The sequence below is a fragment of the Aspergillus tubingensis genome (genome assembly GCF_013340325.1).
Source record: "Aspergillus tubingensis WU-2223L DNA, scaffold_9, whole genome shotgun sequence".
Taxonomy (NCBI): Eukaryota; Fungi; Ascomycota; class Eurotiomycetes; order Eurotiales; family Aspergillaceae; genus Aspergillus; species Aspergillus tubingensis.
Genome location: NW_023336283.1, coordinates 727,527 through 1,800,475, shown reverse-complemented (window position 1 = coordinate 1,800,475; position 1,072,949 = coordinate 727,527). Strand labels below are relative to the sequence as shown.

The following is a 1,072,949-nucleotide window of genomic DNA, read 5'->3' as shown; positions in this document are numbered from 1 at the left end:
AGCATCCCCGCCAATATCGACGATATTCTATTCGAATGAATGGTTCACCAGATCTGGAGAAAGCGGAGGGGAAAAAAAGAAGGGGGTCGAGAGTTTAAAGAGAGAATGAGTCCACCAAGAAAAAAAAAAATAGAGAAAAGGAGCTAGCATAGTTCGTACAGAGCAGGAACACACTAAACTTCAAGACCCGAATTGCTCATCATTATTGCTCCGGTTGCGGCCCTTTGAAGAGCTAAGACTTGGGGCTGAGCTGCAGTTGACTCCATGGTGTGCTTGAGTTCAAAGGCCAGTCAGTGGAGGGGAAAGCCATGAGTAAGAGAAATCCGTTAACCCCCAAAAGCATCCACCATCGGAAAAGAGGGTCCCGTTCCAGCTGGTGACTGAGCGGAGAAGATCAAACCTACGAAGGGAGAATTGTACCAAAGAAAGAGGTATTGATCGTCACTCGACAGGGAAAGAGGGAAGACGAGGAGCCGGACAGTGACCCAGTAATGGCCTGATTTTCACCCAGTGGACACATGTAAACTCAACAAGTACTAGTTAGTACTGCAGACAATCGATCCCAATACGATGTAATGCGGGTGTGAGCAATTGCGGCAAACACCGGACTGCCGTTGTATTGTAAACCCACGGCTTTCATTGAGAAACGACGGGGAAGATCAATCATTGGATGTTTTTGTTGCACACGCAGTGGAGCCAAAGTGGGAGGCCAGTTCGGCGGTTCCTGGGATCTGTGTAACACTAAGGAAAAGTACTAACCGAGGCTATACTAGTCTACACTGCCTAGTCATCTAACGCTTATGATCGTCTTTTAATCTAAGGAACCCACCAAAAAAACAAAAAAGAAAATATATCGACTAGGGTGTACCGAGTACCGAGGGTACATTTTGAACTGTTCGGCAGCTAAACTATGTCTTCCAACTACAAATCCTCATAGCTGAAAGGGCAGGTGCTCATCTTCAATGGTTTATTATACACAACAAAAGCACCAAGAACCAAAGAATGAATAAATAAATAAATAAAAACAAATTAGAATAAAGGGTCTCGTTGTGTGATATGCAGGAATCAAACTCAACTGGAACTGAAAACGAGGCAACAAGCGCTAAGGATCTGGGCGTGGGACATGGCTGGATGGATCGACATGTCGTCGGGCTCATCTGATAACTCTGTTGTCGAGGTTCGCTCCATAACCTGCAGACCCGCAGCCCAATCACCTGCCTATTCTGGTGCCGCCGCGGGAAATTTTTCTCATCTTCTGCCGTCTTCTTCCTTCTTCTCCTACCCTGCGGTGTACATCTCCATCTTCTCTCACGAACTCTCACATGAAACCTTCATAGGTCGGTTCCCCCCGGTATAACACCATTTTTGGGTTACTTCATAGGTCAAATCCACAAATGCAAATTGTGTATTGAATTTCCACCCCCACCAGTATTATGACTCTTTCTGCCCCGCTCGGGCAGGCATGACCACTGCAAGTCTGCAACACTGTTGTGTTACCCGTTCAACGCAGACCTGAAACAAGACAGCATTCCGCTGTAGCAGTCAAGTCCCGCGAACTCAATAAGTATCATGTATCTATACCATAGCAATATCAGACTACAAGACACTACAATCTATTTAAATTGCACAAAAACTTGCTACGCAGCGTTCCATGATTCTAGAATTATGTAGCGTCCGTCCTATCCCAAAATAAGTAAAATACTAACCAGAACTTATCCACAATCCCACTTCTGATGGGGTTTGCCGATGGAGTAGTCCAAGTTATCAGATGGCGCGGCGTGTTCCTCCCAGTTCTCATTTAAGTAACCCCCATCCGTCGGGCACCACCAGTAATTTCCGCTCGTACCTCCTGACTATTTATTTTGCACACTGGTCAGTTTTCTCGTTTCTATTTCTGATTCTAGGGGGGGGGGCCGAAATATGACATAGTTCTATTCTGCTAGTGCGACTATGTACTCCGTAGTCAGCCTTGGTTCCAATTTCCTTTATCTAATCTGATCAATCAACAATTCCCCCCTGAGTCCGACTGGCGTGTGCCCCTGCGGTTGGTGAATCTGATTAGATGCAGATCTGATTAGATAGTTCCTGCGTGTTTGACCCTCTGGGCATTCTCGCCCAGACGATCGACCAGAGTAATGTAAGGGACAAGCGACAATCTGTTGTTGTGTTCAAGCATTCACTATGATGTATCGCCTGATCTGACGCGTAGCCGCGGATTCGCGTATCGTATTCTTACATCATATCCAACACGTCTCTACTACCGTATTCACTTACCAATGATACGCACTTGCCTCCACGTGTGTGTAGTTGCTTCCTTTAGTAAATTCCGTCTTCGCCATTTCCTTCCCGGTGAACAACTTACTACCCTGCATCATTCTCTATCTTCTCCCAGTCTATGCTTCTATCCATCTTACCCTTCTACATGTGGCATCTACTATGGCTTGTTTGATGGCCACCAAGTGACTGGTGACTCAGTTGAGTGAATTGATCTTTCTTTTCTACTAGATCGAACTGCATGGCTAATGTTTGCAAATTCCTTCTTAGGTCGCTGGTGTGTTCCTATCATCTCCCTGGCGTGTTCCGGTGGCTTCACTCGGCACATTTGCCTGGGTACCCCTTCTCGCCTGATGGGACCCCCCACTTCCAGTGGGCGCCTACAGCCATTCTAGGCTGTATGGCTTGGGTCCCGGATACAATGGGGAGGCGCTGCCACCACTTTCGCCAGGTTGCCTGCACACCGGCGTCCGCTCATGCCACACCGTGAGTCTCATGGAGACCTGCAAAGGCCTTGGTGAAATGCTTTGTCTTTTAAAGCGTCACTTCCATTGTGTTTCTCAACCACTTGAGTTGAGAAACAGGGTCGGTGTGGCATATGAGCGGACGCCGGTTTGGCGGCAGCGCCTCCTAATTTTCCTTGGTGTATTTCGTCTCCTTTTGTTTGGCTTGTTGTTTGTTTCGTTTTATGTCTTTTTTGAAACACAAATCCCTAAAGTGAAAGCCTTGTACGAGAAAATGGAGCCGAAGGCAGTTGAACTGCTAGATGTGCTAAGAAATATGAACTTGGCGATCGATGCCAAGGTCAGTCTTCTGAATTCGATGAAGTCCGACATAAAGCAGAAATGTGTTCCGGAGAACGCGATTGTACCGATCTGGAAACATTTAGCGCCCTGCGCTGAACAAACGCAAGTACGGGCCCTGGACATTGAAAGTGAAGAAGATAATCAGAAAACGCCTTCCAACAATGCTGTCTTCTAAACTTCATTCGACGTGACAATGGGAAGCACCTGCATAGCTAGCATGTAAGATGGCTGAGCTTGGTTCACTTCTTGTTTTGTTTGCTTTCTGCATTTTGTTCGTCTTCCTTCTGATCGAACCCTATGCATCCAGTGTAAACGACTGATTTGCAAGAATGGAACCGAAGGCTAACCGAGTTGGTAGCATCCAAGGTCATGACACCACATCTGCTTCGATCCGAATCAAAGGGGATAGCGTTCGATCAGAACAAGATCATGCTTGTTTCAAACCTTCCTGTGAGCACCTCCTTTCTTTTTGTCATCTATACTATCTCGCGCTTCTCTTTTCTTCGTCATAATATGTTTCTTCACGTTCGCCCTGTTTTTCTGTTCGCAGTTCCTCTTGCCCATTACTCTTCTAATCATGATGGAATGCAGGTTCGAAGTAACACTCAGCTTAGACAAGCTCGGTTTCGCCCTCAGGGTCCTTTTTTTTTTTTTTTAATTATTATTATTTAATAGGGGTATCTCTTTACAAAGAGCAAGCAAGGGTAGTGTTGAAGAGTTGTGTGAAAGTTATGAGCATGCGATTTGTGAGAGTTGTGTAGGGAGAGGAGAAGATGCAGCGAGCGGGCATCTTCGCCTTTGATGCATCGAGCATACTCTCGTCTTCTTGATTCCTCATCGCCTTTTCTTGTAAATAACATCGGTCCAGCCTGAATAAAACACCCATAAAAGACTGGCTGCATCTTAAGCCGTTAGAGACGTTTTCCGTTGATATGTCTGACACCATATACCTTAGCTAACACCCCAGATCGGGGTGCACCCAGTCGAAGAGGAGAGGGGAGGCGAGTGTTGGGAAAAGCCCCGGACGCTCATAAGTTGGTCTTACAAACAGTCCAACAACATAAGCAAGTTGTTTTGAGAGTGGTAAAACACTCCTTAGAGATCTGTGACTTTACATATGGGTTCAGGTAAGTATAGAAAGAAGATGGTCTAGACAGGAGGGGGCAAAATGATGAAGGAAGAAAAAAGAGGGTTTTCTCCAAGGAAAGCACACAGGCCTTTGCAAGTTCGAGACGATCTTGCAAACCATACAAAAGATATCAAAATTGACCAGAATGCCAGCTCTGCACTTGCGAAGGTAACATCAACACTGCTTTTAGACGGGATGGGATCCTGTCAACATATACTTTGCAAAACACAACGAAGAGGTGTCGTCAAGGCCGCTCACCATCCGGCAAAGAAATGAATCCGAGCCCAGCGGCTCACAATGCACATCCCCTCTAAGATTGCTCCTAGGGGGTGCTGGGGTGGGAAACAAGCAAGCAATGTACTCGAGAGTGTTATCGGTTTGGGGGAGTTCAAAGAGACTTGGAAGACTTTGTGACTTCCTAATTAAGAGAGGGTTGTTGTAGAGACGAAGGGAAGAGAAGAGGGCTCGTTCTCCACTGCGCCAGGAGGTGTACATGATGTAGAGCAGACAATCCAATAGCCAAAGGAAAACATTACAACGCGAAGCTAGGTGGTGTAAGAGCAAGACACGGGAGGAGAGTGGAGGAAGTTTGCAGGAAGCCTGGGGAGTTGAGAAGATATGACATGCGAAACAGTACAATGAGAAGAGACTGACGTTTACAGTCTCATTTCTTGGGGAGATGAGGGCGCAACTCAGTTTTTGCACAGTGCATAATGATATCCATCAAAGATATTAATATGATTCATTGAGTCCTATCAATAACGGATTGGTTCCTAACAATAACGATGCTGACAAAAACGATGCTAATAATGGCGATGCTAATAATACAACACAGAGTACGCTTTGTTCACAACTGCTCCATAGCAATGAAATATAGGAGTAAGTTCCGAGTGTTCTCAGAGACCTGACCAATGATTTTCCAAAATTTCTCATCATCGGCAGTCATTGTATGCAAGTGTACACACAGCTGAGTCACTTTTTGCCGGATGTTCGCTTGCTCTGATGTTAGAAACTTGCTAGCGAGATCACCCAGCCTCTCCAGGACATCCATAGGGAAGCGAGCTGCACGAGAGGTCATCTGACGCAGGATATCCGTAAGAATGTTGAACACCATAAGAATGGCACGGTCGTTAAGCGACGCTTCCTCCGCAGAGACAACGTCCACGACAGCCTTAACAATGTCCCCAAACTCTGCCGCGCTCACCATCTCCTCCGCGGTCTCATTCAATACTATCGCCATATAGCAAGTAGTGTCGTAATTTTTCCTAGCTCTGATGATGGATTTGATTATACGAGATGCATACTCCCCCAACGACATCGTGGACCCACCATTGTCCACAAGTCGTTTCATATGTCTGAACGTGTAACGCACTGTTATAAGCACCTGCGCTTTGGGGTCAAGCGGGCGCCCGAAGTATTGCTGCTTTTCGTCTGGTGCTCTCTCGAGTTCGCCCAAGAGGGCATCTAGGAGCTCGGAGTACTGTTCTTCGTCGTCAAAAAGCCTATCGTGAAATTCAATTAGCCCCTGCAATTTGTGGTACCCATGAATGTCCATACTCTTAGAGTGAATCCTGGGGATTCCCTTCTCAAGAGTCTGTCTCGCTTTCATTGGGTCCTTGGAGCGGGGACTAATGCTTCGACGTCTCTCCTCGAAGCGTTTTTGTGCTGCCTCAAACTTAGGACAGCGATGCGTCGCCGTGTCGTTACTCGGTCCGGTAGAGGGACGTGTGCGCGGCACATGTAACGAAGGAAGACGTGGCATAGATGTCTGTGGTGACCTATTGTCACGATGGTCTGGCTCATTTTTCGACAGTTCCTCTAGAGCATTGTTTTTCGGTGCATCACGAGGGACTGACGGAGTGGTAGGTGGTTTTGTCTCTTTCGGAACAGAGTTTTCATTGCCCTTCGCAATAGGGGACGATGGTTTGGGCAAAGGGATCTCGCGCAGTCTCAGAGGGTCTGCCACTACGATAGGATGGTGTACAACAGTGGAAGTTATGCTGACAGACCGCTCTTCGGCTTCATCCGCAACTTCATCGTTCTTTTCCTTCGTGTCTTCGTAAATGACGACCTGATTTGTCGTCTTCTCTACAGGTTCCTTCTGATCTGGCGTGGCCGGGCGCGTCGGCTCAAGCCGTCGGCTCTTCCCCATGGGCCGCATGGGTGCGGAGGACAAAGATGAGACCTGAGGAGCCGACTCAGGCCGTGGGGTCATAGCAGTTTTTGGTGCAAGGTGTGCTTTCTTCTGCGCTGCGATCGCCTGTTTCAATGCACTTCTTCCCGGAATAACGTTGGTGCTGCTTGTAGGGGCTTTTTGAGATGTTGCAGAAGATTTCGAAGCATGTCGGTCTGCAGTTTGCTTGTTGCCAGCAGCCGGGTTAGCAGGATCTTTCTCCAATAGCGACCGTGACTTGGAGTCAAGGTCCGACATGATACTGTAGTCCGTTAGCCAAGATATTCACCAAGGTCACAGAACAGCATGAAAGTGGAAACTCACAATTTGGCTTTCTGAGGCCAGACGCTGTGGTATGTCCAGAAAGTCTTCCTCATTGCCTCACGAACACCAGGATTAGCATCACCGAGTCCTTTCTTCAGACTTCTCTCGATGAGCTCGGTTCCACCGCCGTGTTCAATGGAGGACTTGTGACCAGCCTGTTTATTGATGAGAGTGATGTACCATCCAGCTGAGAACAGACGCAACTGGACGTTTTTGTCTTGGGAAGCGGCGTAGACATGCTGAAGAATTCGATGAGTGTAAGACACGTTTCCAATAACAGTGTCAACGGTCAGATTCCCATTATCGGCCGTTATTTTCTTCATACCGGCGCAGAGTTTGATGAGATTTTGCAGGATGATCTCCATCATCGGATCGATTCTAGGGCCACACTTTCGGGCGAGATCTTGAATGAGCAGACATCCGTTTGTTCCCATAGTAGTTCGTAGAGAGTTCACGACCTTGAAAATGCCATCCAAAATCGACTTGATAGCAGCGACAAAAGTCTGAGAGTATGCATGGGGCGCATTACCATGCGTAAGTCGGCGTAAAGTAATGACACTTTTTTCACGATGCACCCAGTTATCTTCGGACTCACGTCCTTCAAAATATGGTGTCATCAAACGCACGAATTCATCAATTTCCCGAGCGGATGAAACAATGATTGGTTCCACATCGGAAGGAGTAGGCTCTACTGGCCGTGTGCCAGACTGACTAGCCGGTCTGATGAGACTGTCTTGAGTGACGGTGTCGACGCGAGAGGCCGGTCTCTGATCAATTCGCAAGGTTGGTCTCTGGTCAACACGCGAGGCTGGTCTCTGATCAACACGCGAGGCCGGTCTCTGCTCAATACGTGAGGCCGTTTTCTGCTCGACACGTGAGACTGGTTTCTGCTCAATGCGTGAGGCCGTTTTCTGCTCAACACGCGAGATCGGTCCCTGGTCAATCCGCGAGGCTGGTTTCTGTTCATCACGCGAGCTCGGTCCCTGTTCAATTCGCAAGGTCGGTCTTTGATCAACACGTGAGGCTGGTCTCTGGTCAACACGTGAAGCTGGTCTCTGATCAACACGTGAGGCTGGTCTCTGATCAACACGTGAGACCGGTCTCTGGTCAATACGCGAGGCCGGTCGTGAAAGATGATCAGGTTCATCCGATTCAAGGCCAAGATTCGTCAGAATGATGCTGACAATAGACTTTCTAACATTGAGTTCACTCAATTGCTTTTTGAGATCTGCCTTCGCATGTGCGGGTGCATTCCTAAGTCAAGTTAGCGGCAGAGGCTTGAGGAGAAGACCAACGAAACTTACTGGAACAGCTCGACAATGGTCGCCTTGGCTGTATCTCTGACGGCACTATCGGCGTCCTCGAGACATGCCACAAGACTAGGGACATATGGACGGAAGAGCAAGCCGTATTGCTTAGCCATCTGCCAGCGGAGTTCGGTCAGCTTTGTTCAGGATCGATAGGAGTGAGACTTACATTAGCTAGCCAGATCATGCTCATTTCCCTAGCTCTGTTGTTTTTGCCGACAAGGGCCGTTCCCAGCACATGTTGTTCAACTTCATGGCTAGCTGCAGGCCAGAAGTCTGTGAACGCTTGAGCCGCCTGTGCTCTGACTCGCTCCTTGTGATCGCCCAGTCGTTCCAAGAGCACCGGGTAAAGGTGGCGAGCCTGCGAAGCAACTATACCATGCTGTTCCTGAATGAACAGTCGCTTCAAAAAGTGACCCATCGTGGAGAAACCAGCAGACAGAAGTGTCTGATGGGAAGAGGCAAGTGACAAACGCAACGCATCAAAGATCGATGGTATTGCGCTCTCGGGGACATTTTTCTGTTTGATGTCCGACTTGACAGAATTCAAAAAGCTGACCTTGGCATCTATAGCCAGATTCAAATTCTTCAAAGTGGCTACCAACTCAGTAGCCTTTGAGTCCATTCTTGCAAACCAGTCCTTTACACTGGATGCATATGTTTCAATCAAGAGAAAAACAGACAGAAAGCAAAAAGCAAACAGGATCAGCCAGTAAACACCGAACAACGCAAGAAAGACAACCACAAAGCTGAGCTCGGCGGTGCCGAGAGTGAGTTCGAATCTGAATTTCATTGTTAGAAGCAGTACTCAACCTCACAAAGAAACAGCTTAGAATGATAGAAACAGAACAGAACAACAGAACAACGAAACAATTTTTTTCTTCTTTTCTTCTCTAAAAGGCAAATTCAAAGAAAACAGATGCGGGTTTAAGAGCGTGAGAGTGTTGAAGTTCGATTTGACAAAACGTGGTATGGGAGAGAAGTTTGTAGTAGACAGGTGTTGTAGAGAAGAAGAAGAGAAGAGAAGAGGGGGGAGATCGGGGGGAGTCCATAAGCCAACAACAACATGATGGCGCTGAGGAAAGTGCACATACCTGCTATATTGGGTAGTCGCGATGAGAAGGATGACGGAGAAGGCGAATGGGGGAGGCAGGCAGGGAGGGAGGGAGTTGTTACAATATGAGCTCTGATCTGGAAGGAGAAGGAGGATGAGGTAGCGACGAGGGTTGCAAAGTGACGCAGTGACGGGGAAACTTCTCAGCGCTTATCGCCGCGCCTGTTTCGCTTATCGGGCCGACGCGACTCCACCAGACTGGTTCACTTCAAAGGATGACAGCGAGGCGATCGGTATGTAGGGGTATATATCAAAGTGCAGAGTGTTACAGAATAGTAATGCATGGAGAGATGTGGGTGGTTTGGTTTCGTTGGATGATCGCAAAAATGAGGGGTGGTCGATGATCGGGCGGCGCGCTGTCCCTGAATCTTCTTTTTTAATATTTTTTTTCTCTTCGCTTTGTTTACCCGCAATGATTCACCCCGTTTTGGGTAAACAAGTGGGGGAACTGGAACTTTTTCGTCTGCAGCCACGAATTGATTGTTGTTATGGCAGCTGCCCAACTTGTTGTTGACGAACTGGAGTTCTGCTTTAAGTGAATTATGGTTGTTCTGAGTCTCATTAATTCTATGATTCTATTTTCTTCCCCCCTTTTTTTTTCCTTCTTCTTCTTCATCTGCCCTGATTCTTGGTTCTCCGCCGCACTACGCGTAGTACTACTAGTATCCCTCTCATCTACCCCCTTTTTTCCTTTCTCCCCTTGTTTTATTAACGGAAGGTGTGGGTGACCTCTTAACTAAAGGTGGACCGTGGGGATAGATTCATTTTCGGATGCAGTCTTATCGATAGTTAACTCCACGGCCAAGACAGTGCTTCAACCTAGCATACATGATACTAGTACGTTCTATTAGATTCGAGAATAGCAGTAGACTATTCTTTATGACTGGTAATTTAAAATAACACATCAGATTCGGAGTAAAAGGCGCGTTGGGCAGTAATTGCTTTACGCGACCGAGTCTGAAATTGCGCCGACGTGTTCCTTTTGCTCTTTTCCTCCCCCCTGAAAATATATAATCACAACTACTAGTAGTAGTAATAGTAAACACCCGCAGCCCGAGCAACCAAACACTGAAGGTGAGTCATCAATGATTACTGTACCATTACTACTCACCACTACTAGACGCCAAATACTACAGAGACTCTAGCCTTGAGACCACAATATCGATAAAATTCAGAACAATGAACAATATTAAATAGGTTAAATCCTGCTTTTGAAACTAATCACATACCACAGCCAGTCACACTGCAAGTGGATTTAAATTAGACTGCAGTAACTCCACTCGATCGCCGCGCCGCGCGGTGGATCACTCCAAAAAAGACGGCGGGCACTTGGACCAGCCTTGGTGTGTCACAGTGCGCGCGCGCAAGCGCGATGCAACAAGCGAACCTGACGGTCGGTGGAGGGGCTGCTCGCGTCAAGCATCGATTGATCAACTTTAATTCGGGTTTCTTCACCGCGATGAATTGTCCATAGTCTGGTCTGCGCTTGATTGGGTGGGCTTCCGCGACCCCTGCGGCGGCTATGCTGCATGCGCTACTGACTAGACGACGCCATGCTTCAAGCCTTCAACCTTGCTATAAGCGATGTAGTAATCCTCCGTCTTAGATTATTTCAGCTTCTACTACATTGCCATCCCCTCTTCATCCTATAGATAATCCATACACTACTACTAATTATACAACACCCATTGAACAATGTCAACCTCCACACCCCAAGCTACACCCTCACCACTCCCACCGCAACAACAACCACAACAACCACCACCTTCATCTTCACCACCCAGCTCCAACTCCAACCCACCTCCCCCCCAAGACCAGCCCACTATCCCCCAACCAACCCTCCGCCTCCAAATCAACGACCTCCGCCACCCAGCCTCAAAGACCTTCCTAACCCTCCTCCCGGACCTAACCTCCACACTCACCACGGCCCTCACAACCATAATTCAACACCTATACACCCCTCCCCAACAGGAACAACCAACATTCCACCCCACCCCACCCCCAACCCGCTCCATAACGCTCCTCCTCCGCGCCATCTCCGGCGTAGCCTACACCACCGGCACCGAGCTTGACAACGACCACAAAGAAATCCACCTATCACTATCATACATCGAAACCATCACCACCAACGGCAACAATCCCAACCCTACCGCCGAACTAACCGGCGTGCTCACCCACGAACTCGTCCACTGCTACCAGCACACCGCGCCCCCAGATTCTCCTAATTCCCCAAACCCCCCCGGCGGCCTCATCGAAGGAATCGCGGACTTTGTGCGCCTGAAAGCGGGCCTGGAACCGCCGCATTGGAAGCGGCCCGCGTCGGCGAAGGAGAGAGCGGATAAGTGGGATGAAGGATATCAGCATACAGCGTACTTTTTGGCTTGGTTGGAGGATGTTAAGGTGGGTAAGGGGGCTGTCGGGATGTTGAATGATCGGTTGTTGAGGGTCGGGTATGTGGATGGGTTCTGGGAGGGGCTTTTTGGGAGGGGGGTTTTGGAGCTTTGGGAGGAGTATGGGGTTTGGTTGGATGGGGGTGGTGGTACTGGTAGTACTACTAGTGGTGGTGGTGGTGGTGGGTGTTGGGAGGATGAGATTGTTGATCGGGTGTAATGGGTATTATTACTAGTACTGCTGGTAGTGCTTTGGTGTAGGCTGGGTTATGGTGTGGGATGGTGATGGTTGAATGGCGTCAGGGCCCTTCCAGGAAGGGTATTACTACCTATTAGGTGCTGTTGACGGTGCCATGCTTGTCCGTTGTGCGCAAGGTCCATTGATTCAGTAAAGTACATACCTCTATTTACGTACTTCTCGTCTAGAGTAACTGTCTGTAAACAGCGTCATCCCAAGTCCATCTCTAGCCAGTATTCAAAGATGCAATACAAAAAGAAAAAAAGAATAGCGTTTAAATCGGATAACATGAACATAGAAATAACATCAGAAGAAAAAGAAAAATAGATTTCCCATATTGTACAAATCCTTGCAATGGTGAATAGATGAGGGGGTAGCAGTATGTAATGTTGCATCGCTGTCAATCCCGCATTGACAACATCTATAACAGATATAATGTGTGACGCCGTTTCTTCAAATCTCTCATGCTCACTCCTACACAATCACCTCGCCCAAGTCCACGTGCACCGGCTTCCAGGGAGCGGCTCCCTCTTCCTCCATCGAACTAGGCACACGCACGTTCAGCGGACTGTACAGGTACCATCCCTTCAGGGCGGCGACGGCAGCCCTGGAACGAGCCTCGAGCAGACTGGCGCCAGCGCCCTCGCCCAACTTATCCTGACCAGAGTAGATGCCAACGACGAACACGGGGTGTCGGCTCTTGCGACCGGTTTCACTGATGATCCGGGCAACGGGCTGCTCGAAGTTCTCCCGGGCACACAGGCGGGCAAGATCCCGAGCGGGTTGGGAGAAGTTGAACAGGTCGGAGATGTTGAGGTGACGAGAGAGGAAGTGCTGCTCAAAGAATCGCTTGGCAGCAGGGCGGCCTGCGTGCAGGTAGATAGCACCCATAACAGCACGCACAAAGGTTGCGTTAGCCTGTTCGGCGGTCACGCCCTGGGTGTTCTGGGCGTCCTGCTTAGACTGTTCCGAGGGATCCTTGGGCCCCTTGACTGGATCTCCGAACTCATTGTCGTAGACAACACTTGATGTGATCGACTTCCGCCAATGTGTCTGATCTTCGTGAGGTCTCGCCGTGCCAGTGACAGGCTTCGAGTGCACATCAACTCCCGGGAGGACTCTGTTGAACTGCAGGTAGCCGGGATCAACTTCTCCACCAGGAGCAGCAGCGGACTCCACACCCCATTCTCTCGCCATTGCGGCCAATGTCTTGGGCCCGACATACGCATACATGGCTGCGAATATAACGGTCAAGGGGAGTCGGGGATACGTGCAGATGAGGTATTCGGAGGTGTAGTGTGTCAACAAATCGTGACCAAGGGTGGCCAGAGACTCATTGTTGAATTTGGGGTTGGGATCAGCCGAGGCGTCCACGAGAGAGCGAGCGAGGGTCTCGAGGGGTAATCGTGAAGGGAGGTAAAGTCGTGCGTGAAGCGCAGCCAGTTTGGCGGACTCGCGTGCGGCCTCGACCGGGGGAGACGGGAGTTGGTACTTCGACTGTCGGGAGGTAGGGGGGCGAATAGATGATGCTAGAGGGTCTTCCTCGAGCAATTGATCATTGGCAGCCGGCGCAGCAGGCGAAGCGGTCGATTGATGCCGGATGCCAGTGTAGAGACGGTGCTGCAGGCGGCCACCAGTCCGGGCCTGCGCCGAAAGGACCGAACTGCTCCATCGTTGGAGCTGCAGCCTCTTCATCTGGGCAACTGTGTGGGTGTTGGGCCGTAAATTAGAAAAAGACCGAATTCAATAGTAATGACCGCCCGGGGACGTGGCGTGGAGTGTTCAAGACGGGGGCAGATCCAACTTGAGCCGGCACGAACTTTTGGTCGGTAGAGAAAAGTCGAGCTTCGGAGAAAGTCACGGGGTCTGGCGGTCGTGTGAGTGAGAATCGGCCAGGTGGCGCTAAACTCAATAGGGATATAGCGTCACGGGGTCTGGGACGAGGGACGAACGACGGCCATTTCGGCTTCCAACCCGCTCAGAATAACGACGAGCTTCTCAGCGAGCCATTGTCCACGTCTTTCCCCTACGTTCATTCTAGATACCCTCAATACACCATGGGTGGAGGCGGCAAGATCCCGTATGCGACTCTTCTCCCACCTGGGACCACCATTGCATTTGAGATTGACTGAATTCTTTCCGCAGGTATCCCAAGGAAGTCTGGTCTCCCGCGGGTGGCTGGTACGCTCAGCCCGCAAACTGGAGGGTCAACACGGCCATCATTGGTGCCGCTGTTCTTGGAGTTGTCGCTGTGACCTGGAGCATCAGTGCCGACCGTGAGCACCGTGACAAGATGCCCGAACCCGGCAGATTCTTCCCCAGTCGCTAGTCAGTCCCCTCAGCCAATCTCGTGTCATGTGTTTCTAAGCAGCAGTCATTGACTTTATATTGCTTCTATCTAGCTGGAGCCGGGAAATCAGAGAACACGAAAAGCAGCTGGCCGCCCAGAACCGGTCATAGAGCGGCAACAGGATGAAGAGGTAGTTGTGGGAAAATGAGTACCTGTGGTGGTTTTCTATGGCATGCCAGGTTTTGTTTCATAATTTTGTGGGCTGTACGACAATAGAAGGGCGTTCTTCCATACGGTCAGTTGATCTGAAAGTGCTTCTGAGGAGACTCTTCCAATGTTCGATACAAGCGCTGTGTGTACAGACGGACCCGTTCCGTGAACTCAGTCTCGTTCCAAAGCTCCTTTCCATCACTGGATGTAGACATGCGCGGCACTCCGATCTGCTCCACCACGAAGCTGGCCGCCACAGTAGCGAAAATCAAGGCCGTCAAGACCTGGCTATGCTGTGCAGCAGCTTGCACTGCTTCCTGCCATGCCGTAGATCCTGCGAGGACTGAGTCGATAAGATTGGCTGGTTTTCTGCCTGCACTGACCATGCCCTGTGTCAGGGCACCCAGAAAAGAATTGCCCGCGCCAGTGGGGTCAACTACCGCTGACACCCCTGAAGCACTGGGCTGATGGTAGGCGGGCAGCCAGACCCTCTGGGATCTAGAGTAAGAGTAGCTACCGTCTTTACCGGCTCTGATAACCAAATGCCCGTTCCCATCAGGACCAATACCTGACTCAAGGATCTTCTTGACGATGCTCTTCCCATAGTCGGTGTCCTCGCTCCAACCAGGCTGACCAAACATCATTCCGAGTTCCAGTTCGTTGGGGCTCACAACATCTACAACTTGGTTTGCCGCAAGGAACCGCTCTTGCTCTTCTGGCGTGCATAGATCCGGCACAGGTTCCCAAACGAAAATAGGTCTTTTCGCAGCGTGCTCCACTTGGGGAGCTTTGCCTGCTCGCTGTAGCTCCTCCCGTCTGCGCAGGATTGTTTGTACAATCGAAATGCAACGCGAAGAGGAGCAGACCATGTGGAAGGTCTTGGAGAACACCTGAGCATCAGACAGCATTTCTGGTTCCAGGCGCAACTTCGGGGACAGGTATTTGAAGTCTGCCACAAATTAGCATTTGTGTCAATATAGTTGCAGATGATTAGAAAGTGTACCGACCTCGCTTCTCATTCGGACCGTAACCATTCCAGGCCCTGGTTGTCAAACGACTTTGGTCCTCCCGGAATACACAGTTTGTATCCCACGACTTGAGCAGATCGAGAACATCTGGAGGGAAGTCGGAGCCAACATCCACAATCCAGCTCACGGCCTGCGAATGTTCTCTTCCAGTTACCAAGCGGGCACCAACGACGGCAAACGATGCTGCGCCTCCTAGAACATTCTTTACGTTTGGTCTTGTTCCATCGAAGTCTATATCGTCTATATCACAGGAAAGGGGGGTTCCGTAAGTACATAGTGCGATTTCGACTGCGAATGGGTAGATCATGGCGTACCAAGAATGAACATGCCCATTGTGCAGAAGTCCACATTGTCTCTAGAGTGCTCCGAGGAGCCATGGCCTTCCAACATGGTTACGGAAGCGCTCAATTACCTTGAAGGAAGAAAGACTGGTGAGATATTGTACTCTGGCGGGGTTCGAGGGATTCAATCCAATCCGCCGCTTGAGTCGCCGTCATGGCGGCCTTATCGGATTACCGGCTGATACCACCAACGTCATGGGAGACGGGCGGATAACAGCCACGCTGGCGTACCGTATGGTATGACCCACTATCAGGAGCTCCAGGCCTCAGGCACGGGTCAGGAGCATCGCCGTCTCATGCAATTCCAACGGCTGCCTTGATCCTCTCCCTCCTCAGCATCTTCTTTTTTCTGCCTACAGGTCGCTACTGACCCTTCTTCTATCTCTCAATCGTGGCACACGGTAGCCCGTGCCCCTTAATAGCTCCCTTTGTCCTCCTTTACTCCGACTGTCATCAATAGCTCCCTCCCTCCTTACTTCGACAGGGGCCGTCAAGATGGCGACAGGAAGCCACATGCATAATCTCACCACCCTTATCAAGCGGTAAGCCTTGAATCAGATGCGCTTGGAACCTCAGCGCTGTGCTCTCTTCTATTCTTTTATACATCCCTCCATCAGTACCATGTGCGACCGATTACATGTGTTTCTAACCAGCTGGAAATGCCAACAGGTTGGAAGCCGCAACCTCCCGCTTGGAGGATATGGCTATGTCACTGGATGACCCCAACTCGCCCAAGACCATAGCCCCCCCTGCTGTGCCTGAAGCTGCTACTCCTGAGCCTCCCAAGTCAGCTCCCGCTGCGGCTCCCGCGCCGCCTCCCATCCCGCCGCAAATCCAGGACTTTGACACCCTGATTAACGAGGATGTCCGAAACTTTGTGGAACTGGGCCAGAAGATCAATGGCTTGGTCGGAGAACAGGTAGGAGAGAAAGCGCATGTTCTGCTGAGTGCATCGCTCACAATTTCCGCAGTCCAAGGTAGTCCTTCAAGCCTTCGAAGCCGAGCGTACCTACCTCCTTGTGTCCACGAAAGCTAGAAAGCCCGAGCAGCAGCCCCCGGAGCTCATGACGGGCCTTCACAATGCTTCGGACAGCATTAACAACATCCGCGAGTCGAACAGAGCTTCTCCTCTCTTCAACCACTTCAGCGCAGTCGCGGAGGGTATTGTTGCCCTGGGCTGGTTCTTCGCAGACAAGCCCGCCGATTTCGTCACTGAGATGGCTGGCGGTGTCGAATACTACGGAAACAAGGTCCTGAAGGAATACAAGGAGAAGTGCGCCGCCTAAACAACCTCTGTAATCCCAAATGGAGCTGACCCATGTTGCAGGGACCGTACCCACGTCCAGTATATCCAGGCCTACTACCAGATCTACAAGTCCCTCGCCGCATACCTGAAGAAGCACTACCCTAAGGGCCTGACCTGGAACGACAAGGATGGAATTGACGCCCAAGAAGCTCTTAGACAGGTCAAGGCCGGTAGCTCTGGCCCTGCTGCCGGCGGTGCTGCTCCTCCTCCCCCGCCACCCCCTCCAGTTCCGACCCTGAACGTTCCTGGCGGTGTTCCTCCCCCTCCTCCCCCGCCGCCCGGCGTTCCTCCTCCGCCTGCAGCAGCCCCAGCTGCACCAGACATGTCAGCTGTCTTCGACCAGCTGAACCAAGGTGAATCCGTCACCGCTGGCCTTCGGAAGGTCGACAAATCCCAGATGACGCACAAGAACCCCAACCTTCGCGCCAGCTCCATGGTTCCCGATAGCCCAACCTCCGGAGGCAGCGCCGTTCGGGGCAAGTCGCCTGCGCCGAGCAAGAAGCCCAAGCCTGAGAGCATGCGCGCTCGCAAGCCGCCGCGCAAGGATCTGGAGGGCAGCAAATGGTTCATCGAGAACTTCGACAACCCCGGCGAGATCGTTGAGATCAACGCGCAGCAGAACCACTCTATCCTCATCTCGCGCTGCAACAAGACTATCATCAAGATCAACAACAAGGCCAACGCCATCTCCATCGACAACTGCACCGGCCTCTCCCTCATCGTCGACTCGCTCGTCAGCAGCCTTGACGTCATCAAGTCCCCCAAGTTCGCCCTCCAAATAGACGGTGTCGTCCCCACCCTCCTCCTGGACCAGGTCGATGGCGCTACCGTCTACCTGGGCCAGCAGAGCCTGGCCACCGAGGTCTTCTCCAGCAAGTGCACTGCAGTCAACATCATGCTCCCCCCTAAGGAGGGAACCGACGATGATACCAAGGAATGCCCCATTCCCGAGCAGATCAAGACATACGTGAAGAACGGCGTTCTGGTCAACGAGATCGTTGAGCACGCTGGTTAGATTTGCCCAGTGGATAAAGACTGCATATACATGTAGAATCTTGGATATTACTTACCCCCCATCTCCGACAACAACCACAACCACAACCTATTTACTACCCCTTACCACAACAAAATGGAGGCGATAATATGCGGCAGTTGGAAACCAACTTCTTGGAACTTCAGTGCTGTGTTTTATTCTGCTCAATCTCTGTAGATAAAATCTATTTTTCCGTTCAAATCTTATCTTCCGCTATTAACATGTAGGATGTGTGAGGACGTGTATAGAAACAGAAAGAGCCTCAGGTGGTCCCTTCCTCTTTCCCCACCCCACCCCCAGCATATATGAATTACACAGTACTTGAGGGGATAATAAGAGACGTAGAAGAGGAGATAATCCAATTACCGCACATCAAACCCTACAGTAACTATGTGACACACATGTTATATAACATCCACAAGCGTAGTGCAGACTGAATCAAGACGAAACAGAAAGTAAAAACAGAAATTGTTTCCGTATTAGTCCCCCCCCCCGAATAGCAATTACAAGACTGCATGACACCGCTATCTCCAACAATAGTATAGAACAAAGAGAGAGATTATTGCTGCTGAACGCACAGTCCACATCGGTTGTTTAACTGGTGTTCGATCGACATCAGGAAGAATTGAAGGTATCGGCTAAAGGAGAGAGATAAAGGGAGGAAAGACTTGGTTCAAGATATCTAAAGTAGTGGAATATGTAAAGAAGAGAGAAAGGTGACATGTTGAGGTGGGTATAATTGCTAGTTCCCGTACTGTGATGGTTGTCCTGTGCGCCTGGCCGTGCGTATTTATTTTGGGTGAAACGGCAGGATGGTAAATTATAATGAATGAGATGATCCTGCATCTGCGCTTAAGAGGTATAGTGCTGTGCTGTTAGTTGAGGAAGACGTGGGGTTGTCCCGCTGTGCTGTGCCGTCCTGCTTGAGGAGAGAGATGCACACTTCAATGAGATGTATAAGAGAAATGGAGAAGAGGAAGCAGAAATGAAGAAAGAAAATGAGGTTACCATCACGATACGGGCGACGTCATGCTGGTTAAACGCGTGCCGGCGTTATTCACGGGACTTTTTCAGGTCAGGGAGAGTCGTGCTTGTGCACGTCCAAACCCCTCAGCTTCCTGGCAAGGAGGCTGTCACCAGCCTCGGAACCGTTGAAAGCGAACGGATACCCGCCATAGCCAGTCTCACCCTTACTGAGTTTACCATAGAGCCCACGCTCTGTGTTACACTGTTCCGCAAAACTTGGGTCGAGTTTGGGCCCCGGAGACAGTGACGGGATAGGCCTGAAAGGATGTGAGGAAGGCTGGGGAGGACTGAAGAGGCTGGAGGTGCCCCGCGGGGCACCTTCTCGGTCTGCAAGTGTACGGTCTGAGAATGGGTCCTCTGGAGCACACGCGGAGGAGCTCCCGGAGTAGGGGGGCTCTCGTGAGGTCATAGCCCCCGACGGACTCAGCATCGATGATGGTTCTCGATCTGTGGGTACTTTGTGTGGCATCTGGTCTGTTGATGACCGTGCAGCTGCGTGTGTATGACTGGAGTCCCGCGAGGGTTTGTAAGGCGTGTAACGGGGATCAGGGCATTGAATTTCATTGCGAAGCTTTTCCTTACCGTCGGGAACTCGGTTGGCAAATACAACACGAATGCTAGAGTGAAGATAGAATCGGCCCCGAGAAGGACAACATATGTTCAGATGGATCAAGTACCGTAGAGTCGGCTTGTCTTTGGGATCCTCCGAAGCGTTGAGCGACGCTTCAGGGCGATCGGTTCCATAGTTCTTTCGAGCGCTCAAAGGCATATCAATGATGGGACCCACCGAATAGCTTCGTTGTCGGATGAACGTCTTTGTCCCCGGCTCCATATCGCTGAGGTCGTAGGGCACGAGGAACAGCTTCACCGCTGTTTTGTTGGGGTTCTTGATCATGATCTGCAACTGACCGTGTTGTGGGATTCGGTAGCAACCACCCGGTGGACTTTTGGGCGATTCCGCCCTCCTATGCCTCTTCTCGCGCCTGCGCAAAGTTTCCTGATCGGTTGACTTAGGTTCTGTGGTATTTCCCATGACACAGTCATTGTGTGTTCCTGCGGGGCTCTGATGGCGCCTGCGACGTCGACTGCTACCACTGGACGTGTCCCGAGGAAGGAAATTGTCCAAGTCTATCAAACCAACATAAGGGCTGGGGCTATCGTCCGCGATTGAGCGGCCACTGCCTGACGTGGGGTAGCTGTAGAACACCGCCGGAAATGGGATTGTCACGTGCGGTGGGCATTTGAGGTTGGCTTTGCATTTGCCTTTACCGAGGACGCCGATTTGCGCGGTGAAGTCCAAGGGCTTGGAAGGGCTCATCGACATTCTTCCACGGAGGATAGACTCCTCGTATGAGCCAACCATTGGCGCATGTACTCTGGAAGAGACTTCTGAGCCCACTGAGGGTCTTCGAACCCTCGTGATCGGAGTTTGGACCGAGGATGCAAGCTGAAGGCTGTATGTTGAAGTCAGGGACCGCCGAGGGGAGTGAAGATGATAAGATGTTGCCGTGTCCCATGGTGTGCGATGAGCATCAGACTGGAAGTAGATCCCCTCTGCATGGCCCCCATGCGATGCCTGCAAGTGCTGAAATGTTTCCGGGGGAAGGGTACGGCGGCGACTGACTTTGTCGATGGCGTCCGAATGACCGACATACTCCGGCCGAGGAGAGAAGTCCAGGTCTGTATTATTTGCCTGGTGAACAAGAGGGCTCGTCGGGGCTTTCAATATGTAGCTCGAAGAGAACGAGCCGAGAGAGGGCGCCCGGGAACGGGCTGTCGGGGTTGCCGTCTGAACTGATAGAGATTGGCCTCGTAAAGAGGCAGGGAAAACGGGAGTACTGAACCAAGGCGTCGTCGGCGAGGAACTCAGTAGTGGAAAATGTGCGTTGACGGTGCGACCAGGCACCGGGGATGACGGGGCGTGTTGCTGGCTCTGGACTTGAGAGCTTCCTTCCCTAAAGTCTCCTGAATGTAAAGCTGAGCGAGGGCGTTCAATATCGGCCGGCGATGCTAACTGCTGATCACTCGAGTCAGACTGGTCGCTAGGACCAGCATTTACAGGTGCTTTGTCTTTCATATTGGCGGAAGATACATCGGGTGTCTGAGAGGTAGGGTTCGGACTGCTTTCCGACTATAACGAATGAATGGGTTAGCAAGGTCTCGGATACATGACAATGGAGCTTCTGCTGTTCTAGATGAGATAGAACAAAGGAGAAAAGAAGAACCCGAGACAATAAGTGTGCTCTACAGTGGCAGGACATACGGAATGATGTGATGCCCATCGGGGCGCATCGGCGCTTTTAAGATACTGGATCAGTTCCTCGCGATTTGTTGCATGCATTCCCGCCCGGCTTTGATCCGGAGAGGGGCCTTCGTATGGGACATTTTGAGACCCCGTGAGGGGGTGGCTTCCCAGGGGCTCCCCAGGAGGATGTTTCCAGGGGGAGATGGTCTGATGTCGAGTATTAAGCCGTGGCTGGTGATCATCAGACCACAAATCCTGGAGCCGCTGGTGATCCGGATCCTGGAAGATGGGCATGGTCACCGGGAGAGGGAATGGGCAGAATGACGGGAAAAGAGGGCAAACATCGCAACCTCAGGAGCAGAGATCAGGGAGACGGACAACGAGGACCCTGATAACGCAAGAGGAGAGGGGATTGCAGAGGTTGCGATGATCCGCAGAAACCGAAGTGGCGGAAGAGGAAGAGTCACGGTGGAGTCGACGATGACTTGATCTGCCTTTTGAAGACTGGCTCCGAGTGGGTAAGTCGTTTCGGGGCGTGGGGAACCAGAGGAAGGAAGATGAGAGAAGGTATATATATATATATATATATTTATATTTAGTAGAGACGATAAGATAGCAAGACTGACCGGAAATTAATGAGCGAAGGAATTAACAGGACATCTGAAACGACTAGTGAATCAATCGGGCGCGAGTAAAGAGAATAAAGACCAAGAAAGCAGCAGACGTGAGGGGGAGAGAAATGCGGAAAGAGGAGAAAGAAAAAAAGAGCCAGAAGATGCGGAGGCAACGCTTTCGATTCCATCATCGGTCGACCCTCAATCAATTTCCCTGCCCAACTCTATATTTCCCTCTCTGATTTCCCCTCCATTGTAACCCTACACCTGCAGAAATATTCCCTGCAATCCTCCTGATTATTGCAATAAAATCCCGCCATTCCCGGTGGAGACAACGCAGCTTTGCTTGGGAACATCCTGCAAGAGCAGCCCATCACCCGCTAAACTCGAGTTCCTGCACCCGCTCGGCCTTTGCCGTCCAAAACTTTTTTTTTTCTCTCTTCTACAGCAATAAAAAAAAAGGTCAACGAACAACACATCCCACCCCCGCCACGTTGTCGCTGGATTAGTTTCCTGCCCAATACACCGCTCCTTACATTCCGCGATCGGAGTCGAATTCCAAGAAAAAGAAAAAGAAAAGAAAAGAAAAGCAAAGCAAGACAACCAATTCAAGCCCCCGACCAACCATGGCCCCGAAACGCTCCCGCGACGATACCACCACCGCCGACGAGAAGCGGGAAACCACCAACGATGCCCCCGTGAAGAAGAGAAAGGGTTTCAGCGTCGGCCCTGCCAACCTCCCAGATGGAACATACCGTCGCAAGAGTGAGTTTTTTTCCCCCCTTTTCTTCTTCCTTACCCCTCACTACTCCAGTCTAGAACCGTGAAAGCTAACAGAAGATAAAACCAAATATAGCCCAGAAAATTAAAAATGACCTAATTCAAAAAGCCAAAGTCAAAAAGGCCTACGCCAAAGTTCGCGCCGCCGAGCTTGCCGCCGCTCCATCTAGACCCATCTACACCGACGATGCCCAAGATCAAGACGAGGATAACAAGCGCGCGGACCCGACCCCGGCGTCGTTGGAACTTCACCCGGACCGACAGGCTATGCTAGACCAGCCGGCGCCGGAACCCGAACCTACTCCTGCTGGTAGACCGCAGCGTGGGGAGAAGCGCAATGCGAAGGGTCGTCGTGAAAGAAAGCCTAAGCCCTCTGCGTTTGCTCGAGAGATGGAAATTGCGGAGAAGCGGAGGAAGGAGGCGGAGAAGCGTAGGGAGGAGCGCGAGTTCAGGCAGAAGGATCGCGAGGCGATGGCGCGCGCAAAACGGCCGGATCAGGCTGGGAAGAGGAGATTGGGGAGGGAGAGTAAGGTGTTGTTGGGTCGGGTGGAACGGTTGGTTGGGAAGGCATAATATGATGATGATGCATGGCAGGGCAGTTTCAATGCTGATTTGATTGCGAAGGTGTTCAAAAGTTTGAATATGATACCCACTAGGTAATGACTACATTTTTTTTGATCATTCTTCATAAGGACTAAGCTGCTACTGCTTTCAAGATGATTTGTATATTTCTCTTGTGAGGATAAAGGGTGGGTTCGATCTAGGCGGATGGTTTGTGCCCGTTGCCGCTCCGCGGCTTTCGGAAGCATGCAAACTCTCCTTTGGTTCTTTCTCTGAGGCGCTTCAGGATGCCTCTCATTTCTCCCAGCTCAGACTGAAGCCGTGCGCGTGCCTCGTGGGTGGTCCGCCGGTCTAGCTCAACATAGATCTGACTTTGGATCGCGGATGCTTCGTCGGTCGAGAACTGCGACATCGTCTGCGCGATGAATTCGGTATCCAGAGTGGCCTGCATCAGGGCTGGCAGAGTGTACGACGACCGAGAACTAAAGGCGTTCAGAAGCGATGTCGACACCTGGGTCAGCAAATACGTCAGGACGACGGAGAGCAATGAAGATTGGGCGGCGGATGAGGAGCGGCTCGGCACGGCCGTCAACGTCGAAGGGATGGTGGTGGTAATCTCCGTGTGTACGAGCACCAGGTCCAGCATGGTAGTGTAGACGTATGGACGGACCTGATCCGGGCGGGACGATGCCGGTTCCCAGTCGGGAGCAGTGATGCTGTTGACAATCGTCGTGTTCAGCGCGTTGATGGTCGGCTTAGTGTATGACTGGAACAAGCGATCGTCGATCTGGTTGAGCACATCGCGGACGGTCTTGGCCTCCTCAGTCAACCGGACCGAGAACGAGTTCTCAAAGTTGGCAACCAGCTGCGGAACGAGATCGGCCTGGAATGCCTTGATGTTTGACAAAGTCAAGAGGATGCGCACATTCTGTAGACGCATTAGCCAAGGAACTAGCAGAAGACTGGCATGTTAAGAATCGATGATCTACTTACTCTATTCCGAGAATCGACCGCATCCGCAATGAGTAGCGACGGAGATGTATCAAATTGGCTTCGTGGCACCGTAGAGCCAGCCGCGATCCATTCATCCTCATCCTCCGACGATGTAGGATGTTCCGCATTCTCAACCAGGCCACTCAGCGCCTTATAGACACTAGACACAAATTGGGTGCGAACCATCTGTAGTAGTTTGGCAGGGGGCTGGGTCACAACGTCGACGGAACCAGATCTTGCCATAGCCTCAGGGATGTAGAGGATCTTCTGCATACCTGCGATGATTGCGTTCTCAAAGGCAACAAACAGACCAGGCATCTTGGTCAAGTCTCTCTTTTCCGGGTCTCGAGTCCAGTCTTCCAACATCTTGCAAATTTCGGCATCTTTCCCCCAAGCTGCGCATGCCACGCGTACTGAGCGTTCGCGCGCCACACTCACAAGGGATTTAAGGAGATCACGGGTGTTGGTACTGTGCACCACAGGCTCCAAGGCGGCCATCTCACTAGCCGCCGTGCCAATGAGCACTAGACATTGACTGAGATAGTGAATGCCACTGAGAGAATTCGAGAATGGTGGCCAGAAGGCATAGTCTTCCCAATGCTCCCCGCGCTTCGGTGTAGGGAAGGGCATGTTCTTCGGATCAAGCTTGAAACGCGACTCCGTTGGGGTCACGCCCCGACTTCCAGGGCTGCTGGGGCTGGCTGTGGAGATTGGTGAGGTGAGGAGAGATACATCGTCCACTGGGGGATCGGCGAACAGTGAGAGAACACTCTCGCGGATGAGATTGAGAAGCTCGACGACTCCCTTTTGCAGCTCTCTGGCGTCATTGGACGAAAGTCGGTGGTGTTTGCGACTTTCTCCCTCGAACCCAGCTGGAAGAAGCTTTTGCCTGCTGCCGTCAATAAAGGATTGCGCTACTTCCCAAAAGTCGAAGACTTCGCCAAGGAGACCTCCTTCAGAGGACAACAGCCTGCTCAGATAGGTATGGATACATTCCCAGAGCTCGATGACTTGGTCGCTATCGCGCATGGTTTGGGTGTCCAGAGCGCCGTCGCGAGGGGCCAACCGGAGGTATGATGCCACTGCCTGAGGCGTCGGTTTCTCACCACTAGCCAGTCGACGCCTCAGAATTTCTATCTCGACCTTGCAACGGTCACAGAATGCCGTGATCTTCTTTTTCAAAAAGTCGTAGCGACTGAGAAGCCATACCCAGATAGGATTGTCATCGACCCCTAGCTCCAGGAGAGCACCGATAAGCTCCATGTGCTCCTCTACGGGACCCGTAGCAGTAACTGTGGTCGAGGTAGTAGGTGCATCGCTTAGGCGCCTCCACAGGTCGCGTTTGAACGCTTGAATTTGCGAATCAACATCTATCCACATTCGTCCCATGGCCAGAATAACATGGGCCTCTTCATCCGTCAATGGCTGATGCTTGCTCGTTGCGGTATCGGCAATATCCCTGGCAGTCTTGGATAGGGCCCTTGCCTTTCGATACTGCTCAAAAACAGAGTCATAGTCTCTCTGCTTGATAGACTTGGAAAGGTGACCGCCTATTTCATAAATATCTCTATGTTTCTCCATGGTGTCGACAACGGACTTGAGCACCTGCTCTCTTTCACGTCCTCCCAATGCCGGACCCCACACCTCCTCTGCTTTAACAGATGCCTCGAGCAACGGAACACGGATACCCTTCATGCCGTATTCACTCTCCTTCGTCAAAGCGTTCTTGCCGGGACCTGCATCGGAAAGGGCCGAGGTAGCGATGCTCTGTTTGCTTCCCGAGAGGCTCCGCAAATGACCAACCGACCGGCGGTTGGCATGAGGGCTCAAATACTCCTCTTTCTTGCCCTGATTTCTCATTTCTGTATATACACTGTCGATGGTCGCTTTGGCTCGAACGAATCGCTCGAAGTTCGCTTCGACGAGGACTTTCAGCGACGCGGATTTCTGGTCAATTGATTGAGAGAGAATGTTGAGACCTTCGAGAAGGGACCGTATCGACGCATCGGAATGGACTTGGGAGAGGAAGAGCGCCGGGGAGAAGGAAGTCGATGAGAGCAGGAAACGATTCCGCAGGCGACTCTCTTCATCTAGCGACAAGCCTCGCATTTTGAGGATCTTGAGCACACTGTCCCCTGTTCCCAGAGGATCAGGCTCATCCATCTTGACGAGATTCTCCCGACCATTGTTGCCTTTGAAGGAGCCTAGAGTGACCCCCTTCCGCGTGCTATTGCTGCGCTCCAAAGCAAAGTATCGGGATTTCTCCGAGCGCGAGCCACGACGTTCTAAAGCTTCGTCTTCAGAATGGTCGCTTTCATCCAGCTCAGCGGGCCATTCTTCAGGGAAAGCCGAAGGCAAGTTATAGTAACTGGCCACGTCGACGTCAGCCATGTTCGGGGGTGGGTGGGTAGGTGTTTTGGGAAATCGGCGATAACGGAGGTTGTTATTATGGGGAGAGCGATTAAGCACGGAGGGGAGGGATTAGGGAGGCCACATGCAGGAAAACGCGCAGCAGCAAGGGTGGGGACAATTGGGGGGTTCAGAATTAGGGTGTTAACTATAGAAAGGATAGGCACAGCCAGGACAGGCAGTTCGGAGGGAACGTTTGGGACGTTGGGTTAGCTTGGGAGTTATCAGATCAAGCACGGGAAGCAGACTGGAGCCGGTGGACTGACGGTAACTCGCAGGTTTGTCTCTTGTTCGGTCGGACCGGGAGCGGCGGTGCCGAGAATCACTGGATGGATTAAAGTGCCTTTCTTCGCCGCGACTTGCTCTCTTCGTTCCCGCACAAGGAAACCCGCCGCCGCCTTTTCCACCTCTCTCTCTCTCTCTCCTCTCTCTTCTTTCTCTTCCTTACTCTCCTCTCTTCTCCTCACAACCCCCCCCAATTCCTTCTTTTTATTCCACCCTTGGCCGTTTGACGTCGATCTCGGGGACTTTATCACAATGATTGCCGCCAGGAACTTTGTCGCTCCCGCCCGTCAATGCTTGCGGACAACACGTGTGTCCCCTCGCATTGCCTCGCCCTTCTCGCAGGTAACCTACCGACCGCTTTCCTCGACAACATCACCTGGAAGGATTCTCGTTCTAACTGCACATGTAGCTCCGCACTTACTCCGTTGCTGCCGATGAGCGCGTCGCCAAGTTCAAGGGTCAGAAGGACACTGATGTATGTCGCGTCCCGGGCAACGCCTGAAACATTTTTTTGCGTCCATCCTTTGGTCCGGTAGCTTCCGCCGCAACTTGCGACAACGGCCTATATCCAACAGCTGTTCCGAAGGATGGTTTATAAATGAATGGTGTTGTTGACATGATGTGTCCTTATAGGGAAAATACACTGTTACCCTGATCGAGGGTGATGGTATCGGTCCCGAGATCTCCCAGTCGGTGAAGGATATCTTCGCTGCCGCAAACGTACGCCTCCCGCTTTCCTACGATCGCCTATGATATACAAACCTAGCGATGCTAAACTACCTGTGTGCAGGCCCCTGTCAAGTGGGAGCCCGTTGATGTTACTCCCATCCTGAAGGACGGCAAGACCGCCATCCCCGACGAGGCCATCAAGAGCGTCCAGAAGAACTACGTTGCGCTCAAGGGTCCTCTTGCTGTATGTCCTTCCTTTCTAGACTGTTTTGCGATAGATCTTTCTCTAAACGTTTCGTCACATAGACCCCCGTCGGCAAGGGCCACGTCTCTTTGAACCTGACCCTCCGTCGTACTTTCAACCTCTTCGCCAACGTCCGTCCCTGCCGTTCCGTTGCCGGTTACAAGACCCCCTACGACAATGTCGACACCGTCCTGATCCGTGAGAACACCGAGGGTGAATACTCCGGCATTGAGCACGTCGTCGTCGACGGTGTTGTCCAGAGCATCAAGCTCATCACCAAGGAGGCCTCCGAGAGAGTGCTCCGCTTCGCCTTCCAGTACGCTCGTTCCATCAACAAGAAGAAGGTCCGTGTCGTGCACAAGGCCACCATCATGAAGATGTCCGACGGTCTCTTCCTCAACCTTGCTCGTGACATCGCCAAGGAGTTCCCCGACGTCGAGTTCGATGCTGAGCTGCTGGACAACTCTTGCCTGAAGATCGTTACCGACCCCACCCCCTACAACGACAAGGTCCTTGTTATGCCCAACCTGTACGGTGACATTCTGTCCGACATGTGCGCCGGTCTGATCGGTGGTCTTGGTCTGACCCCCTCCGGTAACATTGGTGACGAGTGCTCCATCTTCGAGGCCGTCCACGGTTCCGCCCCCGACATTGCTGGCAAGGGTCTTGCCAACCCCACTGCTCTGCTTCTGAGCAGTATCATGATGCTTCAGCACATGGGTCTGACCGAGCACGCCGCTCGTATCCAGAAGGCTACTTTCGACACCCTCGCCGAAGGAAAGGTAAGCCAGCATCCCATCAATCTGACGTCAACATTGCGAAAACACGATGCTAATAGTTGCAATTTTAGGCTCTCACCGGTGACTTGGGTGGTTCCGCCAAGACCCACGAGTATGCTGAGGCCATCATGAAGCGTCTGTAAGGGATTGGAACATGCCTGTACTATTCCCCTAAATTGTTTCCTTTTTAGCCTGTGAATGACTAGACCAAATATGTAGTGATCTACTGTATGTGCTCCCATGTATTTAGATGCCATTTATGTTGTTTTACTTTCTACCTCGGTTCTTCCTTCTCCCAATCGGTCAATCATTGTTGGAGAAAGAAAGATACTACTTAGTAGCTAGTAGCTTGGTCGACGAATCATGCCTAGTCTACCGTCCCGGTAGAAGAACAATTAATTGTAGAACCAAGGAAAAGAAAGGTAATAATACAAACAAAGCCCCACCAAAACGCCTACTTCTCCCAAGGTATCATATCGACATATTTGTTACAGACAGAGCCAACGAACGTCAGCAGGAAAGCACATATCTATCAAGGCTGACGCCGTCGACCCCTCCGAGTTCCCGTGCCTGCTGCACTTCTCCCCTTTTGCTTCGTCCTTGATGTCTGGGCGCGCGTACTTCGCGTCGTAGGCGATCCCCCCTCCGCTTCCTCATCGACCTCACTATCATCCTTCGCAGCGTCCGAACCATCTTCATCGCCATCTTCATTCGCGCCTGTCTCTTCGCCAGAATCCCCTTCTTCCTCCGCAGCTCCGGTACCCTTCGCCGGCGGTTCAACCTCGACATGAAGACGCGAAGAACGCGTCCCTCGTCCAGAGGTACGCCCGCCACGGCCTGATTTCCGTCCTCGTGATGGCGCGGGGGAAGAGCGAGGTTCTGCATGTGATAAATAGCTTGCAATTAGTATGTTTCTTCTAGCCATCTGACAACCAAGGAAGTGATGTTATATACGTACCGTCCGTATCAGCCACCGTGCTTCCCCTCCTCGATCCCGCATGCGTGCTAGGATCAGGAGACGCGGTCCCTTCCATCGCCAGTCGCCGTTCGAACATCAATTCTCCGTATTCATCCTGGGGTAGTTCGAACGGGCAGTAAAATTCCTTCGAGTCCTCGGCGGTGTCTGTTATCAATGAATCTTCCTGTTTATCCAATAATATTTGACGAATGTTAGCACGAGCCGGATTCCAGAGGATGCAAGTTTCTTTGTTGGGACGAGGCATCAACCCACCCGTTCGTCCAAAGCCGGAAGATTGTATAATGTCCCCAGCTTCTTCCATATCCCTGGTATCCGTGTGTGTTCTGCATGCGCGGGCGCATATCCTTGGCTTTTCATGAACTCCGAAATCGCGATCATGCGGAAGTGCTTGTGCATGCCTTTTAAGAGGGAAAGAGGACCGCGTTAGCGATACACTGTTCGGGGGGATGATGCTCCCATGCGCGCGGGGGCAGTCAGGGTTGTTGTCAACGTACCGACAGGCTTCCATTTTATAATCCCCTTCAATAACGCGGTCTCTTGCTCGTCCGTCCAGGGATCTGTCACTGGGTCGTAATCCGCGGTTATTGGCTGGTCAGTGGTGCTTGCGGACGGCTCGGCATTCTCATTTTGAGGAGTGAGTTTGGCTTTCTTGCGCGGGGGCATGGCGGTTGAATAGTATCTAATGAGAGAGCTTGTGTGTATTCCGTAGAGGTGGGTAGGTAAATAATGGTTTGCTGAAGGGACGGAGGGGAGAGCTCTCGTCCGCGGGTTGGTTAGACCGCGGCGAATTCCTGCCGCTTCGGTTTCCCGAACAAGCGGTGGTCCGGGCGTTGGACGGGGAGAGGAGCTAGTCTTGTTTGGGTTTAGTGAGGCGTGATCTCGCGCTGCCAACGCGTCCTCTGGTGCTTGTCATTTGGGATTCCCACGAGACTTTCGTGGGTTGTGTTCAATTGAGGACGATGGATCTGGGAGAATACACTGTTGGCCCGCTGTTTGGTCATGGCCTACAGAGTGTTGGCCAGTTCGTCTTGGGGTTTCTGCATCCATTGAAGCTGTTGGAGTGGGAGTAGTTGTCCGCTGCATAGTACGAACTATATGCTGAAAGACGTCATTATTGATTCCGCACTGCGAGTTGTTTCAAGTGTCCTATGAAGTGCAATTGACATATTCGGCAGGAGAATGTCTCAGAGGAGAGCAGGGTGACAATGCTAAACTGTGATCTTTGAACGGTAATCATCATGGTATGCCCCACGAGGCTACAGGTGTCGGTCATCGGTCCTACTGTGAAACATGACTGCTAGCTATAGTGCGATGCCATTGAGCTTATTGTCGCCTTCCTTCGTCAAACAGGACCGATTGTTTATCTTACTTGACCAACGTGAGTGAGCGAATGATATGATTCTAAAACTGGCAAAAGAATCCTACGTTCGACTCGCGCATATTGCAGGCGCACATCAAGGCCAACTTTATCCTTTCACTTGAAGCACATTACAGTTCGTATATGGTTCTTGCGAAATTAGCGTCATTATATACAATCTAACATCGTCGTCTTCCTATACTAGTGACGAAGGCTATTTCCGGAACTGAGGTGCTCTCCTTAGAAGAAATGAAGGTCCGACTCCGCCCATCCTTGCTCCAGTAGGATCTTGCGGGCGGACTTTTCCATGGCCTCTGGACCACAGATAAGCACCATGCTCTTGCCATCGGGAATGGCATACTCCTTCAGCAGGTCTTCCGATATACGTCCACGACGTCCAGTCCAACTGTCCGGAGCCTTGGTTAATGTGTGTACCACCTTGCACTTCTTGCTATCCAACGCTTCATAGGCGTCCAGTTCGTCACGACATAGAATGTCCTCCTCCTGTCTATTGCCATCTAGGACCACGCACGAAGTAGGGTCCTGCTTGTCCTGTATCACTGCACGTAGCACTTGGAAGACAGGCGTGATACCAGTTCCTCCACAGATCATCTTGAACGAATTAACATGGCGCTCTTTGCCGCTCACCATGATCTTGCCGTTTCCAAGATACTCGAACCTGCCAGTGGGACCCTTGCAGTCGATTTCTGATCCCAACGCGAGCTTCTCTAAAGCCATGGTCATCTTGCCACCTTTGACCGTGGGCGTGTCGAAGTAGATCTTGACCAGCAGGTCCATGGTGCCTTCCTGGTTAGTATCGGAGATAGGGGTGTATGAGCGGATAATGGCTTCTTTGCTGGTGGGGTCGGCGACCTTGATCATGAGATGCTGGCCAATGGGCAGGCCCAGGGTCTGTTTGTCATGTTGAAGCTGGAAAGTGAAAATGCGGGTGTCCCATGACACGTCCTTCCTCTTTACAAGGGTCATCTTTGACCATGATTTCGACTGGAGGAATGTTGCGCGGGGTTCATCCGATTCTGGTGCGCTATCATTCTTGAGCGCTTCCAACGACGCCTTATCCATGGTTCCGATATGGTAATCAGGCATCATGGCTTTGGCCGTTTCGCTATCTGTAAGTGTGTCAGTATTCCAAACTCCATTCAAAAAAGGCCCTTAGACATACGGATGGCCAAAAATTCCTCCGAAACGTCGATGCCAGCAGACGAAATGATACTCTGAGCTCCACCAGGATGGCCCTCAAGGAATGCCGTGCCATCGTACACTTCCCCGTTCACGATGAACCAGGGCTTCTCATCGCTTGAGTTCTTCTTGAATTCTTCAAGGTCGATCATCCGGTTCACGCCGTCTTTCTTCATGTTGATCTCCTTCTCGGGCTCTGGCTCTGCCGGTTCCTCTCCTGCGTGTCTTTCTCCCCAGTTACCGTTGACCAGATCACCACCGGCCTTTTTGACGCGTTCCATCCATCCACCAGGCCCGGTAGGATCTGTTGGGTGCTCGAACCTGAGAGTCCCATTCTCCTTTGTGATGGTGACCCGGAACCAAGGATTGTTCATCATGCCCAGAACAGACCAGTACATATCGCGCGGTTGGAGAGACAAGGCCTCATCCATAGCCCGCACAAGAATGGCATCTGTATTTTCTAGCTCAGGAATGGCGATATCCAGCGACCAGAAGCTCCAGCAGAAACAAGTCTCGCGCCAGGACATGTCTACTCTGCCACCGAACAGGTCCCCTTCGAAGTCACGGTACTTGTCTTCGGCATATGAAATGTTGGCCAATCGCCAGGCTAAAATGATGTCAGCTCTGCTTCCACACATTTGCGCGATGATCATCGTACATTTGCCTTTATCTAAAGATATTTCGACTCTCGTAATCCTCCGACCGCCTCCTGCATAGGCATATCCTTTCACGTTGTACGACGGGCCTGCCGACGCAAGATCCAGCACCTCCTTGTGCTCGGGGTATACTACAGAAGAGTTCACGTTCAAATCATAAATCGCATATCGGTCATCGCGCCACCAGTTTGGGTCACTGGATGACATTTCGGGCGAAACCATTGTCCTGAATAAAAGTTAGACAACGTACTCTTGTGGTCGGATAGGCGAGTCTTACGGTAATACTCGGTTGTCATAGATGTGGTACCAGTTGTCACTGGGCGCATCAGTCAGAATGAGCTTCTTCAGCCATTTGACACTTCGGCCACCGATCTGGCCGGGTACGACGGCTCTCAGGGGACGGCCGTGATCAGGACGGAGATCCTCGCCGTTCATTTTGTGGGCTAGCATGATTCCCCTATTGGGATCCATGGCCCAATTGAGTTTGACTGAGGTGCCGTAATACCCGTTTGGCTGCAAGCAAACTGTCAGAACACTACATGCATGGATGGATATGGCGACTTACCAGCTTATCTGCTCCCTCCATGCAAACATACTTGGCTTTCCTCAGAGGCTTCGCACTCCGTAGGATATCTGCCATCATTGGGCCAGTCCAAAGGGCCGTCGACAGGCCAGCGGAACCCCATGAGAAACCTTTGGTCTTCCTGACCACATTCTGCTCCTTCCGTCTGTTTCCCGCACAGACGAGAGTGATTGGTGCTGTGATCTGATCGTATTTCTGCAAAATTTCCCGGAAGTTGAGGACAAGCGGCTTCTCCACCAGGCTGCATATCCCTTGTCAGATAACGACGCGACGTTTGGGGGAAATGATATTTTTTTACCCTTCAATGCTAATCTCCCAATTTGGGATGTCTTCGTCTTTCACCAAAGGTACCGGGCCATGATTTCTCACATAGAACAATTCCGGGGAAGTCAAGAAGCCTAGTTCCTAGTGAGCATCGCCACGACTACAAGGGCCCTTGCGCGGAGTTCAAAGGGGATAGGGCAGCAGGGAAAGAGGTTGAGTACCTTCATCGTACAGAGCCGTAAGTGGAGGCTCAACATTAAAGGGATGAACACCCGTCAGTCTGATAAGGCGAGGGTCGCGGGGTACATGATAATCGGGAGTTGGCTTGTCTATATTGAGAACTTCGGTTGGTTCTTTTGAAGGGGGCGGCAGAGGAATGTCTGGAAGTTCCACGGCAGGCAGCTCCTCTTGGTGGACCTTGATCGGACCCGACTTGAGGGCGACCCCTTGAGCGGTGAAAGGCTCTGTCAGCACCTCAGTGACAGTCGCCATGATATGCGCTTATGTGGTTCAATAGCCTCGAGGTGCCAGATCAGACATGAGACGATATCGAGAATGGAGACGAGTATAGATTCGGACCGATACAGAGCATGCAGAAGGCAGATGAGAGGAGCCAGACACACATCCGGGGAAGACCAGGGTTAGCTACGGGAAAATTAATCGCTCAAAAACCAGATGACAGATGAACCCTCAAGACTGCCGGCTTTTGGATTAGCTCAACGGGGTGACCAGCAACGGCCGGGATCTGGTACTAAGTCCACGGAGAAGAAACAGGAGGCATTCCACCTGGTTTGAGATCTATTTGGGGGGCGAGAATGAGGGTCAACATTCGGCCGGAGAGATTTCCGCGGGAGCCGGTGGATTCGAACAATGACTTAACTAACGAGCAGAGATATGTAATAGTAATACTTCGTACTCTTCAGATGGTCTAGTCATGGCCTGGTGTGTCCTCCAGCCGGGAAGACAGGGAGAAACCGGGCTTCTCATTCGAACATTCCTACGGGGGGGTGTGGGCACTCGAGACCTGGTCCCGAAAAAAAAAGTATAAAAAACCCAGACATGAAAAAATCCGGAAACAAGCCTCTCCCGAGCAGCCAAGAGACTCACTAAACTACGACTCGATACATACTAGTGACATTTTGTGCTGTAATGGAAAAACAAGCCCCAGGAGGACAGCGGCCAGATCCACTTGTCTAAAGGGCTCCACCGCCGATTAATTGCCCATTAATTGCAGCAGGATTACGAAGTCTCCAGCTGGCCGTGAACAAAGTATTGTTCTCGTGTATTCACGGTATCGGAGAATATTGAGTAAGTAATATTGCCTGGGACTGTTGAGCTTTTTGCCGCAGTGGAGACGGGCAGAAAAAAAAAAGAAATGGAAAGCAATGGTCCCATCGGTCGACTAAGTAGTGGTCAGTGAGCAGACGTCTGAAAACAACTGGTAGTCAGTAGTGGTTAGTCAGTAGTACATAGTACTACTATGTAGCATGCACCTGCTGCTGGAAACCAAACCATAGTCAACGCATCCCTCGAAATCCCTCACAATGAAGTTGATAATTCCAGCAACTGCAAGGAGCTTCAATCAATCAATCAAACTCTGGTACGTATACTTCCGATCACGGCCAATCAGACGCTTATCAGGAACCGATAAGGCAGTCGCGATAAGCAACAGCCTCAATGCCTTCGTTTCTCCATCGCATCTCCGCGGAGTCGCACTCGCTCGCTCGATACCATGCAGCCACTCCCCAATTACCGATCGAACCCATCGTATGCCCGGTTCTTATCCGTCCTTTCCCCTCTCCACGAACGGTGGCTCCTCTATGATCTGCATGGCGGGTCAAGAGGTCCCTGATTACAGAACGATCGAGCATGGACCCCCCCTCGCAACTGATTACCTCAGAGGTCATAGTCACCCATCCAGTATCCCACGGAGAAACACAACTCAAACGCCCCTATGTCCGCAACTCCGCGCAGTTATCGGTCTCCTCTTGGCGAGATAGTTACAATGATGGTGGTTTGTTGCTCATGGCTGTGTAGCGCAGCTCCGGTGCCGCGGGGGTTCTCTTTTCCCTGTGGCACAAACAAAACCGCGCTGGTTTCCTGTTGGCCACTGCTATCGACGTAGGATTCCTTGATTATCCTCTGTCATCACAATGCCTCTGTTGGATGGATCGGGGAATGGTGATGCTGTCGTTATGGACAGCGTCCCCAGCGTTCTCCCTCCTGCAGTTGATTCCCTACCAGATCCGGCTACCCGCCGATCGGCTTCGAATAGGCGCCAGAAGATCGTGGTGGTCGGCTTGGGAATGGTGGCTATATCTTTCATGTATGTTTGGGCAGTCGAACAACTGTCTATTAACGCCGAAACTCGGGATGCTGACTACTCCTGTTTGTTCTTAGTGAGAAGCTCGTCAAGCAGGACTCAGAGCGACGAAAGTATGATATCGTTGTCATTGGTGAAGAACCACACATTGCCTACAATCGAGTCGGCCTCTCGTCTTTTTTTGAGCATCGCAAGATCGAAGATCTATACCTGAACCCAAGAGAATGGGTGAGTACTCCGTAATCTGCAGAGTTTCCGATCCGCGCTCGGGATGGCGGCCCTGGTCCAGACACTAACGCCGAAGCCGGTGCCCTAACTAGTACGGTTCCATCAAAGACCGATCCTTTGACTATCACCTCAACACTCGGGTGACCGACATCTTCCCCGACCGCAAGACGGTCAAGACCTCGACTGATGATGTTATTCCTTACGATATCCTGATTTTGGCTACGGGTTCTGATGCCGTACTTCCCACGCGCACCCCGGGACACGATGCCAAGGGCATCTTTGTCTACCGGACGATCTCGGATCTGGAAAAGCTCATAGAGTTTGCATCAAAGCATAAAGGTGAGACGGGCGTTACTGTAGGAGGTGGTCTGCTGGGCCTAGAAGCAGCCAAAGCGATGACAGACCTGCAAGACTTTGGCAGTGTCAAACTCGTCGATCGCAACAAGTGGGTGTTGGCGAGACAGTTGGATGGAGATGCTGGCACCCTTGTGACCCGCAAGATTCGAGAGCTGGGCTTGGATGTACTACACGAGAAGCGCGTTGCACGCATAAATACGGATGACGATAATAACGTTACTGGAATTGTTTTCGAAGATGGTGAAGAACTCAGCTGCTCATGCATCTGTTTTGCTGTACGTTTCCCTTTGCCATTGCCAGACGCTTTTGACGTGCTAACTCCTAGAATAGATCGGAGTCAGGCCACGAGATGAGCTTGGCCAGTCCGCGGGAATCCAGTGTGCTGGAAGAGGAGGTTTCGTCATCGATGAAAGGTACAGTCAGTGCTTGAAAATTCTTTTAATAAATATTGACACACTACAACAGCCTCCAGACATCCATCGAAGACATTTATGCGATCGGAGAATGTGCAAGTTGGGAGAACCAAACCTTTGGTATCATCGCTCCCGGCATCGAGATGGCCGACGTGCTCGCATACAACCTCACCAACCCCGACAAGGAACCCAAAAGCTTCAAGCGACCCGATCTCAGTACCAAGCTAAAGCTGCTAGGTGTCGATGTGGCTAGCTTTGGTGACTTCTTCGCCGATCGGGATGGGCCCAAGTTCCTCCCCGGCCAACGGCCGTCAATGCCCTCCGGAGGTGCAGAAGATGAGCCAGCTGTAAAGGCGCTTACATACAAGGATCCTTTTGGCGGTGTCTACAAGAAATATCTCTTTACCATGGACGGCAAATACCTCCTGGGTGGTATGATGATCGGGGATACGAAGGACTACCTCAAGTTGAACCAGATGGTCAAGTCTCAAAAAGAGCTGGACGTACCTCCCAGCCAGTTCATTCTGGGGGCTCAGAGCGGTGGGGAGGAAAATGCCGACGATCTGTAAGTTATTGGAATCGCTCAGACGCCGAAGTACTAGGCTAATACCTTATGCGCCTATAGGGATGACAGCACTCAAATTTGTGCCTGCCATAATGTTACCAAAGGCGACTTGGTTTCGAACATTAAGAATGGCACCTGCAAAACCGTTGCGGAGGTCAAATCGTGCACTAAAGCGGGGACCGGCTGTGGCGGCTGTATGCCGCTAGTGCAGTCCATCTTCAACAAGGCCATGCTGGACATGGGACAAGAAGTCTCGAACAACTGTATGTACACACCTTTTTTATGGCTTTCGGAATTGTTCTAATGTGTATGCAGTATGTGCTCATATTCCACACTCGCGGGCCGACCTCTACAACATCATCGCCATCAAGCAACTGAAGACCTTCGAGGATGTCATGAGGACGGTCGGCAAGAACCCCGATTCGCTTGGTTGCGAGCTGTGTAAGCCTGCAATTGCCTCGATTCTCTCCAGTCTTTTCAACAGGCACATTATGGATAAGGATTTACACGAATTGCAAGAAACAAACGATCGGTTCCTTGCCAACATCCAGCGGAACGGGACCTTCTCGGTTGTTCCTCGAGTGCCTGGAGGAGAAATCACCGCGGACAAATTGATCACGATCGGGCAGGTCGCCAAGAAATACGACCTCTACTGCAAGATTACTGGAGGTCAGCGTATCGATTTGTTCGGAGCCAAGAAGCAGGATCTGCTCGACATCTGGACGGAATTGGTGGATGCAGGTATGGAGAGCGGACATGCGTATGCCAAGTCGCTTCGGACTATCAAGGTATGTAACTTCATGATGATTCGTTGGTTGGGCTGGTCTGGGAACATACTAACGCTTCTCAGAGCTGCGTGGGGACCACATGGTGCCGGTTCGGTATTGGCGACAGTGTTGGTATGGCCATCCGGCTAGAAGAGCGCTACAAGAGTATCCGCTCCCCGCACAAGCTAAAGGGCGCCGTCTCCGGCTGCGTGCGAGAATGCGCAGAGGCACAGAACAAAGAGTGAGTCTTTCCTTTCTGTCAGTTACTTCCTGGATGTTTAGCTAATCTGCTCCAGTTTCGGTCTTATTTCCACCGACAAGGGCTTCAACATCTTCGTTGGAGGCAACGGAGGTGCCAAACCTCGGCATTCCGAAATCCTCGCCAAAGATGTTCCTCCCGAGAAGGTCATCCCAATGATTGATCGGTATCTTATCTTCTACATTCGCACAGCAGACAAGCTGCAGCGGACAGCTCGCTGGATTGAAAACCTCCCGGGTGGTATTGAATATCTGCGCGAGGTAGTCGTGGAAGACAAACTGGGTATTGGGGCGGAGATGGAACAGCAGATGCAGGAACTGGTCGACAGTTATTTCTGCGAGTGGACCGAAACGGTCCGGAACCCCAAGCGGCGCAAATACTTCCAACAGTTTGCCAACACGGATGACACTGTCGACACCGTGGAGGTGATCAAGGAGCGCGACCAGCAGCGCCCGACCTATTGGCCCAGCGAACCGGCCAAAGAGGACTTCAAGGGCCACCAGTGGTCCAGTCTCTCGTGGCAGCCTATCATCAAGGCTGACTACTTTTCGGATGGCTCGCCACAGATGTCATCCGCCAATGTGAAGCGTGGGGATACGCAGTTGGCCATCTTCAAGGTCAAGGGCAAGTACTACGCGACGCAACAGATGTGCCCTCACAAGCGGGCGTTTGTCCTGTCAGACGGGCTGATCGGCGATGATGACGCCGGCAAGTACTGGGTGTCATGTCCCTACCACAAGCGCAACTTCGAGCTGAATGGAGAGCAAGCGGGTCGATGCTCGAACGACGAGAGCATGAACATCGCGACGTTCCCGATTGAGGAACGGGACGACGGGTGGATCTATCTGAAGCTGCCGCCTGTCGAGGAGCTGGACTCGATTCTGGGGACGGAGAAGTGGAAGGTGCGGAAGGGCGAGGCGCCCGATCCTTTCAAGAAGCACGACAAGAAGTATAAGGGGATGCGAGGGAAGAAGGCGGGCGAGAAGGCGTCCGGGTGCGGTACGGCTGCGTCATCCACGGTGATTGACTGGTAGTCAGCTCGCCTGTGGCGAGGATGATGGTGATGACGATGATGATGTTACGATTTGAACTAGAGCTTCTTTGACTGGATAAGGATGTCCGTCTACAGCACACCATGTAATTTATTCTATGTATCTTCCAATACCAGTTCCACATTGTCTACTATTGGTAATACACCTAAGCCTTAGTGGTGGCCCAGGGAGCCCTCAGACGGCACACACGACTGGATAACTGGAACCCATCGTGGATATTGAGATGGTGCCATATCCTGCCCGATGCAGCTGCTGCCTATATTAACTGTGTGTAGACCATGCTCGGGGGAGCCATACATAAGTGAGCAGGTGCTAGTCCGGCCCCCAGGAGCTTACATTGGGGGCCCGGGGCAGCCGTTCGTAGCCGAGGAGCGTTCGTTGTATTTTGCGTTTGCCTTGCGTGCCTTGCATGACCAATTCGAGTATTTGCACCAAAAGCAGTCCGGCGTTTCAATTTAGGGCAGCGGCTGTCAACTTGTCCGGGCCCCCCCTAATAGCAACACGCTTATTGGCTGGAACGAATGACTTATCAAGGATCAGCCCACGAGGTGGCCCGTGCATGACATTGCTTTTCTTTTTATTTTTTTTTTCTTCCCAACTGGGACAGCTTTCTCATTGTTTGGGTCTCCTTATCAGCCAGTTTCAGCCTATCTGTTAGTGTTTGATACGAAATCGGATGCCGAGAGTTCCTATATCGGGAGTGAAGATGTATCATTGTCCAACGTAGACAGTCGATCTGCAACCCCTTTTTTGTGCTTTTTCCTTTGTAGTCTGTCTAGTGTCTACATCTTCCATCCGGACGGAAGAGAGATGGATCCCTGAAGCAGTTCGAAACCGGGTCGAGACGGGGACTCACAGTACTAGAGTACTGAATAGATATCCACCTGCCAAACAGGCGAGGAATACGTAAGTAGTGGCCCCCGTTATTAATTTACTGCCGCCCCATCTGGCTGGCCACTACGGAGTAGTCTATAGTACGGAGTAGTGGCTGGCAGCTCGGCACCTCCTACTATACCCGACTGGGGATGTATTCTGTAGACTCTTGCAATGTCAAGCAATGGCAAGCTTCAGAAAGAGGGAGAAAATTTTTGCTAGCTCGTAGACGAAGGAGAAATGGATACCAGGTCTTGCAAAATATTTCAACCGGAGGTTTGAGGAGGATGACTTGCGGTGACGATGGCCCACTTGCCGGTGGGTTTGATTTTATTTTTTTTTTCTCTTTCTTTCTTCTTCAGTTGTGATTGTCAATTTTTAAGATGAGAGAAACTGAAAGTGACCGCGTCGCTTCCTGAGGCCCCGTCTCTGTCCCGTGATACAATTAGTCAAGCAGGAGTAAATGAGTAAATGACTGAATCAGTGAGTGGACTTACTCCGTAATGGGTGGCTGCCTCAATTCCCTGGGTCCCTCCCTATCTACTCCGGACGACTAGTCTATCTCTCGCCAATCTCTCTCTACCATTCCTCCCCTCCCTATCCCTCTACACACCCACTCATTTCCCCCCCGGAAATACACAAACAGTCATCCTTCTTCCATCTACACTCCGCGGAGTTACTTCTCCAGATCTTCTACCTTATCCTTATCAGTTCCCCAGAACCATGCCAATCATGCCCTAAACTGCCGTGCAGAGACCCTTGCTTATCTCCAGCACTGGTCTCGTTGGTCCACGCCTCTCAATGAGGGCCATGAACTGGGCCTCGATCGCCATGCCATGAACCCTGAGGTCATCTTCCTGCTTAGGTCCATGACTAGCGACTCCGGCTCTCGCGCTGGACGGTCTCTCTTACCGCGCGACCCAGTATCCACAGCCACGCTCAATCCGACTGCCAGGTGTGGATCCCCGGCCATTGCTCCTAGATTGAGTTCACAGGCTTGCCTTGGTTCTGTTTATTTCGCTGCTGTTGCTGCTGATAATAATATTTTTTGCCCTGCTGCCACACCGTGTTGAGCTTGACCCATTTCCTAGGAGATACTGATTTATGTTTCTCTGAATGTTATGTCGTTTAATTTTATCAGAAGCAAGCCACTCGCATCAATCAACTGGTAATCAGACCGCTGACCCTCCTAGGAGATAGATAACTAGATAGATTGATGCCTTGAAAGTGACCTCCCACACGGGGGTGTCGGAGCATTTCCTACGCCTGAAAAGAACGTTTCCACTTGTGACACTATCCGAAGCACCGGTCTATATATACACGTCCTCTCCATCGATCTAATTCGGTCTTAATTCTCCTGTATTGCCCTATACCACACTCTCAATACCCATTGCACTTCCATCGGGACCCAGTCGTCCGTTGGTCTACTCGCATCTAATACGCCCTGGTGGTGTTTTGTCTTCGTTGTGATACCCCTTCTCTCTGTACTTGCTTAGATCCCTCCTGTACCTTACATCCTTGCTGTCTCCTAGTGGCAGTATACCATCAGTTGATATTTTCATCGACCGAATTTTTCTGGCGATGGATCACATCAAGCTACTCTTTGTCTCTCCGGAGATTAACCCGAGTAATCGCAAAGCACAATCAATCCCCATCCTCAACCCATTTGACAAGTATGGTCGAGTTTTCTTCTTCTCATGGCTGGGTTTCATGGTGGCTTTCCTGTCGTGGTATGCCTTTCCACCGTTGGTAAGTGACTCCTAACCCATACGCATGCATGGACAAATGTTGACATAGGTTCCTCATATAGTTGACCGACACAATTCGCCAAGATCTGAAGATGACAGAGACGCAGGTCGCAAACTCGAACATCGTTGCTCTGCTCGCGACGTAAGCCTTCCCGCCCCATACTCCTGTTTTTATATAGACATCCGTTGACAATGTGCTAGTCTGCTTGTGAGATTCGTAGCAGGACCCCTTTGTGACAAATTCGGTCCTCGTCTGGTCTTCATCGGGCTGCTGCTTTGTGGTTCGATCCCAACTGCCATGGCCGGTCTTGTCACCACTCCCAATGGCTTGATTGCCCTGCGCTTCTTCGTGGGTATCCTCGGGGGTACCTTTGTCCCATGCCAGGTCTGGTGCACGGGATTCTTTGACAAGAAGATTGTTGGGACTGCGAATGCTCTGGCTGGTGGCTGGGGCAATGCTGGTGGCGGAATCACCTTGTATGTTGAACATTGTACCTCTCTTGGTCATTGGCTTACTTGTCTCAGCTTCGTTATGCCCGCTGTATACGATTCCCTCGTCAAAGTCCAGGGCTTGCCACCACACAAAGCATGGCGCGTGGCATATATCGTGCCGTTCATCATCATTGTCGGGGTTGCCCTGACTATGCTCTTCGTATGTGAGGACACGCCGACGGGCAAATGGTCAGAGCGTCATCTCTGGGTGAAGGAAGCCACCGAGTCTGAGGGCAACATCATTGATATCAACTCGGGAATTCCATCCAAAGCCCCCTCGGTGTCCGACATGATGGCGGACGTGGAGAAGAAAGGCGGCGCCCAGACCCCCATGTCCCTGGGAGCCGAGTCCCAGCAGATTGGTCAGTTCGACGCGCTGCGGACGGACACGGTGGTAGCACCCACACGCAAAGAGGCCTTGAACGTGCTCTTCAGTATGTTCACTGCAGCCGTCGCCATTCCATACGCCTGCACTTTCGGAGCAGAACTTGCCATCGAGTCCGTTCTGGCAAACTACTATGTAGCGAACTTTCCCAGTATGGGACAGACCGAGTCCGGACGATGGGCCGCCATGTTCGGGCTACTGAATATCATCTGCCGACCGGCCGGTGGCTTCGTGGCCGACTTTCTGTACAGAACCACACAGAGCCTATGGTCGAAGAAGATCCTGCTGGTCTCCTTGGGACTCATCACGGGAGCTTTCCAGCTCGCGATCGGACTCACCAACCCGAAGACCGAGGCCACCATGTTCGGCCTCATGGCCGGGCTTGCCTTTTTCCTCGAAGCCTGCAATGGCGCCATCTTTTCTTTGGTACCTCATGTGTATCCATTTGCCAATGGTGAGCTCACTTTGAACCCTCGATTAAATGACTTTGTGCTAATAATAATAGGTGTCGTGTCGGGTGCTGTCGGCGGTATGGGTAATTTTGGTGGAATCATCTTTGCCATCATCTTCCGCTACAATGGGTCGCACTATGCTCAATCACTCTGGATCATCGGGGCGATCTCGCTGGCAGCGAACGTGGGCATTTCGTGGATCCGGCCGGTGGCGAAGAACCCGGTTGTGAGGCAGTAGTGCATTCACTTTGTTTATGAAAGATCTTGATGATATCTAGCCGATGCATTTCATGTTTATGTAGTAATCTATTTGAGAATGAGCTTTTACTGTTACTATTTTTCTGATCTTCATTATGCCTTGCTCTGTCAAATCTGCGTTCGCGTACAGCAACCCCGTCTGTCTGAGCTAGATCTAATGGAGCAGCCAAAGCAACCATGGAACACGAATTCTAGAAGCCATTGACACAGCACACAATGCACAGATGTAGATCGGATAAGAGATCCCCGGAAGACAGCGGAAAGTCAAAGCGCAATGATGATGGCATAGCGAATACTTTGAGTTTCGGGTCCGATTATATGAAGAGCCATATAAATTAGATGATAGATAGTTTCATCAATGCAATTGAAGTAACTGAAATAACTTGATTATCACACCTTGTTCAAGTTTATCAGATTTGAACTGAATCAAATCAACTGATATCATCATACCAACTATTATACCAACACCTGAAATACCTACTACCTACCAAAATGTCTCAACGTACGTCACCCCATCCCCCAAATCCCCACTACCACTCCCTTCCCCTTATATTAAATAAAATCCATACTGATGAAATGATAATAAATTATAGACCACGAAAACATCTTCGACAAAATGTTCCACCACCACAAACACCAAGACACCCAGCATCAGGAGAACGACGACAGCGGCAAATACCCCTCTCAGCAGAAGAGCAATCTGCACGAAACAGAGGAGGAAAGCCAACCTTCGCATCATGGAGAGGAGGAAGGGGTTGTGAATCGATTTGAAAATTATATTAAGGAGGATGAGGAGTTGGAGAGGGAGGGACAGACGTATGGGGGGTTGATGTAAACTTTATTCATTTACTATTTAGTGAGATTAGTTTCTTGGGTTGGATTGGGGGTGTTGGGGGTATTTATTACTATTCAGTTTACTTTGATTTATTTATTCTGTGGGTTGGAGGTAGGGTTGGTTGTAGTGTGTGTGTATGGTGGTATTGGTGACTATTAACTGGCTTTGTAGTATAGTAGCTTTTGGAGTGCTGGATGGAGGACGGTGTACTACTAGTACTTTCGGCGCTGCTGGGTAGGAAAATATACTCTCAGTAGTAGTAGTAAGTAGTAGTAAAACTACTACTAATCAAGTGGTAGTAGGTCAAGGTATTAATCATCCAGAAAAATCCATGTAAGAGAGTAATTGATAACGCAGATGAAGCCATCACACTACAAGTTCTAACAGCTCTTAAACAGGAACATGTAGTATCTACATCTTGTGCTATCCTAACCTAAAATAAATGCTTCGTATACAAACAATACAACATCAAATAAATCCCCTTCTCCCCCACCACAACATCTAGTGTGACCCCTCCCTCGGTCCATCCCAACCCCCAATTCGGGCCATCATCACCCCGAATCTACAGCAAAAACCTACATATACAGCAACTGCTACTACCACCATACCATCATCTTATCCTCACTACCAGAATTACACGTCCACAACCTCTCTCTTTAATACCAACCCACCAACCTCTCCCACCCCAATCCCACCAAGTGGTACATACCAAAATCCAACATGCCCACCCGCCGCATCGCCCAAATCGTCCACCTCAAGCCCTCCGCCATCGCCGCATACAAAGAATGTCACGCGAACGTATGGCCCGAAGTCCTACAGCAGATCAAGGAGTGTAATATCCGCGATTGTATATTATCCCCTCCCATCCCCTCCCCCATTTCCCCGTCATGAACGAGGTGCAAAGTTATATATATATATATATATATAAATAGAAGCAGAAGCAGGTGCGGAAGCTAAAATGGGGCAATGGCTATTTGCAGACTCCATCTTCTTCGATAATGAGCGGACGCTGTTCGCAACGTTCAAATATGTCGGGGAGGATTTTGACGGGGATATGCAGCGGATGAAGGCCAATCCGAAGGTGAGGGAGTGGTGGGGGTTGACGGATGGGATGCAGGTATGTTCATTACTTCTTCTATCCATTAGTATGATGATGGGTCAGAGGGAAGTGAGGCTTATATATATCATGTGCAGGAGAGTCTGATTCCTGGGGCTATTGGAAGTGCTGAAGGTCCTGGGTGGTGGAAGGTGTTGGATGAGGTGTTTTATACTGAATAGATTGTATGAATACTCTTAAGATTGTTTCCGTCTTCACTCCTCACAAGTATAGAAATACATAAAACTACTTTGACGGATCTCATTCGGATCTCATATACATGCCATGCAACAATGGGTATCTTCGCCGGGAAAATCCGTAGCCGCAAAATCAGCTGCTCCAAAAACGCCGACTCCCTCTAACGCAAATATATCGGTAACCAATCGTTATAGCTCGTGCAACACCACTAAGATCATGCCAACCGCCAGGGTATAGGCAGCCCACGGTGTCGGTCTCATTCGGCGCTGCCAGGGACATCCTTCAGGATCTCCCATCCAAATTCGTCCTCTGGCCTCTCGGGCTCCATACCAAGTGCGTTGCGATACGCCCGCACCTCATTCTGTAGGCCTGCAACAATCCGGATGGGCAGTTCTTCCTCCTCGGAGCGGAGTCGGTACGCCGTCCGAATCATCTCGGCACACTTCATCGTCTGCGCATGCCAGTAGTCACGGTCTAAGCGGCTCTCCAGATGGGAGTCACGCTCCGCTTGGAGCAGATTGTTGTAATGGCGTTTCTGCGACAGATAATGCATGTTGTTGTTTTGGCAGTAGTTGCGGATTTGCTCGACCATCGTCCCGAGGGTCGCCTCATATTCACCGATCAATTTGGCGTTCTCCGCCTGCTCGGTTCGTAAAACTTCAACTAAACGTCTCTCCTTGGCGAGGGCACGCTCGAGCTCGGTAATACGGGCACCTAAGCTTGTCAGCCGCTGTTCAGAGAAAGGGAAATCCAGACGATCACTTACCGGTGATTTCCCCGTTCACTTGCTGCAAAGTCGGGTTGGTACCCTCCGAACCAGACCGTTTCTGTCCCTGTCAGCCAGGTTAAACCAGACTATGAAACCTTCGTGAAAGACATACCATAATTTCCTCCGCACTAGTCACTATACTTTTCGTCATTTCGCGATTGTTCTTCAACACGTCGCTCAACTCCAATACCATGTCGTAGAGATGGTGCAGATCCATCTGATGGCCCGCGTTCATAGGAACTCCACCGTTCATACCAGGCATTCCGCCGCCGTTGACCTGAGCCGGTGGATGAGGCATCGCAGGCGACATCGAGGGACGAGGAACATTGGACATGCCCGAAGCACCGCCAGAGTTATCGCCGTAGCTGGCAAACATGGCCGACCCAGGGCTACTGCCCGACATGCCCCCACTGCTGTTCATCGACATGTTTGCGGAGTCAAAAGCGTTGTTTAATGCGTTGAACTCGGGATCGACAGCGGGATTCGGTTTGGGGAGGTTATGGTCGTCGTCAAAGCCGAACCCAGAGGACTCCAAACCCAACACTTCTTTTCTGAATTTCTCAAGGTCACGACGAGTAACGTGGGTGGAACGGCGGCGATGCCCACGCACAAAGGGTGCCTTGGAATCAGGGGAAGGCGTAGACGCGCTGATGATGCCGGGTGAAGAGGGCTCACTTTTGCTGTAGCTGGTGTGGTGCGCGGTCGGAGTTAGATCGTCAAGATTGGGGAAAGGAACCGTTGCGGTGAGAGCAGCAGACAATGGGGAAGCAGCAGGTAAAGCTGGGCGATGAGGGTCATCCACCTCGTCCTGATAGTGAACCGTGGCCGCGGAGAAGCCAAAACAGTCAAGCGTCGGAAATTCGGAAGATTCCAGCCGAGCACCAGCCTCGGCAGCGCCACAACTTGGGGCGGTGGCCGCACCAGAATTCTCCATGATAGCTAGTAAGTAGCTAGTTAAACCTGGGTTATGCCAAAAAGGGATGAATTCAAAAAAAGTGTGTGGTGAATGTAAAATAATAAGAGGAAGGGAAATCGATGGGTAGAAAAATAAAAATGTGGGAACCAGTGAAAAGAGAAGGAACAGAGCAGCTGCTTCTGCTTCTGCTGCTGCTGCTGCTGCTGCTGCTACTCTGTAAGTAGTAAGTAGTCCCAAAAACAACCGTTTGGCTTTCGTTCTTCTTCCTCTTTCCTGTCACTGGCACTTTGCTATGATCGTTGCAGCCGCAGTCAATTGTCTGCTTCCCCCCTTGCAACTTCTCAAAGTTCCGGTAACTGCATGGGAAATCCCTCTAATTATAGCTGCCCAAAGGAGACCTGCGGCGTAGAGTCAAGAAATTGAGATCTACTGATTGATTATCCAGTTGCAATGGTTTTCATGCATCTGTGCGACCTCTTTTGCCGGCAATGCCGCACCCTCAATCTCCAGAAGGCTATGTATGTATGAAAGGCGCAACGCTCTCATAAGTGTAGGCAAGGCATGCAATTTAGGTATTCGGGCATCCTTCCATTCCATTCAATGCATGAAGTCATTCTAGCCGGGCCCTTTCTCTCTATTTGTCATCACGTCATGTCCAATAAGGCATCTAGTTTCTGGTCGCACCCCAGATACGGCTTGTCCTGCTCCTGAGCGCCCAGTTTCTTCTTCCCCTGTTCGACTCGGCCACCAACTCGCGCAACCAACATCCTCATCTTGTCTAACTCCTGGACTAGCTCGCCATCTCTCGTCACCAGATTAGGTTGGATATGTTTCTGCGGTTCTCGGAAAGGCTCCAGTAATTGCTGCAGCTGTCGTAATTGATCCAGGCGCCGTTGTCGTTGTTGCCGTAAACGATTCAGGTCCGTAAGACGCTCCCGTAGTTCTTGGTATCTGTATCACAATTAACCAGCTGAAACTGTGATCGGTGCGATAGGTATCTCATACCTAGCCCGCTGTTCTTCGCTCGCAGATTGGTCCTCTAGCTCCAGTGGGAGTTGTGCGATATTCCTGCGACATTAGATCGATCCGCTTTCCCAGCAACAGAGGTTCGAGGCTCACAGATGACTGGATAGATCCACCGATCTCTCAACCCCTTTTATCAGAGACCCTGGGTTGTGTATTGCCTGGGTTACCGACGACCAGTATAGGCTGGTAATTTGCTGAGCGACATGCTGAATCGCTTGGGAGGAATAGACGATGCGACTGTGTTGTTTCAATGCGGCGTTTACTGGTGTCCCATAGACTCGTTAGAAACATATGCAAAATGAAGAACGATATGCTTATTAACCACAGTGCACGATAAGCGATCATGTGCAGTAATCCCGGGACAGTATGCGTGAGGATTTGATTCTGGACGCTTGCACTTACACTTTTGCAGAACATCGCCGACCACCTTATCACTGAGATCATCCTCTTCAGTCTCAGCGGCGTAATTACGCCAATCTTCGGGCGGCTCAAGGCCTTCAGATAGTATCCGGACTTGCGCCCTGATAAAGGACGACTTCAACTCGGAGATGGTACGAGTAGATTCCATGACTCCATAGTGAGGGATTGTGATCGGCTCTGAGGATGAAAGAGGACCATCGCGATTCGGCTTCACTGAACACGTCCGGCGCTATCGATAAGCACACACGTGACGGATACGCAGTGCCCCCTTCCGCCAACCTGCCATCCATCATCCATCATTACCAGAGATTGGAGTCAACAATCTCCTTGCGTCTTGATGATTTGTACGTTTCATGCCGCAGATATTGCAGGGCTTCTGCGGCGCAGGTTTGGCCTTTAGGGTCTGGAATTCCCCTGCAGCTTTCATTGCCTCGGACCTTGATTGTAAACCATAAGCAACAACCGATCTCTCGTATCTAACCTCGGTAACTTGGACCCCAGGTCTGGGCTTCTACTACTCCGCCAAAGAACAAACATCAAGCGACATCTTCGTCTTACATCTAGATCACCTTTGTCGCTGCTATCTCTACCCATCTATTGTCTTCCCAGAACCTCTGCCGACTAGTATATCGCCACCATGGCTGACGATCAACGGCCGATAGGTCTGCTGTTCGACATTGGAGGAGTGTGTGTAAGGCTGCGCGATTGCCCAACCCAGAAATAATAGTCTGTTGATAAAGCTGCAGGTTGTTTCTCCCTTTCAGGCTATTCTGGACTATGAACTGGCCCACAACATTCCCCCAGGATGGGTGAACTTCAGTATCTCTCGTACCTCACCCAACGGCAGCTGGCACAGACTTGAGCGCGGGGAGATCAAGATGGATGCCGACTTCTTTAAGGAATTTAACAAGGATCTACGAAACCCTGACCTATGGAAGGCGTTCCACGAGAGACTTCAGAAACAGCGCCCGGATAGTAGTGCGCCAACATCGGTTCCTCCATTACCCGCCCTGGACGCAGAGTTCCTCTTCTGGGAGATGATGAGGGTGTCTAGGACGCCGGATCCATATATGTTTCCTGCTCTGAAGAAGTTGAAGCAGTCAGGAAAATTCGTTATGGGAGCTCTGTCAAATACAGTTATCTTCCCCGATGGACATCCGTACAACACAGACATTGATGATAAGAAGTCGCAATTTGACTTCTTCATCTCATCTGCGCATACGGGTCTCAGGAAACCCGACGGGAAAATATATCAGGTTGCGCTGCAAGAGATGGATAAGGTAGCGAGGAAGAAGGGTCTAGGTGGGATTCGCCCGTCTGACATTGTGTTCCTCGATGACATTGGAGAGAACCTTAAGGGTGCAAAGAAAGCTGGCATGCGAACCCTGAAGGTTAATCTGGGACGGACCCAGGATGCTGTTAAGGAGCTGGAGAGGATGACAGGCCTTCAATTGCTAGAGACTCCAGAAAAACCGCGGCTGTAAATAGTATAATTTGGCCAGCTAGAAAGATCATATTCGGACAGCTTACAAATTCATAACTATAAGATTTTTCCAAGCAAAGATTGCTGGAAGAGAATAGATGGTTTTTGATTGTTGGGAGTACGGAGTAAGTGGTGGTACATACTTCGGTCCTTCAGCCCGCTCGTGGCCAACCGCAGTCTGGCGCCGGGATGCAGCCACGCTAAGCGAAGCCTTCCACAAAAGACATCCCACGAAATTTCCCATCTCTTCCTTTGCAGCCACCGTCGACAACCCCCGTCATCAACCAGCGGCAACCGTCAAAATGGTGAGTTTTGCTGTAATTTTCAAGTGACTGGGAACCGACTTCGTCGCAAATTCCCCCGTCGCCTGAACGAAAATTTCAGGTCATCCCACATGGGCGACCGCACTGTGGGATTGGAAACGGGTCTTTGCAAGATGCTTCGGACGGTCTTTCTCTGAAGCGCAAATTGCTGACTCGACTGTGTCTTGTAGCCTTTCCACAAGCTCGTCAAGAACAGCGCTTACTACAGGTAAGAAATTTACAAGACCCCTCATTTCGTCCAAAATTGTCATGGAACTAACAAATTTTCTCTGTACAGCCGCTACCAGACCAAGTACCGTCGTCGCCGTGAGGGTAAGACCGACTACTATGCCCGTAAGCGCTTGATCACCCAGGCCAAGAACAAGTACAACGCCCCCAAGTACCGCCTGGTCGTCCGCTTCACCAACCGCGACATCATCACCCAGATCGTCTACTCTGAGATCTCCGGTGACAAGGTCTTCGCCAGCGCCTACTCCCACGAGCTCAAGCGCTATGGCATCACCAACGGTCTGACCAACTGGGCTGCCGCCTACGCCACCGGTCTCCTCCTTGCCCGCCGTACCCTCAAGAAGCTCGGCCTGGATGAGCAGTTCCCCGGTGTCGAGGAGGCCGATGGTGAGTACACCCTCACCGAGGCCGCTGAGACCGACGAGGGCTCCCGCCGCCCCTTCAAGGCTTTCCTTGATGTCGGTCTTGCCCGTACCTCCACTGGTGCCCGTGTCTTCGGTGCCATGAAGGGTGCCTCCGACGGTGGTATCTTCGTTCCCCACTCCGAGAGCCGCTTCCCCGGTTTCGACATCGAGTCCGAGGAGCTCGACGCTGAGACTCTCCGCAACTACATCTTCGGTGGTCACGTTGCTGAGTACATGGAGGGTCTTGCCGACGACGATGAGGAGCGCTTCCGCTCCCAGTTCCACAAGTACCAGGAGGCTGGTGTTGAGGCTGGTGACATTGAGGAGCTCTACACTGAGGCCCACAAGGCCATCCGTGAGGACCCCTTCAAGAAGGACGAGGATGCTGGTGAGAAGAAGACCAAGGAGGAGTGGAAGGCCGAGAGCAAGAAGTTCCGCCCTGTCCGCCTCACCCGCGAGCAGCGCAAGGAGCGTGTTGAGCAGAAGATCCGTGAGCTTGCTGCTTAAATGTCGGACTTCTGAGGCCGATCGTGCTTGATGGTTTTTACCCCTCAAAAAAAGAAACTATGAGTGCGATAGTCAAAAAAGTTTGATAATTCTCTTTGAAATATAGGGGGATTAAGGTTCTTCTTGCCCACTACTTCTACTACTTTTTTTGTGATATCCAGTAGTCTTGATGAAATCTTCATGACCGGAGTTTATATGGCAGGGTTGAGTTTTTATGCGTTCGGAGCAATTAAGGAACGCGCACAATGGGATATTAATTGACCATCTACGAAATGCTCCGGTAAAATGGCAATGTAGACACTAGACACAACTTGTAGAAACCACAATAACGCCCGCTATACTAGTGTCACAGTGGACCATCATCATGAGCCCCCGCCATCCTTCAACCGTCTTAACATTCTCAGTCCAAGTGGATTAATCTATCGATGGATTGTTCGAAGACCCCTCTCGGATATGTGGGGGAACAAGCAGCAAAATTTCGGTAGATAGCCCAAAAGCATTGTGCAACCCTCAAGGAGCATCTTCCCGCTCTGGGTAACATGCATCGCGCACTAGTCCTCATTCGGACTAGCCCTGAAGCCCTAACTGCCATTCCTGTGCCGTCACTCTCGGAACATGTTGCTCTGTCCGGCCAATTGCTTCGAGATGATGAGGCTGGCTGGATAGTATACCTTCCTCGGAGAATGTAACCTGTCCCATTTGTTTGTTCTGATGGGGCCATGGAGAAAATTCTTCTGTCTGCATCGAACTAATGTTGTTTTTTTGACGCAGTCCATGACGAGTTGATATTCCTAAACGAATGCGGATGCTTCGGCATGGTTGTACGAAGACAATGCTTGCTACTGGTTACTTACTACTAGTAGTGGGTTAGTTAGGCACTTGTTGGTGGTTGATGGCAGACAACAACAGCGGCAACAACGACCCAACCCGAGTAGATCGGACGCTACTGTGTAGTACTACCAACTAAGTAGTAAGTATACTCTGAGTGTAGGCGGGTAGATATTCAGCCCCAGGCTTAATCTGATGAATGAGTGAATGACATGTCATTCCTTTAAGCGAGAGAAAAAAAAAACTGGCAGATGACATCATCCGACTTTCTACTTAAGCATATTCTGCGCAAAGATCATCCATGCTTTTCAGGCTGATCTGTGTAACACCGTATGACATTTCCATCCTTCTTTTTCAGTCCTCAAGCCTCATACGTCGGAGCTGATATTCCACTAAGGGCGTCGCCATTCAAAGTACGTACGTACTAACTAACTTGGCTACGTACTTTGAGCAGGGATGGCAAAAAAGAAAGGTGCACTTTGCTGGTTAGAGTGTATGATCAACATGTTCTCCTCTCGGGTTCCATAAAGTGGATCGCGTTAAGTTCAATGGATCAAGGCACCACGTACTATGGGAACATGGGTTATTATACTCTGTTATTCGGGTTGTTTAATTTGCCATCGGATTCGAGTCTTTGGATCTTCGGTTTGCTTTCTTTCAGATGGCTCGGAGAAATAAACTTACTATCTTGTGGTTATGTCCGCTGAGAGGGCCAGGTGTGATGATCATGATGGGCGTGTGGTGAGAACGCCACTCGAAAGGGAAACTGAAGAGCGGGACTTTGAGATACCAGTAGTGGGTAGATGCTGGTGCAAGTAGTAGAGGGTTAGTTAAGAAAGGAGATCGCTCGCGTGGCTTATCATTCGATCAGTTCTTGCTGTTGGACAGACATGAACTCATAACTAAACTATATTATTAACCAGAACAAGAGATCTAAGTAGTAGCTGTGGGATCGCAGTCGATCGGGTCAGGTGCTAAAAAGAGGAGTATCTAGAACCTATCACGTACACACACACATTATGTAGAGTAACCCAGGAAAGAGTAAACGAATGGCAAGATGAACGACGCACACGAAGATTACTTAGGTACTCCAGAATCTAATTACTCCATACACGGTACCCATAATTACTTTCTGGTAGTCTAAGTAGTGTCGGGCGCTGAATGCGACCATCAGCTCCAAACGAACGGTACTAGCCCGCCCAGGTTTAGGATTATCTGGAAATCGATGATTTGCGGGTTCGCGTACGCACTTGTAATTTCAGCACCGGTTGAGGGTGGGCTTGGCAGGGTGTCGTGTGAGTTTCTGTCTTCCAATTCTCCTCGGCAAACAAATCAGGCGGAATATGCGGAAAGAACGTGTGGAAAGTGGCAAGAAGACTCCCCCGTCAGTCCATTTTTGGGTAGTGGGAAAGGACAAAAAGGGTCATCATTCGATGCAGGTATCGGGTGAGGATATCATCAGTCGATACATTTGTATTTTTTTCTTAATCTTAAGTACTTCTGTAATGTGTGCAGGGTGCAGGACCAAGCGCAATGCTAAGCGTCGACAGGGGAGCCAAAGTACTTCTCCGTAGACGGAGGGGGAGAGGATATGTGTAAGAAACGGTCACAAGTACCCGTTTCTAATACCGTCTAGTAATTTCTCCGCAACGGACTCGAGTGTGTAATCGCCGAACTCCCCACTGGCGGGAATCATGCTATGCCCACTAGTCCCAGTTGAGCCACTTCCCTCCTCATCCCGATCGCCTTCAGTTCAACTGGTTTGCTTTGCCCGCAACCCTTTTCTTTCCCTTCTCTCCCTTTTTCTATTCTAGACCCTTTTCGAAAATACTAATTTTCCCTCTCCTCCTTGACATCCCCATCTTTCATTGCATTCCCCTTTCCCCCTCGTCATATCCTTCTCACCCCCCCCTATTGACGTCGCTCGTCTTACGTTCTTGTCCCCGTTACTCCGCTGTGTCACCATGTCCGCAGTACTTCGCCGCAGTACCATGATGGAATGTACCCACCGTCACCGTTCTTAATCATCCGCTGGCTGAAACTGTGATTTTTCATTCTCGTCGCGAGGCATAGTAGATCTGTCGGATTATTCTACTCTGGACTACTCGTGCAGCGATATAGCCTCCGAAATTCGATCTGCATCCACTATCGCGCCAACCGGGCTCAGCTTTCGCCTGAGGACCGCCGCTTTGCTGTTCACCAGCGAGCTGACGTCGTCTCTCTTACACCTGTTTATCTAGCATACTGTGATTGAATCGCATACGGACTCAAAATGGAAGGGATTGAGACTGTGGATGTCAGCTGGCTGCATCACTCGCAAAAAGGTAAGCCGGACGTCGCTCAATTGCTACTATGTCTTTTTGTGTACCTTTCCTAACTTGATCGCAAGACCATCTGTCGCGCTGTAAATCGGCATCATCAGTGGTTAGCGATAAGTCTGTCGCGGATCCAGATGTCACATATGCCCAAGAACGAAGTCTCGAAAAACCAAGCACTACCGATAATAACTCTTCAGCATCAGCCCCCCTCACTCCTACCATATCTAAGAGTTCGTCACAAGAAGATGGTGCGAAGGCCACGAAGGAGGTGAAAAATGAAGACAAGTCAGTGGAGGGAAAGCCTACTGGCACATCGCCAGCTACTCCGAAAACCGCGCCTAGGCCGGTCACCGGACGAAGGAACTCTTGGATATCGACCCTGAGCTCCAAGTTTTCCTCTGGTTCTACTCCACCGTCGCAGTCGAATGTGAAGGCACAGCAGAGCCCGAAGGCGACCTCTCCTGTTTCGAAAATGGACATGCACAATCCTTTCGGTGCGGCATATTCTCCAAAGGACAAGGAAGAAGAGAGGACGAATGAGAATAGCCCTTTCGCCTCAACATCTCCCAAAGGTCCTTCGTTCCTTCAGAGCGCCTTCCGGAAACTTTCGTCATCCGCATCTGGTGGTACTGGTAAAGCCGCTTCTACTGGTACGATCTGCCAACGTCGCGTAATGAACATCGATCCGGATCGAGATAGGTGCAAGATCCCGGATCTGAATCCTGCCAAATTGCGCCGTGTCGCTTTTTGTGTGGATGTGGAGATCGCTGGGATATCCTACCGAGATTCGGATGAAGACAGCCCACCAGCAAGTAGTAGGCGACGTCCTGTCCCAGAGGTTAACAACCAAAAGTCCAAACGATCGCATATCAAGTCGAAAGAGAAGGAGGAAGCTGCCGCGTTAAAGAATCCCCAGGCTGTGGTTTCTTCCAAGGACAAGAGTAGCCCAACAAACGGGGCGGATGGGAAGACTTCTGGATCAACAGACACACCGCCAGCTGAAGCGAATGCCAATGGCGAGACGAAAGAGCCAACACGAAAGCAGGAAAAGAAGAAGAGGTCAGAAGAAGAAAGACGTGAGCGGAGGGAAAGAAGACGCAGACAGGCAGAAGCAAATGGCTCCATACCCATGCAACTCACAGCCGACGGCCAGGAATATGGTTGCCGAACGCCTGCATCTAATACGAGCCGTACTAAGACACAGAGTCATCCAACGACAGATCCTGTGCGGATATATAGACGCTGTTGTCAACTGCGCGAGACACCTGTGCTCAAGCGTATAGTTGACGAGATCTCATCACCTTCCTCCACGTTAGCCGAGTCTCCAGGAACCGTGGCCGTGCTTGACCTCAGCGACTTCCCTATGACGGCCGAGGATATTGCTACTTTCTGCGATTGGCTCGCTGTTGTACCCGTTCGAAAGCTCATCATTGAAAGATGTGCTCTGACTGACGACTCGGTGCGATCTATTCTCGCTGCACTACTTTCAACTAGAACCGTGGAACAGATGATGCAGCGGCGTAGAAAGGGAAAGAAGGCAGAGGAGGTGACTTCGGAGAAAGAACAGCGGTTCAGCGTCGTTGAGAAGGTGTCGCTGAAAGATAACCCCAAAATCGGACCAGAAGGCTGGCGTCATATCTGCCTATTTGTCCACCTATCAAAATCCTTGAAGGCGATCGACTTGTCTGGCATTCCTCTTCCCAAGACACCCATTACTGTCAACTGCTCCAACAAAGGAGCCTCGCAAACCCAGAACGTCACCAACGTAGCGACTCTCTTCGCGACTTCGCTCGCACAACGCTTTGGCGGGGACCACTTGGAAGAATTGCTGCTGAGCGAATGCCGACCTACGACCGAAGATGTGAAGAAAATATGTGATGCAGCCACAACCCTTGGCTTGAGGAGACTTGGCTTTGCCAATAACGAGCTGAGCAGGGAAGGTCTGGAGCACATTGTTGATTATCTCAAGGCAGGGAAATGCGAGGGGCTAGATCTGGGTGGAAATCCCATCCAAGACCAGTTGGACTTGATCATATCTTCTTTCACGGGAGACCACCCGCTGTATGCTCTTAGCTTGGCTGACTGTTCACTTACGCCTTCTACCGTCTACCCCTTGTTCCAAGGATTGACAAAATTGCCGGACCTTCGTTTTGTTGATTTCTCCCACAATCCAGGTCTTTTCACTATGCAGCCCGATGCGCTAGCAACCTTCCGGCGTTTTCTTCCCAAAATGCCTGCTCTCAAACGCATCCATTTGGCCGACGTCAACTTGTCTCCTGACCAAACCATTGCTCTGGCCGAGGTCCTCCCCGAATGTCCCAGCTTATGCCACTTGAACATTCTCGAAAACCCAGCCATTACGGCATTGGCATCTGCGACGGATCCCGCCAATCAAGAAGAGGCATGTGCTGTGTATGCATCCTTGATGGCGGCAGTGCGTGTTTCCAGAACGATCATAGCCGTGGAGATAGAAGTCCCTACTGCCGAAAACAACGAGGTTGTGAAGGCTTTGGCTTCCCAGATAGTCGCCTACTCCCTCAAGAATCTGGAGCAAGGTGCCATTGCAGCAGAGTTTTCCGATCCAACAGATACACCCACGAGATCAGCCGTCCATGTTCCGGAGATTTTGCAGCATATCGTCGGCCACGGTACTGGAGATGAGGTGGAGGAAGTTGACGAGGCTGCACCTGATGAGGACTATGTCATTGGAGGGACCGGCGTCGTCAAAGCTCTCGGTGTTTGCCTCGGTAACGTGGATCGCCATGTGCCAGGAGACCAGTCCGGACCCCCAAGTGGCACAACTACACCCAGGCATAGGAAATCCAGGTCTTATGTCACTAAACGACCCCGTGACATGTCTAAGAACCTCTTGGAGTCTGCACGTAATATCCGGACGCGAATCCAGTCGGCCCTTGTTCGCGAAGATAAGGCCGGCAATGACACCAATTACCGTATGTTGCCTTTCTTACTCCCCCTTTTTAGGTGGTGATGCTAACTAGCTTTTCCACTGCAGGGCGTCTTCAATTCCTTGACTTCACCTTACAGCGCATGATCCAGCGATTTGAGGACGAATATCCTGAGACCCGCATCATACCCCAGTCCATCCCATCGTATGCGATCCAGGATACTAGCTCACAGGGTTCTAACGACGACGCATGGAACGGGCCCGTGTCTGAAAACACCCAGCTGAATGGCACCTGCGCTGATGCCGAGGCCGTGGCAGATGACGAGGAGGAGCAATATGCCGTCCGACTATCGCGGTCAAGCTCGATTACGTCGCTTCATTCACGCGCAATGACCTCCGAGGAAGGCCATGTTCACCGTCTCGGGCAGAACATTCGGCGCGATTTCCTCCGGCCTTCGTTCGATCAGGCTGACGATGATATGTCGGCATTCTCATTCGAAGAGTCCCATATGGCCGCTTTGCGTGATAAACTTGATCGTCTGCAGGAGGAACAAACCCACACACCTTTTGAGAGTGTGGATGCGGACAAAGCGCTGGGAGATCTGGGCAACACAGTGGAGGAGTTATGGGCCGCTCGTAAGAACGATGCGGAAACCTTTGAGAAGTTCCGGCAAAGCCAAATCGCTGCGCAATTCAACAGTGGCAAAAGGACATCGTCTAGCAGGAGCCATGGGAACGAAGATACCGAATCAGATCAGCAGGCTTCTCTCTGAGTTGGAACCTGGGTTGACTGGGTTAATCATAGCCGATTTCTGGCTTTTGTTCATACCCACAGGTGCTTCTTCCCTCGTCTAGCTGGCGATGAGGCTACTATTTCTGTATGGACGGATGACTGGGATCTCTGCCGGCAGAGGATGGCCCTAGTTTGTATATAGGTCACCGACAAGCGTGACATTATTATCTGTATTCTAATCTACTTCGCACATGCGATGTGTATCTGCGGTGGCAATCTCCTTTCGTTTTTACCTATTGTTTGTTGTTCTTTTTCATAACGGAAGGGGGGAAATCTAGGCTAAGGGTGGGTAAAGGCGTTGGTGCTGAAGGTGCATGGGGGAATCCGAGGCATATAGGAAGTTGAGTACTACAAGAGGTGTTGAGGGTAGGGTTTTGATGTTGTTAATATCTATGCGTTGTGATATTAGCGATGGTGGACGAGTTAATCAATAGTCAATAGTTGAGTGGAATGTAAACAGTTCCCCGCTTAGATAAGGCGGACATCCTCGGCAGGCCCCGAGAATCCGGGGAGGGAAGGAGCCCCCGGGCCTATTCACATGTCAAGCCCCCATCCATCATCCTTCAATCGTCATCCCCTCGCTCTTCTCCCCCATCATATCTCCCTCCCTCCCTCCCTCCCTCCCTCCCTCTCTTCATCCTCATTCTCCTTCTCGTCCCTCTTCATCTCCCTCCTTTCCATTTGTCCTCACCGGTCATGTTAGCCGTCATCGACTTCGGCTAACTACACTTCCGGGGTTCACGTCGCAACTATGGCTGCGCAATCCAAGTTATTTCCGCCCGAGCGGTCTATCCGACACCTCTTCTCCCGCCTGGCTGCCACCTACCTCCGTCATCGTAAACAAATCTCCCGTACTGTGTATTTAGCTCTCTTCGCCGCTCTCGTGAAACGCGTCCATAATGCCATCTCCGAGCAAAAGGCCGCCTCCCACCACCAGGAAGAACTGCGCCGACGCCCTGGAACCAGTAGTCTTGGCGAAGGCGGCGATCGTCCGCGCAAAAAGGTCGAAGTCAACCGGGAGTTCTTTCGCAATCTGCTTCGTCTGTTGAAGATCGTGATCCCCGGTTGGCGGAGCAAAGAGTTACGGCTTCTGTTTGGCCACAGTGTCTTCCTGGTGCTGCGGACACTGCTGAGTCTGTATGTAGCCGAGCTGGATGGCCGGCTGGTTAGCAATCTGGTGAGAGGGAGAGGCAAGGACTTCTTGCTGGGGCTAGTGTGGTGGATGATAGTGGCAGTTCCTGCGACATTCACGAACTCCATGGTAAGTGGCTTCATATTCACAGAAGAGAAAGGTTCAGAAGCTAAGTCCCTTCTGTGTTGCGGTAGCTATCTTATCACCAATGCAAACTCGCTCTCTCTTACCGCAAACGCCTGACAGACTACATCCATGACAAATATTTGTCGAACATGACGTTCTATGCCATATCCGCTTTGGACGATCGGGTCAAGAACCCCGACCAGCTCATCACAGTAGATGTTTCAAGGTTCTCCGACAGCCTGGCAGAGCTGTACTCCAACCTGGCAAAACCGATTCTCGACATGGCCATCTACAACTACTCTCTTTCCAAGAGTGTGGGCGGAGAAGGCCTGTTTATTATGAGCCTCTTGGTGCAATTATCCGCCAATGTTATGCGAGCCTTGACGCCACCATTCGGCAAATATGTGGCCGACGAAGCACGTCTGGAAGGCGAGTTCCGGTTCCTGCACTCGCGTTTGATCGACTACAGCGAAGAGGTGGCTCTCTACCACGGCCACGAGGCAGAAAAGGACACCTTGGATAAGGGCTACTTCACTTTAATTAAACACGTGAACCGCATTCTTCGCAGACGCTTATACCACGGATTCATGGAGGATTTCGTTATCAAGTACTTCTGGGGTGCCTTGGGATTGATCCTCTGCAGTATCCCTGTCTTCTTCCGCATTCCCGGCCAAGTCACTCAAACTATGGGCGACCGTACCGAGAGTAAGCATTTGCACCCAGTCTAGAAACCTATACATCAGCACGGTGACTGACATGCATCAAACAGGCTTCGTTACCAATCGAAGAATGCTGCTTTCTTCCTCAGACGCTTTTGGGCGTCTAATGTTCTCCTACAAAGAAATCTCCGAACTAGCTGGTCACACAGCCCGTGTCTCTTCGTTGCTAGAGGTTATGGACGACCTCTTAGCCGGCCGATTTGAGAAGAAGCTTGTGTCCTCTGCCTCCACAGAAGAAAACTCCGCCATCTTATCTGGTCGCGGAGTCGTCGAGGAAAGTGATTCAATTGAATTTACTGACGTCCCCATTGTTTCACCAAACGGCGATGTTCTCGTCCGCAAATTGTCCTTCACCGTGCACCCTGGCGACCACCTTCTGATTGTTGGACCAAACGGATGCGGCAAGTCCTCCCTGTTTCGAATTCTCGGTGGCCTGTGGCCTGTCTACGGAGGCCAAGTCAAGAAGCCCCGATTTGACGACATCTTCTACATCCCTCAGCGCCCGTATCTTTCGCGAGGTACGCTCCGCCAACAAGTTATCTACCCAGACGGTGTCCGCGAAATGCGCGCCAAGGGAATTACCGACGATGATCTCTACGAGATCCTCTCAGTCGTGGAGATCGCTTCTGTTGTTGATCGCCCTGGAGGTTGGGACGCCGAGGAAGAATGGCGCGACGTCCTATCCGGTGGTCTGCAACAACGGATAGCCATGGCCAGACTATTCTATCATCGGCCAAAGTTCGCCATTTTGGACGAGTGCACCTCCTCGGTTACTTTGGAGATTGAACGTGTCATGTACGAAACAGCCAAGAAGCTAGGTACTACGCTGATGACTGTGTCCCACCGACGGAGTCTTTGGAAATATCACAAGAAGATTCTGCAGTTTGATGGGCAAGGAAGCTACATCTTTACTGGTCTGGACTGGGAAAGGAGACTAAAGTTGGAAGAGTAAGTTGCTTCGCTCCGAGTTCTTTTGGTGGCTGCATCATGGGAGATGAGCTAACACAGCGCTTTATTACAGTGAGAAGGAGGAGCTGGACCTCCAACTTCGCATGGTGCCAGAGTTGCAGAGGCGCATGGCTGAATTGAGCGCGTAGGGCCGTGATTCGTTCACGTGTTCATTTACCTGAAGGGATATAGAGTATATATGGGGTTTATAGTTGTTGTCGCTGTGTCACTTGCCGTGCAATGGTTGCGTTATGGTATGTGTAGCGCGTTTGGGGCAACTTACACATTCATGATTAATGTAGAAGACATATGGAACTTTGTAAGAACAGTTAGTTGCATAGAATATAGCTGTTTGATAATTGCTGATCCAAACAATGAGTTACTGCCGAGTGAGTGAATGGCTCCGTCATAAGCATCTCTCTCCTGTTCATCAGGCGGCGTTACGAGTGTAGGATCCATGTAATACTAGAAGTTTAACCCAACTCGCCAAGAGGAAAGAAAAGCGGAAGAATAGAGCGGGTGACAAAACGACAAACCGAAAGGAAGGACCAGATGATGCAGGAGTCCAACTTCAACAATAGCCACTTTCTAATTCTCCACCTCGAGGGGCTCTACATTCCAAATGCTTTCGGCGTACTCATTGATCACGCGGTCGGTCGAAAAGAAACCCATGCGGGCAACACTGGTGATGGACTTGGCTAACCACTCTTCGCGGTTCTGGAACGACTCATCAACCAAGTCCTGCGTGGTAATATACGAATTGAAGTCGTCAGACACTAGGTAGTAATCTCCGTGCTCAACAATGGAGGCGATGAGTGCGGAGAAGTTGTTGACATCACCGAACATGCCGCCACGAATTGCATCGAAGACTTTAGCCAAGTGAGGATCAAGCTGGAAATCGCCGTAGAGGTGTCGGTGGCGAAGCTCTTCCACATCTTCTGCTAGATTTCCAAAGAGGAATATGTTCTGCTCCCCAATTTCTCTGGTAATCTCGATCTATACAGGAGCAATCGTCAGTGCTAGCATCGCAGATGGGATACGGGGCTTCATACGTTAGCACCGTCGCAAGTTCCAATGATCAAGCCACCGTTCATGACGAATTTCATGTTACTAGTACCGCTGCCCTCCGTACCAGCGGTAGAGATATGCTCGCTGATATCAGACGCTGGACAGATAATTTCGGCCTTACTGACGTTGTAGTCCTCGACAAAGATCACCTTCAAAAGATCACCAACTTCAGGGTCATTGTTTACCACGGAGGCAACTTTGTTAATCAGGTGAATAACAGTCTTTGCCATCCAGTAGCCCGGGGCTGCTTTGCCTCCAAAGACGGACACGCGCGGCAGTGCCTTCTTTTTCTCTTCCGCAGACATTGACTTGATCCTCAAGTATCGGTGGATGACACCGAAGATGTTAAGCTGCTGCCGCTTGTACTCATGGATACGCTTGACTTGAATATCAAACAAAGCCTGTGGATTTACACTGTAACCGGTGGTCTCTTTGATGTGTTTAGCGAGACGAATCTTGTTCGCGGTCTTAATCTCGGCCCATTCACGTTGGAATGCCTTGTCATCGACGAAAGCCTCGAGCCGGTCTAAAAGTGTCAAATCAGTCAAGAATTGATATCCTCCGAGCCTGGAAGCGATTAGATCAGACAAACGTGGGTTTGCCTGGTGTAGCCAACGACGTGGAGTAACTCCATTGGTGACATTGGTGAACTTGTCCGGGCCGTATATTGTCACGAAATCTTTGAAAAGGGTGGTCCGCAATAGATCTGAGTGTAGTTCTGCGACCCCATTGACTTTATGGGAGCCAATAATCGCGATGTAAGCCATCCTCACCATCTTCGGGTGGGACTCTTCAATAATCGACACCCGGGACAGTAAGTCTCTATCTTGCGGAAAGTTCTTCTCGACATGCTGGAGGAAATATAAGTTGATGTCGAAAATGATCTGCATGTGCCGTGGTAGCAGGTTTTGCACCAACGGGACAGACCACTTCTCCAGGGCCTCTGGCAAAACCGTGTGATTCGTGTATCCGAAGGTCTTTGTCACGATAGCCCATGCTTCGTCCCACTCCAGACCTTCCTTATCAATCAAGATGCGCTGAAGTTCGACTATAGCCAAGGTTGGGTGAGTGTCATTCAATTGAATGGCAACCTGATCGGGAAACTCGCTCCAAGCTCTCTTGGTCTTCTTGAATCTCCGGACAATGTCGAACAGAGAGGCAGCACACCAGAAGTACTGTTGTTTAAGTCTTAGCTCCTTACCCCTGTCGAGGTTGTCATTCGGATAGAGCACCGCAGAGATTGTCTCCGCACGTTGTTGCTCTGCGACAGCACTTTCGTAATCGCCAGCGTTGAATTTCTGGAAGTTGAATTCTCCGCTGGACGCCTTGCAAGACCACAGCCGAAGATTGTTCGTGGTCCGTGTGCCATAGCCCGGGACAGGAACATCGTATGCTACTGCTTGCACAGTTTCGCCATCTTGCCAGGAGTGGATGGTTTTACCATTCTCATCCTGGTATTTTCTCACCCAGCCATAAAACTGAATATCGACAGTGATTTCATGCCGAGGGAACTCCCATGGGTTGAAGTCAAGCCAGTAGTCGGGGACTTCCATCTGATACCCGTCTACAATTTCCTGCTTGAAAATACCATAACGGTAGCGTAGACCGTAGCCCCAGGCTGGATAGTTCAATGTCGCCAGACTGTCGAGTAGGCACGCAGCCAAGCGTCCAAGACCTCCATTTCCCAGTGCAGCATCATGCTCCTGGCTAATGACATCTTCGACTCGGAAGCCAAGGTCCTTCAGACCCTCTTATCTCATAGGATTAGTAGGATGCATTGGGCATTTGTTCCAGGATTCCTACCTCTTGCAACGTCCTTCAAGCCGACATTGAGCATGGCATTATCCAGAGCTCGGCCCATTAGAAATTCGAGAGAAAGATCTGGCAAGGGTTGTTAGTGTTGTCACAGGTAAGTGAATGATAGTCTAAGTAGTTTAAGGATCCGCTCACAATACACTCGCTTCTGGTCGGCAGAAGCTTGTCGCTGTTGCGTCTTATTCCATTCGATGATCAAGCGATCTCGAAAGGCTAGGGCGGTTCCAGAGTATGCGGCCCTAATACGTCAGCGGTTGGTTCCCTGATGCTGTCCAGCGGGTCAAAATACAATTCGTCACAGTTGTACAAGGAGCGAGCCAAAGTAGTTTCGATGTGCCGGACCAGCTCATCCTATTCACATCATTAGTGAAATGCTCGACGCTGTATGTACTATCCAACTTACTTCGAACTCTTCTTTGTTGGCAAATCCATTGACGGACTATGACAAAAGCAGGCTTAGCAAAACGATCTCAGATCTCAAAGCGCGTCATCAATTATCCTACGTGCTTCCGCCATCTAGGATACAATACAGGTCAGCGATACTCCAATGACGGGTTTTCATATGAAACAAGCTTGCAACTATGGAGAGTGACGGCTATAATGACAAAGAGTTGGATCAGGATCAATACTCACGCCTCCCTAAGATGCTCCGGAATACTAGCTTCGACACTTTTGATCTCTGCAGGTCCGAAGCCAGTGAAGGTACGTCTGTGCTTTGGACGGCTAAAGCCGGGACCAATGGGTCCCTGAAGCTCAGACACTGGAGCTCCAACCGAAGGCTTTCTTTCACGACGAGGCTGTTCCGAGGACATTGTAGCTGAACAAGCGTTGAAGTGGCGGAAACACTAGCTAGTTCAAGAAGTCTATGGCGGATAGGTCAATAGACTAGCCCAGGATTTGAGTATAAGGCATTCAATAACAAAGAAGCCTGAGCTAAGGAAGCGCCTCGAATACTATAGTGGAATAAGGCGAAAGAATAAAAAGGGGGGGAAGAGAAAGATTTGGGAGGGAGGAGGAGAAGACAAAGAAAGAAGAAGGAAGGAAGAGGGAGGGGGGTGGGAGCGAGGTACTGTAAGTAGTACCACGGACTGACTATACTTCACTATAGTAAGAATAGAAAGTAGCAGACGTTCACTTCCCCCTCCCTCCCTTTCTCTCCATCGACCGCGTGACAAGGGTGTCTAAATCGCAATGCTGGGATCAAATCAGGGCATGCGAGACAACCGGGAGGGGTAATATCGAAGTCTGGGATGGCAGTTGACGATAGATGGAGGAGGATCGAACAGGAATCCGGAATGGATGATCATACGTTTGGCCCCCGGGTTCTCATGCAATGTCGTGCGAGGATAAGTGTCTAGGCTTTCATGGAACTTTCAACTAGCTCAATTCGCAAATTGAGCAGCGTAACTGGGCAACGCCCCAAGCTGCCGTGTAGCTCCTTGAATGCTGGACGAGCATTGGATGATGAAGGAGGATGCGTGTGTGTTGACTGACGGATTGTCCGGAACTGGGCCTGAACTCAATCGAAGTCACGACGTTTCCTTGGATTGAGGGGTTTTAGGGGACAGAAACGAGACAAGACAACATGAATTAATTCATCACTGCTCCACCACCACCATCTCATCCGTCTGACAGTCGCCGTCTGGCCTGACCGGAGCTGCCGCTATGACGCATGGTGATTGAGGGGGGAAAGTAGTAGTAACTAAGTAGTGGAGTGGATAGAGGAAGGATTGACTCTGGACTTGGGGGACGGTGTATTGATACCGTATAGTAAGTAGTAGTCCTGTCTTGTCTTGTCTCTGAATACTTACTCCTTTCAACTACTTCCATTAATACCAACAGTTGCTACTTACTTTCTTGATCGCCAGAACTACTAACTGCTACAGGTCTGGTCTCTACGACATCAACCACATGTATTGATGCATGCAATACAATGTACTATTTCTGTTCTTCTCTTTACTTTTCCCTCTTTTGACTGCATCTTCCTTTCTACAGCTCTTTGTGTAATAAATCTACAACTAACCAACCGCCCGCAGCTCAGTCCTCCGGGTCCAGTCCATCTCCGGCCTCATCCCCACCCCCGCACTGCAACCTTCCTGTCCGATCGGCGGGTCATCAACGTTCTCCCCCGTCCATCATATCATTCGAGCGCTAGGATCGACGGTCTGAGCTCGAGGAACTCCGCGCGAGCCATGGGCGTTTCCCCATGACCTTTGCACGGTGCAAGCCCTCTCCAATGTCTTGACTGGTTCCCGTGAACTAGCGGAAGAAACCAACATGAAGCGGCGCTCGGAACTTCCCATACCTACATGCCCAGTCGACCTCGCTGCGAATTGCCTTGTCACACTCTCAACCACCAGCTGAGACGGTGATGATGTCTGGAGGCACTGCCACAGCTGGCCTTGGCCTAGATATGCTCGCTTTTTGGGCGGGCAAGGGAACGTCGAAAGAAGTAACATCGACTTCAAGACAGTAAGCAGCACGCGTTACAGCATCATCTGATGGGAGCCGCTCCGTTTGCAATGGGCAGCATCACTGCACAAAGGGCACGGTGACATTTCATGGGTAAGAGATCGATTGCATGCATAGGATCGCTACAACAAGCTGCGTGGTATAGACGGGACGATAGAAAATCAACAGCAACGAGTAAAACAGAATGCTGGGTAATAGCATAGAAAATTAGAGAAGTATGTAAAGAGAGATCGCCATTAGATGCAGAGTCAAGTCATGGGAAAAGAAAAGAAAAGGGTTATAGGAAATTCCGGGGGGCATGAAACAGGATATCAAAAGGCTTTGCGCAGTCCACGTGCAAAGAATGTAATGCCAAGGCCTGTAGCTCGCTCTTCCTGTTATTGAAGACATTGAGCGCTTTGATTGAAGATCAGCCCCAGGAGTTGGACGTGGTCTGTTATGGCCGATGCAGATAGAAAAGCCCCAAGAAACATATCATCCTGAAATGATCACAAATGAGAAGGAAAAATTGACACCATGCCACAAATTCCAATGACCATGAACCAACCCAGCGCCAGGCACATTGAACTGTGAGGTCAACTTAGCACCGTAACGCCGATGCCTACCGACTGAACACAATATGATGAACAAACGAACAAAGTAAATCGAAAGATAACGAACGCCAAAGCTGCAAACAGGGTGCAAACCAGAAGCATCAAAGCTTCAGAGAGAAATGAGGTTCATCAGTAAAACCGGGCCGGAAGACTGACTAGTGAGAGGGCAGATAGGACGGCCTCTACTCAACGTAGGTAATCGCCAAAGTGGAGAATCTCGGTAACATAAACCGGGTCTAGTTGCTCTTCTAACGATAGCTGCCTCACAGAATACCCGAATCCTTAAGGGCATTTTGCAGGATTGTTTCCTTTACAGCGGCGAATACCAGACGGATATTCGTCGTGTCGGTGGCCTGAGTCAGACTTGAGGGCGAATTAGTGAGTACACAGCACGAACGACTTTGATCAGAACTTACTGAGGGTAGAGATTCAGATGCGCTCTGTTGACTTGATTGAATCTCCAAAGAAGGTATTTGGCCGCCCGATTCACGTCATTGCCACCTGAATAGTCCGGAAAGTAATGGTTCAATGGAGACCGAGGAAGCTTTTGTTTGAAAAGATCGACCTTGTTTAGGAAAAGAATTATGCTCGTTCGCATGAACCATCGAGAATTGACCACGGAATCGAACAGGACTAAGCTTTCCATCATGCGATTCTGAAAACCAGATCAGCAGGGGCGCATGGGCAGGGTGATGAAGCGCTCCGAGACATACCTGGTTGCTCTCCTCCAGTAATACTTGGTCATACTCACTCAACGCTACGCAGAAGATGATGGATGTTACATTTTCAAAACAATGAATCCACTTCTTCCGCTCGCTCCGCTGGCCGCCAACATCGAACATACTATGTGACAAGTCAGTAAATTGTCGATGAAACAACCTTCAAGGAGAGGACAGGTCATACTGTATGCTAAGCTGGCCCATGGTAAATCGCGTCTCATATATACCTGTCGTTTTTGTTCGCGCGCGGAGTACATCATTTACGTTGGGTATGTAATCTGGGGAAGCTATCCGCTTAGCTTCATCAAAGAAACTAGAAGGACTCGGTCAGCGGCTGTGCTTGTGGTATAACTCGATTGACGCAAGCACTTACTATGGCGCAGAATCCATCAGATAGAATTCGTTCTGATGCTCCAGCACATTGGAAGTACAAGGGTCATTCCAGAGATACGTGATCGCATCACCGACCCGAGAATCCAGGGGTATATTTGGATCAGGGTCAATGTTATAATCGGAAAGGAATTGGATGTAGTCGCGGACTTTTTGACTTGAAGGTTCTAGCGAGAACTGGTGGTAGGCTGCTATGAGAGATTTGGTGCAATCGAGGAGGTTCTTGTAGACCGTTAGGCGATATAAGGCCAGCTCTTCAACTGTGTACCCATTCTGGTGGATGATCTTCATTTGCTTGACGATGGTCGACTTGCCGCTTTCTCCGGAACCTACCATCACACACGAGATCACGGTTAGCAAGAGTTGCGCTTGAAACAGCATCGGCCTCCGTATAGCGGGATGAGGAGAATGCAACTAACCAAGCAATAGGATCTTGCACTCTCGCCGTAGTCGCCTAGAGTCCTCTTCTAGTTTTCGGTCGATTGCTTGGCTCCTCCGCTTCGACTCCGCATCTCCTGTCGCCTCCGTACTCACACACGAACCCATGTTCTCGGTATGATTCCCAGACAGCGAAAAGCTAACCCATTAGCTGCCTGCGGAAGGATACGGCATCAACCTGTCAGGACGCTGAGACCCGACGCCGACGGGAGAGGCGAATACCCAGACGAGTGGCAGCTCCAACGACCCAAACAGACAGATGTGATTGTGGACGGAAGGTTATGAGCGGCGCAATGGGGAGGATATCGCTGTAGCGATCGGAACGGGGAGAGCAAGAGAGACGGTGGTATATGCGATCGACAATGGAGTTCGATCAGGGATCGAGGCTTGCGCGCGTAGTGGCCGAGGGCAGAGCCACAACAGACGGCTCGAGGTCGAAACGGGGAAGGCCGGAGCGACGACAACTGCAAGCTCCCGGGGGGGGCGGAGGTGTTGGCTCGTGACGCAGGAGGTGGAAAGGAAGCAGGGGAGACAGCGAAGCAACGAAAAGACGCCGAGCCCAAGCGCGGAGTAGGATGGTTCTGCTGGAGGTTTGATCGAGAGGGTGAGGGGTGTCAAGAGAACCAACTGCGGAGCAGGAAAGCGAGCGAGAATGACGACCTGACGCTAAAAAGGGTAGTTAAAGTCGATCGGGGGGGGATGATGTGGGAGAGTGGATGAGAGCGCGGATCTCGAGTGTGAGATAATGTAAGCAATGGGGATCAGTCGTCGGTCGGGTCGATCAATCAGGCGGGTAATAGTAGTTAAGGGAGGAAGGAGATGAGATGGGATGGGATGGGATGGGATGGAGGATTGGGGGGGGGAAATAATGCGCGGACGTGTGAATATGAAAGGGAATTAGGTATTATTACTGGTCATTATAAAGGAGGAAATAAGTTCGTGTGCGTTAATTAGTAGGAAAGGAAAAATGAGGGGGTGGAGGGAGGAAGAGGAGTAAGGTGAATGGTAGGATGTGATTGATTGATGGAAGGTTAGTTCGTAGTGGTTGGTAGAGAGGATGGGATGGAATGGGGATGGGATGGGATGGGATGGATGGGCCAGTTGTGGATGTTTCCCAATCGTCATCTAGACAGGTGGAAGTGGAGATGGCAGAAAGACAGAGGAGAGGATTACATACTCGCTCGATCGTAGGGGCGCGGGTGGGTATTTGGGAAAAACGTGGACCGGGCGACCCAAGCTTACCGCGAGTGAAAGACATAAAGGGAGAGATGGAGAGACCAAGAGAGAGGAGAAAGAGAACTTCTGGCGCTAAATGGGGGTTTGAATGGGTGAATGGATCTGATCGATCTTGGGGTTGTAATGTAAGTATAATAGTCCCTCTTCCCCCCCCCAAAAAATAATAATAATAATAATAATAATAATAAATAACAATAATGATAATAATACCCTCTACTATTCCGATCTTTATGTCAATGGTCGGGTTCACTTGATGGCCAAAGTTCTCCCTCTCCAGAGCATGTCTAAGATAGTAAGTACTCCTACTTCATTTAGACCCTCCCCATTAGCCCCTAAAGGAAACATAACCCACGCTTTACCTACTACTACTAGACTACTATTCTTGTGGTCAGATTTGTGGGCAGGCCGGGGGAGGCAAAAAGAAAAAGGGACTAATGTACTAGTAACTCAAAACGCCAGTGGCAGCAATTACAACGAGTCAGGCCAGACAGGGCACACTCAGTTTGCCTAGCTAGGCTTTCTCTGTCGCTCGTAATATTTTAGCGTGTGTCTTGTATTCTTCCCTTTCCTCCAACCAACACTTACTACAACCGACTACTGTGCGTCCACAAACCCCGAGTGAACTAAGGGTTTGATTCTCTATTGACGGTATTGTGTCACATCTGGTCTAGAGCCGATTCGGTGGTACCCCGTGCTCCTGAATATCCAAACAAACATTTTTCGCATATTTTCTTGACGCAGGGAGTGAGTGTCGATCCTCTTATATACTTAGATCTTCTATATGATACATTTCTTCTTTGGTTAATTATTGTGTATTTCTTATTCGTATTGATGGCATCCTTTTTCTCAGTTTCATTTACCTTTCAGAGCATCATCTTGCCCAGCAGCACATGAAGTGAGGCTGTGGCTAACAACAGCACCCGAGTGGAACACTGTGTGCTTAGAAGATCATCAGACTAACCGGGCAATTCATGAGGCTACCTGGTCACTTGTCGCTACATCCAATAGCATCATCCAACCGTCCCAATTAACTTAGTACTTTACGCTTAAGCATGATCGAAACCAGTATTCGCTGGCCTGTCGATATAAATCGGCTCAGCCCCCAATGGACTGCAAAGTACCCAACTTGTGTTATAGCCATGCTTTGGCTGTATCAAGAATACTAGTGTAGGGGCGCCCCTTGTCGAGCATCCCGTCCTGGATGATCGTTTTGGACGTATCCGAAAATGAGTGACTTGATTCTAAGTTTTCTCATTTTCTCACTATGGAGTACACTAGTATCCGTTTTGAACTCCTCTTTTCCCCCCACTGCCCTCGAATCCTGCGTTAATAATAGGAACTTGGATCGGAGAAATGTTTTGAGACAACAACCATGTGCACATGAAACACTGGCTGTAGCTACCACAACTAAAGACACCCCTAGCTCTCTTTCTTTCCCCTCACCATAGTTACATCCATTTTTATTCTCTTTGCCCATCAGAATTTGGTGCTGTAAGAACAGAAGAGGGTGTGGTAAATCCCAAACATCTCTTTACACAACAGCAGAAATTCACCTCGAGAGCGTGCCATGCGACTGAAAGAAAACTGAGGATGGACAACCGAGTTTAGATGCAATGGAATGATGGATTCTAATGATGACATGCCACTTATATTCATACCATGTCAGCAATTCGCGCTCGGATTTAACATTGCCTGCCAGTTGCATCTTATAATTCTGGACTTTGGAGACACGGACGGGTGACATTACGCTTCCACTCGAGGTTAATGGCCCTGTCTTGTATTTGACTATATATTCACAGCGACGTTTTGCAGCTTATAGTGGCATGTTGATTGATATTGAGCCTGAGAAGCATAAGCATTGTCCAGAACCGTTAGTCGCAGTCACTGGCTACAATCAAGGTTACATAGAATGCGGCTTCATGGACCTACCGGGCTTAGACGTTACCTCGTGTAGTAGCATGCCAACGAGTCTACGGAGTACCGCTGGTCCCATTCCCAACGGAGCCAACTTCAATGTGTTGACTGCAGGATTCATGCTGATATTAACTGTTCATTAGAAAATAAGGATATCTAGTGGACTATATACTTAGGAATGTAGAGCAGTCAATAATGACTTGAATTAGACACCGTCAATTGATCTCGCAATTTACAACAGAAACTCTTCATCCAGTGTTTTGACATCAGCATTGCAACCCCTCACATAGAACGGTCATACCGTAGGACGTTCCTTTCTTCATGCCAACATGAAACCAGTCTGTTGTAGTACAGCAGGGATGGCCGTGTCAAAGCGGCATGTCATGTGGCATTTGCCCATTGTCGAAACGTACCTCCATTGTGCCACAACTCCTTGCAGATATGAGAACCAGTCTTCTACCGGTCGCTCCGAACTTGAAATCTTGTGTACTTAGTATCAGGGTTGGGAGAGAAACAGCTTTATGGTCAGAGCGCAGATAATGATGGGGTTGGACCATCTCGGGTAAATTAGGTTGTATCGGCATATAGTCAGTCATCCTAAGACCTCGCTCCCCTCCTGTCAGGCAGCATGGCCGCTGCCGAGCACTAGTAGCTGCGTTGGCACCCCGTGCAAATTTCCTTGTGCTGAAACTCCTCGATTCTAATAATGGCGTACGAAGGGAAATCTGTCAAACTAATAATCATGACAGCCTGAACAGCCTTACACAAACCCGGATATAGTTTCCATACATAGCACGGAATACTGTACTAATGTTAGTATCACCTGATTGTCCTTTTCTGTCCTTTTTCCCCCCGGTTCCCCCCCCTTAGCCAGAGTTAGAAGCTTTGGCGGATATAAGATTGAGTGTGCGAGAAGATCGTTGTTCGGCCGACATGTTAGATATGAATTTATCAATAGACAGGAATAATTTTGATGGGTTGTTCGTCACGAAATTGGTGGAATTGATTGGAACCGGCTGAGCCCCACCGAGGGGGGGTATGATGACATTGAGGAGCACAGCTTGATGCTAACTAGTACTGATAGTATGGTTCGCCCCGGTTGGGCATTACGTAGTAGTAGACGCCTTCTTGGAATCATACTTACTGTGAGTAGTATTCCGATCGATCGCGATGATGGTAGCCCATCCATCGATCATTACTCTAGTCAGTGGCCATATGAATGGGCTGACACGGGATCTTGAGGTATACCGCAGAAGATATGAATCTTTCCCACATACACACTCTCTCTCTCTCGCCATATTCTGGATAGTTAGGTTGGGATGTTTGTAAGTACCAGTAGTTAGTCTGGGACAATACGTATATGCTCCATGACTATTCGCCTTTTGAAATTGTTGCTGATGTACTGGAGGAACAATTCTAGTAGACCCCGCGGGGGCATTGATACTTCTTTATATATACAACATCGCAAAAGATCTAATAGAAGAACTACTAACCAATGAAGGACTACATATCAATTACATGCCAATGATAATGATGATATGATTCTCTGGATAAAATTTCCCATGGACTGTTAGGTAAGCGTGACGGGCTTCTTCCCTGAAATTTGGAACCCTCTTCCAACCAATTCAACCAATGGGTATGACTCAAGAGTCTAGACAAGACCGCGTCACAGTGGCAGTGGCACTAGTAGTCGATCGGTAGACGAGAGGGAAGGGAAAAAAAAAAAAAAGGAACTAAGAATCGCAGAGCTGCTCTTACACAGTGCACAGTAGTAGTAATAGTTGTGCCCACACCCAGCCGGACCTTTCTGCGATACCCTGCTTCCGTCGCGGACGTCATCGGTCTTGTTTTGGGCGTTCCGGAGACTGAGAACCTCAACGGACTAGTAGGAATTACTAGAGAGAGACTCGTTTTCCCCACACACACCCTGCTGGGCGCCACCTACGGTCTTTTGCTGCCTCTTTCTCTCTCCAACACCAACAACCAGTTGTACCTCGTTCCTACTTACATCCCGCATTTTTATTCTTGCTCTTGTCGTTGTTCACTTTAGCCTCTCCTGCTACTGCTTCTTTTTTTTTTACCCCTCCAACTCTACCTGCCTCTCCCACCTCACTCTCCTCGATCTCTTGTCTCTTTTGGCTTCCACTCCTAATCCCCAGATCTCCTGAGAACGAGCTCCGAGGCTCCCACTTTTTCCCCCTCCTTGAGTGCGGTGTACCGTCATCCTTACTCCAAAATGGCGGAATTCGTGCGTGCCCAAATCTTTGGCACCACCTTCGAAATTACAAGCAGGTGCGACTCTTTTTGACGATTTAAAGAAGATCAGTATGATCTATCGATCATTTACTTATTCTCTCGCAGGTACACAGACCTGCAGCCCGTGGGAATGGGCGCTTTTGGTCTCGTCTGGTGAGTTCGACAACCCCTCTTCTGGATTTCGCCGCCACGCGGATGGCTTCTGTGGCCCGCCCGAACAGCACATGGACTGACGCCTGTCATGGTATAATTCAGTTCTGCGAGGGATCAATTGACAGCACAGCCGGTCGCCGTCAAGAAGATTATGAAGCCGTTCAGCACACCAGTTCTGTCCAAGAGAACGTACCGCGAGTTGAAGCTGTTGAAGCATCTACGACACGAAAATGTTAGCCAAAACCCCCCACCAAGAGGCGGTCCGCCATCCGCCGTACCGCAATGCTGACTATGAGCAGATAATCAGTCTCAGTGATATTTTCATTTCTCCGCTCGAGGATATGTAAGAAATTTTGCCTGCTTCGAGTTCTCACTTGAGTTGCCTTGTTTCTTTTTTATTCTGACGATCGCCGCAGCTATTTCGTCACGGAACTCCTGGGAACCGACCTCCATAGACTCCTCACCTCCCGTCCTCTGGAAAAGCAGTTCATTCAGTATTTCCTCTACCAAATCTTGGTACGCCATTCTGATAGTTGTTTCCGCGCTTTTTCTATCGTGGATCTTTCCCCTGGCGTACGCTGACCATCCGCAGCGAGGACTAAAATATGTCCACTCGGCCGGTGTTGTTCATCGCGATCTTAAGCCGAGCAACATCCTCATCAACGAGAACTGCGACTTGAAGATTTGCGACTTTGGTCTTGCCCGTATCCAAGACCCCCAGATGACAGGCTATGTCTCGACCCGGTATTATCGCGCTCCCGAGATCATGCTCACATGGCAAAAATACGACGTGGAAGTGGATATTTGGAGTGCGGCCTGCATCTTTGCGGAGATGCTGGAGGGAAAGCCATTGTTCCCAGGAAAGGATCATGTCAACCAATTTTCGATTATTACAGAGCTTTTGGGCACCCCGCCGGACGACGTTATTCAGACCATCTGCAGTGAGAACGTGAGCATCTCCTCTCCGCTACCGTGAATGCTGCTCTTTCGATGATCTATCGCTAATACTTTATCATGTTAGACTCTGCGATTCGTCAAGTCGCTGCCTAAACGCGAACGTCAACCTCTGGCTAGCAAGTTCAAGAATGCCGACCCAGATGGTATGTATATCACCATTAATCAAATCAGTCGACGCTGGCCCGGTCTCTAACATCATCATAGCTGTTGATCTCCTCGAACGAATGCTAGTTTTTGACCCCAAGAAGCGAATTCGTGCAGGCGAAGCGCTTGCGCATGAGTATCTCGCACCTTACCACGATCCCACCGACGAACCTGTGGCCGAAGAGAAGTTCGATTGGTCCTTCAACGACGCCGACCTGCCGGTGGACACCTGGAAGATTATGATGTGGGTCCTTGCGAAGTAGGGTTTCTAAGTATTGATTGCTAACCTAGAGTAGGTACTCGGAGATTCTTGACTTCCACAACATTGACCAGGCCAATGATGCTGGCCAAGTGCTCGTTGAAGGAGCAGTCGCCGATGGACAGCAGGCCTTCGCATGAGGAGGTTCCACAATATAATGCCATGGATAAGGCGCAGGCAGCGATGCGATATGATTATGACGTCGTCAATTCCTTCGATTTCTCTTGGTATGTAGACTGGAAGCGGGGACTGTGATATGGTGTTTTTTTGCCCGACACGGGTCTTCTTGTGCTCCCTTACCAAATTTTTCTTATTACTCTTTCATCAATCTTACTTCCAGGCGTTTACACACGACCCACGCTTGGAAACTTCTCTACCTGCGTTGAGAGTCGGACGAACTGGAGATTGGACCCGTCTGTAACACGACTGAATTATTTTTTGTTACCCATTCTTGATGCTATATATACACTTCTTCTTGGTCCACGATTGATGAGCATGCGTGTTATAAATCTCTTTTTGATTAACTTGAGTGTATTGGGGTGTGTTGTGCCTGTCCCTCCCTCTCTCCCTCTGTGTGTGTGTGTGTGTGTTTGAGGAAACTTGTTGGATTTGCGTATGTGCGCCATAGAATCGAATTTGAGAAAAAACATACTAATTTCGTGACGTTTGAGGTCTTTCTGGTTTCCTTTGGGTCTAAGGAGGGAGAGTGGGGAGATGGAAATGGAACACAAGTACAGTGCGAGATCGTAGTCCCTAAAAAAGTGCTAAGGAGCAAGAGGGCGTCAATTCCTTATCTTTCATCGAAGCCATCAGCACCTTAAATAGTAGCCAACCTTAATCCCGAGGCAGCCTGTCCAGCGGGGCGTATGGGGCCCTCCTTTTCCAGGAGTAAGTAAGTTCTGTCTCTCTTTCCCCCAACTTCCCGTCACCGCCCGGCCGGGGGAACCAATCTGCAGCGGATCTGGATCAATCTGCCAGCAGCTTGCTCCTTCCCCCCCTGGTCGGGGGTCCAGTTTAATTCCAAGACTACCGACTGACTCGGACTAGTGATCGCTTCCTCAAGTCTTGCATTAATTGTCTGTCGTCCCTTTCGTCCCACGTGAGGCTTCGTCCAGTTTTATCTTTTATTGGGTTCTCTTCTAGACAGGAGGGGGCTTCCTCCTTTTTTCAAAAAGGTGGAAATTGGCTTGGAACGTGTCACTTCTCAGTCCCCATTTTCTATGACCGTCCCCACGCCATGTCTTGCGTCCGCAGTGGTCAGGATCCCATTGTCATGGTCATAGATTTTCACCATGCAAGGTGAGTGTCTCGTCGTCGGCTGAAGCAAGCCCAAGAGGGGCAAGAAAGATGTTCTAGAAGGGAGGCTATGGAGTGGCTTGCTCCCCAACCACTATCAACATTCCTCGATTGCACACCCTTTACTACTACTAGTGGCTCACCTCCCCGCTATCATGGTGACTGGGTCGGAGTCAAGCACTAGCACTTGTACCTCATCTCTGTTTCCTGTGTCTCACTTGTTCTCTTCATTTGATCCATCGCCCCACGAGCTAGATTTGCTAACCATCGATATTTATTTACTCTGCCAGGGGTCCCGAAATAGAACTATGCGTTGGAGACGATGGAAGCGATCCTGCAGCGGAGAATGACTGGTCTTTATTACCGTTTATGGCCTTATCTGATGGAGCGCATATGTACGACCCGAACAGTCTTATCCATCCCTCGTGGACCAATACGACTACCGAGAGATCGCTCTGAGCTGCGTTGACACACATTGTACCTTCTAGGTCCACCGAAGAGTTCTCGTACTTTACCGTGCGGCGGAAGGAGACCCCTACCGAACCTGCGACTTCACTCTTCGGCATCTCTTGTTCCCGACAGATCGATTCGAATCTTCTCATATATCGCCCTCCGGATGTTACAAGATCCACGGTGCAAAAAGCGGTGGTCGTGGTGACGGATAACCCTCGGAGCTTGGGACAACTGAGGGAGAAACTGTCTGTTGTGACTTCGGCTTGGTTTGCCCAGCGGTACGTCTATCAGCCAATGCCAATTTCTGGGACGATCTGCTCTCGCTTGCTATTGGGCAATGGTACATCGGATAATATCGTCGGGTGTCTTGGCTGACACAGCATCAACAGGGATTTTTCGGATATCGATATTCTAAAGGTGCGCTCTTAGATAGAAGTCTGTCTCGACCCTTACTCACATCTTCTTAGAAATTTAGGGAAGGCCTCGTGATCAGTCTGAGGAAGGATGAGGGATCAAAAGACCAAAACCTAGGTATGACTGCCCTGCAGTTTAACTTCGCGCTTCCCTCTGGTTGACGTTTTGTATCAAGGTCTTTCCCTGCGGGAGATGATCCATGAGTTCAAATATCAAACCTTGGTTCTCTTCAAGGCTCTACTTCTACAGCCAAAGGTAAGCAGTGCCCAGAACAACGGTATACTTCACATACTAATGTTACATAGATGCTCTTCTTCGGCTCCCGATGCGAACGGCTGTGCATGATTCAGTTCTCTCTCGTTTCTCTCATTCCTGGGCTTTTAAATAAGTTACAGGACTGTGCTGATCCCGCGTTTGATACCTACGCACAGACTGTGGAACAGCCGACGTCCCTCAAGACGAGTGATAGAAATTCTTGTACGTCATCTAATCTCTTCTTCACTGGGTGTATACTAATATCCACAGTATTGGCATATATGGGTCTACCTCTGCAGATTTTCGGCAAGGTTCGTTAAAACACCATTTGTAGAGTTTAGGCTCTTCTAACATGATCTAGGGAAGCATGTTCGGGCCCTACACGCCATTGCAGCAGCTGGATCTGCTAGCAGATTATGGAACAAAGTCGTACGTTGTCGGCTCGACTAATTCATTACTGTTACAGCAAAAGGATCGCTATAGCGATATACTAGTTAATGTGAGAACAGTTCGACCCTTTATAGATTCTCTGCTAACATCTGAAATCTTAGCTTGACGAAGATACCATTAATATCTCATCTCCCACCCTCCGGAATGCCTTGGCACTATCTGTCGCAGACCGGCGCTGGATTGACCTTCTCACCCAAATCATCAACGACACATGGGATGAGGCCCATCCAGAACAGCCTAAGACCCACGGATATATGGGGTCGGAGGAATTCATTAGACTACAATTTGAAGAATACCTCTTAGCACTCCTCGCCTGCATGCAGTATCACGAAGAGCTCAACTCTCTGAATGCTGACGAGTTAGGCCGGAGGAGCCGTGCCCATCTAGAAGCATTCAATATAGAGGGAGACCCGGCTTTGGAATTCAATTCCGAATTCTTGGCGCAGTGGAGGAACACGCCGAATTATTCGCTGTTCAAACGTCTGACCTCTGATGCGCTTCTTTTTTCGATCGTTGAGCCTCGCCATCCCTGCGCAGGAGGGCTCACCATTGATGATGTCCAACGACGTTTGTCTCAACAAGTTGCGGAGCTTCACTTAGACGAAAGGGTCCGTGAAAGTCGCGAGGCTCTGAACAGGCACATTTCTACTGGGCAGAAGAAAGTGAGCGCGGCATTCAACAGCTTCTGGGCGGACATCGAATCCATGCGGGAGGCCCAACGCAAAAAGAATGAAGAGAAGGCCTCCCAATCGCAATCGCAACGTTCATCCTTGGACAAAGGCTCTCGGAACTCTCCACCGTTTTCACCGTCCGACACCGCATCGGTGCATTCCACCAGCGGTGCTTCCTGGTTCTCTGCGCGTAAAGCTCCTGCTGTCGATCTCACTCAAGCACAGGCATCCGTGAGTGCAGCAAGCCAGAAGGCAGGTGCTTATCTCAGCTCCTGGGGCTCTTGGGCCAGTGAGAAACGGAAGGAATGGCAAGAGAAAAAAACCACGCCGGCATCACCAACTTCCGTCAATTCGCCATCGGCTCCGGCACTAAACAGCATCACAGAAGCCAGCGAGGCGGACCGAGGAAGACGGCGGTCCATGCAGTCTCGCCGCAGCGAAGACTCCACAATCTCCCGCAGTGGAAGCAGAAGAAAGCGGTGGAGCAACATTCTCCTGCGGCGGGAAAGCGGGGAGTTCAGCTCCGCCTACCGAAAGGACGACGAGAGCAGCAACAACGGCGAGCAGGACACGTATTCGAGATCGCCCTTGTCTCGCACAGCTTCATCAGTTCACGATGACGAGGTCCCCGCGATAGAATCAACCCAACCGCCTATTGAGCCCACAACCCGTTCCGCACCCGAAATCAATGAGCCCGCACCTACCACTGCAGCGGAACATACGAACAAGTCACCACCTGATGAAGCCGAAACCTCTAAACTGAAGTCCCCGGAAGACGAAGCGAAGGCTCCTACTACTATCCACTTGCAACCATCTCCTGACATCAAGGAAGTGTCCCCGGAACCGATCGAGCCGCATGCCGAGAAATAAGACAATCATTCTGTTGATGTCTACTCGATCATTATAATAGTAATAAGGGAACAACCTATTTCCCCCTGTTCCCATTCTGTATGTAAGCCTCCCGCTTTATGTCACGACAGGCTTTTTTTTCTATTTCTCCCTTTCGGGGAGACCCCCCTCTCACCCATGCTCATCTATCATCGAGAGCTCCTGATACCCGAAGAGGACACAAATAATGCCTGTATATATGACGACGCATGCCATCTATCTCAAATGTCGTGTATACTCTGTCTCATCATGTGAACTGATACATAGTCATAGCATAGTAGCTAGATAACGCTCATAGTGTTTTGATACCAATCATACATAATATTCGCATCAAATATCTACTCACTAGTTCTTGATAGTATAGTCTAATATTAATGAAGGGCTGTCTTTCAACATATTATGAAATATTCCAATTTTTACTAATTACTGAGATCGCTGCTCAGCCCAGTCTCAAATCGGAGGTTCAGTTTAGATGAACTTAGATGAAGGAATATGATGAGAAAGTGAAAAGTGGGATCCAGTCTAATTGTATATCTGGGTTGTCATTTGTCGTAGCAGCGCTGTGAAGAAAGAAAAAAACACAACGTTTCCCATCCGCCGCTCCTCGATGTGCCATTGGGACAATATGAGTCAAGATAGAAGAAGACTAATGTAAAAATAAGGAAGCTACCGCGCTAACAGGACATTTGAGATGATGGTTGATGTGGTGTTGTGTTCTTGATCCAGGATGAGGGGATTGAACCGCCAGATGAAAGGAAAGGATGAGGAAAGGGAATGGAGAACTCGGGCTGTATGGCGATCACGCGATGTAAGCGATCTCATCACCGTCCAGCCGCTCTATATAATCCTTCTCCATGAGTGCTTCGATGTTCTTCTTGATGTCCGGGACCTTGGGAGGGAAACGCGACTTGACCTGTTGAATCACTTCTTGGACAAGTTGCACGTGCTTCATCTTCTTGCGGGATTTCATGATACGGACAATGGCGGACTGTGTTATACACATGTTAGCGACATGGAAATTCTTCCAATATGGCATATTTGCAAGGGACATACCTGAAGCAGCAGCTTCCGATCCTCCTCAATCGTCTTGTGCGTATCATCAGACTCAACCTTCTGCTCAGACTTGATCTGGATGTTGAGGTTGACCTTGATCTTCTTGTTCTTGAAGTTATAGTTCAGGGAGAAGGATGTACCAGGTTCTGGCTTCGACCCCTCCGGATTTATGATGAGCACCTTGGCCTTCAGGAAGATACTCAGGTTCGGGTCAAGGATCTCGGGAGCAAGGGATGTGGCTTTCTGGATTTCCTCGTAGGACAGAGTGTCATGTTCGTTGAACAGTAAGAGAATACCCATCTGGAAGGTCGACACCTGGAACGTGTACGGAACCTTGGTGTTTTTGATGTAGTTGGTCTTGATTTCACCTTTGCATAGCTGCCAGAGCCATGTCAACTTACGACCGTTATGCTTGTCAAAGTAGAAACTCTGGAACCGTTCAGCAGTCTTGACGATTTCCGGTGGCGCGAGGAAGTCAGTCGAAGGCGCACTAAGGGGCCAGAATCCAGTTCCCAGGATCTGGAAGTGTGAGTCCACCAGTTTCCTCCGATCGTCATCGTCGAGAATCTTCTCCTGCCAGTCTCTGTAGCTGGCGTTAAGATCCTTCGAAATCTGAATGTCTTGGAACATGCGCTGCAGCTTGTTGGTGTACTCGAATCCGCACGCCTCCTTAAGCTTGCTAATCATACTGGTCTCTGCATCGTCAGAGACCGAGCTGACGTGGACGAGACGTTTAGCCAGCATCTTGGAGTAGAACTTCTGGAAAACATCCTTGTCTTCAATGTACTTGAAGACAGTCATGATCTGCACCAGCATTTCTTCGAGCTCAGACTCCTCCGCTGCCTTGGAGCCCTTCTTGAGCAGTGAATCTGTGTACCGGGCCAGCAATTCCGGGGTCTTTGTTGAACCAGATTTGCAGATCTTATTGCGGTTTACAAATTCACGGCAAGCATTATCTAGAGACCGGACGAACTCCGACTCGCCGTTGAAGGCTTCGCTTACCAGACTCTGATACCGGGTGTGCACCTGCAACAGAGCATCGACGTAGAGCTTGGGCTCAAAGGATTCGCCATCCGCGGCAACCTTTTCCACGGCAGCCAAGCCTGCCTTTCTGACGTGGGCTTCAAACTTGGTGCGGAGAGGGTCCAGGCCGTCTTTAATGCGAGACAAGAGTCTGTACATCCGGGCTAGATCTTCTTGGCGTTCATTATCCAACAACACTTGGAACTCGTCCCGCAAGAGTTCGGAGTGTGCGGTAACAAGCACATCCAGGCACGTGTCAGTGAGGTGCTTAGAGATATCCGGGTGCAGATACAAGCCCACGCGCGCCTTCTCTTCGTCCAGACGAGCCTCCGCCTTCTTCATGTACTCAACAACACTGTTCTCTGCGACAAACTGGCGTGATTCATTCTCGTAATAGACCCTGGTGGCATCAATGAAGGGCTTCTCGAAGTAATACCGATAGACCTCCAAGGTGGATTTGCTAGAGTCGCTTTCGTCCAAGCCAAGGGAGACGAAGGAGTCAACAATGCTCTTGATCTGAGACTGCTCGATGGTTTCGCCGTTCCTCTGCTTCTCGACCAAGTTGAGCACTGCTTCCATGACCTTCTCATGGACCTTCATGAAGAAGTCATCCTTCCACTTGACCAAGTGCAAGGTATACACATCGTATACATTCTTCTTGCCTTCGTCAATCTCCCGCTTGACCCAGTGACGGTTCAAATATTTGAAAAGATGGTTGATGTACTTAGCCGCCGTCGTGTAACGGAGCCACTCTCGGATGTAAAATCCTAGCAGGGCCTCTTCCGCATGACCCTCGGACTCCTGGTATACCGCGTCAAGGTGACGAGAAAGGTACTCCCCGAGCAACTTGTACAGTTCCTCTCCTAGTAGGTGTGCTGGTGATGCCGTCAGCTGTGGAGTTCTGAGACTCAAGAATTTGTGTGGTTGTGACCGACCGCCATGATGCGCTTTTATGTTTTGGCTGCTGCCGATGGCCTTTTGTGACGTGCAAAAGTTATGGACGGCGCTTGTTTCTGCAGGTTAGCCAATACATGGGGGCAGGAGACGCCTCGGAACCAGGACATACGTGTACAACGCCATGTACTAGAACAACGAAGATGATATGTCAGCACACCATCCAGCTCGGCAGATAATGATGGTCCTGCCGGGGAAGCCAGGAAAAGAAATTTGAACAGCATACAGTTTTCATATCCACACCTTCCTCCAACTTGAGCATCACGCTGTCGATGCCCTTCTCTAGGAACGTCCATCTGCGCACCGTCAGCCAAGGTCCCGACCAAAGCCGCTATATGATTCCTTCTGACAAGAGCGGCCGCCCAGCTTTAAAGGACTCACGTTTCATCCAAATCATCCTTGTGAGGGATTTGGGGGATAAGGGCAGGCATTCTGCGAGCTATGGATAGTCGAGTTCGGGCCTTGAGCACAGGTCTATGGAGTAAACGAGACAGCATTAGCTTATGCGAATTTGAGACGACTCCTTTTGAGGAGTTGTCAAGGCGGAGGAAGGTTCTCGTTATGGGACGAAACAATGGACAAGGAGACGATAGCGACCAGGCACAAAGACATGTGAGGATGAAAGGGAACACGGAACTTACCTCAACGTCTCAAGGATAAAATGAGTGACCGCACGATGAGCGGTGGGCGGCTAAGCTTTAAGGCAGCGATGATGAGTCTAAATATCAGCTTCAGGACCTCAGCCTAGCATTTAAGGCAGAAGAGAAGCTGGCGCGCTGTGGGAGACGACCCAAGGAGCCACGAGGATTGCACTGCAAATGCCCGGAACTACTAGAGTAGGTAGTGACGCGCCTTGGGGGAGAGAGAGTGGGGAGGGTAGAAAAGCGAAGGCGGGAGGAGATATGATTTGAGCAAAGGAAGCAGAAAGAGGGCGTGGCGGTTGGGCGGAAGAACTAAGATGGGGGGGGAGAATGATGATGGCTGGTGGTTGGTGGTTAGTTTAGTTTGGCGGTTACTAAGTAACTTGGTTGGAGGTTCCTCCAACAGAGGGGGGGGATTGCTCGCTGTTTGCGGTAGGCGGTCAAGCCCTCTCGATCTAGATTTAGATTCCCCAGGCCGCCCTGCTGATGATCGGAACTAGTACAGAGTCCTGTGAATAGTCTTTCTTTAATTTTAATTATTTCAGGGTTTGCTCCAGGTCTCTTCAGCATCGTGTTACACTGTGCACCTCCAGCTTTATATCTCCCCAAGATCTTCCCCAAACTGTATCCTTAACACCCTTTGGGTAGGCTGGCACGGGACCCGACCCTTGGGATCAACCGCTACGTAACCGCCTACCTTTTTTCTGACCCTCCCAAAAATGTTCATCTGTCACACAGCCAATGTCGATCTGACTGGACACATCCTCCGCCGTTGGAGAGAAGACGTATCTAAGATCTCCTGGCATCAATGACACGTTGGATGCGAGACAATCAGCTCATTGCGTGACGAAATGCTAACTGTCATGCATTCTTCGTCCCCTCACAGGGGCAAGCAGTACTAATGACGTCACACATACTCTCATTACGGATGAACTGATCTTTAATTTAAACCCTTAAGAAAAATGAACCACCACAACTCCGATTCCATTAGCACTAATATATAGAAAGAAAAAAACAAGAACGAATGGCCGTGTTGACACTCGATCAATCATGTCGTTCTCTCCTCCTTCAGAAATTTCCGTGACATCTCGCCAGATCCCCAAATGGGGTGGTATCCCCAACACCTCGATCCGGTCTAAACCACTCATGATCTACCACAAAGCTTTTAACGCGTCCGCTAACGATTTCGCGGCGCACCTGGAGGAAATTGGCGAGGTCAGACCACAGTGGGTCTATTCCATGTACAGTCAAACGCACTTTCACAGCACCACTCACGAGGTGCTGGGGGTGGTTTCCGGCCGTGCACGGCTTTGCTTCGGTGGGGAAGCGAACCCCGAACGCTTCGAGCCGACCGTCGAAAAAGGAGATCTGATTATCGTGCCCGCCGGCGTCGGCCACCGGCTGCTGGAGGAGCTCGGCTCTGACCAGGGTGACCCTTTCCAGATGGTTGGCGCTTATCCGCCCAAGAAACAATGGGATATGTGCTATGGTGACTCAAGGGAGGAAGACAAGGTTTCGCGGAATATCCATTCCTTAAGTTGGTTCCACAGCGACCCCTTGTGTGGGCAGGATGGGCCTGTGCTGCACGTCTGAAGGATTCCTTGGGATAGATTTTCGAGCGATAACAGCGGCCGTGGATTCTTTACCATCAAGATTTCATATGTACATAATGTTCTTATCGTATATGCACAGTGATCGTGTAATCCAAAAAAAAGAAATCAGATTTTCCCTTTCCGACCCAATGCTTTGAAACTCCAACCGACCACCACGACAAACATAAAATCCATAACTAAGCTCGCGAAGCAAGGATATAGCGCCAAGTAAAGCAAACGGGGGAATGAGAAGAAGAAATTGAAGGAGGTTGAAAGGGGTAAGCCAAGAAAGGAGTAAAAAGAGAACTACCGGAAAAGCAATTCGGGGTATTAATGTGGTGGAAGGGGGGGGTAGAAAATTGCCCCAGAGGGACTATAATAGAGAGATGAATAAGGGGGTTGGGGGTATATGGTAGAGCTGCACTTCATGAAGCAACTCGTTCGACAAGTCTAAATCGAAGCTGTCAGTATCGTCATTCGTGTAACTTGGTAGACTCTCGTACCTGAGGACACTGATAGAAAAGGTGGTGAGCCAGGCTAGCAGCGCAATCAGCAGCACACAAGCCAAGGCGATCTGCCGGTCGCATATTGCGTCGTTTTTCGGCGCAACTTCTTGGTTGACTTCAGCCATTGTGCATGCGCCTCTCACGGTCGAGAGTGACTCAAACGCCAAACTGAGATTGGCTGAGTCGAACACAATGAAAAAGATGTCTAGAAGAATGAGTCGCGCCTTGGCGGAGGGAGAGCGAAGACCCAACGGCTTGGATGTGTATTCATCAAATGTAATGTAAACGAGGTAAACCAAGGCAACCGCATCGACGATAATCGCCATTAGTGCAGAGGGGCCTTGGGGATGCTGGTACTTCCCCGAGAGATGCTGGATAGAGCCTCCAAGAGCCAATGCAGTGAGGGAAAAGCACCATACCGTAAGTCGAAAGATCAAGGGAACCATAGGGCTCTTGAGAAGCGTACTGTGGAAGCGCTTGAACCAAATTTCTCGTCGTCGTCTCATCCTCAAGGGGTCTTCGGTATCTTCATCCGGTTCGCCCTCGCCTCGCCAAGGTTCAGAATAATCACCGAGATTCTCATTCAACCAGTCCGGCGTGACGGATTTCTCCTCAACTCCTTGTTCTCGAGGGTAAGCGATGTCCCTGGAAAAATTCTTCCAGCGCGACTCGCGCTCTCGTCCGATGACACCCCTGCTACTTTCACCCTGTCCACTCGAAAGGGTAGGTCTTGATGCTGCATAAGGCGAATGATTGTGCTGGGCGACAACGGCTTCTCCTGGCTGTGATGGAAGTAGCCTATCTGTGACAGCAGCATCTACATCGTCCTCGGTATACTCGACTGAACGGATCCATGCTATACAGATCATCGATGGTTAGTTGACTTAATCCGGTGGATCCGAGATCGATCAGGATACAAGGGGAAACTCACCTGGTAAAGTCCGAGGTTTCTTCCCCATTGCCGGAATGTTGTCGAATTCGCCCACGACTGTACTCTCTGGCGAACGTGAGTGTCCAGCCGAGTAGTCTACTGCATCATGTGGGTGAACGATATCATTGTCGCTGTGGAGCGCGCCAGTAGAATGGTTCGATTGCGCCGACATCCACTCGGTAGCGGATGGTTGCTCCGACAGCTGTTCGTCAGAGAGCGGAGCGGCATCTGGAGGCTGCAAATGTGAGTTGCGCACATCTTGTGCCATTGCCGTACAGTTCAGCGGTGGTTCCAGGCGAAGGTGCGTCGGCGGGTCGGAAGCTGGGGGCAAGCCGCGGATCTAGTCTGCATCGCCTCAATGTCCCTCGGAAGATTAGCGGGCACCGGGCTTGACTGAAATTTGGGAAGCCTTGGCCCTTGGGAGAGATAGGATCATCGAGAGAACAGTCAAGATGGGTGAAACAAAGCGACAATGAACTGAGATCAGACGTCGCAGAAGGAGGGGAAAAGAGAGCGAAAGGCTGGGAGGCTGGTTTCAAGAAATTTGGATGATGGAAGCCTACGTAGTAATTCGTCCGGGCTGTAATCTTAGCTTGGAGGAGCTAAACCCCCAACCGGTTAGCTGCGTAACTTACAGCCAGGTACAATCAGTACTTACCATACCGTACAGCCTGCAGTCACGAATCTCCATATTGTCGGCAGTTGCAGTGTCATGCATACCGTCACAACAGTAAGCTGAATGACGTCTGAGATGCAACTAAGCAAAGCATCATCCATCATCACCGCCGCGCCGCCAATTAATGGTCCGGCAACCTCCACGCATCCATCTCCGCTACACCCATTCATTCCCTGATATCAATTCAGAAAACGGTAACAACTACGACTCGAAAAGCCAATTCAGGCCCCGTGACCTTCGCACACCCTCATCAGACAGGAAAGGCATGCCACTTCCATCTACGCCCTTGAATCGGTTATTTTCTCTAGTCGATCGCTAGCTCTCCCTGGCTGCCTCCCAAATTTGCCCAAATCAGCCATTGTCGCTGATCCTTGGAAACACGCCACGGCACTCATAATAATATCACAGAACGGATCCCTTCCTCAGTTGCTATGCGACTCTTCGTCATCCCTATCTCGACGCGACAAGCTCTAATCTACGCTCGACCCCTCCGCCGTGGTCCGTCGCAAAAGCCTTCGATACATGACCGGGTCATACAAAAGGCTGCAGAAACATGGGCGAAATGGGAGGAGGCCGATAAGGGCTGGAAGAAGCATTTGGTCTCCTGGGGTAATCGGGTGCAGCAACGCATCCCGTATCAAGAATGGGGTCTGAAAAGTATCCCATCTCTCGCAGCGGTGCGGCGACTTGATGAATCCTATGGGACCAAGAAAGTGGATGTACTATTCCCGGGGAATGCCATTCGGCCGGAAAAGCTACAAAAGATGCTGCAAGCAATTGCGACGGAAAGGCAGGACTTGCATCGCCGAAGGATGTGGTTGAGCTTGCTTGCGACGCCCTTGACCGCTCCCGTTGGGCTTATTCCTCTGTATGGAGCCCTTCTGATTTACCCCGATTTGAGTGGCTTGGTTGACCCGTATATGCTAATCACATAACCATACCTACAATATAGTGTGCCTAATGTCCCTTTCTTCTACCTCGTGTACCGAGCATGGTCCCATGGACGAGGTTGGCTTATCCCCCACTTCTTTCCCACTCAAGACAGTTCGTGAACTGACCACTCCAAGCACTTAACGGCTCCAAACACTTAGAGTTTCTTCTAGAGAAGAATCTCCTGAATCCGATATCATACCCTGGGCTCGAAGAACTGTACGCGAAGCGCGTATCTTACGCACTGGAAAATACTGGGGTGGACAAACCCATTGCGGAGATGGTAGAAGAAGTGGAGAAGAGTGATGACAGGTTACTTCTCCGCATGACAGATGCGAAGAAACTAGCCTCGATACTCGAGGCACCGGATCTTGCGCTGGAAGCTGAGCGAGCCATCATACAAGTGGAGGAAAAGCTGAAGGCTGATGCGAAGAAAGATGCTGAGGATGGGGCCTCTGAAAAGAAAGATACATGAGCAAAGGGGATAATTATGGGAAGGATTCCTACACGGCAACCATCATGGCCCGTGGCTGCCCCAGGTCTTCCGAGGACAAGTCAGTACATAGTGTTTGTAAATGGTGCATGGCGAATGGAGCTTGGAAGCACACGCCCAGTTAGAGTGATAGGAAGTATCTAGACATATTGCAAAATAATGGAAATCACGCGACTCCCTAAGCACTCCATAGCTATGAATCTTGAAGCTATCCAGAAACTATCTATCTAAGATAAAGTCGATTATCTAGAGCAGTACCTGGACGGAACTAACTTGTTCCGGTAATCCCAGCGGAGCCATTGCGGGACGCCCGAACCGGATGACGCCCAGCAATCCAGCCAAACAACTTCCCCCCATTTATTCCCCCCATCCTGTTCACTTCATTCATTCTTGCCTCCTGTCTCCCATTGCTCGGTGTCCTGCTAAGTCCCCAAGTCGACAAGCGACTCTGCCTCCAATCATGTCAACCAAGAAGATCGAGCAGTGGGAAATCGAACGGTACTGGGAGATCTTCGCATCGCTGGCAGGCGGCCAGCCGCGTTTGAACAACTCCCAAGCGGCCTCGGTACTCAGGAACAGTCGGCTTCGTGATGACCAACTGGAAAAGGTCTGGGATCTGGCAGATGTTGATGGTGATGGCGAACTAGACTTTGAGGAGTTCTGTGTTGCCATGCGATTGGTGTTCGACCTTGTCAATGGGGTATGTGAGCTCCCTAACTGCGGCGCCTCCCGGTCCTCCTGGTGCTGCATGTCTCCTTTCCCGCCCGCTTCTGCAGTCCAATGCTCCCCCCACTCCATTACGTTCCATGCTAATATATCCAATCCGCAAAGGAATTACAAGCAGTGCCAAACGTTCTGCCTGATTGGCTCGTTCCCGAATCTAAAGCTCATTTAGTCCATGCGACCCGGGCCCTGAGCGGTCGTCCGGAGCAATTCGAACGGATAGAAGACGAGGATGACACTCCCGGCCTAAAAGATGGCTTCGAATGGTACATGAACCCATCCGATAAGTCTAAATACGAAGAAATCTATCTCGCGAACAAGAACCACCGCGGGGAAATCTCCTGTATGTCCGAATCCAAGCCTCCCCCCCCCCACCCCGACTTCAATCTCCTGGGCCATGAAATTGACATGATGCGGGTCTTGTATAGTCGAATCGCTACAGCCTCTTTACGACTCCCTTGACGTCCCAGACACGGACATCCGCTCTGCGTGGAACCTAGTCAACCCTTCTGCTTCCCCGACCATCAACAAAGACGCTACGCTTGCATTCTTGCATATGCTTAACTACCGCCACGAGGGCTTCCGCATTCCCCGCGCCATTCCTGCATCCCTGCGCGCTTCGTTCGAGAACAACCAGATCGACTACCAAGTCGACAATGCCCGTCCCGCCCAGAAATGGGGCGCAAGCGGCGATACGGAGACCCTCACGGGCAAGAAAGCCAAGTTCGGAGATACCTACTTGAGTCGACTGGGTGCCGGAGGAAAGACATCCTATACACCCAAGGGCACGGATTTCAGCGACACCATCCAGGATGAAGAGTGGGAGAAGGTCCGGTTGAGGCGCGAGCTGGCAGAGATCGAGTCCAAGCTGGATTCCGCTAGAAAGGCCTCCGAAGGACGACGCGATCGACCTCGGAACGACGGCCGGCCCAACTGGGTGTTGATCAAGAAAGAAGCACTCCAGCTGCTGGAGTACAAGGAGAGGGAGCTGCGGGAGCTGCGTGAAGGCGCGGGCCGATCCAAAGACGGCCAGAACGTAGAACGTCTCAGAGATGATGTCAAGACCGTTGGCGAGCAAGTCGAAGGTTTGAAGAGCCATCTGGCGCAACGGAGGGAGGTGCTCTCTGATCTGCGGGCACAGGTCGAAGAGGCAAAGTTGTCCCGGTAATCATCTAATCTATTCCTCGTTCGACTTGCCTTTCCCTTTTCTTGCTTCGTTTTCTTGAATATACTTCTCACCTGGGTTGCTTCTGGTATTTTCTTCGTGCCGTGGGGGTTTTTACGCTCACGAGCTTTGCTATTGTGTTGTTGTCGTTGTATAGCCATTTTCTTGGCGAGGAGCATCAGGCGCTTAATGGATTGATTCGTGTCTCGTGTGCTTTATTTTCATGCATGCTTCGCTTCCACTAGAGGTGTGATTTGTTCCAACTCATTTGAGTCCTCAGTTTGGACCTTGCTTTCGCATTACCCACCCGCCTATTACTCCTCTTCCGTTTCCAGTCACCCCCTCTATCTAATGTACAGTACATAACAAGAACGCCCTATAGGCCTAGCCTAGGTCCCGCTTTCCCTGGCCTGACGCCCACCCCATAGTAAGTAGTCTTAATGATTGATTATGGGCACAATCCGCCTAAACGCCCGCCTTGATGAGGAATAAACAAAAAGAAAAACGAGAACCAAAAGAAGGAAGGGTAAAGAAATATTACTTCCCAATAATCTGCGCCATTAAACCATCACCATCCCTCTTCGTCTCGACAGCCATGAAGGCCCGTCCAGTAGTATCCAATCCCTTCTCAGCACGAGCATACGCCTCCTCACTGCGATCCGTCAAGATATCCAAATCCTTCTGGGAAAGCAAAGTGGCCGGGTCCGCTCCAGCCTCAAAACTCTCATATTCATCCTGCCCCAGCGCCTTCTTCAAATCATCAACATCATTGGAGCTAAGTCCACCAGAGTCCAACAGACTCCGGAACTTGCCTTTCTGAATAACCAACCGTTCGAGACGACGCTTCGAGTCCGCTTTCTCGAGCAGCGTCTGCTCCACAGTTCCCTTTGTCGCGAGGCGATAGACAATGACCGGTTTCGTTTGCCCGATTCGGTGGGCGCGGTCTTGCGCCTGCAGATCCTGCTGCGGATTCCAGTCGGAGTCGAAGAGGATGACGGTGTCGGCAGCCATGAGGTTGATTCCTTGGCCACCGGCGCGGGTGCTGAGGAGGAAGAGCTTGTAATTTTTGTCGGTGTTGAAGGCTTTGATTTGCGCGCGGCGATCTTCTTGGCTGACGGCGCCGTCGATGCGGCAGCAGTTCCAGGAGCGGAGTTGCGTGGCCCAGTCTTGGAGGATGTCGAGCTGGGTTTTGAATTGGGAGAAGATGAGGATTTTGTGGCCCTTCCTGAGAAGGCAGGGGACTAGTCGGTCTAGGAGGAGCATTTTGCCCGAGGCTGTGACGAGGGTTTCGTCGATGGAGGTTGGATCGTCCATCCATGGCCAGTAGAAGTTATGTGGGGAGTTGCAGGCAAGTCGGGCTTGCATGATGGGGTTTTGCATCTTCTTTTGAGCGATTTCTTTCTCTAAGAGGTGGGAAGGAGATGTTAGTTTTCCGATGTAGGATGAGGGCAGGGATACGGAGGTGCTTACTGGCAAGCCGGATGGTTTTGGCTCTCTCTTGCTCCTCCTGTTCTGTCTCGCTGGGTTGTTCAGCGATGTCCAGATCTTCTTCTAAGCCTTGCTCGAGTCTGCGAAGTCTAGAGTTGAATTCGCGGTCGCTCAGCTCCTTGTAGCTCGACACCTTGCCGCGTCTGCGGGAGGTGGGCAATGCTGCACTGGCTGGTGTGGATGAGCGGCTAGATTTGAGACTCTTGTTCGGTGATGAAGCTTCGCTGGTATCAGCGCTGCGTTTCAGGCTCTGAGATCGTGACGGCCTTCCACTCTTAGCCATGAGACGTTCCGTGGCTTTTTCCTCGAGGTACTGGCGACCAGTGCCGTTGAGAATCTCACGATAAAGGTCTTTCTGTTCTGCTGTCAACGGCGCATATAGGATGTACTCCCGCTTCTTGGGAAGGGACGTCTCAACATCGGTCTTCACACGTCTGAGGAGGAAAGGCTTCAAGATCGAGTGCATCGTGGAGACCAGCGTGCGCTTTCGACGTTCCATGACATCCGTCTGACCATTGTTGTCCAGCATGGACGAGAAGTCAAACCAACCCTGGAAGCTGTTGAGATCATTGAAGATCTCAGGTAAGAGGAAGTGCAGTAGTGACCAAAGTTCTGTGATGTTGTTCTGTAACGGTGTGCCCGTGATGAGGAGCCTGTTGGCCGAGTTGTAGGTGAGCAATTCCTTGATCAGTTTGCAGTTCATGTTCTTCAAGCGATGTCCTTCATCCTGCAGACATGTTAGAGAATCGGATCATCTCAATGGTCATGCGATGGGGGAGCAGAACATACCACAATGATATACCGCCACTGATATTGCGCGAGGAACTTTCGATCGTTCATGCAGATTTCATAGGAAGTGCAGACGACAGGAAAATCCGCACTCCTCTGGTCCTTCATGTTCATGAACTTCCTCCTTAATGTTGCACGTTCATCCCTTGTCCCATGGTACAAGACGGTCTTAATTCCAGGCGTCCACTTTGCAAACTCGTCCACCCAATTGCTCACCGTGCTCAAGGGAGCAGCAATCAGGAAAGGGCCAGAGACATTCTTCTCCTTAAAGAAAGCGATTAGTGAGATAGCCTGAACGGTCTTCCCAAGGCCCATCTCATCGGCCAGAATGCCACATAGTCCATTCATCCACAGCGACTTAAGCCACTCCAGTCCCTCCAATTGATACTTCTTCATCTTCCCTCCCGTCACCAACTCCGGTTGCTGGGTAGCAACCAGTTCCTGACCACCCAATGCCGTTGGATTCGCTTCATACTCATCTGCAGCATGCTCCAAAGCTTCCTGAACCGTCGGCTTATCCTCATCGACCTTCACATCCGCCTTCTTGAAGTAGCTGGAGATGGTGTTGCCATTCGCAGCCGCAGAAGCAGGCTTCCTTCCCCGGCCTCTCCTGGTCTTAGTGGTTTCCTGTTCTTCCTCCTTCTTCCCTTCTTCAGCGGCAGCTTCCGTTGTGGTGGCAGCGGACTGCCTTGCACTCGTGCGTGTCTGTCGCCGTCCAACCGGCTCGCTAGCACCCTTGGGTTTGGTTTCAGTCTTTTTCCCTTGCTGTTGCTGCTTGGCTGCTTCAAGTCTCGCCTCTTCCTGCTGTTTCTTCATTTTATCCGCCATGATCGCAACGAAGACCTATCAAGAGAGAGCGAACTCATCAGCAATAGTTCTGCGCCACCCAAATCCCTTCCAACCCCAGGATCGAACAATCGCACCTCACTGGTGTTAAGAAGATGCATCAGCGCCTTCGCCTTCACATCCATCCCCTCAATATCCTCCGATAAATCCATCTTATCCTGCGGCGTGGTCTTCTGGTCTTGGTCGGGTCCATCTGTCATCGGCGTGGACGCCTGCGAAGAGCCTGATCGTGGGGCGAATTCATCAAGGGAATCGGTCCCGGTGATGGGAGTATCTGGATTCGACATCTTCCCACTTCGATTTTTCGTCTTTCACGGATATCGCTTATAGGGTCTGTCGTTCAGCTAAATATTCCTTCTGCGCGGTCAAATGTCGCAATTGCCTCCCACAGCGGGATACCGGAGCAGAGGGAACTTGTCCGATTGCAGATTCACTAAAAAGGCTTGCGGTGAGTCCTTATCTCCCAGATGTCCTGCAACTCCGTTAAACAAGAGGCGATAAAGATGCCCTGTAATTGGGACCAGAGCATCAACACTGGGCAGGCAGCCTGCACACATGACGGACGGGCGGCGCGCCTTTGTTCTCCCACGCGGATTTTCGCGTCAGTGCACGGACCATCTCTAAATGGGTTTTTGCCTTTCACATGAACAACCGCTTCTTCCTCTTCCTCACTAAGACACACCCTACTTGATACAGGACTGCAAATACTGCAAACGATGTTATATGGTCCAGGTACTTGTGGATCTCACTGATCATCCTGATAATGAATTATGATTGAATAATGCATCGTGGTGCTGCTATAATCAAAGCCAGTGCTGCAGGACCCGGAAAGGACCGTATATCTGTGGATTATCCCCCGACATATAAACCACCATCATCATCATCATCATCATGCATGGCTGTGTTCAGTGCAAGTTGCCAGCTTTCAAGGCGCAGCTAAATTACCCTGTATCCTCTATCGGGCCCCAGTGACACCTTTGTTGTCTTGCAACGGAACATACCAAGCATCTTTGTCTCGATGCAAGAAAGATATTCACGCCATGGTGCTGACGTCCTTCGATGCCCTTTGCTAAGCCTTTATGTCGCTTCTCTTAGGAGGGGTTTACACTTGTCACTCCCTAGGATAGGAGTGTTGAAGTCTCCTTTGTATAAAATGGAAGCTCTGGATCAACTATCAGGGATATTCCATATTGCACTTCATGTCAACATGATTGCCCCTTTGATATGTCTCTGCATTGAATGAGAGTTTCCTACTAATCCAATGGAGTCCATTAGGGACCTTCCATTCAATATTGTATACCCCGTACAAAGAACTCCTGTGGGTTATGATAACTGAGCTTCCTCGACATATGCATGCTACAACATATAAAAGGCAAGGGGACAACACTGGGTCTTTCAATTACCTGCTCGCTCATTTCAGTACAGGCCCCGCTGGATTCAAGCTAAGCAAGAAACAACAACTCTCTCGCAAGATATACCTCGCTCAGGCATCATGGATCGATTGCCTCCCGAACTGCATGTAAAAATTGGCCGATATCTCTGGATCGATGAGTTATACCAGCTGGTTCTCGTCTCGAAATTCTGCTATTCCACTTTCACCCCGGAGCTTTACCGCGAGTTTCAACTTCAAGGAGTATACCGGCTGTGGGAACCCGATTTCCACATGGACGAGGATGGCCCTCCTGCCCGATGCCTCCCTTATGCCATCATTGAAAACCCAGATCTTGCTGGTTTCGTTCGGTCGCTACAGTTGGTCCCATTCATATATCCGGGTTCTCCAAAGATTGAGCTGTCTAGAGTTCTTCAGGAAACAGGACGGGGAGACTTCTTGCACTCTCATCCGCTGACCAGACAGATGATCCTGCGTTGGCATAATGAACTTGAATCCGACCCAAAACTCGATTCCTGCCAGTCCCTGAGGAATCCCTGGTTCGCTCTGCTATTGCTTCAGCTGAAGTATCTGCAAGATCTTTATGTTTTCTTGCCATGCGATGAGCACGGGCATGGCCAAAAAGGCCCCGCTCCCACGCCACATTTTGACGAAGTCATCTCCTGGGCAGCAAACCCTGAATCAGGGATCCTCACCCGCTTGACACATCTCACACTTGAAGAATCTCAAGCACGTTTTGACTATAAACCGCCAGGTATATCCGTGATCCGCCTGATTCCATTTCTCGAAATCTCTTCCTTAAGACATATTCGTGTTACGCGGATTGCCGATCAAAACGAACAAGCTCTCCCTCGCAAGTTCAACAGCAAAGTAACCCATCTTGACGTCAAACAGTGCGATAAAACCTTCACTCAATTACCGCAGCTGCTCATGGGGTGTTCAGAGCTCGAATCCTTCACATGGACGCTTGAGGAGTCAACACACCACCTATTCAGGCGTCCGCACCGCCCTGGCTTTCACTGGGAACCCAACCGCGCATATGATGCCATTTACCAACTCCGCTCCACGCTGCGACACCTTAGTATAAAATCTCACGTATGCCGTGGCGACCTCTACCTTCATCACGATGTGGAGTATCCCCAGCCAGCATACTTCGGGTCCTTATGTGACTTTCCTGTCCTAGAAACCCTACAAATGCGGATGGTTAATCTACTGCCTTTTCAACCCGGCACTCGTGTCCCGACTTCTCCTCTGTGGAAAATTCTCCCAAGTTCGCTGCGGTTCCTCTCCATAGACGGTTGCCTTATGCAGACATCTAATATGCTGTGCGATGAGCTGGAGGACTTGGCAGCACATTGCCAGACACATCTCCCTCAGCTAGAAAAGGTGCACATTGCGTATTCCCATTATGAGAAGATAAATGGGCAACAATGTCTAGCCTGTGAAGGCCCGGGTTCTGTCATGTCGTACAAAAAAGTTAAGGCAGACCCGGCGATCGTTGCGCGGCTTCGGGCATTGGGAGTCAAATTTAATAAGCAAGGGGTAAGGCTCCGCCCCTTCGGTAAGTTCAAGGACGGGAAATATGTCGATGATGCTAACCGGTGGTGGTACTAAGTATTATGAAGAGTTGTTGAACAGGGCTTGTGATTATGGTCAGTGTCTTAACTTCAATATCACTTTGCTTTTTTTTAGGTTTACGTTTACTATAATCATATTATGGATCGGCTGTATTAGGCAGATGTGCATCAGCCTCTGTGCTGAACACCGATAAGTTTGATTTGAACTAGTCAAAGTTAAAGTATCAGAAGGCAAAATAAATAGTGATTTGAATTATCAAGCAAGGCCCTCTTACATAAATCTTAATATAACATTGAATGCATGTATTTGACTTGGCTGTATACAATAGTGTACTGTATGAAATAAAAGTTAGATACATAACTTTGCAATACTCCTGTGCATAGATACATATTGATGCAATGGCGAGTCCAAGCTTCCTTCCCTCTTTTCATAGTTTCTCGGCATCGATAAATCACAGGCTATGCTAACCAGCAGAATCTTGATACTAATACAGTGGTTTCGTGAAATGCTTTTCTCTGTCATGGTGTGTGTGTGTGTGTGTGTGTGTGATCTTCATACTATCCCCATGTCCTCAAACTCCAAGAGGTATATAAACTAGAACTTTGTAAAATCCAACTCGGACTGTTCACGACAAAACGCACTGCGCCCTCTCTTCAAAAACTTCCCGTAGCCCTTCTGACCTACAATACCCCCGTTATCCCGATCCCAGACGACCTCCCCACGCAGCAGGGTGTATCGCGGCCACTGGGTTACCATGTGCCCTTCATACGGTGTATAGTCCACATTATGATGTAAAGCGGAATTCGTAATAGGGAATGGTTCCAGAGCAGATGGATACCAGATCGTGAGATCCGCATCGGAGATACCCGGGATAATGGAGCCTTTCTGCGGATATAGTCCGTACATTTTGGCCGGGTTGGTGCTCGCGACCTCAACGAACTTCTGAGGAGTGAGACGATTGGAGTTCCAGACCAAAGGAAGACGTGTTTCAACTCCCGGGCAGCCGTTGGGAACATTTCGGAAGCGGCCTAGGGGTACGTCGTCCTTCATGGCTATCTTTTTTCCGTTGACATCGTCGTCGTAGACGTATGGGCTATGATCAGAGGAGAGGATTGTAAATGTTCCATTTTGCAACCCTGTCCAGATGCTTTCCAGGTCGTTCTCACCCTCGCGGGGTGGGGGTGAGCATATGCATTTGGCGCCCTCGAAGCCGAGCTTGTCGAGGTCTTTCCTGGTCAGAAACAAATACTGTGGACATGTCTCAGCGAAAATAGGCCATCCGTTGGTCTGCGCGCCGCGAATCGTGTTGGCGGCTAGCGGCGAGGAAACATGGACGATCAAGATTGGTGTTTGGATAAATTGGCTCAGGGATATGGCTCGGCTGGTAGCTTCACACTCCAGGATTTGAGGCCGCGAAGCGGCATGATATTTCGGTTCAAGTAACTGGCGACTTTCGAGTTGCTCAGTCATCCAGGTGAGCATGTCGCCGTTTTCAGCATGGATAAGTACGGTTACTCCATCTTTGCGGCCCTGCATCAAGACATCCATAACCTGACCGTCACGTAGCTGCATAGATTCGTAGGTCATGAATACTTTGGCTGAGGACACGCCACGTTCGCGAAGAATGGAAAATTCGTCGAGAACCTCTCTGTTTGGGTTGGATATCATAAGGTGGAGAGCATAATCACAGTATGTAGCATTTTCGGCTTTCTTTTGCGCTGTTTCCAGCGCCTTGACTAAGGATGGATCAGACTTATCCTGAGGAGCAAATGCGATGATGCTTGTTGTGCCACCAGCAATAGCAGAGCGGCTTCCTGTCGTGAAAGTATCGGACGTTTGACCCTGGCCTCGCGGTTCGGCCAAGTGGACATGCGCATCAATGCCGCCTGGCTGATAGTGACGTGTCAGTGATTGAGACCATTACTGTACTTTCTGTATAAATGAAACTTACCATAACATATGCACCCTCGGCGTCAATAACTCGAGAAGAGCGAGCTATGGCCAGGGACCGCGCAGGAGCAAGTATAGCAATCTTCCCATCTTTGATGCCAATATCATACCGACCAACATCAGCGGCCGTAACAACGGTGCCATCTAGCACAACACAGTCAAATGAAGTAGTGAGCATTCTAGGTGCCAGTGCAGCTGTTTTGCCTTAACAACTCTTTAGGGAGTGGACTAAGGTATTGAGATCGTGGAGAAGCAGCAGAATTCCCTTGTTTAGGGTGCAGTGCTTCATCGTTCTAGGCAGGATGAACGCGACACCATCAACGAAACCGGCAAACAATTGCCAGACCTTCAACGTAAACCACACCACACGAACTCGATAGATCTACTTATCTCCAGACTGATCAGTAGGGGATGAGCTTACCCACTATCGACCCCGGTTTCTCGGGGCTTTAAAACGCCTTTATAAGGCATCCCAATAGTATCCAAAACCCTGAAAGTTTATCGCCAGATCAAACCCCGAATTAAATCATGGGTGCTAGTGGCTGTCAGATCCTAGGTCGAGAGACTCCAGCGTACGTAGACAACCACTGTTGTCGGATAAACAAGTCATCCAGCCGAGCAAAACAGGTTTAACGCCAATTACAGATGGTATCCCCATAGCTTAGACCATCGTCATGTGGCGTCGTGGTGATTAAGGTTATCGTTTCGAGTACCATCAACCTTCTTGTGGATACAAATACCTTCGTACACACACTTACATGGCTCTGATCACCTAGTCATCTGGACCTTGCAGGTCGGTATTATGTACTTTCGGCAAGCCTGCCGGAAAGCGAACCCACAGAAAAGGGCACAGCCAGCTTATCGACACAACTGTGACACAACCGGTAAGGAACCTCTGGTGTTTCAAGGGCTCTGATAGACACTCGATTCCAGGGGCGATTGTGCCATTTTTGGTAGCATCTCGCCTCTCCTGGCAAGCTAATTTCATGGTGCAATACCCCTCCCACAAGCCTCGAATGGTTATCCTCCTTTCGGTCTCGATAGCACTGGGTACTAGATGACTTCCTTGGCTGCCTAAGCTTTAGGTAGTGCTAGGCTCAGTTGGAGGCCTGCTGTCAGCTCAGCGCTTCGAAGTAGCTGCTCTTGTAGACCGCATCCCTCACCTGATGCCGATGGCCCGTTCATTTAGCTTGTAAGAGTGGGCCTTGGATGCCGGCTCAACGGCTTCTAATCGAGTAATGGTTCCACCTCAGCTCCTGCCTTTCGCGTATTAGATCCTTCGCCACTATAAACTTATTTGGTATGCTTTTCAATCGGGGAAGAGTTGGTTTTGTGCCGGGTATGTCCGTAATATAAACCTGGCAAGCTGAGGACTTGATCAACAGCCCTCTTCAAAATGGAGAGTTAATGGCATTACCCAATGAGCAAGGTTTGTCCCCAAGACGCACTTACCTGGAGTGCCTCGAGAGGCTGCTGACATGGGTCATGAATCTCAAACATGATGGGCTATAGGTCGCATACCTACATTGATGAGTTGGGGATTGCACAGATGAAAAAGTAAAGAGATGAGAAATGAGAAAGGAAAGATCCCGTGACTCGTAGATAGTATCACGCGACGTGTTCTGGCGTGGCCCTGCACACACCAAGTTTCACAAATAGATGCTGTTCCAATCTCTTGGCCTCGCGTACTTCTGGTGGCTTCTAGTTCTTGATCTTGCACTTAGATCGCAAGTAATTTTACTCTTGAAGGACTAAACCCGCTGGGAGTGGCTACAAACCTAAGAAAATCAGCAAATACAGAAACATCGGACAATGAAATTCAAAAGGTCTAGGTTGTATAATGCATCTCGGTTCCGTCTTTGGGGCCAGATATTCACTATGGTCGATATTACTCTTTGCTGCGTGCAAATTACATTTGATGATGAAGGAGCATTGACGAAAATATGGGCAAGGTAAACGGTAAGGAGTCTTCAACAACACAGTCTAATTCTCGCAATTTCTGGAATACTCGGTCAATCTGTTTCGGGTACCATTGCTCTAGGGACGGGCACTCTCGATCTTCTTCCCTAGTTTACGTCCTTACTAGAGTTTCTTGTGAGTGACTATACAGGTAGAAGTACCACCTCATCATAGTCGTTGTCATGGCTATCCTCGCTGCTGTCATCTCCGTCGCTCAGCTTTTTAGACGAATGCACTTTGTTCTCTTTGGAGACTAATGATTCGACTGGACGTTTCGGGGGGGTTCCCAGCCTCGATTCTTCAATTAGCACTTCGTGACCAGAATTCTGTGCGGTTGATTCTCTGAGGACCTTTCTTGCTTCCAGTGGGAACTGCGGTGCACTGGTTACATGCGGTGATTGTTTGTTCTCATCTGCGGGAAGACAATCGGGACTTGTGGTGGATACTGCTGTATTTGGGGTGGCTTTGGGGGTCCAAATTACGGGGCTCGAAGTTCTCCCTGATTCAGATAAGGTAGCATACGTGCTGCCACTGCTTGATCTGAGTGGAATCTCTTTGCGTACCTCTGATGCTGAACTTCCGTGTCGTGGGTCAGGCCTCGATGAAAAGGCGGTTTGGCCTGCACGCCTGTCAGTCATACTTCCACAAGGGAGCCTGGTTGGAGGAGCAAAGGCTGCATTCTGGGACCTCCTTGCGTCGAATTTGTTGCCGTGGGTATTATAAAATGTCCCAAGGATTGCTCGTGGCCCATTAAAAGACAGACTCGTCAGAGGCATCTCCCAAGGTCTCGATACCAGCTTGGGAATTCTCCATCTCGTATCGCAAACATGAGCAGCTTTCTCCGCGCCAACGCTCAGGCGACAGGGCTCACTCCCTCGAGGGTCATAATACACTACCTTGTGTCTGGGTTGAGAATCTTTGTTACATTGCCTGGGCTTGTTGAAACGGAATTGGTGTAGGTACTTGTTCCTTTCAGAGTTCGGGCAGTATTTGGCCATTTCATACGCCTGTATCGTGCAATTATCATCCGGGTCAGGCACATTAGCATTTTCGTCCCCTCGTGCTGAGAGTCCTGTTGCATCAAATTCTGCACAATCCACAAGGCGCTGCTGGGTCCTCTCGTCATCATCGAGACACGGCTCAATGTCATCGTCTTCAAGGGCCTGCCAAGCAGACGTACCATTACCCCATTCTCCTGCATACTTGCAGTCGAGTCCACGCGTGCGCAGAAACAGTTTGGCATCTAGCAGCTCACTTTGCTGGCACATTGAAATGTCCGAGTCGATCTGATTCTGTAATTTTCCGGAAACCTGACGGGAAATTTTGCTGAAGATACCTTGGTGTGGAACGCGATTATGTCCACTTTTCGTATTGTCGACTCGCAGGAGTGCCCTCAGTTGCCTTTCTCTCATATCTTGCAACTGTATATCTTCCTGCTTATCTTGCCGATCCCGTTGGCGAATCTTCTGCTGGGTTTCCTCACGCTCCTCTGCCGTCAGCCCCAGTAAATGGCATATGGTTGGCCAGTCAAATTCTTGGAGCATATTGTCAATGATCTCAACTTGAATTTGTGGGGAAAGGTCGCTCCATTTACAGTGACGAACGGAGGCTGTTGCTGAAGGAGCCTGTGCAAAAATAAGAAGATTGTTAGACACTGGTTGTTAAGAAATGGGAGAAGGATAGAATTTAGTTCATGCTCAACGTACCTCTATATCCTCCTCGTCAGGGGCATCAGTCATGGCTTCATCCATGTCGCTGTCCATTAGATATCTCTCGATCGATGATTCCCGACCAACATTAGCAAGAATGGTCATATTTTTCCTGTAGACCGGGTTAAAGTCCCCGTTGCTTAAGAAACAACTTTGGCTTGATGCTGGAGGCCTGGTCTGTACGCCTGGACCTGCCCCACGCACACGCTTGTTCTCGGTATTTTCGCCATCTTTCTCCTGCTCTCTGGGGCGCTTGGAGAGATCTGCCTCCTGCCCTTTCCAACGTCCGTTTTCTTTGTCGCGTAGGCTGGGGGGAGACAGATGATCTAGTGTAGGAAACGCTGCCGGAGGTAGGTTGGGATCAAACTGAGTGCTCTGAATGTAGTCTTGATTTTGCGGTACACGTAAAGATCTCTGCGTACATGGGCTGTAGAACTGGTCTTGGTTGAAGCGCTCTGGTGGGCGAATTCTGTTGCGAAGTTGCATGGTGCTCTTGGGTGGATAAGGAGTACACATTGCTAGAGATATGTAAAGTCACTGTGAAATAAAGATGAGATGTTAAACGTCATCAATCTCGTATATCAGTTCATGGTGTGGGGAGGTGAATGTGAAGGTGAAGGCAAAAGTGGTGGCATAGACAAGGCAGTGAATGCTATTTCATAGTTGACGGGCTGAAGGCGAGCCTTAATTCAGCAGATGCTCCGACTGTGTGGTGAGGAATATCCCAGGGAGAATTCCGGAGAAAAAACCATATATAAATGAGAAATATGAATTGATGGGCCTTGCAAGTGTGTATTTGCCATTGGCTTTGGGGTCATATGTTGACTTTACGAGGCGACAAAGGCACGGCGCCTTCCATCTCGGTACGGCATCTGATTACAAGCACATCATGCATGAAGTGCACGAGGAAGGAGGCAAAATGGAAGACGGCTATTTCCCGCTTTACTCTAACATATCTCTTGTCGCTACCAAGCACAATCTATCTATTTCCTGTGACAACTACCCTCGGAGAATAGCATCGGAGATCAGATGGTAGAACGATCTTGGAACGGTGCCAGTGGTTTCCTCTCCAGGTCCCAAAATCCGATCTCATCAATATCCATGTCGTCGGTATCTCGGCTATTGGTTCGCTTCTTCGAGGAAGCCGATGTATCCAAGATGCTAGCTCGGCGCACTCTTTCGACATCCCGTTTGGCCACGATGATAGCTTCAAATGCCAACAGTAACTGCGACGCCGGCCCGTCCACGATTACGCTCAATCGCTGCGACTGGACCAGATCCAAGGCCTTCATTGGACTGATATTGAGCATCACCATCAGATAGGCCATCACCACCAAAGCCGACGAATGGTTGCCTGTTTCACAGAATACAAGAACCTTCTTTTCGGTGCTCCGGCTCAGGCCGAGGGGAACCGAGGACGCGATGTGTTCATTGATGCCGTTAACTACATCACGAAGATTGCTAATGAGTTCTTGATTATCTTGATAATCAATAGAGGCTGTCATGATGTTAAGCGCGGCGGCTGTCTTGGCTCCAGAAAGAAGACCCGCCTTGGCCAATTGACCATGTCGGATGCCTAGGAGCAGGGTGATTCCCTCTTGATTGAGCCAATCTCTATCCGCGAGGCAGCTCCAGGGCCCCAGGTATAGGAATGGAAGTATTTGATGAACCTGTCTGCGCTTCTCGTAGCTCCAGTCCACACTTGGAGACAGGGTATCTTTGAAGAGATTTATGTCGACCTTGTCGAAGAACCCAAATGGAACAAACTCCCCCTCAGGGAATTGATGCACAGCAGGGTTATCAGTGTCACGGAGATTTGAGTTACCCGCCCCGAGCGGCGACCACGTGTATACTGAAGGCTGCTGGCTGGATTTCCTCGAGCTATACTCTTGAGTTGCAGTGTATAGGGCGTTGGCGCTATGGGACATGGGAAGCTCCGCCGGATGGTATGGTTGAGCCATTGTTTTCGCGGGGGCTTACGTGCACAGCACAGCCCAATTTCAGTGATTGGAAACCAATTTCTTCTTGGAGTTTTCCACGGAGACAAAAACTTGAAGTTGTGGAGTGAGTCGGGGAGAGGGAGGAGACCGTCCCTTATAAAGCGGGACTGGGTCAAGTTCAAGTGAATTGGGTCTAGTCATTAGGGGAGGGGGGGGAGAGTCTATTCCAACCATTGTGGGCCATCTCGGCATGTGTTTGTCTTGTTTCTCTTTCACTCTTATTCATTGTCATATGGGTTTCTTTCTTATTCCTTTGTAGGCTTCCGATGACAGTGCATTTTCTTTGCTCATAGTCTCGTATTTTCGGATATTACCAGCTTGCCAGAAGGGGCATAGCTCTCCGACAGGTTCATCCTTGGTTCACTCCACCGTGGTTTATTCCCGACTCGTCCGGCGTTTGTTGCTTCTTAACGTACCCCTATGCCAGAGATAGCGACGCTTTAGCCGGCTGTCAACTCGTTTGGTACTGTAACCACATGGTTGTCTCCGACTGGTCGATTTCTTGGCTCTTCTTTGAGGTTTGATGTACCTAGTACACTCTTCCTTTGCTGCCTTATGTTCCCGTATCATCCATAAGGGGCCTGGGTGTTGGAAGGGTGGTGATGACCTGTGGGTCGATAGTAACCTTATGCACTTTGCGATTGGGGAACCTGTTAGGTCGCCGGTGATAAGGAAATTGCTGTGCAATCGACATGAGATATACTACACGACCGGGCTCTTGCTTGAGCACGGAAGATATGACTAGTATTACCCGTTTTGCTTCACGGTCGGCGCCTTCTAGCCGACTACTTGCCCCAGCGAACATTGAGGATACTGGGTTTGATTCTACTGATATGACAGACTGGTCTGGAACTGATCTACAGTAGCTGGATTTCAACTAGAGCGCTCTAGTACCACCACGAGGTTGTCACTTGGTGGGTCTCCTGGGGTTGTTCTGGATTCAAGATTCTTGTGTGCGACATGGCCACGGGCTGCTCCGTTGTTTAAATCCAATTGTGGGTGGTACTGCTGCCGCTACTAGTAATATGTTCATTGTCGTATCATCATTTCAGCGGGAGCCATTTGCGGGACATTTCATTGGAAGGTGTTGTCCATATATATATTCTGACCGTGCATCAGAAACCCTCTTAAAACGATCCCGAACATGACCCGATGTAGTAGAGTAGTAGCACATTCCCATTCAAGCTGGAATTGAGGCCACTGAAGTTGCCCAGTGGAATTCAATGCCACTTGGTCCAAAGCTTTTGATGATCATAAATATCGTGGTCTAGTACAACCTTCACTTTGTACACCCGCACCATCGATCATAGCCCATCGGATTTAGAGATTTGGGAGGCTACCCCCAAGAGTTTCATTCCTCACATAACGCCAGAAACTTGAGCAAAACAGCATCAGAAGTCAGTGTGGCCGAGTGGTTAAGGCGATAGACTAGAAATCTATTGGGTTCGCCCGCACAGGTTCGAGTCCTGTCGCTGACGATCTTTTTGTTTTCTTTTTTTGGTTCCCTTTTCCCTTACCCAGCCACTTCTTGTGGGAGTGGATCCAGCGGGTAATAGACACACTGCACAGCCAGGACTGCCACTTCGGCATACTGACAAAGTTCTTTTACATATAGACGCCTCGATACCTGCCGGAGAATTGCATTAATTATTCACGACTGCCACTGTCAGTCAATGCTGCCTCGGAAAAACATACACTAGACTCGGTGAATGGCCCCAATCCTGCCTCTGAGGACGCTCATATTGCGCTTGGTAGTGCTAGGAACTATAGCATGCAAGTCCAAGACGTGCGACCTGGAGGCATATGGGCACATATAGCTCGACCTCAACTATGTACCGTAATAACGGCCTCCAGAACAAGCAACAGTCAGTGTGGCCGAGTGGTTAAGGCGATAGACTAGAAATCTATTGGGTTCGCCCGCACAGGTTCGAGTCCTGTCGCTGACGTTTCTTTTTTGTTCTTTTTCTTTTTGTTCCTATCATGATGTCTCGATTCAGATCTGTATCTGCCGGCACAACAATGCCGAGTCATTCTTTTGCCATTCAAGCAGAATGCCCGGTACCCATTCTTCCAGCAAGTAGTGCCCCAACTCATACACACTAGGGGAGACCGTACCGATCGAATGCAGCATGCCAGATCAAACAGTTCTTCTGTGCTGACTCGTTTCATTGCCAGCCTTGACTTGTGTGCAGAACTAAAGAGTCCTTTCATGGGGGAGTTTCTTCTGAATTCCCTTGGTAACCTGGGGCAAGCATGTTAATGCTGGGGAATTCGGCTCGAACATGTGTACATTATTGCGTGTGACCTTGGGACAATACACTCCAAACTCTGCCGGGTTGTAGGGAGTGGATCGAAGCCCCAGAGGTTGAGTGCAGTCTTATATGCCTCGAGCCAACAGACTATGGGCTACTCCACTTAAGTAAATACTGCTTGAGCACTATCGTGCCTCTCCACCGCGCATATGGCATGGATGCCGACCATCGTAGGCCTGAATATGATTTCAAATTCCCTCAGATATCTGCCCTTGTAAAGCCAGGGTATTGTATTCTGTTTTGCCAGCCCTATAGATGATGCAATTCCTATAAATCAGTTCAATGGCCTGTAATAGAGCAATAGGTGTAAGGTAACCTACTTAATATGTATACCAAAACGAGACGGTCGAATTCGCAGCGAGCTAATAGATCTCCGAGGAACGGATGATCCATAGGTTTTGTTTGTCGCACTCGCCACCAAGTCAACAATATGTCAACCCCTCGAGCTGTAGGGTAACAGTGCCACCAAAAACCAGAAGTAGATACATACGTCAGGAACGCACGAAAAGCTGCTTCCGGTAGTTTGACGTGGGCAACACTTGCACCTTCCCGACCAGGGAGGGATGCCAGCGGAGGATCTTCCACATCTTGCGCTCGTTCTTCCACCTATATCATTAGCTAGCTTCTGAAATAGAGACATTCGGCATTTTGAAGCTACCATCCAGAGCTTTCTATATCTTGTTTTTCACCTATAGAACAGGCATCAAACCGCAGCCCGAGACGACCGTGCCATACCAGCCTCCACTAGCACGGCCAGGAGTCACACATAACATGCAAACACATCGTCACAGGCAACACAAGACGCGTATAGACATCATGATGAGGTGAATGCAAAGTTTCTAACGAGTCTCTTCGACACGTCCCCATTGGACAGAAGCGAGAAGTGGATTTTCGCGATTGTTCTAACATCTCGCCCAGCTGAGGGTCCTCATTGGTCTGCCAGATCATATCAGATTGATCTCACAGTTACTTCAATTTACCGTGGGCCTGATGTCTAGCTCATTGTTATTCACCAGCCGAGCTCCCGTACTGTTGACCTCACAGCCCAGCGACCTACGAGGTCGCCATAGCCGAACTTCCGACCCAGGGTTCTAAGAGAGTCGACCAAGCTTCCATCTAATTCGTGCTGAGCTGTGAGTTATAGTGACTTGTAGTATACTGGTCAATCTGTTCTAACTTTGAGCTTTAGAAGATAAGTCCTGCGCTTGACCTCGTGAGCATGCCTATATCGCGAATACAACAACATGGAAGCCAAATGAGCTAGCAGCTTCACAAAAACATACACTGCATACTGTGTGTCTTGCAGCTGGTCATGTATGTAGGGTCAGCACGCATGAAAGGTGTACTCAAGCCAGAGGCCATGGAAGTATCCAGTGCAAGCTTGGTACGATTCAAAGCTGGCTAGCACAAGGCAACACATACAAATAGACTTATCAGGAACGTTGCCATAATTGTTGATGGATTCGACATGAGACGAACCTGTATTAGCGCCCTCATTCCTACCTACGACCAGCAAACTGCCCCGATCATAGCTGAATGCCAGCAACACGATCCATATGCACTTTGCACATTACAAGATACCATCTTCTATGTCGCAGCCAGAACTGCTCGATGTAATACTTACCATGACGCTGACGAGGAGATCTGTCTCCAAATGGAGAGTCAATGACAGGGGTTTATGACAGCCAGAGATCCCTTTCGCAAAGACTGGACAGCAATGCAGCTATATCTCGTCTATAACAGAGGTCTGACATCTCAAAACAGTCAATCCAGCGATCACCTTGGTACACCCATTCATAAGAGCGTGGAGAGAAAAAAAGAAAGGGAAAAAGAATGATGTGGTGGAGAATACTGAACGGTTCGATTCCCCAACCGAATTTGAAGAAAGCAAAAAACGTCAGCGACAGGACTCGAACCTGTGCGGGCGAACCCAATAGATTTCTAGTCTATCGCCTTAACCACTCGGCCACACTGACTAATTGATATAATATGGTTCAGATTTAGGGAATACAAAGCAGCAATAAATTACCCAACACATGGCTCAGCTGACTTACTGTGGATGCTGCCTACACCACAAGGCATTCAACCTTCGAATATCAACCTCCTTCTCAGCATCGTTATCACATGCGATCGATGCATCCTAATACATTGCCTTTTCCTTACCACGCCCTTCTCCTCTCCACCACTAAGCGTTACCCTGTTTAGTCCCAACAGATACCGCCTCAGGATCCCTAAGCGCTACCACGGCGCCTACCCATAACAGTACATAGTATCCGCCGAACACGGCGCAACATTCATAAGCCATCAATTCTCCTACCCCTCTCCACAACACATCTGCCTCATTCTACGGCTGTGGATCCTCAAAAGAAGCTAGGTGTACACTTGTCACCCAGCACCAACACCGCAACACATCTCATACTCCATCGACCCGATGGAGTATATCCAGGGCATGCATACAGCCAATCACCAGTAAGCAATCTATACCCTCACCACAACCGAAGTAGATCCCTACCAGCTAGCTCCAACAACCTACCCATCAGGTTCAGACATACTACCCTCGCCTACAAGGCTAACATAACAACCGACCAACCAACCACCCAACAAATCAACAAGCACATGAAATCCGAGCTACCACCCCTGAGTCATATCAGATAAGCACCCAGCCAACTACCCAGCAAACAAGCCAGTCCAGCAGTAGATATCTACCGAAAGTGAGTGCTTACTACCGAGACGCCAGAAGTGTGAGTCACGGAAAGAGTCACGCGCAGTAATCTAGACCGGGTAGTGTCTGTGTCCTTCCTGGTAGGGAGCCACGTTGAGCTGGCTGGACCTTATGTACTATGTAAGGGGGGAAGAGGAAGTGAGTGGGTGACGACGACGACTGACTACCAAGTGAGACTAACTATGGGGCTTGCTTGTTACCCGGACTACTGCTGTACATGGCTAGTTGGCTGGTCACTAGGTAGGTGGTGAGAAGGAAGAAAGGAAGGAAGAAAGGAAGGAAGAAAGGAAGGAAGGAAGGAAGGATGATACGTGAGGTATGTGTCATACTATAGTATGATACATGGTGAGTAATTGAGTGCTTACTAGCCTTGTTGTGGTGATTTGCTTGGTAATCATGGAGTCGGAAGTGGGATGGATGATGGGAAGGATGAAAGATAGTGAGGGAGTGGCGAGTGAGGCTGGTAGCCTTGGATGCAAGGCCAACAGAGGCCTGCTTGCCTGCTTGCCTGCTTGCCTGCCTGCCTGCCTGCCTAGTCTAGACAGAGGAGATCATGAACGATGCAGACCCCGAGGACTACTAAGTACTCGACTACTAGTATGTGACCAGGGATGTACGTGCCAGTCATTATTACAATTTTCGATACGAAAGGAGCCCCTTGGCGGCATCCAGCTTGTCACGAAGACAAATAAATGATTAGATAGGTAGTTAGATGACAGACATCTTTTATGATTTCACCCCACTGACGTGGTGGAGGGACTACGCATCCCCAGGATCGACAGCTACGTTTGCATCGGAGGATTTTGAAGGCACAAGTGAAGAGAGACAAGATTATGGAAAAGGTCAAAAGGCAACAACAAAAGAAACGGGGTGAAAAACGCCTGGGTATATTTCAGGGAATAATAAGTAATGAGGAAATAGAGAGAGATAAAAAAAAATGTAGGGAAGGAGATGAAAGGGGGGTTAGGAACCATAAGGATAAATCACAATAAGAAAAAAAAAACACCACCTGGTCTGTATCAACGACCTCGAGCAAACGCCATCATCTTCAGAGCTGCCTGATCTTTATCCATGCGTTCCGAGATGTAGACCGACCCATATGAACCACCCGTAGATGTTGTAGACAGATCCGCGAAAACAACCAAGGCCCCGTAATTTGCATAGTTTGAACGCCCTTAGAATGCAAATTTCATACAACAAACCATGAAAATGAAGTGAAATGACTCTGAACCAAAAAAAGTAAGAAGCGGGGAAGAAGGGAAAGCGAAAGGGAAAGAGCCAAAGTAGCACGAAAACAGGGAAACGCAACAAATGATAAGAAAGAGAAAGAGCGATCAAATCAATACCACGTTGAAGTCTTGATCCAGTGCATCCAGCTAGCCCTGTGACGTCGCGGTCTGAGGAATAGCCTGCTGTAGTCCAGCCACGATGCGTTCCAACTCCTCCAGTCGGCGATCCTTCTCTTGGACCTCACGACGCAGCCTCTTCAGTTCATTGCGAAGATCCACCCCGTTCTCTTCCTCCTCGGGAAGCTCGAGGGTGGCCGGATCATCTCCGAGAGATTCGCGTTTCCTCTTCAAGGCTGCGGATGCCGTCGCAAGAGACGTGGTGCCATCCAGATCGGGCGACGGGGCGATGGGCAGCTCGGACGCATGTCCGTTCTCAGTGTGCATGTGGCGGCGGCGAAGGTGCTCCTTCAGGTTTTCTTGACGCGTAAATCCGTTCCCTGTGCTGCGATTGCAGTCGGCGTACGGACACATCAAGGGTTTCTTGGCATTGATGTTCTTCTTATGCACCTCGCGCTGATGCCTCAGCAGACCGCCAGAGTATGTAAAACCTTGAATCTTGTCGCAGCCGGGTTCCATGCACTTGTACGGGCGGTCGTGTTTGTCCATGTGTTTGCTGTGAAGTGGCAAATGGTTAGCTTTTTCCTTGAATCGGGGATTTTGTAGATTTGTCTTTTCTTAATCATCATCACCATCATGAGGGAGAAAAACTTACTTCCATTCGCACGGACGGCGAAATGTTGGGGGCGAGTGCTGGCACTCGGGATGGTCGCAGTAGATTTGACCGGCAGTGTTCTTGGGCGGATCCCGCGCTCTTCTCACCGACAGTCGCGGGCGCGTCCCTTCCATGAAGTTCGGAGACAGCTGGTCGTTCATCTTGGGAGCTGGAGAAAGCGAGTCTTGGACAGTGACGAGAACAGAGGTAGGTCCACCGGGACCTTCACTTCGTGGACTAGGATAATCAGAGCCGTCACCCATAGCGTAGCTACAACCCCGCCGTCAATTGCGAAGGGGGTTGGCCCTGGTGGCGTTCGGAAAACGAGGCGGAGAATAGAAGATAGGTAGACGGTGGTAAAGATGAAGTAAGGTCAAGTGCAGCGGTTGAAAAGATGGGAGAAAGAGGGTGTTGATATTAGCTTGGTTGTCGAGCTCAATGCGCGTCGGGTGGCACTGGGCGATGGATGGTTGTTTGCTCAGTTCGGAAGGACGGATTGCCAAATTTTTCAGGACGGAAAACAAGGCATCTAGCGACACGCGCACGTGACAACAGTTGTTGGCCAGTTGGGTAATGTCTTGGCGGATCCGCCACTCGATTGAAAAGGGAAGGTCGAAGTTGGTGTCCGTTGGGGAAGGAGCAATGTATCTTGTTTCAATAATGAAGAGGGAGAAAGGCAAGAGAGATAAGTAGTTGAATCTTTGGTTAGTACTTCGTACTTATACGGCATTAATAATCCCAGTTACTTGGTGCATGGTAGAATCCAACAGCAACAGCAACAGCAACACTCGTCTAATTTATTTTTTAAATAACCCAGATTAAGACTCTTGTAAGGATTTACTCAAGTATCATGCCTGCACACGTGGTGTGATCGGAGACAACTACGCCGGATTTGTGTTTTGTATGTATCAGTCAAGCCTTGATGGGCGCCGAATCACGATGGATTGACTGCGGCATGGATGGCAAAAACTATCTAAAGGGTCTTTAGGCTGCGACTAGTGAGTCATGCTAGGCAGGCAACCAAGATAACTTACAGTAACTCCTTCCTGTGTTATTACTAGGATCTACCAGAGGTCGGCTCTCTCTCGTTCTTTCCCTAATTTCTTTGCTCAGCTTCGACAAGGCCATCCGCCACAATTCCCACCCCAGTCGGGTTGCATGCCTCATTGCTGCCTGCCAATCAGGGCCCTCCAGCACGTGGTCTGCCTTTTTCACCCCCAGCCACATTGCCGGTTTCGGTCAATTTTCTGTGGCGTCTCGGGAGTCATGGGATCTGCCTTACAAACCAACTCGGACATGCCGGCTGTTGCTGTGTTTTGGGTTTTTTTTTTTTTTTTTTCTATATATATTCTTCGAGTTTCTATTGTATTTCCATACATCACAAATTAGAGCATAGTATACTCCCTATCACTCCTGCGTGGCAGATGGAGGAGAAAAGAGGTGTGAGGTATCTACGTAGTAAGGTGATAGGTACCTTAGGTACCCAGCAACCAGCATAACTCCGACAGCGGTTCTTGCCCAATCCCATGCCCGGCGTTCCGTCAGGCAAAGAACCCGCTTAAGCGCTCTGAGCCCAAGGCAAATGGAATCCTCGGAAAACCAAACCCCCAACACGAGGCAATAATGAGAGAAGAAAAAAAAATTAGAAAAAAAAAAAGCTGAGACGCTTGACTTGCCTTTCACGCTAATGTGAAAAAAAGCAAAACTGAAATAGGAAAGACAAAAGAATAGTTCTACTGCTTACTTACTGACAAGGTTGTTTGTAACAATGTATGCCAACCCTGATCCACTCAGACGGGATCTTCCCACGTCTGACAGGCAAGAGATTCATACATACTAACCAGTAGTAATGCTTAAGCTGCATATAGTTTTGATCGAATAGATAGATCTTTCTCTCATCCTCACTCTTGATCCCTGTCCGTAACAATCGCCCTTCCCGTGTCAACGTCAAGATATCTCTGCCGCCCATCCCTTGCATAGGCGACAATTTACGCCCAAAAACTATGCTATGCCTGGACAGGGCGAATCGCTCCCTGCCTCATTTAGATTGCCAGCAAACGTAACTCACTAACCTAGTTAGCCGGCGTGCATTTTCCTCAAACTAAGTCTGTTTGACATGGCTGTTAATTGTTAGTTGGTGTTGGTTATTGTTGATGTTGTTGCCTGCAAAGCACGGCCACAATCGCAAACCACAAAAAAAGTAAACTTAATCAACTTCTTAATGGGGGTGATTGTCAGGAAACCAAATCCTTCGATATCAGATCGTCGTAGGCATCTTCATTCTCAAAAATAGCATCATCAGAGACGTCTGAGTGGGGGAAGGGTTACCGATTCCCCTTTTGTGAGAGGACGGATCTTCCCCAGCCAGTGGCGCAGCGCCCGCCACGATGTATGCAAGACCATCCTTGTCACTCCGAGAGAGATCTGCATGGACCAGTAGTTAAAGCATCCTTCAGTGATCTTGTTACCCCCCTCCTATCCTCATTCCTTCTTCTCCACACACGAGACGGCCGGTGTCTCCGTGGATGATGGGATGCGCGTGTGGCTTAGAGGTCTTCCTTCAGTGGAATGAGTAGTGCCTAAATGCATCGCCTGCAGGTAGCTGGCTCTAATTCGCGTGTGCTGCTCCTGACAGGACCACTAGATGAAGGATCAATGCAGGTTACTCTCGGTTATTTACAACAAGATCGTGGCGGAGTCTTCTATCGAACGTGCGGATCATTCTGCGAAGGTGGAACCGGCGGCCGTATCCGCCGTCATCAGTTTACAAATAACTACCGGACAGCTGCTAAGGATGCGAGATATGCGGATGCCTACTCATCCTGCAGACGATCGTTATCTTTGCTCGCATACTGAGACGTATCATGGTGAAGCTACGAGGCGGTGTGGTGAATGAACGACAGTAGTTGGATTGAGATGCGGGACTAAACGGCTCATTCGAGTCGACAATCGGCATTGCCATGACTCTCGAAATCCGAGACATACGCGTAAAGAGACACAATGGGCAGGCAGTGTTCGGGAAAATATCCTCCTCGTCCCAGTTGCCGAGATTCAGAGAGAATTACTGCTTAGCCATAGCAGTGCCACAAACACGCGAAAACGATGGAAACAGGAATTGGGCAAGAAGAACGAAACAGAAAATAGGCAGTCATAGGATTTTAAAATAGTATCGGGTAAACCAGGATTGGCAACAAATAGAAATGTGTAGCATCATCGGTGATGAGCCACCCTCTTCCAGCTGTCCGCGAGAATGCTAGGACTCACCAGCTTCCTCGAATCAAGTCGAACCCGAGTGCAGCCGTAAGCCAGAAAGATTGCCTTGACATACCACTGACTCTTTTCCCTATGGAAATAGTCGATGGCGACAAACCATATCGATAATGGGCCATGTACACGGAATAGTCGCTGCCGTTGCATGCCATGTCGCAGAGCGTTCTATGTTGTCATCTGACGGGAGAGTCACTTGTCTAGATGACACGTAACCGTACGTAGCTCCTGTAAACTGGCATCTTTCCATATGGATAAAAGCAATGCGAAAGAATCCGAGGAATGCCTCATTTCCCACCAGATGGTTGAGGGGTGGCTCTCGCCAACGCTTCCCTGAATCTTACAGATGTCTCACGCCTAACGGTGACATGGATGACGTCGAGCAGAATCCCAGGAATCAATTCAGTTGGAGTAACCTGATGACTCGATGGACGATTGCCCCCCGAGCTTCGGGAAAGGCTGCAAGCTACTGGGCCCGCTCTAAACCGAAAAGGGTACGAGTGCTTCCCAATCAATCATAGTTGCCCCCAACCTGACTGGCAAATGCCGTCGAAACACTGCGCGTATCATCGTCGTCATGAATGTGGCCTGGCACACCACGAGTGACACGAATGCTAGCAGAGCTTCCGCCGAAAATGCTGCCGTTATCGGGAACGCCGGGCTTGTAAGGCTCCCGGCCTCCGGATTCCACGTAGCGCTTCAGCCGATCAGACTGACTGAGACTAGGCTGCTTGCCCATATCGTTGATGCTCAAGCCAGCAAGGCTGACACCGCCTTGGTCGACGCTCTTCCCATCAATGATGCTTCCAGTAACATCAGACTCGGTGGCCGCCACAGATTCTCCGGCAATGCTAGGTGCTCCCTTCATTCGGTTACCATTGGCCCGACGGGCTCCGGGAAGAGCGGGCCACGAGTCTGCGAAGTTTTGGAACATGGGAGGATACCCAGAAGGAATGCCAACCCCACCCAGGGCAGAGGAGTGGACGGAAGAGACATCATCGGGGATGTAACCAACCACCGAGCCGGTGTCATGGAAGTCATTGCGGTGACCGTTTCTTCCATTCATCAACCCGCTCGTAACGTTAGAGGCATGGTTGTACGCCATCTGGAAGCGTTGAGGACCCCGGTATGCCTGCTTGGGTCGGCTGAACTGGATCAAAGACTCTTGCAGGTTAGACAAGGGTCCCTCAACCAGACAGTGCCTTTCCTTGAAATGCTGCAGGAGACAGTTCCACAGAGGATGCTTCGACAAGACCTTAGGGTTTCCAAGAATGGCCAAGCCATACTTGGCACGAGTGAGAGCGACGTTGAGACGGCGAGGGTCACTTAAGAAACCAATGCCCTGGTGGTCGTTGGAACGAACACAAGAGAGGATAATGAAGTCCTTCTCACGACCCTGGAAGGCATCGACTGAGGCCACTTCAATCTCCTTGTAGTGTTCCTTCTTGAAGGTGCCATTAGCTTGCATGGAGCTAACAATGTAGCTGCGCTGACCCTCATAAGGAGTGATGATACCAATATCCTGGGGCTGAACTCCAGCTTTGAAGAAGCGGGTGACAATTTTCTCCACGTTCGTCGCTTCAGTGCGGTTAAGGTAAGAGGTTCCGGAGGCCGAAATCTCCTCATTACCCAGATTCGACCAGAACATCATAGGGTTATCGGCAATGGGCCAGGGGAAGTCGACATCACGGCGGAGACGCTCAAACGAAGAGATACCGTTTTGTAGAGAACCTTCATAAAACATGTTCGACGGGAACTCCGACAGGCATGGGTGCATACGGTACTGAACGTTCAGACGGATAGGGGAGCAGCCAAGAATGACGAGACGTTCAAAGAGTGACTGGTTCAGACCTGCCTTAGCTGCCTTCTTGTTCATGATAACAGGTCCCAGCTGTTGGTGATCTCCAACAAGGACGACTTGCTTGCATCCAAGGACCAAGGGAATCATACACTCTGGCTCAGCCGACTGGGTCGATTCGTCAATCAAGACGGTACGGAACTTGAGCTTCGCCAGACGAGGATCACCAGCACCAACGCAAGTACAGCAGATAACGTCAGCGTTATTCAGGATCTCGCGCTCCGCTGAGCGAGTTAGTTGTTTCAGTCGCTTCTCATCTTGACTGGACAATTCTCCAAGCTCGGCCTTGAGCTGATTGAGCTTGATGAGTTCGATGTTGGTATCGTTGATGCGGACTTGCTCATGCAAGGACAAGAAGCCAACCGGCGATTCAACATCCTCTCGTGATTTAGCTGTCACACGTACAGTCTTCAGACCTGTTCGGTGGATACGCTCGCAAAGTTGGTCAACCGCAACGTTCGAGGGGGCGCACACCAATACCTGACCACCGTTGATCTTCGCAAGGTGGTAGATGATCGTAGCAGAGGTGACAGTCTTTCCCGTTCCCGGAGGTCCCTGAATCAAACTCAAAGGTCTCTGCAGCACGCTCTTCACAGCGTTGATCTGACTACCGTTAAGTTCAGGAAGTCCCGGAACGCTGAACTTCTTCGGCATTTGGGTCTTCATTGGCGCGGCGGCGACTTCGTGTCCGAGAAGGCGATGGAAGATGTAACCGGAGACACTCATCTCATCCACGGCAAATGTCTTCATGGCCAGCTGCATACGATCGAAAGATGTAGACTTCCAGACGTAGTCGGCCGTGAAATTGTGCGTGCACTCCGTAGGCACAGACTTATGATCACCCTTTGCTCGCAACTCGATCGTCACCTCATCAGACTGATTGTTCGGAATCTTGATGACATATCCAACTCCTTCCCACTTGGGCCGCAGTTCACCGGTATACTTGAGGCGCATTTCATCTCCCACAGCCAGTTTAACATCGCCAAGTTCAAGCTTAGGCAAAATGAAGCTAGCCAGATGCTTGTTGTTAAGACCAAGGTCCCAGCGTACGATCAGTCCATCCTGCGACTGAGATTCCTTTAATTTGCGGTCATAGTCGGCCTCAATCTTGACCAGAGGCCCAAAGATGTTCTGATACTGGAAGGCATCATCATAACGCAGAAGCACGGGTGCTGGCTCATCGTCCACAGCCGTGGCCTTCTCCAAATCCGAGAAAGTCGCTTGAGAATTTTCCTTCCACATCTCTTCCAGCTTAGCAATCAACTGCGGACTCAGGTGGCGAGCGCGGAGCTGCTCCTGGTCGGACGGGGCAGCAACCAGCCATGGCAAGAAGGAACGGTCTTCAATCAATGGTTGCCAGCGCGAAGTGTCCCAGTTCATATCTTTGGAAGATGGCATAGCGGCGCATGGCTGACGGCATAGCAACACGACAACCGTGTCAGACTTGGCTGGGATGAATCCAAGAAGGAAAACGTTCTTAGTTCCGCAATTGTAGCATTCCAATATCGTATCTCCAAGCGACGAGGCCGGATGCAACTGAACTTCCTTGTGGCGTGCCCGAACGAGGTGATTGACAATATGGGAGGACGAAGTGTTACCACGGGCGCTGCAAAACCACTTGCTGCAGGCCAGGCACTTGACTACGCTGCTCGGGTTATGAATGCCGCAATACCTGTAGAGGAGCTCCAAGTCAGTGAAGATATAACAGAGCAAACGCTACGATAAACTCACGCGCAAGCATGTGGCGGGAGTTCCTTCTCCTCCTCAAAGTGACCCTGATGATGCTTGTTGTCGGCTGCCTGAGCACTAGTTGTGCTCTCTACATCGTCGTCTCCGGAAGCCTCATCGTCATCGTCATGTCTCCGCGGGCGGAACTGGGAAGCTGCGTCGTCCATCTCCGGCGGAATTCTGTCATCGCCAAGTGCAGCCATAATGATGTAGGAGAAAGAAAAAGAAAATCCGATGCTTAAACCCCAATATCGCTACCCAGATCAAGACAGAAAGAGCGAAATCTGCGGAAGCGAAAGCGAAAGACGCCCAGGACACCGAAGATTATGCGGTCATACACGAGTCTGAAATGTCACGCGAGGCGATTTGAAAGATGTAAAGAGCGTGGAGGACGAAACAGCCGTGACTGTCCGAGGACAGAGGCAGGAGATGTTGTGTTTTCTTTATCGGAGGTCACCAGTGTGCCACAGCAGAGGGGCAACTGTATATGAGATTAGAACTGGAATCCAGTCAGGTTCACTTTTGTCCGTGGGAATTCATAGAGCCAACTGGTGAAAAAGATGCCTTACATTCAAGTCACAGAGCCCTGCCGCCACTGAAGAGCTTGACGCAAGTGAATTGGGGCGTGTCCTGGAAAGGCAGGGAATGATGGACAATCCACAGGACCGGATGGTGGATGATTTGCGATCGGCTCAGGCCAAGGCATTCGGAGTCGTTGCCGCCAAATCCCACACAACTCCGGTGGCCAAGGCGGACCAGACCGGCAGTTGCCGCAAGAAAAAAAGTTGCCCGCCTTTTGCGTTCCAGACCCCATTCTGATCTACTCAATCATTCTTCATTATATACACACACGATGTTGGTATGTCGCTGCTTGGAATTTTAAAAATAGCTATCCTCCGTGGTTCCAGACCTCTTATCGCTAACTACTGATTCTTCAGCGTCGTCAAGCCCGTGAGCGTCGCGATTATCTGTACCGGAGAGCTCTCACTCTCCGCGATGCCTCCATTGCTGAAAAGCGAGCCCAGCTGAAGGCGTCGCTGGCCTCCGGAAAACCCCTCGACCCCTCCATCGCTGAAGACAAATCGCTGCGCGAAGATTTCAAGTACGATGAATCCATCACCCCGGATAACCAGAACAAGGATGGCGACGTCGATCTCGATGATGAATATGCCCTCACCTCCGGCATCGCCGACCCCCGTCCTATCGTGACAACCTCTCGCTCCCCTTCTGTCCGTCTGGGCACATTCGCTAAGGAGGTCCGTCTGCTTCTTCCAACCTCCATTCGCTTGAACCGTGGTAACCTCGTTCTTCCGGACTTGGTTTCAAGCGCAACCGCCGCCGCGCTGACCGACATGATTCTCGTGCACGAACACCGTGGTACGCCCACTGCGATGACGATCTCCCACCTTCCCCATGGGCCGACCGCTAGCTTCTCCCTGCATAACGTTGTTCTCCGTGCGGATATCCCCAATGCTGCTCGCGGAACTGTGTCGGAGAGCTACCCTCACCTCATCTTCGAAGGTTTCAAGACCAAGTTGGGTCTTCGTGTGGTTCAGATTCTGAAGCATCTGTTCCCCCCGCGTGAGACCGGCAAGGTTGGAAACCGTGTCGTCAGCTTCGTGAACAAGGAAGACAACATTGAGGTCCGTCATCACGTGTTCGTCAAGACCGGATATCGGGATGTTGAGCTGGCGGAAGTTGGTCCTCGTATGACCATGCGACTGTTCGAGATCCGCGGTGGAACCTTGGAGAAAGGTTCTAGTGGTGATGTTGAATGGGCTCTTACCCAGTACACCAGGACGAGCAAGAAGAAGGATTATCTGTGAGCCAGTTTTAGTCTTGAGGACACCTGTGGCTTTCAGTTGGCTGTGTATAATCATTTACGAAGGCAAAAAGAAAAGTCTTGATTCGGCGCATGAGGTGTTCAGGAAGGAGCTCAAAGGGGCGGCATTTACATTTGGCATATCTGATCGCTATTGTATACCCATCTGAAAGAAATTTTTCCATTACTTCTCTCCTTTCTACCTAGAAATCATGTAGCCGTTGAAGTATGATCGCAGTGGTAACAGAGGTAACAGATTGAAAATCTAGTATACGGCCGAATAAATTGAAGGTTCAGCCTCAGTATCGATTAGGGCTAGCCGACCGGATATATTTATCTCGCGGACAGCTCAGAATCTCTATGTCCGGACCAGTCAAATCGTATACGATTATCGGCTCGTCACTGCCCGGCCTCTCGCCATTCCCATCCTGTGCCGACTTGTGCTCAATGCCCTGCAATGATGCATCTTGATAATCTTGCTTAACAGTCACCATGTCATCGCCGTCGGGTGCATCAACTCCCCGAAGGAAATTTGACAACAGTCCAGCCCGATCCTCGTAGTAGAACCAATGCTGGTGAGGAGGCAGTAACTTGCCAACAGTATCTCTCTTACCCTCTGGTAAGACATCATCCAGCCGCTCTTCCCACTCCTTACCTGTTTTGTTCTTGAAAGTCTCCTTGAACGCCGTCACCGCGAAGTCACGATCTGCTTTCAGCGGTGTCAGGAGTTGGCTCTGCTGCTTGCCAATACGGCTGTACTCGAGATGTGTAGCGTAGACATGAGGTTCTTTATTAGACTCGTATACCTACATACAGTTTCTCAATCAGCCCTTCTCCTGATACATATACCTCATCTGCCTGGAGAGATATAAACGATCGCGACTCCACAGCATTATGACTAACTCACCCTGACCACATGTCTCTCCTTACAGCTTTTGCCCTGCATCAACCGGACAAGCGTAGCATTGTACGTCACCCTCGCTTCTTCATCCGTATAGATGTGATACCTCGCTACATCACCAGCCTGAATCAGCCTTCGTAATACGCAGGAGCAAGATAGACGATAACATACAAACCGCAGTCCCGGCCTTCACGCCCTTTCTCTTCCTACCAAAAGGATCCTGATTCTTCAGATTACCTAGTAGCATCATATCAGTCACCAAAAACTTATATCATCTAGTCAAGTCCGTTCGACTTCACCTCGTCGGTTGGACTCCACCCCAACAATCAACAACTTGCCCCAAGAGCTAAAGAGCAAACGTACCTTTTCTCCTAGGCCTTTCTTTCTCCCTCTTCCTTATTTTCTCTTTCTCGTTTCCTCTCTTCTTTTTCTCGCTTTTGAGTATATTCGCAAGAAGATACTCCGTCTCAGGCTTCGGTCTCCGATTCTTAGATAAAAGAGAGTCTTCCAGCCAGTCATAGGAGACTATTTTTATAGTTCGTAGTCGTTTAGCTTCCCGAACTATCATTCGGTTTCGCTGTCAGAAATACATGCATGACTTGAATCCAATAAGTTGAAAGTACCTACCTGCTTCAACATTATCCTTGAACGCTTCTTTGGTGGTGATTAAATGAGTGATGTCTGTGCTGATATCCTTGGAATATTGGCCTCCGTTGGCCCGTATCCACTGGGGTATTTTGTCCGAATTTCCATCGAATTTGCCAAATGAGGCGGCATGTATGTTTTTGAAGGTCTTGCCCATTCTGAAGGGAATATGGAGAGGTGGTATTCCGGTGGAGTCTGATGTAACCGCTGAGGCAGAGTCTCTTCAGCTGACTGTATCAAGGGTGCGTTGAGTGAATATAAGGGATCTTAAAGGTATATAGTAAGTAGAAAGCTCGGGGAAGAATATGATAAGTAGTACTACTATTACGATACTATTCGATCATGGCCGAATGAACGAACACTAAGAAGAGAAAAATGAGGTTTATCTTGTCACTGAATAGTGAGGCTACTGTAAGCTGGCAAGAGTGTAGGATATCTGAAGTGGCCGTGTCATTGCTTGGCATCATGGCTATGGTAGATCCGAAAGGTATCAACAAAGTGAAAGGTAATAAAACTCAAAGAAAATCAAATGAAAAGACCAATGATGCCTGGTAATCCCATGATTGGGGATATATAGAGACGATCCCAAGCTAGAGTCCCCTCACGGCCTGCACAAATGCGCGAATTTTGTTAAGATCCTGAGCGCCGTCTGACTCTACGCCAGAACTGACATCTACGCCAACGACCTTGCGGCCAGATTCGCCAAGCTTCTGGACAATGCCAGCAACATTGGTAGGATCTAAACCACCCGCCAAAATAACGCGCAAACCACAGTCCTTATCGAGGACATTCTGAACGCGGGACTGGTCCAGCAACTCACCAGTTCCCCCAACGCCAGAATCCAGTAACGGTAGGGAGTGGTAAGCCCTGCGGGCGATCGCAGGCTCGTCAAGTCCAAACTTGCGGATGACAGGCACTGGGATCAACTTGGCCCATTCAAGCGGCTCAGATCCGTGAAGTTGCACGACATCAAGTCCCAATTTTTGTTGCTGACTCAATATATAATCAAGGGGCTGGTTCTGAAAGACGCCCACGAGAAGCGCCCGGCTAGGATGACGCAAAATTTTGGCTGAGTGATCAAAGTACTCCACAGATGTCGCAGCGGGAGGTTCTTGAGATGTGTGAAGAGCTTGACTAGCAGGTTTCGGGGTGGACCTGACCACTTGGGATATGCGGAGCGCCACGTCATCGGGGACGCATCGCGTTCGCCCTTGCACCATGATGATTCCAATTAGGTCTGCTCCAGCCTCGATCGCTGCTCGTGCAGCTTCTTCAGATCGAGTACCGCAGATCTTTACCAACGGCGATCTCCGGGACTCGCTGGAAACGGTTTGTGAGCTGCCTCCAAGAAGCTCAGCAATGAAAGCAGCCGTGTCTGCTGCCCGCATCAGGGCTTCTCCTACTAGAATAGCTTTGACACCCTCCTTCTTGTAAGCCTCCACATCCTTCGGCCCGGAGATCCCACTGAGAGCACACACGATGGTGCTGCTGGGCACCTGATCCATGAGCCGGCTAGTAGTGCCGAGATCAACCTCGAAGCTTGTGAGGTCCCTGTTGTTGACACCAATAACCTCGGCTCCAAGGTCGACCGCAATCTTCATCTCTTCGGGTGTGTTCACTTCAACCAAAGGCTCCATGCCAAGGCTACGGGAGTAGTGATACAACCGAGTGAGGAGTTCAACACTAAGCATCTTCACAATGAGCAAAACGGTGTCGGCACCGGCCAAACGGGCCTCTAGGATCTGGTATTCGTCAAAAACGAATTCCTTCCGCAGAATGGCAGGCCTGTTCGTCATGCCCTCCAGACTTTGGCGAACGGCACGCAAGTCGTCAATGCTGCCTTTGAACCATTCAGGCTCTGTGAGCACAGAGATGACACTGGCACCGGCCTTCGCGTATTGCCTGGCCTGAGCAGGCGCGCATGCATTTTCGGCTATCATACCCTTAGAGGGAGAAGCACGCTTGATCTCTGCCATAAGGGACAGTGGGTAGGGCGATTGTCTAAGACGAGCCGGAAATGGGATCTGGGGAGGGGCCAGATTAAGGTCATAGGCAGCCTGGAGGTCGGCTGGCCGTTGCGAGGGAATAGTCTTTTGCACGGCGACAGCGGCTCTCCGATGGTCGTAGATCCTTTCGAGGATGGACAACTTCTTGTCCGTTTTCGGGGGAGGGTTTGAGGGAACGGTGGCCTTGGTAGTGCTGCTCTGCTCACCAAAATGTTTCCCGTTTCCTTCCCAGGTGCCTGCAGTAAGTTTGAGGAAGTTGCGGAACATGATACGGCCGTACTCAGTGAGGATACTTTCGGGGTGGAACTGAACCCCCTCCACGGCCAACTTCTTGTGTCTCACGCCCATTATGACATCTTTGTTACTGTCGTCCGCCAACTGAACGGAAGAGGACACCTCCAGACAGTCGGGGATTGTCGCATGTGTACCAGCTAGAGAGTGATAGCGAGTGACGGCGAGCGAGCCAGGTAGTCCTTCATAGGCGCCCTTGCCGTCATGTTTAAGCGGGGATGTCTTGCCATGAAGAATCTCGCCGGTGACATCAACTTTTCCACCAAAGCAAGTAATAATACATTGCTGACCCATGCATACACCGAAGATGGGAATCTTGCCGCTGAAATATTGAATGGCTGCACTGCTGATACCAGCGTCAGTCTCGGGGTGACCGGGACCGGGACTGATGACCAGCTGTGTGGGCTTTTTGGCGATCAGTTCCTCCAAAGTGATCTGGTCATTACGAAACACATTGACTGTAGCACCCTCGAGAACTAAGTACTGGTAGACGTTCCAAGTAAACGAGTCGTAGTTATCAATCAAGATAACATTCGATGCGGTGCTCAGTTGGGCGGCCTTGGTGGGATGGTGGGGGGAATGATCGACGAGTCCGGAGTCCGCCATGACGAAAATCTGCGCAGGACAGGATCTTCAATTAGATGAAATCGAAGAGCAATGCGATAAGGAAAAAGCAGCCAGGGCAAGGCGCATAGAGACACACTCACCTTTTTGAAGTTGAACTGTCAACTGCCGGAGTAAAGTGAGGGCGGAGCAAACATCGACGGTGGCTGCGGCCTGACTCAGATCCTCGGTGGATCGTGTCGCCTTCCGGATTGGGGTTGGTAAGCAAACGGCGCAAAACTTCAGCTCACCGCCTTGGGCTAAACCCAGATAGGCAGTCATTGTTGACCTCCAGCCAAACCCGCTCCTGGAATAATATTCTTGGGTTCCCGCCTTTGAGCTTGTGAGCTCTCTGCTTAACACTCTCAACTTGCCTGCCCTTTTGCTCCGGGTCTCTGTCGCTTTGGACCCTCGCGAGCAGCACATCCTTTTCGCATCCCATCGAGCATCTAGAATGATATAATTGTCTCGCCAATGGCTCCCGTCCCGGAAGCCTATTTCCCGTCCCTGGACAAGTGCTTCTCCGGGGACGTCCAGCTTCTGTATGGGCTTTACATTCGTCTGTTCCCAATTGACGAGCATTCACTGATTATCTATGCGATCTTAGGTCCTGGAAGAGAGCCTTCCTTCACATATGCAAGATCGATAGCAACGTCGAAGATGTGGAAAGACTCCATGCCTTCCTATCGCATCCCGACAGCGTCCAAATCCTCTCGAATTGCCTCACCGGTTTTCCTTCTCCTTCCACCAAATCAAAATCCGACTTTGAATCTAAGACAGCCGCAATCAATGTTGAGACAAATGCGCAATCTTCGTATGATTTGAAGGAGATCAAAGCAGATGCTCTGTGGTTGAGCGAGAAGGCGGGTATTGATGAAATCAGCGCGCTCCGATTAACAGTATTAGAATGGCAAACCCGACCTGCCACGCGCCTTCTCAACCGTTTTGCCGACGAGGAAACAACTAGCTTGCAAAGCGCGGCGGGAGGTGACAATCTTCGTGTGTCTCTCGCAGGACCTGCCCTGGCCGAAATTTTCAATCAGAAAGCAGCCCATGTTGACGAGGCTTCCGATTTTTCTTCTGAAACTAGCCGCCGCCTGCGGCTGCGCAGCTTATATCTATCGGAGAGAAGCCATGTCGTCAAAGTGGCATGCAAGCTGCTTGCGTTGTATCTCAGAGATAACCAAGAGCCGGCTTCCCAGCGTTCTTCGGACCTTCCCTCTCAGCAGCTGTCCAAGCTAGGTGACACAGTATTCAATGGAAAGTCCAAGGGTGAAGGCTGGCGCACGTTCAACAAGAGCTGCGTCGAAGCTGTGCGGAGTCGGCTGTCTTCGTTGGACAGCGGTGGTGGCTGGCTAGGCGCCACCGAGAGTAGCCAAGAAATCGAAGAATTATGGGCCACTATCCTTGTTGAGGAGGTAGTACATATTACACAGATGTTGTTCCTGCAACTCCAGGCGTCTAGAGAAATTCCTGGTGCGGAGCTTCTGCTTTCTTGGCTTCGTCTGATGGTTGACTACAATTTCCTAGAGCCGCTCCGAGTCGTGAGTGCTGCCTTATCATGTTTACCGCATGATCTTGTTGCTAACTACAAGAAGCCATGTCAGAATCCTCTGGAGCTGTTGGTCCCACTTCAAGGCTTCGTCTCTTTGACAACACTAGCTTTTCTGAAGCTGTCATTGTCGGTCCCATCGATCATCAACAATTCCTCACACAAAGGCCCGTCGGCTGAGGCACCTTACTACCTCTCAAAGGAAGAGATTGGCCAGATAAACGAGCTCTTCTTGACAGCTGGTGTAGAATCTAAAATTGCTAATCCAGCTGCGTTTTCCTGGGGACTGATAATGCATACTATGAGGGAGCTTGCACTCAGCGACAGAGAAAGCCGAGAGTTGGAGCAATTCCACAGTGCAGTGGATTCTTTCCAATCGAATACACCTCATTCGAATCCATCCAAAGCCTCGGAGATCACTTTGTATGAAGAGTTGCTCGAGAACGCACGTACTCCGACCTGCACAGCGGATGAGGCGATAACTCTTCTAAGCTCAGATGCAATGAAGGATATGGTGTTTGAAACCGTCCTTGTTCTGGCTACGAAAGTTGGAGCTACCTCAGCAGTCACTGACATTCTAACAAGCCAATGGATTCAGCTCGTGCTTCTAGATTTCATCCGGACCACCGTGGTGTACCTAGACTATTCCCCCGAGATCGTTGGGTCCACTCTGGCAGTTCTCCAGGGCTCACCGGTAGAATCGCAGTGGTTTCACGGTGCCCCGTTAAACCCCATCAGCGACCCTCGTTCGGTTTTCGTTAAGGATGATGCTCTGATGGACAACATTTTCCGCATAGCGCGTTCTCGCTTCCCCTATGAAACAGTGCCTTTCCTGCAGCTGTGCCGTGCATTGGTCAGCAAAGATCTGGTGAATGAGGAAGGCCTTCCAGTTATACTTGGAGAGTTGGAGAACATGGATTCCTTTACGCAGGTCGTACCCCACGGATTCCAAGGCTACGAAACGATTCGCGAGGATGAGAACGCAAATTTCGTCACCCTTGTTCAGTCACTTCCCATGGTCGGCACATCTCCCCGAAGGCAGCTTACTGATCAGGAAACCAGTAACGCCCTGGTTGTTACGGGCTCTTCGCAGATACCGTCTTCAGCAATTGGTCAGGTCGTCTCCGAGTCAAGGCCTGCGGTGGTCATGTGGCACCATCAGTATTCCTGCCTGAGCTATCTCGGCAGCTGGCTAGAGGAATGGAATGAAAATGGAGGCTTTTCAGCAGGTTATGGAGAAAATTCCGTGGCCGATTCGATAGGTCTTTTGGCCGATCTTCTCTTTGCAGCAAAGGACTCGCAAGTGCAAAGCGGCGATGGCTCAAGTGCTAAGAGAATCTTGGAAATCGCGAGCGATGGGCTATCCCGCCAAAGCGACATTATCTCGCTTGTTTTCGAGATTTTTGAGCGCAATCTACCCAACATCGGACCCAGAACAGGATCTGATATTGTGATGGAGACTACAATTGCCTGTCTGCGATTCATTTGCGTCCTCATCGACGTTCTGCCAGGCAGAGTGTGGCCCCTACTTTCCCGCAGCAGCTTGCTGGGCTCTGATGGTAAGGGTGGCATCCTGACTGCGATTATCTCAGCTACAGAAGTGACATCGGGAGACTATCCCTTCTTGCTGGGCTGTGTTCGTCTGTTCCAAGCAGTTGTTGACGACGCTGCTTCTCGGGCCGTGTTAAGAAGGAGCCCCAACGGTCCCAATGGGAAGGCCATTCTTCCTTCCGATTTCACCGCGGGCGTTCCCTCGCATATGCTGAGAGGAACTCTTCTGAACTTTGTACGGGTGATGGTGGAAGTTTACAACAGCAATGGCAATTGGAGGTTCAATGTGCCGGAACAGAAGCTTGAAATTAGCACGAAACTCGCAACAGTGTTTGAGAGGATACTCTACTACGCTTATGGTACGAACGAAATTACCAAGCTGGACACCAAGATCACGGGCGTCTTTTCTTCGTCAGCAACCTATCTTCTCAGTGTCTTACGGCCGCAGTCGGCCGCGGATTTACCCTTCAATTCCATCCTTCGCCTTATTGTCGATGGCCTTCAGACACCGTCGACGCTGTATCTCCGCTACATGATTTTTGTGCAAAGACAGGTGTTAGCGACCTTGGACCTCTCGATCAGGCTGCTACAGGCGGCTCAGCTCCTTGAACAGCCACTATCCTTGCTGGAGGACCAACTGTTCAAGGCTACACCCGCTCTGATCAAACTGTATGCTTTGGATGATGCCTATCGGCTCCCGGTGGCTTCACTGCTCAATGTTCTCATAACAGGCGCAGCTTTGGACCCGGCAAATGAGCCGCCGTCCTTGGTCGGTCACCTGGGAGCGGAATCCGCATGTCTTTTCCTCGACGTCCTTTCACAGTTTGACAAGCCGCTCAGCGATTCCAACCTGCGCTTGAGTATATGGCACTTGCTAACAACTCTTGTCAGCAAGCGCCAACAGTGGCTGGCCGTCTACATCCTTACGGGCACCTCACCACGCCAGTCGCTGAGGAAAACTGACACAGACAAGGGAGCAGCAATGAGGGGTACCCCGTTCCTGAAGATAGCACTTGATATGCTGTCTCATATTGAGCAGCTTGACCTTCAACTGGCTGTCGCGCTGCTGGAATTTGTCTCCCATGCTCAGGAAAACTGGCCATGGGCAACACCAGAATTGAAGAAACATTCCCTTTTCTTCACCAGCCTGGTGAATTACGTCTCGAAACTGAAAATATCGTCCCTGACTATCAAGGAACAGATCTCTGCTACCCGTATCGCAGCTGTCGTGGCAGATATCTGCGCCGTGTATCTGCACTCAGCCAAGGAGATGCAGGACCGAGGCTTTTACAAGACTTTAATTCCGCTCGTGTCTTGGTATTCCAAGGATGCGGTTGATGTGTCCGGTTATAATGCCTCGCTGCATGCCAATCTGAAGAAGAATTTCGAGATGAGGTATCCCGGGTGCAAGCTCGTAGACTTCAAGCGGACACCTTTGCAGTCTCGCTACCTCGGCCAAGACTATTACTACGACATCCAACTCGGCAAAAAGCTCCTTTCTTATGATTTCGCGTGGACTGGAAGTCGCAACCAGGGATTCGCCGAAGAATTCCAGCGGGCCAATCTGAACCTGTCTTTGGTCGAGGCGCAAGTGGTAAGTACTGACCGAATCAATAAACGAAACTATTCTAATTGTTGGGATTGCGCAGAGCCTTCTTCATAGTTGGAAATTCTTCGCCGTCGAACACTGTGCGGACTTCATGGCGGACCGTGAGGTTCAGAAGTCGATGGCCGTTGTTGTGCAAAGTTGCCTGGAAGCCAACACCCGAGGCGTCCCGCAGGAAGCGATCTTTGAGAGGATACAACAAACCCGGGTAGAATTCGCCCAAGCTCTCCTCCAGCGACTGGTTGCGATTGGAGCCAAGGGTGCCGAAGTCTTTGGTCTCCTCAAGATCGTATGGGATGCTCTACGCACGCGCCGCGCCACCTACGAGGACGCATTGATCAACGATGACACGGAATATTACCGATCCCTTCTTAATGTCCTCTTCCTCGCTCTCCAATTCCATCTGGATTCACCCTCTCGAACAGCACCTGAAACAATTACCAAGAAACCAGAGGTATCATCTGACCTGGGAATTATCGTTGAGATTGTGAAGGTGGTTGTGGCGCAAGGGTTCAAGGCTTTGACAACCTACCTACATGATCAACCAGACAAGTGCACGCCAAAAGATTTCGCCATCCTGATCGCAATTCTGCAGAGCTCACTCCAAGTAAAGCACGTCGACCGCCTCTTTGAGCACATAGTCTACCATGTGGCCGACAATGACACCGCGAGACTGGCGACATCATTGTTCTCGTGGGCTGATCAGCTAGCTGTGGCCGGCGATCCGGTATACGGCGACCTCAGCATGTCACTCCTGGTTAAGATGTCTACGATTCCTATGCTGGCGGAACATTTGGCGGTTGAGGTGGTTCTGTCTCGGCTCTCCACCTGCCGCCTCACGAACATCCTGCGCGATTCGAAAGGGTTTGGGCCTTTTGACCCTGTGCCCCGCCTGTATTCCATCTGGACCGGTGGCATCCTTCCTCTGTGCCTGAACCTTCTCTACCATGTCGTTCGCACTGCGCCCGAGGTAGCGGCATTCCTCAACCAGTTCGAAGGCCAGCTCAAACGTGCTGCTGACTCTTTTGCTGCCGGTCGCACGACAGCGTCGGCCTCCCGAATCAGTCTGAGCATGGTTTCCGAGGCGTACTCACTGGCGCTTATCTCATACATCCTGACCCGATTCCGGGAAGCTGGAGCCAGCCTTGGCATTGATGCGCAGTCGATCCAGGAGCTCAAGTGGGACAAAGCTCAAGTGAAGGAGGATATTGAAGAACTTCTGGAACGGAAACAGAATCTTCGGGCGCGGATCGTTGCGACGAGTGAAAAGGAGCTGGAGTTGTCGCGCCAGAAGCCGGTCGATGCAGCATCGGGAGCACAAAGTCGGCTGGAGGAGAAGATTGTGAGTGAGCTCAAGGCAACGTTGGCGTGCCTGGGAGGGGATGGTGACGAGGCATAATGACAATTTTAAGTGACAATGGGTGTTCATAGCTGTTTTTATAGGGTGTGCGGGGGATGGTTTAATCGATTTTCTATTTTTCTTCTTGGTTCTCCCTCTCTTTTCGTATAGTGATGATGCCCCATCACTTCCAAATCCTCTTCCTTGTTTTCAGTCAGCATCATCTAGCCAGCATGCATCAATCTAGGTACACAGTAAATTGTCTCAGTATGTCTCATAAATACCAGGTATATAGTTCCATCATTCCACAACGTCTGCATGCATGAGCCAGTTAATTTATAGATCTGACCGCACTGCACATAGCCGCGGACCTCTTTCTCCCTTTCCGTGGTATCCCTGTCACACCTTGCCAAGCACAAGGATGGTAACTAGTAGTAGTACGTACTAGCACCTATCGTTCTTCCTAACAGTACAACAATGTGATGTGATAGTGATCAGTTCGATCTCACACATAAGATGTTTTACTACATGTACTTCCATTGTTCCCAAGAGTAGAAGTAGCATCCGAGGTAGAAGTGCCTCCAATTGAGTGTAGATACTTACCCTAATAGGAACACCACACCCCCGCTCTTGTTCTCACTGACAACTAACATACCTGTTTCCCTCCTTACTCTTTTTTTTATTCCTTCTCCTCATTTTTTGGTTACTCCCTCGGCCCAGAGACACATTCGATGAACCGAGGAGCAACAACCAAACCACCACAACAACAACCACAACCGATTGGCTCGCTCGGTTCTTAACTTTCCTTCCTTCCTTCCTTCTCCAATAAACCCAAATGCGGGGAAAGCTTTCCCTTCCTTTCACCTTCTTTTCATTTCCCACCCGCCTTACTAAGGTAAGTAAGTGAGTGGGTGGTGTCGTAAGTACCTTTCCAGTGTCAAAGCAATAGTAACTATACTTCTTTAAGACGTTTTTGACAACGGGTATCCCGGAAAAGCAGGGATTATGAATGTGGGGTCCCTCTATTCATTTTCCTTTGTCTTTTTCTTTGTCTTGTTGCTTATGTGCTGACGTGGATGCATGGATTGTGTTTCTTGTTTCGGGGGTTTCGACTTGACTGGTCCGAAATACAGATGAGAGTTATGAAGGCGTATGACTGCATAGGGTGATGATGAGGGGGGGTTGGAGGGAAAAATTGACTTTCGGTGGGTGCCAGGGTTAATGAGTAGTAAGATGTTATATCATATTATACTTGTAACTCCTTTTAGTACTTGAGATTGGAGTCGCCTCTTTCTCTCTCTCTTCTCTCCCTTCCTTACTCTTCTTTCTTGGTTCTAATTGTCGATACGAGGCATTGTTGCATTTTTAGAGGGATTGCATAGTCCCTACTATTGATGATTATATACTGCAAGGTTGGGTGTAAGGAGTCACTATTACGACCACTACTTAAGTCACACAACATATCATCTTTCCAACCGGGAACACAGGGTTACTTGCGACGGTTACTATTCACAATTACGTACTTGTTGTCCAACTGCATGGGATCACAACAGGTTGTCTGAGTTGTTCAATTCGCGCATTCCTACAAATTCCAATCATCTATTCAGCATCAGTATTACTAGTAGTCGTCATTACCGTGCATTCCTGGCAAAGATGCCGTTCAAGTCGCGCTGGCAAATTGACATCCCCAACACCCATTTGGCCTCGGCTTTGCTGACTTCGCCGACTCACCCCCTCTCCAAGACGCACCGCTGCTTCTCTGAGGCTGCTCGTCCCGACACCCACTACTTCACCCCCCACGATTTCCGTCTATGGTGTCAACGATTTGCTGCAGGCTTGCGCAAGCATGGCCTACAGGCGGGTGACCGTTTATTACTTTACTCCGGCAATGACTTGTTCTTCCCTGTTGTTTTTCTCGGCACTATTATGGCTGGCGGCATCTTCACCGGCGCAAATCCATCCTACGTCGCCAGGGAACTGGCCTATCAGTTGCAGGATTCCGGTGCATCGTATCTGATCTGCGCCGAAGGTAGTCTGGACACAGGAATCGAAGCCGCGAGGCTGGCTGGACTCAACCGTGATCGGGTGTTTGTCTTCAATAATGCCATTTATGATGGTCAAGGACATGCCGTCAACGGCTGCCGCTACTGGGGCGACCTGATAGCGTCTGAGGACGAAGGCAGCGGATTCGCATGGGATGACTTGTCAAGCCCGGAGTTGGCCGATCGGACTCTTGCCCTGAACTACTCCAGTGGCACCACTGGCAGACCCAAAGGGGTCGAGATCACGCACAAGAACTATGTCGCCAACCTAAGACAATTCAACCACCTCTCCTACCTCAATCCGGATTGGAAGGACAAGCAGTCCCGCTTGCGCTGGCTCTGTTTCCTTCCCATGTACCACGCCATGGCGCAGAACATCTTCATCGCGTCTGCCCTAAGTCGCGATATACCCGTATATATCATGCCGAAATTTGACTTTCTCAAAGTTCTCGAGTACACGGAGAAGTTCCGCATCAGCGATCTCATCGTGGTTCCACCGGTGGCGGTCGCATTGGCCAAGCACCCTGCAGTCAAGAGCGGCAAATACGACCTGAGTAGTGTGGAAAGTATATCCAGCGGCGCGGCACCTCTAGGGAGGGAGGTATGTGTGGAGGTAGAGGCATTGTGGGAACCTGGACGCATCAACCTCAAACAGGGATGGGGCATGACCGAGTAAGCTATCCACCCATTGCTTTTGTATATTCAGTGGCGAAGAATTTGCAGGCTAACGAAGTTTCTGTTTTTCTTGCCTAAAGGGCTACGTGCTCTATGATGGGCTGGGATCCCAATGAGATATGCGAATCGGCGTCGGTGGGAGAGCCCAATGCCAACTGCGAGGCGAAGATCATGGCCGATGATGGCGTGACAGAATTGGGACGCAATCAGCGCGGTGAACTTTGGGTTCGAGGTCAGAATGTCATGAAGGGCTACTGGAGGAATCCGCAAGCCACGAAGGAGACCAAGACGGAGGATGGATGGCTGAAGACAGGAGACATCGCTTATGTCGACGACAGCAACAAGTTCCACATAGTTGACCGAAAGAAGGTGAGCTGAAAGAACAAGAAGAAAAAAAAAGTCCCAGAACTCGCCACCTGCGATGCAGGCCAATATCCAGAACATTGCTTCTGTCTCGTGTTGCATGGTGCTAACTGGCATGGTTTCGCTAGGAGTTAATCAAAGTCAAAGGCAACCAGGTCGCACCGGCTGAACTGGAAGCCCTTCTGCTGGAGCATCCCGGAGTGGCCGATGCTGCAATCATTGGTGTTCCAAGGTGGGTTAATAAGAGGGGTTCAATCTAGCGAGCAAATGGGCTGATGTGGTGTTGACGAATAGAAATGACGACGAGAGTCCCCGGGCCTATGTTGTACTAAAATCCGGACAAACCGCCACCGAGAAGGATATTATGGCGTTCATGGATGGCAAAGTGTCTGCGATCAAAAGACTTACCGGAGGAGTGGTATTCGTTGATGCGATTCCGAAGAATCCTTCAGGAAAGATCTTGCGCAAGGCGCTCCGCGATCGCGCTAAGGAGGAGATGCAGAGAGATGCTGTCGCCGCTAAACTGTAGGCAGGCGACACCGCGGGGCCCTTCATTACATGCGGCACTTGCCCGGGACGCCAAATTGCCCGTCCAGTCGCATTGGCTGACCCAACCGGGAGGATGAGAGTTGTCAGATTCGGATATCGCCTGTGGTGTGGTGCATGCAGCGTAGTATTTGGAATGGATATGGAAACTCAATAGATCGCTGACGTGCGTTTGAAGAGAACCCGGTGCTTGGGTCGTGGGCTTGGAAAATGGGGGTGGAGAGAGCGATCAGATCCCGGCGATAGACAGTGATAGTACCAGTAGACCCATAGCAATGCAGATGAACGAGCGAATGAATAATAGTGAATGGAGAATGCTTCCGGGGCCAAAAATGGCGCGGCGTGTTTAGTTTTAGTTGGTACTGTAGGCCAGGCCGGCCGAGGAGCCTGTGAGCCTGTCAGAGGGCAAAGACAGGGCAAATCTAGCGCCACACTGATCGCCGAGAACACCGCCACACTGGGGCGCTAGACGGATCTCGTTCCTGAGTCGCCCATCTTCGGGGAATCCCAAGGGGGAGGGGTGCCCGGAATGAGAAGAGGGAATAATGAAAAAAGTGGCAGCCTGTGCAAAGTCAGATGTCATGAATGTCTCATGAAGCATGAATCCACTCTGCAATGGCGAGCTGATGATAACTATATTCATGACCCCCCCACCGGGTCAGGACCCGAAAACCGTGGAAGTCGAACTGGATCTGCGGCAATCCAGACGATCAATTTCGTTTTCTGGAGGGGGAAATTCGGGAGAATGGCGCAGCTGAGGTGAATTGACGGGCTGTGAAGGGTAATGGAGAGCGACGACACCAGGAAGCCATGAAACAAAATGGTGATAATTTAGAAAAAAAGGGAAGGATGAGTAGGAAAAGGAGGAAGGAAAGGGGAACAGAGGCGTTGAGTTGTTGTGTTGTACTAGTAGTAGCAGGGAAGTTCTACATTTCTAGATCACGAGGCCGGTAATCTTACAGGGGGATGGTGGAAGAATACTACTTAGAGTATACAGCATGTTGGGGTGGGACAGGTAATAATACGCGTGGGCACCTGACCGGAGGTATCCCTAGTCGAGATTGATTTGATTTTAAATTGATTTGCATTTCCACACGCACACGACGTACTACTGTACTACTAGCTAGTCAGTCGATACATACAGTCGATATGTTCAGTTCAGTATCTAGTAGTCATGAATATCTTCTAGTAGTTAGTTATATCCATCCCGTCCAACGACTTTTCTTTTCTCCACTCAGTCTTGGTCGCTGCACTACTACTAACTAAAAAGACTCCACTTCAACACGCTCGGTCTTACTCTGGCTTCAGCGGACAAATTAGAGACTCAAGACAAGACTAGACTCTCCTCTCTTCAGTCCGCCATCTCCTGGTCCCGACAAGTAGACTACCAGTCTAGTGTTCGAGCCTCACCCGGTCCAGGTCGCCTTATACAGTCGATACTGGATACTTGCTGGTTTGCTTGATCTTCACTGGGTCGGGAACATTCGCTAATGAGTTTAGCGGGCCCTTTTTCTCCCCCCATCTTTCCTCCGCCAGCCGATATCCTGAATGTGGCGCTCTATCTGGACAGCTGAACCTGCCTTGCGTTGAGACGTTCCTGGTCCTATGACGGGGGTGCATTACAGTTGGAGTCCCCATTCCCGTGGGTTTCGTCTTCCCCTTCATTATGCTCTCGTGGCTGAACATGACAGAGCTGGACCTGGAGGGGCCACTTTCACACTATCCCAACACAACCCCCCCCCCTCTCTCTCTCCTCTCTTTCCTTCTTCCTTTTTCTCTCTTCCCTGTCCGTAGTTAGCTTAGATTACACACACCTGCAATGCGAGCTTCAAAACCACGCTGCGATCCCACTAGACGGGGTTTTTTTATTGTTTTACTGTAAATGTCCCTGCATGGTGGAGTCGCGCGCACCTTTCCTTTTCTCCCTGGATACTATAATATCAAAACAGACTATGGGAATTTCCCTCACCGGATCGTTCCAGGACAGTGGTACTTGAATATTTTTTTTCTTTTGATTTGTTGATGCGCCATGCTTGCGCCATGCTGGTCTTAGTTATAAGTACCTTCCAGATCGCATCCTTGAGAAAAGAAGTCGTTGGTTTTTGAATTGTAACCACTTGCCTTATCCATTCTTCATTTACTTATTTACTTCCTCTCTCATACCTCCCACCCCATCTTCCAACCCTATCTGTGATACTCTGCGACTACTTCTACCACAACTGGCCTGGGAGTGACTATCTCTCACTCTATCTCTTCTACTGCTATCGTCATCTCTTCCCCTTCCTGGAACGGGAAAGAAGTACTATACTATAGAGAGATTCCAGCTATATCCGGTACATAACCACTATTTCCCAATTGCGCGGGTTACACAGCTCTCTCCCCTCCCAAGAATAGATATTCCTAATACTTACTGAAACACTCTAGAAAACAATCAAAACCCTGCATTTTTCCGTCAGCAGGAGAAAGCAAGCAGTGTGTGTGAGTGTGTGGTGTGCGGCCCTAGGACCTAGCACATCTAGAGAATCCTGCAATGAGCTGTACGGACAATGAATGGTCAATCCCGAAAAAAGACATTCGGATCCTTTCCTTCGCCATTCTATACGTGATTGCCAGCATATTCTGCATTCTGGTCCTACTAGTTCAGCGTCTTCGCCGTCCACCACCCTTTAGATCCTACGCCTACGTACCGCCAGAGAGGCAAATGATGGACCCGCCACCCTTTACGCCGTCCGAGAAGTGCGATCGTGGTGGTATCGTGGGTAGTGGTGGCGAAGAGCCCGTCGGCAGGACTGCAGCAGTGGGCCTAGGCCTAGTTCAGGGCCACGGCTACGGCGTAGGCTATCTCAATGACCCAGCCTCCCAGGGCGTAGGTCCATTCCCTTCAGCCTGTGATGTCCTGCAGCCACTTTCCCAGCTGTCTCCCTTACCTTCTAGTGGTTATCTAGCGGCTGTCCTGGCCCGCGAGCGGAGCCTTTGGACAAAGCAAGCATCTGGAACCGACGGTCATCTGGTGCCGTTGTCGCCCGGGTGTGCCGCCTCCGCCCCTGTCCACGACCATCGTTCAGCTACACCCCCCGCGGTGAGGTTGGATGATCGCCTCGGTGACTCGTCATCTGAAGCGCCAACTCACGGTTCCATGGTGGTGTCAGATCCTCTGCGCCAGCCCGGAATTCCTGCGCCGGTTCAGTGGTATGCCAACCCTATCGCTACTAGCCACGAACAGGGGGTCCCCAGTATCGCAAACCTTATCGGATCCCATCCTTCCCAAAAATGCGGCTACGCAGTTCAATTCATGCAAGATGCAGATGAGGAGGGTACGCGCTCCTGGCGACGGTTGATGATTGAGTACAGCTAGCCTTAGCTGACTGATGGTGTGATGTTTCCTCTTCGAGAACGATGCATTGTGGGGTTCTTTTCATCCTCCGGGATTTGGCTTGCTCTTTTTTCTTTCCCTTTTCAGTTGTGGGCTTCGCTGTTCAGTTTACCTGTTCTTTTTTTTCCCTCTCCCGGGGACGCTTATGAGGATTTTCGGGCTAGTAGCATAGGGCGTCTGTCCCGAACGACAGCGCCCAAAAGGGTGGCAGACTGTGCTTTAGTTTTTATTTCTTCGCACCTACCTAGCTTAGCATTCAATGATGATTAATGACTTCCACGATGATAATCATCTGGTACATTTGCGAGCATTTCTTGGAGGCGACGAAGAGAAGACAACAACTGAACCCCGAGAGACGCTCTATAGTCCCCGATTTCCCGATTAGGACTAGCCCAAACACCCAGCTCGATCTGGCTGAGTCAGCAGATCTACAGGCCTCCCCGTCACCACATGATGGAATGGCCAGAAGAGCTTCATGCCCAACCTTCCCCTCCTCTTGTCTTCTCCCAGCACACCTAGCAGAAGCAGAGAAGATGACTCTCACAGCCTACGCCTCGTACCCGGACTCTCCGGACCTCGCTGCTTTGAACCTTTCACGCCTGGTTGCTCGTTTAGAACATAACCTCCTCTCCTCAGCCGCGGATCTGAAGCCATTACGCCGGTCAGAATACCAGCGCATGAGAGTCGAAGCAGTACGTCCTCGCGCCTTTTCTTCACTCGAATCTACCTATCGCTTTGCATAGTCGAGGATACAGTTACGGCCACCACCATGACTATTGACTAACATCCCATCAAAGAACATAGACTACGCCCGCACCAACCTCCAAACCCTCGAACGCACCCTCCCCCAGATCAAACCCATCGACCGTCGCAACGACCTACAGTCCGACCTAGCACGTCAACGGCAGGTCCTCAAGCAACTTCAAAATGTCCTCGACGAGATCAGTAGTTCCCAGGCGGAACCTCAAGCCGACGACGACGAAGAGGAAGACGACTCTCTAGACGGTGAAGACCTTCTCGGTACCCCAGACGAGGGCAGCACCACCGACGAACAACTCGAACATGAAGAGAAGGACCGTGATATCGTACCGGACGATCATGAGCCAACAACAACAGCAACAGCAGCATCTATCACCAACACTCTACCCACATCAACAACTACCGAGCCACCCTCCCAAACAGCAGAAGCCACTCCCGCCCCGACACAAGAACAACCATCAACTCTCCGAAACAGATCACACGCACCCACTACCACCCCCTCCACCGCAACAGCTAGCGCAACCGGTTCCTCTTTCCAGAAGAACCCTCCTTCCCCACAGCAATCCTCAGATGCCCGATTACAAGCGACAGAAGAGACGCTGTCGTCTCACCGCGCGGAACAGGAAGACCTGACATCGTCTATGCTTGCGCTAGCAACGCAGCTGAAGACTTCGGCGCAGACGTTCCACTCCTCCCTGGAGGCGGAGAAGTCGGTGCTGGCTCGCGCGGTGGATGGGATTGATCGCACGGCGGGGAATATGAAGGTCGCGGAGCAGCGTATGGGCATGTTGCGGAGGATGACGGAGGGGAAGGGCTGGTGGGGACGGATGATGTTGTATGCGTGGATTTTTGGGATGTGGCTGGTGGCTATTTTGATTGTGTTCTTAGGGCCGAAGCTGAGGTTTTGATTTTTTTTGGGGGGAAAGTGAGTGTCCATTGGGGAGGAAGAGAGTGCCGAGTGACAGTAGTTAGTAGATAGTATTATTATCCGCTGGGCGGAGATTGAAGCTGGACCCGGGCCTAGAACCTGGACATTTGGTGTAGATACATGCTAATAATTGATAAAATATTGTTAAACACTTTTATTAGTTCTTCTAATGTACACCGACTCTACGCGAAAACAAATTTTTAACAGAAGATATATTTCACAATCCTTAACTCTGACTATAACCCAATGACCGACCCGGCATGACACATGAGGAAAAGACATGATATTCAGCGTACCCTGTCAATCTCCCGTGCCCGTGGCCTTGTCGTCGTTCATTGCCCTCCAATGTACGTGAGACCCATATGGAAGAATGCGTGATATATGGTTACACACAGAATTGCGGACGAGGGGCACCAAGAGATGATGGGATATCCAGCTGGGGAAAGAAGACACAGGATGAAAAAGGAAAAGCGGAAAGAGGGGGTGGAGGGTAACGCGAACACGGAGGGAGGTAGACCAGAAAACGACGCGGGAATCCCATATAAGTAAATAAAGGAGAAAAGAAGACACGCAAGCACGGGCTCTGATAAATCTATAAATTCCGATGGAACCACAGATGACCCGCTGCTCACAGAGAAGAGAAACAGAATAGAAAGTGCAAAGGTAAAACAACTCCTGCTCTGTGTCATGGGATGGATATCGGTAATGCTGATAACAAAGAGCCGGCTAGATATCATTTCAAGACAAAGGAAATAGGGAATTAGTAAAATAGACAAGTGAATGTCTCAACGCCAGGATCTCTCAAAAGGGAGGAATAAAAAGAACAGAGTGCGACATGGTATGGCAAAAAGCAAAACAGACAAGATTACAAGTCACATAGCATACGGTCTAAATGTCGAGAAGTTCTCACTCGAGCGAAATATACCGGTCATTAGATCAGACCACACAGTCTCAGGTTTTCTTGGATGATGATGTCTAATAAGAGTCAGTATCTGAGCATGAAACGGTTCGATGAGTGTGCGGAACATACCGTTAACTGCGGCCATGACGAAACGGATCTGTGTGGTATCCGTAGCACATGTGAAGTGAGTGTAAATCTGCTTCTGCTCGGCTTGGTTGAGAGAGACAAAGCGGTTGAGGATGTAGTCGCAGGCGGCGGCGTAGTCGGCACCACCCTCGTAGTCGGGGAAGTAGTTCTTCATAGGGCTGACGGGCAGCTTCTCCTTGAAACGATCGATCTTGTTCAGGAAGAGAATGATGGAAGTCTTGACGAACCACCGGGAGTTGCAGATGGAGTCGAACAGGGTAAGCGCTTCCTGCATACGGTTGACGGTCTCGTCCTCGAACAACAGCTGGTCGTATTCGGAGATGGCGACCAGGAAAAGGATCGTGGTGACGTTCTCGAAGCAGTGGATCCACTTCTTACGTTCCGAACGCTGGCCACCGACGTCGAACATGCGGTAGGTCAAATCACCGATGATGAAAGTAGTCTCGGTGATACCGGTGGTCTTGACACGAGAGCGGAGGACATCCTGGTCGGTGGGGAGGTAGTCAGGCTGCGCGATACGGTCGATGGCATCGAAGTAGCTAAGAAATCGGTTAACAGAGGCTCCTGACGAGCCCGAGACAGATGCGGCACTTACTACTTGGCGGAGTCGTTCAGCTGGTATTCACGAGACCGCTTGAAGCACTCCTGAACACCGCTGTCGCGCCACAGAGCGCCAATGGCATTGCCGACCTCCGGGGGCAGGTTGTCACCCTCAATCTGAGCAGGCTGCATGAAGACGGTCTGGACGTGGTACTCGTTGCGAGCATCCTCCAGAGGGAGCTCCAGCGACTCCATAGCCTCCAAGATGACGCGCATAGACTGGACGGTGTTGCTGTAGATGATTTCCTTGAAGGACTCGCGCTCATCGCGGGAGTAGCTGCCCTCGTGGATCAGCTTCATCTGCTTGAGAATGGTCGATTTTCCGGACTCTCCAGCACCTGTTCAAGACATCGTTAATCTTGCGTCCCAGCGCGAAACCTGCATGGGGGTAGAGAGAGAGAGAGAGAGACAGAGCGCATACCTAGCAACAGCATCTTGATTTCGTTCCGCTGCATCATCTTGTCCCGCTTGAGCTGGTTCTCAATCTCCTCGTTACGGGCCTTGCCCTCCTTGTCTTCAGTACTCATTCCACAACCCATTTTGGCGGCGATTAATGAACGTGGGAGTGATGGATGAAAAGTCTAATGTGTAGCGGGGGGGACGGAGTTGGGTGGGCGGGTGGTAGTGAACGTCAAGAGTAACGAGCCTGTCCGCAGGGAAAGATGTCAGTCAGCCATGGAAGCGAATTCTCCGTGTATTGTAAAATTGGGAGCCGGCCAGCCCCTTGCCCCGTCGACCGTGGGTGTACGCGGAAAGAACCACTATCGGACACCCCAAGAAAAACAATCGAATGAACGATGCACGATTTGATTTTTGAGTGTCGGAAGAGGATCAGAACCAAAAGGCAGCAGTCTCCCCAGGCCCAGAGATCGTGCTGACGCAAGGAGGTGCAGCTGATGCATCAACCGGAAGGCTTGGGAGCACCGTCCACTATGGGGGAGGGACTCCGGGGCAGAGAGGAAGCGCGAGGAGGAAGAGGGAACAACGAGGTGAAAAGGGCCACTCACTTTGCTCGAAAACTTGATATATCAAACTCCAACTGAGAGGAGGAGAAAAGAGAAGAATGGAATTAAACCGGGGATGATATTATTACTAAAGGCCAAGCGGACGCAAAGGAACGGGCGGCAGGGGAAAAATCAAATATAAGCGCGGAGCGTCTGGGACTAGTAGGCGGAAAGGAGGCGAAAGGAAGGTGGAACAGGGAAATACACCAATCGCGGTGATTTCAACAAGGATAATCCAGAGAAATTGGACTGAAGAGGATAGCGAAAGGAGAAGTAAAATAATGGAGAAAAGAAATGGACGAAGTAAACCCAGGGATTCTAAAGGGAGATGCTGGTTCTATCCCGATCCGTGAAAAAGTTGGGGTTTGAAAGGAGGAGAAAGGAAGAAGAAGAAGAGGAGGAGGAGGGGGTGTGGGAATAGATGAGACAAGAGATCGAAAGGGAAAAGAAAAGAGAGAGAGAGAGAGAGAGAGGGTAAAGCGAGCGAGGCTGAAGGGCCGGAGGGAAAGGATTAAGCTCAACAGGTTGTAAGGGGGGGCAGACTTTCAGCGTGAGCGAGTCGGGCAACGGAAAAAAGAGGGGCCAAGATGAGATCCTGAGGCAGTCCCGGGAGCGTGCCAAAAATGAAGAGCAACGAGAGAGCGTGTGTGAGGGAACTAGCCTGGAGAGCAGACAAAAACCCGGGAAAAGGAGGGATTGATTGGGGGGAAGTCTGAGGAAGAGGGGATGAACTAGAGAGAACGCAGCAGGCTGATACGCCGACTCCATTACTACTACTACTACTACTACTACTACTACTTACTTACCGGGTGCCGGTACCTGCTTGCTGCTAGTCTACTAGTAAACTATTCTAGTACCAAGTGAGTATCGGGGGGGGTGAAGCCTGAGGAAAGGTTCTTCCTCTTCTTTTTCGCTTTTGATTTTGATTTTCCCCAAATAAAATTTTTATAAACCTTTTTTTCCCTTTTTTCTCCTTCTTTCTGCCATTGACCATTCCCGCTTTTTTCTGGAACGATAAGCTGGCCCGGTTCCAACCTATGAGTGACGATGACTGGACCACTTCAATAGGGGCAGTGGAGTCGTCTCGTTTGGTAAATGCGATGGCGACCCAGTCATAGACTGCTGATTGGCTCTGCTGGTAAGGGGTGGCAGTGGAGGAAAAACCAGCACGATCCAATGGCCTTGCGATTCTAATGAGTAGCCTTCCCCTTTTTCGACGACCGGCTCTTCTCTGACTTAGGAGTCTGCTCTGTACGAAGTTTGTTGTGCTCCAAATGGGATTCTTCTCCCGATGGTAAGACCAGCACAGTTCAGAAGAGGCATAGTCTCTTACATTTTAGTCCCGAAAAGCCCATCCCAGACACGACTACAACTATCTACTACCACACCATCCTCTGCGTCATAGATACTGTCAGTCGGCAGCATAAGACAGGCATGATACAGTGATGAGACAGCAAAGAGGTCCAAACCCGGATCCTATATAGAGTTGCAAACTACTAAGTTTTCAGGGCTGTCGTTGCCGTAGATATTATGATTAATGATTCAGTTGCATGAATTAATTTCCGGATGACGCAGATCTGCAGTGCGCACCTGTAGGCAATGGCCATGGCGACCGGGATACTATTCGACAGCCAGCCCATCAGGCCTTTTTTAACTCTTCAAATCATACTAAGCGCTAACCTCCACTGGTGACGAAATCAATCCTAGATCTCTCTCGTCTCTGCTAATCATCAGTAACGGGCTAGACTAATCCTGCAGCAGTAATAACGACAACGACAGCAGCAGCAGCAGCAGCAGCAGCAGCAGAAGACATCGTCCACAGTTCGCAGTAGCCGACCGTTTCTAAACCTGGTCAAGGGTGCAACCTGGAAGGGCGCCTGCAGTTTCAGGTGCCCACCACGCGGTGGAGGTCCGGCACGCTCAGCGCCCGATCGCCAGGTACACCGCGCCATCACACAAGGTTACGCGGTCGGCTGGCTTGTTCCAGAATGTCTTGAGAGTTGCGAGGCTTGAGCTGATAGAGCCAGTGACGCATTTTGTGTCTATTCATAGGCAGAACATTCTGAGGAATCAAACGTGGCGGAATAATCATGCATGTCTAATGTGATGATTATACGGGGTAGAATGCACTCCAGCGGAGGCTACTACTGCAGCTCTACCATGTAGAATGAAAAGGTGGATGACCTCAAGATTGGGATGGACATTAGCGTACGGAGGAATATTGTCGTTCCTGTTCCTACGGCCAGGTACCGTATGGTAAAACTCCACTTGCAACTGCCCGTCGATCGCTTCTCCGCACAAAAGGGAGAAATTGGATGAGAAGCATGCATTCACAAAGACCCATTCGCTGCTCACCATATCATCTGATACACGCTTGTGGTTTCGTCCAGTGGCGACCTCTTGGTTTTAGTATGCACTTCTTCCATCGCATCATCTCATGTTGTGACAACAACTCCCATGGATGAAGAAGGATTCAGCCACTGCTGCCTCCCACAACCACCGGACATGCACAGGCGGAACGACCCGCCTGAATCGTGCAAGATGAATCTGCTCAGATGTTGCTTGCTGGAATGGAAGTTGGTAACCGAAATCCGTGGTTCTGCAACTTGACTAGAGACCAACTTCTCCACTGTCTAGTCGCCTTAGTCGCTTGCTTTTACCGCCCACGCTATTATTCATGATGATTGTCGTCTCCTTACCATCACATCACGTCTTTCACCCCTTTGACTAGGGGAAGGGCCTCGTGGCGAGCTGCCTGACATGTCCTCTCCTACCACTCTGGGTTATAGTTACTAATTATGATGAATAACTCCAAGTTATACATAGTTAGTATATCCCCTGGAGGGTCGCGACTGCTTATACTTTCAATTGAGAACTCCTGCCGCTGTCGACCGATAACCTAAGAAGGCAGCTCGAAATGGACTAATCCCCATCTTTGCATGGAGCATGGCCAGACTATTGACTTGGTTTCCACTCTTCACTGGCTTGGTGACCTTGGCGTAGACACCTTATTATGTAGACGGTTTTACTGACTCGGTTGTATAGCCTGGGAGAAATGCTGAATACGGTCAGTGCTCAGCAGTAACCGATGGAGGTGACGATGATGATTTCTGGGTCCAGCTGCAAGAATGCCGAATGGGTAAAGGGATTGGTGGATGATGATGGTCGGCAGGATCCTCAGTAAGCTCGGAAATGGGCTGACAGGCTTCTAAAGTGTCCCAGTCCGTTGTGACTCGTGATGGGGTGAGCTGACCGTGCATCCAGTCAATACGAAGGAGTAATTGAGGAAGACCGTGCAGAGTAAGACACTCAACTCCAACCCGATAACTAGATTGTCGCCTACCGCATGAAGATTCTAAGAATGAACTGAGGAGACCATGGATCTCCAATCCAGCCCAGCCTTTTTCCTGTGCGATTCCGCCCACGATCCCTGGCTGGCTCATCGGCCAATCCGATCGTCGCTCCACTGATCCATCCACGGATCCAATCCCCGATCCATCCATCTCTCAGGGACTGCAACATCCACTCGCGCGATCGGCCTTCCTTCACAGCCTCGCCTTTGCGCTACACTTTTTTTTGCGACCGAGGGCATCGCATACAGACTATACCCGTACGGATTGACTATCCGTCACAGATACGCCCTCTTGTTATCATAGCATCCTCTATCTTCCGCTAGATACCCCTTTTCGTCAAAATGCATGAGCATGAAATGTCCTACATGGGCCCTCGGGGTAAGATCCCTTCCGACCTTCATAGCCACAATCTCCAATAAACTAACCACACCGTTACCGAAGCCTTCAGTCACGATCAGAGCCAAGATGCAGAGGCCGAATATGACCGTCTCCGCAACCTAGCCCGACAAGAAGCTTCAAAGCGCAACTCATGTTTCCAACGGGTACGCCATTGACAACCACTGCCGCAACCACCCAGCCGCTTGCCAGATCAAAAGGAACAATCAACTAATCTATACTCAATGGTCAGTCTCAAGAAGCCTACTCTAGCGGCGATGGCGCCAAGGCCAAAGAGCTCTCCGAACAAGGCAAAGCCCACGGTCGCAAGATGGAAGAATACAACAAGCAAGCGTCGGAGTTCATCTTCCGTGAGAACAACGCCAACGGGCGCGTCGCAGCAGACACCATCGATCTGCACGGACAATTCGTCGAAGAGGCAGAGGAGATCCTCGAGGAGAGGATCAAGTATGCGAAAGCGCACGGTCAGGATCATCTCCATGTGTAAGCTTCCTTTTCACATTACACACTACACAGGCTTCTTTCTTACTCTCGACACAAATCGCTAATCATCCAACTTTCTGCCACTCAATAGGATCGTCGGCAAAGGAAACCACTCGGCCAACCATATCCAGAAAATCAAGCCCCGAGTAGAGCAAGTCTGTCAGGAACTTGGTCTTCAGTACGCGACTGAGGAAAATGCTGGGCGCATTTATGTCAATCTGACTGGTGGACCGGCGGATATGGAGACTGCGCCTACGCCCAATCATCCTCACTATCAGCAATACCCTCAGCAGCAGCAGCATCCATCGGGCACCTATGCTCACCCGCATCAGCAGCAACAGCAGCAATATCCCGGTTCGCAACAGCAGCAGTATTCTGGTTCTCAGCAGCAACAGCAACAACAGCAACAGGGTGCGGGTAACCAGGATGAGATCGAGCAGGTGGTCAATGCGGTTCTGCCTAAGATTCTCAATAAGCTGGAGAAGGCTTGCTGTGTGGTCATGTGAAGAGGGATTCGCGCTTGGATACATAACAATTTTTGGGCAAAAAAGTAACTTTTTTGGCCTATATATGATACGATCTGATGTGTGATTGGAATAGACAGAGAAGGGTGCGTGGGCAGACACGACCGATCATTGGACTTCTCGCGCAATTGGGCATTTGGCGGAAGACTACATATACCCCGGGGCTGTGTATTGGATTCGGTACTATCTAGACGGTGATTAACATGTTCTGGTTTCTTTTTGTTACGGACTAGAAGACAAGAAGCAAAGAAGCAAATCAAAGTTCGTATTAAGAATCGCCATGATTGAATGTTTCAGATCATAAGACAATCTGATCGATAGGCTAAAAGGTATCAAGTTTTAACATCCTGCATAAATACGAGGTCCCATGCAATCCACCAACCAACCAACCAGGGATGGCGGCGAATAACCTCCGAGCATGGACGCTTGATCATCGTCCGTCGAACTTACTGGGGACCACACTCCCCCAGTGTCGATTCGGTGATCTTGTTGAGGATCGCCCGGACCATGGCGCCGTCCTCACGTCCATCTGCTTGATCACCATCGATCGCTTGGATTAGGGTCAGTGCTTTGGCTCGCAATTCTCGGACCACGTCCCGCGTGTGCGCGAAACTGCCAGTGCTTTCCATGTAACTGACTGCATACAACTTGACTTCTTCATCTTTCGTCTTTTGCTTGAGAATGCTGAGGAGCTGATGGTTTCCGGGGTTGGAGCGGATACTGTGGATGATGGGAAAGGAGAACTTTCCCTCCGTGAGGTCTTCACAAAGACCTTTATTCTTGGTGTAGGTAGTGTTGGACAGGTTGAGGTAGTCGTCGCAGATTTGGAAAATCAGCCCCATGACGTTGACGAGGCTCACGCAGTCCTTGCCGGAGCTACTTTCGGCCTGCATTAATTTCACTGCAAGTCGGAACAAACCACCAGTTTTGTTACCGACCATCTCCAGATATTCGTCCTCGCTGGGGCAAGTCAAAGTGTCTCGCCAGAAGAGATCCATTCCTTGACCGCGGTGTAGGTTCAATAACTCTTGGACGTAGATGTCGATCGCAGCGGGGTTGTTCAACTTCTGCACCTCTTGCAGAGCGAGGAAATATACATAATTCGCAGAGTTGATGGTCTGCGCGGTGCCGTATATATTATGGGCTACTGGGATACCTCGTCGCAAAATGGAGTTATCTTCGACATCATCGATCCTGGCTCATACGCCATAGGTCAGGTAGGTGTCCAGACTAAACCGAGGCATGATGTAGAGAGCTTACAGTAACGATGCAGTATGAAGCATGGCCACCACCTTTGTGATGATTGAAAGGCTCTCCGGAGGTACCTTCAACCACATATTGAAGGCGTTGATAAGCTGCCGCCGTATGTCCTTGCCGGGGTGCTGTAGCATATAGTCGTACGGCCCCATGACAATTCTCTCATTTTCAGGCGACCATTGTCCATCCTTGTATTTGGTTCCATCGACACTGGAGCGATTACGATTGTGCATGCGCGAGTGGTTCGTGTTTGTGGCGAGCCCATCATCGTTTGAGCTTGCGTGATCCATGGCCGGACTCACCAGGAGATCTGGCTTTCCCAGGCTAGCTGCGCCTGTGCCGTCAATTGAACTACCTGCGAGAAAATACAATTCGGGGTGAGGAGGACCGCTAGCAGAGATTTCAGGAATGGGTCCTGCAGACATGGTTTGAGTGTTAATCGCTTGCGTGTTTTACGGGGGGTGATTGCTGGGTCTCGTCACGAACAGAGAGGGGGAGGTTTTTGGCGAGCGGGCAATGCTGTAACAGCCAGGCAACCGTGAGAAAGGGGAGGAGTGAGCAAGCCCATCTTACAGGTAATCAGGAAGAAGGGCACAGCCGCAATAAATAAGGTCCGTGTCCCATAAGAATGAAGGCAAAAGTAACCAACTTGAAAGGGGTATATTGCAGGCTGCACAAGGCTCTCTCAAGAGAGCTTCTGCTGCGGGGAAATCGGCCAAATGACGAGGAGCATCACATGCAATGCTATTGCTTTTCCCCTGCTGAGGTCACATGACTTCCATGTCGGCGAAACTGGGAAACTCCGATCCGGTGACAGCTGGGAATGCTCCCTCCCTCACTTCCCCTCTTCTTTACTAAAGTTACACCAAGCTCCCCCTCCCTGTGTGATTCCCAGTGTGACGAACGTGACGGAATTTTCAATTCTACCGCCTGCAAGGGGTGGTGACGTTTGAGTGGTTGCACCAGCCACGAGCAGTAGTAGTTAAGTACTTAGTTGTCATGGGCACGGTCGGTGGGCCGGTAAAACACCCATTCCATGCTCTGGAGACTGCTTCCGTGTTGGTTCTCATACTGACCGACTTCTTCAAGAACCTCTGGCAACCCAACGGGTGACGGCATTATTCATAACCTTCAGGCCTTTATCTTGGCCAGGGATTGACTTGGTGGCGTAGCTGAAAAATGGATCCCCCTTCTTGACATCATTAGCTGAAGGCTATCAAGGAGATCCTGTTCTTCATGGCGTCGAATGTAGCACGCCTATTGGAACACGATCGTGCGTCTCCGGGACAACCATCGGGTGTTTGTGTCGGATGTGGGGGAGCTGCAGTCACTAAGGCTTGCCAGTGACCGAGTCTAAATCGGCTCGATCAGCTTCACACGATGACAACAACTATTTCTTCGCTAGTTGATCGAGCCCACCGACTATCGCTCACCAATCATTGTAGCCTTTAATTAAGGCCCCCATTCTCCAAGCGCCCGGGCTCAGCCGTGTTCGATTATTTTTCTGGCTCCTCTCTCTTAAGTTAAGGTACTACATATAGATAGCGCCGTATCTCTTGGCCCAGGGTCCTTTGCGACTGACAGATCACGGCCCGTCTTTTTCTTTTTCACCCCCGTTTTCCTTCACCTACAACCTAGTTCCTTATTTCCCTGTTATTTCTGGAAATAGCCGTGCTACTCATCATCTCTGCCCTTGTATTACTCATGGAGGCTTTGCTGGCACACTCGTTCGATTACCTTTCCTCTTACGAACCAAGCAAAGTTCGCAAAGGGCTGCGGCAGGTCGAAGGGCTCCTCGCACAGATTTGTTTATCCAAGACGAAACGCCCGGCGTCTGACAAACGGCGTTCCCTTTTGTCGTTTGGGGCTCCGCAACCGGTGCCCAAGTCTTTGGCCGAGCTTCGAGATGATCCGGCCTTTAGGGAATTTTTCAAACTTCAGGAGGGGTTTCAATGGAATGGTAAGTGTCGCTATCCGCCGACTCGCGATTATGTGAGTTCCCAACACTAATGCACTGCAACCAGTCGCAATGCGCTTGGTGACATGTCTCGAACACCTGCTTGGGCGGGGGAGCAATGGCACCAATGACCTTCTCATCGTCTCCACACTCGATCTGATACAGGGTGTGCTCCTCCTCCACCCTCCATCGCGCACACTGTTCGCGCGCGAAATCTACATGAACCTACTTCTGGACCTCCTTGATCCAATCAACTGCCCCGCCATCCAGTCTGCGACCCTTCTCACCTTGGTCACGGCTCTTTTGGACCACCCCGCCAACACGCGCACTTTCGAGGAACTTGACGGACTGCTTACGGTGACCTCGCTTTTCAAGCAACGTGCAACATCTCGTGAAGTCAAGCTCAAACTCGTCGAATTCCTGTATTTCTACCTGATGCCGGAAACACCGATGATCCCCACTAGCGCAGCGAGTGCGCCCAACACAGCAGTCCTTGGACATCAACGGAGTCCAAGTAAACTTGGTGTTTCCCCGACCTCCCGGAGTGTTAATGTCCCCGGTGCCCACAGCGGCGGAAAGGCGCATCGGGATACACGTACGACTGACGAGAAGCAAGCATTATTGGGCCGGTATTTGAACAATGTGGAGGATCTTGTCGAGGATTTGAAAGAAACAGCACCCTTTGGAGCAACAGTCTATTAGCGGTGTTACGAGCGTCATTGGGTTCTGAAATTCTTTGTTTATGTTGAGCGTGCATGGATAACGGTATCATGGCTGGGGTTCTTTTTCTCTAATGGTTTTTTTCTTGATATCCTCAAGCTCCCTTTTCCTTTGTTCCTTTGTTCCTCTATTTCCTTTGTCTCTTGTTTTCTCTTCAGCCTTTCCCGTCTGGTACGGTCTATGCATCCGGCACAACAGCCTCTATCCTGTTTCTTCTCTCATTTTCTGTCAATGCCTTTCTTATATGACTCATGCATCCGCCTGATGTCTCATGTGTCACGTTGAGACCATGTCTTTATAATCTTATGCGACCCTGAATGAATTGTTATGAATGACAATTGTTTGCTACTGAGTAGTGTGACCCCATGCCTGGGGCCAATGCATGTCTTAGATCCGAGCTCCGGCAACTTCTGAGCCAAACTCTCTGAGCCACATCGCTATGGAAACCACAATCTCTCGTACAACTCTGTGTCTCCCTACATATGTACAGTCAATCATCTACCCACCTACCTGTCTATTCATGGCCCCTATCTAGTTACTCCATTCCAACCTTACTCAACAACCAACCCCCATTCTGCAACGTCTGAAAGACCCCCTCAGGATCATACTTCTTCGCCACCTCCTTCAACCGTCTTACGTTCTCCACACCATAACTCGCCAACGGATCCTGGTCCCACGCCGCATAATTCGAATACTTGTATGGGAGATACACACCCGTCCGTTTTGCCGCAGATTCTGCCGCATCCACGATCTTGCGCACTGCCTCGCGCACCCGTTCTTCATCCTGAACGTTCTTCCAGTCAGCTCGGGCGAGGAACCCTGTACCGCAAGTCAGCTGTGTTAGCTACCAGGAGGAAACATAAGGCGTGTTATTCCTTAGTAGAGGTTATACTTACACTGCTGTCCAACGGGCTCCAAACCTAGAGGACTCCCGCCATTCTTGAGCGACTCTCTCATGGCTAGTGATGACATAGGCTGAATGACGGTCGTCAGGGCGATGCCTTCTACATCCTTGAGAGCTTTGGCTTGCTCGGCATGAGCTTGTTCGATGGCCTTGTAGACTTCTAAACTAGGGCGGCTGGACATGGTGCGGAATTCGTGGCTGTGAGAGTTGTTAGGTCGGTATTCTTCCTTTGGTATATTCTTCAACAATATGGCATACACAGTAGGTTCAGCTTCATTCACGGATGCCACGGCCTGGACTAGATCGTAGACGGTGCGGATACCTGGGGGCACGAAGCTAGTAAGATGAGGTATGTCGTAGAAGGCCTGGAAGACGGGGGGATTCTCGACGGGCGCGCAGTAGAAATAGACGATGAGAATGATGTCGTTGGTGGCGTTCCAGATGAGAGATGCCTTGTTGTCGGTTTCAATGGCATCGTGGTATTGCATCAGTGCGGCGCGCAGTTGGTCGGCTGCCGTGAGGGGATAGATACGAACTTCGGTCCATATTTGGTTGGGGATGGTGTTCATTTCAATCTTGGTAACAATTCCTGCAAAATTTCGAGTTAGAAATCCGCTGCCAGATATTACGAAGACCGTATATGCCGGTGTTGCTGGTCATCGAGCATGGTGATTGTAGGTGGTATAGTACCGAAGTTGGGCCCGCCACCCTTGAGGGCCCAGAATAGATCGGGGTTTTCGTGGGCATTGGCATTGATGATTTGCGAATTGGCGAGGACAACCTGACAAGTGGCTGTTAGATGCTGTACTCCTTTATGGGAATGAAGAGAGAAGATAAATGCTAACTTCGTAGTTGCAGACGCCCATGGCACCCACACCATACTGACTATTCTGGAAGGAGATGCCGCCGCCGAGCAACAAGCCGGAAACCCCAACGGAAGGCACTCTTCCTCCTGCAACCGCCACCCCGTGCTGTTCAAGACGGCGATATACTTCCAACCATCTCAATCCGACGCCAATCTGTGCCGTGGATTTGTCTTCAGCCACCCGGACTTGATCAAATGCTCCCAAGGAGATCACCACGCCGTCCTGGTTACTGGTGAAGCCCGGAATCTGCAAATGGCCCCCACCCCGGATGGAGAACTTGACGTGGAAAAAGCGGCACAGCGACAACGCAGCTGCAGCTTGTTGGGCAGACCCGGGACGGACAATTACCCGAGGTTGAAGCCAGCAATTGGTAGACCTGACCGGATTGCGGTTGTTGGTAAAGGCATTCTTTTGGTGGTCGATCCCAAAGTATAGACGTACCAGGGAACTATACGCTGCGGCTCATAGCCATTGGACCCGTGCACGACGGCAGCTGCGCCGAAGAACAAGGGGAAGACGGCGGCAACGTAAGAGGCCCGTTCCTGGTCTTGCTCTGCAGCTGACAGGCTGTCAAATCGCGATAAGAGGGTCTCTATATGCGTGACCTTTTCCTGCTCTAGATGGCAGGCGTTGGCGACGATCTCCGAGACTACCGCAGCCATTGTGTGATCTATGCACGAGCTATAGATGCAGGTAGTTGTCACAAGCCAAAATTTGAGGAAGTGAAAAAGAAAAGAAAGGCAAGGAAGACCGAGAAGAAGGTTTCTGCCCCCAATTCCGTGATCCGGATGGTGGATATCGGCTCGGAACCGACTAGACGCTATCTGCGCCGGCGTCTTGAGCGATCCTGCGACCAGGATTCAAACCCCTGTTAATGTTTGACAAGCCTCGAATTTGGAGCCTGAGAATCCCAGATCCCTGTTTCATTTGTACGTTAAGAGTATTGGCATCATCGACTTGCATTCCTTCGTGGTCCACAGCACCCCAGACAAATACTTAAGAAATGATGGCTCTCCCCGCTTCTGCTCTCTCTTCTCTATCCATCCCGATGACCACCTCTGCTTTGGTGCATGAGAGCCGGTTAGGATGGGTGGGTCTATCGAGCAACAGGGCGATGTGCCAACATCGTCCATGACCATCGCGGTGCGGATCATTGTGTTAGTGCTGGCGGTTCCGACAACCTTGGTGTGCATGCTTCGAGTATGTTTCCTCGATACTCCTGCAGGCCATATGGAGTCCACAATGACTGAGCTGTTGTAGCTGTATATGCGCAAGTTCGTCCTGAACAATTTCGGGCTTGATGACTGGTTGGTGCTGGTTGCTCTTGTGAGTTACGCAGCCGGTAATTTTCCCTGCGCCTGATAACTGACTGGCTAGATCGGAGTGGATCTGTTCTCTGCCCTGGCGTATATCATAACGTACTATGGATTGGGTCGGCCTTTGAAATATGTTCCTGAAGACCATCTGGTTGTCTTCCTCACGGTTCGTACCTTGAGAGGCCCAAAGCTTTTAACCAAACTGATCTTTGCAGCTCGAATATGCCTCACAATGCGCCTACCTAGTCATCGCAGCAACTGTGAAAACGAGCCTGCTCATATTTATAATGCGTCTGTTTCCGACTCGCTTCGTCCACATTGCCGGGAAAGCCCTTCTTGGTATCATCGCGGCCTTCACCCTTTCGGGGACCCTCGCGCTGGTCTTTCAATGTCGCCCTGTCCAAGCGGCCTACGACAAGACTATCACCAATTCGAGCTGCTATCCCACTGAGACCTCGTACGCAATTCTTATGATGCAAGGTGTCATCATGTTCGTGCTAGATGTATCGATCCTAGTACTTCCGATACGGCCTATCTGGCAGTTGCAGATGCCGATAAGGAGACGAATACTTGTGCTGGGGCTACTCTGCATTGGTGAGTTTTTGAAAGCATCCAAAAGTCCAATAACTCATTATTGTGCAGGTTTTACCGCATGTGTTGCTGCCCTCGTGCGTTTCTCGACTTTGAAGTTTGCCAATGATACGACCAATTTCACCTGTATAGTTTCCTTCAACTGGGCAGAAGATAGATTACTGACTTTTCCCAGACTCAGCCTCCACGTCCCTCATTTGGATGGAGATTGAATTCAACCTCGGCCTAATGTCAGGGTCTCTTCCTTCTCTGCGAAAACTTTTCAAGCTTGGCTCTCAATTTCCCACGAGCCGGTCAACGAAGACACAGCAAAGTTATGCATCGAACTTCGAGTTGCACCGCCACAGTTGGACTATAGGTGGAATCACAAAGAAGACAGAGATTCAGAGAGACTATGAGAGAAGTGAGAGCCAGGAGTTCATTGCCCCAATATATGGGCAGGGAGAACTGACCACGACTTCCAAAGCGTATGCGGATGGGGAGACAAGCTCTGCCAGTAATGTATGATGCCCGGGTCGTGATGAATAATTTATGGTATCTGTGTCTCGATGACGCGAATAGAGCCATCCAAATGCAGAGAAGACCCAAGCGGGTTCGCGCATTCAATTTGTAAGGGTTCCATCCTATTACTGCCTCCGTCAATGCCGAGCCGGTCGGTGTGTGAGGGTCAAGCCGACGTAATGTCTGTATGTCCCGGATTGGTCTCCGATATGCGGAAACTGACATTGGCCAGCGTAGAAGCTTACCTCCTTACTAGTACTGTTAGTTTACCGGTCCAGCCACTGGAAGGGACATACAGACAAAGACTTGCCAATCTGTTTCCTACAGTATTGATATTGCTTGACCGGATCTTGTCCAAACGGGCTGACCGGGGTATAAGACTGTGACGGATTTCCTTCAAGGCGGAGGCCTGTTCCAGTTCTAGTTGGGTAGCATTGACACATATAAGTTGTTATTGTACAGTAAAATTGGAGGATTTTTTCACAAATCCATCCGTCTAAAAGAACTTGAGGAGTCTGTCACGATGTTGTACAAGGTTCTCGTGTTGGCGCAGCAATTGTCCCAGCCGGTTCCGTCGCCAGCCCAGCTTCTCCTCCAAGATCAGGTGTGTGTATGCGAAAACACTAGCATCGAACAAACCCGGATTCGGTCGGTCAAAGAAGTGCAGGTTATCGCCCAGTAACGTAGACAGTGCCTCGAATGCGTCGTTAGCCTCGGCCTCCAAGGCGCCCACATCGATATAAGATGATGTTTTTAGGATCTCTGTCCGGGCGGCTTGCTGGAGCTGCAGCGCGAGAGCGGTCCGCACGGCGGAATTCGTACTAGATGGGTCCACATATAAAGGTCGAGCAACGGCCTCGAATTCCTCGGGATCCAGGTATAGGGTATATAGCTGCCCCGGCGCAAATTAAGTCAGTCAAAACTCATCCATCGACAATGGATTCCGGGGGGTTGGGGGACCGCAACGCACCCAAGCATTTCGTATCCGGTGATCCAGCAACGACGCATATACCTCGAAGCGCAGATCCAACTGCTGCTCCTCTTCGCAGTGAACTTGCTCGATGGCCCATTTTTGGAGCTTGCTGGAAGGAATAGGGGCGTTGTTGTTGATGGGGTGGGCGGAGATTAGGAAAGGAAGGGCGCCAGAGGGAGATGCATGGTTGTTGGAAGGAATCACGTCGACGTCGATCCCAACGAATCTTAAGTATGCCTGGAGAGACACGCAGAGGGGTATCAAGTTAGTGATGTACTTTAGAACTGGCGCAATGCTGCATTTCCTAGTACGTACCTGCCACTTGAGACACTGCGGGTTGAACGACGGTCTGCCATGTCTGGCACCTGCGGCATCGGTGAAAACATACAGTCGATTGCCACGTTTGTCGGACCATGCGCTGTGTGGGAGATCATTGGAGGGGTAGGTGACGAGGGGAAAACGGTCGAAGATGCGCTTGATTGGCGCAGGAACGGAGAACAAGTCTCGAGCGCGCGACACCGTGCTCACATTGTCCGGTGCCTGGCCGGGGACATCACGGTGTTCGGGGGTCATTGGATGGGATGGAGAGAGGGAGGGGATTGCGCAACGGGGCGGATAAAGAGGGCGGCAGAGCTGAGATGTCAGTTTGATAAGGCTGGGGAATTGGCGACAAGGCCAGCTAGAAGACCCGAGGTCGATGTAGGTTTGTTTGATGAACAGAGGGACAGATCCGTTTCTCGCCCAACTATTTACTTAGTTAAGTTCAGTTGATCTTGTTATTCGCCGGCTGATAATCTCCGGCCGCCAAGCCCGCACCCATTTGTATGCCTTAGGCAGAGACAAGGATGATGCTGCCTGAGGTTCGCCAATGGGCTGCCACGCGTTGGATTTGAATTAGTACTCTTATCGGCTTATCGTTAAGTTTTGCTCCGCCGTTCGGACGGCAACGGAGACCTCCACCATCTTTCTCTCTCTCTCGGTTTGACCACCCACGGCATTCTCTCAGCAATACTAATTATTCAACTTCCTGCGGGGTTGTAATTACATACTGCAGCATTCTTCCTCATCCCGAGCTGCAATCCCTCGGTCTCGCCGGGTTGTCCTTCGTCTCTTCCCCGCCTCTGGAATCCATCCCACCGGGTAACCTTTGCGCTCGTTCGAATCCGTCGCTTGTCCAACCCGTTCCAGCCTCTCTTTGTCATTCCACTTGTGGTGCATCCTGGTCCGCCTTCGCTTCGAGGGGAACAATAACTTGTTTTCTCGGTAGACGTGCAGCGCAATTACCTGTCTCTAACACACTGCTTATTTCTTTTCTTTTCTTCTCTTGTGATCAACTGAGTTCTTACGAAAGCCTGCTTGCGGCCGTGGTACGATCAGACCTACGGGCGGGGTAAGGCCATTCGCACACTTATATCTCACCTGAAAGCTCAGGCCCTCCCGTGGATTCACTATTCAGCATACTCTCGGCTGATGCTGTTCTGGGCTCGTTATCATGCCTCTCGATGAAGAAGGGGCCAAGTGGTCATGGTATGACTCTCCGCCGGTGAATAAGCTCTCTGCTAATCAGATGCGCTTCCACTAGTGAGCCATGCATCCGTGGCCATCGGTCCTCGAAATGCCAGCACTTTGACAGGATGATGATGAAGGTCCCAAAGGCCGGACGACCGCTTGCTAGATGCCCTCATCCGAAGGGAACTTGCAGCTGCCAGAAGCTATATGCGTTCATGATTCGCATTCCTAAAGGTGGGTATATGCGACGGATATAATCTATCGTCTATCCTACCGTGTCATAGTCGCATCTTTGGTCACTGACTTTGACTGTCTCATGTAGGCTCGACTTGCTTGTGTAGACCAGTGTACCAAGTGCCTGCCGATGCGGCGGAATCTGCTTCAACCACTCCCATTTCTGCTCCTCCGATGCCGATTGCTGCTCCCAACAAAATCCAGAAACCCATCAAACGACAGATCAAGACTGCTCCAGAGAACCTTACCAAAGCCTTGAACTCCATACCAGAATTCGGAAGCCAGCAATTGGAACATGGAAATCTGGGCCGACCATCTCCTTATCCGGCTCAGGAACAGCGTTTGTCCAGTTCATATGAAATCATCAAGCAAGAACCAAACCCTTCGCACAAGACCTTCGAGTGCGCCAGCGAAGATAAGGCGCCGCAGGGCGGCAGCTGTTGCTCTCGCAAGTCTCAGCCCTCACAGACTATAGTTCCGGATGTTCCAGCTCCTGCAGTCCAACGTTCCTGTTGTAGGAAGTCCGATTCGGCGGCACAAGATGTCGAGAAGGAGGACAGCACTCCCAGCGGTTATGATCACTTCCAACCTCCAGCCTTCGACAGTGATAATGCAAGATACACACCGAGCTCTATTCCCCAGGTTTCGACGTGGCAAGATTTCCAAGCAGCGAAGCAGAGCCAGTACATGCAGCCTTTCGCATTGCCCGTATCCGAGTCTGGCTATCTCCCAATGACTGGACCTGCCGCAGGTTTTAATTCTAAACCACTAGACTTTCAGCATCCGCATGCGTTCAACAACTATGAGATCTTCAACAATCAGATCTCTCAGCCGACGTCGGAGAATGCTATTGCAAATCCAGCAAATCCTGCTGGCGAAGCCTCCCATGATTGTAGCTGTGGCGATGGTTGTCAATGTCTGGGTTGCGCGTCTCACCCCTTCAACAACACTACTAGACAACATGTCCAACAGATGGGCCTCCTGGTGGCCCTCCGTGATGATGAACAGAGCCCCGACAGGCTGAACAGCCATAGAGGCTCTCCTTTGCAGACTCAACCCCCGGACTTCTCATCATTACAGTATTCCTTCGCCAACTTCGGTAATCCTCTGGGCGACAACTTTCACCACGTCGCAATGCACCCATATGCCCAACAGAGTACGGACTCGGGTCACGTAAACAATGGCTATTCATCTCCGCCTGCGGATTATCTAGGACAGCAACTGATGGTACCGTCAGAGTACTATACTCTCGAGTACCCAGTGGGGCTACCTAGCGCTTGCTCCGATACAACTGGAAGCTGCCAATGCGGAAGTGACTGTACCTGTGTTGGCTGTCTTACCCACAGTGGACACAACGGACTGCCTCTTGAGCCCGCCATGCCTGAGGGCAACTGGGACCACATGAACCTTCCAGGTTTCTCCATGGACGCTACAGGTCACAGCACGTCACAGATGCCCGTGATGGATAACTTTGTCGCTCATTCGAACTCTATGCTGTAGTACCCCACCTTTTATTTGCATTGAGATGCAATGCGACTCCGCCATCTTTCCACCCTTATGCCCTTCCCTTGCTTTTCCTGCGATCAAGTTCTCACTCGGATGACCGATGCTTGTTCATGATACCCCTTGCTCATAGATGTTGGATGATAGAGGATACAAAAGTCTTTCCGTCCTCTCTATTGTTGTATATATTCCTCAGCCATTACCTAGGTTTGTCTAGAGTCGCAAACGCACGGACCAATCTCCTCCCCAAGCTCTATGAGCCCTTATTTCTCTATTATTTCCATTCGTTCTATACTGATTGGCAAGATATCGGTAGAATTATCGCAAGAGAGACACTGGTCTAGACCGAATGCAGTAACCTGGAGAGAACTAAGCCCAGATGCTGTATAATGTGGTCGCATGAAGGGCCTAGATGCTAATGAATAGCTACTATCAAAGCGGCATTACAGATGCCTTAAAACAGTTAGAAGTGGTAGCACAACGATGAATTGAATGCTAAAGTAGGAAAAAGTCTAGAGAGACCATTTCAAACACGACGAAAGATGTTCTTGATGCAGCTCGTTTTCCTTCCCAGCTATACAGGTATCATACAGAAATGGAGGTCCGAGCTACTCTACCTACGCAGGGCATCTCTGACCGGAGAGTCGCCCCGACGGAAGGAGGCTGTAGAAAGTTAGCTTAAACAGTTCCCTCCGGTATTGGAAGAGAAGGGGTTGAATGCAATTGCATGAACGTACAATCAGCTTCCTCCCAAGCACGTCCGGCACCGAAGCCGAGACCAACCCACGCGGGCCAAGCTCTCCGCTTGAAGAGGAGCACGGAGAAGACAACACCGAAGGAGAGACCGAGGGAAGAGCGGATGATGAGGGAGGAGATGGCGCGATCCCACTGTGCATTGAGAAGTTCCGTATTAGCCCGAGCACTACTGACTACACTTCCCGATGACATATGTGCGTCTGTCCCGCAGTTGCAATTTGCGGATGGCAAGGGCGGAGAGGTCCGGCGGCTCCATGGCAGGCCCAGCCAACAGAACATTCAACATCCAGACGGAACAAAGTGATCGATGGAAACTTCAGATGGTGGTGCAAAGTACCTTTTCGTTCAGCAGGGCCTCGCTGACGGGCTTGGTGGAGCGTGGGACCGGTGCGACCGGCTGGGATTCGTTGGAGTCGGCCATGGCGATAAGAGCTGAAAGTCCGAGAGTTAATTCAAAAAAGACCCAAATGAGGAGTCAATTGGATCGACAGGGACCTGACTGACCTTCGGCAACAGACTACAGAAGGGAGGGTCAGAAGGTTGCAAGCAAAGGAATGAGAAGCAAGAAAGAGAAGGAGAGTCGATGGGCGGACAAACTGATCGGGTGCGACGTTTCGAGCTCTGCCGGGCTAAAAGGCGGTCGGAAAAACTAGGCAAAGCGCTCTCCGCTTTCTGGCGTCAGTCTTCAACTTTTTCGACTTTAAGGAATCCCTCCTTGGTCCCCGCAGACCAAAAAAAAAATTAACGTCTAGGACGAACCACTCCCCTCGGACTATGTTCGATTCGTGCTGACGCGGTGGCATCGAGGATCTTGGGGAAACCGGTACTTTACGATCTGACTCGTCTCATCCGAGATGCCTTCAGTCGCGGAGGTATGTGTTGGCTCGCTATCTTCCAAGCGTTTTGGGTTGTATGCAACTTTGAGTGTTCGGCTAACCTGCTGGGATTGTTTCTCTCTATACAGCGCCCGCGCTCCTCACAGGAAGCTTTACTCCGCCTCGAAAAAGGCACCGCGTCTCCGACCACACAACTTGACGAAGCCGCTCAGATCATCGGCCTGGATCTTGCCCTATGTGCGAGTCACCCTGAAATCAATCGAACCCCTCATGTTCAGAATAATGCCGCGCCGAAGGAGGAATGGGTGCTCCGATGGTTATTGAAAAAATTGCGGGCGGGCAAGAATTATCGCGTCGATTCTACCTCTTTTCTCCTACTCCGACAGTTGATCGACCTAATTCCGCCAAAGACCCTGGCTACGACTCTGAAGGACCAGAAATTCCTCGCTATTTTCAATCAAGCTATTGCCGACCTGGAGGAGGATGTATTCGCAGCGCTGAAGACGGGAACGACTGATTTACTGCCCTCCGATTCGGATTCAAGTCATACCTTGAGCGATTCTCCGCACCGCAATGGCGATTACGATAAGAAGGGAACGAAGAGAAAAAGGGCCGGCGACGATGAAGCAGACACTATGGATGTTGATGACCAGCCGCGCACGCCGATTTCGTGTTTCTTGGCTTTTATTCGCGCACTGGATTGCCTGTATAGCTTGATCATGCTGGCGAATCGGACTCTTGGGGTAGATGAGGTCGCTAGCTCCCATTTGAAGCACGCTTTGAAGGGCGAGCCAGAGCCAAACGCGGTGACGCTGCAAAAGTCTTTCCGACTGGCTGCCGTGATTTCGACGCAATTCTCCCATGCGCGCAAGACGACGGACTTACAGCACCTCCTCTACGTGTTTCCTGCGGTCTTGGAGCTGTGGGAACTGAGGTCCTCTCGCCGTGATGACTCAGATAAGGGACTGAGTAATGAGTGCTTTGCGAAACATTGTTTCCAGAGCGCACTCAGACTTCAGGTCTCTGTTCGATCGATCCGACTTGACACCGATGAGAGGGCTCACGTACTACATGGAGTGGAGCGCTTGATCGCTCTGCATGTGGTCATCCCGACACGCGGTGGATTCTACGAGCGAGGAGGTGCAGGTATCGACTATTCAGCTAGTGAACCGGATTGGAGTCCGGTTAAACCTATCTCTGATACACTTAGACCCATCCTCTGCAAACCAGAATGCCCGGCAGAGACTGCAGAGGACACCACTGTACAGAAGAAGATTATGTGGAAGACAGCAGAATTGCTCCCGGAGTTTTTCGATATCGCGGTTCGTTCGGTGCCAAGGGACACTTTCCGGAGACAGACACACGAGGCGCCGTGGCTGGAGACTCTGTTTGTGGCTATTGCAGAGCTGGCATTCTCAATTGTAAAGTCTGAGAATACAACCACGTACCTTCCCGAGTTCGTCGGCATTTTGGAGCGTCTCTTCCGTGTGGTTCTTGTCCGTAACGTGCAGTTGTCTCTACATACGTTGCTCACCCACGCTTCCTACACCGGGCTCCTCAAGGATGGTTTGTCGCAGATCGAATGGAATCTTACATCGCTACTTGTTGAGCTCGGTGTTGATATTTTCCTCCCTAACTCTGGTCTCAGTGACTCGACAAAATTGCTGAAGGCTCTGCTGGAGAAGATTTTCTTGCATTGGCGCAGTGGTACGCCCCAAAGTGACGGCAGCTATGAGACCATAAAAAACGGCATTGTTATACCTCTGCTACGTGGTTTCGTGGCCGCTCGAGATTTGCCCACCTTCATGGAGTTTTGGTACGAGCAGCTCATCGAGGTTGAAGAGGCACGGTCGCAAAATAAAAACTTGGAGGCCTTTATTGTTTGGGAGGATGATGACGTGTGCAATGCATATGGCGATGTAATGCGAAGTCCCCTCACTCACACGTTTGCAGCTGCGCAGCTCAAGGCAGCTGCGGTGGAAATTAGGAGCGAGGATGGGAAGATTGCCGACGCGCCCGGAGCCTACGCCCAGTTCGTGATCTTAGAGTCTGGCTTCAGATACCGTGATTTGAGCTTCGCGGACAAGAACGAATCTCTTAGCTCTGTCATCCAGACCGCGGCATCAACGTTGTCGTCAAAGCAAAAGCTGCATTGGCGATGGCGGCTGTGGCGACTCGCTCGAAACCTCTTAGAGAATAATGTCCAATCCACCGACAATGATCTCGGAGTTGCGATTATGAATCTGGTCGAGACAGGTGCAGCGACCATTCGGCGTCACCATAAGGACCGGCTGCAGAAATCTTGGGCACCCTTGGAATGTTTCGAGGCGTATCAATTTACCCTTGCCGCCGTCAAGGGGTCTTTGAACAATGATCAGTTCAAATCACTTACCAGCCAAATAACAGAGCTGGTCAAGTCAATCTCCGACAAAGATGCTTCGGATGCAATTGTATCACCCTGGAACGGGCGGATCGAGACTCTGAATAGGCCGGATACTCTTGCCCTGGCGTATTTCCTGACACTTGTCAGGAGTCCAGACGTCTGGGATCGGGTTGAGCCTGAAACTAGACGCTCTTTGTTTGGCCATATCCTTTCTTTGGCAACATCTCAGTACAAGTCTTCACCATCGGCTTTGGAGACTGTTAGCCCTGAACTCAGATACCTTCAGGCCTGGGCTGGCGTTGTCTGCCATGAGTATTTGCTCAACGCTCCGGCCATCGCGTCTGATCTGATCTCCGTGCTCTCGAGCCGGGTCAAGGAGGACATCACGAACCGTAAACTCTATGTTGAGAGCTTGCAGAGGATTCCTGCCCCGCTTGTCGTGCGCCGGCAGAGAGCGATTTTGCTGGATCTCTTGCAGGAGGTTATTGTCCAGGAAGACAGCACGCCCGAAGTCACTGTTGGAATGCTGTCATTGATGGCCAAGCTGGCCGATATGCCTAAATCTGCCGCAGCCGTCACCAGCAATTGGGAGCCGGTCTGGACGATTGCGAAGGCAGTCACCTTGCAGGGAAGCGAGGTTGATCTTCAAATCATGAAGGCCTTCCGCAACCTGCACAGAGCAGTCATAGCTAAGCTGCTTGTTCTGTCCGATGAAGAGCGTCACAAGCTTTTCAAGAAGATGTACCGCAAGGTCTCATCTAAGGCATCGAAATTACAGACTCTTGACCGTGACTCCATGGACTGCTTCTATCTTAGGATCTCTCTGTCTCAGCTGTGGCACCACCGTAAGCAGCTGGTAAATGTCTTCGAAGAGACGGATCTTGCTGCTTGCCGTCAGAAGGTTTTCGATCTGGTGGTTGTGGAAGTTAAGTCTGTCAAGGATCAGTGCAAGAAACAGCAGCTGGAAGAGACGATCACCCTGATCAAGATTATTGATGCGCTGGAAGATTTTGAGGATCTTGCCACGGACCATGCCGAGGTCGAGAAGTTCCTGTCAAAGATCGAAAGCTACGTGGAGAAGTCGGTTGATTCGGGCTCCTCGCTGAGAAGACTCATAAGACGTCGAGTCCTGGCCGGTCGCGGCACTGAAAAGAGTATTACACAACCTGTGATTCAATGTGCCGAGGCCCTCCCGCTGCAGCACATGTACAGCGAGGAACAGCGGCTCTTCATCCGGTCCACCTCTGGAAGGTTTCAGTCCATGTCCGTGGAAGAGCTGACTCGAGTCATCCAAGACGTGCGGGAGTTAGGCTTTGTTGGCGAGAATGCAGAGTACCATCTGCTCATTGCCGGGTTGGCCATTGCCTCGTTGCCTCCAATTGAGGACAAAGAAAGCCACACGGCCCAAGAACTATCGTTGGTTTGCACTGCAGTGACCGAATCTCTACCCCGCAACAAATCCATCGAGCAGTTTACACTTGCGACCGAATGCCTCGACATTCTCCTCCGGAATTACACTCGCTGTATCACGCAATGGAACGTCGATAATATCCTGGGAACTATTGCAGTGTGCGCTTCTAAGTCAGGACCTTGCATCGACCCCGAATACGCGGGAACCGTTTATATCCGTCTGTGTCGCCTGATGGGTGTCCTCCTGGGTCTCCACCGTCAGAAGCTTGGAGGCCGATTCCACCTCATTCTGCCTGCTGTCGAACGACTGCTGGACTGTTTGTTCGCTCGTTCCAAGAAGCGCAGTCGATCCATGCTCCATGAAAAGAAGCTCGGCCAACAACCATACTGGCTTGCTCCTTTGCAAGCCTCGCACGCAGTTCACTTCACCCGTCTCCTCACGTCATTGTGCGACCCAACCGTATCCGCAGTCTCGAGACCGACACAGTCCGCAGGTGGTTATGAGGGGTTGACCGATCAGACCAAGAAAGCCAAGCGAATCGCAGGACAGTACCTCCAGTACCTGATAATGGAGTATACGCAGAGTTCCCTGCGCGGCACACTCGCTCCCGAAGTGAAGGCCGCCATTGTCCCTGGTCTCTATGCAGTCTTGGATGTAATGTCGCGCGAGACGATGCGTGCCATGAACGCAGGGCTAGACGTGTCTGGCCGGGCGGTGTTCAAGGCGCTGTACGATGATTATGTGAAGTTTGGCAAGTGGAATAAGGGCTAGGCGATGGCATAGATTCGGTGGTTGGCATGGCGGGATGTAGATTGCATATAGACATTTCTTCTGTACTTAGTTCAACGGGTGCTGTGCTTTGCGCGCACCACGAAATCCATAATTATTTCGAACAGGTGGTTCGCCCCTGAGTGTACCTTTGCTAGTCGCTTTACCTAGCTGCCTCTCCAACTCTACTACTGCTCACGTACAAAAGTACAATAAATGCCTTGTTTTCTTGCTTGAGACTTTGGAACCACCACACCCCCTCGCACCAGAAAAAGAAGAGAAGCAATAATAATAAGGCAAGAAGAATAGGTTAGGCTTTCCAAGATCCAGTTCCAAATTCTCGCACACCACTCCCCCTTCCCATACTACCCTTTACCCCCTCCAAGAGGCTCGGGATGACGTGTATGGCACCGTCCTGAGCCACGTTTTCAGTGATCTGATCGCCAATTTTGACTTCTCGGGAACTGGGATCTGAGTTTGTCGGGGCGAGATAAAGGTAGGGAAGGGGGAATGTTGGTTGTGGTTAAGGGAGAAAGTGTAAATTGTTTGCTGGTAGTTTTGGTAAGCAGTCATGTAGTAAGTATGAGCGAAATGATGAGGGAGAGGCGTTCTAGACAATCTGTGTGAGGTATAATTTGAGGGATTTCGATGAATGCTGTATTTTCTTATTTTCTTACTTCGCTTTTCTTTTTTAAGGTTAGTTGTGTTGGGTAGGAGTGGATATGTGAGAGTCTCTTTGCGTGTGTAAAAGGTGGTGCAGGAGGGGTTGCAGATGACGGGGAATGGATTTATAGTAGTAGTTTTCGGGGGGAACTGTGGATGGATGGATCGTGGTGGCGGTGGTGGTGGTAGTATGATGTCGTAGTCAGGGTAGACTGCTAGTAGAGTATGCGAACGGGATTAAAGGTGGCTGTCGAACTACTATTAGTTAAGTGCCTCCGGTAGTTGGTTTAGTTAGTCAATCAATCAATCAGGAATGATTAATTAGCATTACAGTCAGTAGTAGTTCACTAAGTTTTGTTATTAATTTCAATCGCTAGATAGCAGTCCAAACTGCATGCACAATCAGGTGATCCCCACCTGACTATACACGTGCTTCCTCCCCTTTCTGGATTTGGAAAATCTTAAGCTCTCCCACCCGGAGGAATTTCGCAAAGAGAACCTCGGGTTCGACTTGCGGGAGAGGAACCGGTTAACAGCCGACGATGGGGACGGACGAAAAAGAAGAAAAAAGCAAAACAGGAACATCAGCATCTGCTGATGGTTCCAAATCAATACTTTTACTCGATGGCATCGAGTCAGCCGGGCTGGTGATTAGATAGGCCCTAGCCACTAAGTGGACCCGTGAACGGCTGTGAGTCGCTGATTGAACTGGGGCACCCCCGGGCTCGGACTGATTGCGGAGGACCAGTGGAGATGCAGAACAGCAGACAAGTCCCGATATCTTCCCTTGAACAACTGATAACGTTGGCGCTTACTCGACCCGATCGAGCAATGGAAAATGATTATCGTCCTTCCTTTGTGGTCGGCTCTCCTGGTACGTCCGACAAACGGCCCATGGAGGGCGATAAGCTCGCTTCACATGGGTGGCGCTGTCCAGGTCGATCCCGGCCCTCTTTTGACCAATTTTCTTATCTTTATCTCGTGTCAAATAAGGCAATGAAAATTAAGAACAGAATTAAGACATGGGTGAATGAATGAATAACTCAGCCCCGGGTGTCATGCTGGCGTATCCAGCCATTATCAGCCCAGAATCCATGATGGAACCCGCTCCATATCTGTTCCAGCACCCACCTTGATTGGCCCATCGCTGGGCGATGACGCCGATAGTAGTAGTACCTTCCGGTTCTTCTATGGTATACGCCCAGACAGACAAAAAGTGTTTATATCTCTTCGTTCACCCCCCTGGATTGTCGTGCCTGGACTGGTGAAAGAAATTATTACCTTTTTTTCCTTATCTTCTGTTCCTCCGTGGCTTCTGTTACGAGCATATAACCCTGGTGGTTCTGCTCCCATCAGCCCTAAAAGAATATTCTCCTCCTCCCCCACCCCAAAACCCAACAAATCGACCTACTACACCATAATTAGCTATCGATATCTCCCGGTACATACTGTCGCTGTGTTATTCGAACTCTCGACGTTTGTCAACATACCACATAGGCCAGAGATGCCTCGAATCAAAGAATGGATCGAAAAGCTCGAGGTGCCTACGGAGCCCGGGTTGACCAATACTCAATTGATGTTGACGAACCGTGACTTGCGGCCAGGTGAGATCATGAAACTGGCTGGCGGATCACATTGAGACGCTCCGTGCTTGTGCAGCCGGATTCAATAAGAGGACACTGGAAGCTGACCGTGTGCAAATTTGATTTCCGCCGACTGCAGTTGAACACGAGCGTCGTCAATGGAGATGGTACAACTTCATCGCCTTTTGGATTGCAGACTCTTTGAATATTGTAAGTGTCTCGTGCTGCTGTGGTATCCAATTGAATCATCTTCATGCATTATCCACTGAACTAACACATCATCTCGCACACAACAGAACACATGGATGATTTCATCTTCGATGATTGTCGACGGTCTGTCCTGGTGGCAGGCATGGATTTGCGTCTGGGTCGGTTATTTCATTGCTGCTTGTTTTGTCTGCTTGACCGGTCGCATCGGTGCAGTCTATCACATCTCGTTCCCGGTCGCATGCCGGGCCAGCTTTGGAATATGGGGTTCTTTCTGGCCCGTCTTCAACCGGGCGGCAATGGCTGTCGTTTGGTATGGTGTTCAGGGTTATATTGGAGGTGAGCCTTTCCACGAGAGTTCACAGTACAACAGTTCCCGTCCGGATGAGCGAAGCTAACCCCGAGTACTAGGCGAGTGCGTAACCTTGATGATTGAGGCTATCTGGCCAAGTTATAGAAATATCCCCAATCATATCCCCGCAAGCTCCGGCGTCACCACCAAGGACTTCCTGAGCTTCTTCCTGTTCTGGCTCCTGTCACTGCCAGCTCTCTGGTTTCCGGTCCATAAGATCAGACATCTCTTTACCGTGAAAGCCATCTACTCTCCCATCGCCGCCATCGCCTTCTTTGCCTGGGCCATCTCCCGCGCCAACGGAATTGGTCCCATCGTGCACCAACCCGCTACAGCTCACGGAAGCACCTTGGCCTGGGCAATAGTCAAGTCTATCATGAGCTGTCTCGGCAACTTTGCTACGCTGATTGTGAATGACCCGGATTTCTCGAGGTTCTCTCGGTCGCCGAAAGACGCGCTGTGGTCCCAGCTGCTCACCATCCCGATCGGGTTCGGCATCACCTCCTTCATCGGCATCATCGTCTCATCTTCTTCTGCTGTTATCTTCGGCGGTGACTTTGTGTGGAACCCGTTGACGCTTCTGGGTCAGTTTCTGGATGGCGCCAGCTCCGCCGAGCGCTTCGGTATCTTCATCATCTCGACTGGCTTTGCTCTGGCCCAGCTGGGCACCAACATTTCTGCCAATTCGGTCTCTGCCGGTACCGATATGACGGCCTTGCTGCCTCGATACCTCAACATCCGCCGGGGTAGTTATATCTGCGCCGCGATCGGCCTGTGCATGTGTCCAGTACGATCATTCTCTCTATCATAGTCTGTGTGGTAGGAGAAAAGCTAATAGACTCTTAGTGGAAACTCTCGTCTTCATCCAATTCATTCACAACTTACCTCTCAGCCTACTCCATCTTCCTCTCTTCTATCGCCGGGCCTATGATCTCCGATTACTACTTTGTTCGGAAAGGATATCTGCGAGTGAAAGATCTGTACAGTGTTGGAAATGACTCAGCATACCGCTACACGTACGGCTTCTCCTGGCACGCATACGCCTCGTATCTTGCAGGCATTCTCGTCAATATCGTCGGGTTTGCCGGCGCAGTTGGGCGTACCGTGCCTGTGGGAGCCCAATACATCTACAACATCAACTACTTTTCCGGTTTTGTTGTCTCATGTGTGATGTATTACGCATTGGCCCGACTATTCCCCCTTTCCGCCACCAGCAGTACGTGGCATGAGGCGGATATCGACGTTGATGAAGACCGTCTGTCCGTAGCGGATGGGCAGGAGGTGTATCCGGAGGATGAGCATCCGACAGGCAAGCCGCTGGACGTCGAAGCTCCTGTTGATCAGAAGCACCCGAAGTCCACCGCTTCATCGGTGCTATGAACGAGACATGACTTTTTCTTTCTTTACTTGTTGATATTGTATTCTAATGACTGAACGCTTACTTTTCCACGGGAAGGTACATATTAATCCAGTGCCATGAACGACCAGAGATCCATACTTAGCAAGGAGTATTCCATCTCATAAGTAGAAGAGTATAGCTATCCCAATCAGGTAGGTGGGGAACGATAGTGCAGATGCGATTCCCCCACTTGGTGGTCCGCTCCGATCGGTCTTTCCCTTTTCGGAAGTCATTGCTCTGCGGCGTTCTTGAGGATGAAGCGTGTCCTTCATCACTATCTCATATACAACAATCTCCTTTGGCAGATATACCGCGCTGCTCGCTCTGTAGCTGTCAGTGTATACACTGATGAAGTTGGTACTTTACTGTCGAGAGGCGGTTATATACTATCGCACATAATACTACTCGGAGGGATTTAATTACCCACGTTATACACATACCCTTGCTCTAACTGTCGAGAAGGTTTCCAGGTACGCTCTCAGCCTTCCATTCAACTCTTGTGACTGAGCATTACATGTGTGTGTAGTATTGGCATGTGTCAACTAATGATTCTCCTAGTGCTCTGCGGTCTACGATCAGGTACTTATATATTTATGTCTCTTGGTGATGGAGGTGAAGCCATTGTACTAAGGGGTAGGTCCAGCTCTTGCATCCTCGTCGCACTCCCTTCTCTGTCCCGTCCTCGTCTTTTTTGTTGCATTGTCTACCACTAGCTGTTCGTCATTTCTCTTTTTTTCTTCTGCTTATCCTCTCTACTCCTTTCAAATCGGGGATAGTTCAATGCTAATCGGGCAGTCAACTCATAAGATGACTTAGTGCAACAGAATGTTCAGCCCAGGCAATATTGCTGGCTTGATCGGCCTGCAATAGAAATTTCCGAATATCGCTCTCCAGTAAAGATCTGAATACTGAGCGGAATACATGCATAGAATGGTATGATGCGGATACAATAACAATTACTCGGGCTAGGCCTGCTAGTCGATAGATCACGGATCCTTGACGGAGAAAATGAAAGTAGCAAACCCAATGTGCTACGTGTGGCTCACAGAAAGAAAGATTATTCAAGAAATGATGGCCTTACGTGCGTATCGAACAGCTTACAGTATGTGAACAATATGATGACACTGTACGCCTCCTGAGTGTCGCCTGTCAGTGTTCCCCAGACTTGCCCATACTGGTTAGCGGATCGACAAGCTGACCTGCAGTGCCTGGAGCCCAGGCCCAACTTGTAGAGAGTGAGCGATTCAACACCAGAGTCTTGTTGTCGTCACCAGCCAGACTGATATTATTGATGTTTATGCTAGCGTCGACTGCACTGCGGGCTCTAGGGTGCATCACACCGATCGCGTGACGTGGCGGGGTCTCTAGCTCTTCTGGTCTTGCCTTACTTGTCTTCTACTCCTATCTACCCGGTGTCTGCTGCTCAGTAAAATCCACACTATCGCCAAACAATCCTCGTGTCGCCGGTCCAAACCAGGACGGTCATGATACCTCACAATGGCCTCACTGGTTGTCATTATAGCCCAACTTACAGTGCTCACTCTCGTTAGTCGGATAGTTTACTTATGCTACTTCCATCCTCTGGCACCCTACCCTGGCCCATTTTGGGCCCGCTTCACGAACCTCTGGTACGTGTTCACCCAGTCATTTCCTTTGCGTATTACGGAAGTCTTTGAGCTGACTAGTTGTGAGTAAAAGGCGGTTCTTCACGTTCATGAGCGGCCAACTCCATCTTGCGGAACAGCAACTTCATCAGAAATATGGCCCTGTTGTTCGAGTTGCCCCGAACTGGCTCTCTTTCTCGAGTTTGGAAGACTTTGAAGCTATCTATGGATTCAACAAGTCCGTCGAAAAGGGTGATTTCTATGCATTTGGACGAAGTCCCAGCCAGCGTGAGGCGAGTATATTCTCAACAAAGTCGGATAATATTCACCGCCAGAAAAAAAGGAAGGTCTTAGGACCGGCTCTCTCGAGTTCAAAGGTAGGAAGGTATGAGCCTGTTATTGAAGAACATGTAGCCGTCCTATTGGCGCGACTGGAGGCGTCCCGACACCCGATAGGAGAAGGAATTTCAACTGCAAATGTGGCTCCATTGGTAACTCGGTTCACCTTGGACACAATGCTGGAAATTCTGTTTGGCTCGGCTATAGCATCGAACCCATATACTGATAGTGCTGCCGCCGGTGCCATATGCTCGCAGCTTCGCAAGATAACCAAGACAGCATGGAGTTACTCTCTTTGGCCAATGTACGGGTGGGTTATGAATAGCTGGATCATCAATTCCTTGCCTCGCAGCCTTTTCTACAATAAAGATGGTGCACAGACTGGAATGGCTGGGCTCGCGGCTGCCGTTCACAGGGCAATCATGCGGGATCCTCAACATGTCATTCAATTTCCAAAGCCTGGAATTGTGAAAAGCTGGCTCGAAGTCCCCGTTGACGATGTAAATCGTATGAGACAATCTGAGATTTTAGCTGAAGCTATGAATATGGTCTTCGCAGGCCCCGGGAGCATGGCGGCCGCTCTCACGGCTATAGTATACCATCTGGGATCGGAAGAAGGACAGGTCTGGCAGGAGAAAATTCGCAGGAAGGCAGCAGTCTCTAGTCAGAGTATAACGACTGCCACAATCCCCATCGAATTGCAGGCTGTGATGAAAGAGACGATGCGTTTCCAGGGAGTCTTTCCAACGGCATTTCCTCGCGTGATCATGTCGGGTGCTGAAGGAGTCATTCCCAGCCTGTTAACACCGCTACCGGTCGGTACTACAGTGTCTGCGAATACCTATGTCCTGAGTCGGTCGCGCGAAATCTGGGGTGACGACGTCGATGAGTGGAGGCCAGAGCGATGGACTGGAGATGCTGAACACAGGCGGCAGATGGAAACAAAGTTCGTAGCCTTTAGCAAGGGTCCGCGAGGCTGCGTTGGGAAGGACCTGGCACTGATCATAATGGCTAAAGCGATGATGGGACTCATTCTACAATGGCAGATCAGAAGCGTGGGCAGTCTGCGAGGAAAGAGCTGGCTGGAAATGCAGTATGACGACTGTTGGCTGGAACTCAGACGATTATCCACAGCGCCGTGAATGGCGGCCGATGATGACTCGGTCGGCGCGTCGGGATCCCTTTTTGGAACGTCGGGGTCCCTTTTTGGAACCGACAATGATCCCAATATGGCATTCTATCGGACTGAGCTCTCTAATGGCCATTTCAGTTCGTTCCAATCGCCTCGAAAGCTTCGCCGTCGAGATTTCTGCCTGAGTCACGGGGTCCCACATGTGGCTATTTATATGGAGCATATCGCTCTTGCTCCGTGCCGATCATCCTCAGTCGATCGATCCCATATTTTACCTCCCAAACAAGATTCTGCTCCCAATTATCTGACAGAAACTGGAAATTCTCAAAGGATTTTACTCCTCCTGTACTGGTCTCTATTGTTGACCTACCATTCGGCTGCTGCTACGTCCTCATCACCAAGTTTGGATTATCCCCTCCTCGGCCCTCTTAAAGCACCCTTACCACCGCGCTTTCGAAAGAAATGTTGTCTGGCGGGGCACTTCCTCAAACACTGGGATCCATCACTGCAACCAAAATCAATGAACTCTCCAAACAACGAACGCTTTTCGAGAAGCGAAGAGCAGAGATTGTACAAGCTGCCGAGAATGCTCCCAGTCTACGATCAAAGGCCCAGGTCCTCCTGGAAGGGGTGACCAGGCTCAAGGGATTCCCTAATGATGCACTTGACCAGGAGGACCTAGATACGGACGGTTCATCGGATGAAGAATCTGCCGTTGAAGATCAGACTGAGCGCGCTATTCACGCTAATATTCGTCGCTTTCTTCTGCAAAGCAAGTATGATCCTTCTGTCTCAGACCGCAGCCTGAAAAGTTGGATTTCCCAGCTCGAACAGGAGCTTAGCTACCTCGAGCTAAGGCATAAGCATGCCGACTTCTATAGCGAGCTAGTCACGGAATGGCTGCGTGACTTCGAAGAGGTGGCTGCTTCTAGCTCGGCATCGGACGAGGACGGGTCGCAAGGAATGGCTTTCGAGAATGTTGGTCGGTCAGAAATGCACGAACAGCGAGCCACATGGGAGTCTCTGGTCTTCACAGAGGCAGATGTAGATGGAATTGCCATTAAAGCATACCTTGACGGTCTATTTAAAGCAACAACACCCTCACAGCAAGCATTGAAGCAACTGCGGGACGCAGTCAGGACCTTTGGAACTGATTTTGCCTCGAAGAAATCTTGGCTCGAGGTCAGCGACCTCAAGTGGGTATCGGACTCATTGCTGAAGTCCGATTTGCTCACCAAGGAGAAAATGGCTGTTCTGAAGGAGTTCATGCGCAACCCGGCAGTCGCCCAGGAGGTGGTAGATGTTCTCAATATGCGCCTTGCTTCTCTTGACAACTGGAGCTGGCCTGCAGAGGGTATCCCAGTGGAGATGCGTCGCCAGCTGAATGGCAAATACCGGGTATACATGGACGAAGATCTGCTGGATAGCCTCATGTTCGAATACCTGGGGATGAAATGGTCAGTGACATTTCGATCTGCTTTCAACTCGTTTCTTGGCACACCAGCTTGGAAGTTTCTTCGTGAACGAATCCCAAGGCGCGAAATGTCGCGCCGTTCTCGATTCACGGGGACGAATGCCAAACGCCTTGGTACAACGAGTGTAAACGATCGCCGAAAGGAAACGTACAAACAAGACTACTTTATGAGCCTCCTACCTTCCTCGGTGGACGCGAATATGGACCCATATGGCGAGGATGCGGAGCCTGATAACGCAAAAAAGAACCCACTGGGAACGAAGCACTCACTGCTACATCTTCTGATCACTGAATCACTCCTTTACACCTCGTTGCACGGCCAATTCACCGCTATTAGATCTGATTTCAAATGGTTTGGACCCTCTCTCTCGCACACCACCATACTGGTGGTATTGGAGTACTTCGGTGTCCCACGAATCTGGCTGGACTTTTTCCACAAGTTCCTAAGAACTCCGGTAACTTTTGCACAAGACGGATCAGGTGCCTCCAAGCGAACTCGGAGCCGAGGGATACCCATGAGCCATGCGCTTTCCACTTGTTTTGGGGAGGCCGTCTTGTTCTGCATGGACTTTGCGGTTAACCAAAGCACAGACGGGGCTTATCTATATCGGCTGCATGATGACTTTTGGTTCTGGGGTCACGAAGAGACTTGCGTCAAAGCCTGGACTACAATGGAAGAATTTACCAAGATCATGGGCTTAGAGATAAACGAGGAAAAAACGGGAACAGTGCGCCTGAAGGGCAAAGATGCGGCAAACCATCATGGGCAGCCAACTGACGCTCAGGAAAAGGAACCGTCAGACCCTCTGCCTGAAGGAGATATTCGCTGGGGATTCCTGAAGCTGGATCCTTCAGAAGGTCGTTTTGTCATTGATCAAGAACAGGTCGACAGCCACATTGCGGAGCTACAGCGCCAGCTCTCATCCTGCAAGAGCGTCTTCTCATGGGTTCAGGCATGGAACAGTTACTTTGGACGGTTCTTCGCTAACAACTTTGCGAAACCAGCCATGTGCTTTGGGAGAAGCCATATAGATATGGCCATATCCACACTGAGTCGTATTGAACGAACTTTATTTCCCGGAACCTCCAGCGGGGTGACCGACCACCTGCGCCAAGTGATCGCAGAACGATTTGGTGTTAAGGACCTCCCAGAAGGGTTTTTCTACTTTCCTGTAGAATTCGGTGGGCTGGAGCTCCTAAATCCTTATATCCCTTTCCTCGCTATGCGCGAGAACATCAAAGCAACGCCTAAGGGTCGGCTGCATAAGGCCTTCATGCAATATGAAGTCGAGTACCATGATTGCAAGCGGCGATTTGACGAAGGGACTTCTGCTGAGCAATCTACTTCGCTGGGAACTGAACTGGACGATGACGTGGCTGACATGACCCTGGAGGAATACACCCGGTACTCAGAAACTTACAGCCGTCCACTTTTGGAGGCATACACGGAGTTGATCCGTGTGCCCAAGGAGATCAGCATCAACCTGACGCCAGAACTGCACCGAAACCAGATGTCTCTGGATGCGAGCGTTACCAAGGATACTAATGGTCGCAACGCGATCTCGGATATGTGGTATAGCATGTCAGCATATTGGCAGTGGACGGCAGAGTTGTATCAGGAAGAGATGGTAAAGACTTACGGAAATTTAGCAGCTGTGAATAGGGAGTCTATGCCCCTGGGAGTGGTCAAGACGCTAAAGGAAGGCAAGTTCAGATGGCAGAGCTGATGATGAGGGTGGACTTGCTTATATCTGTATATTGTTTCTTGCTGGTATACTCCCTTTTCCAAGGAAGCTTTGTGTACATGAATGAAGAATAATAATTTCGATCAGCGGCTATGTGCTGTAATGTACCTCAAAGTCAGATAGTAGGCGTCGAAGACGGTCTTTCTCCTTTTCGCCTCCGAAGATCGCATCGTAGGATTTTCTGCAGATGCCCAGCACATCGGTCCGCGTGAGCTGAAAGTGCTCTGCAGCTAACAAATACTCATTCGATACGGGACTGCAGAAAAACCCTACATCGTCGGTCTGCACCAGTGTCAGTTGGCGGTTCGTGTAAGAGAATGAGGGCGATAAGGAAATATGATAGTAGCAGAGACTCACGCAAAGCACAATCGGGCAATTCTGATGTCTCCAATACCCGAAATGATGATCCAAAAAGCCACCATCAAACATTTTTGCGTGCACATTACACGACATGCACAATTCAAGTCCCAACTGCCTCCTTGCAATCTCCCGTTTCAGCTCTTCAGGCACATGAATCACATGGCCCAGCCGGTCCGGCTGAAAGTCCAAGAGTGTCTCCAATTCTCCAGGAGTTGCCGCCTCCCTCATTTCGGCGAAATGCACAGTCACGCCTAGTCCGTTAGCTTTAGCTTTCGCAAACGCCTCCCGCAGCACTGAAACATCACCCTTGGTTGGGTTGCCGCAGACATCGATGCCCACGATGCCGCGGGCGCGGTGGGCTAGTGCCAAGTCTACAATTTCCAGGGCTTCAGCAGTAGTGTGATGGCCCCTGTCCAAAGCTAGAATCAGATATACAGACATCTTTGGGGAAGTGGGGGATTGGTTGGCCTGAAAATCCGAGATTGCATCAAGAACGGTAGTAAGGTATTCCTCCCGGGTGAAGGAGGAGGAGGGGGATGCACGGGGAATGGTGCGGAGTTCAAGGTAAGTTACGCCGTCGTTTTGGAAGTCGGTTAGCACGGAATGGGTGGCGTAGGTGAGACTGGCAAGATCATTGACCAGATTGTAGATTGATTTGTTGAAGGACTGGAAAAATCTGGAAATTAAAGGTTGGTGGGGAGCGTCTTCAATGCATGTATGAGCGTGGAGGGACTACCCACGTTTGCAGGGAATAATCAACCTTCCCAGGCGGCATGGTTATCCATGGATCTTCTATGTTGAAGTCAGGGTCCTGGGCCTTCTTCTTGAGCCAGATCTCATGGAGACATTGGCGGCTGATACTGCCGCTGAGGTGGGCATGGAGCTGTGGGACAACACACATTAGTGATCAACCTTGATTCTGTTTCTTTCCTAGTGCTGGAGAGTCGTTCTATTCGATTGAAACGTGTGTTTGCATGGGGGATGTACTTGCCTCGATCTTAGGGAGGGATTGGGTGAAGGCACGATCGACCGCTTTCGAAAGGTCCATAGTCGATCTTGGTCAGGTGTCTATTGTACACGGACTTGAGGATGTAGATCTATGTGACTAAGTGGCTGTCGGTCTATCTTGTTGAATCTGATTGATGGATGGAGGTGGAAGTTGGGAAGAAGGAGGGGGGGTGCAAGTGGGATGGAATGAGTTGGCGAGTTCAGTTAGTTGGGGAAAGAGCAGGTGACTTTTGCTGCACTCGTGGTTGCCCAAGGCGCCGTTCTTGACTTGTTGCCAGTCTACGCCCACTATCGACCATCTTGAAGCTATGAGTAACAGCTTGAAACAATATGCCTTCTGACTCGAAGAGATGAGGGTTTACTCATCGATACAAAAACTGTCTATTGGCCCTTCGCCGCCGTGACTGAACCAATGACCAGTTCCGACTACCGCTCAGGCTAACTATATCTTGTCCGAAAACCAGGAAATTGCACACAGCACACAGCACACATGCTGCAAGTGCGCTCCATCCGCTATCTCAAGTCAGGTCTCTCAGTCGCTCGACGCATACAAGCTCCACATGGTGCCTAGAGCCTCAAATTAAAACACGGCATATAAACGAGATTCAAGATCCAGCGCACGGCCGTCCTCCCGAGACCGAGCACTTCCGACACGGGTCTCTGACGTGTCAAGACTCGAAACTCTTTCCATCCGATTAGTTCATTCAAATATTCCGACAAGGAGATACGGACAACAATAAGCCGTATGGCGTCAGATTGTTGACTCGGTTTAGGATAGATTTGGGTCATGGGGGTCCTCCGATGAGCCGTGTGATTCCGCTATCTACGAAAACATTTCGTGTCCATCGTCATGAACTAACTTTCGCGCCGGATAGACCGATGTCGTCTATAAGGCCTGCAATAAGCAATGATCCCACCAAGCACTTTTCATGAACCTCGTTCGATTCGTGCTCACACCCCATGGCATGTTCCATGGCCCTCTATGGGTGTCAGGTGTCTGTATCACCATCAGGCGTTTAGCCAGTTGATTTTGCTACTATTTCTCGCCGATCTGATTTGCGACAGAATTGGTTGCCAGTGGCTTGTGTTACCAGGCCCACTGATAGCGTATGCCTCACACATTTTCGATCAGCGCGACTGATTGTTGCGTGGTTCTAGCGGGCGTTATTCTGCTGCTCGTAGCCTTGTAGGTGCGCCTCAACGTGAGATATAGAGTTTCTGGCATCATCTTAGCTGGTGATATCCAGCCCTTTTTCACATTGGCTATCTCTCAAGAAGCGGCATATATATGCTTCCATATTCAAGTTTCGTATAGATTGAGGCCCTGTGAATCCGTATAACGTATCGTTAATTCAAGTGGAGATTCGCGGCAAATGAACAGCCTTGCAATCAAACCGGTCCCGGGAAGCATTGCCGTTGAGCGTGAAAGGGACACAAATAAAAAATACGCCTTCACAAGTGGCGCGACACTTGTCAAAGAGGCACAAAATCCCAATGTAAATTAGAGTCAAACTGCCGTGATACAAAGCGAGAACAGACATAGCAGGGCAGAAACCGTCTCTATTTGATACGCCACGCAAGCACTTCGGCTTACTGCCCCCAATCAAACCCCGTAGCTCTAGCAAACAACGGCTTGCGCTCAAAGGGAAATTATAGACATAAATGGGAGTGACACGTGTCGCGAGGCAGTTCCTTACGCTAAAGTAGCACTTGAAGGCTATGCATTCACCGGCGCAGGAAGGTCAGGCTACCTGCATACGCAGCATCCAGTGACAGGGAGAGTCTTTGTGGTACGCACCGATGGCTGCAGTAGTAGCACAGGGCAAACCGGAGCCCAATCTGATAACGGCAAGGGCGGCCGGCGACGCCGGGTGAGTTATGTTCTTATTGGAGTGGCAGCATATGCTGGATCGGGAATCGTCCCACCTAGGGCCTGTCTGGGGTCGTTCGCTTGAGAGTTTGACCACGGTAAGCTGGATTGGAGTGAGAATCTGCGAAGCGGAAACAACCGGCTTTGCAAGAGACCGTACTAATCGTGTATCTGGCCTGTATTTTGTATCTCCACGGAAAAGGCAGACCCGCAGCTCAGTTTCGCCTCCGTCACGGTTCTCTGTAGGCTTGTATCGTCTGGCCCGGTTCTCGAAGGATTCGAGAAACCCATATACAGACGACTGGTCCAATGGAAAATTGGTGGATAGTGGGAACACGGAATAGCTGTCTCCAGTTTTATTTTTAGCCGATGATCCAGCCTAGGGCCAGGAATCAACGATGGTTGTGTGCTGTGAGTCAATGAGATGCTTTCAATAACCCTTAATAACTGAAACTAATTCACTAACTAGTTAGTGAACCCTGAGTGGGTCACGATTCCGAGGCGAGTGCTTGCCCTTGACATAACGTCATCAGTGCCATACTGAAGTTCAATTCAGGATCATGAAGGCTGCTCGCTGTTGAAGATTGCGATATATTTATGACTACTCTGCCAATGAGTACTTTTATGGAAGAGACATCAAAAGACATCAATGTTATGGGTGGGGTTCGCCGGCCTTGTCCGTCTGGGATAGGTTTCGCAACTAAGGAGGGGCAACCGGAACATTACGAACCTTGACAGCGTCTTTGCAATCCATGAAATATACTGTCGGTGGAGCGTCTTGAGGTCAATCAGGTGGATGATGTGAGAACCCAGTGGGTGCTTGGAACGGAGGAGAATATTTCCGTTGAGTCTCTTCGGTGCCCAGTTCTTAGTCAAGATCAGGTTGGTCCCGAACAAAACCGCATTAGTTGTTGTAGGCAAACGTATCCAAGTAACATGTATGAACGACCCCATGAAAGGATCGATTTACAAAAAGTGAGTAAGACGATTTGTTTCGTCAGTCAACACATATTGTGCTTACGAGACCTCCGAACTTTGAGACAAGTCATTCTGATTCTATGGTCAGTTCTTTTCAATTCAGAAAGCGGACTCTATGTGCAATTTCCTGCTCGACCTACTTTTTCGGTCTGCTAAGGTTCGCTTCCCTTAGCTGATGTGCCGACAGCATAGGCTTTCACTAACAGTGCTCATGATCGCTATGTCGTGTTGGAAAGCAGAATGCGAGAGTCAAAGGGGGAGTCTGAATGGCAAGCAAGAGCAGTACTTTAGAGTCCTCACCCCCCAGAAAAGAAAACATATTCAACTTCACCGAAGCATTGGGCTCACCGAGGAGTTTAAAGTGAGTCAGAGATTAGGTGGGACGCCTTTTTTTTTTTCATTTCTTAAGCGTCTGGTTTCCAGTGACGGTGATCAGGTATGTGCATGCATCCATAATATCACTACAAAGCAATCAGTATTTCATATGGAATGCTCCCTCCTGGTATTTCTATAGGGCCTTGTTGCGGGGGTGCCTGGAATTGTAAGATATGCCTCTGTATATCGCACACGAATGCGAAACAGAACAGGAACGTCTTCATTGTTCAGTAACTATGCAAAGCGACCCTCTGCAATACTTGATGCGGTTCATCTCATACACGAAGGCCATGCTGTCCCGCGTGTAGTTGAGAGGTATAGAGGAGTAACAGTGTGATCTCATGATTGAACAGCCATGGTCGTCAAGTGCAAACTATGAGGTCGCGGCAGTATCAAAGACACAATCGACTCAGTCGAGCAAGACCATTAAGATGACCGCAATGATATTTTGATACACCGTCCCTGGTCCCAATATCTGGATTATCACGATGAATTGACACAACAGATAGTGAAGTACCTAGTAGAAGTTAGCAGTTGGGGCTAAGCCCGTTTAGTAGTAGTCCTCCAAGCCATTGAATTCAGATTTCCGGTCGAACAAGTCTGTTGGTTGAGAAGTCGTATTGCCACTGCAGTGGGCCGAATCGGCCGATGCCATTAGTAGTAGCCTCAATTTGGGGCCAGGGACCTGGACCAGGGTCTTCTTTAGCACTATGCAAGAATAATTGTTGCCCCAACCCACTTGACCCGGGTATTTTGTACGGCACGCAGATTACCGGGCAAGATCCCCATTCATTCGAATCGAGGGTGCCAAGTCAGAATGTCTCAGAACTGATTGGGGTCCGGTCCGACTAAAAAAAGTTGCATCGGTAGCCTATGTCACAAGCGATGTTTCTAACTTTCTCCAGACGCAGGAGTGTACCCGCTGCTGGCATGCTTAAGCGACGGGACTCAGACCTGGTGCATCAAGGCAGCCAAAAAAGAACTATATCCCAATGCGGTGCTGATACGATCGGTGGCTGAGATTTGAGGAGAGAAGGACGGAGGAGAAAGAGAAAAAGAAACCAAACTATCGACAGTCACGAGGCTTCATAATCGATGCTGAATGGAATTGGCAGTAGAGGGAGGGCCTTTGCCCGTGCGTGCTGCATAGTCAATTGGAAGGACTCATTCGACTATCAGCAAGCCACAACACGTTATCTGGCTGGTTGGCTGGCTGATAGGAAGGATTATCCATAGCAGAGCCGGATAGCGGCATTGTTGGGATCAAGACCGAGGCGTTGGCCGAATGACACCATGCAGCATGCGCCGTGCGACCGGGGATTGGAAAGACCGAAGAAGGTTGAAGCATCGAAGACGCATCGAAGGAACAGGCTCGACGAGGCTCAGCTCAGACGATTTCCACACCTACAGAAAGTAAAGGAGTTGCATCTTACCCCCTCTATCGCTAACTACTTGTTAGTATAGCCTTGCCTGCCCCCCAATACCTACAAGGATGGCCGCACAGGATATGCAGCCTCGTTCTACAGGGTGTTCTGGGGCAGGCGACAGGTTTATTAACTTTAGAGTTTCAGGGAAAAGAATAGAAAAGAGGCCGAAGACGGATTAAGGTACGGCAAGACTCACTATGCCAAAGTCAAAATGCTCAAGGTACTGTGGTTGTTACTAATGATGATGCTCTATGTAATAGATTGTATTTTGAGTGTATGAGAGCTCGTAACGAGCAGCAGTATTTTTCAATAAAGAACGGTAATACCAGCATCATCTGTTATTAACCAGCCACGGAAATCATTACGGCACATCATGGCAAGACCCCGGTATAGGGGGCGCAACGTTCCACTCAGTTGGGAACGGCTCTCTCGGCCGCCTTCTCTTTGAACTTCAGGACAGACATTGACGTTAGTTACTTTGGGTACCCAGTCTAAATACTGCAGCCGGCCACAGCAACCGAAAACCTTACCACATTTCCAACGTGATAGATAACATGGATGGCAGGTAACGAGTTCCCCTCTGAATAAAATCAATCATGAATATTTTGCAAAACGCTCTTCGGGCTTCCTCAGTGCTACTATACAAGTGATACTATCTTCATGACATATTGTACCACAGAATTAGAAGGTTTAGACGAGGTCCCCTAGGGTTTTGGCAGAAGGACGTAAAAGGAGAGGAAAACTAACAAGGGACCTCTGGTCTGACGATATGAATCGCAGGCTATGGATGGGACATGCCCTTCCCGTAGGATGAGTAGGGCAACCAGGGTATGAATAATTCAGTACAAACGAGCCATAAGTAATACCTGTACGATAAAGAAACCCTGATACGAGGCATACTGTAGCACCGGCAAGGCGGAAACATGATCAGCCCTTGAAATTCCCATTTGACTCTGTGTTTCAATCACCGCTCAGCTTCTTTTTATTTTTTTTTTTTATTTCTTTTTAGGAATTTTCTCAAGAATTTACAAGTGTATATCTCAGAATTGCTTATAACATTGAGCTCCTGCGCCTTTATCCCCCTTATTTGACCGACTCGATAAAGCTGTTCTGGCGCACGTCTCCGACTAGCCGTCAGTACTATGATGTCATCGTTTCACCCGATTCTTGCGTAAAGTAAGAATCTGACCAGTGACAAATTGTAGCGTATTTACTGTGCTGCTCCCTCATTAGTATTAGTAAGGATCTACGAAGTAATATGTGCACAGATGCTTTGATTTTCAGTCAAGGCTCTAAGAGGATTGCATTACATCAACTAGATCCTGCTTTTGGTGTAAAGGGGGTGTTTAGGGAGGCTACTAGTCGGTCAGTACTCGACATCGTGATAATAACCACACTTCCTTTGTTAGTACGACTGAAAACGGCCACCATACCCTCCAGTCTAGTGCAGTAAAACATAAGCATAAGGGGTAGCAAGGGTCGCTTCACACTGCATCAGCAGCCTGTGTGATCGTAGCAAGGAGTTCTCGGGTGCGAGATCCTGAGCGAAAGGAAACCGCAATCGAAGGCTTGGAAGCCTGTCAAGAGTGGGTCGCCGTTTGGAAACAGCCCCACGAGGCAGTGATATTACCCAATCACAGTGGCTGCTTGGCATCATCCCTGTGAAGTTGGCTGCCCAGTAGGTATGATTCTTCTCCCCCCCGGCCAGTTGCCGAGTTTGCCTTTTGGACAGAAAGCAGTCTGCATGGACTAGTCACTAGTAGGTACTACGTCAAGTTATAGTAGCAGTGTTAAACTACCAAAGTCATGACTAGGCCGCACGTATTTGAAGGCTCAATTTCGGATGTTAGCAATGGTTGTCCGGTACCCCTGTCGCTGCATAAGTACGCAAATAAGTATGCCTTTCATAGAGAATTATGTGCAGTGCGACTGCCTGAATCTAAGTAATTGCTAATCATGCGCAAGCACGGAAACACTGCTGGCTACAAGCGGGTAACCTTTCTTTTTATCATCGTTTCTTCTTGGAGTGTGGGACCTTCGTTTGGCAAGCAGAGGTGGAGCATCGTACCTTCTGGCAGTGAATAAATTCAGGTAGTATCTAGGAAGTAGTAAGTAGTGGTTGACAGTCTGGCATGCGATAATGTTTCTTATGAACCAATAATATCTCTATGAGGTCTGCACGTGTGAACACAAGAGCACTCACCCCACCTTCAACCGCATTTAGCACCCAACTTGCAGTACCTACTCAATAAAATTAGGTTAGAGCGCTGGACATAAAATATGTAGTAAAACGGAATCAGCACTAGTCAGCATGCTGTTCTGTCTGGCTAATGATTGTAGATAGTTAGCTTCCTAGGCGATACCCTGAATTCGTACTTTTCCCTCTATGACCTACAAACACAAACAAGGAATGAATCTTGGGTAGCAGAGGAACTGAAAAAAATTCTACTTCACTAGTATGAGGATATGTGTGACTACTATAATACGTGCGTGGGCAGTCAAACAGTCCAGAGTAGTCAGTAAACATACATTTGAAGTAATACATAGCCCATTCTCATATCTTTGGCAGCTGTCAACTAACTTGACTAATCCACTCCCCTCCTTCACCGGCTTCCGTTCAATGCGTCATTTTTCGCGCCATGAACTAACCCATCCCCCGCTATGGATCGTCAAGTTGATAGACACCGCCAGCTTGATTGGATTCCATGTTTCAGCCATAGTCGGTGGTGATTGCCTGATCCATAGTCACCTAGTTCAGAAGGAAGCCCAGGGAAGAGGAAGCGGTCAGAATCATCAATGCACGCGAGACGGCGATAACCTAAAGCATGGGTCATCCTTCAGCTTCCCCTCTTTCTGATCAGCAGCATCGGCGTCTGCAAACGGGAGGGTCTTGGATTTCAATACAGCCCACTAACTGCCTATTGTATGTGCATGCATACAGAATGCACCATGATGGTTTGAATATCCTCCAAGCACGCACTGCAGTTACTCAGCTACCTAATCAGACGCTACTTTGAGAAAGTTGCAATCTCCCCTTATCAAGAAAGTTCAGCGCTCTTTCGCGGCTATCTTTGCATGATTGGGGTAGCCTATGAACTTTGCTGATTATCAAGGGCGCATACCACCTTGCGTCGTCAGCTGGAAACAGTTCGTTTGAAACCGATTAGGTGTCCCGTGATCACAAAGGAATATTTCCGCCACAGCCGCGATACCAATCTAGGACGGATCGGTCGGAGCAAGATCGGGATTTGATATCATGGCTCTCAAGATGATTACCTGCTCGAAACCTACACCCTCCGGTAGGATACAAGAGCGTTGACACCCTGCCAAAGCACATGGTCATTTGCATTACCGGAGCCTCCATCATTGGAGGGTTAAATTTCCTAGTTCAGGAAAGGCTAGGTAATCCGCGGACGGCCCGGCCGATACACGCTTGTGGTTGCAAGGTAGCTCATGATAGTCTATTTGATCGTAATAGATGTGAATAGGCCCTCATCTGCTTCATTATCGGCAGTAAATGCCCAGGCCGAGAGACTGTATCTCCATGTTGGATATTATCCTGGCAGATGTGCATCCCTAGAATATATGACAATGCCACTTGCTTGCATCTAGTCGGCCGTATAACGGCTCTACTGATGACATGCAAATAATCCTTTGTGGCCAATCCGGAATGTTCTGAGACGAGCGGAGAAATGCTTTTTTAGATTCAAGACGCGGTGGTCAGAACGCGAGTCCGCCATTCAGTGGCAGGGCCAGAGAAAGAAGGAGTGTAAGAAACCTGAATTGGCAGATGGTTAGTTGATAGGACGACGATAGCAGCATCGCCAACTCAGCAAAATGGCTCAGCTTTGTGCGGGGTTGGGAAAACGCCCCGCAGCTTACTATTCACGGTTGCCTTCCATCAAGAATGAGCAAACGGGCTACTGCGTAATTGGCAGTTTCATCACCACCGATTATCCTGACCAAGAATAATAAGCAGTCCATTAACATGTAGGGGCAGCCATGCAGTGTCCGGTCAATACCTTGGTAGGTAGGTGGTACATAGTGCCTGTAGTTTGATCTGCTAGTGTCTATTAAGAGTCTACTACTTCGCCTAAGTCATTGAAATTGGAGCGACCGGAGCTGGAGCCACGGAAAAACCAGATCTATGGTGTCATAGGGCAGATACTGGAGAGGGAAGAAATGGATTCGAAAGTAAGATCCACATTGGGTGATTCTGTTTGGATGAACCCGTGATATTATTACCCCCTTTCACGGCCTTCACCATAAGCTGCCTATCGTCTTTGTTGCTTCTATCCGCGACGAGAGAATTAGAGAGACTCTTTGACCGCTTCTTCATCCTCCTCCTGCTGTTGCCGCCTTGGTACTACCTTGGGTATCAAGGTGTCGTAGTCCAAAAGCGTTTGCCATGAGGAACTCCAAGCATTGCTCTGGGTGGTGCATGGGCGCGCTACCAATGGCCAATCACTTATAGATAGCTTGGGGCGAATGTGCTGAAGAGTTTTGCCCAAAATACTACATGCACCAAGGGCTCGCAAGCATTTATGAGTATGGGGCAGACCGTAAAGAATGAGAAATACTTGATTCGCTTTGTGTCGATTCGTATCCCTGTCAGGTTACATGGAAGCATCATTGATACCTTCCAATCTCTTACCGTGGGATGGAGGACTGGCAGTTTCTGGGCAAATTCATTCATCCCGTGCTGCGTTTCCACTTTCCGGCCCCTTCCCCCTTTCCGCACCGCCCCGACTGGTTTCACTGCCACTCTTTTCCTCAGCCTCAGCTTTGCAAACACGCGTGTAATATTACTACGACGGTACTAGCCGCGTTTCTCCCCCGCGTTGAGATGAAGACAGGGCTGGGATGACTCAATCGAAAATCTCTTGCTGTTTGATTAATTTACCGACAGATTACCGCCCCTCACCCCTCTCACTTGCGCTCGCATTCTTGTACCAACTACGAACCTAGAAATGCGAGTGAACCACTCGCAAGCTCCACAGTAATGTCGAGTAAGGATAAAGCGGCACCAGCAATTATTTTGCACAACTCCCTTATCTTCCTTTTCTCCGTAATTTTGTTTTTCTTTTCCTTTTCTCCCAATTTTACCCACCCTCCCCCTTCCCTGGCGACACTTAAGAGGGAAAGAAACATGATTGCATCTCAAGGGAAATTAAAGGGCACTATGACGAAACGGGACAGGGACAACTGTTGCCAGCAAAAAATAGTATTTAAGTTTTAGGCGGTCTGCACATCCCTAGTCGGAATGCATCAGGTGACAATCCCCCGATTGTCGGAAGAGCCCAATCCTTTTTCACGGTCGTACATGCAACTAGCGTCCTGGGGAAGGGGGCCTTGCTACTGCATGCAGTCTCTACAATAGTCCAGTCGTATTCTTTGGCTTTTTGGAGAAAAGTCGGGCGACAGGGATAAGGCAGGTTGGCATCAAAACCCAGAAACGGGAAACGAAGGGGAGACCCCAGCGGGCGGGAATCCAAGATCCACATATCTCCCCATAGGGACCGCCGTGCCGGTGCCTCAAGAAGGATCTGTAACATCAATAATGGTGATAACACGGTAATAGTGTTTGCGGATCGACAGTCAGGCATGCTTCGGATTCTCCTGCTCCCGCGTAGTGATGGCAGATACGTGGATAACTCCGTACTCCGTACCGAGTATCCGTGTATGCAGGACGGATTATCCGTGGGGAAGCTAACCTTCTTGCCTTGAGAAAGAGCTCGTTACAACTACTGTTAGCTATTGGGGTGAAATTGAGGAGGGGATTGATTGTATCCACCGACCTTCCATAGCAACTGATGTTCTCTGTTCGCCTTCCCCTTTTTCTTCCCTTTTCTGCCTTGTCTAACTATCCATTTCCCCCCAATCCGCCCCCCTCCCGAAAAAGGTGAAACAACATACCTATCAGCTTCTCTGCTCCCCCACGATTGACAGTGATACCATCATCGACAAGGAGATGATCATCCAATAGATCATGTCCGTTCACTGTGCCACTGCCTACTACAGATCTCTAGGAGTAGGATTTACTGTAGGAAGTGGAGCGAACAGCTTCTGGGCATCTTGCCAATTGTGGATGAAGAGCAAAATCCTCGTGATCAAATACTATATGGAGTCCTCCGTAACAAATCTACCGAATTAGATGCTATGCTGCCCAGATAATAAAGGACGTGGATAGATAATGTAGGGAGGTCGAATGTTGGGAGAACCAGAAAGGGAAAGGAAAGCAGAAAAGGGCACTATTGAAATAAGTTAGAAAGAAGAAAGGAAAGGGAAAAAATGGGAAAAGAAAGGTTAGCAGCTACTGTATTTCCCAATGATTCCCTGACTGCCAATCAGCCTTCGTAGAAGGACGGAAGGAAGGACAGAGGGTAGATTGGAGGAGCCTCATAGGATCTCATGATCGCGGCTAGTCTCATAATCGCTTGGGCTGCCGTTGCTATGCTTCCTGGACAGCTCACCCGTTTAACTGACTTTGATCTTGGAGCAGGTGCCCAGCAATGACGGCCCAGTTTGATTAGACTACCTTATTGGCATACCTGAACTAAAGGTTAATAATACTTTCTATCCCTTTCCTGGTCCTTAGCCAACAGTATATAGGACTTGGAATTTCTTCCTTTTGGCTACTTCATTGCTGTTATCACCAAGTAGTACTCCTGGGTCTGCTTGACAGAGAATTCTTTACTTTTCCCTGAAGAAGACATTGCGCAGTTTTCACAGGGGCCTAGACGCATATCAAGAACGCAACAAAAAAAAAACGCCTCTGTTATCATCACTGCCGTCCACCACCATCATCATTATCCTAATCTTATATCATCATTACCTGAGCGTTTTCATTGGTACCAGAGAATTGGTGCCCGCGTTTTTTTCAGACCTTCCTAAGACATTCAGGACTTGGCTTCCCAGATTACTTTTGCGGTGCGGGTCCCGCAGGCAGGCTAGAAGAGGAAGGAAAAAGAACAGTGTTCCCTACTACTCCGTATCCGAATACCGATTACCATCTTTGGGCTTGGTCTGACGTGGGGTGGGAAACGGTTCTAACCTGGTTACATGACGAGGGGCAGACGCGTGGGAGTTTCGTAACCAGAAATTCCCAGTTGACAATACGCAAATACGTACCTTACCAAACCACAGGTACGGAGTACGTCAGTAAGTACCCACTCCAGCTTTCTTTCAATTGAAACATCCATCGGTTTCTTCGAAATCGACTTCCAAAATCCTTCCCTCCGAACTTCTCCCTTGTCTGTCTGTACGACACCGCATTCGCCTGGATGGGAGACTCTTAAGAGGGCGAACACCAAGACTTCCCCCCTCTCCCCAGCATTTTGTTGACACTCTTTACTCCAGACATCTTCGCTCCCTCGACTTCCGCAAGTGGAGATCCCAATTTCTCTCTCGGGCGAAGGATAACGCTGGCACTGTTTCCTCCGTCGCATGATCAACTAACTCTCTTACTCACACATCCTGGCGCCTTTCGCTGCAGGTCCTCTACTACACTCCACGTAACCGTGCAGCAAACTGGAAAAGCTACATATCGGACCACACTAGACAATCGCGACCCTCACGATTACTCTTGTCGGTCCAATCTCCGATTGCTCAAATTATCACCCTTCCCCTTTGGACCACCTGCATCACTGCGTTGGCAGGCAATCCTGCATTTCCTCTCCCGATCCTCGTCGCCGATTTTCCCTTCTTGCGCAGCCTTCCTCTAGTCTCCGGCCGGCGAGTGACGCCAATCGACGCGAAGCCGAATTTCCCTGCTCAATTCCAACAATAATTTTTTTTTTACCTTTACACCCACGCACACACATACACACCTTTTGGCGTCTGTAGAAGCTACGTTCGGAGGGGCTCTGCTGACAGCTAAGCACATGCGCGGCGCACACGGCTATTGACTTGCATTATTTCGCTCACCAATTTCTGTTCCCATTACCTTTCAATACTCGCCTTGGAGCGTCCCTCGGTCCTCCTGCCTCGCACCGGAAAAGAACCTCAACCGCCGGCACCAACCACGGCCAATTGGTTCGAGCTCCACACGTCCTCGCATATTTGCTGCAGAGGGACAGCTTTCCCCGCGTACTAGGAGATCCGCCAACTGAGGAGGGGTAAAATTAGGGCACCAAAATAGGATACAACGCGGGCAAATCAGATCATATCAGGAAAACCTGACGAAAATCAGTTCAGGGAAAAAAAAATAATTGGAGACCAAGGCTGAGGGTGCCAAGTCATTTATCATTTTTTGGCTTTACTTGGGTTGACGACAAGACAAGCGATCAAAGAGCCTTCCCCCCCCACCCGCGCCGTGCCATTGTTACACGAAGCCAGTGTCTGTCTCAATTGTTATCAGGAACCCGGATCCCGTACTCTCGCGAGCGCTCTCCGGCAGGGCTCTCCGCATTGCATCAGAGGCAGGCCAAGATGCAGATATCAAAGACAGAGCAATCCCGCTAAGCAAGTGGCTTTTGCATCGCTCAGCCAGACACGATCCCCTTTTTGGCTCGTATTGCATTCCTGCTATAGGCCACCATATCAGGGTCAACACAGCCGCCTAGTTACTGCACGTCGCTGTTCATTCGTCCCCTGAAGAGTCCAGGTGACTCCAGCTTTGGCACGGTTCACGACAGGTCTACAGTCTCACGTTTTGCAGCCGGGTGCTACGTCTGGCAGGTATCCGCAATGGCTTACGCCGCCGCTTCGTCGCCTTCAACCATAAATGGCGACACCCAAGCAAGTTTAAAAGTCACTGGCTCACTCCCGAAACCTCCAAAACTACATAATGTCAACACATCTGTTCCCCCCGCCCCCAATCCCTCCTCCGCTCCGCCCTGTGCCTCCATATACTCATATACACCTAACTCATTACGTCCTTCGCATACCTTCTCAAATGCTTCGAGCCCTTCAGGCACCCCTCTGCAATCAGCTACTGACGCGCTCCGAGGTCGAATACCCTCATTCCCTCTGATACCCCCAGCCCATCTAGAGCTTGGAGATTCAATGATGGCTGTTCCTGGGAATGCTAGTGCTTCCGGCTCGGGAGACGCGGCAACCCAAACGACAAACAAAGCCCCGGGGTTGATGCGCAGAATCTCTCGAGGGGCAGCTAACAAGCTCACTCGGAGGCGGCAATCCGCGACGCAGAATGATAAGCGGGACCGTAGCTCCGGTCCCGTTATCATGCGCAGACGAAGCGACAGCAAGACTGGACAAAATAGCTGGGAAAGTGCGCTTGAGTCCAGTAATGAAGAAGACAGCAACGATGCTCTGGATTCTCTTGGGGTCTGGTGTGGCTCCGAGGCTTCTAGCTTGCAGAATGAGAGTTTCATTCCTCCTACTCGCATCGTTAGTGCAGTCGCACCGAAGGTTGATGCGATGATTCAGCGTGGCACAGTCCTCACGAAGGTCACCAAGAAACGACGAAAGCAAGTGCGCTTCTTTTTCGACATCGACGCTGGGAAAGTTTACTGGGATCTTTCGAACCCGACGAAACGTTTTTATATAGATGACATCAAGGAGGTCCGAGTGGGTGTCGATGCTCGCAATTATCGCGAGGAACATCAGGTTTCACAGGATCTTGAAAGCAAATGGTTCACCATTGTCATCGCCGATGCAGAACGATTGAAGGGACGGGCTGTCAAGACTCTGCACCTGATTGCGCCTAGTGATCATACCTTTGAACTCTTTACGACAACCCTCGAACACATTTCACGCTATAGAATTGGTCTTATGGCTGGCCTAGCTGGTTCTGGCCAGAGCGAAGCGGTCTTGAAAGCCCACTGGCAGCGTGAGATGTCCAGATTATATCCAAAGGGTTTAAAGCCCGACGAACTCGAGAGCCTGGATTTTGAGGCGGTTGAGAGTGTATGCCGCAGCTTGCACATCAACTGCTCCAAAAATATGCTCCGTGCTCAATTCTCCAAGGCGGACAATAACAACAAGGGCAAATTATTTTTTTCCGAGTTCAGTGACTTTGTTGCTCGTTTGAAGGAGCGGAAAGATGTCAAAGCTATCTTCAAAGAGCGCGCTGTCAGTTTTGAAGGCTTTACTTTGGAAGAATTCCTGGCATTTCTTCGTGATGTGCAGAATGAAGATGTCGAGTCTGACCGAAACTACTGGGTGTCTATCTTTGATCGGCTTGTGCGCAAATCGAGACCCCGTGCACCCAGTCTTCCAGAGCATTCGGACGGAAGGCCTACTGTGGTTCCGCGTCTGGGCCTCGATGCCTTCACCTCGTTTCTATCTTCTTCCTGGAATGGGGTCTACGCCTCCCGCGCCCCCCAGTCCAGGTTTGATCGCCCATTAAACGAATACTTCATCTCCAGCTCTCACAATACGTATCTCCTGGGTCGCCAGGTTGCTGGTGCATCCAGCACTGAGGCATACATCAGCGCTCTGTCCCAAGGGTGTCGTTGTGTGGAAATCGACTGCTGGGACGGAGCTGATGGCCGACCCATTGTCTCTCACGGAAGGACCATGACCACCAGCGTCCTGTTCGCCGATTGCATTACTGTCATCAACCGATACGCATTCATCAGCACAGACTTCCCCCTTATCCTCTCTCTCGAAGTTCACTGCAATCCCGAGCAACAACTAGCCATGGTGAAAATCATGAAGGAGACCTTCAAAGACCAATTAGTCTTGGAGCCACTTCTTACAAACACCTTCGTCCTTCCATCGCCCGAGGAATTGAAGCGTCGCATCCTTGTGAAAGTCAAAACTTGCGATGAAACAGAGGGTGGTATGCGACAAGAATCGTCGGGTTCGTTGATTAGTGTCGGTCGAAAGCGCAGCTCAAGCTCCCCTTTTATGCAACCGACGGTGCCCGAGTACCCTCCAATTTCCAACCTTGTTCCTCTTGCTGGGTCTTCCACGGCTGGCCAGGATAGTGTCGATACTTTCCTTTCCCATGACAGACGATCATTCACGACCACTAGCTTAAGCAGCGCCACGGAAGACAGTGATGGCGCATTGACGTCCATGAAAAGGGAACGGAAACGACGCCAGAAGAGCAAGATCACCAAGCCATTATCGGACTTGGGAGTATATACTCGGGGCTACAAATGGCATAGCTTTACGTCCGCGGAAAGCCAGCGGTATAACCATGTGTATTCGTTCGCAGAGCGTTCCTTCGAGAGTATCTGCCGTGATTCAGATAGCAAAGCGGTCTTCGAGAAGCACAACCGAAAGTATTTGACAAGGGTCTATCCGTCTGGCTTCCGTCTGAGGTCCTCTAACTTCGATCCCCTCAAATTCTGGCGTCGCGGAGTGCAGATGGCCGCTTTGAACTGGCAAACCTACGATGTTGGAATGCAGTTGAACCAAGCCATGTTTGCCGCCGGGACTGATCGCACAGGCTACGTACTCAAGCCCGAATCTCTTCGCACAGTGACTCCTGGCGAAGATAAATGGAAGAGCACGGGGCGGAAACGCGTTAACTTTACTATCGAAGTCATCTCTGCCCAGCAACTACCGCGGCCTCGCAGCCTTGGACCGGACGATAATATCAACCCGTACGTAGAGGTTGAGATATTCAGTGCCGATGATCGAGGCCAGAGTTTTGTCATTGGGGAAGGTGGTCTAAACGCTTCGGCGCGGAGTGGCGTGTCAGGTATTGGCTATCCGCACCGTCGGCGCACAAAAATCGAGCAGAGCAATGGGTATAGCCCCATCTTCAATGATTGCTTCAAGTTTGCGCTGGAAACGAAGTATCCGGACCTCGTGTTTGTCCGCTGGACGGTCTGGAGCTCGCTGGATGGCCGCAGTGCAGGAAACAACAGCAGTCTTCAGTTGGCTACCTTTACTGCCAAACTCACCAGCCTTTCTCAAGGCTACCGCTATCTGCCTTTGTATGATGCAGGCGGCGACCAATATCTCTTCTCAACCCTGTTTTGCAAGATTACCAAGGATGGTATCACTCCCGCCTCCATTGAACGACCCGATACCGAGGAACTCCGTGCTGAGCGATTGGGTATTCTCCGTCAAATCGGTCAAACCGTGTTCAAGCGCTCGTCATCCACTGAACGGGAGAAGGAGGCTTTCTCCGATAAGGGTAGTGAGATCCCGATCAGCTCAGAGGACAACCATTCTCCTACATCCCCGACTTTGACGCCGACAGTGTCAGCGGCATCTACGTCTTCGCTGCCTCCTTAGCACCCATCCAAGGAGACTTAAGCATAGTGTGAAGTCATTTTCACCCCTTCTACTCTTCCCTATACCCTTTGGGTTCATCTACATCTCCTTTCGCTATCACGCTGTGATATTTTGTTTCCATTCATGTGCAAGTATGGGATTTGGCGTTCTGTCAGCTTTGGCTGCATCTTTTGCATTTTCATTTTTATCCTTTCCTGATGTCTTATGGGAGCCTGAGGCGCATCACGGTCGCAAAACGGAAGCCACAGGCGGGCTCACATGGAAAGCATGACCTCACATCTTCGAATTTTACCTTTTGTTATCTATCTGGGGCGACGCATGGACGATTCCGAAGTCCCGAGAAGGCGAGTTCATGGTGTTGTTTACTAGTGTTCTAGCTCTTGTGTGTGTGCGTCTGTATGTCTGTGTTGGCACTGGAGTGCCTTGATTTATCCGCGATACCCTTTTAATTTGGACGTTTTTGTGTTGCTTTTATGCGTTGCATGGCTGTGTGATTATCATTGCAGACCCGTTTTCCATTCTCACTACTGTTTTGCTTGCATGTCCATTTTACTCAGCATCTGTCTCGGGGTTTTTCTTTGGATCCGATGTGTCATTTCAGATATCAATTGTCGTTGCATCGGGGTCGCATACTCAGGGAAGAGGGAGTCACCGAGGAAACGGTTGCATCATTCGGCATCACTGGCGGGGGATCAATGCATTATGAAGCGAGGTTTGAGGCCTCTTGAGGAAGCTGGTTATCATGGTTTGGTCCACTGTCGCTAGAGTATCCGGAAGAGATCCTAGCCCATGACAGGTCTGTTGTTTACATTTTGTACTTCTGTGTGTTAATATGAAATCGCGGCTGGGACGCTTTGCTTCGATTCCGGGCCTTTACCCAAGCTTGGCTTATATCCTTTCCAACTATTCCTTCTCGTAGTTAGTATGCATGAGATTCAGTACCTTTAACAGTAGAGGCGTCATGGCTTCAGGTATAGGTCTCCCACATACTCGGCCAACCTGCCCCAATGTGGGCCACCCGCCTCCCACCGCCCGCGGTAAAGGCAACGTGACGACTTCCGCCTCCGCGGATGGCCATCCCAAGCCTAACTATACTCCCCCAAACCATTCATTACTCTTTAATTCAATCCTCCTCAATTTCTCCTTTTAACCGCCGCAATGGATCCTTTCTCTGCTGAGGGTGGTACGTTTTGTCCATTGAGCGATCACAAATACACAATCTCCCCCCATGACCTCAGGCACTAACTAACGTGCCTCATATTCCCCCCATAACAGAGCTGATCAACATCCACAATGCCTTCCACCAAGGCCAATACCAAGCCGTAATCGAATTCGACACCTCCGCTCTATCCCCCGAGAACCAACTTCCCGCCCGTGTCCTCCAGCTTCGCGCCAAGATCGCCCTAGGCCAAACAGACGAAGTTCTCGCCGATGTCGAAGGCGAGGAAGAGACCCCCGATCTTGCGGCCGTGAAAGCGCTGGCCCAGCAGTCGTCCGGAGATGCTGAATCAGCATTGAAGCTGGCTCAGGACCTCGCAGAGAATTACCCCGACAATGCTACTGTACAGGTTCTGTGCGGCACGTTGCTGCAGGCTCAGGGACAAAGTGAGGATGCGTTGGCTTTGTTGACCAAGCATCAGGGGAACCTCGAGGCGTGAGTTTCGGCCTTCAGCCCCGACATGTGCACTTGTCTGGATGATGATGAGGGATGGAAGTCGGGAAAGCTAATGGACGATAATTTAGTGTGGCCTTGATCGTTCAGATTCATCTTCAGCAGAACCGCTCTGATCTCGCCTTGAAGGAGGTTCAGGCTGCGAAGCGCTGGGCGCAGGATTCCCTTCTGGTCAACTTGGCTGAGTCGTGGGTTGGAATGAGAGTTGTATGTGGTTTACCCGGATGCAGCGCATGCTGCTGTTTGCTCTGCTTTATGCTGTTCGAGGTTGAGCGATGAAAACTAATTTGCTTTGTGTGTCGACTTCTAGGGCGGCGAGAAATACCAGGCCGCATTCTACGTCTACGAGGAATTGGCTTCCGCTCCTAGCACCTCCGCGCCCCTTTCTATCGTCGGTCAAGCCGTGGCTGAACTCCATCTCGGTCGGTTGCCTGAGGCTGAGGCTGCCTTGACTGCGGCTTTGCAGCAGTACCCCGACGAGGCGGAATTGATCGCCAACTCTGTTGTGTTGAATGTCTTGGCTGGCAAGCCTTCGGAGGAGTTGGAGCAGTAAGTTCATTCCCTATACCCCTCGTAATTGATCCTTGGACAAATGTGTAGCTAACTCATGCGTTGCACTTACTATAGGCGCCTTGAACAGATCAACCCCACGCATCCCCTGCTCTCCGATCTTCAAGCAAAGAGTGAATTGTTCGATACCGCGGCTGCGAAATATGCTCCCAGAGTGTCGGCTTGATCTAGGATATCCGTTGCTTACTTGTGTGCTACTTGCATTGCTTTTGTTTCTTGATCTCCATTTTGTACTCCCTCTTCTTGCTCCCTGGGCGTGATATTGTTTCCGATTATGAATTGATACGACGGCGTAGCTATGTGTAATCTAGTTATTGTCCAGCGAATGCTTCCTTCCTTATCCTACTTTACCTGTCTAGTCTGTACTTGCCCTTTTCCCGTGTATTGTCATATAAGTGGGTAACTAGATTTACTGGCTGATAATTCTTATTACGTGTATATCATGTGGTGCTATGTCGCCTATTCTAGCCAGTGATTACACACATGTTACCTGAAACACCACAGGGAAAGCGACCAAAAGCAAGAGAAGGGGACTGGCCAGCAATGGGACACTTCAATCCCTATCGTACAAGTAATAGTGTATCACCTACCTACCAGACAACTGACACTACTAATCGATCTTATAGTCGAGCACCTAGCCAATTAACGATCGCCTGAGTCTGCTGAGTATCGTAGCCAACTACATCGGCAGCATAGACAGCCGAGTCATGGGTTTCATCCTGTCCCACAACGTAAACAGTATTGGGTACGACTTTCTGTTTATAGCGATCAAGTATCAGCTGTGCACTATAACTTGGAATAGGGAAGGAATTGAAGCAGGAACTGCGACAGGTGCAAACGGAACGTGAAAACAGCCAATAAGGGAACGAGAACTGATGAACGAACCTTGAACCTCTCCACAAACTCATCAATAGAAGAGAGCAGAATCTCATCTCTTCCAGCGGTCATCAAGACATCTTTTGCTTGTATTCCCTCCCACCAATCCATGGGGGCTCTAGCTGGTTCACTCCAGGGATCGCCCTCTTTACCCGAAAGGTACTGATCAGACCAACGGTCGAGGATCTCTTTAGAGAGGGCATCCTTGTATGCGTTTTCCTGGACACTAGGGCCGTCCAACTTATAACTAACCCACGGCGCGCAGCCAATTACACCAGCCAAGGGCTGGGAGATCATTAGAGGCTCGATCTCTGGGTGTGGATGGGTGAGGTGCAAGAGCACAGCGAAAGAGAGGTTCCCACCAGCGGAATCACCACCCAAGAAGATGTCAGCTGGGGAACGACCTGTCTCGGTGAGGATGTAACGGAGAGCCTCGACCGATTGACGGAGTTGTACCGGATAAACGGCGTGCGGCGTAGTAGTGTAGGTGAGGAAGAAGATAGCAAGGTTGTCATGGCCAGCTTCGTTCAGGCGGTCGAGCATATGTGCTAGTAGCTGGTAATGTTGTGGGCGACCAAAGAGAAAGAATCCGCCTCCTAGGTAGCTGGGTTAGTATGGGTACAATTGGAGAATAATTGTGGATTCAGGAGAGAAAACAGAAGACGCCAATCACTCACCGTGGTAATAGACGAGGACATTTTTGGCGTTTTTGTTGCCAATCCAGTGGCCTTTGGCGCCGTGATTAAGAGGCACAGTCTGCGGCTGGAGGCCTCGGCTGGCCATGAACTGTCTGTATGCTTCCTCGGTGGGAATATCCCGGAGCCTAAGATGACAGTTAGCAGGCAGTGCCCGGTCGTAGGGAGGACTAAAACGCACTGCAATTGTCTCGGGGTGAAGGTGACACAAAGTTTGCGCGTCACGGCATTGAGCACATGGACGTTGTACTGCTTGGCGCCATTCTTGCCTCGAAAGGCAGCTGTAACGGAGACAGAAAGGAAGGTCTTAATGACAATCAGACTGTTCCATGCCTCCTGCACCTTTTGCCAGATAGTCAGAGGTTGGTTCCAGGACGACATGGTGCGAGAAGGTGGTATGGGAGGGGAGAGGATGTGGAGAGGACTTGAAGGTTGAAGTATTGAGGGTCGATTCCCCCGCTTTCTAGGTTGTCCGGCTGAAAGTGGTAGACAAACCTAGCATATTCGGCAATTGATTGACTGTCCAGAGCAAGGGGCAGGTGGAGTGCATATGCACTGATAGGTAGAATGGAACAGCTCTTCCACTGCTTCAGCCAGCCCCCCGCAGCTGAAGAGATGACCTCGGCTCGGAACTACTAATCCACAAATTATGTTATATTTCCCCCATAATGCATTATGGCTTAGATATAGATACATTCTAGTTTCCGTTCACCATATCCTCCTTGCCCGTCAGATCACAGAATGCCTTGTATGTGGTGAACACATTCTCCTCTCCACTGCCCGTACTCTCGACGATACACTCGGCGTTGGCTCCCACAAAGAAGACATAGCCTTCCTTCACTTCCTCAGTCTTGTGGCCAACCGTAATCTTCCCAGTTCCACCTGTGCATATCAGGATGCTTGGGCCCACCAGTGCGTCGAAGGTTGCTTTGGCCCCAGTCCTCTTTAGATCCGTCTTGACAACACTAAATTCTTCAATCGGAGGGTCATAGAGAACAGACGATGAGCCACTAGAGTAGGCGGAGGCATTGAGAACGGCATATGGGTAATCGGTCGGCTCCAGCTTTTGCTCCTCAATTGGCGCATAGGAGTATGTCAGCATTTCGGTGAGTGTATCAACATCCTTGAACTTGGGAGTGAAGCCCGCCCGCACAACGTTGTCAGACGACGCCATGCATTCAATAATATCTCCAGAGATGTATGCATGGATGTCGTCAGCCTTCAAGAACATGGCTTCGCCTGGTGCCAGCTTAACAAAATTCAGGAAGAAGAATACGAATAGCCCAATGTCGTTAGGGAATTGCCCGTTAAGCCGAGCGATGATGGCAGCCAATTCGGCAGGGTTGCTCGGATTCGTCTCTGGGGTGCTGGTAGAAGTAGCAAATGTATCAGGAGAATCCTGAGCCGCGGAGATCAGCTTTTGGGTGGCTGCCTCAATGCTTTCCGGTGATGAGTTCATTAGCGATGTGAATAAGGAACGTAGCGCGTCCTTGTTCTTCGCCATCTGGGCAAAATCTTGCGAGTCTTCGGAGCCCTTGACAACACTCTCGAATTGATTCGCTGCTTGCGTGCCGACAAGCTCGCGGAGAGGAGCGACTGCGTTAAGGAAGTGAACGATTTCGGCCAGTGGTCGGAAGCCGCACAGTCCTTCAAACGGGGTGATCGCAATCGTCATTTCGGGTTTGTGATTATCATCTATGTAATGGTGATTAGAGTTGCTTGCGATTGTCGTCAGAGATAATTATAGGGATTACCTGGATAGTTTCGGGCGTCCCGGGCATGAAGCTTTTCGGCCAGTTTCTTATTCGGATGGGCTTGGATACTGAGAGCCTTTTGAATAGAAAGGACCTTGAAAAGGAAAGGCAGTTTTCCTCCATATCGCTCGCTCACTTCCTGGGAGATCAATGCCTGGTTATCTTGGACCATATCGAGGAGTGTTCGCTGGGTTTCGACATCTTTGGAGGGAAGGGAAGGATGGGTGCCCATCCACAACTATACGTCACCGGGTCAGTTTACCGCCATGAGAACATGGAAAGTTGGGGGAGCGGACCTCTGCGTAGGGCTTCTCTGCTTCTATGGAGAAATCGGAGCCTGCAGTGATGGCAGCATACTTTGCGGCAGCCGACTCATGGCCAATCTTGCCTAGACCAGCTTCAGCAAACGCAGCGGGCGGAACAATCCAGGATGCGGGGATGTCCTACCCCAGTCATAGCTGTTGACACCTGTGGATAAAGAAAATAGACTATCAGTGAGACTATTCTCTCTTCTCTCGGGTAGAAAGCTCGATAGGATGAATACTCACCACACTGAAGACGGAGCAATGGTACCTGCATTGTGCTGAGGGAACTAATACGATAAGTATTGTATTGGTGTGAAGGGGAAGGAGGAGGATAGACAGAAGAAGGAAAGAGCGAACGAACTAGTGAGTGAATGGCGGGGGGGAAAGAGGAACAACGGCAGTTACCAATTGGAATACTACTATTCAGTAAATCCACTCGCTAACTTGAACTTTCTCTCTATCACAACAGAGCAGAAAAGAAAAGAAAGTCAAAATTCAGACACAACACTGGGGGTTTTGAATTCCTTATGAGCGACCGAAATAATTCTTGCTTCCGTTCCCCCAGAAGATGTCTTAGAGGGTGAGCCCCTCCATCCCGCCCAACTCGTTTATCGACCATTAAATTAATCTTCCGTTCAATATTACTACTCCATTCCCGATTGGGTGTTCCGCATCCGTTACGTGAACCGGAATGGGATCTGCCAATCAAAGAGTCCCATGGGGCGCAAAGCGCTTACCGACTAGCCGCGAAGGGAAGCTCTCCGCCCAAGGAACAGCTTCGCAGTCGGATGCTCAGCATGACGGGGTCCCTGAAGCTCAGGTTCCCGTGTCTCCTCCGTCCCAATCAGTCGGGCCCAACAGGTTTTCCACCCCGGACAATCCGTTTTCTGCAAAGCCTCAGAGTGTCTCTCCTGTTCGTCCCCACAACCTCAGACAAGGTGCTGCCCGTGGTACTCGAAGCTCTGCCCGGCAGGATATCCTTTCCGCCTTCGAATGGGAGGCTCTAGCTATCGAGAAATCGAGAGACTCCGCCCCCGTTGCAACCTCGGCTAAAACTAGGAATAGCCAACTAAGGGCTACTACGACTGCTGCTGCTGCTGCTGCTGCTGCTACAGCTAGGGACCAGAGCTCACCTTCCAAGAAACCCAAGAAAATGTCCCGGAATCGGCCTAGAGGTCCTCCAGTCCCCAGGGACAACGGACTGGCGGCCAATGAAGAGACTGACATGTGGAACAAGATCCTCCAGGACCTTCGCAAAGCGAAGGAGAAGAATGACAAGCAGAAGACGCTGGCAGATCAGATCGCCGCCTTGAACGAGAAGATCGGTAAAGAGGGTGGAAGTAAGTCTTATATAAATCTTCCTTTCTAATCCGCCCTACCCACATACTGCATGCCCTGCAAAGAATGGATCATGGCCCGATTCGCTCAATGTGCTATGAAACTGGGGCTTTTCTTGCTTAATATCGTTCTACACTTTGCACGAGGCCTTCTAACTATCATGTCCTGACTGTCAGGCTAATACTCCTAGCGGTTGGCCTTATCTTGCTTTTTGCCATCATGTCCTCGTTTTGCCTTGTCTGTTTTATAGCTTTTACTTGCTGTGGAGATCATGAATGCTGACCGCCGAAACAGAACCTTCTCTCAGCGAGCATGATCAGCTCGATAGTTTCTATCGACAAATGTCAAAGCTGTGCGACGATGAGAGAGCCATTCTGCAGGATGAGCCTAGCGATGTTATCAAGAACTTGGGTCTCCTGACCGCACTTCGACAGGCCTCCGAAGCGGAGGCCCCTCAAAATCGCGCTGCTACGTTTTCCAAGTCGCGGAAGAAGCGCAATGAACTGGATGGGTCAGCAACTGACTCGCCTGGGCCCTCCACTACGGCCTTGCCAGATAAGGCCGGTCGCACGAAAGGCGGCGTTCAGCGTAGTACCAGTGTTTCCAGCACTCAGGTCCGTGACAGCCGCGACATCCGCGACAGCGGTGTGTATGTTAAAGTAGAAGAAGGCACCGAGGGTACCAAGGGTACCCTTGCAGAGCGCAGCGGACACCTGGTGGTTGGGGCGGAGGTTGTCTTCAAACACAACAAGAACAAACAAGGGGTCGAAGGCGAGGGCATTCAGTGCATTATCAAGGGGATCTCTGGGGATGGAGTGAAAAAACGGTACGGCGTGACGCCCCAGTCCACTTCCACAGGATCATTGACCGATGTATCTTTCAAGGTATGACGTGCAGGACCCGGAGCCAAACGAGAACGGTGAACAGGGAGCTGTTTACAAAACCACTGCCGCATCTCTGATCCCCATTCCCCAGATGGGATCAGCCTTGCCATCATTCCCTGTAGGGAAGCAAGTTTTGGCGAGATATCCAGACACGACCACGTTCTATCGTGCGGAAGTCATGGGTTCCAAGAAGGATGTCTACCGTCTCAAGTTTGAGGGCGAAGAAGATGATAAAGAGATGGAGGTAGATCGACGCTTTGTACTTGATATACCTGGGAAGTAGAACCAGTCTTGGGATGTCAATGTTACACTACGAGAGATCTACGGAGCGATGCCTTCCCCTCAAGTGACAGCGCCAGTAAGAGTATGAAACTGCCCCCAAGTGGGCAGGCGAACAAGACAGGGGCAAGGCACAAAAAACGGAGTGAAAAGAAAGGATTGACAGGGAAACAGGGGCAAAACGAAGAAGAGATTTGCACCATGGTCGGTTGCACTATATTTTGATACCCATTCATTGAGCTGGAATGTTTCAATTTGGCGGGTGAGGCGGGATTTACGGAGTTCGGTTTGCTTTGATGAGTGGGATGATCGCCACAAATTGGCTGGTTATGTTGGAGAGGTATAGTAATAGTTACCTAGTTATCGTGTGTCATTTACTTTAAATTCCTTGCATAGATGGGGGTTTCAACCTACTTGCTACTGTCATTGTTCGTCGTATTATTCCTATATTCACCTAGTATCCATTAGGTACGTACTTAGTTCTGACAGAACTAACCAACTAGATAACCGGTCCAGAAGCTTCCTCTGCAGTAAGAATTACATAAGGCGTGTCAGGCCTGACAAATGGGTGGGTGAGTCAGCGAGTACCCCCACCGCCGAAGCCGCAGTTGATCCCGAGGGTCCGAAACCACATGCGGCGCCGAAACAGAGCAAGTGCGGGATAACTGGCCCATGGTCATCCCACGGCAATGGTGATACTTTACAACTACTTCCTATGATAATGTCCTCCTTTTTCGCCGTCTCACTGTTATAATTTCTTGTCCACAACCTATTGTCAGGGTCGTCCGCAACTTCTTCGCCATACAATCTTCTCCTTCTTTACCCATCCATCTATCTGCGCGTTGTTATCCGCGGCCATCATGTCGAACCTACCTTCCCACGCCTCCCCAACCTTTGTGGCGCAAGATGCGCCCTCCCACCCTGTGGAAGAACTCTCCATTAGCACAGATCAAACAGCAATTCTGCCCTCAGATAGCAGAGTAGACGAGCTTCGTGACAATGCTATCGTCCAGTCCGACAGCGCAGATAGCGATCGGGGTGATGTAACCCCCGCCGTGCCTGCCTCCCTCCTCTCCCCTTCCTTTACCCCTCCAGCTACCCCCGGTGGTACATTCAATCCAGCAAAACTGCTTCAACAGACTCAACAGTTACCACACACTAAAGCTCCGAAACTTCTTCCTTGCCTTCCCGAAGTCGAATGCATCGTTCGCGCACGGATTCCCACCACCACCGGCGCGGAGATGTTTCTCCATCTCTATCACAACAACTTGGACAACAAAGAGCACTTGGCAATTGTGTTTGGAAACACTATTCGAAGTCGGAGCCTGGACAAGGTCCGGCCAGGGGAAACGGAAATGGATCGTATGATACGTGGAGCTTATGTGGGCACATTGCATCCCGGTCGGGTGAGCAGTTGGTATGATGATGGAAACGCTGAGGGTGCAGCTGGTGACGGTGGACCTGTATCATCAGAAAGGTCAACTGCGACAGAGAGTTCACCTAGTCAAGCGCCACTTGTGAGGATACACTCCGAATGCTATACCGGAGAGACCGCCTGGTCTGCGCGCTGCGATTGTGGTGAACAACTAGACGAAGCAGCCAGGTTGATGTCCTTCCCCATGGAGACTCTAAGTGAAATGGCTTCCCAGCAAGCTGTTCCGGTGCCTTCCAATGCCTCTGGTGGGGTGATTGTTTACCTGCGGCAAGAGGGTCGCGGAATAGGACTGGGGGAGAAGCTCAAGGCCTACAACTTGCAGGATCTTGGCTCCGACACTGTAGAGGCTAACCTTCTCTTGCGACACCCTGCTGACGCGAGAAGCTACGGTCTGGCTACGGCGATCCTAGTCGACCTTGGGTTGGGTGTGGATGCCAATCCCCACGGCATCCGACTTCTTACGAATAACCCGGACAAGGTTCGCGCCATTGAGGGTGCAAATCGTGAGGTGGCGGTTAAGGAGCGTGTGCCAATGATACCTTTGGCATGGAGGTCGGGGGGAAAGCAGGGCATCAAAAGTCTAGAAGTAGAGGGCTATCTCAGGACAAAGGTAAGTTTTGCTTGTTTCACCATGTCACTCTTCAACTGGTTTTTCCGAGACTGGTGGTTGTTGCTTTTTTTTTTTTCTTTTTTTTTTCCTTTGCTCTGCCTCGGTTATGGTACTTTTGTTATGTTGCTCCGGCCAGGTATGCTAACTTTCTTGGGTCCAAATAGATCGCGAAAATGGGACACATGATTGAATAAACTCGCTAGAGTCATTTCACGTATTTTCTTTTTCTTTTCTATTTTACTTTTCTTTTTGGTTGCATTCCCTCACTTGTCTGTTTCACCCACTATATAGCCGTTTGTCGAATGGGTGTATTATATGAGGCCTCGGGTTGGGTCTCGGTAATGCTGTACAGTTATGAACTGATTTTATGATCCAAGAGCTTATCATTGTCCCTCGGTACACCTGTACCTCTGTTATTTGTTGCCGAATTTCTATTTTGGACGGAGTGATATCTGTCTGCGTTCTTTTTTCACCAATCTGGTGCACTGGTCTGGTTACTGTGGTTAGGCATCACCAGGGATTGTGGATACCGGGACAAGCTTTTGACTTTGATACCATCTGAATGACGCCAAAAGTGAAAGGATAAACCAATTGAGAATGAGCTGTCATGAGATCGTGTGCCGATAACCCGAGACAATTGCTCCGTAGCTTTTGGATCCACCGATTCAGCGATTTATGGCGAAGGGAGTTAGTATCTAGTGCTATAGCTCTAGGATCCAGAACCCTTGGCGAGGGACTTTTTTGCTGTCTCTTTCGGGGTGCGCGGGACAGAAAGCGGAGCAACGCCACAACTATGGAAGTTTAGAGCACCGCAAAAGACTAAGACGCTCCGGCTCGGCCGTGGCCTGGCATTTCTGCAAGAATCTTGTCTCTTGTCTGCTTGTGCCGTCAGGGTAGAAAAAAAAAGGCAAAACGTGGTGCCGATTATTGACTTTGGGGCAACTCCACCGCAGCCAACCAGACTGACTGTTCCTCCTCCGACCAGAGGAACTTAGAAGTTGCTGAAGGCTGCCTTTCCCCAATGATCATTTCCCTATTTTTCTCCTCTTGCCCCCCCTCAAATGACTCGCCGGTCCTGGTGCCAGTCCTTACTCGACCGGATCGGCTGCTCCTTTTATTTTTATCTCTCCTGTCTTTCCTTCTCGATGCCACCCTGACCATCCTTCAGTGAACCCCAGATCCCCTGAATTGTGTCTGGGATCCTGATCCGCTTTGCTTGTGCTCGTTACCCGTCGTGTTGCATGGCCGCTGCGTTCCTGTAGTAGCCTGCGAGTGAGGCCATGGCCACCCGCCTTCCTCCTCTAACCGATGTCGCTGCTTCAGCGAATCCGGAATCCTCCTCAATTCCCTCCGCCTCTTTCTCCTCGTCTGCTGTGGCTGCTGCTGTTACACCCTCGACAGTTCAAGGCCCATCCACCGCCGCCCCGGTCGCCACTCCCGGGTCCGATGTGGTAAAACTGGAGGACTCCCCCACACCGTCCGCATTGACCTCCGCGGACGCAGAAACACCCGCACCGGATAACAATGGAACACCGGCAACAGGCGCAGGTCGCAAACGCAAGCTTAACTGTACCTCAGCGCGTGGTGTAGCGAATCTCACCCCTGAGCAGTTGGCGAAGAAGCGCGCGAACGACCGGCAGGCCCAGCGCGCCATTCGCGAAAGGACGAAAGCTCATATCGATTCTCTGGAACAACGAGTCCGAGATCTTTCGTCGCAGAAGCCCTTCTTGGATCTTCAGGCGGCTTTGAGGCAAAATGAAGTCATCCAAGCGGAGAATCGGGAGATCCGACATGGATTGAAAGCGATCATGGATATAATTCAGCCTTTGTTGGGGCAACAAGAGAAGCCGAGTATGTTCCCATAACAACTACGTAGTCTGTCGGGGAAACAGTTGTATTAACAGTTTATTCTTCCAGATACTTTGACCGCGACGCCTTCGTCAACTAACAATCGAATCCCCCCAATAACATCGACGCCTCCGTTGTCCGATGCCTTCCGTTTCTCAGCCAATACCCAGAGGTCAGCCCCTGGCGAGCACCCATTTGCAGAGTCTGCTACGAATCCCGAGGCATCTTCCACCACCGCACATGCAGCCTTTGCGTCCGGTACGGGACGCCGTGAGATAACAGCGACAGGCCCCGCTTCTTTCCGCATTGCGTTCGACTACCAACGACACAATTTGGCTCACGGTCTGGACTTTGGCGGGACTGATGAACGAATGGGCTTTAACTTCCTGCTTGACGCATCGCAGCAGGTGCCCAAAGTGGAGGGCTTTCGACGCTCATCAGAGACACTGAGGCCATCGTCGAATCCATCGCCAACCTACCCATCCGGTGTTCATCCTTCTATGGCGGAACAGCCACTGCCTGCCTACCTGACCCCGATTCGAAACGTCGCTCCGACATGCACGCTGGACGCCATTCTGTTGGATTTTCTTCATAATCGACAGCACCAAGCAGCGAAGGGGGTTTCAAAGCAGAGCCTAGTCGGACCTTCTTACCCCAGCGTCTCCTCCCTCCTCAACCCAGAGAAAAGCGTTTACTCGCATCCCTTGTCGAAAGTGTTCACCGACATCTTGCGGACCTTCCCCGATATCTCAACCCTCCCAGAACAAGTGGCTGTGCTGTTTCTTATGTTCCTCCTCATGCGGTGGCAGATTTATCCGACCCCTGAAAATTATGACCGGTTGCCCGAGTGGCTCACTCCTCGCCCATCGCAGCTTCTCACGGCCCATCCAGCTTGGATTGACTATCTGCCATGGCCGCGAATGCGAGATCGCCTGGTGATGTCGTATCAGGATTACCCCTTCGAGAATTGGTTTATTCCCTTCACACGTACGCTATCTGTGAACTGGCCCTATGAAGCGACGGATTGCCTTTTGTCTTCCGGTGACGGTGACGAGCTTATGGTCAATCCCGTCTTTGAAAGACACTTCCGCAATCTCAGTAACTGGTCGCTGGGGCCCGCTTTTGCAGAAGCTTATCCTTCCTTGGTCGAAACCACAAGGATCAAAGCTTCACACTAATGCAGACGGGTGTCAGCCATCGCTTGCCATTGATCAAGATAGATGGTGCATCTTCATGACTTAGACGTTGGGCATGACAAGCTGTTTTCGACTTTGGAGTTTATTTACTTCTCCTCTTCAGTCACCTCTCGCTGTACTTGGTCCCCCAGTGGTGCTGGCTAACGGTGGTCAGTTCCGTTGGCCGAGACAGCATACAAAAGTTAAGCTGAAGTTTAGGACGGCACACGGTGGTCTCCTCCCCCTGACACATCCGTCTCGTACGGTACCACCTAAATCGTGTCGCCCATGACCTACGCTGGCCGACATTTGACAACTAGTCCGAGATTTGCTCAAGTTGTCAGGCTGTCAGGCAAAAGTCAACCAATCCTATTCTACTGGCCTTGCATGCTTTTGAAAATAGAGCGGTCCTGCGAGAACATTTGCATCACGGGAACAATTCGAAAAAGGTGAATATCCCGGGCGGCCCTTAAGCTCCGAAACTACCTTAATGGAGGGCTGTATGGAAGGGTTTCAAACTCCCCGCCACGTAGTCGCATGTCACAGACTGCCTGCAGGTGGACAGTCCGACAGTAGGTATCTGTCTGGAAGGGCTTTCATATCCCTGACCATTTGAATGCCTGATGAAGATCTTCGGTTATATCAATTATTATATAGGACAATGTACCTACTGGTTTCGCCCATCTAGAAAGAGATCAACATGAGTAGTCACATATATCTAGTCTAATCTATTGAGAGTTTCCCTGACGACTCTTTTCGTTCCAAAACTCCAGGCCTGCCTTCTGCCGCAGATAGCCGTACATGGAGCTGCTGTCCAAGCATTCGCCCGCATACTCCCTGGCAGCCTCCATGTTATCAAGAGAAACCTGCAACCCCGGCAATTCCACGTTATGCTCCTTCGCCATGGAAAACGCGTGCCTTGCATCTTTAATGGCCAGAGACACCCCGAATCCGGGGCGAGAGTCCAAGGGCGGTGCATAGGCACCAGTCGTCAACCTACCAGTGTCAGCCATGATGTACCATAAAGATGGATAGTCAACATCCAACATAATTGGCACGCTCACCTTTTAGAATACCCCCCAGCCACACCTCCAAACGCCTCTCCGATAAGATCCTCCATGGGCCCTGTACCTAAGCCCGTCTTCTCCGCAAAGACCTGCGCTTCACCAACAGCCTCCATCAAGTTTACTGTGACGATGTTTCTGACAACAAAAATGCACCCGTTAGCAAGAATGCGCATCCCCCATATCCAATACAAGTTGGAGGTGGTAGATTCAACATACCCCGCAATCTTCAAAAGCGAAGACTTCATAGCATCCTCTCCGCAATCAATCACCTTTCTCCCCATCACGTCCTGGATGAACGGCTTTACCACCTCTGCCGCCTGTTTGGGCCCTCCGATGGCGAAGACCAGCTTCCCATCCACAGCGATGGGGTTGCCCCCGAAAACAGGAGCCGATAGGAATTTCGCGTCCTTCTCCTTCAGCTTCGAGACTGCTGTGCCCACAGTCTCTGGGAGAACGGTTGAGCAGTCAACAAAGATCTTGTCTTTGAGGGAGTGGCCGGAGTTGATAGCTGTGGTGACCAATTCTTGCAGAACAGAGTCATTGGACACCTGTCTCTTGTTTAGTATTGATGTCCTTTTAGGCCCTGATGATGCTGTTGCGCATCTTCCAGGAGAGAGATCACGTACCATGGTGAAGATAATCCCACATTGCGAGACAAGCTTCGAGAAGTTGTCTGCGGGTGTACCGCCTAATTTCTTGAGGGGCTCACCTCGGGAGATGGTTCGGTTGGAGTATATGAGACCCGGGCCTGTCCTGCGGGCCAGGTGCCTTTGGAGATTGCTGGCCATGGCGAGGCCCATGGAGCCGAGGCCAAACTGATTGGCATTGGGGTTAGTTTTTCAGCCAATAGACCCTCCCTCTTTCATTGATAATAACGTACCCAACCGATTTGCGTCATGGTGTATGTTGAACTGGAGTAATCGAGTGTGTCTAAGATGCCAGACGGGATTGAGCGGGTGTTTTGGGGACTATATATACGTCGGTGGTTGTAAATAGACTTCGTTGATACTATCGGGCGGGCCCGATGCCGGGGAGCTTGCTACGGTCGTTAAGTTACAGCACTAAGATCGACTACTGCTGTTTATGGAAGTACTAGAGGGTTCCTTGATTGTTGTATATTTTGATGTCAGTGGTTACTTCGAATGGTTAATGAGTGGGTAGCATTCAATTGATTTGTTTAGAGCTTTCTCGCGAGATCCATGTGTGTAGGTTTACTAGTTGGTTATGAGACAGACCTGTCTGTTAAAACGATACCAGTCGTAAGGCTACAAGGCCATCAGGCATAAAGGCATAAAGGCATGCAGGCATGCAGGCATCCAAAGAGACAAGCACACCGCCTCAGGCCGACCACACGAGACGGTCACGGACCCACTCAGAACCAAAGACAGGCCAGACTGACGATTAGTAGTACTCCGTAGACTTACTCTCCGTACTAACTAACTGACTGCTGCTTCCCAACCCCGTCCAGCCTACCGCTCTCTGGACGTCATCTCCCATGCTCCTTTTGTTTTTACCCCTCCGGAATTGATCAATCTTGCTACGTCTTAACAATCTACATCCTTCACCATGGCTGATATGCCCATTGGTATGTTTATGCGTCTTCCCCCTCCTCTTCCTGCCCTTCCCTTCCCTCTTACCCCCCTCCCCCAAGTTCTCCTTGTCGGTGCCTGTCCCTCCCGTGCTTCCCAGCTAACCAACCACGCCTCCCCCAGTGCTCGACGGAGGAACTGGTTTCCTCAAGGTCGGATATGCTGCGCAGGTCTGTCACTATCTCTATTCCATTGCCTACTCTTACTTACCTCTCCTTTTCCGCCCATGAACAGAACTTCCCCGAGCACCAGTTCCCCTCGATAGTGGGGCGGCCCATATTGCGAACGGAGGAGCAGGCCGGCGACATTGTCGTCAAGGATATCATGTGCGGAGATGAAGCTGCTGCTGCCAGATCTATGCTGCAAATCACCTACCCTGTACGTCATTTTATTCGCGTGCCTTCGTTCTACCCCCGATCGCTCCGTTGTCTCCCCGGAGGTGTGGCAGACGTGTTAACGTTGGACCCGACTTGGTATACAGATGGAGAATGGTATCGTGAAGAGATGGGATGACATGCAACACCTATGGAACTACACCTTTTACGAGAAGATGAAGATCGATCCTACGGGCCGCAAGATTCTCTTGACCGAACCCCCCATGAATCCCCTGAAGAACCGGGAGCAAATGGCTGAGGTTATGCTGGAAGGCTACAACTTTGGAGGTGTATACGTTGCTATTCAAGCTGTGCTTGCACTATACGCCCAGGGTAAGTCTTGCACGCTCTATGTTCTGAGGCACTCTTAGACCACAGCTCTGATCGCCCGCTCTTTCGCATCCCGCAGGTCTCAGCAGTGGTGTGGTCGTTGACTCCGGTGACGGTGTCACCCACATTATCCCCGTCTACGAATCTACAGTCCTTAACCACCACATTCGCCGACTTGATGTCGCCGGTCGTGATGTCACCCGTAACCTCATCGCCCTCTTGCTCCGTCGCGGTTATGCTTTGAACCGTACCGCCGACTTCGAGACCGTGCGCCAGATCAAGGAGAAGCTCTGCTACGTGTCCTACGATCTCGAGTTGGACAAGAAGCTCTCCGAAGACACCACCGTTCTTGTCGAGTCCTACACCCTCCCTGATGGTCGCGTCATCCGCGTCGGCAGCGAGCGCTTCGAAGCCCCCGAATGTCTCTTCCAGCCGCACCTGGTGGATGTCGACCAACCCGGTATCGCCGAATTGCTCTTCAACACCATCCAGGGCGCCGATGTCGACGTGCGCTCCAGTCTCTACAAGGCTATCGTGCTCAGTGGAGGAAGCAGCATGTACCCCGGTCTGCCTTCCCGGTTGGAGAAGGAGCTCAAGCAATTGTGGCTCACACGGGTCCTGCAAGGCAACCCGGAGAGGTTGAACGTACGTATTCTCACTCGCTAGGGGACAGCTCTCTACCAAAAGAATTCACAAGCTAATTTCATAATCTAGAAATTCAAGGTGCGCATCGAGGACCCGCCACGACGAAGACACATGGTCTTCCTGGGAGGTGCCGTCCTCGCCAACCTGGTAAGCCTCCTTATTCTTCCTATTTCCCCCCTATATACCTATTCGTCTGTTCACGAGACACACCATCACTAACACAATCACCAGATCGCCGACAAGGAGGATATGTGGGTTACCAAGCAAGAGTGGCAGGAACAGGGTGCACGTGCCCTGGCCAAGCTCGGCCCTAGATAGTTGTCTCTTTCATTCAGTACATACGTTGTATATTTCATTTCAACCTTACCTACCGACTACCTATTATTACTAACCATCTATCGGGGATTCCATTTTCCCGCGCTGTGAACTGAACAAAATCGCCTCCATCTTACGCCTTCCCCGAGCAGCCCTTTTCCCCCACCCCTCCTTCCTCATGTTCTATTTTCATAGCTCCGTCATTTGTTCCATACTACGTACATACAATTACATTTTTTCTGGCGTATCGGGGAGATTGAGTTAAGTAAGGTCCGGCTTGGTGTCATGTCACGTCATCTAGTATGTGAACGAATGACCGAATTGAGCTGGCTTGTATGTCTATCTTTTCCTCATTACGATCGGTCAATTCCTTCTTGGTAAATAATACAATATAGCTAACTTAAGCTCATTACTTCGACATACTAGCACGGATTGGGGACTTTTATGATTCAATAGTACAACTAAAGCCGAAAACCGTTCCTCCCAAGTCTATATCGTTCTATATACTATAGAAACAAAGTGTGAAAAGTACTCCTGATAAATGCATATACACAGATGAAGGCAACCGATATGAGATGATAAAGCCATAGATCGATCCGCGCGACCAATGGAAAACAACACAGGACTCCACCAGCGGGTAGGAAGGGTATATAGATCCCGTCTAATAAAGCGATGTCTATTCATCGAGGTCGGACTCGGACTGGTCATTTGCCATGCTCTTCTTGCGCTCTTCGTTCATTTCTCGGTATGTGCTCCAACTTAGCAGGAAGAAGGCACCAATGATAAGGATACCGCCGATGATAGCCGCGGCGGAGGGGGGCTGGCCGGTTCGGAGCCAGTCGGCGATGGCGACGAGGAAGATGGTAAGCAGCGCTGCTACAGATGAAAGAACGGGGGAAGTGAGCGAGATGAGAACCAGGAAGGAGCCGGAGAATGCTAATTTAAGGAACACTTTGTTAGCACGTACACTCGACGTCATAGGTCAGAGGAAATTAGGACAGTAAGACTTACTCGCATTAGCAAGGACAGAGATCATAAGCATCCATGCAGCTTCACCAGTAGGCCAGCGGAAAGTTTCCAGGCCCAGGATATGGAGAATGGGCAGTGGAATCCAGAGAACAAGAAGGGTGAAGCACCCAATGAGACTGCCAAAAGTGTTGGCAAAGATCATGCTCCGGCCGGGACTCGTGCCCTCTGGAGGGCAAGCATATCTCTTGTAGAGCACCTCATACAACCCATAAAGCACACTGCCAACTCCGATAATGATGTTACCGAAGAGTCTGTTTTCTGCCTCATCATGCGCCTTGCCGACCGTACCATCTGCAGTCTTCTTACTTTCGTCCCTATCTCCATACGCGACGACCAGAACGCCGACAATCGCTACCACGACGGCAAACACTTTGTCAAAGCGAAGCTTGTCGTTGAGTAGGGGTATGGAGAACGCATAGGCGAAGAAGGCGGAGCAGTTGTAGATCGCGGTCAAGTCACTGGCCGTTGTCATGTTGACCGCGACATACCAAGAGCCACCGGCTATGGTGAGGGCGGTGGTGACAAACGCGGTCGTTTTGAGCATGTATCGAACCGGTGATCGTTGGGAGTCGCGAGAAGTGAGGTGTAGATCTTGAGCTTCCACCATCTTGGCTGTCGTCCGAAGGAGATAGACATGGCGTCGCCAGAACGCTGTCCATGAGAGTTTACGCTGCTGCAATCGGAGGATGAGGAGTTGTGCCGGCCAAAGTAGGGACCAGGAACCGTGTGTAAGATAGCTATAGGTTAATGTCAGGTCAGAAGTTAGCGTCCCCTTGCACTTAACAAACTATGCGACTGGTGCATCACTTACAGCATGCAGTATGGTTTATCCCAGTGCAGCTCATGCTGAATATATACCGCGGTCTCCGTCTGCACCACGAAACTAGCCAGACTCAACAACAGGAATCCCGATGCGATCATGTACTTGCGCCGAGTCTCCTGCTCCGCGTTGCGCTCCGGGCTCACACCCCTGATTGTAGGCCGCCGCGAATGGTGTAGCATGGGCCTGCCCTCTGCCTCCCCATGGCCCAGGCTGGCGTTTGACAGTCGCCCTCTGTGGTCATCCTTGAGCAAAGGCTGGTTTGCTCGAGTGTCGGCTGGGCGATGCATAGATGGGCGATTCAAGGGCATTTCATCATCCGAATCGTGAGTGTCGAGAACCAGCTCGGGGTCCCTAACCTCCCTCGGACCCGAAGATTGCGCACTGTCAGAAGCCACCTTGTCTTAATCTTCCGTTCAAACCCTTCAAGCGGGAAACAATAGAGGAAATGCAGAAATCAAAAAGAAAAGGAAAATGCGTATGAACCTTTTTTCTTGGGGGCTGACACCCTACAGTTAATAAAGAATGGACTTCGCGCGTTGACAGAAGGAGGATGCACGAGACCGGTGGTTTACCGCGGGTCGCAAGTTAATCAGACAGACAGGAAGGACAGTGAGAATATTGCAGTATAGAAAAGACTGTTCATGTGGGTATTGCGCATAAAAAGCAGAAAGAATCCAGGTCAGTTGCCCCCGGGAAAAGACCAGCTGACGAGGGCATGCAACACGGTATATAATGGGCGGCTCCGGGGCGAAGCACCGCCGCTGCGGCCACGTTTGCCAAGTACGTCAGGATTAGGGGGTGTCAAGGAAACTGTAGCCAAGACTTGGCCGCAGTGAGGAGTAACAAAAAATAAATGGTGAAAAGGGGAAAGAAGAGGTAGATCAAAAATGTTATGAGATCGAAGCACAGCAGTGCAAAATTGAAATGAGAGGGAGAGGGAGGAGGAAGGAGATATGGCTGATGCGGTTACATTGCAATTGCAAGCAGTTGGGAGGGACTCGCAGACAATTGATACGGCCCGGGGTTGGTTACTTTACTTACTCCGTATTAGATGCGACTCTCGCATCTGACTGGCCCACCGGGACCCCGTTCCATCCCACATCGGGAAAGCGCGTATTGTCTCACGTGACTCAGCGGGGGACCTCCATGGGTGCCTTCCGCATTGGGACATGCCGTGCCTTTTATTCAGAAATTCAACCTTAAAAAGTAAGTGTCATCGTCTTCTTATTTATAGCAACATTGTTTCATACATGCATCAATCACTACACTATCATCAATCCAAGTCCTACTACATCTACAGCCTCACCTTCAAAACATAGCACCGTATCCCAGAAGGCGTCTTAACCCTCCCCTCCTAGTGTGCGAACCGGAAATCTAACCGCTGATTTCCCTCATCTCTTGTGGTTGCAACATAGTCGACTCGTTGATCCTCAGTCATCGCGTTCCACTTCCGGTCCCGTTGTCGGTTCCGTAGCATATAGTACGCTTTGGTCGCCAAGTAGATAGCCATGTTGACACACACAATAGACAAGAGTACTCGGTTTCCGACCACATAACGTGGTGCATCCCCTACAGGTCAAATTGCGAATTTATCCTTGATCAGCCTAGGGATACAGCAATGCAGGCTGAGGGGTGGGAAAGACACTTACAATCCCGATATATGTTCGAAGCTATGATGGCAGATAGTTGTACAAACATGTTGTATATCGCAGCCGCAATAGCCCGAGTTCGCACGCTGTTCGAATTGCGGGATACCCATCCAGCTTGGAGAGCATGAGCTATTCGACTTCACATCAGTATTCTTCACCCAAATAAACTCGGCTTCCTCAACTGCAATCTGCCTACCGTTAGGGAACCCGAGGAAGAGCGTAAGAACGCTCCATACGATCCACTTGTTGGCTTCGCTCAGGTTCACCACATTCATGTAAATGAGGAACGGCAAGCACCAAAGCTGCGCCACAACTCCCATCCAGGCAAGTGAACCGAATATCTCTCCTGCATAAGTGAGGAGAATTCTTGTTATGATTCCGATGACCTGGAAGTCAGTCAGAACTGTCATACCGTGGGCCATTCGTTGCCCTCGTTCTACTTACACTGCAAGGGAGGGATAGTAAGATGGTGTTGAAGGTGCTGAACCCATAATCCTTCAACTGCAATGTAAAATACTGCGAAACGGTAGCTACTCACGGGACTTAGTCAATGGCTCCCCTGGATTCATAAAACGGGGTGTACTGACTATAGGGTGCCGAGAACAGCATTCCGACAATGTATAACGGCCACATATCAAAGTCTTTGATACTCATCCATACAAGCTTGGCTGTTAGTGGTTGGCGATTATGCATTGAGCCTTTACTCGGGTCTTCTCGTAAGAGGCGATTGACCATGATGGTCTCCTCCCTGCTCATATTCTCATATCAGCATCCTGGTACTTCCCCGTTTGACATCTATCTTGGCTCACTTTGCTGTAAACCAGCCCTTCTTCCCACGGGCCCAGTGAGCTGTTTGTGTCGCTGAAGGTGGCAGTAGAACAATAGCAAGAAGGCCTAACGCCAGGGTGAGGAGGCCCTGTTCCGCTTGAGCTAAACGCAACATCAAAGGCAGAGATGTATACATACCTCAATCAAGAAGAGCCATCGCCAACCAGCTTGCCCACCATGACCGCCCAGGTGGAGGATTCCATACGCAAGTATTCCTGCCAGCATATCGGCCAAAGAGGATGCTGCATACCAGTATCCAAGACGTATCGATAGCTCATGGTGCTTGTAAAAGTACGAAAGATAAAGGATGACCTGCTCGAATTTAGAGGGGCATAATGGGGCAGAGAACAGTAAAGCCACTTACAGTGGGCGTGAAGCCTCCTGAAACCAATCCTATCAAAGCTCGGCAGACCAGGAAGGACTCTCTGTTGGATAGCCAGAATTGGCAGCTAGCAACAATCGACCACGCAATCATCTGTATAGGAATCCACCTGTCGCAGCCAATTCTCTTGCTGATGATCTGGGTGGGTATTTCACTGAACATGAAGCACAGTCTGTACAATGTGTTCCCCAAATTGTAATCTGTGTATTGTATAAGGTATGAACTATCATCCCGGCATTTCAAGCTCAATGGAAGTTACTGACCATCACGACTTAGGCGGATATCGGTCAGGAAATTATCGGCATTGGCTTGCTCTGATATTGTCAGTGCATCAGGTGGTATCTATATGTATAATCACCCACGAATATTAGACTTATCGAGCTCCAGGGCAGTTATCATAATGCAGGCCCATATAATGATACGGAGGTCCAGCTTTCTGACAATTTTCTAGATGTAACTAAGATTAGAACTTTCACCTCACAGTGAGACTCGCATACATACATTTTCTTCAGCCCAGGTCCATCTTGCTGCCGGATCGAAGCGATGAATGCCTTCCCAATCGGGACGTGGTTTGTATTCCTCAACAAGGTCAGGGTCATCATACACCGACGGTTGTGTTGCAATGGCATTAGGATCAGGGGTCTGAGATCGCCGGAACCAAATCCGTTTCTTCTTGTGGGAGCCACTGAGTACTTCATCTGTGGAAGCGGCGGTAGACTCCTGCGTCACACTTATCACTGTCTTCTTCTCGATGTCTGACGTTGGATAGCCACTTGCTTCCTCATCTGGGTGATTCTTGACCGTAAACGAGCGAGCAATGACAAGAGACATATTGTATCGCTAGAGCAAAATCGCCCACCTAATTCCTTTTGCGCCATTTTAATCGACGAAGCCGGTAAGCCCGTTTATATATTCTCGTCATTTCCTCTATATTTAGACCATCCTTGACTTGCGCAACACGCAAGGAGATAGCCAGAGCAACAACCACACCTCTATGCTCACATGGCCCGTACAATCGTTGCATCCTCAAGGTTGGGATCTAGATCACAGCATGAGCGCAACCTGCCAATTTACAAGGGTCTAGATGAGCACAACCCGAGATCCAAGGACAATCAGGTCTGCAAACCCCTTGAAACAGCTCCTGGTATCTAGTCGATATCGCTGGTGCATGGACGCTATTGGTGTCAGGCGGCTATCTACCATAGATGCATGGCAGTAAGGTTTCATTGCAGTGTTCACTTAGTTCTGCACGATTCTGTCGGATCAAGCGTGGATTACAGAATCGTGAAATTTACCTTGTCTTCAAATACCTCAAGGTCTGCCAAGACTGAGTCCGGTTCTCTATGTCCTAAACGCTCCGATGTGTCACCAGCGGAGATAAGCTCTCAATTCGCTTCGAGCTATACTTTCCGTGGTAGCACAGTGAAGGGATATGTGCACTTGTAAGGAGGAGTCGGAGATAAGACTTTGAGTGAGGTTCTAGGCGCAATGGTAATAGAATGTGGCACAATAGCTGTCAGGCGCCTACCCCAGATTAGCTTAGACGATGGCATAGGTGAAGTACCATGCAAGGGTACAGCACACATCCTATAGAGTCCATTCTTGACTGTGTATGATGCGAGGATCATCCCTGGGCAGCTGATAATTAGCGCCATCCAGGCTCCGCAATATGAGCCCGACAGACTGCAGACATCGGACAATACCTGGATGCTTGCAGACGAAAGGATCTGGTTCCAAGAGTAGGTAACAGGAGGAAGCGGGAAAGAAGGGGAATGTTTGTGGGTGCTTACATGTGCGGCACGGTCACCTGCTTGGAGATATGCAGAACATGCAGGAGGATCTCGATCTAGACCCACCGATCTTCGAGTCCCTCCAACCTCTGCATTACTACATGGCCTGGACCGGTGAGCTTCTGCATACCCTATTCTACTTCTATCTTACAGGGGCTAGTTGCTGAAACACGTGCTAGGGATTTTCCATCGCGAAGCGAGTTGGAACTGCTGTCATGAATATTCATTCCTATTGTCGCATTCTCCCATTTTGCCAGATACCCTGGTATGCACTCAAGCCTTGGCACTAGGCTTGAACAACGCCTCGGCACTAGGCTTGAACAACGCCTCTTTGGTATTGTATGTATATTTGAGCTGGAGGTGCCAATAGTCGGGAGCCGAAGCCTTTGCAACCAACCAGGCCTTGTCCAGAGCCTCAACCACTTCATCGGGTAGCGGGCCTTTCTGGATATCCTTGAGATTGCTTTCCAGTTGAGAAAGGCTACTCACTCCAACTAGAATTCCATCACGGCCATTATCGTTGATATTCAACGCAGAGTGATGACGGATCCACCGAAATGCAGTCTCGGGCAATGTCAATCCATGCTTTTCCACGACAGGCTCGATAATCCTTAGAGCGTCAAAGGTAGCATCCTTGAAATACCGACTGCGGTACAATGATCCACTATGGGCCTTGTCACTGTACCTACCTTCTTCTGGCACATCTTGGGTCTTATACTTGCCCGAGAGGAGCCCACCAGCAAGGGGGTTGTAAATTACAATGTCAATGCCGTAGCGCTTGCAAGCGTGGATTAGCTCGGTCTCTATGCTGCGTGCTATAGCGAAACGAATCAGAAACAATTTTCCGGGCCATACGAGAAGTTAGCGTGTACGCAAGGGAGACTCACTGATGGCATTGTACATGGCCTGGTAAATTGTTGGCCGGACCCAGCCTCGTTCGTTGCAGATGGTCACAATCTCCGCAACCTCGAAGGCAGTGTAGTTACTCAGACCGAGTTCTACGAATTTGCCTTCCTTGTGCAATTCATTGACAGCTTCCAAGGTTTCCGCGAAGGGAACCGACCTGTCGGGTGCATGCAGATAAAAGATGTCAACACCATCTGTTCCCAGTTGCTTCAAAGATGTTTCGAGTGTTTCTCGCAAGACATTAGGCTTGTGAGTGCCCGGGACTTTCGGATACACCTTCGTTGCCAGAGTCAGACCACGTTCCTTCCATTTGGCTTGAGCAGTGAACGCTTCTTGTTCTCCTCCAACATAAATTCTTGCCGTGTCGACCTCATTGAAACCTTGCTGTTGAAAATAGTCCAGGCATTTGTTGAAATCCTCAAGGGAGGTAATCCGAGCACCCTCAGCTTCATTAGGGCCAAAGGTCATCAAGCCGAGGATAACCCGAGGAGTGGGGTTCTGTGCGAGGAGCGGCATAATGAAGTCGAAGAAGACGATGCTGGCAACGATTGAGCCGGGATGGCCGATTGATGTTAGGAAGGGTCAGATGTAAGCGTACCTCGGTCAGAGGGATCCGGAAAATCTTAGGTAGACTGTTCCAAGGGACAGCGGAGTTTGGATGGTGCCAGGAAGGTTCAGGCCTGAAGAAGAGGGGGGATAAAGACCTGGCCGGTGGGAGGGGTTCAAATAGATAAGAATTCCGGCTCCCCACACTTCTGGTCGCACGCAACTCCGGCCGTCCCATGGCACCGAACCAATATCTATCTGCTGAGGCGTCGATGACGAGCTTGGATTAATATTACCCGGTTACACATGAGGTGGTTTCCCTCCACAGACCGAGTAAGCTGAGAGTTATATATCCCGGCCGTCAGCGTGGTGACATGCTGAGTGGTAAATGAGATGCCCAGACTCAGTAGTAGCTTCCCCGCAGGCCGGTGGCAGTAGCCCAACCAACGAACCCGTTATCGGCAGCTTCCTTGTCAACTCAACTCTCAACATTTTCTCTACTCCTGTCCAGCACTTCATAACACTCTTTTGTTAATAAGTTTATACATCCATATCATTCACGATGACTGTGCCAACGAAAACTCAATATTCCATTCTTGTCATCAACCCCAACACTTCAACGCACATGACCAATGCTTTGATACCCATACTGGATAATCTCGGGCATGGAGGCATACAATTCGACTACTTCACAGCTCCAGCATCCGAATCAGTCACGCTCCCCGATGGAAGAGTGGTAGAAGGAGTGCCCAGTATTGACTCTGGTGAAGATTCTGTCAAGTCAGCCTTTTATTGCATGCCCTTCCTAGAGCAACTGGTGTCCGAGTATGATGGCTTCATTGTCGCCTGCTTCTCAGCTCATCCCCTCGTTGGTATGCTCAAAGAAAAAGTCAGATCCATCGAAGACGCAGAGTCATCGGGAGTTCCCTCGGAACTGAAGGTCAAGAGAAAGTACGTGACGGGTATCTTTGAAGCGGCAGTTCTTGCTGCTCTCGGCGTGATTAGTTCATTTCAAGCCACTCCGGGCCCAGATTTCAGCAAGGCCCAATCTCGAGATACGTTCGGCATAATTTCGACCGGTAAAGTCTGGGAGACTGAACTCAGCAAAGCGGTCGCTGACATGCTCGGCAACTCGGGAGATTCCACATCCACTGGTCGGTTTGCCGGGGTTGAAACAACTGGACTGACGGCCGTCGAACTACACACCACCCCTCCCCAAGAAGTGAGAAGGAGACTGGTCGAAGCGACAGAACGGCTTTTGAAGAAGGCAGCCCATCCTGTTGGTGCGATATGCATGGGCTGTGCCGGCATGGTGGGCATGGAAGACGCAATAAGAGAGGGATGTGTCAGAGCATACGGACGACAAAAAGGCAGTCAAGTCAGAATAGTCGACGGCGTTATTGCTGGAGCGGGGATGCTTGCAACGGCTTGCAAAGCCGGTTTCTAGGGGCCTGTCTGCAGTCAGTACACCATCTCTCATGTTTGAGACGTTGTAAAACTGTGCGAGACTATGTATTATGATGAGCTGCGGTCAATGCACCAACTACCAAGAACGAGCTGCAGCTGCCTGTATTATTATTAAGAGAGAGAGAGAGTCTATTATGTCACTTTAGCTAGTAGCCTTGATGCCAATAGTTTCTTTGAAACCCAGTGTTATGTGTCACTAAATCATCTATTTTCATCCCGTAGCCCAAGCAGTACAATAGATCTGAATGAGACGTAAAACTTCGCTATCTCAATTCGCAGCAAATCAGGTAGTCCCCACTAATTATTTACCAATGGAAGTGAAGCCCCAATCAAGAAGATCCGCTAGCCCATGTCTTCTTGTTTCTGGTTTACTTTTGGGGCGCGGAAGGTTTCAAGGCAATCGACAAGGGACTGTTTAGGCCTGAGGCCCCCACACACCTAATCGAGACTTGAACTTCCCCGCGGAACGCGCTACGCGTAGACTATAATCCACGATCACTTGCGGTGATCAAGGAACAAGATGCCCAGGTGGGTTCGACTCTCACAGCTTTCCTACAATATGCTTAGAAACATGTGATTGTATTAGCAGCATCTGATCTCCATATTTAGGGAAATCATAACGATCCAAGCCGGCCAGTGCGGTAACAATGGTATGGATCCCCACGAGAAGCAGCTTCCACTATAGCTTTCGACGAACATCGTCTGGCATACTCTGAGACATCGCTAACTTATATCTGCGTTAGTTGGTGCTCAATTCTGGCAGCAGCTCTGTCTTGAGCACGGCATAAGCCAGGATGGAAACCTGGAGGATTTCGCGACCGAGGGCGGCGATCGGAAAGACGTCTTCTTCTATCAGGTATACCTGCCACTCTCATTGTGCTTTGATTACCCAGAGAGCTAATCAAGCATGATCAATAGAGTGATGATACCCGCTATATTCCTCGAGCGATCCTGCTCGATTTAGAACCCAGGGTACGACCCCTTCCGCGAAAGACCATCTCGAAGAAACCAATGTGATCGCGCGAACGGTGAGCTGAGAATTTTCTGATTAGGTCCTCAATGCCATCCAGGCTGGTCCGTACCGAAATATCTACAATCCAGAGAACTTCTTTATCGGACAACAGGGTATTGGCGCAGGAAACAACTGGGGAGCGGGCTATTCCGCAGGCGAGGTCGTGCAAGAAGAGATCTTTGACATGATTGATCGTGAAGCGGATGGCAGTGACTCTTTGGAGGTATGATACCGGTGCTAACATGATACATATATGACGTGCAATCTTGGGTTTGTGATTGAGCTTGTTGCTAATGGTTACTTTGGCAGGGATTCATGTTCCTGCATTCAATTGCAGGTGGTACGGGTTCAGGGCTGGGCAGTTTCATACTCGAACGCATGAATGATCGGTTTCCCAAGAAATTGATACAGACTTACTCTGTCTTTCCCGATACGCAGTCTGCGGACGTCGTGGTCAACCCATACAACAGTTTGCTTGCAATGAGGAGGTTGACGCAGAATGCGGACTCTGTGGTAAGGCACTGTTACTGATGAATTAATGACGGACTTGACTAAATCTGCATTCTAGGTGGTATTGGATAACGGTGCTCTTTCAAGAATTGTCGCGGATAGACTTCACGTACAAGAGCCTTCTTTCCAGCAAACGAACCAGCTTGTAAGTAACTGCCTGCCTGCAAGGCGACTGGCACTCATCATTCCTAGGTTTCTACTGTTATGTCTGCTTCTACGACGACCCTCCGATACCCCGGATATATGCACAATGACCTCGTGGGAATCATCGCTTCCCTCATCCCTACACCGCGCAGCCACTTCCTGATCACCTCATACACCCCATTCACCGGCGACAACATCGAACAGGCCAAGACAGTGCGTAAGACCACTGTTTTGGATGTCATGCGTCGTCTGCTGCAGCCGAAGAACCGCATGGTCTCCATCAACCCCAGCAAGTCCAGCTGCTACATCAGTATCCTCAACATAATCCAGGGAGAAGCAGACCCGACGGATGTGCACAAATCACTCCTTCGTATTCGGGAGCGACGCCTGGCATCCTTCATCCCATGGGGACCAGCGAGCATCCAAGTCGCATTGACCAAGAAGTCACCCTACATGCAGAACACCCACCGCGTCAGCGGTCTGATGCTGGCGAACCATACCTCGGTGGCGACACTGTTCAAACGAATCGTCCAACAATACGACCGTCTGCGGAAGCGAAATGCTTTCTTAGAGCAATACAAGAAGGAGAGCCCCTTCTCGGACGGCCTGGGCGAGTTCGACGAAGCCAGAGCAGTGGTCATGGATCTCGTCGGCGAGTACGAAGCCGCGGAGAAGGAAGATTACCTGGATCCAGATGCAGGAAAGGAGAAGGAGATGGGGGTGTGAGTGCGAGTGTGGTTGTGCTGGCCTAATCTAATGTCCCACTTGCGTTTTTTCCTCATACCTCCTCATTTCTTTTCATTCCCGTCATGACTTACAAGGGTTGACCGGTGTCGAGTGGCAAGGGCGTTCTCTTCTTTTGTGTTGCAACAGAATACCTTCTTCTTCAGATTGCTATGACCTGGGTGCGTTATTAATGAATAAGAAAACTAAATATGCTGAATGGTTTGCACCGCGTAAATGGACATGCCCGTCTTCGGCCCATTGCACAATTGTGTAACAATCCCTATCGGCCAAACCGATGAAACACCCAGACAGCCAGAACAGAACAACGGTCAGATCATTGACCAACAGATCCATGGCCCATGTCCAAAGTAATCTATCCCACTTCGTACCTACCTACATTCGAAGGTGTAACCTCCGACGTAACCAAAATACAATAATCCGAGGCATCCTATCCCATATACATCTTAAATAACAATAATCCTAGAATAGACGAATTCCCAGCCAGCCACTAGTATCTGATTCATCAATCATTTACTATGTAAGCCTCTCAAACAGTTAATTCAACCCAGTCAACAGACAAAGTTCATGTCTCAGTCGGTGAAACCGAGAAACAAAGGAACTGAAGAGAGTTAAAGAAAACAATGGCATTGGGGAAACACAGGAATCTCAAAGAATGTGTACGCCACCATACCTGGTATGATATGATCTAGTCTAGTCTAGTCCAGTCTATGCATGGCTTGATTTCGAATAATGCCCTCCCCTTCTAACATTCTCAGCATGGTTTCACATAAAAGTTGTGTCGGTGGGTGTATGTATGATTTGGCGATAGTGAGGCGTGAGGGGGAGGGGGGAGGAAGTCAGATCCGACTACTAAGAACAAGGCATGGCCGGTTCGTGCCCAAGGTGGAGGGTGTAAGTTAGTAGTACTTAGTAGGTAAGTGTGCCTTATCGCCTCAGGTCTGAGCTGGAGACAGAGTCAGGCACCATTTGTACTTCTGTTACTACTGGTTACACGAGGAAAGGAAGTAATTAATTAGGGGTGTAGAGTAGATAGTAGTGGCTAGTTAAATGGAGCAAAATTCCTACTCATCCTTCTCTTTGGGAGGGTAAAGGAGGAGGGGGGACCTTGTATGCATACAAAAAGCAGATAGATAATAGTACGTACAGAATAGAAAAAGGACTGACCAGTAGGAGAAAATCAAATGCACAAGCGTTATTGTTGGACGATGATCCACTTGGGTACCTATTTACTTTGCCTGTGCTTAGGCAGTCCTAGCTGAGTAACTAACTAACTAACTAGTATGGGGACCGGGGTAGATAATAGTACTAGCTAGATTAGAAAACTAGTAGTAGCATGAAAATAGAATAATCAGTAGTAGAGTAGTACTTCTGTATGTATATGTAAGTAGTAGGTAGGATGGCCCGTTCCCTTTTGCTCTCCCCGCCTATAGGACAATTGCGCTCGAGACATGGAGGACCCGATTTAGTAGGGTTCTTGGATGCGGTTGGTTGGTTGGTTCATTTTATCCCATCGGTCTGTGGTTTTGTGTGTGTCTCGACTGAGCATGCATATGGTGCTTACGTAGCTGCAGGCAATTAAATTACTAGTAGATTGGTCGCAGAGAGAGCGAGAGGGAGCAGGAGGAGGGGTGTGTGGAATCTAGGCACTACTTACAGTAGGCATCTACTATTATTATCATTGTCATTTTGGGTTATTTTGTACTACTCACGTACGTCGACATACTGATGCTGTGCTTTGCTATCTATAATGGATCTGTGCGGAGGGCCACGGCTGTGCTTCCATCTGCACCATGTAGGATATGGCAATTAGCTGCGAAAAACGAACAAAAAGGCCTTCGTTGGGAATAGTGATGACTTATGCACTCCATGGAATCTGCAAACCCAAGGGTAAGTGCATGATGATAATAACACCATCACTACAGAGTACTTACTACTACCGGGGTTACTCCGTAGAATCGGTAAGGGTACCGTTCTGGTTCCCGGGCTCTATATTCAGGACTCGATCGATAGATAAAGTATATTGACGATGGCTTGGAAAATAAAAGACTTCCGGATTTCTACGATGAGATCATCAAAATGTACGAAAGGACCACTTGATTTGTGATGATGATCCAGAAATCCTGATTGTCAAAATAGGAATCAATAAATAAAAGTCATCAGGATGGGTGCTGGCTGCAAGGTATGAGTCCTCACGTGATGAGTTGGAGGAAAGTTTGGTGAGAAGAAGTAAGTAGGTTTTGGATGGGATTCATTTCCAGGTATGGGGAAACCGGGTTGGAACAAGATGGCAAGGTTGGGAATCATAATAATCTTAGAAAATGATCAGGAGGTGTGCACTATACTCCTGTAGTACGACCCTCGGGATGCAGCTTCACTAACGTGCACAGACATCCGTGAAGGGATTTTCTGTTTCCCCCCTCCCTCCTCCCTAGTGTCCTCTATCTCTTTCGTGGTGGTGCCTGGATGGAAGAGAGACACAGAAGGGAGGGAGGGAGGGCCCAGGCTTGCATGCATTGTTGGGCCGGATAGTTTTGGGAAAACCGGGGTGGGAAAGAAGGGGAAGGAAGGGAAGGGTAAGGCAACGTTAAACGGGTCAGTAGACTAGTAAGCGTGGCCGTCCTTTTGGGGTTAGTTTAATAGGAGGGGGAAGAAGGGTGTTAAAGAGTGGAGGAGGGAACTTTTGGCGGCGATATATACGTTGGAACTTGAAAATAGCTCGTGAGGAGCAGAAGCAGCTGATGTGGACATGATTGTCCTCGCTTAGACAGGATTGATCGGCCTGATGATGGTGATGACGAGAAGAAGAAAGGGGGTGTGGTGGTGGTGGTGGTGGTGGTGAAGTAGTAGTGGTGCTGGTACTGGTGTTGGTTTTGTGAAATGAAAAGGGTAAAACGGCCAGTTGATGATGATGCGTTGGTTTGAAGCATGGATGGACACGTAGGAAAACGGGTAAACTGGATCTGGATGTAACTCCTCTTGTATGACCTTTGCTCTGATTTTCTCTATTATTGTTTTTTGTTTTAATTTCTTCTTCTTTTTCTCTTTGCCTTCTCCTATTTTTCTAACTCGTTAAATTAATTATTAAAGTATGGAGGCATTCATTTTTTCTTTTCTTTTCATATTCCTTTTTTTTTTCTTTTTTTCCTTTTACCAAGTCCCCTGGTCCTGTGGAATGTTAAACTTTGCCAGTGACCAGCGAACTTGCCATCTGCTGCTATGTGACTTTAGTAACCAACTACTACTGCTACTACTGCTACTACGGACGACTAACTAATACTACCACTTACTAACTTCGGAGCCTGAATAAGAAAGAAAGAGAAGAAGAACTAACTTTTGCCGGGTACCGAACGGGAACCTCGTGCGCATCCGGCCAACGCAGCAGAACAGGACGAACCGAACTCGATAGCCGTCACCCGAAGGCGTAAATCTGAAAAAAAAAAAATTAAAAAATTAAAAAGAAAGGGAACCAGAATTTGAAGAGTAGGGAAAGAAAGTATGGATGGATGGATGGATGGCTGTGAAAGGAGAGGACAGTAAGTACAGTACTACTAGTAGTAGTTAGTGAGCAGCGAAACCCAAAGAATCCTGGAAAGTTCTGGGTCCACCAGGCCGATTTGCCTCCACCGGGCGTCGTCGTCGTCGTTGCCCGTCGGAGGAATAGTCCCAAGCGTCCGCAGGGCCTTTTTTGGCTTGTTCTTGTTCGCTGGGGCTAAGAATAAGCCCATCCGGCGCCTCTCTCTCTCTACCCTCTCTCTTCTGTAACGCGGTGCGGGTTGCTGCAATGCGCTGATCCAAGCATTGCAGAGCGCCGTTCTTTGACTCAGCAAGTCATCCATGACTCCTTCCCCCCCAATTCCCTCGTCCCCCCATCGGCCTCCATTCCGTATAAATTGACTTTGCGCTGCGCTTTTGCCGCTGCCACCTATTTATTCGTCTTTCCTCCGCCATCCTTTGTTCTCCTTCTCTCCTCCCTTTCTATCTTATGCTTCATCACATCGAGCCCTGACTTCGTCTTCGCTCTGCTCTACTTTCGGTCCTATCTCTATCCGTTGTCCAGCTTAAGCTAAGCTACTTTAACTCCGATCTTCGGTCTCCCTTCCACTATACATAGACCGCCATCCTTATCTGCCTGCCTCCTTATCACGCCTCTCCTCACTCACCTCCTCTTTCTCCTCACCGGACTACTGCTCTCCACGTCACCCTCAACCTCCGACACTCTTCCTGTGCTCTTCATCAGTCCTCTCTTTCCGGACTGCATAACATAAAACTACTACTCTTGCCAGTTGAGCATCTTTCACTGTCACTACCAGTCCTTCTCTGGAAACAACAAGCACCTCATTTCCAGTCCTCCTATCGTCATTGCTGCCCCGGCGGCTACTACTAGCTCACTCTCGACACCGCCTCCCTCAACTCGCTCTCTCGCCACCACTTTCATCATGGCGCCCCGCAAGCCTCGTTGCAACTTCAAGGAGTGCAAGGAAGCCGCTCAACGCATCGTCGGAGACTGCAGCTTCTGCAGTGGTCACTACTGCTCTAAGCATCGCATGCTGGAGGCTCATGCCTGCACGGGTCTCGAGGACTGCAAGAAGGAGTCCCACGCCCGCAATGCCGATAAGCTCAACAGTGAGCGGACTCACGTCATTAAGGGCGTATGAGCTCCTTCTCTCCCTGGAGATCTCACAATAATTCTCCCTACTGTGATCTTCTTCTCCTTCTTCTCCTTTCTTCTTTATTATTCTGCTGCGTCGCAAACTTCATACATATTATTAGCGCGGTGTTCCTACTTCCACACTACACACTTATTGCCGGCATTAGCAAGTACTGCATGGCCAGTAACGCTTTCCGCGACAGTTCGCCACCTGGGTTGGGGAGGGAGTTTTGATGTTGATACTGTTCTGTTTGGCGTTCACCACAGCTCTGGAGTTTCGACGGCTATATTTTATATTTCTTTTCAGTATCTATTTGCTGCATATTTCCTTATCACTTTTTTGCAGTGATCGTGTTCATCTTCCCATGAACTTCCCGCGGGCGGTTATTGGCAACGAACCGATACTAGACAACATCTCCATCTTCCAGTTTCGTGTTGGATAGAATTGATGGGCCTTTTTCCCCGTTTGTGAATGGTTTTTGCTATTTCCATTGGCGTGTCACATAGCCAAGCGGTCATAGGTATATATGCATATTTGTCCACACCTTCCACCATCAATTGAACCCATAGATTCGAAACCCACCTCCCGGAATAGCTTAGTACCATCCATCCTCAGCGCGGTGGCCGGAGATTAGTCGTGTGCCAGCTACCCACGTAGCTGTAAGCTCAGGTAGCTAGCTAACCCGCTGTTCTGACCACTGAGCGTGCAGAACGTAGCAAGCGTCATATGATAGTAGCCCGAACAAACCTCTCCAACCAACTAGCCCCGAACTCCCATAGGTTGAAACCAACCTGACACCTAGAATCCCTGCAACAACTGAGAACAGAGAAAGACCTCGACCCCTCCCCACCCCCCTCCCCCTAGAACCAAAAAGCAAAAGCACCCACCCATTACTACGACTAGTACATGACGAGCCTGAAACAAAGTGATACGATAACCATCGAGCCCGTACCACGGAGGAAAAAGGGCACTTTTTCTTTTTAGCCCGGTCCAATTTTTGGCCTACCACGCACACAGTTAGCCAAGAGAAATTAAATGTAACCACCTAGGAAAGGGGTCAAGTGGGAAAGGAATAGAAAAGGAAACATACATGTCGTGATGTTCACTTAGTCTGCTCAAATACTTGTTTAATTCTTCGACGCGCTCTTTGTGAGTTTTGACCCCTTCTCGTTTCAGGCGCTCTTGCAGCTGTATATGGTTTGTTAGCCTCTCTTGTCTGTTTGTGACATAGACATTTATCGCTTCATTCTCCTTATAATGAGAGGGTTTCGAAGTAGCAGCATGTACATCAACCCCATACATTGAGTAAGAAATATCAATCAAACCAAAGAGAATAAAACCAAAACCCAAAGAGTAATAAAAAGAAATGTAATTAATACATACCCTCTTCCGCCTCATCTCCTCATACTTCCTCTCCGCTTCGGTCTTCCCAGCTCCCGCAGAGCCAGATGCTGAGGAAGGTTCATATTCATCAGTGCGAGGTTCCTCTTCAGCACCACTTGCAGTTGCTGATGTTGTTGTTGTAAGTTGCTGCTCCTGCTGATTCTGCTGCTCACTCTCCTCTCCACTACCTGGGACGGACGATTTCTTGCTGCTGCTGCTCTTCTTCTTTTTCTTCTCTATTCGACCGTTGCTGGTCTTGGAGCCTTTCAGTTTTAGTTTGCCGCCTCCACCGGGGGTGGAGTATTCGCTTGGTGCCATTTCCCCCCTTCTTTCTTGGTAAAGTTTATTATTGTTATTATTGTTCTATGCTTGGGGATAGATGGTGGTGCATGGTTAGGTTGATGGGGAGGTAGTATGGATGATGATGGTGATGATGGGTGGATACTACTGGATGGCGATTTCGGTTGCTGCTTTAAGCGGGTTGGTCAGGTGACTTGTGTGGTTTGTACTATGGCGGGTTGGGGTTATGGTGGATGGGGTGGTGAGAACTACTAGCCTTGATGTATTGTCATTAATACAGGAGAGAAAAATGCCAGAAAGGAGAAGAAATTTGAACTCGTTATGTCTGTTTATGGTTCAACGTGGATGGCTGTTTCATGGCCATGCTGGTGGGCTCTACATATGCGATATTCTATGTCTGGCACCATGCTTGGAAAATTATTAAAAATTCTGTTAACACAGGGGGTGGTTCCAGGATTTGGCATGTTCTGTTTGCTTCATTAATTTAAATATCTGGTATATTTCTTTAATGCCCTGCGATTCTCATGTCGAGTTCGGCACCAATAATCCATTTATCCCACACCGAAACTCCATCGTAATATATGCCCATTAATCGAATGGAATCGGGCGCAGCCCGGATCCGCCTCCTCGCTTTCGCATTTCAGCCCCTGCTGCAATTGTGCTGGGTACCTTGATTCCACAGCAATCCCCAAAGTAATCTGTGTGGTCGGCATGGTTGTGGTCGTGGCCATGCTCGTGGTCGTGCTCATCGTCTTCCATATCATCCGTTATCTCCCTCATCCCGGGAGCTGCCGGCAACAAGCTACCGAACAGAAAGTGCTGCATGATGGGAAGCTTGCCCAAAACCTCCTTGGCGAACATCTTCTTCATGCCACTCTCGATTTTGCTCCAATTCTTGGCTCCTGATATGTCATCCAACATTGGGCTGTGCCACCGTAATCCCTTAACGGTTTTCACGCTATCCACCCATCGGACCTGATCCAGATAGATGTATTTGTCACTTTCCTCCTCGAGAACTGCCATGTTGTGGATTGACAATGGCGTGATGTAGGGATGTGCAACGAGCTGGGAGGCACCGAAGAGGAACGGCAGGAAATGGTAATCATCGAGACCCCACACTCCATGTGATCCAGCGGGTTCCAGGTAGTACGTGGTTTGTATATCACGCATGAGGTTCATGTAGCTCACGTATACATGGAAGACGATCGCAGGGAAGTCCGTGGCGGAGAATAAGTGCACCTGACGTAGACACAGCAACCACATCATGAAGTTCAACTCGTGACCTGAACCGTAGTCTAGTCGGTCGCGCGACCCGAGCGAGTTGATTAGATAGGTCGAAGCTTCTTCTATGAGAGCTTGATCTTGGAACCCGAGTATATCCTTGTGCCACGCCGCACTTTGTGCTGCGACATCGTCAAATAGATCGCGAAAAGCTGGGTTACCGAATCGCGAGCCGCCTTGGTCGAGTGACGGGTGTGTCTCGAGAAGGGATCGGATTTGGAATACTATAGACTGAATTTTGGTGATGATGGGGGAAGGGCTGCCGATCTCCGTGGTTGCCCGCCCCCGCACTGAATCGGAGAGACCGAAGATGAAGGCGAGGATCAAGGTATGGGTTGAGGAGGAGAGAAATAGGTCATGGTCTTGCTTCGATAATATCCGACGCACTGGGCGCGCATACTGATGGGAGGAGAGATCCGGAGGACTGGGGAGAGGCGGGGTGACTGGAGCAGGTTCGCGGGAGGAGGGCGTCTGAGACTTGGATTTACTCGCACGAAGTTCCGAAAGTTTCTTGGAAAGGTCAATCTTCGGTTTCGGTGCCGGACTAGACACGGAAACTTGTGAGGCCATTTTGAGCGATATAATAAGGAGGTCGATGCGATCCAGTCTTCCTAGTGACCTTGCCGCACGACAACTGGCAGAAGATTGTTGCTATCGTTGGACGAGAATGTGATAAGCAGCCGCGGTCATCTGACACCGCCCGCGATGACATAAGATGGATTTGGGCTGTTTGGCAGAAACTGACCGCCTACCAGTAGAGCAGCCATTGCCCCTTTCCCAAGAAGGTATAGCTAGATTGCCACAATGTTAAGGCATACACAAGTGTATTCTGGGTCCTACTATTGTCATGGGGTGGCGACAAAACCTAATGGGGTGAACAATGGCGCTGGAAAGGCTATCCGAGTTCAGAACTGAGTTGAGCCACATCGGATTCATCGGATTCGACTCGGCCTTTGCCGTCATCCGAATCCGTCCGCCGAGCAGCCCACCAAATCTCATCGAGGAGCCTCGGACGGAGGCTTACTCCGCGCCGTGGATCATGATGGCATATGCGGTGCAACGCCCCCGAACCAACTGACATCACATTTGAACACAAAGTTTTCGACTCCACGAACGAGGAAGCAAAGTGGACCGATCGATTTTCAATGTGGCTAAGTCCAGGGCTTCGGTTCGGATTTTCTGGAACATGAGAGCGATATCCGCTGTGAACCATGGATCGGCGCGGCTGAGTTGAGGCACTATTGACTTGAAGGCAAGTACGAGCGAAAGCGTTCAGCCTGGGGAAGGTTTCCGGAAGACAGATCTGATCGGGTGGAGGGCTGAAAGAGGGACAGTCTCGGAGGGTAAACTGAAAACCATAAGTAGGTAGGCATCGACCCTTGCATTGGATATGACTAGTATTGGGGAAAGGGTCTCTATCCCTTATTATTGTATCGTGTACCAGAAGAAGGACACAGCGGTAAGATAGGTTACAGTAAGCAGAATACTGCTTCGAATGTTTGTTGTTTCACTTGGGATTCAAGTCGGTCGCTGCCTTAATACCAACCTGAACCAAGATCGGCCTATTCGTTCCAGAATCATTGCTTCTCAGAGGGATTTAGAAACCAGAGCGATAAGGGACCAGGAATGCATCTCGACTTACAGTAAGTAGTACTTAGCACTCCGTACTCCGTTGTCGCCTGCGCAGATAAGCCCAAAACACGGGACACGGTTGGTTAGACGCACAACATTTCACACCATGATTAGACTCGACTAGCCCAAGGTGCCTGGTCCCTGTTCGGTGACGGTCTATCGGGTCTGAAGGGAAACTCTGTGCCAGTCAGACAGCCATGCTTGGTTTCCGGCTAGGCCGCATGTACGTCGACGATTCGGGCATATCAATCTTTGCCCTTCAGCCAATAGATAGAAGTCTCTGGCTGCACAACATTGATGAGAGATAGTAGATACAAGGTACTAAGTAACCTTGGGCAACGCCACAGACAGCTCGCATGATGTCTTGATGATAGAACTTCTTGTCCATCGTACCGATGAGTCTCGATTGATGAGAAAGTATAAGCCTCCCATGACTCAGTTGTCGTCAGCTCCTCATTCTATTGGCGCTCCGACCAGCTCAGGATCACCGGTCTCTTCCCAGGAGAAGGAATAAATCAGATTGCTGAGAAGGCTACTAGCTATCGAATTATAAAGACCGCGACATGGCGAAGCTGAAACATCCATATTATCGTAGTCGGCGCGGGAAGATGATGGGAGCTGAATTGCGTCTAGGGTATAAGCAATTGGACGGGTCACTCGGCGCTTCTACAATACCTCTTCCGTGGTGACTTTATCCGGGAATCTCAGCGGCGTATCCCGTAGTATGCAATGGGCCGTTCCTGAAATAGAAGGCCACAACCAAGATCGGCCGACGTGGCTGAACTGCATTGAAACTAGAACTGGAACACATGGGCGATACTATCTAGTCCTCACTAACAGTTTCTTGGCAGCCAATGATAGGCGTGACATGTGCCGCCAGACTCAGGTGGCTAGTAGAGATCCTGACAAAAGTATTGGTCTATCACTTATCAGGGGAGGGGAGAGAGGGGAGTACTAAGAGGGGAGGAAAGTGATGTGCCTCACTCTGAGAGGGAAGAATTGGCGCCCGTCTTCCATCTAGTAGTTACGAACTTACGTAGGTGCTCCATGCCTCGTATCGTATCCAGAACCTTTTACAGTAAGCCACCATCATCCCTTATTCTGTCAGTGTATTTATTGTGTGGATGATGTTGGTCAGGATGCTTAACAGCTTCGCAACAACCGAGGATGATGATGCGATCATGGGATGAAGTCGCAGATGATGGAGAGTGATCACCAGGGGGACGGGAGCACAACAACACCAAGTTTGGGGGGAAGGAGATCTATTCTTGGTTGTCTCTGATTTCCATGCGGGATGTTTCAACTTGCATGGCTTTTCCCCTCCTGGATGTCGGGACGTGTCAACCATTGCAGGGATCGCTGGCTGGCTGGCGAAGTTGATTACTTTAGTAAGTAGTTTGTTTGGTATCGATGTACTGTAAGAGAAGGGTGCGAGCGAGTGGGTAGTAGTAAGGAAGTCAGTACTAAGAGTAAGAGTAAGAGTACGAGGTCACTGAAAGTAACTAAGCCTGTAACGGGTTTAGTACTAGGTACGGCTAGTAGACACAAACTCCGTATTTAGTCTTGCTTTTTCGGCGCGACGGGGCAAGGAGTCAACTGGCGCTAATTAAACTAGCTTGAATGCAGTTAGCCCAAAGCGTCTAGTGGGTGGCGGTCGGTCTTTCCCCACCGAGACAAGCGAGATTTCGATGCCCCTGTTCGTGTTGCGGATTGGCCGCCCGTTCAGGTACCGCCAATTTAGTCTACTGGTGCCTGGGGGGTTTTCTCCGGAACTTGACCCAATAATGGTGGTCCCCCATCACATATTGGAGTCATGCTGGTGACAAGTTAATATAGCCCAGAGACACTACCAAGCCATTCACGGGCCATCAATTCAGCATGGAGATGGATCGCTAATATCAGCTTGATTATTATACTCCATAATGGCCAAATTGCCGCCATGCAAGAACCCTGATTGCAACGGACGGCATGAACAGGTGGCAGTGGGAAAGTGGAGACCTCTGGCTCTGGCACTGGCTCTCGCTCTTCTTTCTCCTCCTCCATGTCTGGCTTATGTCTCAAGCTCAACCAGGGATGCGCACCGTATTCGCACTTGGTAGCAATCAGACACTATGACGTCTTCTATATGAAGAACTGCAAGACGAACATTTGGGTTGTAGATGGAAAAGTGAGAGAACTACTAACTGCATTAGATCTGCCATCCGCATTGTTCTCCTAGAGTAAAGCCTATCGGTTTTTGCTAGACTGTCCGGATTCTGTACCGGTGCCGAGAAAAAAAAAGATATTAAAAATAAAAAATAAGGAAGCCTGCAGATTCGGAGTATTGCGACTTCATCGACAGGGTACTACGTACGTAGGCGCAGTAGTAGCAAGTTAGTAGGCACGCATTCATCCGAGAACTCCGCAGGCCTGACTAACTGAAAGTATGCAATTTCCCCATGAAGACGCTGGCCAGACTAGTCTAGTCTAGTATTGATGGATTTTAATGCTACGATGGAGCCCTTCACTATCACCTTTAATTAGTAGTGTGGCCTCGAAAGCAGGCTAGTGCGAGACAAGTGAGAAAGCGAAAGAGGGAGAGAGAGGGCGAGCGAGTGAGAGGTCTGCCTAGTAATTACTGACTGACTGGCCTTTCTCCGTACTTTACCGGTGCGCATCGTTCGGTGGTCACGCCTCCGCATGCTGACTGGAGCGCTGGGCGATCGGATGGCCCTGGTAATACGCGGTACGGATCATTTGGTACTAAACCAGGTTGAACGGTACGGGCGCGGCCCCTCCGGCCACCCAGCCAATCATCCCCTGCCGCCCTCCATACGTCGCCGTCTCCTCTCCTCCTCCTCCACCACCAAGCCTTTTGCTGCACCTCAGCCTTTCCTCTCCTTCCTTCAACTTCATTTTCCTTTTTCCAGGTTGATCCTCTCTCTCTCTCTTTCCTCTCCCTCCCCTCCTCCATCTCTCCTCCCTCTTCCTCCTTCTCCTCTTCTTCTTTCCTCCCCCTCTCTCTTCACTATACCTTCTTATTCACATTAACCTTTCACTCTCTAAACTTCACTTCGCCCTCCACTCCCGACTCTTCCGCCCATCCTCTCCTCCTTGGCCCGTTCCTGTGGCCGTCCGCTCCTTATAACACCAGTCTCCTTCGTCAACAACAAGTACGACACACCTTCAACTCCCTCGATTTCGATACATTCATTCGATTCGCCGTGTTTCTAAAGCGTTGCTCGACCACTGAATCAGTTACAAAAGCGATTGTGGAGGCTTGTTGTGTCTTTGGGTTTCAAACCGTTTTTGCGACCTTATACTCCGACTTGTATTCTTTCGGCTCGTATTCATCGGATCCTGGGGTCTCGTCTCTTCCTTGGTGCGACACTTGAGAGCTTGGATTCAAGGGTTCAATGGTACCATTGCAGAACTGAAGGCCTCCAGACAGCACCGGGCTTTCCAATTATTGTAGGGAAGTCACCAAGGTCTGGAGGTCCCCGTGCGTCGTCAAGGTCACATCAACTGTGTCCATTACTTGCCACGGCGTGATTCAAGTCATCTTATTGTATCAAGGTTTAATCGGTATTATCCAGACCTCTTGATCAACCCGGCGTATCGTTATGGCTTCGATATCCCTACCTCCACAGCCTCAAGCTAGTCCGGCATTCTCTCCATATATTCCCCCGGCTGATCTGTCTCCTGAGGGTCACAGCCGCCGCAACTTGAGAATGTCTGCTCCGCTCCCAAACCCCCACTTTGTCTTTCCAGCCCGGGATCCTAGCGATGAGACACCCCAGTCTTCGGAGACCGGTGCGAGGGCTGCTCTGCCGCTCCCAGCGTTTTCGTTCAACCCAGGCGCTCAACATTCATCACAACCATCGATGCCCTCTCTCTCCCCAAATAGACCAGGTGGACACCGCAGACGCTGCAGTGAGTTCGTTGGTGGTGAACACCCGATCATTCCGCCTGCGTCCGTCGAGGCCACTCAAAGCAAGGATGACAATTTAGCGCCAGCACCCGCCAAACTTCCCGCTCCAGGGCCCGGCTTTGGTGCGGGTAGTCAAGGAAAACGCCGTCATGCCCACCGCCGCTCGGCTGCTATATCCAGTGTGGATCTCACGGCTATCTCGAATGCGCTAGACTTGAAACCATCCATTGGAAGTGCTCCATGCTTTCCGGCAGATACAACGCGCGAAGGCCATGCTTCCAATGACCCTCCCAGACCAGTCTCTCAGTCCGCAGCTATTCTGACCCGGCGATCTCCTCCAGTATCGCCTACCATCGTGATTGAGGAAGACCACTCAGAGGTTGTTGAACCTGGTACTCCTAGCTATGTGCCCTCACCCGGACGTCACTCGGCTGAGATTCTGTCGAAAGAAATTGGGCCGGCGGCAACATCAGGACTTGGCGCCTCCGCTAGAAATAGCGGCTATACTTGCTTTTCTCCTGCAGTCGACAACACACAACCTAAGGCTGAAAAGTCAAGGCCAAGACCTCGAACTGCGGATGCATCCTTCATGCTAGATCCGAGCAAGACCGCCAAAGCGGACGATGCATCGCCCATGAAACGGCCATTGTCTGCGGCAGGCCACTCCCGTAATCGCAAGAGCTTGTCTTCAGGAATCCTCGAGCACCTTGCAGGCTCATCGCGACGTTCCTCTTCCTCTTCCAGTGGCTCAGAAAACAGCTCGAATACCTCGGTTAGCGAGACAAATGACTCTTCGGAATCTCCTTCAGGCAAAAAGAAATCGAAGTCCAAGAAGAGGCAGAAAAAAGTGCGGTCTTGGGCGGGCGCTCTTCTAACAAGGGGTAAGAATAAGCGCCATACCAAGAAGGACATGTCGGTACCAAGCTCCACTGCCTCTCCCCCTGCGTTAACCCGGACAAATTCGGATCTCGGTTCTGGCTTGGACGTTGATTTCGATGATGACAACATCGTCGTCTTGAGAACACCTACCAACCCGGCTACACCGGAGTCTAGTCATCTGCCTTTAGAGGAGGAGCTACAACCTAGCCTGGATAGCTCCTGGAAGCCAAGGAGCTTTTACGAACAGAATACTCAGAATGATGCCTTTAGCCCAGTGATAGATCTAGATGCAGCTCTGGGTCCTTTCAATACCCCTGACATGCGGTCTAGTCGTGTTGCAGAGAGTGGTTTTTCAGCGGCAACGAAGCGGATGTACAGTGGTGGCCGACGAGGTGAATTCATAGGTCCGGAAATGCGCTATCATCGACGTGCAGAGAGCGCTCCGGAAATGCCCCCGTTTGATCGCAGCTTTCTCGGTGGCAATCGCTTTGTCACCACCTCAACCTTAGAGAACCCCGATGTTCTGTACGAAGAAGAGGAGGATGCTTTTCTTGCTGCCACCGGCGATTCTCAGCAGGGATCTGTTGAACAACCAGGGCCGCAGGTAGCCGCATCCGACATCGTTGAAGCAGATAGGCAATCAGAGCAGAGCAAAGACAGCTCTGATACTCTGACACACCAACCGCTTGCTCAAGAACTCAACAAGGGCGATATATCTCACGCTGGTCTTGGTATACGGAAGGACGAACCAAACGATGCCACGGGCATTGCTGCTACACTCCCGGATCAGGAGGAACAGAAGTCCGCCGCAGAGCAGGCCTCGCTCGCTCAGTTCCACAATGCGGCTAATCCTTTCTCTGCTCCGCTGCAAAGCTCGACAGAGACGGACAGACAGGAGTGGCACCATAAGCCCGTTCCACCGAGTCCCGACATCTCGCCTCGATTTATGCCTGCTGACCGCGCTACTACCCCATTGGAGCTGACCCCCAATATCCCTCCGTTGTCTCTCCAAGGCAACAATTCCCTTCCAAACTCTTCTTTCCCATCTCCCGACTTCACGCTGTCTTCCGTCGACGTTCCTCGCTCAGTGACGACATCGTCCACGACCGATCGCAATTTTTCGAACCCCTCATACAATCCGTCCGTGGATCTTCCTCAGGGTTCAGTAGAGGATGTGCCCTCACTGACTAGCAGTGCGTCAACCACAACGAACACGTTGAACCGAATTTCCGGCACGTTCTTCACTCGTCCTCGCTTGTCCACCGATCGTTCGGCGTCTTTTTCTGCCGCTGTGCGCCGTCGTACCAGCCAAGCTCACAGCTCTAAGAGATCTAGTCTCGCCAGTCTCTCCAAGCTGGTTGTTGGACCCCACGCAGAACGCAGCAAGCTTAGCTACGAAGAGAAGCCACCGGAAGATGAGCCTGAGAGATCCAAGAAGAAGGGCCTTCGCATTAGCAGGCTCATGCACTTCTGGAGGACTAAAGACAAGGACAAGTCCTGTCTTGAACATGGTGTTCGGGATCAGCGGCCCTCTTGAGCCATCACTGCTGTGACCATTGTCTGCCCCTTGTACATATCTAACCTTATGATTCTCTTCGACGTGGTCTTTGCAAGATCTCATTTTTCCACCTTTAACTCTTCTTCTTCTTTCCCCTTTTTACTTCTTTTTCATTTCATTTTTATTATTACTCGGACCGGTTCGCCTTTCTGCGTGTTGGGTGGTAACTGACGAATTTCTTTTTCATCGACATGTGGTTAAGCGTAAGAGTATGAAAGCTCTATCTTTTTTTTTTTTTTTTTTTTTCTCTTTCTTGTCTCTCGTTCATGGCCGGTTGCAGTTGTGAACAAACCCTTCATCTCCGTTCGCTATTCAAAGTTTCAGGGCCCATCTTCAGTTTCAAACATTTTTCTCTTGATTTTCTTCTGATTTCACTATCATCCATCTTTATGTCATTCTTTTTCCACGAGACTTTTTTTACATGGGCTCATTGGTTCTGTTGGCGATGCTAAATTGGGGTCCTTCTTTTCTTCGACTTCCTTGGGAGGTGCATGTCATTCAATCTTGAAGTGCAAGCATCCTTGCCACTTTGAGTATGCAGATCTACATGCAAACAGTATGAGCTGCTCACAGACAATTCAATCTACACTCCGCGTCATCACTTTGATGGCGTTTACTCAGTAACCATTCCGAGCCCTTGTAGTTTGTCACGCGTATGAGATATTAGTATGAAAATCTGTTGTCAGTACAGCAGCTGTAACACTCAATGATGGCTTATAAATATAAATCAGTAGCATTGCTCGTCTTGGAAAATGGAGCCCTTGCTCCCTTGGAGAATGCCAAACACTCTGGCAGCGATACTCCGTAGTAGTAGTATTGTGACGATATATATCCAACCACGGAGAGCCCCACACGCCCATCCAAATGCGAAACCGAAAATTCCCCAAAATCCCAAACTGAATCCAGACAACATATCCTATTAACAATTAATGTAAGAAATAAATCACAAAATCCACACTTTCTTTGAAAATGGCACCTCCTCGATCCGGCAACACATCTAAAAAACCCAACAAAAAGGAGAGTAGTAAAAAGAAGCCGTCCTCATCTTCTTCGCAAGCACAACCACGCCGAACCACCAGCAAAACCGATCCCAACCAACATCATCATGCCGCTCATCAAAATCATGAACTCAACATCTCCACCACCATCCCGCTGACTCTCCAACAACTTCTTCTTAATGTGTTCAAAACCGCGTTGCTCACAAACGGGCACAATTACCTCCATAATCGGGAGGAGACGAAGCAGAATGATGATGAGGATGCTACCACGACTGAAGCCACTGGTGATTCAGCAGAGCAACAGCAGCAGGAGCAACTAGACATCAAGAGTCTGATCCAGACGATCAAAACCCATTTATATAATCGCGACTTTGATTCCGCTTTTACAGATGCGAATGAGGACTTACTTCGTGCTTATGCGTTGCGGTGGAGCTCGTCCAGGGCGTTGGGGTATGCCGGCATCTTTCGTGCGCTGTTGAAGGAGGTGATTAAGCCTGTTTGTAAAGATGATGATGCTGCTGCTGCTGCTGCTGCTTCTACGAAGAATGTCGTGTGTATTGGGGGTGGCGCAGGCGCTGAGATTGTTGCGCTTGCGGCTGCTTGGAGGGATTTTCTGGATGGTGCTGAACTACGATCATCTTCTTCTGCAAGTGATGAGGGCCAGATTGCGGATGCTGTTAAGGCGGTATCTTTGGATGATGGGAAAGAGAAAGAAGAAAGGGAAGAAGAAGAAAAACTACAACCAACTTCTACTAGTGCTACTGCTACCACCTATCCCGGGCTCTCCGTCACGGCGGTAGACATCGCAGACTGGTCAAAGGTAGTTGAGCGCTTATCCACCGCTATTCGATCTCCCACAGTGACTGGGTCAAAGTCGCATCCTGCTCCATTGTTATCTTCCAATGAAGACGAAGAAAAGAAGGAAAAGAAGACACCCGGTTTCAACGTCCAATTCGAGAAGTTAGATGTCCTCTCTGCGGGGGAGAAGGAACTTCAGGGGTTGTTCTCACGACAGGGCGCGGAATCATGCTCTACTGCCTTGGTGACGTTGATGTTTACTTTGAATGAACTGTTCTCAACGTCGATGGCTAAGGCGACGGGGTTTTTGCTACGTATGACGGATCTGTTGCGGCCTGGGACGGTGCTGCTTGTGGTGGATAGTCCTGGGAGTTATTCGACGTTGAAGTTGGGGAAGGGTGGCGATGGCGAAGTGCGGGAGAGACAGTATCCGATGAAGTTCTTGTTGGATCATACGCTGCTTTCGGTGGCGGAGGGGAAGTGGGAACGCTTGCTGTCGCAGGATTCGAGGTGGTGGAGAAGAGATGCGGCCAGGTTGAAGTATGATGTTGGGGAAGGGGCTGGGTTGGAGGATATGAGGTTTCAGGTTCATGTTTATCGGAGGGTTGGGGAGTAGGGTTTTATGTCTTGTTTGTATGGTTGCATTTGGTTTATGGCTTACAATGATACCTACCATCGTGGAATCTATGTCGTGAAGTCCGTTACCTGCTATAAGGTTTGGATAAGTAGAGGCACACTTGAGAGAGGAATGGGTATGATATTGCTACAGGTCGATGCGAATAAGGGTGCATGCGTGTGAGTGTGAGTGTGTAGGAGAGGAGGAAGAGATGAAGAAAGAAGACCAAACGACATTAATTCGCCACGGAGATCATGCACGCCTGAGATCCATCCGGTTGAAGGAAACGCAACAAAGAAAAGAGAAATAAGAAATACACGTAATTCCATTTACCAAGCCACAGCGCCTTCTAGTTTCTCAAGCCCAGCAAGAGGCTAGTGCTCTTTCCGCCTTCCTTGCCATCGTTACCGGGCAGATACGTGACGTTGGGGTTGTTGGCGAGCGTCGTCGCGATCTCCTTGCTGGCGTCGATACGACGGATCTCAATCAGACCACTGCCAGCCTTGGCAACGGCCTTGCTGATGATATCGGCACTCTCGGCTTCACCCTCGGCGCGGATGACATTGGCCTGACGTTCCTGCTCGGCTCTCTCGACGATGAAACGGGCCCGCTCGGCGTCCTGCTGGGCGATCTGCTTCTGCTCGACGGCGCGTGTGAATTCCTTTCCGAAGGTCATGTGGGTGATGGAGACGTCCTCGAGAGCGATGTTGAACTGAGAGGCTCTCTTCATGAGGTCTGTGCGGATACGGTTGGAGACAGCTTCACGCTGGGTGATCAGCTCGGCGGCATCGAACTGGGCGACAATGGCTTTGAGGACTTCGTTTCCGATGGACGGGAGCACACGCTCATCGTAGTCGATACCGTAGGACTATACGGGAGGGTCATGGTTAGAGAGATTGGTCTCAGTTGGGTATAGAATGGTACACTGTATCTTACCTGGTAGATGGCCGGCAGCTTCGGGACCTCAGGACGGTGCAGCACACGCAGAGTCAAGCTGACCATCTGCAAGTCCTTACTACCCGTGGTGGTAGAGATGTTGCGGGGCTTGGTGCGAACATCATAGATAATGGCTCGCTGCAACCAAGGGATGAGGAAGTGTGTACCCTCGTTCATGACCTTCTCCTGCACTCCGGACAATCGGTCGAAGATGACAGCGCGGGTACCACCGCGAACATCGTAAATGGAGGAGTTGAAGAGGTAGACTCCGGCCGAGATGGGCACGGCGAGGCGGTAGACCTGCTGGAGGAGGGTAGACATGGTGATGGAGTGATGAGCGAGGGGACGGGGACTTCAGCAGCGACAGAGAAACGACCGTAATTATCAGGCGGGCGGGAGTTTGGCTGGAGATGATGTCGAGGCTTTTCGCATGCTGTCCCAAAACGGATTAGCGCTGGGCGGTGGTTTGAACTTCCAACTTCGACTTTCGTCCGTTTTGGTCCGATGGTCACCGACGACGACTTCTCTCTCTCTCCTCTCACGCTCCATCTTTCCCTCCCCACATCGCGCTTTACGTCGCTGATTTCGTCGTATCTCTTCAAAATGGGTGGCCATCTCGATCCTAAGAATGGAGTGTGAGTTTTCTGCCCCATTGTCTCGTCTTGTCCGCTCCCTAGCTTTTCCGGGGGAAAGGGTACCGTGCGGTCTCGTCTGCCGTGATATCTACCCATGTCCCCTACATCAAATGACTTTGACTCATGTTGAGTCGTAGCTTATTGGCTAGTTATGATGGCTAACTTGTGATTCTTTTAGCTTCCTGGGCTGGTGGGGTGATCTGGGTATGTCTACAATATCAACGTGATTCGCTTGTCTGCGAAGCCTTTCGACTGTCAGCAATATCGGGCCATCGGGCTTGTTACTCGATTATAGCCCTGTACTGTCGACGAAATGCAGCTTCAATAACGACAGAATGCGCAATTGGATTTCGGAACCCCTGCTGACATGGCTTGTTTCTGCGCCATCTAGGATGCCCTACTCCCCAGCGTGTCACCTCCTACTCCATGTCCCCTAACCGCCAGCGCCCTCTTGCCGGTGCCGGTCACGCTGCCATCTTCAACGTTTTCCGCAGATTCAGACACCAGGTCCTCTACGTCGCTCCTCCCTTCATTGCCGCCTACGCCATCATGAACTGGGCTGTTGAGAGGTATGCCTCCCCCTTACGTGCGGACTTGAAGGCCAATAATACGCATGTTTCTGGTACAATTGGACATCCCAGAGCTGACGCTTGGACTTGCTTATAGGAACGAGTACCTCAACTCCAAGCCTGGCCGCCTCCTTGAGGGTGGTGACGAGTAAATGTAACGTGCCAGCTGGGAAAACCTTGAGAGAATAGGGATGGCATGGGGCAATATGGAAGGGCTGGATGTGTGATTGCACTGTACAGTAACTAGAAGCAATCGAATGTGTTGCAATGTTTTTGGTTGCCTTGACCGCGCGTGGGGTGCATCTGTAATCAAGAATGGGCGGCATCGTATAGGCCGGAGGGATTCCACACCCGCTTGAAGCCAACCCGTAGTGTAGTCTGCCAATCACCGGCGGCTATTGCTTGAGCCTTTTCAGCGCGGGAAGTATCCCACGCTTCATGGAGCAGGTCAATTGGCCATGCGAATTTTCTCTGAATATTTGCGATGCCGAGTGAGTGCTGCCCGAATGCCCGAATGTGATGATTGTGGTACAAAATGGAGATGTTGAACTGCCTTGGCCGTGATACTAAAGTATCCTAAAGGACCACTATTGCCCCGACGATTGGATGGAGAATAATGCGCGTTGACCAATTGAGTTACGCAAGTGTCTACTATCCCTTAGGAAATTCGTACAATTCTGATCAAGATAAGAAAGATGGAAGAGACTCTTTTGAGGCAAGTTGAAGTGGATGCTATTACTCTTAAGTTACAGACACAAGGTCATACCATAACCAGCAATACGGCAACCAAACCCACTGGCCAGAAGAGAAAATTACCGAAACGGGCGACAAAAGGGAGAAAACCCCACCTGAGTGGCCGCCATCGCCGGTGATAAATTACCACTGGTCAGCGGCCGTACATACAATTTTTCTGTTTCTGGTTTTCAACTTTTCCCCCACTCCGCATGCGTTCGTCTCTCGTCGCTTCTTTCCTTTCGCTTTCCTTCTCTCCTCCTTCCTCCTCTTCTCTCTCTTCCTCTTCTTCTCTTCTCTTCCGTCTCCCTTCAGCTGCTTCTTCGCTGTCTCCTCTCCGTCTTCGTCCTCGTCTTCTCCGTCCTTTTCACCACTCCATCACCATGAGCGACATCACTCACCCCACCATCAAGGGTATGTTAGTAGTAGTTCTTTACCTTATCCGCACCATCCAACCACCCCTCCATCATCACCTCGCGGTTTACCCCGCCTCCTGTTCTCTTCGCAATTCCCAAACCTACTCTTCAAATTCATTCAATGGATCAATTCCCGATTATGACGCTTCAATGAGCGCAATCTCGCCTCAAGACGATGTCATCTCACTACATACCCCTCCGACGAGAATTTATTACCCCTCCTCGCTAACATTGGCTCTTCGCTTTTTTCTACAGATGGCTGGTTCTCCGAGCAGTCTGACATGTGGCCCGGCCAGGCCATGAACCTCAAGGTTAACCAGATCCTCCACCACGAGAAGTCCAAGTACCAGGATGTTCTCGTTTTCGAGAGCAGCGACTACGGCACCGTCCTCGTCCTCGACAATGTCATCCAGTGCACTGAGCGCGATGAGTTCTCGTATGTTTTGGAACCCTTCCAACGAGCTATTTTCTATTACCGAAAACACCATTGGCCCTAACATCATATGACTATAGCTACCAGGAGATGATCACCCACCTTGCCATGAACTCCCACCCCAACCCCAAGAAGGTCCTTGTCATCGGTGGTGGTGACGGTGGTGTCCTCCGTGAGGTCGTCAAGCACGAGACCGTCGAGGAGGCCACCCTGTGCGACATTGACGAGGTAAACCAACAGAAAATCCCCGCGTCCTTGTGCCGTGTGTTGAGAATATCTGGCTTATTGTTTCTCAGGCTGTTATCCGTGTCTCCAAGAAGTACCTTCCTGGCATGAGCATTGGCTTCCAGCACCCCAACGTCAAGGTCCACGTTGGCGATGGTTTCCAGTTCCTTAAGGAGCGCCAGAACGAGTTCGATGTTATCATCACTGACAGCTCTGACCCCGAGGGTCCCGCTGAGAGCCTCTTCCAGAAGCCTTACTTCGAGCTTCTGCGCGATGCGCTCCGTGAGGGAGGTGTCATCACCACACAAGGTTGTTCGTCGCCTTTCATTAGTCCCTTCTTGCCCTTTCTATCCCACTTCTTTCTCCCCTTCTTAACTTCTCTCTATCTCTCTCAAACTTTTCATGTCGTTTGTGTTTTCTGTGTTGTCTGTATTTTCTCGTCGCGAACTATGAAGCTAACCTTGTTACGCCCCAAACCACCCGACCCCTAGCCCGGGATCGGTTTGGGTTCGTGTTTTCTACCCATACAGCCGAGAACCAATGGCTGCACCTGTCTCTGATCACCGACCTCAAGAAGTCCTGCAAGGAGGTCTTCCCCGTCGCTGAATACGCCTACACCACCATCCCCACCTACCCCTCCGGCCAGATCGGCTTCATGGTCTGCTGCAAAGATGCCACCCGTAACGTCAAGGAGCCCGTTCGCAGCTGGACCCGCGAGGAGGAGGAGAAGCTCTGCCGCTACTACAACCAGGACATCCACCGCGCCAGCTTCGTTCTCCCCAACTTCGCCCGCAAGGCTCTGGACGCTTAGACTATCTGAAGTTTTGTCGTTCTAATACTTTGGGTGGTGGCCTCCTCCTTTTCGAGGCCCCACGGCGGCTGATAATCGATGATGATCTGACGATGACGAATATAACAAAAGATTTCTGCTGCTTCCTCAATAATATTCCCCCGATGCTTCACATGGATATACACGTGAGATGCATGTCGAAAGGATTTTCTAAGATATAATACTAGCCAATATCCGCTTTGGGAGAAGTGGACACTATATGACTACGTCGTAATCCAACCGTATATGTACGCGCTTAGTTCGGTGTTGCTGCCGGTGAAGCTTGTCAAAGTCCACTTGAAAGCCAAAACTGGTGCTAGTATACTCCCATCATAGACCAATTCCCCTCTAAATCTACCCAAGGAAAAATAAAACTATCATAAACCAAGAAATTGAATAAGAAAGATTGCATATATTTTTATCTTCAAAGAAAAAGTCGTTAAAAATTAGGACTTCTCCCAGGGGTATCATCGCCCACAGGGATCAACATCGTCCCGGATACTCATAAACATGATTCAGTACAAACCATTACGATGCCACCGCAAGACATTTACAGAATCTGCTGGAAAGCACGGTTGATGGGAGAGCGCACGGTGTGGCCCTTGTAGAAGTCAATGGTGGCGACAGCGCGCTTGCTGATGCCCTCAGGAGTGAACTCGAATTTCTGGGAAAAGTGAATTAGCATATGCCGTTATCAAGGGGGTGGGGGGTATATGTATTTTGTAGCTTACCTTGTAGACATCCTTGTAGGGGCCAGAGGCACCGAAGCGGTTGAGACCGAACTGCTCGTGAGCGTAGCGCTCCCAGCCCATGGTGGTGAGAGCCTCGACGGAGAGGACGGGGATGTTGTCGGGGAGGACCTGGAGCTTGTAGGCCTTGTCCTGGGCATCGAAGACCTCGAAGCAAGGAACGGAGACAACGCGGGCGGCAATGCCGTGCTTCTCCTTGAGGTAGGTGGCAGCCTCGATACAGATGCTGACCTCGGAACCGGTGGAGATGAGGGTGACGGCAGCGTCGGGGGCCTCGAGGGCGACGTAGGCACCCTTGAGGGCCTTCTCGATGGTGGAGGCCTCGAGCTGGGGCAGGTTCTGACGGGTGAGGGCCAGAATGCTGGGGGTGTGCTTGGAGGTCAGAGCAGAGTAGTAGGCAGCGCTGGTCTCGTTGCCGTCAGCAGGGCGCCAGACCATGCAGTTGGGCAGAGCACGGAAGTGAGCCAGAGTCTCAATAGGCTGGTGGGTAGGACCGTCCTCACCCAGACCGATGGAGTCGTGGGTGGCAACGTAGATGGTGCGGACACGGGAGAGGGCCGACAGACGGACAGCACCGGCGGCGTAGGAGACGAAGTTCAGGAAGGTACCACCAGCGGGGATGACGGTACCGTAGGCGGCGAGACCGTTCATGACGGCGGCCATGGCGTGCTCACGGACACCGTAGCGGAGGTAGCGACCGGACCAGTCACCGATGTTGTACTCGGGGGGCTGGAAGTCGACGGCGTTCTTCCAGCGGGTGTTGTTGGAGCCAGTCAAGTCGGCAGAGCCGGACAGAAGCTCGGGGACGACATCATGGATCTTCTCGAGGACAGCCTCGGAGAGCTTACGGGTAGCAACGGCAGCGTCGGTGGGCTTGTAGACGGGCAGGCTCTTCTCCCAGCCCTCGGCAAGCTTGCCGGAGAGACGGCGGGTGAGCTCGGCGTGCTCCTTGGGGTACTCAGAAGCGTACTTCTGGAGGAGCTGGTTCCACTCCTGCTCCTTAGCAGCACCCTCAGCGGCGTGCTTGTGGTAGAGGTCGTAGACCTGCTGGGGAACGACGAAGGTCTGCTTGGGGTCGAAGCCGAAGAGCTGCTTGACACCCTCGCAGTCGTCAGCCTTCAGGGGGTTACCGTGGACACCGCCAGTACCCTGGAGCTTGGAACCGAAACCGATGGTAGTAGTCAGACGGATGACGGAGGGCTTGTCAGTGACAGCCTGGCACTTCTTGATGGCGGCCTCAATGCCCTCAAGGTCGTTGTCACCGTCCTTGACGTACTCGGTGTGCCAGCCGTAGGCCTCGAAACGCTTCATAACATCCTCAGTGAAGGCGCACTTGGTGTCACCGTCTGCAAAACACAACCGAATTAGTCTGGTTGTAATCCTGAGGGGATCAGGGTGTTGAATGAAGCTTACCGATGGAGATTCCGTTGTCGTCGTAGATAGCAATGAGGTTACCGAGCTTCAGGTGACCAGCCATGGAGGCGGCCTCGCTGGCAATACCCTCCATGGCGCAGCCATCACCGAAGAAGCAGTATGTGTAGTTGTTGAAGAGGGTGTAGCCGGGCTTGTTGAAGACGGCAGCGGAGTGACGCTCAGCAATGGCAAGACCAACGGCGTTGGCGAAACCCTGACCCAGAGGACCAGTGGTGACCTCGACACCGGGGGTGTCGTGAGCCTCGGGGTGACCGGGGGTGATGCTGTCGAGTTGCTACACGAGCAGAATGGTTAGGACATGACTACAATGAGCCCCCAGAAAGGACTCTCGGCGGATACATACTCTGAAGGACTTCAGGTCATCCATGGAGACCTGGTAGCCGAAGAGGTGAAGGAGAGCATATTGGAGCATGCAGCCGTGGCCGTTGCTGTGAAGGAATTAGTAAACCGATTACTTGGACAGTACTGGTGCAGGTCGGAACTTACGAGAGAACGAAGCGGTCACGGTTAGCCCAGTCGGGATTTTGGGGGTTGAAGCTCATGAACTTGTTGAAGAGGACGTGGGACACGGGGGCCATGCCCATAGGGGCACCGGGGTGACCGGAGTTGGCCTTGAAGGTGGCATCCACCTAGGGGACAATTAGTTTCAAATTTGACTCTTATCAATAATTCCTTGGAAGGAATGACCACTCCGCAAGCCATGGCTAGTAAAACAAGGAGCTCCGAGGAGATAGCAGCTACACATAGCTAGTCATCCGCGCGGGAGGCTGTGCTCCGCGGAGTCCCTGTGATACCAGGAATGGGCTTCCGGTGCCGGAGCTCTGGAGAGAAGCTCTCCGTCACACCGGAATCGGATGGGAGTGGGATAAGGAAGCAAGAGAATGGAAGCAGGAGATGCATACCGCGAGAGTGCGGATGGTGTTGATGGCCAATTGGTCAACGTCGTTGTAACCCATGATTGCTGTGTCTAGAAGAGAAGGAGGGAAAGGTTAGAGAGGGAGGTTGAATGGGGGAAAGTTGAAAGTTGTTGGGGAAGAAATGAGGGGAGGGGCCATACTATTTAAATCCAACCAAGTTCTTGTTTTTTAAGTAGCGGGATGATCCAACAAACAATCAACACAAATGGGAAGACCACCACGAGATGAAGAAAGGGAGAAAAGATGACTGAGAGAGGAGAAGAAGAAGAGAAAGAAGGAAGAAGAGAGAAGGAGAAATGATGACAGGGAAGGGGGAGGGGGGGGGAAAAGCGAGCCAGACGAGCGGAGTGGGATGGAGGGCAACCGCGACCAAGAGCAGAGAGAGGGTGAGAAAGGGAAGGTGGGGGGGGGCAATGATGTCTGTGGTGGGGCACCTCTCTTTCACCGGCTGCTCGGAGGGGGTTACAAACTCGCTGTCCAGTGTCCACGGCTATTCTTTTCTACTCTCTTCGGACTCGGGGTCGGCTATTGCTAGGCAATTGATTGATCTTGGACTGTAGATAACTGGATCTACAGCCGGAGAATGTGACGGAGATGATGTTAGTACGGGGGGTGTTTAGGGTGAAGCTGTCGCGGTCCTCAAGGTAGTTAGTAGGTACACTTAATGATGATGATGATGTTATGCACAATCTGCCCCTCCCCCGCTGCCTCAGGCAATAGGCGGTCCCTCCGGAATTCAATGCAACCTTTTTTCAGCTCTCAACAAAAGTACTGTAGAGCTACAGAGAACAATTTTGATATTATTTTTCCATCTATACTAGACTAGACAATTGATGAAGCATAGCAAGAGCTCGCTTCTGTTCACCATCATCTTCCTTGCCGTCAGCTATACGAGAGAAGTCTGGAAGTATCCCTCCGAAACGCCACCAGGAAAGCTCCCCCCTCCAACATTACATACTTGCTCGATAATTGCAGGGACAAGAGTTGCATTGCTCCTCCCCTCGACCAATTGTCTACTATTAAGCCCTGTAACCTGTCATATCGAAACACGCAGATCTCTGAGTTGGCCCTAACAACTCTCAGATAACATAACTACTCAACCTCTTACAAAATGCTCTTCACCCCGCCGGCCATTGACACTCTACTTAGTTTCTATAGCAATAATCACCCACCCACCACCATGTTATTTCCCGGGCTAGAAATCAAATACCTACCTATAGGCGGATTCCTCCCCAACATAGCAATTCTCCGGGAGCATTATTCATTCAAACGAGCCCCATTAGTCACCCCGTGTGTTTCTGTCCGCTGGGTCCCGGAGGACGCTGCTCCGCCAACGGGGTACCTTAGCAAGTCACTATCTCTCCGCTTTTTCCTTTCCCACGCTTTTACACGGAGTCCGGATTCCAGCCCAGTCTCCATCATTAATCATAACCACAACAACAACCACATTGTAGACTACTATTTAGTCTAGCTTTCGGAGCACATATCTCCTGAATAAATATTCAGCAGGTCAAGTGATTTGATTATGAAGCAGGGCCACGCGGCAATTGTCGGTCACGCATCGCAGCAGAAATTTCCCTCTCTTTTGCGTTGCTTCCGGAGGTTTGCATTTCCGATGCTTTCCATCCAGGGCAAGACAGGTCAGTACTTGGGTGTGTACCGTGAAAGAAGACATAGCGATGGCTGGCCAGTCCATTGTACCAAGTACTTGGTAGGTAGCTAGTAGGAGTAGGCCCACGTCAATCCTTGTTGCAACTAGAAAATCATCTCATGCAGCTAGAGTTGTGCAGTCGCCGACTGAAATGTTGTTATTTCCGGGTTACTGCTGTTGAAGTAGCTACTAGTTAGCTTACAAGGTTCATTCAGGGCCGCTCAGATCGAACGGCTTCCCCGATTAGTTCAAGCCGTGTGCCGTTCGGGGAATGCGCTCGGGACTCTTCTGCCTCTGATTGATGCTCGGACCGGGGATGGTGGGAGGGCCTGTGAGACGCATGTGTAAATACTTAGTAGTGGTAGGCTCGCTCTGCTCAGTCGTTTGCAGTCAGATGCGTCTGGTTCGAAGTATGCAGGAGTACTTTACTAAGACTATGCGCTTGCTCTACAATCATCATGTGAGGGTTGGCCATACTACCTCTTGGCAGGTGCATGTGATTCAATTCATGTGAGTCTGGAAATTCTATGGTAGGGAGCAAGCAATGGCTACCTTCGTTACATCCTGGACCCAGAAGGGAAGCAGGAAACATTAGAACTTGAATTGCAAGACGCGGCAATCATCCGATTCACAAGGATATGATTACTTAGAACAGACATACTTGAAGATCCATCATTCAAGATACTATATACTCAAACATTATAGGGACAAAGGGTCATGATATGACCCCCGACAGACACTCTTTGTAAAGTGCCAAATGGAAACCGAGACTCCCTGCACCGACCAGGTATCACAAACGAAACAGATGGGGGGAAACAACAAGGAAAAAGAAATACAGACTTCCTCTCGCTCCACCCTTACAATCCCAATAACAGAAGAAACTCCATTGACACCCAAAGGTCATTGCGTTCATGAAAAAGGCTTGTCTTCCGAGCATGATAGCTCAGACAGCCAGTCGCCGATCCCAGCCGTTAATCAGTCCAAACTCATCCACTTCATCTTCCACAGCCGGAATCATGACATTCCGGAACGAGCCCAAGAAATTGGCCTGCTCTTCCGGCGACAGCCGCAGATCGTTGTATGGCACCCCTTCTTCGGCACTGCCTTCGTCGGAGTAGCTGAGGACACTCTGGGCCGGTAGATCCTGGTTGGCTGGCACGTCGCTATTGCTACTGGCTGACCATGCCTCGGGAGACAACCCTTGCAGCTCTGCGTGTGGCGCTGACAACGGTGCTACCATGGGATCCCCCTTGTGGGCGAACTCAGCAGTGAGGGAAGCGAAGGGACCACTGTCTTCACCACACTCCCTTCCGCCATAGATCCCCGTGAAGATGTTCGAATAACCGCGGTCCATGTCACTCAGGACGACTTCCCAGTCGGATACCGTGATGGGTCCGCTCGGGTGATCCGAGGGTGCGGAGCTCGAAAGCACATGACTGCTATCATACGGGCCGGAAGACGAAGGATAGACTGTCTTGTTCGTAGATACATCTAGCGCGTGGAAGTTGTCCGGTGGCAGGCTGGCCCAGCTGGAGGACCTGATGTGGCGTTGGGCGGCATTGGGACTCGCTCCGCAGATAGTGGCCCTACGGGAGGGCGAATCCGGCGTTTCGTGGTGGTTTGAACCGGTCATTTCACTCAGGCGCGACTTCCACGACTGAAGTTGCTTCTTCGGGGACTTCAAAGGTCTCTGCAAGGGTGGCGACATGTCCTGCGGTTTGCCAATCGACACATGCCTGCTATTGTTCAAAGAAACGAAAACACTGGCCAAAGCGCTGAACTCTGCAGCAGAGGACGACGACTCAGATTCCAGTTGATCGATGACTGCGGTGAGCAACTTTTGGCTCTCCTTGACGAGCTTGCTGTCACGCTTCAGCCCGATGCTTTGCCAAAGAAGGCCTAGTCCTGTAGCGAAGACCAACTCCTTCCGATTGATACTCACAGAGAGACAGAGACGTCTCTCATCGAGCAATTGAAGGATCTGGATAATGTGCTTGGCTGAGTCGGATACAGTAAGGATAGAAGGGGACCGGACGTGCTCCTCGCCGAAGCAGACCGCAGGGCGGTGGATCAATGAACGAATGAAGTAGTAGACGAGGGACTAGAAACAAGTCAGTAAACGCATGTGATGATCGAGGAGCGCTTTCGGTAGTTACCAGAAGGGGCGATCGGCTACTAGTGACATTGGTGCTAGGCTTGTCCTGAGAAAACTCAAGGCGGAGGTGAGCAGGTAAGCCCTTCACCCAATCATCCAATTGCTCTGCAACTGAGCGTAGCTTCGACAGAGAGATATCATACCCTCCATCAGAGGGATAGATATCCTCCAAAACCTTGTTCAACACGCGCGAACCGGCGAATAGCGCGATCGCACTTGAGATACGGGTAGACTCTCCAGGAAGAGTGGGCAAGAAACCCGATTCCGTGACGTTTTCATCATCAATATCTTCCGGGTACTCGGTCTTGATGTCCTCTTCACGTAGTAGAACAGGCAATCCTGTCAAAGCAGCGGTGAATCTGGAAATGGGTTAGAAAAGAAATAAATTATGAAAGCCTTGAGAGAGCCTACTCACCGATCGAGAGTATATTGACACCAGAACACCTTCTTTCGGGTTTCTGCCATGAGAGCATTCGACGAGAAGCGTTTCTGGCTCTGATGCAGTCTAAGCTGTTGACTAAGACTGACGGCAAGACCCCGATAGCGTAGGAGGCTCGTGTAGTCGCCCTTCGTCATGCAGTACATTTGAGCGAGCACGTAGCATTGCATTGTTGCAATAGATACATCACTGGCAATGGATTCAAGGATCGAGGACCAATTGTCTTCGAAAAAGGTGGGGTCCTGGTTGGTTCTCGACTGCAAAAGCCCAATGAGTTTCCGGTATGGTCTGGCTAGATTAGGGTTAAAGCTTACCATTGAAGCAAGGGCGGCAATGCCGAAGATCAAATTCAGTTGTGCCAAGTCGTGTTTGCTGCCCTGCATAGACTCGGTGCCTGAAAGGTACTGTTCATAAGCTTTCAGAATAGTGGGTCGGTGAACAACCGGATAAAGAGGAGCCCATTCTTGGAAGAAGATGTTGATGAGCTGATCGGATACGAGCCGGGGCGCCGTGCGAATGGCCTGGTCGACGCGGGAATGGGAGATGGCCGGGGGAGCGGCTAAAGACTTGATCGCAACATTTGACGGCAAACGATTTTGATCTATGAGTTTATTCGTGAAGACGTCTAACGGGGTTAGCCATAAGCCTTTGTTCAAAAACTGCTTCAACTCGATTCGGAGTTTGCATGGGATGGGCCCCAAGATGTGAGCAAGTAGGGACGGTTGAACATACCAACAAAACCGCGAGTACTGGAGATTCCTGCACTATCAGTCGAGGTCGACTCGGTAGGCGGCAACGATTGTGGGATTTGAATTACACCCTCATCTGCATCGGGGGCGTTGGACCTTGCAGGCGCAGATGGCGACGGCGCTGCAGCACTAGGTCTCTGACGCGAGGAAGGAGAGAAAGAATGTATACGAGAGAGCACATCAATCTTCTCATCCTTTTCATCCAACAGGTTCTTGAGATCCCTAACTTCAGACTCTAGGGCGCGCACTCTTTCCTCCAGCGACTCGGTATATCCACGAGGGAAAGCACGGCGACTGAGCTTGTCGCTAGTTTTGCACTCGAAGCCGACATTGGCGCATTGTGTACAACAGGGACGGACGCCGTCGCAACGGATTTTCTTGCTTCGGCAACGATCACAGGCCTGGGCGATACGACTCTGAGAGCCGTTCCCGACCTTGATCACTTTCATCGGGAGAATTCCAGGCATGTTGGCTGGATGCTGTGGCGCATCTGCCTTGGGAAATGGATCGAATTGGCGCCGGACTCGGGGAGTAGATTCGACGGTACACTCGAGGGGGGTTTCAGTAGTAGTTGATGCGAACGCCTTGGGATCACCAGTGAGACGGGTCTGGAGAACCTAGGTGTAACTCTCTATGTGAGAGGAGAGGGTGGAGATGCGGAAGTAGTGTCGAAATTAAGGTAAGCGGAGGATAACAGCGGGGTTAGGGGACTTTTGAAAGAGAGAGAAGGTGGGAAGAGCCAAAGAGAGAGTGTGTGGTGGCGGTAAGATGGGTTTGTAAGGCGTGAGGATGAAGGAGAGGACCGACGGGGCAGAAGAAGAGCGACCAGAAGCAAGCAACTTTTCGATGTAAGTACGTACGGCGAAGGTATCAGGCCTGGTAACAAATGTTCCGCGGTGCGGCCTGAGGATTGAACCGGCTCAAAAGGGGGGCTGGTGGGGCTGTCTATTGTGGGTCATGCGCTGGAGTGCCGGCCAATCCCCGTTGTGAACTCAGCTCATTCGCTCAGCCGACAGTCGGCGGGCTTCCAAAAGTTGACTTGGAATCTTTGGAAGGTTTTGTGGGTTGGAGTAATACCGGTATGGTAAGTCTGGAGCCGCTGAGGTTATTCGAATTGAGTGACTCTTCTTCCCCGGTCCTCGGCACTTGTCGGTTGACAGCAGCTGATTTGTAGCATCACATACTATGAAGACACACAGGACTGGTTTCATCTCTGGCTTACATTGATTGATTCGCCATTCATCTACTAGTGGTCTGAGTAGTAGTACTAGTCAGTATCTATCTACCTATCTAGATACGCGGGTAAATACTAGAAATGACTAGCTGAGCCGAGGCGGAGTATTGCATCGGAGAACGAGGGATACTTATGTGTTTAGTCGAGGCTACGTAGTATCCAATAGGTAACAGCATTAAATTGCTTATAAGCTAGTACTAGTAGATAGCAGTAAGACGCCGCCCCCTTCGTCTCATCAGCATCAATCTCCTCGCTGTCACCTTTATCAGAAAAGAGAAAAAAAAGTTGGCACTGACAGGCCCCTGGCACAACCCGCGTCGACGCCTCGGCACTGGCGGCGGCAGGAACAACTTCCACCAAGGGCAAGTCCACAGCAGACCTACTCCGACCAGCGCGGCCACTAATGTATGATTAATGGCACCGGTGCAATAAGGCCTCTTTCCACCGGAGATTCCTACCGTAGTACATTAATTCTCCTTACAGGGGTGTTCAGAAGGGCAAGTGATTGGCGAGCCATAAGACACACAACCAGTCAGATAGGATCCACGATGGGGTTCTCGTATCATCAAGGTTGAGTGTCCCGTCTATTGCCATATCTAATCATATCGTCACGGATGGCTGCCAAGGCCCATGGTTGCAATCTATTCCCCCTCGCAAGCACGGATTATCGGGGTGATTATGGAGAATGCACGAGGACTAGTATGTAGATGAACCAGACAAAACCGACACTAGCAGAACGCAAGTGCGGTCCGGCTCTTGAAGATCACAGCATTCCGAGCCAGCAAAGCTTTGCCGGTTTCCACCGGGCTCGCGGTCCGACAAATGTGGGAGAGTGGATGGGGACCCGATGGAGATCACTTTCAGTCTTTTGCCAACTGTCCAGACCATCAGACTCTAATATTACCACTTCTCTCTACCGTGGTTGGTCAACAACCAACCACCACCTCCCCGCGATTCGGAACCCAACTGGCACCCGGACGCTTGATTTACCAAATGACATTGAATGGTGGGCTATTCAGACAGGTTACGTATTCATCTACAAGCGATCTTCAGCTTTCTTTGAGTTTCTATCTTCTGAAAGAAAAGAAAAACAAAGTTGATTATAATACTGACGATTATGAAATTGTCTCATGCAACTGCAAGGCAGATCTGTTGCTCTCACCATTAATATTGACTCCAATTCCAGCCCAACCAGGGTGGGGAATCCGAGCGTTTGCCGAACCATTCCCGTTTGAGTCAGGGCCTCGTTCCCTGGGTCACTTTGGATATGAACTGCCTCATGCGGTGTCGCCACTGATTTCCCCCCCGGCGTTCGCGGCTGGAAGATTGCGGAGAGTAAGCGCTCCTGATCTTGGATTCTGGATTATTATCCTCGTATTCCCATTGATCGAATGGCACGATGCCTGAACGAGATCGAGTCTGCTTACTTTCTCAGTGGGGAAACACCAAGAGGATTCAATATCACTCATATAAAAGCTCCTCAGCTGCAATTTTCTTTGCTTCTTTCTATTTACTTTTTTTTCCCCTCGCCCTGCCCGACGGGGATATCCGACAGACTTATCAGCGACTAGTGGTTATCACATTCATTAATATAATATGTCCTGGGTACTCCGAGCGCTTTATTTTTTTTCATTTATGTTGACCGTGGCTCGGTGAAAGTTGGTCGTGCGCCGAGCGTTTGCCGAGAAAACGCAGAGGTGGAGGCGGAAATCCATGGACCATCAATGACTGCAGTCTGGAAGGGGGTTGTGATTCGCCCACTGCTATTGTACTAGTTTTGTAAAATCAGTGCGATGAACACCTGAGGCAAGACATTTTTGGTTTATTAACGAGTAGTCAGCACTGCTTCGGGCCAGTTGACCAGCCCGTGTGACATTCACATTGGTCAGTAGTTCGGCGCTCTGCAACTTCCGTGCATATCTCACTCGAATGAATTCTCCCAGGCCCAGAAGGCTGGCTGGCTGGCTGGCTGGACCACCTTCTCGTTAGCCAGGGTCTCCTGGGCCTCTAGCAGTCGATCATGGCGGACCGTAGCTGTAGCGTGCATGAATCTGGCCCCACGAGCTGAGATCCTGATATGTATCTTACTAGCATCTTCAACATTCCCCGATGTAACTAGGATGTACCTAGTACGTACCTGATGGCCTTCTTACATGGGTACTTTCACGGTAAGACCCAAAAGCACGCGAAAATTATCCGATCGATGCCTAGTAAGATACCACAGGGCTGCAGTAACGAATCCCTCAGGTGAACTTTACTGTAATATCTTACCAACACACCAACTCAATCTTCATAGTAAGTAGACACCACCTCAGCGACATCGGACCCTCAAAAACCTTAGTTAACTCCAAGTACTAACTTACCAATAATCACCAATCAGTATCTAAGCTGGAGCAACTCCCTTGGCAACCCCAAGTATGAATCACCGCAAACGTCATCACTACAGCACAATCCCATACTTACTATTTCAATAAAATAAATAGAATAAATAGTCTCGTGCCAATCCCTCCAGGCAGACTAGTTACAAAATGGCATTTGCCCAGAAATTGTAATTTAAAGTTTCACCAACCAGAACCAATTAATTCCTTTTCTTTTCTTCTCGTCACTTCTTCCAACCAATCCAACGCTCTCGTTTTTGGGAAGGATCGCTTTACCCCGCGGTGGGTAAGATACTAAGTACTTACTTACTCAGACTAACTCAAACTCAGATCTTCCGGGGGTGGTGGTGGTGGTGGTGGTGGCTTAGTTGCGAGGTGGAAATCTGGTCCCTCCACGTTTTTGTGGCCATGGTTTTAATTTACTGTGCTGTTACCGGTTGGGTATTATTGTGTGGGTTTGATACGAGAACTGAGTTAATTTATAACTAGTTGCTGCTGCTTAGTAGTGATGAAGGATCGGCATGCATGAGATTTGTGTTGGGTTTGATTAGGTGGTTGGTTGGTTGCAGATAGATAGGTTGGCACTGTGCTACTCGTTAACTAGTTATTGACTAACTAGGGTTGCTTGGCTAGAGTGTTTCATTGCTATAGTGGGTTTGAGATGGCTAATTAGCTAGACTAGAAGTGAACAAGTGGGTGTTTTAAGATCGTAGTTCACTTTCAAGAGAAATCCTCCTCGATGTCCCCTGATTGTTGGGTAAGGTAGGCGTTGACTGCGGGGCTTGACATGAGAGTTTCCCGCTGTTGTTTGGAGGATCGACAATTAGTATCTTTTGGCTATGTTTGATTTATTGTGTGGGGTTTACAATATGGGGTAAGAGGTAGCGAACGGGAATATCACACAACGTACCTGGTTAACGAGGTCCTCGATCGCCCGTTCCATAAGCTTGGATTCCAGCTCTCGTAACCTCAGGACTGTCTGAAACACAAATGGTTCGAAAATAGCACGCATGTCTTCGTTCTCGCGGATCTCGCTAATCATCATGTCGGTTTGGCGGAGGACGAAGAATTGGGTCTCCAGTCGCTCAAGGATGAGCACCACTGCACGAAGCTGGTAGATGTCCCATTGGGGATCTGCAGCTAGCAGATCCCTGAGACAGCTTGCGTCCCTCACTTCCTGCCCGTTCCAGGTAGCTTTAAGTTCCCTGCCGCCATCAGTGGTCTGAAGGACGTTGAAGTCCAGCCCGTCTTCCTCGTTCACGCATGCCCACCAGATGATGGGGCTGTCCCAGGTTGTTGTTGCGGCTGTTTCTGAGCCGCTAGAGGAAGTAGATATCTTGACTCCGGGTGTATCTTTGCAAAATGCTTTCTTTGCTATCTTTAACGGATCATCATCTGGGATGTCCAAGTCAAGGAAGATCTGCTTAGCGTCCGTGGTATGCTCGTCGAGGAATCCATATGAGAAAATCATTTCTGAAGCAGACTTCTCATCACCATACCTTAATATCGTCAGTTTAAGCAAGCTCAACTAACAAGTAGTCAATATAAAGACAACACTTACGAGATTGTGACCTCCTCATCAGCCCGCAAGCTCCGTCCATCCCGCAACTGCAACACAGCATTCCCATCGGCATCCTCGTCATACAACGCCTTGACCGTGCCCTCAGGAGCATGGTTTGCCATATCGATACACGGAACCATTGCATGACCATGCCGAGGCAGATCTACCATGCGTGACCGGTACAGCGCATCGACATATTTCCAATCGTTGAACGCCAGTCTCCCCGTATCCTCATCCCACCAATACTTTTCACACCAGTCCAAACCCTCTGTGCTCTGACGCAGGTGTTCGAATTCTTTCTCCAGCGAGGCAATCTTCGCATGCACAGCCAACCTCAACGAGGAGCCGCGCAAGAGCTCTAACTCCTCTTCACTGTAGAATGTAGGCAAAGGTATAGAAGACGGCATATACTTCATATATTCGGTCCAAGGGCTCGATAGTCCAATCTGGTGGCGCTCATGCGCATAGTCCGGGCTAGAGTGGGTGAGTTGCACGAGAAGGAAGATTAATATGGCGCCTCTGGCTGTCTGTACAGATCAGCATAGAATTAACACGAGCTCATCCGTCTCTACCCGAAGAAGCCATAAACACGGTATCTGTTTGGCCGAAATCGGAGTACAATGAGGAAATAGACCTACTCTTCCAAAGTCCCCGACAACTTCTAATACCTCACGGAGCTGTCTATCCGATTTGGAGTATTCTTCAACAAAATCAAATGACAGGACCAAGTCAGATGGTACTCGTAGAAGTACCTCCGACTCTACCGCGTCGCTCGCTGCATTTCCACTGGCTTTTACCTCGGTTGCAATAATTGCAGACCCCTTGTCGGTGCCATCATCTGCTTGCAATTTGCGGAAAGCGATACCATTGACGGAGACCCCGTTGAGCTTTATCCACGACGGAAGCGTCTCGATTGGATAGTATCCGTGCTTCATCTTGTCAAGTTTCAGTTACGGGGCGTTACTTTTGCAGTGGCAAATGCGTACGAACACTATAAAGCGAGCATGGTGCAGTCTGCGACGTACAGGTCAGGTGTTTGTTTGTCCTTATCGATAAGAAGGCGGGGAGCTATCCCCATGCCCTAAGCCCTATCCATGACCGTTGATCGCAACTGGGGTACATTGCGGCATGTAGACGTCATACAAAAGCTGTCGAGCCGGATTCTCCAGGCGAACTCGATCGGACCTAAGCTAGTATTAATTGAAACTGCGGGGACGTTCTGACTTAACCCGGACAGATAAGTTGTTATTATTGCTTTACGTGAAAGACATAGTGCTGCGTCAATAAGAACCACTTTTACCACAAGGTCTACCAGCTGCTTCAGTACTACAACCACCAATATGCCTGCCAACACCCGCATTCAGTCTTCAGCTTCAAAGCTCCATAATCTGCTTGTACCCCGGCCTCCAACACCGTGTCTGCTTCCACTGCGCTCTATCTGGCAGCCGGCTGCGATTCATACCCCGAGAAGCGTGCAAGCACGCCTAAACAGCGGCCTGGGCAAAGACTGGAAGGGTACTGGGGCGGAGGATAACGCAGTTAATCGAGCAGAGAAAAATGATACCACGGATCCAACAACAGATGCATCAGCTTCTGTTATGCAAGACAGAAAGGAGGGCGGGGGTAACGACGCAAAGCCTCAGGGAGCAACAGAAAAGGGAGGTAGTCAGCATGGAAAGAAGGCGAAGCAGGATCATCCGAAGGCACCTGAGCCAATTATTGGAATGAATGATGAGAGAGGCGGTGTAAGTGCTAATGCAAAACCCATGCAAGCTTATACATTCATAATAAATTTCGCGGAGTTCAGTTGAATGGCTAACTGATTTCGCTCTGATAGAAGGGTCATTAAGCCCAGGGCATATATTGGTAATTGGAAAAGCTCAGGAGCGATTTAAGTAGGACTGGAAGATGCTAGTCTTGGAGCTATATCATCTCAGTACTTGTGTTTCATTATCATGTTGACTGTACATAAAATCTTGAATAGCAGGATCTATCGACCAGGTTTGAACGACAGCACCTAAAATAGAAAGGTTAGCTTTGGCGCAAGCAGTTTGATCTGGGCAGGAAATCGTACATCGTGCTTTCCTACTTCCACTATTTCGTCCTCTGAGACACGGGTGCCACCGACTCCTTCAATGTAGGAAATGGGTACGTCACCCATCACCTTGCGAGCAACGTCGCCCACAGTGGTATTCCTGCTCGGCGTCAGAAGGTCCAATTGGAGCAATAGGTTTCATATCAAGGCCACTCACTTTCCAACAAGAACGCAATCGCGGAACACAGCCGTTCCGGCACCAGAAGAGAAGGTGGAGATGTTGCGAACGGGGAAGACAGGCACGAGCCCCAGCAGTTCTGCAGCACGTGAAAGGCATTGGACAACTCCTGTAGACCCGAAACGATAAAGTACCATGTCTTTCAAGTTCTCAACGCGCCTATGTGCATGTTAGCATGGCCCTACTAAAAAGGGCGTAGATAGTGATTTCGTACTGTGTGAGCTTCTCGTCCATCTCTTTGAGGCCGCCTCCATCAGGATCACCCATCTCGATAAGGTCCTCCCTTGTATCCAAGAACTCGCTTCCTTCGACGTACTTGATGTATCCCTGTTTTGCTAGCCTGCGAAGGAAAACCTCTGAAATGGCGGAGCAGAGTACGATTGTTTGAGGATCTTGCATCTTTGCGATTTTGCTAATATTCTAAGTCCACCTTGTCAGTAACGACGGCAACATGGTGACTTGAGATATATGACCAACCTTGTCTGCATCCGGATGATCAATTTTGTTCAAGGCGAAGACTGTCGGGAACTTCTCTGCGATGAAGGCTTCAACGACCTTCTCGACGGTCTCATCGGACCACTCCTCGAGAGGCTCTTTCAACCCCATCCGATCCAGGCATCGGGCAACAATCGCGTTTGTACCTCCGTAACCGGAAAACTGGGCTTGCAAGGTATCCACAGCCGTAGCCTCTGATGTTGATTAGCACAGAAAGATGTTTCTGGCTGATTTATGACCAAACTTACTGACTGCCATGTGTCTCCTCTTGATGGAACCCCTGCACAGTATTAGCCCTGATTATGTAGCTCCTGGCGCGCAAGCATACCATTTCTGCATGAGATTTCCCAGAACCCAGCGTACAATTTCGGACCTCAGCCATTCAATATCCTGTGAAGGATCGTATCCTCGTGTAGCTTTGCCTGTAATTGTAGAGTGCGACATCAGTGATGTTATTCTGATAATTTTCCAGATATTAATATTTCATACCTTCCGCATCGGTTGTTCCACTAACGTCCACAACGTGGATTAAAGCATCGGCATGGCGCAGATCATCCAAGAACTTGTTACCCAGACCGCGTCCTTGGTGTGCACCTGGTACAAGACCTGCGACATCCAGAAGTTCAATGGGAACAGAGCGCCGTCCCTCCACACATCCTCCATAGTTCGGCTTGCACTTATCGGAGACATTGAATCGTTGACAGGCGCATTCTATCTGAAGGTACCCAATGGCGCGCTGAGGATCGATCGTAGTGAAACTGTGTTTCGCCAGTCAGAACAGCTCTGATAAATGGTCCATTACGGCGTCCGAAGGGCGATATCGATATCGATGTAGGACGATAACGGCAATAGGATTGAACATACGGGAAATTTCCTGAATGTGAAACATGCCATAAGTTTGTGCTCCGACTCAATTCAAAGCGCAGAACTTAATTAGCTTACCGACTTTGGAAGAGGCATCTGTCAGACTATTTAATGTGGTCGATTTTCCGCTGGATGGCTACATGCCCCTCACTTCGATCAGCGGCGTCTCGTATGAGGGGTAAAAGAATCCCAGACCTTTCCGACCAGCCCAATTAACGGATCTCTAGGCATCTTACAACGCGCGCAGCAATTCTAAAGTATATGAGCAAGAAAAGAATGATTTTAAGAAAATAACATCGATCTGATCGCTTGAGTGTTGGGGAAATCATTTCTGCATCAGCGGGGAGACTATCAATTTCTGCCATCCTCCCTAGGAAGGCGGTCTGAGGGCCGCTGTTCCCGATCGAGACCCCGATTGTCCCTGAATCTGAACAAGATCTCTTCGATATAATTCCGTTCTCAAGCATTAACGTTGATAACATTGATATGCTTGACGCTGCTAACGGTGCTTGGAGCTGCCACAAAGTCCAGTGGTTTCATGCTACGTCCGTGGGGTGCAATAGCCTACGCGTTGTGACAAGCATCGCTTTCGGTCCGTCCTCAGATTGACAGTCGCCCTTGATAGTATTGTCTTCTCCAAAACAGTCGGAGATCAAGCCTAAGATCACATCCATATGGTTTTTGACGCTGATATGGAAAGTTTGTGACTCCGAGTAAGATGCTGAAGACTCACTATACTGGATCAGACTTAGCCCAATGTCCAAGCCCAACATCACATGTATCAACCACAGGTACGTATTCACGAGTATAGGCACGACTTGAGTCTCGGATGAGATGTGCTTGCATCATAATCGGGGAGCAGTGCTCCGTGTTGAATCCCGTGCTGTGTAGCGATTTCAAGCCTCATTTGCAGATTTGTGCATCAATAGCACTCGAGAATCGTTGGGCACCTAAGTGGTGCGTCATTCGTTAGACTAGGGAAGCTGTCTGCTTAGCATGTCTACTCATCTCAACAAGCATTAACCCCGCTTGGGGCTGCATGATGATGTCCCTGGATTGTTCTATCTTCAGTATCAGATCTGATATGGCATCACAGGCGTGCTGATCCCATGTACCTGGGGCTTGGCTTAGAGCGACTCCTGTCCCTTCACCGGTGCGACTTTAGAGATGAATATGTAATAAAAATGGGTCAAGAAGTTAAAGGAATGAGAAGGAATGATAGATTCCAGGTACACAGTATCAGCATTCTGCTATGCGGAGAACTGTCGTTGTTGTTGCCATCATCGATCAGACAACTCCAAGGCTTCAGGGGACGTTGTTTCACCGGCAACCTCTGATATTCCCTCATCCAATAGAACGATTTCCAGTCAAGACTTGTCTTATTCGTTCATAGTCTCCATAATTGAGTGGACACTGTAGCCCCAATGATGAATGGGTCAAGGATGCTGGGTTGGTTGCAAGGTGAACCAAGGTGTAGCCGGCTTGTATGACGTCGTCGCGGCCAACGTCACCGGCCACGCCCATCGGTTCTCGTCCACTGCAACAACATATTAAAGGTACATTGATCCCATCAGAATCACTTTAGCAATCAATCAACTCTCAATCCATCCTCACAATCAATCTATCGCATCTCAAACCACAAACTTCACCTCAACTACCACTTCATCAACCACACACACACAAAATCTCATCCAAAATGTCCGAACAGACTTTCCACACCACCATCCAGGACATCCGCAAGCCTGAGTCCCATGCCTCTCATGCTCATGATGGCAAGACTCCCAAGAACTCTAACGTCTCCGCCATGAAGGTAATTCCTCACTTGACCTATTATCTCTTTTGACTTGACGGATGCTAATAATATACTCCAGTCCATCATCGATGAGAACACCGACAAGCAGGCTCAGATCGATAAGGCCCAGTCCAACCTGCCATTGCCCGAGGATCCCCCTCGTGCTAGCGACTGGAACTCTATGGACCAGAGAACTGTCAACGTCGGTTCGGGTGGTCGCGAAGGACCCGTTTCGGGCGAGAACAACAGCGCTTTGAGAGAACCCGCAACTGCAAGCAGCAGTGTCCGGGTATCTGGAGAGGAATACCACAAGAACACGCAACCCATGAGTGGTGTTGGACGCCAGGGCAAGGATAACCTTGAAGGTCTGCCCCGGGATGCTCTTTACCGGTAAAATGGATGTTATGAGTTAATGTTGGGGAGGGCGTATTGACTACGGCCTATCTTTATGTGTACTATTATGACTTGAGCATTTAATGAACCAAAATGGATGTCCTATAGCCATTTCTATTTTACTGCTATTCTTCTCATGGTCGTATTGCACTTTGATTCTCTACAATGTAGATTGCTGTTCGAGATAGGTTGGTTCAACCTCCATTTGTATGCTATAAATATATTATCTACCCGCGCGGGAACTGAAAGAAGCATCGCTTGTTTCATGTGCTTGATTGACCAGCTACATTAGGCATTGATCTGTAATTGCTACTACGAATTAGAATAGAAGCTTCTTCATATTCTAGTCTACTTTGGTAGACTACTACTAGTCTGACATTTGAAGTAGGCTAAGCAATACTACACAGCCGGTCCAATCGGCTTGCGGACAGAAACCCTAGAACCTTTCAGTCAAACGGCACGGTCAAGACCGTAGCAGCTAGAGAACGAAAAGCATCCCATAATGCACTTCCAATAGCCATGCATTGAACACATATCCTTTGTAACAAGAAATGAGTAGTATAGAGAGAGCATTCCTCATGCACCCAACCACCATGACGTCATACCAGCCATACCACCAGAAGGCCAGCAAAGCATCCAAATCGCCAATATCTACGCAATAGAGAGAGAACAAAAACATCATAGCAACGAACCATAAGCAAGCACTCATACCTAATTAGTTCTACCGGAAATGGCAATCAGACATGTGGGTGGATCCGACCGAAGTTGTCTGGGCCCTCAAGGGCAACATCCGGCACAAAGGGGAAGGGGCGAGGGGGGGAGGGGCCGGGTTACCCTGCAGAAAACAACAGCCCAGTTCGCTGATCTGGAAGACCTGGAATTCCTGACAGTCTTGCTTGTCTCTCCCTTCTCTGTTGATGGTTTAGTTCATTGACAACGCCACAACTGGAGACCAGATACTGCTCGTTGACGTACCTGTTCGCTTGTTCTCTGTTGAATTCGGTGGAATCGTCGTAATGTCAGTATGACATCATGTGCTGGGATGAACTCAAGCAAGCGCTCAGACTCGGGGAAAGTTGACGCCATCCGTTTCATTTGGCTCGCTCGTCGTAGAGTATATAGATGGGTTGTTGGATGGAATGGGAGTTCAATTCATTCTATCTAACAATCAATCAATCAGCTAAACCAGTCCAGTAATCTAATCCTCTTAACACTACTCTTTTTATTTTTCTCCTATATCTCATACAGCAACCATTATAACCATGGATCTCCAAGGACAGCCCATCCCCCCTGGCCAGAGAAGCACCAAGGTATGTGATTTCCTTCAGCACTGCCCAAGTTACAATTGAGGCATAGATGCTGACTTCAACAAAGGTCACTTCCGACCCTGAGCGCAGAAACAACCCTATCCAAGAGCCCTCTGGCCCCATTACCAACGACTCTTTGGCCGCCGAGTCAGCCACCCAGGGCGGCGCTTTCTCTCAGAACCGCGGAGCTCAGCCCATGGGCGTTTCCGCAGGACAATCCACTGTCCGAAACACCGACACCAGTGCTGCCACTAAGCTCGACTCCAACGCCGACACCCAGGACAGGTACCCCGAGGGTCTAGGCGGACAGGGCAACTACCCTGGCGCTCACCTTCCCGAGTCCGGCTACGTCGGTGGTCCCACCTCTGCGCAGAAGGAACTCGGTATCGGCCAGGGCCAGTACCCTGCTTCTCAGAAGCTGTCTCAGCAGCAACAGTCCTCTGGAGGAGGAAGAAGCGGTGGTGCTAGCTACTCCCAGCAGCCGCAGCAGCAGCAGCAGCCCGCTCAGGCTAGTGGCAGCGGCTACAGCAGCCAGTACAATGCCGGAGCTGCGCCGTCTTACGTTCACGATGTGACTGGTAGCTTGAGTGACAGCAAGCCCAAGGGTGTCAACCTGAAGGAAGGAGATATTCCTGATGATGCACCGAACGCTAGCTGGACTACTGATATCGGTAGCGAGAATGACCCCGGTCGCTTGGCGCAGGGTGGCTTCCAGCGTAAGACTGCGGAGAGTGGTCCTGACGGTACCAATGCCGGCAGACAGAAGGGCATCGATAACCAGCACCCGTACCAGGCTTTGCAGTCGGACCAGAGGGCTTGATTCTTGGGCCATTGATGGATGATGTCATGAAAAGCAAAGCGCGTTTTATATTTTTGGATCTTCCCCGTGTGTAATGTTTTTTGGGGGTTTGGAAGGAATGGGCTTATTCTTTGGGAAGGACTGCGTCCTTCCTTTCTGTATTAGTGTATCTATCTAGATGATATGAACAATCAGAGACTGACCAGATCATTGGTCGTTTCTTCTGTGTCGTAATGTCAATGTAGCTCAACGTCTTGTCATCATGCACATGCTGCTGTAGTGGAGGTTGGGGCTATGGTAGTTTGTTCAGAAAGTAGTCGAGAGCCGACATTGATGTTATATAGTCGGCCTCCGACCACAGATTTCTATATACTTATATTAGTCATATACACCGTCGTCGCCTGTGCTGGTCTAGGCCGGAGGAAGAAACGCTGCAAAAAGCACGCCCTGCACAGCAGCGTATATCACCATGTACTGAACAATTATCTGCCAATAACTATTTCGGTCATTGGTCTTCTCCTCCAGCTGCCGCTTCGATGCAGTTGAAGGACCAATGTACCTGTTCATGATCAAAGTTGCTGTCCATATATACCACACTGGGTAACCAGAGGCCAATCGTGTGATGATCTGCACATGATTGCAGAAAAACACCATGACGGCAAGGGTAATCTGAGGAGCTGCCAGGCTACGCATTAGACGACCTGTCAGTTGGCCGGTCGGGGACCCTGGCTGCATTGTATTCGTGGGTGTTTCCCTCCGCCTAGAATCTACCCCGAGCGTCCAGATGGCAGAGTACACCAAGATGACCAACATTGGACTAGCCAGTGCAAACAATGGCACGTTGGAAAGAGTCCAATATCGAAGAAAGCCATTGTCCCTACATGCGTCAGCGAAAATTGACCAAGGCGAAATAAGGCACCTACCAGTAATGGTCTTGAACGAAGCTGTATATACTGGGTATAGTTCGATGACACCATTCTCTTGACGGGTCTTCGTGGATGGCACAGAAGTGCTGGTAGGCTATATACTGCGGCAACACAAACCCGAGCCCTGTGCAGATACCTCCGAGACCGACCGCAACCAGGCGACGAAACTTGGCATAGCTGAAGCCCTGTGTCAATGAATACAAGATTCGACATGCTTCTTCGAAAAGAACGATGCCATTGAGCAGACCATTTCCACGAACAGCGGTGGATAAGCCGTACAGGATACCCGCAAGCACTAGGAGGCTATCTTTGATGCTGGTGGAGACGCCGCGAGCACCAAAACTTTGAGCAAAGAGAAGAGTGCCCGTGAAGCTTAAGAGAGAATACGTGCTCTCCGTGCAGGGAGCAGATAGGAAAAGTCCAGCAGGCGAGATAATGTGCAGGCATGCTGCGATAAAAGCTAGCTTGCGTCCTTGCGCTCCAGGGAATAGAGTGCATGCCAAAAGATAGAGAACTACCACCGAGATGGCATGAGCTGCGTGGGAAATGGCAATACCAAGTGCACTATACTTGAATTCATAGGGGATAGCCCCAATGTTTGTAAAGCCTATCAAGAATCTTAGAACACAGAGAATTGGCTAATGGGGTGTATGAAAGACGCCTACCACTGGCCAATAGACTAATGAATTTGGAAAACGCATAACTGAATGCCCATTCTTGCTCCAAGAGATGGCCTCGTCTGGCCGCTTCAGTAAAGTAAATGGAATCCCATCTTGTCAACTTGGTAGATATCCGCCTCAAGGTGGATGGGATGATTCCTTCTGTTTCATTTGTGTTCTTGTGCCATGGAAATAAGGTCGTGGAGGTATCATACCCGGGACCGGGAGTCAAGATGGCCAGGAGAAGCAATGAGGCCTTCCAGAGGAAAAAGACGGAGAATAAAGACCGATAGGGATGACGGAAGGAGCTTCGTGTAAGCCACGACATGTTACACTAACTATCTGGCTTCACCCCAGCTCGTTTTCATTGCTGGTCATAGAAGGTTGAACTCCTTGAGGTGGTTGGTTGCATGGTCCATTGACTCCGTATTGCTTTTCCTCCCGAATTAAGGCACACGCTAAGCCGCCTTGGGCATTTCTTCCATGTCGAATGACCCATCAAGGCGACGATGTTTTCCCACGCAAAGATGAATAATTTCCAGTAGAAATGGTCTCAAACATTGTTAATCCTCTAAAATGCGGGCTCCTCTGCTTACCCTCTTTCCGTCAATTTTTTCTCTTTCCGCACCCCTAACAGTGGAGGCAAGAATGGTCCCCATTGGCGCTCTGTACGAACAGCTTACGAAGGCTCTGGTCAAGATTGGGATTTTTATTGTATACTTCCTGCCTTTTTTTCATACACCATGTGAGAACGCCGGATTTGCAACGGACACATCATAAAAGATCAACCCAATGAACACGTCCTAAAGGCCAGACCCCGAAGACATGCACTGCCTTGTCAGACAACAAAGTGAAACTGTACAGCCATAGCAGCAAAGTGACAAGACACATAAAGAAGCCGTATAATTAAGAAACAACAGAGCAAAGGAAAAGGTGGATTCAGAAGTCCAGCTGAAAACTTCACAGGTTCACCTTCTTGGCCTCCTTCTGGGCGAGCTTGGCCAATTCCTCGAACACCTCGGTGAAGTCCTCTCCATCATCCTCACCGTCCTTCTTCTTGCCCTTGGAAGCTGACTTGGGCACAACCATCACAACACTGGTGGGGCGTTTCGTGGCGGCGGAGTTGCCGAGCTCAGCTCGGGATGTGACGAAGACGTAGGGGATACCGTGGTCCTCACACAGGACAGGGATGTGCGAGATAACGTCCATGGGCGAAATATCGGCGGCGAGAATGACGACACCGTTGGGGACACCGATGCTGGCGTTGGCAGCGGGAATGGGCGACTTGCGGAGAGCCTTGACGACCTCCTTGACACCGCGCTTCAGGCACTTGTTGACGGCAGCTATTATAAGTCAATACGTTAGCGAATGTTTATTAAGTGATAGATGGATGCGCAGTCAATGCCGAACGCGGCAATCGTAAGCCCTCAGGGCCAGACGCTAGAAGTGATTCAAATCCACACGCCATCTCGTCGGGACCCAGAGTGAAGGCGGCAGGACTCCTGGGAGACATATGCAAAAAGATAAAAATCTATCCTTACCCTTCTTGACGCTCTTCAGGACCTTCTTGGCATTCTTGTCTTCGACCAGAGGGCTGGCAAAAGGAACAACGGCGCCAACGGGGCGGCTGTCAACGTCCATGCGCTCGGTCTCAGCGCCATTGACAGGAGCCTCAGTGGCAGCCTGGTCAAGGCCATCGAGAACCTTAGTGGTGAGCTCCTTCTCGACGGCGTCGGCGAGAGCGACCTTGTCCTTCTTCTCCTTCTTCTCCTTCTTGCTGGTCTTGGAGACGCCGTCCTTCTCCGCGCGCTTCTCCTTCTTCTCGCGCTTGTCCTTCTTCTCGGTCCTTTCCTTAGCCATTGTGAATATTAGACCCACCCAGGGAGTTGAACTGAATCCGGAAGAGGGGGAAAGAGACGAGGAGAATGGCGACGGGCGTGGGGAGGAATAGTCGTCGGTCTCGTCGAAACCCGCAAAAATTCGAAATCCATTTCAAAATTTCGGCGCTAGTCCTCTTTAAGAATCAAAGCTTGCGCGGGCGGTGAGCTGGCTGACTCAGCCACATGCCTATCCGGGATGTCATCGCTCTTCTTGTTGTTATCGAAAAACAATGAGGCACTTGCTGGCGCTGGGCCTGACGATTGCGCCCTTATGCTCAGTCTAAGGCTGGAATCTGCGGCGATTCAGAACATATATATGGGATTTTCCGTTTTGGATGAACTCATCCCGAGAACTCGTATCGCACGATAATTACTATTGCCAGATCAATTCATCGTAAGTCGTCAAGTGCCGCCAGTTTGGCTCAAGGAAGCTAATGCGCCTCAGATGAATTCAAGCATCAATTCACGTCCTTCGCGGGACACCATGCGCGCAGAATCTCCCTTGTCGCTTCCACCGGCACCCGACGCTTTGCAACAATCGGTCCGTTCAGTTTACCCCTCAAAGCCTGGTAGGTTAATGTTTCCTTGTATCTCAGGCTGCGCGTGCTTCAAGACTAATGGCCTCTCTAGACACGGAAAAGGAGGAGCTGCTAGTACAGGTGAATACCCTAAAGTATGAGCTAGAGAATTTCAAGCAAGAGAGGGATTTGATGGTGCTGCGCCATGAGAAGGAACTACGAGATTTGCAGCTCAAGGCAGATTCGGACTTTCGAAAAGCTCAGGTTCGTTTAGTTTTTCAGTCACTATCTCACGTCTATTTCACTGACCATGTTTCTGTCCTATAGGCCGCAGAGAGTAACAGCCACCGGGCCACCCACAAGAGCGAGACTCTAGCGAAAGAGTTGAAAGAAACCCAGGACAATGCCCTTAATGAGAAAGCCGGCCTTGAGCGAAAGGTCAGAAGTCTTCAAGATCAGAATCAATTACTTCAAGAGGAGGTGGAAGACTCAAAGGCACAATCGCTTGATCAGGAAAGACAGTACAAATATCAGATCAGCGAGCTCGAGACTATACGCTCGTCTTTACAAAAGACGATAGAGGAACTGCAGAATGACCTCCAAACTGTTCAGAGTGATATGCAGACTACACAAGAGAAGCTGCTTCAACGAGAAACAGAGGTCGCTGATTTGGAAACGGAAAATCTCCGGCTCAAATCTGAGGGAACAGATAGCGAAACGCTGTCAGTTCTTAAGCGCGAACTTTCCGAACAAGTCAGCCATATCAGAAATCTGGAAACCACAAACCGTGAGCAAAGCACTGAACTACGACACCTACGGAAATTACAGAAGAATGTTGAAGTTGTGGAGGAGCAAAAGAGATCATTGGAAAACCAGCTGCAGTTGATGAAGGATGTGGAGTCACAGCTGGGGACTGCTCAGATCCAGATCCAGATGTTGGAAGACGAGCGACGGTCTTGGACTAGTCTCTTGCAAGACAATGATCAGCCGGCCGAGTTCGATTCTCCAGAAGCGGTTGTGAAGGCTTTGCTACAAGAACGCATTGAAAAAGCCTCTCTTGTCGATAAGATAGGCAGTGTTGAGGCTCAGTTCCTAGAGAAGGACGAATCGATCAAGAACTTGGAGACAGAGCGGACCACCCTGCGACAGGAGATTGAAAAACTCCGGAGCAGTGCCGGTTCTGTTGCGGGTGGAGCTATGGTAGAAAGCCGTATGAAAGCAAGACTCGAACGGCAGCGGGCTCTCGCTGTGAAAGAAGTCGATTATTTGCGTGCCCAACTCAAGGCTTTTGACACGGAAGAGGTGACTATGAATCCGGAACAAAACCGATTCGATCAGCAAAAGTCCGAGCAAATCGCCAATCTTGAGAAGCTCGTTGATGAGTATAGGGCCGAGCTTGAAAAGGCCCATGAAGAGCTTGCTAAAAGCGAGCCTTCCCAGCAGGATGAGTCTCAACCGCGCGGAATCAAACGACCTCTCTCTCAGGCAGAGAGCGATGCAGAAAGCGAACGTCTTTCTGTCTTGACGCGCAAGTATAGAACCCTGCAGGAGTCCTTTTCGAAATCCGAACAAGCAGCGACACTCCTGCGCAAAGAGCTCGAGGCAAGCAAGTCCCAGATCAAATCCCTCAAGGCTCGATCGCGTACCAGAATCCTCGAACTGCGTGACAACCCTACTGCCGAGGCAGAAAACCTCAAACTCTCCACTGTCAGGACCTTGAAGGCCGAGAACCAGGATCTCCTTGCTCAATTACGTGGCGATCATTCGGGTGTAAAGGTCGTTCCAGTAAGCACTCTGGAAAGTATGAAATTGGAAGTCCAAGACATGGAGCGAGTAGTCGCGGACAAGGAAAAGCGTATGCGGCGACTGAAGGAAATCTGGACGGCGAAGTCGTCGGAATTCCGCGAAGCTGTTGCGTCCCTGCTGGGATACAAACTGGACTTCCTTCCTAACGGTCGTGTCCGAGTCACTTCGATGTTCCATCTATCAGCTGCTTACAGACATGGTGACCATGACGCTCCATCCGACTCCCGGGGCCCAGGAAGCATGGGCAACGGCGAAGAAAATTCAATTATCTTCGACGGAGAAAACGGTACGATGAAGATCTCGGGTGGTCCCAACAGCCTCTTTGCCATGGAGATCAAGCACCTTATCAAGTTCTGGGTCGAGGAGAGGAAAGATATCCCTTGTTTCCTAGCTGCTATGACGCTGGACTTTTTCGATAAGACTACTAGGGCTGCGCGCATGTAAGATATATGAATCTGCCTAAGGGGCATGTGGTTTAGTTTTATTTTGGCCATGCAAATTTCAATGTGATTCCCCGGCACACACGCATTATGGTGCCATGTTATAACATTTCTCTGTTCATGAAGACTTGTGTCACCAATTTAAGGGTTGGTAGCAACTAGTAGTCCTTATAGTGGTTCAAGAAGGGCTAATTACGCTCTAGCGTCATAGGTACCGATCTAGCTTCCGTGGCAGTCTAGTCCGTATCCATGGCAACGTCTTCTACATATCACTACTAACTACTATCATCACGCTCAACGGCTGAACCCTAGTAGTAATTGAAAGAAGACGCAGTAAGCGCAGTGGCTATTTCAAGGACGACGTACGGCTGTAGCACCTAATTGCAAGGACACATGATAACGATACACTAAGGGGCATAATTCAATGCGAGAAGCTGAAGGAGGACAAGCAAGCGTAGACCAGTATCCCGTCTCCTTACCGTAATCAGACACCAACAAAGAATGACTTGAGGGTATTCAGTATTCAATTAGGATTTCTTGATAGGTGTTAGGTGCGGCCTGGCGATCCTCCTTCCTGAGTAGTGCTCATGTGCAGAGCATGCACAACCCTGATTACCCATTACAGTGGAACTAATAATAACATGAACGAGCAGCTTATTTACAGACCATTAACCAAGCTCAGCATGAGCTGGGAAAAAGGCCAGATAACGAGATTACATGACCAGGAAGGAAAGGATATCGGAAAAAGACAAAGGAAAATACAGCAGAAACGGCAGGAAAGATAGACTTGCTTTGCACAGGAGGATTGAAGTGTAGGGACATAGGGCGACACAGTAACGAGTACTGATTATGTTGATATACCGTGACGGGGAGGCTTTTTGACATATTTATCATGAGGTGCGAAAGGGCGACAGGACACGGCACGTAGGCTCACATCGTAGCCGAGGCCCTTGCGTTGAACAGTGTCTTTTGTTCGTACACGGGTGGTGCGCAGGTAAACGCAAGATGCGGACCCAGCCTTAAGATGAGACATATTTACCCCCGAGCAGTTTTCGGGCAGTCGGGACATTCTTCCATTCAACAGATGGCTGCAGTTCAGTAGTTTGACTGCCGGCCTCTTCGTCTGCAAAGGGATCAGAGCCCTTCACCAGATTATTCGGGGAAGCGGTGCTGATTCCCAGACGGGATCCATCATCAAGCGTGTGAACCTCGAACTTGGCATCGACCTTGCCCTGTCGTGGCCAGCTGGCTGTCGTCGAGAACCGGACCAGCAACTTGGCATCAGAGCCAGCCTTGACTTCAAGTTCAGGAATCTTCCAGGTCACTGCAGACTGCTTGCGACGGAATGTTGCACCGGTGTTCGGGTACATGACTGCTGCTGTGGCATGAGCCACTTCGCGCCCCTCCACAGGAGACGTGTCCAGATTTACTGTCAAAACCAGATTCCTGAGGGTAATTGAACCTCCTGGCGCAGACGTGAACGAGGAGTTGAGAGAATAGTAGATGATCGCACTGGCTTGGTGCTCTTCGAGATTCCACACTGGTTTGAAAATGACAGGGCAATAGGCTGCGGCAACGGAGGGCTCCATGTGAATTTGGTACTTGAAAGCTACCGTCGGCGAGGACCGAGCAATGCTAGCCAGGTTCACCTCATATTCACCCCTCTTTTCATCAAATTGATCCTTGCCTTTGTCTTCCGTCACGAAGTGTGGGTTTGCAGCCACCTTCTCAAGAATCTGGAAATTGTCAAGGCGAACCCGTGTGCTACCTGGAGTCACATCCGGTGTAGCATTGTATGCCAACGCAAGTTCGCCAACGACAAACGATTTGGATACTGCACCCTCAGTGAACCATGCACTGACTGTGTCTATGATAGATGCGTTCAGACCTGGCTCGTGAAGGTCGGGGTGCAAGACAGGACCCGGAGCACTATGTAGAGTATGAGACGAGCGAATCGAGGTCGTGTCGGACATGGCATGGTCGTCTGTAGCCGTGCTAGGCGAGGCAACATGCCTGGCTTGCAAAGATGGAGAGGTTGGAGCGGACGTATCCAAGGTTGATGGTATGGCAGGGAGGTCATTTCCTGGTGCAGGTGTAGGAATAAAGACAGTGTTACGGACATCGCGACGGCCACGTAAGGTTCCAGCATTTCGTCGGACACCACTCTGCTGAGCTCGCTGCATGGTAATATTAGCAACATGCGGTAGCAAAACATTCTAAACATAAAACCCACCATTCTGAGCTGATTAGCCATATCATCCATCGCTTGCTTGGCTTGATCCTCGTCCTCGAAGATTGGCTGGTCTCGTATTGTCAAATTCATCCCGGGCTCCTCCAATCTGAGGAAGTTATTAGCCAAAACAATACATTCTCAAAGTGACAAAAACTGCTTACCCGGCCGCCTCTCTTTGGGCTCTGGTAATCTCGTCAATGGTCTCCGGACGCTCCGTGAAACCTTCTGAGTCGACTCGTGGCTGGTCGGTAGATTAGCTTCGGGAATCACTGACAAGTAATCTTTCCTACTTACCTCATTGCGTGACACGCCAGCAGCGGCAGTAATTTCTTCAGAAGGAGCTTCGTGAGATGTTGCTCCGTTGGCGGTAGCCGGTGCTGACTGGGGCATTGCAGTGGATGTCGCGCCAGCGAATCCCTCATGATCATGAGATTCATTCGAGATAGCTGGAGGCTCAGTATCCTGAGTAGTCATGGCAGTGCTGGGGCGCTCCATTCCTTCGGTTGGGGTCTCCGGAATCTGCAACTCGCGCGAATCACCCCTCTTAAAGGAGGCAAACGGACTGCGGTGTTTTTTATCGGAGAAGAAGGGCCCGGCGCTAGAAGGCTGAACAATGCTCCTCCGTCGGTTCATGACGGTTCCCAGCCGTTTAAGGCCACCCAGGGGTGTATTGTGCCGGGGCTCGGGTGCTACGAGAAGGGCGTCAGAACTCCACATCGAGCGAATGGCACCAAAATACGGGGCTAGAGCAGTCGAAGATGCAAGATATGCTCACCTGGAGGCGTCCTAACTGGACCCGAATGTTCCGATCGCTGACTAGCAGCATCATCCTGCAGGCGTGGTGGAGGCGACAGAGGTGCTACTGGGGGAGGCGAGGTAGTTTGCTGTCTCCTCGGAACGACGGGTCTTCCTCCATTAATTTTCGCAGCAAATGTCTTGATCTCATCTGCAGTCTCTACGTTCAGAAGAACGTTCAGACAGCTTTCAGCAGCCTGACGGCAGCGCTCAACCTGATCCGTCTCATGGGTCTCCAATTGAGTGAGAGCATCTCGCAGGTGATTGAGACGGCCCTCATCTGCTGCCTGAAGCTGTTCGAAGACAAATGGCGCTCTGGAATCCCACTGCTGGCTAATTTCTTCTGCGGCGGCGACAGCGCTAGCCAGCTTATCGGCACCCTTCGGGCCCTTCTCCCTGGCCTTTTCTACTTTCTTCTGGGATGCTTCGTAGTTCTTGGCCAGTCCCGCAAGGTCGCTCTGGATACCAGTCATGGAAGACAATTCCCGATTTTTGGTGCTATACTCTCGCAGCGGACGTTCTACGTCCTCCTCGATTTTGTGGGCGAAAGTTTCGTGCGAAGAGGCGATCGATTCGGTGGCAGTGATAATGCGTTGCCACGGTATCTGGAAGACACTGTTCATGAAACTACTGTTAGTACAAGAATTGCAAACCCAAAGAATAATTTGAAAAGCCGGTCGTACCCGAGCGCTGCGCCATTGTCCAACTGTGGCCGATGCGCAAGTTTCCGCAGCCCTTGGGCATACAGTTCTTCAATGCGACGACGTTCCTATGAATTGGAAGATAGGTGTAAGCCACAGGAAGCGTATTCTATATATATCTTCAAGTAGAAGAGCGAACAGCTTACCTGGAGCCAGTCCGCGATGTCCGCATTGACTTTGTTTATGATGCGAATGCGATCATTGAGTACACTTGTAGCTTGGCCGGGCTGCAAAGAGGCCTGCAATATTGACGAGCAAATACCAGGTTAGATGTGTCTGGACATGGTAGGAAGTGGAAGTTGGGAGGACAGGGAGAAAAAAAGATAGGTGGGGTTATCTGGGGTCGAGGGGATCGTACCAGCAACGCTGGATACTCCTGCCGTGAGAGTTCCATCACTACACATAGGTCACAACCTTAGCAGAACGAGGGTCGGGGGCGCATAATAAGGAGGAATGAGACTGGGAAGGGATGAGCATCGAATGGGGGAGGCGATTGGACGAAGCACCACGCGGAACCGGGGGAAGGTTCAACAAGCAACGGAGGACAGCTGGAGTCGGAGGGAAGAGGATGTGATGGCCGATGGCTGATGGCTGATGACGATGATGGGTTGCAACGCCGGAACAACTGGGGCGGAGGTGCCGAATCGGCCCATGCCGCTCTCGGTAAGGCGCCACGGGAGTGTCACATGTCCGTCTGCCCGCCTTTTTTTGAGTTATTATGATAATAATAATATAATAACGGGGTATCTTTAAATAGTTATCTACTATACTACTTACTAGTAGAACTAGTGGATAGATCGAATATATCATCTATCATCTGTTACCTCTCATTTCTCTCTCTCTCTCTCTCTATAACTATATATCTCTATCTATCATGGCCACTCCCGATTGGAAAAAGACCCTTGGCTTCACAGATCGATTGTCTGCCATTCAATCGCTGTAAGTCTACTATCACCGGTGATCTCTCCCTGCATTGCGCTCTCTTATGTGGATATGAAGGAGCTGCTTCTGATACCCTTCAGTACTACCGCTTACCAGCGAGCTTCTTCCTCTGCTGCGTTCGCTGAAGCTCAGTCTCAAGCGAAGCGCTTCGAGACCGAAGCTTACGATCAAGCTGCATCAAAGGAGGAATATGACAGGCTATGTCAAGAAGCCATTGACAAAGCAGAGTCTTCGGGATCGGTTGCTCCCATCATCAGCAGCCCAGATCAACCTCAGAACGACACCGACGAATACCACTGGGAAGGGGGCCAAACCATCGGCCCATACCAATCATGTCTTCATCACTTCGATGGCCTTCATTCCATGATCTACAAGTCCAAGAATACCGACGGTAGCTTAGTGGCAGTCAAGGTCACTATACCTCACATGTTAACCCCACCACATGATGCTAAACGTGAGGTTCAACTTCTTCGTGATGCGGCTAGTCCTCGCGTAGTGCCTTTGCTGGACACTTTCAGCCTAGACGAGGGGCGACTAATCCTCGTGTTTCCTTTCATGAGATATGATCTGGAGCAACTACTTCGGCGAGATGCGTTGACTGCGGCGCAGACCAAGTCTCATCTGCGGGATATGTTCAGCGCATTAGCACATATCCACAAGCTGGGAATTATACACCGAGATATCAAGCCTTCCAATATTCTGCTTGATTCTCCTGAAGGACCGGCATATCTCGCAGACTTTGGGATCACATGGAAAGAAGGAAGCAAGGGATCTGAGCCTGCGGATCAAAAAATCACAGATGTTGGAACTACCTGTTACCGCCCCCCTGAGATTCTATTCGGCTTCAAGGCATATGGGACTGCTCTTGATCTTTGGGCAGCCGGTTGTGTTGTTGCCGAAGCGGTGGCTGTTGGGCATACGCAATTATTCGACTCGGGACCGGTGGGAAGCGACCTCTCACTCATCCAGTCAATCTTCACGACCCTGGGGACACCGGATGAAAAGACATGGCCTGTATGCAATCGAATTACCCCTTTCCTGTTGAGATGATATCAGGATATCGTGCTGATCGAAGTCAATCATAGGAGACGCAGAGTCTACCCGACTGGGGGAAGGTAGAATTCTACAAGTACCCTGCTAAACAATGGGACGAAATCCTTAGAGGGGCTTCTACCAAAGCCCGTAGCCTTGTCAGCGAACTGGTGCGCTATGAGAGCGGTCAGCGGTTGTCCGCAGAAGAGGTATGTGAAGACGAAAAGACAAACCGACGGATTCGACGAACCATTCCTTACAACGAAAACAGGCCTTGAAACACCCTTATTTCTCGAGTTCCTAAATCTTCAATATCCTTCTTCGAACCCCTTATTGAAGAGACGGCCACTGCGGCGATCCTTCACATGACTACACCACAGCAAAAATGCGATCTACATGGCTTTACGGGCTTCTCTTGAGCGTTCGCAGGCTGCCCCATTGGTGTGCCCACTATAGAACTCGCTAGGCGTTTCAGCACCCCGACAGACCGAAGTGCTGCAGACATTGTAGCAAGGAGCTGCTAACGCCCGTCAGGCATTAGCCTCGGCAGTAAGGCGAGAGAGTCCGGAGATTTCTGAAGGCGGGAGTATTATTAGTGTGGGCTGATATTCAGACAGCTGGCTAGCGCGGATTATTAGGCCGGAACCGAACGGAGGAGCACCGGTTAAATTTTGGAATCATTCCAAACGAAGACTGACGGGGTACGATTGTTCTGCTGGCCCTAGGGGTATAATCAGATTACAGTGTAGACCTAAAAAAAGGAAGGAAGGAACATGGAAGAGGAAACAGAGTTGAGAGTTGAGACCAAGTATGAGTAGTGTATCGGAATTATGATCTGATCCCAGGTATTTGACGCATGCAAGGGCAGCATGCTTTGTTTAGGCTAGACTCGCGAGGCTGCACGAACGTGGTGCTGCACCACAGCTACTATCAAAGCCAATGCCGGTGCGATGTTCAACAGCGGAAGGCAATTCCATTTGTCGGCCATGCACAAGGGTCGGACACTCGGAGGGAACCTACCTACAAAGTAACGTACCACCCCACTATCGCAGCCATTGGATGATTGTCATTTGCCAGGAGAAGCCGTGGTCAGGGATGTGGGTAACGCTAGGAAGGACCGGAGTTCAAGAAGGGGCTTGGCTAATTAATGAGCGGTGGCTCAGGGACCACCCAATGAATGAGAAAGTGAAGATCTCGTTTAATGCAACGGCGCTGGATCAAAATCCATTCAGCTTTGAAAACTTTGCATTTCCGCTAACGAGGTTAGTTATGGAATGATATCGTTGGGTTGTTAGTAGTCTAGTTGCTCAGAAGGGAGGTACCCAATGAGTTCAGAGTGACCACACTCAAACCCATGTCAAGAGAAAGACTGAGCAGGTAGCATTACATCTCAGTGAGCGTGCACAAGGACATCTGGTGTATCCCCTGTGTGAACGCCTTCAACGATGTACTGGTTCGGGAGCCGGGGGGAGAAGAAATGATGATCGAGGGGTTCGGCCCACACTAGCATCCATTTGTAGCCAGTATTCGCATTGCCTGTGATGCAGTTGTGCAGGAGAGAGTTTGGGGGGGAAAGAAGCGGGAGGTTCGGCAACCTCGTGATTACCTCTTGTGACGGTCAGAAAACCAGGAACCGTATCAAAATAGGACGAATCAGCGGGATGAAGTGCCTGAGGATTGAGCGGGACAAACCCCGTGATCCCCGCCTCAGCATGTTAGCGCAGACCAGGGCATACAGGCTGATACGCAGTTCTGATTGGCGGAGAGCCCCTCTTTTATGCTTTGACCTCATTTCGTTTAACTGTGGTTCCCGTAAGATGGTAATTTACCCGTATTTGGGAGCGATGCTCTCTTTCCCAGTACTTACTCTTGTCTTTGGGTCCCCTTCACTCTCTTTTTAGTTGGTTCACCACCTTCACTTCTCGCAAGCCCACGCTTGGGCGTGCTCACCTTCCCATTCATCCTTTAACTCTCCCTCCTTTCGTGCCTCTCGTCCTTCCTTTTGACCTTCGCGGCCTGGAAGCTCGCTGTCCTTCGTTTCAACCGATCTAGATCGGATGTGGCCCAGCCCTTTTTGAACTATATCTGGGGATTCTCAGACTTCCATTCTTTTCCCTCCCACATTCTTTTTAAACGCGCTTGCGCCCCTTATACGCCACTACGCGACTAGCTTATCTTGTCGGTGGTGTCAGAGACAACAAAGTAAAGCGATCTGTGTCACATATCATATCAACTGGTATCCGTTTTTTGATGCCAGTGAAACTACTCACAGACACTCTTTATCATTGAGCCTGCCTTCACATATATCTGCCTATTTTCTGCATTTGCTGTGTAGATACGGTACAAGTACGCGGGGCACCAATACATTCCCGTCACATTTGACTCTACTCTAGCTTATCACTAGAGGCCCAGTTAATTGCAGAATAGTTACAAGGCGCACAAGCCCTAAACTACCTCAACCATGGTGCATGCGCATGCGCACCGTGACCGTGTGCCCCATTTGAAGGGCCGAAGCCCGGATAATGATGCGGTGACAGTGGTCTATGTGACTATGAGTGCAGATTTTGATGGACCTGTTGGAGGCTATGTCACGGGAAGCAAGACTTCCTCAGAAAGCAGCAAGAACACAGCTGTTGGTATCGGCGCTCCTGTTAAAGCATCGAAATCGTCCTCGACCGCAAAAGGGACCGAGACGGCCGAGACGACTGAGGCAGCAGCAACACAGACAAAGGCTGAGACTCATGCTACCGCCACGAAGACTGCTGAGACCGCTGAGACCGGAATCACAACGGCACCCCAGCCAACAACCACCGAGGCGACCAAAGAGACGCAAAGCACGAGCCAAGATGAGACTACATCGGCAAATAGGACTACCTTTCAGACCAGTACTTCGTCTGCTACGTCTTCGGACTCATCTTCCGTATCCTCCCAAGGCAAGGCGGGACTGGAAAGTTCCGATGTCACTGGGTCCTCTGCGTCAGCATCCGCAACTGCAATTTCGGGATCAGGAGGGCTCTCTGGAGGTGCGAAAGCCGGCATTGCTATCGGTGTGATATTGGCGGTTGGCGTGGTTGCAGGTCTCGTCCTTCTCTGGGTCCGAAAGAAGAAACAGGAACAGAAAATCCAAAAGGAAGTAGCCGAAGATGAGAAGTTCTGGGGTTCAGATCCTGTCGCGCCACCACCACCTCCTCCGAAGCCCGAGCCGAAGAGTTCCCTGGATCCACCTCAACTCCAAGTCCGTCCAGTCACACAGTTTGCGCCATTCGCATCAGAATTCAGTGCTGGTGCTGGCTCTGCGGGCCCCTCTACGGTTGCTGCCGACGCTGCCGTCGCCTCCGGAGCAGTCGTTGCTTCAGGTGCAGCTGGCACACGCAACCTGACTGGAAATACCTCGCCGGTTCACACACCACAATCAAGTACCGCCAGTGCAAACCCCTTCAATGATCCAATCAATCCATTCAGTCACCCTTCCGAGGTCTCTCCACCTTCTACGTCCCACGGCTCCGTTACACAGCTTGGCTCCGTCCCAGAAGAATCTGCGGCTGCTGATCCCGCTGCAGAAGCAGCCACGGCAACCGGAATCGCTGTGACTGGTGTTGTAGCTGGTGCTGCTGTGGCCGCGGTTGCAGCCTCCAGCGCGTCAGATAAGGAGTTGCCCATTCGTCCTGAAAGTTCTATATCCAGCGTCTCATCTGAATCCAATTCCACCAATACTGGCCCAGATGGTCCTTCTAATGCCAATGCGGCCCCGGCTTCAGCTGCTCCTGCGGTCTCTCCTGTTCATTTATCTGAAGCGGCTGGACCAGTTCCAGTTCCAGTTCCAGTTCCAGTTCCCGCTCCCGCTCCTGCTCCTGCTCCTGCCCCATCCAATGTGCATCGCGTGCACTTGGATTTCGCCCCTTCAATGGCCGATGAACTGGAGCTACATGCTGGGGATCTCGTCAGACTCCTGCACGAGTACGACGATGGATGGGCTCTTTGTATTCGTATGGACCGCTCTCAACAAGGTGTTGTCCCTCGCTCATGTCTTTCCTCGCGTCCTTTGATGCCCCGGATGGGCCCGCCCCCGGGTGCTGCCCCTGGACCCCGAGGCCCTAATAGCCCCACGCCGGCTGGAAACATGATGCCGATGCCACGCTTTTATCCTCAAGAAGGTCGTCCAATGTCACCGGCTCGCCCAATGTCACCGGCCCGCCCCATGTCACCGGCTCGTCCAATGTCGCCGGCCCGCCCAATGCCTCCCGCTCACCCTGGTTACGCCGGTCCTCCGCAGCCGCAGCCGTATACTCAGCGTCCTATGTCTCCGGCGCAGTTCCCACAACCTCCAAGATCTTTCTCTCCCGGTCCCGGTCCGATGGTTCCTAGGTCTCTGAGCCCTGGGCCCTACGGACCCCCGGGAATGCAAGGTCCCCGGATGCCAGTCAACCAACGGATGCGTAGCAACAGCACAGGAGATGTGGCTGGACCGAACGCTCGAATGACAGGACTATCCGGACCGAGTCCTCTCGGAACTCCGCTCGGTCCAACTTCCATGCATCTAGCATCCCTGCATCCATCAGTCAACGCTGCACCAGCTTCGGCCACCATTGAGACAGTCGCCCCTGAACATAACCATGAGTGACGGGTCGTCTCCATGCCGAGCACTTGATACCATCATATGCCACGAGTGTCAACTGAACGCCGCTGGGCGGACGAACCTGCCACGATAAACACTGTATGCGTCTGCGACGAACGCTTCCTTACTGGATTGCGTTCCAAGTTTCATGAACATCCAACGCTTCCGGTCACGCGTTCCCTCATTGTTCTTTTCTTTTCTCATGCTGGTTTCATAATCGAAGCATACGAAACTATGTGTCTGGATACTTCTTTTTCTTCTTCTATCTTTACTTCTACTTCATGTGAATGACTCTTATACCACTTGTTACCCTTTTTCATTGGCCTTGATACCTCCTGCTTTCCTTTCTTTTTACTATGCACAAACGAAATTTAAATTAACTGTCTCTAAACCTGATCTACCTTTTGACTTTCTTCTGCCGGACACTTATGGGCAAATGACAGATGAAGAAAGACGTGAGGTCGACAGGACACTGAGCTATTTACTGTTTTGGGCGCTTCAATGTCTTGGAATTAATGATGTGCTCAAGATGGAGAATTTATTGCTACATAGTATTTAGATTACCAATCAAGAATAAATACAGTATTTAAATCACGGAATACGCTCCTTTCGTAGTTTATGGATCAGACAACTGGCAATGACGACCAGGTAGTAATGGCAACGTAGCTCGCTTGATATTAACACTCCCTTTCCGTCCCGTTCAGAGTCATCAACATCAGTCCGTTTTGTTAGTCTATATATGCATATGCTGGCTCCATCATCCGCCATATCCCCGCTAAAACTAGATACAAACCAGACCAGAAACGAACAATGACTACTCTTTCTATACGCCCACCAAGTCCTGCTCTGTCTTTTCGCTATCAAAGATGCGGAACCCCGCCACTTGCCAGAAGCAAGTTCACAATACTAATAATACCCTCGCCAAGGATCAATCCCGAAGCAAGGACCACAACAGATGAAGAGGCGGAATCCGCCTCTTTAGCAGCTGCCTGCTGCTGGTTATGAAGCCCGGTTGAAGATCCCGCACGCCCTTCGGCCGTCCATGAGTCGGATAAGTTTGTTTGGGTGTCGTCGGTGCTCGGGTCCGGCCCGCCGGCGGCGACTTTGTTCGAATGTCGCCGGGCCCACCACCAGGCAATTAACCCGCCGATGGCACGGGCTAAAGTGAAGGACGGAACGTTGAAAATTCCCACCGCTACGGCAATGCCGCCGGGAATGAAATCCTTCCAGGGGGCGGAGACATCTCTGCGACCGCCGTTGGCGATCGGCGATGAGGCGACAATGCGGAGGATGGTGATGGCTACGAAGATGATTCCGGCGACAAGAGATGCTTGCCATGCCATCGGTGGAAGGCCTTGGCCGGTGACTAGGCGGGCCGTGAAGATCCAGACGTATGCGGTGGGAGTTTGGAACATCGGACCGGGGACTTCGTATACGTTCACGTACATTTTGTAGACGGCGGTGGAGAGCACGGCGCCGACGAGACTGCCGATCATTTGGCCGTAGAATTGGGCCTTGGGGCTGGCACCAAGGAGATGTCCGGTTTTGAGATCCTGCATCATGTCTCCGGCTTGAAGGGCACCGGACTCGGATACGGCACCGGCGAGGAGGTTGGTGACTAAGGCGGTACGGCGGGAAAAGTGAGAGGCGGGTGTAGCCAGGGAGAAGAGCAACTGGGTTAGTTTGCTGATTCCGGAGACGGGGTTCAAGTCTGTTTCCCCTAGGGCGCGGACGCCCATGATGGAAAGGAGGACTGCCAGCAGGGTGGCAAGGCTGGAAAGCAGTGGAGACATTATGTCGCCAAATACGAAGTGCATGCAGACGACGTTGAGAATCAAAGTTAGAGGGAGGAGTATGATGACTGTTCGGTTGGATATAAGCTGGGATGGAGGCGCATCTTCATCCGCATCATCAACGGCGCTGTGTCTCCCGATGGAAGGGACAGTATGGCTCGGCACAGAAGACACCTCAGTGATGGGACTCAGAGCGGAATAAGATATGTACGAGTGATGATTGGAGGTTGTCGAGCCTCCAGATAGAACCCTCCGTCCAGAGCGGCTGTGGAGGAGCTTGTCTTTCATATTCGAAGCACGGGGTATTAGAGGCCTCACAACCAGCCAGCCAAGACTGACAAGAGAGTCGGCAAGCATAATGGCCAGTGAGATCCAGACGATCCAAGCCTTACTTCCATCTTCCCAACTGTCCACAGGCCCCGGGGCCCATCCGCGAGCCTTTGCAAGTGGCGAAAGAACACCCCAACCCAAGAATGCACCGAAGAGCATATGCATACAGGTCGAGGGGCCCATGATAATGCCCTGGCCAACATATGCGGGCGACGGATTCAGGGTCCAGAGCCAATTCTTAGCCAGATAAAGTCCCAGAATAGGAATATCGCGGACTTGGGGGACGAAATAGGAGAAAAGGGTCTGGCCTATTGTCAGTTGTAGATCCAATGTTCCCAGGCAATGAGCCTTACATAAATCCCGGAAACCGCGAAGGCGCCCACCAGGAGACGCATCTTGGACCTCCAGTCCTCTTGGACATTGCTATCATCACTAGAGCTGGCGTTGCCCAGCAGAACGCCGGTTTCCTCGGGTTCATGCGCCAAAGTCGATGCGTAGGATCTCTCCTCACGCCGTATGACACCCTCAACATCAGTCACCCGCTTCTTCGACTTCTCGTCGCCCTGGCCACTTCCGTGCAGCACCCTCAGCATCAAGGCTGAGGCTGTCCCACTCGGGAACTTCAACTTTTCCCGAACGATCACCTCCTTCCTCAGTGGGACGGCGAAAACGACGCCGAATAGGCAGACCCCCAAGCTCCAGAGGACGAGCTTCCAAAAGTTCAGCTTCAGAGGTCCGCCTTCGCCGGTACCACCATCTCCTGACGGGCCATCTTCGCCATCTTTGATCAGAAATTCCAATGCCGGGATGACCCCGACGAACCCACAGCCCAGCGGCATGGTCCCCACCGCCCCTGCTACTGTTTGTATGAGGACGTTCTCGATGGGTGTGAATGGATACGACAGGTATTTGGAGAAGACCTTGAAGACGGAGAAGCCAATTAGGGCAGATGGCATGGCCATGGTGCTGATCCATCCTGTCTGCAGTCCAAAGTATGTGTTGGAGAAGGTAATGAGAGCGCCGATAAGAAGGCCGACGAGCAGGGATCGCGTGGTGAAGCTTTGCGGGGAGGTTGCGGAGGAGCGAGAATCATCGGCGAAGGCTGCCCGGTCACCAAAGTCGACGGAGGACGTTAGCGGGGAGCCATCTCGGACTGCCCCATCCTCTTGACGGTCGCTGTTGGAGGCATTGCCTGCCATGGTGATGGATTGGTAGTTCATCGGATGCCGTCGCGGTTCAGGTTAGTCGAGCCAGCACGAGAGGAGGGCTCTCCTGTCACTGAAGAAGGAAAAGTCGGATCAACGAGCCATCACGCAAGGGACGGAGCGGAAAGCGGGGAGATAAGAGTAAGCCGCGAGGATGGCTGGGGAATCGATTGATGGAGCGATCGATAGCGCGATGGAAAAGCATCGCAGCTCATCCGATGATTAGTTGAGGATTCGCCATCATTTGCAGGCTCGATAACAGGCTGACTCAGCCAGCGATAAGAAGCAACCAAACAAAGAGAAAGAGAGCATCATCATCATCCACTCCTTTCGAGCTATGCTTGATGTCTTTCAATATAATAAATGGAAATGGTCTTTCATGGTATCTAATTATTTAACAAACAAAATATTCTAGATTAGGTCACTACGTTCATGAATTCCCCCACCATCCACTTCTCCACCGTCTCCTTCAATTTCTGCTCATAGTTGATCAACGTCTTCTGTGTGGCCCATGCAATATGAGGTGTCAGAACCAGGTTCAGATCCTCAGTGCCTTCAGCCAGCAGAGCACTGTTCTCCAGCCCAGCAGGTTCCTTCTCAAACACATCAGTTGCAGCACCGGTGATGCGGTTCTCCTGCAATGCTCGGACAAGTGCCACTTCATCCATCACTCCTCCCCTCGAGACATTGACCAAAACCGCATGGGGCGACATGGCTTCAAATTCAGCCGTCGATAGCAGATTCCGCGTCGAAGGAGCAAGGGGAACTGCAATGAAAATCACTGTGCTCTGCCTAATCACCTCGTCGAAGGAAACCCTCTCCACATTGTCGTCTGCGTGATTCGGTGTGCTCGCATCACCAAGTGCTTTGCGCCCTGCGATAATAACCTTCATACCCAGCCCACGGGCTAATTGGGCGATCCGCTTTCCTGAATTTGAGTCAGCCAATGTAAATCCAAGCGAAGTGCAACCCATGGATCGCCCGAAGCACGTACCGACAGCGCCATTTCCGATAATTCCGGCCACCTCCTCCTGGCAGGTCAGGGGTTGCGTTCCATCGTGATTCACACAATCGAAGACGAGGGTCTTTTTCCGGGTCCATTCGCCCGCGCGGGTCAATGTGTGCGCGCGCATAACTTTGCGGCGGACAGAAAAGTAAAGTCCAATTGCATGCTCGGAGACAGCCTCGGTGTTTGCTGCAGGACAGTTGCTCACAGTAATGCCCCTCTTTCTGCATGCTTCGAGATCCACGCAGTCGCTGCCTGCAGCAACTATCACGATCAATTTCAGAAACGGGGTCGCCTCGGGAGCTAGCGCCTCTGCATCAATTCGCAGCGCCGATAGAACTAAGATAGAGGCATCGTGTATCCGTTCGTGGAGTTCGGAGAGCGATGTCTGTCCGTAGATTGTTGTGGTGTGAGTATAAGGGGCGGGTAATTCGAACTTGGGGATTCTGATGAAATCGCCCTGCAGGGCCACGATGTGGTGGTCCGTAGGAGACGAGGGAGGTGCCATGATGATTTGCAGATTTCGCCGGGGACTGAAAATAAAAGAGGGTAGGCCAGTCAAGTTATATGTCGGTCCCGCCGTTGAGTACAAACTGCGCGCCTTGCCATTGACAGCGACCCACTGCAACTCCAAGCGATAAGAGCAGCTCAGAAACATGCGCTCGGATCTCAGCCGACATCCCCCACATTGATCACTTTCCATTACTTTGACAAGTGATAAGGCACGAGGCAAGTTATCTACCTAATATCTAGATCACCCTATATACTTAACTATGTAACTGCAGGACTTCGGCTAACTTCTACTAGTAAAATAAGTAGACAATCTATCTGGATTACTCCACATTAATTCTGAAGGCTACAGCACCGCTTCCGGCCGAGGCTCGCGAAGGAACCCTTCAAAGTATTTGGTCACGCCGGCCACGTCGTCGAGCTCTCCAATCCATCCAATGTACTGATCGGGCCGTAAAGCCACCATGGCACCCCTTGATCTGTCCACTCCCCAGATCTCATATGCGTTGCCTTTGCACTGTTCATCCCAGAAGCACTCACTGTCACTCCAGACCTTGGTATAGTCCCAGCCAGTGGTCTCATCGAACTGGTGCAGAACTGGGGGGAAGTCGCTCAGTTCAACATCATCCAGCGGAGCACTGTGGATTGCCTTGACCTCGATGACAGAGTCGAGCTTTTGCTTGGGGGGCGTGAAGCGTTTCTGAAGCGCCGACAAATCCTCATTGAGAGCCAATATACGACTCTTCTGGTCTTCCAGCCGGCAGTCTCCGACCAGAAGCAGAACCCGAAAACGGCCATCGCTGTTTAGGAGCCTTGAAGTCCACCATGGCTGACCATCTGCTTGCTTGCAAATAAGTGCCTGGGGAAATCTTTCTCCTGCTGTCAGGTGCTTGGCCACTGGTGTACTGTCCTTGTCTACTATGAGGCTCGCCTTGTAGAACGATACATGGCCCTCGGCGAACATCTCATTTTCGCGAAAAACATCTTGCATGGCCTGGATGTCTTCTGGGTTAGCTTCCGGAAGACCCTCGAGTTCAAGCTGATCCTGCTTTTTCTTCTGCTTCAGGAAGAACGCAGCCCATTTCTGGTCGAATTCAAGGAGCATCTTGGCGAGCTGATGACGCTCTGACTTGTAGGTACCGAGGATTGAAGGAGGCGCCATCTCCTTCACAACCAACGCCAATTTCCAACCGAGATTGAAACCGTCTTGAATGCTCATGTTCATTCCCAGCCCAATTTTAGGGCTGTGGGTATGGACGGCATCCCCAACGAGATACATGCGTCCTTTGTTGACGGCGGGCGCGAGTCTCCGACCGACCTATAATTTGTTAACCAGCCATCACCAAGGATTCGATCTGGAAAGCGAATGATGGAGTGTACCTGATAGGCGGCCCACCAGTGACAGATCTTGAAGTCGAAGGAGAAGGGTGACATGATGCTCTTCACCCTTTCACGGAGCATGTCCAGAGTCACCGCCGACCGATCGAAAGAAGGCGTTATCTCGTCTTCCTCTTGCAAAGGGACATAGAAGCGCACCACATTGTTTTCTCTCGTGATTACAAGCAGATGCCCGTGCGGACTGTCAATGGAAGACGGCCAGCGGATGTCCGCTGTGGTTCGACGTTAGAGGTCTTTCATTCCATACCAGGTGTTGAACTTACGGAAATCCGTGATTGGAACCACATCCATAACTCCCCTAAGACATGCATATCAGCTACAGTCGATTAAGAAATGGTGTAGTAGGTTACCATATATGATCTGTGTGGGATCCCTCGAAGGGGATATTCAACTGTTTCCTCGTCCAGCTGTGCGCCCCATCACAGCCAATGAGATACTTGGCCCGAACTGTCTCGATTGTCCCAACATCGTGCTTGCGTTTTGGGGCCAGGTCCTCCAGGTCATCCCGGGCTGGGCGGTAGGGTGTAGTACCCGGGTTAGGAATTGGGGTTGCTTCTTCCTCACTTAGAGTCCTCAGCTTGATCGTGATGGGGTATGCCTGGGGATCATTCTCAAGGCTCTCATCATAGGTCAGTGACTCTCCCATGACGCCTCTTTCAACGTCGATACTGGACGAATCGCGGATAACATCAAGGAAAAACCGTTCGATGCGGCCTTGGGACAATAAGGCCATGCGATGCGGTGAGGATTTCCAGATTGTGCTTCGCAGTTGTCCAGCGCGCTTCAAACCCCCTTTTCCGTCCGGTCTCTAGTATCCATGATTAGTGACCACTCCCACCCACGTTGACTGTGCCTCTTACCCAATACTTCAGACCTGCTGCGTGGTATCCTTCTTGCAGGATCCTTTGGGCAATCCCCATACTGTCAAGTAGTTCGAGCGTTCGGCCCCTCAGGCCATCTGCGTGGCCTCGGAATATTTTCGTGCTACGCTTGTCGATGATGCGAGCGTTAATGCCATACTGCGCCATCCAGTAAGCAACAGCTAGACCCGATGGACCCGCACCAATGATGAGGCTGTGTCTGGGTCAGCAGTAGCGGCCGAGGAACGGACGGGAAGACTTGCACGTCGGTTGTAGATTCCGCTGAGACGGTCATGATGGGTGACGATAGAAGCGAAACGAGGATAGTCGGAATGATTTGAGTGTGTCGACATTTTCAAGTTGGAGATGACAGCTATCTGCCCTTTATACTACAGTGAGACTGCAGCATGCAGCATCCCGGTCGGACTATCACTCCTACATGCTAGTCGACACGGCCAATGGGGCCTTTGACTCTGCCGTCTTACCTCCACCACGCAGCTCGGAACGTTTATGTGTGAGCTCCAATAGGCAGCACGATTCAGCTAGCTCGGACCATTGCGATTAAGCCTCACAACGGGGTGAATCTCGCTGACAGAGGCGATAACTCGACGCATCACACATACAAGCCCTTGGTGTCATGGATCCGGAGATGCTGCCTGAGAAGGGTATTGCTGTCAAAAGCCAAGTCTGTTAAGCAGCGACGAAGAAGAGCTACACCCTTGGCAATCTGCTGGAGAGCCTCGAGGCCTTGGTCTCAATTCTGACGGATTCTCGGAAGAGCCGGGACTGTCACTCCAGTCACAGCTGTGTATGGGCTACTAGGAATTTTGATCAGCGATCAGACCGAGTCGACCAGGTCATAGCTTACTACAGCTTGCTTTCCTTCCGACCACCGAGAAACTAGCGTCTGTGGCGTTGGTGCAACTACACAGTAGGCGATGTCCGGTCCTACAGTCGCGTCGCAACCCCGCGCTGTGTCAGGCCGCCAGCCATGCGCCGCCGATACTACCATCCCTACTTCGCGTTTACCTGCATCAAATTATGTGATGTCTCCTGTATCAGTGTGGCTTTTACGGCATTAAGGTGACGGGTTGCAGCTAGGGAGGGTTGAAGACTCCTGGTCGCGATGACGAGTATTTGACTTAGGGCAAAGTATGATTATGTCTATCTTGAGCCCTTCTGAGCATCTCTTCCTCCTAGTATCTCCGGATCTGAGGTAAGCTGATTCTGACGTGGCCAAGACACCGACAGGGTTGACAGATATGGGGATGGTAGGAGAATCGGCATCCACCCCTGCGTGCCGTACAGTCCTTGCCATCCCTTCCCAGACCTCCTGGGCAGCGCAAGCTACGATCCAGGCTATGTAGGCATTTTATGTTCCACAGAAAACCAAGGCTAGAGGGCCATGTATGGAAGCTTTCTCCGCACCGTTTAGTCCGCCGGGGCCCCAGGCAGACTGAACCTACCCTTTGTGTTGTGGACGATCCATTCCGACGCGCCCACGAACTCCCATTGCATTCCACAACAATGAACATCAAGGAAAATCAGAAAAGTAACAGTCCTAGGAGTCGTGGATCCTTTCTTTGCCCGTGATATAAATCATGGCTTGATCCTCTGGGAGCAATTGTTCTTATTCTGCATCCCGTCATCCGCAACCTCTTGCATCCACCATATCGCTTGATCTTCGCCATGCATTTCTCCAGCGTAAGTTATCATTCATCCGTATGCCCAAAACATCTGTTGATTAGCTCAGCTCCTCGTCGCCTCGGCCCTCTGCCTGACCCCAGCCGTGTACGGCTACGGCGTGGCACAAGTCACAGTGAAGTCCCACGAAGATTGCGACCCTGGCGCTCCCCCCAATGACAAGCTTATTGGAGATGCCGAAACCACGTACGCCACCGAAGATACTTGCGAAAAGGCCAAGATCTCGCACAGCTTGTCGATCGACGCCTACTCGGTGAGCCTCCAAGATGTCACCAAGGATACCTCTGAGCGTTGCCATGGTCTGGGTGTCTATGCCAATGACCAGTGCATTGGCGTGCCCAACGCAGTGGTTCCTTTCTACCCGGGACAGGAGGATGCCGAGAGCGGGTGCATCCCAGATGACCCGTTCGACAAATACGTCTACGTCCGGCTGCTGTGTGATGGGGGTGACGGTAACAAGGATGACCTGAAGAAGGTGGAATCGCACAACCCTGCCGAAGACCTCGCCAACGACCCCAACGATACCCAGGACAATGGCGGCGGCAACATCCTCGGCGGACTTGGCCTCGGTCTGTAGACGGGTCAAAGTGTGAGCGCTAGCCATGGGCTGGACATGTACGGGTTGAAGTGGAGGTTGCCATGACTTACTGGGTTATAACCAATGTAGTCTAGAAAATAATAATGTTAATCTACCAGATTAAACTCTGCAGCTTTGTATACAGTAGAGGCTGAATCCATCAACAGTTCCACCTAGAGCATAATCCCCACCACTGACTACGGAGCCGCCCTCCTATGCAACTCAATTCTAAGCGAAGCATGTAACCATAGTAGCACAACAACAAACAATAACCCCCTATCTACTCTGTACCAATGAGCTAGACTACATCCAGCGCAGATCCGTAGATCACCCCCAAGACTCCAATCACACACAGGTAAACCCTCTCAGGAATGCGGATACAGTATCCAGCCATCCACAACTGGCAATTGACATATCCACATCCACGCCCAGGAATGCTGAATGCTAGCCACTCCCGACGCCAATAACTCCTTCCTATTTACATGCATACTCATTCTTAGCAACTATATTCTTCGCGTAGACATGTGTAGACGTGTAAATCAGCGGCTGGTAGAAGTTGCCAGAGGGGAAGGATAGTAGTATATAAGGATGTAGATGGCTCTAAATAACTGACGAGTACTACTACTACTATCATCATCGTTCAGCTTCATTTTAATCCAGTCCAATTGAACTCATCCTCGAATCCAAACATCTACTTCATCTCTACTCACTCCTACTAAAAGAACCCTAACATCGAACAAGGAACCCAACCCCAACAATGCGCCACCACCTCACCACTATCACCCTCCTATCCCTAACCCTATCAACAACAGCAACCGCCGCCTCCACCATCGCCAACATCCACCCTGTCTTCCACAATACATGCCCTCCCTCCCCACCACCAGCAGTACACTTATCCCCCCGCGCCCACCAACACATCCCCCTCCAACTCCACGAAGGAACATGCCACCCGATCCCCATAACATCCACGCATGTATCCTTCGACACGCAGATCGAGCAATTCGTATCTCCTGCTCCTAATGGCGATGACAACAATAACAAGGATCTCAACGGAGAAGAAGAAAAAGAAGGAGGGGGAATACCCCAACATTGCAACGTGACCATGCACGAACAGCCCGGGTGCGTGGATCAGCCGTTCCTGGCGCAAAGTGTCCATGCGGGGGAGTTTGGTCGGTGGGTGGGGAGTGCCTGTGCTGGACATCATTATCCTCGTCCGAAGTATCCGATTGTGAGGGGGAGGGATTCTCGGAGTGAAGGGGACGGGGCTGGGAATGGGAAGGGGAATGGGAATGTGTGGGTGTTGTTGGAGTGTGCGGATGCTTCTGCTTCTCCTTCTGGGAATGGGGATGTTCATGGTGTCAATCAGGTTCAAGGTGGGGATGGTGATGCTGCGCAGCAGCAGGATAATAAGGAAGAGGATAAAGTGGGAGGTGTTATGCATGGGGGTATGGTTAGCGCTACGTCTGCAGCGGGTGCGAATGGGACTGCAGGTGCAGGGAATAGCACCACGTCTGGTTCTGCTTCGTTGCATGCTGCGATGAGTAACAGCACGGGAGTCAACAGCACGTCTAGTTCTTTGGTGCATGCTCCGCTGAACCAGACGGGGTCGTGGAGGCTGATGCCGCGGAGGAAGAGGGGGAGGTTCTCGATTGTCTGATTGAGTTTGTTTCGGATGCGATCATGTCTTATGATAAAATGTCTCTCATGCTTGGGTGATTGTTATTAGCAATTACAGAATGAATTGAACGATATACATGCTAAAACCTTGACGAGATGCCAGGAAATATCAAGTAGCAGTCAATGTATGCACACCGAACACTTGGTACGCAATAATGATACAATAAATCGTTCAAAGCTAGCTACAGCCAGACTAGAAACCAAAGCTGTCAAGCAACGAGTTGGCGTCTGGCTCTTGGAATGTCGTTGGAGGTGGCTTCGGTTTCGGTTTCGGTGCTGCCGCAGCTTGGATACTCTGTTGCAAGCTCTCGCGGATCGGCAGGTCCGCAACGACCAGACTGCTACGTCGGCGCAGCATCTTGCGATAATCTACCCCATCATGCAAATCGAGTGGCCCCTCCTTGGCTGGTTGTGGTGAAGGGGGTCCTCCCAGGAACTCCCAGTGGCGTACCAGATCTAGGGCCAGGAGATCGCATCCCATGCGGTCGTACAGACGAGCATTGCGGATGACGAAACTCCACTCGGACTGCGCGGATACTTTAGATGCTCCTTTCAGCGTCTGTAGTGTCTTCTCACGGAGTTGCTTGTACAGGACAACCAATGCAGGGTCGTTGGAAAGATACGACTTGGCTTGCAAGGGTATCATCCCTGGGCTGCCTGGAGACGCTGGCGTCTCGGGGATAAGTGACTCAACCGGGGACTAGGAATAACATTAGTATTTTTCATTTTACAGTCACGGATATACTCACAATCAGCGATCGGACTGCCATTCCACGGCGGCCCAACATCCAGAAAGCCCACGATGCCATCCACCGGTTTCCATCAGTGGCAGCCTCAGGGAGCACTCTTTCTTCCAGGATCTCCTTCAACACTGGACCGTCATCTCCCTCATAGGCACGCGTGATGGCAATAGCAAGCTGGGGATCGCCAACCTGGTTCAGGCACACAAAAGCAGCGTCGCGCAAATGGTCCGCAAGAAGGAAGAAGGCGGCAGCATATTCTATACCGCGTTAGTTGAAGTTCCAGGTTCAGTTCTATAATACGCACCAAATCTTCGCTTTCCAAGCAGAGCATATGCATTCTTCAATGCCGACGTTTTCCACCGCTCTTCCTGGAAGTTATTGGCAAGCAGTCGTTGTGTTGCACCTTGTTCACGATGCCAATGCGCCATCCGCCAGAGACCCTGAAGGACGTTTTTCTTCCTCAGGGCGATATAGTACAACGAACAGTCGATGGGGTTCTTCTCTTCCGATTTAGTATACTCGTTCCGAGCAACGACTTCCAGTTGCGCCCGCTGACACTGTTAGCACAATCCGATCACTACCCAGAGATGAATTCTTACCACAGCAGTAGGATTCGACAACCACATGAACATCCCACTTTCCCTGGCCGCTTTCCATGTCATCTTGCCACCAAATTGTCTTGATGCAAGGTCGACTAAGATGTCCTGGCTGCCGCTATGGAACGCCCAGACAATTTCTCGCCAGGATACCGTGTCTTTGTTTGCCACTCCTTGGGACCTGCGTAGCATATGCTGACGGAAGAAGAGGAGATATCGCGCAGCATTGTCATCCATTGAGCGGCGATGCTTCTCCACAGTTGCAACACACTCAATTGTGTCCACCAAGCGGAATTGCTCTTGGCTGGAAAGCTGGGGCAGGGTAAACCGCGCCAGGTTCTCATTGAGTAACAGGGCTGTATCCTCATCCACTACGGTCGACTCTTCATCCATGTTGAGATCGGCATATGAGGAATCTATTCCTTTAGAGGTGGCTCGTTGGGGGGTCTAATAGGTTAGCTGCGTAATTGCGTGGCTATCATATAGGTCCTTACATCATGTTCAAGGTAAAAGCTTTCCAGGGGCATGTCCAGAAAGCCATCAATGTCATCACCTTCCGTGTAGAACTTGAGTATGCGATGAAGATTTAGCAAGACCGCATGTACCAGGTTGCTTTTGCCGCTCAGAATGCACTGCGCCAGGAACTGGGGGTGGAAAACGGGCAGCGGTCCATTCAGCCGGCTCACAACCTCGAAGAGATCGACGGTAGAAGAGCCGCGAGCTGGTATACGCAACTGAGATATCAGATGATCGGAACTTTCGATTTCGTTCCCATACACGAAGAGCTGATTTCCGGCTCCTATGGCGAGACAGCCATTGCTAAGCCAGCATGAATCTCCGATAGGATGAGGAGTAAGGTCGCGGATCCAGATTTCGCGGATCTGTGTCCACGACGGGCGCGAGTCAAGGTAGTCATATCGCAGCTGGGATAACAGAATGACTTTGTGGGGAAACCCAACCGCTAGGATAGACTGCATGTCTGGTGTTGACGTCCAATCCAAATCACGGATGATGTCGCCTTGTGAGAAATGTTCTTCATACTCTAGCTGCGCATCGTTCATATCCCATATCGTCAAATGCGTGCGGTCTTCATCCACAAGCGCTGCTTTCTTGATGGAGCTCCCGCTCGCGAGCGACGGGTTCTTGATGCCTGTCTCTACGGTCGAAGTCAAGAGCCATTCGACGCGGCTCTTCTCTTTGTCAATCTTAGCCGTCCAGGTGCGGACAATGCCAGTCTTGGTATATGAAAGTGCAATATCTGGCGAAAAGAGGTCAAAGAAGCCTGGCATCTCGGCTTTGCGGCCGGCTGGGTCGACAGGCAAGATATAAGCCATGTCCTCATCCAACCCCAGATGGAATGTACAGAACTTCCGCAGCTGACATTGAGTCCCATCCGCTGTTCCGTTGGTCTGCTTAGAGGTCGGCAGTTGAAACTCCCAAGCAATTCCGTCCATGCTCGCGCCAATAGTTGCTACGTAGACAACCCCATTCTGCTCTGCTGTAGGGATAGGCAAGACACACAGTGGCTTACTTGATAATTCAAACGTTGTGGCCGCCAGCTTCTTGGCATGAAATGGACGGATATCCCAGAAGGAGATTCCGTTGTGATGGAGGTTGACCAGAAAGTCGCCGTCTTCTAGCACGCAACTGCGATGTATATGTTCGTCAGAGAACAGCTCGCTCTGTCGAAGAAGCGCCGTACCACTCTCTCGCTGCTTTTGCCTCCAAATCAACGCCTTGTTATCATCCGTACGCGAGGCAAGCGTGTGGCCAATGGCATTACGAACGATCTTCTTTATGGGGCCATTGTGGCCGGTCCATGACGCCTTCATAGACACCCGGTTTTTGCGCGGAGCAGGATCAAAAAGCACATCTACTGGGGAATCGAACCACTCGATCCGGCCGTCAAAGTGATGCACTAGAATGCTGATGGAGTCGCCTGGTTCTGCACCCTGGAATGCATGCAGCTGGGCATAGTCTTCTTCCGGAGAGACACCGGGCATGAACGCGAAGTCCAGGCCTTCCACGTGTAGAATATTGAACATGTGCATTTCGGGTTTGACCTTGGACCCAACATCTTCCAGGGCCCAGGCTGACATATGCCCTTGACCATCAATCACGACACAGACTTCGGGGCTCTTATTCGCGACTTCGATGATATGTTCCAGAGTGTGATTATCCTTGTTCCCCGTACTTCTCTGCACAGCTCGCTCAGTAGCCATGCAAAAGTCCCGACTGTCCACAATGAAGCCATATCGTCGGGTCGGATCGCTCTTGTCGGTCGCATGTCTTGGCTGAACAGAAGCGGCCATATCAATTTGCGCCCATAGTTGCAAGGCGGTCGGCGCATGGTGATCCACGGTCGCCCACACTCGAATCTTATTGTCGGCGCATACGGTATAGAAGACATTGTCCATAGACTGCTCTCGATGGTACGGTCTTCGCCAATGTATCCCGGTAATGACTGTAGGGTGGGGAAGATATGACACCTCGAAGCGAATGTCCGTCCCGAATGCGAGTCGGCGCCATACTTTGGCCATGCGGTCGTAATGTCCAGTGGTGACAAGGAGAGTTGCATCGGGGGAGAAGCGCGCGAATTTAACGGGAGAAGCCAGCTTCTGCTTCCAAACTTGGCGCGGGGTATCGTTCAAGAACCAGAGAGTGAGGTGAGAATTGCCGAGAAGCAGCTCCTCGGAGGAGCCCCAGGACAGGGTACGAATAGTCTCATTGTCGTCTTCGCTGCGAAAGGTTTGAACTAGAGACCACTACCCCATAGATCCATCAGCATGTACTTCCCGTATAGCTTGTATTCTTCCATCTCATTGACCACGGACCTTCAAGGTTTCATGCTGGATGCCATACGGTTGGTAGATAAACACATCGGGTCCACCGCATACGGCGATCTTTCCGGAGAGCTCATCTATGGTGACAGCCTCCAGGGCGTCGGTATCGTCGACATAGATGGTTTGTAGGAGCTTGTGCGGACCGCCGAGGATAACTAGTGCATGGCCGGATATGTATGCCTGCGGAGAGAGTGCGCAGAAAGCGCCGAATCAGCGACATCCACGCTTATAGAACACCGGGGAAGCTGAAGAGGTTCATGCAGAGAGCTTACCACAACACGAAGTCCATCCCACAGCGCGGTGCTGTAAGCCTGGAGCTTCGTTGGGGGCCTCCCCGGCAGTACCGCTCGCATGGAGGCGGGTGGTTGTGGAGAGGTAGAATGCGTTGGATGCGCGGGGATGCGCTCACAATGGCGCTACACCATTGCCAGTGCGCAGTTATAGGAGCAAAAACTTAGTTGACAGCTGCGCAATGTGACGGGGTTTGCGAGAAAGACGCAAGTATAGAGCTGTATGCGGGTGGAGGGGACAGCTCACCTCGAAGATGCAAGAAGAGCATCCCCGATCGTCGGCCCCGTGATCCACACCGCCCAGACTCATTCATTCATCGTCATCAACCCCAACTGCTTGTTCGGATAGCCTCGGTCCTTATTTACTTTGAGTGATGTTTGGCTTTATGAAGGCATACAATTATATGGTGCTTTGCCACATTGTAGCTCCTGAGAAATATTCCCATCTAGTCCAATCAGCTCTTTCAGGGACATGTTATCCCCGGGGATCATACCTATTTAGATTAACCTCACTAATTAGGCTTGCGGGGATCCAGACTGCTGCAAAGTAAGCAGGGATGTTTGTGACCAACTAGTAATCAAATGTGATTGTGATTAGTTGTTGATAAAGCTACAGCTGCAAAGGACTCCCACTTATCAGTTGCTGGGCTGTGTTCTGATAATAGTAGAGCGGGGTGAGGATATATTATCACCTAAGGGACTGAATATACTACTTCACTATAGTACTTTATATTCCGTACATGGACGTGGAGATTCGCCTCTTGCTGGATATAATTCCAGTCATACTCCCAGCTTTACAACTTCGCATTTTTTGCTTTTAAAATTGCTTGTAGCCGCCACTCACATATGAAAAAGCGGTCTATCTACTACTCTGCAACTGCTTCTCATCTCATTCCCCCTACAACCCTAACCCCAACCCCAACCACCAACCAAACATGGACTTCGATCCTATCGCAGAAAGAAAACAAGAACAAAAAGCCACAGCCTGGCTCCATCTCTGGTCCAGCCGGCAGCCAGAGCTCCTATCAATGCACCTTGCCCACAAGCACCGACCAGCCAGCGGCAAACCCATCTCCGCATGCCTCTGGAAAAGCGGAGCATTCAACATCTGCTATCGAGTAAGATACAACAACAGCAACGAAGAACCAGATATCATCATCCGCTTCGCCGCTCTAGGAAGAGCCATCCTTCGCCGAGAAAAAGTCCAAGATGAAGTTGCCACAATGAACTACCTCCGCAAGACCACCTCGATCCCCATCCCCGAAGTATACGCCTCGGGGATCTGCTGGGCAGGTCCCTAGATTATCATGTCATTCATCGAAGGTGTACCACTATCTCAGCTGCTCAAGGACCATTCTTCTGCAGGACGACCAGTCCTAAACCCCCAAATAAGCAATCACAGCTTGAAGCACGCATACCGCGAAATGGCCATCCTAGTCCTCGAGCTTTCCAGAGTAGAATTCGACTCCATCGGCGCACTCGAAGAGACACAGCATGATTGCTTCAACATCACCAAACGACCTCTCACCTTCAACATGAACGAACTAATGGCCTCTGCAAACCTACCACTAGAAGTCTTCCCACCTCCCTCTGATATCTTCACTTCATCCACAGATTACCTCTACTCCCTAGCTACACAGCATCTCCTCCACCTTCGTCTACAACTACAAAAACCCCCCATCACCAACGAAGAAGACTTCCAGCGAAAACTGCTCGCTCGCTACCTATTCCTAAACCTAACCAAGAACCTCCACCTCACTAACCCCCATGGCCCCTTCCGTCTCTACTACGACGACTTCCGTCCCTCAAACGTACTCATAGATCTCAATACCTCTCGCGTCTCAGCCGTGATTGACTGGGAATTCACCTACGCTGCCCCAGCAGAGTTCACATACGTAGCGCCCTGGTGGCTTTTACTCCAGAGTCCGGAGGACTGGGAGGGGGATCTGCATCAATTCCTCGATCGGTATATTCCCCGGTTCAATGTGTTTTTGGAAGTATTGCGTGAGTGTGAAGACGAGTCGATTGGGCAGGGGCTTCTTTCTGAGTCCCGACGGTTGTCACCGAGGATGGGCGAGTCCTTGGACAATGGGCTATTTTGGGTGTGTCTTGCCGCGAGGTATAGTTCTATGTTTGATGAGATTTATTGGGAGTTTGTTGATCGGCGGTTTTATGGAGATTTGGGGTCTTTGCAGGATCGTGTACGGCTGTTGAGTGAGGAGCAGCGGCGGGAGATGGATGAGCTGGTGAGAGGTAAGTTGGGTCGGTGTGATAGGGGTGAAGATGAGTTTGAAGATCATTATCCGATTGATGTGTTACTTGAACTATGATTTCAGGTGTTTCACCAACATGAGGTGTATATTGTTCAATTATCCAAGCTGACAATAGCTAATCCGCACAATACCTGCCATGCAAAAAGGGTATCTATCATAACCTTCGCCCCAAAAAGCTGCACCATCCAAAACCCCAAAATAGACAAAGGGAACCAGAACAAAATGTACATAAAGTCCTATACAAGTATAACCCGGAAGGGTTTCACGTCCGTCGACCCGATGATCTTCTGCCATCAGAAGGAGACCCCGGTTCTTCATCCACGAACCGGACGCTAGTGCCCAGTGCGCTCGCTCGTCCAGTACGGCGTCTAGTCGAGTCGGTTCGAGGCAGAACAGTACCGACGCGCAAAAGTCGACTGGCAAATGGAGTGTAAGAGGGCGTCGCAGGAGTAGTGGAAACCTGCGCCATGGCCCGCGCTCTGGCGGCTCGTTTGGACGGCGAGGTGAGGAAGTTTGGTGTCGCCAACGGCGTAGTCGAGGCCAATTGAATTTGGCTGTTCGCGGCCACAGCTAGGTCGTTGGTCTTAAAGGGAGTAGTGGTTTGATACCAAGGATCGAAAATGCGTCGGTTCGGCTCGGCTTCGAAGGTCGCTCCATCATAGTTTCTCGTCGGACTTATCAGAGGCCCTGGTAAATCCCTCGACTCGGACTTCACGCGTGCTTTCTCCAGCCAGCTACGGAACATGCTTCGACAGTGCTTCCTTAGGTTTCGTTCCTTCATCGCCTCGGCGGTCTCGGAGAAGCTCTTGACCTGGAAGACACGGAAGCTGAGCTTCCGCAATTGGATATTGGCCTGGCCGAGGACATGCTCCCGATTCATGTTATTTGCTTGTTGCTCCTGGCGCTGATACACAAGCAAGGCCTCGACCCAGCGCGTCAATTGTTCGCCAACAATTTGGCGCGCATAATGATCATCGGCCGCATCGCAGTCCTGGAGGCGATTGAAGGTTTTCTCTTGCCATCGAGGTACAAGCTCGGACGCCATTGCCAAGCAGTGTTGCCGTGAGAATTGCAGGGCTTGCTGCTCCAGACCTGCCATATGTAAGGATCTGGAGTGCCAATGGGATAGAGCTTTCGATGCCAGATTGATCTTGATCTTCCTTCGAGTCTGGATATACGCTTGTTGGCGGCGCTTCTTGGCAGATTCAACTGTCGCGACACGCCATTTCTTAGTGAACTTGGTAGCCAGGAAGTAGTATCTGGCGGTATTAGCCCATCCCTCTATCTTGACCACATGCTGATACTTCGAACGCCAGGCCACAAGCGATTCCTGCGCTAAGCGTGGAGCGTAGAACTCAGAGGCAACTATCTCCCTCTCGCGTTGCAATGACAGCTGATACCGCCAGCGTTCCAGCTTGGATCGGAGCAAGTCTTCGTTTCGTTGCTCCTCAAATACCTCCGCACGGTCAAGCAATTCGGCATAAGTCCTCCGAACGTTAGTCACAAAGACCGAGAAGACTTCCCGCTTGATGCGCTGTTCCCTAATGCGCTGCATGAGACGATATCTCTCTGCTAAAATCCATTTGTACATCGCTTCGAGCTTGATACGCTCCTCAATTCGGGCATAGAGAGCCTGACAGCGAAGCTGATCATTCCACGTTGTCCACGCATTGCGTATAATCCGTTGCCGATCCATCTCCCGTGCCTGCTTCAGCATTTGAGCGCGATGCACCCACTGTGAGTACGCCGCTTGAAGGATATGTGTGTCCACCATTTTTGTAACATGGTTAGCAACCGGGGCTAAATGAGCTTGAGCCCTCCATTCTATCAGCTTCTCCTCCAGAATCTTGCGGCGCTCCGTCAGTGCTACTTGTTGCTCCCTCGCAATGACACCTTGAGTCCTTTCATGCCATAGTTGCATTACCGATCCCACAGCATGTTGCTTATTGCGGGCATCAATCTCATGAATGCACTCCCTGTTGGTTCGAAACTTGCGCAACCAGTACAACAGAGAGCGTCTCTTGAGGCAATAGTCGTACCACTGAGGGGCACGCTGTTCGCAGAAGCTCCAGAACCACTGCCAATAGAATGTGTGTTTCGACTTCTCCCTACTGATAACGAGCGCCTTCTCTTCCGCCTGTTTGACCTCTCTGGTCCTTTTTAGCCAGGCGGCAAAAGGTTTTCGCAGAGCGAAGCGCTGGGCTTTCATCTCATTGACTGCGGTGATCTCACGCCATGCATGGAAGTACTTGACGCTAAGGATATGTCGCCGAGCTGCAGATGTCCGAGCAAGTTCCTCTGCAGTCAGTTGCGCCCAGTGAGAGAACGCCTTGGTGAGGAGAAAGAGATCCCGAGCCCGTCCCGCGCGCTCTTCCAGATGTTTGAAGAATCTCTCCGTTCGCTCTTCCTGCCGTCTGTCGCGGATGATGGTATGCCACGTTTGAAACGCCTGTCGAAGCAAGGTGTTTCGGTCTCGATTTACGGCGACCATCTCCATATTATGGTGGCTCTGTCTGGCCTGTATCGCCCTCTTAACCCACTGCGTGAGAAGTCGACGGTTGATGGCCCGTTGGCGGTACATATTGAAAGTCGATGCATCCCGCAGCAGATCCGAAAGCGATGGCCTATATAGCATTTCCGGTGGCATCTCTGGCCGTTCGAGGGGACTAATGCTATCGTCACTGGAGGACACTGAAGATGATTGCTCTCCCTCTTCATCGGAGCCATTTGAGGATGTTTTCGAGCGCCGGGCTCGTGAGGCTTCCGCTATTCTCTCTGAGCGATCGCGGTCGACGGCAGACCGGGCATATAGTCCATTGGGAAGAGGCTTCTCGTCAGCCGGCGGCGGCTGAGCAGACGACGATTGCGCAGCCAGAAAGTCCATCCGACTCATGAGCCGGCGACCCACTTCGATAAATTGAGCCATCAATTGAGTTCTGTCGGGGGACTCCGCTTCTGGAGAGACCCGCGCATGCTTCGGGGACGGCGACGGCTTCGTGAACGGATACTCAGGCTTCCCAACTTGTATTCGCGACATGGACGACCGTGAGCTTGGGCGGTTGATGAAGCTTCTCTGAGTGGGATCGTCGCCAACATCGTACATGGAATTGAAGGACGCCCGCCTTCGCAGAGGTGTCTGTAGTTGTTTTTGTGGCTGTGGCTGCGTTGAGTCCTCCCGGGTGTCGCGTATCCTTCGCCTAGGCCTGCTTTCGATGGAGGGTACACTGTCCGGGTACGTCTCATCGTAGGTATCATCCTCGCCGCCGAATTCAATGACAATGCCCATTCGTTCGAGTAGGTTTTCGAATTTGTCGAAGAGCGACTCTCCTACGACATGTTTGCTTCCCATTTTGAGCAAGAAGCGCATACAGGCATAGCCTGGATCCGCGTCGACGCCATGTTCGGCAATAACCTCGTCGTAGGCCTTGAATAGCACACGGTACGGGAGTCGTTCGACTTCTGGATCCCTCTCCGCACGGGTAATGACTTGGTAGAGGAGGCCGACATCTGTGTTGAACAATAAGCAATCAGCATTTCGCAAAAGTAAACAGGACTATGAAGAAGTGTGGAGGGGGGCTAGTAATGCGACAGAGTATACCTTCATCGGTGAGCGCCGGGTCTTCATGGGACAAAGGTCTTCGCTGAAGGGGAACGGGAGGCATCGAACTGTCCGCGAACTAAGGCGCGTTTTTCGCATATGGCTCATGGAGACGGAACAGGGAATCATTAAGCATCGCGGAACAGGCACGAACACACACACACGGTCGGGGGTGGTGTTGCTAGGTGGGTTGTCAGAGGCCCACAGTGCTCCAGGCCGCAAAGTCAAGCTAAAGTCAAGTTAGACCGCAAGAGAGATCCCCAAATGGACCGGTGGGACCCAATGGCACGGCCGGGCGACAAGGCATTGACTTTTTATCAGTCAAAAAGCCAAGTTGTTTTTGCTTTGCTTTTGCTTTTCGTGTCGCGCCGGCGATGGGAATGTGCTGGGTCATGTGATGAGATTATGTAACGGGAGCTGGTCCAACAGTCACGCTTTGGATAGAAGAACAATCAATCACCTGTAGATAGTACATAAGTCTTTAACTCTCTGTGTGGCAAAGACACTGAGCAAGATGCCGTCCACAAAGACAAGACCCATTGAGAAGTTTGCAAAGGCTGCCTCGAAGTGCTCGGTCGAGGTATGATATGATATGAATCACCGAATCTGCTCGATCCAGCTGACAGACGGGCTTTGGGCTTTCAGGCCGCTGCGTATGGCAAATGCGTCGTTGCGGACTACAATGCCGTGCAAAAGGACATGTGCGCCAAGGAGTTCATGAAGCTCAAGGACTGCTTTCTGGTAGGAAGAAAACCCGCATCTCCGGGATGACTTCACCTGTAACATGGCTAATTCACGCTTGACAGGCGGCCTCGAAGAAAGTTTAATGGTGGACGATGGGTTGCAGGAGAACTACATGGTTTAGGCGCATTGGGCTGTTTGGCTTCTACTAGCATGTATGGCGGTGTCTGTATAGGAAAGGTCTCTACAGGTATATGTAAAAACTTATTATCATGAACGTGTGTAATTTTATTCATTCATCAACTAAACAAAAAGAAATGTCAAACATCGTAACTAGCGGGGATTGTATGGTCTAAGCTATCAAAATCTTATCTGTGTGAATTGATCAAACCTCTACAACTTGAGCAGACGCAACAGGAAAGTGGCCTTTTGTACTTCTTGCTCTTCTTGGATGATCATTCCCGGCTCCTCTCCGCTGGGCACCTTGCCGTCCACAAGCTCGTAGCGGTCGAGCGGTCTGCGCACAACCTTTTCGATGGCCTTGGCTTGCGTCTCAAACGCCTTGTTGATGCCCACATCCTCGGGATCCGACAGGACGGCATACTCCATCTTCACATCATCAGTGGGAACAAGACCCGCCTTCTTACGAAGACGCTGCAGACGGTTGATGATCTCACGGCCCAACCCTTGCTCGGCCAACTCGGGGTACAGGTTAGCGTCCAGGATGGTCAGCAAGTCGCTATCCGTGTTGGGTTCCATGTTGGCGGACGCGCTGTCCTCCTTCATTCCACGCTTCACGACCAGATCACCTTCAACAAGCTCGATGCCGTCAACAAGCATCTTCTTGTCGGCGACGAACTTCTTCACGTCCTCGCTGGTCAGAGAGGGCAAGGCCTTCTTGACCTTCTGGACCTCCTTCTTCAGCTTCTTGCCCAACGTAGGCCAGTCGGCGGTCACACTGTACTGGACGTTGTACTTCTCCTCGTCCGAGGACAGGACAAGCTCAAGAACGTTCAGCTCCTCGAGGATGTATCCCTGCAGGGACTTCACATCGTCCAGGTACTGCTGGTCCTGGTGGATGACAACGAGAGTCTTCAGCGGCGTCTTCAGACCAATGTTCCGACGTTCACGGGAGATACGAGCCATATCAATGACCTTCTGCATCCGGGCCACGCGCCTCTCGACAACCTCATCGAAAAGCTCTTCCCGAACCTCGGGGAAGGGAAGGAAGTGGACACTGCGGCTGTCCTCGCTACGGAGCGCCTCGGGGATGTGAGGGAGAAGCTTCAGGTAGATGGTGTCGGTAAGGAAAGGAGTGAAGGGAGCCAGGCCCCGGACCAGGGTGTACAGGACCTCGAAGAGGGTGTTCAGGGCATGCTGGGTATCATCGACACCGTTCTCACCCTTGAGACGTCTGCGGTTGAAACGAATGTACCAGTTGGTGGTGTTGTCGATCAACTCAAGCAGGCGAGGAACGACAGTGTACAGACGGTATCCGGCCATCTCCTCGTTGACGAACTTGAGAAGACTCTGGCAACTGGCCAGGATCCAGCGGTCCATGACGTTGGTGTTAGTAGCCTCCGCCTTAGGATCAAAGGTGTAATCGAAGCCCTGGGTCTTCTTGAACAGAGCGGCTTGACCCTCGAAGAACTTGTAGCTGTTCCAGAGGGGAAGAAGAACCTTGGCGACAATCTCCTTGACGCCCGACTCCTTGAACCGAAGGGGCTCAGCGCGCACAACTGGAGAGTTGATCAAGTAGAGGCGAAGAGCATCAGAACCGTAACGCTCCATGACGAGGGAGGGATCAGGGTAGTTCTTAAGTCTCTTGGACATCTTCTTTCCATCCTCTGCGAGAACAATGCCGTTGACGACACAGTTCTTGAAAGGAAGCTTGCCAAAGAGGTGGGTACCAAGCACAGTCAGGGTGTAGAACCAACCACGAGTCTGGTCAAGACCCTCCGCGATGAAGTCACCGGGGAAGCTGTTCTCGAACTGTTCCTTGTTCTCAAAGGGATAGTGCTGGGATGCATAAGGCATGCTGCCAGACTCAAACCAGCAATCAAACACCTCGCTAACACGGCGAAGGACGCCCTTGCCCTGCTTGCTGGGGATGGTGATCTTGTCGACCTTGTCGCGGTGCAGGTCGGTGAGTTCACCCTCGTAACCACTAAGCTGCTTGAGTTCCTCGGCACTACCGACGGCGACAACCTCCTTGAAGTCATCGCTCACCCACAAGGGCAGAGGAGTACCCCAGAAACGGTTTCTCGAGATATTCCAGTCGCGAGCATTCTGGATCCAGCTGGAGAAGCGTCTCTCCTTGACGAAGCTCGGCACCCAGTGGGAGTCGTCAATGCCCTGGAGCATCTGAGGGATGATAGGGCCGATCTTGACGAACCAAGCCGGCACGGCCCGGTAGATCAAGGGAGTGTCAGAACGCCAGCAGAAGGGGTAGCTGTGAGTAATCTGGCTGTCGACAACCAGGCGTCCAGCAGCCTTCAGGTGCTTGATGATGCCCCTGTCGGCAGCCTTGACGTGTTGGCCCTCGAAGTCCTTCACTTCGGCTGTGTAGCAACCCTTTTCGTCAACAGGGTTAGGGGGAAGACGGCTCTCACTGATGACGCCGTTCTCCATGCCAACTCTGTAATCGTCCTCACCAAAGGCGGGAGCCTGGTGGACGATACCGGTACCGTCCTCAGCAGTAACGTACTCGGCGTTAAGGACCCGGAAACCGTGCTCCTTGAACTCTTCGTAGAAGTAATCGAAGAGGGGCTGGTACTTCCAGTCCTTCATGGTAGCACCCTTAAAGCGGTCGACGATCTTGAACTTGGCCTTCTTGGGGTCCTTGTACAGCGTCCGGAGCAGAGACTCGAGCAGGATGTAGTGCTTTCCAGATGCCTCGTCGAGGATCTTGATGTATTCGAAGGTGGGGTTGACCGCGAGGGCAATGTTCGAGGGCAGGGTCCATGGGGTGGTCGTCCATGCAAGAAGGGAAGTCTCGGGCTCGTGGACGAGGGGGAAAGTGACGACGACGGCAGGGTCTTGCACATCCTTGTAGTTTTGTTGAGCCTCGAAGTTACTGAGGGGGGTGTTGAGGGCGGTCGAGTAAGGCATGACGCGGTAGCCTCTGTAGACAAGGTCCTTGTCGAACAGCTGCTTGAAGACCCACCACACTGATTCCATGAAGCTCACGTTCATGGTCTATAGTGCATGGTCAGCATATGTAGAGACCGAGGGGTATAAGATGATGGGCCTGTCTACCTTGTAGTCATTGTCAAAGTCGATCCAACGGCCCAGTCTCTCGATAGTTTGACGCCATTCCGAAGCAAATCTCATGACAATGGCTCTGCACTCCTCGTTGTACTTCTCAATACCAATTTTCTCGACGGCCTCAAGACCCGACATGCCCAGCTTCTTGTCGATCTCGTACTCGATGGGTACACCATGGGTATCCCAGCCAAAGCGACGCTCGACATAGTGACCCTTCATAGACCAATAACGGGGAATGATATCCTTGATGGTCGAGGCCAACAAGTGACCATAGTGAGGCAGACCGGTAGCGAACGGAGGGCCATCGTAGAAGGTGTATGGTTTACGACCTTCGGAGAGCTCAACCTGCCTGCGGAAGGCGTTGATCTCCCTCCACCTCTGGAGGATGGCCTCCTCCTCGCGGGGAAAATCAATGGACATGACGGGCGAGCGGGGAAGGGGAGAGGAGGTGACAAGGAGGAAATCTGTCGACTTGCGATCTTCCAGCGAGGGATCCGCGGGGTAGATTTAAAGCCCGATTGAAGGTTGCGCACAAGCGGCAGAATCGTTTTGACTCACCCCGCGCACCATTTTTTGTCTCCGCTGGCCAATCAGCGCCCGCTTCGCCTACCGCCGACATCAGCCGGTGTGACTGTCCCTCTTTCAATGCGGATTCATAAACATCTCTAAATATGGAATAGTTTGGCTCAGGTACACTGTACAATGGCTACTACGCTAGTCACAAGGCTGAATCCCATCTTTGATGTACAAATTGGGACTAACCTCCCATGGCTCTGACTCACTCATGCTTTCTTTGTCATTGGAATGCAATTCAGGGCTGTCGCAACTCATGGCTGCTACGCCCTACGCCCTACGCCCTGCGCCTCATGCAAGGGCCACCAATATTGGTATTTCCATTAGGCTTCCTCCTCGTCCTCATCCTCGTCCTCTTCCTCCTCCTCATCATCTTCAGCTTCGGACACTTCTTGACCGAGATCCTTCAAACGTTGCTATGGAACAGTATGAGTCATCTGCATAGTCATTGGGTTAGGGCCAGTGGACTTACCTTGTCCTCATTTCTCTTCGCCTCCAGATCTCCGAACACGATCAGCAAATCCTCAAGCTCAGACTGTGCCGCCTTGCGAGCTTCCTCTTTCTCCTTGGCCTCCGCTTCGGCCTTCTCGAGCTGTTTCCGGGCCTCTTCAAGCGCTTGGGTAGCCTTGCGTGCTGCCTCCTCAGCCTTTTTTACCTCACTTTCGGCCTTCTCGGCTCGCTTCTCCGAGGCAGTGCACTTAGAGGACAGCTCATCGCGTGTAGACTGTAGTTCTTTCGTAGCCTTCTCCTTAGCAGTGTCCAGTTCCGATTGTAAGGCCTTGGACGCGGACTTGAGCTCCGCAACCTCGGTCTCATGCTGCTTTTTGGCGGCGTCCATTTCAGACTTAAGCGTCTTGATGGTTTCTTGGAAGCTGGTTACTTCAGTTGCCTGCTTTCCTTTGCCAGCCTCCAGCTCGGCTTGAAGGCTCTCGATCGTCTTCTTCAGATCAGAAACCTCTGCCGCGCTCTGGCCACTGCTGGCGTCAAGCTCCGACTGCAGCGTCTCGATTGTCTTCTTCAGGTCAGAAACCTCTGCTGCACTCTGTCCGTTGCTAGCGTCAAGCTCCGACTGCAGCGTCTCGATTGTCTTCTTCAGGTCAGAAACCTCTGCCGCACTCTGTCCGTTGCTAGCATCGAGCTCCGACTGTAACTTCTGGATTGTCTTGTTGAGGTCGGAGACCTCAGACTCATGTTTCTCTTGACTGGCATCCATCTGCGACTTGAGCTCCTCGATTGTCTTGTTCAGACCAGAGACTTCGGTAGTATGTTGTCCTCTGCCTGTCTCAAGCTCTGACTGCAACTTCTGGATTGTGGTGTTCAACTCAGAGAGCTTGGCCTCATGGTGTCCCTTAACAGTGTCGAGTGCTGACTGAAGATTCTGAATTGTGGTGTTAAGTTCCAGAACCTCCGCCACATGCTGTCCCTTTATCTTTTCCGCCTCCGACTTCAAGATCTGGATAGTAGTCTTCAGGTCAGCAATCTCAGCAGAGGATTGCTCCTTGCCGCGGTTGAGATCAGATTCGAGCGAACGAATCTTTTTCTGCAGGTCAGCCACCTCGGCTTCATGATGCTTTTTTACTTGGAGACTTCTCCTCTCATGGTCTGCAGATGTTTCCTTCAGCTGTCGATCAATGGCTCGTAACTGTTCGCCATGCTGTTTCAAGAGCACATTTTGAGCGTGCTTCTGCTGCTCCTTTAAGACATTCAGTTCTTGTTCGTGACTCCGCTTCAATGATTCACAGATCTGCTGCAGTTTAGAAGACTCTAATATGGTGGCGTCTCTCGTCTTTCGGTGTTCAGCCTGCTCGTGATCGAGCTTGGATTGCAGAGCAAGCAGATCCGACTCCAGCTTCTGTGACAAAGCGCCCTTTTCTTCTAGTTCTGCCCGAAGTGAGTCCACAAGTTCGCGAGAAACTCCTCTTTCAACGCCATTGGTGATCACTGAGATCTCGATCTCGGGTTCACGGTCAATCGCACGTAGCAAGCGGCTGAAATTGTCTTTGAGAAATTCAACAAAGGTCCTGTCGAAGTAGATTTCCGGAAGGCCACCGTCGTATTGTGCCCCAACAGTCTGTGGTAGGACCTCAAAGTCACGTACCAGAGGATCCTCTCTGAACCGGGTGATCCGGTCAATGTATTGTTCTCGTCCTAGCTGCTCGATCAACAACTTATGCAGAGTCTTCCGCGGTATGGGCGAATCCTTTGAGGAGAATTCGTATATAATTCCGAGTAGAATGGTGCAAAGACCTGGAACGAGTACGTAAGTGGCTCCGCGGTGCTTGATTTCTTGCAGCAAAGTCTGTATGCTGCTTCCCTCGCCCAACAAGTCATTCACAGCATCCGGTTCTTCGAAGAGCCAACCACAGAGCAGCATCAAATATCCAAGGGTGATTCTTTCATCATCACTTCTTTGAATACCGGTGATCAAGTTGCCTACTATCGTCTGGATGCAGGTAACGACTTCTTCACCCTGTTCAGCATCCCCCTCAGTCACACCCATGGCGATTGATTTGGCTTCAGCGTTCTCGAACAGCAGTTGGTACATCAAGACAGATGCCATCCAGGTTTGGTAGGGGTCGGCATTTCCCCGAGCTTCTGGCGGCATCAACAGGACAGTTAGGATATTGGGGATCTGGTCTTCTCCGCTAATATGGCCTTGGATCGCTCTTCCTAGCACGTGGACACGGATCCCGGTGTGGTTTGCGAAGAATGCCTTGATACATTCGCAAGCGGCAAGTCGTGCATCAAGAAGCGACAATGGAGCAGGCTCGAGAGTCAATTTCAGCAACGCTTCGATAACATTGATCCGCTGGAGCTCTTGATGTGTCGAATCCCCATTGACAGCATTCGGAGTAGGACTCGAGCCCCAAATTACCTCAACGTCTCCAAAACGCTCCTGCAAGGGCTTATTGCTACGTATTAAGTCGGCGCATGTCGCAAGAGCCTAGCACAATTAGCATTAACTTTATAGGCGATTAGTGTCTCCTACCTTAGATGTCACATTGACATTGAATCTTTGACCGAAAGCGGTGTTTAGGACTTGTTCCATGACACCATTGTTCCAGAACGCTGTCTGGTTGGCAGGAGTGTTGACCCCTCCTTTGATTAAAAACAGCTGGACGATAACCAAAAGTCCCCAAAGGTTCTTATCCCGATGTGCGAGAGCCCATTGTGGGGTGGGCTCTTCCGAGTCCTGGTCCTGGTTGACATCCGCGAGAAGCTTTGCTAGCCTCTTGACACAGCCCGTCTCCCGAAAATATGACTGGTTGGAGATGTTGAGCCTCAGAAGGTTCGCGAGTAAGGAAAGGCAGTCTTCAACCACTTCCGATCCGTGAGTCAAAGCACCTTCAGCTTCTATCAAGGAGAAGATAAGGTCAAACGCGTTTTCGAATGCGACGAGCTTTTGAAACTCTTCGGAGGCCGGAGTGAGAGCGATCAGGAGAATTAAAGCTTCTATTCGATGCACAGTCGTAATTAGCAACAGTAGCACACCGCGCTTCCGCGCTGGGGGTGAAGCTCAACATACCATTGCGCACCGGCTCTCTAGCATCTCCCAGTGCACTGACCAGCCTCGGTATACCCAACGGCGCCGTCAGGATACATTCTTGTGTTCTTTCTGGCCGTGCGCTCGAGATCTGGAACATCAACTGCAGGGCATACAAGCGAGAGTAAAAGTCACGAGTATCCAGGAGGTCAAGGAGCGCAGTAATATTGTCTTGACGCTTTTTGCCCGGTCAGCAAGTGCATGTCTCGGCCAGTAACATGTACAAACCTGCGTAAATTCATCGGACAGCCAAAGAGCGATTTCGTCTGAAGCTTCGGGCTAGACAGCGCATGTCAGCAGGGGATGCGACAAACTCGGCTGAAGAGGCCACCAACACTATTCTCGTCCGGGGTAAACAACATCAACAAGGTCTCCAAGACCACCTTCAACGTATCCACATCTTCACGATCATCTTTGAGGCTGTTGATCAACGGGCGTAGTGCGCCCGAAGCAACGGAGGCAGGAAAGGACTTTGCAAAGCTTCTCAATCCTTGTATAGCTGCCCGTCGATCTTCTAGTAAAGTTGCACTCTGAAGCCGACCAGTCAGAGTATTAATTGTGTCGGTGGCCGTTTGTTTGGCCGGCGCCTGCGACTCGAGGATTCGGAACATCGCAACTGGTAGCTCGTAATTTCATGGTCACCGCCGGCCGGGGGCGTAGCAAGTTATAGGCATTGAATTCACGGAGGTGTGGGGAGAGAGGAGAGAAGCGAGTGGATCAGCCAGCTGAGTTGTTCTCTCCGAAGCTGCAGCGGCAGCAATGGGTGGTGGTGATTATGATGAGAGCACACGGGATAGTGCCAGTAGTCCGCAGTATGGAGTTAGTAGTAGCCAAATAAGCCGCAACGATACCTAACTCAAAAGAATTAGAGCCAACAATGCTGTACTGCTGTGTCCCGACTGGTCATTGGTCAGGTGTTTGGGGGGCCCGCTGACTACGTACTTTGCTGCTTTGAGTCTAGTGTCTAGAAGGGGAAGTTCTGCCGGAACCGCGACAAAAGAAGCGCCGAGATCTCGGATTTCATGGTCGGGCAAGTCGACCGGCCATTGCGATCGCAGAGACTTCCACGCCTTCATCATTCCCCCTCACCTCTCGAGAGGGTCAGCCTTTTACTCCTAGTCATTCCCACAGTGTGGGATCGCGAGTTTCCCTTTCCCCTACACCCTATACCCTTCTACGGAAGTAATCATTTACGGGTCATTCCTGCAGACTCGGAGACGTTGAGATAGCCGATGCAGCGCATCAGCGAACCTGGCTTAAATCGATAGATCTACTCCGTATAATCTGTACAAACATCTTTATACACTCTTTGTCAAATTCTACTAGCAATCATGGGTGTCCCAGCGCTTTTCAGATGGCTTTCCAACAAGTATCCTAAGATCATCTCCCCCGTTATCGAGGAGTTTCCGCAAGAAATCAACGGCGAAGAGGTTCCCGTGGACACCACGCGTCCCAATCCCAATGGAGATGAGATGGATAATTTGTACCTGGATATGAACGGTATCGTTCACCCATGTACTCATCCGGAAGGAAAGCCGCCACCGTCGAACGAGCAGGAGATGATGCTGGAGATCTTCAAATACACCGACCGTGTGGTGAACATGGTCCGCCCGAGGAAGCTTCTGATGATTGCTGTCGGTATGTTGTAACTCTTATCGCGTCGCCTACTTTGATCAAACTGTTAGACTAACTCATGCTTTTCGCCTAAACTAGATGGTGTCGCGCCACGCGCAAAGATGAACCAACAACGAGCCCGTCGGTTCCGCTCTGCTCAGGAAGCCAGAGAGGCAGATGAGAAGAAGGAAGAATTCCGCAAAATGCTTGAGAGGCAAAACGGCAAGAAGGAAGACGAGGATATGCAGGAACAGGTCATCCAGAAGACGTGGGATAGCAATGTCATTACCCCGGGAACGCCTTTCATGGATATTCTCGCGGCAGCTTTGCGCTACTGGATTGCTTACAAGCTCAATACCGACCCCGCTTGGGAAAAGGTTCGTCTCCTGGTCTAGTTCTTGTTGTATATCTTACTGACTCAAGCAGCTTAAAATCATCATTTCGGATGCGACAGTTCCGGGTGAAGGTGAACACAAGATCATGGAGTTCGTCCGGTCACAGCGCGCGTCGCCAGAGCACGACCCCAACACCCGCCACGTCATCTATGGATTGGATGCCGATTTGATCATGTTGGGTCTTGCGACTCATGAGCCCTATTTCCGGGTCCTACGTGAGGATGTCTTCTTCCAGGAGTCAAGGGCTCGGACATGCCGGCTATGTGGACAGGCAGGCCACAAGGCGGAGGAATGCAAAGGTCAGGCAAAGGAGAAGAATGGAGAGTTCGATGAGAAGGGTAAAGGAACCTCACTCAAGCCCTTCATTTGGCTCAATGTGTCAATCCTTCGGGAATACCTTGCTGCGGAACTGTACGTTCCGCAACAACCGTTTCCCTTCGACTTGGAACGTGCTCTGGATGACTGGGTCTTCATGTGTTTCTTCGTAGGAAATGATTTCCTTCCTCACTTACCCTCCTTAGATATCCGTGAAAATGGCATCGACACTCTGATAGCTATTTGGCGTGATAATATCCCCGTCATGGGCGGGTACCTGACCGAGGATGGACATGTTGACCTCAAGGGGGCCCAGCTTATTCTGCAAGGACTGGCCAAGCAAGAGGATGCTATTTTCCGTCGTCGTAGACAGGCCGAGGAGAGGAGGGCTGCCAACGAGAAGCGCCGCAAGCAGGAAGCACAAGCGCGTGAAGAAGGTGCTAGGAAGCGGAGAAAAAGCTCTCCCAACTACGAAGCCTACGAGACACCTGCCGGCAATCCTAGCGGTGGTCGGTCTAAGGGTGCCGCAGATGCGGCGCCTCCCAATGCCGTGGAACTGATCACGCCTCAACGGGGAGAACTGACCCGGGAGGCGAGGCAGTTGACTCACAGCATGGTTACTAACCGCGGTGCGGTGTATAAGGCTAACATGGCGAACAAGAGTGCCGCGGCCATCCTGAAGAGCAAGCTCATGAAAGGTTCGGAGGCTGAAGAACCCTCCGAGAACACCGAAGAATCCGGGTCAGAAGCTCCAGAGCCTTCCGAGGAGAAGACCGAAGAGCAAACTTCGCCTTCGGTTCTCGGTAAGAGAAAGGCGGATGAGGTGGCAGAGGAGGCCGCAACGACGCCGACCAAGAAGCCATCCGCGGGCGACTCTCAAAACGATGAATTGCCGCCCGACACTGTCCGCCTGTGGGAAGAAGGATACGCTGATCGGTACTATGAGCAGAAGTTTGGCGTCGATCCCGAAGACAAGGAGTTCCGCCACAAGGTCGCACGGGCGTATGCCGAGGGTCTTGCTTGGGTTTTGAGATACTATTTCCAAGGATGCCCCTCGTGGACGTGGTACTACCCTTACCACTATGCGCCATTTGCGGCTGATTTCGTGGATATTGGCGAAATGGAGTTGCAATTTGAAAAGGGAACCCCATTCAAGCCCTTCGAACAGCTGATGGGAGTTCTTCCGGCTTCTTCCAACCACGCTATCCCTGAAGTCTTCCATGATCTGATGAGCGATCCGGATAGTGAGATCATCGATTTCTACCCGGAAGACTTCCCCGTGGACCTGAACGGCAAGAAGTTTGCTTGGCAGGGTGTCGTTCTACTTCCCTTCATCGACGAGAAGCGACTACTGGCTGCGATGGAAAAGAAATACCCTCTTCTCTCTGATGACGAGAAGCTCCGGAACTGCGTGGGCCGGGATGTGTTGTTGATCTCCGAGAGCCACCCACTGTACCACGATCTGGTGGCCAACTTCTATTCCAAGAAACAGGGAGCCCCCAAGTACGCCATCAATCAGCGAATCAGTGAAGGTTTGGCTGGTAAGGTCGAGCGCAATGAGTCGTACATCCCGCACAGCTCCTTGGTATCGTCTCTTGAAGAATACGGGATGCCGAGTTTGGATGATGATCGATCTCTCACGTAAGTTACTTGTTATCTTTCCTACTTCTTTGTGCTGTTTACAGTTAGCTAATGTTCCGGATCCATGGTTTAGGGTCAATTACGAAATCCCCAAATCCAAGCACGTCCACAAGTCCATGCTCCTTCGGGGCGCCAAGCTGCCACCCCCGACCCTGGACAATGCGGATATCCAGGCCGTCAAGAACAAGGCACAGCACTCGGGCCGATTCCATGGAGGAGCTCCGCTTCGCAATGGCCACCGGGGAGGCCGGATCAACTATGCCAGTGAGCGGCCGAACCCATTCGCGGCCCATCTGGACCCCAAGTTCATGCCGCCCGGTAACAGTGGTGGAGCGCCGACGGGCATGCCTTCTGGATGGGTTCCTCCGAACGCTGGAGGCGGTGGTTACAACCGCGGGCCACCGCCACCTCCCCGCGGAGGAGGAGGAGGTTACCACCAGCGATCGCACTATGGCGGTGGTGGTGGTGGTGGTGATTCCTACAACCAACAAATGGGCAATTACGACTACTATGGACGTAGTCAACAAGGATACTATCAGCAGCAAGGATCCTACGGTGGTAGCAACCACAACAACGCGTACCGTGGACGCTCATCCAACTACGGGGGATCCGACCATCGCGGTGGGTATAGCCGCGGAGGTTATTCAGGTCGGGACCACTATTCGTCCCGGAACTCTGGCGGTGGTGGAGGAGGTGGATATGGACGGTATTAGATAAGGGGATTCATGTTCGAGAACATGAGAGATTCGGAGAGCAAGGGAATGTCTATTACGCATGATCGATCCAGGGCCATTTGTGCCAATGCCACGTTAACTATCTATCTACTTACTTCTTGTTGTTTGTATGCTTATCTCTATGACATTGTGAAAAGGGCCAGAGAAAAGAGAAAAAAGGAGGCCAAGTGATCGGAGGGCCGGCGTTCGATTGGATAATATTTGCTGGGGTTCATTCATTCTATACTACTATCTGTATAGCAATCAAAAGGTCTCGCGAGCATCGCGAATGGATACGAAACCTTCCTTCCAACCAAGTAGAATAGCTTGTCAGATCAATTTACTATAAAGGTGTAGATCCCGCCCAGCTGGAAGTAATTCTTTGCCCGGTAAGATTTGCGACCGCGATAGAGTCAAGTCTCAAGTGTTCGGATCCGGATCGGGGTGTCAGACATTAGGAGGATTCACGGATCCGGAATGAGGATGGAAGGAGTCTGGAAGTGTCAGTGTCAGCTTGACAAGACGTTTCGAGAGACGAGGGAGCTCGTGTTAATAATAAGATCGAGGTTGAGCAACACGAGGAGATCGTAGCTAGTGAGATTGGTCCACAATTAGTTTCATCAGATGTCAGACAGGGCAGTATCTACTATCTAGAGTAACTCCGGTGGAGAGGCGGAGTTGCCAAACCAACGGGCGCGACGACATCGGAGCGGGAGGAAAAGAAAAAAAGTAACGGAGGAGAGCGACTGTGAGTCAACGACTCCAATTGCGACCGCCGGTGGATCTCCTTCTACAATAATCCCTCCCCTCCAACCCAATAAAAATTCCCCCATTCTTTCCTCTTCCTTCTCGATTACTAGTTTCATAGTGACTACAAACCATCCATCCATCCATCCACCCTCCTCCATCCCTCGTGGTTCCGGCCCCCAACTTCCAGCCATCTGGGCATCTTGGAAGAACTCTCTCTCTCTCCCTCTCGCTCACATCTCGTCTCGAGTCTGAATATTTCCTCACCGGTCAAAGCGGAGTTGCGCCCCGCTGTCGACGAGGAACTTCCTTTCGATTCATTTCTTACTCAGGTACAATTCCCTTCCTCTCCCTCACACACTCTCCCCCTCTCCCCCTTGCGCCGTATATATACATATACATGAAGTATTTCTTCCCCTCCCCAAACATTTACCCCAATTGAACGAGTCACATTTTCCCCCCTCCTTCTACCCCCACTTGCCAGAAGCTTACCGGTTGCAAATCCCCCACAGTATGAATTAGAGAGACACATTGGCATCTTATTCCCGAGTTGACTACGTCTCCATTTCCTTCTGATATCCTCCGAACGATGAGCGAACCCACGAAGATCAGCATCTTGGGTCGTGAGAGCATTGTCGCTGATTTCGGTCTCTGGCGCAATTATGTCGCCAAGGACCTGATCAACGGCTTGTCCTCCACGACCTACGTCCTCGTCACCGACACCAACATCGGTTCCCTTTATACCCCCAGCTTCCAGAAGGCCTTCGAACAGGCTGCTGCCGCCGTCTCCCCCAAACCTCGTTTGCTCGTCTACCATGCCGCCCCCGGTGAAGTCTCCAAGTCGAGACAGACAAAAGCCGACATTGAAGACTGGATGTTGAGCCAGAGCCCGCCATGCGGTCGTGACACGGTCGTCATCGCTCTGGGCGGTGGTGTCATTGGAGATCTGACCGGTTTTGTTGCCTCGACCTACATGCGTGGCGTCCGCTATGTTCAGGTCCCCACAACACTTCTCGCCATGGTGGACTCTTCGATCGGCGGAAAGACCGCCATTGACACACCATTGGGCAAGAATCTGATCGGTGCGATCTGGCAGCCGTCGAGGATCTACATTGACCTGGAGTTCCTGGAGACGCTCCCGGTTCGGGAGTTCATCAATGGTATGGCGGAGGTGATCAAGACCGCAGCCATCTCCAGCGAGGAGGAATTCACAGCGTTGGAGGACAACGCCGAGACGATACTGTCTGCCGTCCGCCGGGTAGTCCAGCCTGGCCAGCGCCGCTTCGAAGGCATTGAGGATATCTTGAAGGCTAGAATTCTGGCGTCTGCTAGACACAAGGCTTACGTCGTCTCCGCGGACGAGCGCGAAGGTGGTCTCCGGAACTTGCTGAACTGGGGTCACTCCATTGGTCACGCCATTGAGGCCATCTTGACCCCTCAGGTTCTCCACGGAGAATGTGTCGCCATTGGTATGGTGAAGGAGGCCGAATTGGCCCGCCATCTCGGCATCTTGAAGGGCGTTGCCGTGGCTCGCATTGTGAAGTGCCTTTCCGCCTACGGCCTGCCAACCTCGCTGAAGGATGCCCGGATCAAGAAGCTCACCGCAGGAAAGCACTGCTCCGTCGATCAGCTGCTCTTCAACATGGCTCTGGACAAGAAGAACGACGGCCCCAAGAAGAAGGTCGTTCTGCTTTCTGCCATTGGACGCACTTACGAACCGCGCGCCAGCGTTGTCCCGAATGAAGACATTAGCGTCGTTCTGGCTCCCAGTATCGAGGTCTACCCCGGCGTCGCAACCTCCTCGAACGTCGTCTGCACTCCTCCGGGCTCCAAGAGTATCTCCAACCGTGCTCTGGTTTTGGCCGCTCTCGGTTCGGGCACTTGCCGTATCAAGAACCTGCTGCACTCCGACGACACCGAGGTGATGCTCAATGCTCTGGAGCGTCTGGGCGCTTGCACCTTCTCCTGGGAAGAGGAAGGCGAAGTGCTCGTCGTCAATGGCAAGGGAGGCGACCTTCAGGCCACTTCCCACCCTCTGTACCTGGGAAATGCCGGTACCGCTTCCAGATTCCTCACCACTGTCGCTACCCTTGCCACTCCCACTGACGTGGATTCGAACGTTCTTACTGGCAACAACCGCATGAAGCAGAGACCGATTGGCGACTTGGTCGACGCCCTGACCGCGAACGGTGCCTCGGTCGAGTACATGGAGAGAAAGGGTAGCCTTCCCCTGAAGATCGCTGCCTCCGGTGGATTCGCGGGTGGTCAGATTAACCTTGCCGCCAAGGTTTCATCCCAGTATGTCTCCTCGTTGCTGATGTGCGCTCCGTACGCCAAGGAGCCGGTCACCTTGAAGCTGGTGGGTGGAAAGCCCATCTCCCAGCCCTACATCGACATGACCACGGCCATGATGCGCTCTTTCGGTATCGATGTGAAGAAGTCTACCACTGAGGAGCACACCTACCACATTCCTCAGGGCCGCTATGTTAACCCTGCTGAGTACATGGTGGAGAGCGATGCCTCTTCGGCTACCTACCCTCTGGCCATTGCGGCGATCACCGGCACTACTTGCACTGTGCCCAACATCGGTTCCAAGTCCCTCCAGGGTGATGCTCGCTTTGCCGTCGATGTTCTCCGTCCCATGGGCTGCACTGTTGAACAGACGGATAGCTCTACCACTGTTACTGGAGCGCCTGGTGGTGTCTTGCTGCCCCTGCCTAACGTCGACATGGAACCTATGACCGACGCTTTCCTCACAGCTTCCGTGCTCGCGGCTGTCGCACGCGGTGATGGCTCAAACCACACGACTCGCATTTACGGAATCGCCAACCAGCGTGTTAAGGAATGCAACCGTATCAAGGCCATGAAGGATGAGCTTGCCAAGTTCGGTGTCATCTGTCGTGAACATGACGACGGCATTGAAATCGATGGCATTGACCGCACCAGTCTGCGCCAGCCTGCCGGAGGCGTTTTCTGCTACGACGACCACCGTGTCGCGTTCAGCTTCAGTGTTCTTTCTCTCGTCACTCCTCAGTCGACACTGATTCTGGAGAGAGAATGTGTCGGCAAGACCTGGCCCGGCTGGTGGGACTCGCTGAAGCAGCTGTTCTCCGTGAAGCTGGAGGGTAAGGAGCTGAAGGAAGACGAAGCTGCGGCTCTCACGCAAGCTGAGAAGTCCAGTGCATCCATCTTCATTATCGGCATGCGTGGCGCTGGAAAAACCACCAGCGGACAGTGGGTTGCTAAGACTCTTAACCGCCCGTTCCTTGACCTCGACACCGAGCTTGAAGCTACGGAGGGAATGAGTATCCCCGACATCATCAAGCAACGTGGATGGCAGGGGTTCAGAGACGCTGAGCTCAGTCTTTTGCAACGCACGTTGAAGGAGCGCTCAACTGGCTATGTTTTCGCTTGCGGTGGTGGTATCGTCGAGATCCCCGAGGCGAGAAAGTTGCTCATCGATTACCACAAGACCAAGGGTAACGTTCTGCTCATTATGCGGGATATCAAGCAGGTCATGGACTTCCTCTCCATTGACAAGACCCGCCCCGCTTATGTTGAAGACATGATGGGAGTCTGGCTGCGCCGGAAGCCCTGGTTCCAGGAGTGCAGTAACATTCAGTACTACAGCCAGACTGCTGCCTCTGGCGGTCTTGCTCGGGCATCTGAAGACTTCAAGCGCTTCCTCCGCACTGTTACCGGAGAGGTCGACAGTCTTAGCACCATCAAGCGCAAGGAACACTCGTTCTTTGTTTCTCTGACCCTGCCCGACCTCCGTAATGCTAGCGATATTCTGAAGAAGGTATGCGTCGGCTCCGATGCAGTGGAGCTTCGTGTCGATCTTCTGGAAGATCCGACGATGGATGGTGATATTCCTTCCGTCGACTACGTCGCCGAGCAGCTGTCTTTCCTGCGCAGCCACGTCACCCTCCCTGTCATCTTCACTATTCGCACCAAGAGTCAGGGTGGTCGCTTCCCTGACGACGCCCATGCCGAGGCCTTGGAGCTCTACCGCCTTGCGTTCCGATCTGGACTCGAGTTTGTTGATTTGGAGATCGCCTTCCCCGACGAGATGCTGCGCACCGTCACGGAGCAGAAGGGCTATTCTCGCATCATTGCGTCGCACCACGACCCCAAGGGTGAGCTCTCCTGGAGTAACATGTCGTGGACGAAGTACTACAACCGTGCGCTGGAGTACGGTGATGTGATCAAGCTGGTCGGAGTTGCCAAGAACCTGGACGACAACAACGCCTTGAGGAACTTCAAGAACTGGGCTGCCAGTGCTCATGATGTTCCCTTGATCGCTATCAACATGGGCGACAACGGACAGCTCAGTCGGATCCTGAACGGCTTCATGACCCCTGTATCCCACCCCAGCCTTCCGTTCAAGGCGGCACCCGGTCAGCTCTCCGCTGCTGAGATCCGCCGGGGTTTGTCTCTGATGGGAGAGATCCAGCCCAAGAAGTTTGCCATTTTTGGCACACCCATCTCCCAGTCCCGTTCCCCTGCTCTCCACAACACCCTGTTCGCCCAGAGTGGTCTGCCTCACGAGTACAGCCGCTTGGAAACCGCCAAGGCTGAAGATGTCAAGGACTTCATCCGCTCCCCCAACTTTGGCGGCGCCTCGGTCACGATCCCTCTGAAGCTGGACATTATGCCATTACTGGACGAGATCGCACCCGACGCCGAGATTATCGGTGCGGTGAACACGATTGTGCCTGTTTCTCAGGGTAAGGGCCAGCCGGCTCGCTTGGTTGGTTACAACACGGATTGGCAGGGCATGACGCTGTCGCTGCGCAACGCCGGTGTGTACGGATGCAACGGAGACGCCAGCGCCGTGGTGGTTGGTGGTGGTGGCACCGCTCGCGCCGCCATCTATTCTCTGCACAACATGGGCTACTCCCCGATCTACATCATTGGGCGATCCCCCGCGAAGCTCGAGAGCATGGTTCAGACTTTCCCCAGCAGCTACAACATCCGCATCGTCGACACGATCGATGCGCTGGATACCATCCCCAAGGTGGCCATTGGCACGATTCCGGCCGACAAGCCGATCGATTCGGGCATGCGCGAGACGCTGTGCCACATGTTCGCTCGGGCTCAGGAGATTGATGCTGATATGGTCAAGTCGGTGGAGAAGGTGCCTCGCGTGCTGGTGGAGATGGCATACAAGCCGTCGGTGACGACGCTGATGCAGCTGGCCAACGACGCCGGATGGCACACAGTTCCTGGTCTGGAGGTTCTGGTTGGCCAGGGATGGTACCAGGTAGGTTCTTCCAGATGACTATAGAATATTGAGTGAAGACTAATGTGGTGTACTAGTACCAACGCTGGACCGGTATTTCGCCTCTCTACGACGATGCCAGGGTGAGTTATTTTATTGAGATGCCTTTGATGCAAAAGATACTTGTGACTGACTGAATCGATTACAGGAAGCCGTGATCGGATCTCCCGACCCTAACTCGGCATGAGTTCTGCGAACTGAGTGATTCACATGAACGATCTCGGGTTGGTTTTACTACATTTATTCCGCCTTCAACGGCGACTTGATATAATTATCAGTTTTGACTTGATAAAGTGAGCTGGATCACATAAATGGAGTTTCCTATTATCTTCAATAATTTTCCATTTCCATATTGTAATACTTGGTATGCCCACTAGGTATCGTGTAGACAAAACACAAGCAATACAGACAGCAACATGCATACACCTACGCGTCTTAATCCACCGACTCGCACTCCCGACATCGAACATCCATACCAGAAGGAGTAGAAAAGAGTCATACGTAGTGTATACGAGAAGGGGACACGCACCACCTGAACTAGAACTAAAACAACCCCACAGATTTGCACCGATACTGACGACTACTAGATAGTAGACGATTAACTTTGTTGTTGATAGAGACCTATAAATAGAACATCGTCGGAGATATACCTGAGTATACATAGCCTCATCAAGACATAAAACATGGTCTCTCGGATAATAGTAACAATGTACGTACATAGTACTCGTACTCAATTAACTGACTAACAATAACAATAATACGCAAGATATTATCCACTCCTCAGCTAGCCAGAACATCGCGTATGCAATCCATACAGTGAAAAACAATAATAGCAATAATCAACAATAGACTTGATCTAGAATCAGATATCAAACTACACCTACTACTAAAATTAATCCTAAGCGAAGATCAGATTTTTTTTTATCGATAGCGGATAAATTAATCTGATGTGCTGGTCAGTTGAGAATATTGGTGGGGGGGGAAGTAAGTTGTTGGTTCTAGACCCGACCGACCGACCGGTCGCGACCGGGGTGCGCGGGCTGTGGGAGAGTCTGGACCCGACCGTCTTGTTTCTACATTCTTAGTTAGATGGTTGTTAGTTATCAACAAAGGGTGGTATGGTATGCTAAGAGTCAGGCTGATGGGGTCATGTGCGCGTGTAGGATTGAAAATGAAAATTGAAAATTCTTCGGTGCTACTGACTAGCTGACTAGTTAGCTAGTTAGTTAGTAGGTCATGTATGTGGTTGTTTTGGGGATATTCTAGAAGGGTCTGTTTTGGTGCATTACTCAGTACTACTAGTAGTAACACTGGTGGATGTGTTGACTGTTGACATACCAGTATCTTCTACTAAGTATCTGATGCAGTGAGTAGCATAGGAATATATTTTTGTGTTGGGCGGAGGCTGAGTATCTGGGAAGGAATTATTGGTGCGCATATGTCCGATCAAAGGCTTAGTATTAATATCTATCTATGTATATGCATATATTGAATGATTAGATGTATAATATCAATATACTACACTCTATACTATAGTTCAAAGAAAGAAAAGACAGTCTTGTGGCTGGCGGGGTAGTAAAGCCCGATAACAATGTGTCACTTAGTGAAGGTCTGTCTGATGGTGGATAATTAAAAATAGTAACTTTTCCTCGGTTCAAATCATCAGATAGATCTTGGCCCATCATGACTCGAACAATTGCTACTACACTACTACACTAGTCTATGGCATGTCTCACATCAATAATTGATAAGGTGATTCATTGTCATAATTGACTAAGTCAGTATTAATCTTAGTACTGTTAGTTAGTTAGCTGTCATGATCAGCTGCCACTAAGACATTGGTCACCAGCTGGCACGAGACACTTTTCCTTAGTATTGTTCAACGGTCGGTCGCTCGCTTGGTCGAGAACCTTCCATGGAATGATTAATTCATTGATTCGGTTGGGTACCTACATACTTGCAGAAAATAGATCGTAGTTCGGTTAGTTAGTCAGTTAGTTAGTTATCTACATAGTAAGTAGTGTCCATGCCCAATCAGCATAATCTTGGGCTGTGGCATCCTTGCGACCGGAGAGAAAAGTAGGGTAAAGTAGTGGGTGGATGCGGGTGACCCGTGGTGCCGTGTACCCGAACATAACAATGTGTCTCAGTAGTCAGTATTACTAGAGTCAGTCACTAGTGATCGACCGGGCCGATGACCCAACGACTACGTACAATACTCTCTCCAAGTCTTGTCTTGATATCTCTCTCTATCTAACTACCATCGATGAAATAGACTCACAGGCAGGGAAATGGATAATCTGATGGAGACTCGGTGGATATTCACGTCATCAATGCACGCGAGAACCATGTCATGCCCGGTCGGGGAACCGAAGATCGTAGGAGCCATGATTTCCATCGGGCATCGCCTCCAGTAGATTCCCCGAGAAGTTTGTTGCAATCAAACCGGTGACTCGTGGGACATCGGGGAGGAAGTGGGGGGAGGAGATCCGGGAAAACAGGTTGCAACGGATCAATGAGCCTGCTATCGGATGTCGGAAAGACAGGATTGCGAAGAAGACAGATGAAGGAAGGGAAAAAAAAAAGCAAATAGTACAACCTATCCGAGTAGGTGCTGGCTGCACTGGTGTAGGGAAGATAGTAGTCCGGGACTAGTCTGGAAGTTAGTTGGTTTGCAAGGTTTTTCCCTGGACTCGGCTTTGCACGGCCCAAAATTAGAAAAGTTCTAGAAAAGACGTGGAAGAAGTCTATACGGCTGCGCCGAATGGAATTCCTAGCAGACTAAACCGTTTTGGCGTGGTCTTGCATATCCTTGACGTATGGAACCAGCGGTCGTTACCGAAATTACGGCGTACGGACGGAGTACGGGGCCCGAGTTACGCCTAAACGGGGGAAGAAGAGCGAATGGGGAGCTGCCCGCGGAGAATCCTGAACCACAAATCGATGAACTGGCAACCGGGCTGTGGCTGTGCGCCCTCCCAGCCAATCACACGCCGGGATTCATCCCTGAGCAGCTGCAGGGGGGAAAGACGAGCGGAGAAAGAAAGGGATCATGGAATCCCGAGAGAAGAATTTTCTCACCCTTCCATGCATTAGTCTGTCACTAGTTGCGTCCGTTAGCATGTGGCAGGCAGGGGAGTCTGGCACACTGTTGTCCGGGTTGCTGGTACGTGCTACTAGTAGCCCGAGATCGTCGCCCCGTGCGAGCATAGAGTGCTGACTGGGCACTCTTCCCTACCAATGAAAATTTTTTCACTGCCGTCTAAGGCCTTTCATAATGCATTTGTCTTGCAGGGTTCCTGGCGAAGGATTGGTCCGGTCATCCTTGTAGCACATGGCATGGTCTTTCCGCTGGAAAGAAAAAACAATTTGACTTTGGTGGTTGCTGTTCGGCTACATGCTTCGGCAGTCCTGAAGACGCTTTGTTCCGACAACGAGTGGAAATGGTGATGTCTTGCATTACGAGCTGAAACTCTTTTGATCTCCATGCTCGACTCATTCAATTTTGGGGCTCCATGACATCTGTCAAATCATGTAGCTTCATTGACGTCGGATCACGGTCTTCCTCCCATGCCCCCGGCCGGGGAGGAGGGGCTTTTCCCAGATACCCGTCCCTCAGACCCGCCGGGGTCCCATACAACTCAAACACTGGATATCAACGCCCGGGACAACTGGGGCAACTTGTCCACTCCAGCTAGGTCCTACCAGCGAAGTCTGTAGTCTTCCCTGTTCCGGTCGCCTTGTGCTGACGGACGGCATCTGCGATACACCGTAGAAAGAAAAGTACTCTGTATAGGTATAGGCCACAGGATTCTTGCTACGGCTGAATGCAGACGATCCAGCCAGCTGGGTCAGAGATAGTGGCACCCGGGGCAGAGCCCATTTGCTGTTACCTAAACTCGAGCTTTAAGTCTTTGCCACCAGTTTCAGCTGTCTCGTCTACTCCTGTGGTGGGCCCGCAAGTTGGGGCTTTTGTTTGGGGTCCTTGACAGGGCTCTGTGCCCATAGCTTAGTTAGAACGGAGTTGTAGTGGAACCTGGTGGCTTGAGCCAAAAGGTAGTTGCATTAAACTATCCCCAATCACAGGTGTCAATGTACCAAGGTGGTCGAGCATGTGTGGACCGGAATCAACGCCCGTCCCTCCATGTTGCGTACTTTGTATATGAGGCGGCCACGCGTTGACAACCTAATTGAAAATTTTTTCAGGGCAAGCAGGAACGTGCCAATAACGTTTGAATCTTGCTTTTTTGCATGTGAAAGCGATAGGAAAACCTGGATCGTTGAAGGGGAAAGAGCTTTCCACCAGTCACACCACTACCACCGCAAGTCACCTCACATTGTTTTTGCACTTGGTGTAATTCAGCAGTATGATTTGCAATTGCCTAAGGGGCAAATTACTACGTATTCGTAATCGTGCAACTTGGAACCCATGCAGAGATGACTCTTGTGAATACAAACTAAGACTAATTCAGAGACAATGACTCAACGCCAGAAGCAACCAGATGCAACTCGTATGGTCCCAACGGGAATGACTTCCTCCGATATAGGACATGTGCTGCTTCGGTTAGCGCGCAGGACCGTGGAACACTCAAGACATAATCTGTCATGCCATGATAAGAGCATCAGCTGACCCGATCACGCGTGGAGAGAAAAATATGGCATTGCTGCAAGAGAGAGAGGGAGGGACCATGTTTGCTGCATGGCAGGGCAGACAGGCTGGGGGTGGGAAAAAGAAAGGACCACCGGCCGAGAACCCAGTTCGGAACAGATGTGCCGTGAAAATCAGGCTGCTAGCGTTGGAGGCAGCGCTAAGGCACCTCGGCCCAGCTACCCTGTCCAGTTGCAGTTTTGCTGTTGTGTCGGCGATACGCAGTCTCCGAGGCCGGGGTCATCAATCTTGGCGCCGGCGTATGCCCGACCTTTTGCCGGCCCAGACAGTTCTCGACCCGTCTCAACGTTCAACATGACCGACCACATTATCAAATTCTCTCTACAGTTGCTGACAAGTGTGGGTGGAATGCAGTAGTGTCTGCCAGAAGCATCTTGTGACGGTTTTACTCGGGCAACTCCGTGGAGTTTCGCGGCCGACCGATTACTATTGTTCATCCGGTGGATGATGAGTAGATTACTAAGGTGTGACTAGGCATGAGACATGCACTAGCCACATCATAGTGGTATTGTGGCGCAGGCAACCTGTGGCTTGTGGGGGTGGTGTCTGTTCGCGTTGGCACCTATCGACTAGTTTGTCTGTATCGATGATCGGCAACTACGGAGCAGACCCTGATGCATCATCCAGCCAGGGCAGGCAATGCTGAAGAAAGGATCTTCAGCTTTTCTTGCTTTGCCGCGCACCGACTCCTTCCCACTCCTTTTCGTCGGTCGTACATGTCATCTGTAAGGGTTTTCACTCTTGGTGGTCCGATCGCAAGACAAACACGAGATCGGTATCTGGTTCTGCATTGCTTCTCAGATGCCATGTTTTACTTAAGCAACGGCATTGTGGCTGAGCCGTGTCCCATTGGCTGCCTCGGTTCCAGAGGAGGAAAAAACTGAAAAAGTTACAAAACAAACGATGCTTTTCTTGACACACGGTGTGGAGTCCGATTCTGGTGTTTTGGTGCGACTAACGGATTACTAGTTTACCCGACTATATCGGACTTGTAGCCCTGTGTAGACTGGTAGGGATTTATCAGATAGATTAATTTACATCGAACTAACTGTAGCTGAAGAATCCATCCCTACCAGTCCTACAGTACTCACCTAGTGCATTTCCTCCTTTACCCTAAATTAATTAGATCTAGTATGACCAATAAATAAATTAATTCAAGAAACTGCCAGAAATTTCCATCCCCCGTAAAATCCGAGATATTTCGGGTAAATCATTTGTCTGGACTTATCGGACGAAACAGCTGAGGGTTTAGCGGGTGCAGAAGTTTACTAAGTTTACCAGACAGTGCAGGCATGCTGAAGGAGAGGAGGGGAGGGAAAAAGCAAAAAGACCAAAACCAATGAAAAAAGGAAAAATACCCACTTGGGAGACTGGGAGTGTGGCTTGGGGGCTTTCTCGGGGGTGGGACCGCATTGGATAACCAGCTCCCCGGAGATGCAGATCGAAAAGTGCAAGCCAAAGTGGGTCTCTGCCTGGTGGTAAGGCAGGTAAGTTTTACGTGTTCGGCCGTACGTACGGGTATGACGGAGTAAAGTATGAGGGATGGGTATGAATAAGTTACTGACCAGCCAGCATACGCTTAACCCGATCGGGCGAAAAATATAATAAAATCGAGTCACAGAGGAAAGCGATCGTCGGGCTTGTCCGTTAGTGGTAGTTCTAGTCTAGTTTACTTACTGACTGAACTGAGAGTATGCGGCAGCAACGTCATCCCCATAATAAAAGAGCCATCCTCTCCCCCTCCGCTTCAGCTATGCTCTCCCTTTCCCCTCCCATCATTATCTCTCAATTTTAAATCATCCCAATTGATGACTCTTTTACATCAGACTTGTTCATCTTATTAAATACCCTGGTCTACCTCTCCACCCCGACCGGTCTTCCCTATTAACAATCCAACCTTCCCCCCTTCTACTACACTTGGTGTTCTCCCCCCAATACCCGTGGTCCTTCGATCTACAGTAAGTTGGCTCGTACCAATCTTGCCCCCCACCACCCCCCATCCTTACGTTGTCTACCTTCTTGTCCTCTTCTCTTTCTTCTTACCTGGTCTTTGCATCATTTGGATCAGATTGAGTCTAACCAGGCCTTTCTTGAACTCTAGTTTTTGTCCTTACCAAGGGTTTTTCACCGACAAAGCCTTCAACTATCGACCTCCCGCCTTCCTGATTGGACCTTCCACTATTCGACGTTTCCAGACTCTTCGACACGCATTGCCTGTCTACTTGAATCTCCGGATCACTCCGTTTCGCTGTTCTCGTTGACTCATTTCTCCGGTTGGCACACTTCGCACTCATACGCTTGGCCCCTTGAAAGAGTTTAGTGGGGGCCCGCTGGTGCCAACACCCTATATTATAACTTTGAGTCGACACCCGGTGGCAAATTCCGTGTCTATACCTGCCCACCACACCCCCCGTCGGCGTCATTCTCCCTTTGACGTCCAATCGCGAACAAGCACATTATGTTCATGCACCCTGCTGCACGTAAGGGTTTGATCACTGAACCAACTTCCATCCCCTATCTCAACTACCAAGATCCCGTTTGCATACAAGACGACCAGATTCTCGACTACTCTCAAGAAGCCGCTCTCCACTTTCTCGGCCAACAACAACCTCGATTGCAGACTCCTTTCCAGTACCAACCGGATTTGCAGTTCGTCTCTCCGCCGTCTTCCGCTCCTTCCTCCCCTACTTCCTCACCCGCCTCCACCATCTCCCACTATCCTGCGACAACAGCGGTTGCCGCGGATTACTCCTCTGCCGTCTTCGACGGCAATTCCTTCGAGGCTCCTTCGATGACACCCTCCTCCTCCTACAATCCTTCCATCAACATCCATCACTCGGCATCACCACCCTCACAAGCCTACCTTCCCCAATATACTCAACCTTACTACTTCAACGGCAACCCGATGTTGGCACAACAGTCTGTCGCGAACAACCACGGTTGGGAAGGCAACTTGCAGCTGTTGGGCCCAGCTCGCCTTCAGAACAATCTACTGAAAGCCTCTGCTAGTCCTTCATCGAGCCGCTCTGCACCCGCTGGCAGTTCTTACTCGAGGACAAACGGTGTGGCCAAGCCTCTGCCTACCCCTGTGCAGACCCCCGTGCAGTCCTTCCAAGATGGTAGCCAGACCGACGCCGATCTTGCCATGAGACGGGCGATTCTGGAGCAGCAGCAGCAGCAGCAACAACAACAGCAACAGCAACAGCAGAAGCAGTCTCGTCACCAGCATCAGACCAGCGACTACTCGCTAGCGCCTTCTGTATCGAGCGTGAGTCACAACTCGCCAGTGACTCCTCATACGGGCTTCGAAGACCTCGATGACGCATCGAAGGCGATTGTAAATGGTGAGAACCGGTTTCCCGACGTAGACAAGTGGATGGATGATTACTTACGCCTCGATGCGCTTTCAGACTACAACAACCACAACGCGAACAACAACATGACCATTGGCATTCCCAAGCTCAACCGCACGATTTCCGACATTTACCAGGACGAGCTTTACAACCCCGCCATGATGTCTACTCCGCAGATGGCCAAGCCCGCGACAAACCAGCAGAATCTCCTGGCACCATCGTTCCGGAATGTGATCGCCGATCGCCTTCAGGCTGCTAACCAGGGCCACTTGACCGCACGGTCCCAGTCTCCCATGGTGAACATGCCGCGCGATCGCTCTCCCTTCCGCCAGAACTCTCCTCTGGCCGCTGAGTACAACCATGCGGCTTTGCAACAACCTCAGATGGCCACCAGCGCCCCTACGTCCCAAACTGGGGTGAACATGGGCCAGGCGGTCCAGGGAGAGCCCAAGACGATGTCCCCCAAAGATGCACTGTTGGACTTCAATGAGGGCGACGATACCGGCTTACCTCTCTTCCCCCCTTCGTCACAGCCCGACTTCAATCTGGGCGATGCACTGGGCGGACTACGCCGCGAGAGTTCCGGCTCATTCCAGCCGACTCAGAACTTTACATCGATGGAGTCGTTCCCCAGTCAATACGCTACGCAGGGTGCCACTCAGCAGTTCGCCTTCGGCCAACAGCAGAACCACCGCCAGCCACAGCAACAGAACAACAATCTGCTGCATCAGACTCCCGAATTCCCCGCGTCTCTCCCTCGGTTCGACTCTACTGGTAGTGATGTGCTGCCTTCGACTGAGATGACCTCCCCACAGGCATCGCAGAAGATGCCAATGCAGGCACCACCGGTCAAGGAAGAGATCAGTCGACCGGAGAACACCTCGGCCGATGGAGGCACCTACACCTGCACATACCACGGCTGTACACTACGCTTTGAGACCCCGGCCAAGCTGCAGAAGCACAAGCGCGAGGCGCACCGTCAGACCACCCCTGGCGGTCACCTGGTTACTCGCGATACGTCGGCCCGCAATTCGCAGGCCGGACCACACAAGTGTGAGCGCATCAATCCGTCTACGGGCAAGCCGTGCAACTCTGTGTTCTCCCGGCCTTACGATCTTACACGGCACGAGGACACCATCCACAATGCTCGCAAGCAAAAGGTGCGGTGTCATCTGTGCACGGAGGAGAAGACCTTCTCGCGCAATGATGCGCTCACCCGGCACATGCGCGTGGTGCATCCAGAGGTTGACTGGCCCGGAAAGCAACGGCGCAGAGGGCGGGAGTGAAGCTTGGGTGGATCAGCCCCAGTTTCCAGCCCCCCTTCTTTTCTTCTCCTTCCCCCCTCCTCACCTCTTACAATTCCAATTGAGTGGACCGACAAAGGGGTGTGTGGAGGATGGGGATGGTGAGTGCCATTCAGCAGCCCCGGCGGTGACAGCATGAGATCCACCGGGTTTCCCTCACCATGACGGATCCCCAAAGCCTCCGACGTCATGGGCTAGTCCCCATCAGGCAAGGACTCGCTAACGGGCCCGGATCGACGGTCGCACCTGCTTCATCGGGCAAGTGTGGAGCCTGAGGACGTGCACCCAATGCAGCAGCCATGACGTCATGGCTGCACCCTTTGGGACGGGCGGCCCGCCGGTGGACCAATCAGCGGGCCGATGACGTATCGATCTCTTTTTCAGCGAACGAGCAGGCCTTTTTTTGCTTCTTTGGGCTTCTTTCTTTTGCGATGCTTTTCTTTGTTTTGCATTACTTGCCATGGGTCTTAGATTTCTTTTGTCATTTATTCATCATCTGTGATGTGAACGGTGTTGCTGCGAAATCCTTTCTCATTGGGTCACGGTGGTTTTCGGAAATGGGGTTTGCATCAAAAAAAGAATTCCTTTTTTGCGCGTGTGTATATGCAAAGGTCCCGCGTGTCTGCTTTCTTTCCAGCCAGCTTGTTACGAATTCCTGGGGTTTTACGCTTTGTACTATATTGTCCCCTGTATGATTGTTACGTGATGAGATATTTATTGCTGCAGCTATTTTTCGTTTGCATTGGGTCGGCATGGTGGTGGGTTTGGCGCGCAGATTGTGATGAAAAAACATGTACAGTATGAAATGTATACATATATCGTGAAAGACATATATACCACCTTTATTATGATTCCTTTTCCTATATTTCCGTCTACTAGTAGAGAATCGTGTTTCAGAAAAAAGGGGCTATTGGGACCTGTCAGCCTGAAAGCTCTCAATAGTTAGTTTGAGAGCTTCTAGCGGAAGAAGCTATGAACATCTGCTGCACACTGCACGGTGTCATCGGCAGGTACCCAACTACTTTCCTAAAAGTACCAAGAGGAAGACGTTATGGAAGCCCAAACATACAATAGTCCAATCTAATAATAATACCAATACCGATACCACTAATAATAATAATACTCATTATGCATACACATACCTCCCAATGCACATTGTTAAGGTACTTTTATCAAAGACATTGGTGCTTGCCGGCTGGTGGTTTCGGAAAGAATGAATGGGAAATGAAATGAAATGAAATGAGAAGCGAGCAGGTATGACATCATACATATGCACCCCTGTTCCGGTAGAACTACGGGAAGCTATGCATGGCATCACCATACATACATAACATACATCATTTTTTCATAACGTACAAGAACCAAGCATGCATGCATGTTTCTGATTTTTCTTTCCCAATTCTATTTTTTCTTTCCTTGCTTTATGGGATGATTATGATTATTCTCCGAAAATGTGGTTTTGTGGCGGTGCAAAGGTATGTACTTTTGAGTCATAGGAGAATTGGTAAATTGTTAATCACTTAGTTATTGATAATGGGTTAGTCAGTGAGTGGGAGTGAGGGTGGGAGGGAATAGTAATTCATTTATCAACAACCAAGATTAATTATAAATTTGACTATCGTACTTTTGATTCGTTATTCAAAGAGTAACTAGAAATAATCTAACGATAGAGTCATGATTATGTGTCTATGACTGAGCTAGTTACCCTATAAAGTAAACCCACTGACTCACTCAACTCAACTCACCTAACTAGTATTTCCGAGTGAGTATGTAAATCATTCCCCACATAGTTAAGTTAACCCCTCTTTTTTTCATGAGGTGGGTTGGGGGGTGGGATCCACAGTAGTAAATCATTTAGTAGTCCACTTTTAGTCCACTTTTGAAGGTAAGTCCCTTGGGTACGCAATTTGGTCTGTTTTATCGGTCGGCTATCCACTCCAATTAGAGAAAAAGGTTTGTATCAGGTTGGTGGAGAAATTGTGTGGGTTAGGGATCGATCTACATAACATCGTACACTTGTATCTAATTTACACTACTTGGAATTGTTTTTGTTATACACGATTTGGATGTTTCTGTGTGTGTGTGGGGAGGGGGGGCTTTTGAAGATATTCTTGTTGATATTGTAGTGGTAACGATAAAGTTTAATCTAATCATTGAACTTTACTGTTTAAATTCCAACGACCATATGTTGATTAGCACAACTACACCATGAAGTAGCGGTTTCCCTAATGTTAATAGTTATCGCCTCCTCAGCTACAACATCGGGCTGCCGTTGCAATCAGTAGTACTACAAATTTTTTCCTATTCGATTCCTTATCTTGCCTCTTCGGGTAGTATCTAGAGAAAAATCTCATGCAATCATGTTGTCCTTTTTAACTCTGCTGACTTCTTTGCATTCTTGATCATGCAAACGGGACACCAACTTCAGTCCAAGAAGATCACCTACTACTCCCTGCGCCTTCAGTTTAGTGATGAAACGCTCCGCTGATTCAATCGAAACGACCTTTTCTGTCGGCTGTGGATGACGAACGTCGGTGTCCGGTAGTTTTGCCCTCCCGGACTTGTGCCAGTGGGCTGATCGCTGCAAGGCGAGAAGCGGACGGCATCGTGAGGTAATCGGCGCTGCCAGTCTGAGCGTTGAGTAACAATAGGAGGGCAATGCCATTGTCCGATACTGAGAGCACGAGATCAAGGTGATAGGACCCGCTGTCCGATAAAGTATAGCGCTCTGGGAGTGGGCCCGGACTCAATGATCCTATCCTTGCACTTTGCTTCCAACAAGTAATTGCTGCAGAGGTGTCTCGCTCCCCACTCCTCGAGTGAAGCTCGTGCGAGAAAATCCCGCTTCCTGAAGAACCTCCATCCACTTGGCCGCTGGCTGAAGAGGATACTCGGTTCCGTTTTCGGCCACCCACCATTCATCAAGCAAGCCGAAAGTCATGTCAAACCAGGCCAGCGGTTGAGTTACTTCTGATAGAATCACAACCCCGTCATCAGTCAGGCAGTCCCTGAGCCTGCGGCAAGTTCCAACCCTGCTGGAGGTTGCGTGCACACAGTTCGTTCCGATGACTATGTCGTAGCGATTGCGATGCTCGGCTCTCGTTTTCTCTTCTAGATCAATGGTGTCGTAGTCGATCCAGGAGAAATCAACGAATCTGTCCTTCGCTTTGGAGACAATCGGTGCAAATAAATCGGTAAAGGTGTATTGGCACGGGATTCTCGCCGCCTCGATAGCCTGCGCCAGCCGCAGAGTCGTGCCCCCGGTGCCTGCACCAACTTCCAGAATGCGAGGGACCCGCTTATCGCTCTTATGATGCATCTCGTGTCCGCGAAGCAAAATCGTGACTAGAGTTACGAGCTGATCCGTAGATGTGGATACCATTGGTGAGTTGGCATAATAGTCTTCCATAATTTTGAATGAGGCTGAACTTCCAAACATCAGCGATTGAGGATCTTGTTCGCCCTTGAGAATGGGTGCCAGGTTTTCTCCGGTCAGTTTCATCAACTGTGCTTCCGGCAAATAGGCTGGAAAGCGGGAAACAAAGTTCTCATACACCTCCGCAGCAGAACCAAATTTTGGGGTTTCACGACCTCGAACTACTATGCTCGCCTGTATGAAAACAACCCCATGAGTCTGAAGAATTTCCCACAGTCGAGCAACGAGCTTGCTGTGCTTGGGTATATGCTTGATTGGGTGAATAACCGTCCCTGAGGGCAAAGACAGGACGGGAACCCCCATAGCCTCGAAGGCTTCCAAGATATAGGCCTGCACCAAAAGATTTTGCAACGGTAAAACATTGGACCCGTAGGCAATATACCCATTCCTATTTGCCGCATCTTGGAATTGGCTGTCGACTTCGAGCAGCGCCTCTACTGGGTCCCTTGTGGCTGCGGTCTTGTCACCTTCATGTCCAACTACCCCGTTGAGCTTGGTTTGTAAGATAGCCGATGGAATACCAGAATCAATAGGCGATACCGGCTCATTGTGATGTATAATATTATCACTACCATTTGTGAGTCGAGAGTCCCAAGGCGACTTTTGCCTCACCATTTCAGTGAGGTTCTCCACAGACGTTTGTCCCAGGCCTACGGTACTGATGCTCGACTCAAATGCTGCGTTGAGCTCATCCGAAAATTCCATCAAAGATAGAGAATCGATACCAAGGTCTATGAGGACAGCATCCGCAGGGATGTCGGCCGGATCCAAACCAGTGTAATTCGATATGAGCTCCTTAATCACAATTTCGGGGTTCCTGTACTTTTCTTCTGGTGGGGTTGTCACGGCTGTTGTAGCCGTCATAGGACTTGATTCCGTGTCACTGATTATTGGCAGTTTAACGGTAGACATAGCGGCAGTATCAGGGGCTTTTTGAGCCGGCATGCGATCAGGGCGCGATACTGGCTGCTGTGGCCAAGAAACGCTGGCGTTAGCAGCTCCAAGGAATTTGCCCAACTTCACCTTGTCCAGTTGATTAAACCGAACTCCTGACATCATCGCTACCACCTGTCTTTCGGGGGAGCGTACGAAGACATCCCCAATGAACTGATTATTACCAGCCGACTTAATACTTGTGTAGACGAACCACCCCCCCTCGAAATTTGCTAGACAGGCTGTTGTCAGAATCACACGTTCAATACCCACCGCAATCAGGACTTGGTCATCAGCAGCGTTTTCGCTGGTATTTAGCAGCAACCCTGTCACCGAAATTAGGGAATCAAGGAGCACCGCATCACATCTCATCCAAGTAGGGCTCTCTATCCGACCAGGCTGGCCTTCTGGAAGTTTGACGGTTGCTACCGCTTCGTTTCCATCCACTACCACGGACTGGATACCTTGGAGGAAGGGAGCGTAGTGCATCACTTTCGAGAACAACCCATACGCCCTCCTTGCCATGAAGCGCTCGGCCGCCTGGCAGTCTTGGACTCGAGTGAACGCGCCATCCACCAGTCGCCCATATGTAGTCAGGTTGGCTTGTGCTGTTACGGTAGCCATGCCTACGCAATGGACCGAGGGTTGTCTGGACTCTGGAGTTGTGGAATACACAGTGAACTTCCAGGATTGCGTGGGAACAAGCTCTTGGAGCTGCAGCTCCACTTCACGCGATCGGTCTAACCCCAGAGGCACCTTGAACTGCAAATCATCAAAAGTTAGGTGCTGTGTAGCCATATCCCCGAGTAGAAGCTGAATGGCATTGGTAACACCCTCTAGGTATAAGGGTGCAGGACAAAGTGGTTGCTTCAAGAAAGCATGTCCCTTGACCACCTCCTGAAATCTTTCACATGTCGTATTGATATGAAAGCTCATATGGGAGTCGCAGGGGCCTGCTTCTTTTCGAGTGATCAGTCTCATGGGAGGTGCAGCCACAGAAGCTGCGGAATCTAAGACAGTCGAAGCTGCCAAGAGCTTTTCGTGCAACTCCATAGCTCGGTCGATGTTCTCAGTCCAGGACTGGTTCCTCTCGAAATGATAAGGAGGCAACCATGTTTCTTTAAGCCCTGTAGGAAAATCTCGGATGAAGGACCAATGGGACACAGAAAGCCCTGAATGCCATAGGTCAGAAATAACCGTGGCAATGCCGGTCTCCGGCCCTTCACTTGGCCGGATACTGACTGGATGGAATGTGTGTGCTTTGACATCTCGCATAGCTCTCTTGGTCATCGGTATAATTGGACTATTTATGCCAACCTCAAGCCAATTGCAAGGGCCGAGCTGCTGTTCAAGGCGCTGTATGGCATTAACAAAGTACACTGGATCTCTCGCATGTCGAGCAGCATTCCAGTCCTGAATAGATTTGAGCTCCTCCTGAGTACAGGCCTCCACTCGAATGCTGGGTTTGCTCCATGTCATGCTGCGACAAATATCATCCAAATCCGGCATTATGGGCTCAACAAGATGCGAATGGAATGCATGAGTTGTTGATAGACGTTGGTATTTAAGCCCAGAAAACTCTTTGTGGGTGGATAGAACACGCTCAGCCAAGTCCACGGTGGCTGAAGCTCCTGCTATAACTACCGAAGTGGGCGAGTTATAGCAAGCGACCTCCAATTTAGCAGTCTTTTCAAGACCAGACAAGTGGGTAATGAGCTTCTGGACATCACTCGGGCTACTATGTATGGCGAGCATTGCTCCCCGCTCAGTTCCCCATTTTGTATCAATGAGTCGGGCTCGATATGCAATCAACTTCAGACAGTCAGTGAGGGAAAGAGCTCCAGACACCCCCAGTGCGACTATCTCGCCAAGACTGTGGCCAATAATGGCATCAAGCTTAAGCCCGCCATCAATCCAGCAGCGAGCGCAGGCGTATTGTACCGCAAAGATACTGCATTGCAGGCTCAGTGCACTGTCAATGGGTGTTTTCTGGAAAATCGCTGTGGCAATACCCGGAAACCCCAGCTGAATTAGTGATGCATCGCAGGCGTCAATATAGCTCTTGAAGGCGGGGTATGCTTCGTAGAAGTTTCGATCTAACGCCACCTTGTTATCATATTGCCCGCTCAAGACCATAACCACCGCATTGTGCTGTCGTGTGTATTCAAAGCTTGGCGCTTCAACCTGGTTCAAGGTGCGAACCAATCCAGACACATCGGTCGCGGTAGCACTGAAGCAGAAACGGTGGCGTTTCCTCCGCTCATTCAAAGTAAATGCAACACTGGCCACGTCCACCTTGGAAGCGTGTCTTGACAGATGTGTTGCCAGGTCCCGAGAATGCTCGGTAAGGCTTGATTTCGAGGCTGCGCTCAAGATAAACGGAAATGCGACCCTCCGGTTCCTTGCCGGTGACGATAATGCATGGCTGCGTCTCAGTGCATCATCCCGGGGTACTGGCTCACAGCACAACAGCGCGCAGTTCGATCCTCCAGCACCGTAACTATTCACCAAAGCAGCGCGCTGAGGAACATTCCAATCCCGGAGCTTTCGGGTGATCTCCATTCCATCCGGCTCCAGTGCTGAAATTGCCGGGTTCAGGCGACTGTGATTCGCCTGAGGGGGGATGCCGCTGAATTTCATCATGGCCAACACCTTGAGAAGCCCAGCAACACCTGCAGCAGGCTCACAGTGCCCAATGTTACCCTTGATAGAGCCGATAGACAACGGTGTTGCTCGTGACGAGTCTCCCAGTATTGCCCGAATGCTTTCCATTTCGATGGGGTCTCCTGCCTGAGTTCCCGTTCCATGAGCCTCCACGTAGGTGACGTGAGACGGCTTGAGACCCGACTTCTCAAAAAGACTTCTATAAAGGGCCTTTAGTGCTGTCGGTGATGGTACCGTGAGGGTGGTCGAAGTTCCTCCTTGGTTGGTAGCAATGCTAGGGATAACGCCAAAGATGTTATCCCCAGCACTGACCGCATCAGACAATTTCTTCAAAACGACCAACCCGGCGCCCTCAGAACGACAGTATCCATCGGCAGCGGCATCAAAAGGCTTACATTGGCCTGTTTGACTAAGGAATCCCGCTTTTCCCAAGTCAAAGAAATTGCCTGCCGTGGTGAGTGCACTTACTCCACCGGCTATTGCCATGGTACATTCTCCTGCCTGAATAGCGCGACACGCTCGATGTATGGCCACCAAGGACGAGGAGCATGCAGTATCCAGGACCTCGGCGGGGCCAGACCAGCCATAGTAATGGCTGAGTCGGCCACACATGAAGGCGCGGATGGTACCCGTAGCTGTATATGCTGACGGGGCATGACAGGCGGTATTTTCCAGATATTCGTTCAGACTGCCTCCGATGAAGCAAGCAACTGGGTCTTCCGCGCTCCGCTGATGAGAGGTCAAGTACCCACTCGATTCTAAAGCCTCATAAGACAGCTCCAAAAGCATTCTTTGCTGGGGGTCCAGGCTGGCGGCTTCTCTGGCGTTGATGCCAAAGAAAGAATTGTCAAAACGTTTGATATCATCGACGAAGTTGCCAAAGAACTTTCTTTTCGCCATATGTTCATCCTGTAAGGCCCTGTAGCTCCTGCCGAGGTTGATTCTCTCGACTGGCACTTCTTCGTGAGTATCATGGCCTCTGGCAATCAAGTCCCAGAGTTCTTCAAGATTGTTTGCGCCCGGGAACCGACACGAAAGTCCCACGATTGCGATAGTACTGTCAGGGAACTCTGGTAATTTGGAGGGGAAGGCTGTCGAGGAATTTGGTTGAGGGTCAGAGACAAGCAGTTGATTTGCTTTGAACTTGAAAGTCTTGAGGCGTTGCTTATTGAATGGTGACAAGGGCACACTATCATTGAGTCCGAAAATGACCAGCCGGTGAGCTGGACGTTCTGAGGCTTTGAGATCGAGGGCAACTTGGCTGACCAAGCCATACCAGTCGCAGCAGGATGCGAGCATCATAGTTATCATATCCTCCATGATTTCGGCATCAGTCAATGCTTTTCCGGTTATGCTCGATCGTACAGTGACTTGTAGTCGACTTTGCTGAGGCAGCTGAAGCATAGATGAATTCTTGTTGAGAATGTCCATGAACTCTGGCACTACGTGCTCATTCTCTGGGTTATGAGCCTTTCCAGTCACATCCATCTTGTCTGCTGGTAGACCGTTTTCCCGACAATACTCATACATGGCCGCTATAGATTTCGCATTTCCTATAAAACTAAGCGTGCGAGGCTCTGTAATTGTCGAAACATATGTCTGGTTCCAATGACACTGATCAGTATCTGATAGCTAACGGGCTTTTCGTTCTAGGTTTGCGAGCATCTTGGGGCTTACACGCGGAAACATTTTCGTGAACTCTTCCTCTTGGCCTTCATACTTGAGGCGGACGGCCAAGATGTTGGACTCGCTCGTGGTCCAATCATCCAAAGCCTCGATGTACGCTCCCATTCCCACCATTATTCGCAGAAATACCGCAGCATTGTCCATGATCTGCCCTTCATCCTTCGCGCAGGCTATGGAAAGAGCAGGCGGCTCTCCTGCACAACAGCCATGAATACCTCCTCCTTTCTGTATCTGGGCAATAAAGTCGGCGTGAGAGATACCATGGAAGTCCAGGTAGCGAAGGTACTCCCCCAACTGAAGAATCAGGAGCAAGGGTAGGGCGATGATTCCCGTGCGAGCTTCGGAGACCGGGGCAGAGGGGCCCCCATTGGCCCAGTCTATCAGCAGGCGTACATAGTTTTCAGCATTGGGCAGATTTCGCACATCCTCTCGATGGACAGCGAATAGATGCAACACGTCAGTCAGGGAGGCCACATGATGAAGCAAGGTTTTCCCGTGGGGATGTTTGCTCAGAAATATGTATAGGGCGCTGAGATCGGCAGGGTCTGGTGCTCGACTCTGGGGGTTGAAAAAGGCAGCCGAGGCCTGAATCGGGTCTATCGCAGCGGTCATAGTGACTTGGTGGTAATTGATGACATGGCTGCAAGTCGTGTCACCCAGAATGTTTCATGTTTCTTTCTGAAGACACTTGCTTTTTCTATGTTAACTGGGGTGCAATGGTTGGTAGCCGATGCCCTCCGGATGGTTTCTGGTTCGAAGGAAGGGGGTTGTTACCGCCGGTGCATTATCTTATTGCTATTTGACCGACCGGCACCGGAAAAATTGGAGGAATCTCGAGGAAAGAGAAAAGGGACGAATGAGAATAAATGCATTCATTGATACAGAGCTACCTTTCCTTACTCTCAAACATGTATCTCATCTTCACCTCTTAAGGCTGGGCTCCGCTGGTTGTGGCGGTGACCGCAGCGATGATGGGAATATCGGCATACCGACTGTGATTAGACCCTCTAGCTCGATTTCCTAGTCCTCGACTCTGGGCATGACAAGCAACAGAGAAACGCTGTAGACATGTCTTCGCAAATGAATCTTTGTAGGAGATGAGTAAATTTGCTGTAGACTGGATGGAGGAGATCAGGAAGGTGAAGAGGTCAGGTGATTTTTCTGTCTACAGTGAATGCATCCTCTACTAACTATAAATGGCTATAGTAATAGCCTATGCTGCAAAATGTTATCCGGTGCAGACATATACTACTACAAGGTACTAGAAATTAATATCTAGCCCGTCCAGCTGGAGATTGAGGTAATGTGGGAACTCTTGGGCCACATCGATCAGCCAGAGGGCCGTGCCACAAGCTACATCGGCCACCTTCCCAAGCACCGTTGGCGTGGTGGGGATCGAGGGTGGATGCTATAGCCGAAGACTTGGCGCCATAGGAAATGCTGCAAATTCAAGCGGATGACCGACCGGTGATTCTGTTGGAGAGCATAGCCTAGCCCGTCTGCCAGATGAAAGCTGGCTGGCGAGGAAGAGGAGGGCGTGTGGGGTGAGTCGGAGCTAGGCATCGTATGCGGGAAAGAAGGGATAGATTGAAGTTCTGTATATTAAAAATGACTTCAGCCTCACTTTTCTCCCTGATATGGTTCATCTATAAGCATACAACGTTACATCGTGCCTGGATGCCCGACAAATAAAGGCTTAGTATAATTTAGTATACTATTAGCCCGTGTCTAGCCTGTTCTCGCTTACTCCGTAGATATTGCAATCGACCAATCAATTGAATGGGACAGGGTAGACTAAAGCTTCCAAACGATAAGCGAGTGGCTGTAAAGTTAGCTCGTCCTTCCAGCCTTCTCATGCAAGTCCTGTTCCTGGACTGGTCTCATCTCAATAAGCGGCAGGTATTGCAAGGACTGGCTCTTCTGCTGCACCAAGGTCGAGGCCAGGGAACTTGACATTCTCCAGTACTAACATATCACAGGTTATTATTTGTATCCTGCTTTGAGGTTTATTTTTTCTTGCACTACCGGGGGAATTTTGGGTTTTTTCACATAGCTCCAAAACCCACCGGGTCTCCCTACCGGAGGAATGATGCCTGTCTGTGATACCCGCCGGGCAAATTCCCCGGATAATACAGGAGGACCCGGGGTATCTTGTCTTTCTATTGCAGCTGGCTACTCCGTCAACTTCTGAGGTATGACAAATGTAAGCAAAAAATGGAAATAGAAACTCAGGCACTCGACAACGGTCTCCGTTTCTCGTACACTTGTTTTTTCCTCCTGCCTCAGCCTGTACATTTCCATTGACTTCGGTATGTTTGAAAGGCCAGCAGTCCGAGATTATTTTCGTTGAGATAGTAGACAATTGAAACCACAATAAGAGGCTTAAAGTTGCTAGACCGGTAGCTCTGTCCTACATTCATTCGCGTGAGCACTGTGGTCATGAGCAGGCTTTGTTCAGCTCGTTAAGTCTGTCTGAGAGGCCTAATCGCCGTGGCGACCGGTAGATTCATTCAAGCCGAAGAAACCGGCTCGTAGTAGTAGAAGCATGGCACAACATTAGCCTTGTCGATTTGGATTGGTGGCTGCACTGCCGTGATCAGGTAACAAGGAAAAGTGATCAGTGGAATGAGCTAGTGAGAGAAAGGCCGCCACCGCGCAAAATATTCAAGGATAAGCTACATCCCCATGGATATCATTCACCTCAAAGAACATCCATCACTCAAGACGTGCGTGTAGTATTGTGCTCTATTGTTGGGCACCATCTATACTTCAATTGCTCCCTTTGTTCGCTCTGATAGTTCTGCCAGCACGCTGCGAATGCCCTTGACGGTCTTTTCCGCTTGACACATTATGGTCCGCACGAGGAAGGACATTTCACCCGTGCTCTGGTGCAAGATTCCCTCCCCCTGGAGCATCCGCCCGCTCACACAAAGGTCGGCTGGAAGGCCAAGAAGAGCCTCGGTCTCTCCAAGATGATGAACACAGATCTGCAGGACGAACTTGAGCTGGAAGCGGTAATAAGACGACAGTGAAACGCCGCCAATGTGCAGCATTGGGAAAAGAACGAAAATATCAGAAGGTGAGAATTCATGAGATGGGCAGTCGCTAAGCTTCATCAGGGCGAAATTCATCTCTTGGTAAAGGGCGTAATGAAGCTGCGTCAAACGAATGTACGCTGACAGGACCTGCAAGATCATGGCTGTGTCTGACAATATGGGGTCCAGACCATCAAGCGCTTCTAGCATCGATCTGGCTTCACTAAGAACGCGATGTAATTCAACGGAGCTCTCAATCACATTGGCTGCTAGCTGTTCCAGCCGTGGCATGGGGTTATTTGCCGTGTCCGAGTCTATGGAGGAGAGCGATTTGATTTGGCTCGCAAGCTTTACGCTGAGTGCGCAGAGCTGCTGGATGACACTCCCTGCAATGGGAGGAACAATGAGCTCGCATTCTATGGGTTTGGTGCCTGTGCCTGGCTGGCTGCATTCCGTAACCAATAAAGGGCTGTCTCTAATGACTGGTTGATCCGTTATGGAATCTACTTGTTGGCGATTGCTGTCCGTTGGCAGCGGATGGGAGGCGCCTTCAACATACGTCCTGGATGTATCCCCGTCATCCCAAGTTCCAAGCCCGGGTATCGTGGGCAATGAATTACTGAAAAGCGGTATCAGCGTCTCTGAATCGTCTGTAACCGCATCGAGAAGCATGGCCTCGAAGCTTGGCTGGGCGTCATCTGTGCCTTCCAAGGTGCCATCATTCTCCTGGAGATCTCTAGAGCCGCCAAGGGAGTCTGAATACGGCCGGCGATGTTGATGTTGGTGCCTTTTCTGTTGCTGTTGCCGTCGCCTTCTTTGTTGTTGCTGGTTCTGTTGTTCGCCCCGATTACTGCTCGCGAGTCTCCAGCCGCCCGACGTATCTTTCATGCCCTGGTGTCGTGTTGGTGGTCTTCCTGCTTTTCGGGCCATGCTGAACACACACAGCGCGCCAGCTGCCAGGCACCGGTGACACGATAATTTGGTGGGTTCCCGAATGCACCGCATTTTCTGGCCATGGCACCGGTCGCATGCAGCCCGTTTCACAGCACTCATGCTGGGAAAAGTGGAGTAAATCGCAAATTATGTCGGGCGGTCGGGCGAACTGGACAATTAAATTGGGTTCACGTCATATCAGGGAGGGGAATTAACATGTTAAGCGCAGTGTGAGATATACGAGTCCACAAAATGGATTGTGTATGCGTCGTGGTCGTCGTGGTGGGGGCGGGCAGATCTCTATAGTTTGAAAATATAATGGGTGAGGAAGTTTTGGGATACTCTTCTTTTCAGGTCAGGGAGCAAGAATCGGTCTATAAAGATGGCAAGCTGTGCAGGAACTGTATTATCTGTAGCTTCGTGGTTGTTCAGTCGCTTAGCAAACTTCCCTAGAAAAGACGGCGCAAAGACGAGTACAACAGAAGAGACCACTCATAGCACAACGCGCATTTGCTTGTGGATGTAAACCAGGCTCAGAGTATGGGCTCACTAACCTATTACACGAGCCGGCAGAAGAAAGTATAGACCTGGTAGATCCATACAAGTAAATGACTGCCAAAGCTTCGAAAGTGGCTGAGGTCAAAGCTAATAAGTACCTACAGTAAGCCCGTCAGCCAAATAAGAACCCTGAAGATGGGGGAATGGAGGGGGTGGGAAGCAGTCACCATCAGAATTCGCGCCTATTTCTCGAGTCTCCGAATGATTGTAAGCGCCAATCTACTAAGTAGATAGCTCCGTTCCCTATGTTAGAGACTTAGCTTAATTAGTGTGTTATGCACGCTTGACTGCAGGTCCCTCGACTCCAACAGGTCAAGCTGAGCTTGTTTGGGTCTTAGTATCTGCGGTGTCCTACTTCCCTTGCTGCCCAGCTGAGCCACGGAATGAAGGATGGTATGTCGTAGATAAATAACTCCAAAAGTGGTCAACCATTCCAGAAAAGATTCTTGCATTATCCGATGTGTAATCCTGTCGTCACCCAACGCTATGGCCATCTTTGTTATCTTACTCTTGGTGAGAGGGGGGAAGGAAGGACGAAGGAAGAAGGACGATGGAAGTGACAAGTTAGTACTTCAGGGCCTTCCCAATGGGGGTACTAAATGGGGTAAGGCAAGGCGTTGTTTGTTATAGTGACACAACAGATTGTCTGCTTGGTAACCGCAAGAGTAAATAGTTCAATCGGTGCCGTATGCGTTGCAGTTGCTCAATAGTGAAGAAAAACATTTCTGCATGTGCTGATTGGCCCACATCACCTGACTTCTGCGGCTTTACAAGCTCTTTGTCGTCTTCCTCCTGGACTTCCTACTTCTAGAACCAACTTTATGTGTTTTGATCCGATCAGAAATTCACACTGACCCTTTGGCATCTCAGAAGAAGTTTTTTTCTGGATGCTGCCTAGAACACAGTTCTGTTTATTTTGAAGAGGCATTCGAAATCCGTGTGAAATGAAAATTCCCGAAATCGGCTGGCTGCTCCCTTGCAGCAGCAGTCGGGTTGCTTGGGCATAGCGCCTCAGGCTCTCGAAACCCGTATGCTATGGCTGCAGTGCTCTTAGCATGGGAACGGAATGGAGACAGCAAACACAGCGTAGATATAGCTGTGAGGGGACTGTGGCATTCTTCTAGTGTGAAATTTACCAATATGGAAGCAGTCCCTTGGGGAGTATCAGCGATACCCTCGAGCCTCGATCCCATTATCCGAGACCCGACTAATCCACCCTTTATTAGATCTTCAGGCATACAAGACATATCCCTCACCGATCTTCCTCTTGTCTGTCTGGCCTTCTTATGCCTTACCAGCCCTGTCGGTCAAGGCTTGTAACGCTCAAGTAGCAAGGCGTTACGGCATCAGGACATAGACTGACCCTAATAAACGCATTGTTGTCAACACCTTATAGGTGTAGAAACCGGAAAGCAAAATATGCGCTGAAAGCAAAGGTGCTCAGGATGTGGATGCCGGCATCTACTATAATATTTCCAGATCCGGGGGTTTTACTGTAGCCGCCTCAAACTCGCCGGCCTACTCCCCGAACATTCCTGTCAAAGGGACCATCCGATAGCACTTGAGCTTATTTGATCGAATTCCTCTGTGAACTGTTTTCATCGCGCTTGTTCTTCCATGACAGTACTCATCAGGCATTGAGGTGGAGGAGTCGAAAGGACACCCAATGCAGAGCTCCAATTTCGAGCCAATTGCCGTCATCGGGTTTGGCCTTAAGCTCCCTCAACAAGCATCGACTTCAGCAGGCTTTTGGGATCTTCTCATCCAAGGCCGTTCGGCACGTACAGAAACTCCTACTGATCGGTTCAATGCCGAGGCTTTCTATAAGGCAACGGCTGCTGGTGACAGACAAAGAGTGGGCACAGTATGTTGAAAGATAAACTTGTGGTATGAAAGTTGAGCAGGAGATAATTATAGATACAGATAAAAACTAGACATGGGCATTACATTGCCGAATCCTTGGACCGCTTCGATGCTCCCTTTTTCTCCATATCTCCCCATGAAGCAGAATGCATGGATCCACAGCAGCGATGGCTCCTCGAAGTGGCATATCATGCACTGGAGAATGGTACGCATTCGTATGCTCCTCAACATAGGCAGGCTGCTAACGACAAACAACAGCAGGCCTTAGCATTGAAGAAGTAGATGGGTCGAATACATCAGCATTCGTAGGCAGCTTCATGAACGATTTCGAAACGATGCTGCACAAGGATTTGGACATGCCGAGCACCTACCATGCTACAGGAAAGGCTAGTGCTATCCTTGCCAATCGGATCAGCTGGTTTTACAACCTCAAGGGCCCCAGTGTCGCAATCAACACAGCTTGTTCCAGCAGTCTGGTTGCCCTACATCTGGCGTGTGAGAGCCTCCGTACCGGAGAAACAAGCATGGTAGGTTTCATGATGGGTAATCATATCCGAGCATCTGTCTTATCAGCTTTCTCCCTAGGGTCTTGTCTGCGGCAGCAATCTCCTTTTTACCCCAGAGAACACGGCCGGATTATCCAACCTCAACTTCCTCTCACCGGATGGTATATGCTACGCATTCGATGAACGAGCAAATGGTTACGCTCGTGGGGAAGGCATTGCATGTCTTGTAATCAAGCCGCTCTCTGCCGCTCTAAGCAACCAAGATCCCATTCGGGCCCTTATTCGAGGAACCGGTGTGAACTCGGATGGTCGGACTCCCGGAATCTCACAACCAAGTCCCCGCGCTCAGATTGATTTAATCCGAGGTACTTATGCTCGCTTTGGCCTCGCGCTCGATCAAACTCGTTATTTTGAGGCGCACGGGACCGGCACTCAAGTGGGGGACCCCATTGAGGCAGAAGCCATTGCGACGGTGTTTCGTTCAGGACAACATGACAGACGACCCATCTATGTAGGTGCACTGAAATCCAATGTTGGCCACCTTGAGGGTGCCAGCGGACTAGCAGCGGTGATCAAGGCTATCTTGGTGCTAGAGCGTGGCGTCATTCCCCCTAATATCTGGCATGAGAGACGGAACCCGGCAATCAAGGAAGAATGGGGGTTGCATTTCCCTACAACCTCAATTCCGTGGCCCGAAAATGAGCTTAGGCGTGTTTCGGTTAACTCTTTTGGATTTGGTGGGACCAATGCCCATGCAGTTATTGATGGCGCTCAGTCTGTTGTCCGGAATAAAGGACCGGGGCATCTGCACATAAATGGCAATGCTTTCCCATCCCAGGAAGCTACAAAGCTACTGGTCTGGTCAGCAGCCGATGAGAAGACTGCCTCACGGATTGCTCAGGGTTATAAGGATTTTCTTTCAGAACACACTGAAAGCAGATCGCCAGCGTACCTAGAGGCCCTTGCATTCACCTTATCGCGGCGTCGCTCTCAATTCCCCTGGAGAACTTTCTGTGTCAGCGACCCTAGCCAGGGGCTCGGCAACCTAAGCGTTCCCCCGGCCGTGCAGGTCAACTCAAAGCTTCAGGTATGTTTTGTGTTTACCGGACAAGGAGCTCATTGGGTGGGCATGGGGAAGGAGCTCCTCGACTACGACGTCTTCAGGCGCAGTCTAGAGGAGTCAGACACACTCCTCCACAATGTTGGATGCCAATTTTCAGTTCTTGGTGGGTAAAGCAATGCATCATTCTAGTCATTTGACAGAACAATTCTAATATTCACTATATCCAGAAACACTGTACAGTGATAAGGGCACCGAACTGAATCAACCAGAGTTCTGCCAGCCGATTTGCACAGCTCTACAGGTTGCCCTCGTCGAACTTCTAGCGAACTGGAACGTCCATCCATTTGCTGTGGTTGGTCATTCGTCCGGAGAGGTTTCCGCTGCATACTGTGCCGGAATCATCACTAAAAGCCACGCTCTTGAGCTGGCCTTCTTCCGAGGCTTAGCTGTCTCGGCAACATCGCGAATGGGTTCTCCAGATGGCGGCATGCTGGCGACACGGCTCTCATCAGATAAATGCTCAAAGCTGCTTGCAGACCTTGCAAATAGTCAGAACCCCGAAACACGCAACATAGGTATCGCGTGCTACAACAGCCCCCAGAACTTGACCTTATCCGGAGATACGAATCAAATCGAAAGACTGGCACTCACGTTGGAAACAGAAGGAATCATAAGCAAAAGGTTGAACGTTAGCATCGCGTACCACAATGCAAAGCATATGGAACCTGCAGCAAGCTTATATCAGGCTCTTATCAAGAAGTTACACTCGAGCGAGCCCGGAGGGAGGGCGAATCTAGCACCCAGTTGCTACATGTTTTCCAGTGTTCGCGATATTTTCTTTGCACCAGACTCGGATGCATCTGAAGTTTCGAAGCCAGACTATTGGCTTGACAATCTTGTCTGCCCAGTACGATTTACACAAGCCATGCAGAAGTTAGCATCGCTACTCGAAAATAAGGTTGGAATTGCGAATATCCATTTCATCGAAGTCGGACCACATTCTACACTCAAATCAGCAATCAAGGAGACCCTGGCCCTAGAAGCCAAGGACTGGAGCGTGGAAAGGTCGTACAGTCATATGTTATCTCGCCAGCAATCAGCAGTATCCACCGCGTTGACGGTTGCAGGAAGACTGTATAGTCTTGGCCTTCCAGTCGATTTGAGTGCAGTGAATAATCAGAACTCGAATAGCAATCGGGTACTCTTCGATCTTCCGTCATATACATTCGATCATTCCAAGCGATACTGGATGGAAAGTCGCATCAGCAAGGACTATCGGTTTAGGAAATACCCCCACCATGATTTCCTCGGCAAGTCAGCATCGGATTGGAACCCTCTGGAACCACAATGGAACAACAGAATTCTTCTCCAAGAACAGCCATGGATCAGAGATCACCAGGTGAGTTAGCTTCACGTGGCTTGCTTTAAGCTTTTCATCCTTCTAACCAGTCGGCACAGGTTTCTGGGGCTTGCGTCTATCCTGCAGCTGGAATGCTTGCTATGGCTATTGAAGCTACACGACAGGTTGTACATGTCCCCCACCACCAGCCGAAAGGCTATCAGTTCAGAGATGTTGTATTTAGCAGAAGTGTTGTGGTCCCAGACTCAAGGCTGGGAGTTGAGGTCCAGTTCCGCCTGCGAAAGGTTGAGCAGCTGAGCATGGACCTTGCCCCTTGCTATGACTTCCGGCTCTACATGCACGACCACGGGCAATGGACTCAATGTTGTCGAGGCTATATTACGGTTGAGCACCATACTAGCCTTTACGACTTTGACCTCGATCGCAGTGTGGCGGACGAATATGTGAAACGACTGAGTGCAAGCCTCTCGCCAACTGAACACCAGAGATTCTATGCACGCTTGCGTGACTCGGGGCTTAGCTATGGTCCAATATTTCAAATGGATCGCGACATCATGCACGGTGCTGAGAATGAAGGTGTCGGGACGATTGATTTGCAAAGGTGGACCGACATCATCGAAGAGAACGACCAATCGCCCTGCTTCATCCACCCTGCAGCACTCGATTGTATCATTCAGGTGGCCTTACTTGGGATCACGCGTGGGGGACAAGTTGAAATCCCAACCATCGTACCGACAGCGGTCAATCATCTGTGGATATCGGCAGATATAACACGGCAAATGGTTGCTGTGTCCGCAAAATCTGTTCGGAGCAGTGCGCGACGCTATGATGTGGATTACATCTCAGTTGGGGCTGAGAACGAGAGACCTCTTCTCATAGGCGATCTAACACTCACATCCATTGAAAAGACTGCTAACCCAGCTGTAAATGAGACTAAGGAAAGCACCGTCTCCATGTACCGTGTCGACTGGAAGCCCGATGTCAATCTTCTTGGCCCCCAAACTGGGTTATTTACCGCCCAGCCATTGCAGCTATCCCAAAGTGAGTCAGAAAGGATCAGGCTCACTGAATATGCCTGCTTCCTTGCCATGTCTGAAGTTTTGTGCGCAGTCGATGGTGGCGTGTCAGTTCATTCCCAGAGCCCTAAACATCTACAGAAGTACTTGGCTTGGATGCGACATCAGGCCGGGCTTATAAGAGCGTCCCTTGATTGGAAAGATTGGATCTTTACACAACCAGCAGGTAGTGGGTTCCAGGAACAGCTGTGGCAGAAAGTATCATCGTTCGGACCCGAGGGCAGGCTTATTGTCAAGTTGTGTCGGCAAATACTGCCCATCATCCGGGGTGAGATTGATGCGCTGCAGATTCTCTTTGCCGACGATATGTTGGCAGACTACTACCGTCAGGAGAACCCTCCTCCTGAGGTCGTGAAAGGAGTCCAGGAGTATGTTGACTGCATGGCGCATGCCAATCCTAACATGCGGGTTCTGGAAATTGGGGGAGGTACAGGTGGTATGACACGGTATATCCTGGATATCATTGGCAGCCATGATGGCAGTGTTGCGGAGCGTTTTACACAGTATGTGTTCACAGACATCTCTCCTGCCTTCTTTAAGGACGCCAGAGAGAAATTTGGCAGAGGGGAAAGGATCATGATGAAGACCCTCGATATTGAGAAGATGCCTGTAGATCAAGGCTTTGAAAAAGAGGCCTTTGATCTCGTCATTGCCAGCAATGTAAGTTCGCACTCTGCATACCGGTGGATTCAGAGCTGAACAGCCTAGGTTTTACATGCCACCAAGGACTTGGAATTGACTCTGGGGAACACCAGACAGCTTTTGAAGCCTGGAGGGAAACTTATACTCATTGAGGGCACTAGTCCTAACCTACTAAGGACCTCTTTCATCTTCGGCTGCTTGCCGGGGTGGTGGCTATCAACCGAGTCGTATCGCGAGTGGGGACCACTGGTCCCTGTGGACCGGTGGAATAAGCTGCTCCAGGATAGCCAATTCACCGGAGCGGAATTCCTTATAGATGGCCCAGACAGGGAAAACTCATTGAGTAGTGCGGTGATCTCAACTGCGCGCCCTCTTGTTCGATCTAACAGCGACATGATGCCAACATCGTCAGACATTCTCATTCTGAGAAAAGAGAGCTCAGGTTTGCAGCAGTCCTTAGCCACCTCGATATGCGAATTGATTAAAGATTTGGACCTGTCTGTCAGCATCCATGATGCTTCTGAACTACATGAGGTTCCCAGTGGAGCTACAGTGGTCTTCTTGCAGACCATTGACGATTTCGTCTTCCACGAGCTTGACGGGAAAGGGTACCAGAATTTAAAGACTACTGTAGCAATGGCCAATAAGCTGCTTTGGGTGACACGGAGACACGACAGCCCAAAGCCAGGTTCGTTGAAGCAGGAAGCTGTGCTTGGCCTTGCACGCTCCCTTATGTCAGAGAACGAGGGCCTCAATATAGTGAACCTAGGACTGGAAGATATCGAGGCTACTTCTCGCGCAGCACAGCATATCCGGGCAGTGTTGCAATACTATTTCTGTGCTGACACCTCCTTACTGAGCATGAATGGCGAGGAGATCCTTGAGATCGATGGCCGCTTATGCTTAAGTCGTGTCTTGCCGGCAGAGATTATAGCGAAGGAGATCTGGAGTATGCAGAAATCCAAGGCCCATATGGATAACGATGTGCGCAGCCTTGGGAACAATGAAATTGAAATCCAGATACACGCAGCTACGATTACACCAAACATTACCACTGGCCAACCTTCTTTGGGCCAGGAGATAAACGGCACCATCACCCAGATCGGGTCAGACGTGCAAGGCACCTTTCAGGTTGGCGATCCCGTTGCTGCTATCGTACCGCATTCTGGCACGGCATCAATCAAAGATCGGATTCAGTGCCCGGTTGGTCTCGCTCATAAGATCCCCGACGAATCATACAGAAAGGGAGAGATTGTTTTGCCACTCGATTTTCTGATTGCATACGACTCGCTGCACAATTGTGCGCGGCTACAGGCAGGGGATTCGATTATCATCCATGACGGCGGTAGTTCACTCAGTCAGGCCGCGATTCAACTCGCTCAGTTCCTGGGTGCAGAGGTTTTTGTGACTTTCAATACTAAGGATGAGGAAGCTATAGCGGATATGTACTCTATCCCCGCTTCGCACAGATTTCCACATCAAGGACATATGCTGATGATGGGAATCAAACGCCTAACCCACGGTCGAGGCGCGGATGTCATGTTCACTCCATTTATTGCGAAGAAATCGGATCAAGCAGCGTGGGACTGCATGACAGAATATGGCCGAGTTATTGAGCTGGTCGACACGAATGCATCTACTTCCCTCAGAGCTATGCCTCCCCGGCCTCGACTCTTCAAACAAAGCGTCATGTTCGCCCGGCTGGATATTCCGACGCTTCTTCAAGACACAGAGAAAATTGCAACTATCTTGCCTCAGGTCATGCGTCTGATAGAGCATAAATCAGTGGTTGCCGTACAGCCTCTCAGAGTACTCGCCTTCTCTGAGCTTGAGAAATCCGGTGGTGTGAAGGCTGTTGAGCAATCTCAGTCAGCCAAGACGTGTATTTCCTTCGACTTGAACGATCTTACCGCATCTAAGCCGCAACTATTCGACTCGACATCGACATACCTCATTGCCGGGGGCTTGGGTGGTCTTGGGAGAAGCATAGCCAAATGGATGATCTCTAATGGGGTCCGATATCTCGTTCTCCTTAGTCGGCAAGGTACAGAAAGCCCTGGAGCAGATTCCTTCCTTAACGAATGCGCGACCATGAGCGTGACAACTTTCGCGCCCAAGTGCGATATAAGTGATGAAGTGGCAGTCAGTGAAGTTATCCAGGAAGTACAGCGGCGGATGCCTCCCATCAAAGGATGCATCCAGGCATCTATGGTCCTCAAGGTAATCTATCACATAAAAAAAAATGCTCCAAGCAAAAATCACAAGCTAACATGTCTGTTGTTGCAGTCTGCCATGTTCGCGAATATGACCCTCGACCAGTGGAACGAAGCACTACGCTCAAAGGTGCAAGGCTCGAATAATCTCGATCGCCACCTTCCAACCCAGCTGGACTTCTTCATCTTCTTATCGTCCGTGTGCGGTATAATCGGCGCCAGCGGTCAATCCAATTACGCCTTTGGCTGCGCCTACCAAGATGCACTGGCCCGGTCTAAAGTTGCGATGAGACAGAAGGCTGTTTCAATTGACCTCGGGATTGTCGAAGGGGTTGGATACACGGCCAAGCATCAGGGCGTGGGTTCCTTCATGCGCTCACTGGGCTTACAGCCCATTTCTGAAGAATATCTCCTTTCCATACTAGAATACTACTGCGACTCCAGGCGTGAAATTCTTCATCCCAGCGACGCCCAAATAGTCGTTGGCATCATGAACCAAGACGAGGGGCAGCGAAGTGGACTTGTGCGCTCGCGATTTTACTCGCGGCCGTTGTGGAATCATTTGCAGCGACGCATGAACCCAACGCTTGGCAGGAGCAAGGTCGTTGCTGCTCAACGATCGAATGAGAAGGACCCCTCATCGCTGAAACTCCCGACTGCCGCGATCGATGATACGCTTTCGTCTACTGTGGCAGATGGCGGTCCAGACGCGGTCAGTCGGGCGATCTGCGAGAGGGTCTCGGATGTGCTTGCTATCGACGCTGATGATATTGATCCAGCGAAGCCGTTGCATATGTATGGGGTGGACTCATTGGTTGCGATGGAATTGCGGAGTTGGTTTAAGGAAGCACTCCAGAAGGATGTGGCTGTGTTTGATATCTTGAGTAATCGGCCGATAGAAGTGTTGGCTCAGGAGGTCGTGGGTGTGGCTGCGGCTGCATGAGGTGGGTTACAACTGTTCTAGGAGTCCGTGACATTTTCTCTCCGGTTGCGGTGCTTCTGCCTCATACATGCACTCCTTTGGCTAAGGTAACCTGAGGTGATGTGCAAGGTACCCTGTGGTGATAGTCCGCTTATTGCGTCATGATGAGCGCTGTCTTGCGTACGCCCGTCAAGTGAGCTTCTAAGAAACCTGTCTTTGGCATGTAGGAGTGGTTGATCAGCATTACTCGGTAGCATAGATCTTGACTTCAGGTTTCGAATATCAGTCATGCCATGTGGTCATGATCATAGAACATACACACGGTCGTGGGTTCATTGGCGGGACCAGAAACCGGCTATAGAACGAGCTATGGGCAATGCATCAGGGCAGGATACTCCATCATTATCTCCAGGATGTTAATTATACAGGGACGGACCGGTGACGTAGAAATTGATAATTCCTGTTTGTTCCATGCTTTCACGCTGATATCACCAACGGTCAAGAAACCAACCACATGGTCTGATCCGGTCATTGAAATTGTGATCCCATTTGCAGGTTATTATGTGGATATCAGTCAACTGTTCGTAGGATCCGGAAGCCCTGGGTCGATCTTTAGGTGTGGAGGTTCCCTTCTCGACTTTTCCCAGTGTTGATATCCACACGCGTTACGTTCTTGAGCGGTCCCACGCTCTTTCCAAGGCATTGGGGGTGGACGAGACAACTTGCATACCCTTCGCGACACTGGGTCACCTGTGAACCCTATGCTTCGCTGGATCTAACCAGAGGCTGCGAGTAGTCGTGTGGCCAATCTGCATTATTTCCGTAGGGTCTTTTACCAGTCCACCCGCAGTTCCTCTGACACCTGCCAAGCACCGTCCCCATAATCCGTTGTATATGGTTTCATCCATTGTACGCCTGCTTCTCGCGGCTATGGTTTCCGTGGTGTCGTAGGTAGAGTGGCCTTTGGGTGTCTTCGGATCTGGGTGATGGCGATCGAGTAGGGATGCGGGTTACGTATCCAGCTATCTTGCTCGTCGGAGGCAAGGCAACAGGGGCCTGGAACGCAGTAGCACTATGCGCATTAACCGTGCCTTATGTCTCTGCTTGCCCTTGGAGTGTATGCCGGCCTGTGGCCAGTCCCTCGACGTAACTGCTGCTCGTAAGGCAGTGAGCCCACTGCCGGTTAGCTGTGAGAGTGCTGCCAATATATGGCTTGCTCCGGGCCATGACACCAGGAAGTAGCATCGACGATGGATTTGCATTAAGTTCGCATAAGTGTGGAGGGGGTTTGGTTCTCAAGCCTCATATCTATCCTACCGTTGTCTTGCTACCACGCGTGGTGCTGGTCTCTGATGGGTTCAAGGCCTGTAGGGTCATGGGCCAGTTGTCTTTGGTTTGAGCACCTTGTATTCAACCATTCTCTTGGGGATGCCAGCAAGGCGGCGAGGTGCGTAGCAGTATGTCTGTCTGTGGCAGTTACCCCGCAGGTAAGCATTTGCAGCTACTGCATTCCGTTCTCTATAGCATGGGAGCTATGTCCGTTTGAGTATTCGTATTGTCTGGAGAAAATCCATCTTCTGCCTGGATTTCCTTGCTCCGTAGCATATCACACGGCGGCATATCCATCGCGTAATGATCATAAAATGAAATCCAACGCGAACAGACGTGTCGTGACGCGCTGCTGTCCCCGTGACCGTGGTTCCTGTTCAGGTAAGCGGGTGTTGTTGGCCTGGGGCAGCAGCTGGATAGATGGTTGGATACGAGTGACATAAAAGTGGCCGATCATGAGCAACAATGCGCGTCTTGTTTCTGATCTGCTGTTTATAACGGTTCTTTATATGTTGAAGAGCAGTATTTTAATAATTAAATGTCATAATAATGTCTGTTGGTTGCGACATCAACGATCTCAAATGGCCATCAACCGGAGTTCGTAGTATGAAGAGCTGCGGGTTTGAGTTGAACCCCCCTGTCGGTCGGGTCGGGGCGGGTTGGTCCCCGGGCTCGGGGTGTTTCGGTGTTTTTCGGGGGTTCAACCCGGAGCTGGGTTCAACTTGTGAGGAAGCTCGATATACTGTATGTAGGTATTAGATCAGAGGGTTTGATCAAGGTGCTGGACTTGATACTGTGATTTTTCTTGTTGTATACTAAGATCACCTTATATTTACTACTGTAACATGTCTATTGGTGCTAATCTTCGTACGAATCTATCACTAAATGCCGTACATGGTCTTAATTCGCTGGTATCATGCCGGCAATGTCGATTGTCATTGATTGATCCTGTGTGATGCCAGTGTGATCCTGTTATTGATCCGGTGGGTGTTACATGGCTTTGTCATCTATTTCGTATGGCTCGTCATGTAGTTTGTGGTGTTGGTGTGACTACTATACGTGGTGTTGATGGATTGATATTGGTGAACTATGGTGTTGGTTATATATATTGGTAGGGTAGATTTATGTATCCGAGATGTGATAACCCTATAGATCACAACTACCCAGCAACAACACCACAACTACATCATCTATAGCAGATAATAAACATACAAACAAAATGTAAGCGCATTTGTAAGACCTAGACACACTAGAACGCCAGTTATTGCCATCAAATCGCTGGTCCAGTCGTGGTGATGACCATGAAGACGAGAATGATGATACAATGCCTCAGGCATCAAGCAGCAGCGGAACCACCGGAGAACGCGTAGCGCGTCGCCCACCATACACAACAAGTGAATTGCACAAGTTAACATGGGATTGATTGAAGTGCTGTAGACTATAGGATGGAAACTACAATTCCTACTACCATTGATGCTCTCGTATGATAGACATCGTATGAAATGCCCAATTTCCCCAACACAACAGCCTTGCTCGGGTACGAACGACACGCGAGCCTCAACATACACAAGATACGATGCTCATACCACGAGGAAGCTACAAATACACAATGGAAAGATGTGATCATTTTCGACCGTTTGTATTCATATCGGATCGCGTCAAGGTCGCACGATCCTCTTTAGCCTATGGCACCAGCCGAAGCGTAAAAGGCCGCTATGATACAGAAATTCAACCACGACCACCAGCAGACCAGTAGTGGACGCGTGTAATAGTAAATAAAATACGACAAAGCAAACCCAGACCCATGATACTTGTAATAAAAAGATCAAGAACACCCCAACGTCCCAGTCATACCATGAACCAACCCGAAAAAGCAACCCGTCGCGTCACTGCTGCGGAAGGACAACTGACGCGCCGACCGCGCAGGATGGCTAAAAAGAAACAAGCAGGAAAATAGAAAAGGCGTTTAACCACCGAAACCGTAGAGGGTACCTGAAGGAATGTATGTTAGACGCGTTGGACATAACCAAGCCAGAACAGATAGTACTTACGGCCCTGTCTCTTAAGAGCGTAGACGACGTCAAGGGAGGTGACGGTCTTGCGCTTGGCGTGCTCAGTGTAGGTGACGGCGTCACGGATGACACCCTCAAGGAAGGTCTTGAGGACACCACGGGTCTCCTCGTAGATCATGGCAGAGATACGCTTGACACCACCACGACGAGCGAGACGACGGATAGCGGGCTTGGTGATACCCTGGATGTTGTCACGCAAGATCTTGCGGTGACGCTTGGCGCCACCCTTGCCGAGACCCTTTCCACCCTTTCCACCTGTAGAGACGCGTCAAGTCAGTCACTGTTGGTTGCGGAATAGACAATGGACGATCTATCGAGATAGATAGATAGACCATGAGAAGTGATGAACTTACGGCCAGTCATTGTGAAGGTTGTCTAAAAAGTAAACGGAAATAAAGTTGAATTAGAGTTGAGGGTGAAGATGGTGGAGATAGTTAAGCGTTTTAGAGTGAGATGGATGTAAAAGGAAGAGGGCAGAGAGCATCCATGGGACGGGAGATATTTGTATAGCAGAAGGCGCGCCGCGGGGAGGGCGTTGGAATCACACGCTAGAGGGCGGATCGACCAATCAGAGTTCAGGATCCCGGCCAGCGGACTGATCTGGCGGCAACGTGACCGGGCAGGGATGATTCCGCTGGGATGAGACTGATTCCCACGGGAATGCTCCCAACCACCTAGATCAGCAGTCAGGGAGTGTCAGGGACATTCCTGTCGATGGCCATGAGCCTCTCCAACAGGCTGATAGGATCACATTCCGGGCCTGAGGTTGGGATCAAGGTGAGGCAGGGGCAGCTTCTAGATCCGTGATCCTGGCTTCCTATTGGCTGGCGGACACTAGGGCGCTCGCTTAGCGCTCCGAGCAGGCAGAACGGGGACTGACCGCCTTTGGGCACTTTTGATTTTCCCAGCGAAAAGTGAGTCCCGAAATCACGGCTTATGGTGTGCTGCTTTCCGAACACTTTTTCGATCAAAGGAACGGCACGCTAAGGCCCCCTCCCTTTGCTGGCAAACCCAGATCACCACCCACCCTTTCGCTTACTACAAATACCTCTCCCCACCCGCCTCCTCCATCCTTCTTCCATCTCCTCATCCCGTCCACCCTTATCTATCAACCTTCATCAATCTTCCATCCTCAACGTCATCTTTCCATCTCTAAAACAACTAAATCCATCAAACTTAATCCACTAAGATGGCCCGCACTAAGCAGACTGCCCGTAAGTGCAACCTCACTGTCCTTTCTCTTAGTGTCGCTTGACCGCGTCATGGTCGCGACACCCGTGTCTCACTTGAGGAACATCATCACTAACCATCATCTCAATATAGGTAAGTCCACTGGTGGCAAGGCTCCCCGTAAGCAGCTCGCCTCCAAGGCTGCCCGTAAGGCCGCTCCCTCCACCGGAGGTGTCAAGAAGCCTCACCGCTACAAGCCCGGTATGTATACACTCATCATCCCAAAGTGGCAAAGTGCCTAGTCGAACAGTCAACTAACAGTCTACCAAAGGTACCGTCGCTCTGCGTGAAATCCGTCGTTACCAGAAGAGCACTGAGCTCCTGATCCGCAAGCTGCCCTTCCAGCGTCTTGTTCGTGAAATTGCTCAGGACTTCAAGTCGGACCTCCGCTTCCAGTCTTCCGCCATCGGTGCTCTTCAGGAGTCCGTCGAGGCCTACCTCGTCTCCCTCTTCGAGGACACCAACCTGTGCGCCATCCACGCCAAGCGTGTCACCATCCAGTCCAAGGACATCCAGCTTGCCCGCCGTCTCCGTGGTGAGCGCTCTTAGATTTACTTCTAATGAGTCGGTTCTTTTTTCTGGTTGGGAAGGCGATAACGGGGTTTCTTTTTCTTTAATTTTCATGACTACTGGCGATACATGATGGGTTTGCGAGTTTCAATGGGTTTCGGCACTGGGTTTTCGTTATTTCTTGCTGCGCAATAAATAGTAGCTGCCGATTCAGCGGCTGGGTGGAATTGATCATGGGGACGCATCCGAATATGTACATTAAAGAAAGCTTTTATTCGACGTGACTTCCTTCGGGAGCGCCACCGGATGGCATAGACGCGAAATGCAGTATCTATGAAACAATCCAACCCGGTTTGAGATCGCGATGTTGTACTCTTGTAGAACGCGTAGCATAGTGGCACGGTCGCAGCCTAGTGCTGCCTGTTGTGGGTGGCTGTACACTAACTACTCCCGGTCGGCCACAGTACTACGGCAGATCTACGCTGCAGGGTTGATGGATTTGAATATTTACTTAGTAGTTAGCAGGAGGCACTAGTGACTTGCTGCCAGGGCTTGCGTTCTTCCTACATAATGATAAGTGTCTGAATGTGCGACCGTGTGATATTTGCAGCAATGTAACGTCGGCGTTCGATGCTTCGATTCTTACCACCGTTTCCGTACACTCCTTATCATAGTGTTACAATGAAACAAAGATTACGAGATTATCTCTGATACTAGACCATTAATTTCCATGGCTAACTGCAACATACCGAGTCAAAATCGGATGACGACAGCAAGAAGAGCGGGTGATTTGTGGCATTATTTGGTACACAACCGAATTCTGCCTGCGACTTACCGGTTCGCCACAGTAAGGGGGTCAGCGAATGTCTCTGGGTTAGGGGGTATCGAGTTGATGGTTCTGGCAGCAACTCGCAATTTATGAAGTATTTGGGTTATGGCAATAGACATGAATGCTTAGTTTAAAGGATAATGATATAGGAATCTAGATAAAAAGCGGCTTCTTTAATTATTATCGCGACGTGGACTTTTTCGCGTCTATTCCAAGTTGCTCCAGAGTAGAATGGGTAGTGGGTGAGAGGCGGCCTACATTACGCGCCGCGGATGACAATCCCTGTTAAGAGCTTGAAAGGACTGAGAGATGGTTCGTAAGTCAAGGAGTAATAACGGGTATGTACAGATGTCTTGCAGCGAATGTGTAGGTTTCCTCTTGTCAGTTGGATCTACGTTGGTGTATCTCTCAAATGGGGATGTCCTAAAAAGGACTCTGTAGCTTTTGCATTGCTGGACCAGGGTATTCCTCCCTACGTCCGAGCCCGCAGATCATAGAGCAGAAGAATTAACCCCTATGAATGGCAATCGCAATCTATTCTTGACAGAATATCCAGGATATGCTCTCGAATATTCTTCATTACGCTGAAGCGCTTAACAAGCGGGCAAGAATCGCCAATTTGCCACCACAATCACCGAATCCTGTCGGGATGCGACGACCACTAACTACTACTTACCTCGCCAGTATCCTTTCCATACAGCGCGACGATGGCCACGAAATTATACTTGAACGGCAGCTATGCGAATAATATGCAAAAGGTTATATACGTGCGATCAGTGATGTGCTTGCTGAAGCTTCAGGCGAACAGTGATCATCATCGGAGAATATAATTGGAAGGCTCGAGGACAGGTAGGTTGAACTCGGGCCGCCGGGTCGCAGCATCCCGTTTATCTGCAGATTCGTTGACTGGCTATCCTATACAATTGGCTTTGGTACCATGGGAGAGGAACTACTGCGATGATATGGGCAATGCTGAAGTTGAGAATTGTTCTGAATGATGGTGTTGGATGAATTCGAGTTGTTGGAGAGTACTGAATGCTTGGTGGTCGACGCGGTCGTTATCAGAGTATCTTGTCAGTTAAATATGGTCAGTGTATGTGCCTTTGTGAAGGGAATAGTGTAGACTCCTCATCTCAGCAGCATAAAAATGTCCCCCTGATTCACTCTGTTACCATATTCTTCCCTTGTCGTTTAGGATCATGATCAGTAGTCTGCAGGTAGTATGTTGTAGTTCTGCATGAAAGACCATGACGTTTGCTCAGACGCATATCGGGCGGGGCGGCGGGGACGGACTTAACCCGCATCATCATAGGCAGGTTGGCGGTAGCACGATAGTAGCGTGTTTATGTATGGCAATCCCTAGAGGGAGTTATGGATATTGGCGATAAGGGCATTTTGGAAAGGGGAGAAAATTGCTAGTACCATCATCTCCTCCCTAAGATCAGTGAAAGCTGGATACATAGTAGCGCCGATCATGAATTGTAATTGCTACTACTATACTCTTCTTGGGCCCGTCGCGAAGATATATACAACCGGCGTCAGATCACTACAGTACTACTAACGAAAGAAAAAGAGACTGATTTTTCATTTACCCTATAATAAAAAACCACATACATGTCACTAAGCCTGTTTGATTAGTATTGCCTCAGGCATAGAGAGGGTCTCGGAGAGACCTGACATGGCGCACATACTGAGTTGTGCCGGTCCGGGGTAATATTCCCCTTGCGTGAGGCACGCTGCTTATCCAACAACACGCTTCTTGGTCGACGCCCACATCGAAATCCTGACCACGAGTATTGTCTGTGGGGGTAATCACATTGTCTTGGGTATACAGCATATTGGTAACTGAAGGTGCGTCTATCTGTCTTGCATTGGCAATGAGTCAAGTTAGCTGCTTGACTGTTACTCACACACTATGCCTATCTGTAGGTAAATCAGCACGTTCACTGCACATCGATATCGCGACAACTCTTGTCTTCGGAACATGCTGAGACCCCGAGTCAGGATCTGGTAATATATGCGTCCAACATCCCCAACCTCCGCTCGCAATAAAGTGACGGTTCAGGGTGGCCTGAGTGATGATTTCAGTCTGACTTCGATGATCGACATTTCCCGTCGGATCAACATTATTATTGTTGCCATGAATCATGGTCAAATTGCGGTGACTTGAATTTAGCCGATCGATCAAACTCTTCAGCTGAGCAGCACGAAAACTGCCCGTATCGAGATATCACCGGCTACGACCGACGCGCAATCGGATAATCCAAACCTTGAAATCGCGCTAGGCTAGTGATCGTCTACAACTAAAGTAACTTCATCTCTCAAAGCCAATGATATCGTGCTACCCAGGATATTGCATCTCCGCTGGCCCAACAAGCGATGCAGATACCCGATAATTTCTACGATAGGCCCAACAAAAGAAGTACGAGGTACATGCTGCAGAGAGAGACCGGGGTCGGAGTTTCATTCGGGGCACAGACCTCGTCCTACAATCAGGCTGCCTGAAAAAGCAACAAGACCACAGCTTGAATAGATTGCAAGCGCGACTGCCCGAAGTTTGATACATCACAATCACACACGATGTGCGCGATCGGAGCCTGATTTAGCCCGTTGTCGGAATTCTCGCCATGTCCCATCTCGTAATTACATCGCACGAGAGTGGAGGATCAAATATCGGTCAATGCAACCCAATATCAGAGCAACCGATACTTGTCGCAGATTCGTCCAGATCACGTACTCTTATAACCAACGTGCAGGTGCCTTTGGGGCTGATGCGGTTCGTGCATACGGCCCATGACTTTGAATTAATTGTTCTCCGTAGTTCATCGGTCTCTTTTACCATTTATGCCAGGCATTAGTAATCATTACTGAATGACTCGCATTGCGTGAGACAAGATTCATCAGCTACTCAAAGCAAACCTTAAGGGGAGTGGGTCAACGGGATGACCGACAGATCACAACCTCGGCAGACTTCTTGATATGAATCTTGATTGAGTGATCAGCAATATGAAGTAGGTCTTCAGATAATGCGGTGAATTGTGTCAACCTGTGCCTGGCTATAGTGTCAACCCTCCCATCTATAACGATGGAAAATAGCTATGCAAGTTTGAAACGGTCAACTCCTTGTTGGCAAGGATTTGTTATGACTCCTGTCTCAGGAGTCAATATTAGCACTACGATAAGTAGGACAATAATAATCAATGTTGACCGGCAGACTAGCTGGTGCCTAGCTTGTCACACACCCAGACAGTCACACGGTCCACGAATGACCCTGGGATCAGACGACGTCGGACATATCACCCAAACGAGCGGATGCGTTGACGCTGTGCAGATGAGTGCTGCATCGCTGGAATTATGCCGTCGGAATCCCTCCGCCAGCTGGGCCTGCCCGCCTTCCAATTCAGGCAGGCAGTGGTCCACTAGGCCCGAGCAGGCTTAGTGATCCATGGATCATCTGCCTTCTAGAAGCCACACTAACCACAATAAGACCAATATGCGACTGTGCATAAAATCTTTGCTTATCAACTTCTTGTTTGTTTGTGTGGGCGGTGAGAACAGACAGAGACTTGAAGACAGAAATCAACCGCCACTAATCTTGGTGATCGGCATATTGCAGCTCCAACAATGGGCTTTTCCTGTCAACTCTGGACAACTCTTGCTCGGCAAATTTTACCGGAACTCAATCTGACCTACACTCGGGCATGAGCCCGTAGCTATCAGACCTCTTCGCAGCAAGCACTGTTATGTTACGTGGCCTGGAAACCAGGAGTCTAGAAGGTGTATTTCGCGATATCGTTTATCTCTCTGGACCTCGGTAAGTTTCGCCCCTCGACAAAAGACAGCTCGAGAAACTTCCTACCCAACGGTGGTGACGCCCCACTATCGGACCTGGACTAATTGAGAAACGAAATTGCGAAAGAAATTATCCCGAATGACTCCTCCTGCCACGAGGTCCGCAGATTCGCCCATGGATCCTCAGCCGCCTGGGCTGGTTCGGCCCACCTCAGCCGAGCCCGATCAATCTCGAGGCCTTCAACATGGCCTCCACCCCGAGCTAATGCGGTGCATAAGTCCGGACTAATATGCAGACATCGGCTGCATGGCCCCTTTTCCGTCTCGGGTGGGCTGTGCTTCCCTGGGTCGAAGGGCCATTTGCGCACCTCGTCTCCGTCCGCCCTGATTGAAACCGGTGCTGATCCCGAGGCTAAATGCAAACGATTAGTCGTAAGTGACGCCGCTTGGCGCTCGATGGGGGTGGGAAGGAAACAGAAATTTCGTAGACCCCGTTTGATTTGTATATATAACCAGGGATCCATCCTCGATAACCCCTACGGAGGAGACTTTTGCAACCTTGTTTTAGGGTAGTGATCAGCCTGGTTATCTTGATCTGACGTCCCCGGCCGTTGAGATCATCTCCCTACTACATCCAGACCAGCATCTTATTACGACAGATTTCTCGACGTCCAATTACACCTCGGCTCTCCCGCCTGTTTACTAAACACCGCAACCATTTCACCATCACTCGTACTCATCCCTCCGCATATCGCAAGCAAACTTCGGCCCTCCCATATGGCAACCGAGAAGGGGGATAGCGGGCCCTCAGTGATTGAGGCGCCTGAAAGTCGCACCATCCCGTTCTGGCGTCTACTCACCGACCAGGGTGTGGTAACGCAGGAGATCATCGACCACCACTACCCTGGCTCTGGCACGGATGAGGATCCCTATGCGGTAACATGGCTTCCTAATGATCCTCGCAATCCGATGCAGTTCAGCGCGGCCAAAAAATGGTCTTTCACTATGGTGATGGCCCTCGCAACCCTGGCTGTTGCCCTGGTCTCGTCCGGATACACTGGTGGTGTCCTTGAGATTGAAGAACAATTTGGAATTGGCACCGAAGTTGCAACGCTCGGTGTTTCCCTCTTCGTCCTCGGTTTCGCAGTTGGTATGTCTTTCATATACCTGTGCAGCCCTCCGCATACAGCTAACAAGTAACTAGGCCCCTTGCTATGGGCCCCTCTTAGTGAGATGTTTGGCCGGCAAATCATCTTCTTCTTTACGTACATGGCTCTTACTGCCTTCAGCGCAGGCAGTGCCGGCTCGCAAAACACATGGACCATGATCATTCTCCGCTTCTTCGCTGGTTCCTTTGGGTCGTCTCCCATGACCAATGCAGGTGGTGTTATTGCCGATATGTTTGCTGCCAAGGACCGTGGTATTGCCACGAGTCTGTTCGCTGCGGCGCCTTTCCTCGGTAGGCTCCATTCCTGATCTCTCACCTCTCATCGCCCGCAGCTAACAGAAGCACTATAGGTCCCGTTCTTGGCCCCATCATTGGCGGATTCCTGGGAATGAATGCGGGATGGAGATGGGTGATGGGCTTTCTCGGTGCCTTCTCTGGATTCGTCTGGATTATTGGTTCTCTCACCGTTCCTGAGACCTATGCGCCAGTGCTTCTTCGTCGCCGCGCCGAGAGACTGAGCAAGCTCACTGGTAAGGTGTACCGGAGCAAGCTGGACATTGACCAGGGCAAGACGACAATCAAACAAGCATTCAAAACCGCCCTGTCCCGTCCTTGGATCTTGTTGTTCCGTGAGCCAATTGTGTTCCTGCTGTCTCTTTACATTGCCATTGTCTACGGTACCCTGTACATGTTGTTTGACGCCTACCCCATTGTCTTCCAGGAGTACCGTGGCTGGAACCAGGGAGTTGGCAGTCTGCCTTTCTTGGGTATCATGGTTGGCATGCTTGCTGCTGTCGCCTACAACATCTGGGATAACAAGCGCTATGTCCGGGCACAGGAGGCGCACGGTGGCTTTGCGCCCCCGGAGGCCCGTCTACCCCCCTGCATGGTGGCCTCTATTGCTGTCCCTATTGGTCTCTTCTGGTTCGCATGGACTGACGCTCCGTCCGTTCACTGGATGGCCAGTATCGCTGCCGGTGCTCCATTCGGGTTCGGTCTGGTTTTGGTGTTCCTGAGCAACCTGTCTTACCTGATTGACACGTACACGATCTTTGCGGCGTCCGTCCTGGCGGCCAACTCAGTCATGCGGTCCATCTTCGGTGCTGTGTTCCCCCTGTTCACCACCTACATGTACGAGAACCTCGGTATCCACTGGGCCACCTGTGTCCCGGCTTTCTTGGCCCTTGCCTGTGTGCCGTTCCCCTTCCTCTTCTACAAGTACGGCCCTGCTATCCGCACTCGTTGCAAGTACGCTGCCGAGTCCGACGCCTTCATGCGCAAGATGCTGGAGCAGCTCGCGAAGAAGCCCGATCCCGTGGAGGAAGTTATGGCGGAAGAGAAATTCGACCGTACTGAGGCCCCTGCTCCTGGGGTAGATGCTGACGACTCCGACTCTAGCACCGAAGCGCACATGCCTGAGGCCCACCGCACTCAGAGCAAGGCTTCGGTTCGGACGGCGAAGCAGTCGCTTTACGAGGGCAACCCCTATGATATCGACCGGGTGCACACCCGCGAGTCATTCAAGCAATGAGTCTAGTCTCCATCTGCGGGACCCGACTCAACCATACATTTACTACCGACCTTGTGAATAATCTTTAGTACTTATTACACTCTCCTCCACACCTACACCCTCGACAAATCCACATATTTGTGGACTGTCAACACGAGATGCGAATGATGGCAAGAAGAAAAAGTCTGTGAATTGTTAAGATGACTTGCATGGTGATATACCCAGTTTGATGTTTGCTTTGGCATTTAAGTTCGCATTAGCATGATAGATGGCGGTGAATTTTTTATTGAACGCATAGGGGGCAATACAGCCCTACCAGTGATATAATGAGATAATTGCAATATATACTATGACTCATATTGATCTATCATAAGCCTGTCAGCAACTATGTAGTAGTCAACAAAAGTTTAAAGCCTCCCCGGATAAGTGACTCCGGGACGATCGCTATCTCCGACCGATCGGAGGGAGATAATCTCTCCCCGATCCTCGGCTACCGCGGGCTTATGCGCTGCCGACCCTGATAGCCTTTGAAACTTTTTTCTCCAAGGCAGTGTTAGATTTCGTCAATCTGTTACTTCTTCCTTTTATTATCCATGTCAGCCTGAATTTATTCTTCAAGTGATACATCTCATCGGGCTTCTCGCTGGCTGGTGGCTAACGCAGCAAAGACGTGGCTGTTCTGCTTCCGGACTAACTATTTACTTATCGCCTTGCGCCCGTCGACTCATTAACTTATTCTCCCTGGGGGGAAGTCCGTCAGCAGGACAATCCACAACTCGCTTTTCTTCGCAATCCCAACTTCTCCCAAACACTCCCTCCTTTCTAGACATCTCCGCCCACATCGCAACACTATATATACATTATTACTCCTCCCTAGCGACATCAACACCCACCAAAATGAACAACCACCACATCCTCATCCGCCGAATACAACCACTCCGGCCCCTCCGACGCCAACCACCACGAAGAAACCTCTCCTCGACCCCCCGTAACGCAGAACCTCACCACAACTCCGTCCCTGAGAAACCCCACCCTCCAGCGAACAACCCACAGCCGGCTCCCACAGTGCCTGGCCCGGTCGCATCGACCACCGCCCCCGCCCCCGGATCGGTATCCGCATCGCGAGCATTCATCCAGAGAATCCAGGCTGGCCCGGTTGGACGAGTGGCGCGAGCGTATGCGCGCGTGCAGGAGAGACGACCCTACCGGACGCAAGTGATCAGTACGATTGTGGTGTATCTGTGTGGTGATCTGGGTGCGCAGTTGTTGTTTCCGCCGGATAATGGTTCATCCCGGGAGGAGCAGACGGGAGATCAGAAGGAAGAAGCAGGGAGTAACAGTGGAGGAGTAGTTGGAGGAGGGTATGATCCGTGGCGAACGGTGCGGCATTTGACGGTAGGAGTGGGGAGTGCGATTCCGACGTATAAATGGTGAGTGTCGCAGTATATGGTGAGATATATTCGATGTGATGGCTAATTCAGAGGCGGAATTAGGTTCATGTTCCTGCACCATAACTTCAACTACTCGTCCAAGTTCCTCTCCATCCTGACCAAGGTCTGCGTGCAGCAGGCGGTGTTTACTCCTGTGTTCAATACCTATTTCTTCGGTCTGCAGTCGTTGATGACGGGCAAGTCGTTGGAGGAGACCTTTGAGCGGCTCAAGGTCGCTTTACCGACGAGTATTTCGAATAGTGTGAAGCTGTGGCCGGCCGTTACGGCCTTCAGCTTCATGTATGTGGGGCCTCAGTTCCGGAGCATCTTTTCCGGTGTCATTGCTGTTGGGTGGCAGACGTATTTGAGTTGGTTGAATCAGAAGGCGGCGCGCAAGGTCGAGGCAGAGAGGACGGCGTCGGTGGAGGTGGCTGCTGGTGTTGGTGCGGTGGCTATGAAGGCATAATTGCTATTCATTCTTTATTTTCCTTTCTATGATTGATTTAACTTCTTGATATCCCTGCGATGTATTGGCGGATTTGGTTTGGATATAGATATAGACTCCCTTCGGTTATGGATTAGCCGGCAACTTGTTTAGAAGAGTGAGCAGTACATAGATAGACATGAAATAGAGATCATTAGCAGAGATACCCTCGTTAACAATTGAGACATGACAATAATTATAAGAGAAGAAAGAATACATAATATTAATCAAATCATGGCCTGATCATCATATGACGTGAGACGACCCGAGCGCCCAGACCCGAACTTTGGATCTCGTCGCGACTCTTCCTTCTCAATGCCACCATCTTCCACCACACGCGGCATGATTCCCTCCTTCGCATTGCAGGCATGTCCTGCCCTCCACCAGCAGCATCTCCTGTAATTCCCGGCGCCTTCAATGACAGCGACGACAGCAGTAGTACCTCAGACTACGGCTCCGATTTCTCCCCGGAAGAAGACGCGCTGCTGACCGACCTGCTCGCCAAGATCGCCCCGGATCGCCACGCGACTCCCCCAGCAGAAGAAGAAGCAAACGCAGATCCACCTCCTTCTCAGGTCGCACCTGTCGCTCGAGACATCGAAGACCAGTATGCGTATTTCTCAAGCAGCCGGGTACCTAAGGTCCTGGGGCGCGAGAAGCCTACATGGCCGCAGCGGAATTGGGCGAATCGGCCGGGTGGCGGCAGCGTTGGCGCAAGATCAGCGGCGATTCCAGGCTACTACGGTCGTGCCGCGTCTGGTTAGTAGTTTTCCTTATCTCTTATTTATGTTTATTGTTTGTTCGTGGTGAGGAGATTGGAACAGGGTGGTGGCTGACGGTGGAACTTCACTCGAAGCGTTTAGTTGAGCATCCGAATTCGACAGAAGGGCGTGAAAGAGAACGTGAACGCGAGGCAGCTCGTCATCAGGAACGGATAGAGAGGGAGAATAACAACAACAACAGCAGCAGCAACAGCAACAATAATGAAAATGCTGAGGTGGATACAAGATCACCTGTGGAAAGGTTCCGACGGCCTCCGATGAAAGCCTTTTCAGTCACGGATCTGATCTCGCCGGCATGGTGTGAGCTACAGTATTGGTATACGCTGACCAAATTTGGGCGCAAGCCGAGGACAGCGGCGATGAAACTGGGGAGTAAAATCCACAAGACGCTTGAGGATGAAATCTACACGACGGTTCCTGTGGATATCACTACTAAGGAGGATGCGCTGGCCTTGCGGATTTGGAATATCATCCAGGGTGTGCGCATGCTGCGGGAGTTTGGGATTACTCGGGAGTTGGAGGTCTGGGGCTTGGTGGATGGAGAACTGGTCACCGGCGTGATTGATCAGCTTTCTTATGACTGTCCTGACCCGGAGCTGGAGGCCACTGCTGCGACGTATTATGCTGATGTTGAGGCGTCGAGGGCTATCTTGCCTGAGTATCAGATGTCGCTGTCGGACTACTTGCTCTCTCCGACTGGGGGTGGGAGGCTTCTGTCGGAGGTTTATGGGCAGGATGATACACCCGCGAAGGCAGAGGACTCCGATATGGACATGGACATGAACATGGCCAGCAGCAGCCAGGAAACCGATAATTTCTCCCACCAGCCACGGATCTACCTCACCGACGTCAAGACACGCGGCAGCGGCTCCGTCCCAACCGTCAAGAGCTCCTCATTCCGACCTACTCTCCTCCAACTCCAACTCTACTACCACATGCTCAACCGCCTCGTCCTCAGCGACGACGTGACCATCGACCTCCTCGCCTCGCGATACAATCTGGACCCCAACCGCCCCTTCACCGACGCCTTTATCAACGAAGTCGGTGGTCTGAACGACCAATTCTTCGACGCCATGTCCTCCCAAGAATTCGACCCCGACTATATCCCCACCCCACAAGACGCCATCGAGCATCCCCAGCGTCACCTCCACTCTTCCCAATCCCAACCCGACTCACACTCTCCCTCCCAGTCCTCCAGCCAAGACTCCACCACCATCCTCTCCACCCACAACACCCTCACCACTCTCTGGACCCTCATGAAATCCCACCTCCGGCTCACCTTCCTCTCCTCCCCCCCAACAGCATCCCCCTCGATCCCCTCCGAATTCCAACCCCGCAGTCTAGACCCCTACCCCACCATTCTCTCTCCACTACTTACGGCACGATATATCTCCTCAAAGCCGAGTGCGGACCTCCAACCGCCCCGGGTGCTCGGGAGTAGGTCGTTCCTGTTCGATCCGACGTCCATGTCGTCGTATGTGGCGGATCAGATGCATTGGTGGCGCGGGGAGAGGGATCCACGCGGTGTGGAGGTTATGGAGGCGTGGAAGTGTCGGATTTGTGATTTTAAGGATGACTGTGAGTGGAGGAAAGAGAGGGAGTGGTTGTTTGCGAATAGGAGGATGGGGAGGAAGAGTAAGGTTGAGGGGGGTGTGGAGGTTGGTGTTTGATTAGTATATACTACGACTACTATATGTGTGTGTGATTCTTCAGGGGTGTTGGTTGGTTAGTTGGCGTTATGGATACGGGGATAGGAAAGAGGGATGGTGTTGGTGCTGTGATATATTACTACTTATAACTACCTCATATAAACAGTATTAGAGACAATGCTAATGAGTATTGAATAAATGTTCATATTCTCATGGATAGTAAGTATATCAAGGATATTGACAAGAACCAAAAACACAGACAGCAATCAAATCTCAAAGAGGATACTTCCTCACCTCATCCTCCAACTCCACCCTCAACCCCCTATCCAGCTGTTCCCGATGCTTCCTATCCAAAAACTCCAACAACACATCTCCATACCTCTCCCGTCCCTTATAAACCGCGACATCATCCCCCCAACTCCTCACCGCAGAAGCCAACCTGCCCGGAACATACTCCTCCTCCACAATCCGCGTAATGGGTTCAAAATACGTCCTTATCGTAAACACCACACCTCCCGACCTCGGCAACCGTCGTAGACTCTGCCTCTCAGACCGAAACCAGTGATTCTCAATCGCCTTGTTCTTCTGCGCCGTGCTCCACGATACTTCCTCCGCGTCCTCGGACCCGATACTATGCGACCAGGGCAAACTGTCATCGACTTGGATGAAGTAGTTGTTCCGGAGAACAGGGTCTTCTGGTTTCAAGCGCCGGAAGAAATTCATCATTCCCTTTTCGAGTTTCTCGGTGTATTGCGGGACGGAGCCCGAGGTGTGGATTTCGGATAGTCGCATGCCGTATTTGTCGGAGAGGCGCCAGAATCCGGCGAGGAGGATGGCGCCCGCTAGGAGGTAGTATTCGCCGTCGGGTCGTTCGATCATGATGGCGAGGTCGTCTTGGATGAGGCGTGCGGCGATGGTCATGGGGTCTTCGGGGAGGGGGCGCTGGGTTATGTTGAAGGTTTCGTGGGTGATGAGGTTGGTTAGGCCGGTTGGGGTTCTTTGGAACATGGTTGGGTAGCGTTCGGGGAGGTAGGAGGTTAGCTCTTCGAGGAGCTCGATGGCTGCGTCCCATGCTTCCGGGGCGGTTTTGCAGCATTTGTCGCCGCGTTCTGCGATGCGACGGGCCTTGTCGGCGTGGTATTTGAGGTAGTGGTTGTCGAGTTCTAGTGAGATAGTTAGTATGTGAAGGGGTAGGGTGTGGGATTGGGAATGGGTCTCACCAATCCATTCGTCCCATTTCATGCTGCGCAGGCCCATCGTGACGAAGTACTTGCTGTGGATGGTTAGATTGATTGCTGGCTGTAGATGTGCACTTGGCGGATCAACTTACGGTCCATATCGAAATGGTCGATAGGGAATGGGCTTGGTCGTGTGTACATCCCAGTCGGGATACGGTGATGTTGGAGGCCTTTTAAAGTCCGATGGGATCCATTCTACATTATTGGCATCAGTTACATGGACCTGGATATGGGAACTGCTGGAGGTAGCTCACCTCCCGGTTTCCTGGTAACTGCGACCGACTTCTTCTCGAGATCTGGGGTTGATGATTGGGGTCCGTCTGGCTTGGATGTTGTCGTCCACCAGTGAAATGCTCGGGTGATGAGCCAGACGCCGATACTGGTTACCGCACTGATCAGGGCGATGTCGTAGATGGGAGATTGGCCAAAATGAAGCGAATTAGGAAACATGATGACTGAAAATGGTTCACGGTGGTCGGAAACCCGTCTGTGCTACCACCATGGCGGAGATAGTCCCGGGATGCCGGGGGATATGATATATGATACATACGAAGTAAGAGAGAGAGGGTGGAACTAGCTATGCAGATGATGCGCAAGGTGCAAGCGCACCAATGAAGAAGGGCGCTGGGTGGGTTGCCAGAAGGGTTAATGCGATGCGAGAATGAACTCCAGCCAGAAGCTGTGGGTTGAAGATAACAGCCAGCGGGATTGATTGACGCTGCATTACCTGCAAACCCTCTTATCACCCGAGGATATCTTTCCCCAATCCGGCAAGGCCACCACACCGCCAGCCAAGCTCATTCGAGCGTTGGCTTCAGCATGACTTCTCTTCTGCAGGCGCGCATCCACCTTACGAACAAGGGTAACCGGGGGAGATATCTATGTACAGTAGCTTGAACCCCACGTTTCCATAGCCAATCTATGCAGCGTTTACTGTAACGTCGCTGCGTCTCCGCAGCAGACAGTACTCGCCCCATTTCCGCCGAAGAGGCTCTGGGGTGATTGGCAAATCCGGAGTCCAGATCAGCCGCCCCAGAAGACCCGTCTGGGATGCGTCCAGGAAGCTATGACACGCCAGCTGCTCCCACTGCGTGTCCTCGTGGATGTAATCTGGCTCCAGCTCGGTTGCCTTCCGGCTCGGGAACTCCGAGTCTACCAGGAAGGAACATTGCGAGAGGTCGGTCTAAGCAAAAGATAAGCATGCGAGAGAGAGAGGAAGGAAAGACCGAGAACTTACGTATTTTCCGAGATCTTCTTCATTGCGATCGTTCATGCCCGTGGGAATCCGCGACGTCCCTTCAAAGAGCGCAGAGAAGTCCGCAGCCTCAGGAAACTCACCCGGAAGCAGTCCTCGGAATTCGCTGCGAACAAACTTGGCCCGCAGGTCGCTGGGGAGGAAGAAGGACGAGGGAAACCGGTACCACTCCTTGCCAAAACACACCGTATCGCCTGGCTGGGCGACCCCGGGCTGTGCCAACGGTTCGAATACCTTCAGCGGAGCATTGTAGGCGCTCATGATCCCGAAAATCCGCAGGAGACCAGAATTGAGGGCCATTAGGATTATTGACATGATCACTGCCAGCTTGATCTTCGGTAACATACTCCCAGCTGACACATTGGGGTTACTGGAGCCAACGAACGACAGAATCATGTGGAAGGCGATGGACGCATTGAGTGCGAGGAATGGATATGCTGGGAACATGAACCGCTCTTCCTTATGCGGCTGAGCTGTGAAGATGGCGAACCACATGTAGAACGGGGTGATAAGTGTCACGGTTCTGAGCAAGGTCTGCACACTAGTCGCCTTGGGGCGGAAAAGCGCCTGAAGGGCAAGCAGCGGCGCAGCGGCCATAGCGAACGCAAACCAGATGTTGAAGTTGAGCAGCAAGTTCCGGATGTAGAAGGTCCAAGGCTCAACCCCGAATATATCGGGACCTCTTCCCTCTCCGCCAAAAACGTTGTACGCAACGATGTTCCAGGGTACAATGACAAGTTTACGCAGGAAAGCGTAGTCTACGGCAATTTCAAGAGCCTGGGAGTGTTAGCCAAAACGCAAGATGGGGAGGCCATTCAGGAAGTCATACCAGAATTACAAAACACCTCATCGCGCCATCCAGGACGCTTAAGAACATCCCTCTCATGTTTGATGACAATAAGCCGATGACAACCTCCTCCAGTAGAAGAGGAAGCATGAGAGCACCGGCAAACGGCCAGCCGACAATCGCCCCGAGCCCAAACCACATGATTCCCTGCGCCGTTTTCTGGCCATCTCGCCAATCCAAGAACGCCGTCAGACCCAGCATCGACATATACATGGTGAAGCTAGATGGTAGGAAGGCGGTTGACGCATGGAACATGCCCGGGGTGAATGCGACGACCATGAGGAAGAGAAGGCCGATGCGGGGGCTCAAGGTGCGACAGATGGCGGAGTAGAGACGGGTCTCGCAAGCAGCGCACACCAGCGCAAGGAAGCATCTGATCGCATAGAACTCTGCAGACTTGCTGCTTAGAGCAAACGATCCGATTTTGCCCACCAGGGCATGTGTAGAGACATACAGCCAGCTTCGGATTGAGTACACCGGGGAGTACTCCCACGTCTGAAGCCCGTATCCATGGTTGAGATAATGCGTTGGTTCCCAGAAGTTAAAGACTTCGTCACAATCCTGTATCGGCGCGTAGAGGGCTGAAATCACATTGGTGATAATGCAAAGGTAGAGTGCGATGTTCAATGGTAGGTAAAATGGCGGCGGCGGCGGCCTTTAGAATAGCACGACTTATTAGCAGTTGCGGATGGAAGATGCCAGCTGGAGGAATACTCATACCGTTGTTTGGTGCGCGGAGTAGGCGTTGGCCCCTGCGGTCCTGAAGGGGCCTCGCCTGTCCTCCGAGCAGGTGCCATTATAGCTTCTAGGAATGATCCACGGATGATGAATCCTCCTATTGTCGCACTTGTGCTTGACGCCGTCGAATTGACGCGGTCGGAAAGAGAGTCCGGAATGAGTCCCGCGAGGCGGAAGAAGCGAGCAGCGCCGCTTATCGATAAGCGGCACCACGGCAACCCGCTTCTCCAGAACGAAGAAAAGTTCCCGTCGCAGTTTCATCACTCCTCTATTTCACCTTTTTCGCTTGTTTTTGGGGTGACTGTCCTTCGTGGTCCTTGGAGATTTCAAGATGAGTGATAACCAGTCCCCTGCTCAGCCTCTGGGCTCTTCAGAAGTCCCCAATGAGGGTCCTCCTGTCAAGAGACCCTGCACCATCGATACGCCACCCATTGCCTTGACGCCAGCGGACGATGGAAGCGATTTCTACAATACTCCCTTGGCTGTCGGGACACCTGCGGACAGTAGCGCTGTAAAGGACCAGGTTGATGGCGCTCAGAATCCGACCAGTGAGCCGGATGCCGCTTCACAAACCCATCCCCCCATTCCGGGTTTGAACCTGGTCAATGACAACGTCAAAGATCTGCAGCAACCACAGACGACCACAAATGCGGCCGGCGAGCAGAGCGATGCTGTCTCTACCAACCAGTCTGCCCCCGAACAGGCTGAGCCCGAGAAGATGGAGGAAACTAAGGCGGAGCCCGCTACCGATGCTATGGATGTGGATGCCAATGAGAAGCAGGAGACCCAACAACCAGCGGAGGCACCTGCCACTAATGGTGCTGAGGCTGCCCAGGAAGAAGAAGAAGACGACGAGCACCCCGAGTGGGAAATCGATTCCTCTCCCTACGAATCATCATCCGACGACTCCTCCACAGACTCTTCCGATGACAGCGACGACGACGAAGACTACCCCATCCTGAGCCCCGAAGAACAAGCACGGATATTGATGCAGGCCGAACTTGGCTCTGACGACGAAGGCGATGGAAAAGGCAAAACCGGCGGCCATCTGAGAACAGCGAACGAAATGCCCGAAGAAGCACCTCCCATCCCTGAGGTTACCATCACACCCGAGATGAAAATTGTGCATCTGGGTCAGGTGGAGGCGATCGTCGAGAACACACTCCTCATTACTGCCAACACCAGCGGCGAATACCAAGTGCTGGAAGCCGGCTCGCTACTCTGTCTGGAGAACCGCAGTGTCGCCGGTGTAGTCTCCGAGACTCTCGGAAGGGTCGAGAACCCTCTGTATGCCGTTCGGTACCCGACCGCGGCCGCCATCACCGAGCGTGGCCTGTCCAAGGGCACACATGTCTACTATGTCGAGGAACACTCCACTTTCGTCTTCACTCAACCCCTCAAGGGCCTGAAGGGAAGCGATGCCTCCAACTTCCACGATGAAGAGATCGCCGAGGACGAAGTCGAGTTCTCCGACGACGAAGCGGAGGCAGAGTACAAGCGCAAGCTCAAGCAGAAGCGCCAGGAAAAGAAGGACTCTCGGAACGAAAACGGCCCAGCAAGAGGCAGAAGAAACCCCCCAGGACCTTCCAAGCTCGGTCAAAGCGAACTGAACTACGACGATAACCCCGCTGACGACGGCTACACTCCGCTGGCCCGGCCGAAGAACCTGCACGAGATGATGCGCCAACAGGAAGCTCCCGTTGAAGCCGACGGCCACTTCGGCCCCAGCAGAAACAACTCCGGCTTCCGCGGTGGTGGCCGTGGCCGTGGCCGAGGATATGATCGTGGAGGTCGCGGTGGTGGTGGCCGCGGTGGTCGTCCCTCCCACGAGTCGGCTCCTCACCATCAAGATCGTCAACAATCATACTACCAGCCCCAAGCGCAGGCCTCTCATCAGTCTCAACCTCAACCTCAACCCCACGCCTACCCTCAAGCAGCGTACCCCACAAACCCGCAAGGCGCGTACGCTCTCCCTCAGCAGTTCCCTCCCTTCGGAGCCTTCCAGCCGCAACAACCCCAGGCGTACGGACAAGGTGCCATGCCAACAGCACCATTCAATTTCCAGATGCCCTTCCAACAGGCCTATCAACAACCTAACCCGTACCAGCAGCTTCCTGGTAACGTGCACATCAACCCCTTGTTCCTGGCTGCCCTTCAGCAACAGCAACAACAGCAGCAGCACCAACAAGTACCGGGACAACAACAACCCCAACAACCGACGATGAACTTCGATCAAGTGAAAGCACAATTGGATCTTCTGCGGCAATTAAGTAACAACCAGAACCAGAACCAGGGACCTCCTCGTTCGTGATTTGTGATGATATGATTGATTGATCTATATATTGCTATATGCGTTCCCTTTTGGAAATGGATCCTGGCTATTCTTCTCTTTTCGTTTGTTTAGTTATCCGGGTTCGGTTGCATTTTTGGAGCTACTAACTGGGCATCGTTTTTTGATTCGGTTCCGGATGGGTAATCAAAAAGTTTTATCTAATTCTGCACTATCGCTCCACGCTTCTTTAGAACATCCAATATTATCATGGTCGAATGTACGGCGTACAGTGTACTGACATACGATACTAATGTCTCTGGATATAAAGTGGGGGAAATCTTTCTGGGTTTGTTTATGATACAGAAGAGTAACTTGTAATTAGAAAGCGTGATAATGCTATGCCATGCCATGTCATGTGCGATCGAGCTCATGACTCGTTCTGTTTGGCACTCTTCGCCAATACCCAGAAATTCTCCAGCTTCGCACGGGCCAAGACATCTTTAGCTTGGGAATCCGTTTCACACACTCGCGCACCCAGCCATTTCCGGAACGCGCGGGTCTTGACCTGACCTTCCCAGACAAGTTCGCAGGTATTGTGACTAAGGTCTTTCAGTTCCCCGGTTTGCTCATCTTCAGCTGCTAGCCAGGCGGCTTGGGCCTCGCGGTTGCCCTCGCGCACCGCGTTCGGGCCAGCGTTCTCGGTCCAGTCAATCCGGTTCATCATGAGCTTTCTGTAGTTGTTGATAGAGTGGGAGCCTCCCTCGACAATCACGAGGTTGAAGCGAGGGTGCATGACGCATACTCCTGTGAGAGCGTTCTGTTCGGCATTCTTGCTGATTTTGAAGCGGTTCCGCCCGTTGGCGAGGCTGTCGATTCGATAAACGGTCATTTGAATACCCTTCTCTGCATCGGCCTCCTGTTGCCGGGCAAGCTTCTCTCGGCGTTCTTCTTTGGTAAGTTTGCGCTCCGCGTTCGCAGTCTCGTGTTTCTCACGACGGTCTGCGATTTCACGGTTCACGCGTGCCTCCACAGCCGTGGGATCCTTGACGGCTTGTTCACCCAGGACTCGCATCAGGTTCGATTTCTTGACCTTCGGTGGAGGCGCTGGCTCGAGACCCAGTCGGATCTTCGCTTGTTGTTCCTTCAAATCTGCCATGCGGCGCTGGCGACGGATCTTCGCCTGTTCCTTTGGCGTGAGATACATAGGCTTCTGTGCTGGTAGTAGCTTTTCCTGCGGAGGATCAAGAAGAACTGGGTGTTGTACGTATTGCGTGATAATCGAGTCAGGCGTGTCGATCTTAAGGTTTTGTTCATCTTCGATGCTAGAATAATCCTCGCCGTTTACTAGGCCTTCGTCCCACCATTCAATTGCGGGAGGGGCTGGCACGAGGAAAGCCTTTTCAACATCCAAGTCTTCATCAATCCCCGCCTGCCGTGCTCTTTCCGCAATCCGCTTTTTCATAGCCTCCAACTGAGCCTGCCGACGGAGAGCAGCGGCCTGCTGTATATATTTGCCCTTCTGGTTGAAAATGAGCTGTCGCGTTTGTCGGGGCTTCGCTACTGTTGCTTTCGGACCAAGGTTCGGGTCAAAGTATGGGTTGTTCTTGATTTCCTCTATAGACGGCCCCGATAGATCAAGTCCGGCTCGATCTGGCCTCCCCGCGGTAGCTGGCGATTCTGTACGTCGGCTCTTGTTTTGGGAAGTCTGCCGTCCTTTCGCACCCCGAAACTCGAGTGTATCGGAGAGCAAAGCGGGGTGAAGACCAACATCCAGACCACCTCGAGCTCGCGACGAGCCATCATCTTCATCTTCGAATGGAGGAGGTTGAGGAGTCGGCGTAGGGGCGGGTCGTTGCGGAGGAGCAGCATTGGCGCGACTGGTCGCTGCTGCCACTCTAGCTTTCATTTGTTCCAATCTCGACATGGCTGGACTGGCGGCAGGAGGCGTAGGGCTGGCACTTGATGCAGCCGGTGTAGGCGATGGCGATATACCCTTTGCCGCTTGAAGTCTGGCACGCACCGCTTCTGCTTTTGCTCTTGCTTCGGCCACCATCTTTTCAATATCAACCTTGCCCGCGGCAGGTGCGCCTTGGGCTGGCATGGGGGATCCATGATTGGAACGAGGTCTTTTCTGAGTGTTGTTGTCTTGGTCCTCGGGGTGAGGCCGCTTCAGCATGTTGCCTGATATGTCCGCCATGATCGGAGAGACAAATGAATGCTCCACTCACCCACGGAGATCAGCAGAGCGACCGACAGACTAGCGATGGGATCGAAGTGAGAGAGTCGAAGAAAGGCAGCTCAATAAGCAAGATCTGGGGCCGGTCGCGAAAAGACGTCAACAATCGAGACAAGGAAAGGATCTCAAATCACGGGGCGCTGCAAGTGCCAACGTGGGTCCGCCGGCGGTGTCGCACGGCAGAAAAAAAGTTGGGTGAAACTTTTCGCATCGTCGAGACCGACGAACCCGCCTTTTCTGCTTCCCAGGCCTTTAACCCCCCACGAGTCCCAGAATTTGCACCGCCAGCGTCGTTTGTCGCTCAAGCGGCTGCCAGGGGAATCATGACTACTTTCGCTCGGCCTGTGGCCTCCTCCATTGCGGGGATTGAGTTTGGTGTCTACAATGATCAAGACATCAAGGCCATCTCGGTAAAGCGAATCCATAATACTCCGACATTGGATTCTTTCAACAACCCCGTTCCCGGTGGTCTCTATGATCCGGCTATGGGTGCATGGGGTGACCATGTGTAAGGTTCCCCTTTCTTTGCTTTCGAATTCCTTGTGATCGCGTACTATGCGTATGCGAATCGTAGCTAACAGTCTCCAGTTGCACGACATGCCGCCAAACCTCATGGTCTTGTACTGGCCATCCCGGACACATCGAACTCCCAGTCCATGTGTACAATGTCACGCATTTCGACCAGCTGTACCGCTTGCTCAAGGGCCAGTGTGTCTACTGCCACCGTTTCCAGATGAGCCGAACCAACATCAGTTCCTACAGCTGCAAATTGCGCCTGCTGCACTATGGCTTGGTTGATGAGGTAGCTGTTATCGATACGATTGGCGGCAAGGGGTCCGACAAGAAGAAGACGAACAAGGATGGTGAAGGGTCTAGCAGCGAGGAAGAGGACGACGATGACATTATCGCCCGCAGAAATGCTTTTGTCAAGAAATCTATCCGCCAAGCGCAAGCAGATGGAAGGCTACGGGGTCTCATGTCTGGCTCGAAGAACCCGCTCGCTGCGGAGCAGAGACGAGCACTTGTTAGAGAATTCTTCAAAGACATTGGTGCTGCGAAGAAGTGCGCCAGCTGCAGCGGGTACGTTCCTGAATTCTCTACGCGCAAACTTTTGCAAGGCCTCGTCACTGATCCAGGCGCATAGACTCTCCCCGTCGTACCGTAAAGATCGGTCCTCGAAAATCTTCCGAAAGGCTTTGCCCGAGAAGTCTAGACTTATCATGACGCAAGCTGGATTCCAAATACCGAATTCCTTGGTCCTCCTCCAGCAGGCCAAGAATCTTACCTCCAAGGACAAGGCGGCGCTTGCTAACGGAGTGTCTGACAATGTTAGCACCACTTCCGAAACACATGGTGCAGAGGAAGAGGTTGCGCGTGGAAATGCAATTGTGGCCCAGGCTGAGAGCAGGAAACAGGCCGTTGGAGAGACCCAGCAGTTCATGCCCTCTCCCGAAGTCCACGCTGCGATGACGCTGCTTTTCGAGAAAGAGCAGGAAATCTTGAGCCTGGTTTATAACTCCCGACCTTTGCCGAAGAAGGAGTCCCGGGTTAGCGCAGATATGTTCTTCATCAAGAACATCCTGGTGCCACCGAACAAGTTCCGTCCCGCGGCACCGCAAGGGCCCGGTCAGATCATGGAGGCTCAGCAGAACCAGTCATTCACAGCGATCTTGAAGAACTGCGACATCATCAACCAGATCAGCAAGGAGAGACAGAGCGCAGGCGCCGACTCTACTACGCGCGTGCGGGACTACCGTGATCTCCTTCACTCGATCGTCACCCTCCAGGATACCGTCAACATGCTAATTGATCGTGACCGTGGTAACCTCAGCGGACCCGCCGCCGCCGCCGCTCCGATGGGCATTAAGCAGTACCTCGAAAAGAAGGAGGGTCTATTCCGAAAGAACATGATGGGAAAGCGTGTCAACTTTGCTGCTCGAAGTGTTATCTCGCCCGACCCTAACATTGAGACCAACGAAATTGGTGTCCCTATGGTGTTCGCGAAGAAGTTGACTTACCCCGAGCCGGTGACAAACCATAACTTCTGGGAGATGAAGCAGGCAGTCATCAATGGTCCTGACAAATACCCTGGTGCTTCGGCTATTGAGAACGAATTTGGCCAAGTCACCAACCTCAGGTTTAAGAGTCTGGATGAGCGGACGGCGTTGGCAAACCAGCTGCTCGCCCCGTCAAATTGGCGCATGAAAGGATCGCGTAACAAGAAGGTTTACCGCCATCTCACCACCGGTGATATCGTCTTGATGAACCGTCAGCCTACACTCCATAAGCCATCCATCATGGGTCACAAAGCTCGTGTTCTTCCCAACGAAAGAACTATTCGCATGCACTACGCCAACTGCAATACCTACAACGCAGATTTCGATGGTGATGAGATGAACATGCATTTCCCTCAGAACGAGCTCGCTCGTTCGGAGGCTATGATGCTTGCGGATGCAGATCATCAGTACCTTGTCGCAACATCCGGAAAACCCCTGAGAGGTCTGATTCAGGATCACATTTCCATGGGAACCTGGTTCACCTGCCGTGACAGCTTCTTCGATGAGGAAGAATACTACCAGCTGTTGTACAGCTGCTTGAGGCCCGAGAACTCCCACACGATTACTGATCGGATCCAGACTGTGGGCCCCACGGTGATCCGGCCTAAACGTCTCTGGACCGGTAAGCAGATTATCTCGACCATCCTCAAGAATATCATGCCTCACGACAGGGCTGGTCTCAACTTGAAGAGCAAGTCTTCAACCCCTGGAGACCGTTGGGGCGAGGGTAACGAGGAAGGAGAAGTTATTTTCAAGGATGGAGAGATGCTTTGTGGTATTCTCGACAAGAAGCAGATTGGTCCCACAGCTGGTGGTTTGATCGATGCTATCCATGAAATTTATGGACATACCATTGCTGGTCGGCTGATCAGTATTCTCGGTCGTCTTCTGACGAGATACCTGAACATGCGTGCCTTTACTTGCGGTATCGACGATCTTCGACTGACCCCGGAGGGCGACCGCGTTCGTAAAGAAAAGATTAGCGAAGCTGCTGCCATTGGTCGGGAGGTTGCACTGAAGTATGTCACCCTCGACCAGACTACTGTGCCCGATCAAGATGCCGAGCTGCGGCGACGTATGGAGGAGGTTCTCCGAGACGATGAGAAGCAGGGCGGCCTTGATAGTGTTTCGAACGCTCGCACCGCGAAGCTCTCGACCGAGATCACCAAGGCCTGTCTTCCGAAGGGTCTGGTTAAGCCCTTCCCGTGGAACCAGATGCAGTCTATGACAATCTCCGGAGCTAAGGGTTCGAGCGTCAATGCCAACCTGATTTCCTGCAACCTGGGTCAACAGGTTTTGGAAGGTCGCCGTGTACCCGTCATGGTTAGCGGTAAGACTCTGCCATCTTTCAGAGCATTTGACACGAATCCTATGGCTGGTGGTTATGTCTGTGGTCGTTTCTTGACTGGTATCAAGCCCCAGGAATACTACTTCCACGCCATGGCTGGTCGTGAAGGTTTGATTGATACTGCTGTCAAGACCTCTAGATCCGGATACTTGCAGCGTTGTTTGATCAAGGGTATGGAAGGCTTGAAGGCAGAGTACGACAGCTCTGTTCGTGAAGCCACTGATGGCTCGATCGTCCAGTTCTTGTATGGTGAGGATGGTCTGGATATCACCAAACAGGTCCACCTGAAGGACTTCGATTTCCTGGCATCGAACTACGTGTCTATCATGTCTCAGGTCAACCTGACCAGCGACTTCCACAACTTGGAGAAGGAGGAGGTCGCGAACTGGCATAAGGATGCCATGAAGAAGGTGCGCAAGACAGGAAAGGTCGAAGCCATGGACCCTGTTCTTTCTCTCTACCACCCCGGAGGTAACTTGGGAAGTATCTCGGAGAATTTCTCGCAAGCTCTCAAGAAGGTAAGACTATCTGAAACCCCAAAACGAGACGAAGTACTGTGACTGACAATCCTGTTTCCAGTACGAGGATGCCAACCCGGACAAGCTTCTTAAGGACAAGAAGAAGGACGTGAACGGTATCATCAGCAAGAAGGCATTCAACACTCTCATGAACATGAAGTACATGAAGTCTGTTGTCGAGCCTGGTGAGGCCATCGGTATCGTTGCCGGTCAGTCTATTGGTGAACCGTCCACCCAGATGACCTTGAACACCTTCCACTTGGCTGGTCACTCGGCGAAGAACGTGACGCTGGGTATTCCCCGTCTGCGTGAAATCGTTATGACCGCTAGTGCCCATATCATGACCCCTACGATGACCTTGATCTTGAACGACGAGCTGTCTAAGGAGCACTCCGAAAGATTTGCCAAGGCTATCAGCAAGCTCAGCATCGCGGAGGTTGTCGACAAGGTCCAAGTCAGAGAGCGCGTCTCCTCAGGCAGTGTCAAGGCTAAGGTTTACGACATTGATATCACTTTCTTCCCTGCTGACGAGTACACCGCCGAATACGCCATCACGACGAAGGATGTGCAAAACACACTGCAGAAGAAGCTCATTCCTAAGCTTGTCAGACTCACTAAGGCTGAACTCAAGAAGCGTGTCGATGAGAAGACCCTGAAGAAGTACTCCACTGCTCAGCCTGAGATTGGTGCTTCCGTTGGCACCGTACAGGACGGACCCCGCGGCGCCGATGCCGACGCAGAGCCGGCTGACGACGACGTTGAAGACGACGAGGACGACGCCAAGCGTGCTCGGGGCACTCAGAACCGGTCCAACCAGGTCTCTTACGAAGGCCCCGAGGACGAGGAGGTGGACATGGTCCGACAGCAGGATGCTGAAGAAGACGATGATGACGAGGAGGAGGGTAACGCCGGCGAAAAGCGTGATGTCGAGATGGACGATGCTTCCGATGAAGAGTCGGAGGGCGAGACAAAGGACACCAAGCTGCGCGAAGAAGATATCAAGAACCAATACCAGGAAGTCACGCAGTTCAAGTTCAACCCTCGCGACGGAGGATCCTGCACTATCCAGCTGCAGTACGACATCGACACTCCCAAGCTCCTGCTTCTGCCCCTGGTGGAGGATGCTTGCCGCAGCGCAGTCATCCAGTCCATCCCTGGCCTTGGTAACTGCACATTCGTCGAAGCCGACCCGATCAAGGGTGAACCTGCCCACGTCATCACCGATGGTGTCAACCTGCTTGCCATGCGCGACTACCAAGACATCATCAAGCCTCACTCCCTCTACACCAACTCCATCCACGACATGCTCAACCTCTACGGTGTCGAAGCCGCCCGTGCCTCGATCGTCAAGGAAATGTCGGACGTTTTCCAGGGTCACAGTATCTCCGTCGATAACCGTCATTTGAACCTGATCGGTGATGTGATGACCCAATCTGGTGGCTTCCGCCCCTTCAACCGTAACGGTCTTGTCAAGGACGGCTCATCCCCTCTGGCCAAGATGAGTTTCGAAACCACCGTCGGATACCTCAAGGAGGCCGTCGTTGAGAGAGACTTTGATAACCTCAAGAGTCCCAGTGCCAGAATCGTCGTTGGTCGTACCGGAACCGTCGGTACCGGTGCCTTCGATGTCCTTGCTCCTGTGGCGTAAATATAATGGGCGTGTTGCATTTTCATCAGTCTTTCATATCTTTTGTATATGTGCAAAATCATTAGTTTCTGTATTTCTATTTTTATTTCTTTTCCTTTTCTTTCCTACTGTTCTTGTCTGACGTGTCCAACGATCTCTGCAGTTGTCTTTCAGCGGGAATAAGAAAAAAGTTGAAGTTTTCTTACGCAGATCGCATCCTCTATCTACCTTTATCTCAATAGTACAGGCAATCAATAAAAAGAATTTTTGAATACTAAGGAAGTAACATTATTATCTGATATTTTTTGGTTGATCGAAGCACGCCTTGTATATATAGTATAATAGTACACTGTGATGACCCAATTGAACACCAGACTTGAAACCGTGGTATCATGCATGCAGGTTGTGCAAGGACTGCTGAGGGGATGAAAGGAAAGCAGAAACAGAAACAAATGCGACCGATCAAATGAATGTATTGACACAAAAAAGCCATTAATAAGTTCAGCTTCACTGCGCATCCAGCATCATTAGATCTTCATTATCAATGTCATCATCGAACTCATCTGCATCACCTGCACCATTACGCACTCCATTGTGGGGAGCAGGCGCGGCACCGCCATAAGCAAGATTTTGTGGTATTTCTCGCTGAGCCCGTTCCTCCTCCAACTTCTGCTTCTCTCGGTGTCTTTCAATATCAGCCAAGCTCCACGTCGAGATCCCTTCTTGATCCCTAGCCTTGAACGGCTGGGCCATCGTCCGCAGGAAGTTCTTGGCGGTAGCCGCCGCCATATCAGTACTGAGGTTGGTTTCGCTTTCCAGCATGGCCTGATTGATCCATTTGGGAAGCTGGTTGCGTTTTTTCTGAAATCGACGATCAGCGAGCACCATGACTCCGTAGTCGTCCTTTCCGCGTAGGACGCGACCCAAGCATTGAGCGGCGTGACGCATGGCGTCGAAGGAGAGGAAGTCGTTTTCGCGGATGCGGTAGTTTTCGCGCAGGAACTCAAGACGGGCTTTCAGGATGCGGGACTCGGTGTACTGGAAGGGAACACCGATGTTGATGACGGCGCGGCCGTAGTGGTGGTCGAAATCGATTCCTTCGGAGACCTTGCCTCGTGCGACGCAGAGAAGGAGGGCGCCTCGGCCGTTGCAGCAAGCTGTTCGGTAGGTTTCGAGGGCGAGGGAGGATTCTTGTGCGTCGGGCGTCTCGACGAGGATCAGTTTGTAGTTCCAGATTGAGTCAAGAATGCCCATGCCCTGCCACATGCTGATGATGGATTCCATGTACAAGTAAGAGGGGAAGAAGACGACGACGCCGTCGGGGGTGATCCGGGAGAATTCCAAGACGAGGTTGCCATAGTTTCGGACGACTCCGGGATCGTTGCGGATTTGGAAGGATGAGGATATCTGCGCCTGATCGGATCCGCGGGTTACGACCATGGGTAAGAAAGATCGGCGAGCAAGTGTCATGCTGTAGGACTCCTGCATTACAGCATTGAATCCTAGCATCTTGGGGTACATCTCAAGAGGAGATAACGTTCCTGAAGTGATAATGACGGAGCTGAATCGGTCGAACACCGGCTTGATGGCAATGGCAGCATCTAAGCAGGTGAAATGTAATACCGGGTTGGGAACGGTTGCTGCTTCTGATTCAAAAGGTTCCAAGATCAGGAGGAATCCTTTTTCGTAGGTGGCGACTAGAGTCGCGAATGTTGCTACCTCCTGGAGCGGTTGGTAGTCTTCTATGTTGATAAGCTCCAGAGTTCGTACGAGCGAGGTTAGTCGTTCAGCGCAGAAGCGAAGGGGCTTCCGCTCGATGTAGGTCAGATCCTTCACGTGTGTTAGGAAGGAAGGAGGCGTTTCGGATATGGTATGCATGACTTTCATTCGGGTTTTGAGGTATTCGATAAATCTTTTAAGGAAGGATACGAAGTGCTCCGCTCGTCGTATATTTCCCGGCACGGCTTCCTTGAGCAGATCATCCGGAAGGACAGGGTTTGAAATGAACTGATCCTCCTCCCTAGCTTGTTCGGCTGCTTGTAGGCCTTCAACGAGTTTTGAGTACTCATTCTGGAGCTTTTCTGCATCCGAAGTCTTCATCTCATTGATCTTGCGTTCCAAATTATTCGCGCCTCTCGTCGCTTTCCGTAACGAGTCCTCCGTAATGTCAATGCTTAGCGATTCGATACAGACGTTGTCGATATTGTGAGCCTCGTCGAAAACCACGATACAATCCTTAGAAAGCTCTCGCGATACCCTCTCGGCGATCTTGGGGTCCAGCAGGTAGTGGTAAGAGTAGATGATGACATTGCAGAAGGGCATCTGGTCAGTTGATGAGTATGCTTGCAGTAGCTACAACCATCCGTGGGTGTCATACCATGCGTCGGGCTGAAAAATAGGGACATTGTTTATGCTCTTCTCCGTATCTGAGTAGATCATCGAGTGTGAAGACACCGGGGGGAACAAGATTGTGCGGCTCGAGCAGATCAAGGTTCTGTAGAGAAGTTAAAAAACGGCCCTGATCCAGATCGCAAGCTCCATACCTCATGATATACGCAAAGTTCAACGTCCTCACCGCGCTCTTTCTTCTCCTTGACGAAGCCTGCAGTTAAGCTCCGGCATCTTGCATCGACCACCGCGCCACTCTTTTCCCGCTTGACAGACGGATGCAGACACAAATTCTTTCGACTTGTCAAACCTAGCGCGCGAAAATCCTCGGTATGCCCAAGTTCCTTAGCCCGGAACTTCATCAGCGCCTTCAGTTCGGCCAAGGCCTTCTCGATCTCGGACATTGTTCGAGAACAGTAGATGAGCTTTCGATGCTCCGGATAGTGTTGTTGGTAGGCGACAATCAGCGAGAGAAGAGATACAGTCTTTCCGGTCCCGGAGGGCATCTCCAAGACACAATGACCCCCGGCATCGAGGGTCTTTTTAAGATCGCACATGTAGGCATATTGTTCGGGATAGATACGAGGATACGGGAAGAGGACGGGGAGATCACTAGAAGATGGGGAGAGTCAGTTGTGACAGCTCTCGGATGAAGCTGAGAGCTACGTAAAGGGTAGTACATACTCGATGAAGAATTTCATGGTGAAAGAGGAGCGTGATGCTCGAGAGAAGATGAGGATCGCCTTTTGGGCGCCTTCGGAGGATCTTCTAGACCGCGTCGACTTTTGCCCAATCGGGAATCGATGACACCAGATCACGTGCACTGCCCGATAGAGACGCCGATAATGTAATCACGCCGCTTTTAACGGCGGGGAGCTTCGATTTATCAATTATCGATATCAAAGCAAGAATCGGCAGGATCCCAGGGGAATTGTGGGATGAAAGACCCTTAAACAGGTAGATTGGGTCGGTTAACTAGAAGATAAACTCGGCCAGGCTCACTTAAGCCTCTCTTCTATGGTTGAGACCTGCTCTACTTCCATGCTATATACGCGCATTCCGTCATTTTCTTTACATCCCGCTTCCCCCACTCTACTATGAGCAAGAAGTTCAAATCTCAGGCTTCGAGCAGCCGAGCTGCTGCCGGCACTTTCGGAGGTTTTGGTGGATTCTCCGGCGCATTTTCTAGCCAAGGAAAAGAGCCATCTTCACTTACATATGTGGCTGAACCGCCGGATCTTTCCCGCATATCTGAGGCACAATTAGCGATTGCGTTCAAGAACTTTCTAAAGAAAGATGAAGTCACCAGAACGAGAGCTCTGGATGATCTACGGGATCATGTATCAAGTGTCGAGAGTCGCAGCGGAACGCTTGATGACGGGTTCCTGGAAGCTTGGGTAGGTCAACCTTCGCATTATGCGTCCCGGAATAGCAAGTTGATCATGGTTCGGAACATCGGCAGATTAAAATCTATCCCCGCGCTTCCATAGACCTGTCCCGCAGGGTGAGACAGACCGCTCATTCAACTCAAGGGTCGATTGCCAGTCTGGTGGGAAAGCGAATTGCTCGCTTCCTGCCCAAGGTGATTGGCGCGTGGCTGGCGGGGATCTATGATAATGATAGACCTGTCCACCAGTCTGCTTTGGAGTCTTTCACCTGCGTCTTTTCAACCGACGAGAAGAGAAGCGGCGTGTGGAAGGTCTACCAGAGCGCTATCCTAGAATTTGTGGATGATGTCATCCTGCAGCAGACTGCTCTGACATTGAGCGATGAGCGAACGGTCAAGCCTGACGATGCAGAAGCAAAGTATGCGCGTGTAGCTGGTACTGCGCTTTTGTTGTTCAACAGAGTTCTAGGTAAGCAGAGATCCATTTTGTTCCTAACATCTTAACTAAAGCATCTGCAGGACACTCGACCCATGAAGATCTGCAGAAGGATCTGCCGACCATCGAAACTCTCTTATGCAGCAAATCTCTATGGGCACTTTCTTATCACGACGACCCTTTTGTGCGCAAATCGCTCTACATCCTTACTCGATCAGCTGTGTCTAAAGAGCCTGAGGAGCTCGATTGGAAGCTCATCAGTGCTGCCTTAATTGGCAAGGCTTTGCACAGTCCCCAACTTGGCTCCGCATCAGAGCTTTCCGAAACGATTTTGCGGGTAACGTCTGCAAGACCGCAACTATGGACAGAGGACTATTCTGGGAAGTCATCTCCTTCCAAGAGACTTCTTCAATACATACAGAAAGGTTCACAAAGCGGCACAAGCTCCTTCTGGCCAAATCTTTGCCAATTACTCCAGACGATTCCTTTCGAAACACTGGCCAAGATTGACTCGCAATCTACATCCGATTCTCTTGGACTGTCTAGTGCGGTTGCACTAACAGTGTCGTTCCAGGAAGGACTCACTTCTAGGGATGAACCTCGGCAGAATCGTGCGGTTGGTTGGAAGGCCTACATTGACACTTCGATGTGGCTTGCGCATCGGCTTTCTGAGGAGGATAGGGAGAAATTCTTGCAGGACAGGCTTGCTCCATTGATATTGCAATATGTCGAGCCTGAACAAGATCGTCTTCAGTGGAATCTTCCCGCTTCGTCAGCGGAATCTATCTGCACGAATTGTCTCGTTGCAGTGACAACGAAAGGCTACAAAGCGGTGGTCGAGCAGCTGTGGACAAAGTTGGCCGATGGCCTACTCGAGGCCGTAAAGCTGTCATCACCAGAGCAGTCCAAGGACTTCAAGTCCTCACAGGACGCAGTATGTGTGGAGGCTGAGCGTCTATTCTCCTTGGAAGCCTTGTTGCTTTCGCGTTTGCATGATACTGCCCATGAGACAAGCATTCTGGATGTATTCAGGAATACAGGCCTAAAGTTACTCGATAATTGCCTGGAGGTGTTGCGCTCCAGAAATGGTAAGCCTTATGGAGCGGCTGCGGTCGTGGAAGAAATAGTACGCAAAGTCCCGCAAATCGCGCAAGGCTCGCAGTCGTTGTTGAACTTTGTTCAAGAGGATGCGCCTGAGCTCTTGGCATCGCCATCCGCTGATCGATTGGTATCCATTATCATGTCTTGCCGATCTTGGGAAGGGTTCGGACCTAGCTTCGAGAAGGTCGTCGAGCGTGTGGCACAGTCAGATCCAGAGTCTTCAAATATACATGCTGTTCAGAAGCTTCTTTCCACTCTTGATTTCCAGGAGCTAGGCGACAAGAGTGGACTGGTTTCTTTGGTCATGAGGGCCCTAGACCAAGCCTGCAAAGGCAGCGACCTTCACTGGTCTATTGTTATTGCCGTGCTACAGAACCATACCTCTCATGGGCAATTGACGGACTCGATTTTCCTGTCTATTGTGGATGCCCTCTCTGAAGAGAGCAAGGTATTTGACACTTTGCATGGACTTTCTCGCATCTCCAGCTCGGTCCCCAGTGCTGTCAGAAACTTTCAGAGCGGAGAGCACGGCTCAAAGTTGTCTGGTAAACTGCTGTTCCTCACCGAGTCGTCGGATGAAGAGATAGCCAGTCTCGCGGAGTCGCTGTCCAAGACCGTGAAAGACTCAGTCGTCAGTGAGACAAGCGCCAAATCGAGCTTTGAGATCCTGCAGCACCAGTTCGACAATGTGAACCAAATGTCACTTTCGTAAGTCGTGACCCAACGAGAAGAGAGAAAAGAAGCTAACGGTACCAGCATCGAGTCCATGTTGAGCATCGCAGAAGAGCTGCTACAGAATGTCCCTTTCGCGGACATCGGAAGAGTAGCGAAGGACATCCTGCCGTCTCGTCAATCTTGGGATAATTCCCTTGGGCCTTTCCTCGAGCTCCCTCCGCGGCTATCGGCGGCCGTCACCAGCCCGCTCGCCGGTACCGTGCATCTCGTTGATCGCAATGTGTCAAACGCATTCCGGGAACGCTACGCACGTATTCCGCGCGACTCCAACAATTGCTCGTCGGCGTTCCGGTTGGCCTTTTACACCATCAAGATCCTGTCTTCATTCGATATTGTCGAACATCTGGACACCGAGGAGCTTGAGACTCTGTTCTACAATGTACCCCTAACAGTGCAGCTTATTGATGACGACTTGAGCGTCCAAAATTGCAATGGAATAACCGGCATCTCACACCCCGAGCAGCGCGAGGAGTACATGGAAATAGTCAGCGATGGTCGAAAAGCCGTGAATGGCTGGGCTCAGTCGCAAAAACTGAATGCCGGTAAAGGACAGTCAGTCGGTTCTTTGCTTTCTACATTCTGGACAAGCCAGATCGAGAAGCTGGACTCCCTTTCGCCGTTAGACTACCAAATTGGGCTGGCGTTTGTGAAGATCATGGAAGCTGTGGATTCGTCAAACAAGAGTCGTTCGTCAGAAGAGGTCACGCAACTTTGCAGGGAGATGCGAAAGGCGAACGCCATTCGGTCGGCCTCTTGGGTGGCCGTGCTACGAAGTGCCATGCTCTCCAACCCCGCCGGCACACGACTGTGTAACGAGTTTGTGGCGGATTCCACGGGGTTGAAGCCAACCGAAGAGAGCAAAGATGGTTTGTCGAGGCCCCTTTACCCAGTAAATCTACTTGCTAATATAGACTAGGTCTTCGCAAGCTGGTCCTTCTGAATCTCCTGTTATCTGGAGAAGAAGAGGTTGCAGCCTCCATTCCTACACAGCGCTTGGTGTTCCTAATCAAACATCTCATTCAATGCCTTCAGTCTGAGGGCACTTCTCTGAGCATCAAGGCCGAGATTTTCCAAGTCCTGGCAGTGATGCTTCCTAACCTACAGGAAATCTACGGCTCCCACTGGGAGGAATGTATGGATATTCTTATTACCATATGGCAAGAGACTGGTGGTAGCGACGAAGCCATCCCTACTCTGCTATCGTCATTCAGACTCTTTTCTCGTCTTCAGTCAATCGCAGGCGACGAGGAGAGTAACGATGATGTGAAAGATGCGTGGTCTGATCGGAAGAATGCACTCTTCAATAGCTTGGCATCAACGCTCCAGAAATTCGGTAAGTGTTGGATACACGGTTATCAGGTACATGCTGACTGGGCAGATTCGTCCACCACCTTCCACCAACCCCGAGATGTGGCTGTTGATCTGTTGTGTCGCTTCCTCAATGTTATCCCAGTTGATCACTTGGAGGACGCGAGCAAGTTCTTCCCGCTCATCACATCGCAGAGCCCCGCGGTGCAACGCGCTGCCTACACCGTCCTCCATCGGTACATCCCCAGCGTGCAAGAGCAAGTGTCATTTGACGTGGCACTGTCGAAGACGACTGTCGGACTGCCTGACGAGCTGATGTCTCTGCTGCTCGAAGCACCGACCATGGAAGGGGTCAACGCCGCCTATGGCGACGACAGGATGTGGGCCGAACTACGGTCGTACCTGCTAAGCTGGAAAGTGGTTTTCGACCACTTCGTAAATGCGGTATGTATTGATGCCTTGCTGTAGGACTGGTTTGCTGACCAGTACAGTCTCTCACTGTACAAGAAAACTACGTGGCTAGTATCAAGGACAACGAAAGTCTCAGCCCACTTTTGGAGTTCATGTTCGATTTCCTCCAGCGATCGGGCGGAAAGATGGTGGATGCATCTAAGTTTGACATCCGCTCCTTTGAGCTCGATCAGTCCGAGAGCGCTGAGAAGGAGATCCAATGGCTTCTTGTGCACTTGTATTTCCTGTGCTTGAGGCACCTGGCCAACGTGACCAAGAGTTGGTGGCTCGATACGAAGAAGCGCATCAAGGGGCCGGTGGAATCCTGGACCGAGAAATTCGTAAGCTGCCTGAATGTCTTGCTTGCCCTATTGTAAACTAACATTGCATTAGATCTCACCTCTGGTTATCGAGGACTCGCTGCGGGGAGTCACTGAATGGACAGCCACCCAGGATCCGAACGAAGAGCGGGCGCTGAACGTGAAGATCTCACCCAAGACTGCGGAGATCATTGCCAGCATCCCGGTGGATGAAGAGTCGCCACCAGTGGCATTGTCTTTGTCCCTTCCTCCGGCTTATCCACTGCAGCCAGCGTTGGTTGTGAGTCGAAGCCGTGTGCTTGTGGACGAGAAGAAGTGGCGCAGCTGGTTGCTGACCATCCAAGGGGTGATCATGTTTGCCAACGGCAACCTGGTGGACGGACTGCTGGCGTTCCGAAAGAACGTGCAGGGTGCGCTCAAGGGACAGAGCGAGTGTGCGATCTGCTACTCGGTCATTTCGACGGACATGCAAACACCGAACAAGCGGTGCGCGACGTGCAAGAATACCTTCCACTCGGTGTGTCTATTCCGGTGGTTCAAGAGCAGTAACCAGAGCACGTGCCCGCTGTGCCGGAACAATTTTGTTTATGTATAGGGGGGTGGAAGTAGAGATGTGTACATAGAGAACATACTAGGTGTATCACTATGCAGCTACATTGTTCGATGACAATCAGCAATAACTGCATCCCATGCTCCTGACTGCGATTCAAGCAAACAGGTGAAGATAACAACAGTTTAGAATGGGTCCAGTGGTTACTACAAACTACAAGAACATTTCAACTTAACAACCCATAAAATGCTCTTATAGCCTCCCTTTTCCAAGTGCTGGATGGTGATGTCCCACAAATAATCCTCTCCTCAGCCAAATCACTTCTTATATATATTTATACGCAACCGCAACCCACATGGGCATGATATGGTCACAACTCCCCATGCTCCTCACCATCCAAATCTTGAGTCGCATCACCCTTACATTCGACTTCATCAAACCTAAACTTCATAAACCCATTCCCCTTCGTATTCCAAAGGGCATTCTGATTATATTCCTTGATAATACCAAGCCCATTGAGTCCATGCGTATTGTTACCCCGAATACGCAGAAACTCCTTGTCGCCTTCGTCCTTTACAGCCTGGAATTTGAACGGGACCAGCGGATCTTTATTTTCGCTGTTCTCATTAGGCCAGAGATACCAAGACTTATCTCGATACGCCTTAAGCACCAGTGGTCCCCATTCTTTGGAGAGCCAGTTGAGACAGAAAGACCCGCCATTGGTTACGTTGCCCTCGGGGGATGGGCAGCCGGATTTGTAGTCTCCGCATATTTGGAATGTCCTTGGAGGGGTGTCTTCGTCGAATAAGAGTGGTTCCCAGAAGAATCCGCCTTGACCGCCGCGAGGGATGAAGCGTTTGATCTCGCCGCGGTCGATGTGTGTTAATTTGTAGCATTTGCGGTAGCTTTTTGGTAGAGTCGTAGTAGTGGGTTGGTCGATCTCGTTATTAATACTATCGAATGAAGGCTGGAATGGCTGGAACATATTCTGGGGCAGAACAAAGGCCCCTGTCGAGATGGCAAGGAAGATGATTGGAAGAAGCTTCATGGTTCCAACTATCTGACAAGGCTTCAGTGATGTGTGAAGACTCAAGATCGGAAGTCTTCTTTTCTCAATTTGATGGTGATTAGTTTGAGCGTATATATAATACAGATGGAGAACACCTTGTGGTGAAGGCAACCACCAAATCATATACAAAGAGAGAAATGGTCTCAATGAAGTATACATGATATAATAATACCATTGTTGTAGGTGGATCCAAGCAAAACCATAGGGCATGAACGTGAGGAACATTGGTAGGGATGCAGTTTTCGGATAATCAGATCCATCCATGATGATGGCACTGCTACACCTGCCATCTCCGACGATGGATTACGGACAATGACTGTGATGAAAGAGAATGAACATTAACTCAAATCAATTGAGTCTCATGATGATGAATCATACATTCATTTGGTCCGTTGGTTGAGCCAACAGTAAGTTCATGCCATGTTGAACCGTTTTCGGAAAACTGGTGCGAATCACCTATGAAGACAACAATGCATTGTATAGAGGTAGAATAACTTTGCTCAGCCCCGACTGATGCTACTAGCAGACCAGTCAATTTATTGGGATAGCATTATGTGTTTAGATAGTTGTTCCATGGTGGAAATGAAGCTTCAGAGGTGATCACCGTACAATGTTGTATGGAGTAAAAGTAGAAAACTGTGGGGTGGGCGGCAACGCGGGGCACAACCAACTTTCCGCCGCGGAGCTCCAACTTGAGCTTCTCCATCTCCTCCTCGTCAATGTCCGCCTCGCAAATCCCCAACCTGAACACTCTGCGTCGCGGTGGTGGTCGCGGCCGGTTTCGAAGTCGTGGGGGTGGCCAGCCCGGTGATGCAGGCCACGGGTCTCATGGCGCCAAAGATCGTGTGGTGCAGGGCACCGACAATGACGCCAGCGTCTCCCGCCTCAGCGCCGTGAACCTGGGCTATCTCGATGATGTCTTCGCACCTGCATTGACGCCTCCGGGCATGGAAGTCCGTCGACTTCCCATCATCAATAGAGGTACTTTACCGTCAACAGACTCCGAATTTCTAATTTCTAACCATCATAGGTACCTACGTCCGCACCACCGCCATCGATCGCCTCGTCACCCGCTTTCTGAGCGCCCATCCCTCTCATCCCAAGAAACAGATCATCTCCCTGGGCGCCGGCACCGACTCGCGCATCTTTCGTCTCCTCTCCTCCCCTACGTACGATGCATCGAATCTAGTCTACCACGAGATCGACTTTTCCGTCAACACTTCCGCCAAGATCAAACTCATCCGCGCCGCACCTCTCCTCCAACGCGTTCTTAGCAGCAGCAGCGGCGACGTCGAAATCTCTCCGACCAACGACGCCCTCCACTCGCCCTCCTACCATCTCCACCCCCTCGATCTCCGCAGTTTACCCACCTCACCGGCCCTCCCAGGCCTCGATCCTACTCTCCCTACCCTCCTCCTGTCCGAGTGTTGTCTTATATACCTCACCCCCGGCGAAGCCAGCTCGGTAGTCCGCCACTTCACAGAGACCATTTTCCCGGCGACCACGCCGGTAGGGTTGGTTTTGTATGAGCCCATCCGGCCCGACGACGCATTCGGGCGCACAATGGTGGCAAATTTAGCCACGAGGGGAATTCAGCTGCAGACGTTGCAAGAGTATGCGTCGCTAGAGGCGCAGCGACGGAGGTTACGGGAACTGGGACTGGACAGGGGACAGGCGGCGGCGGATGTGGATTTCATCTGGGAGAGGTGGGTGAATGAGCGGGAGAAGGAGCGGGTGGCAGGGCTGGAGATGTTGGATGAGATGGAGGAGTGGAGGTTACTGGCAAGACATTATTGTGTTGCTTGGGGGTGGAGGGACACCCCTGGTGGAGTGTTTGAGGGATGGGGGGAGATGGAAGGGCAGGAGGAGTAGGAGTAGGTATACAGTAAGAAGTAAGAAGTATGACTGTGTCGTTATGGAGTAGTGTGTGCGTCATACATTATGACAAGCTAGCTAGTTAATTTATTGCACCCAAGTAGTTCCCCAGACTATCATATAATAGATTATATATGAATGAAAATCCACGTTGAGCGCACAGGCCAAGGGGCGAGAAAGAGGAGAGAGTAGACTATGCAGTGGAGTGAAGTGCATGGCAGCTCAAGCTTGCAACGTGCATGCAAACCACCCCAGGACCCCTGTTTATACCAGTATTATTATTGACAATTATTGCCTAAAGTACGTGACAGAGAAACAAGTATTTGCCCAGCAATCAAGCCATTGGTGCAATCAAACATGACCATAGATACGAGCTCTTGAGCAAGCGAGACACAGACTAAACATAGACTATTGCCCAAGCTAGCACCATAGCTCCCGCCTATGAGCCTGTACGATTGGCTTGCTTTCTCGCCCCCTTTTTTTCAACTGCCAAAGTCCGTGCCGGTCAGTGACTGAGACTAGCCCAGAGGCAGAGAGGCACTGACTCGAACGGACTCGAGCACTACTTTGTGACTTATACTGGAATAGGATGCTGATCCGGTCTGGACGGATGCTGATCGTGATGTCTTATCTGGGAGAGGAAGGGAGTGGTTGTGAGTTTGTCCCGTGTCATATTCTGGTAGAGTTGAGCTGCGTTGACAGATGGCAATAATTAAGGATTGAGTTGGATAAACTCAGCAGATATATCATTGTTCACAGCTACGCTCTCTCTCTCTCTTTCTTTACTCCCCTTTTGTGAGTTCTACCACCAAGTATGGATGAATGTCTCAGGGTCCACGGACCCCTTATCCATCCATCAGGAACCGTACGGTAACCTACACTATTCCACTATCCCCGAAGAAGTAATATACGGGGGGAATTCCATGAACTGCCGCGGCGCAAAGGCCGCTGATTGGCGTGACCCCCTGAGCGGGTCATGCCTAATTGGGATCGAAGCTTTAGGGCTATCCCGTTTGGGTAACCCGGGGAGAGCATCACTTTCAGGCTACTAGTCGTAGTAGTCTTTCTCTAGTAGTTTGATGGTGGTGGCAGTGGGTTCCTCGTTTCTCTTTTCTTCTGGGTCTTCCGGCTCTTGTCTCTCTCTTTCTCTTTCTCTTCTTCTTCTCTTTCTTTGCTTCGGTCCAGTCTCTCGTTCTTGTCTTTACTGACCCTAGTCTTTCGTTTCGCGTGGTCTGTCGTGGTGTCATATTCAATTATTCTCTATACTTACCTGCCTATTTGTCTGCTGCCCTATATCTCACAAAACTGACCCATACATATCACATCACTCCACCTTTGGTTACATATACATACAACATACATACATATACACATCTCATACAACAATGAAGGCCACTAGCGCAACGGTGGCTTTCCTAGCCATGACTGCTGTCCAAGCAGCCAAGCACGCCCATGACCATGGCCACCACCGCAGCCATCGCTCGGTGGATGCCCCCGTGGTGAAGAAGAGTTCCTCGTGTCAGTTCCCCTCCGGGGCTGGCTTGATCCCTATCACTCCCCATGAGGTCAATGGTGGATGGGCTATGAGCCCTGACCAGGAGTGCAAGCCTGGTGGATACTGCCCGTATGCTTGTCCGGCTGGCCAGGTCTCTATGCAGTGGGACCCGGAGGCTACTTCGTACACCTACCCCATGTCCATGGTAAGTGGATCACCTAAGACTAGAAACACTCTTGTCGGGCGTGACTGACAAGAATAGAATGGTGGACTGTACTGCGATGAGAACGGCGAGATCCAGAAGCCCTTTCCGGACCGTCCCTACTGCAAGGACGGCACCGGCGTCGTCAGCGCGAAGAACAAGTGCAAGGAGCAGGTGTCTTTCTGCCAGACGGTTCTTCCTGGCAATGAGGCCATGTTGATTCCCACGCTTGTTGAGGAATTGGCTACCCTGGCTGTTCCGGATCTGAGCTACTGGTGTGAGACTGCGGCGCAGTAGGTTTTCCATTACTCTTATTTGTAAGAGGTCATTATACTGACAGTATAGCTTCTATATCAACCCTCCGGGATACAACACCGAGACGGCCTGTGTCTGGGGTACCTCCGCGAACCCCTACGGCAACTGGTCCCCGTATGTTGCTGGCGCCAACACCGACGGCGACGGCAACACCTATGTGAAGCTCGGATGGAACCCGATTTACCTGGAACCGACCACCCCATTCCGCAACGAAGTCCCTGAATTCGGTGTCGAGATCGAGTGCGAGGGAGGCGGCTGCAATGGACTTCCCTGCAAGATCGACCCGTCCGTCAACGGCGTGAACGAGATGACTGGCGACAGCTCGGTGGGTGCCGGCGGTGCCACCTTCTGTGTGGTGACGGTGCCCAAGGGCGGCAAGGCCAATGTCGTTGTCTTCGACAAGGAAGGCGATTCGGCCAGCGTGCCGGTGTCCAGCAGCAGTGTAAGCAGCGTCGTCGTGAGCAGCAGCGCCAGCTCCAGCAGCACTTCGACCAGCAGCATCGTCCCTACTACTAGCAGCACGTCGACGGTTATCAGCACCAGCTCCAGCACTACCAGCAGCACTTCGACCCCGACCCCATCTAGCACTACTACCTCCAGCTCCACGCTCAGCTCCAGCTCCACCATCAGCACCACCAGCTCCAGCAGCATCACCCCCCGGCCTACCCCCAGCTGGACGCCCTCATCCAGCTGGAAGGTCAGCTCCAGCGCAGCAATGAACTGGACCGCTAGCTACACGTACAAGCCCCATGCGATGGTGGAGACAGGCTCCTCGCACGCGAATCCTGTCGCTGCTGCTGCTGTTGCCAGTGGTTCAAGCCAGACAACTGGAACTGCTCAAGCAACACCGTCGGCAGCTGTGACGGATGGCGCTGCTGTTGGTAGTGCAGTGTCCAAACTGAGTCTGATTGTGGCGGTCCTTGGAGCGATTGTAATGGTCTAGACTGAGACCAGACCATATTGACTAACAAACCATAAATGGTTGCATACTCACCATCATTTTTCTTGGTTCACTTCTGATGGGCACCTTTTTCACACTATACTTTATACCCTTATGATTGACGTTCTTGTACATGCTTGGTTGATGAGCATTTATTGATAATGTTTACTGTTAATATAGTCATTAATCTGTAATCAAGTGCCATATGCCACTTAGCATGATCATAGGGTAGAGGATAGAACAGCCCGCATTCACTAGTACGAGCTTCCATTGAACAGTTAAATTCCATATATCTGAGTAAGTAGCAGTGCAGTTAACAAGAATGTCCAGATAAGTCAAAAGAAACAACTCAATACCCACAAGCGAAGTGGAGTAATGTTTAACTGGATAAGTAGAAAGAGAAAGATGTACGGAGTTAGTAGCCTGTGTCAATGCCAAAGCGGGAAGCCAATCGGCCCACCTCCACCTCCACCTGCACTGCCTAACATCATCGTCATCTCACCACCTCCCTCTACCACTCACACTCCTACACTCACCACCACACCCACAATAACAACCACCAAAATGCCTCCCTCACCACAAACAGTACGCTCTCCTTCCTTACCCCCCCATCCCGTTCCTCCCTTCAATCCACTACCATCCTCATCTCCCTTCCCCCCCGCACCCCTCCACCCCAACCTACCCCCCTCCAATCCTCTAACTCCCCCTCCAGGCAAAACTAACCAGCACCCTCCACCTCCTAATCCCACGCCTCCGTCTCCTCCAAAAAAAAGACACCGCCAGCTCCGTCGTCCAGCGTCGAGACCTCTCCACCCTGCTAGCCGAGAACCGCTCCACGAGCGCCCGCATCCGCGTCGAGAATGTAATCGCGACCGACACCGCCGTCGAAGTAATGGAGATGGTAGAACTCTACTGCGAACTACTTCTCGCGCGGGCGAATCTCCTCGATCAATCTGCCTTTGGGGAGAAGGGCGCGCGCGCGCGGAGTAGAGCGCGAGGGGAGGCGCAACGCCATCTTTCTTCCACATCCTCATCTACTTCGTCGTCATCTAAAGGTGCAGAGGGGAAAAGCTCAGGGTTCTCGTTTTGGGGGTTTGGGCGGAAACAACAACCACAACCACAACAAACTACATCACAAACAGCAGAAGCAGCAGAACAAGCAAGAGCCGAAAGCGGCGGGGAAGCAGTGGAAAAAGAAGGCTACATCGACCCCGCGCTCGACGAAGCCGCGGCAGTGATATTCTACTCGTATGCGCGGTTCCCGCACGATATCCGGGAAATGACGATCCTGCGGGGATTACTTTCCGATCGATGGGGGAAGGATTTCATGATGCTGGCGCAGGAGAATAAGCTGGAGGAGGTGAAGGTTCCGGAACGGTTGGTGAGGGGGTTGAGGGTGAAGCCGCCTTCGGAGGAGTTGGTGGAGAGTTATCTTGTGGAAATTGCGAGGGCGTATGGGGTTACGTGGCCGGATGGGTCTGTTGCTTCGCCGGAGGGGGATGTGCCGAGTTTTCTGGAGGATGAGGATAGGAATGATGGTGGTGGGGGGGATGGTGATGATGGGGATGTGAAGTTGCCGTCTACCCCGAGGAAGATCGGTCAGTCTGGTGATAGTGAGAATGACGTGCGACGGGCATCCGAGACAATGGAGTTGAATAAGGCGACGCCGCCGCGGGGGCTATATTCCGAGGGGAAGAGTCCGGTGAGTGTGGCGCCGCCGGGGCCGAGGGTGGATAATTTGAATCCCAAGGTCAAGGTGCCTGGGGAGGAGGATGTGTCTAAAGAGGCAAGGCAGTCGAAGCCGGTGAAGAGTGATATACCCGAGTTGGATGAGTTGACGAGACGATTTGCGGCGTTGAGACGGTGACATGCACATTCCCTCTACACTCACTACATTAACAGTTACGATGTTATGATGATAAGCACGAGCAAAACTTCTATTAGATGCATGCATGCATCCATCTATCTATCCTCTCCGTTCTCTCTTTTGTCATCCAATGCATAATGTAACAACAGGTATAATATATCAACAGCAACCGCTGAACCATCCCAAACCAGATCAAAATCCAAAGCACACGACCGGACACCGCTATGCAATGGGTCCATTATATATATGTACAAGAAGCAACTCTAACGCCTGTGCAGTGATATGAGAAAATAAAAAAAGCAAGACTTAGTCCCGCTCTTCTTCCTCACCGGGGAGGAAGACTTCATGTCCGGAACCTTCGTAGACAAAGATGGCTGCGACGCAGCCGAACACCGACACCAATGCAATCAGCCACCACGCGAACCCGACCATGCCCATCTCCAGACCGTAGCCGTACCACGATCCGGAAAAGATCGGTCCAATGGTACGGAACGCCGAGGACACGGACTGGCCGATGCCGTGGATGGTGCCGAGCACGGACGGGTGCGGAGAGCAGTTGTTCAGGAGAATGATAGAGGTGGGAAGAGTAAAGGTTCGTGCGGTCACTTGCAGGAACAAGACCACAATGATGGAGAACCACACCCATCCGCCGTTGGCCTGGCCCGGCGGAGGTGCGGATGACGGAGCAAGAGCAATGTATGGCGCGAATGCGTACGCCAGAGGGAAGAGGGTCAAGAAGTACTGGTAACTCTTGGCCGTGCCCAAACGGTTGTTGATGCTGGGGTAAATGGTGAACTGGAGAAGCATGCCAATCACACCGAGAATGGCGGTAGCGAAACCAACACTTTGCGGCAGCATGCCCAGACCGCCAGTGAAGATGAAGGGCAGTCTCTGCACCGGACTGGCCGGGTCGTTGGCATCATAACGCGGGGTAGAGAGGAAAAGCAGCCAGAGGTTGTTGAAAGCACCCATCTGAAAGTCGAAGAAGGCCTGCGCCAACAGCGTGCACAGCACGTTCTTGGTCCAGATCCGACGGAAAGGCAAGGTGCGAGCCTGACGGCTTGCCTTGGTCGCCTTCTCTTCCATCTCGTAACTTTCGGCCGGGTCTCTGCGGTTCAGCAGAGGACCAGCCTCGTCGTAGTCCGCGAACGGCAGTCTCTGGTACAGCGGAGAGTTCGAGGGAACGACTGCCCGGATGCCGCGAGCGAAGATGCGCATCGAGAACACGCCCAGACCAGGCTTGCCCTTGCAAGCTTCCAGAGTCTGTGCAGTCAGTCAGCGGTGCGCATAGCAGATTTCAACAGAAAACATACCTCTTCAAGACCGATGGCGACACAGACCGCAGCAAATGTCAGGAAAATGCAATTCGCCAGCATGGGCAGCGCATACGGGTAGCGAACGAGCCATTGCACACCGTCGGCGCCGCCGAAAGAAGAATCAGGACCGAAGAGTCGAGGATACGCCTTGACCGGATCAGCCAGCATACCACCCATCACTAAAAGAAATTAGCTGTAGCCACATACATCACAGCAGAGTACCTACCAGGTCCGAACAGCGCGGCGACGTTGAACCCGATAGGCAGGATCAGGAACGCGCGCGAGTGGTATTTCTTCTCCTTGACATTCTCCGCGATCATGGTCCGAATAATACCCACTGTTCCGTTGATAGCACCGCCAAACGAACGCCAGAACACGGCCTGCGCGAACGACGTCGAAAAGGCAACACCCAGACAGGACAGCGCGGTACCAATAAGACCAACCAGCAAAACAAACTTCCGACCACCCCATTCTGCATCGGCGACACGGCCCCAAGGGATAGCTGTTGCAAACTGCGCGGCGGTAAAGGCACCCTGGAGGATACCGGCCTGGGTGGAGACATCGGCGTCGGAGAGGTTCTCATCGAAGGATTTCAGTTGGTAGAACATGTATGCCTGCAGGGAGGCAATCTGGAGGAAGTCGAAGACACGACAGAGACCCAACAGGGCCAACTGCCCTTTGCGCGGAAGGGACATCCATGTAACCGGTGCTGGACGAGGCCGGGGAGCCGACGAGTCGGCCAGTTCTTGAGGTTGTAGGAGAGACATTTGTGGCTGGCTGTAGGAATGGGAGCGACTGCGAGCGTGTCCAGGACCCCAGTCGAAGGAAGTGTTCCTCACGGCCATGTTGGAGTGAGAGCGATTATCGTCGTAATCGTCGTCGTAGCGGCCGGAAGAGCCCTCAGAGACGTCAGCTAACGAGATGTTGGATTCTCGGCGACGACGTTGTTGAGAAGAGGTAAAGTCCGCGGGGTCGGGTTCGCCGCCTTGATCGTGACCGGATGTCCAGGAAGTGGCTCGGGTATGACGAGCATTCCGGCTCTTAGAGGCTTGGGCGAAGGAGGAGGAGGTGGCCGAGAGGGGGTTGGGAGTGGCCGCTGGAGTAGAGATGGCCGAGGAAGGGGTGGTGGAGGAGAGCGATAAAGAGGGTAGCGACGGACGCCCGGCGGTTCCTTGAGAGCCGGATTTTGGCGCAGGCATTGGAGAGTTACCTTTTGGGGGGGCGGCGAATGATGATAGGGCAGCCCACGGTACTGGAGAAGAACAAGAAGGAAGGGAGGGGCCGGACCGGGGCTTGATGGTTTGGTTTAGGTCAGGTCAGATCGGGATCCACGAAAAGAGAAGAAGCGAGAATGAGAGACTGAGAGTAGGAAGTAAGAGAGAGAGAAAGAGAGAAGGAGAAAGGAATGGAAAGGGAAGATCGTGAAAAGAGAGAGAGAGAGAAGACTAAACAGAGAAGACCATCAGGAGAACTGCCGTACTCAGTAAGAACTGGGAATTACAACTTACTGGATGTACTGAACAACTGATTGTTACTGAATGGAAATTAATGAAGTATACGCCCAAAGGGGAAATAACTCGTGAAACTAAAATAAGCCGAATAAATTAAAAATCGATTTAAATAAAAAACCAATTTTTTTTAAAAAAAATCATTTTTATTCTTCATTCGGATCGGCAACGAATCCCCGAGCTTGCGACGACTCTTTCGTCGGTTCTCCACCTCAACTCGTCCGTTCCTTCCTCGTCCGGCCTTTTGGCGTCTTGGCATCCATTCTATCTCCCCCCCGTTGAATTTTCCTCTTTTCTTTTTTGGCACTTTTGTTTCGAGTTTCGACACAATTGATACTGTACCCACTCTCTCTTCCTCTTTCTACAAAGTAACTAGATAGGACTAGGATGATACTTCCACTTATCTCTTCCCCGGCTAAACAGACCCTCACCAGCGTCTCATCCAGACGACCTGAAATCTTTTCCCTCCCGTTCCGTTCCCTTGAAACAAAAACCCCCAATCCATGCGTCTTTTAGAAAGTGTCTACGTAGCATCAATTCCGACCTCTCCGCTAGTTGATGTGCATGGGGCAGGTGAAAGCTTTTTTTTGTCTGTCTAAACGAAGTTATGCAGGCTGCGTCAGACGTCAGAGATCAAAGCCTTCAGTTCAGACGTACGCAATTCGATGCGTAAATAAAAGTAGTAGCGAGTGACGGAAGTGACATGCAGTTTCGGTTGTTGGTTCGGGGCTGCGTCCGCACGAGTCAGTTTTTCTTTCCTGTCAGCTAACTAAGTTGAGCTACTAACTTTGTACTCGTTATCGGCGTCATCCATTTCTATGGCTCGTTGCCGCTTTGCTCGGCTTTGCGTATGTATGTATGTATGTACCGTCAGCCGATGACCGTCCCGTGTATTAGCCGCTGTATGGTATGGTTCCAAGGTTCCAAGGAGATGGATCGTATGTTTGAATTGGAAGAAAGGGAAGAACTTCTTGTTTATACATATTTAATCTTTATCTTTATATTCATTTATAAGCACATCAATAATCACACTTATTATAATGTGCATCTATCTATCGCACATATTGTCCTTCCGCTCGCCAGGATGGACTCCGTTGTTCTGCCAACGGAAAATACCGCGGTGGCTCCTGTGACTTCGTCCAGCGCCGCCAATGCCACCACGGCGTCTCCTCCGATTCCGTCCAGGGCTTGGACCTCTCGATCCTATCGACACTCTCCGTCGATGCCCTCTCCTTCACCCGGCTAAATTGCTGTTGGCGCCGGTATATCCGCATGATCGTATAGATGGCCACGATGGTAACGACAAAGCCGAAGACCGGGGCGATCCATCCCACGTTGTTATCTAAATTGCGATAGTCAGCGGGGTTATACTTCCTGCCGTCAGCGGGAGTCTGCTTACCATAAACATTCTTCAAATTGCCGGACCCGCTCTCGCTCTCATCATCATCATCTCCGGTCTGACCCCAATCGAAGTGTGCATCAGGGTGATCAGGATCGACCCAAGGAACGGTGTTAATTCCAGCCGGGGGAATGGCAGGTCCAGCGCCCTCCTCGCCGGGCATTCCATACGTCTGCGCATTCTCACATGACTCCCGGCCACAGTAGCCCTGGAGATCGGGCGACGGCGTGAAGGTGAACATGCTGCGCGACTTGCCCAGAACCTTGCCCTCCACATCCACCGCCTCCGCGTAGGTCCAGCGGTAGAAGTGCGGTGCCGAGTAGCTCGTTTCGAATCCTCTCTTTTCGGTCTGCTTGATGAGCATATACGGGCCAGTGGAGTTGGTCGCGCCGTAGAACCGCCAGTACTTCACACGCGTAGCTCCGTTCCAGCTGACGTAGAACGTCGTCGGAGAGAAGGTGTCGGTAGATTGCGAGTACGTCCAGAGAGCCGGCACGTCGGTAGGCATCCCATCCCATTCGAACTTTTGCGCCCGGTAGTTCATGATGCGATCCTTGTCGATATAACCCCAGAGCAGCACGTTGCCTTCTTCGTCATGTTCCGAAACATAAGCGTTGTTACCCCACCCAATGAATACATTCTTGTTCGGAAGCACTTGCATATTACCCTGGCTGGAGCTGATCATGGTCTTGCCGGGAGGAGAGTAGTCGTGCAGCTGAGTGGCGGTGTTATCTTGGTGATCGATCAAGATGATCATACCCGAGGAGAAGTCGTGGGTGCGGTTGAACCCATTGTACCCGTTGTTGTACAGAGACAGCAGAGTGTGGGTGGAGTTTTCACCAAGCCACCGCGCGTCGTGCTGCTGCGAGAAACTGAAGTTGATGTTCTTAAACGTCGGATGCGCTCCATGCAACCGCCAGATGATTGATCCATCCTTGCCGGAGATCTTGTAGATTGCGCACGTGTGGCGCGAAGAGATCAAATAATCGCCGTCGGCGTTCTTGTCGATCGAGTTGATATGGAAGTAATCCCAGGGCGAGCGCGGGTCCAGCCCAGTGCCCGAAGTATCAGTGTGACTCGGCCAGGTGTAGGCATCCGAAGGGTCGACGTGGTCGAGGGACTTCCACTCGAACAGAACTTCGTTGGTCTCCACATCCACCTCCTGGAAGATACTCTCCATCACCCATCCCATGCCGGATTTCACGTTCCACGTGGACATGTCGAACTGTCGCTGCTGGTAGACCGTCATCAAGGCAGTCTTGCCGTCATTGATAGGCATGAATTCGTGCATATCGCTGGATGCCATGCCGCCTCCGGGAACCACGGTTCGGACGATGCGATAGTGGTCATCCATGATGACTCCATGACCTCGACAATACCCATTCTGTTGAACACCCTGAAAGAAACACAAGTGATCCTTTCCCTTGTATTTGCAAACGTGCATGCCGTGGGCATTTCCGGGGCCCGAGTTACCCCAGCCGCTCCAGACTAGGTTCTATAACATGGTCAACACCATACAATACACTCGGGCGGGAATATCAGAAGCATACCCCCTCATCATCATAGATATACGGGCCGGAATTGGACGCTTCGTACGGGCCGACAAAGATGTAACCCGGGCTTAGCTTGTCGGGAACTCTATGTTCCAAAGTAAGGACTGGAGGATAGAGATCGGGTCGCTGCAGGTGGACGTCGAGACAAGGTTAGCGATCCGGGTGGCGAACATCTTGGCTACTATTGCGTGCAAGCAGCTGCGATAACGCTAAAGCAGGCGCAACTCACAGATTTGAAGACCGAATCGATCTCTGCGACGACAGTGTGAAGGCATGCGAATAATAATAGCGCCACACAGGCGACTATGGAGGACGGAGCCGATCCCCCGGCGATATGAGTGAAGGCCACCATGGATTCTTTACATCACTTGCTCGGAGTGAGCTCGGAAGTTGATAGGAAGATCGAATGAGCGAGAGGGAAACAGAGAAAAAGGAATGTCGATGAAAGATGAAAAACAGATGCAGATGGCGAGAAAATCCCACAGTCAATGCAGGGCCACCTGATCGGGGTGTCAAGGTATGTACCGAAGTATGTATACAGGGATGAAAGAATGGGGGAAGGTCGGGGGGGAGTAGGGGAAGGGATCAGCGGTTGATGATATAAAGGGAGGAAGAGAGGGCGAGAGGGAGAGAGAGAGATAGTAGAGGAGACGAAAGCGGCGAAACAAGGACCACAGGACGCTCTCGACTTTCTTCCTCTCCTTCTGTTTGAATCCTCTTTTTTTCCCCTCTGGTCTGCTTTTTTTGCCCGCAAACCGCCGGGGATAACGTTTGGCAATCCTGCTTTATGCTTCAGGCTGGCCACAGTTCGTTACACCCGATTTCCTCGTTTCGTCGGTGGAGTCATGCCAAGCCCGGCCAACGTACGATGACACCCAATGTGGATTAGCCATGGTGAGCCGGAGTTCTGGAAATGTAGTGGCTACAAACCGTCATTGGTTGATCGGGGCGGGGACAGGATAAAGATCCCCACCCCAATCTGGCACTGGCTGTTCATGTTTATTGCAGTCGTGCAGCAGCAGGGATTGAAATCTCCATACCTCAGACGCAAAGGCACAGTTGGCATGGCATACAGAGGCAGCAGCGTGTGTTGGTCCATACCGACATATGACAGATAATGATACGGTCTGTCAGAGAAAGATGTGTTCCAAGGTATAGTATAGTGATAGCAAGATAAGTACAGTTGTGAATTTCCACAACTCTAATCGTCATCACGTTGCGCAAAGATAGGCGATCTTTGTGGCGCATTTGGCACCTGCCTCGTAAGTTGGAGAATTGTCTATCCTAATGCTTAGTTCGGGCACTTATTTCCAGAACACGTTGAAGTACTACGTAGACATGACCTCCTGACCATCCTCATTTTATCTCTATGAATAGAGCCTTCCATCTACAGCAACATTGCCCATTCTGTATATCAGCAGCATCGCATTCAAGTACTCCAACGAATCCAAAAGATAATAATGAATATCACACCACAACAGCAAGCAGAAAAATCGGCGCCATGAAAGGTATAAAAAGCAAAGAGTTGAACCCCCATCTACTTTGTCCTCAGCGCACAGCTACGGCGTAGACTACCATCTTGCGGAGAGAGAGAACATACGTACCCCCTCCACGTAGTGCCTCCCCCAACCCCCATCTAGTCTAATCCACGCCAGTCCTCACATCCCAACTAGCACAAATCACAGCACCAATTGAACCACCGTTCCAGCTAGCTAGCTAATAAAAGCAGCCGCCACTAGATAATTAGATCCTTCCTTGAACCCTTTCAAATAACACCACTAATTACTCTGACTACTATCCCAGCGGGGATTAAGGATAACTGGAGATAAAGATAGATACACAACACAGACACACACACACGTAACCCATTACCGGGGGGTATATTTACATCCGTACGGACCCGGTAAACCATGGAACCAACAACCCCCAAAGCAAATTGGGTGTGTTTCGTTAACGCCGAACTTAACGCCCAATCAGGAATAGTCGCCACGACTGCCACAGGCAAAATTTCATGGATTTCATGTTCAGGCTAGACCAAGGGGAACTGAACTGAGAAGAAGGGGGGGGACCCATGCCGACGCCACGTCACGCCACGGTTGTGGTTGGAGCAGGAGAAAGAGAAAACTGGTGGAGTTGCGAGGAAGGAGACTTCTCCACTCTTTTAGTTTGATTGATTGATTAGTTGATGGGCTGGGCCTTTCACTAGCTAGGTACCTTTCTAGTCGAAGTAGGTAAATTATTTGCCGGGCCGGAATTGCAGTACTAGTCAGGGCTCCCGGCTGTGGTAGGGGATAGGATTCTTGATCACCTATTTTGTAGATAGTTGTTGTTTGTAGAGTTTTATTGTTGAAGGTAGATAAGTACATAGTAGTTATGCATGTGGTTGAGAATGTCATGGCTGGCTGTATTCCTCATTGAGCCTGACACGCTTAGTCATCTACATGAAAAGGAAAGCGAAATGAACAATGGAGACAACCCCAACAATAAACAGTGCCTGAATGGCTTGGCAGCAATCCAATAGTCCAAAACAAAAGAAACAGAAACGAAACAAAAATACTAAACGAATACAACACCGGATCACGGGTCACACAGACATTTGAATCCTGGCGCTTGCAGAACATGTAATGTACTTTCCTTATGCTGCATTGGATGCATCACAGCACAACACAACACAACTAAACACTCTACGTATATAATTTTAGACAGGTTCATACGCACACACACCTACTGGCCTTGGAACGTAAGCGCTGCACTCTCATCTCCGAATCCTTGGCTGTATCAGCGGAACTCTATTAATAGGCGCCGCCACACACACCACCACCACCCCTTTCGTCGCAGCACAGCTTCAAGTTTAGGCGGCGGCGGAGGCGGCGGGTATAGGAGCCGCTTGAGGTATTTATGCTAAGCTCATTGGTTTGTGCTCCACGTGCTGCTTGACATTGCGCATTAGGATTGTATTGTTGTACTTTGTTGTTGCCAACTGGCAGTGAGTAGTATCTACTCCGTACGGCTTATTGGTATGGCTGGTTTAATTTCCGTCATGCGCTGGGCGGGCGCCTTATGCATGCACCTTGGTCGATAGATCTGCTGTAAGCAAGCCTGAAGTACCGAGCGGAGTTAATGTCTGATCAATGAGCATTATGAACGCTCTGCTTACCGCCAGGCTCAGCTCGCATACATACAAGGCTGTGTGATGAGTATGACAAGGATTGGATTGGGCTGGGAACCGCGCCCGCCGAGGACGTGCCAAGCACAACGGGTTGAAGTCGCACAGCCCATGTCAGCGACCGCCATGGCCTTGTAGGGCGCGCGACAACTCCCTATGCAGGCCAAGACGGATGCTCGGCGCCTTCCACCGTGCGAGGGCGAGGGGAAAGGGTGGTTGGAGTTGTTGGCTGTGACACCGCATGCCGAGGCTCGCCTACAGATTACTTACACATTACAAACCCCCCGGCCAAGAATACACCATACGGAAGCAACCATGCTAATAGGCTAAATAATCTATATTCATCTCTCGTCGACTCCATCCACGCCAGGCAACAAGAATCCAAGACCGGTCCCTGCGCAATAAGTCTAACCAACATAGCCAAGAAAATTTCCCCCCACTGTAAGCCATAGAGCGAGAAACCCAGCCAAGAGCCAAGGAAATAGCAGAACATCAGTGCACAGTATTAGCAACAAATACCCCTGAGAAGGTGGTACGCTCATCGGTATATATCAACATGAGAAAAGCAGTTTTGGGAATAATTAGGGAAAATAGAGCAAAGACCCGCAGCATTGGCGCCCAGCGCATGCTGCAAAGGGAAAAAGCGAAAGGAAATTCAGCAAATCAGGCAGCAAGCAAGCGCATCTACCGAGAGAAACGCTTGAAGGCCATGGTAGCAACCAAGCCGGTCGCCAGCAGAGCACCACCCATGGTGACAGCCTGCAGAGCGGCGTTCAGCATCTGGCGCCTGTTGCGGCCGCGGCAGCGCTTGAAGAAGTCGGCCATGTCGTTACCGCGGGGGAAAGGAGTGTCGGGGACCTCCTCACCCAGGAACTCGCAAAGCGGGCCCCAGCCCTCGCCGATCTTGTACTCGAGGAGCCTCTCGGGAGGAACCAGGCTGCGGACCTCCTCAACGTGGTCAAGGTAGACCTGCTTGCCCTTGTTGGGGAAGTCGCCGCGGAAGAAGGTCTGGAAGAACTTGTTGAGCATGGGGTAGTACATGCTAGCGGCCCAGCTGAAGTTCGAAACGAACTTGTGCTCAGGGTCGGAGACACGCCACCAAACGGTCTTCATGACGGAACTATAGGAAATCAATTAGACTGTGTTTCGGATCGCAGAACGACAGAGTATAACATACGCATGCCACGACTCAACATCACGGGTGGTCAGAATGACCTTGGCGTTGGGGTAGGCCTCGATCAGCTCCTTAGCAAAGGCACAGGCAGGCCAGTCACAGACGGCCTTTGAAAGAGTCAGCGTGCGAGTTCGTTGCGAGTGATCTATAGTAGCAACCTACTTGGCAGTCTCCCAAAAGCTGGTCCCATTCCTTTCTACCGAACTCGCCGACACCGTCGTACTTGGCAGCGAGAGCATCGTGCCACATCAAGCAGTCGGGAGGGTTCTCCATACTGGCGGACATCATGTGGTAGGTCTTGACGTAGCCCAGACGTTCGAGGGCAATGCGGAGGGCTGTTCACAGAGCCAGTCAGTCATGCATTCCGTCGTCTGCCTCCCAAGTAGCACCTACAAGCAGTTCCGGTTCTTCCCACACCCAGAGCCAGCACCTTCATGGGCACGGTGCGGTGGCACTTGCGGCGGTCGATGCAGGTGTCATCGGTGAAGATATCAGTGATTGGCTGGGGAGCCAAGTTGTCGGCGTGAATCAAAGACATGATGGATTATCGGCGGAGATAGATGTGTGGTTTGAAGTAGTATAGTGAAGCGAACTGGACGTACTACCCGGGGGCTCGCTGGGGGTGTAGTGTAGTAGTAATGAAGGTGTTACTCTGCAAGGGACCGCTGGTCGCAAAGGAAGGAACAGGTCTAAGGACAGAAGACGAACTGAATCCAACCCGAGGAAGACAGACAAGGATAGAGACAAGAGAAAAAGAATGGAAGAGAAGGAAGAAAGAAGTGGATTCCAGAGCAGGCGTTGCAGAGATTAAAAGGAGCCCGGGAGTAGATCAAGAACAATCAAGGTGATGGAGTCGTAGATAACCCAGAAGGACCCAGAAAGGTTAGTCTCGATGGTGGGAGGGTAATAATAAGATCAGACTAGGAAAAGCACCTTGGCGCCTCTGCGCCGAAAGAGTAAATTAAATTATTTGCAATTTCTGGATTTTGAATATTTTGAATAATAGTAAATGACGGCCAGACTGAATGTGGCAACTTTCCTGTCTTCTGGGGAAATCCGCGACGGAAACCTTGGATTGGTCTGGCCGGTCGTTTGGATCTTCATCCACTTCTCTGGACCATTGGAAACATGAATACTTCTGAAACGGCGTGCGTTTATTTCCTTTCCCCCAAGTATACTTTTTGTTGTCAAAATTATTATGTTTTTTATTTTATTTTTCTTCTTGAATCGAGTGATTCTTGTTCCCTCATTGCAATCAATTATTCATTTCCATCCCCTCCATCCCTTCCTTTCCCCGGCGGAGACCCGCCGGTTGCTCAACCCACGTTCTGCAAACATTCCTCACAAGGATGGGAAGTGACATTGATAAAGCACCTTGTCGATAGTAATGTAGGGCCAATAATAGAGTAGGGTAGTACTCCTGGGGTACAAAGTATAACCGAAGGGGAACCCATCCATCCATAGTCATTCTCTCCCCTCCCTTCTCCCCAAAAAAAGAAACCTTGGATTACCCGACAGAAAAATAGACGTCACCGGCTGACGTTCACCCAAAAAAGCCAGAAGGATAGTCAGGGGGTGGATTTGGTTCTCCTCCACTCAACATGAGGAAGCAGATGAATTTCCACGAATCTCGCCAAGGGGAAACCCGAGGTGCTGAGCCAGTCACAAGCGAGGAGGAGGCGAGAGGGGATTCAGGGAATCAATCAATTCGACTTCCGGGAGACCCAGCAGCGGTGCGCGGCGGGGCTCCCAGCAAGAAGCAAGAAGGGGAAGGGGAAAAAAGAGAAGATGGAAACATGCCAAGCCCGGCTGTCGCTGCATCCCAGGGATCGGCCGCGTAGGCCTGCGTTTCGCCGGTCGATCGTTGAGCTTCTGGATTCTCTGGATTGGATCTTGTCCTCATAGGCTCAGCTGTCGAACCGTGCCCGGACTCACACTCATTGGTTGAAGCCACAGTTGACGACGCGTACATTTCTCCGTCTGTTGCTGGATAGTGCCACTCCCCGCCCGGGCTAATGTTAAGCCACCCACGCCATTCCAGCAAGTAAAAGTAAAGAACAGAAATAAACAGGGGAAAATAATGGTCGAACCTTTTTATTTCGAACAAATGAAGATGGAAAGAAGAAGAGCCGTGCGTGTCAATTTCCAGCATGGTCTCCGCTCAGGGATACATACATGGTACGAGTTACGAAATGCGAAGCAAAGAAAAAGGCCTGAAACGTATCCTCTCCTTCCATCTCCACCATACTCCAGGGTCTGTTCTGTTACGTATCATACTGAGTATGCCCCTGCATTCCTACCTGTGCGGTGTAAGGGTGGAAATCTCTGCAAACTATGCTGAGCTGCGGTGTTTACCAACGCACCCATTCTGCTTTGAGATTTGTATGACCTGCAGAGTCGTCTGTCGATGTGTATACTTCGGACATGGAATGTTCACACATGGAATCCTTGTTCTGTAAGCCGGCATGGGGTAGCAAAGGTAGTGTGTAATTAGCATGGCTGGGAGTGGCATTAGTTCATTAGTTCTCTCCAATTCACTCCTTCCCGTGCTGCTATCCCAATCCGGCTAGTCCCTCATCCTGGTCAACACCATGAGCATCTAATCTTGACGACTCTTCACCCTTCAGTGTTTGGTATACAGATCCATTGCCAGACAAACGGTGGAAGACCGCTGGGATCGCTCCAACAATGACCATGGCGCTATGACACCTGCCTACGTGGATTTCTGCTTGTCCAGGCCGTTCAAAGCACCCCGGAACGAACTGGATCTGGGTCCTCACAAGCTACAAAGTATATGGCTCTCGAATCTGAATCCATCTATTCAAGCCCCACATCTGCGGCGACAATGAAAGCAAGCTTCTCCGGGAAGCCTCCGTAAAGCGTGCGTGCAAATGAGCCGTCACAATCAGGACATTGCATTCAAGTGCGTTGGACATGACCCTGATCCCACTACAGAGAAAGAGAGCTTAGAGCGGTGTTGGAACTTGTCCTATCTCACTGTGGATCTATAGAAAGATCGACAACTTCTCTACGAACTATCGCGGTCCTATACGGTGTACAACAGACGAAAGAGGCAGCTCTTGCCAGATATCATGTTTCGAGTATCCCAGGTAGGTAATCTAAGCGTCTGCTTAGAGCTTGACCTGCGAGTCCAGTGCCCGACACCATCCACTACGGTGCTGTTCAGTGTCCACAATCTTGCCGTGCGGATGCCCTGACACCGACCCGTGCCTTTGTTCCACTGTGGAACGACCTGGAGCTTGAACGGTTGTCTCCATCTGGTGGCGGCAGTACACTTCCACGTCGTCGTCCGCGTAACTTGTCCAAGCCTCATCGATTCTATCCCTCTGTGCCAATTGCAACGGTGCATGGGAATAACCTTCTGGGCAAGCATTTCTAGACTCGAACTGGCCAGATTTAAGATACAATAGTGTGATACCTCGTGGAACGCCACCCTTGGATGTGATCAACTCTGACGGTGGACAATATGTTGCCCGTATAGGCTGTGTACCCACAATATCCCGAGGCACGGGCTGTCTAAGGTTAACCGTCAGGAGATATTCGAGCAAATAATTTCCCCGACTTGCCCATGAGAACATGTGCATTTGGTCAGTGTATCATGCGACGCAAGTAGACCTGACAAAGTGACATAGACCTCTTTGCTGACGCTTGCTCATCTGCCAATTTGGCCACTTCAATTGTCTGTCTACCTCGCAAGCACCTGCGACGTGACGTGTGGTGGTGGCTCAGCAAGAGGACGGCGTCAATTTTACTGCAATAGTCGTTTCCGAACCAAAGAGGCAAACTCGAGATGATCCGTCTGCGAAACTAGTCTCCACATGTTATAAACACGCATAATCAGACAATCCCCACGCACTTCCGACTTGCCTCGTCTTGGTTGTTACGGCCGAGCCTAGAAAATTGAAACTCGCCTTACCCGACCCAGTCCAAGCTGGTGCTACGGTCAACTAGTCCGACTGCCCCGTGAAAGTGGAATTGACTAGTGCCGCCCTCTCCGCAAGCCAGAAGAGTCTCGAAGGCCTATGCGGTCGTGAAGGCGAGGAGACCGGTTCAACGAGAGTTATTTCCTAAGGTTTCTTGAAATTCCCTGTTCCCTCATTTCCTGCCTCCCCCTTTTCTTTCTCAAAAACCGCGCATCTAGGGACAAAGTTGGAAGTAAACTGGAAATTGGCGGAGTGATAGGCCAAAAGCTCGACTGATAATCATCTGGGCAAAGTGGGCATGGATCCCGTCCCCTATCAATCAATCAGACGACCAGTCGTTAGATGAATCGTCGTAAGCCCCATCAACCTGCCCATATCAAGGACCGCTATCACTGGCGAGCCATCCGACGTGGGGTGGTGGACCCATGGGATTCCAATCCCCAAATCTCCGTCGAACTGCATGCGCTCGACCAAAATGGTGATGCGTTAGGTAACGTTATCAACTTGTCACGGCGGTTTATCTCCACGAAGGTTGATCGCAACACGACTGGTGGGTGAATTCTGCGTAGTCTGATGAGGATCTGCCCTCTCCTTCCGGATTTTGCTACGGAGCACGAGCCGGTGCGGTATTATCAACAAGACAGACCAGCTTGGACGTTGTTGAACAGTTCATGAAGTCGAGACAGAGGTGATACAGCGGTAATTCTTTCCCTGCGTACGGACGGTGTAACGGGATTGAGACGATAGGTAGGTCCCAAGTGCCGGTGCCGTCAATCAATCTCCATCACAGTTCACCGATCCAAGGCCAATGCTTGTCGGACCATTAGGGCCCAAGAAGGAGGTGTGCTTCCGGGAGGGTTGTCAAAAACGGTGTCCTCAGGCCATCCAGGTAGGCCCGATGCGATGACCAACATAAGCGTGCAGGGTAACGGTGCAGTCGTGCATCAAGCAAAGCAAAATTCCATCAAAAGAAAGATTGTGATCAGGGTGAGAGGCCCCTTATGTATGGATTGCCAAGAGCTGCTGTCACCATCGTCGTTGGCAGGCTCGCAATCGCCGCCCGCAATCACCTCATCTCCTCGGGGCATGTCGACCCAGGCAGGAGGCAACCCTCCCCCAGTTGAGAGCACCCACAATCAACCACATTTCTGGAATGGAGACGAACTACGGAGTCCTATTAGCCCTGTCATCGACAGATAAGCTTAAATTATTTTGATGGCGCGGCCGTTGCGTGCTGGCTGCGTTGAGTGGTCCGGTCTCAGTTGTGAGATGTCTCGGGTGATCCGCTGTCAAGCATCGCGGCAGTGAAATTCGGCTGTTGGAGGTCAGGCAGCAGCCATACCCCGTGTGAGTGCAAACATAGCAGACACACTTGGTCCCTGTGAACCCCTGGCAGACCCTGAAAGTGGCCCTGAGAGCGGCTCTAAGTGCACTCATTACAGACATCGCATGGCGCTTATTTGAATGGAATCTACTCGATTGGACAGTAGGATGCAGGTAATCCAGAAAGGGTATTAACAGTCGCCAACCACATACAACATTGGAAACAACCGCATGCAATAATGATATATAAAGAAACACGCCCAGACTTGATATCAGCCTAATGAACCCCTAACTCCTCTTGACCATATCCCGTGGTCATATATGCAATTGTATCGCCATGAAGCGATCTTTATACTTCTCCCTTCTTGCTATACTCCCCAATATTATCTCCCTCATTCCAGCTTATCCAAGTGTTCCAACCTTGTCAACACGACTTGCTTGCTTGTTTCTTCAATCTCTCCTGCAAGGAACACCTCGTCCAGAATAGCGTATACCTGTACAGCCATCAGCCCATCCGTCTGCCACTCTCTTCCGGTTCCAGACAATCCCAGTGATTCCATCCACCGCCCTATAGCTTACTTACCTTGTAGAAGTTGAACACCAAGTCCAGCTCACAGACGTTTCCAAAGAACTGATCCAACACCTCGACAAAGAAATGGATCGCCTCGAGGTAGGCCAGTTCGTTGTCGGTTGCATCGACGCAGGCGCAGAAGAATAACCCCGCATATCTCCGGTAGACGACCTTGGTACTCCGCTTGAACTCGACGAAATTGGACTGGTATTTCTGGTCTCGTGGGGCGACCAGGCGATGGACCTATCCAGCATACATTATTAAATCATTCCGGGGCGGGGTGTAGTAGTAGTGGTGGTGGTGGTGGTAGTTGTCGGGAGGGGCATATAACGAACCTCGCCCTTTAGCTTGACCTTTTCTTCATCCTATCATAAATTAAGAGTATTAGACGACATTCGAATCTGTCCAAGTAGGGATGCACTTACGCTATACGGCGCATACCATTTCGCGAGCCGCGTCTTCCCCCTGTTCCTGCGTTAGGGGGTGTAATTCATGCATGGAGATGGGGCATCCCGGGGGAACGCGGGGTATGACTTACTGGCGATTCTGCACCAGAATAAATGAGAGAACCATCCCGTAAGTAGTAATTGCAAGGGAGGAGACCAATGAGGGGGTTAAATCAGCAAAGCCAGAAGTGCAACGGGGGCGTCACTTGTTCTCCGCGGTGTCTCCGGCGGACAATGCGAGTCGAGACTCCATACTGCCGGTGTTGACCGCTTTGACCGTTGGGTCACCGATTGACTTTAAGCTTTCCAGATCGAATCTGCAGACAACCAGCATAATGAGATTGATTTCCATTGTTTTCACCGACTGCTCGCTGGGATCTCTGGAAATCAATAGTCTCTTCTACAGTTCTTCTCTCCTTTTAATCCAGCCCAACCCTTAAATCATTAGTCCTCTCTAGATAGGTGGTAAATAAGAGAACCAACAAAGAATCCAACATTCGAATCCGGCCTCACGGAGAGACCCTGCATATATCATCTGCCTTTTTCTGCTCTTTTCGCCTTTTTCTCTTTCATTCTTTCCCCTGCATATTATCTATCCCATCCCGCGCTGTGCAACCAACTATTTCCCCCAACCCGAATCCGCAATGCGCAACCCCTAGACTCCCACGATCTTTTCTCGGTCTTTCTCTCTTTCTCTCTTTCATCATCCTTCTCTCCACTTCTCTCCTCACCTCGCCGAGATCCCGATCTTAATATGAACTACTCCTCCTCCCCACAATACTACCGATCACCTCATTCATAAAACTGCACCTCCTCCCTTGCTTCACCCACTCTCCTCATTTCCCTCCCCCCCCCACACACACCCCCCTTCCTCACTACTACCACCAACTACCATCCAACAAACCTCTGCAGACGGCAGATTAAATAAAATAAAATGCCCGTCTACATGCTCTACGGCTTTCGCTGGCCGCGCGCCGGCTTTACCGGCATCCGTGTATACATTGTTCTCCACAACCTGGAAGACGCAACAGCCGAATACCTCCAACAACCCCTAACCAGCGAACTGGTCATGGAATCGCTCAAAAAGACCGAACCAAGCATCGTCTCCCGCCTACCTAACCTCCGTTTCATCGAGCAATACGATCCCGAAGACACAAGCGACGACGCAGTTAGCAAGCCATACGCCTACGTCGGTGGGAAAGTCATCTCCATCCCCGAGGATGTCGGTCCGACTCCCGAGACGAGCTGGAAACCAGAGGACATATTCCAGGAGGAGCCGCTGGAGAAGGACGCCATGGAGGCCTTGACGGAGTTTCGGGACAAGTATGCGGCGGGAGAGCGCATTGGCTGGTGGATTGTGTATAACGGCGATCCGGAGAGATGGTTCCCTCACGATGAGGAGGAAGATGGGGATAGTTTCGATGATGGGTACGATGAGGAGGGAAGTTATGCCGATGGTGGAGAGTATGAGAGTGATCAGACGCAGACGCCGCCGGAGACGCCTTCTTCTGCTACGGTGGGTTATTCTTTTGGTTGATCTATGATGAATCTTTTGCTAACGGTGATTGCGGTTGTATAGATGCGATTCCCCGAGCGGTTGACTCGATTGTTTGCTAGGCGAACAGCTTGATGGCCACGGCTATGGCTATATCGCAATACTCTCTACGGCTTATGACGTGTGCGTGGCTAGTTGCTAGCATTTTGTTTCCACCAGAAAGCGGGTTTGGGTGTTTGGGTTCGTGCATGTGGTTTCATTAGCAGTGTTCATTTTTGGCGTGATGAATATCTATCTATTTTGGTTTCGTTCCTCATCAGCGACGGTCTTTACATAGTACCGTATCCGCCCTTCTGCCAGCTAGCGTCGAAGGTGGCCTGGTCGACAGCGAACTCCCGGATGTAGTCCTTCTCCAGGTCGTGCGCTCTCTTTCCGATCAAGACCAGACTGTGCAGAGGCCGGCCCATCTCGACCTCGGCCAGTTCCTTCAGGGTACCGGCGACCAGCTTCTGGTCCGCAGCACCCACACGCGCCGCGCCGACAGCAAGACTGTCCGGTCCCCAGACACCTTCCTGGCGCTCCTCCTCAGTCTCCAGCATCTGACCTGCACATTGCGCAACGGTCATATAGCGAGGGGGCTCGTAGACCAAACGACCCCGAGCCATGTTTTCCAGCGACGGCTCCTTGACCTTGATGTCCAACAGGACCAATGTGTGCAGACCCAACTGAACGTTCTCCTTGACCCGATCGTAGTAGGATGAGGGCTTCCAGTTCTCAGTGAAGAAGACCATGCTGACGGTCTGGCCGAAGTTGTACAGCTGCAGACCCGTGCAGCCGATACCGGACATGATGGAGGCGTTAGGGATGACCTTGGATTCGATGCCCAGTTCGCGGGCGCGGAGGACTAGATCTGTGTGTGTGGTGGCGCTGACGAAAGTCAGATGACATGCCGATGTCGCGCCAGAGGATAGTGAATACTATACATACCCAAAGGGATCTCCAACGACGAGGAAAGCAACATCGACCTTGTCGGCGTCGGCGAGAATCTCATCGCTGCCACTCTCGACCTTTTCGCGGTCGGCCTCGATAACAGGACGTCCATAGAAAGCTTCCTACTAAACCAATTTATTCCAGTTAGTCAACTCCGCACCCTAGAACACATATCTTGTAGTACTCCATCAGGCGACACTCACTAGTTTCTCCTTATCGACGAGCAGAATGGCCGTGTATGCCTCCAGATAGACACGCTCGGCCTTCTTGACGATCTCCAGACCGCGGACCGTAATATCGGTCTCATCAGCCAGACCAAGTCCTACCAGGTAAAGCATTGTGAATGTACAATTTCAAATACCACAAATAATTGGAATTATAAGAGCGTTTGTGAATATTCCCACCAGCCGGGAAACTTTCGATATTCCCCCACCAAATGCGGCGGAGGGCAGCCGGACATCGGATCATGTGATGATCCGGCTTATGCACTGCACCAGTCCAGTCACCTGAGGGTGTGAGATTCACGTGCACCAACCAGCATCCAGGCACTGTTTCCTTCTTTCATACTTCGCTGCTTCGAATGGATGCCACATTGTCAATATCCGTCCTATCTTTATTCTGAGCAGACTGAGATTCGGACTCCTCTTGTCAGAGTATTTGCAGTGGAGCATGCTCGATCAGTGTTCCTATAATCTGCATCATGTCGACTGATCGTACCCCCAAGTATCGGCAGGAGATCCAGCAGGTAAGCACTGTTCTGATTTCCTATCTGGTCTGATGCTATGAGAATCTGTGATTTGATTCTCTTTTGTTGGTTGCGGCTGCGTGAGTCTAGTCTGTTTGTGGTATCATGCTGGCTCTATTTGTCGCTGCTGTGATAAGTGATGCTCCGCTTTATCGATGTGATCTACGGAGCTTCATTGAAGCAGCGGTAATGCATGGAAGTGGTGAATCCTAGCATGCAATGGTGCTTTGCTCCTTTGCAAAAATGGACTATAAAGGATCTTCTGACTGGAAGTGCTCTTCTACTTCTTGCCAACTCGCTTGACTGGGGTCTACTTGGATATTGCGAGTCTGCTTGTTGTTGAAGGCACTATCTCCAATCATGTCTGCGGATCCGTATGATTCGGATGCTACTATCTCATGGCATGGATGGGACCATTTGGAAGATGGCCAAATGACGACTGCACCGCCGGTGCCAGTTGTCCCAGCAATTCCAGCATCCCCAGCGGTCCAGCAGCAGCCGCGCGACGAACCGTTGGACATGTACATGGGGATGGATGCAGATACCAGGGAGGAGTTCAAGGAAATGCTAATCAATTTCTCCCGCAAGATGATGTTCGTCTCTGGTGAAACTGCCGAACCGTCTGTTGAGACCACGACTCTCATTGAAGATATTGTGCGCCAGCAAGTTGTCGAAATTGTATGCTCCTCCCTCTCCTGTGTTGCGAACTCCGCTAACTCCTGCAGCTCGCAAGAAGCACTGCCCTAGCGACTCGTCGCGGCGTGCGATCTATCTCTACCGATGACTTGATCTTTCTCATTCGCCATGACAAGGCCAAGGTGTCGCGTCTCAAGACGTTCCTGTCCTGGAAAGATGTCCGCAAGAACGTCAAAGACTCCGACGACAAAGGCGGCGCTGATGCTGCAGACTTCGCAGGAGCTGATGACCCCATCGCCGGCGGAGTCGTCGCAGGACCGCAGGATGTTGCGTCAAAGCCCAAGAATAAGCGTGCTCGCGTTGGTCTCGCCTGGGACGTGAACAGCTTCTACTCGGTGCAGGTTCCCGAACGCGAGGACGAAGAAGATGAAGAAGAGGAAGAGCAGAACTACGCTACGCTCCAGCGCCTCGCCGCGGCCGATGAACGTACCAAGAACATGACCAAGGAAGAGTATGTGTTCTGGTCAGAATGTCGCCAGGCTTCGTTCACCTACCGCAAGAGTAAACGGTTCCGCGAGTGGGCCGGATTCGGCATTGTGACTGAGTCCAAGCCCAACGACGATATCGTTGATATTCTTGGTTTCTTGACGTTCGAAATCGTGCAGACTCTGACCGAGGAAGCACTCAAGGTCAAGGAGCGGGAAGACCGCGAGAAGAACCGTCGTGGAGGTGGTGAGAACGGCGAGAGCAGTAAGAAGCGTACACGCGAGACTGGATTGTTCGATCCCCCTGAGGAGGGTCGTACCCCGGTTGAAACCAGACATATTCGCGAAGCGTATCGGAAGCTGCAGGCGACTCCTAATAAGAACATTGCGATGTTGCTGCACAATGGACGCCTGCCGGCTAAGATGCCATTGCGATTGGTAGGTCCATACCTGATATTGGATATGGTGGTAGATGCTAACTATGACAGATTTGAGGAATTATTGGCGTTAGCGATGGCGTGGGCGTCACTTTCACGATACCCTTGGAGTTACGATAACATGATTTCTTATTTTCGGTGCTCTTGGTTGAACTTGGTTGGTTCTATTGATAATCAGGTTGATGGACTGGTCCTTTGGAATTGACTGGTCTGGATTGATCTTTTGGAGCTTTGGGAATCATGTTAACGGATGGGATGTTTCTTTTGTTTCTCTTTTGTCAAGTGTTACTTGATTGAACATCTTGTATGAACATCTTGTATCACTAGTTGTTTACCTTCGTCTCGTTGGACCGGTCTACTTGATTGAACTTGTTAGTTCAGCCTGGTGCTGTTTCCATACTCGTTCTCTTGTCGACTGGTCCTACTTGACTGGACTTGTCTACTTGCAGCTTGAAGCTAGCACATAATTCAATGATTATCTTGCAGTCCTACCACTGACATAATACTAATCATATCTCATAGCCCATATCAACCCTTCCAGACTTACTCAGGATGCGTCCGTCTCCCTATAACCCAACCAGTTAGCAACCACCCCAACCCTCAAACCACCCTGAAAGAAAATGAAAAGGAAGAAAACTTACACTCATCAAACTCCGCCCTCCCCACCTCCCTAATACTATTAACAGCGGGCACATCCCCCCTAGCGACACTCTTGACCGTCTCCACAGCCCGTCCAATAACCCCCTTCCTCGAAACCGCATACACCGCGGTCTTCGCCTCCAGCTTAATCACCCCGATCCGCGGATCCTCGGGCCCACCATCATGCACTCCATCGCCCAAATCACCCAACCACGCCTGCAACGCCGGCGAATAATACTTCTTGACGGTCTCCTTATCAGCCACGATACTCGCCGTGCCGGAGATAGACGCCCAGGACCCGCTGATGGGGTCGAGGAAGGACATGTTGGTCTCTGTGGGGTGGGCGGTTAGGTCCATGGTCTTGTGGCTGAAGAGGTTCGTGTGGAAGATTAGGGTCGTGTCGCCTTTTTCCTATAATTCATTACATTTGAATTAGTTATATGTTCCATTGTTATTATTCTCTGGAAAGTAAGAGGGGGTGGTGGATTACCTTCCCAGCAAGAGCCATACACCGACTCGTGAGCAGATCATCCTCCGAGGACTTTGTCGTCAACATGCCGAATTTCTGTTCTGTGATGAAGGTGGACAGGTCGGTGATCTTTTGGGAGAGTGGGATGTCCTCGTCTAGGGATTTGGCTTTGTAGGGGTCTAGGGGTTGCGTGCCGCTGGTGGTGGGGATTGTGGTGGACATTTTGTTGCTTTGTTTTTTTGGTTCTTTGGTTGTAGCTTAGCTGTTGGGTAGAAGGTTGGTGTAGTTAATTGTAGGATGGATTGTAGGAGGGAGAGGTAGAGTGGTGATTATTTTATATGATATGTGATATAGTAGGAGAGAGAGGGTTAGGAGGATGGCGTAGAAGTGACGTCAGGAGGTGGTAGTACTACCACTACTACTTACTATCTTTAGCAGGGTTGATTGATGTGGGATGGTGTCATGGTCAGATTGATGTCAGTGGTGACGATCGTACCTTGTACATAGTAGCCATAGTATTGGAGGTGCGATCCTGGGGTAAATAATTTGAGTGTGTTGATTAGTGGTGGTGGTTGGTTGGGATGGTCCCGTTACTCCGTCCCGGGTATATACAAATGTGGTGGTGTGTCCATTGGATGATTGCGGGATATTCCTTTGGGTTAGCATTAGCTTAATAGTGGTAGGCATTTACTATCTAAATAGTTTCCATGGTTATCGATAATACTGTGGTTGATTGTGTGGTGCTGGGTAAATACTAGGTAAAGCGGCTACTATATATCTTGGTGTCCTTGTATGGCCTCATGTCAGCTCCAAATGGTCAAGACCATCCTATTACTGCTAGGATCGAGAATAAGCTACGTAGAATATAGTTGAAGTCAAGTATGTGTCATCACTCATTAACAGTCTATAACTAGTAGTAGCTCACACATAACTATACCACAGCGTCATCTGCAACTCCTCCAACCGTCGCAATCCTCCCGACACCCGCCCCAGCGCATCCGTCAGGAACGCACTTCGCGTCGACCCCGGTTCGGGAGCCGACCACGTCGTCCACCCCCGCGACATGGCTCGCTGGAACGTAGTCTCCGCATGAGTGTCCGGTCCCAACGGCGCCAGCTCCACCACGGCCTCCGGCCCCAATGATAACAGGTAATTGATCCATTCATGCAGCACAATCATGCCCTGATTGCGCTCCTGAGAAAGGCCGGCATTCTGGAACACGCCGAAGCGGCGGGCACGCTCGGTCTCACCGCGCAGGAATCCCAGCATGTACTTCAGACACGTCCATACCTCGTCCATGTCTTGCATATCGCTCACTGAGAGGCCTCCGGCATTGCCCTCTCCGAATCCCGGCGGAGGGTCGAACAGGATGCTGGCTACGTCCTTGGGGTCGGGACACGGCTGGAACGGGGATCCAGTTTCCCCACGCAGCCAGCTGACTTGTCCGTCCATATCTGTTTCTCTGCCAGTCTGCATCCCGAAGAGGAAGCAGAAGGTCCAGACGCGCCAGATGGCATTGTCTAGCCGGCGGGCTTCTGGACCTGATGGACGGGCAAGCGCAGTGTATGAGCTGGTGCGCATGACTCCCCTGCAGTGGGTCATCATCAGGCCCTTGAGGGTGGCGAGGGCGCGGAGATCGCGGGTCACTGCACGGTAGTAGATCGTTGCAGGGGATAGATCCTGCGAATCTGTGTTTTCATTGATATCACTTATTTGACGGAGTTCCCATGCTGCAGGGGATCTGCGTCTAATAGTGTTCTCCATCAATGGGAGCTCGTGGCGCTTGAAAACGTGGTAGGTGGCTCTGCTGGTCTGAGCGAAGGAGAAGAGGTCATCCAGGTCGTCGATCTGGAGGAGGATATTCAAAATCATGTCTTCCATGCCAGGCTTGGAGAGGCTCCATCGGTTGGATACCATGCGCTGCAGGTCGTCGTCCAAGGCGGCCATGACTGCGGCGAATGGCGGAACGGAACTGCGTGGCTCTGATATTTGATCAGGCGCAGGACCTGTGAAGAAGCGCACCGAGGGTGCACCTTCAGTGAAGGCTTCATCCTCGTCATACCCAACGTATTCCCAGTTGCTTTCAGTGTCATCACCTAACGTAGGCCGTCGAATTGGCTTGTCAAACAGCTGGCTCATCGGCTGGTCAACCGGCTGATCGACTGTCTCAGGATCATGGAAATCATGGGGAGGGAGTTCGCATGTGTGGTCCGGGGGCAGGGAGGAGTGTGAAGTCGGTGGGGGTGAGTTAGAAGGTGCAGTGTCGACACCAAGAAGTGGCTCGTTCTGAACCCGCGTGAAAAGCGATCGGAGAAATTGCTGATTGGATTCTGCTTGCAGGATCATATCCATGGTATACCCATCTTCAAGCAAGCTCGCGAGGACATTTTTCATTCGCTTTATGGCGTCCTCATAGTGACCGTCATCTTCATTTCCGTCAAGGAAGCCCTGGCCATTCTCCTCCGGTGGACGCTGAATAGGTGGTATCGTCGACATGCGAACAATGATTGATGCTCTGCGGACATTCTGGTACTTGTTCTTCTTCGTTTTGCTGTGCTTGAGCGCCCCACCATCGTGGGAAACGGCTTTACGGGTTAGGACACGCCGTACACCTGCCTTCAATGACTGCCACAGGGGCTTTTCGTCACTTTCTGGCTTCAGTTCCTGCTTTGACGTCTTCTTCACAGGCTGCTTCTGCTGGACATGCAGGTCCGTCGGACTTGAGGGTTTCGGCTTATGACCGTAGCCCTGATTGTTGGGGGCGGGCGGCAATTGTTCAGCTTTGATACCAAATACTTGCGGCCACTCAGGAGCATCCCTGGGCCCTTTCCCGGCCGCTGAAGAGCCGATATACCCTGGCGCATTCTCATACCTAAGGTTCGAGGCCGCGCCTGTATCCGGAAAAGCCACTATAGGTCGCGGAGTGGTGGGACGGGCCGCTGTAGATCGGGGCGTGGAGGGCTGAATGGTAGGTAGAGGAGTCACCGGTCTGGGGGTGGTAGGTCGAGGGGTTGCTGGTCGGTAAGTCATAGACGGGGGTGTCATAGGCCGCGATGTCGCAGCGAAGGGTGCTGCTGGGGGAAGAGGTGTTGTAGGTCTGGATGTCGAAGACACTGGCGTCAGAGGACGTGGCGTTGTAGGCCGAGGAACCGCACCATAGGGCGCTGCATGAGGTTGAGGTGTGGTTGGTCTGGACGTCGAAGATACAGGAGTTATAGGACGGGGCGTCGTGGGCCGGAGTGCTAACGGCTGGGGCGTATAGCTCGTAGGGGACTCTCTGAGAGAGCTTTGCCCGCCACTTGATCTACCAGATACTCTCGAATGCGCATTGCCACTTACTCCAGGAACGGGGGGTAGTGGCTTGAACCTCCACTCGGACGCTGATGGCGAGCGCGTCGCAGAACTCGCGCTAGATGTGTATGAATAGCATGGGCTGGGTGGGCCATATTCATCGGCTCTTGTCTTGGGTATGTGTAGATGTGGCACAGCCAATCTGTCTGCTGAGTCCCATGTCGTTTCCAATCCCGCGAGGAGTAGTTTGTCGTCGACGTCTGGGGCCGGCATTTTCAATTGCTTTTGTTGGGTGCGACCCGCGCTATCTTCAGTGTGATCCTCAAGAATGTCGTTTGGGAGAAAATAAAGAGTAGACCTGGAGGAGGCGAGGCTGTCCACTGACTTTATGCCTTGTGGGTTGCTGAACGGGGCGCGTGGAGGGGCTATTGGAGATCTGCAGCGAATGGGTGCATAGGGACCCGAGGTATAGTCGGACATGGTATGCAGGGCGATCATGTAGAATCACCGCTATAGGTCCAGAAAGGTCCAGAAAAAAGGTCATAATAGTTTGGGGAGGACGGACAAGGGTGATATACGTCGCAGCCTGCGGATGACATACCCCTGGGACCCGGTTTCGACTGATACGCAAGCCCACCAGGGCTTGAATCCTGAAAGCCATCGGCTTGGGTCCATAATGTTTTGAATTTAGTCACAGGGCCCACGCGAACCTGCGGTATCAGCAAGCCTAGAAGCTAGAACCTGGCCATGAAAAAGGTGCCTGTGAGAGCATAGCCCAACCAATGACCAGGCAACCGGGGCACAGGCAAGCACAAGTGCTATGCTGACGGAGGATCAGCTAGCAGGGGTCGTGGCAGTGTTTGGAGCATGTTGACTGAGAAAGGCAACACAACAACACGGTCGCTGGAGCACTTGTGTGCTTGGAGAAACTAGTTCGCGATGGCGTTGGGGCCAAATCGCGTCAGAATCTGCGAGGAACCCGGATTGCGACGAGCGCGACACTGAGAAATAGTTAGTGACTCCCCAGCTTAGAAGCAAATTTGAGTATCAGACTCACTCTGAGCAGAAAAAATTCGCATAGCGAATAAATTTTGGTGGACGTGTTGAGAAAATGTCCAAAGAGGCAACGGGAGAGAAGAGAGTTGGAGAAGGGGCCAAAAAGAACGACGGATGAAGTTCTCTCGCAAAGCCTCCCTTCCACCTTCAACTTCCGCCCCCAGAGACGATCCAACTTCATTTCCGCTTCAGCCGATCCAGAAGCGATTATTCTACAACATAGCCATGTGGCAGAGCCCACCGGTCCAGACACATCACATTAGGGAGCAGATCGTTCCGTGTCCCAGCTGACATCAGATGTTGTCCTCTCAGGGGAAGTGTTTCGTTTGGGGCGAAAACTCACACCAGAAAACCTTGCGAGGAGGAAGTTGGCTCAGAGAGCAGAGAGAAGAGAGTAGAGAGCTGCTAAGGTACCTACTCATCGGGCTGACTTAGTTGCGTTAAGTGGTATTGACATGGAAAACTCAAGGGACGAATTCCAGGAATTGATCGCCTATATGTCGGCCACAACATGCGCTGAACATGAGAAAACCTACACATCTGCCTCGGGGATCTTAGTCCAGCACATCCGGATCTACTATCTGCGTCAGCTCAACAAGGCTTTCACAGGAATCAGAAGTGGATACGAGCCACATGGGTGACATACCATTCCCCGGATCCGTGGTCAACTCCTTTTCTCGAACCTGATCAGCACCATCAGGCCTGCCAGTTAAACTGGAGGGAAACGGCCCCTTGTTTGATCACCGCGTGTGAGTGTGCCTTGCACTATCGTGTAACGGGAAGGTAGCTTGTTGCCTCATAGAGTAATAATGGCACATCCGATTAGTGACAGGAGCAGGTTCGGATGAGCTTAATGGCAGCAGTAGACAGATGCTTGTTCTAGGTGGGAGGTACTAGGCCTAGGAATGACCTTCTGTATGACTGACTTAATTCTCAGGTTGTCAGCAAGGTTGCACCAAAGCATAACAACAGTTGGGCTGGACATCCCCCTATGCAGGGTTACTCAATGGCAAAGATTGTATAAACCGGTCTCTAGACAGCAGGTGTTTCCTTAAAATGTGACTAGCCTCGCACACGGGCATACTCTGCTCCGTACCAACAATTGTGAAAACAGGGTTTCCTGATTGGGTATGATTGGGTTCTTTGTATGGGTTGTAAGCTTCGTCTGAAACGGATTACATGCATGAGTAGTGTGTTTGAGCGTTGCATAACTTCCTACACCTAACGATCTCCACTGACTTACCATAGTACAATATTGGTTCCTATTCCGATTATGAAAGATTCGATGGACAAACTTTCTGATACAAAACAACGGCAGCCTGATAAGAGCCATGTCCCTGAGTGGACCATCGCACCGCGTTCAACTTATCCCAACTGATGCTAATGACATGCAACCCCAGTCGGACCAATCTCAGTTTCGACACCAGACTGGATATCCAACCTCAGATCTCAGCACCAAACACTATACGCAAAATGACCGCACCAACAGTCACCACAACAGAAAGGTTAGACTTGGTCATTCCCAAACCCTGAACGACCTCCAACACCCCAGTCCAGTCATACGCCACCAGCATCCGGATGATAGGATACCACCACCAGGGAAATGTTGCACCCAACCAGCAAAATACCCACATGAAACCAACGCACCGCTGCCAGATGGGTGTTTCAGCTGAAGTGCTTTTCTCTCCTCGTGACAAGATAGCCCAGTAGTGTTGGACGGCGTCCTCAAACATGATGGCACCGGCTTGTGCGACGAAAAACAACATGGCGCCGGTGTTTCCACCTTCAATTCCACTGATCACATTTGTGAATACATGCATCAAGCCGGACAGGATGAAGACGATGGTCAGGTTGAGATAGCGTTCTATCAAGGAGGGCTTGGGAAGACCGAGGATACGGCAGGTGATTGCTGTTGAAACACCAGTGTATGACCAACGGAGATTTTGATGCCAGAATTTGCTGGGTCGTTATATGTCAGCGAGAACTATTTCACTTCGAGACGCAAGAATTATATGAAGGACTAGATGCGAGCTTACCCCCAGAAACCGCGAACAGTATACGTGTTGGCCAGGCTCCCAAACTCCGGGGGCCACGAAGCGATTGTTGTCATTCCCGTCGCTACTGATATTAGAGACGCCACCCGGTACATAGAGTCCAGGAAGAGCATCGATCCGGGGAGTCCGAAAAGAAATGCGACTGTGACACGCCCGAGAAGCTGCTTCATGCTAGAACTTGCCATCTCGAATTCGCGGCCGGATCCGTATAGGTATGACCCATCGTAATCCTGCACACCATGGGTAGCTAACGATGAGAGCACGAGAACCAGGGCAAGAACTTCCCATATGGCAATCGCCAGCTGCCTGCTCATGAAATAGCCTCGGCTGGGTGGTTTTGCACGAAGCACAAGTGGATGACTGGGAATATTCTTTACCTGCCAGGGCGTGCCAATACCACGGGTAGACTGGAGTATTGCGGAAGCAGACGCAAGTTTCCTGACAATCGTACCCGGTTGCCTTGTCAGATCGACTCTGGCAACTAGAAGCAGGTTTATATGTTGGATGAGTACGGTGAATGGCATGCCACTAAGAGTGACTTTGGCGTAGGTATGGTGGTCGGTCATTCTGATCAGAACGCCTTCGATGTAGGCCATGTAGGTTATTGAAGGGAGGCATATCCAACGTATGAAGGAGCTCCGAGGCGTTCTGGCAATGAGGGTGACCGTAATGAGACTTTGGAGTATGGTAACAATAGTGCAAAGGAGGTCTGGTGAGATGGCCATCTCGCTTGGTGGTTTGGAGCATCGGAAAATGAGACAAACGACGCCGTTTAGGGTGCGGGGACTGCTGCTGACGAGATGGTCGTTGACTTCGAAGCCAATGCCACTAGTGGACACGAAAGGGGCTGGTTATATGAGCTCAGGTGGGTGCCCATGTAACAGCTGCAGACCTCGCACCACTTGCTCGTGCAACGACAGATGGGCATCAATGAGGAACGGGAGATATCGAAGGAGGTCAACTCCTAGAAGACTGACATCTCGAGACAAGGATCCGGATGCGTTCTTTTGGGGACGAAAGGCTTAGAGGCTATTTGCCGAAGGCAAGATCCATTTAGACAGCCGCAAGTCGGTTATCGTGGCTATAAGAGTATTATGGAACAATTACATTGCCCTCCGTACGGTGTAACCTGGAGTGGTAGTTGGCAATCATGTTTTCCGGCAATGTTCCGCAAGATCGGCTTAGCAGGATGACTTTCCCCTGAGAGATAGAGACCTAGTCGAAGCAACCTGGGATCTAGTCAAAGATTTGAGCCATTGCGCAGCAGCAGACATTACTTGCCAATGTCATCTCCCATCCTGGAGACTTCTTGGTTTGCGGCGAATCACGCTGAAGTTGGAGTATACTAGTACGCTCAGACCAAGTGCCTCCATAGTTTTAGCGGGGAAATGTAAGAGCCATGCCAGGCGGGAATTTGATGAATAGTACTAATAATAGTTAGTAGATCCCAAGTGCTGAATGTTCAATCGGCGATTTGCTGCATGTCAAACGCCGGTCCAATGATATACCAGTTCCCCAGACAATCCTTTTCGAACCCCTCTCGCTGATCTTCCTTCTCCCGCACATCTACCTTCTTCGAAATACCTCTCTCCAGCAAGACTCCTTTGAATGAGACTTTTTACAAAATATCGGTCGGACGGAAGATACCACCTAATTAGTATCCAACATTCAAACTGCCTGTTGTCACCAACACACCAACATCAAGGCTGAAAGACAGGACGCGCAATGGCTTCGCAAACAGCAATGGAAGAAACAATCGCACAAACTATTGATACGTTCAGCGCAAGTCTTCGTGAGCTGAGTCTCAAGGCATGGAAAATCCTTCTTTATACCCTATATTTTGTACTAACTACAGTCCAGATTCACCAAAACCCAGAGCTGTGCTACGGAGAGCACAAGGCCCACGATGCAATCTGCAACTACCTAAAAGCCTTAGGTTCATATGGTATAACAGTAATCCCCAAAGCATACGGCCTCGAAACCTCCTTCCTCGCCGAATACGGCGACGGAGACGGAGAAGTAGTCGACTTCTGCGCCGAATACGACGCACTCCCAGAGATAGGTCACGGATGCGGCCACAACCTCATCGCCATCTCCTCCATCGCCTCATTCCTAGGTCTCGCTGCCCTGATGGAGCGAACCGGAATCCCAGGAAAAGTGCGTCTTCTAGGGACCCCCGCTGAAGAAGGCGGCGGTGGTAAAATCAAGTTGATCGAAGCGGGCGCCCTGAAGGGCACAACCGCCTCGTTAATGAGCCATCCCACACCCCAATTTCTTCATATGCCTGCGGGCTCTGCGGGTATCGCATTCGGCTCCTGTTTAGCGGCGACTGGGTTTCTAGCTAACTTTACAGGGAAGCCTGCGCACGCGGCTCAGATGCCCTGGGCGGGTGTGAATGCTCTTGATGCGGCAACACTGGCGTATCAGGCTGTTGGTTTGCTGAGACAGCATATCAGGCCTAGTGATCGGATCAACATTATCATCCCGGAAGGAGGGACCGCTCACAATATCATTCCGGATAAGGCGCAGATTCGAGTAAATGTTCGGTCTGAGACGTTGAAAGAGATGAATGCTCTGCGGGAGCGCGTTGAGAATTGCATGAAAGGCGCGGCGTTGGCTACGGGTTGTGAGGTTGATATTGTTCCAGCGTATGGACTAGTCTTCTTATCCTCTCTGAAAGATAGCTGAACTAACAGTGAAACAGAATGGACCCCTACGCAGACATCCGACCCAACGAGAGCCTCTGTACAGAGTTTACCCGATACATGGGTTCCAAGGGTATGGACTACTACTGCGATCTACAAAAGAAGGATATCGGTGCATTCAGCACAGATATGGGTATGCACACAACACCCCCCTCTCCCTTCAGCATACAGCCAAGCTTCCATTCTCGTTACTAACTAGAAACAAATACAACTAAAGGTAACATAAGCTACGAAGTCCCCTCCTTCCACGGCCACTTCTTCATCCCCACACCCCCCGGAACAGCCATGCACACCGAGGCGTTCCGCGATGCAGCAAAGACCGAAGAAGCTCATGATATCGCCATGTCAGTGGGCAAGGGTATGGCTGTGGCCGGACTCAAGGTCCTAACTGACAACAGTTTCGCGGCCCAAGTGAAGGATTACTTCGAGAAGGATAAGAAATTGCGATAGCCTCTTTTATTACCACCCAACCTGAACCTCATGCAGCGAATGTTATTCATACAATGATGATAGATAATTCGCTATAGTATGTAGTGGAAGAGCCTTAGCAGAGTAACAACGAAATGGAATGTAAATAATGCGATCTACCGAATTCCAATGAAATCTCAAATGTATGGTTTTCGAGTACCAGTCCACTACCAGCGAATAACCAAACCAGTTTATGAATGAAGTACTGAAAAACAAAACTAGCTCTAGTGGTAACTGGATAGCTACTGATGACATAGCCTCTTTGTGTATTGGTTTGGTTGATGAATGTCCTCGCTTCGGGCCATCTTCGACCGAGGGGGGTCTCTCTTCTCGGCGTAGTGATTGTCCCGAGACGCGACTTCGCCGGTGGTTGTCCCGGGGGGTAATCATGTGTGCAACCATGGGTATGGTATGCAATGGCCTGATTGATTTGAGCCTAGAGTGGCGGAGAAATATTAGTGAATTTGCAGATTGAAACTACCGAGTGACTATAGCTAGTAGTATTATGATTACGTGGGGTAATGTTTGAGACAAAATTATATGTTGAAGTCTACAGTAACTGCAATGTAACAATTTGTAATCATCGTAAATTCGTATCCTAGTTGTTTTACATGAACCAGTCATGGCTATCTGCGTAGAAGCTAACCCAAGATCCACGAGCTCGTCGCCGAAGCGAGCTCTCCCAATTTTCTCACGATGTCAATAATTAAATTAGAAGAGAGAATCGCCCAGACGGTAGTGGACGGCCTTGATCTGGGTGTAGTTCTCAAGGGCGTACGAGCCGAGCTCGCGGCCAATACCGGACTCCTTGAATCCTCCGAAAGGAACCTGGTAGGAGAGCATGTTGTAGCTGTTGACCCAGACAGTTCTATGTGCTTGTTAGCGAGTGGATTCGATTCATGTAGTAGTGATGGTGACTTACCCAGCACGGAGAGCGTTGGAAACACGGATGGCGGTGGTGACATCCTTGGTGTGGATACCGGCAGCAAGACCTAGGACATAAAATTAGCACTTGGCATCGCAGCAATTTGATACCGGAAGGACTCACCATAAGAAGTGCTGTTGCCGATCTTGATAGCATCCTCAACATCCTTGAATTTCTGAACAGTGACGACGGGGCCGAAGATCTCCTCCTGGTTGATCTTCATGTCGGAGGTGACGTCGGTGAAGACGGTAGGCTGGATGAAGTAACCCTCGGTGCCGTGACGCTCACCACCGACGGCAACGGTAGCACCAGCATCCTTACCGTGCTGGATGTACTCCATGATGCGGTCGAACTGGAGCTTTGAAACCTGGGGACCCTGGAAGGTGTCCTGGGCGAAGGGGTCACCGACCTTGTTCTGCAGAGCACGCTCCTTGAGACGCGCAATGAACTTGTCGTAGATGCCTTCCTGAACCAGGATACGGGAACCAGCGCAGCAGCACTGACCGTGGTTGTAGAAGATACCGAAGTTGGCCCAGGAGATAGCGTTGTCAATGTCGGCATCATTGAAGACAATGTTGGGGGACTTGCCACCCAACTCGAGGGTCACCTTCTTGAGGTTACTCTTGGCGGCGGCCTGGAGGATAGTACGACCAACAAGGGTGGAGCCAGTGAAAGCGACCTTGTCGATGTCCATGTGGTGAGAGATGGCGGAACCGGCAACACGACCGAAACCGGAGATGACGTTAACCACACCGGCGGGGATGCCTGCCTCCTTGACCAGCTTGGCAGCATAGAGACCGGACAGAGGAGTCTGCTCGGCAGTCTTGAGGACAACAGTGTTACCGGTAGCGATGGCAGGACCGATCTTCCAGGACCACATCAGCAAGGGGAAGTTCCAGGGGATGATCTGTCCGCAGACACCGATGGGTTCGTGGCGAGTGTAGTTCAGGGTCTCAGAGTTGGTGTCGATGGTCTGACCATGGATCTTGTCGGCCCAGCCACCATAGTAGCGCAGGCAACCGGCAGCGGCAGCGATATCACCCTTGGCCATGGTGACAGACTTGCCATTGTCCAGGGCTTCGATGGCCACCAGGATCTCGGCATCACGCTCGAAAAGGTCGGCGAGCTTGGTCAGCATGCGGCCACGGGTGGAAGGAGTGACTTGGCGCCATTCGCCCTCGAAGGCCTTGCGAGCAGCAGCAACGGCGGTGTCCACATCCTTCTCCGAGGCCTCATAGACGGAGACAATGGGCTTCTCGGTGGCGGGGTTGATGGTCTCGAAAGTCTTGCCATCGGCACCCTTGACGAATTCGCCGTCAATGAACCTGTAAAGTAAACAGTGGTTAACCCTCTACCCAAAGCAATATCGAGGGGATGGAACGCGGGGTGACATACAAGCCCAGAGGCTGTTCATACTTGACGCCGTTAGGGGTCGTGATGGTAGCGTAGAGGTCAGACATGATGAGAGATGGGGAGATGAGATGTGGTTAGAGAAGAAAGAGAGAGGGAAGAGAAGAAGAGAGGAGAGCGGGGGAGGGGAGAACTATCAATTAATAAAGGAGACAGGAAGTTGAGTTACTAGTGGTGGGGTAGGTAGGAGTGGGGGGAGAGGGTAGACAGAAAGTGAGAGAGAAGTAAGTGGTTGATGGCTGATGGTTGAAGGGAGGGGAAGCTGGCGAGGCGCGAGGGGGAAACGCCAGCGGAGATCATCCTCGTCCACCGGGTTTAGAACAGACTAGTTAGTCCAGCTGGACTGGTCTAGTCGGATCCATGGGAGGAATTCCGGGTCTCATCCATTGCCATTTACCTCATCTGAATCTCTCCGCGGATAGCCACCCCCTCTTCTGCATGCTCCGATTGGAGAGACCAAGCTCCTTGAGACCGAAAACCCACAGCGAGTTAACCTACGTACTCCCGAGACCCCTATAGTGGCCATCATATTATTATATCGCGGTAAAGCATAATAAGGACCAGGGCAATGATGGGAACCTGAAAAGTCGGGATTCCCACATGCCAGCCCGTTTCTCCACTCTTTATCCAACAATCGCCAGCGATCGTGCGGGGTTTCGTTATCCATGGCTTTTTCTGGTCACCACCACCACCATCCAGGTCCCCCTCTTGGTGTCAGCCATTCACTTGGTAGTATGTAGTTATTCATTCTTCAAGAGACCCTGTGGCGTTGGTAGTGGAGGGGATGGTTATCCTTAGTAGTCTTGGTTTGACATGGTTATATCTAGTTTCCTCTTACATCATACCGAAGAGGAATGAAGGACCTTTGGCGGACGGGAGAATAAGAGGCTAGTAGCTAGGCAACCGGTTAGTGAGTTATCAATCATCTCCTTTTTGTAACTCACTAGGGAAATATTACTCACAGCTATGGAGCATTGGAGCAAGCTCTTTTTCGTATTTCCGGAACCCCTCCACCTCGGTGTGAGTGGCGGGGACCAAGTGGGATCTAGTCTCTTGGAGCTAGTTTGTTGACCTGCAAGCTGCAACATTTTAGTCAGCCGTACATCTCGTACTTGGATAGTAAGTAGTTCACGCATTTATTAAACATCCCTGTATAGTCCAATTGGACACTGACCAGTGAGATCTCATAATCTTACTCCTCAAACTCTGAAGGTAAGATGAACAAACAGAAAAAGAGGGGAATGCGACAAAAAGCTGAGAGATCCCGAGGCATTAGTCTGATTAGTCTCAAGCAAAATGACCCATCCACTAGTGCCAAGTCACTAGCGGGTTACCGTTGAGGTTTAGTCACAATGACACCTTCGCCTGCTGTTGCTGCGACGGGCGGGAGTTTAGCCCGAGCTGGTAAGGATTCAAACCTGGGGGTGGTCGGCTGATACGCTGGACCGTTTACTACTGGGCAGCGATCTAAGACCTCCTTGCCCGTCTCGGGCGAGTTGTTACAAGTTACAACACCCCTCCCAAGGTACCCCAACGCATATTTCCGTTGCCTATAGACTACGAATTGGGTTGAGTGTTCAGCCCAGAAACTGCTCCCCCACTTATCTCCAACCAACCCTATCCATATTACTACGAAATGTCAATTTATTAGAAACATTCCGTTGTTCACTCTGACCAAGTCTCTATCTGAAACGGCAAGATCTATGGAGATCCCGCTGCCATGGCAATGCGTGATCTAGTCTAGTGAGCTTTTATCATGATCAAATCACCAAATCCCGGCCCAATCAAGTAGGTAGCAACTACGAAAAACTGTTCGATAGAATCTTGTCTTCTCTCAAGGGACTGATTAGTTGCATGCAGTCTAGTCTAGTCCTGCAGCTTACACAGTTCATCTCTTATCTCCGGTTCTACTCCGTAGCGCCCGCTTACGTGCCCCTCGTGGGGTTTGCTTTGGCTTGTACCTGCCGGATCCAGCCTCGGCTTTTGCTCTTCTCATACCGATTGCGATCTTTCCCGAAGAAGCGAATCTGGGGAGCTTCGGGTTGATTAATACCGGCGGGAGGTTAAGACTCTTCTCATCTCACCAAACCGCAGCGAATCCCGCCAGTGTGTTTTTGCCTGACCTTTCCTCTGAATGAAGCTTGATGGGCCTGGCACCGACAACTGCCATAAAAACAACCTCGGGATAGTACTCCTCCGTGGACTTGTTGCTTACTTGCCCTAAATTTATTTGGGGATATCCTTTCATTCTGAAGGGCTCTTCTGGTAGGACAGACGTTTTAATGTTCTATACAGGTGCTCATGGCACTGTTGATGGTGAAGGAAGTTCTTCTATCATAATATAGAAGACGTCTTTTCGAGGCCTTTGAACGCGCACTGAAAGACATTAGACTGCCGGTTCAATTTGTTGTGAACCCATTCGGTTCACCGGAAGAGACACCGGAAAGAATGCTTAACAGAGCGAAATCCAGGAGCAATTACTACTATCAAGTGACTCATGGATGGTATGTGTTGTTGTGCTGCAATGCAATGCTACAAAGTACAACAACACCGCGTTATCAGTGCCGATCGGCGGGGTTGGAATACTCTGGAGTCTGGCCACCTCTCCCCGGCATGAAATCAATGGGTGGCCTGAGTGCATGCAGCCCCCGACCGAATGGTGTCAGTCACTGCTATTAAGGTGTGCAAGTTATTAACTTAATTCTGTTACAGTTCTGCGAATAAGGACAAAGACTTGAAGTAGGACAGCAGCCTGACTCATCCCTGTTACTGGTCTTTGTCACTGCCGACTACGCGCCTATAAGAAGCCCCTAGCTTCACACATCCCCTCTTGCTACTGTGCTGCAACCTGCTGCTCTCTTGATTCGCTTCTGACTGTCGAATATCCATTTCACTGCTAACGTAAAATGCCAACTTTCTGGCCGTCAATTACCCCAGAGCTTCGAGACTGGGCTTTGCGCCAAAGCGTCTTTTTCGTGGCCTCTGCACCTCTGCAAGGACGACATGTAAATGTGTCGCCCAAAGGATTTCCTGACTCGTCTTTCGCCATCCTTGGTCCTAACGAGGCAGCTTATGTTGATGCCACCGGCTCCGGGAGTGAGACCATCAGCCATGTGCGTGAGAACGGTCGACTTACCATCATGTTCTGCTCATTTGATGCCTCGCCAGGCATCGTGCGCTTCTTCTGCACTGGATCTGTGATCGAGTACGATGAGCCTGAGTTCCCTGGCTACCTCGAGCGGATGGGAGGCAAGAAAGTGGTGGGAGCGCGGGCTATCATCCGTCTGAATGTCTTCAAGGTTCTCTCCCCGACTCCTCTTGGAAGCGCCTCTAGCTTATTGCCGCGAGCAAGATCCAATGCTAACAACTGATGCGATGCATGTGATGAGCTACAGGTCCAACGCTCTTGTGGTTATGGTGTCCCGCGATTGTCCCTGCAAGTCGACCCCGAAACCAACAACACCAAGCCGTATCTCCAAGATCGCGATACCCTAGGCCATTGGACAGGCAAAAGAGTCGAGTCCAATGAGCTTCGCACATATCAGAAGGAGTGGAACGTACGAAGTCTGGACGGGCTACCTGGACTACACACTGCGCTAAAGGATAACCATCAGCTTGTCTGGTTGAAGCAGTTGGGCAACTGGACTCGTCGTCACAGAGACGAGATCGAGATGGTCAAAACCTCCATTCTGTTGTTGTTTATTTCTATGGCTTTCCTGCAATGGGCAGGATACGTGTAAATGTAGTATGAACTGTGACAGAACTGAAGGGTCTGTTGCTTGTAACCACTTGGAGCTGGCCTGGTGGCGTGATCGCTCATCTAATCCGACATGTGACTTAGACTTTCCTTCCTCTCTGCTGCTTGGACGAGCTTCTTTCAACTGGTCGCTCCCGCATAGTGGTGCATTAATGCGACTTGTTGATCACTATGCCTGCGTAACTCAATTTCACTTAGGTTGTTCATCCTCTTCTCGTGCCGGTCGATCCGACCGCAATGCGGCAGGTGAAAGCAGATCCCCGCATCATCGTCCCAGACAACCGAATGTCCTCGGCATCTCGCTGGAGAGGAGCTCGCACTATGTCCTACCTTCCCTCTGTTCCATGGAACTGGCTACCTGGGCAATAAACTCTGGAAGTGCTATCTATATAAACACTGTTCATAACCGGACGAGATACTCTCGCTGATTCTCGTTCAATATTCAGATCAATTCTAATTTAGCGGTAAAATCACATATATACTATCATGGCCCAACGCTCGGTCCGTATAGCTGGTACGTCGGCCTACTTGAGACGCTCCAATACTGTTTATAGTTCACTGACCAAACTGAGTAGGAGCCTCTGGGTCCAATGCTGACCGTCGCCATGCCATCGCCGAGTTCGCTCGCAATTATCCTCAAGATCCAGTCGATGTGATCATTGCTGACTACATGAGCGAGGCGAATATGGTGGCATCAGCGGCTCGTACAGTAGAACAGCAGCAGCGTAAAGCACAAGGCACACATGGATCCTCGACGATCGAGGCACCAGGCTATGAAGTTGGCTTTCTCCAAGCCCTGGACCCAGCCCTGTCAGACCTGGCAAAATACGGCATCAAAGTGGCGGTGAATGCAGGAAACACGGACACAGAGGGCCTCTACAACGCGGTCAAGCAGATGGTGGAAGCAAAAGGACTGAACCTCAAGGTCGACCTCAAGATGACCTCTGAAGAAGCCATGCTCACATAATTCCAGGTAGCTTGGGTCTCCGGAGACCAAGTCCTGTCCACCGTCAAAGCTGCATTGTCGTCGGGCAAGTCAGCCTTCGCCAATATCTATACCGGCGAATCCCTCTCCGATTGGCCTTTCGAGCCTATATTTGCCCAGTGCTACTTGGGAGGACTCGGAATCGCCGCCGCTCTAGCCCAAGGAGCTGATATCGTACTCTGCGGACGAGTCTCCGATGCGTCCCCAGTCATTGGAGCGGCGTACTGGTTCCATGGCTGGAACCGTACTGACCTTGATCAGCTAGCCAACGCATTCGTAGCCGGTCATCTCATCGAATGCAGCAACTATGTCTGTGGCGGCAACTTTACCGGCTTCAAGGCCCTAGAACACATTGGTCCTGACGGCTGGTCCAACATCGGATATCCCATTGCGGAGATCTCCCCGGAGGGTAAAGTAATCATTACCATGCAATCCTACGCGCGCGGAGGCGCCGTCACCATCGACACCTGCTCATCGCAGCTCCTATATGAGATCCAAGGCCCATGGTACTTCAACTCCGACGTAACTGCCATCTTGAACGACATCCACTTCGAGCAAGTCAGCCCCAACCGCGTCGCCCTTCACGGGGTCCGCTCCGGACCACCACCCCCAACTACCAAAGTCGGCATCACAGCCCGCGGAGGCTTCCAAGCGGAAGCGATCTACTTCCTCGTAGGCCTCGACATCCCATCCAAGGCACGCATGCTGGAATCCCAAATCCGCCGACTCCTCTCACCATATACCCCCAAATTCACCAGCCTCCAATTCTCAACCCTCGGCTCTGCCCCTGAAAACCCCGACAACCAAGACAGCGCCACCGTCTGCCTCCGCATCGTCGCCCAAGCCCGCCAAGCAGAAGACCTCTCCCCAATGCACTTCCTCCGCTCCATCGTCGACACCATCATGCAAGGCTACCCGGGGGCCACTTTCCATCTTGACACCCGTCAGGGCTTCCCTCGTCCCGTCTACGAATACCACGTCACCCTCCTGCCCCAATCCGACATCAACCATCAAGTCCACCTCCCCTGGCTCCACCAAACCCTCACTATCCCACCCCCTCCAATAACAAAATCTTACCCATCCCGCCAACCCTCCCGGTCCCTCACCGACAACCCCACTCTAGACTTCGGCCCCACCATCCGTGGCCCTTTGGGCTGGATCGTCCACGCCCGGTCTGGCGACAAGGGCCCCGACGCGAACTGCGGGTTCTGGGTCCGTCATGCAGACGAGTACCGCTGGCTACGGTCATTGTTGTCCGTGTCGGGGATCAGGGAACTCCTGGGAGAGAAGTATACTGCCAATCCGGAGCTGAGGGTTGAGAGGTTCGAGTTGCAGAATTTGAGGGCTGTACACTTTCTATTCAGGAATTTGTTGGATAGAGGGGTGGGTGTCACTACGACGGTGGACTTTCTGGGGAAGAATGTTGCGGAGTTTCTCAGGGCCAGACATGTCGATTTGCCGGTTAAATTTTTGGAGAGGGGGAAGTTGTAGATTATACTGAAGACAGGAACTTCAGTTCGTGATGGAGGGAATTGGTTAAGAGTAGATCGAATATTACCAGTAGAGTCTTTACTACTCCCACGTATTCTAATGCGTCCGAACTGAACTTACTAGCGATATGTGGTATCTCATAACTAGCCCTTCTATATAAAAACCATTATCATTCGACGCCATAAATGCAACAGCTAAACCAACATTTCATACCATGCTGACCCCTTCTCCCCCGACCCCCATTAAATACACCCATCTATCTCCGCCTCGCACTACTAGCCATCGGCTCAAACGCATCACTATCATCCTCAATATCCTCACTCGCCGCCCTCGTCGCCCTCGTCGATCGCCCAGACCCCGCCGTCCCACGCACACTACTCTGCGATCCCACGAAATTCAGCGTCGTCTGGGTTGCTTGCTTGCCCCGAGTTTTTCGCGTAGCTTGTGCCGTTCCTCCAACTGTGTTGGATGATGGTGCTGGGGATGGGGCTTTGCGGCGTTGGCTCGTGCTGTTTGTTTTTGTTGCTTTTGCTGGAGCTGTTGCTGTCGTCGTTCTGCGGGATCTAGTGGTGGCTGGTTTGGCGGGTTGTTTGACGAAGAGGGAGTCTTCATCGTCGTCGTCGTCGTCCTCATCCTCGTCGATGTTGGGGGCTGCGTTGTCGTTGTCATCGTCATCGTCGTCGAGCATTATGACGTCCTCTTGTTCGTCTTCTTCGTCGGAGGAGACGGGGCGGCGTTTGCGGGTCTTGGTAGATGCAGATGATGTGGTGGTTTTCCTCGAAGTAGTAGTAGGTGCTGCTTTTGTGGTGGCGGTTTTGCGGGTTGTAGCGGTAGTGGCAGTGGTGGTGGCTCTACCGCCACGGCCTCGGCCGCGGCCGCGTGTGGATGATGTTGTTCGTGATGTGGTGGGTGCTTCGGCGCCATCCTCGCCGGCTACGTCTTCGTTTGGGTCTCCATCCTCGTTGTCGGAGTGGATGAGAGCACCGGGTTGGTCCTCCCAGACACCGTCGAATTCGGTATCCCAGCCGTCGGGCTTGGGTTTGAAGCGCTTCTTGCCGCGGGTGCGTTTCTTGATGCCGCGGGAGAACATATCTTCCATTTGGGTGCGATATCTCTCCATGGCTTTTTGTAGGGAGCTTTCTGCTACTTCCTCTTCTTCCTCTAGATCGTTGTCGCGATCTAGGGCTAGTAGGTGCTTCATTTGGCTTTCGAGGGACTCGTTGACGAACATTTCCAAGGCGTGTTTGTCGTCTTTGTCGATGAATTGGGCGACTGCGTCGCCGAAGGAGTTTTGTGGGAGGATGGTGAGAGATTGTGCGGAGAGGAAGTCGCGCACTAGTTGTTCGACTTTGACGGTGTCGAGGGTGGAGAGATGTGAGACTGCTGTCTCGTCGAGGTCGGCTTCTCCCGGTTTGCGCGTGCTGTTGGTGTTTTTCTTCTTGCGGTAGAATTGGACGACGTCGTTCACGTTGGCGACTTTGCCTACGAAGCGGTTGGAGAACCGCTGTGGGTTTTCGCAGTCATAACTGCCTCCTTCTGGCGTGGATGTTTCAACGCGCAGTCGCACTAGTGGTAGTGGGACTTCTAGCTCTTCGTCTTCTGCGGTCTCGTCTTGCATTTCTAGCCATTCCGTTTTCGCTTCTTCGATGAGTTCTTCGACGATCTCCATGAGAAGGCGGGTTACTTCTGTGCGGTTGTTGTCCTTGCGGGCAAGCTTTTGTGCGCCTTTCTCTTCGGAGAGGATGATCTCGCGCATGGCGAATGGGCGTACGGACTTGAGACGGATGGGCTCGCATTTGAACTCCCGGCCCGTGATGCTGAGAATGGCTACATGTTTGGCCACTGACTCGCCAGGAACCAAGGATGTCGCGACTGATGAGCCGGGCTGCATGACGTGAAACTTGGTCTCGGGGTTCAGTCGCGGGTTGATCAGACACTCGTGTTCGTGGCCCCAGATGACGAGGTCTAAGAATTCCGGGAGGAAATTCTCGGGTAGATAGCCTGTCTCGGTATGTGCGTAATGGTTCTGATGGACGGACATCAAGTTGAACCAGTCGTCTTTCTGAATCGAGGGCTGGTAGAACTTGACCTTGCCGTCTCGGAATGTGCGGAATAGACGTTCATCGCGGACGTTGCTCATACCGTAGAGAGCAAGTTTTGTGCGTCCTTTCTGGAGCAAAACCGGCTTGATCTGGATATTGTCCGACTCGGGTGTCCGTCCATAGTAGTTTATTAACCCAGACACCTGAAGCAGGTCCAATGCAGCCAGATGTCCCTCTCCGGACGGGTCATCATGATTGCCATGGATTGAGAAAATGGGGATAGCCACGTTGATATCCAGATCCTCGTAGTTTACGTGGTTGAAAGCACCTTGAAAGTTTTCGCTCGCATCACTAAGCATTTCCAGTTCGCAAGGCTTATCGCCTAGACAGTTCATGCGAATGGAGCGCATAACTTGGTACATGGACTTGCGCGATGGTTTGTTCTCGTGGAAAAGATCGCCTGCCAGGAGCACCATGTCTACATCTTGCTCCTTGGCCAGACACATCACCTCATGAAAGCTTTTCCAGCTGTCATCGCCACGGATGGGATCCCGTTCATTGTATCCGACATGGTTGTCTGTTGAGACGAGAATGCGGATCGTTTCCGAGTCTGGATGCATCAGCAACGGGCAGTCAGCGGAGGAGAGGAATGATAATTACCATCTAATCTAGGCATCGTGAAGAGAGCAAATACACATAAAATTCAAAGTGATAGAAGAAGAGTAGATGGTTTCGAAAAAAGCAACTTTGGGAAAAGTTGAGGAATCCCAAAAGAGTAATATTACAGGCGACTACTATGTAGCCTGCAGGCTACCGTAGAGGAATGATGCCTGGAAACACAAATGAATCAACAACCGTCAAAATTGAGCCATAGGCATTCCTAGGAACAGAGGCACGTCAGTTAGAAATGAGGGAGCGGCACTCAATCAAATGGCGATGTATACTACTTGCTGCATGGATGGCGACGAATGCCGGGAAATGAAGCCATTCGCGGGACGGCGCGTGAGCACGTGACCGGCACGCGCGCGGAAGACGAGCGCTGATTGATTCCTCGCCCGGGAGGCAACACTAAGCAAGATTCCCCTCCGTTGATTATCGTCGGATCGCCGGACTGTCTTCGTCCTCCTTCGCCTGTGACTCTCTCGTCTCTCTCTCCTACCCTCTCTGTCCTTCCCTTTTGTCCCTCCTCGTCTCGTCTCGTCCTACCTTCCATCGCATCGTATCGCGCCACACTTTCTCGCCGTCTTTCTCTCTGTCGCCTGTCCTTCTCTGTCCGACTGATCCAGATTTCGTCCCTGGTTCAGTCGCCTCCAACGTCCCAGTTACCCCGCGAAACTCTTTTATGCAATCCGAGCCTACTGCAGTTTTCGACCGTTCGCTTTCGGTAGACCCCTCTTTAGACGTGCCCTTCAATTCTACTCAGCATGGAAATGATTCGCATGGTGAACTCCCAGTCTCTGGGCTTCGCCATCAGAAGTCTGGGGACTCCAGTGTCGGTCATGACTCATGCGATGGCGGCCAGCAGTCGCCCTTGAAGGAGGCTGACCCTGCGCCGCCGTTCAACGACACAGTCAGTCAGTATGAGCATACCGTCGCTCCGTTGATCCAGAAAGAGGAGGGAGTAAAATCTAGGAAGAAGCAGCCGTCCAGCTACTCGGGCTTGTCCCTGGAAGCCTTCCCCAATGGTATGTCATCCCGTTATCTCGGGCTCTGAACGTCATGTTAATGATCTTCCGACAGAGGTTTTGACGCACATCCTGTCGCATCTGCCTCCCCCTTCTCTGTCCTCGATGGCCCTTGTGTCTCGCCATTTCCATGGTCTTGTCACGACACCTCACGCATGGAGAATTGCTTTTTCTCGCTACTTTCCCGGCCCCTACACTGTCGAGGATGGCGCGTGGCTTTCTGCAGCGAAGTCGTCGGAAACGGTGACGTCTGATAAGCGGTATTTCTCCAGGCTGACTGCGCTGGCATCCTGGAGAAGTGAATATATCATGAGAACCCGCTTGCTCCGATCGCTCTCCAGAGGCAAGCCGGCGCAGTTCGAACCGTCCAAGAAAACCGGCACGGTGCGAGCGGCTAGCGTCCGGAATGGCAGCGCCGTAGCCACCTATACCTCACAGCTTCTGTACCCTGTCAGCCACTTGCACGGCAGCTTCGGATCGGAAGTCAAGAAGAAGGAACCTCTCTTCATCCATGGCGCTTCGGAGCAAGGCTTCGCGTCAGCTAGTGATCCCGCAACGGTGAAAGTCGGTACATGGGGCCTGTCTGACCACCAATTCTTCCGACACTTTGCAGACCTATTTCCCGGAGATGCAGAGTATGGACTAGGCTCTGGTGATCATGTTGGAGCTCCTAACCGCATGGATGTTAGTCAGCCCTATGGCATGATCTATGGTGAAGCATGTCCTCAAGGTCGTACATACTTCATCTCAACCACGGAGCAACGCGGGAGGTTCTTGGGCATCGCGGATTCCAGTTCGCAGCCTAGTCTAGGAATCCCCGCGCTCAACTTGATTGCGACCGGTGTTACTGCGGTGTGGATTGCTAAGTCCTCCAACATCCTTAAGATGACCGGCGGTCTGGTTGCGATGCTGTCAGGCTCCTCTACCGGAGTGCTCACATCCTATGCCCTTGGTCCTCACCCTACCTATGAAAAAAGGTACGAGAGGGGCCAAGTGACTGCTAGATGGGTGCTGTGTCCTGGTGTCCCTATCATTTCCATCTCGGTTGATGATAGCTATTCCCCGAAACGTCATACCCGTCGGCGGATCTGGGCGACCGTCCTGAACGCCTTGGGTGAGGTCTTCTACCTCTCTGACCTCCCACGACAGCCTGATGTGCCTACCACCAAGCTGTCTCCTGAGGAATATGAGCAGCTTGCTTGGAAGACGGGCAGAAGTGTTCGTTGGGAGCTTGTTGAGTTAAGCAGACGCATTGCACGGCTTGATCCATTCAGTCGTGATTCGGTCGATGGCAGCTATAGCCCCCGGTCGTCGTCGGATGCCATGAAGCTCAACGAGGAACAGGTAGCTGCAGAGACAAAGGAGATTGAGCGCTTCCTGTCCTTCAAGCCCAAGCATTTCCGGAAGGTATGCGAGGGATGGGACATGAGACGTGAATTGAGGGTCGATTTCGCTGGAGACGATGGTCACGGAGCCGGCGAATCGTTCTTGGTGATCTCCCTGGGTGTGGGAGATGACGAGAAAGCTTCGATCCGCAGATACACGAGAAAGATGACTAGACATGATGCATCATTGTCAGTTCACGGATCTCACAACGTGGAGAACGTGCCTGTACCGTCCATCTTTGGTGGTCCTGTCAAGTCTCCTATCCTCTCTTCTGTGAGCAGCTCAAGCAGCACCGCTCCATCTCGCGCTTCCAGTGGATTGAGTGAGACGGTCTGCTCCATTTCGAACACCGAATGGCGCATTACGGATTTCGACTTTAGTGACAGAAAGTCGGTCCAGATCACTACGAGTGCTTTAGACCTCTCGACCTATGCTCTATTGACAATCGATGAAGATCCTCTCATCGGTATGTCGGGCACCTCCGCACTCTCCTCCGCCACGTCTTCGCCTCTTCCGCATATGAAGCAATCGCCTGGCAATGCAGAAGTGCCTGGTCAGCGAGGACGCTACTTGGCTGTGGGTACAGCCGCGGGAACGGTCTTTGTATGGGACATCCGGTCACCCACGTCAAAGAATGCTGAAGTCATCAATCACGTTTCGCCAATTCGAATTATTCAAACTGAATCTCCTCAAGTTTCCTGCGTCGCTCTGACCTCGCTGTACCTAGTCCATGGTGGAAATGATGGCCTAGTGCAGGCCTGGGATCCCCTCGCCTCCTCGACTCGTCCAATCCGGACCATCAACTCACGATTTTCTACCCGCGCGCGCCGTCGACTTGTTCAAGCCGAGGCATCAATCCACGGTGTTGGCAACAACTATTATGCCACAGGCGCTATCTGCCTTGATCCCGATCCAACCGTTCTACGGGGTATGGTCGCCCTAGGAACCCACCTGCGCTACTGGTCCTACAGCTCCTCCGGCGCCGACCAATACAAGTCCAGCAAGCGTCGGCTCCGTCGCGGTCTTAGGGGTATCAACTCCACCCCAGAAGGTCAGCGCTTCAACACGAGCGGCCGGGGCGCGCTTAAGGACTACATCGAAGATGAGAAGGTCGAAATGGAACGCCAAAAGATTGCCGACGAAAAGGAGCGTGCCCACCTCAGCCACCGCTTTGGCGTTGACCTTCTCGGCCCAGATGTCGACGAAGAGCAGCTTCTTGCCTATGCTCAACTCCTCAGCCAAGAGGCCTACTCCAGCGAAGCCCACAAACGCGGTGAAGCCATCGAGAGCTCAGCAGTGAGCACCTCCCCGAGCGACACCATTGGGCCAAACGACAGCTCTGTCGCACCAGATGAGCTATCCTCTGCATCGTCGCCTTACGAAGATTTCGCGGATGGCGACCTCGATCCCGATATCGCTGAAGCCATCCGTCTTAGTCTCCTCGAGGACAACAAGCCCGGCACCGACCTGGACACAGACACCGGTCCCTTCGACCCACCCTCCCCGTCTCTATCAGGCCCAGCCGTCGCAGAAAGCAGTCGCCAACAAGAGATTGATGATCTCGAGTTCGCAATCCAGCTAAGTCTCGCAGAAGCAGAGAGTCAATCGGGCCAGCACCACCCGACAGAGGAATACCCGGCACTGTCACCGTGGGCGCAGCCATCTCCTGCTGGGAAGGACAAAGGGAAGGGTCGCGCTTAGTCTAAGCTTTTTGTTTGTGAATGATACGATAGACATATCTATCCATACATTTGTGCTATTTGTTGATATCGTTGTTGTTATTGTATGTTATCTATTGCGATGTGCTTACACTGTTAATGCTGTGTTGCGTAATACATAACTTGTGTATGGTATATCCGTTAGTTATTCGGTTCATAATTAGTTGAAGAGGTTAAGAAATTATTATCAAGCTTGATATGCTGTAGATTTTCCTTTTAGTTCTGGTTATTTAAAACCTCAGTATGATTAAGGTTGCACTGCTAGTATATCATCGCATTGATGAGTGGGACTAAGATATCTCTTTTAAGCGAGAAATTATAAGTTTGTTTCAGCGTCTTCGTTAGGGACTAGGATGGAGCATACTAATATATGTTAGAGGAGAGGAGTTAACGACTCAGTGATTCAGATACGGCCAAATCACCTGACGCGAAACCGACCACAATGTACGACACGATAAATCACAAGAACAGTCGAGGTAATAGTTCCATTACGGCAAAGCCGTACTACAGAAACAATGCAAAAAGGTATATATACAGCACGTAGATGTATTAAACGTCGTCGAAATCATATCCCGAGTCAAACTGCCCACTGCCACTTGGCTCTATTCAGGGGACCTCACTCTATACACGTGGAACAACGCCTCCATCTTGGGGGCAAAAGGTCATGGTCATAATTGGCAAGAACAGGTTCACCGGGAACAGTATGGGGAAAGAATCTAATCAGAAAGATAGGTGATGCAGAATGGAAAGTGGAAGAACAAAAGGTCTAAGGCAAGCAGATCTACAGCATGAAGACGGCGAACAGAGTGGCGCCGGTCAACACACCCATGAAGGGGGCAGACAGGGCGCTGCTTCCCGAGGTAGAAGAGTCGGAGCTGGAGGAGCCCGAGCTGGAGCTGGAGCTAGAGCTCGAGGTGCTGGAGCTGCTGTTCGAGCTGCTGGTGAGGGAAGTGGAGTTGCCGGGGGTGTTGGACTCATCGCTGGACAGGACCTTGTACTTGACGCTGGAGACCTTGTTGCCGTTGTAGTCGTAGATGGTCTGGGGGATGGTGGTGGCAGACACGGCAACGAGGCTGCCGACGGTGGCGTTGGTGTAGCCGTTCTTGATCCAGTCAGCGACCTTGGAGGGAACGGTAGGCAGGTCCCAAGAGTTCAGGAAGGTGTTGTTGGTGATCAGAGAAGAGCTGCAGGTCACAGCCTCCTTGGAGGTCTGGGATGAGTTGGAGGACTCAATGCTGCTCATGTCCAACTTGTTGTACTGCTTCTGAAGGTTCTCATAGTCGACCAACAGGGTGGCAGTGTCGCTGCTGTTGATGGCCACGAGACCGTAGTCGTTGGCTTCCTGGGTCCACTCGTAGACCAGACCACCGGAGAAGACCTGGTCCATCTCGCTGCCGTAGAGGGCCTGCACCTCGGTGAAGACACGGGGCTGGACGGCATTGCAACCGTACTCGGAGAAGAAAACGGGCAGGGAGGCGTTCGAGAAGTCCTCAGTCAGGACATCGTAGCCGGAATCCTTGTAGGATGACTCGCCACACCAAGAGTACGAGTTAAGGCCAAAGAAGTCGGAGCGAGAGCTGGTCGAGTTCTCCAGGTTGCACTCGAAGTAGTCAAGGGTGTCCATGAGGATGGGGCGCACATCAGCAGCGGAGTAACCCACGGGGATGGAGCGGTTGACGTTGGTGGAGATGTAGTCCTTCATATCACGGACGACAGCCTGAAGAAAGAATCAGCAAGAAAGCTCAACCCCATTACATAGAAAGAAACTGAACATACACGAACGTAAGCAGGGGCCTCGTAGACACTCTGCTCGTTGATGACCTCGTTACCGGCAAAGAAACCCAGGGTGTTGGGGAAGTTCTTGAAGGCCTCGATGACACCGAAGACCTGCTCGTAGTAGACCGAGTTGTAGGTGCTCGAAGGGTTGGTACGGTCAAGCGAGCCACCGGACAGAGGGGAGTTCACGTCAAGAATCATGTAGATACCCGCACCGTTGAAGATGGAGGCGCACTTGCTGTGGTCGACATTGGGAGACAGGTTGTACACGCGGATAGTGTTGATCTGAACGGATCCCCACGGTTAGCGGGGACAGCAAGAGAGAGCCAGCAAAGAGGAGATCCTTACACCCAGGTTCTGCATAAGAGCAGCATCGCGCAAGCAGGCATCTGCATCACTCAGGGGGTCCTCGGTGGCACTGAAGCCAGAAGAACCACCGGGCTGGTAGCTGTTGCGCAAAGCGAGCATACAGTCAGCATATAGATATTCCTCACGAGAAGTAATCTTTTTGGCAATGAGGGGATGCTTACTCGACACCCAGGATCTGGAAGCGATCACCAGTCTTGCTGTTGACAAAGTCCTTGCCCTTGACTTCGATGGGAGTGACAGCGTTGGCGGTGGTCGCAAAAGCGCAAGCCGCGGCGAACAGTTGAGTGTATGTCTATACCAGACCGTCAGTCAGCAATCGAATCATTCCATGGTCGCAAACTGCTACTATCGGTATAGTACTCACGGGGAACATTTTTGCGACGAGTTCAGGAGTGACAGATATCGACTCTTGACAAGGCTATATAGTATAAAGAGGAAGAAAAAGAGAGGATGGAATCTTCCACAGGAAGACCCGAAAAAGCAACGATTGGTATAGTGTATAAAAAAAGAGTGACGTGGGAATAGAAACCCAAAACAAGGCAGCTAAGGAAGGAAAGCGCGCGGGGGCAGAGAGGCTGAACAGGGAAGCACGAGAAGAAGAAAGAAGCCGGAGTGAGACATGCTGATGGCTATAAAAAATCAAGGCAGGAGTCGGTCTCTGGTCCTTTACCCCCCCAAAGAGACCCTCAGGGACCAACAGGAGGCAGCCAATCTCCCAGTGATTCGAGATTGATTGAAACGGCCAATGAAGTGGGGGTCGCATAGCACCGCTAATCTCCGCTACTCGCCAATAGCCCCGTTGCTTTAGGTTTAATTGGCCTGCACTCGCCCCATCAGCTCGACGGCGTGCCTCAGACCAGCCAATTTCAGGGCCGATCCTGGTTGTTCCCTTTTCCCTTGTCCCTTAGAGACCCTGTTAGTACTGTTAGTCTGTTAGTACCCTGGCACCCTCACGCTACTAAGAGGGTCGCCCAAGATGAAAAGAGGGTGAGCTGATTACGCATGTCTTGTCGGCTTGGTTCAATCCCGTTTCGGAGCTGCTGCTTAGTACAGACAATGTATAACCGTGAACACCACAACTACCAACCACCAACTACTTATAAACACATCACCACACAGCTCACCGCTCCCCATACTGCATACATTTCATGTTCGCTTGTTTCACATCAAACAGATCATCGTTTTCGGCTCAAGTGACTCGTGCACTCTCAACTACTACATGTTCGTGCGTCTAAGAATACATACCCGGGTTTTCATCCCATCGTGAGAAACCCTCGGGAAGAAGTTATTACCGGCCCCAGTGACTCGGATCATTTGCCGTCCGTTCAGGCCCGGTCGAGAAATAAGAAAAAGGTGAGGTGAAGAAACAACACAGTGATGGCGCCGAAAAATTCCAAAAATGCCCGCCAGGTCGGCGGCCAAGACACAATGCACATATACAGGGAAATCTGGAAAGGAAATGATGCGGAAGTACATGGGTAAACGGAGAGGGGAGAAGCGTGACTGGCAGACGGACACCGAATTCCGATGATTCCGTCACTGCCAGAGGACCAGGCCACGGCCCAGCGTGAACCGGTTATTATAGAAGACACACACGTTCAAGGCCAAGGTTCTGATGCGGAGAAAGGGCGGGTGGGTGAACGGAGCAAGAGGGAGAGAGATGGGGAGGCCGGGAATCAGAAGTCATGGTGGAATCGAATTTACTCGACTCCGTGGCTCTCCGGGGCAGCGCTCTCGCCGGTGAACGAGCCGAGCTTCAGGCCGGAGTCCAGAGCGACCATCTCGGCCAGGATCTCGAGCACCTCCTTGGGCACGGTCTTGTCGTAGATGGAGATCAGGTCCTTAGGCTGGGGGTAGACCTTGAGGGCCTTGTAGAAGCACAGGGCAGCCTCAATGGGTTCTGTAATACAGTTGGTATGTGAATTGCCAATGCATAGAAGGTGTAGGGGACGTGTTCGAAGCGCGTCATGTCGGGGGATGCATACCTTCGGCAACAAGAGACTCTCCCTGAGCAACCTGGCTCATGAAGTAGGCCTCCTTCTCCTCCAGGTCCGTGGGGAAACCCTCGTCCTTGGCCTGCTGCACAACCTTCTTGATGACCTCGCGCTGCATGGCACCCTGGGCCTCAGCCTCCTCCTTGACAGCCCTTGCCATGCGGCGGTTGTTCCTCTTGAGAGCTTTGCGGAACTCCGGGTCGGTCTGTCTCTTGTGGTCAAAGTAGACGGCGTAGGCTAGAAAGGGCAATGAAGGCGATCAGCATCTTAGTTGGGAGAACTTCGGTATATGGTTCCGTGGATGGCCGGGCTGGTGTCCTTACCCAGAAGGCCGGTGACGATTGTGCCGGCAGTAGCGGCAATCAAGGTCGACGTCCTCATGATGAAGGTTGAATGGAGTGTGAAAATGGGGAAGAGACGGAAGCGGCGAAAGGGAAAGTCCACCAAGGAGAGGGAACTAGACGACGTCGAGGGGGGGAGGGTACGGGAGAGGTTTGAGCTGAAGCAAGACAGGCAAACAAGCGGACGTGAAGAGATGACGGCGATTCTTTTGCTGTCCGGATAATTTTGCCGGGATCATTGTTGTTCCGCCTCGGGGTTTCTGTCCCGCTTGAGCTGCCTCCCATACTCCCCTTCTCTCTATACTTCCTCTCTCTCGCAGCATTCCGCCCCTTCCACGAGATTGCAGGCTCAATCTTTTCTTCTCATAGACTCCTTGCCAGTCATGGAGAGCCGTGGCTTGACCCTTCGCAGCAAGTCGCGCCGGCCCCGCCCCCAGATCAGTGCTCCGAAGCCCATATCCGGCCCTTTGCCGACCAGTAACGGCAGTAAGGGTGCCAGTACTCCAGGCCAAAATACCTCCTCTCCCAGCTCGACATCCCTGGACCGGGCCCCTTCGAAGGGCGCGACCTCTGATCTAGTCAAGCGCCGTTATTCCACTCGTTTTAATCAGGTCCCCGACTTCGATGTCAGCGCTCCGCCGGTGCCGGGCCTGCCCAAGGCACCAGCCACGTATGGCGGGCTCAGCCCACCCGAGACGAGTCGCAGACCGTCCACAGAGTCTTCTGGTCCCCCCAAGGTGGACTTGAATGCCCTTCGCGATCCTAGCCTCCCAGTTGACAAATGTGAGTGACGCCCGACATATGTCCCCGCGGATCCCCAATCCCACGGGTGCTAACGTGGCACCAATCTACGTCAGACGTTGCCAACCTCCTCGCCAATGCCTCGGAAGAGGAAATCGAGGCATACCAGAAGAGTCTTCGGAAGGTCAAAAACCGAACTTCGACCGATCTGCAGCAAAATGTTTACCAGAACCGCACTCAATTCATCAAGATCAGTAAGGAGGCGGAGAAGCTTAAAGGAGAAATGCGGACCCTCCGCACTCTGATGGCGGAGCTTACCACGGCGCTCGGACAGACCACCATCGGCAACACCCCGAATCCCATGTCCCCAGCCGTTGACGAGTACATGCCGAAACGCAATGCCAACCGCAGTTCTGTGGCTAATCTGGAGAGCATGTGGAACGTCCAGCTCCAGACCCTCTGGAAGACAGTGGAAGGCTCTCAGAAGTTCCTACCGGTGGTTCCCGGTCGACACATCGTGATGGAGACGGGACATTGGGTGGAACTGGACTCCGCAACCTGGAAGCCCCGGCGACCAGTTCATATAGTGCTGCTCAACGACCACCTGCTGATCGCTGCGAAGAAGCGCAAGCGGGTGGACCAGAGCAGCCATCGCGGGCCAGTTCCCACCAAGCTGGTCGCAGAAGAGTGCTGGCCTTTACAAGACGTTGATATGATCGACCTTGGTGCCAATCTCTCCGCGGGAGTCGCTCGAGATGAAGCCGAAGACCGGGGAATAGCAAATGCGATCAACGTCCGCGTCGGCGGAAAACCGTTTACCTATCGCCATGACAAGCGCGACAGCTCGGCTAAAGGGGAGCTGCTTGCGACCTTCCGGAAGACCGTCGAGGATCTCCGACGTACGCTTCGCTCCGAGACCGAGGCCGCAAGCAAGTCCACCGAGTCATTTGGCTACTTGGGCGTCCGGCGCCCTTCCCATTCTCCCATGCCGGATCAGTATGACGGCGGCGAAAGCACCCGCGACAAGCCGGAGGTGCGTATCGATGTGGACGGAAAGCAACAGAATCTTCGCTGGGTTGACGGGCAGGTGGACGAGCTGGATATTGACATCGCCCTGCAGCGGTTTGAAGAGGCAGTGGCCAACGTCGAGCGGCTTCGCAAGCTCGCCAAGGGCCTGAAGGGCAACGCGATCGCGCAGGACGTGATCAACACGAAGGTCGACGAGCGTGCAGCCACCCTGGCGGAGGTTATCCTGCGAGCACTCGTGGATACTCACTCGTTTCCCGTGTCCACCAAAACCAGAGTCTCCTGGCTCACGCGGTTGGGATTCGAAGATCAAGCCCGGGAAGCTTTCTTGAAAAGCCGCTCGGAAATCGTCTCCAAACGGATTCGGTATGTCTCTCCGTACTACTCGATCAGTAGCTCGAACAACTAACCTTCTGCAGTGCCTGCGTCTTTGAGGGCGACCTCCCCCTATACATTTTCCAGATCTCCTACGTGTATTTCACGTTGATTAAGAACACCATTAGCATCTACCAACAGTGCTTTCCGCCAGTCATGTCCAGTGCCAGCATCCGCTGGGCAAAACATCACCTCGACGGCTTCAACGCCCTGCTCACCCGCCAACTCAGCAGCGTCCAACGCGGCACGACTGTCTGGCAGAAATGCATTGACATTGTACACGAGCAAGCCGATCAGCTGACCGAGGTGGGCGTTGACTTTACCGATCTCGTCGCAAAGGACTTGGAGACAGGCGAGGAGTTCACCGAACGACCGCAGATGACCCGATCTGAGTCCCTTATTTCTGGGTTAGCAGACACTGCAGCGGCAGCTGCAATTATCTAAGTGACGCGTGTATATTGTTTATTTTTCTGTTCATTACCACTAGCCTCAGGAGGCTACATTTGATGATGCGTGTTCTGCGTCGCCTGTTTGCGCACTTTCTTATGCTTAGTCTGTTTGACATGGACCCCACGCGAGTGCTCCAGAATGGCTCTATGTTCGTGTCTTCTATTCTGTATTCTCTAGATGTTATATCCATACCCATGAACGCCGAGCTTAGTCGTGTATATGGCGCTGGACCGCCGTTCAACGGATCCTTGTATACCCGCACCAATTTTCCTCTTTTGAATGGAAACTTGCAATCGACAAGACTGAGAAAGCACTACAAGCAGAGATATGCAGATGCTTTTCCTTCGAGCTACCTGCACGACGTTACTGAAGCGGGGATAGAGACTAAGATCTCCGAAGTCGGCATCAAGCCAATCCCGGGCACGTGTGATCACGTGAAGATAGACTACTCATTGATGTCTCCCTCGAAGTCGAGCTGCCAACTGAACTGATCACTCCACATTCCTTGTTGGTGTCAGTGGATGCTATTATCTAGTATGACTCGCTACTTGTCCGAAAACAGTGTGGCTAGTATGCCGACAGCCAGTTCACGGCGGATGACTAGGACACGATCTGACGTCAGATACCTGAGACGATAGCCTACACGATGGTATCTTCATTACTTGTCACCAGAAACAACTTTTTCATCAAATACTACGGGATGAATACTTCCTCTCACCAGCAACTGAAAGTACAGCTGATAGCAATTGCTTTCAACAACATGAAGTGGGCATGGCAGGACACAGTTCCACCTCGGCCCCAAATTTAGAAGCCGAGCGGCGGACCCCAACAGTTTCGGCTACAAAATCCGCGTGAAACTCCGAACGATAAGCAGCGGACGAAGATTATTGCGTGCAGACTCAACAGCAAGTGGGTTCATCCCCTCCATTGGCTCCCTTCTGGGGCTCCTTGCTTCTTTTTTTCGTCTGTCGCTTTTTTATCCGATCTAATCTTTCTTCCTCCCTTCAATCAGTACAATCTCCCCCGCGCGCGACACCAATCAATCAACATGGGACTCACTAATGGTCAATCTATACAAGGGTGAGTATCGCTCCCGAGCCTTTATCCGCGGCTACTTGTAACCCTAAGTAATGCTCACATCCAACGTGGTTCGCGCAGGCAAGATGCGGAACATCAGGCCCTTCCATTGACGGCCCTCCCCTCTCTGCCCTTGTTCGTGCAGGCAAATGCCTTTGCGCAGAACACTCCCGACAAGATTGCCGTCGTGGACGCCACCAAAGGGCAGGAATTCACCTATGGACAACTGCTAGCCGATGCGGTCGCCCTGAAGAAGGTCATTCTGGAGGAGCTGGGCCTCACTGAAGTCGGAAACCTGGAAGAGCGCCGCATCGCCTTCCTGACGCCCAACGGCTACGACTACGTGGTTACGCAATGGGCCGTCTGGGCCGCGGGGGGTGTCACCGTCCCTCTCTGTATGTCCACACCAACCCTGCACTATCCAAGCCCCAGAGAACCCAAACCCAGCCATTGCGCCTCACTAAACACGAAAAACACTAACCTGACCAAACCCAAGGCACCACCCACCCCGTCAAAGAGCTCCTCTACACAATCGGAGACTCCGACCCCTCCCTGATCTTCCTGCACCCAACATTCGCGCACTTCGAGACCCCCCTGAAGGAAAGCATCAGCAAACCCATCCCCTTCAAACCCCTCACCCCACACCAGCAAACCACCACCGCAATCACCCTCCCAACCATCAGCCCAATCTCATTCCTGAACCACCGCGCCCTGATGATCTACACCTCCGGCACAACCAGCAACCCGAAGGGCTGCGTAACCACACACAAGAACATCACCTTCCAAGCGCAATGCCTAATCGAAGCTTGGAAATACAACCCCAGTGACCGACTCATTCACGTGCTCCCCCTCCACCACATACACGGCATCATCAACGGCCTCACAGCCAGTCTCCTCAGCGGCGTCACCGTCGAAATGCACCCGAAATTCGACCCCGCCACGATCTGGACCCGCTGGCGCGAAGGCGGCTCCACCATGTTCATGGCCGTGCCCACCATCTACTCCCGCCTTATCGACTACTTCGAAACCCACCTGCGAGGCACCGAGCACGAAGCCGCCGCCCGCTCTGGCGCCCAGTCCCTCCGTCTTATGGTCAGCGGGTCCGCGGCGCTGCCGACCCCGGTTAAGAGCAAGTTTGCCGCTATCACGGGACAGGTTCTTCTCGAGCGGTTTGGTATGACTGAGATTGGCATGGCGATTAGCTGTGGCTTGGAGACGGAGAAGCGCATTGACGGGAGCGTGGGGTGGCCGTTGCCCGGTGTGCAGGTGCGGTTGACGGATAAGGAGAGCGGGAAGGTGGTTGATGCGGTGGATGAGGATGGGATGATTGAGATTAAGGGTGATAATGTCTTCATTGAGTATTGGCGTAAGCCGGAGGCTACGAAGAAGGAGTTTACTGAGGATGGATGGTTCAAGACTGGGGATGTGGCGAGACGGGATGCGCAGGGCGCGTACTTCATTCAGGGTCGTGCGTCTGTTGACTTGATTAAGTCTGGGGGGTATAAGATCTCGGCGTTGGAGGTGGAGCGGAAGATGCTGGGACTGGATGCTATCCAGGAGGTGGCGGTTGTGGGGTTGGCAGATGAGGAATGGGGACAGCGTGTGGCTGCCGTGGTTAAACAGCGGTCTGGGGTAAGTTTATCTTGTTTGATGTTTCTATTGTTACGGGTTGAGAGAGTGCATGCTAATATTGATATAGACGGAACCCCTGGAACTGGCGAGTCTGCGTGCGCAGCTCAAGCAGGAGATGGCGCCTTACAAGGTGCCGACGGTATTGAAGTTGGTGGAAGCGATTGAACGTAATGCCATGGGCAAAGTGAACAAGAAGACGCTGGTGCAGAAATATTGGCCGGAGCTGGCCTAGCCTAACCTAGAGATAATTAAGATAATTACTATACTACGTACGTCCCCCCCAAAACTCTATTCATACCCTTCTAGCCCATTGGGAACTAGCGCTCGGCGCTAGTCCCCTAGTGGACGCGCCTTAAACCCATCCGAGTATCTTGATATCACGTGATTATCAAGCAAGTAATTTTCTCGTTACATGGTTGTATTGCCGGACCGCTGCCTACCGTAACCCTGACCTCTGACCTCCAATCCCTGACCCCGATCCCTACCTGCCTCCCTACTAGCAACCGCGGCAACACCACCACCAAACGCAGCAAGATACGTCGTTTAAAGCAATAAAGAATAGAATCAGATGCTGATTACCCCTTCTGGCTTAGCGCCTGTAATTTTTTTTTGACTTCTCTGAGCATTCTGAATGGTCAGAATCACTATAAATCAATACTGAATCGGGAGCCAGATAGTTTAGTTTAGTTTAGTTTATTCTCTTTAACCTAATGCAGCCGCCTGGTTGCGTGTGTAGTAGGTGATGCTCCCTGCCTGACATTAAGGCTTCCCAACTCCATACTACGTAGAATCCTAATCTAATGAATAGACAGATCCTGTATAAAGTCCAGAAGTCTCTATACAGGCAGATATTTGCGGCCTGATGATGATGTTCTTTGTATACCTAGACTGGATATCTCCAGAATCCAGATCCCTGATTATTCCTTGTTACTGTGTAGTTACTCTCCATAGTTTCTTATATAGAGATTGATTCCAAAGCTAGCTCTAGATCTGACTATCTATACAGGACATATATTAAGAAATTATAGAGAGATTACTATTCTCCTCCCTCCGACCGTGGTAGATATACCTAATCTTGGGTCCAGCTCCAGGTTCTAGAGGAATTAACTTTCCCTAGACTTTCTTTGCATGGGTGTCTCCGGGTAAAGTAGGTGCCCGTAACAGGATTCAAACCTGTAGTCTCTAAATGCTAAAAAGGGGGCTATCTACCTCTTCCTGTACAAGCAGGGTCTTCCTGGTGACGTTCTACCACTACGCCACCGCAGGCTCGGGAGCCAGATATAGAAGACAGTAGGCGTAGGCAGTAGGAACTATGAAGGCCTGAGGCCTACACATTCTACTCCTCTGCCTGCCCTGTATGGGCCCCCTGGAGTAGAATAGCAAGCTCTGATTGGCCAATGAATATAATATAATATATTTGAAGTTGTACGTATGTAGGATTCTGTCAAGACGAAGGGCCAAAGATATATGAATTTGATCTATCTAGATCTCAAGAAGATGGTTGGTGGTTGGGTTGAGGTGGTTGGAAGAGGTGGTGGTCAGAGACCACGCAGGAAGAAGAGGCGAGGGATCAGCTGACAGCTGCCTGGCTGCAGTGAATGTCTCAACATAATATAATATATTTGAAGTCGTACGTACGTAGGATCCTGCAAGGCAGGGTCAGCAGGTAGGGATCAAGCAAGCAAGCGAGCGAGCAAGTAGGCACTCAAATCGCTGAAAAATAACGAGAAATCAAAACAGATGCTAATTGCCTATCCAGGTAAGGCAGTAATAGTAGTTGACCAGCACTAAGCCTAATATAGTATAGCGGGAGGGTACGAGTAGAGTTTTGGGGTGTATGTATAGAAACTACCTAATTATAATACCACAGAGTCCACTAACAACTGAACGAATGCATGAATGTCATGGGTTGATCTCTCTTCTCAAAAACCGCGCCGCCGTCTCATACGCTCTGTTCTTCTGTTCCAATCCATTCGCATCAAGTTTCCTATACTTATCCCAAGCATGACCAACGCCAGGCATCTCCTCATAAAACACTGTCGGCAATGCTGTCGGATCCCGACGCCTAACATATATCAACCCAGCTGCCAACGTCCTAGTGTCCGCGGTCCACGGATCCCCTTCAGCTGTAATGAAAAGTAACCTTCGCGGAAATCTAGTCTCGTCCTGCTGGCGAATAGGCGAAAGCCTCGGATCTTCCACGATGTTAGGACGGTTCCCACGCAAATAAGACTGGACAGTCGACTCCATCACCCATGCCGGCATCACTCCACCCGTCCCCCTTCTCATTTGACTCCTTATTACCGGTTCCAAAAGCTGAATCTTGCGCTTCTCTGGATACGACAAATCCGTGACCGGATAAAACACAACCGCGGTTTCAAAAGTGTCACGGGGGGAACTAATAGCCATAGCCAGGGCCAAATTTCCCCCAGCACCGAAGCCACAGATAGCCAAGTGGTCGAGATCGTATTCGTCGTGATGGCGCCTGAGATATTGCAATACGTCCTGGATGTCCTCGAGAGCCGCAGGGTATGGGTACTCCGGGGCGATACGGTACTCAACGTCGAGGACTACGAAGGGGCTATTTTCACGTGCAACAAGGTGAAGGAATTCATCGTCGATGCCATGAGATTTGACGCAAAAGTTCCTGCCGCTGAGATGGATGATGACTGGAGCTGCAGCGCTGTTGTTGTCCATTCCACAGTACCAATTGACGCGTATTATGCGTCCAGTTTGTCGCGCCTCGACTTCTATGGTCCCCTTGGCATGGGCTGGTCCGCCTTCTGGCATGGGGTAGTGCCTTTCGACCAATCTGCGGTGTTGGCGAATGCGGATGTCAGTCCAACTCCACCAGCGAAGCCGATTTGGGGTGGTTTGGCTCTGTATAGGCTGGTTTTGGATGGGCTGGTTTTGGATGGGCTGGTTTTGGATGGGCTGGTTTTGGATGGGCTGGTTTCGGGCGTTCGGGTTCTGGGGGCCCTGGTTTGCCATGGTAAGAGTGATGATGGTGATATAAGATATAACAAGTTGTAGCGAATGAACAAGTACGATAAGATGATGGGAGAAAGGAATGTTGTGGAAGAGATTGGCAAGAAGAGAGAAACCATCGTTCTCTTTATAACCAGGAGATGATGTCTCCAGAACAAGAGAGGAAGGAACTGAGAAGGAGAACGAAGTCGTGACTAAAGATGTCTCTTTTGGGAAGTCATGTTGGCCTTGGGACAGGACTACCGAATTAGGCAACTCAAGATACGTTCCTCCATCTATCTCTCTTTCCTCATCTCTCCTCCCTCTCTCTCGCACACACACAAACACTTGCACGTACATACAAGCATGTACACTCACTGTTTTTTATTCTGTTAATGCAGTTTGACTAGCCTGATGCGCTGTACTCCTCACCACCCTGGTCCTACTTGCATGATGGAATGATGCTGTTACAGTTTATTTCGTTTGTCAAGGCTGAGGTTTAATCCTAGCCTGGAAGCACACTCCCTAGGCGGATTGATGATCTGTACGCTATCTATTATTTATCAAGGCTCTGATCCTCTTCCATGTATTTCCTCGAATAGGCGTGGTAGAAAGGGGAGAAAGGGACGATGGTAAGACAGACTATGGAGGAGTAGATGTCGAGATGGTATACTATGTGATAGCAGACAATGGAGGAACGGACTGAAGGAAAACCGGCCAGAAGAAGCTACAAAACTTGTGGAAGGGATCTCGAGTAGATGCGCGCAAACTCGTGAGTATCCTCCACTCTGGTGCCTTTTTTTGCAGCCTTTTTGCTTAAATGAGCATTACTTACCCGGTTGCTATAGCTGGCCCTTTCATTCTTAGGGCAACTATTCTTCATAGCTGCTAAGAGGTTCATTTTATCCAGCTACGTGCGATTTAGGGTTATTCATATCACCTTACTTAAAACCCTTCAAAAACGAGAACACGAAGCAGACACCTTGATTGAACGTACAAGAGAGTCATACAACTATCATAATCCTAATACCTCCAAAGTAACTACACAGTACCCAGACTACGTCTGAAAAATCCATCTCGGATCCCTATCCCCCAAAAAGTCCCCCTCAGCATCCCCCACATCCCCCATCAACGCCTCCATTCCCTCCCTCTCCCTCACCTCCGCCTTAACCCTATTCTCCCTCCTCAGCACCTCCCACAACACCCCCACAACCACCAAGTTCGCCACCAAATACCCCAACGCAAACCCATGACCCAGAAAATACCTCGGACTCGTCTCCGTCCGATACAACTGCGTCCCCAACACAGCGCCCAAATTCCCAATGGAAATCTGCATCGCATTCGCAATACACCTCTTCGTCTGACCGGAGACATTATTCGCCGGCCATGACAACACAATCGCCACGGCGGGGTAGATCCCCGCTGCAGCGAAGAACGTCCCTAGATAGGATACCCCGGGTCGATGATCAGTTAGTAGAAGGATATAGCCTATGCATGCTAGTGCCGTAGAACCCAGAATGAAGGGCGCGCGACGGTGCGTGCGCTCTGATAGGATGGCGACGGTTATGGTTAGGACGAAGGCGACGGCGTAGGGCGGGACGGTGAGGAGTTGGGCTTGCGCGGATGTGTAGCCTAGGGCGGAAATAATTGTTGGCTATATTTTTATATAGATGTGAATGTTAGTGAGTGCTATGCATGTTCGGGTGGTTGGAGGCGATTGGGGGTGGGTTGTTGTTAGCTCACCATGAATAAAGATAGAGTGTAGAGTGGAAGCGACATCGTATGAAAGGCTAGTCCGTATAACCAGACTTTGATATCTTTGAAGGCGTCGAAGACTGCACTCCAGGTGAATTGCTCGTCGCGGGTAGAGTCGTTGTCGTTCTTCAGACGGAATTGGATGAATTGGCGCTCTTCGGGGGTTAGGAATTCGGCTGTTGAGGGGTAGTTGTAGACCCAGAAGTAGGCGCCGATGGACATGAGGACTGTTAGGAGGCCTTCCTTTATTCCCCTTTCTGTTAGTTAGGGTTTGAGGTAGGGGAGTTGGGGATAGTACCAGGATAAAGATCCATCTCCAGCCGCTGTATCCGCCTACGCCTTTCATGTGGGCTATTCCCTGTATTCATCATTAGCTGGGCTAGAATAGAAAGGGATGGGGTACAAACCCATGCTAATATCCCTCCAAAAGCACCTGCCAACGAAGCAGCACTGAAGAATAGAGCTACGCGGTAGTGTTGCTCGTTGCGTTTATACCACATTGATAGGTAGAAGACGACGCCGGGGAAGAGGCCGCTTTCTGCTATGCCGAGGGCTGTTTTATTACATTTTTAGCATTGTGCATATAATAATACGGTTGGTTTAGGGGTGACATGTGTACCAGTTCGCGAAGTTAGATATCCCGCATAGTTCTGCACCACGCCCAGAAGCGTCGCCACAACACCCCAGACTAAGGTTAATGTGGGGAGCCAGATCCGGGGTGTGGTTTTCTTCAGGACGATGTTGCAGGGAACTTCGAAAAGGACATAGCCGATGAAGTAGAGGGTTAGGCCGGTGAGGTATTGGTCTCCTGCTGTTGTTTGGTTAGGGTTTGTTTTCATCTGATGTGGTGTGGTAGGGGCGGGTGGGACATACACATGTGGATCTCAGTGGCCATGCCTTCGAGTCGGGCGTTTCCCACTATAGGATTGAAGTATTGATTAGATTTGGGGGATTGTTATCAGGTGCAAGGCAGAAGGAACGGGGTACCATTGCTGCGATCGAGGAATGATAAGAGATATAGGATGGTTAGTGGTGGGAGGAGACGAAAGTCTAGTTTGCGAAGTAGGGCTTTCTCGTTGATGTTGGTGACGCTGCTTGTGGTTGGGGAGGCGGCCTTTTCGTCGGCCTCTATTGTCTTTTCGGGCGTGGATGCCATGCTGCTCGTAGCAGGGGTATGGATTACTGTTCCTGACAGTAACTTGGAAAGTTGCAGACAGCGTCAAGTGATTAATATTGCATGACAAGACGGGACTATATAAGAGTCTGCTGGGGTCGCACTCCACGTGGGACAGACATCATGGCAGCCGCGATGAAAGGCATTGTCAGGGTCCAGAAGGGTTAATCCTTGCCCGCTATGGCATATTTGCATCCACGAGCCGATGCGCAATCTGGAGCGGTAATGGCGAGATTGGTGGAGTAATCCACATAGGAGGAAGTAAAGTTTACAAGGTTTGGGGGTGGGGTTAAAGAGGTAGATGTTCCTGGTGGTGATGATGGATTGTTTAATAGTAGACCCACTACCTGGATATGATAAGTAAGACCTGCATAGTATTGGTGAGAAATTATATTGCTCTGTAAGTGATATTCAGACTGCTGATCTTTGTATTGAACAGTTGATAGTTATTCTGGGTACACAGTTGACTGATGAATAAGAGGCCCGAAGTGGTGTATTCTGGAGGAGAAAGCACGCCATCTGCAGCCCGCTCAACGTCATCTGGCTCACTCGGTCGAGAGCTGAGATGCTAAATTATACTATCTGGTTCATCGCTCAAACCAGTTGGCAGCGTTTCGTTGTGCATAATATGATCATAACTAATTTGCACAGTAATTTATGTAGGAAGTGTGAAGTTTTATGCAAAGGTAACCCTCATTCTTACTAATAATACTTAAAAGTTAGATTTGTCCAGCATAGACTGGGAATACAAGTATACAAGGTATGGAAAATGGAATGAATGGAAAATAGGTGGCATCGAATAATCATCATAATATTGTTGCGAGATATGATCAACATTTCTCGGTGGTATCTTGTTAGTAGTCGTCAGGGGTATCTCTTGTTGTCGTTGTTGTTGTTGTCCATCCCACCCATAATGTCCTGAAGAATTCAACGCCAGTCCAGTATTCCCAAAATCCCAAAGTCCGTCCATCCAAACCCAATGATAAAAGAAAAGAAACAAGGAAAAAAAGGTAAAAGAAAAGAAAACACGCCAAAAAAAATAAAGAAAACGCCAAACACAACAGAAAACACCACACACACAAAACACACACATAACGAACACGACACACACAACACACAGAACACACACATAAAACACACACACATCACACACAATACATAATACACACACCACATACATCACACATAACGGGATGATTGTGTTCATGGAAGGAAATTCATCTAATCTATCATGCGGGCATTCTAATCGCCTCGCAGCCTACGCGGTATATGTATAACACTGCTTAACTTTTCGAAAAACACCAGCCAATGCGGAAAAAAGGAAGAAAAGCAACACGCAACATAAATCACACATGATGCTTGGAGGTCGCCATTAAGACCTGTGAAACAACGCCACAGAAATCCTTGGGTTCCCTCAAATCGTAGTACTCGTCAATACCCCGGAATGACCTAAGGCGCCAGAATCAACGCAAGCAGAGCCATACGGCAGTAGAGACCATATCTCATCTGTAGTCCAACATCAGCATCATGTTCAGTCAAGGGGGCGGGGGAGAAACTAACCTGGCGGAAGTAGGCTGCCCGCTGGTCGAAGTCAACTTCCTCCGAGATCTCCGCGTTACGGGGCAGAGGGTGCATCACGACCATGTGGCTCTTGGCGTGTTTCAGAAGAGCGTTGTCAATGACGAAGCTGTTCTTCAGACGCTCGTACTGAGCCAGATCGCTGAAGCGCTCCTTCTGCACACGGGTAGAGTACAGAACATCGGAGCGGGCAACGATCTCAGGAGTCAGCTCCTCAGACTCCACAACAAGCTGGCCAGAGGCGATGACTTGCTGGCGGACTTCCTCAGGCAGGGAAAGATCCTTGGGCGCAACCAGCTGGACGCGAACATCGTAGAACTGGAGCAGCTTCAGCAGCGAGTGCACAGTGCGGCCGTAACGCAGGTCACCAGTGAAGGTGATGGTCAGGCCGGTAACGGTGCCGAGCTCCTCACGGATGGTGAAGAGGTCGAGGAACGCCTGGGTGGGGTGCTCAACGCTGCCGTTGCCACCGTTGAGGATGGGGACAGGAGAGAACTTGGCCGCGGTCTCGGCGCTGCTGGGATCGGGGTGACGCAGAACAACGGCATCTCCGTAGCAGCCGAGAGTGCGGACGGTATCCTGCAGGGTCTCACCCTTCTTAGTCGAGGAGTGCTCGGTGGAGATGGCAATGGTGCGGCCTCCCAGACGCTGCATGGCAGCATCGAAAGAAGCGGACGTCCGGGTGGAAGGCTCATAGAAGAGAGTGCACAGAACACGGCCCTTCAGGATATCAAGCACACCCTGGCGCTGGACTCCCAGCCGCATCTCCTGGGCCACAGTGAAGAGCAGGTGCAGATCAGCCCGAGTGAACTGGTTAACGGACAGCACGTGCTTCTGTCTGAAGGTGGACCGGGAGAGCATCTCAAGGAGAGAGGAAGACACCTGGGGAACGGGGGTGTACAGAGGAGGTCCAAGCTCTCCCACAGCAGGGGCCTGCTCAGCAAGCTTGCGGCCGGGGCGGAGAGGAGTTCCAGAGAAGGACAGTCTGCGGTCGAGAGAGCTCTCGGGACGAGCATGCACCATAGGGGACATGGCCTTCACGGAAGGAGAGGCAGGCACAATCCGGTGGGTGGACATGTCGGTTCCAGTGGAAGCATCGGAGATGATTTCACCGTCAAGGCAAGAGGTCTTACCCTGGAAAACAACACGCTGCACAGACCCTCTAACGTTCTTGCCGTTGAAAGGAGACCAAGCACCCTGGGGTGCCTGGAACAGGTACGGCCGGTCAACCTCGATCTCGACGGAGCTGTCGGCCTGGTCGTGAAGCTCGAAGATCTTCTTAGGGTTCTCGTAGAGACGAGCGACAATGTCCTCAACAGTCAGGCGACCCTCCGAGACGGCAGTGAACAAGAGCGGCAGAGTCTCGGCGATACCGGCGACAGGAGAGCTCTTCTCACCAGCAACCTGGTAAGGGATGCTGCCGACAGAGAAGACATCGATGGTGCTCAGGTGCTCCCACAAGGCCTTCTGGTCCTCAACCGAGGGCAGCGAGCTGCACTCGGGGAAGTCATCTTTCGTAAGGAACAGACTGTAGACGGAAACATCGCAAGTCACCTTAAGACCCTTCTCCTTGCTGAGAGCAATGAGACTGATGTCCTCCTTGGACGACACACTCATGACGTGAATGTTGCGGCTGTGGAGGCTGGCCAACAGCAACACGGAGGCCAGGTCAGTAGACTTGGCATCGGTGATGATAGGCTTGCTGGACGGCCAGTTACCGAAGTGGTTGGTGACCGTAGCAACCTTGCTGATGTTGCCAGACAGGTGGTTGAAGGGGATGAAGAGCGAGCCCACGTCTCCCGTCACTTGTCCGATCTGGTCGGCGTTGTCAGCAGTGGCCACAACAGAGAAGTTGAAGTCGCAGAAAGAGGACTTCTCAGCATTCTGCTGGGCAATCTTCAGAGCACGAGCATCGGTGACCGAAGCGTCAACACCAACGGGCATCACGCGAACCATGCTGAAACCAGCGGCAATGGATGCCTTGGTCATGGCCTGGAAGTCAGGGGAGCCAGGAACCATCAGGTTGGGCACGAAAGCAGCGACGTTGATCAATCCGGGCAGGATGATAGTGCGGTGGCTGGTCTGGTAGTCAATGGTCTGCACGTTGAGAGCAAAGTGGCGAGCAATGGCCTCAATGAGGATCTTGGCGTTCTTGACGTTGGTGACCAGAGGAGTCTGGTAGTCAACAGCCATACGACGAGTGCGGTAACCCTTACTCATGTAGTTGGCAGGACGTCTGAACCGGTTGTTGGACGGCAAGTTGATGTACAAGTCAATCAGGTTGTTGGCCAAGTGCTGAGTGAGCGAGTACTCGGACTTAATGTCCTCCTCCTCTCCCGGAAGGATCTCGAGATACTTGACGGGGACGCCGTTCTCCTTCAGGAAATCAGCAGTACCGGAGGTGGCGAAGAGGTTAAACCCAATCTGGTGCAGCTTGCGGATCGAGGGCAGCATCTCCATCTTCTCCTTGTAGGAACCGATAGAGAACAGCACGTTACGCTTGGGAAGGCGGAAACCGGTGGAGATCAAGGCCTTGAGGTAGGCTTCGTACTTGTCACGACCGAAAGATGCGACTTCTCCAGTGGAGGCCATCTCGACACCCAGGACGGGATCGGCACCCGAGAGACGAGAGAAGGAGAACTGGGGCACCTTCACACCGACATAGTCCTTAGGGATGGAAACAGGAGGATATTCAGCGAAGGGAGCGCCGATCATCGCCTTAGTAGCCATCTCAATGAGATCAACGCCCATAACCTTCGAGACGAAGGGGAAAGAGCGAGAAGCTCTGACGTTACACTCGATGACCTTGATATCGTTGTCCTTGGCGATGAACTGGATGTTGTAAGGACCAGTGACGTTCAGAGCGTTTCCGATCTTCCGGGTAGCCTCCTCAATGCGGCGAACGGTCTCGGGATCCAGGTCCTGCGGGGGCAGGATCAAAGTGGCATCACCAGAGTGGACACCGGCGTTCTCAACGTGTTCAGAGATGAAGTGTCCAACCATGACACCGTTGCGAGCCACAGCATCCATCTCAATCTCCTTGGCGTTCTCAATGTACTTGGTGATAACCACAGGGTGCTCACGGGAGACCTCAGCAGCCTGGTTGAGGTAGCTGGCCAAGTCGTGCTCAGAGTAGACAGTGTTCATGGCAGCTCCGGAAAGCACGTAAGAAGGTCTGACAAGCACAGGGTAGCCGACCTTGTTACAGAATTCGGTAGCCTCCTCAGTGCTAGTAAGCTCCTTCCAAGCCGGCTGGTCAACTCCAATACGGTCAAGCATGCGGGAGAACTTGTAACGGTTCTCAGCACCATCGATCATCTCGGGAGAGGTACCAAGGATGCGAACGTTCAGGCGGTGCAGGGGCAGAGCAATGTTGTTGGGAGTCTGACCACCCATGGAGATAATCACACCGCTAGAGGACTCCAACTGGTAGATGTCAAGGACGGTCTCCAAGTTGATGTTCTCGAAGTACAACCGGTCAGCCTCATCATAGTCGGTACTGACAGTCTCCGGGTTGTAGTTGACCATGACCGTCTTGTGGCCCTGTTCACGAAGGGTACGGATAGCCCGCACGGAACACCAATCGAACTCGACGGATGAACCAATACGGTAAACACCAGATCCGAGAACCATGATACCCTTGTCCTCAAAGTTGACATCGTGCTCAGAGGCGTTGTATGTGAGGTACAAGTAGTTGGTGACCGAGGGGAACTCAGCAGCAACTGTATCAATCTGCTTCACAATGGGAATGATACCAGACTCGACACGCAGACGTCTGATAGCCAGCTCGTTGGAGCTGAGGAACTTGGCCAGCTGACGATCCGAGAAACCAAGCTGCTTGGCCTGGCGGATAAGGGGCCTGGGCACACTGGTGGCATTGTATTGGGTCATGAGCTTGCTGAAGTCGCTAAGACCCTTAAGTCTGCTCAGGAACCACTTGTCGATCTGGGTAAGCTTCCAGATATCGTCGACGCTGTAGCCAGTAGCCATGGCGTTGGCAATGGCAAACAGACGCTGGTCAGAGGGAGTCTGCAGTTCGCCCTTGATGGACATGAGGGCATTGGTCTCGTTGAATCCAAGGTTGTGGAAGTCGACTGAGCGGATAGCCTTCTGAATAGCTTCCTCGAAAGTACGTCCGATAGCCATGACCTCACCAACACTCTTCATGGAAGAACCGAGCTGGGTGGAGACACGGGTGAACTTCTTGAGATCCCAACGGGGAATCTTCACGACACAGTAGTCAAGGGAAGGCTCGAAGCAAGCGCAAGTGACCTTGGTGACCGAGTTCTTGATCTCGTTCAAGGGGATACCCAGACCAAGCTTGGCAGCGATGAAGGCAAGAGGGTAACCAGTGGCCTTGGAAGCAAGAGCAGAGGATCTGGACAAACGAGCATTGACTTCGATAATGCAGTACTCCTTGGAGAAGGGGTTCAGCGCATACTGAATGTTACACTCTCCGACAACACCAAGGTGGCGAATGACGTTGACGGCAGTTGTACGCAGCATGTTGTAGTCTTCGTCAGAAAGAGTCTGGGAAGGAGCAACAACGATAGAGTCACCGGTATGGATACCGAGAGGGTCGAAGTTCTCCATGTTACAGACAGTGATGCAGTTGTCCCGGGCATCACGGACGACTTCGTACTCGATTTCCTTCCATCCCTTCATACTGCGCTCAATCAGCACCTGAGGACTGGCAGCGAAAGCCTTGAGGCAGAGCTCCCTCAGCTCATCCATGTTATCGGCGAAACCACTGCCAAGACCTCCAAGGGCATAGGCAGCACGGACGATAACGGGGAAGCCGATGCTTTCAACGACTCCCATGGCCTCTTCCAAGTTGGAGGCAGATGCGGACTTGGCACATTTCTCATTGATGGAGTCCATGCTGCGAGCAAACAGCTCACGATCTTCGGTGGTGATGATAGTATCAATAGGGGTACCGAGGACCTTGACACCGAGGGACTCGAACTCATCCTTGAGCTGAATACCGACCTGCAGAGCGGTCTGGCCACCGAAGGTACAGTAGATGGCATCAGGGCGCTCGTGCTTGATCACCTTGCGAACAAAGTCGGCGTTCACAGGGAGGAAGTAGACCTTGTCAGCCAGACCCTTGGAGGTCTGGATAGTGGCAATGTTGGGGTTGATCAAGACGGTGTAGATGCCTTCCTCCTTCAAAGCCTTGATGGCCTGACTACCGGAGTAGTCAAACTCACCAGCCTGGCCAATGCTCAGACCACCACTACCCAAGATCAGGACCTTCTTCACGGAAACGCGAGGAGCGATTCTGATGTTCTCCTCCTTGGCGCCACCAGGGAAAGAGACAGGCTTCTGAAGAGCTTCAGAGGAAGCCATGGTGTCCTTGATGCTGTTGATGAAGACGTCGAACAGGTATTCGGTATCTCTGGGACCAGGAGTGCTTTCAGGGTGGAACTGGACACTGAAGAAGGGCCGGCTGACGTGACGGATACCCTCGTTGCTACCGTCGTTGGCGTTAACGAAGAGCTCCTCCCAGCCCTCGGGGAGGCTGTTAGAGTCCACGGCATAACCGTGGTTCTGGGAAGTGATGTGGCACTTTCCGCTGAGCATGCTAGTGCAGGGAATGTTGTGACCACGGTTACCGAACTTCATCTTCAGAGTCTGGGCGCCGACGGAGCGAGCGATCAGCTGGTGACCCAAGCAAATACCGAAGACGGGAGTCCGGGCCTCCTTCAGGGTCTTGCTGAGGTTGTTGACGGTGGTGGCAAGGGTAGCCGGGTCACCGGGACCGTTCGAGACGAACAGACCGTCATAGTCCTTTCCAGCAAGAGTAGGGAAGTCATAATCCCAGGGAACGACGAGAACCTCAACACCGCGGGCAAGCAAGCAGCGCAGCTGGTTGAACTTCAGGCCCACGTCCAAGCAGAGGACACGCACCGGGCGACCGGAGGGGTGTTTGAGGGCGACATTCTCGGGAGGCGAGAAAAGCTTGGGTTCCTTGATCGACACTGTCATATACAAGTCAGAAATGATCATTCTCGCCTGAGTTGTGAGTGGGGTGCCTACCTTCGGCGACCAGGTTCTTCTTGTTGGGGTCAACCCATTCGATCTGTTCGAAGAAAGGCTTCCAGCTGTCCTTCTCCGTGGGGATAACAGTGGCATCGCTGACAGTCTCAGACTTCTGGAGCAGCAGACGACCCAGCATGCTACCCTTTTGACGGATGCGCTTGGTGAGAGCACGGGTATCGACACCATGGACGGCAGGAACACCTTGCTCCCTCAGCCACTGGCCAAGGGAGGATTGAGCAAGGAAGTGGGAGTATTCCTCTCCGGCGTAAGTAGCAACGACCAGACCCGCGATGTGAATCTGGGTGGACTCGAAGTACTTGGGAAGAGTCTTCAACAACTCATCCATGGTCTCCCGGGAGGGGACACCATAGTTACCGACGAGGGGGAAGGTAACGACGAGGATTTGGCCCCGATACGAGGGATCCGTGATGGACTCTGGGTATCCCACCATACCGGTTTGGAAGACCAATTCACCGGCGATACTCTTCTCGGCACCAAAGCTGTAGCCCTGGTAGACGGTGCCATCCTCAAGCTCGACGGCGACCATCCTCCCATTGCTGCCCCGGTAGGGAGCCGAAGCGGGAGGGATCACGGCCCCATTGTGAGCTTCCATCGGGGGAAGCGGCTGCAATTCCTTGTTGATCTGGTTGTAGGCCACAGCGCCTCCAGAGAGAGGGGAGGAGGGGAGGGCAGCCTCCTCGTGACCAGCGGACTGCGGCATTCTGGGTGGTGACTGTGTATGTGGGGGGAGGGGAAAAAGGTCCTCTCGGGGACTGTATGACTGGGGGGTATTCTCTCTACCGTAGCATCAGCAGCCTCCAAGACCCTTTTGAGAAAGATGCAAGAGGGGAGGGAGTAGAGTGATTCTGCTGCTTCTGCACGGGAGGAGGAAGAATATAGGAAAGAGAGAGGAGAGGAGGAGAAAGAAGAATTCTCAAGAATAAAATTTTGTGTACGGCGGGCTTGATGGAGCTCTCTCATTGGGCTGTTGAACTCACCGATCCGGGGATCATGAGCCGTTCTGCTGGCCCTGACCGCCTCCGAAGAAAATTTTTCTCGACATTTTTTGGGGATTTTGAGGGGGTTGAGCACTGGGAGCCTTCGTTTGCTTTCTTTCCATTGCTAATTATGGAGTCTAAGCAATTCCTGTCCGCAATCCGGAGCCAGTCAAGTCCCATCCCCCTCCTCCCCTCCCCTTCCCTTCCCCGAGTTCCAATTGCTGCATTGACTCATCCGTCACAGCGTGAATGGCATTTTTCCTTGACATCTAATCTACTACTGGTATTTCAAATTGAGGGACTGATTTCAATCAGTATGGATTTTATACCCATCTGACGACTCACTCTCAATACGGAATACATCCCCTGACGAGGATTAGACGGGACAACAGCCACCAATGTGTAACCGAGTGAGGTCATCGCAAGCAGAAAGCTCTTTTCTAGGTTAGTCTCGTATTAGGATTGCAGTTCGGTGGAGGGGGTTGCAGAGAGCGGTTCTGCCGCACACACAGACCTTCCTGCCTGTTAGTGCCACCAGCCCCAAAAAAAACTGCCGAGATGGCCCGTCTCCGTCACAGTCCATTGGTTCTTTGGGGGACAGTTCGCCACACGGATCGACCACGCTTGCAGCCTGTGGCCACTGCAGGCGGTGAGCGCTAGTATCCTACCCGGTTTGCCTGCCTTGGCTTTTGGTTCTGGATCCGGTCCGATGCCTGGCTTCACTTCCCTCCAATCATCGGCCCGATTGGCGCTTTCAGCAAACTCAATGCCAACCGTTATCGGAAAGTGTACTTTTTTCGGCCTTTCGGTGGGATGCCGTTGGTTGAGTACCTTCTGGAACAAAGAATTTAGCATCTTACAGCTACTGCGTTGAACCTTCTTTTTCCGCTGTATACTCTGTAGACTGTATGCAATATCTGCTCAAGCTCCTTGTTTTATTTTACCTTAAAATCCCCGCATCATGTGGCTATTCCGTTCCTGCATTATTGGCGTTTCTGGACGGGTTCCTCGCATTAATGAACAAGTTGACAACCTAACCATCTATCTACCATGTAGAATATTCAATGTCGTCTCATTAATTCTCTCATTATGTGATATTCTATCCAAACTAAAATGAGGTACCATACATATTTTGTGTGGTCCGCAATTGCCTTAAGCACGGAGAAAATGAGGACATATCATTATATATATTTGCACACCGCTCTAATATAGTATCTTCCATTTACCTTAAATCCATGTCTCAGCCCTATCGGAATTCCCAGGACACATACCTCCGCTTCTGTGGATATATGAAATACGGATTATTATGATGCTAGCATTTGCTCTCGACTTGTGACTATGAGGCCCATTTTGCATTCTATTTGTGTCCTGCAGCATTCGGATCAAGCACATGGAGAGTCAATGTCAAGGCACGTGGTTGTGCGTTCTCCAAGTTCATTTGATTTAAGTGCGCACTCTGTGATTCAATCTCCAGACTCCCTGTTTAATGTCCGATATTCTACGCAAAGCGACAAGCTGGCAGCATCCCTTTCATAGAAGCGCCGCCCTTCCCCAACCTCCTTGAAGTAGCTGCAGATTCACACTAAGGCTCTAAACTGACTGTAAACAGTTTCCTCGGGCGAGTTTCTTCGATTTTCCCTTGATTCGCAAATCCGCGCCTTGGCCATAGCTGAGAAAAGGCCTTATGTCACTCATCGCGCCCCGTCCGAGAGATTAACGTGTCATATGTCGTTTACTGCCGCGTGATGACTGACGCGTGGGTCCTGAGCACGTTGGCTCGAACATTTAGACATCTCCCGATGGCTTTATTGGAAGCTGAAGATTTCATGTCCCGCGTTCCCGACAAGCCCTTCTGCCTTTCGCCGGGACACTAAACACTTCATTTGGTGGCTGCCCATGGTTAACAGAGATGGTAAGGCATTTAAGACGAGTCCGAGGAGCTGGTGATACGACAGCTTTCCTCACGGCACAATCCACTTTGCATGTTATGCTACTTTCTGAAATACTTTGCCGCCTTGCTCGAGGTTTCGGGCATTACGGATATTGGGGTAGACTATTATCTTGGTCTGGGGTCGAGATCTTCGAGATTCCTGCATCAATACTAAGACTCGTTTTATCGGCTGAGATAAGTCCTCTGTTACATGCCCAGAATTCACCAATTGCTACTGGTGCCTCTGGAAAGCCGGCATTGACTTGAAGGCAAGGTATCAAAACAATGAGTAATGGGGAGAAAGAATGACTTGCGCGAGGATCCAGACTTCGCAAAAGATTCGCGATTTCTCCCTAAATGAGTCGTAATTGGGTCAGATTGAGAATGAAGCCTACATGTCTGTATCAAAAACACCTACAAATCAGGCTACTTGCGAGATACAGTACACGTCGGCATAAGTGAGCGACGGCCTACATCCATAGGCTTTGGAAGTCAAGTCAAGGCTGTCATCTTTATTTAGCAGTTGAAAGTTCTTCTTATCTGATGTTAGCATCTGGCGGAAATATAGTTTATCTGGCCATGATGTGTAGCGTTTTATTGAACCGTAAATTGCTTGGCCAAAGGTGATGAGTAGGCAAGTCGAGAAATATGTCCGAATTGTTCTAACCTATCTTTCTAGATTGCACAGGAGTGGAATCTGGCTCTCGTTCCTTGAGTGACAGCTGTTCGCACCCCTCTTGAGCACAGATCCGCGATCGGGCACAAACTACGGGCGGATGATCCCCGGGGAGTGGGGCTGGACACGACGATGCCTAGTACTACTGATGCTGGCACTTTGCCCTTTCTTCCCTTACGAGTTCCGAGTACTCCGTGCAGCAAATTTGGACATATACACTGGACATCATGAAAAAGGTTGCGTTGGCTGAACTGGATTAACAGCATGTTCGAGGACGATTTGACAACTCCTGTCCCTCGTCAGCCCCGATTTTGGGCCAACAAACATTTAGCGCCATGGATGGCTCCGCAGCTGCAAACCTCTCGCCTTGTCAATCTGATTGGGTCTCTGGGCTGCATGAGCTGAGCTCGCCTGCGACCTGGCTAACACTAAGTAGCAGGCAAGACTCCTTCTTTTCCTTCTTATCTGCGTTCTTTTCGCTTCGCCATGGTCTACGCGATTTGAGCTAAACGATCTTAGCCAGCTGAGTCTCCTCGCCAAACAAGCCGCCAAGCTACATGACCCTTTCTCCCATGGGACTCTTAAACTGTTTCAAGATCTTTACGTCGAAAAGGGGAAGTTCGAGAGCGAAAGGAGTGAAGGACAGTCCTACTGGAGGACCTTCTTCCTCTGCTACCGCACCAGCCACCTTCCCTAATGCCCATCCCGTACCGAGACCTTGCAAGATTTCGTCAATTCCCCAGATTCCGAGACTTACCTCCGAGTCTCTGTCAAATGATGCTGACAAGAAGACCAACCCCAATGACCCTGACAGCCTTCCATTGACGGCGAAGAAGGATGCGGGAGCGAACGACGCGTCTTACGAGAGAGAGGATTCACTTACGCCAACGGTCCCTGCCAATAAATCCCCCGAAGACTTGTGGCAAAAGAGCTTTGAGTCCCTGTCACCAGAGGAGCAAGAACAGCTCAAAGAGCTCATGGTGACACCGGCTGAGTTCCGGTCAAATGAGGAGCCAACATCATCTACCATTACAGGTACAGATGTTCGGACAATAATCGAGATGACTCGGGAAAGGCAGAAGCAATGGAATGATCGAACCTACAAAATCAAGATCCATGGCCACACGATCATCCCTCGGGAGTACACTGGGCGGATTATTGATTGTCTTACCACAGTTGGGGACATCGGCGTTCAATTCCTGCCCCAGCCCGCGAGCATAGTCTGGCCCTTGGTTAAAGGTATTTTGCAGGTATGTTCCAAGCACAAGTCTTCTCGCAGTAATCCTTTGGCTGATGAATTCAGGTGCCGACCAATGCAGACGCGGAAACTGCAGCTGCAGCCATGACGGCCGATATCCTCGTCCGGAATATCAGCTGCGGAAGCGCATACGAGGAGATTTATCGAGGGAAGGTGGACCTTGAGCTATGGGAAATGCTTCAGTCCGCTCTTGTCAATCTCTATGTCGCAGCATTGAAGCTTCTCATATTCGCTTCCAAGCGATTCAAAGAGCATACCGCCTCTCACCTGGTTGGTGCGTTCTTGAGACCGCAGACAGGGCAAGACCACGTTACAAATCTGAAAAATCGTTTTGCCGAGCTGCTTGAAATCGTCCAACATTGTCAGAATGAGATAACTGGCCAAATGAGTGAAAATATCAATGATATCCTCAAAGTACTGGAAAAGTTCCGTGGGTTTGATTCATTCGTCGTGAAAAGCTTCAATGCCCTCTTTGAGCAGATGGATGAATGGCGAGTGTCAGATATTCTCACCTGGATTTCACCACACAAGCCATTTGACCGTCATAACCCCAAGAAGAAAGACCGAGCGGCCGATACATGCCAATGGATTCTTCATGATCCAATCTTCGAAGACTGGGAGCGGAGCATTTCACCAGAGGTTACCTGGTTGCAAGGGTCCAGTAAGTCTTCCGCTTCCAAGGGGGAAAGACAAGGGAATCGCTGAATTGACTATAACCACAGTTGGCACTGGGAAAAGCTTCTTGACGTCTATGGTCATTGATCATCTTTTGGAAACTAGAGAGCCTAATGAGGGACTGGCTTTCTACTATTGTGAACGTAGAGGACAGAGCTTTCAGTTATCAGGTGATGTGATCAGGAGCCTTTTGCGCCAATTGGCATGTCCACCCGAAAAAGAGTCTCCCAGTATCAAGATTCGCAAAGATGTTCAGAGCCTCTTTGCCAAGATGAAAGATCAGGAGACCGAACCAGATATTGAAACCTGCACACAGTACCTGCGTCAGTCAGTGGACCAGTATAGCCGAATCACAGTTGTCCTCGATGCTCTTGATGAATGTGACAAGGAGTCAAGACATGAGCTTTTCAAGATCATCAGTTTGTTGTTGACTCAATCGGAGTATTCAGTAAGAGTGTTTGTCTCTGCTCGTCCGGAGCCGGATATTATGGCCTGCTTTGAAGGATTCCCCGTTATATATACCGACAATCCGGGCGTTGAAAAGGATATCAGAAGCTTTATTAGAAATAGGATTACCTATCTTTGGGACAACAAGTGGACGAGTATCTCAAAGGAAGTTCAAACAGAAACGATCGATACACTCACAGAAAAGAGCAACGGAATGTAAGCTTCGCTGTTGTATTCAAGCTAACCGTGCCTCCTCGGACGGGCAAATACTGATCCACGAAACAGGTTCCAGTGGGTGAATTTGCAAATTGAACAACTCAAGGACTGTAATATTGACAGTGCTGTTCGAGAACGCCTTGCAATTATGCCGAAGGAGCTATCAGATGCTTATAAGGAAATCTATGACCGGATATCCAGAGTCCATTCCCAGAAACAGCTCGTGGATCGTGCTTTCAAGTGGGTGATGTGTTCATACTCGCCTGTGAGCCCAGAGTACATTGTGACAGCTATTCGATTTCTCGGAGATCACAATGCGCCAGAAAAAGAGATTAGCATCAAAGCGCTACTAGGTCTTTGTCAAAATTTGCTTGTAATCGACGAGTCCACAGGCTATCTGAGATTTCCACATGCTTCTGTAGTGGAATTCATCGAGAGGGAATTGTGGGACACGCGAGAGGCGGACTGTTATGCTGCCAAGGCTTGCCTGCAGTCTCTTATGGTCGCGCATGGTGAAGCGGAAGATGATACAACCTACACCACCGAAAGAACAGCCAGGGCACTTGTAGCCGCTGATGATCAGGTATCAACTGATGAGCAGGTGTCAACCGATGATTCCAGTACACACCTCACGAACCACTTCCACATGTATTGTCGGTATCATTGGATGCACCATGCTCAACGCTATGAGACCATGGTGTCAAATCCGGAAGTCTTTGATAATGGGCTTATCTCATTGCTCAAAAGATTTCTGAATTCACCAACACAAAGCGGACCTTTCTATCAAAGGTGGTACGACGCTGTGATGGACGACGAATTTAACTTTAATCGGAGATTGCACGAATTGAAATATGTAGGCAGGTTTTTAGAGACCTACATGATGATCTCAGAAGACCTCTCCCCACCGACTCTTCCAATACTTGCTATGTGCTCATTTGGCCTCGATGCAATACTTCTTGATTGGTGGAAAAGCGCTGGGGCACTGTATAACACTCTGAAGAATTCAAAAGATGAAAGCCTTCTGATCTTAGCTGCGAAGAATAACCATCTTCCGATTTGCCAGAGGCTTGTGAAAAATGGTGCACTTATTGATTATGAGGGTGATGGGGGCAATGCTCTATACTTGGCGGCGGAAAATGGTCATAGGGATATTGTGGAATTCCTGGTACAAAACGAAGCCTCTGTTAATCACGTTAATCGCTACCACGGAACTGCTCTGACAGCTGCCGTGTCTTATGGCCACCTTGATATAGCACGACTATTATTAGAGAAAGGGGCAGGGGCAGGGATCAATTTCCGTGGAGAATCCGGTGAAACCCCGCTGGTGGCTGCAGCTTCTCTACGTAGTCCTGAAGCCATTCAGTTCCTGCTTGACGAAGGGGCTGATAGCAACCAGCTTGGGGAATACCATAGAACCCCTCTTACTGCTGCTGCCTTCTATGGTAATATTGAAGCGGTCCAGCTACTACTGAACAAAGGGGCGGATGTTAATCAACTCGGGGGAGACAAGATTGGAAGCCCTCTCGCAGCTGCAGCATACGCCGGTCGGCTTGAACTAATGCAACTTCTAATTGCGAATGGAGCGATAATCAATTTACCCGGAGGGTCCATTGGATGCCCTCTTGCCGCTGCTGCGGCTGGTGGTGAGCTTGAGGCTGCCAGGTTTCTGCTGGACAAGGGAGCAACTGTCAACGAGCCGGCGGGAGAAGATGGAAATAGTTTTGCAACTGCAGCTAGTTCCGGCCATCTTGAAGTGGTTCAGCTCCTAGTTGAGTATGGAGCGGTTATAAATCAACTTGGAGGGTGCTATGGATCCCCTCTTGCCGCTGCAGCGGCTGGTGGTAAGCTTGAGGTTGCCCGATTTCTGGTCTCCAAGGGTGCAAACGTCAATTTGGTGCTTCCAGGAAGTCATGGAAGCGCCCTTGCAGTTGCTGCATATTATGAGCGGCTTGAGTTTGTTCGGTTCCTAATTGAAAATGGAGCGGATACCAACATGCCGCTCGGCCAGTGCGGAAGTGCCCTTGCTATAGCCGCAACTTGTGGCCATTTTGAAGTGGTCCGACTTCTGGTAGATAAAGGAGCGATGGTTGATCTGCCTCTCGAGAATGGGCTCGTGGGAAGTGAACTTGCTGGTGCTGCCTGTGCAGAAAATGTCAAAATTATGGAGTACCTTATCAGCAAAGGAGCAACAATTGATAGGGCTCTCTCAGGATTCTTCGAAAGTGCCCTGGCCGCTGCAGCATATGGAGCAAAAATTGACAGCGTCCGACTCCTGATCGACAAGGGCGCAAGTGTCCATCTTCAGCTGGAGACTGGATCACTGGGAAGTGCGCTTGCAGCAGCAGCCGCATCAGGAAGCGTTGAGATTGTTATGTTTCTCATTGAACAGGGGGCTGGTGTCAACCAGGCCTTGGTAACTGGAAAGCATAAAACCGCATTGAATGCAGCTTCATATTGGGGCCAGGTTGAATGTGTGAAGGCTCTACTTGATGCGGGAGCCATTGTGGACTCTGCTTTAGATGATTTCAGTCCCGAGAACCCCGTCGAGACACCTCTGAATGAGGTCGAAGAGTGTGATTTGGAGGTATTAGAGGATTTTTTGTATTCATTTCCGTGGGGGGAAAGAGACGAGTCTGAAATGGCGGATGATAAGCAGGAGGTAATGAGCATCCTGAAGAACCACGCCAAGACACATTCTTAGCAAAAGGTGTGTGACTTGATGGGATGCATCGACTGTGGGGGTTGAGTCCTGCCTACGTCCAAGCTGTATCTAGAGTACAGTAGTCTTATCACATGGTGCATTTAGAGCTATATTGAAGATGTAGCTGCCCATGCAGTGCCAATCAGTAGTCCGTAATTTGAGTGCAGTTCAGACCTAACCCTAATAAGTTATTCCAGCTAAGGCTTGGCTTTGGTCCTGAAATAATCTCGGAACATCCCAAAGGTTCTTGTATGCCCTGTAGTGCTGCTGTGGGCGCAGTTATTCTCCGAGCGAGTGACTCAAAAGTACCTGCATGCCGTAGGCAAGAGTTAAGCACTGCACTATACATAAACGTGCAGGTAAACTCGAACTCAAACTGTGTGTCTAGATTAATTTACTACACTCTATTATCTACGATAATTTGTCACCCGTTGTCTCGAACATTGACTTCATAAAGTAGTACTTAATCCTCAGTCCTCTCTATTATATACTACCACTATACGCAGCATTAGTGTCATCATATCATAAAACCAAAAAGCCTGTCTACTCCAACCCTTCCCAACCTAATAAAACACCGCAGCATACACCACCTGCATCATAAGAAATTCCAACGAATACTGCTCCAATATATCAGGCACAAGATCAAGCCAAGCAGGTTTAAACCTGCAGGCGATCGTCGCATTGCAAAATTCCCAGTATTCGGGGAACCACCCAGCACCCTCCCAATCCAGTAATGTAATCTTAAACTCCGGACATCCGTCACGAACTCCGAGCCTCTCGACCATGATATTCTTCGGCTGAAGGTCACCGTGGGTGAAAACCGGACGGTGGCCGGTCAGAGTCCGTTCAATCATGGGTCGCAATAAGCGAATGTACTGTTCTGATTCGATCTGGCGGAGTCTCTCGATGATGGCAGAATTAAAGCCCTCTTGGCTTGTGAAGGGTCCAGAGATTTTCGGATCATCATTGACAGTCCAGAATACTCCATCAAGGTAGGGTTGGCGGTTCACCATACCGAAGTACCCAGGGGCAGGTATACTCCGTAGCTTTGTGATTGCGTCCTTGATCAACTTGCATATCGTGGCCTTTTCGCTCGGTTCAAGCGATGGCAGCAGTGCCTCAAGGGTGTCGCCAGGGACATGGTCCATGATAATATAGGTTTTCTTATTCCCGGGGTCCTTAAATGCTGCATGGACTTTTGGAACTGGTACTTGGTTGTTTTCGAGGAACTTCATGGTTTCAGCCTCGATGAGAGGTACGCCGTAGCCTGATTTTACTGCGAAGCGCTCCCCCACGCGGAAAACTTGGTCGTATGCATCGGACATGCTTAGGCGCTCTGTTGCTGCCTCGATCTCGGGGACGGTTGGCAGGCGGAGGGTCTCAGGGGCTGTTTTATTTGACATGTTTGTCTACTTGTATTTTGCGGTATATTGTGCTTTTAGGAATACAGATCTATGGCACAGGGGTAGGTGTAAGCAAAGGAAAGTCGCCGTTTTGTTTATGTTGAGTTTGTGGTGAACAGCTGAATTGGAGGGGAAACGACAGGTACCAGAAAATCGACCAGTCAGATTAAGAGAGACCCTGATCCGTGATTAGTAGCACAAACACGTGACAAGATGCTATAGTACCTTCAAATGTACTATTTTAGAAGTTTCCTAATGATCTCTAACAATCACTGGTTTCTTACTTAGGAAGCATCCCAAAATGTGATACTTTGGAGCTTACCTAATGTCAGATATTGAACAAGCTGTGGCACATTTATATTTGAACATACTTAGTAGTGCACTGATAATCCCGGACTGTCCCTTTATATGTTCTTTACTCGTCTGGAGTCGAGAAGGTCCAGCTGGAATGTTAGCTGGCGGCCTCGTTCACGTTATCCACACACGCTGAACCCGGATAGTGACCTCACTCGCAGGCATTGCACATTCCACATCGCCTGATTTGTCTGTTGTCTATATTAATTAACCTAGTGTGTCCTAGGGAGTCGGAGATGGATCCGAAAAGGGGAAAGAGCAAGCACAAGGCTTAGGTATCCAAGGCTAACTTGTTACTCACTAGTGGGTTATGAAGAAATTGACACTATTTAGACCAGGGCCACAGGGCTCATGTCTCCTGCGAGCGAAACCAGAACGCACTGATTTACACAGCGAAGAACTCTTCAGTAATGGCGACTCTTACCAATGACGGGGAGGGATCGCTTCAAGTGCCTGGGTTCGGCTCCATTCCCTTGGATTTTCAGCTCCCGCCAGAGGCTCGCTTTGCGCATGGGTTGTTGGACTACCGCCACACACCTCGGTTGACCAAGCGGGAGATGGCCATGCTTCGTCTCATGCAACAGGTCACAGAGAAACCTGGATGGGATTCTGCCGTACTGGATCCAGATGAGATGCAGATCGCGCAATGGTACCGCGAGGCCACAGAAGGACCGGATGGTCACTTGATCAGCACCGCTGTATGGGAATGGTGCCTGGCGGAACTGCGCGATAAAGCAGAAACGTGGCGAGAAACAGGCCGCATCCTAGTCTTTGACAGTTCCTCGGCTGTGTGTCTTGCCGATGTGTGTCTGTCAGATCAAGGGTCCCTGTCCTGGTCTTTGAAAGAAGGGGTCCAAGCGGAGATAGACCGACTGGTGGCCCCACACCCGCAGCCCAGACCCTACATTCAATATAATCGCTTAGTGGATCCATTTTTATATCCCCTTGTCTACAATCAGTCTCGAGTCCTGGTTCTTGGGGGACGGACCTCCCTTGACAATTATCTCTGGGGTTCGGCCGAAGAACCCGCTGGAGAGCTACCTCCTCATCCCATGGGTCTTCCCCAAGACCGGCCCCATCATTTGGGTCGCAGGCCTGGTCAGGGAGGACCGGAGAGCTGCTGGTCAAACCGCTTCCAATGGCTTCCTTGTGAGGTGAAGTTCAATAACACTGACCCCCTGGATGTTCGCATTACTTCATACGTCAATAGCCTTCACCCGGGAAAACACCAGAAACTGTATAGGTATCTTGAACGCCTCATAGCAAGCTCCGTTCCTTCCTGGAATGAGATCCTATTTTACGGCAATACCCGTGGCTGTCGCCCACCACGTATCCTGACATATGGATGCGAGATTCATAACTATAGAGAAGAGCACAAATTGTTCGATGCTCTTCATTACGGGCCCCGCTGGCAGCTACAGTGTGACACCTACGAAGAGTGGGAAATACTGCGCAACACAGCTCGTGAGTACATTGAAGGCCCTGAACCACCCAAATGGAAGCAGGTGGAGCCCTTGCCTGACAAGCCCGCCAATTTGATGGATCTGCTCACTCCCGATCAATGGGATGTTCCTACCCACGTTTGTCGGGTCGCTGAATTCAAACGCACTCGTCGAGCTTGGTTCAATCACCCAGAACCCGGCGTCTCGTATTCGTATGAGCAGTGGAAGCAAGGTGAATTTACAGGTCGTACAATCCACGCGCAGCGAGTTAGCAAGTACCCGGATCCGCTACACCATGACCGCAAGCCTATTCATTTAGAGAAACAGTTTCAAGATAAGGGTTTGCAGGTTGTAGTGGAAATTACCCGCATCGAAATACACCCCGATAATCCCATCTATAACGGAGAGAGGCATTTCCACACTGAGGGGCTCCGCAACGACCGGATAGCAGCCACCAGTCTGTATGTTGTGGAGTGCAAGAATCTCACCCAAGTCCGCTTGGCCTTTGAACACGAAGACAAAATCCACGCCTCAGAGCTCCAGTGTCAGGTGCCTAAAGCACTTGGCGCAGTTTATGATGTAAATTTCCCGGAGCGGTACGAGGAGGAGGCCCCTTGGGCACTGCACACTTTCGGGTCGGTCCCGCTCACAGAGGGCCGTCTTCTCAGCTGGCCCAATACCTATCGATCGAAGCTGGAGTCCTTCCGCTTGGTGGACCCCAGACAGCCGGGGAATCTAACCCTGATCAAACTTCGGCTCGTCGATCCACATTATCGCATCTGTTCAACGCAGAATGTTCCTCCGCAGCAACATAAGTGGTGGGCTGCTGCAGCCCGACAGGCAGCTCGGCTCGATCAACGCTTACCTCTGGAGCTGGTGTGGTCTGTAATGGATCAAGTGAGAGACTGGCCAATGTCCGCAGAAGAGGCCGAGGAGCTACGCATAAAATTGCTATTTGAGCATGAACGCGTGCGGCGGGTCATTGATTTGTGCGTGGGACGCCATCTAGCTTACGATGGAGAGAGATCACGATATTTGAGCGATCTAGTGTCCGAGGCCAGTTATGAGTCTCCTTAGACGCTGCTGTAGGGCCAGACTTAGTGTCTCTGAAATAGAAATAGGCGTCAAACGCCTGCATATCTAGCGCCGGAATTGTTTCGATTTGTTCAAGCGCACCAGACGGCGTTCAGACGGCGCCAACTATAGCGCTTACCACTATTTTCCCATTTGCAAACTAGCATTGGAAAATTTAACTTAATAAGGTAAAATGGTCCCTTTACTAGAAGAGAAAGTCATTCTACATCAAAGCAAGCGACATGCCATAGATACTGGGAGTGCGTTCCAAGCAATCTCGGCTCATACAACAATGATAACATCCCAAATCAATCTAATGTACCACAACCGTATGATATTCATTCCCGGTTATGACAAGATGATCCGACTTCAAGAACCTTCCTCTTATAATCAACTCCTTTCAGATACCCCACACCCCCCACTCAGGAGCAGAGACAAACATCCAATTGTAGTAATCAAACCCAGCAACAACTCTCGCTTTTCCTAGTGTAGTGCAATGCCGCGAAAGTCAAGTAGATAAAGCTTGTCTCAGGGATATACCCTACCACCTTTTTCCGAACTTTCGGGTGTTTCGCAGATACGGAACGGACGGATTTGCTGAATGGAAGATACTAGGGGTAATCATGTAATTGCCTGGAGGGTCGAGGAAGTAGTCATATGTACCTCTATTCAAGAGTTTATTTGTCAAGTACGTAACTGTCAGCGCCTTTGATGAAAGTGAATAGTGGATTATTATCGGAGAAGGTGAAGTGCGATTGGGGTTGTTGTAGGGGGTTTGTAGCGGCGTAGACAAGTAAATTGGCGGCTAGAAGAGAGAAGAACATCTGCAAGGTAAAGGTTGGATACATTGTGCCCTGAGTTGATGATCGATGACACGACTGTTTAAGAGAGGATGGTGTGTCTGTCGCGAATAGTAGAATATTATTGTCGATATTCGATCACTATATCTACGACTTTGTCGTACACGACGTCATGTTAAACCGTAGACTATATGTCTACTCAAAAGGTTAGCTTATGACGCCTATATCGAAGTGTAAATCATACTATATGTGGCTGTGATCGGCCAATTTGAGTTCTGAGATTATTACCTCATTAGCTATTTGTTTAGCTATGTTTTAATAAGTCATTAGAATAACTTTATCAGGATGATTGACTTTGAAAGTATATCATGAGTAGGCATGAAACAATACTATCTTGCTTTCCAAGGTTCCGTGGTTAGGGATAGAGTTGTACATACAGATCTGAAGCATGACGTTGTCTGGAATACAATGGTGATTATACTTTGTAGCACAATCATCCCACAGATCCTGGGCAGATCAATGTATTGCGAAAGAACTAGTAATCGGTCTTGTCGGAGTTGACTGCTTATCAATCTATCCGGTCATTTGCACCGGTACTTTTATTGAAGGTTCTTAGAGTGTCACAATGTATGGTGCGTAGCGCTCAAAGTGTGTCTCTGATTACTGGTCAAAATGCGAATTCCATGCTTGCGTATTCTTGCTTTTGCGCTTGATTTGATTTCATTGAATATTTGGGGATTGTTTTCAGTATCAGGTGCATTTGTTGTAAGTCATATGCATAGTTGAATTTAGAGATCATGAGTTCTCGGTCCTGCTTCAGTGGGTGTCAAAGGGCATGAGAATTAACAAGGAATAAAGAAACAAACTTCCGTTTCTTTTTGTGATGAATACAGTGAAAAAGAGAATTCTTCACCTATCAATACAAGCCTAAGCGAGGTATAAAGTTCACCTGTAATAATATACTTACGATATAAATGAGCTCGAAGATTAGTTTTTGCATGTGTATTCCTTTGAGGCAGATATCCTACTCCGTATAGTAATCGACTAAAACATGATGAAAACCGATGATCTGAAAAATTCAACTCAGTCAAGTGGTAACATTCCTTGCGCAATGCATTGATAGACATTCTTTATCACTGTAAATGGTAAGGTTGTTTGCCACCCGCACCGTCACATACTTGTTCCGATAAAGAAAAGTGGCGGGGTTCCCAGAGATCTCCATCTTATGATCAGTGGGAGTTTTTTTAGTACGTACATCGGAAAAAAAAGTACGATGTTTTTTTCACCATGAGCTAGACTAACGGGTCGGTTAGCGGTCTGGCCAGATTGTGCCGTTCCAATGATCTAAAGCCCACGCCAATGACAATTCAGGCGCGGAATACTTATCGGACGCTAGCTCTCGAGCTCGTCTGATTCCCTGCGATCGCCGCCTCCGCTGCTGCACTCACTGCAGGCGCATGTGGGCTGCGTTAATTTTGGGAGCAAATCGTTTCAACGCTTCGGCAGCTCTCCCTGCTTATCTCCCCCCGTTGAAAATACCTCGTGAATCACGCGAACCTGCCAGGTTTCTTGCCCACCTTGGGATTAACTGCTCCAACAAATCCCTCCTCACTTTTAAGGCCTTCTTCTCTTTGCTCAGTTCCGAGTGACGCATTGTTGTTTTTTCTGCCTTTTCTGCCTTGGTTTTTGGCGCGTCCCCAACATGCAGTGACGGCAATCTTTAAACCCGCCCATTGTTGCTGAGACTTCAGGGGACGCCGATTTCCAAAATGCTTGCCTCCCTTTTGCGCCCCAAGAAAAAACGAGTCTATGCAGAGCGGTCGCCATTCTCATCGCCGTACACAACCCGCGATTCCCAATGGCCTTTTCTACAGGAAAATGCACCTCAACGAGGCCTTGAGCCAGGCTATGAAGAGATCAACGGATACAGCGGCACCCATGAGGGGCCTGGCGCAAGATCTGAAGATGATGCCGACGAAGAGGATGACGAACCCGTTGAGTCCACGCCTCTCCTTCCAATATTTTCGGCGTCGCATCTAGGTACAGATACTCGCCCTATCATTCAAATTCTCAATTATGTTCGCATGCTGACTTCTTAGACACTCTGCCGGTTTATGACATCACCCATGCAATCCGTCCTCTCATTGTTGCTCGATGCGAAACCACCCTGACCTGGGACCAATTGCGCTCGCCACAAATATCCCAATTCTTGGTCAAGCCTATTCAGCAGAAGATTCGAACGTTGCATTTCTCCCGGGCTACACTTTATGCGCTGATAACGAACTGTCTCCAGTTCTCGAAGGAGGTCCATTTGAATCCCGGCAACAGCGGCGTGAGCCAAACTAGGGCCATGGTGAGCGAGCTTCTCGCTATCAAGTTGCTGAGAGAATATTCGACACGGGAATTGATTGACGCGCTTTCCTATGAATTCTATCCTCTCAATGGTCAGACGCCAACGGCAACTGTAAGCTCCGATCGGGCACCTGGTTGGTATTCTACGCCAGGAAGCAAACGTCCTGCTATCGCTCGTGTTTCTTGTCTCGAAGTGGCCATCCGCGCTCAGGCGAAACGGTTCTTGTCGCATCCCCTGGTGGTACAACAACTCGAAGCGATATGGGCTGGCACGATTGTCTTCCATTCCGCATCTGATTACCTCCATCGCTCGCCCGCACAAGTCAGGAACAATGGGAGGCTGCAGTATGGTACCGCTCCTGATCCTTCTCCCCTTGGCACGTCGCATCGTCAGCCACAGCCCAACGTATCTGGACTTCGACGTTCGGTCACGATCTACAACCCACGCGATGCCTCCTTGTTCAAACTTTCACGATTACGTGTGCCTCGATACAGGCAGTTCCTGTCAACTTTGTCATTCGCGGTTCTGCTGGGATTGTTCCTGGCTGTGTTGAACCAACGTCGCCTCGAAATTACTCCACTGGAGGTTATCTTCTGGCTTTGGAGCGCTGGCTTCATGCTCGACGAGATTGTCGGGTTCAACGAGCAAGGTTTCAGCTTGTATCTCATGAGCTTTTGGAATCTTTTCGATCTCGGTATCCTGTTCCTCCTTTTCTGCTACTATTGCATGAGACTCTACGGTGTCATCCTCCCCTACACTCGCAATCATATTGTGGCAGACCAAGCGTATGACATCTTGGCTGCAAATGCAGTCCTTCTCTTCCCGCGACTTTTCTCGGTTCTTGACCACTATCGCTACTTTTCTCAGTTGCTTATCGCATTTAGAATAATGGCTTCTGACCTTATCGCGGTCTTCCTTTTGATTATTATTGCCTGCAGCGGGTTTTTCGTGGCATTCACACAGGCGTTTGGCAACAGCGATGACCATTCTCCTGGGGCTGTCGCGTATGCCTTGTTCCAAATGCTCATGGGATTTACTCCAACAGCATGGAGTCTTTGGGACGAATATAATATGCTGGGCAAACTCATTTTGACAGTGTTCCTGTTCATTTGTCACTTTGTCGTCGTCACCATCCTCATCACCGTTTTGACGAATTCCTTCATGAGTATTGTGCAGAATGCCAATCAGGAGCACCAGTTTCTCTTCGCCGTCAACACAATCTCTATGGTCAAATCGGACGCACTTTTCTCTTATGTCGCCCCGACCAATATTCTTGCTTGGCTGATCACCCCCCTTCGTTACTTTGTGCCATTCCGCGAATTCGTTCGGATTAACCGTACGATCATCAAGATTACTCACTTACCCATCCTATTTACGATCTGTTTCTACGAGAAAGCGATACTGAGTTCTCAGGTAATTGATTCAACCGACTTGATTGAATCGACATCTCGAGGTGATTCATCAGACCGCTTTCGAGCCCGGCGTCGATTTAGGGCTTTCAGCTCGCAAATTCGACCCTTCGTCCGAGAACCATCAGTTGCCACATACCAGAAAGACCGTGCTCTGGACGAGGTGTTTCGACGGCCATTCCGAGACGCAACAGCTAGACGTCCTGCCGCCGCCCTTGATCGCAGAGGAAGCCACAGCGTCGTCAACAAGTGGATGCAGACTATGGGATCGGGCTCTGTCAACCCCCCTGATGAGCAAGACTCAGAGGAGGTCGAGCGGCTCGAGAGATTTCCCCATGGTCGGACGGGCTTTCGCCGGACGTTTACCAGGAGCTTGCGCGACTTTACCGAAACGAATCACTCCGCTATATCCGACGCTGAACCTCCCCATGTAGCATCCTCACCTGCGACACCACGTAATGGGAGGACTTACTTTACTCCAATGCGAAGCAGACAGTTGTCGCGAGTTACGGGTATGGAAGGTGATGATGAACTCACAAGCGATGACAATGGCGGATGGGCTGGAGAACAGAGATCAGGTCCACTGGATTCCGAGGACGATACGCCCAAGACCACCAGACAAAGTCCGATTCATACGCCACCCAAGCACTTCAGCTCTCGGCCATCAACTGCCCGACTCAAATCTCGCAAGACCAGTCCCGCTCGGCGGATCAAGAACCACACGCGAAATTACTCGGGCGCCACTATGCTTTACAATCCGATACCTTCAGATAACGATCACGAAGCCGCCAAAGCTTCACCAAGCCCTGTCCGGCCAAGAGCGGAGACTCCTGATCCAGCAGGCGGGGCTGTCCTGTCTACCTCTGCAGATCAGTGGACGCTGAAAAGACATATTGCGCAGGGTAGCAGGCTTAGAAACGTGACCATGACTCGATCTGATCCGATGTCTGTTCCGGATGTGGGTGGTTTTTCGGTACCCGATTCACATTTCCAGCGGCGCCGTCAAGCGTCCATCCTTGATGGCTTAGGCTCAGACCTTGGGGACAACAAGGCGATAGCGAACGGTTTCCTAGGCGGTGTTCCTTCAAGCCTCACTACACAAATAGCCTACGCGACAGGTAATATTCGACGTCCCGACAGCCCAAGTAGTCAGGATATGCTCAGCAAGCTTGTACTGGCACGGATGAATAATATCGAAGAAGGCTTCCGTGAGGTGATCAAGGAAGTGAAAGACCTCCGACGTGGAGGGACTAGCCGGAGCGAAAGCCGGGTTGATGAACAACGAGGCGTCCTGCGTGAGAAGAAAAAGCGTCGCCCAGATAAGAAGGAGCCAAAGAAGGATCTCCAAGGATCTCGGAAGAGCAAGACGAGCAGCGAAGGGCAGTGGTCGGACGAGCTGGCATTCGAGAAACGCAGAGATGAAGGCAGTGGGGATGAAAAACTTTAAGTTTGGTGCAGCTGTTTGAGCGTTCAAAGCTCTCAAATTACGATCTTCCTGTATCTGATTGAATTTACATGTACAATATTTTTGGGCTGGCTGTCTCACGACTTTCAATGATTCACGAAATATGAGCATCTGATACCCTTCCGCTACCTTTTGGTGTCACGGGCATGTCTTTCCTTTCGTTGTCACATACATGTGTTATCAGTGGTGGGAATGTGACCTGGATCACACATTCTGTTACTAATTCAGAAAAATGAAGCGTCCCTAGAACCACGCCGGAATGGTCGTTTAATAACTTAGTAGTATGTGTATTTGTGCAGACTGTACACCTTATCATGGCTCTTCTGTGCCTCTGCTCCGCTGAACTATTCCGAATCACATTCTAATATTCATCTTTATTATTGTATACAAATAATACCCATGCTTAATGGTTATCATCGGCATTGAGGAAGCCGGGCTTGGAAATATGCAAGGGTCTTCCCGGTTTGCTGTCACTTCTGTCAGTGAATACCGAGTGACTGCAACGTGAATCTCCGCCACAGTCAGTGGAAGTTCACGAATACGCGAAATTATCGTTCTGTTTTCCCTCGCCACACTTTCTCGCGTTCTTCTCACCCCTTCTTCATCTTTCGGGGACAACTCTGACGCACAGAAACTGGTTTCGGTGCTACTTCCAGGCAGCGGCGAAACGGTAAGGCTGACTGAGGCTGTGAGAGCTCGTGTCATACTAGTGATCAAGAGTACCCACGTCACTACCTCATTTGCAGAAAGGCGAACTCGGTGTCCTTTTAAAAGACGTTCTTCCGTTTTACCATTACCCTTCTCTGTCCTATTGCCCGTCTTCATCAGAAGGTGTGTGATCTCAACGAGTTAAAGTGTGAAATGGGTAGTACTGAAACTACTCTAGATTCAGACCGAACACGAGATGGCATATTACCAGGAACAGGAAACTGATGAAGACACGAGTTACGCCTTGAACATCGAGGATGATGAGAACATCTCCAAGCTTGATGTTCTCCGGTTTGAAGGTGCCGATACAATCGTCTTCATAGACCCTCCATCATACGTGCCAAACAGGTCATTGCAGCCACAGTCTGAAGCGTCCATTCCCCATTATGTTCACAGCCACACCCTCTTGGACACAAAGTCACCCTATTTTACGAAACTTTTTGATCCGAGAAGACAAGCTCGCATGATCAAGCGTTCTGAATTTCTGGGAAATCTACCAGATGGCATTAAATACGTTATTAACCTCACTCCCCCCTCAACGGACGACGAGGCAGTGGCGTTCACCACTGAACTATCTTGTCCACTAGGTATACGGACTTGGACCCGTGAATTAAGCCGTTTGGATTTACCTGTGGACTGTGTTGGCGGCGAAGACGAAGGAATCGAAACTGAGGGTGGTAGTAACAAATCGGCTTTTCCCTCTGAGTATTCGGATTCTCGTCACCGCACAGGTATCGTACATATCCTGCAAGCTCTAGGAGGTGTTAACCCGTGTCTTGATACGCCTTGCAAGCTTTGGACATTCTTTGCACTGGCCAAGGTGTTTGGTATTGCTACCATAGGGCACATCAAAATCCATATTTTGACCTGGCTGTATGACGGTACAAATGCCTGCTTTATCGAACTTCATCCGGAAATTACCTATCGAATTTCCCGCGGAATTGAATGCGACTATCTTTGCCAGGATTCCTTCACTGTCCTGGTTGGAGAAGAAGCTTTGTTACGTCTGGCCAATGCGGGCAAACCTCCCAGACTCCAATGGCCAGAGGTGACGTTCCACGGCCGACAACGCGAACCTTTGGATGATGAAGATCGCCAACGGATCGAGTATGCGAGCCAGAGCCTTGTGGACCGTATCCTCGAAGAATTTATACAATTGACGGGCTCACGAATGGACTGGCTCTTGCAGCTGCCGTCCACAATGATGATCTCTAACCACATCGATGACTGTGTTGAACATTGTTCATTGGCATCAGATTTACTATCCTCGCTCAAACTATATGTGCGGGGCCACATCGTGGCCAATATGACCAGATCCGTTGACACTTGGTCCTCGAGAATAAACCATTACATTGATCCCTGCAACTACCCAGCGCATGAACACACCGATGCTTACGATAACATGCGTTATGTAGAACGCATCATCAGCAAGACGTTCTGGAGAACGGTCAGGGGTGAGGGGTATAGCGACTGTCTCCGAAAGCCCGATGAAAATTTCCGAGATATGACAATCGCCGACTTGGGCGGACATCTCCACCTTTTCCAGACTGAAAATGAGGCAAAACTCTCATATGTTTCCTTGGAAGACATTCTGCTGGCAGTCAACCAGTTCAATAACCACGTTGACTTTGATAGCCCAAAGTTTGTCCAGCATGCGTACGGTGGTGACATATACATACAGAAAGAAGGTGGGATTCTTCCAGATCTAGATTCTGACATTGAGACCGATGAGACACCCGAAGAAACTGCTACCGAAAGCTCCATGGCATCCGTCTTCGATCCAATCGTCTTCCTCCAGCAGGTGCGCACACGTTTGGGCGATCTCACCGAGCGCATGGCAAAGGGTTGCAGACAAGGAGCGCACTTCAAACTCACCGACACCATCACCTGTCTTACCAGCAACGAGTTTAGATACCTTCCGCTGTGGGCGGGTGGTGATGATGATGGATCTGGCGGCGTTTTTACAGATCAAGGCATACCTAATCTCGAGACGGGCGGATTCTCCATGCCAGGACCTGCAATCCACACAGGAAGTACTGCCCCCTCGACCATTTCCTACTGCAATATCGCCCCAAGCGAGGGTCAAAGTACGGTCCAGCGTGCGTCCCACATGGCCACGGGAAGCCAGTGGGCGGACGTCGTCAGCTTAAACTCCTCAGAGGGGCACGCCGTGGAAGACGAAAGCCATGGACCAACCCCGGATGAGAAGCCCAAAGACACAGAGGAGTCTTTCATAGACATTGACACATCAGCGGACGACCTCGAGGACTACTTCGATACTGATAGCGAGGACGGTGACACGGTGATTGTGGGCACACCGAGTCAGAGTGAGCCGATTGAGGAGGCTTCGGAGATGCTGGAGGACATGTCTCTCGGGGTGGAAGCTGACTCGAAGTGATTCGTTAATATGGATGGAATTTGACTTGTACGTGTATTTAGCGCCTAAATACATACAAATAGTAAAGTACCAATCAATGAAGGAGTGGTTCTGATTCGACATCCACAGTAGTACAAGTATCTATCACGTGACAGAATCCGGGGAGTTAACCGTCTGGGCGGCGACGTCACGGAGCGGTGATCTTATCGCCAAATAATCCCTCGCATTAATCCCTCCTCCACAGTCCAAGGCAGGGGCCCGGACTCGCCCAGATCGACCTTACGCTTTTCTCCATCTTGTATAGCAACACGAGTACATAATCGCGACATCTAACCACCATGGCCGCCTCCTCATCGAAGCCATCGAGCTTCCTGCTCTAGTACGTTTTACCCAACCAGCAGCTGAACAGCAACACACCGCGACATCTACTTCACTCCCCAACCTACACTCTCAATAGTATCATCCCAAACTAACCACTCACCCAAATACACAGCTCCTGCATCGCCCACCGCACAACCATCCTCGCCGAACACTCCTCCCCCGGCACATCCTCGAGCGCCGCCTCGTCCCTCGCCTCCATCATCCTCCCCAAGATCAGCCACGACCAACCACAAAAGCTCACCTACACCCACGAGCGTCTCTTCGTGCACTACATCGCCGACTCACCCACAACACCCAGCACCCCCGATGACCCCCGCCAGGGCGAACCCAACTCCTACGCGCCCCTCAGCTACATCGTCGTTGCAACCGCCGAACAAGGCCGCCGCATTCCCTTCGCCTTCCTCCTCGAAATCAAGCGCAAGTTCCTCACCACTTACTCGCCCTCTAGCACGGACTTTTCTGCTCTCCCGGCTTACGGCTGCGCCGCGTTCAACAATGAGCTCCGCTCGCTGCTGCAGACGTACAATACGGCCCCGCCGGCGGATTCGCTGGCTTCGGCAAAACGGGAGATCGATAGCGTGAGGAACATCATGACGGAGAACATTGAACGGGTGTTGGAAAGGGGAGAACGGATTGATTTGTTGGTGGATAAGACGGATCGGTTGGGTGGAAGTGCGCATGATTTCCGCATTAGGAGTCGTGGGTTGAGGAGACGGATGTGGTGGAAGAATGTTAAGTTGATGGTTTTGTTGGCTGTTGTGGTCGTGTTCTTGGTGTGGTTGTTTGTGGGGATGGGGTGTGGATTGCCTGCTTGGGGGAGGTGTGTTGGGCATAGTCAGTAAGTAGGTAGTTGGTGAGGATGTGATGGTGTATCTTATTTGTCTTCTTCGTGGTGATTATGAGGTGGAGGAACGGTTTACGACTGTCTGGTTTTCGGCCAATTGAGCGGGACATATGACTTTCTTTCTTTTTGTCTGCTTGTTTGTATGATATGACGACTGCGGCTGGTATTCACATTCTTAGGTATTTATTTTTACTTCTGGGGTTGTATCCCAATAACGTCTAGCGTGTGGTTCGTTAGAGAAGTGGTATGAATGTTGATGCACATGAGTATCTGTAGGCTTAACAAGACTTCTTACTATCTGGAGACAGCTTAGAGACTGGTATACACGCTCAAGGAAATTACACGACGCCAGAGTAGACAAGTCTAAACGTCAACAATTACTAGTAGTAGCTACTCAACTGGCACACCCAAGTCCTCAACATCACTGCCGCAAAGCCATCCACTTGGCGACTTACATTTGTCCGATGTTTAAGCTCACAACAGTACCAGACAAAAAGACAGGCTACAGAACACCTCAACCACTCAACAATAGACAAATCTCAATCAAAGATCATTATTTTCAATCAATCATATATAATAAAAACTATATATCTACAACAGCATGTATCTCACTCTCAAACCCGCAGCGTCCTTGCGATATGCTCAGTGCGGGTCTGCAAGCGAGGCAGAACGCGATCTAGACTTTTGTCTAGATGTAAATGCATTTCTGCAATTCCTTCTGCGCCAGCCGTATACCTCTTCAACCATGGTAGTGGATTGATGAGGAGATAATCTGGCGCGTTGATGAGCTATTAACTAGGTTGGTTGGGAGTCGTTCAAGATCTCGCTGTAGGGTGTTCAAAGCTCATTATATGAGTAGCCAATGCTGTCCTCTTTGCAACGAAACATGAATTGCGAGGGTGAAGCATTGGCGGTGCTCATGATTCCTGACTCAGCATTGCGAAGAACACAGAGATGACTGTGTCGGCGATCAACTCAGACGACTGCGTCTGTTGGTTGTTGTACGAAGAGCATTTTGTCTGACTTACTGCAGGAGAGGTTGGAAGTTGCAGTATAAATAGTCGAGCTTGAAAAGTGTGCGTCACGTGATGCTCCGCTTAACGCCGATAATGCTTCCGATTGGTCAGTGGGAGACAGCTCCTGTCGCGACTCACCGCCCGCGCGAGGCGGTGGGGAATTTACATCGTCGAGCCTCTTTCATGCGCGCCGCTAATCCCTCTTCCGATGCGGTCGCGTCACGCCGACCATTTGGCTTGATTTCTCTGTGAGGCTATATGCTGGTTATTGCGGTCACACTGAGACCAGCTCGGGATACATCTTCTGGAACAGTTTTACATCTTTCTTGTTCTGTACGTCGAAAATGATGCTGACAGCGAAGAATTGGCACCATACTTGATATCCATCTGCCTCACCAGCTGCGCAAGATGTCAAGCGAAGACTTGCAGTGGCTGGAAAGTTACCTGCGCCATGGATACGACCCAGAAGCCCAAGGCGTCGATGATCATGCGGCATTCTATCAGTCGAATCCCTACTTTGCTGTGCCCCCGTCCTCGTCTTACACAGCTGCCCAGCATGGCTCTGCCGGTACTCATGGATATCAGTATTCAAACGAGAGGGACGTGAGGCCTCCTCCATTCCCAGAAAACCAACATCACCCTCCCAATCCTCGGTCTCACCAAACGCAATATACCCAAGCTTCCACTGTGGCACCACCCCCAGGCTCGCATACTGAAAGCTCGTCCCGTTTCGCTGCTCCTTTTGGTCCGAAGTCGCTGCCCTCCAAATCACCCAGGCCCCCTCCTTCACAGGAATATAAACGTGCGCATCAGTTGCCGAAGCCAGTGCAGACACACAGGACTGGCCCTCCAGCAGGGTACAAGCCGCCCTCTCCTCGAATGTCCCAACCGGCGCCTCAGTCCAATCCAGCGCCCCCTCCAGGGTACCAGCCGGCTTCATATCCAGCGCCACATTCAGTCCCGCAAGCACCGTCTAGACCGACCCCACCTCAGATGTCAGGCTCTGTACCCTCGAGTCTACCCCCTGCCCAGTCGACTAGTACGGTATCTACAAGCCAGCCTCAAGTCCAGCCCTCGAATGCTATCATTTCGCCCTTGCTACTGCAGATGTCGAATACGGCCCCACCACTACTGCCACCTACACCGGCGCAAGCTCCCAATACACGTCCTTCACCCATGCCACCGACGCAATTCACTGCACATCCTTCCTATTCACCTATGACAGCACCTCAAACGAGTTCGCACGCCACTCCAACGACCCCAGCTCAGACATCCCACTCGGCTCCTCCAGTGACCGTCCCGACTTCCCAGCCGTCGACTTCAGCGCCTCCGCCTAATCCACCTGCGCAGATGACGAATACAACCTCGCAAGCTACAATGCAGCAAACAAATACTGGTGGAAATGGTAGTGAGCCTGGTCATGGTGCAAAGCGACGTCGGATAGCGCCCCCGTCCACCTCTAAACGATCATCTGGGCGACCTTCATTGCCCAGCTACGCAACAGCGCCTGCTGAAGATCGTCCGGCTGGAGGGCTTTCTATCTACAATTATTCACCACAAACAGGAGGCACCGGCTCCCCTGCACCCAAAAACCATTTGAAATCGCGTGCCGACATTGTTAAGCCACTACGTGAGGAGGATGCCGTCGATAAGGTGATCTATGACCCGAAGACGATCGCCAGAGATGTTCTCATTGCAGCCGGCCGCCACCCAACAGAGGAGACACTGAACCATCACCTTCTTCGTTTGCGCGATGTTTTCGTTCATGTGGACACTTCATCTGACCTGTCGACCTTTCGCTGGGATCTAGTCGACGCGCTGGAACCACGTGACCCAGAACCGCCAAAGTCGCAGCCGCGGCCGCGGCCGCGTCCCGCGCCTTCACTGCCTGTCCCTCCGAGCACCACCAACACCACTCTTCCCCCTCCACCACAAGCGCAGCAACCGCCACCTCTTCCCCAGTCACAGCCGGCACGACAATATCCGTCTTCGCAGCCCCTGCAGGGTCAGCCGGTGTTGGGTCAGCACCTTGGTCTTTTCAAGGCTGCCCCTCAGCCACAGAACGGTCCATCTGCCTCGGCAGCGCCCCCGCTACCACAAACGCGGCCGCAACCACCGTCGACCCCTCAGCCCCCATCACAATCAAGTATACCTACCACAACGACGCGAGTGACACCGATGACGGGCAAAAGAAGACCGGGTCGGCCCCCGGGCAGCACGAACAAGGCGCGGCAGCAGCCCCAGCAGCCTCAGCAGCCTCCCATGTCGTCGGCAGTTCCGTACCCGGTATTTGCATGTAATTGGACGAACTGCCAGGCGCAGATGCACAATCTGGATGGACTGAAGAAACATGTCTTCAAGGTGCACGTGTCTCAGACGCTCAATTGCGCATGGAAGGGGTGCACGTTCCCAGACGCTCTGCCTGCCGCAGTTTTGTTCAAACATGTGAAGAAGGAGCATCTGGAACCGATCGCATGGAAGCTCGGGGATGGGCCCACGGTGCCTGTAACTGGTGAGAAAGCATCTGCTGGATGATAACATTCTTTCAGCTTGCGACTAGTTTGATTGTTCGGAGCAGTGATTGATTTTTAACTTTGACTTGTGCGATGTAGTGGGAAACGATACTAGCGGCAGTCCTGGGCCCTTGGGAATTCCAGACACCGCACAGCCCAACAGTGAAGACTCACTTATAATCCCTGCCAGCGGCAGTTCCATCCGTGCCTTTAACCGAGTGCATGGAAATAATACTCAACAGGAGAGGTCCCGGGAGATCCTCAAGGCAGTCCAGCGACTGAAAGAGCACATTGGAGTCGGACTGGACCCGGGCGGATGTGAGCTCGCGACCCCGGCGCGGAATGAGCGATTGGACAATGACGAAGATGTCTACGAGGTGGTGCCAGCGACTTAAAAGAGAACCGCAATTTGTGATACCCTCACTTTTTAATTTGTTGTAGTTTCATCGGTTTCGCATTACATGGCATGGCATTTGACAGCGGGATTCAGCGAGTGTTTTTGAGCCACGGTGTTGTTGTTCGCTTTCAGCATGCAGATATTCCCGAGATGTTACACCCTTGTAAACCATAGCAACATCAACCATGTACCATATAGATAATGAACTCAAACCCGATCAACTGAAAAGAAGATTGAAAAAAGGGTAGTTATATTGACGACGACCACCGGGGTATCTATTCATCGCCACTTTTCTGTTCTGTTCCACCACACTTTCACCATCATCCATTTTCCCCCTTCCTTGTCTATCTGTCTGTCTCCTTTGCGCACACGCCCAGGAACAATAGACCATACATTGCAGTAGTTTGTATCGCAAAGTCGGAAACCAAACCGCATTCCAAGGCCAAACCCATCAATCGATCAATCAATCAATCAATCAATCAACCGACAATTATAATAGCGACACTGCCCCTGCAATTCCAATTCCAAGTCCAAACCGAATCAAATCAAATTAAATCAAATTCACGCAGTAGTAGTAGTCGAACCAGCCGACGACGACGCGCCTGTAGATTGTTGCTTGCTGTTGCTGTTGTTGTTTTTGACGTCGACATCCTCATCATCTTCTTTCTGATTGACCTCGAGGAAGTGGTAAAGAACGATCATCATCATGGCGCAGGAGCCGAGGAAGACGGCCAGACGGTGGAGTTCGTCGTCGGTGATCATTGTGGAGGGTAGGTAGTAGGTATTAGGTAGTTGTTGTTGTTTAGCGCTTCAGGGAGGAATTGGGCTGGTTGATTTGTGACGGAGAGGTAAGTAATTGGACAAAGTAAGGTACTTTTGTTTGTTTTTCTTTGTTGAGTAGTGAAAAGAGAGAGGAAGGGGGAGTGAGTGAGTAAGTGAGTGTTGTTGGTGCGATGACGGAAGGGTGTGTGATTGCGCGGAAGCCACGTTGATAGTTAGACTACTACTTAGTACGTAGTAGTCGGAGATGGAGAACGGAGCTGAGGGAATAGAGAAAACCCGATTGGGGATGGGGGTGTCGGTCGGTCGAACCATAGAAGAGTGGTCTATGGTTGATGGGATTTTCTTACGGAGAAAGCTTACCTGGTTTGAGGGAAAGTGTAAACAAGATTTTTGTAAAGGAGGGGGAAGGAAGAACAGGAAAGGAGAATTGGTTGTTGCTTGCTTGTTAACGTACTTAATTAGATAGATAGATGAGATAGTTGGTATCTACGTACTTACTTGGTATCCCGTTGGTATAGATGCAGTACTTGATAGTTACGTGCGTAAAGTTACCGGCTCAGTCAGCATCATCACTTCTCCATCATTCATCCATTCCATCCATCCACTACCAACTCCAACTCTCTCTACTCTCTATCTATTCTGAACTATCGATCAACTAACTAACTCTGCCACCCAACTTCTCAAGACGGACGATTCCAAATCTTTCTCATCCTCTTCCCTTACCCACCCCCTTGACAACTGTTCGAGTCTTTTTTCTTTCCTTTGTTGCAGCAATCTCTCTGTGTCACATCCGATCGCTGCAGCTCCACCCTCACCGGCCATTCCCAATCGTGAAGCGTGAATGGGTGAGATGCTGGGCGCTCTGCGGCTGTCGGTGGAGACTCGAGCTAAAGAAACGTCTGGCTGGTCTGATCGATCATCCTTCGGCCTGTCAAAAAGGCAAGACTAGGATAATAATTAATAAAGAAAAGGGAAGAAAAAGTGGTATGTTTCTCTCTTTTTGGCCTTCTACACCTTCTACTGCACTGGTCGTCCTGCATGATTCGTGTCGCCGTTGCGTCTAGTGCTAGTTAACTAGTTAATTCAATATCCCCCCCTTCCTGCCAGTCATCGTCCTAGAATCAATCCATTCGGCCTTCTCCGATTGTATCCATCGTCTTTCTTTCCATCCCTGGTTCTTTTTTTTTTGCAAAATTTATCTCCTTCTCCTTCCTGCTCCTCCTCCCCCCCCACTTCAACTTCCCGCCCGCTTTTTTCTTGTGCTTCCATAAAACCTTCCTTTCCGCCGTCACCCCCGCTTGTACCGAACTTCCGCTTGCCGTCTTTCTTTTCTCCTTCTCCTGCTGGGTTTCAACTTGTCTCTGGTCACTCTGAACCCCGCCGGATTCTCCTTTTTCTCTTTTTCCTCTTCTTCTCTGCATGGTGCTGGAATTGCGCAAATGAGACCACCAGCTTATTAATTCTCAGTAACCATTCAGTGATTGTTCCCGCCTTCAACATGGATCAAGGTCTCCAACAAAACCCGTTTATCTCCGTCAAGGACTCCGGTTCTGCCAAAAACTCGGGCCCGTCGCTGCTTGCCTGTCTGCTGTGTCGACACAAGCACCTAAAATGTGATGGAAAGACTCCTGTCTGCGGTCGCTGTTCCGCCACAGGCTCTGAATGTCAATACACCCCGTCGCGTCGCGGGTACAAGGGCCCCTCGAAGAAGCGTCGAGCCAATCCATCCTCCCCCGATCAACTCCCCGCCGACATGTCGACCTCCTTCGAGCCCCAATACTTCAACGTGCCGTCCGACTGGACTCTGTCGAGTAACATGCCCATGTCGTATGCGGTGGCAGCCGCCACCACCCCCGTGCCGACTTCCTTGCCCTCCTCGTCCTTACCCTCCGGCAGTCCCGCTCTGACAGATAACTCTGGCTCCTCGCACTCGCAGACGGTCGGCGTCACCAATAGCCCCATGACTCCAGACTCGATCTCTACCATTGCAGGCGATGGCTATCTTATCGACATCTTCTACACCTATTTCCATCCTTCCCACCCGGTCTTGCCGCCCCACCGTGTCCTTTACCGCAACCACGTGCCTGCGTTCCTGGAGCATGTCATCAAATTCATTGGGACCCACTTCACTCCGGCCGCCAACAGTGAGACCTACCGGCCGACGGTCATGTCGTCCGTGATGGACCAGGAAGGGTCCATTGAGAAATTGCAGGCCCTGGTGCTCCTCGCCATTGTCTTGCATTCCCGCAATGAGCGGCAGAAGGCGGGCGAGTGCGTGACGACAGCTGTCAATCTGGCCTTCGAGTTGGGATTGAACAAAAGAGACGCTGCACCGCAGCTCAGCTATGGCGACCCGGTGCGGGAAGAGAGCTTGAGGCGCACCTGGTGGGAGCTCTTCATCATTGAAGGCATGCTCACTGCACTAGGTGTTCAGCCAGCTTTCCGGTGCAATTCTGGGCCGCTCGAGGTACCATTGCCCTGTGAAGAGCGTATCTACCAAGATGCCCTCCCACCTCCGCCTGCACCCACTATTGCGCAATTCGACGAGCGTGTTTTTGCAGATGAGGAGCGAGACTTCTCTTCCTTCACTTACCGAATCGAGGCCGTTCGCATCCTGGGACGCGTAGTGGCCATCCAAGACATGATTGAGGGCCAGCAGGACCATGTCGAGGCCATTGACGCACGGATTACCAGTTTCTTCCACCACCTGCCCGAGAACAAGGCCGAACTGCTGCGCTCGGACGGGTCCGTCGACGAGATGATGTTCCAAGCGACAATGATCGTCAACGGCTCTGCGATTTACCTCCATTTCCCGCGATCTGATCTGCTGTCTTCCCCCGCGGTGGCAGCGGAGGTTATTTGCGGCCATCACGGGCCGCTGAGCATTCCCGCCTTCTCGCATCATGCGCATGCCATGAAGGCGGTCAAGGCAGCCAGCGAGATCTCCTCGCTGGCGTCTATTCGCATGCCAGTTGTGAAGCACACGCCTTTCTTCATTTGTGCGCTGGTTCTCAGCTCCATGGTGCAGTTGGCCGCGTGCTCTGTCAAGGCCGGGCAGATGCCCGACCCCAGCCGTGATCGGCTGACGCTTACCATTGGCGTTTTCAAGACTCTGGGACGGACCTGGGCGATTTCGCAAACGATTATGCATCAGATCAAGGCGGTCGCCCGTGATGTGATGGACCTTGGTCTTCGGCCTACCATGCCTGAAATTGATCTGACCACGGTCCTCGACAACAGTCGGTTTTGGATACCCGACCTCCTTCCAATGGCCAGGTAAAGAGGCGGGGCTCTATACTATATGCACATGAATTTTCGGGTTGCTGATTGATCGACCCTTGCACAAGCCCCTTCTACTTTCCTGTCGATATTTACCTACCATGGCAATGATACCCCTCCCCGACTGATAATGATTGCTTGTCCAAAAAGAAGACACTGAGATGATGCCAACGAGTTGATTTCATTGATCCGCTGGGGATCCCATGCGCTTAGGGGGGTTATTATTTATTTATCTATCTTTTCTTTTGATATGTTTGGAAATAAAAATAAGCTATATCCTGCTGATCTACCAGCTATACTGTTTTGGTATTCCTTGAAATGATTTAACGAAAGAACTACTTCGGCTGGTAGCAGCTATTCACATCAGCTTTATTTGCGAATTTTGTACTATGATCAGAGTGATACATATTCAATAGCGCTATGTTTTGAGGTAGGTAGGAATCAATAGTGGTGAACTTCTCGCATATTGCCATTGATAAGATTGGTCATAATATGATGATGGTATCGGTTTTAGTGGGAACAAAATTGCAGTGTCTGAAACTCAAAATGCTCACAGACCTCTCGATATATACTACTAGTATCTCATCCAGTCGGACACGTGCCATGCTTCATTTCCTTTCTTCAATATATTATTCCCTACCACTACTTATAAGTACTTAGTAGTACTGCTAGTGATACCCTACTCACTTCCTGATTATACTAATAATTACGAGAAGACGGAATTACACAAGTGGTATCCTGGATTGTGTATACTTGATAGATAATAGATGAAGAAGTTCAATTCTCCTTCGTAAGTCAGGGAATGTATGTAGTATCATTGAAAGATAATAATATCTACCAAGACACACACACATGCAAGAGAACACCAGAAAACATAATATCCAACGCCGCGCTAGTAACATTGAACTAATTCGTCACACTAATGAAGTTCAGTACATTCATATTTGTATCATGACCGGGAAAAAATGAAATTGGTGGTGCTGGTCTATAAGGGCATACATAGTTGGCATGGGAGCGGCAAAAATATATCGATAAAGATACATATCACAAAATAACACAATGTGGTATCATGCAATGATGGAGTTGCAGATAAGGACAACATCTTGGGGGAAAAAAAAATTGATATTTGATATCATGCTTGCTTATTTCTTCTTGTTGTTATTGTTCTTCCTCTTTCAGGACATGATTCTGATTCTTAGTTGGAGACTTTTCTTCTTCTTCTAACTATCCCCTGACGAGGTCGGGCGGCCTCGCGTAAATTCCTGCATCTCGCGGAGAGCTTCCGCGCGACGGGCGACCACGTCTTCGCGCCGGACGACGTTCCGAAGGGCTTCGCTGGCTTGAATGAGGCCGTCGATGCTGATGGCGTGGTTGGTCATTTGGTGGTTGATGTAGGTGTAGAGTTCGGCTGGGGTGGAGCAGGTGGTGAGGAGTTGTTGCTCGTTGAGTTTGAGGAGGGCGAGAGCTACTTGGAATAGAAAGGTGCTGCCGCCTCCGTTGCCGCTGGCGCTGGGGTCTGAGTCGGTGGGGTCGGTCGTGGAAGTGGAAGAAGGGGCATTGGCTGTGCCGGTGGCGGGAGGGTTGTTGACGGCGCTGGTTACATTCAGACAGAGGACTACGTCCCAGACGCGGTAGAGGGCTTCGGCTGAGAGGCAGTCGGTGAAGACGGAGAGGAACCATTGGAATGTTAGTGCCTCGAGTTCGACGCCCAGACTCTCGAGGTGGGCGGATAGCTTGGGCAGGATTTCGGAGATGTACTGGCGCAGTACTACTTGGTCGGCCCGGGAGGCGAGCAAGCCATGGTCGTAGTAGTGTTCGGGAAGGATCACCTCGATCATGGAGGTGAGGAGCCAGAAGGCGTCTTCAGCGGTGGGAGTGATAAGCAGGAGAGATGCGGCGATGAGGTTCATCCCCTGGCAGTAGCCGACCTCCGGGTTGCGACGAGAGTAGGCCAGGAGCACCTCCTTGAGCTTGGTAACGCCTGGTCCTCGGCGGAAGAATACATTGTCGGTCAGAGTCCGGTTAATGTCCATGTCAATCTGGGCGACGACCGATGAGTCGGGTTCCGAGCCACCTGTGCCCTTTACTAGGTCATCGTAGTAACCAGGCACCCGCATTGAAGAGGCGCCACTGCATTCGGACCAGACCTTTGCCCGCAGGGCAACTGGGATTCCTCCCAACACGAGGACCCGGAACTCGCGCCATTTGGCACGGCCGACTTTGCCCTTGTTACCTAGGCCAGAAATACCCACCACTTCGCCATCGGCCAGCGATGCCTCGGGCATATCGACAGACTGCAGTGCCCGGTCGGAGGTGGCGGCGGCTGCTGCGGCAGCTTCGCCGTCTTTTCTGCGCTCTGCACGCACTTTGCGCAGGAACTCGTTCCACCGCACGGTCCGGTCACGTTGTAGGGAATCATGTAGTTCCGTCAACTGCTCGAGCAGCAATTTAACCGGTTCATTCTCGCCTGCAGCCAGACTTAATGTGGCTGGCTCGTCGGAGGAAACCCCAGCGAACTCTGGACGATCTGCGACTACTGTGGACGTAGATGCCGATGGTTGAGCGTTCGGATTGACGGAGACTGCGCCACGTTTGTCGACAGCAACAGCAGAATTGCGAGGTGAGCCGTCGCCTGCTGTGGTGAGGGACACGATAGGACCTGCTGAGGGTGTATGTGATAGCAACTCTGTCGGTCCTGTGGGTACCCTCAGGTAATCTTGCCATCTCCGAAGTGCGACTGTACCGGCTTCCGAGGTCTCGGGAGACGCAGACACAGGCGAAGACTGAGGTTCTGGCATTGGCTGCAGTTGCTTTAAGGAGTCGGATGCATCATCACCATCGGAAGCGTCGCTCCGTAAGCTACTGAGAGTCTCTGCAATGCTGAGCCGGTTGCTGCCTCCAGCATTCTTGAACGCGTTCGCCTCCCTTTGTCTTTTCTTTCGACGCTGGTCGTAGATAAATCCAAAACGGTCAGTCAGCAACTCACCCGGTTGATAGTTGTTGTACATGTTTGAAAGAGTAGGAGGTCTTGATTCCAGAGGAAGGATGGCATCCATCTCAACGGGCCCGAGGTTGGTTGCGTTCTTAGCTGTAGCGTCCGCGTTCGTTCCTTGTGAAACACTCGCAGACGGTTGCCTCCGGCTTATTTGACCAGATTTTGCCACGCTGTTGGGACCAGGTGCTCGCCCAGAAGCGCTGTGTACGCTAGTATTGCTATTTATTCGCTTCAGGGCCGCCATGGCTGAAACAGGCCCCTTAGCATTGGGAGGAAGCGCAGGAGAAATACCTTTGCTACTACCCCGATTCGTAGACGAGGCTCTGCCACGGCCATCATCACTATTGGTCTCGTTTTGTGAGTTCCCAGCGAACAACTTGACCGTCCACGAGGATAGCGACTTGGATGACTTGCGTGAATGAGTACTAGCGTCGTCTCCGCCAGTGGATGCATTAAGGTGTTTCCCAGCAACTTCACCAGCAGTAGGCCCTTGTTGACCTTCTGGGGGGTGAAACAATTGCTCGTCCAGCGCTTTTCGGCGACTAGAAGGGTTGGTGAGATTTCGCTGACGTTGAGTCTCTTCCTCCTCGACCTCACCCATCACGCTGCTCGCCCGACTTGTCTTTCGGCTACTCGTAGTATTACCGAAAATAAAGTCCTGCCAACTTCGGATAGAGCCATGTCTCTTGCGATTTGTTCCCGACTCCACGCTAGAATTACCAGAGCGTGCATCGCTATCGAGACGTTGGGGACCTCGAACAGTAGCCTGCACATTACCTGCAGCATCCGTCACTTCCTCATGAACCTGAGATCCAAGCCCATCAATCATCGCCTGCTGCATCAGTCCATGCATACTGGAGGCGGAGCTGCCCGGCTGTTCCGTGTTGCCACCATGTTCCTGACCAGCTTCATCGCCCAACGGCGCATTCTCCAGCTGATATAATCGACGCTCGATATCCTGATTCGAGACCGAAACCTCCCGCAGCATCCTCTTCAACTCCCTCTCCCTCGCATCAGCCCGCTGTCGCAGAGCTGAAATCTCCGCATCGCGCTGTGCCAAATCACGGGCGAACTGTCGCACCAGCTTAACAGCACCGGTACTCGCAATCAGACGTTCAATATGAGAATCATCCGCCAGGTGCAACGCCCCGGGAAAATCACGAATGGGCACCGAATCCCCGAACAGGGCAGCACGACCAGGGCTCGGGGTCGAGCCACCGGTAGCTTAGCCAAGGTAGACCTCCGATCTCGATTAACATCCGGCGGATTATCACTACCTTCTTCACCTTCCAACAAGGCATTTGTCAATGCACGGTTCAGCGCGGGTTGGCCGACGAACCCCTCGGGGGACCGGTCTGGGGAAAGCGAAGGGAAAGAGGTCAGGTCGGTGGCCGTGGCACTGGAGGAGGCCGAATTACGTTTTTGCGAGCGGGCACGAACGGTCTTAGCCTTCTGACTTCGCCGGGAAGAGGAGGAGGTCCGAGACGAGGAACGACGCGGTAGTTGTGGGATATCGCACTCCGCCATGACTCGAGGGGCGGTGAACAGAGCCAGATACTTGAACTGCGGCCTTCATGTATGCTTCGTTTCGTTCGGTCTTTCTTCTTTGCGTGATTTCTGAGACAGGAATGTGGAGTTTATCAAGTAGGACCACCGGCGTGTGTCTTTTTATAGCCTCTAGCTTTGTGTCTGGCTGTGCTACCTGAGGCCGGTTTCCGCTGTTTGCGACTTTGTTTGTGCGGCAGATGATCGACCTGAGCAACCGGAGATGATGATAACACCCGCACGCTAAACCGCAAGACGAGAAAGAAAAGCGATAGAATTTCAAGTGAAGCCGCGGAAGCAGGAGGTCGAAGCTGAGACAAAGGCAAGGAATGACAGGAACGCGGGGGCAAAATTGAGGGAGGAGAAAAGTAGCAGCCAGGGTCTGGAATGCCAGCTGCTTTGGGGAGCCGAACGAACGGACCATGACGTGTGGCTGCAGCCATGTGACTTGGCATGCCGCCAGCTCACGCTTATGTAAGAGGGGCCTGGGTGCCTGAATTTCAGGGAATGGTCGATCTTCATCTCCGGCGGTAAGGTTGTGTTAACTCCGACGATATGTAGTGCCTCAGGCCACAACTATATCCCTCCCTCGGCTTCTGCTCTCCGTCACCTGACTCTCAGCCTCGGTTCTCCGCAGCCACCGGCCGTCATTCTGGGGGCTGCGATGGGGGAGATCGACCTTGTAAAATGAGTAAAGCTGATTGTTGTCTTCCTGTCGGTGTAAAACCAGCCTAATACATTCTTCTACCCCAGATTTCCACCACAGTTTAACCCCAAAAGAAACAATTCTTCTAACCCGTGAACCTAGTGGACACTGTCATATCTTCCGTCCCTTCCATACTTCACCCATCATGTCCTCAGTAGCCAAACGTCGTCTCCAAGCCGTGAGCCAGCAATTAGTGGAAGGCATTCCGGATGCAGGCACATTCGAGGGCATTCCTCGAATCCGCCAAGTTGCAGGCGATTCCGTCGGACCGTACGTCTAGACTTATACTGCGAGTCCTTTTATATACATGCCTTCAAAACTGACAACATACCAGCCGAGTTAAAGACAAAGTCGCAATTGTAACCGGTACACACTCCCCTTCAGCATACTACTTACCCCCTACCCAGAAATATACACATACATGGACACGCATGCTAATAGCACCCAGGAACCAACTCCCCCGCAGGCATCGGCCGCGCCGCAGCGCACCAATACGCCCACAACGGCGCCAAAGCCATCTACATCTGCGACTACGCAGACAGCCACCTGGCAACACACAAGCGGGAGATCGAGTCCCTGTATCCCGGCGTAGACATCCACATCCGCCAATTCGATGCTGCCGATGAAGAAGCCGTCAAGGCAGTCGTCAATGACGCACTAGAGAAGTATAACCGATTGGATATATTCTTCGCGAATGCGGGCATCGTGGGTCAGCCAAAGATTTTCACTGAGGTTACGGCGGCGCAGTTGATGAAGACGTTGAATACGAATGTGGCTAGGTGAGTATGAGTATTGCATTTTATTTACATTGCTTGATTGAGCTGGTCTCTGATTTGTTGGTTGTAGTGTCTTCCTAGCAGCCAAATACGCCTCCGAGGGTATGAAGCGTACCTCAGAGGCGAAGCCGTACCCCGGGGGCTCTATTATCTGCACAGCCTCTGTTGCGGGACTGCGCTCGAATGCTGGTTCCACGGACTACTCTGCTTCCAAGGCGGCGGTTGTTTCTGTTGCCCAGACGTGTGCGTACCAGTTGGCTGGGACGGGGATTCGCGTCAATGCCATCTGTCCGGGGTTGATTGAGACGGGTATGACTCAGGCGGTGTTTGATGCTGCGCGGGCGCGAGGCACAGAGCGAAAGGTCGGGCAGCTGAACCCTCTGCAGCGGGGAGCAGTTGCGGATGAGGTGGCTCGCGTGGCGTTGTTCCTGGGGAGTGATGAGAGTAGCTATGTTAATGGACAGGCTTGGGCTGTCTGTGGTGGACTTAGTGCTGGACACCCGTTTGTGCCCGGCAAGTTGGCATAGTCAGTATGCATGATAGTATGAGGTTACTCGAACTACTCTTATAATGAACAAATAGGATTCGAATGAGGTTTGTAACCAACAATTACATTCAGAGGACCGCAGAGGTCTTTGTGTTGCGGTGGGGAATTGGCTGACACCAATTCAGTGTATCTCTTTAAACTCCACATAGCAGCTTTCAAAGCTGCCCTAGTCAACAGGTAGAAGTATGGACAAATGGAAACAGGAGGATGACAGGATAGGAAATTCTGGTGAATGAGGGGTCGGCCCAACGAGGGGAAGCCAAATGATCTACTACAAGGCGGGAGAAGTCAACGGACTCTCAAGAAGGCAAAAGTGGTATAAAGACGGGATGGCAGGTGGGAATAACCAAAGCAATCAATATAGCCGTCCCGTGAAAATCAACTGGGGTCACATGGTGCTCCCGAGAATTGTAAAGGAGAATAACGCCTGGGTAGAATCACGGAGTCAAAAACAATGGGAATCTCCAGAGGAAAAAGAAAGGTGGAATAACAGGGAACTGTCAAAAGAAAAATTCAAAGGCAGATAAATCAATGCCAAAGAGTGGCCACAACTCGCTCTAATTTGGACAAGATGGTAGGAGCAGACGTCGCGTCAAAAGTCGTCGAAATCAAGCGTTGCATCGTCGTTCTCAAGAGACAATTACGCAACCAGTCGGGAAGAGCCGGCCCGAATGAGGTCCTCGCTGGCCTGCTTGGACAGAGTGCCTGTCTCAGTGTGGTCATCAAGACCATCGGTCTCGTGAGCGCGCTCATCATCGTCCTCGATAATCCGGGTCGGGATCTCGCCAGGCCCATACTGCTGGCTCGACCTCTCCGGGAACGTCGAGCTGCTGACCATCGACATGGATGTGCTGGACCGGTTATGCACCAGGTCTGGGGTCGGCGGGACACTAGAACGCCGGTGATCGGGGTGCAACGAGTGGTTGTCGCCATCTCCCATCTCACTGCCAGCGGGTGTCAAGTGCCCACGAAGTCCATCAGTTGTCAGACGACGGCTTCCATTTGGGGTGGTCTTGCCGGATGCCGGGAGGTCATCATCCTCCGCATCTTGAGCAAGCTGTAGGCCCTCCACAGCGGCAGCACACTGCTCGCTGATGCTGCGGATGATGTCGGAAATAGCATCAGTCTTGTCACGCAGGTAGCGATCTGCGACATCAGTTATGCTGAGACGTGCAAGACGGTTGTGACTTTTACCCATGCTGAGGAGATGTTGCTCCAAGTCCGGGCTCACATTGTTGGCAACGCTCTTCGCGGAGATATTGGCACTAGAGCGCCGCGACGACACAGCAGATTCTCTCGGGGTCTCAACATCCTGTCCGGCCTCCTTGGTCTCGACGGCAGCCTCGGCTTCGGGCAGCTCGGTCAGGTCAGTAGAGCTACCAATCGAACGAACGATGTGCTCCATGTGATGTGTCTGGCCATTGATAAGGCTGCGGAGACCCAGCACCACGCGCTGAGCCTCATCGCGTTGCCGCGTGAGGGAAGCATTGGAGTGCTGCAAAGAAGCAAGCTCCTTTTGGTTGCGCTTTCTCTCGCGCTCGAGCTCTTCCGCAATTTCCTGCTGGAGGACCAACGCTTCCAGAGCATCATCGCGCTGCTTCTCTGTGCCGGACAAACGGAGAGAGAGACGAGCCACATCATCCTTCTGCTGGTCAATGAGACCGGTAAGACGACGGTTCTCACGCTTGTGGTTCTCAATCTTAACCTTGAGCTCAGATGTTTCCTTGGTGAGGGTCTCGGCGAAAGCCTGGAACTTGAGGAACTGCATGGGGTTAGTCTCCGAAATGTACACGGGTCATACAGGGAGGGGGAACAAACCTGCTGCTTCCAGGTCTCCAGCTCCTCAACCAAGAAGTTGTTGCGCTTGGTGACCTTGCTCAGCTCGGTGTCCATGCGACCCTTAAGGTTGATGAAATCTTGCCAAGCTTCCATCGCATCGCGAGAGTACTGGTTCCTCTCACGCACAATTTCGTTCAGGTGGCGCATGGAAACCTTGGTCATGAGAGGCTTCTTGACAGAGCCACCGAAGATGGCCTTCATGCCAGTATTGCGTCCCTAGTACACGAATTGTTAACGGAAAGACCTACACATCATTTGCGCCAAGAGAATTACTCACCAACTTCTCGCACACATGATCCATAACGTTCATCACAGCATCCTGGTTCCACCAAGAAGGATCCTGGACGCTCTCGACCTCACCCCGCATCACGATGATCTGTCCAGCGGGAATGAGTTTGCCACCAGCGTAGGCAGAACGGAGGTGGTTGGGAACACCCGAGGGTGAAACATCACCATTCAAGGCCTGGGTCAACCGGTTGATGAACTTGGTGCGCTGACCAGGAGTCAGAACATCGGGCGGACTCGATGTGAGGACGAAATTGCGGTCCAGATCCACGACGAGAGCATCAGAGGGAGCGTTGAAGAGGGTTCGGCATTCAGCCGTGACACCGAGGATGTACGGGCCGGGCTCCTGGACCAAATCCTTGATGTGACGAGCGTGGACAACGGGGACATACAATCCACTCCATTCGTAAATGCGCACACAGTAACGGATGGTTTCCGCAGCCATGGTGAGCATGGCGGGGTAGTGGCTGACGAAGATGATACGACGTGTCGGCGATACGGCAGCTTCAACAACACCCACCACATTAGGGATCGACAGGCAGGTGAAGAGGGGCCACATGGAGAAGTTCTGGAAGCCCGTCGGGGACGATGGGAACTGATAGCAGAGAGCATAATCCTTCATATCGATACGAACCAGGTCGTTGAGGCGGGGCGCAGGAAAGCTCAGAATCCGCGAAACCTCCTCCGCATGGAACAAGTTGGTGGCCTTGTTCCAATGAATCCACATGCCACGGAGATAGTCGCCCAGAAGGTCGTAGAGTGGGTAGCGGGAAAGGAAACTCAGACAGTATGGGATCCAGTAAGTCTCTTCCGGGTTATCGTAGAAATCGGGTTCCGTCTTCTTGCGCAATTCGCGAATCGTTTCCGCACGCTTGTCGTCTGCGCGGGACCATACTCGCAGGGCGATACCGTAAAGGGTGTGAGAAGAATCCTGCTGCAGAACGAAGGCATGATGGACGCAGTGAGGCTGGTTCTTGCCGGTGCAGATCTCTACATCGTGAGGGAAGCATGCCTAATACGGCCAGTCAGTGTCAGCCATCCTTCTGCCAGATGGCGGCGGATTCAGAAAGAACATACCCTCATGGCCGAATGCAAGGACTTGGCGATTTCATTATCTTGTTCCAGACGGGGACTGCTTCCCAGGATCTCCGGCAACCAAAACTGGCCCACGGCTCCTTTCATGTGTCCAATCTTTCCCTGTGCTGGCGCGGGAGCCCGGACCCATTGGGACGGTTCCCGGCCAACACCGCAAACCATGTACGCATGAGTGAGAGTTTTGGGGGTTCGCTGAGAAGCTTTCGTATTGGCTTGCGAAGGGATGGGTTGCGTAATGCGGGAGTGAAGTGAGGAGGTGCGACTAGGGACGACGAGCGAGTTCTCCCCTTGGTCGCGGGTCGACGGCCGGTCGCGAGTGGACGGACGGACGAAAGAGGCGTGGTCCCTCAGAGAATGACCCATAGTGATGGTTTTTGTCGGGTTTTCAAGGGATTGACGGGGAATATTATATTATGTACAGACGTGGGTTGCGTAATGGATTACTTTTTCCCGTTTGGGACGCAGGCGGTCTCCGAACCTTGGTTCCGATGGTTGCGTTCGAATAGTAGTGAAATCACGACTGGTTGTTGACTTTTTGCCGTTTCCTTTCTGCTTGCTAGAAGACTGAATGGCAGGTCGAGAGAACAGTAGCACTGCTAGAGGTCGAAAAAGACGTGATGGTGAAAGGAAGGACGGCTATTAGAATAGGGGGAGGATATTGTGGCAACTAAAAAGAGGGAAACACAGCGGAGATGAGATCGGACGGATCGATCACAACTACTCCCGCGAACTCAATTGATGGGCATTTCTTTTCTCACGCTCTACAGCACATCTAGATTGGAGTAATCTAATGAAATGTGGAAGCGAGGAAAACAACTCCCTTGAGTGGCGGTGGTGTTGATACCGGACGGTCCTGATCCTCGGAGGGGGGGAGGAGTTGGATAAGGAACGGAAAAGGGAGGAGAGGACAAAGGAGGGGAAAGAGGGAGGAAGGAAGAGAGAAAAGGCGTGAGAGAAGAGGAGGGAGAGGGAAGAGGAGGAGAAGGGGAGAAAGAATAGGTCAAGTTAGGTTAAGCCAGGTTAATTGGAACCGGACGGAGAGAGAGAGAGTAGGGGAGGAAAAGGGCAAAAGGCAAAGCAGGGAGACAATCTTGACCATGAAGAGTTAAGGTGGAAAGAGGAAGCGGTTAGTTAGAGGTTCGTTGACCACTAAAGGGGGCAGAGAGGGCCCGGTGGAGGTGGAAGGTGGAGAGCTGGGCCGACTAGGTACTGTTCGAGTACTCTTTGGCTGCGTGAACCATCCAGGAGATACTTGGGAGTGACCTCCGCTGTCTCTCTTTTTGTAGTTAAGAAGTCACAGCAGAACTTATAATGATAATAATATTATTATTATTATTTTTATAAAAAAGTCGATAACGCATACCATCTGCCACTGCAATGATGGTATACTTCATAAAAAATTAACAACTCCAGGAGTGGTAGACTATTTTTACCGTATAATTCTAATTTTTCTTTTTTCTCTCTAAACTGTTCCTGCGCCGGTTGGAGGTAGTGGTGGGTGGGGGGAAAGAACCGGCTGACTATTCTGCTAGTCAGGGACAACTTTGGCTCTAGTCGCTCCATCACGGGTTGGCCTCGTGCGGCCACTCCCACCCGGACGGGTTACCACTTACCAATAATTATCCTTCCCTGGAAAGTACGTACCTCGTAATTTACTACTACTACTTTACTTTACTTTACGTTGTACGCTTCCAGTCTGGCCTGCTTCTGCTGCATCCCTGTCACAGTCCTTGCGCCCGTGCGGGGAGAAAGAAGCTTGAACTTGGTGGATGGATGGCGGTAGATGAGAATGCAATAATTGCCATACTACCAAGGAAGAGGGGATGCTCCCTTCATCCCCTCTTTCTTATCAAGCTAAGAGTCTGACCTTGCGACAGGCTAATATCTAGTCAGAACGGTATCCCGGCTCAAGAATCCCACGATAAAACTCTCTACTATTACTCCGTACTAGACTACTATCTATTCATTGCTAGCATGAGACGGACGGCCCGAAAGTCTCTCTCCCACGCGAGAATGGATCTTCCAGGCACCCTGCCAAAACTGTTGAGAACCGAGGAAACTGAGCAAAGGGTGGATTAGAAAAAGAAAAGAAAAAGAGAGATCATGCCCTGAAGAGGATAAAAAGGCAAGGTACGGAGTAAAACCAGTCGCATTTGGCACGATGCGAAATGACAAATCCACACCACGGGAAGGTTCAGTCGAAAGTTAAACCTCTTAGTGCCGTGTCTGACCAGGGCATTCACAGTCTTATTCTTGAGGTTGATCATTAGCCAGACACACACACCCCGGTCTCTGGTCGCAGATTCTTTGCTCTAAACACTACACCAGACCAGGGTGTGACCACGCTTCCATCCTCCGCGGTTTCAGTCTGCCATGTCGTGTCCAACTGCAGTACACCCAACGTGGGTCAAGGAAGAAAAACCCCCGGCTATGCAGCCAGGTTGGAAAGCCTTTAACAACGCTGTTCTCCCTGTACTGCAGCCCCTTACGAGCGTAATGATAGTATCTCCGACACGATAAATTTAGCAAAGGCAGAAACGGTGCAACGCCGGTGGACTAACTGGCGAGCACGGTCATCAGGGGTCTAAGACAAACGTCCCGGAATGGGAGATTACGCTTTCTCCGCCGGTCTTCCCATCCTCATCGATTGATGAATGGGAGGTGGTCGCTCTTCCTGGGCGCCAAACTCTATCGACAATTTGATTTCTGAGATACGGAGTAGTACAACGATAGAACCTCATCTAGTTGGCTAGGCCCTATTTGCTCTGTACTCCGACTGTTCGTGTCAGAACCAGATCAGCTATCCCTGCCTGCGCGTGGGAGATCATCATTTCAGGATGCGCAGTGGTTCGCTCTCGGACGCTTAGGCTCCAGGAACTAAGCCTATCAACTATGGGTGTACGGCAAAGGCCACCATAAGTGCGGTCTGGCTCATGTAGGACGGCAGTTAGGGGTTGTTCATGTCGCACTCGCAGAGACACTCGCATTGCTGACGACGTCCCCAGCCGAAAAAATCTCCTAGAGCGGCTTAAGATGCGCCTAAAGCAGAACCAGGAAAGGTAATACAAGCAACCATCTACCACGACCATATAGAGTAATAGCAATACCTCGCAGTAAGTCTCATAACGGAGACTGAGTTTGGTTTTGTGTGCATAAGTCATGGGCGTCGCCCGGAATTTCCGGCTGTTCCCTCCAACCCCTATTGAAGTGTTTGTGTGTGTCGCCGTGTTGAGACTGGAGCGCATTGACACTCGACCCTCACTGCTGCAGATTGTAATTCCGGTGTCATTCTCCAGAACATTGCTAGACGCCCCCATCAGGTCCATTCGGTCGGTAAGCGACGCGTCTGTCTCACTGCCCGCCGCTGGGTCCGATCCACCGATCGAGTCAGTCCGCCATTTACCCTGACAGTCATTCGCCCACCGGCTGCCGGAATATCAGATTCAGTGCATGCATAGGAACGTCGATCTAGATCTCCAGTCTGAGGCGCGTTCGTGATTGAGAGATCGGGATATTACCAGTCCGACGAACATAATGTTGCGTTTACAGATATCACCCGTCAACCAAGCCCGATGGTGTCGATCCAATATTACGGAGTATATCCCATCCTACAAGTCAATATGAGGAGCAAGGCAAAGAAGGCAGGAGAATAAGAAACAAGACCGCACACCGCCAAGTCTTCGGGGATGGAACTTGGCCGAAGAATGTCTACCTGTAACAAAAGCAAACCGCGATCGGGCCCTGCAGAAGCCAGATGGAGACTTGAACTGGATACCGTCGCGGCATGAATCGTATTAATTTCGCCATCCATGGTTCACCAACGGGACGCGGGATTCTCATCTCATGGTCCAGATCTGGCGGTACCAGACTTTTCATCCGCTCGAACCCTTTGAACCCACTGCACGCACCATTATCAATCATAAGAAGTTCAAGATAGAATTGTTTGTGCATCAGTGCATGCCTCAAATATGAATACTGCAGGTTGACCTATCGACCGGTCACCTGTCTGTATCCGAAATTGGCCCTCGCTTAATCTATCCAATGCTCAATAATAGGGCCTGCCTTAATTTACCGTCGCTACTCATCTTTGGACCTTACAACCTCTCCGCCACGAATGAACACAGAAGAGTGTTTAGAAGTTGGTTTCGGATGTACGGAACACTACGCCCTAGCAATAACTAGGTCGAGTAATCACCTCCGCTCGCCAGAATGCGATGCCGAGAATTTACACATCTCCAGTGGCTTCTTCGACGAATCATCCCAACTACGGAAATAGTTGCCTGGCACAATTCCTACAACCAATCCAACCAAGACAACGAAGAAAGCAGAACAACAACAACAGCCAAGCGACCCTCAATCCCAACTGTATCAATCAAATTAACCCGATATTAAAAACAACTAAAATGTCTCTCTCTTTGTTACTCGCAGGGCAAAAGTAGACAATGAAAAGAAATTAACGCCAACCGCATTGGTCGCATCCAGTCTATAATTTTCTTTGCCGATCGCTTTCTGTATCCGTCGCCTAGTGTTTCATCATTTCCATCCCCCCCAAGTTCGCTGTCCCACCTGATTGCTTCTACAATCTTTCCGGCATTTTCTCTCAACATTGCTCCATCTCTCTATAGTCTATACACTAGTATTGTAGGTACTACGTAGCATTGACCATCGTGCTTGATTCATGTAACTTATGCATTGGCCTAGTAGTCATCCCTAGAACAGAAGCACATACATCGAACGTAAGCTAGTACTCCATAAGACAGTACTTAGTATATATTATGCTGCTGATACCACCAGCACATAAAATGGCGCAAATTCTTACTACTACTACTATCACTACTACTACAATTCTCCTCCGTAAAATGAGAAAGAGAACTAAAGTGGAGACCTAAGGGGAAAAAGTACTATAAGACCATGGCATTAATCCGATATGTCATATTATTATAAGGAGTAAGTAGATACGTCGCCAACCGACCAACCAGACCTCCGAATTCCAGCCGTTGAACAGGGTTAAGGTACGTAGTAGGATTACTATCGACCGTTAGACGCTATGCATCAATCCTGGCAAATCAATTAGTCTAAGACATATCATAGATCATATGATAACTATCTATTTAGCACAACCCCTTATCTACTAAGTAGTTTGGACATCAGCCAAGTTGCGCTACTATAGTACGTACTAATCGTCGGATGTAGGCCGACCCCTACTGTAGTTACGGACTGCGTACGGCTTATTTTCAATTTCAAAGCGAAAACGGGTCCGAATTAGATGTATCATTTGTATAAGTTCTCATAACAAGACTATCAGTAGTTATACATGTGGACAGAGAGAGATAGACAAATCATTGAAAAACGTAAACCATTCCCGCGCGATCAACACTCACGATCATTCCGTACGGGCTTCTTAGCAGGGCGATATCCTGGATAAAGTCTAGATGACTCTTCAGTAATTGCTGCTGCTGCAAGCTAATCACCGTGCTGCGGGGTAGACGACCACTTCCGCTCTTTTTGGCGTTGGCAGTGGCGTTGGCGGAGCTCTTCTTACTTCCGTTCTGGACTGGGTCGGGATTTGAAGAGGAAGAAGGGGTCGGAATGTGCTCTGATGTGATGACTAGGGAGGGGATGGGTTGAGATACGTCGTAGCGTGGTTTACTGGTCACGGCGCCATCCGTGACAACTTCTAGCCCGCTGATGATAGTGGAATGCTCCGGTCGGGTCAGGTCCCAGAAGCGGATCTTGCGGTCGCTGCCGCCGGAGATGATGAAGCCGCAGCGAGTGGTGTTGTCGCGACCGTCGTCGGGGGAATCAAAGCCAAGTGCGAAGGCACCGATTCCTGCGGAAGGAGATGGGCCTGATGGATGGTGATCTATTGGGCCTGATGCTAGTCCTTCCATTGCGAATCGGCTGAGCATTCCTTCTGGTCGGCTGCCTTCGACGTGCCAGGGTTCGTAGTCTCGTGTGCTGCTTGGGTGTCCTAGTCTGGTGATTTTGTGAGGGTCGGTATTGCCTGAGTTGGGCTGGTTTGGGTTGTTGACGCTGGGTGTGTCTACTCGGTATACTTCCCTGCAGCGGACTCTTTCGATGTCCCAGACGGTGATTTCATTGCCGTGGCTGCCGCTGCTTGAGACGCAGACCCATCGTCCACGGCCCTTGGTCGGATGGAGTTGGATCCTGTGGATGGCGCCGGAGCCTGAAAGACCCCAGGCTTTGAGACGGACGCGGAAGCGAAGATCCCACAGGTCGAGGATGCCATGTGAGGTACCAATTAGAAGCCAGCTGCGCTTTCGGTCGCAGCAGAGAGTGGTTGGTGTGCCGTGATGAACTGGGTTCTGTAATGAGTACGCCGGAAGCATGGTTTTCATGTCCAATGCCAGAACGCGGCAGGTGTTGGTGGCAATGAGAAGCGTGGACTGGCCCTCCAGACGGAAATGCTCCATCCAAATGGGATACTCGACGGTGCCATCTTCAGCTGTTGGTAGCTGGTATTCGCGCACAAGTTGGAGTTTCCCATAGCGAACGGTGCCGTTGGCATTATGATAATCAACCTTCACTGCATGAATACTGCCGTCATTTGCGCCGGTGACGAAAGTGTGAGTGTTCTCAACGAAAGTCAACGCCTTCAATTTCGCTTCGGTGGAATGGCGGTATGTTTGGCGGGATCTCGGTGTAAGATTCTTCTCAAGACGAGTCGTATCCCAGATCTTAGCGGTGCCGTCGTCCGCAGCAGTAACGAAGAAAGCATGGTCTGGTGCCACAACCACGCGGTTCACAGGGCCACTGTGTTCCCCAAAAACGGCTACAAGACCTCCATTCGGTTTCCACACTTTGTCAGGCTCTTGCCCAATGGCCTTCACAATCGGACGCCTTACGTCTATCTCCTTGACATAGGGCCCTAGATCAAAGAAGTCGGTAGGATAGTTTTCCGCAAACACGGAATCTAAAAGTTTGAGGACGACAGGATCGTCGCCCGCATAGGAGTGATTGGCGTGGAATCTGGGGGGCCCCTGCTCAGGTGATTTCCTATCATGCGGTACGGGTGAGGGAGAAGAAGACACCTCTGCTCTTTGAGATGGCAAATCAACCTTTCCAAAGGCGTTGGCCGAGCTGGTTCCAGTCTCTGCGTATGCCTTGGCTGAATCCTTGCGGTTAAGTAAGCTCATAGCACTGGACTTACGCTGCACGCCGGAGGCCAACTTCCTAATTGCAGGATTTTCCGCATCCGTAGGTGTCGATGAACTGTCATGTCCGGGACTGTCCCTACCTCCTGAGCCCCTATGTCCAGCATCTGAGCTAGGAGGTGACAAAGGCCGTGAGCCGGGCGCTGCACCAGGTGATGATGCTATCGGTGAGGATATCGGCGAATTCTCTGCCCTGATGTTATCCAAGGCACTCGGTCGTGGGATTGTTAGGGCGGCTCCCGGGTCCCTTTGACTCCGTGAGCGCATATGTCTCCGGCGTGATTCGGGTCTGTTATCAATGGTTGTTGAAGCGTCAAGTAGAGCATCCGTAATAGTATGCAACTTCCGCTCGTCAGATCTATCGTTTTCAGTCTTGCCGATAGAACTTCTGCGTGGCTTGATGTTCTGAGTCTTGTCAAAGAACACAGTTTGAGGAGTCACCCCGTGCTGCATTAGAGCAATGACATTGTTCAAATCAGAGATTCCATTCTCCGAATCTCTTGGCTGACGCATCGACACTCTCCATATGTACTCCCGAAGGGCCAGAAGTTTAGACTCATCATCATGGTTCATTCCCATATTTCTCAGACGGGCGATCCACTGCTCATCCTCCTCGTTCTTGGGCTGCAGGCTGGGATGAGTGGAGGCTTTGTGTCCCAACTTTGTGAGCGAACTATCAGTTCCATTCAAGGTGAATATTCCATCACGGCTTGCTGCTTTCCAGAAGATACCCTTCTCAGTTTTCGATACCCAAACAAATGCTAGATCGTATACGCCCCTTGACAGTGGCTTCTTGAGTGCGTCAAGCATCTCTCCCTCGGAAAAGGTCATTATCTCTGCTATCACGAACGGCTGCACGAGAGGGGCGAGGATGCAAAACTTATCGGCGACGGAGAGGAACTTGGTTGAACTGACTACAAGATGGACTGCTGCTTCGCGAATCCAAGCGTTCGGATGCACGAGGAATCGGACAGTGATATGCAGAAGATCCCACGTGGTAGACCGTTGGAAAAGACCCATATCTGCCATCACTGCTAGCGACCGAAGAACCCTTTCAACAACAAACTCTTCCGGGTCCGTCATTGATTGGACCATCAAAGGCAAAATGTACTGCTCCAAGCTTGTACTTCCGACGTAGATTGCAACGCCAATGACCGCCTCGAAAAAAGCACACTTCAGGATCCAGTCCCTGTCATTCAGATACGTGTTTAGGTGGCTCAAAACAACCTCACTGGTTTTAAGATTGCCAAAGAACACACAGAGGTCGGATACAGACCCTAGAAAGGCGCGGCGGACCGAAGCGTCGCTGTCGGTCAACAAAGCTTTAGTGTGAGCCTCAAAATACTCGAGAAGGTCGACTCTCGCAACGTCATATAGATTGTGATAGGTAGCATCTTCTGTCCACCTAGGTTCAGATCCAGCCGGTATCAAAGCGGGCAAGCGGGTGTCGGATCGTAGTGCCTGGATCATATCTAGGAACCTCAAGGAAGATCGTGCCAGAGATGCAATGCATGAAGCATATGCCGCCCGAACCAAAGGACTCGGGTTCGAATTGCCGCTAGGAACGAACGGTTGTAGTCTCGGGAAGATGTACTCGGAAAATAAGTATGCGTTGACCGGCGAGACCACGTGGACCATTTCCAATAACTGTGCAAGAGCACGTATCGCAGCGACCTTGACGGAGTCTGCGCGGTCATTGAGAAGTATCATGATGTATGGAAGAACGCGATCCAACTTAGCCTCGTCGGACAATCTCTCGGCAAAGGCAAGGAGAACGTCACAAGCTTTAATGCGTGCGGATGATTTCGAAGTATTGCGCAAATTAGATACCACAAGCGTCAGAAAGATCAGCACGCCGTCATCCGACTGAGCTGGAGATTTGGGAGTTGGTTGTCCGTATTGTGGTAGGTCCAGTTGAACGGGGAAGGTATTGCCGGTCAGCCTGGAGGTAGTGCGACTAGAACCATCTGTCGAAGCCTTCGGCGAAGCCCCCAAAAAGTACGATATCTTATCGAAGTCATGGAATACTCGCTCGATTCTCTCATCAGCCTCCCCTCTATTTGCTGAGTCGGTCTCAACATGCGCTCTGCCTGAGGACGGATCAGTCATCAAAGACATGTACTGGTGTAAGAAGCTGTAGAAATAGTCAGGGAACGCCTTGTTCTTCCAGAAGTTCAGATACTCTTCAGCCGAGTACCTAGACTCTGGCTCGAGCTGAATCATATGGAGGATCAACGCGCGGATCTCAGGGTCCTCAATATTGGAGAGTTGACCATGTTCCGGACTGTATTCTCCCTTGCGGTACTTGTAGATTTGACTCAGAGTGAATATAGGCGACTCCAGAAAAAGCTCCGCGATGACGCAGCCTGCACTGAAAATGTCCATAGCCCAGTTGACTTCCCTACTACCTGGTTCTTCGCCAGCCACGAGAAACCTTTCGGGCGCCAGATAGCAGGTTCGGCGCCCTGACGTGTCGAAGTAGAAAGAGAAATCAGCCGGATTGTCTTCTGGAAGAAATGTTGGTTTGAAAGACGAGGAAAAATCGGACAGATAGAGCCAGTTCCACGAGGTGACCAAAACATTCTCTGTTTTGATATCGCCATGAAAGACATCCAGCGAATGGCAATCCCTCAATGCGCAGAGCAACTGAAAAGCGATCCATTTCTTTTCAATGTCTTCTGGAAATGGACGGGTACTACATAGTATTAGAGGGAGTCCAAAGCAATCCTATCTGGGTTACATACCTCATCCGGTCATAGAGAGAGCTGTGTATGTATTGGCGGACGAGGTAACCGCCAGTGCTGGTTTCCAATATCCTCTGATAGCTTAACGCATTCGGAACCTCAGACAGTAGTTTGCGCTCCCCTGAATTGATTGTCAGATATCATTCTGAAGATCCGACTGGATGCTCATGGAACTTACGGAGAATAGCTTTGATATATGGTTCCAGCTTCATGCTGGGATAAGGCTTCATGATTACCTTTACAAAGACTAGTCCATTATGCTGCCTTGCTCGAATACTTTTCATGAATCGACCACCACCCATCGACTTTTCATACACCAGATCCGCAAGCTCGGGGACATCGATCCCAGCCGAACCCGCGGACAGGGTTGTGAGGGAATAGCCTTGGCCCATGGTGTTGAAGTGCCTTCATCTCATGAGGCTTTGAGTTTGTAGATTATATGTGGCATCTGCCATTAAATACCAAAGAGGTAAGCCGATCGACCGATCTACGGCGTTGGATCATCCCGGCACAAGACTCAAATAAATGATCGGAGGATGTCGCAGGATGAAGTCAGTCCAACGCGTCTGGAGGGGGTCCGATAGTGCATATCAGTCACATGATGCCGGGGAAGGCGGTGAGTCTGCAACATTTGGGAGCCTGAAGGAGCCTCAAGGGGACCTGCAGGTAATCACTGCTGCTGCTACTGGAAAGATGGAAGTAGAAACAAAATTGAAGCTCATCCCCCGGAGAATATAACTTTATCAATCACCGTGCACAGAATTATAAAGCAGCAAATCGAGCACGATTAGCTATTTGATTATCTAAGAACTTCTGGTGTATCGTACTATCTACCCGGACAGATCATTTGATGATTTGACAGGTGGCGATCCACCACCGCAAACACGGGAATCTCCTCCCTATTCATCCAATTACCGCGGACTTCTTGATGTTTCAACCTCTGGCATTGCGAGTTCAGGCACTGATGTGCTGGCAATTCCCCCATCTGATTCGGTGACCGCCATACAATGATGCGGTGCTAGAGGGTCGAAGCTTGTTTTGCCTGCCGGTTGGCACCAAGCACTGCAGCCAATCACAGCGCTGAGGACCCTCATAAAGAACATTGGCCCCATTATTGTGCTGATAGCGAGCTGTACAGCTAGCTGGTGTCTTTCACGCACTCGTATTTAGCATCGCACCTTATTCTACCAGCTGCATCTTACTGTTGTGTGACGATTTACCTGTTCTTGACCATCCTCTTTCGACGTCTCTGCTGGCAGGATTTCGAATAACCTCAACCTTTCCTTGAGCACCTGCTCGGATAGTTATTTAGTACCCGTCACTAGCTCCTAGTAACTAAAGTTAGCATCTTGTGGACGTGGCTCACCGACATATCATCGGACTCTGCACTCCTTCAAAACAGATTCTTTGCAGACATCAAAAACTTGTCTGGGACGTGTTCAGGTACTGTTTTTGTGGCCTCTCCACACTCGCGTCATGTTGGCGTGACCCGCTGATCTCCTATGCAGGTCAATCGATTCTCCCACCACATGGCTTCCCTGAGGCTGGAATCCTCTACTTCATCGATTGCACCCGCTGAACAGCCACCATTTGAGGTTCCTATTATTGATGACAATGAGCCGCTCGTTGATGTGGTTCGAAAACTACACAAGTACAGCTGGCCCAAGAATACCCATTTGAAAGATTCGCTTAGTTAACATTTACCACTTAGCTATTTGGTCATCGCTATAAATGATGTCGCGTGCACCTTTGAAGAGCTAAGGTTCTCTCCTCATGCGCACAGTCTCCGGTTGCTCCTATATTCCTTGGCTGAAAACTCGCACAATCCATGTATAATCGCCGCTTTGATGTAAGTAGACTCTCCCGACAGCTGGGTGGTGCTAAGATATACCTTAGGATCTTAAAATGGCAATTTACCAATGATGCTGAAACCGACTGGGGCTTGAATGAAAGCCGGGGATATGCCTGTGAATACGTTGCGTGGCAGTTCCTCTGTCATGTCAATCAGCGCGAGACCATCGAGTTCCTTCTTGAGGAACTCAAAACCCCAATGCAGGGCGGTATGGATATCTCACAGGCAGAAAGAGGCACATCTGGGTTCGCGACGATGGCGAGTGAGGCCTTTCCGCAAGAGGACGAAAGGACACCCTTATTATTAAGCTCGTCATCATCGCTGTATCGGTTCTTTGGTGGCAAGAGACGTGCAGGGAGCTCGCTTGACATCAATGAGCCGGGATCCAACATGTCTGCAAGTGACGCATATGAGCTTGAGAAGCTGTCAAGGTTCTTTGGACTGAACGCACTCGAGATAGCCACAATTGCACACGCCAAAAGGTTTCTCAGCCAGAAGGTGGTTCAGAAGGTGATAGACAATATCTGGAAGGGCGAGATTGTTTTCTGGGACTCTTTGAGCGTGCATTCAAAGAAGAAACCCCAATTTTTCAACAAAAGGTAACCCGCCTCTGCGCTACCTGACCTAGTTGCCAGATGCTGATATCCATGTCTGGCAGAACCGCCGATCCATACTCACGATTGAGAGTGCCAGTGTATCGAAAGGCCTTTGAAGCGGCCTTCTTTGTCTCGTTTCTATTTCTCTATTATGCGGTATTAGTCGAGAGGAAGCCTACTGGCATAGGTATCTTTGAGACTATGATGTATATCTGGATCGCTGCCTTTGCATACGATGAAGTCAGCGGGATGGCTGATACCGGAATGCTCTTCTACCAGATGGACTTCTGGAGCGCTTGGAATATGGGCATAATTGGCACAGGCCTTGCCTTTGTCATTGCCAGTGAGTCATTTACACCATGCTATAGATCTGCCTTGTCCGCATTCAGCTCTTTCAGCTGGGCCTGTTTCCGCAGCTGGGCTCACTTAGCGGGCCGCAGTGTGGTTCGATTGTTGACTTACACGACTATCCAGGGATCATTGGACTAGCCAAACAAAGTGATTACATCACAGACCTGTCGTTTGATATTCTATCGTTGGAGGCTTTGTTCCTGGTTCCAAGGTAAGACTAAGCCCCCTACTCCGATGATCTTGATACCTGTTTCAGGTTCTGACACAAGAGCTGAACAGGATCTGCTCCCTTGTGAGTTTGAACTCCTATTTTGGAAGTCTGGTAAGGCAATCCATGCAGGCGTAGACCCGGAAGAACCCTGTTCTGGAAGCCACGTTGACAGTTTCGACGCACAGATCCCTGTTCTCAAGGAGATGGTATAGTTTCTCCGCTCGCCCAGACGGTGGCAGGTGGCGAAAGACGCTGATAAGGGGGTTCTAGACAAAAGCGTTTTTTCGATTTATTCCGATAGTCGTAGTGCTATACCTTGGTAGGTGACCCCGATGACGCATAGGACAAGGCCGAAGAAAGCCAACGCGCGGTAAATGTGCATCTGCAGGGTTCCTGACCACCTTCACGATGCTCGCCCGTGACCGCCTCTCTCTGCGGCAAATGTCATGGATTTTGGTGAAAGTGTTCTTTGGGTATGGCGGTGAAAATGCCCCCTCATCGACCGCCAGTTGACTGACAGAGCGAGGCAGATCGAATGTGCTGGGCTTCGTGCGTTGTTCCTAATCGGGTAACATGTGTTCTTCAAACTGACGGTGGCTGAAATGATTGGAAAAGGACATCGCTCACGATGTGAGTCTAATGCAGCAGCGCGGCCGCCATGCAGCCCAAACCCGAATTTCCAGGGGTCTTGCAGAATCGGTTGGCTCTCGTGGAAAGTTTTACTGACACGCTAATTCTTAGATTTCCCCGATCTTTGGCTACGGTCTGATGTGAGTGCTTCTCCAATCCCCAGACCTCTACTGCGCCACAGGCTCCATGAGATGTGTCGGTCGCATACACTTTTGGTCACGTTGGATGTGTTTCCAGCTGCCCTGCGACCGCGATTACCAGCCATGCATTTCCTTTCTCCTCCTGATGCTTCCGTGGGACATTGAGGCGATGCGACCCAGTTCTGTTCCTAGAGGCTGGAGACCCGGTGCCGCCCGGAAACACATGGCGTCAAATCGGTCGCGGCGCAGAGTAAAATGAAGCCTCGCGTGTTCTCGCGAATGGCGGCATTCGGACGATCATTCCGGCATAATAATTTCGGTGCTTACAGGAAAGTGGCTGATTGGTATGGTCGACAGGTTGATTTTCGTTTCGATGACCAACCTTCTGTTGATCTCGTCGTTGGTCAGTCTCATGAGCATGAGTCTGGAAGGGGTAAGTCGCTCCAACTGTCCACATCATACTACCACTTCGACTACTACTAGGTGCGGGGCTTGCCCGGCCTCCCCTCCGACATGTTGTTGTTGTTAGTTATGTTATTGTGCATGAGCCATGCTAATCTGTCTACCCAACTGTGCCCTTCGTCCAGGTCATGGCGCATGCCCGAGAAGAGTATCTCTTTCAGTATGTGTCATACTACTACTTTCCTTCGGCCCTACGGCTCCTCCCGCTGATGTGTGTGGCAATAGACTGTCTATCTACGTGCTCGAGAGCAGTAATTCTCGGAGATTGACGTATTTCATGCCTCCCTTGGTCAGTAAACAACCCCCACGATACTTAATTTTTGGCCCCTGCATGACCGGGTTGGGTGGTGTCGCTGACAGCAGCCATGCCTCCACGATAGAACCTCATTCCCCTCCTCTGTATCCGCCCCATGAGGCTCTTCTTACCTGCAGAGCACATCCGCCGGGTGCGCATCGTTCTGCTCCGGGCCACCCACCTCCCGTTTGTCGCACTGATCTGGGCCTATGAATCTAGCCGCCGCTACGTCTCTCGGGGAAATAGCCAATTTCCACCAACTGCCACGACCACCACAAGCAGTCGACCAACATCCTCCATCCAGATGGGGTTCCCTTTCTCCACGCACCATGCCCCGCTCCATGCCTCCGCACAGGAAGGGCGTTCGTGGGCATCCAGCCGGCCTAAGGAACGGTCTAACCCGGGCCAGCATCCCGAGGCGCGCGGACCAAGTTCGGGCCAGGCTGGGCGTGGTGACACCGCGGATATGATCGACGAGGTGGAACGGTTGCGCACACAAGTGGATCGAGTGGCTGCTCGGATGGCCTTTCACCAGCGAAGCCAATGAGGGTAATTACAGAAAGTCGGGAGAGGTGTCAGAAAGTGGTATATTACGGTGCAGGGCAGAAGGAATGGAAGGAGGGGAGGGGACCACAGCGGAAGAATGGTATACACACGCACCTGGCGTCAGGCCGGTGCCAGAGCCTAAAGCATTAGCGTGAGCACCGGCCAGTGACCATTTCGTAGGTCGGAGGGACGGAGTAGTTGGAGACCCGCCAGCGACGAACAACTTCTTTGTACGGAGTGCACTGGGCGATTGTCGTTTGTAATTTGTCATTCTGTTGTATTTCTTCAGCGATCTTTTTTTTTTTCTCTCATTTTTTTTTTTTCTTTTTGTTTTGGTTCTCTTTTATTACAGATAGAAATAGAATAGATTCCGAGATGGGATTTAGATGATGTTCCTACTACTAGTCCCACAAATGGGTCTCTCAGGGAATATTTTCGAAACAGGAAAAATAACAACAAAGGAAGGCAGTAGACTAATAATCAATCAGGAACCGAGGCCAGCAGAGAGCAAGAAAAAGAAATAAAAGAAGGGGAAAAAAGTAGATAGATTAAAAAATAGTAATTTCAGGGGATTACCGAATGATACCATGAGTGAGCGGCAGGTAACTAGTAACAGGGAAACTGGGCCACTGCCATGGTCGTGGGAAAGCCAGAGAGTGTCTCTAGTACAATACTACTCTTTGGTAAAGACCAGGATTAGAGGCGGGAGCCCCTCTTCTGCCCTGCCCAGTTAGTTAGTAGGTAGTAAGTAGTAGGTACAGAGTAGTAGTGGTGGTCACTCTCCCTTCCGTCCACAGCCTGGCTGTCACTGGTCTGTCAGTCCGCCGTTCCCTCAACCACCGAACCTCACTACTTCTCTTTTCTTCCTCCTCCTCTCCTCGCTAACTGTTAGTCCTACTAGTATACTCCGTCCCGCGCAGCAACCATATCAACCACCACTTTTTACAACATCCATTCTTCTCACATCCACCCTCTCTATTACTTCCAGGTACCCTTCATTGAGGCTCTGATGTACCGCAGTACCTGACTGGGTATTATTTTTGGCTTATGCATACTACTTCGCCGATAATGAGGCAGTGTTGCCAACCGGCCTGCTTTGGCGACACGCACTGCAATGCTGCTTCGCCAAGCTAGGTACCAAACTGTCGGGTCCTACTATTCCCGTTTCATTAAGAGCAGGAGAACAGGAGAAAAGGGAAAAAAAGCGCGCTGCTCCAGCCGACTGTTGCTGATCAGGAAGCCAGGCATTCCCCCCGTCCATGCTGCCAATAATTCAGCCGCTATTGTTGCCCGTCTTTTCCCCAGCGCCATGCTTGTTGTCCCAAGAGGCACTGCATCCCCTAACCTAACGGGGTCTCCTACCACACACCCCCCCACTACACATTTACAATTAACACTACTATCTGGTTCCCTACATTTCTCTCTACGTTTGTACCATTCAGATGTCATGATTTCCCTGGCTGATGGATCTGCTGGGTCCCGGTCATGTCCGCTAGGCGACAAATGACGGCGTCGTCCGGTGTGAATCAAACCATGCACCATCCACACCCACACCCCCCTCCCTCTTCCTCTCCCTCGCGACAGGGTACAGCGCCGACTGACACCTTGGCCTGATCACACCCTTCCGGCGCTAAATTCTTGCGCATGGCATCTAATTGACGCGCCTATCTGAATAATGTTGCAGACCCAGGCTGCAGTCCACTTGGACCGCGTTGTTCCAGCTAGGTTCGCTCTGAATTCTTTCCCATCCATGCAACAACGTCCCGTCAATTCTGCCTTGCCTGATGAGGCGTCAAACCTGTTGCTCATCTCTTCTTCTTCTCTCTACCTGTGCCCCATGCAGCGGTTGCTGTACTCCAATCATCATATGGCATCCCCCGAGATATTTTTTTCAGCTGCTGTTCATGGTTCGCCACTTACTCTCATCTTCCAGCAGCGTCGCTGTTGAGTCTTTTTCTACTTATATACACTGCAAATAACTTCCTCACTCTCGTTTGAATAGCATCTACTAGTCACCAATATTGTTGCCTTCCCACCAGCCCTTCCCCAGTTTCAGCCACAGGACGTCGCGGGAGTTTTGTGAACATAAAAGCGATCCTTCGACCCAGAAAACGTCACGAACCATCCTTCTCCTGGTTACAGCTTTCCCCGAAAAAATTTTTTTCTTCTTTCCCCAATTCTGTTCTGTTTGTGATTAAATCTTAATTTCGTCATGGATTGTACACCTACCTCGTTCCCATCCTCTCCCTTGGCTCACTCGGCGCGGGATGACCAAAGGTTACTCAAAGCTTCTCCGGCCTACCCATCCCCAACGGCTATTCCCCTCGATAGATACGACTTTCAGTCGTTGTCCGGGTTAGGAATTTCCAATTGTGGAACAGGATCCCCTTCAAGCCAGATCAGACTCTACCCGTGTCCAGAGCAATATGCACTCTCAACGAGCAACTGGTCCGACCCAATAACGCATTCCCCGAATATCCTCGAAACCCCTCCAGACGCCGGTCATTTTCCGCCCAGGACTCATTACGAAGCATTCGGTAGCCATGCAGACATCTCAGTATCACCCAGTTACAGCCCGGTCATGGATTTTGGCGCGATGCATGATGAAATACCTCGCTTCTGGCCTAACACTCCTACCTCGGAAACCATGGCCGCGTCAGAAGGCTGGTCCAACGTGCAAGATCCGACAGAGGACGTCTGGGAATCGTCTTTCCTGGACGAATCATCCAATACGATGGTCTCCAGGATGCCAGAGATCCCTCGACTTCAGATCAACACCGCATATCTGCATCCTCAACGACCGAATAACACCCTAACTGAGATGGACCCGAACAAAAGTGTTGCGCCGGATCTGGTCCCTGATGAGGCAATTTCAAAGTGGATCGAGAATGTTAGCGAATCGCCCAAGGGAGAACAATCCAGGATACCGTCGGCGAGCGGCTTAGAGTGTCCTACGTGTGGTGTCCGCTTCACACGACGCTCTAACTGTAAAGAGCATATGAAAAGCCACGACCCTAGCTACGTAAGGCCACATCCGTGTGAGACTTGCGGGCGGGAATTTAGGCGGAGGACTGACCTGAAGAGACACGTAGATAGCGTAAGTCACTTCGGATAGAGCTAAGTTCATTACTAATAGAATGCGCAGATCCATCGGGGAATACGCAAATTTGGCTGTGAGAAGTGTGGTCGGCGCTACAGTCGACAGGACACATTGTCAAGGTACCGTATCTTGTCCAACACCAATGTGAATCAACGAACTCACTCTGCTACAGACATCAGTCCGACGGCTGCGATGGAAGAATCCGGAAGACACGAGCCTCCCGAAACGACACAGACGCGCCATACCCCACTCATGACTACTACGCACACTAAACAGCTATTTGACGGTTTATTTGCCTGCTCTAGACCATGCCTGCGTTGATCGCAGCTGGCCATGAACGATACGGCTGCATACTTTTGGAGAGGATCCACTGTATATTTGGAAGCATGACTACCCATGTATTTTTTTTGTGTTTTCTTTGTATAAGCGCAGGGAGGCAGTTTGCTTTTGTTTTGATTGTTTATTTTCTCATCAGGGAGGCCTTGTCGACTTTTAGTTTTGCATATTTTTGGAATATCGCTAGAGATCCGTCGTCACCCAAAGGCGGCTTATAGAAATCAAGCAGCGCATGGCAGGTCCATGCCTTTCGTTTAACAGACTTTAGCCGCCACAAGTGCCTCTACCGTCTCTTGGGCTATTCTGATTATTCTTGCAAGTTGTTTACAACTTACTTTTGTGGACCATAAAGTGGACCGTTTGTTTAGGTCCACCCAACAGCAGCATGACTTTAGGCCGCATGGCCAGAGTGAGCTCACAGAAGCGCGTTGCAGACGACGATTCACATTGCTTGCTCCTGCAGAATAAAGCCTCACTTTCAAAATCATCGGGAGGACTTCCCGATTCCTCTTGGTCCGAACCTGTTACAAGACCATTGTCGGAAGAGATGGGCCCCGGAAGAGGCGCTACTAGGCCGGCTGTTCCATTATTGATTCACGCAATCCTATGCCATCTCGCTATCTATGAAGGACCACCCAATGGCGCGTCAGTATCGACGAATATTATCGCCGTGCTAGGCATTAGTCGGGGAAAAAGTACGAAGCGGAGAAGCATGGACATGTTCCGGTCTTGCACGACTCGTTAACAAGGTGCAGCGCGGAAGCTTATACCAGCTAGACACACCAGGAACGAGCCAAGTGCTGCGTTAATTGCCCTAACAAACTTAATACACGCCGAAAATCCAGTCCACACGGAACGGAATCGGACATGGGGGGGCAGGATAAGTGGGTTGACGGCCACTTAACGATGAAGGAGCGGCGCGAGGAACGGGTCCCTTGAGCACAAAGAAAGACCAGAGACACACGATAATAGGAATGCTCCATACGTCCGCGGGAGTTGTCAGCAAGGCCTACCTATCGTCGTGCGCCATCGAGATAACCATTACCGTTCTGGGTTGGAGGACTATGGGGAAGTCGGAAGGCTTCCTAGCGGACCCATCGGGACTAACTGAAGGCACGGAAGTTGGAACATGCTCTGAGAGTCCTTCCTCTTTCGCGGTGATCCCCGCGGCGCAAGTGACTTTTATCTGCGCACAATGGCTCCAACTCTAAGTCGAGTGGAGCCAGGTCTCCGTATATCATCACCCATCCGATAGTTCTGCGACCGGCTATGGTTCGATTTATCGGATGGAAGAATCCAGACCCCTAACGAGCTGGTTTAGGTTCAAACAAGCGCGACACGGACTGATCCTGCCAAGCGCACGGCACGGATACCTTGACCCTTCGGATGTTTGATCGACTGCGCTGTTGGTTTATAACTTGCGACTTTTGCTGCTTTGAGAGAATTTCAGACATTCTTTGTGTGACGTGTGACGAGTTTTCCCTTATAAACTGGGTTGACGCGCCCACTTTCCGGCATTGCAGCCATAGAATGGTTGAGTTAGTGGTCGGAGTGACCGTCGCTGAAGGCGGGGAATCATGAATGGCGCCATTTTTCTCGATACCAGAAACTAAGCGCGCGAGTGGAAATTAACTCCGCCCAGTACTGAATAGCTTCGTTCTAAACTCCGACACGGGAGCAGGTCCAACGAAGCTGCTAAATCAAGGGGCAATACACTAACGAGCCATCCTCATATTAATCGCGGCCTAGTCAACTACTACGAATGGGGGCTACGATGGGATTAACGCCTGGACCAATCCTGACGCCTTGTGCATTGGACGCTTATTGGCCCTTGCTGGTTGTTTAGCGACGAAAGTGTTTACGACCTACTAATCGGACGTCCGCGTCCGACGGATCCGAAGAGAGCAATGAAGATTAAGCGACAAGAGCTGTCGTGTCGGACAACTTCCATCTGGATACCAAGACACTAGACAGTCCGTTTGCACTGTTGGTATGGTCTAGCACTGGGAGTGTGCTTGTTGCGCGGCTTTCGCCCCCAGTGGTAGGTTGTGTCAGGCTCCAGCAATGAGCAGGGAAACTAGGACCCGACGGAATGAGACACCCCGATCAATTGGGGCCGAGTCAGTAAAATAATTAACCGGGTTGGTAGACGCTGTTGAGCGGCTGGCCATGTCCCACCAAGTTCTGCAGCTATATGCGTGGGCAAGAGGCTATGCTATGCCGACTCTGCAGGCCTGAAACTGCCGGACTGAAGAACATGCCTGCAATGCGCCTCAACGAACAGTTGTTGGTAATAGTTGGCAGGCATACAGCGCGGAAGCTCTGTCAGCCCCATAAAGTTTGGTCTTAACAGGATGGACAGGCATGGACATGCATTGTCTGTCCACCTCGATCTGCTTTGGACTGATGCGAACAGCCAGTGGGCGGTTGCTTTTCTAGCCTCTGTACCGACGGACGTTCAATCCAGCTGCTTGCAGACCTGGCCAGGGAAAGGGAGATGCCACGGCCCGGTATTCGGCTGACATTGAGCGCATGATTGGCATTCTGCTCCTACATACCAGCTGGGGAGCGCCGGAGTATCCTGTTTTCCGAAGCAATTATGCCGCCAGCCTGAACAGTTTGTCCGTAGACTGCACAAGAACATTATAAGCAATAGGGCAGTGAATGACCCAATTGCAAAAGGGAAATGATGAACCGCGCCGCCCGATGGGTTTTCTGCCACCGCCCAGGCGCCCGCTCTGTTCTCCCCACATCGAGGGGGTCGTTCTCCCTCCCCAAGATTTCACTCTTTTCGCCCCATTCTGTACAGCACCGGAGGCCTAGTCGATTTCTTCACTCTTCCAGCCAAATCATCAGGATGAGTGCCACCACTACCGTCACTGAGACGCCGAGAATCACGGCTGAGAACGTCGCGACTCTCTTCCCCGAGGTTGACACTTCTCTTGCGCGGGAGGTGCTCCCCACTGCGACAAGCAATGCCTCCGCCCCGGGCGACGAGCTTGCCGGTTACGATGAGGAACAGGTCCGCCTGATGGAAGAGGTGTGTATTGTGCTGGACGACGACGACAAGCCGATTGGCAGTGCCAGCAAGAAGGCCTGTAAGTTTATCGTTCTTCACCCAGCATTGAAAGAGAGTCCATGCTGATGGCGCGACTCCACAGGCCACTTGATGACCAACATTGATCGCGGCCTCCTCCACCGTGCCTTTTCCGTATTCCTCTTCGACTCGAACAAGCGTCTGCTGCTTCAACAACGTGCGACCGAGAAGATCACCTTCCCCGACATGTGGACGAACACCTGCTGCTCCCACCCCCTGGGCATCCCCGGAGAGACTGGCTCGCAGCTCGATGCGGCCGTGCTGGGTGTGAAGCGCGCGGCGCAGCGCAAGCTGGAACACGAATTGGGTATCAAGCCGGAGCAGGTGCCGCTGGACAAGTTCGAGTTCTTCACCCGCATCCACTACAAGGCGCCCAGTGATGGCAAGTGGGGAGAGCACGAGAGTATGTCGATACCCGTCATGAGCTTTTGGACAGGTGGCTGACCATACCCAGTTGACTACATTCTGTTCATCCAGGCCGACGTCGACTTGAACGTGAACCCCAACGAAGTGCGCGACACGCGGTATGTGTCGGCGGACGAGCTGAAGCAGATGTTCGAGCAACCAGGACTGAAGTTCACGCCGTGGTTCAAGCTGATCTGCAACTCGATGCTGTTCGAATGGTGGAGCCACCTGGGCTCAGCGTCGCTAGAGGGATACAAGAACGAGCAGCAGATCCGGCGGATGTAAATGAGGCGAAGACGATGACGATAAAGTTGTGATCTTTCTGCATCTGCAGCCTGTACACGGTTCACCATACATATATCCCCTGACATGATTCCCTGCAGCGTTTGATGGCCCTATTACATACATACTATCGAGTGTAGTGTCCATTTAGCTTTGTTTATAATCATATCCCACTACCACTTCCCCCCAAACCAACCCCAAAAAACATGCTCAATCAAATCAATTCGTACTAGCATCCGTAGCCAAAAACAACACACAACTCCCCAAAATCACCGTCCCGACCACCGTAAACGTCACCTGCGTCTTCCACCCACTCTGCACGAGCGCCGCCTTCCGACTATACTTCTTCACCGTGCGCACATAATTCGCAAACCCATTCACCAGACACGCAATACTCAACACCCAGAAGACAATCCCCAGCGGTAACGCCATCCGCCGCTCCAGCCCCGTTGGCGGGGTCTGGAAATGAAAACTGATTATGATGGCGATGGCCACGATGGCTAGGTACATTGAGAGACGCAGCCAGGAGAGGAAAGTCCGCTCGTTGGCGCAGTGGTCGCGCGCATCGGAAGTGGCGTTTTCGAATAGGAGGGTGGAGATGTAGGGGCGGGTTAGGAAGATGTGTGATTTTAGGGAGGTTTGTCTGGGGAGATAATTATTAGTTTTGGAGGGTATGGGGTGGGGGAGAGGGTGTGGACTCACTCGTCTGCGAGGATTGGGCGCGTGTTGGAGGGGTTTATTATTGGGTTGTAGGGGGGTTTGGGGAGGGTGTGGGTGTTTTCTTGTTCTTGGGATTCTTGGGGTTCTTGGTGTTGATGTTGTTGGGTTGTGGTGGACATGGTGGTGGTGGTGGTGTTCTTCTTGTTGTTGTATATTGATAATGTTGTGTGTGTGTGTGTGTGTGTGTGTGGTGTGCAGTATGTGAAAAAGCTACGGTGAGTTTAATGGGATAAATTTAGTTAGAAGTAGCCTAGTAGGAGTAATAGCTATAAGTAACTATGCTATATCGGTGTATGTCTTATATGAATGTGCCTACATAAAGCACAAGCACAGGGTCTATGTGGAGACACGTGATGCGGTGTCCACATGATGTCATTTTCGTTGATCCCGTGATCTTTTTCTATTACATGTGCTAATGCGATTATACGGCGTAGGTAGACTATTATCAATTTGTTGCAGATATACGATCTATATCATTGTCAATCTGCTATCTGCCATCAGACAGCTTGTGTGGATATGGATCATCACAGCTTGTCTGGTTGTTGATCCACCGCGATTCAAGTCTCGGCTGGACCAGCTCGTTTGGGATTGTTATATCGTCTTATCATTGGCCGAGGGGCTATCTTTACCGTCGTATGTAACTAATACTGGTACGTACTGCATTCCTGGCATCTTTCATCCACCGTGGGGTCCGTTCATTTGCGGGGTCTATCATTGCATTCTTGTTGTTCATTCATACTTACTTCTTTTCTTCTACCGGGATATATCTTCTCAGTGGTGTGTATAGACATCGCTATACTAACTTATACTTCGTATTTTGTATCGCTATCATCCATACTAGCGCAATCCCAATCCGGTTAAAACTTGGAGAATTAGCACACCAACCCATGACTCACTCACTCAATTGGTAGAAACTCCAGATAGTGAGTGGATCATCATGGCCTGAGCGGCAAAATCTGCGCTTTTCTTCCTTGCGTAATGCGATTACCGGATCCCTGCGCATCTCCCATACAAAACCTCTCTCCCTGCTGTCTAACTAAATCCTGCTATTAATTCCTGCTGTTTCCCCATTCCTGCGGATCCAATTCCTCTCTCACACAACATACACACCCCCTGTCCTTCCCGTGCAATTGCACGGATGCCTGCAACTGCAGTGATACACACCAGCAGCAGACCAACCAACCTTCCTTCCCCCGTGGAACCCATTTCCGCACCATGGCCCGCCGGAACAGCATACGCGGGATCACAGACGAGGAGTTTCACAGCCGGTATAGATCCAGCTCGCCGCTCGCCCGCACCGCAATTGCCCGCGACATTGAAGACTACGCCGACGACGAAGGGTCCATGCTCACCACTGACGACGAAGCCTCCGAGACCTCCACCATCCGTGCCATTCACAGCCAACCCGGCACGAATCCCCATTCGCTAGCTGGGTCGTACCAGCGGCCCGGGTTCTTCACGACTGTCTCGCATGCGACGGTTGTGCCGCATCGGCCGGATAGCGAGGGGTTGACGCGGCGGGAACGGGAACGGGCAATTGAGGATGAGCGGAATTTGCTCACTGATAATCGTTGCATCGAGCCGGGTGTGCACAAGGGTGGGCGCATGAGACGGGGAGAGCCCGTGGAAGCGACGGAGACGGCTGCGTTGTTGGGTGGGCAGCGTCGTGGATCACAATATGAGGCGGTGGAAGATCAGGATGAGATTGATCGGAAGTGGGAGGAGGCGGTTACCGCTGGGTTGATTCAGACGACATGGAAACGGGAAGCTCAAGTCATTGGGAAGAATGCTGCGCCCTTGGTGGTTACATTTCTGTTGCAGTATTCGTTGACTGTCGCGAGTATTTTTACGCTCGGGCATCTGGGTAAGAAGGAGCTTGGGGCTGTTAGTTTGGCTAGTATGAGTGCGAGTATTACGGGTTATGCTGGTATGTTCAATTGCCTGGGCGTGTCTTCATTTTGATACTGATCGACTCTGTGCAGTTTACCAAGGTCTGGCGACGAGTCTGGATACTCTGTGTGCGCAGGCGTATGGCTCCGGAAGGAAGAAGCTGGTAGGTCTGCAGATGCAAAAGATGGTCTTCTTCCTCTGGGCCATCTCCATCCCTATTATCGTGCTGTGGTTCTTCGCCGACCGGATTCTCATCCGGATCGTGCCGGAAAAAGAGGTTGCCATGCTGGCCGGCTTGTACCTGAAGGTGGTTGCGCTGGGTGCTCCGGGGTACGCTTGCTTCGAAAGTGGCAAGCGGTTCGTGCAGGCGCAGGGACTGTTCTCTGCATCGCTCTATGTTCTTCTCATCTGTGCCCCGTTGAATGCAGTGATGAACTACGTATTCGTGTGGCAGTTCGGCTGGGGCTTCATCGGAGCTCCCATTGCCGTAGCCATCACAGACAACCTGATGCCTCTCTTCCTCTTCCTGTACGTGTACTTCATTGACGGCTCCGAATGCTGGAACGGCGTCACCACCCGCGCCCTACGCAATTGGGGACCCATGATCAAGCTCGCCCTTCCCGGGCTCCTCATGGTTGAAGCCGAGTGTCTTGCCTTCGAAGTCCTGACCCTGGCGTCTTCGTATCTCGGCACCACCCCGTTAGCCGCCCAGTCCGTCCTGTCCACCATCTCCAGCATTACCTTCCAAATTCCCTTCCCCGTCTCCATCTCCGGTAGCACCCGCGTCGCCAATCTCATCGGCGCGACGCTCGTCGATGCCGCCAAGCTGTCCGCCAAGGTATCCATGGTCGGCGCCGTCATCGTCGGTCTGCTGAACATGCTCCTCCTCTCTTCCCTGCGCTACTACATCCCCTACCTGTTCACCTCGGACGAGGAGGTAATAGAGCTCGTCGCCCAGGTCCTGCCTCTGTGCGCGGCGTTCCAGTTGTTCGATGCATTGGCTGCCAACTGCAATGGTATCCTGCGCGGTATCGGCCGTCAAGAAATCGGCGGCTACGTCCAGCTGTTCTGCTACTATGCTATCGCCATGCCGATTAGTTTCGGCACGACGTTCGGTTTGAATTGGGGGTTGTTTGGATTGTGGTCTGGCGTTGCGTTGGCCTTGTTGTTGGTCTCGATCATTGAGGCGTTCTTCTTGACGCAAACGAATTGGCATCGCTCGGTGGAGGATGCGCTGCGGCGGAACGCGATGACTTGATTTATACCAGTATGTGATGATGATGTGATGTATTACGATATGAAGTAGTGGAGTTAGTAAATGTACAAGATGATGCCTCAATAATGACCCTACGTAAATAGTAACAATCCTAAATTCATGCAATAATAAATGCCATAATCACATCAAATTATTTTCATCCACCCACACAAGGAAAAAACCATTAACTTAAAACTCCAAAATCGCCCACGTCTGCTCATCCACCGTCGAAAAGATCACACCCGCAGTGAGCAACTCATCCCCAGCCCTGGCCACATCCGGCATGGGCAAACTCAGCTTCGCCGCAATCAACTGCGCATGCAACCCCTCATTACTCTGCGGCTCCGTCCTCAACAATTGATATACTCTCTTCGCGACAGGACTCATCGCAGGCAGATTCTTCCCTACACCAGCCCCAGCACCATACTCATCTCCCGTACCACCCATCGCCGCATCCCCCGCTCCCTTCACAGCATTGCCACCAGCAGCCGCACCCGGCGCCCCCCTCGTAAAGAACAAATGCACAGCACTCGCCTCAAGAAGATGACAATGCACCTCATCCAGACTCTGAACGGGCCGCACGCAATGCGCACCCACAAACCTCTTATTTCCAAACGACTTCAACTTCCCAAACACCTTGGCGTAGCCATTCAACTCTACTTTCCCGTCCCTTCCGCGGGCAGCTTTGGGATTGGCTGCGTCGTCCGTGTCCATAGTGTCGGCCGTCATAGAGTCGATCCATTGCTTCGCTTCGATCTCGCCTGTGCCGTCGTCGATCTTGTATGTGACGTTTGTGCTTTGAGAGCTGATGTTGCGCACTTGGCCGATGAAGCAGATGCTGGAAATCTCGGCTGAGTCAATCTGGTAGGGGGCTTCGGGGTATGGTTGGATTGCGTCGAGTGCTTGTTTGATGGTTATTGGGCGGAGGGTTTGGTTGGCGTAGTCGGACTGAGATTTTTTTATTTTATCATTAGTATGGGATGGGATGGATGAGGTAGTTGGGGGATGGGGGCAATGTACCTTTCCTCCAGATGGGCTATTGTTCATCTCGCCGGGCATGAAGCCGCCGCCACCGCCGCCGCCGCCGCCGCCGCTGTAGGTGCTGCTGTAATTGTTATAGCCGCTGTCTGGAGGGGTGGTTAGTTGGGATATGTGGACGCGTGAGGGAAGGATGGTGTGGAGGGTGGGTGTAAGGGGGAGTAGTATAGCATAGGGAGGAGGGATATAGTGTAGGTACGATGTACTCACCCATGGTGTCTATGTGTGCTTCTGAAGTGGTAAGTGAATATAGAGAAATGGGTATATCAAGTGAAGATTGATTCCAGGACGCAATGCATTTTACCGCATCGGGACGTGTCCGACGCGTCGCGGGGAGAGACAAAGTGTTTGCCCTGTTTGCCTCTTATTGATCCGTTTGCTCCGGCACAACGTTGATGCGATTATCCTCACCGCCCGGCGGAATTCTCAAAAAAAGTCTCGCCGATAAGTAGTTGCATACTCACGATAGGTTCCAATTCTCCATCCAGGCTGACCGGACCACTACTTCAAAATGCCTGGTCGAGCCGCTTCTCCGGCTATGTCGGAGAATGAATTTGACATCACGAATGCGCTGTTCCAAAATGACAGCGAGTCCGACAACGAGGCCCCCGCGAAGCAACCCAAGCGCCAACCGAAGGCAGCGGCGCCCGAGCAGCTCGATTTTCTGAACGGCGGCGGCGGCGATGATGACGACGATGAAGACGACGAGGCGTTTATCGCGGAGACGCAGGCGTCGGCAAACCGGAAGGCGTCGAATTTGAAGGGTCGCACGGTGAAGAAGGGCGGTGGTTTCCAGGCCATGGGATTGAATGCGAACTTGTTGAAGGCTATTACGAGGAAGGGTTTCTCCGTGCCGACGCCTATTCAGCGCAAGACGATTCCGGTGATTATGGAGGATCAAGATGTCGTGGGTATGGCGCGCACGGGTTCGGGAAAGACCGCTGCGTTTGTCATTCCTATGATTCAGAAGTTGAAGAGCCATAGTACCCAGGTCGGAGCTCGTGGCTTGATCTTGTCACCGTCGCGTGAGTTGGCGCTACAGACGTTGAAGGTCGTGAAGGAGCTGGGGAAGGGCACGGATCTCAAGTCGGTGTTGTTGGTTGGTGGTGATAGTTTGGAGGAACAGTTCTCAATGATGGCTGGTAACCCCGATATCGTGATTGCGACGCCCGGTCGTTTTCTGCATTTGAAGGTCGAAATGCACCTTGATCTGTCGAGTATCCGCTACGTTGTGTTCGATGAGGCCGATCGATTGTTCGAAATGGGTTTCGCTGCCCAGTTGACTGAGATTCTTCACGGCTTGCCGTCTACTCGTCAGACCCTGCTTTTCTCGGCTACCCTGCCCAAGTCCCTGGTTGAATTCGCGCGCGCTGGTCTGCAGGAGCCTACGCTTGTTCGTTTGGATACTGAGAGCAAGATCTCGCCTGATTTGCAGAATGCGTTCTTCTCGGTCAAGTCCAGTGACAAGGAGGGTGCACTGATGTATATCCTCCACAACGTGATCAAGATGCCCACGGGCCCGACGGAGGCAGCGCAGCGCATGAAGGAAGAGAACGCCAGTGGAAAGGGCGGGAGGTTTTCGAAGAAGCGGAAGCGATCGGACGACAAAGGAATCAACTTTAAAGAGTCGCCCACGAAGCATTCGACGATTATCTTCGCCGCGACCAAGCACCACGTCGACTACTTGTATTCCCTGCTGAAAGAGGCAGGTTTCGCTACTTCCTACGCTTACGGTTCCCTCGACCAGACGGCTCGTAAAATCCAAGTTCACAACTTCCGTACCGGCATTTCCAACATCCTGGTCGTCACTGACGTTGCAGCCAGAGGTATCGATATTCCCATTCTGGCCAACGTCATCAATTACGACTTCCCCTCGCAAGCCAAGATCTTCGTCCACCGTGTCGGTCGTACCGCGCGTGCTGGCCGCACCGGTTGGAGTTACAGTCTGGTCCGCGACTCCGATGCCCCCTACCTTCTCGATCTGCAGCTGTTCCTCGGCCGGCGACTGGTCCTCGGTCGGGAGCATGGCGAAAGTGTCAATTTCGCCGAGGACGTGGTTGTGGGAGGATTTCCCCGCGACGGCCTGTCTCAGAGCTGCGAGTGGGTGACCAAGGTCTTGGATGATACGGTAGATATTGCGGCGCAGCGTTCCGTCGCCAGCAAGGGTGAAAAGCTCTACTTGCGCACACGTAATGCAGCATCACTGGAAAGTGCCAAGCGCTCGAAAGAGGTTGTCTCATCCGACAACTGGACCGCCCTGCACCCGCTGTTCAACGACGAGACCAGTCAACTCGAAGCCGAGCGCGAGAAGATGCTGGCCCGTATCGGAGGCTACCGGCCCAACGAGACCATCTTCGAAGTGAACAACCGCCGCAGCGGCAAGCCCGAGAACGAGGAGGCGCTCCACACAATCAAGCGTGTCCGTACCACACTCGACTCGAAGAAGAAGCGCGCCCAGGAAGCGAAATCAGAATTCGACGACGACGATGTACCCACCAAGTCCGGAGACGCCGACGCCGAAGACGCTGACGGCGCCTTCTCCGACGAAGACGAAGCCGGCGAAGGACCGGCTGACAACATGTCACTCGCATCGGAATCCGACCTCGAAGTCACCTTCTCCTCCTACAACCAGTCCAGCAACAAAAAGGCCAAGAAAGAAGCCAGCGCCACCTCCTTCCAGAACCCCGAATACTTCATGTCCTACACCCCCAACAACACCAACATGGCCGAAGACCGCGCGTACGGCGTGCACTCCGGCACCAACGCCAACTTCGCACAAGCATCCCGCGACGCAGCCATGGATCTGCTCGGCGACGAAGGCAGCCGCGGGTTCGGCGAGCCTCGCACCATGATGCGCTGGGACAAGCGTCACAAGAAGTACGTGTCGCGACAGAACGACGAAGACGGATCGAAGGGTACCCGTCTGGTGCGTGGTGAGAGTGGTGCCAAGATCGCTGCCAGCTTCCGCAGTGGACGGTTCGACGCGTGGAAGAAGGGCAAGCGACTCACTCGTCTGCCGCGTGTGGGTGAGGCCGAGACACCGGGTCTCGGGGCGGATCTTAACCATTACCGCGGTGGTAGACGCTTCAAGCATAACAAGGAGCAGGCGCCGAAGCGGGCTGATCCGCTCCGTGGAGATTATGATAAGATGAAGAAGAAGAACGAGGCGGCGAAGGAGCGCCAATTGGGCAAGTTTGGAGGGGCCGCGGCGGGTGGTAAGAGTGAGTTGAAGAATACGGATGATATCCGGTTAGCTAGGAACTTGAAGCAGAAGAGACGCGAGAAGAATGCTCGGCCGTCGAGGAAGAAGTAGGTGACTTGAGGCTTGTGGTTTGTGTGCTAGGTTTTGCATATGTAGATACCATGTTAGATAAAAGTGATAATTATACCAGGAGTCTGAATATACTGGCATGTTGTGATGTAGACTTAGACACCGAGTTTAGAACATCCTAGCACTCCGGTCTCCTCATCCCATCTTTCGTCTTTCTTTCCCTCGGCTCGTGATAGTTGCGTCTGATATACTCCTGGGTTCCCCACCCCAATGCATCCCGGCACTCCCATATCTTCATCCCATCTGTCCTCTTCTTCCTCTTTCTCTTCCTGTCTCGCTTCTCTCTCCTGATACTTCCCTGCACTCCCAACGCCAACACATCCCATCACCCCAGTCTGCTCATCCCACCTCTCTTCCTCTTCCTTGTCCTCTTCCTCACCCTGTTTCCCTTGTTCCTGAGCACCCCTCATACTCTGACCCCCAATACCAATACACCCCAACACCCCCTCCTCCTCATTCACCCTCTCCTCATCCCTCTCCCTCTTCATATCCCCCTCTTCTCTCCTCCTAATAACCTCCTCATACTCCCCAATATCCCTCACCCCCTCGGGCATCCCATTACTCCCCAACCCCTGCTCCCGCATCAACCCCTCCCTCACTACCATCGCCCTCTTCCACGACTCCCTCCCCTCCATCCGTTCCTGCCACGCCTTGACCCACGGATACGGGCCCAGAATATCATGATCATCATCATCAGACGGAATCAACATCCCCAACTGACAATTCCACGGCAGGAAAGCCAAGTCCGCGTACGTGCATTTCTCATCAACTAGCCACGATTTCCCCGTAAGGATGGTGTTGAGCACTGATAGGACTCTGTGCACTTCGGTCTGGTAGCGGGTTATTGCGGTGGGGAGTTTCTCGGGGGAGAGGGTGGAGAACCTGTACACAGTTAACAACGCATTTATTAGGGTATGAAAATGGGTGATTGTGGGGAAAGAGGGGGTGGGTGTACCATCCACATTGCCCATAATACGGTCCTTGTCCACTCATTTGGAACTGCAGGTATTGGTTTAAGAGATGTTTCTCGAGGATGTTGGTTGGTGGGAAGGAGAGTTTGTGGGTGGGGTCGTAGAGGTCGATTAGGTATTGGATTATGGCGCCGGATTCCCAGAGGGTGAAGGGTTGATTATCGGGAGTGGGGGTGGAGGTGTTGGGGTCTTGGATTGCTGTATTTTTATTAGTTATTTGGTTGGCTGTGTTTATATTGTGGTGTTGTGGTATTTGGTGGCTGCCGTGAGGGGGTTATAGTGTGGGGTAATAGTGAGGGGATGATGGGTGGACACATACCCGGTACACGGCCATTGGGGTTAATGTTGATGAATGGGGGTTTCTTGACGTCTTCGAAGCCGAAAGAGTTGATTTTGTAGGGGATGTTGAGTTCTTCGAGGATGACGATGACCTAATAGTACTCTATTAGTTAGGGAATGGTATGTGTGAGTGGTGTGGGGGACTGACCTTCCATGGATTGGGACCGGAAGCTATACATAAAAAATGAATCATATTGTTAGTATACAAAGGTAGTAGATAATATTGGTGGTTGGAACGTACGGGTTATCCAGACGGTAATGGGCTTCATGTTCGTCATGGTGAGAGTCTTAGTGGTAGTGAGTGTAGAGTAAGTGTAGTTAGAATGAGGGGGAAAGAGAAAAGCAGGGAGGAGAGGGCTTTATACATCCGCTGACTCTGACATGATGAGGCTGTAGCCTGATTGTCGAAGGATGATTAGCGTGTGGCTAAAATTGATTAGAGGAATGGGGTGAGCTGACTGTTTTTGGGGGCCGTTTCTTGATTGTCGGGAGACTGTCAGATGATTACTATATCATCTCGTATATATACTCGATCATAAGTGTAAAGATTGAAAAAGTGGAGTGATTAATTGCAATGCCAACTATTAAGTAAAACCAACTGAAAATAACAACACAAAATCTGAAAAATAAAAACCATCTAATCATGAAATCCCACCATCTCCAACGAATCTCTCCATAACCGCTCCTCTCCCTCCGGCCAATACGTATAACTCACAATCGACCTCCCAACATGCCCATCGTACTCTCCATCCTCTGCCTCTGCACAATCAGTCAAATACTTCCCCCCTTTACCCTCCCAATCCCTCCCCACAGCAGCCCACAGTGTAGTCGCCGCACCCTGCTCTGTACTCTTCGCAACCCTACCCACCGTCTCATCAGTCAACAACGCCTGAATTTGCTCCTCCGAAAGATACCTCCCCAGCCCAGTAGCAATAATCCCAGGATGCAAACTCAACCCATGTAACCCCTGCCCCCCATACCGCCGCTCAATCTCACTCGCCGTATAGATATTCGCAGTCTTGGACTGTCCATACGCAACCAACGGATCATATCCACCCTTCTGGAAATGATAATTATCCGCTTCGTTGATCCCATGCACGCGATGTCCTGAACTCGAGACCAGAACTACTCGTGAATGAAACTCGGGAGTACTTCCCGCCAGTAGAGCTGGCTTGAGCAGATTGAACAGCAGGAAGTGGGCGAGGTGGTTCGTTGCGAACTGCATCTCGTATCCATCCTCTGTGAGCTGCAGGTCTGGCACAGCCATGACCCCCGCGTTGCCGATGAGGATATTCACTTTGTTTGTCTTGGACAGGATGAGCTTTGCGGCCTGTCGCACGCTAGCTAGCGAGGCTTGATCCATCTGCACCAGCTCCATTCTCTCCGGCTGGAAGATGTCGCCTAGGGCTGTGCGCGCTTTGGTCAGGTCCCGGGCTGTCAGGTACAGCGTTGCGCCGGTGGCAGCGAGAGCGCGAACGGTCTCGACTCCTAGGCCAGAGGAGACGCCCGTCACGACGGCGGCTTTGCCTTTGAGTTGATCTTGCATGTTGTTGTCATGGACGATTTGGAGGGCTGTGGGTCGGGCATCACCCGGGCCTTGGGGGGTGGCGTGGACGGCAGAGTAAGACATTTTGGATGATATGAAAAGATGAAAGTGCAATGAATGTTTGATGAAAAGACTGCATTTTGGAGAGACATAACAGAATATTTATATCATTTTCTGCAGGTTGACAATGATGCAGAAAGAGAAATCTATAACAATCAAGGCAGAAGTAATGGCTGACATTATTGCCTATTCAGGTTAGCTCGACGGGGTCATCATCTGGCTTCGTCTTCCTTTGACTTCATGGCTGACCGTTATTGCCTTTTTGGATGTAGTCTGTTCGTGATACATACGAAGATAGAAGATCTAGGAGAATCTACAGACTTCTTGGATATTGGAAATCCCTCACCAGCTGACAAATTTACCTATCTCGACGATGCCGTCATCTACACCCGCCGACGAGAAACGGCAGCGCAAGAAGCTCCAGAACCGAGTAAACCAGCGAGCGCGTCGTGAGTATTCCTCATTCGAATACAATCTATCAAACTAACAATCCCCTCCAGGTCTGCGCCTCAAAAGCAACCACCAGCAACACAAGGACCAACCTACCCGTCCATACAGCGTCCACCGCTGGCGAGTCTCAGAACACGAGACATCATCACCATCAACCTCACTAACCAAATCCCACTCACACAACCTCTCCAAAATACAATCACAAACACCCACTGAACCCTCCATACCCACCTCCTCATCCACCACAAGTATCCCCCCCGATCACCTCCTCCACCTAATAACCCACAACGTCTTCCGCGCCCTGTACACCAACAAAACCCTCCTGTACAACCACTCCACAGCCCTCCTGCCCGGCCCAACCCCCAACTCATCCATCCACCTCATCCACGAAGGCCTCATCTTCCCCATCTACGCCGCCACCATCCCCAACTCCCACCCCTCACCTATCCCCGCATCCCTCTTCCCGACACCCTCCCAACGAACCCTCACCCACTACTCGTGGATAGATCTCGTACCGTGGCCGCGGATGCGCGAGAATCTGATTCGGTGGGAGATGTGCTTTGATCATGGGGAGTTTGTGAGGGATTTGGTGGGCGGGTATGTTATGGAGGGGTGGGAGTTGTTTGATGGTGGTTTGAAGGGGGGTGGGGAGGATGTGAATGGGAGGATTGGGGGAAGGGTGGTGGTTGAGGTTGATGAGGATGATGATGGTGATGGTGAGGTTTCGGGGAATGCGAGGAATGGGTGGATTGTTTGGGGCGAGCCGCATTGTAAGGAGAGTTGGGAGGTGACGCCGGGGTTTTTGAGGAAGTGGGGGTGGGTGGTTGAGGGGTGTGTGGAGGAGGTGGTGAGGTGGAGTAATTATTGGAGGGTGGGGAGGGGGGAGGGGGAGATTAGGGTTGTTTCTACTTAGTATGTGGTGGTGGTGGTTGGGTGTAGGAGGTATATTGATATTGGTGGTGGAGTGTATTAGGGATGAGGGTGTAGTTGGAGTGTATAATGTGGTTGGTATACATTGAGTATTAGGGTATATCATTGAGTGTCTATCAATGGCATCATCTTCATGTGTTTACAATATGTCTATAACATAGGTCAATCAACTAATATTATACAGACAAAGGATTGATCTACTAGACCAATGAGATTGCTGGATACTACTCAACACCTCATACCTCCTAGTAAGTCTACGCTCTAGCTTATAGGCTAGTAGTCGAGTGATACTAACCAAGCCCTGAGGGATACCCGATATCAGAAAGATATATCATGAGTAAAGCATGAATCAACGAGAATGCCAGTAGAATAACCTGCCGCCAACAAGATAGATAAGTGGCTTGGATACGCTGGTAGGGAGTGTAGATCAACGTAGAACAAACACTGTGTCTGATAATTATTGGCTTGCGCCTGACACTGGAATTGAGATATCTATTCAGAAGCTTTCGATGATCAACTATACTGGGCTGATTGAGCACCTGTGGCATAATACTACTGGGGAGTACATCACAATGGGCTCTCTTGCTATTAGTGCAGCTCACAACTGGGCTCTGTCAGTGCGTTGAACTAGCAGAGGTAATTCGCACTGTTATATTTCAGGAAGTGGTCATTGCGAAACAGACTGGTGTTATGAAAGAGTCAATTGACTTGGCATAATAATAGTGAGTCCAGGTATGATGATCTTTATCGATTGACATATCTGCTAACAGACTATACTAAGTTGGCAGATACACAGCTAGTACTTCAGCAGTATCAGTGCAGATCAGTCGCAATTACAATGGGCTGATATCGAAGCCTCATATCAGGCCGCTATAGAACAGCCATACTCACTGGCAGTCTGTTGATGATCTACCCTGCTTCAGACGGAGTATTCACCCCGTAGCAGGGCACGGGCCAGGGAGATAGGGAGCTTTCAAGTGCCGTCTGATATGCAGACATGGAAGGATTTACCTCCGTTGTCAATAATTGACTGCCCCTTCCATCGCTGGTGGAGCGAGCAATGGCGCTCTTCACGGACCGTTCCGATAAGGGATCGCTTTGACTGACCCAAAGGAGAAAAAGTTGAAATAGCGTTTAGGAAGCGGAATGCCCAAAGTTAAAGGAGCGGACACTTTGAAGTCAGACTGGGTAACTCACAACAATACTCGTCATATCCTCACCGACACTCTGCTGAATTTGCCATTATCGGACGTGCTCAACATCAACGCCCCATGCAGATGACTGGTCACTCCGCAACGCAGCACAGGCTGCCCGCCTCAACGTCCGTCATGCAGCCATGTCGCTCGCAAAATCTGGCCTCCCGGTAGACTGGATAAGTGCCACCGCCAAGGCTGAAGTCAACGCGGTCACCGTGTATCGCTCCGTCAAAGATTATCAAAGTTTTCCTACGCAACTGCTGACTCGCGCAGACAATCACGTCCGTCCAGCTCGCAGTTTTCGATAGTGAGGTGCCGCTCCTAGCTGGCGTACTTCATACGCAGCACTAACTTGCCCTCACTGGGGCTGTCACGGGGCGCGTAGCGACAGCACGTTCCACAGCAGCCACACTGAGCGCATGAGATACCATGTACAGCCGCCATGATGATGCATTCATACTCGCCACGTCGATATCGTTGGGAGGACTTAACCCGTTGGCATGCTCGAGATCACGCAACCCACCGTGCCAGCAACGAGGCTAGACTGATTGGTTCTCTTCTCCGAAGCATCGTAAGCCGGGACCAAGAGAAGTACACGGTCATTCCGAAGTCGTGTCGCTGCAATCCGCGTTACGGTGGCTCTTTCACTCGGTCCGCTCAAAGCGCCGTCAACACGTACGGAGTACGCACTCCCGACGCCCAATACCTCGGTGAAGAGCGAGTGTCCATCGAATGGCGGATCGTATTGTCTGGCTCGACTAGATCTTGCGTCAGTTCTTTATGTACGTTGTTATCGTTGGCAATGTGGCAATCCCCCCTTACCTTTTTTTCCAAAATCTTGAATTGGTCGTAGATTATACCACACGCAAGCTGTGTGAAGCGCAGAAAAAGTGATCGCCGTGATCTGAGGATTCTTCACAGCGATACGGGTATTCGGATTGAACTATCACGCAACACTGCTGTGCTGTTACCATATCCGCGCGCCTAGACGGCGATCGAATAAAATCCAAGGGATGTACAATGTAGCCCAATCCAAAGGAACGGAACAGAAAAGATACGTATCACGATGTCCCATGACTCGGGTCGGGTTGGCAAGAAGCAGTTATATCCGAGGCGTTGCAGAGACAACTCTAGGCGTCTGCTGTGATCATTGCCCCTCGTGTCGCTCTGCGCAAACCAAGCATGGCTAGGGCCCTCTCGGGAAGACCCTTCTCGGAAAATTAATTCATATCCTTGTGTAGCCCGGACACGTACTAGCACTTGTTGTGTGAGGTCGGATGTGCAACCAGACTGATCGCCATATGAAGCGATGGTCAACACCGGTGATTTTTGGATGAGCTTTTCCGTGTCTGAGCTTCTCGGTTTTCCTTCTCCGCTCTAGTCTCTGGTTTAGTGTGTATTCCGCCCGTTGATGTCTTAAGATGATCCGCCATGAGTCAGGCGGTCACATCGAAGTGGGTGACCAGAGAGTAGAAGGCATTCTCAGCCATGTTCGCTGAGCAAATGAGGAGTGCAGTCGGATACAGGTCCAGCACCAACTCCCGCTCAGCTCCAGCACCGATATAGATAGATCGATAGCTGGCGTGATAAGTATCTAGCTATCATTAGAGCCGAGTTAGTATCGGTGCGGCGTCAGTAGTCCGAGCGATAGTCTGTTTGAGCCTCGAAGCAGATGACAAATAATGGGCGCCAATCGTTGCCTCGTCAGGCACTGCGTGTTTCCCAATCGGGTTGGTGTGGCCCCGGCCAAGCTAAGCCCCAATGGGGAAATGGCAGATCTGCTTCCTTCGCAGTTTTCAGCTCAACACTAACACTCAAGTCTACTAGCAATTGGAACAATCCCATTGCGTCGAGACTCTCCCATCGTAATCTCGTACGGGTGGGTGAGGTGAAAGCCCGAGCATTCGCCAGTATTACCTCTCCGGGGGAACGCGGGGATCGTGATTATAGTGGCAGACTAAGCTATCTCTCCGTACGCGTCCAGCCTGCATGGTGCATGGTGCATCATCCTTCATGGCTTTGCCCCTTACCCCATTGAGTCTAAGGATGGGGACGCGGTCGCTTGAACTATTGGCAGTCATCGGCCCCTAATGAGCAGATCCATCGTGCTGGCAGCTTCCCTTCCAGCGAGAAACAGCCAGAACCGAACCGCCCGTCTGTCCTAGCGCGTAATTCCAGTGGATTAGGATAGTTAGGCTGTACAATCAAATCCCTTGCGGGCATCCCGCATACTAAAAAGTATGTGCCATTACTGCCAACCAACTGCCATAGCCGCCCCCGATCAATGCGTCTGTGCTATGTCTTTTTGCTGAGGACGGAGGATGGATTAGGGGGATCATCTCTCATCTGAAATGATTTCCGGTCCCAATTTTTGTCTCCGAGCTCGGATTGAGGAGGGGCTAGGGACGGTGCTGTCATATGGTAGCCCAAAACGTTAACCTGAGAAATTCCCCGCAAGTGGCTCCCGTGGACCGGCCCCAAAATTGTATCGTGACTCGGTATTAAGCAGGACTCCAGATAACATTCCCGCTGGGTCAGTCCAGGCCAACCCAAAGGAGTAATTGCAACAATTAGACCTGAAGAAAAAGGGGGCGGCAACCAGACAAGAGAAGGGAAAGAAAAAGGAAAGCAAATGAAAATCCCATTGTGGGTGATACACCAGCCTGCTAACGCTTCATGGCATATGCCATGGGGAAAAACCGTTGTCGCAAAAAGCCATCCAAAGTGGTTCCTCTTGCTTCGCCCACGCGCCTTGTTCCGTGTTCTGTGCTCGGCGAATCCAGGTGGATCTTTCCGTTCATCCCAAGGGTCAGATCATCCGAGGGGGCCATTCAACCTTTTTTGCCCATCACCGACACTGGGGCCCCCCTGCAAAATTTCCGGCGCTCAGGTGATTGAACCATTGAGGTACACGGTCGTTCCACTGGCCAGGGCGCTGTTGCTGCAGCCACATCTTGTTTGGAAGCAAGCATCACCGTGGTTTATTCGCATGTCCCGGACAATAAGGACGCGTTGGATGAGAGCTCGACATTGTGGCTGGTCATTGTGTGTGGGATCTGCCTCCCCCTGTTCGTGCTTCTCACCACCATGCAGTGTAGTCTAGACCGACGCTTCCGCGCTCTAGTATGCTTGAAGTGACAGCCTAATGGCAAGAGCGGTTAGAGCATTCTTGCATCCCAACGCAGACTTTCTACTTCTCAGCCACCAATGCCGGTGTTTATCACGCTTAACCAATTCTTATGTTGGAACTGAATCATGATCAACCATAGGTTTGCCGGGGTTTGGCCTGCAGGGCCCCAAGAGCCGACCGGCCGAATCCATCCAGTCCGGCGCTGGCATAATGTGGCACATACATTCCTGAACTGGCACACACCCGTTAATCCACTCCGTATTAACGCTGCGTGGGTGGGACCCAGCATAACCTATTGCAGAAACCACACGGAGAATTGCGGGCTCTCACTCCAGTGGTTCGGGCTATTGAGCTGGCGTCTATTCATTGAAGCCCCAATATGTAGCACAATCCTACTTTCCAACCCCGATTAAGGAGTTTGGAACCCCCCAAGGAGGCTCCCTCAGAGGCCTCGCGAGGCATTACATTGGTCATGTCTTCATAGCGTTCTTCATCCCTTGCACGGCACGCGAACGGTCAGCCATGTGAGTGACAACACGTCGATTTGATATCAGCTATGCACCTCGCAGGCGTACTCGAGCCCTAGCAAAAGAAACATGGCGTCCGATGACCGAGACTAGACTCCAGTGTCGGCTGCAGTGCGGCTATTTTATCGTTGTCCTGTTGGCCCTGGAAGGGAATGGGGTTGCCTTGAAGCGCGATTTCCGGCACACGCCTGACCGGAGTATATACCAACCTTGATCTCAGGAGGGGAAGAGAACGACGTAAGCAGGTGAATAAAAGCAGATAAACCAATATTATTGGTGCATATTGGCCCCCAATTATGAGACGCGCATCCCAAAAATACAGTATGAGGGGAAGCAGAATAATACTAGAGGAGACTTGCAAGAGGAGGAAGTGGGGGAAAAGAAAGCAGGCAAAGTGAGAAACATCATCACTGGAGAGATTCCGAGATGACCACGTTCTTTTCTCTTTTTTAAACCCAGTTCATACTCCAATTTTCAGTTGGGATCTAAACACACAGTGACTGTTGGAACTTGGTTCTGCCTTCCCTGTAAGAAGAGGGAAAGGGGAGTTAGAGAAGGAAGACGACCGCCCCCCTCTCCAACAAAAAAGAAAAGAATCAAGACTACGGAATACTACTACTTACTAGGTAGCGTAAATCCACCCCCATCAAACCAAACAGTATGGAAAGACCGAGACCTGGGCGCTCTCACCAGTCTAGCAGGATCAGGACATCATCCATTCTCCTTAGTCTTATCCTGAATCACGGGGGGTGAGGGGGAGGAGGGTGGGATGGGTACACAGGGAAAATACACAGAGAAATACACACACCGTCACCTTTTGGGTTTTACCCGCCCAATGCAATTGATGAACGAGCTTTAAATCCTGGCAGCGCAGTTGTTCATTCTCCGTCGTCATTCGGTAGCGCGTGTCAAACTGGGGACGGAATGTAGTCCAGTTCCCTCCCCTCCCAATTCTACCGAGCGGACTATTGGCAATGGGCGCCGCGGGCGGGCGTCCATGTCGATCCGTGGCTCCCCCCTTCGCCTTGCTTCCGGGCTCGCTGATTGGCACTAAACATGGAGGAAATAGTAAGGACGAGAAGGGAAAATACAAATCAGAGTAAATTGTGTGAATAAGAAAAATAATATAGATATGGATAAATAAAATAGAATAAAATAAAATCAAACTGAAACGAAGTAAGAAATAATTGACTAGACGAAAAGGGGGAAATAAAATTATAGAAGAGGCGCAAAAGGGAAAGGTAGGAAAAATGGAAGAAAAAGAAAAGAGTCGATCTTCCTCTTTACTGGCCGGTGTTCGTCCCAATCCCAGTGCCAGTTCCAGTTCCAGCTTCCCCTCTTCCTTTTTCTCCTCCTCCCTCTCCCCATCTGGGATTTGTTTTTACCCTTTTTAGGTGGGTGTCACTGACAGCGGCATCCAGTCCCAATGGCCCATCTTATGCAAGCCACTGCTTCTGATCCAGCAGGCCGGACAGGACCAGCAAACCCTTCACTTCCTCGGCGGGAACTCCTGCTCAGCGAACAGGAAGGAAAAGATGGTCTACTACCATAAGACACTGAACAGTTAGAAGATCACCCAATGATAATTAATGATCAGGCTAGGATGATCAGGGGGGGCAGAAGAATTAAAAAAAAAATATCAACTAAGAATGGAAGAACATCCTCCCAGCTAAATATCAACCAGCACAGGACAGTTGACTGGAGAAGTAAGATACAGTACTCCATAGTCATTCAGTCATTCATCACCAGGTTGGTGGGAACCCATCGAAGCCGGAACCCCCCATCCCCTCTTCCTTCCGGAGCATTGATATCACTCGTTTCTCCGAACCTCACTAATCTCCATACTCACATATTTCCAAACTCGACGGAGCCTGAGATACATTTACCCCATTTAAGATCTACTACCATGATGGAGATCAGGTCTATCGGCTGCTAGTCGGGGTTGCACTGGCCACCACTTTACCCACTTCTGATTTCCCACTACGGCCGGTCGACCAAGCAAACAAGGCTTTCTCCTTCTTTCTCTCTCCCTTTCAGGGTGAATTACTTACTTTCTGCGTTGAGGTATAAGCCTTGTCACAAGCTGCGGGCAATGACGCAGAAGAGGAGGGGGGCCACTAATCTGTAGTCACATTTTCTCCATTATTCTTTTTAATTCTTTTTTTTTTTTTTTTTTTTTTTTTTTTTTTTTTTCTTTTTATTTTTCCATTTTATGCGTTTCTTCGACGAGGCCCACGTCTCGGGGGAACTAGACCGCCCAGCCGGGTTCCTTCGCTCTGTTCCCCTTGGAATCGCCAACTGCCTTGGCCGTTGACGACTTGTACTTCTGCGGCGTCGGGTCCCAGCAAAAACCTCCTATTAGTGAATGTTTCCCCTTTCCAATTCGATCATTCGGATTTTGCCCCCATTTTGTAATATTCTATTTTGACCCATCTTTAATTTGATTCTTGTATTCATTTTATTTTATTTTATATATTCAATTTCTGACATCTCTTCCCTCTGTGTGTTGGTAACAGACTGTGAGATCCCATCGGGATTTTACGCCTCACTTTCCGGTATAGTTCACCGTTCCCGCGATTTTGGCCGTTCGCGGGAGGGTTGGGCCAGTTCATACTTCTTACCTCTCAACTGAATTATTCAGAAAAATCTTATCCGGGCAAACAGAAAAAAGGCAAAAATAATACGAGATTATTGAAGAGGGAATTAACAAAGAAGAAAAAAAAAAAACCATTATTTACCTTGGAGAGGAAAGAGGGGGGAAAGATGGACAGGAAAACTGAGTAAGTCAGAAAAGGAAAAGGAAAATAATAAATAGCGAAGAAATCATAAAAAGAAACAAATTCAAGAAAGGGAAAAAGGAAAGAAATAGAATAGAATAAAATAAAAAAAAGAATTAAGCCCTACACGCTCATCGGTGTACTGAAAGGTAAGGTACGCCCAAATGGTGTAATTTATTTGCATCTAACTTGGTTCTTCTTGCTGCTGCTTCTTGTCTGGCTGCTGGCTTTTTGCTTTCTTGAATTATTGCTTTTTTTTTGTTTTCGCCCATGACCATTCCGTGCATTTTCCCTGGGCCCCAGTGATCGCCCACCATGCTGCAATAAATCATCCCAGGATGGGGACCATCGAAGCTATGGAAAACTGCTGTCACGATCTGGCTTCCCTCTGCTGATCGACGCATCCTAGTTTCTGACTCCTCCAATAGTGATCCTTAACTGACTGATTATAAGCTCCCTGTGCTCCTCCCGGACCTGCAAGCGTGAGGTTTCAATGATGACTGGCAACTGAACAACACACCGCAACCCAAGGATAGTACTATACGAACTGAAGAATCAAAAAGGGCCCTGAGGACCAGATACTATGTTGCCTACTTTAAGATCCGAACCAGATCGCCTTCCACTCTTGTGAACCCATCCTCCCCCCAGTGATTCCATTGTCAACGGGACCAAGGTTTACCAGATGCAATCATTAGTCCTTCCTCCTTCTTCCTTCATCGCTACAGAGTTTGGACACCCCAGGTTTGATCCGGGCCCGGAGCGGCTGCCGTTGAATTTGCCTCGGTCGACAAATGCTCGTCGATATCCCCCACGGGATCTGCCTCTCCCTCGCTCTATGTCCGGTTCGGTTCCAGCAGACGACCCGCTGGACACTTCTGGACCCATCAGGCGCCCTGGACATCCAGAGCTGCCTCAAGCCGCGACAACCGTGACCGCTGCAACCTCCGTATCCGCGGGGTTGTCGGGACCGGCCCTGCCTCCAGGACCTGCTGGCGCCGTCACCACTCACGAGTCTGTGACCCAACGTGTGGCCCCGGCCTCAGCCGACGAAGTGCTGCGACAACCCTTTTCGGTGGGCGACGCTTTCGCCTCATCGCGACTTCCACCATCGCTGGTAGGCCAGGGCATTCCACAAGCCACGCCAACAGCTTATGCGCAACCCTCCTTTGGAACGTCCCCTCCCGGTACAACGGCTCGAGCCTTGCCGCAAAAGCCCACTCGACGCACCAAAGCCCATGTTGCATCAGCATGCGTGAATTGTAAGAAGAAGCACCTGGGGTGCGATCCGGCACGGCCATGTCGAAGATGCGTTCTGTCAGGGAAAGAAGTGAGTATTATCATATCTCTCTAGTCGCTGGCCTATCTGTATTTGAAGGGATAGCATTGAACCTCTTGGATGCCCCCAAGAAAAGGCAGCGGATTCAGTCGCACTGCTATTTATATGATCTTTTACTGACATGAGCAGGCCACCTGTGTTGATGTTACGCACAAGAAGCGAGGAAGGCCGCCATTGAAGGCGGAAGAAGCATCGCTCAGAACCTATGCAGCTCATATGGACAATCGAGCGACACAGGGAGACCAGCACGGCCCCCAATCAAGACGTACCCTCCACAGAGCTACATCTTCGCGTGAGATTCGCCCCATGACAGATCTTCAGATGCCCGGGGCGCAGACGGGCGCCATGGCCATGAGAGCGTCGGCTGGACATCCACAGAGATGGGCCGCTCCCATATACTCTCAGGCCATAGACCCGTCAATAATGCAGAGGAGTGTTGGGCACAGACGCTTTTCTTCCTCTGGCTCTGCACAGTCCATAACGGCGGCTTCTCCACCCGGGTATGTCCCGATGCCTGTTGGGTACAACCCTACATTGGGAGCGGGACGGATGCCCATGGGCATGGGAAGACCACTATCATCTTACACACATCAAGGCATGAATCCTACTACCACGCCGCCCCAGTATCAACAGTCCTTTGTTCCAATTTCGCCCTATCCAGAAAGCGCCCGGATGTCAAATCGGATGCCAATGGGAGAATCTCCCATGTCGAGAGATCCACGGGAAGGCTATCTGGAATCGCCAGTAAGGCTTCCTCCCATTTACCCTCCCACGATGGGAACACCGGCCTCGGCGTCGCAAGGGCATCGCCTGAGCGATCCGTATCCAGGAGCTTGGTCGCCGCGGACGCGAGAAGAGTTTCTCCAGCAGGAGCACCGGCAACAAATGCCTTCGCATGGTTTCATTGACCCACTGTCGCCTAGCAGTCAAATGCGACACGCCGCATCTGACATGGGGTATGGGGAGCCCGTCCCTCGGCAGTTAGGACCTGCGTCAACCTCAGAGAGACACGCAATGCACATGTCGCTTGTACCCCCCTCCGACGACCCATCAACGAACGAGGCGGACACCGAGGGCAACAGACCAGCCAAGCGGCGCAAAATGGCCTTGGATGACATGGTGAACGACTAAGTTGTTGTTCTTCGCATTATACCTCCTACCAACCAAGGTCCCGATCGAGACATGCACACCCCATTCTTTTCTAATCGCTTGAGGAGCTACGCTGTCCTTGAAGCATTGAGGCTTGTAGCAGGAACTACGAAGATAACGATCTTAATGTGCACTTTCCTTTGTGTCATGTGTGCTCAATCTCGATCGCTGACCTATTGACTCCCTCCCCCACATCTACTCACATCAATTTCCTTTGTCTCATACACCGTGCATACAATCTCTCATTTTTTTGTTTTCTTTTTTGGAAGAAAAAGTACATGACCCGTCGATTTACGTTCACCATTTTCCTTTGTCAAATATTGTCACATCGCATGGATACAGGCATCGCTTCCTTCTTTATTTCTTGATCTGTTGCTGCATAGCGTGCATCTGTCTTTCTTTAACCATATACCTTGGGGGTTTTTGAATGTTTTGGTCATCGTCATAGAAGGCGTTCGGTGGAGTCCAAACATCACATCATCATCATCATCATCATCATCATCAGCTTGATGCTTCATTACTAAGTATTTGTTGGGGGCAAATGGGAAGGAGGAAAACTAATTGGATGTATTAATAATTTGCGGGCGATGCCGTCTACACTCGGCACTGAAGCTGCAGGGCAGATACCACAGTACAGGTCATGACTGTGAAAATACTGAGATTTCATTTGAAGTTTAACTCGTCAAGCCGATTGCTTACTGTAGACGTAACATTGCATTCCATGGCCAAGTTCTCATCCCATGATGACGGCCAACTGTTCGTTCGGAGAAGGAATCCTCCCCCACCAGTCTCCTCCCTGGAAATAATCTTCACGGGAAGTATACAGTGAGTACCGTACAGATCCTTCCCCTGAATGGCCGGAGATGCCAACTTAGAGTTCTCTTTCCGAGAGCCATGGGCCCAATCACAAAGGAGGTCCAGGCAAGGAGGCGCGATTTCCCAGATAATGAAATCACTGAAGAAGGTTTCCGATTCATTTCCATACCTGTCTGCCAAATGATGCAAATTGAAGGAATATCCGATCGCACCCTCCATGGCCGAGGTTCACAGTAGGGGTTGCACAGTGTGCTACAGTCGCGAGACCAATAACCTATAAGAACAAGACATGACCAAGTGGGTTCGTCTGCAGAAACTTGGTTGAGAATGTCGATTGGAGCAAGCTGAAGTAAGGATGTGGCATGTTAGTTGGAGGTCTAGATCATCCGCTACTTCCAGTACTACTACTTGCTAAATAATCTTTTACTATCGTCATCACGGGACCGGGAAGGCGGTTCTGTTTCACCTTCCGGTAACTTTATTTTCCTTTCGGTTGAAGTTGAAGAATCCGTTTATTCAGCATGCGTGTTCTTCTACTTGAAGTAATGCGTCATTGGTGATCTCTCCGATGATAATGATATGGTTGGGCTGCAGAAGGTGGATTGCTCTATGGCTGCGCTTCTGTGGCCAATGGGTTCTCCATTGCTTGTCATCTGCACGCGTCTCACGGAACAATTCAGTTACGCCGTGCATAACTTCTCACTGATACTTGTTTAGGCCGTCGAACCTACTAGGTGATTGATCTATCTTTGGCGACCACCGTTCTTCTATTTACGTAACTGCGCGGTTCACAAATCGGCTCAGGGTCTTGTTGGTCTGGCGTCTAAGCCAGGCTACCGAGCTTCAGGGACCGTGCGGTAGTCCAGGCCCAACAATTCATGTCGCACTTGTACATTATACTCTAAAAAGCCTATGACGTCCAGTCTTTGTCTGTTTCGAGCACATCTGCAGACTGTTCCTGGCTGGGTTGCAGGGATGGCGCCAACACCACACTGCCACGCGCGTCTGAGATCCATCTTACGATTTGCTCCCACGGGCCGGAGATCTATTGCCGATCCGTGATGATTATATGTCCACGTTTCCAGCTATCTAGATCGTGTATCACAACTTCTCAGTTCGATCTCCCTTGTATGACGGCGTTGTTATCACTTTTCTTCTCGGTGAATCGGACGCGCATAGCACTGGAATGTGTCTGTGGGGAGCTCCTTGTGGTAAGGTAATCGGCAACCCCTTCCAATTTATGGAGTCGACGTGTACCATCTGACGTGTAACCTCCAATAGTATATATTCAAGCGCAGGCCCGACTCTCTAGAACTCAACCAGCGCATCCTCAATATCTCTTTGGGTACTAAGGACATTTTCTCTGGTGTCTAGAAAATGAATACTCTGCTCATCCATCATTGGACCGCCCTTAACAACGCCCTCTCCTCCAACGATATTGGGCGCGACCTGGATGGCAAAACTTTGGACTTAGCTACTGTTGTGGCTGGTGCCCGGTATGTCGCCATTTTCCTTATGCTCCCATGGAGCTGGAGAGATCTGGCAGCTGTTGCTGCGCTGCTAACAGGCTTTTAGATATGGGAAACGCGTTTCGCTTTCACAAAACACCCGCAAGCAAGTGCAGCGGTCGGAAGCGGTGTTGAGGAAACATTTGGCGGATGGGGAGCTGATTTACGGTTAGCCCTTGCTTTTCCGTTGCACCAGTCGACAGATATTCACATGCTACAGGCGTTAATACGGGTTTTGGCGGCAGTGCCGATACAACAACCGATGCCGTAAATAAGCTTCAAGAAAATTTACTGCAGATGCTTCAGGCTGGTGTCAAACTAGATGGATCAAGCCCAGTTCTTGCAGAGGAGCAGAAAGACGATGTCCTGCCCCTTGACGACCCAACTTCCGCGACCATCATGCCGGAGTCTTGGACCCGAGCAACCATGATTATCCGATTGAACTGCCTTGCTTCAGGATATTCCGGCATCCGGCAGTCCGTCTTGGATGTGCTGCTCCAGATGATAGAGCAACATATCACGCCCCGAGTTCCGCTGAGAGGCAGTATATCTGCCTCTGGTGATCTCAGCCCACTATCATACATCGGCGGTGCGATGCAAGGGCACCCATCCATCCACGTTTGGAAGCGTGGTCGCGATTGCCAAGTGAAAGGGGCTGACGTTGCCCTTAAAGAGAGTTCTATTCCAGTTGTCTGTCTGGATGCGAAAGAAGGCCTGGCAATCGTGAACGGAACTGCGACCTCTGCAGCCGTGGGTGGCCTGGCTTTGCATGAAACCCTTGGCCTCGCTGCTTTGAGTCAAATCCTTGCAGCAATGAGTGTCGAAGCTTTGCACGGTACTAGCGAAAGCTTCGATCCGTTTTTCGCCAGAGTTCGCCCTCATCCCGGACAAACGACGGCTGCCAGTAATCTGTGGAAATTCCTTTCCAGCTCGAAATTGCTCAATGACGGAGATGAGTTCGGACAGGGAAGCCTACGACAAGATCGGTACTCGATTCGCACATCTGCGCAATGGATGGGTCCGCTTCTTGAAGACTTGGAGCTAGCATATCAGCAGATTACGATGGAGCTGAATTCGGTAACAGACAACCCTCTCATCGATACGGCTGGTGATAATGCTCGCATCCTACACGGTGGCAATTTCCAAGCGAAGTCAGTCACAAGCGCCATGGAGAAGACCAGGCTGGCCGTTCAATCCATGGGCCGTATGCTCTACGCGCAATGCACTGAGCTGATTGATTCATCCAAGAACAACGGATTACCTCCTAACCTGTCTGCCGACGAGCCTAGCGTGTCCTTCACGTTCAAAGGTGTAGACATCATGATCGCTGCGCTACAGTCGGAGCTAGGCTTCCTCGCAAATCCTATCGGGAGCCATGTCCAGACAGCCGAAATGGGAAATCAGGCCTTGAACTCGCTCGCACTGATATCGAGTCGCTACACTTTGGACGCGGTTGCTGTCTTGTCGCAAATGGCAGCTGCCCATCTCGTGGCTATCTGCCAGGCTCTCGACCTCCGTGTGATCAATATCCAGTTCATGCGAACTCTGGAACAGGACTTTATTAAATTGTTCAGCGACAGCTTTCAAGTTCACGCTGTGCCCAGCAGGAACCTCCTGGCTCTCTCCAAGGAAGCCTGGGATGCCTTTGCCAAGCAAGTGGAACAGCTACAGTCCGTTGACTCGTGCAGTCGATTCCATCAAGCCGCTCGCGCCATTCTGCCTATTTTCATCACGGCATTGCCACCCAGCACTTCCTCACCAGGCATAATCCAGACATGGATTGATCGCCTAGGCTCCCAGGCGGCTGAGACATATTGCAAGACACGTGAGGCCTATTGTAGGTGTCCAGATGCCACCCCTTACCTTGGGGAGGCGTCGCGGAAGATGTATACATATGTTCGACAGAACCTGAAGCTTCCCTTCATAGTCGAGGGCACACTCTGGCGCCCAAGTGATTCCGCCAAGACACCGGATAATAAAGCGACGCCACCGCCCCTCCCTACGATGGGCGACGTGGTTGGCATCGCGTATGATGCCATTCGCCGCGGGTCTTTGTATACGGTAGCGGTGGAATGTATCCGGGATGTGGAGCAAGACATGGCGTAGTGCCCTTACTGCTTTGTCAAGTAGGCAATCTGCGCATCGATGACAAGAGGCATTGGGGTTAGCTGATGGCTATCTAGAGTATACGAATATGCCCTGCAAGTATTGACGGCAGTAGTTGCTTTGTTTTGTTTCTGCCTTTTCTATCATGTCATATTATCTTAGAATTTGTTTAAATTGATATTTCAGCATTTAATTCACATCTAGCGTTTATCTATGAAGCATTGAGTGACACAGAATAATGGCGAGCGATGGATGGCTACTACCTTTGCACGGACAACATGAGGCAAATACCTCCACTATGGCACGTTACGAGAAACCCGGACAAAGAATAACAGACGACTGTTATCGCGCCGATCGGATCAGACTAATGCAGCCTGACAGATGCCAACCGGCAAAGAAAAAGTCGAAATGGCAACACCTGGGCAGATTTAGTGGCTGCACGGGGGCCGGGCCAGATGCTGTCATCGCTGCCGGCAATCGTGCAATCGCCCTCCTCTCGTCTCCCTCCATCTCCTCCTCTCTCGGCACGCTTGATACCAGCTACTGGACTAGCATCTTCGTATTCTTTTTTCTTCCTCTAACATTACTGTGATGTACCTGTGCAGTTAAGCAATTACTCTCCTGCCATCACCAAGGTCAGCCAATTTGCAACCATGGTTCTTCTTGATCTCAACCAAGTTACTAATGTAGATATAGTTCTCCCACTCAACACCATCATAAAACGCAGGTACAATCTTGCTGTCCAACCACAGGAACCGAAATATACAATACAAACACTGCCTCTTCTTCCCCGCAAATCGGAAGCTAATCAAGCACCTCATCCAGCTTATCATGTCATCTTCACCACGAACATGCATGATAATCGCCGGCAAGAATCACGCCATTGCATCCCGCAATGAGCATCGTGCATGTACCACCTCATATTTCCAGGTCCCCTGACATCGCGAGAGCTATATTAGAGCTGCAGGGTATCTCTGGGATATGGTTATCAAAGATCGGCGATTTGACTTTCCGACGCATACTCCTACACGATGGGTTTCTTACCCTTCACAACGAAAGCAGAGGAAGCGGGCGCGACCTCGGAGCAGGCTAGCGACACCCTCAGTGTTATTGACGATGGCAGTCTACAATATACGGTCGATGGGGGGGCTAACTCCTCCAAGCGCACGTACCAGGAGGCGAGTGGTGCTCCGATCGAGTCAAAGTCACCTCTGGGATACTCCGTAGGTGCGGTGACGGTTATTTTCCTGAATTTGAGTAAAATGATTGGAACAGGTGTTTTTTCGACGCGTGAGTACTCCTCCCATCTTTCCAAGGCCAGATGAGCTTTGGGCGTGGACGACAATGCTAACGGCTGGTATCAAGCATCTACTGTTCTCGACGGTGCCGGATCTGTCGGTCTGAGTCTCTTCTACTGGGTCATCGGCTTCTTCATGGCGGCGAGCATGCTCTCCGTGTATATGGAATTCGTGTCATATTTTCCTAGTCGGTCTGGCTCGGAAGTCGTATATCTGGAGCAGGCGTATCCCAGACCGCGATACTTCTTTCCGACGGTGTTTGCAATGCAGACTGTGCTGTTCTCTTTCAGTAGCAGTAATGCTGTTGGTATGATGTTTGATCAGCCAGTACATGTTCAGAGCTAATGTTGTTGGTGTTACAGTACTTGCAGAATATCTGTTCAAGCTCGCGGACGCGGATACAACTGCATGGAAAGAAAAAGGCGTTGCCGTGGCGGCATATACCGTGGCTGTGTTGAGTATGTACTGCCCTGGGAGAATTTATGGACTGGACTAATTATGTCAGTGCTGGCTTTCAACACGAAATGGTCTCTTTGGGTGGCCAATGCTATCGGTGTTGTCAAGCTAGTCACTTTGATCTTGTACGTGTACTACGCATCTCTCTAGTTTATCGAGACTGATGAGACAGTATTGGTATCGCTGGCCTCGTCGTCCTGGGAGGTCATACCCCAGTGAAGGACCCCTTGGTCAACTTCCGCGATGCTTTCTCAGGAACCTCTGGCGCATCGGTGTACGGGGCCACCAACGCTTTGGTCAAAGTGATGTTTTCGTATGCCGGTTACGAGAATGCTTGCAATGTTGTCAATGAGGTTAAGGTAGGCAATCATTCTTCGTGTCTGTTACCACCGCACTAACGTGATATACCATAGGATCCTGTCAAAACCCTTCGCTGGAGTGCTCCTGTTGCCCTCTTTCTTACAGCCGTGCTCTACATCCTCGCCAACATTGCTTACTTCTCCGCTGCGAGCAAAGAGGAGATCCTGAACTCGAATGTCACAGCAGCGAGTCTCTTCTTCGAAAAGGTTTTTGGCACATCAGGGGCTTCCAGAGCTCTGAATGTTCTGGTCTGTCTCAGCGCGCTGGGTAACCTTCTGGCTGTGCTGATCGGCCAGTCCCGTATGCTGCGAGAATGTGGACGGTATGTCATATCCCATCAAATCAGCTGTCGTCGTTCTAACATGTGTCTGGTACAGACAAGGTGTTCTTCCCTTTACGGAATTCTGGACCTCGACTCGTCCTTTTGGAACGCCCCTCGGGCCCTACTTCATCAAATGGGCACTCACGGTCATTATGATCATCGCGCCTCCAGCTGGAGATGCCTTTAACTTCAGTACGTACCTAACTGCTACTGTTTCGCACATATCTGATCTTTGCGATATAGTCGTCGACTTGGCCATCTATCCAAGCAACGCTTTCAACTTTCTTCTGGCAATAGGTATCCTCATCACTCGACACCGGCGCCAGCGACTCAACCTCCCTCCATCTGGCTACCGAGCCTGGACTGTGTCCGTCTACTTTGCTATTCTCTCGAGTCTGTATATGCTCGTTGCGCCATGGTACCCCCCGTCCACCGGAGCAGATGGTGGAGACGTCAGCTTCTGGTATGCGACGTACTGTGTTGTGGGGATTGCAATGTGAGTTACCGTTTGATAACCTCTGTGGTTTCATCATAGTCGAACAGCATCGCTAATAACATGTGACATCGACAGTATCGCCGCTTGCGGAGTCTACTATTACCTCTGGATCAAGATCCTCCCCCGGGTAGGCGGATACGAGCTTCGTCAGACGGTTATCAATGTCGGAGGTGATGCGACTGCACATAAGTTGGTCAGGGTGCCAAAGGCGCAGGTGGAGGAATGGGATCGGGAGCATGATGCTTTAGGAAGAGTGAGGAGAAGACATCATACTACTGAGATTGTCACGAAGACGGAGGAGACAGCTTAAACAGGAAGGGGTACTCCCTTAGTGTTATAGAATTGTGGTGTAAAATGACTTTTGTTCGAGAAATTACCGACTTGTAATGATGTGTGCCGTAGTTGAATCCAATTATTTAGGGAGTAAATGATATCGCGATAGCTGATCATGAGCTTGTGGCTAATCAACAGAAATGTATTGGACATTCGTATTCTGCCATCACATGATGTATCATGTGCCAGGCAGCCTATTGTGTTCGTCCTCTACAATTGTCCAGTTGGAGAGCTGCAACCACCGATTCCTGGCCACTAATGTTATATCCCTGCTTTACTCCGCTCAATCTTCGATCGAAGGCCACTACTAAGATAGACCATTATACACACCATGCTAATGTTTCTATATCCTCTTGTACTTCAAAACTCATTCACGTCTCAACAAGTCATCTTCAACTGACGAGGTTGAACTGCAACCCGCCCTCGGACGCGCCCGCAACACTCACTCTATAGGGAGCATCCCAGCATCTCACCTTTAGAGAAGAACAGGGTTGGACTGTTCCACAGAACTGAGCTACTCTTTACGACGTATACTATCTCCATCGGAAATAATATCCGACTACATACATACAACAAACTAGCAATGGGCACCCCCTCATCGCAATCGACTTCCCCAGCCTCAAGCGGCATAAAGCGAACCGCGATCGAAGAACCAGATACCACCACCGCCCGGGAAACCAAAAAAAACCAAAAGCGTTCATGTGCATATACACGATGAGTACACGGACAGAAAAGAAGCAGCATCATCAACACCACTGCAGATCATCCCATTTCCAGAAAAGGTGAGCCATCACTAATACTATCAAACCCACTCCCACTCTCAACATATATATAACCCCAATAGTACTACGCAGTATAAACTAACATAACACAGCCCTCCATCCACGAAGAACGCAACCACGAAATCTCCTACATCGTAGTCAACAACGACTCCCACCCCCAAAGCACCATAATCCTCACGGGGCTAAAATGTCTCTTCCAAAAACAACTCCCCAAAATGCCCAAAGATTACATCACCCGACTCGTCTTCGACCGCACCCACCTCTCCCTCGCTTTCATCAAACAACAACAACAACCTCACCCCCACAACGAGAACCCAGAAGTCCTCGGCGGCATCACATTCCGCGAATTCCGCACACGGAAATTCGCCGAAATAGTCTTCTGCGCTGTGACCTCCCACCAACAAGTAAAAGGGTACGGCGCACACCTGATGGCCCATCTCAAGGACTACGTCCGCGCCACAGGGCCAGTCATGCATTTTCTCACGTACGCAGACAACTACGCGACAGGGTATTTCCAAAAACAAGGATTCACGAAGGAAATCACCCTGCCGAAGGCAACTTGGATGGGATATATCAAGGACTACGTAGGCGGGACACTAATGCAGTGTTCGATGCTGCCTAAGATCCGATACCTAGAGGTCAAACGTATGCTACTCAAGCAAAAAGAAACAGTCTTAGCGAAAATGCGCGCATTGAGCAGGAACCATATCGTCCACGCACCGCCTAAACAATGGAAAATGAAAATCACACCCATAACCAATCCCCTCTCTATCCCCGCCATCCTCGCAACAGGCTGGTCGCCAAGCATGGACGATTTCTCGCGCGAACACCGCCGCCACGGACCCCAGTTTAATGAGATGCGACGGTTCCTCAATGAGGTCAGGAATCATAAGCAGGCGTGGCCGTTTCTGAGTCCTGTGAGTAGGGACGAAGTGCCGGAGTATTATGAGGTGATTGAGCAGCCGATGGATTTGGGGACCATGGAGGAGAAGTTGGAGAGGGATGAGTATGAGGGTCCGGAGCAGTTGATAAGGGATTTGAAGTTGGTGTTGGGGAATTGTAGGTTGTTTAATGAGCAGGGAACGGTGTATGTTAAGTGTGCTGGGGGGTTGGAGAGGTTTGTGAGGAGGGTGGTGGGGGAGATGAGTGGGTGGGAGGGGTTGCTTGATTGATGGATTGATGGGTTTGGGGTGGTTTGTCTTGTTACTACGGTGTTGGGGCTATTGCTTGGTGTGATGGTGTGGACGGAGTTGGGGTTGGGATACTTGGTTGGAGTTGATATTGGCAGACATGGGGTCTTTTGCTCAAGTTCTCCGGTATATATTATTTTTATAAAAGGAGGCTTTTGGTGTTTGATTCTTGCATGAGAGATTCTCTGGTATTTCCGTCTAGTCTCGTTTCTTTACCTAACTGCATGCTAACTGCATGGTAGTAGTTGTCATCATAATCATTATCTATTACGGAGGACCAACATCCTCCTCCAATCTAACAAACCAACAAATATATTAACTAATAAATAAAAAGGTTCAATCACAAAAACAACCACATCCCCACCCTCTTCACCTTCCCCACCACCCCCTTCTCACTCCTGAACCCTCCATCCCCATCCCCATTACTACTACCCACCCCATCATCATCCTCAACTTCTCTCCCCCCCACAACCTCCAAATTCCACCGATCCGTAACCAAATCCATAACCTCCAACTTGACCAACTTAGTCCTCTTCACCAACTTCCACACCAAAAACATAACCAACATAATCGGCAACTCAATATAATACGAGACGAAATCCACGGCCTTGAAATGCGGACTAAAGCAGGACCAACCCTGCACCAGAATCAAAATGACATTCAGTCCGATAGCGAGAATCGGTCCCACGGGATACGTCCAGTTCTTGTACGGGAGGAGATGTTCCAGGTTCTGTTTGCGGATGGCGGCGCGGAAGCGTAGGGAGGCGAGACCGATGAAGGTCCAGGAGAGTTGGTTGGAGACGCCGACGATACTGTTAAATAATGTTAATATTTGATGGGTTTATTTGGAAAAGATGGAGGGGGGGCATACTTTTGCAGCCATGACCATAGTTGGCCAGCGCCAATGTAGCTCGCTCCGAAGCAAAGTCCACTGATTACGGAGGTGGCGAGGACTGCTACCCAGGGGACTTGGAAGCGGTTCAGGTGGCCGAAGAATCGTGGCGCGTAGCCATCTACGGCGAGGGTGTAGAGAAGACGGGAACCGGCGAAGAGGGCGTGGTTGGCGGCGGAGATAACACTGGTCATGATCACGGCGTTGATGAAGCTGCCGGCCACGGCACTGCCGGCTTCGACGAAGACGATGGTGAAGGGGCTGGTCGCGGTGGTTTCGGAGGATAGGTTCGGGTAGTTGTAGGGGACGTCGAGGCCGATGAGGACGATGGAGACGATGTAGAAGAGGATGATGCGCCAGAAGACGTTGCGGACGACTCGGGGGAGGTTCTTGGCGGGATCTTTGGTTTCACCGGCGGTGATGGCGATGGATTCGGTGCCGCCGCTGTGAGTTGGTTAGTAGGTGGCTTGGTTGAATGGTGGAGGTTAACGTACTAGGCGAAAGAGGCAGTGACGAAGACAGAGGCGAAGCCGCCGATGCCTCCAACGAAGGGGGCTTCGCCGGTGTAGAAGTACTTGTTGCCGATGTATTTATGCTGGGTGTTTGCACCGCAGTTGACGACAATGCCGAGGATGATGAAGATCTAGCTTTGTTAGTATGGAGTGAATTTTTAGTAGAAGTAGGGGACATACGATGATAGTCACCACCTTGAGAAGACTAAGCCAGTATTCAACCTGGAGATGGTCAGCATATGAAAGTCTACTAGAGAGCTGTGACAGACCTCGCCATAAACCTTGACCGACAGCATATTCAGCGCAATAACCACAACCAAAAAGATCAAGCTTATCGCCCAACCCGGGAAATTATCCGTCCAATACTCCAACAGCAACTGAAGCGCAATAATATCTGACGCTGTCGACACCGCATCATTGAACCAGTAGTTCCAGGTCAGAGCAAAGCCCAGAGCATCATCAACAAAGCGACTATTTCATCATCAGCATACCATCATTCACAGCCGCAAGACCAGCTACTCACCCAGCAAAAGTACAAAACGAACCCGCAACAGGGATAAACGCCGCCATCTCACCCAGCGACAACATGGTGATAAACACAATGACACCACAGATGGTATACGAGATTAGCATCGACGCCGGCCCACCGGTGGCCAGCGCCTTACCCGTTCCCAGGAACAGACCCGTACCAATGGTGCCGCCGATGGCGATCATCTGCACCTGGCGGGGAGAGAGCTTCCGGGCCAGCTTGTTCGCATTGACATATGGAATCTCTGGCTCCAGATAATCAGTCGCTAAGGTGCTGGGGTCCTTGGCATTACGCTCAGCCATGGGCTCGCCAGGAGCCATAGGGCGTTGCTTTTCGATGTCATGAACACCCATGGTGGTGGTGATCTAGACGCTAATAGGGCCATGTTAGCTTAGCTATGTCCTACAATTGGAGATATCGGAAGTATGCCGAGACTCACCGATGAATTTTAGATTTGAACCAGTCAATCTCAGCCTTATAGTTGAGCTCTTCCCGAATAGGCAAGTGCTGGAGACTGGGAGGAGAGACACCACGTGATCCACCGTGGAGAAGCTCAAAAACCGGCAGTCAAAAGTGGCAGCTGAAACTACTAGTGATCTAAGTTGTAGATACTAGCAGTAGTGTCTGCATGGCACGCATGAACGAAATAGATGTTATCAAAGGGAAGAGTGCATCCCCGCGAATGACACTCATATCGCCATCACATCCTGACGCTGAAAATTTGCTCTTTAGCGGATGGCGTGCTCGATTGGTGTTACGTACAGCAAATGGAAGGGCAAGGGAATCCTTGGGGATGAAGAGACGGTTTGCCGACTGCCGCCCTGGGGTTCTCCACCCGCTCGGCTAACTTTAACCATACTTACATTACCTTTTAGAGGCAGCTTTTACACCTAAGTATAATAGTTACTACAATATCACCACAATCTATCAATCAATCAATCAATCAAGGAATTTCCCCAAGGATAATTGTATCGTGCTATGTACATGGCTACGCTGCCGGAATCTCATAAACTTTTGACACTCTCCGCTGATGAACAATGAAAGAAACTGAGACAGAAAGGGATATATCCACCAAAGACATAATAATGTATACACTTCAAAATCACCCCAGCAAGCCCGCAGCCAGCGACTCCAGATCTTCCAGAGTCTCGATCTGCTCCGGTGCTTTGCCAGCCGGTTGAGACTTCTTGGCCTTCTTGGGTTTGGGCTCCTCCTCGCTTGCTTCGTCTGCAAAGGAAACCCGCGCCTTCTTGCTGGGCCGGAGGACTTCCTCGTCTTCGTCCGAGGCGAGCCCGCCCTCCTTGTACGGAATCTGGACCAAATCCCCTCCTTCCTCCTCCATGGCAAGAAGCTCGCGCTCGCGGGCCTTGCGCTTCTCCTTCTTCTCGCGCTTCTTCTGCTTGGCGACTTCCTTGTCCTCCAGATCCGCTTGCCGAGTGCGCTCCGCCTCCTCCGCCAGGAACTTCGCCTGCTGCTCCTTGGCGTCGCCCTTGGCCTTGAACTGTTCTTCATCCTCCATTTCGTAGATCTCATGGGCATTGCCCTCATCATCGTAGATAAGCTTGGTACCCTTGCCCTTGAACTTAAGCAACTTCTTCTTCGACTTGAGCAGCTTCTCACGACGTTTGGAGTCGATGACCAGGGCATCCTTGCCATCAAGGTGTACCACCTTGGGTCCCTTCTTCTCCGTTCCGTCCTCTGCATCCTCCTCATCCTCGGAGCTAGATCCTGCGACATCCAGGTCCTTGTCTCCGGCAGCGAAGCGACGCTTGACGGACAGGAAGTCATCATCCTCATCCGCATCCGCAGTAGCCTGGTTCGTCTCCACAATCGTGCCGTCGTCGTTGATAAGCTTGTGGTAATGGTCGGCCAACACGTCCTGGTTCCGACGCTCGAACATGCGGTCATACTTCGTCCGCACCTGCGTCTCATCCTTCTTGGTCTTCTTCTTCTCGCCCTCTTCGCCAGACTCGTCATCGCTGGACAGGTATGCCGTAGCACGTGGCGCGTTCTTCCGCTCCTTGGTATCGTCACCCTTGATGAACTTGATGCGGGGTGCACCAGGAAGACCCATGCTGCCCGCAAACTCATCCAACTTCAGCTCCTTGATGTTGAAGATTTCCTTATCCTTCTGAACGTAGACCGACTTGGCGTAGGAGATGAAGGCCTTCTGGCCCAGGTACTTCAACTCGGGGTCCTTGAAGCACATATTCTGCAGCTGATCTTTGATGCTCTGTTGCTTGTTGGCCTTGATGTTGATGCGTTCGACCTGAACCTTCTTCTGCTCCAGACGCTTCAACATGCCCTTCTCCTCACTAGGATCCAGGAAGAGCACGGCACGACCATCGCGCTCGTATCTTGCTGTACGACCAACACGGTGAATGTATGTATCAGCGTCTTCGGGACAGTCAAGCTGGATAACCCAGTCGACGGCCGGGAAATCCAGACCACGTGCAGCAACATCAGTGGCGAACAGAACCGCATGTTGCGCCGATGAGAATTTGGTTGTAATATCGAGTCGACCACCCTGCTTCTGACGTCCGTGGAGGTGCATCAACGGGATACCGGGTTGCATGTGACGGAAGGATTCGTAGACAAAGCGCACCTGCTTTCCTGACGACAGGAACACGATCGTCTTGGACTTCAAGTTGCTGCGAATGAAACTCCAGAGAACATCGAGTTTCTGCGGAAGGGGCGTAACGACGTAGTGTTGCTGAAGCTTGGACGGCGTCGCGGAGGAGGCCGTTTCATGAACAGCCACATATTCGGGATCCTGCAAGCTCAGTCGAGCCAAGTCCGACACCTTCTTCGTCTGTGTAGCACTGAAAAGTAACGTCTGGCGCTCCTTCGGAAGATGACCGATAATGGCGTCCACCGTCTTCTGGAAACCCATATCCAAAATGCGATCCGCCTCATCCAACACGAGCATCTGCAGGTTATGCGTCTCAAAGAAAGAAGTCTGATCCAAGTGCTGCAGCATACGACCAGGCGTACACACCAGAATATTCATCCGTCCCAACCTCTCTTGCTCCTCCCGCAGACTCTTCCCACCAATAACCAGACCGGCGGAGAACGTATGGTAGCGACCGACTTTACGGAGGACTTCGAAGATCTGAATCGCGAGTTCGCGGGTAGGAGACAGAACCAGAGCACCCAATCCATCGTGCTCTGACCACTGCTTGCGGTATAGGTTTTCCAGGATGGGAATCAGGAAGGCCAGCGTTTTGCCGCTTCCCGTCTTTGCGGCACCCAGAATATCGCGGCCCTTGAGCGCATGGCTGATCGCACGGGACTGAATGTCGGTCAAGGTTTTGTAGTGAGACGAGGCAAGTCCGGACGCGGTGGGTTCAGACAAAGGCAGATCGGTGAATTGTCCGATGGTTTCCTTGACATCCAAATCTTCGACCCTCTTGATGAGAGAGTTCAAATCTTCTTGGACACGCTTGCGCTTGAGGTTACCGCCGCGCTGAGCTTTCGAGTGTTTGCCATTGCGGGAACCGTTCATCGGAGCCATGATGGGCTCGTCCAGAAAAAAATACTCACGTAAATGAGCACTAACGAAGGAAAGCAGACAAACGAAAGTGAACTGTTGCTGGGGAGAGAAAGCGAATCTCGAAGAAAGGCCCGGGCGGTGAAGCAACTTTTTTTCTCTTCGGAGTTTAACCTCGCGGGTTCCTGCTGACTCATCGCCGCGATAAGACGGCGCTTATCGGCGTGTGCCTTTCAGCAGCCATGCGACAGTCCCGACCCGGCGAATTCCTTCATTCACTCCCCAACCTCTGTCACCATGGCCGACGATGAGCAAGATGCTTTGGACGCGCTTGAGCGTGAGGCCTCTGACTTTGTCAAGGTATGCTTCCTCGGAATATTTCCACTACAATGCCACCCAGACTAACTTTAGACAGGATGCAGAAATTGACCGCATTCGGAAGGCGTTCTCCTTAGACGCGTGAGTTCCGGCCTCCTACTACACCTACTTTGCATGCTGCTATAGACCTATGAAGAGGCTGACGGACGGATTATCCTACCAGTTACGCGGTCCTTGATCTCCAACCGGGTGTCCCCGAATCCGACATTAAAGTCCAGTACCGCAAAAAGTCCCTTCTCATTCACCCCGATAAGACGAAGAATCCGGCCGCCCCCGATGCTTTTGATCGCCTCAAGAAAGCGCACACGGCGCTTATGGACGAAAAGTCGCGCACATACCTAGACGAATGTATCGCGGACGCGCGACGACTTTTGATCCGCGAGCACAAGTACTCGCTAGACTCGGAAGAGCTAAAGACAGACGAATTCAAGAAAGAATGGCGCCAGAAGACAGTGCAGGTACTCTTAGAGGAAGAGGCGCGGCGGCGAAGACAAGCCAAGGCCAAGCTTCAGGAAGAAGGTCGGGAGAGGCGCAAGGAAGAAGAGGAGTTGGAGGCGCGGAAGCGGAAACGGGACCAGGATAAAGCATGGGAAGATAGCCGTGAGGAGCGCATAGGCAGCTGGCGAGATTGGCAGAAGGGGGTGAAGAAGGATGGGGACAAGAAGAAGAAAAAGAAGATGAAGGTATTGGGGTGAGACTGGGCAGGTGTGCCAGTTGCCTGCAAGACTTGCAGTGGTAGAAGTATTTCAACTTGGTCAACTGGCGTTGAGCGGATATATTTGCACCCGGGACGGACTGGTGATTATAACATCACCATGATTATATTGCTATTTACCACTACTGTTCTTTCATACCATTGATTATTAGTAGCTGTCTGCCACATTACTCATAGCTCTCAATCTTTTGACGTCAATTGTCATCCACTCGAATATAAACTCTGCTGTTTACTTGATTTCCTGCATAGAAGAATAATATCAGCCGCGATAAGAAAGCGGTCAAGGTCGATGCGGGGCAGAAAGAACATTCCAGCGCCTTTTTTATTATCTTCCCCTCCATCGCTCGGGTTCATGTGGCCTCTCCGCAATCATCCGTCGTGTCTGAGAGCTGCATTCTGAAGAATTGTTTGGAATTGCATGTGTCTCATCCCTATATAATTGTCCCTCTTATCTTCACTATTCTCGCCCGATAGAAAGACAAACACCCTTGCGTTGCACCTCGGACCCTTTACCGACAAAAAACCACACAGCCAACCGGCTTACATCAATCCCTCCCTCTGTTACCCCCCGCGAGTCATCGCATCCACTCCATACCCTAGCTACTAACTAGTACTACTCCAACCACCTCAACCCTCACTCCTTCACTTCCCTTCTTCCTTTTCTCACCCATATATATACGCATACACATACATATCAACACCCTCCTACCACGACCACCAATCAATCAATCAATTACCCACCATGACCGACTCAATACCACCCACCCCCAATGGCCTACCCACCACCACATCAACACCACCACCACCAACAACATCAACCACAGACACAACCACCACAACCACATTCCCACCCACAACAACCCCCTCCCTATCCAGCATAATCACCCACTGCCACACCAAAATCCACACCTTCCTCTCCGAATCCCACCCAGCCGACTCCCTCCTGGCCAAAGTTCAACATCAAACCCGCACCTCCCTCAACGTCATCTCCACCGCCCTCCACCGGTACCCCCTCAACGAGCTCTCCCTCTCCTACAACGGCGGCAAAGACTGTCTCGTGCTCCTCGTCCTCTTCCTCGCCAGCCTTCACCCCCACCCCGCCCCGGAAGACGGCGGCCTCACCTCCATCCCCGCGATCTACGCCCTCCCGCCGGACCCCTTCCCAGACGTCGAGGAATTCGTCCAATGGTCCGCCCGCGCATACCATCTCAACGTACTCAAGTACACGACGGACCCGCCGCGCTCAACAATCAAATCCACCTTTGAGGATTACCTGTTCGTCAACCCGGGAGTGAAAGCGATTTTTGTCGGCACGAGACGGACGGATCCCCATGGTGCTAAATTGACCCATTTCGATCGCACGGATAGTGGGTGGCCCGATTTTGTGCGCGTGCATCCTGTGATTGATTGGCATTATGCGGAGATTTGGGCCTTTATTCGCCATTTGGGGTTGAGGTATTGTGGGCTTTATGATAGAGGGTATACGAGTTTGGGGGGTACTGCGGATACGCATCCGAATCCGAAGTTGAGGGTCGAGGTGGATGGTGAGGATGCTAAGGAGGGGGTGGAGGAGGGGCGGTATAGGCCTGCTTATGAGTTGACGGAGGATTTGGAGGAGCGGTTGGGACGCAATTGATTGTCTGTGGTAGTGTCGATGTTGGTTTTGGCCGTTGTCGGAGTCGAGGATACTCGTCGTCCGCTCAATATGCTCCCTTCTCCGTGTATAGACCTGTTTTGGAGTCAGACCCTATGTACTCTTTGCCTCCCCTCCTATACCGATGTGTTTCCCCGCATGTCACTCCTGAGCGTTTCACTCTCTTCTCTCGTGTTTCACCATTACTATCCGATAGATGCATACACTGGCTGCGTGTCTTCAACTTGTTTGGCTTACATTCGGCACCGTGATGGTCGCAGTTGCATAACGCTTTCCATTGACAAATTGTAGACTGCGCTGATAACTTGATGCTAAGAGCTAAACATGCATGGCTAGGCAAATGCTAAAGTACCACTTATGTCCTCCCAACCTGTGAATTCCCTCTCGCCGTAAACCTTGGGCCTCCAGGGTCCAGCGGTAACAGATACAGACCTTTAAATCGGCATCACTCTGCGAATCATAGAATCACTGGTGTCATCAAGAAATCAAGAACAGATAACAAAACCCATACAACCTACAAAAGCTCGAAACCAGCACAAAACTTCGAAATGGGCAACAGTTAAAAAGGGGAAACAAAATCATATGTTAGTCAACCATGCACCATTGTAAGATATGCGGGCTCTGACGGATAGCTGGACAGCCTGCTGTGTTCGTCGAAGATGCTTCATGGAAGGGCAAAAAGGCGAGCCGTGCAAATACCAAAAGTCGCTCCTAAGAGTTGCAACACTTGGTGTTTGTAGGAAACATTGGGAAGAGAGAGGATGCGTACGTATGGAGGACTTAGGGCACTTCAAAACCACGGTGCTGCAATCCAAGCATCACTCAGACGACCGACCGAGGCGAAGTCACAATAACCTCCCTGCGAGAGGAAATCGGAGACAAGGATCCTGCCTTGATCTCCTTACGAGGGCTGGATCGTTCCGAACGAGATTCAACGCAAGACGCGGTGGGAGTGGCGAAATTGGCCTTGGAGGAAGAGCCCGAGGAATTTTCATTCCACACTCCACGTCGTCCACGATACAAAGGTGTATTCTCCAGACCTCCTGGTCCGTTGCGGGAAGTCCACGAGTTGAACCTCATGTTGCTAGCCTGACCCTTCGCCAAATACCTGCTTGTCCTGTCAGTAGAGCCCGAACGGGGAAGGGTCCATCAGTGCATACGATGGGGAGATGGACGTAGCAGGAGTCCAAGCTGCGCCCATGCCAACAGGTGACACATAGCTACCCTGCGAATTGGGGCTGAGGTGAGATGCAGTCTGCTGAAGACGGTTAATAGAAGGCGATGGAGTGGAACCCTGAACTACCTCGACCGAATAATTGTATTCGCCAGCACGATAGGCGCGGCGCTCGTTACTCTGCTGCTTGAGAAGTTTCTGGGCCTTGGTGTCGGCGAAGCGAAGAAGCAATTTCACACCGTCTTTGGCAACCGCATTATGATATTCAGACAGGACTTTTTCAGCGATTTCACGGGTTTCAAACCTAGTACGAGGTCATCAGTCCAAGGATCATACCTTTCATCCGAGTGTTCTGTAACAACTACTCACCGGGCAAATCCAACTTCCTTGCTCACTCCAGTCTTCTCGTCACGGCTGATCTTCTCCGAGATGACATGGTACGGCTCAAAGTGATGACGGAGATCCTGTAGTTATGGTCAACTTTATTTGTATGGTCTCTTATTAGAGCTTGCTGCTTACGGCCTCTGTCCACTCAATCGGAATGTTGGTACAATAGATGTTAGTGGATGACTTGTCTTCAAGGTCCTTGAGACGGGAGTTGCGAGATTTCTAGAATTGTTAGTTGCACGGTACGATGGCTGGTAGCTTGAAATATACCTGAGCAAAGCTAGCCTGGTAGCCAAGATAGAAGAAACCACGGATGCAATTTTCACAAGACTCAAAGTTGTAGTACTGAACAAAGCCGAATCTATGGGTGCAGTCAGCACATAGCTCATCAGTCCGTGGAACAGGCTCTTGCATACCCTTTGCAAAGGCCTGTATCCAAGTCCACAATCGCTTTGCATCGATCTATCTTTCCAAAGCGAGAGGCATAGGCATGCAGCATCTCATCCGTAGTCTCTGGAAGGAAGCCTCGGATGTAGACGTTGGTAATGCCCTCCCGGTTTTCCAGGCACTTGGCAAGGGTCAGTTCAGAAGGGTTAGTCCACATAGCCGGTACAGCCCGTGGAATAGGCGGATCTTGCTGGGTTAGGCTTTCCAGATCCTGAAGGATGTATCCAGTAGGAGTCTTCATCATCTGGAAAGGTAAACATGCAGGTCCCGACTGGGGAAAGCTATTATAACCATAGCTAGGCAGTCCAGGGCCTTCCAGGTTCGGGGTGGCTCCATGGTAGAAGTCGCCTGCAGGGCTGGGAACCACTGGGCATGGGGAAGCTAAGCCCGGATAGATGCCAGTGGGGGGTAGATACGGGTTCTGATCATAAGGAAGACCTCCGAAGAAAGCTCCATTGGGGAGAAGAACAAGGGGATTATAAGGGGGCACAGCTAGCGGCATGTTGCTCTTGAGACCATTGTACTTGGCCCCGGGACGCTGACCCTGGATGTTCAAGCCCCCGAGCAGAGTGGACAGTCCACGAGTATCAGGAGCCTGAGCGGATTCTGGAACAGCAGTATGCATGGTGCCGTATCTATGCGAGTCAATCTCTGCAGTAATTGTCAGTGATGTTGGGTTTGAGCACCAAAAAGGTAGGTAATGAAATGGACGTCGACACAAGATAGGTGCTTCAGACCAACAGGGATTAACACTTACTTGGACCAGCAGAATAGCCGTGCGGATCGGGGGAGTTGGGATCTGTAGTGGCAGTTAGATAGGAAGGAAGCAAGATCCAAACCCCCAGATAACATAACATACACGATAATAGAGTAGCTAGGGAAGATGGAAGTAAGCCAGTACGCAACGAATGACTGGAACACGGTGAAGATGATGTGGGAGCTGAAGAAGTTGAAGGATGAAGAGGGGTCGACATCGATAGAAGGTCGCTGTTCGTAGCAACTGCCTTTCTGGAAGAGTGTGTTGAGTGGAAGCCACTCTGGGCAGGAGCATTGAAGGCACCACTTTCCTTCCGGCGAAGTCGATGAAATGACGCGTCAGGAACCTGGACGTATCCTGGGTTACCAGACCCGTTCTGGTCATCAAAGACTGAATGGTTCATGTTGGCCATGCCTATTGGGGATACTTGATGGCTGGTATCAGAGTAGTAGTAGTAGTAGTAGGATGAGACGGGTTATAGTCATCCGGTTACGGGAAGGATTAGAGATGCGGAAGAGAACAAGAATTCTATCTAGAAGAGATCTACGCGGGGATATGGACCCGACAGCGGAGCAAACAGTATAGACAATCCACTCTGGATTGTGCGAGATGAAGTCCGGACTGCAACACATTTTTCATTCCCTTTCATTCATTCGCACTTCTAAGCGGAGATTTGCGGGTCTGTAGCTGTTGGTGGATCACAGTCAGGCGGGTCAAGTATACAGTTGGAAAGATCCGCTGGAGCACGACTGTTTAACAAGCTAGTGGAGGGATAAGTTCAAGCCTTGTTAAGCGGGGGGTTGTTGGTCCGGATCATGGTCACCAAGGTCTCTGTGTGATTCACACATCGCTGCCGAGCCTTTGATGTGATGTAGGTTAGTTATCCCAAGTCCAAGAAAGTGGTGCTGCAAAGCATAGCAATGAACATGTGCAGATACGGCAGTGCAAGTTGCGAACCTCATCTTACCATAACTAATCATTATTTCTCTTCAGATCCTAGCTGCCACACTCAATGTAGCCTGCGCAAGGCTTCTATCATAATCTTTACTTCATCAACGTTCATCATGCCCACCGAGTCCACAATTTCTTCCTGGAGACTCGGCTCGCAGGTCAGGAACCTCTCAATCAGCTCGCCATCCACAAAGCGATACGGCTCTTTCGCCTCTCGCACCATGCTGCGGAAGCCACGGAACTCATTAAATGGAATGTTCCCCAGCGACTCGACCTTGCCCGCCATGGTTGCCTGCAGACGCATCAAGAAGTCTTGATGCTCTGGGTTGATAATAGCAAAGAGATAGATGGAGCCTTCCACCTGTTGGGTTAATCATATGGGTTAGTCACAGGTGTTCAGCACTCAAGCGGTTGGGATGGGATTCATACTGTGCCCAGAAAAGCCCTCGGGGTGACCGTCACACTCGCCAATTGTTGAATATTGACCGGTCGGATGCGGTTGACCATCTCGCCCAACGAGATCTCCCCTGTTACCTCCAGTCTGCGCTTGTCGTCTTCCTCCACACCGGTCAGATTGCGTCGAAGGACAATTAAGTTACCTTCAGCGTCAGTTTCCAGGAATGTATCCTTGGCAATACAGGCAACGCCAGTGGCCCAAACGGTCTGGAAATGACGAGCGACTTCTGTCAAGCTATCCGGCATTCCATTCTCGCCTTCGCTGTACTCCACCAGGCATACACTCTTCATAAGGTCCGCGACGGCAATCACGTTACCCGTTACGGTCACGTCGACGGGGGCGGTCGATGTGCGGTAGCTGGCCAACTTCTCGAGCTTCATCGCGCCAAAGTCGTTGTTCACCACACCATAAATGACGACCTGAACCATATGAGCTTAGTGGAAGGAGCACAGCCAAAGATATCCAGAAGCTTACCGTTTTCACAAGAGCGGCCACAATCTTCTCTCCTAGCATAGCCAGCGCGCGGCATGCACCTTTGACAGGCAACTCGGCGACTTTAGTCAATTTTCGGCCGTTGTCAATCTCGAAGACCAATATCCGACCTCGGATTGACTCTTCGTTTTCATCATCTAGGTATGCTGTTCCCACAACGAACCGATCTTTGAATACGTCCCGACCATTTTCATCCTTGCCCGCAGAAAACTCCGCGCGAATGACACTCTCGACCAACTCCTCCGGCCGAAGGTCAAAGGCGTCGAGACGACGGAACATGATCTCATCAGCTAACACAAAGCGACTTTGAACCATCTCGGCCCCGTCCTTCAATTTGCGCTCGATGGTGCCGATACCGAAAGCCTTCTCAGAAGGTGAATATGCTACCCTACGGGCAGTTTCGCCCATGGGGAGCGTCTGGATCTGTGTTGTCCTCTCCTTGTCCACGAGAGCAATCTTCAAGTCGTGCTTAGTGGCCACGGCAATCGATCCAGGATACGCCTCCGAGTTGAAGTGGCATACCCGAGACGCACCCTCCGAATTGACCGCAGAGTAGATGATGCGGCCTTCGGAGCCGTATATCAAGCTGGGGTTCTCGCATGTGGCGAAGACATTATACAATCCATCGCCGCGAGGCAACTTCTTGAAGGTGGGCTGCTCAGACCCGAGTATGAGCCGGTTCATCCCGGTCAGTGAGTAGTCACTGGCGTCGAAGGCGTAAGTGATAACGCTGCCATCTGCCATCGAAATAAAGAGGGTAGAGGGGCTATTCGCAAGGACATCGGCGACGAGTACTGATCGTGGAAATGCTTCACCAGCTGGGCCCAGCGACGTTGTATGAAGCTCCGATAGCCGGCCAAGGTCCAAAACCGAGACCTTCGCTAATTGAGGGAAGCCAACGATACAGACCCCAGCCGAAGATAAGGGCACCGTGACTCCTGAGATCTGGCTGTCTGCTCCGAAATCTTTCTGAGCCACAACCCGAACATCATTGTTGATATCGAGGACTGTCAGAACCTGGCCGCCGCTGACAAGAACAATCGAATCATTGTTGGCAGAAGCAGAAGTGATCACTAATCGGTCTGGCGGGGTCCATTCATTGGTGACCATGCCGCCTTCAATATCTGCTATGAGTACTCTCTGTTCCGTGACTTGCAAGATTCTTCCTCCAGGAAGGTTCATAGCGAGGAGTGTGTTCTCCGAAAGGCTGAGACCAAGAAAGCTGTCCAACTCTTCAACCTCGCCATCAAAATTGAATTGGAAAACTCGTGTCTCATCGACAAAGGTAACAAGAAGAGTGTCCAAGTATCCACCCTTTGTCGCAAGCTGCAGTCCGAACAAGTCCGTAATGAGATCCATTTCACCAAGAACACCGAGCTCTTCCATGCCGACACCACTGCGTACACTCCTAAGGGTTCCGTCATCAAATGCACCCGAACCAGTCACAATGCGAGCCTGGCCCGAAGAAAACTCGTGTGTCTGGCTTTCACTGGTACGGTTTCCAAGGTCCATGATGGTAAAATCAAGAATGGGCGCAATATTGGAGAGCGTCTGGATGACCTCCAATGAGCCATTGCCGATTCGAAGCACTTGCGAATCCCCTTGGTGAGATCCTACGAAGATAACTCCGCCACCGAGGTATATCAGCACCGAAGCTCTAGCCGTATTCCCTAAGTGATCCAGCTTCCAGGATTGTACTTGGTTGTTAGAATCCAGGACTAGCATCAGGAAAAACAGTCTTCCATAATCATCAGCTAGAAGCCATCTCTGACTATCTACCTGCTCCCAAGCCACGAAAATTGTCGCTTCATCCAAAGGACGCGACACAATCTCGTTACTGTCCGTATCAACATACTTGATGGACGTCTCTCCCAGGACAAGCAAGCCACCTGCATATCACGAACAGATCAGCATCATTCCAAAAGCGACAACAAACCACAACAAGAGAACCACAAACCTAAAGGCGCCGGAACCGGTATAAGATGCGACGCTCCGAGATCCAATTCCTGCGAAAACCCATCCAGCGACTCCTCAAACGCGGCATCGGCCCCCGTACTCGACGTCGCCGCACTATAATGCAACGCACGAACCTTGAGCCTCACTTTCTTCTGATTATCCTCATACAGCAACGCCAACCTAGGCGGGCCCGACTGAACATGCAAGAAGGCAGACGAGCGCACAAACAGCTCATCAATCCTCGCCGTCGTCGGCTCCCCCAACTCCCCGACCCGAGGCGCATCCGGTCCGGAAGGCGGAGCAACCTGTCTCCCCCTCTTCTTACTCGGCAACTGCACAATCGGCACAACAGCAATAACGCCCTCATACACCTCGAGCGTCATAAACCGCCCACTCGGATCAATCAAGCATCGATTCCCCGTCTGCGCCTCCCGCGACGAAGGATCAGATATATCAACATAGTTCCTCTCCGTCCGGATCTGATTCCTCTCCCCATCCCACGACAACGTGCAATAAGTGTATCGATCCGTCCCGACAAACAAATGATCCGTAGGCGAGTTCGCAGGCGCAGGAAGCCGAGCTAGCATTGTAACCTTGGCGAAGAGAGAACATGACGCTGCCAGGTTCAGCCCTTCTGGCGTGAGGGAGTATATTTCGAGACGGTTCGCCTTTCTATAATTCCAACACACAAGACCAATCAGCAAACACATCCCTCACTCATACATAAAAAATCACCAAGCATTGCGAACAAGCAAAGCAAAGGGAAGAAAAGAAAAGGGGGCCACCAACGCAACAACCAAGTTCTCCTCCTCCGCATTCAAGAAATGCAACTTGAGCGCATTCCGAATGCTACTCGCCCGATGAATCGGCACCACATAAGCCATCTCCGCAGAATATTTATCAATCCCTATAAATGCAGTATAAGTATATCATATGGTCCCCGAGGTTTTGCGTAGCGTAGCGTATCGTCGTCGTGGTGGTCCCAATCCAGCTTTTCCGCCCACTGCGGGGAACGAACGAACGTAGCTGCGTGCGTCGCGGACCGACTCGAGTAGCGGTAGGTGAAAAAGCGAAATGTTTTTATTTCTCCAGGCTCCTATTTATTTATTTATTTAGTGGGAATATTTGCTGCATCTCATTGTATTTTCTCCCTCGCTCTGAGGAGATGAGAAGAGAGGATTGTAATTTGAAAAGAGGGGATGGATCAGTTGGAATGGGAGGGATGAGGATGGATGATTGCGGAGCTTTGGTTCGGGCTAGCTAGCCCAGCCCAGCCAGCCAGGTCTGACTGACTGACTGACTGATACCGGGAATGACGATGGGGGTTGGTTTGCGTGCCGGTTCTGGTTGTGCTTAACTCCGGTATTGCCGAGGTGGTGTGGGCTTACATATTATTTCTTGTCTTTTCTTCCTCTCAACTTTTGAGTTTTCTCTAAAATGAGAATGCATGTATATGAATACTGGTTAGTGAGTAGGTATTACTAAGAATGGATTGTTATTAGGTTGTGGTCAATTATTCACATGTCTACTTTCTGTTTACTACTAGTATATACTCCCCTCTTTCACACTGTCGGGTGTTTCGAGCAGCGGGTGTTAGCTTATTTACGTGAGTACTTACTAGTCAACCAAGTAGATGGGAAAAGCATATTTATCGTGCAATTATTATGAATTCATCTTTTCGTATCCTCTGGGCCCATGCATCCAGATATCAATATGCCCAGTTCTCGCAATAATCATGATCGTCTATCCTGTTCTTTCAACGCTGGCTACCGCTCTCATTCACAGCCACTGCCATGCGTGGCTGGCCGGTCGGTGCACAAAACAATAAAATAGGCATACATGAACCACGCCAAGCAAAACAGATGAATAGGCAAAATCACCGGAGTATATATGCAAAGATCATCTAGGCGTGAAATAAAATAATGGATCGAAAAGGCCGTCGTGATAGACAAGAAAGAAACTTCGATGCATTGAGAAATTATGACCACACGTCTTCCTGGTAGCTGCCGCTGCTACGCATGTGCTTGACCATCTCTTCACCCTTCTCGGCGGGCAGACCACGCTGCGCAGCAATGATCTGGCCAAGCACGAGGTTAACCTCGCGAGCCATGTTTGCGGCGTCACCACAGACGTAGAAGGTAGCTTTCTGCTTCAGAAGGTCGCTGACAAGCTCGGAGTGTTCGCGAAGTCTGTGCTGAACGTAGACCTTCTGAGGACCCTCACGCGAGAACGCGGTGATGATCTTCAGGTTGTCCCCAAGCTGGTCCTGGTAGGTCTGCGAGTGCGCGATATGTTAGCTTCCGATAACAAGATCATCTGAGAAAACGAATAACTTACCTTCCATTCATCCTTGTACAAGAAATCCTCGTCGCTCTTGCGGCAACCGAAGAAGAGAACAGTGGGTCCAACCTTCTCGCCCTTGGCAGCCAAAGCAGCGCGTTCCTGGATGAACCCACGGAAAGGAGCAACACCAGTACCAGGTCCAACCATGATGATGGGCCGAGAGGGGTCAGAGGGCAGCTTGAAGTTCGAGTGGCGAACATGCACGGGAACGTGGATACCGTCGTACTTGTTGCGGGGACCAGTGATGGAGTAAGTCAGGCCGTGAGGGTCGGGGGAAGGATCGCCGTTCTGCTTCTGCTTGAGCGCGAGAAGGTAGTTCGTAGTCACACCCTTCACCATGTGAGAGGCACCGGGCAGACGAACAGATTCCACAACGGCCGTGATGCTGATCTTGTCCTTCTGGACAAGGGAAGACGAGGAGATCGAGTAGTAGCGAGGTTGCAGCTTCGTAATGCCTTCAATAAGCAGGGAGAACGGAACAGCAGAGAAAGGCTTGGACGTAATGCTCTGAAGAGCCTGAGCGATGTTGAAGCATTGGTTGGTGACCTTCTCGTGGAAATAGTTCTTGTCGCTACCCAGACGCACGATTTCTGCCTTGCTTTCCTCATCCGGAGCGAACGCGGCCAAAGTGGCTACAAACTGACGGGACACAGGGGCGCAGACTTCCATATAGTAACGAACAGCGGCATCGTACGTGGTGGGGGTCGGAATCGGGACCTTGGCCGTAACATCGATACCCTTGATGTTGATAACCGAATCACGCTTACCCTCGAGACCGAAAACCTGGAGGAACCGATCCACTTCGGCACCAGCGTTGGTGGGCCAAACAGCGATGTGGTCACCAGTCTGGTAGGACAAGTTACTTCCAGCGATGCTGATTTCCATGTGCAGACAGTTGCGATCCTTGACGGTGAAAAGCTCACGAGATTCGGCGATAGGGGCGATGAAGGGGTTGTGCGCAGAGTACGGGCCTTTGGGAGTACCCTGAAGGTGGCTCTGGGTGGGCTCTCCAAGGTAGACCGACTCATCTTCGGGGCTCAGGGACTCGTTCTCAGTGACGCAGAACACGGGTTCGTAAACAGCTTCGCGCTCCTGCAGATCCATTGACTCAGACAGTGCGGCCCACATAGGCTCCTTCCAGGCCAAGAAATCCTCTTCCATTGTACCGGCACCGTCATCACCCTCACCAGCAGAACCAATACGCTGAGCGCCGAGCTTCTGGAAAGCAGCATCGACCTGACGAACCATGGCGTTGTAGTGTTCATAAGTGTTGTTACCCAGACCGAAAGCAACGTACTTCAGCTTGGACAGAGGCTTCTCGTCCGCAGAAGCGCCGCTCTCAAAAGCAACGTCGTCGCCGGTGAAGAACTGGTAAAACTCGACAGCGTTATCCGTAGGCTCGCCCTCTCCGTAGGTGGCGAGCACGAAAACCGCAACCTTATCTTCCGGGAATTGGTCCAGGTTCTCATAGTCGTATTCCTCGAGGTCAGCCACCATGGTCTTGAGGCCGAATCGCTGAGATCCTTCCTTGGCCAGTCTGGAGGCGTAATCCTCAGCGGTTCCGGTTTGCGATCCGTAGAAAATAACACAGTTCTTGCCCGTTTCTTCCATTTTCTCAATGATGTTCCGAGTCTTGCCAGCCTTGGCCGCGCCGTTCATCGCGGGGTCGGTGGAGGCATAAGGGTCTTTGGCAACTGCCCAATAGGTGCCTTTGGTGAAGTAGGCCACGCTACCCACCAAAAGCACGGCCAGGACCACCAGATCGAGGGTATCGAGTTGCGCCATGGTGAGGCTGTTCAGCGGCGCGAAGCGAAAGGCCCCGATTTGATTTAAATGGCGAGACTTAAAGGGTGGAGCGGGGATTGAATGGAGTGGAGAGGCGGGAAAAGGGGAGGAGGTGAAAGAAGAATGTCACACCTCCTTACGCTTAGCCTGTCCCAGGTGCGATCACCGGAGCCGAGGCAGGAACCGAGATAAGGTGGCGGCGTCCCCGAAGCCAAAGGATAAAACGGGAAGAAAGAATGACGCTATGGGGGTGGGTAACAAGAAAAAGAAAGAAAGGGTGGAAAACAGAAGAAGAAGGAAAAAGAGGAGAAGGAGGATAAGAAAGTAAGCCGTGGTGTGATCCAGGAAGAACAGAGAGGCCGAACCCACTGCTAAGCAGACCGCATAATTTGGGGGGCGTGAGCCGGGAAGCGGAAGTAGACGATCGACAGACACGAGAGGGAGAAAGAGAAACAGAGAAAGAGCAGAGGTGGTGGCAGCCTGAGGCGATGGTGGCCTTTTCGCCTCGGAGGCTCGGTTTCGGAGATGCTGATCCTGTCCGGGTTTCTCACACGGACCAGTGATACTCCAACAACTTGTTGTCCTTCTGTTACTCCGATTTGTCGAGGACTTATCAGATCTCTCGTATCAGGGTCAGGACACACTATCCTATATTACTACACAGTAGTACTGTGAGTCTGTTGGCAATAGTAGTGTTAGACTACTATTAGACACTTGTCACTGATATGGGAAGTATCGCTAGTTAAGAGAGCGGTTGCCGGAGGGTTTCCAAAGACAACGATCTGTGACTCAAACCTTCCGAGGGAAAAAGAGAAACGTAGGATGTGTAGTACAACTCTAAAATTGAAGTCAAAGTAGTAATAGTCAGAGCTTCCTGATGGTCTATCTCTCTCCTTTTATTTATCTATTATACTAAGTACTGCTATTGCCTTCCCTCTTAGTGGGGAATTCCCATTGGCCGACCGTTGACCGAGATGGCGTCTGGTTCGGAAGGGGACTTCGGCCCTGGCTTGGCTGAGAGACGATGGAAAGTGGCGGCGGAGGCCCTTGAGCCATGAAGGCGCAGCCAGTAATGACCAGTTGTTCCTCTGTTTCATCTGGGGCGATCTTCCGTAACTCGCTGCCGAGTTCCTCTGCTAACCGAGTTCCGCCTTTCCAGATCCTGTGCCACTTTCAGTAATTCTTGTGATAGACTGGCATATGAAGGCAATCTCTCTGTGCCGTTCTCCCGTAACCCCGTGGAGGTGGCAAGTCCGGAGTGTCTGAAAATCTGGAGTTCCAGTCAAATGAACTGCGAATCATAGTTTCCTGTTCCAATTGCCAATAAGGGAAGAAAACTGGATTCAGGTACAAGAACTTAAGATGGTTACCTACTAGTAGTAATCTGTAGTCCATGCATATCCGATTCTTTATGCTTCGTATACCGACTTCAAAATACGCACACCGACAGCCAATTCTGTCAGCTGTCTGCAAGGATGCAACTGGAAGACCCCATCTGCTCAATCCGCCCCCGTGCGTGTCGACTCTAAAGGCAGGTGGTGGCTGACCTTGGATAATGCTGCTCGTGACTGCGGCACATCTTCTGCCTGTTTTCCGCTCCTGGGGAAGTTGCACCCGTTCCGCACTTTGTGTACTGGTTAGTGCACCAAATGCTCTGTATACACTGGCAACCCTTCTCGCGGACGAATTCCGCACCATCTTAAACAATCTGAAATGATTCCAGTGTTATCAGGTATTTATTTTTATAGGACTTGGACTTGCTGCTACACTCTTGAAAGCCTGCTGGTATAGCTCGAACTCTTTTCTTCGTATTATTGGAGTAGAAGGAGTGTGTTGTGTCAGACTGTTGTGGGCTTCATGTCATCGTGCCCTACTACTCCGTATATGCGACCCATATCTATACGAACCTTCTATTCCTAGATCTAGTCACACTGGTAAGCATGGTGCTAATGGAAAACGGCTCTCGTAAGATCATCCTCAATCGACTTATATCACTCGGGATGGAAGTTCAATTGCCAGTATATCACATGTGATCCTGTCCGGGAATGCTTCGCTACTAGTAACTATATATGGGTTTGCATTCTTCACAAGATTAATTTGCGGATCATGTTCTTGGCTGTCTCCGCACTGGTCATTCTACTTAGAAGCAATTTCATTCTTCTTGTACCGGGACTACTACTAACTATGGTGAGTAACTGACATTACAAGCAGTAATTTACTGCTAGTAGCCAAGTTCACATTTCAATTTACCTAAAGTGGCCATTTCAAGAGTTCTGGAATCTGAGAATCTTATGGCTTCGACTTGTTTCTCACATCATGATCGGCTATGATAACCTTTTTGGTTAGGCATCTGGTAAAGTCAATGGTGTGAAAACTGAAGAATGCAGTGTGTTCCAGCATATAAATGCATCCTACTCATGTAGATCAGCAACCATACTGTTGAAAACTATGTGAACAGTTGTGACTGTTGACTAGTCTGACTGGAACCAAAGTTTCGGGGTGCTTCTTATCTACCGATAAGATTGGCTGGGGGTGAGTATCGTCAATATGGCCGACTATACTATATACTGAGACATAGGAAGTCCCTCTCAAAGGAACAAAGACAAGGGTGTCGAAGAAAACCCCCCTTAATTATGCATAATAAAAGCGTGGAATGGTGTAATGAGCGAAATGGTCCCTAGGATCATTCTGATGTGCTGATTTTCTTTCCTGAATTTGATCCTCGGGGGCCGGTATGGTCCCCGTGCTCAGAGCCTCTCCGGTCGCGAGCAAAGGCTGGAAGCTGCTCCAGCAACAAAGCTCCAAGTGACGCTACCTCAATCCCAGACAACCACCCTATCCATCGATTTCGTCTCCAATCTAATGTGCGGAAGATAACCATGCACTGTTTGCAAGTGCACCCAGGTTCTTTCGCTCCAACTGAAGAGAGCACTAGCAGGCAATGAGTGGCGTTTGAACCCGGACAGACGTCGGACAACAGCAGTACGTGACTCCGTCTTCTATCGCTCGGTCGGACCTAACGGATTCTCATTGTGATGGTCTTAACCCTGCTATCTATCGCTTCTAATGGACCTGAGTGATTGGATAATCGCGCGTCTAACTTGTTGTTCGTGGTAGTGGCTTCACATCCGTCGATCAAGGCTGGTCCCATCCAGCCAACGCCATTGCCCCTCATCCCTGACGATTCGAGCCCTGTGTCGCACCATAGCTTTTCAACTCCACCAGAACGCCTTGTCACGAGAAGTACGCCATCGTCCACCGTGCACAGTCGGGAAACTTCCACGGTCAGAGGAGGTGCCGACCTATCCGCCTTAGCCCCTTCATCCTCACAGCCTCAACACTCTCGCCGCGGCAACTCCCATTCCAAAAGTCCCGAACCAAGCGCTGGGAGGTCTGGTCTTGGGTACGATGTCGGCTTGGAGAGGAGACCATCCAACTCTTACGGTCATCATCGAAATACCTCGATTGTCCATGGAATCCAACACTCCCGAAATCCCAGTTTCGCTGCCTCTACAACCTCTACAAGCCCGCTCAGCCCCGAATTGATCGCTTCGCTCGGCCGCGGTGGCGCCCCCGACCCAGAAGGCACAGGCGCTGTACGAATGGAGCAGAACGAGGGACCCTCGGGCTTCCAGGGCCAAGGGGCCAATGGAGCGGTGCACAGTCTGCAGGGCACACTAAGCACCATAGAGGATAGAGATACGGATGATGTCGCTGATGGGACCCTGGCGAGTACAGCTCACAGGAGAATGAACTCCAACGGAAAGCCGTGGCAGGAGCGGTCCCATAGCCGTTCGCACTCGAGGCACCATTTTGGAGCAGAGTCGAAGACGGTTGGGGAATACGCTTTGCACCATCTCTTCAATTCCGTAAGTGTATACCTTTTTTCGCCGAGCGTAATCCGACTGCTGACAGTGGCCCTAGTTTGTAGGTCAAGCGGACAATAAGATCAACCAAGCTATAATGAAGCTGGGTGAGTCAGACGCGCCAGTTGAAGAGGTATGCGGACCGGGCGTCGATTCAAACTTTGATCAATTGATCTCTGCTTTGGGTCATATCGCGCGAGAGAAACCGAAGCCTCTGATTGATACGATCATGCTATGGCGAAAGGCCAAAGGCGATGCTGCTATTGTGGCCAAACAGGCCGCTGGTCAGAAGACTACATCCGAAAATGGGTCCCTGATACGCCGCAACACTGAGCCACCCCAGATCATCGCGGAATCGGCTTCTCAGACTGACTCGGCATCTCCTGCGACTACACTTTACTCCCGGCACGACGATGTCATCTTGGCGGAGCGGCGTGCGACGGTGTCCGTTTACCTGGTTTGCAGGGTTTTGATCGAAATATTCAACCAGAGCAGTCTTGCTTCGATCACATTGGACATGGCGGACCGCTTAGAGGATATAGTCTTCGGTCAACTCAAAACAGTAGACCCCGAACAGATCTCAGCTTCGCCTCTTCGCATGGCGAACTGGAGGATTTACTCCCAAGTGCTAGGGATCATGAGCGAAAACAACTTCACAAGCGTCACAGCTCGGTTTTTGGCAGAGCTCGAAAAAATTCAGAAGGATGAAACACTTCGTGGGCCGTCCAGGGATGGTGACGCCAAAGCTGAACTCCTAATCCTAGGGATGAGGCATATTCGGATTAAGACACAACCCGACTCATGGGCTCGCTCTTGCGAATTTTTACGCTCACTGGCCCGATTGTTCGGTAATTCTCATGGGCAACGGGTCAAACAGGCATATTGTTATATCTTCGAAAAGTTACTCCTACCTGTGGCTGCAAGTCCCAACTCTGACTTGACGTTGCCCAAGTGGAAAGACTTTATAGAGCTAGTCCAGTCCCGTCTGTCACAGATGCTAACCAAGCCTCGTCATTGGACTGTGGCTTTCCCCCTCCATGTGCTGCTCTTGTGCGTGTCGACGAAGGAAAACTTCTCCTCACAGTGGCTTTCACTGGTCCAGTCGCTCCCGCCGAGATTAAAAGACCGGCCAACGAGAGGGCCGGCCCTACAGGCAATGTGTCGCTTGCTGTGGACCTACTTCTTCCGGTATTCAGAATCGCCCACAGCTACACTGCGTAAAGTCGACGAAGTATCGAAAATCGCGCTTCCGCCGGGCAAAAGGACATATCTGAGTACAGAACCGGCCGTTGCAGAACCTCTTATCCAACTAATACGGATGATTGGCTTTAAGCATCCTGACGTCTGTTTCAGAAGCATTATCTTTCAAATGATCAGCTCGGATCTTTTTCTCTCCGGGAAAGAGCTAAAGATCGAACAGATGGAGCCGGAAAAGATGGTGATTGGAATCAGGTCCTTCCTCGCCATCATGACAGACATCGAGAATTCTGATCAGCTTTGCCCTCCCGTGCCCACCGGTTCGATCCCCAACCCATTCACCGACATGTCCTCTCCAACCTATCTCCACCGTCCTCAGTTTCTGGCTGACCCCCGGCTTCCAAATGCCCGAGGGAATAAGGGGGATGCAGTATCACGGCCTGTAAACACAGCAAGACTGAATGAGAATGTCAGAGACTATTATTTCCGGTTCTGTGACATCCTTGGCAAGATAACTCTTTTATGCGACAACACTTTCGGAGGACAGGCAGCACTGGATGAGAAATTCGGCGGGACAACTCCTAAGACCCCGATTGCGGAGGCCTTCAGTTTTGGAAGACGGGATGATCATCCTAACATTCTAGATCAGAGACAGGGCTTCTACGATCTTCTTCACGTCGCGGTCCAAGCCCTGCCTCGCTGTTTATCCGATCGTATACCATTCAATTCTCTGATCAATCTGCTTTGTACTGGCACTGCTCATGTTCAAACAAACATAGCGTCCTCATCTGCCGAGTCTCTGAAAGCAATTGCACGGCAATCTCATGCCCAGCAGGTGACGATCGGTTTCGCAAGGTTTATATTCAATTTCGACGCGAGATATTCCACCATGTCAGACGAAGGCATGCTTGGGCCAGGCCACATCGAATCTACATTGAGATTGTATGTCGAGTTGCTGAGGATCTGGATTGAGGAGATCAAGCAGAAGACTAAAGATGCAGCGGCGGACTCTGGCGATAAGTCTGGTACTGGGAGCAGGGCTCTGCAATTGGACCTTTCCAGCGTTCTCGCCCAGGTCGAGGAGGTGGAGTCCCACGGCTTATTCTTCCTTTGCTCGCAATCGAGGAGGGTTCGCGCTTTTGCGATCACCGTACTCCGCCTTATTACGGAATTTGACAGCGCCCTCGGCAAGGAGAATACGCGAATCATCCGGATCTTGGAGGCCGACTCGCAACAGATATTGGACGTCAATGACGAACAACTAACTGTGGCTGAGAGGAGTCGCATCCAGAAAGGCAAGCGAAGAAGCGCCACTCAAAACACGCTGATTGAGCTGTGCAGCAGTGAAGTCTCCTATGACTCTACACTATGGTCGAAGGTATTTCCCAATATCATTCGGATTAGCTTCGAGACCTGTCCTTTCGCTGTGACGTTGGGCCGTGAGATCGTGTGTGCGAGACTTGTCCTGATGCACAAGACCATTACGTCGCTTGCGGAGAGTCCTCAGTATCCTCAATACGGTCCGATTGATGCCATTCAAGCTCGCTCATTCGGTAGGAGTAACACAACCGCCGAGATCTTGATTGAGCAGTGGAAGCTGTATTTGGTCATGGCCTGTACCACCCTCAACAGCGTAGGCGCGCAGTCCCAGAGTCAGCTGGCAAACGCTCAGCATGCACGGAAAGGATCGAAAGGGTCACAACAGTCGCAGGATAAAATAAGCTCCGCCCGAAGCCTCTTTGCCTTTGTGATCCCGTTGCTATCAGCCGAGCGATCTTCTATACGAAACGCTATTGTGATTGCCCTAGGCTCGATCAACATGAACCTATACCGCACCCTACTTGAGTCTCTACAGTACGCCGTTACGACTTGCAACGAAGAGGCTAAGGTTCGGATCGGTACACATTATCGTTCTCCGAGCAGCCCACGGCGCAATCGCAAGACAGACCGATTGCGGACCGAAGTCACCCATGTCTATAAATTAACGTCCCACTTCCTCAAAGAATCCGAAGTATACAACGATGACTGGATTGTCAACAACCTTGTCACCTATGCAAAGGACTTGCGGATATTCTTGAGTGATGCCGAGGTGCAGAACGACTGGGAATTTCAGCGGCTTCGCTTCCACTACTGCGGGCTTATGGAGGAGCTCTTCGAGGGTATCAATCGTACCAAAGACCCCTCTCGCTGGATACCTTTCGAGTCAAGAAAGTCTTCCTTCTCTCTTATGGAGGACTGGTGCGGATACTCGCCCAATCAGTCCCAGATCTCGCAACGTGAGGAGACGATGCGGAGAAATGCCATCTCACAGAACCATGAGGCTGGCGAATTGCGTAATACTGCCGCAGCCATGGAAATAGAGAAGAAGAACCTGCGCGCAGCAGCCCTCAGTGCAATGGCATCCCTATGCGTAAGTTTCTTGACTTTTCATCCTATGAGGGCTACCGACTGACTTCTATAGGCTGGGCCGATTAGTATTACAACAGAGAGCGGGTCGGTGCTCCAATTTGACGTGGGCCGGATGCTTTCTTGGGTTGATATCATTTTCAACACAATCAGTGACAAGTGGCACGCCATTGGTAGACGGGCCTTGAAAAATCTAATCATCCACAATAAGGAGCACTCATACTTGTTGGAACGGTCCATCGAGATGTGCTATGTCACAGAGCGACCGAAGGCATTGGAGAGCTACTTTGAAGTCGTAACCGAAGTGCTCATCGAGCATAAGGATTATCCGCTTGGGTTTTGGAGAATCTTGGGTGCCGTACTTGTTACACTTGGTAGCCCGAAACGGGAGATCAGAATGAAGTCTGCTAAGCTGCTTCGGATTTTGGAAGAGCGACAACAGAAGAGTTCAAGATTACAAGACTTCGACATCAGCATTTCCGACAAGACGACCGCCGTCTACAAGCTTGCGCAATTCGAGACCTCGAAACGTTTGGCGAAGCAACACTCTGACCTGGCCTTCACTCTCTTCTCCGAGTTTTCATTGCACTTTCGGAATCTGCGGCCGGACAGCCAGCGGAACATGGTGGCTGCCATCCTTCCGTGGGTCCAGACAATGGAGCTTCAAGTCGATCCCAATGGCGGCCCAACAGCCAAGTCATATATGCTTCTGGCCAATCTGTTTGAAATTACGATCCGCTGCAGTACTATTCTTCCAAACGAGGTTCAGGCCCTTTGGCAAGCTCTGGCCACCGGCCCGCATGGTGGCAACGTACAGTTAGTGCTTGACTTCATCATCAGCCTCTGTTTGGAACGCAAAGAGCAGAACTTTGTGGATTATGCCAAACAGGTTGTTGTGTTCCTGGCAGGAACTCCCGCAGGCTCCAAGGTTATTGAGTTTTTCTTGTTGCAGGTCGTGCCGAAGCACATGGTACAAGAAAGGAAAGATATCACACCAGCGCCACCTGATACCAGAAGCCTACCTTATGTCACAGACCTCGGAACAGTACTTCCTGTTGGGAACAAGCAAGCTGGCCTCTCTCTGGGCCAAGTCGCGCTGATTTTCCTCGTTGACTTGATGGTTGCGCCAGTTACACTGACCATGGACGATTTGGTTAAATTACTCCATGTTGTCCTTATACTCTGGGACCATTACACGCTCACTGTGCAAGAACAGGCCAGGGAAATGCTGGTTCATCTGATACACGAGTTGATCGCTGCAAAGGTTGAGGATGACGCGCCTATCGAAACACGGCAGTCCATTGAAGACTTTGTGGAATCAATCCGTAAGAGTGATCCGAAGGTTGTGTGGGAATACGAAGACGCCAGTGACAAAGAAGATGAAGAGGACGGCAGCCGTGTTCCGCCATCAATGGCCTCTGTCACTCGCCAAGTAGTCGGTTTCTTCAGCCTTGGATATGAAGGGCTGAACGACCTATGGGCGAAAGAAGCGTTGAACTGGGCGACGTCATGCCCAGTGCGACATCTCGCCTGTCGGTCGTTCCAAGTGTTCCGTTGCATATCCATGTCTCTCGATTCCCGGATGCTGGCTGATATGTTGGCCCGTCTGTCGAACACTATTGCAGACGAAGAGTCGGACTATCGAACCTTCTCCATGGAAATTCTTACGACACTTAAGATCATTATCAGCTCTTTGGCGCCTACTGACCTGCTGCGTTATCCCCAGCTGTTCTGGACTACGTGTGCTTGCTTGAATACCATACACGAAACGGAGTTTATTGAAAGCGTTGGCATGCTTGAGAAGTTCCTGGACCGTGTCGACATGAGTGACCCCATGGTGGTTTCAGAGCTCATCAAAGGCCAGCCGCCAAAGTGGGAAGGTGGCTTTGATGGTCTCCAGGATTTGATCTACAAGGGTCTCAAGTCATCTGAATCGTTGAATCGAACACTGGACATCCTGCACCGACTGAGTGCTCTTCCAAACAACGAGCTCATTGGTGATGGTAACAGGTTATTATTCGCCATATTAGCCAACCTGTCTCACTTTTTGCGTCAATTTGACTCCGATGTTGACGATCCCAAGACATTGGCGCGCGCGACACTGCTGGCAAGGGTCGCTGAAAGTGAAAGATGCCCCCGACTAGCAGCTTCATTGCTCGGGTTTGCGAACGGCCAATACAAGGCGGAGAACGATTTCCTGAACCATATTATCACGGAGATTCGGTCTTATTACTTCCCCCGCCAGGATGTTCAAAGTCTTATTTTCCTCATGGGCTTGCTGACCAATACAACAAACTGGTTCCGCGTCAAGGTCATGAAAATACTATGCGTGCTGTTACCTGACATGGACATGCGTCGTGGAGAAGTGACGTGTCATGGGCCTGATCTGATCTCTCCTCTCTTGCGACTGCTACAAACGGATCTCTGTCCCCAAGCTTTGCAGGTCATGGACCACATAATGACCGTCTCGGCCAATCCAATGGAGAAGCATCACATCCGGATGAGCATGGCTTCCTCGTCGTCTTCTCGGGCTATCCGAAAGGAGTACGAGCGCGTGCAGAGCTTGTATGGTATACCGGAGCCCACCGGATGGTCGATACCCATGCCCGCGACGCAATCAAGCATCACACGACACAATGTCCATGCAGTGTTCTACACTTGCGCGGAGGTTGACCGTATGGAAGTGCAGGAGGCAGCACCCTCTGAGGTGGAATTCCACGCCGACGAGTATAATGACACGTTCTTCCCCATGCGGGCGGACACGATGAAATCTATCGATACGCAAACGGACGGCAACATGGGGGACATCGTCCAGAAGCTAGACAGTCTGGATGACTTCTTCGAGGAGACAGACCCGGTGCACGCAACGCTGGACCCTATTTCCGATTCCACCCTACGGGGCTTTACTGGTACATTTGCCGATACCAACGCCAATCTTTACGATCAGCAAACCGCGCCAATCCTCCGCAAGTCCCTTGCCCGAACCGCCTCAACGTCCTCTTTCCATAATGGACTTGCTGAGTCCCGTCCGTCCAATCTGCGCTTCGACAGCATGGGAACGCCATCTCCCGGGACTTTTACTCCCCAGCCTCAGAGTCAAACTGCTCGGCCCGTTTCCCACACGCGCTCCGTCACGTCTCCAGTCAATCATTTGTTCACGCCTCAGAGTTCTAGTGCACATCATAACACGCCCTTGATTGGATTTGAGTCGGCATTCCTATCCGATGACGAGATAGAGGACGGCTTGGCTGATCATAAACAAGCCATGCCGCATCCTATCAGTCAAACGCGCAGTGCCACGGACGGGTCCTCATCCCTTGAATCCATGATCCGCAGCGGTATGCGACGACTCACCGGCGGGGCAGCTACGAATCGGGAAAAGGAGAGACAGCGTGATCTGGTTCGAGCCCAACAGCGAGCAATGGTTCAGACGGCCAGCTCACCGCGCGTGCCCAAGGTGCCTGCGGAGTATCTGACGGGGCCAACGAGCAACCCATCTTCCCCAGCACAACAGTGATGGGACCGATCATCACTCCAATCCTCGTGCGACCTTCTTTTGCTTTGATATTGTAAGCCGGTGCTTGGTGTGATTTGGCGTTCAACATACCCATTCGTCGATGTTTCCTTCGTTTACTCTTCCTTGACGTCTGTTCGCCTGCCCTCGTTTCATCATTTCCTTGGCCGTATGTAGTACAGACATCTATAGATTAATTAATCGAATCAGAAGATATATAAACGAGAATATAGTGATATGGAGTGGTACAGTAGTAGTGTTCGGGAAGTCCAGTGGGGAGAGTGGATGCCTCACGGTCCAGGCGGCGGGCCCATCCCGTGACGCTCCCCGACGCCATACCGCATTGGGGCTTCCCCGCATTGAAGGCAGGAAAGGGAAGATCGTCGACTCTCAACTCTATTCGTCATTCCCCAATGATGCCCCTGGCTTGAGGTACTTTGAAGAATGGAAAGCCTCGGAAAGCAGCGGAGTTCCACCTTTCCAGCACTCCACTGGGCCGAGGGGTGCTCGGTTGTTCTCCAACTTACAGCTGCTCGCTCCCCCAGGTCACTACGCTTCTTCCTTCGACAAATACTATCTCTTCCTAGCACTACTCTCTCTACTATACCTTGAGTGGTCTCTCCCATTATCGTGTAATACCTCTTTTGAAATGAGTCTCTCGCGTGCTCTGCCCCTTCGCAGTGGAAGGGGTGCCTTATTCAGAGCATCTCCCTCGACATGCCGTCTCACGCAACACTACGCTCTGTCTGGTCGCACGTTCTCAACTTCTGCGCAACGGGATGCTACATGGGGATTCATTGGGCTGGGCCAAATGGGTAGGTATTAGCAGGTCGGGGAAGCCTTCAACGTCTTTCAATGGCATTGTCTAATTGACATTGACAATCTCTTTGTCTACCACAGGCTACAACATGGCTAAGAACCTGCGCGCTAAGATTCCTGAGACGGATACCTTGATTATTCGAGACGTGAATGAAGAGAACATGTCTAGATTCGTGAAGGAAGCAGAAGAAATCGCTAGGAGCAGCGGCGCTGCTGACGGCGCTTCGGAGGTTCTGGTGGCTCAGACCGCGAGAGAACTTGCGGAAAAGTCGGTAAGTTGATCGTTCCTATTCGGGGGGATGTCACCGCTCGATGTGAGACCCTACGTGGCTTTGCGATCGGACATTGTTTGCTACTCTAAGGCTACATATTTGGGGTGTCATATCCATTCACGAGAACCCCGCATTTAATTAGGTTTGTTTGCTGATGAACTGTCCAGTCCGTGATCATCACCAGCCTTCCAGGGCCGCAGCATGTCAAGGATGTTTATCACTCTATTCTACGAGAAGGTGAACTTCCCACGCTAGAAGAAGAGCGACTGTTCATCGATACATCAACGATCGACCCTGCGTCATCAAAGGAAATCGCAAACGCTATACAAACCACATCCCAAGGGCGCTTCGTAGATGCCCCTGTATCGGGTGGTGTGGTGGGTGCGCGTGCTGGCACATTGAGCTTCATGTTCGGTGCCACTTCGCAGACTGGTCAGTTGCTTGATCGTGTGCGATCCGTGCTACTCATGATGGGAAAGAAGGCGTGGCACATGGGCGCCCCGGGAGCCGGCGTTTCAGGCAAACTGGCGAACAATTACATTCTAGCGATCAACAACATTGCGACCGCGGAAGCAATGAACCTTGGCATGCGATGGGGATTGGACCCAAAGGCTTTGGCAGAGCTTGTCAATTCATCTACTGGCCGGTGTTGGCCCATGGAAGTCAACAACCCTGTACCTGGAGTGGTTGAGACGGCACCCGCATCTCGTGGTTACGAGGGAGGCTTCGGAGTGAGTCTTATGAATAAGGATCTTCGACTGGCGATTACTGCTGCGGAAGAGTCGCAAACACCTTTGGCGCTGGCAGATACTGCTCAGAAGGTGTATAATGCTGTTGAGGAGGAACACCGTGGGAAGGACTTTTCCGTGGTGTACAAGTGGCTGAAGGAGCACTCGCAATGATCGACTGGTACGGCCTCCGGTATTGTTCGAATGAAGTCCTTTTCAGTTGTGGCAACGAGATTTTCACAAAGAATCATAGAGTTCATGACCATGACTCTTCCGCTTGCCAAGCCTGTTCATGATCTGCATGCATTTCAGTCCCTATTAGCTATTATCTCATATATACATGACGACCACAACACCATCACTACATATTGAAGTCCTCCCACAGCGCAATACATTGATTAGCTACCTATCAACTAGCTTGAATCCCACCCTCGTATCTGACCTGACACCTTTAAACCCACTAGCCCGAGCCCCAAACTAAACTAGCCAACCCACAAAACCAAATGGATGATCTGGCGTGATCTGACAAATCCACAAAACCTATGACTCCAACCATCCCCTCCCAGAAACCACTCTCCTAAACTGAATCTGCACATCCCCAACCACCATCCCTCACATAGTACTATACCCAAACCCAACCCATCCCACCACAGAAACCAAAAGAAAATGACCCCCCTCCCCACACAAACCCACGGCCCACCAACCGGCCACCCAATCCTAATAATCCCCGGCTGGGAAATGACGCCCGAAACAGAAATGCACGATTTCGAGCCCATCTTCACCAGCCCCAACATTCCCAACTCCAACCTGCGCCGAATCTACATCGCCCTACCAGGAACGGCCTCCACGCCAGCAAGAAACATCACCTCCCTCGATGACATCTACCACCACCTTGTGCACTTCATCGACACGACTCTGGGAGATGCTCGCTTCATGTTGGTCGGATCCTCCTGCGGGTCGTATCTCGCGCGTGCACTCGCTCAGAGATATATGGCTCAGATAGATGGGTTACTTCTTAGAGTGCCGTTGGTTGAGCCGGAGGATGGGAAGCGGGATGTTGATAGGGTTGAACCGTTGGTTAGGGATGAGGGGGTTATGAATGGGCTTGGTGAGGAGGATAGGATGCTTCTCGGGGTTGAGAACGGGGGGAAAGTGCTGGTGCAGACGGAGGGGTATGTGGGGGAGTTGGTGAGGAAGTATCGGGAGGTGTATGTTCCTGCGGAGGAGGGGGCTGATAAGGGGGTTTTGGATAAGATAAGGGGGGATGTGGGGAGGTATCGGTTGAGTGAGGAGGTACTTGGGAATGGGGATGGGGAGAAGTTGATGGCGCCGACGCTGGTGGTTTGTGGGAGGCAGGATGAGAGTGTAGGGTATAGGGATTGTTTGGGTCTGTTGGAGAGGTATCCGAGGGCGACTTTTGCGGTGCTGGATCGTGGGACGCATGGGTTGCCGGTTGATGCGAGTGAGAGGGGGGTGTTTGGGGCGTTGGTCAGGGATTGGGTTTTTAGGGTGGGGGAGTGGAGGGATAGTCATCATTGATTTGTCTTGGTGGGTTGTATGTACAATTTGATGAGTTGGGGTGATTTTGGGACATGGTTGGTGAGGATGTAGGGGTTATGTTTTGCGGGGTGAGAGTTTGACGAGGAGACCTTCTTGTTTGACGAACCACCTGGGATAGTGTTAGTATTGACTTGGCTGGTATGGTATGTTTTTGATCCGATTTGTGGGTGGATGGTAGTATACGTACCAACATGTTTCCTTCCATGGCTCATCTGGATTCGCGAGTTGGATGTCGAAGCGGTTTAGGAGGGTTGGGATCATCTATTGCTCGGTTAGTTTATGTTGTAGAGAGTGGTATCAATAGGTTGGGTGGCTATTACCTTGCTCATTTCCATCCAGCTTATGTCTGTCATAAATATTAGCTATAGAAATTTGTATGACGAAGATGAGGTAGACGTACTCTTTCCAATGCAAAGTCGCGAACCACCACCGAAAGCGAAGAAGTATCGTCCTAATTATAGAAGGCATTTGATTAGCTGAATCAAAACATAATGTGGAGGTATGGACTCACTCATATCGCCTGTCTTCTCCCCTAGCCATCTTTCAGGGCGGAATGCTTCAACATCGTCGCCGAATATACTGGCGTCGCGATGAACGACCCAGGGGTTGACGCCCACGGTTGTCTATTATTTCATCCTGTATTAGTCCACAGTCCTTCTTGGGCAATCAGCAAGCCATGGGTACTGGAGTCATCTTACCCCCTCCGGCAAAAAGCACCCATCAATGACAATCCCCCCCTTAGGGACAACACGAGGCAGAGTCATCCCTACAGCTGGGTGCAGTCTCAACCCCTCCCACATGCACGCCTGAAGATACGGCATGTCATTCGCCTGGTCCAGCGTAACCGGGTCCGAGAACCTCCCCTGACGTTTCCGATCTTCAATCTCATCCCTGAGCTTCCTCAGGCAAGCTGGCGTCCTCAGCAAATGGTAGATGATCGATCTGATCGAGATAGCAGTGGTATCAGAGCCCGCAAAAACATTCGACGTAGCCATTGAGAGCACATCATCATCTGATAGCTGATTTCCTTTCTTCTTCTGCACGTCAAAGAGCTTGGATAAGATGTCTTGCTCTTCTTTAGCCTCTTCGACATGCTTTTCCTCTCTACGGGCCATAATCTCACGAGCTGCAATTTGTCGGATCGTACCATGGCGCGCTGCGATACCCAAGCGACTTCCGATGAGAGGCGTCATATAATCATGCAGCCAATAAACCCAGGGTACTTGTCCCACCCAGGAAGCCGAGCGAAGTGCGTTCTCAATCTGACTGAATGCGCCACCGTCTGTTCCGTTCTCGAGGAAACCGAATGATTTGGAGAATGTGATTTCTCCAATGACATCTGGGTTGCGTTTATTAGAAGTTACGTAACATGCATTGAACATATTTGGGAAAACTTACCAAAAGCAAACAGCTGCACCCACTTCCCCATATCAACAGTTGCGTCAGGCCCTTGCCGGTGTAGACACTGCATGAGTCGTTCGACGACTGCATCCACGCCATGCTCAAAGTCCTTGAGACTACTCATCGAGTAGATATTGTTGACGAGTCGTCGCTGAGCACCATGGATAATCTCACTTCGTTCTGCAAAGAGATCGAATTTACGACGACCTTGCCAAACGCCTTCGTATTATTTCAGCAAGAATGTACTTCGGTATGATTGAGAGGGTGAGTGGACTCACTGTACCAATCACTCTTTGCGAACCTGTTTCCAGCCCCTACACGTTGATGCGTCAGTGCTTTGACGAAACAATTTCAGGTGAAAAGCGGCCATACCATAAATCGTCTGGATGGCATCCAAGTCCGCCACACTAACTTCGCTTGGTCCGACACGAACCAATTTGCCATACTTCTCATGGAGACGAGGATACAATCGATGCATATTGCCTTTGTCTGAGAAGAATACCAGCCACCATCGCGAAAGACTGGCCCAGAAGGGGCCGGGGACTTTGGCTAATGAGCTGTAGAAGCGGATGTATAGAACGTAACTTATAAGCGAGAGGAGTGATAAGCAGACAAAATATGGCAGAAAGTATGGAATGGATTCATGATGAGTTGAATCAAGTCGAGTGAAGTCACTGAGCAGGCCCATCTTGGTGAGTTGGTCGGTGATGAATTGACCTGGATGAGTCTTGGGAAAGCATATAGAGAAATAGAGGAAGAAGAGGTCGATTAAATAACATGGGAGCCAGTGGCACTGATAAGCACTAGAAGGACGTTGTGTGTCGGACTGTAATTACTGCTAGCCGGGTAGAGGTCATCTTTCACCGACCTGCCACTGGCTGGTTGCGGGGGCGGGTCGAGGATCTGCGGGGTTCCGAGCTTCATACCACGGCAAAAGGTAGTGTATTCCTCTTAGTGCAACGATGCATATACATAATGATCGCTGGTATTATCAGCATCGGCCGGAAAGCTTGGGACAAATCCCAAAAATCAGGAACCTCATTTGGTGCTGAGAATCAAGCTTGGAACTAAAGGTTCCACTTGAGGTGGCTCATAGTGGTATGTTTCGGCTTCGGTAATATTACCAAACAGCACCCGAAACCGAACTATGTCATTCCTCTTCGATCGGCTACACTTACATTGTGCCAGGTTTCATGGGGATTGCACCTCTTCCACATAATGTGAGAAGATGTCGCTGAAATAGTAGCCAAATCGACGACTACGCCATGCCGCACATCATGCTATCAAACTTGTAAAGTCCAGCATAGCATCCATATATCTTCAGTGGGTGGTAATGAAGCCGGCAAAATATTCTTGTACGCTACTCGCCCCGTCAAGTTGGGTTGCATACCCCAAGATCCCATCGGGTCGAATAATGACGACTGCACCGTTGCTATCAGCCACCGTATAGGCAGCATGGGCCGAGCCCTCTGGGTCATAGTAGAGTCGACCAACTGTCGGGATATTGAACCTTTGGTCTCCTCCAGCCGGTCTCTGAGCAACCACAGTCATAGACCGAACCATGCTGCGAGGAAGGCACTCGCTAAACTGTTTCAATGTCTCCATAGCACGGGAGAGTCTTTGCCCAGTCGTCTCGGGATGTCCAGCCAGGAGAAGAATTGTCCAAGCACCAACGTTCGGCATCAGGTGGAGCAATCGAATAGGTAGTCGTGATCCAGGAGCATATACCAAAGCATCTGGAGCTCTCCAGCCTGCTGATATTGCTGTCACCAAGGAAGGCTTGTTGATGGCACTCTTGTCATAGTGAACTCCTAATCCGATACAAAAATCAATTGTATCATCGAAGACCTTGGCAAATAGCTCATTCGAGCTTAATGATAGATCCTTGTACCTGTCAGGGACGGTCCCTGAGATGGTAGCCGAGAAATCCTTGTCAAGGTTGATTAGATATTGCGCTACAGCACGCCGCTCCGTATCATAACTGCGAAGCACATCGATACTATACCAACCTTTCACGATGCCGCCGAGCTTCCAGGCTAGGTTTACTGCATCATGAACGCCTGTATTCATGCCCTGTGCTGTTCCAGATGAGTGTGTATGACAGGCGTCGCCGGCTAGTAGCACTCGATCGTTGTCATAAAAGCACTCTGCTACGCGCTGGTTGATCCTGTAGTGGAAGTTAGAAAGGAACATGGAGACTTGGAAACAAGACCAACCCATATAAAGTCCACCAGTCAATGGTCTCAAATTCCAATGAAAATGGCTCCATGGACTTGACAGCTTCCACCCTCGCATCCTCAAGTGTAAGCTTATCCCCGTATTTAGCGAGCAGTTCTTGTGTCATGGCGAATCCGATCCGCTTCACGCCATGATCTAACTGAACCCATAGCACATTCCCGTGGCTTTTGGATTCGATGGAAGCGAAGCCAATATCAGCATCGGGCATATCAGTCTTGAAGCGCCCATCGATTCGTACCCATCTGAAGTTTGTGTGATCGCCTTCAAACGGAATGCCAGCGAGGCGTCTCACAAGCGAGTGGCTGCCATCCGCGCCAACGATGAATTTACTAATCAGCAATATCAGCATGATTCTCTTCAATACAGTGGACTGCCCGCATACCTCCTCACCGTCAACCTCCTACCCGAGCTAACCTCCGTAACATGTGAGACGATTCTATAATCGTCATCACAAGCCTCCTCAACATCGAAGCCATCTAGTCTCCATCCGATGTACGGCTCGCCTCCAAGCGCTACATATGCATCTCGTATCACCTCCTCCGAGTACTTCTGACGAATATTCAGACAGTAGTCCAGGAACGTGCCACGCATATGCTGGTACATAATCTCCCAGCCTCGGGCTGTCACCCGCTTGCCATCCCTGTAAGTCACACTATCGCGGGCCACGTAACCGATTTGGTTCAGATCATCTAATACGCCCAATTGGTCCAGCAACTCAAGCGTGCGCGGATGGAGAGTTGTTGCTCGACCATACATGGCTTGTTGAGCTTTGTCATGTTGCTCTAAGCCGAGCAATCAGCGAAGTTTAGCCTCTTGAGGAGATTCATTGAGGGAGGAAAGTAAGAAAGTCCCTACCAACGAGTAAGGTGTCCACACCCTGTCTAGCAAGTGCATACGCAGTAAGCAAGCCAGTAGGCCCACCACCACTAATGAACACGTCTACTTTCCTTGTCTCAGTCATGGACGCCACGAATGTTTCAATAGTATGTGCCAAGAGGAAAAGGGGACGTCAATGTATATAAGCAATGCGACGGTTGCAGAGTAGGTTACTTTGAACTCGGGCACTGACTGTGCGGATTCTTATAACAGTGTATAGTGTCAGCTAAGTGTTGCACAGGGAAAGCGTTTCTAGCCCCTCACACATGACCTTGTCATGTGCGGGGTTCATGCAAGATCGCCTTGGAGATCGGCGTTTTCTAATAAATGAAGGGCCATGTAACTTGATAGCTCTAGACCATGTTCCATGGTTTATCCGACAAGTGATTCCGTGGCAGATGGGAATAGATTGGTTTCCATCATGATAATAAATTAGGCCATGAATGTCGATTTCCTAGGAAGTCTTGTATGTTGGCCAGGTGTCTCTCTCTTCTTCGATATTTTCTATTCAATTCTTATTAGGCGGAGCTTCATCATGTTCTGACGAATATCAGAAGAATGATGGCGCTGCCAACCAAAGGTCATCCCATAGCATCTCCATCAGGGAACTATTCACATCATCTCCACTCCAGAGAGAGTCTAATGCCTCAGAGAATTGAGTATCCATAGCGCCTTGGCTGGCACCATCGCTAACCTCTGATCCAGCGAGACTGGAAAAGAAATTCGGTGCTTTCGATGAAACAACATCTTGGCCCAATTGTCGGTCTGTAGTTTGAGGCGCAGGTTTCTCAATATACACACTAGTTTCATGCCCTTGGCCGCCTAGCACTTGGGATAGGGTCTTCCGCAGGTTGATGGCGCAGTTTCTGGCGGTGTTGCTGTACAGGTCCATGTTTTCCAAGCAGTCACAGCAGCTTTTCCAAGCATTGCCCAAGACTGGTTGAGAAAATCTAGACTTCATAGCAGGGGATGCCTGTGCCAATATAAGAACAACACCAGCCGTAAAAGCATCTAGTGATTTGGTTCAGCGGCCGTCGCTTCATACTCGTCATGGGGGGCACATACAAAAAACATTGTACCACCACACACTTGCCAGTTCAGTCGTCGAAATTTCATTCATAAGATGCGACAGCTCAACCGCAGTCTCGATACATGACGTCGAGCAGCTGATACTGAAATCCACGGCTATTCTGCTTTTCAACGGTACTTGTTGGTGTCGAGGGTAGCCGCCCGCTTGACGCGGTGGCAGATTGTCACGGCAGAACTTGACAAATGTAGGACGAAGAAGCAAGATCCTCAGATGAAGAAATCTGGGGCAATGTCAGTGACGTATCATCAAACGATTCGCAGTAGTATTCACCTTCCCCTCAACAGGCTGCTTTCACGACGGAATGGTCCAACCACACCAGCGGGCTGCTGTGCATCACGCCATTGTAGAGCCGCTGGGAGACTTGATTCAAATTTCAGAAGCTCCTCATCTAAACTGAGCAAGGTCTGTGCTAACTCATTCTCGGACTTTGGCCGTTCTGACTGATCAGGAGACCCCCTGTCCTCCCAAGGCTCATAGACCTCATATAGTATCTTTCTGAGTATCTTGTATAACTGTAGAGTTCTGACATAGAACTCAGCTTTTGAAAGCGTGCCCACTGGTGATTGACAGGCTGCTGTGGTCGAATTGAGAAGTTCATCATCGATAGCTTCTGGAAGAGGTACTGCGGAAGAATGAGTCATGGGCGGACGACCCAGCATCATGCTACTTGCACTTAGGATTTTGTCAGTAATATGAACGTTCATAATCTGATTCACTCACAGATCAAGCATTACACATCCATGCCAGACACGCCTTCTCATCTGTATTTGGGCCGGTGTCCTAGGCCTATCGGCCTTAAGAGAATGCATTCCGAGAGATTGAGCGATTCTGCAAGCAAGGCCAATTATATTCCAGCATCTCGATGGAGATTCGCCACCTTGCAAGTATTGCGACGTCAATAGTAAGGTTTGTACTAGGGATAAATCACCTTTATCAAGTGACATCACATTCAATAGTCGCTGCGAACGCTGAAAGAACTCCTCCGCTGTAGCTTGCCGCGCTGTATGATCTAATTTAGAAAAGTGGCATCCAAGAGCAAATATTATGTTCAATGCGCAATGAAACAGTGCCGGGGGCACGTAGGCATCTCCTAAGCCCAGTCCGGACGAGATGGTTTCTGTGTCTGTTTCCGTATCTGGCGTCCATAAGCGCCTATAAGCGCGAAGAAAGTTTGGTTTATGAACATATGGATACAGACTATGGATTTTATCGAAATAGAAGTTTAAAAGATAGTCAGCCAGTTGTCGGGGTGGTAGATGGTAGGCTTTGACACTCAGACTATTATCAGCCACTGGTGGCGTTGGAATTGATGGTGTGCCAAATGTCGCACTCGGAACCGGATTTGTTGTCGATTGTCCTCGTTCAGGCTCTTTTGTTGCAGATTCTTTGATCTGTTTTAGAAAAGACGCGACCGATGAATCACCAAAGAACTCGTCCTCGCTCTCTGACAAGCCGAAGAGTCCGTCGGGTGTTATGCCCATTGCGGTGATTCGGCTTCGGCTTCCTCTAGAACTCCGGAAGCCCGAGGCTTGCCTTGTTCTAAGATTAGAGGCACTGTGTCCGTCATTGCTCATGAGGGCATTTTGAGGGAAAGCAATGGGACCACCCTCTGTGTGTGCTCGCAAAGGCATGCTCCGAGAGTCAGCGGTATCGTTATTCAGATCGCTTTGGTGACCGACACCACCTGGTGTACTCTGTCCAATTCTGGGTTCTACTGAAGCAAGTGGGCTTCCAGACGCAGGAATGTGGGTGGCTCTGGCAGACGCAGCTCGATCAACGGTGTGCAACCGGTGTATATACCTGAAAATGACAGGTACAGTTGGCCCGAGGCTTCGTCCACTATCCACAGCAGGGTCTTACTGGTTGTCTTGAGCTTTTCTGGCACTTTCCACGGGATAAGAGCACGAGGTCTCTCGTCGTTTACATGGGCCACAGCTGGGCTCAATACCATCGCAGCGGATTTTTCGCGCACGGCATGGTAAACAGGCGAGCGCGATCTTTCTTCTTTTTCTGTATTGCTGCGACTAATCATGAGTTAGATGACCGACGCTGCCACTTGGTGTAGAAGCAGGTATGTACGTACCATGCTGTATTTGAGCAAGCAAATAGAAGCGCTGCGTGCCCTATTGGCAAAACCTATGGAGGACAGGTATAAATCACTGGTCTAAGCTAACGTGTATTTGTTGTATACAGGCAGAAGATGCAGAGTGTTGTGACTTGCAAGCGAGTCGGACGAATTTGTTCTAGTATGTCCCGCTGAATACCCCAGATAAGCGGGGCGTACCGCCCCCAGACGGGGGAACGTGACCGCTGCCCGTTGCGAAGAGGAACCGCCTCTCTCAACATTTGTCCTCCCTAGAAGAGATTGGTGAGTCCCTCAGAGCATTGTGTTTGTAGTTACTTCACACATTCTCTGGAACAATTGGAATAGAGTGAGATTAATACATAGTAAGGTTATCGCTCGGCTAAGTAACAATGGCTTGAAGCATCGTACTCAGGATATTCGTCGACGTCACGGCATAGAGAATACCCTCGCTTTACGAACTTTGTTTCCCAATTTCTTATCAATAATGTATGATCACCTTGCTAGGCTTTGGCTTGCTTCATTACCTACTCTCATGTTCCGAAGGTTCCCCTCATATTGAAGCTAAAGGAGGAATCTCACCCCACGGGGTGTTATTCGACTGTATCGGAGGTGTATCGGTAGCAGTATCGGATACCGTACCGGATGCTGTATCGGCAGGTGTTTATCATGCGTGTGCCGAGAGCAGCTTCTTCTAACATCAATACCCCATTGATCGACGCTCCCTACCGGCGTTACAAAGGTATTTCCCATGATTATCTGTCCGAACGGGATTGTCAGAAGTTGATTATGCACTTATTTTTCGGTATAACCATTGTGTTCGGGTTGTGGGCCAAGACGCTGATGGGGAGCCTGATGCTAGCTACACTCGCTTTCGTCTGTCACTGGATCATTTGGCAAAGTCACACATTTCGACCAGTCCAGAAAGATAATATTGACTCTATCGTAGCCGACTACAATTGTACAGTTATTAAGGAACAAGATTATCTGCGTCATAAATTAAGAGGCAGCGCAGAAAGGCCACCTTCATGCTTTATCTTATTACATATATTATAACACCACCCGTCTTTATGGTACATCATCAGAAAGACCACAATCTCCAAAGTATGTTTCCCATCCAAAATCATATTATCGAATACAAGGGAGAGAAAAGAATATGGTCAAAAGACACGACCTACTCCTTCTTACCAGCGGCCTTGTCATCCTCCGACTCACTCCAATCCAGTAGCTCCATAAGCTGTTCCTCAGAGAGATTGTGTGTCCGGCTCTCAGCCTCCTTCTCCAGGTTCTTCATGTACTTCTTCTGCCTCTTCCGAGCGTTCTTTCCCCACTCAGGGACGCCGCTCGCCGTCGCGAAGTCCTCTCCATCTTCAATCTCATCGTCCGTGTTCTCCACTTCTCCGAGGACTCGACCAGCTCCGGCGCCGCCACGAAGCTCATTAGCTGACATCTTCGCCTTCTTTCCATCCTTCTTGGCCTTTTCCTTCTCCAACTGCTTCTTGCGGTCTCGGTCGTGCATGAACTTGAAGAAACGCTCGATGTATGGCCGGATGAGAAGGTAGCCGATCACAGACAGAATGACCTTCGTCCAGCGGTTGATGCTCACATCGGCGAAGGAGGCATAGAGGTTTCCGAAGAATCGGGTAAAGATGGTCTCAAAGAAGCTGTAGAGTTGACCGAAAAAGTCGTTGAGAGCGTCAGCGGCAACTTCGCCGGGATCGCGGGTTGCCATTTTGGATGATATGTTTTGTTTTCAGGTCTGAAGTGACCGTGTGTCCGAATGTTGCTGGGTTGCGTAGAGGGGAAGTCGCCGGCTTTGGCCGGAAGATAGTGGACGTTTTGTTGGGAAGCTTGGTCGTGGGGTTTTGGGGGCCCAGGAGGCAACTCGCGGATTGGAGCTGGTGAATTGATTGCAGGGCAATTATTTTACCTGACAGACTGACGCGATAAGAGTAAGGAGAAGTCCCTGGTTCGGTGAACAGGCGTGGAACTTAATGGACAGTAGAGAAGAATTCCGAATGTGGAAATGGGTCGTTCGGGTCTAGCGTCATTCCGCGTTCGGAGTTATGGATTCTCCGGGAGGGGTTGAGAAGCCAATCACGACTGATCTCGATTTGTATGTACGCTCAACGCGTCTTCTGGGACACGAGCATCGCGCGTCGAAGACTGCTGGATCGATCAACGATAGATCCCATCCTATCGCCACGGACAAAAGCCTGTTTCGCAACGTCTATCAATTTTGCCATATATCAAGCTTCTTGCTTTTCCGATAGCCTCGATAGACAATGGAGCAGAACGAAGAAGTTAATCTTGAAGAGGTAAGTAGTATACATCATCCATAGCATATATGGCACACAGTAACAAATCGTCTTGCAGCGCTTGAAATCTGCTCTCTGGTTATCGATTGGAAAGATCGTGGATGAAGAGACCATCAAGCTTGGTGTCAACGCCACCCCTCAGTTTATCGGAGCTTTGACTGAAATGGTCTGGGCCCAAATCGGTAGGTTCAATACGTACACCACCAATTCGCAGACGATTCTTTGTGCCGTTCACTCATTGCATGGTGGCTTTCGTCATGTATCGATCACTGTAACCTGTAGCTGACTAAGGATGATGAGCAGAGACGGTCAGCCAGGATCTGGAGTCATTTGCTAAGTAAGCCAGATCCCTAAGCCTAAAGTCCCAATTAGCAGGGCCTGGTTACCTTGTTTTGATGTGATCGTGACCTTCCAGGGGCGATTTGGATAAGGATATGCTTGACCTTGGTTCCGGGCTAACACTCGGCATTTCCTATTTAGGCATGCCGGGCGCTCAACAGTCAATGTCGCAGATGTGATGCTTCTTGCACGCCGTAACGAAGGACTGGAGTCTATTTTGCGAGCATTTGTTGAGCAACAGCGTGAAGAAGAAGAAGCTTAACTGGTCGGGATAAATCCCCGCGTTTGAGCCTTACGCAGCTTCACGCAGCTTTGCGACTAAAGTGTGGCAGCGGGAGCAGATAAGGCGGCTGCCCATCGCTACCATTCAAAATTGCCGCTACCTTTATTCTAGAAGCCTGTGCTCAGTGCTGCTGATCGCTTTAGACTGACAAGTGCTGGACACCAATGATAAAACGACCTGGTTGCCCCGTTTCGTGTGACAGCTGCGGGACTGGATATTACTCGGTGTCATGTGTCGGATTGCCGGATATATGACGCCACTGCCTAGCACCCCACAAAGTGAAGAATCGAGCTTCACTCCCCAGACGCCATCTCAAGCCACGCCCTTCTGATTCTTGGCCGCTTGCAGTTGAGCCACTTCTCAGCAGATACTTGAACCTGAATTAGCGCCACTCAATTCCAGCAAATCACAAATTGCTAGCTGGAGCACTATTTTTATACGCAGGCCAATAGCATGGCGTCACGCAGGAGAATGCAACATCATGGATGTTGTAATGGTTGTCAAAGGAACGAGATGCAAATGAACCAATCAAACTCGACGGTCACTCCATACATCATGATCTGTCAAACCTAATTCAAACGAGCAGCTTATAGTACGATAGATCTATGATCTCGGGTGATCATGATCAACGTCATAAAAACGTCTAGGATACTGTTCGCCCTTATCTACTTTATACCATTTAGCTCTCATATATAGGATAATTGAAGCTTTGGATCCCCCCAGGCTATACACTGCTAGTAATCATATTTCTATCGAATGACTACAGAATATACAGATTTCACCATTGTCGAGGACACCAGAATTCGTCCGCAAAAATGTTGAACACTGCAACCGACTCTGTCAACACTTATCGAACAACCCTTAAAACCACGCCTGTCATGAAGGCAGCGCGCTTCCACGGTCGCGGCGACATCAGGGTTGAGGAAATTGAAGAACCCACATGCGGCAAAGGGCAGGTGAAGGTGTGCTTCACGCACATAACAATTACAATGCATGCGCTGACAGATCTACTCATAGATGCGACCATCATTCGTTGGGATCTGTGGCAGTGGTAAGTTCGCGATCGATTTCTGTGTCGAAGACCCCCAGACTTACTCTCAAAAGATATCCACGAATACTCCGGAGGCCCTGTTCTAGTTCCAGAAAAGCCACACGCAATCACAGGAACCAGCCTGCCAGTAACACTCGGTCACGAGTTCAGCGGAATCGTCGAAGAAGTCGGAGAAGACGTGACCCATATCTCTCCGGGACAACGAGCGGTTGTGCGACCGACCATTTTCGATCGAGAATGCACGCCATGCAAGCAGGGCTATGAACACTGTTGCGAGAAGATCGGTTTCATCGGGCTATCGGGTACGTACATATCCCTACAACATACGGTGTACATGCAGACCTATATACTAATCAATTTGGTAGGCTACGGTGGTGGATTAGCGAAATACATCGTAGCACCCGCAGAACATTTCTATACAATTCCCGACAATGTATCCCTCGAAGCAGCAGCACTGGTCGAACCGTTGGCAGTAGCCTGGCACGCCGTGAACATATCTCCATTCAAGCCAAATGATAACGTCTTGGTGCTCGGGGGCGGACCTGTCGGTATTGGGATCATCCAGGTGCTTGAACTACAGGGGGCGAAGAACATCATGGTTGCGGAGTTGACAGAGAATAGGAAGCGGTTCGCTTCTTATTACGGTGCAACACATATCCTGGATCCGCGAGAGGTAGACGTCGCCGCAAAAGTACGCGAGTTGACCGACGGCGTGGGAGCGGATGTTGTTTTCGATACGGCTGGTGTGGAGGTGGCTTTGAACGGTGCTATTGCAGCATGTCGAACACATGGGACGATAGTAAACATTGCGGTGTGGGAGAAGCGACCAGCCATCCGAGTCAACGAGTTGATGTATAGCGAAGTCAACTATACGGGATCAGCACTGTACGATGAGAGTGCGTTCCGGGAAGTCATTCGAGCACTTAGCTATGGTGAGTCGCGTCTCTTACTTGCTCAAGTTGACTTTTCTAATAATGTTCTAGGGCAACTGAAACCCGAGAGGATGGTTACCTCGAAGATCAAGCTTGATGAAGTCGTGGAGAAAGGTTTCCAGGCCCTTGTGAATGATCGGGACTCACATTGTAAGATATTGGTTGATGTACAAGCCTGATAGGCCTAGACCAGTATGGACATAACCACCATATAACGTCTAATCCGACAAATCATTCCTGTATACTATAGATTGAACATTACAGAGACAGAGACTTCCTACCGTGCATCACTGCAAGTACTGTAGGTTGTTACGACCAACTAGAATATCTCATTGCACAGATTCATGCAGACATTAAAGCGTAATGAAGACCATCGAGTCCCATATTTCCCAAACCGCTACAGTTATTGGCACCTCAAGCCATCGGAGTTACCCCAAAGTCAGCCACGCTCCTGCACAGTAGCTTTAACCTGATATTTCGAGTACGAAATGCTCGACTCAATATCCTCCTCCCACACAAACCCATCCGCATCGGCCATGCTCAGTTCAAAGCGATACACAATCAAAGCCGCAGTCAATCGAAGAATCTGAAGGGCCAGTCCCTTCCCCAAGCAAGCCCTCGGGCCCGAACTGAACGGCTTGAAGGCCTCATGCACGTCCCGAGCATACGGACTGCCCTCACTACGTTCGAACCAACGCTCTGGACGGAACTCATCTGGGGCATGCCAGTACTGGGGGCTTCGCTGCATGGTGTACGTATCCGTATATACTTCTGTTCCAGCTGGGACGTAGATGCCTTCCATCATCACTCCGGGGGAACGACGGGACAGTACCTTGCCCGCCACTGCGGGGGTTAGCCGAAGTGTCTCGTAAACACATCCATCTAAATATGGCAGTGACAGCAGTTTCTTCCCCGTGATCTCATCAATAGTATGGAAGTTGCGGTAGAGCTCGCTTTTGAGTCTCCGGAGCACTCCTGGAGTTGAGAGAAGTCGGTTGAATAATGCCGATAGAGTTGTCTCGGTCAACTTGTAGGCGGCGAGCCTACAGGCACAAAGGGGTTCAGTCACTGTGCACACCGCTACGCTTTCCATGTTGTTGAAAACCTCCAATGTGGTGGCTACGACTCACATAATGAAAGTGGCGTCACGATGCAGTTCGCCATGCCTCAACTCCAGTTCGGTAGGATTGCGGCACTTATGGCCCATAATATGCGTGATGAGATCGGATCGGCCATCCTGTCGGTTAATGCAACTAGAAAAGAAAGACAAGCGAGTCAGTGGTGTCTGGACGAGAAAAAGCAGAACAGGAAATTATGACCACAAAGACCAGCTTATGGAGAACAGTGACGAAATGAACAGCAGAATGGATTCATACTCTCTAAGTGTGACGCTGGGCAATACCGCGCGCAGATTAGCTGACGGTATCATGTGGAAAATCAGCCTAAACACTTGTTGGAATTGTGGTAAGACATAATTGATAGCTTCCAGCAGGGGAAAGCAACTGTGGTACAGTTCAACCATCGATTGCAGCGTATCTATGTGCAGATCTGGCTTTAGCATCACAGAATTTGTAAAAAATGCGGCACAGTTGGAATAATGATAAGCAATCGAGGGCTAATTTACCTTTCTTCTCAGGATTCAGAGGTTCGCCGAATGAAAGGTCACTAACAAACGCCCAGAGAAACTTGGCAAAAGCTTCAGTCAAATTGCTCACGCCGGGATTTCGCGCGAACGTAAGCATGAGGCGTTCCACATGCATGCGCAGCAGGGCTTCCTGTTCAAAGAGTGCGTTTGATGTAAAACCGGGCTGTAGGCGTCTTCGCATCTTTTTGTGCTCCTCCTGATTCGAGAGTGAGCCGATATGGGGTGCTTCTAGTAGGAGTGATAGCAGTACGTCCTCTAGTGTTCCTTCTCTTTCAAATAGATTATTAGAGCCGTTGTGGATTGGTTTGGAAGTGTATATCATCTTGTGGGCTGCAACAGTTGTGAATGACAGTTGGTTGGGGCCAACTCTAATAACCGGGCCTGTATATCCGTCAGTTCCTCTGATGCGTCACCAGGGCTTGCTATATAGCCATAAATTTGGGGGTGGGGGAGTTTCTGTATCTGACCATATTTTCTATGTAGCTCTGCCATATCTGGGTTCAATCTCCGAAGATACAAGGTTCTCATCGACCAGAACTATGAAAATATAATGGAAGTGTATATCCCTCAGATCCAGGTAGACCCTGCAAATGTTGGGAGTTTGGCTTACCGGAAAAATTGCCCCAGTCCAAGGTCCGGGAACTCGCGCCAAGGGGTGAAAAAAGTAGTTATAGATGGCCATCAATATCAATGCTCCTGTGCCCTACACCAGACATTGGTTCGTTATTATGAGAAAGTTTATCATAAAAGGGTCTGTCTCATACCAATGAGCATGCCATTATGGCAACTTGTTCAAGACTGGCTCCAGACATAGTCAAGAGAGGTGCTGTGCGTTGATAATCTTCTTGTCCAGTTAAAATGGGATGCAATACTAGATCGCTGGTCTCTCGTAGGTTTTCAAGTGTCTTTCATCCTTCCTAGCAAAACTAGCTGGGAATGAAAACGGCCAGTATCCTGGGAAAAGTGCAATCTTCTCTCTATAGATCATGGCATGTTACATTGAAGGCTTTGGCATTCATTGAAGGCCTCTTGTCATGATGTCAACTCTACGCTGGATGAGGCGTTTGGGTGGGGCTGAGCAGTAGATCAGGGCCACAACGCTTGACAGCCACTCCAGCTCTAACACTTGCACCTGAGTACCGTTCTATTCACTTGTTGGGTACAATTATGGCGTGAGTTAGATTTGGCGTCCAGTCTACTAGTAACTATACTATATTTATTTATTTATTTTTTTTTTTTTCAGGAACGATCTCCGCAGGTACTACACCGATGTGCAACCCGTCCGGGAAAAGGTAGCAAGTAAGCCAAGGTACATGACTCGAGATTGATGACGCATTGGGTATTCATCTAGAATTGAAACCTTTATCGCGTTAAACAAGGTAATGAGAAGGATTAGGGGCTATCATCCAGGGATTGGTCCACTTCAAAAAGATTTGTGTAACGCTGAGATCTGGCAACCCAGAAAAGTAGCTCCATAGTCTTATACTGTGTATTAATCTGCTGAGATTCCAGCTATCATTTCAATCTTCGCTAAGAAGCAGCACAGGAAGCTACTCGATCTACATTTTTTATACAATATGGAGTGCTGGAAACATTCCCGATCCATAGATGTGGAGGCCATCAAGAAGACACCATCATTCACCACTCTACCAATCCGCAGGAACGAGCGAAACGATGTCGCAAATTCAGCCACCAGAAGAGCTCTTCAGGACTGGGACCATGCTCTGCATGACGGCCTGGCTGAGAAAGCACTGATATCCACCAGTGAGCTGGGGAATCTAGGCGCTTTTGCTTATCCCGAGGTGCCTCCCGAGAGACTGGCAATTTTGACCTACTTGACGGACTTAGGAATGCTCCATGATGGTTAGTGATCACCACATTCAGCTGTTCCCATCGATATAAGCTAACCCGGGAGTTAGATGGGTACGAGGCAATGGATATGGATCAAGCCAGGGCAGAACATCGTGACTTTGGTGCTCTCTTTGACCCCAATGGGCAGCCACTGTCGTCATGTCGAAGCACCCGTGCTCCGAAGTTGAAGAAGCTGGTGTCACAAATCTTACTGGAGGCGATCCGCATTGACCGTGACTTGGGTATGTACATGTTCGACATGTATAATAAAGGGTGGCTGTCCGCTGCAGGGGGTAAAGAGGGCAAAGCGCCTGAGTTTAAATCCTTGGAGGAATACCAAGCCTACAGGAGGGATGATTTCGGCATCAGGTATAACTCACTCTCACCCTTTTTTTTGTTCAACTTTGAAGCAATCTCGTTTCTGATTACCTCAGGGCATTCTGGCCGATGGTGGAATTTGGCATGGCCATGCGTCTGTCGGATGACGATAAGAAACTCATCGAGCCCGTTATGGAACCTATTGACAAAGCAATCATCTGGACCAATGATTACTGGAGCTTCGATCGGGAGTACCATGAGTCTATAAACAGCGGAACTCGGCTCACTAACGTGGTGGAAGTGGTTCGTCGGACTGAGAACAGCTCTATCGATGAGGCGAAAGCGAAGGTTCGCCAGCTTATCGTCGATCTGGAACAGCAATATCTTGAAGGAAAAAGCCTGATTTATGCGCAAAATCCATCTCTTCCCTTCCACGTGAGGAAGTGGATTGAGGTGGTAGGGAGTACCGTGGCTGGCACTCACTACTGGGCCAGTTGCGCTCCCCGTCACCATGCGTGGAAGTCCAGCTTCGGCAGTCGTTCATCTGAAGATTCAAAGCTAACACCAACCCAATCGAATCCAGAAATCAATGCACAGGATGAGTTCATGAAGCTGAATTACCAATTTGCATTAGACAATCATGATATGGAGCAATTCATGCGAGCTTTATTGGCACTTCTCTCGGCGGTAGTCAGACAGTGCGAGAGCCTATTCGGTGGCGGAGACCAGAAGAGAACCAAGCTAATCCGATCTGATGAGGCGACAAAAGGGGTGTTATCCTTTGAAGTATGCTCTAAACTTTTCTTCCTAGACAGTCTACCAGGGCGAGGCCTGACAAAGCGTTGTATAGGTTTGCAGCAAAGGAACCCAGGAGGCTGAAGGACTGTGGTACAAGCCCGCCGACACAGCCCTTCAAGCACCAGTACAGTATATCTGTTCCATGCCCTCAAAGGGGGTCCGAACCCGAATGATCGAAGCATTGAACTACTGGCTTGAGGTGGATGAGGTAGCCTTGGCCAAAATTGGGGAGCTGGTCGATCTCCTGCATAATGCGTCTCTGATTCTAGACGACATTGAAGACAACTCCCCCAAGCGACGAGGAAAGCCCGCCACACACACAATATTCGGTCACTCGCAAGCGATCAACAGCGCTAATTTCATGTTCGTTCAAGCCGTCCAGCTTGCCCGCCAGTTCCGCAACCCGAACGCTGTTGAGATCCTACTCGAGGAACTAGAGAACCTGTATTTGGGACAAAGTTGGGATTTGAACTGGAAATATAAGTCCAAATGCCCGTCACCCTCTGAATACCTGAATATGGTCGACAACAAAACCGGGGCCATGTTTCGTCTTCTATTGAGACTCATGCAGGCCGAAAGGCAGGGCACGGCAGTCGAGGTTAACCTGGACGGCCTTACTGTCCTGTTTGGGCGGTTCTTTCAGATTCGTGATGATTACATGAACCTTCGCTCCGGCCTATACACCGAGCAGAAAGGATTCTGTGAAGACCTTGACGAAGGCAAATTTTCTTATCCAATTGTCCTTTGCGTTGTGAATCATGCGGACTTTGGGGACCTCATTGAGGGCGTCTTCCGGCAGCGGCCTACTGCCATTACTACTGGTGGAATGCAACCGCTGGCTCTCGAGATCAAGCAATATATTGTCGAATATCTCGAAACCAGTGGAACTTTTGAGCAGTGTCGGGATTACCTGATGCAACTGGAAGGATTGATCAATGGTGAAATCGACCGGATTGAGAAGGTCACCAACGAGGCCAATCCAATGCTACGACTTTTGTTGGAAAGGCTGAGTGTGAAGGAGGATTAACTCAATCTTGGCATGGGTTACTCATAGATTCTCTACAATAAGTGGCGTCTGAAGCTCGAATCATGTGCAGATATTGATACTGCCCACCGGCGGTGTTTGATCGGGATTTGGAGTCATTTGCCTTCCGTTTATATGGATATAATGTTCCTATGCTACCGTGTTATCCGCTACATGAGTCAGGTACTAGGCGCTAGTATACGATCCGGGTAGAAAGGAGGAATGAATGATCCAGTCTTCACATACTGAATGGACAAGCACCACTTCACCTGAGTTGTATTTCTTGCACATGTAACCGTGGAGTTCATGACTCGCATCGAATACTTCCGGATTAGATCCTGAGTGGGCAAAGCCGGTGGGCGTACGTGGATGATACTGTGGCTGTCTTTCTGAGCTTAGTCGCCTAGGGTTTTTCTTATATGATACCTTGGTGAAATGGTGCTACATGATCAAGTCTCACGCATACCCCTTCACACTTCAATACTATAAAATATACTGGTAACTGATGACATGGGGAGAGAGTTCCTATCCGCACTGCACACTCAGAACAAGCCATTCAGCGGGTCCTGGCATGTTCCGTGGTTCACTTAAGACATATATTTTGCAATGGCATTTCATCGACGATGGCTTCGGGCTATCACAACTCACAGTAGTCGTTTTCATGGATGTCTCAGATTTGACTTTTGACTAATAACCAATTGCGGAAGGATTGGAATGGGCTAGTCGCATTGCGGCATGTTACTCTCTGATGAGATACACAACACAAGTAACTGGGTGTCGTGATACATACTATGTAGTTGGCGACAACTTGCAATTCTTCGAGTCATGCCTCCGGACGCTTCACATCTCAGTCCATTGACGGAGTCATCTCTTGGCCGGTGATGATTCATGTGCAACATTTTCGCGAAATTTGAAGACGAAGCCAGAGTTCATGGCCTTTTTTTTATTACTAACTCTTGCCTAATTTGTAGAGCTTATTGGTGGAGCTGGTCAGGGTTGAGGGTCTAATGGTGTTATTGAATTCCTTCCTAGGCGAAGACTCAAGACACCTCCAATTCATCTGTCTCATTATTTGTTACCAAGCTGTAAGGAAGCCTTCTTAGTCTTCCCTCTGATTCGGTGGTCTGGTGGAAATACATGTAGGCTCAGGCCAAATGATAGCTCTGCCCTGACGGAAGGTGTATTGACCTCTTCAAGACTTCCTATTCCCAGACTTGTCTTATGCATAGTACTATAATACCTAGTATGATATCTATATCGTATTTAACTTACTACATCATTATATGAAATTACTTCGGTCTTCAGTTTTTAAACTCAATCATCCCAAATGAAATTGCTGGTATTGAAAAGAAGTGCGATGTCATATGGTTTTACACCACCCGTCTATTTTGCAAGAAACCATCTATGCATTATCTGCTAGCCTCATAGATTTGGTATCTTCTGTACACAAACCATGTAGTCTACACTAGCACTATAATGAGAAACGCGACGACTATGGCCATCAACAACCGGAAATCATTCTCGTTATATCCCCTCATTTCATCGAACGACACCCCGTTGAGGTACAGGCAAGAATTCTAACTTCACCCCACTATTCACGAACCTGTTCATTCCAAATACTGCAAGTTGACTAGATCGCAAAGAAACCCGGCCCATCAGCGAATTGTACCATCCATCCCGACAATGAAGCCTGATGGTCTTATGCGAAGCGAATTCAATAACACGCATCCGAATCCGATGATCACGGTGCTGCTTGCGGAATGCCGTTTGGATCTGTTGCAATGAGGGCCTGCTTTCGCTGGACGATATCAGTCGGCGAAGATTGTTTGCGAGTGCAGCGGCGCCTTCCATGGCTAGACTTGCCCCTAGGCCGGAGTTCGGGCTCGTCTATATTCCTGGGGTCAACGTTATAACTCTCGAATGTACACTATATAGAGAAAAAGGTCACCTTGATCACACTATCCCCTATACAGACTATTCTCCCATAATTCCACGTCTTGAAGACATTCTCCTCCACAAGCGCATGGGAGATTGAGGTACGAGCCTTCCATATTGCCCCAAAAGTTACGTCTCCCCACACCGGCACATCTGCCAGACTCTCGCAGAACTTTATAGCATCATTTTGGGTATGATTAGGTCTATTAGGGTACTGGTACCTTCGGTCCAGTTTCTCTGTGATGAACCAGCCCAAGATCCCATCCTTTCCACAGAGCGCAAAAACAGCGAAGCCATCGTAGCAACGAACAATTTGCTCGCCCGGGGTGATAGTGGGAACTGGACAGGACAGGCCAACGTGGATACGGTATTCGGCTGATAACTCTAAATATCGATTTCAAGGGAGGTAACGTCAGCCTTCGCTCCTGTCAGACTACTGACTGGGTTAAGCATACCAGACTCCTCGTTCGAGGCACTTCCACCAGCCATCCTCAGCATTTCTGAGCGCGCGATACTATGCACACCGTCTGCACCGGCCACCAAGTCTCCGAAGTAAGTCATCCCGTCACGGGTAAGTACTTTGACGCCGGAGCCCTCGTGATGAATGTTCGTTACCTCCTTCCCAAGATGCACCGTTTCTGACGCGCTTGGGCCGAGTGCAGTATAGAGAACCTCAAGTAACTGCTGGCGAGATGTAACACTAATGCCATACCCATATCTGCATTGTAACTTAGCATTCGATCCACTAAAGTGGATACTAAATCTGAAGCCCTTCTCGGTTCCCCTAAGGGAACACCGGGATAGGGTTCCACTCACCTTTTCTCAAACTCCGCGACCCATGTCTGATTGAAGCCACTACCATCTGGAAACCCCGTTCGGAGCACTGTGATTTCCTGCCCAATATCCTTCACAGCATCATATATACCCAGCTGGTCGAGGATACGCGCTCCCGTAGGAGCTATGCCAATAAGTCCGCCGAGGGGCGCATTTATCGACTGATGCTTTTCGAGAACCAGATACTCGATTCCGGCAGCGGCGAGGCAATTCGCGAGAGTGAGGCCCGCTATTGAGCCGCCGATAATTATGACACGGAAGGGACGGGGGTGGAGGGGCCTGGTGTGGTCTGATTGATGTTGAATGATGCCGTGTCGAGGATGTAGGGGAGAGGATGGAAGGGGTGATGAAGTGGGAGAAGAAGTATGACTTGGGGGTGGAGAGTCAATGCGGTAGGTCGAAACTGACTCTTCTTGTATCTCACGCATTGGACCCGAAGCCTATGGTAGAGGAGGTGACTGTGCTGGGGATCTTTCTGTAAGTAGTAGGCAAGGATTCGTTCACAGGATTTGATGGAACTGATATTATTCTTGGGTTGACAAAGGTACTTGGGGGGGGAGGGAAAATATAAAGAGGTGAATAAAATTTACCAAATCCACAAGATATACTAACCTTTTGGAAATTAGTCTATTGAGGTAGTATATATACTATAAATACTGGTAGTACTAATATCAATGATTTCAATGTTACATTGTAAGTCGCTGGATGTGACGCTAAGGGAAGGAGAGGAAGAGGGAAATGGGAAGGCGGATATTTCGTGGATACTGCTGTAGATAAAACATTTAGAAGTGAAATAAGAATCGTCCGGGGAGGAATGGTGATCAAGGATACATTTATAAGTAGTACTTTTCTACTCATGCCGTGTAGTAATACTATCACTCGTACTGAACGAGATAGTGGTTCAATTTCCATAGTAGGATAACGAACTAGTACAGTGGTAGTGATACTAGTCTTAATGCTATGGTATTATTACTAGAGAAACGGGAACTACTGGCAGATGGCGTTGTTTTGAACTTGGCGAAACTGAATATATATATATTCATGTTAGGATGGACCGATCTCAATTCTGTGTGAACTAGTAGAAGTACTGGTATTTGCTAACTCAATAGGTAAACCAGACTAGGGCTAGTCCTACTATAAGATGTATTTGATATAAGAAAAAAAGCTCAAAGTTCCAGATCCCCAGAAGTGAGATGCTGGAGCCAGCGTGCTCATTATATTTTATACAATTTGGACGTGCTATTGACACCATCGAAGAGCCAAGAACAGTGACCTACTTTGTGTTTGTATTATATAGCCATTTTGAACAGCCCTTTTCAACAAGCGGGTCCCATAGCTCAGTTGGTTAGAGCGTGACGCTAATAACGTCAAAGTCGAGGGTTCGAGCCCCTCTGGGACCATCTTTTTTTGCTCTTTTACCTACCACACACTCACTATCTATTTCTTTCAATCAGTCGACGCGCCCATGGAGTATAATTAAATATTGGTTTGACCTTTCTGGCGTACATGCGTTCTGGGAAACCGGACCATACCAATTACTACTAGTGTGTCCTGATAAGTCTACATCGAGTCGACGGTAATTACGAGTTATGCCCACAACGGATATCATTCGGTCCTTATGCGCCGTCAAGGCATATATATATATATATATATTTTTTAGTAATTCTACTCAGCACGAGGATATCAGGACAGTGAGTGTTGCATGTATCTAGCTCCCCGGTCGGTTGTGGATGAAACTCATGTGGTTGGCGACTTGAGACTGGACTTTATTCAAAACGGGATGGATGGTGGCATAAATAGTTCTACGATGCTGCAACCCGACCATGTAAATTTCCGTCAATTGCATGACCTACCAGATCGAGCAGCCAGCCCAGTTAGACGGCCGGTATAAGGAAATGAAATATTAGGCCTCGGTATTCCACCCCAGGGCTAGAGTAGGATCGAGGTGATGAGTGTTCGGCCCCTTTTGTAGATGTACCTAATCAATAGGAGTGAGTATTTCGCCGTCTCATCCACGCAAACCGCAGGTGGCAGCGAATATTTCTGCTGACTCCATGGGAGCACATCACTCTGCCGTGCAACCCATTCAAGAATGAGAATGGAAAAAAAAAATGCAAAAAGACATGGTCCCAGAGGGGCTCGAACCCTCGACTTTGACGTTATTAGCGTCACGCTCTAACCAACTGAGCTATGGGACCCGCTTGTTGAATGAGCGAGAAAGTTAGCGCCAAATAAGCCAGAGTTTGCACTGACACTCCCAATAGCTCCATCTCATAGAACAAGACAACAGTTACTATAGTAATCACTCACCTTCCTTGTCAATGGAAGAAGCAGGTTGCTCATTTACAAGCCAAGCACACCCAAAGCACACAGATGGACGCATACTAAGGTCACACTAATTTCTATAAACAGTCATCATCGAGTACTGAATGTCTAGACGACTGGTCACCGGCTACCAATACTCTCTTAAAGTTCATTCTCCGCACTTTTCTACAAGATAGGAGCCTCAGTTCGACTCCTAGTAATAGCAAGGGTCAGGTGTTTATTATTCATCTACAACTAGACTTGGTTGATAGCCAGTGGTGGTCCTATCTCACATCCTAACTGTTGATGGTCAGACAAGCTCCCGTGCTCTCGCTGTTCAGGAGCTCTCATTCTCTACACGATATGCTACTCAGTTGGGTGAAGTGGAAACCTCAAAATGAAGCAGGAGTATGAAGTTCATTCGTAAGCGCGCGGCATACGAGGCACCTGTGCAGCACTTGGATCAAGATAGCTGCTGCTTCATTACCTGAAGTCGACGAGTTCGAGGAAATAATTAGACCAGTGTCATTGAGAAAAAAAAAAAAAAAAAAAAAGCTAGAAGAATTAACTCAACTATAAGCCCTTCACTAAAGATGGCCAGTTAGCCATTGAGCCAAAAGTTAAATAGCCTTTCCACCTGCTCACTAGATCCCAATATCCACATATCTCGAAGGCTTGCCTTCTGATTGTATCTTCTTAGCTTCTATTGGACAGCAAGCTAAGCCTCTGGTGTTACTTGCTGTGTCTCTGTAAACTGGTACTTGCTAAACTGACGCGTCGGTAGCTTCTGCTGGAACATGAAATCCAGCTCCTCAAACGTTCGACATTTAGTCTCTGGCAGGAAGAAGTAGCACCAGAGTGTATCCAAAACCCCGATGCCAGCAAATAGGAATCCCAGCTTGCCGCCCCAGTTGGCACCAGTAGTGCCCATTGCATAGGGAATGGCGACAGCAAATATCACAGACCATATCACCACAGTGACATTGGACAGGGCTATAGTGACACCTCTCAGGTTAACGGCAGACACCTCGGACATGACGGTGAAGCACAGTGGTCCCACCGACATGTCATAGACGAGGTTGCATATCACCATGAGGGCGGACATGGCCCATGCAGGCCCTGAATTGTGCTGGGGCACGACAGCCAGAATCCCGACGAGAAGTAGTAGCAAGGCGATCGCGGTAGAGCCCCACAGATAGATGGTGCGCCGACCGGCGTATGAGATGAGAATGTAGGAGGCCAATGTCCCAACGAAGCCCATGCAAGTCAGCCCCAAATTCATTGAGAAAGCGTCCGACGTATCTAGACCAGCAGTCTCGAAAAAGTAAACGGCATAGTTTATGAACAGGATATTACCACAGAGGGCTTGAATGTTGAAAGCCTGACAGGAGATAATAGTGCGCCGTAAATTTGTACCGCGAAAGCAGTCGAGAATGCTAGCCTTGGTCCTGGAGCTCTCTTCTAAGCGGAGAGTCTCTTGGATATGAGCGAGATAGGCGTCCACGTCAACTTCGGATGTCGTCAAACGCTGGATAGATTTCCGCGCTTGCTCTGCTCGACCCTTCTTGCAGAGCCAGTAAGGAGGAGTCGGACAGAAGTATATGAGCGAAAGAATGAAGACAGGCAGAGCCCATTGTGAAGCGAACGGGATCTTATAAGCCCACTTGCTATCCATCGTGCTGGTCCCCTTGAGTAGTCCCGACGCCACTAGTTGACCAATGACATAGGATAGGTTTATGACGGCAGCGAGGACACCGCGAGCAGCAACAGGAGCAACTTCACTAACATAGGCATTGGCGAGGACAGGATAGACACCTGTAATAAATCCGTTAAATAGCTCGCCAACGAAGAGAAGAGCTGGGCCTTCGCTGAAAAATTGAAAGAAGATGGACCCAATCGAGCCGATTGAAGCTGCAGCGAGGGTCATGCGCGGGCCATATTTGTCGTAGGCAATGCCTGCCACCAGCGAGCCAGGCACACTGCCCACGTATGATGCATAATTGAAGGCAGACAGCCAAGAGGGAGCAACCGCATATTGCCCGTCCACCAATCTGCCATATGTGCGAACAAACGGGGTCAGCCCCACCAGACTTCCAATCAAGGCGCCGTCAAAGCCACACAGAATGACTGCTAGGTTGACGAAGCAAGACCATAGCAGGGCTGGACGGTAGAACTGGCACGCCTTCCAGAACCCGAGACTGTGCTCGAATCTGGTGTGGGCCAGTGATCTTTCTGCATCAATGGTTCGTTCAGCCCCAGTCTCTTCAACGTTACTAGGTAATTGTTTGACGATTTCATCCGGAACCCCCGACTTCTTTCTATTTCCCTCTAAAGACATGACTGATTAGATTCAATGATACAACAAAGGGAGCAAAGGGCAATATTTCGCTTAGAAAGTCAATCACACACCTTCTGGACGCAAGCCCCTACTTTATAGTTGATTCCTGCCTCTGTTTATCGGTTTGCTATATCTTGACTTCACAGACCTGCAGGGTCCAAGACTTGTGAGGAGCAGCAGCACGGCCGATAACGAGTCAAGTGCCAACTGGAGTCCTCCTGACTATCAGGATGAAGAAGGATGAAGGAAGAGAGGAAGGTCCAAGCAGCCGACGGTAAACCTCAGGCCAGCGATTGGTCGGGTCACCTGCCGCCACCACCGGCCATTCCAAACTGGGAAGGCGTATCACTTTAGTCGGGAGGAGTTGCTTATCAGTGCGCTCATCCAAATGTATCCTTGCTCCGCAAACTATATAGGTGACCCCTCTCGCTTTCGGGAGCAGTGCAATAAGTGTTACAGTCTGGTTCCCAATCTTTTTCTCTGTTTCCTTACTACGATCCCAACTGAAAACGCCACCATGGTAACCCCGCAGCTGGTTCAAATTACACTTTCGGACGAGGAACGCGCTACCAAGAAGCTCTCTTCTCATAACCTCCAAGCGGCTCTTGAAGGCCTTCATCGAGATGGCGTTTGTGTTATCACCAACGGCGTTGACCCTGCCCATCTCGACAAACTGAACGAGCGCATGGTCCCTGAGGCCAAGACTCTATATGCCAACCCGCAAACCCACCGCAACTTTGGCTCCCGCACAGGAAATATCCAGCAAGAGCCAGTCGTCGACCCGAACTACATGTTTGAGGATGTCATTGCAAACCCCTGGGCAACTGCTATCACCGAATGCATGCTGGGGCCAAACCCACACCTACGTTTCTATAGCGCCAACACGGCCTTCAAAGCCGAGGACCGGCAACCGGTGCATGTCGACGTGCACTTTGACTTTCCCAAGATCCCGTTTGGACTGTGTATCAATGTAAATCTGGTGGCAACCTCCCCGGAGAATGGCGCCACCGAGCTCTGGCCTGGTAGCCACCGGGACGCCGATCCTCGAGACAGTGACGACACGGGTGTGATCCCGGAGATCGTTGAGGCTCGCCGCAAGATTTCTCCCCCAGTGCAGCCATCTCTACCGAAGGGAGCTATCATTATTAGGGACTTCCGGCTGTGGCATGCAGGTATGCCGAACCGCACAGATGACCCGCGTGTTATGCTCGTGACGATTCATTTCCCGGCGTGGTACCGTTCAGACTTGAAGGTCATACTACCTCGGAGCTTACAAGGGAAGGTGGACTGGGGCCATTTGGTACCGTGCGTTGAGTGGGTGGATGAGAACTATGACTATCTGAAAGGTCGGCATGACCATGATTTTACACTGCAGCCATAGAAAGCAGAGGCCGTCCATCTATCAAATCAAGTCAACTTGGCAGTACAAATAGTAAATAAGCCGAATAGTATATAATTGGGACAATATTGTTCCATAGACGAGGATATACTCAGGTAGTAAACAAGACTGACTTGGACAGGTAGAGCATCTACATTCATGTGAAAATGGAAAAGAAGAACACCAGTTGACACAGAAAGAGATGTAGGGAGTCCTAATAGAGAAAGAGTATGTGCAACCCAACCGGGGTTATTGCCTGAGGCCTCTAAGTTTGCTCGGCTGGGCTCCGATTGGATGATATCGAAGTCATGCTCCACGCAGCAACGGCAGCCAATCAGGCCTGTTCCAGATTGCCGCGCGGGTTGCCAAGAGCGGGTGATCTCAGCGAGGCTGCCCCGTCTTATATTACCAGACAAGCCACCTCTGTCATCTCCCATCGAGGTACGAACCGATTAGTATCAGACAACACTTCTAGAAAGAAAAAAAAAAAAGCGTCGACAATGGCGCGCACGCTGGCCGAGGCCGACGCTATCCCCAACGGTTGGCGGACTCGCCAACCAGGCTGGACCATCTGGCTGCTTATATCAATCATCCGAGTCTCACTAGTGTCTCTACTTCTTGGCATCTACTACATAATACCCTCTTTCAGACAGAGTCCAACATGGACATATCGCCAAGCATTCACCACCCATCTCACCAAGCTAGCCATGACCATTATCCGCGAACTCGGCTACGCGCAGTCCCTGAGCCTAGAGTCAGGGAAGCTGGGCAGCCGATGGGTCCTCATGAACCCAGCCCCAGAAGACTCGTATCGCGGTGCTTTCACAAGCGACACTATTAAACCTGAAACCATCGGCGGGACATGGTATCCCTCTCCTCCACCTAAGACCTTGCCACCAATCATCGACATCAAGGATGATGATCAAGAGCAAGAAACAGATGACGAGAAGAGCCTCGTCATCCTATCATTCCACGGCAGCGCATTCCTCTGGCTAACTGGCCGGCCCGATGACTCCGGCTTCACAGCCGACCTACTCAACGAGAAGCTGGGTACAGGTACCCGGTCGCTGTGGGTGCAGTACCGGCTAGCAGGTGGCAACAATCCAACCCCTTACCCGGGGCCCATGCAAGACGCCATGACCTCATATCTCTACCTTGTTCGAGAACTGAACATCTCGCCGTCCCGCATCGTGCTCGTCGGCGACTCATCCGGAGCTACTATGGTCATGGCTCTATTGCGCCATCTCGCCTCGTTCCAGCAGGAGAGCGGCCATGAGCTTGCAGAGCTGCCACCGCCTCGCGCGTGCCTTCTGTTCTCACCCTCGGTTGAGTACAGCTTCGAGGGTGACTCGCAGGCTGTCAACGCCCACCGGAATCAGCGGACTGACTACTGTGATGGGGAGATGGCCGCGTGGGGTGCGCGTGCGTTTGCCCCGCCGGAGTCAGTCCGTCTGGATGATCCGTACCTGTCGCCGGCGCTGCATCCCTTTGCGACGCCTGTTCCGATTTTCGCGCAGGTTGGGGGTGCGGAGATGCTGTGTGATAGTGTCAGGGGGTTTGCGGATGCAATGCGCGCTGTTCCGGGCAATAATGTCGAATATCTGGAGATGCCTGGATTGCCGCATGATATTTATATGATGGGACAGATTCTTGGGTGGCAGGACGAGCAGGAGGAGATGATAGAGGCAGCTGCGCGGTTTGTTCTTGGAGTCTAGCTTTTCTCTCATTTTTGTGTGTTTCGTTCTATACTTCAGTTCTCGTTTATTCAAAGGTCTTACCTCTGAAGATGATCTTGATACCCTGGTATGTCTAGCTTTCGGTGTCTCGAAATGGCGATATTTTTGTTCAATCTTATCTACCCATATCTCTTCTTACTTTCCTTTCTATCTTGGCATCTCAAGTAGATTAGCATCTAATATTCAGTTTATATGGCATAGCACATCCGCAATGTGTATTTGTTCAACATGATCAGATGCCCTACCTACTTGCTTATATTATCCGTTCAGAACTTCGATATGAATACGTCGGATTTTCTACTCAGTAGACGTGTCAAGTAAAAAAATCTTGGGATCAGCACCGAAGTCTTTACTATACATAAGCGCAGTGACAGCATGGTTGATTATTAAAAGGATAGCGTGATACGCGATGCCACTATTTATAAATATTTATTCAACAAAGTAAAGTACCAGTGAGCTAAGTAATAGCTATACACCAGTAAACGAGTGTAAGAACTTGACAATATTTATAATACATCGCATGCCTCAGGCACGATGATAAACAGGAACGTGAACAGACGATTCTGTACAAAAGGTGATATAGGATACACCCATCCGTCTACCACTCAGGCATGGTAGCAAACCAGCTCTTGATGAACTCGATACGCTCCTCGCTATCGGAAATAGGGCCAGCACCCCAAGAGTCACCCAACCACATAGTCTGCTCAGACTCAGTGCTGGGCGGGAAATGAGGGAGTCCATCGCCGTTCGGGTTACCAGTACGGATGAAATTAGCCCAGTAGTTGGACATGTGCTCCTCAACCACATAGTCATAGGGGTACCAAGTGACGTTGGAGTAGTCGGAGTAAGGGATGTTGTTGAAGGTGTACCAGAGTTCCGAGCCGTGGTAGGCGCCCTCGTCGCGGTTCTCAGCTGGGGAGCGAGTGAAGTAATAAGTGTAGACAGGGCTCTTGGCACCACCCTTGGCCCAGTCGAGAGCCCACTGCCAGGTGCCGATACGACTCATGTCGCGGTAGAGGGCGTTCGAGTTGTTGTTGGCCTGGGAGGTGGAATCGCCGGGGTAGAGCTTGAAGAATTCTTCCGAGAAGTTCTGGAAGACCTCCTGGTAGAGGGTATTGTAGGTGGAGGCGGTGAGACCGGGGTCAGTCTCGGCGCCGGACTCGTCCTTGTTGTTTCCGGTGAGGATGGGCACGTCTGCGTGGGCATTGAGGAGGAGGGACTGGGTGTAGTCGTAGGGGAAGACGTAGCCGTCGATGTTGGGACGCCACATGGGGGGTTCCATGAAGAATGCGGAAGCGTTGGCGAACTGGGTACCCTCGAAGATGGTATCGCTGAGAGAGTCGTATTCGAGCAGGGTCTCCATGGAGACGGAGGTGCGCAGTTCTTGAATGGAGGTGACGTTCAGCTCCTTGAGGAACTCGACACCCTGGGCTTCGGCGGCCACCTTGGTGCGGTGGCTGGTGGCAGCACTGCCAGTCATGGGGTCATGAGGACCGCGAGCACCGCTCTCAGAAATGACACCGGCAACGAGGCCCTTGGTCAGCGGGCTCCACATGCTATCCAAGGCGCTGGCCGAGCCGGCAGACTGACCGCCAACAGTGATCTGGCTGGCATTGCCACCGAAGTTGGCGATGTTCTCGTGAACCCAGCGCAGGGCGGCTTGCTGGTCGAGGATACCGTAGTTACCAGAGCTATTGTGACCGGATTCGGCAGACAGTTCGGGGTGGGCGAGGTAGCCGAAGGGGCCCAACCGGTAGTTGATGGTGACGACGATGATATCTTTGGCGGCGAGACCAGTGCCATCGTAGGTCAGGACGTCACCGGAACCACCCTCAAAACGACCGCCGTAGATCCAGAAGTACACCGGCAGGTTCTTGGAGGTGATGTCAGAGGTGTCGTTGTAGTTAGGGGTCCAGATGTTCAAATAAAGGCAGTCTTCGCTAGTGCTTTTCTTTCCGCTACTGAAGATGCCCGCACTGCTGTAGGACTGGGCGCATTGAGGGCCAAATTCGGTTGCATTCAGGACGCCAGACCAGGGCTGGGGTGACTGGGGCTCCTTCCAGCGGTTTTCACCAGTCGGGGCAGCGGCGAACGGAATACCTTTGTAGACAACGGCGGTGTCACCACCACGGAAGGGGGAGTATGTGCCCCGCACATATCCCAAAGTGGTGTTCACAACAGGAAGGTCAGAGCCGGCTGAACTTGTCTGGATGGCTGCAGACGCAGCCAGGGGCACAGCGGCGGCCAGGCCGGCCAAAGTTGAAACAGCGCGCATGGGGAAGATCGTGCAGCTAGATGATCAAGAGAAAAGAGTGAATGCTGTGGATTATTGATCCGAAAGTGTGATGAAGTGGCAAAGTAACTGAGAGAGGTTCCCTTTTTATAAAGAAGGCCTTCAAGGTATACGCAAGCTCATAATTGCAAGTCCGAGATTTTATAAGGAGGGACTGTTTGCACCGAGGGCGGCGTCGTCATCTACCCGGGGATTGAAGCCTGTTGTAACCTTGCTATGCCTGTTTGAATCGGACCGAGCCTCAGAGCTATACCAATTTCTATCGGACCAATGTATCAGGTTGCGTCCAGCATGAGCCTCCCAAAACCGCATTGACAAATGTAAGAAGGACCAGAAGCCGTGAACTGGACTTGATATTAGTTCTGTAGGCCCAAATAAGCTTATCTTGGAACTACCCCGGTCATTTCGTGGATAAGCGCTCGCCACCTGTTCTGGAATTCTTCAGCAATCCTTCAGAATTCTGCCACACCCGCCGCCATGCCGTTTGGGGACTGTAAGATCACGGTCGAGAGACCCTGCTCCACAAGCTTGGAGTCCAGAATCATCAATCCGAGCCAGATATCCACAAAAGCCGGCAGTTTCGGAGTTTAGTCCTCGGCTCTTGAATTATGACCGAGATCTCGGGCCCGACCCCGAGATTGGCGGTCGATCATCACCCAAAGCAGATATCTTGACCGCCCAGTCGGTCTAAATGACTTGATACGGATGTTCCATCGTTCAGGTACATCAGGTACCAGATGTTGGCTTATCATTCACGTAATTGTTTTGTGTTTGTGTCATGGTATTCGTTGCTATGTACAAAAGATCCTCCATTGGGCTGTGCCTCCACATGGGTAGCTAAAGTCGTTACTGTACTCCGACAGGTCTCGCTCCGGACAGATTCACAACGCGTCCACCTCCGGCTGTCGGTGGTGGTGCCACCGCTGGCGGTTGGACCCATCCCGGAACGTTGTCGTCTTCTTGTTCCCGAGCCAGGATTGTCTGCCAAACATTGGGGAAGCCAGTCGGTATGGCACCACGGAGACGCGCACCGGGAATCGCCAGACGGGGATTCTTATGAGTCAGGAATCCACGCATCAGACCCTGGGTGAGGAGGGAGGCCAGAATGGACTCAAGCTCGCGCATCATGAGAGTAGGTTTGCCTGAGTCCTGCTCGCCGTCGGCTCGACTCGCGTACGGGTCAAGCTCATATTGCTGGTAATCTATAGAGGGCTGTCCATCAACAAGACTGCCCGGTGGGTTCATCTGCCACTGTCCCTGCGCATCGAAATATCCATCCGGTGCCAGATAGTCTCCATATTTCTCTATAAGGCCTGGATTTGCGACTGCCTCTTGTGCGTCCAACTCGCCCAGCCCCTCGAAATCCCAGTCCGTTGCTTTGTGTATGATCTGGGACCCGAACAGATTTTGACCAGCCTGGGAATCTGGTTCGGGTTTAGAGGCGAAGAATCCTATTGAGCTTTGGGCCGACTGGGCATGCTGAGATTGAATCCACCGGACCGCCGCATCCAACTTGTTGAGATAGAGGTATGGTGGCGGTCCACGTTGAGAAGGGCCAAGTGAAGGATCGCCGTGGAAACCGGCGTGGATAAAAACCTTTCGTGCAAGTGACCGCCAGACAAGAATTTCGCATCTGTTGCGTAGGGCAAGAAGGATGCCTTTCCGAGCGAACCATTCTGTTTCAGGGGATCCAATTGCAAGATGCTCGCGGAACGCTATATAATCGCCCCGAGCAATCAGCCGACAAATTGGCACGAATTTGTCTACCAGCCCTTCGGCCTCAGGACGCTGCAATAACTGTAATGAGGGGAAGCGTCCTAGTATTATATTACAAGGAATGAGGTAGGTCAAGATGACTCGTTTCTGATTCGTCGCCTGACGGTGGCATTGATCGTAAGAAGCTTGCAGGGCGATCTGGGCGGGATAGAAGAGGTTGTTGGAGAACAGGTAACGTCCGAGGTAGTATAGATAGGTGACGCGCTGCGAAGCTGGGAAGTGTTTCAGAGGAGGGGATTGTGCGCTGATACTCGCAAACATTTGCTCTGCGTTTCGGAGTTTGCCGCACTGGCCCATGTTAGTCCAATTTCACACTGAAGGATATCCAGTCATACCTGGAAAAGCAGCTTGAGGCAAAGGTTTGCCATCAAGTAGATCCCTATCCGCTTCCCTTCTGGCTTTCCGTGGATACCTGGCGTGCCACTTCTGTCCGTTAAACACTTAATGAAGGCTTCCCGGACAACATTTGCAGATTTCTCCACTAGCGTCACCTTTTCCGTCGCTTCTTCTTGATTTGACCGGCCTTCGAGTCGCAGCAGGTGGGCAATTAAGTCTGGACGTCGGTCGAGGCCCATGGCCAGCTTTGCGAGGACTTTCGAGAGGTACAGAACGGTGGGGAGGACTATGACACCCATTTGGCTGTCACCTAATGCCAGTACACATTGGCTGAATGGCACAGTCACGGGTCAGCAATAGTGCCGGCAACGAATTGTGTGATACCTACTTCAACAGCCCCTTGAGAAGGTCGTATGTTTCGAGCAAATTGTCCAGGTTGACATCGCGTAGAAAGGTAAAGTAAAGCTTCATAAAGGTAGGGAAGGCGGTCCACGGGGCGCCTTTGGTTTTCGGAACGAGGGTTTCGCATCGTCGCAATAGCTCTGCCTCTTTAGGACCGGCCGGATAATGTTGCCGCAATTCCTCCACCATTTGTCGATAAATATCGGGCAGGGGAGGCTCGAGCTGCAAATAATCTTGAAGTTGGCGTCCATCTCGAGCCTTGACCAGGTCAGCGATACTGGCGAAGAAACGGTCCAAAGTCGGCGTCGCCATTTTTGGTGGAGGTATGGAGGGATGAAAGCTCTCGAAGGCTGTCCGTCACGGATTGCGGGGAGTCGGGCAGAGGCGGTCAACGATTGGCGCACATGGTGGGATGCTGAAAGGCGTACCGAGTCCCTGCAGAACAACAGGGCGGACGTCTGGCGCGTTGAGCGAGAGAGACGAGGAGATTCAAATTGGGTGGAGGATTGTTGAAGGAAAGGCAACAATCGGGGAATTCGATGAAGCCGAAGTCTGGGAGCTCCCACCACCCGCTAGGCCAAATCGGGTAATTCCCGTGCCTGCGCCTGTTGGGGTCTCTCTCTCTCTCTCTTCCATTCAACTTCATCCTCGCGTGCTCGAGAAAGAATAGATTTCTACGGCTTGCAGTAATGCCAATTGGGCTATTATAAACTATTACTTACCAGGAAATGCTAACAATCTGCACTATGGACAAGCTATTGCTATGGATGGGCAGACTAGTCCGTTCCGCGCCAGCACCGTGAAGCTCAGAGTGCATCTACCACTCACCTGCCTTCAATCATTTACTGGGATATGGAAGGTGATTGGGACTGAGATTTCCTGCAACGGAATAGCTACTGAATATACAAAGATCCCCGGTTGCTCTGAGACTCTCATGCGACCGCGATCAAGGATGCATAGGCAATGCAACAAGCACCAAAGAACTACACTCGCAGGAGTTTAATCAGGAGCCAGACGTCAGAACTGACTACCATAGCTCAATTATGTCGCACATGAACATGAGGATGGTGTTACGCATTATTTTTTCCGACTGGCTTGAAGCTGCGGCTCGGAAATATCCAGATGGACTGCCAGGGCACAGCAGCGCAGAACGGCACAATTCTTCATGTGATGGTGGCTGGATCCGCTGCTCGGAGTCCAGGCAAGTTCTATGCATTGAAGAGCACCAGAATCTATCTTGTCTTGATTTGGGAGTACGAAACGAAGGGGTCTGGTCGCCCTCCCCATGCGGATGCCGGCCGGCATGAAAACAAGTCAGATACCCAGTAGGACTCGTGCGACCCATTGATCAGCGCGCCTCTCAACCCAAGCAATGGCAAATATCTAAGAACGTGATTGTTATTGACTCGCTGAAAATACCTCCAATGCAGGCAGTTCAGGGTCGTGATGAATGAAACATGGAATTGGCTTTGGCCCGCCTTCACATGCTCCGATCCACCCTCTACGTCATTGCCATCATCATCATTATCGCTTCCGTCCGGTTTCCGCTGCCCTAGAAAAGCACCCCTCCCCGTTCCTGTTCTTCTATTCTAACATTAATGTCCTATTCTTTTGTTTTTACAGTGATCTATATTCATTGACTACGGTAACTTTACACTAACCTCACTCGCTCAGCCAAACGCCACCATGGCGGAATCAGAGTCCGCTTTCTCCTTGTCGGCCTTTATCCGCAACCCCCTCCTCCAGTCTTTTACCATATGTTACATGCTCTTCCAGAACCTGCTCAACTGGATCTTTGCACCTAATCCGCCAAAGCCTTCCTCAATTGCCAATGGCGTTCCGAAAAAGCGAGTGGCCGTAATTGGAGCTGGTCTCACTGGAGTGTCTGCAGCCGCTCATTGTGTGGGCCATGGCTTCGATGTAGAGATCTTTGAAGCGAGATCGAAAGACAAGGGACTGGGAGGTATTTGGAGTGTAAGCCACGGCCATAAAAAACCTCACCTGGATGCCCTTACTAATTACACACAGCGAGTGAACTCTACCTCCTCCCTGCAGATCCACAGCATCATGTACCGCTTCCACCCGTCAGTGCAATACGACACAGCCTATCCCACCCAAGCAGAGATCAAAGAACAGATCGTCGACCTCTGGAAGCGATATGGCCTGCAGAAACACACCACGTTCAACACCCCAGTGACTTCCGTGAAACAAACAAAGAACGGCCGATGGATCATCAACAACGAGGAAGACAAATATGGCCGCTTCGATGGCATCATCGCATCTGTTGGCGTCTGCGGTGATCCGAAAATGCCAACAATGCCAGACCAGGAACGCTTCAAGGGCGAGATCTACCACTCCTCCGAACTCGACGGGAAACAAGTCGAAGGCAAAAGGGTCCTCATTGTCGGCGGCGGTGCCAGCGCCATCGAGGCCCTCGAATTCGCCGTGAAGTCCAAAGCCGCCCAAATCGACGTGCTCTCCCGCTCCGACAAATGGATCATTCCCCGAAACGTCTTCGTCCAATCCCTTTTAGCCATGAACATCCTCGGACAAGAAACCTCCCTCTCATGGATTCCCGAATCCCTCCTCCGCAAATTCTTCTACCGAGACCTCTCCGACATCGCCCCCTCAGGCGGCCTCTTCACCCAAACCCCGATGGCCAACTCCGAACTCTTCGAACAAATTCGCGACGGAAAAGCCCGCTGGCTCCGCGGCGACATTGTCACCCTCGAAGAGGACGGCGTGCGCTTCAACTTCCGCGGCAATGGCGTCCCCAAAGGCGGCCCCGGCCACGAAGACCTCGTCCCCGGCGACGTAATCATCCTCGCTACAGGCTTCAAACGCCCCTCCCTGTCCTTCCTCCCCAACGACGCCTTCGAAGAACCCTACTCCCCTCCAAGCTGGTACCTCCAAGTCTTCCCGCCAAAATATCCCAGCATCTGCGCCAACAACAGCACCTACGTCAACGCCATCGGTACCGTCGGAAACATGCACATTGGCATCTACACCAGATTTCTCCTGATGTTCTTGACGGACCCGCTGTCCCGTCCGACGGAAGGTCGCATGAGAACCTGGATCGATTTCACCCGGTTCATGAAGAAGCTGTCGCCTGTCGGCGCGTTCGATTTTTTCACGTACACTGAGCTCTTGTATTGGTTCGTGTTTTGTATCCTGGTTAACCCGTTCCGATGGAAGTGGGCTCCGTTTGTCTTGTTTGGAGTCGGGTGGACGCTGCCGTTGGAGGTGGTCAAGCAGGAGGAGAGTTTCCGGAAGGAGTTGAGACGGCAGCATTAGAGTTGGGAAGGAGAGAAATGTTTTGGTGTGGTAGAGCGGTAGTGGATGAAAAGGTATTGGGATCTCCTCATTGAACTGGTGGGAATAAACCCTTTGGATACGGTGTTGGGGAATAGTGGATGTACCATATCCCTGATGATGACTGTGATGATTGAATATTACTTCTAGCTATGTGATGTATTATGACTTGAATGCAGTAATAGTGCATCAAATGTGATTGATGATCGAATCAACTACTATGTAGTATAGGAATTACCGGCTTAGATGAGGGAATCACGCCAGCTCTGTCTGCACTTCTAAAGGACCTAAAGTGAGAGATATTGATACCAGTTGGGTAGGCAGTAAGTAGTAGTAGACACATGATGGCCAAAGACTGATTGATCAGCCGCAGTGCGACATAATCAAACTCCCTGTGGAACATTTCATGTTACTAGTGCTTAGCTCTACTACTACACTTATTCCATAGTACATCAAAACATACTTTATAAATGATATTCCATATATCTCCTCTATGTCTCCGGATATATCCAAGAGTCTATACTTCCACTAGTCCAAAACAACTACATCCACCTACCTATATAGCACCAACATCTACTTCTTCATCTTCAGCAAATACTCACCTCCCCACCACGCCCGATACACCCCATACAACCCACTCACCGGCCACACATTCCACATCACATTCCCAACCCACTGTCCCCATCCCATCCCAGCTTGCCTTTCCTTCTCTGTGGCAGATGGATTCAAATCCACTCGCACCTTCTCATACAGATTCTTCAAGTAGCCCGCATGATACTTCTCCCGGAGGGCATCATACCGCTTCTTGTCATAGATATCCCAGAACTCGTCCTCCTTGTAATACGCGCACGCGTACAACCACTTCTTGCCGCCCAGGTCGCGGACTTTGTGCTCGAGACGGCGATTTTGGGCGATGAACTGGGCGCCGCGGTAGGGGGAGGGCGCCCAGAGGCCGAAGTTGAGGAGGTATTCATCTTCTTCCTTCTCTGCCGGTGAGGAGGGAGAGGGAAGGGAGGGTTTGCCGCGGCCGATGATTTGGGGGTTACTTGTGCTCGTCTTGTCAGTGACTTTGAGAGGACAGAGCCAGATTGGGTATGCGCCAAAGTTCTCTGGTTCGTCGAGCCACGTGACGAAGGTGTCCGCGGAGGAGTATGGGACGGCTACGTCTTGAATGATGTATTGGTTGGAGTGTCCGCTGGCGTGCAAGGCGTGGTACATGACGCGCGTGTGCATGAAGTAGTCGAGGAGGTAGCGGGTAATGCGGTTGAAGGGTGTTATGAAGTATTTGTAGGCGTAGCGGCCAGTCCAGAAGGCACCGCGGTCGTAGCGGAAGAGGTAGTCGGGGAGGGGCACCAGCTCGGTCGTTGGTTCTACGGGGGCTGAGGATGGGGGCGTTACACGCCCGGAGCGTTGAGCATGGAGATAGAACCAGGGATCGTGGGGACGGGTGAAGTGTTGAATCTTATACCTCTGTGTCTTGTCGTCTTTCGAGAGAGAACCATCGCTCAGTCGCCCCGCGCACACCACTACATGGTCCTTGGCGAAGACTATGCCGTCCAGATAATCAACATCGGGGTCCTGGGTCTTCTCATGGAATATCTGCCGCGCATCGCTAATGCTACGAGCCGGAATGTAGGACAATTCGACGAACGACTTAGCGTCGCGACATTGGATCTCCAGCATTGTGATCACGCCCATGGTACCGAACGCGGAAGCTGCGGCATTGAACAACTCCGCATTTTCGGTACGGGAGGCCGTACGAATCTCTCCATTACCAAGAATTATCTCAATGCGAGTCACTGTGGCATCGAAGAAGCCGTGTCGGAAGGAACTGCTCTCGCCGGAGGTGCCGGAGAACCCCCCGCCTGCGGTGATGCCGGGAAACTCCATGACGACCAGCGGGACGAGGTTATAGGCGAGTGTAGCATTTAGGAGAGCATCCATTGGGACGTTGGGCTCCACCTGGATGGTTTTGGCAGCATGATCAACGGAGAGGACATTGGTAAGGTGAGCGGTACTGAGGGTATTGGTAGGGGTGAGACTGGCATTGCGGGTGGAATTGGTGCTGCCGTGGTATATGCGGAAGGGAGTGCGGGTTTCGTGAAAGCGGGCGATTTGGGTGCGGAGAGGATTGATGCGATCGGCGTGGGTGGCCATTGTGAAGAGGAGGGAGGTGGGATGGAAGGGCAGGAGGGAAGAATGGCGGGACTCGAGGTAAACATGCGGAGATCCGGATAAGCTGGGGACAGATTGGCGGTTGCCTGGTGCGGGGATGATATCATAGCCAGGGGATGGTATGATGGATCGCCAACCTCCTCCAAATCTTTTAATTTTCAACCACAATCCGCTGCTCCAAGCGCGGCGAGATACCTGGTGTCCATGTTGGTGTGAATTCTCCAACTTCATCCGCGTCATTAATTGGCGATGGCTGCAGCCCCGTCCGATGCATCCATGTCCGGACGGCCTTGCGCGCCAGACGCAGGCGCCGTTCCTCTTCCGTAGCGGACCGTGCTGGCAGAGTTACATAGTTCGTAGTCGGACGAGGAGAGGTCAGGATGTCGGGGTCAGTGTCCGAGTCCGAGTCCATTGACTCGTCCTCCCCGTTCAAGCCCACCCCTCGGCTCTCCGTCTCCTCGGTCTCCACAATCTCGGGGAACCGACCATAATAGTAGTTCTTCGACCGCGACAACGGGGGCCGATACGGCACCTTGTTTGACTCGGGAGACGGCTGGCGGGATGGCGGTTTCAGCCATCCATTGCAATGGAGGCTATCATGCACGTTGCTCCAGTGTCGGGTCATGCTGGGACCCCAGCGGCGCCATCGACCCAGCACTCGCAAACTCAGGAAATACTGGCGGAGTAGTGTGCTGATCAGGATGCCACTCTCTTCATCTACGATCTCTTCGACTTCGCCGCCCTCTGACTGCACCAGCAGAGACGCAAACCCGTCTTTCCCACGAGCCATGTATCCGCGGGTTGCCAATGTGTACTGCCCATCGAAGTCAATTGGCTCTCCGCCAACCTGGGCCCAGTTGATGCGGGAACCCGAAGGGGCCGAGGGGTTGTAGCCAAAAGCAATGTTCGACACCTGGGTAAACCGTCCTTCGAGCGCTGGAAGTTGGCTCACTCCATTCTCCAGGGCATCGAAGAGCGCACGACCCTTGATGCGCAATAATACGACCGGATCTTCAAACGGGAAGCAGTTGAGGATGTCCTTCAGCCGCAGGATCCCTGGCGGGTAAATTTGGTCACCACGTATAGTCCCGCCAGCCATCATCGCGCAGTCAGCCCCATAGTAAAACCGCATGAGATCGCACGCAAAGTTCCCCAGATTCGACTCCTTCTGACGCACAGTTGAGAATCGACCATCCAGTGCGACCGAAGTATACCCGATCGGCTTTTCTAACTTTGCCGCCAAGCTAGACGTCAACCGATTCACCATGGTCGTCGTTGCAGGATCCTCCGGAATTGACCGAACAATGTCTCGGCGCACGATACTGAAGTCCCATCCTTCACCATCCTCCTTGCGCCATGCCTCAATGTAGCTAAGTTGCTTGAAGTCCGTACCCGACCGGAGAACATGCGTGCCGTTGACGACGGCATGGGCATAGAAATGATCGTGGCCACCTAAGATAATATCAATCATTCCCGGCGGAAGCTTCTGAGCCAGCTTATGATCATTCGGTTCACGTTGGTGGGTGACCGCCACAATCAATTCAGCGCCTTGTTCACGCAGACGCGGGACCAGCTCCAGCGCTGTCTTGTACGCAGACTTATAGACGAGGTTCGGAGGAAGGGCATTGATCGTTCCGAGCCTGCCCAGAGTTAGCCTACCCACTCAAGTATACCATAAGCCAGGCCATCAGACATACCATTCCCTCTCGCCCAAGCCAATGACACCGACCTTGATCCCGTTAGACGAGGTCAACATCAACGTCTTCTCGCAATTCGCAATCGGCACATCCTTTCCCAGATCCAGATCCAGAACATTGGCTAGCAGCCATGGAAACCGACATTGTGTACGTAGATGGCGGAATTGAGCGACACCGAAATCGAGATCGTGATTCTGCCAGGACCTTGTCAGCTTCCCTCCAGTGCAGCACGGATGCAGTTCCAACATACACCAACACAAGCTACATCCGTGCCCGCCTTGTTCAGAAACGGCACCATGTGTCGCCCTTTCGTGACCGTGCTTTCGAGACTGGGGTTGTAGGCATCGCCGGAGAAGAAGGTCAGGACGTTGGGTTGTTCGGAAAAGGAGGGATCGTTGCGGTAGTAATTGACAACGGATTGAAATCGGGCTACGCCGCCGACGGGTTCTGCAGAACCTTCTCTGAAGGGTTTGTCAGTTGGTGTTGTCAAGGAGTGTGAATAGCTATTGTGTAGGAATTGGGGAGCATACTCCACGTGGTAGACGTCATTGTAGTGGATCAGACGGAGGTGCGGCGGACTGGACCTGGAGGAAGGGTGGGTGACGGACAAGCCGTCGGTAGGGACAGAGGGCATTCCTTGGGGGATGAAATTAATGACGAGTATAGTAATGATAACAATAACGACTGACAGAGCGAGAGAGTGTGTGAATGGGAGGAAAGAAGGCAAGAGAAACAAAGAGGGAGGATGAGGGGCATCCATCCCATCCAGGCAAGGGACGTCACGGGTCCAAGTCCAATCAGGCACCGCCCATTAGGGAGGGTGCCGATCGGATCGACGGCAAGTCCGTGCGGAGTCCAGTCCCTGACGAACAACAACATTGTGACAAGTAACCAATTTCACACAATATGATTATAACCATATAACTACCTACAATATATACACAGTACTCACCACTATTACCCCATCAGTCAACAACATACCCTTCCGTACCCTCATCCGTTCTCTCAATCTTTAAATCCGCCCACTCCACCCCATCCAGTACCGCCACTCGGATCGGCACAATAGCCAACTTCTGCTTCACAATCTCCTGCTTCTCTAGCGGAAGATTATCCACCACCGACTGGGGCGGTCCATGCAACTTCATACTCAGTTGCACACCACATACCTTGCAGAATTGGTGTCCTGTGAATCCCCTTCCAAAGCGATACTCTGTCAAGTTCTCTTCGCCGTGGAGAGTAACCTGTGATCGGTGGGGATATATACAGATATTGGCGTTCTGAGAGATTAGTCAGGACAGAGTGCTACTTGTGATATGCGATGACAGGTAATTGGATCAATACCCGCTGGCAAATACTGCAATTATCCTCCTTCACTTCAATCTCCGGTAGTGGTTTGGTTTGGACAGAGAGGCGGACTGCGGTGCAGTGGCAGCTACCAGTGTAGATCTTCCCGGATGGGGTGTCAGTGACAGTGTGAGTGAGCTCCGTGGGAGAACTATCATGCGATATATTGCCCGGCGTATAACTAAATGGATGAGTCGGGTATATCCATCAAAAGACGGCATGTTGAGGGCTAACTCACCTCTCAACCCTTAGCTTGAACGGATTAACTCCCACCAACGCCCGCGCCTTCATCAAGTAGCAGTCAATCAATCAATACCATCCCCTGGGCACATACTAATCAAGTCACTCACATTTACCCCCATCCCAACCTCCCCTGACGGCATCTGATGTCCCCTTACCGATAGCCCCGTCCCACAAGTCGGACAGAACTAAAGTGAGACACGATTTAACATTTAATTCAACATCGTCAGTCCCTGGCAAGGTCCTTACCATATGCTCTCCATGACCCCCATTACCAGAGTCGTAGCAAACCAGCTCCCCAGCCCCCCGTGTAACTTGAAATTCTTGTTCAGGAGGGAATAGCCACAGGTACCCCTTCTTGGCACAGAGTGTGCAATGACATGCATGCACTGCTTCCAAGGGGCGGAAGAGATGTAGTTTGAATTGGAACCGGCCACAATGGCAAGTTCCCTTGTATTCGACATTGTCTGGGGTGGAGGTCATTGGGTGGGTTGGTTGATTGGTTGGGTTTGAAAGACCAGGGTACTTAGTTTGACAAAGGGTGGGTGAGGTGAGTGATAAGCAAGCAACAAATGCAAAGTTATCGAGAAGAGACATGGGTGATGATATAAGGTGGGAATAACATCCTTGTGAACAGGTGGCTTATCGTTCAAGAATTGATTGGTTCCCTCGCTTGTGGTGGCTTATCTTCTGCTTACTGGTTTCTTGACTTTCCATCATCGTGGGGTTGTCAGATAACCAAAAGAGTAAAATTGAACGGTATTCATTAAAGCATTAGGTAAACACAGGTAGATCCAAGAGGAACGCATGCAGATAGATCAACTCATAGGCCGGTAAGAGCCTGGTGCGCGAAGAGGTAGCCACATGAAGGAGAAGATAAGCATTCCACAACATCAGTGAAATAGAGCGAGAACAACATAGACATCGTATGCTTTTATCGAAGCATGGGGTATTTCATCAATCATCATACTTTGCAAGTACCCAACAAGGATACTTCTACTCATCATGGGGCAGTCATAAATCATCATACCTTACAGCGCGTGCTGATTAAGCCCAGGATCCCCGTCGCGAGGTATCAGAGGAGCCGTCAATCCAACGGAAAAGATCGGTTCCGTCGTCCAGAACAACAATCTCTCCGTTCAACCAGTTGGTCGCCAGAACATCGGGCGGCAGGGTAGCAGGCAGTGCGGGAGGATTGACTGTTAGGATACGATCCAGAATACTGGAGATGACCCTTCTTGCGCGCTGACAGACCTCATACATTCCATCATGCGGGCGGACAACATACTGCAGGTGCGAAGCGAAGACGGTCAGTTTCTGGATGACTTCCGATCGCCGGAAGACGGTGGCGGGAAGCTGGGATTGGGATTCGGCTTGGCAGAGCAGCTCGATTGCTAGAACGCCGGCCGCTGGAACACCGAAAGATGCGGCCTAAGGACATGTAAGCATAAGAGGGCAAGAAGTGAAGGGGTAACAGCACGCACATTATATCCAACGTTGTAAGTTCCCGTTCTCGAGCCGATCTCCTTGCCGATAAGCTCAAGGATCGTGCTGAGAATGTTCTGTGACACACTGACTAGACCCTCGGATCCACTTTGTGCCCGGCGCACAAGAACGCGGTAGAGGAGGAAGTCATTGTAGAGGAAGTTGAGATACAATGGAACGAGAACGCTGCTATCGTTGGTGTCCGGATCACTCGGGCGCCAACGGAGGAAGCCGGGCAAGTCGTTCCACGTCTTGTGAGATTGCTGCGACACCTCCCTAGGATGCACATTAGCATTGATCTGCAATTCTGCAATCGTTACTTGTGAACTGCGGCACACTTACTGGACTTTGCGCGGCAACTCTTCGATACGTCGGCTCAAAGATAGCTCAAGAATCTGTTCTCTCGTAGATCCAATAAGAAGGGCGATGCGCATCCACGCAGCCTGTCCCACGATCCCCTGGGTATTCCAGCCAGTCTTGTCAAGCAGGCTGATGGCAGCCTCGCGGACCTTTGGCTCCGCCAGAATTTCTTCGTAACTCAAGTCCAGAGGAAACTGCACATCGTAGTAGCGCCAGCTAATCTGAGGAGGCCTTCCCAAGAAAGTTGCCAGCTGCTTGTCAATACTGTAAGCCCCGGCAACTAGTCGCTTGCGGAGTTCAAGCAAGAAGAATGGAATGCGCTTCTCTTCAGGTGCATTATGACTCAGGGTAAAGACCGTCGTCGAAAGATCGGCCAGTCTTCTCCACGCTCGAGGATCTATATCTCAATTAGCAAAGCCCCAAATACCCAAATGAACAGACCAGAGAAGAACATACCATTCTCACCGCACACCAGCGTTAGCAGATGAATATGCTGAAAAAGTAGCCATCCCAACGGATCATTGACCGCCGTAGAAAGATCGCAGAACTGCAAACAAGTATCGCTCGCACTAACTGCCTGAGCAGCGAGCGACTTCTGATCCCTCGGCACATTCGCCTCACTGGAACGGATAGACCTCCAATCCCGCTCAAGCATAGCGCCCTGACCAACAATCGTAAACACCAGTCCAATACCCTCCCATCGTCCAGAAATTCGACGGATATAGTCCTCTGGCGACATAGTCGGCTGAACAGCCAGCGGCTTAGCACTATCATCAAAGATCTTCTGCGACCAGCGAAGCAAACTCGACTGTAAGTCCTTCGCATCCGCAGCCAGCGCCCCATGCAAATCCTCCAACGCCTCAAACATCCCGCTCACCAGCCGATGACCCAGGACACATCCCTCAGGCCACACCTCGACTGCCGTTTCAGACAGTCGCTCATATAACGCGAAATGCTCGAACAGCATAGTGAGCAGTCGAGCGCCAAGCTGGATTTGCTTCGTATCGGGCCGAGCCGCGGAGGGCGCATCGATGACCAGAGAGCGTTTGAATTGGTCGCCAATGTCGCTGAATGTCGCCGAATTATTGGTGGCGAAATCGAAAGACAATTTGTCGTCGCCGGCGTTGAATGAGGCTCGGTTCTGGAGAGCAGCGGAGTCGGGGCGGGGTTGGGCTGTTTGGGGACGTGGTGATGCGGTGGGTGAGGGAGCATTGTCCGAGTACCAGGTGCGAGAAGCCGGAACGGGCGTGTATACGCAGCTGTCTCCCTTACCGCGACGGACACAATTCTGGCATGTTGGGGTGGCACTATCGCAGCGGATTTTGGCTTTGCGGCAGGGCTCACATGGCAGAGCTTGCCCGTTGCGGCGGGAAGAAGTCATTGTCAGACTCGGAGAAAGGGAAAGGAATGACGGGGTAGGGAGGAAAGAATGAGGGTGGGAGAGTTTAATTGAAGGTTAACATTGCAGGGAAAGAAAGGGGGAAAAAGTATTTAACACCTGCAAGTCATGGATGTTAATCTCAGCTGGATTAAAATGCAGTGGCAGGAAATCGAGCAACAAACCATGAATCAATTAAATTATCCCGGAGGTTGGATGCCCACTAGCCCCGATATGGACTAGTGGCCTCGTCATGGGATGCGGGGCCCCTGTTACTAATTTTAAGTCATTGCTTCATTTAATTTGGATCGATCCAGATCATCTTGAAACCTTGATATACTATCGCTTTATGCCTGATATGCGTACGCTTTTACCATTACTTAGACGATCTGGATTACTTCCCATTGGCGTTGTTGTCATAATGGGGTTTTACTTATAAATCTCGAGGAATTCGAAGCCTTCGTTAGGGTAGGATAATATGGACTTGTGGCATTTCAAAACAAGACAAATGCCAGTCATATTACTTTCTGCGCGCCATTCTTTACTACATTAAGATTAACTACACAACTAGCTTAAGGTGCTGTTGTGGCCAAATAGTTGCGTTATCAAGACCGCTGTCACTGCCGGCATTGATCCCAAATACTCATTCAAACACCTCATCCACTATATATCCTGAACACCAGACCAGATATCTCTCATTTTTGATCAAATGAAATAGTACGTTGAGTCATCCTCGAAAACAACCGGTCTTGTGCTCTCCGCGACTTGGCACGGATGAAGAGCGACCAAGGACGATTTTCCTCGAGAGATATTGTCCGAAGACCAACCTTCTCTAACTCTGTATGAAACCCCTATTTAATTCTCCCTGCTCTGTTGTTTCAACTGAATGATACGGGGGTTTTAATGATCAGTCACATATCTGGCAATGAATGTCAGCTCCTAACAACACGCAGATGTTGACAACCACACTCACAGCTTGTCTCCAGACGTACTTAGTACACCCGAGAATGAGCGACGAATATATTCGACTGATCTTAAAGCCTATCAACAATTGCCTGCTAGTCTATACAAAAGCAGTAGTGCTTTGATCACAAACCACTTCTACTTACGACTCAGAACATATAGGTTATCCGCATAAATACCAGGACATCGTATCTAAAACAAAGATTATCCAATTTGTTTTGACATTCAGGTCTGAGGAGTGCATGTGGTACTGGATCTCGAGGTATAGTCAAGAAGGCGGTATAGACATAGCAGCTGGATCTAGTATCGAGCATCGCTGGGCTACTCCTACGATTTGCGTAACAGTCACGCACCGAGGTAACGGTTTTATATAGTAGGCTTGCGGGTCCTACACATTCACATCAAAATATAAATAAATTATTATATTATCGCCAGACTAACTACTTTTACTAATATAAAATCTATATAATTTCTTCCTGAGAAAATTTCAAGAAGATAAGAATTAATTTGATATAAAAGTAAGCTATAAAGTAATAGAAAAGCTGATCTATAACTAGAGATTATCTAATAAAATTACTTACTTAATTATTATGAGATACTTCTGATCTTGTAAAGAAAGAGAAAATATCCGTGAGCATCCTTCACCAGATCGGAAACTTCCACAATTCTATTAGTACGAAGGTCTGCTGCATATTAAGGTGGCAAGTACGACTTATCAATTCCGTCATGCCCTACCTCCAGAGGCCCTCGCTGATGAGAAGGCAATGATTGCCTGTTGTTCCTTCTATACGCCTTTTGAAAAGGCTAATCTGCAGAAACGGTCTTGTTAGGGCCAGCTATCTGCTCCCATATTGGTAGCCATGCTTCAACTTGTGAAGACATTGACCACTCACCAGTTCACACATATATCCACCCCCAAGACCTTGATTACGGAGCTCATATTCGCAGGAAGGTTAGCATAACGGGCTAATTCTGGAATGAGATTTTCCAATGTCATGCTTGCCACAAATTACGCAAGAGGCTCTGTTTGGCATGCGCCCCGGAATCAAAACGCTTGCTGTACCATGGTCACAACAACGGATTCCTGATCCCATCCCCCGAGATACTTGGCCATGGAAGGTCTAATAAAGTTAGAGTTTGCGATCGCGGCGCCAGCTCTATACTACTTCCACGACTATATAAGTAACACTGGCCCCTCATGTGTACAAAGGTAAGACTGATATTCTTGCATTCTCTCACGGCCTTCATTGTGAACTTAGTGGAATTGATGGCACGGTATGTTAGCACCTCTCTCTCTTCCACACCACCCTTATAATTCATGGACCAGAAGCGCGGCCGACAAATATATCAGCCTTGCGAACGCACTGGAGCAGTTGGACCCTGCAGAGGTTGATCATGTCTACAACGAGCTGGAGCCAGTCGATCCCAATTCCCTGGAAGGTGAATGGGATATGCATGTCATTGATACGGGGCATCCTGCACAAGCGTTAGCGGAGGACATCCTTCCTCTATTGAGTACCATGGACTTCGATGAAGACGCCGAGAAGGTCAAACAGTGCTTGCGTTCTGCCGTCCAACATTTCTAACTAGCCATGGGTAGGTCCACAAAATCAAGTTCCACGGTGCTCCTGGCAATCTGGTCATCCCAGGTGATCAAGCATCAACGCGGCGTTTCCGCTACGTGGATGCAAGTACTATTGCCGCTACCAATGGCTACAGGGCATACTATGGTAATTCTGGTGTTCTTCATTTCTACCTTACCCGAGCAGAAGACCAGTGCTACATAGGTTGAGTTTCCTGGCAGTGGCCGGATATTCCTTCGCAATTAATGATACACAAAGCTAGTCAATTATCAAATTCTGGAGCCACTAATTAAATGCGATATTCATATTGAGCGAGAAAACACCTTTTTTTTTTTTTTTTTTTTCGGGGGTAAGATTCATTATGGGCCTGCAATACATCGATACAACCAGGATTCATGGTCCTGGGATCAAGCTTACAGTCTACCGATTTGCTCCATCAAATCATCATCAAGCCCCAGCTCCCTTGCCTTAACAAGCGCCGCATCTCGGGCACTTTTTGTGAGACACATACGTGGATGAGTAAGCAGCATGATCATAAGCGTGTGATTGCGCTGCCCCATAGCTTGACCCAATGGGGTCATATTGAAATCCCATACTTCATGAAGCTGCAGCAAGTTAATATCTGGGTGGCCGATCATAGCTTTGACGGCTTCCACGTGGTTCTCGCCGACAGCCAAAGCGAGGGCTGAAATTTGGTTGTAATCCAGCGCCGAAAGGTAAATGGGCAAGCGAAGCAACTTCTTAACCATGTTAACATCATTCTTGTTTCTAACTGCATAGTGTAGAGGGGTACAGCCCATAGCAGTTACCTGACGAGCCGCCTCAGGTGCTCTGGAGGCAATCAAGTCTATGATTTCATCACAACCCTTACCATGCCTTGCCAGACGATGTAATATGAACTCAAAGCCACTACGTGGCCAATTAGCTAAGAGACCAGGGGGCTCATCCAGAACCCTCTGCAGGAGATCGATGTCATCATACAGAAATATACTGTCGAGAACATTGGTATAGCTAAAGGAGCTTCCGGCGTTGACCAGCATTTGAATAATGGCTTTATGGTCGCGACAGCTGTAACTCAAAGGAGCGGGCATGATATAGTCAAGTGGCCTTGCAGCGAACCAGTAACCATTCAGACTGGGGGATGCAGCATACCTCAGCAGTAGCTCAACGCACTTAACTTGCATATGTACCACCGCTAGAGAGAGCAATGAGAACCCCGCTATACTGAGTCCATTGGGAAGCAGGCCCTCTTGAAGCCGTTTTTCGAGTCCTTGAACGTCACCCTTCCTTATCATGTCGACCACACCACCAGAACATGTGGGCTCGAAGAGGCACGTCGGCACTTCAAGGTCACAGATGCTTTTGCGGTATGCCAATGCGGTGTCCTCATAATTACCAATAGGCTGCGTGCGGTCAAACGGAAAAGGATCTCCAAGGTTTTTCTTAGCATTATCTTTCATGATCTCGAAAAAGTCGGGCACATCCTGCAAATTGAGGGCTTCTCTCACCGGTAACCGGAGGCATTGTTCGAGGTGGAACAGGAGCTCAATTGGATAGTCTCTGAAGTTGTCACTACGCAATCGACTGCCGAGGTATACAATTTCCATGGCTTGAATCCCGCTGTCTAAGATGAGATTTGCGTGTTCGAAGGGGCTGGTAGGAGACAGGGCTGATTTTTGGGTATATTGCTTTTGTCGATGCTGAGTGTATAGCCATGAAGAGATCGCACTCGATAGCCCCATATATATGTAGTATTTATATTAAAGAATGAGAACTGACTAGGCTATGTTGTTAAAGACTGATAGTCAACATTTGCCCCTAGTCGGCACGTATCGGCAGTGTCCTCTCGTCCCAGTTACGGCAGCGGTAATAGCCCGTGTTATACACTTTGTCTTTGGCACTTCCTTGTTACAACATAGTTTTTTATGTCTCTCGATGCATATTTAAGTTTAGCCGCTCTTGAAGTAAAGACATATCCCGAATGTCGTCCAAGGAATTTCCCTTCCTTGAAAGGTCAAAGTTAGGCACAGTTGTGGTTGAGACGCCATTTTTCTAGGTGTGGACTTGGAGGAATTATCCTTCAAGCATGGGCGTCAGAGATTTAAAGAGCCATGTCTTCCCGAGCAGAAATGAAAACGGTTCCGCAATACTGCAGGTATATCCCAACCCTAGCAGGCTCGATAGGGCTAGGACACGGCAGCGCAGGTGCCTTGATCTCCACTGCGGGATGTCTCTTCATTTACTTCATACGATCTGTTATTGCGGGATATACAACTTAAATAGAACTTGAGTGTATGCTTATTCTGATGCCTAAATGATCAAGTGGCTACTAAGCTCAGATGGAGAGGAAATATGCACACCGGCGAATTAAGCTCAAAGAAGCTCATTAGCCTCGGAGTTAGCAGAGCGAATAATAGTACGATGCTGGATGCGATCAGGTAATGCTATGACGATCGCATGTATCAGGTCTGCAGCTAGACTGTACTTGGACTGGTGAATAATATCTCGAACACACTGATCCCTGATGCCCTGCTGGAGTAATTCCACTTTTATCAGAGGGTATCTCCACGACGATCATCCATACCTGAAGTAGACTAGTCTCCGCAGCGCCGCCTTATCAGATCGGAGATCCACTCGCCGTTTGAAGCTTCTTTTGGAGTAACTATTCCCTGTCCATCTGGGGTACGCCCGGACGCTTATTCAGGGTTGTTGCACTCAATGTACATACAAGGTTCAAATCTGGAAGTCATTTTATAAGTCTGTGTGATACCTGTTTGACACAACCATCAAGCATGAACTGATGACCATGGAACACTGCTCCTTAGACCACGAGAAGATGGAAACCCCATAAAATTAATTATCGGACATGACGAGTCTATGTCTATCCTCGGTCTTCATCTCTGAATCAAGCAACGTGCCTGAAGATCATCTCACCACTCCAACACCGCATCATCCACCTCCATGCCGTACGATACTTCGTCCCGTCTTTCTGCAGAAGACATGACGCGTCTACTTCTGCTCAATAACCACCATGGCACATAAATAGCAGAGAGTTCCGCTGGTCTTCTATCCTCATCAGCAGCTCATTCCAGCATCCAATTGACCGCACCTCACTTACAACATGAGGTACCAGATCCCTTTGGCGGCCTTCCCCTTCGTGGGATTCACCGCGGCCACTGCAATCTCCAGCACCAACTGCTCCGCATCTGCATTCCAGAAGATCATCAATGCCAATGGCACTGAAGCGCGCGTTCAATGGGCCACCTACATCCCAGAGGGTGGCTCTCTCAACCCTATGAACTACACCTCCGCGTCCGAGTACCCGACAGGCCTGCCCGAGTCGTGTGCTGTGCAGGTCAACGTCGCGTCCGAGGGTAACTCCAGCTACTTGGTTGGTGTGATCTTCCCATACAACTGGAACGGACGGATGCTGTAAGCTTCCCACCCCTTACGCTATTCTATACCAATACCGCCTATACTAACACTTCCCAGCTCCGCAGCAGCAGGAGGAGGCATCAACTGGGTTGACATGGTACTCCCCTCCCCTACCTACCCCCATACCAAACACACCCACTAAACTCCCCGACAGGGAACCGGCACGCACTACGGCTTCGCCGCCGTCTCCAGCAACCTCGGCCACGAAGGCATCGACACAGCCGGAACCTGGGCACTCGGTCGCCCTGAAGCCGTAATCGACTGGGGCTACCGCGCCTGGCACGGCGCCACCACGCTGGCGAAGCTCCTAATCTCTGGCCGCTACGGCAGCGGCCCAGCCTACAGCTACTTTTACGGATGCTCGACCGGCGGTCGCCAAAGCATGAAGAACATGCAAGTGTACCCCGACGACTACGACGGGATCATCGCAGGTGCCCCCGCCTGGTGGACCACGCACCAGCAGCTCTACAACCTGAAGCAAACGACCTACCAAGCCCCCGCCAACAGCTCCCACACCATCCCCGAGGAAATGTTCTCCGTCCTGGCCGCCGAAGTCCTCCGCCAATGTGACCCGCAAGACGGCCTGGTTGACAACATCATCTCCAACCCGGAGGGCTGCGTCTTCAACCCATCCACCCTCGCCTGCAACTCCACCAGCGCACCCAACACCTGCCTCACCACGAACCAACTCAACACCCTGTACAAGATCTACAACGACTGGGTCGACACCAACCAGACCTTCGTCTACAGCCACCTCTTCTACGGAAGTGAATCCTCCTGGCTCGAGGGCAACATCGGTCTCGGCGAGGAGTCGACCATCTCCCAGCAATACTGGTTCCTCCGTGATCTCATGGGCCTGGGTGACTCCTTCGTCTGGCAAGACCTCGACTACAGCACCGTCGAGCTAGCTGACCACGTGAACCCCGGTAACGCGACGGCAGGACAATACGACATTAGCGAGTTCGAGAAACGCGGTGGGAAATTCATCCACTATCATGGTCTCTCGGATAGTTATGTCTCTCCTGGAGCGAGCACGTTCTACTACGACCAGGCGAAGAGTGCCGTGCAGGCTAACGGCATCGATGACGTGGATGATTTCTATCGTCTGTTTTTGATCCCGGGCATGGAGTGCGTATACCCTTTACCCACCCCTTTTCTCTTTCTCTTTCCTTCTCTCTTCTTCTTTTTCGAGAAAGGTCGATGCTAATTAATATGTAATTGGTAAAGACACTGCTACAACACCCCCACGGACATGAACGCCCCGTGGTACATCGCCGGCGCGGACCAAGCATCCTACATCAACACCTCGACGTGGAGTGTCCCCGGATACAGGGACGCCAAGCACGATGTGGTCCTGGCCATGATGGCGTGGGTGGAGAATGGCACGGCGCCGGATAGTATTGTTGCGACGGTGTGGAAGAACACCACCAATGCTCAGGAGGTGCTTAGGCAGAGACCCGTTTGCCATTATCCGTACCAGGCGAAGTATACTGGGAAGGGGGATCCGGATGAGGCGGAGAATTGGGAGTGTAAGTTGTTGTATTAGATGATTGTCGGTGGTGGATTAGAGGTGAGAGGAGGGGTTTGGTGATTGGATCTGGGATGAGAGGTGTTGTACTATATTTGTCATTGTATTCTAGTTTTAGGGGTTGAGATTAGTGGAATTGGATTCTGGGATTGGTGTTATTTTGGGATGATTGGTTTATTGTTGGTAGAGTGAAATTGTGCATGTGTAGCAATTGTGCGGTGTGGATTAAAGATGGTCGATATTTTTCGAGTGCTTTGAGGATTTGGGAGGTGACTTGTGGAATGGAATCATGGTTAGGGTAGTAGTAGTGTATAATTACTGAATCAGATGTTCGTCTCAGCACTTGAGAGACATCTGTATGGCCTCTAATGATTTAATCCAGTGGACTGCTACTTATTACCTACTTCAATTCTGCACCATAATCGTAAGTGGTATTCAGTATCAGCAAGGGTATATTAACTCCTGTCAGCTATGAACCGCTATTCAAACCCAAAACTATGCAATCTAGCTAGATGGTCTCATCCCAAACTCCAAGCCTAAGAAACAAACCCGAAAGATACAATTAATATTATTTCCACTTGGCGTCATCATGGTCGTCGTTCAGTCACAGTCCACCGACGCTTGTGTCCCGCTTCACGGTCCTTGCTGAGCGGCGCGCTCCCCCAGAGTCCGCGCTGGGAAAGTGTTCGCTGTGGCACTTGTTTGGCAGACGTCGGTTCATCCACCTTGGCCTGGACCGAGCTTTCCCCTTGGACCGGCGGCGCCGGGGCAGGCCAGCCAAAGTTAGGCACGATATCGTCCTCTGGGCCATCGGCGGCGCTGGATCCCCAGAGCCCTGAGGTCTTAGGAGTGACAGCCGTAGAGGGTCGTTCGGCATTCCAGGGAACAGTGCTGGGGCCGGATGTCGACGAGGGCCCAATGATGAACATGCCTTGTGACAGCGATGGGCGGTTTGCTAGACGGTGTCGGTAGGACGAGATTGAGGGGGAGGTCACCTGGCTCGGGGAGGAGACACGTGACGTGCTGGGAGCGATGCGGAGGTGCTCGGTTGAAGCCACCATTTTCATGGCATAACTCTCCACGCTGGATGGCTCGTTGGATCCCTTGGTCCGAACTGGTCCGCCAATGGTATCGTCTTGAGCCATTTCGGGCATGTGATCATTGCGGACCGCCAAGGTGAGAGATGCAGTGCCGACATTCACTTGGGATGGCTCCCCGGACAGTGCTGCGATCATTGCATTGCAACCCGCGCCGTGCGTAATCAACACCAAAATCGTCTCCGTATCGTCATCCGCTTCACTGCGGGAACTGGCTTCGCCAGAACTGTCGAGCATCTGAGAATGTCGTCGAGGCCGACCGGAAGAAGTTGACTCGTAGTCCCGATACCACGCAAGCATGCGGTCGAGCCCCGTACTGAACCGCGTATGCATCGTACTCCATTCCTCGCCGTACTCGCCTCCGTCACCCCAGTTCTGCTCCCCGTGCATACTGTCCCATTGAAAATCGATCTTCACACAGGCGTCCCGAGCATGCGTCACGTACCCAGCTGGAATGGGGTCCGAAGGAGAAATGGCATAGCTAGGCGTTGGAGGCACGTAGGCGGCATCTGGAATGGAGGGGAGATTGGTATTGATCTTGCTGAGCATCCGCCGTCCGCGAGTCGTTTCAGCAGCGCTGAAGGTGTCACAGCTGCCAGCGCGGGACCTCTGTGCCTGCGTCTGACGTGTACTGGGTGGGGCCTCTGTCTTTATCTTCGCTGTTACATCATTGGCGGGAGAAACCGGAGTAGATGCACTCCCCCAGCCACCAGGGAAAAAGCCAGCGGAGGGTCTGGGGACGATGTCCGCCTCGGGAACGAAACTGTGCTCGCGACGCAGCAGCTCGAGCTTTGCAGCCGTGATCATGCGATCCGAGTTGGGCGGCGGGATAATCTCGTCGAAGTATCTAGGGCAAAGCCATTCCCCAAGGAAGGCATCCACTCGTAGGAGACATCGATGGTCGCTTGATGTAATGGGACCAGGGTTCAAGGCAGAATCCGAATTTGACTGGACTAAACTGGGGACTTTCGAGGACCGGTTAAGCTCTGGCTCGCCCGAATTCTGGCAGATCCCCGAGCTGACCGCGATGGCTGTCTGTAGGCATCGAGTGAAGGGAGATGAGTGAATGATAATCCTGCGCTTCGGTTTTGGCTTTTGTAGACGGTCGGAAGGCGACTTGATACCGTTGTCAACTTCTGTTGTAGAGTCTAGTGAGTCATCCAGAGACTGGACAACGTCATTAATACGGGCCCCCAGAGCCCGGGATTGTAGCCAGCCGCCATACGAGAGGGGAGGGTCATAGGGGGTAGGCGAAGTGAGATGCCAATTCTTGTCTGCAACATCCAGGCGAGCGCCATGTCTAAACAAAGGAAAAGAGTCAGTTCCCGATTGCGCATTAACCAAAAGAAAAGGTGGACATACCTGGCGACGATGATGGCCGCAGGGAATTTCCCCATGACCGCAGAAGTTCTATGGCTGATAGATGCTTGAAGTGCTTGGGATGTTTGAGATGCTTGAAGGTAACGGAAGAGGTGCGAAGGAGACTATATAAAAGATGATGGGAGGAGATGAGAAGAAAGGAGGTGGAACACCGACAACAATGAAGGTGGAGGGGAAAGTTGCCTATTGTTTCTCTTGAAGGTCCGGCGGGGTAAAGCATTAATATTCTCCAGCCACGATCACAATGCGTCACACCCGATCCCAGATCTCACGGAAGAAAACGAGCGAGAGCAAAATCAATGGCATGGTGATGGGATGAAGTCGGTTGGAGTACGATCGGCAACTTCACATAATTTTTTTTGAGAAAGGGAAACCTGATGGATCTTTTTGCGCGCGTTTCTTTTTCTTTTGATTGTTTCGTGCAGGCGTGGAAGCCCCCGACTTCAGGCCGCCACTCTTTTTTTCCTCCGGTTGCATGTGATGCACCTGCTGTCTAGCCTGTTTCGGAGGCGGTCAGGAGCTAGCCGGCATTAGCTCGTTTTACTGCCTGTCACGGGATTGCCGATCCTCGGCTGTCGTCGGCTCCACTGGCGATGTCGGAGATCCCCTTTCTTCATAACAACGTGAAAACGTCATGTTCTCTTGTCAGCGGTACAAAATATGAGATGCTTATCTGGAATTCTGGGTGATTAGATACCTTTTCTCCGTGTTCTTGCGTTTTCTGAGAGCTCAGCCCGGTTCAAAAGTGCTAATGAAGTCAAGTATGCTTTGTCTCCTTTGACTGACATCACTTGAAATGAGACCCACATGATCCAACCAGGTGGGTACGTCGCAATTTGAATTGAGCGAAGAATCGGAGATTGACTCGCACTTCCTTTGGCAGTAGTGGGTGCTAATACTCAGTTCGATATCTTTTTCATGCTATGAGATGTATATCCCGCTCGAATACCAAAGGGACAATGGTTTTCAAACTCATCAGGAGAGCGCTAGGACCACGTAGTTTGAATATCCATTGTATCTTCAGGAAAACAGCGTTGCTAGGGTGCTGATTGAGGATTATTCTGCGGCTATCTTTTGCGTCTGAAAGGCTCTTTGTCGTCTCAATGTCTCCTTTCAAGTCAGCCCATTGCTGAGCCAAGCGACAACTAACTTACTGCCCTTGTTCTTCTTAAACAAAGCTGATAGTACCAATACTATCAGTAGGAATCAGGGTTCTCCCTTCAGAACTCCATGTAATATCTATCAATAACTTCGTGTCTGTGATCTGTCCTGGCCACGAACTCTGTTCACTCCAATAATGCAAATGATACAGTTAAGCACACTTGATTGGTGTCGTCTGGGGAACAGAGGATACTACCACTTGTAAGTAGTAGTAGTTATAGAGTAACTCAAATTGTCTGTGCCAAAAGCAAAGTTAGTTCAGTCAACATCAAGAGACACCCCGCCAGCAAGCTCAATCAATATATATACCTGGTCAGTGGCAAACTATATACTTCGGGAAAGTCCGGTTGAACTTGAAATTACTAGCAACAGAAATTCCATCGGTAGGTTGAATGCGGTCTATAGTAAGTATTATCTCTGAAGATACATGTCAGCCGATACTAGTACTCCACACATACACCTGGTGTTCGGACATACCAGTTACTCTGCGTGCGGGCATTAAGCTGAGTAGACATCAATATACCCTTTTAGGATTAGCGTAGTCATAGCCCTGGAAGGCTCAAGACGGAAGAGCCGCGCAGGGATGCACCATGCAAAGGTACGGTAGGATTACTAGAACAGGATGCAAGGTTCTAGTTCATTTGTTAATTATCAGGGTGCTATCATGATGATCTAAGATAAGAACCCCACCAGATGGCTGTCAGCCATTTAGCAGCAAATCTAGTGCTTAATCGACCGGATAAACTCTTTCCTCCCATCCAGTCATTGCAAACCACATATTATATTGATGCCTCGCAATTTCACCCCATTCCGGGCCCGAAGTGTGAAAATTCTGTCTTATCGGCATGCCGCTCGGGTGATTTTTGGCTCATTTGCGTCCCCTTTTTGATGTTATCTATGGTCCCTTGCTGCCACTCCCGACGGATCAGTCTTGCTTCCGACGGGACGTGAACCTTCCTCTGCCCCAATGGTCTCATTTTGGCTCAGCATCAACGAATCAACTTGCTGGGCTACGCAACGGTGGCGACGATGTGGGTCTACGGCAGACATCATAGGGAATGGTATCTATCTAGATTCTTCATCGAGCATTACCTTCCCTTCATATATAATGTATGGGGCCCCCAAGCTCGGCCGCTCGGCCGCACTCTCGCGCCGGAAACACTCTCTGTTCAGTGGTGATTGAATATGTCGGAACTTGCAGACAACAATCGTTCAGAGCAAGGTCTAGATGGGTCGACACCATACGACTCCGAGTCCACTCTCAGTCGCGGCGACTTGCAGGAAAAGCCATCCAACCTAGACGATGATGAGGACCCCGAAGCGCTGACTCGGCTCGAGACAGCCCAGTCGGCCGTCAAGCCCCCGTCCGAACTATGGAAAGAGATCATTTTCATTGCCGTGGTCTGCATGGCTCAATTCATGACACAAGCCGGCTTATGCATGTCCATTGCCCCAGCTCACATCATTGGCGCCAGCTTTGGCACCACGAATGCAGGACAGCTCAGTTGGTTCGCCGCAGCTTACAGCTTGACTGTCGGAACCTTCATTCTGGTCGCGGGTCGGCTCGGAGACGTCTACGGGCATCGACTCATGTTCATCATCGGATTCTCCTGGTTCGGTCTCTGGTCCCTCCTGGCCGGATTCAGCGTGTGGTCGAACAAGGTCTTCTTCGACTGTTGTCGAGCTCTGCAAGGAATTGGTCCCGCTATGTTACTCCCGAACGCCATCGCTATTCTCGGACGTGCCTATCCTCCCGGCTTGCGCAAGGAGATGATCTTTAGCTGCTTCGGAGCCACAGCACCGGGCGGGTTCATCGTCGGGGGTGTCTTCTCTTCCCTCTTTGCTCAGCTTGTCTGGTGGCCGTGGGCATATTGGGTCATGGGGATGGTGTGCTTTGTGCTGGCCGCGCTCGGCATCATTGTCATTCCCGTTACTCATCGTCCGAAATTCACAGACAACATGACAGCTTGGTTGCGACTGGATATTCTCGGTGCCATCACCGGTATCTCGGCTCTAGTTCTGATTAATTTTGCCTGGAATCAGGCTGCACTAGTGGGATGGCAGACACCCTACACCTATGCCCTCCTGGTTGTTGGATTCGTCTTCTTCGGCGTCTTCGTTTTCGTTGAACGCTCGGCCCCGTGCCCGTTGATCCCGCGATCGGTCCTCTCCGGTGACCTGGCCTGGGTGCTCGGCTGCATTGCAGCGGGTTGGTCCAGCTTCGGAATTATCATCTACTACTTCTACCAGTTCATGGAGGTCACCAAGGGTGACTCGCCACTACTCGCGACCGCCAAATGGTCCGCCGCCGCGCCGTCTGGCGCCGTTGCTGCGCTGGTCACCGGTTTCCTGCTGGGAAAGCTACCACCGAGTGTGATAATGTTCTTCGCCATGTGCTTCTTCACTGCTGGACAAGCCATCTTCGCCACTGTCCCTGTGCATCAGACATACTGGGCGCAGGCGTTTGTCGCTAGTCTGATTACATCGTGGGGAATGTACGTATCAAGTCCACCCATTCAATTGTGTTACATATACTTACCGATATCAGGGACATGTCCTTCCCATCAGGAACACTCATTCTGAGCAACTCGATGCACCATCACCACCAGGGTCTGGCGGCATCTCTTGTTACGACAACAGTCAATTATTCCATCTCACTGGGACTGGGATTTGCCGGTACTGTGGAGTCGAACGTTAACGATGGTGGGAAGAATCCCCTGAAGGGATACCGCGGAGCACTTTATCTCGGCATAGGACTTGCTGGGTTGGGGATGGTGACGTCTATCTGCTTCATGTCGGTTAGCTGGAGACGTCATCGTCTCGGGAAGGAGTCGACATGATGTGGTAATGTTTAATAGTTACTATAGATGGTGTGGCTTCGAGTCTTGTCGCTGTGAGCTTGACTTGTCTGCGTTTGTTATGAAAAGTGTACTTTAGAGTCTTATACCCTACATAGAGGAGACACTATTTTCTCCGTCATATCTCAATAATGTGTGATTTCATTAGAACAATGCTCTTGTTTGTATGACTATAAGCCGTGAGAGAAAGGCCTTGAGTATGCCTGCAGCAGGCGAAAGTTCTGTGGTGCCTGGGAGGCAGTCAGGGCGGCGAGGCTGGCGCCGATAAGTATGGAGGGAGTTGTTATTGTTGGTTCCGGAGCCACTCCATTTGTAGATGGTTTCCAAGGCTGATTTCGATCGACGAATAATATGTAGTCGAGCATGGATATTCAACGCTGCGCCGTGATGGAACAAATGTCCTATAGGTGGGCGATGAAAGTTTCGGGCCCGAGACATCATGGATAGTACTAGGCTGTTTGTTGTTCAAAGGCTCGCGAGGCTGCTCGGGCCTGGGCTAATACTCCGCGAACTAGGTTCCTCCCGAGTTGTTTCCCCTCAGTGTCTCGACCTAATCTATAGGCCACTTAGTCGTACTGGATTGGGGATCCTTGCTATTTGATTGGAGTGGGATCGTTCAGGATTTTGGCGACATTTTATGAACCAAACATCAGGACACCCTCCAGGATTTGCTGCACCGTTGGCAGAACACGGAAGATGCGTCCAGCCTGTTGAGTCCCGGATCGCGCCTTCCTATCTAGGCGGACACGCGCATCACCTGATCGTAACCGCACAACCGGATTTCAATTTCCTGACATCTTGCCGTTGCTTTAACCTATCTCAATCATTATAGTTCATAATATAATGGATGACATTCTGACATATTTACATCATGGTGTCTCTGGACGAAGTCAGTATTCTACAAGTCACTCACATTCTGGCGCTGCAGCTGAGCTGAATGTGAAATGGAAGTGATCGAGGCGCAGTCGGCGCTACTAGGATCTGCATGCATCGATAGTAAGCATTTATATCCTATCATACTGTCTATCGAGTTGTGTTAGTGTCTGTACGCAATGCGAGCAGTGGAATGGTTAGCCACTAATCTGATCAGAAACCACCCCACCATAGGCGCTGGCGCTGCAAGGCTGTTGTCGGGAACCACATGCTGATAGGCAAAAACTTCTCTAAACCATGTGAATGGCGTGGAACACATTGTGATGGTGCAATGATGTCCTTCGCCAGCGGCTAGGGCAGCGACTCCCGACCTTACGTACTAATTAGGATCAATGATTGAGCATGACCTATCAGAATGAAGTCATAAGTGATCTTTGACTAAAAGTCCAACAATATCAGTGAAATCAATGACCCTCAGCTAGCGACATGACGAAATCCCATTCTGTAATGTAGCCGCCTTTCACTCACATGCTATCTACCCTGACTGCATACCAAAGAAATGAGGAGCACTGGAAAGGTTTTCAGAGGCATTCACTTCCTGTCGATTCACTTGGAGATGTATACCGATTTGAGCTCACTACTGGTCAACTGGGAAAGGCTACCAGGTTGACAGCAACTAATAACACACTGCCACATCACTCTCTACTTTGCCGTTGGCGCCGTGACGCGTCCGTATAGGCAAGATAAACAGACAGGGGTCCCATCATTTGCTACCAACAAGATAAGGCTGCGTCGGTAGGCGCCGCTGGTATGTCCTGCTAACAGGGATTGCGCTCCTCGCTCCAGGTGGTGAGTTGGCCCCGTCGCGCCTATTTAAACACTGCCTGTGGTACTCGGGTACATTTGTTAACAAACACTCTTACTTTGCGCAGTACCATACTACTATCGCCTCGCTTCATCAAGATGTCCGTCGCTGAGACTCTTAAAGACGTTTTCAATCATATCGCCTTACCCCCCAAGCTTCCTGGAAAAAAGGACCGGGAGCCAGAAAAGGTAGAACGCGAACTCATAATCCGCTTGCGTTATGCAGTTCAAACCCTCTGCCATGTTGCAGATGACGCTTTGAAGCCTGTCTGGGAGTCAATTATTGCGACACTCGACACATGCAGCGTAGTGAATCAGAATGGAATTGTGAACAAGGGCGCTCTGCTTGACGCACTGGGAGCACTACAGCCAGGGGGAGCTGTCATAGTAAATATCGGAGAGCAGAACGCCGCACTGCTTATTCGGATGCCACAGTAGGTCTGATCCCTATATATTGCGCGCTATCACTGACCAGTCATTATCAGGAGTGGTGATAACGTGATCATTGAGGCCTTTGAAACATCAGCAAGCGCAGAGCAAACACTCGCCGCCCCGGGAGCACTGCGATGGACATTCCCAGGAACGGCAGCATCGCTGCCTGTCGAAGAGTTTAGAAACCCGGTTCTCCAAGATTCTCTTACAGACTTTCTCGAAAAGACGAGCACAGAACAGCTGGAGCGGTTTGCGGCCAAAGCAAGGAAAGCTGGGAAGGAGGTGGTCGAGAGACGCGATACGGTCGACCCAGCCATAGTAACCGACTTCTTGATAACACTGCTCGAGATTAACGGTAGCCATATATGCCCGCCTGCACTACAGAAACGTGTTAAGGATGATGTATGCTGGGACGATGCTGAACTTCCGTGGCGGCGATGTCCGCTCTGGCTTGTGCTTCGAGTGTCTATCCAAAGATTGCTCTATTTACATCTGGGCAGTGATCTAGGCCGTTTGCAGTACAAGTATCTGCTTTGCATTGTCTTGGCACAATTACTTGAAAATCTCGTTGAAAGGAGAGTATTGGAACCGGGTCAATGGAGCTGGCTGAACACTAAATTGTGCCGTCGATTAGCCAAGCTGCAAACAGAAAGCCAAACTTCCTCAACTGCAGTGAGAACTTCACATGCCCACCTATCCCGAACCCTAGATCCTATCTGCCAACAGTCTGTCACCGCTGCAAGAAATGCCATTAACGGTGAATGGGAAGCATTCAAAAAGCACACTAAGCGCAAAATACCCCAGTTGCCTCACCATGCGGAGAACAGGGACCTTTATTTGAGTTTGCCCAACAGCATCTCCTATCTTCAGAGAGTCACGAGCCTTTCTCGACCTGCAGTGCGCGGTACTCAGAGTGTGAAGCCAGCCGATTTATCCGGCAAGATTGGAGATAACACCGATGATCAGTTTGTGTCTCTTGCTAAGAAGTACTCTGAAATTGCCATAACAGAGCTTGACATTGAGTTGGGAAAGCATAAGACGGCAAGGTCAAAGAAAGAAGGCGAAGAGGTGTGCATTGGTATTGCCCACCAGTTGGAACGCTACCTGGATATCGCAGGACAATCTCACGAGCGAGACCAAGAGCAAATGAGTGTTCTGATTCTTAATGTCTTCGAATTATGGGTCGACATGGACAAATGTGCTACAAATGCATACCCTCTGCTCCTTGAGTATCATCCAGCTTTTTGTCCCGAGCTGTTGGACGTTCTACTTTTGTCTCGGCTCATTGATTTAGAGCGCCTAAACAAGGCCCAGACATACCTTCAGGGTCGCTGCACTGCAGCTACTAGGGGCAGTATGACAATTTTCACTGATCCATCACCAGGTTGCTTTGCCGATCGCTTTTTGGAACTCCCGATCGGCAGAGACCTGCTTCGGCTGCAAAATATAATCGAGACCGCATCTTCAGGCGCTCGGGATAGAAAGGAGTCAGAGCTGACGAGTGTCAACCAAAAGTTCAAGTCGCTGACGGAGGATAAAGATAATAGCGCTTGTACCCAGCGGAGGCACACCGACGGTACCCATGATATCCGAGGATGCCGCCACTGCTATTATATCCGGTGTCGTCGACGTTTACAGATCACTGTTCATGAAGATTACTTACCAACAGATGATAGATTGTATGAGAAGAGAGCGATAGTGTTTGAGTTAGGGATCCCCAAGGCATTTGCCGCGTACCGAAGTGCGACTTGGACTATCATCAACCGAATTGGACCCCCGAAAAACGCAACAGCCGCAGAGTCACCGCAGGTGATGCTCCAGGGACACGCTCCACTTTCTAGCTACATGAAGACGAGATCTAAGGGAGGTATATCTCTTGCATCTCGCACGAAGTCTCATCTGAGCACACATTACAAGTGGAAGGCCTTGCCCGCGTCAACGAGAAGTATTCTACGGCCTTTCGGACTGAATTTTCTGTACTATGATTCTGACCGCCGAATTTGGGCCAACGACAAGCTCGAGCCCCTTACATTTGCGCACCATTTCGTTCTTACCTTACCCCCAGACCTTCCTTTTGCGGGACTTTACTCTTCCTCTGATTTTGCTCCGGATGGCCCGGGTCCATCTTCTTATGAGGCCATTGCAAAAATGCGCGAATGTCCACCAACAGTGACGGTGCATGAGTTTTTGGCACACCAGAATCTGATGTCTGGAAAGCATAGTCGATGGCTGTCTATCTTGACTGAGCTTGGGTCTTCCAATATCAATATCAGCTCGCTAGACGCAATGACTTTGTTGCGTCACCTTGCTTTGCAAGTTGGTCCTAAATCACAGGATGATGATCCCTTGCGCGTGATACATGGTGTTTTCAAAGATCTTCGGTTTTGTCAGAGGTTAATCGAGCAAGTTGACCAACATGCTTCCATAATAGCCCCAAACTGGCGTGAAGTGACATACATGGAAAGTCTGCTCACCTTGACTATTCAAGTATACAACCTCGGGTGCCAAGCATCGAGAGTAGAAGCGGAGAATTTGCTACTGAAGATACGCCGCATCACACTGGAATGGATCAACCACCTGCGAATAGAGATCCGGAACGCCTTACAAACTGACGTTGCAGAAAGAGCAGCTCGCTACTGCGTTCTAGCCGCTTTACTGTGTCGACGCACTTTCTTGCCGCTAGCTTATGTCGGTCGCACGCTTGACTCTGGAAGCTTCCAATGCTTTATCGAGGCTACACTGGCAATGCAAGAGAGTGTAGTAGTAGATATGAAGAAGTTTGATCATTTTACCCGCAACATGTTAGTGCGTGATATAAAAGCGTCCGTTCGACTTCGACCAATTATGCAACGTGCGGTTCAGATGCATCCTGGAAGTATCGCATGTGCTATCAACAACGTTTGGCTGAGAAGCAGAGATTATACGCCATGGGAAAGCTTGCCACGACCATATGAGTTGTGGATTACCGCTGAATCTAAGTCTACTGAGCACACAGTACCTCAGGTCTTTCACCTTCATCTTTTGGAAGGCCACTTTCTTGTAGATGGGAGGCCGTTGGGAAAGCTGCCAGCTGACATTCGCGACTCAGAAATACTCAAAGAGCTCTTTGGTAACCAGCGATTGACTGCCTTTCCATCGGATCGGCCTGGCATGAGTTACACTCTGGCGATCAACAAAGAGGGTCATCAAATTCATTTGGGACGTCGAGGTCAAGATCTAGTCATTCAGGCTACTACCGAGGATAGTAGACTGCTGGAACTTGTTCCACGAACAATTTTCGAAAAGGGCCAAATTCCCGACTTGCCTGTACCTTTGGTTCGTGATTGTGTGCACTGGATTGATCTGGGAACTGGGATTATCGAGGCTCGACGTATGCCAGCTATCTGGAGAAGGAGACCTAGCAACTGGTTAATAAACATTCGCACTCGGAGGGCGCATCGTAATGTCTCTACCTTGATCGACCCCCACTCCCAACTAGCCAAGGCCGTCGCGAGTATCTTCCTTCACTTCGAAGAACCGTCGATGCTAACGATCTATCAACCGCTCAGAAGAGCTCTTTCCGTCGAGTTAAAGCGCATGAACCTCAGGTTTCAGGTGAACAAGAAAAGGAGGCTATTGGGATGCCAACAACTGAACGCAGAGATCGATCCCAATCAAGATGCCGGTACCCTTTACGGGCTTGAAAGCATGCTGGTTCTTCGAAACGTCCACAATCGCTCACAGCGCAGCATCATAATACCGCTTGGGAGAACTAGTCATCGACGATATGGAATCCACGTGCAAGTGCGGAAACAGAATGATGGTGAATATGGAAGGTACATGATCGACGATGTTCTTGGCCGGGTTCATGGTCCCATTGAGCCGCGTCTATTGTATAACTTGGCACAATCGCACGCGCTTACATCTTTCGTTATTCCCGACCCCCTTACCAACAGAACTGGAACTGAAGAAGCGCTATCAATTCTAGAGTCGTCCTACTCGCTGCCGTGGAGTCCTCTGAGCTCGAACGTCATAGATGTGTTGCATGACATTTCCCATCTCACGCCATTACGACAGTATTATCCTAAAGGTGTTAAACGCCTGCAACTCGTGAAATGGGACGAAGAATTGACGGCATCAACACAGCATGAGGCATATAGGCTAGCAATTGATTCAATCCTAACCAGGTCTCAGAAACTTTCAAAATTTCAGATCGAAGGAACACCCTACCAACCGCAAAACCCAATGAACGAACCACATCTCAGCGAAAGGGCACGCTGGCGCCGATCCTTGTACGAACGCTCAGGTGTGTCGTGTCAGCCCATAAGCAGACCCCACGATGTTCCATACTTCTCAAGAGCGGGAAACTCTACGCCTACGTGCATCTCTAATGTACGAGAAATTGTGACTCTGCTCCGAGAGCGGCCTCCCGTGATTCGAACCACACACAAGCTTGCGGGTATTCTGAAAAAGTGGCCATATATTCGTGGCTTCAACGACACATTTACTCCGACTTCTATCCAAGAGATGCTGTCGTTAGACCTTGCACCTAACTTCGGTATGTTGGTACGCCTTTGCACAGAGTATGAGCCTCAGGATGCATACCGCCTCATGTTCCACCTAGGCCTAATTTCGTATGGCAATGTTGTGAACATGAAGATGGCAAGGGTTTTGGTAGCTTTTTTCATTCTGTCTGATCTGAAAGAACTGGACTTGCCGTCCTATGCTTCCTTTGAAAACTTCCCAGACGATGGCCCCCCTGACGTCGAGACACTGATAACCCTGGCACGGCCCTTTTGCAAGCAGTATCAGAGCCCGGTTGGCCAGGGAAACAAGCTTCAGAAGAATAAGCAAGCAAGGTATACAGACATTGAAGCTGAACGTGCTAACCATGAGACGCAATGCATGGCTGAGAGCCAGTCGTTCGCTTTATCCCTCCTTAAGGAATGGCCTTCTTCTAGACCCTCATACATCTCTTTCTCGGGCAATCTCTTGGATGTCAACAGTGCTATTGACGCAGTTAGCCCGGATTGGCTGCGCCGCTATAAAAACCTTCGGCTTTCAGGGCTTGTCAAAAATATTCAGAAAATTCTGAATGCCTATAGTGCACTCGTGAACAATTTTGACGATGCTCCTACCGAAGCTAAGCCTGAGCTGTTTAGGTCGCAGCTAAGAACCACCCCAAGGGTCAAATTACAATTAGACCAAGACCTCATCCGCAAGCCGGGTCCAGAAGGATGGTCGAGCTCAAGCTGCCCTCCACAAATGAATCAGAGGCAGACCGCGCGCCATCCGAGCTCTACGAAGCATACACCCTTGTCAGCCAGTAAGGAACATACTAAACCGGAGATTATCGAGCTTGAGGAGATAGTGCGCCAAATCGCGAACTCAGGTTGCTCGGTCAGGTCTACCTATGGCCAGGATTTGCAGTTGAGTATTGCTGCACTCCGGGAGAAGAATGAACAGCCAATGGAGCCTCGTGAATCAGTGACATCTTATCTGGTGGAAATGGCAAAGTATGATGAAGAGATCGAAAAGGCCCACTCTGTTGTACGCCACTTTTACCATCAGATATGCGAAAAGCTTTCAGCCGGAGATACCAGAGTCTTTTGGCTGCAACAATGTAATATCTGGCCGTGCATCACCCCGCGAACCATTCTGCAACAGCTTCGAACAACCACATGTGTCGAGTATGGACCAAACATGAAACTGGCGTTAATATCGTACGGCCTTGCAATTGTTAACTTACAGCGCCTGATCCGTATGAAGGAGCTGTTTGCAAAAAGCGACCAAAGCAGGCTTGAACAAGAGCAAAAGTATCCATCTCACGCCATTTGGGATTACTTGAAGTACCCAGACTGGATTCTGCTTGAAATCGATGGAAACATGCAGATTCGCCCAGAGCAAGTAACCGTGGCTCTGGAGATGGTGTCTCCCACCTCAGGCTCCAATTCCGTCCTGCAGATGAACATGGGTCAAGGCAAGACTTCGGTTATCATGCCGATGGTCGCATGTGCTTTGGCTGACGGTAACAATCTTCTCAGGCTCCTAGTGCCGAAAGCACTGACGACGCAAACTGCGCAGGTTCTTCAGAGCCGGCTAGGAGGCCTTGTCGGCCGGGAGCTTATGCATATTCCCTTTTCACGGCGCACTCCCACAACCATAGAATTGGTCCGGGAATATCGCTCCCTTCATGAGAAGATTTGTAGCAGAGCAGGAGTCATTCTGAGCATTCCCGAGCACTCGTTGTCGTTCAAATTGAGTGGGTTGCAAAGAGTTTCAGATTTGAAGCTTGTTGAGGCTGCCGAAATGATAGCGACTCAGAATTGGATTGACCATGTTGGCCGCGATGTCCTTGACGAGTGTGACTACACTTTGGCTGTTAAGACACAACTTATCTATCCGAGTGGCACACAGCTTGCGGTGGATGGACATCCCGATCGTTGGGAGGTGATTATGGCAGTTCTAGGCTTGGTAGCTCAACATGTTCGTGACTTAGCTTCAGCCTTTCCTCAGAGTATAGATCTGGTTGAAAGACCGCTCGCCTCATTTCCACTTGTGTTCCTACTCAGGAGGGATGTGGAGGTTGCACTCAGTGAGCGAATCGTGCACGAGATCTGTTCCGGCTACAGCTCAGTTCTTCCAATTCAGAGCTGGACTGTTGGCGATCAAGATTTCATCAAGCAGTTTATCTCCCGGGAAAATTTGGATGCCTCGGCCACTCAGTGGATAGAATCTCTGTTTCAAGATGCCCCTGGAGCATGCAAGCGAGCATATCTGTTGCGTGGTCTAATTGTTCATCGAATACTTTTGCTGTGCTTGAAGAAAAGATGGAATGTTCAGTACGGACTGCATCCGAGGCGCGATCCAATGGCCGTGCCTTTTCAAGCAAAGGGTATTCCATCAGATTATGCGGAATGGGGCCATCCAGATGTTGCTATCTTGTTTACGTGCCTTGCCTTCTATCAAGAGGGCTTGAGCCAGGAGCAATGCCGTCGATGTCTCCAAGCTGTACTTAAGTCGGATGATCCTGCGACTGAGTACGATCGATGGACACAGACATCAACAGAACTTCCTGAAGTGCTGAGACATTGGAATCTCATCAATGTCGATGATCAAGGCCAAGTGGCCGAATTTTGGTATCATATGCGCTTATCAATGGTCGTGATCAATTACTTCTTAAGGCATTTTGTCTTCCCCGTTCACGCAAAGCAATTTGCGATCAAGCTTCAGGCTTCGGGCTGGGATGTTCCATTTAACGATTGTAACACAGCCGCTAAACGGACTGGACTTACGACCGGTTTCAGTGGGACTAATGACAATCGCAGACTGCTGCCGTTGACTATTAAGCAACACGATTTGCCGGAGCTATTGCACACGAATGCTGAAGTTCTTACTTACCTACTCCAGAGCAGAAACAGGGAGTACAAGCACGCTGTCACAAACGGGAGACGACGATCTGAAGCTGAACTTCTATCCGACTTAGCAGACAGCAAAATCCGTGTTCTCATAGATGCTGGTGCTTTCATCTTGGAGATGGATAACTTGACTGTGGTCAAGACGTGGCTGGAGAAGGATACGGCACCGCAAGCTGCAGTATACTTTGACACTGACAATAAGCCTTGGGTTTGGTACAGAATCGGGAGAAAATCGCCACTTCTAGCTACCCCATACGCTGATAACCTGCAAGATTGCCTTATTTATCTTGATGAGGCTCATACCAGAGGCACAGACCTCAAGCTTCCTGCTGATGCCAAAGGGGCTCTAACACTGGGCCTTAACCAGACTAAGGATAAGACTGTACAGGGTAGGTTCTTCTTTGATTTCCAGTTTGATACTACTAGTAGTACTATGCTTGCTAATTATTGTCTATAGCGGCCATGAGGCTTCGTCAGCTTGGCACCACGCAATCTGTTACTTTTATCGCGCCTCCCGAGGTCCATCAAAGTATCTTGGATGTTAACCAGAAGAACCATAGCGATAAAATTGATTCCTCTAATGTGGTATATTGGCTTCTGTACCAAACGTGCGCAAATAATGCCGAGCTAGAGCCACTATTCCACTCCCAGGGTGTTGATTTCTGCCGCCGCGTCCAAGCTGCATCGGAATTCCCAGACTTCGTCCAAAACAAGACGCATCGCGAGAAATACATGGAGATTTTACAGCAATCCGAACAACAGACTCTAGAACAGCTGTATAAGCCGCGTCTTTGTGGTTCTAGTGACGAAGAGAGGGGACTACTGGCTGCTTTGCCGCCGGCGACCGGAAGGGTGGCTGAATTCCTAGAACAGCTTGACCATAGGCGGAGTGAATCTGACCTCCTGCAGAGCACAATTGCCAGCTCAGCTTTGGAAGAGGTTGAACAGGAACGGGAGGTTGCTTACGAAATAGAGGAGGAGAGGGAAGTGCAACGCCCTCAGCGATTGAAAGCCTACGGATTCCCTGGGCTACATCCAGCCTTATCCCATTTCGCCAAGACTGGTCAACTGCAAGGCTCTGGAACCGTTACTGCGGCAAGTGTGCTTCATGGAACCCAGTTGTCAAAGAAGTTCGGAATCAAGAGCAGTGGTCTACTGCCTCATTTGCTCGTGTCTGTGGAGTTCACAAGGACCGTCATATCGAAATATAAGACAAGCGATGAGTTCACGGTAAGACTGCCATATATAGCGCTTAACGTATCTTCCTCAACTGACATCATCTACAGCGCCCTGTTAATTGGCTACTTTGCAACACAGAAAGTGAGATAGCAGTTGTTATCATTCCCGAAGAGGCAGAAGCATTGATCCCCATTCTGCGTACTTGCGGTGCTTCGTCAACCCACCTCATCACATATGCAGCACCGGTTACGAGACGCATGTTGCATTTTGAACTACTTGACTATTATTCAATCCCGCCTCTATCTTCAACACATGCTCTGCCATCATGGTTATCGTTCGAACTTGGGATTCTCGCCGGACGGTTGTACTTCGGATATGCCGAGTACAAAGGGATAATGGAACAGTTACAGCTGGGGCCTGACTGGCTAGATGTCAGTAAACTTGCGTCACGAGAGTTGACAAACAAAATGGGGTTCTTGCAAGAATGGCTAGCCCTTCGCCGACAAGGCCAGGACATTTCTCATACGCCCATGGGCTACATATGCCAGCGGAGGCCTCTTCGTGTTGATCACCCTTTCTTCGCTGAAGTGAATGCACAAAACGGCCCCAGCCATATACTTCGGTCTTCTGGCTACAAGTCTGGAGCGAAGGAGGAGGAATACTACGACAGCGACGAGGACGATATGGGTGGTTATGAAGTAGTTGAAGATGAGACCTTTCAGGATGATCATGAGCAGGAAGATGTTGAAGGGGCCGAGTACGACAAGGTCGATGAGTTGAATCACAAGGATATCGAAGATGGCGAAGATTGCCAGGATGGCGAGGAGAGAAATTGCCAGCTTCAGTGACTGCAAGGAGGGTTGCCATTTCAAAACTGTTTTGATCTACCTCACTGGGATATCTATGTCTGCTCCATCTGTGCTGGTCGCAGATAGAATTCCTTTCTTTTGTATCATGACTGGACTATTTCGCGATCGTGATTGAGCCATTGCTCAAATATACTGAGACAATATGAGAGCTAGTGACAGTGCCGTCGAACAATTTATGCTACTATATGTCAGTTGAAATAATAATATGTCCTCCACTATCAATTCTCAAGAGCTTTACACCCCATACAAATTACGTATTCCACCCCGAATCACCCCTACTCCATTAGCATTCCTAGACACAAACCAAAACATACTGTCTATGTGGTTTTTTCTCTCAGACCATAGGTCCATCTAATTACCAAGCCAGTCAAGATTCCCTGTCCCCTTCCACCTTCCAAATAAACCGAAACCGTGACAGCCAAGATATCAACTCCTTCGACAACGCCATATCTACAAGCCTGTTTGAGTTGATCTTCGAAGCAATGACGCATCTCAAAGCACGGCACGGTTCCGTCCATTAATCCAGGAATAGTCACTTGAGAGTGAGAGGGCAGCATGACGGAGCTTTCTGTAATTTCAATAATGTTATGTTAGCTGGATGACTCTTTTTGTCGACCACGTCAAGCTATGCATTATTCATCTTATTAGCATAAATCAAAGAGTTGTAAGGGTACTAGTTGCGTCTGAGGAGGAGTATTTGCAGTCGTATGTGGTCGTGGTATGATCCAGTGCGGTACGGTGCGTGACGACATCCTTTCTATGATATATGCTGTGACGAACAATGTGTGTATTAATGGACAGCACTGTTGCTAAAGAGAAGCAGAGGTAGAGAGTGATAATGGGGTTCGTTCCGATGGAAGATATGCTATTTAGATCTAGAGGAAGAGCTCTGCAAATAACCAGTATAAAGCAGATGAGAGACACAGCTCCCCTTGCAAAGCATTGAAATATGCCCAAAGGAAGTATTTCAACGCCGAAATTATTCAAATAACCCCGGGTTGTTCAGCCATGTAGTAGCTGTCTTTGCCGCGATCGACTGTTCATAGTCTTGGATTTGCTCGTTAGCCTTCTGTTTGGCGTGCTCGGCATCAGCGGGAATTTGAGCAGCCCATTCCCGTAGCGCATCGAGCTCCCCTTGGAAATGTAGGACCACATCTTTCCATATAGAGGCCTCTTTCTCCTTGGCGAACCCTGTTTTATCGCCCAAGTTGCCTAATTGGCCTTTGTCTGCCTCGATCGCCTTCTTGACCTTTTCGTAGAGTGCTGCCTTCTGCTCGTATCCGCGAAGGCGATCTTGTACTATCTTAACAGTGTAGGCATCGGCGTCCTTAGATTTTTCTTCCAACCATTTCCCAGCGCCCCTCACTCTGCATTGCGCTGACCTAAGCTTTTCCTTGGCCTGACGGTATTCCAGGGCGACTACTTTGCGCTCCTCCTCCAGGAGATCTTCGTTGTTTTTGCAAAAAGACCTTTCTGCCTTCCAAAGCACCATCCGGAACACCCACTCTTCGTCCTTGTTCTTCGCTGCAGCATGTGACATTTGCAACCTTGCGATTCTGCGACCACTCTCTTCCACTGATATCATACACCTTTTCAATTGTAGTAATATTTGGTTTTTGTCCTTTCGGACACTGGCAAGACCTAAAGCCCTTAGTTGATCCACCTGAAATGCATCGCCATCGAAGTTGTCCGGCCATCCGTGCATTTGATACAGCCCTTTCACATCCAGTCTTCCAGCGTCCCACTCATACTCAATGCAGCTATCTTCGCCTCCACCTGGTAGCACCTCGAGTTCGCGATACCATCGGGCGATATCCCGCAATACATCTCCCGCAGGTCGGCTAGGAAGGTGCTCAAAGTTATTCCCGTTCTCGCTCTCGGGCGTTTGGTTCGGCACATCATATAGCGCCGGGTCGCGGCTGCAATCGTACACAGGATCAGGGATCCAGATGCGGTGCTTCCGTGCATCATATATGATAACACTTGTGTGCTCTCCCATCTGCGATAATGCCGTCATCCATGGACGCATGTATGGTCCGTCTCCGTTCTCAACATCCTCTTCCGAGTGCCCGTGGCATAACGGACCACGGCCGTCTTCAACGCAGGTTTCGCCACGAAAGTCAATGAAACCGCCATCAAAAAAGTTCGTGTTTGTGATCTTTGAGTCCACATAGGGGAGGATGCTATAGAGGTAGATGATAGCCGGGTCCAGCCCATGTTTCTCGTACACCGGGCGCATTTTGGAGATGTCGTGAGGCCCAGTTTGAATCGTCTTAGGATCAAGGTACCGCATCTGTGCAAGAGTCTGGTAAATCTCCAGCATCAATTGTGCAACTTCATGTAGCTGGGCCTTCTGGGCGTTCGATATTCCGGTCATGGCGGGCTTCTTTGTAAGGGCTCGAAAGGCTGATGGGGTGATCCTAAGTGTGATTGTCGAATGAAGATTGGCAAAGTGAACTGGTTTGATCTGAATTCTAAGGAGCGTGTGATGATAGTTCCTATGGGTAATTTCTGTTACTTATAGCTCGGGGAAAGCATCATCGCTGGAGCTCTTGGCCAATTGTGGGTTGGAGCCTGCATTCCTTGTGTCGTTGCTGCCTCGCCGCTGCCTGGACCCTTGCTTCGGCATGGTGGTGCCTGAACTGAAGATACTAGCATCATCTAAACTAGACTTGTTGAACAGCCTTCATCTTCAAGTTTGCATTGCAGCTCATTCTGCAATGTGCTTCAAGTTCGGGACCGCCGGGAAAGTCGCACGATTTTCGATAGGAGATCTCCGCGGCAATCAAAGGGCTTTGTTACCTTTTCGCAGCATATCATGTTGCTTGCTTTGCTAGCTCATAAATCAAAGTGAAATTGGAGGGGTGGACCTCGAAGGGCCAATGTTGCAGCAAATGATCGGCGATGCTTGCTCGGTGCAGCATTGATAACAATAAGCGCCGCCGCTGCGTAAGCCGGGTTTTCCTTGGGCTCTCGGGCGACGATATCCAATAACTTCAAGGCGGATAGCCACATCTGACAAGTCAGTCATTTTCTCGTATCAATCCGAGCCGTGACCCCGCTATGCTTACTCTCGACTGACTCGAGCGTCGATTGATCCAGATGGATTAAAATATAAATGGGTGCTGCTAACCGGCTCTTCTGCTCTCACCTCATGACAACCCATATGCAAGTCCATCATCATGAAAAGAGACACCTCATCTTTGTCCGACATCCAGCCAGTGTACGACTATACCGTCGTTGGAGGAGGAACTTCCGGGTTGGTGGTGGCCAGCCGATTGACAGAAGACCCCGCAGTCAGCGTTCTGGTGTTGGAAGCTGGAAGCGATCGTGTCGACGATCCGCGTATCGCAGCTCCAGGCCTCTCGGCCAGTACCTGGTTTGACCCTGAATTTGATTGGAGTCTTATCAGCGAACCTCAGGTAGGCATGCAAGCCCTTGCAATACATGGTCTCTCACATTAATGTGGAATAGGAAGGTCTTAATGGCCGACGCCTTGCTCAGTCCCGCGGTCGAACACTGGGAGGTTCCTCGGCTATCAACATGGGCATGGCAATCTATCCTAGCCGTAGCGATATCGACTCATGGGAGCATCTGGGAAACTCAGGCTGGAACTGGAAGTCTCTGTCCACATACATGCGAAAATCGCAGACTTTCATACCGCCGTCGGATGAGATTCGTGACCAGCTATCGCTTAGCTATATCGACCCGGATGTTCAAGGGACCGATGGACCCATACATATTTCGTTTGGTGATGGGCCTTTCCCGGCATACACGGCCGCCTGGCCCCGGACATTTGAGGCTTTGAATCATCGACTGACAGGGGACCCAATGTCTGGTCTGGCTAAGGGTGCCTTTTGCAATCCGGCTACTATCCACGGGACCTCACGGGCTCGTAGTCATGCGGGCGTCGCCTATTATACTCCCGAAATAGCGCAACGCTCGAATCTCCGAGTTATCACCGAAGCATTTGTAGAGAAGGTTCTGCTAAACAAGACAGCCTGTATCGATGACGGCCAAGCTATCGCGACCGGTATCCAGTTTCGAGGAAACGATGGAATTCAACGCACGGTGGCCGCGAGAGCAGAAGTTATCCTCGCAGCTGGCACAATCAAGACACCGCATCTGCTAGAGCTCTCAGGCATCGGTGATGCAAAGCTTCTGCAAAAACATGGTATCGACATCATCATCGACAATCCCAATGTAGGCGAGAACCTGCAAGAACATGGCCTCGTCCCATTTACCTGGGAGGCTGCCGATGGTCAAATAACCGGGGAAGCTTTACGGGATCCTGAGGTAGCCAAAGCCGCCATGGAAGCATGGCAATCTTCGGGAGCTGGACCATTAGGCTCCCATCCACTAGGTTCTGCTTTCATGACTCTCCCGGAACAGGAAAATGGCGAGCTATCCGGACTCATAGAAAAGCACCTGAAAGAGGAAGGTTCCGCCAGACAGACGGCGCAGTACCGTATTCTTCGCCGATTTCTCGAAGATGACGACGAGCCAACATGCCAGTATACGCTAGCACCATTCCAGATGACGCCTGACAAAGGCTCCGATCCTAGGGGCACCTTTAGCATGTCAGAGCCCGGAAACTACATTAGCATAGTGGCAGTCTTGAACCGGCCATTTTCCCGAGGCTCAGTACACTTGGCTTCGTCGGACCCAACGGTGCTGCCGACTTTCGACCCTCGTATGCTGTCACATCCACTCGACCTGGAGATCCAAGCGCGTCATGTAATGTGGCTCGAGACGCTGGCAGCCACAGAGCCCATGGCATCGCTGCTGAAGCCGAATGGCCGTCGACTGCATTATCCGACGCGTGTGACGAGCTTAGAAACAGCGCGTGAGCTCACGCGGGACCGCATAATATGTCATTATCATGTTTCAGGAACAGCAGCTATGATGCCGCGAGAGATTGGGGGTGTGGTTGATGATCGGTTGAGGGTGTATGGCTGTAGAAACCTGCGCGTGGTCGACGCCAGTGTGATCCCGTTGATTCCTCGCGGTAACATCCAGACGACAGTGTATGCTGTAGCGGAAAAGGCTGCTGATATTATCAAGGAGGATATATTGGCTTCACTGTGAAGGGGAATGGTTCTTGGTTTGCTGGATATCTTGATTTAGACTTACTGTGGGGTGAAAGACATAGTCATTTGGCTGATATCGCCCCTTCGTTGATGCTTCAAGTGGAGGAATATCATAAAAGTCAAACATATTACGTATCTTTGAATGGATGTAGTCGTTGGTCGTGATAAATCAAAACATGCTTCCTGTTGTCAGTTGTGATGGCTTTCCTGCGGGAAGACCAGGGAAGGGAAGGAGTCTTGGAAGCAGTAGCTAGAAGGTACGCCTTCTATCACCTGATCTACACTACGAAGAGATATATCCTCTACAGACTCTTATAGTTGTACGCCTCTGGCTCTCCTTTGTCTTATGTATTGCATATTTGATATTTTGGTTACTAACTAGGCCGGTCCAAGCAAGCTCAACCCTCAAGACGCGAACAGTCAATATCTAAGTAGCAGATACAATTTGTTTCGTCATAATATGCAATTTGATATTCAACTAATCACAAGTATAATACAAACACATGAAAAGTATCGATCATAACTCATGACTCGTATCCTGCAAACAATCCCACGAAGCGATACCCGAACCGATTTATAAAGGAACAATACGATAGAAATACATGCTGAGAATTATAACATCATATACTCAGTCTGCCATACCCTCCACTGTCGACAATGATCCGTATCGACTATCAGAAAGCGACCTCACACATGTCCTAGAGCCTTCGGTCAGTGCCATCACATATACAAATGTAAGAAGATTCAATCACATACTTCCCAACGGCTTCGCCCTCTTCGTAATTGACTTCACCTGATCCTGCTTCATTTTCGCAGCGCGTGCTCTACCATTCATGATTAGCATGTCTGACCAAAAGAAACAGACAATGAGCAAGGAAGCAACTTACTCCATCTTCGCTTCCTCGTCCAACCTTCTCACATGTTCCCTAGCCTCACGTACGGCCCGTTTCGATGCCATCAGTGCCCGATCAGCCTCCCGCTCTGCAGCTTCTGCGCGAGAAACCTGTTCTTTGGCGGCAAGAATGGATGGGTCTTCGTTCGTTCGGCTATGGCCGAACAGGGAGTGATTGTGGTGGCGGGAGGAGGAAGGAGAAGTGGATGACGATGAGTAGTGGGAGGGGGAGCCGGAGGAGCGGCGGGAGCGACGGTGAGAATGGGAGGATGTGGTGTTGGGATCGTCGATACTGCTCCGGTCGGAGCTGGAGTGGGAGGAGGAGTGAAAGAGGGGCATGTTGGTGATCTTGTAGCTTGGTGATAGAGTATAGTGGAGCGAGTGAGGCGAGTGTCTGCGTTAGTGGATATTGGAGATGAGATTGTAGACGGTCGGGATCGTGGTAGTTGTGATGTATATAGCTTTCCTTTCGTCTACACAATACTAGTAATTAAGGGCATACGTAAGTGGCGATAAATGCGAGACGGTGAAGAAAGCTCATTTAATTAGTTGATGATCATAGGTTGGTTGCGGCAGCATGAGATGTCTTGTTGATGGTTGGAGGAATCCTATAATGCCCACGTGGTTAATGTTTACCCCAGGAATAAGAGGATAGATTGGACCCATGGTAGAAGGATGACGATATTCTGGGCGACATAAACAATGCGAGTGGATGTGTGTTTCCGCGATGATGTCAAAGGGACCGTTGTGCCGTCCCGATAATGAAGCTGCGGAGGATCATTGGTCGCAGATCTGCGGTGACATCAGATCCGGCGGACGTGGCATCGCAAATATGCGCCAGCAAGGGGTGGTGTTGTTAACAGCAATAGGTCATGCCAATCAGTCAGTGGCTGAAAAGGAAGCTTTTTCAATGTTGCACTACCTCATAGCTGAAGGTAGCTGCAGAATGGGAACGAGCTTACCGGGGTATAAGGGTAGTGGCTGCTTAGCATATGCTTATGTCTGGACTTCCTCACATCCCCAACAACTAGTAGAATATCCTATGGAGAATAGTGCGTGTGTTTGAGCTAGTTGCCTGTGTCTGTCTTTTCTCTTAGGATTCTCCTGGTCCAGGGCACTGTTGTTGTTACTTCTTAGGTTGCAGTGTCTTCCATACTATCATCTTTTCGAGCAGACAGCAGCAAATACTGCACATAATCAACTAATTAGAAGGCTTTCTGGGTTTCCCTCAGTATTATCGACCCAGCTGTCCCCCGAATATCACGCGCTGTGATGATAGTGATGATACTGTCTGACCGAGGTATATAGCTTTCGCGATGCTCGGTCAGAAGATGATGATCCAGGATGTCTGCCGGTACTCTTTGAGGCCTAGTTTCTCAGGCCTGTGGTCAAAGCTCATGGCATCATGCATTCATGATCAAACTAACCTGAAACGAGATCGCATCTACTTCTCTACTGTATTGGAAGGTGTGGAGTGTCCGCTAAGTGGGTAAATCTTCAACTAAATCAACATCACCAAGGAAAGCACATATAATCTTAACTAATGCAATCTGAAATTGGACTCTCGCACGAAATATTGGTTAAGAGGGTTATCTACCTCAGTATGGTTTCATGATCTAATAACACTGCTGAAAGAAAAATGAATAAACAAAAATAATTAAATAAATAAAAGAGAGAGAAAAAAACCTCACAATGACGCCCAACCACATCTAATTCTGATGCAGCCATGATCAGTCGACACACCACCCTCTACCCTCTACCCTCAAGATGAATGTTTTCATACACCCAAATACCTTCCTCCAGACATCCCAATAACTACCCCCCATCAACATCTGCGACATTACACTCCATTTCCAAAATCAAAATGCTCAACTTCAAACCCACTCCTCACAAAGTCGTCCATCCCAATCGAACAATAACAACATCCTCCTCAATAATCAAACTCATCCTCTTATGTCTCCTCATCTTCACCCTCCTCACACCGTGTCTAGCAGACCGCAGCGACACCAAAATAGCCAACGCCACCGTGACCTACGACCGGGACACACCAGATGAGAACCTCACCATGATCTGGGACTGGGATATGGCCGAGACTGTGAGGGTTTCTGCGGGGCATAGTAGGGTTCTTTCGAAGCCTCTGGGAAGGAAAGGGATTATTGTTCTGGGTGCTGGGGTTGTTGGGGCTTTTTTGGGTTGGTGAGGTTTGGATACAGGTCATATGAACCTGAGTGTATTGCTGGACTTGTGTATTTGTTTCGAGTACTATTTAGTTTACAATGGTTGGAGTAGCTAAGTATGTTCGTGTCTCGAAGCTGGTGCATAGTTATCTATGTACTGATAGATAGACCTGAATTCCTCAAGATATGATGAAGGCCTTTCTCTCTAACATCTATTTATTACCACTACCCTCATTGTCATTCAAGCAGTAAAGTCCATCCTAATAAAGATTGATAGACAGACTATTATTACATTGCCCGTGCAAAGCAGCCACATGATAAAATGAACATATCACTTATGATGGTCAGTTGTTGTACAGAAATATATTTCCCTCGGGTGCCCACCCCACCCTACACGAACGCCCAGCCCACCAACACTCTAACGGCCCCAAACAACCCCTCCATTCTACCATGGCAAGGCTTAAAGAAATACCCAAATGATGACCCCTGAAAATGCAATGCAATGCACTGCAATGCAGCTGGGCATGAGCTTCGCTTCCTCTGCCCCTTCTCTCACATCAGCAAAAAGCAAATGCCAAGACATGGTGGGTCTAAACTCCGCCGTCGCAGCAATACTAGCGCAGCAGAGTTTGGGTCGGGCGATATCCGCTCAATACCCACCCACACGATCCAAAGCAGAGATTTTTTTCCTTTACACCAGCAAAAATTCAAAAAGATGACCGACGCAGGACTCGAACCTGCAATCTCTTGATCCGTAGTCAAGCGCCTTACCATTGGGCCAGCCGGCCTTGTTGAATACCAGTGGTAGTAAAAGGGTTTATATTTCGGGCGGACACATGAATTCATCTAACTAGTATTCATATGGACAAAATCACAAAGGGTATGTATGCTATGCTGCATTGGATATCATGAACGTGGAAACAGAGACAGAAGGAAAGGGCTGTAATGTACAGGTGGACGTGAGGTATATATAGAGATGAAGGAAAGAAAGAAGAAAGAAAGAAAGATCATGGGAATGATTGGCGCGACTCAGGTTCTTGATCGCTGTAGGGTTCGAGAAGGGCTTCCTTCTCAGAGATAGGCTCGCCGTCTTCGATGTTGATGATGGGAATGTTCTGCTGCTGCTGCCGGCGGCTAGCGGCGCACAGGTAGATCGAGATGATGAGACGACCCAGCAGGAATCCAACAATGCAGGCCACTCCACCAGCCATGATTCCCATCAGGGCGGGGAGGATGACCGGACGGGCGATCTTCATGATGCTCTGTTCACGTCCGGTCCAGAAGAAGTGGCCGCTCTGGCTGGAGGGGTAGTACTTGTTGGAAGGACGACGGTGGTGGGGGTGGGCGTCTGAAGATCCAGCCATCTTGTGAGGGTGCTCGTGGGCGTGTTCATGTTCATGCTCGTGTTCGTGCTTCGGGTGCTCCGGCTTGACGCAGTTCTTGACGGCTTCCTTTGCATGGTTGTAGTATGTTTCGAGCTGTTCCTTCCAGGCCTTCATCTGCCAGACACGGTTTCCGTGACCATAATCGCGGCTACCGTTCGGGTCGATCATCGCCAGTTGCAGACCACCCTGGGCGTCTCTGATTAGACTGATCGCAATGCTGTTCTGCGTGGCAGCTTGACCGTGCTGGTCGAAGAGACGGAGCTTGAGGTAGTAGATATCGCCCAGACCAGCGCCGGGACGAGCAGGCAGTGGCCGTACATCCAACGAGTAGGAGACCTGAACTGGCTGAACGAATGACTCCCACTTGCGATCTGCTGTGAACTGCATCGGGACGGTAGCGGGGAAGATGGGTTGTTGGTTGGCTCGAAGGGTGCCATTCTGGGTGGAGAAATCGATGGTCTATCCGAGATGATTAGTATGGGATGATGGTCGACTGCATTGCGATACGTGACTACGTACCAATTGTGAACCAGAGTCGAATGATTCCGTGCAAGTCGACTCCGAGAAAGCGCAGGGGATAGCAGGAAGGTTGATTTGATGAGAACCAGCGGTAGAATGCAGCTGAGGTGCAGGCAGAGCTGCGGCGGCCGCAGTAGTGATGCACAAAGCACCAGTTGCGGATAGAAGGCGAAACAACATGGTGGTGTGTATGTAGTGTAGATGGGGATGGATGTCGAAAGAGTGACAGGCTGTCAGGGATGAACTGAACAGTGGTAAAGATTGACGGAGACGCGCGGGAAAAAGCTTATAGAAGTACTTTTTCTTTGTTATTGGCAAAAGCAAGTAAGGAGAGACTGAGGAACTAATGCAGAACGAAGAGCGACCGGGCAAAGCATATAAAAGCGCATCAAATCAGTCCACAATGACAACATCCAGCGCTAACGGAGGGGCCGAAAAGTGATTGGGTCAGTGCAACTCGGTCCAAAGAAAGAGGATGAAGCTAAGCTAAGGCTGAGCGACCCTGATTCACCGAGGGAAATGCAGGTAAAATGGCAGATGATGGGCTGCTCCGCCCGTTCTGATTGATCGCGCGGATCATCTCTTCCTCGCGACGGAAGCGACGCCAGTCCAACACAGCCTCGTCGCAGTCCCGTCAGTTGGTTTCATGGTTGCCCTTTTTGGGGGCCAGGCACACACCCTTTCGCTTCCTTCACCTCTTTCATTCCTTTCTTTCAATCCTTCTTTACTGTAAAAACGCCAAAACGCCAAACCGCCCCCAAGATATAACTATCAAACTAACCCCCATCAGCCACGCTGATGCAAAATGCAACGATCCGTCTTATTCGAATCATCCAGAAAAGCGACCGATCTTCATCCTCACATCAAAGCACCCTCGGATCATGGAACGACGGCGCTCAAAACACCGCCCTCCGCCCCAATTGGTTAGCTAATTAAGACTATTAGCACATGCTCTGTCTATCTACAAAGTAGTCTAGCGGCTATCGAGATACTACAAAACTCAACTCTGCCACTTCCAGTGGTGGCCATCTATCTATTCCTGGCCCAACTGTCTTGGATTTAGCGTGAGACAGTCCCAGTCCCAGTCCGTCAGGGTCCACTTTGCACGCGATGAACCCCTCAACTTTCAAACTACAACTCGCCGACAGGACAAATCTACCCAATGGCAAAAGCCTCACTGGCCCCCACGGGCCATTGAGGCATAAACCGACCAGCCAATGCAGTCCTACCCATGGGAAGCTTAGCAACGAGGTTATCGAACTAGCTGGCTGGATGGCTGGCTGGCAGTAAGACACGGGTTGCCTGCTCTGCCCCTGGGCAAATTACTACTCTTTTTTAACCTTTTATTACTAACTACCCCTGACACTTTACCAATGGCACTCACTCTCCACGACGGGTTGTTCCGACCGTGGAGATGCAGCACAAAGATTGGAATAGTGGAAGAAATTTTCTTTCCTGCCGATCATGTGAACAAATTTACAATTTGGATAGGATAGAAGAATACCTTCGGACATGACTCTCTCCGCCCCTTTGTCTTGCCGAATGCGCCCCCGAAGATCCCCCGATGTGTTCTGGTTTTTCTCTTCTCTTAGTTATGCCCGACGACGCTTTTCTGAATAATCGCGAGTCTGCCTACGGAGTAGTGCCTACCGACGGACTCCGCGGCGACCGCCTTACTACTTACTAGGTTAGGCAGCCATGGTTATCTCCGATCGCAATTGGTCGTCTCGGCATAGTTGAGGAACTTCGGGATACTAAGTAAGTAGTAGGCACCAAACATAGACTTTTTCTTTTCTTCGGCTTCACCTTCCGTACGGTGTCGCTATCTACAGTAGTCACCGTTGCTGTGCCTCATTTAGATACTGTGTAGTGGGCCTAGCGACAGGCACGTATCGAGTCAAGCTCTTCGAGTCTGTGGCATCTGCTCCGACCAAGCATTCTAGCGCTAGCGCTAGCGGAGAAATTGCTGCTATTTTTACTAGCATTTATCGCTGTCATTTTATGGTCTGAGAATTCTGCCATGTCTCACTGCAATAAGACTATTTGCCGAACGACTCAATGGTCTCCGGGTCCTGAATTTTGAGAGATTCCAATGCGGCTCAAGGCCGTGTTGATCATGGGCAGAGTAGCAGATTGCCGTTGCATTCGATATCCAACTCAATTATAAGCACTAATTAAACCGTACTGATTCTGCAGGGCCCAGACTAACCAGCAGGAAAAATGAAATGGGGCGATAGTGTGGAAAAGGCATACAGCCTCTTCATCCAGTAATGTTCCACCAGAATCGGCACCGGTCCGAGTCCACAGTATCGGAGGTGATCGCAATATCTTGCAGTCCCAGATTCATCACGCGCCCATCTTTCGAGTACTCCTCCCACTCGATGGCAATATTCTCGGCCGAAGTGGGAAATCCTTGATTCAAAAACGTAATGATATAATCCTGCATGGTCAGCGCGAGACTTGCGTTGAATAGCCCCAGTTCCGTATCCGGCTGGGAATGGTCCCAGAAGTTGAATGCCACATCTTGGGCATGCACACCCGGTGGCACGCTGAATACCGACGCGTATGAGGTATCGAATACATTATCGAGGTAGAGGTTCTTGCATTGAAAGAATGCATCGCTCATGAAGACCGATGTCCGCTCTAGCGGACTGTCATATCCCAATGTCTCCGAGGATAAGGATGAAGCGTTGTAGACCGGGGGATACCAATATTGGACAATTTGATCCACGGTTTCGGGCGATAGACCTGGAATATAAGTTTGGATGAGGGATTGGAAGGCAGAGCTGTTCATGCCGGCTGGCGGAGTGAAAGTCAGCCCTTCATTGATTGTGTGGCTTGTCATCACGCGGATGTTCTTCCATTTGAAATCTGGATCCAGTAAGATCCTGCTTGGAAGATCTGTGATAAAGCTGTTATCAATGACCGGCCCATAAGTATATGTTCCATACACAGGTGTAGTAGCTATCTGGTAGGCATTAGCAGTAATCAGCTGATTCGATGGAAGTTGACGTGCCTCTTCGAGAGAGGTCACGTTCAATAATTCCAGGAAGTGTTGTAAAGTCGACTTCTGTAGTTCAACTGATTGCATATACCACCCTGGGCTCTGAATTATTGCCTGCTGAAAAGGCAGCTCCTTCTCCACCCCCTTAGATGCTGCCAACTGATGGACGATAGAACCACCTCCAGCAGACTCACCCATGACAGTCACTCGCCTAGGATCACCACCAAATAAATGAATATACTCCTTCACCCACTCCAATGCTAAGCGTTGATCATAAAGCCCAGCATTTCCCAAGCCCTCGCCATCAGACAGCCACCCAAATGCTCCCAGCTTCGTAGGTTAGCCTCACGGTCTCATCAAACCTAAACGTAAATCGACAAATGAGTTGGGTCAGCTTTACTCACCCGATAATTCACTGCAACATACACAAAATCCTTTCCAATCTCCGAACCCCTCTCCAAAAGTCCCGTAGGCAGTACCTCTGTCTTATCACCAGTAACAAAGCCTCCTCCATCAAACCAAACCAGCACTGGCGCAGCCTCTGACCCTTCAAAAACGCTTTTGGGCACAACCACATCCAAGAAAAGGCAATCTTCCGTGATTCTTGCATCCTCGGGCGGCCAGACAATTGGATAATCACTTATATCATCAGACCCATTAAACGGCGTGCCTGTCAAAATGCTTTCAATAAACGGGATCAAGATTTCTGTTGACCATATAGGTTCGCCTTGGGGACACACGCGTCCAACGGCGCCATTCTGAATTTCGGTTCTGTTCGTTGATGGAGGCAGCGGTGGGCGAAAGCGCTGGGTAGATACAGGTGGTGCGGCGAAGCGAATGTTACTGAAGTTATAGGCTTGGGTGGATTGCTAGGACAAATCAATCAGTTTATTATATAGGCTAGTAGTTTGGTACAGGTAGGTACTTACATCGAGAGAAAATGCCTGGTGTAGCTCATATCCCAGATCTACGATGGGTAAGGATTTGGAGTGAGCGTATGATGAGATAGAGGACAGAAGACTGAGGGGAAGTATGTAGCCTTTCTTGCGGAGATGCATAGTAAGCAATTACACCGCAAGATGGTGATTATGTGCGGCAAACAGTATGGCTTGTGAGTGTGTGTGTGATATCTGTGTGTGTGATATCAACTGTCAATAACTGTCAAATATGATAGTAATCTGCTTATATTTGGAACCGACCGACGGGGGAGTCATTGAAAGTGTGTGCTGGCCAACTCTCAAAAGAGTATTAATCGGAAGATAATCGAGACGGTGTAGTTATAGTTCAATAGTTTATGCCGACGTCGCATCATCGCAACTCAATAAAAGTGACAATGATCACTTGCGTCCCGAGAACTGTTGTAACGTTCCTCTCCCGGATCAACCAAGTATCAAATTATTTGTAGATCCAGATTTGAAGCGCAGGAAAGATTTCATGGTAGTGGGATGTTTTCAGCCACTCCATGCAACATCCGCAACCAACCAACCTTCCGAACCCGGAATGTGACACACCGACCGAGTAGTAGGTTCCTTCCGCATATTAAATCCGCCAGCCACGCCACAAAAAATGACAATCTATCATGATTAGCAATTCCATTCAATGCTACTATAATACCATACTACTATGCTCACATATTCCAATCACACTTCGAGTCGAACCCAATTCACGAATCATCCACCTCCCTGATCCCCACCCCGAACATCCCATTCGACTCCACCGCACTCTCGTCCTTCAATTTCTCCGCGGTCTCTACGCCTCCAGCAGGCACCTTGTATTCAAATCTCTTCCCTGGCGCGGGTGTCCTCCCGTCCGGTAGTTGGTACGGAAAAGGCAACCACTGTGGCAGGAGACCCAACTGAACGAGAACAGTCGCTTGATCCCATGCGATGTGCTCGTGGTAGAGTCGGTCGCCGCGGATGTTGACGACCGATGTGAAGGGGATGCGAAGTGGTTTGTGGGTTGGGGGAATGCCGGGGATCCTGTCATATCCTTGTCAGCTACTACTCACATGTTCTGACTAATATGTGGAAGCTTGTTAAGAGGTGAAGCATACAACCAATCTACCTCCTTATCATGCGTAAAGGAGAAAATAAACTCATCCACAACGCGATCAATACCCACAGTCCGACTTATCAGCTCTAGAGCGGTGTCGTCGGGGTTGTTGAAGATGAAGTGGTGGAGGTAAAAGTTGCTTAGTTTGGTGCGGCCAATGCCGCCGGTCATCTGTGTTGGTCATTAGTATGAGATAAATGAAGGGGCGAGCAAGTGGCTTACGGTCGGGATATGGTTCACATATGGTTCTTGAACCATTGTGGCCATGGTCTTTTCGACAGATCGAACATCGAATTCGTAGTATGTGTGTTCGGCCCAGATTTTCTCCAGGTCGAAGTATGGCCCGTTCAGGTGACTCTTGAGGAAGGTGAGGGAACGGGTATGCGCTACACTGGCAGTGGAGTATTTGAAGTCGGGGTGACCAGGGATGATGAAGCCTGGGGAGACAACGTCGGGGTAGACGTAGTTGGTACCATTGGTAGTGGATGCTTCGGAACCCGGGATGTGTGTGAGTGTTGGAGTATTGGATGAAGCGTCCCAAATGCTGTGGTATACTATGGCTGCAAACTTATTTGTGCCACTGATGTGGGCCAGCAGTGAGTGGATGAATGTTGGGGCGTAATCGGATTGGGAGCCGTAAACTAAGGTCACGTTAGTGTGTGTAACGGATAACTTCGAACTGGGGGAGTATAGACCTAATATGCCAAATTTTTCCTTGTCATTGCATTCAGGCAGGGCGATTAAGCCGGCAATTGCGCTGTCAACTCTGACCGACAGTAAAGAAGCGTTTGCGCTGGAATCCAAGTCGAAAGTGATCTGCGCGACTGCATAGCTTTCCTCGGTCCACTTCTGCAGCGGCTCTGGGTCTAGACTGGTATTTTTGCTTTGGCATTCTGCAACATTGGCTGATCTTATCAAAACCAGGCCTGGACCCTGTCCGCATCGTGAAAGAGGGGGTTGAAGGACGATGTTGTCTCCCAGGTTGACGCGCGGGGCGGACGGGAGGGATGTGGAGTTGGAGGCCATTATAGATGAGGGAATTCTGGTACTACACGCAATAGTTCAGGATCAGAAAGTATGTTGCAGGAAATAAATCAACCTGGCGGAAATTTCAGGGTTCAAGCTTGGCTATCGGCACGGCGGAACACGCCCCGCAGTCTGCGGGGTTAGATCCGAGATTCTGCTGCGGCACTTATCGTCGGTTGTCTATCGCGATAGTATTCATATCTTATTACAATCCGGGTATCGGCTTTGATCCTGTGCTGAAAGTAGAAGGAAGGTAAAGATACCATTTACTTTGGTGGTTATGCATGAATCAAGTATAGGGAATAGTTTCATCATTGAAGACTGGGGTACGATTGTTCTTCCTCTGCTTCTCCTGACGACGGCATGTTCTACGAACAATCGGCATGATTCCACAACTACAAACTGAACCATTGGTTAAAAACATTGTCAGGATCATACTTTCCTTTGATGGCTTTCAGACGATCGACGTTGTCGCCATACACCACCGAGAGATCTTCATCGACGGCGAAGTTGATGTACCTATATCAAACCAAACAAAGTTAGTTTTGCAAAGATATCTAAACAGGGCACATACACAGCTGGTGAGTCCAAACCGTCAGTCGACCTCCATAGATCACGCATCTTAGAAGCCCACTTTCTCGCGTCCGAATCTAGGCGGTCGTCCATGTACCACGCTATAGCCATCGCGTTGAAATTCACTTTGGTTCTCCAGGCGTAAGCTGACGAATCTTGACCAAAAAAGCGCGCCTTTTCGTGCGGATACGCCTCCAATAGGACAATGCTTTGACCGGTGCCACCCAGGGAAACGAAAGAAACATACTCCTCCCAAACCTCTTTCCAAGTGCTGCTGACCATCCTGCCGAGTCCGGCAGAGTATGGGATTCTGAACCCACTCTTTGAACAGGCCATGCTGGATGCATCAACCCAGTGAGCGTACTCAGTTGCCATTGTGGTGTCGTTAGTCGGACCTAGGTCGAAGAAACATGAGAATGCAGCCCGTCCTTTTTCTTCGGTACCGTAGTAATATAGCATGAGAGCAACCATAGGCGTATGATCCGGTTCACCACTGGTCATAAAATACATGAAAACGCTCATTTCCGGTTCTAAAGTGATTCTGTCGATTGTATCAACCAAAACTTCCAATTTGTCGGCAGAGAAGACAAGTTGCCCCGTCCAGACGGCTTGGCCAGAGGCTGAAACAGGGTATGATTTTATCTTTGCGGACGTGACAATGCCAAAATTGGGACCAGCACCGCGAAGAGCCCAAAAGAGATCTATGTCTTTGGGTGTGATTGTATGCAGACAACCGTCAGCCATGGCCAGATTCAGAGATAGTACGTTATCTATCCCGAAGCCAACCAAACCCATCAGGCTACCATATCCGCCTCCAAGAAGAGCCCCCAGAGCCCCAATACAGTTGCAATTGTTAGTCTGAACTAAAGCGTTATTCTTTACTGAAGCCTCGAGCACCTGCGCGACAGAAGCGCCACCTCCAACAATCACTTCTCTTCTGTTCTTACTGAAGGTAACCTCATCAAGCTGCTTGAGATTGATGAGCAACCCATCCTCATCCAGGTGGAGTGTTTGTGACCACCCATGTCCACCATTCTGGGCTAGAAATGATATATTGTTCGAGGTGCAATATGAAACCTGTTGTAGGATTCAACATTAGCCGTGGCAATTCTTGTTATGCATTCAAAACAAGCAAACGACCTACGATTGCGGCCACATCCTGCTCAGTAGCCGGTGTTACCACAACGCTTGGGGTAGGTGCGCTGGACTTGATCCAGCGCTCATACTTAATTGCGTCCCAGGCAGATATCACAGCTGATTTTGATAGCTGAGGCCCCAGTTCCTCGCAAACCTCTGCTAGATATAAGGCCCAGGGATGATATCCGACAATGGATAGAAGAAGGGCAAGAGTGAATGGAATTCTCATGATTGATGACTTTGTCGTCTTATACAGGTAGCTGAAGAGCATCTGGCTATTCTAATTGACACGAAAAAGCCTCTAATCGTTGCTGGTGAAGTACCACTGGGGAAGAAAAGCGGCGTTTGCATATCCGAGCAAACGTCATTATTGCCATCCCCGAACAGAACCATTTTGCACCCCGCTCAGATATCCTTCCATTGGCACGTAGATGTATCTAAGTGTTGGTCCCTTTTATCCGTAGTAATCGCGATGCTAGCCATGGAAAAGTCATGCCAAAGGGAAAAGGGCATACATAACGCGTTGGGCCTAGAACAGACACAAGTAGTGTCACATATATCTCAGCGCCGGATAGTAGCGAGAGATTAAAAAGTATGGTGTGTCATTCGCCAGGCTAGATCCTTTCAGACATAGAAACTAGCCTTCAGTTGTGGCAGGTCGCACTAGGAGTAGCCAAGATATACTTGGTAGGCTGCAGAGATGATATCAGAGAGATATTGCGAGGACTTGCTATTTATGCCCCGAGTTTGCCATTATATTGAGGCTGAAAGTTATGAGAGTATTTACTACTGCAATTGGGTGTACTTCAACAGATCTGACATTAACATTGGATATATTAGTTCCTCCTGGGGAATTGACCGAATGGCAGCCTGCGATGGCGGAAAGAACCGGCAGGAACCCCACAGTCACGTGCTAGATAGCTACGATCACGTGGATCTTCCGGCGATCTCATTGTTTTCCGACAACAAACCGAAAACTACAGAGCTTCTCCTCAATCGCATTGCAAGAGGTACTCCAGTTGTGGTTTGGATATTGGGAATTAGTACTCTCTCGGTGCCCTTATTTGATTACCGCATTTGCTCTACCAATTGAGTACGATACACCTTAAACTATTTGCAGGTCCTAGCTTGATCCTTGCCCATCGCAACGTTTTCGCGACAGCCCAAACGGAGCAAAATGAACGTCGAGTTCCAAGGCACCCTCTCCAACCTGGAGAACAAACTAAATGTGCTCATAAATAGCCTGACAACATCGCCAACAGCTGCAGGCGCTCCCGCCGCCGCGATCGGTTTATTGGACGCAGACGACTCGTTGACCTCCGCCGTCGAGACTCTCCGACAACATCAGCAGAACTACGCCAAGATCTTACGGCTCCGTGAAGAGGCTCAGGAACTGGAAGAGAAAGTCAAGAGCATTGTACGTGAGGTGATGGCCTATGAGAAGGAGATCACAACGACCTGTGGAGACGAGTCCGACAGTGACCTGGACTCGGAGGACGATTACTCGGACTATGACTCGGATGAAAATATGGAGGGCGAAAAGCCTAAGTCTACAGGGTTACGGGGAATTAAAGAGGTGGACTACAAGTTACTTCTCGACTTTGCGCGGCGGATTAGCAAATACAACCACCAAGCGGCCGCCGATGCTGCAGCGACTGCGGAGGCCAAATCACGAGAGAGAATCCAAGAGAAGGGACCAGACACAGAAATGACGGGGACAAATGGCAATCAGGATACGGAGACAGCGGAGCCGGTCGCATCTGTCACCAAAGACGCGACTAGTTGGCTTGACGAATCGGCAAAGATGACTCGCCAGGCTTATATGCTACCGTATCCAATGGAAGATCGCATTCGATTGGGACTTATGGCACAAATACAACTCGCTGCTGCCGAGGGTCGCCCAGGTTTTGAACCAGAGAAGGAAGTTGAACGTTTGATACGCGAGGCTGAGGGTGTAGGGATCGCTGATGCGATGCCGCAGGTCGACATCGGCGAAGAAGCGCGTCATGCAGATGAGGCCGCAAAAGCTGCAGCGCATGCCGGATCTGCGGCAACAAGCGGATCTGGGATGGGAGCGGCACCAATGCCGAAGCCCAAGGCTACATTGGACCTGGATCTGTACGACCCGGATGAAGACGATGAATGATGCGATAGTATTTACTGTACAGATAATGCAATACTCGAGACGACCAGCCAACAGCAGGCCTGTTGCTTCTGGACCTTCAAACAAGAAGAATAAACCTGGCTCAAAATTCACATCTTATGCACTGACGACTTTGCTGTCCATTTCCTGAAACGCTTCCCATAGAAGTAAAAGGGAATCGCGAACAGACACCACAGGACGGCAAGTGACATATTCAACATGATTGGTTTTACGAAGCCGCTCTTTTCTACCCACGGTGTAATGAACTCACTAAAACCATAACCCCAGACGTTTTTGTTGACTGTGATGGAGACGAATATCGAGCCAGCAACCGGCTTATAGCTGTCCACTGCGTAGGTGCTAGTGATAGCTGGGATGGCAGCAACCTGGATACCCGCCGCAGTGTACCCTATTATAACAATAGCCTGATGTGCAATTGTCATTAGCGCACAGGCCTCGCGACCAAGGAAGGACATGCAAACTCACCCTCCAGTCCCATTGATATTGATAGCCAAATGCCACCACAAAATTTCCTATGATGGATACGATCACATACGGTATGATCGCGGGCAATCTCATTTCTGGCTCTCGGACGCCCCGATTCCTTTTGGTGGCTCTCATGGAAATCCAGTCCGAGAGAGGTCCATTAGTCGCCAGTCCAATGAATGCCCCGATCCAAATTGCAAAGTTAAAGAAGCCGATGGTTTGGCTGGAGAAGTTGTATGGAGGCTTGGAGAAGGCCTCGCTCTGGGTGAGGTTTAGGGTCAGAAAGACACTCGCCGACCAGGAAACATTGAAGGCAGCAAATTCAACGATGGGGAAACAGAGAAGCTTCCACGGAACCCAGAAGCTGATCAGCAGGTTCTTTAGATTGTGGCCTTCCAGCTGCCACAGTTTGAACTGCTGCTTCGATGGATAGCCTCTGCCAAGCCATGGATCTGTATCGCCTCTCTCTATCGGAGCATTCTCCTGATGTGCCGCTGCGGCCAGTTTCTCAGGTTCTGATCCGGTATCGGATGAGTTCGACACCTCTTGTGCATGGGTATCTTCACCGGGGTAGACTCGGTGCCATTTGGTCTCTGGAAAGAGAAAAACGACGAGAATGAGCACCAGCCCCAGTAGCGCGACGTTGAACCAGAAAAAGCTACGCCAGCCAACATGCTGGGCCATTGGACCGGCAATTATAGGTCCGACCTATACGACTAGTCAGCCAGGGAGCTTGACAGCTTACTTCGTATCTTACCATGAGCGAGCCAAAATAGAACGTGAAATAGAGTGTGTTGAAGGAACCTCTTTCGTGCAGAAATATGGTGTCTGCAATGATCTCCGGTTGAGATGTCTACCGCTGTCTGTCAGTCTAACTCATGCTTCGGCTTTGGGACACCAACCTCGGCAGGACCGGCTCCGAATCCATTAAGGACGCAAGCTCCCATGTAACTACCATAGGATGTTGCCATGGCTCTCCAGATATTGCTGGCTAAACAGATGAGAGTGGAGAATATTAGGACTGGTCTCCGACCATAGGCGCTCTGTATAGGAATCCTTCTTATCGTCAGCACCTTCGACGTTTGCAAAGATGGTCCAGGGCTTACCAGAAGAAGTTACTGAACCCCAACACAAGGATACACACGCCGGTGAACTTGACTACGGCGGCATAGTCCGTGTCGAAAGCCTCCATCAACTGAGGAAACATTGGTGCTAAGGCCAAAGGTCCTAGACCCTGACTGAAGGAAACCGCAGTGGACAAGCAGATAACAGTTATCTTCCACGTTTTGCTCCAGTTCTGAGGCTTTCGATTAGCGTTAAAGATCTTATATTGCTCCGACTGCAGTACCACTCACCAAAGGATCATGTGGGCTTTGCGACGGCTGCGGGACGAGAACACGATCTGATCGCGACGACGCTTTCACGAAGTGGTGCGACCCAACATCTGCCATGATCTCTGTCCCTGGATAGATCTCAGTATTGAGCTCCCGCTCAATCCTGGAGATTATTAGCAGCGATCAGTTCCTCAAGGGATTCCACATACTGATGGAGAGCCTACGCACCATCCTTGTTAGTATTTCGCATTTCAACCCATGATCAAAGACCACTTACCGCTTCATCATAATTTATCTCCATATCGAGAATCAAAACAATAAATTCTTCCACTTCAGATGAGCGAGCTCTAAAAAAGCCCTACAACACCCGCAAAATCCCACAACTATCACCCCTTTATCTACCCAAATCCCTTGCATTACCACCTACGCCAACACTCAGACCCTTCCCGCCCAACGCGGAATTCCCCCGGACCCCAACACCCCCATAGCCGACCCAAGGAACCCCAGACAGGCGATACGACCCCAGAGCGGGGGTTTCCGAAAGGGAAACCCAGGATGAAACTAGCTGCTGTAGCCGATCTTCTAAGCATGGGTCCTTCATTGGTTCTTATAGCGACTGCTTGTCTGTCACGGAGATGTCTGTGCTGGGAGGAGACCCACTTCCCCGGATTTCGTTCCTTTCTCCACTTTCATTGCCGTTCGAGTTGGCGGGAATATGCCGCTGTGGGGTCTCATGGTTGGATGGGACTACGTCAATGGATGGCTTCTAGGTTTGGTCTCTTGTGTGGTCATTGACTTTGTACAAAGCACTATGTGCGTCGTTATGCATGGCTAGGAACAGGGAATTGATGGGTTCAGGGAGATGTGAGACAGGTTTTGTGTCGGTTTTTCTGGTTTTCTTCTGTTGGATGGTACAACCATAACAATACTATTATATGACTGGCTGTACCTTTCATCCAATCATATACTTACTTTATCTTCAAAGTTAGTGATTCAGCTTCGGCTCTTCCTAACTGCCGTATCGGCACTCAACTGTATCCAGAATTCACAATACAGAATACACAAACCAAACGCACCCTCTACACTACCCACCCAACTCGCTATAAATACACCCTCCCAACTACACAAAGTTACAAATAAATAACCAATCTACCTCTCCTCCCACAACCCCTTCAACCTCTGAATCTCCGAATCCGTCTCCCATCCCAAATCCGCCCCAATCCCACACAACAACTCCTCAACAACCTGCCTCTCCTCCTGCTTCTCTAAACACTGTCCCGCAGCGAACAGCAAAGCCGGCATATAAATCCGCGCGCAGCTCTGGGGCCTCGCCGCTGCAATCCCCACAATCTCCTTACATCTGTAATCGACCTCCTTCGTGACCTCCCTGTACCCCTGGAGTCGGTCGAACGCGGTGGTGGGACTTGTGATGACGTCCGCGGGACGATTGAGACATAGTGCTAGCCGACCGAAGTGGTATTGTTGCATGGTTGATGCGCAGGATGGGAGGGAGTAGTAGACTTCAGGACGGGGAGTGTGCAGCCGTAAACACGGGCGGAATGTTTCGGGCATGCGGTCGACCCAGGATTGAAAGGAGACGGAGAGGTCGAGCCAGGTTGTAGAGGTGGAGGTGGAGGTGGATGTTGGGGGTGTGGTTGGGGTTGTTCTGGTTTGGGGTGATGGGTGAGTGATGAGTTGGTCTAGTTGGGAGGTTCGGAGGTGGGCAAGGAAGTTGGTCAACTTGGATAGGAGGTAGGTGAGGCTGTTGGAGGCAAAGTCTTCTGGGGTGGAGAAGGAGGTGCTGCTTGTGGGGTCGATTTCGCCGGTTTCGGTGAAGGTGAGGCCGGCTGCGCGCCAGAGCGGGAGGTTGGTTGGGTCGAGGTAGGTGGGAAGGCGGTTGAAGTAGGAGGCTAGGTAGTCTTGTCGAGCGAAGTTCCAGAATGAGGCGTTGATGCCGTGAGTGAATTTTATGGGGTCGGAGGAGTTACTGTTGAGGTGGAGGAGCGATCCGAATAAGGAGTTGACGCCGGTGAGGTATCTGTGTTTGTATGTAGGTTAGATATAGGGTGTGGTGGTGTAGGGTAAGGGGTAGGGGCTAATCACAGATTCCATTCCTCTCCGGGTTTGCTTATGAGTTTATACATGGTGAGCATGGTTGCTGTGGCTAGCAAGGCCTCTGCCTTCCGCCAAAAAGTCTCGTCTCTTGCGGGGGGAGGAGTAGTCTCTGCGTGGCGGTGCAGCCAGGTTTTCACAATTTCCACAGGGCCTTCCAGGACAGCGGAACTTGACAAAGTCGCAAAGGACTCTGGCATGCTTGAATTCATGCGCGCTATTGACATATAGTAGTAGTTTGCCGCCTTGAGATACCAGTCCACTTCTGGCGCGTTAGGATACGTCTCCATGGCTGCTGGGCTAGTAAACATGCCAACGTTTTCCGGACATGTCGCGCCCTTCATCTGGCCCAGATGTATTGCTGCTAAGGCGCCGATCGAGTATCTCACGTAAGGATAATCTATCGCTCGTATGGGAACGTACGTTGTAAAGAACCTTCTACTATCGGAGAGGTCCAGCCTAACACCATGATTATGTTAGAACGCAAACTGATTACAGTGTTGGGCGTTACGAACCATGGAGCGATGTTTTGCGAGTAATGGCGTATAAGAAAGGATATCTCGTGCTCAGAGTCTGTCATTAACTCTGATACCACCTCATGAAAATCCTCTTTATCACTTTGGACGGATTGGCTGTCATGAGCTGGTGATTGATAATCAGCTGTTGCATGCTCTTCGTGATAAGTCATGGGTGCATCCCCGTGGGGATGAAGTCTATCATCAAAAGGGTTACTATGAGTGTGAGCCACTTGAGCGGCACGACTATGCATCTCCGACAATGGCTGTTCAGCCACTGCAGCTGCTCCAGCGCCAGCGTTCGGGCTATGCTGACTTTCCGCCTGTAATTGGTTTTGACGTCTTGATTCGGCTATAGGCGAACCAAAAAAGGTTTGACTAGCGTCGGCTGGCTGATCGGCTACAGCTGTTGCAGCTACACGCGTGTGTATTGGATCATTAGCAGCATTGCTTCTGATTGCAGCTCCTCCAATATTTGGTGGACTTTCTCGCGTCACCTAACCGGTGTGAGCAGCAGTTGACGACCGATGTTTACGGGCGGACACGAGAACGGGTAGTTATACCCTCGTGCATGTACTCACTTTATTGGGACTATGTGAAGGATCCCGTCGGGGGCTATCCTGCTGATATGGCGCATATCGACGCCGAACAGAAGCACCCTGATCGATAAACTTGCGAGTTTGTACATATCCCGGGCATTCAACTCCAGCATTAGTGCAACGCTGGCAGCTGGGGCGTGTCTCATCACACTGAGATGGTCAGACTGATGCAGCAAGTAAATTGTAACATGCGATTCTAACCTTCAGATGACGCTTCTTACATCGCTCACATGCCTTGTTTGATGGAACTCCCGGCATGGTGTACGCTTGCTGTGACGTCAAACAAGGAGTTAAGGCTGGTCTTGGGGGTAAAGTAGATGATACTACTCATCCTAATGAGGGGAGTAGCTCAAATAGACCTCGCAGTTCATACACGTATGTAGAATGCAATGTACAATCGAGATATCTAGATCCAAATGGCTGTACGAGGGAGCTTTCGTCGTCTCCGAGCTTGGCACACCGGGATCGGGCCTGGGATTCGCTCGGAGAAATGTCGGCACCGCTATCCGAGCCGGTACTTCTGGCCGGCTGTAGCCGAAACGTCCCAACATTTGCCAGCATCCGTGACACTTCTTCCAGGACAATGCGGAAAATTAGTCGGATAAAAACTAATATATAATTGCTATGTTCTGACTTGGTCGCACTGGTTCAAAAGCGTCTGACCCTCCTACCTGACACGCATCTTGGGGGTCTGTTCCTTCCCAATCTCTCTCTTCGAAAGGGTACCATTACTAGCGTCTTCGCTTTCCTTCAGTTAATCGTTAGTTCCCCGATATTGCTATTCTGGTTATGTATACTACACTCATTATTAGCCAGCAGGGCAGTGAAGAAGAGGCGGTTCTGGGCTACTTCATTGGGCAAGGACTCGGCTTGTAATTGCGATGCCGCATTTGCAGTTGTGCCATCATGGCATCTATCATGAGGCATATGCTCAACGTAATTGAAAGAAGCCATACCTGTGGTGAAAGGACTATATGGCCTGTTATCCAGAGGACCAATATAGTGTGACTCTCCAAAATCATCCAATTGATAAACTCAAATTGGTCAGGCTACAGACCAGATCCGTAGCCAACGTTGATACCAGGTATCATCTCCTTGCCACATCCAATTCCTGTCGTATCCTGGCATGTTGGTGCATAAGGAAGGAGGTGCAGACATATTATAAGGTTTTGAACTGTACAAAAACCACCGCGAGTACTACCTGCCGCAAATTGAGGTCAAATTCCCAGAACGAAGACCAAGAAGACGCTTTGAGGGAAGTACAAATACACCATGCAATTCTACCATTATCTTAGTGTTTTTTTACCCAAATGTTAGTCGGTTTGTTACTAGTAAGGATTGGAAAATGCATAGAGTGGCGGCTCTCGCCCCACTGACAGGAGGCATGGCCGGTTACAATGCTAATGCGGCAGGGCCCTAGCGATGCATTGACGGGCTTCCTACTCGCCCTAATAGTAGAGACTAGAGACTTCCCCTCCCTGCCCCAAATTCCGACATGTCCCCCTTTATTCCCCAGCGGTTGTTGTTAATGACTCTCGGTTTCCCTCTATTTAAATGTTCCAAATTCTCTCATGAGCTTTCCATCCCTAAAGCTATCCACTGATTTCGCCCATGGAAGAAAAGGTGGAGAGAACACCAGAAAATGATCATTTCCTGCCCTAACTGGCTTCGCGTGTAAGTATCAGACCCCACGGGTAAATGCAACCCTGCTGAGTCTCCCAACAGGGTCCTCCTGGTCCTGGAGATCACGGTGTTCTTACCCCAACTCTTGCGCATCTGGGTTCAAAAGACGAGCACCGGCCTCTCCCTCATCTACACATTTTTGAATCTCCTTAGTGCCACCGAACGGTTTACCGTCGGTTTCTCCGCAATCGTCAACTGCACCATCGCCGGCGCCGATGCGCCAGCCTTTTTCGTCCATGATCCGAGAACAGTGGGAGATTGGCTGAATCTGTTGCAGCTAGGTGTCGATTGGGTGCTGCTCTTGCTCTTGTAAGATTACTGCTACTAGTCTCTCCTTTCCACGGTCCGCGCTCCGCCAAACCGAACCGAACACCGTTCCCATGATAAACACTAACTGAAAATGGCCCAAGCTTCATTCTATGTCTCACCTATCCCCCTCCCCACTCCCCCTACGCCAGTCAGGTACGCATCCTAGTCGCCGTCCTGTACACGGCGTTCACCCTGATCTCCGTCGTCCCACTTTTCACCGACGCTCTCTTCCCCTCCATTTTCCACGAACCGGGTGAACGTCAACTCAATTTCGGCGTGGCCATATTTATGGGGTTTCATCTCTTTTTCCTCAATACCATATTCATACTTGTCAGCATCTGCTCGATTATTCCTCAGGCCGTCCAATTCCGCTCACTGCCGTCGAATTCCAGTATGCTGAGAGTGCGGGATTGCGCTCTCCAAGGGGTAGTATTGGCTATGCTAGCTGTGTCATGGGTGTTCCGAGTGAAACTCCCGGATGGGGTCGATGCCCTAACGCCGTTCCGATCCATTATTTGGTATGCACGGGTAGGTTGGCCGGGCGGAGGTACGGGGATATTTGCTTTAGTCCAGGGGGGTTTGGCTGTCTTGGGGCTGGTAGGGAGAAGGAGAGTGGGTGGTAAGGGAGTGACCGTAAGAGAGGGAGAAACGGACCCGCTTCTACAAGCAACGAGGGATGTGGTAGAGGAACAAGCTTAGATAGACCTTCCTCCTTTACATGTTGAGTGGTTTTGAGAGAGTCCCTCCAATGTTTATCTGAAGAAGGGAGAAGAACAATCAAAAGATAATTAGTTCCTTAACTCGTGCCATATTCTCACTTTGGGATGTTCTTTCGATACCAATGCATATATTCCCGAATGGCCAAGGTACAAGCCATGGAGCCCTTGGGGAGACATGATCAGGAAGCTTTTGAATAAGTTAGGTCTGACAGTATCTACGAAACTGTAACATGGCTCTTTGAAATCGCATTCAAGGACTCCCACTTTTTTACCTTATCACACTAATGCATGAGGAATAAATCCACCATACTGAGTCACCTGGTTGGTGGAATCAGTTAGTGGATAGTTAGTGGTAAACGGAGGAAGATGAGCTGGGAGTAAGCTAGCAAGTGACCCGCCTTCTACTTTGACGTATTCCAGTTAGCCAATTCCTGAAAATCAGGAGTCAGTACTTAGTAAATTGCTTTATAAGACCCTTAATCTCCACCCCATACTTTCTCGACCTTCTGTTACCCCCACTCCCGGCAACCAATATCCCCGACTGTTTCCAAATGGATACGTACATCAGATGGAAAGAAGACCGTCGGCAGTAAGTTCAGCACGATTACCTTGAAAGAATCCTCTAAGAAATATTCTACCTAGGCCCGATACCCCACCGTTAGTCCTGGAGCTAGTAGATAGCAGCCCGACACTTTGGACGGAGGATGAACCAACCCAATCGTTCACAGTCGCTTTGCGCAGAGTCACAAACAATCAATGCTTCTGGCTGCGATGGTCGCCTTTCATAGATCCCAGTAAGGAAGAATTTGTTTTATTGTCTCATAATCCAGAAAGCAGCAAAGTCGAGAGGATCGGCATTGAGAAATACTCGAGATATTCACCATCATTACCAAGTATTCGTCAATTCCCCAATGAACCGGCATCGTTCTATGTTGAAGAAGCCAAAAAGAATTGGGATCGCAGTACAATAAATGTGCGAGAGAGGGTACCTGATGCCTGGATCAAACTCCTAGAACCGGGGCGCACTTATACCATTCTCTGGACGGGCAAAGAGATTCCATACTGGGATTGGGGTACGCCGCAGGACAAGGTGGGAACTGAACAAAAATGGCCCCCTATCTTGGTTCCGGGTGGTGCACACCGCACCTTTACTGTGCAAGAAGGGCGGCGCCCTCATATTCCCTCACCTCCGACGCCACCGCCAATTGATCCAAGCGAAAGAGTGTAAGCCCTTCACTTCCAGTGGAGAGGAGGCTTGTGAGCTAATAACTGAACAGTCCCGGCGCACCAGTCCTGAGTCTTCAGCTTAGCTGCAGCCCAACAGGGCCTCATTCTGAGCGTTTGAATATGTCTATCAAGGTCACCTACCACGGTCCCTCATCCGACCCCATCACGTTCCACACCTGGGCGTTCGGCCCACTTAGATCCTTCAGCGTCTATCGCCGTGTCTTCCCAGATCAGTCTAGTCCAGAGACTGAACCGAAATGGAAGACATGCATAATCCATCAGTCACTACATGTCTTTTGGGATAATCCTGACAGACAGCTCAACGTGGTAGAAAATGAAGAAGGTCGGTTCGCAACGCTCTTCCCCGGGGAATCCTGGTCCAATTTCTGGTCTTTCGATGCGGATGGAGATTGTGAGCCTGAAGACGCCCGACCTGGCCAGCAGCTTCGATACCAATTCACAGGGGAAACACTGGACTGGTGGGATTGGGGTACGATGGAGGATCACGCGCAAACCGTTGTCACGCTGCCTGGATCGGGTCTAGAACCCATTAAGCTCCCGAAGGACAATGATAACCGACCGAAAGTGGTCATACCAGCTTCTAATATTGTCGAGTGGACTGTTCCGCAGTGCTTTGATCGTCAGTTTGATTAGTACAACTACAATATCCTTGAAGATTCTGTCGTCCTTTAGCCACAAAGCTTCAGGTTACGGTTTTCCTACAGAAGGATAACTACTAAGAAGCCTGTGAGCTGCAAATATATTATTAGCCATAGTAAAACCATCTACAACGTAACCCGGACTCACACTCCAGAAAGCCTTACAGAAAAATTCTAAGAATCCTTGAAAGTCCGATAACAGGGAATAGAAGGGAAAACACAAAACAGGTCAATGAAGCAGTGCTGCTTTAATAGAAACAATGACTGTGATCACGGGGCACAGCTGCTGTCCCCGCATCTGTTAATGCCCAAAACAAGCCGGCAGGCGGGGCAAGCCACCAGGAATATAACAGTGCATTATCCTACTGCCATCAAATACTGACTACAAAACTGACAGTAAAATGGGACAGGGCAGATTGCAAAACAAAACCGCTATTGTGACCGGCGGAGCTTCTGGATTCGGGGAAGAAATCGTGCACAAATTCATTCTCGAGGGCGCGAATGTGATCATTGTCGATATTAACCGGCTAGAGGGATTACGAGTGCAGCATAATGAGCCACCAGGACGCGCTATCTTCGTTCTTGGAGACGTATCGAGTGAGTCTGATTGGAAGTGGGTGCTTGAAGTGACACTGGAGAAATATAAGAAGATTGATATCGTGGTTAATAATGCTGGGATTGTTCATGAAGTTCAGGTATCCATTTTGTTGTCCTTACTTTACTCATGGGCTTCTATTGTAATCCATGGTGTTTACTGATAGCCTGATCCTTGTAGCCATCTCTCGAAACGTCTGAGGACATGCTGGACCGCATGTACAAAGTCAATGTTAAGAGTATCTATCACTCGGCCAAGGCTATTGCTCCCTACTTTCAAGCCCACGGTGGGGGTGTTTTCGTAAATATCTCGAGTATGAGCTCCATTCGCCCTCGGCCAAAGTACGCTTGGTACTCCGCTACGAAAGGGGGTGTGAGTGCGGTATGTCTGTTCCTTTCTTTTCACTTTTACGTGTGGAGAGAGTCTTACAATATAATGAGCGCAGGCTACCAAGAGCCTGGCTGCAGAATTTGCGAAGGATAACATTCGTCTCAACACTGTTTGTCCCGCTGCGGGAGAAACTGGGATGTGAGTATCTGTTTTGATTATCCGCTCTAGTGATAGACGCCCTAACTACCTTGTATCGGTGCTAATACATGGCCAGGATGCCTCTAATTCTTGGTGGAATAGACACACCAGAGAATAGAAGCAACATTCTGTCTAGCATCCCTTTGGGACGGTTTGCCACTTCAGAAGACGTTGCCAATGCCACTGCCTTTCTGGCAAGTGATGAGGCGGCGTTCATCACCGGGGTGGAATTGCCGGTAGATGGGGGAAGATCATTGTGATTAAGATATTGAACTACAGACATTATGGAACACTCGGTGGCTTTGTTATTATGTACTGCGGACCTCAGAAATAAGCCATCTGGCACCACTTATCATGTCCTGGGTAGCTGTCTTCGTTGTGGTCAGTTCGGGAAATATCCAGAACGCGTGGGGCATTCCCGGGTAGACAGCAACCCGCACCGGTATGCTAGACATGTAGTCAGTGGTAATTGAAAGCGCACATTTTGAAAGAGCTAATGTACCCCCTTTCTTCAAGTTTGTCCGCATAGGCTAGGGCCTCATCGCGGAGCGGGTCACGGCCACATATCATGATAAAAGATGGCGGAGATCCACCAAGATCCCGGGACAATAGTGGAGATACCGTAGGATCTCCCCGGTCATAAGGCTGATACCACTCAATGAATTGCTTCATTGAGCGCTTATTGAGGATTGGTGTATCAACGAATTGTTCCATACTTTTCAGTCCCATTCTCTGGTAGTGCAGCTCACTAGAGCATAAGACTGGAGACCGAAGGAGCTGACCCCGGATTTCGACTCCCAAGCTCCGAGATAATTGGCACAGTACAGCAGCCTAAGTTGGAGGGATTCCATTTATATTATTAAGAGCATCATTCAATCAATTATCAGAAGGTTCATACCAAGTTTGCCCCAGCACTAGTCCCCCCAACGTAAATATTACTCGTATCGAAGCCATGGGTCAGATTGTTTTGGAATAACTATTCAAAGATATGCTATTAGCTATGTCTAGTATAGTGTGACTGAGTGGGATATGATTTACCCAACGAAGTGCTGTGATCGCTTCTTGGATAGGTGCTGGATGCGGATTCTCTGGTGCACTTCATGATCCCATCGTTCAATGATTAGCGAAGCCTCTGGAAGCAATGGGTCACTTACAGGCGATAGTCAACGCTGACCACATTTAGCATGGCTTGCACACATAGAACGCGACAGATATTGTCTTCTCCTTCTAGGTCTCCCAGGGCCCAGCCGCCTCCATGAAAGCTTCACGTCCGACACAACACTGTTAGACCGTTCCGAAGCATGAGATCTAACCAGATACATACTAGATCATGACGGCCCCATTTGCTCCAGGCGATAGTGGCTTGTATATTCTCAATTTCAAGCTCGACGGAGAGTCTGTAGTCAGATCATAAACTTTAAGTCCTTCAACTATTGGAGATTCATGTTGTTGTGCACGCATTTTGGCTTCGCGCATTGTTTGACGATACTGCTGTACTGAGCCAGTCAGATGTGGAACCTTGCTTCTGTTATTGCGATAAAACTGGCTTTGAAATCAGCATTCAATTACTATGCCAGTAGGGGGAAATTGCAACTAGCTTACCTCTTCCCATTCCAAATTCTCTATGGCAAAATCATCCCCTTGAGATAGCCACCGGCCAGTACTGGCACTAGACATCTGCTCTCGACTCATGGCCGGTTACTTGCACTGGGTCAGCCTGAAGTGTGCTTGAGATTCAGAGAATCCTCAAAAGAGCGACCGTCCACATTGTCTTGGAAGAGTGAGAGCTGAGATGCATTCGTTTGTCCTCGCTTCTTAGAAGTTGTATATAATGTCATCATAATGATTATCGCATGATGCATGGCAGACTTCCAACGCGTTTCTGGCACCAGGATGCGGGCATGTGACCAGACATCCACAGCGGCCACCTTCAGAAGGTTCCCGTGAAAGCTACATTTATGTAAATGAGATCCCCTGCAATTTCCCGCATCAGATACCTTTCAGACTTAAGAGAGAACTGAGAAGCATTCAGCTCACTCCAACCAATCCTCTCGAAATTCTATGCTTGGTACCCCCACACGCGTCTTTCCAATGCTTTTGATCATTGCAAAAATTCTTAATCATGTCAAAACAATGCCTTCGCCGAAGGTGCAATGGATGCGACTCGACCCTCCTTCATCCTCAGAAGGCTTACATACAAAGCTCATCGGCGTGAGAATTCTGGCTAGGGCTTTCCGCAAAAAGTCTTGTCGAACGATATGAAAGGTTGAGAGGTCAGTGCCAGGCAACAGATCCCATAATTATGTGGTTCTCCTTCTGCTGCAGTTCTGACGAGACAGCGCGTATCGATTCAGCCCACGATCAGAATACTCCTCACTGCGGATGGACCATTATGACAGGGGATCGTCGGCTCTCCGCATTTCGGCTCTCGGATCATTTCATCCCTTGCAGGGACAGGCCAACACGCTGCTCCGATGGAGCGTTACACGCAGTAGCTGGCTACCGTTCCAGATCAGGAATCAGACCGTGTCAATCGCTGCAGCTAAAGCAATTCTGCCAATATTAGTGGGGTGTCAAACGAAACGTGATGCTATGATTGGCCTCGGCAGTAGTGACAATTTCCTATCTTCTACCCCTCATACAGTCACGCTGCGCACAAGAGAGGGGTGGGGTTTCTTAACCTCAGTCGCGGGGAATTTGGGTTACAATGGAATGTCACTACACGCGACGCTCCTGTCGTTAAATACCAGGCTTCATGGCCGGTTGTTTCTGATGGTGCAGCACTTGCATGGTCAAAATTGAAGCTCTAGTCCTGCCAAAATGTTTTTGTCATCAGCAGCATACAAAGCAATACTAGCAGTCTTCCTAGCTTGCGGTTTTGTGGCTGGGCAAGAGAGCAGTAACTCGAGCTTCGATGTGCTGGACTACGTTAATCCCCTGATAGGTACTTCCAATGGAGGTAAGAATATTCCTTTTAGATTATCAACTCGCCAGGCTAATACAGCTCTACAGGTCACTCATTTGCAGGGGCAACTCTGCCCTTTGGTCAGAAGTCTCCACGTCCCGGAAAGTCTCCATGCCCTCTGACAGATTATAGGAATGGCAAAAGCGGTAGCAGATACAATTGGTGAAAACCAAGCCGGTTTCGCCTATGACACGACATACGTCTCGGGATTTTCACACATGCATGACGATGGAACCGGTGGCGTGAGTCATCTCGCTCAATGGTAGGCTTTTAACGCTGACTGTTGTCCTTCAGTCACCATCTTTGGGCAATTTCCCAATTTTCGTGCACCCGGGATGCCCAAATGATGCACTAGACAAGTGTACATGGCAACAGTCCGATCGGGCGATTCCTTGGACGAAAGGCTCGCCAAAAGCGCGCCCTGGTTACTTTGGTATTACGCTACAGAGTGGAGTATTTGCAGAGATGACTGTCACCAACCATTCAGCTTTGTATCGTTTCACCTTCAACAACGCGACCGAGTCGCTCAGTCCTGTGGTTCTCGTTGATCTCATGGATCTTCCACAGTCGCGCACGAATGGAACAGCATCAGTAAATCCGTCCACGGGGCGCTTGACAGGAAATGGTACCTTCAGCCCCAGCTTTGGTATCGGAACTTACGATCTCCACTTTTGCGTTGATTTCAAGGGTGGTGTCGTTCGAGACACGGGTGTGTGGTCCAACAATCGCGCCGGTCAAGGACAGACAACCGTATCACTCACATCTGACGGGAGCAACACTGCCGCGACCCTCTCTGCTGGCACATTTGCCCGATTCAATATGTCAACAGATGACCAAGCACTAATGGCAAGAGTAGGTGTGAGCTTCATCAGCGTAGAACAGGCCTGCTCCAACGCTGAAAAGGAGCAGCCGAATTTTGACTTCACTGGAACAGTGAATGCGGCAGAGGACGCATGGAGGGACAAATTGAATGCCTTTACTGTTAAGCCGGGAAATGTCTCATCCGATATACAGCAAGTATTTTGGAGCGGCATGTATCGTACCATGATAAGCCCGCAGGACTATACAGGGGAAAATCCTCTCTGGCAGAGTGACGAGCCGTACTATGACAGCTATTATTGGTGAGTAGACCCCTTATAGTATCTCAGTATCTTACTTACGACGAGACAGTATATGGGACTCCTTTCGCGGCGTTCACCAGCTTCTGACACTAGCCGATCCGCTGTCCCAATCTCGAATGATGAGAAGCCTGGTGGACATCTACCGCCACGAAGGCTACCTACCAGACTGCCGAATGTCATTATGTAAGGGATATACGCAGGGAGGGTCAAATGCGGATGTACTTCTCGCTGAAGCTCTCTTGAAGAATGTCAGCGATATTGATTGGGCTACTGCGTATGAAGCTGTTGTGAAAGATGCGGAGGTAGAGCCCGCGAACTGGAATGTCGAAGGTCGCGGTGGACTAACTAGCTGGAAAACACTCAACTATATTCCGACCGACGATTTTGATCCATATGGTGTTGGACTACATACACGCAGTATCTCGAGGACTGTTGAATATGCGTACGATGACTTTTGTATTGCACAAATGGCGCAGCGTTTAGGTCATCAGAGTGACTACGAAACGTACATGCTACGTGCCAACAACTGGCAGAATATGTTCAGGGACGATCAGAAATCTTACCTGCAAGGGAAAGATACCAATTTCACAGGGTTTCTACAGCCTCGGTACCCCAACGGGACTTGGGGCTATCAAGATCCCATCTTCTGCAGCCCATTGCTCAATTTCACATCTTGTTACTTGAACGCGGATGGGCACGAGACTTATGAGGGAAGCGCTTGGCTCTATTCATTGTGAGTTTCATACACTTTTTCCTCTCTCCGCTCAACTATTGACTAAATTATGAAGCTTTGTACCACAAGACATGGCTGCATTGGTCACACGATTAGGCGGACCGCAGACCTTCACATCCCGCCTTTCTTATCTGCATGACTCTGGTCTACTTTACGTTGGTGACGAGCAGGCCTTCCTCACCGTATTCCAATTCCATTACTCCGGACGGCCCGCGCTATCGACTCAACGCGCGCACTACTATATCCCCTCCCAGTTCAACACATCTGTCCCTGGTATTCCCGGAAACGACGATGGGGGAGCCATGGGCGCATTCGCGGTTCTGAGCATGATGGGTCTGTTCCCTGTCCATGGTCAAGACGTGTATCTCATTAGTCCGCCATTCTTTGAGGAGATCAGCATACAAAACAAGCAGACTGGAAAGGTCGCCACGATACGAAATGTCAACTTCGACCCTACGTATCAGTCGATCTATATCCAGAGCGCCAAACGGGACGGCCAAGCATGGACGAAGAATTGGATCAGCCATGACTTTTTCCTTAATGGAGGGACCCTCGAGCTTGAGCTAGGCCCTACGGAGAGTGACTGGGGGACTCGGGACGAGGATTTGCCCCCGAGCATGAGCAATTACTGATTAGCCTAGATGCCTTGCTCCCTCGTCCTTAGCTACCAAGCGTGTCTTTTGGGCTTTCTGCAAGCTTTCCTGGAACGGACAGGCGGGTGATTCTGAGAATGTTGCCAGAATAGCTCTTTATTTGGGTCCAGCCTAAGGTTATTTCCTGTGCTTCATCTACAATTCAATAGCTATGAGCAGTCATTTCATTCCCGATGACAGTCCCACCAATATAAATCACCCAATAACTGGACTCATAGTAGATACTGATCCCGGGAGACATGAACCTAGATCATTTTCCCAGGCTTACCAACATGGGCCAGGAGGCTAGGAATCCCTTGATGGCCTTCCAAGGAAACCCCCTTTCCTTGACCGCCAGACCAGTCACCACAGCTACAACGCTCAGCGACACCACCGTAAGAGCCATATTGCGCATGGCACGCCTCATCCGTGGCGCCGTTATCTTAGCCACCTGCTCCCTGGGCGCAACAGGATCATTCCCTTTCGGAAATGGAGTATTCGGAACCTTCTCACCCAGAAACTATACACATCCATTGCAGGCAGAATGTGACTGACAGAGTTGAGGGGATCTCGGATTCGAAACCACGAATTCAAGCACAGGGTGGTGGGCTCGAATGATCGACATGCGTCATGTGGCGTACCTGAAATTGATAGCGTTTGACACTTAATCTTAAATTACCTTTATAAGGACAGAAACCGTGGGTCATTACCGCATGGGCTTTATTTGCCGAGCAAACATGCGGGTTGCCATGGGCCGCATCCAGATCCCCGCCTGTAATACGGGTCGGCATAGTATTGCTCACGGAAATCGAATCAACCCTGGCAGTTCCTTCATCGATAATAACCTCCGACATGGAGTCATCCCCGCACCTAAGGAGTTTGAGGCGAATGGGGCTTGAGCGGTTATTTTATGGAAATAATGTGTTGAACACGTCAGAGATATCGGAATCCCTGGTCAGCAGGATCGGCGGAGAGAGATACTGTACATTTATTGTCGGTCTAGTGAACGTGAATAACCCTCCTCAACCTATTAATAGACCCCTTCATTGCAATAAATAAATCCTACTAAAACGAAAATCGATCACTACCTTTACCTACCACACCCTCTTCGGCTACAACAATTATCCCACCCGCAGTAATCATGCTGCTTAAAATGCACCACGCCATGCTCGCACGTAACCTCAGGCTTAAATGCGTGCAGTATGAGGTCCGGCGCCCCCCGCCGCAGCAGATGTAACGCCGCTGTCTCGCGTAGCGACGTGCAGCTGGGCTTATATGTCTGTGGTCTCTGCGGCGGGAGCGGAGGTGTGAAGAATCGGGGGGGAGCTCCCGGCGGCTGCCAGTGCATCATCATGGAAGGCGTCGGACGCAGGTCCGGGCGAAGTTGCGGAGCTGTGGCGTAGTTGTTAAAGGTGTTGTTCGACCCGTACAAGCGTATTTTTGTATTGCTAGGTGCTGAGATGTCAAGTGTAGAATCGGATGCGACGCGGTGGACTACGTGCAGTTGGGGGTCGCCATGGTGGCCCTTGTCATCCAGGATGCGGATGGGGGGCTTCGGTGGTTCGTATGGTGGAGGTAAGTCGGAGGGGATGCTGTCTGGCTATGGATTCTATTAGAAAATCAAGCATATTAAAAGGGAATATTGGGCAACATGCGGTAAGTATTTCGCCAATTTTCGCTTGGGATGGATCCGGCGGCTTAATGGATGAGGGCCTTGGTGGTGAAATCGGATGTTGATCCGTTCCCGTGGGTGTCTTCCCCATCGCACCTGGTCGACGGCCTGCCAGGCGATCCTGCTCTTGTCTGCCTCGTAAGTCCTCCCAGTATTCTATTGTTTCCGCTCTTGATGAGGTTGCGCTAGAAGTCGACTCTTCACGGATGAGGCCAAGGGCCACAAGGCGGGGGGTAGGGCTCTGGATGACATGTATTAGCAAGGCTGTCTACTCAAATAGATACTTGCGAGCACTTACTGCTTGGGGTTGCAGCCCAAGGAACAGATGGAGATCCAGCTCGGCCAAGTTGAGCAGGTGGCTGGCAATGTTGAAATTGTCCATAAACAAGCTCCAGGCAATTGATAGATCCCAGTCGTCATCAGAGCTCCATTGCGAAGTGCCTATTAGCTCACCAAACTTGAGGCAGGAGTCAAGGTGGGATACGCAGGTCTGAAGTGCCTTTCCTGCCTCCTCGGACTGTTCCTGTGGCATTGCTGTTGCTCTCTCAAAGAACTTGGATTGGATATCCTGTGTTTCAATATATTGTAGAGCGTGCTCAACGTCTGGATGAATTGTCAGATGATCCTGACGCTTCAATTTCTCTCCGAAAATGTGGAGTCGAGAGAACAGTCGCTGACAGCAACGTACAAGGGACTTTTGGCTCAACATCATAACTTCATTAGCTGCTGTGGGTCGGAGATATGGAAGTAAAGTGGGTTTCCAGCTCTATCAACAGTAAAGACAACGGATATCCCTGGCAGTCCTGTTGGAGTATGGGCTGGCCTTACTTTGCGGTGGGAACATTGCTGTCGGGGCTTGATCTGATGCATCGGAAGGTGGCGCAAGTCCAGGCGGTCCATAATGTAGCAATCATATTAACGTCATATTATACCAGCTGCGTCAAATGGCAGCTTGACATCGCTGGTACATGCTTCGTAATACGATCTTTAATCTTCGGTAAAGACAGTTTCAAAACACGAGCAACAATATAATTAGTGGGAGACATATAAAATGGATGACTCTAGAAGGCCTGTTGAAATATATTAACGCCACTATGCTATATATTGTCGAATTTGACCTCTGCCATCTGTACAGAAACTCATGTGACCAATCGCCAGGTGATGTCTGCAAATAAGGAGAGACTGAAGATCCTCGCCCTTGGTAATTCCCCGACTAAGAATATGATTGCGGTGCTCGCTAACAAACTATCAGATGGCGGTGGTGTCAAGGGCCTATCATCATTGCTTATCCTAGAGAGAATCATGGCAAGGGTTGGTGCGAAGATGAAGAGGCCTGACTTGCAACCATATCAGTACTTCGACATCATTGGCGGAACGAGCACTGGAGGGTCAGTTTTACTGGGCATCGAGCCATTTCAATCATTTAATTATAAACCGAAAATCTTCAGGCTAATTCTACCAGAATTATTGCCCTCATGTTAGGCCGTATGAGGATGACTGTCGAAAGCTGCATCGCCGAGTATCAGAAGCTTGGGAAGATTGTCTTCGGGGAGCCCCGGGGCCTCTTTTACGAAAACATGTTTGATGCGAAAGTCCTTGAAGAGCAGACAAAGAAAGTGGTGGAGAAGTACCTTGGGGATGAGAATGATCCTCTACTTGATCCTCTTGGAGATGATGCATGCAAGACGTAAGTCCCAGAACATCGCAATTGTCCGTGCCACTACATATCAAGTACTGCGTTGCTCACACGCTAGCTGCAGCGTCGTCTACACCCTCCCGTACAGAGGTGCAACGCCTGAGGAGCCAGAGGCCCTGCGGACCTACATTAACGTCAATATCAACCCTAGGCCCAAACCCTGGACTATCTGGGAAGCGGTACGCGCCACCTCAGCCGCTACAACTATCTTCGAGCCCTTCATACACGGCCAGTCTGGCAGCGAGATCCGGTATATCGACGCTGGGTTGGGCTTCAACAACCCTGCCGATCTCGTGCTTGAGGAGGCTACGTCGCTGTGGACCGACAATGGCTACCTCGATCCAGAACGCGACATTGGATGCTTTCTGACCATCGGCACGGGCATCAGTAGCGTCACACGTATGGACAAGAAGACCATCACAGAGGCCATCACTGCCAAGGTTAGAAAGCCAGTGCAGGCTATAGAGGTGTTAATGAAAATTGCAACTGGTACAGGGCCTACACATAGAAACGTGGCACGGCGCTTCAACCCTACCAGCAATGTGTACCAGCGTTTCGATGTGGATCAGGGCATTGAGGCCTTCAATCTCTTTGATCACGAGAGACGCGAGGACATTGAGGTCGACACGAATGCGTATTTAAGAAAACATTCTATAGGTGTGCAGCTGTCGCAGGCTGTAGAGAAGATGAAGGTTCTCGGTCTTCGAACACCCGAGTTGATGGGGGATCGGAAGGAAGGGGGGGACGTTTATTCGGTGGGGGAAAATGGAGATGTCGACGACCAGAAGCTCAGGGACCGATTTGAAGCACTGAGGATGTAGGTTATCTGAGGGCATAGCATAACATCTTATTGCTTAGCTGAAGGTACGTAATTAGATCCAAACTGGATTTCCAACGTCATGCAAAGCACTGGGAGTCAAAGATTTCTGTGAATCAAGGCCGAGGTAGTCAATATTATTATCTCCTATACAAAGGTGGGTCCTGTCCGTCACCATTCCTGGTCGCATTCGTGCTGACACTGCAGAAATCGGCCATGTCCCATACCTATGGAACGCTTTCGTTCAGGCAGATCTGCTCGACAAACGCTACAGAGGCATCCTCGCCAGACGACTTCCCCAAGCTGACGAGTGGCAACTCTGCTTGCGTGGAAACCTTGCGCGGATAGCCTACGGCGTCGGACAGGAGGATCTAAAAACGACTGTCACTCGGCTAACTCTAGCTTACGAGGGACTGAGGGATACCTTCCGAATATACCGTCAGCTCTTCCACACCGCCCAGCAAGTGTTTGGTGAGACGAGCGTGACATACTGTTGGGCTGCGAAACGATTGGGGGCTTTGCTAGAGCTCTGGGGGTGTCAGAGTGAGGCTTTGGACTTGTACATTGAGGCACGGGCTGGCAAGTTGAGGTGGTTTACAACTGATCACTGGTCTACTAAGTGGCTAGAGAACAAGATCGCCGCACTAAGACACGCGCTTGTCGCACGCCAGAAGCCTGAATAAAGGGAGACATGCGCGCTGAGTGAGCTTTGGGTAAGTAGCGAGTTCGTCCTGGCGGTTCTTTGGGTAGACAGGTGTATCCAGCCAGTCTTTGGCCCTATACCAGAAGTGTATTGACATTGCGGTGCAATACTATGAGGATATGAAAATCTCAAGTATTCTAATTAGTCAGATCTCTGAAAAGGTGTAGTACAATACTATAAGAGTGCCTCCTTGGGACCCGAGCACGACCGCCTACCTGAGCATAAATCAAAATGATTCTGGAGTCCTTGAGATTCCATAGGGTTGTTAAGGAACAACGTACGATACAGATATAGAAGGATAGGCTATCACTAGAACCAAATGGGATTTAATAACGATGTAGTCTTTATTCAAGTAGTAGATATGAATATAGAGGTATAACAATTGAAGCATCGTAATTCACAACCTTCATTGCCTCCAAGGCACCATGTTACCAGGGTATATTAACTATCTCGTATTCCCTACCTGCCTGGTCCTTCTAATATAAATACAATCAACCTTTCCCGGGGAAACTTAGTTTAGAATATATTTTAGTCTTTCAGTTTATACTATATTTGAAATCTATCCTAATGGGCCGGAGACCTACTTATACATATTCCCAATTTAGGAGTATAAAAACGTCTAGTTCAGTAATATATTCAACTGCCAAGCAAGGACACATCCGTCATCGACCACACGGAAGTGGAGGAGGTGGTATCGTCAAACTACTGAGTACCGCCCTTGAGCGACCCGGGAGGAGGCCTGCCGTGTAGTAGTGCTCTGCCAACTATAGAAATCGAGGCCGGAGGCCGACTATGCTTTCCAACAGAGAGGAGACCCTTATCATTCCGACGAATGTTATCGCGCGAAGCCGCAGCTGCGGAGGAGTGGGTGACTGAAAAAACTACCTTATAGGGGACATGGTGACCCCAAAGCTATACAACACCATAGCGTTATCACTTTATACGTGGAAGGATACTTTGGACCACCTATAAATACGAGGCATCTTATATGAAATTTTGAGGGAAACGGGCCGCCTAGGCCTTAGTAGCCGACCCGAATTAGCAACTTAATGCAACCCTGACTGCATATTCCGCCAGGTGATGTACTCATCACATCATGCTTGCGCGCATTACCACTGATGAGCCTGGAGTGACACCTATTAGCTATTCAGAGCAGACAGAGCGACAAATTCTCGTAACGTGTCTTGAAGCTGACTCCGTTACTTGATTATAGAATATTGCCCAAAGGGGTATCTTCTCGTTTGTCTTTCGTGAGGAATACTATACCAGAGCAACTGCAAAGATGCCCTCCAGTACTACCAGAAACCGTGTTGTACTAGAGGGACTGTTCAAGACCATACTAGAATGGAGAAAACAGGTGCCTAAGGATGGCCATGTCAATATTCGCAGCCTGAAAGATGTCGAACATGTGGTTCAATTTGATTTCGAAAACTTGGATAATGCGGAATCCAACCTGGCAATGGTTCCTCCTATCTTGTTTAAGCCAATGGATCTGGCGGATTTGGAGAGGCATCCAGTCGATCCGAAGCTGGCACGAGAGTTCCTTGACATCGATCAGGACGATAGCGATAGGAACTTTCCAATAGGACCGATAGATCGTGTACGTCAAGTCTCTACATTTATCGAAGATCGCACTACTCGCGAGGCCCGGTCTCAGCAGGGTCTCCAGAGTGTGGAGTAAGTTTCTTTCTACCACTGGGTGAAGAAAAAATCAGTTCTGAAAACATTCCATATCAGAGCTCCAGAAAGCACGTTTTGGCTGGAAGCCATACTAGCCTACAATTACAGTAACAACGGTTGGTGGACGGCCGAGTGTCTGGTAGAGCCACGCCCCGACAATGGTAAGCCTTATTTACACCTAGCCTTTCACCTTCTAGACGATAAGGAGGGTTGGGAAGACGCCATTCTGTACTCAGAGCTGTGCGCGATTGTCGAGGCGATGAAAGGCCGTGCGAATCAACGACTGGTGGATTCTGAATACGTACGGGAGGAACTTGACGAGTGTGGCGGTAGAGGCAAAGAAGTGCACCCATATTTATTTCATGATGAAGAGCATTTTCCTGTACTTATGGTGTCATGCGTCCTACCTCAACATGCTAGACTCTTCATGGCATGTATGAGCCAGCGGAAGCTAGTGATAAGACAATCCAAGCTGTACAGCTTCGAATGGAAGGACGAGGCACCGGTGGACTTGTTTGCTCGCGTGTTTTTAAGCAAGCCTTTGGTGCCACGGATCTAGGACTAGCAGGCAATATTGAGGATTGATACCTAAACGAGCATTCATCAGTACTGAAATAAGACCGCGCCGGGTCCCGCGAAAGATAATCACTGTTGGGGCATATCTCTACATCTGCTCTCCAGATACATGCCATAATATTATTCATGGACTACTGCTAGACTCCTATTTGAGATATTGATAACGGACATGAGCCCCTTCGAAAAAGATCTCGGAGCTGTACGGCCTAGTGTCTTGGCTTTAGCCGAATCAACTATTTTTCTTCTTTCAACTTCATTGAATAGCACGATGTATGCTTCGTAGTGAGTAGAGTCTTATTTCACGATTAGATCCAGTAAATGTCATCGAAATATCCAACAACTTGGAACTTTGTATGTTGTTTACATGCATCATGGTTGGGAGTGCACTTCGAAGAAGTAGAAATCATGTTGTAGGAGATGGAAGCTATTACCGAAGAATGCTTTTTACGCATCAGCTGCATTGTTTGGGGGGCACAGCCAAGACAGCCGAGAGAATTGATGCAGAATCCGCGGCAGGCATGGATCGTCAGTCTGATAGCACTCGGGATTTCCGATTCCATTCCGATATTGCCATGACTTTAATTAAATTATGATAGACCGTGCATCGGCCGCTTAGTAACTGCATCGCGATTCAAGCCCCGCAACCATGACAGAATACTGCTTTGTAAGTCTGTCTTGGCGAACAAGATAACTTTTCTGGGATTTGCCTGTATGATAGGCTAACGAGTCGAATTCCTCGACCTTCAAATTCAATAATCGCGCAGCGACAGGAGGCAGGGTACCGGAAAATTTAACGGTTTCCTTCCCCACATTAATAATGCCGATCTCTTTCCGTGTCAACAATGGGTGGTACCTGTGAAGGACTTGACCTAATCCTCATGATGTGCCAATCAATCCTACGGTTCTAGTGGTGCTGAGCTAGCGTAGAAGCTCGTCTCGACGAGCTGTTAGTGGATACCGTTCTCAGTCATGGATCAGCGGGGATAGAAACGGATACTTCAACCCACTGGGAAAGAAGCCCGTCTATCAGTCTCGGCAGCACTGCCTTCATCGCTTCGCCATGCACCGATACACCGAAGCAATGTGTCTCCCCTATCCCTGGCGGAAGATTTATCTCTGCCGGTCACATTATCCTATCAACATGGTCTTCATGCAGCATAAATGAACTCAGACGGGTGTTTCCTTATCCAAAGTAAGCACTTTGTGTATTATTGTGCTGGTTATGATCGCTCTGGTTACCTATGTTTGCCTGCCAAGCCACTCGAAAGCATGGCGGCTGGCTGATGAGAAAAATATTTAAAGAACACGAAGAGGATTAAGAGACTGGCGTATTTTAAGAGAACCTTTTTTCTTCGTCTCCACTGTTGTAGTAGGTAACAATCCGACCTGTCCGGTATCTTGAGGTCATTCCCAGATTGTTAGTTAGAGAGGGGAACTGAACGCGTTCCTATAGGGCTTGCCGATCTTCGGAGTGAGGCCGGTTCTTCAGGCGGAAAAGCCGTATCACTCACACCTATTATTGTAAGCATATGATTGCTAGTCTTACTTACCCCATTCAGAGGGCCTCCTCTTCATGATGGGCTGGTCTGTTTCCAGGGTCCACACTGGAGGTAGGTATAAGAAAACCTGAACAGCAACTTGTTATTATGCTCACTACTGGAGTGCTACATAATAAATGACGAATAGCCAATCGCAGCCCCATATGTGTCTTTAACATTTTGTATAGTATTGATCTTCCCTTCTCTTTCTCTTTCACTTCTACCACGATCAGTGCTCCAAAATCATGAGCATGAAACTTCTTTACGGCGCGTTGCTCATAGCTCAGGCTGCAGCTGCAGCTGCAGCTAGCAGCCATGGGACCTTCGCATCCCCGGCCAATGATGTCAGGTTGAAGTTCCGTTATTGGCTCCCCGATGCCAGTGTAGACACCGATACAGTTATGAAGGATATTAAAGAGGCTGGCGCAATAGGTGCTGGAGGGGTGGAGCTTCTCGGCCTCTACAACTATGGCGGTTCGTTGGCACCGCAGCCCGATGGTGCCGACTGGGCGACGTATGGCTTTGGAACACCCGCATTCAACACCATTTTCAAGGCATCATTGCAGAGTGCAAAGGATACAGGCATGGTCTTCGACTTTGCTCTCGGGCCAAGTCAGGGGCAAGGTGTTCCAGCCAAGACAACTGATGAAGGGCTTCACTGGGACCTGGTAGGAGACCTTTCAATGAACAGTCTTAACAGGATCTGATATTTCAAGGCACCATTTAATGTCAGTGTCCCGTCTAATGGCACATACAAGGGTCAAATTCCCGGTTGGGGAACTGGTGAGCTTGTTTCTTTGGTGTCTGCGCGGGTCGTGAACACCTCTACAATCGTCAATCCCGCAAGCAGTCTCTTTTCCACTCCTGCAAACAATGCGACTCGCTTGGTTTTGGCAACTGAATCGCTAGTAGATCATACGGATGTGGTCAGTGCCGATGGAATGGTGTCATTGTCATTCAATGTCAGCGAACATTATTCCTATCGTCTCTTTGCCTACTATCAGTACCAGGACCTTGTGAAGAACCTTGACATCTACGATAACACTACAAGAAGCATTTTCGATAATGGCTCCTACACAGTTGATCACTTCAGCGCTCGTGGTGCTCAAACTACGATAGATTTCTGGGAAAACTACATCTTAAATGATACCGATCTCAAGGCTCTTTTGCAAGAGGTGGGCCGCTATGGCTGGGAGGACAGCATCGAAATCAAGTCTAACATTTCTTGGTCCCCTTGCATTCCAGAAATCTTTGAGCAGATCAACGGCTATCGGTTGCGCAAGTTTCTTCCCCTCGTGATGTATGGAAACAACAACCCCGGCGTGCAACCATCATACCCAGGTACTCTGGAATGCGTCTTGGACCATGAAGATCAGGGACGAGGCTACGTCAATGACTTTCGTGCTGCTCTAGAAAAAGGATATCAAAATTACTTGGACACACTTTCAACCTGGCTAGAAGGTTTGGGCTTAGGCTTATCGGCTCAGGTCTCCTACAACCTACCGCTCAACATGGAAGTGAGCATCAACCACGTGGTCGCTCCGGAGTGTGAGAGTCTTGCATTCAACAACAACATTGACGGATACCGCCAGTTCTCGGGTGCCGCAAACGTCGCTCAGAAGAACGTGGTTTCAAATGAGATGGGCGCCAATTTAGAAAGGGCATTTGCCCTTCCGCTCAGCGAACTACTCGGACAGATCAATACGGCTTTTTCTGGTGGTGTTAATCAGATTGTCCTACACGGCCAGTCCTATACTGGTAACTATCACGAGACAACGTGGCCAGGGTACACATCTTTCTTCATGCTTTTTGCAGAGTCCTACTATAACAAGCAGCCTGCATGGGGCCATGGACTTTCGGACGCCATCGACTATGTCAGCCGGAATCAGTACATCTTGCAGGCTGGCCAGCCACGAACGGACATCGCTCTATACAATGGAGTTTCAATGACTGATCCACAGCTTGAAACCTTATATCCCACCGATGACCTGACCAAGGCAGGTTACACTTACAATTATCTTTCGCCTGCAAACTTCAATATCTCGCAAGCATCCGTGTCAGACGGTCTTTTGGCCCCTAAGTCCCCCGCCTACAAAGCTATTGTTGTTACGAGCGATCAAAATGTCACTTTGGCTGGTGTCATGAAGCTTCAACAGTACGCTAATGCCGGACTACCTGTCATTTTCAGTGGTGGTTTTCCAGGATACTATCCCAATGGTGAATCGACCGATAGGACCGCAGTTTATGCTGCTTTGAAGACACTCAACGGTTCTCAGAACGTCCATGCCACTGGTTCTGGGCAAACAACCTCAAAGCTCCAGCAGCTCAACCTCACTCCGCGCGTTGCCGTTTATACGAATGGCACCTGGTACCCAGTTCTTCGGACTGATAATAGCACCGATTACCTATTTATCTTCTCGAGAGACTCAGATTCTCGAGGCTACCTCACTGTTAGCTCGACTAAGACACCCTATCTTCTGGACAGCTGGACTGGCAAGCGGAGACCGTTACTTCATTATGAGAGACGCGGGAACACTACAGAAATCCCTCTTCATCTTGCTGCGAATCAAACGGTCGCTTTTGCCTTTAGCAACGAATTGTGGTCTGGAATAGAGACCCCGGATCTTCATGCCATACGTGTTCCTTTGAACGTCCTTGGTTATAATTACAGCACCTCTGGTGGTCTCCTGCTCCACGCATCAACCGATCCCTGCAATGACTGCATTTTTCAACTCAGCAATGGAACTTCCTATGACCTCTCCCTCAATTCTATCTCTCTTACTTCTCACTTACGTAACTGGACGCTCATCGCTGAACACTGGGAAGCCCCCAACAACATATCAGACGCCGCCATCCAAGCCGTGAAGCGGAACACGACTCACCACCTCGACACTCTAGTCTCCTGGCTTGATATCGCAGGCCTTCAGAACGCCTCCGGTCTAGGCTACTACTCGTCTTTATTCTCCTGGCCTTCGAGTTCTGCTTACAATGTTGACGGCGCATACCTCACCTTCCCCAAAATTGCCCAAGGCATCAAGGTGACCGTAAATGGTCATGATGTGGGACCTCTGGATTTTACCAACCCTAGCATTGACATTGGCCCATACCTCATCAGCGGTTCCAATGAAGTGACTGCCATTGTTCCCACGCTAATGTGGAATTATATTCGGAGTATTTACGATGGAATTGAGATATCTGGGATCGCGCCTCTACTGAGTGACCCGTTGCCCGATCGGGTGGATAATGGCTTGATCGGGGAAGTGAAGATCATTCCTTATGTCACTTCTCGATATATGATCTGATCGATAATCCAGGATAGCTTCTACCTCACTTTGCATGGGGTCAGATCTTACATCGGTGTAGTCATGTTGTTCCAGCCTTTTGTCCTATAAAATACGGGTGATTCCGTCATTTAGCGTCATTGGTTTGCCCGATACACAGTAAGATTTTGGAAGCATTTGTGGTCAGTTTTCTTTGTGACTTATTGCGAGTATAAACAGTCCATCAGTGTGTACCGTGTTGAGCCTCTTTAGAAAAGAGTGGCAGTGAATGGGCGATGGGGTCACCTGATATTCACTCACCAACCGATTGGGGAGGCAGAAGCGCCGGGCGTTTAGATCCCCTCCTTCCTCCTCTTCTACTCCCTTCACTCTTCTTTTCTCATTCTCCTCGCACTTCACATATACTCTCTCTTCCATCATTGCTTATCCCTTCATTTCGCGTCGTCGCTCTTCTGCTTCTTGTATTTCAGTCTATTGTTCATAATGGAGGTTTTTATGCACAATGTCCCCGCTCAACTCTCCGATCAAGGCTTAATGAAGGAGATGGAGCCTATTATAAAGCGCTTAGGCATCCTTGACTTCCTATGTGATAAGCCAAAGAGAAAAAGCATCGGGTTTATTGTTTTTTATCGCCCTGAAGATGGAGAGCGGTTCCTGCTGTTACATGGCCAGGAAGAAATACCGGGAACGATGAATGCTCGCGGGAAACAACGACTTCGTTCTAAATTGAAAATCATGGGTGTCGATGTCTTCTGCGCACGCAGTAAGAAGGCACCGAGCAAATATGCCATTCAGAGTCTTCAGCATATGGCTGAACAGCGAGTAAAAGACACCTTGCACAAGTATGAAGACAACAAGGATATTTCCTTCCGCCTATTGGGGTTCAGCTGTGGTTATTCTATGTTCCAGGGAGAGCACTTCGGATATGTTCCCGAGGTGCAGTGGTCAGACACTGGCTTGATGAAGTTTATGAAAAGGGCCATCATCATCAAGTTAGAGACCTCTAAGCACCACATCCGCATACCACTCAGCACGGTCATTGAGCTCATATGGTCCAGGGATGGGAGTCTAACACTGACCTTATCTACGGTTCCATATTTCTTCACTCATGAGGGTTCTGATCCTTTGACTGTCGCATTTCAGATGCTCCAGCTTGTTTCTTCAAAATACCATGCAACGCCACCTTCCCGTTCGCGAATATGCTCCCTGAGTACAGCCCACGCTGATGTGGCTGGGCAATGTCTTGTCTATCAGTTTCGGGTCCCTTACGTTGATCTCATGAAGGACATTCATGACCTCAAGGAGTGGGAAATTCCCATTTTACGCTTTGATATTCTGCCCATTAACGCACCACCAAGGGGTACTTTTCAAGTTCAACTTAAGGCTCTCATGGACGAATTAGCCACTTGCACTAGAAATAACTCTCTTCCTTTCGGTATTTTGTTCCAGTTGCAGGCTCTTGCATACAACGCCTACCTACTGCCACGTACAGTACAGAGCTTAACTCAAGAACTGGTCAAGGCTTATAAGAAAGACATAGCAGCTCAGAGAAGACCTATTTCAGTACTGGCTTTGAAGAAACTGTTTGATATGATTGACTGGCCTTCCCCTCACAGCAATCCAACTGACTATGAGGTTGGTGCTCTTATGGCAGCTCTGGAGCAAAACCAGAAAGATGTCTTGCAAGACTTGGCGGTTTCTGGAGACGTGCTAGGTCCTTCTGAGAACTTGACCCCAATCCATAAGGTCATGGTTACGCCCACGCGAGTGACTCTCCATGGACCGGAACTGGAGCCTAGAAATAGAATCCTGCGAAGATTCCCAAAGCACCATGACTTCTTCATTAGAGTGCAATTTTGTGATGAGAACGGTCAAGATCTTCACTTCAACTCTCGAGTTCGCTATGATGATGTGTTTGCCAGATTCAAAAGTGTTCTTACCCACGGCATCCAGATTGCCGGGCGGACTTACTCGTTTTTGGGATGGTCGCACTCGTCATTGAGATCTCATGCCGTATGGGTAAGTACAGCATCTTAGTCTGGGAAGCTTTCACAATATCTAACAATATTTCACTGTAGTTTTCCTCTCCGTTTGTTGACGAATCCGGTCAATTCCAGACTCACTTTAGCATCATCAAGGCGCTTGGTGACTTCAGCAAAATTCAATCACCTGCTAGGTGTGCCGCCAGAATTGGTCAAGCTTTTACAGATACTCATTACGCTATATCCCTGTCTGAATATGACATAAATGTCTCTGAGGTAGCAGATGTGACATCTAATGACGGCAAGCGGGTATTCAGTGATGGAGTAGGAACCCTCTCATGGGATGTCGCAGAGACCATATGGCACCACATACCGGAGAAGAAAGGATCTCCTACCTGCTTCCAGGTCCGACTAGGCGGTGCAAAGGGCATGCTCGCTCTTGATGGTCGGCTTTCGGGCTCTCAAGTCAACATTCGACCTTCCATGATAAAATTTCAGGGAGACATGAAAGACCTCGAGATCTGCGATATGGCGGCTACGCCTATGGGGCTGGTCTTGAATCGACAAATGATCAAGATTCTGGAGGATATGGGAACGCCAGATGAATGGTTCATCACCTTGCAAGAGGCGGCACTAACCAAGCTTCGTAGTGTTACCGCTAGCGCTCACAATTCAGAAGTCTTCATCAAAAAACAGGCGGTCGGCGACTGCATAGGTCTCTACAGGCTCTTCCGTCACTGCCATCTGCGTGATCTTGACTACAAGAAAGATCCTTTTGTTCGTTCGGTCGTCGAAGCTGTCGTTCTCAAAGAATTGCGTCTTTTGAAACACAAAGCTCGCATCCCTGTTTTCAAGGGAATCACTTTGTTTGGTGTTATGGACGAGACGGGGCTTCTCGAAGCTGAACAAGTTTACGTGACGTATGAACCTATAGAAGGAAGACATGCGCCGCCTCCTGACTCTGGGACGGTTTTGGTGACTCGCTCGCCAGCTTTGCATGATGGAGACATTCAATATGCACAGAACGTTATTCCTCCTGACAACCATCCGTTGGCGGAGCTCACGAATTGCATTGTGTTCAGTAGTAAGGGATATCGCGATCTACCAAGTCAACTCAGCGGAGGCGACCTCGACGGCGACATATTTAACGTCATTTGGGATACCGATGCGTATCCGGTCCGGACATTTGCGCCTGCGGATTATCCTCGTGTAAGCCCAGTAGAAATCGGGCGTCCAGTGGAGCGCGACGATATGGCGCAATTCTTCCTCGATTTCATGAAAACCGATCATCTTGGGATGATCGCCACAAGGCATATGATCATGGCTGACCAGGAAGAGGAGGGAACATCCCATCCAGTGTGCAGGCAGCTGGCACAATTGCACTCTACGGCAGTTGACTTCTCCAAGACGGGTATTCCAGTTCAACTGGGGGACATTCCCAAAGGGAACCCTTTCAGGCCTGACTTGTACGTTGCCAATTCTTCGCATACACTATCTTTCGCATATTGAACGCTGACAACCGCACTAGTATGGCACCAGGCCCAGTTGCACGCATCCACAATAAGTCAGAGATCGAGTTAGAGGAGTATGTTATTCAAACCGCTTACGATGAAGACAATGACCTGGAGCCGTTCCACAGGTACTACAGATCAGAAAAGATATTGGGCAAGCTCTATAGGGGTGTTGATGAACGACTCATCTGGCAAAAAGACATCCAAAGCAAAGTCCAGCCCAACGAAGATGAATTCTGGAACGAGTTCTTATGGTCTATGCTTGAGCGCTGTAATAAACTAGGAGATTTGTCATGGGAACGTTGGCTGGATGAAGCCCGAGACATTCGCCTAAGGTATGTCCAGAAACCCTAGTACCCGAGGCTGACTGACAGTGGCTTCAGATACGAAGAGGCCGTGTTCTCGGCACGAAACAATTACTCCGAGCACCCAATCGAGCCACTGAGTGAGCTAGAAGTGTTCATTGGGTCTGTCCTGAATAAAGGGGGTGTGCAGACCCGTCGGCAGCGTGATCAATCCAACAAACTCGCCGATGAATTTGATCGCATCTCTACCTGGATTGTGGGGCAGATGCGCGAAGGACGCACATCCGATTCACCAATAACCAGTCTGTCGGATCAACTCAAACCTTTGGAATTCTGCATCGCCTGCATCCATGTCGGTGGTGAGAGCGACAAGGATTCCGCCCGCCGTCGCAGAGAAGTGTATGGTGAGATTAAAAGCTTCCGTGTGGTTGCAGCGTGTGCTTTGCTATTTGAGCTCGATCTCTTTGAGAAGGGTAGAAAGCGAAAATTTTAACGCGATGCATACATGCAACTGGCCATGCATATTTTCGCCTACTTATCATGTTAAGATGATTGGAAAGCTAGGATGACCATTACGGATATTTAGATGTATCCAAATAAATCCACTGAATTTGTATTTATTTGTCTACTACTCTGTACCACCTGCAAACCATCAACCAAACACACGTGGGTTCATCCTTGCATATACGAGTCAGCCCCATATCATGTAACACGCTGTCTCAAACATAGTAACCACCTGAGACGTTGATCTCCTGCATCTGGTAACAACGGCAAGCATGGATATTCTCCTACTGGATAGCCAAGATAGCCTCAATCCCCTGGAAAGTGTTTTCGGGTCCGACAACCTCCCCTTTTAGTCGCCGCACATCCAGTGTAAATATGAAGTAGTCCTTCATGTCCAACTTAAAATACCATCTTGATCCCACCTGCTCGTCTAACAAAAGCCAAGAAATTCATCATTGATTGTTTCTGCGAACATACTAAAACCCCTACACACCCATCACCTCCTCCCCTCTTATATCACGCACCGCACACAGCAGGTTCCAACCCTCAAACATCCATAATATACTACTTCTCAACTCACCTACATACCCATAATCATCTCGTACTTCATTGCCTCAGGCCCCAAGATCCCAATCCCGATCTAATCTGATACGGGATGATGAGGCGATATGATATGATATGATATGATATAATCCCATCATATCTATATCTGACGTCGACGCGTCACCAACGCGTCCATCTATTGGTCTGTCAAGTAGAGTGGATTTTCGCGATTGTTTCGACTTCTCGGACGTTTGGGGGGAAGTGATTGGGTACCTCCATTTGCTTGAGTTTTGGGTGGGAGTGGAACAGGTTACGGCTTGGTGATGGATGGGTGATTACTAGTGGTTGTGAGGTATGTCACTGAGGGGAAACTGCAGTGATTATTTATTTGCGAAGGCTGACATCATTTATGTAGGGGTGTTTGCATGGTTTGGAAATGAAATGAATGTTTGATTGTAAAGGACTAGTATGTCTGTCTGATGCTTCTGTATGTATATATGCTGCCGGCTCATTATAATCATTCCATCATTAAGCGTCTGACCATGTGAGACAGATATTAAGCGCTGTATATAAACCCCGAACAATATCCAAAATAACGATGAGTGGAAATGTTGCAAGTATCAAAAGAAATAGATGACTACTTATATACCCGACTCGTATGGCCCAGCAAGACCCCGGTACTGATGTCCGTAGGGATTCACCTTGGCGTACTCGTCCCACGCATCACATGTGTCCACCAGTAAATCTTCGCTGAAGAATGAGTTGAACTCACTCTGTCGCTCGACAACCTGCTGCGCGAACCCTTCCGTTGCATGGAATCCAATGTGACAGTGGATAAGCCATACACCCGGATTGTCGGCGGGGAAGCCAATAACCATATGGCCGCCGCCACCAGTCGCGGAACTATCAGCGATCATGAGCGCAGTGTCGCGGCGGGGTGGGTTTTTCGTTTTGAGTGTGACATTCTGTGGGCTGAATTGGCCGAATCCCTGAGCAAGGAGATAGAAATCGTGTCCTGTGGTTGAGAGTTAGTGTGTTCACATTCCATGTTCAGCCCTGGATTTACTTACCATGCAAATGGATCGGGTGAGGAACAGGAAGATCTGTCTGGACAACCAAAACGGTCCATTTATTCGCGATCGCCGCCTCTATCACTCCCTGGCTTGCTTCCCAGTCCATCTTGTCGGGATCTTCGAAAGTTTGCTGTAGGGTGGGATCCTTCCACGAGATATTAAGAGCATTACCTCCCATTGTCCACAAATACAAGGGAACATCTCCGAATGGGCTGAAGTCCACGTCTGACTCGTGCATCTGGGCGCCACCTATGTCTGCATCAAGGGCAAGCCACGGGACAAGCTCGTCTAATGAGAAATCCAGGCACTGGAAGTCGTCACCGTAATCCCACTTTGTGCTCGTGGGCTCGTTGTCATTGGAAGCACCCTTATAGCGGAGGATCCCTTTGATATTGTCTGGATTCGAATTGTCACTGCAGAAGGACTGCGGGATTGCTCGGATCCAATAATTGTCCGGAGCTTGATTTGCTGTCACGATAATATCATACCGTTGTCCCATGCCAATGGGGACATTATTCGTTGTGAATGGTACAATAGGAACGAAATCGCTAGCGATGACGGTAAGGTCGTGATTGTCAATTGAGAACTTGAAATGGGTATGCATGGCTGCATTAACTAGCCGAATCCGGTATCTTTGTCCTGGTGCAAATTCTGTATGGAATCTACGACCAACGGTCTGGTTATCTCCGGTAACCCAGATGTTGCTCCCATTAATAAGGCCTGTCTGAAAATGAGGCGGCCCCTGACTCTCGAGTACAGATTGATACATCTCGTCAACTGTTTGATGCGACCAGTCATTGAGAAATACCACACCCAAGTCGTGGTCATAATCTGCCGTCGCAGGGCCGTGAATCACAATGCCCCCAAAGACGCCTTCCCATGCCTGAAGAGAAAAGTGCGAGTGATACCAACTCGACCCGTATTGTTCGGCTCTCCAGACGTAGGTATAACTGGAGTTTGGGGGAACAGGGCATTGCGTCAACGCTGCTACTCCATCCATTTGGTTGTTGTACAGCTGTCGAATTCCGTGGAAATGGATGGCCGTACCATTGTTTTCCATGCGATTCGTAACATGAACTTTGACAGTGTCGCCCCAGTTTGCCTCAATAGTAGGGCCTGGAAATTGGCCGTTGACCAGAAGCACTGGTCTCTCAACTCCGTCAAGAGCAGCGGTCGTGTTGACGATGTCAAACCAATATTCACGGACAACATTCGTCTGTGGAACGGTTTCATAGTAATTCGTGTTTAGATCGTATCCCTGCCATGGAGTATTGGGTAACTGCGAAGAATTGCCTTGCATATCTCTCGGTATTGGGGCAGATTGGGAAAGATGCGGAGTAGCATGTTTGATTGGACTGCAGAAAACCAGTGGGGCTAGAAGCCCAAGGAGTAGCAAAAAGATTGTCATGATGAGCCGCTAGTGCTCAGTAGCGCAAGATTGAAAGAACCAAGTGAAGGCAAGATCTACGCGGATCGCCAGCTTCTTGCCGTGTCTTTGTTCATGATGGGCCTGTGGTTTATATACACTCTGAGCCCGGTCTTGCTAGTATTTCCAATTACCTTTTTTCGCTCTTTTCAGGCCTGTAGCTGCAGGAGTCATTTGGTCCTGTTAGGCTGGGATGTTGCCTCCACGATGATCCAAGGGGGCTGTATCGCCCGGGATTGCCTTGTCCGTGAGAGTTCACCAGATGTCGGATCTACTGCACAGCCTAATGCAGATAATCCTCCAGCTGTACGAGCCCCCACCCAGATGAACCGGACGGGACATCAAATGAACGGATCAATCATGTAACGATTCAAGGTCCACCAGTGTAGCTGCACCATGTGCTTGAGATGACACATGTGAGGGAGCTAGACTGAGCCGCAACATCCGATACAGTATGATTTGCTGGGATTCGTATTGAACACCTCACACTTGGGATTGGCTTCCTTCAGGGAATGGCTATGCCTGACTATCAGCCCGATAGATCTCAAGAGCGATCAGGGATCCCATCTCAAGGTGTCTCAGCTGCCAGTCGCTTTGGTCGCATCGACAATCAACTGACCGACTAGGCTCTGTACTTGAAGCCATCCCCACCTCCTTGAAATGATGGTTAGTTCCATTTAGCGAGTAATGACTATAGTGACACGTACTATAGTATCAGTCATCGCTCGGATCCCGGACAGCTCATCCCAGCAGAAGGGGCGCACATGGCGCACTCCAGAGCCAACCGATCTAGCTTACAATTCGTAAAGCCTGTCCAATCCCATACTCGAATCCCCCCAACACATGGATTGCCTGAGTCTGGTACCGATCGTGTTAGCTTGGGGCTGGCTGACCGCTAGTCGCCAAATTAGATCGTATAGCCTCCGCTCAGGCACACCCACAGGCAGCTCGACGTATCAGATCATTCCCGTCAAGCTGGTAGCCCCAATCTTCGAGCAATGAAATGTCCCAAGTTAATAAAGATAAGGCTGATAATAATTATAGTCGGATCGTCCCCCAGATACACACTAGACGATATCAAGCGAAACACTGTTTAACTCTGCGACAATATCTCTGACTGTTCTCTTGTTGTTCAACTTAGGCCACCCGCCTAAGGCAAGGCTTTGCAAGTTCATTGCCTCGAAAGCCTGGGTGAGTCCCCATTCCAGAAGAGGTCAGAGGGTACTCTGCAGCTCGGCTATTTTCGCATCATCCGAGCCAAGCAGCGGTGGCAGTCCAACCGCAAGCGGTAAATATTCTCCCAACTCTGTGATGCTGCAGCCACCATCAGAGACGTGGGCGGAAAAAGCAAACACGGCTCGGCCCCTCTCGGGTCTGCTCGACTTTCTTACAGATCCCACAAAAGCATCAATATCAAGCCATGCGCCTGCTCATATCCACGTTTGGAATGATTGCGGTCAGGCGCACTGTAGTATGACACCTCAACAAGCATTATCGCTTGTGGATTAATTCTCCAGGTCTTCCGTCATTGGTCTCAGCTTCACCGATAGCAACTCACGGCATAAGACGCTGCCAGTACTTTTCGGCTCAGTGAAAAAATCACCGAAAAGCCAAATAACAATCAAGCTAAATTCTTACCAAAGCTTGACTACGAGAGGTGACAATTCTTATCGGTTTTCGAAAATCGAGTCATTTAAACTTGGTAACCAACAATTCGTTCAGAAAGCCGAGAGGACCCAGGTTGGTTTGGCACGCGATCGCAGGCTTCGAGTAGGGAAGGCTCACAAAGGCTGTTTTAGCCCCTGGGGATGCAGAAGGACTATCTGAAGATGAACACAGGCCAGTGAGTAATTCTCTCATTCAAGCTATTATGTCAGATATTTGAGCCCTGTGGCTTGGACTTAGCTCTCGTGTAATGTTCTAAATATGACAATAATCTGAAGTGAGACATACCCACCGGCCCATAAGCTGAACAAACTTGTTTCGATATCTTCGATGTGAGTTTCAAACCAGCCTGCCTGATGCTGTTCAACGCACTACCACGTGCGTTTTTCAGCCTTCAAGGGCTGTCCGACATCACAGCGCGTGCCTTGATTATGGCTCCCTATCAAACCGGCCCATGCTAGACTTAACGTCATGGGCTCCTAGTTAGGCATGCTACTTAGACTGAACCTCTGCCGGGATATCCTTATTGCGAACATGTCCCATTGATCGGGGACATCTGCGCCCAGAAGAGAAATGGCACATGCGCGGGGCACACAGTGGGAGTCTAAGCGAAGTATATGAAGAAACCTTGATGGCGAAGACACGAGGTACCAGGTACCAGGGGTGACCCTGAACGCCCAGGTCGAGCAAGGAGTCACAGGCAACTTTCTTCAAATCCAACAGGTTAGAGCCATAATCAAATGCGATCTGAAGGTATTTCCCATGAAGTGACACAGATGTTCTCCGGTTCTTCCTACCGCTCCGACAGAATGTGTGTTTTGCGATCACGATGTCGCCTAAACCATTCGAGAAACTTGTGCTTGATTGGTAGGTACTGTGGCAGGCAATCTTCACATTGCAGCAGATGAGACATCACGAGGATGCAACGACTGAAAACCGAGAAAGTACGTGAGGTAATACCCTGCAAACATGAAGGTAGAGGCAAATGACTTGGTTGGAGTGAATTGTGATGGATGTCTTTTGAGAACGTTGCAGTTCGCCAACATCTACAAACGGAAGCCGCGATGCCGAGCTCGGCCGATTATCCAGCCCTTCTCCTCCTCCTTCCGTCCACACCTTTGCGAGAATCGTTAGTTGCTCGTTAATCACGCATGGCTTTTCCTCGAAAATAACCTCCGTGTTCTTTGTCCAATGTCCGCATGGATCCCACCGACTCCCCGGTGTTCCCATGACTCCTGATGCCCACAATGGCTTATGCCTGTCTCTGGTCAGAGTCTTCTCCGTCTTTGAAAAGACTGGTTATGCCTTCTCTCGGCAGCCTGGGCTCATCAGTGAGCAGTGAATGCGAATATTGTGGGAGGACGCATTGATGTAGACTATACCCCATCCGCATAGTTTCGGTATGGATTACTCGTACTGGTCTCAGTCTACGTGGAACAACCGGGTGAAACACCCTGTTCAAGTGAAGTATAATTTAAGCCCTTACCTTGGCCTCTGTTGCATTCGGTAGCCGAACTTCCTTCTTTGAAGAGACCTGTGCTTATGACGCTTTTCAAAGGTCGGAATCAGGCGCACAGCAACACAATCATGAAGTAATCGGCGGCGCTCAGTTTCCAGGGCAAGTCTGCTGAGATTTGAGCATCCTCTCGTGCACACGAGTCGAAGGACATACCTGTCACAATGTCATTATACTCATGTAGTGATGCTCATAGCTCGAGATCTGCTTGGGAAGGAACAGCCATGTTTCTTACTACGACTATAAGGAAAGAGATGCTAGTGATGAGACCGGGCACAGCTCCAAGTTCAGTCATCACGACGAGCGGCTCGGAAAGGCTCCCGTGTCTTACGGTCGGCATCGTGGTTCATCGGAGAATACATCTCACATGTAACCAGTAGTTTCAGTTTCTGCTGTGTTACCTGCACTATAGTATGCGCCAGGCCTGCAAGCCTACGGAGATTAGTATGGGAACTACGATCGGAGTTTGTCAACCTGCTATCCGTCGGCTGCAGGTACATCGGGCTGACGCCATCGCACGCCTCTAAGGCGCAATAGCGTCCACGTTGATATACAAGCTGGACAATCGTCGAATGTAAGTAAATCCAGCTAGTGCTAGTATTTTATTAATTTACAAATATCCCGATCGCGTGTTTGATGATACACATTGTGAGCGCACATGGATAACCATGGTCGGGAAACTGCACCTCCATGCTCTCAGTGTCGGTCGCGCAAGGTAAGCCTCCATTTGATGCGTTTGCTTTTCACCCCGCATCTATTCTTAGTCATTAAGACATTTTAGGTTCGCTGCGACCGTAAAAAGTACACTTGTGGGAATTGCGAGAGGCTAAAGCATGCATGCTCCTATGAGAGGGATAACCCATCCCCCGGGCGCCCGAGGCATGACGGTGGCCATCCCGGAAGACGTCGTGGAACTCGGGCGTGCATCTATTGCCGTCTTCAAAAAGCCCGATGTTCAGGTGAGACGCCACAGTGCAATAACTGTCACCGACGCCATCAGGAATGCCAATATCCAGCCTTTAGAGGAGCTCGCCAATTATCTCAGGATCGAGATGGAAGATTGACAGTCAAGTCTTCCACTCGCTTGGTCTCCCTGAATGAGCTGCAGCAAGGACTGTATGACGGTCGTTCTGAGCGTTTTATAGTTGATCGCGCCGCTGATTTCTATCAGAGTTTACCCTGTAAAGGACGGAGCGGAGTTAGATGGAGTCCTTGATGACTATTTCTTGCACCTGTATCCCTTGCCTTCCTACAGCTTCCTTCACGAACCCTCAATTCGGCGAATGTGTGCTGCTAGAACGCTCGAGCCAAGTCTCGTGTTATCTATGTGCGCCTTGGTCAAACTAAGGTGCAGACCAGCTGGGTCTCAGCCTTCCGAAAGCGTGTCATTGATCGAACTTTCGGAAAAGAGGATCTGGGACATGATCGAGACGCCTTCAATATTCAGATTGCAGGCACTCTTCTTGATTATCCAGTACCATGCCGAAGTTGGCCGGTTCGAAAGGGCCTTCATGATGGCTTCCATTGCGAGCCGCCATGTGACTGCTCTCCAGCTGAAGCATGAAAGCCCACACCTCAGCTTTGTCACTCAGGAAATTCGACGGAGAGCTGCTTGGACGATGGCACTACTAGATGGTTACTTTTCTGTAGGGCTTCCCGGCTACAGCACGATAAATTATGAAGAGATATACCAGCAATATCCGTGTCGTGAAGAGGAATTTGGCTCAACGGATCCCGACACCATACTGGGCCCTTCCACCGCTCGGGTTGAAGACAAAGCTCACTACAGCATGCTGGAGCTGATACTGCGTATTTCCAGAGTGCGCAGAGATATCATGCGCTTCACCAGGCAGTTGGCCCTGCTGGAGCAGCCTCTCAAAGAGTTTCAGGGTATCGTGCAAGGATTCCAAATGAACCTCACTCAGCTTCAGAAGAAAATAGCGTCCGTTGTGGGTTCTTCGGCCACTGAAACCATAATCCAGCCAAACTTCCGGTGGGTTGTGAGATCTCTAGAGATCCAACTCGCTTGGCGTCAGGCACACTGTGACCTGTTTCGCCTCTTCCTTCTCGGGCATCCCAATGCGGCCCCTGATGTGGTATTACGTCCCTTGGGATCAAGCACCTATGCTAGCCAAGCCCAGGAAATATGTCAGGAACACAGTGACTGGATAGTAGAATCTATTAAGAAGGTTCGAAAGATGAATCTCCAGGTCCTCTTCTCATTCGATATTGCGAGATGCGCTTATCAGGCTGCACGTCTCAATCTCTTTCTCGCTCATATGCCAAACGTGCGGCCGCAGCTAACATCAGAATGCGCCGTTTCTAAAGCTGCAGAATGCCTAGCTTTTATCAAGGAAAAATTTGTATCGTCTGCTCATGCTCAGCGGATGATCTCAGACCTCAGTCTATTGATTGGAGCCTACGAGACGCGTGATGGGCATTTTGGAGCGGCGATGGCGCTTGATTCGTTACGGTTTTCTGGGGATGCAGTTGAGAAGCACAAACAACTATCGGCACACAGTCTTATTCATCAGGCTAATTTCGTGGATGATAGCTATCTCTATGAATTGTGAGATCTTCTATCTGAGCGCGTGAACGTGATACTTCAGATGAGGCGCGCTCAGACAAATCACTACCACGTGCCAGTCTCGGAGGACCTCCGCTGCGGGGGTCTATTGCGGGGTTCCCTACGTCGCACAGAGTACTTCACTGACACAAAACTCGCTATGTTGCATGAGCATAATCTCAACAATTGTTCAGTCATACAGCCACCATGGTTCTTTCTAAGCCCGAGAACAAGCACGTCCTGAAGGCCTTTGACCTCACCGGCAAGGTTGCTGCCATTACAGGTACCTTCCCCGGAGAGCAACATTAGCAGCTTCTAACTGATCGCAGGCGGTGCCCGGGGTATTGGACTCGAAGTTTCGAGGGCCCTCGCAGAAGCTGGTGCCAACGTAAGATGAAGCGTTCTACCAAGCAGCCTTGTGCTGACTATCGCAGGTGGCCCTGATCTACAACTCTTCTAAGGCGGCAGAGGCCATTGCCGAAGAGGTCGGTGCCCAGAATAACGTGAAATCAGCTGCCTATAAGGCGGATGTTGGAAATCAGGAGGATATCGAAAGGGTAATCCAACAGATCGCTTCAGACTTTGGCAAGCTCGATATTATCGTCGTGAATTCGGGGGTCACTTCCAATATCGCGGCGGAAGACTACACCACGGAACAATGGCGTGACATCATGAAAGTGAATCTGGATGGCGCGTTTTATAGCGCGCAGGCGGCTTCTCGGATCTTCAAGCAACAAGGACATGGAAACGTCATCTTCACGGCCTCTGTCAGTGCAACATTGGTGAATGTGCCTCAGAAGCAGGCAGCGGTATGTTGCATTCTGTTTCGAATCTAAGGTGTGGACTAATCAGCATGGTCCAGTACAATGCCTCCAAAGCCGGGGTCGTGCAGATGGCAAAATGTCTGTCTGTTGAATGGGTTGACTTTTGCCGGGTCAACTGCGTTTCCCCGGGGTTCATAGCCACGGAAATCCTCGATATCCACCCTCTGGAATGGCGCGAGAAATGGAACGACATGGTGCCGGCTAAGCGAATGGCTGATGCCTACGAACTCAAAGGAGTAAGTTAGCATCTGCCTTGTGACTGTTCACTACCTTCTTTATCCGAAACGGTGAAAAGTTGCTAATGTTTCAGGCCTATGTTTTTTGCGCTTCCGATGCCTCGAGCTATATGACTGGAGCCAACCTCGTGATTGATGGCGGCTACACGCTGCCTTAGGCATGACTCTTGCAGCCTAGCGTCCATGTTATGTTGGACTCTTTTGACAGCAAATGACACAACTGGGTGTACACATGTAAGATGCGTTAGGGGTGTAGTCACACTCGAGAATATGTTTCACAGACGGATGATCGGTCCACGCGAACACGAGGTCTATTGTAAGCGAGACGCATGAGAAGCCCGCAAGGCTTCCTTCCAATACCCGACCTGTTAGTTTAGGCACAGGTTATGAATTTTTGTATCAATTCCCAGATCTTGAGGGTGCAGTCAATCTTCGAAGGGGAGAGTATGTATTTCCTTCGAGGGTCTTCCTTAGAAGCCGTCCGCACCTTGTGCAGACCGAGTATAATGCCTCAATAGTGGTGGTCTTCGCCATCGTTGGCACTAGTGTGTTCTTGGTACTTTCATGCCTCAGGTGTCGATAAAGTGTCCGATGACTTTGGGATGAACTGAATTGAGGCCTTCTCGGTTTCCCCACTCTCCATGCATCCATGACAATCATTCTCTATCTCTAACAGAAGATAATGCAAGGGCTATATCAACCAGATAAAGCTAATGCAAATATCTTCTCGATGCAATGATCAACTTTAGGCACCATCATAATCTCCCCCGAAGTCCCAATGAGCATGGGCCGCTGGTTGCTTCACCCAAGGATGACGGCGCTAAGCTCTGACTACGTGGCTGTCACCCCGCCTATGAACTGTGGCTGCTTGAAGTTAAATCCCAGCCCGACATGCTCCCCCACTATGATAAAACGAGCTGCATCGAATGGGGCCTGGAAAAGACGGTGAGTGCGCACTAGCCGTCCGCTCCAACGTGCCCAAAGAAGCGAGCCATCGATCTCATTTGCTGTTGCTTAGAATCCGCATTGACAATGTCGATCAATACGTCGGGCCGGAATTAATTCATGAACCGTCTTCACTGGCTGCACTGATACCAGCCTCGATAATGCTTTGAGCCCGATCAGCCGTTGACGGATTGCGTCATTCTCTCGAGGCGAAGATTCCATAGGCAGTGTTCGGTGTCAAATCTGATGGCATATAAATAGTATCGGGATCCGTGGCTCATGGTGGCTGAACCACGTTGGTTTCTGAGCTCATCTTGAAGTTCATCATTACCGTTTACACCATGGTGAGGAACATCAGTCTCCTCAGCCTCGATGGCGGGGGTGTCCGCGGATTATCCTCCCTTTACATCCTGAAGCATATCATGGAATCTATTGATCCAGACAACACACCAAAGCCATGCGAATACTTTGATTTGATAGGAGGCTCGGGATCAGGCGGGTAAGCATTCTATGGTGCACAAATCGTCCCGATCGGGGTTTCATTACTAATGCTCCATATCATAGATTGATAGCCATTATGCTTGGTCGATTGGAGATGGACATTGATCAGTGCATCAACGCATACAAAAGACTGTCAAACCACGTATTTGCTCGAAAGCGACTTCTGCCAGTGGGAGGCAACTTGCGCAGACAATCGAAATATGACGGTCGCAGGATCGAAACTGCCATGAAGGCGATTCTTCATGAGCTTGGCTATGAAGATGACATACTTCTTAGAGAGCCAGCATCTTCATGCAAAGTGTGAGTCTATCTTATTAATTTAGAAACTGCCTTCTAATCGGCACAGTTACGTTTGTGTGACCGACGACGGTTCAAAACGGAATCTAGCACCCTTGACAAGCTATCCGAGCAAGTACTGCTCCAACGAGCTGTACAAGACCGCCAAAGTATGGCAGGCTGGCAGAGCCTGCTTCTCCACAGAGCAGCTCTTCGATCCCGTCCCTATCGGACCAAGCGGACGGCGATTCTACAACAGCAACACAGACGCTAACAATCCGGTGCGAGAAGTCTGGATAGAGGCGAGAGGAATATGGCCATCCGGCTCATTGGACACTCAAATCCGATGCATGGTGTCCATCGGTACCGGTGTTCCTTCAATCAAGAGATCCAGCAAAGCGATGTTCGGCTTATTGAAGTCATCGCGCACTGATTCCATCGACACCGAGGTGGACATGAACAAGTTCCTCCGTGAGCATACGGAACTGGATGACGAGAATCGGCTATTCCGATTCGATGTACCCAACGGATTAGCGGATATTTCCCTCGATGGCATTGATGAAATCGACACGATCGTGGATGCAACCGAGGAATATCTCGCCAAGGAGCCGGTCTACAAGCAGATACAGAAATGCGGGCGAGCTCTCAGTGCAGGCCCTTAAGCCATTGTGATGTTTTCCTTGGTATAGACTTGGGTGGCAGACTGCTGGAGTTGGATGCGAACGTCTTATATCTGTCTTTTAATAATATCGATACCAATGTGATTAATATCGATACCAATGTGATTATTTTCTTCGATTTATCGCACGCCATGACTGAATGAACAACAAACCCATCCACCTCGAGAACCAAGAACAAGAATAACCTTCCCGAACCTTATTCTCTACCAAGTAGACAACAAATCCTCTTTATCTCTCCAACCACTCCACCCAAAAGTTGAACGATGACGAAGTATCTGTTCCCGGAAACATGACGTCAGGAAATCTCACCTCACCTACACAGCCAGACTAGTCCTCTCAACCTCCTCTTAACTACCCCCAAATCTTCACTATCTCACAATTTATCATACCACAGAACAGGACAGAACAGAAAATCCTCACCAAAATGGTCAAATCCAAAGACACCGTCATCGAGTACTTTCACCCTTCCCAAAACAACCCCTTCCACCTAAACCCTATACTAATAATGCTGACAGCGAATTCAACTCCCTCGTCAACATGACGCCCAACGAACTCCGCGACTGGCTCAAAGGCACCCAGTCGCAGTCCTCAGGCTGGACGAATGAGTCGTCCTCGTCGGGGGAGACGATTGGACATGAAAGGCATGCCATCACCTCCATCCCTTCTTCACTACTACTATTACCTAAACCAAATCATTACATCTCATATCCCCTTGGTTTTATTCAAGCTAACTATATGTTAATAACTTTTGGGTATGACAGCGGCCGCAAAATCGTCTCCATCCTGGAACACAACCCGTCCAAAGACCCATCGGGGTACTCCGACGAAGACGTCGATCATATGCGCAAGGTAGTGTCGTACTGTAAACGGCATTTGGCGCAGGAGGAGACGGCGAAGCAGAATACCGATAGTAAGAGTTATAAGTCGTTGAAGAATTGGGGGCATGATCCGTTGAAGGGATAATCTATCTCTTTGGGGGGGGAGGAAATAAGGGGTGTTTTGGGGTTGGTGGTTGTTGGGAAAATACTATGACTCGAGAGATCTGTCGAACCTGAGCCGTGGTCTGTGATATACATGTTTCTTGTGACTAAGTGGTAGAGTAGGGGGTAGTGGTTCTATTCAAGTAATATTACTTTTATCACTGCTTGGTCTGGTGTTCATTTGATAGACAATAATTATGATGGTGAAGTTTCATTACTATACACTGATCATACGTACTACAGTAACAATAAATATCATGTTCAACTTCTTCTTCTTCTTCTCTTATTATTACATATCTATCTATCTACCTACCTACCAAGCTCATCTTAGCTTCACCCACCCCCCAAGGGTTCCCCCCAAGAGGACAAGCTACTAGACTCCAGCACCACGATGAGGTGTGAGCTTCAATCGCTGGAGGACCTGGCCCGCACAACCAGGCGTCTCAACGCCATGTATTTCTACATGGGTGAGAACTTTGTTTTGTTTTCGGCGCTATTACAGCGCTGGCTCAAAACAACTTGTACTTGACCAGCGGACTAAGCCAGCTAGTCAAGTGTGCGGCTTTTTCTATGTACTTGCATTCCCTGTCATCTCATAATGAGAGAAGGTACTCGCTAAACACCGGGTGGAGGTATAGTGGGCTCGCACGGGTGTGTGCCGAGGCAACTACCTATACCTGGACGGCATTGTGCACCGTCACGCACCCCCGGTGGACTCCCTTATGGCCCGTAGGGGGGCAGGAGCAAAAATCTGTTTTTGTATACCGAGGGGCGGCAGGGTGAGGCGGACGTTTGCGGGAACGTTGTCATGCTGCGCGGCTAGCTGCTGTGGCAGCCCCCGGTTGGGTGGGTAGGGCAGAGGTAGGCAGAGGCAGGCAGAGGCAGGCAGAGAGAGGCAGAGAGAGGCAGAGAGAGGCAGAGAGAGGCAGAGAGAGGCAGGCAGAGAGAGAGGCAGGCAGAGAGAGATGCAGGCAGGCAGGTAGGTCAGGCAGGCAGGTCAGGTAGGTCAGGTAGGTCAGGTAGGTCAGGTAGGTCAGGTAGGTCAGGTAGGTCAGGTAGGTCAGGTAGGTCAGGTAGGTCAGGTAGGTCAGGTAGGTCAGGTAGGTCAGGTAGGTCAGGTAGGTCAGGTAGGTCAGGTAGGTCAGGTTGGCAGGTTGGCAGGTTGGCAGGTAGATGTAGGCAAGTCGGGTCGATGTAGGTGAGGTAGGTTGATGTAGGAGAGGCAGGTATTGCTCACAAGCCCCCAGGGCTTGACATGGCCTGGGTCGACTGGGGCAGGAGGACTTACCTGATATATTAGTATTGTATACTGAGGCAGGAGTGGCAGGTGAGGTAGGCAAGGTGAGGTAGATGGGGTAGGTGAGGTAGATGAGGTAGGTGAGGTAGATGAGGTAGGTGAGATAGATGAGGCAGGGCAAACAGGACAGGACAGGAGAGGTTGGAGCAGGCAGGCAGGTAAGGTAGGCAAGGTGAGGTGAGGTGAGGTGAGGTGAGGCAGGACAAGGCAGGGAAGGTTAAGATGGGTAGTTAGGTAGGTAGAAAAGGGAGGGCAGGACAGGACAGGATAGGGTAGGTTGAGGTAGTCGAGGTAGAAGAGGTAGATGAGGTAGATGGGGTAGGAGGTGAGGCAGGGCAGGGCAGGGAAAGTTGAGATGGGTAGGTAGGTAGGTAGGTAGGAAGGTAGGTAGGTAGGTAGGTAGGTGGGGAAGGGGAGACAGGACAGGACAGGGCAGGATAGGACAGGACAGGACAGGACAGGGCAGGATAGGGCAGGTTGAGGCAGACAGGTGAGGTAGGTTGAGACAGGGGCAGACAGGAAAGGTGAGGCGAGGTAGATGAGGTGAAGTAGGCAGGTCGGTAGGTAGGTAGGGCAAGACAAGGCAGGTAGGCAAGGTGAGGTAGGTGAGGGAGGACAGGGCAGGGCAGGACAGGGTAGGGCAGGACAGGGTAGGGCAGGTGGTGGCAGGTGAGGTAGACGAGGTAGATGAGGTAGGTTGAGGCAGGTGTGGTAAGATGTGGTTCACAAGCCCCCAGGGCTTGACCTGGCTTGGGTCGACTGGGGGCAGGGCGACTTACCTGACAGCTCAGTTGCTGTAGACAACGAGCCAGCAGTCGTAGAAGAAGATAGAGAAGGATGAAGGTGAGAAAGAAGATAGAAGAGGTAGAAAGACAGAAGTAGGAATGAAAACGGTAGAATCAGACATGAGGAGTAGGAAAGAGAGCAGAATAGTATGAAAGGTAGGTGAAGGTAGGTGAATGTATGGTAGACTGGGGAGTTGTAGGAGGAGAAGTCTGGGGAAGAAAGGCCGGGGGCTCAAGGGGCAATTTATAGTCGTTGGGTGGTCACGCTTATTGACTTCATGTTTATCCTTAGACTTGATATTGACTTCATATTGATCCTTAGACTTGATACATGACTTAAGTCGAGTCACAAAGGAGTCACGGTGTTATAAATAGATCCGCTACGTGGTGAGGTGTAGCAAATGTCATCAAAAGGGGAGGCATCTAACATCAAGGAGTCTAGACATACGTCAATATGCGGCACAAATTTAGAACGAACAGAACAGGTTCCTCAAAGTCTCATGTATTGTGCTTCAATTAAAATAGATACATCAAATACACAGCGTCACTTCCTCAACCAGTTCCTTCCATAAGGCGGGAGCTTCTCTCTCGCTCCAAACATCCAGACTGAAATACCAAGAACTGCCAGAGTGGCCGCAGCACTCAAAACTTTGCTGCGAGAAGTTGTGTCGTTCCCTTCTCGGTCAAAAGGTGCCTTGGCAGGCGGTGATAGCTTCCTCATATTTGTATCAGAATAAGGAGGGTACCTCGCGCCCATAGCCCCCTCCATCCACGTTGGAATAGCATTCGTATATGTGCGAAGATGCGAGAAAGCAAGTATCCCGTACTTCCCATGGTAGGAACCAATACCCGAGTTCCCCACACCACCAAAAGGTGCATCAAGAGCAGCGGCATGGAGAAGACAGTCATTAAACGTCACACCACCAGAAGAAGTCTCATTCTGAATGCGTTTCTTTTCAGACTCGATGTTGGTGAAGGCGTAAAGAGCTAATGGGTGCTCAATACTGCGAGTGAAAGAGATAGCGGTATCAAGGTCCGCGTCAATGATAGGCAGGATGGGGCCGAAGAGCTCTTCAGACAGTAGAGGATCGTCGGGACTAACGTCCACAACAATGGTAGGTCCGAAGTATCGATTTTGACGGTCGCGAATGCCGCCGTGAATGACCTTACCGGATGTTCTATCGAGAAGAGACTCGAGACGATCGAAATTTCGCTCGTTGATGATGCGACTGTAGTAGTCTGGCTTGTTATCTCGACCGCCAGTGAACTCGTCAAAGTAATGGATCAGTCTCGTCACAAAAGCTTCACGTATGCTAGGGTCAATGAGGACGTGATTCACGTTAACGCATATCTGGAGTCCACATTAGGGCCGATGAAGTGAGTCATTCTAATTTAGGGGAAAAGTCGTACCTGTCCAGCATTCGAAAACTTAGCCCAAGCAATGTGTTTTGCCGCGAGATCGATATTCGCAGATGGGGCAACAATTGCAGGCCCTTGACCCCCCAGTTCCAAAGTGACGGGGGTCAAATGTTTGGCAGCAGCAGCATAGATGATCTTGGCAACATTTGCAGAGCCGGTGTAGAAGATGTGATCGAAGCGACTTTCAAGAATATGCTTCATTTCCGACGGCCCTGCACTGACGCAAGTAATAGCGTCGCGATCCATGTACATGGGGACGATCTCCATCAGGAGATCCTGGGAGGCTTGTGCAACGTCGGACGGCTTCAGGACCACCGCACAGCCAGCGGCAATAGCAGCGACCAAGGGTTGTAAAATCAGCATGAAAGGGAAGTTCCAAGCGCCAATAATCAATGACACGCCCAATGGCTCTTGACGGACTACAGTTCCGCCCAAAAAGTTGATGGGATCCCATCTTGTGGGCTTCTCATCCTTTGTCCACTCGTCAAGCTTGTCAAGGGTACGCAGAATGTCATTTTGAAGGCCCGTAATTTCCCCCAGCATAGCCTCCAAAGGATGTTTGTTCAAGTCGGCACGAAGGGCGTCAAGGATGCGGTCCTTGTTGTCCTCGACCATCCACCAAGCTCTCTTAAGCTGATGGCGTCTCCAATCTTTGCTCTTGGTGCGACCCGAGGCGAAAGCGGCTCGGACGCTGGCATATGCCTATCCCTTGTTAGCCAGGATGGATGTTGACACGGTCGCAAACGGGTGAATTGGCTTACCTGGTCAAACTCCACCTCGGTGGTAAAAGCCATGGTACTGTTATTGTGATGGTTGTTGATACTAAGTAGAGAATACAGAAGCTGCGTTTGAGTTGTGGCTTCTTCTATCCACGGAAAGCTCGAAAGGTGGAGCAGCGATCGCTCGGGAACCAGCAAGGATGGAATGGACTTGATTGCCGCTAACCCGTGACACCCCCGCTTATACTACTAAAAAGCAAAAATGCAATTCGCTCTTCTTTTACTCGAATCACATGCTACTATTGAAGAATGATCTGAAATGATTGGATACTCATCTATGCCTTATTAATATATACTCGAGATAGGCCTCCTTTGGCCTTCTCAGCATCCTCTGTCTCACCCTCCATCTCGGTGACCTTGGCTCCGATACTTCCGGTGCGATCTGATTCCCAGTCTGCGCTCATCCGTTAGCTCGCTTGAAACATTCACTAAGCTGGGGCAAATACGTACCAGCAAACTTGCGCGCAGGGATGCGCCGCTGCCACATATCCTCCAGCTCCTCCAGTGAGCGTCCGGTGAGCTCGGGGAGGAAGAAGTATCCGCAAGCCACCCCCACGGCTGCAAGGGAGCCATAGATAAAGCCAACCTTGGACTGGAGATCGGCATACGGGGCATCGAGTAGGTAGGGAAGAGAGTAGGAGACTGCAAAGTCGCAAACAATCCGGATAAGCCAGGCAACAACCGAGGTCTTATCGCGTAGTCGCAGATGGGGAGTTTCTGCGCCCGTAATGACAGAACTATGAGTGTAAGTCAGTGGTCAGCACATGCCTTATTAACGGAATTTGAGGCTAGTCGCGGTAAGGGGGCATACATAGATCCGAAAGACATGATGTAAAACAGCCCGTACATCATGAGCACTCCACAAACTCCACGCTTTTTGCCGTCGGTTATGGTGCCTGTTCCTAGTCCACCACAGATCATGAGTAGGGCGGTGGTCATAGTACCGCCGATCAGATATATGGGCCGTCTTCCAGTTGTGTCAACTAAGGAGAAGGTAACTAGAGGGCCCACGGTCGAGATGCCTCGGGATCCTAGCGTGAAGGCGAACGGGTTCATGACTTTTAGGGATTTGACGAACAGACTGCCATACTGGCTGACGAAGGATTGTCCAGTCAATTGATTGAAAGCCGCGGTCATGACTGCAATCATTGTCCTTCTCTTAGAGATGTCAGTACCACTCGCACGTAAGTCAGGGCATGTACGGAAGGAATGACTTACTCGGTTGGTTCCCTGGAGAAGTTCAGCCCAGGAGCCTTTCGTCTGCGCGTTTGCCTCGACGGCTGCTTGCAAAAACGCCACTTCACCAGCAACATCTACATCCTTCCCCTTGTTAAGGTATTCGAGCTGTTTCGTCGCCGCCTGAATCTTGTTCTTCCGGACAAGCCACCGAGGGCTCTCTGGGACAAGCCAACTGCAAAGCAAGATGAAGCAGGGGAACGTCCACATCACCCCGATCGGGATTTTCCAAGCAGCGTTTCCCTCCAACTTGGCCGTTTCATACGTGATGATAGCACATATAAACGAGCCAAAAATGTGGGCAAAGACGTATACCACCACTGTCGCCCCGCGAACCACAGTAGGACAGATCTCACCGAGGAACATGGGCACAAGCCAGTCCTCCCAGCCAATGAAACATTGTACTATCATCCGTCCGGCAAGGATCTGACCGAAAGTCGTCGCGCTGTAACTGACGGAGATACCGATGATGCACATCAGCTGCATGCCTATAAAGCAGGTTCGACGTCCATAGTATTCTCCAATCGCCCATCCGATGAATGTGCCAGCTGCTTTTGCAGGCAGGCCAAGAGAATTGAGGAAGGCCAAATGCTGAGTGCTGAATCCATACTCCCCAGTGGAGCTATCATAAGTGCCGAATTGCTTTTCGAAAGCTTGGAGAAGTCAACAGAGAACTTGTATGCAAAGAAGAAGATGGGTGGATTGCAATACGTACAGTCCATTGTCTGGATGGTCGAGTAAACAGCGTCGTCAAAGCCATAGCTAAAGACACTGGTGGCAATGATAGCGTATGCTATCAACATATTCCAGGTGAAAGCATGGCGCATACTTCGTAAGTTCCTCAAGCTTTCCATGTTTCTTATACAAAGTACACAAACTTATGAGAGATCGAGTGTATCTCTACACAATTAAAGGTGTCTTCCGCTCAGATGAGCTACAGAATGATCATAGTCCGTTCCAGATACACATAACCCAGCCATCTCGCGCTCTCGGACTTTCTTTATAGTAATTCTTGAGGTATCGCGACATTCTGGGGCGATGTTGCCATATCGCTCTAGAGGCGTCTTGAGGGGAGTGGCGCTCTCTGTCCTGTTCGATGAATCCTACGCTAAATGACCGACAGCCGTAGCCTGACCGAGTACCGGACGCTAAAAATATTATCCATCACACAGTGGAGAGAATGGTAGGAAATCAATGGAGGTGGATGAAGCCATCGTGCGGAGTGATGATACCATCGCTAATTGTCCCGTCCAAGCGTTAGCGGCTAAGCTAACAATCATATTGTTTTGAAACCACCCAATAATATCACCTGCCACTTTCAAAATATCGTCAAAGTAGCGGAGAATCAAACAATATGTCCGAATGTTTATCAGATAAATATAAAGCTATCAAACACCTCATGGGAATCCCATGTGTGGTTGCATCAAGCCCCAGAAATCCCATCCTCACCACACCATCACCACCATGACCGCACCGAAACGCCCAAACTTCCTCATCATCGTCGCCGATGACCTTGGCTTCAGCGACACCTCTCCCTTCGGGGGAGAAATCGACACGCCCAATCTGCACCGTCTTGCAATGGAAGGCATTCGCATGACAGACTTCCACACTGCGGCTTCCTGCTCACCCACCCGGGCGATGCTCCTCTCAGGCACAGATGCACACATCGCAGGACTCGGCGTCATGGCAGAGAGAAGAAACCGATTCCCACACATCTTCGACGGCAAATCCGGATACGAGGGCTACTTGAACTACAAAGTCGCAGCCCTGCCCGAGATCCTACAAGACAACGGCTACTTCACCTGCATGTCCGGGAAATGGTACACCAACCCTACCCTACCGTACCCTACCTCATCCCCTCCAGCATCACACATCACTAACCTCACAACCAACACAGGCACCTAGGCCTAACCAAAGACGTAGCGCCCTGCTCCCGCGGCTTCAACCAAAACTTCACCCTCCTGCCCGGCGCAGGCAACCACTACAACCACGAGCCCCAACTCTACGACACGACCGAAAAACCCCGAGTCATCATCAAGGGCGACAAACAAAACCTCTGGATGCGCGACGACCAATTCCTCAACGGCGACACCGACCTCCCCACCGACTTCTACTCCTCCAACACATTCACCTCCAACCTCCTCTCCATCCTCCAAAACCGCACCCCCGAGCAAACCTCCCAACCCTTCTTCGCCTACCTCCCCTTCACAGCCCCCCACTGGCCCCTCCAAGCACCCCGGGAAACCATCAAAAAATACCACGGCCAATACGACGACGGCCCTCTCGCCCTCCGCACCCGCCGTCTCCACAGCCTAATCAAGAACGGTCTCGTGCCCGCAGACGTCGACCCAGCACCCATCATCACCCTCAACACAACCCCATGGGACGACCTCCCCCCGGACGAAAAAGCAAAGTCTTCCCGCGCCATGGAAATCTACGCCGCAATGGTCGATCTCATGGACGTGAACATCGGCCGCGTGCGAGATTACCTCCAATCCATAGACGAATGGGACAATACCTTCGTAGTATTCATGTCCGATAACGGCGCAGAGGGGCAGCTCCTCGAAGCCATTCCCGTCCTAGCGGGCGCTACTTTGGGAGATGTCATCGACAAATACTACGATAACTCGCTCGAGAACTTGGGGAACCATAACTCCTTCATCTGGTACGGTCCCCAATGGGCCTCGGCGGCTACTGCACCCTGTCGAGCCCTGAAATCCTACACCACGGAGGGTGGTATCAGATGTCCGTGTATCGTTCGCTATCCGCCCCTAACAAACACTGGTATGAACCCAGGAACTATCACCAACACCTTCACCACGGTCATGGACATTCTCCCTACGGTGCTCGATCTAGCGGGGATCAATCTCCCCGGGCCGATTTTCCGCGGGAGGGAAGTAGCCCCCGTGCGCGGACATTCCTGGCGGCCGTTGTTGGAATCTGATAAGAATGGTGATGATGTCGATATCTATCATGAGGATGTGGTGGGGTGGGAACAGCTGGGGATTGCGGCTGTCAGGGTGGGGAAGTGGAAAGCGCTGTATTTGCCGCCGCCGAGGGGAGAGGGGAAGTGGGAGTTGTATGATCTGGAGAGGGATTTGGGGGAGGTGGATGATCTGGCGGAGAAGATGCCGGACAAGTTGGCGGAGATGGTGGCGCATTATGAGAGGTATTTTCAGGAGTCCGGGATGTTTGATTCGTATTCGGTGTTTCAGGAGGAGTTGAAGAGGAGGGGGGTGGGGAGGGCTTGGTAGATTAGTTTTGGATTATCTTGTGAAGTTGGGTGGGTTTATGGGTTTATTGGTATAGATAGGAGGGCTTTGGTTTATTGTCTATTCTTCACTATTCTTATTATGTTTGTACTGGTTTATCTGTACAGGTGGGATATCATACAATCTAAACACCATCTTATCCCGTCTAGGCATACATGCATCCGCTGTGGTGAACTCCAACCAGAAAATATGACAAAATGAAGAAATAAAGTGATACAAGGAAATTGCAAGAGACGTAGACCAGCCAGCCTTTTCATGTACGTTTGCTCTGGCTTGTCTACCGTCCCTCGTAAGACTCATTGCTGGTGGATACAGCACGTCTTCCCCATCCACTAAACAGTCCGCCACCATTTGATGCTGGCTCTGTCGGCGCCTTGGCAATGGATGGTGGCCTGCCCAGGAATGAATGTCGACCTTCAGGGATGATTCCGTTCCGGGCCATGACCTTCCGCATCGAGTCCAGTTTGCCTTTGACTTCCTCAAGTTCCTGACGTGCGACTGCTTCTGCCGTTTTTGCATTAACTAGTTCAAGCAGCAGGGATTCCTCCGCTGCCGGTTTGTTGTTTTCGGTGGCAAGGACGGATTGCAGTCCCAGGCTGCTGGATCGTTTGGTAAATGTCGTCGAATTTGTAGTACTCTTTTGGCTCTTTTGTGAGTTGGTGCGGACAAGTTTCAGTTCTCGGAGACCGGTGCTGGTGTAGCCTTCGCTGGTATCGCTGGTTGGGGAGCCGTAGGTCTCGGACGGCGCCGTGTCAGAATTCCGGGTCTTGGTTTTGACCGTGCGTAGCTCCCGGACCATCCGCTCTAGCCGCTGGCGCTCACGGTAGCTGTCTTGAATACGGCCTCGCGCTTCACGGAGTTGTTCTCGAAGGGATGCGTTTTCTTTCTCGTGCTCATCAATCCGGCGCGTCAAGCTCTTGCATCGGTTTGATTCTAGTTCATGCATCTCCTTGTACCGGTTGAGGTCGTCACGCAGTTGGTGCTTGGTTTGGTCGGTCGAGACGACCCTGTGCGTTTCGACCATGGCGAATCTCGCGTCGGCTTTGTGGACTAAATCCATCGGTGGCTCTTCGGATGTCTCTTTGATGTATTGCAGCATTGACTTGGCAAGGACTTGGTCTTCCTCGCGCTCCTCCCGTTCTTGCTGCAGTTCTCGCGTGAGGTCGGCGTGTTGGCGTTGAAGGTCGCTGAGAGCCATGAGGAGATCCTCGATTTGGGTGTGGAGGTCGCGATCCTTGTGCTGGGATATGGCTGATTTTGCACGTGGCTTTTGTACGTCTGTCGACAATTCCGTCGGTGCGGTGCTGGCGTCCGAGGCTGACTCCACAGAATTGAGGGTTGATGTCATGCTCTGTTTGGAAGTTGACCGCCGGATGCTGGCCAGGTTGGACGCGCTCGCACTGTTGGGATTGAGACTGATGGACTTGACGGAATTGTGTGAGTTAGATCCAGCCCAGAGTCGCCCGAGGAATCGAGAAGCTGCTGCCTGCATCTGGGGGAACGAGATGCCGGTTGGAACTCCCTGCGATTGGTTATAGCTAGCTTCCAGAGCCTGGAGGCTTTCCTTTGTGACAAGCGACGTGAGAGACACAAAGTCGTTCACGAAGTCATCCGCATGGCAGGCATACCTATAGGAATTAGATCAATTCGTAAGTGGCTTGACTGATAACTTACGTGTCCCACAGACTCCTCGAAAGCAGCAATTGCATGACATCTTCGAATTCTGCGCATGCCATAATTTTCTTCTCATTCCGCGTCATCAGAGAGAGAGCAACCCGCATCAATGTCTCACAGGCACCCTCCAGGAAGATAACGTCGTAGATTCGGAGAAGCATGGGCAGCGGGCACGCGACTGCGAAGAAAGACAAGAACCATTGCGATACGTAGACCGGTTCAACATGCAGCATCTCAAGGTGTGCGAACAAGCCAGGTCGCAGGCGAGCCAACAAATTCTGGAATTGGTAGACGCGCAGATGAAGCCCGGAGAGATCAGGAAGGTAGCAGGTCCGCAAGTCGTAATGGTCCATCAGCCTGAGCGCCGGTTAGCTCCGAAGTGCACGCTGCAGCTTGCTTATATACATACCTAACAAGTACGCAGAACGCCTCTGCATCCGTCATGTGCATCAGCAAGGGACCAACGACAAAACCCAGTCCCTGGCAGTAGCCGATCTTCGTGTCGTACAGACTGAAGCATTTCAGCACCCGTGCGAGCATCTGCTGCCCCTCACCGTTAGGATCCCGGAACATCTCCACATTGGGAAAGCTGCGGCCAATATCTTTGCCGATGAGCCCTTCGTAGGGACTCGTCTCGCCACACAATCGCTGGTATTCCGCCAACAATGTGTTATCCCGGGCACCCGCCAAGCTGGGCCACACCACACCACGCAGTGGTGGCGGAACACCGCTTCGGATTTTGTTCGAGGTCAATGTAGGGAGTCTCTGGGCTGTTTGGGGATAATCTGCGACCAGCGCTGCCCAGAATTCGAGTTCGGTCATTGGCGGAGGAGGCAGCTGGGAGTAGCGTAGTGATGATCGGGGGTCCTCATCGATCAGTCGCTTGATCTGGTGCAAGGACTGCGAACGAGACGGTCGGGTGACTCGCTGCGCATGCGACTTGCTGGCCAGAGCCGACTTGGGGTTTGTCGCAAGAGCGTTGTTTTCCTGCTCCAATCGCGCTAAGAGAAGGGCAGTGGACTGGTACACGTCAACTGCTGCATCTTGAATCTCTCGGACTAGATATACGCACCTCATCCGACCCTTCACAACGGGGTTCCTGCTCTTCCGTCTTTTCCAGCTCCTCCCAATCCACTGCATCGCTCCGCTCCCGCTCTTCGCTACTGCGGGACCGTATCGAGATAGCATCGCCATTATTGGAGCTCTGTTCTAGGTCGGCCTTTGCAGGTTCCTGGGTCGGGGTTGTCCTGGAATCGTCCTCTTCGTCGCTCGAGTGCTCCCGGGTTGGAGATGTCACGTCAACAGGGGTTTGAGGAATATTGAGAGATCGCCAGTCGGGTTGGGTGTGTTCGGAATTGGAGGTCAATGGCACGGTGACCATTGAGTCGGTATCGTGGGACCCAGTGTTGACGGAGTCCGAATGGACGTGGGAGGGGGAGCGATCGGCGTTCTCCATGGTCATTGCGTTCCTGATTGGGCTGTGATGTTGAATGCCGGTGTCAAAGGCGCATTCCTCGGGAAGATCGAGATGTTAGGGGTGGGTGTCAGGGTGTCAGTGTTGAAGGGCGACGGAGGGGTTAAGCCAGCAGCCAGACACGATAAGGAGGGCGGACAGTCGAGGGAGGGGCTGTCAATAACGACAGCATATCTCTCCGGCGCAGAAGGGGGGTGATCGATGGCAAGTACCAGCGCGTGGAATTGAGGGGCCAGAGAGAAAGAAGAATGACGAGCAGAGGCAAGGGAAGGAAACGGCGGTGATTTTGGTTTCCAAGGCCAAATGGGGGGGGGGGGGGGAAAGGGATCAGGAGCGTCGCGAGTATTATTAGCGTTTGGCGACGGTTAGTCCCCGACACTAACAATTGCCATTAACCTGTCAGGTTCCCTGCTTCTCAGTCCTTCAGGGGCACACTTGTCGGCGGGCCACTCACCTCCCCCCATTCTTCTCGCCCCGTCGATCGATTTTCAATAATCATCCCAGACTACTGTTCAATCTACAGCTTATTACTGCCATACACTTTGGTTTTCCATTACACTGTATAACATACCACTGCAGCAACATTCTTTGGAATTACGTAGATTCTCCTCACGATCTGGAGTTGCTTATCACCATCCGATCCAACTGGAGCCATTCTCCACGGACGGCGAACCGTGGAATTCCCTGATCGACCCGGGCTGCCCTCCTTCTCTCCCGCGGGTGATTTCTCGAAGGGTCGAATGTCTACACTAGTGATGCCAGCGCAATATCCCATGGCCCTACCGTCGTTTCGCTCAGGGCCGGTCGATCCACGACCCCATCTGGTGCAGTATTTTTATCGGCCGGTGCACTTTGATCCACAAGAGACGGGCTCGAGGAGGGGTCACGGAGGGGCTAGATGGGACGTTGGACCTTTGGACCGCAAATCGCAAGGCTAAATCGTCGTAGCTGGCTTATCTGTGAAAAGATCTCGAGGAGTCAGTGTCGGAGTAACCGCCCCTTCGACAGCATCTGGCCAGTGGTGAGAGAAGAATGCTGTTGTGGTGAGATGGGGGCCCCTGACTCCTGTTTGAAAACATTACATGACCAGTTTCATCTGGTCCAAGTCTTGTTTGGCTTCTGTTAATTGGTCAGATGGTATGTCTTGGCTGCGTTTATTGGCTGATTTTAGACCCACTATGAAACTTACCGTTCCGGGTTAACACTTAGCCTTCCGCCAGGCTTCTAGAAGGCCGCAAGAAGGGGAGGAAAGTGAAGGGAACCTGATTGAGTCACTTGAATAGCTGACATTGTAACTAGGTACTCTCTATTGATTTGCAGGGTACTATTGAAGCTCTAGGATCTTGACAGATCTGGGAGGCTTATTCATAGTCACTACAGGGTAGTGCTACCAAGTCCCCCAGAGGATTTGTAAATAGAGGATTATTACATGGTGCAGAATAGATATATATTTCTCGTCTTGTGGTACCCGCATGCCCAACACTTGTCTACCCCATCAACCCTGTAAAGTACAACTAGTGATAGTAGTGAGCGCTGATGTGTTACTGGAAGACATTTCTAATTTATCCCCGTAGAGGTGATCGAATCCAATGAATGATATTTTATCAACACAAAAGTCATTTGGGTGTCTGTCCGTCGGTTTACTGAGAGTCCCCTATTCATTACCTTTCAGTGTCCGAGGCGACCGCCACAACATGCGTGGCAGCTGTCAGAGTGAGTGAATCAATTTTCTTCACAAGAGGAAGGGGCTGAACAGCAATCGCATGGCACCCCTTGTTCACTGCATATCATGTAGGTCTTTGTGCTAAGAATAACTTTGCCCGGTGTTAGTGACTTCTTTATGTTGTTGATGAATCCCCCTCCCCCGCGCCGGTCTTGCATGTTTTGGTCGTGCCTTCCGCTTTGGGCCCGAGTGTTTGGAGATTTCCTCTTTGAGCCACTTTAGCGCCACTTCAGCAGCGGCCCGACGTTGATCCGAGGGCGGTCAGCGGCCAGAACTGTTTCTCTGCCGCAGCGCAGCGTCGCATTGAGCGCGTCAACAAAGACTTCGACAACAAACAACACACGGTCGACAAAAAGTAGCCTATTTGGGGAATTGGCTGCTCTCGCAAATTACTTGTCCCCTATTTCTTCTACGGCCTCGCTGGTTGCAGGTTGTTCTTTCATATAACTTTCTCTCGCTGAAATTTTCGCACTTCCCGTCACTCCTTAGCCTCCTTTTCTTATTCGCCTCCCTTGACCTGCGCGTGCGAAGCGTTTCCCCCTCATAATGGACGATTCGATCATGGACGACTCCGTCTTCGACGATGAAGGAAGCTCGGACTTCGTTCCTGAGCCCGCTCCGGTACGTATCACTTCTCATTTCAGCCTCCTTGTTTCAACGCAGCGAGCTCATGATAACTACAGAAGCCCAAGGCCAAGGCATCCCCCAAGAAGGCAGCTTCTAAGGCTGCGCCTAAGAAGCTCACCCAGACCACTCTCACTACGAAGACCACATCCAAGGCAGCTTCAAAAAAACGTGCCAAGCCGGATAGCGATGACGACGACAACATGGACGACGACGACGATCACATGTCCGACGACTCTGTTCTGTCGCACACCCCTCCCAAGAAAGCGAAGAAGACGGCTGGCCCCTCCAAGAAGGGTGGCGCTAAGCCTCTCGCCGATGTCGAAAATGAATCATTTGGAAAAGATGATTCCGTAGAGCCCGGAAAGTCCACCAATGCATCAGAGAAGTACCAGAAGGCAAGTATTTCCGGCGTCTCTGGGCCAAACTTGGGCTAACAATGGCTTGTATAGCTTACACAACTCGAACACATCATTAAACGTCCGGATACATATATTGGTTCCGTCGAACGCACGACGCAGCAAATGTGGGTATACAGTTCAGAGTCGGAGGGAATGGAGTACCGCGAGGTCTCCTATGTGCCCGGTCTCTACAAGATCTTCGATGAGATCGTCGTCAACGCAGCCGATAATAAGCAGAATGACGAGAATATGAGCGAGATCCGCGTGACGGTCGACCGTGAGTCGGGCGTGATCAGTGTCTGGAACAATGGCCGCGGTATTCCCATCGAAATGCATGCGAAGGAAAAGATTTACGTCCCCGAACTGATCTTTGGTCATCTCCTCACCTCCTCCAACTACGATGACACGCAGCAGAAGGTGACCGGTGGTCGTAACGGTTTCGGTGCCAAGCTCTGTAACGTTTTCTCCACTGAGTTTTCCATCGAAACTCAGGACTCGTCTCAGAAGAAGAAGTACAGGCAGACATGGACGGACAACATGACCAAGATTGGCAAGGCAAAGATCACTGAGGCCAAGGGAGAAGACTACACCAAGGTCACGTTCAAGCCGGACTACGCCAAATTTAGCATGGATGGCATGGATGACGACTTCGAGGCGCTCGTCAAGCGTCGTGTGTATGACCTGGCAGGAACCGCAAAGGTGAATGTCAAGTTGAACGGCACTCGCATCCCTATCCGTGGCTTCAAGAAGTACATGGAGATGTACACCAAGGCGATCCGTAAGGAACGTGGAGATACTGGTCCCGCCCCGAAGGACGAGATCATCACCTGCAGCCCAGACCCTCGCTGGGAGGTCGGTTTCGCCGTTTCCGATGGCGCTTTCCAGCAGGTATCCTTCGTGAACTCCATTGCAACCACCTCTGGAGGTACCCACGTCAACTACATTGCCGACCAGATCTGTAACAGATTGGCCGAGCAAGTGAAAAAGAAGAACAAAAACGGAGCCACTTTGAAAACAGCCCAGATTCGAAACCACATCTTCATCTTCGTCAATGCACTGATTGTTAACCCGGCATTCACCTCCCAGACCAAGGAACAATTGACGACCAAGGCTTCTCAATTTGGTAGTAAATGTGTGCTTGATGAAGACTTCTACAAGAAGATTCTCAAGACAGCGGTCATGGAAAACATCTTGCATTTCGCCCAGCAGAAGGCCGATCAGATGCTCAAAAAGACGGACGGTGGCCGGCGCTCCCGCATGAACAACCCCAAGTTGACGGATGCCAACAAGGCTGGCACCAAGGACGGCCATCACTGCACCCTGATCCTGACAGAAGGTGACTCGGCCAAGGGTCTGGCCATGGCTGGTCGAGCGGTTGTTGGTCCGGATCTTTTTGGTGTTTTCCCGCTTCGAGGAAAATTGCTCAACGTCCGTGATGCTTCTTTCGACCAGATCTCGAAGAACCAGGAAATCCAGAATATCAAGAACTTCTTGGGTCTGCAGCACAAGAAGGAGTATACTGACACCCGCGGCCTTCGGTACGGTCATTTGATGATCATGACTGATCAGGATCACGACGGTAGTCACATCAAGGGCCTGCTCATCAACTTCCTACAGGCCCAGTTTCCTAGTTTGCTGAAGATTCCCGAATTCTTGATTGAATTCATCACTCCCATTGTGAAGGTGTGGAAGGGTGATCCCAAGAATCCTACCAAGCAGCGTTCTTTCTTCACTATGCCCGAGTACGAGGCATGGGCGGAGGAGCACAAACATGAGCGTGGCTGGGATCACAAGTACTACAAGGGTTTGGGTACCAGTACTACTGAAGATGCCCAGGTCTACTTCCGCGACTTGGACCGTCACTTGAAGGAGTTCCACACCATGCAGGATAACGAGGCGGAGTTGATCGAGCTGGCTTTCTCGAAGAAGAAGGCTGATGAGCGTAAGGAGTGGCTGCGGCAGTTCAAGCCCGGAACCTTCTTGGATCATTCCGTTGAGAAGATTTCCTACACCGACTTTATTAACAAGGAGCTTATCCTGTTCAGTATGGCGGACAATGTTCGTTCGATTCCCTCTGTTGTTGACGGTCTGAAGCCTGGTCAGCGTAAGGTTCTGTACACCTGTTTCCGTCGCAATTTGAAAAAGGATATGAAGGTCGTCGAGTTGGCTGGTCACGTCTCGGGTATGACCGCGTACCAGCACGGTGATGTTTCCTTGCAGCAAACTATTGTTGGCCTGGCGCAGACCTTTGTTGGATCCAACAACATCAACTGCTTGGAACCTAGCGGTAACTTTGGTAGTCGTCTTCAGGGTGGTTCCGACTGCGCTAGTGCACGTTATATTTACACGCGGCTGTCCCCGTTCGCGCGCCGCGTCTTCCATGCGTCGGATGAGCCTCTGCTGACCTATAACGTCGACGATGGCAAGACTATCGAGCCCGAGATTTACATGCCGGTGGTTCCCATGATTTTGATCAACGGTGCGGACGGTATTGGTACCGGTTGGAGTTCCTCTATTCCCAACTACAACCCGGAGGACGTCGTGGACAACTTGAAGCGGCTGATGGATGGCGAGGAGATCAAGCCTATGCAGCCCTGGTTCCGTGGGTTCACCGGTGAGGTCACTTCTATTGGCGGTGATCGCTACAAGTTTAGCGGTATCATCAAGGAGACTGGAGAGAAGGAGGTGGAGATCACCGAATTGCCCATCCGAACCTGGACTCAGGATTTTAAGGATAAGCTTGAAGATATCATCAAGGCGGAAAAGACACCGTCGTTCATCAAGGACTACAAGGATTACAACACGCACACCAAGGTTCACTTTGTGATCCAGATGGATGAGAAGCATCTGAAGTCTGCCGTCGAAGAAGGCTTGGAAGACAAGTTCAAGCTGACCAAGACCATCGCCACCACGAACTTGGTCGCGTTTGACCCCGAGGGTCGGATCACCAAGTATGCGACCGTGGACGACATCCTGAAGGAGTTCTTCGCAGTCCGTCTGAAGTTCTACGAGCGCCGCAAGGTAGGCATTCCCATTCTACTTTCGATGCTACTGTAAAGTCCACTAACACCGAAGTTTAGCAATATCAACTCAACGAAATGCAAAAGGAGCTGGAGAAGCTCAGCAACCAGGCGCGCTTTGTGCAGATGATCATCGACGGCGAGCTGGTCGTTTCGAAGAAGAAGAAGAGCGTGCTCGTCGTGGAGCTGAAGGAGAAGGGCTTCAAGCCATTCCCCAAGGTGGCGGATGCTGCCAAGGCAGGGGAAGCTGAGCCAGCTGCTGAAGATGAGGAAGACTCCGAAGATGTCGATGATACCAACAACCTGTCCAACGCGTATGACTACCTGCTAGGTATGGCGATTTGGTCGTTGACCCAGGAGCGTGTGGAGCGCCTGCGTCGCCAGATTGGTGATAAGGAGATGGAAATCGACACCTTGATCAAGCTTTCCAAGGAAGATATCTGGAAGCGGGATCTGGAAGACTTCATCAACGAATGGCGCTTCCAGCTCGACGATGAAGCTCGTCGCATGCGTAAGGTGGCAAACATGGGCCGTCGTACCTCCTCCAAGCTGATGACAGCTGTGGGCCGTGGCGGTGCCCGCAAGCGTAAGGCTGCAAAGGATGATGACTCGGATGATGAAGACTTTGCCGCGCCGAAGAGCAAGCGCGGTCCCAAGAAGGCGGAGCCTAAGGGCACGCTCCACAGTTTCTTGAACAAGACTTCTCCTAAGCCCAAGCCTGCAGCGGACGATGATGACGACGACGATGATTTTGAGATGGAGGTGATGCCGAAGAAGAACCGCGGGGCCAGCAAGCCGGCAGCGCCAGCGAAGGAAGAAGAGAAAGAGACAGGCGACTCTGATATAGAAGTCCTGCCGAAGAAGAGTCGGGCTGCACCTAAGGCTGCCTCGAAAGTCAAGGCTGAAGATACCGACACCTCTGAGGTGAAAAAGGCACCAACCAAACGGGGCCGACCGGCGGCCAAAGCCAAGGCCAAGCCAGCAGAGGACGAGATCGAGCTGGACGACGATGAGTTCATGGAAATCACCAAAGCGCAAGCTGCCGAGACTACCAAGGCTGATCCAGCGCCCAGCCGAGCGCGCAAACCGGCCAAGTACACCTTGGATGACTCGGACAGCGACAACGGGGACGACCTCCTGGGCGACGTGAGTAAGATGGTCAAGGGGATCGGCGGTACTACCGGCGGATCGACATCGGATTCCCGTCAGCTGTTCTCGGAGCGCTCTGGGGCCGGCAGCACCTCGGGATTGGCCAGCAGCTCCAAGGCCTCAAAGCAGTCTCCCGATTTTGACGCCGACGAGACTGACTACAGCAAGCTAGTGCCACAGAGCTCTCCGCGCCGGTCGCTGCAGGTCAAGTCCAAGGAGACCAAGACGTTAGTTGACAGCGACGACGAGGAGGAAGAGGAGCCAGTGAAGCCGGCCGCTACCAAGGCCAAGCCGGCGGCCCGAGGCAAGGCAGCGGCAGCAGCCAAACCGGCCGCGAAGCCACGAGGCCGACCCAAGAAGGATGCCACCACTACTACGGCCGCATCTGCTAAGCAGACAGCGCTGTCGCCAGCAGCCAAGGCTTACGCTTCCAAGCAAGCCAAGACGACCACCAAGAAGAAGCAGCTGGCGGATGACTTGTCGGACGACGACATTGATGCAATGGCTAATGATATCTTGGATTCGCCCGCGGCGCCTACTACCCGGCCATCGCGGCGCACGGCAACGGCCAAGAAGAAGACGTACGTGATTGATGATGACAGTGATGACTTTGGAGCCGGAGGAGATTCGGGGGATGATTTCGCAGAGGACAGCGAGTAGAAGGAAGATGTGGCGAAAAGAGTACATACACTTGGACGTAAACTAATTTCTATTGAGTCGTTTTGTACCTACTACTACTACTATTCGTTTGCTACTGTTTCACCAGACATGATAATGCAGTCGAATTTCCATTTGTTAACTCCGAAGTCTTATCTCGGATGGGTTGTTTGTAGAACCAAAAAAAGAGAGGTCGGCGAGAAGTCCGAGGAAAGTGTGGCCCCAGGCTCCACTCAGGCTCCACTTTGGGGATCCACCAAATCCAAGGCTTGACTTTGAAGTCTCTTTTTTCTTTGCCTTTCGAGAGAGAAAGACCCGCCGTTGAAGGGGATTGCGTCTTTCCGGACCTTAATTATCGACCGAGACTGGCCTGGCCATTATTCAGCAATGCTTTAGTTCCAGGATTTGCGTAGTACTCTTCGTCTCCAAGGTGGTTCTCTCGCCTGTTCCTTTTCCTTTCCTTTCCTTCTTCTCTTCCTGTGCATCTCCCGCTGACAGACATCTCCCCTCCATGCAGGCCTATCTTCAGTACCGCCGCATTGGCCATGCCGTGCGCAAACAACTCGAAGATTTCCCGGAGTTTGCCCGACCAGGTGTCGCCAAAGATGACCTGCCGGAGGGGATCCCCGGAGACGCTCCTAACACAGGTTCACGCCGCCGTTCTAGTCCGTTGCTGCCAGGTGTGCAGCTGAAGGACGTAGTTGAGAACGATGGCACCTCCTCATCCGTCTTTCTCGTCGACTGGGACGGTGACCATGATCCCATCAATCCGCGCAACTACAGCCGCGTCACCCGCATCGGCGCAACCCTGATGGTGTCCGCCCTGGGTTTCGCCGTCGGTGCGGCCTCATCCATCGAATCCGGCGTGCTCCCCCAGAACGCAGCAGCTTTTCACGTTAGCGACGTCGTCGCATCGCTCGCAACGGGTATGTATCTGCTCGGCTTCGCAGCAGGCTCGCTCGTCTCCGGGCCCCTGTCCGAAATCCTAGGCCGCAACGCCGTCTACACCGGCTCCCTCACGCTCTTCATGATCTTCGTCATGGCCTCAGGACTAGCCCCCAATATCGGCGCACAGCTCGCTTTCCGCTTCCTGGCTGGCATCTTCGGCTGCCCGCCGCTGACCTGCGCCGGCGGTACCATCGCCGACCTCTGGAACCCCCTGGAGAAAACGCTCTTCTTCCCTCTCTACGCCATCCTTTCCTTCGGCGGACCGGTCCTTGGCCCCGTCATCGCCTCCTACATGGGTGAGGGCACCCTCTCCTGGCGCTGGACCAACTGGATCATCCTCATCCTGGCAGGCTTCATCCTGGCCCTGATCCTCCTGGTGCAGCCCGAGACCTACGGCCCCCTACTCCTGAAATGGAAGGCACACCACCTCCGCCACCAAACGGGCGACAACCGCTACCGCTCATCGATGGATCTCCAGGAGACAGCGTTATTCTCGCGCATCGGAACCGCCTGTATGCGACAATTCGCCCTGACCATCCACGAACCCATCATCCTGCTGATCTCACTCTACATGACCGTCATCTACATCGTGCTCTTCACCTTCTTCGACGGATACACGTACATCTTCTCCGACGTGCACGGCCTCTCCCAGGGCCTAACCAACATCGTCTGGGTCGCCATGTACGTCGGCATCTCAATGGCCGGCCTCTTCGTCCCCGTCGTGTACGTCTGGACAAAGCGGGAATTCTCCGACGCGGCTGCATCCGCTGCTGCATCTGCAGCGGCGTCCCCCCGATCGGCCAGTTCGGAAATAGTCGCTGCCGATCCCAACGCCAACGCCGATACCAATGAGAAACCCAACCTCGACGACCCTACTACCACCGACGACGATGACACTCAAAAGCCCACCCAGCAACAGCACAAACACGTCGCCCGTCCCGAGAACCGTCTCTGGTTCGCCATGCTCGGCGCCCCCGCCATTCCCATCGGCTTATTCTGGATGGGATGGACTGACTACGTACGTCCCCCTATCCCCTCCCTCCTCTCCTTATATCTATACCCCTTACCCCTCCCCGTTACTAATAAATTAAAAATAGAGCACTATCTCAATCTGGTCCCCCATCATCGCATCCACCGTCTTCGGCTTCGGCACTATCTGCGTCTTCATCTCCTCATACATGTACGTCATCGACGCATACGACATCTACGCCGCCTCTGCGCTGGGCTTCATGACAGTGTCGCGGTACTGCGCGGCAGGCGGGATGACGGTCGTGGGCATCCCGTTTTATAGTAATATGGGGGTGCATTGGACGTTGACGATCCTGGGGGCGATTAGTGCCTTGATGACGCCCGTTCCGTATGTGTTTTATCGGTATGGTGTGGTCATTCGGGGGTGGAGTCGGTATGCTGTTTAAATTTGATGTGTTACAGGGTAAAGATGACGATGAGCATGGAGATGGAGATGAGAATAATGAAGGATGGTTTAAAATGAGTAGATGGGATATAGATCTAGATGTATATATGGGTGGGAGGATGATAGATTTATTAGATACATAGATAGATGATAGATTATTAGTAGCTAATTTAATTTGATGATGATTACACACACACACACTCTCTCTCTCTCTCTGTCTGTCTCTGTCTGTCTGTCTCTCCCGTCCCACATTTAAAGCTCAGACAAACTGCCGTCGATGAATTAACTATTCGCAGCCATCCTGCTTACGTGGATGATATTGGTATCGACTTGACTCGATACTCTGCTTTTGATTGGATAGTAGTGTGCGTGATTTGGGAGTACATGCTTAGGTTAGTTCTTAGCGTGAAAAGGACAGACTCAGTAGTAGTTGCAGTAGGGACTGCTTTATTATTACTTCTTTCGATGGATTTTAAAGTATGGTGGTAGGTGCAGTTGATCTAGGAGGGAAGATACGTGAAGATGGGGAAGTAGAGTATTCAACTTAGTGACTGGCTTTGAATATCAATACCCTTCGGCATAGTTCCAACAATTACGATCATACCTCGGGTCTAATTACACCTACGACAATACATAAAGATCAATCTATAAACAATCATACCAAGTCTATTCTAACCAAATTGCAATACATTATCAGCGCCAATACATGTCCTAAGAAACCACAACGCCATCCATCCATCCAATCAACAGCACATGCGCACATTTTCAAATATGACCACAGATCACACCCTCATAGGAAGCGGTACTGAGCGAATGCATGGAACCGTGTTGTCAACTTACAACATTTCATATCTGAACCCGCTATTGCGCAAATCCATTAGTGCATGTGCGGCAATGGCTGTCCTGGAACCCTCCAAGGGAGCCTCAGGCTCACAAGTATACGTTGGCTGCCAGAAGCAGGCATCAACCATTCCAGTAGCCAAGATGACATCAGCCGAGGATAAGTTGCTGCTATAGTAATTCTCTTGCGGTTTAACTTGACTGTCTCTCTTGTGGTCGTCATCGGAGAGGTGGTTGCTCGATAAGCTGGAACCATAAAAGGTAAGCTGCGAGCTTGTCTCTGACCGGAATTCCTCTCGCATCCCACGTTCGAAAACTGCGTGTGGTGAGATACTTTCGTCGGAGGTGTAGGGGGTATTGGCCAGCATATATGTATTCTGGGAGCTGCTTGTTGGCGAAACGCAATAGGTATCTTGCGGAGAGACGCTCTGGCATTTCTGCTGGCAAGGCGACGGTTTCCGGGTCTTGTACTCTGGGTCTCGGTCGAGTTCTTGGGAGTTTTGATGACCTCCACGTCTGGGGACCTGCGGCTCCAGGCTGCGATAGTACGCCACATCCTCCGTGGCTTGACGAACTATCCCCGGCTCGATGATCATATTGTTAAAGCGGGCGTCGTTTGGAGGTATACACTGCGCGGGAAAGTCGAGGCCGAACATGGGCGTTAGGAGGAAACGAATATTCCAGCAGAATGTGGTTGCTAGCGCTTTGGCAGCCCTAAATGGCATCCAGTATCCTAGATATTAGTTAGCGGAGGTGTCTGAATGGAAACTCATATTTACCTTGTCCGACGAGTGCGCCACCCGTGATGCTGTAAGTGATCTCGCTGAGGCCCGGGTTCAGTTTCAACACCTTCGCGGGAGCGGTCTGGAACCATCAGATGTGCTTTATTACGCACAGAATAGGACGACACACCTTTGGATGGCCATTGCACTTGAAAAGAGCTGTTGTGAGAACAAGCCCGACATTATAATCCCACGTTATCACCCACTTTTTGGGGCTGTCGGGCAGTTCGAACGTGTAGTGGAAAACTATGGGAAACTCTTCCGGTCAACGTATGGCTTGAAGTAGGAATAATGAGCAATCACCTTCAAATCGTTCTCGCCCTGTCCGCTCCTTGAAGGACCTTTTTGTGCTAGTGTAGGGAATGCGGTCCGGAAAGTCTGCTATGTTGCCCATGGGGTATAGCTTGTGCTTCAAGTGGATCTTCTTGAGCTCTTCATCGCGCTCATCGTGAACGCGATAGCGAACTTCGCCCTGGACCTTGCCCCTCCTAAAAGAAGGCTGATCTTTGGGGACCTTCGTCCTTTCTGAGCGGGGTGTCTGTAAAGACAATCCACACTGTAGGCTCCCCCGGTCAAGACTGGGGCACGAGGTATCGGGGTTCAGAAGAGAATTTATAGAGGCCATGAGTGCGATGAACCGAGTTAGACAAACGATTAGACAGACAGAATGTATGGCTCGGTAGAAGTGAGAGGGGTGGGCATCGAAATCTTAAATAACGATGAGAAAAGTCAGATATGCAACTGCACATCTTCACAGATCTCCCTGCTTCTCTTGGGCTGAGACTTACCATCCGCTATGCTCATTTAGCAAAGTTCTAGAAGGTCTGCGAAAGTTTCGATGAAGGTTACCAAACCGTAACGGGGCGACTCAGAGCACAGTAGTTGTTCAAGCCCGAAGGTCGGGAGATCTTTCTGCGCCCATCATAAGGCTACCTAAGAGAAATGGCATGCCAGGAAAAACAACACACAGGGGAATAGAAAAAGAAAAGAAAGGAAGAGCGGGAAAAATTACAGGGTCTTCCTTCTACACCAGCGCCAATGCATGCGTCCCCTGATGGTTTTCGGAGAATGAGCTCAATGGCTGATTCCGTGGAAAATAGGCTTGTTCTGTTTGCATGGCACAAACCATTGGCCGGCCCTCGAGGCTTCAGGCCAGCGGTGAACCAAGTCCCCAAATAGATTCTCGAATAGACGGTTGGCTTGAAGGAATGTCTTGGATGGAGGTTTCCCTCATGAGACAACCTCACCGATAGTTGACAAAGCATCACGAGACGGTATCAGCCACTGTTCTGAGACCAGACCTAGGCTTTATGATGTCGGCTGAGAGAATCAATGCTCCAACTGTCCCTGTAGATTACTTGCACCCCTCTGGGGGGTTGCAGCTTCTGGGGATCTCATTGTCATCATTGACATTGATTATCCTGGTATGACAGGAGCTCACGTAGGTCCGTAGCTCATCGAGGCCACCTTCGTTCCACCGCCCATCTGGAGTTACCCACGACCAGGGTCGCGATGCAATACCACCAGATCAGACGGTGAATTAGGTTTTAGGGACTCATATGGCCATGTGGATGTCCTGTGCAATTGACCAGTATTGGTGCCAATGTCGTAAACCTGTTAGGCCTTGATAGCCCTTATTTGCAAACAGATGGCACGATAACCCCAGTAACAAGACTAAAAGGGGGGGCAAGATCCACAAACCTTAAATTGGGGATCTACATGACGTTCTCGTACTGTATCGTCTGGAGCCTGCTGATGATGACATCTTGGCTCTGCAGGCCGGTCGCCAGACGGCGAACTCATGCCGTCCATGAGCATCTAGCAACCGATCTGAAGTACATATGATGAGCTGCTCGAGCAACCGGGGGACTAGGCATTTTACTCGTATGACCAATAACGAACGAGCAGGGCTAGATGAGACTGGCTCGGCGAGGCGGATACTTGAGAGGTCTCAGACCAACGGGAAGCCGCAGCTCACTCTTGTATCACCAGAAGCTGCTTTTCCGCCAGCTAATAATTTCCATCGGATCTCAGGGGTGCTGAAAGACTTTGCAAGACGATGGTTTGTATTGTGGTGACTTTGTGGCTGACGGGCTGAGGAGGCCAAGCTAGGAATTTCAGTTTTGGAATGGGAAAGGAACTGGCCTCGATTGTCTCACATCCGCTCCAGCCGATGAATGCCGACGAGCATGTACTAGGTACTACTGTCGACAGTATGGCCCCGTTCTTTTCACGAGCTCATCCAAGCCGAAGGATGAAAACCCATGGTCACACTACTCTGCATCATTTCATCAGACGACACCTCCGGTATAGGGAACCTCACTAGCACAGCTTCAACTCAGGCCTTACTGCATGGAAGCAGTACTCAATGACAGCAGAGTCGCCTAAGCTCAGTCTGTAGATCACTCCCCGAGCCAGATCTGGCTTTTACGTCCATTAGAAAAGGTAGGGAGAGATGTCAGCCCCGATAAAGCAGACCATCCCGCTGGTGCCAGTAATGTTGAGCTTCCACGCGGGATTCTGTGCCGGGGCCCCACGATTCCGTGGCTTGCCAGCTCTCCGGTTCCTTCTACTCATCTGTGCTTCCAAATAACCCTGTTGTGTCCAACGTGTCCAATCAGTCCCTTAGAGGCGCAGCCGAGCCCCAGCGGGGAGAAGCGCAGCGGCTTGGAATCGGCATTTGCAGACAATGGAGAAGGATTCCGGCCGAGCGGTACTAAGTGGCAGCTAGAGTTGACGACTCAGGAAGTACGACAGGTTCTCTGGCGGTTAGTGGATGGGTAGACCGCGACAGGGGGGCTGGTCTGAGAAAGGCAGAGGAAAAACTCAATTCAAGACAATGGGAAATTACTCAGGCTGCCACACGTGCCAAATTAGCCTTTCTGACCTCTTCAGAATTAGAAATTGGAGGAACAGGGTGTGTTCTAGGCTTGTTTTGGGGGCGAAGAGGGGAGTCATCGCATGTGTTTGTGAAACGTGATGTTTAGTCTTTGGGTGACTATGAAGGACAGTGATTGGCTGCGAGGGTATGTTTAGGCTGTGAGAACGTAGCGGATCCTTTGAGATGGGTAGTAGTCAGAAGACAAAAAGAAATAGGCTCAGGCTCAGGCTGGGAGCACAGAGGGAAGGAGTTGGGTGGATGAAGATGAAAGAGACAGTAGATAGAAACTAAGAAGGTATAGTAGAGCATGCAGTAGTACCCCGTAGTCCATTAGTTTATCGCTCCTTCCCCGAGCGGGACGGACTGCAATACTTCCGGGCGGGTCCCGTGGCGCCTTCCCAATCCATCGTCACTGCTAATTTATTCATGTGCCTACTTTGTCCTCGTACTTCCAACTGGATTCTGATCTTCTCTACACAGCTTGAACAGGGATAGTAACTCGCATGGCATGCTTATAATCTGTAGTAAGAAGTAATGTCCCAGTCAGAACCCCCTCCCTTTCCCCACCGCCCCCAAAGGACGAAAAAGCAATAACTGCATGCCAACAAACGCACGATGAACAAGTATTTCTCCTATTTGTCATTAGCCGCAAGGGCCATACAAATCCCTCCGACAAGGCTGTGACTTTCAAGCGGAAACAAATGCATACAACTGCACAGTAAGCGAGTACAGAGGAAAGGCAATTTTGATCCTGCAGCTACCCCTCTTTCTCAAGGCCTGAGACATACATACCAACTATTAGCAATTAGTAGGAGTCAGTCCGGTGTATCCCAGTAGCCTCTCAGCTACCCATTTGGTGACCACTAAATCAGCTCATGCAGCATTGAGAAGCTGCTACATCCCAGTTCTTCCATCCCACATCTACCTCGCTTTCTTATGTACCACATTCCTGGATCTAGAACCGCAAACCCGTCGTCGGGTTGCATCCGAGGATGCCGCGGCCTTCTGAGCGGCCGGCGAGTATCGAGGAACAGGAGCTTATCTGACCTGCAGCCGTCGTGGACGAGGATTCGCCGCTGGGATGGTGATCCCTCCCTGAAACTGGAAGGCGATGGTCGTGTCGTCACCGGGTGATACGACCTTCCTTGGAACTCGAGCCTTTTTTCGAAGTCTGGGGAGGACAGACAAGACGCTTGTCGGGCCTTTTAGCCACTGCGGTTCCTGAACCATCGTCCGCATCTTCCGGTCGCAGACGCGAAAGAACGTACTTTGGCAAAGAGAGGAAGAATGAACATGAAAGTGAAATATAAAGAAAGAAGGAATGCATACATGCATTAAGTGGTGTCTGGTAGTATAGCTAGAAGGTAATCAAACACGCAATCTGCTCAACGCCGGTCCTGTTATGCCACCCACCCAGAGATTTGTCCTGCAAGAAACGTCTTCAATAACATAAAAGCATCCCAAATAAGTCATGTAGGCCAACCCCCAATGAAAGTATCGACAAACACCTAACCCGAAAACATTATGAAAACACCCTTTATCCATTAAAGGACCAACCACCGTTGAGGCGCAGACGCTGCCGCTCAGCAAGGTCACGTCGGATCTCGTCCTGTGTCAGTCCATCGGCGCCAGACCAGTTCGCGCTACTCGTACGCTCACGGAACTTCTTGATCTTCTTGTCCGACTTGAATGTCTCCTCCAGGGAGAAGGGAGCAATAGGGCCGAAAATAGAATCCACCTCCATGCCTTCCTGCTGGCGCAGGAGTGATTCCAGTTCCTTGGGCTGGGCCCACTTGGGCACGGGAAGCATCTCCGCATCCGAGTCCTCGTCCTCACTGTCGGTCGCAATCTCGGGAAGGTTGATGTTCTCACCATTCGGATACTTCGGTGACTCCTTGACCGGTGCCTTTTGAGACGCACTAGCGGCGGCAGGAGTTCGGTGTGCAGCCGGCTGCACGCTGGGGGGTTCCGCAAAGGGGATCTTGCCACTGGCGTATTTGGCCATATCCAGTGGATGCCCGGGTCGCTGGGCCTGACCCGTCTTGAAGATTGAGGAGCCGGATTGATGTGCAACAGAAGGCTGTGTATGACCAAAAATGGACGGCTGTGTCGATTCCTCGTTACACGGTCAGCGCTGCTCAAAGACATTTCAAAAACTCGCGTTGTACTCACCTTACGAATGTTGGATTGACGAATCGGCGGAGCCATCGCCGGACGCATAGAGGACATGCGGCTTTGCTCATCCTCTGTCCTCCTACGTTTGGTCTCGCCCGACGGCTGCATGGTAGCAGACTTCGGTGCTGTCGGTCGGTGGTTGGCCTCGTCATCAAGCCCTCTCTTGGGTGGTTTAGCGGGGTTGGGTTGGGGCTGGTTAATTGACCGATTGAACGGCTGAATCGAGCCCAGTCGTGAGGCTGGTCTAGCTGCACCAAGCTCGCTGCGTTGGCTTGCCTCGGGCTGCTGGCTTCCCTGTCGCTCTAGTCTGCGCTGATTCTCCAAGCGGCGTTTTTCAATGGCTTGCATGTGGGCGGCCTTCTTTGGATCCTCGGCAGCAAGTCGCTCCCGGCGCTCAGCCTCCGCCCGACTGCGCATCTCCTGACGACGAGCTTCTTCTTGCTGCTGAGCTGCACGCTTCCGTTCCAATTCGCGTCTCTGCTCCTCCCGGCGTCTTGCTTCGCGCTCCTCTTGCTCTCTCTTCCTCTCACTTGCAAGCTGGGCTTTTCTCTGCGACTGACTGGATATGGAGCTCTTGAAACTGCTGTTAGAAGAGGCTGTGTGTAATGAGGTATTGCTAGCCTTCTTCTTCAGAGTCGACGGTTTGGAAGCCGAGGCTGGAGTTGGTGCAGGGACGCTAGACTCTCGCGTGTTGGAAGACACTTGCGACGCTAGCGGCATTTGCCGGGAGAGTGCGCTGCCTACGCGAATAGACACGGGCTGAGGCTTCGGTTTCTGGACCTCGCGAGCCGGCTTGAGAGGGCGACGTTCATTTTGCTTTGATGACTGCTGCTGTGAGACGGAACTTGGTGCGGCAAGTTTGGGACCGGCTTCGATGCTAGACTCTGGTTCCTTGGATGGTTTCTGTAGATGCGATGTCTTTTGCGTCGGCAAAACGGTAGCTGACTCGGTGGTTGGCGCACGAGCTTCAGGGTCAGCGGCCGGCTTCTCCTGTGGCGCCTTGAGTTTCGTGGCTCTCTGTTTCTCCAATTGCCGGGCTCTCTCCGCCTGCTCCTCTTCCCTCTGGCGGTCTTCAAGCTCCTTCTGTCTGCGCTTCTCTTCTCTTTCGGTGGAGCTGCGCGTCCGGCGGCCTTCTTGGCGTGGAGGGCTCGGAGGCTGTGTCGACTGCGGCCGCTGGCTTTCCCTATTACGATCTGTGTCCAATCGTCCTGTATGCCTCAATCTCGGTTGGTCCGGGGAAGCAGATTCGACTCTGGCGGCAGCTGTAACCCCCCCAGTATTCATGAAAAGGCCCTTAGCGGATTGCACGATAGACTGAAGCCGTGACTTGGATGCACTTATCGGACCATCATAGCGCTCGGCCGGTGAGCCAACCGGGGTTGTCGACATCTGGTTATCGATATTTGCAGACGCGCTCTTCTGATGGCCAGGTCGCTGTGGCGATGAGTAGGACGGCGTTGATGACTTTCCACGAGCTGCATCTGAGGCGTGCTTAGAGCTAGTTCTCGGCACCTCCGGGGGATGGACATCTCGTTCCCTATCAACGGAAGGGCGGTCTTCCTCGGCAGCTCGGGCTATCCGAGCACTGGAATATTTACCCAAGCTATCAGCTTTCTGGCTAGCACGTATATCTGGCCGGTAGGGCGAATTCAGTGGCTTGATCCAGTCGTCATCAGCGGCAGAGTCAGGGGCCGGGGTCTCGCGAGACTTCAAGCCGGATGGCTCCTGCTTAGCTTCGGATTTGGCAGTGGGAAGTTCAGGGTATGTCACCTGCGCAGTCGACAGGCCAGGGACGGAAGGAATGGACTTGGTAGGTCGAGAAGGCTGAAGTTTGCCGAGCATGCTGATTTTCTCGTGCAGGAGTTGAGTCGATGACTTGTTGTGAAGCTTGCTGGCTCTAGTCTCGGCATCTCTATCTTCCTCTGTGACATCTTTCTTGTCATCGATATCCATCTTGTCGCCATGGATATTGCTGTCCTCCGCAACATGCTGGGTCGTCCTATGCCCACCGGTCTGTCTGCCCAGATAACCACCGGCGCTACTAAGCTTGTTAAGGTCGAGATGGCTCGTGCGGGAAATTCTCGAGCCTCCCAGGCTCTTCTTCGTCAGCGGTTCGCGAGCTGGGAGTGATGCAAAAGTGAGACTGCTCTTGCGAATCGGCGGGCGTACTGGAGATCCTTCCGAAGGTGAGCCGATTTCATCGAGACTATCGAGGGCCATGTCGTCATTTGCGTCATCTTGGTCGTCCTGATGATGTTCGCGGGGTTGCGAAGTTGCATTTGTTGGCGGGCTCGATTTCGTATCCTTAAGCGGACTAGATACTGGCTTTGGTGCGGCTTTCTCCGTGGGCGGGGATTCGCGTCTGGGCGTGGCTTCGGGCTCTTCTTCGGGTTCGGGTTCTTGATGGGCCTGAGCGTTTGGTTCTGCCTCTGGTTCCGGCGCATGTTCAGGTTCCAGGTCAACGATGCCCTTACGCGCCGGCTCTTGTTCTGAGTCCACGTCTGACATGATTTTATCTTCAGGTTCCTCCTCAGGTTGCGGTGGTGCCTCATCAACATCCTCTGTATCCTTCGTCGGTGACTTTTGCTTCTGAGGACTTGTGCTAACATTCCGCTTAGGCGATGATTCAGTTACCTCAGGCTCAACTGTTTCTTCGCGTTGGTGCACATCCTCGCGAGCGGAGTGGAAAGACGCCCCTGTAGTACGGCGTTCTTCATGCGGTTGGTGGATTTGCTCTTCGGCAGCACCAGGCTCTTGGTCCATGGGCTGAGTAGAGGATTGCGACTCGGGCTGCACTTGTGTAAGGACCACATCATCTTCTTCCTCTTCTTCGTCCCTCTCGTCTTCCGGCATGCCGTGATAGCCCGAGTCCGTGTTGTATTGCGGGAAGGAGTTGAGGTTCTGGGTCAGATCTGGGTACTCGGGTTGTGATGTGTCCTCCGTGGTCTTCTTGGCTTCCGTCGCAGTAGCTGGACCTGCAGCCGCAGTGACGGGCTTGGTTGGTGAGCGCTGAACAGCCGGGCTAGCACTGAATTTATTCTCCGTCTTGCTGTTGTTGTTTGCGGATGAGAAGATCTCGCTCAGGGGCTGGGAGCAGTACGTTAGCAGATATCAGGTGCGCAGAAAGTAGCTGGTATAACGCACCACTCGAGATTCGTTCGCATCCCGCTTCCGCACTGTACGAGGCGTTTTACCTCGTAGCTTTCCCGGGGTTTTGAAGACATCTGCAAAATTGCTATACAGCAGTAAGCGTCAACAACTATGCGTCAAGCCTGTAGACTGGCGCGACCCACGATTGGTTGTTGGAGAAAACCTCGGCCATATGTTCATTCAGCCAATCCATCTCATGGCGCACTGGGTATTCAATCTCCTCCATTTCCTGATCCACCAGCTGCATAAAATTTTCCTTTTCGGTTGAGATCCACGCTGCAGAGCCTACAGGCTTCTGCGCCCTCGCGCCTGCCGCGGCCATGGCGACGTAAACAAAGCGATCGCACAGCGGGTTGACTGAGTACTATGAAAGGGGCGTAAATGATCGAAGGGCACGGGAGCCCGGTCTAAAATATAGCGAGAGACAACGATGGGAACATCGAATAGTGGTGGAAAGGCGATAAGAGTTGACGGTCGACTGGTGAGCTGAAATGGCCTGTCGTCGGGAGTCGAGCATCAAAACATCGGCAAACGCGTGAGTCCCGCCATGGCACGTGACGGTGCATCATACTTAGTGCCTGATATCGAAGGCATCCACGTCCTGGTTTAGGCAGGATAGGAAATCAATCATACACCAGACACAATCATCACTCATGGAAGGTGCAATGCGGAGTAGCTGCAAATAACCCCTGAGGCGTTTCTCTGGCCATTTTGACTTTTCTGGCTTGATTCTACGGTGTATCTACCTATTTTCCACTCCCCTTTCGATAAGCATCGCTAGTCCCGCCCTATTGAACCATGTTGGTACCGCTCATTCGAGAGCTCTCCTTAGACCAGGAACTGACGTGGGCGGAGTGTTTCTTCATGTAACAAGTGAAGGTCCCTTGCTGTGCTCATGGGACTCACATGAGGATCACTGCACCGCCAGCTGTCCCTGTGCACAGTGCACAGATCTAGACTATCCACCAGCCTCCAATATGTACCATACCGGACCGGGCAATTTCACAATCGCGAGGTGACGGAGGAACCAGTCAATGTTCCGCGATAAAGAGGAGAGATGGCGTTCTTTTCCATCGGTCTTTGGAACCATTATCCAACGTTGACCACTTTATGACCCGGTCATGACATCATCTCAGAGTGCAAAGGGTAGCGGTACAGAGAGTTCGTTAATCCATTCTTGAACTCGGTAACAGAACAGCAAATAGCCAGAAGCTCGCTGGAAAAACCCGATGGGAAAGTCCGGGGCGTTACTCAAGCATCGAGTGAGTTGGGAACTTTGCAGGTTTTCTGCATGGGAAAGGCAGAGGATCCCGGATGAGGGAGGAGAACCAAAAGGCCATACATAGCTGGATGGGTGATGGAATGGTTCGAGTAGATCGTAAGTAGGATAGTCAACCATGGAGCCAACACCTACTTACTTCAGGTAGACTCGTGTATCGGAACCCCTTGCATTACGCCCACACCGTCTTGAAAGAGGGATGAGAAACTGATCATTAATATCCAGGAGCTCATTAGCTAGATAGATCACTAACCTGTGGACAAGACAATACCTTGTAGTTTAGTTAGTTAACGGCTGGCCAGACTAACTAAAAGATAGTCCGAAACACCGGGTCCATCGTCACATGCGGGCCCTTTCCGCTTGGAAGGCGCGAGAAAAAGGCCAAAAACCAAGCAAAGCAAAGCAAAGCAAAGCAAGCAAGCAACTCAGCACACGATCATTGCATCACCCGCTCCTCTCCTCTTTCTCTCCCTCTCTCTCTCTCTCTCCTTATCCTCCCGCCCATTCTCACCCCTCCGTCGCCAACTCTCTAAATTTTCCCTTTTCCTTTCCTTCTTGCCTCGGTCGTTCTCTTCGTCTTCCCTTGTATTATTTAATTTCAACCCGCCTTGAAACTTCCCCTGAACCCGCTCTCTAGTCCCCGGCACTTTCCTCCTTATCTTTTCCTCCCGAAAATCCTCCAGACCTTCCGAAACGCACACACGACTTTCCACCATGGCTGACGTGAGCTATCCCGACACAAATGGCCACAGTAAGGTACGAGCAGTCGCCGGTTTTCGTGTTATGCTGTTTTGTGAGGACGCATTGAAGCTGATTTAGTCTCTGATCGCAGTTCCGAATATCCCACGCACATGCTCCCAGTGTAGGTTACACGAACTGACCATTACTCCCTCGCTTAGGCGCACTCGCAAAGGGTAAATAGCTGGCTCCAGGCACACCTGCTTCGTGTTTACCGCTCGAAATTGGTGACTTCATGACCAATTGATCTGACTATCCCTCGATTTAGGCCCCATTGCCGAGAACATAAAGTCCGAGGCGTCCCGCACTGGTCAAGAATTCCGCGACTTGAGGAACACTAGCCCTTCATCTACCACTGCGACCGGTCAACCCTTGACCTGTACGTTATGACACAGATCAGCTTGCAGGCGCTCTCTGCTGACCCTGTCCAGACTACCACTCGCTGCTGTACAGCCTTTTGAGCGTATGTGATCCTGGATGCCGCCAGGCGCGTCGCCGTCTAATTGATTGTTATAGTGGGAGCAACCCCGAGCTACCGCCATCTCCTTCGCGAGTGTCGTCACATTCATCTTCGCCGCCCGTTACCTTCCCCTCCTCCGTTGGTTCTTCAAATTCATCTATGTGGTTCTGGGATGTAGGTTTAATCGCGGGTCCCGCACACGAACAACATCATATGCTGATCGCGGATTGTACTAGTCACCGCTATTGTCGAGGTCGGCGGCAGACTTGCTCTGTCACAGAGTGTCGTGAGCTCGTTCCGGCCTCGCAAGTACTACACCGTGCCCAAGGAGACGATCGAGGCTGTGTTGGAGGACCTTGAGCAGCTCATCGACTTTGTCCTCATTGAGTTCCAGCGTGTTCTGTTCGCCGAGAACATTGTCCACACCATTGCCGTACGTTTAAACAATTCACAGTTCCTTGCGACTCGGGCCAATACTAAAACAATGTGCAGTCTTTCTTTGCCGCTTTCACCGCCTACTGGTTGATCAAGTTCCTTCCTTTCTGGGGACTGTCTTTGATTGCGGTCACCATCGCCTACATGGGACCCTTGGTCTACATCAACAACCGTGAAGTTATCGATGCCCACATTGAGCACGCGCAGGAAGTTGTCAACAGCCAGGCCCACCAGCTGAAGGATCTTGCTGAGGAGCGCACTGCCCATGCCACGGGTGTTGTGAGGCAGTATGTTGGTGACTACAGCGCCAAGGCCCAGGGATACATGCGTCGCTCTGCGACCCCCGAGATGGCTCGGGCACCCGCCCCCGTTATCAAGAAGGAGCCTGAAGCCGAGCCCGAGATCAAGACGACTGACTTCCCGGAGGCACCCAAGGAGGAGCCCGTGGCCGCCCAGGAGCCCGTTGTGGAGACGATCGAACAGCCTGCTGAGCAGGTGAAGTCGGAGCCTCTTCTGGCAGCTTAGGGAACCGAGGCCTTTCATGCAGGATCGGCTATTGGTCGGGATTAGTCGGATGATGGACTTGTGGGAATTGCGGGGTAGGTGCAGGGGTGATAAGAATTGGTAGCAGTGACATCCAAGTAGGATGGATTGGTTGGGTGTATGATGACTAACCGGGAGGATGCGTTTCGAGGGTTTGCGGACAATAATTGTATGTTTCTATGCTGGCTGCGAATTATGCTGCAACTTGTCGAATGTAATCACCGTATGACTTGATTTTCTGTTCGATTAAACTTTACCTCGGATTTAGTGTCTGTACTACGGAGTAGTGACGTAGGCAAGACAGTCGGGAGTATGTTGATACAGCCCAGCGTTTCGAGTCACAATATATATTGCGCAATGGGTACATGATATAAAATCCCAACGCATGGCATCATGGAGTAGTTTAAGTCCATATGACAACACTCAATGTCTTACTACATAGTAGATAGGTGCAGCCCTACGATACTTATATTCACGGGGCCGGACCTATGGGGCCTATGTACCTAAACTAGCCTGAGCGGGAGCGGCAACGGGAACCAAAAAGACTAGCACGTAATATAGTAGCTATACCGAAAAAGTAAATACAAAAAAAGAAATTACTGTGCATCATCCGTGAATCGAACACGGGCCTCATCGATGGCAACGATGAATTCTACCACTAGACCAATGATGCTAGTTGATGGAGAAACGGTCCTTATATTATACTATAGCCCAGCAACACATACAGCGAAACACGCACCCAGTATCCGTGCACCTGGTTCAAATCCCGAACGTCAACAATTACCTACCTAGTACCCCTGAAACCTTCTATTCGATCTTTTACTCCATCTCCAATGATATACTTCTGTATATATACATGCCAAGCATATATACAATACTCTTAGTCAACCCCTACTAAAAGCAGCAATTAGGCAAAGAAGCCAAGTAATCTAGGTTAGTTATGCTCCCCGCATCCCGACATATATTTATATTTGTCACAAGGCAACTAGTACACAGACATCATGGATGTTTTGCATGCAGGACATGAATCAGCAAACTTTCAATGCAAACTTCAACCGTCAATATAATAAGATTGTGCATACACGGTTACGCCACACTCATGACTGCTTCTATTTACCTAGTTATGTCACTAAAAGGAGGGACAAAAGGGTACTAAGATGAAAAGGGAAGAAAAGAGGGTCTAAAGGTAAGTAAATAAGTAGGGAACAATATCCCACAAACATAGTCACATAGTAGTATTCTTAACCATCGTAGTAAAGCCGGATGTATGAGCCAAGTATCGATTCAAACCCCGCAAAATGGAAGATCCAAACCCCAGAAAAAGAAGCAACATGGCTTAGCTGAAAAAGCTTCTGCCTCTGCATTAGCCAAGAAAAACCGAACATGACAGCCAAGTAATCAATATACCGGATAAATAAATAATTGAACGGCGCTTCAACTAAAAGCATATCTAGGGATGGATGGATGAGTGGATGGATGTATGTACACGCAAGCAGGCTAGTTACCATTGCCTGAGAATGGAAGGAGAAGAGGCCAATGCACGACATCTTTCTATGTATCTCTCTGTTTAGTTGTATAATGTAGTTGCAGTAGTGAAGAGTACCACAGAGTAAGAGCATCTTCTTACCCCGCGACAACAAACCAAACCAAACCTGTTTCCACCCTCCATGAAACTGGGAACTGGAGGGGTTTGTGCCTTGCAAGTGTCAGTTGAAACAGATTCTGGAGCAAGGCAGGTGTAAGATCTACCAAGATCTGAATGAAGGCCAAAGCACACGGAAGAACACTGCAAGGCATCCCTTGCTTTTTCGAAACAAGATCTGAAGGTTAAAGAGAGTTGGCAGGCTTGGTAACTCGGTGCCTTTTTTCTTATTCTTGAAGGTCGAGTTGGTATAAGAGGTGGGTATGTTTCCTCCTCTTCTCAAACCTCTGGGATCATGCTCATGGCCATTGTCTATACTACTGAGCTATCTTCATATTCAGGATTCCCCCTTCTGCGGGCTGGTTCGATTAGTTCTTCTGTATCTCGTTATGTACACCAACTTTTCGTTTCAAGTCTTCAACTTCATCCCCCCGTCCCCGTTCCCCTCATTATATATGTACCTGAAAAAATCGCAACCGAAAAAAAGATGAAGAAGGGAAGACAAAACATGTATCCTGGGGTTGATGGTGCTCTCGCCGCACTGGTGAAAATATTAAGTAAGTATTATGGTATATGAGTATGTCCCTTCTTTTAGGCCGTTCCTCCCAATAACCGCATTACATGAATGACGAGGACAAAAGAAACAAGGAAAGAAAGAAAGAAAGAAAGAAAGAGGAAGACACGACCGTCATCACGCCCTGCTAAAACCCCAACCGGACCCGAGAAACAAAGGAAACAAGGAAAACCCATAACAAAGGGAAGAGAAGTCTAATAATTAAAGTAGTATGGATGTGTGCAGCTCCCAAGATCTCCGGAAAGCCCCATAACAGGTAAGGACTGCTGTGCTTGGCTGTGTGGGTAATACTTCATTGAATAAGGATTGGCGTCCAAGGTTGTTGTCGCGGCTGCTGCCGCTGCCGCTGCTGGCTCTTGGTGAAACATGGCTCCCCCGGTGAGGTCGAGAGGGTAGTCGCCCTCACGGTGACGCTTAAGCGGCGCGAACGAGGCCGATGCGTCGGTATCCCATGCTGTAGGGATAGGAGGCTTGCAGGGGTCTGACGCCTTCGATGTGGGTGGCTTTGACGTGAGCGGGGATGTGGTGGCGGTGGACGGGAAGACGGATGTGTGTGATTCGAGATCAGGAATTTCCTTCCTATAGACGGGATTGCTTTCCTTGAGGGCCTGGGTGGGTGAGCCCAGAGTTTGGGAGTCGGTGAGCTCGGGGAGGTGGACGCGGGAAACGCAAATCACGGCGGAGCCATCTGCAGTTGCTAAGTATGAGACATGTCCAAAAGGCCCAATAGTGGATGGAAGGCGCTTACCTGTTCGACCGTCTAGGTATCGTTCCTCCTCCTCTCGTACGTGGTAGATCTCATCGAGCACGGGAATGCGTTCGACGGGAGCGATCTGGCGCCGAACAGACTGGTCGGCTTCCTTCAGTTTCTCCACGCAGATAGCGTGACTTTCACGCAGCTCGCAGAGGATATGGACAAGCAGGCGAATACGCTCTATAATCAACGTTAGCGCGACTGATGGACAAAGCAGAGTGATGGAACTACACACCCGCTTTCAGAAGATGATCTGGTTCACGGTGAGTAACACCAGCCGGCCACCAGGCTGGCTTGGTCAGCTCAGGGTCAAATTGCTGCGATGATCCGGATATGATCTTGCGTCCATTGTATGGATAGTTGACTTGTTTCCGGGGCTCCACGAGCTTGATGTATGCTTTGGCCAGGATGCGACAGTTGATCTGCTGCAGGCTGTCAAAAGCCTTCTCGTAGTATCTGCGCAGAAGGCCAGTGTTGCGCACGGGCAGCATGGACTTCTGGTGACAGGTGATGCTCATGGGAACGAGGCATTCATGGGATACCCGCTTCCTTTTGGACTGAGGAGGTTCTGTGGTGGAGTGGAACCTGAAGATGATCAGTGGTTGGGTCGCGTTGAGATTGAGAAAGGGCGCAAGTACATTTGTTTAGCTGATAGATCGCTGGCGCTGGGAGATTCTGGGGAGAGTGGGCTTCTGCCTCTGATGTCTTCTGTTGTTGTGTTGGTGTCAACAAGGTATCCGTGCGAGACGTCGACAAGGAACCCTACCGAGCATTTTGGATGGATCACCTTTGCCCGACAGTGCCACCGCACGCAGAAAGTTTTCAGTCACGCTGGGAGAGAGGATCGTCTGGCAGTTATTCGCGATGGATTGCGAGGCCTCGAAACGTAATTTGCCATTGTCGTCTATGTAGATGAGGGCGAAGTGCATACAAGCCAGCCCGTCTAATGGCGCATCCATGGACACGGGAGTGTGAGACTGGCACGGTCAGCTTGCGTTGCCATAACAATCGCCACAGCCATCAATCATACCATGGAAGCAGAAAACAAGAGATTTGAATGTGATGACTCTCAAGGGATCAAGGTATACTTTTCAGTGGGATGACCTGTAAGAGTTCGATCAGGCTTCTGGTCGCAGTCGCGCAGGAGACAGAGAAGAAGCGTGTACAGTTGAAAGAAGTGAGACTCAGAAGCAAGGCACGAGAAGGAGCATTTTTAAAAGAACAGGACTGAGGCAAGAGGCAAAGACCAGCAATATTGCAAAGAGAATGGGGGGAGTGGCCAATAGATCCACTCGCCGTGTTAAGCTTACCGGATCGTCCTCAACCTGGGCTTCAGCTTCGTTTCGTTTCCGGATCCGCGACGCCCCTCATGCAATCTTATATGCGTGCGCGAATATATTTCCTGTCTCTATTAGAAATTATTAAACCGTTGGCTCGCCTCCAGGACCGCGTCCGAAAAGGAAGGAAAAAGCAACTCAAGTTCAGACTAGGCTATAGTACTTCCAGTACACCGTAATGATGGACCGTCGCAACCAGATCAATGGATCGGCCCAAGCTGTGTCACTAATGTGCGTGGCCCTATGTGGCACAGCAGCCGACGGGTCCTTATCCGCTCGCATGCATTTGGGCGTAGGAACTAATGCTATGCTGCGTCGTTGCTTCCAATCACCGAGCTCGAGAGAGAGGGTCAGGTTGAAGTCCCGTCCTGCTGGCAGTCTTGGAATAGAGAAAGTGGCTAGCTATCAGAGTGGATCTTTCATGAGATTGTTTCGCCACCCCCGGTTGGTCATATCTCGAGATCATAGTCCCATTTCCCCAAGCTGGGGTTTGTTTGGTTGCTATGGAATACGCCTTGTGGATGAATCTGTGTTGTGTACGGAGTAGCATGGACACTACCATTTCAGACAGTCGTGCCGTAGCAGGTTATGCCACCTGCTAGCAAGATTAGCAAGATCGCCTCGAGCCGAGGGTCCAATAGGTCCGCTGGCGCATTAATGGAGGCTGCAATACATACTCTATCTCGTTCGATAGCATGCGGATGTGCCATTTCGTCTGCCTACCTTTTCCCATTATGGAAGACTTCGTGTCTTATTTTCTCCTATCTACGCGATTGCTTCTTCCAGATATTGCTTTATTCTACCGAAACACCCTCCCCTTGCCTGATGCGTCGGGTGTCAGACAGAGAAAGGTGCAGTTTGTCCATCCATGGTTCGCTCTAAGATCCGACCTGGCTGGCCGGCGGGGCAGACGCTGTCACCAGATAGTAGCCAACACGCCAGGCACCATATCGGATTATCCCGAGGAGGACATTTGTCATGGTACTAGCAAAAGTCAATAGCGGATGGTCGAGTACCGTAGGCCCGGAGTGGCTGGAGGGCAATTCGTTCTACGTGGACCACCGAATATCTCAAAGCGATGCACCGGACATGCGACGGCACCTCCCACTTCCGGTGGTCACCCATTTGTCAAAAGATTCCCAATGCGGGTTTCCCGATGTGTATACGGATGGAGTCGAGGATCATGAGTTGACCTAGCATTGACAGAGGTGCCAGTCCAGACAGGAAATTATGCGATACCTATTACATACTGGGGTCGGAAAACAGTTGCGAGGCTGCCGTGACCCATAGCGGCGACTATCACTGTTGTACCGCATCATATTCGATGTTTGTCTTTTTTCTCCATTTGGATATCCGGACAACACAACGCCATTGCTGGCCATCGTTCCTGCTACCCACATGGCAGATGTCAGGTAGTGACTTGGTCGAGTCTAGATCAAAGGCAGCCTTGCCACATTGCGGTACTTCGTGGCTATAATGAGCTTGCTGTTGGGATGCCCAAGCCAGTGTCCCGAAAACCTGGAGGGTAAAATTACAGCATTACCCTGGGTTTGTTGGAAAAGAGTGCAGATGGAAAGAATCTAGAAAGAATCGAATGATTTTCAGCAGAAAAAAGAAAAAAAGAAAAAGAAAGAATAAAAGAAAAAGGAAAAGAGAAATAAATCTTCAACAAAAAAGAACTAAACACTCACACAGTACTCCGTAGCTGGACCCTTATGGGGACGTGACGGAGACGGTTGCCGCAGGCCCACCAAGGCCATTGGCCCTTTTGCCTTCGGATCATGTCTGATCGAACGATGGCTGAACCGATCCTGACGCGACGGATGGGAGCCCCGCCTCTGCCGAGACAAGGTTGTGACAGATCGCGGCCAAAGAACCCACCTGTGTGTGTGTGGTCAGAAGCAACCATCGGCGAACAGGAGGATGCCTGAGCGTACTGGGAGCACCTAATTCGCGATAATCCCGCCAGAACCGAGGAAACTACCGCGGCATGCCTGGCCTGCAACCGAATGTCACAGAGGGCCATTCAAGATAAGCACCTGTTTAGAAAATCCCAAACCCGTTGATGAAGTAGTACGGCCCTATCCGCCTGTTCCAGGTGTCGTTGGGAGGGGGACGTACATCTGTTCGGTGTATGATGTGTCGGCCGGCGAGACTGCAGAGAAGTGCATATTGCATATGATACGGTGACCTGTCACGGTGGCTGAACGCCCGACATGCATACCGGAGAGCTTCCGGAAGTAACGAGCAATTTATTAACCTACTGAGTACGGCCGAGGTTCCCTATTGTCATGGTTTATAAATAAATAACATCGGTTCGACGAGGAAAACTTTGCTGCAGGTGGGACGGAGCCTTCATCCAAAACTATTGTTGGTGATGGCTGCGCCAGAGGGTAGATCATCGACAGATAGTAAGCTGCCAGTCAACTGACAGGCAGGCTGCCTGATTGTTCACATGATTCATAGTGTGCGCTCCATCCCCAAAGATGCTGAAGGTTCGGGCCATGTCGGTCAAGTCTGTGCTTCTGCTAGGTTGGTGCTATAATCTATGACAGCTTGGCTATCGAACCTTCCGAGTCCTGGAGGTATATCAATTCCGTGCATCACTATCAGAATAGAGAGAGAGCTGAAAGTCAATAAGCTTACTTACCCTGGTCAATAATGTTTGCAGCTCATCTTAATTGCCTTGAGGTAATACGCCACGCCACGCCACGGCATGGATGCTGTCATATGTACTTGCCGACATGAATGGCACGAAGCGGAAGAAGTACCCCCGGATTGTTATTCGTATATGAGGACTACTACTTACTGAATTGTGGTGTTGGTGAGTAGGTATGGAGAGAACGAGCTTCTGATTTGTAATTCAAGTGATTGGTCAAGTTGAACTGGACATGCCCGATTGGGAAGAATTCCCCGATGTGGCAGGACAAGGCCTCGCAGACGATAGGAGGTGGATTTTCCATGTTTAGTAGATAGCTGGAGGTTGCCCAGTCATGACGACGCCCGCGTTTCTAGAAAGTTGCCAGTTCTGTGAAGGAGATCCACTCGGGGGTGCCTGTCGGGTGTCCCATAGTTCGTCCTGGATTCGTCGTACATTTGTTGAGTTCGGGTTGCTGCCGGGAAGGTATCGCTTTGAGAGGTCATCCCAGAGCGAATGTAGCGGTATGGATGCCGTGTATTGACTGCATTGATAGGCTATAAGCTGAGACTGTCTCTTAAGTAGCTGGATCTACCAACTTAGAACGGTTCATGCATGAAGAGCTTGGGAAAACTCGATCGAGGCCAATGACCGATCGCTGTTGGGGAAAGTGAGAGTATTAATGTAATTCAAGCATGTTCACATCTTCGTCGTGCTATCGAAACAAGCCAGTCAACTGAAGAGAGATCCTTTATATTGTTCGGAGAGAAGAGTGAGTGGGTGATGGAAGTAAGCTCAGTCAAGTTGAAAGCTGGAAGTCTACCTGCTATAGATGGAGGATGCCTCAGGTACCTGGCGTATACTGGGGTGTTGTGGTATGTTACCTTAATAGTGAGTTTGTAACAATACGTAATCTTTTTGCCGAGAATGTAATCATATGCACTAAATATACTATCAATCAAGAAGTTAAACAATACGTTACATGTTATATACACGTATGATTACGACAACCACGATATTTGGACTTGCGGCCACCTCTTCCTTTTTTCCTTTCCTCTTTTCTTCCTCCTCTCGAGTCACTTCATACTCGGGGAGAAATTGCGTTTGATTCTTTTTCATCAAAATCTCTCTGGTTCAGGCTGTCCTGCATCACGATCCACCTATCCATTGTCAATCTCTGACCGCACTGGGTGCCTTTCATTGACTTTCTACGACGGTATCTACGTACTAAGTAAGTACTACCGGAGTACATTCTCCCCCCATCCGTCCCCTGTGTTCTCTCTCACACACTCTCTCCTCCACTCCACCGCCCGGACGAATCCCATCCAGTGCATTAGTCCGTCCGCCCCAAGGCTGATCGCAACTCGACGGGCCAGCAAATCTCTTTCCTTCCTTTCCGTCCGCTCACTTGACTTGACTTGACTTGACTCGACAACTGCGGTCACAACTGAGGATTCTGACTTGTGACTAACGGATTTACTTTTGCCAGAGGTTACACTAACCCACCCTGACTAAGTTGTCGCTTTCAGGGTCTGTCCTTCCCATCTGCCGGCCCTTCTATTATCCCACACCCCCCTTCTTGAGTCTCTTCTGGCTGTCGTGTCCCCATCGGCCAATCACCGCCCCTCTGTTTCCAGTTTAATTTTATTATTTTGGCCCTTTCATATTACCCTTTTCTATCTCGTCGTGGATCGTTCCAGAAAAGAATATTCTACGGAATTAAGCAGCGCAATCGCCAGGACACTAAGTCGTTAGAGGAATTGGCTTAGTGTCTCATCCCGCCCATCCCTGGATTCCGGCGAGTCAGAGTGTGCGACCGACATTGACTGTCGCTGCTGCGGACCTGATCCGTGGAAGTTTTTAATTTAATCAGAAACATTAATACCAAAAGAAAAAAAAAGAGAAGAAAAAAAAATTAGAAGAGGAGGACAAAGGAAAAAAGAATTAAAAAATAACGAAAAAAAAGAGAGAAGAAAGCTTGTGGCCTGGCCCAACCATTGATTGACCTTCCTCCTGCTCTTATCGACCGACATGGACCCCAACGTTCCCGGATTCCCTTCTGCGATGCAGCAGACCGCGGGTTTTCCTGTCACTCCCCAAAATCCACAGCAGTTCCCCTACTATCCGAATGCCATTCCCCCGTTTCCCCAATCCAAAGCTGTCTCTCATCCTCCACAGCAACAACACCAGCATACTCCTTTCGGTGCCGTGCCCATGCAAGCCGGTCCTAGTGGAGCAATGATGCCGTCCGGATTCCCCCAGCAGTCATCCGGTACGTCGGGATCTTTCCTTTAACTCCCCTTGGCCTGTTATCTCCAAGCTCTTTTTCTCTGTCGCGACTGTTTCGCTACTTATTGTATTTCTTTGATCTCCCTGAGGCCTGTCATCGCTTCCCCACCTTTGCCCCTTTGATCTACACACGGCTGCTCCATGGCGCCGGGTTCTTTTTCCCATACTGAATCCACTGGACCTTGCCTGGTCTAGTAGTTCAAGTACGTGTGTGTGCTAATGGCCTGACGCGTATCCACATTTGCGCTACGATTGCCCGTCGTCCTCTTCCTTCATGTGTTGTTGTTCGTTGTTTCCTTTTCCCTCCTGGCCAAAGTGCGCAGGCGACGTTGGCCGCAAGGACTAGCCGCTAACCATCCGGATGGACTAGTAGGACCCCACGCCAACTTCTCTGCACCATTTGCCCAGCCACCTGTGCCAGCAACGTCTATGAGCCAGTATCTCCCTCCCCAGGCGACTGCGACATCGACTCTTCCCGCAACTACAGCGCAATCCTTTCCGCCCAACATGGCTTCGGTACCGGCGACGAACATGATGCCTGCGCAACAGCAACAGCAACGGGCAGCGCCCCAGCAGAACCCATTGTCGAGCTCCGCCCAACCTACTCCTCAGTCACCTGCGACGACCGCGCGCGAGAAAGCTCGTGTGTCTACGCTGTTGGACATAAACTCGATGTTGCTGCAGGAAGTCATGAATCTTCAGGCGGCTGGCAAGGCTGGTGCGCCTTCGCAAGGCGCGTCAGAGTCGAACCCGTCGCCTGGTTCAGATCAGACCTCGGATAAGCCCACCCAGCGGCCAAGCGCAGAATATCTCGAATGTATGCGTCGGTTACAAGCCAACTTAGGGTACCTTGCAACCATTGCCGACCGGGCTAAGAAATCAGGGGGTGTTCCTCCTGCCGCACCGGCGATTATGTCACCGCCTCCGAACATGCCTTCAATGAATGAGATCTACAACAAACTAAACGAGCTCTTCCCTCGGGCCGCGCAAGGTGGTATAGGGACACCCCAGCAGAGTCCACAATCATTGCATGGCAATGGCCGGCCCAGCCCTTCTCCAGCCGTTGAACACGTTGTTTGAAGAGGTCATATCGACAACAAAACATGATGTGTTGCGCGTAGTGCGAGCTCTATGGGGAGCTGAGCGTACTGGCTCAAGGTAGAGAGCAATCGACCGTCGCTCCTGCATCCCGCCTATACGCCCATGGTTGCACGAGGCCCCTGCCCTGACCGGCTTTTCACTCAAGTCAAGCCTCGAGTTACGATCCGACGAGCCTTCAAATGGGCATCGTGCGCGTCTATATTGCGCCACAAACTCTTCTCTCAATGATGAGCCATCAGATGAAGCCCACAGTCCAACTCAAGGCAGCTCTCTATTTGAAGAAAGAGGTACTTGATATACTGGGTACTTCTAATTTAGAGTCGTGAAGCGTTGCAAGATACACAAACAGTGTTGGCGACCAAATGGGACGAACATGTGAACATTAGCACCAGAAGTGGATGGTAGCTACGAACGATGGGGAGGCGGAGGTCCGAGTGTACGATAGAGTCTGGGGATATAGAATCGTATATTATAGAGATATATATATTTACTGCACGGTACTGCATTGCTATTGTAGAAAACTTGTTTATGGAGTAGGATCGCATGAATTGCTGGCCTGAATGATCAGGTCAGAAGACGCCGCAGCTCCGCCGGGCCAGGGCCAATCAGAGGGCGTCAATCGAGGTGTCCGCCCGGTTCCCTTTTCAGTTCTGTCTGCCACTGCAGCTCGCCTGACTTCAGTTCCTTTTCTCCTCCTTCCTCACGGTCCTCGTCATCCGCCCCTCGCTGTTGCAGTCTCTCTTGTTAGGGGGTCTTGTGAATGTCTTGCGTCTGGCTCCACATCCACAGAAGGAGCCTACTGTCTGTCGCTACGAACAATTCTGTTGCGAGGGCCGCTGCCTCTACCTCCGCCGCGCCGCCGCCGCCGTCATCGCCGCCGTCTCGTTCTAATACTTATACGCCTCTTCATCGCTCTATCGCCAATCCCATCGGATATACCCTGTCGCCTGCGAGGTCAGTAGTTACTCGCAATCCTAGAGTTTCTGCCTATTGGCGCTCTAGTCGACACTTTTCTTTGTGCCCGGCCGCTGCAGCGCCCGGTGTCACCACGAGCATCTGCCCTAGTCAGGCGCCCATCCGCTCTCTCAGCTCGCTCATTATACACTCTACCAGACCCAGTGGTATACGTTCTCGTGCAGACCCGATGGATTTGAACGGAGATGCAGGCGCCAAGCGCAAGCGCAGCTCTATCACCGCACCCGCTGAACGGCCCGTAAAGCACCTTCGCCCCGAATCGAGCGCATTGACACCTGGGGATTCGACGCCCGCCAATGGGACGGTATATGATGTGGAGGATGATGAAGATGCGGGTCGTCTGCTGCCTGTAGGGCCTGCTCAGGCTGATTCGCCGGAATGGCAAGCTACCATAGAGGAGGTTGTGAAGAGCGTTGTATCTATCCACTTCTGTCAGACCTGCTCCTTTGACACGGAGCTGTCTATGAGTAGTCAGGCTACTGGGTTTGTGGTGGATGCAGAGAATGGATACATTTTGACAAATCGACACGTGGTTTGCCCGGGACCTTTCTGGGGATACTGTATCTTTGATAATCATGAGGAAGTAAGTTGTGCTCTCTCCGCATGTGGATCTTTCTTGGGACAGGAATGCTGATTCGTATTGGTTACGTTAGTGCGACGTCCGTCCCGTGTATCGGGACCCAGTACACGACTTTGGAATTCTGAAATTCGATCCAAAGGCTATTCGATATATGAAACTGAGGGAGCTGAAACTGCAGCCGGATGCAGCTAAAGTAGGATCTGAAATTCGCGTCGTTGGTAATGACGCAGGAGAAAAATTGAGTATTCTGTCTGGTGTCATTAGTCGACTGGATAGAAACGCGCCCGAATACGGCGATGGCTACAGTGACTTCAATACGAATTATATCCAGGCCGCTGCAGCAGCTAGCGGTGGAAGTTCCGGCAGTCCTGTAGTCAACATTGATGGTCATGCGATTGCTCTGCAGGCCGGTGGTCGTGCAGACGGTGCAGCGACGGATTACTTCCTCCCTCTGGACCGACCTCTACGCGCACTGGAATGCATCCGTCGCGGAGAGCCTGTCACGCGTGGAACGATTCAGACGCAGTGGATTCTGAAGCCATTCGATGAGTGTCGTCGGTTGGGCTTGACGCCCGAGTGGGAGGCGACCGTGCGTAAAGCAGCGCCCACGGAAACCAGCATGCTGGTGGCCGAGATCATTCTGCCTGAAGGCCCGGCGGACGGAAAGCTCGAAGAAGGAGACGTGCTTCTGCAGGTCAACGGGGAGCTTCTCACCCAATTCATCCGGTTGGATGACATCCTAGACTCGAGTGTTGGGCAGACAGTGCATCTGCTCGTTCAAAGAGGCGGTCAGAATGTGGAGATTGAGTGCCAGGTTGGCGACCTGCATGCCATCACGCCCGACCGGTTTGTGACGGTGGCTGGAGGCACGTTCCATAACCTGTCTTACCAGCAGTCGCGGCTGTATGCCATCGCTACTCGCGGTGTTTACGTCTGCGAGGCTGCAGGCTCCTTCAAGCTGGAAAACACCCTCTCAGGATGGATCATCGACTCGGTGGACAAGCGACCCACTCGCAATCTCGATGAGTTCGTGGAAGTGATGCGAACAATCCCCGATCGTTCGCGCGTGGTGATCTCGTATCGGCATATTCGCGATCTCCACACCCGCGGCACCAGCATCGTCTATATCGATCGACACTGGCACCCGAAGATGCGACTGGCTGTGCGCAATGACAACTCCGGTCTGTGGGACTTTTCGGACCTCGCGGACCCTATCCCAGCTCTTCCTCCGGTTCCGAGGAAAGCCGATTTCATCCAACTCGATGGCGTTAGCCAGCCTGCTGCGGCCGACATTGTGCGCAGCTTCGTACGGGTATCCTGTACGATGCCCCTGAAGCTGGACGGCTACCCCCAGGCCAAGAAGACCGGGTTCGGATTGGTCGTTGATGCAGACAAGGGTTTGGTGGTTGTATCGCGCGCGATCGTGCCGTACGACCTCTGCGATATCAACATCACGGTGGCCGACTCCATCATCGTGAACGCTAAAGTAGTTTTCCTGCATCCGCTCCAGAACTACAGCATCATTCAGTACGACCCAAGCCTGGTGCAGGCACCGGTTCAGAGTGCCAAACTCAGCACCGACTACATCAAGCAGGGACAGGACACGATCTTCGTGGGATTCAATCAGAACTTCCGGATTGTTGTGGCCAAGACCGCCGTAACCGACATCACTACTGTTTCTATTCCAGCCAATGCCTCCGCACCGCGCTACCGTGCGATCAATTTGGACGCCATCACTGTGGATACCGGACTCAGCGGGCAGTGTTCTAACGGTGTTCTGATTGGCGAGGACGGTGTGGTGCAGGCATTGTGGTTGAACTACCTTGGAGAACGTACGTCCAATTCGCACAAAGATGTGGAATACCATCTAGGATTTGCGACCCCATCTCTTCTTCCTGTCCTGTCGAAGGTGCAGCAGGGAGAGATGCCTAAACTGCGGATTCTGAACATGGAGAGCTACGTGGTCCAGATGAGTCAAGCTCGCATCATGGGCGTGTCGGAGGAATGGATTGAGAAGGTGACGCAAGCTAACCCATCGCGGCATCAGCTTTTCATGGTGCGCAAGGTCGATTGCCCACCGCCTGGATTCAACTCGGCGGCCGACACGTTCGAGGAGGGTGATATCATCCTGACCTTGGACGGACAGCTGATCACCCGCGTCTCTGAGTTGGATATCATGTACGAAAAGGATACGCTGGAAGCACTGATTGTCCGAAACGGACAAGAAATGCGGATCCAGGTGCCAACTGTCCCAACGGAGGACCTAGAGACTGACCGTGCCGTCGTGTTCTGTGGTGCTGTGTTGCAGAAACCACACCATGCGGTCCGTCAGCAGATTTCCAAGCTGCACAGCGAAGTCTACGTCAGCGCAAGAGTATGCTCCCCTCCCTCCGGCCTTTGCCACTGCCATCTAGGTAACTAACCATCCATTTTACAGAGTCGTGGATCCCCCTCCTACCAATATGGCCTAGCCCCAACCAACTTCATCACCGCCGTGAACGGTGTCCCCACCCCGAACCTGGACCGCTTCTCCGAAGAAGTGAGCAAAATCCCCGACAACACATATTTCCGCCTTCGCGCGGTAACATTCGACAATGTGCCGTGGGTAGTGACCATGAAGAAGAACGATCATTACGTATGTCACAATCCCCCCTATCTTTTCTCTACCAAATCCCGAAAAACGTGGTAAACTAACACATCTATTACCAGTTCCCCATGTCCGAGTACATCAAAGACCAGTCCCAGCCTTCCGGCTGGCGGACCGTGTCTCACGACAAGGATAAATATAAAGATGGCATTGCGCCGGATGCTGCGAACCTGAACCCGGATGCCATGGACGAAGGGTTTGATGGAGTCAGTGATATCGAGCCGGATCTGGAGTGAGTGCAGGGCGGACTGTATAGTATTCTGTGATGAGCATGGCCGTGTTAGATGTGTATACCAGACATGGCTTTTGGAAAACGTAAAAAGAAAGTGAAAAATGGGAAAATGATAGACATTCTTAGTTGCTTGTGCAGAGGTGTAGATGATGTATTGTTTGGGATGGTCACTTGATGGGATGTAGTGGCTCGACTGAGATGATGTTGGAGCTTATCTGGTTTGTTCGGTGTAGGTCCCTTGACAAAATCTACAATAAGTGTATTACATGACAATCTAAGCCTAAGAGGATTGATTAACAAATGACACTACGAAAATACAACAGATCCTTGTGAAAGAAAGCATTCATTATGAAAAGGTTTGATTTAGTTGAATTAGATTCATTGCACGGGAAGTCCATATCCCTTCCACCAATAAGCGCTAAAGGTACTCAACCTCTTTTCCGAGACAATAGTATATCCAGACCGCTGATTGCCTTTTGTCCTTCTTTGAACGCACCTGATCACGAATGTGTTCGAGTATACATGAGCATGAGCTTTGCCCACTTGCGTTTCGTTATCGATGTGTTGATGATAGTGACGAAGATGAATGAATCATCACAAGAGGCAGACAGACCTTTGGGGATAGAAAGATAACGTGACAAAACAACCATATAACCAAAAGACTCATCAATGCACTCTGACAGATACGAAAACACAGTATCCAAAAGAGATAAGATTTGTCAAGATCTAACAGACAATAACACCTCTTCCAAAGGGATCCACAACCGGTGGAATCGCTTCATACTCAATCCTACTCCTATGCCCCTTAACCGCAGCAACGCACAACTCCAACGCCGTAAGATCCCCACAGCGCGATGTCGCGATCTTAGAGCTAGGCACTAATCCCCCGACCCTCTCCGTCTCCATCTTAGCCGTTATCTCGTACCCGCACATTTCCACCTCCAAAAGAACTAGTCCCTCCAACTGCCCCAGCTCAGACAGCACATCCTCCCACGTCCCAGCAGTCAACGACACTCCACGGAATGCTACATGTCGTAGCGTCTTATGAAAATGTCTTAGCCCGCGCAGCCTCTTCGCACTAACCGAGACATTCTCGAGTGTGAAAGACCGCAACGGCGCATCTGGATGGACGAGAGATGGACATGACTTGGCAGTCATGTTTCTGCCGTCCATTTGGCCAGAAAGCTCGACTGAGACGAGACGTCGGGCGTGTCTGAGAAGGCTGAAGATCGCGGTTGGTTCGCGCTCGAAGAGCGACGATGCTGAGGAGTAGTATGAGAGTTGGATGTGGCGGAGGCGGGCTATCACGGGGTGAGGGATATGCTGTGCTGTGGCTGGATATAAGGTATCGTTGTCACAGTCGTAGAATTGGGGAGAGTTATGTTGAAAGTCGATTTCTTGGAGGAAGGGAGGGGGGTAGGCTTCTAGACAGTGGACGAGGAGGTTGGCGAAGTGGCGGGAGAGGTTCTCTTGGTCTGGGGTGCCGTTCTTTATGGTTTGGTATTCCAGGCGGCGGAGGCGGACGAGACGGGGGAGGGTGGTGGAGAGAAGGTTGATCCATTGTTGGATGATGTCGGGATTAGTTAGGATGTGGTCCCAGGGAGGTCGGCATTCGATGATTAAGGTGCGTATATATTGACTGATGTTGCTTTGGTGGAGGACGTTCAGGTCGGAAAAGGGACTGTTATTTGTGCTGTCTTCGATGTAGACAGTGCAGTTGGTGAAGAGGGCTCGAGAGGCAGCAGCACAGAATGACCGGCTCACCTGGCGAAGGGTCCTAAGATGCCCCTTGCCATGGTATTTGGAGTTGGCTGTGGCGTAATCGGCAATCTGAAGCTAATGGTTACGATCTGGGTGGCAAGAAGCTGCTGTACTGGAACTTACGCTCTCTTGAATCTCCAGGGGGAGGTGGATGGATGTCTGTGGCGTAAGGGCAGACATTTTATAGTATAAAGATATGGCAAGGAGTTGATTTAATAATACACTGACGATAGGTCTTTGGGACGGGGATTCGCAGAGTCAAGGGAGAAGATGGAAGCCCCAAATTAGGAGAAAGCGGTCGCTGTTATAAAGGCCCCCAGGAGTATGCGTATCATGGTGAGGCAGTGACATGTATCATCTAGGGGTTACGTCCTGGAACGTAACGATGCAATGTCTGACTCACCCACTGATTGTTTTTCTGTTTCGTTGACGAGATGATGATGATGATGCGGACCCGTATTGGGTGCCGGTTTGTACCTCATAGTGACTGGCAGTAATTGCATACATGTCGGGGTTATGCTGACGCCGATATTGGATTTTGAGACATGCTGTGCATAGCAGAGAACTATGATTGGATCTGTGAAGATATGTTCTGGGACCATATGTTGTCTATAGTATATAGTAGGCTGGGAGCCTCCGTTTCTGCAATAACTTGATAGATGGGTTTTGGTCGACTTGTTAGCGCGCCGGTATAGTGTAATGTCAAAGAACAGTCCATATTGACTCCAAAGCAATAATCACGGAAGTAGTAATATGACAGAGAAGGAAATAAGCAGGTGTTTAATTCTCAGATCGTCAATGGGTGGTCTGTGGGGTATATAGAAAGACGTCAACAGCTGAACACAGGGTTGTTTCGAGCAACTGCTCAAAGAAAAATTGATAAGAACATCGAGGCTCAGTTCAAAAGAGTATACAAGGTAAGTTCCAAACAAATATTGCTGCTGGAACGGTATCTCAAGTGGAGTAAATGGAAGAGTTTGTGTTGGTACCATAAAGCAGGACAGTAAACAAAGAATGGTTAGTGTAGCTGCGAATGTGACAGTTGGATATAATGCGTCCGTTGTAGGAAGTGCGTTCATAGTCTAGGCGTCATCATAGGATGTTATATACAACGGCTATCAGCCGCAGAACCTCAGTGGGTATATAATAGAAGAGCCGGTCCAGGCAGCATGTATACATGCTCAACTTTGGGCTCGACTCGAGAATGTCGCGGGACTGATCGCAACATAGGCGAATGGACAGCCGTCCACTCAAATGGCCCTGGCATAACCCAGCGGCTTCCAACATCTGCAATAGACTCAGACAACCGATTGGTTTCAAGTCTCCTTGCGCGCCTTCATCTCAGCAATGAACTTAGCGCTCTTGCTGGTCGGCACAATGTAAATCTTCACCAACTCATCCACAACCTCAACCTTTCCACCACTAAGGATCTGTACCAATGGCACCTTCTTGCCAGCGCGGATCAAACCACCGGTAACCGTCTCCATGAAGCACTCCACCGTATTGATCTTGTACTCTCCCTTCTGATCCCACGGCAACGGGAAGATGTAGTCGAGATGATCCTCGATCGAATGCATTTCGGAGAACGCCTTGATGAAATCCGTCTGCGCATCCATATGGTACAGGAACACAGCCGGGAACTCAAGCGTACTCTCCGGCGACAAGGGATCGGGCGAAAGTCTGATGCCCACGTCCTCCATCTCAGGCGGCTGATCCGTCTTGCGAGTACGGATCTGGCGCGCCTTCAGCGCAACACTAAGCAGCGTCTTCTCCTTACGCGTGCGCTCATCCTCGGCCTTCTTCCTCGCTGCGATGCGCTCAAGCACAGCCTTGCGCTCGCCGATCTTTCCAGCAACCATCTGAAGAGCCTTGTTGTTCGGATCCAGCTTCAATCCCCGGGACGCCACATCCTCCGCCTCGACAATCTTATCCAGCGAAAACAGCGCCATGGCGGACCGATAGTACGCTTTCACGTTCTTTGGGTTCAGCTTCAGCACGGCTGCGCAGTCGAGGGTCGTAGATCGGTAGTTTTCTATCCACATTAGCAACCTCGCTCCCTACTTCAGGACACGAAAAAACACCTACTCAGTTCCAAATGGCACAGCGCGCGATTGATATAGCACGCCTCCTCGACCTCCCTCCGCAAACGGGCCTCCTCCTTCTCATCCTCAGGCTTATCCCACTTATCCTCCTTGGCCAGCAAGACCGCAATACCCTTGGAGTAGTGCTCCTTCGCATCAGCCCAGCGCTTCTCCCGAGCAGCTTCGTTTCCTTGTTCACGGAAGTTCTGCGCGACATCGCCGCGGGTACCCTCGTTCTGGAGCGCGCGGATCGCATCAAGGAAAGGGTTTTCGCCATCTACCCACATACATACCCCGTTAGCCTATCATCCAGCCAAGATGTTTCCAGAGATGAAATTAGGGAGGAAAACTAACTCTCATCATACGCCTTGTTGATATCCGTCATGAACAGCGGCGTGCGGTTCAGGATATCCGCCAGCTCGTCTGTCGTGTGCGTGCTCACGGCCTCCATGGCAGGCGGCATTTGAGGTGCCATGGGGTCCGCGCCCGCATTCAGGTCTTTGAGGCGCTCTTCCTTGATAGGGATGGGGAGCTCCTCCGGGGGAGGTGGGGTGAATTCATCTTTGGCTTCGGTCGCGGGGGGTTGAGGCTGCTTGTTGACTTCGAGCGACTCGTCGTAGTCGTCGGGGAGTTCTTCTATTTGGCCCATTTTGGTTCAATGTGAGGTTATGAACCTGAGAAGGAGATGTGTTTCGTTTTGGGGTGAGGGGGATTGGAGATGATCGTCATGGAAAAGAGGAATTTGCTGTTATCGGAGATGCAAACCATGCAAACTGGTGGGGAGGGGTTAGCCCTTATCTTATCTATTGATGGATCAGGTATGGTTGATGGATGTGGTTGTTCGCGATGGGTGGGATTGTAGTTGTCAGGTAGCAATAATGCGTATTCTTCTCTTCTTTGATTGTAAATTAGTTCCTGCTGGTAGGTCGGAGATTGGCGAAGGGCATTGCAGTGTACGGCAGATGCCGTCAATTCTAGATTATCCGGACACGACCCTACAAAGAGGATCGTTCATCTAGACAAGACCCCCCACAATGGATGAAGAGTGGCTACAAAACCAAGACATGGTAGACCAAGAATGGTCAGGTGCAGTTGGTGCTAGCTGGTTGCGAAATTATCCTTCTTAAATCAGGTATCGCTGGGGAAAACACCTGGCCTGGAGGGAAACTTGCGACTTGGGACGGGATATATAACGGGAAGTAGAGACAGTCAGGTGAATGAAGGCAATGAAACAATAGACGAGTCCTCAATATCATTCTCTTTCAACTCATCGAGATTCACAATTTTATTCACTTCATAATACATTACTTACGGAAGCCACCGACACAGCCATCCCCATTCACTAACAGCTTCAATGATGTCTCAATTGTCTTTCACATGTGTAACTTTAACCATGTCATTTGATCTATACGATTACTCTGATGGGAGTATCAGTCGAAGTTCACCATATATAGTGTATAGGAATGATTATAAAAGGTACCTTCGTGTCACTCTCAAGTACATGCTACTCCTTAGTAGTGAGCACGTTATTACCACTCAGAACCCTAATATCACATCTCTTTGTTCCCCTTGTTTCTGCTGCGATACCTAGTATATCCTAGTATATCCTTGCGTTATATTAGGCTACCCAATACCCCATCCACATCAACTGCCCAGTTCTGTATCAGCGCAGCCACATACGCAACTGTGGCATTCACTCATGTCTCGCAACTTCCACCCCGTCAATGCCAACTCGCCCTTCACCACTACTCTCACCTCAGACCCCGACATTAATCCCTCCCTCGAAGACAACAGCAACAATAATACCACCATCCAACCCTACCTCTTTCGCCCAGGTGTGCCTACCAATACCAGCTTCACCAGCAACGATCAAACCCTCGTGGACAACTGCTCCAACATTGAGGTCTCACAACTTGTCACTGAGGCAAACCGCTTCTGGGGCAATTACTCAACGACCATCCCCAACATCGAGACAGGTCCATCAGCTGCAGAATACCCAGCCACATACATGATGGGTAATTATGACCATGGCTATGGCGATCAAAACATGCACGAGACATCCGTGCCATACGGTCCGTGCGACCACTTCCAGGTGGCCGGGACAGGAATGGACATGGGAATGAGAATGACTGGCATGAAAGGAGAGGACGAGGATGACATGTACAATGCCAACCAAGCCTCAATGCTTGCCGCGTTGGGCATGACTCACCTCGATGAGGGAGAATCTCATGCAGTGGAAGATGACGCCAAAACTTCGTCGTCGGTTACAGTTGACGATGATCCCGAGTGGAAGGAGTGGAAGAAGTGGAATGAGACGGACGCGAATGGGGGAGTCAGATTACCTTCGGAAGAGAGGATGGACCAAGCAGCAACACCCGCTTGGGTGGATATGGGTTGTGAAGAGAGAAAGACGAACGAGGGATTCATGTCCTCGAGGGAGAAGATGGATCAAGCAGGCGTTGCTGCTTGGTTGGATATGAACCGCGAGGAGGACCACGGGGTCTTCCAAAATGATGAAAGCGATGACTATGACGAAGACGATATCACATCTTACGCATCCGACGATGACATGATGGAAATGGGAGAAGAGACGGAGTATGAGGAGGAGGATGAGGAAGTTGTCAACGTGGTCGAGGGCCCTTCAAGACAGGTCCTTATCAGTTCCCAGACAGGGGCTGTTGCTGAGTACAATACAGCAAGCTTTGGATGTGACTTTGAGACCGAGGAAGAAGAAAAAGAAGAAGAAGAGCAACACAACGAAGAAAGATGGGGTGGAGAGGGACAACCTCGTCCGTCCCCATTTCCTTGCTTCTACGACGCTCGATCGGGGCTTATCATCGAGCTTTCCTCATCCGAAAGTGACGCCGAAGAGACCATGTCAGACCCCTCTTCCAACAACGATGTCGAAGAAACAATGTCAGACCCATCTTCCTCATCCACCTCTTCCTCCTCATCACCAACCTCAGAAACCCCCCAAGCATACGCCCTCCCCTGGCCCACCTCACCGTCCAACTTGAGCACTACCACTACCACTAGCAGCACCAGCACCAGCACCAGTACCCCGTCAGAGACAACCCCGCCACCATCATCGCAACCCGTTCGACCACCCTCATCCACGCCCTTCACCCTCCTCGCCGACCTGCACACCAACCTCAGCAGCGCCCCAGACCACCGTGCCACACATCTCCGCAACCTAGCCAACGAAATCTCCAACGCGATGTACTTCGTCAACAGCCGGACAATCTCCGGAGACTTCAGCGCGGAGGACGCGGCCCCCGTAGACCGGGTAATGCGGATCGTGCGCGAAGGGGAGTTGAAGATGCGGTACCAGGAGCGGTATGAGCGGCAGAAGGGGAAGCTGGTGAAGCGGGAGAGGAGGGTCGCGGAGCGGGAGGACCGCGTGAGTAAGAGGGAGGAGATGGTGAGTCGGCGGGAGATGGGGGTTGCGGGGTGGTGGGAGGTATGGAGGGAGAGGGGGAGGGAGGTGTGGGAGGGGGTGGAAGGGGAGATGGATGGGGGAATTGGGGATGGGGATGGGGTTAGGAGGAATGCGATGGATACGTTGCAGAGGACTGTTAGGGTTACGAGGGAGGTTGTGAGGAGGATGGATCGGTTGATTGATGAGAGTGAGGTTGATGGTGATGGTGATTGTGATGTTGATGGGGGAGTTGAGTTGTGAGGTTAGGAAGTAATTGCCAGATTGATTGAATAATTTAGGGTTATAAGAGTGGATTCATGTTGGGTATTCATGGTGTTATGGCTCAATCTATCTATATAGTCTTGTCAATCAATCTAGATTAGATTGATTAAGATGACGATGACAACATTATCGGAAGTCTCTTTACATAGTAGAGCTAGTGCCGCGGCGAATTTAACAGGACAACTCACTGCTCAATCACTGAATCCTAAGCTAACTATGCAATCTACGTCTACGTAGTACGCATACAAACTAAACTAGTAAACTAGTAGTAGCTGTAGTGTAACCCCCCACAAAGGTCATCAGCCATCTCAGCCGTAATCAAAAGGATATCAAGTATCAACCCACCGAGATAACACAACCACCGAAATCCGAGACTAAAGACGACCAGCAAAGAGATAAAAGGGTCAGATACCCACCTCCCTACTGTGTAAGCGCCAGGGGCAAAGTCCGATAACCGGTGTTGGTACTCCGTAGAAACTTCTTCGAAGACCGTTGCCGTCCCCACTTATTCCCACTTTTTTTTCTCTTTCCCACGTTGTAACTTTTTTTTCCCACCCGAGGTGACATCAGCTCAACGGTCAACTTTAATCCTGATTTCTGTTCAGGAGAATCTCCCCAAGTCACTTTGGGAAGCCCTTTCAACAGGGAATAAGAGAAGGGAGAAAGGGAAAGGAAGCCTCTGGATGAACTTTACCGATTCTTCATGCATAGTGGCTGACGGCATACACTTCGACGGCCCGTCTTAAGCAGCTGCTAATAAGCTTCCCGACGACGATCATCATTATGACAGATACAACCGCCGAGATGGCCTCCTCAGACAGTACACTCGAAGGCACACTTTCGCGATCCGAATCCATCCGCTCCGCCGTTCAGACCTTCTCGCCTCTTCATGAGCTCGTCTTCGTCTTTGTGGTCTGCATGTCGCAGTTCATGACGCAGGCCGCGCTCGGAAACACCCTCGCCCCACTTGAGATCATCAGCGACAGTTTCGGCATCACCAACCCTGGCATTTCCAGCTGGCTGATTGCAGGGTATTCCCTAACTGTCGGTACCTTCATTCTGTTCTTCGGTCGCTGTGGCGATATTTTCGGATACCGTATCTTGTATATCACCGGGTGGATCTGGTTCGCGATCTGGTCCCTGGTGGCGGGGGTGAGTGTGTATTCGAACTACATCCTGTTCATTTTTGCGCGCACCTTGCAAGGCATCGGGCCTGCGATGCTCCTTCCTAATGGCCTGGCGCTGCTGGGTGCGACGTACCGACCGGGAAAGAAGAAGTATATGGTCTTCTCGCTCTTCGGGGCTACCGCGCCAAACGGCGCTGTTTTGGGAGCCATCTTTGCGTCGCTATTTTCCCAGCTCGCTTGGTGGCCGTGGACTTTCTGGGCCATGGCAATCTATTGTTTTGTATTGGCGATCATGTCCTTCCTTGCGATTCCTCCTTCCCCGTCAGTTGCGCAGGGTATGTCGCTGGCGCAGCTGGTGTCTGAATTGGACGTTGCCGGGGCATTCTTTGGAGTCGCAGGCTTGGTTCTGATCAACATCGCGTGGAACCAGGCGCCCGTGGTTGGATGGCAGGAGGCGTATGTATACGTCCTGCTAATCATCGGAGCCCTGATTCTAGCCATGTTCTTCGTCTGGGAGATCAAGTACGCGGCCAAGCCCCTCATCCCTTTCCACGCGCTGGATCTCGACGTCTGCTTTATCCTGGGCTGCATTGCATGTGGCTGGGCCAGTTTCGGAATCTGGGTCTACTACTTTTGGCGGTTCCTGGAGAATATCCGAGGCATATCGCCGTTGCTGGCATCGGCGCAGTTCATCCCGCCGGCCTTGTCCGGACTGACGGCCTCATTCACGACGGGACTCCTCATGGCGAAAATGCGGCCCGGCTGGATCATGCTGATGGCCATGGTGGCTTTCACCCTGGGTAATATATTTTCGGCTATCGCTCCGGTTCATCAGACGTATTGGGCGTTGTCCTTTGTAACGCTGTTGGTCACTCCGTGGGGAATGGACATGTCGTTCCCTGCGGCCACGGTCGTCTTGTCGAATGCGGTCGGGCGTCGTCATCAGGGTGTTGCGGCGTCGTTGGTCACGACGGTCGTTAATTATAGCATCTCGCTGGGGCTGGGCTTTGCAGGCACTGTCGAGGTGCATGTGAATAACGGTGGCCAAACCTTCCATGACACGCTTAAAGGGTATCGCGGAGCCTTGTACATGGGTATCGGACTGGGTGGGCTTGGAGTTGCCATCAGTGTGCTCTATCTCATCAAGAGCAGACCGAAACCGGGCCAGGAGGAGAATCGGCTGGAAAAAGCAGCTGAGTGATTGTTTTTCATCATTTCGATAAGGATAGAGATAGAGCATATATAATCCGGCGTGCTCATTATAGACATAGCCACAGAGCCCGCCTGCATAGTGGCAAATCCAAAATACTATTCAGTTAATAGCTTAAATTGACACTCAACGTATGACAGATGAGCCACCATATTGCAACGGGATATGCGAAGGGGATAGCAGTCATTCCGGGTGATCTTATGGCCCTCGGCCCTCATTATTGCGTGCCCATAATCGCAAGTGCAAACCTTTCTATCGTTTATTTTCACTGCGCTGCTATTCGCATCACGCTAACTCAGAAACACAGCCTCTCCTTATGGGCACTGGATAAATCAAATAAGTCTGCAGATGCAGAACCAATCAAGTGTGCTGCTCTGCATTGCTCGTGATTATTTGACAAACCTAGAATTCCGTACGCCCGTCTAGGCGGGAGCAAAAACCGGGAATTCAAATTCCGAGGGTAACGGCAATTGATTCAACTGAAGGAGCCAGGATGGCGAAGAACACACATCGGTGACCTCATTTCCTCCATCCAAGTGCTGGGAAACCACATGGTCGCAATCTCCTCTAGATAGCAATGAGAATACCAGTAAATTGCCTCCCTTCATATGAAGATGGGTCGATTCATCGCTGCACCGTAGTGAGCGTCCAATCAGCGAATCCGATAAGCAATAATCGGACTGGGAGCGATAGTTCCAGCGAGTTCCCAAAGACGGGTCCAGTTCGCCGCCCTGGCGATGAACCTCGGCACTGGCACTGGCCCTCCATGAATTCGGGCCGCGGATCCACTGGTCGCCATCCCTTCATGTGTCTTGCCAACAAAAGGAACGCTCCTTATTTCGTTCTCTTTCCCTATCTCTGGTGATCATTCTTTTCTTTCCTAATCCCTAGTCACCGTGTTCCTGTGCTGCAACCTTTCAGGAAATTCCAGCATCGCGTGAACAATTTCCCCATCCCCTAATCCCGACGCACCGCACTACCCCGGACGACCGATCTATCGGCCGAGATGAGCAGCCCGGGCGATTACAACGCCGTCCGCAAGGACATTGTCGCACAGCTGAAGAAGCCAGACTATGATGACGGAAGCGCAGGCCCAGTATTTGTCCGACTGGCATGGTGAGTCACCTCCAGGCTGAATGTTATGCTTGTCAGTCGCCACTAACCCCTGAGCAGGCACTCCGCGGGTACCTACGACGCCGAAACCGACACGGGCGGCAGCAACGGTGCGGGCATGCGATATGAAGCAGAGGGGGGCGATCCGTCAAACGCAGGCCTTCAATACGGTCGGGCATTTTTAGAACCTGTAAAGGAGAAGCATCCTTGGATTACATACTCCGATTTGTGGACGTTAGCAGGCGTGGTGGCGATCAAGGAGATGGGCGGGCCGGAAGTCGAGTGGAAGCCAGGTCGGACGGACCTGGTCGACGACTCCAAGGTACCGCCTCGTGGCCGTCTACCTGACGGTGCTCAGGGTGCAGACCATCTCCGCTTTATCTTCAACCGGATGGGCTTCAACGACCAAGAGATTGTGGCGTTGGCAGGAGGACACAATCTGGGTCGGTGCCATACCGATCGCAGTGGGTTCGAAGGTCCCTGGGTGAACAACCCAACACGATTCTCCAATCAGTTCTTCAAGCTGCTATTAAAGTTGGAGTGGACGCCTCGGAAATTGGCGAACGGCATGAGCCAGTTCGTATATGAGGATCCGGATGCGGAGGAGGGAGACGAGTTGTTGATGATGCTGCCCACCGATATCGCACTCAAGACGGACCCATCCTTCCGACAGTGGGTGGAGAAGTATGCAGAGGACAAGGACCTGTTCTTTGACCACTTTGCGAAGGTGTTCGCGAAGTTGGTCGAGCTGGGTATTCGACGAGACGAGAAGGGTGCTGTTCTCAACACCGACAATGTCAAGGGAGGTTATATCTCTGCTCCCAAGAAGAGTAACACGCCGACAGGACCACCGAAGAAGCCGAAGACCGAACCTGTGCGGGCCAGGCTGTAAATACGCGATGGATATTTGGGAGGATCATGATTTGATATACCATAGAAGGATTTAGAGGATTGGATAGAGGCCGAAGCGTGTACATTGGCTAGAGTAATAAATCTCAAGTTCATTCATAATGAAGAAACGAAGGAGCCCGTCTTTCAAAGTAGTTGAGAGAAAGAAGAAAGCAAGGAGAGAGAAAGAAGCGAGGGAGAGACATAAAGAGAGAAAGGGAAAAAGGCCGGGGGATTCAATGAATGCGGGGAAAGGTCCATGCGCTGACTTTGGCCCGGCCGTCATTGGCTCCCACCGGCATAGCTGGCAACGCGTTTACCTTGAAACCAGCCCAGTAGCCGTGCTAGGTTACTCCATTCCATCCTTGACTAGTCGGGAGGCTAGAGGTACTAAAGCTGCTCGGTTATTGAGAGAAAGGGTTATTGTGCTGGTATGACCTAGTTCCTTTCCCCTTTTTATTGTTCCCCGGATTTCTGGACCAGGATCCGTTCTCTGAGTTAATATATGAACTACCACCGCTGAAGACAGCATTCTAATTCTACCCATGAAAGTATTTCGGACAGTACTATATGTCTTAGTTATTGAATCTGGTGCAGTAGTAAGTGCTTTTTGAATTTTGAAAAAAAAAAGTTGTCTTGTCTAAGTTGTTTACTATCTATCAAGTCTGAAACCCGAACCCAAGCCATAGGGGGAGAGTCTTAATCCATTGCTCTTCATTTTTGGTTGGCTAGCATGTCTTCATAGTCGTGGTGCGTCTGGCGGGGCTGCAGGTGAAGACCTCAGTGGCGAGGCCCATGGTGGCCGGGTCTATTCACCCAATTCTCCGGATGGGTTGGTGGTAGCTGTGGTTGTGGTAGCTGTGGTTGTGATCGCGGCGAGGAGGATTGACCCATCATAGTAGGCCCATGGCCACCAAAGGCGCTGCTATTCGGGGTTGTCAGCTGCATTTGGCTGGTCATCGCCTGTACGACTTCATAAGAGGGTGGTGGATCGGTGGTCGGAATCCCCGGACTGTAAGCGACTCTCTGTTGAGGAAAGGCTACAGGAGAGGAAGCCAAAGACCCATGGAGAGCTGGATTATGGAGAGGGGGGTGTTGCCGAACAGGACTGGCAGGAGGCACATATTCTGGCCTAGTTATATACATCGGCCTGACCCTAGGAGGCGGTGGCATTGCACCACCTACATACGGTGAACCTGACATCATGATCGCAGGCGATGGCGTATCTGCTGACATGATCGGTGTGGGGGCCATGGACATAATCGCGTATGGATGAGCTGGAACGTAAGGCTGTGCTCGCGGTCCTCTAGGCCTGCTAGGTGCAGCCTGCTCTTGGCGTTGTACCTGGGGTTGTACCTGGGGTTGTACCTGGGGTTGTACCTGGGGTTGTACCTGGGGTTGCGCCTGGGGTTGCGCCTGGGGTTGCGTACCGAGGATCAGCATGTTCCGAAGATCCGAATTGGCACTTTTAAAGCGTATCGTATGTTTAGGCAGTACAGGTTCCCAAGGATATGGGTTCTGCTGCCGAGGGGGTAGTTCGGGCGGGGCCCAACCAGGACTTTGCTGGAGGAAAAGCTCACCCTGGGAGGCAGACTCTAGCATGCCGCTAACTGCACTCACAGCTACTTGGAGCTCGCCAATACTCGGGTTCAGAACCCGCTCGTAGAAGAGCAAGGGGATCTGCTGATTCCTCCAAAGACGCTCGGGCACTTGGTCCGGGCGGTTTTCTGAGAGGGGAAATCCAAGTATGGCTCCGTCGAGCACATGGCTTTCATACGAACACAGGTTCGTGCAGCGCACCCCACGTTCGGCACCATTCCACATGAGGCACAATAAACCTGGTCCTGGTGAGTATATCCCTCCTATCCAGCGGTATGTGACTCTCTGCCCCTCACCACCATCATCATGATATGACAGAGTAATGTCCTTTGTATGTGATCGTATAGACACATTAGGACCGAGTTCCACTACCAGGCGCATGGGGACGTTGGTAAATCGTCTCTCATAGTTGACCGAATGGTTACATTTGATGCAGGTTCTCTGGTGCTGAGGGTCAAATACCCGAGACAGCACTTCCTCCATACTCACGCCGTTCCGATCAGTCTCGAGCACAGGCGGTGCCAGAGTGGTCAAGCGGGTGCCATTCACAGTGGTTTTGTTATCCCTGGATGGCCCACAATTACAGTGCGCAGTAGTCTTCTCATTGTATGAGTACGCGAACTGGTCAAAGGTGCGCGTAAAATTGCGCCAGACGGTTCGCATAGTCTGAGTAGGCCCCGTGGCCAGGTGAGCATTTGCTGGGAGGAAACCAGCAAAGCATTCGACTAGCCTAAGACTCGTTTCTCTATCGAGGAAATCCCATTGAGCATCGGTCCCTTCAATGAAGGCTTGGTCAGAAACTGTGAAACGATCCTGCCAGCCCGGCTGCTTGCGGTCGATGTTGGTGGACCCGGCATCTAGCAGTCGGCCTGCAATGATAGCACAGCCAATCGCACTTTCGCTGAGTTTCGTGCTAACAGGGCCTCGGCCTCTATAAGGCCTTGTAATCCGGGGGCGTTGTGGGTTGCCTGGGGCGTGCAGCTCTACCTCAGCTGTTACTGGGTGTAAGCTGTACTGGACATTGTTCATGGTATTTAAGTTGGCGGTCAGCCATGGTCGTGGCATGTCCAACGGGGCAGCAGTCTGATGGCGTTCAAGCTCGTGATAAGCGAATTTCATGACAGCACGTTGCACTGCCTCAGTAACTAACTGGGCATGCTGGTTAGGTAGTGGTTCTGCTCTCCGGAACTGCTGGGATGTAGAAGTTGTGGTGTTAGGGTCACTGACACCTTCGGTGTTTTGTTCACTTGGTCTCCGGCTCTCTGAGAAGCTTTCTTCATGCTGCGTGGCAGGGCTTTCGACTTTTATCGTATGAGTTGGTGTTCTGCCACCCGAGGAACATTCTTCCATAGGATCCCCCTCATCACGGTCAGAGGTTTCCTCTTCGATGTCGGTCATTTCATCTTCGACTCCCTGGTCCTCAGGACTGGTTGAAGGGAGCCACTCTGTATGTTCGGACTCTTCCGAATTGTCAGTACTACTTTCAATGTATTCGCTTTGTTCTTCTTCCGTTTGATCCCCTTGTGGTGTCGCAAGTTCAAGAAGCTCTTCGTCGAGCCTACCGAGTTTATATAGTTGCTTTTCCATAACCTTCACATACTCCTCCGGTATATCACCAGAAGACCTAACAGACCCACGGGTCCGTGAGTCTGATGCTTGCAAAACCCTTGGGGGATCAGGGGAACACCTACTTATGGGTAGGTAATTGTTCAAGCCCTGAACACACCCCTGTTTCAGCAATCGAGGGCCAGCGTCCCTTCCCCAGTTGAAGAGTTCTTCCACTGACTTGGGCTGGTGATATTCAGCTTGATTCCAGATGATTTTCACCAGGATTGCCACCTTTACCCGCCTTGGCTGAAGGGAAGAATGGGAATCAGTGTTATACTTATAACCCCAGCCATGAAAATCCAACAGCTTGTCGTATACGCCCCTGCCCCCGTTGAGCAGAATATCGGTCAACGTCTTGATGCGTTTTCCGCATAGTTGGTCTGTCTCGGCAGGCTCTTCGAGCTGGTCAACATCGAAGAGCGGGTGCCTACACTCGACATATTCAATTGGCTGTGAGGCTGACTCCATTTTGCTTATTGCTTCGAGGACCGTAAGTAGCTTTCCAGAGAGAATGCTTGGGTGAATGAATAGTGATTATTTGGCTCTTGGATGGAACACGAGGCAAAGCAGCTGCTGATAGAAAATCTGGAGAGAGCGATCAATCTGCTTCATACTTATACCCTAGGGGAATCTCATGTTACACAGTGATGAAGGCTCAGATATACTGAGCGTCGCTGCAATATCCGTCATTTGAGGTGTATTTGCAAGGAGAGAACACTTCAGTTAGGCAAATTGTCAAGTACAGAGTGCAATTTGACCGATTTGGCTGGCATATTCCTTGCAACCAGCCAAGGAGAATATAGGAGAAATCATTCTCAATAGGTGTTTCAAAGTGAAGATATAGTCTGAAGGCATGTTCCAGACACACCGGTGATCATATCACGGAGATACTGCTAACAAAGCACCTGGGAAGATGAAGATGAGGTGAATCCCGTCGTACTGCGATGTTCTATATCATACATGCCTCAGGCAGGAATAGAATACTACACGGCTGGCATACACAGACTACCGTACCAGAACAACTAGATCACGTGCACGAGACAGTCAAGTGATAATATACCCTATTCCGGAATAGCCCGAAGCACAAGCGAGCCCTGAATCCCACCATACCCGAATAGGCTAGAGCCCAGCTTACCCGATCCCACAACGGGCGAGAGCAAAGTTGGAAGAAGCACTCGCAAGCCCGCCTCGATTTCACCTCCTTCTCATCCCTCTCGCCTGTCGACAATCAATCGCGGTCCTTCGCGCCATCGCCCATCATGTGTACGTGAAAGACCCTGAAATCGGATTTCCAACCCTGCATCTTTGATTTCCGTCGCTGTTCGTTTTTTGCCGGTCATTTTGGGAGGAAATATTCATAAATCGCTGGGGGTTTTTGGAGGAAATTTATCATCGCGGATACAGACGGGCAGGAAACAGCGGCGACGGATTCATTGAATTTTTCACTTGCTCCATCATCATCATCATCATTATGGCAACAACCGATTTTACAAGACAGAAAGGCTGACTGCGGTTTCTTCGGAATTTTTAGCGCTCGTGTCCGGCGAGAAGACGAACTTCCAGTACATTCTGCGTCTGCTCAACACCAATGTTGACGGTAAGCAGAAGATCATGTACGCCTTGACCCAGATCAAGGGTGTTGGTCGCCGTTACTCCAACTTGGTCTGCAAGAAGGCCGACGTTGACCTCAGCAAGCGGTACGTTTACACTACACTACTTTCCTCGATGGTTTCGAACAAATGGGATGGAGAGGAGTTGGTCGCACGGACACAATAAGAGGGGGAATCGAGGGCCACAGAACACAGAGACCCCGAAGGGATAAGGGACACATACAAGAACATCAAGTTGACATTGATATCTCTTAACAGCGCTGGTGAACTCACCACCGAAGAGCTCGAGCGTATCGTCACCATCCTCCAGGCCCCCACCCAGTACAAGATCCCCACCTGGTTCCTCAACAGACAGCGCGACATCACCGATGGCAAGGACTCCCAGGTCGTCTCCAACTCCCTCGACAGCAAGATCCGTGAGGATCTCGAGCGCCTGAAGAAGATCCGCTCCCACCGTGGTCTCCGTCACTACTGGGGTCTCCGTGTCCGCGGTCAGCACACCAAGACCACCGGTCGTCGTGGACGCACCGTCGGTGTCAGCAAGAAGAAGAACTAAAAAAACAACCATCGGGGTCATATCATCTGCGTTTGTTTCTTCGTACTTGCTGGAGTGGATCGTGGGAAGGATGGATTCCTTTTGTGTATGTTGGTGTGGATTTTTTTAACGAAATCTTCCCTGGGACCGGGAACAATATTAGAAAATGCCGTGTCCGAAATGAAAAGAATCATACCAATATGAATGAATACCAAATCATCCTTTCCTCACATTTCCTTTGTCTGCTGTTTTACGATTTACGAATGTACGGGTCATTCGGTGGCGAAATACGAGTAGGCTCTCATGGTTCGGTTTCTATGGGAGTGGTCTACCTTCTAATATCGACTGAGACGTCCATACGCCTAGTTGTCGACTATCTTAACTCAATTTCGTGTTCTACACTACGTACAGACGGTATGGTACTAATTAAATGCATGTAAATGCGATCGATTCATTCTCGTACGGAGTACAAATGCATAATGCACTATAATGACAAACTCATAGATACCATGTAACATAAGGCTCGGGATTAGTGGGCATTGACAAGCATCCTCAAACTATCGTTAAGAAACATATCTGCAGTGTCACCGAAATGACCGGAAAGTCTATATGCGGTGATAGCACGTCTTTAAAACCATTCACCTCCCAACCAGCGGTTGAAGAATTCAAGACTCGACTCGGGTTGGTCCATCGGGACCATGTGGCCACCGCCATAGAGACGCATGAAGGTGAAGTTGCCATGGGACTTGACCTGGCCGATCTTCTTGCCCTTGTGCTCATTCTCGACCACGACCAGGTCCTCCAGCTTAGCGGAGGCATATTCAGCCTGTCCGGGCCACTCAAGGGCTTCAGTCCAGGCCTTGTTGCCCAGCCAGTTGCAGATGAAATCGGCGTCACCAGCGTAGATCAGGACAGGGATCTGCTCCAGGAGTCCCGGAACGAGACGGTGGTAGGGCTTCATCCAGTCACCGTGGAAGAGGAAGTTGCGGTTGATGTCAAAGTTGCACGAGTCGTAGCCATTGACCTCAGCGCCAACAGCCTCAATGACCTCGGGCTTGTTCAGGTAGTCGCTGACGTAGCCCATGGCCGAGTAGCAGAGGTTAGAGCTATCCTCGCACTTACCACGAACATCGTAGACGTTCTGTCCGGTGCGCTGGTAAGGGGCAAGGAGGGCGTTGTTACAGTAGATGGAGGCCGGGACACAAACCCAAGCGCTCTCGGAACTGTAGCAAGACTCAATCATAGACTGGCAGCGAGGAAGGGCGTTGTCCATGGCCTGGCAGGAGCCCTCGTCCAAGACAGCTGGGTAACCACCGTCACCACAAGCCATGGGACGGTAGTACTCGTACTGGGTGAGTCCGTCGGTGAGACCGTTGCCAATGAGAACGGACTGCAGGTTGATGTTGCGCTTCTTGTGAGACAGAATCTCCGAAGCGAAGACGGGGATATAGTGACCAGCATAGGATTCACCGGCAATGTGGAAGTCCTGCTTGGCATACTCGGGGAATTGTTTGAAGAAGAGGGTAAGCAAGGCATAGACGTCCTTGCCAGCAGCAACGGTGTCGCTGACAGCAGAGTTGCTGTAGGAGTAACCGACGTTGACAGGCTGGTCAAGGAAGATCACGGACGCGTTGGAGTTCCAAGCGTAGTCATTGTAGACCGGCTGGATCTTCTTGTTGATGCTGCTAGGGCCGAGCTCCATGAAAAGACCGGTGAGGGAAGAGCATCCAGGGCCACCGTTCAGCCACAGAACAACAGGGTCATTCTCGGGGTCATTGCGAGACTCGAAGAACCCTACATTGCGTTAGAAATAAAGAACATATGAAAGGCGTGATATTGAGCCAAGGTGGACTTACAGTAGAACAGATGCTTGTCGTTCTCGTTGTCATCGAGATAACCGGTGTACTGCTTTACGCCAGGGTCGATGCCAAGAGAGCTAGGATCGGTCTTCTTGACCCTGAGATCATAGGCTTCCAGCTTGCCATCGACCTCACGCTCCTTCTCACCGTTCTCACCAGTAACCCAGACGCTCTGGACGTCGGAGCCGCGGACGATGTGGTCCCAGTGGTGGTCGGGGCGGCGGTTGTGCTTCTTGGGGAGGGAGAAGAGAGGGTTCTGATCCATGCTCTCTGGGAAGAAGCTAGCAACCTCATCCCAGAGCTTACGAGCCTCATCAGAGAGAGACTTCAGCTCCTCCTGGAATGCGTGCAGCGGCTTGGAGAACCCGTCGGCACTGTGATCCGCAGGGACCTCGGCCGCATGGTCGGCACCGTGCTTGGCACCGTTACCTCCAAGGACCTGCTGGAAGGGAGGGACGGCCGCAGTGGCCGCTCCAACCAGCATAGCAGCTGGAAGAACTCTCATTGTGCTGAAACCCTACGGGGTTGGTATGAAATCGAGATGACGATGGGATGAGTAGGTAGAGAATGGGTACCTTGCGGTCTGGAAGGTACGGTACCTGGGCAGGGAGCTTATCAGCACGGGTTATCAAGGGAGGTGGTCAGAGGACATAGGAGTGCACTTACGGACACAAAAGTATCAAGTGAGAAAAAGCAAGTAGCTCAGCAAATACCAGCTACTGGGTGATCAATGGAAACCCAGAAGAGGATGGAGAGGAAGGAAGGAGAGAGGAGAGAAGAGGAGGTGTACTGGATGGGCTGCAGGCAGGCGATGACGCCTCGATAGCAGGGCCGGAAGGCGGCCAATCACAGGCCGGTGCCTTCCCTTTGCAGAAAGTCACGCGCTGAGTCATGAAGCTGAGTCAGCGCATGGCACGGGACCGGCGTCATTGCGGTTTCCTCCAATCACAAGCCTGTCGGGTGACTGCCTTGGGCTGTCAACAGCATTTTTTTCAGCGCATTCAAACATAATCTCCTCACTGACGCAACTGGAGATCGACCGACTCCATATTACACCTTGGTTGAGTCTGTATATACACAAGAGCCTCTTGCTTTGTCGCAGAGGCTTTCGGCAACATGCCCATCAACCAACCATCAAACCAGATCAAATTTACCAATGTATCAGTCGTCAGGCTAAAAAAGGGTACGTACTGTTATACATGTGTGACCCTTCATTTGCGATCGTCTTGCGTGGCATGTCTATCAATTATGTGGGGAGATCATGCGCAAATTTCAGGCGTAGAAAGAAAAACCTCCTGCGAAACTTCCAATCGGCCCCGCAACCCCGCTAACCGTTCAACGAACAGGTAAAAAGCGCTTCGAGCTCGCCTGCTACAAGAACAAACTCCTCGAATATCGCTCCGGAGCAGAGAAGGATCTCGACAATGTTCTCCAAGTCCCCACGATCTTCCTGTCCGTTTCCAAAGCGCAAACAGCCCCATCCGCCGAATTAACAAAGGCCTTCGGCGCCGACACACCTGCAGATGAGATCCGGCAAGAAATCCTACGAAAGGGTGAAGTGCAAGTTGGCGAGCGCGAGCGAAAGGAAATCATCGAGCGTGTGGAGAAGGAAGTGTTGGATATTGTCTCAGGACGGCTGGTTGATCCTACGACGAAACGAGTCTATACCCCCGGAATGATTTCCAAGGCCTTGGACCAGCTGAGCTCGGCTAGTGGTCAACAATCGCAAACACCCGGCAATGGTGAGACGGATGGGGATAACAGCGAGGAGAGCCGCCCGCGGAAACCGCTCTGGACGGGTGTGACTGCCAACAAGTCCGCGAAGAGTCAAGCGCTTGAGGCCATGAAGGCGCTTATTGCATGGCAACCTATTCCTGTGATGCGGGCGCGGATGCGTCTCCGCGTTACCTGTCCTGTGTCATTGTTGAAGCAGAGTGTCAAGGGTGGTGCGGCCGGTGGTGCGGGCGCTGGTGGTAAGGAGAAGGAGGCGCCATCCAAGGGCGGCTCCAAGTCCAACAAGAAGGGTGGAAAGGGTTCCAAGAAGGCCCGTCAGCAGGAATCCGAGGATGAGGCGGGTGGATCTGACGCAGAGTCCGCTCCTGCCAAGGGCCCGAGCAATGTCAAGGATAAGATCCTGAGCTATATCGAATCCATCGAGGCTCAGGAGGTTGTCGGCGGAGACGAGTGGGAGGTCATTGGCTTTGCGGAGCCGGGAGCTTTTAAGGGACTGAATGAGTTCGTGGGTAACGAGACCCGGGGCAGAGGACGCGTGGAGGTGCTGGATATGACGGTGACCCATGAAGAGTAAGCTCCGCCGGGGATTCTGGCGCAACCATGTACAGCCTGCTATGATTGATGACTAGGAAGGATACCAAAATTATGCCATAACTATGACCATACTACAAGACTAGATCCAAATATATCATGATAAGACCATATATCTAAGGTTCATAGCAAAGCCAAGGATCATCATAGAGCTCCTTCGCACTCGACCGACTCTCCGGTTTCCACTGCAGCATTCTACGAACGAATCCAATAAACAAGCGTTTATCCTCTCCATGTAGAAAAGGGGTCATATTCGAGAAATTGAACTCCTCCGACGGAATCAACCCAGGGAACTTGAACGCCCCTATAGACGTCCAACAATTAGTGCTTGCGATGCCATCGCAATCAAGTATGACGTACCTTGAGGCGAGAACAAGTCATTGCGTATATGCGGATCACATTTATCCAAGAACCGTGAGGGAGGAGATCCCAACAGCCTAATCATCTGAGCGACATGCACCTCCCTGGAATATTTCCTTCGATGTTCACATAACCCATCAAATAGCGTCTCATCAGCGAGCAGTTCCCAAAGCTGCATAGCAATAGCCGTGAGTATACATCACCACAAACCATCATCTTCCGACTTACCACAGTCCCCAAATTCCAAATATCAGCACTATACGACCACCCAGCCTTCAACAGAACCTCAGGGGCACAGAATGGCTGAGGCTGAATGTCATGGTGATGCGGAGTCAGTACGTTCCCGAAAACGGCAGCACTGAAGTCGGAAATCTTCAGCAAGCCGACTCCTTTTTTGAGTGGCCCGAAGTCGTTCCTAGATTCGTAAATAGGACGTCCGTTTCGGAGTATATGCGGAGCGGGATGAGCTTCCTGGTGATGGGCATATTTATCGATAATAGTGGCATCTTCGAATCCGATGAGGAAGTTATCGGCTTTTAGGTCTGCGGTCTGTTAGCTGATAGGATACTACTACTGAAACGATGGTTTGATATATGTACCAGTGTGTATGATCCGACATTCAGAATGCAAGAAATCCAACCCCGTTAGTATAACCCTCAAGAAAGCTTTCAGAACCTGCGCAGACACCCCGTTCGTACTTCCAAGACGTCGTCCTAGAACCCAAAGTGGCTCTCTGAGTGGCTCGAAGACCAAACATAGATGATCTCCAAGGATACCTTGTACTTCAAACGAATCCTGAACGAGTCTAACATAGGCACGACCTTCATGCTCAGACCGCAGTCGGGAAATATGCTGCGATATGTTCAGTTCATCCTCCGCGGCTTTCTTCTCCCCTTCACCAGAGTTCGTGATCTTCAAGGTTACGTATTTAGTTGATTGCCAGGGCCAGCTTTATGGTGTTAGATAGATATCTAGTGTGTGTGGGCTCTACCAATAAATAATACCATGTGTGACTGACCGAGATATATCCTTCGCTAACCACGCGGTGGAATTAGCACCCCATCCTAATTTAGAGATGATACAGTATTTGTTCCCAATGGTTTCTCCGATTCGGGCGGGATAGTATTTCTTGGGGTTGTAGTGGGGGTTGCGTTCTTCTTCTAGTGGGTAGGTTGGGGGGGTAGACTTTAAAGATAGGGATTTGCTGGGTTTATGGTACAGGGAGCGGAGAGGTTTGTTGATTGTATGACGGAATAGAGTCATCGTGTGAGATTGATGAGGTGCTGTTTACTGCATACATGAGAACTACAGTATGTAAGACGAGGCGGGAAAAGGCGGTGCCGGGATAATATTGCGAATCCAACATGCCAACGAAGAATGAGAGCAAGGGAGACTGACCTGGATAAAGCAGTAGGGATTATACTGATGAGCCAATCGGTATGTATCTTTCGTTAGCTACGCAGTGTCTTATCAGAACAAGGAAGACATGACCTATTCAGTATCCAGAGTATCGATTGTGTCCCGCGTTGCACGCCAAAATGTATACATTCTAGACTTACGCTTACTCCAATATAATATGTTCCGCTACATCACCGCCCAGCTAGAATAATATCCTTGACAATAGAAGTACTAAGCAAATATCAAGAGTTTCAAATTTGACTCTCATCTCTAAAATACCTCTGCCATCAACCTGAATCCAATGGTCACTGAGTTACCCACCACAACAGACACAACCTAATATGCAAAAGTACGAGACAAGAAGTCACCAAGCCAGCCAGAGAGTTTGCAATCCATCTAGCATATGCAAACTACAATCAAGATGAGCAAGACCATAGACTACCGTAAATAACCATCAGCTGAGCCATGCCATCAATAATAACCAGCTAGCTACATAATGGGTACAGATTAACTTCGTCAGCGCAGAAGCAAGGACCAGCAGTTAGCTTAGGAAGAAAGATAAGCAATCTTAGGTACATGCATACATATTTCTATTAGATTTATCTTGAGATTGAATTGTATGATTAGTTTTCGAGTTTTATTGAAGTAATACTAACATTTGTTTTCTACACTAGTACGGTCATAGGTCAGTAGTGTCCACCTGAGTAACCGTGTAGATATATACCTTTACTACTAGTAAGTAAGCACCAACTACAAGAAAATAGTAAGTAGTAGTATCCAAAGAAAACAAAATAAAACCTAGCCTCTGCACCCCAGAAGCAACTACTGTAACACCCACCTCACCATCCATAATCAAGTCTAGTTCAGCGATCTGAGCAGCGATACTAATGCACGATCACCATCCACTCACCCACCCACTGCACAGATCATCATCCCTCACCCCTCCTCCCTCATCCAGCCAGCCTCCTCACCCTCACCCTCATAACTATTAAACCAATACAAATAATACAAGTAAGAAAGAAAAAAAAATAATAACCAAGCAGACTAAAAGTTACATCTACAGCTTAGTAGAAGAAGAAGCAGCACAACAAGAAGCAAAGCAAAGCAAGCAACACCCCGCCCGACCCGACCATCCCGACCGGACCCGAACACAACACCCGGACGAACGACTACAGACAGCCCCTCCAAAGTCCCAAGTCCAAGTCCAAACACACTATTAACAGATCAAATCAAACTAGTGCTTCGCGGCACCGTCGATCAAACCGGTCAATTTACTCCGTAGTACGTAGTAAGAAAAAGTAAACCTTACTCTAAAAAAAAAAAAAAAAGGAAGAAGGAAAGTCAAAAGTCAAAAATTCAAAGTTGGCTGAAGTATCCGACCGAAGATCGCAGTCTGGAATGTCTTGGCGGAGAGGGTGAAATCATTTTCCCCTGCTGTTGCTCTTGAACCCTGACTGATTGCCACTACTCCGGGATTGGCTTTGGCGTTGGTGATGCGCGTGTGGCGCGGACTAGGAGGGATGATTGACGAGGCTTATTGTCGATAGTGGCTTGATTTATGGGGATACTTTTTTCTTGATTACTATTGCTTATTACTTTATTGCTTTTCTGGGAGTGAGGCGAGGTGGCTCACTACTCACTACGTACTGTAATCTACTTCTTCTGAACACTACGCTATTTGACGGGTCTTTATTATTATTTCTTCATTGTGTTACCTTACAGTTAGATAGGTACATTAAGTACAAGTCGGGTCAGTGGCCGGTGGGAGAATCCTCGGTGCTAGTAGTAGGCACCCACTAAGGCACCAGCACACATGACGGGTTGGGAAAACCAAGCAACTCAGTTGGATGGGTATACGCTTAAACGCAATGCACGAAGCACTCAAAGCACAAAACAGACGCTTTTCGAACGTTGCTCGTTTCATGCGTGGAAAGGACCGACTCCGTCCAGGGCAGATGCAATAAATTCCAGACGCCCCTCACGCCGGATTTGCATATGTAGACTGCGTCAGCCGTCGGAAAATGGCAGCCTTGAACACGACCGGGTATTCAGTGCCGCCTTCTGCGACCCACGGCGGGAGGGTTCGAAGAAGGTAAGATGCTCACACCTGTGTCGCATAGTAAATGTTAAAAGGAGAAAGGTGGAAATGGATGGCGGAGTCGGAAATAGAAAAGAAAGGGACCATTGTCGATAGGGTCGGTATCCCTATTGAGTTGGCATCACGTGATGGGGGGAAGCGAAGATCTTGCCGGAAGTCGGAGCGAATTAAAAAAGGTACTATGAGCAGATCTGCACGGCGTTCAACGCCCGTGTCAGCTCCTCCGGTGAGAATGGCATGTAACACCCCTTGGGCGACAAGGGGGGCGGCGAAATCGCTCGTACAGCCGGGGAAGTGTAGCGGATCGTTTCTTTCAGCTGGGCGATCGAGTCAACCCGGTCGAAGTCGGCAAACAGAGTCATCAGGGACTCGCTATAGCTTTCAGGCTCCACGGCTGTGGATGATGATGAGCCGCTCTCTCCTTGTCGGCCGCAGGCGTATTCGTCATGGTGAACCGAAGGGGGATCTGGTGATTGGTCAGATGGCTGATCGTTACACATGGCATATTTTATGATAGGTCCAGGGCTGGACAACATCCAAAAGGGCTGACGAAAGGAAGTATCCCACATACCAACTGTCACATCTACTTCGGGTCGTACTGTTCGAATCTGATCGGGGGCGAGGTCGTCGGCGGCGTCTTCTTCGTACCGCGCTCTCATGAAATCCGGTATGGACGCACAGGGGGAGAGGCTGAGATCGGGAGTACGCGGGCGTTCCGCTTGGGCGTCCCCAAACGACCATGCTGCAAGTTTCCGTTGATGTTCCTTGTCGAAAGGGCCCTTGAATTTTGACCGAGGGATTTCGCCGCGTTTGTAGTATTCGATCTTGATTCCATTGCCCTTGCCCTTGGACGAGGACCCACTGCTGGACCGGCGGAACACCCTCCGCACCTTTTCTCGGAAACTCATGTTGACCGGGGTGGAAAAGCCAGGCGATATGGTGGTGTATGGTGTCGATATGTGTGGAAGATCGTTGTGATAGGAGGGGTTATGCGTTCAACCGTCGACTCAAGACCTCAATGTTGCATACCTTTCCCAGGGAGGGAATGGACGCGAGGGAGGGTGTGCAAGCACAGACGACAATCGAGTAGGTCCAGAAACCCTCGTATCATCGTTTGCCTAGACCAAGTGTGGGGTGGAGAGGAGAGGGGGGTGGAGGGGAGAAGAGGGGAGAGTAGAAGAAAGGAAGAACGAAGGAAGGAAGAAAGAAAGAAGAGGGGAGAGTAGATAGTGAAGTAAGAGAGAGACGAGAGGAAGGAAGGGCTAGACTAAAGGGTAACTGAGGGAAGAGAGAGATATGATGGGGATTATGTCAAGGAACTAATGGAGCAGCAGTCCCAGATAGTTAGAGAGACAGCACGACTAACTGGGAGGAGTAATCGGAATCAGCGTCCATACCTATGATACAATGCGATGGGGAATTAATTACTCGTAGTTCGAAGTGGAAGGGATCTGATTGGAACGAGCGGTGCGAGGCACCATGCCGTTAGTTCCATACCACCACAACGGGGCTCCATCCAACGGAGGAAACGGAGTAAACCATTCCCAGAATGCACTGGGGCGGCCATTGACTTACCGGTTGGTGACTTATCATGGCTCGCTTGACCTTACTTTTTGCTCTGCACAGGCCAAGGTAACCTAACCTAACCCCACGGCTCTGGGAGGGTTGGGACTTTCTTGGGAGGGTAAGAGGCAGAGAGCCGGTAACTGGGTAAGCCGCGATTACCTGCGGCCAAATCCGAGGCGTGAACGAGAAACAAACGCCGAACGTGGAGGATCCACCGGGGGGGTTGAGCCAGGAAGGAGGGAGAGAGGGTTGTGCGTGAATTTCCCAAGCTTAGCCTGATTGTTCTTAGCCGGAAGACAGAATGGGGAATGAGACTCGGAGTGTAGCAGCTTGTGCAGTAGTTGAGTTAATTATTATAAGTCTTGGGGTTTTATGTCACTCGACGAAGGAATATGCTAGATCATAAAATTCCATGCTTTGAGGGATAATAGTAAAATAACTTATAAGTGTAGAAATACAAAGAAAAATGACTGACAGGATGGCAAAGAAAGTCTTCATCGTCATCATCACCAGTCACTTTGTTTCCCCCTCCCGTCCTTAAAGCGGGACACCACCCAAACATGACATTTTTCGTTAAGCATTTTCCATAACGAAATATTTCCCTCATTCTCATTCTTTTCCGCGGCGCTTCTGCAAACCCGGCCATAGAGTGCCGAGTCCCGATTCTGCCTTTCCCAGTTAGCCTAGAGCTGACTAACCCCTTGATTCTGAACCGTACTGTAAACTTGCCCCCCTCCTTCGGTGTGGCCCTCTTTCTTACTTACCTTCCAATCAGACGTCCATTGGAGGAGGTTCACCGTCGGGTTGCATCGCCAGAACAAGGTACTACCTTAAGCCCAAAACAGTCCTATCTAAACCATGGTTTTGGATGCGCCAACCTCCCAGACCAATTTCCGCATTACGAGTGGTCGGGAAGTTACGCAACCCCGGCCGAAGAAAGTCAAGAGGGTGGTAGGTAGTAGTAAAACTCTGGGTTCTCTTTTCCCACCACTCTCATGTTAACTTACACTTTCCCCCAACATGTTGCAGGGCTGGCCGGCCAGCCGACGGACTGGGCTGGGCTTCGTAAGATTGCTGCAGAAGACAGGTGTATATCACGGTGTACTATCGCCCAGTCGGCAGGACTTGCATGATGGTGTGTGAGTAAGTGCGTGTGTGGCAATGGCAAAAAGATCAAGCAAGGTATCTGTCTGTCTGTCTCTTGCTGTCGTGGTCTTGCTGCACCGAACGATTCCAGAAACACAGCCAAGACGGTCCGATCTACGTGCCACCACCGACCGACTCGAGTCAAGCTGCATCTTGTTCTTCCCATCGTAGCGATCGGGATGTAACCCTGCGACTTCCCCGGCATCAATCATCATTCGTTCCTTCATGGAGGCTGGAATCTGGATGCTTCTTTCTGTTTGCTGTCGGATGTAGATAGGCTGGGGGGCGCCAGATGACTTGGTAGTAACTATCCCACGTCAGTCGCCGGAACCGAGAACGGTGCGGTGCCACTGGGAAGAAGTTCTCATCTCAGACAAGTAACTAGTACGAACACAGTAGCAAACGGTTTGACTAATGAGATAAAGAACCACCCATGGACGATAAGTAATTGCACGAATGATATCGCTGGCATAATCGTGGATTCCGAGTGCCCCGCTGAAGGTGGTTCGGAGTCGCCCCCACTCGGCACGGTAGTTCCGGTGACCAAAACGGCTATCTTTGGATCTTGTAGCAAATTATCACAGCCATCTTTCATCAAATAGGCCTGCTGGCCCAATGGTAAGGCGCTTGACTACGGATCAAGAGATTGCAGGTTCGAGTCCTGCGTAGGTCATTCTTTTTTGCTCCCCCATCCTTCAATACCAGGGTATGCCCAAGTGCCTACCCACTTGATATATCTCTTTTTTCTTTTCTGCCATCGTCAGGCACGCAGTATATGGAATCATACAGCATAACCCAACAACGAACTGAAACTTAAAAAATTGTGTGAGACGCAAGGGGTTCCAGCCAAACCTGGCACGTTGTTGGGCCGTCACCACACTGCTCGGCGTGGCATTGCAACAACCACCGTCAACTAACTTACGCCCTCCCTTCCATGATGTCATCATGGCAGACCACTCACCCCCGGGTTTCGCCTCCCCAGACATGATCCTTCCGTCAACTTCGCCCGTAAACTTACTTCTTCGGGCATGTATACATGTTACATACGCCGTCCCCGATAGTTTGGGGCGCAGAGGAAAGAAGTTGACGATTTGGCCACTTGTCATCGGTAAGGGATACTAACTAAAGTAGTGGCCACCTTGCGCTGCCGGTTTGGGCGGCCGTCTCAGCTCGAGCTACTTAATATATACTAGACGTTTCTGTGTGGTGGGTTGTGTCATATTGAGGCACGTGATACTGTTGTTGGACTGTATACAAGTGTACAGTGTCTATTTCAAGCAGCTGGCTAGGTCTTGGCTTTCACTACTGAATTGGTTAAGGACACGACGACGGCTGGCATGTCGACCGGAAACGGTTCCTAAACCTTTCATTCCCTGTCCGGGTTTGGCCGATCCTGGACCCGACGGCATGCCTCATGATGCAATCGACCGATCGAACACGGGCGCGAGTGTCACCGTACCTTCTGCTTCTACAAAGTACCTAACAAGTAATCATAGTAATGGTTGATTGTAAGTTGTATAGTGTAGCAGCAGACTCGATTTTGTGGTTTGATTAGTATCCTGATAGTTTGGTTAGTGGTCAATAGATATCCTGCAAGTTCAACCTCTCATTAATTGGCTATATTAGCCAATGCAATGAATGCATAAAGGCATTGTACTCCATACGTATGTAGTAACTCCGGTCAAGTGAGACCTTGCCTTGTGCGGACGGCTCGCCACGGATAAACTCAGGTCCCGCCGGGGCGGGATGGGATCGTCTGCAAGCTTGAGAATTAGTCCGCTTAACATGGCTTGTTAAGCCCCAAGCTGCAGGTACAGTTCCGACTCGCCGGAATCAGGGGGATGTGCGCCAGCTCCAGCTGCCATACTGCTTGCTTGACACTCAATCGCTTCGTAATTGCCATTCCTGCCATTTCTGTAGAAGCCGCAAGCAGCGCATGAGCTGGGTTCGGTCTGGTGCAGAATAGCAACTGCCATCATGGCTGGCCAACATGATTGTTGTCTCTTTTGTAGTCATGACTGAGAGCAGGATGTTGTTGAAAGGAGATGAAGGAGGATTTGTAGGGATCCAAGCCGAGCCCATGGAAATGCGCCTGCAGGTAATAAACATCTGCAACCCTCATCCACGCGCAATTCAACCCATATTTGGATCCGCGTGCACTGTGCCCCTTCCAATCTTAACCCTGCTGTCCCCTTCGACACGACCCCATGTGACCGCGGCGTGACTTTCGCCCTCGTTTGGATTCCCCCGCTCCCACAAGCATTCATTCACAGATTGTTCCTGTGTGAACTGGCGCCAGTTCAACTACAACACGCGCTACAGGTCTACCTACATTGAATTGCACTGGTCGCGTGCAGCTTGAAATCAATCCAAGCGCCAGTGGTTCAGTGTTACCCGCAAATTAATTGCACCTTGACCCGGCCCTCCACGGATTAACGTTCCCCGAATCGATTTAGGCAATCGGAAAGGGCCACAGGGCAACATACCAGACCAGCCCGCCCCTAACTTCCCACTTCATCTGCCGTTGGTTCTTAATCCCCATTCTCGGAATCGCACGACCTCGACGTTTCGCATCCACGACTCGTGTCCATTCCGTTCGCACAGACTGTAGGTTTTGTCCACCCACTGCTGAATTGACTCGTTGTCGTCATTGCCAGTGCACTAACAATATTGTTGCTGCACAGGATAATCCATCACAATGCCTAAGAAAGGAGGAAAGAACAAGAACAAGGGCAAGAAGAGCGGCGGTGCTGCCGCTGCCGCAAAGAAAGCAGTCGATGCCCCCAACAATGTGTGAGTAGAACTCAATCGCACCCGCATTGTGCTGTTGTTTCGTCATCGCAATCTTGTTTCGCACAAATGACACTGACATTTTTCTCTCCGGAACAGTGTACCAGCCAACGAGGTCGAGGAAACAGTCACCAAGAGCGACAGTGAGCTCGAAGCTGTCGCTACCGAGGCAGGCGTCACTGACACCACTGCGCCTGAGGCTGTCGTCCCCGAGACAGTTACCAAGGACGAAAGCGAAGTTGGAGCCGTCGCTGCAGGTGCCGACACTGGTGTGACTTCAGCACCCGAGACCACAATCCCTGAGACTGTCGCCAAGAGTGAGAGCGAAGCCGTCGCTGCCGAGACTGCTCCTGCAGTGACTGCGGCACCCGTGGCCACCGTTACTGACACCGCCGCCCCGGTCCCCGCGCCTGCCCCTCCGGTCAACTTCACTGAGGAGGCCTCAAACGCAGTCAATACCGCGTTCCCCAAGATAAACGATGGCATCGTAGAGGACGCTGCGCAGCAGACGAAGACTGCTCAGGCGGAGACAGTGGAGGAGGGCACGAGTAAGTAACCCAATGGGTGCGCATTTGCGCAGGGCTGATAGTTTGCTGACAATGTTTGTCACCAGCTGTACTACCTTCCACCTCCACCCTTGAAGCTTCCAATGCGGATACCACAACCCTGCCTGTCAGAACCAGCACCCTCGAGCCCGAGACCGCCGATGCCCACGTGAAGCGACCCTACGAGAGCAGCATCACCACCAAGGAGGATGACCACAAGCCCCACAAGATGCCCAAGGTGGAAGATGAACCCGTCATTGCCACCGAGAAGGCAGCAGCCGCAGACACTGTTCCGGCTCCTACTGGCACCATCGTGCAGCCACAGGTTGTCCCGGGGCTTGGTGCTGGCTCCGCTGATGAGGCGTCGAAGGACTTGGAAGTTGCCGGACTTGCCGCGACGGACAAGGATGCTGGAGCTGCGTCCAGCACGACAGTACCTCAGACTACCGAGGCCGTCCCGGCCAAGGTTACCGAAGCTCCGTCCAGCGCGGCGGCTGACACCACCGCTGTTGCCCCAGTGGAAGCTTCTACCAAGCCCGAGACTGCTGCAGCCATCGCTCCCTCTGAAGTACCTGAGAGTACTGCCAGCGCTAAGCAGACGTCCGAGTTGACACAGCCGGAGCCAGCAACGGCGACCAAGGCCCCGGCCGCAGCCGCAGACAGCGAGCCTATTGCGGTTGTTCCCAGCACCATCATCAGACCCTCTGGACGTGAGAGCAAAGCAGCGGATAAGACTGTGGAGGACACCACTGCTGCACCCACGGCCACTGAGGCTGAACAGCCCCTGAAGGTTGCGGAAGACAAGGAGCAGGCGACCAAGACACCAGAGACTTCCAAGCGCCTCAGCGCTGTCCCCTCTACGATCAAGGACACGAAGCCCCAGGAGGCCCAGAAGACCGAGACCTCGGCCACCCAAGGAGTTTCGTCTGTTCAGAAAGAGGAAGGCGCTGCTGCCCAGAAGGCCGAGGAGGTCAAGTCGGAGCCTCAGGCGGAAGGCACCTCTGCTGCTAAGCCCGAAGCCGCTCAAACCGGACAAGAGACCCAGCAAGCGGGCGCCGCTGCCCCGAAGGTTGAGGAAGGCAAGACGAGCGTTGAGCAGGCCAAGGGCGAGGCCGTCAAGCCCCAGGAGACTGCGAAGTCGGAAAGCAGCAAGGCCGAGAAGCGCAAGAGCGGACTTTTCGCCTGGCTCAAGCGCAAGATCAAGGGCGAGAAGAACTAGAGTTCTGCCTCGTTTCTCTGCGCTTTTCCTGCCGGAGGTGTTCTCCGGAATGAACTTTTGGCTCCTTTGGCGAGCGGTTGCCGGCCCAGGAGCCCATATTGCTGATACCCCAACATGGATGATTGCATGGAGTGATGGATATTAAAAAAGCAAAAACACAAAACCCAATAAAAATATGGAATAAGGGAAAAGAAAAAGAAGAAAAAAAAATCCAGGCTAGGCAGAAAGATACCAGAGATAACATAACGCCTTAGTATGATGATGGATGGCGGGTGTACGATATGAATGGCCAGGACAGGATACCACCAGGGATAGGATTGCTTGATTAATTGCTTGATTGGGCTGGGCTGGGCTTTCTGACTGGGATGCTGCAAAGCGCTATTTTGTATTTCGGACGGACGTATGGTTCATGTTCAAGTTCACGTTCATGTTGATGTTCATGTTCATCTGGGCTGGCTGCATGGGCCGAGACTGGGACGAAGTGTATGTAATTGGCTTAATGGTAATGGAGGGGAAATGTGATGATTTTGATTATTGTTTTTTGATGTGGTGGTTCCGGAGGAGACCGGGATACTTCTTCATCTTTTTATTCGTGAGCGATGTAGACGTATAGTAAGTAAGTACGGGGTGATGGCTGGGAGCTGCCAACCTGGGCACTTGGCGAAGCTATTCCAAAGAGTGGATAGTTGCCAAAAAGGACAACACATCACGGCAATTCACCGCCATTTGCAGCGACGAGGATGTCGGCAGTGGTTATCGGATTTTAATTAATTATTACGAGGGACAAACCCGAATCTCTTTGGGGTTAGTTGGGACCACCAGGAGAAGAAATCCCCGTCACATCTTTTCCACTTCTTCCACTGCTTCCACTGCTTCCACCTCTTTTAACAGCTCCATCAATAGCTTCCCTTCAAACTCGCCACTATTTTCTGGGCGAGTTTATTTCCTCCCCACCACAGCCGCTATCTCTTCTCATTTCTATTCTGATGATATTCTGATGATTGATCCTTCCAAGGCCTTCCAAGAAAGGGGATACTTCGATCGGCTAGTCAGCGATGATATCACTTACTATCACTTACCTTGGCCGATCCCTCCGTCAGCCCCTCCACTTGCCGCCCCACGATGAGGGAATTCGCGCCTCCCTTTCGTCCTCGTCTTCCCCTCTTTCGGACTTTTGGGTGAATCAGTCTCCATCCTGACTCCATTCCCATCGTGGCTGAGACAATTCCCACCGGTTGCCGACCGATCCAGGCCAAGCTTTCCTTAAGCTTTAGCGCCGTGTCCCTGGTCACTGTCTGATGATTCGCCCATCCGATCACACGAGGGAGGGGTCCCAAACCTCGATCCCCACTCCTTCGTCCCTCCGTCACTGGCGATGGGCGTCTCCTCCAGCACTAGTCTGGGATTTAGGACTGTGTCTGAGCTACAGGAAAGGGGCGCCATGAGTGGCTGCCACCTCTCGGGGGCTGAGGACAACAGCCAACGAGTGGCTGTTCCCTCCTCCCGTGTTGTGTGAGCTGACGGATGTTGCGGCAGGCCAGAACAGGGAGCAGGGGGGACAGTTTCAATGAGCTAACTGGATTGACGGCCGTTGGCTGATCGTGGGAGCCTGCTGTTGCGCCCCTCCTTTCTCTTATTTACATCACTGCGCTCCCCCTTTTCCTGTCGCTGTTTTTCTAGCATCGCTTTCTTCTCTCTTCTTCCTATTCATCCACATTTACACATCTGATTCGGCACAATGGTCCATCTTGCTCAGGTTAAGCGCGACAGTGATGTCGAGAAGACCGCTGAACGGGTCGACTCCATCCAGCTTGAGGATGATGCCTTCTACTCCAGTGTCTACGGCACTCGTTTCGCTACGGAACAGCTGCCCTCGACGGAGATGCCGGAGCGGGAGATGCCTCGCGAGGTGGCCTACCGTATGATCAAGGATGAGCTCAGTCTGGATGGAAACCCCATGCTCAAGTAGGTTCGGTCGATAGCAAGACATGACCAAAGGCTAATCCCTTCACAGCCTTGCGAGTTTCGTGACGACCTACATGGTATGTGTTTTGCTCCTAGGGTATCAGCACAATGCTAATTCGAGTAGGAAGAGGAAGTTGAGAAGCTCATGACCGAGTCCTTCAGCAAGAACTTCATCGACTACGAGGAATACCCCCAATCCGCCGAGATCCAGAACCGCTGTGTGAACATGATTGCCCGTCTGTTCAACGCTCCCACCGACAGTGATGACGAACACCCCATGGGTACCTCTACCATCGGATCCTCCGAGGCCATCATGCTGGGCACCTTGGCCATGAAGAGACGGTGGCAGAACAAGCGCAAGGCGGAGGGCAAGGATGCCTCCAGGCCCAACATCGTCATGAACAGTGCCGTCCAGGTGTGCTGGGAGAAGGCCGCCCGCTACTTCGATGTTGAGGAGCGCTACGTCTACTGCACGGAGGATCGCTACGTGATTGACCCCAAGCAGGCCGTCGACCTGGTCGACGAGAACACCATTGGTATCTGCGCTATCCTGGGAACCACCTACACCGGTGAGTACGAGGACGTCAAGGCCATCAACGACCTCCTCGTCGAGCGGGGCATTGACTGCCCCATCCACGTCGATGCCGCCAGTGGTGGTTTCGTCGCCCCCTTCGTTGCCCCCAACCTGGAGTGGGACTTCCGTCTGTCCAAGGTGGTGTCCATCAACGTGTCTGGTCACAAGTATGGGCTGGTGTACCCCGGTGTTGGCTGGGTTGTCTGGCGCTCGCCCGAGTACCTGCCCAAGGAGCTGATCTTCAACATCAACTACCTGGGAGCCGAGCAGGCCAGCTTCACGCTGAACTTCTCCAAGGGCGCGTCGCAGGTCATTGGACAGTACTACCAGATGATCCGACTGGGCAAGCGGGGCTACCGGTCGATCATGACGAACATCACACGCACTGCCGACTACTTAGCCGAGCAGCTGGAGCAGCTGGGCTTTGTGATCATGAGCGAGCGCGGCGGCAAGGGCCTGCCGCTGGTGGCGTTCCGGCTGCCGGCGGACCGCGACTCGGAGCAGTTTGACGAGTTTGCGCTGGCGCACCAGCTGCGTGAGCGCGGGTGGATCGTGCCGGCGTACACGATGGCGCCCAACAGCAACTCGCTGAAGCTGATGCGGGTGGTGGTGCGCGAGGACTTTAGCAAGAACCGGTGCGATGCGCTGCTGGCGGACATTAAGCTGGCCTTGAAGACGCTCAGCGACATGGACAAAGCGATGTTGGAGCGGTACACTCAGTAAGTTACCCTTGGTGAGAATGGTGTCGATCTGAGCAATTGCTAACCGAAATAGTCATGTCCGGGTGCACTCGACCAACTCGCACAAGTCCAAGCATGTGCACCCTCACTACAAGAACGAGACCCATTCCTTGCAGGGCAAGCATGGCAAGACCCACGGTGTGTGTTAGAGTAGACTCTGTTAGATGACAGTGGAGGATGGTGGACATGAACTGTATATGAGAGGCATGGACATAACACGGATACAATGATGCTAGACATCTCCGATACATGAATGCGAATGAAATAAGACATTCACAGTGCTGATAGTGGATCTCCCATGATCTCTACTAGTCAAGGTGAAACGTGGAGGCGAGGCTTTGGACTGCAGCTAAAAGGCGACCGTCAGCACCAGCCTTGTACTATCAAGTAGTTGTTTGGCCTCGAGTCCAATGGCTGTGCAATTTAGCCCGCCTTGGGGCCGCCCGGACCCAATGGCTCACTTTCTTTATTGAATCCCATCTCATCCTGCATTGGACTATCTCTCTCTCTCCCCTCTTCCTCTTCCTTTTCTTCCTTCTTTTCTCTCCGTCTTACTTTTTTATTTTTTGTCCCCCTTCCTCTCTCTTCCCCTTTCCCTCTCTCCCATAAATCCTCTCTCCCTCACCCTTCTCCATGCCCCTCTTTCGCCGTAAGCACAAGCCGTCTGCTGCCGCGTCTGCATTCCGATCTGTCGAGCATCTGCCCGCTGCCCCTGGCGTCTACCCCGACGACGATCTCGACCGTCGTTTCTCCGTCTCCACCTCCCGCGAGCGACTCCCTCCATTGCCTGTCACTTCATCCTCCACCAACAACACCAACACCACCACCTCCCCGCCTTCTTCCACTGCTGTCAACACCACCAACACCATCGCTTCTACTTCCACCTCCACCACGCCCGGTGCCTCTCCGCAACTCTATCAACACGATAATAATACCCAGGAATTTTCCACCCATCCCCTGCGTCGTTCCAAAAGTCAGCGTCATACCAGCCCGCGAGGCAACAACAGTAACGACAACACTCCGGTACGGCCAGCGTCCCCTGCACCCATCCTCGATGCTGACCCTCTCAATCAGTCGTGGCCGCTGCCACCCGAGCCACTACAACCTGTCGAGCCAGAACCTCGCAAATCCCGTCGCAGTCTCTTCTCGCTTCACTCGTCTGCAGCCGCGCGCGACCAGTCCGGAATTCTGCAGCGCAGCCGGTCGGTCAAGAAAATCTCCACGGGTCGATCCTCCAAACAACAGCGACCGTTGTCCATAGACACCACGTCCGAACGCCGCCCGGGAACCTCTTGGTCGAGAGAGCATGAATTAGACGCCCCGTGGCCCAAGGTTCCTCAAGCCCGTCGAACCCAACAACCGCCGCAACAACAACCGCAGCAGCAGCAGCAACCGCCGGCGTCAATTCAGGGTCAGGCACCTCAGTCTCAGCCCCAATCACAAACTCCGACGCCGTCCCATACTCCTGCAGAATCTCCGGTTCAGCCTCCGCGGAACCACCCTCAAGCACAACAGCAGCCAGCAAGTCGATCACCCATGCCGCAGAACACAGGTCCGACGCCGACGCTCGACACCCGACCTCCTCGTTCACCGCATCCTTCCGTCCAGCGCTCCAATACCGACAGCGGCCTGCTGGAACATCTGACTCGCCCGTCACCGGTGGAGCCGTCCCGACAGCCCGCTGACTTGGCCCCAACACCGCCCCAACTGGACCCCACGGTCGGCCCTCGACCTTCTTCCCGCCAATCCCTTGGGCCCCCTTCACCCTTACGCCCACTCCCCGTTCATCCAGACACGGTTGCCAGTGGCATGCCCGACCGTCCATCCGCGCCCCCAGGACAGTCTCCTGTCCCTGGGCATTCCCCTTATCCGGAAGCTGGCTTCCGGAACAATACCGCGTCGACGCCAGAGCAAGGCCGGAACACGCCCAGTTCGCGTGAGAGCCGACGTGACCGTGAGGATGCCGAGATAGATGTGCGGGCTTTAGTCCAGAAGCATGATGAGCTTCGTAAGTAGCTGCTGCCACCGCTCTGGATGAACCATCGCTAATCAAATGCAGAGGCCAAATACTCCAAGGTTAAGCGTTACTACTTCGAAAAGGAAGCGCAGGTACAGCACCTTCAGAATACCGTAGCACACCAACGTATGGCCGTGTCCCGCACCGTGCTGGATGACAACGAGTATGCCAATCGGTTCGGTCGACTGGACGGTGCGATCAAAGATCTAGCCTTTTCCATCCGCAAGGACTGGGCGACACTGCCCTCCTGGCTGAACGGGTTCGTCAATGACGACGCACACACCACGGGCACTAAAGAGATGACCGCGATCGGCCGGGCGGTGGTGAGCCGGTGGTTAGTCGAGGAACTGTTCGAGCGCTACTTCCACCCAGCCTTGGAGCCCACCTTCAGCCGACAGCTGAAAAGCATCGAGATGAACCTGCGACGACAGCAAGCGCAGCCGTCTACAGAAGAAGACAAGGAGAACGCGATCGCGCGCATCTCCAACTGGCGGCGCACCACACTGGACGGACTCACGAACCTGCAGGGTCCGCAGGCGGACGAGTACCGGGCCCAGCTCATTGACCGACTGATCAACAGCCTGGTAGCGACGCTGGTAGCACACTTGCACGACCCGCCGCCACCGGGGCTGGACAACGGGGCGCGCATGATCGTGGAGAACGCCGTGGGCATTGCCGAGAAGATCCCGCTGGAGTCGCGCGACATTTGCGTCGAGTACATCCTCCCCGGCACAGTCGTCCAGGAGGGTACGATGAAGGTCGAGACGGGACTGCCACCACTGACCCATGTGCGGACCGAGTCTGGTGGCTCCGCCGAGCAGGAGCGGGCAGAGGGCCCGGACGAGACAGAGGGAGGCGACCCTGTACCGCCGCAGCGGGAGCAGCGCATGCGGTCGGTGTTCAGCTCGTTGATGGGACGGCGTCCTGGACCGTCCGCTCCAGCCGGGGAGACTCGAGAGGAGCGCGAGCGCGGACCGGGACGTATCCGATTTGCGTCATTCGTGACGGCGGAAGTGAGAGGAAAAGGACCGATGAATGTATTGGTGAAGGCGCCTGTATATGTAGAGTGATGTCCCTGCTACATACACAACAGTTACGATAGAGAATATCAAAGAATGATATGATATGATGACATGATGCATTATTAGTATTAGTAGTACATTACCCAAACCATCCAATCCCACCATCCACAATATTAATCTATTCTATGCCAGCATATACAGCATACATACCCACAGCGAAAGAACAATCAAACAAGCTAATGCACGCAAGCATGCAATACACCACACCACCATCCGTGTCCAGCACATCCATGATCTCACATAATACACCAGGTACTACAGTAGCATCCTACTCCTCATTAACAAAGTTATAAACACCCAAACCACCACCTCCTCTTCCTCTCCACCTCACCCCCATCTTTAGGACCCGACTCCAAATAAACAACCACCCCCAACACCTCTAACAGAAACCTCTCCCGATACGCCACAGCCCGGACTACATTCCCATCCAAGTACTCGTTCATTTTCCGGAGGAGGATGTCGCTGTCGTGTCGGGCTAGGGTGAGGAAGTCGTCGGCTGTGAGGGAGAGTTCCACTTCTTCATCAACAGTGTTATTTTCCTCGTTTGGTTTTTCGTTATTGTTATTGTTGTTGGCGGTATTCTTCCCTCCGGGGGAAGAAGCAGATGTGGACGTTATAGACTCAAGATCAAGTAAATCCTCCACACCCCTTTCTAGCGATTTATCATGATCGATCCAGACGCAGAAGCCCTCGAACATGCCATTCCGGGTGAGGAAGGACATGACGGATGAGGGGTTTGTGCGGTTGAGGATGTGGCGGGGGAGTTGGATCCCACTATCTTTGGTGGATGATGCAAGCATGCGGTGGAGATGTGTTGCGCTGCTGAGGTCGAGGAGGAGGTCGTTTTTTTCGTTGCCAATTCCTCCACCTCCATTTGCATTGGTAGTGGTAGTGGTAGTAGGTGTAGCTGTACCACCACCACCGCGCCCCCCCGTAGTAGATAACAACGAAGCAGACGTAGTACTCGACGACAACAACGGTCGATCATACCCCACCCTAACTCTCCAAAACCAATTACACGCGATGAGACTGACAATACACGGCACCAACACGACATACCCGTACCACATCGTGGCGGTAACCATGCTCGCTGCGCCGGCCACAAGACCATTTATCCCGTTCACGAGGGCATGGAATTGCAGACTGCGGAAGCGGAGTTTCAGTGGGTGGTGGTACATTCGCACTTCTTCGATGCAAGTGTCTTCTTCGTCTCCCGGGTTAGGATTATTATTATTATTACCATTACCCTCTCTTGTTGTGGATGTGAATGTGGATGTGGATGTGTTGGTGATGTTCTGGCAACTTCTCCAACACACCTGAAATCTGCCCACCAAATACCCCGACCAAATGGCATTAACGAGTCCAAACACCGCGGCTAATCCATTGCCGATGTATCCACTGAGCAGGTTGCTGGCGACGTAGACGTGATGATTCGCGCCGAAGATCGCCATGATGGTTCCGGTGCCGACGAGAAGCGCGCCGAATCCCATGAGCGCGTCCATGAGGATCCGGTCGACGATTTCGGTGCCGAGTTCGCGGAAGTTGACGCTGAGTCTGCTTCTTAGTAATAGCTCCGCTTGTGTGGTTGTGGTTGTGGTTGGGTTTGGGGTTGTATTTTGTGTTGTTGTGTTTGTTGTTGTGGTGGTGGTGGTAATGGAATCGAGTAACTCGCGCAGATACCGCCGCTCTTTCAGGAGTAACTGCACGTTCGTGTAACTGAGGTAGAAGTCCCTCGCTGCCACTAGAGTTATAAGCAGAGCGATTGGACCACCAATGGCCATGAAAACCATCGCGTATTTCGGGACGGGGATCTGGTTCCACACGTTGGCGGCGAAGTCTGCTGCGTTGGCGAGTTCAAGGAAGCCGACGCCGGCGAGGAGGGAGTTGCGGAAGAGAGGTTGGTGAGATAATTGGAAGTTGTAGTTATGTTTTCGTCTTGATTTTTGTTTTTGTCGTGGGGTGCATTTGCGGAAGGGATTGAGGAGGGTGGTGAGCTTGGTGGATGGTTTTCGGTGGGCGCGGGTGTAGGTTACATTGTTTGTCGGAATGATGGTGGTGGTAGACGTGGTTGTGCTGGGGGTTGAGGCAGAGGTGATGGTAAGGTCGCTCGACTCGCGGAGGAGCTTGGGGATGGGAGGAGATGACATGGTGGTGGTGGTGAGGTGGGAATTGGACCACCATGGGGGAGGGACATGGGGTGAGGAGGGAAGAAGAGAGGAGAAGAGAAGAGGGAAGAGAAGAAGGGGGAAGGGGTTGGGGGGGATGGGAGATGGGCTATTTGGCCGGATTGGGCCTGGGAAATGGGGTGGGGCCCGCCCTGTAGGGCTGAGCCGATCATCCGTGGTTGGCCCTATTTTTGGGGTTACGTGGCCTGCTAGTTAGCAGCTGCAGATTGCGTCCTTGGATAATGGTTCACCGCTGAGATAGTATACGTATATTCAGTGGGTCAGTTCTCTTATATTATACACAGGTTTTTATACACATCATATTCTTATAAGAATTTTGCTTCCCGCACCATCGACGCCTGGAAATATCCCGGAATCACTTCGTACTCTTCCACCGCCTCGAACCCATACTTCTCATACAGGGGCCGTCCTGCAGGCGTGGAAGCCAAGAAAGTCGGCACGCCTTTCTCATCTGCCCGGTCCAGTCCCCAACGCAGTAACCTCGATCCGATGCCCCGGCCGTTGAACTGGGGGAGAGTGCCCAGCATGTCGAGGTCTGAGCGATTAGCATGATGCAGGTCATACTACAGTAAGAAAAAGGACAACTCACAGAAATACCCCTCCTTTCTCCCTCCCATGACCCTCTTCTTCTCGCTGTTCATCAAACCAAAGAATCGCTCACAGAGATCGGCATCCGAGCTTGGGGGCCAGATTGTCTTGGTTTGATTTTTCTCACCATCTGAGGTCAACCCCTCTGGGACAGGATACCACCATTTGGCAAATGCAGCTATCACCCCCTCTTCACCCGCAGTAACTTTCAAGAACGCAGTGCTGGGAGTAGCAGCAGCCCGCGACTGTTCAATCTCGTGCTTGAACTGCTCTACCCAGAAACTACGCACATCCTCGGTGATGGGAAACATGCGTCGACTGAACGGGTCGGAAAAAGCATGCAAGAAGACATCTGCAATAGCGGGGCTATCACTGGGTGTCGCGGGGATAATGCGCAAGTCATCTTGCTGAGGTTTCTGGTGGGAGCGTGCGGGGGTTGGCTTGGGTTGTGAGGGGGTGCTGATTAGGCGGGTTTGCAGCTGTGGACGGATGCATGTTTTGGGCATGGTGGGGAGACGCAGTCGATGCATGATGAAGATAATGGAATGATATCGGTTATGATCGGGTATACTAACGACCGACTAGCTGACTTGCAAAGCTTGGAATAAATAATTGAGAATTGCTTTTTTGACTCATTTGATTCTTGTGAAAAAATTGCCACTTTTCGCTGCTATCACGTGCTTCCGATGGAATGATTCCGAGATCGTTCCGAAATGAGTGTGGAGATGCGATTGATCGGGCCATTTTTAGGACATCGTGTTGTGAAGGATGAAAATGGCGAGAAACTGTTGAAGATCGAGAGTGACAGAATATTATGTTAGGTAGCTAAATTGGTATTAGCTGTGCTAAGCCGAGCTACTAGGCAATAGTCGTAAGACTAGTAGGATATTGGGATAGGTGCAGGACGAGCTTACTGTGCACAGGCAATAATATTCAGCTAATGCTTGTAGTAATACGCTATCTTTTACTCATAACTATGTGGTAATGCCCCATCTTACTCACAATTTGTGACACTCAGCCACCACAACGATTTACAGATGCCTGGCAACCCGCGGATTCCGAGCTGCATATAGGGCTGACCAACAAGCCTCTGGTCCGCAAGGCGAGACCCCTAAGCTTTTGGAACCGCCCGCCGGGCCAATCATGGCCCCCAAATACACCTGTCGCCCCACAATGGCTGTACCCTGGATGGCACAAATAGGGTCCAGACGAAACAAACATGCAGCACACCAGGCAGCCATATTCTAGGGGTCGACAGTTCTTCACGATGTTGTAATTAACAGAGACGGATATTAAGGGAAGTAAGTGACAGCAGACGGAAGGTTGGTAAAGATTATTCTAAGTTCATTGTCATCAACGGCGATTCCCACACGATGAAACCAATCTTTTTTAAGTAGAGCCATTAGGCTTCCTCATAACGGCGATTCCCGTGTAATTACTGTCCCTGGCCCCCACAGACAGGGTTCGCGCCGATCAACAACTTCGGGCAGTCCAGCGTCTCGCTCACACGCTGCGCCCAATGGCTGTGCTGACGGCAGCCTAGAGGGTCTCCTCTTTGTCCGATTTCTCCTATATGTCCTGAGTACAATTGCACTTCTTCTGCTTGCTCTCTTCTTTTCTACTTTTCTATCTGTATATGTATCTGAAAACCTCTACTGCACCATATCAATCATACATACTTCAGTTCATATGAACACTCCAACATGACCTCTTCTACCACCCGCAAGCAAAAGAAACCCCAGCAGGCAAACCGCAAGGTGCTGCTGGCCGACACCATTGGACAGACGCTGTACGAGCGTCTCCTACAAGCCCGCATTGACTGTCCCATCGCCCACTGGGCACCTGTGCACCATCCTCTGGCTCCTCAGCTCTCATCCACCATCAACTGCAACCTCAGCATCAACAGCACCAGCTCCAGCACCCTCACCACCTCCCCATCAGCCTCCACCTCCGACATCAAAAGCATCCCCTCCAGCCGCACCAGCCATGACTCACTCCACAAACCCTCATCATCATCCTCATCACTCCCACCCCTCCCTTCCAACCGCATCATCACCCTCGGCGGACCCTGCACCAACCTCTCCACCCTCACCACCCTCACCCACTTAGCCGCCAAATACAGCCAGGTCTCGCACATGTCCCTCCTCGACCCAAGCTACACCGTCTTCCTCAACACCACACACACCGCCGCGCTGTGCTTCAAAGTCGTACACCAAACAGCCATAGTCGCCGGCGACCCCATCAGCTCGGAAGAGAACATCCCGTCTCTCCTCTCCGAATTCAAAACCTATCGCAAATCCCACCTCCTCGGCATGGCCTTCCTCGGCGCCAGCCCACGTCTCACACACTACGCCCATACCCAGAGCCAAACCCAGACCACTACAAAAAACAACTGGACAATGCTCCACTTCGGGACCTCACGCGTCCTCAACCCCACCACCAACGCCCTCCTCAACGAATCAACCGGAAAGCGTCTCATTTTACAAAACAAACAACTCCTAAACCCAAATAAAGGCGGCATAACCCTGGACATATACATTCCCGGCAGCAATCCCACATTAGAAAAAGATCTCCAAGAAATATACACAACATGGCGCACCACCCGCAACACCTCATCTACTCCCCAAGCCTTCATAACAGAATACACCTCTCCCTTCTCATCGACTCTCCTCCCCTCCCTCATGACCTACATCTATGCCAAGGATAAAAACGGTGTGCCACTAGCTTTCGCAGCCCTGCGCTACTGCGGCGCTAACAACGGATACCATATCGATCCGTGCGTGGCGCTACCGACGGCTCCCAAGGGACTGACAGATCTGTTGATGTTCGCTGCGATGGCGCTGTGTCGGCATGCCGGGGTGGGGTATTTGAGTGTGGGCTTTGAGCCATTAGAGGAGTTGGGCGAGGTCAGGGGGCTGAGGGGCCCGTTGGAGCATTTGGCGAGAGGGGCGTATCGGTTTGCGTTTAAGCGGTTGCCGTCGATTCAGGGGAAGAAAGCGTATTATGATAAGTGGAGGACGGAGGAGGGGTTGGAGGAGAGGTTGTTTTTGGTCTTGACGGGGGCCGGGGGTGGGTTGGGGGTTGTGGCGGTGACGCATGTTGCGAATGTGAGGATTAGGAGGGTGGTTTGGGGGTAGGAGGTTTTCCCATGAAAGGGGGAAGAGGATGTAAGTGAGTATGTTTTAGGGTTATTCTGTCTACTTTGGTGTATATTTGGATGCGTGTATGATATGGTTTGGTATATGCGGACTTTCATAGTATTTTAGATGCATATGAGTTAAATTTAATATATGATTTGTCTTCTGGTTACAATACGAAGCATTACTACTAGACGTCCTGCTACTTACTACTTAATAGGATTTTCCAATCTAAATCCGTTCAGCAGACATAATAATGGATTGTGTAGTTACTGGCAAAGCAGCATGAAGAATGCTCATGCAAATCCGGCGTGGTGGAATAAGGGTGCTAAACATACAATATACTGAGGCTAGTTCTCCTAAGGATTATGTTCTACTCGCTACCAGTGAGGCAAAGAAGCCCTTCCATGTCTCATCCATGAATTCTTCTATATCATGCTCAAGCTTAGCAAGGTGCTCATCAAGCCAAGTCATCGTCAGTTACCCAGTTGACAGCTCTATAAAAGCTTCATTTGCTGCCCGTGCTCGACTCGACGGCATGATCCGTATTGGCAGGGTTAAGAATAAGAATCACTATAGAGCAAAGCAATACATTGTTTTTGGACCACATTACTGTTCAGAAGACAGAATATCACACTGTTCGTTAATAGTCTGTACGTCACTTCCCGAGATCTGAATATTCCTTGCTAGACCTCGATATGAAATAGCGTGTTGTGGCAAATATAGGTATGAAACTATCCCCCATGATGCCCAATGACACTCACCCGAGCGCTGTGTGTAACGGTAGGTCATACCAGTCCGCTTGACTGTTGGATAGTCTCTTACTAATCTGTAGGACTGCATATCTTGTTAGTATCGACAGAGAGCGCATACATGCGTCAGCCAGATAAGCAGTGATTATGTTGCAAACTGCACACTGTTACCTGTCAAGGCCTGGTTTGGCCTACCACTGGCAGTATTTGTCCAAATATCGAGAAGCAGGTTCAGGTTACGGCTATTCAGATTCTAGGGGAGGTATCCGGAGGAAAAGATTCTGACCATGTACTCGGGGTCTCATGCAACACGGAGGTAAAGATCAGGTCGTAGGTAACTCCCGTAGGCAGCAAAGGGTTTGGTGAAGTGCTTAGCTATGGTGAATACTTCAACCATTTCCCAGGCCAGTCTCCTAAAATGATCAATCAACAACATAAATTTGATTTCTCAACTCACCTAAAAATTGACCTCATCAAATCCCTTACTGGAACGCTACTATTAATCTACTCGATAACATAATTTCAACTCACAGCACCATGTCCGCCACCGTCCAGACCCGAGTCGTTGATCTCGACCAGCTACTTCCCCGAATCCTCAGTCAAGACCTTGAAGGTATTTCACTCTCACCTCTTCTTTCTGAACTAGCATTTCATCATCTAATGTATAATTTCTCAGAAGAAAAAGACATAGAAAACCTCATCCCATGGGTGTACCGCCACTCCAATATAGCCGACGAAGATGACCAGTACGACTGGCCATCGGAGGATTCCAAATTCAAACTACTTTTCGAGGAGTTCTCGCATTACCAAAATGCTTTGGCCCCAGGAGCACTGAGCCTCGCTGGCCCTACAACAGCCAAAGTGAAGATTGTATTGCCCCGAAAGAACTGGAAAGTGGCGCGGCCAAGAAAATATCACTCACAAAGTTTTATACTACACATTTTATTATGGACGGTCCATGCGTACCTTGAGAGAAGCAGGGAACCGAAATTGGAGGTCTGGTGAGTGGTCGCTCGTTTCTCTAATTACTATATGGAGACAATAGACTTATGTGACAGGGTGCCCAATTTGATATCGTCATCGAAGTACGTGATCGGCCGTCAGAAGTACGCCAGCATGCCATTGGCGCACGTGACGGTTGGTCCTCTTACGGAGGGACGGCCGATAATATCTTGTCCTACGGTGCGTATATACTAGTATCTATATCCCGTCATCACACATACATCTTCTCTCTATTTTATCAAATATGGGCATGAACGTGTCTGGTATCTAACAAGCTACAGTGGCGCGAAGGACTACCCTGGGACCAGTTCACCGCAGAAGTCCTCAGTGTCATGCTCGGTCAGCTAGCCAACAACATCCGCATCCGCGACCAGAAATTACAGGACCAGGAAGTCTTTGTGGTTGGTTTCTACGGCCCTCATATCTACATCGCCCGTGGATACTTCCCTGTTGAGACGATCAAAAGAGTACACGCAAAGGGATGTTCGGATGATGAACACCTCGAATTGAAGTTTACGCGAGGATATGATCCCTGCCGGAAGTACGACTGGATGGAGGCTATGCGGGCGCTCTCAAGGCTGTTTCGGTACCTAAGGAGTGGGAGTGCTAAGGTTGGCGCTATACAGAAGATTTTGTCTGAATCTGTTGCCACGGTGGAGGGTTCATGATCACCTTTTAGTGCTTTATTTGGGTTTTGGGATGCGTTGGATTTATTATGAAGGATTGGATAGTTGTTTAGTGGGTTTTACTTGGAGCATAATCAAGATAAAACGTTTTCTGTATTACTAGTAAGCTCCGATTCTTTGCGAGGCCGAGTTCTATCAAGATACCTCGTGATATAGTCGGATTATCTTAAACCTCTGGTTGACAACATGTATCTCCTCCCTGGTCTCAACTCCATGACCAATGGAACACACCCAATTAGCCTGAAATATTACCCTGGAAAGCTCCTCAAACCACCCATCGCTGCAGCCAGAAATAAATGGATCTTCTACCCCATACAAGATCACGCCAACAGCAATCTCTGCAGGCGGAGCCATCTTTATTGACTCAACATACTCCGGCGAAAAACATGCCGCGCTGATATAGAATAGCGTTCCATGTACACATCTCACAAAGGCCCCCAGTCACTAGGTTTGATGACACGTGGGATAGTCTGGATTGCTTGGTAACTGTACTTCCGATCATGTTGTTAATCTCTAAACCAAGGCTTTTGGGAGAATCTCTCGTTCCCCAGAGCTTCATTCAATCTTGACAAAGACATCATGTGGCGACAGTTCGTCTTGGTGAAAGACTGAGTAGCGGGATTGCACGGATGGCGTTGACTTCCTTGATGTCCTTGTCAAGCTGAATATGGGTAGAGAGTCGTGTTATAGATGGGCCCAGAAGGAGTGTCTCAGACAGTGCAGTCTTAGCATAATGGCGTTCCCGAGTGGGAAAGACTGCCATATCTTATATAGATAGAGGACAGATAGACATGATCTGTAGTAATGTCTATTACTTTCATTTAGCCAGGTAACTCGGCTGATATCAGACATCGGACGTGTCTGAGAAGATTGAGGATTGTAGTAATAATATCGAGATAGTGTAAAGGATTATATGTTGTGAAGACAGACTATCACGGGATGGGGTATATGTTCATCTATCGCGGTGCAGAGGTTATAGAAACCAAAGGTGACAGCTGGGAAAATGTAGTGTTGTGTTTGTGGTTGTTGTTGACATTCTGCACCCATGGGATGGAAGCGTATAGAGTGTCTTCTATTTTATGTCGAGCGAGTACCAGAATTTAGCGGTAATGCAATGATATAAATTAATTTTAGGAGAGACGAAGTAGATTCAAGTATATGGCATGAAGATGATGATTGAAATCAAAGGCATCATCGTCGATGGGGCAAGAAGCTGGCTTAAATACCCCTTGGTCCCCGTGATGGCTTTCACCAAGCTGTGGGTCTATTCACTCACATGATCGATGAATGCGGGGCTATTATACCTGATCCATAATACTTATGGAATATATATAAAATGAATGGGGACAGATTGAATGGGTGATGCTGCAAGTGAAATGGCAGGAAAACGAGGCTATTTATAGGCAAGACGCGTACTAGATTTGTAACCCTGATGTTTGGAATGTTGCGATTCTGCTCTACAGCAGATCGGAGTTTTCCACAGAGTAGACCTGGTTTTGTTCGCCTGATATTATATACTATTATTAGAGCGGCATGGTACATGAAGGGTATCACTATTGAATGTGCTGAAATGTGAAGAGCATTGTCATATGGCTGGAGGTGGACTACTATGCACATAAATCATAAGACCCTCAGCATCAATTTACACTCTGGCTAGGTTTTGATATTGCAGACAAACACAGCATTATTATTCATTCACTATTAATCAATCTGATCAACCCCCATCGTCATCCACATTGTTCCCGTCTAATCATCCGCATCTCTCGGATCATGTGTTTTCCAGAACTCCTCATACTCATCCTGTGTCTGCCCCGGTACAGGCTGATAAAACGTCAACGGAGCAAGTGGAATACCCAAATGCTCCATCTTCTCAATCTTCCTCCTCGTGGCCTCATGTCTCTTGTTGACACTATACACACTAATGCGATGCGCCGAGGACGTCACATGCAGGCCCCAATTCCACGCAGCCCGCACATTCAACGGCTGGGTATTCAACGAATTATCCCAACACCGACAGACAATCTCAATCCAACCCTCAACATCACACGGCAACTCCATCTCCCACGTCCTCCACGTCCACCTCCCCTTCTTCGACAACTTCTCCTGCGGCACCGCATACCAACTGAACCCTCCATCCGCCGACAACTCCACCCGCTCCGGCCACCGCCCACCCCCAGAATACGCCCACCCCTTGCACCGGATCTTCCCTTCATGAACAATCACCTGCTTCGTCCAGGGTGACATGATCGCCGAACTGACCGGCATTTCCTGGATCTGGATCCCATCCGTGGGAAGCTGGTTATATTTCCCAACCTGCTGGTTAAAGTAGAGATACTCCCTGCTCTGCACAGGTGCTCGCGATGGATTCTCAATCGCCTTGATCCGGTACAGCCACTTGACGCTGCGCGCCCCAATATACCCCAGCACCACAACCCGTAACGGATACCCATGGATCTTGGGCAATGGCTCGCCGTTCATCTCCCACGCAAGAATCACCTCGTTCGCCTTGACCTTCGACCACGGCACACTCACCACGTAATTCATCGCCTCCAGATCCTTGATATACGTCTCCGCACCATACAACTCCAGATGCTTCGCTGGCGCAATCAACCCCCCACAATCCTTAATCACCTTCTTCAAACTGATGCCCACGTACCGCGCCGTCCCAATCGCCCCTTCCGCCCACGGCGCCTGCGGCACTTCATCGCCCTGGCCCCCATACAACGCGATCTGCTCGATCCGCCGCGTCCCCGAACACTGCATCGTCACGAGTTTCTCCATCCGCGGGAACCGCGTCTCATCCTGCAGATCCTCCAATGTATAGCTCTTCGGATGTTTCACCAGTCCATCTAGCTGGAGATTCCACTTGTCCTTCTCGATCAGGGGAATCCCTCCGTGATTGCGCACAAAGTGCAGCGGATTCGGCGTGACCACTTTAGAAGTGACCAACCGCTTCGGCGGCTCCCCGTTATACGGGAACTGGAGCAGATGCAGCATATCCGGATGTTTCTCCCGGAGCACAGTGCGCCAGCTATCATCCGCCACGGAGGCAAGTTCCCCGCCTAGCGCGGCGTGCCATTGCTTGAAATCCTCGCCGGTCAGGACGGGGTTGGTGTCGGGGATAGGACCGAACATGTAGTCTGGACAGGGGTCGAAGGTTTGGGAGGTGAGGATGCGGTGCGCTTTGGCCTTTTTGTCGGGGTAGTTTTCCCATTCCACGTATCTACCCATAGCCATGTATCGTTAGCATAAGGTATTATGAATGAAGGGATATAGAAAAGGGAGATATATACCCCTTCCACCCCTCCTTCTCCCTCTTAAACAACTCATTCCGATCCCCGACTGCCTCAATTGCCTCCTCATCTTTATACCGCTGTGTCGGCTTCGGCGGGTAGATGTGCACGGTGTCCAGACCGGATTGATCGAGAATAGGCAGTTTGTGACCTGCCATGCCTTGCTCGATCTTCCATTCGTCGGGCCGGTTGGTCGTGTCCATTTGGGCGGTTAGGGTCGTCATGGTGCTGGTTTGGGTGGACATATCCCTTTCCCGGATCAGCCCTTTGTTATTATTAAAGCAGGGTGTTTATGATGAGGAGGTTGATGTGGATGGTTGGGGTAAATGGGTGGTTTATATGCTTGATGAAGTATAATAAGAATAGTAAATAGTAGTTGTAGTAGTAGTAGTGTATGGGAGAAATACGCCGGAAGCAGCAGATTCGTAGAAGAGGGGAAGGAGGGGGGAATGCATATACTTGGTCGGTTTAGTGAGTGGTGGAATGCTGGAACGGGTGACTTCATGACTATCATTACCACTACCACTACCACAGACCACACTAACTATAGCATACTAGTATATCCCTGTTGTGTTTACACCCGAGGAATCGCCGGACCTGTCGGGTTGAGCGGGGAGGCGGGATATCTGACTGGGTTGAGTCAGATTGGGATATTTCTTGTTTTGCGGTGGATGGTGTAGGGACTTATGGTATACTTGTTTCATAGTGGACTGATGTAGGGAGGGAGGTTGTAGGGCTGGGGTAGCTAGCTGGTGTGGACTGTGGAGTGGGTATGTTATCATTATGGTGGATCTGCAGTCAGTGGCATTGGAATGGACGTGATTGGTGAATGCGCGGTCTAGATCCGGAATTGGGTTTCGAGGGAGGGGGTTGTTGTTCCGATGCATCCGGATATCTTGTTGATCAGAGCAGTGTGGATGTTATGAAGGGGGCGAGCAGATAAGGGTTGATGTGTTGCGTGTGGTTATTTTATGGTAAATTAATGTATACCGTGATGCCTTTATATGTTTAACGGTATTATTTGCAAGTCTGTAAGTACTGTTATAAAATATAATAAGATAAATGAAGATGAGAGACGTGTACAGCATGTGAAAATCTTACACTTTGAGACAGCGGTATTGAAACTGCCTGTCACAGTCCACATGCAGCAAATTCCTCCCGATGGTTGGATTGGCCACTGCCATGCACAAGAATGCTCCTTGACATTTTTTCTCCGAAAGTACTAAGCAATGACAGCTGGCATGCATTCTTGACCATCCTAAAACAACAAACACTATAATCAACACTTTTATACCCCTAGCTACACAAAGTACAGCACATCTACGTATCTACTATCTATTTCTTACTCTCCCTCTTCCTCACCACTTCCTCCGTAGCCTTCTTCACCCCCTCCCCTAAGCCCGGATCCACCATCGAAAACAGCTCTACATTCATCAGAACCATCACCCAAAACAAACCACAGAAATCAAGGGATAGTAACTCACCATAAACCCTCGCCCTCAACTTATCACTCCAAACCTGCCCCAAATGCACCGCCACATTCCCAAAGAACCGTTCCTGATGTCCCTCCTCCTTTCCGATCACCTTCCACAACCCCCTCGCTTGCACGAAATCATCTTCATACAGTCCATACTGAAAGTTGCTCACCTGGCCTACCCACTTCTCATGCTCCGTGAGGGTGCTAACAGCCTGCGGTGCTTGTCCTTTCACATCTTGATAGAACTTAATGGGCTTCAGAGATGACCCGACGTAGTTGGGATCAGCACCGTAGTTGTCGGAGAAATTCATTTGCCCGTCGCGCTGGTAAGGACAGTACACTTGGGTTTTGGCCGCGTTGGTCGGGAGTTGTTGGTAGTTGGTGCCGACGCGGTAGCGCGCTGCGTCGGGGTAGGAGAACATGCGCGCTTGGAGCACTATACCGTATATATTAGTTTTGGATTAGGCTGAGGAGCAGATAGTGGGGATGTACTTGGGTCTGCGGATGGAGCAACACCAGGAACCATATTCGATGGGGAGAAAGCGGCTTGTTCAATATCGGTGAAGTAGTTCCGGGGCTGAACAACCACCATTATCATCAGCATGAACCTGTTTATTACCTGGTAAATAGTGGGGATGACATACATTCCGATTCAACTTCATCGTCCCAATCTGCCTCAGCGGAAAATCACTATGCGGCCACACCTTGGTCATATCGAAGATATTCCATCGGTAATTTTCAGCCTGCTCGGGAGACATGACCTGCACGTAAACATTCCAAGTCGGATAATCTTTCCGCTCGATGGCTTCGAAGAGATCCTGGATGAGAAAGTCGGGATTCTCTCCGGCCATACGGACGGATTCTTCTTTGGTGAGGTTCTTGATGCCCTGGGTTGTTTTGATGTGGAATTTGACGTATTTGAAGGAGCCATCCTGATGCAGAGTTATTGGGTAATCAAATATCTTTAAGATAGGGGTAATACCTTGAGAGTGAATTTGTAGGTATGTCCACTGTAGGCATTGATGTGTCTCAAAGACGCAGGGGTGCCTCGATCACTGAAGAGATGGAGGAGCTGGTGGAAGCCTTCTGGGTTGCCGGCGTGGAAGCTAACATTATCAGTAGATACTCACTTCAGCACTATATGTGTACGTACTCCCAAAACTATCAATGACAAGTTAGCATTTATCTCAACAACTAAAGCCTCGGAAGAAAGCATACCATATTCGGATCCGGCAAATGCGACTGCGGATTGCGCTTATGAGACCGATTCAGCGACGGGAACTTGAGCGGATCGCGAATGAAAAAGACGGGCTATCACCAACACATTAGCTATACCCTCACTTCACACATGTCCCTCAAGAGAAAGGCATTACCGTATTATTAAACACCCAATCCAAGTTCCCCTCATCCGTATAAAGCTTCATCGCCCAGCCATGCACATCACGCAGGGTATCGGCCGATCCAGCCTCCGGACCAACGGTCGAGACGCGCAGGAGTAACTGGGTGGTTTTGCCGATTTCGCTGAGGAAGCTGGCGGAGGTGATGTCGGAGCAGTCGTGGGTGCAGGTGAATTCGCCGTATGCGCTGTGCTGTGCTGTTAGTAGGGTTTTTGTTGTGGGGAGGGGGAGGGGAGAGGAAATGTACCCGGCTGCTTTGGCGTGGACTACGCTGTTGAACAATCCTATTAGTACTTGTAATGATGGTGATGGAGGTAGTGGAATTACCGCTCTGGAATCCGCTCACGAGCAAAGTGTGAGAGAGTCTCAATGAGCTGGGTATCCTGCATTAGAAGCAGGCCGCCATTGCCGCTGCGCAACTGCACCGAACTGGCGTTGCTGGCGTAGGGGCAGCCTGGATTATTAGTATATTTCTACTATATGTAAACTTATAAGGACATACCTTCGGCGAGGGTATAGTAGCGTTGATCCATTATTCCTAGTAAAGCAATTGACAAGTTCCAATCTGCCCACTGCAATACACTTAATTCCCTCCAAGGAACCATGTTTATACTTATACCCTGGCCCTCCAAAAGTCAATTACATCACAACACACTACCCAATGCTTATCAAACTTTACCACAACCACCACCATCATCAAATAAGACACGCCCTTTACTCATCCAAATAAATTGCAACGTTAAACCGTAGCAAACTACTTCACCACAACCCTAACACCCATGCCCCCCCTAACCTCCCCCCCTTTCACCACAACCCCCAAAACCCCCCACCAGCCCTTCCTCACCCCCCGAAACGCCTCCCTCAAACCAGGCCTCACTCGATCCAATCCCGGTCCGGGCTCTCTCACACTCGTAATTACCACCACTGCCCCATTCTCACTCCCGTCCTGATTCCCAAAGTGTATCTCCGTACCGGGAGGTAGATTCCCCAACTCGATGCCCTCCGTCGTCACGTTTTCGCCGATCCCACCCGGAGTGAGGGGCTTGGTTCCCTTGAAGGAGGGGGTGGAGGAGATGTGACGGAGGGATTCGATGGGGAGGAGGTGGATTTGCCGGAGGTTGCTGGATGTAGCGCTGCTGGTGGTGTGCTGGGTGGTTTTGCCTGCGTGGCAGTCGCCGCTGACGCCGTGGTTGGGGAGGAGGGTTATGGAGGGTACGGGGGTTTTGGAGATGGTGTGGGTGGGGGATTTGGAGACGGAGAGGACGCGGGGGTGGGTGGTTGTTCCTGTTAGGGTTGTTGTTGTTGTGGATGTAGTGGTGGTGGTGGTTGAGGACATTTTGGTGTGGATAGGATGGTTTGTATGCAGGGTGATTGTTTGTTATGCTTAGTATGGTGGATAGTTAGGAGTCGATGAAGTTGGGATATAGTCTGGGATGATACTAATAGAATGATGGTGGGGTTACCCCTCCTGCCAGCTCAGCGACAGGGATCATCATCATCAGATGATTAGTCTCTGCTTGACGGAAGCTTAACTGGTTAGTACTGTGTAGATATGGTAGGTTCTTCTTCGGGTAGGTAGATCTCAACTACTTAGAATATAGTCTTAAGCTCTCCAAATATTCACAATATTCACAATGTCACAATATTCCATATAGAACGGCAACTCAATAGGCCTAGCCCGCCAAATCTCGATCCCATCTCCCTCGAATACAATCCTCCAAATCCACCTCCCTCACCAACAACCCATCATCATCCAACGATACTCCTCCCCTCGAACCCGCCAGAACATCTCCAAACGGACCCACTATCCACGCTGCCCCTCCACACCCACTTTCTCCCGACGGCCCTTCCCTTCCACTACCACTACCACCACCAACATGAACATGTCTCTGCTCCACTCTCCCCGGACTCATCTCCCCATCCACATTCACACTCACATCGGCATTCGACTGTCCTGGCCACACAATCTCATGCGGTCCCTCCGCCGTCACAGACCTCCGCGGTCCCATAGCGGCAGCTGCACCACCATCACCATCCGCATGCCGAACCTCCGGCCAGACAATCTCATGTGGCCCTTCGGCTGTAATAGACAGAGACCGTTTCTTCGCGCCTGGGGAGAATTGCCAGCTGGGGATACGGGTAGGAGAGGCAAGTTGATGTTGATGCGCCTGTTGAGAAGTAGTGTAACTTCCCAGAACGAATACTCTCCCTTCGACAGCTACCGTGCGCAGTAAACTCTCCCATAGGCCAGTTTCATCCCCACCATCGCTGTCACTACCATCGAGATAGGAGACACCACCGAGGGAAATGTAGACATGAATACCAGCTGTATAGAGTTCCTGCCGAACAAGCGGATGGTAATTCTCCTCGCATAAGCCGACCCCTATCTTCACCTCAAGCCCACTTTTGCAATTAATAGTAATCGGAGATGTATGCGGTTGTCCGGAAGAGAGATATGTCTTTGCTGCGCCGGTCTATACGCTCACCACCAAACATTAGCATACCCGTTTATCCTCATACAGAATGAAAATGAGGTACAAACCAATGCAAAACACCTCCTCTTCTCCACTAACCCATCCCTAGGATGAATATACACCACAGTATGATACAAATTCCCACAAGCGCGCTCCAGTAACCCCACAATCAGGAACAGTTTCGTTTCCTGAGCGAGATGTTCCAGTATCTCTCTAGCTTTGGATTTCTTCTCGGCGTGGCATTCGGGATTACTTCCCGGGTCGGATAGATCGTGAGCGCAATTGAATAGCTTCAAGAATTGGTCTCTTGGATTCTTATTCCTTGCTGTTGCTGCAGCTGGTGTCGCGTAAGACGGAATGACGAGGAGATGAGCGCCCTTGGACGCTGCGGTGTGGGCGAGCTGGGTGATTTGGGATGGGGAGGTGGATGTTATGGTTGGGTGGGCGATGGCGAGGGTGAGTTTTCTGGGGGACATAGTAACTATGAGATTATACTAGATTATGATTATGACTATTATGATAAGGATCAGGATGATCATGGTGATGTTGTTTGAGTGTTGGTGGTGAGATGACGAGGTTGGAGCGCGGAGAAGTTACAAAGTTAGATCATCCATGGTTACATGTGACGTAGTGCACTCTTTGTTTTGGCATCACAAACGGCCCCTGACAACACGTCATTTGGATATAAAGCTTTTTCAGTGACTGCTGAATTGATACCATCTACTAACTGCTCGGCCGCTACGGATGACAAAGATGTAAAGACGTAGGAATAAATCAATCTTCCGGTATTGCGTACATACATTGATTCAATGTCTTATAATACATAAGCTCAACGCTAGACGCAAGAAATAGCTGCAATGCAAGCCCATGCGCCTCGCTATGACTCCAATTTTAATACCCAAACAACCCGTTCATCACAAAGCAGATTGTATAAACAGGAAAATATCAGTTAAACGTTCATCCCCTTTGCGGTCGCAGCCTGCTGCAACACCCGCGGCCACCGAGAGATCATTTCCACATCGTCCAGCGCGCCCTTGCCCTGGTTGCGCACGTATTGCGCACTAGGGTCCACTCGCGGCTCGTAGTCCCAGATCGATGGAGTGCCCTGGATCAGGGCAGAGTACACGAGGCGTCGGCGGCGCTGCGACCGCAGCACGTCCTCGCGGATCTTCTCCAGATCCCACCGCGCGTGGACCTCCTCGGTGAAGTACGCCAGCAGCTTGGCCGGCTCACGGCTCTCCGGGAGGGCATATGCCGACTTGCCCGGGCTAGGGGTGCGCGGGGGCGTGGGGAATGGGAACGACGCACGCTGCATCGGTGAACCCCGAGGCGAATCGCCTGGCGTGGGCAGCGGCGCAGGGTTCAACTGTGTGACAGGCACGGGCTTCGGAGCCTCAAACGACGGCTTCTCCGTCAGCCCCGCCACCAGGTTGACCCGCTCTTGTGGGTCGGCCTCCAAGTCGAACAACATGGGTGGGTCAATCAACGAGTACACAAACTTGTAGCGCCCGCGCCGGATCATGACCGTTGGCGACTGCGTACCTTCTGCCATGTACTCACCCAGCACCGTGTTGGTCTTGACGCCGTCCTCGCCGGTCAGGTAGGGCATCAGCGACACGCCGTCCAGCGGCAGCTCGCGCACCAACGGTGCCCCCACCATCTCTGCGAATGTCGGCAGCAGGTCCATGGTCGACACGTTCTCCTTCACCCGCTTCGGTGCGAATCGCTTGGGCGCGTTCACAATGAACGGCACACGCGACGAGTTCTCGTACCAGACCATCTTGTACCAGAGACCACGCTCACCCAGCATGTCGCCGTGGTCGCCAGTGAAGACGATGATGGTGTCGTCACGGACTCCGCAGTCATCAAGCACCTTGAGCAGCTTGCCCACGTTGGTGTCGACGTACGTGCAGGCAGCGTAGTAAGCGCGGCGGGCCGCCTTGATACGCTCCTCAGGCATTTCCTTGCCCCAGAGGTCAATGCACTTGAGCACACGCTGCGAGTGCGGATCCTGCTGGTCCTGCGGGATAGCCGCCTGCTTAGGCAGCGGGATCTCGACGTCCTCATACAAATCCCAGAACTCCTTAGTCATAGCATAAGGGTCGTGGGGATGAGTCATGGACACGGTCAGACAGAACGGCTGGTCGTTGCGCTGACGCACATGATCGTAGAGGTACTGGGTGGACTTGTAGATGACCTCCTCATCAAAGTCCAGCTGGTTAGTGCGCACCACGGGACCCGCCTCCATGACGGAAGACATGTTGTGGTACCAGTCGGGACGGATTTCCTATTTCGGTCAGCATTTCGCCATTCTCCAAGCCGGATGGCGGGGTGAATAAACTTACCGGCTCATCCCAATTCACTGACCAGCCGTAATCGCCAGGATAGATGTCGCTGGTCAGGCGCTGCTCGTATCCGTGCAGCTGATCCGGACCGCAAAAGTGCATTTTACCGGCCAAAGCGGTATGATAGCCTTCACGGCGCAGATAGTGAGCGTAGGTGGGGGTGTCTGCAGGCAGATCGGAAGCGTTGTCGTAGGCGCCAATCTTGGAGGGCAATTGACCGGTCACCATGACGAAGCGCGAGGGCGCGCAGAGCGGCGAGTTGCAGTAGGCTGAGTCAAAAACGACACCTTCCTGCGCCAACTTGTTCAAGTTGGGAGTTTTGATGGGGGAATCCTTGTCGTGAAAGGCCAACAAGGGGGCCGCCATCTGGTCGGCCATGATGTAGAGGATGTTAGGCTTCTTCTCAGCCATGATGATGATGGGGGACACTCTCTGTCCGGGGAGGGATGCACTGGATCAAGATGGAAGTGAAGTCAAAAGGGGAGACGCGTGACGTCGACACCAAGGAAGGCAATGATGTCGGAAAGTGTGACGGGAAGGTTAAAAAGGAAGGAAATGACGGAGGAGTAAGTGAGAGAGAGAAGTGTCAATAGGAAAAGGGAGCGGACGACAAAGAGAGACAGCCGGGCCAGAGAAGGATATAAGTAAGTCAGGCGGAGCGAAGGGACTGGTGGAGACGGAAGACAGTAGACGAGCAGAAAATTGACCAACCAACCAAAGCATCCATGGGTGGGCAATGAAAACCGGGAGGGAAAAGGGCGACAGCCGCGCTACCGGGGCGTGTCGCACCAGATCTCCATGTCACCGCAACAATGGAACCATCAGCGGGGACGATGGTGTGATTGCGGAAGGTTCCATGGTTGGTGACGCAGGGAGGGTGATCTCACAGCCACGGGAGGAGGATCTTCAGGAGAGCCGAATAGAAGTAAGAATGATTAATTGTATCTGGGGGGGTGTTGATTGTTGTGTATGTATCTATCTATCTTCTCCCGAAAAATGTGACTTTCTTATTTTGAAAGTCTTGGCTAAGTTTGCTGCATGGTATCTTTTATTTCTGCGACTAGACTAGTCTACTATGGTAGTTCCGTTAGCATTATCTTTTCTGCTGCTTTCTGCTGCTGCCCCCGGCATATTTCAAAGAGCCAGAGTGGAGATCGGCAGAACCGCCTGATAACCGCCCGGGGCTCCCCAATCACAGGCCAGAAAAGGGGCCACCGCCAATCCCTCTGATAGGCAACGGATTCCTCGAGGCGTTGCCACGCGAGCCAATCGCGGTGGCGCGGTTCTCCGATGGCGACACTAGCAGGAAAATTGGTACTTTAGTCTAATCAATGGTCTTTTATCTTAGCCGAGATTATACCTGTTACCTGCTATTCATCTACACCCTCTCCACATTCCTTGAATCTTTCCTCCTGCCTGTTTTGTCTGAGATAGACATCCGCTGACACCGCTGCTTCGCTTCATTTTTCGAAATGAACCATCTTCCCTTCCCCGGTTTGCTAGCCGAGCATCCCGCTGCACACTAGTCCTTTTTGAATCACCCACTCTTGGCCCCTTGGCAATAGGTTCATTGCTGATTGGTCGCGCTGTTTCCACCCCCGGCCGGATCCGACAGGGGTCTGAGGCTGCTGACTAACGGGGTCATGCGTCAGCAGCGTCGCCACAATGTTTGATTGGGTGTGGGATTGAGCACGCGATACATTGGGGGGATTTCCAAAGAACAGGCGGGTTTCACTACAGCCAGCCCAGCCAGCCCCGACATGCGATCTGTCCTCATACCAATGTAAATTGGTTTACTGATTGATACGAGATAGAAACATCCCCGGTACAGTACATGTCATACAGCAGGTAATCTGACTTTATCCCATCCCCAGATTATACCAACGCATCATTCTCCTGTGCAAGTTCAGTGATAGACTAATTCCTAATAAGTAGACCTCCTTACTAAGACAAGAAACTTCCACGGAGTCTTTCTCCAACAAACCAACCACCAACCAGATCAAAGCCCTCCCCTTGCCACTCACCCAACCCAATTCCAGAATTCTTCGCCGGAACCATTCATTATTCCCAGATGGGTTGGACAACGACGATAAAAAACCAGGATGGGAAAAAAGACAAGAAGGAAAAAGACATCACCTGCCCATAATCCCCCGATCCACGGATCCTCACTTCTTCCCACCTTTACCAAGGCTTGAAAGAACCACAAATGTACAAGGACACATACTAACTAGTAGACTTTGTGAATAGAGCCAGAAATTCTAATTCAATGTCCCATGACTAGTACTTACTAGTATGCTTCATCCCACACAACAGTTGGAAGTAAATCCAATCAGTCACACAGAACAAGTCAAGTCAAGCCAGTCCTTACACAACGCCAACCCCCGTGTCCTACCCACATCACATAATAATTTACATCCCACATACAACAAACATACACACAATAACATGTAAACAAGTAAGATACATGAAATAGACATATAGATAGACAGATAAATTAAACTCGGACATGCCGTCGGAACGAATGTATCTATCCATATATCCGTCACATCACCAAATATTCCGGGGCGATGGCATCATCGCCCGCCCCTCCACACCCCCCATCCATTCCGCGTGGAAATCCTAACTAAAGTTACGTATACATCTAGAAGATCATCCCACCGGTCGTCACAATTCTAGAACACAATACTTTGTAGATTAGTCAATGAACTATCTATTTTTAAGCAATTCACTTACGTAGACTAAACTACTAGCTGCGTGATCAGTAACTGCCGCTAAGGGATAGTTATTCCACTTTTGGTATAAATATTAAACTTAACTAGTAGTTAAGAATCATAGTATGGACTACTATTATCACATACTAATGGTGCTAATAGGACTAAGCTTCCCCGCATTCCGGGGGGTCCGTGGGTCGAATGATCAATTCTAACTACTTTGTAAATAACTAAGATTTCATGTAGAATCTTATTTCGAGATGATCATTCTCATAGTAGTAAGTAGTGGCTACGTGACTTCTGCCTAGAATTTGAATCTCGCTGGATGATGGATGATGTATGATGTATGCTTTCATGTACCACAACATCCCACGCAGTGAGGTCAATCAGGCAAGTATTCAGATTTTCCACTGGGGAGGAAGGAGGGGGGGAGGGGGGGGGGGGGTTTGTAGAAGAGTAAGTTGCATGTATCGAACCGATCTCAATCCACTGCTGGTACAGTTGTCCACACTTGCTGTGCTTGTTGCACATAAGTTGGAATTGGAATTCCACCTGCTTGGCTTGGCGTGCACATCCGCCCATGTTGGTGGTCTTGGTGGTCTCAAAGATGGGAAGGTACGTTACTGCCACAACCTGCTAGGCTTTCCTCCACACTAGCCAGGCTCCGGTTATGCCATACCCTGCTGTCTCTACCTTATGGGGTCAAGGCGCTTCTAATAGAGGGAAGTCTTATTTTAGTGCAGGCACAATCTTTACTGCCTGTCGATTTAGGTTGTTTACGCCTGAGGTAGCAGTTTAATACCTCTATATCAAGAAAATAGTGAGTCTGCCGGTAGTAGAAGGCTACTCTTTAAGGAATACGCTTTGTCTACTAAGGTAGGCGGAGGGTGTGGTATGAGTGAAGATTGATGTGGAGGAAGAGTGGTTGCTGTGGCAGTAGTTTCCCAAAGATGGGACTGGTCGGGGACCGCTTGGCGAATATTCTCTGGATGCGCGCAGTCATGTGCCCAGTGTCCCTTGCGGAAATGGGCTTGGCGGGTTAAACTTGGGGTTTGGTTTTACTTATCTAATGGTCGGAGAGACTTGGACGGTCTACATTTTGAGGCTGGCTGAGTTTGCCACTTGAGTGTCAATGGAAACAAGTCAACGGCTATGATTTCGCTAATGACAGATGTACTCTTCTTATATATACCAACACAGCAGGGCCGCAGGCCACAACTGCCAAAGGCCCGCGACATTCACATATTTTTCCTGTCAAAGAAAGGATTGGATTGCCAGCGGTTGGATATGGCGAACCAATCTCATGTAGGACAGTGCTGGTAGATGACACCACGTGACTGAAATCCGGTCGAGGCGCCATGGATTTGTCTGCTGCGGCCATTGATTTGAGTCGATCAATCAACTTTGACGGAACTGCTTCGGTTAGCATCGGCCTACGTGCAACATGCAACAAAGCATTGACTCACCTGTAGATCCGCCGGATGAACATGTACGCCGTCAAGAATCCAACCGTGCCCGTCAGGAGACCATACACGGCGCACGCCAGGAAGCTGTAGCTGAAGAACAGCAGACTCGACACGAAGCCAGTGATGTGCAGGTGAAAGATAAAGTACCACACGCAGTAGCCAAACACCCAGAATGCGCTGCTGCTACCCGTGAGGAAGCTCTGCCACCACCAGTGGTAGTTCTCTGCGCAGAGTTGGCTGTAGGTAGCGATGACTGTCACTTCGCTGACCGTTACCATCAGGATCGACGACACGGCGCTCAAAAAGCCAAACACGTAGTAGTATCCGCTCTTGTCCTGCCACAGGTTCTTGAAGACAAACAGAAGCTCAATGAACAGCACCGCGAATGGACCCAGGCCGGTCAAGAGAGTCCCGCTGATGCTGTGCAAATACCATGGCTGTGGCGGGATTTGACGCGCAATGGAGGTCGTCTTGGTCGGATGCTCCCAGGGCGCGGTGCGCACGTATCCGTACCAGCTGCCCGCATACACCAACGGCACTTGGATGAGCAGCCAGAGAGCCAGAAGACTCACCAGCGTGCCGAAAGGAATGGCAGTGCTAGAGGCCTGCGCCCACACGAAGAGGTTGAGAATGAAGATGAGGCAGAAAGCGAGTCCAGGGAAGAATAACGCAGTCTGAATCGGTCAGCCAGAGTCCTATCACACCATAGGGACGACTTACTATGAGAGTGTTCTTGCGCCAATATGTACCGCCGAAGGTCTTGTAAAGCCTTCCCGAAAAGTACCCCGAGAAGAGACCAGCGAAGACGAACAGACCCATACCAACGCTGACGAAACCGCCACGGAAACTCGGGTTCAAAACACCCAGGCAGCTGAGTAGCAAAAGTCCCGACACCATAAAGAGCAGCTGCATACCGGAGCCGACAAGGGGTGCAAGCAGTCCACTGTACTGTGGCACACGGAAGACATCACCATGAAGGAGTTTCCATCCGCTCACATCTTCGAGACCCTCGTCATCGGACGAGACATCCGCATCCCGTTCGACATCAGCTCCTTGCTCCAAGAGTCCATCGCCCTTTCTCTCGGGCTTGGCTTTCCGGACCTTGAGTTTTCCATCCTCCATGGCCCCATCTCCACGGCCCTTGATGTCTCCTTGAACCGTGCGACCCCAGATAACGTACACGGCAACCCCAAGAACACCAGCGATGGTCAACGAGTTGAGAATAGCAAGCCAATGTGTCGTAGAGCCCTCATCCTGGTTGCTGAAGTAGAGGTCCCACCGGTTCCACCAGTCGACACCATTTTCTTCCTTGAAGTAGACAGAGTAGGTGTAGGGGATCTTCAAGGTGGCACCGTCGTCAATGTCGCCATCATCCTCGGGAATGTACGAAGATCCAGGGTACATTTCACGCAGTTTCGAGGTATCCGGGGGAATGTATAGCTCCAATCCCTCGTGGGTCTCGTGGACATGTTGGGGGCAGCCGCCCTCCAGATGATCGGCGGCGCGAATGCTCTTCGGGTAGATCTCGAATCCAACAATAACCTTTCCGCCCTCGGGTGCCGACCGCCAGCGGATGACAATGGTAAAATGGTTGTTGATGTAGTAACGCGGCTTGCCGTCGATGGGCGAAAACTCCTGGAATCCCAGCTTAAAGCCAGTAGCATAATATTTGCGACTACGGTCAACGGTCACAAAGCTTGTCGCTCCAGGCAGATTGTCGGCAATCCATTCCGCTACATAACCTTCATGGATGAGTTGACGACCCCATTTGACATCCTTGCGCCCGACCTCCTGTGTGCAGAGCGCTTGGCATTCGACGTTTTTACCCATCTGAAGTTCGAAATCCGAGGTCATGATGCGATCGCCGCGAAGGATCTCTCCCAGATTCAGGGACACGCTTTGTCCGGAACCAAAGGGGGAGCCACCATGCGATCTTCCGCTAGGGGGACAGACGAAAGGCAGGTCAAAGTAGGCATACTGGAGTTGTGTGTTGTCGGAGAAGATCTTATTCACAAGGAGGGGAATATGCTCATCGTCATTGTAGCGCTTGACCGAATAGCCTGGCAGTAGCAGTCATGCGTAAGCATCAAGAGTCCTACGGGCAACGTCGCGGCGTAGACCACCTACCAGGAACGTAGAACGCATAGGCATAAGACACAAAGAGAAGCCATAGTGTCCACTGACGGGGACGCCAAAATTGAGACAACGCCATGATCGGATGGCGGAAGAAGGATTCAGCCCACGGTGTCCGAAGCGGTGATGCTGTTGCGCAATGCACCCACGATCGCGGGCAGCTGATTCGTACGTGGCGGATCCGACAATCCCAGATGCAGATCAATAACTTTCAACTGACCGCCCCGATCTTCCCTCTCAGAGCTCAACTCGTATAATTTGGGGATATTAAAAGCAGTATGTACGAAATATAATTGCGGGCCAGAGCTCAAAAGACGAACATATCCGAAAGACTGAAGGAAAGGGACAGGCTAGTTGGCAAAGAGGATGGGTGATGCAGCCCGACGAGCAGGTATTGAACGGAGATCCAGCGGTTCAAGATGCGGGTGGGTGGAGGAAGACAGCAAAAGGACAACTCAGGCCGAGCGAACGAGTGGAAACGGCATTGAATGCCAGATGAAGTGAACTAGACCCGCGAGTACTGAGGGAGGAGGATGGAGGACAGGAAGAGATGAAACAGGAAGAGAGGGGAAGAAGGAGAAGAAGACGGGGTTCGTTTCTCGATGCTTTGTTTCGGAAGTGAAGAAGAGCACGGAAGCCTTGCCCTCCTCAAGGGGTTTAGCGCCATTCCGCAACCAGTTCCAGGCCGGCCTCCTTTTTCTATTCCCATGGTCAGGACACTTTATGGTAGATGTTAATGATTAAGGCATCTATCTATCTGCAAGAAATTCTTTACCCCATGGCTTTAAACTAACCTAAAGTTGCGCGACTCTGCCGGAGCTGCACCACCCACGTCACATACGGTCGGTCTTCACTGTGGGCATTGAATCGAGGACTTCGACAACCACTAAGAGATACGCTCAACGTCTTGTAGACTAAACAAACTTATGATTGTATTAAGCTTATAGTAAGTTTAGTTGAACCAATTAATCCATCAGAGAGGAGGACTCTTTGTAGAAGCAAATACGACAATGTGGTACTGTCCGGCAGTATGACCACCAGTTAGGGTATCGGGTTAACAGCAAGTAAACTCCTATCGGTCACTATATCTAGATGAAAAGAAATGAAGATATTTCAGGAAAGGAAAACAACTTAGATGATGGAACTGATCAGGAATAGCTAACTTTAATCGTAGATAAAGGGGGAAATTAAGAACATGACAGACAATACAGAGAACAGATAAGATAAGGGAAATGGCCATATCTAGGAAAGATCCTTGGCCTCTGAAGAGGTTTATATGGTTGGATGTCATTACTACTACGCTCACTCCTAGTCCACATTTTACTTTCCGCTTGCGATTGTAAATTGTCATAATTCCTGCTAATGTAACGCCGTGCAACTAGGCTGTGAGGATATTTGCTACATAAAAAGGGTCATCCCGCATTGACACGTACGCAGAAATGCATCGTCAATAAGGGTTATAAATCAACTGGGGAAACTCGAAGAATGATAAACAATAATGCAAGTCATCGCGGTCGGGATGAAGACGTGATTAAGAAGGGTGGCTCAGTAGATACTCCACTGCCCCTTGCACGCTGCCTCCTGCTCGACGGAGAGCCTCGATATTTCTCTCAAACTCGAAGAATCCCATATCATTCAGTTGACGAAGCTGCTCCGCATACCGTTCCTCCGGGGGGCGGTTATCCTGTGGAGGGGGGCTGCCAAATCCACCACCAAAGAGTGCCGCCAGAGGATTGGTGCCAGCCGCGCCGCCTTCTCCCGGCGCAGCACCCAGGTTCTGCATCCATTGTTGCAGCAAGGCTGGGTCCCGGAGGAAAGGATTCTGTTGCGGGTTGAAAGGGTTCGCACCCGCCTGACCACCCTGGCCACCAAAGAGCGCTGGGTTCATGAACATGTTGAACGGATTCTGGAAACCCTGCTGATTCTGTCCTTGTCCCGTAGCGTTGTCACCCCCAGCGGCTCTCTCGGTACCTTCCTGTTGAGTTCCGCCTGCGGTGGGGGAGACGCCCGACGGCGTCGCTCCTGCAGCAGGGTTACCCATCATGGGATTGCCTCCAAAAAGCGCCGCAAAAGGATTTCCAGCACCAAGTCCGGCAGGCATGAAGGGGTTGAACGCGGCGCCAGGAGTGGGTGTAGTACCGGTGTTGTTCTGAGCGTCTCTGTTTTCCTCGGGTGTTGTGTTGGTCACCCCGGGAGCTGGAAATGCGCCTCCTCCACCAAGGCCCCCGCCACCCATAGCTCTCTGCATCTGTACCATCTGACGTATCGAGTTGGGGTCGGTGAGCATGCGGCGAAACTCCGGGCTCTGCATCATCTGCCGCACGCCAGGACCCATTTCGCGCAGCATGGGGTTCTGCTGGATCATCATGTCAATCATAGCGGGGTTTTGCAGAGCTTCGTTGATCGTAGACTGAAATTGGGGGTTTTCGAGCATGTTGAGCATGGATTCCGTGTCAGGAGGAGGGCCCATCTAGAAACAGTGTATTAGTGGTTTGTTGAAGGCACAAGAAGTCTGTCAGGACAAGATCAGGCAAACGACTTACCCCGCCATCAGGTCCAAACATTCCCGCACCTGGCAGTTGCGCAAACCCGGCATATCTGGCCCCCGTCAACCCCGCGAGTGGGTTATTGCCCGTACCGGCAGCGAGATTCGTGGGAACGCCAGCAGCCGCAGGAGTAGGAGCAGCGCCAGCTGGTGCGGATGTTGATGTCGTCGACGCAGCACCGCCTGGGCGCACATTGCTGGGCGCACTCTTCACCAAGTGAATAGTGTGTCCGTCCTTGATTTTGTACGTTGCCAGGGTCTCATTATCTTTGAGGACTCTGCCCGAGTAGATCAGACGCTGGCGCTCAGCCGGGGTATCAGCATATTCTGATGACGATAACTTCTCCTTCAGGTCAGAGACGGAGGTTGATGATGGCAAAGTGAGAGTGTATTTGGCATCATTGGATGACTTCACGTTGAAAGTGATTTGCGCATCCTCGGCCGCGGCGGTATCATCAGCCATGGTTTGTATTGGGGTTGCGACGGGTTGGAGGGGATCGAGGGGTGTCCGGAGACAGTCAGCCTGAGGAGACAGATCACGTCACACAATAAAGGTGTCGGAGGAGAGTCGATCAAAGTAAGGACGTCGTGGGGAAAAAGGATGGGGGGGGGAGGAGAAAGTGGTGCAAAGGAAGGGAAGTAGGTAGACGGGTAGATATGCACAATGGACTGGGGAAGTTGTCCTCTTGCAGGGAGAGTAAGGCAGCGTCGGCCAGTTAACTAGTTAACTTACTAGGTTGACTAGGTATGGGGTTGCCTCAGTGCTGAGTTAGCGGATGATAGCGTAACCGGCGAGGTGGAAGCGGGCAGAATCGCATCGTCCGCCTTCCAAGCACGCTTGTACCGCCCAAACGGTATTTCCCCCGCCGGTCCGCCCACATCGGCGGGCTGCTGTGTAAGGTGCCGTATGTACGGTGTAAGTGAGAATCGAGCTATCACGTGATAGCAGCCAAACCAGGCAAACGGAACCACAAGCTCATTTCCTTCTTCGCTAACCGGAATTTTCACCTTTCCTTTCCTTTCTTGCAGAAACACGCTGTCTGGCTTGCTTCTCTCTTCTTTCCTCTCCACCAACCTTCCCTCTGTGTGAGGACACTCGGTTTCGAGAGTCCTCTCTCCCCATCTGCTCCACTGGCAGCAATGGGACTGCTTGCATTGTAGTGTCATCCTGGCTACAATCGCGTCGTAAACAACCCCCAACCACACCCCTCCTCCACCTGTCCAGGCTCGGTGAGAGTCGCGTCTGTTCACCATGGCGACTACTTCGCACATGTTCATGTACTCCTTGACGATCCAGCCTCCAACTGCGATCACCCAGGCCATTCTCGGTCAATTTGCTGGGACAAAGGAGCAGCAAATTGTCACCGCGTCCGGATCGAAGCTCACGATCCATCGTCCCGATCCCACCCAGGGCAAGGTCACGCCGCTCTTTTCCCAAGATGTCTTTGGCATCATCCGCTCGCTGGCAGCCTTCAGACTGGCCGGTAGTAGCAAAGGTATGTTATGCTTTCCCTGCTGGACTTTCAAGATCATCATAGTGATTCTTCAAGCTTCCCGGGCAGCACGATCCCTTGCCGAATCGTCCCCGCTTGGTGCTGGGACGTGCTCCCGGTCGGCAACGTTGACACTGGGTCTTGGTGATTGAGAACTGTGCTGAAAGATGCCTGTAGATTACATCATCATTGGTTCGGATTCGGGACGCATCACTATCATTGAGTATGTGCCGTCTCAGAACCGGTTCAACCGGATTCATCTCGAGACATTTGGCAAGTCGGGTGTCCGCCGTGTCATCCCAGGCCAGTATTTGGCTGTGGATCCCAAGGGCCGTGCGTGTATTATCGCTTCTGTCGAGAAGAACAAGCTTGTATACGTCCTGAATCGGAACTCGCAGGCCGAGCTGACGATCTCGTCCCCGCTTGAAGCCCACAAACCACAGACACTGGTGTTTGCCATGACGGCGTTGGATGTCGGGTATGAAAACCCGGTCTTCGCAGCGCTTGAGGTCGACTACTCAGAGTCTGATCAGGACCCCACTGGCCAGGCTTTCGAGGAGCTGGAGAAGCATCTGGTCTACTATGAGCTGGATCTTGGACTCAATCATGTAGTCCGCAAGTGGTCTGATCCCGTCGATCGCACGGCTTCTCTTCTCTTCCAGGTCCCTGGAGGCGCAGACGGTCCCAGTGGTGTGTTGGTGTGTGCGGAGGACAGTGTTACCTACCGTCACTCCAACCAAGATGCGTTCCGAGTGCCAATTCCTCGGCGCAGCGGTGCCACTGAGAACCCGGAGCGTAAGCGTTCCATCACGGCCGGTGTGATGCACAAGATGAGGGGTGCTTTCTTCTTTCTCATTCAGACTGAAGACGGCGATCTCTTCAAGCTCACCATCGACATGGTTGAAGATGACAACGGTCAGCTCACGGGTGAAGTCAAGCGCCTGAAGATCAAGTACTTTGATACTGTTCCGCTGGCCTCGAGCTTGTTGATCTTGAAGAGTGGTTTCCTCTATGTTGCCAGTGAGGCTGGTAACCATCATTTTTACCAGTTCGAGAAGCTGGGTGACGATGATGAGGAGATTGAATTCACGAGCGAGGCTTTCTCAGCTGACCCATCAGTCCCTTGTGACCCGATTTATTTCCGGCCAAGAGGTGCAGAGAACCTCAACCTTGTTGAAACCATCAACTCCCTCAACCCATTGATTGACAGCAAGGTGGTCAACATTACCGAGGACGATGCGCCTCAAATTTACACTATCTCTGGCGCTGGCGCTCGGAGCAGTTTTAGGACGCTCAAGCATGGCTTGGAAGTATCCGAAATTGTCGAATCAGAGTTGCCCAGTGTGCCTTCTGCGGTCTGGACGACCAAGCTCACCAGATCTGATGAGTTTGATGCTTACATCATTCTCTCCTTTGCCAACGGAACTCTTGTGCTCAGCATTGGCGAGACCGTCGAGGAAGTTACCGACACTGGTTTCCTATCCACCGCACCAACGTTGGCTGTTCAGCAGCTCGGCGAGGACTCTTTGATTCAAATCCACCCCAGGGGTATCCGTCACATTCTCGCAGATCGTCGGGTGAATGAGTGGCCTGCCCCTCAGCATCGGTCGATTGTCGCAGCCGCAACCAACGAGCGTCAAGTCGCCGTTGCTCTCAGTTCCGGCGAGATCGTCTACTTTGAGATGGACTCTGACGGGTCCTTGGCTGAGTATGACGAGCGCCGTCAAATGTCAGGCACGGTTACCTGTCTCAGCCTGGGTGAAGTTCCCGAAGGTCGCGTTCGGAGCTCGTTCTTGGCTGTCGGCTGCGACGACTCGACTGTCCGTATTCTCAGCTTGGACCCTGACTCTACTCTGGAGAACAAGTCGGTTCAAGCCCTGACCGCTGCTCCTTCCGCCCTGAACATCATGTCAATGGCTGATTCCAGTTCCGGAGGAACTACCTTGTATTTGCACATAGGTCTGTATTCCGGTGTCTACCTGCGGACAGTTCTGGACGAGGTCACCGGTGAACTCTCAGATACTCGCACGCGTTTTCTTGGGTCTAAAGCTGTGAAGCTTTTCCAGGTGTCTGTCAAGGGACAAACAGCAGTGCTGGGCCTGAGCTCGCGTCCCTGGCTTGGGTATTCTGATGTTCAAACGAAGGGCTTCATGCTTACTCCACTCGATTACGTTGGGCTCGAATGGGGCTGGAACTTTTCAAGTGAACAGTGCGTGGAGGGCATGGTCGGTATCCAGGGACAAAATCTACGGTACGTTTATTGTCTTTATCCCCCACTTTGCACCTGCAATCGATCGTATGATGAGAACTGGGATCCGAAAGCCTATGTGGAAGAACCTTTTATACTTGTACTATTTCCAATTGTTCCTACTGAGATCATTCATTCACACTATAATTTGTCCTTGAGGTATCTACTGGACATCAGCTAACATGCGTGGCTAGGATTTTCTCTATCGAGAAGCTGGACAACAACATGTTGCAACAGTCGATTCCGCTCTCGTATACTCCACGCCGCTTCCTGAAGCATCCTGAGCAGCCGTTGTTCTACGTTATTGAATCTGACAACAATGTTCTGTCTCCCTCTACCAGAGCCAAGCTGCTGGAAGATTCGAAGTCTCGTGGTGGTGACGAAACTATTCTTCCACCCGAAGACTTCGGATACCCCCGAGCCACAGGGCATTGGGCGTCCTGTATTCAGGTGGTTGATCCCTTGGATGCGAAGGCAGTCGTTCATACAATCGAGCTGGAAGAGAATGAGGCGGCGATTAGCATTGCTGCAGTCCCTTTCACCAGCCAGGATGATGAGACGTTCCTGGTGGTTGGAACAGCCAAAGACATGACTGTCAACCCGCCCAAATCCGCCGGTGGCTATATCCACATTTACCGCTTCCAGGAGGATGGAAGAGAGCTGGAGTTCATCCACAAGACCAAGGTCGAGGAACCACCTCTTGCCCTACTGGGATTCCAGGGCCGCCTGGTTGCTGGTATCGGGTCGTTGCTTCGCATTTATGATCTTGGTATGAAACAGCTCCTTCGTAAGTGTCAGGCGCCCGTGGTGCCAAAGACTATCGTTGGTCTGCAGACCCAGGGATCTCGAATTGTCGTTAGCGATGTTCGCGAAAGTGTCACGTATGTCGTGTACAAGTATCAAGAGAACGTCTTGATTCCGTTTGTGGATGATTCCGTGTCTCGTTGGACTACTGCCACCACCATGGTTGACTATGAAACCACTGCCGGTGGTGACAAGTTTGGCAACCTTTGGCTCCTCCGTTGCCCGAAAAAGACGTCTGAAGAGGCGGATGAGGATGGATCGGGCGCGCATTTGATTCACGAACGCGGCTATCTCCAGGGCACTCCCAATCGCTTGGAGCTGATGATCCACGTGTATACTCAGGACATCCCAACGAGCTTGCACAAGACTCAACTCGTGGCAGGTGGTCGGGACATCCTCGTCTGGACTGGTTTCCAGGGCACGATTGGTATGTTGGTGCCATTCATCGGCCGAGAGGATGTGGACTTCTTCCAAAACCTGGAGATGCAGTTAGCTGCACAGCACCCTCCTCTCGCTGGACGGGACCACCTGATCTACCGCAGTTACTATGCGCCGGTCAAGGGTGTCATTGACGGAGACCTGTGCGAGATGTACTTTTTATTGCCTAATGATACGAAGATGATGATCGCAGCGGAACTGGACCGTTCTGTCCGGGAAATCGAGCGCAAGATTTCGGTAAGACTGCCTTTACTACAATTAACATATAAGATGACTAATGATGTTATAGGACATGCGGACCAGGGTGGCGTATTAATTTGAATGGTTTCGGCGTCTACCAGGGCTAATGTTGTATGAGGGTTTCGGATACCCCATAGTTGATTCTCCTTTAGCACATGAAGACATGTACATTTACATTAAATACCAGATGATCCTAAATCCGGTATCCGTTGGTGGTGAGTGACGCATAGTACGTCGAGCTCCCTCGTATACAGTAGTGCATTTCGCAATTGCACGTCTCTTGCCTCGCTCGATCTCTCGCTCCCCTCGGTTGATCTTGAGCTGGATGCAGCCTGTACTAGATACAGCCTGTACGAGACAAGAATAAGGCGTAAGCCTTCGACGATCTTTGAGTACGATCTTACCCGCATGCCACGGGTATCATCGTAATTTATCCGTCGAGACAACACGTAGCAGAAGCAGTAGATGTTGGTATTCAGCAGGGATAATATATTGAAATAATGAATGATGTTTGATTTAATCACCTTCTATACTATCAACTAAAACTAAGCCCCTTGCCATTTATTCCTCCATAACTTAGTAGTACTAGTACTACTTGCGCACTGCGCTTTTGATCTAGTGCGTGTTGTACTGCATTCTACTAGTACTAGGTGTAGTAGAACACTTCAAATATATATTCAGCTATAATGTCCCTGTGGTTCTAGTGCCATTAGCAATACCCAGCAAACTACTAGTAGTAGTTCATAGTAGTAGTATCATATTGCAGTGAAGTCCCCGATATATATATTCATCACACATCAGACTACTACGATGTATGACCAACCCTATCCTAGATGACTACTACAACCAAGTATTAAGTACCAAATCATACCATACTTCCCGATCCAGTATGTTATTATCCACTAAAATAGTACTGTATATCCTACGAGCGAATATCCCGATCAATGATCCTCGCAGCGGCGAGACATTTCTCGTCCTGGAATCGGGACGTGATGATTTGTAGTGCGCAGGGAGCGCCGTCGACTTCGTCGGGGTTGTCTATTTATTTGTGTTTCGTCAGTATGCGTTCTCATATCCTTATTAAGGCGAATGTGTAGTTAGATTGACTTACAACTAGGCTGCATGCCATCGTTGATAGGCATGGGCTCAGGATCAAGTTCTTTTGAAGCCTGGCCGTAGGGAATGATGCATGCTGGGTACTGGTAGTGCATACGGTTAGGTTTGTTTCATTCTGCAATATAGATGAGATGTACTCACGTCGAGCAGATTCCATACGACCGTGTAGGGCGGCCACGCGTATGTATCATGTGGGACGGCGGTGTTCTGTGCCCCTGGGCCTAGGATTACATCGATGCCGGTCTCAACCCAGACTTTGCGCCATGCGTCGCGGTAGTCTTGTCTCTTGTGATGTAACTCGTGGATCTCCTCGAAGATGCCCAGCTCCTTCGAGACGGGGAAATCTCCTGTGACCATTGGGGAGGGCCCCTTGGCCACAGAGGTAACTAGTGGTTCACCGCTGGGAGTGACGTGGTCGTGGTGTGGTGAGTAGGTGCCGTATTGCCAGAAGAGGCGGTTCGCGTAGGCGATGTCGAGGTCTTTGTTGGTGTCGTTGTCGAGGTAGACGATGCGGTGGCCTTTTCGGGTCAAGGCCTCAATGGCAGACTCTAGGGCACGTTTGATAGGCGGGTGGAGGGGGTATTTCTCGTCCGTGGCGAGGATGCCGATCGTTAGGGGCTCTGTTAGTTGGGGGTTGCGGGACCAGGGTGCTGCGAGGGTCGTTACGTCGTAGCGCCAGGGTTCGGCGTCGAGGATCGTGGACATGAAGAGCTCGAGGTCCTCAAAGGTTGCGGTCATGGGACCGGCGCAGGGTTCAACTGACGGGGGACCTTCGTACAGGAAGCTGACTTGGCCGCCGTAGGGGATTCGGGCTGTCGTTGGTTTGAAGCCGTAGATGCCGCAGCAGAGCGCAGGGATGCGGATCGAGCCTGCGACGTCGGTGCCGACGCCGATGAGGGAGCCCCGGAGGGCTAGAAGTGCACCTTCGCCGCCGGTGGAACCACCGGCTGTGAGGGCTGTGTTGTGGGGGTTGAGGGTACGTCCGTAGATGTTATTGTCTGAGTCGGCGGTCTGGAAGTGTCAGTTGTGCATGGTAACGCGTTGGCGAAGAGGCTTACCAGCATCGTTTGAGGGACGTTTGTCTTCACGTACAGCACCGCGCCCAAATCAAGTAACATATCTACTACAGCCGAGTTCGTGGTTGCAGGGCCATGCCCGAGGAATGACACATATCCAATGGTGGTATGGTATCCTTTCACATGGTAGCTATCTTTGAGACTGATCGGAAGGCCATGCAGCGGTCCGATGACTTTCTTCTCCCGCTTGAGATAGTCGTCAAGGTACTTGGCGCGTTCTAGAGCGAAGTCGAAGAAATGCTCCGTCAAGCATGAAGTCTACCACAGCATATTAGTCTAGCATCTAGGTAAATTTATCTCGGACAGCCCACCAATTGCTGCGCAACAGCCGCCCGCTTGCAGAACGCGGTCGTAACGGCCACGGAGCTTAGCTCGCCAGAGGCAAGTTTCTTGAGCAATTGCGAAGCATCATAGCTGCCAGTAATATCTAGCTCAGCATCTGTGAGGATTCCACTCTTCTCAACAGCATTGGAGGCCAAAAGATGCGTAGGACGAGGAAGGGAAGAAACAAAGTCCTCCTTAAGCCGCCACTCGGAGGGGATCTTAGAGTCGAGATCTCTACGTCTTTCAGCGACAATGACACGCCAATCTTTGGCTGGAACTTCTGTGATAGTCATGGTGATTCTGAATGTTCGGGGTTGTAGTGAGGGATGGAGGGGTTGCGGGATGAGACAAATTGGTGGTTCAGTTGCGCCCGGTTATACTTCCCCGGGGCATCCCACCGTGCTGACAGGATGATCTTTCTTTATCGTACTTGGCGGAGTGTAAGATTCCCGCTATCTGGTTTCGATTCCTGCAGGAACTTGTTATCAGCAAAGATCCGTCATGGTGGGTTGGGGGGTTTTTGCTATTGGTCCCTGTATTCACTTTCAAACTTAACAGGAGGCCATTTAGATCTGGAGCTCTCATTACTCCTCCCTTGCACGTTATGGGCTTCGTCTAGCCCAGAGATGTTTGTAAGGTTTCCAACTGAATGATGGATATATTTTCCTCGATAACAAGAGGTCAGGTGTAGAGGAAGACTCATCATCTCTCTGCTGATTCATTTGAGACTGAGTGCTGCCGTTAGTGATGAAAAACAAGGGGATGGTGTGAGTTTAAGGAAGAAGAGACACAAGCAATTGCAAGGAAGTCCCATGACCCGCTGTCAGGTGCCTCTTTGTTACATCTCGCCATACAACTTTGCTCAGTCAGTAACCACACTGTCTTGCGACAATAATCTAATGAGTTCGTCTATTCCAAATGTACAGACAAAACCATAAACATATCTTCTCGCAAACTCACACCATCTATCGTCTCACAATCACCTGAATCACTCAATGAAACCCCTTCCTCACATTATCATACTGCGACGTCGGATACTCCAGATGATTCTCCGACCTTTCCAGAGCGCCGGTACCACCTAGCGAATCCACGACCGTAGTAATCAAACTCTCCGCCCCAACCTTATCCGCCGAAGTCTCCCACCACATGGCACCCCCCAGGCCCTTATTCCTGATATACTCTGCCTTCTGCCTAGCAATAGCAGGCGTATCATAGCTGATCATCGTCCGTTTGGCAGCATCAAACGAGTAACTCGCACCAATAGTTCTCAGTTCGGACACATTAGCCCCCGCAGGAGGAAGCGCTTTGTAATCCCACACCCCATCCTCGAAGCTTCCTTTACCGATACCATTAAACGGCTTACCCGGACCTTCAGTGTTTAAGAAGGCGCGCCCGTAGAGCGGCATACCGAGGATGAGTTTATGGGCGGGAACGCCGGCGGCTACGTATGCGGAAATGGCTTGCTCTGTGTGGAAGGGTGTTGAATTGGGGTCGTCTCGTGAGAAGTAGAGGTTGGCCTGGTGGCCTGCGGTTGTGTCCCAGCTGCCGGCGTAGTCGTAGGCCATTACATTCCAGAAGTCGAGGTAGAGGTTCATGGCGGATATGTGGAGGGTGTTGTATTTGGAGGGACCTGCTGAGGTAGCTATGCTGAGGAGGAAGTGCGTGCCGTTGCCGTGTTCGCGGCTGTATTTGTTTAGTTCCTGTTTAGGGTTAGTGGGCGATTGATGGGTATGGTAATGGGGAGGGAAAGCGTACCTCGCGAACCTCGCGTAGGAGTAATACCATGTCTGAGGCTTGGGCCTCGTTGGCAGGGTACTACGTAAGTAGACACGTTAGCACGGTTTTGGAGAAGTACCCGTAGCCATCATGTAGGTACATACCTCCCAATCTATATCCAATCCGTCAAAACCCAAGTCGGCCAGCAACCTGACAGCCGAGGAAGCGAACGTCTTCCGGCCTTGATCCGTACTCGCCGGGATCACAAAATGGGGTGAGTATGTCCAGCCTCCAATCGATAGAAGCACCTTGAGATTGCGATTCTTCTGCTTCAGGAGGTTGAGTTGCTTGACACATCCGTAAATGTTGTTTCCGACATCATTCCATGAATCACCAGGGAAGTGCTTATCGATGTCGGACCATCGATCGGCTAGGATGACGTCGCCGCTGGAGGTGACGTTGGCGAATGCGTACATAATATGGGTCAGTTTATCGACAGGGATTTCCTGCGGAGTGTGGTTCCTGGCGTAGATTGCCTTTGCCCAATCAGTAAAAACGCATGGAGGATGTATCGATAGCTGGATGAGGTGACTCACCCAGCTCACAAAGTAAGCAATGGACTTGTATTCCGCGCTGGTGTTGCGCGGTATCAGGTGGTGGGTGCCAGGCTCAAGGTGGCTAGGTCCGGGAAATTTAGCTGGATCAAGACCACTAATGCTGTGGCGGTGGCGGTGATGGTGAGCACTGCTGACCACCGAGACCAAGGCCACAAGTAGAAGAGAGAAAAGCTTCATGTTACAAGATGAAAGATCCAAAAATGATCAACAACAATGGAATAGAATGGGTGAATAGAGAGGTTGAAGGAGGGTCAGCCTTGATATAGCAAGACAAGATTGAGAAGGAATGTAAATGCAGAGCGAACCAGTCGACATGTAGTGCAGGTAGAGAGTGACAGAGGGTCATCTGCTCGCATACTTATATTCATTCTCTGTTTTTCTGTGCTGCTGATGTGCTTGAAGAAATCTGTCACCAGCGGTGAAAGCAGACTTGCATGAATGTAACCACAACATTTTTGTGAATGACCTCAAAGAGGTCACCAACCATCTTCCCCTGTCAGCACACAATCTATTGGCCTGGTAAGTGGAAATAATTAACAATGGGGACTGATGGTGTTTGAAACATGACAAGTGTTTTGACCCATGGTTATTCTTGCCATATTGGGTCTATATGAGACTTCATCTGCCGATTTGATGCGCGGAGGGAGATGTGCTACTATAACATTAATGAAGGCCTGACGCCGTGAAATCGTCAACAGGATCCATATATTAACTGGTGGAGATATTCTGAAGTAAGCTACCACATCATAAACGGAGATAAATTTCCGGTATGGCAGGAGTGGCTTGCTGGACAGTGTGGATGCATCAGGTGCTGCAGGCACCGTGAAAGAAGACCGAAGAGGGAGTGGCTGACTCGCACACAAATTGGAGGGGCTTGTGTAACCCTGCAATAAATGGGAATAGCCTCGCCGAGAACCGGATCAGGCAGGCCGACGCAGGTCCTGCCTTTGTTCGGAGGTTGGTTACCCCGGAATATAAGTGGGGACTGAAACGCTAGGTGGACGGGGTAATCGAAGATACATCCAGCATCAGTGCGCCGTTCGTTCTGATCTAGGCCGCCAGGCACGCAATCTAATGAGCTCAGAGGCTCGATCTAACGTAGTAGAAACAAGAAAGGGATCAAACGTATTGCATTCCAAGTGTAGGAAGGTGATGATCTTGATTTAATTACATGCGATCCGAGGACGTAGAGCGAGTAGAGCGCCTACCTTCTTCTTTGGGAAGGTGCTCGTTGCAATCAGAGAATGCTAGTCAGAGAGAACGTGATCATTGAGTCTAATTATTATTCAGGGCCTCTTTCCACCGCTAGTTCTTTAAGTACCGAGTGCAATAACCCATATAATAGGTCGCCGCGTGTATTCTAGTCATTCAATTCGATTCAATTTTTATGTTTATACCCGATAGAGCCGGCGTAAGTAGATGCTAGCTATGCAGGTGCTTCACCGTTTAAAACAAGAATATGGCTCCGAACGCCTTCAATGCCCTCAAACTTGCAGTAAACACACGTAGAATACATTAAGCAACGCGTGCCACGACGTATGAAGGTAGTCGTTGTAGCTAACACAACCAAACAGCAAAAGCGAAAGCAAAAACGAAAGGAAAAGCGTAGTCATACAACAGTAGAAGTATCAAACAAGTGTCGCAGCCGGCTGGCTGCCTGCAAGCCACCATTCTCTTCGTTCTTCGTCCATTATCTTGCTCCCAACATGCCTGTTCCTTCTGCACGTTTCGTCTTCCCTGCTGACTCAAACAGAGCGTCTTTTGTTCCCTCTACCCAGTGTCTCCAGTGTCCATCCCCATGGCCCTGAGGCCGACATGTTCCTGGCTTGGGTCAAGCACTGCCTGTTCAGGGTCAGGAACGAGTTCGACCTGGCTGAACTGCCCGAGTAAGCCTATTTGCAGCATGAATTCGGCGACGTAGCGGATTGCCTGCGGGTCTTGTATCTTAGTCATTCAATACCTGCATAGCCACCAGACAACATCATCTGAGGCTCGAGCAGGGATTACAATAGAACTCATCAATCAATCACGGAGCTGAAACGCCTTCGCCACTGTCAGTGCATTCATACTGCGTCTAAAGGAAACTCCAGAGTAACCACTACAGGTTTACGATAGAGGAACTGTTGGTCATAATTCAAAGAAGATACTATACCTAGCCCCCCAAAGTCTACTTGTTACCCTTCCTTACCTTTATAAACTAGCTCCAGGGCTACTCTCTTATGGGCAACATATTTGACTACAGTTTGTAAGTACTATCACGTGATTTCACCTACTAAAACATAGTAATCAAAACACCTAGTTTCCTATTTAAGGTAAGTGGTAACAATGGGTCCTCTGAGCTCAAGTGACCCGTGCTAAGCCTAATCAGGTAAAGAGCGAGGGTACAAGTACGATTTAGGGGGGTATGTATAGTATCTTCCTGATTCAATCCCAATGACTATATTCATTCATTAATTAAAGTATAATGGGATTCCATTCCCTAATCAAGCCATATGCAAATGCCTGGTAAATCAACATCATGCTGGGTATCCCCGAATAACAAACTTTTTCTGCTTTTGCAAACCTGGGTATATTGTAACCACATGAAACCAAAACGCCAATAGAAAAGAAATAAAGAACGTAACATCTGGGTGCACCCCTGGGAATTCTGTGTTGCCTTGGCAGCAGCGCAGTAGCAGGGCGCCCCTAAACTCTAACGCTGCCGGAGTTGGTCACCGATGGTGGTAACATTCTCGAGCGGTCAGGAGGCAGGTTGGAAACCTGGACCGACGTATACGCGGGTGGTGCAATAGGAACGAGCTCGGAGACAGATGGGGGCGCAATGCTGCGCGGGCTGAAAAATTGCGTGTTCACTTCATCCTGGGAGATGTCGACCACGGTGCCCTTAGTTCCGCTGCCTGGCTGTGCTTCGCAGGTCAGCTGAAGTGGGACCTTCAGGGATGCGGTGGGTGTCAGGATTCTAGAATTGGCGGCGTGGTAAGAGACGCTGAGCTCCAGGGCGTAGGCGCGCGCGATCAAGCAGGAGTAGAACGTCGGCACAAATGACTTGGCTTTGGGGAGGGTGACTGGCACAACGACCGACGCGGTATAGTAGGTGTTTCCAGCGAACGAGGCAGATGGACCCGGCAATGAGTCAGTAGAGGAGGTCGAGTGCATGGAGTCACGGCGTTCGAGATCGGTGTCAGTGTCGGTGTGTTTGGTCCATTGTGCGGATGCAACGCACATGGTGGACAGTGGTACAGTCTCGGTGTACATTGCGCGGCCCATCTGCGCCCAGGATTTGATACAGGCCGCGGACGGATAATCACCCCAGGGATCGGAGCTGTAAAAGGTCGATACTCGGAGTTTGCTCCATACAGTGCCTAGGCGAGGGGGCTGCTCGTTGCCCACCGGATCGAAGCGTAGCTGCATCGTGGCAACGGTGCTCACCGAATCGCAATTCCCGGTGTCGGATGGACTCAACTGCACTGGCTTGGGCTGTGCGGCAGCCAGCACCAATCGGCCCAGCTTCCCCCTCATTAAGCCACGTTTCACATCCTTTTCTTTGCGGACGCTGTACAAGCCATCATTGTCCTCCACATTCAGGGGTGGTTCCTCATCCACCGCAGGAATGACCCGCACCTTTTTCCCAACGGACACTAGCGTAACCGGCGAGGCGTTCTGGGCCATGGGCTTTCTCTGGAGGGTCACACGAACGAGATAGGAGATGCGGCACATTTCGGGGGCCATGTCGTCGATGACCGATTTGCGGTTGGTGGCTATCATGGGATCACCAAACGTGGGGGGCAGCAGCGTGTGCGATTGTTCGACATGTAGATTGGTTTTGGCGTGGTTACAGATATGAGGCAGTAGACGTTCAGGTACCACAAAGGTGAAGGGAAATTCATAGTTGCGCCCGGGTTCAAGGACCCGGGGGGTGGGATATGCAGACTCATCGATGGGCTGTCGCAGTCGGAGGAATGTGTGGTAAGCTCCAGTCCGGCCGGGCATCGATTGGCGCTCCACCGAGGTCCTCGATGTTCCTGAGCCAGTCAGTATGACTATATCCCTGGTGTTCTCCTGGTATTCTTTGAGCCAACATACCCTCGAATGTAATCTCTAGGTCATCAAAGCGAGTATCATGATCGACCGTGATGGTAACCGTACCCTTGATGGTATCTCCGGTGGTGAATGAAGGGACCAAGCCATCCGTTTGATTGGCGAGGATGATATCAACCTTAGGGCGGGAGCGAACCGTAAAGTTGGCAAGGGAGCTGGAGCCGCGCGTGATGATGGATGAGGTAGCCATTGCAGGTGTAGAAGATCCAATCGTATGTATACAAAGGAACCCGCGGTGGTAGCTGTTGGTAGTATAGAAGGGGATTGGCGAACGAATCACCAATTCACCCACGGGTAAGCAATTGGTAGGGTTGTAGTGGGAGACTGCAATGATGGAGAAAAGAAAATCTGGGCAGAAAGACTGCGGAGTAAATGCTTTTTAATATATTTAATGTCTTCTGAAAAAAAAAAAAAAAAAAAAAAGGAGATAATAATAAATAGAAATCAGTAATAAAAAAAGAATAAAAATTCAAGGGTGAATGTAGGGATGGGGTGACTGGCAGTTGCCGTTGGGTAATGGAAAAGCAGCGGTGGAGCAGTTCAATGTTCGAGAACTGGATTTGATGCTGTTCAGGAACAACTTCCGGTTTTGTTATTTGAGTCTCTGGCTATTCTCGGGCTTGCATTGCATCCTGGCTTGAATATGTACTTTTTTCACTTTCCAACTTGACGATGCAAGAATCGTCTACCCTCCTTCCACCCCCTTCTGTGAGTCATGCTGAACATGCACGTGCACGTGGTGATTGCTTTGATATTTGATCCAAGGGGATGTTAGAAGCGGTCCAGAAACATGCGGGTTAGGGGACCGAAAGAACGAGAAAAGCCTAAAAACGAAGCGCCCGAGCAAGCTGATAGGTCGACGAGCATCCTGCACGGGGACCGACCAATGCGATGGAGTCCATGGAATGAAGTCCGTGTGTGAAGTCAGTCGCTCGGGAAAGCAGCGATTGGCGGGCTTCCCATCGCGCCCTTTGATGACAACTGCCGACCAGCAAAGCCCTCCACGCCCTACAGCAAATTGGTTCGTAACCAGGTTTGATGCCCACCAGAGGAATGCGAATGACGCCAGTGCTAGCTGATCTTCCATGATTGTCGGTCTTCTAGAACGACTCTTATTATTTTGCAGGGTTGTTCTATACGCGTCTATCCTCTTAAGAGTTTGGTCTGCCTGCAAGAGTCTGGTCACAACAGCTCGAACATTCTTGACGAGCAGTCCCCTCGCGTGATAGTGGTAGATCTCACGCCATTGAGTTACGGACCTTCTGATCCTTACGCGAAAGAAAACCCCCCATCAACCAGTCGTTTATTAGTATTGAACTTCGTGACTTGTCAGCCTGTTCGTGTCCAAGTGCTGCGACATCGGAGCGACAGAAGACCATCCAATACAAGTTCTCGGGTGATCGGCGAAGGTTTTTGATGACGACGGATGGATCAAAGTCCACGCCCTTGAAGTGACAACGTTGGCAAGCCACCGGGGTAAGAAGCCCATCCCGATTGGCGCTGACCGCCGTGTTCTTCTGACCAGTCACTCCTGCTGGTTCGCATCGCTATTTTAGGTTGGTTCCGACCCTCGCTTGCTTTTTAATTCAATGCGCCCTTCAATACGCCCTGACACAATCTATCATCAAATTCTTGCGATGAACTACTATCAATTTAAAACTAGCGACCATAGACAAACTCGGCTTCTATAGATCCCACATCGGTTTCCCGGCCCCGTTCTCTCTTCATTCCGCACCCAAGCGAGAATAGCCGCGCCTGGTTGGCTCCAGACTTTTCCGCTCTTAACCGCTATCAGGGCCCTTTTTTCTTCACGGAATTTCCGCCTCCTGAGCTCGTGGAGCTCTTAATGGCTTTTAAAATTTCTGGGACCTCCCGTTCTAATGTATGGAGTACCCGCTTTAGATCTCCGATTCAACTCCACCGGTGCCACCACCTGATGCTGTTCTTCGCCTAGAGACGGGCCGGTTGGGTGCTTTTCCGTCCCTGTTTTCCGCGGCCAACACTTGTACCGAGGATGTTGGTCGCAGATTTTGCATCCTATATCAATAGGCTTAAAACCTAGGTTTATCTATTGCAACAGAATACGGGAATAATCCAATGCCGATTTGGGGTTATTATGTGCGAATATAAAGCAGAATCGGCATCCCGAACGGCCTCCAATTGCTGATCGTATAGCACATGCACATCACAATCACTCCAGCTAATGACAATACGTACAGCAAAGTATCTCCGAGGGCTGATCTGCATAATGCGCGCATTAGCCGTTGTACCAAGCTTTGAATGTCCGGAAACTTAAGACCACAGTGCCAAGTCATACCGATAGGAAGGTCGTTTTACTCACCTGCGCAGTTGCATATTCATAGCCTATGATTGGTAGCAAACAAGTCCAAAGTTTGGGCATGGCAAGCCCTTGGCCTGTCCAATTGGATTACAATCAGTTTGACAGCATACATTATGATCCACTATTGATGGATGCGTGCTTTCAGCTCAGTGCATTAATAACTTTTCTGATACTGTTTGAGTACTAGTAGACCAAACAAAACCAAAGTTATAATAACTATATACATTGTGGACCTCTCGGAAAAAGACAGACTACCGTAACAAACGTGACTGCATACCAGAGCCACGCGCATGCGCGTGGCGTAGTGGTAGAACATCACTAGGAAGGCCCTACTTGTATAAAAAGAGGTAGGGGGCCCTTTTCTTAGTAGTCAGAGATTATAGATTCAAATCCTGTAACGGGCACCTTCTTCTCTACCCGGAAATAAGCATATAACAAAGATTTCTAGAAGAACTTGACTCCTCTAGAACCTAGAGCTGGATCTAAGATTGAGCATATATATTATGGTTGGTAGCAAGAAGAATATAGCCTCCAGATCATGTCTTTATACATATTCTGCCTCGATAATTAGATCTAGATATAGCTTTACAGTCCACTCCTGTATAAGAAATTATAGAGAAGAGTTATATGGTAATAAAAAAAAAAAAAAAAAAGAAATAAACAGGGATCTGGATCCTGGAAACATCCAGCCTAAAATACGCAAGAAGATCATATCTATCTGTATTGAGGCTCCTCGACTTTATACAAGAATCTGTCCATTCGTTCACTAGATTGGGATCTATTACGGAGTTGGGAAGCCTTGATACCAGACAGGGAGTATCACTTATATAGCTGCACACGCAATCAGGCGGCTGCATTAGGTTAAGAATATAAACTAAACTAAAACTAAACTAAGAACTACCCTCAACTTGAAGCCTGACAGCTACCGTCCCGCATGTCATGGAGGAATCGGATGGTTCACCTCACTTCGGCAGCCAAAGCGATCGCCTCGAGATATATTTTGCAGATGCGAGAAATTATCGTTTGCTGGGACTCTTTCCACCGCAGCTCTAGCACGGCACACTTTATCGAAATACTGTTAGCTTGTCAAGAGTCGAAGTGGATGGATCAAGTAAAAGAGGGGGTCACAATACCACTCCATTATCATCGTAATTGAGAAAAGTCCATTGATAGGAATTCGTGTAAATGCCATAGATGGCTGCCTTGAGGCGGTTGTTTCTCCGAACCCGATTGATCACCGCTGATTTCCAAAATTAGCAAAAGACGCAACGAACATATTTCTATTCCTAAGTAATTATAGCAGAATAAACTCACAGATGGCCGTGCGAGTCCTCGCATCCGAATGAAGCACCTTATCCCTAAACACAAGAAGGTTCGTTTCCAAAGCCGGAATCGATCCATAACACAGCATGTAGTCCACCGTTTCCTGATAAGAATCAGGTACTCCCGTAACCCGACGGTCCACAACGAGAGGAACCTGACTGAAAAAGCTCGGTGTATAATCGGAGGGTTGCAAGGCCGTGGGATACCTCTTCTTCATTTCGGCTAGCAGTAGAAAGAGAATGGCATCTAGTCTGGGAAACGCCATTTCCGCACATTCGTGTCCTGTTCCAAGGGCTAGACTGTAGTCATCCATGAGACCATCTGTATGAAATTAGACTATTGTGAGTCAGTTCTCGATATGTGTTGAGATGGGTGGAGTCATACTGAAACTCGCAGGTAGTCTTATCTGTGATAATTCTTCGCCAAGTGGCGAATCTTCCCTGTGTGTCTCGCTGGGCACAACGGTGGACTCGTCGATGTTGTCGAGATAGAGGTCGAATGTGTTGAGGACGGCATTTTCGCCTTTGTCGTTGCCTTCGCAAGAGGGACTGGTATCAATATTTTCCATAATGTTGTTATTGTAAGTATGATTAAAATGAACGGGGTAATGAGAGGAGTTAGAATCTTTGCTAGAATTAAAGGCTGCGTAGAAAGGTCTGAGATGATGTTGCTTTGAAATTTCAAGCGCCAGAAGACACTGTTCCTGCCTCTTGCTTCTACAAGGCCTCTACTTACAGTCTCTCCTTCCTTCGGAGACCTGAACCTACATACGGATATCTCCAGTCATAAAATAATGCAACGCGGACCTTTTCATTTCTCAGAACACCAGAGCTGGTGGGGTAGAGAGCCATCACAACGCGACATTAGTTAAACTCCGGCGCAGCCCCCTGGATCTTAATATAAGCCTGCTGAACCTCCTTCCGACCAGTCATCACCCGCAACCACTGCGTGATAAGAGGGTACTTCTCCAGCGACAGTCCAGCGAAATCAAACTCTCGCACCCAAGGCTCAAAGTGGTAATCAACGGCTGTGATCCGTCCAGGTAAGACACTTTGCCCACCGGACTTCTGCAGCTGGCCCTCCAGCACCCCATAGCAACGCTCCGTCTGCGCCGCATACCGTCGCAGGGCGTCCTCGTTCTTGGTTCCATTGTAGTGCCTGATCCTTGTCAGCAAGGATGTCCAAAATCCCTTCTCACATATCCTGAATGAGTAAAGAAAGAATCCTACATACCTATACCAATTCGTCTGCCCCGTCATCGGCCCGAGCGTCGAAAGCAAAAAGTACTCCCACTTTTCAAAGTCCACTCTATCCTGCTCTGACCCTTTCGGACCTAGAAGATTGTCCTTGTCATAGATGCGCCGGACATAGTTCATAACAGCGCCCGATTCCCAGGACACCACACCAGTGTTGGGGTCTTCAAGGGCTGGTACACGACCGTTCTCGTTGATCTTGAGGAAGACCTCACCCTTGACACCCTTTTCTCGGTCGTCGCCGAATTCCCACAGTTTGACGTTGTAGGGAACCTGCAGGGCTTCGAGGGCGATGGCGATCTTGATGGGGTTGGGGCCCGTGGCGTGCGCGTGGAGGAGGAGGGGTTGCATTTTGGGTGGTTGATTACTTTCTCATGTAAAGTTAGAGTAATCAGGAAGTTGGATTAAGGTTGGAATAGAAGAAAGGGTATTGCTCTCCTTTATAGTGGGGTTGTTGAAAGGGCATTTGGAGTAACAGTTACTGTGAACAAAGTGGTGGTGACATCATCTCACTTGAAAACGGACGTCGAGTATGGGTGCCCAAAACTGACGTGTTCACAAGGGTCAAACGACCTTCTCCGATCTGCATACCACATGAAATGATTGATGTGACTTGCATATGAGGTGGGGTAGGTACATGTTGGAGAAGGATCTGGGGTATGTTTTCCGCTTTCGGTGCTACAGGTGGTCTTGGCAGTTATTTCCGTCGATTCGATATTGGTAAGAAGGGACATGAGGGAGTCAACTGCTAAGAGGCTAGGGACATCGTAATTACTGGCAGATATATACTGGCTCGTAGGATGCTCAGGTACACCCTGGAAGAGGCAGTCTCACTATACTTGTAAGACTTGACTGGTTGCAAAGGCATCCCTCGACAGCTTTATGGAGTTTAGAAGTCTCCCAGTCTGGGAAGGCGAAATGGCGAAATGGCGAAATGGCGAAATGGCGAAATGGCGAAGAGTGGGAAGAATAGGTGGGATATACTAGGTAAAATCGTATCAAGACTGATGGCATGTATCTTAGATAGCGCAGTACTTCCCTCTTCATCGTCCTTCTTTTCAGATATACGCCGGACATTTGGAAGCGGCCTCGGATAGGTCAATTAGTCATAGGACGCGGGTGTGAGAACAGACCGAGAGATCAGGAAGTCGTAAGTACGTTAAGAGGGAGAAGTATAGACAGTTTGAAAAGTAGTAGGCTTCAATAGTCTAATATAACAGGTATATGATCACTCGAACAGAAAGCGACGAAAAGTCCTGTAACTTTTATTTACAAGCACCAACCAAGATACGCCAAACATCCAAGTCTAGATAGTAAAATGTACTCACGATCAGGTCAACATGTCATCCAACCGCTCACCCAGAACATCCTCGATCTGCTTCACCCATTTGCGGACCTCTCTCTCCACGTTCTCGTCCTCGTCCTCCATCAGTTCACTGATGTAGGGCAGCATTTCAGGCAGGAGAGCAAGCCATTCCTCGCCGAGCTGCTCCGTGAGAGACTGCTGGGCCTTGAGCGCAGCGAGGCGCGTGTGCGGGTTCTCGCCGCCTGCAGTCTTGCCGCTGGGTCCGGCAGAGGGGCGGAGCAGACGCATCAGCACCGTGTTGAGCTCCTTGTGGTTGTCGGTGGAATCGGCAGCAACGGCGAGTTCCGTGAGGGCGGGCACGGCTTCCGCGATGACGATGGATGCCGTCGACGAGTTCTTGGCGTGGGCGAGCTGAGAGATCAAAGGCTGTGCGATCACCGTAAGGTGAGAGGGGGATTGCCAGAATTCTTAAACAAGTCAGCACACTGCGTCAGAAAACATTTGGGCTAAACATACCGTCTTGGTCATGCTCAAAGGAGTTCTTGAGCATGCGCATCGTGGCCAACCACAGGCTCTTGGTGTCCTGGTTCGCGGGGTTTGCCTTGCCCAGGACAGAGACCACATTTTCGAGGATGTAGCTCGAGTAACCGGTAACGATGGACTGCATTGGTTAGCACAAGGCCGAGTCGGGAAATCAAAGGAGAAACATACCTGGAGGGTACCAAAGAAGACTTGGAGGAACCTGTAGAATGTGGTAAGGCGTGCCAGGCTGCCTCGGGCATCCTTCTTCGGAACACCAGTGGTCGCCCACTCCAGCAGCTTGGTGAAGATAGGGCGGAATGTCGTGTCGTTAAGCTTGTAAATCATCTTGATCGTGACTTCGTTGATGATATCCTCGATCTCGTCCACATCAGACAATTCGAAGTTGGCCTGGGTATCCAGAGATACTTGTTCGCGACGCAGGTCGAATGCCTTGAACAGGATGCTGGTGAGAACTGAAATGTTCTTAACAGTCGCAGACTTCTGGTGCTTCTCGATAGCAAGGCTAACGACGCCCAGAGTCTCTCTCGTAGCGTCGGGGCCTGCCTTGACAGCATGCTGCCAGTTGCGATCGATAGCAGCGAATGTAGCAGCCACATCAACTTTGCGTGCCATGAGTTGGAGAGCTTCTTCGCGGCTCTCATCCTCAATACCCTCAGAAACAGCAGACTTGTAAGAGAGAACAAGAATCTTGTCCAGGTGAGAGCCAGACACCATGAAGGGGATATGGATGAAAAGTGCAGAGAAGAAAGAGAAGACGGCGTCGTGCAGGCGTGCATTCTCCTTTCCATCTTCCAGACTCTGCTCGAGCAGGGCAAGGGAACGGCTGAGGGCGTCAGGAAGCGCGGGAATCATAGCCTCTCCAAGGACCTCGGCCATAGATGCGAGACACAAGACACCCATGATGCGAATACGCTCATCATCCTGTCCAATGCAGGCTTCGCTAGCAACCACTTGGGCAGCATGGATGACCTTGGTCGGCTCCTTCCGGCCGTACTTCTCGGCAATGCGATCGATACAGGCCACTGCAGCGTGCTTAAGGAGAATGTCTGGCGATGACTGGACGATGTTGACCAGAGTGGGCAGGAAGTCGAGCATGCGGTGTTGCGAGGCACCGTCGCGTTCAGGATTCTGACGGAGGCGACCTTCCAGAAGTCGGAGAACCTTACGACGCAGTTCGTCGTTGCGACGTTGCAGCAGCACCTCAATTGTGTCGAGGAAGTCCACGAGCGACAGGGTACCAAACAGAGCGCTGAGAACATCGCCGCTGGCCTGGCTGACAGGCTTGACGTTCTGCATGGATTCGCCAATGGCCAGGACCTGCTCCAGAATGCGAGAGAAAAGCGTGCGGATCTGTCCAACAACCTTGTCTTCCTCTGTTGCGAAATCCTTGGCCATCTTCACCTTCAGAGACGAGTGCTTGAACAGATAAGCCAGTGCGCGAAGCAAGTCAACTGCAACCTTCTGGGGCTCGCGGCCATCGTCGCTACCAATGCCGAGAAGAACTTGGGAAATACCGGGCTTGGAGCTGAGTGAATCCTTGACCAGGTCCAAGTATTTGCTGTATGTCTATTGAAGAAGTCAGCAACGACGTGCAAAGATGCATGCAATATCAAATGACTTACGCTGAGTTCAACCGGTGCACTAGCATCAGATACCAACCCGGTCATCAGGATGAGAACATCCTTATCCAGAGCATACCGATTGGCGAGCATGGCCAGAACCGCGAACAAGAACTCCTGAGTTCCGAGCTTGGTGACCAAAGCATGGAACAAACGCAGGCGGCGGTGAGAAGGAATATGCTCAAAGGCAGCAGTGAAGCTGAGCAACAACTCGGAAGTTCCGGACACAACATCACGCTTCTGGTTGCGCAGGGACTGGATGAGAGCGGGGACAACTTGATCGATTGTCTGATCGATCACGGAGACTGAGTATTCATCGTCCTTGCGCAGGACACTAGAGCCCATGAAGGTGAAGATGGGCATCACGCTGTGGAGAACCAATTCAGGAGCAATGACGGACAAGCCCGCGACGAGCAGAAGAGCTGCGTTCTGTACTTGCGGGCTGTCAGTGGTACGAACACAGTCAACAACGAGGTCGGCCCGGATAACGGAGGTGTCGAATTGAGCCTTTGCAGTTCCCTTGGACCGATTGACGATGGCAAGAAGGCTGCCAAGCGTCAAGCTCAGCAAGTAGCTCAAGCCAGACTGGATCTGGGCCTTGAAATGATGAAGTGCGGCCAAAGTCTGGAACAATCCATCGGCCAACTCAGGATGAGCCTCAGGGGTCGAGCTGTCGACCAGTTCCAGGATGAAAGTCATCTTCTCCATGAGCTGGCTGAGCTTGGCTTCATCCTTGATGGTCATAGCGACCATGTTGTTCTGACTAGTGCGTCTCCGCTTGGGCGCCGGTCCAAGAGACTCCATGTCCGTGATAGACACGGGGATCTTCCGAAGGAATTGGAGAAGCACAGAACCGGTGAGTTCAACACTGCGAAGAACTTCCCTGCAGCCGTGAACCAGTGGAGTCTGGACATCTTCGAGAGAGATCTCGAACAGCTTCTCTGCGGCGTCGACCTGCAGCTCCTCCGGAACAGTCCCCCAAACAGCCTTCATGCGGTTGAAGATGGCTGTCACGAAAGAGGGCCGTAGGGAATCCGAGTAGGGGCTAACATTAGACAACAGCAAAGTAATAGCGTCCTTGTCCTTGGGGGTGACCGTCAAGACAGCCTCTCGGTCGACATCTGCGACAGACACGCGCTCCCGTTCACAGACGTCCTTGGCTGTCTGCTCCTTCATATCCCGCCACGTCTTCAAGAACGGACCAAGTTCCTTGGTACGGGTTGTTCCGCCGGCCTTATCGACGCGGTTAAGAAGCTTGAGCAAAGACAATTTTGGAGCATAGAGGGGCATCTGCACAGCGTGGGAGCAGAGGAAGGTGAAGAGGCTCAAGCGAAGGGGCTTCTTCAGTTCCGTTGCGCCAGAGTCGGAAGTTGAAGATCCGCGCAATGTGGCCTCAAGTACCCGGCCAATGTGGGCTTGATCGAGGACATATTCCTCGAGGCCGGGAAGGAAGGCGCGCTCGACGATCTTCTGCGCATCGCGGCCGGCGATCCACTGGACGTTCTTCGATTGTTTGCCGTAAATCGTGTCGCGTGCCCAAACGTTGGCGTCACCCTTCTTGCTCTTCTTGTACAAGCTCCCAATTGTGGCCAGAACGCCCGCTGCCTCGCGCCGAACTCTCTCCGAGGAATCTGCCAGAGCAACCAGTAGGAATGGCAGGAGTGCCTGAAGATCGACATCGGGATTAGCGGAAGTAAGGAGGGACGAGATTTGGTTTAGTGCGGTGATCCTGGTGCCGATGGGGTACGAGCCGGAGAAAGTGCGGATAAAGAATGACAGGTACTGTGGCGATGTTGAGGCATCTGCCTTCTTGAGACCAGGCAAGTCGACAAAAGCCTGCAATTTATCCTGGGATCCGACAGCAAGTGCAAAGGTCTGCACCAGGCTCTCATAGGCGGGCATCGATTGCGCACTGAGAGCAGACGCTTCCAAATTCTTGCCTGCCACTGACTCAAGGACAGAGGCAAAGTTATCTTCGACTGCTTCTTGCTGGGCATCTTCCATCTCAACGTCTTCAATGGCTGGTGTGGTGGTGGGTACAGATTCGATCACAGTTTGTAGGTTATGTTCGAGTGCCGCGACATCGATGGAGGATTCCTCGATCGTTTTCTGGAAGATGGGTTGGAGTGATTCGGACTGAGTAAAGTGCTGGACAAGTTCTGCGAGGTGAGTCTGAGCGTCCAAGGAAAGCACACCCTCTGTATGAGCACGGCTGACGGATTGGAGAATAATAGCGATGGCCTGGCCCGCTTCCTGCTCGCCCAGAAGATTGGTCTCGAACAACAGCGACAGCAGATCCAAACGTGATGAATCCTTCTGCTTCGAGAGATCATCGACACATCCCGCAACCAAGCCAAGAAGCAAGTGCGATGTCGGATACTGTGCTGAGATTGCAGACAGCTGCTGCACGGGATCTTCCAAGCGAAGCACCGCCCTAAGGGCGCGCTTGGGGATCCGGGCGTCGGGCTTCTTCTGTGCCAGGACTGACAAGCAAATCAGGCCCGATTCCTTAGTCTCGTCCGTCCATGATCCGGCAACGGCCTCCATCAGTCCATCGAGAAGCTTGTCTTGGAGAGAAGATTTCTGTGCAAGAACCACGCAAACCATGTAGCAGCCAATCACCAGCTCGGAGACGTCCTTCAGAGCCAGACCGTCGTTGAGGACCGGCAGAACCTTCATGATAACATCCTCATGCTTTTCCTTCTCAAGTTCCCGTCGGCCAGAACGAGCCGAGTCCAACATCCCCGCAACCGCCTCGGTCAAAGTTCCCGCCCAAAACGACAAAAGCGCATGGTGATGCGCCCGCTGTTTGCTGACTTGAAGGGTGTATTTGTTGACAGCGGCGAGGAAGTGTTTGTTGGTAGTAGCGCTGTGCACGAGAGGATGGCGTGGAGGGTTGATTTGGCTCTTCTTGTACGGGTTGAGGATTTTGAAGGTCGGCGTCAGGTCTTCGGGCAGGATTGAAAGGAGGTTGAGGAAGAGTGGGGTGGTATAGTAAGGGAGGAAAGTGAGGATTGTGAATTCTGTGTTATACTCATGCACCCTATAAGCCTGTTAGCGCGTTGAATGAAGATCGAGTCCCCATGAAAGACATACCGAAAACGCCGGATAAGCCAGTCAACGGCTTTCACGGCCGGGCTCAGCAGCAAGTGACCTCCAACGAGGGCAAGGAAAGCCTCCAGAACAGTGTCCAGCTCCTTATTCTGAGCAGCGTTCATCTCTGTTCGGTCCTCCGCCTTGCTCTGTTCGCTGAAGATGGTGCGCTCGAACGACGCGAAACGAGGATCGAGCTGACATAACTCCTGGAAACCTTCGAAGCATATTTGGTAGACGGTATCGAAATCCTGTGTAGTGGCGGTCTTCCAGTCAAAAATGAGAGACTGCGAGTGCGCAATGCGCTGTGCTTTGAGGTTCAACTGATTTGTCGACTTTGCCGCAATTTGCGACAATTGCGCGGCGAGGGACGAGGCCATGGTGACGATGAGAAATTTTGTTTATCGATAACTGCAAGTCACATCCATCCCTCAAATATCAACACCGAAAAACTTTTGTCAAGACCCCAAGCGTTGGCGGGCAGTAATTCCCCGAGCAGCGTGGAGATCTCGAATGGCTCGGAGCAACTTTTTTTTGAGGCCGTTGGAACCAAACCGGAAAAAAATGCGGGAAGCGGGAACCTAGTTTTTCCAGCCTGCCATCGCCGCCGCCTTTGGTTGAAGCTCCCCCTCAAAAAGGCAGGCCTCATCTCTCCAGGAGCATGGATTCGTCTGGCTCCCAGGTATGTTTGAATCAAATAATGCCCTTTATCTACTCATATGATGCTAATTCAAATTTCACATTAGGAAAAGAAATCCATCCCCCGCTTCGCCAGCTTCAAGCCGCGGCCAGCACCTCCGTCCGAAGCTGATCGGCCGCCCGGGCGCCCCAGTCGCGATACCTCCGACCGCGATGTGAAGTCTAGCCACCACTCGAGGCATCGGTCGAGACATAGCAGCCATCATGACCGCTCTAGGTCCCGAGAACGTCGTAGGAGCCATAGGGAGCATCGGTCCTTTCGAAAAGAAGCAAGTCATCGCCGCCGAGAGCCCACCCCCGAATATCCAAGAGCATCCACATCGACCCGCACCGTGAAGCACCCGCCCGAGGAAGCCTCGGATTTGTATGTTATAGATAGCAAGGGCGATCGCTACAACCTCATATATGGAACGTTACATCGATATAGCGTTCCACAATATTATCGCGTCGGTCGGGGCAACGTCTTGGGATTGCCTTCCAGCTATAAGATCGACCGGGAAAGCGCTGTCGAGGACGTGTTGATCGTCACGAACGAAAAGAAAGAGGGAAAGTCAAAGAAGAAGACGAAGAATCTGCTCGCAGGACTAGACAAGGGTAGATCCCGGCTATTTCGAATACGGCCAGAATCGCTGTTGGATGCAGCCGCAGAAACGTCACGAGACTACATTTCCCTGAGTGTGTCTAGGAATGGGAAGCACCTGGATCTGTTAGAAGTCGACTCGGATGATGACAAACACGCGTATCGGTCGATTCACGGCAAAGCTAAGCCAGAGGATGACTTGCCCAGTGATGTTGAAGCCGTGTCCGATACGGATTCGGATAAAGAGGGCGGCCGGAGTGACCCCGACCATGAGATCAAGCAGCGCAATGCGGAGTTACTGCAGATTGTCGAGAAACACCCTGATGATGTCTCCGCGTGGCTAACGCTTATCGACCATCAGGAGTCGCTCCTTCGAGGACCGGAGAGGGAATTTGGCTCTTTGACATACGCAGAAAAGATGGGCTTAGCCGACATCAAGCTATCACTGTACGAGAAAGCACTGAAAAAGGTCGGACCGAGCCCTGCAAAGGATCGCCTCCTGCTCGGCCTTCTCGAAGAAGGGGCAAAACTCTGGGACACTAAGAAGCTATCGGCTCAGTGGCAGACGATACTGAAATCAAATTCCGAGTACATCAACCTTTGGATCCGATATCTCGACTTTCGTCAAACTGAATTTCTGGACTTCACGTATGAGCGGTGCCTTGCAACCTTTCTGGAGTGTCTGAGACTCAATAAGTCTTCTTTCGACAAACCCGAGAAGACCCAGATCCACTTTTATCTGTTCCTTAGGTTGACATTGTTCATCCGGGAAGCTGGGTTTACAGAGCATGCCGCGGCTCTCTGGCAAGGTCTTTTGGAGCTGACTTTCTACCGACCCGGCTCGCTTGAAGGAAGCAAAGGCCCAGAAGAGGTAATACCAGCTTTTCTGGAGTACTGGGAGTCGGAGGTCTCCCGCATCGGAGAAGTGGGTGCCAAAGGGTGGAAGAACGAGGGAAATGTGCTGCGAAATGCGAATTCAAGCGAAAAGCTTCAATTTCAACTGAACCCAAAAGCCGTGTTTGCCTCCTGGGCACCGTCCGAACGGGAACGAATCGTCAATGCTCGGTTGCCAGCCCGGAGTATTGATGATTCGGAGGAAGATGACCCCTACAGAGTCATTATTGCACCTGATCTCGAAGAGATTCTGTCGCTGGCATGGCAGCCAACACCTGTAGGAGTGCTGATTGATAGCTTCTTCTATTTTTCCCATCTTCCACCCGTTTCGTCGGTTGACAATTGGGGTACGACAAGTCGCTGGAACGGGGATGGCTTCGTGCAGAACGAATTCGCAAGCAATTTTTATGCAACGCTTGCGGACTGGCTCCCTGGTGTGGCCGCTGACATAGAGCCCACGGTCGCATCTCCTATGCTTTTCCCTCATCAAAACTATATAATTACGCTGGATACTTTGTTTGCTGATCCTGCTAAATGGTTTTCTGCCCTTAAAACCTGGAGCGACGCCACTTCTAATTCACAATCCGATGTCGACCCTGTGTGGGTTCGCAGAGCCGTCCGCTCGTTGATAGAAGCGCAGCCTGAAGATGATGATCTAGCCGAATACGGTCTTGCTCTTGACCTTGCGTGTAAAAGCAAGGATGCGAGAAAATTCGCGAAATCGCTGCTCAAGAAGCGATCGTCTAGCCTGCGACTTTACAATGCTTATGCTCTGATAGAGCGGCGCTTCGGCAATCAAGCAGCTGCAGATCATGTATGGGCGACTTCCCTCTCTATGAGCAAGTCCTTCCCTGATCGCGACAGGGTGGATAGTATTATTGTGTGGCGCACCTGGATTTGGGAGCTTCTCGACGCTGGAAATGCGGCCCAAGCATCTCATCTCCTCCTTTCGATGCCCCAGAATAGTATTGATCTGAAGATCCTTTCCGATGCTTCCAGTAACCCGTCCTTCAGCCCGACAAGTTTGCTGAAGATACATAGTGTATGTTTACCAAATTTACCGGCCCTTCCACCATGCTGACATTCCATCCAGTACATCTCAGAAGCACAGGAAATTGGTCTTGCGAACGAGAAGCCTATCGTCTTCACGTCGTGCATAGACTGCCTAGCTATTCTATCGTACCTCTCCAATTCCCTCGATCTAAGCAGCTCCCTGGAATACTATCACAATGCATTCGCCAGGCTAGCTGCCCTACCCGACCAGTCCAAGTCATTCGCAAACTTCACGACCGAACTCCTCCATCAATCCCGGGCCCGACTCCTGTATTACCACATCCGCACAAGTGGCATCTACAAACCCTCACATATTCGTTCCCTCTTATCCGAAAGTATATCAGTATCTCGCCACAACACCATGTTCCTGTCCCTCTTTGCCTGGAACGAATCCCGGTTCCGCATTGAAGAGCGCGTTCGCGACACAATACGAGATATCACCAGCATCAATACCAACACAGACAATCTCACAGCCGCTCCAGTTCCCATAACGACACATCTCTTTTCAATATACACTGAAGTCAACCGTCCTACTTACGCCGGATCAACCATGCACTCTGTCCGTGCGGCATTCGAGAAAGCCATTGGTGACACCATCCACCAAGGCTCTAATACTTCCACCGGCCACTCCAGCATCACCATCTGGAAACTCTACATTCTCTTCGAACTGTCTCGTAACGACATTCAACGAGCAAAGACCGTCTTTTACCGCGGAATGCGCGCCTGCCCTTGGTCGAAGGAGCTTATCATGCTTGCGTTCACTCATCTCCGGGCAGATGTTATCCGGGAGCAGTATCCGCAGGAGAGTAGAAAGGGCGACGGTATGGGATTCGATGAACTCAGGCATGTTTATAACGTGCTTGTTGAGAAGGGACTGCGCATTCACCTGGATATTGAGAATGAGCTGGATGAGATTGCGGTGGAGATGGAGCGGAAGAGGATTTCTTCGGGTTCGGGGTTGCCGATTACTATGCCTGAGGACAAGGATAGTGAGGATGAGATGCAGAGTTAGTAGAGCTGTAGACACCGCTTGATGCGGGTTGTATTCCTTATTCACTAGTGGCGAAGTGCCAATAAAGGAACCATTCGTGAAAGTGCTCTTTTATTCCAATAGAATTTATTAGTAGCTTGGTGAGTTTTCTACTATGCGTGGTGCTAGCTGTACTTCGCAAGACACAACACCTTCGTACCTAATATTCGCTCAACATGTAGTCGAAATCCGACATAAATCACCGATAGTATGAGCATCTCGAAGTTTAAGTGCCTGCACGGTGTACTACCTATATATTGAGCCGAATATAGCGACCCCCGCCAAGAAATATATATCATGATTTACCACTCTTAGCCCCCATCACAGCATCATCACTACAAGCTTGGTGTTATATATATTATATCAGGAGACTCACCCACTATCCTACCCAGCCACCATCAACGACCCTCTTCCCCTAGTACTACTCCTATACCTCAAACGGCACAACCGCCCCGGCCCCCTCTCAAGGATCCCTATCATTCCCCACAACCTCCCCCACAAACCGGACAAAAAAAAACTACTGTATACGTCGTATCCACCTCCACAACCCTAACATCCACCCCCTACGCCTTCACCCTCCCCAACATAAAATCCCGATACCCCTTCAGGACCGAATAATCCTTCGTCATAGCCACATACGTAACCGACACCCTCCACGACGCATCCGCCGTCGCCAGCGTGTGAAACGCACTCAGCGGCCTCCCAATAGGATGCTTCAGTGTCTCAGACACCTGCGCCTTATCGCAATCGCCCAGGAACAGCTGGACAGGAACGACGGGGTATGTAGAGCCGTTATGCCTGCTTCCGTGACGACGTCTCAGATGGAGCGGCCGGGTTGTTGGAGGTAGGCGCACAGGTAGAGGGGGTGGATGATCCCGCCAGGGAAGTTTTTGCCTGCCCGGGTGAGTTGGTCCAGGTCTTGGATGGCGTCGGCGCCGATGGCGCCGCCGTAGGAGTGCATGGGCATGAGGATGTGCTCGCCCTGGTCTACCAGGGAGGTAATTAGGGTGTGGACGATGGAGACGTCGTCGGCGTAGTGATCTCCTGATCATTGAACATAGTAGAATAAGGTACAGCCACAGTAAATCGTAGTCCGGAACAACACTCCATTCCCGCTTGGTATGTGTAATGCTGTTCTCTAGAGCGACGGGCGATACAACACCTCCTATTGCCATAGCCTCGAAAGCCATCCCACATAGTATATACAGTTGTGAAGATGAGATGGTCTATCGTAAAGAAAATACCTGAGGTGGACGTTCTAAGAACCGAGCATGGTCAAACCTGCGGTCTGATGTAGCAAATTCGGACATCAAGGGAATGTAGGCTCTATCCACTAGGCGATAATAGAGCTCGTTGTTTTCCGGATAAGGACGAAGTATAAGCGGCACCAGCACTCCAGAAGCCATCACTGCCACGTCTCCTTCCTGCACATTAGGTCCGCTGATCCCGAACCCTTCAACTATCGGATCATCCACTCCGAAAACAATCTTCCCGGAATTCGACGGAAGAACATCACAGAGCTCCTTCCACCAAGGGTTGCTTGCGCGACGTATGTCAATCTCATGGAGAAGATGGAATGTCTCTGTTGTTTTGGCGCTTCGATCATGTGTAAACTTGGCGTAAAGATGAGTATAAGCCAGGCACGTATGCACGAGACTTAGACGCCTGGATTCTAAGCTCCCCCAGGTATCATAGCGTACATCTGTGATGCTAACAAATTGATCGATGATATCTGGCATTGTAGAGGCCAGTTGTATAACTGGGGAGCAAGAGCCGATGCGACGAGCACAAATTGTCATAGTGGACAGGTCGTCTGTGGTCACTGGTAATGGCTTCCAGGCCTCCGAGCACCAGCCGTAGTCACGAATGGGGTCACCCAGAGACTCCGTAGCACAACCAAAATCGAGAACCCAGGAAGGATAAGAAGATGAGCAACCAGATGAAACATTGTATTCCCGGGGTTTAAAGATGTTCAGAGCAACCGGCCCTTCCTGTGTCATGATAAATGCTGTTGTTTCGTGCATGATCTGCTCAAGTGGCTTATTGTAGTCCGGGGGGTGCTTGGCTTGTAGAGAAGGAAGCAAACTGTACAATGCGTACACCCTGTCTCGGGGATCTTTGCACTGTCGATGCAATGTCTTGCGAAGATGATGCAGGGCATTTTCATGGTTGTATCGTTCAAGTGGCTGACAGAAATTCGAGAGCTCGCTGAACAACTCCGTCTGACCGTACCTTCTTTTAAATAGTTGCTGAAATTCCTGATCACTCCAGCATGCCTGCATAAGACCGACACTGGCGAAAAAGGCAATTAATCTATGATTAAATGTGAGTGATCCACTCATGCAAACTGGATCGTTTTTGGCCAGCTGGTATTCCTGGTATGTCCACATGCGTGCCCAGTAAGGGTCATCCCTGACGAGCCGGAACTGATCGTACACATTGACCAGTCGCTTCGCCCTTTGAACTCGAGCTTTCTGGCAGTATTGGCTCAGTGTGTCCAGGACACGCCATGCAAGTGTTTCCCGAGTGACCCGGCCCGGCTTGCATGCCTTTATCCAGGAAATCGCAGCACGTAGATCCATGTTACTATTCACCATCATAGCAATAACCGCAGACGCGCTCTTATAGACACGACCAAGTAATGGGACTTGTGTGTTCTTTTCAGGGACATCATGCTGGTTGATGCAGACATAGTCGATCCATACTACTCGTCGCCGGTCCTTACGGCGAAGGAGACGCAGCGTTTTATCCACACTCCGTGTCACGTAAAAGAGGGTATCATTGATGATAATATCTGTCTTCTTTGAGGCATCTCCCCAGACATACGAAATAGCCTTAAACTCAGGGCTATTATCCAATGATACAGACTCAAGAGAGCACCTGATTATGGATTCAGCCTTTGTGCTGGGTAAGATGGTGAGGAGACGGATTTCGTTTCGTTCTGGATGTAAAGGAAAGTTCTCTAGATGTTTGGGCATCTTGGTAATAACATGAAAAAGAATCGAAGGGTTCCACCTTCTGCTGAGCTGAAAGTGCCCAGTTTATTTTCGCGAGGCTGGGTTCGCAATGATGCTGTTGTCCTTAGGCATCAATGCATAGCCACAGAAGGCGAAGACTGGCCATTGTTATTGGCACTAGACAATACGCTAAAGAGACTGCAATCTTACCTCATTTAGGATTAGCTCTATTATGCGCCAACAGCTGATCTTGAAGACGAAGATTATGATTATTCGAACCTCATGTACGCATCAATTAAAATGCTATATGCGGATGCGATACATGGTTATCAGGGCCTATGATGTTGGCCATTGGGGGAGTATTGGGAGCTTTGGGATGAAGTCTTAGGAGGACACTTCGGGCATTCTCGGTGAAGAGAAAACTGATAGGTGAAGATTGGCTTGCATCACAGATCCTGAACTCACTAAAGAGGTGGAAATAAATTCTAACTATTGGATTATTTCTAACAAACAACTAATCACCACCATTAAGAAACGAGGTCCGGTTCATGTACCAGGCCATTGCATCCGGATTTCCTCTCTCCGAAGAATTCTCCACCTCAGCCCAACCATTTCCGAACCACCCAAACTCATTACCGTCATATGCTGTAGTCTCAAAATCTTCCCACCTCACATGCTCAAGTGCTTTAATAGCATGGAGGCTACTACCGGGCCAGAGTGCAGTAACACGACCCCTCTTACCCTGTTGCAGAGTCGTTGCACCGGCTGGAGGTGACTTGTACCAACTGTTGCATTCGGAGCTGTAGACCGTTCGTTCGAAATACCTCTCCGCGTAGTTGGTGAAATTTAGGACCTGTTTCCGCTTTGGTTCTACAATCCCGACATTACCATAGGCCATTCGCGATAATATCTGCGCGACGTATGCGTGTGTCTGCTCTATCATGATGAGGAGGTTTCCTGCCCCTTGAAAAGAATTGGGTCCCAGGGACTGGAATAAGTTGGGGAATCCGTCGGTGCAAAGACCTAAGTATGTCTCTGGCCGATCGGCATACTTGTCGCAAAGGATGCTTCCATCACGGCCTATAATTGGGAAGCTGGCCCCTAGGTTTTTATCGAAGCCGGTTGCGCAGATGATCGCCTCCACGGGGCGATGTTTACCATCTGTGGTGATAATACCAGATTCATCGACACGAGCAATTGCTGTGCCGATTACATTGACTTTCGGCGACACTAAAGCTTCCAGATATCCAGGAGCAGGTGTCAACCGGTTACAGAGCGGAGGAAAATCAGGCAGCAGGAGATCCAGTAGCTCGGGGTTTGCTTTTAGTCTCTCCCGCATGCCCGCTCGGAGTTGAGCTGTCGCAGTCTTCTGGATATCGCTATCCCGTTGGGAAATGGCGAATTGGCTCTGGATCTCTAGCTCCAGTTCCTTGCGATACTTGAGATACGATGATGGTTCATCCCGCCATTTTCGCTTCTCTTTCTCCGTGTAGCGGAAATTCATAGCTTGAGTATTCGTTCGTGCCGCAAGGTGAGGGCTACCGTGTTGATTGGATATCCATGTCCCTCCACGAATGTAGTGGTCCATAGACTTGACTTTGTCGATGATTGCGGGGACGATCTGGACCGCGGTGCTCCCGGAACCGATTACGGCTACAGCTTTCCCCTGGAGGACCAATCAGAAACAGCGCATTTGGTGTATTAGTGAAGCGTAACTCACCTCAGGAGTGAAGGCTTCATCCCAGCTAGCGCTGTGAAGCAGCTGTCCTTTATAGCATTGTAGACCAGGAATGGAAGGCCACTTCCACTCGTTAAGCAAGCCCGTTCCAGTCATCAACACGTCGGCTGAGTCTTCGAAGGTATTTCCAGTTAGTAGGTCTTGGATCTGAACAGTCCATAAGTTGGTGGTATTGTTCCATCGTGCTTCGTTGCATCGCCGATTGAAATGTATATGTTTCCGAACATCGTATTTCTGGGCCACACGTTTCCAGTATTCGAGGATCTCGTCTGAACAAGAGAAGAAGTGGCTCCATTCAGTCCAAGATTCAAAACTAAGTTGATAAGTGTGAGATGGCACATCTATTTGCACAATCAGTCAGTGATGGTTGGTACTTCATAAGATTGGATCCAGCGAGGCTCACCACACGCGCAGCCTGGATATCTGTTTTCGAACCATGTCCCTCCTAGTTCGGGATTCTTCTCATAAATAGTCAATTCCAAGTGAGGCACAGCCTTCAGAAACTGAATGGCAGCGACAATTCCTGAAATGCCTGCACCGATGTAGATGAGTTTCAGTGGCCGGGGCTGGTCGATAGGACGTTCTGAGATCAACGGAGGGCTGGAACTGGAATGTTGGCGGTCATTGAAAAGATGAAAGTCCTTTGAACCATGCTGCTCGGTGGCCAAAGGTTTTTCATCGTCATTGAGACCGATGTCGTATTTGCCTGTGGTGGTTCGGTCGTTGAGAGGACAAAGAGGAAGTATCAATGGATTGCTTTTAGCTGTTTTGACTGAAGACATGATACGAAGATTCCATGTAGATCCTCTTTAACCATTCAATACTAGTGGAATTGAGAAGAATTGATTCTCCGTGGATTTGCAGCTGTTGTGTGATCCCGGAAACTATGAGTGAGTACCTTTTCCGTGCATCGCTTGAATTTTTCTCTCATCCTGATGCTTTCTATAGCTATAATGAAACCCTGCGTGAGACGAAAGTAACCCGATGTCTGAGATGGACATGTAACATGTTGTATGTGGATTGGCATCGCCTCTCTTATGTCAATGTTCAGCTCTTTTCTATGGATGTTACAGTAGCATACCGGGATGTGCGCCTCATCACTGTGCTTGTCACGGCCATGGCTGCCCATAGAAATTACAGAACCGTATTTTAGTCTGGTACAGTGACATTCTGCTTCGGCATACTATTCCAGATTCCCCCTTTAGTATGATTTAGCCACTGACATGAACAGACTAGCTATGGGGAGCAAGGAGAAATGTCTGAGATTCCAATGACACTGCCGGAAGGATTCATGGTTCGCATTCTGGAAATTCTCCGCGGACATTTATCATTCGCCAGTGCGATATGCATGATACCCGCACCCGGTTAGTTCCCGTTTTCAACCACGGAATTTGTGTATACGGGGTATGACATGTTGAGATAGATCAAACAAATCCTCCAAGTCGAGCAACAAGCACTTGCCTCAGGACACACTGCAGGCTGCACGGATGGTATGAGGCATGATTGTCCAGGGTAAGGTCAACCTGCATCAGAAAATCAATCTCTTCAAATGCAGTTCGGGTGCAATTCCAGCATCACCCACCATGTGTCTGGTTTCGGACTACAGTGTGCCGCCCGCGCATGAGTCTTAAAGAGGGAGATGCTACGGCGGCTTCACTCATGCCGATCCTATACTCCACTTACATGGCAAAATCAATCGCTGAAAAGTCATCGCTCTAGGGTTCTTGATGGAAGGGCAATAACTGATGGATCTGGCTGAAAACTACTCACACTATCACTTCTATCATTAATCTCAGATGCTAACTGAACGTGGCCAATGTGGCTACAGCGTCATTGGAGATGTTGCATCGCTAGCTCTCTTTAGCACCATTGAACGCAAAAGGAGACCAAGAGCCACATACAGTCATTTTGTGCACGTGTTCCACTGTGACATGTACGAGTAATGTTGCATAGCGAGGCGTTATCTATCCATCTCTTACGAGGAATTCACAGTTACATGACCTCAAGCTTCGATGTGCGAGTAATGTAGCACACATAAATGCTCTAGACGCTTTTAAGATGGGACTTGAACGGAAGATAAAAGGGCCCAAACGTCTTCCTAACCGTGCCGCTACTTCTTCAGCTCAACAGATATTTGAACCAAATTCATCGGGGTTCCTTCAGATATATCTTTCTCAAATACATACTATTTATATCGTTATGAAGACTGCCGAGTTTGAATTCGACCTTGACTACAAGGTCATGCCCCATGACCCCGTCGAGCTGAGAGGTAAAACCCGCGATAGCGGAAAGATGATTGTCTTGGATCGTGAAAGCTCCAAGATCGATCATGCCATATTCTCCAGCATTGGAGACTACTTTCGCCCCGGAGATCTCCTCGTGCTGAACGACAGCTACATGCTGTCAAACACCCTGTGGTTCGAGTACGGCAACAACGAAACCCTCCAACTAACCGTCTACGGTCACGAGCCAGACGGTACCACCATCGTCGAGCTTAAGAAGCCCGAAATCACCTTCAAACGAGGGCAAACCCTCACTTCCCTGGACGAAGAGAAGCTCAAATGCACTCTCCTTGACCAGCAGCCCGATAAGCTGTGGAAGGTCCAGTTCAGTCCCGGTGACCTCCTCCTCCCAACTCTCGACCAATACGGAGCCCGGCTCGACGAGAATATCCATTTGAACCCCACATACTGGAAGGAAAAGCCCGATGCTTACCGCTCTGTGTACGCTAAGAAGCCTGGCTCTTTGGAGATCCCTTCCGCCGGACTGCACTTCTCCCATGAGCTCCTCGCCGAGATCTCCGCCAAGGGTGTGGAAATCGCCTATATTACTCTGCATGTGGGGGCGACTGAGATTCTCTCTGTTCGCCATATCAGTGTTGAGGAGATCGAAAAGCACAAGGTACGATCGGAGTACTACGAGGTCAGTGAAAGGACCTCAGCACAGCTGAATCGAGCACGGGGCGAAGGCCGTCGCGTTATTGCTGTCGGCACGACTGTTATGCGGACGCTGGAGACCATTACCCGTGAGACGGGCCGCAAGGGCACCATCAAGCCCCAGCATGGATGGACCGATCTCTATATCTATCCGGGATTCGAGTTCAATGCTGTTGATGTGCTGCTTACCAATTTGCATCGCCCGCGGTCTAGTCATATTGTACTAACGGCTGCGTTCGCGGGAACGGAGTTTGTTATGAGGAGCTATAAGGAAATTCAGGAGAAGGGCGATTATGAGTTTGATATGTTTGGGGATTGTATGCTGATTACCTAAGTGATACATTCCCCTTCTTGGTGAATTGTGGCGTGCCAATAGTCCTCTGAAAATATTTATATATCGAAATATACAATTTTCACAAGAAACAACCTAGCCATTACGATGTATCCAATCTTCAGGTAAGAGGACTATTAGGCTAGAATTCAAAGGACGGACTTATTGATAAGGTTTGTTTGGGTGGAACCATAAAGCTCGGGGTTAGCTCGGACTCGCCCGAATCAAGTGGTTCTGGAATAGCTACAGGGCTAGCTGCAGTAGTAGCTCCGGTGGGAGACCCAATCCGCTAGTATTAAGCGGCGTATTTGGTTTTAGTTATAAGGCTTGCAAATCCCACCTCAACGACAGGCCATTTATGTCATCCAACTAGGGCCCCCCAACGATCTCTCCATCCCATTACCTTGGCAATGGACACACATCGCCCCTTAGAAGCGCACTCATCGTCTACTGAGTCTATATCATCTCCAGCACCGAGTAGTCTCTCGCGTCCCATCACATCATGCTTATCCTGCCGTCATCGCAAGGTCAAGTGCGACCGTCGTCAACCGCAATGCACAAAATGTGAGCGAGGCGGTCTTGCCTGTTCCTATGTATCGAAGCAGGAGTCAAACCGAGTAACGAAGCCCAGCAGCACCAGTGGCCCCACGATGTCTTCGTCGACGCTGGCTCGAATCAATCCTGGTCTGCAGCGGCTGGCCAACTTCATGGCGCAAGCGAAAGCATATGAGCAATACTCAGCGCACGGCACCATGCCGCTGTCGCTGGATACCTTCATACCCACTTCGACAACGCAACCGACATCAGCAGCCAACAGTTCCGGTGCCCACAATCCGCGATCGGAGGAAGATGCCCTCATCCTGGATAACGGAGTTCCCCACTTTGTTTCTGGCAAACACTGGGCCTGGATGGCAGCAGAGGTGCGCTTGACAGCTTGCGGCTCGCAAAAAGGGCAGGACAAAGAAACAAAAACGAATACTAACTCAAATCCCCCCTTGCCTTCCTTTTTTCTAGCTCCATGACATTCGATCAATTATCTCGGAAACTCAAAGATGCTCCTCCCCAACTGGGACACTTGACGAGGTTGTATGGGATACCGATTATCCTCTAGAAACGTCACCTAGCACCAACAGCTTCTGGCCGGATACTCGGGAAGATTGCTATTTGCTGCTGAACATGTTCCTCGCCAATGTCGACCCAATAGTTCGTATTATCCACCGACCGAGTTTGTCCCGTCGCTTCGACGCCTTCGTGCACTTTCAATATGCCGACAGTCGAGAGGATACCCCGACCGGAGGGGGAAGCCGCAACAGCGGTACGATTCCCAGTCCAGCCAAGACAGATGCCTTTAAACCACTAGCCATGTCTATATTTTACGCGGCTGTCAACAGTATGAAGGATGCAGATGTACTCAGTATGTTCGGCATGAGTAAAGTCTCTCTCCTCAAAAGATATCGAACGGGAACGGAGGTGCTTCTCAAGCGGCAGAAATTCATGACATCAAGGATCTTTGAGGTTCTGCAAGCATTTGTGATATTACTAGTGAGGACCGAGATAACTTTGTGGACGATTTTCTATTCTAATCCTCATTTACGGCTATAGACTGCGAAATATAGAGAAGATGACATGGGCAAAGTGTGGCCTTTAACGGGCCTGGCCATTCGGATAGCAAAGCTCCAAGGACTCCACCGGGACCCCCTAGCCCTACCACTGGGGACGATCGACACCGTGCAGGTGGAGCTGCGCCGTCGCCTATGGGCACAGATCTGCTATCTGGATTTCCGGACCGCGGAAGATCACGGCTTCGCGCCTTCGATTCACGCATCGGACTTCGACACGCGTCGACCTATCAGTCTGGACGATGTAGATCTGGTCGAAGGCACTGCCCCCTTATCCGGGCTCTCTGATGCCCCCAAATTCACCGATATGACCATCTACCTCCTGCGCATCACAGCCGCCAGTTACTACGGGCGCATTATTCAGATAACGCATGCGTCGCGTAAGCGGCTGCGGAACGGCCTACATGGTCCGACTGTTGACGAGCCTCAAGCCTTGATGGAGCTGCAAGGACTGTTGCAGACCGCCACTGGAATTGCAGGCGAGCTAGAGAGGGGCCTCGACGAGCTGGTTCGGTACTGCGATAAGAGGGTGACCATGCAAGCGATGGCCTTGGATCTCAGCCGGCATCTCAAGACCAAATTCTGGGTCATGTTCTGGATGCAAATATCCCGACCGGATCGCGAGAAGATTATCACTCCCGCCATGAGACGAAGGTGAGCCTTTCCCAATCGCCTTGTTCCCTGTCTCCACAACCCGAAGCTCATGTGCAACCACCCAATTGGACGAGCAAGGGGTAGTAGGACACGTCCTAAGAAAAATTATTGACCATCATTCATGACAGCATATTTGTCGACGCTGCCACCGCCGTAGAAACTTGGTGCGCCATTTCGTCAAGCCCGGCCTGCGAACCCTATCGATGGCACATAACCTCGCACGCGGGCTTCAACCTCATCCTCTATGTCCTCTCCGAGCTCCAGAGTTCCGTTTTCCAGGAGCCTGAATGGGTAGATCTCCGCCATCGTGGACTTCAACTCGCCAACACCATCTACGATCTCCGTGGTCAGCATACTACGGGCGCCTGGCCCGCAATCATTTGGTTGGTGAATCGTATTCGGTTCCAGCAAGGTCTGGCTGGGAGTCCTGCCCCTGGGATGGCTGCCAACGCTGCTACCGGCGGCAATGGTGTCGCTGAGCTCGGTAGTCCGTTGAATAACCAGCCTATTATCATGAGAGCGGCTGGTCCTGCTGGTGCTGCGGGGGTTGATAGTGCTACCCCGATTAGCCCGCCCGGGATGGACTTTGATGCAGGAGATCTTATGGGGCTGATCAACTTCGAGGAATTCGATCTCTCAGATTTTCTGACGATGGATGGGATAGGACTTCCGGGGCTTCCGCGGTAAAAGAGTAGAGCCCTTTTGATGAAGGATGGAATTGTGCTGTACTGATCATGTGCGTTGGGTACTGCTATTCTGTTGCTTCTTTCACCATGAGAGACATCCTGGAGATGATAGGGCTTTTATGCAGTTTATGCAGTTTTCAGGTAGAGCTGGATCTTGAGTAGTTCATTAATGATAGATGGGGACTTCCGAACATAGAAAGTTGATTCGAGACGATCGGTATGCGACAGGGCTATTTGGATGACCACCAGTCTAATCTTATAGAACAGACGAGTGTCGCCACTGATGCCCACTCCATAAACATCATCAATACCTCCAGGTGTTTAGTGACTAGACCTCAATGGTCCCATTGACTTGACGACCCTAGCGCCGGCAACTTGAAATACCTATAACTTGTCGCTCTTCGGGTGTGGTCCCGGAGACTGTGGTGTACTCGCTCCAGGGCATTGGACAATCTTGAAAAATGCGATTTATTCCTGTACAGTCTCTGCCCCTCGCTGTCCATTTCAAGGGATTGATAGGACTCGTACGAGGTACTCATCCGAGTTACCCCCAGTAGCCTTGTTCATCTTGGTCGTATGGACCCACATCTCGTACGAGGACACCGTGCGGCGGCCCCACAGCTCAGCCGACGTGGACCCTGGAGTATGAAGCACTAGGCCCTCTCGATGTCAATAGAAAAGCAAGCATCTTCCTCGTCAAGCTTGGGATATAAGTCATACTCACTATCAGTGCAAAGAGAACAAAGAAATTCTGATATGTCAGACAGACCTCGAAGCAATTGCCCAGAATCTCAAGCAACCATGAGCATGAAATCCATGACAGACCACGAGCGAACGGATTCAGTCGACACACTTGCCCTGCCTAACGTCGAGACAGGGCTGGGTCCTGAGCGCGAGAAGATCGATCATAGTGCGTTCAGGCGAATGCGCAGAGGGTTTCTTCCGTGGTTGTGTGTGGTCCCGTCCGTACAAGATCCTCATCTATACAGTTCGAGGGTGAAGTGGTTCTTAACTTTCATCGTTGCTGCTGGTGGCCTGGTCGTTCCGTTGAGCAGTGGTGTCTTGTTCCGTATGTATCTTCTATCTATTACTCTCTTCAGACAGACTTCGAACTTACATGTTGGTTGGAAAACAGCCTGCTTGCTTGAAATCGCCGCTGACCTTCATACCACCGAAACTGTTGTCAACCTCTCCATCGCCTTCGGTTCCCTTGCCGTCGCCATCACCCCCCTCTGGTGGTCTTACCTTGCCGAGCTCTACGGCCGCCGTCTCGTATATCTGCTGTCTTTCTTCTTTCTCGGTCTTTTCTGTATCCTAGCAGCCATTAGCCCCAATATCGGCATGTTCATCGCTATGCGCCTTCTCGGAAGCGCCTCAAGCGCGTCCCTTCAATCCGTCAGCGCAGGCACCATTTCCGACATGTTTGAGCCGCACGAGCGCGGAAAGGCCATGGGTGCCTTCATGCTAGGGCCCATGCTAGGTCCCATGTTCGCCCCCATAATCGGGGGAGCGCTCACTATGCGTTGGGGCTGGCGCAGCACGCAGTGGTTCATGGTGATTTACGGATGGGCCGTGTTCATGGCGATGGTCTTTTGTCTACCGGAGACAGCAACAAATCTGGCAGAAAATCAGCGCGAGCACCGTGCCAGTGCTAGCAGCCCCGCTAAGAAGGCAGTCCACTTCGTCCTTAAGCCCATAGAGGCCGCCAAGCTCCTACAGTACCCGCCTATCCTAATCACGGTCTACTATACAGCGATAGTGTTTGCTACCTATTACCTCATATGCGTCTCGATCGAAGATACCTTTGCCGTGGCCCCATACTCCTGGAGTCCTGTGATCGTCGGGGTTGCCTACATCCCTGGGGGTCTGGGGTTGTTGTTCGGGGCAATCATCGGTGGTCGCTGGCAGGATGCAATTATGGCACGCACTGCCCGGGCGGAGGGCCGGTATGACGAGGCAGGAGAGTTGATCTTGCATCCAGTCGATAGGTTAGGGGGAAATTGCCTGATGGCGGGTATTCTGTTTCCCGGGGCGCTCTTATGGTGGGGATGGACGGCCGAGAAGCAAGTCTTCTGGCTGGTGCCGGTGAGTTCGGCATTAAACCCTGGTCAAGGTTTTGTGTCAAGAATAACTCTGACTGACAATAACATCATATAGCTGATCGGAAATTTCTTCTATGGTTTCAGCGGCATGATTCTCACCAACGTGACCATGACCATGCTGACCGAGTTCACCCCAAAGAAATCGACCGTTGGCGTGGCGGTGAACAATCTGCTGCGAAACAGCCTGTCGTGTGTTAGTGCGGTCATCGCTCAACCACTGTTCGATGCCATTGGAACGGGATGGTCTTTCACAGCCGCTTGTATCTTCTGTCTGTTGAGTGGCATTCCTTTGATACTTCTACGGATAAAGCGGGAGGAATGGAGTCGGAAGATGAAGGCTACCTTGGGAAGTGATTAATGGGGTACTGTGTATGACGAAAGGGAGCTGAAATATATAATGAAGTCTGGTAAAATAGTATGCAAGGGCCTTGAGTTCACCCCAGAACGTTCTTCTGACATATATCTGTCAATTAGTATGATGTCTGGTCTCGATTGTGGTCCTTTCGCACTTCCAGGTACGGAACTGCCTGGTGTCGCTCTTAAAATTCTTTAAAGGAAATAATTCCACTCTCTTGAAAGACTTCAGGTATACCTCCAATCGCTCGAGTGGCAAGCGCCTTCTTCACACCATCGGATGCTCTTGCAGCGTCTGGTCAATGTGGTATCCCACGTTATCAGTCGGTAAGAGGGAAACCCCTCAAGAGCCGCTGAGTGTATCCTTAGACATATCGCTCGATTAGTATAGCCCACGTCATGAGCAAATAGATATCTGCATGTTCAGTACACATAGTAAAAGAATGCTTAATCGCGGTCATCTCATGAGTATGAGCCTAATAGGAATTATAAATCGAGGTTGAATGAAGGCTACGGAAGAGAAAAACACAAAGCCTTCCCTACAAAGCGGGTCTTATCCACCCACATATGAAGGCAAACGGTGATTTTGGAAATCTCTCCGCGATGACCTACCTTATCGCAGCCCCAACCCCTTTTATGTCAGTATGACCGGCGCGGATGCAATACTATTCCAAGAGCTTCACGAGTACCTCACCCTTGCTTAGTACGACCCCATATGCAGCAGCAATTCCACTTAAAGCCATGACACGGCTGCTGTTGCCTCTATGAGAAATCTGTATCCAGCCTGCTCCTTCCCCAAGAAAATAGAAGATTCACTACTGTACAATAAGACGTGAGCGTCCCCGTACTCAACAAGACATCAACTTGCGCAGGAATCTATTTTGTGTGATATCGCGCCGCAACGCAAGGCCCTAGAGGCCTCGAATCTCGATGAGCTTCTTGTCACTCCCTTCGCTATCGTCTGATACCAATAATATTGGGATATCACGGCGACGGCGTCGAAGGCGCCTACCGACTGGCCCAGTTTAGCCACATCCACGAGAAAATCTGAACACCCTCAACAACTCGCTCTGGACCTCCAACTTAACACAAATGCAATACTTAGGCACCCAGATACAAGCCAGGGCTCTCGGGTGCCTAAGTCAGTCATCGATCATGTCAATAACGTACGGGATCCACTTTCAGTTCAATATCTCATCCTGACTTCGTATTGAAGATGGATTTGAATTTCGTTGATGCGGGTGCTGTGACCCGCCCCTCCAATCGCCTCCCCTCAGCTGCCCACTTCGGGCTCTTACCTGCCCTCCGCCGCCGCCATCATCTCCTCCTCTCTCCCCCTAGCCTCCTCCGACCTCCCCCTGGCCTCATCGTCCCTCCCTCTGGCCTCCTCCGACCTCCCCGCCACCTCTGACGCATCTCCCTCCCCATCCTTCTTTAATGTAATGGGTGTCTGGGGCCTGTGCCCCCTAATGTGGTCGTTCACGGGGTGTCTTGTGGTGCTCCTCGCTGCATTTTACTGCTTCCGTCATCGGTAGGTACATAATATATCGCCTTCCCACTTATGCTCACTGAGATGAAATTCGAGGCGTGTGATTCTGTTAAGGCGGATGGCCAAATGTTTGTATATGATCTAACTAATCTCCAGTGTTCGATTGGTGGTCAAACCACGCAGGAACAAGAGGCGGCGAATTATCAGCTGGCCGTGGCTGGCGTGAATGTCTCAACATCAAATACAAAAGCGACACCTGATAATTTGAGGTACACCCCGTCTCTGTACACTTCAGAAACATTATGACCTCCAACTAACAATGTTAGATGCACAATGCCCTGCCCTCTTCGTCTAAATAGGACGCGGAATGTATCTTCATGACTGAGCATGTCTCCATCACGGTAAATAATGTACAAATTTCAATCCTGTATATAGTGATTAAGAAGCAAGTCATAAGAGGAGATCAGAAAGAGAAACAATAATGTCTAACCTTTTGAGCAAGTCACAAATTAAAGCGTGTAGATTGCATCCCATCACACGAAATGTCAACTGGGCGATCACATGACATGAGTGCTGCTGCTGCTGAAGTACGCCAGAGTGCGGTTAGTGTATTATTCATCATCGCCTCCAAGCGATCAATCATTCACAGGAAACCTTTTCCTTTTATCACCATTACTTACGCCACGCCGACTGCAATCCCAGGCTAATACTGAATATGGATGATGTCAGAGCGGCAGACGATATTCCAACCTCACCAACGCGCAGAAAAAAAGCCCGGGTATGTCCTTACTGCAAGCGATCCTTTCGTCGCCACGAACACCTCCAACGACATCTCCGAATTCGTTAGTATAGCCGCTCAGAAAGCATGCGTTAGGCCATTAAGCTGAGAAGTAAAATCCAGACACTAACGAGAAACCGTACAAATGCGATTGTGGGGCCACCTTTAGCCGACGTGATCTTCTGAAGCGTCATCAAAATACTGGCCATGCTCCGAACACCCCATCATCGCAGCATCCCTCGTTCTTACCTGCGCTCGACGACCCTAACAATGTCCAAAATAGTACAGATGGGCCCTATATGGCCATGGGGCCTCCATTGACGGAACCTACGGAGTCCCTCAATACATCAGCTGGTACACGCGGTCACGATGGCCAAGGCCAAGAAGATCGGCTTGAAGGTACGTAAGCCCCTATCACTAGATAAAATATAGACCTTGACCACTGAGCCTTTGGGAATCCTTTTAAGATACTGAAACTATACAGGCAACCTACTATTTGATACCCAGGATCTTTCTGTATTCCAAGACCTAGACATATTCAATAACAACCTGGGACTCAACGACGACTGGTATTTCCCATCTGAGCCCAGCATCCAAATATATACTGGGGACCTTGGGTTCAATAATATGCCGACAGCATCCATCGCCAACCTACCTACTGGTGACCCTTCAGATGTAGAACAAACGTTAAGCAAGCTTCCCACTGACAGAGAAGCCGTCGGTAAGGTTCCTGTGCGAGACATTTGACACATAACTTGCAGGTACTAATTATGGCTTACAGCGGAGTTCGGAGTCCTTACTTTCCCAATACTCGTGGTTACGAACCAACACAGAGAACGCCTCTCTCGAGCATTGATGGTGTGCCATTCGGTTGACGCAGCTAAAATTCTACCATCATGTCACTCGCTATCACGTTTCATCAATGGGTTCTTTGATGGTTTTTATCCTCATCTACCGATGGTGCACATTCCAACATTCAGGATAGACGAATGTGAGCCGGAGATGTTACTGGCCATGTGTGCTCTGGGCGCTGAATCTCGACATGAAAATCGCAAAGCAGCATTCTTATTCCGAGCGGCTAAGGAAATACTACACGAAAGAGCGAGCAGGAAAGAATGGAGAGATACGGAATGTCCTTTCGATGCCTCGGAAGGAAGCGCAGCCTTACCAAGTCAGCAAACCTCCACTCCCACCGACGACACTCGGCGGTGTCGTAGAACAATGCGTGAAGCCCGGTGTGCCTTTCTACTTATTGCGTTCGCCACCTGGCGACGTGAGGAAAGCATACATCGTGAGGCTTTCGATCTCCAGAGCTTCTTGGCTAGATGCGTTCGAGCGTGCCAACTAAATGAGACAGAACAGTCTCTAGTTGCCGATGGCGGCAGCTGGAATCTGTGGATTCAGCAGGAAACCGATAGGAGGGTAAAATTACTCTCGTTCGCTTTTCTAAACCTTCAGTCTATTGCATTTGGCACTCCACCAGCCATTCTGGCCGATGAAATTAACGTTCGTCTCCCATGTAGCAGCCTCGAGTGGATTGCTCCAAACGAACAGAAATGGAGACTTGCTCGAAGGCCTGGCCATCGGGAGCAGATGTCGTTCCAAGATGCTCTCCGTAACGTCATAAAGAACACACCAGATATCAATTCGACAGATACGCTGCCTATACCTTCTCCTTTGTCGAACTATATCATCTTACACGCCATCATACAGCGGATCTTACTCGCATATCATACACTTGGTCCATATAACGATGCGAATAATATCATACTCAATGGGCAAAAGAATGTCATACGGTATGTGATCTATTATGTGTTCAAGAATCACCTCTGCCGATCCGCTAACCTTTTTACCTTCCTGCTAGTAATTCTCTTCATGCATGGACATCTTTATGGCAACGAGCCCCTGAATCGAGTTTGGACCCCCGCAATCCGAATGGCCCTGTGACATATACTTCAACTGCTCTGCTGGGTGTTGCGTATATTCGACTTGGCCTCGATTTGGGCTCATATAGAATTCTCCAGTCCCACGACGCTACAGACATAGAAAAGCGACTGCTACAAATACCTCGTTTGCCACCCGGCCCCCATCTTCTCCCAGCAATTTTACATGCGACGCATGCCCTCAGCATCCCCGTCAAATTAGGGGTAAATTTTGTCGCTCGAAGCCATGCGTTCGTCTGGAGTGTACAACACTCACTGTGTGGACTAGAATTTGCGATCTTTCTCAATAAATGGCTTTTTTGTATCGCCGACAGCCAGACCAGGAGACCACTAAATGGTAGGTTTCTTATTCCAAGGGGTCCCAGCCCTTGTTTTATTCAATACCCTTCATGGAAGTCTAAGTTTGCTCACACGTATCCCCAGCACACGAAGCGCGACTCCTGAATTGGATCAGCGATATCGTCGAAGAAGGACGAACATCAGCAGACGATGACTTGTGGTCTAGCCCTTCGAATCTCTCAGATTGTTCTTACCTAGGAATTGCCGTTGTAAGGTTATGGGCCCGACTGATTAGGGGAAACGGTCAATGGTCATTATTCGAGGTTGTTAGTGATGGACTGGATCTCTATGCCAACACTTGTGAGCAGAGCTTTCTCCGTTTCGAGACAGCTGCGCCCGAACCAATATAAGTTTTATTGAGATTTTCTATATGCTGTCAACGCCCAAACAAATTCTATATATCTCAGTGCCTATCATGAACCTTCGCGACCGAACTTCAACCTCCGCCTCAACACCTCCCTATAATGAGACAGGGGATGGGTCCCGACAACGGAACCGATAGTCAGCCCAGCCAAGAGACTACACCCAGACCCCAAATCTAAGTTCTCGTGAAGTGGTCATGAGAGCAGGACAGAGCCACACGCAAAAGTTCCCCGAATAAAATCAGTCGCAGCAAAGACACTCCCCGCATAGTAAGCGGGTATATACAGAAGTGCACTGCATTACAATGAAGACACATCCAGCGTAGACTTTAATCCCGACCGTATGGACAACACAATGCACACCCGGTCTTGCTTTAAGGGTTCTATTCATCATCGGCAGCATACCATCCCACGCACATGATATTTTGGTTATGGAGCGGTACGGTTTTAAAATCGACGGTATCTCCCCACCCCTCTTGCTCTTCGGCGTGCGCCAGCCAGCATGGTCTACAAATCAGACGCGAAGCTTGGTTGATGAAGCTGTTGCGTATCCATGAGGTAGGCATTCGGTCGGGCCGAGACCATATAGAGCGAATAGAAAACTGCACAATCCGACCTACTTGCGAGCAGAGGTCGTCAGTTTGGGAAGAACTACCTCCAAACTAGGATTATATACTTGATTCTGTTTCAACTGAGGAATATGTTCTCACCTTACAGAGCTTGCTTGATTTGTCAGTAGAAAATCATAAATATGAAGCTGCCATCTCTCTGTGGAGGTGTTATTGGAGGTGCTATTGGAGATGCTTGGAGATAGAAGAAGTTTCGATATTGATGCGCTTTTTAGCTTCCATCTGGCGTCGTATCCACCGGGCAAGTCCTCAATTTTTACAATGTCACCATAGGAAGGTCTGGTTTCAACTTGTAAATGGAGTATCCAGCGCAAATTGGCTGCGATTGTGGGCAGTAAGCCCGGTGATGGGGGGAGACTAGCCATCTTAAAAACCATTTTGATGGCCAACTCTAAATACAATATCAGATTAACTAGAAATACCTAGTTAGCCTAGACACCAGACAGAGCTCTAATGGCCTGCTTTCTGTTTCTGTGAGCATCTCATAGCTGCGGATATAGACATATTCATAATCACCTCCAAGAGGGCCCGAGTACCTCCAAAATTGTGGGCCCAAATCAAGTGGGTCTCTATGTAATAGTTTGCCAACCCTTCTGGAGTTTTCTTGGCACGTAAAGACCACCAAGAACTTGGGTACGCTTTATAATAGTCGGGGGAAAGGATGCTTGGTATTAGACAGGCCAGTTTCCTAGGTTGTGAGAGACCAGCTGTACAGAAAGTATTTTCTAAAATTTTTTTGAGACGCATGGTTCTGTGCTGCCAGTAGATGATTTTCGAAAATGGATTCCATATCAGTTGGAATAGGTTCGGTACATCGGTTTTTACAACCACTCCATCCCACCGATTCCAAGGAGACTCCATTATAGAAAGTATATTGGCTCAGTCCGACTGAATATTAAAGAGCTTCATTTCACCATTGGATCTTGATTTATCAGCTACGATCACTAGATCTGAGTCGAGTAATATCGCGTGGAGGTGTTGTTGGAGACAGGCGTTTTTACAGGCGTTTTCTCCACCATCCCCAATCGCAATTTCTACATATATAACGAAAAGCGACCTAAGTCTACAGAAATGCCATGCCAAGTTCAAAACTGATCTCAATTATATACCAAATTCAATTGTCTAACGATTGGGATATCACGACGGATTTACGTCCAAGACGGTCAACATGTCCTCCAAACTTTTCCAGCCCCTCAAGGTCGGCAAAATCAATCTCGACCATCGAGTCGTAATGGCACCACTTACTCGTTTCCGCGCCGATTTGCAACATGTCCAACTTCCTATGGCCGAAACCTATTATGAACAACGTGCTTCGGTCCCAGGCACCATGATCATAGCCGAAGCAACAATGATTTCACCGTCAGCCGGCGGACTTCCTCATGCGCCCGGGATATGGAGCGAAGAACAAGTTGAGGGCTGGAAAAAGATTACCGAAGCAGTACATAAAAAAGGAAGCTTTATTTTCTGTCAGCTAATTGCTGTCGGCAGAGCCGCTGACCCGGCGCAATTGCAAGCAGACGGTGGCCATGTTCTGCATGCTCCTAGTCCTATTCCCATTGAGCCCGGCATGCCCGTTCCCAAAGAGCTGGAGGAATATGAGGTGCAACAGATCATTAGTGACTTCGCAACAGCCGCGAAAAACGCTATTCGTGCTGGTTTTGACGGCGTTGAGATCCACGGGGCTAATGGGTATTTGGTCGACCAGTTTCTTCAAGACGTTTCGAATAAGAGAAACGACCAGTGGGGTGGCAGTATCCCCAATAGAGCCCGATTCGGCTTGGAGGTCGCCAAAGCAGTAGCCGAAGCTATCGGCGCTGAGCGTGTTGGTTTTCGCGTTAGTCCTTGGAACACATGGCAGAGCATGAAGATGGTCGACCCGGTGCCTCAATTCGCCTACTTCGTGGAACGCCTGCAACAGCTCGAACTGGCTTATCTCCATGCCATTGAGTCTCGTGTCATCAATAACATAGACTGTGAAAAGGAGGGCAGTATCAAGTTTCTGCTCAATACTTGGGGAAAGTCGGCGCCTGTCATTGTTGCCGGTGGATATAAACCAGAGAACGTTGAAACTGCCCTGGAAGACGAATACAAGGATCACCAGGTCGCAATCGCCTTTGGGAGGCATTTTATCGCCAATCCCGACTTGCCGTTTCGCATTCGTCATAGTATTCCTCTTAATCCCTACCACCGAGAGAGTTTCTACACGCCTATGCAAGAGGATGGCTACACCGACTACCCCTTCAGTGCAGAATTTATGGAGAGCAAGATACAGTGCTGATAGTCATACCTAAACCAATGATACAGGTAGTGTTGGTAGAATGTGGATGAATGTTCAAGTCGTTGCGTATGAAGAAGAATGAGCAGGAAGACAATTTGGAGACGGAGATATGACCGAAACATCCAAGCTAGATAGAACCATTATGTATGTTAGACTTCATACTTGTATCTTCTGTCTTATAATTCGGAATTTTGTGATCATGTCTTTTACGCGGCCAAGTATTTGATCTATCGTTGAAGCCGGCTATCCTTCTCAGCTGCCAATCGGGTCACCCGCGTTTGTATAGAACCAGAGAGATGTGAGGACTGATTCGTGCGATTGATCCAACCACATCCCCCAGACAAACCAAGAACTTCAATGATGGTTGTAGCTCGTTAAAAGCGCTACACAAAGAGGAACGACTGAATAAGCGATTAAAAAAAAGGGAAAAAAACATACAACAGAAGGGATTCGCTGGTGGTCACCCACCCAACTACTAACCTCCCGGCGTGTGGCTTAAGTACGGCTGAGCGGACGGGAAGCCCTGTTTTCCACACCCTATGGTCGTATGTGATAGTTGAGTGTTGTGGAGAGTTTATATCGCAATCGCCAGTGCGTATATTAGGGAGCCATTCTCGTTGTAGCTACCTGGGGCTAGCGCAGGGATGAAGCAAGGTAGGGAAAGCTTGCCAATAGGTATCCTGGAAGACACTAACTTGAACACTCTCCATGTTAGAGAGAGAGTATTGGCAAAATATCACCACACATACATTGGAATTACTTGAGGCTAATGGAGATCAATCGTGCCGATTGATGATAGGGGTAAGGCACAGTCAAACGACCCGTGCGAGCTTCTGGAAAAAGCCACCCACGCTCTTTAGTCTGTTCTACCCGAACAGACCTTACCAGTGAGTTGGCTCAAAATTCCAAAGATTGAATTTGGTAAGTTTCCTGTTACTTATCAGGCACCCATAGTGAATTTTTTTACTTACAAGATCATATAAGTCGACAACGTTATCTACTAAGACTTGTATATCCATGGCTTCATTGGTGTATTTATTCAGCTCTGAGAAAGTGTTCTTTTTCTCCTGATATGTGTTGAGGAAATACGTACACTTAGTTATGGAAGCCGTTCAGCACTTAATGGTATTGGCGTTATTTGAGGGGAATCACTTACACAGAGGAAAGGATTATAAGGGATGACTGATAAGCGAGTAACTAACTAGATCCCAGGTGTCGACAAATCGTGCAATCATTCCATCCTACCTCTGCACACGCACTTAGGAAACAAATGTAGTGCAATTGATCGACACTAATATGGGAGCTCGCCTTGGATGCTGCCACAGTTTCGTATCAATAAGCTGTGTACGCAGTTTACTAGTTCAGCTGCCCTACTCATTCATATGTTTAAATTCTATATAACTACTTACGCTTTCCCTTGCCTTGTGCCGTATATTGATCGTAGTTGGGTGTCTAGCTATGGTGACGAACTTTCTATGATGCAGCATATTGCTCTATTAGCTACTTCATGTTTTGTTTCTGTGCGAGTTAGGTGACTGGAGAATGTTCCAGGCAATAATTTAATCTTGGAGTATCTGCGTCGATAGCGTCCTAGATAGCGGGCACGATGAGGGATAAGAATAAGACTTAAATAGACTATTATATTTCAAAAGATCCGTGGCCCTCTAGCGCTCTCAGGTAAGACTGCCTAGTGACATCCAAAACCTGTCCATGACCACATGTGAAAACAGGTACCACAGCATTGCGCTTAATACTTCCATAGCCCCATTTGGGTTCCATATTGCCACCCACGGAAAGTCTGGTTTTGGGATAAAGGTGTTTTGATTTGGAAACCACAAGGTCAACATCAGGCCTACAATCAAATATGGATAAACTTCTTGCTGACTTCAGAAGCACTGGTGCCTAAACGATGCATGTTCCAGAGCGAATCCATTCCCCAATCACATGACGCCACATGGGTCTGGAATATAAATGACAGAGACAGCTCATCCTGTCTTCCCTCCAAACCCATTCTCTATCCTCGTAAATCTTTCACAAGGCACAACATGCCCACCTTGTCAGGCGAAGACCCCATCCCCACAGAAATTATAATCCGAATATAGGGGGAGCTTTCTTTTACGGACGCGTTCAACTTGGCTGCCACTTGTCGCCAACTCCGTCTCATCTTGGACACAAATACGCCTACGATCTACAAACGCCTACGCAGACAGATCAAAGGTGAAAAATACGCCAGACTGTTACTCGTAGACCAAGGGTGTTTGCCCTCTATCTCTTCAACACTTGGGATCTATCATCTTCGGCACTTGCGAAGAAATTCTCGTATAGTAGAGAAAGCGATCAATAAATTTGACCATGTTATTTTGCCGGACATTCAAAGTGAGTATATCTATGACTCCTCTTCTCATCGACACCTGGCTAAATCGCATCCTTCCCAGTGGCCACACCCCACATCGGTGACCAATATTATCACAGAAATCCTGATCTCTTGTATTTGACTCCGACAGAACGCCATCGCTTCACGCGGAGCTACTATCAAGCTTGGAGCCTTTTCCTTCTGGATGAGCCATCTCGAGAACGCCGATATGAGAGTATGATCCTGAAGAACTTACACCTGGTGAATGAAATACTTGGTTTTATGCTGCGCCTTACTGAAGAGTTGGAACCCGCCGTGCCTGTTGGTAGTAATTGGCTTGACCTTCTTCTAGAATTGGAGAACTATCTCTATGGTCTTTACTATTCTCTCTACGGGCAAAGAGTAATACCTTTCTGGGATGGCAGCATTGCAAATGCGGGGAAACTAAAATATATGTGGGACCATTGCCAGCTGTTTTTCAAGACAGCCTTATGCACCTACCCGTGGCGGAAGCCGGCACAAGGGCCTGTAAAGGAGGAACGGGTTTGGAATTATGAAACTGGTGAAGAATGAGACTGTATATAATCGATCAGTATGCTGGAGGATTTTTAGGGGCTTAAAGTTGACATGCTGTCCTAATTTGGAAGACGAGTGGGCCACAAGGCTAAAGGTTACTTTCTGAAAAAAACTTTTATCCACGATAGTCAGAATGAATTAAAGTCCACTAGGGGCGTAGTTTGACAGGTTGAGGGTATGCACGAACAGAGAACTGCAGCTAACAAGGAGGCAAGTAAAGGCAGTGAGGGCACAGTTCGGCACCGACCTGAGTGTGGGGAGTATGCAAGAATGGACACTCACAGTGGGTAGGCATGTACTGTAAGTCGTGACCAATGAACATTCTGAAAGGGCCGGCAAGTATTTCCCAATCAGGTAGTTATGGCATGAAGGAGGGATGAGGAGAACGAAGAGAGGAATGGAGGAAATAAAATCCGGGGGTGCCTGAGCCGCTAGGCTAATGTCTTACTATGGATGAGCACTTCTATATACTTGGTTATCCAGGGATCGAGTGACCACTTAATCAGCATAATGCGTTTACTAAGCAGTATACAATCAATTACTAGTTAGATCATGTATATGTTACTGTGTATATTAATGGATTTCATCCTAATGTGCAAGCATTATAGGTTCATTTGTTTTTATATGCTTAGAAGTAGCATATTAAATTGAACCTAAGTAATCAAATGAAAGCTTGCTAGTCCTGACCTACTGATCAGATAAAAACTTTGTCTGGCGGCCGTAACATGGTGGACAACCATCTTCATAGCTTTAACGATTTCTCAAGTGTATTTTACAAGGGCGCGTCAATATATGCATGCACTTGAGCATCCCCCCCTCTAATAACTGTGAGACAAGGAATGATGAACAGGGCAAAGCTCAATGATGATCCCAGTGAAGCTCATTTCCGGATTATTTTACAATGAATAGACATTCTCTGCCTTGTGTGTCTTCATTGCTTCTATGCAAAGACTCGATAATAGCAATTAAGCTTTGTAGCGAAATGAAGAGTCATAGTACTGGTGGATGATGAAAGGTATGAAAGAGAAGGGCGGACTTGTTGGTACACTGTAAGCTATTCAGACGACAAGTAATACGATCGGAACAATCTCCGCGGTCAATAGAATGAAGCGAGTATTCTATATAAATATGCAAAAGTAATCTATATGCAACCTATCGGTTTTTTGGGTGAATGGGAGTCACATGCTGAAAAAGTTCGTGGCGGGCTGAGTGATAAATATCAGGGTCCTCTAGGCCTCGGAAGCACATGCTATCACACGGTGGCTTGACTTAGCACCAACCTTTGCAAGGAACATGAACCCTGTTAGATTAAATGGTTAATATGATTCTGAGCCACAAGGAAGAAATGCAGCCCGCCCAGCTGCAAATGTATTAAAGGGACCGGGTCACTATTCCTGATGAGGCAATTTGGAAGATCATCAATCAGCTTGATTCGTAGAAGCAATAATAGCGTCATGCGGGGACCACGACAGTCAGCACCAGTAAATTAGCTGTACAGGGTGAATGTAACATCAATCGGAGAAGGCTGGCAGCTAAGAAGCGGGGTTAAAATGAGGTGATCGAGTCATTATCAAAACTGTGTATAAATCAAATGCATGGGTGTTGACCGAGTCATTCTGTAGTTGCCAAGTGAGCACCACCCACAAACATGAACTTCTTGTACCTTCTCACCCTACTTTTCACTGCCACAGTAGCAGTAGCTACTGCAACACCGGCGAAAGTCCTTTCACCAACCAAGCGAGACGGCTCCAGCGTCGTCTCCGCCGTGAACACCATCTCTACCCAGCTTGTTACCCTCAATACCACCGTGAGCAGCTACCCGGGCGGCATTGAAGGAACATTATCTGCGCTCCAGATTCAAGCGGAAACCATCCAGCTCGAAGTCGATCTGAAGACCGCAATCAAAGTGACTCGGCAGTCTGCCAATTTCACCGACGCCGAATCGCAGAAGGTAGCGGAAGCTTTCGTTACGCTGGAGCCACAGATCGCATCTACACTGGCGAACATTGTCGCGAAAAAGTCTGATTTTGACGATGGGTTGTTGGGAATCGCGTCATTGAGCTTTCTGGTCAAGTTTGATCTGCAAGAGTTGAGCATTCTGTCGAAGGCATTGGGGTCAGCGGTACAGGACAAGCTGTCAGGGACGTATGCGGAGTTGGCACCATTGATTCTTAATGAGATTTCGACTGCGTTCAAGAAGGCAATTGCGGCCTATTCATAGAGTGGAGGATGGGTGATCTTCAGTAGGGTGAAACGATGCAATAAAACCTACGCTCTATTCATAGTTAAGACTTCTTGTTTGCACGTGTCTCTAGACTTTCTAAACAATGCATGGTAATAGGAGCAGAAACCAAACTTCTCACAGTAGTATTGCCTCCATTGTCGATCAAATCAATATATAATTGGGGAAACTTGGTTGTTTTGCCAGATATCATAAATGTACCGGGTCATTTGTGATGATATATTATTTATTTTGTTGATTGGAAACCCCTGTCTTAGACACAAGGTACGTCATGAGAGCACGATGCACCAAAAAAGCCTTAGCAAGGCAGCAGTGGGCAGGGTGTCTTTTCTTCGGCCTGGACGGCAAGATAATAGTTAAGTTGATTGACCATCACATGATAAGGTAGTTGTGTATTTTGTACAGGACACTCCATATATGATTATGAATGGTGCGACCGATGTCGGACAGGAGGTACCTGCAAGGATATGCAGTGTTCAGCTGAAATCCACACCTTACGCACACGGCCTCAAATGAGGAGCATCCGGAGATGTCCTAGGTCAGATTCGACGATCAGATACCCTAATCATGGCATGCAGTATGGAATACTTTGGAAGTGGCGAACGTAGACCAATAGACCCACTCCAGCTGAATAGATCTCTCATTCCGGTATCTACAAATTGCAAATTTCAGATTACGTACGAAATCCAGCCACCTTCAGTGCCGATCGGCGAACCACGCAATGCATTTATCCTCTCCGCGCTCTCTGGCTGGGTGCACTTAATACTTCGACAAAATTACAGACTTTTAGCTTTATCGAACCCATATTTACGTGTACCACACTCCATGAGATGGGAAGCTATTTCAGCGCTGGAAATACACCTACAGACAAGGCGCTATGTTGCGCCTGGAAAATCAATCATGCAGAGGTATGCGGATACGTATGGGAAGGGGAAGGGATTTATTGGGGAGTTGAGGAAGGGGTCTAGAGTTAGTGGTGGTAAGAGTTAGTTCTGGGATGATTGGTTATTGATCTTCATCAAGCGAGTCCAGTGGTTATCGACTGTGTGTTTATTGGCAAGCGGCATTTCTGATTTCACCTTCATGCGACGCGGAAAAATGAGAATGTAATCGTAACAAAATAATCACTTCACTGAGGCATTCAAGTTTACGAAATAGGAAGAAGAAAGAGAGGACCAAAAGAAACATCCATTGTCAGAGACAGGCTTCCTGAGCGCAAACGTATCATATCTCGAGTCTGACGTCTTGACCATTCGGCAACACTAACTAATGATGATGTTAGTAGGGAAACTACACACTATTCAGTTAGTATATTATTCACAGCTTAGATACTAGCTACAGTCCAGGCGTAGAAGCGGAAATAAATATCACAACTTGACGTCCGATCGTCAAGATTGAGCCAGTGAGATTGGATTAACAGTCGAATTTACAGTAGCAGTTTAGATCTTCTCCGCGGGCGGATAAAGCCCCCCTTTGGATGACTTATTCCCCAGTTTGCCATGACCAAGATAGTTGGTTTGTAGAAAGTCGACCGTTTTCTCGGAATCAAGTCCTCGCTCAGCGATATAGTGCTTTTCGATGAAAGCAACGGTGTCAAGTCCAACCGCTGTAGCAATAACACAATCAGCATAAACTGCAAAGTTAGTAGGGTACAGGGCATGGCATACCATCCATCATCTTGCAAGGCAGTGTCCCTCCCTTCACAAACATCTCAGACCATAGTGAGTCAATCTCACTCGGTGTCGAAACACCCTCAGCCATGATCGTAAGAGCCTCGCGCTTAACAGCCGCCCACATACGGTTGAAAATAAACCCAGTGGATTCCTTCCTCGCAATGTAAGGCTTGGTAGCCACTTCCTTGGAGCGCTCAGCTATGAACTGAAGGATTGATGATTCTGTGAATCCATCGGTCATCAATTCCACAATCATGACCTGCGGAGGCATGTAGTAGTGCATGTTCATGATACGAGTCTTTGTTGCGACTGACACCTTGTCCAGCATTTCTGAGGAGCGATAGGAGGATGAGTTGGTTGCCAGAATGCAGTCTGTCGGAGCATGTTTCTCTAGCTCTGCGAAGGTGTCGATCTTGAGTTGGAGTACTTCAGGAACGCACTCTATGACGAGCCACGCATTCTCTATCGCCTGTGCCAAATCCTCAAAAGCTGTGATGGGGCCGGGGCTCGCTCCTGTATGTATCGCATATGAGGCGACATTCTCATTCACGTAGGTGATGCAGTCTGCGCGCTGCTGGGCGCTCGGGTCGCGGACGTGGACGTTGTAGCCTGCTGATGCCCAGATGCAGGCTGGAAAGTTGATTAGCGGTGTCATGCATTGTTTGTCAATCTGGAGGCCAGGATATTCTACCGATACGACGTCCTAAAACACCACCACCGAGAACTGCTACAGGACGTTCGCGGTAGTCCTTAGGTGGTTGCCAGGTTGGAGTCATTGTTGCAGGTATGGTTGGTGTATGGTCCTCTTGGTTTGATGTCTTGATTGAAGTTGAATGTAAAGTTAGAATCTATTGTATATCCAGAGAGCTCGTCGTAACCTATAGAAAGGGCACTTTCATCTTTTAAGCAAATCTGATGCATCACCGAATCCACTCTCTCTCCAAGAATGGCAATGCCTGGTTCTACATCCATCAGGTATGTCCCGAGTTAACCGTGGCTTCTGAACCACCGAGGGTATTCCTTGATAGGGCAGCTTTGAGTATCCTCGGATCTCCTAAACATTGCTGTTTCAAATTGATGCACCTTAGTGTCCCATGGTGCCCTGCTTTCGTATTGCCATCCTCGATAACATCACCGCTGCGGCGGGTCTAGACTGGTTATTTACCTCGGAAAGACGTCCCGGCTCCTGCGTTCCGATTGGCGGGGACGGATCTAATTCGGGGGTGCTCGGCATGCCGACACTTTTCACCTCGGAGAAATTCAACCAAGGTAAGTGGGCACCTTTAGGGAGAAGGTGCACGCATACTCCTACTTGTTACGGTAAGGCTAAACGTTCAAGCTAATCTGATTTTGGCACTACTGTGTCTTCAATGCTTCACTAAAATAACTTTCTCCGAGTGTGGAAATGAAGTAAATTGTTGTTCTCTTACATTCTTGCCTCACGCTCTAGCAGAGTCGGCTGTGGCTTTGTTTAAGCGGAGTTAACATTATTCTAATATAATAATGGATTATCAAAGCCGCACGACTCTATCAGTGCAAATATGAACCAACAAGCGGGTTCATAAAGGCCGAAATTCAGGGATGAGGGAAGCCAAATGAATTGTATGATCTTAATAAACTTAATATACATAAGTCTAATGGGCAAAATGCAGGATAAGTGCTCAAGAGAGCGTTCTAAAAGGAGAAGATTTGATCCGTCATTTTCGCCACCGCTCCTGGGGATTGAAATCCTAGACCAGCCAAACCTTTCTTGGCAGCATTGACCATGCCAGGAGGACCACAAAGCATGATCCTAGTGTCTGGACCAGGCTCTGGGAGCTTTTCACGCATCACATCGGGCGTCACGTAGCCCTTGCCATACTGCCAGTCATTCGGAGGCTGATCCAACATGTACCAGATTTTCAACGATCTTGGATACGCAGATGCAAATGCTTCCAGCTCTGTTCGCAGGAGAATATCATCTTCCGTACGGTTGGCGTAAACAAGAGAGATCTCGGTGGTATCCTTGTCGTCTTCACAGATTGCGCGAATAAGTTGGAACATAGGTGTGATCCCCGTGCCGCCAGCTATCATGCCGATCTTTTTGCAGAGATTCCTCTTGTATCGCATCGCGCCTTTGGGCCCACGGAAGAGGACTTTGTCACCGACATTGAGGTTGGCCAGGTACTGGCCTGTGAGCAAGCCATCGGGGTAACACTTGATAACCAACTCCAGTCTACCCAAGTCAAGATTGTTTGACGTCGGGGTGTATGATCGCGAAACGGATTGGCCGTTGACGGTTGCTTTGATGGCGACGTGTTGCCCGATAGGCAGACCAACCACATCCCCCTTGCGAGGAAGCTGAAAGACGAAGCGATAGACGTTGGGGGCAAGCAGTGTCTTTTCGACGAGTGGTAAGCTCTTGTATTCTTTCGGTTGAAGGAAGCCAGGGACAAGGTGAGGGTCTGGCCTGTGTATAGTCTTTCTTTTGATTCGAGGTGGGTATTTCGTGAAACCCGACTCAATCTCCGTGAGCTTCGAAAGGCGAGAAGCAACCATGCCGCCTAGTACAGCACAGATACAGGCTGTGGCGGCTGCTCCAGTAGCAAAGCCTCCATGAGGTAGGGATGAAGACAACCTGATTGATGACAGGGACGGCAGGCTGGGAAGAAGCTCAGCTAGATGATGAAGGCTGAGCTGTTGTCTGAAAGCTTTGGACGCAAGATAAAGCGAGGCAACCGAGCCAACAGTGAGACCAACAGTACGAGTAGCATCGTAACCATCCTTCTTTTCAGGTGATGACACCGATGTTGGCTGGATAAGTCTAACAGCTGTAGGAGCCTTGTATTCCACCGCATCTTGCAATGTCCCGATCAAGAAGGTATCCAGAATCTCATTTGCATCCTCTGAATGGCCCACGTCTTCATACGCCGCCGTCGCATCTTGGCCAGCAACATCAATCAGGAGATCGGCACCGCCAGGGTGATCCTTTACGTAGCTTGTGACATCGTACACTAAGCTCGGCACATTAGTGTGCTGACAGCGCGAATGTTCAGATATTTTGAACACTCACCTTTTCCGTGGATAGCAACCCACAAATCGGACTTGCTATTGTGTGAGCCAACCTCCTCCAAAGAAAATGTCTTCATCGTGGTGATTGCAATGTTCAGATTATGACAAACTTGGTGACGGGCGTGTGCGGAAGTAAATGCTTCTAGAGCTGGACAGCAAATTGGATGCGCTTTAAGAGTGATGACCTGCGGTTCTATTTGTATGCGAATACTTCTGAGACATACCTAATCCCACGGTTGCAAAACATAAACTGTCAGTGTGGATACTACCAATTTAGTTGGCGTTACACCATTCCGAGGAAGAGCTTGCCGGTCTGGCCATTCATCCGTCCATCAGCTCCGAACCTCGGATGGTGACAGATCCTTCCGAGGAACACTCATGCCACGCGATATGCGAACCTTTACAGCACATCTGCACTACTGCTTGAGCACTTGGATTGTATGTGGGTCGAGCAAAAATTGACCGAGCATCAGGATGTCTGCGGGACGCCTTGCCGTTGCGAAGATATATAAGTGTCATCATGCTAGGCAAGACTCAGATTTGTAGAACATCAGCCGGACAACCACAGTATCAACAATGCCTTCGCAAACATTCTATCTTCTTGGGGAAAGCCCATCGTCTGCAAGAGAAATTCAGTTTGACTCATCCGCAAATGTCGATGATTTGAAACATTTGATTGCTGCACACTTTGCAATCGTTGAGCCAAGTGGTTGGTAGCCCCTGCCGCAGGGCTACCGCCACAGCGGCCAGGCTAAATCCATACCAGCCTTCGCTCATGCCAGACCTTTTAGTAGGCAAGGTTTGCTTCTTATAAGGTGAGATTTCGGCATGTACCACAAACAAGTCTCACTTTGTAAGGAACAAATCTTACCTGAAAGTGGGCAAAGGCGCTGTGCCAAGAGCGAAGGCTGGTGTGGGGGCAGCCTGGTTGCTGTGGCGGTAGCGTCATCCTCACAATAGTTCGTTCTTTTACTGACGTTCAATACGTAGGAATTGGCTTCCAAGGGGACAAAGCTGTCTTGAATGAGCTCTCAGAGGTGCTGGCAGCACCTGGCCCTGTACCCCTCACAATCGACGGACACGCCGTGCGCGACCCTCCCTGTCCCAGGGAATTACCTTTCGTCGGCACCTTTTTCGAAGTTTACCCCGACCATCTCGGAAACCATCAGCGACTCTTTGAACGATATGGCCCCATTGTGAAAACAAATAACTTAGGTCGCGTGACCTACCAGACCAATGATCCAAGAATAGCAGCGATTGTCTTTGCCGAGTCGGATTTCTTTACCAAGAAGATCAATGAAGCGCACCCCTTGGCGGGGCTTAAGACCCCCTCTGCTGGCATTTTCCTTGGAGACACTGATACCGAAGAATGGAGAGTCACTCACAAGTTCTTGCCTCCTGCCTTGGGCCCGAAGGCGGTCCGACACTACGCCCCAACGATGCAGAAGACAGTCGAAGACTCGTTCAAGGTTTTTGACGCGCTGGATGAACAGGGCGAGGCTTGGAACGTGTACCAGTATATGCTCAAGCTAGGTTCACAGGCGGTGGGAAAGCTCGTTTTGGGGCTCGACTTTCAGCATTTTGAAGCACCGGATGCTCCAGTTCATGAGATGGTCCATAATATCGCTGAACTGCTTTCTCTCAATAAGAAAGTTACATCCATGGGTAATTGGTATGCTGGGTTGCCTTTTGGCGACCCAAAGCGACTCCGAACTTTGAAAACCAGCATCGAGGACATGGTTGCGCAGTCGATGGAGGCGGCTTCGCGGGGAGGCAACGAGGATTTGCCATTGCAAGATGCTGCTCTGAAAGCAGACAACATGGTTGGTAGGTACATTCGTTGATTCTTAGTGGTATGTCCAAGAGATAGGAGAAAGCTGACCTGTAGCAGACTATGCCATTCGTGCGACCGATAACAAGGGCGAGAAGCTGCCAAAGTCGAGTCTAACCTGGGCACTAGTTGTTGCCACTGCCGCTGGTTTCACTACAACAAGCTCTCTCCTCTCCTGGCTCATTTACGGTCTCTGTGTGTACCCAGGCATGCAAGAACGCCTTCTCCAAGAATTAGTGGATCATGGATTTGACGAAAATACTGAAATCACGGCTGATTTCACCGACGAATTAGAGTTCCTTGATAAATATATTAAAGAAACGCAACGCCGCCACAATCCATCCTTCCAGCCGGGCCGAACAGCAAAGGTTGACCTGGTCTTACCTGGAGGATACAGGCTGCCCAAAGAGTCAGTTATAGTGCCCGCACTGCACCATATTCACAACCATCCTGATCTTTGGGACAACCCTGCTCGATTCAACCCCGACCGCTGGGACACCGAGGAGGTAAAGTCCAGGCACAAGGCGGCATATATTCCTTTTGCAACGGGCCCGCGCATGTGTATTGGATTCAACTTTGCACTCCAAGAGGTCAAGGTCTTCTTACCAAAATTGGTCTACCGCTATAAGTTCTCCTTGGAGGACAACGGGCCTATCGAGTATGACCCCATGTTTCAGCTGATCAGGCCCAACAATCTGTACGTACGCGCAGAACGGCGGGTGAGATGGCCACCAAAGTCGATGCCAACAGCAGCATAGAATTTCTGTATCCCTAAACGCCGTTGAAGCAAAGAGGACCAAGCTCACCGCCATGGACGAGCTGTACCCACGAGAGTGTGCTTGTATATAGTTAGATTACTTACCACATAGAATATATGCAATTTGACAGCACTGTCCCTTTTTCCTTGCAAGGTTGTTTTGGACTTTACGTTTTAGGTGGGAGGAGGGGCTTTTACAATCTGTCTTAGGTAGCATTAACTAAGTCGATTGCATTGAAGGTGTGGTTTTTTCCTTCCCTAAGTTATTAATAATTGTTCGTCTCTCACACGTGTACATGGCTATAAATATATGAATCTACTTACCTACCAATGCCGTCGTAGGTCCTAATTCAGGATCAACATCCAACAGTCAGCTACGAAGGACCCAAAAGCCTCTTTGCTAATAGTCCTCTACAACGAACAGGCCAACTACCAGGTTAACCCTGAGTCAGTACTAGTAATCACAATTTCAACCAAGGAGACATCTTCGAGGCACCATGAAGGGTGTAACTCAAGGAGAGGTGCAACTGAAAGACTTTAGGTAAAACGAATATATGTTTAAATCTATGGTACTTTTGCTGTTAGCGATAGTACAAGAACGGCACGATGAAGAGTGTGCTGGACCATAGGTGGAGTCCAAATAGCGAATGCCATGATTTGACATGCCGAGATTCCCGAGCCCCGACCTGTTTTCGGCATGCCGAGCTGTACCCCACAGCGGAAGCATATCCTCCAATCGGAACGCGTGAAATCTCAACAATCTTCCGAGGTTAGTATCTGCCTGATACATCATGATTCCTGCCACAGCCACAGCTTCCTCGGATGACCGCAGGCACCAGATAGATCCTCGACAATCAGACGCTAGAATGCCCACCAACCAACAGAAATCAACGCCTAGGCGCCACCAGCGATCGACAATTGCCTGTGAGACCTGCAGACTTCGCAAAGTGAGATGCAGTCTCAACATTACCGGTATTCCTTGCATCGGGTGTGCACAGGATAACACACAATGTATTGTGGATCCGAAAAGACAGGAAAGGTGGGCGCGAGTTTATCATCGTATTGATATGCCAGACTGACTGAGAGTTATTTTTTCAGGCTTCGCCGCACTCGGACGTCTAGAGTTCAGCAACCTCATACCCCTTCAAACAACGTCCTGCCGGGTGTGAGCCGCGCAACCCAGCCCCAGGTTATCTCGTCGCCTGCTCCTGATTATTCCCGAGAGACGATACATCAATACGCGACCGATCCCGTATCCAGAAGGGGCACACCTTTACTGCCCAATGACGCAGAAAGCGAGGAGCGTTATGGACTTGAGATTGCTGCCGCTGCGTTGGGACAGCCTCAAAGAGCCGGCAGAGTGCCTTTCTACTCCGGTAAGGACTCAAATTACAGCGAGTACCAGCTTGGTCGACACTAATCCCATATAGGAGCAGGAACTGGACCAACATCTGCTTTGGAAATATGCTTTTCCGACCAGTCGCTGTCGAGACATTTCCTCGTGCCGTCGAGCCCAGCTGTTCATCTGGCGGAGGAGGATAAGAAGTATCTCGAAAGCAAGGGTGTATTCACAATGCCGGGCTCAGCAACATGCGAGAGCCTTTTGCGAGCCTACTTCCATCACGTACATCCGATCATGCCGATACTTGAACCAGACGTAATTCTCGAACACCACCTCACCGGCCGATTACCGGAAAACAACGTCTTGATATTTTGGTGCATCTTTTTCGTGGCGTCGAATGTAGGGGTCACCCTGGAAGCTCAGCTTGCAGCTCAACTGACAACAATTTGCAGTTTATTGCTCCCGATGTATACGAGCAGGAAGGGTACGGATCGCGCAAAGAAATGAAGGCGGCGATGTACTCTCGAGCAAACGTGAGTGCTTATCTGATGAGGATCACTCGACTCCGCTTGCTGATAACTGGCCAATGAAAAGTGCATGTACAATCACGGGGGAGAAATGGACAAGATCATTCTACTGCAAGCATCGTTGCTGATGGCGTTCTGGCATTCCGAAGCCGACGAACACACACAACCATGGTACTGGATGGGTATTGCCATCAGCTTTTGCCAAATGTTAGGCCTTCATCGAGATCCTGATCTATCCACTTACAATTCCTCGATCACGGATCGCCAGCGACACCTCTGGCGAAGATTATGGTGGACTTGCTTTTCGCGCGATCGATGGTTGAGTCTGACCCTGGGCAGACCGTTGCGAATCAACCTCCACGACTGCGACACGCCAATGCCGTCTGCCAACGACTTTTTGAGCGATGTTGCAGGCCTGTCTCCACAAATGACATCCTACTTACCAGAGAATTTGGAAGAATTGGCCAATCATTGGGTCAAGTACCTGGAAATCAGCGCTATGCTAGGCGACGTGATTAGCATGCACTACCAGGCGAGGAAGCCTAGGCCGTCTCTACAAGACGTCAAGGACATGGAAAATAGAATAGCCCAATGCACAGTTCCAGAACAAGACAATCCGAGCTTATCTCGTGTGGCTATTTTCAGCATCTACCACCTTCAGTTGCACTATCAGTGAGACGCGAGCCCCTGTACCGTACATGATGATAGACTAATCGATAACTGTTCAGTGCGCTTGCGGGAACATTCTATCGCCCATTCACTACCACGTTGCCGGAAGACCTCGACCCAGGTGAAAAAGAAAGCTGGCAGCATCGTATGCGACTGAAGGCCGACGCAGCAGCTTCTCACACAAATACCGTCGTCGAAGCTATTGCCCAAGACGGCCTGCTTGAATTTGCGGGGCCCATGACGTACGTAAATCTTGTCTGCCTCTGATTTAGAATAAAGACTTTACTGACCATTGTGGGTTAAAAGGCCTCCACTCCTCGTCCCAGCAATGCAAACAAACCTCCTCAACTGCAAGATCGGCAATTCTTTATCCAAGCGCCTCCGCTTCAACAAACTTAGCATGTGCATGATGGTTATGGAAGAGCTCCAGAAAACATACACCGTTGCGTCCATTTACCGCGCCATCTTTGCAAAGGCCATTCAGCTGCTCTTCCCAGAGAACACAGAGACTACTTTTCTAGGACTCCCTGATACTGACGCAAATAATAATCCAGCCGATACGTCGCGGTTGGAAGGGGCTGGTGAAGTTGCGGGGACAGCGGAAATCGGGGCAGTCAATGCGCCTGGCTATAATGATATCTCGGCGGACGATTTTGTTGATCTGCTCATGGACGAAGCTTCGATATTTAATTTTTGGGATACGTGGACTCGAACATGACTTAATGCTATCAAAAGTTACCTTCAGTATGATTTGAGAGGAAATTGCAGTGTTTACTTCCGAAACATTGGAAAAATCGTCATGTAACTACGATGCTACTCGTCTCGGACTATATGTCGGATCCAAGTGGAGTCCACCGACCACAAGGTCACCACAACCATGAAACCATCCATCAGCCACTACAAGAAACCAATGAGAGAAGATGCGAAGAAAAACAAAAACAAAAGAGAAATACATACAACAGAAGGGATTCGCTGGTGGTCACCCACCCAACTACTAACCTCCCGGCGTGTGGCTTAAGTATGGCTGAGCGGACGGGAAGCCCTGTTTTCCACACCCTGTGGTCGTATGTACTTATCTTATCTGAATGGGGACTTATATGTGGCATTTGTTCAGTGTTGAGCTATGTACTCTCAGTAGCCATCTCCCCGTCGGCCTTTGTTTATGCCGGATATTCTCCTTGATGTGACAAACGTGGCAGTTGATATAACAGTAATTGTGGGCGGTTGCCAATGCTTGCTGGACCTGGATTTCGTCTCGGTTCGATTGTGATTGAAGGCGAGATGCTGAAGCATTATGTTGCACAAACGGACCGCTGTCAGTGAAGTCCAGTTATTCAAGGTGGTAATGATACAGCCTCCTTGTTCAGGATCCCTTTAATCGCTCGCAGCAGCGCATCCACATCAGCATTGGGGTATGTAGAGTAGATGGGCTTAGCAGGTTGAGGTATATTCGAGGGCCGGCTTAGGTGAGAATTGACGGTTTGATTTCAGCGTCTGATATGTTAGCATTGTGTACTTCATTGTATGATTAGTCAGTAGTGTCTTGAGTTGGAGGGCCTTTGAGTGTAAGGGTGGTGGTAGGTAAGAAGAGAGAATCTCCAGTTAGAGATTCTCTCTTCTTAGAGCAAATTTCTCTCGTCACCGTAGGCAATGATGATACGCATGGGCGGAAATTGTACTCGCCGCTACGGCGCCTTATGGTAACGCCATTAAAGTACCTGCTGTTGCTGTATAGGTAACAGCGGCTATGTCATCATTATCCTCAATACTCAGTGGAAGAACTCGAGTGCAAAGACTATGGCAGTAGCATCATGCAGACAAAGTCAAGCCTTGGATACTGCTCAAGAAATGATACACTGTGGTCATCCTTACTGTAGTCACTGAAGGCAGCACTTGAGTATGAATAACCAGATGTAAGATCTACAATATTAATCAATTGGGGCGGGTAGGGAGCCTTAATATGCAATACGGTAATCATGGTTTGGTGAATCTTCTGTGGTAGGGGTTACATCATTGTAAAACGATAGCCTGCTTGACTGATGCTCTGTGATATACTACTACAAGACTTACAATAGTTAGACAGCATAAAATCCACTTAAGCCACAGATATAACTTGTGCCCCCTGATACCTATCAAACGTGTACTGCACCATCAGCTTCGGGAACTCAAATATTTCCAAATATTTCATTAGCCAGTCTCAATCACAGCCTACCATTTATTCCACCCCCTAACTAATTCAGCGACAGTATCATCAAAGAATGTTGGGACAGATATCTCTCCGTCGCCTGGCTGACTAGACGCGATATATCGTTTTTGGTCTAGCGGTTAGTGCTTCGACAAATAATTACACTGATAGTCAAATAAAAGGCATACTGTAAATAATGGATGCGCTAACCGATAAATCAAGGACAATATCTCGCGTAAGTTCAGCGAGCCGACGGAGAGAGATTTGTCCTAACAATAGGCATCGAGTCCCACTGTAGACAAATGTCTGACTATTAGTACCTCTTCTGCTAGTCCGCTATGGCGATTATGCGGTATTCACTGTTTTGTTGCTCAAGATCTAAAATTAGCTATAGCGCGTCAGCAACGAGTAGCCGCTGGAACCAATCTCCGTCAACGTGCATCATCATTAAATGTACAAGCAAGAGTATATATTTGTGCCAGCCCATTCCCCATTTCTGATTCCTCCTTTCCACCTTCCACTTTGAGACCCTCGAAACTGCCTCCAGCTAATCACGCCATGGAATCCGAAAGGCCAAAGTATCAGACCATGAGATCAAGAATGCCGGGATCTCAGACCATGAACGCAAGCCGTCGATCATTCTTGGTCCCCCATCTGAGTGAAGAAAGTCGGGAATTTTTCACATGCGTCTTTATTGGCATTTTATTGATATTTATGTTTCTTTTGGGCCTGGTAATGATATTGTATGTACTTCACTCCCATGACAAACGGGGCATGTTGGGAGGTATGGACGGCTAACATAATTGGGCATATCAAATCAGTGGTCCCCTCATTAATGAACCCAACTGCGTTCTTTATAAACAGAATGATGGTGGTCAACTCCTAAAAGCTCTATATGAGCATCGAGGCCATTTCAAGATTATATTCGGATAAGTCTCGATTAGTCCGGATCCTGGGACCAACAACATCCAAGCCCAAGGGATGAGGAAACTCCTGCTGCGGCAGCCTTTTGCTTTTTTTATCCCTTGATAACTAGAAATGATCAAGTGATATAGATCTGTGATATTGGGCATATGGTCAGGGTCGTCAAGAATCTAGCCTTTCCTGGTTGGTCAGATGTTTGTCTTTTCTTTCTCTTTCTTTTCCTTCTTTTGCTTCTACTGTCGATGTGATACCACCCTCACGACCTTCCACGAGGTTTGACTGCTAGCTTTATCTAAATGAAATCAACTGGGGCTGCGAAGCTACGCAAGCAAGAGTCTTTGTAGTAATGAGCGACAATTGAAACTGCATCTGATAGATAAATGTAATCTCCAGGGAGAAGTACTTGACAATATTGAGCCTCAGTTAATGTCATTGTCGTGGACATGTGGGTACCACCCTGTGTTGTTGAGGACGGCTGACCTTCTGCAGTAGACGCTGGCCGCGTATAGGTGAGCCGAGTTGCCTCTTACTCTTATTCACTAACCAAAGGGCCAAAGGCTAAGTAGTAGCGATCTACATTCCGAATGACTTTACTACCTGAGTCCCACGCGGATAAAGAAACAATGAAGCAATCCCTTTCTACTGCTGCTACCCCAACTCGGTTCAATCTGGTCGACTGGGGGCACTTCGTGAATCCGCCACACACTCATGGGGACGTATTTATGTGTGAAGCAACGATAACATTGGACTTCACCGTAAACTGCGGTTAGTTCAAGGCTCTGACTTCGCTTTACCTGCAGTTTCTACTTCATGTACGAGCACACGAAGTACTGTGAACAGATTTTCTGACAAATTGGATACTAATCAAAGTGATGTAATAATTATTATAGCAGAAATTACGATTTTGCGTATAAACCGAGACAAGGGGAATACATTGCCCACCCCTCAGGACACGCGCACGCTCGGAGGAGCTAATGTAAACATCATATCAGCATTACTTAGACGTCATTAGCGCTTCACCCCGCTTTCCCTTCCCTACTAGAGTAGGAAGATTCAATGACCAAAAGGGCATTGTTGCGCCACCCAGACATCATGTGAGGTGGTGGGCGGCAGGGGGGGAGGCATAGATCCATAGTTCTTAGTGGTGGATTTTAGCTTCGAAGAGAGGTTAGACCGGACTACATGGCCTGTCACTTTCGAAAACCTACATTGTGGCTGTCCCTTTTTGGGCAAGTGTGGGTAGCAACCGAAGGTACCAGTGTGGCTTAGTAGACCTTTTGGTGCTCACACAGGCGGTGCACGTCTTACTTGAGTTCATGGTACCATTCTGGTCGAGGCCGTCATCATTCGTTATTGCCGGTTGCCGTTCGCCTATAAAATAAGACCGATTATCCTTACCCTGCAATTCTTTTACTGTTTTCCTAACAGACACTCCCAGCAGACCTGACTATGGAAGCGTGCAGTTCATCAGGGCCGAATTTGGTCTTCAGGTGTCTTTCAGCGACAATGCCCTTTTTGAGATACGAGGACTGGCGTATCTTTACATACGTTCTCTTCTTTGCAGCTCTATTCGCGGCTTCTAAACTATTCAGATTCAAACTGAAGTATACTCCCATTCCTATTGCAACAGGGGACTTATGACTAACGGCATTTATTGTACTCATATAGTCACCAGGCGCAGCCTGAAATGCGTCATTTGCCAAACCGGCAATGTCGGTGCACTTCTTAGAGTACTGTTACTCAGTATCATGGTCGTGCAATCCAATTTCATCTTGTGGACTCTCAACCACTCGTTAGCTTTCTTGGACTGACGGGGCGTTCACTGTTGCTACGAATGTCATACCTTCACACAGGATTTTACAATAGTTTTATTGCTAACTTGATCTGCCCTTTCAATGCTTTTGTCTTTCCGGTGTTTTCTTAAATAAGGCATCTGTCCGGGAAGTCGAATATGCTTCATAGTCTTTGAGCTCGTTGTTGGAGTTGTTTCTTTGTCAATCAATCAATCATCACGCATCCTCAATAGATGGCACGACTTCCCCAGTACTATCAGGCCAGTAGTGCTACGGGTCAATTACGAGAGTACGAAGTTTGTCCATCTTTCGAAAAGATGTTCTTAGATCTTATGCCAGCAAGTTGCAACCAGCAGCTAAGGATTGTCTACGATAACAGATAGATGCTCTGTGAGAGTGAAATTAGTAGATCGGAGTGTAATATGATGACCAATACAGACATGTTTCCTGAAATATAGCCGACGGAACTACTTTTAGGCTTGGTGTGATTTTGGACAAGGTCCCCCAAGCTACCGATTCAAATTGAGAACTCATAATCCAACCATCCTGATGGTGGCAGCTATTTGTCTAAGCACGTGCTCTTTCCAAGGCTAGAGGACTATCCACCATAATACTTCATCCTCCGAATCCAGCATCCCACTCTACCTCGTCCCAGCTTTTCTTTCTATTGATGAAAGAAGATCCCACGGGATGACCTCCATAGTCATACTAATCCATGTTGAGGAGACCTGAATGGCAAGATACAAGTCATAATAAGACGAGTCTTGCTTTACCAGAAAGAAAGACTAGCCCACGAGAAAGTGGACACTTCGACGGCTGATAAACTAACATGTTCGACCTGGTTGACAAGTGTGTTTGTCATGCCTTATCAAGACAGAGGACGAACACCCAAGGGCAGACGACCCAAACACGCTCCCCTGAAGTGGGCGAGGCAGCACGCCCTAAGGAGAAAGAACAACCACATAGGAAGCAGGAAATGGTAAATCGGAATGGAGACAGAGGAGAAGGTGTCGCTGGCAATTAGCTGTCCATCTGCGACATGTTTTATTTATTTCTTCATCTCTATTCTATTTGAGTGGCGTGGTTAGCTGCGGTGGCAGCATGCGCTCTTAGGGGTAACTTTCCGAATTTGAGGAATCCGCCGGGGCTAAGCCATCCTCTCGCTTCAGAGAAGGGGCAGTTTAAGGCTAGGATCTTACATAGTAGGGCTCGATCAGGTATGGGAATACTATTTACTGTAGACTGAGCCGCACAACGAGGTAATAGCGAGTTAACGGCTGGCACCTTCTAAAGCGAAAGAGTCTTTCAAAATAACGACTTAAGCATAGTTCGGACAGTCCCAAGTAGAACAAACAAATCACCACCTACACTATTCCCCAGCACTCATAAAGAAGCCCTCTAGAGACAAGTATTGTCATCGTCATGAGTTTGCCTTTTTATTCTTATCCAAGATCCTCTACCTGAGGATCCCTCTAGACCCTGTCGAAGATGACTTGGACACGATATCCTTGTTGAAGGGCCCCTTCGATGCCTTGCAGCAGTCCACTCATATCGTCATTAGTGTACGTAATGTAGACAGACTCGGGAGATAGTGGACTAGGTAGACGAACGAAGTTAGTCTTAGACACCGTGTCGTCGCACGTTATGATAGGAACGGAATTAGTACATAATATAGCCACCGGCCAGAAGAGTAGAAAATGCGAGAAGGCCCACTCCCAACAAGACAATGCAGAGCATAAATTTCATGAGGTCCTCCATTGTAGGCGCCAATGGGTAAGGATCGTAAGAGTCGAACAAGGGGGTTTCCGATCTCAGTATTTCTTCCTGCAGTGTTTTGGTGCGAAATAAATCGTAGGAGGCTTTGGGATTATACGTAGGAAGACGTCGAGGCGATAGGGAGAAGTGAGTAGGGGGAAGTTAGAAGGTGGAGGCGAGGAGTAGAAAGGGGAAGGGAGAAGGGAGAATGTGCCAGGTTCCTTGAATCAAGTACACCGGCAGCGCCACCGCAAGTGGTCATGATGGCGTCGATGGAAAAGCGGATCAGCAAAAAATTATGTCTATATAACTGTTCAATGTGAGGCATTGTTCTCAAAATGCTAGTCTTGTTATCATCGTTCCGTAATACCGTGGGTGTATGCGATGTTCGTATCTATCTAACGTTTGCCGCTCAGTTATACTCCCGGGTCGTTTTTGGTAGGAACATGCCGCGCGGCGTTATAATACAACCATTATGACGACCGAAGAGCTACCGCCAAGGGATAGGTACGACTTGGTAGGTGGAAAGGAAGATTGGAGGACTGGCGCTCTTTAACACGGAACAACCCATTGCCGACTTGGATAAGAAGGCATAAACATCTCCTTCATCTCCGGTCATCTCTAGTATCTCACATTCTGCGGCCCTACTTACGTAGAGGTTCATTACTATTTCCAACCCGCCGCAGCTGGTTCCATCATGCTGCCTCCTGGCAGAAAGGTGTAACGGTCAGCTGGGGTGCCTGCTGAGCCCATCATCGCAATCCGAAACATAATACCAACGAGTTCTCCAGTAGGCACTAATTAGCCTTCCATCACTGACCGCGTCCTGCAATTGTATACTTATCTTATACCTTTTTGCGGCGCAGATGAAAACTATCTGATACAATGGAACTGGAATGAAAAGCAGATGTCCAATATACTGACGTAGGCTCTATAGTCGATAGCTAATACCGCAAGCCTAACATACATCTTAAATGCGAGAGCAAATTGCGCCCTATCATTGTGTGTGCGTGTGCGTATGCCTTTATCTATCTCCTTGATACTATTATCCCTTGAGATAGGTGTCAAAGTGACGCTGTGTATCTTACTCGTTGTATATCTTGTGTTGTAATCCTTACAATATCTCATGAATCACCGCGTGTTTGATGTTCTCCGTACGATAAACTTTAGAAAGAAATATACATTGTACCAAATTGGAATCTAAACTCCCGCTATGCCTGCATCAATGAAAGCGATTATGTCCTCTCCCAACATGACGGTGCGCATGTCTACTCTTCACTGGGAGTGTAGCATCACGACGGGAATTCGTCTTCTTCGCAACGCTAGATCCAACCCAAGCATTCCAGTTGGACAGGTCACTCACACACGTCGCGTTAATCGACTGACCAGCCACACTGGCCAGCGTCTCCCCATCCCGGGTGATACTAACCACCACCTTCCCAGTCGCACTACCATACTCCACGGCACCGTGGTAGAGTCCTGCGCCGCTGTTCCGGCCGTGTTTGGCCCAAGTAGCGCCCAACGACTTCCCTCCAACAGTGACAGTAACATTCGCATGCGAATGAAGCATCGCCGAGTAGAAGATCTTGTTCTCAGCAACTTCAGCGGGCGGGTATAGCGTCTGTCCCTCACTGGCTGTGTTACCGGTAGTACCTCCTGTGCCGCAGGACTCCGACGGGTTGGGTCGGTACCAGGTGACAATGCCTTCGTCGCCGAGAGTGGCGTTTCCTTTGACGTAAGTGTCAATCGCGAAAGGAAGAAGATCTCTCCATCCATCATGGGGCATGTTCTCGATGTAGTTTAATGGTGCACCACCGGTCGTCATGAGACTAATTGCATCTTCGCGGATGGGTCCGATGTAGTGGCTCTCGCCGTAGTCGTTCCAGGTAAGGATCTCCACCCACTCTGGCTGCAGATCCCAGATCTGCTCCCAGCGATCGTGCCACAGGCTATCACCACGCCAGAGCCAGTTCTTGCTATACGAAGCGAGGTTGGTGTAGAACCACGGAGAGGCAGGCATCATGTAAGGGATGTCGAGATCGAGGTAAGTGAGATCAGTAGCATTGCTCATATTGTTCGGACCGGAAGGCCAAGCACCCCAGCTAAAAAGGCCGTCGACGATACCTCCACCGCCAGCCTCATAGGCGCCCTCTGCGCCGAGTGATGACCAGTCCGGGACGAAGAAGCAGTCTACCTGAGATTTGATGGACTTCCAGTCCGTCGCGTAGGCGGTACCCTCGAAAGTAGAGACGAATGCCTTGCCGTTGTACTTGTAGTGGGCGGAGTTGGAGGCGTATTTGTTAAGGTAAGTGAGGATGTCAGATTCTGGCCAGGCACCGGTGCCTCCTTCGTAATCAAAGGAAAAGAAAAGCTTAAAGTCGACTTTGTTGGCTGCTTCGAACGCGAGAGCAGCCTGCGTTGCGGTGGACGAGTCACCGTAACCCATGTTCAGGGCAAATGCGTCGATATGGGCCTCCTGGGCCAGTGTCATGTCATTTTCCCAGTCTGTGAGTGTGTAGTTCCATGCGTTACCGACGATGAAGTGGGCGAACACGGCGGCGCCCAGCGCCTGCTTAGCCCATAGAAGCCCGAAAAGGGCGATGAACAAGGATCTCATCATCGTGAGGGCGTCTAGCCTATCTGCACGAGTAAAATAAAATTGAAGAATTGAGTATGAACTGTGGTAGTTCGATAAAGGAGTGACTGTGGGCAAAGAGCCCGAGTGGGTGGTGAAGGAAAGTGGGCGTGATGCTGGAACTGGTTCGGAGGCACTCGAGTCTTTATAAACGGCTCCCGTATGCGAGCCAATCAATACTCCGAACCTGGCGATGCAGGGTTGTAACCAATAGGAGGATTTTCTCTATCCCATCTGCAATATCGGGATAAACTAATGCAAGCCGTCAGGATGGTTGTGGCATGTCACAGGCCGGTTGCCATAGGGCGGGGCGTTTGCTAGATCCATTTCTGAGTGTACATCCATCGCGTGGGTCGATGTGAGGGTAATCAGGAACATTTCTTCCAGTCATGAGTCATTGCGTCGCATGCGAAAAAGCCTCGTGGGAAATTAATATGGCGTGAGAGTGTTACGGGCATTTTGGACCCCAAGTTTGTTGCTCAAGATTGAAACCATGGCGAAGGAAGAATAGTTCATTTGTCGGCCAAAAAGTAGACAAAGGATCGGAAACAAAGAACAGAAGCTTATCAGGACGATGTGGTCAGTGCAATTTAATCGGAATGATCTCATTTACGGTTCGCCAATGAACGCCGTTAGCTTAGATTCTGAATGGATCCGAAGGTGCAACGGCGCAAGGCTGTTCACACCAATGGGTAGCGGTTATGCTTAGCGCTGACTCGGTGTTGGTGGGGGCGCTGAGACACAAACACCAATGTTGATGCTGCGATAGCCCTGCACCCACGCGGATACTTGCATCAATAAATCACCATCTGGGAACACACCAATGAAAACGAACCGCAGCATGGGTGTATGGGGCCAAAAATTCTACGATGAAACGAAGTTATCCAGGGGCTGATGCAAACTGAAACAGGTTCACCAAGTCTCAACTCACCCACAGCTGACCTGTCAGAAAATTGGCTCCACTACCGCACTTACCAGTTCATGTCGCACAGCGCTTCTGACCGAGGGTTTGAAAAGGATGCAAGGTTGCTGTTAAAGGTCCGACATGAGTCCCTACTTAATTTCCTTCCAGAAGGTAACAGAGAGACAACTCCGTCAAATATGCAAGTTATGTCCACCAGGATCTACAGCTCAATATTAATACAACTTAATATAAGGCTGAATCCCAACACTTCGCCCCAAGAATCGATTTTTTGTCTCCATATCTCTCTCCGCTAGTCACTGCTAATTGGTTTGCCACCCCCCTGCGAATCTCCTTCATTTGCCCACAGGAACATATTCCTAGCAGCGTACCTGGGATCCAACATTTCCTTGCTTGACGTCTACTTTTCAAACCTACCCTGCGCTCTCTCACCGGGTCGGCCTTTCGCGTAGTATCCAGGGGTACCCCGTTACACCAACATATACGTCCCTCCATCTGCAGACGGCTAACCTTGAATCACCATCTAATTTGACCTATCTCTCGACATGTATTTCCGCCTAACTACGAAGCCCATTAGGAATTATGGCAAAGGTACGCAGAGAAACACGCAAGGAGCTGGGTTTGTCCGCCTCGTAGTCCTTTGGTGCATGTTGACAACATACTTGATTGGATTGTAACCTACTCCACAGCAATAATACTAATGCAAGTCCTTATTTCGGGCTTTGGAATTCATAACATTCAGAAATGTGAGTGTCATACGCCTAGTATCACCGACAGCGGTCGATAACATTCGTACCTGGGCCCTGGACTCCCACACCTTCAGCGTTCTCCGATGCTAAGCATTCATGGCGAGCTTTCCCATTTTTCTGGCTTGATTGATCGTATGTCTTCCCTCAAGTTGCTTTTCGGTCATACCCAGATGAAAGCGACCATGCAAAGTCGCTGTCGCGAGAAGAATTCAGTAAATTATCCACCCGTGAACTGGATCCGATGAGATGAGACTAAGGGGGCTTGTCAGCCATCATGCCTCCTATGTGAATTTTGGTAAGAGTCCTGGTCTACCTGCTGTGTATTCCTGGCAGGCGGATATGGGTTGGGGTGTCATATAAGCTGCAATTGTCTCTATTAGAGTCCTAGGCGCAGCTTATGCAACCTTCTTAGAATAAGGCGTCTGCAACTCAAACGATACTTACAGCGTAAAGCCCTTGCCAAAGATCGATATTGGTGTGTGGTTATCTTAGACTTTCGCTCGAGATAATAGTGGAGTCACAATGCCAGACTATGCGAGTCCCCAAACACAATCTACAGCACCTCTTACCGATAAACCGGGTCCATGATTTTTGGCGTAACTTCTCCGCCCATTAAGGGATGTCTCTCATTCAAGTTACTGACACGTTGACCCATTCTGAAAAGATGCTCGGCCAATCCCCACAATCAGCGAGCAAATTACCTACTCCCGATGTGTACACATCCTCACCGTTTATCCCGCCCGCCAACCCTTCTAGGTACAGATCACTCTGTTTCATGGCCTCCCAGAATTCCGACTCTTGGATACTCCCGTTCACCATGGGGCAGCGGGTCGAAGGTGTGGACGAAATAGCAGCCACATAACGGCCAGGTTCCTCTCTCAAAGAAGCGTTTTCCCTACTGCTTCTTGACGTTAGGGATGAAGAGCCCCCGCTGGTCGGAGTATATGTGGACAGCACTATATCCAACACCGACTTGAACATATAATATACATCAGGGGTCTCTCCAGCCTTTGTGACGGAAAGTCTCGACATTCGATGAGAAAGACTCTCGAGATAGATTAACATGCCTGATCGCGTCTTGATTTGGAAGTCGGTCCATATAGGGCTCATAGAAGCAAAGGATAGGAAACAGATGTCGGAGGCTGCGCTGATGGTGAGAATTAATTGGCACCAATCCCGAACCGAGAATGATATGTATTGATCCTGTGGGATGGAAAGGAAGTATTCGAAAAAAGACCGGATTTCAGCGGCGCAGGAGGTACCTTGGTCGACGAAGCGGTCGGGATTAGTTATGCTGCTCGGTCTAGGATCAAGAATTCGGAAAGGTAGAAGTGCGATATGCACTTTGAGTGATAATAGTAGAAGATGTACAGGAACAATGTGTATGTTAGTATCTTGCCTCTGGGGCTTGTAGATTTACTTACTGGTGCTGGGACCATGTACTCGTTCAAATATCTGAAGTTCTAGGCGGAGAGATTCCATCTTCTCTTCGACTCTCTGTTGTTTGGTGATTGGACATTTCAGAGGACTACATTCCATTTGGCAGCGCATTATCTCCTCGAATAGGACATGAAGTTTTGAGAGTTGAAACTGTTCATCATACGGTTGATTTGATCGCTGATTGGCATTCACTGATTCTTTGAGATACTTATAGGCGACGTCATCACCACGCCGGCGGAAGCCAACGGATAACCTGTGCATCCAATTAGACATTTGTCCCAGACTACCTGACACAGACTCACATAGATGAAAGACTAAAACACCCAAGGCAGATGTCTCGAGCAGCCTGATCGTGCATATTTTCCGTAAGCTTCATGTCAGATATCATAGTCACAAGTATCTGCATGAATTGAGAGCCCTGGCGACTGAGCGGTCGGATATGTAACGGACGCCTAGATCATAGTCAATACCATTCACCAAACAGGACCATCTATCATACCACGCCATATAAACCAGCAATCCTTGAACATAATCCATGCTCTTCTCCCCATAAAATATGACCCTCTCACTTAGCACACGGCGAAATCGTTCATCCAACCTCTTCTGCAGAAGCGGCTTTCGCGTCAAGGATACGGTCAGAATAGCCAGTAATAAAAAGGGTTGAGATGATGCCATTGACGCCGCCGTGGTCTCCTCGGGTACTACGATGAACGGGAAGTATGCCCTTTGGTGTTTGAACTGCAATAGTAGCTGTTCGGCCTCGTGCATATTCAAGTTGATCTTGCTGGACCTAGAATTACAGTCCACAGTATCACCGACGCTGGATTGGGTGTCTGTTAGGGTACGAGGATCTCCTTCGCCTAGAATCCGGCCTTGCAATACACCGCGATGCAGTTGGCGCAGCTGCGTCACCTCATCTTCTTCTCCTTTTGGCTTGTTTCGAAATAGTCCGGAGACAACATCATCGCCATGATGTGTAGAAGCCTTCACAACTCGATCATTGGAACGGTTTGCACTTCTGTCCGCGGTTAGCTAATGGCTTGAAGATAAGTTACAACATATTACTCACGTTGATGAAGGGAGACTCCCGTTAACTGCACATTTGTATCCAAGCTTTGCGCATCTACGGAGTACACAAGTCAACAAGGTTTAGCACGAGCACATTACTCCAGAATTAGTCCGTACCTTCGACAGGCGTCTATCCCGCCGCCTTTCTCGTTGGGTATACACCTGATTTTGCGCGTTCTACATGCATCGCAAGCTTTGGAGCTCCGCGGACGTGGACACATAAACTTATAATCGTCCGCCATTACTGTTACTCCCAAAATCAAGCCATAAATGAATAAGAGAACGATCGATGATGATGACGGTCAGATAGGGCGAAGGTATATATGGAAGTGCGGAGGGAAAGCTAAGCCGAGCTGACGGGCGGATGGCAAGTGTAGCCGGACCTCCCGATTAGGATTAGCGCTGATACTATGTGCTTGCTATGGCAATCAGTATATCCCGCCACCAGACTGTACTTTGCTCTAATATAGTCTCTATGCTTGACTGTCTTTGAAATATACATCATCCGAGATCACCACCAGCGACCTATAGCGAGTCAGCAATTAGCTTCTCTACTATTGTGTTCCTTTTCCAGTTCTACATGTTGAAAAGTTAAAAAGTCATGCCAGGTAGGCTGGAAGAATATATAATATCAATGACCATTACTCAAGCATAAGGGCGACGAATATCGTGAACCAATACTCTCCGTTGCCACCTTGATTCTCACTTCTCGTCCTCATAATCCACATCCCTACTCGGGAAATACCCTGTCTTTAACACATGTTCCACCAAAGTCCCCTCCCCACCCCAGACCTCCCTCCCAAACGCAGCAATCATATCCAGGCCATTCAACAACGTCCCCGTAGTCCACATCTTACCATCCCTCACCCATCTCTTCTCCACCCAGTTCGTTCCCGGCGCTATCTCACGAAACAATGGCAGAAACGAAAGTGGACCTGTCGCCGTCTTGCCTTCCAAGATCCCGGTGGCTAGGAGGGCGTCCGACGCACCGCAAACAGACAAGAACGCGGAACATTCGGCGTAGCACTTCCGGAGGAAATCTTTCTCGGTGGTGGTGGCTTGGTATCCCATTTGACCGGCACCGATGAGCACGATGTCGAGGGGTGGGCAGGTGGCGAAGGAGTCCTGTGGGAGTTAATGATGTGCTTGTGATGTGGAGTGTGGGCTGGGGAGTTGAGTACTGTTGGGATGACTTTGAGGTTTCCGCTCAGGGAGCCCGGGGTCGTGCGATCTTCTGTGACCCAGTGGGTGACGAAGTCTAGGGCCTGGGATCTGAGTTCGTCGGAGATGGCGAAGGGTGGGAGGGTTTTGACGAACGAGGTGCTAAAGTTGTGGAAGAAGCCAACGGGGGCGATGTCGAGGTGTTCGGTCACGCTGTAGCATCGTTAGTTAGATGCTTTCAGTGATGTGTATACATTGAGACTCACGTATTCAACAAGACAACGCCGACATGGATCGGGCGTCCGGGGTTCCGAAGATCGAAACTGGTAGACATGTTGGTTTGATTGTTGCTTTGAAAGTTGGTTGCTAGAAGCTGTTGGGATGAATTTGTTGCTCTGGAATTATCACTCCATCAGAGGGCCTACACAGGCTTTATAGACATGCTGATGCTTTCTGTATACTTCGATTCGGCGCATATGATTTGTCGGATGAACTTGGCATGCGGGACGGCTCGAACTGCCATCCACCGTTCCGTCCTCGGTTCGCCATGCCCTCCGGAGAGTGGTAAGCCTTAACCCGAAATTCGGACTATGACGAACGCATAACTTATGATGTTCTCACATCTTATTGTGGAAGTTATGATCAGAATAATTGTCTTGTCTCTGTTGATTAGTTGTTATGTCAATATAATATAAGTACAAATGAAAAGTCCATACAGGAGTCTGGGAACACAGTTATATTGCTTCATCCACTCCCTCCGATATCTTGATTGTTGTCTGAATATTGACCTGATAGAGTGCTTGCCATGACCCTGCCCCAAGGGTCATAGCATCTTGATTCCTATCCGACTGGCTCAGGCGAGATGTGACGGTGGTTACTAGACGACTGTTCGACTTTCCTGGAGCAAATTCCCCACCCCAATTGCTTGGGTTATGTAACCTTTCAGCATCCGTGGATAGGTTCGACAGAGGATGCTCCTCTTCGCCTTGCTTTTTGCCACGCGAGTTACCACCATAGTATGATCGAGTTTCGAAGACCCAAAGGAATAACGGGCGAAGGGTGGCGAGGCTCCCTGCGGTAATGCCGATTCCGATCTCGATGATGGACCAAAAGTCGATTTGGTAGGTTGCATCTGCAGGGGTTAGGGATGTGGTGACGGGATGGAAGGTCTGGGCAAACTCACATAGAAGGTTGGTGTCATGGTAAGTATGCAGATATGGGATTCGGATGATCACGGCGACACTCTCTCTAGAACAGGTTCAGCATCTTTCCTTTCCAAGTTGTAAAAGATAAAGTGCACGTACAGGGCTCCTAGGCTGAGAACTCCGGCTAATGCAATCTTTGTCCGGCGGTCCATTTGCAGGTGCCAGATCAGAACGGCTGGCATGATCCCGAGTGTCACATCGGACAGCACAATCAGGAAACTATAGAGATAGCCAACATCCAACAGTATCTGCCGACGTATGCATGATCCTTCATGATTTCCATTCACATGCGACCAGAAATAAGAGACTGGTTGGCAGCCGGCGAGGAACACTAGCCAAATCATGATTCCAGCGATTATTACAACACCAGTCACCGTCCACAAAACAATGCGGTGAGCTTTGTGCACAGCTAGTCTGAGTAGGGCAATAGCGATTGATATTTTGGTGATAGCGGCAGACCAACTATAGAGCATTTGACATAGCCACCACCACTGATAATGGTTAGTTATATCGGAATGGTTATGGGTACACGCGCGTGTTGGTAGAAAAGGAAAGAGACCTACCAGAAGTGCCTGCTCCATTGTATTATAATCAGTAAAGTCCTCGTTCTTATGGCCAACCCCTCGCTTCGATGCAACCATCCAACATGCATCCAGGGCTATGAACAAAGCCTAATTGAATATCAGCCGCTGTCATGTTAGTGAGAAGATCAGGAATCCCACCAGTGCGATAACCATCAGAGCGTCATCCCACCCGAAAGCTCGAACCGTATAAATACGAACAAAAGTGCGCAACGCGACCGCCATAATACTAACGCTCATCATTACCGCCGCACAGATAAAGATGGCCAGACTATGGCCGACAAGAGGCATCGAGGAGCCCATGTTGGTAGGGAGTGACTTGGTGATTGAAACCCATTGATCGCATGCCGGCTGCTGTGCGAAAATCTGGCAGGTGAGCTCCAGCGCGCTTTTATTTACATCGTCATCCGTGCGGCCCCTCAACTAGACCAATTAATGTGAAGTCTCCTAAGTGGGCAGACTAGTAATGCTTGCGCAAACAAAAAGTCGAACATGATCGTCAACGGAAAAAAAGTTGATCGACCTGCAAGGAGCAGGCAGACCCATATTTTTGGAAGAATGACAGGGGTGAGCCAAGCGGAGCAGATCCCAGCGGGACCCATCCATGTTGCGGATCGATCTGACTCTGACAGGCTCATGCATCTATCCAACTGCAGTCGAATAGTTATGCCCTTGTACTTTGAAGTTGATTCATGAGTGGCCTATAATACCTGTCCCACAGCCTCGGGATTTTTCGTTCATCTCCCAATTACTGTGGATAAATAGGAAACAAGGATGAAGCTTAAATTGTCAAAGTCATCCGCGCCTCTTTGAAACGCTCGGCTGAAGTAACGTGTGAGACACGAATCCTTCAGTGGGTGTTTACCGGCCGCCAGCTGAAGCGATCAACGGAAGCTAAGTTACACCGCTCAGGGGTTAAGCATCCAGAGCTTCGACCTAATTACTGAACACCGAATCGTGGTTACCTTTGGCTTGCAAAGAAAGAATCCAATTGGTGAACCTGGCCAGCTCATGATCGTGACACAAATTGGCTCCTGGGAGGGAAACCTAGAAGACTTGAGCTAGTCCTGCTTACAACGTGGATAGAATGAGAGATAAGTGGACAGGACCAGGCGGGTCTCTTTCTTTCCAGAGCCCCGGCGCAAACGGTTGTTTCAAGTTGATAACCCAAACTCAAAATTCTCCGGAATCAACTTTGCCGTTGTTTACCCGGCATTTAATCTATCCCTTATATTAACCCTTTTATGGACCTAAAATAGACTGGTCGAGGGGAATCATCTCTCGGTCTTTGCTCAATTACAGTGGTGCTCTGCTACAAGTGGCCATTTGAGGGCGACGATGTCTCTTTAAGTAAATATCGATCATCTTCAGCAGAAGTCAAGGTCTTACATGGGGTAGATCCACTTGATGCTTCAGTAATGTCGATAAGCTTAAAGCTGCTATGATTACCAGGCAATAAACCTGGGTCATGAACTTGCAACAACCCACACTTTCTCCCACGGGAAGACAACGTTCTCCCCAGATGCACGGCTCATATTGCCACATATCATGGGGCAGACTCTAACTCGGCCTTGAAAGGCATCTCCCGAGGTTGCAGGCCCGGGTGTGACGGAATGGGACAGATCAAGCTGAAAGCCACTGATTGCGCAGACAGATCATAGTAACTGGAGCCGAGGCGGGGGATTCAAAGCGTACATATTTGGATACATCTTCATTCCATATTTTGAGCATGCACGTTGGTACTTGCGATATCATCGTTTCCCAACCTTATTGCTTAGCTGCCTTCCTAATCAGGAAATATCCGTATCGGAACCAACCTTAATCAACTGCGATTGTCGACAGGTCATATTTTCATCCAAATCCATGTCGCAAATTTGGGTCAACTCAGGACTTGGCGAGTTGTCGAAGAGTAACTTCTCACGTGTCCGTTACCTGCCCGAGATGATTTGTGAGATCGTCAATCTCCTCTAACTAGGAAGCAATGCGGTCATCGACTTGGCATGTACATGTATGCTAGCTGTGATATCCCTAGTTGTGGAAGTGGAAGGAGGAAAAGGAACCAAGGTGTGGACACGAGACCTGTGTTGCCCCTTTTTCCATCTGTCTTACCGCTTGCCCGTCCAATTATTCTGCCACTCCAACACAACTGTTCTCTGTCCCAATGCCTGCTTGTCGCAAGCCTTGATTAACAAATAAGCCTCAAAAAAGAGAAATGACTAAATCTATGTAGAAATCTATGTAGAATGCAATGTACGATTAGTCGATCACATAACGATAACAATGAAGGGAAATCATTACTTTGACCACCGAAATATCGCGGAAAATTTACCCGAGTGTTGTGGTTCTTAATTCTCCGATTCCACAACGCAAAATTAATTTCGCGACTTGAGAGTTCGGTGACTGCTTTAAATCTAGCGGCGTGGAGAGCGCCTGCTCGTGATTCTGTGATGTTTATTGATTCCTATCGGGGTGACTATATATATATTGATCCACGCATAAATCGATATCTACTATATAACTTACATTATTTTGAAAACCCGGTGAGAAAAATGCCATAAGGACTGTGATTTCAACCCTTCAAGATCTAAAAAATGAGCAGTGCTTGTCCGGGGTTTTTATAACGGTTGGGTGAGTAAGTGAGTGATGGGGTAAAAGTCCTTTGATACTGGTTATATCAAGTGCCTATAGCTACTTATGACTCTGTAATATCGTGGACATATATTTCTAGTAGAACTCACAAACGGTGGATATCCGGTGGAGCATGTCTACCGGAGCGTACCCGGACATCCTCACCTCAGTGACGAGGACTAGGGGCGAGCTTTCCGCGTGAATGTGGAGTAAATACACCTCAGCGCCAAAACAATCATCCCCTACTTCTACGAAAGTGAAGAGGCCCGGGCTTCTTATCAACACCTCCACCATAAATGGTATTTGCCCTCGTCCAAATATAGTGTTGTATGGAGCAAGTAGGGCGCGGTTTATACGGTCAGAGTCTCTTACATCTGCGGTCATGTCAAAAGAGAAGACGGCTAATAGGCATGGTTTGGCTATTAGGCTACAAGGAGACTTGCCATAGAATAGACACCGTATAATATTCGCGTGATTGCAGTCTGCCCTTCTGTGGGGGATACGGCCATGATGCCGCTTTTCCTGGGTCATGACTGAGTGATGAGACACATGCTAAATTGCTCAGCAGCATACTTTTGGGTCGTGTATGCCAACCCAGTGATGAGGCGACTTATCTTTCCGGGGCATGCTTGGAGGTTGATGGCGGCCGTGGAACCCTACCCTCTCCTTGCGCGCACACCGATGCTTGTATTGCGTCAGCAGGAGAGCCATCATGCATGCACTAGAGCTAGGTGTGGCCCGGTTATGAGAAGCTGGCCCACCAGCACCCCTCCGAACGGAAGACTCGAGGAGATCGTTACTCTTAATCTCATATTCTCGGGACTTGAATACTCACAGCGCTTCAGAATCTCTCTTATACACAACAACCCAGTGTCGTGGAAACGATCTCTCATGCATTGAAGGAGCTGGTGGATAGACGAGCTATTGCTAGACCAAGTAGCTATGTATGTGCACCAGAGAGGGAGCAGGGCGAGCAGTACCGCAGGGCCTTTTATTCCAGCGGTTCCAAGGGAAGGAAGGACCGAGTGCAATTTGATCAAATTAGATTAGCCATTATACATCTACATGCATGATATCTTCACCCTGCTAACACACATTGAGCTCCGGTTTGCAGGTGGACGTCCAGATACGCTGATTGAAACCGAAGTGATGGCCTTCCCCGGGGGCATCCAGTTGCTGACCTGGCAGTAACCCAGCAATAAATAGAATACCCTAGAGCTCCCAGCCCTCTGTGATTCTACTCCAATCCCGGCATTCCCTTGGAGGCCTTGCCAGACCCCAACCTGCCCATCTGGCAGGAGACCAGAAAGCTCGTGGATTGGCCTGGCAGGTAAGAAGAAATCCGACATAATACCTGCGTAACAACCCAGACTTAGTAAGAATAACAAAGTGCCCGACTGCTGTACTCACAAACTTCCCGTGGTAGAATCCCACACAAGGTTCTTAGCTTGTTCAGGGTAAGGTAAGTGTCCCCAGTTGTCAAGCTTGCTGTTCCGATACATCAGTCAAAATGAGCGAACAGGAAAGGCATTAGGATGACAAACGTGATAGTGTCTTTGAATGCTTGACGCACTGCATCCCGCTCCTCTCGACTCAGCCCCCAGAATGGTGCAGAGCCGATATCATTACCCAGTTGGAGGCCTGGTACCACTGCCCACACAACCCAAATGACGAATCCACCGGGAACAAAGCCAGTATTATCCTGCTTGTTTTCTTTGCTGTCCAGCAGACGGGGGGTGATTGTAGATCCCTTCTGGGTCAAAGTGCGTAGGTACACTAGTTCCGGTGGACTAAAGGATTCTGCTTGCTTGGCTCGTATGACAGGAGGCTCAGCTTCCGTTCCTTCAATGGGGATCTGCTTATAATAACGCATATGACCCTGAACAGGCCCATTCGGTCCACGTGCTTCGCAGATCAGACGAGTACAGGCGAAGGAGGGGTCATGCCTGTCCCGCAGATCGTCCTCGTTAAGCTGGAAGCAGTGCTCACTAGCTTTCTCGTGGACTACCCACTTAGCTTTCCTAAGCTGGATGATTGTACCTGGGGCGACCTCGCTTTGAGCAAACCAGCGCGAAGGCATGATGGTGTCAGAAAGCAGCGACAAAGAGATGTCGAAGCAACAGATACTTTGGTCAAGAGAAATGCTGAAAGTAATAAGAACGACTATTTGCGGAGAAGATAAATATTTTGAGATGGGCTTTGAAGAGAGAGAGGGAGAGACGAACGAGAAAAAGAGAGATCTAAATATGATGATGGAGGCACGGCCAGCGGTAACCTTATTCCTGCCAATCAAATCCTAGCTTTGCTTTGGGTAAATTCTTAGTCATGTGTTACTGGTGTATTAATGTTGGACATTCACTGGACGCAAACACTGCGTCTTACTCTCCGTCTTTATAGATAGTATTTTTCCCTTACAATCCATGATAAATTTCCGATTTTGTGGCCATCGAGTCAATCGGCATATCAAGGTATCCTGGTCTTTGGCCTCAACGGTACTTCTGTAACAATTAATATCATAAAGGAGATCGTTTGAGCTACCCAACTGGAATACATAAGGAAAATCAGTCGTAAGACTGTATTTCCAGTATAGGATTAAATATGTGCTTTATAACCTGATGTGATTTGAGTGCTGACACTAACGATCCACAACAAGGCCGTAAAAACCAAGCCTTTCATGGAAGACCCACACCAGTATCTTTAGGATAAACATACGTAGGAGCATCATGTAAACCTGCGAAATGAAACAGCGCTACCATTTACATATAAAGGCTTTAAAAACGGCTTTTAAAGCTTGCCAGGATGCCAAACGCGCCCCCTCAGGGAACCCTCGTCCTGAATGCCCAGGATTTGGTCCTGCAGGCTCTACCAACTCTACAAATTGGGCCCGGACATACAACAAGTAGCGCCATTCATAAGGTATCCTTTACAGGGAAAATGCGCCCTTGGGATAACTTCGTATCCGACGTTGAGAGCCTCTGCAATGCCTTTCAATGGAAAGGAAATCGTGTCGCGAACACAGACTCAGCACCACTCCCCCATCACCTGTCCCGCGAGCAGATCTCAGTTGGCGATGAGACTGGAGCGCAGGGGCGGTTTCATCAGAACGTGGGACAGGTGATGGGAGGAGTGTTTCTGTCGGAAGGGCTTGACATCAAGTTTGGTGATTTCAAAAGTTGCGTCCTTGATGAGGTCTACAATCGCGTGCCCGACTCAGTTATGCGAAGGGCTGCCGGTTCTCCCCTTGCAGTTGGGGAAATGAAATCTCCATGGGTGTCAAGCCACAGAATCAGGGATACCCTTCTGGCTGGTAAAGAGTTCATGTTCAGACGGCTTATTGGTAAATAATAGTTAGCTATTACTGGATGGCAATACAGCTAACGCACCGTTTCTCAGGCCAAATCGCTAGATATATGCGTGACTTAAAGCTGAAATATGCATATCTCTCAAACTATGAAGAGGCAATGTTTTTCTGCCAGAATGACCCATTGGGTGCCCACCAGACAGAGCTCCTTTACTCTGATGTGATTGACTTCAGTAACAGAGCAGTAACCGGGTCATCGGTGACTATCAGACAATGCTTCTTCTACGTGGGGGTGTGTGCGGCACAGCAGCCCAATCATACAACTTCAGAGTCAAGGACTACGGGATGGGTCAAAGATATGGTTATGAAATAATCTGATGATGTATTGTAGAAAGAGCTCGGGTCTCTGGATCAGGAGGAAATATGCGAAGATTTCCCTCTTTTTATTTCCATATTTACCAAGGATAGACGTTACCAGGCTTCGTTGACTTCAATATAATTTATCGGTAACTATTAGGCAGTTATCTATTCCTGACGAGGCGGTACAGGTGCAGCATGGGGAGGTGCATCAATAAGAGCCGAAGCCTTGGTCAACCAGACATCGGCAGCAGTATTGCGGGAAGAGTAGCAGTCACGGTAGATGAAGTTCATCGGGAACCCGACATCGAACGAAGATGCGCTATCAATCTCATCGAGATCCTCATCGGAGAGGCTCACGCTCAATGCCTCCACGTTGGCTTGGAGATGCTCAATCTTGCGTTGACCGATGATAGGGAAGACGTTAGGTGTCTTGTGCATGACGTAAGCGAGGGCCTGTTCATGAGTCTTATTAGTTTGCTTCCACCGGATAATCGTAATAGGATCAGGATCTCACAATAGCATGCAAAGTCGTGTTCTTCCTGTTCGCAACCTTCTCCAACGCATCCGAGACCTTGATATCAGTCTCGCTCAATTCAGCGCCACGTGCGCTGCCAGATCCGGCGTCGCTCTTACGCGCCTCGCCAGACTTGAATTTGCCCGCCCCGAGCGGCGCCCAGGGAGCAATCGCCATTCCTTGGTCTCTGCACATGGGAATAACCTCTCGCTCGAGGTCTCTGAATCCGGCGTTCCATCGGCCTTGGTACACGGAGAAGGGACGGAGGCCGTGGGCCCGAGCGTAGTCGTTGGCCTTGACGACAACCCAGGCGGGGGTGTCGGAGACACCAAGGTAGAGAACCTTGCCCGATGCGACCAGATTGTTGAGTCCGTGCATGACCTCTTCCACGGAGGAAGTAAAGTCCCACCAGTGCAGGTACAGGAGGTCAATGTAGTCAGTCTGGAGCTTCTTGAGACTGTGCTCGACAGAGACCCGCATGCTCTTCATGGAGTTACCGACGAAGTTGGATTGGAGAGGCTCGGTGTCGCGGTGGGCGGTGCGGAAGCCTGTTGTGTATTTGGTTGCGATGCTAATATGGTCAGTTCCTCGTTAAAAGTGCAAGTACGAGAAGATACTGTTACATACACCATCTGGTCGCGGTTCCCGCGAGCAGCCATCCACTCTCCGATCCATTTCTCAGATTCTTCGAACTGATAGTTGTTGGCTCTTTAGTGAAATGATCAGCATCTTACAGCGATGTAATTTGTAGTGATGACATACGTGTCGATGAAGTTGCCTCCGAGTCTGTAAAATTCATCTAGCAGGGCAAAGGACTGCTCCTTGTTGCATTCTCCCATGAATTGCTTCCTGGAAACCGGCAGAAACCTGTTAGTTGACCAGTCCCACCAAGATAGTACAGGTGCCATACCATGAGTCTCCAAAGTTCATAGCTCCCAGACACAATGGGGAGACCTTGACACCGGCAGAGGGTGCCAATACACGGTGGTAGCCGAGACGGCTGGCGGGCTTGGGGGCGGGGGCGAAGAGAGACATGATGATAGATGATCAGCGTGTAACGACGGTTGTGCTTTCAGGGATGTCTGAGGAAGATGCGGTCTATATATGTCTTCAGAATTGGCGGCGATAGACTTAAACTCCGATTACCTCCAGGCCCGAAGTTGTAGGAGGCATGGGGATACGGTGATCATGACGCGGAGTCTCCACCAGATGCCGCTTTTGGTAAATCGGAGCTTGATGTCATCGGGTATACCGTCGAACTCGTATCCCCGATCCATTGACTGTAAACAATGTGTAATCAATGGAACATCAACTTGGACTCACAGTCAGATCAATGCATCTGAGCACCAGGGTAGACGCCGCTGTTAACTTTGGGAATACGAAGTTCCTTCATGTGCCTCGGGTGTCATCCGATGTGGCATCACTATTGTATCCCCGTTAATTCCGTGAGGAGGAATAAGTGCTGACCGACCCACAGCGGGGAGATCCACCCGTCTAAAGCTGCAAGTTGTTGCTGACACTCACTTGTAATTGGCCTCACCCAAACCTTCAGCAAGGTATGCTACGTGGTTGGTGGCATCTCGGGAGGCCCAGCCGTGACCCGAGCGGAAAGCGACGGAAGGTAATCATCCAGGGTCCCCTCGTTTGTAAGACCAGCAACAAAGATACCACATAATTGATGGTTGAATCTGCAAATATCGTGTAGTGGCAAGATTGTGATTACAAGTGTTATTTGAAATGGCGGAGGTAAGCCCTTGGGCTTACATCTGGAGTAAGATACACACTACAATCTCGAGGATCCTTCTTTCAGGTCGAGCCATTGACTGCCAGTTGGGATCCCAGTGCAAGTCATTTGATAGGAAAGAAACACGCAAAATATGCACGACCATATGGAGCATCACCGCTGCCTCACTGTCAGTTGACTTACCGATGCAGTTTACGTGCTGCTCTCGTTTCGCGATATCCTCTGACCGAGCTGCATGGGAACAAGAATTGAGAGGGGGCTTTCCACTTCGCATTGAGGGTCGGAATCAACTGTACGTGGAGAGGTCTTCCCCTCGATTACCCCGAATGATCGCAGCCCCATAGGGTCTGCCTTATTCAGGACATGCGGTCTGACTGCCATCCATCCCCACCAATTGTGGCTTTCCGGTTGAGGAATCACTCGCAGGTGCGACCGGGGGATGGGAGTACTATCCGAAAGAGATCGCTACTATATGGCTAGCAGTCTACCCGGACTCACTAGGTCGGGCTGGGGAAACGCCCTGTTCACACCCAATAACGCCTAACTCATGTCCTGTGTTGCCGGAGAAGTTCCCTAGCAGTGTTGCCGCATCTTGATCATCAAGCCTCGCAACAGACTGCCTCAGGCCGCACACGGCTTCCGAGACCAACTTATAGCCGGGTCTCGCAGCGCTGCTACTTCTTGACACATTCTATGAGTTAAGAAAGCTATTCGGGTGAAATTGAGTGCCATTCTTCTATCTGAGCATTGTTCAACACGTTTAGGCCCGGGGTTGAGTGCTACAATGGTCGACCTGACACCGTCCGGCAATAGGAATATATAATGTGAAGACATCTCTGACATCTTGCATCGAACTTCCACAATCTCATGTATGGAATTGACCCAAATCGCCGAGTCCAATCGGAAAAGACGGCATTACTACGGGGTGTGACACACTATACTATCGGAATCATCTATTGGACTGCAGACTCAGGCTATCAGGAGACAAAGAGACAGTCACAGTACTGTGCTGGACTACAGAGCTTCAATAACCCAACACCTTGGCAACTCGAGGAAACAATGAAAGCGCATTTTGGTGGTTGATGCGCGCCATCTCGGCATCAGTGAATTCGCCGTTGCCCTGAATGGCAGGGAGCGCGGCCTCGCTCTGCGAAAGGGGAACATACGGGTCTGAGACATCATTAGACTCCTTATCGATGGGATGCAAAACTGCAGGAAAACTAGGGTGACTCACAATCGGTTCCAGTCAGAATCTGGTCCACCCCAATGAAGCTTTTCATGGCAGCGAGTTGAATTGCTGAGGTGGCAGAGGCCGTGTCAAAGTAATAACCTGCAAGCTCCGCCAGGGACTTGGTCATATTTAGAGATCCCAGCAACGACATGGACGCCATTCCTGCAATACGGCTGGCCAGATAGGGTATTGCGCCCCCGCCGTGGGCAAATATCATCTTGACATTGGGGTTCTTAGCGCGCTGGCCAGTCAACAACAGATTCTCCATTGCCCGCACGCTGTCAAACGCGTACTCCGTCAAAGGGAACGGGTAGCCCAAGCTCACGGACTGACATCCCGGAGCTGCTGGATGGACGAACACGGTGGCCTGTCGCTCATTCAAAACTGAAAATACGGGACTGAGAGTCGAGTCGCCAAGGTAGGTACCGTTGGCGTTAGTATACATGCCCACACCAGGGAACTTGAGCGTATCGAGGCAAAACTAATAGATCTATCAGCCAGGATAGTACTAATGTTGAGCAATCAATGTACCTTCAGTTCGGCTACCGATTCTTCCACATGCGGAAGGGGCAACAGACAAAGCGCCCCCAGTCGAGTCGGGTGAGCCTGGGTGTGATTATGCATGGCAAGATTGACGGTGCGGGCGAGCGCATGTGCCTCCTTGGGATCATTAAGGAAGTAGACCCCGGGAGCACTCACGCTGATGGTCGAAAAGTCGATGCCCAAGGTGTCCATCGTGGCCAGGTGTGATTCCAGCGTCCAGTCGGGCACCGGGAAATCGTCAGTATACAGCGTTCCATTTTTCACAGGGTAGCCAGCAGCAATTAGGGCCTCTCTCCAAACCGGAGGAATGACATGAGAGTGAACATCGATCCGGTAGCCTGTGCTGATGTTGTTCGCCCGAAGGTTATGCCCTGCGACCACCCATGCCGACAACACGCCAAGTAACAGAGATCTGATGCCCAGCATGAAGGGCAGAAGTAACGACAGGGATATTAAAACGAATATTTGATAAAAGGAAGACCGTCTACGATTTCAGGGGATCCTAAAGGACGGATAGCCCGGAATCTCGGACGAAGTTTAGTTCCCGGATGGAAATTTGTGCCCTACGCTAGGCTGCCAAGTCAACCGGTTGCCGACTATCGAGAAGCCAATCGGCCGCCGGCACTGTTAGCGGTTTGACACATATTGGACCGGGCGTTAATGGGCTGATCTCGCCAGTGACATCGACCAATGCTTAAACAACGTTGGCCGGGTATAGGCATGGGTCCTGCCAAGGCCCTTAGTCGGACATTCCAATCCCGAACCTATCTGTTGAGCTTTTGTGACGGAATAGGCTAGTTAAGTAAGCGTTGATTACGGTTCTTTGGGCATGGCCAAGAAGACGAGTGTTATGGTGGTAATGAGCCATCGGATATCCCTGTCGCCAAGGGCCCTAGGGAAGCTTCTACTTGATGTTTAGTGGGATCAGACAGTCATGCCCCTTTTTCGGCCGCGTGCAGTGTGTGCCCAGCGATAAATTCTCGTTCTCATCTCACGATGAGCCCATCTGTGCTGGGCTCTACGGCCTCACCATGCAGCAAAGCTTTCCAGTACGCTCGGAGGCACGTGCTTGAAGCTTGTGCACGGTGCTCATACTGATTGCCGGCTTAGAGTGAGGACCGTGGGCCCTTGATTGTCATCGTCAATGGTACCGTGACCGGGTTCGCAGCGGCCATCGTTGTCCTGCGATTCATATCCCGGGCTGCGATTGTAAAGCGGCTAGGCTTGGATGACTGGACAATGATGCTCGCCACGGTCACGGCCATTTTGAATGTTGCCATTGCAGGTCTTGGTATTTACGTATAGTCCAGATAGCAGTATTGAAACTGATGTCGGATATCCTGCTAGGAGTCAAATATGGTACAGGGAAACATGATGGCATTCTTCCGAAGGCCGATGCGTTACCAGCAGCCAAGGTGCGCCCGCTTGCTCAGATTTATTTTCACCCCTCCCAATGACAGCCTAGTTTCTGACCAACGGCGTGATTGCCTGTAGATTCGCTACGTCACTCACATCATATACACCCTCATTACTGGCCTGATCAAGACGTCAATCTGCCTATTATACCTGCGCCTCTTCCCGAATCTTCGCAACATCACTCTAGGCACCATCGCTTTCATCGCCGCCATGAGCATCGCCATTATCCTTGCCACCATCTTCCAATGCTCTCCGGTGGATGCGGTTTATGATCTTATGATCCCCAAAAATACGACCACTATAAGTGTTTCGCATCTATTCCATTTTGGTATACCACTGCCGCCTTATCACTGGTGACGGATCTGTGGATCCTAGCTTTGCCAATTCGGACTATTTTAGGTGCGTTTGTACACCAGAGAAACGGTTAATGGCCTGAGAGTGCCGTACAGCAGATACTTACGAGAGTAGGCCTACAAATCAGGCAGATGAAACGCGCGGTCGTCATCGGGCTATTATCCTTGGGAACGTTGTAAGGGTACCCCTGGAATGAGTTATAAGAAAAAAATGCGACTAACAGGTTGCCCCGAAGCGCCTGCATTGCCAGCATTGTTCGAATGGTGTACATCATCAAGCTTTATGAGAGCACCGATCCAAGCTGGAGCACATTCGGCGTGTCCGTGTCGTCGGGTATCGAAGTGGCTATCTCCATCATTGCCGCTAGTTTGCCGAGCACCAAGCCAGTCATCGATCTGATCTTCCCAAAACTGTTCTCTACCACCGCCAAGTCCCATACTACTAGCGGAAGATTGTATCCCATTCAGGCCTCAGGCCGCAGTCATCGCCAGCATGATGAGATCTCACTTGTTCATTTGACTATGGAATGTGATTCCGGGAAGGATAACTCTACGACCGCAGTGTCCCATGCTTAATGCAACTAGATAGACACCTATTAATGTTTCAGGCCCCCAAATACCTGACAAAAAAAGACTCCAGGCTGTTACGATAAATATTATGAAAGGAATATAAACTAATACATACGACCACGGGGTGTGGGAAACAGGGCTTCCCGTCAGCTCAGCTCTTCTTAAGCCACGTATTGCGCTCAATAAATAGTAAATGAGCCTTTCTGCCCTCTAAACCATCATGGCAGATGTTAGGTGAGTGCTGATGAGAGGGGTGAGAACTCTATACATCTAATCGCCATAGGTGATATGGGCTCACCGAGGGGTGATCAATACTCACCACCTATGAAATACACGATTTTTGTCGGAGACTAAGATAATAGGCATCCAGATGTTAATAAATCGGCCGTGAGCTCTTGTTACCAAGTCATCATTATCTTAGGTTCCTTTCTATCACTTTTCTTTGTATCTTAATCTTCCAGGAGCAACACGTGATTATCACATGACCATGTACACTTGTACGTTTCACCGTACTTACCCACAGTAACTCCATCTCCAGGACTTTTTTCAAGGAAGAAGAATGCTCCCTTACCTGGTTTAACCATCTGAAATTATAACTATGGAAATCAGAATTATGCTGACCCACCCATGGGGCCCACAGTTCGGTGGCTAGCTGAAGTTGAATCACGCGGGCTAGATACTGTGGAGTAAGATAAGTAGAATACCATCAAAAGTAAAACAGATCCATTAGCTCCTAAATTATATGAGATTCACTTCAGCTCCAATGAAAACATATGTTGAATTAGCACCGCATAAGGACGGTGTCACATGAAACTTGCTCATTGAATGTCCGGATTATGTAGGTAAGTGAAGACTCGATAGCTAGTCATTATGCGATGATTTAATCATGCAGCTTCACTAACATGGTTCATGGTACACGGCTTTGCCGAAAAAAGAAAAAAAAGGCGATAGGAACTTGGCTAGACAACAGGACAGCCTCCTAGTGTCAGCGTCAAAATGAAATATGACTGTTCCCGTGTTGCATGTACTAACCATCTGCATTAAATGTAGATTATTGATCTTAATTTACACAATTGCAATTATTCAATCGACTCTATCTAGTGTATATCCAGCTAGGAAATGTTTTACAGATGTGGCAATAAGAAGACAAACAGACGAATAATCATGAACAACACAGGAAGGACTTATCAGAAGACGTTGCTGCAGTACTCTGTGATACCATTTCGACTTATGATTAAGGACTGAGACGTACGCACTACTACTGCTCACAGAGCCGACTTTAGATTAATGATGGGAAGGATTGGCACGCTATTACAAATTAATCTCGGTTTCTATAGTACATGCCATCTACTAGATTTTGGTTCCTAATAAGTATCATAGTGGATACGCCGTGATTATAACGTGACGGCTAACCAGCCACTTTGCATGATAGGCTCTAGGAGCGGGCCGTGGCTGAAGAAGGCTGAGAATTAGTATTCTGCTTGTCTTACTCTGCACTATCTAGCCCGCGTGATTCAACTTCAGCTAGCCACCGAACCATGGGCCCCATGGGTAGGTCAGCATGATCTATGACTTCCATAGGTATGATTTCAGATGGTTAAACCAGGTGAGGAGATATTCTTTCTCTCTGAGTAGGGCCGTAGGGATGGTGCTACTCTTGGCAACAATTTCAGTTCAACATCAGGTGGATTATTAAGCATTACTTGCCCTCTTCAACTAGTCAGCTTAGATCCTGTGCAATTGCTACTTGGATTTTAGTAATACTATAGATGACCTCATGCATAGCACACACGGATGAGTTGACCATGTTCCACTGAGTAAATTATATTGAAAGATTTTTGGTCGGACCGTATTTCTGTACGAACTCTACAAGAATTTTACCTGATTCAGGATTGCCGTTCGCGCTTGCTGATTGGACCCTTGAGTGAGGGTTTTAGCTTCTTTTTTGGTTATATTTGCTTTTTATCCCAATCCCTCTTCATTTCTTCTAAATCTAGAAAGCCCATTCGCCATCCGTTTCTGATGATGTAAAGATTAGAAAGTAAGAAAACAGATCGATCAAAAAATGAGACACTTGTGCCTTTGCTATGCGTCCCTAGGGGCTCCTCGGGCCATACGAACAGACGACTATCTAGTTCGATTACTACTATCGAGCATGGAACAGGAATTATGCCCTTTATACAGGCTTGGTTGTGACTCTACAACAATATTTTGGGCTACTGCAAGTTACAGTGACCGCTAATGAAGAATAACATCATAAACCAGAAAGACTCAGGCCGCGGCCAAGGACGAGAACTAAAGGTATATCTTCTTTGTCTACTTTTTGTGACAGTCCCAATCGTCGCAGCTTTCCTCGATTGTCAGTTGTAATAAATATTCAATTTTGCAAATATTACTTTCTCAAGCTGTGACAATTCCCGTGCCTCACAAACCCCCCCCAAAACCATTATTTGCTTTATAATTCTCGTGGATTCAATTTGCATACCTGTATTCTCTCTTCGTTAGGACTCAGACGCAATGAATCCCCACATGGTCCGCCTGGACGGAGTTAAAGGTAGTGATCCTACATCTATTTCACCCTCCCCAGACTCCGCAGTTGACTGAAAGCTTTTGAAAGCGGTCTGCAGAGTCCTTGAAGAGGTACAGTCGGATATTTTTGAACTCAATGGCGAGGGTTTGCATCGGACGACAAGGCTCTCGTTTCTATGAGCATCTATCGTCGTGGGAATAGACTGTCTAGTATATAGTAGAGAAATTTATTAAGACCATCCCATACACTGTAGTTCATAGGTTATGTATTCACGCCCTGCCATAGCTAAGCAAGATACTCCCACCAAGTTTTGTCGCAACTAAAGCTCCAAGAGCTAATCACATATGCGATGCTCTTGCCGGGAACCGAGTATCCACTTACATGCTGGTGCTCTGGGGAGGCTGAAGTTGTGGCTTATTCTTGAATTTGAAGGTCGACCTTTTCCCCAGACCTGTCTTCCCCTCTACAATAATGTACCATTGAAGTCGGCGTTGTAGCTACTTGTATCAGCAATCATTGACTGATTGTAAGCAAAGAGGAAGAGGTAACATACCTTGATATGGCCCTCATCAAGCCAAGGCACCAAGCGGCATAGATATATAAGCCCGACAAACACCCCATAAAGTAAGCTCAGCACAAGCGACCACGCCCTCGTTGTTCCCTCGAATCCAAGTTGATTCGACAACTCACTCCCATTCAGCCAGTACGTATTAGCCATAAGAAGTGACCGTGGCACATAAGGTAGGGCGTCATCCAGGGCTCGGAAAATATTCCTCGCCAACAGACCACTATTCTCCGTAGGATGCATTTCAGCCACTAGATACGACTCTAGCATGACCTTTGCCGAGTGCGGAGTCTTGAATGGCTCAGAAGGCGTCCCCATGTAATGCGCAAATAACCTCCACATGGCGATACAGTCGGACACTTCCTGGTTTGATGGGTAGATTCCTTGCGCCGGAAGGCCTATGAGGAGGATCACGGCTGAGAGATCGAGTAATGTGACGATGGAATCGATATCGTTTATTGGGATGCCGTGTTCCTCTACATTATAGGTGGACTGCGACGAGTCCCTTTGAATAAGAGCCATGAATTGGGTGCGGACTATCGCGTGGAGAAATCGGACTCGTAGACAAGCGATTTGGCCCGTTCCGCCGGGCTGTAGTGCGGATAGGGATTGAGTTACTTCGAGGATAAATTGGGCGGTTTCGAGGATTCGGCGACGAGCTGTCTGTCTTCCGAGGCCGGATGTACGTGCGAGTGTTTCGGCTCCACGGCCGGGGCCCCTATTTGATATTAAGATCATGCGATACGATTGAAGGAATGGTACTTACATCGCACCGATGAGGCCTTGGAAGGCTAGCTTTGCTGTATCAGTAAATGTACGTTTCTCTATACTAGCAAGGTGGCCTACAGAATTCAAAGCAGGTATATCATATCGATAAAGGACCTTCTGACCTCTTTCTATTTGCGCCCAGTCAACCCAGTCCGGAATGGAATGTACTTGACCCCATAGCTTGCGTAGTTTCTTGTCTTGGGTATAGTTGTCTCGCAAGAGAGTGTATAGATCTGGGTTCAGCGGGGCTTGTTCAGTAGGACCATGACTGGGCTTGGAGACAATTTGCTTCAATCTGAGATAGCACTCTTCACCAAGCACATCGTACGAATATCTCATAGACTGTAGCCCCTCCGCTGGAATATGATCTGATGTCCATTTGAACGAGTGGTTCCAGATCTTGTATGTCTTCTCAGACATGATGTGCAACATTCACATCTCAGAGACAGGGAATACCTCTTACCAACCTATATTAGATGGAGAATATGGAATTCCAAATGAATGATTATGACCGCAAACCTGATTATTTTGCAGTATATGCCATGTACATTCTTATTGGCCAGATAGATTTCTTCGCTGGCGGTGTGACATCTTTCAGCTGAGTATTCTGCGCTATATAATTTCAAGGCATGCAAGGTATCAATAGTTTATATTGCTTCTTTTACCCCTCTTCTTCAGTCCGTCTTGTCTCATGCTTCTTTTCCCTTTCTTCTTGTTTTCTCGAGTTATCTCTTTTATCTTACTACCTTGGGCTTGCCATTAATTGAACTTTTAGATATTCTAGATATACGAGTTGGCACAATTAACGTGGAGTTTTGAGTGTGTTGAAAATGAAGGAGCTGATCGTTTCTCTCGAGTAGTTATACAGCAACACCCACCTTGACACACCCACGACCCGGAACTTCCTCTCAACATGAGCGGCCATCATGCGTAAATCTAGAGTCCTAGTTGTGTAACATTAGAAATCCTAATCCGTAACCCCCACCGCAATCCTTCCCAATGGATGTTTGTATTGGCTAAGAAAATTACTATTATCGAACTGCCACGTATATAACTGAACAATAGTGGAGTGAGCCTAATGGAAGCAGCCTTGGGAAACTACTCATCACGCGCTGACTGGGCCTTACCGACACTTTTAGGCGTCGGTCAGCTTGTGAGGGGTAGGTAGGGATAAGCCAGAAGTAGACAAAGAAGTATTACCTTAGTCTGGCGTTTCCTCATATTCTAAAAAACATATAAGTCTTCCAGGATGTCCTCTAACCTGGTAGTATAGTCCCTTCTTGTTATCCATCAAGTCAAAGCCTATACTTTTCAAGCCAAAGCAAAATGGACACCCACAACGAGAGAGTTCATCAAATCTCACAAAAAGTTAAAGCCTTTTACGAAACCAAACAACCCTTCTCCATCTACCATGGCTCAACAAACAGCACGCGGGCCTCAAACAAGACAAAACATAACACCGTCGACATCAGCCATCTGAACAAAGTGCCCGCTGTAAACCGAGAAACGAAGACTGTCATTGTCGAACCAAATGTCCCTATGGACGTTCTCGTTGGCGCAACCCTACCTCATGGTCTTATCCCACCAGTCGTGATGGAGTTCCCGGGTATAACAGCTGGAGGTGGATACTCGGGGACATCGGGTGAAAGCAGCTCGTATGAATATGGATTCTTTGAGAGGACGGTGAATTGGGTTGAGATTATTCTCGGGAATGGGGAGGTAGTGCGTGCTTCGGCTGATGAGAATGAGGATTTGTTTTATGGTGCTGGCTCCTGTTTTGGGACGTTGGGAATAACCACTTTACTGGAGATCAGACTTATTGAAGTCCCGCCTAGCCCCGTTGTGGAACTGACGTACTTTCCTTTTTCAAATGGTGTGCAACAGGGGGTCAAGCTCATTCAGGACCTCAGCTCAAACAGTTCATACAAATACATCGATGGCATCGTCTTCAGCAAGACCGCCGGTGTTATCTGCGCTGGAAAAATATCATCAGCCGAGAAAACCCCCTATCAACTTCGGACATTCAGCCGTCCAACAGATCCCTGGTTCTACATGCGTGTTGAAGCCGCCGCTCGCGCTTCAAACTGGGGCCAGGAAAGCCCAATCACAGACGCCGTCCCGCTTGTCGATTACTTCTTCCGGTATGATCGTGGCGGATTCTGGGTTGGTAAATACGCATTCGAGTACCTCCTCCTCCCGCAGACAAAGTTTATGAGATGGGTAATGGACGGGATAACGCATACACGAACACTTTACCACGCTACACATAAGAGTGGTTTATTTCGTGAATATACCATCCAGGATGTTGCAGTTCCGTATGCAGGTGCGAGGGATCTGATGGAATTTGTGGATTCATCGTTTGGGCAGTATCCTATCTGGCTGTGTCCTGTGCGGCAGACGTTCCCGAATACACCAGCCCAGGTGGAGCAGCAACAAGTAAAGATGCTCTCTGAACGAGACAATATCCAGGAAAAGCTGCTTAACTTCGGCATCTGGGGCCCCGGCCCCAAAGGCAAAGGACCCTTCCTCACCTTCAATCGTAGCCTTGAGAGTCTCGTTCACAAGCTAGGTGGTAAGAAGTGGTTATATGCGCGGACGTACTACACAGAAGAGGAATTCTGGAAAATCTACGATAAGGAGAAGTTGGATTCGCTGAGGGAGAAATATCATGCGACTAATTTGCCGGATATGTATCAGAAGGTGAAGCCGATGGTGGAGGATAGTGTGGGAGGAAGTGGGAGTGAAAGTGCGAGTTTAGGCAAGGGGAGAAAGTCTTGGGGAGAATGGTTGGCAGAGAGGGTTTGGCATCAGTGGCCTTTGGGTGGGTTGTATGGGCTTTATCATTTATTGTGGAATAGGGATTATTTGTTGCAATAGACAGGTCTTTCATAGAAACTTTAAGCCATTAATTTATTTCATTCTTAACAGCAGGCAAGTCAATGTGTTCAAATGTTGTATATTATTTACCTCACACATGAAATGAGCTTGGCCTGCCAATATATTTGCAAAAGTCCTAGATTAACATCAAGTAGTGTGTGGACGTAGGGTGCTTGGTAGTTATTTCCATATATTACCCCTCAGGTACAGAATAGCTGATTTTATAAAATGACTCGCTGTTAAGAAAAAGGCTTCTAATCATATCATACCATAATAGCTGGAGCTAGGCGTATTCATAGTTATAAACATAGACTCAAGTGCTTAATTATAATTAGACTGCCAGCTCGACATCTCCGTGAATGATTATTCTATCACTTTTGATGGTGAGAAGGCTTGTAAATACAGTCTAGCAGTAATAATCATGTCTCATATAGTATAAAATATGCTATGTCTTGTATGTCATGATTGTTTGATCCTGCTAGAGATAGATGACAGATAAGAGGATACTCTTCGTAACCACATACCTCAAAATGGCGTTAGCGTGGATGTGCGAATACAGTACTTTTAACATTAGATTCAGTACTAACCATCGTATATATAAGAGTATCGTCAAAAATCAAACCACCAGCTAGGAATAATTTGATCTATATATATTATTACCTCAAGGGTAATAGTGCCACAGACTTGCTGCTGGAGACTGTAGTACTCTATAAATGCAGTACCATCACCCTACTAAAGATCCAAAGCTCATAAAACGTGGCCTATATAATATACTGGAAAGGTCCATACTTCTTCCTTCTCGTTTGCTCTATCTTAATCACTACTAGTAGTTTAGAATGAGAATATAGGACTTTTTAAAATTACAGTAACAGTACATCAACACTTCCATAGTTTAATACCCATTAACCTATACATAGGCCCTTTCACGAACCTGCTATCATCAAATACTATAAGGATTTCAGTGCATCGAAATAATCTTATCCGAAAGTCTCCATATCTTTAGCTCATTATGTTTAATGCACAGAAGGTATGCTGGAAAAGACGCAGTCACTTAGGGACAAGGATTAAGCAGCGCACCGCTAGTAGGCCAGGTGATCATGAAGCCTCCCGAGCGAGATCTAATGAGGGGATAGACAGCTAAGAGCGAGTAAACAGTAGTCTCAAAATAAAGACACCAAAGTGACAGACACCCAATTGACAGACACCCTACTATAGCTGTTTGTAGCATGAGACTCTACAACAAAGCCAATCCATTCAGCAGCTGGTACAGCTGATGATATGAAATTGGTTACTGGGAATAATGCTACTATCAAGGAATAACATATATGTCATTATTTTCGTCATAGCCTACTAACTGTATAAAGATATATTGAATATATAGAATAAACTGCTTAATTGAAAAGGTCTGCTTCTTTATTCTGGAGCAAAAACTCGCTTATATTTATACCCAAATCGATAAATGTGTGGTGAGATGTTCCTATGATTAAAGCCATGAAAATATAGGAAAATGATATTAATTTCATAAAAATAAGCATAGAAATAAGCAGTAAAATGCTGCAATGATAATATAGTGAAAATGTAACGGGAATGGAGACGATAATAGAAAGAATTACTGTGTGTTGTATACCGATTATATATTAAGTTAACAGAGATCTATTTGAATCAGTAATAATCCTGTTAGAAGCAGGTAGTATCATATGGCAGTGGTGGATATCTCTTTTTCTATTTCTGAACCGGTTGAATTGGAAATCTCGGCCCTCTGACAGAACGATCTCTGCTAGTGCTGTATTGATAAATCCAATGGCTTTATCCCGGGAATCAAATCATAATGATAATTTATCACAGTCTGTTTAATTAATAACTGAATATCACACTTAGCTGGCGAGCTCTTGTTTATGGATTAATTCTCTCTGTATCATAAGATTCAGCAGGGGTAGTGGTACATATTAGTGACTTGGATGTGGCAGGATACAGTATCTATATTTTAACTATATTCTTGATATTACTCTCTCCAGTGCTGAAAACCCAATTCAGAGTTATGTGAAGTAAGATACTACAGGTATTATTTACTACTTTGAAGTTAGATACCATGCTATTCTCTGCTGTGAGGTAGTTGGCAATACATTAGATGCCTTGTATTATATTTTGTTGTCATTGCTGTATTAGTACTTGAAGAGCTTGAGGAGGATAGTACAGAACAAGAATATAGATAAATATAAATATGATAATAATGATCAGGATGAAAGTAAAGGAAAATAATTCCTTTATAACAGATGAATACTTCTGGAATAGTATAATAGATCAATATACTAGCCGTCAGGTGGCATGAGAAGGTTAAAACTATAAAATGGACTAACTAGGAAAATGAAGGACGCTGTGCGGCAGGTTTAAAAGAAAATACTTATTTCTAACTATATCTGGGATCCTCTGGCAGAAAATCAATAGCGCGTAGGACAGGAACTATGTGTGATATACCCAGCTTATGGTTCTATATTAAAAGTCGGTTAATTTATAAAATCCTTCATTGTCTTCCTCTGCTGACCTTAGATATTCATAAGATACTGATTTTATTTATCAGAGAAGAATAGTGTCGCGTACTCCAAAAAGACTATTTTACAGATCATGTATTATTCACTACTTGATTCGCTCTTTTGGACCTTATAGGATACTTCTGTAACCTGGAGGTATATCAACTGAATGACTAGATTAAGATTATTTAAGATTTGCGTCTATTACAGGGGATGTAGGGATTGGATGTACATGATTAAATATTATTCGAGCCATGGAGATATTCATATTTCTCTGTTATAATTATTTTGATGTCACGGAATGTGGTGCTTTCACTGACTGACTGAATAATAAATATTAATACAAGCTCCAGTCCTGTAATAGCACTTAGATCCAGCTGGATAAATTACGACATGGCTTCTTGGATCAGTCAAGTATAGAACTCAGAGATTCTACGATTATTTCTGCGACTTGTCTCATTGTCCTTAATCTTGATTAACCTGAGATTTAGATCAACGGGCTTCACTACTAATATTTTATTCATATATTCAATCTCACTATGGCGTCTTCTTCATGTGAATATAAGTAATTTTAACTAGCTCTTGATTTTATATCATCTTGTTTACCTTATCAGGGCCTGGTGAAATCTGATAGAAAACTGATTTCTACCCATTACAGACTTGACCAGCTGCGATAATCAAGCACTTCTTGCTGGTATTATACCAGCTGTTGTTTTTAGTTCCCTGACAAAAGTGGTGGGAAATTTGTAAACCAGATGGATCGAAAGTCAGTCAAAATATTGGCTGCCTGTGCTGCAATATTACTAAACACCAAAGCAGACGGGAAGCCGATTAACATAGGAAGAGTACAAATTCTGATTCATCCTCTAACAGTGTATTCTCATTTGAAAAGTCTGGATAATAAATAACAGCCCCAGAATACAGGGTCTCTGGGGGTGCTTTTGACTGGGTTATTATTATCTTAAGATAGTATAGTTATGGGCTCAAGCGGAAAGGAGATAAAAAGAGACTGAGTAGTCTAGAAGAAGATTAACAGGAAAGTACTGTAGCAGAACATATCATTTATCAATATCTCCATAGGCTGATCTGTTATTAAACAAAAAAGACTTTGTGATCCACTGTTGCTCCACCATATTCTTACTTCATTTACAACTTGACTATGAGGGATTTTCAGCCCTTGGTCTAATATTCTGGTCTAGTCAAGGTAGATGGCTGCTGGACAGTTCCGGTGCCATCTGCATGCGGGCAAAGACAATAGTTATACATGGAGTGGGATGAAATGGTGATTCCTTAGGGTCTAGAGTAATTTCTAACAGGATACAGGATCTAGATAGCTACACTAGCCTGTCTACCCATACTTCACGTGAACAGGGAAATGAGCATGGTTTTGAATGTGAGGATGGCTACATATTATCAAAGGATCATTGCCTGAGAAACTTGTTCCATGTACATAATAAGAAGCTGAATGGTTCTTGAAAACCATGCCAGCAGGATTTATAGTAGAAAAACTATTATATTAAAGATTAAAGGACCCAATTATTGAATCTGTTAATAGAGCGCAAAGACTAAAAAGCTTGTGTATCTACTATCTGCCCATAGACATATTTATGTTGTGATTGTAATGGTGTACTCATCTACTAGTGACCTACCCAGGTCCAGCATCTTCTCGTTGATCTTCTGTTCATGGAGAAGATTGCTGTTGACTTTTATCTTGTATACTATACTGGTGACTTTGACTTTCTTCACATCATCAGCTTTCCAATTAGAAGCCAAAATGACGGTTTGTAATCCCAGTACTAAAAGAAACTGTCAATGTTCACTTCTATTACTTTATTTAAGATTGCAGGAGATCTGTTATACTTAATTGGATAAAGCATTGGATTTGTGTTGTTGCTTTGCACGGAGAATAATAGAGTAGATTATTATAGTTCTTTCAGCTTGTCCTGGCTTAGAAAAAGTGTCTCAGCAATTTCTTTAGAAATGACCTATAATAGGGCTACTGAAATCTCAGCTAGCTCGGTGTCATGGCCAGCTCAGTATCAGATTATTTTATCAGAAATATGTTTGGAGATATCATAACATACTGATCTAGTAAATACATAGAAAGATACCCCAGTTTTGCACCCAATTATATAAACTACTAGGCAGGAATCAGGGCCTAGACAACTTTACTAGTAGGCTTGATGCAAACCAAGCACATTAAGGACCGTTAGCAATCTGTCATCCCTTGTCCTCCATTACTCACATGCTCCACTACTGACGGTCCCCATTGCCATGGTTTTCCATTCATGGTCAGAATGACAGGCAAGGCCTTGTCGGTGAGTCTTATATCGTGATCAGTACTCGGTGCCAAATATAGCGGTCTGAATTTGGCATCCGGCATGCCTGGCTAGCCCCTTACAGCCTACGTTTGTCCAGATAATCGATCAGCGATATAGCATATTGAAGTGTTATAAAGCCTATCTCACTTCCTGTTTCTAAAGGTGTTTGAGCTCTGCACAACTGAGTGCCTTGTATTGGCACTCAAACGATCGCCAGTCAGTCGAAGTCCACAACCACCTTACCAAAGTGGCTTCCCTTCTGAAAATAATCAAATGCCTCCTTAAGTTCATAGAACTTGAATGAACGACCATCAATCTGTGGCTTAACGTGGCTTATTTCAATGGCAGCATTCATATCCTCTTGAAGCTGTCGACTGCCAACCAAAATTCTTCGAACGGTCGCTAGCACGGAGCTATGAGAGGTGCCCGCCCCCCCTTCAGATCCTCCTCTTCGTCCAATGGTTGCGATACATCCATCATTAGCAACTGCTTGGGAAGATTGAGCCATAGTATTGGCAATCTCAACCACAAAATCAGCTCCTCTCTTTCGGTGCGATTGGCGTTTGGCCGTCTGGCCCCATTCGCTATCCTCGGCATAGTTTATTATCACGTCTGCGCCTAACTCTCGCAGCTTTGCACCCTTCTCCGCATTGCTAGTTGTCGAGATGACTTGTGCGCCCCCGAGCTTTGCGAACTGGAGAGCAAATATGCTAACACCGCCGCTGCCTTGCGTCAGAACCACATCACCCGGCTTCAGCTTTTTAGGACCACCATAAAGGGCATTCCACGCTGTCAGTGCAGCACACGGTAGAGTTGCGGCTTCAAGGTAAGACAAGGTGGATGGAATTTCCACGCAACCATGCTCATTGAAGACAGCGTACTCGCGAAATACCCCGTCATAGGTTCCGCCCAGCTGATTTTGAATGTCTGAATCCTTCACAGAACCATAGAGGTGTGTCAAATGAAAGATAGGTGAAACCCGTTGTCCAGTAGTAAATCTGGTCACCCTTGGGCCAACTTCCACAATTTCACCCGCAGCATCAGAGCTTTATCACTAGTCAGTATTCACATGATCAGAACCATAATTGTACGAAGACTGACTACTCACCCAGGAATTACTCCATCCTTAGTTTTGACATAATATTGTCCCTGCCGTTCAATGTTATTTCGTTGCTTCGATTCTCAATATACCCAACATATTGAAAGAATGATGCGTCTATCTCACATTTGCAATCATGATGTCTCTGAAATTGAGTGACGCTGCGTGGAACTTTACCAGAACCTCGTAATCACTTGGCTCGGGAATCGGAACATCTTGGAGCTGTAGGGAATCCGTCCCGCAAGTTCCGCTTAGCACCCACTGCTTCATTGTCGGTTGACCGTTAGACCGATTCATCATAGGGAAGAGCGCAAGTTAACAATTGAAGATTAAATTCAAATTTGATCTCATTCTATTAGCTTGGATATTGGTTCTTCTTGTAAAGTCAAAATAGCACATTGAGACACGCGCAAAACGAACTGCTTTATAGTCAACTGTTCGGGAGGGGATTTGTAATATGAATACCCCACCCTCATGGCGGGAAGGTTCCCTAATACAGTATCCCGACGGAGGCCTTATCTGGATTTGTAGCTTCCGTCTCTGAAGGCAACAACCTTATGTCACCATCAATTACATCGAGTCAGTTGCTATAGAACATGTTGGAACGTAATCTCAGTAGATCATTCAATAGCCATAGACATGCAATCCTGAAGACTTGTATTTTAACTGCTTCTCTGAGTTATCTAGATAGGAAGAATCAAACGTTTCCTACAACTTCAATATTGACCTAAAATGTTGTTCCAACAGGATATATGAACAATCACCCTATGTTATCAGGTATCAATATCTCTAGTTATTTTATAAGTGGCTAGAAGACTGCATTTGCGAGGTTGGAGGAGTGAAAATGATCGGCCCTATAGCGGCACTGTATTTACCCAAAGAATATGCTTGTGGCAGCTGGCAAAAGGATAGTTTGGGTGAATTTTGATGTTGCTACAATATTTAGCAGCATGGACTCTCGCGAGAAGGTATGTTGCGATTATGAAATCGAACTCCTCGAAACTTTTGAAAATCTTCTGGTTTGCATAACTTCCTTTAACTCGATCCTGATAATAGTAGCCGACAAAATGAAACGTCAGAATGATGACAAGTGACAGATCCTTTCGCCCAACCCAAAGTATTACTAAGTTATATGCCACTAGCACGAGCAAACCGAATTGGCACAATGTAATAATAAGGTGTAAAGGGAATTATGCAGACACAACGATCGTAAACATGATAGCAAATCATATCTTCTCCATGGGAATGCCTGAATGTCGGAGATGGCCTTCGGCGCTATCTTTTTTCGCACCTGCTTCACACACGCACCGCTGAAGGAACGCATGAAACCCTTAGTCGGAATTCTTTTCCTATACTGACCAAGCTTTCTTTATATATACCTTCATCTCAGCATTGAATTCTTTCATAGACTTAAATCAGACAAATACAACGCAAGATACAGCAACTTGACTCCTGACTCCGTGCGTAAGGTCACAATTAAATACAAACTTACCTTCGGTGATAATGTTTTGATCATGTATATGAGCTTACGCATAGTGCTAGAATTTTGCTGATCATCAGTATGCCCTTCTTGGAACAGTTGTTTGACATTATTGCTCTTCTCGCTGGGAAACAGCATGTGCATATGCCCACCATAATTGAACCCACTCGATCATGGCTTGGATTTCTCGAATGTTTGTGAGAGTATTGCTTGACTCGTCAATATCATTGTCCAATATGTTCAAACAAACAACTAATTGCTCCTTCTGCGACAGGCGTGGAGCACACGGACATCTATGGGATTATTCCGTCATCGGTAGACAAAAACGCGAATCTGAACCGAGAACTTCTGACAGTGACCAGTGAGACCTTGACAATTACCAAGGTGTAGCTCCTCAACTATACCATATTGGTTTCTTTTTCTACGTCGAAGTAATCGTGGACTTTTTTGTTACCGGATGACGTTCATAGGGTGACTTCGGCCCAGTGGTAGAGCGGATCCGCAAAAGACATCCAGGAGATAAAGGGAAGTCTGCTATGTGTGTCTCGGTGGAAGATATGAGAGAAAGGACGAAAATCACTTCGGCAAGATATTATATACATAGTATTCACTAATCCTAGTGGTTATGGAGTTCACCAAGAAGATCAACCTTGAAAAACCCTCGATGTTAGGGTTGCTGTCTTCATTATCCAGCCGTGCCATAAGCTTTGGCTCATCCGGGCGCCCCTTGTCAATGTATTCACGTATTTCGCCTGCAAAGTCAGCTTTCTCGGCGTAGCCGTGGCCAAGTGACACGAGAGATCCTTGTAGTGTGAACTGGTGAGGCTCTGCGTAACACGCTGAAATGGACATATCATACCATTCGAGACTCCGAAGTAACAGTTCATATCGATCGTTTCATCTTGCGTCCAAATGTTATCAAATATAAGGCCCTTGTAGTGGGGATACTTTTATTCTCCAGCCTTCCCCCTTAATACGATGGCCTAGAGACTCGAGCATTATGCTCAAGTATTGAAAGCTCGCTGTGTGGATACCATGAGTCTCCCGATGAGTATCCTCATGCCGACTAGTGCTTCAGCCCCACCGCTTATCTATCAGTGAGATCAAGTCTCCATGCAGGATGTATTCTCTTCTCAACCAGAACTAAGTACATACGACCATAGGGTGTGGAAAACAGGGCTTCCCGTCCGCTCAGCCGTACTTAAGCCACACGCCGGGAGGTTAGTAGTTGGGTGGGTGACCACCAGCGAATCCCTTCTGTTGTATGTAATTTTCTTTCAAAACCTTCTTTTTTGTCGGAATTGACACCTGTCTTCCTTCATCCTCTTCAGCCTGTTCACCTAAAGCTCAGCTGAACCGCCTGAACCTCAAAACTGCACTCCCAGTGACCCCACCCTCAACTCCTGCACTGCTGACTTGTCCTCTTTCAATAGCACTATACTTATGGCAAGAATATATGGACATAATAGTATAGACATCATCATAATTCATTTGCTTTCCAGGCTGTTGTCAACTAGCAGCACAACTAAGCACTATCAACTTGATTCAAGCTACTTCGTAGAAGCTTTTGGGTTAACGTTCTACCATGGAGCTAGAGAGCAGGCCCATTTACTGCATCAACTGTTCTGGCTGTGGTGCGATACATAATGGTGGCTTCGGCTGTTATGGCCTGATAAATGGGTTGCATAAACGTCTTTTGGTAGGTTTCATCATATCTTACGGGGTAGATTCGTAATTTTGTATGGTTCAAGCTTGTCTATCCTGATATCATGAAACTATATTAGCGGTGTGGTGTATTGCTTATCAACCCTTATGAGACTATAGGGGCGCAAAATGCAATTAGGAAAGACGAAGCTGCAGGAGAAGACAGCTACTTTGTCTTTACCTGCAAGTTCTTTCCTGCACGCTTTAGCCTCACCTTATTCCACCAAGTCAGCTCAATCTATCTCAATAACCTCACTTATCTCATTTTTCCTCCCCTTCTTGTTGTTTCAGGGCCGCAGCGTGCGCAGCGCGCATCTTCCAGTTGGGTTTTTGCTGATGTAATATTAGGACCTGTAAATTAACGTATTTCCAAAGCGAGCGGGCCACCTCTTCAAAAATTCTGCCCACAGGCCAAATACTAGAGCCTTTATCAACCAAGCAATTGCATTTCTATCTAAAAATTAATTACTAAGTGGTTTAGGACATCTAACTCTAGTATGTTCACGAATATGGCAATTAGAGCACTGTTTGGGGGGGGGGGGCTCGTACGCGTGGTCCAACTGCAGAAAGTGCAGGATCTATAGGAAGGGCATTTTGAGGTTCATCCACCTCATTCTCGCGTTGGGATTGCTCTAGGCCTTCCAGAATAGATAGCCCCTCTTCCATAGCTAGCTGTCTAGTAGAGCGCTTTCGTTTTTGCTCTTGCCATTCATTATTAGTATCATATTTACGTATTTCGTCTCGCGTAAGAACAAGCTCATTAAGCGTCAATTCATGACCTTTAATAATTTTGTCTAATTGCGCTTCTAGCAAAGGAAAAGGGTTTTCAGCGTATTCTTCAAGCAGACTTTTTACAGCAGATGTCTGCTTCTCTAACTGCCCAGTAATATAGTGTTTTCGGCGCTGAATTAATTAAATGACTGCTAGGTGGTATAGGGATCTTTAGTTGAATCTTTATTTAACTGAGTATTCTATTTGGATTGAATGGAACTATGCTCGCGCCTATAAAATTATTTCTAATAGTTTCTGGTTGAAAAGCGCTTTTGCGGGCAGCTAGAAATATCTTCAAAAAGTAAAATTATTAATGTTTTTGACTTCTAAATATCTTTTCTGTTCTACTAATGTTCCGTACACCTGTTTTAAAGGCGAAAAACAGCCAATATCCATAGGTTTAAGCTTTCGGGAAGAATAAGCAGACATGTAAATAGAAATTATGTCATTTTCATTACAGAGCTCATTAAATTAAAGTAGAAGATGGCTGCCATGGCTATCAAGAATTAGAAGATAATATTTTCCAGTTATACAACTAGAAGCGAGAGAAATAAAGATGTTTTTAAGCCAGCAAAGGCCTATTTTATTAATAGTCCATCTATTAGGACTAGCTTTAATCCTACTATCACGCGGGAGCTCTATATCTTTATACCAGTTCTCTATATAGATCTTTTCTTTGAAAATAATATATAGAGGAAGCATCCAGCCAGTGGAATTGATATATGTAATTAAAGTAATCTATTCTCAATTACCTGGCTGTATAACAAAGGCTTTACCATAGTAATCAGCTCTAGTAACTATTCAAGTAGTAGCTACTCAGTATATAGCAAAGCCAGTCTTGTCATAATTATGAGATCCTGAAAATCTATTTCCCTGCAGACTTAGATCAGGAAGCTTTCTCCTCTATTGAAACCTTCCTCTATTTTTCTAAAGCAGAAATAACAAGTAGAATTCGTTCCTATTTCTCAGCGAGACTGCTTGAATTTTGACGCGCTTTTGGAGGCATGGTGGATGGTTGAATTGAGTAGAGTAATAAAACGCGTCGATTTTTGAAGAGGTGGCCCGCTCGCTTTGGAAATACGTTACTGCATGTGGTTAGTTTGCTGTTTCTAGGTTGGCGCCCCAATACACGTCACATAACCTCTCCCCTCTTCCCTTGATACTTGTCAACGTCTTTTTCTTTATTTAGCACCGCCTTGTTGGCTCACTACACCATGCCTGTTATTCGATCGGTCACGCGTGCCAGTGAAATGAATGCTGAGAAGACCACACCGAAACGCGCTTCAAAGCAACAGAATGACTTGCAGGCTATCAACAACACTACCACGAAAACAAACGCCAAAGATCCATATCCAGCGGAAAGGCCTCCTCAGAGCCGCAGATTGCTAGAATGGATATCGCTCAAAGATTCACCCAATGGTGTCATCCCAAATAGCGACGAACTTTTTGCGACCCTTCAAGAGATACACAAACTCAACGAATGCATCGTTATCGCCCGAGGCCGTCCACGTGAACTAAGCGAGATTGAGTGGTTGATTATTGGTAAGCAGCATTAACCTTCCGATGTACGAAGAAGCTATAACGTATTCTAGATATCCAATAATTAACCAACTCCTAGAGTGGAGAAGCAGCAGAGACAGGGAAGAGTTTCTTACCTCGGAGCTTTGCCTCAGATTGAATGAAGCCCTTGCACATCGCTCATGGAGCCAAGAAATTGCCTGGCCGATCCGTGATACTGGGATGATCATACGCGCAAATCCGCTTTTCCCTTCTCAGAGACTTTATGAGATCCTGACAATCTATTTCCCTGTAGACTTAGATCAGGAAGCTATCTCCTCTATTGAAACCTTCCGAGGGCTACCATGCTGGCACCTTGATGATGAAGATCCAGCTGAGTATCCCTCGGCGGCGATCAAGTCCCAGAATTCTGCATGGATAGAGGGGACTTGTGAGTACCAGAGGCAAACTGCAAGGCGGTTGGCTTACTTCATCGAGTTTGCCGACGAGGAAGGAGAACGAATTTATAAAGAAAAGGTGAGGTATAATCCACGCGGAAGGCCATCTTGGGACGTCATGGGGAATTTCTTTGAGGAACTGAAAGATCTTGGGATGATCGGGTACCAATCGCGGCATGTTGAATTCGTGGAGGTTGTTCACTATGTACCGGAGAACTACGTACCAGAGCCTCCCCGTCCTATATCTCCTGAAGCGATGAAGCGTTTCGATTATTTGCCAGCCTACGACTCAGATGTATCATTATAGAAGGAAAGCAATGGCAGAGCAAGTTGAGGAGGGTCGCACCAATGGTCGTTCAAAAGTGCTACAGAACAACAGATGAACTTTTAAATAGACTCATTTTCAGTAAATTTACCAGCAGGGATTGCTTGGGCCCATCAAAGTCGCCCAGGAAAGGTATTGCAGAACACAAGGTAGTGCATGCCGAATCGCTGGGAGAGAAGCAGAGGGACATGAAGAAGATGCAAACAGATAATGAGGGCAGAGGTTACATTTCGACATGTGGAAAGATAGATTGAGAGCAGAATCGAACGGGCTTTGACATCTATCAACCTAACTTGGCTTCTATAACACCACATCTGGTACACCCCGGCATTTCTTGAACGAACTTCAATACCTACTTATGGCGCCTCCGCTAGCGCCTCCTCAAATCACCCTTTGTGCATTCACCACAGCAAACATTGCTTACTCTAGATCATCTTGCAAACCAGTCAATAGACAAGGGAGAAATGTCCGTCGGTTTGATCTTCGCATCAGTGGCTTATCAGTGCTGGTTTGATTGTTTGATCGCTTAGCGACAGTTGATGTGCTGGTGCTCTGAGCGCAGATCTGTCGTGACCAGTCACATTGATCAAGGTACATAGCAGTGGCAAACCAGGTATAGCTATCAGCATTCTTGACAGCTTTGGCTGTTGATTCCTCGGCAAGTTTAGCCACATTTGAAGGAAAGTAAGCCTTTTGCCCATTACTGCTGACCGTCTCATCGGTGATAACTTTAACCATTTCATGAGTATCAGTTATAGAGTTCCAAGTTTGCAACAAAAGCAGAAGGTTAACTCACCTCGTTTCGTGACCAAGTGTGCTAGCTCATGCATCAAAGTACCGGGCGTTGACAGAGCTGCCCCTAGTGGTGTTCCGTCGGATATGATCTTTTCCTTTGACCGCCAAGCGCTAAGTGAATCCTTTCTTCTAGCCCGAGTGAAGCTATATGGACACATGGTAATCGTGACGGAACAGCAACCAGTAAGTTGACCACCCCCAAGATCGTTCAAGAGGGCTTGAGTTTTCTGACTTTTCCCTTTCCAACAGATGGACTTACCGGAGCCTCTGTTGTTTTCCCCGGTGACGACGGCTCCAATGGAGGAAGTGAAGATATATATATCGGACCTGACCTGTGGTCAAATGCAACCCAGGAGATCTCTTGCGAGCCACCCTGCACTATGATCCTGCCCCCAATCCCACTAGCGACTCCGATAACGATTGACTGGCCAGCATACGAGACTACCATTGCATCAAGCTCTGGTGGGGCCACATTGACCAAGACCACTACAATCACCGTTGCTCCCTTCACTATCAGCGAGATACCATTATGGCCTATCACTGTGGCGGAATCTGGCGGAAATGCCTACTTGAGCCCCATGCAGAGCATTGCTCCACCAACCTTTGGTCTGACTTTGCCACAAACCGAAGCTACTTTCCCCCTTTTCCATACCGATTAAAGTGCCACTTTTACCACCACGACATCAACGGCAAATGCTACTGCACCAGCCGTTACAACACCTGCTGCTGTTCAGAGTGGAATTGTTTCCGATTGTACGGAGTTCTATCAAGCAATCGCCAACGACGGATGCGCTGCCATTGCAACTGCACACGACATCACACTTGCACAATTCATCGTAAGTTATGCGTAACTAGAAAAAATATAGAACCATCCATACTGAGCATTCTTATTAGGAATGGAAGCCGGCGGCAAAATCAGACTGCTCGGGACTTTGGGGTGATGAATATTACTGTGAGTCCTGACTGTTTCGATGATTGGCTTAATTCTAACCCATGTCAGGCGTCGCTGTCGCTAAAGCTACGAGCACCACCTCATACACACCCATTGCCGTGACCTTCTTTGACAATTCGCATATTATTACTGTGGCGCCACAGCCGACAGCGACATCAGTCCAACCCCCTGGAACAACTATTCCTGTACTCACATACTCCGACGGGGAAGTACCCTCAAATGGAGGATGTAGTTCTGGCGGCGACACTACTGGTTGTGGAAAGATCGATTGTGCCCTCTTTGGTTGTGGGGGTGCATGTGGATTCTTCGGTTGTGATGGAGGCTGTGGCTTAGGATTCTGCGGAGGAGGCTGTGGTCTTCTCGGTTATGGCCCTGGATGCGGAGCTGGTAAGTCAAACTGTGTTCAACAACCAAACACCTATATCATAGTTCGCCCATCGTGCACGACGCTGACATATTTTCTATTACGCTTCTAGGGAAATGTCTTCAGGAAGGAGGTGGTGGTGGCTCCGACGAAGAGGAGACATCAGCTTCCGAGGCATGCAGCGCAACTGCCACGCCTTCCGTCACAACTGTTTGTGACTATGCCTGTCCCGACGGAGCATCGACATCCTGCGCCACCCTCTGCGGTTCGTTGACAATTAGCTGTGAGCCTACCGGGTTCGTTAGTTTCTCACCTGGCACTGTGGACGCAGACGCGCTGCCACTCATATTACTCGAGGCCTCCGATGATGCCATGACATCCGATGCGGAATCCGTGGCATCCTGGTTGAACCCAAAATACACTAGCATGGATCCTGTCGTGACAAGTGGCACCACCATGACTGCATCAGCTACAGCGCCCGCTGTGACGACGTCTCCAAAAAATACCGCCACTGCTATCTCAGCATCCTCTTGTGATATCAAAAGCACCAGCTCCTCCTCCTACTGCTCATGTGATGGAGGATATGGTGTGTGATTGTCCACAAAGGCTAATCAAGCCAAAACCACCTTCCTGGTCTGTGATGTCACTCCAGCCCTGACAAATTCCACCATCACGCCGACGACGACCAGCACCACATCCCAGTCTACATCCACGGGCTTTGCGCTGTATATGACCTACTGGTCAGCCTCTGAGTGTCCCATTGGACTCACATGTGAGGATGACGGGAAATGGAATGCGGTTATGGTGGAAAGTCTCGTGGGCGATGAAACGGCCGTGCCCATACGAGGCACGTGGAACCAGGGTGGCATGGTTGATGGAAGTCAAGCAACATTCTGTGATCAGACTTCGACTTTCACAATCGATGGCGATGACATCAAGGGCTCAAGCAGTGTCAGCAAATATGGCTCATATGTTTGCAAGAAGGCACCTGTTCCTGAAGAAAATACCTGGTATGATTCGGAAAACACGGTAGCTTTTGATATCGAAGGGGCATGGGCGTGCCTGACAGACATTTGTACCTAAGTGAGCTTATACAAGATAGTGGTCAAAAAGGGGAATCAGACGATATGGTTACAGTGCCAGGATCGACAGCTGGCCCTAATCTGCCTAAGTAGATAAGTCTAATTTGTTCTAATTTGTAAGGTTAAAGAATTTCTCTTTCGACAATTCTTTAAACATAGATTTAGTAAGATTATTCTAGATACATGCTTTTCGCTGTCCCTCTTCTATCTAAGGAAGTTCAGGGTATCTAATTAAAAAGGTATTTTAGTTTTTCTAATTCGGATTCGATCGCACTATTGTAGTTTTAGCAGAGATCTTCTCCTGTTCGGATCTGATTTGGTCGGGGTTGTAGGTCTGGTGCAAGGGGTCGCTCGTGGCGGCTACCAAATCTAATGAGGTAGGCAGTTGCGTACGCCGTTCAGGGATAGTGTAGATAGTAAAGAATAAAGGGAAGCTTAGAACTATCTGCCACGTTATGACTTCTCCTCTGATGGCGCCTATGCCTTTGAGTCGCTGGCTCATATGACAGAAACATTCCGAGAGCTCTTTGGCCCTAGCAGCAGACTAGCCGTCGCAGACCTGTTAATAGACGCCTACTCTGCCAACCCAGAAGCGCTCTCAATTTCCAGGAGCTCTCCCAATGCTTTTTGGTGATGATCTCATCACTTTTACCCACAACATTGGAGGTATCTTCGGCCGATGTGCGGGATTCCTCGGGCAAAAGGCTGTGTCACTAGAGGGTGAAGTTGGTGAGAAGTTGCTTGAAATGGCACCTACTAAAGTAACACCTTCAGAAGCTGGAGTTCACATTCATGACTGCAGAACGTATATGACGGCTCTCCATATTCGAGGTAGATCGACGACAAGCTGCAAACTGCTCTATAGCTGTGGTTGATAGATATATAGACGCCATGGCATCATGTCAAATGATCAACGCAGGTTTTTGAATGATTTGTAAAAATAAGCTAGTCCTTTCGTACCTAGCATGTTCTTGTGGTTATATGCTTAGATATACCTAGCCACCTAGCCCCCCGTTTCACCCAAACGGTACCTACCTTTCGATATGTAGCTGGAATTTGGGTAGAGAGATTCCTATGTAAGTCCTATCTTCTAGTTTTCTAGCACATACGACCACAGGGTGTGGAAAACAGGGCTTCCCGTCCGCTCAGCCGTACTTAAGCCACACGCCGGGAGGTTAGTAGTTGGGTGGGTGACCACCAGCGAATCCCTTCTGTTGTATGTATTCTTCATTTCTTTTTATTTTTTGTTCTTTTGCGCCAATCGGGGTTCTGGTGGTACTGCCGCTCAGGTCTAGCTTTTGTGACCTTTCTTATATAGGCCCGCCGTAAATTTCGCAAGATCGTTGTCTGTTCCATGGTGAGGGCGGCGAAGGGTCCTTGATACTTTCCATCACTGGTACAGTGACACGAGTTCAACATTGCAATGGCTGCCTCGACATCCGGGTATTGGGCTGGAATAGGCATGCCAACGGGATTATGCCTGTGACGGTGCAGCAGTGATGTCGCATCAAGCGCAGAAAAATGACCTCTTCCATGCAACATAGTCTAGGTCTTTAGTTGTCTCAACTTCGTATAGATAGTAGATGTTATTCTCAGGCTATAAGAATATGAATGACAGTACCGCGGGTCATCAACTAATTCGTAACCTATTTTCTTGATTCTGACCCGTTTGCTTTCCTTCGTCTTTTCTGCCACCATTGCACTTGAATGACGAGCACGTTGGCCTGTCAGGAATTGACCCACTTAAAGAGCCTTTCTATTGCACAAAGCTTTATTAACATGACGTTTGGTTCGTCCCATGACATAGCCTAAGAGGCGTCAATTCTGCAGGCGCTTGTCTTCCCTTCCCATATTGTTCGCAGACCGCTATGCTAAGAACAGACTAGAACTCATGGTATGGACATAGTTTGCATGCCTGATCTCTGTCGGAGAATTGTATTATAGGTTGGAATCAAAGCAACGAATTTCAATATTGACCTCAGTAACCTTTTTTCCTTCGCCCCAAAGATTGCACTGTAACCTCGCTTCAGAGTCATGATGGTATTTGTGTTACCCGATTGAGTTTCTGTGGCGAGCGGGACCCACCACGAGATGCCCGAGCCGGTCTACCTTCTACATTCATAGACATTAAGGGAGCATATAACCGTGTCTTGGCACGCACCCACGGCGCAGTTATTGGACAATGTTCACATAGCAATTTGAGCAACTTGTCTTAGATCCCATACAATTGCAATACACGTGTATATCTAAATTTCATTTATTCATTCGTCATACCCCTGCATTAGCATTGATAGGGAAATTCGTTGAAACAAGGGCACGTTGAAACAAGGGCACAAAATCCTATACTGATATACTGTGTGACCGAGGATGAAGAAGAACAGCCTGCAGCACAGTGCGCTTCGGCAAAGGCTATAGATGTCAAATCCCACCATCAATAGACGCGTTCCAGTATGCCATCATCGTCTACTTCGAAAAAGTCGTCAAGTGTAACACCCTGAAATCTGGTGGTTTTGTTGTCATCTCTATATAGGTGTGCCCGAAGTTTGGGCTCGCTCGGACGTGCTGCTGTAACATATTCGCGTATCTCATCTGCATCTTCCGCCCTCTCGGCATACCCGGAATTATCGGCCGTGAACCACCCTGATAGTGTCAATCTATGAGTCTTCAGTCCATACTATACTGGGTAGATCCTACCGTCCGAATCTCCGAAGTAGTTGTTCAGATCGATTGTCTGATCTTCCGTCCAGGTGTCATCACTTTTAAGGCCCTTATAGTGAAGGAGGCTCTTTCCCTCAAGGCTGTCGTCCTTAATGCGGTGGCCCACTGAGTCAGACATTGTTCTCAAGTAATGCAAGTGTTGCTATCATGAATCTTGAAGAGTTGCATTGGGAATAGAGGGCTTAGAGGACAGGTCATCTTTATACCTGGGCATTTATCGCCATTGAAAGGGTCAGTATGATTCTTGTCCATGACTTCATGACTTATTTGAAAAGTATTGTTCACATCAATTGCCTGGTTTACCTAGACCATCCTGTCACTCACAGTGGCGTCTTGCTGTTTTCAGACGGACTCAGCACGCAATAGATTACCTTTCGAGGCAAGTATTGGTGACTTCTAATATCATGACGCGTATAAGAGGTGTTCCTGCCAATAAAAAGGCAGCAACTATTTTTTGCAAATTGTGTACACTATGATGGGCTACAACATAGTAGACCTTAATCAAGCGTAATGCCGCATCATAGATATTATTGTTTAATCAGGACCAGACGAAAGCAGAACCATAGTATTGTGTAGCTACCAGATATTCATTTGAACAGCGATTCACCGAATTAGTTTTGCCAAATGATGTCCCAATCAAGTCGTCACCTTTTGTCTCATACTGTACCATTGCAACGCTCCACCAAGTAAAGCACAGTGCTACCTATACTTGGCCGATGGGAATATTACCTTATATTAGAACGCCAGGCTTCGTAAGGGATCAGCTCCAAGTTTATATTTATCGATTTCAGCCAACGTTCTCAGGGTCCGCGGCGCCCGCCGGTATGCCGCGTCTGCTACAACCTGTAAGCAATAGAACCCCTCACACTGTTTTAAACTTCCACTTGTATAGTGTCCATGGATCAAGCATCCCTGAAAGATGGGCTGTTCGTCCTACGACAAGTACATTGTTCTTTATGGTTCGGATATAGTTCCTGCAACGTCCGAAGGGTCTAGAGCCACTAACATCTTCTTCAACCATGGTCACTGTAGCTGCAACCAGATGCGACGAACAATCACAGGCCCATCAAGCTGAATGCAGTGACTTACCTGAGAGACCGTTCAACTACCAAAGACTATTGCGTCCCGCTTAACGTACACTTGACCGCATGCAACAGTGGTATTACGAGGTTCTTGACAGAATGCTTGCTTGGATATAATTTGGAAATTAATGATGAAAGGTGTCTACTAGTGCGGAACCGTCGCGTGGCGAAATAATATCAGACATCAAATTTAGGCATGCATTCTATCGAGTCACGTGCTACATTGTCACACCAGATCGATTACTTCCATGGGACAGCTGCTCAATGACACTATCGGCCAACCAACCAGAAAAATTGTTAGATACAGGATCAAATCTTGGCTCTTCCAATACGCTAAGCCCTGCAGTGGACTGTGATTATATTGCTAATAAAACACAATTGTATGCCTCTGGTGATGTGTTGCGAATCATCATGACGTGCTACAATATGCCAACGAACGAAACATCAGCTAGTCCACAGCCGCTGAATATGGAAGACTGTAAATTGGAAGTTGATCAAATTGGGATACAAAAGGATGGCTTCCCAGTTGCCCAGAGAGCCTTCGTGGACTTCGCTCTATCTCCAAGCTCAAAATAACAAAACTAAATCTCCTCTTACCAACATATCACAAACCCTCAAAAAACCATGAATGCAATGGGGATTGGTTCACTTCTCACACTTGGTGCATTTGCTGGACTCTCCGTGACCACTCCAGCACATCAAGATTTTCCCCGCTCCCAGAGCGTTGGTGCCTCTTCCCTCCCCTATGATAAGACGGATATCCTAAGCTGCACCGTGGAAGGCACATTCGCCCTCGCCTTTGACGACGGACCGTACGCTTACACCGAGTATCTCCTAGACATCCTTGATAAATATGATGCAAAAGCCACTTTCTTCGTGAATGGCATAAACCGTGTTAATATCGACGATTACGCACCGCTTTTGCAACGAGAGATAGAATCAGGACACCAAATTGGGTCTCATACGTCAGTGAAGGTCTCCCACAGCTGTTAACATCAAGACTGATTTACTTATTAGTTGGGATCATAAACTACGCTTGGATGAAGCATCCGAAGCTGACATCCGAGGCGAGATGGAAAAGCTTGATGACAAACTGTGCGATCTCATTCAACGCAGCCCGACGTATATGAGACCACCGTATTTGGCATATGATGATAACGTTCTGGACATTCTCCAGGATTATCATGTCATCGTCACAGACCTGATCGTCGGTGACACTGAGGGAAATGCTACAGCCAAGGGAGCTTTTAAACGCTTCAGCAATGGAGTGGATGAAAAGCGTTCGATTCTCTTAGCTCATGATCCTGTGGAGATTACTGTGGAGAATTTGACCGAGATGATGTTGCAACTTCTCCAGGAATATGGTCTCAAAGGTATGGTGTTCTATATCTAATAACTGTCTTACATCAGCATCGTACAGTAGGTAGCTGATGATCAATAGCGGTTACGGTTGGGGAGTGCTTGGGTGATGACGACCCAGAAAGCTGGTATCGAACATGTGATGATTCCGGGGCATCATCTCGGTTGAAAAATCAGGCAGAGGCTGGCGAGGATTATATCAAGACGTTCCTTTGAGGGTAGGCAGTTTCAGAACTAAGGTACAATGACCTGTTTATCCTTCGTGAGACCAGTGTTCAAGTTTGTGCCATCATCGGACAACTCAGCGAAAATTCTTTCCGGATTTTTGAGGTCATGTCAGCCTATCTAGCACAGCACATAGGACGTACATTCCGAGAATGGAGTTTAGATTTACCCGAGTGTGCATGCAGGCTTAGCAACTTTAATGAAAGCGAGACCGTCTTTTGTTCTAGTGCTATCCCGGCCTATACAAAAGAATTACAGTATATATTTAATCAAGCACGAGGCAGTTTGACTGAACAGTGCGGCTATCCAAGTAGATGGGAGTCCTACGTTTTCATGGTGACTCTTCCATAAAATGGAGGTTCATGGAGGGACACGCATGCAAGACATAATTCGGGTGGTAAGTACGAGACCCTTCGACTCCGTGCCCTGGAGAATCTTCCGAACAACACAAGCAAGCATTGAAAATTGCTGAACTCCAGGTATAGACAGGAGATCACACTACACTCTGGTCTTAGAACTGGATGAAACCCACCTTGATCATTAGAATTTATGAAAGAAAAGTTTGGTCTTCTAATCAATATAATCATCTTTATTCATTGATATGGTACATACGACCACAGGGTGTGGAAAATAGGGCTTCCCGTTCGCTCAGCCGTACTCAAGCCACACGCCGGGAGGTTAGTAGTTGGGTGGGTGACCACCAGCGAATCCCTTCTGTTGTATGTATTTTACTTATTACTTTTACTTTTTATTGTTACTTTTGATTTTCTGTGGGCGAAGCCTATTTTGGTTATTTGATTAGACAGAATTGTGCCCGTTGTCATGATTATACATTTATCGGCAGTCATCTACGAGCAACTAACCCTCCATACAGCGACGTATATGAATATCCGGGCGGAAAGAAATAGACTTTACCCGTACCAACTCATCATTGTATGTACAAAAATGAGATTAACATCCACCCCTCCTCCCCCAAACAATTTTTATTACATACAGCCCAACTCAAACCAAACCGGCATCTCCAGCGGCCCAGGACTCTCCACATCCGCAGCCGTACACTCCTCCGTAACAGGCTGTCTAAACAACAAATCACTCTCATCGCCACAGCCTGTTCCAGAACTATTATACATTTCGAACGTAAGTGTCGTGTCACTGTCGTTGCAGGTATATGCGGCGTCAATATTGAACATCTGGAATGAGCCCGCGTAGTTGTAGTACCCGCCGTTGCAGTCGCCCAGGCTGGGGTAAACCAGTGAGAAGGAGATATCGGTGCAGTTGGTGTCTTTGTAGACGAAGAGGGCAGGGTATTTGTAGAAGTAGGCTGTTGTTGGTGGGATGGATAGGAGGAGGAGGGTAGTTATAGTAGAGAGGGAGAGCTGCTGTGTTTAGTGGTTGTTGTCAGGTTTAAGCGTTAGTGGGGTTGTGGAGGTGGGAGTCTACCTTGAAGGAGGGGAAGTTGATGGGCATGATGGGCGTGGTAGGTGGGGTGAAGTGCTGAGGTTGTGGAGGAAGAGTGAGGTGGGGTGAAATTCGAGTGGCATGTAGAGGGTGTGTTGATACTACTTATATACTTTTTGTAACCAGAAATATTGTGGTTGGGCTTGTGGTGGAAATACTATCTAGCAGAGCGGATTTAATGTGGTATCCACACCACTCTTCGTGTTTCTGCACGATTAAAGCCAGTAAGATTGAGTGGCTTGCAACTAGATATGCATGTTTGGGGAAAAGTGAAACAGGTGCAATCACGACGAGGTGAAATGCATTATGGTCAAGACGTCTTCCCGCTAATGATAGTTCCCCAATATTCCGATTGGTAATGCACGGGAAAGAAATTTTGTAGTTAGCAATGATATGGTGGCCGTACGCATGTCAGATTAGGCGTCCTGTCATGTATGGTTCGGTGCCCTGTATCTTACTTCTGTTAATTTTTTTATTCCCTTACTGGAACTGTTAGTGGTTCTGTATTCGTGTAGACTATTGGTATCCAGAGTTATGTAAACCGTGTGCCCAGCAACTGACTAGGAGAGTTGCGGACTATCATTCAGGGTAGTGTATATACATAGCATTGAGTCATATCAACATCCAACGATGGCATCTAACATCACTCATGGCTCGTAGTAGAAATAGAACAAATCAACAAACTATTAACAAAGATCTTTTTCTGTCGACACAGAGTCAACACCACCTCCCACGATTCATTTACAACCAAGCCACGATAGCGGCAAACATGGCAACAACCGAGCCAGCAGCAGGCATGGTCATGGCAGAGCCAGCGCTAACGGCAGCGGAAGACGATGCCGAGCTGGATGAGGAAGAGGTAGTAGTGTTGGTATCATAACCAACGACGCCGGTGGTGTTGACACCAGACACATAAGTAGTGCCGTTACGGCTGTAGGGAATGTTCACATCCAGGCCGTATGAAGCATCATACGGGAAGGGAGCGGTGTAGTTGTAGGTCGGGTTCTGGCCCTTGTAGGCGTCAATGACGGACTGCAGGATACCATTTCCGGCAGAGCAGGTGTCGTTGGTGGTAGGAATAGGCCAGTTAGCACGGTACTTGGAGTAGCCCCATTGCTCCAGGGGACCGGGCAGAGACTGGTTGATGTAGAGATGGGTAGGATCAACGTCCCAGTTGGTGTAGCCGACCTTGTCAGCGACGAAGCTGAAGATGTTGGCACCGCAGTCCCAACGACCCAGGGAAGGAAGACCCCAGTTTGCCTCGACGGTGGCCAGAGTGGAGTAGTGAGTGTAGACGGTCTCATCCTTGGTACCGATGAGGTGCTCGGGGATAGCACCACCGAGGAGAATACTGAAGACGCGGTTGCGGTCGTTGTAGATCTCCGACTCGGGAACACCGTAGGTCTCGGTCTCATCGAAGGTCAACAGCAGCAGAGTGTTGTCCCAGAAGTAGGTGTTGTTCATGAGAGGCTCAACGAAGCTGCGCAACCACTTGGATCCGAATGTGATGTTGGTATCGTGAGCGTCGTTGGTCATGTCTGACTAGGGTTAGTATGTACAACGTGTAGAGGAAATTAAGAGGAACGCACTAGGGGTGATAAAAGCCCACTGAGGGAGCACTTTGTTCTTCATGTCCTCTTCGAAGCTGGTAAAGTTCTTGATGAGGCGCAAAGCAGTGTCATTGCTAGAGATCTTGTCAAACATAACCAAGGGGTCGTGCTTGCGCATGTAGTCATTCGCGCCGGTTTTCTGGTTCGAGTAGTTGTACCCCTGGAACCCGGGGTAGGGCAAGTGCTCCTGGTAGTGTGCCCAGGAGATACCTTTGGGGTTGAGCAGATCCGCCAGTGTCGAGACATTGGAAGGAATGTCATGGAAGTTGTCTGCCGCGGATGATTAGCATTGGGTCGGCTTCCGGGATGCATTAGCATTACCGTTGTCCATCCCATAGTTGTCTCCGCTCACTGAGGCACAGTAATTGGGCTGCGAGGTGTGGCCAACACCGTAGTAGTTGACCAGGGTAATACCCTTGCTAGCCAGCCACTGCTGGTTGGTGTCATTGGCAGCATTGACGTAGTCCTTGACTAATTATGAGTATTGCGACATAGCATGGGACAACACATGGATACTTACGACATTCTCCAGCCAAATCTGGTAGAACCGGTCGAAGGACTTGCCAGTGACATTGGAAGTCCAGGTCTGGGGCAACGTGGTCGCCTGAGCCCTTTGAATAGCGGCAAGCGGAGGCTCTGTGGTGGTGATGGTGGCACCGGCGGCCAGCCCGGCCAGAGTGAGGAGCGCAGTCACAGAAGCCATTGGAAGAGGTGCTCAAAAACAGTGAGAAAAAGTTTCCTAGGCTTTCATTGCAAGTTTCAGGGCATATCGTCCTTTTATCCTGCAGTGCCTCGTGCACACTGGGCGGCATATCGGCCGATGCGACCGTGGTGGAATACTATCTAGTAAGGTCCCTACTTACTACTACCAGGGACGGACTAGCAGTACCTTAACCCCGCGGGCCAGTCAGAAATGGGGTTTACTTCACGTTCCTGCCGGCAGGAAGAGCGAGTGACAATCGAAGGATAACCAAGCGGGGGCTTCATCCATTGATCCACTCCGACTGGATCGCGGTGGAGTCTCTCTCCACCCACTTTCAAGGCTTCAATTTCGGGGTTTCCAGCAACACCCCTTCCACCCTACCCAATTGCAATGGCTGTCCGCTGCGCGTGCTTGCTGGACTTCGAACGACTTGCACAATCACACCATATGTTCAGCCCTGAATGAGACAGCCTTGTGGTATTCGCCCTCGACCAAGCTCACCAAGCTTCACGGATGGGTGGATGTGGCCCGGCTTATCCCACGTGCCCGCCACTCTCATCTGGCGGAGATAAACGCGCAAAGATGGAAGACTGATACCCTCATCCAGCCCGGTCGCAACCCGGCGGACTCCGGAGATGTTGTTAGTCAAGGAGACGAGTATCAAAGGACTCAATCCTTTCAGCCGCTGCTCTATTCCAAGTGGTTAGAAGAAATGCACATGTGACTATTTTCTGCACCAACATCTCGGCATCTCCTCCATATCCCGAAAAGGTAGCGAAGACTGCTTCGAATACCCTTCAGCAATTGAATGTACATGAGCATCCTACTAGTGTAGACACACAGTGGAACGCTGATTAGCTTCAGCTTACATACAATTGGACAAGCCTTTGTCCATGCGCTTTTTCAAGACATTCGAATCCTACCCTGGTCCACCATGTTCACAAAATCACCGGGTTTAAACGGAGCCCGAGCAAAAGCGGCTAGGGCAATTCAGCACTAGCATATCGCAGATCGAACTCAAGGCATGCTGTCGCGTGCGCACTCCCTATTGGGGATTGCCCCTCGTGCCATCTGTTCGTATGACAAATGGATATGGACAAGCAAATATCTCTCCAAGTTGGTTCTCAGAAAGCTCAGCCGTTGTGCTTCGAAGAAGACCGACGTTGCATCCAGGTAACCGTTCATTCTGCCCTTCAAGATAGTGATCTTATCGCAGTTGCAAATAGCTTATCACTATCTTTCACGGTATCTATGCCGAGACCATGGCATCTTTAGCTTCGTTGTTCCTGCTGGTTGTGCCTGCCACCCCCACTTTAGACTATGTCTGCCTGAGGCGGGAACTGTTAATGCCTCAGGCACTCACACAGCGCGCACTTTGCACAAGATATCCATGAAACTTGTCGACATTATTTCGAGTCAGGTGGCAAGTCTAGTAAGAAATACTGTGATTTAAATAGAGTAACTAGGATGTGTTAAGCTACTGGTACCGCTGGTATCAGTTGATCTTTAGCGATCCCTCCGGGTCCGCGTCGAGGCGCCTGCTTTAGAAGGCAAGGTCTCGTCGATATAAAGTAAGGTTTACTCTTTGTACTGACAGAGACCCTACTGCCTACTACTTAAGATATAGTCCCAGCCTGAGGCAGTACATAGGGTGTGATATTATCTATGACTGGCCGGTGTAGCGGTCATAGCTCCCCATGTATGTATCCTCGGCACATAATCACAATATCAACCCCGCTCTTCGAAACATCGCAAAACTCTCCAACCAGCCCTCAACCGGATCCTGATCACCCTCAAAGCCAGTGTCCCGAAGCCTTTCTACACTCAACTGCCGATCGAAAGTCAACCAATACCCGACACTATCCAGCTGGCGATACCCCACTCCGACCCCGCCAGTAACGGCTCTCGGACACCCATTTTTGGTAAAGATGTCCCGATATTTAGTTATATACTCCCCAGGTGCGAGATTTGAAGCCCGCTCAGGGACTTCCCCAACTTTCAACGTATTATGTTCCGTCTCAGGAGCAGGTTCAATAGGTGGCACACTCACGAGACCAAACCATTCCGCCAACCGAGGCCAGAGCGATCCGTATGTACACGGTGTCGCCCGGTCAGCGACATTGAATAACCGACCATCCCCGCACATCTCTGGATGTAACGACGCGAAAATCATGAAGCGCGCCAGTCGACTGCTAGATACGGGGCTGAATAATGACGTAGCACCAGCCGTGGATCCGGGGAAGGGGACCTCCACAGAAGCCTTGGTGGCTTCCTCTTTCCCTTGGTTATGTGGTCCAATGCCGTGATTATAGGCATATAGAGATAGATACTGTGCCCAGTGCAATGCCAAACTGAACTGTGATCCATTTGGGGTGAACCCGACCTGTTATTACGGTTAGTCGTTCCATTCGTAAGGGAAGATGAAGAACTGACAATTGCGTCCGGACAAACTTCGCACCAGGTCCATTTCCTTCCTTTACTGGATGTACGGAGGATCTCTCGATATGCTGGATAGACCACTGTCTTGGCATAGTCTGATGGAAGGCTGTTCACCAATTCTTCGCGCAGAGGTGGAGTGAACGTTCCGCCGGCGGAATAGATGCCGTATCCCTGGCCAATGTCTGGTCAGGAGTAATTTCTCTGCAAACTGCATGGATGATAAGTACTCACCCTGGTTCCACCGACAAAAGCAACGAACTGTAATTTCGGACTGATCAAGTTATGCGCATCAATGACATTTTGCAGCATACGTCGATTTGTCGCTACTTCTTCCAAGTCGTCGTCCATGGCGGCGAAGGCTACTCACTGTCAGAAAACTCCACATAACCACCATGATGAGATATAACTATACCCAAGTAATAGACATGAGTCACGCCCTCACTATTCTCAACAACCTCCCTCAACCACTTCACCAGTCTAACCCTATCCCAGCTGCGAAGATCAACACCCGAAGCCAGTTGCAGCTGGGGCCGATTAAGATCTGCCTCTGGCCAGTATGTCCCCGAAGCATCGAGGGGTCTGTTTGTTACAGCTGTGACCTTTTGAAATGTCCCAGCGGCAGGATATGGGCTTAGAAGCTGGTTTATTAGCGCCCAGCCGATTAAGCCTGATGCACCGTAGACGATTGCATGGTTGGGAGATTTTGGTGGCATCCTGGAAGGTTATAAAGTCCCTTTTTATTGATTGTGTATGTAGATCTTCGGATACAGGGGAGAGAAATCAAAGTCTTATATAGAAGGTTGCGTCGGGGACCCAAAATGATCGCGGATGGTCGGGATCCCAGATAGGTTTAGCCTGTCCGGGCCATAAGTGTATGGCACGTCGTTCAAGGGGAAGTGCAGATTTCGATTGCACATCTTGGAATTTAAGATATCAGCATTGTTTCGGCGGGCGATTATCTAGAATTTGAGACGGACCTATCGTATACATTGATTTATTGTGTTCGTTGCATGCTGTGGTCTCTGATTTGCCAAGTCGGCACATCTAGTTGTGGACGGAATCTATATCCCGGAAACTCATTGATAATTGCGCACAAACTATCCGGCAAGAGGAACTCAAACTAACAACACCTCAAGAAGTCCTCTCAGTGAAGAACGCAAAGCACTTCATCTCAATACTCTCCCGTGGAGGGCCATTGATATGTTCAGGGTCCACAAATGCAGAGTGAAGCAGTGTTACGCTAGATGCAGCATCACTGCCTAGCTGCTTAAAGATGAGCGGCTCATCCGGCTGCTGCTCGCTAAGATAATACCAGTCATGCTTCTCGTTGTAGACAGGCAAGCCAAACTCGACTACATGGTCGGAAATGATTCTGCGATCTGGGACGATGTCTGTGGCAGGGTCAACAGATCGCCAGTCACACACCGCAAGAGGATCTCTTTGAACTGTTTTGATGGGTCTCCAGACGTTGACAACGACAAAGGGATGGCTAAGAAGCCGCTCAATCTCATCTTCGGTAAGGACATCCTTTAGAACAGTCCGGCAAGATGCACGCGTCATGTCTGAATGAACACCATGCGAAGGAGAGTTCGGGGTGCTCATTTGGTTCCCGACTTCGTTACCCTCAAATCTGGTGCGAGTGAGATATACGACGACTTCGGATCCGCCGGTTCTGCAAATATGGTCAGAGATATTAAGTCCATTTTGTAGGCTTATCCTTTGGCGTGGGTGAAACACTTACAGTCGCTTGACCAGCTCTTCTGTAGCGGACTGAATTATTTGTTTTATCTGAGCGGCGTCATGCCAATCTGTAACCCCCACAATCTCATGTTTAACGTATTGAAAGCCTTGAACATCTAAGGTGAATTCGTGCTCTTTACCACGAATATCCTTGATTACAACGTCTCTCACATCGTTGATACCCTCGCGTTTAGCGAAACGCCGCTGAGCCTCGGGTATATCGGCGTCGATAGGTTTTAATCCTTCACGGCCAGGCGGGAATATATAGTTTAGTGTTGTAGGGACATCACGTCCCTTCCCAACCGAGGATTGGCCATTGGAAATGGATACAATCATATTGGTGAAGATCAAAGCAACAAAGGCAAAAAGAGGGAGAATTATTTTGATGAAAAAATCTTGGAAGTGCAGACAGATAGATGTCGGATGGAGGATACTTATGCAGTTCTCTTATGCAGCAGCGGATAAAGTCAAATGAAAGGGGGCTCGGGTTCGTATTCGGGCACTTTACCAATTCGGGGTACATGTCTTATTCGTATTCGGCTTCGGATTAAGGATCGACAATTGGCACCAGAGATGCGCTTTTGAAGAAATCCAGTTGCAAATATGCAGGGTCCACACTCTTTTTCCCCGAAGCGGTTGGCTATTCATATTCAAAAGACCATGCCAGCCTATTCAGGGTTCTCGGCAGAAATGAGATCTTCTTAGGAGATCCTGACTTGAGCCCACATCCAGCCCAAACACATAAAGATATTGAAACCCCATGATTCCATTCGAACTATCCTTCACTGAATACCCCTTCCCAAAACTCAAACAGAACCAAAATTATGATCACGAAAATATTGCCATTATCGGATGCGGAGGCATGGGCTTAGCCATCGCTCGGCGCCTCGGTGCTGGCCGTCGACTATGTATCGCCGATTTCTCCAATGAAGTCCTCTCCGCCGCACAGGAAACCTTGACAGACGACGGTTACATGGTAGAAACGTTCCAGGTGGATGTTTCTGACTATGCATCCGTCAGCGGCTTTGCGCAGGCGGCTGCATCGCAAGGACCTATCGAAGCAGTTATCCACACAGCCGGCTTGTCACCATCCGCAGGCAGTGCGCAAAAAATCCTTGAAGTCGACCTCCTTGGCACCGCCAACGCTATTGAGGCATTCTTGGAAGTGGCGCAGTCTGGAACGAGCATGGTCTGCATAGCCAGTATGGCCGGTCACATGGGATCAGGCTTGCCATCGGAGCTCGAGCGTCACCTTGCTACAGCCTCCTGGGAACAATTGCTGGACCATCCCGCTTTGAACATTGATCCCAGCGACCACCATGGGCCTGCACGGGCGTATGGTCTTTCGAAACGCGGAAATATACTTCGTGTCCAAGCTGCCGCGAAAATTTGGGGGCGTGTTGGGGGAAGAGTAAATTCTGTTAGCCCCGGAGTAATTTCTACAAAGGCCGGCAGACAGGAGATCAATGGTCCAGCTGGGAAATTTATTTCCATGAGCCCTGTAGGTCGCGTGGGCACACCGCAGGATGTTGTGAATGCTGTGGCATTCTTGGCTAGTTCGGAGTCGTCTTTTATTACGGGCAATGATATGCTAGTGGACGGTGGGGTCGTGTCATCATTGAAGTGGGATAAATTATAAGCCTGAGTATCAGGTGCTATCATTGGAGAGGCTTTCCTGTCGGTACCTGTCTTTTTCAGTAGGTATGGTTATTATTTAGCCTTATATCACCCTGTCTCATGCGCACCGAACCACCCTGTCCGAACACTGGGTGCCTAGTAAGCAAGGAGTTAAAGGTGGATACTGGCCACACATGAAAGACAGTGATATTATGGCCGAAGGTTATTCTAAATCTTGCCCCATTGGAAAATCTACATATGAACGGAACGTAGACGTTCTTGGATGGTGATTTGACGAATATAGCTTATATTCAGATATTGGTCTGGGCCCAGTTATGTGTCAAAAGAGTGTATCCATACAACGATGCATCGTGCTCGTAAGATCCTCCAAAGCAATAAAAAGCAGGAAAAAGTTCCGACCACGTTCAATGTAGGTCTCATGTTACTTGATGGTCATACCCAATCGGATACATTTGTACGCATCTAGTCATCGTCTTGACTAGACCTGGACGGTCAGGCAGTTGAGAAGACCCTAGAGGTAATGCATGAGTACGTGTTATCAATAAACCGTCTTGCAATTCTACTCACAATTCCATTAGTGGTGCAGCAGGCAGCCTGGTTGTTGCAACTTCCAACAAGCGCTGATAAAATCTTAGCAAGACGGACAGTGAATAAAGTAGTGTGATAACTTACGAACGCAAAGTCCGGGAAGCACGTTCACATTCAAGATGCCGTTAGTCAAGCTAGTGCAGCATGAGTTGGCTTGGGATGTAGTGCACTGTGAGGCATCGCTAGTGGCTGGTACAGCGCTGGCAAGACCGATGGTCGCAAGGACGACAAGAATCTGTGAGAAGTTCATTGTGGCTGATTGGATGCTTTGTCCGATAATAATGTGAGATTGTATAGGATGCAGGCAATTGCTTGGGATGATAGAATGAATACAGTATGGAGTTCGCGGTCTTTGATGGTTTATATATCCCTTTCAACCTTGAATATTGTCCGAATGTAGATATGTCACTTGGCCTGGTATATCAGGTGTTCGTCCTAGTCTTGTCGATGTATTTGCATATTTGAGACATCGTATCGATGTAGTAGTATCATAGACCATCTAGACTGTCAGGGCAGGCGCCATGTGGAGGACAATGCGCAACAAATTAGCTCGGTGCAGCGCACAAGTGAGTCGGGTCTCGCAATGTGTCTTCTCAACTGACCCTTCTTCAACCCCACTGCCGGCGGATTTTGAGATTAGGAGTAGGGTCTAGATTGCTCTGAAGTGTCGTCATGCAGAATGACCCCCAAATTGCTATTTCCAAATCCTACTCTGTGCTACCATCCGAATCTTAATTAATGCAGCCGAAAATCGACTAGCTCATTCCCCCTTATGTTGCGGGGGGACCTAAAGGACAAAGATCTACAACAAGCGTGAATTAAAATGACTAGAATAATATAGGAAATCTTCAGCAATGATGAATAACGTAGTAAGGATTTACATTTCATAATGTGGCTGGATTCATATATGGCAAGTCTTCATCATTCAGTTCTGCTCCATAAAACCTTTCCTACCGGCCCATAGACAGTTCGCTAATCTTACCAAATACACAACCCCACTATACTCTCCGTGTGAGTCATGTCGAAAAGACTTTGGGGAAAAGCATTATGCGAGAACAAGATAAACAAACTTCGCTGCAGTTCAACCCCACTGTTGAAGAGCGGGGTGCGTCGTACCCCTTGCAGAAGGCCATAGAGGGTTACAACGGGCGATAGGATACGCCCGCTCATGGCGCGGATACTTAATGCCTTATCTCTGAGGCTTGTGATGTTAGCTCGTTTATAGATGTGATTGTTGTTAACCAACGCGCAGGCCGTTGGTTCTGTTCATGTGTGCAGCGCATACAATATAATCCTATACGGATAGGGGATTGCTTACGTTACCACTCTGCGTAAGCATGTCCTTCCTCCTACCTTCTGGTATAATGTCTGACTGACTTTCTCCTTGGGTGGTTCTGATCATTTCCACGTTGGAGTGTCACCTATGAGTCTATGAAGAGTTACTCATAGCCCCTCGCATCTCAACCCTCAAATTTTATTTCTTCAGCATCGTATGACTTCCTTAATCTGGTGGCGTCGGGTACTTTTTCCTTAATAGCATTCCACATTCGCATTCTACCCTTCTTTCAAGCAACAGACAGATGTAACTATCAGCATCATGCAAGGGATACTCGTGCTTTGGATAGCGGGTGAGAATGTGCCATAAAATCATGTTGTACCGCTTACGTACTACGGCCCTGACATTCTTTTGACACAACTGACTCCTAAATCGCTGCGTTAGGAGGAAATGGACCTGGCCCAAGAGGCGTTCCCAAATATATGACCGAACCGATCCGCAGCATTCGAATTATTTCTGAAGTGAGAATATCCCAACCATATTGCCACCACGCTTACTAAAAGCGGCCTTTGGTATTTCATATAGATACTGACGTGCAGAAGCCCATGATACATCCTCTAGGAGAAGCGCTGGGTGTCTTGCAGGAGGACCCTTGGAAACAAATAATCTAAAATATAAGCAGTATAAAGGGAATCCCCAGATGTGAGATAAGCATCGGCGAGGGATATCTCATAATGCACTAGTATAAATTCAGGAAGAACAATTGTGGCTGTGGCAAAGCTAGGACGGGCTGAGAGGCTGTCTCATCTTCTGCCGATCAGGATGAGTTGGCACGGAGAACGGAAGCTCGGACACGGATACGGAGTAGGACCAGCTAAAAGGCCGATCGTGCTGCGGCGCCTGGTGGAGAACATGCATGGTGAGGATGCGCTGGATCGTGGGGGCCAGAACCTTTTTTTCATTGCTCGGTTTCGGTTTCGTTTCCCTTTCTAGCATTCTCTTCGCGTTTCTGTTCCTTTTCTTTCCCTTCTTTCTTCGTTTTTGGGGGGTAGTGTATTCTTTTTAGCTTTCTTTCTTTTTTTTTTTTACATATTAAAAACGCGAAGAAGAAGGTATCGGTGATCTTATATGGTTTTAATATCCTGAGGAGTAAGAGGAACGGAGAAGGGATTTAGAGAGAAGGATTCTGGATGATTGCAGAAGAGAAGGGCCTAGGGGAGACGCCTTGCATTGAATTGATCAGCCGGAGAGGGGTAGGATGTAAGCACTAGTGTGGAGGAGTTGTAGAGGCTGGTCAATGAGGGATTCGGTATAATACCTCTTATTTAGGAAGGCTTGAGTGAATATGGGGCTTATATGCAAATTGATTGGTGGTGCTGTGACCTCGCTTGTCCCTAGAGAGAGCATTGCATCCGGTGGCTTGGGGATTATTGGAGATCTTGTTCTATTGACTTGTTTTATGGGATGGTTGGGAAGGCCTTTAATATCATGATTCTTCCGTTCAAGCATAGGCGTACACGGTATTAATCCCTTCCTAGCGTGATCAAATTTTACTGCCCAGGCAGCAGTTGGATGATCAGCCTAGACAGGCTCTTTCAAAGCTCTGTCGAAGTTTGCTGCATGCGTTGCAATCCATGGAGGGATTTCGGGTTCATCGCTTTGTATCGCTTGAATGAAGGCACTGAGTACCTGTCTCGGTTGGTCTTGGGAAGGACGAGGGACATGGTGACATCCAGATGGTTGCATGGATAACTGGGCCGCGCATGACTGTGTCAAATAACCAAAGTGACACGCGGCTTTGTTGTCGATCAGGCCACCCATAGTGGATCTCCGAAGGTGCGATAGATATGCTTCTAATGATGGGAGAGCTTGAATTCATCCCGGCTGAGCATCCTTACTGGAACACGAGGTAGCGTTTGCCTTTTTCCACTTGTCCGTGTCCACCCACTACCAGCCGACCGACATTCTCAGTCTCCACTGCATCGATATCCTCCCCTATAATTCCGTCTGTACGGTCCAGAATCGCAGTGTCTTCCGTTCTAGAGCCACTCATGTTAGTCGCGGAATCCCACTAATCAGAAAGTAACTTACTCCGCGTTTCCTAGCAGCGGCATCTGAGCTCTCACATCCTTTCGCTCCGCCAGTTGCACCCCGATTCTCAGCATCGCAAATGCATCAAATGACTCCGTCCAGGTCGGATGCAAGCCCGCGTAGAAGGCCATGATTACCAATCCGACAAGATGCAGGCCAATGATGGTCGACAGAAATGCGATTGCCCACGGTCGTATCGCGAAGATCTCGACAGAGGTTCCGTCATCCTTGAAGAGGATTCGGCGGTAGGCCTGCTCAGTTGAAGCGCGGCCCAGGTTGGCCTTGTTGGCAAAGAAGGCGCCCTGGGTAAAGACAGACGTTGTCTGGGGATTGTCGTAGTTTGCAAAGAGCTGACCAAGCCAGGCAGCCAGGTCGTTGAAGTAAGTGGAGTTGGTGTCTGATGCACAGGGCTTGAGAGTCGCGTATCGCCAGGAGGTAGTATCCTCAGTGTTAGTGTTCGACAGGTAAGTGAACGGAATAGGCTCGGAGCACTCGTCCAACGACAAGGAAGTGATGTTCGGTAGAGTCGGTGTCGAGTTAGCACGATTGGCGAAGAACGTGGACGGGCCGAAGAGGGCCTTGGTGGCTGTGAGCAACGGCCCAAGAGCTGGTGAGCTGACAGGCGTGGGGTCGGGATAACCATATCTAAAACATGTGAGAAGATTATCACAACGAAACTGGGAAGCGTTACTACCACACCAGTCAGGCTTTCTCCACACTAGGCCTCGCTTAGGCCACACCTTGCCACTTGAAGAGAACAACCTTGTCTCTTAAAGTATGTGCCACGGTATGGCATAAACAAGCCTGGTATGGAGGCAGCCTGGCTTGTGTCGCGGTAGCGCCTCTCATAGAAAAATGAAAGTGAGTTCTTACCCTAGAACATGTGAGTTATCTAAGGCTCGCACATCCATACTCTCCTCCTGGTCAACGATGATATTCTCTGGATCAAAGCTAGTTGCAAGATCAAACGTCTCCAGCAAGGGACCCGTCTGGTAGTTGTTCATATAGTTAGGGAGCATGAAATACCCCGCGGTTGTATTCGCACGAATGCGCTGTGTCCAACTGGCTATCCGGGATCCGTTGGTGAGGAAGCTCATGGCGACTGAATTGAAGTGAATGTATACTTCCTCGGAGATGTCCTGGCGGTTCCGGGTGAGGTTCCAAGGAAAGTTCTGCGAATCTCCCAGTGCGCACACCTTTACCTCCATCATGCCATCTGCAGAGCTTGGGACATTGTAGGAAGCATCCAGACTTGACAGGTTCGTAAGCGTCGACGCGGAGAAAGACCCTGGTCCACCGCAGCTGTCGGGATAGCTCTCGTCCGATACCTCTTCCGAGGCAACGGACGTATTGAACCGAAACGCATGATCGCTTATTATTCCCGTTGTAGCCGAGTTGACAGGGATAGAGACAAATGAACTGTTACCGCGGAGGGGATAGAACTGCGTAGCAATTCCTCCTTGGTTCGAGTTACTCACGCAAGAATAAGCCCAGCTCATAGATGAATTGCAGACTGAATCGGGTGTCCGCCAGATATTTGGCTGAGAGTCGTACTGAGTAGCGTAGTTGATTAATGACCTAGTATCCCCAACCGTCTCGATGGACTTCACTTGAGACAATCCGGTGATGTCGGCGTCAGAAACCAGCGGAGTGACCTTGGAGGGTAGACTCTCGACCAAAATGGTCACCTCTGACACGAGCAGCTGCTGCAACGGCCAATTTAGACCACCTATATGAGTTGGTCAGCAGCCTCTACACATCACCATCACCTCCCTTCCTTACCTAGAGCGCAGACGAGGAATGCATAATACAGGAGCGGACTGCCCAATCGCCGCCGACCCCCAGCAGAGAACAGTCGGGCAAGGATGAAGGGATTCCACCATCCTCGATCAGCTACCGCTAGCAATTTCCGGAGGCTGAATGCCCGTTTATGTCCAGCGGCCTGGCCGTACACTATGGCGGCACGGGCGGCAATGAATGAAGAGAACGGGATGGTCAGCACTGCCATGACTGAGTTAACGACCCGGGCGGCCAATCTCCAGCGGCGTGTAGCAGCGATGACGGCTGCGGTGAGAGTTACTTTTGTCGCTTCTCTCTGGCTGCAGGAGAATGTCGCAGTCGCGTCAGAGTCGGTGACACCCAGGACCGTCTGGGACGCGCAGGTTAGCTGTCGCGCGCTTTCCCATGTTGGCGTTGAATGGTGATAGAGGAGAGGCCGGTGGGTAAGGATGCACGTCACGGTCCATGAGAAGATGAGGAGGGAACAGTAAATTAAGACAATGGGGATTAGATGCTTCAAGCTGCGGGATAAGGAACGAGACGTTCTGTGCGAATAATCGGCTGACTTGTCGTCATCGTTTAGTGTATGAAACGGAATATATTCCCCTCGTAGAGCAGTGTCACCAGACCCCATTTTGTAAAGTGACTGGCAGAGTCAACTACATCATCAGGAGAAAAAAGTGAGATGGGGGATGAGCATGCAGGGTCTGTCTATTCTTATTTACTAGGGCCACCATGCTCACTGCCAGATCGAGTCTGGTGCATTGGAGCATAAACTTTGGCCAGGATGCGCGGTTGAGCCTCGCTCAGCCGGGTGGGTCACTCAGGGTCGGCTTGGCGAGGCTGTGGCTTAGCATATCTTAGCTTGACACCCTCGGAATTGCCGACGGATGTGACAAGTAGCGAGAACAGGCTGGAAGTGGAAAGGCCATTTGGTGCTATCTCCCCTTCCTATCTATCTCTGGTAAACACTATAATAACCTTCCACCATCAGTAGATACACTTATGACGCATGCCTTTTTCCTAACTTTCTCACCTATCGCAGTCCGTTGAGTAGCGAATATATCTCAGTACTAGCCTACCCTCAGAATATCAACAGAATATACAATAGAGTTGTTTGTTGAGAATGTACTCTTCGGGTAGGGGACCCCAAGGAAACAGCTTAATTTGTGCATTTGTGTCTCCAAGTGATATATCCGGATATTGAATTCTCGCGCGGTTTCGAAATTGCGAGCCCTAGGCTATAGACCACGTGCAGGGACCATGAATTGTGTTTCCGCCTACGTAGATCCAGGAACTGCTACCTCGCGAACTATTAGTCCACATCGGTAACCTCCTGACAACCGCTGACATTATCTGCCTCTGCCTATGCAGCCGAACACTTGATCTTTTCACAACAAGTTTTTACGACTTCAAGCCACGCCAAGACAAGCCCTTAACACTTTCAGTCTTCACAAGACTGACCCGAGACCTCCCAAAAATGTTCTGCTGCCACTACTGCGCCAAGTTGCATCGTATCACTGACGTCCTCCATCCCGCACGCTCCATGGGTTTCCGTCATCGGTGCCCGGACCTGGGAGTTTGGCACAGAAAATGTTCACAACCGTCGATTAGATGGCTACTATCTGTCCACTGTATGACCACCCTTTATGACTTCCGTCACTGCCACCTGGTGGCTGTCCTACAAAATTACCATTCCGGCGGCCGATACGGGATCAACGCGGAGTCCTTGGCTTTCACCGAGGTGGTTGATTACCCTCAACAACCAGCAAGCACGACTTTATTATCAGTGGAAGGACGCGTCTGTACACCCGCTGGAGCTCGTCAAAGACCATCGCTAGTCCTGCAAATACAACAGTGGGTTCTCATCCATGATCTACAGGTCTTCTCCGACAGGGGTCTTGACGTTGCTCTTTCAGTACTCCACAACTGGTTTATTTGCAACTGGTTGAGAGTGGGCCACGGGAGTATTCAGGATAAGATTCGACCTGCAAATCGGCAAAGAAACCTTTGCTGGAAGGAGGCACCACTCACAGAGATTATGCGATGCTCGCATTGTGGTGTGGAGTTTCAGATCGTCCTCCGAGCCTGTGGGGAGGATGGGACAGCAGTGACAATTACTAAATGGTTAGACCTCGGAGCCGGGACAGATATTGAAGATCCAAAATGGAAAAAGGCTACTTTTACTAACACGATAGAATCTATATACGATCGTGTCGAAGCTACGGCGAGCACAGGGGAGGTCCGTCGACTATTCCGTGAAAGCTCTGATCAAGAGAGTGACCCTACGCCGCGAAACAGGTCATACTTGATAGGAAGACGATACCGTTGGACAATGTGGTGCTACTCGCAATCTATGTACTATCTATTCCATCGCTAGCTCTAAATCTATTTTAGCCAAGTACCCAGGCTAAATCGCTTTGTCATGTTAGAAGACTCATTGCTCCATTTCTAATCTCTTCTCTGGTCCCATGAAAGATCCCCAAGTTGGGAAAGAACTTCGTTCCTGCTCAGAATGGAAACTACTCACAGCGAAGGCCAACGACCATCTTCCTGAAGCCTCCCAGGTTCTTCTTAGCTTTCCTCTTCTTTCTTCAGGGAACTCAATTGTTAACGTTCTAAGCTAGTACTTCTGTACGTGTCCAAGCTTTCAACATCATGGGTTCTGCAGATATCATCTCTATATTGGGAACGCTGGGTACTTGGGTTGGGGCGTTTCGTCCTGACCTAGAAATCCTAGTGCGTTACATTGTTCGGCAATTCATCCCCACTTCACACTCGTCCCAAGAGCGCATCGTCACGGCCGTCGAGTCTATTGACAACGATCAACGCTCCGAGCTGGATCTTTGCCGGGAGTTGTTGCTCCTGCAACAGCAGGAGATCAGTGGCTTGAACGCACACCTTGACAATGTGTGTCGGTTGTTGGAGGCGATGCGTACCGACCTCAGCGAGCTGAAGGCCAGACAGTTTACCACCAGGACGTAAGGGCCTGATAGCTGTTCCATACCTATGAAGACAATGAAAGACGAAACGTGAACAGAAAAAGTCAATCCCCGGGAGGGGTTGCGATCGGGACATGGACTTGAAGCTCCCTCGTGGATATTCACCTTCAAATTCAATCCAACGATCGTACATCTATATAGAATCTCAGATGTATCTAGAAGGCCTCATGATCTACCAAGTTTGTATATAAACACACCGTCTAGATGAAAATCAATTCTAAGATTGTGTGTGGAAACCTGGCGTCCTTTGAGTGACTGAGGATTATAAGGCCCGAGCGAAAACACCCGTAAAAAGTTGTGACGACTATGGTGTGAAACGTGGAGGGTTGACAGGAGGCCGTGAGCATAGCCTTCAAGGAATCCTGCTGCTTGTGCTCATCCCAATAAGCTCTACCTTAGCCCTGTTATCTCCATCACCATCCGCGGCATCCTGGATCATCCAATCCCCATTGTGCCTCCACAAGCACCCCATGCACCTGCGATGCGTGTTCGGTGCGGCGAAGTCAGCGCCGTGTTTCCGGTGTAGTATCTAGGATTGAGGATATCCGTGAAGTTGTCTTGTGAGGTGGAGAGGCTGAATAGGGTAGGTAGGAGGAATGAGACGATATCCGCTAACCAGGATATCAGTATGCAATGAGTGATGTGGATATACCACGTACCTAAGTTCCCATCTGCAGCAGTAAAATGCAGTAGACTTGAGCTACTTTCACCCTCCTTAGGCGGTCTGATTCGGATTGGAGCAGTGTGTTGCTAGGGGGGTGGAAAGTTGGTTTGTGCGGATGAGGAGTCACTAAGCCGGTCGGTATAGAATGGGTTGTTGACCGTATCGAGGTGGTGTGGGTTGACTAAGGGTGTCAGCTCTGCTATTACCAGATAAGGTTACAGTGGTCGCCACATATATCTATTAGAGGTATCTATCCTTAAAATAGTAGATAAAACGGCATGCAATCGTGCCGATTAGGCGAGTGTTCTTTGTCGACTTCTTCGACACCGAGCACGTATTCCTCGCTTTGTAGAGCAATTACTAACAGTAGACTAATGTACTATATTGTCTCTTAATTAATACTTACTCGCGTCCCATCATTTCACATCCTCATCTGGAGTATTATACACTGTCATATAGATATAGTAGAGCTCGATGAGGTTCAGCATGAGTAATGTTGTGTATACATGGCCTACATTTGTAAAGTCGTAAGACGAAACTGAAGGCTGTTCGTTCTCCTCCAGTGTTCGTTCTTTCCTTTTCTCTGTTCATTACCTTTTCTCAAACATTTGATCCAGAATTCAAGGTCTCTTCTGCAGTTACATGTTGCAGACGATCGATATGGATGACAAAGTGACTTCTGGTTGGAGGAACCCTGGTGCTCGGGCCCCCTCCATCCACCGATGTAGCCGGATCGAGCCGTGCGCTATACCACACGAGCCAGGACGGAGAGCTTATTATTGCCGGGAGCTAGCGCTATGTACTTGATCTGACAATGCTAAACTATCATTGTCAAGATCGGCCGACTAACGCGGGCTATGCTGATTGAGACTTCCTAGGCCACTGGGTAGAAGACATTACAAACTATTGTGCATTGAGTTGGCGATATGTCTGCATCTCATTTGTTGGTTGTTAAAAGCAATAGACGCAGTAGTACCCGATAAAGATAGTACTGATAGAACGAAAACATGCAGATTAACGGAAGGCAGAGCTCAGCTGCAAGCCCCGCCTCTTCCCCCCTCAATGCCCGACGTGGACAACATCGGCTCATCTTATGCGAATAAAAGCCTCCCTCATGCCACCTTAGTAAAAAAAAAAAAAAAAAATAGAATCCCATAACTCTGCAATTTCCACGGTCAAGCTCATTTTATTCCAATCGAGAAAATGACATTCGAGATATACATCCCCTCCTCCCTGACCTTCCAGGACTACATCGCCGTCTGCCAATGTGCGCGCACATTCGCCGATGGGTATGATCGGAAGGTATACACTACCCTCTACTATATATCCTCAGCCCAATATTACGCAACATTATCTGTACAGTATCAACGGCTTATATCCACTAATTCTAGGACAAAACCCGCCTCCGCGCCGCCCTCGCCCCCTCCGTGATAGTCGACTACAACAAAGTCCTCCCCCACGTCACCCGCGAGACCTACGAAGCCGACCACTTCGTCGAGACTTGGCTAAACCCAACGAATCTTGGGAACAAAGCTCTAGCAACGCAGCATCTCCTCGGAGCACCATACTTCAAGTTCGCATCGGAGGAAAAGATCGTTGTACAATGGCAGCAGCTTGCGAGCCATGGGCGGTGGGTTGACGGTCAGGAAGAGACATATCCGGTGAAGCGCAAGATTGACGAGACGTCGGATGGGAGAAGCTGGATGCAGCAGACTTATGTCAAGGTGGATGGGCAGTGGCGAATTCAGGTGCTTGAGCCGGAGGTTTTGTATCATACGGGGGATTTTCAGAGGATTAGACGGCCGGAGGAGAAGGGTGAGGGGAGGGTTTAGGTTTGAGGTGGAGGGTGGTGGGGTCTGGGATGGTCGTGGTCGCCGTTATGGCGGTGTGCTGTGTTATTGGGACGGGGTGATAGATCTGACAGCTTGTTGGAATGTAGAGCTCACTTACTTTCTACTGATTAAGCTACTTGATTTCTTTGGAGATGCTGTATGTGACTGAGATTGTCGGAGGACTGGGATATTGTCGGGTTGTGGGGATCTCGGGATGTGGGCTGTCGGATACACTTTGCACAAGAAACCCTAACGGTTACTTTGTACCCTGAAGAAGGCTATAGTTGCGAAGGTGGACTTTGTCTCGATAATGATACAAAGTTATTCTCAATCCCTTTTAAGAAAATGCAGAAAATAATCTGTGTGGTTAACAACAGATTATGTTGAAAATTTGCCAATGCTAAACGTCCCCAGTTCTATGGAACCCCTGAGCCAGGAATGCGTCACACGATCTAATAGCCCACATCGCATACCAATCCTCTGAGTTGGTGCAGCCCCCTGAATGCTGCGTATAGACTTCACGAGCAAGGTTCAACGAGAGAAAACAATAGCTCGGTAGAAATTCGATCGCTTGTGTCTCCGCCAGGCCGGCCCACGTCTGCACGATTTCGGCAGCCACCTGGCGGGCACGACGGACGAGACTTTCAGAATATGTCGGCGTCCGTGCCATCTTGCCATTGTAGAGGGCCAGTAGATATGTCAGATATAGTATGTATAGTGCGCCACGATGGACACACAGCGTAAACTCTTTAGATTGTCGTGAATGCTCGATCAAGGTCCATTGAGCTGAGTAGCGAACAGAGGCAGGTAGGTTTTCCAGCCACCGTTTGAGTCTTGCTTCGACGCTCGTGACTAGTGCTGGGTCGAGGTGCTGCATTTTCCATAGCAGAATGGCTGGCTTCATACCATCGTCCAGTGCAACACGCGTTCGACGGTCCAGGTCGACTGTGTAGAGAAGGCGGTACATGCAGCGGATAAGTTTCGACCTTTCGATGAGGATACCACATAGCTTGGCGTGGTATGGTGGCTCTGAAATGCTCTCGCTTGCTGGGCCTTCGCTTGTTGGACAAAAGGTAGCGTTGATTATGGCTCGATCAAATACTGAAAACACGTCGGGAACAAACTGACAATTGAGACTAGGTGGTCGTTTTATTTGGAATGGAGCATCCAGAGCCAGGGAAATTGTGAGATCAGCGGTGTATAAAGACCATACTAGTCGCTCACGCAGCGAAGATGAGATCGTGCAAAGGTACTCTGTGTTTTGATTAACTGGCTCATCTGTTGGATCCAGTAGACCTGCACCGATCGCGACAGAGAGAGCATGGCGAATCCAATATCGGGATTCTGAAAGACTTGCTTCGGAAAGGTTTTCCCGGATACTCAGCAAGATGAGTGCTTGGGTCATGACAATCGGATTGCGCTCGACCGAGAGATTATATGACATCTGCGCTGGTCAATGATGTTACTTGTAGAGGAGAACTTCTGGGGATGCACGCATGCACTCACTCTCGCCCTTTCGCGTATAACCCTCCCAATAGTATCTCGGCTTGGGTGACCCGCTGCCTGTAGTTCCAGGGGATCCACGTATGAGTTCCCCGCATAGAGCACGGCTTGATACAAAAGTGGGTGAGGGAATTGACGGTCATCACTTTCTAGCAGCCTTTGAAAGAGATTTGGTATCTCTAGAACAGGGACTAGGGGATGTACCCATCGCAGATATGACTGCAGAAGAAGGCCGCGTAAATCCTCGCTCGGGAGTAGTAGTGCCCCACTGGACTGAAGCTCTTCTCGATCCTTAAAGGCGATGGAAGTGAAAGCGCAGGCTTGAAACTCGCGACACGAGAGAGATTGAAGCATTTTAAATCCTATACCGATAGGAAAAGCCGGCGTGGGGTCCAGATTCAATGGTGAGGAAATGGGCGCGAAATCCGCCGTGCGCTGATGTTTATTTCTCTGAGTTGAGTTGGTGCGGTGGCATTTATACTTGCAGTAGGGAGAAATGGAAATTCACAAGACGGGGAATAGCGCAACCACCTTATCTTTGCCACGTCGCAGGATTTAGTGCTTACTGTATGCGTCTCATGCTCAGTATATTCTTACAGCTGGACCCCTGATGTGGTGGATCATTCCTGGTCTTCCATGCTGATGCCTAGGAAACCCTGGGAATTAGAGCCGCGGGATGTGTTTCGGACGGACAGTAGGCTAAATTGCCCCATCAATCAGATGCTCCGGATAGATACAATTCCCGCTAAGACAAACGCCTATAATCTTCTTCGATTATGATCCACAGTCTCATCGGCCCAATGAAATCGCCTCTCGGCCCTAAAAATATGGCTATGATAGCACTATTTGCTGCAACCTCATATTAGATTCTTATTGCACCATACAGATCAGGATCATGACATACTTGGCTATCATACATCTCCGTCCTTGGAGGTATAACAAGACAGAAAGCATGACGTGAAACAAATGGTACGACATTAATCATTGCTTGTATTTGTAAGTAAGAATTAACAGACATGTAGTGAATGAATAGAACCCCCTAGGCGTGCTAGCCCGGGACTCAATCGTGCGACCTTCTCCGGGCCCGCACATAGAGACTGCTTGGCTTGACGGTTTGGAACATGGAATCATATTCGATCGGATCATTGCCTTCTCTAAAGAATTCATACCGGTACACGAGCATGGCGATGAAGACTTTCACCTCGCGAGCAACGAAGTTTGTCGCCACGCACATGCGAGGTCCCATCGCAAATGGGATATAGGCTCCGCGGTGTCGATTCTTGACTCTCTCGGTATCCCATCTATCTGTGGAAAATTGAGTCGGATTGTCCCATATGGCCGGATTGTTGTGAAGATGATGGATTTCTGAGATAATCACGCTGTCTTTGGGAACTCGATACCCTCCGGGAAGGATAACATCTTTGCGTGCCGTTCTAGCGGGTTGGAAAGATGTAGTATGACGTCGCTGGGTTTCCTTGACGAACTTATCCAGATAGGATAGGTTTCCTATAAATTCGCCAGTCATTTCTGAAGTCTCTGTCATGTTATTTTCGATTAACTCTTGCAAGAGCTTTTCCTGGACCCCTGGATACGTCACCAGACCGTAGATCAGCCAGGAAAGTAGAAAACTCGTCGTTACAAATCCTGCCGTCAGTGCCACAATGAGCGCTGGGTTTCGGCTTTCATCGCTCAACTTGTTGCCTTTGCTATCTCTAGCACGGACAAGGTAGTCTGTGGGAGCTGATTAGACAGATAGTATGCAGTTCTAGTAAAGCTTTAATACCTGCTAAACTCTGAGTTTTCAAGCCTGCCTCCTGGATGGAGACATGCCCTTCCCCAATGGGAGCCTTCTTGACAGACTCCCCGACCAGAGACCCCACTAAGTGCCATGTATCTCGCAGCCGTTTTGGATCACCGAAAGGTAACCATGTATACCAATCTCCCCATGATGTGACTTTCTTGTTCAACCCTAAAAGCTTGACAATAGCCTTAGGGATATCATGAATGGGAGAATCAACCCTTTCAAAGTGCCTAAAATCAGCCCCAATGATGAGGTCCCCCACGAGCTGCGACGATAGTTTCAGCATGAAGCTGTACGCATTCCATGCTTGGTTCGCCTGATCGAGCTCGTCGAATATTGGAAAGGAATGCCGTACAGCCTCTTCCATGCGTGGGGTATAGGCTGCGATTGCCTTAGGACTAAATGCGGGTACAATGAACTTATGTCCCTCTTTCCATTCCTTGGTGGCCGTATTGGTGAGAAAGATTCCTGCGTGCGCGCTTTTCACCCCGTATAAAGGATGCGCGTGATTGATGTCTTTAGTGAAGAACTCAGTTTCGGCGAACGCATGGGCAGTTAGGACTGGGTCATTAGTGTGGTAAACTACCCGACCCATGACTGTTGTCTGGAAGATCGGCCCGTAAAGTTCGAAAAGACGTTGATGATTGCCAATATGGTCTGGGTATACCTCAAAGTGACTCCCGAGTAATGGAAGCCCCTTGGGTCCCGGAACATCATGGACGGTTTCGCCATCCACTAATATACCTATTGGCTGATTTACTGCGAGAATGTCTTCCGTGGAGCTGAGGTCCTCCCCATCGAGATGAAACGAAATCCCTTGAGAAAGCTTGATTAGTGACATCAATTACTGTCTTGGGGGGCAGTGTCATTTGCATACCTTTTGGCTCTATAATTGCGAATTGGGATGCGACCTTCTTTCGTATGGCGTGTATGTCAAGCTTGCTTCCCACTTCGATCATGCATACAGCCGAATCGTATTGTCCGCGAAGATAGAATTGCTTTTCTGTCATTGCGTAGTTGTCAAAGACTGGGGATTCAGGGAGCTCAGCAATCGATGATTTGAACTCCCATCAAACACTATTCGTCGCAGCCATTCTGTATATATGTGTGCAATATCGGTCAATTCCCGATGATGCTCCATCGCTTATCTTGACCCGGAGCGGATTATGAGAACAGAAGAATTGTCTGGCAGAATCGGCTAAAGTGGCGGCATTCAATTCTTTCAGGTTACTGTAGAGGCCATGTCGATTCCTATGATAAGCGAAAGATGAGTGTGTTGGACTTTAGACTCAGGAATGTACGGTCGAATCGTAGCTGACATGTGGAGGGCGAAGGATCAGTTCGCACAATCTGACCTTCCTTAGCGGATGACGCCAAGCCGCGACATTGTCAGCTTAATAAAAGAAATAAAGACCTTTAGCCCTAGCACTTACTGTTAAGGGGCGTCAGACTAATAAGAGCCATCTGAAACCAAATACACCAGTTCAGCTTTCAGCACTAACCATGTCTGAAATCTGCCAGAGTGTAAACACCACCCTATGAAAGTTTCGAACATACCTAGGCTCGACAGGCTCTATAACAATAGGTTATTAGTGAGCCGTTGAATAACTCTCCGAAGAAGTCATGGGGAATTGTCGTATAAAGCCCTTGGGCTTGCATGGAAGGGACGCCCGTGACCTTTAGTGAGCGGGGCGAAGGATCCTTGCTAGCTTCAGCTACTGCATGCAAGCTGGCACCATGAGCTTTGTTATATTTACTCGGTTCACATATACGGCAGTTGTGCTATATCATACAGATCAAGTATGGTGTAGACTCGAGAGGGGATAAGGGGCAGATAGGACCAGAACATATCATACTGTTCTCTCGTCCCTCGCATTGTATAACGTCTACAACCTGCCAACCTGCGATATACGACAGGCATTTCATATCTACCAGATTCAACATGCGATCCTATTCCTCCGCCGAAGTAAAGGAGCAGGGTGCAGCAAGACCACTCATTATCATACATGGAAAAGGTAAGCGTAAACATGTGTCTTCATTCCCGCATTCCACAAGAACCTTGCGAGCAAATCGAATACTAATATAATCAATGTGCAAATATGCAGTCTACGATGTGAGCAGCTACTTGGATGAGCATCCCGGAGGGAAAGACCTTTTGCTGGATGTAATTGGCACCGATGCGACAGAGCACTTTGTTCAGGCGGGGCATTCCGACGAGGCACAAGATACACTCTCTAGTCTTGCTGTTGGCAGAGTCAAAGATTACCAACACAGAAATGCTCAAGAGACAAAGAGTGCTCTATTTCAAATTGACAACAATGCCGCAGCAACGCCCTCTCAGGTATCGTCGCGCCTTGCAATGGCCGTACCTAGTACGGCCTTCTTGGCCTTGTGCCTGCGGCTTGTGATTCGTCATGCCAATATTGGCAGTACTTGGATTCATTTCCCACCAGTTGGAATACCACTCTTTACTCTCAATGTGCCATCTACATTGTTGCTTTCCTCCGTTATTGCTTTGCTGGTTTCTCTTGGGACCTTTACCTACTGTGTGTCGAGAGTAATTTATGTCGAATTTGGGTACGGGAAATATCCAGAAGTGATCCCCTCGAGTCGGAGGTTCTAGCCGGGAATGATGCATGAGACTTGACTGGCATTGGGCGACAGATAGATAACTAGGCAATGGATTTGAGCATTTTAAAACGCTTTGTTTCAGTCTTGGATCTTCGTACACATTCCTTAAGCATGTGAATACAGGAGGACTTGGCAGCTCGCTGGATAGTCTGGAGTAAGAAATCGATTGTATCCTTAGATAGATGATAAACATTCAATAATTCTTGTGATGACCGGCCATTGCACCCGAGGACGATCTCAAGAGCTTCGACTAGTGGATTTCACGGTTTGCGGTGATCTGTCAAGTGGAGACGGTGTGTGACGGGAGACGGTCTGAGCACTTGCCGATCCACTTGCCGGTCCGCCGGCCGATCCTCAGATCGGAGGCCCTGATTATCAAGCAGTGATCGGTAACCGGGCACCTGCTTTACTAGGCGGCTCTAAATTAGGTCACGCATACACTCGACATTTCACTAACTATACACTTTCCGTCAGCGCTGACGCTGTCTGCTCCTAAAATTAGGGATTCTAGATACTTTATAATCGCGTAACATGTGTGCTCTTCTTCCTCTAGACCTCTCCAGTTTATCAAACAGGCGGCTGCAACAACTACAGTAAATTTACTTCGGTCTTTTCCTCCTCTTGCAACCCTGGGAATCTCCCTTCTTCAATTTCGAAATGGAAAAAGGCCCTGATGAGGAAGATCGTGGCCGCGGACCAAAAATTCTCGGGCCCCAGCCGGTTGACTCCCCGTTGTCCGATGCATCCCCAGCCCCTCTGGCATATACCTATCCGGAAGGAGGACGCAGAGCTTGGTTAGCAGTTGCGGGTGCCTGGTGTTGCAACTTTTGTTCCTTTGGCTGGACTAGCAGCATTGGCGTTTTCCAAGCCTATTATTCAGAGCACCAGCTCTCCTCATATTCATCCTCTGCGGTGTCTTGGATCCCTTCAGCTAATCTTTTTATGTTGATTGTCCTCGCTCCTGTGTTTGGAAAGATATTTGACAACTATGGGCCCCGTTACGCTGTGATATTAGGTGCCTGCGCTCACATTCTAGGCCTGGTGTTTCTAAGCCTGAGCACGGAATATTACCAAATGTTCCTCTCACAGAGTATTCTATCCGGAATTGGTGCCTGCTCGCTATTTTATTCTGGAATGAACGCAGTTAGTACCTACTTCAAACGAAGAAAGGCTCTCGCTATTGGTATTGTGGCTAGCGGCTCATCGCTGGGCGGCGTTATCCTACCGTATGTTCTTCTTGCTACACGTACCGGGTATTGATCACTCATTGAGAGTTGTCGATCGCTAATACTGGTTTTCTGCAGAATCATGTTCGACTACCTGATAGCTGACGGACTGAGCTTCGGTTGGACAATTCGTGCCATCGCATTGACGTTTCTTATCCTCCTCTCGTTCGCTAGCATCGCCACCACCTCGAATCTCAAGCATCAGCCGACGCCAGTGTCTTTGCGGTCCTTCGTGCGCCCGTTTAGGGAGGTCAAATTCGTCCTGTTGGCATTAGCTGCCTACTTCACTTTCTGGGGTGTATTCATTCCTATCAACTACATCGTCGTCTATGCGGAGAGTCTGGGGATGTCATTGGTCTTCTCAAATTACCAGCTTATCTCACTAAATGCCGCGAGGTATATAACGAATCCCCCCCTTGGCTTGTAAACGGAGACGCTAATAACAGTGAACAGCGTTCTGGCTCGTGTCGGATGTGGTTTCATCGGAGACCGATATGGCTGCTTCAACACGATCATCGTCAACGTCGCAATTGTCATTGTTTCAATATTCGTGCTTTGGTTTATTGATACCCCTGGAACGACTATGGCATTCAGTATCGTCTTTGGATGGGGGTCTGGCTCTTTTATCTCTTTACTTCCTGCCTGTATTGCCAAGATTTCAGACATTCGGGAAATCGGTGTGAGAGTGGGCATGATCTACTTCGTCTCGGCCTTTGCCTGTCTAACAGGTAACCCGATTGGTGGGGCTTTGATCCAAGGAACCAACTATCGCTGGATGCAAGTCTTTGCGGTACTCGTGATCTTCGTGGGCATCGCGTTCTTTGTTGCTCTGCGAATGGCACAAAGTCGTACGTTGATGAAGGTTGTGTGACCCATCGTGATTTGGTACTATTTGGAGGAATGGGATCGGAATCGCTACACAGAAAGACAGGCAAATTAGGGGAGAAAGGGTTTATAGACAGTGTAGGCAGCTTGATGTGCCAGAGAGTAGGTATTTCTATGTAATCTAATACATGGTGACAGATTGACAGTAATGTATCGAGCTCACCAGTAGACACTCAATCTCCAGCTATAAAGCAACTTTGTGATCCGGAGAATTATATGTGAATCACAGATCATCAGTACTCATAGCGCTCATTCATTGGACCCACTTGCGAGCAACGATAAAACAAACTTGCCCAGGAACTTGATTTTTGAGATTAGGTTACAATATAACGCCGTGGAAATAGTAATCTTCAATAAGATTCTTCCGATTGTAACTACTATCATTTAAGAATGATTTATTCAGTTATTTTATGATACTAATAATGACTATGAATTAGCCTTTTCTAACAATATTGAAAAGAGATATATAAATATTCTAATATAGTTGAACCAAGCGTTTTTCAGGCCTCAGGTTCTCTCGTAGGTCTCTTTAAGCCCAGATAATCAAGTAACGGCAGTTGAGCTTCTCATATACTTATCATACATGGAGGATCAAAAGAACTAGTCATTTCATAATCATAGTCCTGATATCCGTCGGAAACCTATGTTCTGCACTACCCAGCCACTGCCTAGTTTGGATACTCCCGTGCCCTCGAGTTTCCCGTCTACCTTGCCCATAGCCATATCCGTTAGAAATTTGCCTAGATGCTCGGTTGGACAGTGCATCCCGGTAAAAATATGCCGTATCGGAGGCCCTGCCAAAGCGATTCCAATCCTTGCACCAAGTCCACTGACTGCATGGTTAGGAACATACGATTGAACGGTACCATGCGCTGCCGCGTCAACAAAGCCTGGTCTAACGCTATCGACACGAAGTAGTGGGTTCGTGGTTGACAGGTCACTGAGTAGTTTCTCAGTCTCGCCCTTTACTCTGGCAAATAGCGGAGAAAATAGCCCAGGAGACTGTGTAGCTCCTTCACCGGAGACATAGATGAACCGAAACGGTGGCTTCGAGGACTTGAGGGTGGAAAAGGCTTTCGCCGCAGAGAGGGCATAGTCCTTGGTAATCTTCACATACTGACTGCTAGGCTATTAAAATCTGATAATATTTCGGTTGATTAGGTTGATCAAATACATACTCCTCTGTGACATTTGTTGTGCTCGTTCCTAAAGCCCAGACGCATCCATCTGCATCTTTCAACTTCTGGAGTAACTCTGGCTCATAATGTTGGAAATTCTCATGAATTAAGACTTGGATTCGCGGATCTTTCACATCCTCCGCCATTCGCACAGGCCTGCGACTAAGGATAGTGATCTTGGCAACCTCCGCACTTCTTAGCATGGCATCGAGGACCGAAGAGCCCACCAAGCCCGTTGCACCTGTAAGAATAAGGTGCATATTGTAGACGGTGTATGCGCTTTGTTGTTCGGGTAAATGAAATCCGCTGACAATGGCTGTGGAGATATAATCAAGATAAAAGTCGAGACCAGCGGAGAAACAAAGGAAAAATTCCAGGATTGTTCAGCGTTATATAGACAAGAGCTTAAACCAAGAATGCAGCTCCCGTCCCATTTCCGTACATTATTCGCTGGAAATCACTCACACAGACCGCTGGATGACAGGTTGTAAGGTCTTAAGCTCGGATTTAAGCAATCGAGTTCCGTGTGATGTAAGCTCGGGATTGACGAGACCCGGTTCCGGCGTCAAGTTTGATGGGCTGCCGAACCGTCATCCTGTGTACGCAGGTCAATTTCATTATATTATTTTTGTATGATTACTGTAACTTCCAAGACTTTAGAGATATTTCGGACCATAGTTTTTACTTCAAATAGTCAAGTATCTGTATAACTAGCATCTAACCACACCAGCTCAATCAGGTATAAGAATATGAATTGAATGAAATCGGACCCACTTACTCTATTCTTTCCGCAAAGTCCATTGGCCTGCAAACTTGTAGATCGAAAACGCTAATTCATTATCCAGTCCACACAACCTAGGATGCAGGGTAGACCCTCCATTCAGATGGAAGATGTGTCTTAATAGTTTCGGAAGGGTCTGTCTTTAATCCGGGTTCGACTGAACCTGTTTGCGATCCGGTATACCGACGTCCTGAATATCGACACCGAGATTAATGGACATTCAATGCCTTTCGAATGGTACCACGTTGGAGCTGGCATGCACTGTCACAAAGTCCTAGAGGCCAAACTAGATAAAATCTGAAGGTGATAGCATCAGACTGCCTTGACATTCTACTTCCACGGACCGGATCGCAGTACACCATACGCGGAAACGGCCCTAGCTCCAGATAAACTGTACCGCACGGGTAAGCTCAGCAACTCGTAGTTTTGCAGAACCGTTCATGCAGTAAATGAAGTAGATCAATGAGTAAGGACTATATATGAATTCCAGACCCAAACAGTGTCCTCCCATATTCTAGTTCCTCAAGGACAACTTGCACATCAGCGCAGGCTTCTCCCACAAGGTAAATGTCTTCTGATCCGACCATTGTGTACTTTCCTCACTAAGCTCCAGATCAAAGTTCCACAACAAACGGGAAAGAATGAGTCGCATTTCAGCAAGAGCCAGGTTCCTCCCGATGCAGTTCCGCGGCCCAGTAGAAAATGGTTGGAGCACTTCTCTGTTATCAGAGAAGAATGGTGAAGATGGGTCTGTTTTGGCTTCTGGTAGCCACCGCTCGGGAAGATAATGTTCAGGTGCATAAAAGTTACTTGCTGACTTGTAAGCAGCGAGCGGATGCACGTAGACTTTGGTCTATATGCGAGAAGAGATTAGTACTCCGTATTCATTGTGGATGTATCCTTCCAAGGGTTCCAAGGGTATCCTAGTTTACTCACGCCAGAAGGGATTTCATAGCCCGAGATGAGTGTCTGCTCGATAGTCATGCGGGTGAGCCCAGTCGGAACCGGAGGATACATGCGAAACGCTTCATCGATGCAGGCTTGCAGGTAAGGAAGCTTTGCAGCCACGAGGCTGGCGGTAATTTCGGACTCAAATTTCATGACGGAACGAACTTCGGTAGTTACTTTTTCAAGCGCGTCGGGGCTCTTTAGCAGCCAGTATGTGATGCCGCAAAGCAGTGTGGCAGTCGTCTCACTGCCAGCAATGATAAGCACATTCGCATTGGCCACGATCTCTTCGTGAGTTAGGCCATCATTTGTGTCGTGATTTCGCAACATTGAATCCATAAAGTCTCCGCGATCATACTTTGAAGCATTGTCGAGTCTCTTCTGGACAGTTATTCTAGTGTGCGCCTGTTGCCGCTTCCGTGCATTCAGGAGTGATTTTGGCATAACGAGGGCTAGAAGCTTGAAGATTGTGGGGTATGCATCTCTTAACTTGATGAACGGTAAGAGCTTAATAAATTGGAAGACCGTTGCAACCCAATAGTGATACTGAGAGCTTTCAAGACCGCCAAAGGGTTCTCCAAAAGCCAGGTCACCGATAATGTCGAAGGTGGTCAGATTGTACCACTTGACCATATCAGCTGGGAGCTGTGACTCTGCGATATCCCTTAACCTGGTGATTAATTTGTCGACGTAGCTATTGATGAGAGGCTCCTGGGCCTGTAAGCCCTTGGAGGAAAAGGCGTGTGATAGCGCTTTGCGGAAGCGACTGTGGTCTGCTGTGTTGGAGCTAACTATGTCCTTCGGGTTGGCCGCGGAGCTGGTTACTTTGGGTAGTTCACGGTGGCCATGTCCGTAGATCTTGTTCCACGCTTCTGTGGTGATGAAAGAGACTTCGTTGTGGGTGACGCGTACCACAGGGCCATACTCTTCATGAAAGCGATGTATGTCAGCATCTAATCGCCCTCGGACTGCTGAAATGTGTCGGAAGAGTGGTAGGATGATCCATGATTTAGGTCCAGGAATGTGTCGCAAGGGATGGATGTATAGTGTGTGTATTATGCTAAGTAGCGAGTAAAGGAGATATATGCAAGGGGCGATAGCTAGTGTAAGAGGGTCCAACATGATGCTGATGATGGTGTAGTCAACGATTGATGATCAGGTTCGATACTGAGGTGTAAGATAGGTTTTACGATATTTATATAAGTCCCCATTCCCCGCATCATGCCGGTGGACTCAGCCTCAAACCTACAAAGCAACTAAGCAGCTAAGCAGCTACCGACTGCAAAAATTTCTCGATTTATGAGTCATTACTGATGTCATTAGCGTCTGTCGGGCAAACATGATCATCGCCCTAACGATCTCAGCTGCGCCCCGTGGCTGGGGATTTCTATATCTGAAACATCTCGCTCTTCGCCACTTCCAGTAGTTTTCCGATGTACTTAATATCTCCTTTGCCGTCAAATCTGACTTTCATTGACTCTTTGTGTCTCATCTTTCCCTCTTCATTGAAATTTGTCTCTCAATATTGACATATTGCCGTCACGGAACCTCCTCTTGTCCTTGACCCTCATAAACTCCACCGCCAAGGCCAGCCAGATCAATACCCACAGCTTCTCCACCCACCGGAAATATCACCCCAATACCCAGCGACACCAAATCAACGTTGTATATCCAACCCCTGAATTAGTAACAATGGGAGGCCTCCAATTCCCACCCGGTATCGACGCAGACGATATGATCGGGGTCGGAAAAAGCGGAATAGCAGCGCTAGACCCCAAAACAAAGCACGTCATTAAATTCCCATACAACACAGACGAGGGAGGGGCTGAATGCGCTCACGAGAAGGAAATATATGAGCGCTTAGAGCGCTCACCACTCCCGAGACCATCATCCCTCCTAAAGTACTACGGCTCTACAGAGCACGGGATCCTCCTGGAATACGCAAAACACGGTACGTTGCGGAAATATTCATACGGTTTCGATTATGGGATCCCACCCCCTATGATTCTCCGCTTTGCGGAGCAAGCAGTGGAAGCTCTGCAGTTCATTCACGACAACGGGATAGCTCATGGTGATGTTGACTGTGTGAGCTTTTATGTGGACGAGCTACTGGACGTGAAGGTCGGTGATTTTACTCGTTCAACCGACGCTACGCCACAGGCTGTGAAGCGGGATATTTCGGATTTCGGCTCAGCTATTTATTATCTGGTAACCAGTCAGTATCCTTATCCAGGGATGACAGACAAGCAAATCGAGGAGCGATTTCAGAGGAAGGAGTTTCCGGATCTTACGGATGTGCAGTTGAAGGGAATTATTCATCCGTGCTGGGCGGGTCATTATACGAGCTTTGAGGATGTTTTGGTGGATATCCAGGAGCATATCCGGCTTCTTTGAGGGTGGTGGCCAGTATGCTAAGGTGCGATCTCACTCTCGTCATATATACACGCATATACATGAATTACTGTGAGGTGGCTTATATCGTGGTTTAGTTCACAGGAAGCAAACAATGGGGGAAGATATAGACCGAGATACAAAAGATAATCTGTATGCGACTTCCGAGAAATATTCTAGTTTCTGAATAGAAAACACTGTCATTGATAGGTGTCCTAGTACGTGACATAGCCCGAAGCCACTGCAATTCTTAATTCCATCAACAGGCCTAATATCAGGTATTCCGATAAGAGCTTGCATGGGCCAACGTCCTTGATGGGACATGCATAGAAGGCTGCAATCTGCATGCGGATTATCCCAAAGAGGCAAATTAGCCAGCAGTGATTTGATACTTTGTGGTAAATTTTATTTTACTGCTTCGACGAGTATTCATCGCAGAAATCGTGTATCATTCGTGTGTTCAATGCCAAAAAGCGTAGCACGCTGCTGGTGATTCCTAGCTCAAGCTGTCGTAGCATATTGGAAGGTAATATAAACCCCCATCTAGTCAACAACCAACAAGTTCCTATAGACGGTAGTACATAACACATAGAATAACTCGGGTACACTTCACTTGGGGCAAAAGGCCGGCCAATGGCCCAACGCAAGATTGTGTCCACTATATAATATTCTAGTCCTGCTGCTGACTAGTCTGTGAAGTTTCGCGTTATGCATATTTTACCTACGCGTATTACATAGAAGACCGAACTTGGAGAGATGATTCTGTTTATTCTTGCGAGAATACCACGTTGTGATATACTTTTGAGATCGATTGGCATCAGTGCATGACTAGCAGGTTCACTATCTCCGACGGCGCGTTCGGCAAGCAGGCTGAACGGAGCGAAGGGCAGCCCTTGACCTTAGTGCAGCATCGGGCGCAAAAATTGTTACCAACCAGGGATAAGATCAACAACCACTGAGTCGTATCAGCTCAATTATTGGTCACAACCAGTGGACAGAAAACGCATCACTTCGCGGCCCAAACTTTTGTCACTGTAGCTACCCCGCCTTGGGGCGTCTTCGTGAAAGCTCCAGGTAGGAGATGAAGTCGGACAAAGTAAATAAAAATTGCATAACCAAACAAACTTTTGCTATTAAGATGCAGGTCCTTCTTTGTCTTGCGATAAAGTGGGCGACATCAAACATAATTATGTAGGATTATTTTCCTCAATACATTAAATAGCCCTGATAACCCACTGCTATGTAGTTATTACCCAGAAAGGATAGTTTATACATCTACCCGAAGCAGCGTGGCAATATTTGGTTTATTTTAAGCTCAAGATAAGTCCCTATCTTGAGTCGTGAGCTCAATGGCTAACAGCCATAGTGCCTTGAGCAGTAGTACTATGCGACCGAGTGCTCTCTGGCTGGTTGCAAGTAAGGCGTGGAAAAGGCATGATTGGCCATGTTGAATGCAAGTCAGCCGCACAAAAGACCACACTAAGGATCCACGAGCAGGAACACGTCATAAATTGACAAGGGTATACGCGCTGGGACATCGTTCGTAGTGCTAGCTGAAAGAAGCAAAAATTGCACCGCACCTGTACTTAATTTCGCGGTGATGGCTCGTTCCTCCCCAAGTGCATCCTCATTCTTTCTCGTCTGTATCGTCCGCTTCCCAACATATTGCCCATAATGGGTCAATCCAAGTGGCTCGCGTGTCTCAAATTACGATTCAGTGCGAAAAGCAAAAGCAAACACAAAGAGTCACTGGGGAATGACACCGGTCAAGCATCAGCATCAACTCCCCTCAAGGAGTCTAATCAGTCCTTCGGCGAAACAACAAAGCAAGTGGAGAGCTCACAATCTAATCGCCATAGCTCCGAACATGGACCGAGTGAAATCGAGTCAAAGGAGCAGACAAATCATATATCCCCCGTTATGGATGAACAGGAAATACCAGATGTAGAAGGCATTTGGGAAGAGGCCTACGGTCGCATACGCAATAACAAGGGGATGGAGAAATTGGTGATTGAATATGAGAAGGTAGTCCGTTCAAAGCTCCCGTCGGCGACGGACCCTGATTCTGGCAACGTCAACAACGATCAGATGCCCCTAACGCGTCAACTTGCTGGTCTAGACGGGGAAAGTCGCCAGAAATTGATGGACGAGTTGGTCGAGGAAAGCAGCAATAGCGCAGCTGATATCAAAGCATTCGATACCTTCTCGAAAGTATTCAACTCGACCAAGGATGGAATATCGAGCATGCTGGCTGTTTACCCACCTGCCTCTATTGCCTGGACAGGGGTCTGTTTAGTATTGACTCCGGTAGGTTAATCTGGATCATCGATATCGCTCCAAACATGAGGACTGAGAGAACGAAGCTTGTCAAATACAGTGATCAAGTTAGTGCGAGTCATAATGGCCTCCTGTATATTATCGCGAAGCTTCCATGGTATGCGCACTTGATCGAGCTTCTAAAATCTGAAACGTGGCAGTCTCCCCAGCAGTTCCGGCAGTCGAAGGCTCCGCTCAAAGAGGCAATCATAGAGCTATACAGGCTCATTATTGAATTCCAGATCTTGACTTTGCGAGAATGCCATCACAAGTTCAGAATTCTTTCCAAGACCTTCGTGGGGCTGGGCTCATCCGCGGAGGATAGACTGGCTAAGATCGAAGAAGCTGAGAGCGAGGTGCAGAAGTATATGGAAATCGATTTCAGAACACAAGTGTTGGACACGCTCAAAGGCATCAAATCAGCTTCAGCCCAAATGAAGACCGGCTTGGCATCAGAACTCTACAGGCAGTTTGCGTTGAGGCAACAGTCAAAGCTAATCGCAAAGTTTAGGCTCGACGAAACACATCTGGATATTGATTCGTATCAAGCCTACTACGAGGATATCAGCAATCCTTCAAGTGGAACAACCGAAGGCTTCCGTGAGCACAGAATATATCAAGAATGGGAATCCGGATCAACTCGTTCTCTGCTTGTGGTGGCCAACCCCGGTACTGGAAAGTCGGTGCTGACCAAATCTCTTCATGAGTCACTATCTAGACCAGGTGGACCTGCGGTTTGCTCATTCTTTTTCAGCGACCGCGGTGGTCAGCAAAATAACATGAATGTTGCTTTTTGCCACATTATGTATCAATTATTCCAGAATCGACCAGACTGGATTGTCCACGTGGCGGATGATATTCAGAACAAGGACCCGGGCGACATACGATCAAATTTCCGTTTTCTATGGGAGCTCCTTCATAAGGTACTCGTTAAAGCTGAACCGGATAGTATTGTTGTTCTGCTTGACGCCTTGGATGAAAGTGAGCCTGGCGCAAGGGAAAAGTTTATTCAGCACTTGCACGGTTTCGATAGCCCAGCTCTGAAGCTCTTCTGCACTGCCCGTCCACTGAGTGGCATCATTGACGGCTTTCACCCCGTGATGGATTTCATTTTGGACCTCGATCAAGATGCGCAATGCCGGGAGTTTCTTTCAAGGGATATTCAATGTGTTGCGAGTCGACGTCTGGAGAGGTTCATGCAGAAACGGAAGATCGAAAATGAGTCTGTTTGTTTACAGCTCCGAGAAATGCTCAGAAAGCGCGTTGAAGGAGATCGGACATATCTATTTGTCAAATTGCTTTTCGATGTTTTGGATAAGAAGAAGCTGAGTATGACAAGATCGCTGAGGGCATGGGTCAAAGAATTCGATAATATTCCAGAGACAGTCTTTGACGCGTATACCGAGCTACTGGACGCAATAGATGAAGCAGATCGTGAAGCAGTGAAAGCTATGTTGGAGATTGTCTTGGCCGCACAGAGACCTTTGACCGTTGCGGAAATGGAAATTGCCTTGAAGGTTGGTATGGATGACGAGGCCTTTGAGCGTGGAGACGAGTTCAACCCACTTCTATTTAAAGCAGACATATTAGAACGATGTCATTTCCTACTAGTGACATATAATGACCGTATCTACTTTATTCATCATACGGTTAAGGACTATCTTCTATCGGGACAAGAAAGCCAAGTGAGACCGAAGGACAGAAGACCAGCCTGGCTACAATCGATCAGCACCGTGTCCTGCCATGTAACGATACTCAACAGCTGCATGCGTTATATCTCCGCCCCATTCAATCAACGCCCGGAGATAATCTCTGTTGAGGATTTCTTCCACCTGCCTCTTTGTGAGCAGCTCGAGCATCAACAATGGTATTGGGACACATTTCCACTTGGGCAATATGCGTTTTGCCAGTGGCTAGTTCATCAGCAAGTCATAAGAACTAAAGAGGGAAGAAGTCCAGAAACCCTTATTGAGATGCTCCCAAGACTCCAAGAGGAATATTATACCCTATCCTTCGATGTCGTATTGTCAATGCTCTGTTGCTCTGGCTTTACGTCTGAAGCGGAGGCGAGGCTTTTCCAGAACATGGTACATCTAGGGAGTAGAAGCATGACAGAGGCTCTCAACAACATGTCCCAAGGCCTGATCTTAAGGTCTGCTAAATTTAACTCACATGCGGATCTTACTTGCGCGATAGAAATCACCGCCAACGTGGTCGAGCAAACGGCAGAAGCAGACCCCAGGCTAGGTAGGATGCTTATTAACCTAAGCCGAGCACGCGTTCTCGAGCATGCTTTGTATGTTTACGAAAGCTCGGACTTGAAAACTGGCCTGGAGGTTGCCGAGAGAGCGCTGCGAGTGACACCAATTGGCAGTATTGACCGAGCTAGGGCATTGCATCAGCACGCTGTTTGGGCAAACTGGAACGAGGACCTCGATCAGGCAATTGAAGATACTGAGAACGCCTTGACTCATACCCCTGACCTGAGCAAAGCAGACAAACAGCTATTTTATCACTCCTTGTCCATGTGGTTGGGATACCGATTTCAAAGGGCGGAGCAGCCCCAAGACGATGACTTACGCAGGGCTGTGGAATGTGCGCAGAGGGCTATACATGGCATGTCAAAGAAGAATCCGAGATACCCCAGTGCGCTTCACACGTTGACTTTCTGGTTGAGGACGACTGCTTCAAAGTATCCTGACAAGCCAGAATGTTTACGTCAGGCAAATGAGGTGGCTGAAGAGGCAAATGGACTTAGGCTACCCACTGAAGCCTATAGTCATAAGTATCTCATTGAGCTATCTGAATGTTTGCTCATGCGCTATGAGCGTGAGCGTAACATGAAGGATCTCGAAGATGCTCGTGAGCTTATAGAGGAGGGTTTGCAAACGACTATAGAAACATTTCCCTTCTATCGCAAATTCATCAATCTCATGGAAGTAGTGGAGAAGTTTGAAGAGGAAGCACAAAAGGGGAAAGTATAGATAGCAATCCCTGTATCTCAATTTAAGAATGGTATATCGCATTTAAATTTCGAGTCGCTGCCACTAAGGTGTATGGAGTATTTATTTTGCTCTTCTTCTTCCGTTCATAATTCTCATAAATTGTACTGATCCCCTACACAAACCCTTTGGTTTAGACATTTTCACCCTAAACACTGACATGAGCTGTCCATTGTACTATTGATACTAGGTAGTAAGTTATTAAAAAATAGGAATAATCAGAATAGATTCATGAATCGCTGCTGTGGCTTCAAATGAGTTCCTACCTCCCATGGTACAATAAAAGTGTAACGCCTATGGAGAAGAGGAGAAACGTGAAGAATGGTATTTGGGCTCAGATATAAAACACCCAATATGCTGTTACTTCTCAATCCTCCTTTAGGTCTATGCAAAGGAAACTCTCCCTTGTCTATGGCTTCCCAACCTCCAGAACAGTAAACCCATACTGCTTCATCTTGTATACATGAAATAACCCAGGAGGCCCCAATAACAACCTTGGCTCTTGCATCCGAGCCACAATATTCTTCCAATCCACACCAGCCCCTACAAACTCATCCCAGTCGGTATGCAACACAATCACGCTGCATCCCTCACACGCTGCCTCAGTGCTCTCTACCACAGCAGTATTCACATGAGCCGCACCACACTGTAACATCAGTGCCTTTTCAATGCGTTGCCTCGGGACGTGCGGATCAAAGACATTGACGCGTAATCCACGGCCAACCAAATCTCGAACTAACTTGATCGCAGTGGTATTTCGAATGTCCGTTGTGTTTTTCTTGAAAGAGAAACCAAGAATAGCTGCCTTCGTCTCGATCCCTGCTACATCAGGGGGCAAAAATGACATTATCCGTTTCGTGATGCGTGTGGATTGGGAGTCATTGATTTGAATCACTCCCCGCCAGTACTCGGCCACGTCGTCAAGTCCTAGCTTACGAGCTAGATAAATCAAGCAGCAGACATCTTTGCGCAGGCAAGAACCGCCGAATCCGAATCCGGCTCGCAGACATTGCGGTCCGATTCGTGGGTCGAGACCAGCAATCCGGGAGAGCTCGGTGACGCTTGCGCCAGTCGCTTCGCAGACAGCGCTTAGGGAGTTTATGCTGTTGATGCGCTGGGCAATGAGTGCATTGGAAGCAATTTTGGCTAGCTCTGATGACCATGTGTCGGTCGTGACTATTCGTTCCTGAGGCACCCATGGTGTGTATAAGCGTATTAGGGCTTTCCCTGACTCGGGAACGGTGCCGTCTGCTGCTGGTTCATAGCCAATAACCACCCGGCTAGGGCTCAAGAGATCTTGCATTGCGGTGCCTTGAGCTAGGAACTCGGGGCTAGATATTATGTCGAATGATGCCGTTGGTGGAGCGGCAGCTTTAAGCTAATCGTAAACTAGTCAGTTGGGTCCATCGTTACATGACTGCTGCTTGAAAAAGCATCACGAACCGTCTTTTTTATCCATTGACAGATGCCACTAGGTGCAGTACTTTTCTGGACTATAACCTTGTGCCCTGTAGAAAGCTCCGCGATTGAGTTGATGGCAGACTCTAGATTCTTCAGGTCGAGGCCTCTGATCTCATCGCTATCAGGAAACTGGGCAATCAGAACCTCCTACATCGTTTCACAAACTCATGATGTGAGACTTACAGAGACTTCTGATGGAGTGTCAACACATATGAAAATGATTTTGGCGTCTGATATGTGTGTATTAATATCAGCAGAGAAGGTTATGTTCGCAAGCCTTCTCCTCCGCCTCCCTTCATAACCGTGTAACAAAACACGAAGTGCGTTCTCCTGGATTTGGCCATCCTCAAATAAGATATCTTCGAGGCCAGGCTCGAATATGGGGATGTGGTCTGAATTCCAAGCCGCAATCAGGGAGGCATCTTTGTCGACCACACTGAAGTGCACAGATGGGTTCTTAGAAGCCAGAGCTATTGCTGTCAATGCACCTGAAGCAAGAGAAACATAAGTCATGAGAGTTTTGAAACTGCTATGAGGGTAACAGCTGGTCCCGACTTACCCACATAGCCCGCGCCAATCATACATACCTTCTGAAAGTTGCCCTCTGGCCACTGGTTCGACATATTTTCCATACTGTTAGATCCCATTACGAAGCTTCGTCGTTCACCTAAAATACGTTCTCTTACTTTGAAAGAGCCATGTTAAAAGAAATGACAGGCAGTGAGGAGGGGCTCTATATCCCTATGTCGCGTCATATTTGATGTGGTTCACCGGCAGTCATGATCCTTGCCTGCAGTTGAAACATCATATGCACTGCAGGCACCCATTTGAACCATAGGTCTTAGTTGCAGACATGTCTACAATGGCCGATAGGCATGGGAATTTACTTCCTAGCAGCATCCTCCAGTCACCACCCAACATGATCTGCGACAGATAAGACTATGTTGTCGAGCCTTTTCTAGAAATGTCTTTTCTGCACGGCATTTTATATGCGACATCCAAAACATCGGCATTTTAATATTGATTGACCATTTACAGTACCGTTTTTTCGGGGATTACCTCAGGGTATGTGCTTTTCTTCTAGTGTTATCTTTTACTTCCATATATGTAGATCTCTTGAATTTTGAATTCGGAGCATGATGACCTGTATGCTGTAGCCTACAACACCAAAGATCCCGACAATGCTTCTGCGATGAACAATTGCCAACTTGACACCTCTCCCTTGCCGACTCACCGCTACTCCGTCACTGCGTCAGTAATTCCGATTGAGATACACCGAAATCACACATCACAGAAAAAAAAGTGATTGGTCTTGTTCCTGAGAGATGATTTAGCTTTTTTCCTACTTAAGTTTGGGCTAATGCAAGGACACAGTTCCTTCCTTCCCCACATACTTCGCTTAGCTTTCAGTGTCGAGGGATTACTTCTGTCTCTCACCCGCGCAACATCTTTCGTTCTTTGTATCACTATCGCTTTTTTACTTCCATAAGTTCTCGTCAATTCTCCTTTATCGAGTCTATTGGTCACTCGAGGTCTTCTGTTCTGGTCCTCGGACTACAGCAGCCTCGCTCGTTAGTTGGTTCAGGAACTAATGCCGAGGTGAAAGAGTGGCTGTTTCAATGCTTGATATCCTACTATATCATACTATGTTGCAAGAAATAATAGAGGTTATATAGGCGTATAGCAGAACTCCATTTGGGGGAATTGGACGAAAATATATTTCTCCAACATGCCTGCCTGAGTTTGAGACCGGTATGGTACTTGACAGCACTACCAAGTTCCTGACAGCACACGTACAACTGCTCCCAATCATCAAACTTGCCGGGAGCCCCAGTGGTTCTATAATCTATCAATATCCGCGTTAATTTCTAGAATGCTTGGGTGGAAACTTACCGCATGCAGAGTTAGGGTCGTATAGAGAGAAACGAAATAGTACTGTATGAGATCCTTCAATATCTGGGCTCCTAGATGTCTAAAATACCACCTGTGCACCATACCGTATGCAATGTGTTCAACGAGCAGTGGTACATAGAAGCCAATCCAGAAAGTTAGCCTGCACGGTTAGCAAGGCTCAATAGGCGCGCGCACACAGGCCATATTCCTTACCTTCGGCTGAAAAGCCTCTCAATGACAAGCCATGGGTCAGAGAAAATAAACACCACGAACGAAAGACGCCATAACTGGAGTACCATGGATAATACTGTACGGGATGTGGTAATAGCTAGCCATGGATATCTAATACTTGTGTTACTATTGAAGAATGACCATCAAAGGAAGATAAGGGGATAACTAACCGCTTCCACATTCGTTTTGATCCGAAAAACCGCTTCAGACTTGAGATCTTACCATTCCTTGCCCATCGTAGGGTCTGTTTCACATGACGACTGTCGTTGAGAGCCTCGCAGTAGATCATAGCCCCTGTCTGCATACGGGTTTTCCATCCGTGGTTCAATAGCCAACGGGTAGTAAACTGGTCATCGCCGCAGTGCATGCGGTATCTCCATACAAAGTATTCGTTTGTGAACGCAGACAGATATTCCGGGTCTTTCAAGATGCACGCTCGATAGGCTGCAGTCCGTCCAGTTAAAACCGTTTGACTACCATCCAGCCAGCTGGAGGCAGCAATTTCTATATTGCGCATGCTGAGGCGGCGAGCCTCGAGGGCTTCCCAGAACGTGATTGTTTCAGGACTTCGAGCGTCCAGACCATGTGCTTCTTCCTGCGTGGTGACGCCACCAACTTCGGGTTCCAATTCCAGAACGCCGAGGACTTGTTGCAAAAGGTTCTTGGTCCAATACACATCATCGTCCGCTAGCACAATAACCTCTCCTGTGGCTGCTTGGATGCCGCGCATGAGCTGGTTTCTTTTATTGGGTAGCGGAATGTCGAGAGCTTTAATCCTATGTAGTTGTTCTTTCGGAATGAACTCCTTAAGAGCGGCCCTCATTTTCCCGATCAAAGCTGCTGTCGTGACGATAATAATCTCCTTAGGATGGTTGTCCAACATGGTGTGGAGCGGGGGTATGAGGTCTGCAGGTGCGCCAATCGTGGGTATCAACACGCTGACACAATCCGATCGCATTCGAGGGTTATCTGGTACCGGAAGTGGGTTCATTCGCCAGTATCCATAGAGTCGTAAGGTACGTCTGACAAGATGCCAGCCCCTTTTCTGGTCAGCAGCAACAGCATTGTGGTGGGTGGTTGTCTTCAACTTACACCAGAAGCCAAAAGAATGAAGTCAACTCCATTTCAGGGAAGAGTCAAAGAGGTCAGGCTGTTCAGTAGGGGAGTGGTCCTCCTCGATGTATACCGAGGGCTGGAAAGACCGGTAGGTCGGACTTTATCAACAATCCATCCATCCCTTCGGTCCCCGCGTGTATTCTAACGGCCAGCCATCCGAGCGGGCAGACATATTGAACCTCCCATGGTGGCGGTGAGATCTTTAGACCTCAATTTGCTGCAAAATTCTAGCAGTCCAGTAGCGTACATCATACTTTTGCTTTGTTATTTCACCATGATGGTTGGTAAATCGGTCGGACCGGGGGTGTTCCTAGGCCGATCAATCCCTTGCCGTCCTCCTGCGACATGTTTCATGTGCTTCGGACGTCCCTATGCCAGTCTTGCATCCTTTTAGATACATCAGTAACGAATGCAGCATTGATTGGCCCCTCCAGACCGCTCTTTATTCGCATGACGCTCGTTTTTCAATAGCTTGACTGTCCCGTCAATAACTTCCGTCGTGTCATATCTCTCATTCGCTAACGTTCAAACTTTGTGTTGATCTGCCTCCTCCGGAACTATTTCCCAGGAGATAGACCATATGTCGCGCGGCGCTTGCAGAGTCTCTAAGCATCAATGAGTCCGAGTGAATATCGTGCTGCTAATAATTCTCCAGTCTGTCACGTTCAATATGTGGGTTAAATACGACTGAAGGGACGTGAAGTTTCGTTTACCACACCCTGTGCCATAACATACTGTAACTGTTGCCTTAGCCAGTCATGTGCTGCATTACGACACGTAGAGAGACACACATGAGACATATATTACACGACACTTCATATCACAAGACAAATACATCTAGTTACATGCAATTATCAACAAAGCTGGAGAGTCATCAGTCATCAATTCGTATCGAGAGCTTGGTGTTTCCTTTTCCCCTTGATTCTTGTCTTTTGACCCCATAGGCAGAGCCTCGCGTTCTAAAAGTGTTCCTTCCAGAACTTGAACCGGATGTCCCTCGTTGAGGTGGACATGGCCGCCTCCCGGATTTGTCTGGCAGCGGCATTAGGGCCACAGAAGTAGACTCCAATTTCTGTAGTCGAATTCCCATGCACGCCTGACAGATAAGTCTGGTCTTGTAGACCATCACGCATGGCAGTGAACAGGCGTTTGAAGTCCGGACGGCCAAAGTTCGTCCTACTTCGCAACTCCGTAAGTGGGTCGACAGCCTGACCGACGGAATTGAGGAAAATATTAGCGGCAGTGTCGTCATCCAGTCGCTGTGTGAGATATGTGTGGATGCGTAAGAATTCCGCCTTCCCACTGTACTCTGCTTCGGCTGCCGACTGAGATTCAAGAGAGGAGAGCAAGGCTTGGAACCATTCGAAGGACGACGTGTCCCTACACACCCAAATGAACTCGACGCGACGAAGACGGCCGGCTAGCTTAGGGTCAGATCGTAAGTGCCAAATGTTCTTGAGGATCGATGCCCATGGTGTGACACCTATTCCCGTGCCGATGAGGACGGCCACCTCGTTATCGAAAACGTCGTCGGCCGGGGCTCCGTATGGTCCGTCAACGCGCAGCCTAGGCATCTTTTGTCCGTTATGCAGGGCGACTTCATACATTCCCAGCGGGTCGAGTCCTTCCATATCTCTGGCCTGCGCTGGTCCGCATCCTAGTGCGTCACCCAATGCACGAGTGAAATCACCGACTTGGCGGACGTGGATGCTAATGTACGGATCGAATGGACAGGACGTGATTGTAAACGGATGCCATTGGTTGCTGGATACATCGGGTGATTGAATGAAGAGCCATTGACCAGCCTTGTACTTCATACTATCCTTGCGGAACTGAATCTCCATGGCATCTGCGTATCGCTGTTAGGAAAGTTCAGAAGCTTATATCTGCATATGTAGAACTTACCATACGGATGGCGAACCACCTTTAGGATAACGGTGTGGCGTCTTGCTCGGATCTCGCGGTACAGCCTTTCAAGCATGTACAAGCCTCCAGCCACTAGTTCCCACCTCCAGCCTTCGTAGCCTAAGCAGTGATTCCAGAATCTAGACCCAGCAAAAGGTGAGATAGGCTCTTCTGTGTCTCGCACGAAGCAGCCTGTTGCATGTGTATACAATGCTAAAAGGAACGGTACGAAAAGATGGTGCGTATACCAAAACGTCTCAAAAGATTGTTGCCGGATCCGCTGATGGGACGTGGTGTACATCAACATCATGCAAAGGAGCATGACATGTCCTGTAATCCCACCAGCTTCTGTGTAGTGAATTTGAACTGCTTTGACGGGGCGGATATGATCTTTTTCGATATTGTAAAAGCTGCTTCTGTCAGAACAATGACCTCGTGGTCGGAATATTTGGGCTTACTTCACATAATGAGCCGCTGCATGAACTATGGTGAAAAACAGAAGGGCATACGCGACCTGACGATGAAACCATACCGTTTCATCTAGTGGTAGCCATCGCACCCTAGGTCTTATTGTTTTAACAAGATTTCGGCACATGGGCAGCAAGAGGAGGGTGGCATCGCATGTCAACACCAGCCCAGCGCCCCGTGATATCCAAACGGAATACTGGAGGGTATTGAGCATAGCCAGCCTCTGGTCCGAAGCCTGAATATACCTAAAGATTCTCAGTACATATACGTGCAGTCATTAGGAACCGTCAGACTTACCACCCCACTGCAAAAATGACAAAATGTAGCGCCCAAAAGATGGAGTAGAACCAGACCTTTGACGCAGTAACGTATGAGCCCCAAGCATGTTCCATGATGGTCACAGTGCAGTACAAGCATGTAATGAATTTTTAGCGAGGCTCTATCATTGACCTGCAATGACCCGTTTTCAAAGGAGTGAATGTTTTGAGTCCTTTTTTTCTGGGATTCCTTTCGAAGGCGCCCGTACCATAAGTGAAAGGAGCGATTTTGGTAGATACTCTACTCTAGGAATCCATAAATAGAATCCTCCCTCCAGAGCTGGCGCTTCGCTCAAGTATCCGCTGAGTTAAGCCGGCGCAGAGCGACAGCCTGTGGCGCCAGTAGATAAGGCGCTTTGAACGCTGAAAGGAGCCGTAGGCACCCTGAAGTCCAGGGGACTCACGGAGATCACAGGCTTCCCTTGGCTTATCGTGAATAATGGCTCATGAATAGGGTTTCTCAGGTGCTAGAGTCAATGGCCGGAGGTTCAGGACGCGGTAGAAGCCGACGATCACAGAAGGCTGGGACCAATCGAGGAACAAGGATCAGATCCGATTATATCATTCTTATTTTAAACGGGCCTAGGTCCTGAAGGGTAACCTCTGAGTAGGGTGGTGTGGGGTTGATGTCAGTTGAGAATCCTGTGTCAAGCGTCTGGTACCCGGAGATACGGTTTTGGTTGCAGAAAGGAGGGGAAGAATTGATGAGAGACACGAGGATCAGGATTTCTGCTTCTATATTTACCCCAACCCCTGCGCTGTGCGGACTTGTGGTGCCGCTAGGATAGCCTGCAGGGAGCGGATCGCCCGGTTGGACACCACTATCCCCGAACTTGCCGTTTACAGGGCTCAGGCGAAAATGAGATGGAGCAAAGACCGTCAGGCGTTGAACTATCGCCTGATGCGCCAGATTCTTGGTGAAGAGAGCTCGAGTCTGACCGTCCTCTGTTGACTGGATAGATAATCCTTCCACTCGTATCCCAAGGCCACAACCGAGTATGCTCCTCAGTCACACAGCCGTTTGAGTTTTGCTTTGCGGTGCACTCGTTAAGCTGTCGCGCGCGATTGGCGCACTTAGTAGTGACATGATAGGTTAAAGTCCGTCTTTTTTTAACCTACTGCCATCTCCTCATCTCCCGGTATCCGCCACTAACCTTACCATGTGGCACCGGGATTGTGAGTTGCTATCAATGGCCCGTAAATCCATATTTGATTCTTCTATATTCCTCCGGCTGCTCCGTTGATTCGTTTTGTGAAGGGTGGAGTCTCGGCCAATTCCAGCCTATGAGAAGCGCTGTACAGGCGCGCATCCCGTCACACGCGGTCAAAGCGGCCATCGACATGGGGAGCGCACCTTTGTGACAGTCTGGACAGACAGGAATATGATTCGAGATGCAAATTAAGGTCTGGTTGCTACCAAATATAGCTCTCGCATTTTGAGCCAAGACTTTCATGATCCAGGTACTAGTCCAAAGCAGAATCATCTCCGGAATTCGAATGGAAGACCCTGGTATTTCCTAGTGGTGAGTCCTTGGCGTGGGTTGAGCAGGGAATCAGACGATATTGCTGGGGCATATTTTAAGTTCTTGGCCCTGCATGGTTGAGGTTCTCATCACATCTAGTGACGACTAGATTGGCACTCGGACCGTGTGGGTAGGAACGGTGCTATAATTATCTTGAGTGATAGGGAGCTGCGAAAAGACGGTGAGTTGTCTAGTAGCAGCCTTGATTCCAGTATAGGTTTCCCCGTGATCTAGAGATTCTTCTTCCATCTCGGGGTTTTAAGTGAGACTGGCTTCTTCCCGTAGGCGTATATTTGAGGTCGTAATAGTCGCCTTGACAGCGGGTATTTCTGGCTGTGTAGCAGTAGGCGCCCGATGGAAATCACAGCAAGGACTGGGGGGCAGGGAAAAGACCGACTACCTGGGCACCAATTTCCCCGCTTCTCAAAGTCTTCACAAGATAGTCCGCCATCAGAGGAGCTTGGATGCTGGAAGCCCCGGCCGGGCGCTTCGTAGCACACGCTCCAGCCACTCAGAAGCCAAAGCTCCGCAGCCAAACGGGGTGTGATGCACTAGCGACCTGACGGGGCGTGACGGTGGAGCGGAGGATGCAGGAGATTTGCGGCAACACACTTTAGCGGCCGATGCATCTCTGTCAGTTCCACGTTCTGCTTCCTCTGATTGATCCGACCAGCCATGGCGCTCCCAGGATCATTCGCACTGTCACGCTACACCGAGCGCCCAGATCCAATCATAAGGTATCCTCGTGAAGAAGTCAAGGGGGTGAGGATCGCTTCCAGCGGAGAATGGTAGCTGATTGGATTAGGAAAGAGAGCGGTTGATAAAACGCATCCACGTATCACAGGCGTTGAGAGGGGGAAGCGCGGAGGACGGCGAGTCCGTTGCGTTCGGCCTATTGTGAAGAAGATGCAAATCAGGTGGTCTCCTCCGTTGGCGCCGGAAGCTACTAATGTACGTATTGCTGCTCTTTTTCCCCCTCCATGGCCACCATCGGCTACCTGGACTATCAGCTGAAGTTTGCTCGGTCATGCAGTACATGATTATTTGAACCGACACTATCTCATTTTTCCTGCATTAAGTTTATGTGGTGATGTGATTGTTGTGATTTAAAGCTTATCCGACTCACACACACTACATACGACTACTTCTCCTCACAAGCAAACTGCCGGGGAAGAATTTACCAACCTTGACCTTGCATCGCATCTCTCCACCTGCCATGTCATTTGGAACGAGCATAGCACACACGACATTGATTGATCGGGTGGATGGTTGAGGGATCCCCTACGGTCGAAAAAGCAATCCTTGTGTTTATGAGACAACAACAGCATTGTGTCTATACTTTGAGTAACGAGCTCTTTCGCCGGACGGAAGACGCTTGAACTCCCCACTATACGCCAAAGCCTGCCTACCATGGGAAGACTTATCAAAAATCACTGGGCGCGACTTATTATCCTCACTGCCTCAGCTTGTATGCACCACGTCTTTATCTATTTTGTATAAAGATGCTAATCTGAGCACTGAATGTACAGACCAAATTGGCGCGGCGATCGAAGGATTTATCTGGCCGAAGGTGTTCTGGGACTTTATGACGCTCAACCTGAACGGCGCTGTGAATCCAGTCCCTGTTCTTCAGATTCTCAACCTCCTCTTGGGCCTACTCGGACTTGCATGGGAATGGCCGTTGAAATATGTCGCCGGCTCCCTCGCGCACCGCAGCATCGAATTCCGATTGATCTTCTATCCCCTCAGCGCTCTTCTATCCATGCTCCTCTACCAGGGAACGGACCCTGCTCTATACTATGTTATTGGAATCGGGGTGTATTTCTGGGCCTACAGTGAGGGCGAGGTACGTATACAGCGATCGAATTTCCCAAAATATAACTGATGGATAATAGGTCGTTTGCCCTGTGCCATGGACCCTCCCGAAACGAAGCGAATACAAGGTATAGCACAACTTGTACCAACACGAAACCTGACACTTGACGACCACGACATGATATGATTTTACGATACGATACCCAGCGATGCTAGTATATCGGTAATATTTGCTTTATGGAGTTTGGACAGATAAAAGGTCCTCTTTCAGTCAGTGATGACTGTCCAGCTATTGACCTGGATGTGGCAGTTATATAAGGACTCTGTTGCCTGGACGCCAGAGTATATGTATCTGTGTGTATTATAGTTCTTTTGGATCTCGAAACCAAGACAATTCATATTACAAGATCATGCCTTCCATACGATAGATATACTATCGCCCATAACTGGCAGAAGAACACTCTACAACATGCTAAACCCTCGTTTGAGGCAATTCACAGCTATACACCTCTAAATATAGACAAGCCTAGTACTATGCCTAGTCCGCCACCCACAGTACAATCTGATGCCTTATTGCCACTTTCCCAAGGCAAACTCACGTGATCCCGCGTCCAATACTACCCAAAGCGGTTAAGCGTCTGGAGCGCTCCAGACCGAGGAACAAGAGATGAGGCAAATCACCAGCAACCAAGGAAAAGCTTTTAGCAATCCCCTGAAATGATACCTATATAAACCGATCAACAGCACTAACCGGCGAATATTCTGCAGCATAGCTTCCACTAACACCGGCAGACCCAGCAACCAGCATGCCCCTCGTCGAAGACGGTCCTCGCGAGGACAACAACAGCCAAATACCCCCTACAACCCTCAATCCCAACAGTGAAGCATATAACGAAGACCACGACGACGATAACGACGTCCCCGTGAACAAAAAGACCAGCTTCAACGGCCGTCTCAACCAATACTTCCACACCGCGAAGCCTACGTCCTCAGCGCCACCGGCACTCTCATCCATAAAACAAACTGCTACCACTACGACAACACACCCAAACCGTACATCCTCTCCTCTAAAACGCAAACGAACCACACCACCAACATCAACAACATCAACACGAATAACCCGCTCCCGATCCCGCTCCTCCACCTCAACCCCAACCAGCACCACCTCCTCTCCCCGCCCACGCAAAACCCTCACACCATCGTCAGCATCCGACTCCCTCCTCACCGACACCATCCCCCCAAACCTAACCCTCCTCCTCGTAGGCGTAAACCCCGGGATCCTAACCGGCATAACCGGCTACGCCTACGCGCACCCCAGCAACCTCTTCTGGAAACTCCTCCACTGGTCGGGGATCACACCCATCCGACACCCGCCCTCAGATACATACAAACTTCCGGAGTTATATAACATCGGGAACACGAATATCGTGGAACGTCCGACGCGGGACGCGAGCATGCTGAGCAAGAAGGAGATGGATGCGGGGGTGCCGGTGTTGGAGGCGAAGGTGAGGGAGAAGAGGCCTGAGGCGGTGTGTCTTGTGGGAAAGAGTATTTGGGAGGCGGTTTGGAGGGTTAAGGTCGGACGGGGGATTCGGAAGGAGGAGTTTAGGTATGGGTGGCAGGATGAGGGGATGAATTTGGGGAGGGTGGAGGGATGGGATGGGGCGAGGGTTTTTGTGGCTACGACGACGAGTGGATTGGCGGCGGGGATGTCGGTTATGGAGAAGAGGGAGGTTTGGGATGAGTTGGGGAGGTGGGTTGTTGAGAGGAGGAAGGTTTGGGAGATGGAGAAAGGCCGTGGTAGTGATGGTGTGAAAGTAGAATAGAATAGATGTAGAGTCACGATTCTGGTTACAATCATAGAATATAGTATAGATATGACCATGATATATTTCATTCACTTCATTTCATTTATCAATTACCCTCTCTTTTCCTAGGAAGATAGCTAGGATAGACAAGTAGGTAGGTACATTTCATCCGCTAGTGAAAAAAAATAAATAATCATGTGCTCGATCAGTCGATCATCATGCTACTAACAATCCTTGGCCCCCCCTCTTGCAACATCACATCACGCCACACACCCATCAAGGGAGGGGGAGGAAGGAAACAGGCCAGCCAGCCAGCCAGCAAGGGCGTAAGTAATAACATGGGCGCACGAATCTATCGATAAGCAGGACCATTACGGAAGTTGGTATCACCTTGTTGTTCGCGAGCCTATACCACAAGAGAGATCAGTTAGCATCTATTCCTCTTCAAGTGTGCTGTTGAGGGTAGTATATCAACATACAATAGTAGATTGATACTCTCCACGCTCTAAAATCTGAGTTATAACGTCGTCTTCATTGGCAGTTCCGAATTCATTCTCGAGACTAGCCTTGCTAGCTCCGTCGAGGACGCCTTGGGCTCCGTGCCTAGAAGTAATTGCATGTTAGGTCTGCTCTAATGAAGACAAAGGGGCTTACTTACTTGTGAGTAACAAAGATCTTCCAGCCGTTAAGAACATCCGCCAGAGGGACGGAGCGGTCACTGCGCCATCTGTTCAAGGCGTCGTGGTCATCGACGAAGACGATGAAGTCGTCGGATGCACCCTTGTAGAACATCTTGGAGGTGGGGTCGTTGTGGCGAGGCATGTTGGTGGTGTGGTGTGTAGTGGTTTGTAGTGATTTGGAGACTAAGATGGAAGAACGGTCTAGTTTCTTTCTTTCAATGAAGCTGCTAGAGACGATGGGAAGATGAGGAGAGGAAGTTGAGATGAAGTGAGTTGAAGAGTGTCGTGTGAGGTGAGGGCAGATGACGTCACCACGATGCTACCGGAAACAAAGGCGGGCAAACAGTGGCAGGAAGAGCGATTGAAGTGAGAAAAGTCGTGCAAAGGGTTTGTTTATGGCTAGTATAGTGTTCGTGTGATAATTGAGTTGATTGGATTTGATCTATTTCCTCTCTCCCTCGAATATCGCAGGCCTTTAAATACATCAAGGCGGGTGTGCCGACGGGAGCACCGACGTCATCATCGACTGATGCTGCGGATGCTCTGCACTTGCTCTTGCGCTTCTGGTTCACCCGGTGGAGAAACATGGCTCCCTATGGAATTCAATTCCCTCATCGGCATCATCATCATCATCATTCCAGTCACGGACATTATTGGCATTCTGGCATTCTGGCTCGCTAATGCTACTAATTACGTCTCGCTCCGCTCCGGTCAATCTCTCCTCCCCCACTCTCCTCAGAATCGACACGAATCCCTAAGAACCCCATACATATTCCACACACTTGTACTCACGTACCTGGCCATCTGATGCAATACTGCAGGAAATCTCAACACAACTTGCATCATCACCTCCATCAAACCCCACTCCCAAGCCCCATGCGACCCTGTCTTTTCGTCCGTCGGGAGGACATCGAATTAAACATCCTCCGAATAGCAGATGTTCTCAAGGAACAACCGTCGGGTGTCTCCGTTCCCTTGTTGCTAGCACTGGTCGGAATGATCGCAGCCTTGGCTTTCGCATTCGGACCTCCTTTTCCTTTCCACGTTTTGGACCGTCGAATATCCTTACTATGTCGCGCCAAGATAGGTCCCTTGTCCGTGTCCGGAGTTGCTGGCTTGCCTCTCGATACACTTCGTAAACTCTTCTCCTGACTCTTTCCAAGCTTCCTATGGACTTTCTCGTCGGCACATGTCGCTCCCGTAACAGACTTAGCAGAATAGCCTGCGGTGCTGAGGCTCACACAGCTGGAGCGTCGGTACAACCCCGGCCGGCGGCTCAGATGTCTCATAAGAGACCCAGGACTATGGAAAATGTCCCCCTTGCCTAAAGTCATCCCAGGGTACGGCAGAACGTCCCGCGTGTAGAAAGCAGATATGGCACGTTCTAGGAGTATTCGATCCTGTCTTCTGGCAGTCAGTACAAGGGCTGGGCACAAGGCAGACATCTTCGGCCGCTCGATTTCCCCGTCCACAGATTCCGTCATCTGGAGTCTTTGTGGGCAATGCGTCTTTTTGATGATGATGTTCTGTGAATCAGGTAGAGTCCGCGATGTAGCCAATGCCTGCATAGACGGTCGGCGAGGAAGAAGAGGCAGAGCACCGTTGCTGCAACTCAATGGAGCCAGCTCCAGAGACAGAAATGAGTATTCTTTCAGCTTCGCTACCACTGACTTCGGCATGTCAGTTAATGCGGCTGCAGACCTGAGCATCTCGGTCTCCCATTTCTTTTCTTCGCGTGCCGAGGCAGCACTGAGCACCAGTTCGTAGTTCTTGCCCTGAGACTGGAAAATCAGTTTCCAGGAGAAAAGACAGCCATAGCAACGAAGACCTATCACAGAGTTTAGCATACAAAATGACCCTTATAGGCAGTTTCCTCACCTTCCCCGTTTCTGATCGAATCAATCTTCATGTCAGGAATATACACACATGCTAGTGGCTCAAGCCTTCGGTAGTCATTGCTCGGTTTGGCTATTACGAGATGATAGGTGAACAGAATGCAGACCATGTATCCTCCCGTGATATACTCAGGGGTTTGGTATGTGATGTGAAGGACCCCGCACAGGCTCAAAGGACCCAGTTGCTTGTAGATGTTATCGATCATGTTCTGTAGATTCAAACCACCTCAGTTTCTATATCCTGTAGGGAGATGTGGTATACTTACTGATGTTGATAGGTCCATGAAGCTCTGTAGCAAAAAGGTCTTCTTCACTAGTGCCTTGCTAATGGGGTTTTCGGTGATTTGATTTATTTCGCATACCACCGCGCGGACTTGTTCGAGGACTTGCCGGATGCCGTCATGGGCCGATGGGTCGTCCTGAATATGAGTCCATCGTAATAGTTCCTCAAGCAGCAAAGGATACTTGCACAGACGTTGAATTGGCTGTTTAACGTTAGCATCCAGAAGCAGAACCAAGGGTGTCTATCTCTACCTTGATCAGGAGGTCATTCAGAGACATCGCTTTATTTTCCTCTTGTGTCTGCCTTTCCAATGATGCAACCGACTTCGATAGAGCCTCAATTCCCTGGTCGAATATACGCCAATCCGGTACAGACTGGCGCAGAAGACTCACATCTACTGTGAGCAAGCCATAGTTCTTACAGAACACTTTGTAAGCGGTGAAAGATGCCGACTACCCATATCATGTCAGTAGCTGACAAATATATAAGCCTCCTCGGGAAAACTCACCAGGTTGCCGACTTCTAGCGCAACTTGCAAGGCCTCTTTTGTCTCCGCAGCCAACGCCCTGAGACGCGAATCCATAGAAGTCCTAAAGCTACGTGATCGCAGAGACTTGGCATGCAAAGCCCTCAAACCAAAGTCAATTGCACTCAGGCGCTTGTGAACACCCTGAGGCATCAAGGTATCGAACTCGGCTGCTGCAAGGTTCGATATGGGCGTCAGCTTTCGAATCTGGGAGAGGAAGTCCTCGTGCGTGTCACGGATCTGTTGAATATTGTGGTAAATCTCCGGTCTGACAGAAAATATGAAAAGGGCCTACAATCAGAGTAAACGTTAGCTATCCGTAAGCAGCAACACGTGCCTATACTTTAGTTTGAAGGTAATCATACATCAGCCAGTGCTTTCAAGCCGAAAATATAGTCACATTCGGTAGTGATCAGTTCCCGGAGAACACGACGCCTCTTAATCGCCCTGTGCTGAGCTTCCTCATCGATTGAAGGATTCAAGGCAGGTCTGATGCTGTCTAGCGATTCACGAGCATCAGATCGTATGCTTTGATTTGTTGTGCTCTGCGTGGTACCCCTCGATCGTACCACACTTTGGCTAGTAATGCTCAGAGTGGCCGTCTTAACGGTTCCAAGATTGGACGAACGGTGGGACAAGGATTCCCATTGCTTTTCCTGAAACTCATTTGAGGTTAACAAGTCCGGTAGGAGGTCCCGATCATCTGGCTTGACTTCCATCGGCCAACCCTCGACGTATCTTTCGGGTGGGGGACAGCCTCTTCGGGATCGGAAGCTATTCATCCAACGCTTGAAAGCAGCCACAGGATCTACTGGCATAGGATGCGTTGCAGTTATCTCCACCACATATTCGGGCTTCTCCAGGATCAGCAAGGGAGGCTCGCCCATATCCTTGGATTCTTCCATGGTGCAGACTGTGTGTAGAAGTGAACAAACTCCAAGTGAGGATGTGAGCTCAGAAGGAATCAGAATCACAGGAGAGAATGCGTGTCATGAGTAGAGGTGCTTGCTGGCAAGTGGAAGCAACGACTCGCACAGTTCTTCACATGGGGAAAGCATGGCATACTTGCTGTCGCCGGGGGAGCTCACGTGTTGGATCAAAACGTCCAGTACGAACAAACGCAAACCGTGTGAAATCCATCACAGTAGGTTAAACAAACTTACGGTAATGTTCTGAGTAAAGTTGCCTCTACATCATGCACCGCTCGGTTGAGAATCAAATTGCAATGTGTTTGGTCCTACCACACGGCAACGGCCTTCCATTGCTCCCAACGATGAAACGACGGGCATCGACATCATCTGTGCACGTTAGCCAGATTTTCCAACTAGAAAAGGTCAAGGCGGCGAGAGTGGTGAAGGTGAACGGTTCACAACTTGGTAGGTGTTGTTCATGCTACTTTTGAGGCTTCTAGATCTCAGTTTAGCGGCAGCATAGTAGGAGCAGATAGCAGTTTGATATAGCATTTTCAGCCAACTAGGCACTTTTTCATATGTACCTGACATTATTCCTGACTCCAATTTACAATGAATTCATATCAACTTCAATCTTCGCAGACAAATGGATGATGGTGTTGCGCAGTTCTCTTCACAGCGCGCGATGCCAAGAAGATGAAACTCCCCCAGATTTCCCACCGAAAGACCCACCGCCGTTTTCCGGGATCCGTCTGCGACAGCTCTCGCCGCCCGGTCCTTCCTTCATCTTCCATCCAACCAACGATGTTTTAAACCACCTCACACTCACTCTAGTATGGGAATACCCATGGGTTCAAACATTCATGCCCCAACAGTAGCCTCCGGCCCTACGTCCGGAGGCGCTCCTCCTCGCGACCTGTCCAAGCTCGGCATGGTCGATCTCATGCAAGAAAAGGAACGCATCGAAGAAGAACTCTCGGCTTTGAGTAGCGTCCTCGGCTCGGTGAGTTAAATCGAACTTGGACAAGCCTTGCCACTCTGTGAGATGTCGACTGACGATGCTTTCTGTTCTAGCATGGCGTTAATATGAACACATCTCTCACTACTTTCGATGGCTTCCCACGAGACGATATCGATGTTGCCCAAAGTGAGTCACTGCTCTACGCCCCCGCAGTGCCTTTGCTAAACACTAGTTAGTACGCACTACTCGAGCCCGGATTATTCGACTGCGGAACGATCATAAAGACGTGATGTCACATCTGGAGAAAGGAATCCACAACCACTTTGCGAATTTGCAGCGGGCGCAAACTGCCGTACAATCGGGCGGCGGTCTGAATGGTACATCGGGGTCACAACCTAGTGTGTCTGGCAATAATACATCCGGTGCTGGGACATCTGGGTTACCGTTCGCAAAGGTCAATAGTGTGGTGCCTGGAAGTCCCGCCGACCAGGCAGGTCTGAGGGTGGGAGATACCGTTCGGGAGTTCGGGAGTGCCAACTGGCTTAACCATGAACGTCTCTCCAAGGTGGCGGAGATAGTGCAGCAGAGTGAAGGGGTAAGTTGGAGATTATCTTCCAACCTTCTGGTTCCAGAATTCAAGGACATACACTTGCGGAATGCCCCAAACTAACATCTTCTAGCGCACCGTGGCGGTCAAAGTCGTGCGGAAAGATCCTAGTTCTTCCAGCAGTATTGACTTGTCCCTGCAGCTGGTCCCTCGCCGTGATTGGGGCGGTCGGGGCTTGTTGGGCTGTCATCTCGTGCCGTTGTAGTGGACTGGCATCGGGTTAGGCACGAGAATGACGGCTGTCTACTGTACTCTGGGATAGTCCCTGGAATACTAGGACTTACCCGGGTGCGATCTACTTTCGTTGATGAATTCTCCTTACTGCTTTCTTGCTATTGGACTCTGATGAGGAATGTGACATGTATTCATGATCGAACGTGACGTGTTTATTATTGCCGGGAAATACCTAGGGAAGCATTTAGGGTGGCGTTTCAGTTTAGGTTCAAGAGATGAAATTGCACCTGTTCATATGGACGTTAATGATCAATTCCGTACAGCGTAGAGGGTTCACTCGCAAAGAACCGTGTGGATCGACAGCGAGACATGCAACAAATGCAGTTTGCGCGATCCTGCGGGGCACGGTTGACTGCCTGAGGCCCAACAGCAGCACGTGACCACCAGGCTTGGGCGACCGACTCACGGCAAAAATTCCATCACCGGTAGAAATAACCTTCCCACTCTAACTCCTCCCTGTCCAACCCCCTCGTTCTATCGAACACCCCTCGATCGCTTTGTCCATCGAGTGTCGCATCCCACTGTCGACTTATAATATCCGTCGACTTTCATCGCAAATTCTGTTTTCTTCTTCTCATCTCCATCCCCCCCACATCACATCCAACCTTCATCATGGCTGAGCAGGTACCGACCTTCAAGCTTGTCCTCGTCGGTGACGGTGGTACTGGAAAGGCAAGTTGAATCAAAGATATTCTATCCCACATGGCTTACTGGGCGGAGGTGGCATGTCGCCTCTTCGACGCCTCTTAACGCTCGACTGCATTCCTGTCATGCGTGTTTACCCCTCTCTGTTGCCCGTCGTCCCTATCAACAGAAAAACTTCATCGCCCGCCCAACCTCACCCGCCACGAGACGTCATTACTGACTGGAGAAATTTCACTACAGACCACCTTCGTCAAGCGCCACTTGACTGGCGAGTTCGAGAAGAAGTACATCGCCACTCTCGGTGTCGAAGTGCACCCTCTCGCTTTCCACACCGTATGCCCCGCCGGAAACCCCGCTTTGTCCATTCCGCCGTCTTTGTGCCGGTCCGACTAACGCTTTTGCCAGAACCTGGGTAACATCCAGTTCGACGTCTGGGACACTGCTGGTCAGGAGAAGTTCGGTGGTCTTCGCGATGGTTACTACATCAACGGACAGTGCGGTATCATCATGTTCGATGTTACCTCCCGTATCACCTACAAGAACGTCCCCAACTGGCACCGTAAGTGCTTTTACCTTCAGGAGTCAAGCCACGCGCGTCTCGATATCAGACTGACACATCCATTCTAGGTGATCTCGTCCGTGTCTGCGAGGGTATCCCCATCGTGCTGTGCGGTAACAAGGTCGATGTCAAGGAGCGTAAGGTGAAGGCCAAGACCATCACCTTCCACCGCAAGAAGAACCTCCAGTACTACGACATCTCCGCCAAGTCCAACTACAACTTCGAGAAGCCCTTCCTCTGGCTCGCTCGCAAGTTGGTCGGCAACCCCCAGCTGGTGAGTTAGATCTGATCATTGGTCTGTGAGACTGAATACTAACAAGCATTTCTCAGGAATTCGTTGCTGCCCCCGCTCTTGCTCCCCCCGAGGTCACCGTCAACAAGGAGCTTCTGGCCCAGTACGAGCAGGAGATGGATGCTGCCGCCAACATGCCCCTGCCCGACGAGGAGGACGCCGATTTGTAAACGCGCGATCAATGAAGGCTGGGGCCAGAGCCTGGGCCACGAGCTCGGGCTCGTGGTTGCAGTTCTGTCCCAATAACTGGGTACGTTATGCAAGATTTCAAATCACGATACAATGATAGCGGAGGGAAGGAAATTAAGCCCGAGAACGGTCGGCATGATTATGCATTTGCAATATTTACCACTAGTAGTCTAGACTCTGATTATCTCTACAAAGTTCCTTTTTGAAACGGTGACACTGTTTATCCGTCCATCGGCTATACTGTTGGACGAAAAAAAGTTTACATACTCTCTCTATTCTCTTCGCTTTTTCTTGCTGTATTATACAGTGTGTAAACTCGAATCTCATGATATCCCAATTCCCCCCCTTACTTAGATAAACCACAACCAAACCAAACCAAAAACCGAATCAAACCCCCAACAAACTCAATCGCACCCTCACAGCCCCCCACCAAACTTAGCATACCAAAAATCTCACTACCCACAGATACAAATCACATTTCCCTGAGTGCTCCTCATCCCCATACAATACACCTCTATAGTCTATACTCCGTTGTATAATAATGAGAAAGGGTATATGCATAATCCGCCCGCCGATCAATAGAAAGAAAAAGAAAAGTGTGGACTTTCCTTCCACCCCCACCCACATCAATAACAGTGACGTCACTGGTGTGATTATTGATCAGGCTGAAATGAATGTGTGTGTGCGTGTGTGAGTGTTGGGTTGAGATTGACAATTGGACATCCTTGCTTATACTAGATACATTTAATAGATAGATATTATATAGATAGATAACTACTTCGTGCTGATTTGATTGTTGCTGTTATTGTCTGTGGTTGTGGGGTTTGAGTTAGTTCGATTTAATTGGTTTCGGTGGTGAATATAATATGTATTTTTACTACTAGATTATGGGGTAGAGAGCATAGTCATGTTCGAGTGAGCAATGTTTTCATTCTTATAGTAGCTAGATGATTAAGTAGGTAAGGTATTGAGGTGATATGTGGCTGTAGATGAACGATCTCGGAAGTCGGTTTCCGAGTCATTGTGAAAGAAACAAACATCCTTCTTTCTACAGTAAGCTAAACAAAAATTTCATTCTAGACATGATATGGCAATGCAGTGCAGGGGATGGCTGATGAATAGGAATACAAATTGTGGGGAGCAAATGAGAAGATGCAGTGGAGTAGTAAGTAAGGGTAAATGAAAAGGGGAAAGGGGTCTAGGGTATCTTGTTGTGCTGGGAATCCGCAAACGCCATGTAAATATTAGATGAATGTAAAAAAAAAAAAAAAATGATTAAGACCGGATGTTCTGGAGACAGATCGGTTAGTAAGATCGTAAAAATATGAGTAGGTGGCTGTCGACTTACAAACAAAAATGCGAGTTCGCGGGCTCCGAGTCTGGAGAGATTGCTCGAAGCCTTCTCGTCCAGAGCACCCTCCACAAGCTCCCGCTTCTTATCCTGCAATTCAAGGATACGGTCTTCGACAGTATCCTTCACGACAATGCGGTGGATTTGGACAGGGCGAACCTGTCCAATGCGATGGGCACGGTCGACTGCCTGCTCTTCGACATAGGGGTTCCAGAAGGGGTCGAAAATGATGACCTGGGATGCTGCGACGAGGTTCAGACCGGCGTTACCGGCTTTCAGCGATACCAACATAATTCTGCAGTCTTCGTTGTCGGTAAAGTCCATCACGGATGTGTTTCGATCGGCTGGTCGCATGCTCCCGTCGTAGCGTCGGTAGTCCCATCCTTGACGAGCGATAGGAATTTCCAGCAAGTCGAGCAGGGACGTGAACTGGCTGAAAATGATGGTTTTCTCGTTGCCGTCTCGGTGGTAGACCTCGCGCAATATCTCCATGGCCTTTTCGATCTTGGCACTTGACATCCAGGTCTTTTCGAGACGACGCAGGTACTTGAGCTTCGCCTTCTTATTCTTCTGAGCATCCTTCTTGAGTTCCGCAAGGGACTTCTTGTTCTTTGCTTTGCCCTTGCCCTTCGCTCGCTTGCTTCTCGTAGAAGGTCCTTCTTCCTCATCATCGTCCTTGACAATGAACCGAGATAGACCTCCAGCGTCGTCGCTATCATCATCGCTGTCATCATCGCTATCCTCGTCGTTGGTGCCTTCCGTATCTTTGGTAGAATCAACACCATCTGCTTCGTCGGACTCATCAGGGAAATGTACTTTCTTGAACGACCGATGATCGGTGATTTTCTTTGGATCCACCTTTGCGCGGCAATTGGGACACTTTACTTCGCCTCCGTCATCGCGCCCGTTCCGTAGGGCCATTTCAGGGTCCGCAATTCTGGAAAAGCACTCCGCGCAGGTTCCATGACCACAAGGGAAGAAAATGACAGGATTTTCAACAGCATCGATACAGATTGGGCATTCTAGCTCGGTGTTGTCCTTGAGTCGAGCAACGACTTCAGCGCCGAATGCTTTCGCATTGGCAATGAGATCCATGCCCTCTTCAGCGGCATTGACTTCGGTGGTGAAGTCCTTGATCAGATGGGGATGGCAGCACGCTTGTCGAAGTCGAAGTAGTAGAACCAAAATATTGGAATAGTTGCGTCCCACTCCTTGTTGGAGATATCGGTCCACCTCGCGTTGACTGCGTGACTCCAAAGTATTGTAGAACTCTTGCTCTTCCTCGCTGAAAACAGCGTGGACTCTTTCGGAGACCTTGGGCGGTAGTTGCAAGATCGGCTTGCCGTCAATTTCCGAGCTCTTAGTTCGCCGCAAAAGAATGGCTTTCAACAAGACCTGTAACTGGAGCATAGCCTTCTCGCGCATGGCGGGGCTAGATTTCAATGGCCGAGTGAAGTCCTAGAACACAGGGTCAATTTATTACTTCCGTTGAATATCTTTAATGGGGTCAGGGAATACTCACGCGATTGAATGTCTCAATATTGGAGTAGGGGCGGATACGCAGAAACTTGATCAGCGAGTGTAACTCTTCGACATTGTTCATCATAGGAGTTCCTGTCATGCACCAGCGGTAGGTAGTATTGAGCTGGCAGCACGCAAGGGCAGCTTTTGCATTCCGATTCTTAATGCACTGGGCTTCATCCGCAATGACGCGATGCCATTTACAACGCCGCCCCAGAAGAGGAAGAGTGTCCAGGGCTTGTCTCGCCAGGTTAACATCCCGTTCCTCTAGCTCCTCGTACTTCTGCTTCCGTTTCAATTCTGCGGCCAGTGTGCCGAAGGTGGTGAGAACCACATCGTACCGCTTCAGTTCTCTGAAAGTAAGCCGTTTATCGCCATGCAATACCCAGATGGAAAGTTGATGTTTTCCGGGCTTAACCATGCGTTCGATCTCTCGTTTCCATTGTTGCACTAACGCAACGGGGGCAATGATCAGGGTGGGTTTGCGCTCGGGGTCAGTCGACGGGCGGGACACTATGAGAGCGATAGCTTGTATGGTCTTTCCCAGACCCATATCATCGGCAAGGATACCGCCCTTGTTGTCGCCCTCTTCCATCGACTTCATCCAAGACAACCCCAACTTCTGGTGCTCCAGCAGCGTGTACTTGAGAGCTTCAGGGGTTCCTTCGCGGTTCTGTAGGGCAATCTCGGAGTCAGGTCTGATGCTTTCCAGCAGCTTTTGAATATCTTCTTTCGTCTTGTTTGGGTCGGGGCCATAAATTTCAGAGCCATAGTAGTCACTAGGAAGGTCAGCTACTTCAAGGATCGGCGCGTTATGAGGGGGGTCAAGTTACTCACTCTAGATAGTCTCTGGCCTTGCGAAATCCACCTGGTCCCTGGTAATCTTCTAGATCAATATAGGGAGGGTCTGAAGGCCTGGAATCGTTGCCGCCGAGTATCATCCTTCCGGCTTGCACCAGCATCTCCCTGCCTGCATTGAGCCTTGCCATTGTGTTTGACATTACATGGGGACCAAACACAGATCCAGATCCCATTCCATCACGCGGCGCGGGAGACACCTGGAGTGACCGACTCTGCGCAGGCTGGAGGCCGTTAGGCATCGTAGGGGCAAAAGGACCCCAGCGCGGAGGACGCGCATGTGGAGCGGCTGTAATTTGGCAATGACGTTGAAAGTCGGACGGCGTGATCTCGGCGAGATCGCTATCATCGCTACTAAGCAAGGACTGGGGATCTCGGGCTTCACTGAAGGGGGAACGGTTGTTGTCACGACTGTGAGAGGGCAGAGATTCAAGTGGGTTATGTTGCGCCCAAGATTCGGGGAAACGGCCAGTGTGGGCCATGGAAGGTCTGTTCGACGAAGAAGAAGGAGCGGGAGCGGAGACTGAAGGTCTTGGAGGGAACATGCTGTGCGAAGACGACGGCGACTGAGACGGCTCACGGAAGGAGTCATTAAGTCGGCGAGCAAACTCGGCGTCACGGCGCTCCTGTTCTCGGCGTTCCTCGAGCCATTGCTCGGCCCGTCTTTGCTCCTCTTGAATCTCGCGCATGATATCAGCGCTGTCAATGCCCAAGATCTGGCGTAGCTGTTCATTGCCAGCGAGTGGGTCGTCTAGATCATCGTCGGGAGCATCATTGCTAGGCTCGGCCTCGGGACTAACGCGACGCATCCGCTTTGGCCGTCTGGAAACTGGGGCCTCTAAGTCGTCTGTGAAATCCGAGGAGTCGGAGTCATCTTCATTGTTCTCAGAGTGGCTATCCTCACTGCTGAGGTGTAGCCGCTTTCGCAAAGTTGACGGTCCAGGAGCGACATCATCAAAGCGCAGCACGGACCGATCATCAGACGAAGAAGACGAGTCGACCGAAGGTGCACGACCAGCACTTTCCGGAGCATCAGAAAAGGCACCATCTAGCTGGGCAGAAGACAAGCCTGAGCGGGCTGGACCCGGTGGCGGAGAGGCAGCGGATGGGCCCCCAGCGGGACGGCCTTGGAGCACCGCTAGTCGGGCTTCCAGGCGTTTGATGACATCTAGAATCTCTTGTCGGTCTTCAGCGGCATCGGGTCGTTCCTCGTCCAAGCTTTGCAAAATAACCTGGTTGAGCTCGATATCCTCTAGGATATCTTGAATTGACGCGTCGGACGCGGACGCCATTATTGCCGAAGTTACTGAGCAAGGCTAGACTGAACTGGCAAGGCGCAAGCCGACCCCACAACACTCTGATAATAGGCGGGTTGATCTCACCAACGAATGAAGAGAGATCTCCCGTCTGTTCTCAATATATATTGGAGAAACAGATACACTTTCGAGAAGATCAAAAAGGGGGCGAAGGCAAGTAAGTCAAAGAAGAGTGAAGTAGATTGGGGGGGCGGCGGTATTCGGGGGGAAGATCTGATTGATGGAGTTGCGGGAGTCGCGATCGCTTGGCGGTACCTGGCAGCTGAGTTTAAAAAATAGAAAAAAAAATTAAAAAGAGAACACAACACTCTTTTCTATCTTTTAGTCTTTGTTTCCCACAGCTTAAGTGAATATTCGAATAATTCTCTTAGGCATCATCCCCAGGGACTGCGACCGTGGTCAAGGAATACAACCCCATATAAGTACCTCTGTGAATTGAAAGTCCAAGGCTCTGAAAGTTTGCCCCGGCTTGAACTGGGTGGCAATCTCCATTCCCCTACCGCTTCAGGAAAGCCTTGAAAATTTGCTTTTTACCGGATGTCCGTTTTCTGGCATGTCATATTGATGCCTATCTGCTTATTAACTAGGTGAATATAAAATTCTACAATTTCTGCTGATTACACTGCTAAAGGACAACGCTCTTTTACTGCATCGTCTGCTATTGGTCACTTATTTTAACAAAAATCAGTGTGACCAATTACTCTGCTTATTTGCTGTGCATTAATCCGGCAGCTATAGTTCGTAACTGTAGTAGAAGCAGTAACACCACCGGCTGTGGCGCTCATTAGCCACACTATACATATGCTCCCCTTTATGTAACCGTCTTTATCCGGCATTTGTCACATTATACATGGTATTCATTGTCTTCAGCGATAGGGAAATTGTAACTTTGCCTTTGATGCAGCTATCAATGATGGCATGTTAAGGTAATGTGAGACCGCAGATAGAAGCCACAACAGTGCCATGTCGCCTTATTCCGAGGAATAATGCGTCATTACATGATGCATATGTCTATATCATGTCAATCTATGCTGTCTCAGAAGAAATCAAATCAGCCCTCATATTGAAGGATACGACTAGAGGCAATCTCTTCAGTGATTATGCTGCTAGAAGGTAGGCAGAAGACTCAAAACTTCACATATATTGTTATGTCTATATGGAAGTGTATGTCAGATTGATCTAGACATATCTAATCCGACCGGAAAGGGTCGAACAAAGTCGACTGAATGAACCACCAGACCAAACCAAGAAGCAAGAAGATAATCACTATCATTTCAAGGGCCATGGTTATGCGTGGTGCTGTAGGCAGCGATAAGCAATCGGGTCAATTCACGAGGTAGAGTCAAGATGAGATGGATGAGACTGGAAAGAGATGTCTCAGCGAGCAGAACCGTGGATTTATAGGTTCTGAGACAGCATAGTCAAGGCGACGTGGAATCTACCTTGATCATCTTACTCATAGTCAAGGCGACGTGGAATCTACCTTGATCATCTTACTTCATGAGGTGGGAAGTTAAGGGGAAAGGTGGTAAGCGATGCTCGAAACTTCCCATCTTGTAGTTCTGCCTATCTTTGGGGAAGTTCCTTATGGAGCTGAAGGGCAGGAGTAATGATCTCTACGTCTCGCTGTTATCCGTCCATCGAACTTTTCCTGCAGGCTTACACCATAAGTTTGAGACAACTCTCATATGTGACTACTCCTGCCTCGAGACGAAGTAGAAGTAATGACCAATTATGAAAGCAAATTGGAATGGATTGCAGTCAAAAGGGCTGTCGACAAGGTTTTGGCAGTGTTTACTTCTGACTGCCTATGGGATAGTCCAAGACATAGGCAGGGACTTATTCGCTGGTATGTAAAAGACATAGTTAGATCTCAAGATAGTGTTGGCAGGGGTAAGAATCTGCCACGTAGACAGCAGAGATAACAAAGGATCAGATCAGATAGCGCCTGACTACAGTAAATCTCTCGACAGGGTATCATCCATCAAAATAGTCTTGCACGAAAGTAGTTACTATCATAGGAACATCGTCTGAGCCTTGAGACGAGACAAGCTGGACAACCCCGATACAGTCGAAAGTACGAGATGAACAAGAAGCGCCTTCGGACATAGTCGGTCGTCCCAAGGCAGTGCGCCGCAGCGATCTTATACGCATGCTATTTGCAGCCCATGTCAGAATAAAGCCGGTATCCTTGTCAAGCTGGACAGCCCAGATAACAGCAGGAAGTTATACACAGATATTATGCGCGAATCAGAACCATCAACAACACGACGAAAGGCGACATCTCTGAATCATCCTAGTAATAGACTCGCGAGTCCTAGGTTTCAATCACGCCCGCTTGCTGCTAGGTTGCATTTCGAAATCAGACTAACAGGAATCCAGTCTGGGGTAGTCTAGTAGTTCTCGAAGAATATGCAAAGTAAAAGGACTAGATGCTAGCAGTTTCTGCTCTCCGGCCGAGTGGCCGTGTGCTACAGCCATACTTACCCACCCATACCCTCCAGGCCCGATCTAATCCACACTGGGCAAGGGGCTCACAGGGCCAATTATCTCGGTTGCTCCCAGTTATGATCGTGACCACCACATGGTGCAGTGGATCCAGTCGTAGAGAAGAAAGGGTAGTCACATATGGATGTGGGATGCCTTAAACCTTGCTACAATGGGTCGGTCATCTCCTTTGCGGGGACATTCCAGATATGTGACGTATGAAGGTTTTCTCTCTCATGGCAGGTGGATCTATACTGGCAATGCACAATTGGTCTCTGATTTCGCAATCCGAAGACTTCAGATTGGCTGGAGGTCTGGTGCAGTGACCCGGCAATTCATTATCCACAACTTTGGGGTTGGCCTCTTGATTGTCAAGATGTGGCATTCAGCATGCAGGCTGAAGCACTTCGACTTTGACAGGAGTATATAGCTCCCCGTAAACCTGACTGTTATAGTTTACCTAATTCATGGTAGCTCGAAAAGTTCAGCCAGTCCAGTATCTCATTGGTCGGTATCTGTTATCCAGGCGTTGCTATATTGTGAGCAACCTAGGGTCGATGGACCGGGGCCCTCCGGTGCCAAGGTTGGTTGGCCCTTTTGTAACTGAATATACCTGCTCTCTCCAGAGCTCCCATACATTGATCGATAGGATAAATCCTGGAAGCAGCCGATGATGGTGTCAAAAACCATAGAGTTGTCTTATGTTTGTGAGTACATAAAGGGTGTGCCTGTACGTAGCGATCACTCTATAGTATCGACCAATCCAATCCGGTAAATGGGCGTTTCCATCTTAGTCTGAAGGATCGATTACACATCCCAAACGAGGAGACATGTTTCTCGGAATCAGCACCGCCTCATGGCTCGTGATAGGCATCATAGGCGTCGGCTTGTGTCTTGTCGTGAAACTCTTTGAGACTTCGCCGGTTCCTAATGACATTCCTCGGGCTTTGAACAGGAAGAGTCTCCTAGGGCGTGCTGTGGAGCGTTTCGTTGGCGTCAATCCCATAAGCTTCATTCGCGAGGGTTATCAGAAGGTTGGTGGCACGCCTCTGAAGCATGTCTTTCTTGCTGATATCATTGTTATCTAGTACTCCAAACATCAGAAACCATTCGTGCTGCCCAGCGTAGCTGAGGGCGATGAAGTTCTTCTTCCAAAAGACCTGGCCAAGCACGTCCTGTTTTCGAAAGAAAATGAATACAGCTTCAAAGCGTATATTACTGACTTTTTTCAACTGAAGTACACCAGCTGGCCGCTGGCCTTTGCCAATAAATATGACTTCTATGTCAAGCTCATCAGTAAAGATCTGACGGAAACCCTCAAGACGGACACAGTTGCAAGGTCGCTGGCTGAGGAAGCCCGAGCATGTCTGGCAGACCTCTGGGGCGAAGATTCAGACAGATGGGTCGAGATCAACTTGTACTGTGCAATGGAGAAGATGGCGTCGCGGATGATCAATGTGCTTGCGATTGGACCAGGACATAGCGATGACGAGACTCTTTTGAATGCCATGGCACATTGCTCGGACGCCATCGTCTTTGGGGCCAGTATCATAAAGGCATTTCCGTCTTTCCTTCACCCGTACGTATATCCAAACTAATCGTATTCGGCGGGGTTCTAATCTTCTCTCAGAGTCATCGGGCCCATTGTAGGAATGGTCAATAGATACTTCGAGGTAGTTTTTCACAAGCGCATGAAGCCTATTATTGAGTCCAAGATCAAAGAGCAGCAAAAGCAGACGGATCCCGAAGCCCAAGAGGAAACACTAAAGTCTATGGTGAGTACCCTGCCCACAATTATCGAATTAGTGCTGACTTCCCTCAGGATAGCTTGCTGGACCTGCTCATTCGGGCCGGACTTCGCAGCAAATGGCCGATGGAAGCCACGTCCATGTGGCTATCATATAGGATCTTCATGATCAATTTCCCGGGCGTACACACGACTGCAGTGTCTGCTACAAGTGTTCTTCTTGATATTCTGAGTGATCCGGTTGATGAGAATCTTGTCAACGATCTCCGAGCAGAAGTTGAGAGCATTGCTGGTAGTTCAAGTGGGGACTGGACGGCAGAGGACCTGGGAAGGGCTGCACTGCTGGACAGTGCTGTGAAAGAGAGCCTCCGGCTAAACGGCATTAACGCTGCCAGCCCGACGAGAAAGGTATGCATGAAATTCTGACTTTCCCCTTTCTCACTTCATGGTCTCACTTACAATGCAGGTTGTCGCCCCCAATGGTGTCACTCTTGCGAACGGTCTTTTCCTGCCTTGCGGGACAAAGGTTGGGATCCCCCAGTATGCCCTCCACCGGGATGAGGAATTCTATCCGGAGGCGGATAGATATAATCCCTACCGATTTTACACCGAGAATGCATCTGAAAGCGAGAGACGTCAGAGTTCGATGACCACGCCTAGCGATGAGTATGTGGTCTTCGGTCACGGTCGTCGGCAGTGCCCTGGACGCTTTATCTTCGCCCACATTTTCAAGGTGTTCATCGCGGAGATGCTACTAAACTATGACATTCAGCCTATCTTAGTGCGTCCTAAGATTCACAGTAAGTTTCGCTGATGGGTATTCGTTATGAGCAGGAGACAGTGTTGACCAATAATCATATAGGATGGGGCCGTTTCCAGCTGCCACCTGTGACCACAAAGCTCACTGTGCGGCGTAAGAAGCGTAACTCGGTTACGTGTGAATGAAGTTGAGCCACGGAAGGCGATGTCTGGATGCCTTTGTATTGCGGCGATCAGTAAGAGTTGCCGTGCCGAGTTTGGTAGAATGGATACGGGTTAAAAGATTAGTTGGTTTTAGGAAACGAATGATTGTATTTGCGTCTCAAATTGTATACTGTGTAGAAACCCTGGTATTGCAAAGTGAGTAGACTGCCTGAGGCGGGAAAACATGAGATCATTTTTGGCGATCCCGCGGACAATGATGGGTGGGCGTGTGAGAGCGCCAAGTCACACGAGACACGATCGCTTGCATGTGGGTATCAGTATCCGACTTGCAAAATGGTCCTCGGTCAGGTTACTTAAAACAACCATATGGGGAAGCGGTAACGGAGTAAAGATGTATGTAGATCTCCGAGACCGAGAAAGGTGTTGGGTCGTTGAGAGTTTATTAGCAAGGTTGACCAAGGCAGGAAGCAAGTAGCTTTTTGTAGCAGTCTGGCTTGTGCAATTGAACCAGCCAATCTGTACCGCTGACGTAGAGTTCTATGTAGCAATTTTTTTGATCCGACACCTGCAGCAAGGGAGAAGTGCGATGCAGACTGTAAAGCAAGAAGTAGTGGTGGTGGTGGTGGTGGTACTACTTTGTTGATCACAGATCACAGGACTGGCTGGCTGCTGACTGACTAGTTAGTTAGTTACTAACTAGTAATTATTCTACAGTTGGTAGTGGACAGCCTCGGTCCAAGCGTGCCGCGACCGCCTCCATTTCACATGTTCCGTCGCCCGAACTCTCCGGGGAAGCTCTCGCCGCAATAATAAGCAACCCCGGGGTCCAGCGCTGCTATTAATATATAACTCCAGTCCCTCCTCGGTGACAGCCTGTCTGACTTCTTCTGGTTACATCAAAACTTACTCACTCCTTACCTCTTCGTTCATTGTCTGTGAACCCTTTCTATCTCCTCTCATACTCACCATGTCTCTCAAGAACGGTACGTCTATCCTCTGGTCGCCATCCTAATCATGAGCTGTGGCTGATCCTTGTTGACACCCCTACAGACGCTTTCCCTTCTTCTGCCGCCTTCGACGCCATCAACTCGACTCTACAGGCTGATGCTGCCGAGCGCAAAGAGGCCATCAACAAGGCTAAGGCGGTCGTCGCTTTCAACATCAAGAACGACAAGGGCCAAGAAGAGAGCTGGTATCTCGATCTCAAGGACAAGGGTGCCGTGGGCAAGGGTGCTGCTCCCGAGGGAGGAAAGGCTGATGGTGAGTTCAATCAACTTCTGCATCAGATAATGAATTCGATACTGATGAGACTTCGATGTTATTGCAGTGACTCTTTCCCTTTCGGATGCTGATTTCACTGCCCTCGTAAGCGGCAAAGCCAACGCTCAGAGACTTTTTATGGGTGGAAAGCTTAAAATTAAGGGCAACATTATGAAGGCGACCAAGATGGAGCCCGTCCTGAAGAAGGCCCAGGGCAAGGCCAAGCTATAGATACCCGATTTTTGCTCGTTATTTTTTTGCTACAGTTGGAACATCGACAGTGAAACACTGCTGTTATTATATTCTTTCTATTTACCATTTGGTATCTTTTACTGTAGGTCACTGGGCACTGCTCGTGTATTTCGTCAAGGACTATCTATGTGCTAGGGGGTAGGCTTAAGAATGCTGCGACGTCATTTCAGTCAGTTGCTGCTAGTATCATCAAAGCTGTAGGATTAGGAAATACAACTAGAGTGAGGAAGATGCAATTTCGGAGAAAGGGCAAATTTTGAATTTATGGCCATGTTTTGTCACGTCAATCTACACTCCGTTATCGGGCTTTTATCACGGTGGTTTTCCGTTTGCTGAAATCCAAACTGTGCTGAGTGGTCACGTCATGCCGATGAAGTATATATTTGCCGAAGCAGTGGTCGCACTGCCACTAGTACTACACTATACTTACTTACTATTACTCCTATGTTAGTACCCTCACCAAATATTTAGTTCACTAAATATAGCGAGAATAAGATCGGCACTCTCCGATCATCGAGAATATCAATTAAATAGACACATGTAGGTGTCAACTATCCGTGCTGCGTAAACGGCACGCCCTGCAGCTGCGAGAATGAGGGAACTTGCCATGGAAACCAGAAGGTGAAAGGGTTGCGGGTGACCCGAAGTGGGAAGAAATCACAATACCCCCGTAAGGGTACCGTTTGACATGCCGCCTGCTCTTCAGGATGTCTGTGTAATTATCGTAATAATACAGAATGCGGAAGACATGGATGGGGGTTTGCAGAACAAAAGAAAAAAACCCTTCCTTTCTTTCAACATCAGAGCCAAAGAGCCCCATCATCATCATTATGATACTGGCCGCCGGCTAACCTAGTAGAGAGACTCTTTGCTAAGCAAGATCCTGGTCGACCATGGCTCAAGGTCGCCTCGCCTGGGGCACGTAAAAAAGCGAAAGCGCCTTTATGTCATCCCGCCAAGATGTCACCTTGCATAGGTATCACGTGACCGTAATTTTTTCTGCCAGCAACCTTCCCTCTTTGCCGGCAAAAGTCGCGAGCCGACGCTTCAAGGCTAAAAAATAGAAGCTCACTTGAGCACATCCCCCCATCCTCACCAAGGCAGAGCGCATCGAATGGAGCCGCGCCTCCTCATCACTACATCTAGCAGTACCTAACGTTCACTGCTCTGCCTTTCAACTCCCTTCCCTCCTCCCTTGATCCCGTTTTGGTCTCGTGGCCTCGCTAGTTTCGCGCTGCGCGACTCTTTCACCAGACGATCGCGCCATAACCTGCCCTCACTTCCTGGACAGGTCTATGTTTGGATAATTCACCGATTCTGACCAAATCACTCGCGATTCTTCGATACGACACCTGCGCGGAATACGTTGATCGCTTGGCTCGCGGATCCATTCACACCAACTTGTTTAAGAGACCCCGTATATCAACCGACGTGCCTTTAGGAGTCTCTGGAGCTACGGGCACAGATCCTACCGGACGGACTCGAGAGGTCAACTGCCGTCCCCGGATATCATTTGTACGCAGTGAATAATTGTACACTGTGCATGCCGCACGGTCCTTAAGGGGTGAAACCGGACACACAAGAAGGGGCTGAAGTCAACTACTGTCTGAAAAACATCGAGGATCTCGCCGCTGAAGACATCGGGGGCTCAACTATAGATGTCTAAGAGATCGGCCCAGGGCCCTCAAGGGGACAAGGACAGCGATCTATTTGCATTCAACATGTCGAGCACACCGGACGATAAGCCGCAGCGGGCAACCGCGGCGCAGCTTGCGAACAGAAAGTAAGTGGACGTAGACCGACCTTTACGGTCAATCTCATGCATGCAATCATTTTCACTTGTCCTGCAGCCTCCAAAGTTACTGGGACGCGTGTTGAAAACAGGGCTTGACTTTGATCTCCCGTCACTTTCTATTTTCTTTTTCCCTTACTTGTGTATTCTCTTTTCATCTAACACTTCGCCTTCTCCACACGTTCATACCACTCCACCTCATGCTTTATCTTATCATCTCGCTCATCAATCTCCTTTGCACGTCAATCAATCACCATCTCGTTGCTAACCCTGTTATTAGAATCAAAGACGTTCGGAGGCGTCGTCCCAACAGTGCTGCCCCGAGTGCTCCCGCGCCGTCGTTCGGCGGAGGCCCTTTCGCTTCCATCGACCCTAACACAGTCTCATCCACACCCGCTAGTTCCCAGCCAGCCTCCAACGGATTCACTTTCGGCCAGAGTCAGAACCAAAGTTTTCCAGGAGCTAGTTCGGCACCCAGCCAGAACGGAGGCACTCCATTTGCTTTTGGCTCTGGAGGGGGTGGAAGCTCCTCTTCTTCCTTCAATTTCTCTTCATCCTTTGGCGGTACAAGCTCAGCTAGCAATCCATTCGCCAGTATGAACACTACTACTTCCGATCAGTCATCCAAACCGGCCAGCTTCTCGGGCTTCCAGGGCTCAATGTTTAACATTCCTCCGGGTGGAAGCCAATCCCCCGCTCAGCAGCCGTTGCCTTCAGGCTCAATATTTGGCACATCATCCCAATCGAACGCTAGCACGGGTGGCCTCTTCGGCGCCAGCACAAACAATGGCCCTTCTGCCTCTGGTGCGGCTACTCCCGCCTCAGGAAGCATATTCGGCCAAAACAATGCGGCTGCTGCTAGTACGCCTTCAACGAATCTCTTCGGGCAGTCTAGCGTGAAGAAGCCGTCCCCTTTCGGTCAATCCTCAGCTTTTAGTGGCGATGACTCGATGCAAACTTCCCCTGATGCAAAGGGTAGCGGTTCTCAGGAGAAACCATCCATTTTTAGTAGCGCTCCTCCGGCTCAGCCTAGCTTTGCGGGCGCTGGAAGCACTTCATTGTTTGGCGCATCTGCTTCGTCGGCGGCAGAGACACCCTCCAAGCCCGTCTTTGATTTCAAGGCAACCACCCCTTCAACATCATTGTTTGGCGGCGCTGCCACCCCTACCCCTTCTGCTTCGACACCCGCCGCGCCTGCTGCGACCACCGCTGCTCCGGCATCATCCTCATTATTCGGCGCTGCTTCGCCCGCGAAGCCCTCTACGCCATTCCAGAATCCTTTCCAGTCATCGAACCTCTTCCAAACCACGCCCTCGACATCGCAAAAGCCCATCGAAGAGAAGAAGGAAGAGCCAAAGCCTGCCGAGTCGCAGCCTAAATCTCCATTCCAGTTCTCTGCATCAACTACTACCCCAGGCTCTCTGTTTGCCAAGAGCGATGCCACTGCCTCTCCAGCTCCGGCTGCTCCTTCGACTGGTTTGTTCCAGACTTCGTCTACGAAGAATCTCTTTGAGCCTAAGCCACCTGCAACTGCAGACTCGGAACAGACGAAGGCGCCAGCAAACCCCTTTGGTGGCTTGTTTGCGAAGCCGGCTACTCCGAGCAAACCTGCAGGCGAGCAGCAGCCCCTTCCCTCCTCTTCCACACCTTTCCAGGGTCTTTTTTCCAAGCCAAGTGCTCCCAACGATGCAGCAAAGACGAGCGAACCGGAAAAGCAGGCCACCCCTGGTCCAGTGTCGTTTACCCCTTCAAGTGGTGGTTTCTCCCAAACCTCCAATCTTTTCTCACCCAAACCTGCAGCATCACCGGCTCCCGCCACGGAGACTCAAGCAACGGTGGCTTCAACTTCTATTGCTCCCGCTGATAGTGCCGTCAAGGTCAATGGTGCCAAGTCCACACCTCCAGTTTTCACCAATGGAAACACCGCACCGTCTACTTTTGGACAGATGCAGACTCCGAAACTGGCAGAGAAGACAACGGATAAGAAAACTTCCGAAGATGCTGAGATGCTTTATCGCATGCGCACACTGAACGAGTGCTTCCAGCGCGAACTAGCTAAATTGGACCCCTCGAGTCAGAACTTCGACACCGCTGTTCAGTTTTACATGCGTGTTCGCGCCACCCTTGGCGCTTCCGTTGGTTCAAAGCGCAAGGCATCAGGCGAAACTGAGGATGCTGTTGCAACTAAGAAAGCTCGGCCATTTAGTATCCCAACCGAAAAGGCTGACACACCCAAGGAGAACTCTACCGCACAAAGCTCCACACCGTTCAAGGCGTTTGGCACAAGCCAGGCCTCTCCGGCAAATGCCAAGAGAAAGTCAATCGATGAAGGCGATGGCAACAGCCCTGCTAAGCGCGCGAACGGAGACTCCAGCACTGCAAACATATTTGCTCAGTCATTCTCGAAGTCCAAGACCGAGGCTGACAAGCCTGAAGCTGCCGTGACCAAGCCGACCACCCCCGAAGCTACTAAACCCGCTCTGTTCTCTACTACGCCAACTACGGCACCCGCCAAACCTCTGTTCTCTGTTTCAGATTCGACTTCGAAGGGTTCGGCTTCCACCTCGCTTTTCTCCTCGTCCATGTCTAGTGCTACCTCAGCATCAGCCGCACCTGGAACCGCTCCCAAGAACCCCTTTGTACTGAAGCCTACCTCCAGTGACGGCTCTTCCACAGGCTCTGCAGGTGGCACAGACTTCTTTGCCCAGTTCAAGGCCCGGTCTTTTGAGGATGCCGAGAAGGAGAAAGAGAAGCGCAAGGCCGAGGACTTTGACTCGGAGGAAGAAGACGAAGCCGAGTGGGAACGTCGTGACGCTGAGGAGCAACGGAAAAAGAAAGAGCAGTTTGGGACTCAAACCCAGAAGCGTGCAAAGTTCGTCCCTGGTAAAGGCTTCGTTTTTGAAGATGAGAGCAACGAGTCTCCTGCAAAGAAGGCAGAGGAATCCTCTTCCACCACCCCCGGCGCTGGCACCGTCTTCTCAAGCCAAAACAACGCGGCAGTCAAGTCCAACAATATCTTTGGTCATCTGTCGGCGACTCCATCTGAGGCCGAAGACAACGACAATGACAACGATGCGGATGACACCGAGGAAGCCTCTACTCCTGGCGACGAGTCCGACGATGCGACGGATAATGCTGGTTCAGCTGACAAGAAGTCTGAATCTGCCGAGTCCCCAGCCAAGGAGCCCGAAGCTGGTGGTCGCAGCCTTTTCGATCGCGTTCAGTATGGTGAGGACGGAAAACCCAAGCGCCAGGGTGAAGAGGAGCAAAAGGGTAACGTTTCGAGTCTCTTCGGGTCCTCCAACTTCTCATCTCCCTTTAACACTCCCACCTCCCTCACCCCAGCCAGCAGTGGCGAGTCCAACCAAGCTGCGGCGAAGCCCGCGACGACCAACCTCTTTGGCGCACCGAGCACAACCAGCAGCATCTTTGGTACACCCTTGTCTGGCTCGGGAAACAGCACCCCGTCCATCTTCAATGCAGCCCAAAGCGCTACTAAGTCGACTGGGGATAACACCTGGAAGCCCGATTCTCCGATTAAGTTTGCCAGCGACTCTGCCAGCGCTTCGTCGTCAAAGCCGGACTCTGGGTCGGCAACACCGGCACCTGAGGCGCCCAAGCCATTCTCCAATCTGTTCGGAGCACCGCCTTCCCTAAACAAATCATCTACTTCCAAGGACGCCCAACCATCGCTTGGGTTTACCTTTGGTACGCCGGGGCAGTCGTCGCCGTCTGTCTTTGCTCCTTCCACACTTACTTCTGCCGCTGCCAGTCGTTCCACCACCCCCGGAGGTGCATCGGACACGGGAGCAGAAGAGTCGGGAGACGGTGATGGCGCCGAGTCCCTGCCTCAGGTTGATCTCACGCGGGGCGGCGCCGGCGAGGAAAACGAAGATCTTGTGACGGAGAGCCGGGCCCGTGCCATGAAACATACAACCGGCGCAGGGTGGGAGAGCCAAGGCGTTGGATTCCTTCGCGTTTTGAAGGATCGGACCACTTCTCGTGGGCGGATTGTCGTCCGGGCAGACCCGAGCGGCAAGGTTATTCTGAACACGCGCTTGATGAAAGAGATTCGATACTCCGTGGCGAAGAATAGCGTCCAATTCCTTGTCCCTCAATCCGAAGGCCCTCCTCAGATGTGGGCCCTGCGGGTCAAAACGAATGCGGATGCTGAGCGCCTCTGCAAATCCATGGAAGAAACAAAGAATTGAGTACTGCACACTTTGATTTCTACGACTAGATGCGGTACATAGGATATGCGACTGATTTTACTTGATGGACTTTGCAGGCGTCTAAAGTGGCGATGTATTATGGTGTGCTTTTTCTCGCTTGATTTCTGTTTTATATCAACTTCCTTTTCTGCATCAGAAGACCCTCCACCCTGCGCCGTTTTAGGTCAACGCCCTTCTCCCTTTTGTTCGTTGGAATTGAATCATCCGGCCTTGCAGCTACTGTTATTGCCTTTTCTTATCTATGACAGGCCGATCAAAGATGATCGGCTGTCTGCCGCCCGAATAAACAGACGGACATCTGTGATTTTTCCTTCCCTCTGATCATCTCACCGGGAACTTGTCTCTGAAGATTGGTGTCTCATTCATCTTCTCCCTTCACTTCTACCCTTCAGACACTTCAATCATCCCTTCTTCCCCGAATTTTCGAGAACCTGTGTAAGTAAAAATGTTTCTCTTTTTCTTTTTCTTTCACATCGTGCAACTTGATTGCTGCGGCTGCATCTTCGGTAGCGTCGTTTGTTATTCTTACTCTCTGTCTGCCCAACCAGAAAACCGGCGCATCTAGCATAGCGAGTGGGAATTCGAAGAATCTGGTTTTTATTCTTATTATTATTAACATATTATTTCTTTGCGAAATGGTATTGTGCTTCCGAAGTCCGATATTGCCATTTGTTCATGTTTATATTTTATCTAAAGAATTATAATAAAATTCTTTCACATCTGGATTTCTTTCCTGTAGTATTATTATTGGCGGGTGGAAAATTTGTGACCCGTACAACTGCCATGACTGATACTACTACTACGGCATAAGGTATGGTATGTAAGAATGTGCCCCACTACCACCACGAACTACCACCATGCTTAGGAAAAATAAGACATGGTACGTAGCTGATAGCCCACAGTCCTCCACCTCAAGACTCCAATCTACTACTACTACGATAACACTGTCGATCAATCACCCTACGTACTTCTACTGATAGAGTACTAAAAAAAATGGAAGGAGATTTTGGAATTTTTTTATTATCTCTTCCAAAAAGCCGAACCCCGTCCCGTTGCATCATCCATCATGAAAAGAAAAAAAAAAGGAGAGAACCCGTCAAGCTTGCAAAGAATCAGGGCTTCCATTTTCTTTTAGGGGGAATAAGATACATGATGTTTGTTTTTTATGTAATCAATGAAGAGTAAATTTACTCCTCATCGACAACGGCGGTGTGAAGACCCTTGACATCCTTGACGTTGACAGCCTGGACGTAGGAGTAGAGCTTCTCCTTGGCGCCCTCCTCGTCGTTACGCTTGCGGGAGATGCGGACACGGAGACGGTAGGGGACGCCCTTGACACCGGCTTCCCAGACCTTCTTGTTGAGCTGGGGGTCGACACGGACGTCGGTGGTACCCTGTTCGATGAGGATATGCGTTAGGTGATATGTACTTGGGTATGGGGGTGGGGGAGGGAGAACTAACCATAGCACGGGTAGCGAAAGCGCGGATCTCCTTGATAGCACGAGGAGCACGCTTCTTGAAGGAAACACCGTGCATCTATACCCAAAAAAAGAACGAATATTAGTCTTCCGCCCGAATGCCATCTGGTAGATGTGATTTTGGAAAATTTTTGCTTTGCGAAAATGCGGCCATAGAGGTGGACTTCATCAAACTAATTCTTCTTTTTATGGGTTTTCTTCTTCTTCTTCCTTTTCCTCAACAATCTGGTTCCTGATTGTTCCTCCACACATGTTATTTTTCAGACAGGTGCGGTGGGGCTCTCTCGCCCTAAACCTCTCCTTCTTCACTCGTATGCCTCGAGTTCGGGAGTGGTAGAGGTGGGAGGAGGAAACGAGGATTCGGACTCCCGCTTGTCTTTTTTGTTCTCCGTCCAATTGCCTCCATGTTTTCGAGGTTCCGCGGGAAATCGCTCGCAGGTAGAGTCGAATTGTGATGAATTTCAAGTGCAGATATTTTGACTGTGTTCAACGTACTCTCTTGTGCATGTTGATGGTGTACTCGCGGGTGACAACGTCGGCGATGGCCGAGCGAGTCTTCTTGCCGGTCTTGACGGGGGCGGACATTTCTGTGGTTGAGGAAATAATGTTAGGATGGGGCGATTCTCGCGGAGAGAATAAGAGATTCAAGCAAATCTGCGGAGAGATCTCACTCACTGAATGAGGGACAGAAGTGTCGGCTGTCGTGGGCTGCAGTGGTCGTCGACTGTCAAGGATGAGGAGATTTCGAGATGGTGTTTTTTCGCAGTGCTGGTGGGTTTTCCAGTGCGGCTCGCTTATCGCCTGTGCGCACTCTGATTCGTCTATTTCACCAGCACGTGAGTACCTTCCCGCAGCTAACTATGTTATTGCCTGAGGCAACAAATGATCCCGCTTCAGGCTTGCTTACATGCTCTCCTACTCTTAGTTACTGTGTACTATCGCGCTCTTTCCATTTCAACGGTCGCGGACTAGGTTCGTAAGTCGTTCAGTTACATTCTAGGCTATGACTGGCTCGCAGCTTATATTCGTCGCACTCAATGCGAGGTGCAGGGCTATTTGTTATCGGCACTCACGTCCGAGTACAGATCGAATCGCCGCTGCGTGTAGATCGGAATACCCTTCCTCGTGTTCTGGATGGTCTCGTTATCCAGGTCCGCGTAGATGATATCTTCCTTCTCCTCCGTCTCTGCCAGCACATTCGCGCTCGGATCCACAACCAAGCTGTGACCGTAGGCGTGGTACGAAGCGCTCATGTCTCGAGCAGGACTGCACAAGGCCACATACACCTGGTTATCAACGGCGCGAGCCCGAGCCAACAGCGACCAGTGCAGCGGACCGGTGGTGGTGTTGAAAGCGCCCGGGTAGACGAGCATGAAGGCGCCCTTCCGAGCCGCAATCATGCCGGCCTCTGGGAAGCGAATATCGTAGCAGATAGCCAGTCCAATTTTACCATAGTCCGGCAGATCTACCACGGTCAACTGGTTACCTGGGGACAGGACCTCGCTCTCCTTGAAGGTGATCTTGCCGGGGATGTCGATATCGAAGAGATGAGTCTTGCGGTGGGTTCCAATCAAGGCACCGGTGGGGGAGAAGACCAGCGAGGTGTTGTAGTACTTTTTCGTGGCCGGCTCAAGTTCCGGAATGCTACCACCCACCAAGTAGGCCTTGGCTTCTGCGGCGATGGACGAAAGCGCATGGTAGGAGGGGGACTGTTCTTGGGTGGGTGGGGAAGGAAGCAATGTCTCGGCGTACTTGGGAAAGTATTGGGTACCGTAGGGGGAGTTGAAACATTCCGGAAGGACGATAAGAGAGGCACCAGCTTTAGCAGCTTCAAGAACCTTGGAGCGAGCATGCGCAAGATTTACTGTCTTGTCGGCGCCTAAAGACCATCAATTCTCAGCATTCGATTCGGACCAGCTTGGGAGAGAGCGAGGGGAGGCGGGGACGGGGTGAGATAACAATCGTACGCACCTGCGGCCAGTTGGACTAGAGCCAGCTTCAAAGGTTTCTTGAGAAGAGAGGCCATGACTGTGGTTGTAAGATTACAGTATCAGCAATAAGGGTGTCTGAATGGGGGTGAGTGAAAGGAGGGCGAGGCGATAGAGTGCAGAGAGAAAGAAGTTGGCCGAGTTGAAGCCATGCGGGGAAGCCAGTCGGAGTCGCTCCTTCCCGGCGAACCTTGTTACTACTACGGAGTAGTACCTACTCCTCTCTCTAGCAACTACTAGTTACTATTCTCCAACCACCCACCCAAAAACTTCATTCTCGTCTACAACTTCTCCCACTGGTTCTGTTGCTAAAATGACTCTAACGTATGCTTTCCTTCGTCAACTACTCTCTACTCGTCATCACTTTCGCAGTTATACTACCAATATGAGGGAGCACACGCGTCGTGACCTAAATCGCCTACGGAGAAAACTTCCCGGATTAAGTTAAGAATGCTGGCTTATCCGCATTTTGCAACCATCAGCCTTACTAAATCGGGGCAGACGGGGAGGGGGGCACCCAGGGATTCTTCAGCAAATTTCCATAGAAACTGCCGGCAAGGCAACCTCAAGGCGACGTCTCCGGGACCAGAACACTGCTATACATTGGCATCGGGTGGGATAGTGATCGATGCAACACACTCACTATAATACCATATAATATAGACAGTCATACCCCTCGGTCTTGTACGACACTTTCGACTCTCTCATTGCGCCACAAGGAGAAGGCCTGAACCTCCCAGTAGAGGAGGTGCGATTGATTGGCGATGCCTGTTACACAAGCAATAGCAAAGAATGCTACCGTTCTCCCGGGACCCATCCCTGTCTAAGATGTTAACAGCACTCCTCCAATCATGTGGGACTGGAGATTAGAGCCGACACAGTAGCAAAATGTTCTCGTACACTTAGGGCCCAGAGCTAGGCCTATTGTGCCAAGCTCTTATCACAAGCTTATTCTGAGTGGTGTCGACTACTTTGGATTGGTGTGTGGGTAACCCTCCTACACCATGTAACTTTAGCCCACACACGCCTCTGGGCCCAAGCTAGCGGCGCTGCATGGGGACCTAAAGTGTGCACGGAGGTCCAGTTAATCGAATTAAGGGTACATCTATATCTCGAATCAGATCGACTAGTAGCCATTGACTGTGTGACAAAAATCTCCTGGGACGTTGCTTCACCTAGTCTGTTCAAGCCGTTTCGGGAAATCTTGGCACCATCACGATATATTGTAGGTCTTTAGAAAAATGCTATAAATCGAGAGACTTGTAACTAATCCCGGTCACGTTTACGCCTCAGCTTCGAATTCGTCTTGAGATTTTTCTGGTCTCCGCCGAGGCCTCCAGTTTAAGTAAAACGAACATTCCTGTCTACATCTTCGATTTGAATCTATTGCTCCCTAGGCACAATGCCTTCTCATACACACACAGCCATTTTGGCCCTGGCACTATCGAGTGCTTCGCTATTTGCCTCCCCGGTTGGAGCTCGCCCTGTTGAGTTACAGGCTAGGGCTCCCGCAACTGTACGTTCACCCTTACGGTATATATTGCTGTTCATGTTGTGCTGACTAGTATACAGGAAGAGCAGTCTGCTGGGCTTTTGGCCCTTGGAGGCGGCTGCCCTCAAAAGAGAGATGTTGAAGCCACTGATCAGATTTCCGGCGGAGGCTGCGATGACGACGACGATGGCTCCGGCAGTTCTGATGGTGATGATGGAGACCTTGGAGTGACTGGAAGCCTTGGAATCACCGGATCAAATGGAGGTACTGGTACTGGGAGCGATGATGGCTCTGGAGACAACAACGGTTCTGGGGGGCAATGGCTCTGGAACCAATAATGGTTCTGGAAGTAACGGCTCTGGAAGCAACGGCTCTGGAAGTAACGGCTCTGGAAACAATGATGGTTCTGGAAGCAACGGCTCTGGAAGCAACGGCTCTGGAAGCAACGGCTCTGGAAGCAACGGCTCTGGAAGCAACGGCTCTGGAAGCAACGGCTCTGGAAGCAACGGCTCTGGAAACAATGATGGTTCTGGAAGCAACGGCTCTGGAAGTAACGGCTCTGGAAGCAACAACGGCTCCGGAGGCAGCGGAGGCAGTGGAAGCAGCAATGGCTCTGGTGGCAGTGGAAGCAGCGGCAGCAACAACAACGGTAAGAGCACCGGCGCTAACAACACTGGCTCAGGCACAAGCCTGGTCATCACGGTCACCCCAACAGAGGATGAAAGCAGCGGCAGTGGTGGTACAGGCACAAGCTCAACCTCCAGCATCTCGCTTGCAATTTCTAGCAACGGGGTGTCGGGCTATGCCAGTACCAGCCCCAACCACTAGCCCCAGCCATGATCATTCATCCCACACCCGATGCCAAGCGGCATAACTATGAATGATAGCTAAGAGATATCCTCCTTCAGATAGCAAGAGTTCTTCTTCATCATCTTCTTCTTCGAAAGGTAAGAAGCCCAACGAAATCGATACCGACAGCAGCAGCGGCGACAACAATGGAAGCACCAACACCGGCAGCGGCTCCAGCATCTATGTCAGCGAAACAAGCAGCAACAACAACAGCTCCACCACAAACAAAGACGATGACAAGGATGATGACAAAGATAAAGATGGTGATAGCAAAAGTTCAGACCCTGTGAGCTCGTTGCTCTCGAGTGTTTCGGGCTTGCTGGGTGGGCTTCTCGGACGCTAGGTGATGCTTAATGGTTGAGTGTTATGTGGATTGTTGCCGAAGAGTAAGTGGTGGTGGTAATACTAACATAAGGCGAGAGTGATACATGTTGTTGGTACTTGATTTTGATATTCGTTACTAGTTACTGGTTTGGTTTTTTGATTTGCTTAAAGTTAGAGATTCTGCTTATTTACGCATTACTTACTTACTTACCTGCTTACGCGCCTAATAATTTATCGCTTTCCTCATCACTCTCTAGAGTAACGATCCAATCCACTTCGGATATCCGAAATAGCTCATAAGCGCTCTCGCGCAGACTCGCATATCTTCCTTCCTATCCAGCAACCCAAACCCCCTACTACAATCCTTGAAGATATTCAACCCCTGCCTCTGCTCCTCAGGAACCCGATCCCAAAGCTCTACTGTCCTCTCCTCGGAGAAATTAAAAGACATGCCATAAAGCACAAAAAGCCTCGCGATATAATGCAACCGCGGAGAATGCCAATCCACATCCAACCAAGTCATCCTCAGCCGCCAGGGCATCTTCCGCACCGCCATCCCATCGTCCCAAAGCTCTTTGAACGCGTACCGGCCGCATTCACCGCAGACGGCGTGCACAATGCCATGACTCCCGTAGGCGAGGTGAAACAGCGTCCGATCCACGACCACGTCCACGGGCACTTCGTCCGCGGTGACTTCCGTATCGGGATTCTTGGCGCGCGTCGCGGCCTGGAACCGAATTGAGGGGGTGAGCGATACCATTGTTGCTATGGTGGTTAGTGGTGTTGATAAGGGTACGCTGTAGCCTCGGTAAGGGAAGTTCTGGGCCGGGCCGAAGATGGATGGCCGGATTATGAGGAGTTTGTTGGGGAAGGCATCATGGGTATGATTATGGTTTGGGCTTTGATCATGGTTCTGGTTGAAGGCTTGAAGGAGGACCCGTTCCGAGAGGTGCTTGGCATAGGCGTAGGGCCAGGGGAAATCGTGAGACCGGGACTCGTATTCCGTTGTTGTGCCTCGGGATTGGAGCTCTTCGTAGATTGTTGCTGTGGAGATGGATGGGGATGATGATGAGGGTGATGATGGATGAAGCGGGTATAGTGTTTCTCGGACCGAGATGTCGACGGCGGCCCGGGAGGAGGCTTCCGCGTAGAGATGACTGTTCGCGAAGGCAGAGGAAATGTACACGAAGCGGTGGAGGTGGGGGCAGGATAGCGCGAAGTGGGCAAGCCGTTCGGTAGCGCCGATGATGCTTTGGGATAGTTTGTGGAGCGGGTCCACGAGGTTGATGGATGAGGCGGCGTGGATGATGATCTCGGTGGTTGTTTTAAGGAGTGTAAGCGAGGTTGGGGGAAGGGCTAGATTTGGCTCTTGGATGTCGCCGTCCAGATAGGTGATCAGGTCCGACGAAATTAGCGTCTCGGACATGGGCTTGGGGAGGATCTTTTGCCATTTTTGTACGGCCCGACTGTTTGGAAAAGAGATGGAGATCAGCACAGGGATTCATTTACACGTTACTGGGGCTGTGTGTGGTAGAGTTTACTGCTTGCCTCACCGGCAGAGGAGATATATACATTTTGGGCGAGCCTGCGAGACCAACCGGAGGACTAATGCGCTGCCCAAGAAGCCCGTGCCTCCGGTGACGAAGATGGTTTTCTGCGAAAAGAACTCCCACATGGTGTCATTCTGTGCTTGAGACTGGACACCGTACTTGCTGTATTGCCGGAGAGCCATATCTTCAATTCCGGGGCATTGTTGGGGTATAATATAATGACTGTGGGGAGAAAGTCCGGTGTAGATCGACAAATATCAACTACGGGCATGGTTCACGATCAAGGAACCAAATTGTCAAGGGAGAGCTTAAACAGTCCCTCAAGGACGGTTATTATAGTAGTAACCATGGCACGGTCTCATCCACAACAGGCTTGCGACTGTGTCGATGGTAACGGTGGTTAGCAACAACGTATAACGGCGGCTAGTTCACCGAGGCTGATTAGATAGAGTTGGCAGGTTGGCAGGACAAATGTGAGATTCCGAGTTGGTGGAAAGTTTAACCGGCCTGGGTGGCGAGAACGCCGGAGACTCTTGGAGGGGGACCACTTGGAGATGGGTCGGTGGAATCAAACCGGGAGCCCCTAGAGCCCATCCAGGTTTAGAGGAGTGGATTTGCCAGTGGATGGTGAACTTGGTTGGTGGCGACTCCCGCCCGGGTGTGTTTGCCATCTTGCCTCTTGGGAGGGCGTGTTGTTCATGTGTACCATACTGCAGAAGAGTGAGTAATGCAAGCCACATTTTAGCAATCACCAATCAAGGATGGAATGACAAATGGGTGACAGATGGAAGAAGCAGCCGTAGGAGAGATTACTTTGTACTTTTGTTGATGAAGGGATTGAGGGGAGGGGAGAAGAGAAGAAACAAGAAGGAGAAGCCGAAGAGACGCCGGACAGGCTGAGTCATGGCCGGCTAGAGCCGAACAGGGATTAGACTAAAACTGGAATTCTAGAAGGGCAGCAAAGAATGAATTAATTATTATTATTCACTTCTTTCTTTCTTACTTACTTCTTTGGCCCAAAAGTGCACGGAATACAAACTGCCACTTCCTCCAGCCATGGCGAGAAAAGCAATAGCAACAATAATATGGTGATTAGTGAAAAGGGGGCCTACATTACTCCTTTCTTCTTAACATGGCCTGGAATCATGCCCCCAGTCGGTGATTCCCTACTTCTTTTCACTTTCTTCCTCCCCTTCAACTCTCTCCCTCTCCCCTTTCTCCTTTTCCCTACTACTTCCAGATCCACACACCCCAACCGTTGCCGTTGATTTGATTCCCTGCGGCGCTTCCCCACGGCGTCCGTCCAGATTCATCCCAAGGTTCGACCGTCACTCGACGTGCCTAATCCGTTCCCTGCTTTTCCTATTTCTTTTGTGAAAAATATTATTTCTAATTTTCGTTTCCCTTTTCTAGCCCTTCCGTCTACCAGACTAGACCCCCGTGTCCCTTTTGGAACCCACCCGATACGAGAATTGGCCACTGTGCGATTTCGCCTTATATTGCAACTCGGGAACGCGCCCTCTCTCTTCCCTCCCCTCCTTCCAGGGCTCCCCTGATGTCCAGATAGCCTATCCGTCGACCACCATCTCCATCCCCATCCATCTGGTCCGGATAACACAGGCCTCACAGGGTTTCTCTCGCACTCTCGCCAGATATTGTTAATAAGGTCATCTGGATCCTCCAATCCGTCTCGACTCCAACCCCGAGACAAGAGACTCCGTCACCATGTTCGAGGACTTCTCCTTCTCGTCTCCATCGTCCACCAGGCCCTCGCGCCTGGCGCTCGATGGCGACGATCGCCTCATGGTCGACAGCGACAGTTCCCTCATCTCTCCCATGTCGTCGCGCTGTCCCTCTCCGCGCTCCCATCGCTTCCCCCGGACCGCGTCTCGCTCTCGCTCCTCATACTTCCGCTCCGCACAGCAGCCACCCACCTCCGTGCCTTTCTCTGCCTACGATCACAAGCGGCTCTCTATCAGCACTCTGACGCGGAAACTTCACGAGCACACCCTTCAAAACCCGAACGGCCTGCAGCCCGAAGAAGCCGGTCGCTTCGATCGCCCGGCCTCTCCAACTCCATCGGATCTGGGCATTTCATCCAAGTTCCCCGGCTATGTCCTCACCCCGCCAGACACAGATCACGATGACGAGTCCCTGACTTCGGGTTCCCTCTCTCCGCAATCCTGCTCGCCGTTCCTGAGCCCTACCTCCGTGCCCGCAGACTTCCCCGCAGCCGACAACATCGATCTGAACGGCAACGCCACTACAGCCGCTCCATCGTCAGACGCCTGGACCGTCCGGGCTCAAAGACAGCAAATCTCCCGTCTACAATGCAACCAGTCTGACGTCGAGGCGATTCGTCGTGCTCTGGTGTCCGATGACGAGATCATGCGTTCGGCCATCTGCAGGGACTCCATCTGTGAAGAGGACTATCACCCCAGTTCACTACCGCCGCAGACTTCGCCGCGGAGACGTGCCCTGACTTTGTCGCGGAATCGGTTCCGCGGCCAGGCTTCTTCAGCCGCGTCAGCGGAATCAGCTGGTCCAGAGACCCGGGCACGTCGGAAGAGCAGCGTCAGTGCATTGGCGTCGTCACATCGCATCGAGAAGAGCTATCACTGCTCGTCGCGAGATATGCACAAGAAGAACGAGCAGGGCTTGAGGCGGAAGAGCCTTGTGAGTGCGGCGTTGGCGTCTATGGTGGAGCAGGGGCCAGAAGAGTAATTGCTACTCTCTCTCCCATTTCTTCTTTATTATTCCACATTTCTCTTCCATTTCTCTTCTTCCTATCCTTGTATTCTCTCATACTTTGATGATATATCTGTTATTTATTTGTTTTGTTGGATCTATCGTCATCTCTCAGGGTTCGGGCTTTTTGTGTGCGCGTTGAGAAGGAAAGATACCCAGATTGTGTACCCGGTTACTTGTCTGTCTTACTACTTGTCTGTTCTGTTTTGATCCCTTTCGTTGTCTTGTGCTGTACCCAGTATCTATCATGTATTAGTTCACATTTATACTGTAAATATTTACTCTCCCCCTACCTGTTACCCTTACAGTTACCGTCACCGGTGTTCTACTATTGTTCATCACATATACGTCTCATGTTCATTCGGATCGGATTTGGATTTGGCTTGCATCTCTTCAGCCCGTTATGTTTCCAGTCTTGGTAGGAGTGGTAAACCAGATAAAACCATAGGTGATACAATAGAAGCATATATAGCATGATGAAGCATAGCAGAATATAGGCTTGCAACGGTTCACGATAACAAAAAAAAAAAAAAAAAAAGACGACAAGACAAGATAAGAAAGAGATCTATTTGCATTGCATCATGAAACCCAGTCTTCAATATCAACAATGGAAAAGGGATAACTTTAGTACGCGGGATTCCTGTCAAAGGAAAAACATCCCGGAGATGGAAACCACAGTGGAGAGCAATGGGGAGGGTAGACGGGAAGGGTACGTGTGGCTCATAAAGAATTGATGGATCAATCAATCAATCAATCAATCAGTCGGTCAATCAATAAAATGGGGCAGGGCAATTGAGGAAATCATGGCTGCATATCTGCATGTACGGATGCTGCATATGCACATGCAGACCAGACGGCAGGTAAGCAGGCAAGCAGCAGATCCGCAGCATATAAGAGAGAAAGTGGCGTTGCCGAAAGTACAAGTAGAGCTGAAGTTACTACGGGGGCAATAAATCAGAAAAGACAGATGGAGCTGAAGGAGCGGTGAGGGTATCGAAATGAGTGTTGCTGCAGAAGCGGGTGGTTTTCCGACGGGTTACTGCCGTTTCTTTCGAAACATGCTGTATAGCCGTTTAAACGGGTTTAGTGGCCCCGCATTGGCCTTGTTGTTCTTTTTGCGTTTCTCGAGTGAGCGTTTGGATATGTTGTGGTGGATGTGGATTTTTTGCGCCTGGTGCGGCGAGGGGAACGGTGATGGACTGGCGTAGGGGGACGGAGGGTTCGAGTATAGCGGATGGGGTATGCCAGGTCCGCCTTGGATGGGAGAACCTCCTTGCCAGAGGTTCATGTCGTAGTACCCCGCTAGAGGGGAGACTGGCGATGCTGGGTACATTTGTCCGTCACTTGGAAACGGAGCCGTCGATGGACGTGCGTATGACATTGGCGACGGGTAATCACCATCGTCGTGGATGGGGGAGCCCGGCTCCCCCAGATCGCTTTCATCGGTCCAAGCCCGCGGTCGCAAGGGCGGCGGTCGACGTTGTGTGTAGTTTGGGGACCGTGAGTACCGTGATTCCATGTCTTCGGAGTCCTTGTGCTGTAGGCGCTCGGAGATGGATGGTATGGGCTGGTGCGGAGTATCGCCCACGAGCTCTTCGTGGACTTTCTGTTCATCTTCTTCTGGCGCTGGGCTCAACGGTGCAATGGCCCGAAGGTAATCTTCTTCAGATATCGTCAGCCGCTCTTCAGTCGTCTCTATGTAAGATTCCCGGTGGTGGCCGGTCGAGTCGCGAGCTGAATAAGCATCGACATCCTCGATAAACGAGACTATTCGAGCAAAGTTGAGGGATTCATGAGGATTGACGATCTCGAATGATGTGCCATGATCAATGACGGTTGCAGTCCGATTTTTCATGTTGAATAGGATTGAGTCCGAGCGGGTCCGGGTGTGCTTATGGAAGGACCCTTCCTGGTCTGGATTTGAATCCGGGTATTTCTCCAATCTGTCACGAAATGTGTCCTATAAACCTATGTGAGTAGGAAATAAGTAATTGTTGCGGGGGGTACCACCTACCAGTAGTCTGTGGGGGTTCGATCTAGAGTATATCGGGCTGTCCGACGAATGTAATTCTACATTTGGCGACACTGGTAAAGTTGTCAGCATTCTGATCCATTATGACACTTGCGCATGCGAAATCATAGTCACTCACAAGCAAACCCCCGGAGACTCTCTGGTCCCTGCTCACTCATCGCGCTCGGCGAGTAAGACGGGGATAACGGGGGAGGACTCGATGCCGCGGACGACACGGAGAACGGATGCGCGGAATGATGCGGATACATCGGGGTCTGATTGAGGTGTATAGCAGCGTTCTTGCGCTTCAAGATGTGTCCCTCTGGACTGTCAAAGGCAAAGGCGTCGCTGTCGGAGAGTTGTTTGCGATAGTGGTGGAGGGACAATGTTCCTGGAAATGCGGGCTGGCACATGGCCGGACTCGTGGTAGATAACTGTAGAGGGTCAGGGTCGAGACCGGGGGGAATTGATGATGTCGAGATTGAGTTCATAACGGCTTGTTGGTGTATAGATCCATGGCCCGAGGACCAGACATCCATGGTAATGGCCACGCCAGGCATCGCCGAACCCGGTTGTCTGATGCTTAAAGGAGAAGGTGGAAAGTAGCAGTACCTGAGAACCAGCGGATGAAGGTCAAGAATGAAACGAGGAAGAGGACCACCCGGGGATTTTGCGAGGTTGCATTGAGCACAATTGGATTGTTTTAATTGTTGTTGTAATTTTGGGGGGGAATTAATTATTTTTTGAACACCAACACAGGGTGTTTTGTCATATGTAGTAGCAGGGCAACGGTGCTATTAGCATATTTCCTGCACGTTGATGTGACGGCAGAGCAAAGGGGAGTTAAATGAAAGCGAGACAGGGTGTCTCAATTGACTGGATTGGGTAAGAAGTATAGAGTAGAAGTAGGTAGGAAGGAGTAATAGTAAGAAGTAGTAAGCAGGAGATGTAACACAATACAATGAAAGTATAGTAGGAAGTAAGTTAAGTAGTAGGGGTAAGTAGTTACTTGATCGCACCCGGCAATCTGAGAACCACTGCGATGGCCGTGCGAGAGAAAATGGTAAGTAGGGTAAGTAGGTAAGTAAGTCGGCAGTAATAACGAAGACCCTTTGAACAAGACCGACAGACAGACAGACTCGGCCATGGGCTGATGAAAGAACAGACAGACAGACAGAAAAACACAACTAAAAGCACAGCAGCGTCACTTGACTGCCAGGTCAAGCTGCAGTTGACGTGCATCGCAGCCAATCAAGGCCATGGCTCCGTTTTCAGTCTCAAAAACATGACCAGTCCAGCCCACTTGGGCATCAACTGCGTGGCTAGTAGTATTTCTGACTGTGTGGGAGGGGATCCACTGCCCCATCCCCTCCCTGCAAAGTACGACGGTGGTACTTACCACTCTATTGTTCTACCGTTGTAGAATCAAGTAGGAGAAGGACACAAAAAAGAGAAGAGAGAGTGGGTGTGGATGGACGAGTGGGTGTGAGAACCAGAAAATCAAAAGTATCCAAAAGCATCCATCCCTCTCTTTTGGACGGGACAACTCCGACCGAGAGAGAGTCATCATCCACTTCCAACTTGCACATCCCCGTCTTACAGTCTTTCTCCCTTCTTCTTTTTTCTCCTTGACTTACTCGTTCTCTGCCTCCTTCTTCCCTCCCCTTGCCTCCTTGTCGAGACATGATCCTTCCGAATGACCTCAGCACTCCCCCTTCCCGAGTAACCACTAACCAATCTACATTCCTTGAAGATCCTGTTTCAACCCTTTCCCATCCCGGTGGTTTGAGATATGCCATCCGGGCCACCCATTCGTCCGCAGCCTTTTCCCCGATCATCGTCCCGGCTGCCAATCAACGTGGTCAACTCTGCTGTTTCAAAACTCGGGCGCGTTCAAGTCAGTCCGCTTCTATATTTGCCTGCTTCGCCCATCCATTCCTTCTGCTCTGCTCCTCTCCGTAGTTCATGTGTCCAGTCACACTAGGCATCCTCACCTGCCAACCCTTCTGAACCGAGCCATGCTATACGTCCAATCCGTCCGCCATTTGAGTTTTCCATACATCATATGTGGCTACGATGGTTCCCTCTCAATTCAATGAGGCTGACGGTTTCTGATCCACTCCGCCGAACTTTACTGCTAACCAACTGTGTTCCCGTTCCAGACTCTGTCTCGTTCCCAACACCTGCTGACTTCTATCGCCATTCGATAGTACAGTCCTTTAAGGTTGCTTGGGGTGCCGCAAACAACTCGATAAACTAATTAGGGTCAAACCCCAGAATCACCAAGGGATTCCCATTTTACAACATCGGTACCAGGGTACTATTTTAGCACCCAGGGCGGATTTTCTCCGTTCGGCCAA

At 50.3% G+C, this 1,072,949-nt stretch overlaps 345 protein-coding genes and 13 non-coding genes across 358 annotated transcripts; 179 read left to right on the top strand and 179 right to left on the bottom strand.

Annotated features, from left to right (window-relative positions):
• Positions 1 to 5,056: 5,056 nt before the first annotated feature.
• On the bottom strand, positions 5,057 to 8,806 carry AtWU_08666 (uncharacterized protein; the record flags this gene model as incomplete). The annotated part of the gene is made up of 4 exons (XM_035503774.1): positions 5,057 to 6,644; positions 6,707 to 7,960; positions 8,011 to 8,129; positions 8,183 to 8,806. The coding sequence occupies 4 exons, from the start codon at positions 8,804 to 8,806 to the stop codon at positions 5,057 to 5,059; spliced, it is 3,585 nt and encodes a 1,194-aa protein (XP_035359667.1).
• Positions 8,807 to 10,822: 2,016 nt separating this feature from the next.
• Positions 10,823 to 11,737, top strand: AtWU_08665 (basic secretory family protein; the record flags this gene model as incomplete). Its single annotated transcript, XM_035503773.1, has 1 exon — positions 10,823 to 11,737. One exon carries the CDS (start codon positions 10,823 to 10,825, stop codon positions 11,735 to 11,737), a length of 915 nt encoding a protein of 304 aa, XP_035359666.1.
• Positions 11,738 to 12,229: 492 nt separating this feature from the next.
• Positions 12,230 to 13,450, bottom strand: AtWU_08664 (mitochondrial 54S ribosomal protein mL44; the record flags this gene model as incomplete). The annotated part of the gene is made up of 1 exon (XM_035503772.1): positions 12,230 to 13,450. The coding sequence occupies one exon, from the start codon at positions 13,448 to 13,450 to the stop codon at positions 12,230 to 12,232; it is 1,221 nt and encodes a 406-aa protein (XP_035359665.1).
• A 362-nt stretch (positions 13,451 to 13,812) lies between these two features.
• On the top strand, positions 13,813 to 14,215 carry AtWU_08663 (uncharacterized protein; the record flags this gene model as incomplete). The annotated part of the gene is made up of 3 exons (XM_035503771.1): positions 13,813 to 13,835; positions 13,901 to 14,083; positions 14,158 to 14,215. The coding sequence occupies 3 exons, from the start codon at positions 13,813 to 13,815 to the stop codon at positions 14,213 to 14,215; spliced, it is 264 nt and encodes an 87-aa protein (XP_035359664.1).
• A 126-nt stretch (positions 14,216 to 14,341) lies between these two features.
• On the bottom strand, positions 14,342 to 15,673 carry AtWU_08662 (ribokinase family protein; the record flags this gene model as incomplete). Its single annotated transcript, XM_035503770.1, has 3 exons — positions 14,342 to 15,204; positions 15,263 to 15,523; positions 15,598 to 15,673. The coding sequence occupies 3 exons, from the start codon at positions 15,671 to 15,673 to the stop codon at positions 14,342 to 14,344; spliced, it is 1,200 nt and encodes a 399-aa protein (XP_035359663.1).
• A 446-nt stretch (positions 15,674 to 16,119) lies between these two features.
• capA (adenylate cyclase-binding protein) lies at positions 16,120 to 17,945 on the top strand (the record flags this gene model as incomplete). Its single annotated transcript, XM_035503769.1, has 4 exons — positions 16,120 to 16,166; positions 16,294 to 16,543; positions 16,596 to 16,897; positions 16,952 to 17,945. The coding sequence occupies 4 exons, from the start codon at positions 16,120 to 16,122 to the stop codon at positions 17,943 to 17,945; spliced, it is 1,593 nt and encodes a 530-aa protein (XP_035359662.1).
• A 1,093-nt stretch (positions 17,946 to 19,038) lies between these two features.
• AtWU_08660 (uncharacterized protein) lies at positions 19,039 to 21,528 on the bottom strand (the record flags this gene model as incomplete). The annotated part of the gene is made up of 2 exons (XM_035503768.1): positions 19,039 to 21,120; positions 21,253 to 21,528. The coding sequence occupies 2 exons, from the start codon at positions 21,526 to 21,528 to the stop codon at positions 19,039 to 19,041; spliced, it is 2,358 nt and encodes a 785-aa protein (XP_035359661.1).
• Positions 21,529 to 22,474: 946 nt separating this feature from the next.
• On the top strand, positions 22,475 to 23,201 carry AtWU_08659 (uncharacterized protein; the record flags this gene model as incomplete). The annotated part of the gene is made up of 2 exons (XM_035503767.1): positions 22,475 to 22,613; positions 22,705 to 23,201. 2 exons carry the CDS (start codon positions 22,475 to 22,477, stop codon positions 23,199 to 23,201), a joined length of 636 nt encoding a protein of 211 aa, XP_035359660.1.
• A 187-nt stretch (positions 23,202 to 23,388) lies between these two features.
• Positions 23,389 to 26,573, bottom strand: AtWU_08658 (exocyst subunit SEC5; the record flags this gene model as incomplete). Its single annotated transcript, XM_035503766.1, has 2 exons — positions 23,389 to 24,117; positions 24,183 to 26,573. 2 exons carry the CDS (start codon positions 26,571 to 26,573, stop codon positions 23,389 to 23,391), a joined length of 3,120 nt encoding a protein of 1,039 aa, XP_035359659.1.
• Positions 26,574 to 27,128: 555 nt separating this feature from the next.
• Positions 27,129 to 28,711, top strand: AtWU_08657 (isocitrate dehydrogenase (NAD(+)) IDH2; the record flags this gene model as incomplete). The annotated part of the gene is made up of 6 exons (XM_035503765.1): positions 27,129 to 27,218; positions 27,286 to 27,351; positions 27,510 to 27,596; positions 27,667 to 27,789; positions 27,852 to 28,571; positions 28,640 to 28,711. 6 exons carry the CDS (start codon positions 27,129 to 27,131, stop codon positions 28,709 to 28,711), a joined length of 1,158 nt encoding a protein of 385 aa, XP_035359658.1.
• A 389-nt stretch (positions 28,712 to 29,100) lies between these two features.
• AtWU_08656 (uncharacterized protein) lies at positions 29,101 to 30,210 on the bottom strand (the record flags this gene model as incomplete). Its single annotated transcript, XM_035503764.1, has 4 exons — positions 29,101 to 29,447; positions 29,527 to 29,710; positions 29,800 to 29,945; positions 30,042 to 30,210. 4 exons carry the CDS (start codon positions 30,208 to 30,210, stop codon positions 29,101 to 29,103), a joined length of 846 nt encoding a protein of 281 aa, XP_035359657.1.
• Positions 30,211 to 31,144: 934 nt separating this feature from the next.
• On the bottom strand, positions 31,145 to 34,099 carry niaD (nitrate reductase NiaD; the record flags this gene model as incomplete). Its single annotated transcript, XM_035503763.1, has 7 exons — positions 31,145 to 32,034; positions 32,088 to 32,711; positions 32,763 to 32,986; positions 33,038 to 33,273; positions 33,326 to 33,584; positions 33,642 to 33,741; positions 33,829 to 34,099. 7 exons carry the CDS (start codon positions 34,097 to 34,099, stop codon positions 31,145 to 31,147), a joined length of 2,604 nt encoding a protein of 867 aa, XP_035359656.1.
• Positions 34,100 to 35,760: 1,661 nt separating this feature from the next.
• On the top strand, positions 35,761 to 39,553 carry niiA (nitrite reductase niiA; the record flags this gene model as incomplete). The annotated part of the gene is made up of 9 exons (XM_035503762.1): positions 35,761 to 35,933; positions 36,008 to 36,158; positions 36,251 to 36,790; positions 36,846 to 36,928; positions 36,981 to 37,493; positions 37,554 to 37,756; positions 37,809 to 38,281; positions 38,344 to 38,501; positions 38,557 to 39,553. The coding sequence occupies 9 exons, from the start codon at positions 35,761 to 35,763 to the stop codon at positions 39,551 to 39,553; spliced, it is 3,291 nt and encodes a 1,096-aa protein (XP_035359655.1).
• Positions 39,554 to 42,025: 2,472 nt separating this feature from the next.
• AtWU_08653 (MFS transporter) lies at positions 42,026 to 43,759 on the top strand (the record flags this gene model as incomplete). Its single annotated transcript, XM_035503761.1, has 5 exons — positions 42,026 to 42,193; positions 42,255 to 42,334; positions 42,394 to 42,669; positions 42,718 to 43,523; positions 43,575 to 43,759. The coding sequence occupies 5 exons, from the start codon at positions 42,026 to 42,028 to the stop codon at positions 43,757 to 43,759; spliced, it is 1,515 nt and encodes a 504-aa protein (XP_035359654.1).
• Positions 43,760 to 44,271: 512 nt separating this feature from the next.
• On the top strand, positions 44,272 to 44,614 carry AtWU_08652 (nitrite reductase; the record flags this gene model as incomplete). Its single annotated transcript, XM_035503760.1, has 2 exons — positions 44,272 to 44,281; positions 44,373 to 44,614. The coding sequence occupies 2 exons, from the start codon at positions 44,272 to 44,274 to the stop codon at positions 44,612 to 44,614; spliced, it is 252 nt and encodes an 83-aa protein (XP_035359653.1).
• A 720-nt stretch (positions 44,615 to 45,334) lies between these two features.
• AtWU_08651 (L-rhamnose mutarotase) lies at positions 45,335 to 45,892 on the top strand (the record flags this gene model as incomplete). The annotated part of the gene is made up of 3 exons (XM_035503759.1): positions 45,335 to 45,461; positions 45,595 to 45,731; positions 45,809 to 45,892. The coding sequence occupies 3 exons, from the start codon at positions 45,335 to 45,337 to the stop codon at positions 45,890 to 45,892; spliced, it is 348 nt and encodes a 115-aa protein (XP_035359652.1).
• Positions 45,893 to 46,164: 272 nt separating this feature from the next.
• AtWU_08650 (uncharacterized protein) lies at positions 46,165 to 47,611 on the bottom strand (the record flags this gene model as incomplete). The annotated part of the gene is made up of 3 exons (XM_035503758.1): positions 46,165 to 46,622; positions 46,675 to 46,735; positions 46,790 to 47,611. The coding sequence occupies 3 exons, from the start codon at positions 47,609 to 47,611 to the stop codon at positions 46,165 to 46,167; spliced, it is 1,341 nt and encodes a 446-aa protein (XP_035359651.1).
• A 626-nt stretch (positions 47,612 to 48,237) lies between these two features.
• On the bottom strand, positions 48,238 to 49,187 carry AtWU_08649 (kinetochore subunit FTA4 family protein; the record flags this gene model as incomplete). Its single annotated transcript, XM_035503757.1, has 4 exons — positions 48,238 to 48,544; positions 48,599 to 48,661; positions 48,713 to 48,881; positions 49,022 to 49,187. The coding sequence occupies 4 exons, from the start codon at positions 49,185 to 49,187 to the stop codon at positions 48,238 to 48,240; spliced, it is 705 nt and encodes a 234-aa protein (XP_035359650.1).
• Positions 49,188 to 49,676: 489 nt separating this feature from the next.
• Positions 49,677 to 50,523, top strand: AtWU_08648 (HAD family hydrolase; the record flags this gene model as incomplete). Its single annotated transcript, XM_035503756.1, has 2 exons — positions 49,677 to 49,730; positions 49,786 to 50,523. 2 exons carry the CDS (start codon positions 49,677 to 49,679, stop codon positions 50,521 to 50,523), a joined length of 792 nt encoding a protein of 263 aa, XP_035359649.1.
• A 301-nt stretch (positions 50,524 to 50,824) lies between these two features.
• Positions 50,825 to 51,984, top strand: AtWU_08647 (60S ribosomal protein uL18; the record flags this gene model as incomplete). Its single annotated transcript, XM_035503755.1, has 3 exons — positions 50,825 to 50,827; positions 51,016 to 51,053; positions 51,123 to 51,984. The coding sequence occupies 3 exons, from the start codon at positions 50,825 to 50,827 to the stop codon at positions 51,982 to 51,984; spliced, it is 903 nt and encodes a 300-aa protein (XP_035359648.1).
• Positions 51,985 to 55,084: 3,100 nt separating this feature from the next.
• On the top strand, positions 55,085 to 58,808 carry AtWU_08646 (putative cell wall biogenesis protein Mhp1; the record flags this gene model as incomplete). Its single annotated transcript, XM_035503754.1, has 3 exons — positions 55,085 to 55,136; positions 55,202 to 58,081; positions 58,144 to 58,808. The coding sequence occupies 3 exons, from the start codon at positions 55,085 to 55,087 to the stop codon at positions 58,806 to 58,808; spliced, it is 3,597 nt and encodes a 1,198-aa protein (XP_035359647.1).
• Positions 58,809 to 59,579: 771 nt separating this feature from the next.
• AtWU_08645 (ATP-binding cassette long-chain fatty acid transporter PXA2) lies at positions 59,580 to 61,902 on the top strand (the record flags this gene model as incomplete). The annotated part of the gene is made up of 4 exons (XM_035503753.1): positions 59,580 to 60,089; positions 60,155 to 60,791; positions 60,856 to 61,753; positions 61,827 to 61,902. The coding sequence occupies 4 exons, from the start codon at positions 59,580 to 59,582 to the stop codon at positions 61,900 to 61,902; spliced, it is 2,121 nt and encodes a 706-aa protein (XP_035359646.1).
• Positions 61,903 to 62,341: 439 nt separating this feature from the next.
• Positions 62,342 to 65,448, bottom strand: glpV (glycogen phosphorylase; the record flags this gene model as incomplete). Its single annotated transcript, XM_035503752.1, has 8 exons — positions 62,342 to 62,749; positions 62,806 to 64,571; positions 64,625 to 64,702; positions 64,772 to 64,875; positions 64,926 to 64,987; positions 65,040 to 65,075; positions 65,140 to 65,152; positions 65,270 to 65,448. The coding sequence occupies 8 exons, from the start codon at positions 65,446 to 65,448 to the stop codon at positions 62,342 to 62,344; spliced, it is 2,646 nt and encodes an 881-aa protein (XP_035359645.1).
• A 2,516-nt stretch (positions 65,449 to 67,964) lies between these two features.
• Positions 67,965 to 69,356, bottom strand: gpaB (guanine nucleotide-binding protein subunit alpha gpaB; the record flags this gene model as incomplete). The annotated part of the gene is made up of 6 exons (XM_035503751.1): positions 67,965 to 68,064; positions 68,118 to 68,356; positions 68,415 to 68,544; positions 68,605 to 68,733; positions 68,794 to 69,139; positions 69,230 to 69,356. 6 exons carry the CDS (start codon positions 69,354 to 69,356, stop codon positions 67,965 to 67,967), a joined length of 1,071 nt encoding a protein of 356 aa, XP_035359644.1.
• Positions 69,357 to 74,634: 5,278 nt separating this feature from the next.
• sakA (mitogen-activated protein kinase HOG1) lies at positions 74,635 to 76,307 on the top strand (the record flags this gene model as incomplete). The annotated part of the gene is made up of 9 exons (XM_035503750.1): positions 74,635 to 74,690; positions 74,760 to 74,807; positions 74,910 to 75,039; positions 75,107 to 75,150; positions 75,224 to 75,323; positions 75,400 to 75,756; positions 75,829 to 75,907; positions 75,969 to 76,152; positions 76,205 to 76,307. The coding sequence occupies 9 exons, from the start codon at positions 74,635 to 74,637 to the stop codon at positions 76,305 to 76,307; spliced, it is 1,101 nt and encodes a 366-aa protein (XP_035359643.1).
• A 1,097-nt stretch (positions 76,308 to 77,404) lies between these two features.
• On the top strand, positions 77,405 to 80,576 carry AtWU_08641 (putative Avl9 protein; the record flags this gene model as incomplete). Its single annotated transcript, XM_035503749.1, has 10 exons — positions 77,405 to 77,466; positions 77,754 to 77,858; positions 77,952 to 78,194; positions 78,306 to 78,333; positions 78,384 to 78,447; positions 78,506 to 78,585; positions 78,636 to 78,807; positions 78,856 to 78,896; positions 78,947 to 79,084; positions 79,137 to 80,576. 10 exons carry the CDS (start codon positions 77,405 to 77,407, stop codon positions 80,574 to 80,576), a joined length of 2,373 nt encoding a protein of 790 aa, XP_035359642.1.
• Positions 80,577 to 81,393: 817 nt separating this feature from the next.
• On the bottom strand, positions 81,394 to 85,188 carry culA (cullin culA; the record flags this gene model as incomplete). Its single annotated transcript, XM_035503748.1, has 8 exons — positions 81,394 to 81,582; positions 81,648 to 83,545; positions 83,606 to 83,676; positions 83,737 to 83,753; positions 83,851 to 83,920; positions 84,006 to 84,098; positions 84,266 to 84,315; positions 85,183 to 85,188. The coding sequence occupies 8 exons, from the start codon at positions 85,186 to 85,188 to the stop codon at positions 81,394 to 81,396; spliced, it is 2,394 nt and encodes a 797-aa protein (XP_035359641.1).
• A 127-nt stretch (positions 85,189 to 85,315) lies between these two features.
• On the top strand, positions 85,316 to 85,858 carry AtWU_08639 (cupin domain-containing protein; the record flags this gene model as incomplete). Its single annotated transcript, XM_035503747.1, has 1 exon — positions 85,316 to 85,858. The coding sequence occupies one exon, from the start codon at positions 85,316 to 85,318 to the stop codon at positions 85,856 to 85,858; it is 543 nt and encodes a 180-aa protein (XP_035359640.1).
• Positions 85,859 to 86,282: 424 nt separating this feature from the next.
• Positions 86,283 to 87,562, bottom strand: AtWU_08638 (phospholipase D regulator; the record flags this gene model as incomplete). Its single annotated transcript, XM_035503746.1, has 3 exons — positions 86,283 to 86,307; positions 86,361 to 87,219; positions 87,295 to 87,562. The coding sequence occupies 3 exons, from the start codon at positions 87,560 to 87,562 to the stop codon at positions 86,283 to 86,285; spliced, it is 1,152 nt and encodes a 383-aa protein (XP_035359639.1).
• An 839-nt stretch (positions 87,563 to 88,401) lies between these two features.
• Positions 88,402 to 89,375, top strand: AtWU_08637 (mitochondrial K+-H+ exchange-related family protein; the record flags this gene model as incomplete). The annotated part of the gene is made up of 3 exons (XM_035503745.1): positions 88,402 to 88,838; positions 88,923 to 88,978; positions 89,038 to 89,375. 3 exons carry the CDS (start codon positions 88,402 to 88,404, stop codon positions 89,373 to 89,375), a joined length of 831 nt encoding a protein of 276 aa, XP_035359638.1.
• Positions 89,376 to 89,853: 478 nt separating this feature from the next.
• On the top strand, positions 89,854 to 91,284 carry end3 (cytoskeletal adaptor protein SagA; the record flags this gene model as incomplete). Its single annotated transcript, XM_035503744.1, has 3 exons — positions 89,854 to 90,093; positions 90,225 to 90,459; positions 90,545 to 91,284. The coding sequence occupies 3 exons, from the start codon at positions 89,854 to 89,856 to the stop codon at positions 91,282 to 91,284; spliced, it is 1,215 nt and encodes a 404-aa protein (XP_035359637.1).
• A 534-nt stretch (positions 91,285 to 91,818) lies between these two features.
• Positions 91,819 to 94,691, bottom strand: AtWU_08635 (putative SNF2 family helicase/ATPase PasG; the record flags this gene model as incomplete). Its single annotated transcript, XM_035503743.1, has 4 exons — positions 91,819 to 92,684; positions 92,752 to 93,496; positions 93,559 to 94,401; positions 94,482 to 94,691. The coding sequence occupies 4 exons, from the start codon at positions 94,689 to 94,691 to the stop codon at positions 91,819 to 91,821; spliced, it is 2,664 nt and encodes an 887-aa protein (XP_035359636.1).
• Positions 94,692 to 95,896: 1,205 nt separating this feature from the next.
• Positions 95,897 to 97,408, top strand: AtWU_08634 (G-protein alpha subunit family protein; the record flags this gene model as incomplete). Its single annotated transcript, XM_035503742.1, has 1 exon — positions 95,897 to 97,408. One exon carries the CDS (start codon positions 95,897 to 95,899, stop codon positions 97,406 to 97,408), a length of 1,512 nt encoding a protein of 503 aa, XP_035359635.1.
• Positions 97,409 to 97,966: 558 nt separating this feature from the next.
• On the bottom strand, positions 97,967 to 99,500 carry AtWU_08633 (hydantoinase/dihydropyrimidinase family protein; the record flags this gene model as incomplete). Its single annotated transcript, XM_035503741.1, has 2 exons — positions 97,967 to 99,262; positions 99,324 to 99,500. 2 exons carry the CDS (start codon positions 99,498 to 99,500, stop codon positions 97,967 to 97,969), a joined length of 1,473 nt encoding a protein of 490 aa, XP_035359634.1.
• A 1,924-nt stretch (positions 99,501 to 101,424) lies between these two features.
• Positions 101,425 to 103,476, bottom strand: AtWU_08632 (uncharacterized protein; the record flags this gene model as incomplete). The annotated part of the gene is made up of 2 exons (XM_035503740.1): positions 101,425 to 102,906; positions 102,988 to 103,476. The coding sequence occupies 2 exons, from the start codon at positions 103,474 to 103,476 to the stop codon at positions 101,425 to 101,427; spliced, it is 1,971 nt and encodes a 656-aa protein (XP_035359633.1).
• Positions 103,477 to 104,015: 539 nt separating this feature from the next.
• Positions 104,016 to 104,951, bottom strand: AtWU_08631 (dual specificity protein phosphatase family protein; the record flags this gene model as incomplete). The annotated part of the gene is made up of 1 exon (XM_035503739.1): positions 104,016 to 104,951. The coding sequence occupies one exon, from the start codon at positions 104,949 to 104,951 to the stop codon at positions 104,016 to 104,018; it is 936 nt and encodes a 311-aa protein (XP_035359632.1).
• Positions 104,952 to 106,387: 1,436 nt separating this feature from the next.
• On the top strand, positions 106,388 to 106,468 carry AtWU_t228. The gene has a single exon. It is a non-coding gene; the product is annotated as a tRNA-Ser (tRNA).
• A 387-nt stretch (positions 106,469 to 106,855) lies between these two features.
• Positions 106,856 to 106,936, top strand: AtWU_t227. The gene has a single exon. It is a non-coding gene; the product is annotated as a tRNA-Ser (tRNA).
• Positions 106,937 to 109,197: 2,261 nt separating this feature from the next.
• Positions 109,198 to 109,278, bottom strand: AtWU_t226. The gene has a single exon. It is a non-coding gene; the product is annotated as a tRNA-Ser (tRNA).
• A 2,122-nt stretch (positions 109,279 to 111,400) lies between these two features.
• Positions 111,401 to 112,288, bottom strand: AtWU_08630 (putative C2H2 transcription factor; the record flags this gene model as incomplete). The annotated part of the gene is made up of 2 exons (XM_035503738.1): positions 111,401 to 111,926; positions 112,026 to 112,288. 2 exons carry the CDS (start codon positions 112,286 to 112,288, stop codon positions 111,401 to 111,403), a joined length of 789 nt encoding a protein of 262 aa, XP_035359631.1.
• Positions 112,289 to 115,803: 3,515 nt separating this feature from the next.
• On the bottom strand, positions 115,804 to 119,081 carry AtWU_08629 (putative regulator of nonsense transcripts; the record flags this gene model as incomplete). The annotated part of the gene is made up of 2 exons (XM_035503737.1): positions 115,804 to 118,822; positions 118,882 to 119,081. The coding sequence occupies 2 exons, from the start codon at positions 119,079 to 119,081 to the stop codon at positions 115,804 to 115,806; spliced, it is 3,219 nt and encodes a 1,072-aa protein (XP_035359630.1).
• Positions 119,082 to 119,731: 650 nt separating this feature from the next.
• AtWU_08628 (snoRNA-binding rRNA-processing protein IMP4) lies at positions 119,732 to 120,704 on the top strand (the record flags this gene model as incomplete). The annotated part of the gene is made up of 2 exons (XM_035503736.1): positions 119,732 to 119,737; positions 119,817 to 120,704. 2 exons carry the CDS (start codon positions 119,732 to 119,734, stop codon positions 120,702 to 120,704), a joined length of 894 nt encoding a protein of 297 aa, XP_035359629.1.
• Positions 120,705 to 120,999: 295 nt separating this feature from the next.
• Positions 121,000 to 122,403, bottom strand: AtWU_08627 (BRCT domain protein; the record flags this gene model as incomplete). The annotated part of the gene is made up of 5 exons (XM_035503735.1): positions 121,000 to 121,506; positions 121,608 to 121,711; positions 121,773 to 121,838; positions 121,965 to 122,162; positions 122,229 to 122,403. 5 exons carry the CDS (start codon positions 122,401 to 122,403, stop codon positions 121,000 to 121,002), a joined length of 1,050 nt encoding a protein of 349 aa, XP_035359628.1.
• Positions 122,404 to 122,836: 433 nt separating this feature from the next.
• On the bottom strand, positions 122,837 to 125,149 carry AtWU_08626 (bifunctional anthranilate synthase/indole-3-glycerol-phosphate synthase; the record flags this gene model as incomplete). Its single annotated transcript, XM_035503734.1, has 1 exon — positions 122,837 to 125,149. The coding sequence occupies one exon, from the start codon at positions 125,147 to 125,149 to the stop codon at positions 122,837 to 122,839; it is 2,313 nt and encodes a 770-aa protein (XP_035359627.1).
• Positions 125,150 to 125,620: 471 nt separating this feature from the next.
• On the top strand, positions 125,621 to 131,254 carry AtWU_08625 (nucleoporin; the record flags this gene model as incomplete). Its single annotated transcript, XM_035503733.1, has 4 exons — positions 125,621 to 125,688; positions 125,754 to 126,690; positions 126,745 to 129,843; positions 129,899 to 131,254. 4 exons carry the CDS (start codon positions 125,621 to 125,623, stop codon positions 131,252 to 131,254), a joined length of 5,460 nt encoding a protein of 1,819 aa, XP_035359626.1.
• A 1,593-nt stretch (positions 131,255 to 132,847) lies between these two features.
• On the top strand, positions 132,848 to 134,803 carry AtWU_08624 (acyl--CoA ligase; the record flags this gene model as incomplete). Its single annotated transcript, XM_035503732.1, has 4 exons — positions 132,848 to 133,908; positions 133,992 to 134,280; positions 134,403 to 134,506; positions 134,569 to 134,803. 4 exons carry the CDS (start codon positions 132,848 to 132,850, stop codon positions 134,801 to 134,803), a joined length of 1,689 nt encoding a protein of 562 aa, XP_035359625.1.
• Positions 134,804 to 137,350: 2,547 nt separating this feature from the next.
• AtWU_08623 (similar to An08g06120) lies at positions 137,351 to 138,175 on the top strand (the record flags this gene model as incomplete). The annotated part of the gene is made up of 1 exon (XM_035503731.1): positions 137,351 to 138,175. The coding sequence occupies one exon, from the start codon at positions 137,351 to 137,353 to the stop codon at positions 138,173 to 138,175; it is 825 nt and encodes a 274-aa protein (XP_035359624.1).
• A 299-nt stretch (positions 138,176 to 138,474) lies between these two features.
• AtWU_08622 (uncharacterized protein) lies at positions 138,475 to 139,860 on the top strand (the record flags this gene model as incomplete). Its single annotated transcript, XM_035503730.1, has 2 exons — positions 138,475 to 138,885; positions 138,991 to 139,860. The coding sequence occupies 2 exons, from the start codon at positions 138,475 to 138,477 to the stop codon at positions 139,858 to 139,860; spliced, it is 1,281 nt and encodes a 426-aa protein (XP_035359623.1).
• A 951-nt stretch (positions 139,861 to 140,811) lies between these two features.
• Positions 140,812 to 142,067, bottom strand: gpaA (guanine nucleotide-binding protein subunit alpha gpaA; the record flags this gene model as incomplete). Its single annotated transcript, XM_035503729.1, has 4 exons — positions 140,812 to 140,855; positions 140,911 to 141,467; positions 141,524 to 141,866; positions 141,950 to 142,067. 4 exons carry the CDS (start codon positions 142,065 to 142,067, stop codon positions 140,812 to 140,814), a joined length of 1,062 nt encoding a protein of 353 aa, XP_035359622.1.
• Positions 142,068 to 145,632: 3,565 nt separating this feature from the next.
• AtWU_08620 (uncharacterized protein) lies at positions 145,633 to 146,153 on the top strand (the record flags this gene model as incomplete). Its single annotated transcript, XM_035503728.1, has 3 exons — positions 145,633 to 145,712; positions 145,797 to 145,832; positions 145,907 to 146,153. The coding sequence occupies 3 exons, from the start codon at positions 145,633 to 145,635 to the stop codon at positions 146,151 to 146,153; spliced, it is 363 nt and encodes a 120-aa protein (XP_035359621.1).
• Positions 146,154 to 146,226: 73 nt separating this feature from the next.
• Positions 146,227 to 147,270, top strand: AtWU_08619 (Smr domain-containing protein; the record flags this gene model as incomplete). The annotated part of the gene is made up of 4 exons (XM_035503727.1): positions 146,227 to 146,263; positions 146,327 to 146,427; positions 146,514 to 146,764; positions 146,856 to 147,270. 4 exons carry the CDS (start codon positions 146,227 to 146,229, stop codon positions 147,268 to 147,270), a joined length of 804 nt encoding a protein of 267 aa, XP_035359620.1.
• A 464-nt stretch (positions 147,271 to 147,734) lies between these two features.
• On the bottom strand, positions 147,735 to 148,970 carry AtWU_08618 (FPP/GGPP synthase family protein; the record flags this gene model as incomplete). Its single annotated transcript, XM_035503726.1, has 2 exons — positions 147,735 to 148,482; positions 148,549 to 148,970. 2 exons carry the CDS (start codon positions 148,968 to 148,970, stop codon positions 147,735 to 147,737), a joined length of 1,170 nt encoding a protein of 389 aa, XP_035359619.1.
• Positions 148,971 to 150,249: 1,279 nt separating this feature from the next.
• Positions 150,250 to 151,204, top strand: AtWU_08617 (cell division control protein 14; the record flags this gene model as incomplete). Its single annotated transcript, XM_035503725.1, has 2 exons — positions 150,250 to 150,505; positions 150,570 to 151,204. 2 exons carry the CDS (start codon positions 150,250 to 150,252, stop codon positions 151,202 to 151,204), a joined length of 891 nt encoding a protein of 296 aa, XP_035359618.1.
• Positions 151,205 to 151,757: 553 nt separating this feature from the next.
• Positions 151,758 to 153,654, bottom strand: AtWU_08616 (FAD-binding oxidoreductase; the record flags this gene model as incomplete). The annotated part of the gene is made up of 6 exons (XM_035503724.1): positions 151,758 to 152,041; positions 152,119 to 152,324; positions 152,385 to 152,715; positions 152,817 to 152,907; positions 152,972 to 153,368; positions 153,434 to 153,654. The coding sequence occupies 6 exons, from the start codon at positions 153,652 to 153,654 to the stop codon at positions 151,758 to 151,760; spliced, it is 1,530 nt and encodes a 509-aa protein (XP_035359617.1).
• A 424-nt stretch (positions 153,655 to 154,078) lies between these two features.
• AtWU_08615 (nucleoporin subcomplex protein binding to Pom34 family protein) lies at positions 154,079 to 155,406 on the top strand (the record flags this gene model as incomplete). The annotated part of the gene is made up of 6 exons (XM_035503723.1): positions 154,079 to 154,192; positions 154,253 to 154,318; positions 154,370 to 154,474; positions 154,524 to 154,902; positions 154,951 to 155,025; positions 155,075 to 155,406. 6 exons carry the CDS (start codon positions 154,079 to 154,081, stop codon positions 155,404 to 155,406), a joined length of 1,071 nt encoding a protein of 356 aa, XP_035359616.1.
• A 490-nt stretch (positions 155,407 to 155,896) lies between these two features.
• AtWU_08614 (putative mitochondrial outer membrane protein (Sam35)) lies at positions 155,897 to 156,946 on the bottom strand (the record flags this gene model as incomplete). The annotated part of the gene is made up of 3 exons (XM_035503722.1): positions 155,897 to 156,292; positions 156,371 to 156,610; positions 156,689 to 156,946. 3 exons carry the CDS (start codon positions 156,944 to 156,946, stop codon positions 155,897 to 155,899), a joined length of 894 nt encoding a protein of 297 aa, XP_035359615.1.
• Positions 156,947 to 157,865: 919 nt separating this feature from the next.
• mac1 (putative copper-activated transcription factor GRISEA) lies at positions 157,866 to 159,616 on the top strand (the record flags this gene model as incomplete). The annotated part of the gene is made up of 3 exons (XM_035503721.1): positions 157,866 to 157,900; positions 157,956 to 158,116; positions 158,205 to 159,616. The coding sequence occupies 3 exons, from the start codon at positions 157,866 to 157,868 to the stop codon at positions 159,614 to 159,616; spliced, it is 1,608 nt and encodes a 535-aa protein (XP_035359614.1).
• A 616-nt stretch (positions 159,617 to 160,232) lies between these two features.
• Positions 160,233 to 160,796, bottom strand: AtWU_08612 (MICOS complex subunit MIC10; the record flags this gene model as incomplete). Its single annotated transcript, XM_035503720.1, has 3 exons — positions 160,233 to 160,282; positions 160,357 to 160,507; positions 160,713 to 160,796. 3 exons carry the CDS (start codon positions 160,794 to 160,796, stop codon positions 160,233 to 160,235), a joined length of 285 nt encoding a protein of 94 aa, XP_035359613.1.
• Positions 160,797 to 161,229: 433 nt separating this feature from the next.
• AtWU_08611 (ribosome biogenesis protein URB2) lies at positions 161,230 to 165,776 on the top strand (the record flags this gene model as incomplete). The annotated part of the gene is made up of 2 exons (XM_035503719.1): positions 161,230 to 161,247; positions 161,340 to 165,776. 2 exons carry the CDS (start codon positions 161,230 to 161,232, stop codon positions 165,774 to 165,776), a joined length of 4,455 nt encoding a protein of 1,484 aa, XP_035359612.1.
• A 2,164-nt stretch (positions 165,777 to 167,940) lies between these two features.
• On the top strand, positions 167,941 to 169,958 carry AtWU_08610 (nucleobase cation symporter-1 family protein; the record flags this gene model as incomplete). The annotated part of the gene is made up of 5 exons (XM_035503718.1): positions 167,941 to 168,040; positions 168,159 to 168,229; positions 168,316 to 168,565; positions 168,638 to 169,365; positions 169,425 to 169,958. 5 exons carry the CDS (start codon positions 167,941 to 167,943, stop codon positions 169,956 to 169,958), a joined length of 1,683 nt encoding a protein of 560 aa, XP_035359611.1.
• Positions 169,959 to 171,474: 1,516 nt separating this feature from the next.
• AtWU_08609 (putative cytochrome P450 pisatin demethylase) lies at positions 171,475 to 173,062 on the top strand (the record flags this gene model as incomplete). Its single annotated transcript, XM_035503717.1, has 2 exons — positions 171,475 to 171,605; positions 171,676 to 173,062. 2 exons carry the CDS (start codon positions 171,475 to 171,477, stop codon positions 173,060 to 173,062), a joined length of 1,518 nt encoding a protein of 505 aa, XP_035359610.1.
• A 452-nt stretch (positions 173,063 to 173,514) lies between these two features.
• On the top strand, positions 173,515 to 176,253 carry AtWU_08608 (uncharacterized protein; the record flags this gene model as incomplete). Its single annotated transcript, XM_035503716.1, has 1 exon — positions 173,515 to 176,253. One exon carries the CDS (start codon positions 173,515 to 173,517, stop codon positions 176,251 to 176,253), a length of 2,739 nt encoding a protein of 912 aa, XP_035359609.1.
• A 108-nt stretch (positions 176,254 to 176,361) lies between these two features.
• On the bottom strand, positions 176,362 to 177,532 carry AtWU_08607 (putative adenosine deaminase; the record flags this gene model as incomplete). Its single annotated transcript, XM_035503715.1, has 3 exons — positions 176,362 to 176,553; positions 176,629 to 177,307; positions 177,372 to 177,532. The coding sequence occupies 3 exons, from the start codon at positions 177,530 to 177,532 to the stop codon at positions 176,362 to 176,364; spliced, it is 1,032 nt and encodes a 343-aa protein (XP_035359608.1).
• Positions 177,533 to 190,977: 13,445 nt separating this feature from the next.
• On the top strand, positions 190,978 to 194,448 carry AtWU_08606 (putative 1-phosphatidylinositol-4,5-bisphosphate phosphodiesterase Plc1; the record flags this gene model as incomplete). The annotated part of the gene is made up of 1 exon (XM_035503714.1): positions 190,978 to 194,448. The coding sequence occupies one exon, from the start codon at positions 190,978 to 190,980 to the stop codon at positions 194,446 to 194,448; it is 3,471 nt and encodes a 1,156-aa protein (XP_035359607.1).
• Positions 194,449 to 195,606: 1,158 nt separating this feature from the next.
• On the top strand, positions 195,607 to 196,856 carry AtWU_08605 (putative Coatomer subunit epsilon; the record flags this gene model as incomplete). Its single annotated transcript, XM_035503713.1, has 5 exons — positions 195,607 to 195,631; positions 195,724 to 196,102; positions 196,192 to 196,327; positions 196,431 to 196,669; positions 196,748 to 196,856. The coding sequence occupies 5 exons, from the start codon at positions 195,607 to 195,609 to the stop codon at positions 196,854 to 196,856; spliced, it is 888 nt and encodes a 295-aa protein (XP_035359606.1).
• A 454-nt stretch (positions 196,857 to 197,310) lies between these two features.
• On the bottom strand, positions 197,311 to 198,642 carry AtWU_08604 (putative 6-hexanolactone hydrolase; the record flags this gene model as incomplete). Its single annotated transcript, XM_035503712.1, has 4 exons — positions 197,311 to 197,445; positions 197,576 to 198,162; positions 198,244 to 198,389; positions 198,443 to 198,642. 4 exons carry the CDS (start codon positions 198,640 to 198,642, stop codon positions 197,311 to 197,313), a joined length of 1,068 nt encoding a protein of 355 aa, XP_035359605.1.
• A 316-nt stretch (positions 198,643 to 198,958) lies between these two features.
• On the bottom strand, positions 198,959 to 200,594 carry pmi1 (mannose-6-phosphate isomerase pmi1; the record flags this gene model as incomplete). The annotated part of the gene is made up of 5 exons (XM_035503711.1): positions 198,959 to 199,956; positions 200,016 to 200,253; positions 200,312 to 200,403; positions 200,463 to 200,483; positions 200,564 to 200,594. 5 exons carry the CDS (start codon positions 200,592 to 200,594, stop codon positions 198,959 to 198,961), a joined length of 1,380 nt encoding a protein of 459 aa, XP_035359604.1.
• A 417-nt stretch (positions 200,595 to 201,011) lies between these two features.
• On the top strand, positions 201,012 to 202,825 carry AtWU_08602 (SAGA-associated factor 29 family protein; the record flags this gene model as incomplete). The annotated part of the gene is made up of 3 exons (XM_035503710.1): positions 201,012 to 201,660; positions 201,953 to 202,484; positions 202,543 to 202,825. The coding sequence occupies 3 exons, from the start codon at positions 201,012 to 201,014 to the stop codon at positions 202,823 to 202,825; spliced, it is 1,464 nt and encodes a 487-aa protein (XP_035359603.1).
• An 856-nt stretch (positions 202,826 to 203,681) lies between these two features.
• AtWU_08601 (GTP cyclohydrolase II) lies at positions 203,682 to 205,060 on the top strand (the record flags this gene model as incomplete). Its single annotated transcript, XM_035503709.1, has 2 exons — positions 203,682 to 204,866; positions 205,031 to 205,060. 2 exons carry the CDS (start codon positions 203,682 to 203,684, stop codon positions 205,058 to 205,060), a joined length of 1,215 nt encoding a protein of 404 aa, XP_035359602.1.
• Positions 205,061 to 206,146: 1,086 nt separating this feature from the next.
• AtWU_08600 (bZIP transcription factor) lies at positions 206,147 to 207,892 on the top strand (the record flags this gene model as incomplete). The annotated part of the gene is made up of 2 exons (XM_035503708.1): positions 206,147 to 206,717; positions 206,784 to 207,892. The coding sequence occupies 2 exons, from the start codon at positions 206,147 to 206,149 to the stop codon at positions 207,890 to 207,892; spliced, it is 1,680 nt and encodes a 559-aa protein (XP_035359601.1).
• Positions 207,893 to 208,617: 725 nt separating this feature from the next.
• Positions 208,618 to 209,854, bottom strand: AtWU_08599 (NAD(P)-dependent oxidoreductase; the record flags this gene model as incomplete). Its single annotated transcript, XM_035503707.1, has 5 exons — positions 208,618 to 208,885; positions 208,954 to 209,091; positions 209,173 to 209,504; positions 209,583 to 209,771; positions 209,837 to 209,854. 5 exons carry the CDS (start codon positions 209,852 to 209,854, stop codon positions 208,618 to 208,620), a joined length of 945 nt encoding a protein of 314 aa, XP_035359600.1.
• Positions 209,855 to 210,522: 668 nt separating this feature from the next.
• AtWU_08598 (actin-related protein 2) lies at positions 210,523 to 212,212 on the top strand (the record flags this gene model as incomplete). The annotated part of the gene is made up of 7 exons (XM_035503706.1): positions 210,523 to 210,541; positions 210,669 to 210,715; positions 210,780 to 210,923; positions 211,027 to 211,252; positions 211,329 to 211,894; positions 211,964 to 212,041; positions 212,126 to 212,212. 7 exons carry the CDS (start codon positions 210,523 to 210,525, stop codon positions 212,210 to 212,212), a joined length of 1,167 nt encoding a protein of 388 aa, XP_035359599.1.
• Positions 212,213 to 212,885: 673 nt separating this feature from the next.
• On the bottom strand, positions 212,886 to 214,348 carry AtWU_08597 (phosphatidylinositol-specific phospholipase C, X domain family protein; the record flags this gene model as incomplete). The annotated part of the gene is made up of 3 exons (XM_035503705.1): positions 212,886 to 213,145; positions 213,221 to 213,975; positions 214,050 to 214,348. 3 exons carry the CDS (start codon positions 214,346 to 214,348, stop codon positions 212,886 to 212,888), a joined length of 1,314 nt encoding a protein of 437 aa, XP_035359598.1.
• Positions 214,349 to 215,415: 1,067 nt separating this feature from the next.
• Positions 215,416 to 217,751, bottom strand: AtWU_08596 (putative MFS transporter; the record flags this gene model as incomplete). The annotated part of the gene is made up of 11 exons (XM_035503704.1): positions 215,416 to 215,630; positions 215,711 to 215,839; positions 215,907 to 216,096; positions 216,155 to 216,240; positions 216,298 to 216,458; positions 216,520 to 216,626; positions 216,677 to 216,850; positions 216,903 to 217,120; positions 217,184 to 217,234; positions 217,283 to 217,367; positions 217,422 to 217,751. The coding sequence occupies 11 exons, from the start codon at positions 217,749 to 217,751 to the stop codon at positions 215,416 to 215,418; spliced, it is 1,746 nt and encodes a 581-aa protein (XP_035359597.1).
• Positions 217,752 to 218,983: 1,232 nt separating this feature from the next.
• On the bottom strand, positions 218,984 to 220,132 carry AtWU_08595 (aldo/keto reductase family protein; the record flags this gene model as incomplete). Its single annotated transcript, XM_035503703.1, has 2 exons — positions 218,984 to 219,525; positions 219,598 to 220,132. 2 exons carry the CDS (start codon positions 220,130 to 220,132, stop codon positions 218,984 to 218,986), a joined length of 1,077 nt encoding a protein of 358 aa, XP_035359596.1.
• Positions 220,133 to 220,724: 592 nt separating this feature from the next.
• On the top strand, positions 220,725 to 221,609 carry AtWU_08594 (aspartate/glutamate racemase family protein; the record flags this gene model as incomplete). Its single annotated transcript, XM_035503702.1, has 1 exon — positions 220,725 to 221,609. The coding sequence occupies one exon, from the start codon at positions 220,725 to 220,727 to the stop codon at positions 221,607 to 221,609; it is 885 nt and encodes a 294-aa protein (XP_035359595.1).
• A 540-nt stretch (positions 221,610 to 222,149) lies between these two features.
• Positions 222,150 to 224,021, top strand: AtWU_08593 (gamma-tubulin mipA; the record flags this gene model as incomplete). Its single annotated transcript, XM_035503701.1, has 8 exons — positions 222,150 to 222,157; positions 222,239 to 222,279; positions 222,373 to 222,485; positions 222,548 to 222,601; positions 222,682 to 222,864; positions 222,951 to 223,154; positions 223,210 to 223,296; positions 223,344 to 224,021. 8 exons carry the CDS (start codon positions 222,150 to 222,152, stop codon positions 224,019 to 224,021), a joined length of 1,368 nt encoding a protein of 455 aa, XP_035359594.1.
• A 4,457-nt stretch (positions 224,022 to 228,478) lies between these two features.
• On the top strand, positions 228,479 to 228,697 carry AtWU_08592 (AN1-type zinc finger protein; the record flags this gene model as incomplete). Its single annotated transcript, XM_035503700.1, has 1 exon — positions 228,479 to 228,697. The coding sequence occupies one exon, from the start codon at positions 228,479 to 228,481 to the stop codon at positions 228,695 to 228,697; it is 219 nt and encodes a 72-aa protein (XP_035359593.1).
• A 974-nt stretch (positions 228,698 to 229,671) lies between these two features.
• On the bottom strand, positions 229,672 to 230,392 carry AtWU_08591 (DUF1754-domain-containing protein; the record flags this gene model as incomplete). Its single annotated transcript, XM_035503699.1, has 3 exons — positions 229,672 to 229,693; positions 229,782 to 229,879; positions 230,075 to 230,392. 3 exons carry the CDS (start codon positions 230,390 to 230,392, stop codon positions 229,672 to 229,674), a joined length of 438 nt encoding a protein of 145 aa, XP_035359592.1.
• Positions 230,393 to 230,962: 570 nt separating this feature from the next.
• On the bottom strand, positions 230,963 to 232,225 carry AtWU_08590 (serine/threonine-protein phosphatase 2A activator; the record flags this gene model as incomplete). Its single annotated transcript, XM_035503698.1, has 1 exon — positions 230,963 to 232,225. The coding sequence occupies one exon, from the start codon at positions 232,223 to 232,225 to the stop codon at positions 230,963 to 230,965; it is 1,263 nt and encodes a 420-aa protein (XP_035359591.1).
• A 4,772-nt stretch (positions 232,226 to 236,997) lies between these two features.
• Positions 236,998 to 239,613, top strand: AtWU_08589 (putative cell wall proline rich protein; the record flags this gene model as incomplete). Its single annotated transcript, XM_035503697.1, has 1 exon — positions 236,998 to 239,613. The coding sequence occupies one exon, from the start codon at positions 236,998 to 237,000 to the stop codon at positions 239,611 to 239,613; it is 2,616 nt and encodes an 871-aa protein (XP_035359590.1).
• Positions 239,614 to 240,603: 990 nt separating this feature from the next.
• Positions 240,604 to 242,046, top strand: AtWU_08588 (25S rRNA (uracil2843-N3)-methyltransferase; the record flags this gene model as incomplete). The annotated part of the gene is made up of 1 exon (XM_035503696.1): positions 240,604 to 242,046. One exon carries the CDS (start codon positions 240,604 to 240,606, stop codon positions 242,044 to 242,046), a length of 1,443 nt encoding a protein of 480 aa, XP_035359589.1.
• Positions 242,047 to 242,395: 349 nt separating this feature from the next.
• Positions 242,396 to 243,303, bottom strand: phb1 (prohibitin subunit PHB1; the record flags this gene model as incomplete). The annotated part of the gene is made up of 2 exons (XM_035503695.1): positions 242,396 to 242,914; positions 242,983 to 243,303. 2 exons carry the CDS (start codon positions 243,301 to 243,303, stop codon positions 242,396 to 242,398), a joined length of 840 nt encoding a protein of 279 aa, XP_035359588.1.
• A 282-nt stretch (positions 243,304 to 243,585) lies between these two features.
• On the top strand, positions 243,586 to 244,338 carry AtWU_08586 (ubiquinol--cytochrome-c reductase subunit 8; the record flags this gene model as incomplete). Its single annotated transcript, XM_035503694.1, has 4 exons — positions 243,586 to 243,617; positions 243,796 to 243,821; positions 244,009 to 244,186; positions 244,284 to 244,338. 4 exons carry the CDS (start codon positions 243,586 to 243,588, stop codon positions 244,336 to 244,338), a joined length of 291 nt encoding a protein of 96 aa, XP_035359587.1.
• Positions 244,339 to 245,301: 963 nt separating this feature from the next.
• On the top strand, positions 245,302 to 246,803 carry AtWU_08585 (spermidine synthase; the record flags this gene model as incomplete). Its single annotated transcript, XM_035503693.1, has 5 exons — positions 245,302 to 245,332; positions 245,590 to 245,770; positions 245,848 to 245,995; positions 246,064 to 246,301; positions 246,523 to 246,803. 5 exons carry the CDS (start codon positions 245,302 to 245,304, stop codon positions 246,801 to 246,803), a joined length of 879 nt encoding a protein of 292 aa, XP_035359586.1.
• A 568-nt stretch (positions 246,804 to 247,371) lies between these two features.
• On the bottom strand, positions 247,372 to 249,960 carry tktA (transketolase tktA; the record flags this gene model as incomplete). Its single annotated transcript, XM_035503692.1, has 6 exons — positions 247,372 to 247,485; positions 247,553 to 248,916; positions 248,984 to 249,278; positions 249,348 to 249,432; positions 249,491 to 249,633; positions 249,907 to 249,960. 6 exons carry the CDS (start codon positions 249,958 to 249,960, stop codon positions 247,372 to 247,374), a joined length of 2,055 nt encoding a protein of 684 aa, XP_035359585.1.
• Positions 249,961 to 252,515: 2,555 nt separating this feature from the next.
• Positions 252,516 to 255,382, bottom strand: facB (C6 transcription factor FacB/Cat8; the record flags this gene model as incomplete). The annotated part of the gene is made up of 5 exons (XM_035503691.1): positions 252,516 to 253,673; positions 253,729 to 254,086; positions 254,143 to 254,423; positions 254,481 to 254,791; positions 254,899 to 255,382. 5 exons carry the CDS (start codon positions 255,380 to 255,382, stop codon positions 252,516 to 252,518), a joined length of 2,592 nt encoding a protein of 863 aa, XP_035359584.1.
• Positions 255,383 to 259,247: 3,865 nt separating this feature from the next.
• On the bottom strand, positions 259,248 to 261,023 carry AtWU_08582 (SET domain-containing protein; the record flags this gene model as incomplete). Its single annotated transcript, XM_035503690.1, has 4 exons — positions 259,248 to 259,328; positions 259,438 to 260,026; positions 260,089 to 260,615; positions 260,727 to 261,023. The coding sequence occupies 4 exons, from the start codon at positions 261,021 to 261,023 to the stop codon at positions 259,248 to 259,250; spliced, it is 1,494 nt and encodes a 497-aa protein (XP_035359583.1).
• Positions 261,024 to 261,428: 405 nt separating this feature from the next.
• On the top strand, positions 261,429 to 261,937 carry AtWU_08581 (uncharacterized protein; the record flags this gene model as incomplete). Its single annotated transcript, XM_035503689.1, has 2 exons — positions 261,429 to 261,833; positions 261,926 to 261,937. The coding sequence occupies 2 exons, from the start codon at positions 261,429 to 261,431 to the stop codon at positions 261,935 to 261,937; spliced, it is 417 nt and encodes a 138-aa protein (XP_035359582.1).
• Positions 261,938 to 262,078: 141 nt separating this feature from the next.
• AtWU_08580 (Ygr210 GTPase family protein) lies at positions 262,079 to 263,951 on the bottom strand (the record flags this gene model as incomplete). The annotated part of the gene is made up of 11 exons (XM_035503688.1): positions 262,079 to 262,105; positions 262,163 to 262,283; positions 262,341 to 262,520; positions 262,576 to 262,781; positions 262,839 to 263,050; positions 263,105 to 263,136; positions 263,185 to 263,278; positions 263,346 to 263,614; positions 263,721 to 263,730; positions 263,799 to 263,856; positions 263,916 to 263,951. 11 exons carry the CDS (start codon positions 263,949 to 263,951, stop codon positions 262,079 to 262,081), a joined length of 1,245 nt encoding a protein of 414 aa, XP_035359581.1.
• A 1,465-nt stretch (positions 263,952 to 265,416) lies between these two features.
• On the top strand, positions 265,417 to 265,906 carry AtWU_08579 (uncharacterized protein; the record flags this gene model as incomplete). Its single annotated transcript, XM_035503687.1, has 2 exons — positions 265,417 to 265,530; positions 265,592 to 265,906. 2 exons carry the CDS (start codon positions 265,417 to 265,419, stop codon positions 265,904 to 265,906), a joined length of 429 nt encoding a protein of 142 aa, XP_035359580.1.
• A 1,261-nt stretch (positions 265,907 to 267,167) lies between these two features.
• On the top strand, positions 267,168 to 268,032 carry AtWU_08578 (uncharacterized protein; the record flags this gene model as incomplete). The annotated part of the gene is made up of 2 exons (XM_035503686.1): positions 267,168 to 267,215; positions 267,280 to 268,032. The coding sequence occupies 2 exons, from the start codon at positions 267,168 to 267,170 to the stop codon at positions 268,030 to 268,032; spliced, it is 801 nt and encodes a 266-aa protein (XP_035359579.1).
• A 390-nt stretch (positions 268,033 to 268,422) lies between these two features.
• Positions 268,423 to 269,924, bottom strand: AtWU_08577 (DUF409 domain protein; the record flags this gene model as incomplete). Its single annotated transcript, XM_035503685.1, has 3 exons — positions 268,423 to 268,888; positions 268,935 to 269,544; positions 269,603 to 269,924. 3 exons carry the CDS (start codon positions 269,922 to 269,924, stop codon positions 268,423 to 268,425), a joined length of 1,398 nt encoding a protein of 465 aa, XP_035359578.1.
• A 632-nt stretch (positions 269,925 to 270,556) lies between these two features.
• AtWU_08576 (small nuclear ribonucleoprotein complex protein Nhp2) lies at positions 270,557 to 271,456 on the bottom strand (the record flags this gene model as incomplete). Its single annotated transcript, XM_035503684.1, has 2 exons — positions 270,557 to 270,939; positions 271,138 to 271,456. 2 exons carry the CDS (start codon positions 271,454 to 271,456, stop codon positions 270,557 to 270,559), a joined length of 702 nt encoding a protein of 233 aa, XP_035359577.1.
• Positions 271,457 to 271,960: 504 nt separating this feature from the next.
• Positions 271,961 to 274,244, top strand: AtWU_08575 (coiled-coil domain-containing protein MAD1; the record flags this gene model as incomplete). The annotated part of the gene is made up of 3 exons (XM_035503683.1): positions 271,961 to 272,045; positions 272,107 to 272,258; positions 272,322 to 274,244. The coding sequence occupies 3 exons, from the start codon at positions 271,961 to 271,963 to the stop codon at positions 274,242 to 274,244; spliced, it is 2,160 nt and encodes a 719-aa protein (XP_035359576.1).
• Positions 274,245 to 275,259: 1,015 nt separating this feature from the next.
• On the bottom strand, positions 275,260 to 278,363 carry AtWU_08574 (uncharacterized protein; the record flags this gene model as incomplete). Its single annotated transcript, XM_035503682.1, has 8 exons — positions 275,260 to 276,417; positions 276,474 to 276,579; positions 276,635 to 276,714; positions 276,768 to 277,162; positions 277,249 to 277,883; positions 277,952 to 278,037; positions 278,116 to 278,208; positions 278,328 to 278,363. The coding sequence occupies 8 exons, from the start codon at positions 278,361 to 278,363 to the stop codon at positions 275,260 to 275,262; spliced, it is 2,589 nt and encodes an 862-aa protein (XP_035359575.1).
• Positions 278,364 to 278,843: 480 nt separating this feature from the next.
• AtWU_08573 (putative cell division protein kinase (Ctk1)) lies at positions 278,844 to 280,247 on the top strand (the record flags this gene model as incomplete). The annotated part of the gene is made up of 4 exons (XM_035503681.1): positions 278,844 to 278,908; positions 278,992 to 279,925; positions 279,997 to 280,152; positions 280,215 to 280,247. 4 exons carry the CDS (start codon positions 278,844 to 278,846, stop codon positions 280,245 to 280,247), a joined length of 1,188 nt encoding a protein of 395 aa, XP_035359574.1.
• A 2,157-nt stretch (positions 280,248 to 282,404) lies between these two features.
• On the top strand, positions 282,405 to 284,564 carry AtWU_08572 (SH3 domain protein; the record flags this gene model as incomplete). The annotated part of the gene is made up of 1 exon (XM_035503680.1): positions 282,405 to 284,564. The coding sequence occupies one exon, from the start codon at positions 282,405 to 282,407 to the stop codon at positions 284,562 to 284,564; it is 2,160 nt and encodes a 719-aa protein (XP_035359573.1).
• Positions 284,565 to 285,418: 854 nt separating this feature from the next.
• AtWU_08571 (OPT family oligopeptide transporter) lies at positions 285,419 to 287,880 on the bottom strand (the record flags this gene model as incomplete). Its single annotated transcript, XM_035503679.1, has 2 exons — positions 285,419 to 286,984; positions 287,035 to 287,880. The coding sequence occupies 2 exons, from the start codon at positions 287,878 to 287,880 to the stop codon at positions 285,419 to 285,421; spliced, it is 2,412 nt and encodes an 803-aa protein (XP_035359572.1).
• Positions 287,881 to 288,302: 422 nt separating this feature from the next.
• On the bottom strand, positions 288,303 to 289,400 carry AtWU_08570 (D-isomer specific 2-hydroxyacid dehydrogenase family protein; the record flags this gene model as incomplete). The annotated part of the gene is made up of 2 exons (XM_035503678.1): positions 288,303 to 288,814; positions 288,881 to 289,400. 2 exons carry the CDS (start codon positions 289,398 to 289,400, stop codon positions 288,303 to 288,305), a joined length of 1,032 nt encoding a protein of 343 aa, XP_035359571.1.
• Positions 289,401 to 289,748: 348 nt separating this feature from the next.
• AtWU_08569 (putative phenol 2-monooxygenase) lies at positions 289,749 to 292,013 on the bottom strand (the record flags this gene model as incomplete). The annotated part of the gene is made up of 6 exons (XM_035503677.1): positions 289,749 to 290,720; positions 290,783 to 291,012; positions 291,064 to 291,098; positions 291,151 to 291,608; positions 291,661 to 291,819; positions 291,912 to 292,013. The coding sequence occupies 6 exons, from the start codon at positions 292,011 to 292,013 to the stop codon at positions 289,749 to 289,751; spliced, it is 1,956 nt and encodes a 651-aa protein (XP_035359570.1).
• A 1,336-nt stretch (positions 292,014 to 293,349) lies between these two features.
• ccpA lies at positions 293,350 to 293,941 on the top strand (the record flags this gene model as incomplete). Its single annotated transcript, XM_035503676.1, has 2 exons — positions 293,350 to 293,364; positions 293,414 to 293,941. 2 exons carry the CDS (start codon positions 293,350 to 293,352, stop codon positions 293,939 to 293,941), a joined length of 543 nt encoding a protein of 180 aa, XP_035359569.1.
• Positions 293,942 to 294,698: 757 nt separating this feature from the next.
• On the top strand, positions 294,699 to 295,598 carry AtWU_08567 (uncharacterized protein; the record flags this gene model as incomplete). The annotated part of the gene is made up of 1 exon (XM_035503675.1): positions 294,699 to 295,598. One exon carries the CDS (start codon positions 294,699 to 294,701, stop codon positions 295,596 to 295,598), a length of 900 nt encoding a protein of 299 aa, XP_035359568.1.
• Positions 295,599 to 295,811: 213 nt separating this feature from the next.
• Positions 295,812 to 300,153, bottom strand: AtWU_08566 (WD repeat protein; the record flags this gene model as incomplete). The annotated part of the gene is made up of 7 exons (XM_035503674.1): positions 295,812 to 296,318; positions 296,368 to 296,618; positions 296,666 to 296,912; positions 296,961 to 297,404; positions 297,452 to 299,722; positions 299,792 to 299,980; positions 300,073 to 300,153. The coding sequence occupies 7 exons, from the start codon at positions 300,151 to 300,153 to the stop codon at positions 295,812 to 295,814; spliced, it is 3,990 nt and encodes a 1,329-aa protein (XP_035359567.1).
• Positions 300,154 to 301,025: 872 nt separating this feature from the next.
• Positions 301,026 to 302,420, top strand: AtWU_08565 (phosphotransferase family protein; the record flags this gene model as incomplete). The annotated part of the gene is made up of 2 exons (XM_035503673.1): positions 301,026 to 301,383; positions 301,456 to 302,420. 2 exons carry the CDS (start codon positions 301,026 to 301,028, stop codon positions 302,418 to 302,420), a joined length of 1,323 nt encoding a protein of 440 aa, XP_035359566.1.
• A 205-nt stretch (positions 302,421 to 302,625) lies between these two features.
• Positions 302,626 to 306,025, bottom strand: AtWU_08564 (Sfi1 family protein; the record flags this gene model as incomplete). Its single annotated transcript, XM_035503672.1, has 2 exons — positions 302,626 to 305,870; positions 305,962 to 306,025. 2 exons carry the CDS (start codon positions 306,023 to 306,025, stop codon positions 302,626 to 302,628), a joined length of 3,309 nt encoding a protein of 1,102 aa, XP_035359565.1.
• A 1,010-nt stretch (positions 306,026 to 307,035) lies between these two features.
• On the bottom strand, positions 307,036 to 310,329 carry AtWU_08563 (isoleucine--tRNA ligase ILS1; the record flags this gene model as incomplete). Its single annotated transcript, XM_035503671.1, has 2 exons — positions 307,036 to 309,840; positions 309,901 to 310,329. 2 exons carry the CDS (start codon positions 310,327 to 310,329, stop codon positions 307,036 to 307,038), a joined length of 3,234 nt encoding a protein of 1,077 aa, XP_035359564.1.
• A 476-nt stretch (positions 310,330 to 310,805) lies between these two features.
• On the bottom strand, positions 310,806 to 314,637 carry AtWU_08562 (putative intracellular protein transport protein (UsoA); the record flags this gene model as incomplete). Its single annotated transcript, XM_035503670.1, has 6 exons — positions 310,806 to 310,898; positions 310,955 to 313,426; positions 313,472 to 313,935; positions 314,009 to 314,204; positions 314,255 to 314,305; positions 314,362 to 314,637. 6 exons carry the CDS (start codon positions 314,635 to 314,637, stop codon positions 310,806 to 310,808), a joined length of 3,552 nt encoding a protein of 1,183 aa, XP_035359563.1.
• Positions 314,638 to 315,357: 720 nt separating this feature from the next.
• Positions 315,358 to 318,704, top strand: rat1 (5'->3' exoribonculease Dhp1; the record flags this gene model as incomplete). The annotated part of the gene is made up of 4 exons (XM_035503669.1): positions 315,358 to 315,664; positions 315,740 to 316,017; positions 316,067 to 317,991; positions 318,065 to 318,704. The coding sequence occupies 4 exons, from the start codon at positions 315,358 to 315,360 to the stop codon at positions 318,702 to 318,704; spliced, it is 3,150 nt and encodes a 1,049-aa protein (XP_035359562.1).
• A 1,336-nt stretch (positions 318,705 to 320,040) lies between these two features.
• Positions 320,041 to 324,922, top strand: AtWU_08560 (pentafunctional protein ARO1; the record flags this gene model as incomplete). Its single annotated transcript, XM_035503668.1, has 3 exons — positions 320,041 to 324,717; positions 324,774 to 324,818; positions 324,884 to 324,922. The coding sequence occupies 3 exons, from the start codon at positions 320,041 to 320,043 to the stop codon at positions 324,920 to 324,922; spliced, it is 4,761 nt and encodes a 1,586-aa protein (XP_035359561.1).
• A 6,940-nt stretch (positions 324,923 to 331,862) lies between these two features.
• AtWU_08559 (stress-regulated transcription factor RPN4) lies at positions 331,863 to 334,043 on the top strand (the record flags this gene model as incomplete). Its single annotated transcript, XM_035503667.1, has 1 exon — positions 331,863 to 334,043. One exon carries the CDS (start codon positions 331,863 to 331,865, stop codon positions 334,041 to 334,043), a length of 2,181 nt encoding a protein of 726 aa, XP_035359560.1.
• A 2,773-nt stretch (positions 334,044 to 336,816) lies between these two features.
• AtWU_08558 (ketoacyl-synt-domain-containing protein) lies at positions 336,817 to 343,392 on the bottom strand (the record flags this gene model as incomplete). Its single annotated transcript, XM_035503666.1, has 2 exons — positions 336,817 to 342,693; positions 342,772 to 343,392. 2 exons carry the CDS (start codon positions 343,390 to 343,392, stop codon positions 336,817 to 336,819), a joined length of 6,498 nt encoding a protein of 2,165 aa, XP_035359559.1.
• Positions 343,393 to 345,542: 2,150 nt separating this feature from the next.
• Positions 345,543 to 346,745, bottom strand: AtWU_08557 (C6 zinc finger domain protein; the record flags this gene model as incomplete). The annotated part of the gene is made up of 1 exon (XM_035503665.1): positions 345,543 to 346,745. One exon carries the CDS (start codon positions 346,743 to 346,745, stop codon positions 345,543 to 345,545), a length of 1,203 nt encoding a protein of 400 aa, XP_035359558.1.
• Positions 346,746 to 348,972: 2,227 nt separating this feature from the next.
• Positions 348,973 to 356,972, top strand: AtWU_08556 (KR-domain-containing protein; the record flags this gene model as incomplete). The annotated part of the gene is made up of 8 exons (XM_035503664.1): positions 348,973 to 349,170; positions 349,230 to 349,374; positions 349,428 to 349,696; positions 349,755 to 350,901; positions 350,966 to 352,137; positions 352,197 to 353,834; positions 353,883 to 356,036; positions 356,103 to 356,972. The coding sequence occupies 8 exons, from the start codon at positions 348,973 to 348,975 to the stop codon at positions 356,970 to 356,972; spliced, it is 7,593 nt and encodes a 2,530-aa protein (XP_035359557.1).
• A 3,274-nt stretch (positions 356,973 to 360,246) lies between these two features.
• On the bottom strand, positions 360,247 to 360,715 carry AtWU_08555 (histone H4; the record flags this gene model as incomplete). Its single annotated transcript, XM_035503663.1, has 3 exons — positions 360,247 to 360,272; positions 360,332 to 360,607; positions 360,706 to 360,715. 3 exons carry the CDS (start codon positions 360,713 to 360,715, stop codon positions 360,247 to 360,249), a joined length of 312 nt encoding a protein of 103 aa, XP_035359556.1.
• An 826-nt stretch (positions 360,716 to 361,541) lies between these two features.
• On the top strand, positions 361,542 to 362,131 carry hhtA (histone H3; the record flags this gene model as incomplete). Its single annotated transcript, XM_035503662.1, has 3 exons — positions 361,542 to 361,566; positions 361,676 to 361,783; positions 361,854 to 362,131. 3 exons carry the CDS (start codon positions 361,542 to 361,544, stop codon positions 362,129 to 362,131), a joined length of 411 nt encoding a protein of 136 aa, XP_035359555.1.
• A 5,359-nt stretch (positions 362,132 to 367,490) lies between these two features.
• Positions 367,491 to 369,412, top strand: AtWU_08553 (MFS transporter; the record flags this gene model as incomplete). The annotated part of the gene is made up of 3 exons (XM_035503661.1): positions 367,491 to 367,863; positions 367,918 to 368,172; positions 368,232 to 369,412. The coding sequence occupies 3 exons, from the start codon at positions 367,491 to 367,493 to the stop codon at positions 369,410 to 369,412; spliced, it is 1,809 nt and encodes a 602-aa protein (XP_035359554.1).
• An 876-nt stretch (positions 369,413 to 370,288) lies between these two features.
• On the top strand, positions 370,289 to 371,287 carry AtWU_08552 (Mpv17/PMP22 family protein; the record flags this gene model as incomplete). Its single annotated transcript, XM_035503660.1, has 2 exons — positions 370,289 to 370,821; positions 370,885 to 371,287. 2 exons carry the CDS (start codon positions 370,289 to 370,291, stop codon positions 371,285 to 371,287), a joined length of 936 nt encoding a protein of 311 aa, XP_035359553.1.
• A 386-nt stretch (positions 371,288 to 371,673) lies between these two features.
• Positions 371,674 to 373,757, top strand: AtWU_08551 (exonuclease V; the record flags this gene model as incomplete). Its single annotated transcript, XM_035503659.1, has 2 exons — positions 371,674 to 372,064; positions 372,130 to 373,757. The coding sequence occupies 2 exons, from the start codon at positions 371,674 to 371,676 to the stop codon at positions 373,755 to 373,757; spliced, it is 2,019 nt and encodes a 672-aa protein (XP_035359552.1).
• A 252-nt stretch (positions 373,758 to 374,009) lies between these two features.
• Positions 374,010 to 375,424, bottom strand: AtWU_08550 (heme-dependent oxidative N-demethylase family protein; the record flags this gene model as incomplete). The annotated part of the gene is made up of 4 exons (XM_035503658.1): positions 374,010 to 374,899; positions 374,957 to 375,009; positions 375,067 to 375,169; positions 375,229 to 375,424. The coding sequence occupies 4 exons, from the start codon at positions 375,422 to 375,424 to the stop codon at positions 374,010 to 374,012; spliced, it is 1,242 nt and encodes a 413-aa protein (XP_035359551.1).
• Positions 375,425 to 375,893: 469 nt separating this feature from the next.
• Positions 375,894 to 377,873, bottom strand: AtWU_08549 (dolichyl-P-Man:Man(6)GlcNAc(2)-PP-dolichol alpha-1,2-mannosyltransferase; the record flags this gene model as incomplete). The annotated part of the gene is made up of 4 exons (XM_035503657.1): positions 375,894 to 376,157; positions 376,212 to 377,006; positions 377,059 to 377,731; positions 377,797 to 377,873. The coding sequence occupies 4 exons, from the start codon at positions 377,871 to 377,873 to the stop codon at positions 375,894 to 375,896; spliced, it is 1,809 nt and encodes a 602-aa protein (XP_035359550.1).
• Positions 377,874 to 378,145: 272 nt separating this feature from the next.
• On the top strand, positions 378,146 to 380,125 carry AtWU_08548 (RNA-binding snoRNP assembly protein NAF1; the record flags this gene model as incomplete). Its single annotated transcript, XM_035503656.1, has 1 exon — positions 378,146 to 380,125. The coding sequence occupies one exon, from the start codon at positions 378,146 to 378,148 to the stop codon at positions 380,123 to 380,125; it is 1,980 nt and encodes a 659-aa protein (XP_035359549.1).
• A 388-nt stretch (positions 380,126 to 380,513) lies between these two features.
• AtWU_08547 (U4/U6-U5 snRNP complex subunit PRP3) lies at positions 380,514 to 382,283 on the bottom strand (the record flags this gene model as incomplete). Its single annotated transcript, XM_035503655.1, has 1 exon — positions 380,514 to 382,283. One exon carries the CDS (start codon positions 382,281 to 382,283, stop codon positions 380,514 to 380,516), a length of 1,770 nt encoding a protein of 589 aa, XP_035359548.1.
• Positions 382,284 to 382,297: 14 nt separating this feature from the next.
• Positions 382,298 to 387,893, top strand: AtWU_08546 (DNA-directed RNA polymerase I core subunit RPA190; the record flags this gene model as incomplete). Its single annotated transcript, XM_035503654.1, has 4 exons — positions 382,298 to 382,830; positions 382,911 to 383,402; positions 383,467 to 386,245; positions 386,307 to 387,893. The coding sequence occupies 4 exons, from the start codon at positions 382,298 to 382,300 to the stop codon at positions 387,891 to 387,893; spliced, it is 5,391 nt and encodes a 1,796-aa protein (XP_035359547.1).
• A 486-nt stretch (positions 387,894 to 388,379) lies between these two features.
• AtWU_08545 (TFIIH/NER complex ATP-dependent 5'-3' DNA helicase subunit RAD3) lies at positions 388,380 to 390,961 on the bottom strand (the record flags this gene model as incomplete). Its single annotated transcript, XM_035503653.1, has 4 exons — positions 388,380 to 390,194; positions 390,250 to 390,366; positions 390,416 to 390,872; positions 390,945 to 390,961. 4 exons carry the CDS (start codon positions 390,959 to 390,961, stop codon positions 388,380 to 388,382), a joined length of 2,406 nt encoding a protein of 801 aa, XP_035359546.1.
• A 396-nt stretch (positions 390,962 to 391,357) lies between these two features.
• AtWU_08544 (ubiquitin-protein ligase RKR1) lies at positions 391,358 to 396,592 on the top strand (the record flags this gene model as incomplete). Its single annotated transcript, XM_035503652.1, has 8 exons — positions 391,358 to 391,657; positions 391,723 to 392,116; positions 392,167 to 393,892; positions 393,941 to 394,785; positions 394,836 to 395,252; positions 395,298 to 395,671; positions 395,719 to 396,018; positions 396,071 to 396,592. 8 exons carry the CDS (start codon positions 391,358 to 391,360, stop codon positions 396,590 to 396,592), a joined length of 4,878 nt encoding a protein of 1,625 aa, XP_035359545.1.
• Positions 396,593 to 396,917: 325 nt separating this feature from the next.
• Positions 396,918 to 397,595, bottom strand: AtWU_08543 (uncharacterized protein; the record flags this gene model as incomplete). Its single annotated transcript, XM_035503651.1, has 1 exon — positions 396,918 to 397,595. One exon carries the CDS (start codon positions 397,593 to 397,595, stop codon positions 396,918 to 396,920), a length of 678 nt encoding a protein of 225 aa, XP_035359544.1.
• Positions 397,596 to 398,335: 740 nt separating this feature from the next.
• ppm1 (protein C-terminal leucine carboxyl O-methyltransferase ppm1) lies at positions 398,336 to 399,488 on the top strand (the record flags this gene model as incomplete). Its single annotated transcript, XM_035503650.1, has 2 exons — positions 398,336 to 398,597; positions 398,647 to 399,488. 2 exons carry the CDS (start codon positions 398,336 to 398,338, stop codon positions 399,486 to 399,488), a joined length of 1,104 nt encoding a protein of 367 aa, XP_035359543.1.
• Positions 399,489 to 400,876: 1,388 nt separating this feature from the next.
• AtWU_08541 (SUN domain-containing protein) lies at positions 400,877 to 402,446 on the top strand (the record flags this gene model as incomplete). Its single annotated transcript, XM_035503649.1, has 3 exons — positions 400,877 to 401,191; positions 401,249 to 401,481; positions 401,534 to 402,446. The coding sequence occupies 3 exons, from the start codon at positions 400,877 to 400,879 to the stop codon at positions 402,444 to 402,446; spliced, it is 1,461 nt and encodes a 486-aa protein (XP_035359542.1).
• A 561-nt stretch (positions 402,447 to 403,007) lies between these two features.
• On the top strand, positions 403,008 to 404,310 carry AtWU_08540 (DUF292 domain protein; the record flags this gene model as incomplete). The annotated part of the gene is made up of 2 exons (XM_035503648.1): positions 403,008 to 403,028; positions 403,156 to 404,310. 2 exons carry the CDS (start codon positions 403,008 to 403,010, stop codon positions 404,308 to 404,310), a joined length of 1,176 nt encoding a protein of 391 aa, XP_035359541.1.
• Positions 404,311 to 404,616: 306 nt separating this feature from the next.
• AtWU_08539 (putative MFS transporter) lies at positions 404,617 to 406,825 on the bottom strand (the record flags this gene model as incomplete). The annotated part of the gene is made up of 3 exons (XM_035503647.1): positions 404,617 to 405,573; positions 405,624 to 405,805; positions 405,853 to 406,825. 3 exons carry the CDS (start codon positions 406,823 to 406,825, stop codon positions 404,617 to 404,619), a joined length of 2,112 nt encoding a protein of 703 aa, XP_035359540.1.
• Positions 406,826 to 408,186: 1,361 nt separating this feature from the next.
• AtWU_08538 (arylsulfotransferase family protein) lies at positions 408,187 to 410,259 on the bottom strand (the record flags this gene model as incomplete). The annotated part of the gene is made up of 4 exons (XM_035503646.1): positions 408,187 to 408,476; positions 408,534 to 410,028; positions 410,084 to 410,171; positions 410,225 to 410,259. The coding sequence occupies 4 exons, from the start codon at positions 410,257 to 410,259 to the stop codon at positions 408,187 to 408,189; spliced, it is 1,908 nt and encodes a 635-aa protein (XP_035359539.1).
• A 3,677-nt stretch (positions 410,260 to 413,936) lies between these two features.
• On the bottom strand, positions 413,937 to 414,964 carry AtWU_08537 (sulfotransferase family protein; the record flags this gene model as incomplete). Its single annotated transcript, XM_035503645.1, has 4 exons — positions 413,937 to 414,372; positions 414,430 to 414,533; positions 414,589 to 414,761; positions 414,820 to 414,964. 4 exons carry the CDS (start codon positions 414,962 to 414,964, stop codon positions 413,937 to 413,939), a joined length of 858 nt encoding a protein of 285 aa, XP_035359538.1.
• Positions 414,965 to 420,085: 5,121 nt separating this feature from the next.
• On the bottom strand, positions 420,086 to 420,837 carry AtWU_08536 (AP-2 complex subunit sigma; the record flags this gene model as incomplete). Its single annotated transcript, XM_035503644.1, has 5 exons — positions 420,086 to 420,187; positions 420,277 to 420,507; positions 420,600 to 420,629; positions 420,690 to 420,729; positions 420,803 to 420,837. 5 exons carry the CDS (start codon positions 420,835 to 420,837, stop codon positions 420,086 to 420,088), a joined length of 438 nt encoding a protein of 145 aa, XP_035359537.1.
• An 807-nt stretch (positions 420,838 to 421,644) lies between these two features.
• AtWU_08535 (developmental regulator FlbE) lies at positions 421,645 to 422,340 on the top strand (the record flags this gene model as incomplete). Its single annotated transcript, XM_035503643.1, has 2 exons — positions 421,645 to 422,226; positions 422,290 to 422,340. The coding sequence occupies 2 exons, from the start codon at positions 421,645 to 421,647 to the stop codon at positions 422,338 to 422,340; spliced, it is 633 nt and encodes a 210-aa protein (XP_035359536.1).
• Positions 422,341 to 422,534: 194 nt separating this feature from the next.
• dph5 (diphthine synthase) lies at positions 422,535 to 423,533 on the bottom strand (the record flags this gene model as incomplete). The annotated part of the gene is made up of 3 exons (XM_035503642.1): positions 422,535 to 423,132; positions 423,193 to 423,317; positions 423,399 to 423,533. The coding sequence occupies 3 exons, from the start codon at positions 423,531 to 423,533 to the stop codon at positions 422,535 to 422,537; spliced, it is 858 nt and encodes a 285-aa protein (XP_035359535.1).
• A 767-nt stretch (positions 423,534 to 424,300) lies between these two features.
• On the top strand, positions 424,301 to 425,555 carry AtWU_08533 (transcriptional regulator SPT3; the record flags this gene model as incomplete). Its single annotated transcript, XM_035503641.1, has 3 exons — positions 424,301 to 424,618; positions 424,666 to 425,499; positions 425,550 to 425,555. The coding sequence occupies 3 exons, from the start codon at positions 424,301 to 424,303 to the stop codon at positions 425,553 to 425,555; spliced, it is 1,158 nt and encodes a 385-aa protein (XP_035359534.1).
• Positions 425,556 to 426,041: 486 nt separating this feature from the next.
• Positions 426,042 to 426,828, bottom strand: AtWU_08532 (blue light-inducible protein Bli-3; the record flags this gene model as incomplete). Its single annotated transcript, XM_035503640.1, has 3 exons — positions 426,042 to 426,064; positions 426,140 to 426,548; positions 426,628 to 426,828. The coding sequence occupies 3 exons, from the start codon at positions 426,826 to 426,828 to the stop codon at positions 426,042 to 426,044; spliced, it is 633 nt and encodes a 210-aa protein (XP_035359533.1).
• A 699-nt stretch (positions 426,829 to 427,527) lies between these two features.
• AtWU_08531 (AP-2 complex subunit sigma domain protein) lies at positions 427,528 to 430,170 on the bottom strand (the record flags this gene model as incomplete). The annotated part of the gene is made up of 3 exons (XM_035503639.1): positions 427,528 to 429,478; positions 429,540 to 429,910; positions 429,946 to 430,170. The coding sequence occupies 3 exons, from the start codon at positions 430,168 to 430,170 to the stop codon at positions 427,528 to 427,530; spliced, it is 2,547 nt and encodes an 848-aa protein (XP_035359532.1).
• A 2,225-nt stretch (positions 430,171 to 432,395) lies between these two features.
• Positions 432,396 to 433,732, bottom strand: pyr8 (acetyltransferase pyr8; the record flags this gene model as incomplete). Its single annotated transcript, XM_035503638.1, has 2 exons — positions 432,396 to 432,912; positions 432,990 to 433,732. The coding sequence occupies 2 exons, from the start codon at positions 433,730 to 433,732 to the stop codon at positions 432,396 to 432,398; spliced, it is 1,260 nt and encodes a 419-aa protein (XP_035359531.1).
• A 1,000-nt stretch (positions 433,733 to 434,732) lies between these two features.
• Positions 434,733 to 436,162, top strand: AtWU_08529 (M20 family metallopeptidase; the record flags this gene model as incomplete). Its single annotated transcript, XM_035503637.1, has 4 exons — positions 434,733 to 434,816; positions 434,868 to 435,655; positions 435,712 to 435,845; positions 435,930 to 436,162. The coding sequence occupies 4 exons, from the start codon at positions 434,733 to 434,735 to the stop codon at positions 436,160 to 436,162; spliced, it is 1,239 nt and encodes a 412-aa protein (XP_035359530.1).
• A 729-nt stretch (positions 436,163 to 436,891) lies between these two features.
• On the bottom strand, positions 436,892 to 438,565 carry AtWU_08528 (aldehyde dehydrogenase family protein; the record flags this gene model as incomplete). The annotated part of the gene is made up of 4 exons (XM_035503636.1): positions 436,892 to 437,048; positions 437,103 to 437,172; positions 437,229 to 438,430; positions 438,501 to 438,565. 4 exons carry the CDS (start codon positions 438,563 to 438,565, stop codon positions 436,892 to 436,894), a joined length of 1,494 nt encoding a protein of 497 aa, XP_035359529.1.
• A 2,856-nt stretch (positions 438,566 to 441,421) lies between these two features.
• Positions 441,422 to 442,255, top strand: AtWU_08527 (pyridoxamine 5'-phosphate oxidase family protein; the record flags this gene model as incomplete). Its single annotated transcript, XM_035503635.1, has 2 exons — positions 441,422 to 441,814; positions 441,911 to 442,255. 2 exons carry the CDS (start codon positions 441,422 to 441,424, stop codon positions 442,253 to 442,255), a joined length of 738 nt encoding a protein of 245 aa, XP_035359528.1.
• A 503-nt stretch (positions 442,256 to 442,758) lies between these two features.
• AtWU_08526 (acyclic terpene utilization AtuA family protein) lies at positions 442,759 to 444,748 on the top strand (the record flags this gene model as incomplete). The annotated part of the gene is made up of 3 exons (XM_035503634.1): positions 442,759 to 442,786; positions 442,848 to 443,197; positions 443,246 to 444,748. 3 exons carry the CDS (start codon positions 442,759 to 442,761, stop codon positions 444,746 to 444,748), a joined length of 1,881 nt encoding a protein of 626 aa, XP_035359527.1.
• A 256-nt stretch (positions 444,749 to 445,004) lies between these two features.
• Positions 445,005 to 447,466, bottom strand: AtWU_08525 (MRX complex nuclease subunit; the record flags this gene model as incomplete). Its single annotated transcript, XM_035503633.1, has 2 exons — positions 445,005 to 447,400; positions 447,451 to 447,466. 2 exons carry the CDS (start codon positions 447,464 to 447,466, stop codon positions 445,005 to 445,007), a joined length of 2,412 nt encoding a protein of 803 aa, XP_035359526.1.
• A 666-nt stretch (positions 447,467 to 448,132) lies between these two features.
• Positions 448,133 to 451,562, top strand: AtWU_08524 (F-box and WD domain protein; the record flags this gene model as incomplete). The annotated part of the gene is made up of 2 exons (XM_035503632.1): positions 448,133 to 448,475; positions 448,531 to 451,562. The coding sequence occupies 2 exons, from the start codon at positions 448,133 to 448,135 to the stop codon at positions 451,560 to 451,562; spliced, it is 3,375 nt and encodes a 1,124-aa protein (XP_035359525.1).
• A 798-nt stretch (positions 451,563 to 452,360) lies between these two features.
• On the bottom strand, positions 452,361 to 454,097 carry gel2 (1,3-beta-glucanosyltransferase gel2; the record flags this gene model as incomplete). The annotated part of the gene is made up of 5 exons (XM_035503631.1): positions 452,361 to 453,296; positions 453,356 to 453,640; positions 453,704 to 453,803; positions 453,886 to 454,016; positions 454,089 to 454,097. 5 exons carry the CDS (start codon positions 454,095 to 454,097, stop codon positions 452,361 to 452,363), a joined length of 1,461 nt encoding a protein of 486 aa, XP_035359524.1.
• Positions 454,098 to 455,424: 1,327 nt separating this feature from the next.
• On the bottom strand, positions 455,425 to 456,099 carry AtWU_08522 (TOM complex receptor protein TOM20; the record flags this gene model as incomplete). The annotated part of the gene is made up of 3 exons (XM_035503630.1): positions 455,425 to 455,624; positions 455,710 to 455,955; positions 456,042 to 456,099. 3 exons carry the CDS (start codon positions 456,097 to 456,099, stop codon positions 455,425 to 455,427), a joined length of 504 nt encoding a protein of 167 aa, XP_035359523.1.
• A 343-nt stretch (positions 456,100 to 456,442) lies between these two features.
• AtWU_08521 (exocyst subunit EXO84) lies at positions 456,443 to 458,645 on the top strand (the record flags this gene model as incomplete). The annotated part of the gene is made up of 3 exons (XM_035503629.1): positions 456,443 to 456,842; positions 456,917 to 458,192; positions 458,246 to 458,645. 3 exons carry the CDS (start codon positions 456,443 to 456,445, stop codon positions 458,643 to 458,645), a joined length of 2,076 nt encoding a protein of 691 aa, XP_035359522.1.
• Positions 458,646 to 459,699: 1,054 nt separating this feature from the next.
• Positions 459,700 to 461,592, top strand: AtWU_08520 (acyl-CoA synthetase; the record flags this gene model as incomplete). Its single annotated transcript, XM_035503628.1, has 4 exons — positions 459,700 to 459,731; positions 459,810 to 460,123; positions 460,225 to 461,360; positions 461,428 to 461,592. 4 exons carry the CDS (start codon positions 459,700 to 459,702, stop codon positions 461,590 to 461,592), a joined length of 1,647 nt encoding a protein of 548 aa, XP_035359521.1.
• Positions 461,593 to 463,262: 1,670 nt separating this feature from the next.
• AtWU_08519 (alpha/beta-hydrolase) lies at positions 463,263 to 464,351 on the bottom strand (the record flags this gene model as incomplete). The annotated part of the gene is made up of 1 exon (XM_035503627.1): positions 463,263 to 464,351. One exon carries the CDS (start codon positions 464,349 to 464,351, stop codon positions 463,263 to 463,265), a length of 1,089 nt encoding a protein of 362 aa, XP_035359520.1.
• A 1,033-nt stretch (positions 464,352 to 465,384) lies between these two features.
• AtWU_08518 (allantoate permease family MFS transporter) lies at positions 465,385 to 467,238 on the bottom strand (the record flags this gene model as incomplete). The annotated part of the gene is made up of 7 exons (XM_035503626.1): positions 465,385 to 465,981; positions 466,071 to 466,325; positions 466,381 to 466,440; positions 466,490 to 466,635; positions 466,702 to 466,893; positions 466,956 to 467,000; positions 467,070 to 467,238. 7 exons carry the CDS (start codon positions 467,236 to 467,238, stop codon positions 465,385 to 465,387), a joined length of 1,464 nt encoding a protein of 487 aa, XP_035359519.1.
• A 1,467-nt stretch (positions 467,239 to 468,705) lies between these two features.
• On the bottom strand, positions 468,706 to 475,597 carry AtWU_08517 (bifunctional carbamoylphosphate synthetase/aspartate transcarbamylase; the record flags this gene model as incomplete). Its single annotated transcript, XM_035503625.1, has 3 exons — positions 468,706 to 468,762; positions 468,817 to 474,815; positions 474,874 to 475,597. 3 exons carry the CDS (start codon positions 475,595 to 475,597, stop codon positions 468,706 to 468,708), a joined length of 6,780 nt encoding a protein of 2,259 aa, XP_035359518.1.
• A 3,455-nt stretch (positions 475,598 to 479,052) lies between these two features.
• Positions 479,053 to 483,777, top strand: AtWU_08516 (major facilitator superfamily domain, general substrate transporter; the record flags this gene model as incomplete). Its single annotated transcript, XM_035503624.1, has 4 exons — positions 479,053 to 479,730; positions 479,784 to 480,399; positions 480,461 to 481,076; positions 481,146 to 483,777. 4 exons carry the CDS (start codon positions 479,053 to 479,055, stop codon positions 483,775 to 483,777), a joined length of 4,542 nt encoding a protein of 1,513 aa, XP_035359517.1.
• A 563-nt stretch (positions 483,778 to 484,340) lies between these two features.
• AtWU_08515 (aminoglycoside phosphotransferase family protein) lies at positions 484,341 to 485,180 on the bottom strand (the record flags this gene model as incomplete). The annotated part of the gene is made up of 1 exon (XM_035503623.1): positions 484,341 to 485,180. One exon carries the CDS (start codon positions 485,178 to 485,180, stop codon positions 484,341 to 484,343), a length of 840 nt encoding a protein of 279 aa, XP_035359516.1.
• Positions 485,181 to 485,944: 764 nt separating this feature from the next.
• AtWU_08514 (DUF4246 domain-containing protein) lies at positions 485,945 to 488,053 on the top strand (the record flags this gene model as incomplete). Its single annotated transcript, XM_035503622.1, has 1 exon — positions 485,945 to 488,053. The coding sequence occupies one exon, from the start codon at positions 485,945 to 485,947 to the stop codon at positions 488,051 to 488,053; it is 2,109 nt and encodes a 702-aa protein (XP_035359515.1).
• Positions 488,054 to 490,619: 2,566 nt separating this feature from the next.
• AtWU_08513 (cation channel family transporter) lies at positions 490,620 to 494,059 on the top strand (the record flags this gene model as incomplete). The annotated part of the gene is made up of 2 exons (XM_035503621.1): positions 490,620 to 490,890; positions 490,950 to 494,059. The coding sequence occupies 2 exons, from the start codon at positions 490,620 to 490,622 to the stop codon at positions 494,057 to 494,059; spliced, it is 3,381 nt and encodes a 1,126-aa protein (XP_035359514.1).
• Positions 494,060 to 494,981: 922 nt separating this feature from the next.
• AtWU_08512 (uncharacterized protein) lies at positions 494,982 to 497,183 on the top strand (the record flags this gene model as incomplete). Its single annotated transcript, XM_035503620.1, has 1 exon — positions 494,982 to 497,183. One exon carries the CDS (start codon positions 494,982 to 494,984, stop codon positions 497,181 to 497,183), a length of 2,202 nt encoding a protein of 733 aa, XP_035359513.1.
• Positions 497,184 to 497,500: 317 nt separating this feature from the next.
• On the top strand, positions 497,501 to 498,385 carry AtWU_08511 (synaptobrevin family protein; the record flags this gene model as incomplete). The annotated part of the gene is made up of 2 exons (XM_035503619.1): positions 497,501 to 497,541; positions 497,656 to 498,385. 2 exons carry the CDS (start codon positions 497,501 to 497,503, stop codon positions 498,383 to 498,385), a joined length of 771 nt encoding a protein of 256 aa, XP_035359512.1.
• A 1,426-nt stretch (positions 498,386 to 499,811) lies between these two features.
• Positions 499,812 to 502,311, top strand: AtWU_08510 (putative C2H2 finger domain protein; the record flags this gene model as incomplete). Its single annotated transcript, XM_035503618.1, has 2 exons — positions 499,812 to 501,915; positions 502,016 to 502,311. The coding sequence occupies 2 exons, from the start codon at positions 499,812 to 499,814 to the stop codon at positions 502,309 to 502,311; spliced, it is 2,400 nt and encodes a 799-aa protein (XP_035359511.1).
• Positions 502,312 to 502,792: 481 nt separating this feature from the next.
• AtWU_08509 (dolichyl-diphosphooligosaccharide--protein glycosyltransferase subunit 4) lies at positions 502,793 to 503,075 on the bottom strand (the record flags this gene model as incomplete). Its single annotated transcript, XM_035503617.1, has 2 exons — positions 502,793 to 502,823; positions 502,879 to 503,075. 2 exons carry the CDS (start codon positions 503,073 to 503,075, stop codon positions 502,793 to 502,795), a joined length of 228 nt encoding a protein of 75 aa, XP_035359510.1.
• A 1,519-nt stretch (positions 503,076 to 504,594) lies between these two features.
• Positions 504,595 to 506,376, top strand: AtWU_08508 (Zn(II)2Cys6 transcription factor; the record flags this gene model as incomplete). The annotated part of the gene is made up of 1 exon (XM_035503616.1): positions 504,595 to 506,376. One exon carries the CDS (start codon positions 504,595 to 504,597, stop codon positions 506,374 to 506,376), a length of 1,782 nt encoding a protein of 593 aa, XP_035359509.1.
• A 1,219-nt stretch (positions 506,377 to 507,595) lies between these two features.
• AtWU_08507 (TBC domain protein) lies at positions 507,596 to 510,897 on the bottom strand (the record flags this gene model as incomplete). Its single annotated transcript, XM_035503615.1, has 2 exons — positions 507,596 to 510,594; positions 510,648 to 510,897. The coding sequence occupies 2 exons, from the start codon at positions 510,895 to 510,897 to the stop codon at positions 507,596 to 507,598; spliced, it is 3,249 nt and encodes a 1,082-aa protein (XP_035359508.1).
• An 869-nt stretch (positions 510,898 to 511,766) lies between these two features.
• AtWU_08506 (SDR family NAD(P)-dependent oxidoreductase) lies at positions 511,767 to 512,924 on the top strand (the record flags this gene model as incomplete). The annotated part of the gene is made up of 4 exons (XM_035503614.1): positions 511,767 to 511,891; positions 511,956 to 511,987; positions 512,070 to 512,400; positions 512,468 to 512,924. 4 exons carry the CDS (start codon positions 511,767 to 511,769, stop codon positions 512,922 to 512,924), a joined length of 945 nt encoding a protein of 314 aa, XP_035359507.1.
• Positions 512,925 to 513,584: 660 nt separating this feature from the next.
• On the bottom strand, positions 513,585 to 516,526 carry AtWU_08505 (DENN (AEX-3) domain protein; the record flags this gene model as incomplete). Its single annotated transcript, XM_035503613.1, has 4 exons — positions 513,585 to 514,706; positions 514,763 to 514,999; positions 515,061 to 516,080; positions 516,146 to 516,526. The coding sequence occupies 4 exons, from the start codon at positions 516,524 to 516,526 to the stop codon at positions 513,585 to 513,587; spliced, it is 2,760 nt and encodes a 919-aa protein (XP_035359506.1).
• A 4,976-nt stretch (positions 516,527 to 521,502) lies between these two features.
• Positions 521,503 to 526,474, bottom strand: AtWU_08504 (ubiquitin-binding serine/threonine protein kinase VPS15; the record flags this gene model as incomplete). Its single annotated transcript, XM_035503612.1, has 3 exons — positions 521,503 to 526,033; positions 526,083 to 526,203; positions 526,261 to 526,474. The coding sequence occupies 3 exons, from the start codon at positions 526,472 to 526,474 to the stop codon at positions 521,503 to 521,505; spliced, it is 4,866 nt and encodes a 1,621-aa protein (XP_035359505.1).
• A 1,110-nt stretch (positions 526,475 to 527,584) lies between these two features.
• On the top strand, positions 527,585 to 531,166 carry AtWU_08503 (uncharacterized protein; the record flags this gene model as incomplete). The annotated part of the gene is made up of 16 exons (XM_035503611.1): positions 527,585 to 527,733; positions 527,794 to 527,931; positions 527,979 to 528,533; positions 528,593 to 528,873; positions 529,005 to 529,092; positions 529,161 to 529,203; positions 529,278 to 529,298; positions 529,363 to 529,411; positions 529,481 to 529,565; positions 529,623 to 529,641; positions 529,708 to 529,722; positions 529,834 to 529,862; positions 530,220 to 530,295; positions 530,450 to 530,484; positions 530,550 to 530,613; positions 530,705 to 531,166. The coding sequence occupies 16 exons, from the start codon at positions 527,585 to 527,587 to the stop codon at positions 531,164 to 531,166; spliced, it is 2,109 nt and encodes a 702-aa protein (XP_035359504.1).
• A 2,211-nt stretch (positions 531,167 to 533,377) lies between these two features.
• AtWU_08502 (putative C2H2 finger domain protein (Ezf)) lies at positions 533,378 to 534,537 on the top strand (the record flags this gene model as incomplete). Its single annotated transcript, XM_035503610.1, has 3 exons — positions 533,378 to 534,262; positions 534,311 to 534,384; positions 534,438 to 534,537. 3 exons carry the CDS (start codon positions 533,378 to 533,380, stop codon positions 534,535 to 534,537), a joined length of 1,059 nt encoding a protein of 352 aa, XP_035359503.1.
• A 2,921-nt stretch (positions 534,538 to 537,458) lies between these two features.
• Positions 537,459 to 538,388, top strand: idi1 (isopentenyl-diphosphate delta-isomerase IDI1; the record flags this gene model as incomplete). Its single annotated transcript, XM_035503609.1, has 3 exons — positions 537,459 to 537,699; positions 537,763 to 538,101; positions 538,153 to 538,388. 3 exons carry the CDS (start codon positions 537,459 to 537,461, stop codon positions 538,386 to 538,388), a joined length of 816 nt encoding a protein of 271 aa, XP_035359502.1.
• A 216-nt stretch (positions 538,389 to 538,604) lies between these two features.
• AtWU_08500 (DUF202 domain-containing protein) lies at positions 538,605 to 539,224 on the bottom strand (the record flags this gene model as incomplete). Its single annotated transcript, XM_035503608.1, has 2 exons — positions 538,605 to 539,028; positions 539,088 to 539,224. The coding sequence occupies 2 exons, from the start codon at positions 539,222 to 539,224 to the stop codon at positions 538,605 to 538,607; spliced, it is 561 nt and encodes a 186-aa protein (XP_035359501.1).
• Positions 539,225 to 540,320: 1,096 nt separating this feature from the next.
• AtWU_08499 (MATE family efflux transporter) lies at positions 540,321 to 542,253 on the top strand (the record flags this gene model as incomplete). The annotated part of the gene is made up of 2 exons (XM_035503607.1): positions 540,321 to 541,032; positions 541,088 to 542,253. 2 exons carry the CDS (start codon positions 540,321 to 540,323, stop codon positions 542,251 to 542,253), a joined length of 1,878 nt encoding a protein of 625 aa, XP_035359500.1.
• Positions 542,254 to 542,439: 186 nt separating this feature from the next.
• AtWU_08498 (putative replication factor-a protein) lies at positions 542,440 to 543,502 on the bottom strand (the record flags this gene model as incomplete). The annotated part of the gene is made up of 3 exons (XM_035503606.1): positions 542,440 to 543,198; positions 543,271 to 543,377; positions 543,499 to 543,502. The coding sequence occupies 3 exons, from the start codon at positions 543,500 to 543,502 to the stop codon at positions 542,440 to 542,442; spliced, it is 870 nt and encodes a 289-aa protein (XP_035359499.1).
• A 297-nt stretch (positions 543,503 to 543,799) lies between these two features.
• Positions 543,800 to 546,601, top strand: AtWU_08497 (ATP-dependent RNA helicase DBP10; the record flags this gene model as incomplete). Its single annotated transcript, XM_035503605.1, has 1 exon — positions 543,800 to 546,601. One exon carries the CDS (start codon positions 543,800 to 543,802, stop codon positions 546,599 to 546,601), a length of 2,802 nt encoding a protein of 933 aa, XP_035359498.1.
• A 113-nt stretch (positions 546,602 to 546,714) lies between these two features.
• AtWU_08496 (glutathione S-transferase family protein) lies at positions 546,715 to 548,207 on the bottom strand (the record flags this gene model as incomplete). Its single annotated transcript, XM_035503604.1, has 5 exons — positions 546,715 to 547,501; positions 547,575 to 547,788; positions 547,910 to 548,021; positions 548,078 to 548,100; positions 548,171 to 548,207. The coding sequence occupies 5 exons, from the start codon at positions 548,205 to 548,207 to the stop codon at positions 546,715 to 546,717; spliced, it is 1,173 nt and encodes a 390-aa protein (XP_035359497.1).
• Positions 548,208 to 548,566: 359 nt separating this feature from the next.
• On the bottom strand, positions 548,567 to 549,559 carry AtWU_08495 (putative short-chain dehydrogenase/reductase; the record flags this gene model as incomplete). The annotated part of the gene is made up of 1 exon (XM_035503603.1): positions 548,567 to 549,559. The coding sequence occupies one exon, from the start codon at positions 549,557 to 549,559 to the stop codon at positions 548,567 to 548,569; it is 993 nt and encodes a 330-aa protein (XP_035359496.1).
• Positions 549,560 to 549,908: 349 nt separating this feature from the next.
• Positions 549,909 to 550,898, top strand: AtWU_08494 (uncharacterized protein; the record flags this gene model as incomplete). Its single annotated transcript, XM_035503602.1, has 2 exons — positions 549,909 to 549,984; positions 550,036 to 550,898. The coding sequence occupies 2 exons, from the start codon at positions 549,909 to 549,911 to the stop codon at positions 550,896 to 550,898; spliced, it is 939 nt and encodes a 312-aa protein (XP_035359495.1).
• Positions 550,899 to 559,227: 8,329 nt separating this feature from the next.
• On the top strand, positions 559,228 to 561,012 carry sclB (putative C6 transcription factor; the record flags this gene model as incomplete). Its single annotated transcript, XM_035503601.1, has 2 exons — positions 559,228 to 559,872; positions 560,011 to 561,012. 2 exons carry the CDS (start codon positions 559,228 to 559,230, stop codon positions 561,010 to 561,012), a joined length of 1,647 nt encoding a protein of 548 aa, XP_035359494.1.
• A 2,211-nt stretch (positions 561,013 to 563,223) lies between these two features.
• AtWU_08492 (aromatic amino acid ammonia-lyase) lies at positions 563,224 to 565,460 on the top strand (the record flags this gene model as incomplete). Its single annotated transcript, XM_035503600.1, has 3 exons — positions 563,224 to 563,342; positions 563,422 to 563,522; positions 563,575 to 565,460. The coding sequence occupies 3 exons, from the start codon at positions 563,224 to 563,226 to the stop codon at positions 565,458 to 565,460; spliced, it is 2,106 nt and encodes a 701-aa protein (XP_035359493.1).
• Positions 565,461 to 566,491: 1,031 nt separating this feature from the next.
• AtWU_08491 (high affinity methionine permease) lies at positions 566,492 to 568,702 on the top strand (the record flags this gene model as incomplete). The annotated part of the gene is made up of 9 exons (XM_035503599.1): positions 566,492 to 566,750; positions 566,826 to 567,065; positions 567,121 to 567,216; positions 567,264 to 567,339; positions 567,387 to 567,573; positions 567,628 to 567,896; positions 567,952 to 568,088; positions 568,140 to 568,392; positions 568,468 to 568,702. 9 exons carry the CDS (start codon positions 566,492 to 566,494, stop codon positions 568,700 to 568,702), a joined length of 1,752 nt encoding a protein of 583 aa, XP_035359492.1.
• Positions 568,703 to 569,722: 1,020 nt separating this feature from the next.
• Positions 569,723 to 570,679, top strand: AtWU_08490 (histone acetyltransferase Gcn5; the record flags this gene model as incomplete). The annotated part of the gene is made up of 1 exon (XM_035503598.1): positions 569,723 to 570,679. The coding sequence occupies one exon, from the start codon at positions 569,723 to 569,725 to the stop codon at positions 570,677 to 570,679; it is 957 nt and encodes a 318-aa protein (XP_035359491.1).
• Positions 570,680 to 571,037: 358 nt separating this feature from the next.
• AtWU_08489 (amino acid permease) lies at positions 571,038 to 572,983 on the bottom strand (the record flags this gene model as incomplete). Its single annotated transcript, XM_035503597.1, has 6 exons — positions 571,038 to 571,509; positions 571,569 to 572,033; positions 572,084 to 572,232; positions 572,282 to 572,323; positions 572,371 to 572,572; positions 572,625 to 572,983. 6 exons carry the CDS (start codon positions 572,981 to 572,983, stop codon positions 571,038 to 571,040), a joined length of 1,689 nt encoding a protein of 562 aa, XP_035359490.1.
• Positions 572,984 to 573,732: 749 nt separating this feature from the next.
• Positions 573,733 to 576,144, bottom strand: dbp4 (RNA-dependent ATPase HCA4; the record flags this gene model as incomplete). Its single annotated transcript, XM_035503596.1, has 1 exon — positions 573,733 to 576,144. One exon carries the CDS (start codon positions 576,142 to 576,144, stop codon positions 573,733 to 573,735), a length of 2,412 nt encoding a protein of 803 aa, XP_035359489.1.
• A 273-nt stretch (positions 576,145 to 576,417) lies between these two features.
• AtWU_08487 (DnaJ domain protein) lies at positions 576,418 to 577,193 on the top strand (the record flags this gene model as incomplete). The annotated part of the gene is made up of 3 exons (XM_035503595.1): positions 576,418 to 576,480; positions 576,536 to 576,579; positions 576,662 to 577,193. 3 exons carry the CDS (start codon positions 576,418 to 576,420, stop codon positions 577,191 to 577,193), a joined length of 639 nt encoding a protein of 212 aa, XP_035359488.1.
• Positions 577,194 to 577,955: 762 nt separating this feature from the next.
• Positions 577,956 to 578,849, top strand: AtWU_08486 (FAD synthase; the record flags this gene model as incomplete). The annotated part of the gene is made up of 1 exon (XM_035503594.1): positions 577,956 to 578,849. One exon carries the CDS (start codon positions 577,956 to 577,958, stop codon positions 578,847 to 578,849), a length of 894 nt encoding a protein of 297 aa, XP_035359487.1.
• An 840-nt stretch (positions 578,850 to 579,689) lies between these two features.
• On the bottom strand, positions 579,690 to 582,044 carry AtWU_08485 (putative RNA binding protein MSSP-2; the record flags this gene model as incomplete). Its single annotated transcript, XM_035503593.1, has 8 exons — positions 579,690 to 579,975; positions 580,028 to 580,345; positions 580,411 to 580,505; positions 580,561 to 580,650; positions 580,699 to 580,789; positions 580,845 to 581,526; positions 581,633 to 581,674; positions 581,735 to 582,044. The coding sequence occupies 8 exons, from the start codon at positions 582,042 to 582,044 to the stop codon at positions 579,690 to 579,692; spliced, it is 1,914 nt and encodes a 637-aa protein (XP_035359486.1).
• Positions 582,045 to 582,641: 597 nt separating this feature from the next.
• Positions 582,642 to 586,075, bottom strand: AtWU_08484 (DDB1/RSE1 family protein; the record flags this gene model as incomplete). Its single annotated transcript, XM_035503592.1, has 4 exons — positions 582,642 to 582,944; positions 583,013 to 583,459; positions 583,515 to 585,421; positions 585,490 to 586,075. The coding sequence occupies 4 exons, from the start codon at positions 586,073 to 586,075 to the stop codon at positions 582,642 to 582,644; spliced, it is 3,243 nt and encodes a 1,080-aa protein (XP_035359485.1).
• Positions 586,076 to 587,466: 1,391 nt separating this feature from the next.
• cprA (NADPH--hemoprotein reductase cprA) lies at positions 587,467 to 589,616 on the bottom strand (the record flags this gene model as incomplete). The annotated part of the gene is made up of 2 exons (XM_035503591.1): positions 587,467 to 587,763; positions 587,826 to 589,616. 2 exons carry the CDS (start codon positions 589,614 to 589,616, stop codon positions 587,467 to 587,469), a joined length of 2,088 nt encoding a protein of 695 aa, XP_035359484.1.
• Positions 589,617 to 592,495: 2,879 nt separating this feature from the next.
• On the top strand, positions 592,496 to 600,602 carry AtWU_08482 (putative cell morphogenesis protein (PAG1); the record flags this gene model as incomplete). The annotated part of the gene is made up of 5 exons (XM_035503590.1): positions 592,496 to 592,510; positions 592,583 to 592,598; positions 592,734 to 593,485; positions 593,541 to 597,089; positions 597,141 to 600,602. 5 exons carry the CDS (start codon positions 592,496 to 592,498, stop codon positions 600,600 to 600,602), a joined length of 7,794 nt encoding a protein of 2,597 aa, XP_035359483.1.
• Positions 600,603 to 601,248: 646 nt separating this feature from the next.
• AtWU_08481 (3-hydroxyisobutyrate dehydrogenase) lies at positions 601,249 to 602,592 on the top strand (the record flags this gene model as incomplete). Its single annotated transcript, XM_035503589.1, has 3 exons — positions 601,249 to 601,414; positions 601,500 to 601,690; positions 601,858 to 602,592. 3 exons carry the CDS (start codon positions 601,249 to 601,251, stop codon positions 602,590 to 602,592), a joined length of 1,092 nt encoding a protein of 363 aa, XP_035359482.1.
• A 492-nt stretch (positions 602,593 to 603,084) lies between these two features.
• Positions 603,085 to 603,957, top strand: AtWU_08480 (alpha/beta fold hydrolase; the record flags this gene model as incomplete). Its single annotated transcript, XM_035503588.1, has 1 exon — positions 603,085 to 603,957. One exon carries the CDS (start codon positions 603,085 to 603,087, stop codon positions 603,955 to 603,957), a length of 873 nt encoding a protein of 290 aa, XP_035359481.1.
• Positions 603,958 to 604,032: 75 nt separating this feature from the next.
• Positions 604,033 to 606,067, bottom strand: AtWU_08479 (cytochrome P450; the record flags this gene model as incomplete). The annotated part of the gene is made up of 9 exons (XM_035503587.1): positions 604,033 to 604,087; positions 604,166 to 604,239; positions 604,299 to 604,324; positions 604,379 to 604,429; positions 604,490 to 604,601; positions 604,677 to 605,317; positions 605,377 to 605,598; positions 605,658 to 605,693; positions 605,752 to 606,067. The coding sequence occupies 9 exons, from the start codon at positions 606,065 to 606,067 to the stop codon at positions 604,033 to 604,035; spliced, it is 1,533 nt and encodes a 510-aa protein (XP_035359480.1).
• A 632-nt stretch (positions 606,068 to 606,699) lies between these two features.
• Positions 606,700 to 608,578, bottom strand: AtWU_08478 (pentachlorophenol 4-monooxygenase; the record flags this gene model as incomplete). The annotated part of the gene is made up of 4 exons (XM_035503586.1): positions 606,700 to 607,546; positions 607,596 to 607,946; positions 608,000 to 608,399; positions 608,473 to 608,578. 4 exons carry the CDS (start codon positions 608,576 to 608,578, stop codon positions 606,700 to 606,702), a joined length of 1,704 nt encoding a protein of 567 aa, XP_035359479.1.
• Positions 608,579 to 609,043: 465 nt separating this feature from the next.
• On the bottom strand, positions 609,044 to 613,398 carry AtWU_08477 (uncharacterized protein; the record flags this gene model as incomplete). The annotated part of the gene is made up of 7 exons (XM_035503585.1): positions 609,044 to 609,504; positions 609,559 to 609,803; positions 609,854 to 610,255; positions 610,304 to 611,267; positions 611,321 to 611,607; positions 611,667 to 611,706; positions 612,855 to 613,398. 7 exons carry the CDS (start codon positions 613,396 to 613,398, stop codon positions 609,044 to 609,046), a joined length of 2,943 nt encoding a protein of 980 aa, XP_035359478.1.
• Positions 613,399 to 613,951: 553 nt separating this feature from the next.
• Positions 613,952 to 614,585, top strand: AtWU_08476 (CENP-S family protein; the record flags this gene model as incomplete). The annotated part of the gene is made up of 4 exons (XM_035503584.1): positions 613,952 to 613,984; positions 614,043 to 614,166; positions 614,288 to 614,321; positions 614,465 to 614,585. The coding sequence occupies 4 exons, from the start codon at positions 613,952 to 613,954 to the stop codon at positions 614,583 to 614,585; spliced, it is 312 nt and encodes a 103-aa protein (XP_035359477.1).
• An 836-nt stretch (positions 614,586 to 615,421) lies between these two features.
• On the top strand, positions 615,422 to 616,768 carry AtWU_08475 (uncharacterized protein; the record flags this gene model as incomplete). Its single annotated transcript, XM_035503583.1, has 5 exons — positions 615,422 to 615,568; positions 615,624 to 615,657; positions 615,711 to 615,959; positions 616,023 to 616,589; positions 616,641 to 616,768. The coding sequence occupies 5 exons, from the start codon at positions 615,422 to 615,424 to the stop codon at positions 616,766 to 616,768; spliced, it is 1,125 nt and encodes a 374-aa protein (XP_035359476.1).
• Positions 616,769 to 617,028: 260 nt separating this feature from the next.
• AtWU_08474 (benzoate 4-monooxygenase cytochrome P450) lies at positions 617,029 to 618,556 on the bottom strand (the record flags this gene model as incomplete). The annotated part of the gene is made up of 4 exons (XM_035503582.1): positions 617,029 to 617,632; positions 617,720 to 617,842; positions 617,966 to 618,125; positions 618,214 to 618,556. 4 exons carry the CDS (start codon positions 618,554 to 618,556, stop codon positions 617,029 to 617,031), a joined length of 1,230 nt encoding a protein of 409 aa, XP_035359475.1.
• Positions 618,557 to 619,811: 1,255 nt separating this feature from the next.
• AtWU_08473 (bifunctional terpene synthase/polyprenyl synthetase family protein) lies at positions 619,812 to 622,228 on the top strand (the record flags this gene model as incomplete). Its single annotated transcript, XM_035503581.1, has 4 exons — positions 619,812 to 620,097; positions 620,154 to 620,454; positions 620,520 to 621,189; positions 621,254 to 622,228. 4 exons carry the CDS (start codon positions 619,812 to 619,814, stop codon positions 622,226 to 622,228), a joined length of 2,232 nt encoding a protein of 743 aa, XP_035359474.1.
• Positions 622,229 to 623,966: 1,738 nt separating this feature from the next.
• On the bottom strand, positions 623,967 to 625,422 carry AtWU_08472 (FAD-dependent oxidoreductase; the record flags this gene model as incomplete). The annotated part of the gene is made up of 4 exons (XM_035503580.1): positions 623,967 to 624,152; positions 624,201 to 624,544; positions 624,616 to 624,878; positions 624,977 to 625,422. The coding sequence occupies 4 exons, from the start codon at positions 625,420 to 625,422 to the stop codon at positions 623,967 to 623,969; spliced, it is 1,239 nt and encodes a 412-aa protein (XP_035359473.1).
• Positions 625,423 to 626,320: 898 nt separating this feature from the next.
• On the top strand, positions 626,321 to 626,394 carry AtWU_t225. Its single transcript has one exon. It is a non-coding gene; the product is annotated as a tRNA-Ile (tRNA).
• Positions 626,395 to 627,118: 724 nt separating this feature from the next.
• Positions 627,119 to 627,192, bottom strand: AtWU_t224. The gene has a single exon. It is a non-coding gene; the product is annotated as a tRNA-Ile (tRNA).
• An 824-nt stretch (positions 627,193 to 628,016) lies between these two features.
• AtWU_08471 (MFS alpha-glucoside transporter) lies at positions 628,017 to 629,636 on the bottom strand (the record flags this gene model as incomplete). The annotated part of the gene is made up of 1 exon (XM_035503579.1): positions 628,017 to 629,636. One exon carries the CDS (start codon positions 629,634 to 629,636, stop codon positions 628,017 to 628,019), a length of 1,620 nt encoding a protein of 539 aa, XP_035359472.1.
• A 517-nt stretch (positions 629,637 to 630,153) lies between these two features.
• On the top strand, positions 630,154 to 631,017 carry AtWU_08470 (phytanoyl-CoA dioxygenase family protein; the record flags this gene model as incomplete). The annotated part of the gene is made up of 1 exon (XM_035503578.1): positions 630,154 to 631,017. One exon carries the CDS (start codon positions 630,154 to 630,156, stop codon positions 631,015 to 631,017), a length of 864 nt encoding a protein of 287 aa, XP_035359471.1.
• A 497-nt stretch (positions 631,018 to 631,514) lies between these two features.
• Positions 631,515 to 632,729, top strand: AtWU_08469 (alpha/beta-hydrolase; the record flags this gene model as incomplete). Its single annotated transcript, XM_035503577.1, has 1 exon — positions 631,515 to 632,729. The coding sequence occupies one exon, from the start codon at positions 631,515 to 631,517 to the stop codon at positions 632,727 to 632,729; it is 1,215 nt and encodes a 404-aa protein (XP_035359470.1).
• A 619-nt stretch (positions 632,730 to 633,348) lies between these two features.
• AtWU_08468 (carboxylesterase/lipase family protein) lies at positions 633,349 to 635,025 on the bottom strand (the record flags this gene model as incomplete). The annotated part of the gene is made up of 1 exon (XM_035503576.1): positions 633,349 to 635,025. One exon carries the CDS (start codon positions 635,023 to 635,025, stop codon positions 633,349 to 633,351), a length of 1,677 nt encoding a protein of 558 aa, XP_035359469.1.
• Positions 635,026 to 635,889: 864 nt separating this feature from the next.
• Positions 635,890 to 637,869, bottom strand: AtWU_08467 (uncharacterized protein; the record flags this gene model as incomplete). Its single annotated transcript, XM_035503575.1, has 3 exons — positions 635,890 to 637,107; positions 637,155 to 637,485; positions 637,544 to 637,869. 3 exons carry the CDS (start codon positions 637,867 to 637,869, stop codon positions 635,890 to 635,892), a joined length of 1,875 nt encoding a protein of 624 aa, XP_035359468.1.
• A 1,374-nt stretch (positions 637,870 to 639,243) lies between these two features.
• On the top strand, positions 639,244 to 640,851 carry AtWU_08466 (flavin-containing monooxygenase; the record flags this gene model as incomplete). Its single annotated transcript, XM_035503574.1, has 2 exons — positions 639,244 to 639,531; positions 639,586 to 640,851. The coding sequence occupies 2 exons, from the start codon at positions 639,244 to 639,246 to the stop codon at positions 640,849 to 640,851; spliced, it is 1,554 nt and encodes a 517-aa protein (XP_035359467.1).
• A 591-nt stretch (positions 640,852 to 641,442) lies between these two features.
• On the bottom strand, positions 641,443 to 643,026 carry AtWU_08465 (FAD-binding oxidoreductase; the record flags this gene model as incomplete). The annotated part of the gene is made up of 1 exon (XM_035503573.1): positions 641,443 to 643,026. One exon carries the CDS (start codon positions 643,024 to 643,026, stop codon positions 641,443 to 641,445), a length of 1,584 nt encoding a protein of 527 aa, XP_035359466.1.
• Positions 643,027 to 643,195: 169 nt separating this feature from the next.
• On the bottom strand, positions 643,196 to 645,375 carry AtWU_08464 (putative 5'-nucleotidase; the record flags this gene model as incomplete). The annotated part of the gene is made up of 4 exons (XM_035503572.1): positions 643,196 to 644,684; positions 644,742 to 644,935; positions 644,992 to 645,202; positions 645,272 to 645,375. 4 exons carry the CDS (start codon positions 645,373 to 645,375, stop codon positions 643,196 to 643,198), a joined length of 1,998 nt encoding a protein of 665 aa, XP_035359465.1.
• Positions 645,376 to 645,706: 331 nt separating this feature from the next.
• On the bottom strand, positions 645,707 to 646,808 carry AtWU_08463 (GFA family protein; the record flags this gene model as incomplete). The annotated part of the gene is made up of 5 exons (XM_035503571.1): positions 645,707 to 646,018; positions 646,083 to 646,266; positions 646,324 to 646,370; positions 646,436 to 646,513; positions 646,575 to 646,808. The coding sequence occupies 5 exons, from the start codon at positions 646,806 to 646,808 to the stop codon at positions 645,707 to 645,709; spliced, it is 855 nt and encodes a 284-aa protein (XP_035359464.1).
• A 564-nt stretch (positions 646,809 to 647,372) lies between these two features.
• On the bottom strand, positions 647,373 to 649,551 carry AtWU_08462 (putative C6 transcription factor; the record flags this gene model as incomplete). Its single annotated transcript, XM_035503570.1, has 4 exons — positions 647,373 to 647,756; positions 647,810 to 648,086; positions 648,153 to 648,567; positions 648,627 to 649,551. 4 exons carry the CDS (start codon positions 649,549 to 649,551, stop codon positions 647,373 to 647,375), a joined length of 2,001 nt encoding a protein of 666 aa, XP_035359463.1.
• A 2,072-nt stretch (positions 649,552 to 651,623) lies between these two features.
• On the top strand, positions 651,624 to 652,303 carry AtWU_08461 (FAD binding domain family protein; the record flags this gene model as incomplete). The annotated part of the gene is made up of 3 exons (XM_035503569.1): positions 651,624 to 651,721; positions 651,839 to 652,058; positions 652,112 to 652,303. The coding sequence occupies 3 exons, from the start codon at positions 651,624 to 651,626 to the stop codon at positions 652,301 to 652,303; spliced, it is 510 nt and encodes a 169-aa protein (XP_035359462.1).
• A 204-nt stretch (positions 652,304 to 652,507) lies between these two features.
• On the bottom strand, positions 652,508 to 653,701 carry AtWU_08460 (ankyrin; the record flags this gene model as incomplete). The annotated part of the gene is made up of 1 exon (XM_035503568.1): positions 652,508 to 653,701. The coding sequence occupies one exon, from the start codon at positions 653,699 to 653,701 to the stop codon at positions 652,508 to 652,510; it is 1,194 nt and encodes a 397-aa protein (XP_035359461.1).
• Positions 653,702 to 655,215: 1,514 nt separating this feature from the next.
• On the top strand, positions 655,216 to 657,075 carry AtWU_08459 (tannase and feruloyl esterase; the record flags this gene model as incomplete). Its single annotated transcript, XM_035503567.1, has 4 exons — positions 655,216 to 655,526; positions 655,587 to 655,626; positions 655,684 to 656,657; positions 656,757 to 657,075. 4 exons carry the CDS (start codon positions 655,216 to 655,218, stop codon positions 657,073 to 657,075), a joined length of 1,644 nt encoding a protein of 547 aa, XP_035359460.1.
• Positions 657,076 to 657,644: 569 nt separating this feature from the next.
• On the bottom strand, positions 657,645 to 659,551 carry AtWU_08458 (uncharacterized protein; the record flags this gene model as incomplete). Its single annotated transcript, XM_035503566.1, has 2 exons — positions 657,645 to 659,454; positions 659,517 to 659,551. The coding sequence occupies 2 exons, from the start codon at positions 659,549 to 659,551 to the stop codon at positions 657,645 to 657,647; spliced, it is 1,845 nt and encodes a 614-aa protein (XP_035359459.1).
• Positions 659,552 to 661,880: 2,329 nt separating this feature from the next.
• AtWU_08457 (MFS transporter) lies at positions 661,881 to 663,535 on the top strand (the record flags this gene model as incomplete). Its single annotated transcript, XM_035503565.1, has 2 exons — positions 661,881 to 663,190; positions 663,244 to 663,535. 2 exons carry the CDS (start codon positions 661,881 to 661,883, stop codon positions 663,533 to 663,535), a joined length of 1,602 nt encoding a protein of 533 aa, XP_035359458.1.
• A 1,854-nt stretch (positions 663,536 to 665,389) lies between these two features.
• On the top strand, positions 665,390 to 675,146 carry AtWU_08456 (uncharacterized protein; the record flags this gene model as incomplete). The annotated part of the gene is made up of 4 exons (XM_035503564.1): positions 665,390 to 665,724; positions 665,776 to 673,508; positions 673,577 to 674,349; positions 674,406 to 675,146. 4 exons carry the CDS (start codon positions 665,390 to 665,392, stop codon positions 675,144 to 675,146), a joined length of 9,582 nt encoding a protein of 3,193 aa, XP_035359457.1.
• Positions 675,147 to 676,146: 1,000 nt separating this feature from the next.
• AtWU_08455 (uncharacterized protein) lies at positions 676,147 to 677,544 on the bottom strand (the record flags this gene model as incomplete). Its single annotated transcript, XM_035503563.1, has 1 exon — positions 676,147 to 677,544. One exon carries the CDS (start codon positions 677,542 to 677,544, stop codon positions 676,147 to 676,149), a length of 1,398 nt encoding a protein of 465 aa, XP_035359456.1.
• An 805-nt stretch (positions 677,545 to 678,349) lies between these two features.
• AtWU_08454 (GMC family oxidoreductase) lies at positions 678,350 to 680,255 on the top strand (the record flags this gene model as incomplete). The annotated part of the gene is made up of 2 exons (XM_035503562.1): positions 678,350 to 678,589; positions 678,642 to 680,255. 2 exons carry the CDS (start codon positions 678,350 to 678,352, stop codon positions 680,253 to 680,255), a joined length of 1,854 nt encoding a protein of 617 aa, XP_035359455.1.
• Positions 680,256 to 680,944: 689 nt separating this feature from the next.
• AtWU_08453 (uncharacterized protein) lies at positions 680,945 to 681,488 on the bottom strand (the record flags this gene model as incomplete). Its single annotated transcript, XM_035503561.1, has 3 exons — positions 680,945 to 680,955; positions 681,014 to 681,081; positions 681,145 to 681,488. 3 exons carry the CDS (start codon positions 681,486 to 681,488, stop codon positions 680,945 to 680,947), a joined length of 423 nt encoding a protein of 140 aa, XP_035359454.1.
• A 1,525-nt stretch (positions 681,489 to 683,013) lies between these two features.
• On the top strand, positions 683,014 to 683,349 carry AtWU_08452 (uncharacterized protein; the record flags this gene model as incomplete). The annotated part of the gene is made up of 1 exon (XM_035503560.1): positions 683,014 to 683,349. The coding sequence occupies one exon, from the start codon at positions 683,014 to 683,016 to the stop codon at positions 683,347 to 683,349; it is 336 nt and encodes a 111-aa protein (XP_035359453.1).
• A 693-nt stretch (positions 683,350 to 684,042) lies between these two features.
• On the bottom strand, positions 684,043 to 684,114 carry AtWU_t223. The gene has a single exon. It is a non-coding gene; the product is annotated as a tRNA-Arg (tRNA).
• Positions 684,115 to 684,333: 219 nt separating this feature from the next.
• Positions 684,334 to 685,410, bottom strand: AtWU_08451 (similar to An08g08280; the record flags this gene model as incomplete). The annotated part of the gene is made up of 2 exons (XM_035503559.1): positions 684,334 to 685,170; positions 685,231 to 685,410. The coding sequence occupies 2 exons, from the start codon at positions 685,408 to 685,410 to the stop codon at positions 684,334 to 684,336; spliced, it is 1,017 nt and encodes a 338-aa protein (XP_035359452.1).
• Positions 685,411 to 687,490: 2,080 nt separating this feature from the next.
• Positions 687,491 to 689,292, bottom strand: AtWU_08450 (carboxylesterase family protein; the record flags this gene model as incomplete). Its single annotated transcript, XM_035503558.1, has 3 exons — positions 687,491 to 688,564; positions 688,639 to 689,103; positions 689,164 to 689,292. 3 exons carry the CDS (start codon positions 689,290 to 689,292, stop codon positions 687,491 to 687,493), a joined length of 1,668 nt encoding a protein of 555 aa, XP_035359451.1.
• A 605-nt stretch (positions 689,293 to 689,897) lies between these two features.
• AtWU_08449 (uncharacterized protein) lies at positions 689,898 to 691,312 on the bottom strand (the record flags this gene model as incomplete). The annotated part of the gene is made up of 4 exons (XM_035503557.1): positions 689,898 to 690,213; positions 690,288 to 690,457; positions 690,509 to 690,927; positions 690,982 to 691,312. 4 exons carry the CDS (start codon positions 691,310 to 691,312, stop codon positions 689,898 to 689,900), a joined length of 1,236 nt encoding a protein of 411 aa, XP_035359450.1.
• A 395-nt stretch (positions 691,313 to 691,707) lies between these two features.
• Positions 691,708 to 693,251, bottom strand: AtWU_08448 (FAD-binding oxidoreductase; the record flags this gene model as incomplete). Its single annotated transcript, XM_035503556.1, has 3 exons — positions 691,708 to 691,831; positions 691,887 to 692,962; positions 693,030 to 693,251. The coding sequence occupies 3 exons, from the start codon at positions 693,249 to 693,251 to the stop codon at positions 691,708 to 691,710; spliced, it is 1,422 nt and encodes a 473-aa protein (XP_035359449.1).
• Positions 693,252 to 694,199: 948 nt separating this feature from the next.
• AtWU_08447 (uncharacterized protein) lies at positions 694,200 to 695,168 on the top strand (the record flags this gene model as incomplete). Its single annotated transcript, XM_035503555.1, has 1 exon — positions 694,200 to 695,168. One exon carries the CDS (start codon positions 694,200 to 694,202, stop codon positions 695,166 to 695,168), a length of 969 nt encoding a protein of 322 aa, XP_035359448.1.
• A 107-nt stretch (positions 695,169 to 695,275) lies between these two features.
• Positions 695,276 to 697,286, bottom strand: AtWU_08446 (putative MFS transporter; the record flags this gene model as incomplete). Its single annotated transcript, XM_035503554.1, has 8 exons — positions 695,276 to 695,590; positions 695,652 to 696,359; positions 696,409 to 696,504; positions 696,554 to 696,707; positions 696,758 to 696,948; positions 697,007 to 697,148; positions 697,195 to 697,205; positions 697,263 to 697,286. 8 exons carry the CDS (start codon positions 697,284 to 697,286, stop codon positions 695,276 to 695,278), a joined length of 1,641 nt encoding a protein of 546 aa, XP_035359447.1.
• An 848-nt stretch (positions 697,287 to 698,134) lies between these two features.
• On the bottom strand, positions 698,135 to 700,469 carry AtWU_08445 (Zn(II)2Cys6 transcription factor; the record flags this gene model as incomplete). Its single annotated transcript, XM_035503553.1, has 5 exons — positions 698,135 to 699,023; positions 699,089 to 699,556; positions 699,613 to 700,109; positions 700,194 to 700,361; positions 700,413 to 700,469. The coding sequence occupies 5 exons, from the start codon at positions 700,467 to 700,469 to the stop codon at positions 698,135 to 698,137; spliced, it is 2,079 nt and encodes a 692-aa protein (XP_035359446.1).
• A 1,384-nt stretch (positions 700,470 to 701,853) lies between these two features.
• AtWU_08444 (uncharacterized protein) lies at positions 701,854 to 704,803 on the top strand (the record flags this gene model as incomplete). Its single annotated transcript, XM_035503552.1, has 5 exons — positions 701,854 to 701,885; positions 701,937 to 702,203; positions 702,305 to 702,721; positions 703,565 to 704,146; positions 704,200 to 704,803. The coding sequence occupies 5 exons, from the start codon at positions 701,854 to 701,856 to the stop codon at positions 704,801 to 704,803; spliced, it is 1,902 nt and encodes a 633-aa protein (XP_035359445.1).
• Positions 704,804 to 705,209: 406 nt separating this feature from the next.
• On the top strand, positions 705,210 to 706,191 carry AtWU_08443 (oxidoreductase; the record flags this gene model as incomplete). Its single annotated transcript, XM_035503551.1, has 4 exons — positions 705,210 to 705,503; positions 705,584 to 705,784; positions 705,849 to 705,931; positions 706,008 to 706,191. 4 exons carry the CDS (start codon positions 705,210 to 705,212, stop codon positions 706,189 to 706,191), a joined length of 762 nt encoding a protein of 253 aa, XP_035359444.1.
• Positions 706,192 to 706,239: 48 nt separating this feature from the next.
• Positions 706,240 to 707,623, bottom strand: AtWU_08442 (alpha/beta hydrolase; the record flags this gene model as incomplete). The annotated part of the gene is made up of 7 exons (XM_035503550.1): positions 706,240 to 706,378; positions 706,434 to 706,762; positions 706,830 to 706,907; positions 706,970 to 707,027; positions 707,086 to 707,193; positions 707,256 to 707,473; positions 707,534 to 707,623. 7 exons carry the CDS (start codon positions 707,621 to 707,623, stop codon positions 706,240 to 706,242), a joined length of 1,020 nt encoding a protein of 339 aa, XP_035359443.1.
• Positions 707,624 to 708,751: 1,128 nt separating this feature from the next.
• Positions 708,752 to 711,382, top strand: AtWU_08441 (glycoside hydrolase family 92 protein; the record flags this gene model as incomplete). The annotated part of the gene is made up of 6 exons (XM_035503549.1): positions 708,752 to 708,890; positions 708,944 to 708,976; positions 709,029 to 709,138; positions 709,191 to 710,017; positions 710,067 to 710,750; positions 710,806 to 711,382. 6 exons carry the CDS (start codon positions 708,752 to 708,754, stop codon positions 711,380 to 711,382), a joined length of 2,370 nt encoding a protein of 789 aa, XP_035359442.1.
• A 1,090-nt stretch (positions 711,383 to 712,472) lies between these two features.
• Positions 712,473 to 713,586, bottom strand: AtWU_08440 (uncharacterized protein; the record flags this gene model as incomplete). Its single annotated transcript, XM_035503548.1, has 3 exons — positions 712,473 to 712,978; positions 713,151 to 713,295; positions 713,353 to 713,586. 3 exons carry the CDS (start codon positions 713,584 to 713,586, stop codon positions 712,473 to 712,475), a joined length of 885 nt encoding a protein of 294 aa, XP_035359441.1.
• Positions 713,587 to 714,215: 629 nt separating this feature from the next.
• Positions 714,216 to 716,250, top strand: AtWU_08439 (FabD/lysophospholipase-like protein; the record flags this gene model as incomplete). Its single annotated transcript, XM_035503547.1, has 6 exons — positions 714,216 to 714,255; positions 714,307 to 714,442; positions 714,517 to 714,741; positions 714,809 to 715,567; positions 715,627 to 715,724; positions 715,775 to 716,250. The coding sequence occupies 6 exons, from the start codon at positions 714,216 to 714,218 to the stop codon at positions 716,248 to 716,250; spliced, it is 1,734 nt and encodes a 577-aa protein (XP_035359440.1).
• Positions 716,251 to 717,552: 1,302 nt separating this feature from the next.
• On the top strand, positions 717,553 to 718,509 carry AtWU_08438 (similar to An08g08380; the record flags this gene model as incomplete). The annotated part of the gene is made up of 2 exons (XM_035503546.1): positions 717,553 to 717,947; positions 718,008 to 718,509. The coding sequence occupies 2 exons, from the start codon at positions 717,553 to 717,555 to the stop codon at positions 718,507 to 718,509; spliced, it is 897 nt and encodes a 298-aa protein (XP_035359439.1).
• Positions 718,510 to 720,309: 1,800 nt separating this feature from the next.
• Positions 720,310 to 723,366, top strand: AtWU_08437 (uncharacterized protein; the record flags this gene model as incomplete). Its single annotated transcript, XM_035503545.1, has 2 exons — positions 720,310 to 720,732; positions 720,781 to 723,366. 2 exons carry the CDS (start codon positions 720,310 to 720,312, stop codon positions 723,364 to 723,366), a joined length of 3,009 nt encoding a protein of 1,002 aa, XP_035359438.1.
• A 462-nt stretch (positions 723,367 to 723,828) lies between these two features.
• On the top strand, positions 723,829 to 727,636 carry AtWU_08436 (RNA dependent RNA polymerase; the record flags this gene model as incomplete). The annotated part of the gene is made up of 4 exons (XM_035503544.1): positions 723,829 to 725,364; positions 725,424 to 726,793; positions 726,856 to 727,173; positions 727,222 to 727,636. The coding sequence occupies 4 exons, from the start codon at positions 723,829 to 723,831 to the stop codon at positions 727,634 to 727,636; spliced, it is 3,639 nt and encodes a 1,212-aa protein (XP_035359437.1).
• A 1,195-nt stretch (positions 727,637 to 728,831) lies between these two features.
• Positions 728,832 to 730,671, bottom strand: AtWU_08435 (extracellular dihydrogeodin oxidase/laccase; the record flags this gene model as incomplete). The annotated part of the gene is made up of 2 exons (XM_035503543.1): positions 728,832 to 729,205; positions 729,261 to 730,671. The coding sequence occupies 2 exons, from the start codon at positions 730,669 to 730,671 to the stop codon at positions 728,832 to 728,834; spliced, it is 1,785 nt and encodes a 594-aa protein (XP_035359436.1).
• Positions 730,672 to 734,703: 4,032 nt separating this feature from the next.
• Positions 734,704 to 736,443, top strand: AtWU_08434 (fungal specific transcription factor domain-containing protein; the record flags this gene model as incomplete). Its single annotated transcript, XM_035503542.1, has 3 exons — positions 734,704 to 734,829; positions 734,916 to 734,986; positions 735,042 to 736,443. 3 exons carry the CDS (start codon positions 734,704 to 734,706, stop codon positions 736,441 to 736,443), a joined length of 1,599 nt encoding a protein of 532 aa, XP_035359435.1.
• Positions 736,444 to 736,643: 200 nt separating this feature from the next.
• Positions 736,644 to 737,654, top strand: AtWU_08433 (SDR family oxidoreductase; the record flags this gene model as incomplete). The annotated part of the gene is made up of 5 exons (XM_035503541.1): positions 736,644 to 736,719; positions 736,766 to 736,824; positions 736,871 to 737,245; positions 737,299 to 737,496; positions 737,571 to 737,654. The coding sequence occupies 5 exons, from the start codon at positions 736,644 to 736,646 to the stop codon at positions 737,652 to 737,654; spliced, it is 792 nt and encodes a 263-aa protein (XP_035359434.1).
• Positions 737,655 to 738,782: 1,128 nt separating this feature from the next.
• AtWU_08432 (uncharacterized protein) lies at positions 738,783 to 739,880 on the top strand (the record flags this gene model as incomplete). Its single annotated transcript, XM_035503540.1, has 3 exons — positions 738,783 to 738,940; positions 739,006 to 739,242; positions 739,289 to 739,880. 3 exons carry the CDS (start codon positions 738,783 to 738,785, stop codon positions 739,878 to 739,880), a joined length of 987 nt encoding a protein of 328 aa, XP_035359433.1.
• A 442-nt stretch (positions 739,881 to 740,322) lies between these two features.
• On the top strand, positions 740,323 to 740,861 carry AtWU_08431 (DUF3140 domain-containing protein; the record flags this gene model as incomplete). The annotated part of the gene is made up of 2 exons (XM_035503539.1): positions 740,323 to 740,351; positions 740,414 to 740,861. The coding sequence occupies 2 exons, from the start codon at positions 740,323 to 740,325 to the stop codon at positions 740,859 to 740,861; spliced, it is 477 nt and encodes a 158-aa protein (XP_035359432.1).
• Positions 740,862 to 743,504: 2,643 nt separating this feature from the next.
• AtWU_08430 (aldehyde dehydrogenase family protein) lies at positions 743,505 to 745,173 on the bottom strand (the record flags this gene model as incomplete). Its single annotated transcript, XM_035503538.1, has 3 exons — positions 743,505 to 744,311; positions 744,371 to 745,081; positions 745,141 to 745,173. 3 exons carry the CDS (start codon positions 745,171 to 745,173, stop codon positions 743,505 to 743,507), a joined length of 1,551 nt encoding a protein of 516 aa, XP_035359431.1.
• Positions 745,174 to 745,433: 260 nt separating this feature from the next.
• On the bottom strand, positions 745,434 to 747,197 carry AtWU_08429 (aldehyde dehydrogenase; the record flags this gene model as incomplete). Its single annotated transcript, XM_035503537.1, has 5 exons — positions 745,434 to 745,552; positions 745,609 to 745,895; positions 745,970 to 746,316; positions 746,377 to 747,047; positions 747,110 to 747,197. The coding sequence occupies 5 exons, from the start codon at positions 747,195 to 747,197 to the stop codon at positions 745,434 to 745,436; spliced, it is 1,512 nt and encodes a 503-aa protein (XP_035359430.1).
• Positions 747,198 to 747,858: 661 nt separating this feature from the next.
• Positions 747,859 to 749,648, top strand: AtWU_08428 (arylsulfatase; the record flags this gene model as incomplete). Its single annotated transcript, XM_035503536.1, has 2 exons — positions 747,859 to 748,214; positions 748,292 to 749,648. 2 exons carry the CDS (start codon positions 747,859 to 747,861, stop codon positions 749,646 to 749,648), a joined length of 1,713 nt encoding a protein of 570 aa, XP_035359429.1.
• Positions 749,649 to 749,943: 295 nt separating this feature from the next.
• Positions 749,944 to 752,802, bottom strand: AtWU_08427 (putative GTPase activating protein (Evi5); the record flags this gene model as incomplete). Its single annotated transcript, XM_035503535.1, has 4 exons — positions 749,944 to 751,294; positions 751,341 to 751,697; positions 751,750 to 752,360; positions 752,413 to 752,802. 4 exons carry the CDS (start codon positions 752,800 to 752,802, stop codon positions 749,944 to 749,946), a joined length of 2,709 nt encoding a protein of 902 aa, XP_035359428.1.
• Positions 752,803 to 755,083: 2,281 nt separating this feature from the next.
• On the top strand, positions 755,084 to 760,391 carry AtWU_08426 (DNA topoisomerase 2; the record flags this gene model as incomplete). Its single annotated transcript, XM_035503534.1, has 4 exons — positions 755,084 to 755,158; positions 755,221 to 755,559; positions 755,614 to 758,583; positions 758,643 to 760,391. 4 exons carry the CDS (start codon positions 755,084 to 755,086, stop codon positions 760,389 to 760,391), a joined length of 5,133 nt encoding a protein of 1,710 aa, XP_035359427.1.
• Positions 760,392 to 760,899: 508 nt separating this feature from the next.
• On the top strand, positions 760,900 to 762,751 carry AtWU_08425 (MFS transporter; the record flags this gene model as incomplete). The annotated part of the gene is made up of 2 exons (XM_035503533.1): positions 760,900 to 762,354; positions 762,434 to 762,751. 2 exons carry the CDS (start codon positions 760,900 to 760,902, stop codon positions 762,749 to 762,751), a joined length of 1,773 nt encoding a protein of 590 aa, XP_035359426.1.
• Positions 762,752 to 763,586: 835 nt separating this feature from the next.
• Positions 763,587 to 764,997, bottom strand: AtWU_08424 (putative APSES transcription factor Xbp1; the record flags this gene model as incomplete). Its single annotated transcript, XM_035503532.1, has 4 exons — positions 763,587 to 764,323; positions 764,370 to 764,454; positions 764,503 to 764,618; positions 764,676 to 764,997. 4 exons carry the CDS (start codon positions 764,995 to 764,997, stop codon positions 763,587 to 763,589), a joined length of 1,260 nt encoding a protein of 419 aa, XP_035359425.1.
• A 3,793-nt stretch (positions 764,998 to 768,790) lies between these two features.
• On the bottom strand, positions 768,791 to 772,900 carry AtWU_08423 (uncharacterized protein; the record flags this gene model as incomplete). Its single annotated transcript, XM_035503531.1, has 4 exons — positions 768,791 to 769,357; positions 769,426 to 772,515; positions 772,573 to 772,663; positions 772,722 to 772,900. 4 exons carry the CDS (start codon positions 772,898 to 772,900, stop codon positions 768,791 to 768,793), a joined length of 3,927 nt encoding a protein of 1,308 aa, XP_035359424.1.
• Positions 772,901 to 774,571: 1,671 nt separating this feature from the next.
• On the top strand, positions 774,572 to 776,015 carry AtWU_08422 (uncharacterized protein; the record flags this gene model as incomplete). Its single annotated transcript, XM_035503530.1, has 7 exons — positions 774,572 to 774,608; positions 774,757 to 774,771; positions 774,864 to 774,974; positions 775,027 to 775,058; positions 775,112 to 775,229; positions 775,292 to 775,488; positions 775,548 to 776,015. The coding sequence occupies 7 exons, from the start codon at positions 774,572 to 774,574 to the stop codon at positions 776,013 to 776,015; spliced, it is 978 nt and encodes a 325-aa protein (XP_035359423.1).
• A 620-nt stretch (positions 776,016 to 776,635) lies between these two features.
• On the bottom strand, positions 776,636 to 776,706 carry AtWU_t222. The gene has a single exon. It is a non-coding gene; the product is annotated as a tRNA-Gly (tRNA).
• Positions 776,707 to 778,443: 1,737 nt separating this feature from the next.
• AtWU_08421 (DUF2841 domain-containing protein) lies at positions 778,444 to 780,036 on the bottom strand (the record flags this gene model as incomplete). The annotated part of the gene is made up of 6 exons (XM_035503529.1): positions 778,444 to 778,937; positions 778,998 to 779,183; positions 779,239 to 779,588; positions 779,642 to 779,711; positions 779,770 to 779,980; positions 780,034 to 780,036. The coding sequence occupies 6 exons, from the start codon at positions 780,034 to 780,036 to the stop codon at positions 778,444 to 778,446; spliced, it is 1,314 nt and encodes a 437-aa protein (XP_035359422.1).
• Positions 780,037 to 785,009: 4,973 nt separating this feature from the next.
• AtWU_08420 (uncharacterized protein) lies at positions 785,010 to 786,347 on the top strand (the record flags this gene model as incomplete). The annotated part of the gene is made up of 2 exons (XM_035503528.1): positions 785,010 to 785,250; positions 785,641 to 786,347. 2 exons carry the CDS (start codon positions 785,010 to 785,012, stop codon positions 786,345 to 786,347), a joined length of 948 nt encoding a protein of 315 aa, XP_035359421.1.
• Positions 786,348 to 787,512: 1,165 nt separating this feature from the next.
• Positions 787,513 to 790,806, top strand: AtWU_08419 (putative nuclear serine protease HtrA2/Nma111; the record flags this gene model as incomplete). Its single annotated transcript, XM_035503527.1, has 4 exons — positions 787,513 to 787,926; positions 787,997 to 790,297; positions 790,361 to 790,558; positions 790,633 to 790,806. The coding sequence occupies 4 exons, from the start codon at positions 787,513 to 787,515 to the stop codon at positions 790,804 to 790,806; spliced, it is 3,087 nt and encodes a 1,028-aa protein (XP_035359420.1).
• Positions 790,807 to 791,528: 722 nt separating this feature from the next.
• On the bottom strand, positions 791,529 to 792,743 carry AtWU_08418 (inner centromere protein, ARK binding region family protein; the record flags this gene model as incomplete). The annotated part of the gene is made up of 2 exons (XM_035503526.1): positions 791,529 to 792,632; positions 792,687 to 792,743. The coding sequence occupies 2 exons, from the start codon at positions 792,741 to 792,743 to the stop codon at positions 791,529 to 791,531; spliced, it is 1,161 nt and encodes a 386-aa protein (XP_035359419.1).
• Positions 792,744 to 793,879: 1,136 nt separating this feature from the next.
• Positions 793,880 to 795,293, bottom strand: AtWU_08417 (HSP70/90 family co-chaperone CNS1; the record flags this gene model as incomplete). The annotated part of the gene is made up of 3 exons (XM_035503525.1): positions 793,880 to 794,595; positions 794,649 to 794,921; positions 794,999 to 795,293. 3 exons carry the CDS (start codon positions 795,291 to 795,293, stop codon positions 793,880 to 793,882), a joined length of 1,284 nt encoding a protein of 427 aa, XP_035359418.1.
• Positions 795,294 to 796,343: 1,050 nt separating this feature from the next.
• Positions 796,344 to 798,323, top strand: AtWU_08416 (similar to An08g08700; the record flags this gene model as incomplete). Its single annotated transcript, XM_035503524.1, has 1 exon — positions 796,344 to 798,323. The coding sequence occupies one exon, from the start codon at positions 796,344 to 796,346 to the stop codon at positions 798,321 to 798,323; it is 1,980 nt and encodes a 659-aa protein (XP_035359417.1).
• An 825-nt stretch (positions 798,324 to 799,148) lies between these two features.
• AtWU_08415 (MDR family MFS transporter) lies at positions 799,149 to 800,672 on the top strand (the record flags this gene model as incomplete). The annotated part of the gene is made up of 1 exon (XM_035503523.1): positions 799,149 to 800,672. One exon carries the CDS (start codon positions 799,149 to 799,151, stop codon positions 800,670 to 800,672), a length of 1,524 nt encoding a protein of 507 aa, XP_035359416.1.
• A 1,015-nt stretch (positions 800,673 to 801,687) lies between these two features.
• AtWU_08414 (peroxidase) lies at positions 801,688 to 802,686 on the top strand (the record flags this gene model as incomplete). Its single annotated transcript, XM_035503522.1, has 2 exons — positions 801,688 to 801,797; positions 801,855 to 802,686. 2 exons carry the CDS (start codon positions 801,688 to 801,690, stop codon positions 802,684 to 802,686), a joined length of 942 nt encoding a protein of 313 aa, XP_035359415.1.
• A 776-nt stretch (positions 802,687 to 803,462) lies between these two features.
• On the bottom strand, positions 803,463 to 806,357 carry AtWU_08413 (uncharacterized protein; the record flags this gene model as incomplete). The annotated part of the gene is made up of 1 exon (XM_035503521.1): positions 803,463 to 806,357. One exon carries the CDS (start codon positions 806,355 to 806,357, stop codon positions 803,463 to 803,465), a length of 2,895 nt encoding a protein of 964 aa, XP_035359414.1.
• A 791-nt stretch (positions 806,358 to 807,148) lies between these two features.
• AtWU_08412 (40S ribosomal protein uS13) lies at positions 807,149 to 808,055 on the top strand (the record flags this gene model as incomplete). Its single annotated transcript, XM_035503520.1, has 3 exons — positions 807,149 to 807,152; positions 807,421 to 807,586; positions 807,758 to 808,055. 3 exons carry the CDS (start codon positions 807,149 to 807,151, stop codon positions 808,053 to 808,055), a joined length of 468 nt encoding a protein of 155 aa, XP_035359413.1.
• A 607-nt stretch (positions 808,056 to 808,662) lies between these two features.
• On the bottom strand, positions 808,663 to 810,398 carry cp3 (carboxypeptidase C PRC1; the record flags this gene model as incomplete). Its single annotated transcript, XM_035503519.1, has 2 exons — positions 808,663 to 809,828; positions 809,891 to 810,398. 2 exons carry the CDS (start codon positions 810,396 to 810,398, stop codon positions 808,663 to 808,665), a joined length of 1,674 nt encoding a protein of 557 aa, XP_035359412.1.
• A 611-nt stretch (positions 810,399 to 811,009) lies between these two features.
• Positions 811,010 to 812,201, top strand: AtWU_08410 (guanine nucleotide exchange factor SDO1; the record flags this gene model as incomplete). The annotated part of the gene is made up of 2 exons (XM_035503518.1): positions 811,010 to 811,076; positions 811,240 to 812,201. 2 exons carry the CDS (start codon positions 811,010 to 811,012, stop codon positions 812,199 to 812,201), a joined length of 1,029 nt encoding a protein of 342 aa, XP_035359411.1.
• A 133-nt stretch (positions 812,202 to 812,334) lies between these two features.
• On the bottom strand, positions 812,335 to 813,841 carry AtWU_08409 (kinase domain protein; the record flags this gene model as incomplete). The annotated part of the gene is made up of 5 exons (XM_035503517.1): positions 812,335 to 812,522; positions 812,579 to 812,750; positions 812,807 to 813,120; positions 813,178 to 813,527; positions 813,597 to 813,841. The coding sequence occupies 5 exons, from the start codon at positions 813,839 to 813,841 to the stop codon at positions 812,335 to 812,337; spliced, it is 1,269 nt and encodes a 422-aa protein (XP_035359410.1).
• A 2,412-nt stretch (positions 813,842 to 816,253) lies between these two features.
• AtWU_08408 (uncharacterized protein) lies at positions 816,254 to 816,982 on the bottom strand (the record flags this gene model as incomplete). The annotated part of the gene is made up of 1 exon (XM_035503516.1): positions 816,254 to 816,982. One exon carries the CDS (start codon positions 816,980 to 816,982, stop codon positions 816,254 to 816,256), a length of 729 nt encoding a protein of 242 aa, XP_035359409.1.
• A 2,405-nt stretch (positions 816,983 to 819,387) lies between these two features.
• Positions 819,388 to 819,459, top strand: AtWU_t221. Its single transcript has one exon. It is a non-coding gene; the product is annotated as a tRNA-Arg (tRNA).
• A 2,025-nt stretch (positions 819,460 to 821,484) lies between these two features.
• AtWU_08407 (uncharacterized protein) lies at positions 821,485 to 823,340 on the top strand (the record flags this gene model as incomplete). Its single annotated transcript, XM_035503515.1, has 3 exons — positions 821,485 to 821,579; positions 821,676 to 822,124; positions 822,190 to 823,340. The coding sequence occupies 3 exons, from the start codon at positions 821,485 to 821,487 to the stop codon at positions 823,338 to 823,340; spliced, it is 1,695 nt and encodes a 564-aa protein (XP_035359408.1).
• Positions 823,341 to 825,078: 1,738 nt separating this feature from the next.
• Positions 825,079 to 826,768, top strand: AtWU_08406 (glutamate decarboxylase; the record flags this gene model as incomplete). Its single annotated transcript, XM_035503514.1, has 4 exons — positions 825,079 to 825,305; positions 825,355 to 825,382; positions 825,430 to 826,598; positions 826,654 to 826,768. 4 exons carry the CDS (start codon positions 825,079 to 825,081, stop codon positions 826,766 to 826,768), a joined length of 1,539 nt encoding a protein of 512 aa, XP_035359407.1.
• Positions 826,769 to 827,252: 484 nt separating this feature from the next.
• On the top strand, positions 827,253 to 829,706 carry AtWU_08405 (uncharacterized protein; the record flags this gene model as incomplete). Its single annotated transcript, XM_035503513.1, has 2 exons — positions 827,253 to 828,627; positions 828,679 to 829,706. The coding sequence occupies 2 exons, from the start codon at positions 827,253 to 827,255 to the stop codon at positions 829,704 to 829,706; spliced, it is 2,403 nt and encodes an 800-aa protein (XP_035359406.1).
• Positions 829,707 to 830,005: 299 nt separating this feature from the next.
• AtWU_08404 (uncharacterized protein) lies at positions 830,006 to 831,865 on the bottom strand (the record flags this gene model as incomplete). The annotated part of the gene is made up of 1 exon (XM_035503512.1): positions 830,006 to 831,865. One exon carries the CDS (start codon positions 831,863 to 831,865, stop codon positions 830,006 to 830,008), a length of 1,860 nt encoding a protein of 619 aa, XP_035359405.1.
• Positions 831,866 to 832,209: 344 nt separating this feature from the next.
• Positions 832,210 to 833,022, bottom strand: AtWU_08403 (GNAT family N-acetyltransferase; the record flags this gene model as incomplete). The annotated part of the gene is made up of 2 exons (XM_035503511.1): positions 832,210 to 832,439; positions 832,494 to 833,022. The coding sequence occupies 2 exons, from the start codon at positions 833,020 to 833,022 to the stop codon at positions 832,210 to 832,212; spliced, it is 759 nt and encodes a 252-aa protein (XP_035359404.1).
• Positions 833,023 to 834,195: 1,173 nt separating this feature from the next.
• On the top strand, positions 834,196 to 835,629 carry ergS (the record flags this gene model as incomplete). Its single annotated transcript, XM_035503510.1, has 1 exon — positions 834,196 to 835,629. The coding sequence occupies one exon, from the start codon at positions 834,196 to 834,198 to the stop codon at positions 835,627 to 835,629; it is 1,434 nt and encodes a 477-aa protein (XP_035359403.1).
• Positions 835,630 to 836,918: 1,289 nt separating this feature from the next.
• Positions 836,919 to 838,051, top strand: AtWU_08401 (uncharacterized protein; the record flags this gene model as incomplete). Its single annotated transcript, XM_035503509.1, has 4 exons — positions 836,919 to 836,994; positions 837,061 to 837,382; positions 837,440 to 837,563; positions 837,665 to 838,051. 4 exons carry the CDS (start codon positions 836,919 to 836,921, stop codon positions 838,049 to 838,051), a joined length of 909 nt encoding a protein of 302 aa, XP_035359402.1.
• A 1,764-nt stretch (positions 838,052 to 839,815) lies between these two features.
• AtWU_08400 (sulfite oxidase) lies at positions 839,816 to 841,586 on the bottom strand (the record flags this gene model as incomplete). Its single annotated transcript, XM_035503508.1, has 2 exons — positions 839,816 to 841,292; positions 841,363 to 841,586. 2 exons carry the CDS (start codon positions 841,584 to 841,586, stop codon positions 839,816 to 839,818), a joined length of 1,701 nt encoding a protein of 566 aa, XP_035359401.1.
• Positions 841,587 to 842,697: 1,111 nt separating this feature from the next.
• On the bottom strand, positions 842,698 to 844,769 carry AtWU_08399 (catalase; the record flags this gene model as incomplete). The annotated part of the gene is made up of 11 exons (XM_035503507.1): positions 842,698 to 842,786; positions 842,847 to 843,275; positions 843,332 to 843,416; positions 843,484 to 843,771; positions 843,822 to 843,945; positions 843,993 to 844,000; positions 844,058 to 844,150; positions 844,213 to 844,423; positions 844,484 to 844,507; positions 844,564 to 844,690; positions 844,739 to 844,769. 11 exons carry the CDS (start codon positions 844,767 to 844,769, stop codon positions 842,698 to 842,700), a joined length of 1,509 nt encoding a protein of 502 aa, XP_035359400.1.
• Positions 844,770 to 844,990: 221 nt separating this feature from the next.
• AtWU_08398 (MOSC domain-containing protein) lies at positions 844,991 to 845,572 on the bottom strand (the record flags this gene model as incomplete). The annotated part of the gene is made up of 1 exon (XM_035503506.1): positions 844,991 to 845,572. The coding sequence occupies one exon, from the start codon at positions 845,570 to 845,572 to the stop codon at positions 844,991 to 844,993; it is 582 nt and encodes a 193-aa protein (XP_035359399.1).
• A 337-nt stretch (positions 845,573 to 845,909) lies between these two features.
• On the bottom strand, positions 845,910 to 847,186 carry AtWU_08397 (nitrilase; the record flags this gene model as incomplete). The annotated part of the gene is made up of 2 exons (XM_035503505.1): positions 845,910 to 846,710; positions 846,779 to 847,186. 2 exons carry the CDS (start codon positions 847,184 to 847,186, stop codon positions 845,910 to 845,912), a joined length of 1,209 nt encoding a protein of 402 aa, XP_035359398.1.
• A 473-nt stretch (positions 847,187 to 847,659) lies between these two features.
• AtWU_08396 (putative choline sulfatase) lies at positions 847,660 to 849,466 on the bottom strand (the record flags this gene model as incomplete). Its single annotated transcript, XM_035503504.1, has 2 exons — positions 847,660 to 848,997; positions 849,056 to 849,466. 2 exons carry the CDS (start codon positions 849,464 to 849,466, stop codon positions 847,660 to 847,662), a joined length of 1,749 nt encoding a protein of 582 aa, XP_035359397.1.
• A 3,694-nt stretch (positions 849,467 to 853,160) lies between these two features.
• On the bottom strand, positions 853,161 to 855,444 carry AtWU_08395 (transmembrane 9 family protein; the record flags this gene model as incomplete). The annotated part of the gene is made up of 4 exons (XM_035503503.1): positions 853,161 to 853,179; positions 853,233 to 853,906; positions 853,953 to 855,292; positions 855,360 to 855,444. 4 exons carry the CDS (start codon positions 855,442 to 855,444, stop codon positions 853,161 to 853,163), a joined length of 2,118 nt encoding a protein of 705 aa, XP_035359396.1.
• A 1,452-nt stretch (positions 855,445 to 856,896) lies between these two features.
• On the bottom strand, positions 856,897 to 858,373 carry AtWU_08394 (ubiquitin domain-containing protein DSK2; the record flags this gene model as incomplete). The annotated part of the gene is made up of 2 exons (XM_035503502.1): positions 856,897 to 857,835; positions 857,909 to 858,373. The coding sequence occupies 2 exons, from the start codon at positions 858,371 to 858,373 to the stop codon at positions 856,897 to 856,899; spliced, it is 1,404 nt and encodes a 467-aa protein (XP_035359395.1).
• A 789-nt stretch (positions 858,374 to 859,162) lies between these two features.
• On the top strand, positions 859,163 to 863,209 carry AtWU_08393 (DDB1/RSE1 family protein; the record flags this gene model as incomplete). Its single annotated transcript, XM_035503501.1, has 4 exons — positions 859,163 to 859,406; positions 859,581 to 861,654; positions 861,846 to 863,130; positions 863,183 to 863,209. The coding sequence occupies 4 exons, from the start codon at positions 859,163 to 859,165 to the stop codon at positions 863,207 to 863,209; spliced, it is 3,630 nt and encodes a 1,209-aa protein (XP_035359394.1).
• An 846-nt stretch (positions 863,210 to 864,055) lies between these two features.
• On the bottom strand, positions 864,056 to 865,942 carry AtWU_08392 (general amidase GmdB; the record flags this gene model as incomplete). The annotated part of the gene is made up of 5 exons (XM_035503500.1): positions 864,056 to 864,171; positions 864,245 to 864,332; positions 864,391 to 865,260; positions 865,308 to 865,583; positions 865,637 to 865,942. The coding sequence occupies 5 exons, from the start codon at positions 865,940 to 865,942 to the stop codon at positions 864,056 to 864,058; spliced, it is 1,656 nt and encodes a 551-aa protein (XP_035359393.1).
• A 699-nt stretch (positions 865,943 to 866,641) lies between these two features.
• On the bottom strand, positions 866,642 to 868,159 carry AtWU_08391 (glycoside hydrolase family 18 protein; the record flags this gene model as incomplete). The annotated part of the gene is made up of 4 exons (XM_035503499.1): positions 866,642 to 867,349; positions 867,405 to 867,464; positions 867,530 to 867,901; positions 867,962 to 868,159. The coding sequence occupies 4 exons, from the start codon at positions 868,157 to 868,159 to the stop codon at positions 866,642 to 866,644; spliced, it is 1,338 nt and encodes a 445-aa protein (XP_035359392.1).
• Positions 868,160 to 870,667: 2,508 nt separating this feature from the next.
• Positions 870,668 to 872,270, bottom strand: AtWU_08390 (arrestin (or S-antigen), N-terminal domain protein; the record flags this gene model as incomplete). Its single annotated transcript, XM_035503498.1, has 2 exons — positions 870,668 to 872,004; positions 872,066 to 872,270. The coding sequence occupies 2 exons, from the start codon at positions 872,268 to 872,270 to the stop codon at positions 870,668 to 870,670; spliced, it is 1,542 nt and encodes a 513-aa protein (XP_035359391.1).
• Positions 872,271 to 875,545: 3,275 nt separating this feature from the next.
• On the bottom strand, positions 875,546 to 876,312 carry AtWU_08389 (ubiquitin family protein; the record flags this gene model as incomplete). The annotated part of the gene is made up of 3 exons (XM_035503497.1): positions 875,546 to 875,661; positions 875,736 to 876,065; positions 876,129 to 876,312. The coding sequence occupies 3 exons, from the start codon at positions 876,310 to 876,312 to the stop codon at positions 875,546 to 875,548; spliced, it is 630 nt and encodes a 209-aa protein (XP_035359390.1).
• Positions 876,313 to 876,607: 295 nt separating this feature from the next.
• On the bottom strand, positions 876,608 to 877,348 carry AtWU_08388 (glutathione S-transferase family protein; the record flags this gene model as incomplete). Its single annotated transcript, XM_035503496.1, has 2 exons — positions 876,608 to 876,902; positions 876,978 to 877,348. The coding sequence occupies 2 exons, from the start codon at positions 877,346 to 877,348 to the stop codon at positions 876,608 to 876,610; spliced, it is 666 nt and encodes a 221-aa protein (XP_035359389.1).
• A 979-nt stretch (positions 877,349 to 878,327) lies between these two features.
• utp10 (snoRNA-binding rRNA-processing protein UTP10) lies at positions 878,328 to 883,938 on the bottom strand (the record flags this gene model as incomplete). Its single annotated transcript, XM_035503495.1, has 5 exons — positions 878,328 to 878,770; positions 878,820 to 878,964; positions 879,015 to 880,412; positions 880,469 to 883,508; positions 883,562 to 883,938. 5 exons carry the CDS (start codon positions 883,936 to 883,938, stop codon positions 878,328 to 878,330), a joined length of 5,403 nt encoding a protein of 1,800 aa, XP_035359388.1.
• A 281-nt stretch (positions 883,939 to 884,219) lies between these two features.
• On the top strand, positions 884,220 to 887,796 carry AtWU_08386 (uncharacterized protein; the record flags this gene model as incomplete). The annotated part of the gene is made up of 3 exons (XM_035503494.1): positions 884,220 to 884,240; positions 884,305 to 886,773; positions 886,825 to 887,796. 3 exons carry the CDS (start codon positions 884,220 to 884,222, stop codon positions 887,794 to 887,796), a joined length of 3,462 nt encoding a protein of 1,153 aa, XP_035359387.1.
• Positions 887,797 to 888,377: 581 nt separating this feature from the next.
• AtWU_08385 (HET domain protein) lies at positions 888,378 to 890,792 on the bottom strand (the record flags this gene model as incomplete). Its single annotated transcript, XM_035503493.1, has 3 exons — positions 888,378 to 888,612; positions 888,669 to 888,858; positions 889,070 to 890,792. 3 exons carry the CDS (start codon positions 890,790 to 890,792, stop codon positions 888,378 to 888,380), a joined length of 2,148 nt encoding a protein of 715 aa, XP_035359386.1.
• A 493-nt stretch (positions 890,793 to 891,285) lies between these two features.
• On the bottom strand, positions 891,286 to 893,291 carry AtWU_08384 (flavin-containing monooxygenase; the record flags this gene model as incomplete). Its single annotated transcript, XM_035503492.1, has 3 exons — positions 891,286 to 892,437; positions 892,492 to 892,850; positions 892,913 to 893,291. The coding sequence occupies 3 exons, from the start codon at positions 893,289 to 893,291 to the stop codon at positions 891,286 to 891,288; spliced, it is 1,890 nt and encodes a 629-aa protein (XP_035359385.1).
• Positions 893,292 to 894,708: 1,417 nt separating this feature from the next.
• On the top strand, positions 894,709 to 895,779 carry AtWU_08383 (S-adenosylmethionine:tRNA ribosyltransferase-isomerase; the record flags this gene model as incomplete). The annotated part of the gene is made up of 1 exon (XM_035503491.1): positions 894,709 to 895,779. One exon carries the CDS (start codon positions 894,709 to 894,711, stop codon positions 895,777 to 895,779), a length of 1,071 nt encoding a protein of 356 aa, XP_035359384.1.
• Positions 895,780 to 896,426: 647 nt separating this feature from the next.
• Positions 896,427 to 898,736, top strand: AtWU_08382 (fungal specific transcription factor domain-containing protein; the record flags this gene model as incomplete). Its single annotated transcript, XM_035503490.1, has 4 exons — positions 896,427 to 896,696; positions 896,791 to 897,318; positions 897,379 to 898,049; positions 898,178 to 898,736. The coding sequence occupies 4 exons, from the start codon at positions 896,427 to 896,429 to the stop codon at positions 898,734 to 898,736; spliced, it is 2,028 nt and encodes a 675-aa protein (XP_035359383.1).
• Positions 898,737 to 899,536: 800 nt separating this feature from the next.
• Positions 899,537 to 901,195, top strand: AtWU_08381 (MFS transporter; the record flags this gene model as incomplete). Its single annotated transcript, XM_035503489.1, has 3 exons — positions 899,537 to 899,804; positions 899,871 to 900,820; positions 900,893 to 901,195. 3 exons carry the CDS (start codon positions 899,537 to 899,539, stop codon positions 901,193 to 901,195), a joined length of 1,521 nt encoding a protein of 506 aa, XP_035359382.1.
• A 2,027-nt stretch (positions 901,196 to 903,222) lies between these two features.
• On the top strand, positions 903,223 to 906,090 carry AtWU_08380 (C2H2 finger domain transcription factor; the record flags this gene model as incomplete). Its single annotated transcript, XM_035503488.1, has 7 exons — positions 903,223 to 903,277; positions 903,410 to 903,526; positions 903,582 to 903,857; positions 903,943 to 904,179; positions 904,240 to 905,254; positions 905,323 to 905,738; positions 905,825 to 906,090. The coding sequence occupies 7 exons, from the start codon at positions 903,223 to 903,225 to the stop codon at positions 906,088 to 906,090; spliced, it is 2,382 nt and encodes a 793-aa protein (XP_035359381.1).
• Positions 906,091 to 907,899: 1,809 nt separating this feature from the next.
• On the top strand, positions 907,900 to 909,009 carry AtWU_08379 (alkene reductase; the record flags this gene model as incomplete). The annotated part of the gene is made up of 1 exon (XM_035503487.1): positions 907,900 to 909,009. One exon carries the CDS (start codon positions 907,900 to 907,902, stop codon positions 909,007 to 909,009), a length of 1,110 nt encoding a protein of 369 aa, XP_035359380.1.
• Positions 909,010 to 909,440: 431 nt separating this feature from the next.
• AtWU_r50 lies at positions 909,441 to 909,556 on the bottom strand. The gene has a single exon (XR_004775233.1). It is a non-coding gene; the product is annotated as a 5S ribosomal RNA (ribosomal RNA).
• Positions 909,557 to 913,586: 4,030 nt separating this feature from the next.
• On the top strand, positions 913,587 to 914,159 carry AtWU_08378 (cell wall mannoprotein 1 family protein; the record flags this gene model as incomplete). Its single annotated transcript, XM_035503486.1, has 1 exon — positions 913,587 to 914,159. The coding sequence occupies one exon, from the start codon at positions 913,587 to 913,589 to the stop codon at positions 914,157 to 914,159; it is 573 nt and encodes a 190-aa protein (XP_035359379.1).
• A 1,460-nt stretch (positions 914,160 to 915,619) lies between these two features.
• On the bottom strand, positions 915,620 to 916,629 carry AtWU_08377 (3-hydroxyacyl-CoA dehydrogenase family protein; the record flags this gene model as incomplete). Its single annotated transcript, XM_035503485.1, has 3 exons — positions 915,620 to 915,786; positions 915,848 to 916,483; positions 916,545 to 916,629. The coding sequence occupies 3 exons, from the start codon at positions 916,627 to 916,629 to the stop codon at positions 915,620 to 915,622; spliced, it is 888 nt and encodes a 295-aa protein (XP_035359378.1).
• An 898-nt stretch (positions 916,630 to 917,527) lies between these two features.
• On the bottom strand, positions 917,528 to 918,981 carry AtWU_08376 (putative cytochrome b5 reductase; the record flags this gene model as incomplete). The annotated part of the gene is made up of 2 exons (XM_035503484.1): positions 917,528 to 918,846; positions 918,906 to 918,981. The coding sequence occupies 2 exons, from the start codon at positions 918,979 to 918,981 to the stop codon at positions 917,528 to 917,530; spliced, it is 1,395 nt and encodes a 464-aa protein (XP_035359377.1).
• A 499-nt stretch (positions 918,982 to 919,480) lies between these two features.
• On the top strand, positions 919,481 to 921,493 carry AtWU_08375 (cytochrome P450; the record flags this gene model as incomplete). Its single annotated transcript, XM_035503483.1, has 3 exons — positions 919,481 to 919,613; positions 919,895 to 920,731; positions 920,796 to 921,493. 3 exons carry the CDS (start codon positions 919,481 to 919,483, stop codon positions 921,491 to 921,493), a joined length of 1,668 nt encoding a protein of 555 aa, XP_035359376.1.
• A 790-nt stretch (positions 921,494 to 922,283) lies between these two features.
• Positions 922,284 to 924,748, top strand: AtWU_08374 (Zn(II)2Cys6 transcription factor; the record flags this gene model as incomplete). The annotated part of the gene is made up of 7 exons (XM_035503482.1): positions 922,284 to 922,531; positions 922,591 to 922,868; positions 922,923 to 923,233; positions 923,287 to 923,367; positions 923,429 to 924,033; positions 924,090 to 924,272; positions 924,337 to 924,748. 7 exons carry the CDS (start codon positions 922,284 to 922,286, stop codon positions 924,746 to 924,748), a joined length of 2,118 nt encoding a protein of 705 aa, XP_035359375.1.
• A 232-nt stretch (positions 924,749 to 924,980) lies between these two features.
• Positions 924,981 to 925,096, bottom strand: AtWU_r49. Its single transcript, XR_004775231.1, has one exon. It is a non-coding gene; the product is annotated as a 5S ribosomal RNA (ribosomal RNA).
• A 6,813-nt stretch (positions 925,097 to 931,909) lies between these two features.
• AtWU_08373 (glycoside hydrolase family 71 protein) lies at positions 931,910 to 933,307 on the bottom strand (the record flags this gene model as incomplete). The annotated part of the gene is made up of 1 exon (XM_035503481.1): positions 931,910 to 933,307. The coding sequence occupies one exon, from the start codon at positions 933,305 to 933,307 to the stop codon at positions 931,910 to 931,912; it is 1,398 nt and encodes a 465-aa protein (XP_035359374.1).
• Positions 933,308 to 936,409: 3,102 nt separating this feature from the next.
• On the bottom strand, positions 936,410 to 937,743 carry AtWU_08372 (Zn(II)2Cys6 transcription factor domain-containing protein; the record flags this gene model as incomplete). The annotated part of the gene is made up of 5 exons (XM_035503480.1): positions 936,410 to 936,686; positions 936,736 to 936,885; positions 936,933 to 937,451; positions 937,503 to 937,556; positions 937,619 to 937,743. 5 exons carry the CDS (start codon positions 937,741 to 937,743, stop codon positions 936,410 to 936,412), a joined length of 1,125 nt encoding a protein of 374 aa, XP_035359373.1.
• A 460-nt stretch (positions 937,744 to 938,203) lies between these two features.
• Positions 938,204 to 938,996, bottom strand: AtWU_08371 (DJ-1/PfpI family protein; the record flags this gene model as incomplete). The annotated part of the gene is made up of 3 exons (XM_035503479.1): positions 938,204 to 938,626; positions 938,683 to 938,875; positions 938,929 to 938,996. The coding sequence occupies 3 exons, from the start codon at positions 938,994 to 938,996 to the stop codon at positions 938,204 to 938,206; spliced, it is 684 nt and encodes a 227-aa protein (XP_035359372.1).
• Positions 938,997 to 939,396: 400 nt separating this feature from the next.
• On the bottom strand, positions 939,397 to 940,751 carry AtWU_08370 (pectinesterase precursor; the record flags this gene model as incomplete). Its single annotated transcript, XM_035503478.1, has 5 exons — positions 939,397 to 939,794; positions 939,846 to 939,910; positions 939,967 to 940,358; positions 940,431 to 940,538; positions 940,590 to 940,751. 5 exons carry the CDS (start codon positions 940,749 to 940,751, stop codon positions 939,397 to 939,399), a joined length of 1,125 nt encoding a protein of 374 aa, XP_035359371.1.
• A 3,537-nt stretch (positions 940,752 to 944,288) lies between these two features.
• AtWU_08369 (uncharacterized protein) lies at positions 944,289 to 945,156 on the bottom strand (the record flags this gene model as incomplete). Its single annotated transcript, XM_035503477.1, has 3 exons — positions 944,289 to 944,430; positions 944,487 to 944,564; positions 944,621 to 945,156. The coding sequence occupies 3 exons, from the start codon at positions 945,154 to 945,156 to the stop codon at positions 944,289 to 944,291; spliced, it is 756 nt and encodes a 251-aa protein (XP_035359370.1).
• Positions 945,157 to 945,875: 719 nt separating this feature from the next.
• AtWU_08368 (uncharacterized protein) lies at positions 945,876 to 946,750 on the top strand (the record flags this gene model as incomplete). The annotated part of the gene is made up of 2 exons (XM_035503476.1): positions 945,876 to 946,413; positions 946,470 to 946,750. 2 exons carry the CDS (start codon positions 945,876 to 945,878, stop codon positions 946,748 to 946,750), a joined length of 819 nt encoding a protein of 272 aa, XP_035359369.1.
• Positions 946,751 to 946,902: 152 nt separating this feature from the next.
• On the bottom strand, positions 946,903 to 948,286 carry AtWU_08367 (aldo/keto reductase; the record flags this gene model as incomplete). Its single annotated transcript, XM_035503475.1, has 5 exons — positions 946,903 to 947,190; positions 947,252 to 947,822; positions 947,879 to 947,959; positions 948,014 to 948,100; positions 948,162 to 948,286. The coding sequence occupies 5 exons, from the start codon at positions 948,284 to 948,286 to the stop codon at positions 946,903 to 946,905; spliced, it is 1,152 nt and encodes a 383-aa protein (XP_035359368.1).
• A 1,733-nt stretch (positions 948,287 to 950,019) lies between these two features.
• AtWU_08366 (amidohydrolase family protein) lies at positions 950,020 to 951,195 on the bottom strand (the record flags this gene model as incomplete). The annotated part of the gene is made up of 3 exons (XM_035503474.1): positions 950,020 to 950,165; positions 950,230 to 950,707; positions 950,758 to 951,195. The coding sequence occupies 3 exons, from the start codon at positions 951,193 to 951,195 to the stop codon at positions 950,020 to 950,022; spliced, it is 1,062 nt and encodes a 353-aa protein (XP_035359367.1).
• Positions 951,196 to 951,800: 605 nt separating this feature from the next.
• Positions 951,801 to 953,114, top strand: AtWU_08365 (ChrR Cupin-like domain family protein; the record flags this gene model as incomplete). Its single annotated transcript, XM_035503473.1, has 7 exons — positions 951,801 to 951,830; positions 951,880 to 952,060; positions 952,117 to 952,184; positions 952,264 to 952,513; positions 952,561 to 952,584; positions 952,654 to 952,714; positions 952,775 to 953,114. The coding sequence occupies 7 exons, from the start codon at positions 951,801 to 951,803 to the stop codon at positions 953,112 to 953,114; spliced, it is 954 nt and encodes a 317-aa protein (XP_035359366.1).
• A 2,901-nt stretch (positions 953,115 to 956,015) lies between these two features.
• AtWU_08364 (oxygenase MpaB family protein) lies at positions 956,016 to 957,391 on the bottom strand (the record flags this gene model as incomplete). Its single annotated transcript, XM_035503472.1, has 4 exons — positions 956,016 to 956,135; positions 956,192 to 956,921; positions 956,970 to 956,998; positions 957,050 to 957,391. The coding sequence occupies 4 exons, from the start codon at positions 957,389 to 957,391 to the stop codon at positions 956,016 to 956,018; spliced, it is 1,221 nt and encodes a 406-aa protein (XP_035359365.1).
• Positions 957,392 to 958,297: 906 nt separating this feature from the next.
• Positions 958,298 to 959,848, top strand: AtWU_08363 (FAD-binding oxidoreductase; the record flags this gene model as incomplete). Its single annotated transcript, XM_035503471.1, has 1 exon — positions 958,298 to 959,848. The coding sequence occupies one exon, from the start codon at positions 958,298 to 958,300 to the stop codon at positions 959,846 to 959,848; it is 1,551 nt and encodes a 516-aa protein (XP_035359364.1).
• A 5,066-nt stretch (positions 959,849 to 964,914) lies between these two features.
• Positions 964,915 to 966,066, bottom strand: AtWU_08362 (zinc-dependent alcohol dehydrogenase family protein; the record flags this gene model as incomplete). The annotated part of the gene is made up of 3 exons (XM_035503470.1): positions 964,915 to 965,743; positions 965,806 to 965,846; positions 965,923 to 966,066. The coding sequence occupies 3 exons, from the start codon at positions 966,064 to 966,066 to the stop codon at positions 964,915 to 964,917; spliced, it is 1,014 nt and encodes a 337-aa protein (XP_035359363.1).
• Positions 966,067 to 968,429: 2,363 nt separating this feature from the next.
• On the top strand, positions 968,430 to 968,545 carry AtWU_r48. The gene has a single exon (XR_004775230.1). It is a non-coding gene; the product is annotated as a 5S ribosomal RNA (ribosomal RNA).
• Positions 968,546 to 970,965: 2,420 nt separating this feature from the next.
• AtWU_08361 (uncharacterized protein) lies at positions 970,966 to 972,013 on the top strand (the record flags this gene model as incomplete). The annotated part of the gene is made up of 2 exons (XM_035503469.1): positions 970,966 to 971,293; positions 971,370 to 972,013. 2 exons carry the CDS (start codon positions 970,966 to 970,968, stop codon positions 972,011 to 972,013), a joined length of 972 nt encoding a protein of 323 aa, XP_035359362.1.
• A 1,193-nt stretch (positions 972,014 to 973,206) lies between these two features.
• Positions 973,207 to 975,225, top strand: AtWU_08360 (class V chitinase; the record flags this gene model as incomplete). Its single annotated transcript, XM_035503468.1, has 6 exons — positions 973,207 to 973,432; positions 973,535 to 973,662; positions 973,721 to 973,778; positions 973,827 to 974,165; positions 974,255 to 974,728; positions 974,795 to 975,225. 6 exons carry the CDS (start codon positions 973,207 to 973,209, stop codon positions 975,223 to 975,225), a joined length of 1,656 nt encoding a protein of 551 aa, XP_035359361.1.
• Positions 975,226 to 976,331: 1,106 nt separating this feature from the next.
• On the top strand, positions 976,332 to 976,447 carry AtWU_r47. The gene has a single exon (XR_004775229.1). It is a non-coding gene; the product is annotated as a 5S ribosomal RNA (ribosomal RNA).
• A 1,208-nt stretch (positions 976,448 to 977,655) lies between these two features.
• On the bottom strand, positions 977,656 to 978,060 carry AtWU_08359 (uncharacterized protein; the record flags this gene model as incomplete). The annotated part of the gene is made up of 2 exons (XM_035503467.1): positions 977,656 to 977,864; positions 977,919 to 978,060. 2 exons carry the CDS (start codon positions 978,058 to 978,060, stop codon positions 977,656 to 977,658), a joined length of 351 nt encoding a protein of 116 aa, XP_035359360.1.
• Positions 978,061 to 979,648: 1,588 nt separating this feature from the next.
• On the top strand, positions 979,649 to 980,599 carry AtWU_08358 (polysaccharide deacetylase; the record flags this gene model as incomplete). Its single annotated transcript, XM_035503466.1, has 3 exons — positions 979,649 to 979,989; positions 980,042 to 980,397; positions 980,466 to 980,599. 3 exons carry the CDS (start codon positions 979,649 to 979,651, stop codon positions 980,597 to 980,599), a joined length of 831 nt encoding a protein of 276 aa, XP_035359359.1.
• A 619-nt stretch (positions 980,600 to 981,218) lies between these two features.
• Positions 981,219 to 981,334, top strand: AtWU_r46. Its single transcript, XR_004775228.1, has one exon. It is a non-coding gene; the product is annotated as a 5S ribosomal RNA (ribosomal RNA).
• A 260-nt stretch (positions 981,335 to 981,594) lies between these two features.
• AtWU_08357 (pyridine nucleotide-disulfide oxidoreductase family protein) lies at positions 981,595 to 982,075 on the bottom strand (the record flags this gene model as incomplete). Its single annotated transcript, XM_035503465.1, has 2 exons — positions 981,595 to 981,984; positions 982,049 to 982,075. The coding sequence occupies 2 exons, from the start codon at positions 982,073 to 982,075 to the stop codon at positions 981,595 to 981,597; spliced, it is 417 nt and encodes a 138-aa protein (XP_035359358.1).
• Positions 982,076 to 982,807: 732 nt separating this feature from the next.
• AtWU_08356 (acid phosphatase PHOa) lies at positions 982,808 to 984,379 on the bottom strand (the record flags this gene model as incomplete). The annotated part of the gene is made up of 4 exons (XM_035503464.1): positions 982,808 to 983,604; positions 983,656 to 983,946; positions 983,998 to 984,142; positions 984,197 to 984,379. The coding sequence occupies 4 exons, from the start codon at positions 984,377 to 984,379 to the stop codon at positions 982,808 to 982,810; spliced, it is 1,416 nt and encodes a 471-aa protein (XP_035359357.1).
• A 1,720-nt stretch (positions 984,380 to 986,099) lies between these two features.
• AtWU_08355 (SDR family oxidoreductase) lies at positions 986,100 to 987,531 on the bottom strand (the record flags this gene model as incomplete). Its single annotated transcript, XM_035503463.1, has 4 exons — positions 986,100 to 986,762; positions 986,813 to 986,989; positions 987,050 to 987,177; positions 987,231 to 987,531. 4 exons carry the CDS (start codon positions 987,529 to 987,531, stop codon positions 986,100 to 986,102), a joined length of 1,269 nt encoding a protein of 422 aa, XP_035359356.1.
• Positions 987,532 to 987,949: 418 nt separating this feature from the next.
• Positions 987,950 to 988,894, bottom strand: AtWU_08354 (uncharacterized protein; the record flags this gene model as incomplete). Its single annotated transcript, XM_035503462.1, has 2 exons — positions 987,950 to 988,490; positions 988,560 to 988,894. 2 exons carry the CDS (start codon positions 988,892 to 988,894, stop codon positions 987,950 to 987,952), a joined length of 876 nt encoding a protein of 291 aa, XP_035359355.1.
• Positions 988,895 to 989,318: 424 nt separating this feature from the next.
• On the top strand, positions 989,319 to 990,197 carry AtWU_08353 (short-chain alcohol dehydrogenase like protein; the record flags this gene model as incomplete). The annotated part of the gene is made up of 1 exon (XM_035503461.1): positions 989,319 to 990,197. One exon carries the CDS (start codon positions 989,319 to 989,321, stop codon positions 990,195 to 990,197), a length of 879 nt encoding a protein of 292 aa, XP_035359354.1.
• A 477-nt stretch (positions 990,198 to 990,674) lies between these two features.
• On the bottom strand, positions 990,675 to 991,034 carry AtWU_08352 (allergen Asp fl 1; the record flags this gene model as incomplete). Its single annotated transcript, XM_035503460.1, has 3 exons — positions 990,675 to 990,707; positions 990,764 to 990,816; positions 990,869 to 991,034. 3 exons carry the CDS (start codon positions 991,032 to 991,034, stop codon positions 990,675 to 990,677), a joined length of 252 nt encoding a protein of 83 aa, XP_035359353.1.
• Positions 991,035 to 993,954: 2,920 nt separating this feature from the next.
• On the bottom strand, positions 993,955 to 996,564 carry AtWU_08351 (phosphoesterase family protein; the record flags this gene model as incomplete). The annotated part of the gene is made up of 4 exons (XM_035503459.1): positions 993,955 to 994,099; positions 994,152 to 994,796; positions 995,025 to 995,880; positions 995,934 to 996,564. 4 exons carry the CDS (start codon positions 996,562 to 996,564, stop codon positions 993,955 to 993,957), a joined length of 2,277 nt encoding a protein of 758 aa, XP_035359352.1.
• Positions 996,565 to 998,588: 2,024 nt separating this feature from the next.
• On the top strand, positions 998,589 to 998,915 carry AtWU_08350 (scytalone dehydratase; the record flags this gene model as incomplete). Its single annotated transcript, XM_035503458.1, has 1 exon — positions 998,589 to 998,915. The coding sequence occupies one exon, from the start codon at positions 998,589 to 998,591 to the stop codon at positions 998,913 to 998,915; it is 327 nt and encodes a 108-aa protein (XP_035359351.1).
• Positions 998,916 to 1,000,799: 1,884 nt separating this feature from the next.
• arp1 (scytalone dehydratase arp1) lies at positions 1,000,800 to 1,001,428 on the top strand (the record flags this gene model as incomplete). Its single annotated transcript, XM_035503457.1, has 2 exons — positions 1,000,800 to 1,000,898; positions 1,000,988 to 1,001,428. The coding sequence occupies 2 exons, from the start codon at positions 1,000,800 to 1,000,802 to the stop codon at positions 1,001,426 to 1,001,428; spliced, it is 540 nt and encodes a 179-aa protein (XP_035359350.1).
• A 400-nt stretch (positions 1,001,429 to 1,001,828) lies between these two features.
• AtWU_08348 (fungal specific transcription factor domain-containing protein) lies at positions 1,001,829 to 1,003,285 on the bottom strand (the record flags this gene model as incomplete). The annotated part of the gene is made up of 2 exons (XM_035503456.1): positions 1,001,829 to 1,002,872; positions 1,002,935 to 1,003,285. The coding sequence occupies 2 exons, from the start codon at positions 1,003,283 to 1,003,285 to the stop codon at positions 1,001,829 to 1,001,831; spliced, it is 1,395 nt and encodes a 464-aa protein (XP_035359349.1).
• A 706-nt stretch (positions 1,003,286 to 1,003,991) lies between these two features.
• Positions 1,003,992 to 1,005,742, bottom strand: AtWU_08347 (cytochrome P450; the record flags this gene model as incomplete). Its single annotated transcript, XM_035503455.1, has 3 exons — positions 1,003,992 to 1,004,662; positions 1,004,715 to 1,005,548; positions 1,005,610 to 1,005,742. 3 exons carry the CDS (start codon positions 1,005,740 to 1,005,742, stop codon positions 1,003,992 to 1,003,994), a joined length of 1,638 nt encoding a protein of 545 aa, XP_035359348.1.
• Positions 1,005,743 to 1,006,674: 932 nt separating this feature from the next.
• Positions 1,006,675 to 1,007,355, top strand: AtWU_08346 (cytochrome b5-like heme/steroid binding domain-containing protein; the record flags this gene model as incomplete). Its single annotated transcript, XM_035503454.1, has 2 exons — positions 1,006,675 to 1,006,747; positions 1,006,838 to 1,007,355. The coding sequence occupies 2 exons, from the start codon at positions 1,006,675 to 1,006,677 to the stop codon at positions 1,007,353 to 1,007,355; spliced, it is 591 nt and encodes a 196-aa protein (XP_035359347.1).
• Positions 1,007,356 to 1,008,020: 665 nt separating this feature from the next.
• AtWU_08345 (monocarboxylate transporter 4) lies at positions 1,008,021 to 1,009,460 on the top strand (the record flags this gene model as incomplete). The annotated part of the gene is made up of 3 exons (XM_035503453.1): positions 1,008,021 to 1,008,589; positions 1,008,668 to 1,008,985; positions 1,009,043 to 1,009,460. The coding sequence occupies 3 exons, from the start codon at positions 1,008,021 to 1,008,023 to the stop codon at positions 1,009,458 to 1,009,460; spliced, it is 1,305 nt and encodes a 434-aa protein (XP_035359346.1).
• A 629-nt stretch (positions 1,009,461 to 1,010,089) lies between these two features.
• AtWU_08344 (putative nucleoside-diphosphate-sugar epimerases) lies at positions 1,010,090 to 1,010,912 on the bottom strand (the record flags this gene model as incomplete). Its single annotated transcript, XM_035503452.1, has 2 exons — positions 1,010,090 to 1,010,594; positions 1,010,653 to 1,010,912. The coding sequence occupies 2 exons, from the start codon at positions 1,010,910 to 1,010,912 to the stop codon at positions 1,010,090 to 1,010,092; spliced, it is 765 nt and encodes a 254-aa protein (XP_035359345.1).
• A 1,035-nt stretch (positions 1,010,913 to 1,011,947) lies between these two features.
• On the bottom strand, positions 1,011,948 to 1,013,503 carry AtWU_08343 (cytochrome P450; the record flags this gene model as incomplete). The annotated part of the gene is made up of 2 exons (XM_035503451.1): positions 1,011,948 to 1,012,286; positions 1,012,370 to 1,013,503. The coding sequence occupies 2 exons, from the start codon at positions 1,013,501 to 1,013,503 to the stop codon at positions 1,011,948 to 1,011,950; spliced, it is 1,473 nt and encodes a 490-aa protein (XP_035359344.1).
• A 570-nt stretch (positions 1,013,504 to 1,014,073) lies between these two features.
• AtWU_08342 (kinase-like protein) lies at positions 1,014,074 to 1,014,775 on the top strand (the record flags this gene model as incomplete). The annotated part of the gene is made up of 1 exon (XM_035503450.1): positions 1,014,074 to 1,014,775. The coding sequence occupies one exon, from the start codon at positions 1,014,074 to 1,014,076 to the stop codon at positions 1,014,773 to 1,014,775; it is 702 nt and encodes a 233-aa protein (XP_035359343.1).
• Positions 1,014,776 to 1,016,446: 1,671 nt separating this feature from the next.
• Positions 1,016,447 to 1,020,072, top strand: AtWU_08341 (vegetative incompatibility protein HET-E-1; the record flags this gene model as incomplete). The annotated part of the gene is made up of 2 exons (XM_035503449.1): positions 1,016,447 to 1,017,079; positions 1,017,136 to 1,020,072. 2 exons carry the CDS (start codon positions 1,016,447 to 1,016,449, stop codon positions 1,020,070 to 1,020,072), a joined length of 3,570 nt encoding a protein of 1,189 aa, XP_035359342.1.
• Positions 1,020,073 to 1,020,499: 427 nt separating this feature from the next.
• Positions 1,020,500 to 1,022,198, bottom strand: AtWU_08340 (nucleotide sugar dehydrogenase; the record flags this gene model as incomplete). The annotated part of the gene is made up of 4 exons (XM_035503448.1): positions 1,020,500 to 1,021,468; positions 1,021,534 to 1,021,680; positions 1,021,735 to 1,022,039; positions 1,022,111 to 1,022,198. The coding sequence occupies 4 exons, from the start codon at positions 1,022,196 to 1,022,198 to the stop codon at positions 1,020,500 to 1,020,502; spliced, it is 1,509 nt and encodes a 502-aa protein (XP_035359341.1).
• Positions 1,022,199 to 1,023,772: 1,574 nt separating this feature from the next.
• On the bottom strand, positions 1,023,773 to 1,024,558 carry AtWU_08339 (polysaccharide synthase; the record flags this gene model as incomplete). The annotated part of the gene is made up of 1 exon (XM_035503447.1): positions 1,023,773 to 1,024,558. One exon carries the CDS (start codon positions 1,024,556 to 1,024,558, stop codon positions 1,023,773 to 1,023,775), a length of 786 nt encoding a protein of 261 aa, XP_035359340.1.
• Positions 1,024,559 to 1,025,750: 1,192 nt separating this feature from the next.
• Positions 1,025,751 to 1,027,556, bottom strand: AtWU_08338 (putative NADPH oxidase (NoxA); the record flags this gene model as incomplete). Its single annotated transcript, XM_035503446.1, has 4 exons — positions 1,025,751 to 1,026,640; positions 1,026,697 to 1,027,106; positions 1,027,155 to 1,027,409; positions 1,027,462 to 1,027,556. 4 exons carry the CDS (start codon positions 1,027,554 to 1,027,556, stop codon positions 1,025,751 to 1,025,753), a joined length of 1,650 nt encoding a protein of 549 aa, XP_035359339.1.
• A 2,858-nt stretch (positions 1,027,557 to 1,030,414) lies between these two features.
• On the top strand, positions 1,030,415 to 1,030,953 carry AtWU_08337 (uncharacterized protein; the record flags this gene model as incomplete). Its single annotated transcript, XM_035503445.1, has 3 exons — positions 1,030,415 to 1,030,472; positions 1,030,534 to 1,030,850; positions 1,030,900 to 1,030,953. 3 exons carry the CDS (start codon positions 1,030,415 to 1,030,417, stop codon positions 1,030,951 to 1,030,953), a joined length of 429 nt encoding a protein of 142 aa, XP_035359338.1.
• Positions 1,030,954 to 1,031,625: 672 nt separating this feature from the next.
• On the top strand, positions 1,031,626 to 1,032,645 carry AtWU_08336 (mismatch-specific DNA-glycosylase; the record flags this gene model as incomplete). The annotated part of the gene is made up of 1 exon (XM_035503444.1): positions 1,031,626 to 1,032,645. One exon carries the CDS (start codon positions 1,031,626 to 1,031,628, stop codon positions 1,032,643 to 1,032,645), a length of 1,020 nt encoding a protein of 339 aa, XP_035359337.1.
• Positions 1,032,646 to 1,032,979: 334 nt separating this feature from the next.
• On the bottom strand, positions 1,032,980 to 1,033,449 carry AtWU_08335 (SBDS family protein; the record flags this gene model as incomplete). The annotated part of the gene is made up of 3 exons (XM_035503443.1): positions 1,032,980 to 1,033,033; positions 1,033,107 to 1,033,230; positions 1,033,286 to 1,033,449. 3 exons carry the CDS (start codon positions 1,033,447 to 1,033,449, stop codon positions 1,032,980 to 1,032,982), a joined length of 342 nt encoding a protein of 113 aa, XP_035359336.1.
• A 712-nt stretch (positions 1,033,450 to 1,034,161) lies between these two features.
• On the bottom strand, positions 1,034,162 to 1,036,916 carry AtWU_08334 (putative Rho guanyl nucleotide exchange factor; the record flags this gene model as incomplete). Its single annotated transcript, XM_035503442.1, has 6 exons — positions 1,034,162 to 1,035,135; positions 1,035,186 to 1,035,411; positions 1,035,469 to 1,035,687; positions 1,035,737 to 1,035,937; positions 1,035,994 to 1,036,302; positions 1,036,377 to 1,036,916. 6 exons carry the CDS (start codon positions 1,036,914 to 1,036,916, stop codon positions 1,034,162 to 1,034,164), a joined length of 2,469 nt encoding a protein of 822 aa, XP_035359335.1.
• Positions 1,036,917 to 1,037,757: 841 nt separating this feature from the next.
• On the top strand, positions 1,037,758 to 1,038,695 carry AtWU_08333 (putative 26S proteasome non-ATPase regulatory subunit Nas2; the record flags this gene model as incomplete). Its single annotated transcript, XM_035503441.1, has 4 exons — positions 1,037,758 to 1,037,925; positions 1,037,997 to 1,038,069; positions 1,038,120 to 1,038,478; positions 1,038,564 to 1,038,695. 4 exons carry the CDS (start codon positions 1,037,758 to 1,037,760, stop codon positions 1,038,693 to 1,038,695), a joined length of 732 nt encoding a protein of 243 aa, XP_035359334.1.
• Positions 1,038,696 to 1,039,336: 641 nt separating this feature from the next.
• Positions 1,039,337 to 1,040,390, top strand: AtWU_08332 (Ran family GTP-binding nuclear protein; the record flags this gene model as incomplete). The annotated part of the gene is made up of 5 exons (XM_035503440.1): positions 1,039,337 to 1,039,396; positions 1,039,610 to 1,039,702; positions 1,039,775 to 1,039,928; positions 1,039,997 to 1,040,202; positions 1,040,259 to 1,040,390. 5 exons carry the CDS (start codon positions 1,039,337 to 1,039,339, stop codon positions 1,040,388 to 1,040,390), a joined length of 645 nt encoding a protein of 214 aa, XP_035359333.1.
• A 1,294-nt stretch (positions 1,040,391 to 1,041,684) lies between these two features.
• AtWU_08331 (DEAD/DEAH box helicase) lies at positions 1,041,685 to 1,045,431 on the bottom strand (the record flags this gene model as incomplete). Its single annotated transcript, XM_035503439.1, has 4 exons — positions 1,041,685 to 1,041,699; positions 1,041,758 to 1,043,218; positions 1,043,283 to 1,044,060; positions 1,044,119 to 1,045,431. 4 exons carry the CDS (start codon positions 1,045,429 to 1,045,431, stop codon positions 1,041,685 to 1,041,687), a joined length of 3,567 nt encoding a protein of 1,188 aa, XP_035359332.1.
• A 3,341-nt stretch (positions 1,045,432 to 1,048,772) lies between these two features.
• On the top strand, positions 1,048,773 to 1,050,634 carry AtWU_08330 (cytochrome P450; the record flags this gene model as incomplete). Its single annotated transcript, XM_035503438.1, has 6 exons — positions 1,048,773 to 1,048,976; positions 1,049,031 to 1,049,521; positions 1,049,573 to 1,049,717; positions 1,049,765 to 1,050,097; positions 1,050,156 to 1,050,489; positions 1,050,552 to 1,050,634. The coding sequence occupies 6 exons, from the start codon at positions 1,048,773 to 1,048,775 to the stop codon at positions 1,050,632 to 1,050,634; spliced, it is 1,590 nt and encodes a 529-aa protein (XP_035359331.1).
• A 946-nt stretch (positions 1,050,635 to 1,051,580) lies between these two features.
• Positions 1,051,581 to 1,052,104, top strand: AtWU_08329 (SCP2 sterol-binding domain-containing protein; the record flags this gene model as incomplete). The annotated part of the gene is made up of 3 exons (XM_035503437.1): positions 1,051,581 to 1,051,596; positions 1,051,664 to 1,051,873; positions 1,051,941 to 1,052,104. 3 exons carry the CDS (start codon positions 1,051,581 to 1,051,583, stop codon positions 1,052,102 to 1,052,104), a joined length of 390 nt encoding a protein of 129 aa, XP_035359330.1.
• A 1,742-nt stretch (positions 1,052,105 to 1,053,846) lies between these two features.
• On the top strand, positions 1,053,847 to 1,058,128 carry AtWU_08328 (RanBP1 domain protein; the record flags this gene model as incomplete). Its single annotated transcript, XM_035503436.1, has 2 exons — positions 1,053,847 to 1,053,908; positions 1,054,198 to 1,058,128. The coding sequence occupies 2 exons, from the start codon at positions 1,053,847 to 1,053,849 to the stop codon at positions 1,058,126 to 1,058,128; spliced, it is 3,993 nt and encodes a 1,330-aa protein (XP_035359329.1).
• A 1,208-nt stretch (positions 1,058,129 to 1,059,336) lies between these two features.
• AtWU_08327 (60S ribosomal protein eL31) lies at positions 1,059,337 to 1,060,212 on the bottom strand (the record flags this gene model as incomplete). Its single annotated transcript, XM_035503435.1, has 3 exons — positions 1,059,337 to 1,059,543; positions 1,059,611 to 1,059,685; positions 1,060,123 to 1,060,212. The coding sequence occupies 3 exons, from the start codon at positions 1,060,210 to 1,060,212 to the stop codon at positions 1,059,337 to 1,059,339; spliced, it is 372 nt and encodes a 123-aa protein (XP_035359328.1).
• A 467-nt stretch (positions 1,060,213 to 1,060,679) lies between these two features.
• Positions 1,060,680 to 1,061,653, bottom strand: AtWU_08326 (carbon-nitrogen hydrolase family protein; the record flags this gene model as incomplete). The annotated part of the gene is made up of 2 exons (XM_035503434.1): positions 1,060,680 to 1,061,506; positions 1,061,599 to 1,061,653. The coding sequence occupies 2 exons, from the start codon at positions 1,061,651 to 1,061,653 to the stop codon at positions 1,060,680 to 1,060,682; spliced, it is 882 nt and encodes a 293-aa protein (XP_035359327.1).
• Positions 1,061,654 to 1,063,017: 1,364 nt separating this feature from the next.
• AtWU_08325 (uncharacterized protein) lies at positions 1,063,018 to 1,064,299 on the top strand (the record flags this gene model as incomplete). Its single annotated transcript, XM_035503433.1, has 4 exons — positions 1,063,018 to 1,063,131; positions 1,063,188 to 1,063,314; positions 1,063,388 to 1,063,756; positions 1,064,016 to 1,064,299. The coding sequence occupies 4 exons, from the start codon at positions 1,063,018 to 1,063,020 to the stop codon at positions 1,064,297 to 1,064,299; spliced, it is 894 nt and encodes a 297-aa protein (XP_035359326.1).
• A 234-nt stretch (positions 1,064,300 to 1,064,533) lies between these two features.
• AtWU_08324 (male sterility domain-containing protein) lies at positions 1,064,534 to 1,066,012 on the bottom strand (the record flags this gene model as incomplete). Its single annotated transcript, XM_035503432.1, has 2 exons — positions 1,064,534 to 1,065,746; positions 1,065,834 to 1,066,012. The coding sequence occupies 2 exons, from the start codon at positions 1,066,010 to 1,066,012 to the stop codon at positions 1,064,534 to 1,064,536; spliced, it is 1,392 nt and encodes a 463-aa protein (XP_035359325.1).
• Positions 1,066,013 to 1,067,555: 1,543 nt separating this feature from the next.
• AtWU_08323 (uncharacterized protein) lies at positions 1,067,556 to 1,068,554 on the top strand (the record flags this gene model as incomplete). Its single annotated transcript, XM_035503431.1, has 1 exon — positions 1,067,556 to 1,068,554. One exon carries the CDS (start codon positions 1,067,556 to 1,067,558, stop codon positions 1,068,552 to 1,068,554), a length of 999 nt encoding a protein of 332 aa, XP_035359324.1.
• Positions 1,068,555 to 1,069,614: 1,060 nt separating this feature from the next.
• On the bottom strand, positions 1,069,615 to 1,071,128 carry AtWU_08322 (oxidoreductase, short-chain dehydrogenase/reductase family; the record flags this gene model as incomplete). The annotated part of the gene is made up of 3 exons (XM_035503430.1): positions 1,069,615 to 1,070,538; positions 1,070,593 to 1,070,663; positions 1,070,729 to 1,071,128. 3 exons carry the CDS (start codon positions 1,071,126 to 1,071,128, stop codon positions 1,069,615 to 1,069,617), a joined length of 1,395 nt encoding a protein of 464 aa, XP_035359323.1.
• Positions 1,071,129 to 1,072,949: the final 1,821 nt, after the last annotated feature.